Source organism: Orcinus orca, chromosome 1 (assembly GCF_937001465.1).
Source record: "Orcinus orca chromosome 1, mOrcOrc1.1, whole genome shotgun sequence".
NCBI classification, from domain to species: domain Eukaryota; kingdom Metazoa; phylum Chordata; class Mammalia; order Artiodactyla; family Delphinidae; genus Orcinus; species Orcinus orca.
In genome coordinates, this window is record NC_064559.1 from 80,699,453 (window position 1) to 81,852,885 (window position 1,153,433).

The window sequence follows — 1,153,433 nt, forward strand, 5'->3', positions numbered from 1 at the left end:
AGGCACACCTGGAGAGGGCTGGCCGGCACGGTAAGGCTGCCCAGGTCAGCCAATCATCACCCCTCAGGGGCTCACAGTTGCAGAAAATGGAACTTGCTGAACCGGCCAGGTCCAAGGAACAGGTGTGGGCTCCTGAGAGTCAGGATAGACAAGGGGCTGCAGCTTTGGCTTGTTTTCTAATCATTTTATCTGGCCCATGAGTGGGAGACAACTTCAAGAAAACCCTCTCCTAATGAGAGGAACCCAGGAGTCAGGGAGAGGAGGGGTGGGTGGTGGTTGGAGACAGAGGCCTGGTGCCCTGGGTGCAGTGGAAGTCTCTGGAAGACCAGGTGGAGGGAGGCCGCACAGAGTGATGCCCAGGGTCACAGACCTGTCGGAGCTGCTGTTTGTTAGTTCAAGTCCTGCTGTGAGGTGCTCTGTGTCAGCTCTGAGTGACAGGTGAGCTGGGGGTGCTCTTCAATGAGGGCTATTTGCACGGTTCCTGTGTGCCCAGCCCTGCCACGGTACCTGCAAGGGTAGCTCTGTATCCTGGGAGGGGCCTGACCATGAGAGCCCCGTGGGCTGGGTTGGGGGTGGGGTACCTGCCCAGGAGAGCTCCATATCCTGGGATTGGCCTGACCACGACAGCCCCATGGGCTGCTGGGGACCTGGTAAAGGATGTCAGGACAGTCAGTGAAGCCACCGAGGATATACCTCCAGGTGCTCCTGATTCCTACACCCTGCTGGTCATTCTACCAACCACCAGGACATGGTATTCTGTATTAGTCTTCAATTATGCCTTCTTTTGTATTCCATTAGTCCCAGAGTCACAAGAAATTTTGGCTTGTGAGTGGCAGGACTCACCATATAACTAAAACAATACTTCCGGGCCGTCTTGCCCCAAGGGTTCAAAAATTCCCACACCATCTTTGGGGAAAGCTTAGCTAAAGACTGAAAAGTTCTACCTCTGGAAAAGGAAACCCTCCTTCAATATGCAGATGACATTCTGATCGCCAGCCCTACTAAGGAGGCCTCTGAACTACCAAGCCAATAAAGGATAGAAGTTGTCCAAGAAAAAGCTCAAATATCACAGACTGCGGTGACCTGCCTGAGCTTCATTCTCACACAAGGTTGGAGAAGCCCATCCCAGGAAAGGGAAGAAATCATTTGCAGCCTTACCCCTTTCTAAAACTAGAAGACAGCTTAGGGGTTCCTGGGGAGGCCAGGGTTTGCTTCTTCTGGATCCCTAACTACAGTCTACTAGCTGGGCCTCTATATGAAACACTGAAAGGAAAAGATGATGATCCTTTTGAACAAAATCCAGAAGTGGCCTTTCAAGAATGGAAAGAGCAGTCAATTCAGACCCTTGCCCTGGAACTCCCTAATTGAGCTAAACCTTTTGACCTTTACATTCCTGGTGAAAGGTGAATCGCCATTGGAGAATTAGTGCAAAAACTGGGACCACTTGAAATGGAACAACGCAAGAATGTCATCCAGGTAGGATAAACTACAGTCACCAAGGGGCTTGGCCCACTGCCACATCTGGCCAAGATACTGGCGGTATCTAAAAACCTGGAAATCAGCAGCCCAAAAGGCCACCTCCCTCCTAAGGGAAAAGGACCTCACGTGGTGATCCTAATCACCAACCATGCCCTGAAGTTGCAGGGTTCGCTCCGTGGGCACAGCGACCTCGAGTGAGGAGGCCCTCCAACTCCAACATCCAGAGAGATAACCGGGGGCAACAGGGCACCATGACGACTCGTGTGAACATCACTTGACCTGGAGTTTCTCTCATAAAACAACAATAGTGTGTCCCGAAGGAATAGACTACTGCTTGCAGGACTTACTGCACCTGGAGGGGAGCTAATAACCTTGGCAGGGGAACCGTATATCACACTGTCACCATAGAAAAGCCTACAGAAACCGTGATGATGGTGGCCAATAAGACCGGCTGGACTCCTGTTTACTTCAAAAGGCTGTTGACTCAGTGGCCATCATGGTCCTTGATCACCACTGACCCTGGGCTGTCTGGGAGTTGAGCGGGCAGGGCTCTGACACCTGGTGCTGTTTTTACGTTAATTCAGGGGCCTAATTGAAGAAAGAGCAGACTACTGGTCAGAGCATCTAGGCTGGCAGAAACGGTCAGCCTAAGGTGGCCGAACAAATGTGGGGCGGGGTGAAACCGGCCCCCACAGCATCTCTGCACATCTCTTTCCTGGACCCTTAAAGGTCATTAGAATCTATAACACTTCCAATGCTGGTGCTCAGGCGGACGAGCAGGGAGGCAGGGGTCCTGGGGCCAATCAACGTCACCTGGAGGCTGCTGGGGAGAAGTTCTGACCCTCGTCCCCTGGTATGAGGGCTCCCAACTCAGCACTCAGCAGTTACAGAAGAAGGGTCTGCACCCTCAGCACTCCAAGAATGAGGAACGGGACAAAAGGCAGAGGAGGGGTTTGTCCCCAGCAAAGCCCATTAAAAATCCCTGGGAGATAAAAATAGAATCTGGGCAATAAAGTCAAGTCTGACCTTTTTTATCCTTTGTGCTTTGTCTAATTTCACGTGCTCCTAGGGTCCCGCATGCAGAGGTTCCACACCCGGCACTTCAGACCAGATTTCCTAGTGCAGAATGGCTGGGTCGACACCTCAGCTCCTGGGGCCCAGTGCAGACTCCGAGATATAGAGCCTGAGCTGCAGCCAACCCGGCCCTCCAGAGCTCCGCCCCCTCCCTCCCACTGACTCTGACAGGATCTCTACACAGCAGCCCAGCCCACAGCCCACGGGGTAGTGCATGCTCTCACCTCTCCATTCTCTGATCAAAATGTAAAGTTTCCTTTGCTTGGGAACCAAACTCAGTCTCGATCTGTTGGCCCCAATGATACTGGGCAGGGGGTCACTTGTTGGGGTCCACTCTGGAGGATCAGTAACAGAAATTGAGACTATTGTAACTTCAATGAACAGATGTGTGAGCCAAACTGTAGTTAACATAGAACAGTTTATAAGGCTCGGGTAAAATAAGATGTTTCTAACACTTCCATTTGATATTTCCATACTTTATTATAAGCAAGTTCAGTGAAAAGGTTTGTCTTATTTGTCAGGTCAATATTAGAGAAATGAAGTGATTTCTTTCCAAGGATGTACATCTAATAATCTTGGTTAAAGCTTCAATCTTGTTTTAAATGCTTTTCCATTGAAAATAATACCTCTCTTTCAGCTCCCCCATTTCTGAGAAGTATAAAATCTTATAATTTATTATTACCAAAGGGGAAAGGTGGGAGGAGGGATAAATTAACAGTTTGGAATTAACACATACACACTGCTATGTATAAAATAGATCATCAACAAGGAACTACTGGATAGCACAGGGAACTACACTCAATATTTTGCAATAACCTATAAGGGGAAATAATCGGAAAAAGAATAGATATTTTTATTGACATCATCTATCAATGACAGTTAAAGTGTAACCTAAGGGAAGCTGGTGGTGAGTGCTTCTGACCCTGAAGACTTCAATCATCTAAAGTTTGGACTCTGCCTACTTCCCAAGGCCCTTAATGAACATATGTGTACCCATAGCTTAAAAAACTCCCCAGTTTGGGTTTCGGGGAGACACTGATTTTGAGAAAGCCCTGGTATTCTCCTTACATGAATGGGACTCTTCCTACTGCTAAAACATGTCTGTCACACCCAGAGGATGGTATACCGTCTGATCGGGAAGAGTTTGGAAAAGGCATCTCATCTCCTCATCTCCTGGTGCTCGGGTTCACCCCTCCAGCGTCTTTACTAACAGTCTCCCCACTTGGAGATGTCAGCACTGTCAACATCCTGTTGCGTACAGTTTGGAATTTGTCCAGAGGATGAAGCGGAAGGATGAGGAACAATGAGAGACAAGTCCTAGGTGTTCAGACAGACACATGTCACTCTAATTTCCAATCAGGAAGATGAATTGACCAAAGGCTAAGGTTGCCCATGGAAACAGTATAGGGCTTGAGGAAATCCCACTGCTTTGTGGCCAGTTCCCATAAACACAAGTTGAACAATGGAACTCAGGGGCAGTAAAATTCACGAAACTGCAGAGTTGAAAATATCTATCACTGAAAAATGTCTTAAGGAAAGTCAGAGAAAAGGATTGGTAAGCAAGGGAGAATGGCAGGAAAGGGATTTGAGGAGGTAGAAAGGACTCGCCATTAAGCACAAGAAAAGGGGCTGAACATTGCCAACATTGCAGTTGGCCAAAAAGGCTGTATGCGTTTTTTTCTGTATATATTCAAGAAAAGGGCATACACTTTTTTAGCCAACCAAACAGGTGGGCACTGGAAATCAATACTACAAAAGATATCACTTCGCATCAGTCAGAAGAGCCATCCTCATAAAGTGTAAACACCAGAAATGCAGGACAGGGCAAGGAGAAGAGGGAGCCCTGTGAGGCTTATAGTGGAAATGTATATTGCCAACGGCCATTCTGGAGAAGTGTATTGTGTTTACTAAAGCATCTAAAAAATGAGCTACAGAGCATAGGGCACTTGCACTCATGGGCGTATATCTTGGGAAAAACAAAAATCGAGAGGACACAGGCACCCCAATGTTTACTGCCTCTCTGTTTAAAAGATCCTCGACTAGGATATAACTTAAATGTCTCTGGAGGGAAAAAATCGATAGAGATGTGGTACTTATGTAGAGTGGAATATTACTCAGCCTGGAAATCAATGAAATATGGCCAGTTGTAACAACTCCGGAGGAGTTACGTATGATCATTCTAAGTGACATAATTCAAAAAGAAAAAGACACATATCATAAGATATCACTTAAAGGTGGAATCCAAAATGGCTACACATGAAATAAATTACAAAATAAAAACATAGTCAAATATGTAGAAAACGCGTAAGGCTGCTAAACGAGAAAGGTGGGGAGGGGTGAGGCATCATCCAGGAGGTTGAAATTAGCAAAGATACCATTCCAAATACCAAACTGATAATCAACAAGGCCTACACGGTAGCTAAAAGAACTGCACTCAGCACACTCAAGTCACCGGAAAAGAATATCTATGACTGGTAAGAATCTGAAAAAGAATTTATTGATGTCTCTCTGTATGTGAATCAAGTGGATGTACAGCAGCAAGAAACAGAGCTTTGAAAATCAGCTGTAACCAATATAGTAATAAATTGAAAAAAATAAACGACAGAGAGACAGAGAAAACCTCTTACAACTTTTCCTCAGGGATGGTGATGCAACATGGATTGAACACATCTAGACCCACAGCAGGATGAGACATAAGGCTGGAAACTGTTCGCGCTAAGAGAAATGTGAGCTTGGGTGAGGAAATGCACACCCTTTAAAGTAATACTACCTGGTACCCATTCAATGGGTCCCAAATCTGCAGGTTCAAGGAATCTTCCTACAGCTAAAACATGCATGGAAAACCCAGAGGACTGTACACCATGTGATCAGGAGATGTGTCTAAAATGCACCTCATTTATCCTCTCCTGGTGCTCCTGTTCATCATTCCAGCCACGTTACTTAGAATCTCCCCACTTAGAGAATCAGCACATTTAAACTTCTGTTTCACACATTTTGCAAATTGTGAGGAGGATGAACGGGAAGAGGGGGAACCAATGAGAGAATAGTTGTAGGGGTGTGGACGGACACATGTCACTCTAATTTCCCATTAAGAATAAGAATTAAAAAAAGGCTCAGCCCGCCTTGCCAGAGCCAAAATAGGGCCTGAAGCAATCCTGCGGCTTTGAGGCCAGCTCACAAAAGAGCAACTTAAAAAATGGAGCTCAGGGTCACTGCAATTCACAAACCTGCAGAGTTATAAATGAAAACTAACGTCCAAAAATATGTTGAGGTAAGGCAAAGAAGAGGATCTGAATGCAAGACAGAATTGCAAGAAACAGATTTCAAGAGATAGATTGGACTCGTCTTTAAAGCACATGAAAAGCGGCAGAATTTCGACAATGATGCAGTTGGCCCAAAAGGGAGTATGCGTTTTTTCCTGAATATATTCAGGAAAAAACGCATACGCACTTTTTCGCCAAGGAAGCAAGCTTGCAAAGGAAATCTGCACTACAATGAAGTCTCACTGCCCCCCAGTCAAAAGGGCCATCGGAAAAAAGTGTAAAATCCAGAAAGGCATGACAGGCCATGGAGAACTGGGAGCCTTGTTATGCTGATGGGCGGGATGTAAATTGCCAACAGCCACTCTGGAGAAGTGTATGGTGTTTCCTGAAACATCTAAGAAACAAAGCAACAGAGCCTAGGGCACTTCCACTTATGGTCCTATAGCTTAGGGAATTTAAAATCAAAAAGACACAGCCACCCCAAAGTTTGGGACGGCTCTGTTTACGAGAACCTCGTTTACGATACAAGTTCAATATCGCAGAAAGCGAAAAATGGATAAAGAAGTTGTGGTACTTATGTACAATGCAATATCACTCAGCAATGAAATCTATGTCATCAGGCCTGTAGCAGCATAATGAGTGGATTCAGGTACGATGATTCTAAGTGAAATTAATCACAGAGATAAAGAAACATCATAAGATATCACTACTACACGGAATGTAAACTTGGCTACACAGGAACTGAATTACAAAAGGAACAGGGTCTCAAATGTAGAAAAACAACTTATGCTTGCTTAAGGGGAAAGGTGAGTTGGGGCGCTGCGTAAAACCATAGATTGAAATGAGCACAGATACCATTCCATAAACCAAATATGTAATAGACAAGAGCTACACCTTGCTCAACGAAATGGACTCAACACCCCATATTAAACGCCTAAGAAGATACCTGACTAGTAAGAATCTTAAAACCTATGGATTGATATGTCTCCGAAAGAGAATCAAGCGTGTGTACAGCGGCATAAACGCAGCAGTGATAGGATTGGTGAGGTTCGGTGAGCAAATGCAGACCCTTTGAAGTCATATTGCATGGTACCCATTCCATGGGTCTCTACTCTCCAGGTTTAAGGGATTCTTCCTTCAGCTAAAACATGCATGTGGAACCCAGAGTATGATCCACCGTGTGATCGGGAAACGTGTTCAAACGTGTCTCAGTTTTTGTACCCTGGTACTCGGGTGCAACATTCCAGACGCTTCACTAACACTCTCCCCACTTGGAGAGTCAGTGCCTTTAACCTCCTGTTTGGCCCAGTTTGCAATTTCTGCGGAAGATGAACAGGAATAGGGAGAACCAATGAGAGACTAGCTGGAGGTGTCTGGACGGGCAAATTTAACTCTCATTTCCACAGGAAGAAGAATTATCCAAAGGCTCAGCGTGCCGTCCCGGAAACACACTAGGGCCTGAAGCAATCCTGCGGTGTTGCGGCCAGCTCACAAGAAAGCGAGTTGAAGAAAGGAGCTCAGGGGCACTGTCATTCACAAACCTGCAGAGTTATAAATGACAGCTATGGTCCAAAAATATATTGAAGTAAGGGTGCCAAGAGGACTTGAAAGCGGGGCAGAATTGCAGGAAACCGATTTCAGGAGGTAGACTGGAATTGCATGTAAAGCATAGGAAAAGAGGCAGAACGTCCACAATGATGCACTTGGTCAAAAAGGGCGTATGCGTTTTTTCCTGAATATATTCAGGAAAAAACGCATACACACTTTTTCTCCAAGGAAGCAAGCTTGCAAAGGAAATCTGCACTACAATGAAGTCTCACTGCCCCCCAGTCAAAAGGGCCATCTGAAAAAAGTGTAAAATCCAGAAAGGCATGACAGGCCATGGAGAACTGGGAGCCTTGTTATGCTGATGGGCGGGATGTAAATTGCCAACAGCCACTCTGGAGAAGTGTATGGTGTTTCCTGAAACATCTAAGAAACAAAGCAACAGAGCCTAGGGCACTTCCACTTATGGTCCTATAGCTTAGGGAAATTAAAATCAAAAAGACACAGCCACCCCAAAGTTTGGGACGGCTCTGTTTACAAGAACCTCGTTTACGGTACAAGTTCAATATAGCAGAAAGCAAAAAATGGATAAAGAAGTTGTGGTACTTACGTACAATGCAATATCACTCAGCAATGAAATCTATGTCATCAGGCCCGTAGCAGCATAATGAGTGGATTCAGGTACGATGATTCTAAGTGAAATAAGTCACACAGAAAAAGAAACATCATAAGATATCACTAATACACGGAATGTAAACTTGGCTACACAGGAACTGAATTACAAAACAGAACATGGTCTCAGAGGTAGAAAACCAACTTATGCTTGCTTAAGGGGAAAGGTGAGTTGGGGTGCTGCATAAAACCAGAGATTGAAATTAGCACAGATACCGTTCCATAAGCCAAATATATAACAGACAAGAGCTACTCTTTGCTCAACGAAGTGGAATCAACACCCCATATTAAACGCCTAAGAATATACCTGACTAGTAAGAATCTTAAAACCTATGGATTTCTATGTCTCCGAAAGAGAATCAAGCGTGTGTACAGTGGCATAAATGCAGCAGTGATAGGATTGGTGAGGTTCGGTGAGCAAATGCAGACCCTTTGAAGTCATATTGCATGGTACCCATTCTATGGGTCTCAAATCTCCAGGTTTAAGGGATTCTTCCTTCAGCTAAAACATGCATGTGGAACCCAGAGTATGATCCACCGTGTGATCGGGAAACATGTTCAAATGTGTCTCAGTTTTCGTCCCCTGGTACTCGGGTGCAACATTCCAGACGCTTTACTAACACTCTCCCCACTTGGAGAGTCAGTGCCCTTAACATCCTGTTTGGCCCAGTTTGCAATTTCTGCGGAAAATGAACAGGAATAGGGAGAACCAATGAGAGACTAGCTAGAGGTGTCTGGACGGGCAAATTTAACTCTCATTTCCCACCAGGAAGAGGAATTAACCAAAGGCTCAGCGTGCCATGCCGGAACCACACTAGGGCCTGAAGCAATCCTGCGGTGTTGCGGCCAGCTCACAAGAAAGCGAGTTGAAGAAAGGAGCTCAGGGGCACTGTAATTCACAAACCTGCAGAGTTATAAATGACAGCTATCGTCCAAAAATATATTGAAGTAAGGCTGGCTAGAGCACTTGAAAGCGGGGCAGAATTGCAGGAAACCGATTGCAGGAAGTAGACTGGAGTTGCATGTAAAGCATAGGAAAAGAGGCAGAACGTCCACAATGATGCACTTGGCCAAAAAGGGCGTATGCGTTTTTTCCTGAATATATTCAGGAAAAAACGCATACGCCCTTTTTGGCCAACCAAGCAAGCTTGCAAAGGAAATCTGCACTACAATGAAGTCTCACTGACCCCCGGTCAAAAGGGCCATCTGAAAAAAGTGTAAAATCCAGAAAGGCAGGACAGGCCATGGAGAACTGGGAGCCTTGTTATGCTGATGGGCAGGATGTAAATTGCCAACAGCCACTCAGGAGAAGTGTATGGTGTTTCCTGAAACATCTAAAAAACAAAGCAACAGAGCCTAGGGCACTTCCACTTATGTTCCTATAGCTTAGGGAAATTAAAATCAAAAAGACACAGCCACCCCAAAGTTTGGGACGGCTCTGTTTACAAGAACCTCGTTTACGGTACAAATTCAATATCACAGAAAGCGAAAAATGGATAAAGACATTGTCGTACATACGTACAATGCAATATCACTCAGCAATGAATTCTATGTCATCAGGCCCGTAGCAGCATAATGAGTGGATTCAGGTACGATGATTCTAAGTGAAATAAGTCACACAGAAAAAGAAACATCATAAGATATCACTAATACACGGAATGTAAACTTGGCTACACAGTAACTGAATTACAAAACAGAACAGGGTCTCAAATGTAGAAAACCAACTTATGCTTGCTTAAGAGGAAAGGTGAGTTGGGGTGCTGCATAAAACCAGAGATTGAAATTAGCACAGATACCGTTCCATAAGCCAAACATGTAATAGACAAGAGCTACTCCTTGCTCAACGAAGTGGACTCAACACCCCATATTAAACGCCTAAGAATATACCTGACTAGTAAGAATCTTAAAACCTATGGATTTATATGTCTCCAAAAGCGAATCAAGCATGTGTACAGTGGCATAAACGCAGCAGTGATAGGATTGGTGAGTTTCGGTGAGCAAATGCAGACCCTTTGAAGTCATATTGCATGGTACCCATTCCATGGGTCTCAACTCTCCAGGTTTAAGGGATTCTTCCTTCAGCTAAAACATGCATGTGGAACCCAGAGTATGATCCACCGTGTGATCGGGAAACGTGTTCAAATGTGTCTCAGTTTTCGTCCCCTGGTACTCGGCTGCAACATTCCAGACGCTTTACTAACACTCTCCCCACTTGGAGAGTCAGTGCCTTTAAGCTCCTGTTTGGCCCAGTTTGCAAATTCTGCGGAAAATGAACAGGAATAGGGAGAACCAATGAGAGACCAGCTGGAGGTGTCTGGAGGGGCAAATTTAACTCTCATTTCCCACCAGGAAGAGGATTTAACCAAAGGCTCAGCGTGCCGTGGCAGAACCACACTAGGGCCTGAAGCAATCCTGCAGTGTTGCGGCCAGCTCACAAGAAAGCGAGTTGAAGAAAGGAGCTCAGGGGCACTGTAATTCACAAACCTGCAGAGTTATAAATGACAGCTATCGTCCAAAAATATATTGAAGTAAGGCTGCCAAGAGGACTTGAAAGCGGGGCAGAATTGCAGGAAACTGATTTCAGGAGGTAGACTGGAGTTGCATGTAAAGCATAGGAAAAGAGGCAGAACGTCCACAATGATGCACTTGGCCAAAAATTGCGTATACGTTTTTTCCTGAATATATTTAGGAAAAAATGCATACGCACTTTTTCGCCAACCAAGCAAGCTTGCAAAGGAAATCTGCACTACAATGAAGTCTCACTGCCCCCCAGTCAAAAGGGCCACCTGAAAAAAGTGTAAACTCCAGAAAGGCAGGACAGGCCATGGAGAACTGGGAGCCTTGTTATGCTGATGGGCGGGATGTAAATTGCCAACAGCCACTCTGGAGAAGTGTATGGTGTTTCCTGTAACATCTACAAAACAAAGCAACAGAGCCTAGGGCACTTCCACTTATAGTCCTATAGCTTTGGGAAATTAAAATCAAAAAGACACAGCCACCCCAAAGTTTGGGACGGCTCTGTTTACAACAACCTCGTTTACGGTACAAGTTCAATATCACAGACAGCGAAAAATGGATAAAGACGTTGTGGTACTTACGTACAATGTAATATCACTCAGCAATGAAATCTATGTCATCAGGCACGTAGCAGCATAATGACTGGATTCAGGTACGATGATTCTAAGTGAAATAAGTCACACAGAAAAAGAAACATCGTAAGATATCACTACTACACAGAATGTAATCTTGGCTACACAGGAACTGAATTACAAAACAGAACAGGGTCTCAAATGTAGAAAAAAAACTTATGCTTGCTTAAGGGGAAAGGTGAGTTGGGGTGCTGCATAAAACCAGAGATTGAAATTAGCACAGATATCGTTCCATAAGCTAAATATGTAATAGACAAGAGCTACTCCTTGCTCAACGAAGTGGACTCAACACCCCATATTAAATGCCTAAGAATATACCTGACTAGTAAGAATCTTAAAACCTATGGATTTATATGTCTCCGAAAGAGAATGAAGCATGTGTACAGCGGCATAAACGCAGCAGTGATAGGATTGGTGAGGTTCGGTGAGCAAATGCAGACCCTTTGAAGTCATATTGCATGGGACCCATTCTATGGGTCTCAACTCTCCAGGTTTAAGGGATTCTTCCTTCAGCTAAAACATGCATGTGGACCCCAGAGTATGATCCACCATGTGATCGGGAAACGTGTTCAAATGTGTCTCAGTTTTCGTCCCCTGGTACTCGGGTGCAACATTCCAGACGCTTTACTAACACTCTCCCCACTTGGAGAGTCAGTGCCTTTAACCTCCTGTATGGCCCAGTTTGCAATTTCTGCGGAAAATGAACAGGAATAGTGAGAAACAATGAGAGACTAGGTGGAGGTGTCTGGACGGGCAAATTTAACTCTCATTTCCCACCAGGAAGAGGAATTAACCAAAGGCTCAGCGTGCCATGCCAGGACCACACTAGGGCCTGAAGCAATCCTGCGGTGTTGCGGCCAGCTCACAAGAAAACGAGTTGAAGAAAGGAGCTCAGGGGCACTGTTATTCACAAAACTGCAGAGTTAAAAATGACAGCTATCGTCCAAAAATATACTGAAGTAAGTCTGCCAAGAGGACTTGAATGCGGGGCAGAATTGCAGGAAACCGATTTCAGGAGGTAGACTGGAATTGCATGTAAAGCATAGGAAAAGAGGCAGAACGTCCACAATGATGCTCTTGGCCAAAAAGGGCGTATGCGTTTTTTCCTGAATATATTCAGGAAAAAACGCATAAGCCCTTTTTGGCCAACCAAGCAAGCTTGCAAAGGAAATCTGCACTACAATGAAGTCTCACTGCCCCCCGGTCAAAAGGGCCATCTGAAAAAAGTGTAAAATCCGGAAAGGAAGGACAGGCCATGGAGAAATGGGAGCCTTGTTATGCTGATGGGCGGGATGTAAATTGCCAACAGCCACTCTGGAGAAGTGTATGGTGTTTCCTGAAACATCTAAAAAACAAAGCAACAGAGCCTAGGGCACTTCCACTTATAGTCCTATAGTTTAGGGAAATTAAAATAAAAAAGACACAGCCACCCCAAAGTTTGGGCCGGCTCTGTTTACAAGAACCTCGTTTACGGTACAAGTTCAATATCACAGAAAGCGAAAAATGGATAAAGAAGTTGTGCTACTTACGTTCAATGCAATATCACTCAGCAATGAAATCTGGGTCATCAGGCCCGTAGCAGCATAATGAGTGGATTCAGGTACGATGATTCTAAGTGAAATAAGTCACACAGAAAAAGAAACATCATAAGATATCACTACTACACGGAATGTAAACTTGGCTACACAGGAACGGAATTACAAAGCAGAACAGGGTCTCAAATGTAGAAAACCAACTTATGCGTGCTTAAGGGGAAAGGTGAGTTGGGGTGCTGCATAAAACCAGAGATTGAAATTAGCACAGATACCGTTCCATAAGCCAAATATGTAATAGACAAGAGCTACTCCTTGCTCAACGAAGTGGACTCAACACCCCATATTAAACGCCTAAGAATATACCTGACTAGTAAGAATCTTAAAACCTATGGATTTATATGTCTCCGAAAGAGAATCAAGCATGTGTACAGCGGCATTAACGCAGCAGTGATAGGATTGATGAGGTTCGGTGAGCAAATGCAGACCCTTTGAAGTCATATTGCATGGTACCCATTCCATCGGTCTCAACTCTCCAGGTTTGAGGGATTCTTCCTTCAGCTAAAACATGCATGTGGAACCCAGAGTATGATCCACCGTGTGATCGGGAAACGTGTTCAAATGTATCTCAGGTTTCGTCCCCTGGTACTCGGGTGCAACATTCCAGACGCTTTACTAACACTCTCCCCACTTGGAGAGTCAGTGCCTTTAACCTCCTGTTTGGCCCAGTTGGCAATTTCTGCGGAAAATAAACAGGAATAGGGAGAACCTACGAGAGACTAGCTGGAGGAGTCTGGATGGGCAAATTTAATTCTCATTTCCCACCAGGCAGAGGAATTAACCAAAGGTTCAGTGTGCCATGCCGGAACCACACTAGGGCCTGAAGCAATCCTGCGGTGTTGCGGCCAGCTCACAAGAAAGCGAGTTGAAGAAAGGAGCTCAGGGGCACTGTCATTCACAAACCTGCAGAGTTATAAATGACAGCTATCGTCCAAAAATATATTGAAGTAAGGCTGCCAAGAGGACTTGAAAGCGGGGCAGAATTGCAGGAAACCGATTTCAGGAGGTAGACTGGAATTGCATGTAAAGCATAGGAAAAGAGGCAGAACTTCCACAATGATGCACTTGGCCAAAAAGGGCGTACGCGTTTTTTTCCTGAATACATTCAGGAAAAAACGCCTACGCACTTTTTGGCCAACCAAGAAAGCTTGCAAAGGAAATCTGCATTACAATGAAGTCTCACTGCCCCCGGTCAAAAGGGCCATCTGAAAAAAGTGTAAAATCCAGTAAGGGAGGACAGGCCATGGAGAACTGGGAGCCTTGTTATGCTGATGGGCGGGATGTAAATTGCCAACAGCCACTCTGGAGAAGTGTATGGTGTTTCCTGAAACATCTAAAAAACAAAGCAACAGAGCCTAGGGCACTTCCACTTATGGTCCTATAGCTTAGGGAAATTAAAATCAAAAAGACACAGCCACCCCAAAGTTTGGGCCGGCTCTGTTTACAAGAACCTCGTTTACGGTACAAGTTCAATATCACAGAAAGCGAAAAATGGATAAAGAAGTTGTGGTACTTACGTACAATGAAATATCACTCAGCAATGAAATGTATGTCATCAGGCCGTAGCAGCATAATGAGTGGATTCAGGTACGATGATTCTAAGTGAAATAAATCACAGAGAATAAGAAACATCATAAGATATCACTACTACACGGAATGTAAACTTGGCTACACAGGAACTGAATTACAAAACAGAACAGGGTCTCAAATGTAGAAAACCAACTTATGCTTGCTTAAGGGGAAAGGTGAGTTGGGGTGCTGCATAAAACCAGAGATTGAAATTAGCACAGATACCGTTCCATAAGCCAAATATATAATAGACGAGAGCTACTCCTTGCTCAACGAAGTTGACTCAACACCCCATATTAAACGCCTAAGAATATACCTGACTAGTAAGAATCTTAAAACCTATGTATTTAAATGTCTCCGAAAGAGAATCAAGCGTGTGTACAGTATCATAAATGCAGCAGTGATAGGATTGGTGAGGTTCGGTGAGCAAATGCAGACCCTTTGAAGTCATATTGCATGGTACCCATTCCATGGGTCTCAACTCTCCAGGTTTAAGGGATTCTTCCTTCAGCTAAAACATTCATGTGGAACCCAGAGTATGATCCACCGTGTGATCGGGAAACGTGTTCAAATGTGTCTCAGTTTTCCTCCCCTGGTACTCGGGTGCAACATTCCAGACACTTTACTAACACTCTCCCCACTTGGAGAGTCAGGGCATTTAACCTCCTGTTTTGCCCAGTTTGCAATTTCTGCAGAAGATGTACAGGAATAGGGAGAACCAATGAGAGACTAGCTGGAGGTGTCTGGACAGGCAAATTTAACTCTCATTTCCCACCAGGAAGAGGAATTAACCAAAGGCTCAGCGTGCCGTGCCGGAACCACACTAGGGCCTGAAGCAATCCTGCGGTGTTGCGGCCAGCTCACAAGAAAGCGAGTTGAAGAAAGGTGCTCAGGGGCACTGTCATTCACAAACCTGCAGAGTTATAAATGACAGCTATCGTCCAAAAATATATTGAAGTAAGGTTGCCATGAGGACTTGAAAGCAGGGCAGAATTGCAGGAAACCGATTTCAGGAGGTAGACTGGAATTGCATGTAAAGCATAGGAAAAGAGGCAGAACGTCCACAATGATGCACTTGGCAAAAAAGGGCGTATGCGTTTTTTCCTGAATATATTCAGGAAAAAACGCATACGCCCTTTTTGGCCAACCAAGCAAGCTTGCAGAGGAAATCTGCACTACAATGAAGTCTCAATGCCCCCCTGTCAAAAGGGCCATCTGAAAAAAGTGTAAAATCCAGAAAGGCAGGACAGGCTATGGAGAACTGGGAGCCTTGTTATGCTGATGGGCGGGATGTAAATTGCCAACAGCCACTCTGGAGAAGTGTATGGTGTTTCCTGAAACATCCAAAAAACAAAGCAACAGAGCCTAGGGAACATCCTATTATGGTCCTATAGTTTAGGGAAATTAAAATCAAAAAGACACAGCCACCTCAAAGTTTGGGATGCCTCTGTTTACAAGAACCTCGTTTACGGTACAAGTTCAATATCGTAGAAAGCGAAAAATGGATAAAGATGTTGTGGTACTTACGTACAATGAAATATCACTCAGCAATGAAATCTATGTCATCAGGCCCGTAGCAGCATAATGAGTGGATTCAGGTACGATGATTCTAAGTGAAATAAATCACAGAGAATAAGAAACATCATAAGATATCACTACTACACGGAATGTAAACTTGGCTACACAGGAACTGAATTACAAAACAGAACAGGGTCTCAAATGTAGAAAACCAACTTATGCTTGCTTAAGGGGAAAGGTGAGTTGGGGTGCTGCATAAAACCAGAGATTGAAATTAGCACAGATACCGTTCCATAAGCCAAATATATAATAGACAAGAGCTATTCCTTGCTCAACGAAGTGGACTCAACACCCCATATTAAACGCCTAAGAATATACCTGACTAGTAAGAATCTTAAAACCTATGTATTTAAATGTCTCCGAAAGAGAATCAAGCGTGTGTACAGCGGCATAAATGCAGCAGTGATAGGATTGGTGAGGTTCGGTGAGCAAATGCAGACCCTTTGAAGTCATATTGCATGGTACCCATTCCATGGGTCTCAACTCTCCAGGTTTAAGGGATTCTTCCTTCAGCTAAAACATGCATGTGGAACCCAGAGTATGATCCACCGTGTGATCGGGAAACGTGTTCAAATGTGTCTCAGTTTTCCTCCCCTGGTACTCGGGTGCAACATTCCAGACACTTTACTAACACTCTCCCCACTTGGAGAGTCAGGGCATTTAACCTCCTGTTTGGCCCAGTTTGCAATTTCTGCAGAAGATGTACAGGAATAGGGAGAACCAATGAGAGACTAGCTGGAGGTGTCTGGACAGGCAAATTTAACTCTCATTTCCCACCAGGAAGAGGAATTAACCAAAGGCTCAGCGTGCCGTGCCGGAACCACACTAGGGCCTGAAGCAATCCTGCGGTGTTGCGGCCAGCTCACAAGAAAGCGAGTTGAAGAAAGGTGCTCAGGGGCACTGTCATTCACAAACCTGCAGAGTTATAAATGACAGCTATCGCCCAAAAATATATTGAAGTAAGGCTGCCAAGAGGACTTGAAAGCGGGGCAGAATTGCAGGAAACCGATTTCAGGAGGTAGACTGGAATTGCATGTAAAGCATAGGAAAAGAGGCAGAACGTCCACAATGATGCACTTGGCCAAAATGGGCGTATGCGTTTTTTCCTGAATATATTCAGGAAAAAACGCATACGCCCTTTTTGGCCAACCAAGCAAGCTTGCAAAGGAAATCTGCACTACAATGAAGTCTCACTGCCCCCCGGTCAAAAGGGCCATCTGAAAAAAGTGTAAAATCCAGAAAGACAGGACAGGCCATGGAGAACTGGGAGCCTTGTTATGCTGATGGGCGGGATGTAAATTGCCAACAGCCACTCTGGAGAAGTGTATGGTGTTTCCTGAAACATCTAAAAAACAAAGCAACAGAGCCTACGGCACTTCCACTTATGGTCCTATAGCTTAGGGAAATTAAAATCAAAAAGACACAGCCACGCCAAAGTTTGGGACGGCTCTGTTTACAAAAACCTCCTTTACGGTACAAGTTCAATATCACAGAAAGCGAAAAATGGATAAAGAAGTTGTGGTACTTACGTACAATGCAATATCACTCAGCAATGAAATCTATGTCATCAGGCCCGAAGCAGCATAATGAGTGGATTCAGGTACGATGATTCTAAGTGAAATAAGTCACACAGAAAAAGAAACATCATAAGATATCACTACTACATGGAATGTAAACTTGGCTACACAGGAACTGAATTACAAAACAGAACAGGGTCTCAAAGGTAGAAAACCAACTTATGCTTGCTTAAGGGGAAAGGTGAGTTGGGGTGCTGCATAAAACCAGAGATTGAAATTAGCACAGATACCGTTCCATAAGCCAAATATGTAATAGACAAGAGCTACTCCTTGCTCAACGAAGTGGACTCAACACCCCATATTAAACGCCTAAGAATATACCTGACTAGTAAGAATCTTAAAACCTATGGATTTATATGTCTCCGAAAGAGAATCAAGCGTGTGTACAGCGGCATAAACGCAGCAGTGATAGGATTGGTGAGGTTCGGTGAGCAAATGCAGACCCTTTGAAGTCATATTGCATGGTACCCATTCCATGGGTCTCAACTCTCCAGGTTTAAGGGATTCTTCCTTCAGCTAAAACATGCATGTGGAACCCAGAGTATGATCCACCGTATGATCGGGAAACGTGTTCAAATGTGTCTCAGTTTTCGTCCCCTGGTACTCGGGTGCAACATTCCAGACGCTTTACTAACACTCTCCCCACTTGGAGAGTCAGTGCCTTTAACCTCCTGTTTGGCCCAGTTTGCAAATTCTGCGGAAAATGAACAGGAATAGGGAGAACCAATGAGAGACTAGCTGGAGGTGTCTGGACGGGCAAATTTAACTCTCATTTCCCACCAGGAAGAGGAATTAACCAAAGGCTCAGTGTGCAATGCCGGAACCACACTAGGGCCTGAAGCAATCCTGCGGTGTTGCGGCCAGCTCACAGAAAGCGAGTTGAAGAAAGGAGCTCAGGGGCACTGTCATTCACAAAACTGCAGAGTTATAAATGACAGCTATCGTCCAAAAATATATTGAAGTAAGGCTGCCAAGAGGACTTGAAAGCGGGGCAGAATTGCAGGAAACCGATTTCAGGAGGTAGACTGGATTTGCATGTAAAGCATAGGAAAAGAGGCAGAACGTCCACAATGATGCACTTGGCCAAAAAGTATGTATGTTTTTTTCCTGAATGTATTCAGGGAAAAACGCATACGCCGTTTTTGGCCAACCAAGCAAGCTTGCAAAGGAAATCTGCACTACAATGAAGTCTCACTGCCCCCCAGTCAAAAGGGCCATCTGAAAAAAGTGTAAAATCCAGAAAGGCAGGACAGGCCATGGAGAACTGGGAGCCTTGTTATGCTGTTGGGCGGGATGTAAATTGCCAACAGCCACTCTGGAGAAGTGTATGGTGTTTCCTGAAACATCTACAAAACAAAGCAACAGAGCCTAGGGCACTTCCACTTATGGTCCTATAGCTCAGGGAAATTAAAATCAAAAAGACACAGCCACCCCAAATTTTGGGATGGCTCTGTTTACAAGAACCTCGTTTACGGTACAAGTTCAATATCACAGAAAGTGAAAAATGGATAAAGAAGTTGTGCTCCTTATGTACAATGCAATATCACTCAGCAATGAAATCTATGTCATCAGGCCCGTAGCAGCATAATGAGTGGATTCAGGTACGATGATTCTAAGTGAAATAAGTCACACAGAAAAAGAAACATCATAACACATCACTACTATACGGAATGTAAACTTGGCTACACAGGAACTGAATTACAAAACAGAACAGGGTCTCAAATGTAGAAAACCAACTTATGCTTGCTTAAGGGGAAAGGTGAGTTGGGGTGCTGCATAAAACCAGAGATTGAAATTAGCACAGATACCGTTCCATAAGCCAAATATGTAATAGACAAGAGCTACTCCTTGCTCAACGAAGTGGACTCAACACCCCATATTAAACGCCTAAGAATATACCTGACTAGTAAGAATCTTAAAACCTATGGATTTATATGTCTCTGAAAGAGAATCAAGCGTGTGTACAGCCGCATAAACGCAGCAGTGATAGGATTGGTGAGGTCCGGTGAGCAAATGCAGACCCTTTGAAGTCATATTGCATGGTACACATTCCATGGGTCTCAACTCTCCAGGTTTAAGGGATTCTTCCATCAGCTAAAACATGCATGTGGAACCCAGAGTATGATCCACCGTGGAATCGGGAAACGTGTTCAAATGTGTCTCAGTTTTCGTCCCCTGGTACTCGGGTGCAACATTCCAGACGCTTTACTAACACTCTCCCCACTTGGAGAGTCAGTGCCTTTAACCTCCTGTTTGGCCCAGTTTGTAATTTCTGCGGAAAATGAACAGGAATAGGGAGAACCAATGAGAGACTAGCTGGAGGTGTCTGGACGGGCAAATTTAACTCTCATTTGCCACCAGGAAGAGGAATTAACCAAAGGCTCAGCGTGCCGTGCCGGAACCACCCTAGGGTCTGAAGCAATCTTGCGGTGTTGCGGCCAGCTCACAAGAAAGCGAGTTGAAGAAAGGAGCTCAGGGGCACTGTAATTCACAAACCTGCAGAGTTATAAATAAAAGCTATCGTCCAAATATATGTTGATGTAAGCCTGCCAAGAGGACTTGAAATCGGGGCAGAATTGCAGGAAACCGATTTCAGGAGGTAGACTGGAATTGCATGTAAAGCATAGGAAAAGAGGCAGAACGTCCACAATGATGCACTTGGCCAAAAAGGGCATATGCGTTTCTTCCTGAATATATTCAGGAAGAAACGCATACGCACTTTTTGGCCAACCAAGCAAGCTTGCAAAGGAAATGTGCACTACAATGAAGTCTCACTGCCCCCCGGTCAAAAGGGCCATCTGAAAAAAGTGTAAAATCCAGAAAGGCAGGACAGGCCATGGAGAACTGGGAGCCTTGTTATGCTGATGGGCGGGCTGTAAATTGCCAACAGCCACTCTGGAGAAGTGTATGGTGTTTCCTGAAACATCTAAAAAACCAAGCAACAGAGCCTACGGCACTTCCAGTTATGGTCCTATGGCTTAGGGAAATTAAAATAAAAAAGACACAGCCACCCCAAAGTTTAGGACGGCTCTGTTTACAAGAACCTCATTTACGGTACAAGTTCAATATCACAGAAAGCGAAAAATGGATAAAGACGTTGTGGTACTTACGTACAAAGCAATATGACTCAGCAATGAAATTTATGTCATCAGGCCCGTAGCAGCATAATCAGTGGATTCAGTTACAATGATTCTAAGTGAAATAAGTCACACAGAAAAAGAAACAGCACAAGATATCACTACTACACGGAATGTAAACTTGGCTACACAGGAACTGAATTACAAAACAGAACAGTGTCTCAAATGTCGAGAACCAATGTATGCTTGCTTAAGGGGAAAGGTGAGTTGGAGTGCTGTATAAAACCAGAGATTGAAATTAGCACAGGTACCGTTCCATAAGCCAAATATGTAATAGACAAGAGCTACTCCTTGCTCAACGAAGTGGACTCAAGACGCCATATTAAACGCCTAAGAATATACCTGACTAGTAAGAACCTTAAAACCTATGGATTTATATGTCTCCGAAAGAGAATCAAGCGTGTGTTCAGTGGCATAAATGCAGCAGTGATAGGACTGGTGAGGTTCGGTGAGCAAATGCAGACCCTTTGAAGTCATATTGCATGGAACCCATTCCATGGGTCTCAACTCTCCAGGTTTAAGGGATTCTTCCTTCAGCTAAAACATGCATGTGGAACCCAGAGTACGATCCACCGTGTGATCGGGAAACGTGTTCAAATGTGTCTCAGTTTTCGTCCCCTGGTACTCGGGTGCAACATTCCAGACACTTTACTAACACTCTCCCCACTTGGAGAGTCAGTGCCTTTAACCTCCTGTTTGGCCCAGTTCGCAATTTCTGTGTAAGATGAACAGGAATAGGGAGAACCAATGAGAGACTAGCTGGAGGTGTCTGGACAGGCAAATTTTACTCTCATTTCCCACCAGGAAGAGGAATTAACCAAAGGCTCAGCGTGCCATGCCGGAACTACACTAGGGCCTGAAGCAATCCTGTGGTGTTGCGGCCAGCTCACAAGAGAGAGAGGTGAAGAAAGGAGCTCATGGGCACTGTAATTCACAAACTTGCAGAGTTATAAATGACAGCTATCGTCCAAAAATATATTGAAGTAAAGCTGCCAAGAGGACTTGAAAGCGGGGCAGAATTGCAGGAAACCGATTTCAGGAGGTAGACTGGAATTGCATGTAAAGCATAGGAAAAGAGGCAGAACGTCCACAATGATGCACTTGGCTAAAAAGGGAGTATGCGTTGTTTCCTGAATATATTCAGGAAAAAACGCATACGCCCTTTTTGGCCAACCAAGCAAGCTTGCAAAGGAAATCTGCACTACAATGAAGTATCACTTCCCCCTGGTCAAAAGGGCCATCTGAAAAAGTGTAATATCCAGAAAGGCAGGACAGGCCGTGGAGAACTGGGAGCCTTGTTATGCTGATGGGCGGGATGTAAATTGCCAACACGCACTATGGAGAACACTATGGTGTTTCCTGAAACATCTAAAAACAAAGCAACAGAGCCTAGGGCACTTCCACTTATGGTCCTATAGCTTAGGGTAATTAAAGTCAAAAAGACACAGCCATCCTAAAGTTTGGGACGGCTCTGTTTACAAAAACCTCGTTTACGGTACAAGTTCAATATCACAGACAGCGAAAAATGCATAAAGAAGTTGTGGTACTTACGTACAATGCAGTATCACTCAGCAATGAAATCTATGTCATCAGGCCCATAGCAGCATAATGAGTGGATGCACGTATGATGATTCTAAGTGAAATAAGTCACACAGAAAAAGGAACATCATAAGATATCACTACTACACAGAATGTAAACTTGGCTACACAGGAACTGAATTACAAAACAGAACAGGGTTTCAAATGTAGAAAACCAACTTATGCTTGCTTAAGGGGAATGGTGAGTTGGGGTTCTGCATGAAACCAGAGATTGAAATTGGCACAGATACCATTCCATAAGCCACATATGTAACAGACTAGAGCTACTCCTTGCTCAACGAAGTGGACTCAACAACCCATATTAAACGCCTAAGAATATACCTTTCTAGTAAGAATCTTAAAACCTATGTATTTAAATGTCTCCGAAAGAGAATCAAGCGTGTGTACAGCGGCATAAATGCAGCAGTGATAGGACTGGTGAGGTTCGGTGAGCAAATGCAGACCCTTTGAAGTCATATTGCATGTTACCCATTCCATGGGTCTCAACTCTCCAGGTTGAAGGGATTCTTCCTTCAGCTAAAACATGCATGTGCAACCCAGAGTATTATCCACCGTGTGATCGGGAAACGTGTTCAAATGTGTCTCAGTTTTCCTCCCCTGGTACTCGGGTGCAACATTCCAGACACTTTACTAACACTCTCCCCACTTGGAGAGTCAGGGCATTTAACCTCCTGTTTGGCCCAGTTTGCAATTTCTGCAGAAGATGTACAGGAATAGGGAGAAACAATGAGAGACTAGCTGGAGGTGTCTGGACAGGCAAATTTAACTCTCATTTCCCACCAGGAAGAGGAATTAACCAAAGGCTCAGCGTGCCATGCCGGAACCACACTAGGGCCTGAAGCAATCCTGCGGTGTTGCGGCCAGCTCACAAGAAAGCGAGTTGAAGAAAGGTGCTCAGGGGCACTGTCATTCACAAACCTGCAGAGTTATAAATCACAGCTATCGTCCAAAAATATATTGAAGTAAGGCTGCCAAGAGGACTTGAAAGCGGGGCAGAATTGCAGGAAACCGATTTCAGGGGGTAGACTGGAATTGCATGTAAAGCATAGGAAAAGAGGCAGAACGTCCACAATGATGCACTTGGCCAAAAAGGGCGTATGCGTTTTTTCCTGAATATATTCAGGAAAAAACGCATACGCCCTTTTTGGCCAACCAAGCAAGCTTGCAAAGGAAATCTGCACTACAATGAAGTCTCACTGTCCCCTGTCAAAAGGGCCATCTGAAAAAAGTGTAAAATCCAGAAAGGCAGGACAGGCTATGGAGAACTGGGAGCCTTGTTATGCTGATGGGCGGGATGTAAATTGCCAACAGCCACTCTGGAGAAATGTATGGTGTTTCCTGAAACATCTAAAAAACAAAGCAACAGAGCCTAGGGCACTTCCACTTATGGTCCTATAGCTTAGGGAAATTAAAATCAAAAAGACACAGCCACCCCAAAGTTTGGGCCGGCTCTGTTTACAAGAACCTCCTTTACGGTACAAGTTCAATATCACAGAAAGCGAAAAATGGATAAAGAAGTTGTGGTACTTACGTACAATGAAATATCACTCAGCAATGAAATCTATGTCATCAGGCCCGTAGCAACATAATGAGTGGATTCAGGTACGATGATTCTAAGTGAAATAAATCACAGAGAATAAGAAACATCATAAGATATCACTACTACACGGAATGTAAACTTGGCTACACAGGAACTGAATTACAAAACAGAACAGGGTCTCAAATGTAGAAAACCAACTTATGCTAGCTTAAGGGGAAAGGTGAGTTGGGGTGCTGCATAAAACCAGAGATTGAAATTAGCACAGATACCGTTCCATAAGCCAAATATATAATAGACAAGAGCTACTCCTTGCTCAACGAAGTGGACTCAACACCCCATATTAAACGCCTAAGAATATACCTGACTAGTAAGAATCTTAAAACCTATGTATTTAAATGTTTCCGAAAGAGAATCAAGCGTGTGTACAGCGGCATAAATGCAGCAGTGATAGGATTGGTGAGGTTCGGTGAGCAAATGCAGACCCTTTGAAGTCATATTGCATGGTACCCATTCCATGGGTCTCAACTCTCCAGGTTTAAGGGATTCTTCCTTCAGCTAAAACATGCATGTGGAACCCAGAGTATGATCCACCGTGTGATCGGGAAACGTGTTCAAATGTGTCTCAGTTTTCCTCCCCTGGTACTCGGGTGCAACATTCCAGACACTTTACTAAAACTCTCCGCACTTGGAGAGTCAGGGCATTTAACCTCCTGTTTGGCCCAGTTTGCAATTTCTGCAGAAGATGTACAGGAATAGGGAGAACCAATGAGAGACTAGCTGGAGGTGTCTGGACGGGCAAATTTAACTCTCATTTCCCACCAGGAAGAGGAACTAACCAAAGGCTCAGTGTGCCATGCCGGAACCACACTAGGGCCTGAAGCAATCCTGCGGTGTTGCGGCCAGCTCACAGAAAGCGAGTTGAAGAAAGGAGCTCAGGGTCACTGTCATTCACAAAACTGCAGAGTTATAAATGACAGCTATCGTCCAAAAATATATTGAAGTAAGGCTGCCAAGAGGACTTGAAAGTGGGGCAGAATTGCAGGAAACCGATTTCAGGAGGTAGACTGGATTTGCATGTAAAGCATAGGAAAAGAGGCAGAACGTCCACAATGATGCACTTGGCCAAAAAGTGTGTATGGTTTTTTCCTGAATGTATTCAGGGATAAACGCATACGCAGTTTTTGGCCAACCAAGCAAGCTTGCAAAGGAAATCTGCCCTACAATGAAGTCTCACTGCCCCCCAGTCAAAAGGGTCATCTGAAAAAACTGTAAAATCCAGAAAGGCAGGACAGGCCATGGAGAACTGGGAGCCTTGTTATGCTGATGGGCGGGATGTAAATTGCCAACAGCCACTCTGGAGAAGTGTACGGTGTTTTCTGAAACATCTAAAAAACAAAGCAACAGAGCCTAGGGCACTTCCACTTATGGTCCTATAGCTTAGGGAAATTAAAATCAAAAAGACACAGCCACCCCAAAGTTTAGGCCGGCTCCTTTTACAAGAACCTCGTTTACGGTACAAGTTCAATATCACAGAAAGCGAAAAATGGATAAAGACGTTGTGGTACTTACGTACAATGCAATATCATTCAGCAATGAAATCTATGTCATCAGGCCCGTAGCAGCATAATGAGTGGATTCAGGTACGATGATTCTAAGAGAAATAAGTCACACAGAAAAAGAAACATCATAAGATATCACTACTACACGGAATGTAAACTTGGCTACACAGGAACTGAATTACAAAACAGAACAGGGTCTCAAATGTAGAAAACCAACGTATGCTTGCTTAAGGGGAAAGGTGAGTTGGGGTGCTGCATAAAACCAGAGATTGAAATTAGCACAGATACCATTCCATAAGCCATATATGTAATAGACAACAGCTACTCCTTGCTCAACGAAGTGGACTCAAAACCCCATATTAAACGCCTAAGAATATACCTGACTAGTAAGAATCTTAAATCCTATGGATTTATATGTCTCTGAAAGAGAATCAAGCGTGTGTACAGCGGCATAAACGCAGCAGTCATAGGATTGGTGAGGTTCGGTGAGCAAATGCAGACCCTTTGAAGTCATATTGCATGGTACCCATTCCATGGGTCTCAACTCTCCAGCTTTAAGGGATTCTTCCTTCAGCTAAAACATGCATGTGGAACCCAGAGTATGATCCACCGTGTGATCGGGAAACGTGTTCAAATGTGTCTCAGTTTTCGTCCCCTGGTACTTGGGTGCAACATTCCAGACGCTTTAGTAACACTCTGCCCACTTGGAGAGTCACTGCCTTTAACCTCCTGTTTGGCCAGTTTGCAATTTCTGCGGAAAATGAACACGAACAGGGAGAACAAATGAGAGACTAGCTGCAGGTGTCTGGACGGGCAAATTTAACTCCCATTTCCCACCAGGAAGAGGAATTAACCAAAGGCTCAGCGTGCCATGCCGGAACCACACTAGGGCCTGAAGCAATCCTGCGGTGTTGCGGCCAGCTCACAAGAAAGCGAGTTGTAGAAAGGAGCTCAGTGGCACCGTAATTCACAAACCTGCAGAGTTATAAATGACAGCTATCGTCCAAAATTATATTGAAGTAAGGCTGCCAAGAGGACTTGAATGCGGGCAGAATTGCAGGAAACCGATTTCGGGAGGTAGACTGGAATAGCATGTAAAGCATAGGAAAAGAGGCAGAACGTCCACAATGATGCACTTGGCCAAAAAGGGCGTATGGTTTTTCCTGAATATATTCAGGAAAAAACGCATACGCCCTTATTGGCCAACCAAGCAAGCTTGCAAAGGAAATCTGCACTACAATGAAGTCTCACTGACCCCAGGTCAAAAGGGCCATCTGAAATAAGTGTAAAATCCAGAAAGGCAGGACAGGCCATGGAGAACTGGGAGACTTGTTATGCTGATGGGTGGGATGTAAATTGCCAACAGCCACTCTGGAGAAGTGTATGGTGTTTCCTGAAACATCTAAAAAACAAACCAACAGAGCCTAAGGCACTTGCACTTATGGTCCTATAGCTTAGGGAAATTAAAATCAAAAAGACACAGCCACACCAAAGTTTGGGCCGGCTCTGTTTACAAGAACCTCGTTTATGGTACAACTTCAATATCACAGAAAGCGAAAAATGGATAAAGACGTTGTGGTACTTACGTACAATGCAATATCACTCAGCAATGAAATCTATGTCATCAGGCCCATAGCAGCATAATGAGTGGATTCAGGTACGATGATTCTAAGTGAAATAAGTCACACAGAAAAAGAAACATCATAAGATATCACTACTACACGGAATGTAAACTTGGCTACACAGGAACTGAATTACAAAACAGAACAGGGTCTCAAATGTAGAAAACCAACTTATGCTTGCTTAAGGGGAAAGGTGAGTTGGGGTGCTGCGTAAAACCAGAGACTGAAATGAGCACAGATACCATTCCATAAGCCAAATATGTAATAGACAAGAGATACTCCTTGCTGAACGAAGTGACTAAACACCCCATATTAAACGCCTAAGAATATACCTGACTAGTAAGAATCTTAAAACCTATGGATTTATATGTCTCTGAAAAAGAATCAAGCGTGTGTACAGCGGCATAAACGCAGCAGTGATAGGATTGGTGAGGTTCGGTGAGCAAATGCAGACCCTTTGAAGTCATATTGCATGGTACCCATTCCATGGGTCTCAACTCTCCAGCTTTAAGGGATTCTTCCTTCAGCTAAAACATGCATGTGGAACCCAGAGTATGATCCACATTGTGATCAGGAAACGTGTTCAAATGTGTCTCAGTTATCGTCCCCTGGTACTCCGGTGAAACATTCCAGACGCTTTACTAACACTCTCCCCACTTCGAGAGTCAGTGCCTTTAACCTCCTGTTTGGCCCAGTTTGCAATTTCTGCAGAAAATGAACAGGAATAGGGAGAACCAATGAGAGACTAGCTGGAGGTGTCTGGACGGGCAAATTTAACTCTCATTTCCCACCAGGAAGAGGAATTAACCAAAGGCTCAGCATGGCATGCCAGAACCACACTAGGGCCTGAAGCAATCCTGCAGTGTTGCGGCCAGCTCACAAGAAAGTGAGTTGAAGAAAGGAGCTCAGGGGCAGTGTAATTCACAAACCTGCAGAGTTATAAATGACAGCTATCGTCCAACAATATATTGAAGTAAGGCTGCCAAGAGGACTTGAAAGCGGGGCAGAATTGCAGGAAACCGATTTCAGGAGGTAGACTGGAATTGCATGTGAAGCATAGGAAAAGAGACAGAACGTCCACAATGATGCACTTGCCAAAAAGGGCGTATGCGTTTTTTCCTCAGGAAAAAACGCATATGCCCTTTTTGGTCAACCAAGCAAGCTTGCAAAGGAAATCTGCACTACAATGAAGTCTCACTGCCCCCGGTATAAAGGCACATCTGAAAAAAGTGTAAAATCCAGAAAGGCAGGACAGGCCATGGAGAACTGGGAGCCTTGTTATGCTGATGGGCGGGATGTAAATTGCCAACAGCCACTCTGGAGAAGTGTATGGTGTTTCCTGAAACATCTAAAAAACAAAGCAACAGAGCCTAGGGCACTTCCACTTATGGTCCTATAGCTTAAGGAAATTAAAATCAAAAAGACACAGCCGTCCCAAAGTTTGGGCCGGCTCTGTTTACAAGAACCTCGTTTACAGTACAAGTTCAATATCACAGAAAGCGAAAAATGGATAAAGAAGTTGTGGTACTTACGTACAATGAAATATCACTCAGCAATGAAATCTATGTCATCAGGCCCGTAGCAGCATAATGAGTGGATTCAGGTACGATGATTCTAAGTGAAATAAATCACAGAGAATAAGAAACATCATAAGATATCACTACTACACGGAATGTAAACTTGGCTACACAGGAACTGAATTACAAAACAGAACAGGGTCTCAAATGTAGAAAACCAACTTATGCTAGCTTAAGGGGAAAGGTGAGTTGGGGTGCTGCATAAAACCAGAGATTGAAATTAGCACAGATACCGTTCCATAAGCCAAATATATAATAGACAAGAGCTACTCCTTGCTCAACGAAGTGGACTCAACACCCCATATTAAACGCCTAAGAATATACCTGACTAGTAAGAATCTTAAAACCTATGTATTTAAATGTCTCCGAAAGAGAATCAAGCGTGTGTACAGCGGCATAAATGCAGCAGTGATAGGATTGGTGAGGTTCGGTGAGCAAATGCAGACCCTTTGAAGTCATATTGCATGTTACCCATTCCATGGGTCTCAACTCTCCAGGTTTAAGGGATTCTTCCTTCAGCTAAAACATGCATGTGCAACCCAGAGTATTATCCACCGTGTGATCGGGAAACGTGTTCAAATGTGTCTCAGTTTTCCTCCCCTGGTACTCGGGAGCAACATTCCAGACACTTTACTAACACTCTCCCCACTTGGAGAGTCAGGGCATTTAACCTCCTGTTTGGCCCAGTTTGCAATTTCTGCAGAAGATGTACAGGAATAGGGAGAAACAATGAGAGACTAGCTGGAGGTGTCTGGACAGGCAAATTTAACTCTCATTTCCCACCAGGAAGAGGAACTAACCAAAGGCTCAGTGTGCCATGCCGGAACCACACTAGGGCCTGAAGCAATCCTGCGGTGTTGCGGCCAGCTCACAGAAAGCGAGTTGAAGAAAGGAGCTCAGGGTCACTGTCATTCACAAAACTGCAGAGTTATAAATGACAGCTATCGTCCAAAAATATATTGAAGTAAGGCTGCCAAGAGGACTTGAAAGTGGGGCAGAATTGCAGGAAACCGATTTCAGGAGGTAGACTGGATTTGCATGTAAAGCATAGGAAAAGAGGCAGAACGTCCACAATGATGCACTTGGCCAAAAAGTGTGTATGGTTTTTTCCTGAATGTATTCAGGGAAAAACGCATACGCAGTTTTTGGCCAACAAAGCAAGCTTGCAAAGGAAATCTGCCCTACAATGAAGTCTCACTGCCCCCCAGTCAAAAGGGTCATCTGAAAAAACTGTAAAATCCAGAAAGGCAGGACAGGCCATGGAGAACTGGGAGCCTTGTTATGCTGATGGGCGGGATGTAAATTGCCAACAGCCACTCTGGAGAAGTGTACGGTGTTTCCTGAAACATCTAAAAAACAAAGCAACAGAGCCTAGGGCACTTCCACTTATGGTCCTATAGCTTAGGGAAATTAAAATCAAAAAGACACAGCCACCCCAAAGTTTAGGCCGGCTCCTTTTACAAGAACCTCGTTTACGGTACAAGTTCAATATCACAGAAAGCGAAAAATGGATAAAGACGTTGTGGTACTTACGTACAATGCAATATCATTCAGCAATGAAATCTATGTCATCAGGCCCGTAGCAGCATAATGAGTGGATTCAGGTACGATGATTCTAAGAGAAATAAGTCACACAGAAAAAGAAACATCATAAGATATCACTACTACACGGAATGTAAACTTGGCTACACAGGAACTGAATTACAAAACAGAACAGGGTCTCAAATGTAGAAAACCAACGTATGCTTGCTTAAGGGGAAAGGTGAGTTGGGGTGCTGCATAAAACCAGAGATTGAAATTAGCACAGATACCATTCCATAAGCCATATATGTAATAGACAACAGCTACTCCTTGCTCAACGAAGTGGACTCAAAACCCCATATTAAACGCCTAAGAATATACCTGACTAGTAAGAATCTTAAATCCTATGGATTTATATGTCTCTGAAAGAGAATCAAGCGTGTGTACAGCGGCATAAACGCAGCAGTCATAGGATTGGTGAGGTTCGGTGAGCAAATGCAGACCCTTTGAAGTCATATTGCATGGTACCCATTCCATGGGTCTCAACTCTCCAGCTTTAAGGGATTCTTCCTTCAGCTAAAACATGCATGTGGAACCCAGAGTATGATCCACCATGTGATCGGGAAACGTGTTCAAATGTGTCTCAGTTTTCGTCCCCTGGTACTTGGGTGCAACATTCCAGACGCTTTAGTAACACTCTGCCCACTTGGAGAGTCACTGCCTTTAACCTCCTGTTTGGCCAGTTTGCAATTTCTGCGGAAAATGAACACGAACAGGGAGAACAAATGAGAGACTAGCTGCAGGTGTCTGGACGGGCAAATTTAACTCCCATTTCCCACCAGGAAGAGGAATTAACCAAAGGCTCAGCGTGCCACGCCGAAACCACACTAGGTCCTGAAGCAATCCTGCAGTGTTGCGGCCAGCTCACAAGAAAGCGAGTTGAAGAAAGGAGCTCAGGGGCACTGTCATTCAGAAACCTGCAGAGTTATAAAAGATAGCTATTGTCCAGAAATATATTGAAGTAAGGCTGCCAAGAGGACGTGAAAGCGGGGCAGAATTGCAGGAAACCGATTTCAGGAGGTAGACTGGAATTGCATGTAAAGCATAGGAAAAGAGGCAGAACGTCCACAATGATGCACTGGGCCAAAAAGTGCGTATGCGTTTTTTCCTCAGGAAAAAACGCATACGCACTTTTTGGCCAACCAAGCAAGCTTGCAAAGGAAATCTGCACTACAATGAAGTCTCACTGCCCCCCAGTCAAAAGGGCAATCTGAAAAATGTGTAAAATCCAGAAAGGCAGGACAGGCCATGGAGAACTGGGAGCCTTGTTATGCTGATGGGCGGGATGTAAATTGCCAACAGCCACTCTGGAGAAGTCTACGGTGTTTCCTGAAACATCTAAAAAACAAAGCAACAGAGCCTAGGGCACTTCCACTTATGGTCCTATAGCTTTGGGAAATTAAAATCAAAAAGACACAGCCACCCCAAAGTTTGGGACGGCTCTGTTTACAAGAACCTCGTTTACTGGACAAGTTCAATATCACAGAAAGCGAAAAATGGATAAAGAAGTTGTGGTACTTACCTACAATGCAATATCACTCAGCAATGAAATCTATGTCATCAGGCCCGTAGCAGCATCATGAGTGGATTCAGGTACAATGATTCTAAGTAAAATAAGTCACACAGAAAAAGAAACATCATAAGATATCACTACTACACGGAATGTAAACTTGGCTACACAGGAACTTAATTACAAAACAGAACAGGGTCTCAAATGTAGAAAACCAACTTATGCTTGCTTAAGGGGAAATGTGAGTTGGGGTGCTGCATAAAACCAGAGACTGAAATGAGCACAGATACCGTTCCATAAGCCAAATATGTAATAGGCAAGAGCTACTCCTTGCTCAACGAAGTGGACTCAACACCCAATATTAAACGCCTAAGAATATACCTGACTAGTAAGAATCTTAAAACCTATGGATTTATATGTCTCCGAAAGAGAATCAAGCGTGTGTACAGCGGCATAAACGCAGCAGTGATAGGATTGGTGAGGTTCGGTGAGCAAATGCAGACCCTTTGAAGTCATATTGCATGGTACCCATTCCATGGGTCTCAACTTTCCAGGTTTAAGGGATTCTTCCTTCAGCTAAAACATGCATGTGGAATCCAGAGTATGATCCACCATGTGATCGGGAAACGTGTTCAAATGTGTCTCAGTTTTCGTCACCTGGTACTCGGGTGCAACATTCCAGACGCTTTACTAACACTCTCCCCACATGGAGAGTCAGTGCCTTTAACATCCTATTTGGCCCAGGTTGCAATTTCTGCGGAAAATGAACAGGAATAGGGAGAACCAATGCGAGACTAGCTGGAGGTGTCTGGATGGGCAAATTTAACTCTCATTTCCCACCAGGAAGAGGAATTAACCAAAGGCTCAGCGTGCCATGCCGGAACCACACTAGGGCCTGAAGCAATCCTGCGGTGTTGCGGCCAGCTCACAAGAAAGCGAGTTGTAGAAAGGAGCTCAGTGGCACCGTAATTCACAAACCTGCAGAGTTATAAATGACAGCTATCGTCCAAAATTATATTGAAGTAAGGCTGCCAAGAGGACTTGAATGCGGGCAGAATTGCAGGAAACCGATTTCGGGAGGTAGACTGGAATAGCATGTAAAGCATAGGAAAAGAGGCAGAACGTCCACAATGATGCACTTGGCCAAAAAGGGCGTATGGTTTTTCCTGAATATATTCAGGAAAAAACGCATACGCCCTTATTGGCCAACCAAGCAAGCTTGCAAAGGAAATCTGCACTACAATGAAGTCTCACTGACCCCAGGTCAAAAGGGCCATCTGAAATAAGTGTAAAATCCAGAAAGGCAGGACAGGCCATGGAGAACTGGGAGACTTGTTATGCTGATGGGTGGGATGTAAATTGCCAACAGCCACTCTGGAGAAGTGTATGGTGTTTCCTGAAACATCTAAAAAACAAACCAACAGAGCCTAAGGCACTTGCACTTATGGTCCTATAGCTTAGGGAAATTAAAATCAAAAAGACACAGCCACACCAAAGTTTGGGCCGGCTCTGTTTACAAGAACCTCGTTTACGGTACAACTTCAATATCACAGAAAGCGAAAAATGGATAAAGACGTTGTGGTACTTACGTACAATGCAATATCACTCAGCAATGAAATCTATGTCATCAGGCCCGTAGCAGCATAATGAGTGGATTCAGGTACGATGATTCTAAGTGAAATAAGTCACACAGAAAAAGAAACATCATAAGATATCACTACTACACGGAATGTAAACTTGGCTACACAGGAACTGAATTACAAAACAGAACAGGGTCTCAAATGTAGAAAACCAACTTATGCTTGCTTAAGGGGAAAGGTGAGTTGGGGTGCTGCATAAAACCAGAGACTGAAATGAGCACAGATACCATTCCATAAGCCAAATATGTAATAGACAAGAGATACTCCTTGCTGAACGAAGTGACTAAACACCCCATATTAAACGCCTAAGAATATACCTGACTAGTAAGAATCTTAAAACCTATGGATTTATATGTCTCTGAAAGAGAATCAAGCGTGTGTACAGCGGCATAAACGCAGCAGTGATAGGATTGGTGAGGTTCGGTGAGCAAATGCAGACCCTTTGAAGTCATATTGCATGGTACCCATTCCATGGGTCTCAACTCTCCAGCTTTAAGGGATTCTTCCTTCAGCTAAAACATGCATGTGGAACCCAGAGTATGATCCACATTGTGATCGGGAAACGTGTTCAAATGTGTCTCAGTTATCGTCCGCTGGTACTCCGGTGAAACATTCCAGACGCTTTACTAACACTCTCCCCACTTCGAGAGTCAGTGCCTTTAACCTCCTGTTTGGCCCAGTTTGCAATTTCTGCAGAAAATGAACAGGAATAGGGAGAACCAATGAGAGACTAGCTGGAGGTGTCTGGACGGGCAAATTTAACTCTCATTTCCCACCAGGAAGAGGAATTAACCAAAGGCTCAGCATGGCATGCCAGAACCACACTAGGGCCTGAAGCAATCCTGCAGTGTTGCGGCCAGCTCACAAGAAAGTGAGTTGAAGAAAGGAGCTCAGGGGCAGTGTAATTCACAAACCTGCAGAGTTATAAATGACAGCTATCGTCCAACAATATATTGAAGTAAGGCGGCCAAGAGGACTTGAAAGCGGGGCAGAATTGCAGGAAACCGATTTCAGGAGGTAGACTGGAATTGCATGTGAAGCATTGGAAAAGAGGCAGAACGTCCACAATGATGCACTTGCCAAAAAGGGCGTATGCGTTTTTTCCTCAGGAAAAAACGCATATGCCCTTTTTGGTCAACCAAGCAAGCTTGCAAAGGAAATCTGCACTACAATGAAGTCTCACTGCCCCCGGTATAAAGGCACATCTGAAAAAAGTGTAAAATCCAGAAAGGCAGGACAGGCCATGGAGAACTGGGAGCCTTGTTATGCTGATGGGCGGGATGGAAATTGCCAACAGCCACTCTGGAGAAGTGTATGGTGTTTCCTGAAACATCCAAAAAACAAAGCAACAGAGCCTAGGGAACTTCCTATTATGGTCCTATAGTTTAGGGACATTAAAATCAAAAAGACACAGCCACCTCAAAGTTTGGGATGCCTCTGTTTACAAGAACCTCATTTACGGTACAAGTTCAATATCGCAGAAAGCGAAAAATGGATAAAGATGTTGTGGTACTTACGTACAATGCAATATCACTCAGCAATGAAATCTATGTCATCAGGCCCGTAGCAGCATAATGAGTGGATTCAGGTACGATGATTGTAAGTGAAATAAGTCACACAGAAAAAGAAACATCATAAGATATCACTACTACACGGAATGTAAACTTGGCTACACAGGAACTGAATTACAAAACAGAACAGGGTCTGAAATGAAGAAAACGAACTTTTGCTTGCTTAAGGGGAAAGGTGAGTTGGGGTGCTGCATAAAACCAGAGATTGAAATTAGCACAGATACCATTCCATAAACCAAATATGTAATAGACAACAGCTACTCCTTGCTCAACGAAGTGGACTCAACACCCCAGATTAAACGCCTAAGAATATACCTGACTAGTAAGAATCTTAAAACCTATGGATTTATATGTCTCTGAAAGAGAATCAAGTGTGTGTACAGCGGCATTTACGCAGCAGTGATAGGATTGGTGAGGTTCGGTGAGCAAATGCAGACCCTTTGAAGTCATATTGCATGGTACCCATTCCATGGGTCTCAACTCTCCAGGTTTAAGGGATTCTTCCTTCAGCTAAAACATGCATGTCGAACCCAGAGTATGATCCACCGTGTGATCGGGAAACGTGTTCAAATATGTCTCAGTTTTCGTCCCCTGGTACTCGGGTGCAACATTCCAGACGCTTTACTAACACTCTCCCCACTTGGAGAGTCAGTGCCTTTAACCTCCTGTTTGGCCCAGTTTGCAATTTCTGCGGGAAATGAACAGGAATAGGGAGAACCAATGAGAGACTAGCTGGAGGTGTCTGGATGGGCAAATTTAACTCTCATTTCCCACCAGGAAGAGGAATTAACCAAAGGCTCAGCGTGCCGTGCTGGAACCACACTAGGGCCTGAAACAATCCTGCGGTGTTGCGGCCAGCTCACAAGAAAGCGAGTTGAAGAAAGGAGCTCAGGGGCACTGTCATTCACAAACCTGCAGAGTTCTAAATGACAGCTATCGTCCAAAAATATATTGAAGTAAGGCTGCCAAGAGGACTTGAAAGAGGGGCAGAATTGCAGGAAACCGATTTCAGGAAGTACAATGGAATTGCATGTAAAGCATAGGAAAAGAGGCAGAACGTCCACAATGATGCACTTGGCCAAAAAGGGTGTATGCGTTTATTCCTGAATATATTCAGGAAAAAACGCCTACGCCCTTTTTGGCCAAAGAGCAAGCTTGCAAAGAAATCTGCACTACAATGAAGTCTCACTTCCCCCTGGTCAAAACGTCAATCTGAAAAAAGTGTAAAATCCAGAAAGGCAGGACAGGCCGTGGAGAACTGGGAGCCTTGTTATGCTGATGGGCGGGATGTAAATTGCCAACACGCACTATGGAGAACACTATGGTGTTTCCTGAAACATCTAAAAACAAAGCAACAGAGCCTAGGGCACTTCCACTTATGGTCCTATAGCTTAGGGTAATTAAAGTCAAAAAGACACAGCCATCCTAAAGTTTGGGACGGCTCTGTTTACAAAAACCTCGTTTACGGTACAAGTTCAATATCACAGACAGCGAAAAATGCATAAAGAAGTTGTGGTACTTACGTACAATGCAGTATCACTCAGCAATGAAATCTATGTCATCAGGCCCATAGCAGCATAATGAGTGGATGCACGTATGATGATTCTAAGTGAAATAAGTCACACAGAAAAAGGAACATCATAAGATATCACTACTACACAGAATGTAAACTTGGCTACACAGGAACTGAATTACAAAACAGAACAGGGTTTCAAATGTAGAAAACCAACTTACGCTTGCTTAAGGGGAATGGTGAGTTGGGGTTCTGCATGAAACCAGAGATTGAAATTGGCACAGATACCATTCCATAAGCCACATATGTAACAGACTAGAGCTACTCCTTGCTCAACGAAGTGGACTCAACACGCTATACTAAACGCCTAAGAATATACCTGACTAGTAAGAATCTTAAAACCTATGGATTTATATGTCTCCGAAAGAGAATCAAGCGTGTGTACAGCGGCATAAACGCAGCAGTGATAGGATTGGTGAGGTTTGGTGAGCAAATGCAGACCATTTGAAGTCATACTGCATGGTACCCATTCCATGGGTCTCAACTCTCCAGGTTTTAGGGATTCTTCCTTCAGCTAAAACATGCATGTGGAACCCAGAGTATGATCCACCGTGTGATCGGGAAACGAGTTCAAATGTGTCTCAGTTTTCGTCCCCTGGTACTTGGGTGCAACTTTCCAGGCGCTTTACTAACACTCTCCCCACTTGGAGAGTCAGTGCCTTTAACCTCCTGTTTGGCCCAGTTTGCAATTTCTGCGGAAGATGAACAGGAATAGGGAGAACCAATGAGAGACTAGCTGGAGGTGTCTGGACGGGCAAATTTAACTCTCATTTCCCACCAGGAAGAGGAATTAACCAAAGGCTCAGCGTGCCGTGCCGGAACCACACTAGGGACTGAAGCAATCCTGCGGTATTGCGGCCAGCTCACAAGAAAGCGAGTTGAAGAAAGGAGCTCAGGGGCACTGTCATTCACAAACCTGCAGAGTTATAAATGACAGCTATCGTCCAAAAATATATTGAAGTAAGGCTGCCAAGAGGACTTGAAAGCGGGGCAGAATTGCAGGAAACCGATTTCAGGAGGTAGACTGGAATTGCATGTAAAGCATAGGAAAAGAGGCAGAACGTCCACAATGATGCACTTGGCCAAAAAGGGCGTATGCGTTTTTTCCTGAATATATTCAGGAAAAAACGCATACGCCCTTTTTGGCCAACCAAGCAAGCTTGCAAAGGAAATCTGCACTACAATGAAGTCTCACTGCCCCCCGGTCAAAAGGGCCATCTGAAAAAAGTGTAAAATCCAGTAAGGGAGGACAGGCCATGGAGAACTGGGAGCATTGTTATGCTGATGGGTGGGATGTAAATTGCCAACAGCCACTCTGGAGAAGTGTATGGTGTTTCCTGAAACATCTAAAAAACAAAGCAACAGAGCCTAGGGCACTTCCACTTATGGTCCTATAGCTTAAGGAAATTAAAATCAAAAAGACACAGCCATCCCAAAGTTTGGGCCGGCTCTGTTTACAAGAACCTCGTTTACAGTACAAGTTCAATATCACAGAAAGCGAAAAATGGATAAAGAAGTTGTGCTACTTACGTACAATGAAATATCACTCAGCAATGAAATCTATGTCATCAGGCCCGTAGCAGCATAATGAGTGGATTCAGGTACGATGATTCTAAGTGAAATAAATCACAGAGAATAAGAAACATCATAAGATATCACTACTACACGGAATGTAAACTTGGCCACACAGGAACTGAATTACAAAACAGAACAGGGTCTCAAATGTAGAAAACCAACTTATGCTTGCTTAAGGGGAAAGGTGAGTTGGGGTGCTGCATAAAACCAGAGATTGAAATTAGCACAGATACCGTTCCATAAGCCAAATATATAATAGACAAGAGCTACTCCTTGCTCAACGAAGTGGACTCAACAACCCATATTAAACGCCTAAGAATATACCTGACTAGTAAGAATCTTAAAACCTATGTATTTAAATGTTTCCGAAAGAGAATCAAGCGTGTGTACAGCGGCATAAATGCAGCAGTGATAGGATTGGTGAGGTTCAGTGAGCAAATGCAGACACTTTGAAGTCATATTGCATGGTACCCATTCCATGGGTCTCAACTCTCCAGGTTTAACGGATTCTTCCTTCAGCTAAAACATGCATGTGGAACCCAGAGTATGATCCACCGTGTGATCAGGAAACGTGTTCATATGTGTCTCAGTTTTCCTCCCCTGGTACTCGGGTGCAACATTCCAGACACTTTACTAAAACTCTCCGCACTTGGAGAGTCAGGGCATTTAGCCTCCTGTTTGGCCCAGTTTGCAATTTCTGCAGAAGATGTACAGGAATAGGGAGAACCAATGAGAGACTAGCTGGAGGTGTCTGGACAGGCAAATTTAACTCTCATTTCCCACCAGGAAGAGGAATTAACCAAAGGCTCAGCGTGCCGTGCCAGAACCACACTAGGGCCTGCAGCATATCCTGCGGTGTTGCGGCCAGCTCACAAGAAAGCGAGTTGAAGAAAGGTGCTCAGGGGCACTGTCATTCACAAACCTGCAGAGTTATAAATGACAGCTATCGTCCAAAAATATATTGAAGTAAGGCTGCCAAGAGGACTTGAAAGTGGGGCAGAATTGCAGGAAACCGATTTCAGGAGGTAGACTGGAATTGCATGTAAAGCATAGGAAAAGAGGCAGAACGTCCAGAATGATGCACTTGGCCAAAAAGGGCGTATGCGTTTTTTCCTGAATATATTGAGGAAAAAACGCATACGCACTTTTTGGCCAACCAAGCAAGCTTGCAAAGGAAATCTGCACTACAATGAAGTCTCACTGCCCCCCGGTCAAAAGGGCCATCTGAAAAAAGTGTAAAATCCAGAAAGACAGGACAGGCCATGGAGAACTGGGAGTCTTGTTATGCTGATGGGCGGGATGTAAATTGCCAACAGCCACTCTGGAGAAGTTTATGGTGTTTCCTGAAACATCTAAAAAACAAAGCAACAGAGCCTAGGGCACTTCCACTTATGGTCCTATAGCTTAGGGAAATTAAAATCAAAAAGACACAGCCACCCCAAAGTTTGGGACGGCTCTGTTTACAAGAACCTCATTTACGGTACAAGTTCAATATTGCAGAAAGCGAAAAATGGATAAAGAAGTTGTGGTACTTACGTACAATGCAATATCACTCAGCAATGAAATCTATGTCATCAGGCCCGTAGCAGCATCATGAGTGGATTCAGGTACAATGATTCTAAGTAAAATAAGTCACACAGGAAAAGAAACATCATAAGATATCACTACTACACGGAATGTAAACTTGGCTACACAGGAACTGAATTACAAAACAGAACAGGGTCTCAAATGTAGAAAACCAACTTATGCTTGCTTAAGGGGAAAGGTGAGTTGGGGTGCTGCATAAAACCAGAGATTGAAATTAGCACAGATACCGTTCCATAAGCCAAATATGTAATAGGCAAGAGCTACTCCTTGCTCAACGAAGTGGACTCAACACCCAATATTAAACGCCTAAGAATATACTTGACTAGTAAGAATCTTAAAACCTATGGATTTATATGTCTCCGAAAGAGAATAAAGCGTCTGTACAGCGGCATAAACGCAGCAGTGATAGGATTGGTGAGGTTCGGTGAGCAAATGCAGACCCTTTGAAGTCATATTGCATGGTACCCATTCCATGGGTCTCAACTCTCCAGGTTTAAGGGATTCTTCCTTCAGCTAAAACATGCATGTGGAACCCAGAGTATGATCCACCATGTGATCGGGAAACGTGTTCATATGTGTCTCAGTTTTCCTCCCCTGGTACTCGGGTGCAACATTCCAGACGCTTTACTAACACTCTCCCCACATGGAGAGTCAGTGCCTTTAACATCCTATTTGGCCCAGGTTGCAATTTCTGCGGAAAATGAACAGGAATAGGGAGAACCAATGCGAGACTAGCTGGAGGTGTCTGGATGGGCAAATTTAACTCTCATTTCCCACCAGGAAGAGGAATTAACCAAAGGCTCAGCGTGCCATGCCGGAACCACACTAGGGCCTGAAGCAATCCTGCGGTGTTGCGGCCAGCTCACAAGAAAGCGAGTTGTAGAAAGGAGCTCAGTGGCACCGTAATTCACAAACCTGCAGAGTTATAAATGACAGCTATCGTCCAAAATTATATTGAAGTAAGGCTGCCAAGAGGACTTGAATGCGGGCAGAATTGCAGGAAACCGATTTCGGGAGGTAGACTGGAATAGCATGTAAAGCATAGGAAAAGAGGCAGAACGTCCACAATGATGCACTTGGCCAAAAAGGGCGTATGGTTTTTCCTGAATATATTCAGGAAAAAACGCATACGCCCTTATTGGCCAACCAAGCAAGCTTGCAAAGGAAATCTGCACTACAATGAAGTCTCACTGACCCCAGGTCAAAAGGGCCATCTGAAATAAGTGTAAAATCCAGAAAGGCAGGACAGGCAATGGAGAACTGGGAGACTTGTTATGCTGATGGGTGGGATGTAAATTGCCAACAGCCACTCTGGAGAAGTGTATGGTTTTTCCTGAAACATCTAAAAAACAAAGCAACAGAGCCTAGGGCACTTGCACTTATGGTCCTATAGCTTAGGGAAATTAAAATCAAAAAGACACAGCCACACCAAAGATTGGGCCGGCTCTGTTTACAAGAACCTCGTTTATGGTACAACTTCAATATCACAGAAAGCGAAAAATGGATAAAGACGTTGTGGTACTTACGTACAATGCAATATCACTCAGCAATGAAATCTATGTCATCAGGCCCGTAGCAGCATAATGAGTGGATTCAGGTACGATGATTCTAAGTGAAATAAGTCACACAGAAAAAGAAACATCATAAGATATCACTACTACACGGAATGTAAACTTGGCTACACAGGAACTGAATTACAAAACAGAACAGGGTCTCAAATGTAGAAAACCAACTTATGCTTGCTTAAGGGGAAAGGTGAGTTGGGGTGCTGCATAAAACCAGAGACTGAAATGAGCACAGATACCGTTCCATAAGCCAAATATGTAATAGACAAGAGATACTCCTTGCTGAACGAAGTGACTAAACACCCCATATTAAACGCCTAAGAATATACCTGACTAGTAAGAATCTTAAAACCTATGGATTTATATGTCTCCGAAAGAGAATCAAGCGTGTGTACAGTGGTATAAATGCAGCAGTGATACGATTGGTGAGGTTCGGTGAGCAAACGCAGACCCTTTGAAGTCATATTGCATGGTACCCATTCCATGGGTCTCAACTCTCCAGCTTTAAGGGATTCTTCCTTCAGCTAAAACATGCATGTGGAACCCAGAGTATGATCCACCGTGTGATCGGGAAATGTGTTCAAATGTGTCTCAGTTTTCCTCCCCTGGTACTCGTGTGCAACATTCCAGACGCTATACTAACACTCTTCCCACTTGGAGAGTCAGTGCCTTTAACCTCCTGTTTGGCCCAGTTTGCAATTTCTGTGGAAAATGAACAAGAATAGGGAGAACCAATGAGAGACTAGCTGGAGGTGTCTGGACGGGCAACTTTAACTCTCATTTCCCACCAGGAAGAGGAATTAACCAAAGGCTCAGCGTGCCATGCCGAAACCACACTAGGGCCTGAAGCAATCTTGCGGTGTTGCAGCCAGCTCACAAGAAAGCGAGTTGAAGCAAGGAGCTCGGGACACTGTAAATCAGAAACCTGCAGAGTTATAAATGACAGCTATCGTCCAAAAATATATTGAAGTAAGGCTGCGAAGAGGACTTGAAAGCGGGGCAGAATTGCAGGAAACCGATTTCAGGAGGTAGACTGGAATTGCATGTAAAGCATAGGAAAAGAGGCAGAACGTCCACAATGATGCACTTGGCCAAAAAGGGCGTATGCGTTTTTTCCTGAATATATTCAGCAAAACATGCATACGCCCTCTTTGGCCAACCAAGCAAGCTTGCAAAGGAAATCTGCACTACAATGAAGTCTCACTGCCCCCCGGTCAAAAGGGCCATCTGAAGAAAGTGTAAAATCCAGAAAGTCAGGACAGGCCATGGAGAACTGGGAGCCTAGTTATGCTGATGGGCGGGCTGTAAATTGCCAACAGCCACTCTGGAGAAGTGTATGGTGTTTCCTGAAACATCTACAAAACAAAGCAACAGAGCCTAGGGCACGTCCACTTATGGTCCTATAGCTCAGGGAAATTAAAATCAAAAAGACACAGCCACCCCAAATTTTGGGATGGCTCTGTTTACAAGAACCTCGTTTACAGTACAAGTTCAATATCACAGAAAGCGAAAAATGGATAAAGAAATTTTGGTCCTTATGTACAATGCAATATCACTCAGCAATGAAATCTATGTCATCAGGCCCGTAGCAGCATAATGAGTGGATTCAGGTACGATGATTCTAAGTGAAATAAGTCACACAGAAAAAGAAACATCATAACATATCACTACTACACGGAATGTAAACTTGGCTACACAGGAACTGAATTACAAAACAGAACAGGGTCTCAAATGTAGAAAACCAACTTATGGTTGCTTAAGGGGAAAGGTGAGTTGGGTTGCTGCATAAAACCAGAGATTGAAATTAGCACAGATACCGTTCCATAAGCCAAATATGTAATAGACAAGAGCTACTCCTTGCTCAATGAAGTGGACTCAACACCCCATATTAAACGCCTAAGAATATACATGACTAGTAAGAATCTTAAAACCTATGGATTTATATGTCTCCGAAAGCGAATGAAGCATGTGTACAGCGGCATAAACGCAGCAGTGATATGATTGGTGAGGTTCGGAGAGCAAATGCAGACCCTTTGAAGTCATATTGCATGGTACCCATTCCATGGGTCTCAACTCTCCAGGTTTAAGGGATTCTTCCTTCAGCTAAAACATGCATGTGGAACCCAGAGTATGATCCACCGTGTGATCGGGAAACGTGTTCAAATGTGTCTCAGTTTTCGTCCCCTGGCACTCGGGTGCAACATTCCAGACGCTTTACTAACACTCTCCCCACTTGGAGAGTCAGTGATTTTAACCTCCTGTTTGGCCCAGTTTGCAATTTCTGCGGAAAATGAACAGGAATAGGGAGAACCAATGAGAGACTAGCTGGAGGTGTCTGGACGGGCAAATTTAACTCTCATTTCCCACCAGGAAGAGGAATTAACCAAAGGCTCAGCGTGCCATGCCGGAACCACACTAGGGCCTGAAGCAATCCTTCAGTGTTGCGGCCAGCTCACAAGAAAGCGAGTTGAAGAAAGGAGCTCAGGGGCACTGTAATTCACAAACCTACAGAGCTATAAATGACAGCTATCATCCAAAAATATATTGAAGTAAGGCTTCCAAGAGGACTTGAAAGCAGGGCAGAATTGCAGGAATCCAATTTCAGGAGGTAGACTGGAATTGCATGTAAAGCATAGGAAAAGAGGCAGAACGTCCACAATGATGCACTTGGCCAAAAAGGGCGTATGCGTTTTTTCCTGAATATATTCAGGAAAAAACAAATATGCACTTTTTGGCCAACCAAGCAAGCTTGCAAAGGAAATCTGCACTACAATGAAGTCTCACTGCCCCCCGTTCAAAAGGGCCATCTGAAAAAAGTGTAAAATCCAGAAAGTCAGGACATTCCATGGAGAACTGGGAGCCTTGTTATGCTGATGGGCCGGATGTAAATGGCCAACAGCCACTCTGGAGAAGTGTATGTTGTTTCCTGAAACATCTAAAAAACAAAGCAACAGAGCCTAGGGCACTTCCACTTATGGTCCTATAGCTTAGGCAAATTAAAATCAGAAAGACACAGCCACCCCAAAGTTTGGGACGGCTCTGTTGACAAGAACCTCGTTTACGGTACAAGTTCAATATCACAGAAAGCAAAAAATGGATAAAGAAGTTGTGATACTTACGTCCAATGCAATATCACTCAGCAATGAAATCTATGTCATCAGGCCCGTAACAGCATAATGAGTGGATTCAGGTACAATGATTCTAAGTGAAATAAGTCACAGAGAAAAAGAAACATCATAAGATATCACTACTACATGGAATGTAAACTTGGCTACACAGGAACTGAATTACAAAACAGAACAGGGTCTCAAATGTAGAAAACCAACTTATGCTTGCTTAACAGGAAAGGTGAGTTGGGGTGCTGCATAAAACCAGAGATTGAAATTAGCACAGATACCGTTCCATAAGCCAAATATGTAATAGACAAGAGCTACTGCTTGCTCAACGAAGTGGACCCAAGACGCCATATTAAACGCCTAAGAATATACCTGACTAGTAAGAACCTTAAAACCTATGGATTTATATGTCTCCGAAAGAGAATCAAGCGTGTGTACAGTGGTATAAATGCAGCAGTGATAGGATTGGTGAGGTTCGGTGAGCAAATGCAGACCCTTTGAAGTCATATTGCATGGTACCCATTCCATGGGTCTCAACTCTCCAGGTTTAAGGGATTCTTCCTTCAGCTAAAACATGCATGTGGAACCGAGACTATGATCCACCGTGTGATCAGGAAACGTGTTCAAATGTGTCTCAGTTTTCCTCCCCTGGTACTCGGGTGCAACATTCCAGACACTTTACTAAAACTCTCCGCACTTGGAGAGTCAGGGCATTTAACCTCCTGTTTGGCCCAGTTTGCAATTTCTGCAGAAGATGTACAGGAATAGGGAGAACCAATGAGAGACTAGCTGGAGGTGTCTGGACAGGCAAATTTAACTCTCATTTCCCACCAGGAAGAGGAATTAACCAAAGGCTCCACGTGCCGTGCTGGAACTAGATTAGGGCCTGAAGAGATCCTTGGTTTTGCGGCCAGCTCACAAGAAAGCGAGTTGAAGAAAGGAGCTGAGGGACACTGTAATTCACAAACCTCCGGAGTTATAAATGACAGCTATCATCCAAAATTATACTGTAGTAAGGCTGCGAAGAGGACTTGAATGCGGGGCAGAGTTGCTGGAAACCGATTTCAGAAGGTACAAGGGAGTCGCTCTTAAAGCATAGGAAAAGAGACATAACTTGGAAAATAATGCACTTGGCAAAAAAGGGCATATGTGTTTTATCCAGAGCTCTCATAACTGAGGGGAGGAGATTCCCAGCAGGCTCCAACTGCCACCTGAGGGCTCACGTTGCCAAGGCAACGTGAGCGAGCCAGGCAGGAGTTACCTCACAGCAGAGGTCCCACCTCACAGAAGGGTGAGAAACCCAGCCAACATCAGACTCTCACCAGAGGGCCCACATCACCAAGGGGATGGGAACCAGGCAGGAGTGTCTTCACACCAGTGGGGCCACATCATCGAAAGGTGAGGTACTCAGCACATGTGTCCTCAAACCAGAGGACCCACATCACCAAGGGCCTCGGAGTGAGGCAGGCAGGAGTAGCCTCACAACACTGGGCCCATAGAATAAAAAAGTGAGGAATCCAGCAGTTGGAACCTCCCAGCAGGCGGCCCAGAGCACCGAGGCTATGGGATCCAGGCCACAGTGAACTCACAGAAGAGGGCCCATGTCATGAAACTGAGCAACCCAGCCATTGGGACCTCAGAGCAGGAGGCCCACATCCCCATGGGGATGGAAATCTGGTAGGAGTGTCCTCGCACCACTGAGAACGTATCAGAAAATTTTGGGCGACCAGCAGTTAGGGCCTGATGCCAGAGGACCCTCATCACCAAGGGAAGGAGGCTCCCAGCAGGCTCCAACTTCCACCAGAGGGCTGACGTCGCCAAGGCGATGTGTGCCAACCAGGCACGAATGACCTCACAGCAGAGGGCCCACCTCAGAGAAGTGTGACGAACCCAGTCAGGATCAGACTCGCACCAGAGGGCCCACATCACCAAATGGATTGGAACCAGGCAGGAGTGTCCTCACATGAGTAGGGCCACATCATCTAAAGGTGAGGAACCCAGAACATGTGGCTTCAAACCATAGGACACCCCTCACCAAGGGGCTGGGAGTGAGGCAGGCAGGAGGAGCCTCATAACAGAGGGCCCAAAAAAAAAAGGTGAGGAATCCAGCAGTTGGAACCTCCCAGCAGGTGGCCAAGAACAGAGAGGCTAGGGGATCCAGGCCGGAGTGAACTAACACCAGACAGCCCACATCATGAAACTGTGAGCAACCCAGACATTGGGACCTCAGAGCAGAAGACCCACATCCCCATGGTGATGGGAACATGACAGGAGTGTCCTGGCATCACTGGGCTCACATCAGAAAACGTGGGGTGCTCAGAAGTTAGGGCCTGACGCTAGAGGGCACGCATCACCGAGAGGAGGAGGCTCCCAGCAGGCTCCAGCTGCCACCAGAGGGCCAACGTCGCCAAGGCGATGTGTGCCAGCCCGGCAGGAGTGACCTCACAGCAGAGGGCCCACCTCACAGAAGGGTGAGGAACACAACCAGGATCATACTCTCACCAGAGGGCCCACATCACCAAGGGGATGGGAACCAGGCAGGAGTGTCCCCACACCAGTGGGACAACATCATCGAAAGGTGAGGATCCCAGCACATGTAGCCTGAAACCACAGGAACCACATCACCAAGGGGTTCGGAATGAGGCTGGCAGGACCGGCCTCACAACACAGGGTCCATAGAATATAAAAGTTGAGTAATCCAGCAGTTGGAACCTCCCAGCAAGTGGCCCAGAGCACCGAGGCTATGGGATCCAGGCCGCAGTGAACTCACAGCAGAGGGCCCACATCATGAACCTGTGAGCAGCCCAGCCGTTGGAACCTCAGAACAGAAGGCCCACATCCCCATTGGGATGGGAACCTGGCAGGAGTGGCTTCGCACCACTTAGCACATATCAGAAAATGTTAGGAGCCCAGCAGTTAGGGCCTGACGCCAGGGGGCCCTCATAACTGAGGGGAGGAGACTCCCAGGAGGTTCCAACTGCCAACACAGGGCCCACGTCTACAAGGTTGCATGCGCCAGCCAGGCAGTAGTGACCTCACAGCAGAGGGCCTATCTCACAGAAGGGTGAGGAACCGAGGCAGGATGAGACTCTCGCCAGAGAGCTCACAACACCAAGGGGATGGGAACCAGTCAGGACTGTCCTCCCACCAGTGGGGCCACATCATCGAAAGGTGAGGAACCCAGCACATGTGGCCTCATATCAGAGGACATACATCACAAAGGGGATGGGAGTGAGGCAGGTAGGAGTAGTCTAAAAACAGAGGGCCCAAAGAATAAAAAAGGTGAGGAATCCAGGATTTGGAACCTCCCAGCAGGCAGCCGAGAGCACAGAAGCTATGGGATGCAGGCAGGAGTGAACTAACACCAGAGAGCCCACATCATGAAACTGTGAGCAACCCAGGCGTTGGGACCTCAGAGCAGAAAGCCCACATCCCCATGGGGATGGGAACCTGACAGGAGTGTCCTGGCATCACTGGGCTCACATCAGAAAACGTGGGGAGCCCAGCAGTTAGAGCCTGATGCTAGAGGGCCGTCATCACCGAGGGCAGGAGGCTCCCAGCAGGTTCCATGTGCCAACAGAGGGCCCACGTCGCCAAGGTGATGTGTGCAAGTCAGGCAGGATTGACCTCACAGCAGAGGGCCTACCTCACAGAAGAGTGAGGAACCCAGCCAGGATAAGACTGTCACCAGAAGGCCCACATCACCAAGGGGATGGGAACCAGGCAGGAGTGTCCTCACACCAGTGGGGCCACATCATTGAAAGTTGCGGAACCCAGCACATGTGGCCTCAAACCAAAAGACCCACATCACAAAGGGGTTGCGAGTGAGGCAGGCAGGAGGAGCATCACAACACAGGACCCATAGAATACAAAAGTTGAGGAATCGAGTAGTTGGAACCTCCCAGCAGGCGGCCAAGAGCACAGAGGCTATGGGATCCAGGCCACAGTGAACTAACACCAGAGAGCCCACATCATGAAATTGTGATCAACCCAGCTGTTGGAACCTCAGAACAGAAGGCCCACATTCCCGTGGAGATGGGAACCTAAGAGGAGTGTCCGAGCATCACTGGGCTCACTAAGAAAAGTTGGGGAGCCCAGCAGTTAGGGCCTGACGCCAGAGGGCCCTCATCACAGAGGTGAGGAGGCTCCCAGCAGGGTCCAAGTGCCACCAGAGGGCTCATGTCAACAAGGCGAGGTGAGCAAGCCAGGCAAGAGTTACCTGATAGTAGAGGGCCCACCTCACAGATGGGTGAGGAACCCAGCCAGGATCAGACTCTCACCAGAGGGCCCACATCACAAAGGGGATGGGAACCAGTCAGGATTATCCTCACACCAGTGGGGCCTCATCATCTTAAGGTGAGGAACCCAGCACATGTGTCCTCAAACCAGAGGACCCACATCACCAAGGGCCTTGGAGTGAGGCAGGCAGGAGTAGCCTCACAACACAGGGCACATAATATAAAAAACATGAGGATTCCAGCATTTAGACCTTCCAGCAGGCGGCCCAGAACACCGAGGCTATGGGATCCAGGCCACAGTGAACTCACAGCAGAGGGCCCACATCATAAAACTGTGAGCAACCCAGGCGTTGGGACCTCAGTGCAGAAGGCCCACATCCCCATGGGAATGGGAACCTGGCTGGAGTGAACTTGCACCACTGGGCGCACATCAGAAAATGTGGGGAGCCCACCATTTAGGGCCTGACGCCAGAGGGCCGTCATCACCGAGAGGAGGAGGCACCCTGCACGCTCCAACTGCCACCAGAGGGCTCACGTCTCCAAGGTGACGTGTGCCAGCCAGGCAGGAGTGACCTCACAGCAGAAGGCCTACCTCACAGAACGTTGAGGAACCCAGCCAGGATTAGACTCTCGCCAGAGGGCCCACCTCACCAAGGGGATGGGAACCAGGCAGGAGTGTCCTCACACGAGTGGGGCCACATCATCGAAAGGTGAGGAACGCAGCACATGTGGCCTCAAGCCATAGGACAGTCATCACCAAGGGGCTGGCAGTGAGGCAGGCAGGAGGAGCCTCACAACAGAGGGCACATAGAATAAAAAAGTTGAGGAATCCAGCAGTTGGAACCTCCCAGCAGGCGGCTCAGAGCACCGATGTTAAGGGATCCTTGCTGGAGTGAACTCACAGCAGAGGGCCCACATCATGGTACTGTGAGCAAGCCAGCCGTTTTGACCTCAGAGCAGAAGGCCCATATCCCCATGGGGATGGGAAGCTGGCAAGAGTGTCCTCACTCACTTGGCACAAATCAGAAAATGTGGGGAGCCCAGCAGTTATGGCCTAAGGCAAGAGGGCCCTCATCACCGAGGGGAGGAGGATCCCAGCACACTCCAACTGCCACCAGAGGGCCCACGTCGCCAAGGTGACGTGTGCCAGACAGGCATGATTGACCTCACAGCAGAGGGCCCACCTCACAGAAGGGTGAGGAACCTAGCCAGGATCAGACTCTCACCTGAGGGCCCACATCAGCAAGGGGATGGGAACCAGTCAGGACTGTCTTCCCTCCAGTGGGGCCACATCATCAAAAGGTGCGGAACCCAGCACATGTGGCCTCAAATCAGAGGACACATATCACAAAGGGAATGGGAGTGAGGCAGGTAGGAGTAGCCTAAAAACAGAGGGCCCAAAGAATAAGAAAGTTGAGGAATCCAGCAGTTGGAACCTCCCAGCAGGCGGCCGAGAGCACAGAAGCTATGGGATGCAGGCAGGAGTGAACTAACAGCAGAGAGCCCACATCATGAAACTGTGAGCAACCCAGGCGTTGGGACCTCAGAGCAGAAGGCCCACATCCCAATGGGGATGTGAACCTGGATGGAGTGTCCTCGCACCACTGGGCGCACATCACAAAATGTGGGGAGCCCAGCAGTTAGGGCCTGACGCCACAGGGCCCTCATCACCAAGGGGAGGAGGCTCCCAGCAGGCTCCAAGTGCCACCAGAGGGCTCATGTCCACAAGGCGAGGTGAGCAAGCCAGGCAGGAGTGACCTCAGAGCAGACGGCCCACCTCACAGATGGGTGAGGAACCCAGCCAGGATCAGACTCTCACCAGAGGGCCCACATCACCAAGGGGATGTGAACCAGGCAGGAGTCTCCTAAGACCATTGGTCCCACATCATCGAAAGGTGAGGAACCCAGCACATGTGGCCTCAAACCAGACGACACACATCATGAAGGGGCTGGGAGTGAGGCAGGCAGGAGGATCCTCACAACAGAGAGCCCAAAAAATTAAAAAAGTGAGGAATCCAGCAGTTGGACCCTCCCAGCAGGAGGCCAAGAGCACAGAGGCTATGGGATCCAGGCCTCTGTGAACTAACACCAGAGAGCCCACATCATGAAAATGTGAACAACACAGCCTTTGGGACCTCAGAGCAGAAGACCCACATCCCCATGGAGATGGGATCCTAAGAGGAGTGCCAAAGCATCACTGGGCTCATTAAGAAAAGTTGGTGAGCCCAACAGTTAGGGCCTGACGCAAGAGGGCCCTCATCACCGGTGGGAGGAGATTCCCAGCACGCTCCAACTGACACCACACGGCTGACTTCACCAAGGCAATGTGTGCCAGCCATGCAGGAGTGACCTATCAGCAGAGGGTCTCCCTCACAGAAGGGTGAGGAACACAGCCAGGAACAGACTCTCACCAGGGGGTCCACATAACCACGTGGATGAGAACCAGGCAGGAGTGTCCTCACACTAGTGGGGCCACATCATCGAAAGGTGAGGAACCCAGCAAAGGTGGCCACAAACCAGAGGACCCACATCACCAAGGGGTTGAGAGTGAGGTAGGTGTCTGGACGGGCATATTTAACACTCATTTCCCACCAGGAAGAGGAATTAACCAAAGGCTCAGCGTGCCCTGCCAGAAGCAGATTAGGGCCTGAAGCAGTCTTGTGGGTTTGCGGCCAGCTCACAAGAAAGCGAGTTGAAGAAAGGAGCTCAGGGGCCCTGTAATTCACAAACCTGCAGAGTTATAAATGACAGATAACGTCCAAAAATATATTGAAGTAAGGCTGCGAAGAGGACTTGAAAGCAGGGCAGAATTTCAGGAAACCGATTTCAGGAGGTAGACTGGAATTGCATGTAAAGCATAGGAAAAGAGGCAGAACATCCGTAATGATGCACTTGGCAAAAAAGGGCATATGAGTTTGTTCCTGAATATATTCAGGAAGAAACACATATGCCCTTTTTGGCAAACTAAGCAAGCTTGCAATGGATATCCGAACTACTATGAAGTGTCACTTTCCCCCAGTCTAAAGGGCCATCTGAGAAAAGTGTAAAATCCAGAAAGACAAGACAGGCCATGGGGAAAAAGGAGCCTTGTTATGCTGATGGGCGGGATGTAAATTGCCAACAGCCACTCTGGAGAAGTGTATGGTGTTTCCTGATACATCTGAAAAACAAAGCAACAGAGTCTAGGGCATTTCCACTTATGGTCCTATAGCTTAGGGAAATTAAAATCAAAAAGACACAGCCACCCCAAAATTTGGGATGGCTCTGTTTACAGGAACCTCTTCTACAGTACAAGTTAAATATCCCAGAGAACAAATAATTGATAAAGAAGTTGCGGTACTTACGTACAACAGAATACCACTCAGCAATGAAATCTGTGTCACCAGGCCTGTACCAGCATAATGAGTGGATTGAGGCACGATGATTCTAAGTGAAATAAGTCACACAGAAAAAGAAACATCATAAGGTATCACTAATGCACGGAATGTAAACTTGGCTACACATGAACTGAATTACAAAACAGAACAGGGTCTCAAGTTTAGAAAACCAACTTATGCTTGCTTAAGGGGAAAGGTGAGTTGGGGTGCTGCATAAAACCAGAGTTTGAAATTAGCACAGATACCGTTCCATAAGCCAAATATGTAATAGACAAGACCTACCCCTTGCTCAACGAAATGGACTCAACAATGAGGTATCACCTCACACCTGTTAGAATGGGCATCATCTGAAAATCTACAAACAACAAATGCTGGAAAGGGTGTGGAGAAAAGGAAGCCTCTTCCACTATTGTTGGGAATATAAATTGATACAGTCACTATGGAGAACAATATGGAGTTTCTTAAGAAACTAATAATAGAATTACCATATGATACAGCAATCCCAGTACTGGACATATACCCAGACAAAACCATAAATCAAAAAGAGACATTCAACGCAATGTTCATTGCATCACTATTTACAATATCGAGGTAATGGAAGCAACCTAAATGCCCACAGACAGACGAATGCATAAAGATGTGGTACATATATAAGATGGAATATTACTAAGCCATGAAAGGAATGAAATTGGGTCATTTGTAGAGACGTCGATGGATCTAGAGACTGTCATACAGAGTGAAGTAAGTCAGAAAGAGAAAAACAAATCTTGTATATTCATGCATATATGTGGAACCTAGAAAAACTGTACAGATTAACCGTTTTGCAAGGCATAAATAGAGCAACAGATGTAGACAACAATTGTATGGACAACAAGGGGGGAAAGCTCTTCGGGGGGGTGGTGGTGGGAGGAGTTGAGAGATTGGGATTGGCATGTAAACATTTATATGTATAAAATAGATAACCAATAAGAACCTGCTGTATAAAAATATAAAATAAAATTCAAAATTAAAAAGAAATAAAATTTAAAAAATAAAACAGAAAAAACAATTATTCCCTTCACATACATGTATTTATATGAATAAATTAGTTCCATGCTTATATCTGTAAATACAAAAAAGAGAAATAAAATCTACCTTGAACCAAAAACGAAAAAGAGAAAAAAAAAAAAACAGAACCCACCAGTTACTCAGAGGAAAACCGTATCAGGGCACTTGCTCCAGTTGTAAACAATTCTGAAGTTGGTCAGTGGTGGGGAATCGTCTCCCATTCAGCCAGCAGCGCCCACACAACAAGCGTCCTCATTGCAAAGCTGGGGCACCGTGCCGAGGCATCTGTGAGTAAACGTGAGCTGAGCCCCAGGCCAGTTGCTGCTGAACTGTTCCCACCCTTCCCAGGTAAAACACCTGAATATATACAAGGACTTGAAAGCCTAGAGGAAGGGCCATGGAGCCACAGGAGTGACAGCATGCCAGCTGACTTGGTGCCTGCAGGCCAGCCAGGATGGTCCTGGCCCTGGGTGCTCTTCTGGAAGATTTCCATTTCCCTGCCTGAGATACCCGTCCTGTCCCTGCCCCCACTGCTTTTTTCCTTCCTCACCTCTGCCCAGGGAGAAATTCCAGCAGCAGGTATGGGTGACACATCCTCTTCTTTAGCAGGTGGCAGCCTGGCAACTGCTGCAGAAAGTCCAGCAGAGCCCCACTCACACTGGGCCACCCACAAAGCCATGGCCTCTCACTCCCTCCCACCAGCCCAACCCCGAGACTGCTGACAGGGCAGAGAAAATGGCGTCAGGCACGGCTGCAGGGGCTCTTGCTGCCTGGAGTGGTATTTATATTGATCTCAACCCAGGCACGCCTGGGGAGGGCTGGCCGGCACGGTAAGGCTGCCCAGGTCAGCCAATCATCACCCCTCAGGGGCTCACAGTTGCAGAAAATGGAACTTGCTGAACCGGCCAGGTCCAAGGAACAGGTGTGGGCTCCTGAGAGTCAGGATAGACAAGGGGCTGCAGCTTTGGCTTGTTTTCTGATCATTTTATCTGGCCCATGAGTGGGAGACAACTTCAAGAAAACCCTCTCCTAATGAGAGGAACCCAGAAGTCAGGGAGAGGAGGGGGTGGGTGGTGGTTGGAGACAGAGGCCTGGTGCCCTGGGTGCAGTGGAAGTCTCTGGAAGACCAGGTGGAGGGAGGCCACACAGAGTGATGCCCAGGGTCACAGACCTGTCGGAGCTGCTGTTTGTTAGTTCAAGTCCTGCTCTGAGGTGCTCTGTGTCAGCTCTGAGCGACAGGTGAGCTGGGGGTGCTCTTCAATGAGGGCTATGTGTACGGTTCCTGTGTGCCCAGCCCTGCCACGGTACCTGCAAGGGTAGCTCTGTATCCTGGGAGGGGCCTGACTATGAGAGCCCCGTGGGCTGGGTTGGGGGTGGGGTACCTGCCCAGGAGAGCTCCATATCCTGGGATTGGCCTGACCACGAGAGCCCCATGGGCTGCTGGGGACCTGGTAAAGTATGTCAGGACAGTCAGTGAAGCCACCGAGGATATACCTCCAGGTGCTCCTGATTCCTACACCCTGCTGGTCATTCTACCAACCACCAGGACATGGTATTCTGTATTAGTCTTCAATGATGCCTTCTTTTGTATTCCATTAGTCCCAGAGTCACAAGAAATTTTGGCTTGTGAGTGGCAGGACACAACATACAACTAAAACAATACTTCCGGGCCGTCTTGCCCCAAGGGTTCAAAAATTCCCACACCATCTTTGGGGAAAGCTTAGCTAAAGACCGAAATGTTCTACCTCTGGAAAAGGAAACCCTCCTTCAATATGCAGATGACATTCTGATCGCCAGCCCTACTAAGGAGGCCTCTGAACTACCAAGCCAATAAAGGATAGAAGTTGTCCAAGAAAAAGCTCAAATATCACAGACTGCGGTGACCTGCCTGGGCTTCATTCTCACACAAGGTCAGAGAAGCCCATCCCAGGAAAGGGAAGAAACCATTTGCAGCCTTACCCCTTTCTAAAACTAGAAGACAGCTTAGGGGTTCCTGGGGAGGCCAGGGTTTGCTGCTTCTGGATCCCTAACTACAGTCTACTAGCTGGGCCTCTATATGAAACACTGAAATGAAAAGATGATGATCCTTTTGAACAGAATCCAGAAGTGGCCTTTCAAGAATGGAAAGAGCAGTCAATTCAGACCCTTGCCCTGGAACTCCCTAATTGAGCTAAACCCTTTGACCTTTCCATTCCCGGTGAAAGGTGAATCGCCATTGGAGAATTAGTGCAAAAACTGGGACCACTTGAAATGGAACAACGCAAGAATGCCATCCAGGTAGGATAAACTACAGTCACCAAGGGGCTTGGCCCACTGCCACATCTGGCCAAGATACTGGCAGTATCTAAAAACCTGGAAATCAGCAGCCCAAAAGGCCACCTCCCTCCTAAGGGGAAAGGACCCCACGTGGTGATCCTAATCACCAACCATGCCCTGAAGTTGCAGGGTTCGCTCCGTGGGCACACCGACCTCGAGTGAGGAGGCCCTCCAACTCCAACATCCAAAGAGATAACCGGGGGCAACAGGGCACCATGACGACTCGTGTGAACATCACTTGACCTGGAGTTTCTCTCATAAAACAACAATAGTGTGTCCCGAAGGAGTAGACTACTGCTTGCAGGACTTACTGCTAATAATCTTGGCGGGGGAACTGTATATCACACTGTCACCATAGAAAAGCCTACAGACACCGTGATGATGGTGGCCAATAAGACCGGCTGGACTCTTGTTTACTTCAAAAGGCTGTTGACTCAGTGGCCATCATGGTCCTTGATCACCACTGACCCTGGACTGTCTGGGAGTTGAGCGGGCAGGGCTCTGACACCTGGTGCTGTTTTTACGTTAATTCAGGGGCCTAATTGAAGAAAGAGCAGACTACTGGTCAGAGCATCTAGGCTGGCAGAAACGGTCAGCCTAAGGTGGCCGAACAAATGTGGGGCGGGGTGAAATCGGCCCCCACAGCGTCTCTGCACATCTCTTTCCTGGACCCTTAAAGGTCATCAGAATCTATAACACTTCCAATGCTGGTGCTCAGGCGGACGAGCAGGGAGGCAGGGGTCCTGGGGCCAATCAACGTCACCTGGAGGCTGCTGGGGAGAAGTTCTGACCCTCGTCCCCTGGTATGAGGGCTCCCAACTCAGCACTCAGCAGTTACAGAAGAAAGGTCTGCACCCTCAGCACTCCAAGAATGAGGAACGGGACAAAAGGCAGAGGAGGGGTTTGTCCCCAGCAAAGCCCATTAAAAATCCCTGGGAGATAAAAATAGAATCTGGGCAATAAAGTCAAGTCTGACCTTTTTTATCCTTTGTGCTTTGTCTAATTTCACGTGCTCCTAGGGTCCCGCATGCAGAGGTTCCACACCCGGCACTTCAGACCAGATTTCCTAGTGCAGAATGGCTGGGTCGACACCTCAGCTCCTGGGGCCCAGTGCAGACTCCGAGATATAGAGCCTGAGCTGCAGCCAACCCGGCCCTCCAGAGCTCCGCCCCCTCCCTCCCACTGACTCTGACAGGATCTCTACACAGCAGCCCAGCCCACAGCCCACGGGGTAGTGCATGCTCTCACCTCTCCATTCTCTGATCAAAATATAAAGTTTCCTTTGCTTGGGAACCAAACTCAGTCTCGATCTGTTGGCCCCAATGACACTGGGCAGGGGGACCCTTGTTGGGGTCCACTCTGGAGGATCAGTAACAGAAATTGAGACTATTGTAACTTCAATGAACAGATGTGTGAGCCAAACTGTAGTTAACATAGAACAGTTTATAAGGCTCGGGTAAAATAAGATGTTTCTAACACTTCCATTTGATATTTCCATCACTTTATTATAAGCAAGTTCAGTGAAAAGGTTTGTCTTATTTGTCAGGTCAATATTAGAGAAATGAAGTGATTTCTTTCCAAGGATGTACATCTAATAATCTTGGTTAAAGCTTCAATCTTGTTTTAAATGTTTTTCCATTGAAAATGATACCTCTCTTTCAGCTCCCCCATTTCTGAGAAGTAGAAAATCTTATAATTTATTATTATCAAAGGGGAAAGGTGGAAGGAGGGATAAATTAACAGTTTGGAATTAACACATACACACTGCTATGTATAAAATAGATCATCGACAAGGAACTACTGTATAGCACAGGGAACTACACTCAATATTTTACAATAACCTATAAGGGGAAATAATCAGAAAAAGAATAGATATTTTTATTGACATCATCAATCAATGACAGTTAAAGTGTAACCTAAGGGAAGCCGGTGGTGAGTGCTTCTGACCCTGAAGACTTCAATCATCTAAAGTTTGGACTCTGCCTACTTCCCAAGGCCCTTAATGAACATATGTGTAGCCGTAGCTTAAAAAACTCCCCAGTTTGGGTTTCGGGGAGACACTGATTTTGAAAAAGCCCTGGTGTTCTCCTTACATGAATGGGACTCTTCCTACTGCTAAAACATGTCTGTCACATCCAGAGGATGGTATACCATCTGATCGGGAAGAGTTTGGAAAAGACATCTCATCTCCTCATCTCCTGGTGCTCGGGTTCACCCCTCCAGCGTCTTTACTAACAGTCTCCCCACTTGGAGATGTCAGCACTGTCAACATCCTGTTGTGTACAGTTTGGAATTTGTCCAGAGGATGAAGTGGAAGGATGAGGAACAATGAGAGAAAAGTCCTAGGTGTTCAGACAGGCACATGTCACTCTAATTTCCAATCAGGAAGACGAATTGACCAAAGGCTAGGGTTGCCCATGGAAACAGTATAGGGCTTGAGGAAATCCCACTGCTTTGTGGCCAGTTCCCATAAACACAAGTTGAACAATGGAACTCAGGGGCAGTAAAATTCACGAAACTGCAGAGTTGAAAATATCTATCACTGAAAAATGCCATGCCGGAAACACACTAGGGCCTGAAGCAATCCTGAGGTGTTGCGGCCAGCTCACAAGAAAGCGAGTTGAAGAAAGGAGCTCAGGGGCACTGTAATTCACAAACCTGCAGAGTTATAAATGACAGCTATCGTCCAAAAATATATTGAAGTAAGGCTGCCAAGAGGACTTGAAAGCGGGGCAGAATTGCAGGAAACCGATTTCAGGAGGTAGACTGGAATTGCATGTAAAGCATAGGAAAAGAGGCAGAACGTCCACAATGATGCACTTGGCCAAAAAGGGCGGATGCGTTTTTTCCTGAATATATTCAGGAAAAAACGCATACGCACTTTTAGGCCAACCAAGCAAGCTTGCAAAGGAAATCTGCACTACAATGAAGTCTCACTGCCCCCCGGGCAAAAGGGCCATCTGAAAAAACTGTAAAACCCAGAAAGGCAGGACAGGCCATGGAGAACTGGGAGCCTTGTTATGCTGATGGGCGGGATGTAAATCGCCAACAGCCACTCTGGAGAAGTGTATGGTGTTTCCTGAAATATCTAAAAAACAAAACAACAGAGCCTAGGGCACTTCCACTTATGGTCCTATAGCTTACAGAAATTAAAATCAAAAAGACACAGCCACCCCAACGTTTGGGACAGCTCTGTTTACAAGAACCTCGTTTACGGTACAAGTTCAATATCACAGAAAGCGAAAAATGGATAAAGAAGTTGTGGTACTTACGTACAATGCAATATCACTCAGCAATGAAATCTATGTCATCAGGCCCGTAGCAGCATAATGAGTGGATTCAGGTACGATGATTCTAAGTGAAATAATTCACAGAGAATAAGAAACATAATAAGATATCACTACTACACGGAATGTAAACTTGGCTACACAGGAACTGAATTACAAAACAGAACAGGATCTCAAATGTAGAAAACCAACTTATGCTTGCTTAAGGGGAAAGGTGAGTTGGGGTGCTGCATGAAACCAGAGATTGAAATTAGCACAGATACCGTTCCGTAAGCCAAATATGTAATAGACAAGAGCTACTCCTTGCTCAACGAAGTGGACTCAACACCCCATATTAAACGCCTAAGAATATACATGACTAGTAAGAATTTTAAAACCTATGGATTTGTATGTCTCCGAAAGAGAATCAAGCGTGTGTACAGCGGCATAAACGCAGCAGTGATAGGATTGGTGAGGTTCGGTGAGCAAATGCAGACCCTTTGAAGTCATATTGCATGGTACCCATTCCATGGGTCTCAACTCTCCAGGTTTAAGGGATTCTTCCTTCTGCTAAAACATTCATGTGGAACCCAGAGCATGATCCACCGTGTGATCGGGATACGTGTTCAAATGTGTCTCAGTTTTCGTCCCCTGGTACTTGGGTGCAACGTTCCAGATGCTTTACTAACACTCTCCCCACTTGGAGAGTCAGTGCCTTTAACCTCCTGTTTGGCCCAGTTTGCTATTTCTGCGGAAGATTAACAGCAATAGGGAGATCCAATGAGAGACTAGCTGGAGGTGTCTGGACGGGCAAATTTAACTCTCATTTCCCACCAGGAAGAGGAATTAACCAAAGGCTCAGCATACCATGCCGGAACCACACTAGGGACTGAAGCAATACTGCGGTGTTGCGGCCAGCTCACAAGAAAGCGAGTTGAAGAAAGGAGCTCAGGGGCACTGTCATTCACAAACCTGCAGAGTTATAAATGACAGCTATCGTCCAAAAATATATTGAAGTAAGGCTGCCAAGAGGACTTGAAAGTGGAGCAGAATTGCAGGAAACCTATTTCAGGAGGTAGACTGGAATTGCATGTAAAGCATAGGAAAAGAGGCAGAACGTCCACAATGATGCACTTGGCCAAAAAGGGCGTATGCGTTTTTTCCTGAATATATTCAGGAAAAAACGCATACGCCCTTTTTGGGCAACCAAGCAAGCTTGCAAAGGAAATCTGCACTACAATGAAGTCTCACTGCCCCCCGGTCAAAAGGGCCATCTGAAAAATGTGTAAAATCCAGAAAGGCAGGACAGGCCATGGAGAACTGGGAGCCTTGTCATGCTGATGGGCGGGATGTAAATTGCCAACAGCCACTCTGGAGAAGTGTATGGTGTTTCCTGAAACATCGAAAAAACAAAGCAACAAAGCCTAGGTCACTTCCGCTCATGGTGCTATAGTTTAGGGAAATTAAAATAAAAAAGACACAGCCACCCCAAAGTTTGGGACGGCTCTGTTTACAAGAACCTCATTTACGGTACAAGTTCAACATCACAGAAAGCGAAAAATGGATAAAGAAGTTGTGGTACTTACGTACAATGCAATATCACTCAGCAATGAAATCTATGTCATCAGGCCCATAGCAGCATAATGAGTGGATTCAGGTATGATGATTCTAAGTGAAATAAGTCACACAGAAAAAGAAAAATCATAAGGTATCACTACTACACGGAATGTAAACTTGGCTACACAGGAACTGAATTACAAAACAGAACAGGGTCTCAAATGTAGAAAACCAACTTATGCTTGCTTCAGGGGAAAGGTGAGTTTGGGTCCTGCATAAAAGCAGAGATTGAAATGAGCACAGATACCATTCCATAAGCCAAATATGTAATAGACAAGAGCTACTGCTTGCTCAAGGAAGTGGACTGAACACCCCATATTAAACGCCTAAGAATATACCTGACTAGTAAGTACCTTAAAACCTATGGATTTATATGTCTCCAAAAGAGAATCAAGCATGTGTACAGCGGCATAAGCGCAGCAGTAATAGAATTCGTGAGGTACAGTGAGCGAATGCAGACCCTTTGAAGTCATATTGCATGGTACCCATTCCATGGGTCTCAACTCTCTAGCTTTAAGGGATTCTTCCTTCAGCTAAAACATGCATGTGGAACCCAGAGCATGATCCACCGTGTGATCGGGAAACGTGTTCAAATGTGTCTCAGTTTTCGTCCCCTGGTACTCGGGTGCAACATTCCAGACGTTTTACTAACACTCTACCCACTTGGAGAGTCAGTGCCTTTAACAACCTGTTTGGCCCAGTTTGCAATTTCTGCGTAAGATGAACAGGAATAGGGAGAACCAATGAGAGACTAGATGGAGGTGTCTAGAGGGGCAAATTTAACTCTCATATCCCACCAGGAAGAGGAATTAAACAAAGGCTCAGCATGCCGTGCCAAAACCACACTGGGGCCTGAAGCAATCCTGTGGTGTTGCGGCCAGCTCACAAGAAAGCGAGTTGAAGAAAGGAGCTCAGGGACACTGTCATTCACAAACCTGCAGAGTTATAAATGACAGCTATCGTCCAAAAATATATTGAAGTAAGGCTGCCAAGAGGACTTGAAAGCGGGGCAGCATTGCAGGAAACCGATTTCAGGAGGTAGACTGGAACTGCATGTAAAGCATAGGAACAGAGGCAGAACGTCCACAATGATTCACTTGGCCAAAAAGGGCGTATGCGTTTTGTCCTGAATATATTCAGGACAAAATGCGTACGCCCTTTTTGGCCAACCAAGCAAGCTTGCAAATGAAATCTGCACTACAAAGAAGTCTCACTGCCCCCTGGTCAAAAGGGCCATGTGAAAAAAGTGTAAAATCCAGAAAGGCAGGACAGGCCATGGAGAACTGGGAGCCTTGTTATGCTGATGGGTGGGATGTAAATTGCCAACAGCCACTCTGGAGAAGTGTATGGTGTTTCCTGAAACATCTACGAAACAAAGCAACAGAGCCTAGGGCACTTCCACTTATGGTCCTATAGCTTAGGGAAATTAAAATCAAAAAGACACAGCCACCCCAAAGTTTGGGACTTCTCTGTTTACAAGAACCTCATTTACGGTACAAGTTCAACATCACAGAAAGCGAAAAATGGATAAAGAAGTTGTGGTACTTACGTACAATGCAATATCACTCAGCAATGAAATCTATGTCATCAGGCCCATAGCAGCATAATGAGTGGATTCAGGTATGATGATTCTAAGTGAAATAAGTCACACAGAAAAAGAAAAATCATAAGGTATCACTACTACACGGAATGTAAACTTGGCTACACAGGAACTGAATTACAAAACAGAACAGGGTCTCAAATGTAGAAAACCAACTTATGCTTGCTTCAGGGGAAAGGTGAGTTTGGGTCCTGCATAAAAGCAGAGATTGAAATGAGCACAGATACCATTCCATAAGCCAAATATGTAATAGACAAGAGCTACTGCTTGCTCAAGGAAGTGGACTGAACACCCCATATTAAACGCCTAAGAATATACCTGACTAGTAAGTACCTTAAAACCTATGGATTTATATGTCTCCAAAAGAGAATCAAGCATGTGTACAGCGGCATAAGCGCAGCAGTAATAGAATTCGTGAGGTACAGTGAGCGAATGCAGACCCTTTGAAGTCATATTGCATGGTACCCATTCCATGGGTCTCAACTCTCTAGCTTTAAGGGATTCTTCCTTCAGCTAAAACATGCATGTGGAACCCAGAGCATGATCCACCGTGTGATCGGGAAACGTGTTCAAATGTGTCTCAGTTTTCGTCCCCTGGTACTCGGGTGCAACATTCCAGACGTTTTACTAACACTCTACCCACTTGGAGAGTCAGTGCCTTTAACAACCTGTTTGGCCCAGTTTGCAATTTCTGCGTAAGATGAACAGGAATAGGGAGAACCAATGAGAGACTAGATGGAGGTGTCTAGAGGGGCAAATTTAACTCTCATATCCCACCAGGAAGAGGAATTAAACAAAGGCTCAGCATGCCGTGCCAAAACCACACTAGGGCCTGAAGCAATCCTGTGGTGTTGCGGCCAGCTCACAAGAAAGCGAGTTGAAGAAAGGAGCTCAGGGACACTGTCATTCACAAACCTGCAGAGTTATAAATGACAGCTATCGTCCAAAAATATATTGAAGTAAGGCTGCCAAGAGGACTTGAAAGCGGGGCAGCATTGCAGGAAACCGATTTCAGGAGGTAGACTGGAACTGCATGTAAAGCATAGGAACAGAGGCAGAACGTCCACAATGATTCACTTGGCCAAAAAGGGCGTATGCGTTTTGTCCTGAATATATTCAGGACAAAATGCGTACGCCCTTTTTGGCCAACCAAGCAAGCTTGCAAATGAAATCTGCACTACAAAGAAGTCTCACTGCCCCCTGGTCAAAAGGGCCATGTGAAAAAAGTGTAAAATCCAGAAAGGCAGGACAGGCCATGGAGAACTGGGAGCCTTGTTATGCTGATGGGTGGGATGTAAATTGCCAACAGCCACTCTGGAGAAGTGTATGGTGTTTCCTGAACCATCTACGAAACAAAGCAACAGAGCCTAGGGCACTTCCACTTATGGTCCTATAGCTTAGGGAAATTAAAATCAAAAAGACACAGCCACCCCAAAGTTTGGGACGGCTCTGTTTACAAGAACCTCGTTTACGGTAGAAGTTCAATATCACAGAAAGCGAAAATGGATAAAGAAGTTGTGGTACTTACGTACAATGCAATATCACTCAGCAATGAAATCTATGTCATGAGGCCCGTAGCAGCATAATGAGTGGATTCAGGTACGATGATTCTAAGTGAAATAAGTCACACAGAAAAAGAAACATCATAAGATACCACTACTACACGGAATGTAAACTTGGCTACACAAGAACTGAATTACAAAACAGAACAGGGTCTCAAATGTAGAAAACCAACTTATGCTTGCTTAAGGGGAAAGGTGAGTTGGGTGCTGCATAAAACCAGAGATTGAAATTAGCACAGATACCGTTCCATAAGCCAAATATGTAGTAGACAAGAGCTACTCCTTGCTCAACGAAGTGGACTCAACACCCCATATTAAACGCCTAAGAATATACCTGACTAGTAAGAATCTTAAAACCTATGGATTTATATGTCTCCGAAAGAGAATCAAGCGTGTGTACAGCAGCATAAACGCAGCAGTGATAGGATTGCTGAGGTTTGGTGAGCAAATGCAGACCCTTTGAAGTCATATTGCATGGTACCCATTCCATGGGTCTCAACTCTCCAGGTTTAAGGGATTCTTCCTTCAGCTAAAACATGCATGTGGAACCCAGAGTATGATCCACCGTGTGATCGGGAAACGTGTTCAAATGTGTCTCAGTTTTCGTCCCCTGGTACTCGAGTGCAACATTCCAGACGCTTTACTAACACTCTCCCCACCTTGAGAGTCAGTGCCTTTAACCTCCTGTTTGGCCAGTTTGCAATTTCAGCGGAAAATGAACAGGAATAGGGAGAACCCATGAGAGACTAGCTGGAGGTGTCTAGACGGGCAAATTTAACTCTCATTTCCCACCAGGAAGAGGAATTAAGCAAAGGTTCAGCGTGCCATACCGGAACCACACTAGGGCCTGAAGCAATCCTGCGGTGTTGCGGCCAGATCACAAGAAATCGAGTTGAAGAAAGGAGCTCAGGGGCACTGTCATTCACAAACCTGCAGAGTTATAAATGACAGCTATCGTCCAAAAATATATTGAAGTAAGGCTGCCAAGAGGACTTGAAAGCGGGGCAGAATTGCAGGAAACCGATTTCACGAGGTAGACTGGAATTGCATGTAAAGCATAGGAAAAGAGGCAGAACGTCCACAATGATGCACTTGGCCAAAAAGGGCGTATGCGTTTTTTTCCAGTAAAAAACACATACGCCCTTTTTGGGCAACCAAGCAAGCTTGCAAAGGAAATCTGCACTACAATGAAGTCTCACTGCCCCCCGGTCAAAAGGGCCATCTGAAAAATGTGTAAAATCCAGAAAGGCAGGACAGGCCATGGAGAACTGGGAGCCTTGTCATGCTGATGGGCGGGATGTAAATTGCCAACAGCCACTCTGGAGAAGTGTATGGTGTTTCCTGAAACATCGAAAAAACAAAGCAACAAAGCCTAGGTCACTTCCGCTCATGGTGCTATAGTTTAGGGAAATTAAAATAAAAAAGACACAGCCACCCCAAAGTTTGGGACGGCTCTGTTTACAAGAACCTCATTTACGGTACAAGTTCAACATCACAGAAAGCGAAAAATGGATAAAGAAGTTGTGGTACTTACGTACAATGCAATATCACTCAGCAATGAAATCTATGTCATCAGGCCCATAGCAGCATAATGAGTGGATTCAGGTATGATGATTCTAAGTGAAATAAGTCACACAGAAAAAGAAAAATCATAAGGTATCACTACTACACGGAATGTAAACTTGGCTACACAGGAACTGAATTACAAAACAGAACAGGGTCTCAAATGTAGAAAACCAACTTATGCTTGCTTCAGGGGAAAGGTGAGTTTGGGTCCTGCATAAAAGCAGAGATTGAAATGAGCACAGATACCATTCCATAAGCCAAATATGTAATAGACAAGAGCTACTGCTTGCTCAAGGAAGTGGACTGAACACCCCATATTAAACGCCTAAGAATATACCTGACTAGTAAGTATCTTAAAACCTATGGATTTATATGTCTCCAAAAGAGAATCAAGCATGTGTACAGCGGCATAAGCGCAGCAGTAATAGAATTCGTGAGGTACAGTGAGCGAATGCAGACCCTTTGAAGTCATATTGCATGGTACCCATTCCATGGGTCTCAACTCTCTAGCTTTAAGGGATTCTTCCTTCAGCTAAAACATGCATGTGGAACCCAGAGCATGATCCACCGTGTGATCGGGAAACGTGTTCAAATGTGTCTCAGTTTTCGTCCCCTGGTACTCGGGTGCAACATTCCAGACGTTTTACTAACACTCTACCCACTTGGAGAGTCAGTGCCTTTAACAACCTGTTTGGCCCAGTTTGCAATTTCTGCGTAAGATGAACAGGAATAGGGAGAACCAATGAGAGACTAGATGGAGGTGTCTATAGGGGCAAATTTAACTCTCATATCCCACCAGGAAGAGGAATTAAACAAAGGCTCAGCATGCCGTGCCAAAACCACACTAGGGCCTTAAGCAATGCTGCGGTTTTGCGGCCAGCTCACAAGAAAGCGAGTTGAAGAAAGGAGCTCAGGGGCACTGTCATTCACAAACCTGCAGAGTTATAAATGACAGCTATCGTCCAAAAATATATTGAAGTAAGGCTGCCAAGAGGACTTGAAAGCGGGGCAGCATTGCAGGAAACCGATTTCAGGAGGTAGACTGGAACTGCATGTAAAGCATAGGAACAGAGGCAGAACGTCCACAATGATGCACTTGGCCAAAAAGGGCGTATGCGTTTTGTCCTGAATATATTCAGGACAAAATGCGTACGCCCTTTTTGGCCAACCAAGCAAGCTTGCAAATGAAATCTGCACTACAAAGAAGTCTCACTGCCCCCTGGTCAAAAGGGCCATGTGAAAAAAGTGTAAAATCCAGAAAGGCAGGACAGGCCATGGAGAACTGGGAGCCTTGTTATGCTGATGGGTGGGATGTAAATTGCCAACAGCCACTCTGGAGAAGTGTATGGTGTTTCCTGAAACATCTACGAAACAAAGCAACAGAGCCTAGGGCACTTCCACTTATGGTCCTATAGCTTAGGGAAATTAAAATCAAAAAGACACAGCCACCCCAAAGTTTGGGACGGCTCTGTTTACAAGAACCTCGTTTACGGTACAAGTTCAATATCACAGAAAGCGAAAAATGGATAAAGAAGTTGTGGTACTTACGTACAATGCAATATCACTCAGCAATGAAATCTATGTCATGAGGCCCGTAGCAGCATAATGAGTGGATTCAGGTACGATGATTCTAAGTGAAATAAGTCACACAGAAAAAGAAACATCATAAGATACCACTACTACACGGAATGTAAACTTGGCTACACAAGAACTGAATTACAAAACAGAACAGGGTCTCAAATGTAGAAAACCAACTTATGCTTGCTTAAGGGGAAAGGTGAGTTGGGTGCTGCATAAAACCAGAGATTGAAATTAGCACAGATACCGTTCCATAAGCCAAATATGTAGTAGACAAGAGCTACTCCTTGCTCAACGAAGTGGACTCAACACCCCATATTAAACGCCTAAGAATATACCTGACTAGTAAGAATCTTAAAACCTATGGATTTATATGTCTCCGAAAGAGAATCAAGCGTGTGTACAGCAGCATAAACGCAGCAGTGATAGGATTGCTGAGGTTTGGTGAGCAAATGCAGACCCTTTGAAGTCATATTGCATGGTACCCATTCCATGGGTCTCAACTCTCCAGGTTTAAGGGATTCTTCCTTCAGCTAAAACATGCATGTGGAACCCAGAGTATGATCCACCGTGTGATCGGGAAACGTGTTCAAATGTGTCTCAGTTTTCGTCCCCTGGTACTCGAGTGCAACATTCCAGACGCTTTACTAACACTCTCCCCACCTTGAGAGTCAGTGCCTTTAACCTCCTGTTTGGCCCAGTTTGCAATTTCAGCGGAAAATGAACAGGAATAGGGAGAACCCATGAGAGACTAGCTGGAGGTGTCTAGACGGGCAAATTTAACTCTCATTTCCCACCAGGAAGAGGAATTAAGCAAAGGTTCAGCGTGCCATACCGGAACCACACTAGGGCCTGAAGCAATCCTGCGGTGTTGCGGCCAGATCACAAGAAATCGAGTTGAAGAAAGGAGCTCAGGGGCACTGTCATTCACAAACCTGCAGAGTTATAAATGACAGCTATCGTCCAAAAATATATTGAAGTAAGGCTGCCAAGAGGACTTGAAAGCGGGGCAGAATTGCAGGAAACCGATTTCACGAGGTAGACTGGAATTGCATGTAAAGCATAGGAAAAGAGGCAGAACGTCCACAATGATGCACTTGGCCAAAAAGGGCGTATGCGTTTTTTTCCAGTAAAAAACGCATACGCCCTTTTTGGGCAACCAAGCAAGCTTGCAAAGGAAATCTGCACTACAATGAAGTCTCACTGCCCCCCGGTCAAAAGGGCCATCTGAAAAATGTGTAAAATCCAGAAAGGCAGGACAGGCCATGGAGAACTGGGAGCCTTGTCATGCTGATGGGCGGGATGTAAATTGCCAACAGCCACTCTGGAGAAGTGTATGGTGTTTCCTGAAACATCGAAAAAACAAAGCAACAAAGCCTAGGTCACTTCCGCTCATGGTGCTATAGTTTAGGGAAATTAAAATAAAAAAGACACAGCCACCCCAAAGTTTGGGATGGCTCTGTTTACAAGAACCTCATTTACGGTACAAGTTCAACATCACAGAAAGCGAAAAATGGATAAAGAAGTTGTGGTACTTACGTACAATGCAATATCACTCAGGAATGAAATCTATGTCATCAGGCCCATAGCAGCATAATGAGTGGATTCAGGTATGATGATTCTAAGTGAAATAAGTCACACAGAAAAAGAAAAATCATAAGGTATCACTACTACACGGAATGTAAACTTGGCTACACAGGAACTGAATTACAAAACAGAACAGGGTCTCAAATGTAGAAAACCAACTTATGCTTGCTTCAGGGGAAAGGTGAGTTTGGGTCCTGCATAAAAGCAGAGATTGAAATGAGCACAGATACCATTCCATAAGCCAAATATGTAATAGACAAGAGCTACTGCTTGCTCAAGGAAGTGGACTGAACACCCCATATTAAACGCCTAAGAATATACCTGACTAGTAAGTATCTTAAAACCTATGGATTTATATGTCTCCAAAAGAGAATCAAGCATGTGTACAGTGGCATATGCGCAGCAGTAATAGAATTCGTGAGGTACAGTGAGCGAATGCAGACCCTTTGAAGTCATATTGCATGGTACCCATTCCATGGGTCTCAACTCTCTAGCTTTAAGGGATTCTTCCTTCAGCTAAAACATGCATGTGGAACCCAGAGCATGATCCACCGTGTGATCGGGAAACGTGTTCAAATGTGTCTCAGTTTTCGTCCCCTGGTACTCGGGTGCAACATTCCAGACGCTTTACTAACACTCTACCCACTTGGAGAGTCAGTGCCTTTAACAACCTGTTTGGCCCAGTTTGCAATTTCTGCGTAAGATGAACAGGAATAGGGAGAACCAATGAGAGACTAGATGGAGGTGTCTAGAGGGGCAAATTTAACTCTCATATCCCACCAGGAAGAGGAATTAAACAAAGGCTCAGCATGCCGTGCCAAAATCACACTAGGGCCTTAAGCAATGCTGCGGTTTTGCGGCCAGCTCACAAGAAAGCGAGTTGAAGAAAGGAGCTCAGGGGCACTGTCATTCACAAACCTGCAGAGTTATAAATGACAGCTATCGTCCAAAAATATATTGAAGTAAGGCTGCCAAGAGGACTTGAAAGCGGGGCAGCATTGCAGGAAACCGATTTCAGGAGGTAGACTGGAACTGCATGTAAAGCATAGGAACAGAGGCAGAACGTCCACAATGATGCACTTGGCCAAAAAGGGCGTATGCGTTTTGTCCTGAATATATTCAGGACAAAATGCGTACGCCCTTTTTGGCCAACCAAGCAAGCTTGCAAATGAAATCTGCACTACAAAGAAGTCTCACTGCCCCCTGGTCAAAAGGGCCATGTGAAAAAAGTGTAAAATCCAGAAAGGCAGGACAGGCCATGGAGAACTGGGAGCCTTGTTATGCTGATGGGTGGGATGTAAATTGCCAACAGCCACTCTGGAGAAGTGTATGGTGTTTCCTGAAACATCTACGAAACAAAGCAACAGAGCCTAGGGCACTTCCACTTATGGTCCTATAGCTTAGGGAAATTAAAATCAAAAAGACACAGCCACCCCAAAGTTTGGGACGGCTCTGTTTACAAGAACCTCGTTTACGGTACAAGTTCAATATCACAGAAAGCGAAAAATGGATAAAGAAGTTGTGGTACTTACGTACAATGCAATATCACTCAGCAATGAAATCTATGTCATGAGGCCCGTAGCAGCATAATGAGTGGATTCAGGTACGATGATTCTAAGTGAAATAAGTCACACAGAAAAAGAAACATCATAAGATACCACTACTACACGGAATGTAAACTTGGCTACACAAGAACTGAATTACAAAACAGAACAGGGTCTCAAATGTAGAAAACCAACTTATGCTTGCTTAAGGGGAAAAGTGAGTTGGGTGCTGCATAAAACCAGAGATTGAAATTAGCACAGATACCGTTCCATAAGCCAAATATGTAGTAGACAAGAGCTACTCCTTGCTCAACGAAGTGGACTCAACACCCCATATTAAACGCCTAAGAATATACCTGACTAGTAAGAATCTTAAAACCTATGGATTTATATGTCTCCGAAAGAGAATCAAGCGTGTGTACAGCAGCATAAACGCAGCAGTGATAGGATTGCTGAGGTTTGGTGAGCAAATGCAGACCCTTTGAAGTCATATTGCATGGTACCCATTCCATGGGTCTCAACTCTCCAGGTTTAAGGGATTCTTCCTTCAGCTAAAACATGCATGTGGAACCCAGAGTATGATCCACCGTGTGATCGGGAAACGTGTTCAAATGTGTCTCAGTTTTCGTCCCCTGGTACTCGAGTGCAACATTCCAGACGCTTTACTAACACTCTCCCCACCTTGAGAGTCAGTGCCTTTAACCTCCTGTTTGGCCCAGTTTGCAATTTCAGCGGAAAATGAACAGGAATAGGGAGAACCCATGAGAGACTAGCTGGAGGTGTCTAGACGGGCAAATTTAACTCTCATTTCCCACCAGGAAGAGGAATTAAGCAAAGGTTCAGCGTGCCATACCGGAACCACACTAGGGCCTGAAGCAATCCTGCGGTGTTGCGGCCAGATCACAAGAAATCGAGTTGAAGAAAGGAGCTCAGGGGCACTGTCATTCACAAACCTGCAGAGTTATAAATGACAGCTATCGTCCAAAAATATATTGAAGTAAGGCTGCCAAGAGGACTTGAAAGCGGGGCAGAATTGCAGGAAACCGATTTCACGAGGTAGACTGGAATTGCATGTAAAGCATAGGAAAAGAGGCAGAACGTCCACAATGATGCACTTGGCCAAAAAGGGCGTATGCGTTTTTTTCCAGTAAAAAACGCATACGCCCTTTTTGGGCAACCAAGCAAGCTTGCAAAGGAAATCTGCACTACAATGAAGTCTCACTGCCCCCCGGTCAAAAGGGCCATCTGAAAAATGTGTAAAATCCAGAAAGGCAGGACAGGCCATGGAGAACTGGGAGCCTTGTCATGCTGATGGGTGGGATGTAAATTGCCAACAGCCACTCTGGAGAAGTGTATGGTGTTTCCTGAAACATCGAAAAAACAAAGCAACAAAGCCTAGGTCACTTCCGCTCATGGTGCTATAGTTTAGGGAAATTAAAATAAAAAAGACACAGCCACCCCAAAGTTTGGGATGGCTCTGTTTACAAGAACCTCATTTACGGTACAAGTTCAACATCACAGAAAGCGAAAAATGGATAAAGAAGTTGTGGTACTTACGTACAATGCAATATCACTCAGGAATGAAATCTATGTCATCAGGCCCATAGCAGCATAATGAGTGGATTCAGGTATGATGATTCTAAGTGAAATAAGTCACACAGAAAAAGAAAAATCATAAGGTATCACTACTACACGGAATGTAAACTTGGCTACACAGGAACTGAATTACAAAACAGAACAGGGTCTCAAATGTAGAAAACCAACTTATGCTTGCTTCAGGGGAAAGGTGAGTTTGGGTCCTGCATAAAAGCAGAGATTGAAATGAGCACAGATACCATTCCATAAGCCAAATATGTAATAGACAAGAGCTACTGCTTGCTCAAGGAAGTGGACTGAACACCCCATATTAAACGCCTAAGAATATACCTGACTAGTAAGTATCTTAAAACCTATGGATTTATATGTCTCCAAAAGAGAATCAAGCATGTGTACAGTGGCATAAGCGCAGCAGTAATAGAATTCGTGAGGTACAGTGAGCGAATGCAGACCCTTTGAAGTCATATTGCATGGTACCCATTCCATGGGTCTCAACTCTCTAGCTTTAAGGGATTCTTCCTTCAGCTAAAACATGCATGTGGAACCCAGAGCATGATCCACCGTGTGATCGGGAAACGTGTTCAAATGTGTCTCAGTTTTCGTCCCCTGGTACTCGGGTGCAACATTCCAGACGCTTTACTAACACTCTACCCACTTGGAGAGTCAGTGCCTTTAACAACCTGTTTGGCCCAGTTTGCAATTTCTGCGTAAGATGAACAGGAATAGGGAGAACCAATGAGAGACTAGATGGAGGTGTCTAGAGGGGCAAATTTAACTCTCATATCCCACCAGGAAGAGGAATTAAACAAAGGCTCAGCATGCCGTGCCAAAATCACACTAGGGCCTTAAGCAATGCTGCGGTTTTGCGGCCAGCTCACAAGAAAGCGAGTTGAAGAAAGGAGCTCAGGGGCACTGTCATTCACAAACCTGCAGAGTTATAAATGACAGCTATCGTCCAAAAATATATTGAAGTAAGGCTGCCAAGAGGACTTGAAAGCGGGGCAGCATTGCAGGAAACCGATTTCAGGAGGTAGACTGGAACTGCATGTAAAGCATAGGAACAGAGGCAGAACGTCCACAATGATGCACTTGGCCAAAAAGGGCGTATGCGTTTTGTCCTGAATATATTCAGGACAAAATGCGTACGCCCTTTTTGGCCAACCAAGCAAGCTTGCAAATGAAATCTGCACTACAAAGAAGTCTCACTGCCCCCTGGTCAAAAGGGCCATGTGAAAAAAGTGTAAAATCCAGAAAGGCAGGACAGGCCATGGAGAACTGGGAGCCTTGTTATGCTGATGGGTGGGATGTAAATTGCCAACAGCCACTCTGGAGAAGTGTATGGTGTTTCCTGAAACATCTACGAAACAAAGCAACAGAGCCTAGGGCACTTCCACTTATGGTCCTATAGCTTAGGGAAATTAAAATCAAAAAGACACAGCCACCCCAAAGTTTGGGACGGCTCTGTTTACAAGAACCTCGTTTACGGTACAAGTTCAATATCACAGAAAGCGAAAAATGGATAAAGAAGTTGTGGTACTTACGTACAATGCAATATCACTCAGCAATGAAATCTATGTCATGAGGCCCGTAGCAGCATAATGAGTGGATTCAGGTACGATGATTCTAAGTGAAATAAGTCACACAGAAAAAGAAACATCATAAGATACCACTACTACACGGAATGTAAACTTGGCTACACAAGAACTGAATTACAAAACAGAACAGGGTCTCAAATGTAGAAAACCAACTTATGCTTGCTTAAGGGGAAAGGTGAGTTGGGTGCTGCATAAAACCAGAGATTGAAATTAGCACAGATACCGTTCCATAAGCCAAATATGTAGTAGACAAGAGCTACTCCTTGCTCAACGAAGTGGACTCAACACCCCATATTAAACGCCGAAGAATATACCTGACTAGTAAGAATCTTAAAACCTATGGATTTATATGTCTCCGAAAGAGAATCAAGCGTGTGTACAGCAGCATAAACGCAGCAGTGATAGGATTGCTGAGGTTTGGTGAGCAAATGCAGACCCTTTGAAGTCATATTGCATGGTACCCATTCCATGGGTCTCAACTCTCCAGGTTTAAGGGATTCTTCCTTCAGCTAAAACATGCATGTGGAACCCAGAGTATGATCCACCGTGTGATCGGGAAACGTGTTCAAATGTGTCTCAGTTTTCGTCCCCTGGTACTCGAGTGCAACATTCCAGACGCTTTACTAACACTCTCCCCACCTTGAGAGTCAGTGCCTTTAACCTCCTGTTTGGCCCAGTTTGCAATTTCAGCGGAAAATGAACAGGAATAGGGAGAACCCATGAGAGACTAGCTGGAGGTGTCTAGACGGGCAAATTTAACTCTCATTTCCCACCAGGAAGAGGAATTAAGCAAAGGTTCAGCGTGCCATACCGGAACCACACTAGGGCCTGAAGCAATCCTGCGGTGTTGCGGCCAGATCACAAGAAATCGAGTTGAAGAAAGGAGCTCAGGGGCACTGTCATTCACAAACCTGCAGAGTTATAAATGACAGCTATCGTCCAAAAATATATTGAAGTAAGGCTGCCAAGAGGACTTGAAAGCGGGGCAGAATTGCAGGAAACCGATTTCACGAGGTAGACTGGAATTGCATGTAAAGCATAGGAAAAGAGGCAGAACGTCCACAATGATGCACTTGGCCAAAAAGGGCGTATGCGTTTTTTTCCAGTAAAAAACGCATACGCCCTTTTTGGGCAACCAAGCAAGCTTGCAAAGGAAATCTGCACTACAATGAAGTCTCACTGCCCCCCGGTCAAAAGGGCCATCTGAAAAATGTGTAAAATCCAGAAAGGCAGGACAGGCCATGGAGAACTGGGAGCCTTGTCATGCTGATGGGCGGGATGTAAATTGCCAACAGCCACTCTGGAGAAGTGTATGGTGTTTCCTGAAACATCGAAAAAACAAAGCAACAAAGCCTAGGTCACTTCCGCTCATGGTGCTATAGTTTAGGGAAATTAAAATAAAAAAGACACAGCCACCCCAAAGTTTGGGATGGCTCTGTTTACAAGAACCTCATTTACGGTACAAGTTCAACATCACAGAAAGCGAAAAATGGATAAAGAAGTTGTGGTACTTACGTACAATGCAATATCACTCAGGAATGAAATCTATGTCATCAGGCCCATAGCAGCATAATGAGTGGATTCAGGTATGATGATTCTAAGTGAAATAAGTCACACAGAAAAAGAAAAATCATAAGGTATCACTACTACACGGAATGTAAACTTGGCTACACAGGAACTGAATTACAAAACAGAACAGGGTCTCAAATGTAGAAAACCAACTTATGCTTGCTTCAGGGGAAAGGTGAGTTTGGGTCCTGCATAAAAGCAGAGATTGAAATGAGCACAGATACCATTCCATAAGCCAAATATGTAATAGACAAGAGCTACTGCTTGCTCAAGGAAGTGGACTGAACACCCCATATTAAACGCCTAAGAATATACCTGACTAGTAAGTATCTTAAAACCTATGGATTTATATGTCTCCAAAAGAGAATCAAGCATGTGTACAGTGGCATAAGCGCAGCAGTAATAGAATTCGTGAGGTACAGTGAGCGAATGCAGACCCTTTGAAGTCATATTGCATGGTACCCATTCCATGGGTCTCAACTCTCTAGCTTTAAGGGATTCTTCCTTCAGCTAAAACATGCATGTGGAACCCAGAGCATGATCCACCGTGTGATCGGGAAACGTGTTCAAATGTGTCTCAGTTTTCGTCCCCTGGTACTCGGGTGCAACATTCCAGACGCTTTACTAACACTCTACCCACTTGGAGAGTCAGTGCCTTTAACAACCTGTTTGGCCCAGTTTGCAATTTCTGCGTAAGATGAACAGGAATAGGGAGAACCAATGAGAGACTAGATGGAGGTGTCTAGAGGGGCAAATTTAACTCTCATATCCCACCAGGAAGAGGAATTAAACAAAGGCTCAGCATGCCGTGCCAAAATCACACTAGGGCCTTAAGCAATGCTGCGGTTTTGCGGCCAGCTCACAAGAAAGCGAGTTGAAGAAAGGAGCTCAGGGGCACTGTCATTCACAAACCTGCAGAGTTATAAATGACAGCTATCGTCCAAAAATATATTGAAGTAAGGCTGCCAAGAGGACTTGAAAGCGGGGCAGCATTGCAGGAAACCGATTTCAGGAGGTAGACTGGAACTGCATGTAAAGCATAGGAACAGAGGCAGAACGTCCACAATGATGCACTTGGCCAAAAAGGGCGTATGCGTTTTGTCCTGAATATATTCAGGACAAAATGCGTACGCCCTTTTTGGCCAACCAAGCAAGCTTGCAAATGAAATCTGCACTACAAAGAAGTCTCACTGCCCCCTGGTCAAAAGGGCCATGTGAAAAAAGTGTAAAATCCAGAAAGGCAGGACAGGCCATGGAGAACTGGGAGCCTTGTTATGCTGATGGGTGGGATGTAAATTGCCAACAGCCACTCTGGAGAAGTGTATGGTGTTTCCTGAAACATCTACGAAACAAAGCAACAGAGCCTAGGGCACTTCCACTTATGGTCCTATAGCTTAGGGAAATTAAAATCAAAAAGACACAGCCACCCCAAAGTTTGGGACGGCTCTGTTTACAAGAACCTCGTTTACGGTACAAGTTCAATATCACAGAAAGCGAAAAATGGATAAAGAAGTTGTGGTACTTACGTACAATGCAATATCACTCAGCAATGAAATCTATGTCATGAGGCCCGTAGCAGCATAATGAGTGGATTCAGGTACGATGATTCTAAGTGAAATAAGTCACACAGAAAAAGAAACATCATAAGATACCACTACTACACGGAATGTAAACTTGGCTACACAAGAACTGAATTACAAAACAGAACAGGGTCTCAAATGTAGAAAACCAACTTATGCTTGCTTAAGGGGAAAGGTGAGTTTGGGTGCTGCATAAAACCAGAGATTGAAATTTGCACAGATACCGTTCCATAAGCCAAATATGTAATAGACAAGAGCTACTCCTTGCTCAACGAAGTGGACTCAACACCCCATATTAAACGGCTAAGAATATACCTGACTAGTAAGAATCTTAAAACCTGTGGATTTATATGTCTCCGAAAGAGAATCAAGCGTGTGTACAGCGGCATAAACGCAGCAGTGATAGGATTGGTGAGGTTCGGTGAGCAAATGCAGACCCTTTGAAGTCATATTGCATGCTACCCATTCCATGGGTCTCAACTCTCCAGGTGTAAGGGATTCTTCCATCAGCTAAAACATGCATGTGGAACCCAGAGTATGATCCACCATGTGATCGGGAAACGTGTTCAAATGTGTCTCAGTTTTCGTCCCCTGGTACTCGAGTGCAACATTCCAGACGCTTTACTAACACTCTCCCCACTTGGAGAGTCAGTGCCTTTAACCTCCTGTTTGGCCCAGTTTGCAATTTCTGCGGAAAATGAACAGGAATAGGGAGAACCAATGAGAGACTAGCTGGAGGTGTCTGGACGGGCAAATTTAACTCTCATTTATCACCAGGAAGAGGAATTAACCAAAGGCTCAGCGTTCCATGCCGGAACCACACTAGGGACTAAAGCAATCCTGCGGTGTTTTGGCCAGCTCACAAGAAAGCGACTTGAAGAAAGGAGCTCGGGGCACTGTCATTCACAAACCTGCAGAGTTATAAATGACAGCTATCGTCCAAACATATATTGAAGTAAGGTTGCCAAGAGGACTTGAAAGCGGGGCGGAATTGCAGGAAACCGATTTCAGGAGGTAGACTGGAATTGCATGTAAAGCATAGGAAAAGAGGCAGAACGTCCACAATGATGCACTTGGCCAAAAAGGGCGTATGCGTTTCTTCCTGAATATATTCAGGAAAAAACGCATACACCCTTTTTGGCCAACCAAGCAAGGTTGCAAAGGAAATCTGCACTACAATGAAGTCTCACTGCCCCCCGGTCAAAAGGGCCATCTGAAAAAAGTGTAAAATCCAGAAAGGCAGGACAGGCCATGGAGAACTGGGAGCCTTGTTATGCTGATGGGCGGGCTGTAAATTGCCAACAGCCACTCTGGAGAAGTGTATGGTGTTTCCTGAAACATCTAAAAAACAAAGCAACAGAGCCTAGGGCACTTTCACTTATGGTCCTATAGCTTAGGGAAATTAAAATAAAAAAGACACAGCCACCCCAAAGTTTGGGTCGGCTCTGTTTACAAGAACCTCATTTACGGTACAAGTTCAATATCACAGAAAGCGAAAAATGGATAAAGACTTTGTGCTACTTACGTAGTATGCAATATCACTCAGCAATGAAATTTATGTCATCAGGCCCGTAGCAGCATAATCAATGGAATCAGGTACAATGATTCTAAGTGAAATAAGTCACACAGAAAAAGAAACATCATAACATATCACTACTACACAGAATGTAAACTTGGCTACACAGGAACTGAATTACAAAACAGAACAGGGTCTCAAATGTAGAATACTAACTTATGCTTGCTTAAGGCGAAAGGTGAGTTGGGGTGCTGCATAAAACCAGAGATTGAAATTAGCACAGATACCGTTCCATAAGCCAAATATTTAATAGACAAGAGCTACTCCTTGCTCAACGAAGTGGACTCAAGACGGCATATTAAAAGCCTTAGAATATACCTGACTAGTAAGAATCTTAAAACCTATGGATTGATCCAGGAGCAGGAAGATGGCGGAAGAGTAAGTTGCGGAGATCACCTTCCTCCCCACAGATACACCAGAAATACATCTACACGTGGAACAACTCCTACAGATCACCTACTGAAGGCTGGCAGAAGACCTCAGACCTCCCAAAAGACAAGAAACTCCCCACGCACCTGGGTAGGGCAAAAGAAAAAAAGAATAAACAGAGACAAAAGGATAGGGACGGCACCTGCACCAGTGGGAGGGAGCTGTGAAGGAGGAAAAGTTTCCACACACTAGGAAGCCCCTTCGCGGGCGGAGAGTGCGGGAGGCGGAGGGGGGAGCTTCGAACCTGCGGAGGAGTGCACAGCAACGGGTGCGGAGGGCAAATCGGGGAGATTCCCGCACAGAGGATCGGTGCCGACCGGCACTCACCAGCCCAAGAGGCCTGTCTGCTCACCCGCCGGGGCGGGCGGGGCTGTGTGCTGAGGCTCTGAGGCTCGGGTTTCGGTTTCAGAGGGAGCGCAGGGAGAGGACTGGGGTTGGCGGCTTGAACATAGCCTGAAGGGGTTAGTGCACCACAGGTAGCCGGGAGGGAGTCCGGGGAAAAGTCTGCACCTGCCGAAGAGGCAAGAGACTTTTTCTTCCCTCTTTGTTTCCTGGTGCTTGAGGAGAGGGGTTTAAGAATGCTGCTTAAAGGAACTCCAGAGACGGGCGCGAGCCGCGGCTGAAAGTGCGGACCCCAGAGACGGGTATGAGCCGCGGCTGAAAGCGCGGACCCCAGAGACGGGCGTGAGCCGCGGCTGAAAGCGCGGACCCCAGAGACGGGCGCGAGCCGCGGCTGAAAGCGCGGACCCCAGAGACGGGCGCGAGCCGCGGCTGAAAGTGCGGACCCCAGAGACGGGCGCGAGCTGCTGCTGAGGGCGCGGACCCCAGAGACGGGCGCGAGCCGCGGCTGAGGGTGCGGACTCCAGAGACGGGCACAAGCCGCAGCTGGAGGCGCGGACCCCAGAGGCGGGCGGGAGACGTTAGGGCTGCTGCTGCCACCACCAAGGGGCCTGTGTGTGAGTGCAGGTCACTCTCCACGCCCCTCTTCCGCGGAGCATGTGGAGCCCGCCACTGCCGGGTTCCCGGGATCCGGGGACGACTTCCCCGGGAGAGCGCACGGCAGGCCTCGGGCTGGTGCAGGGTCATGCCAGACTTTGCCGCCGCAGGCCCGCCCCGCATTCCATGCCCCTCCCTCCCCGCCAGCCTCAGTATGCCAGAACCCCCGAATCAGCGGCTCCTTTAACCCCGTCCTGTCTGAGCAAAAAACAGACGCCCTCCAGCGACCTACACGCAGAGGCAGGGCCAAATCCAAAACTGAGCCCCTGTGAGCTGTGAGAACAAAGAAGAGAAAGGGAAATCTCTCCCAGCAGCCTCAGAAGCAGCGGATTAAAGCTCCACAATCAACTTGATGTACCCTGCATCTGTGGAATACATGAATAGACAGCCAATCATCCCAAATTAAGGAGGTGGACTTTGGGAGCAAGATCTATGATTTTTTTCCCTATTCCTCTTTTTGTGAATGTGTATGTGTATGCTTCTGTATGAGATCTTGTCTGTATAGTCTTGCTTCCACCATTTGTCCTAGGGTTCTATCCCTTCATGGTTTTTTCTTAAAATTTTTTTCTTAATAATCAATTTTAATTTTAAGAACGTTATTATACTTTACCTTCGTCCTTTCTTTTTCTTTCTTTCTTTCCTTCCTTCCTTCCCTCCTTTAGACAATGAATCATCCCAAATTGAGGAGGTGGTCTCTGACAGCAAGATTTATGATTTTTCCCCCTTTACCTCTTTTAGTGAGGGTGTATGTGTACGCTTCTGTGTAAGATTTTGTCTGTATAGCTTTGCTTCCAACATTTCTCCTAAGGTTCTATCCGTCCCTTGTTTTTTTTCCTAAATAAGAATTTTTTAATTCAATAACTTTATTATACTTTATTTTAATTTTACTGTATCTTCTTTCTTTCTGTTTTTCCTTCTTTCCCTCCTTCCTTCCTTCCTCCCTCCCTCCCTCCCTCCCTCCTTTCGTTCCTTCTTGCCTTCTTTCCTTCGTTGCTTCTTTCTTTCTTTCTTCCTTCCTTCCTTCCCTCCTTCCTTCCCTCCTTTCCTTCTTTCTTTCCTCATACTTCTACTAATTCCCTCTACTTTTTCTCCCTTTTATTCTGAGCCGTGTGGATGAAAGGCTCTTGGTGCTCCAGCCAGGAGTCAGGGCTCTGCCTCTGAGGTAGGAGAGCCAACTTCAGGACACTGGTCCACAAGAGACCTCCCAGCTCCACATAATATCAAATGGCGAAAATCTCCCAGAGACCTCCATCTTAACACCAGCACCCAGCTTCACTCAACGACCAGCAAGCCACAGTGCTGGACAACCTGTGCCAAACAACTAGCAAAACAGGAACACAACCCCACCCATTAGCAGAGAGGCAGTCTAAAATCATAATAAGGCCACAGACACCCCAAAACACACCACCAGACGTGAACCTGCCCACTAGAGAGACAAGATCCAGCCTCATCCACCACAACACAGGCACTAGTCCCCTCCACCAGGAAGCCTACACAACCCACTGAACCAACCTTAGCCACTGGAGACAGACATCAAAAACAGGAGGAACTATGAACCTGCAGCCTGCAAAAAGGAGACCCCAAACACAGTAAGATAAGCAAAATGAGAAAACAGAAAAACACACAGCAGATAAAGGAGCAAGATAAAAATGCACCAGACCTAACAAATGAAGAGGAAATAGGCAGTCTACCTGAAAGAGAATTCAGAATAATGATAGTAAGGTTGATCCGAAATCTTGGAGATAGAATGGACAATAGATTGGACAAAATGCAAGAATCAGTTAACAAGGACCTAGAAGAACTAAAGATGAAACAAGCAACGATGAACAACACAATAAATGAAATTAAAAGTACTCTAGATGGGATCAATAGCAGAATAACTGAGGCAGAAGAACGGATAAGTGACCTGGAAGATAAAATAGTGGAAATAATTACTGCAGAGCAGAATAAAGAAAAAAGAATGAAAAGAACTGAGGACAGTCTCAGAGACCTCTGGGACAACATTAAACGTACCAACATTCGAATTATAGGGGTTCCAGAAGAAGAAGAGAAAAAGAAAGGGACTGAGAAAATATTTGAAGAGATTATAGTTGAAAACTTCCCTAATATGGGAAAGGAAATAGTTAATCAAGTCCAGGAAGCACAGAGAGTCCCATACAGGATAAATCCAAGGAGAAATACGCCAAGACACATATTAATCAAACTGTCAAAAATTAAATACAAAGAAAACATATTAAAAGCAGCAAGGGAAAAACAACAAATAACACACAAGGGAATCCCCATAAGGTTAACAGCTGATCTTTCAGCAGAAACTCTGCAAGCCAGAAGGGAGTGGCAGGACATATTGAAAGTGTTGAAGGAGAAGAACCTGCAACCAAGATTACTCTACCCAGCAAGGATCTCATTCAGATTTGACGGAGAAATTAAAAACTTTAGAGACAAGCAAAAGCTGAGAGAGTTCAGCACCACCAAACCAGCTCTACAACAACTGCTAAAGGAACTTCTCTAGGCAAGAAACACAAAAGAAGGAAAAGACCTACAATAACAAACCCAAAACAATTAAGAAAATGGGAACGGGAACACACATATCGATAATTACCTTAAATGTAAATGGACTAAATGCTCCCACCAAAAGACACAGATTGGCTGAATGGATACAAAAACAAGACCCATATATTTGCTGTCTACAAGAGACCCATTTCAGACCTAGAGACACATACAGACTGAAAGTAAGGGGATGGAAAAAGGTATTTCATGCAAATGGAAACCAAAAGAAAGCTGGAGTAGCAATTCTCATATCAGACAAAATAGACTTTAAAACAAAGACTATTAGAAGAGACAAAGAAGGACACTACATAATGATCAAGGGATCGATCCAAGAGGAAGATATAACAATTGTAAATATTTATGCACCCAACATAGGTGCACCTCAATACATAAGGCAAATACTGACAACCATAAAAGGGGAAATCGACAGTAACACATTCATAGTAGGGGACTTTAACACCCCACTTTCACCAATGGACAGATCATCCAAAATGAAAATAAATAAGGAAACACAAGCTTTAAAAGATACATTAAATGAGATGGAGTTAATTGATATTTATAGGACATTCCATCCAAAAACAACAGAATACACATTTTTCTCAAGTGCTCATGGAACATTCTCCAGGATAGATCATATCTTGGGTCACAAATCAAGCCTTGGTAAATTTAAGAAAATTGAAATTGTATCAAGTATCTTTTCCGACCACAACGCTATGAGACTCGATATCAATCACAGGAGAAGATCTGTAAAAAATACAAACACATGGAGGCTAAACAATACACTACTTAATAACGAAGTGATCACTGAAGAAATCAAAGGGGAAATCAAAAAATACCTAGAAACAAATGACAATGGAGACACGACGACTCAAAATCTATGGGATGCAGCAAAAGCAGTTCTAAGAGGGAAGTTTATAGCAATACAATCTTACCTTAAGAAACAGGAAACATCTTGAATAAACAACCTAACCTTGCACCTAAAGCAATTAGAGAAAGAAGAACAAAAAAACCCCAAAGTTAGCAGGAGGAAAGAAATCATAAAAATCAGATCAGAAATAAATGAAAAAGAAATGAAGGAAACGATAGCAAAGATCAATAAAACTAAAAGCTGGTTCTTTGAAAGGATAAACAAAATTGATAAACCATTAGCCAGACTCATCAAGAAAAAAAGGGAGAAGACTCAAATCAATAGAATTAGAAATGAAAAAGGAGAAGTAACGACTGACACTGCAGAAATACAAAAGATCATGAGAGATTACTACAAGCAACTTTATGCCAATAAAATGGACAACCTGGAAGAAATGGACAAATTCTTAGAAAGGCACAACCTGCCAAGACTGAATCAGGAAGAAATAGAAAATATGAACAGACCAATCACAAGCACTGAAATTGAAACTGTGATTAAAAATCTTCCAACAAGCAAAAGCCCAGGACCAGATGGCTTCACAGGCGAATTCTATCAAACATTTAGAGAAGAGCTATCACCTATCCTTCTCAGACTCTTCCAAAATATAGCAGAGGGAGGAACACTCCCCAACTCATTCTACGAGGCCACCATCACCCTGATACCAAAACCAGACAAGGATGTCACAAAGAAAGAAAACTACAGGCCAATATCACTGATGAACATAGATGCAAAGATCCTCAACAAAATACTAGCAAACAGAATCCAACAGCACATTAAACGGATCATACACCATGATCAAGTGGGGTTTATTCCAGGAATGCAAGGATTCTTCAATATACGCAAATCAATCAACGTGATACACCATATTAACAAATTGAAGGAGAAAAACCATATGATCATCTCAATAGATGCAGAGAAAGCTTTTGACAAAATTCAACACCCATTTATGATAAAAACCCTGCAGAAAGTAGGCATAGAGGGAACTTTCCTCAACATAATAAAGGCCATATATGACAAACCCACAGCCAACATCGTCCTCAATGGTGAAAAACTGAAAGCATTTCCACTAAGATCAGGAACAAGACAAGGTTGCCCACTCTCACCACTCTTATTCAACATAGTTTTGGAAGTTTTAGCCACAGCAATCAGAGAAGAAAAGGAAATAAAAGGAATCCAAATCGGAAAAGAAGAACTAAAGCTGTCACTGTTTGCAGATGACATGATACTATACATACAGAATCCTAAAGATGCTACCAGAAAACTACTAGAGCTAATCAATGAATTTGGTAAAGTGGCAGGATACAAAATTAATGCACAGAAATCTCTGGCATTCCTATATACTAATGATGAAAAATCTGAAAGTGAAATCAAGAAAACACTCCCATTTACCACTGCAACAAAAAGAATAAAATACCTAGGAATAAACCTACCTAAGGAGACAAAAGACCTGTATGCAGAAAATTATAAGACACTGATGAAAGAAATTAAAAATGATGCAAATAGATGGAGAGATATACCATGTTCTTGGATTGGAAGAATCAACATTGTGAAAATGACTCTACTACCCAAAGCAATCTACAGATTCAATGCAATCCCTATGAAACTACCAGTGGCATTTTTCACAGAACTAGAACAAAAAATCTCACAATTTGTATGGAAACACAAAAGACCCCGAATAGCCAAAGCAATCTTGAGAACGAAAAATGGAGCTGGAGGAATCAGGCTTCCTGACTTCAGACTATACTACAAAGCTTCAGTAATCAAGACAGTATGGTACTGGCACAAAAACAGAAATATAGATCAATGGAACAGGATAGAAAACCCAGAGATAAACCCACGCACATATGGTCACCTTATCTTTGACAAAGGAGGCAGAAATGTACAGTGGAGAAAGGACAGCCTATTCAATAAGTGGTGCTGGGAAAACTGGACAGCTACATGTAAAAGTATGAGATTAGATCACTCCCTAACACCATACACAAACATAAGCTCAAAATGGATTAAAGACCTAAATGTAAGGCCAGAAACTATCAAACTCTTAGAGGAAAACATAGGCAGAACACTCTATGACATAAATCACAGCAAGATCCTTTTTGACCCACCTCCTAGAGAAATGGAAATAAAAACAAAAGTAAACAAATGGGACCTAATGAAACTTAAAAGCTTTTGCGCAGCAAAGGAAACCATAAAGAAGACCAAAAGACAACCCTCAGAATGGGAGAAAATATTTGCAAATGAAGCAACTGACAAAGGATTGATCTCCAAAATTTATAAGCAGCTCATGCAGCTTAATAACAAAAGAACAAACAACCCAATCCAAAAATGGGCAGAAGACCTAAATAGACATTTCTCCAAAGAAGATATACAGAGTGCCAACAAACACATGAAAGAATGCTCAACATCACTAATCATTAGAGAAATGCAAATCAAAACTACAATGAGATATCATCTCACACCAGTCAGAATGGCCATCATCAAAAAATCTAGAAACAATAAATGCTGGAGAGGGTGTGGAGAAAAGGGAACCCTCTTACACTGTTGGTGGGAATGTAAATTGATACAGCCACTGTGGAGGACAGTATGGAGGTTCCTTAAAAAGCTACAAATAGAACTACCATATGACCCAGCAATCCCACTACTGGGCATATACCGTGAGAAAACCATAATTCAAAAAGAGTCATGTACCAAACTGTTCATTGCAGCTCTATTTACAATAGCCCAGAGATGGAAACAACCTAAGTGTCCATCATCGGATAAATGGATAAAGAAGATGTGGCACATATATACAACGGAATATTACTCAGCCATAAAAAGAGACGAAATTGAGCTATTTGTAATCAGGTGGATAGACCTAGAGTCTGTCATACAGAGTGAAGTAAGTCAGAGAGAGACAAATACCGTATGCTAACACATATATATGGAATTTAAGAAAAAAAAAAGTCATGAAAAACCTAGGGGTGAAACAGGAATAAAGACACAGACTTACTAGAGAATGGACTTGAGGCTATGGGGAGGGGGAAGGGTAAACGGTGACAAAGCAATAAAGAGACATGGACATGTATACACTACCAAACGTAAGGTAGATAGCTAGTGGGAAGCAGCCGAATAGCACAGGGAGATCAGCTCGGTGCATTGTGACCGCCTGGAGTGGTGGGATAGGGAGGGTAGGAGAGAGGGTGACACAAGCGGGAAGAGATATGGGAACATATGTATATATATAACTGATTCATTTTGTTGTGAAGCTGAAACTAACATACCACTGTAAAGCAATTATGCTCCAATAAAGATGTTTAAAAAAAAAAAAAAGGGCCATATGAAAAATGTGTAAAATCCAGAAAGGCAGGACAGGCCATGGAGAACTGGGATCCTTGTTATGCTGATGGGCGGGATGTAAATTGCCAACAGCCACTCTGGAGAAGTGTATGGTGTTTCCTGAAACATCCAAAAAACAAAGCAACAGAGCCTAGGGCATTTCCACTTATGGTCCTATAGCTTAGCAAAATTAAAATCAAAAATTCACAGCCACCCCAAAGTTTGGGATGGCTCTGTTTACAAGAACCTCGTTTACGGTACAAGTTCAATATCGCAGAAAGCGAAAAATGGATAAAGAAGTTGTGGTGCTTTCGTACAATGCAATATCACTCAGCAATGAAATCTATGTCATCAGGCCCGTAGCAGCATATGAGTGGATTCAGGTACGATGATTCTAAGTGAAATAAGTCACAGAGAAAAAGAAACATCATAAGATATCACTAATACACGCAATGTAAACTTGGCTACACAGGAACTGAATTACAAAACAGAACAGGGTCTCACATGTAGAAAACCAACTTATTCTTGCTTAACGAGATAGTGAGTTGGGGTGCTGCATGAAACAAGAGATTGAAATTGGCACAGATACCGTTCCATAAGCCAAATATGTAATAGACTAGAGCTACTCCTTGCTCAACGAAGTGGACTCAACACCCCATATTAAACGCCTAAGAATATACCTGACTAGTAAGAATCTTAAAACCTATGGATTTATATGTCCCCGAACGAGAATCAAGTGTGTGTACAGCGGCATAAGCACAGTAGTGATACGATTGTTGACGTTTGGTGAGCAAATGCAGACGCTTTGAAGTCATATTGCATGGTACCCATTCCATGGGTCTCAACTCTCCAGGTTTAAGGGATTCTTCCTTCAGCTAAAACATGCATGTGGAACCCAGAGTATGATCCACCGTGTGATCGGGAAACGTGTTCAAATGTGTCTCAGTTTTCGTCCCCTGGTACTCAGGTGCAACATTCCAGACGCTTTACTAACACTCTCCCCACCTTGAGAGTCAGTGCCTTTAACCTCCTGTTTGGCCCAGTTTGCAATTTCTGCAGAAGATGAACAGGAATAGAGAGAACAAATGTGAGACTAGCTGGAGGTGTCTGGACGGGCAAATTTAACTCTCATTTCCCACCAGGAAGAGGAATTAACCAAAAGCTCAGTGTGCCGTGCCGGAGCCACACTAGGGCCTGAAGCAATCCTTCCGGTGTTGCGGCCTGCTTACAAGAAAGCGAGTTGAAGAAAGGAGCTCAGGGGCACTGTCATTCACAAACCTGCAGAGTTATAAATGACAGCTATCGTCCAAAAATATATTGAAGTAAGGCTGCCAAGAGGACTTGAAAGCGGGGCAGAATTGCAGGAAACCGATTTCAGGAGGTAGACTGGAATTGCATGTAAAGCATAGGAAAAGAGGCAGAACGTCCACAATGATGCACTTGGCCAAAAAGGGCGTATGCGTTTTTTCCTGAATATATTCAGGAAAAAACGCATACGCACTTTTTGGGCAACCAAGCAAGCTTGCAAAGGAAATCTGCACTACAATGAAGTCTCACTGCCCCCCGGTCAAAAGGGCCATCTGAAAAAAGTGTAAAATCCAGAAATGCAGGACAGGCCATGGAGAACTGGGAGCCTTGTTATGCTGATGGGTGGGATGTAAATTGCCAACAGCCACTCTGGAGAAGTGTATGGTGTTTCCTGAAACATCTAAAAAACAAAGCAACAGAGCCTAGGGCACTTCCACTTATGGTCCTATAGCTTAGGGCAATTAAAATCAAAAAGACACAGCCACCCCAAAGTTTGGGACGGCTCTGCTTACAAGAACCTCGTTTACGGTACAAGTTCAATATCGCAGAAAGCGAAAAAAGGATAAAGAAGTTGTGGTACTTACGTACAATGCAATATCACTCAGCAATGAAATCTATGTCATCAGGCCCATAGCAGCATAATGAGTGGATTCAGGTACGATGATTCTAAGTGAAATAAGTCACACAGAAAAAGAAACATCATAAGATATCACTACTACACGGAATGTAAACTTGGCTACACAGAAACTGAATTACAAAACAGAACAGGGGCTCCAATGTAGAAAACCAACATATGCTTGCTTAAGGGGAAAGGTGAGTTGGGGTGCTGCATGAAACCAGAGATTGAAATTGGCACAGATACCGTTCCATAAGCCAAATATGTAATAGACAAGAGCTACTCCTTCCTCAACGAAGTGGACGGAAGACGCCATATTAAACGCCTAAGAATATACCTGACTAGTAAGAATCTTAAAACCTATGGATTTATATGTCTCCGAAAGAGAATCAAGCATGTGTACAGCGGCATAAACGCAGCAGTGATAGGATTGGTGAGGTTCGGTGAGCAAATGCAGACCCTTTGAAGTCATATTGCATGGTACCCATTCCATGGGTCTCAACTCTCCAGGTTTAAGGGATTCTTCCTTCAGCTAAAACATGCATGTGGAACCCAGAGTATGATCCACCGTGTGATCGGGAAACGTGTTCAAATGTGTCTCAGTTTTCGTCCCCTGGTACTCAGGTGCAACATTCCAGACGCTTTACTAACACTCTCCCCACCTTGAGAGTCAGTGCCTTTAACCTCCTGTTTGGCCCAGTTTGCAATTTCTGCAGAAGATGAACAGGAATAGAGAGAACAAATGTGAGACTAGCTGGAGGTGTCTGGACGGGCAAATTTAACTCTCATTTCCCACCAGGAAGAGGAATTAACCAAAAGCTCAGTGTGCCGTGCCGGAGCCACACTAGGGCCTGAAGCAATCCTTCCGGTGTTGCGGCCTGCTTACAAGAAAGCGAGTTGAAGAAAGGAGCTCAGGGGCACTGTCATTCACAAACCTGCAGAGTTATAAATGACAGCTATCGTCCAAAAATATATTGAAGTAAGGCTGCCAAGAGGACTTGAAAGCGGGGCAGAATTGCAGGAAACCGATTTCAGGAGGTAGACTGGAATTGCATGTAAAGCATAGGAAAAGAGGCAGAACGTCCACAATGATGCACTTGGCCAAAAAGGGCGTATGCGTTTTTTCCTGAATATATTCAGGAAAAAACGCATACGCACTTTTTGGGCAACCAAGCAAGCTTGCAAAGGAAATCTGCACTACAATGAAGTCTCACTGCCCCCCGGTCAAAAGGGCCATCTGAAAAAAGTGTAAAATCCAGAAATGCAGGACAGGCCATGGAGAACTGGGAGCCTTGTTATGCTGATGGGTGGGATGTAAATTGCCAACAGCCACTCTGGAGAAGTGTATGGTGTTTCCTGAAACATCTAAAAAACAAAGCAACAGAGCCTAGGGCACTTCCACTTATGGTCCTATAGCTTAGGGCAATTAAAATCAAAAAGACACAGCCACCCCAAAGTTTGGGACGGCTCTGCTTACAAGAACCTCGTTTACGGTACAAGTTCAATATCGCAGAAAGCGAAAAAAGGATAAAGAAGTTGTGGTACTTACGTACAATGCAATATCACTCAGCAATGAAATCTATGTCATCAGGCCCATAGCAGCATAATGAGTGGATTCAGGTACGATGATTCTAAGTGAAATAAGTCACACAGAAAAAGAAACATCATAAGATATCACTACTACACGGAATGTAAACTTGGCTACACAGAAACTGAATTACAAAACAGAACAGGGGCTCCAATGTAGAAAACCAACATATGCTTGCTTAAGGGGAAAGGTGAGTTGGGGTGCTGCATGAAACCAGAGATTGAAATTGGCACAGATACCGTTCCATAAGCCAAATATGTAATAGACAAGAGCTACTCCTTCCTCAACGAAGTGGACGGAAGACGCCATATTAAACGCCTAAGAATATACCTGACTAGTAAGAATCTTAAAACCTATGGATTTATATGTCTCCGAAAGAGAATCAAGCATGTGTACAGCGGCATAAACGCAGCAGTGATAGGATTGGTGAGGTTCGGTGAGCAAATGCAGACCCTTTGAAGTCATATTGCATGGTACCCATTCCATGGGTCTCAACTCTCCATGTTTAAGGGATTGTTCCTTCAGCTAAAACATGCATGTGGAACCCAGAGTATGATCCACCATGTGATTGGGAAATGTGTTCAAATGTGTCTCAGTTTTCGTACCCTGGTACTCGGGTGCAATATTCCAGACGCTTTACTAACACTCTCCTCACTTGGAGAGTCAGTGCCTTTAACCTCCTGTTTGGCCCAGTTTGCAATTTCTGCAGAAGATGAACAGGAATAGGGAGAACCAATGAGAGACTAGCTGGAGGTGTCTGGACGGGCAAATTTAACTCTCATTTCCCACCAGGAAGAGGAATTAACCAAAGGCTCAGCGTGCTGTGCTGGAACAACGCTATGGGCTGAAGCAATTCTGCGGTGTTGTGGCCAGCTCACAAAAAAGCGAGTTGAAGAAAGGAGCTGAGGGGCACTCTAATTCACAAACCTGCAGAGTTATAAATGACAGCTATCGTCCAAAAATATATTGAAGTAAGGCTGCCAAGAGGACTTGAAAGCGGGGCAGAATTGCAGGAAAACGATTTCAGGAGGTAGACTGGAATTGCATGTAAAGCATAGGAAAAGAGGCAGAACGTCCACAATGATGCACTTGGCCAAAAAGGGCATATGCGTTTTTTCCTGAATATATTCAGGAAAAAACGCATACGCACTTTTTGGCCAACCAAGCAAGCTTGCAAAGGAAATCTACACTAAAATGTAGTCTGACTTCCCCCCGGTCAAAAGGGCCATCTGAAAAAAGTGTAAAATCCAGAAAGGCAGGACAGGCCATGGAGAACTGGGAGCCTTGTTATGCTGATGGGCAGGATGTAAATTGCCAACAGCCACTCTGGAGAAGTGTATGGTGTTTCCTGAAACATCTAAAAAACAAAGCAACAGAGCCTAGGGCACTTCCACTTAAGGTTCTATAGCTTAGGGCAATTAAAATCAAAAAGACACAGCCAGCCAAAAGTTTGGGAAGGCTCTGTTTACAAGAACCTCATTTACAGTACAAGTTCAATATCGCAGAAAGCGAAAAATGGATAGAGAAGTTGTGGTGTTTTCGTACAATGCAATATCACTCAGCAATGAAATCTATGTCTTCAGGCCCGTAGCAGCATATGAGTGGATTCAGGTACGATGATTCTAAGTGAAATAAGTCACAGAGAAAAAGAAACATCATAAGATATCACTAATACACGCAATGTAAACTTGGCTACACAGGAACTGAATTACAAAACAGAACAGGGTCTCACATGTAGAAAACCAACGTAATCTTGCTTAACGAGATAGTGAGTTGGGGTGCTGCATGAAACAAGAGATTGAAATTGGCACAGATACCATTCCATAAGCCAAATATGTAATAGACTAGAGCTACTCCTTGCTCAACGAAGTGGACTCAACACCCCATATTAAACGCCTAAGAATATACCTGACTAGTAAGAATCTTAAAACCTATGGATTTATATGTCCCCGAACGAGAATCAAGTGTGTGTACAGCGGCATAAACGCAGCAGTTATAGGATTGGTGACGTTCGGTGAGCAAATGCAGACCCTTTGAAGTCATATTGCATGGTACCCATTCCATGGGTCTCAACTCTCCAAGTTTAAGGGATTCTTCCTTCAGCTAAAACATGCATGTGGAACCCAGAGTATGATCCATCGTGTGATCGGGAAACGTGTTCAAATGTGTCTCAGTTTTCGTCACCTGGTACTTGGGTGCAGCATTCCAGACGCTTTACTAACACTCTCCCCACTTGGAGAGTCAGTGCCTTTAACCTCCTGTTTGGCCCAGTTTGCAATTTCTGTGGAAAATGAACAGGAATAGGGAGAACCAATGAGAGACTAGCTGGAGGTGTCTGGACGGGCAAATTTATCTCTCATTTCCCACCAGGAAGAGGAATTAAACAAAGGCTCAGTGTGCCATGTCAGAACCACACTAGGGCCTGAAGCCATCCTGCGGTGTTGCGGCCAGCTCACAAGAAAGCGAGTTGAAGAAAGGAGTTGAGGGGCACTGTAATTCACAAACCTGCAGAGTTATAAATGACAGCTATCATCCAAAATTATACTGAAGTAAGGCTGCGAAGAGGACTTGAATGCGGGGCAGAATTGCTGGAACCTGATTTCAGAAGGTACTCTGGAGTCGCTCTTAAAGCATAGGAAAAGAGACAGAACTTCTAAAATAATGCACTTGGCAAAAAAGGGTATATGTGTTTTATCCAGAGCTCTCATAACTGAGGGGAGGAGATTCCCAGCAGGCTCCAACTGCCACCTGAGGGCTCACATTGCCAAGGCAATGTGAGCAGGCCAGGCAGGAGTTACCTCACAGCAGAGGTCCCACCTCACAGAAGGGTGAGAAACCCAGCCAACATCAGACTCTCGCCAGAGGGCCCACATCACCAAGGGAATGGGAACCAGGCAGGAGTGTCTTCACACCAGTGGGGCCACATCATCGAAAGGTGAGGTACTCAGCACATGAGTCCTCAAACCAGAGGACCCACATCACCAAGGACCTCGGAGTGAGGCAGGCAGGAGTAGCCTCACAACACTGGGCCCATAGAATAAAAAAGTGAGGAATCCAGCAGTTGGAACCTCCCAGCAGGCGGCCCAGAGCACCGAGGCTATGGGATCCAGGCCACAGTGAACTCACAGAAGAGGGCCCATGTCATGAAACTGAGCAACCCAGCCATTGGAACCTCAGAGCAGGAGGCCCACATCCCCATGGGGATGGAAATCTGGTAGGAGTGTCCTCGCACCACTGAGAAGATATCAGAAAATTTTGGGCGACCAGCAGTTAGGGCCTGACGCCAGAGGACCCTCATCACCAAGGGAAGGAGGCTCCCAGCAGGCTCCAACTGCCACCAGAGGGCTGACGTCGCCAAGGCGATGTGTGCCAACCAGGCACGAATGACCTCACAGCAGAGGGCCCACCTCAGAGAAGTGTGACGAACCCAGTCAGGATCAGACTCGCACCAGAGGACCCACATCACCAAATGGATTGGAACCAGGCAGGAGTGTCCTCACATGAGTAGGGCCACATCATCTAAAGGTGAGGAACCCAGAACATGTGGCTTCAAACCATAGGACACCCATCACCAAGGGGCTGGGAGTGAGGCAGGCAGGAGGAGCCTCATAACAGAGGGCCCAAAAATAAGAAAGGTGAGGAATCCAGCATTTGGAACCTCCCAGCAGGCGGCCCAGAGCACAGAGGCTAGGGGATGCAGGCCGGAGTGAACTAACACCAGACAGCCCACATCATGAAACTGTGAGCAACCCAGACATTGGGACCTCAGAGCAGAAGACCCACATCCCCATGGTGATGGGAACATGACAGGAGTGTCCTGGCATCACTGGGCTCACATCAGAAAATGTGGGGTGCTCAGAAGTCAGGGCCTGACGCTAGAGGGCACTCATCACCGAGGGGAGGAGGCTCCCAGCAGGCTCCAGCTGCCACCAGAGGGCCAACATCGCCAAGGCGATGTGTGCCAGCCCGGCAGGAGTGACCTCACAGCAGAGGGACCACCTCACAGAAGGGTGAGGAACACAGCCAGGATCAGACTCTCACCAGAGGGCCCACATCACCAAGGGGATGGGAACCAGGCAGGAGTGTCCCCACACCAGTGGGACAACATCATCGAAAGGTGAGGATCCCAGCACATGTAGCCTCAAACCAGAGGAACCACATCACCAAGGGGTTCGGAATGAGGCTGGCAGGACCGGCCTCACAACACAGGGTCCATAGAATATAAAAGTTGAGGAATCCAGCAGTTGGAACCTCCCAGCAAGTGGCCCAGAGCACCGAGACTATGGGATCCAGGCCGCAGTGAACTCACAGCAGAGGTCCCACATCATGAACCTGTGAGCAGCCCAGCCATTGGGACCTCAGAGCAGAAAGCCCACATCCCCATGGGGATGGGAACCTGGCAGGAGTGGCTTCGCACCACTTAGCACATATCAGAAAATGTTAGGAGCCCAGCAGTTAGGGCCTGACGCCAGGGGGCCCTCATAACTGAGGGGAGGAGACTCCCAGCAGGTTCCAACTGCCAACAGAGGGCCCACGTCTACAAGGTGGCATGCGCCAGCCAGGCAGTAGTGACCTCACAGCAGAGGGCCTATCTCACAGAAGGGTGAGGAACTGAGGCAGGATGAGACTCTCGCCAGAGGGCTCACAACACCAAGGGGATGGGAACCAGTCAGGACTGTCCTCCCACCAGTGGGGCCACATCATCGAAAGGTGAGGAACCCAGCACATGTGGCCTCAAACCAGAAGACCCACATCACGAAGGGGTTGCGAGTGAGGCAGGCAGGAGGAGCATCACAACACAGGACCCATAGAATACAAAAGTTGAGGAATCGAGCAGTTGGAACCTCCCAGCAGGCGGCCAAGAGCACAGAGGCTATGGGATCCAGGCCACAGTGAACTAACACCAGAGAGTCCACATCATGAAATTGTGATCAACCCAGCCGTTGGAACCTCAGAGCAGAAGGCCCACATCCCCATGGAGATGGGAACCTAAGAGGAGTGCCCGAGCATCACTGGGCTCACTAAGAAAAGTTGGGGAGTCCAGCAGTTAGGGCCTGACGTCAGAGGGCCCTCATCACAGAGGTGAGGAGGCTCCCAGCAGGGTCCAAGTGCCACCAGAGGGCTCATGTCAACAAGGCGAGGTGAGCAAGCCAGGCAAGAGTTACCTGATAGTAGAGGGCCCACCTCACAGATGGGTGAGGAACCCAGCCAGGATCAGACTCTCACCAGAGGACCCACATCACAAAGGGGATGGGAACCAGTCAGGATTATCCTCACACCAGTGGGGCCTCATCATCTTAAGGTGAGGAACCCAGCACATGTGTCCTCAAACCAGAGGACCCACATCACCAAGGGCCTTGGAGTGAGGCAGGCAGGAGTAGCCTCACAACACAGTGCACATAATATAAAAAACGTGAGGATTCCAGGATTTAGACCTTCCAGCAGGCGGCCCAGAACACTGAGGCTATGGGATCCAGGCCACAGTGAACTCACAGCAGAGGGCCCACATCATAAAACTGTGAGCAACCCAGGCATTGGGACCTCAGCGCAGAAGGCCCACATCCCCATGGGAATGGGAACCAGGCTGGAGTGTCCTCGCACCACTGGGCGCACATCAGAAAATGTGGGGAGCCCACCATTTAGGGCCTGACGCCAGAGGGCCGTCATCACCGAGAGGAGGAGGCACCCTGCATGCTCCAACTGCCACCAGAGGGCTCACGTCTCCAAGGTGACGTGTGCCAGCCAGGCAGGATTGACCTCACAGCAGAGGGCCTACCTCACAGAACGTTGAGGAACCCAGCCAGGATTAGACTCTCGCCAGAGGGCCCACCTCACCACGGGGATGGGAACCAGGCAGGAGTGTCCTCACACGAGTGGGGCCACATCATCGAAAGGTGAGGAACGCAGCACATGTGGCCTCAAGCCATAGGACAGTCATCACCAAGGGGCTGGCAGTGAGGCAGGCAGGAGGAGCCTCACAACAGAGGGCACATAGAATAAAAAAGTTGAAGAATCCAGCAGTTGGAACCTCCCAGCAGGCGGCTCAGAGCACCGATGATAAGGGATCCTTGCCGGAGTGAACTCACAGCAGAGGTCCCACATCATGGTACTGTGAGCAAGCCAGCCGTTTTGACCTCAGGGCAGAAGGCCCATATCCCCATGGGGATGGGAACCTGGCAAGAGTGTCCTCACTCACTTGGCGCACATCAGAAAATGTGGGGAGCCCAGCAGTTATGGCCTAAGGCAAGAGGGCCCTCATTACCGAGGGGAGGAGGATCCCAGCACACTCCAACTGCCACCAGAGGGCCCACGTCGCCAAGGTGACGTGTGCCAGACAGGCATGATTGACCTCACAGCAGAGGGCCCACCTCACAGAAGGGTGAGGAACCCAGCCAGGATCAGACTCTCACCTGAGGGCCCACATCAGCAAGGGGATGGGAACCAGTCAGGACTGTCTTCCCTCCAGTGGGGCCACATCATCGAAAGGTGCGGAACCCAGCACATGTGGCCTCAAATCAGAGGACACATATCACAAAGGGTATGGGAGTGAGGCAGGCAGGAGTAGCCTAAAAACAGAGGGCCCAAACAATAAGAAAGGTGAGGAATCCAGCAGTTGGAACCTCCCAGCAGGCGGCCGAGAGCACAGAAGCTATGGGATGCAGGCAGGAGTGAACTAACAGCAGAGAGCCCACATCATGAAACTGTGAGCAACCCAGGCATTGGGACCTCAGAGCAGAAGGCCCACATCCCAATGGGGATGTGAACCTGGCTGGAGTCTTCTCGCACCACTGGGCGCACATCACAAAATGTGGGGAGCCCAGCAGTTAGGGCCTGACGCCAGAGGGCCCTCATCACCAAGGGGAGGAGGCTCCCAGCAGGCTCCAAGTGCCACCAGAGGGCTGATGTCCACAAGGCGAGGTGAGCAAGCCAGGCAGGAGTGACCTCACAGAAGAGGGCCCACCTCACAGAAGGGTGAGGAACCCAGCCAGGATCAGACTCTCAACAGAGGGCCCACATCACCAAGGGGATGTGAACCAGGCAGGAGTCTCCTAAGACCATTGGTCCCACATCATCGAAAGGTGAGGAAACCAGCACATGTGGCCTCAACCCAGACGACACACATCACGAAGGGGCTGGGAGTGAGGCAGGCAGGAGGATCCTCACAACAGAGGGCCCAAAAAATTAAAAAAGTGAGGAATCCAGCAGTTGGAACCTCCCAGCAGGCGGCCAAGAGCACAGAGGCTATGGGATGCAGGCCTCTGTGAACTAACACCAGAGAGCCCACATCATGACAATGTGAACAACCCAGTCATTGGAACCTCAGAGCAGAAGGCCCACATCCCCATGGAGATGGGATCCTAAGAGGAGTGCCCAAGCATCATTGGGCTCACTAAGAAAAGTTGGTGAGCCCAGCAGTTAGGGCCTGAGCCAAGAGGGCCCTCATCACCGGGGGTAGGAGATTCCCAGCACGCTCCAACTGCCACCACACGGCTGACTTCACCAAGGCAATGTGTGCCAGCCATGCAGGAGTGACCTATCAGCAGAGGGTCTCCCTCACAGAAGGGTGAGGAACACAGCCAGGAACAGACTCTCACCAGGGGGTCCACATAACCACGTGGATGAGAACCAGGCAGGAGTGTTCTCACACTAGTGGGGCCACATCATCGAAAGGTGAGGAACCCAGCAAAGGTGGCCACAAACCAGAGGACCCACATCACCAAGGGGTTGAGAGTGAGGTAGGTGTCTGGACGGGCATATTTAACACTCATTTCCCACCAGGAAGAGGAATTAACCAAAGGCTCAGCGTGCCCTGCCAGAAGCAGATTAGGGCCTGAAGCAGTCTTGCGGGTTTGCGGCCAGCTCACAAGAAAGCGAGTTGAAGAAAGGAGCTCAGGGGCCCTGTAATTCACAAACCTGCAGAGTTATAAATGACAGATAACGTCCAAAAATATACTCAAGTAAGGCTGCGAAGAGGACTTGAAAGCGGGGCAGAATTGCAGGAAACCGATTTCAGGAGGTAGACTGGATTTGCATTTAAAGCATAGGAAAAGAGGCAGAACATCGACAATGATGCACTTGGCAAAAAAGGGCGTATGAGTTTGTTCCTGAATATATTCAGGAAAAGACGCATACGCCCTTTTTGGCAAACCAAGCAAGCTTGCAATGGAAATCCGAACTACTAAGAAGTGTCACTTCCCCCCGGTCTAAAGAGCCATCTGAGAAAAGTGTAAAATCCAGAAAGGCAAGACAGGCCATGGGGAAAAAGGAGCCTTGTTATGCTGATAGGCGGGATGTAAATTGCCAACAGCCACTCTGGAGAAGTGTATGGTGTTTCCTGTTACATCTGAAAAACAAAGCAACAGAGTCTAGGGCATTTCCACTTATGGTCCTATAGCTTCGGGAAATTAAAATCAAAAAGACACAGCCACCCCAAAATTTGGGACGGCTCTGTTTACAGGAACCTCTTCTACAGTACAAGTTAAATATCCCAGAGAACAAATAATTGATAAAGAAGTTGCAGTACTTAAGTACAACAGAATACCACTCAGCAATGAAATCTGTGTCACCAGGCCTGTACCAGCATAATGAGTGGATTGAGGCACGATGATTCTAAGTGAAATAAGTCACACAGAAAAAGAAACATCATAAGGTATCACTAATGCACGGAATGTAAACTTGGCTACACATGAAGTGAATTACAATACAGAACAGGGTCTCAAGTTTAGAAAACCAACTTATGCTTGCTTAAGGGGAAAGGTGAGTTGGGGTGCTGCATAAAACCAGAGTTTGAAATTAGCACAGATACCGTTCCATAAGCCAAATATGTAATAAACAAGACCTACCCCTTGCTCAACGAAATGGACTCAACAATGAGGTATCACCTCACACCTGTTAGAATGGGCATCATCTGAAAATCTACAAACAACAAATGCTGGAAAGGGTGTGGAGAAAAGGAAGCCTCTTCCACTATTGTTGGCAATATAAATTGATACAGTCACTATGGAGAACAATATGGAGTTTCTTAAGAAACTAATAATAGAATTACCATATGATACAGCAATCCCAGTACTGGACATATACCCAGACAAAACCATAAATCAAAAAGAGACATTCACCGCAATGTTCATTGCATCACTATTTACAATATCGAGGTAATGGAAGCAACCTAAATGCCCACAGACAGACGAATGCATAAAGATGTGGTACATATATAAAATGGAATATTACTAAGCCATGAAAGGAATGAAATTGGGTCATTTGTAGAGACGTCGATGGATCTAGAGACTGTCATACAGAGTGAAGTAAGTCAGAAAGAGAAAAACAAATCTTGTATATTCATGCATATATGTGGAACCTAGAAAAACTGTACAGATTAACCGTTTTGCAAGGCATAAATAGAGCAACAGATGTAGACAACAATCGTATGGACAACAAGGGGGGAAAGCTCTTGGGGGGGTGGTGGTGGGAGGAGTTGAGAGATTGGGATTGGCATGTAAACATTTATATGTATAAAATAGATAACCAATAAGAACCTGCTGTATAAAAATATAAAATAAAATTCAAAATTAAAAAGAAATAAAATTTAAAAAATAAAACAGAAAAAACAATTATTCCCTTCACATACATGTATTTATATGAATAAATTATTTCCATGCTTATATCTTTAATATGAAAAAAAGGAATAAAATCTACCTTGAACCAAAAATGAAAAAGAGAAAAAAAAACAGAACCCACCAGTTACAGAGAGGAAAACCGTATCAGGGCACTTGCTCCAGTTGTAAACAATTCTGAAGTTGGTCAGTGGTGGGGAATCGTCTCCCATTCAGCCAGCAGCCCCCACACAACAAGCGTCCTCATTGCAAAGCTGGGGCACCGTGCCAAGACATCTGTGAGTAAACGTGAGCTGAGCCCCAGGCCAGTTGCTGCTGAACTGTTCCCACCCTTCCCAGGTAAAACACCTGAATATATACAAGGACTTGAAAGCCTAGAGGAAGGGCCATGGAGCCACACGAGTGACAGCATGCCAGCTGACTTGGTGCCTGCAGGCCAGCCAGGATGGTCCTGTCCCTGGGTGCTCTTCTGGAAGATTTCCATTTCCCTGCCTGAGATACCCGTCCTGTCCCTGCCCCCACTGCTTTTTTCCTTCCTCACCTCTGCCCAGGGAGAAATTCCAGCAGCAGGTATGGGTGACACATCCTCTTCTTTAGCAGGTGGCAGCCTGGCAACTGCTGCAGAAAGTCCAGCAGAGCCCCACTCACACTGGGCCACCCACAAAGCCATGGCCTCTCACTCCCTCCCACCAGCCCAGCCCCGAGACTGCTGACAGGGCAGAGAAAATGGCGTCAGGCACAGCTGCAGGGGCTCTTGCTGCCTAGAGCAGTATTTATATTGATCTCAACCCAGGCACACCTGGGGAAGGCTTGTGAGTGGCAGGACTCAACATACAACTAAAACAATACTTCCGGGCCGTCTTGCCCCAAGGGTTCAAAAATTCCCACACCATCTTTGGGGAAAGCTTAGCTAAAGACCGAAAAGTTCTACCTCTGGAAAAGGAAACCCTCCTTCAATATGCAGACGACATTCTGATTGCCAGCCCTTCTAAGGAGGCCTCTGAACTACCAAGCCAATAAAGGATAGAAGTTGTCCAAGAAAAAGCTCAAATATCACAGACTGCGGTGACCTGCCTGGGCTTCATTCTCACACAAGGTTGGAGAAGCCCATCCCAGGAAAGGGAAGAAACCATTTGCAGCCTTACCCCTTTCTAAAACTAGAAGACAGCTTAGGGGTTCCTGGGGAGGCCAGGGTTTGCTGCTTCTGGATCCCTAACTACAGTCTACTAGCTGGGCCTCTATATGAAACACTGAAAGGAAAAGATGATGATCCTTTTGAACAGAATCCAGAAGTGGCCTTTCAAGAATGGAAAGAGCAGTCAATTCAGACCCTTGCCCTGGAACTCCCTAATTGAGCTAAACCCTTTGACCTTTCCATTCCCGGTGAAAGGTGAATCGCCATTGGAGAATTAGTGCAAAAACTGGGACCACTTGAAATGGAACAACGCAAGAATGCCATCCAGGTAGGATAAACTACAGTCACCAAGGGGCTTGGCCCACTGCCACATCTGGCCAAGATACTGGCGGTATCTAAAAACCTGGAAATCAGCAGCCCAAAAGGCCACCTCCCTCCTAAGGGAAAAGGACCCCACGTGGTGATCCTAATCACCAACCATGCCCTGAAGTTGCAGGGTTCGCTCCGTGGGCACACCGACCTCGAGTGAGGAGGCCCTCCAACTCCAACATCCAGAGAGATAACCGGGGGCAACAGGGCACCATGACGACTCGTGTGAACATCACTTGACCTGGAGTTTCTCTCATAAAACAACAATAGTGTGTCCCGAAGGAGTAGACTACTGCTTGCAGGACTTACTGCACCCGGAGGGGAGCTAATAATCTTGGTGGGGGAACCGTATATCACACTGTCACCATAGAAAAGCCTACAGACACCATGATGATGGTGGCCAATAAGACCGGCTGGACTCCTGTTTACTTCAAAAGGCTGTTGACTCAGTGGCCATCATGGTCCTTGATCACCACTGACCCTGGACTGTCTGGGAGTTGAGCGGGCAGGGCTCTGACACCTGGTGCTGTTTTTACGTTAATTCAGGGGCCTAATTGAAGAAAGAGCAGACTACTGGTCAGAGCATCTAGGCTGGCAGAAACGGTCAGCCTAAGGTGGCCAAACAAATGTGGGGCGGGGTGAAACCGGCCCCCACAGCGTCTCTGCACATCTCTTTCCTGGACCCTTAAAGGTCATTAGAATCTATAACACTTCCAATGCTGGTGCTCAGGCGGACGAGCAGGGAGGCAGGGGTCCTGGGGCCAATCAACGTCACCTGGAGGCTGCTGGGGAGAAGTTCTGACCCTCGTCCCCTGGTATGAGGGCTCCCAACTCAGCACTCAGCAGTTACAGAAGAAGGGTCTGCACCCTCAGCACTCCAAGAATGAGGAACGGGACAAAAGGCAGAGGAGGGGTTTGTCCCCAGCAAAGCCCATTAAAAATCCCTGGGAGATAAAAATAGAATCTGGGCAATAAAGTCAAGTCTGACCTTTTTTATCCTTTGTGCTTTGTCTAATTTCACGTGCTCCTAGGGTCCCGCATGCAGAGGTTCCACACCCGGCACTTCAGACCAGATTTCCTAGTGCAGAATGGCTGGGTCGACACCTCAGCTCCTGGGGCCCAGTGCAGACTCCGAGATATAGAGCCTGAGCTGCAGCCAACCCGGCCCTCCAGAGCTCCGCCCCCTCCCTCCCACTGACTCTGACAGGATGTCTACACAGCAGCCCAGCCCACAGCCCACGGGGTAGTGCATGCTCTCACCTCTCCATTCTCTGATTGAAATATAAAGTTTCCTTTGCTTGGGAACCAAACTCAGTCTCGATCTGTTGGCCCCAATGACACTGGGCAGGGGGACACTTGTTGGGGTCCACTCTGGAGGATCAGTAACAGAAATTGAGACTATTGTAACTTCAATGAACAGATGTGTGAGCCAAACTGTAGTTAACATAGAACAGTTTATAAGGCTCAGGTAAAATAAGATGTTTCTAACACTTCCATTTGATATTTCCATCACTTTATTATAAGCAAGTTCAGTGAAAAGGTTTGTCTTATTTTTCAGTCAATATTAGAGAAATGAAGTGATTTCTTTCCAAGGATGTACATCTAATAATCTTAGTTAAAGCTTCAATCTTGTTTTAAATGCTTTTCCATTGAAAATGATACCTCTCTTTCAGCTCCCCCATTTCTGAGAAGTATAAAATCTTATAATTTATTATTACCAAAGGGGAAAGGGGGGAGGAGGGATAAATTAACAGTTTGGAATTAACACATACACACTGCTATGTATAAAATAGATCATCAACAAGGAACTACTGGATAGCACAGGGAACTACACTCAATATTTTGCAATAACCTATAAGGGGAAATAATCGGAAAAAGAATAGATATTTTTATTGACATCATCTATCAATGACAGTTAAAGTGTAACCTAAGGGAAGCCGGTGGTGAGTGCTTCTGACCCTGAAGACTTCAATCATCTAAAGTTTGGACTCTGCCTACTTCCCAAGGCCCTTAATGAACATATGTGTAGCGTAGCTTAAAAAACTCCCCAGTTTGGGTTTCGGGGAGACACTGATTTTGAAAAAGCCCTGGTGTTCTCCTTACATGAATGGGACTCTTCCTACTGCTAAAACATGTCTGTCAAACCCAGAGGATGGTATACCGTCTGATCAGGAAGAGTTTGGAAAAGGCATCTCATCTCCTCATCTCCTGGTGCTCGGGTTCACCCCTCCAGCGTCTTTACTAACAGTCTCCCCACTTGGAGATGTCAGCACTGTCAACATCCTGTTGCGTACAGTTTGGAATTTGTCCAGAGGATGAAGCGGAAGGATGAGGAACAATGAGAGACAAGTCCTAGGTGTTCAGACAGGCACATGCCACTCTAATTTCCAATCAGGAAGACGAATTGACCAAAGGCTAGGGTTGCCCATGGAAACAGTATAGGGCTTGAGGAAATCCCACTGCTTTGTGGCCAGTTCCCATAAACACAAGTTGAACAATGGAACTCAGGGGCAGTAAAATTCACGAAACTGCAGAGTTGAAAATATCTATCACTGAAAAATGTCTTGAGGAAAGTCAGAGAAAAGGATTGGTAAGCAAGGGAGAATGGCAGGAAAGGGATTTGAGGAGGTAGAAAGGACTCGCCATTAAGCACAAGAAAAGGGGCTGAACATTGCCAACATTGCAGTTGGCCAAAAAGGCTGTATGCGTTTTTTTCTGTATATATTCAAGAAAAGGGCATACACTTTTTTAGCCAACCAAACAGGTGGGCACTGGAAATCAATACTACAAAAGATATCACTTCGCATCAGTCAGAAGAGCCATCCTCATAAAGTGTAAACACCAGAAATGCAGGACAGGGCAAGGGGAAGAGGGAGCCCTGTGAGGCTTATAGTGGAAATGTATATTGCCAACGGCCATTCTGGAGAAGTGTATTGTGTTTACTAAAGCATCTAAAAAATGAGCTACAGAGCATAGGGCACTTGCACTCATGGGCATATATCTTGGGAAAAACAAAAATCGAGAGGACACAGGCACCCCAATGTTTACTGCCTCTCTGTTTAAAAGATCCTCAACTAGGATATAACTAAAATGTCTCTGGAGGGAAAAAATGGATAGAGATGTGGTACTTATGTAGAGTGGAATATTACTCAGCCTGGAAATCAATGAAATATGGCCAGTTGCAACAACTCCGGAGGAGTTACGTATGATCATTCTAAGTGACATAATTCAAAAAGAAAAAGACACATATCATAAGATATCACTTAAAGGTGGAATCCAAAATGGCTACACATGCAATAAATTACAAAACAAAAACATAGTCAAATATGTAGAAAACACGCGTAAGGCTGCTAAACGGGAAAGGTGGGGAGGGGTGAGGCATCATCCAGGAGGTTGAAATTAGCAAAGATACCATTCCAAATACCAAACTGATAATCAACAAGGCCTACACAGTAGCTAAAAGAACTGCACTCAGCACACTCAAGTCACCGGAAAAGAATATCTATGACTGGTAAGAATCTGAAGAAGAATTTATTGATGTCTCTCTGTACGTGAATCAAGTGGATGTACAGCAGCAAGAAACAGAGCTTTGAAAATCAGCTGTAACCAATATAGTAATAAATTGAAAAAAATAAACGACAGAGAGACAGAGAAAACCTCTTACAACTTTTCCTCAGGGACGGTGATGCAACATGGATTGAACACATCTAGACCCACAGCAGGATGAGACATAAGGCTGGAAACTGTTTGCGCTAAGAGAAATGTGAGGTTGGGTGAGGAAATGCACACCCTTTAAAGTAATACTACCTGGTACCCATTCAATGGGTCCCAAATCTGCAGGTTCAAGGCATCTTCCTACAGCTAAAACATGCATGGAAAACCCAGAGGACTGTACACCATGTGATAGGGAGATGTGTCTAAAATGCACCTCATTTATCCTCTCCTGGTGCTCCTGTTCATCATTCCAGCCACGTTACTTAGAATCTCCCCACTTAGAGAATCAGCACATTTAAACTTCTGTTTCACACATTTTGCAAATTGTGAGGAGGATGAACGGGAAGAGGGGAAACCAATGAGGGAATAGTTGTAGGGGTTTGGACGGGCACATGTCACTCTAATTTCCCATTAAGAATAAGAATTAAAAAAATGCTCAGCCCGCCTCGCCAGAGCCAAAATAGGGCCTGAAGCAATCCTGCGGCTTTGAGGCCAACTCACAAAAGAGCAACTTAAAAAATGGAGCTCAGGGTCACTGCAATTCACAAACCGGCAGAGTTATAAATGAAAACTAACGTCCAAAAATATGTTGAGGTAAGGCAAAGAAGAGGATCTGAATGCAAGACAGAATTGCAAGAAACAGATTTCAAGAGATAGATTGGACTCGTCTTTAAAGCACATGAAAAGCAGCAGAATTTCGACAATGATGCAGTTGGCCCAAAAGGGAGTATGCGTTTTTTCCTGAATATATCCAGGAAAAAACGCATACGCACTTTATGGGCAACCAAGCAAGCAAGCAATGCAAATGTGCACAACAAAGAAGTCTCATTTCCCACCGGTCAAAAGGGCCATCCGAAAAAATTGTAAAAACCAGAAATGCAGGACAGGCCATGGAGAACAGGGAGCCTTTATACGCTGATGGACAGTGTGTGAACTGTCGAGAGCCACTCTGGAGAAGTGTATGGTGGTTCCTAAATCATCTAAAAAACAGAGCTACAGAGCATAGGGCACTTCCAATCACGGGAGTATATCTAGGGAAGTCTAAAAATCAACAAGACACAAGCACACCACAGTTTAGGGCTACTCTGTTTACAAGAACCTCAACTTCAGTACACCTTAAATATCCCAGGAAAGAGAACAATGGATAAAGAAAATGTGGTACTTATGTACAATGGAATATCTCTTCACCATGAAATCAATGTAATAAGGCTAGTAGAAGGATAAAGAGTGGATTTAGGTCCGATAATACTACTTGAAATAAGTCAAACAGAAAAAGAAACATATCATAAGATATCACTTATAGAGGGAGGATAAATATGGCTGCACAAAAAATGAATTACAAAACACAACAGTGTCTCACATTTAGAAAACACACTTATGTCAGCTTAAGGGGAAAGGAGAGGTGGGGTGATGCATAAAACCAGAGTTTGAAATTAGCACAGATACCGTTCAATAAACCAAATAGGTATTAGACAAGATCTACACCTTGCTCAATGAACTGGCCTCAACACACCCTATACACCGCAGAGAAATATGTCTGAGTAATAAGAATCTTAAAACCCAAGTATTGATATATCTCCATAAGGGAATCAAGTGTGTGCAGAGCGGCACAAACACAGCAGTGAAAATGAGCTAAACCCCATTATAGAAATAAATTTTAAAACCAAAACGCAGAAACAATGAAAGAGAGAAAAATTCTTACAAAATTCGCTCAGGGGCTGTGATGCAACCTGGAATGACCACATATAAACCCACAGCTGGATAAGACATAAGGCTGGACACTTCGGGCTGAGAGGATTGGTGAGCTTTGGTGAGCAACTGCCGAAAGTTTAATGCAATACTTCATGCTACTCATTCCAAGGGTCCCAACACTGCAGGTTGAAGGGAATCTTCCTACAGCTAAACCATGCATGGGAAATCCAGCAGATGGTATACCATATGATCGGGAAAGGTTTCTAAAACGCACCTCATTTTCCTCTCCTGGGGCTCCAGATCAACATTCCAGCCACTTTACTAACAACATCCCCACATGGAGAGTCAATGCCTTTAAGTTCCGGTATCGCAGTCTGCAGTTAGTGCGGAGGATGAATGGGAATAGGGGGAACCAGTGAGAAAATAGTTGTAGTGGTTTCAATGGGCACATGTCACTCTAATTTCACATAGGAAGAAGAATTAACCAAAGGCACAGCAAGGCGCCCCAGAAGAAGAATAGGGCCTGAAGAAATCCTGTGGATATGAGGCAAGATCACAAAAATAAGAGCTGAAAAATGGAACTAAGGGCAACTGCAATTCAAAAACCTGCCGAGTTATAAAGGCCAACTATTTTCCAAAAGTATATTGAGGTAAGGCTATGAAGAGGCACTGACAGAAAGGCAGAATTGCAGGAAACCGATTTCAGGAGGTAGACTGGAATTGCATGTAAAGCATAGGAAAAGAGGCAGAACGTCCACAATGATGCACTTGGCCAAAAAGGGCGTATGCGTTTTATCCTGACTATATTCAGGAAAAAACGCATAAGCCCTTTTTGGCCAACCAAGCAAGCTTGCAAAGGAAATCTGCACTACAATGAAGTCTCACTGCCCCCGTGTCAAAAGGGCCATCTGAAAAAAGTGTAAAATCCAGAAAGGCAGGACAGGCCATGGAGAACTGAGAGCCTTGTTATACTGATTGGTGGGATGTAAATTGCCAACAGCCACTCTGGAGAAGTGTATGGTGTTTCCTGAAACATCTAAAAAACAAAGCAACAGAGCCTAGGGCACTTCCACTTATGGTCCTATAGCTTAGGGAAATTAAAATCAAAAAGACACAGCCACCCTAAAGTTTGGGACGGCTCTGTTTACAAGAACCCCGTTTACCGTACAAGTTCAATATCGCAGAAAGCGAAAAATGGATAAAGAAGTTGTGGTACGACGTACAATGCAATATCACTCAGCAATGAAATCTATGTCATCAAGCCCATAGCAACATAATGAGTGGATTCAGGTACGATGATTCTAAGTGAAATAAGTCACACAGAAAAAGAAACATCATAACATATCACTACTACACGGAATGTAAACTTGCCTACACAGGAACTGAATTACAAAACAGAACAGGGTCTCAAATGTAGAAAACCAACTTATGCTTGCTTAAGGGGAAAGGTGAGTTGGGGTGCTGCATAAAACCAGAGATTGAAATTAGCAAAGATACCGTTCCATAAGCCAAATATGTAATAGACAAGAGCTACTCCTTGCTCAACGAAGTGGACTCAACACCCCATATTAAACGCCTAACAATATACCTGACTAGTAAGAATCTTAAAACCTATGGATTTATATGTCTCTGAAAGAGAATCAAGCGTGTGTACAGCGGCATAAGCGCAGCAGTGATAGGATTGGTGAGGATCAGTGAGCAAATGCAGACCCTTTGAAGTCATATTGCATGGTACCCATTCCATGGGTCTCAACTCTCCAGGTTTAAGGGATTCTTCCTTCAGCTAAAACATGCATGTGGAACCCAGAGTATGATCCACCGTGTGATCGGGAAACGTGTTCAAATGTGTCTCAGTTTTCGTCCCCTGGTACTCGGGTGCAACATTCCAGACGCTTTACTAACACTCTCCCTACTTGGAGAGTCAGTGCCTTTAACCTCATGTTTGGCCTAGTTTGCAATTTCTGCCGAAAATGAACAGGAATAGGGAGAAACAATGAGAGACTAGCTGGAGGTGTCTGGACGGGCAAATTTAACTCTCATTTCCCACCAGGAAGAGGAATTAACCAAAGGCTCAGCGTGCCGTGCCGGAACCACACTAGGGCCTGAAGCAATCCTGCGGTGTTGCGGCCAGCTCAGAAGAAAGCGAGTTGAAGAAAGGAGCTCAGGGGCACTGTAATTCACAAACCTGCAGAGTTATAAATGACAGCTATCGTCCAAAAATATATTGAAGTAAGGCTGCCAAGAGGACTTGAAAGCGGGGCAGAATTGCAGGAAACCGATTTCAGAAGGTACACGGTAGTCGCTCTTAAAGCATAGGAAAAGAGACAGAACTTGGAAAATAATGCACTTGGCAAAAAAGTGCATATGTGTTTTATCCAGAGCTCTCATAACTGAGGGGAGGAGATTCCCAGCAGGCTCCCACTGCCACCTGAGGGCTCACGTTGCCAAGGAAACGTGAGCAAGCCAGGCAGGTTACCTCACAGCAGAGGTCCCACCTCACAGAAGGGTGAGAAACCCAGCCAACATCAGACTCTCACCAGAGGGCCCACATCACCAAGGGGATGGGAACCAGGCAGGAGTGTCTTCACACCAATGGGGCCACATCATTGAAAGGTGAGGTACTCAGCACATGTGTCCTCAAACCAGAGGACCCACATCACCAAGGACCTCGGAGTGAGGCAGGCAGGAGTAGCCTCACAACACTGGGCCCATAGAATAAAAAAGTGAGGAATCCAGCAGTTGGAACCTCCCAGCAGGCGGCCCAGAGCACCGAGGCTATGGGATCCAGGCCACAGTGAACTCACAGAAGAGGGCCCATGTCATGAAACTGAGCAACCCAGCCATTGGAACCTCAGAGCAGGAGGCCCACATCCCCATGGGGATGGAAATCTGGTAGGAGTGTCCTCGCACCACTGAGAACGTATCAGAAAATTTTGGGCGACCAGCAGTTAGGGCCTGACGCCAGAGGACCCTCATCACCAAGGGAAGGAGGCTCCCAGCAGGCTCCAACTGCCACCAGAGGGCTGACGTCGCCAAGGCAATGTGTGCCAACCAGGCACGAATGACCTCACAGCAGAGGGCTCACCTCAGAGAAGTGTGACGAACCCAGTCAGGATCAGACTCGCACCATAGGGCCCACATTACCAAATGGATTGGAACCAGGCAGGAGTGTCCTCACATGAGTAGGGCCACATCATCTAAAGGTGAGGAACCCAGAACATGTGGCTTCAAACCATAGGACACCCATCACCAAGGGGCTGGGAGTGAGGCAGGCAGGAGGAGCCTCACAACAGAGGGCCCCAAAATAAGAAAGGAGAGGAATCCAGCATTTGGAACCTCCCAGCAGGCGGCCCAGAGCACAGAGGCTAGGGGATCCAGGTGGAGTGAACTAACACCAGACAGCCCACATCATGAAACTGTGAGCAACCCAGACATTGGGACCTCAGAGCAGAAGGCCCACATCCCCATGGTGATGGGAACATGACAGGAGTGTCCTGGCATCACTGGGCTCACATCAGAAAACGTGGGGTGCTCAGAAGTTAGGGCCTGACACTAGAGGGCACTCATCACTGAGGGGAGGAGGCTCCCAGCAGGCTCCAGCTGCCACCAGAGGGTCAACGCCACCAAGGCGATGTGTGCCAGCCCGGCAGGAGTGACCTCACAGCAGAGGGCCCACCTCACAGAAGGGTGAGGAACACAGCCAGGATCAGACTCTCACCAGAGGGCCCACATCACCAAGGGGATGTGAACCAGGCAGGTGTGTCCCCACACCAGTGGGACAACATCATCGAAAGGTGAGGAATCCAGCACATGTAGCCTCAAACCAGAGGAACCACATCACCAAGGGGTTCAGAATGAGGCTGGCAGGACCGGCCTCACAACACAGGGTCCATAGAATATAAAATTTGAGGAATCCAGCAGTTGGAACCTCCCAGCAAGTGGCCCAGAGCACCGAGGCTATGGGATCCAGGCCGCAGTGAACTCACAGCAGAGGGCCCACATCATGAACCTGTGAGCAGCCCAGCCGTTGGGACCTCAGAACAGAAGGCCCACATCCCTATTGGGATGGGAACCTGGCAGGAGTGGCTTCGCACCACTTAGCACATATCAGAAAATGTTAGGAGCCCAGCAGTAAGGGCATGACGCCAGGGGGCACTCATAACTGAGGGGAGGAGACTCCCAGCAGGTTCCAACTGCCAACAGATGGCCCACGTCTACAAGGTGGCATGCGCCAGCCAGGCAGTAGTGACCTCACAGCAGAGGGCCTATCTCACAGAAGGGTGAGGAACCGAGGCAGGATGAGACTCTCGCCAGAGGGCCCACAACACCAAGGGGATGGGAACCAGTCAGGACTGTCCTCCCACCGGTGGGGCCACATCATCGAAAGGTGAGGAACCCAGCACATGCGGCCTCATATCAGAGGACATACATCAAAAAGGGGATGGGAGTGAGGCAGGTAGGAGTAGCCTAAAAACAGAGGGCCCAAATAATAAAAAAGGTGAGGAATCCAGCATTTGGAACCTCCCAGCAGGCGGCCGAGAGCACAGAAGCTATGGGATGCAGGCAGGAGTGAACTAACACCAGAGAGCCCACATCATGAAACTGTGAGCAACCCAGGCATTGGGACCTCAGAGCAGAAAGCCCACATCCCCATGGGGATGGGAACCTGACAGGAGTGTCCTGGCATCACTGGGCTCACATCAGAAAACGTGGGGAGCCCAGCAGTTAGGGCCTGAAGCTAGAGGGCCGTCATCATCGAGGGCAGGAGGCTCCCAGCAGGTTCCATGTGCCAACAGAGGGCCCACGTCGCCAAGGTGATGTGTGCAAGTCAGGCAGGATTGACCTCACAGCAGAGGGCCAACCTCACAGAAGAGTGAGGAACCCAGCCAGGATAAGACTGTCACCAGAAGGCCCACATCACCAAGGGGATGGGAACCAGGCAGGAGTGTCCTCACACCAGTGGGGCCACATCATTGAAAGTTGCGGAACCCAGCACATGTGGCCTCAAACCAGAAGCCCCACATCACGAAGGGGTTGCGAGTGAGGCAGGCAGGAGGAGCATCACAACACAGGACCCATAGAATACAAAAGTTGAGGAATAGAGCAGTTGGAACCTCCCAGCAGGCGGCCAAGAGCACAGAGGCTATGGGATCCAGGCCACAGTGAACTAACACCAGAGAGCCCACATCATGAAATTGTGATCAACCCAGCCGTTGGAACCTCAGAGCAGAAGGCCCACATCCCCATGGAGATGGGAACCTAAGAGGAGTGACCGAGCATCACTGGGCTCACTAAGAAAATTTGGGGAGCCCAGCAGTTAGGGCCTGACGTCAGAGGGCCCTCATCACAGAGGTGAGGAGGCTCCCAGCAGGGTCCAAGTGCCACCAGAGGGCTCATGTCAACAAGGCGAGGTGAGCAAGCCAGGCAAGAGTTACCTGATAGTAGAGGGCCCACCTCACAGATGGGTGAGGAACCCAGCCAGGATCAGACTCTCACCAGAGGGCCCACATCACAAAGGGGATGGGAACCAGTCAGGATTATCCTCACACCAGTGGGGCCTCATCATCTTAAGGTGAGGAAACCAGCACATGTGTCCTCAAACCAGAGGACCCACATCACCAAGGGCCTTGGAATGAGGCAGGCAGGAGTAGCCTCACAACACAGGGCACATAATATAAAAAACGTGAGGATTCCAGCATTTAGACCTTCCAGCAGGTGGCCCAGAACACCGAGGCTATGGGATCCAGGCCACAGTGAATTCACAGCAGAGGGCCCACATCATAAAACTGTGAGCAACCCAGGCGTTGGGACCTCAGCGCAGAAGGCCCACATCCCCATGGGAATGGGAACCTGGCTGGAGTGTCCTCGCACCACTGGGCGCACATCAGAAAATGTGGGGAGCCCACCATTTAGGGCCTGACGCCAGAGGGCCGTCATCACCGAGAGGAGGAGCCACCCTGCATGCTCCAACTGCCACCAGAGGGCTCACGTCTCCAAGGTGACGTGTGCCAGCCAGGCAGGAGTGACCTCACAGCAGAGGGCCTACCTCACAGAACGTTGAGGAACCCAGCCAGGATTAGACTCTTGCCAGAGGGCCCACCTCACCAAGGGGATGGGAACCAGGCAGGAGTGTCCTCACACGAGTGGGGCCACATCATCGAAAGGTGAGGAACGCAGCACATGTGGCCTCAAGCCATAGGACAGTCATCACCGAGGGGCTGGCAGTGAGGCAGGCAGGAGGAGCCTCACAACAGCGGGCACATAGAATAAAAAAGTTGAGGAATCCAGTAGTTGGAACCTCCCAGCAGGCGGCTCAGAGCACCGATGATAAGGGATCCTTGCCGGAGTGAACTCACAGCAGAAGGCCCACATCATGGTACTGGGAGCAAGCCAGCCGTTTTGACCTCAGAGCAGAAGGCCCATATCCCCATGGGGATGGGAACCTGGCAAGAGTGTCCTCACTCACTTGGCGCACATCAGAAAATGTGGGGAGCCCAGCAGTTATGGCCTAAGGCAAGAGGGCCCTCATTACCGAGGGGCGGAGGATCCCAGCACACTCCAACTGCCACCAGAAGGCTCACGTTGCCAAGGTGACGTGTGCCAGACAGGCATGATTGACCTCACAGCAGAGGGCCCACCTCACAGAAGGGTGAGGAACCCAGCCAGGATCAGACTCTCACCTGAGGGCCCATATCAGCAAGGGGATGGGAACCAGTCAGGACTGTCTTCCCTCCAGTGGGGCCACATCATCGAAAGGTGAGGAACCCAGCACATGTGGCCTCAAAACAGAGGACACATATCACAAAGGGAATGGGAGTGAGGCAGGCAGGAGTAGCCTAAAAACAGAGGGCCCAAACAATAAGAAAGGTGAGGAATCCAGCAGTTGGAACCTCCCAGCAGGCGGCCGAGAGCACAGAAGCTATGGGATGCAGGCAGGAGTGAACTAACAGCAGAGAGCCCACATCATGAAACTGTGAGCAACCCAGGCGTTGGGACCTCAGAGCAGAAGGCCCACATCCCAATGGGGATGTGAACCTGGATGGAGTGTCCTCGTACCACTGGGCGCACATCACAAAATGTGGGGAGCCCAGCAGTTAGGGCCTGACGCCAGAGGGCCCTCATCACTGAGGGGAGGAGGCTCCCAGCAGGCTCCAAGTGCCACCAGAGGGCTCATGTCCACAAGGCGAGGTGAGCAAGCCAGGCAGGAGTGACCTCACAGCAGACGGCCCACCTCACAGATGGGTGAGGAACCCAGCCAGGATCAGACTCTCAACAGAGGGCCCACATCACCAAGGGGATGTGAACCAGGCAGGAGTCTCCTAAGACCATTGGTCCCACATCATCGAAAGGTGAGGAACCCAGCACATGTGGCCTTGAACCAGATGACACACATCACGAAGGGGCTGGGAGTGAGGCAGGCAGGAGGATCCTCACAACAGAGGGCCCAAAAAATTTAAAAAGTGAGGAATCCAGCAGTTGGAACCTCCCAGCAGGCGGCCAAGAGCACAGAGGCTATGGGATCCAGGCCTCTGTGAACTAACACCAGAGAGCCCACATCATGAAAATGTGAACAACCCAGCCGTTGGGACCTCAGAGCAGAAGGCCCACATCCCCATGGAGATGGGATCCTAAGAGGAGTGCCAAAGCATCACTGGGCTCACTAAGAAAAGTTGGTGAGCCCAGCAGTTAGGGCCTGACGCAAGAGGGCCCTCATCACCGGGGGGAGGAGATTCCCAGCACACTCCAACTGGCACCACACGGCTGACTTCACCAAGGCAATGTGTGCCAGCCATGCAGGAGTGTCCTATCAGCAGAGGGTCTCCCTCACAGAAGGGTGAGGAACACAGCCAGGAACAGACTCTCACCAGGGGGTCCACATAACCACATGGATGAGAACCAGGCAGGAGTGTCCTCACACTAGTGGGGCCACATCATCAAAAGGTGAGGAACCCAGCAAAGGTGGCCACAAACCAGAGGACCCACATCACCAAGGGGTTGAGAGTGTCTGGACGGGCATATCTAACACTCATTTCCGACCAGGAAGAGGAATTAACCAAAGGCTCAGCGTGCCCTGCCAGAAGCATATTAGGGCCTCAAGCAGTCTTGCTGGTTTGCAGCCAGCTCACAAGAAAGCAAGTTGAAGAAAGGAGCTCAGGGGGCCTGTAATTCACAAACCTGCAGAGTTATAAATGACAGATAACGTCCAAAAATATATTGAAGTAAGGCTGCGAAGAGGACTTGAAAGCGGGGCAGAATTTCAGGAAACCGATATCAGGAGATAGACTGGATTTGCATTTAAAGCATAGGAAAAGAGGCAGACATCGACAATGATGCACTTGGCAAAAACGGGCGTATGAGTTTGTTCCTGAATATATCCAGGAAAAAACGCATACGCACTTTATGGGCAACCAAGCAAGCAAGCAATGCAAATGTGCACAACAAAGAAGTCTCATTTCCCACCGGTCAAAAGGGCCATCCGAAAAAATTGTAAAAACCAGAAATGCAGGACAGGCCATGGAGAACAGGGAGCCTTTATACGCTGATGGACAGTGTGTGAACTGCCGAGAGCCACTCTGGAGAAGTGTATGGTGGTTCCTAAATCATCTAAAAAACAGAGCTACAGAGCATAGGGCACTTCCAATCACGGGAGTATATCTAGGGAAGTCTAAAAATCAACAAGACACAAGCACACCACAGTTTAGGGCTACTCTGTTTACAAGAACCTCAACTTCAGTACACCTTAAATATCCCAGGAAAGAGAACAATGGATAAAGAAAATGTGGTACTTATGTACAATGGAATATCTCTTCACCATGAAATCAATGTAATAAGGCTAGTAGAAGGATAAAGAGTGGATTTAGGTCCGATAATACTACTTGAAATAAGTCAAACAGAAAAAGAAACATATCATAAGATATCACTTATAGAGGGAGGATAAATATGGCTGCACAAAAAATGAATTACAAAACACAACAGTGTCTCACATTTAGAAAACACACTTATGTCAGCTTAAGGGGAAAGGAGAGGTGGGGTGATGCATAAAACCAGAGTTTGAAATTAGCACAGATACCGTTCAATAAACCAAATAGGTATTAGACAAGATCTACACCTTGCTCAATGAACTGGCCTCAACACACCCTATACACCGCAGAGAAATATGTCTGAGTAATAAGAATCTTAAAACCCAAGTATTGATATATCTCCATAAGGGAATCAAGTGTGTGCAGAGCGGCACAAACACAGCAGTGAAAATGAGCTAAACCCCATTATAGAAATAAATTTTAAAACCAAAACGCAGAAACAATGAAAGAGAGAAAAATTCTTACAAAATTCGCTCAGGGGCTGTGATGCAACCTGGAATGACCACATATAAACCCACAGCTGGATAAGACATAAGGCTGGACACTTCGGGCTGAGAGGATTGGTGAGCTTTGGTGAGCAACTGCCGAAAGTTTAATGCAATACTTCATGCTACTCATTCCAAGGGTCCCAACACTGCAGGTTGAAGGGAAACTTCCTACAGCTAAACCATGCATGGGAAATCCAGCAGATGGTATACCATATGATCGGGAAAGGTTTCTAAAACGCACCTCATTTTCCTCTCCTGGGGCTCCAGATCAACATTCCAGCCACTTTACTAACAACATCCCCACATGGAGAGTCAATGCCTTTAAGTTCCGGTATCGCAGTCTGCAGTTAGTGCGGAGGATGAATGGGAATAGGGGGAACCAGTGAGAAAATAGCTGTAGTGGTTTCAATGGGCACATGTCACTCTAATTTCACATAGGAAGAAGAATTAACCAAAGGCACAGCAAGGCGCCCCAGAAGAAGAATAGGGCCTGAAGAAATCCTGTGGATATGAGGCAAGATCACAAAAATAAGAGCTGAAAAATGGAACTAAGGGCAAATGCAATTCAAAAACCTGCCGAGTTATAAAGGCCAAGTATTTTCCAAAAGTATATTGAGGTAAGGCTATGAAGAGGCACTGAGAGCAAGGCAGAATTGCAGGAAACTGATTTCAGGAGGTAGACTGGAATTGCACTGAAAACATATGAAAAGACTCAGAACATCGACAATCATGCACTTGGCCAAAAAGGGCGTATGCGTTTTTTCCTGAATATATTCAGGAAGAAACGCATACGCACTTTTTGGCCAACAAAGCAAGCTTGCAAAGGAAATCTGCACTACAATGAAGTCTCACTTCCCCCCAGTCAAAAGGGCCATCTGAAAAAAGTGTAAAATCCAGAAAGGCAGGACAGGCCATGGAGAACTGGGAGCCTTGTTATGCTGATGGGCGGGATGTAAATTGCCAACAGCCACTCTAGAGAAGTGTATGGTGTTTCCTGATACATCTAAAAAACAAAGCAACAGAGCCTAGGGCACTTCCACTTATGGTCCTATAGCTTAGGGAAATTAAAATCAAAAAGACACAGCCACCCCAAACTTTGGGACGGCTCTGTTTACAACAACCTCGTTTACGGTACAAGTTCAATATCACAGAAAGCAAAAAATGGATAAAGAAGATGTGGTACTTACGTACAATGCAATATCACTCAGCAATGAAATCTATGTCATCAGGCCCTTAGCAGCATAATGAGTGGATTCAGGTACGATGATTCTAAGTGAAATAAGTCACATAGAAAAAGAAACATCATAAGATATCACTAATACACGGAATGTAAACTTGGTTACACAGGAACTGAATTACAAAACAGAACAGTGTCTCAAATGTAGAAACCCGACTTATGCTTGCTTAAGGGGAAAGGTGAGTTGGGGTGCTGCATAAAACCAGAGATCGAAATTAGCACAGATACCATTCCATAAGCCAAATATGTAATAGACCAGAGCTACTCCTTGCTCAACGAAGAGGACACAACACCCCATATTGAACGCCTAAGAATATACCTGACTAGTAAGAATCTTAAAACCTATGGATTTATATGTCTCTGAAAGAGAATCAATCGTGTGTACAGCGGTATAAACGCAGCAGTGATAGGATTGTTGAGGTTCGGTGAGCAAATGCAGACCCTTTGAAGTCATATTGCATGGTACCCATTCCATGGGTCTCAATTCTCCAGGTTTAAGGGATTCTTCCTTCAGCTAAAACATGCATGTGGAACCCAGAGTATGATCCACCGTGTGATCAGGAAACATGTTCAAATGTGTCTCAGTTTGCGTCCCCTGGTACTCGGGTTCAACATTCCAGACGCTTTACTAACACTCTCCCCACTTGGAGAGTCAGTGCCTTTAACCTCCATTTGGCCCAGTTTGCAATTTCTGCGGAAGATGAACAGGAATAGGGAGAACCAATGAGAGACTAGCTGGAGGTGTCTGGACGGGCAAATTTAACTCTCATTTCCCACCAGGAAGAGGAATTAACCAAAGGCTCAGCATGCCGTGCCGGAACCACACTAGGGCCTGAAGCAATCCTGCGGTGTTGTTGCCAGATCACAAGAAAGCGAGTTGAAGAAAGGAGCTCAGGGGCACTGTAATTGAGAAACCTGCAGAGTTATAAATGACACCTATCGTCCAAAAATATATTGAAGTAAGGCTGCCAAGAGGACTTGAAAGCGGGGCAGAATTGCAGGAAACCGATTTCAGGAGGTAGACTGGAATTGCATGTAATGCATAGGAAAAGAGGCAGAACGTACACAATGATGCACTTGGCCAAAAAGGGTCTATGAGTTTTTTACTGAATATATTCAGGAAAAACGCATACGCCCTTTTTGGCCAACCAAGCAAGCTTGCAAAGGAAATCTGCACTACAATGAAGTCTCACTGCCCCCCGGTCAAAAGGGACATCTGAAAAAAGTGTAAAATCCAGAAAGGCAGGACAGGCCATGGAGAACTGGGAGCCTTGTTATGCTGATGGGCGGGATGTAAATTGCCAACAGCCACTCTGGAGAAGTGTATGGTGTTTCCTGAAACATCTACAAAACAAAGCAACAGAGCCTAGTGCACTTCCAATTATGGTCCTATAACTTAGGGAAATTAAAATCAAAAAGACACAGCAACCCCAAAGTTTGGGACAGCTCTGTTTATAGGAACCTCGTTTATGGTACAAGTTCAATATCACAGAAAACGAAAAATGAATAAAGAAGTTGTGGTACTTACATACAATGCAATATCACTCAGCAATGAAATCTATGTCATCAGGCCCGTAGCAGCATAATGAGTGGATTCAGGTACGATGATTCTAAGTGAAATAAGTCACAGAGAAAAAGAAACATCATAAGATATCACTACTACACGGAATGTAAACTTGCCTACACAGGAACTGAATTACAAAGCAGAACAGGGTCTCAAATGTAGAAAACCAACTTATGCTTGCTGAAGGGGAAAGGTGACTTGGGGTGCTGCATAAAACCAGAGATTGAAATTAGCACACGTATCATTCCATAAGCCAAATATGTAATACAGAAGAGCTACTCCTTGCTCAGCGAAGTGGACTCAACACCCCATATTAAACGCCTAAGAATATACCTGACTAGTAAAAATCTTAAAACCTATGGATTTCTATATCTCCGAAAGAGAATCAAGCGTGTGTACAGCGGCATAAATGCAGCAGTGATAGGATTGGTGAGGTTCGGTGAGCAAATGCAGACCCTTTGAAGTCATATTGCATGGTACCCATTCCATGGGTCTCAACTCTCTAGCTTTAAGGGATTCTTCCTTCAGCTAAAACATGCATGTGGAACCCAGAGTATGATCGACCATGTGATCGGGAAACGTGTTCAAATGTGTCTCAGTTTTCGTCCCCTGGTACTCGGGTGCAACATTCCAGACGCTTTACTAACACTCTCCCCACTTGGAGAGTCAGTGCCTTTAACCTCCCGTTTGGCCCAGTTTGCAATTTCTGCGGAACATGAACAGGAACAGGGAGAACAAATGAGAGACTAGCTGGAGGTGTCTGGACGGGCAAATTTAACTCTCATTTCCCACCAGGAAGAGGAATGAACCAAAGGCTCAGCGTGCCGTGCCGGAACCTCACTAGGGCCTGAAGCAATCCTGCGGTGTTGTGGCCATCTCACAAGAAAGCGAGTTGAAGAAAGGAGCTCAGGGGCACTGTAATTCACAAACCTGCAGAGTTATAAATGACAGCTATCATCCAAAAATATATTGAAGTAAGGTTGCCAAGAGGACTTGAAAATGGGGCAGAATTGCAGGAACCCGATTTCAGGAGGTAGACTGGAATTGCATGTAAAGCATAGGAAAAGAGGCAGAATGTCCACAATGATGCACTTGGCCAAAAAGGGCGTATGCGTTTTTTCCTGAATATATTCAGGAAAAAACGCATACGCCCCTTTTTGGCCAACCAAGCAAGCTTGCAAAGGAAATCTGCACAACAATGAAGTCTCACTATCCTCTGGTCAAAAGGGCCATCTGAAAAAAGTGTAAAATCCAGAAAGGCAGGACAGGCCATGGAGAACTGGGAGCCTTGTTATGCTGATGGGCGGGATGTAAATTGCCAACAGCCACTCTGGAGAAGTGTATGGTGTTTCCTGAATCATCCAAAAAACAAAGCAACAGAGCATAGGGCACTTCCACTTATGGTCCTATAGCTTAGAGAAATTAAAATTTAAAAGACACAGCCACCCGAAAGTTTGGGACGGCTGTGTTTACCAGAACCTCGTTTACGGTACCAGTTCAATATAGCAGAAAGAAAAAAATGGATAAACAAGTTGTGGTACTTACGTTCAATGCAATATCACTCAGCAATGAAATCTATGTCATCAGGCCCATAGCAGCATAATGAGTGGATTCAGGTACGATGATTCTAAGTGAAATAAGTCACACAGAAAAATAAACATCATAAGATACCTCTGATACACGGAATGTAAACTTGGCTACACAGGAACTGAATTACAAAACAGAACAGGGTCTCAAATGTAGAAAAGCAACTTATGCTTGCTTAAGGGGAAAGGTGAGTTGGGGTGCTGCATAAAACCAGAGATTGAAATTAGCTCAGATACCGTTCCATAAGCCAAATATGTAATAGACAAGAGCTACTCCTTGCTCAACGAAGTGGACTCAACACCCCATATTAAACGTCTAAGAATATACCTGACTAGTAAGAATCTTAAAACCTATGGATTTATATGTCTCCGAAACAGAATCAAGCGTGTGTACAGCGGCATAAACGCAGCAGTGATAGGATTGGTGAGGTTCGGTGAGCAAATGCAGACCCTTTGAAGTCATATTGCATGGTACCCATTCCATGGGTCTCAACTCTCCAGGTTTAAGGGATTCTTCCTTCAGCTAAAACATGCATGTGGAACCCAGAGTATAATTCACCATGTGATCGGGAAACGTGTTCAAATGTGTCTCAGTTTTCGTCCCCTGGTACTCGGGTCCAACATTCCAGATGCTTTACTAACACTCTCCCCACTTGGAGAGACAGTGCCTTTAACCTCCTGTTTGGCCCACTTTGCAATTTCTGTGGAAGATGAACAGGAATAGGGAGAACCAATGAGAGACTAGCTGGAGGTGTCTGGACGGGCAAATTTAACTCTCATTTCCCACCAGGAAGAGGAATTAACCAAAGGCTCAGAGTGCCGTGGCGGAACCACACTAGGGCCTGAAGCAATCCTGCGGTGTTGCGGCCAGCTCAGAAGAAAGCGATTGAAGAAAGGAGCTCAGGGGCACTGTAATTCACAAACCTGCAGAGTTATAAATGACAGCTATCGTCCAAAAATATATTGAAGTAAGGCTGCCAAGAGGACTTGAAAGCGGGGCAGAATTGCAGGAAACCGATTTCAGGAGGTAGACTGGAATTGCATGTAAAGCATAGGAAAAGAGGCAAAATCTCCACAATGATGCACTTGGCCAAAAAGGGCGTATGCGTTTTTTAATGAATATATTCAGGAAAAAACGCATATGCACTTTTTGGCCAACCAAGCAAGCTTGCAAAGGAAATCTGCACTACAATGAAGTCTCACTGCCCCCTGGTCAAAAGGGCCATCTGAAAAAAGTGTAAAATCCAGAAAGGCAGGACAGGCCATGGAGAACTGGGAGCCTTGTTATGCTGATGGGCGGGATGTAAATTGCCAACAGCCACTCTGGAGAAGTGTATGGTGTTTCCTGAAACATCTACAAAACAAAGCAACAGAGCCTAGGGCACTTCCACTTATGGTCCTATAGCTTAGGGAAATTAAAATCAAAAAGACACAGCCACCCCAAAGTTTGGGACGGCTCTGTTTACAAGAACCTCGTTTACACTACAAGTTCAATATCACAGAAAGCGAAAAAGGATAAAGAAGTTGTGGTACTTACGTACAATGCAATATCACTCAGCAATGAAATCTATGTCATCAGGCCTGTAGCAGCATAATGAGTGGATTCAGGTACGATGATTCTAAGTGAAATAAGTCACACAGGAAATGAAACATCATAAGGTATCACTAATACACGGAATGTAAACTTGGCTACACAGGAACTGAATTACAAAACAGAACAGGGTCTCAAATGTAGAAAACCAACTTATGCTTGCTTAAGGAGAAAAATGAGTTGGGGAGCTGCATAAAACCAGAGATTGAAATTAGCACAGATACCGTTCCATAAGGCAAATATGTAATACACAAGAACTACTCCTTGCTCAACAAAGTGGACACAACATCCCATATTAAACGCCTAAGAATATACATGACTAGTAAGAATCTTAAAACCTATGGATTTATATGTCTCTGAAAGAGAATCAAGCGTGTGTACAGTGGCATATACGCAGCAGTGATAGGATTGGTGAGGTTCGGTGAGCAAATGCAGATCCTTTGAAGTCATAATGCATGGTACCCATTCCATGGGTCTCAACTTTCCAGGTTTAAGGGATTCTTCCTTCAGCTAAAAGATGCATGTGGAACCCAGAGTATGATAAATCGTGTGATCGGGAAACATGTTCAAATGTGTCTCAGTTTGCGTCCCCTGGTACTCGGGTGCAACATTCCAGACGCTTTACTAACACTCTCCCCACTTGGAGAGTCAGTGCCTTTAACCTCCTGTTTGGCCCAGTTTGCAATTTCTGCGGAAGATGAACAGGAATAGGGAGAACCAATGAGAGACTAGCTGGAGGTGTCAGGACGGGCAAATTTAACTCTCATTTCCCACCAGGAAGAGGAATTAACCAAAGGCTCAACGTGCCATGCCGGAACCACACTAGGGCCTGAAGCAATCCTGCGGTGTGGTGGCCAGATCACAAGAAAGCGAGTTGAATAAAGGAGCTCAGGGGCACTGTAATTCACAAACCTGCAGAGTTATAAATGACAGCTATCGTCCAAAAATATATTGAAGTAAGGCTGCCAAGAGGACTTGAAAGCGGGGCAGAATTGCAGGAAACCGATTTCAGGAGGTAGACTGGAATTGCATGTAAAGCATAGGAAAAGAGGCAGAACGTCCACAATGATGCACTTGGCCAAAAAAGGAGTATGAGTTTTTTCCTGAATATATTCAGGAAAAAACGCATACGCCCTTTTTCGCCAACCAAGCAAGCTTGCAAAGGAAATCTGCACTACAATGAAGTCTCACTGCCCCCCGGTCAAAAGGGACATCTGAAAAAAGTGTAAAATCCAGAAAGGCAGGACAGGCCATGGAGAACTGGGAGCCCTGTTATGCTGAAGGGCGGGATGTAAATTGCCAACAGCCACTCTGGAGAAGTGTATGGTGTTTCCTGAAACATCTAAAAAACAAAGCAACAGAGCCTAGGGCACTTCCACTTATGGTCCTATAGCTTAGGGAAATTAAAATCAAAAAGACACAGCCACCCCAAAGTTTGGGACGGCTCTGTTTACAAGAACCTCGTTTATGGTACAAGTTCAATATCACAGAATGCGAAATATGGATAAAGAAGTTGTGGTACTTACGTACAATGCAATATCACTCAGCAATGAAATCTATGTCATCAGGCCCGTAGCAGCATAATGAGTGGATTCAGGTACGATGATTCTAAGTGAAATAAGTCACAGAGAAAAAGAAACATCATAAGATATCACTACTACACGGAATGTAAACTTGGCTACACAGGAACTGAATTACAAAACAGAACAGGGTCTCAAATGTAGAAAAGCAACTTATGCTTGCTTAAGGGGAAAGGTGAGTTGGGGTGCTGCATAAAACCAGAGATTGAAATTAGCACAAATACCGTTCCATAAGCCAAATATGTAATAGACAAGAGCTACTCCTTGCTCAAAGAAGTGGACTCAACACCCCATATTAAATGCCTAATAATATACCTGACTAGTAAGAATCTTAAAACCTATGGATTTCTATGTCTCTGAAAGAGAATGAAGCGTGTGTACAGCGGCATAAACGCAGCAGTGTTAGGATTGTTGAGGTTCGGTGAGCAAATGCAGACCCTTTGAAGTCATATTGCATGGTACCGATTCCATGGGTCTCAACTCTCCAGTTTTAAGGGATTCTTCCTTCAGCTAAAACATGCATGTGGTACCCAGAGTATGATCCACCGTGTGATCGGGAAACGTGTTCAAATGTGTCTCAGTTTTCGTCCCTGGTACTCGGGTGCAACATTCCAGACGCTTTACTAACACTCTCCCCACTTGGAGAGTCAGTGCCTTTAAACTCCTGTTTGGCCCAGTTTGCAATTTCTGCGGAAAATGAACAGGAATAGGGAGAACCAATGAGAGACTAGCTGGAGGTGTCTGGACGGGCAAATTTAACTCTCATTTCCCACCAGGAAGAGGAATTAACCAAAGGCTCAGAGTGCCGTGGCGGAACCACACTAGGGCCTGAAGCAATCCTGCAGTGTTGCGGCCAGCTCAGAAGAAAGCGAGTTGAAGAAAGGAGCTCAGGGGCACTGTAATTCACAAACCTGCAGAGTTATAAATGACAGCTATCGTCCAAAAATATATTGAAGTAAGGCTGCCAAGAGGACTTGAAAGCGGGGCAGAATTGCAGGAAACCGATTTCAGGAGGTAGACTGGAATTGCATGTAAAGCATAGGAAAAGAGGCAAAATCTCCACAATGATGCACTTGGCCAAAAAGGGCGTATGCGTTTTTTAATGAATATATTCAGGAAAAAACGCATATGCACTTTTTGGCCAACCAAGCAAGCTTGCAAAGGAAATCTGCACTACAATGAAGTCTCACTGCCCCCTGGTCAAAAGGGCCATCTGAAAAAAGTGTAAAATCCAGAAAGGCAGGACAGGCCATGGAGAACTGGGAGCCTTGTTATGCTGATGGGCGGGATGTAAATTGCCAACAGCCACTCTGGAGAAGTGTATGGTGTTTCCTGAAACATCTACAAAACAAAGCAACAGAGCCTAGGGCACTTCCACTTATGGTCCTATAGCTTAGGGAAATTAAAATCAAAAAGACACAGCCACCCCAAAGTTTGGGACGGCTCTGTTTACAAGAACCTCGTTTACACTACAAGTTCAATATCACAGAAAGCGAAAAAGGATAAAGAAGTTGTGGTACTTACGTACAATGCAATATCACTCAGCAATGAAATCTATGTCATCAGGCCTGTAGCAGCATAATGAGTGGATTCAGGTACGATGATTCTAAGTGAAATAAGTCACACAGGAAATGAAACATCATAAGGTATCACTAATACACGGAATGTAAACTTGGCTACACAGGAACTGAATTACAAAACAGAACAGGGTCTCAAATGTAGAAAACCAACTTATGCTTGCTTAAGGAGAAAAATGAGTTGGGGAGCTGCATAAAACCAGAGATTGAAATTAGCACAGATACCGTTCCATAAGGCAAATATGTAATACACAAGAACTACTCCTTGCTCAACAAAGTGGACACAACATCCCATATTAAACGCCTAAGAATATACATGACTAGTAAGAATCTTAAAACCTATGGATTTATATGTCTCTGAAAGAGAATCAAGCGTGTGTACAGTGGCATATACGCAGCAGTGATAGGATTGGTGAGGTTCGGTGAGCAAATGCAGATCCTTTGAAGTCATAATGCATGGTACCCATTCCATGGGTCTCAACTTTCCAGGTTTAAGGGATTCTTCCTTCAGCTAAAAGATGCATGTGGAACCCAGAGTATGATAAATCGTGTGATCGGGAAACATGTTCAAATGTGTCTCAGTTTGCGTCCCCTGGTACTCGGGTGCAACATTCCAGACGCTTTACTAACACTCTCCCCACTTGGAGAGTCAGTGCCTTTAACCTCCTGTTTGGCCCAGTTTGCAATTTCTGCGGAAGATGAACAGGAATAGGGAGAACCAATGAGAGACTAGCTGGAGGTGTCAGGACGGGCAAATTTAACTCTCATTTCCCACCAGGAAGAGGAATTAACCAAAGGCTCAACGTGCCATGCCGGAACCACACTAGGGCCTGAAGCAATCCTGCGGTGTGGTGGCCAGATCACAAGAAAGCGAGTTGAATAAAGGAGCTCAGGGGCACTGTAATTCACAAACCTGCAGAGTTATAAATGACAGCTATCGTCCAAAAATATATTGAAGTAAGGCTGCCAAGAGGACTTGAAAGCGGGGCAGAATTGCAGGAAACCGATTTCAGGAGGTAGACTGGAATTGCATGTAAAGCATAGGAAAAGAGGCAGAACGTCCACAATGATGCACTTGGCCAAAAAAGGAGTATGAGTTTTTTCCTGAATATATTCAGGAAAAAACGCATACGCCCTTTTTCGCCAACCAAGCAAGCTTGCAAAGGAAATCTGCACTACAATGAAGTCTCACTGCCCCCCGGTCAAAAGGGACATCTGAAAAAAGTGTAAAATCCAGAAAGGCAGGACAGGCCATGGAGAACTGGGAGCCCTGTTATGCTGAAGGGCGGGATGTAAATTGCCAACAGCCACTCTGGAGAAGTGTATGGTGTTTCCTGAAACATCTAAAAAACAAAGCAACAGAGCCTAGGGCACTTCCACTTATGGTCCTATAGCTTAGGGAAATTAAAATCAAAAAGACACAGCCACCCCAAAGTTTGGGACGGCTCTGTTTACAAGAACCTCGTTTATGGTACAAGTTCAATATCACAGAATGTGAAATATGGATAAAGAAGTTGTGGTACTTACGTACAATGCAATATCACTCAGCAATGAAATCTATGTCATCAGGCCCGTAGCAGCATAATGAGTGGATTCAGGTACGATGATTCTAAGTGAAATAAGTCACAGAGAAAAAGAAATATCATAAGATATCACTACTACACGGAATGTAAACTTGGCTACACAGGAACTGAATTACAAAACAGAACAGGGTCTCAAATGTAGAAAAGCAACTTATGCTTGCTTAAGGGGAAAGGTGAGTTGGGGTGCTGCATAAAACCAGAGATTGAAATTAGCACAAATACCGTTCCATAAGCCAAATATGTAATAGACAAGAGCTACTCCTTGCTCAAAGAAGTGGACTCAACACCCCATATTAAATGCCTAATAATATACCTGACTAGTAAGAATCTTAAAACCTATGGATTTCTATGTCTCTGAAAGAGAATGAAGCGTGTGTACAGCGGCATAAACGCAGCAGTGTTAGGATTGTTGAGGTTCGGTGAGCAAATGCAGACCCTTTGAAGTCATATTGCATGGTACCGATTCCATGGGTCTCAACTCTCCAGTTTTAAGGGATTCTTCCTTCAGCTAAAACATGCATGTGGTACCCAGAGTATGATCCACCGTGTGATCGGGAAACGTGTTCAAATGTGTCTCAGTTTTCGTCCCTGGTACTCGGGTGCAACATTCCAGACGCTTTACTAACACTCTCCCCACTTGGAGAGTCAGTGCCTTTAAACTCCTGTTTGGCCCAGTTTGCAATTTCTGCGGAAAATGAACAGGAATAGGGAGAACCAATGAGAGACTAGCTGGAGGTGTCTGGACGGGCAAATTTATCTCTCATTTCCCACCAGGAACAGGAATTAACCAAAGGCTCAGCGTGCCATGCCGGAACCACACTACGGCCTGAAGCAATCTTGCGGTGTTGCGGCCAGCTCACAAGAAAGCGAGTTGAAGAAAGGAGCTCAGGGGCACTGTAATTCACAAACCTGCAGAGTTATAAATGACAGCTATCGTCCAAAAATATATTGAAGTAAGGCTGCCAAGAGGACTTGAAAGTGGGGCAGAATTGCAGGAAACCGATTTCAGTAGGTAGACTGGAATTGCATGTAAAGCATAGGAAAAGAGGCAGAACGTCCACATTGATGCACTTGGCCAAGAAAGGCATATGCATTTTCTCCTGAATATATTCAGGAAAAAACGCATATGCCCTTTTTCGCCAACTAAGCAAGCTTGCAAAGGAAATCTGCACTATAATGAAGTCTCACTGCCCCCCGGTCAAAAGGGCCATCTGAAAAAAGTGTAAAATCCAGAAAGGCAGGACAGGCCATGGAGAACTGGGAGCCTTGTTATGCTGATGGGCGGGATGTAAATTGCCAACAGCCACTCTGGAGAAGTGTATGGTGTTTCCTGAAACATCTACAAAACAAAGCAACAGAGCCTAGTGCACTTCCACTTATGGTCCTATAGTTTAGGGAAATTAAAATCAAACAGACATAGCCACCCCAAAATTTGGGCCGGCTCTATTCACAAGAACCTCGTTTATGGTACATGTTCAATATCACAGAAAGCGAAAAATGGATAAAGAAGTTGTGGTACTTACGTACAATGCAATATCACTCAGCAATGAAATCTATGTCATCAGGCCTGTAACAGCATAATGAGTGGATTGAGGTACGATGATTCTAAGTGAAATAAGTCACACAGAAATAGAAACATCATAAGATATCTCTAATACACAGAATGTAAACTTGGCTACACAGGAACTGAATTACAAAACAGAACAGGGTCTCAAATGTAGAAAACCAACTTATGCTTGCTTAAGGGGAAAGGTGAGTTGGGGTGCTACATAAAACCAGAGATTGAAATTAGCACAGATACCGTTCCATAAGCCAAATCTGTAATAGACAAGAGCTACTCCTTGCTCAATGAAGAGAACACAAAACCCCATATTAAACGCCTAAGAATATACCTTACTAGTAAGAATCTTAAAACCTATGGATTTCTATGTGTCCGAAAGAGAATCAAGCGTGTGTATAGCGGCATAAGCACAGCAGTGATAGGATTGATGAGGTTTGGTGAGCAAATGCAGACCCTTTGGAGTCATATTGCATGGTACCGATTCCATGGGTCTCAACTCTCCAGTTTTAAGGGATTCTTCCTTCAGCTAAAACATGCATGTGGAACCCATAGTATGATCCACCGTGTGATCTGGAAACATGTTCAAAAGTGTCTCAGTTTTCGTCCCCTGGTACTCGGGTGCAACCTTCCAGACGCTTTACTTACACTCTCCTCACTTGGAGAATCCATGCCTTTAACCTCCTGTTTGGCCCAGTTTGCAATTTCTCATAGGATGAACAGGAATAGGGAAAACCAATGAGAGACTAGCTGGAGGTGTCTGGACGGGCAAATTTAACTCTCATTTCCCACCAGGAAGAGGAATTAACCAAAGGCTCAGTGTGCTGTGCCGGAACCACACTAGAGCCTGAAGCAATCCTGCGGTGTTGCAGAGAGCTCACAGAAAGCGAGTTGAAGAAAGGAGCTCAGGGGCACTGTCATTCACAAACCTGCAGAGTTATAAATGACAGCTATCGTCCAAAAATATATTGAAGTAAGGCTGCCAAGAGGACTTCAAAGCGGGGCAGAATTGCAGGAGACCGATTTAGAAGGTGCACGTGAGTCACTCTTAAAGCATAGGAAAAGAGACAGAACTTGGAAAATAATGCACTTGGCAAAAAAGTGCATATGTGTTTTATCCAGAGCTCTCATAACTGAGGGGAGGAGATTCCTAGTAGGCTCTAACTGCCACCTGAGGGCTCACATTGCCAAGGCAACGTGAGCAAGCCAGGCAGGAGTTACCTCACAGCAGAGGTCCCACCTCACAGAAGGGTGAGAAACCCAGCCAACATCAGACTCTCACCAGAGGGCCCACATCACCAAGAGGATGGGAACCAGGCAGGAGTGTCTTCACACCAGTGAGGCCACATCATCGAAAGATGAGGTACTCAGCGCATGTGTCCTCAAACCACAGGACCCACATCACGAAGGGCCTCAGAGTAAGGCAGGCAGGAGTAGCCTCACAACACTGGGCCCATAGAATAAAAAAGTGAGGAATCCAGCAGTTGGAACCTCCCAGCAGGCGGCCCAGAGCACCGAGGCTATGGGATCCAGGCCACAGTGAACTCACAGAAGAGGGCCCATGTCATGAAACTGAGCAACCCAGCCATTGGGACCTCAGAGCAGGAGGCCCACATCCCCATGGGGATGGAAATCTGGTAGGAGTGTCCTCGCACCACTGAGAACGTATCAGAAAATTTTGGGCGACCAGCAGTTAGGGCCTGACGCCAGAGGACCCTCATCACCAAGGGAAGGAGGCTCCCAGCAGGCTCCAACTGCCACCAGAGGGCTGACGTCGCCAAGGCGATGTGTGCCAACCAGGCACGAATGACCTCACAGCAGAGGGCCCACCTCAGAGAAGTATGACGAACCCAGTCAGGATCAGACTCGCACCAGAGGGCCCACATCACCAAGGGGATGGGAACCAGGCAGGAGTGTCCCCACACCAGTGGGACAACATCATCGAAAGGTGAGGATCCCAGCACATGTAGCCTCAAACCAGAGGAACCACATCACCAAGGGGTTCAGAATTAGGCTGGCAGGACCGGCCTCACAACACAGGGTCCATAGAATATAAAAGTTGAGGAATCCAGCAGTTGGAACCTTCCAGCAAGCGGCCCAGATCACCGAGGCTATGGGATCCAGGCCGCAGTGAACTCACAGCAGAGGGCCCACATCATGAACCTGTGAGCAGCCCAGCCGTTGAGACCTCAGAACAGAAGGCCCACATCCCCATTGGGATGGGAACCTGGCAGGAGTGGCCTCGCACCACTTAGCACATATCATAAAATGTTAGGAGCCCAGCAGTTAGGGCCTGACGCCAGGGGGCCCTCATAACTGAGGGGAGGAGACTCCCAGCAGGTTCCAACTGCCAACAGAGGGCCCACGTCTACAAGGTGGCATGCGCCAGCCAGGCAGTATTGACCTCACAGCAGAGGGCTTATCTCACAGAAGGGTGAGGAACCGAGGCAGGATGAGACTCTCGCCAGAGGGCTCAAAACACCAAGGGGATGGGAACCAGTCACGACTGTCCTCCCACCAGTGGGGCCACATCATGGAAAGGTGAGGAACCCAGCACATGCGGCCTCATATCAGAGAACATACATCACAAAGGGGATGGGAGTGAGGCAGGTAGGAGTAGCCTAAAAACAGAGGGCCCAAAGAATAAAAAAGGTGAGGAATCCAGCATTTGGAACCTCCCAGCTGGCGGCCGAGAGCACAGAAGCTATGGGATGCAGGCAGCAGTGAACTAACACCAGAGAGCCCACATCATGAAACTGTGAGCAACCCAGGCGTTGGGACCTCGAAGCAGAAAACCCACATCCCCATGGGGATGGGAACCTAACAGGAGTGTCCTGGCATCACTGGGCTCACATCAGAAAACGTGGGGAGCCCAGCAGTTAGGGCCTGATGCTAGAGGGCCGTCATCACCGAGGGCAGGAGGCTCCCAGCAGGTTCCATGTGCCAACAGAGGGCCCACGTCCCCAAGGTGATGTGTGCAAGTCAGGCAGGATTGACCTCACAGCAGAGGGCCTACCTCACAGAAGAGTGAGGAACCCAGGCAGGATAAGACTGTCACCAGAAGGCCCACATCACCAAGGGGATGGGAACCAGGCAGGAGTGTCCTCACACCAGTGGGGCCACATCATTGAAAGTTGCGGAACCCAGCACATGTGGCCTCAAACCAGAGGACCCACATCACGAAGGGGTTGCGAGTGAGGCAGGCAGGAGGAGCATCACAACACAGGACCCACAGAATACAAAAGTTGAGGAATCGAGCAGTTGGAACCTCCCAGCAGGCGGCCCAGAGCACAGAGGCTATGGCATCCAGGCCAGAGTGAACTAACAGCAGAGAGCCCACGTCATGAAACTGTGAACAACCCAGCCGTTGGGACCTCAGAGCAGAAGGCCCACATCCCAATGGGGATGTGAACCTGGATGGAGTGTCCTCGAACCACTGGGCACACATCACAAAATGTGGGGAGCCCAGTAGTTAGGACCTGACGCCAGGGGGCCCTCATCACCGAGGAGAGGAGGCTCCCAGCAGGCTCCAAGTGCCACCAGAGGGCTCATGTCCACAAGGCGAGGTGAGCAAGCCAGGCAGGAGTGACCTCACAGCAGACGGCCCACCTCACAGAAGGGTGAGGAACCCAGCCAGGATCAGACTCTCAACAGAGGGTCCACATGACCAAGGGGATGTGAACCAGGCAGGAGTCTCCTAAGACTATTGGTCCCACATCATCGAAAGGTGAGGAACCCAGCACATGTGGCCTCAAACCAGAGGACACACATCACGAAGGGGCTGGGAGTGAGGCAGGCAGGAGGATCCTCACAACAGAGGGCCTAAAAAATTTAAAAAGTGAGGAATCCAGCAGTTGGAACCTCCCAGCAGGCGGCCAACAGCACAGAGGCTATGGGATCCAGGCCACAGTGAACTAACACCAGAGAGCCCACATCATGAAATTGTGATCAACCCAGCCGTTGGAACCTCAGATAAGAAGGCCCACATCCCCATGGAGATGGGAAGCTAAGAGGAGTGCCCGAGCATCACTGGGCTCACTAAGAAAAGTTGGGGAGCCCAGCAGTTAGGGCCTGACGTCAGAGGGCCCTCATCACAGAGGTGAGGAGGCTCCCAGCAGGGTCCAAGTGCCACCAGAGGGCTCATGTCAACAAGGTGAGGTGAGCAACCCAGGCAAGAGTTACCTGATAGTAGAGGGCCCACCTCACAGATGGGTGAGTAACCCAGCCAGGATCAGACTCTCACCAGAGGACCCACATCACAAAGGGGATGGGAACCAGTCAGGATTATCCTCACACCAGTGGGGCCTCATCATCTTAAGGTGAGGAACCCAGCACATGTGTCCTCAAACCAGAGGACCCACATCACCAAGGGCCTTGGAGTGAGGCAGGCAGGAGTAGCCTCACAACACAGGGCACATAATATAAAAAACGTGAGGATTCCAGCATTTAGACCTTCCAGCAGGCGGCCCAGAACACCGAGGCTATGGGATCCAGGCCACAGTGAACTCACAGCAGAAGGCCCACATCATAAAACTGTGAGCAACCCAGGCGTTGGGACCTCAGCGCAGAAGGCCCACATCCCCATGGGATTGGGAACCTGGCTGGAGTGTCCTCGCACCACTGGGCGCACATCAGAAAATGTGGGGAGCCCACCATTTAGTGCCTGACGCCAGAGGGCCGTCATCACCGAGAGGAGGAGGCACCCTGCATGCTCCAACTGCCACCAGAGGGCTCACGTCTCCAAGGTGACGTGTGCCAGCCAGGCAGGAGTGACCTCACAGCAGAGGGCCTACCTCACAGAACGTTGAGGAACCCAGCCAGGATTAGACTCTCGCCAGAGGGCCCACCTCAGCAAGGGGATGGGAACCAGGCAGGAGTGTCCTCACACGAGTGGGGCCACATCATCGAAAGTTGAGGAACGCAGCACATGTGACTTCAAGCAATAGGACAGTCATCACCAAGGGGCTGGCAGTGAGGCAGGCAGGAGGAGCCTCACAACAGAGGGCACACAGAATAAAAAAGTTGAGGAATCCAGCAGTTGGAACCTCCCAGCAGGCGGCTCAGAGCACCAATGATAAGGGATCCTTGCCGGAGTGAACTCACAGCAGAGGGCCCACATCATGGTACTGTTTGCAAGCCAGCCTTTTTGACCTCAGAGCAGAAGGCCCATATCCCCATGGGGATGGGAACATGGTAAGAGTGTCCTCACTCAGTTGGCACACATCAGAAAATGTGGGGAGCCCAGCAGTTATGGCCTAAGGCAAGAGGGCCCTCATCACCGAGGGGAGGAGGATCCCAGCACACTCCAACTGCCACCAGAGGGCCCACGTCGCCAAGTTGACGTGTGCCAGACAGGCATGATTGACCTCACAGCAGGGAGCCCACCTCACAGAAGGGTGAGGAACCCAGCCAAGATCAGACTCTCACCTGAGGGCCCACATCAGCAAGGGGATGGGAACCAGTCAGGACTGTCTTCTCTCCAGTGGGGCCACATCATCGAAAGGTGCGGAACCCAGCACATGTGGCCTCAAATCAGAGGACACATATCACAAAGGGAATGGGAGTGAGGCAGGCAGGAGTAGCCTAAAAACAGAGGGCCCAAAGAATAAGAAAGGTGAGGAATCCAGCAGTTGGAACCTCCCAGCAGGTGACCGAGAGCACAGAAGTTATGGGATGCAGGCAGGAGTGAACTAACAGCAGAGGGCCCACATCGTGAAACTGTGAGAAACCCAGGCATTGGGACCTCAGAGCAGAAGGCCCACATTCCAATGGGGATGTGAACCTGGCTGGAGTGTCCTCGCACCACTGGGCGAACATCACAAAATGTAGGGAGCCCAGCAGTTAGGGCCTGACGCCAGAGGGCTCTCATCACCGAGGGGAGGAGGCTCCCAGCAGGCTCCAAGTGCCACCAGAGGGCTCATGTCCACAAGGCGAGGTGAGCAAGCCAGGCAGGAGTGACCTCACAGCAGACGGCCCACCTCACAGAAGGGTGAGGAACCCAGCCAGGATCAGACTCTCAAGAGAGGGCCCACATCACCAAAGGGATGTGAACCAGGCAGGAGTTTCCTAAGACCATGGTCCCACATCATCGAAAGGTGAGGAAACCAGCACATGTGGCCTCAAACCAGAGGACACACATCACGAAGGGGCTGGGAGTGAGGCAGGCAGGAGGATCCTCACAACAGAGGGCCCAAAAAATTAAAAAAGTGAGGAATCCAGCAGTTGGAACCTCCCAGCAGGCGGCCAAGAGCACAGAGGCTATGGGATCCAGGCCTCTGAGAACTAACACCAGAGAGCCCACATCATGAAAATGTGAACAACCCAGCCGTTGGAACCTCAGAGCAGAAGGCCCACATCCCCATGGAGATGGGATCCTAAGAGGAGTGCCCAAGCATCATTGGGCTCACTAAGAAAAGTTGGTGAGCCCAGCAGTTAGTGCCTGACCCAAGAGGGCCCTCATCACTGGTGGGAGGAGATTCCCAGCACGCTCCAACTGCCACCACACGGCTGACTTCACCAAGGCAATGTGTGCCAGCCATGCAGGAGGGACCTATCAGCAGAGGGTCTCCCTCACAGAAGGGTGAGGAACACAGCCAGGAACAGACTCTCACCAGGGGGTCCACATAACCACGTGGATGAGAACCAGGCAGGAGTGTCCTCACACTAGTGGGGTCACATCATCGAAAGGTGAGGACCCCAGCAAAGGTGGCCACAAACCAGAGGACCCACATCACCAAGGGTTTGAGAGTGAGGTAGGTGTCAGGACGGGTATATTTAACACTCATTTCCCACCAGGAAGAGGAATTAACCAAAGACTCAGCGTGCACTGCCAGAAGCAGATTAGGGCCTGAAGCAGTCTTGCGGGTTTGTGGCCAGCTCACAAGAAAGCGAGTTGAAGAAAGGAGGTCAGGGGCCCTGTAATTCACAAACCTGCAGAGTTATAAATGACAGATAATGTCCAAAAATATATTGAAGTAAGCCTGATAAGAGGACTTGAAAGCGGGGCAGAATTGCAGGAAACCGATTTCAGGAGGTAGACTGGATTTGTATTTAAAGCATAGGAAAAGAGGCAGAACATCGACAATGATGCACTTGGCAAAAAAGGGCGTATGAGTTTGTCCCTGAATATATTCAGGAAAAAACACATACGCCCTTTCTGGCAAACCAAGCAAGCTTGCAATGGAAATCCGAACTACTAAGAAGTGTCACTTCCCCCCGGTCTAAAGGGCCATCTGAAAAAAGTGTGAAATACAGAAAGGCAAGATAGGCCATGGGAAAAAAGGAACCTTGTTATGCTGATATGCGGGATGTAAATTACCAACAGCCACTCTGGAGAAGTGTATGGTGATTCCTGATACATCTAAGAAACAAAGCAACAGAGCCTAGGGCACTTCCACTTATGGTCCTATAGCATAGGGAAATTAAAATCAAAAAGACACAGCCACCCCAAATTTTGGGATGGCTCTGTTTACAAGAACCTCGTTTACGGTACAAGTTCAATATCACAGAAAGCAAAAAATGGATAAAGAAGTTGTGGTACTTACGTAGAACGCAATATCACTCAGCAATGAAATCTATGTTATCAGGCACGTAGCAGCATAATGAGTGGATTCAGGTACGATGATTCTAAGTGAAATAAGTCACAGAGAAAAAGAAACATCATAAGATATCACTACTACACGGAATGTAAACTTGGCTACACAGGAACTGAATTACAAAACAGAACAGGGTCTCAAATGTAGAAAACCAACTTATGCTTGCTTAAGGGGAAAGGTGAGTTGGGGTGCTGCATAAAACCAGAGATTGAAATTAGCACAGATACCGTTCCATAAGCCAAATATGTAATAGACAAGAGCTACTCCTTGCTCAAAGAAGTGGACTCAACACCCCATATTAAACGCCTAAGAATATACCTGACTAGTAAGAATCTTAAAACCTATGGATTTATATTTCTCCGAAAGAGAATGAAGCGTGTGTACAGTGGCATAAACGCAGCAGTGATAGGATTGGTGAGGTATGGTGAGCAAATGCAGACCCATTGAAGTCATATTGCATGGTACCCATTCCACGGGTCTCAACTCTCCAAGTTTAAGGGATTCTTCCTTCAGCTAAAACATGCATGTGGAACCCAGAGTATGATCCACCGTGTGATCGGGAAACGTGTTCAAATGTGTCTCAGTTCTCATCCCCTGGTACTCGGGTGCAACATTCCAGACGCTTTACTAACACTCTCCCCACTTGCAGAGTCAGTGCCTTTAACCTCCTGTTTGGCGCAATTTACAATTTCTTCAGAAGATTAACAAGAATAGGGAGAACCAATGAGAGACTAGCTGGAGGTGTCTGGACGGGCAACTTTAACTGTCATTTCCCACCAGGAAGAGGAATTAACCAAAGGCTCAGCGTGCCGTGCCGGAACCACACTAAGGCCTGAAGCAATCTTGCAGTGTTGCGGCCAGCTCACAAGAAAGCGAGTTGAAGAAAGGAGCTAAGGGGCACTGTAATTCACAAACCTGCAGAGTTATAAATGACAGCTATCGTCCAAAAATATATTGAAGTAAGGCTGCCAAGAGGACTTGAAAGCGGGGCAGAATTGCAGGAAACCGATTTCAGGAGGTAGACTGGAATTGCATGTAAAGCATAGGAAAAGAGGCAGAACGTCCACAATGATGCACTTGGCCAAAAAGGGGTATGCGTTTTTTCCTGAATATATTCAGGAAAAAATGCATACGCACTTTTTGGCCAACCAAGCAAGCTTGCAAAGGAAATCTGCACTACAATGAAGTCTCACTGACCCCGGTCAAAAGGGCCATCTGAAAAAAGTGTAAAATCCAGAAAGGCAGGACAGGCCATGGAGATCTAGGAGCCTTTTTATGCTGATGGGCGGGATGTAAATTGCCAACAGCCACTCTGGAGAAGTGTATGGTGTTTCCTGAAACATCTACAAAACAAAGCAACAGAGCCTAGGGCACTTCCACTTATGGTCCTATAGCTTAGGGAAATTAAAATCAAAAAGACACAGCAACCCCAAAGTTTGGGACGGTTCTGTTTACAAGAACCTCATTTATGGTACAAGTTCAATATCACAGAAAGCGAAAAATGGATAAAGAAGTTGTGGTACTTACGTACAATGCAATATCACTCAGCAATGAAATCTATGTCATCAGGCCCATAACAACATAATGAGTGGATTCAGGTACGATGATTCTAAGTGAAATTAGTCACACAGAAAAAGAAACATCATAAGATATCACTAATACACGGAATGTAAACTTGGCTACACAGGAACTGAATTACAAAACAGAACAGGGTCTCAAATATAGAAAACCAACTGATGCTTGCTAAAGGGGAAAGGTGAGTTGGGGTGCTGCATAAAACCAGAGATTGAAATTAGCACAGATACCATTCCATAAGCCAAATATGTAATAGACAAGATCTACTCCTTGCTCAACGAAGTGGACTCAACACCCCATATTAAACGCCTAAGAATATACCTGACTAGTAAGAATCTTAAAACCTATGGATTTATATGTCTCCGAAAGAGAATCAAGCGTGTGTACAGTGGCATAAACGCAGCAGTGATAGGATTGGTGAGGTTCGGTGAGCAAACGCAGACCCTTTGAAGTCATATTGCATGGTACCCATTCCATGGGTCTCAACTCTCCAGGTTTAAGGGATTCTTCCTTCAGCTAAAACATGCATGTGGTACCCAGAGTATGATCCACCGTGTGATCGGGAAACGTGTTCAAATGTGTCTCAGTTTTCGTCCCCTGGTACTCGGTTGCAACATTCCAGACGCTTTACTAACACACTCCCCACTTGGAGAGTCAGTGCCTTTAAACTCCTGTTTGGCCCAGTTTGAAATTTCTGCGGAAAATGAACAGGAATAGGGAGAACCAATGAGAGACTAGCTGGAGGTGTCTGGACGGGCAAATTTAACTCTCATTTCCCACCAGGAAGAGGAATTAACCAAAGGCTCAATGTGCCATGCCGGAACCACACTAGGGCCTGAAACAATCCTGCGGTGTTGCGGCCAGCTCACAAGAAAGCGAGTTGAAGAAAGGCGCTCAGGGGAACTGTAATTCACAAACCTGCAGAGTTATCAATGACAGCTATTGTCCAAAAATATATTGAAGTAAAGCTGCCAAGAGGACTTGAAAGCGGGACAGAATTGCAGGAAACCGAATTCAGGAGGTAGACAGGAATTGCATGTACAGCATAGGAAAAGAGGCAGAACGTCCACAATGATGCACTTGGCCAAAAACGGCGTATGCGTTTTTTCCTGAATATATTCAGGAAAAAAAATATACGCCCTTTTTGGCCAACCAAGCAAGCTTGCAAAGGAAATCTGCACTACAATGAAGTCTCCCTGCCCCCTGGTCAAAAGGGCCATCTGAAAAAAGTGTAAAATCCAGAAAGGCAGGACAGGCCATGGAGAACTGGGAGCCTTGTTATGCTGATGTGCGGGATGTAAATTGCCAACAGCCACTCTGGAGAAGTGTATGGTGTTTCCTGAAACATCCAAAAAACAAAGCAACAGAGCCTAGGGCACTTCCACTTATGGTCCTATAGCTTAGGGAAATTAAAATCAAAAAGACACAGCACCCCAAAGTTTCGACCGGATCTGTTTACAAGAACCTCGTCTACGGTACAAGTTCAATATCGCAGAAAGCGAAAAATGGATAAAGAAGTTGTGGTACTTACGTACAATGCAATATCACTCAGCAATGAAATCTATGTCATCAGGCCCGTAGCAGCATAATGAGTGGATTCAGGTACGATGATTCTAAGTGAAATACGTCACACTGAAAAAGAAACATCATAAGATATCACTACTACACGGAATGTAAACTTGGCTACACAGAAACTGAATTACAAAACAGAACAGGGTCTCAAATGTAGAAAACCAACTTATGCTTGCTTAAGGGGAAAGGTGAGTTGGGGTGCTGCATAAAACCAGAGATTGAAATGAGCACAGATACCGTTCTATAAGCCAAATATGTAATAGACAAGAGCTACTGCTTGCACAAGGAAGTGGACTCAACACCCCATATTAAACGCCTAAGAATATACCTGAGTAGTAAGAATCTTACAACGTGTGGATTTATATGTCTCCGAAAGAGAATCAAGCGTGTGTACAGTGGCATAAACGCAGCAGTGTTAGGATTGGTGAGGTTCGGTGAGCAAATGCAGACCCTTTTAATACATATTGCATGGTACCCATTCCATGGGTCTCAACTCTCCAGGTTTAAGGGATTCTTCCATCAGCTAAAACATGCATGGGGAACCCAGAGTATGATCCACCGTGTGATCGGGAAATGTGTTCAAATGTGTCTCAGTTTTCGTCCCCTGGTACTCGGGTGCAACATTCCAGATGCTTTACTAACACTCTCCCCACTTGGAGAGTCAGAGCCTTTAACCTCCTCTTTGGCCCAGTTTTCAATTTCTGCGGAAAATGAACAGGAATAGGGAGAACCAATGAGAGACTAGCTGGAGGTGTCTGGACGGGCAAATTTAACTCTCATTTCCCACCAGGAAGAGGAATTAACCAAAGGCTCAACGTGCCATGCCGGAACCACACTAGGGCCTGAAGCAATCCTGCGGTGTTGCGGCCAGCTCACAAGAAAGCGAGTTGAAGAAAGGAGCTCAGGGGCACTGTCATTCACAAACCTGCAGAGTTATAAATGACAGCTATCGTCCAAAAATATATTGAAGTAAGGCTGCCAAGAGGACTTGAAAGTGGGGCAGAATTGCAGGAAACCGATTTCAGGAGGTAGACTGGAATTGCATGTAAAGCATAGGAAAAGAGGCAGAACGTCCACAATGATGCACTTGACCAAAAAGGGCGTATGCGTTTCTTCCTGAATATATTCAGGAAAAAACGCATAAGCACTTTTTGGCCAACCAAGCAAGCTTGCAAAGGAAATCTGCACTACAATGAAGTCTCACTGCCCCCCGGTCAAAAGGGCCATCTGAAAAAAGTGTAAAATCCAGAAAGGTAGGACAGGCCATGGAGAACTGGGAGCCTTCTTATGCTATGGGCGGGATGTAAATTGCCAACAGCCACTCTGGAGAAGTGTATGGTATTTCCTGAAACATCTAAAAAACAAAGCAACAGAGCCTAGGGCACTTCCACTTATGGTCCTATAGCTTAGGGAAATTAAAGTCAAAAAGACACAGCCAACCCAAAGTTTGGGACGGCTCTGTTTACAAGAACCTCATTTACGGTACAGGTTCAATATCGCAGAAAGCGAAAAATGGATAAAGAAGTTGTGGTACTTACATACAATGCAATATCACTCAGCAATGAAATCTATGTCATCAGGCCCATAGCAGCATAATGAGTGGATTCAGGTACGATGATTCTAAGTGAAATAAGTCACACAGAAAAAGAAACATCCTAAGATATCACTACTACACGGATTGTAAACTTGGCTACACAGGAACTGAATTACAAAACAGAACAGGGTCTCAAATGTAGAAAACCAACTTATGCTTGCTTAAGGGGAAAGGTGAGTTGGGGTGCTGCATAAAACCAGAGATTGAAATTAGCACAGATACCGTTCCATAAGCCAAATATATAATAGACAAGAGCTATTCCTTGCTCAACGAAGTGGACGCAACACCCCATATTAAATGCCTAAGAATATATCTGACTAGTAAGAATCTTAAAACCTATGGATTTATATGTCTCCGATAGAGAATCAAGCGTGTGTACAGCGGCATAAACGCAGCAGTGATAGGATTGGTGAGGTTAGGTGAGCAAATGCAGACCCTTTGAAGTCATATTGCATGGTACCCATTCCATGGGTCTCAACTCTCCAGGTTTAAGGGATTCTTCCTTCAGCTAAAACATGCATGTGGAACCCAGAGTATGATCCACCATGTGATCGGGAAACGTGTTCAAATGTGTCTCAGTTTTCGTCCCCTGGTACTCGGGTGCAACATTCCAGACGCTTTACTAACACTCTCCCCACTTGGAGAGTCAGTGCCTTTAACCTCCTGTTTGGCCTAGTTTGCAATTTCTGCGGAAAATGAACAGGAATAGGGAGAACCAATGAGTGACTAGCTGGAGGTGTCTGGACGGGCAAATTTAACTCTCATTTCCCACCAGGAAGAGGAATTAACCAAAGGAACAGCGTGTCATGCCGGAAACACACTAGGGCCTGAAGCAATCTTGCGGTGTTGCGGCCAGCTCACAAGAAAGCGAGTTGAAGAAACGAGCTCAGGGGCACTGTAATTCACAAAACTGCGGAGTTATAAATGATAGCTATCATCCAAAATTATACTGAAGTTAGGCTGCGAAGAGGACTTGAATGCGGGGCAGAATTGCTGGAAAACGATTTCATAAGGTACACGGGAGTCGCTCTTAAAGCATAAGAAAAGAGACAGAACTTGGAAAATAATGCACTTGGCAAAAAAGGGCATATGTGTTTTATCCAGAGCTCTCATAACTGAGGGGAGGAGATTCCCAGCAGGCTCCAACTGCCACCTGAGGGCTCACATTGCCAAGGCAACGTGAGCAAGCCAGGCAGGAGTTACGTCACAGAAGAGGTCCCACCTCACAGAAGGGTGAAAAACCCAGCCAACATCAGAACTTCACCAGAGGCCCCACATCACCAAGGGGATGGGAACCAGGCAGGAGTGTCTTCACACCAGTGGGGCCACATCATCGAAAGGTGAGGTACTCAGCACATGTGTCCTCAAACCACCGGATCCACATCACCAAGGGCCTCGGAGTGAGGCAGGTAGGAGTAGCCTCACAACACTGGGCCCATAGAATAAAAAAGTGAGGAATCCAGCAGTTGGAACCTGCCAGCAGGCGGCCCAGAGCACTGAGGCTATGGGATCCAGGCCACAGTGAACTCACAGAAGAGGGCCCATGTCATGAAACTGAGCAACCCAGCCATTGGGACCTCAGAGCAGGAGGCCCCCATCCCCATGGGGATGGAAATCTGGTAGGAGTGTCCTCGCACCACTGAGAACGTATCAGAAAATTTTGGGCGACCAGCAGTTAGGGCCTGACGCCAGAGGACCCTCATCACCAAGGGAAGGAGGCTCCCAGCAGGCTCCAACAGCCACCAGAGGGCTGACGTCGCCAAGGCGATGTGTGCCAACCAGGCACGAATGACCTCACAGCAGAGGGCCCACCTCAGAGAAGTGTGACGAACCCAGTCAGGATCAGACTCGCACCAGAGGGCCCACATCACCAAATGGATTGGAACCAGGCAGGAGTGTCCTCACATGAGTAGGGCCACAACATCTAAATGTGAGGAACCCAGAACATGTGGCTTCAAACCATAGGACACCCATCACCAAGGGGCTGGGAGTGAGGCAGGCAGGAGGAGCCTCATAACAGAGGGCCCAAAAATAAAAAAGGTTAAGAATCCAGCAGCTGGAACCTCCCAGCAGGCGGCCCAGAGCACAGAGGCTAGGGGATGCAGGCCAGAGTGAACTAACACCAGACAGCCCACATCATGAAACTGTGAGCAACCCAGGGGTTGGGACCTCAGAGCAGAAGGCCCACATCCCCATGGTGATGGGAACATGACAGGAGTGTCCTGGCATCACTGGGCTCACATCAGAAAACGTGGGGTGCTCAGAAGTTAGGGCCTGACGCTAGAGGGCACTCATCACCAAGAGGAGGAGGCTCCCAGCAGTCTCTAGCTGCCACCAGAGGGCCAACGTCGCCAAGGCGATGTGTGACAGCCTGGCAGGAGTGACCTCACAGCAGAGGGCCCACCTCACAGAAGGGTGAGGAACACAGCCAGGATCAGACTCTCACCAGAGGGCCCACATCACCAAGGGGATGGGAACCAGGCAGGAGTGTCCCCACATCAGTGGGACAACATCATCGAAAGGTGAGGATCCCAGCACATGTGTCCTCAAACCAGAGGAACCACATCACCAAGGGGTTCGGAATGAGGCTGGCAGGACTGGCCTCACAGCACAGGGTCCATAGAATATAAAAGTTGAGGAATCCAGCAGTTGGAACCTCCCAGCAAGTGGCCCAGAGCACCGAGGCTATGGGATCCAGGCCACAGTGAACTCACAGCAGAGGGCCCACATCATGAACCTGTGAGCAGCCCAGCCGTTGGGACCTCAGAACAGAAGGCCCACATCCCCATTGGGATGGGAACCTGGCAGGAGTGGCCTCGCACCACTTAGCACATATCAGAAAATATTAGGAGCCCAGCAGTTAGGGCCTGACGCCAGGGGGCCCTCATAACTGAGGGGAGGAGACTCCCAGGAGGTTCCAACTGCCAACAGAGGGCCCACGTCTACAAGGTGGCATGCGCCAGCCAGGCAGTAGTGACCTCACAGCAGAGGGCCTATCTCACAGAAGGGTGAGGAACCGAGGCAGGATGAGACTCTCGCCAGAGGGCTCACAACACCAAGGGGATGGGAACCAGTCAGGACTGTCCTCCCACCAGTGGGGCCACATCATCGAAAGGTGAGGAACCCAGCACATGCAGCCTCATATCACAGGACATACATCACAAAGGGGATGGGAGTGAGGCAGGTAGGAGTAGCCTAAAAACAGAGGGCCCAAAGAATAAAAAAAGTGAGGAATCCAGCATTTGGAACCTCCCAGCTGGCGGCCGAGAGCACAGAAGCTATGGGATGCAGGCAGGAGTGAACTAACACCAGAGAGCCCACATCATGAAACTGTGAGCAACCCAGGCGTTGGGACCTCAGAGCAGAAAGCCCACATCCCCATGGGGATGGGAACCTGACAGGAGTGTCCTGGCATCACTGGGCTCACATCAGAAAACGTGGGGAGCCCAGCAGTTAGGGCCTGATGCTACAGGGCCGTCATCACCGAGGGCAGGAGGCTCCCAGCAGGTTCCATGTGCCAACAGAGGGCCCATGTCGCCAAGGTGACGTGTGCAAGTCAGGCAGGATTGACCTCACAGCAGAGGGCCTACCTCACAGAAGAGTGAGGAACCCAGCCAGGATCAGACTGTCACCAGAAGGCCCACATCACCAAGGGGATGGGAACCAGACAGGAGTGTCCTCACACCAGTGGGGCCACATCATTGAAAGTTGCGGAACCCAGCACATGTGGCCTCAAACCAGAGGACCCACATCACGAAGGGGTTGCGAGTGAGGCAGGCAGGAGGAGCATCGCAACACAGGACCCATAGAATACAAAAGTTGAGGAATCGAGCAGTTGGAACCTCCCAGCAGGCGGCCCAGAGCACAGAGGCTATGGCATCCAGGCCAGAGTGAACTAACACCAGAGAGCCCACATCATGAAACTGTGAACAACCCAGCCGTTGGGACCACAGAGCAGAAGGCTCACATCCCAATGGGGATGTGAACCTGGCTGGAGTGTCCTCGAACCACTGGGCACACATCACAAAATGTGGGGAGCCCAGCAGTTAGGGCCTGACGCCAGAGGGCCCTCATCACTGAGGGGAGGAGGCTCCCAGCAGGCTCCAAGCGCCACCAGAGGGCTCATGTCCACAAGGCGAGGTGAGCAAGCCAGGCAGGAGTGACCTCACAGCAGTCGGCCCACCTCACAGAAGGGTGAGGAACCCAGCCAGGATCAGACTCTCACCAGAGGACCCACATAACAAAGGGGATAGGAATCAGTCAGGTTTATCCTCACACCAGTGGGGCCTCATCATCTTAAGGTGAGGAACCCAGCACATGTGTCCTCAAACCAGAGGACCCACATCACCAAGGGCCTTGGAGTGAGGCAGGCAGGAGTAGCCTCACAACACAGGGCACATAATATAAAAAACGTGAGGATTCCAGCATTTAGACCTTCCAGCAGGCGGCTCAGAACACCGAGGCTATGGAATCCAGGCCGCAGTGAACTCACAGCAGAGGGCCCACATCATAAAACTGTGAGCAACCCAGGCGTTGGGACCTCAGCGCAGAAGGCCCACATCCCCATGGGAATGGGAACCTGGCTGGAGTGTCCTCACACCACTGGGTGCACATCAGAAAATGTGGGGAGCCCACCATTTAGGGCCTGACGCCAGAGGGCCGTCATCACCGAGAGGAGGAGCCACCCTGCATGCTCCAACTGCCACCAGAGGGCTCACGTCTCCAAGGTGACATATGCCAGCCAGGCAGGAGTGAACTAACAGCAGAGAGCCCACATTATGAAACTGTGAGCAACCCAGGGGTTGGGACCTCAGAGCAGAAGGCCCACATCCCCATGGGACTGGGAACCTGGCTGCAGTGTCCTCGCACCACTGGGCACACATCACAAAATGTGGGGAGCCCAGCAGTTAGGGCCTGACGCCAGAGGGCCCTCATCACCGAGGGGAGGAGGCTCCCAGCCGGCTCCAAGTGCCACCAGAGGGCTCATGTCCACAAGGCGAGGTGAGCAAGCCAGGCAGGAGTGACCTCACAGCAGAGGGCCCACCTCACAGATGGGTGAGGAACCCAGCCAGGATCAGACTCTCAACAGAGGGCCCACATCACCAAGGGGATGTGAACCAGGCAGGAGTCTCCTAAGACCATTGGTCCCACATCATCGAAAGGTGAGGAACCCAGCACATGTGGCCTCAAACCAGACGACACACATCACGAAGGGGCTGGGAGTGAGGCAGGCAGGAGGATCCTCACAACAGAGGGCCCAAAAAATTTAAAAAGTGAGGAATCCAGCAGTTGGAACCTCCCAGCAGGCGGCCAAGAGCACAGAGGCTATGGGATGCAGGCCTCTGTGAACTAACACCAGAGAGCCCACATCATGAAAATGTGAACAACCCAGCCGTTGGAACCTCAGAGCAGAAGGCCCACATCCCCATGGAGATGGGATCCTAAGAGGAGTGCCCAAGCATCATTGGGCTCACTAAGAAAAGTTGGTGAGCCCAGCAGTTAGGGCCTGACGCAAGAGGGCCCTCATCACCGGGGGGAGGAGATCCCCAGCACACTCCAACTGGCACCACACGGCTGACTTCACCAAGGCAATGTGTGCCAGCCATGCAGGAGTGACCTATCAGCAGAGGGTCTCCCTCACAGAAGGGTGAGGAACACAGCCAGGAACAGACTCTCACCAGGGGGTCCACATAACCACGTGGATGAGAACCAGGCAGGAGTGTCCTCACACTAGTGGGACCACATCATCGAAAGGTGAGGAACCCAGCAAAGGTGGCCACAAACCAGAGGACCCACATCACCAAGGGGTTGAGAGTGTCTGGACGGGCATATTTAACACTCATTTCCCACCAGGAAGAGGAATTAACCAAAGGCTCGGCGTGCCCTGCCAGAAGCATATTAGGGCCTGAAGCAGTCTTGCGGGTTTGCGGTCAGCTCACAAGAAAGCGAGTTGAAGAAAGGAGCTCAGGGGCCCTGTAATTCACAAACATGCAGAGTTATAAATGACAGATAACGTCCAAAAATATATTGAAGTAAGGCTGCGAAGAGGACTTGAAAGCGGGGCAGAATTGCAGGAAACCGATTTCAGGAGGTAGACTGGATTTGCATTTAAAGCATAGGAAAAGAGGCAGAACATCGACAATGATGCACTTGGCAAAAAAGGGCGTATGAGTTTGTTCCTGAATATATTCAGGAAAAAACACATACGCCCTTTTTGGCAAACCAAGCAAGCTTGCAATGGAAATCCGAACTACTAAGAAGTGTCACTTCCCCCCGGTCTAAAGGGCCATCTGAAAAAAGTGTAAAATCCAGAAAGGCAAGATAGGCCATGGGGAAATAGGAGCCTTGTTATGCTGATGGGCGGGATGTAAATTGCCAACAGCCACTCTGGAGAAGTGTATGGTGTTTCCTGATACATCTGAAAAACAAAACAACAGAGTCTAGGGCATTTCCACTTATGGTCCTATAGCATAGGGAAATTAAAATCAAAAAGACACAGCCACCCCAAAATTTGGGACAGCTCTGTTTACAGGAACCTCTTCTACGGTACAAGTTAAATATCCCAGAGAACAAATAATTGATAAAGAAGTTGCAGTACTTACGTACAACAGAATACCACTCAGCAATGAAATCTGTGTCACCAGGCCTGTACCACCATAATGAGTGGATTGAGGCACGATGATTCTAAGTGAAATAAGTCACACAGAAAAAGAAACATCATAAGGTATCACTAATACACGGAATGTAAACTTGGCTACACAGGAACTGAATTACAAATCAGAACAGGGTCTCAAATGTAGAAAAGCAACTTATGCTTGTTTAAGGGGAAAGGTGAGTTGGGGTGTTGCATAAAACCAGAGATTGAAATTACCACAGATAGCGTTCCATAAGCCAAATATGTAACAGACAAGAGCTACTCCTTGCTCAAAGAAATGGAGTCAACACCTCATATTAAACGCCTAAGAATATACCTGACTAGTAAGAATCTTAAAACCTATGGATATATATGTCTCCGAAAGAGAATCAAGCGTGTGTACAGCGGCATAAATGCAGCAGTGATAGGATTGGTGAGGTTCGGTGAGCAAATGCAGACCCTTTGAAGTCATATTGCATGGTATCCATTCCATGGGTCTCAACTCTGCAGGTTTAAGGGATTCTTCCTTCAGCTAAAACATGCATGTGGAACCCAGAGTATGATCCACCATGTGATCGGGAAACGTGTTCAAATGTGTCTCAGTTTTCGTCTCCTGGTACTCGGGTGCAACATTCCAGACGCTTTACTAAAACTCTCCCCACTTGGAGAGTCAGTGCCTTTAACCTCCTGTTTGGCCCAATTTACAATTTCTTCAGAAGATTAACAGGAATAGGGAGAAACAATGAGAGACTAGCTGGAGGTGTCTGGACAGGCAAATTTAACTCTCATTTCCCACCAGGAAGAGGAATTAACCTAAGGCTCAGCGTGCCATGCCGGAACCACACTAGGGCCTGAAGCAATCTTGCAGTGTTGCGGCCATCTCACAAGAAAGCGAGTTGAAGAAAGGAGCTCAGGGGCACTGTAATTCACAAACCTGCAGAGTTATAAATGACAGCTATCGTCCAAAAATATATTGAAGTAAGGCTGCCAGGAGGAATTGAAAGTGGGGCAGAATTGCAGGAAACCGATTTCAGGAGGTAGACTGGATTTGCATTTAAAGCATAGGAAAAGAGGAAGAACATAGACAATGATGCACTTGGCAAAAAAGGGCGTATGTGTTTGTTCCTGAATATATTCAGGAACAAACACATACGCCGTTTTTGGCAAACCAAGCAAGCTTGCAATGGAAATCCGAACTACTATGAAATGTCACTTCTCCCCGGTCTAAAGGGCCATCTGAAAAAAGTGTAAAATCCAGAAAGGCAAGACAGTCCATGGGGAAAAAAGAACCTTGTTATGCTGATGGGCGGGATGTAAATTGCCAACAGCCACTCTGGAGAAGTGTATGGTGTTTCCTGATACATCTGAAAAACAAAGCAACAGAGTCTAGGGCATTTCCACTTATGGTCCTATAGCTTAGGGAAATTAAAATCAAAATACAGAGCCACCCCAAAATTTGGGACGGCTCTGTTTACAGGAACCTCTTCTATGGTACAAGTTAAATATCCTAGAGAACAAATAATTGATAAAGATGTTGCGGTACTTACGTACAACAGAATACCACTCATCAGTGAAATCTGTGTTACCAGGCCTGTACCAGCATAATGAGTGGATTGAGGCACGATGATTCTAAGTGAAATAAGTCATACAGAAAAAGAAACATCATAAGGTATCACTAATACTCGGATGTAAACTTGGCTACACATGAACTGAATTACAAAACAGAATAGGGTCTGAAGTTTAGAAAACCAACTTATGCTTGCTAAAGGGGAAAGGTGAGTTGGGGTGCCGCATAAAATCAGAGTTTGAAATTAGCACAGATACCGTTCCATAAGCCAAATATGTAATAGACAAGACCTACCCCTTGCTCAACGAAATGGACTCAACAATGAGGTATCACCTCACACCTGTTAGAATGGGCATCATCTGAAAATCTACAAACAACAAATGCTGGAAAGGGTGTGGAGAAAAGGAACCCTCTTCCACTATTGTTGGGAATATAAATTGATACAGTCACTATGGAGAACAATATGGAGTTTCTTAAGAAACTAATAATAGAATTACGATATGATACAGCAATCCCAGTACTGGACATATACCCAGACAAAACCATAAATCAAAAAGAGACATTCCCGTCAATGTTCATTGCATCACTATTTACAATATCGAGGTAATGGAAGCAACCTAAATGCCCACAGACAGACGAATGCATAAAGATGTGGCACATATATAAAATGGAATATTACTAAGCCATGAAAGGAATGAAATTGGGTCATTTGTAGAGACGTCGATGGATCTAGAGACTGTCATACAGAGTGAAGTAAGTCAGAAAGAGAAAAACAAATCTTGTATATTCATGCATATATGTGGAACCTAGAAAAACTGTACAGATTAACCGTTTTGCAAGGCATAAATAGAGCAACAGATGTAGACAACAATCGTATGGACAACAAGGGGGGAAAGCTCTTGGGGGGGTGGTGGTGGGAGGAGTTGAGAGATTGGGATTGGCATGTAAACATTTATATGTATAAAATAGATAACCAATAAGAACCTGCTGTATAAAAATATAAAATAAAATTCAAAATTAAAAAGAAATAAAATTTAAAAAATAAAACAGAAAAAGCAATTATTCCCTTCATATACATGTATTTATATGAATAAATTATTTCCATGCTTATATCTGTAAATACAAAAAAGAGGAATAAAATCTACCTTGAACCAAAAACGAAAAAGAGAAAAAAAAACAGAACCCACCAGTTACTCAGAGGAAAACCGTATCAGGGCACTTGCTCCAGTTGTAAACAATTCTGAAGTTGGTCAGTGGTGGGGAATCGTCTCCCATTCAGCCAGCAGCCCCCACACAACAAGCGTCCTCATTGCAAAGCTGGGGCACCGTGCTGAGGCATCTGTGAGTAAACGTGAGCTGAGCCCCAGGCCAGTTGCTGCTGAACTGTTCCCACCCTTCCCAGGTAAAACACCTGAATATATACAAGGACTTGAAAGCCTAGAGGAAGGGCCATGGAGCCACACGAGTGACAGCATGCCAGCTGACTTGGTGCCTGCAGGCCAGCCAGGATGGTCCTGGCCCTGGGTGCTCTTCTGGAAGATTTCCATTTCCCTGCCTGAGATACCCGTCCTGTCCCTGCCCCCACTGCTTTTTTCCTTCCTCACCTCTGCCCAGGGAGAAATTCCAGCAGCAGGTATGGGTGACACATCCTCTTCTTTAGCAGGTGGCAGCCTGGCAACTGCTGCAGAAAGTCCAGCAGAGCCCCACTCACACTGGGCCACCCACAAAGCCGTGGCCTCTCACTCCCTCCCACCAGCCCAGCCCCGAGACTGCTGACAGGGCAGAGAAAATGGCGTCAGGCACAGCTGCAGGGGCTCTTGCTGCCTGGAGTGGTATTTATATTGATCTCAACCCAGGCACACCTGGGGAGGGCTGGCCGGCACGGTAAGGCTGCCCAGGTCAGCCAATCATCACCCCTCAGGGGCTCACAGTTGCAGAAAATGGAACTTGCTGAACCAGCCAGGTCCAAGGAACAGGTGTGGGCTCTTGAGAGTCAGGATAGACAAGGGGCTGCAGCTTTGGCTTGTTTTCTAATCATTTTATCTGGCCCATGAGTGGGAGACAACTTCAAGAAAACCCTCTCCTAATGAGAGGAACCCAGGAGTCAGGGAGAGGAGGGGTGGGTGGTGGTTGGAGACAGAGGCCTGGTGCCCCAGGTGCAGTGGAAGTCTCTGGAAGACCAGGTGGAGGGAGGCCACACAGAATGATGCCCAGGGTCACAGACCTGTCGCAGCTGCTGTTTGTTAGTTCAAGTCCTGCTCTGAGGTGCTCTGTGTCAGCTCTGAGCGACAGGTGAGCTGGGGGTGTTCTTCAATGAGGGCTATGTGCACGGTTCCTGTGTGCCCAGCCCTGCCACAGTACCTGCAAGGGTATCTCTGTATCCTGGGAGAGGCCTGACCACGAGAGCCCCGTGGGCTGGGTTGGGGGTGGGGTACCTGCCCAGGAGAGCTCCATATCCTGGGATTGGCCTGACCACGAGAGCCCCATGGGCTGCTGGGGACCTGGTAAAGGATGTCAGGACAGTCAGTGAAGCCACCGAGGATATACCTCCAGTTGCTCCTGATTCCTACACCCTGCTGGTCATTCTACCAACCACCAGGACATGGTATTCTGTATTAGTCTTCAATGATGCCTTCTTTTGTATTCCATTAGTCCCAGAGTCACAAGAAATTTTGGCTTGTGAGTGGCAGGACTCAACATACAACTAAAACAATACTTCCGGGCCGTCTTGCCCCAAGGGTTCAAAAATTCCCACACCATCTTTGGGGAAAGCTTAGCTAAAGACCGAAAAGTTCTACCTCTGGAAAAGGAAACCCTCCTTCAATATGCAGATGACATTCTGATCGCCAGCCCTACTAAGGAGGCCTCTGAACTACCAAGCCAATAAAGGATAGAAGTTGTCCAAGAAAAAGCTCAAATATCACAGACTGCGGTGACCTGCCTGGGCTTCATTCTCACACAAGGTCAGAGAAGCCCATCCCAGGAAAGGGAAGAAACCATTTGCAGCCTTACCCCTTTCTAAAACTAGAAGACAGCTTAGGGGTTCCTGGGGAGGCCAGGGTTTGCTGCTTCTGGATCCCTAACTACAGTCTACTAGCTGGGCCTCTATATGAAACACTGAAAGGAAAAGATGATGATCCTTTTGAACAGAATCCAGAAGTGGCCTTTCAAGAATGGAAAGAGCAGTCAATTCAGACCCTTGCCCTGGAACTCCCTAATTGAGCTAAACCCTTTGACCTTTCCATTCCCAGTGAAAGGTGAATCGCCATTGGAGAATTAGTGCAAAAACTGGGACCACTTGAAATGGAACAACGCAAGAATGCCATCCAGGTAGGATAAACTACAGTCACCAAGGGGCTTGGCCCACTGCCACATCTGGCCAAGATACTGGCGGTATCTAAAAACCTGGAAATCAGCAGCCCAAAAGGCCACCTCCCTCCTAAGGGAAAAGGACCCCACGTGGTGATCCTAATCACCAACCATGCCCTGAAGTTGCAGGGTTCGCTCCGTGGGCACACCGACCTCGAGTGAGGAGGCCCTCCAACTCCAACATCCAGAGAGATAACCGGGGGCAACAGGGCACCATGACGACTCGTGTGAACATCACTTGACCTGGAGTTTCTCTCATAAAACAACAATAGTGTGTCCCGAAGGAGTAGACTACTGCTTGCAGGACTTACTGCACCCAGATGGGAGCTAATAATCTTGGCGGGGGAACCGTATATCACACTGTCACCATAGAAAAGCTTAGAGACACCTTGATGATGGTGGCCAATAAGACCGGCTGGACTCCTGTTTACTTCAAAAGGCTGTTGACTCAGTGGCCATCATGGTCCTTGATCACCACTGACCCTGGACTGTCTGGGAGTTGAGCGGGCAGGGCTCTGACACATGGTGCTGTTTTTACGTTAATTCAGGGGCCTAATTGAAGAAAAAGCAGACTACTAGTCAGAGCATCTAGGCTGGCAGAAACAGTCAGCTTAAGGTGGCCGAACAAATGTGGGGTGGGGTGAAACCGGCCCCCACAGCGTCTCTGCACATCTCTTTCCTGGACCCTTAAAGGTCATTAGAATCTATAACACTTCCAATGCTGGTGCTCAGGCGGACGAGCAGGGAGGCAGGGGTCCTGGGGCCAATCAACGTCACCTGGAGGCTGCTGGGGAGAAGTTCTGACCCTCGTCCCCTGGTATGAGGGCTCCCAACTCAGCACTCAGCAGTTACAGAAGAAGGGTCTGCACCCTCAGCACTCCAAGAATGAGGAACGGGACAAAAGGCAGAGGAGGGGTTTGTCCCCAGCAAAGCCCATTAAAAATCCCTGGGAGATAAAAATAGAATCTGGGCAATAAAGTCAAGTCTGACCTTTTTTATCCTTTGTGCTTTGTCTAATTTCACGTGCTCCTAGGGTCCCGCATGCAGAGGTTCCACACCCGGCACTTCAGACCAGATTTCCTAGTGCAGAATGGCTGGGTCGACACCTCAGCTCCTGGGGCCCAGTGCAGACTCCGAGATATAGAGCCTGAGCTGCAGCCAACCCGGCCCTCGAGAGCTCCGCCCCCTCCCTCCCACTGACTCTGACAGGATGTCTACACAGCAGCCCAGTCCACAGCCCACGGGGTAGTGCATGCTCTCACCTCTCCATTCTCTGATCAAAATATAAAGTTTCCTTTGCTTGTGAACCAAACTCAGTCTCGATCTGTTGGCCCCAATGACACTGGGCAGGGGGACCCTTGTTGGGGTCCACTCTGGAGGATCAGTAACAGAAATTGAGACTATTGTAACTTCAGTGAACAGATGTGTGAGCCAAACTGTAGTTAACATAGAACAGTGTATAAGGCTCGGGTAAAATAAGATGTTTCTAACACTTCCATTTGATATTTCCATCACTTTATTATAAGCAAGTTCAGTGAAAAGGTTTGTCTTATTTGTCAGGTCAATATTAGAGAAATGAAGTGATTTCTTTCCAAGGATGTACATCTAATAATCTTGGTTAAAGCTTCAATCTTGTTTTAAATGCTTTTCCATTGAAAATGATACCTCTCTTTCAGCTGCCCCATTTCTGAGAAGTATAAAATCTTATAATTTATTATTATCAAAGGGGAAAGGTGGGAGGAGGGATAAATTAACAGTTTGGAATTAACACATACACACTGCTATGTATAAAATAGATCATCGACAAGGAACTACTGTATAGCACAGGGAACTACACTCAATATTTTGCAATAACCTATAAGGGGAAATAATCGGAAAAAGAATAGATATTTTTATTGACATCATCTATCAATGACAGTTAAAGTGTAACCTAAGGGAAGCCGGTGGTGAGTGCTTCTGACCCTGAAGACTTCAATCATCTAAAATTTGGACTCTGCCTACTTCCCAAGGCCCTTAATGAACATATGTGTAGCTGTAGCTTAAAAAATTCCCCAGTTTGGGTTTCGGGGAGACACTGATTTTGAAAAAGCCCTGGTGTTCTCCTTACATGAATGGGACTCTTCCTACTGCTGAAACATGTCTGTCACACCCAGAGGATGGTATACCGTCTGATCGGGAAGAGTTTGGAAAAGGCATCTCATCTCCTCATCTCCTGGTGCTCGGGTTCACCCCTCCAGCGTCTTTACTAACAGTCTCCCCACTTGGAGATGTCAGCACTGTCAACATCCTGTTGCGTACAGTTTGGAATTTGTCCAGAGGATGAAGCGGAAGGATGAGGAACAATGAGAGACAAGTCCTAGGTGTTCAGACAGGCACATGCCACTCTAATTTCCAATCAGGAAGACGAATTGACCAAAGGCTAGGGTTGCCCATGGAAACAGTATAGGGCTTGAGGAAATCCCACTGCTTTGTGGCCAGTTCCCATAAACACAAGTTGAACAATGGAACTCAGGGGCAGTAAAATTCACGAAACTGCAGAGTTGAAAATATCTATCACTGAAAAATGTCTTGAGGAAAGTCAGAGAAAAGGATTGGTAAGCAAGGGAGAATGGCAGGAAAGGGATTTGAGGACGTAGAAAGGACTCGCCATTAAGCACAAGAAAAGGGGCTGAACATTGCCAACATTGCAGTTGGCCAAAAAGGCTGTATGCGTTTTTTTCTGTATATATTCAAGAAAAGGACATACACTTTTTTAGCCAACCAAACAGGTGGGCACTGGAAATCAATACTACAAAAGATATCACTTTGCATCAGTCAGAAGAGCCATCCTCATAAAGTGTAAACACCAGAAATGCAGGACAGGGCAAGGAGAAGAGGGAGCCCTGTGAGGCTTATAGTGGAAATGTATATTGCCAACGGCCATTCTGGAGAAGTGTATTGTGTTTACTAAAGCATCTAAAAAATGAGCTACAGAGCATAGGGCACTTGCACTCATGGGCGTATATCTTGGGAAAAACAAAAATCGAGAGGACACAGGCACCCCAATGTTTACTGCCTCTCTGTTTAAAAGATCCTCGACTAGGATATAACTAAAATGTCTCTGGAGGGAAAAAATGGATAGAGATGTGGTACTTATGTAGAGTGGAATATTACTCAGCCTGGAAATCAATGAAATATGGCCAGTTGTAACAACTCCGGAGGAGTTACGTATGATCATTCTAAGTGACATAATTCAAAAAGAAAAAGACACATATCATAAGATATCACTTAAAGGTGGAATCCAAAATGGCTACACATGAAATAAATTACAAAACAAAAACATAGTCAAATATGTAGAAAACACGTGTAAGGCTGCTAAACGGGAAAGGTGGGGAGGGGTGAGGCATCATCCAGGAGGTTGAAATTAGCAAAGATACCATTCCAAATACCAAACTGATAATCAACAAGGCCTACACGGTAGCTAAAAGAACTGCACTCAGCACACTCAAGTCACCGGAAAAGAATATCTATGACTGGTAAGAATCTGAAAAAGAATTTATTGATGTCTCTCTGTACGTGAATCAAGTGGATGTACAGCAGCAAGAAACAGAGCTTTGAAAATCAGCTGTAACCAATATAGTAATAAATTGAAAAAAATAAACGACAGAGAGACAGGGAAAACCTCTTACAACTTTTCCTCAGGGACGGTGATGCAACATGGATTGAACACATCTAGACCCACAGCAGGATGAGACATAAGGCTGGAAACTGTTCGCGCTAAGAGAAATGTGAGGTTGGGTGAGGAAATGCACACCCTTTAAAGTAATACTACCTGGTACCCATTCAATGGGTCCCAAATCTGCCGGTTCAAGGCATCTTCCTACAGCTAAAACATGCATGGAAAACCCAGAGGACTGTACACCATGTGATCAGGAGATGTGTCTAAAATGCACCTCATTTATCCTCTCCTGGTGCTCCTGTTCATCATTCCAGCCACGTTACTTAGAATCTCCCCACTTAGAGAATCAGCACATTTAAACTTCTGTTTCACACATTTTGCAAATTGTGAGGAGGATGAACGGGAAGAGGGGGAACCAATGAGAGAATAGTTGTAGGGGTTTGGACGGGCACATGTCACTCTAATTTCCCATTAAGAATAAGAATTAAAAAAAGGCTCAGCCCGCCTCACCGGAGCCAAAATAGGGCCTGAAGCAATCCTGTGGCTTTGAGGCCAACTCACAAAAGAGCAACTTAAAACATGGAGCTCAGGGTCACTGCAATTCACAAACCTGCAGAGTTATAAATGAAAACTAACGTCCAAAAATATGTTGAGGTAAGGCAAAGAAGAGGATCTGAATGCAAGACAGAATTGCAAGAAACAGATTTCAAGAGATAGATTGGACTCGTCTTTAAAGCACATGAAAAGCGGCAGAATTTCGACAATGATGCAGTTGGCCCAAAAGGGAGTATGCGTTTTTTCCTGAATATATCCAGGAAAAAACGCATACGCACTTTATGGGCAACCAAGCAAGCAAGCAATGCAAATGTGCACAACAAAGAAGTCTCATTTCCCACCGGTCAAAAGGGCCATCCGAAAAAATTGTAAAAACCAGAAATGCAGGACAGGCCATGGAGAACAGGGAGCCTTTATACGCTGATGGACAGTGTGTGAACTGCCGAGAGCCACTCTGGAGAAGTGTATGGTGGTTCCTAAATCATCTAAAAAACAGAGCTACAGAGCATAGGGCACTTCCAATCACGGGAGTATATCTAGGGAAGTCTAAAAATCAACAAGACACAAGCACACCACAGTTTAGGGCTACTCTGTTTACAAGAAGCTCAACTTCAGTACACCTTAAATATCCCAGGAAAGAGAACAATGGATAAAGAAAATGTGGTACTTATGTACAATGGAATATCTCTTCACCATGAAATCAAGGTAATAAGGCTAGTAGAACGATAAAGAGTGGATTTAGGTCCGATAATACTACTTGAAATAAGTCAAACAGAAAAAGAAACATATCATAAGATATCACTTATACAGGGAGGATAAATATGGCTGCACAAAATATGAATTACAAAACACAACAGTGTCTCACATTTAGAAAACACACTTATGTCAGCTTAAGGGGAAAGGAGAGGTGGGGTGATGCATAAAACCAGAGTTTGAAATTAGCACAGATACCGTTCAATAAACCAAATAGGTATTAGACAAGATCTACACCTTGCTCAATGAACTGGCCTCAACACACCCTATACACCGCAGAGAAATATGTCTGAGTAATAAGAATCTTAAAACCCAAGTATTGATATATCTCCATAAGGGAATCAAGTGTGTGCAGAGCGGCACAAACACAGCAGTGAAAATGAGCTAAACCCCATTATAGAAATAAATTTTAAAACCAAAATGCAGAAACAATGAAAGAGAGAAAAATTCTTACAAAATTCGCTCAGGGGCTGTGATGCAACCTGGAATGACCACATATAAACCCACAGCTGGATAAGACATAAGGCTGGGGCTGAGAGGATTGGTGAGCTTTGGTGAGCAACTGCCGAAAGTTTAATGCAAAACTTCATGCTACTCATTCCAAGGGTCCCAACACTCCAGGTTGAAGGGAATCTTCCTACAGCTAAACCATGCATGGGAAATCCAGCAGATGGTATACCATATGATCGGGAAAGGTTTCTAAAACGCACCTCATTTTCCTCTCCTGGGGCTCCGGATCAACATTCCAGCCACTTTACTAACAACATCCCCACATGGAGAGTCAATGCCTTTAAGTTCCGGTATCGCACAGTCTGCAGTTTGTGCGGACGATGAATGGGAATAGGGGGAACCAGTGAGAAAATAGCTGTAGCGGTTTCAATGGCCACATGTCACTCTAATTTCACATAGGAAGAAGAATTAACCAAAGGCACAGCAAGGGGCCCCAGAAGAAGAATAGGGCCTGAAGATATCCTGTGGATATGAGGCAAGATCACAAAAATAAGAGCTGAAAAATGGAACTAAGGGCAACTGCAATTCAAAAACCTGCAGAGTTATAAAGGCCAACTATTTTCCAAAAGTATATTGAGGTAAGGCTATGAAGAGGCACTGACAGCAACGCAGAATTGTAGGAAACCGATTTCAAGAGGTAGATTGGAATTGCATTGAAAACATATGAAAAGACTCAGAACATTGACAATCATGCACTTGGCCAAAAAGTGCGTATGCGTTTTTTCCTGAATATATTCAGCAGAAAACGCATACGCACTTTTTGGGCAACCAAGCAAGCTTGCAAAGGAAATCTGCACTACAATGAAGTCTCACTGCTCCCCGGTCAAAACAGCCATCTGAAAAAAGTGTAAAATCCAGAAAGGCAGGACAGGCCATGGAGAACTGGGAGCCTTGTTATGCTGATGGGCGGGATGTAAATTGCCAACAGCCACTCTGGAGAAGTGTATGGTGTTTCCTGAAACATCTAAGAAACAAAGCAACAGAGCCTAGGGCACTTCCACTTATGGTCCTATAGCATAGGGAAATTAAAATCAAAAAGACACAGCCACCCCAAATTTTGGGCCAGCTCTGTTTACAAGAACCTCATTTACAGCACAAGTTCAATATCACAGAAAGCGAAAAATGGATAAAGAAGTTGTGGTACTTATGTACAATGCAATATCACTCAGCAATGAAATCTATGTCATCAGGCCCGTAGCAGCATAATGAGTGGATTCAGGTACGATGATTCTAAGTGAAATAAGTCACACAGAAAAAGAAACATCATAAGATATCACTACTACACGGAATGTAAACTTGGCTACACAGGAACTGAATTACAAAACAGAACAGGGTCTCATATAGAAAACCAACTTATGCTTGCTTAAGCGGAAAGGTGAGTTGGGGTGCTGCATAAAACCAGAGATTGAAATTAGCACAGATACCGTTCCATAAGCCAAATATGTAATAGACAAGAGCTACTCCTTGCTCAACGAAGTGGACTCAACACTCCATATTAAACGCCTAAGAATATACCTAACTAGTAAGAATCTTAAAACCTATGGATTTATATGTCTCCAAAAGAGAATCAAGCGTGTGTACAGCGGCATAAACGCAGCAGTGATAGGATTGGTGAGGTTCGGTGAGCACATGCAGACCCTTTGAAGTCATATTGCATGGTACCCATTCCATGGGTCTCAAATCTCCAGGTTTAAGGGATTCTTCCTTCAGCTAAAACATGCATGTGGAACCCAGAGTATGATCCACCGTGTGATCGGGAAACGTGTTCAAATGTTTCTGTTTTCGTCCCCTGGTACTCGGGTGCAACATTCCAGACGCTTTACTAACACTCTCCCCACTTGGAGAGTCAGTGCCTTTAACCTCCTGTTTGGCCCAGTTTGCAATTTCTGCGGAAAATGAACAGGAATAGGGAGAGCCAATGAGACACCAGCTGGAGGTGTCTGGACGGGCAAATTTAACTCTCATTTTCCACCAGGAACAGGAATTAACCAAAGGCTCAGCGTGCCGTGACGGAACCATACTAGGGCCTGAAGCAATCCTGCGGTGTTGCGGCCAGCTCACAAGAAAGCGAGTTGAAGAAAGGAGCTCAGGGGCACTGTAATTCACAAACCTTCAGAGTTATAAATGACAGCTATCGTCCAAAAATATGTTGAAGTAAGGCTGCCAAGAGGACTTGAAAGCGGGGCAGAATTGCAGGAAAGAGATTTCAGAAGGTAGACTGGAATTGCATGTAAAGCATAGGAAAAGAGGCAGAACGTCCAAAGTGATGCACTTGGCCAAAAAGGGCATATGCGTTTTTTCCTGAATATATTCAGGAAAAAACGCATACGCGATTTTTGGCCAACCAAGCAAGCTTGCAAAGGAAATCTGCACTACAATGAAGTCTCACTGCCCCCAGGTCAAAAGGGACATCTGAAAAAAGTGTAAAATCCAGAAAGGCAGGACAGGCCATGGAAAACTGGGAGCCTTGTTATGCTGTTGGGTGAGATGTAAATTGCCAACAGCCACTCTGGAGAGCTGTATGGTGTTTCCTGAAACATCTAAAAAACAAAGCAACAGAGCCTAAGGCACTTCCACTTATGGTCCTATAGCTTAGGGAAATTAAAATCAAGAAGACACAGCCACCCCAAAGTTTGGGACGGCTCTGTTTACAAGAACCTCATTTACGGTACAAGTTCAATATCGCAGAAATCGAAAAATGGATAAAGAATTTGTGGTACTTATGTACAATGCAATATCACTCAGCAATGAAATCTATGTCATCAGGCCCGTAGCAACATAATGAGTGGATTCAGGTACGATGATTCTAAGTGAAATAAGGCACACAGAAAAAGAAACATCATAAGATATCACTACTACACGGAATGTAAACTTGGCTACACAGGAACTAAATTACAAAACAGAACAGGGTCTCAAATGTAGAAAACCAAGTTATGCTTGCTTAAGGGGAAAGGTGAGTTGGGGTGCTGCATAAAACCAGAGATTGAAATTAGCACAGATACCGTTCCATAAGCCAAATATGTAATGGACAAGAGCTACTCCTTGCTCAAAGAAGTGGACTCAAGACGCCATATTAAACGCCTAAGAATATACCTGACTAGTAAGAAACTTAAAACCTATGGATTTATATGTCTCCGAAAGAGAATCAAGCATGTGTACAGCGGCATAAACGCAGCAGTGATAGGATTGGTGAGGTTCGGTGAGCAAATGCAGACCCTTTGAAGTCATATTGCATGGTACCCATTCCATGGGTCTCAACTCTCCAGGTTTAAGAGATTCTTCCTTCAGCTAAAACATGCATGTGGAACCCAGAGTATGATCCACCGTGTGTTCGGGAAACGTGTTCAAATGTGTCTCAGTTTTCGTCCCCTGGTACTCGGGTGCAACATTCCAGACGCTTTACTAACACTCTCCCCACTTGGAGAGTCAGTGCCTTTAACCTCCTGTTTGGCCCAGTTTGTAATTTCTGTGGAAAATGAACACGAATAGGGAGAACCAATGAGAGACTAGCTGGAGGTGTCTGGACGGGCAAATTTAACTCTCATTTCCCACCAGGAAGAGGAATGAACCAAAGGCTCTGCGTGCCGTGCCGGAACCACACTAGGGCCTGAAGCAATCCTGAGGTATTGCGGCCAGCTCACAAGAAAGCGAGTTGAAGAAAGGAGCTCAGGGGCACTGTCATTCACAAACCTGCAGAGTTATAAATGACAGCTATCGTCCAAAAATATATTGAAGTAAGGCTGCCAAGAGGACTTGAAAGCGGCACAGAATTGCAGGAAACCGATTTCAGGAGGTAGACTGGAATTGCATGTAAAGCATAGGAAAAGAGGCAGAACGTCCACAATGATGCACTTGGCCAAAAAGGGCGTATGCGTTTTTTCCTGAATATATTCAGGAAAAAACGCATACGCCCTTTTTGGCCAACTAAGCAAGCTTGAAAAGGAAATCTGCACTACAATGAAGTCTCACTGACCGCCGGTCAAAAGGGCCATCTGAAAAACCTGTAAAATCCAGAAAGGCAGGACAGGCCATGGAGAACTGGGAGCCTTCTTATGCTATGGGCGGGATGTAAATTGCCAACAGCCACTCTGGAGAAGTGTATGGTGTTTCCTGAAACATCTAAAAAACAGAGCAACAGAGCCTAGGGCACTTCCACTTATGGTCCTATAGCTTAGGGAAATTAAAATCAAAAAGACACAGCCACCCCAAAGTTTGGGACGGCTCTGTTTACAAGAACCTCGTTTACGGTACAAGTTCAATATCGCAGAAAGCAAAAAATGGATAAAGAAGTTGTGGTACTTACATACAATGCAATATCACTCAGCAATGAAATCTATGTCATCAGGCCCATAGCAGCATAATGAGTGGATTCAGGTACGATGATTCTAAGTGAAATAAGTCACACAGAAAAAGAAACATCCTAAGATATCACTAATAAACGGAATGTAAACTTGGCTACAAAGGAACTGAATTACAAAACAGAACAGGGTCTCAAATGTAGAAAACCAACTTATGCTTGCTTAAGGGGAAAGGTGAGTTTGGGTGCTGCATAAAACCAGAGATTGAAATTAGCACAGATACCGTTCCATAAGCCAAATATGTAATAGACAAGAGCTACTCCTTGCTCAATGAAGTGGACTCAACACCCCATATTAAACGCCTAAGAATATACCTGACTAGTAAGAATCTTAAAACCTATGGATTTATATGTCTCCGAAAGAGAATCAAGCGTGTGTACAGCAGCATAAACGCAGCAGTGATAGGATTGGTGAGGTTCGGTGAGCAAATGCAGACCCTTTGAAGTCCTATTGCATGGTACCCATTCCATGGGTCTCAACTCTCCAGTTTTAAGGGATTCTTCCTTCAGCTAAAACATGCATGTGGAACCCATAGTATGATCCACCGTGTGATCTGGAAACATGTTCAAAAGTGTCTCAGTTTTCGTCCCCTGGTACTCGGGTGCAACCTTCCAGACGCTTTACTAACACTCTCCCCACTTGGAGAGTCAGTGCCTTTAACCTCCTGTGTGGCCCAGTTTGCAATTTCTGCGGAAAATGAACAGGAATAGGGAGGACCAATGAGTGACTAGCTGGAGGTGTCTGGACGGGCAAATTTAACTCTCATTTCCCACCAGGAGGAGGAATTAACCAAAGGCTCAGCGTGCTGTGCCGGAACCACACTAGGGCCTGAAGCAATCCTTCGGTGTTGCGGCCAGCTCACAAGAAAGCGAGTTGAAGAAAGGAGCTAAGGGGCACTGTCATTCACAAACCTGCACAGTTATAAATGACAGCTATCGTCCAAAAATATATTGAAGTAAGGCTACCAAGAGGACTTGAAAGTGGGGCAAAATTGCAGGAAACCAATTTCAGGAGGTAGACTGGAATTGCATGTAAAGCATAGGAAAAGAGGCAGAACGTCCACAATGATGCACTTGGCCAAAAAGGGCGTATGCGTTTTTTCCTGAATATATTCAGGAAAAAACGCATACGCCCTTTTTGGCCAACAAAGCAAGCTTGCAAAGGAAATCTGCACTACAATGAAGTCTCACTTCCCGGTAGTCAAAAGGGCCATCTGAAAAAAGTGTAAAATCCAGAAAGGCAGGACAGGCCATGGAGAACTGGGAGCCTTGTTATGCTGATGGGCGGGATGTAAATTGCCAACAGCCACTCTGGAGAAATGTATGGTGTTTCTTGAAACATGTATAAAACAGAGCAACAGAGCCTAGGGCACTTCAACTTATGGTCCTATAGCTTAGGGAAATTAAAATGAAAAAGACACAGCCACCCCAAAGTTTGGGACGGCTCTGTTTACAAGAACCTCGTTTACGGTACAAGTTCAATATCACAGAAAGCGAAAAATGGATAAAGAAGTTGTGGTACTTACGTACAATGCAGTATCACTCAGCAATGAAATCTATGTCATCAGGCCCATAGCAGCATAATGAGTGGATTCAGGTACGATGATTCTAAGTGAAATAAGTCACACAGAAAAAGAAACATCATAAGATATCACTAATAAATGGAATGTAAACTTGGCTACACAGGAACTGAATTACAAAACAGAACAGGGTCTCAAATGTAGAATACCAACTTATGCTTGCTTAAGGGGAAAGGTGAGTTGGGGTGCTGCATAAAACCAGAGATTGAAATTAGCACAGATACCGTTCCATAAGCCAAAATGTAATACACAAGAGCTACTCCTTGCTCAACGAAGTGGACTCAACACCCCATATTAAACGCCTAAGAATATACCTGACTAGTAAGAATCTTAAAACCTATGGATTTATATGTCTCCGAAAGAGAATCTAGCGTGTGTACAGCAGCATAAACGCAGCAGTGATAGGATTGGTGAGGTTCGGTGAGCAAATGCAGACCCTTTGAAGACATATTGCATGGTACCCATTCCATGGGTCTCAACTCTCCAGTTTTAAGGGATTCTTCCTTCAGCTAAAACATGCATGTGGAACCCAGAGTATGATCCACCGTGTGATCGGGAAACGTGTTCAAATGTTTCTGTTTTCGTCCCCTGGTACTCGGGTGCAACATTCCAGACGCTTTACTAACACTCTCCCCACTTGGAGAGTCAGTGCCTTTAACCTCCTGTTTGGCCCAGTTTGCAATTTCTGCGGAAAATGAACAGGAATAGGGAGAGCCAATGAGACACCAGCTGGAGGTGTCTGGACGGGCAAATTTAACTCTCATTTTCCACCAGGAACAGGAATTAACCAAAGGCTCAGCGTGCCGTGACGGAACCATACTAGGGCCTGAAGCAATCCTGCGGTGTTGCGGCCAGCTCACAAGAAAGCGAGTTGAAGAAAGGAGCTCAGGGGCACTGTAATTCACAAACCTTCAGAGTTATAAATGACAGCTATCGTCCAAAAATATGTTGAAGTAAGGCTGCCAAGAGGACTTGAAAGCGGGGCAGAATTGCAGGAAAGAGATTTCAGAAGGTAGACTGGAATTGCATGTAAAGCATAGGAAAAGAGGCAGAACGTCCAAAGTGATGCACTTGGCCAAAAAGGGCATATGCGTTTTTTCCTGAATATATTCAGGAAAAAACGCATACGCGATTTTTGGCCAACCAAGCAAGCTTGCAAAGGAAATCTGCACTACAATGAAGTCTCACTGCCCCCAGGTCAAAAGGGACATCTGAAAAAAGTGTAAAATCCAGAAAGGCAGGACAGGCCATGGAAAACTGGGAGCCTTGTTATGCTGTTGGGTGAGATGTAAATTGCCAACAGCCACTCTGGAGAGCTGTATGGTGTTTCCTGAAACATCTAAAAAACAAAGCAACAGAGCCTAAGGCACTTCCACTTATGGTCCTATAGCTTAGGGAAATTAAAATCAAGAAGACACAGCCACCCCAAAGTTTGGGACGGCTCTGTTTACAAGAACCTCATTTACGGTACAAGTTCAATATCGCAGAAATCGAAAAATGGATAAAGAATTTGTGGTACTTATGTACAATGCAATATCACTCAGCAATGAAATCTATGTCATCAGGCCCGTAGCAACATAATGAGTGGATTCAGGTACGATGATTCTAAGTGAAATAAGGCACACAGAAAAAGAAACATCATAAGATATCACTACTACACGGAATGTAAACTTGGCTACACAGGAACTAAATTACAAAACAGAACAGGGTCTCAAATGTAGAAAACCAAGTTATGCTTGATTAAGGGGAAAGGTGAGTTGGGGTGCTGCATAAAACCAGAGATTGAAATTAGCACAGATACCGTTCCATAAGCCAAATATGTAATGGACAAGAGCTACTCCTTGCTCAAAGAAGTGGACTCAAGACGCCATATTAAACGCCTAAGAATATACCTGACTAGTAAGAAACTTAAAACCTATGGATTTATATGTCTCCGAAAGAGAATCAAGCATGTGTACAGCGGCATAAACGCAACAGTGATAGGATTGGTGAGGTTCGGTGAGCAAATGCAGACCCTTTGAAGTCATATTGCATGGTACCCATTCCATGGGTCTCAACTCTCCAGGTTTAAGAGATTCTTCCTTCAGCTAAAACATGCATGTGGAACCCAGAGTATGATCCACCGTGTGTTCGGGAAACGTGTTCAAATGTGTCTCAGTTTTCGTCCCCTGGTACTCGGGTGCAACATTCCAGACGCTTTACTAACACTCTCCCCACTTGGAGAGTCAGTGCCTTTAACCTCCTGTTTGGCCCAGTTTGTAATTTCTGTGGAAAATGAACACGAATAGGGAGAACCAATGAGAGACTAGCTGGAGGTGTCTGGACGGGCAAATTTAACTCTCATTTCCCACCAGGAAGAGGAATGAACCAAAGGCTCTGCGTGCTGTGCCGGAACCACACTAGGGCCTGAAGCAATCCTGAGGTATTGCGGCCAGCTCACAAGAAAGCGAGTTGAAGAAAGGAGCTCAGGGGCACTGTCATTCACAAACCTGCAGAGTTATAAATGACAGCTATCGTCCAAAAATATATTGAAGTAAGGCTGCCAAGAGGACTTGAAAGCGGCACAGAATTGCAGGAAACCGATTTCAGGAGGTAGACTGGAATTGCATGTAAAGCATAGGAAAAGAGGCAGAACGTCCACAATGATGCACTTGGCCAAAAAGGGCGTATGCGTTTTTTCCTGAATATATTCAGGAAAAAACGCATACGCCCTTTTTGGCCAACTAAGCAAGCTTGAAAAGGAAATCTGCACTACAATGAAGTCTCACTGACCGCCGGTCAAAAGGGCCATCTGAAAAACCTGTAAAATCCAGAAAGGCAGGACAGGCCATGGAGAACTGGGAGCCTTCTTATGCTATGGGCGGGATGTAAATTGCCAACAGCCACTCTGGAGAAGTGTATGGTGTTTCCTGAAACATCTAAAAAACAGAGCAACAGAGCCTAGGGCACTTCCACTTATGGTCCTATAGCTTAGGGAAATTAAAATCAAAAAGACACAGCCACCCCAAAGTTTGGGACGGCTCTGTTTACAAGAACCTCGTTTACGGTACAAGTTCAATATCGCAGAAAGCAAAAAATGGATAAAGAAGTTGTGGTACTTACATACAATGCAATATCACTCAGCAATGAAATCTATGTCATCAGGCCCATAGCAGCATAATGAGTGGATTCAGGTACGATGATTCTAAGTGAAATAAGTCACACAGAAAAAGAAACATCCTAAGATATCACTAATAAACGGAATGTAAACTTGGCTACACAGGAACTGAATTACAAAACAGAACAGGGTCTCAAATGTAGAAAACCAACTTATGCTTGCTTAAGGGGAAAGGTGAGTTTGGGTGCTGCATAAAACCAGAGATTGAAATTAGCACAGATACCGTTCCATAAGCCAAATATGTAATAGACAAGAGCTACTCCTTGCTCAATGAAGTGGACTCAACACCCCATATTAAACGCCTAAGAATATACCTGACTAGTAAGAATCTTAAAACCTATGGATTTATATGTCTCCGAAAGAGAATCAAGCGTGTGTACAGCAGCATAAACGCAGCAGTGATAGGATTCGTGAGGTTCGGTGAGCAAATGCAGACCCTTTGAAGTCCTATTGCATGGTACCCATTCCATGGGTCTCAACTCTCCAGTTTTAAGGGATTCTTCCTTCAGCTAAAACATGCATGTGGAACCCATAGTATGATCCACCGTGTGATCTGGAAACATGTTCAAAAGTGTCTCAGTTTTCGTCCCCTGGTACTCGGGTGCAACCTTCCAGACGCTTTACTAACACTCTCCCCACTTGGAGAGTCAGTGCCTTTAACCTCCTGTGTGGCCCAGTTTGCAATTTCTGCGGAAAATGAACAGGAATAGGGAGGACCAATGAGTGACTAGCTGGAGGTGTCTGGACGGGCAAATTTAACTCTCATTTCCCACCAGGAGGAGGAATTAACCAAAGGCTCAGCGTGCTGTGCCGGAACCACACTAGGGCCTGAAGCAATCCTTCGGTGTTGCGGCCAGCTCACAAGAAAGCGAGTTGAAGAAAGGAGCTAAGGGGCACTGTCATTCACAAACCTGCACAGTTATAAATGACAGCTATCGTCCAAAAATATATTGAAGTAAGGCTACCAAGAGGACTTGAAAGTGGGGCAAAATTGCAGGAAACCAATTTCAGGAGGTAGACTGGAATTGCATGTAAAGCATAGGAAAAGAGGCAGAACGTCCACAATGATGCACTTGGCCAAAAAGGGCGTATGCGTTTTTTCCTGAATATATTCAGGAAAAAACGCATACGCCCTTTTTGGCCAACAAAGCAAGCTTGCAAAGGAAATCTGCACTACAATGAAGTCTCACTTCCCGGTAGTCAAAAGGGCCATCTGAAAAAAGTGTAAAATCCAGAAAGGCAGGACAGGCCATGGAGAACTGGGAGCCTTGTTATGCTGATGGGCGGGATGTAAATTGCCAACAGCCACTCTGGAGAAATGTATGGTGTTTCTTGAAACATCTATAAAACAGAGCAACAGAGCCTAGGGCACTTCAACTTATGGTCCTATAGCTTAGGGAAATTAAAATGAAAAAGACACAGCCACCCCAAAGTTTGGGACGGCTCTGTTTACAAGAACCTCGTTTACGGTACAAGTTCAATATCACAGAAAGCGAAAAATGGATAAAGAAGTTGTGGTACTTACGTACAATGCAGTATCACTCAGCAATGAAATCTATGTCATCAGGCCCATAGCAGCATAATGAGTGGATTCAGGTACGATGATTCTAAGTGAAATAAGTCACACAGAAAAAGAAACATCATAAGATATCACTAATAAATGGAATGTAAACTTGGCTACACAGGAACTGAATTACAAAACAGAACAGGGTCTCAAATGTAGAATACCAACTTATGCTTGCTTAAGGGGAAAGGTGAGTTGGGGTGCTGCATAAAACCAGAGATTGAAATTAGCACAGATACCGTTCCATAAGCCAAAATGTAATACACAAGAGCTACTCCTTGCTCAACGAAGTGGACTCAACACCCCATATTAAACGCCTAAGAATATACCTGACTAGTAAGAATCTTAAAACCTATGGATTTATATGTCTCCGAAAGAGAATCAAGCGTGTGTACAGCAGCATAAACGCAGCAGTGATAGGATTGGTGAGGTTCGGTGAGCAAATGCAGACCCTTTGAAGACATATTGCATGGTACCCATTCCATGGGTCTCAACTCTCCAGGTTTAAGGGATTCTTCCTTCAGCTAAAACATGCATGTGGAACCCAGAGTATGATCCACCGTGTGATCGGGAAACGTGTTCAAATGTTTCTGTTTTCGTCCCCTGGTACTCGGGTGCAACATTCCAGACGCTTTACTAACACTCTCCCCACTTGGAGAGTCAGTGCCTTTAACCTCCTGTTTGGCCCAGTTTGCAATTTCTGCGGAAAATGAACAGGAATAGGGAGAGCCAATGAGACACCAGCTGGAGGTGTCTGGACGGGCAAATTTAACTCTCATTTTCCACCAGGAACAGGAATTAACCAAAGGCTCAGCGTGCCGTGACGGAACCATACTAGGGCCTGAAGCAATCCTGCGGTGTTGCGGCCAGCTCACAAGAAAGCGAGTTGAAGAAAGGAGCTCAGGGGCACTGTAATTCACAAACCTTCAGAGTTATAAATGACAGCTATCGTCCAAAAATATGTTGAAGTAAGGCTGCCAAGAGGACTTGAAAGCGGGGCAGAATTGCAGGAAAGAGATTTCAGAAGGTAGACTGGAATTGCATGTAAAGCATAGGAAAAGAGGCAGAACGTCCAAAGTGATGCACTTGGCCAAAAAGGGCATATGCGTTTTTTCCTGAATATATTCAGGAAAAAACGCATACGCGATTTTTGGCCAACCAAGCAAGCTTGCAAAGGAAATCTGCACTACAATGAAGTCTCACTGCCCCCAGGTCAAAAGGGACATCTGAAAAAAGTGTAAAATCCAGAAAGGCAGGACAGGCCATGGAAAACTGGGAGCCTTGTTATGCTGTTGGTTGAGATGTAAATTGCCAACAGCCACTCTGGAGAGGTGTATGGTGTTTCCTGCAACATCTAAAAAACAAAGCAACAGAGCCTACGGCACTTCCACATATGGTCCTATAGCTTAGGGAAATTAAAATCAAAAAGACACAGCCACCCCAAAGTTTGGGATGGCTCTGTTTACAAGAACCTCATTTACGGTACAAGTTCAATATCAGAGAAAGCGAAAAATGGATAAAGAAGTTGTGGTACTTACGTACAATGCAATATCACTCAGCAATGAAATCTATATCATCAGGCCCATAGCAGCATAATGAGTGGATTCACGTACGATGATTCTAAGTGAAATAAGTCACACAGAAAAAGAAACATCATAAGATATCACTACTACACGGAATGTAAACTTGGTTACACAGGAACTGAATTACAAAACTGAACAGGGTCTCAAATGTAGAAAAACAAGTTATGCTTGCTTAAGGGGAAAGGTGAGTTGGGGTGCTGCATAAAACCAGAGATTGAAATTAGCACAGATACCGTTCCATAAGCCAAATATGTAATAGACAAGAGCTACTCCTTGCTCAACGAAGTGGACTCAAGACGCCATATTAAACGCCTAAGAATATACCTGACTAGTAAGAAACTTAAAACCTATGGATTTATATGTCTCCGAAAGAGAATCAAGCATGTGTACAGCGGCATAAATGCAGCAGTGATAGGATTGGTGAGGTTTGGTGAGCAAATGCAGACCCTTTGAAGTCATATTGCATGGTACCCATTCCATGGGTCTCAACTCTCCTTGTTTAAGGGATTCTTCCTTCAGCTAAAACATGCATGTGGAACCCAGAGTATAATCCACCGTGTGTTCGGGAAACGTGTTCAAATGTGTCTCAGCTTTTGTCCCCTGGTACTCGGGTGCAACATTCCAGACGCTTTATTAACACTCTCCCCACTTGGAGAGTCAGTGCCCTTAACCTCCTGTTTGGCCCAGTTTGCAATTTCTGCGGAAAATGAACAGGAATAGGGAGAACCAATGAGAGACTAGTGGAGGTGTCTGGACGGGCAAATCTAACTCTCATTTTCCACCAGGAACAGGAATTAAGCAAAGTATCAGCATTCCGTGCCGGAACTACACTAGGGCCTGAAGCAATCCTGTGGTGTTGCGGCCAGCTCACAAGAAAGCGAGTTGAAGAAAGGAGCTCAGGGACACTGTCATTCACAAACCTGCAGAGTTATAAATGACAGCTATCGTCCAAAAATATATTGAAGTAAGGCTGCCAAGAGGAGTTGAAAGCGGGGCAGAATTGCAGGAAACTGATTTCAGGAGGTAGACTGGAATTGCATGTAAAGCACAGGAAAAGAGTCAGAACGTCCACAGTGATGCACTTAGCCAAAAAGTGCGTATTCGTTTTTTTCCTGAATATATTCAGGAAAAAACGCGTATGCACTTTTTGGCCAACCAAGAAAGCTCGCAAAGGAAATCTGCACTACAATGAAGTCTCACTGCTTGCCGGTCAAAAGGGCCATCTGAAAAAAGTGTAAAATCCAGAAAGGCAGGACAGGCCATGGAGAACTGGGAGCCTTGTTATGCTGATGGGCGGGATGTAAATTGCCAACAGCCACTCTGGAGAAGTGTATGGTGTTTCCTGAAACATCTAAAAAACAAAGACAGAGAGCCTAGGGCACTTCCTCTTATGGTCCTATAGCTTAGGGAAATTAAAATCAAAAAGACACAGCCACCCCAAAGTTTGGGACGGTTCTGTTTACAAGAACCTCGTTTACGGTACAAGTTCAATATCACAGAAAGTGAAAAATGGATAAAGAAGTTGTGGTACTTACGTACAATGCAATATCACTCAGCAATGAAATCTATGTCATCAGGCCCATAGCAGCATAATGAGTGGATTCAGGTACGATGATTCTAAGTGAAATAAGTCACACAGAAAAAGAAACATCATAAGATATCTCTACTACACGGAATGTAATCTTGGCTACACAGGAACGGAATTACAAAACAGAACAGGGTCTCAAATGTAGAAAACCAACTTATGCTTGCTTAAGGGGAAAGGTGAGTTGGGGTGCTGCATAAAACCAGAGATTGAAATTAGCACATATACCGTTCCATAAGCCAAATATGTAATAGACAAGAGCTACTCCTTGCTCAAAGAAGTGGACTCAACACAACATATTAAACGCCTAAGAATATACCTGAGTAGTAAGAATCTTAAAACCTATGGATTTATATGTCTCCGAAAGAGAATCAAGGGTGTGTACAGCGGCATAAGCACAGCAGTGATAGGATTGGTGAGGTTTGGTGAGCATATGCAGACCCTTTGAAGTCATATTGCATGGTACCCATTCCATGGGTCTCAACTCTCCAGGTTTAAGGGATTCTTCCTTCAGCTAAAATATGCATGTGGAACCCAGAGTATGATCCACCGTGTGATCAGGAAACGTGTTCAAAAGTGTCTCAGATTTCGTCCCCTGGTACTTGGGTGCAACATTCCAGACGCTTTACTTACACTCTCCCCACTTGGAGAGTCAGTGCCTATAACCTCCTTTTTGGCCCAGTTTGCAATTTCTGCGGAAGATGAACAGGAATAGGGAGAACCAATGAGAGACTAGCTGGAGTGTCTGGACGGGCAAATTTAATTCTCATTTCCCACCAGGAAGAGGAATTAACCAAAGGCTCAGCATGCCATGCCGGAACCACACTAGGGCCTGAAGCAATCCTGCGTTGTTGCGGCCAGCTCACAAGAAAGCGAGTTGAAGAAAGGAGCTGAGGGTCACTGTAATTCACAAACCTGCAGATTTATAAATGACAGCTATCGTCCAAAAATATATTGAAGTAAGGCTGCCAAGAGGACTTGAAGGCGGGGTAGAATTACAGGAATCCGATTTCAGAAGGTAGACTGGAATTGCATGTAAAGCATAGGAAAAGAGGCAGGACGTCCACAATGATGCACTTGGCCAAAAAGGGCGTATGCATTTTTTCCTGAATATATTCAGGAAAAAACGCATACGCCCTTTTTGGCCAACCAAGCAAGCTTGCAAAGGAAATCTGCACTACAATGAAGTCTTACTGCCCCCCGGTCAAAAGGGCCATCTGAAAAAAGTGTAAAATCCAGAAAGGCAAGACAGGCCATGGAGAACTGGGAGCCTTGTTATGCTGATGGGCGGGATGTAAATTGCCAACAGCCATGCTGGAGAAGTGTATGGTGTTTCCTGAAACATCTAAAAAACAAAGCAACAGAGCCTAGGGCACTTCCACTTATGGTCCTATAGCTTAGGGAAATTAAAATCAAAAAGACACAGCCACCCCAAAGTTTGGGACGGCTCTGTTTACAAGAACCTCGTTTACGGTACAAGTTCAATATTGCAGAAAGCGAAAAATGGATAAAGAAGTTGTGGTACTTACGTACAATGCAATATCACTCAGCAATGAAATCTATGTCATCAGGCCCGTAGCAGCATAATGAGTGGATTCAGGTACGATGATTCTAAGTGAAATAAGTCACACAGAAAAAGAAACATCATAAGATATCACTACTACACGGAATGTAAACTTGGCTACACGGGAACTGAATTACAAAACAGAACAGGGTCTAAAATGTAGAAAACCAACTTATGCTTGCTTAAGGGGAAAGGTGAGTTGGGGTGCTGCATAAAACCAGAGATTGAAATTAGCACAGATACCATTCCATAAGCCAAATATGTAATAGACAAGAGCTACTCCTTGCTCAACGAAGTGGACTCAACACCACATATTAAACGCCTAAGAATATACCTGACTAGTAAGAATCATAAACGTATGGATTTATATGTCTCCGAAAGAGAATCAAGCGTGTGTACAGCAGCATAAACGCAGGAGTGATAGGATTGGTGAGGTTCGGTGAGCAAATGCATACCCTTTGATGTCATATTGAATGGTACCCATTCCATGGGTCTCAACTCTCCAGGTTTAAGGGATTCTTCCTTCAGCTAAAACATGCATGTGGAACCCAGAGTATGATCCACCGTGTGATCGGGAAACGTGTTCAAATGTGTCTCAGTTTTCGTCCCCTGGTACTCGGGTGCAACATTCCAGACGCTTTACTAACACTCTCCCCACATGGTGAGTCAGTGCCTTTAACCTCCTGTTTGGCCCTGTTTGCAATTTCTGCGGAAAATGAACAGGAATAGGGAGAACCAATGAGAGACTAGCTGGAGGTGTCTGGACAGGCAAATTTAACTCTCATTTCCCACCAGGAAGACGAATTAACCAAAGGTTCACCACCGTGCTATGCAGGAACCACACTAGGGCCTGAAGCAATCATGCGGTGTTGCGGCCAGGTCACAAGAAAGCGAGTTGAAGAAAGGAGCTCAGGGGCACTGTCATTCACAAAACTGCAGAGTTATAAATGACAGCTATCGTCCAAAAATATATTGAAGTATGGCTGCCAAGAGGACTTGAAAGTGGGCAGAATTGCAGGATACGGATTTCAGGAGATAGACTGGAACTGCATGTAAAGCATAGGAAAAGAGGCAGAACGTCTACAATGATGCACTTGGCCTAAAAGGGCGTATGCAGTTTTACCTGAATATATTCATATAAAAACGCATATGCACTTTTATGCCAATGAAGCAAGCTTGCAAAGGAAATCTACACTACAATGAAGTCTCACTGCCTCACAGTCAAAAGGGCCATCTGAAAAAAGTGTAAAATCCAGAAAGGTAAGACAGGCCATGGAGAACTGGGAGCCTTGTTACGCTGATGGGCGGGATGTAAATTGCCAACAGCCACTCTGGAGAAGTGTATGGTGTTTCCTGAAACATCCAAAAAACAAAGCAACAGAGCCTAGGGCACTTGCACTTATGGTCCTATAGCTTAGGGAAATTAAAATCAAAAATACACAGCCACCCCAAAGTTTGCGACGGCTCTGTTTACAAGAACCTCGTTTACCGTACAAGTTCAATATCGCAGAAAGCGAAAAATGGATAAAGACGTTGTGGTACTTACGTACAATGCAATATCACTCAGCAATGAAATCTATGTCATCAGGCCCATAGCAGCATAATCAGTGGATTCAGGTACGATGATTCTAAGTGAAATAAGTCACAGAGAAAAAGAAATATCATAAGATATCACTAATACACGGAATGTAAACGTGGCTACACAGGAACTGAATTACAAAACAGAACAGGGTCTCAAATGTAGAAAACCAACTTATGCTTGCTTAAGGGGAAAGGTGAGTTGGGGTGCGGCATAAAACCAGAGATTGAAATTTGCACAGATACCGTTCCATAAGCCAAATATGTACTAGACAAGAGCTACTCTTTGCTCAACGAAGTGGACTCAACACCCCATATTAAACGCCTAAGAATATATCTGACTAGTAAGAATCTGAAAACCTATGGATTTATATGTCTCCGAAAGAGAATCAAGCGTGTGTACAGCGGCATAAATGCAACAGTGATAGGATTGGTGAGGTTCCGTGAGCAAATGCAGACCCTTTGAAGTCATATTACATGGTACCCATTCCATGGGTCTCAACTCTCCAGGTTTAAGGGATTCTTCCTTCAGCTAAAACATGCATGTGGAACCCAGAGTATGATCTACCGTGTGATCGGGAAACGTGTTCAAAAGTGTCTCAGTTTTCGTCCCCTGGTACTTGGGTGCAACATTCCAGACGCTTTACTAACACTCTCCCCACTTGGAGAGTCAGTGCCTTTAACCTCCTGTTTGGCCCAGTTTGCAATTTCTGCAGAAAATAAACAGAAATAGGGAGAACGAATGAGAGACTAGCTGGAGGTGTCTGGACGGGCAAATTTAACTCTCATTTCCCACCGGGAAGTGGAATTAATGAAAGGCTCAGTGTGCCGTGCCGGAACCACACGAGGGCCTGAAGCAATCCTGCGGTGTTGCGGCCAGCTCACAAGAAAGCGAGTTGAAGAAAGGAGCTCAGGGGCACCGTCATTCACAAAACTGCAGAGTTATAAATGACAGCTATCGTCCAAAAATATATTGAAGTATGGCTGCCAAGAGGACTTGAAAGTGGGCAGAATTGCAGGATACGGATTTCAGGAGATAGACTGGAACTGCATGTAAAGCATAGGAAAAGTGGCAGAACGTCCACAATGATGCACTTGGCCTAAAAGGGCGTATGCGGTTTTACCTGAATATATTCATGTAAAAACGCATATGCACTTTTATGCCAACGAAGCAAGCTTGCAAAGGAAATCTGCACTACAATGAAGTCTCACTGCCTCACAGTCAAAAGGGCCATCTGAAAAAAGTGTAAAATCCAGAAAGGTAAGACAGGCCATGGAGAACTGGGAGCCTTGTTACGCTGATGGGCGGGATGTAAATTGCCAACAGCCACTCTGGAGAAGTGTATGGTGTTTCCTGAAACATCCAAAAAACAAAGCAACAGAGCCTAGGGCACTTGCACTTATGGTCCTATAGCTTAGGGAAATTAAAATCAAAAATACACAGCCACCCCAAAGTTTGCGACGGCTCTGTTTACAAGAACCTCGTTTACCGTACAAGTTCAATATCGCAGAAAGCGAAAAATGGATAAAGACGTTGTGGTACTTACGTACAATGCAATATCACTCAGCAATGAAATCTATGTCATCAGGCCCGTAGCAGCATAATGAGTGGATTCAGGTACGATGATTCTAAGTGAAATAAGTCACAGAGAAAAAGAAATATCATAAGATATCACTAATACACGGAATGTAAACGTGGCTACAAAGGAACTGAATTACAAAACAGAATAGGGTCTCAAATGTAGAAAACCAACTTATGCTTGCTTAAGGGGAAAGGTGAGTTGGGGTGCGGCATAAAACCAGAGATTGAAATTTGCACAGATACCGTTCCATAAGCCAAATATATACTAGACAAGAGCTACTCTTTGCTCAACGAAGTGGACTCAACACCCCATATTAAACGCCTAAGAATATATCTGACTAGTAAGAATCTGAAAACCTATGGATTTATATGTCTCCGAAAGAGAATCAAGCGTGTGTACAGCGGCATAAACGCAGCAGTGATAGGATTGGTGAGGTTCGGTGAGCAAATGCAGACCCTTTGAAGTCATATTACATGGTACCCATTCCATGGGTCTCAACTCTCCAGGTTTAAGGGATTCTTCCTTCAGCTAAAACATGCATGTGGAACCCAGAGTATGATCTACCGTGTGATCGGGAAACGTGTTCAAAAGTGTCTCAGTTTTCGTCCCCTGGTACTTGGGTGCAACATTCCAGACGCTTTACTAACACTCTCCCCACTTGGAGAGTCAGTGCCTTTAACCTCCTGTTTGGCCCAGTTTGCAATTTCTGCAGAAAATAAACAGAAATAGGGAGAACGAATGAGAGACTAGCTGGAGGTGTCTGGACGGGCAAATTTAACTCTCATTTCCCACCGGGAAGTGGAATTAATGAAAGGCTCAGTGTGCTGTGCTGGAACCACACGAGGGCCTGAAGCAATCCTGCGGTGTTGCAGCCAGCTCACAAGGAAGCGAGTTGAAGAAAGGAGCTCAGGGGCACTGTCATTCACAAACCTGCAGAGTTATAAATGACAGCTATCGTCCAAAAATATATTGAAGTAAGGCTGCCAAGAGGACTTGCAAGCGGGGCAGAATTGCAGGAAACCGATTTCAGGAGGTAGACTGGAATTGCATTTAAAGCATAGGAAAAGAGGCAGAACGTCGACAGTGATGCACTTGGCCAAAAAGGGCGTATGCGTTTTTTCCTGAATATATTCAGGAAAAAACGCATACGCCCTTTTTGACCAACCAAGCAAGCTTGCGAAGGAAATCTGCACTACAATGATGTCTCACTGCCCCCGGTTAAAAGGGCCATCTGAAAAAAGAGTAAAATCCAGAAAGGCAGGACAGGCCATGGAGAACAGGGAGCCTTGTTATGCTGATGGGCATGATGTAAATTGCCAACAGCCACTCTGGAGAAGTGTATGGTGTTTCCTGAAACATCTAAAAAACAAAGCAACAGAGCCTAGGGACTTCCACTTATGGTCCTATAGCTTAGGGAAATTAAAATCAAAAAGACACAGCCACCCCAGAGTTTGGCATGGCTCTGTTTACAAGGACCTCGTTTACGGTAGAAGTTCAATATCCCAGAAAGCAAAAAATCGATAAAGAAGTTGTGGTACTTACGTACAATGCAATATCACTCAGCAATGAAATCTATGTCATCAGGCCCATAGCAGTATAATGAGTGGATTCAGGTACGATGATTCTAAGTGAAATAAGTCACACAGAAAAAGAAACATCATAAGATATCACTAATACACGGAATGTAAACTTGGCTACACAGGAACTGAATTACAAAACAGAACAGGGTCTCAAATGTAGAAAACCACCTTATGCTTGCTTAAGTGGAAAGGTGAGTTGGGGTGCTGCATAAACCAGAAATTGAAATTAGCACAAATACCGTTCCATAAGCCAAATACGTAATAGGCAAGACCTACTCCTTGCTCAGCGAAATGGACTCAAAACCCCATATTCAATGCCTAGGAATATACCTGACTAGTAAGAATCTTAAAACCTATGGATTTATATGTCTCCATAAGAGAATCAAGCATGTGTAAACTGGCATAAATGCAGCAGTGAAAATCCACTAAATCCCATTATAAAAATACATTTCTTAAACAAAACATAATGACAGTGAAATAGAGAGCAATTCTTAGATAATTCATTCAGGGCTTGTGATGCAAGCTGGATTTTCAACTTCTACACCCGGAGCGGGGTGACACATAAGTCTGGACACTTGGGGCTGATAGGATTGGTGAGGTTCGGTGAGCAAATGCAGACCCTGTGAAGTCATATTGCATGGTACCCATTCCATGGGTGCCAACTCTCCAGGTATAAGGGACTATTTCTTCCGCTAAAACATGCATGGGGAACCCAGAGTATGGTCCACCGTATGATCGGGAAAAGTTTTTAAATGTATCTCCGGTACTGGTACTCGGGTTCAACATTCCAGTTTGTTTACTAACACTCTCCCCACTTGGAGAGTCAGTGCCTTTAACCTCCTGTTTGACCCAGTTTGCAATTTCTGTGGAAGATGACGTGTAATAGGGAGAACCAATGAGAGACTAGCTGTAGCTGTCTGGCCCGGCAAATTTAACTCTCATGTCCCACCAGGAAGAGGAAATAACCAAAGGCTCAGTGTGCAGTGTGGGAACAAGATTACGGCCTGAAGTGATCTAGTGGTTTTGCGGCCAGCTCACATGAAAGCGAGTTGAAGAAAGGAGCTCAGGGACACTGTAATTCACAAACCTGCCGACATAAATGACAGCTATCGTCCAAAATTATATTGAAGTAAGGCTACCAAGAGGACTTGAAAGCGGGGCACAATTGCAGTTAACCGATTTCAGGAGGTAGACTGGAATTGCATTTAAAGCATAAGAAAAGAGGCAGAACGTCGACAATGATGCACTTGGCCAAAAAGGGCGTATGCGTTGTTTCCTGAATATATTCAGGAAAGAACGCATATGCCCTTTTTGGCCAACCAAGCAAGCTTGCAAAAGAAATCTGCACTACAATGAAGTCTCACTTCCCCCCGGTCAAAAGGGCCATCTGAAAAAAGTGTAAAACCCAGAAAGGCAGGACAGGCCATGGAGAACAGGAGCCTTATATGCTGATGGGCGAGATGTAAATTGCCAACAGCCACTCTGGAGAAGTGTATGGTGTTTCCTGAAACATCGAAAAGACAAAGTAACAGAGCCTAGGGACTTCTACTTGTGGTTCTATGGCTTAGGGAAATTAAAATCTAAAAGACACATCCACCCCAATTGTGGGACAGCTGTGTTTACAAGAACCTCGTTTACGGTACCATTTCAATATCCCAGAAAGCGAAAAATGGATAAAGAAGTTGTGGTACTTACGTAAAATGCAATATCACTCAGCAATGAAATCTATGTTATGAGGCCCGTAGCAGCATAATGAGTGGATCCAGGTACGATGATTCTAAGTGAAATAAGTCACACAGAATAAGAAACATCATAAGATATCTCTAATACACGAAATGTAAACTTGGCTACACAGGAACTGAATTACAAAACAGAACAGTGTCTCAAACTTAGAATACCACCTTATGCTTGCTTAAGGGGAAAGGTGAGTTGGGGAGCTTCATAAAACCAGAGATTGAAATTAGCACAGATACCGTTCCATAAGCCAATTATGTAATAGACCAGACCTACTCCTGGCTCAAGGAAAAGGACTCAACACCCCATATTCAACGCCTAGGAATATACCTGACTAGTAAGAATCTTAAAACCTGTGGATTTATATGTCTCTGTAAGAGAATCATGCATGTGTACAGCGGAATAAAAGCAGTAGTGAAAATCAGATAAATCCCATTATAAAAATAAATTCCTTAAAGAAAACACAATGACAGTGAAATAGAGAGCAATTCTTAAATAATTCATTCAGGGCTTGTGATGCAACCTGGATTTACCACATCTACACCCAGAGCTTGGTGACACATAAGGCTGGACACTTGGGGCTGATAGGATTGGTGAGATTCGGTGAGCAAATGCAGACCCTTTGAAGTCATATTGCATGGTACCCATTCCATGGGTCCCAACTCTCCTGGTTTAAGGGATTCTTCCTTCAGCTAAAACATGCATGGGGAACCCAGAGTATGGTCTGCAGTGTGATCGGGAAACGTTTTTAAATGCATCTCAGATTTCTTCCCCTGCTACTCGGGTTCAACATTGCAGACCCTTTACTAACATTCTCCCCACTTGGAGAGTCAGTGTCTTTAACCTACTGTTTGGCCCAGTTTGCAATTCCTGTGGAAGATGAACTGGAATAGGGAGAACCAATGAGAGACTAGCTGGAGGTGTCCTGACGGGCAAATTGAACTCTCATTTCCCACCAGGAAGAGGAATTAACCAAAGGCTCAGCGTGCCAGGCTGGAAACAGATTAGGGCCTGAAGCAATCCTGTGGGTTCGTGGCCAGCTCAAAAGAAAGCGAGTTGAAGAAAGGAGCTCAGGGCCACTGTAATTCGCAAACCTGCAGAGTTATAAATGACAGCTATCGTCCAAAAATATATTGAAGTAAGGCTGCCAAGAGGACTTGAAAGCGGGGCAGAATTGCAGGAAACCGATTTTAGGAGGTAGACTGGAATTGCATTTAAAGCATAGGAAAAGAGGCAGAACGTCGACAGTGATGCACTTGGCCAAAAAGGGCGTATGCGTTTTTTCCTGAATATATTCAGGAAAAAACGCATACGCCCTTTTTGGCCAACCAAGCAAGCTTGCGAAGGAAATCGGCACTACAATGATGTCTCACTGCCCCCGGTTAAAAGGGCCATCTGAAAAAAGAGTAAAATCCAGAAAGGCAGGACAGGCCATGGAGAACAGGGAGCCTTGTTATGCTGATGGGCATGATGTAAATTGCCAACAGCCACTCTGGAGAAGTGTATGGTGTTTCCTGAAACATCTAAAAAACAAAGCAACAGAGCCTAGGGCACTTCCACTTATGGTCCTATAGCTTAGGGAAATTAAAATCAAAAAGACACAGCCACCCCAGAGTTTGGCATGGCTCTGTTTACAAGGACCTCGTTTACGGTAGAAGTTCAATATCCCAGAAAGCAAAAAATCGATAAAGAAGTTGTGGTACTTACGTACAATGCAATATCACTCAGCAATGAAATCTATGTCATCAGGCCCATAGCAGTATAATGAGTGGATTCAGGTACGATGATTCTAAGTGAAATAAGTCACACAGAAAAAGAAACATCATAAGATATCACTAATACACGGAATGTAAACTTGGCTACACAGGAACTGAATTACAAAACAGAACAGGGTCTCAAATGTAGAAAACCACCTTATGCTTGCTTAAGTGGAAAGGTGAGTTGGGGTGCCGCATAAACCAGAAATTGAAATTAGCACAAATACCGTTCCATAAGCCAAATACGTAATAGGCAAGACCTACTCCTTGTTCAGCGAAATGGACTCAAAACCCTATATTCAATGCCTAGGAATATACCTGACTAGTAAGAATCTTAAAACCTATGGATTTATATGTCTCCATAAGAGAATCAAGCATGTGTAAACTGGCATAAACGCAGCAGTGAAAATCCACTAAATCCCATTATAAAAATACATTTCTTAAAAAAACACAATGACAGTGAAATAGAGAGCAATTCTTAGATAATTCATTCAGGGCTTGTGATGCAAGCTGGATTTTCAACTTCTACACCCGGAGCGGGGTGACACAGAAGTCTGGACACTTGGGGCTGATAGGATTGGTGAGGTTCGGTGAGCAAATGCAGACCCTGTGAAGTCATATTGCATGGTACCCATTCCATGGGTGCCAACTCTCCAGGTATAAGGGACTATTTCTTCCACTAAAACATGCATGGGGAACCCAGAGTATGGTCCACCGTATGATCGGGAAAAGTTTTTAAATGTATCTCCGGTACTGTTACTCGGGTTCAACATTCCAGTTTGTTTACTAACACTCTCCCCACTTGGAGAGTCAGTGCCTTTAACCTCCTGTTTGACCCAGTTTGCAATTTCTGTGGAAGATGACGTGTAATAGGGAGAACCAATGAGAGACTAGCTGTAGCTGTCTGGCCCGGCAAATTTAACTCTCATGTCCCACCAGGAAGAGGATTTAACCAAGGGCTCAGTGTGCAGTGTGGGAACAAGATTACGGCCTGAAGCGATCTAGTGGTTTTGCGGCCAGCTCACATGAAAGCGAGTTGAAGAAAGGAGCTCAGGGACACTGTAATTCACAAACCTGCCAACATATAAATGACAGCTATCATCCAAAATTATATTGAAGTAAGCCTACCAAGAGGACTTGAAAGCGGGGCACAATTGCAGTTAACCGATTTCAGGAGGTAGACTGGAATTGCATTTAAAGCATAAGAAAAGAGGCAGAACGTCGACAATGATGCACTTGGCCAAAAAGGGCGTATGCGTTGTTTCCTGAATATATTCAGGAAAGAACGTATATGCCCTTTTTGGCCAACCAAGCAAGCTTGCAAAGGAAATCTGCACTACAATGAAGTCTCACTTCCCCCCGGTCAAAGGGGCCATCTGAAAAAAGTGTAAAACCCAGAAAGGCAGGACAGGCCATGGAGAACAGGGAGCCTTATATGCTGATGGGCGGGATGTAAATTGCCAACAGCCACTCTGGAGAAGTATATGGTGTTTCCTGAGACATCGAAAAAACAAAGTAACAGAGCCTAGGGCACTTCCACTTATGGTTCTATGGCTTAGGGATATTAAAATCAAAAAGACACATCCACCCCAATTGTGGGACAGCTGTGTTTACAAGAACCTCGTTTACGGTACCATTTCAATATCCCAGAAAGCAAAAAATGGATAAAGAAGTTGTGGGACTTACGTAAAATGCAATATCACTCAGCAATGAAATCTATGTTATGAGGCCCGTAACAGCATAATGAGTGGATCCAGGTACGATGATTCTAAGTGAAATAAATCACACAGAAAAAGGAACATCATAAGATATCTCTAATACACGGAATGTAAAGTTGGCTACACAGGAACTGAATTACAAAACAGAACAGTGTCTCAAACTTTGAATACCACCTTATGCTTGCTTAAGGGGAAAGGTGAGTTGGGGAGCTTCATAAAACCAGAGATTGAAATTAGCACAGATACCGTTCCATAAGCCAATTATGTAATAGACCAGACCTACTCCTGGCTCAAGGAAAAGGACTCAACACCCCATATTCAACACCTAGGAATATACCTGACTAGTAAGAATCTTAAAACCTATGGATTTATATGTCTCTGTAAGAGAATCATGCATGTGTACAGAGGCATAAAAGCAGTAGTGAAAATCAGATAAATCCCATTATAAAAATAAATTCCTTAAAGAAAACACAATGACAGTGAAATAGAGAGCAATTCTTAAATAATTCATTCAGGGCTTGTGATGCAACCTGGATTTACCACATCTACACCCAGAGCTTGGTGACACATAAGGCTGGACACTTGGGGCTGATAGGATTGGTGAGATTCGGTGAGCAAATGCAGACCCTTTGAAGTCATATTGCATGGTACCCATTCCATGGGTCCCAACTCTCCTGGTTTAAGGGATTCTTCCTTTAGCTAAAACATGCATGAGGAACCCAGAGTATGGTCTGCAGTGTGATCGGGAAACGTTTTTAAATGCATCTCAGATTTCTTCCCCTGCTAATCGGGTTCAACATTGCAGACTCTTTACTAACATTCTCCCCACTTGGAGAGTCAGTGTCTTTAACCTCCTGTTTGGCCCAGTTTGCAATTCCTGTGGAAGATGAACTGGAATAGGGAGAACCAATGAGAAACTAGCTGGAGGTGTCCTGACGGGCAAATTGAACTCTCATTTCCCACCAGGAAGAGGAATTAACCAAAGGCTCAGCGTGCCAGGCTGGAAACAGATTAGGGCCTGAAGCAATCCTGTGGGTTCGTGGCCAGCTCAAAAGAAAGCGAGTTGAAGAAAGGAGCTCAGGGGCACTGTAATTCGCAAACCTGCAGAGTTATAAATGACAGCTATCGTCCAAAAATATATTGAAGTAAGGCTGCCAAGAGGACTTGAAAGTGGGGCAGAATTGCAGGAAACCGATTTTAGGAGGTAGACTGGAATTGCATTTAAAGCATAGGAAAAGAGGCAGAACGTCGACAGTGATGCACTTGGCCAAAAAGGGCGTATGCGTTTTTTCCTGAATATATTCAGGAAAAAACACATACGCCCTTTTTGGCCAACCAAGCAAGCTTGCGAAGGAAATCTGCACTACAATGATGTCTCACTGCCCCCGGTTAAGAGGGCCATCTGAAAAAAGAGTAAAATCCAGAAAGGCAGGACAGGCCATGGAGAACAGGGAGCCTTGTTATGCTGATGGGCATGATGTAAATTGCCAACAGCCACTCTGGAGAAGTGTATGGTGTTTCCTGAAACATCTAAAAAACAAAGCAACAGAGCCTAGGGCACTTCCACTTATGGTCCTATAGCTTAGGGAAATTAAAATCAAAAAGACACAGCCACCCCAGAGTTTGGCATGGCTCTGTTTACAAGGACCTCGTTTACGGTAGAAGTTCAATATCCCAGAAAGCAAAAAATCGATAAAGAAGTTGTGGTACTTACGTACAATGCAATATCACTCAGCAATGAAATCTATGTCATCAGGCCCATAGCAGTATAATGAGTGGATTCAGGTACGATGATTCTAAGTGAAATAAGTCACACAGAAAAAGAAACATCATAAGATATCACTACTACACGGAATGTAAACTTGGCTACACAGGAACTGAATTACAAAACAGAACAGGGTCTCAAATGTAGAAAACCACCTTATGCTTGCTTAAGTGGAAAGGTGAGTTGGGGTGCTGCATAAACCAGAAATTGAAATTAGCACAAATACCGTTCCATAAGCCAAATACGTAATAGGCAAGACCTACTCCTTGCTCAGCGAAATGGACTCAAAACCCCATATTCAATGCCTAGGAATATACCTGACTAGTAAGAATCTTAAAACCTATGGATTTATATGTCTCCATAAGAGAATCAAGCATGTGTAAACTGGCATAAACGCAGCAGTGAAAATCCACTAAATCCCATTATAAAAATACATTTCTTAAACAAAACACAATGACAGTGAAATAGAGAGCAATTCTTAGATAATTCATTCAGGGCTTGTGATGCAAGCTGGATTTTCAACTTCTACACCTGGAGCGGGGTGACACATAAGTCTGGACACTTGGGGCTGATAGGATTGGTGAGGTTCGGTGAGCAAATGCAGACCCTGTGAAGTCATATTGCATGGTACCCATTCCATGGGTGCCAACTCTCCAGGTATAAGGGACTATTTCTTCCGCTAAAACATGCATGGGGAACCCAGAGTATGGTCCACCGTATGATCGGGAAAAGTTTTTAAATGTATCTCCGGTACTGGTACTCGGGTTCAACATTCCAGTTTGTTTACTAACACTCTCCCCACTTGGAGAGTCAGTGCCTTTAACCTCCTGTTTGACCCAGTTTGCAATTTCTGTGGAAGATGACGTGTAATAGGGAGAACCAATGAGAGACTAGCTGTAGCTGTCTGGCCCGGCAAATTTAACTCTCATGTCCCACCAGGAAGAGGAAATAACCAAAGGCTCAGTGTGCAGTGTGGGAACAAGATTACGGCCTGAAGTGATCTAGTGGTTTTGCGGCCAGCTCACATGAAAGCGAGTTGAAGAAAGGAGCTCAGGGACACTGTAATTCACAAACCTGCCGACATATAAATGACAGCTATCGTCCAAAATTATATTGAAGTAAGCCTACCAAGAGGACTTGAAAGCGGGGCACAATTGCAGTTAACCGATTTCAGGAGGTAGACTGGAATTGCATTTAAAGCATAAGAAAAGAAGCAGAACGTCGACAATGATGCACTTGGCCAAAAAGGACGTATGTGTTTTTTCCTGAATATATTCAGGAAAGAACGCATATGCCCTTTTTGGCCAACCAAGCAAGCTTGCAAAGGAAATCTGCACTACAATGAAGTCTCACTTCCCCCCGGTCAAAAGGGCCATCTGAAAAAAGTGTAAAACCCAGAAAGGCAGGACAGGCCATGGAGAACAGGGAGCCTAATATGCTGATGGGCGAGATGTAAATTGCCAACAGCCACTCTGGAGAAGTGTATGGTGTTTCCTGAAACATCGAAAAAACAAAGTAACAGAGCCTAGGGCACTTCCACTTATGGTTCTATGGCTTAGGGAAATTAAAATCAAAACGACACATCCACCCCAATTGTGGGACAGCTGTGTTTACAAGAACCTCGTTTACGGTACCATTTCAATATCCCAGAAAGCGAAAAATGGATAAAGAAGTTGTGGTACTTACGTAAAATGCAATATCACTCAGCAATGAAATCTATGTTATGAGGCCCGTAGCAGCATAATGAGTGGATCCAGGTACGATGATTCTAAGTGAAATAAGTCACACAGAAAAAGAAACATCATAAGATATCTCTAATACACGAAATGTAAACTTGGCTACACAGGAACTGAATTACAAAACAGAACAGTGTCTCAAACTTAGAACACCACCTTATGCTTGCTTAAGGGGAAAGGTGAGTTGGGGAGCTTCATAAAACCAGAGATTGAAATTAGCACAGATACCGTTCCATAAGCCAATTATGTAATAGACCAGACCTACTCCTGGCTCAAGGAAAAGGACTCAACACCCCATATTCAACGCCTAGGAATATACCTGACTAGTAAGAATCTTAAAACCTATGGATTTATATGTCTCTGTAAGAGAATCATGCATGTGTACAGCGGAATAAAAGCAGTAGTGAAAATCAGATAAATCCCATTATAAAAATAAATTCCTTAAAGAAAACACAATGACAGTGAAATAGAGAGCAATTCTTAAATAATTCATTCAGGGCTTGTGATGCAACCTGGATTTACCACATCTACACCCAGAGCTTGGTGACACATAAGGCTGGACACTTGGGGCTGATAGGATTGGTGAGATTCGGTGAGCAAATGCAGACCCTTTGAAGTCATATTGCATGGTACCCATTCCATGGGTCCCAACTCTCCTGGTTTAAGGGATTCTTCCTTCAGCTAAAACATGCATGGGGAACCCAGAGTATGGTCTGCAGTGTGATCGGGAAACGTTTTTAAATGCATCTCAGATTTCTTCCCCTGCTACTCGGGTTCAACATTGCAGACCCTTTACTAACATTCTCCCCACTTGGAGAGTCAGTGTCTTTAACCTCCTGTTTGGCCCAGTTTGTAATTCCTGTGGAAGATGAACTGGAATAGGGAGAACCAATGAGAGACTAGCTGGAGGTGTCCTGACGGGCAAATTGAACTCTCATTTCCCACCAGGAAGAGGAATTAACCAAAGGCTCAGCGTGCCAGGCTGGAAACAGATTAGGGCCTGAAGCAATCCTGTGGGTTCGTGGCCAGCTCAAAAGAAAGCGAGTTGAAGAAAGGAGCTCAGGGGCACTGTAATTCGCAAACCTGCAGAGTTATAAATGACAGCTATCGTCCAAAAATATATTGAAGTAAGGCTGCCAAGAGGACTTGAAAGCGGGGCAGAATTGCAGGAAACCGATTTTAGGAGGTAGACTGGAATTGCATTTAAAGCATAGGAAAAGAGGCAGAACGTCGACAGTGATGCACTTGGCCAAAAAGGGCGTATGCGTTTTTTCCTGAATATATTCAGGAAAAAACGCATACACACTTTTTGGCCAACCAAGCAAGCTTGCAAAGGAAATCGGCACTACAATGATGCCACACTGCCCCCGTTTAAAAGGGCCATCTGAAAAAAGAGTAAATTCCAGAAAGGCAGGACAGGCCATGGAGAACAGGGAGCCTTGTTATGCTGATGGGCATGATGTAAATTGCCAACAGCCACTCTGGAGAAGTGTATGATGTTTCCTGAAACATCTAAAAAACAAAGCAACAGATCCTAGGGCACTTCCACTTATGGTCCTATAGCTTAGGGAAATTAAAATCAAAAAGACACAGCCACCCCAGAGTTTGGCATGGCTCTGTTTACAAGGACCACGTTTACGGTAGAAGTTCAATATCCCAGAAAGCAAAAAATCGATAAAGAAGTTGTGGTACTTACATACAATGCAATATCACTCAGCAATGAAATCTATGTCATCAGGCCCATAGCAGTATAATGAGTGGATTCAGGTACGATGATTCTAAGTGAAATAAGTCACACAGAAAAAGAAACATCATAAGATATCACTACTACACGGAATGTAAACTTGGCTACACAGGAACTGAATTACAAAACAGAACAGGGTCTCAAATGTAGAAAACCACCTTATGCTTGCTTAAGTGGAAAGGTGAGTTGGGGTGCTGCATAAACCAGAAATTGAAATTAGCACAAATACCGTTCCATAAGCCAAATACGTAATAGGCAAGACCTACTCCTTGCTCAGCGAAATGGACTCAAAACCCCATATTCAATGCCTAGGAATATACCTGACTAGTAAGAATCTTAAAACCTATGGATTTATATGTCTCCATAAGAGAATCAAGCATGTGTAAACTGGCATAAACGCAGCAGTGAAAATCCACTAAATCCCATTATAAAAATACATTTCTTAAACAAAACACAATGACAGTGAAATAGAGAGCAATTCTTAGATAATTCATTCAGGGCTTGTGATGCAAGCTGGATTTTCAACTTCTACACCTGGAGCGGGGTGACACATAAGTCTGGACACTTGGGGCTGATAGGATTGGTGAGGTTCGGTGAGCAAATGCAGACCCTGTGAAGTCATATTGCATGGTACCCATTCCATGGGTGCCAACTCTCCAGGTATAAGGGACTATTTCTTCCGCTAAAACATGCATGGGGAACCCAGAGTATGGTCCACCGTATGATCGGGAAAAGTTTTCAAATGTATCTCCGGTACTGGTACTCGGGTTCAACATTCCAGTTTGTTTACTAACACTCTCCCCACTTGGAGAGTCAGTGCCTTTAACCTCCTGTTTGACCCAGTTTGCAATTTCTGTGGAAGATGACGTGTAATAGGGAGAACCAATGAGAGACTAGCTGTAGCTGTCTGGCCCGGCAAATTTAACTCTCATGTCCCACCAGGAAGAGGAAATAACCAAAGGCTCAGTGTGCAGTGTGGGAACAAGATTACGGCCTGAAGTGATCTAGTGGTTTTGCGGCCAGCTCACATGAAAGCGAGTTGAAGAAAGGAGCTCAGGGACACTGTAATTCACAAACCTGCCGACATATAAATGACAGCTATCGTCCAAAATTATATTGAAGTAAGCCTACCAAGAGGACTTGAAAGCGGGGCACAATTGCAGTTAACCGATTTCAGGAGGTAGACTGGAATTGCATTTAAAGCATAAGAAAAGAAGCAGAACGTCGACAATGATGCACTTGGCCAAAAAGGACGTATGTGTTTTTTCCTGAATATATTCAGGAAAGAACGCATATGCCCTTTTTGGCCAACCAAGCAAGCTTGCAAAGGAAATCTGCACTACAATGAAGTCTCACTTCCCCCCGGTCAAAAGGGCCATCTGAAAAAAGTGTAAAACCCAGAAAGGCAGGACAGGCCATGGCGAACAGGGAGCCTAATATGCTGATGGGCGAGATGTAAATTGCCAACAGCCACTCTGGAGAAGTGTATGGTGTTTCCTGAAACATCGAAAAAACAAAGTAACAGAGCCTAGGGCACTTCCACTTATGGTTCTATGGCTTAGGGAAATTAAAATCAAAACGACACATCCACCCCAATTGTGGGACAGCTGTGTTTACAAGAACCTCGTTTACGGTACCATTTCAATATCCCAGAAAGCGAAAAATGGATAAAGAAGTTGTGGTACTTACGTAAAATGCAATATCACTCAGCAATGAAATCTATGTTATGAGGCCCGTAGCAGCATAATGAGTGGATCCAGGTACGATGATTCTAAGTGAAATAAGTCACACAGAAAAAGAAACATCATAAGATATCTCTAATACACGAAATGTAAACTTGGCTACACAGGAACTGAATTACAAAACAGAACAGTGTCTCAAACTTAGAACACCACCTTATGCTTGCTTAAGGGTAAAGGTGAGTTGGGGAGCTTCATAAAACCAGAGATTGAAATTAGCACAGATACCGTTCCATAAGCCAATTATGTAATAGACCAGACCTACTCCTGGCTCAAGGAAAAGGACTCAACACCCCATATTCAACGCCTAGGAATATACCTGACTAGTAAGAATCTTAAAACCTATGGATTTATATGTCTCTGTAAGAGAATCATGCATGTGTACAGCGGAATAAAAGCAGTAGTGAAAATCAGATAAATCCCATTATAAAAATAAATTCCTTAAAGAAAACACAATGACAGTGAAATAGAGAGCAATTCTTAAATAATTCATTCAGGGCTTGTGATGCAACCTGGATTTACCACATCTACACCCAGAGCTTGGTGACACATAAGGCTGGACACTTGGGGCTGATAGGATTGGTGAGATTCGGTGAGCAAATGCAGACCCTTTGAAGTCATATTGCATGGTACCCATTCCATGGGTCCCAACTCTCCTGGTTTAAGGGATTCTTCCTTCAGCTAAAACATGCATGGGGAACCCAGAGTATGGTCTGCAGTGTGATCGGGAAACGTTTTTAAATGCATCTCAGATTTCTTCCCCTGCTACTCGGGTTCAACATTGCAGACCCTTTACTAACATTCTCCCCACTTGGAGAGTCAGTGTCTTTAACCTCCTGTTTGGCCCAGTTTGCAATTCCTGTGGAAGATGAACTGGAATAGGGAGAACCAATGAGAGACTAGCTGGAGGTGTCCTGACGGGCAAATTGAACTCTCATTTCCCACCAGGAAGAGGAATTAACCAAAGGCTCAGCGTGCCAGGCTGGAAACAGATTAGGGCCTGAAGCAATCCTGTGGGTTCGTGGCCAGCTCAAAAGAAAGCGAGTTGAAGAAAGGAGCTCAGGGGCACTGTAATTCGCAAACCTGCAGAGTTATAAATGACAGCTATCGTCCAAAAATATATTGAAGTAAGGCTGCCAAGAGGACTTGAAAGCGGGGCAGAATTGCAGGAAACCGATTTTAGGAGGTAGACTGGAATTGCATTTAAAGCATAGGAAAAGAGGCAGAACGTCGACAGTGATGCACTTGGCCAAAAAGGGCGTATGCGTTTTTTCCTGAATATATTCAGGAAAAAACGCATACACACTTTTTGGCCAACCAAGCAAGCTTGCAAAGGAAATCGGCACTACAATGATGTCACACTGCCCCCGTTTAAAAGGGCCATCTGAAAAAAGAGTAAATTCCAGAAAGGCAGGACAGGCCATGGAGAACAGGGAGCCTTGTTATGCTGATGGGCATGATGTAAATTGCCAACAGCCACTCTGGAGAAGTGTATGATGTTTCCTGAAACATCTAAAAAACAAAGCAACAGATCCTAGGGCACTTCCACTTATGGTCCTATAGCTTAGGGAAATTAAAATCAAAAAGACACAGCCACCCCAGAGTTTGGCATGGCTCTGTTTACAAGGACCTCGTTTACGGTAGAAGTTCAATATCCCAGAAAGCAAAAAATCGATAAAGAATTTGTGGTACTTACGTACAATGCAATATCACTCAGCAATGAAATCTATGTTATCAGGCCCATAGCAGTATAATGAGTGGATTCAGGTATGATGATTCTAAGTGAAATAAGTCACACAGAAAAAGAAACATCATAAGATATCACTAATACACGGAATGTAAACTTGGCTACACAGGAACTGATTTACAAAACAGAACAGGGTCTCAAATGTAGAAAACCACCTTATGCTTGCTTAAGTGGAAAGGTGAGTTGGGGTGCCGCATAAACCAGAAATTGAAATTAGCACAAATACCGTTCCATAAGCCAAATACGTAATAGGCAAGACCTACTCCTTGCTCAGCGAAATGGACTCAAAACCCCATATTCAATGCCTAGGAATATACCTGACTAGTAAGAATCTTAAAACCTATGGATTTATATGTCTCCATAAGAGAATCAAGCATGTGTAAACTGGCATAAATGCAGCAGTGAAAATCCACTAAATCCCATTATAAAAATACATTTCTTAAACAAAACACAATGACAGTGAAATAGAGAGCAATTCTTAGATAATTCATTCAGGGCTTGTGATGCAAGCTGGATTTTCAACTTCTACACCTGGAGCGGGGTGACACATAAGTCTGGACACTTGGGGCTGATAGGATTGGTGAGGTTCGGTGAGCAAATGCAGACCCTGTGAAGTCATATTGCATGGTACCCATTCCATGGGTGCCAACTCTCCAGGTATAAGGGACTATTTCTTCCGCTAAAACATGCATGGGGAACCCAGTGTATGGTCCACCGTATGATCGGGAAAAGTTTCTAAATGTATCTCCGGTACTGGTACTCGGGTTCAACATTCCAGTTTGTTTACTAACACTCTCCCCACTTGGAGAGTCAGTGCCTTTAACCTCCTGTTTGACCCAGTTTGCAATTTCTGTGGAAGATGACGTGTAATAGGGAGAACCAATGAGAGACTAGCTGTAGCTGTCTGGCCCGGCAAATTTAACTCTCATGTCCCACCAGGAAGAGGAATTAACCAAAGTCTCAGTGTGCAGTGTGGGAACAAGATTACAGCCTGAAGTGATCTAGTGGTTTTGCAGCCAGCTCACATGAAAGCGAGTTGAAGAAAGGAGCTCAGGGATACTGTAATTCACAAACCTGCCAACATATAAATGACAGCTATCGTCCAAAATTATATTGAAGTAAGGCTACCAAGAGGACTTGAAAACGAGGCACAATTGCAGTTAACCGATTTCAGGAGGTAGACTGGAATTGCATTTAAAGCATAAGAAAAGAGGCAGAACGTCGACAATGATGCACTTGACCAAAAAGGGCGTATGTGTTTTTTCCTGAATATATTCAGGAAAGAACGCATATGCCCTTTTTGGCCAACCAAGCAAGCTTGCAAAGGAAATCTGCACTACAATGAAGTCTCACTTCCCCCCGGTCAAAAGGGCCATCTGTAAAAAGTGTAAAACCCAGAAAGGCAGGACAGGCCATGGAGAACAGGGAGCCTTATATGCTGATGGGCGAGATGTAAATTGCCAACAGCCACTCTGGAGAAGTGTATGGTGTTTCCTGAAACATCGAGAAAACAAAGTAACAGAGCCTAGGGACTTCCACTTATGGTTCTATGGCTTAGGGAAATTAAAATCAAAAAGACACATCCACCCCAATTGTGGGACAGCTGTGTTTACAAGAACCTCGTTTACGGTACCATTTCAATATCCCAGAAAGCGAAAAATGGATAAAGAAGTTGTGGTACTTACGTAAAATGCAATATCACTCAGCAATGAAATCTATGTTATGAGGCCCGTAGCAGCATAATGAGTGGATCCAGGTACGATGATTCTAAGTGAAATAAGTCACACAGAAAAAGAAACATCATAAGATATCTCTAATACACGAAATGTAAACTTGGCTACACAGGAACTGAATTACAAAACAGAACAGTGTCTCAAACTTAGAATACCACCTTATGCTTGCTTAAGGGGAAAGGTGAGCTGGGGAGCTTCATAAAACCAGAGATTGAAATTAGCACAGATACCGTTCCATAAGCCAATTATGTAATAGACCAGACCTACTCCTGGCTCAAGGAAAAGGACTCAACACCCCATATTCAACGCCTAGGAATATACCTGACTAGTAAGAATCTTAAAACCTATGGATTTATATGTCTCTGTAAGAGAATCATGCATGTGTACAGAGGCATAAAAGCAGTAGTGAAAATCAGATAAATCCCATTATAAAAATAAATTCCTTAAAGAAAACACAATGACAGTGAAATAGAGAGCAATTCTTAAATAATTCATTCAGGGCTTGTGATGCAACCTGGATTTACCACATCTACACCCAGAGCTTGGTGACACATAAGGCTGGACACTTGGGGCTGATAGGATTGGTGAGATTCGGTGAGCAAATGCAGACCCTTTGAAGTCATATTGCATGGTACCCATTCCATGGGTCCCAACTCTCCTGGTTTAAGGGATTCTTCCTTCAGCTAAAACATGCATGGGGAACCCAGAGTATGGTCTGCAGTGTGATCAGGAAACGTTTTTAAATGCATCTCAGATTTCTTCCCCTGCTACTCGGGTTCAACATTGCAGACCCTTTACTAACATTCTCCCCACTTGGAGAGTCAGTGTCTTTAACCTCCTGTTTGGCCCAGTTTGCAATTCCTGTGGAAGATGAACTGGAATAGGGAGAACCAATGAGAAACTAGCTGGAGGTGTCCTGACGGGCAAATTGAACTCTCATTTCCCACCAGGAAGAGGAATTAACCAAAGGCTCAGCGTGCCAGGCTGGAAACAGATTAGGGCCTGAAGCAATCCTGCGGGTTCGTGGCCAGCTCAAAAGAAAGCGAGTTGAAGAAAGGAGCTCAGGGCCACTGTAATTCGCAAACCTGCAGAGTTATAAATGACAGCTATCGTCAAAAATATATTGAAGTAAGGCTACCAAGAGGACTTGAAAGCGGGGCAGAATTGCAGGAAACCGATTTTAGGAGGTAGACTGGAATTGCATTTAAAGCATAGGAAAAGAGGCAGAACGTCGACAGTGATGCACTTGGCCAAAAAGGGCGTATGCGTTTTTTCCTGAATATATTCAGGAAAAAACGCATACGCACTTTTTGGCCAACCAAGCAAGCTTGCAAAGAAATCGGCACTACAATGATGTCTCACTGCTCCCGGTTAAAAAGGCCATCTGAAAAAAGAGTAAAATCCAGAAAGGCAGGACAGGCCATGGAGAACAGGGAGCCTTGTTATGCTGATGGGCATGATGTAAATTGCCAACAGCCACTCTGGAGAAGTGTATGGTGTTTCCTGAAACATCTAAAAAACAAAGCAACAGAGCCTAGGGACTTCCACTTATGGTCCTATAGCTTAGGGAAATTAAAATCAAAAAGACACAGCCACCCCAGAGTTTGGCATGGCTCTGTTTACAAGGACCTCGTTTACGGTAGAAGTTCAATATCCCAGAAAGCAAAAAATCGATAAAGAAGTTGTGGTACTTACGTACAATGCAATATCACTCAGCAATGAAATCTATGTCATCAGGCCCATAGCAGTATAATGAGTGGATTCAGGTACGATGATTCTAAGTGAAATAAGTCACACAGAAAAAGAAACATCATAAGATATCACTAATACACGGAATGTAAACTTGGCTACACAGGAACTGAATTACAAAACAGAACAGGGTCTCAAATGTAGAAAACCACGTTATGCTTGCTTAAGTGGAAAGGTGAGTTGGGGTGCTGCATAAACCAGAAATTGAAATTAGCACAAATACCGTTCCATAAGCCAAATACGTAATAGGCAAGACCTACTCCTTGCTCAGCGAAATGGACTCAAAACCCCATATTCAATGCCTAGGAATATACCTGACTAGTAAGAATCTTAAAACCTATGAATTTATATGTCTCCATAAGAGAATCAAGCATGTGTAAACTGGCATAAACGCAGCAGTGAAAATCCACTAAATCCTATTATAAAAATACATTTCTTAAACAAAACACAATGACAGTGAAATAGAGAGCAATTCTTAGATAATTCATTCAGGGCTTGTGATGCAAGCTGGATTTTCAACTTCTACACCCGGAGCGGGGTGACACAGAAGTCTGGACACTTGGGGCTGATAGGATTGGTGAGGTTCGGTGAGCAAATGCAGACCCTGTGAAGTCATATTGCATGGTACCCATTCCATGGGTGCCAACTCTCCAGGTATAAGGGACTATTTCTTCCGCTAAAACATGCATGGGGAACCCAGTGTATGGTCCACCGTATGATCGGGAAAAGTTTCTAAATGTATCTCCGGTACTGGTACTCGGGTTCAACATTCCAGTTTGTTTACTAACACTCTCCCCACTTGGAGAGTCAGTGCCTTTAACCTCCTGTTTGACCCAGTTTGCAATTTCTGTGGAAGATGACGTGTAATAGGGAGAACCAATGAGAGACTAGCTGTAGCTGTCTGGCCCGGCAAATTTAACTCTCATGTCCCACCAGGAAGAGGAATTAACCAAAGGCTCAGTGTGCAGTGTGGGAACAAGATTACGGCCTGAAGTGATCTAGTGGTTTTGCGGCCAGCTCACATGAAAGCGAGTTGAAGAAAGGAGCTCAGGGACACTGTAATTCACAAACCTGCCCACATATAAATGACAGCTATCGTCCAAAATTATATTGAAGTAAGGCTACCAAGAGGACTTGAAAGCGGGGCACAATTGCAGTTAACCGATTTCAGGAGGTAGACTGGAATTGCATTTAAAGCATAAAAAAAGAGGCAGAACGTCGACAATGATGCACTTGGCCAAAAAGGGCGTATGCGTTGTTTCCTGAATATATTCAGGAAAGAACGCATACTCCCTTTTTGGCCAACCAAGCAAGCTTGCAAAAGAAATCTGCACTACAATGAAGTCTCACTTCCCCCCGGTCAAAAGGGCCATCTGAAAGAAGTGTAAAACCCAGAAAGGCAGGACAGGCCATGGAGAACAGGGAGCCTTATATGCTGATGGGCGGGATGTGAATTGCCAACAGCCACTCTGGAGAAGTGTATGGTGTTTCCTGAAACATCTAAAAAACAAAGTAACAGAGCCTAGGGCACTTCCACTTATGGTCCTATAGCTTAGGGAAATTAAAATCAAAAAGACACAGCCACCCCAATGTTTGGGACGGTTCTGTTTACAAGAACCTCGTTTACGGTACAAGTTCAATATCACAGAAAGTGAAAAATGCATAAAGACGTTCTGGTACTTAAGTACAATGCAATATCACTCAGCAATGAAATCTATGTCATCAGGCCCGTAGCAGCATGATGAGTGGATTCACGTACGATGATTCTAAGTGAAATAAGTCACACAGAAAAAGAAACATCATAAGATATCACTACTACACAGAATGTAAACTTGGCTACACAGGAACTGAATTACAAAACAGAACAGGGTCTCAAATGTAGAAAACCATCTTATGCTTGCTTAAGGGGAAAGGTGAGTTGGGGTGCTGCATAAAACCAGAGATTGAAATTAGCACAGATACCGTTCCATAAGCCAAATATGTAATAGACAAGAGCTACTCCTTGCTCAACGATGTGGACTCAACACCCCATATTAAATGCCTAAGAATATACCTGACTAGTAAGAATCTTAAAACCTATGGATTTGTATGTCTCCGAAAGAGAATCAAGCGTGTGTACAGTGGCATAAACTCAGCAGTGATAGGATTGGTGAGGTTCCGTGAGCAAATGCAGACCCTTTGAAGTCATATTGCCTGGTACCCTTTCCAAGGGTCTCAACTCTCCAGGATTAAGGGATTCTTCCTTCAGCTAAAACATGCATGTGGAACCCAGAGTATGATCCACCGTGTGATCGGGAAATGTGTTCAAATGTCTCTCAGCTTTCGTCCCCTGGTACTCGGGTGCAACATTCCAGATGCTTTACTAACACTCTCCCCACTTGGAGAGTCAGTGCCTTTAACCTCCTGTTTGGCCCAGTTTGCAATTTCTGCGAAAAATGAACAGGAATAGGGAGAACCAATGAGAGACTAGCTGGAGGTGTCTGGACGGGCAAATTTAACTCTCATTTCCCACCAGGAAGAGGAATTAACCAAAGGCTCAGCGTGCCATGCCGGAACCACACTAGGGCCTGAAGCATTCCTGCGGTGTTGCGGCCAGCTCACAAGAAAGTGAGTTGAAGAAAGGAGCTCAGGGGCACTGTAATTCCAAACCTGCAGAGTTATAAATGACAGCTATCGTCCAAAAATATATTGAAGTAAGGCTGAGAAGAGGACTTGAAAGCGGGGCAGAATTGCAGGAAACCGATTTCAGGAGCTAGACTGGAATTGCATGTAAAGCATAGAAAAAGAGGCAGAACGTCCACAATGATGCACTTGGCCAAAAAGGGCGTATGAGTTTTTTCCTGAATATATTCATGAAAAAACCCATACGCCATTTTTGGGAAACCAAGCAAGCTTGCAAAGAAAATCTGCACTACAATGAAAACTCACTGCCCCCAGGTCAAAAGGGCCATCTGAAAAAAATGTAAAATCCAGAAAGGCAGGACAGGCCATGGAGAACTGGGAGACTTGTTATGCTGATGGGTGGGATGTAAATTGCCAACAGCCACTCTGGAGAAATGTATGGTGTTTCCTGAAACATATACAAAACAAAGCAACAGAGCCTAGGGCACTTACACTTATGGTCCTATAGCTTAGGGAAATTAAAATCAAAAAGACACAGCCACCCCAAAGTTTGGGACGGCTCTGTTTACATGAACCTCATTTATGGTACAAGTTCAATATCACAGAAAGCGAAAAATGGATAAAGAAGTTGTGGTATTACATACAATGCAATATCACTCAGCAATGAATCTATGTCATCAGGCCCGTAGCAACATAATGAGTGGATTCAAGTACGATGATTCTAAGTGAAATAAGTCACACAGAAAAAGAAACATCATAAGATATCACTACTATACGGAATGTAAACTTGGCTACACAGGAACTGAATTACAAAACAGAACAGGGTCTCAAATGTAGAAAACCAACTTATGCTTGCTTAAGGGGAAAGGTGAGTTGGGGTGCTGCATAAAACCAGAGATTGAAATTAGCACAGATACCGTTCCATAAGCCAAATATGTAATAGACAAGAGCTACTCCTTGCTCAACGAAGTGGACTCAACACCCCATATTAAATGCCAAACAATATACCTGACTAGTAAGAATCTTAAAACATATGGATTTATAGGTCTCTGAAAGAGAATCAAGCGTGTGTACAGCAGCATAAACGCAGCAGTGATAGGATTGGTGAGGTTCAGTGAGCAAATGCAGACCCTTTGAAGTCATAATGCATGGTACCCATGCCATGGGTCTCAACTCTCCAGGTTTAAGGGATTCTTCCTTCAGCTAAAACATGCATGTGGTACCCAGAGTATGATCCACCGTGTGATTGGGAAGCGTGTTCAAATGTGTCTCAGTTTTCGTCCCCTGGAATTCCGGTGCAACATTCCAGACGCTTTACTAACACTCTCCCCAGTTTGAGAGTCAGTGCCTTTAACCTCCTGTTTGGCCCAGGTTGCAATTTCTGTGGAAGATGAACAGGAATAGGGAGAACCAATGAGAGACAAGCTGGAGGTGTCTGGATGGGCAAATTAAACTCTCATTCCGCACCAGGAAGGGGAATTAACCAAAGGCTCAGCGTGCTGAGCCAGAACCACACTAGGGGCTGAAGAAATCCTGCGGTTTTGCGGCCAGCTCACAAGAAAGCGAGTTGAAGAAAGGAGCTCAGGGGCACTGTAATTCACAAACCTGCAGAGTTATAAATGACAGCTATCGTCCAAAAATATATTGAAGTAAGGCTGCCAAGAGGACTTGAAAGCGGGGCAGAATTGCAGGAAACCCATTTCACGACGTAGACTGGAATTGCATATAAAGCATAGGAAAAGAGGCAGAACGTCCACAATGCTGCACTTGGCCAAAAAGGGCCTATGCGTTTTTTCCTGAATATATTCAGGAAAAAAAGCATAGGCCCTTTTTGGCCAACCAAGCAAGCTTTCAAAGGAAATCTGCACTACAATGAAGTCTCACTGCCCCCCGGTCAAAAGGGCCATCTGAAAAAAGTGTAAAATCCAGAAAGGCAGGACAGGCCATGGAAACTAACGAGCCTTGTTATGCTGATGGGCGGGATGTAAATTGCCAACAGCCACTCTGGAGAAGTGTATGGTGTTTCCTGAAACATCTACAAAACAAAGCAACAGAGCCTAGGGCACTTCCACTTATGGTCCTATAGCTTAGGGAAATTAAAATCAAAAAGACACAGCCACCCCAAAGTTTGGGACGGCTCTGTTTACAAGAACCTCGTTTACGGTACAATTTCAATATCACAGAATGCGAAAAATGGATAAAGAAGTTGTGGTACTTATGTACAATGCAATATCACTCAGCAATGAAATCTATGTCATCAGGCCCGTAGCAGCATAGTGAGTGGATTCAGGTACGATGATTCTAAGTGAAATAAGTCACAGAGAAAAAGAAACATCATAAGATATCACTCCTACATGGAATGTAAACTTGGCTACACAGGAACTGAATTACAAAACAGAACAGGGTCTCAAATGTAGAAAACCAACTTATGCTTGCTTAAGGGGAAAGGTGAGTTGGGGTGCTGCATAAAACCGGAGATTGAAATTAGCACAGATACCGTTCCATAAGCCAAATATGTAATAGACAAGAGCTACTCCTTGCTCAACGAAGTGGACTCAACACCCCATATTAAACGCCTAAGAATATACCTGACTAGTAAGAATCTTGAAACCTATGGATTTATATGTCTCCAAAAGAGAATCAAGCGTTTGTGCAGTGGCATAAACGCAGCAGTGATAGGATTGGTGAGGTTCGGTGAGCAAATGCAGACCCTTTGAACTCATATTCCATGGTACCCATTCCATGGGTCTCAACTCTCCAGGTTTAAGGGATTCTTCCTTCAGCTAAAACATGCATGTGGAACCCAGAGTATGATCCACCGTGTGATAGGAAACGTGTTCAAATGTGTCTCAGTTTTCGTCCCCTGGTACTCGGGTGCAACATTCCAGACGCTTTACTAACACTGTCCCCACTTGGAGAGTCAGTGCCTTTAACCTCATGTTTGGCCCAGTTTGCAATTTCTGCAGAAAGTGAACAGGAATAGGGAGAACCAATGAGAGACTAGCTGGAGGTGTCTGGACGGGCAAATTTAACTCTCATTTCCCACCAGGAAGAGGAATTTACCAAAGGCTCAGCATGCCATGCCGGAACCACACTAGGGCCTGAAGCAATCCTGCGGTGTTGCGGCCAGCTCACAAGAAAGCGAGTTGAAGAAAGGAGCTCAGGGACACTGTAATTCACAAACCTGCAGAGTTATAAATGACAGCTATCGTCCAAAAATATATTGAAGTAAGGCTGCCAAGACGACTTGAAAGCGGGCAGAATTGCAGGAAACCCATTTCAGGAGGTAGACTGGAATTGCATGTAAAGCATAGGAAAAGAGGCAGAACGTCCACAATGCTGCACTTGGCCAAAAAGGGCGTATGCGTTTTTTCCTGAATATATTCAGGAAAAAAAGCATACGCCCTTTTTGGCCAACCAAGCAAGCTTGCAAAGGAAATCTGCACTACAATGAAGTCTCACTGCCCCCCGGTCAAAAGGGCCATCTGAAAAAAGTGTAAAATCCAGAAAGGCAGGACAGGCCATGGAGAACTAAGGAGCCTTGTTATGCTGATGGGCGGGATGTACATTGCCAACAGCCACTCTGGAGAAGTGTATGGTGTTTCCTGAAACATCTAAAAAACAAAGCAACAGAGCCTAGGGCACTTCCACTTATGGTCCTATAGCTTAGCGAAATTAAAATAAAAATTCACAGCACCCCAAAGTTTGGGATGGCTCTGTTCACAAGAACCTCGTTTACGGTACAAGTTCAATATTGCAGAAACCGAAAAATGGATAAAGAAGTTGTGGTACTTACGTACAATGCAATATCACTCAGCAATGAATTCCATGTCATCAGGCCCGTAGCAGCATAATGAGTGGATTCAGGTACGATGATTCTAAGTGAAATAAGTCACAGAGAAAAAGAAACATCATAAGATATCACTACTACACGGAATGTAAACTTGGCTACACAGGAACTGAATTACAAAACAGAACAGGGTCTCAAATGTAGAAAACCAACTTATGCTTGCTTAAGGGGAAAGGTGAGTTGGGGTGCTGCATAAAATCAGAGATTGAAATTAGCACAGATACCGTTCCATAAGCCAAATATGTAATAGAGAAGAGCTACTCCTTGCTCAACGAAGTGGACTCAACACCCCATATTAAACGCCTAAGAATATACCTTACTACTAAGAATCTTAAAACCTATGGATTTATACGTCTGTGAAAGAGAATCAAGCGTGCGTACAGCGGCATAAACGCAGCACTGATAGGATTGGTGAGGATCGGTGAGAAAATGCAGACCCTTTTAAGTCATATTGCATGGTACCCATTCCATGGGTCTCAACTCCCAATGTTTAAGGGATTCTTCCTTCAGCTGAAACATGCATGTGGAACACAGAGTATGATACACCGTGTGATCGGGAAACGTGTTCAAATGTGTCTCAGTTTTCGTCCCCTGGTACTCGGGTGCAACATTCCAGACGCTTTACTAACACTCTCCCCACTTGGAGAGTCAGTGCCTTTAAACTCCTGTTTGGCCCAGTTTGCAATTTCTGCGGAAAATGAACAGGAATAGGGAGAACCAATGAGAGACTAGCTGGAGGTGTCTGGACGGGCAAATTTAACTCTCATTTTCCACCAGGAATCGGAATTAACCAAACGCTCAGCGTGCCATGCCGGAACCACACTAGGGCCTGAAGCAATCCTGCAGTGTTGCGGCCAGCTCACAAGAAAGCGACTTCAAGAAAGGAGCTCAGGGGCACTGTAATTCACAAACCTGCAGAGTTATAAATGACAGCTATCGTCCAAAAATATATTGAAGTAAGGCTGCCAAGATGACTTGAAAGCGGGGCAGAATTGCAGGAAACCCATTTCAGGAGGTAGACTGGAATTGCATATAAAGCATAGGAAAAGAGGCAGAACGTCCACAATGCTGCACTTGGCCAAAAAGGGCGTATGCGTTTTTTCCTGAATATATTCAGGAAAAAACGCATACGCCCTTTTTGGGCAACCAAGCAAGCTTGCAAAGGAAATCTGCACTACAATGAAGTCTCACTGCCCCCTGGTGAAAAGGGCCATCTGAAAAAAGTGTAAAATCCAGAAAGGCAGGACAGGCCATGGAGAACTGGGAGCCTTGTTATGCTGAAGGGCGGGATGTAAATTGCCAACAGCCATTCTGGAGAAGTGTATGGTGTTTCCTGAAACATCTACAAAACAAAGCAACAGAGCCTAGGGCACTTCCACTTATGGTCCTATCGCTTAGGGAAATTAAATTCAAAAAGACACAGCCACCCCAAAGTTTGGGACAGCTCTGTTTACAAGAACCTCGTTTATGGTACAGGTTCAATATCACAGAAAGCGAAAAATGGATAAAGAAGTTGTGGTACTTACGAACAATGCAATATCACTCAGCAATGAAATCTATGTCATCAGGCCCGTAGCAGCATAATGAGTGGATTCAGGTACGATGATTCTAAGTGAAATAAGTCACACAGAAAAAGAAACATCATAAGATATCACTACTACACGGAATGTAAACTTGGCTACACAGGAACTGAATTACAAAACAGAACAGGGTCTCAAATGTAGAAAACCAACTTATGCTTGCTTAAGGGGAAAGGTGAGTTGGGGTGCTGCATAAAACCAGAGATTGAAATTAGCACGGATACCGTTCCATAAGCCAAATATGTAATAGACAAGAGCTACTCCTTGCCCAATGAAGTGGACTCAACACCCCATATTAAACGCCTAAGAATATACCTGACTAGTAAGAATCTTAAACCTATGGATTTATATGTCTCCGAAAGAGAATCAAGCGTGTGTACAGCGGTATAAACGCAGCAGTGATAGGATTGGTGAGGTTCGGTGAGAAATGCAGACCCTTTGAAGTCATATTGCATGGTACCCATTCCGTGAGTCTCAACTCTCCAGGTTTAAGGGATTCTTCCTTCAGCTAAAACATGCATGTGGAAACAAGAGTATGATCCACCGTGTGATCGGGAAATATGTTCAAATGTGTCTCAGTTTTCGTCCCCTGGTACTCGAGTGCAACATTCCAGACAGTTTACTAACACTCTCCCCACTAGGAGAGTCAGTGCCTTTAACCTCCTGTTGGGCCCAGTTTGCAATTTCTGCGGAAAATGAACAGGAATAAGGAGAACCAATGAGAGACTAGCTGGAGGTGTCTGGACGGGCAAATTTAACTCTCAGTTCCCACCAGGAAGAGGAATTAACCAAAGGCTCAGCGTGCCGTGCCGGAAACACACTAGGGCCTGAAGCAATCCTGCGGTGTTGCGGCCAGCTCACAAGAAAGCGAGTTGAAGAAACGAGCTCAGGGGCACTGTAATTCAAAAACCTACAGAGTTATAAATGACAGCTATCGTCCAAAAATATATTGAAGTAAGGCTGCCAAGAGGACTTGAAAGCGGGGCAGAATTGCAGGAAACTCATTTCAGGAGGTAGACTGGAATTGCATGTAAAGCATAGGAAAAGAGGCAGAACGTCCACAATGCTGCACTTGGCCAAAAAGGGCGTATGCGTTTTTTCCTGAATATATTCAGGAAAAAACGCATACGCCCTTTTTCGCAAACCAAGCAAGCTTGCAAAGGAAATCTGCACTACAATGAAGTCTAACTGCCCCTGGTGAAAAGGCCATCTGAAAAAGTGTAAAATCCAGAAAGGCAGGACAGGCCATGGAGAACTGGGAGCCTTGTTATGCTGATGGGCGGGATGTAAATTGCCAACAGCCACTCTGGAGAAGTGTATGGTGTTTCCTGAAACATCTACAAAACAAAGCAACAGAGCCTAGGGCACTTCCACTTATGGTCCTATAGCTTAGGGAAATTAAAATCAAAAAGACACAGCCACCCCAAAGTTTGGGACAGCTCTGTTTACAAGAACCTCGTTTATGGTACAGGTTCAATATCACAGAAAGCGAAAAATGGATAAAGAAGTTGTGGTACTTACATACAACGCAATATCACTCAGCAATGAAATCTATGTCATCAGGCCCGTAACAGCAGAATGAGTGGATTCAGGTACGAAGATTCTAAGTGAAATAAGTCACAGAGAAAAAGAAACATCATAAGATATCACTACTACACGGAATGTAAACTTGGCTACACAGGAACTGAATTACAAAACAGAAAAGGGTCTCAAATGTAGAAAACCAACTTATGCTTGCTTAAGGGGAAAGGTGAGTTGGGGCGCTGCATAAAACCAGAGATTGAAATTAGCACAGATACTGTTCCATAAGCCAAATATGTAATAGACAAGAGCTACTCCTTGCTCAACGAAGTGGACTCAACACCCCATATTAAACGCCTAAGAATATACCTGACTAGTAAGAATCTTAAAACCTATGGATTTATAGGTCCCCTAAAGAGAATCAAGCGTGTGTGGAGCGGCATAAACGCAGCAGTGATAGGATTGGTGCGGATCGGTGAGCAAATGCAGATGCTTTGACATCATATTCCATGGTACCCATTCCATGGGTCTCAACTCTCCAGGTTTAAGGGATTCTTCCTTCAGCTAAAACATGCATGTGGTACCCAGAGTATGATCCACCGTGTGATCGGGAAACGTGTTCAAATGTGTCTCAGTTTGCGTCCCCTGATACTCGGGTGCAACATTCCAGACGCTTTACTAACACTGTCCCCACTTGGAGAGTCAGTGCCTTTAACCTCCTGTTTGGCCCAGTTTGCAATTTCTGCGGAAAATGAACAGGAATAGGGAGAACCAATGAGAGACTAGCTGGAGGTGTCTGGACGGGCAAATTTAACTCTCATTTCCCACCAGGAAGAGGAATTAACCAAAGGCTCAGCGTGCCATGCCGGAACCACACTAGGGCCTGAAGCAATCCTGCAGTGTTGCGGCCAGCTCACAAGAAAGCGAGTTGAAGAAAGGAGCTCAGGGGCACTGTAATTCACAAACCTGCAGAGTTATAAATGACAGTTGTCGTCCAAAAATATATTGAAGTAAGGCTGCCAAGAGGACTTGAAAGCGGGGCAGAATTGCAGGAAACCGATTTCAGGAGGTAGACTGGAATTGCATGTAAAGCATAGGAAAAGAGGCAGAACGTCCACAATGATGCACTTGGCCAAAAAGGGCATATGGGTTTTTTCCTGAATATATTCAGGAAAAAAAGCATACGCAATTTTTGGCCAACCAAGCAAGCTTGCAAAGGAAATCTGCACTACAATGAAGTCTCACTGCCCCCCGGTGAAAAGGGCCATCTGAAAAAAGTGTAAAATCCAGAAAGGCAGGACAGGCCATTGAGAACTGGGAGACTTGTTATGCTGATGGGAGGGATGTAAAGTGCCAACAGCCACTATGGAGAAGTGTATGGTGTTTCCTGAAACATCTAAAAAACATAGCAACAGAGCCTAGGGCACTTCCACTTATGGTCCTATAGCTTAGGGAAATTAAAATCAAAAAGACACAGCCACCCCAAAGTTTGGGACAGCTCTGTTTACAAGAACCTCGTTTACGGTACAAATTCAATATCACAGAAAGCGAAAAACGGATAAAGAAGTTGTGGTACTTACGTACAATGCAATATCACTCAGCAATGAATCTATGTGATCAGGCCCGCAGCAGCATAATGAGTGGATTCAGGTACGATGATTCTAAGTGAAATAAGTCACAGAGAAAAAGAAACATCATAAGATATCACTACTACACGGAATGTAAACTTGGCTACACAGGAACTGAATTACAAAACAGAACAGGGTCTCAAATGTAGAAAACCAACTTATGCTTGCTTAAGGGGAAAGGTGAGTTGGGGTGCTGCATAAAACCAGAGACTGAAATTAGCACAGATACCTTTCCATAAGCCAAATATGTAATAGACAAGAGCTACTCCTTGCTCAACGAAGTGGACTCAACACCCCATATTAAACGCCTAAGAATATACCTGACTAGTAAGAATCTTAAAACCTATGGATTTATATGTCTCCGAAAGAGAATCAAGCGTGTGTACAGCGGCATAAATGGAGCAGTGATAGGATTGGTGAGGTTCGGTGTGCAAATGCAGAACCTTTGACGTCATATTCCATGGTACCATTCCATGGGTCTCAACTCTCCAGGTTTAAGGGATTCTTCCTTCAGCTAAAACATGCATGTGGAACCCAGAGTACGATCCACCGTGTGATAGGAAACGTGTTCAAATGTGTCTCAGTTTTTGTCCCCTGGTACTCGGGTGCAACATTCCAGACGCTTTACTAACACTCTCCCCACTTGGAGAGTCAGTGCCTTTAACCTCCTGTTTGGGCCAGTTTGCAATTTCTGCGGAAGATGAACAGGAATAGGGAGAACCAATGAGAGACTAGCTGGAGGTGTCTGGACGGGCAAATTTAACTCTCATTTCCCACCAGGAAGAGGAATTAACCAAAGGCTCAGCGTGCCATGCCGGAACCAGATTAGGGCCTGAAGCAATCCTGCGGTGTTGCGGCCAGCTCACAAGAAAGCGAGTTGAAAAAAGGAGCTCAGGGGCACTCTAATTCACAAACCTGCAGAGTTATAAATGACAGCTATCATCCAAAAATATATTGAAGTAAGGCTGCCAAGAGGACTTGAAAGCGGGGCAGAATTGCAGGAATCCGATTTCAGAAGGTACACGGGAGTCGCTCTTAAAGCATAGGAATAGAGACAGAACTTGGAAAATAATGCACTTGGCAAAGAAGTGCATATGTGTTTTATCCAGAGCTCTCATAACTGAGGGGAGGAGATTCCCAGCAGGCTCCAACTGCCACCTGAGGGCTCACGTTGCCAAGACAACGTGAGCAAGCCAGACAGGAGTTACCTCACAGCAGAGGTCCCACCTCACTGAAGGGTGAGAAACCCAGCCAACATCAGACTCTCACCAGAAGGCCCACATCACCAAGGGAATGGGAACCAGGCAGGAGTGTCTTCACACCAGTGGGGCCACATCATCGAAAGGTGAGGTACTCAGCACATGTGTCCTCAATCCAGAGGACGCACATCACCAAGGGCCTTAGAGTGAGGCAGGTAGGAGTAGCCTCACAACACTGGGCCCATAGAATAAAAAAGTGAGGAATCCAGCAGTTGGAACCTCCCAGCAGGCGACCCAGAGCACCGAGGCTATGGGATCCAGGCCACAGTGAACTCACAGAAGAGGGCCCATGTCAGGAAACTGAGCAACCCAGCCATTGGGACCTCAGAGCAGGAGGCCCACATCCCCATGGGGATGGAAATCTGGTAGGAGTGTCCTCGCACCACTGAGAACGTATCAGAAAAATTTGGGAGACCAGCAGTTAAGGCCTGACGCCAGCGTACCCTCATCACCAAGGGAAGTAGGCTCCCAGCACCTCCAACTGCCACCAGAGGGCTGACGTCGCCAAGGCGATGTGTGCCAACCAGGCACGAATGACCTCACAGCAGAGGGCCCACCTCACAGAAGGGTGACGAACCCAGTCAGGATCAGACTCACACCAGAAGGCCCACATCACCAAGGGGATGGGAACCAGGCAGGAGTGTCCCCACACCAGTGGGACGACATCATCGAAAGGTGAGGATCCCAGCACATGTACCCTCAAACCAGAGGAACCACATCACCAAGGGGTTCAGAATTAGGCTGGCAGGACCGGCCTCACAACACAGGGTCCATAGAATATAAAAGTTGAGGAATCCAGCAGTTGGAACTTCCCAGCAAGTGGCCCAGAGCACTGAGGCTATGGGATTCAGGCCGCAGTGAACTCACAGCAGAGGGCCCACATCATGAACCTGTGAGCAGCCCAGCCGTTGGGACCTCAGAACAGAAGGCCCACATCCCCATTGGGATGGGAACCTGGCAGGAGTGGCCTCGCACCACTTAGCACATATCAGAAAAAGTTAGGAGCCCAGCAGTTAGGGCCTGACGCCAGGGGGTCCTCATAACTGAGGGGAGGAGACTCCCAGCAGGTTCCAACTGCCAACAGAGGGCCCACATCTACAAGGTGGCATGCGCCAGCCAGGCAGTAGTGACCTCACAGCAGAGGGCCTATCTCACAGAAGGGTGAGGAACCGAGGCAGGATGTGACTCTCGCCAGAGGGCTCACAACAACAAGGGGATGGGAACTAGTCAGGACTGTCCTCCCACCAGTGGGGCCACATCATCGAAAGGTGAGGAACCCAGCACATGCGGCCTCATATCAGAGAACATACATCACAAAGGGGATGGGAGTGAGGCAGGTAGGAGTAGCCTAAAAACAGAGGGCCCAAAGAATAAAAAAGGTGAGGAATCCAGCATTTGGAACCTCCCAGCAGGCGGCCGAGAGCACAGAAGCTATGGAATGCAGGCAGCAGTGAACTAACACCAGAGAGCCCACATCATGAAACTGTGAGCAACCCAGGCGTTGGGACCTCAGAGCAGAAAGCCCACATCCCCATGGGGATGGGAACCTGACAAGAGTGACCTGGCATCACTGGGCTCACATCAGAAAACGTGGCGAGCCCAGCATTTAGGTCCTGATGCTAGAGGGCCGTCATCACCGAGGGCAGGAGGCTCCCAACAGGTTCCATGTGCCAACAGAGGGCCCACGTCGCCAAGGTGATGTGTGCAAGTCAGGCAGGATTGACCTCACAGCAGAGGGCCTACCTCACAGAAGAGTGAGGAACCCAGCCAGGATCAGACTGTCACCAGAAGGCTCACATCACCAAGGGGATGGGAACCAGGCAGGAGTGTCCTCACACCAGTGGGGCCACATCATTGAAAGTTGCGGAACCCAGCACATGTGGCCTCAAATCAGAGGACCCACATCACGAAGGGGTTGCGAGTGAGGCAGGCAGGAGGAGCATCGCAACACAGGACCCATAGAATACAAAAGTTGAGGTATTGAGCAGTTGGAACCTCCCAGCAGGCGGCCCAGAGCACAGAGGCTATGGCATCCAGGCCAGAGTCAACTAACAGCAGAGAGCCCACATCATGAAACTGTGAACAACCCAGCCGTTGGGACCACAGAGCAGAAGGCCCACATCCCAATGGGGATGTGAACCTGGATGGAGTGTCCTCGAAGCACTGGGCACACATCACAAAATGTGGGGAGCCCAGCCATTAGGGCCTGACGCCAGAGGGCCCTCATCACCGAGGGGAGGAGGCTCCCAGCAGGCTCCAAGTGCCACCAGAGGGCTCATGTCCAAAAGGCGAGGTGAGCAAGCCAGGCAGGAGTGACCTCACAGCAGATGGTCCACCTCACAGAAAGGTGAGGAACCCAGCCAGGATAAGACTCTCAACAGAGGGCCCACATCACCAAGGGGATGTGAACCAGGCAGGAGTCTCCTAAGACCATTGGTCCCACATCATCGAAAGGTGAGGAACCCAGCACATGTGGCCTCAAACCACAGGACACACATCACGAAGGGGCTGGGAGTGAGGCAGGCAGGAGGATCCTCACAACAGAGGGCCTAAAAAATTAAAAAAGTGAGGAATCCAGCAGTTGGAACCTCCCAGCAGGCGGCCAAGAGCACAGAGGCTATGGGATCCAGGCCACAGTGAACTAACAGCAGAGAGCCCACATCATGAAATTGTGATCAACCCAGCCGTTGGAACCTCAGAGCAGAAGGCCCACATCCCCATGGAGATGGGAACCTAAGAGGAGTGCCCGAGCATCACTGGGCTCACTAAGAAAAGTTGGGGAGCCCAGGAGTTAGGGCCTGACGCCAGAGGGCCCTCATCACAGAGGTGAGGAGGCTCCCAGCAGGGTCCAAGTGCCACCAGAGGGCTCATGTCAACAAGGCGAGGTGAGCAAGCCAGGCAAGAGTTACCTGATAGTAGAGGGCCCACCTCACAGATGGGTGAGGAACCCAGCCAGGATCAGACTCTCACCAGACGGCCCACATCACAAAGGGGATGGGAACCAGTCAGGATTATCCTCACACCAGTGGGGCCTCATCATCTTAAGGTGAGGAACCCAGCACATGTGTCGTCAAACCAGAGGACCCACATCACCAAGGGCCTTGGAGTGAGGCAGGCAGGAGTAGCCTCACAACACAGGGCACATAATATAAAAAACGTGAGGATTCCAGCATTTAGAACTTCCAGCAGGTGGCTCAGAACACCGAGGCTATGGGATCCAGGCCGCAGTGAACTCACAGCAGAGGGCCCACATCATAAAACTGTGAACAACCCAGGCGTTGGGACCTCAGCGCAGAAGGCCCACATCCCCATGGGAATGGGAACCTGGCTGGAGTGTCCTCGCACCACTGGGCGCACCTCAGAAAATGTGGGGAGCCCACAATTTAGGGCCTGATGCCAGAGGGCCATCATCACCGAGAGGAGGAGGCACCCTGCACGCTCCAACTGCCACCAGAGGGCTCACGTCTCCAAGGTGATGTGTGCCAGCCAGGCAGGAGTGACCTCACAGCAGAGGGCCTACCTCACAGAATGTTGAGGAACCCAGCCAGTATCAGACTCTCGCCAGAGTGCCCACCTCAGCAAGGGGATGGGAACCAGGCAGGAGTGTCCTCACACGAGTGGGGTCACATCATCGAAAGGTGCGGAACCCAGCACATGTGACCTCAAATCAGAGGACACATATCACAAAGGGAATGGGAGTGAGGCAGGCAGAAGTAGCCTAAAAACAGAGGGCCCAAAGAATAAGAAAGGTGAGGAATCCAGAAGTTGGAACCTCCCAGCAGGCGGCCGAGAGCACAGAAGCTATGGGATGCAGGCAGGAGTGAACTAACAGCAGAGAGCCCACATCATGAAACTGTGAGCAACCCAGGCGTTGGGACCTCAGAGCAGAAGGCCCACATCCCAATGGGGATGTGAACCTGGCTGGAGTGTCCTCGCACCACTGGGCGCACATCACAAAATGTGGGGAGCCCAGCAGTTAGGGCCTGACGCCAGAGGGCCCTCATCACCGAGGGGAGGAGGCTCCCAGCAGGCTCCAAGTGCCACCAGAGGGCTCATGTCCACAAGGCGAGGTGAGCAAGCCAGGCAGGAGTGACCTCACAGCAGACGGCCCACCTCACAGATGGGTGAGGAACCCAGCCAGGATCAGACTCTCAACAGAGGGCCCACATCACCAAGGGGATGTGAACCAGGCAGGAGTCTCCTAAGACCATTGGTCCCACATCATCGAAAGGTGAGGAACCCAGCACATGTGGCCTCAAACCAGAGGACACACATCACGAAGGGGCTGGGAGTGAGGCAGGCAGGAGGATCCTCACAACAGAGGGCCCAAAAAATTAAAAAAGTGAGGAATCCAGCAGTTGGAACCTCCCAGCAGGCAGCCAAGAGCACAGAGGCTATGGGATCCAGGCCTCTGTGAACTAACACCAGAGAGCCCACATCATGAAAATGTGAACAACCCAGCCGTTGGGACCTCAGAGCAGAAGGCCCACATCCCCATGGAGATGGGATCCTAAGAGGAGTGCCCATGCATCATTGGGCTCACTAAGAAAATTTGGTGAGCCCAGCAGTTAGGGCCTGACGCAAGAGGGCCCTCATCACCGGGGAGAGGAGATTCCCAGCACGCTCCAACTGCCACCACACGGCTGACTTCACCAAGGCAATGTGTGCCCGCCATGCAGGAGTGACCTATCAGCAGAGGGTCTCCCTCACAGAAGGATGAGGAACACAGCCAGGAACAGACTCTCACCAGGGGGTCCACATAACCACGTGGATGAGAACCGGGCAGGAGTGTCCTCACACTAGTGGGGCCACATCATCGAAAGGTGAGGAACCCAGCAAAGGAGGCCACAAACCAGAGGACCCACATCACCAAGGGGTTGAGAGTGAGGTAGGTGTCTGGACGGACATATTTAACACTCATTTCCCACCAGGAAGAGGAATTAACCAAAGGCTCAGCGTGCCCTGCCAGAAGCAGATTAGGGCCTGAAGCAGTCTTGCGGGTTTGCGGCCAGCTCACAAGAAACCGAGTTGAAGAAAGGAGCTCAGGGGCCCTGTAATTCACAAACCTGCAGAGTTATAAATGACAGATAACGTCCAAAAATATATTGAAGTAAGGCTGCGAAGAGGACTTGAAAGCGGGGCAGAATTTCAGGAAACCGATTTCAGGAGGTAGACTGGAATTGCATTTAAAGCATAGGAAAATAGGCAGAACATCGACAATGATGCACTTGGCAAAAAAGGGCGTATGAGTTTGTTCCTGAATATATTCAGGAACAAACACATACGCCCTTTTTGGCAAACCAAGCAAGCTTGCAATGGAAATCCGAACTACTATGAAGTATCACTTCCCCCCGGTCTAAAGGGCCATCTGAAAAAAGTGTAAAATCCAGAAAGGCAATACAGGCCATGGGGAAAAAGGAGCCTTGTTATGCTGATGGGCGGGATGTAAATTGCCAACAGCCACTCTGGAGAAGTGTATGGTGTTTCCTGATACATCTGAAAAACAAAGCAGCAGAGTCTAGGGCATTTCCACTTATGGTCCTATAGCTTAGGGAAATTAAAATCAAAAAGACACAGACACCCCAAAATTTGGGACGGCGCTGTTTACAGGAACCTCTTCTACGGTACAAGTTAAATATCCCAGAGAACAAATAATTGATAAAGATGTTGCGGTACTTACGTACAACAGAATACCACTCATCAATGAAATCTGTGTCACCAGGCCTGTACCAGCATAATGAGTGGATTGAAGCACGATGATTCTAAGTGAAATAAGTCACACAGAAAAAGAAACATCATAAGGTATCACTAATACACGGAATGTAAACTTGGCTACACATGAACTGAATTACAAAACAGAACAGGGTCTCAAGTTTAGAAAACCAACTTATGCTTGCTTAAGGGGAAAGGTGAGTTGGGGTGCCGCATAAAACCAGAGTTTGAAATTAGCACAGATACCGTTCCATAAGCCAAATATGTAATAGACAAGACCTACCCCTTGCTCAACGAAATGGACTCAACAATGAGGTATCACCTCACACCTGTTAGAATGGGCATCATCTGAAAATCTACAAACAACAAATGCTGGAAAGGGTGTGGAGAAAAGGAACCCTCTTCCACTATTGTTGGGAATATAAATTGATACAGTCACTATGGAGAACAATATGGAGTTTCTTAAGAAACTAATAATAGAATTACCATATGATACAGCAATCCCAGTACTGGACATATACCCAGACAAAACCATAAATCAAAAAGAGACATTCACCGCAATGTTCATTGCATCACTATTTACAATATCGAGGTAATGGAAGCAACCTAAATGCCCACAGACAGACGAATGCATAAAGATGTGGCACATATATAAAATGGAATATTACTAAGCCATGAAAGGAATGAAATTGGGTCATTTGTAGAGACGTCGATGGATCTAGAGACTGTCATACAGAGTGAAGTAAGTCAGAAAGAGAAAAACAAATCTTGTATATTCATGCATATATGTGGAACCTAGAAAAACTGTACAGATTAACCGTTTTGCAAGGCATAAATAGAGCAACAGATGTAGACAACAAACATATGGACAACAAGGGGGGAAAGCTCTTGGGGGGGTGGTGGTGGGAGGAGTTGAGAGATTGGGATTGGCATGTAAACATTTATATGTATAAAATAGATAACCAATAAGAACCTGCTGTATAAAAATATAAAATAAATTTCAAAATTAAAAAGAAATAAAATTTAAAAAGTAAAACAGAAAAGGCAATTATTCCCTTCACATACATGTATTTATATGAATAAATTATTTCCATGCTTATATCTGTAAATACAAAAAAGAGGAATAAAATCTACCTTGAACCAAAAACGAAAAAGAGAAAAAAAAAAAACAGAACCCACCAGTTACACAGAGGAAAACCGTATCAGGGCACTTGCTCCAGTTGTAAACAATTCTGAAGTTGGTCAGTGGTGGGGAATCGTCTCCCATTCAGCCAGCAGCCCCCACACAACAAGCGTCCTCATTGCAAAGCTGGGGCACCGTGCCGAGGCATCTGTGAGTAAACGTGAGCTGAGCCCCAGGCCAGTTGCTGCTGAACTGTTCCCACCCTTCCCAGGTAAAACACCTGAATATATACAAGGTCTTGAAAGCCTAGAGGAAGGGCCATGGAGCCACACGAGTGACAGCATGCCAGCTGACTTGGTGCCTGCAGGCCAGCCAGGATGGTCCTGGCCCTGGGTGCTCTTCTGGAAGATTTCCATTTCCCTGCCTGAGATACCCGTCCTGTCCCTGCCCCCACTGCTTTTTTCCTTCCTCACCTCTGCCCAGGGAGAAATTCCAGCAGCAGGTATGGGTGACACATCCTCTTCTTTAGCAGGTGGCAGCCTGGCAACTGCTGCAGAAAGTCCAGCAGAGCCCCACTCACACTGGGCCACCCACAAAGCCGTGGCCTCTCACTCCCTCCCACCAGCCCAGCCCCGAGACTGCTGACAGGGCAGAGAAAATGGCGTCAGGCACAGCTGCAGGGGCTCTTGCTGCCTGGAGTGGTATTTATATTGATCTCAACCCAGGCACACCTGGGGAGGGCTGGCCGGCAAGGTAAGGCTGCCCAGGTCAGCCAATCATCACCCCTCAGGGGCTCACAGTTGCAGAAAATGGAACTTGCTGAACCGGCCAGGTCCAAGGAACAGGTGTGGGCTCCTGAGAGTCAGGATAGACAAGGGGCTGCAGCTTTGGCTTGTTTTCTAATCATTTTATCTGGCCCATGAGTGGGAGACAACTTCAAGAAAACCCTCTCCTAATGAGAGGAACCCAGGAGTCAGGGAGAGGAGGGGTGGGTGGTGGTTGGAGACAGAGGCCTGGTGCCCTGGGTGCAGTGGAAGTCTCTGGAAGACCAGGTGGAGGGAGGCCACACAGAGTGATGCCCAGGGTCACAGACCTGTCGGAGCTGCTGTTTGTTAGTTCAAGTCCTGCTCTGAGGTGCTCTGTGTCAGCTCTGAGCGACAGGTGAGCTGGGGGTGCTCTTCAATGAGGGCTATGTGCACGGTTCCTGTGTGCCCAGCCCTGCCACGGTACCTGCAAGGGTAGCTCTGTATCCTGGGAAGGGCCTGACCATGAGAGCCCCGTGGGCTGGGTTGAGGGTGGGGTACCTGCCCAGGAGACCTCCATATCCTGGGATTGGCCTGACCACGAGAGCCCCATGGGCTGCTGGGGACCTGGTAAAGGATGTCAGGACAGTCAGTGAAGCCACCGAGGATATACCTCCAGTTGCTCCTGATTCCTACACCCTGCTGGTCATTCTACCAACCACCAGGACATGGTATTCTCTATTAGTCTTCAATGATGCCTTCTTTTGTATTCCATTAGTCCCAGAGTCACAAGAAATTTTGGCTTGTGAGTGGCAGGACTCAACATACAACTAAAACAATACTTCCGGGCCGTCTTGACCCAAGGGTTCAAAAATTCCCACACCATCTTTGGGGAAAGCTTAGCTAAAGACCAAAAAGTTCTACCTCTGGAAAAGGAAACCCTCCTTCAATATGCAGATGACATTCTGATCGCCAGCCCTACTAAGGAGGCCTCTGAACTACCAAGCCAATAAAGGATAGAAGTTGTCCAAGAAAAAGCTCAAATATCACAGACTGCGGTGACCAGCCTGGGCTTCATTCTCACACAAGGTCAGAGAAGCTCATCCCAGGAAAGGGAAGAAACCATTTGCAGCCTTACCCCTTTCTAAAACTAGAAGACAGCTTAGGGGTTCCTGGGGAGGCCAGGGTTTGCTGCTTCTGGATCCCTAACTACAGTCTACTAGCTGGGCCTCTATATGAAACACTGAAAGGAAAAGATGATGATCCTTTTGAACATAATCCAGAAGTGGCCTTTCAAGAATGGAAAGAGCAGTCAATTCAGACCCTTGCCCTGGAACTCCCTAATTGAGCTAAACCCTTTGACCTTTCCATTCCCGGTGAAAGGTGAATCGCCATTGGAGAATTAGTGCAAAAACTGGGACCACTTGAAATGGAACAACGCAAGAATGCCATCCAGGTAGGATAAACTACAGTCACCAAGGGGCTTGGCCCACTGCCACATCTGGCCAAGATACTGGCGGTATCTAAAAACCTGGAAATCAGCAGCCCAAAAGGCCACCTCCCTCCTAAGGGAAAAGGACCCCACGTGGTGATCCTAATCACCAACCATGCCCTGAAGTTGCAGGGTTCACTCCGTGGGCACACCGACCTCGAGTGAGGAGGCCCTCCAACTCCAACATCCAGAGAGATAACCGGGGGCAACAGGGCACCATGACGACTCGTGTGAACATCACTTGACCTGGAGTTTCTCTCATAAAACAACAATAGTGTGTCCCAAAGGAGTAGACTACTGCTTGCAGGACTTACTGCACCCGGAGGGGAGCTAATAATCTTGGCGGGGGAACCGTATATCACACTGTCACCATAGAAAAGCCTACAGACACCGTGATGATGGTGGCCAATAAGACCGGCTGGACTCCTGTTTACTTCAAAAGGCTGTTGACTCAGTGGCCATCATGGTCCTTGATCACCACTGACCCTGGACTGTCTGGGAGTTGAGCGGGCAGGGCTCTGACACCTGGTGCTGTTTTTACGTTAATTCAGGGGCCTAATTGAAGAAAGAGCAGACTACTGGTCAGAGCATCTAGGCTGGCAGAAACGGTCAGCCTAAGGTGGCCGAACAAATGTGGGGCGGGGTGAAACCGGCCCCCACAGCGTCTCTGCACATCTCTTTCCTGGACCCTTAAAGGTCGTTAGAATCTCAGCTCGCTCAGACGGACGAGCAGGGAGGCAGGGGTCCTGGGGCCAATCAACGTCACCTGGAGGCTGCTGGGGAGAAGTTCTGACCCTCGTCCCCTGGTATGAGGGCTCCCAACTCAGCACTCAGCAGTTACAGAAGAAGGGCATGCACCCTCAGCACTCCAAGAATGAGGAACGGGACAAAAGGCACAGGAGGGGTTTGTCCCCAGCAAAGCCCATTAAAAATCCCTGGGAGATAAAAATAGAATCTGGGCAATAAAGTCAAGTCTGACCTTTTTTATCCTTTGTGCTTTGTCTAATTTCACGTGCTCCTAGGGTCCCGCATGCAGAGGTTCCACACCCGGCACTTCAGACCAGATTTCCTAGTGCAGAATGGCTGGGTCGACACCTCAGCTCCTGGGGCCCAGTGCAGACTCCGAGATATAGAGCCTGAGCTGCAGCCAACCCGGCCCTCGAGAGCTCCGCCCCCTCCCTCCCACTGACTCTGACAGGATCTCTACACAGCAGCCCAGCCCACAGCCCACGGGGTAGTGCATGCTCTCACCTCTCCATTCTCTGATCAAAATATAAAGTTTCCTTTGCTTGTGAACCAAACTCAGTCTCGATCTGTTGGCCCCAATGACACTGGGCAGGGGGACACTTGTTGGGGTCCACTCTGGAGGATCAGTAACAGAAATTGAGACTATTGTAACTTCAATGAACAGATGTGTGAGCCAAACTGTAGTTAACATAGAACAGTTTATAAGGCTCGGGTAAAATAAGATGTTTCTAACACTTCCATTTGATATTTCCATCACTTTATTATAAGCAAGTTCAGTGAAAAGGTTTGTCTTATTTGTCAGGTCAATATTAGAGAAATGAAGTGATTTCTTTCCAAGGATGTACATCTAATAATCTTGGTTAAAGCTTCAATCTTGTTTTAAATGCTTTTCCATTGAAAATGATACCTCTCTTTCAGCTGCCCCATTTCTGAGAAGTATAAAATCTTATAATTTATTATTACCAAAGGGGAAAGGTGGGAGGAGGGATAAATTAACAGTTTGGAATTAACACATACACACTGCTATGTATAAAATAGATCATCAACAAGGAACTACTGGATAGCACAGGGAACTACACTCAATATTTTGCAATAACTTATAAGGGGAAATAATCGGAAAAAGAATAGATATTTTTATTGACATCATCTATCAATGACAGTTAAAGTGTAACCTAAGGGAAGCCGGTGGTGAGTGCTTCTGACCCTGAAGACTTCAATCATCTAAAGTTTGGACTCTGCCTACTTCCCAAGGCCCTTAATGAACATATGTGTAGCCGTAGCTTAAAAAACTCCCCAGTTTGGGTTTCGGGGAGACACTGATTTTGAAAAAGCCCTGGTGTTCTCCTTACATGAATGGGACTCTTCCTACTGCTAAAACATGTCTGTCACATCCAGAAGATGGTTTACCGTCTGATCGGGAAGAGTTTGGAAAAGGCATCTCATCTCCTCATCTCCTGGTGCTCGGGTTCACCCCTCCAGCGTCTTTACTAACAGTCTCCCCACTTGGAGATGTCAGCACTGTCAACATCCTGTTGCGTACAGTTTGGAATTTGTCCAGAGGATGAAGCGGAAGGATGAGGAACAATGAGAGACAAGTCCTAGGTGTTCAGACAGGCACATGTCACTCTAATTTCCAATCAGGAAGACGAATTGACCAAAGGCTAGGGTTGCCCATGGAAACAGTATAGGGCTTGAGGAAATCCCACTGCTTTGTGGCCAGTTCCCATAAACACAAGTTGAACAATGGAACTCAGGGGCAGTAAAATTCACGAAACTGCAGAGTTGAAAATATCTATCACTGAAAAATGTCTTGAGGAAAGTCAGAGAAAAGGATTGGTAAGCAAGGGAGAATGGCAGGAAAGGGATTTGAGGAGGTAGAAAGGACTCGCCATTAAGCACAAGAAAAGGGGCTGAACATTGCCAACATTGCAGTTGGCCAAAAAGGCTGTATGCGTTTGTTTCTGTATATATTCAAGAAAAGGGCATACACTTTTTTAGCCAACCAAACAGGTGGGCACTGGAAATCAATACTACAAAAGATATCACTTTGCATCAGTCAGAAGAGCCATCCTCATAAAGTGTAAACACCAGAAATGCAGGACAGGGCAAGGAGAAGAGGGAGCCCTGTGAGGCTTATAGTGGAAATGTATATTGCCAACGGCCATTCTGGAGAAGTGTATTGTGTTTACTAAAGCATCTAAAAAATGAGCTACAGAGCATAGGGCACTTGCACTCATGGGCGTATATCTTGGGAAAAACAAAAATCGAGAGGACACAGGCACCCCAATGTTTACTGCCTCTCTGTTTAAAAGATCCTCGACTAGGATATAACTAAAATGTCTCTGGAGGGAAAAAATGGATAGAGATGTGGTACTTATGTAGAGTGGAATATTACTCAGCCTGGAAATCAATGAAATATGGCCAGTTGTAACAACTCCGGAGGAGTTACGTATGATCATTCTAAGTGACATAATTCAAAAAGAAAAAGACACATATCATAAGATATCACTTAAAGGTGGAATCCAAAATGGCTACACATGAAATAAATTACAAAACAAAAACATAGTCAAATATGTAGAAAACACGCGTAAGGCTGCTAAACGGGAAAGGTGGGGAGGGGTGAGGCATCATCCAGGAGGTTGAAATTAGCAAAGATACCATTCCAAATACCAAACTGATAATCAACAAGGCCTACACGGTAGCTAAAAGAACTGCACTCAGCACACTCAAGTCACCGGAAAAGAATATCTATGACTGGTAAGAATCTGAAAAAGAATTTATTGATGTCTCTCTGTACGTGAATCAAGTGGATGTACAGCAGCAAGAAACAGAGCTTTGAAAATCAGCTGTAACCAATATAGTAATAAATTGAAAAAAATAAACGACAGAGAGACAGGGAAAACCTCTTACAACTTTTCCTCAGGGACGGTGATGCAACATGGATTGAACACATCTAGACCCACAGCAGGATGAGACATAAGGCTGGAAACTGTTCGCGCTAAGAGAAATGTGAGGTTGGGTGAGGAAATGCACACCCTTTAAAGTAATACTACCTGGTACCCATTCAATGGGTCCCAAATCTGCCGGTTCAAGGCATCTTCCTACAGCTAAAACATGCATGGAAAACCCAGAGGACTGTACACCATGTGATCAGGAGATGTGTCTAAAATGCACCTCATTTATCCTCTCCTGGTGCTCCTGTTCATCATTCCAGCCACGTTACTTAGAATCTCCCCACTTAGAGAATCAGCACATTTAAACTTCTGTTTCACACATTTTGCAAATTGTGAGGAGGATGAACGGGAAGAGGGGGAACCAATGAGAGAATAGTTGTAGGGGTTTGGACGGGCACATGTCACTCTAATTTCCCATTAAGAATAAGAATTAAAAAAAGGCTCAGCCCGCCTCACCGGAGCCAAAATAGGGCCTGAAGCAATCCTGTGGCTTTGAGGCCAACTCACAAAAGAGCAACTTAAAACATGGAGCTCAGGGTCACTGCAATTCACAAACCTGCAGAGTTATAAATGAAAACTAACGTCCAAAAATATGTTGAGGTAAGGCAAAGAAGAGGATCTGAATGCAAGACAGAATTGCAAGAAACAGATTTCAAGAGATAGATTGGACTCGTCTTTAAAGCACATGAAAAGCGGCAGAATTTCGACAATGATGCAGTTGGCCCAAAAGGGAGTATGCGTTTTTTCCTGAATATATCCAGGAAAAAACGCATACGCACTTTATGGGCAACCAAGCAAGCAAGCAATGCAAATGTGCACAACAAAGAAGTCTCATTTCCCACCGGTCAAAAGGGCCATCCGAAAAAATTGTAAAAACCAGAAATGCAGGACAGGCCATGGAGAACAGGGAGCCTTTATACGCTGATGGACAGTGTGTGAACTGCCGAGAGCCACTCTGGAGAAGTGTATGGTGGTTCCTAAATCATCTAAAAAACAGAGCTACAGAGCATAGGGCACTTCCAATCACGGGAGTATATCTAGGGAAGTCTAAAAATCAACAAGACACAAGCACACCACAGTTTAGGGCTACTCTGTTTACAAGAAGCTCAACTTCAGTACACCTTAAATATCCCAGGAAAGAGAACAATGGATAAAGAAAATGTGGTACTTATGTACAATGGAATATCTCTTCACCATGAAATCAAGGTAATAAGGCTAGTAGAACGATAAAGAGTGGATTTAGGTCCGATAATACTACTTGAAATAAGTCAAACAGAAAAAGAAACATATCATAAGATATCACTTATACAGGGAGGATAAATATGGCTGCACAAAATATGAATTACAAAACACAACAGTGTCTCACATTTAGAAAACACACTTATGTCAGCTTAAGGGGAAAGGAGAGGTGGGGTGATGCATAAAACCAGAGTTTGAAATTAGCACAGATACCGTTCAATAAACCAAATAGGTATTAGACAAGATCTACACCTTGCTCAATGAACTGGCCTCAACACACCCTATACACCGCAGAGAAATATGTCTGAGTAATAAGAATCTTAAAACCCAAGTATTGATATATCTCCATAAGGGAATCAAGTGTGTGCAGAGCGGCACAAACACAGCAGTGAAAATGAGCTAAACCCCATTATAGAAATAAATTTTAAAACCAAAATGCAGAAACAATGAAAGAGAGAAAAATTCTTACAAAATTCGCTCAGGGGCTGTGATGCAACCTGGAATGACCACATATAAACCCACAGCTGGATAAGACATAAGGCTGGGGCTGAGAGGATTGGTGAGCTTTGGTGAGCAACTGCCGAAAGTTTAATGCAAAACTTCATGCTACTCATTCCAAGGGTCCCAACACTCCAGGTTGAAGGGAATCTTCCTACAGCTAAACCATGCATGGGAAATCCAGCAGATGGTATACCATATGATCGGGAAAGGTTTCTAAAACGCACCTCATTTTCCTCTCCTGGGGCTCCGGATCAACATTCCAGCCACTTTACTAACAACATCCCCACATGGAGAGTCAATGCCTTTAAGTTCCGGTATCGCACAGTCTGCAGTTTGTGCGGACGATGAATGGGAATAGGGGGAACCAGTGAGAAAATAGCTGTAGCGGTTTCAATGGCCACATGTCACTCTAATTTCACATAGGAAGAAGAATTAACCAAAGGCACAGCAAGGGGCCCCAGAAGAAGAATAGGGCCTGAAGATATCCTGTGGATATGAGGCAAGATCACAAAAATAAGAGCTGAAAAATGGAACTAAGGGCAACTGCAATTCAAAAACCTGCAGAGTTATAAAGGCCAACTATTTTCCAAAAGTATATTGAGGTAAGGCTATGAAGAGGCACTGACAGCAACGCAGAATTGTAGGAAACCGATTTCAAGAGGTAGATTGGAATTGCATTGAAAACATATGAAAAGACTCAGAACATTGACAATCATGCACTTGGCCAAAAAGTGCGTATGCGTTTTTTCCTGAATATATTCAGCAGAAAACGCATACGCACTTTTTGGGCAACCAAGCAAGCTTGCAAAGGAAATCTGCACTACAATGAAGTCTCACTGCTCCCCGGTCAAAACAGCCATCTGAAAAAAGTGTAAAATCCAGAAAGGCAGGACAGGCCATGGAGAACTGGGAGCCTTGTTATGCTGATGGGCGGGATGTAAATTGCCAACAGCCACTCTGGAGAAGTGTATGGTGTTTCCTGAAACATCTAAGAAACAAAGCAACAGAGCCTAGGGCACTTCCACTTATGGTCCTATAGCATAGGGAAATTAAAATCAAAAAGACACAGCCACCCCAAATTTTGGGCCAGCTCTGTTTACAAGAACCTCATTTACAGCACAAGTTCAATATCACAGAAAGCGAAAAATGGATAAAGAAGTTGTGGTACTTATGTACAATGCAATATCACTCAGCAATGAAATCTATGTCATCAGGCCCGTAGCAGCATAATGAGTGGATTCAGGTACGATGATTCTAAGTGAAATAAGTCACACAGAAAAAGAAACATCATAAGATATCACTACTACACGGAATGTAAACTTGGCTACACAGGAACTGAATTACAAAACAGAACAGGGTCTCATATAGAAAACCAACTTATGCTTGCTTAAGCGGAAAGGTGAGTTGGGGTGCTGCATAAAACCAGAGATTGAAATTAGCACAGATACCGTTCCATAAGCCAAATATGTAATAGACAAGAGCTACTCCTTGCTCAACGAAGTGGACTCAACACTCCATATTAAACGCCTAAGAATATACCTGACTAGTAAGAATCTTAAAACCTATGGATTTATATGTCTCCAAAAGAGAATCAAGCGTGTGTACAGCGGCATAAACGCAGCAGTGATAGGATTGGTGAGGTTCGGTGAGCACATGCAGACCCTTTGAAGTCATATTGCATGGTACCCATTCCATGGGTCTCAAATCTCCAGGTTTAAGGGATTCTTCCTTCAGCTAAAACATGCATGTGGAACCCAGAGTATGATCCACCGTGTGATCGGGAAACGTGTTCAAATGTTTCTGTTTTCGTCCCCTGGTACTCGGGTGCAACATTCCAGACGCTTTACTAACACTCTCCCCACTTGGAGAGTCAGTGCCTTTAACCTCCTGTTTGGCCCAGTTTGCAATTTCTGCGGAAAATGAACAGGAATAGGGAGAGCCAATGAGACACCAGCTGGAGGTGTCTGGACGGGCAAATTTAACTCTCATTTTCCACCAGGAACAGGAATTAACCAAAGGCTCAGCGTGCCGTGACGGAACCATACTAGGGCCTGAAGCAATCCTGCGGTGTTGCGGCCAGCTCACAAGAAAGCGAGTTGAAGAAAGGAGCTCAGGGGCACTGTAATTCACAAACCTTCAGAGTTATAAATGACAGCTATCGTCCAAAAATATGTTGAAGTAAGGCTGCCAAGAGGACTTGAAAGCGGGGCAGAATTGCAGGAAAGAGATTTCAGAAGGTAGACTGGAATTGCATGTAAAGCATAGGAAAAGAGGCAGAACGTCCAAAGTGATGCACTTGGCCAAAAAGGGCATATGCGTTTTTTCCTGAATATATTCAGGAAAAAACGCATACGCGATTTTTGGCCAACCAAGCAAGCTTGCAAAGGAAATCTGCACTACAATGAAGTCTCACTGCCCCCAGGTCAAAAGGGACATCTGAAAAAAGTGTAAAATCCAGAAAGGCAGGACAGGCCATGGAAAACTGGGAGCCTTGTTATGCTGTTGGGTGAGATGTAAATTGCCAACAGCCACTCTGGAGAGCTGTATGGTGTTTCCTGAAACATCTAAAAAACAAAGCAACAGAGCCTAAGGCACTTCCACTTATGGTCCTATAGCTTAGGGAAATTAAAATCAAGAAGACACAGCCACCCCAAAGTTTGGGACGGCTCTGTTTACAAGAACCTCATTTACGGTACAAGTTCAATATCGCAGAAATCGAAAAATGGATAAAGAATTTGTGGTACTTATGTACAATGCAATATCACTCAGCAATGAAATCTATGTCATCAGGCCCGTAGCAACATAATGAGTGGATTCAGGTACGATGATTCTAAGTGAAATAAGGCACACAGAAAAAGAAACATCATAAGATATCACTACTACACGGAATGTAAACTTGGCTACACAGGAACTAAATTACAAAACAGAACAGGGTCTCAAATGTAGAAAACCAAGTTATGCTTGCTTAAGGGGAAAGGTGAGTTGGGGTGCTGCATAAAACCAGAGATTGAAATTAGCACAGATACCGTTCCATAAGCCAAATATGTAATGGACAAGAGCTACTCCTTGCTCAAAGAAGTGGACTCAAGACGCCATATTAAACGCCTAAGAATATACCTGACTAGTAAGAAACTTAAAACCTATGGATTTATATGTCTCCGAAAGAGAATCAAGCATGTGTACAGCGGCATAAACGCAGCAGTGATAGGATTGGTGAGGTTCGGTGAGCAAATGCAGACCCTTTGAAGTCATATTGCATGGTACCCATTCCATGGGTCTCAACTCTCCAGGTTTAAGAGATTCTTCCTTCAGCTAAAACATGCATGTGGAACCCAGAGTATGATCCACCGTGTGTTCGGGAAACGTGTTCAAATGTGTCTCAGTTTTCGTCCCCTGGTACTCGGGTGCAACATTCCAGATGCTTTACTAACACTCTCCCCACTTGGAGAGTCAGTGCCTTTAACCTCCTGTTTGGCCCAGTTTGTAATTTCTGTGGAAAATGAACACGAATAGGGAGAACCAATGAGAGACTAGCTGGAGGTGTCTGGACGGGCAAATTTAACTCTCATTTCCCACCAGGAAGAGGAATGAACCAAAGGCTCTGCGTGCCGTGCCGGAACCACACTAGGGCCTGAAGCAATCCTGAGGTATTGCGGCCAGCTCACAAGAAAGCGAGTTGAAGAAAGGAGCTCAGGGGCACTGTCATTCACAAACCTGCAGAGTTATAAATGACAGCTATCGTCCAAAAATATATTGAAGTAAGGCTGCCAAGAGGACTTGAAAGCGGCACAGAATTGCAGGAAACCGATTTCAGGAGGTAGACTGGAATTGCATGTAAAGCATAGGAAAAGAGGCAGAACGTCCACAATGATGCACTTGGCCAAAAAGGGCGTATGCGTTTTTTCCTGAATATATTAAGGAAAAAACGCATACGCCCTTTTTGGCCAACTAAGCAAGCTTGAAAAGGAAATCTGCACTACAATGAAGTCTCACTGACCGCCGGTCAAAAGGGCCATCTGAAAAACCTGTAAAATCCAGAAAGGCAGGACAGGCCATGGAGAACTGGGAGCCTTCTTATGCTATGGGCGGGATGTAAATTGCCAACAGCCACTCTGGAGAAGTGTATGGTGTTTCCTGAAACATCTAAAAAACAGAGCAACAGAGCCTAGGGCACTTCCACTTATGGTCCTATAGCTTAGGGAAATTAAAATCAAAAAGACACAGCCACCCCAAAGTTTGGGACGGCTCTGTTTACAAGAACCTCGTTTACGGTACAAGTTCAATATCGCAGAAAGCAAAAAATGGATAAAGAAGTTGTGGTACTTACATACAATGCAATATCACTCAGCAATGAAATCTATGTCATCAGGCCCATAGCAGCATAATGAGTGGATTCAGGTACGATGATTCTAAGTGAAATAAGTCACACAGAAAAAGAAACATCCTAAGATATCACTAATAAACGGAATGTAAACTTGGCTACAAAGGAACTGAATTACAAAACAGAACAGGGTCTCAAATGTAGAAAACCAACTTATGCTTGCTTAAGGGGAAAGGTGAGTTTGGGTGCTGCATAAAACCAGAGATTGAAATTAGCACAGATACCGTTCCATAAGCCAAATATGTAATAGACAAGAGCTACTCCTTGCTCAATGAAGTGGACTCAACACCCCATATTAAACGCCTAAGAATATACCTGACTAGTAAGAATCTTAAAACCTATGGATTTATATGTCTCCGAAAGAGAATCAAGCGTGTGTACAGCAGCATAAACGCAGCAGTGATAGGATTGGTGAGGTTCGGTGAGCAAATGCAGACCCTTTGAAGTCCTATTGCATGGTACCCATTCCATGGGTCTCAACTCTCCAGTTTTAAGGGATTCTTCCTTCAGCTAAAACATGCATGTGGAACCCATAGTATGATCCACCGTGTGATCTGGAAACATGTTCAAAAGTGTCTCAGTTTTCGTCCCCTGGTACTCGGGTGCAACCTTCCAGACGCTTTACTAACACTCTCCCCACTTGGAGAGTCAGTGCCTTTAACCTCCTGTGTGGCCCAGTTTGCAATTTCTGCGGAAAATGAACAGGAATAGGGAGGACCAATGAGTGACTAGCTGGAGGTGTCTGGACGGGCAAATTTAACTCTCATTTCCCACCAGGAGGAGGAATTAACCAAAGGCTCAGCGTGCTGTGCCGGAACCACACTAGGGCCTGAAGCAATCCTTCGGTGTTGCGGCCAGCTCACAAGAAAGCGAGTTGAAGAAAGGAGCTAAGGGGCACTGTCATTCACAAACCTGCACAGTTATAAATGACAGCTATCGTCCAAAAATATATTGAAGTAAGGCTACCAAGAGGACTTGAAAGTGGGGCAAAATTGCAGGAAACCAATTTCAGGAGGTAGACTGGAATTGCATGTAAAGCATAGGAAAAGAGGCAGAACGTCCACAATGATGCACTTGGCCAAAAAGGGCGTATGCGTTTTTTCCTGAATATATTCAGGAAAAAACGCATACGCCCTTTTTGGCCAACAAAGCAAGCTTGCAAAGGAAATCTGCACTACAATGAAGTCTCACTTCCCGGTAGTCAAAAGGGCCATCTGAAAAAAGTGTAAAATCCAGAAAGGCAGGACAGGCCATGGAGAACTGGGAGCCTTGTTATGCTGATGGGCGGGATGTAAATTGCCAACAGCCACTCTGGAGAAATGTATGGTGTTTCTTGAAACATGTATAAAACAGAGCAACAGAGCCTAGGGCACTTCAACTTATGGTCCTATAGCTTAGGGAAATTAAAATGAAAAAGACACAGCCACCCCAAAGTTTGGGACGGCTCTGTTTACAAGAACCTCGTTTACGGTACAAGTTCAATATCACAGAAAGCGAAAAATGGATAAAGAAGTTGTGGTACTTACGTACAATGCAGTATCACTCAGCAATGAAATCTATGTCATCAGGCCCATAGCAGCATAATGAGTGGATTCAGGTACGATGATTCTAAGTGAAATAAGTCACACAGAAAAAGAAACATCATAAGATATCACTAATAAATGGAATGTAAACTTGGCTACACAGGAACTGAATTACAAAACAGAACAGGGTCTCAAATGTAGAATACCAACTTATGCTTGCTTAAGGGGAAAGGTGAGTTGGGGTGCTGCATAAAACCAGAGATTGAAATTAGCACAGATACCGTTCCATAAGCCAAAATGTAATACACAAGAGCTACTCCTTGCTCAACGAAGTGGACTCAACACCCCATATTAAACGCCTAAGAATATACCTGACTAGTAAGAATCTTAAAACCTATGGATTTATATGTCTCCGAAAGAGAATCTAGCGTGTGTACAGCAGCATAAACGCAGCAGTGATAGGATTGGTGAGGTTCGGTGAGCAAATGCAGACCCTTTGAAGACATATTGCATGGTACCCATTCCATGGGTCTCAACTCTCCAGTTTTAAGGGATTCTTCCTTCAGCTAAAACATGCATGTGGAACCCAGAGTATGATCCACCGTGTGATCGGGAAACGTGTTCAAATGTTTCTGTTTTCGTCCCCTGGTACTCGGGTGCAACATTCCAGACGCTTTACTAACACTCTCCCCACTTGGAGAGTCAGTGCCTTTAACCTCCTGTTTGGCCCAGTTTGCAATTTCTGCGGAAAATGAACAGGAATAGGGAGAGCCAATGAGACACCAGCTGGAGGTGTCTGGACGGGCAAATTTAACTCTCATTTTCCACCAGGAACAGGAATTAACCAAAGGCTCAGCGTGCCGTGACGGAACCATACTAGGGCCTGAAGCAATCCTGCGGTGTTGCGGCCAGCTCACAAGAAAGCGAGTTGAAGAAAGGAGCTCAGGGGCACTGTAATTCACAAACCTTCAGAGTTATAAATGACAGCTATCGTCCAAAAATATGTTGAAGTAAGGCTGCCAAGAGGACTTGAAAGCGGGGCAGAATTGCAGGAAAGAGATTTCAGAAGGTAGACTGGAATTGCATGTAAAGCATAGGAAAAGAGGCAGAACGTCCAAAGTGATGCACTTGGCCAAAAAGGGCATATGCGTTTTTTCCTGAATATATTCAGGAAAAAACGCATACGCGATTTTTGGCCAACCAAGCAAGCTTGCAAAGGAAATCTGCACTACAATGAAGTCTCACTGCCCCCAGGTCAAAAGGGACATCTGAAAAAAGTGTAAAATCCAGAAAGGCAGGACAGGCCATGGAAAACTGGGAGCCTTGTTATGCTGTTGGGTGAGATGTAAATTGCCAACAGCCACTCTGGAGAGCTGTATGGTGTTTCCTGAAACATCTAAAAAACAAAGCAACAGAGCCTAAGGCACTTCCACTTATGGTCCTATAGCTTAGGGAAATTAAAATCAAGAAGACACAGCCACCCCAAAGTTTGGGACGGCTCTGTTTACAAGAACCTCATTTACGGTACAAGTTCAATATCGCAGAAATCGAAAAATGGATAAAGAATTTGTGGTACTTATGTACAATGCAATATCACTCAGCAATGAAATCTATGTCATCAGGCCCGTAGCAACATAATGAGTGGATTCAGGTACGATGATTCTAAGTGAAATAAGGCACACAGAAAAAGAAACATCATAAGATATCACTACTACACGGAATGTAAACTTGGCTACACAGGAACTAAATTACAAAACAGAACAGGGTCTCAAATGTAGAAAACCAAGTTATGCTTGCTTAAGGGGAAAGGTGAGTTGGGGTGCTGCATAAAACCAGAGATTGAAATTAGCACAGATACCGTTCCATAAGCCAAATATGTAATGGACAAGAGCTACTCCTTGCTCAAAGAAGTGGACTCAAGACGCCATATTAAACGCCTAAGAATATACCTGACTAGTAAGAAACTTAAAACCTATGGATTTATATGTCTCCGAAAGAGAATCAAGCATGTGTACAGCGGCATAAACGCAGCAGTGATAGGATTGGTGAGGTTCGGTGAGCAAATGCAGACCCTTTGAAGTCATATTGCATGGTACCCATTCCATGGGTCTCAACTCTCCAGGTTTAAGAGATTCTTCCTTCAGCTAAAACATGCATGTGGAACCCAGAGTATGATCCACCGTGTGTTCGGGAAACGTGTTCAAATGTGTCTCAGTTTTCGTCCCCTGGTACTCGGGTGCAACATTCCAGACGCTTTACTAACACTCTCCCCACTTGGAGAGTCAGTGCCTTTAACCTCCTGTTTGGCCCAGTTTGTAATTTCTGTGGAAAATGAACACGAATAGGGAGAACCAATGAGAGACTAGCTGGAGGTGTCTGGACGGGCAAATTTAACTCTCATTTCCCACCAGGAAGAGGAATGAACCAAAGGCTCTGCGTGCTGTGCCGGAACCACACTAGGGCCTGAAGCAATCCTGAGGTATTGCGGCCAGCTCACAAGAAAGCGAGTTGAAGAAAGGAGCTCAGGGGCACTGTCATTCACAAACCTGCAGAGTTATAAATGACAGCTATCGTCCAAAAATATATTGAAGTAAGGCTGCCAAGAGGACTTGAAAGCGGCACAGAATTGCAGGAAACCGATTTCAGGAGGTAGACTGGAATTGCATGTAAAGCATAGGAAAAGAGGCAGAACGTCCACAATGATGCACTTGGCCAAAAAGGGCGTATGCGTTTTTTCCTGAATATATTCAGGAAAAAACGCATACGCCCTTTTTGGCCAACTAAGCAAGCTTGAAAAGGAAATCTGCACTACAATGAAGTCTCACTGACCGCCGGTCAAAAGGGCCATCTGAAAAACCTTTAAAATCCAGAAAGGCAGGACAGGCCATGGAGAACTGGGAGCCTTCTTATGCTATGGGCGGGATGTAAATTGCCAACAGCCACTCTGGAGAAGTGTATGGTGTTTCCTGAAACATCTAAAAAACAGAGCAACAGAGCCTAGGGCACTTCCACTTATGGTCCTATAGCTTAGGGAAATTAAAATCAAAAAGACACAGCCACCCCAAAGTTTGGGACGGCTCTGTTTACAAGAACCTCGTTTACGGTACAAGTTCAATATCGCAGAAAGCAAAAAATGGATAAAGAAGTTGTGGTACTTACATACAATGCAATATCACTCAGCAATGAAATCTATGTCATCAGGCCCATAGCAGCATAATGAGTGGATTCAGGTACGATGATTCTAAGTGAAATAAGTCACACAGAAAAAGAAACATCCTAAGATATCACTAATAAACGGAATGTAAACTTGGCTACACAGGAACTGAATTACAAAACAGAACAGGGTCTCAAATGTAGAAAACCAACTTATGCTTGCTTAAGGGGAAAGGTGAGTTTGGGTGCTGCATAAAACCAGAGATTGAAATTAGCACAGATACCGTTCCATAAGCCAAATATGTAATAGACAAGAGCTACTCCTTGCTCAATGAAGTGGACTCAACACCCCATATTAAACGCCTAAGAATATACCTGACTAGTAAGAATCTTAAAACCTATGGATTTATATGTCTCCGAAAGAGAATCAAGCGTGTGTACAGCAGCATAAACGCAGCAGTGATAGGATTCGTGAGGTTCGGTGAGCAAATGCAGACCCTTTGAAGTCCTATTGCATGGTACCCATTCCATGGGTCTCAACTCTCCAGTTTTAAGGGATTCTTCCTTCAGCTAAAACATGCATGTGGAACCCATAGTATGATCCACCGTGTGATCTGGAAACATGTTCAAAAGTGTCTCAGTTTTCGTCCCCTGGTACTCGGGTGCAACCTTCCAGACGCTTTACTAACACTCTCCCCACTTGGAGAGTCAGTGCCTTTAACCTCCTGTGTGGCCCAGTTTGCAATTTCTGCGGAAAATGAACAGGAATAGGGAGGACCAATGAGTGACTAGCTGGAGGTGTCTGGACGGGCAAATTTAACTCTCATTTCCCACCAGGAGGAGGAATTAACCAAAGGCTCAGCGTGCTGTGCCGGAACCACACTAGGGCCTGAAGCAATCCTTCGGTGTTGCGGCCAGCTCACAAGAAAGCGAGTTGAAGAAAGGAGCTAAGGGGCACTGTCATTCACAAACCTGCACAGTTATAAATGACAGCTATCGTCCAAAAATATATTGAAGTAAGGCTACCAAGAGGACTTGAAAGTGGGGCAAAATTGCAGGAAACCAATTTCAGGAGGTAGACTGGAATTGCATGTAAAGCATAGGAAAAGAGGCAGAACGTCCACAATGATGCACTTGGCCAAAAAGGGCGTATGCGTTTTTTCCTGAATATATTCAGGAAAAAACGCATACGCCCTTTTTGGCCAACAAAGCAAGCTTGCAAAGGAAATCTGCACTACAATGAAGTCTCACTTCCCGGTAGTCAAAAGGGCCATCTGAAAAAAGTGTAAAATCCAGAAAGGCAGGACAGGCCATGGAGAACTGGGAGCCTTGTTATGCTGATGGGCGGGATGTAAATTGCCAACAGCCACTCTGGAGAAATGTATGGTGTTTCTTGAAACATCTATAAAACAGAGCAACAGAGCCTAGGGCACTTCAACTTATGGTCCTATAGCTTAGGGAAATTAAAATGAAAAAGACACAGCCACCCCAAAGTTTGGGACGGCTCTGTTTACAAGAACCTCGTTTACGGTACAAGTTCAATATCACAGAAAGCGAAAAATGGATAAAGAAGTTGTGGTACTTACGTACAATGCAGTATCACTCAGCAATGAAATCTATGTCATCAGGCCCATAGCAGCATAATGAGTGGATTCAGGTACGATGATTCTAAGTGAAATAAGTCACACAGAAAAAGAAACATCATAAGATATCACTAATAAATGGAATGTAAACTTGGCTACACAGGAACTGAATTACAAAACAGAACAGGGTCTCAAATGTAGAATACCAACTTATGCTTGCTTAAGGGGAAAGGTGAGTTGGGGTGCTGCATAAAACCAGAGATTGAAATTAGCACAGATACCGTTCCATAAGCCAAAATGTAATACACAAGAGCTACTCCTTGCTCAACGAAGTGGACTCAACACCCCATATTAAACGCCTAAGAATATACCTGACTAGTAAGAATCTTAAAACCTATGGATTTATATGTCTCCGAAAGAGAATCAAGCGTGTGTACAGCAGCATAAACGCAGCAGTGATAGGATTGGTGAGGTTCGGTGAGCAAATGCAGACCCTTTGAAGACATATTGCATGGTACCCATTCCATGGGTCTCAACTCTCCAGGTTTAAGGGATTCTTCCTTCAGCTAAAACATGCATGTGGAACCCAGAGTATGATCCACCGTGTGATCGGGAAACGTGTTCAAATGTTTCTGTTTTCGTCCCCTGGTACTCGGGTGCAACATTCCAGACGCTTTACTAACACTCTCCCCACTTGGAGAGTCAGTGCCTTTAACCTCCTGTTTGGCCCAGTTTGCAATTTCTGCGGAAAATGAACAGGAATAGGGAGAGCCAATGAGACACCAGCTGGAGGTGTCTGGACGGGCAAATTTAACTCTCATTTTCCACCAGGAACAGGAATTAACCAAAGGCTCAGCGTGCCGTGACGGAACCATACTAGGGCCTGAAGCAATCCTGCGGTGTTGCGGCCAGCTCACAAGAAAGCGAGTTGAAGAAAGGAGCTCAGGGGCACTGTAATTCACAAACCTTCAGAGTTATAAATGACAGCTATCGTCCAAAAATATGTTGAAGTAAGGCTGCCAAGAGGACTTGAAAGCGGGGCAGAATTGCAGGAAAGAGATTTCAGAAGGTAGACTGGAATTGCATGTAAAGCATAGGAAAAGAGGCAGAACGTCCAAAGTGATGCACTTGGCCAAAAAGGGCATATGCGTTTTTTCCTGAATATATTCAGGAAAAAACGCATACGCGATTTTTGGCCAACCAAGCAAGCTTGCAAAGGAAATCTGCACTACAATGAAGTCTCACTGCCCCCAGGTCAAAAGGGACATCTGAAAAAAGTGTAAAATCCAGAAAGGCAGGACAGGCCATGGAAAACTGGGAGCCTTGTTATGCTGTTGGTTGAGATGTAAATTGCCAACAGCCACTCTGGAGAGGTGTATGGTGTTTCCTGCAACATCTAAAAAACAAAGCAACAGAGCCTACGGCACTTCCACATATGGTCCTATAGCTTAGGGAAATTAAAATCAAAAAGACACAGCCACCCCAAAGTTTGGGATGGCTCTGTTTACAAGAACCTCATTTACGGTACAAGTTCAATATCAGAGAAAGCGAAAAATGGATAAAGAAGTTGTGGTACTTACGTACAATGCAATATCACTCAGCAATGAAATCTATATCATCAGGCCCATAGCAGCATAATGAGTGGATTCACGTACGATGATTCTAAGTGAAATAAGTCACACAGAAAAAGAAACATCATAAGATATCACTACTACACGGAATGTAAACTTGGTTACACAGGAACTGAATTACAAAACTGAACAGGGTCTCAAATGTAGAAAAACAAGTTATGCTTGCTTAAGGGGAAAGGTGAGTTGGGGTGCTGCATAAAACCAGAGATTGAAATTAGCACAGATACCGTTCCATAAGCCAAATATGTAATAGACAAGAGCTACTCCTTGCTCAACGAAGTGGACTCAAGACGCCATATTAAACGCCTAAGAATATACCTGACTAGTAAGAAACTTAAAACCTATGGATTTATATGTCTCCGAAAGAGAATCAAGCATGTGTACAGCGGCATAAATGCAGCAGTGATAGGATTGGTGAGGTTTGGTGAGCAAATGCAGACCCTTTGAAGTCATATTGCATGGTACCCATTCCATGGGTCTCAACTCTCCTTGTTTAAGGGATTCTTCCTTCAGCTAAAACATGCATGTGGAACCCAGAGTATAATCCACCGTGTGTTCGGGAAACGTGTTCAAATGTGTCTCAGCTTTTGTCCCCTGGTACTCGGGTGCAACATTCCAGACGCTTTATTAACACTCTCCCCACTTGGAGAGTCAGTGCCCTTAACCTCCTGTTTGGCCCAGTTTGCAATTTCTGCGGAAAATGAACAGGAATAGGGAGAACCAATGAGAGACTAGTGGAGGTGTCTGGACGGGCAAATCTAACTCTCATTTTCCACCAGGAACAGGAATTAAGCAAAGTATCAGCATTCCGTGCCGGAACTACACTAGGGCCTGAAGCAATCCTGTGGTGTTGCGGCCAGCTCACAAGAAAGCGAGTTGAAGAAAGGAGCTCAGGGACACTGTCATTCACAAACCTGCAGAGTTATAAATGACAGCTATCGTCCAAAAATATATTGAAGTAAGGCTGCCAAGAGGAGTTGAAAGCGGGGCAGAATTGCAGGAAACTGATTTCAGGAGGTAGACTGGAATTGCATGTAAAGCACAGGAAAAGAGTCAGAACGTCCACAGTGATGCACTTAGCCAAAAAGTGCGTATTCGTTTTTTTCCTGAATATATTCAGGAAAAAACGCGTATGCACTTTTTGGCCAACCAAGAAAGCTCGCAAAGGAAATCTGCACTACAATGAAGTCTCACTGCTTGCCGGTCAAAAGGGCCATCTGAAAAAAGTGTAAAATCCAGAAAGGCAGGACAGGCCATGGAGAACTGGGAGCCTTGTTATGCTGATGGGCGGGATGTAAATTGCCAACAGCCACTCTGGAGAAGTGTATGGTGTTTCCTGAAACATCTAAAAAACAAAGACACAGAGCCTAGGGCACTTCCTCTTATGGTCCTATAGCTTAGGGAAATTAAAATCAAAAAGACACAGCCACCCCAAAGTTTGGGACGGTTCTGTTTACAAGAACCTCGTTTACGGTACAAGTTCAATATCACAGAAAGTGAAAAATGGATAAAGAAGTTGTGGTACTTACGTACAATGCAATATCACTCAGCAATGAAATCTATGTCATCAGGCCCATAGCAGCATAATGAGTGGATTCAGGTACGATGATTCTAAGTGAAATAAGTCACACAGAAAAAGAAACATCATAAGATATCTCTACTACACGGAATGTAATCTTGGCTACACAGGAACGGAATTACAAAACAGAACAGGGTCTCAAATGTAGAAAACCAACTTATGCTTGCTTAAGGGGAAAGGTGAGTTGGGGTGCTGCATAAAACCAGAGATTGAAATTAGCACATATACCGTTCCATAAGCCAAATATGTAATAGACAAGAGCTACTCCTTGCTCAAAGAAGTGGACTCAACACAACATATTAAACGCCTAAGAATATACCTGAGTAGTAAGAATCTTAAAACCTATGGATTTATATGTCTCCGAAAGAGAATCAAGGGTGTGTACAGCGGCATAAGCACAGCAGTGATAGGATTGGTGAGGTTTGGTGAGCATATGCAGACCCTTTGAAGTCATATTGCATGGTACCCATTCCATGGGTCTCAACTCTCCAGGTTTAAGGGATTCTTCCTTCAGCTAAAATATGCATGTGGAACCCAGAGTATGATCCACCGTGTGATCAGGAAACGTGTTCAAAAGTGTCTCAGATTTCGTCCCCTGGTACTTGGGTGCAACATTCCAGACGCTTTACTTACACTCTCCCCACTTGGAGAGTCAGTGCCTATAACCTCCTTTTTGGCCCAGTTTGCAATTTCTGCGGAAGATGAACAGGAATAGGGAGAACCAATGAGAGACTAGCTGGAGTGTCTGGACGGGCAAATTTAATTCTCATTTCCCACCAGGAAGAGGAATTAACCAAAGGCTCAGCATGCCATGCCGGAACCACACTAGGGCCTGAAGCAATCCTGCGTTGTTGCGGCCAGCTCACAAGAAAGCGAGTTGAAGAAAGGAGCTGAGGGTCACTGTAATTCACAAACCTGCAGATTTATAAATGACAGCTATCGTCCAAAAATATATTGAAGTAAGGCTGCCAAGAGGACTTGAAGGCGGGGTAGAATTACAGGAATCCGATTTCAGAAGGTAGACTGGAATTGCATGTAAAGCATAGGAAAAGAGGCAGGACGTCCACAATGATGCACTTGGCCAAAAAGGGCGTATGCATTTTTTCCTGAATATATTCAGGAAAAAACGCATACGCCCTTTTTGGCCAACCAAGCAAGCTTGCAAAGGAAATCTGCACTACAATGAAGTCTTACTGCCCCCCGGTCAAAAGGGCCATCTGAAAAAAGTGTAAAATCCAGAAAGGCAAGACAGGCCATGGAGAACTGGGAGCCTTGTTATGCTGATGGGCGGGATGTAAATTGCCAACAGCCATGCTGGAGAAGTGTATGGTGTTTCCTGAAACATCTAAAAAACAAAGCAACAGAGCCTAGGGCACTTCCACTTATGGTCCTATAGCTTAGGGAAATTAAAATCAAAAAGACACAGCCACCCCAAAGTTTGGGACGGCTCTGTTTACAAGAACCTCGTTTACGGTACAAGTTCAATATTGCAGAAAGCGAAAAATGGATAAAGAAGTTGTGGTACTTACGTACAATGCAATATCACTCAGCAATGAAATCTATGTCATCAGGCCCGTAGCAGCATAATGAGTGGATTCAGGTACGATGATTCTAAGTGAAATAAGTCACACAGAAAAAGAAACATCATAAGATATCACTACTACACGGAATGTAAACTTGGCTACACGGGAACTGAATTACAAAACAGAACAGGGTCTAAAATGTAGAAAACCAACTTATGCTTGCTTAAGGGGAAAGGTGAGTTGGGGTGCTGCATAAAACCAGAGATTGAAATTAGCACAGATACCATTCCATAAGCCAAATATGTAATAGACAAGAGCTACTCCTTGCTCAACGAAGTGGACTCAACACCACATATTAAACGCCTAAGAATATACCTGACTAGTAAGAATCATAAACGTATGGATTTATATGTCTCCGAAAGAGAATCAAGCGTGTGTACAGCAGCATAAACGCAGGAGTGATAGGATTGGTGAGGTTCGGTGAGCAAATGCATACCCTTTGATGTCATATTGAATGGTACCCATTCCATGGGTCTCAACTCTCCAGGTTTAAGGGATTCTTCCTTCAGCTAAAACATGCATGTGGAACCCAGAGTATGATCCACCGTGTGATCGGGAAACGTGTTCAAATGTGTCTCAGTTTTCGTCCCCTGGTACTCGGGTGCAACATTCCAGACGCTTTACTAACACTCTCCCCACATGGTGAGTCAGTGCCTTTAACCTCCTGTTTGGCCCTGTTTGCAATTTCTGCGGAAAATGAACAGGAATAGGGAGAACCAATGAGAGACTAGCTGGAGGTGTCTGGACAGGCAAATTTAACTCTCATTTCCCACCAGGAAGACGAATTAACCAAAGGTTCACCACCGTGCTATGCAGGAACCACACTAGGGCCTGAAGCAATCATGCGGTGTTGCGGCCAGGTCACAAGAAAGCGAGTTGAAGAAAGGAGCTCAGGGGCACTGTCATTCACAAAACTGCAGAGTTATAAATGACAGCTATCGTCCAAAAATATATTGAAGTATGGCTGCCAAGAGGACTTGAAAGTGGGCAGAATTGCAGGATACGGATTTCAGGAGATAGACTGGAACTGCATGTAAAGCATAGGAAAAGAGGCAGAACGTCTACAATGATGCACTTGGCCTAAAAGGGCGTATGCAGTTTTACCTGAATATATTCATATAAAAACGCATATGCACTTTTATGCCAATGAAGCAAGCTTGCAAAGGAAATCTACACTACAATGAAGTCTCACTGCCTCACAGTCAAAAGGGCCATCTGAAAAAAGTGTAAAATCCAGAAAGGTAAGACAGGCCATGGAGAACTGGGAGCCTTGTTACGCTGATGGGCGGGATGTAAATTGCCAACAGCCACTCTGGAGAAGTGTATGGTGTTTCCTGAAACATCCAAAAAACAAAGCAACAGAGCCTAGGGCACTTGCACTTATGGTCCTATAGCTTAGGGAAATTAAAATCAAAAATACACAGCCACCCCAAAGTTTGCGACGGCTCTGTTTACAAGAACCTCGTTTACCGTACAAGTTCAATATCGCAGAAAGCGAAAAATGGATAAAGACGTTGTGGTACTTACGTACAATGCAATATCACTCAGCAATGAAATCTATGTCATCAGGCCCATAGCAGCATAATCAGTGGATTCAGGTACGATGATTCTAAGTGAAATAAGTCACAGAGAAAAAGAAATATCATAAGATATCACTAATACACGGAATGTAAACGTGGCTACACAGGAACTGAATTACAAAACAGAACAGGGTCTCAAATGTAGAAAACCAACTTATGCTTGCTTAAGGGGAAAGGTGAGTTGGGGTGCGGCATAAAACCAGAGATTGAAATTTGCACAGATACCGTTCCATAAGCCAAATATGTACTAGACAAGAGCTACTCTTTGCTCAACGAAGTGGACTCAACACCCCATATTAAACGCCTAAGAATATATCTGACTAGTAAGAATCTGAAAACCTATGGATTTATATGTCTCCGAAAGAGAATCAAGCGTGTGTACAGCGGCATAAATGCAACAGTGATAGGATTGGTGAGGTTCCGTGAGCAAATGCAGACCCTTTGAAGTCATATTACATGGTACCCATTCCATGGGTCTCAACTCTCCAGGTTTAAGGGATTCTTCCTTCAGCTAAAACATGCATGTGGAACCCAGAGTATGATCTACCGTGTGATCGGGAAACGTGTTCAAAAGTGTCTCAGTTTTCGTCCCCTGGTACTTGGGTGCAACATTCCAGACGCTTTACTAACACTCTCCCCACTTGGAGAGTCAGTGCCTTTAACCTCCTGTTTGGCCCAGTTTGCAATTTCTGCAGAAAATAAACAGAAATAGGGAGAACGAATGAGAGACTAGCTGGAGGTGTCTGGACGGGCAAATTTAACTCTCATTTCCCACCGGGAAGTGGAATTAATGAAAGGCTCAGTGTGCCGTGCCGGAACCACACGAGGGCCTGAAGCAATCCTGCGGTGTTGCGGCCAGCTCACAAGAAAGCGAGTTGAAGAAAGGAGCTCAGGGGCACCGTCATTCACAAAACTGCAGAGTTATAAATGACAGCTATCGTCCAAAAATATATTGAAGTATGGCTGCCAAGAGGACTTGAAAGTGGGCAGAATTGCAGGATACGGATTTCAGGAGATAGACTGGAACTGCATGTAAAGCATAGGAAAAGTGGCAGAACGTCCACAATGATGCACTTGGCCTAAAAGGGCGTATGCGGTTTTACCTGAATATATTCATGTAAAAACGCATATGCACTTTTATGACAACGAAGCAAGCTTGCAAAGGAAATCTGCACTACAATGAAGTCTCACTGCCTCACAGTCAAAAGGGCCATCTGAAAAAAGTGTAAAATCCAGAAAGGTAAGACAGGCCATGGAGAACTGGGAGCCTTGTTACGCTGATGGGCGGGATGTAAATTGCCAACAGCCACTCTGGAGAAGTGTATGGTGTTTCCTGAAACATCCAAAAAACAAAGCAACAGAGCCTAGGGCACTTGCACTTATGGTCCTATAGCTTAGGGAAATTAAAATCAAAAATACACAGCCACCCCAAAGTTTGCGACGGCTCTGTTTACAAGAACCTCGTTTACCGTACAAGTTCAATATCGCAGAAAGCGAAAAATGGATAAAGACGTTGTGGTACTTACGTACAATGCAATATCACTCAGCAATGAAATCTATGTCATCAGGCCCGTAGCAGCATAATGAGTGGATTCAGGTACGATGATTCTAAGTGAAATAAGTCACAGAGAAAAAGAAATATCATAAGATATCACTAATACACGGAATGTAAACGTGGCTACAAAGGAACTGAATTACAAAACAGAATAGGGTCTCAAATGTAGAAAACCAACTTATGCTTGCTTAAGGGGAAAGGTGAGTTGGGGTGCGGCATAAAACCAGAGATTGAAATTTGCACAGATACCGTTCCATAAGCCAAATATATACTAGACAAGAGCTACTCTTTGCTCAACGAAGTGGACTCAACACCCCATATTAAACGCCTAAGAATATATCTGACTAGTAAGAATCTGAAAACCTATGGATTTATATGTCTCCGAAAGAGAATCAAGCGTGTGTACAGCGGCATAAACGCAGCAGTGATAGGATTGGTGAGGTTCGGTGAGCAAATGCAGACCCTTTGAAGTCATATTACATGGTACCCATTCCATGGGTCTCAACTCTCCAGGTTTAAGGGATTCTTCCTTCAGCTAAAACATGCATGTGGAACCCAGAGTATGATCTACCGTGTGATCGGGAAACGTGTTCAAAAGTGTCTCAGTTTTCGTCCCCTGGTACTTGGGTGCAACATTCCAGACGCTTTACTAACACTCTCCCCACTTGGAGAGTCAGTGCCTTTAACCTCCTGTTTGGCCCAGTTTGCAATTTCTGCAGAAAATAAACAGAAATAGGGAGAACGAATGAGAGACTAGCTGGAGGTGTCTGGACGGGCAAATTTAACTCTCATTTCCCACCGGGAAGTGGAATTAATGAAAGGCTCAGTGTGCTGTGCTGGAACCACACGAGGGCCTGAAGCAATCCTGCGGTGTTGCAGCCAGCTCACAAGGAAGCGAGTTGAAGAAAGGAGCTCAGGGGCACTGTCATTCACAAACCTGCAGAGTTATAAATGACAGCTATCGTCCAAAAATATATTGAAGTAAGGCTGCCAAGAGGACTTGCAAGCGGGGCAGAATTGCAGGAAACCGATTTCAGGAGGTAGACTGGAATTGCATTTAAAGCATAGGAAAAGAGGCAGAACGTCGACAGTGATGCACTTGGCCAAAAAGGGCGTATGCGTTTTTTCCTGAATATATTCAGGAAAAAACGCATACGCCCTTTTTGACCAACCAAGCAAGCTTGCGAAGGAAATCTGCACTACAATGATGTCTCACTGCCCCCGGTTAAAAGGGCCATCTGAAAAAAGAGTAAAATCCAGAAAGGCAGGACAGGCCATGGAGAACAGGGAGCCTTGTTATGCTGATGGGCATGATGTAAATTGCCAACAGCCACTCTGGAGAAGTGTATGGTGTTTCCTGAAACATCTAAAAAACAAAGCAACAGAGCCTAGGGACTTCCACTTATGGTCCTATAGCTTAGGGAAATTAAAATCAAAAAGACACAGCCACCCCAGAGTTTGGCATGGCTCTGTTTACAAGGACCTCGTTTACGGTAGAAGTTCAATATCCCAGAAAGCAAAAAATCGATAAAGAAGTTGTGGTACTTACGTACAATGCAATATCACTCAGCAATGAAATCTATGTCATCAGGCCCATAGCAGTATAATGAGTGGATTCAGGTACGATGATTCTAAGTGAAATAAGTCACACAGAAAAAGAAACATCATAAGATATCACTAATACACGGAATGTAAACTTGGCTACACAGGAACTGAATTACAAAACAGAACAGGGTCTCAAATGTAGAAAACCACCTTATGCTTGCTTAAGTGGAAAGGTGAGTTGGGGTGCTGCATAAACCAGAAATTGAAATTAGCACAAATACCGTTCCATAAGCCAAATACGTAATAGGCAAGACCTACTCCTTGCTCAGCGAAATGGACTCAAAACCCCATATTCAATGCCTAGGAATATACCTGACTAGTAAGAATCTTAAAACCTATGGATTTATATGTCTCCATAAGAGAATCAAGCATGTGTAAACTGGCATAAATGCAGCAGTGAAAATCCACTAAATCCCATTATAAAAATACATTTCTTAAACAAAACATAATGACAGTGAAATAGAGAGCAATTCTTAGATAATTCATTCAGGGCTTGTGATGCAAGCTGGATTTTCAACTTCTACACCCGGAGCGGGGTGACACATAAGTCTGGACACTTGGGGCTGATAGGATTGGTGAGGTTCGGTGAGCAAATGCAGACCCTGTGAAGTCATATTGCATGGTACCCATTCCATGGGTGCCAACTCTCCAGGTATAAGGGACTATTTCTTCCGCTAAAACATGCATGGGGAACCCAGAGTATGGTCCACCGTATGATCGGGAAAAGTTTTTAAATGTATCTCCGGTACTGGTACTCGGGTTCAACATTCCAGTTTGTTTACTAACACTCTCCCCACTTGGAGAGTCAGTGCCTTTAACCTCCTGTTTGACCCAGTTTGCAATTTCTGTGGAAGATGACGTGTAATAGGGAGAACCAATGAGAGACTAGCTGTAGCTGTCTGGCCCGGCAAATTTAACTCTCATGTCCCACCAGGAAGAGGAAATAACCAAAGGCTCAGTGTGCAGTGTGGGAACAAGATTACGGCCTGAAGTGATCTAGTGGTTTTGCGGCCAGCTCACATGAAAGCGAGTTGAAGAAAGGAGCTCAGGGACACTGTAATTCACAAACCTGCCGACATAAATGACAGCTATCGTCCAAAATTATATTGAAGTAAGGCTACCAAGAGGACTTGAAAGCGGGGCACAATTGCAGTTAACCGATTTCAGGAGGTAGACTGGAATTGCATTTAAAGCATAAGAAAAGAGGCAGAACGTCGACAATGATGCACTTGGCCAAAAAGGGCGTATGCGTTGTTTCCTGAATATATTCAGGAAAGAACGCATATGCCCTTTTTGGCCAACCAAGCAAGCTTGCAAAAGAAATCTGCACTACAATGAAGTCTCACTTCCCCCCGGTCAAAAGGGCCATCTGTAAAAAGTGTAAAACCCAGAAAGGCAGGACAGGCCATGGAGAACAGGAGCCTTATATGCTGATGGGCGAGATGTAAATTGCCAACAGCCACTCTGGAGAAGTGTATGGTGTTTCCTGAAACATCGAAAAGACAAAGTAACAGAGCCTAGGGACTTCTACTTGTGGTTCTATGGCTTAGGGAAATTAAAATCTAAAAGACACATCCACCCCAATTGTGGGACAGCTGTGTTTACAAGAACCTCGTTTACGGTACCATTTCAATATCCCAGAAAGCGAAAAATGGATAAAGAAGTTGTGGTACTTACGTAAAATGCAATATCACTCAGCAATGAAATCTATGTTATGAGGCCCGTAGCAGCATAATGAGTGGATCCAGGTACGATGATTCTAAGTGAAATAAGTCACACAGAATAAGAAACATCATAAGATATCTCTAATACACGAAATGTAAACTTGGCTACACAGGAACTGAATTACAAAACAGAACAGTGTCTCAAACTTAGAATACCACCTTATGCTTGCTTAAGGGGAAAGGTGAGTTGGGGAGCTTCATAAAACCAGAGATTGAAATTAGCACAGATACCGTTCCATAAGCCAATTATGTAATAGACCAGACCTACTCCTGGCTCAAGGAAAAGGACTCAACACCCCATATTCAACGCCTAGGAATATACCTGACTAGTAAGAATCTTAAAACCTGTGGATTTATATGTCTCTGTAAGAGAATCATGCATGTGTACAGCGGAATAAAAGCAGTAGTGAAAATCAGATAAATCCCATTATAAAAATAAATTCCTTAAAGAAAACACAATGACAGTGAAATAGAGAGCAATTCTTAAATAATTCATTCAGGGCTTGTGATGCAACCTGGATTTACCACATCTACACCCAGAGCTTGGTGACACATAAGGCTGGACACTTGGGGCTGATAGGATTGGTGAGATTCGGTGAGCAAATGCAGACCCTTTGAAGTCATATTGCATGGTACCCATTCCATGGGTCCCAACTCTCCTGGTTTAAGGGATTCTTCCTTCAGCTAAAACATGCATGGGGAACCCAGAGTATGGTCTGCAGTGTGATCGGGAAACGTTTTTAAATGCATCTCAGATTTCTTCCCCTGCTACTCGGGTTCAACATTGCAGACCCTTTACTAACATTCTCCCCACTTGGAGAGTCAGTGTCTTTAACCTACTGTTTGGCCCAGTTTGCAATTCCTGTGGAAGATGAACTGGAATAGGGAGAACCAATGAGAGACTAGCTGGAGGTGTCCTGACGGGCAAATTGAACTCTCATTTCCCACCAGGAAGAGGAATTAACCAAAGGCTCAGCGTGCCAGGCTGGAAACAGATTAGGGCCTGAAGCAATCCTGTGGGTTCGTGGCCAGCTCAAAAGAAAGCGAGTTGAAGAAAGGAGCTCAGGGCCACTGTAATTCGCAAACCTGCAGAGTTATAAATGACAGCTATCGTCCAAAAATATATTGAAGTAAGGCTGCCAAGAGGACTTGAAAGCGGGGCAGAATTGCAGGAAACCGATTTTAGGAGGTAGACTGGAATTGCATTTAAAGCATAGGAAAAGAGGCAGAACGTCGACAGTGATGCACTTGGCCAAAAAGGGCGTATGCGTTTTTTCCTGAATATATTCAGGAAAAAACGCATACGCCCTTTTTGGCCAACCAAGCAAGCTTGCGAAGGAAATCGGCACTACAATGATGTCTCACTGCCCCCGGTTAAAAGGGCCATCTGAAAAAAGAGTAAAATCCAGAAAGGCAGGACAGGCCATGGAGAACAGGGAGCCTTGTTATGCTGATGGGCATGATGTAAATTGCCAACAGCCACTCTGGAGAAGTGTATGGTGTTTCCTGAAACATCTAAAAAACAAAGCAACAGAGCCTAGGGCACTTCCACTTATGGTCCTATAGCTTAGGGAAATTAAAATCAAAAAGACACAGCCACCCCAGAGTTTGGCATGGCTCTGTTTACAAGGACCTCGTTTACGGTAGAAGTTCAATATCCCAGAAAGCAAAAAATCGATAAAGAAGTTGTGGTACTTACGTACAATGCAATATCACTCAGCAATGAAATCTATGTCATCAGGCCCATAGCAGTATAATGAGTGGATTCAGGTACGATGATTCTAAGTGAAATAAGTCACACAGAAAAAGAAACATCATAAGATATCACTAATACACGGAATGTAAACTTGGCTACACAGGAACTGAATTACAAAACAGAACAGGGTCTCAAATGTAGAAAACCACCTTATGCTTGCTTAAGTGGAAAGGTGAGTTGGGGTGCCGCATAAACCAGAAATTGAAATTAGCACAAATACCGTTCCATAAGCCAAATACGTAATAGGCAAGACCTACTCCTTGTTCAGCGAAATGGACTCAAAACCCTATATTCAATGCCTAGGAATATACCTGACTAGTAAGAATCTTAAAACCTATGGATTTATATGTCTCCATAAGAGAATCAAGCATGTGTAAACTGGCATAAACGCAGCAGTGAAAATCCACTAAATCCCATTATAAAAATACATTTCTTAAAAAAACACAATGACAGTGAAATAGAGAGCAATTCTTAGATAATTCATTCAGGGCTTGTGATGCAAGCTGGATTTTCAACTTCTACACCCGGAGCGGGGTGACACAGAAGTCTGGACACTTGGGGCTGATAGGATTGGTGAGGTTCGGTGAGCAAATGCAGACCCTGTGAAGTCATATTGCATGGTACCCATTCCATGGGTGCCAACTCTCCAGGTATAAGGGACTATTTCTTCCACTAAAACATGCATGGGGAACCCAGAGTATGGTCCACCGTATGATCGGGAAAAGTTTTTAAATGTATCTCCGGTACTGTTACTCGGGTTCAACATTCCAGTTTGTTTACTAACACTCTCCCCACTTGGAGAGTCAGTGCCTTTAACCTCCTGTTTGACCCAGTTTGCAATTTCTGTGGAAGATGACGTGTAATAGGGAGAACCAATGAGAGACTAGCTGTAGCTGTCTGGCCCGGCAAATTTAACTCTCATGTCCCACCAGGAAGAGGATTTAACCAAGGGCTCAGTGTGCAGTGTGGGAACAAGATTACGGCCTGAAGCGATCTAGTGGTTTTGCGGCCAGCTCACATGAAAGCGAGTTGAAGAAAGGAGCTCAGGGACACTGTAATTCACAAACCTGCCAACATATAAATGACAGCTATCATCCAAAATTATATTGAAGTAAGCCTACCAAGAGGACTTGAAAGCGGGGCACAATTGCAGTTAACCGATTTCAGGAGGTAGACTGGAATTGCATTTAAAGCATAAGAAAAGAGGCAGAACGTCGACAATGATGCACTTGGCCAAAAAGGGCGTATGCGTTGTTTCCTGAATATATTCAGGAAAGAACGTATATGCCCTTTTTGGCCAACCAAGCAAGCTTGCAAAGGAAATCTGCACTACAATGAAGTCTCACTTCCCCCCGGTCAAAGGGGCCATCTGAAAAAAGTGTAAAACCCAGAAAGGCAGGACAGGCCATGGAGAACAGGGAGCCTTATATGCTGATGGGCGGGATGTAAATTGCCAACAGCCACTCTGGAGAAGTATATGGTGTTTCCTGAGACATCGAAAAAACAAAGTAACAGAGCCTAGGGCACTTCCACTTATGGTTCTATGGCTTAGGGATATTAAAATCAAAAAGACACATCCACCCCAATTGTGGGACAGCTGTGTTTACAAGAACCTCGTTTACGGTACCATTTCAATATCCCAGAAAGCAAAAAATGGATAAAGAAGTTGTGGGACTTACGTAAAATGCAATATCACTCAGCAATGAAATCTATGTTATGAGGCCCGTAACAGCATAATGAGTGGATCCAGGTACGATGATTCTAAGTGAAATAAATCACACAGAAAAAGGAACATCATAAGATATCTCTAATACACGGAATGTAAAGTTGGCTACACAGGAACTGAATTACAAAACAGAACAGTGTCTCAAACTTTGAATACCACCTTATGCTTGCTTAAGGGGAAAGGTGAGTTGGGGAGCTTCATAAAACCAGAGATTGAAATTAGCACAGATACCGTTCCATAAGCCAATTATGTAATAGACCAGACCTACTCCTGGCTCAAGGAAAAGGACTCAACACCCCATATTCAACACCTAGGAATATACCTGACTAGTAAGAATCTTAAAACCTATGGATTTATATGTCTCTGTAAGAGAATCATGCATGTGTACAGAGGCATAAAAGCAGTAGTGAAAATCAGATAAATCCCATTATAAAAATAAATTCCTTAAAGAAAACACAATGACAGTGAAATAGAGAGCAATTCTTAAATAATTCATTCAGGGCTTGTGATGCAACCTGGATTTACCACATCTACACCCAGAGCTTGGTGACACATAAGGCTGGACACTTGGGGCTGATAGGATTGGTGAGATTCGGTGAGCAAATGCAGACCCTTTGAAGTCATATTGCATGGTACCCATTCCATGGGTCCCAACTCTCCTGGTTTAAGGGATTCTTCCTTTAGCTAAAACATGCATGAGGAACCCAGAGTATGGTCTGCAGTGTGATCGGGAAACGTTTTTAAATGCATCTCAGATTTCTTCCCCTGCTAATCGGGTTCAACATTGCAGACTCTTTACTAACATTCTCCCCACTTGGAGAGTCAGTGTCTTTAACCTCCTGTTTGGCCCAGTTTGCAATTCCTGTGGAAGATGAACTGGAATAGGGAGAACCAATGAGAAACTAGCTGGAGGTGTCCTGACGGGCAAATTGAACTCTCATTTCCCACCAGGAAGAGGAATTAACCAAAGGCTCAGCGTGCCAGGCTGGAAACAGATTAGGGCCTGAAGCAATCCTGTGGGTTCGTGGCCAGCTCAAAAGAAAGCGAGTTGAAGAAAGGAGCTCAGGGGCACTGTAATTCGCAAACCTGCAGAGTTATAAATGACAGCTATCGTCCAAAAATATATTGAAGTAAGGCTGCCAAGAGGACTTGAAAGTGGGGCAGAATTGCAGGAAACCGATTTTAGGAGGTAGACTGGAATTGCATTTAAAGCATAGGAAAAGAGGCAGAACGTCGACAGTGATGCACTTGGCCAAAAAGGGCGTATGCGTTTTTTCCTGAATATATTCAGGAAAAAACACATACGCCCTTTTTGGCCAACCAAGCAAGCTTGCGAAGGAAATCGGCACTACAATGATGTCTCACTGCCCCCGGTTAAGAGGGCCATCTGAAAAAAGAGTAAAATCCAGAAAGGCAGGACAGGCCATGGAGAACAGGGAGCCTTGTTATGCTGATGGGCATGATGTAAATTGCCAACAGCCACTCTGGAGAAGTGTATGGTGTTTCCTGAAACATCTAAAAAACAAAGCAACAGAGCCTAGGGCACTTCCACTTATGGTCCTATAGCTTAGGGAAATTAAAATCAAAAAGACACAGCCACCCCAGAGTTTGGCATGGCTCTGTTTACAAGGACCTCGTTTACGGTAGAAGTTCAATATCCCAGAAAGCAAAAAATCGATAAAGAAGTTGTGGTACTTACGTACAATGCAATATCACTCAGCAATGAAATCTATGTCATCAGGCCCATAGCAGTATAATGAGTGGATTCAGGTACGATGATTCTAAGTGAAATAAGTCACACAGAAAAAGAAACATCATAAGATATCACTACTACACGGAATGTAAACTTGGCTACACAGGAACTGAATTACAAAACAGAACAGGGTCTCAAATGTAGAAAACCACCTTATGCTTGCTTAAGTGGAAAGGTGAGTTGGGGTGCTGCATAAACCAGAAATTGAAATTAGCACAAATACCGTTCCATAAGCCAAATACGTAATAGGCAAGACCTACTCCTTGCTCAGCGAAATGGACTCAAAACCCCATATTCAATGCCTAGGAATATACCTGACTAGTAAGAATCTTAAAACCTATGGATTTATATGTCTCCATAAGAGAATCAAGCATGTGTAAACTGGCATAAACGCAGCAGTGAAAATCCACTAAATCCCATTATAAAAATACATTTCTTAAACAAAACACAATGACAGTGAAATAGAGAGCAATTCTTAGATAATTCATTCAGGGCTTGTGATGCAAGCTGGATTTTCAACTTCTACACCTGGAGCGGGGTGACACATAAGTCTGGACACTTGGGGCTGATAGGATTGGTGAGGTTCGGTGAGCAAATGCAGACCCTGTGAAGTCATATTGCATGGTACCCATTCCATGGGTGCCAACTCTCCAGGTATAAGGGACTATTTCTTCCGCTAAAACATGCATGGGGAACCCAGAGTATGGTCCACCGTATGATCGGGAAAAGTTTTTAAATGTATCTCCGGTACTGGTACTCGGGTTCAACATTCCAGTTTGTTTACTAACACTCTCCCCACTTGGAGAGTCAGTGCCTTTAACCTCCTGTTTGACCCAGTTTGCAATTTCTGTGGAAGATGACGTGTAATAGGGAGAACCAATGAGAGACTAGCTGTAGCTGTCTGGCCCGGCAAATTTAACTCTCATGTCCCACCAGGAAGAGGAAATAACCAAAGGCTCAGTGTGCAGTGTGGGAACAAGATTACGGCCTGAAGTGATCTAGTGGTTTTGCGGCCAGCTCACATGAAAGCGAGTTGAAGAAAGGAGCTCAGGGACACTGTAATTCACAAACCTGCCGACATATAAATGACAGCTATCGTCCAAAATTATATTGAAGTAAGCCTACCAAGAGGACTTGAAAGCGGGGCACAATTGCAGTTAACCGATTTCAGGAGGTAGACTGGAATTGCATTTAAAGCATAAGAAAAGAAGCAGAACGTCGACAATGATGCACTTGGCCAAAAAGGACGTATGTGTTTTTTCCTGAATATATTCAGGAAAGAACGCATATGCCCTTTTTGGCCAACCAAGCAAGCTTGCAAAGGAAATCTGCACTACAATGAAGTCTCACTTCCCCCCGGTCAAAAGGGCCATCTGAAAAAAGTGTAAAACCCAGAAAGGCAGGACAGGCCATGGAGAACAGGGAGCCTAATATGCTGATGGGCGAGATGTAAATTGCCAACAGCCACTCTGGAGAAGTGTATGGTGTTTCCTGAAACATCGAAAAAACAAAGTAACAGAGCCTAGGGCACTTCCACTTATGGTTCTATGGCTTAGGGAAATTAAAATCAAAACGACACATCCACCCCAATTGTGGGACAGCTGTGTTTACAAGAACCTCGTTTACGGTACCATTTCAATATCCCAGAAAGCGAAAAATGGATAAAGAAGTTGTGGTACTTACGTAAAATGCAATATCACTCAGCAATGAAATCTATGTTATGAGGCCCGTAGCAGCATAATGAGTGGATCCAGGTACGATGATTCTAAGTGAAATAAGTCACACAGAAAAAGAAACATCATAAGATATCTCTAATACACGAAATGTAAACTTGGCTACACAGGAACTGAATTACAAAACAGAACAGTGTCTCAAACTTAGAACACCACCTTATGCTTGCTTAAGGGTAAAGGTGAGTTGGGGAGCTTCATAAAACCAGAGATTGAAATTAGCACAGATACCGTTCCATAAGCCAATTATGTAATAGACCAGACCTACTCCTGGCTCAAGGAAAAGGACTCAACACCCCATATTCAACGCCTAGGAATATACCTGACTAGTAAGAATCTTAAAACCTATGGATTTATATGTCTCTGTAAGAGAATCATGCATGTGTACAGCGGAATAAAAGCAGTAGTGAAAATCAGATAAATCCCATTATAAAAATAAATTCCTTAAAGAAAACACAATGACAGTGAAATAGAGAGCAATTCTTAAATAATTCATTCAGGGCTTGTGATGCAACCTGGATTTACCACATCTACACCCAGAGCTTGGTGACACATAAGGCTGGACACTTGGGGCTGATAGGATTGGTGAGATTCGGTGAGCAAATGCAGACCCTTTGAAGTCATATTGCATGGTACCCATTCCATGGGTCCCAACTCTCCTGGTTTAAGGGATTCTTCCTTCAGCTAAAACATGCATGGGGAACCCAGAGTATGGTCTGCAGTGTGATCGGGAAACGTTTTTAAATGCATCTCAGATTTCTTCCCCTGCTACTCGGGTTCAACATTGCAGACCCTTTACTAACATTCTCCCCACTTGGAGAGTCAGTGTCTTTAACCTCCTGTTTGGCCCAGTTTGTAATTCCTGTGGAAGATGAACTGGAATAGGGAGAACCAATGAGAGACTAGCTGGAGGTGTCCTGACGGGCAAATTGAACTCTCATTTCCCACCAGGAAGAGGAATTAACCAAAGGCTCAGCGTGCCAGGCTGGAAACAGATTAGGGCCTGAAGCAATCCTGTGGGTTCGTGGCCAGCTCAAAAGAAAGCGAGTTGAAGAAAGGAGCTCAGGGGCACTGTAATTCGCAAACCTGCAGAGTTATAAATGACAGCTATCGTCCAAAAATATATTGAAGTAAGGCTGCCAAGAGGACTTGAAAGCGGGGCAGAATTGCAGGAAACCGATTTTAGGAGGTAGACTGGAATTGCATTTAAAGCATAGGAAAAGAGGCAGAACGTCGACAGTGATGCACTTGGCCAAAAAGGGCGTATGCGTTTTTTCCTGAATATATTCAGGAAAAAACGCATACACACTTTTTGGCCAACCAAGCAAGCTTGCAAAGGAAATCGGCACTACAATGATGCCACACTGCCCCCGTTTAAAAGGGCCATCTGAAAAAAGAGTAAATTCCAGAAAGGCAGGACAGGCCATGGAGAACAGGGAGCCTTGTTATGCTGATGGGCATGATGTAAATTGCCAACAGCCACTCTGGAGAAGTGTATGATGTTTCCTGAAACATCTAAAAAACAAAGCAACAGATCCTAGGGCACTTCCACTTATGGTCCTATAGCTTAGGGAAATTAAAATCAAAAAGACACAGCCACCCCAGAGTTTGGCATGGCTCTGTTTACAAGGACCACGTTTACGGTAGAAGTTCAATATCCCAGAAAGCAAAAAATCGATAAAGAAGTTGTGGTACTTACATACAATGCAATATCACTCAGCAATGAAATCTATGTCATCAGGCCCATAGCAGTATAATGAGTGGATTCAGGTACGATGATTCTAAGTGAAATAAGTCACACAGAAAAAGAAACATCATAAGATATCACTACTACACGGAATGTAAACTTGGCTACACAGGAACTGAATTACAAAACAGAACAGGGTCTCAAATGTAGAAAACCACCTTATGCTTGCTTAAGTGGAAAGGTGAGTTGGGGTGCTGCATAAACCAGAAATTGAAATTAGCACAAATACCGTTCCATAAGCCAAATACGTAATAGGCAAGACCTACTCCTTGCTCAGCGAAATGGACTCAAAACCCCATATTCAATGCCTAGGAATATACCTGACTAGTAAGAATCTTAAAACCTATGGATTTATATGTCTCCATAAGAGAATCAAGCATGTGTAAACTGGCATAAACGCAGCAGTGAAAATCCACTAAATCCCATTATAAAAATACATTTCTTAAACAAAACACAATGACAGTGAAATAGAGAGCAATTCTTAGATAATTCATTCAGGGCTTGTGATGCAAGCTGGATTTTCAACTTCTACACCTGGAGCGGGGTGACACATAAGTCTGGACACTTGGGGCTGATAGGATTGGTGAGGTTCGGTGAGCAAATGCAGACCCTGTGAAGTCATATTGCATGGTACCCATTCCATGGGTGCCAACTCTCCAGGTATAAGGGACTATTTCTTCCGCTAAAACATGCATGGGGAACCCAGAGTATGGTCCACCGTATGATCGGGAAAAGTTTTCAAATGTATCTCCGGTACTGGTACTCGGGTTCAACATTCCAGTTTGTTTACTAACACTCTCCCCACTTGGAGAGTCAGTGCCTTTAACCTCCTGTTTGACCCAGTTTGCAATTTCTGTGGAAGATGACGTGTAATAGGGAGAACCAATGAGAGACTAGCTGTAGCTGTCTGGCCCGGCAAATTTAACTCTCATGTCCCACCAGGAAGAGGAAATAACCAAAGGCTCAGTGTGCAGTGTGGGAACAAGATTACGGCCTGAAGTGATCTAGTGGTTTTGCGGCCAGCTCACATGAAAGCGAGTTGAAGAAAGGAGCTCAGGGACACTGTAATTCACAAACCTGCCGACATATAAATGACAGCTATCGTCCAAAATTATATTGAAGTAAGCCTACCAAGAGGACTTGAAAGCGGGGCACAATTGCAGTTAACCGATTTCAGGAGGTAGACTGGAATTGCATTTAAAGCATAAGAAAAGAAGCAGAACGTCGACAATGATGCACTTGGCCAAAAAGGACGTATGTGTTTTTTCCTGAATATATTCAGGAAAGAACGCATATGCCCTTTTTGGCCAACCAAGCAAGCTTGCAAAGGAAATCTGCACTACAATGAAGTCTCACTTCCCCCCGGTCAAAAGGGCCATCTGAAAAAAGTGTAAAACCCAGAAAGGCAGGACAGGCCATGGCGAACAGGGAGCCTAATATGCTGATGGGCGAGATGTAAATTGCCAACAGCCACTCTGGAGAAGTGTATGGTGTTTCCTGAAACATCGAAAAAACAAAGTAACAGAGCCTAGGGCACTTCCACTTATGGTTCTATGGCTTAGGGAAATTAAAATCAAAACGACACATCCACCCCAATTGTGGGACAGCTGTGTTTACAAGAACCTCGTTTACGGTACCATTTCAATATCCCAGAAAGCGAAAAATGGATAAAGAAGTTGTGGTACTTACGTAAAATGCAATATCACTCAGCAATGAAATCTATGTTATGAGGCCCGTAGCAGCATAATGAGTGGATCCAGGTACGATGATTCTAAGTGAAATAAGTCACACAGAAAAAGAAACATCATAAGATATCTCTAATACACGAAATGTAAACTTGGCTACACAGGAACTGAATTACAAAACAGAACAGTGTCTCAAACTTAGAACACCACCTTATGCTTGCTTAAGGGTAAAGGTGAGTTGGGGAGCTTCATAAAACCAGAGATTGAAATTAGCACAGATACCGTTCCATAAGCCAATTATGTAATAGACCAGACCTACTCCTGGCTCAAGGAAAAGGACTCAACACCCCATATTCAACGCCTAGGAATATACCTGACTAGTAAGAATCTTAAAACCTATGGATTTATATGTCTCTGTAAGAGAATCATGCATGTGTACAGCGGAATAAAAGCAGTAGTGAAAATCAGATAAATCCCATTATAAAAATAAATTCCTTAAAGAAAACACAATGACAGTGAAATAGAGAGCAATTCTTAAATAATTCATTCAGGGCTTGTGATGCAACCTGGATTTACCACATCTACACCCAGAGCTTGGTGACACATAAGGCTGGACACTTGGGGCTGATAGGATTGGTGAGATTCGGTGAGCAAATGCAGACCCTTTGAAGTCATATTGCATGGTACCCATTCCATGGGTCCCAACTCTCCTGGTTTAAGGGATTCTTCCTTCAGCTAAAACATGCATGGGGAACCCAGAGTATGGTCTGCAGTGTGATCGGGAAACGTTTTTAAATGCATCTCAGATTTCTTCCCCTGCTACTCGGGTTCAACATTGCAGACCCTTTACTAACATTCTCCCCACTTGGAGAGTCAGTGTCTTTAACCTCCTGTTTGGCCCAGTTTGCAATTCCTGTGGAAGATGAACTGGAATAGGGAGAACCAATGAGAGACTAGCTGGAGGTGTCCTGACGGGCAAATTGAACTCTCATTTCCCACCAGGAAGAGGAATTAACCAAAGGCTCAGCGTGCCAGGCTGGAAACAGATTAGGGCCTGAAGCAATCCTGTGGGTTCGTGGCCAGCTCAAAAGAAAGCGAGTTGAAGAAAAGAGCTCAGGGGCACTGTAATTCGCAAACCTGCAGAGTTATAAATGACAGCTATCGTCCAAAAATATATTGAAGTAAGGCTGCCAAGAGGACTTGAAAGCGGGGCAGAATTGCAGGAAACCGATTTTAGGAGGTAGACTGGAATTGCATTTAAAGCATAGGAAAAGAGGCAGAACGTCGACAGTGATGCACTTGGCCAAAAAGGGCGTATGCGTTTTTTCCTGAATATATTCAGGAAAAAACGCATACACACTTTTTGGCCAACCAAGCAAGCTTGCAAAGGAAATCGGCACTACAATGATGTCACACTGCCCCCGTTTAAAAGGGCCATCTGAAAAAAGAGTAAATTCCAGAAAGGCAGGACAGGCCATGGAGAACAGGGAGCCTTGTTATGCTGATGGGCATGATGTAAATTGCCAACAGCCACTCTGGAGAAGTGTATGATGTTTCCTGAAACATCTAAAAAACAAAGCAACAGATCCTAGGGCACTTCCACTTATGGTCCTATAGCTTAGGGAAATTAAAATCAAAAAGACACAGCCACCCCAGAGTTTGGCATGGCTCTGTTTACAAGGACCTCGTTTACGGTAGAAGTTCAATATCCCAGAAAGCAAAAAATCGATAAAGAATTTGTGGTACTTACGTACAATGCAATATCACTCAGCAATGAAATCTATGTTATCAGGCCCATAGCAGTATAATGAGTGGATTCAGGTATGATGATTCTAAGTGAAATAAGTCACACAGAAAAAGAAACATCATAAGATATCACTAATACACGGAATGTAAACTTGGCTACACAGGAACTGATTTACAAAACAGAACAGGGTCTCAAATGTAGAAAACCACCTTATGCTTGCTTAAGTGGAAAGGTGAGTTGGGGTGCCGCATAAACCAGAAATTGAAATTAGCACAAATACCGTTCCATAAGCCAAATACGTAATAGGCAAGACCTACTCCTTGCTCAGCGAAATGGACTCAAAACCCCATATTCAATGCCTAGGAATATACCTGACTAGTAAGAATCTTAAAACCTATGGATTTATATGTCTCCATAAGAGAATCAAGCATGTGTAAACTGGCATAAATGCAGCAGTGAAAATCCACTAAATCCCATTATAAAAATACATTTCTTAAACAAAACACAATGACAGTGAAATAGAGAGCAATTCTTAGATAATTCATTCAGGGCTTGTGATGCAAGCTGGATTTTCAACTTCTACACCTGGAGCGGGGTGACACATAAGTCTGGACACTTGGGGCTGATAGGATTGGTGAGGTTCGGTGAGCAAATGCAGACCCTGTGAAGTCATATTGCATGGTACCCATTCCATGGGTGCCAACTCTCCAGGTATAAGGGACTATTTCTTCCGCTAAAACATGCATGGGGAACCCAGTGTATGGTCCACCGTATGATCGGGAAAAGTTTCTAAATGTATCTCCGGTACTGGTACTCGGGTTCAACATTCCAGTTTGTTTACTAACACTCTCCCCACTTGGAGAGTCAGTGCCTTTAACCTCCTGTTTGACCCAGTTTGCAATTTCTGTGGAAGATGACGTGTAATAGGGAGAACCAATGAGAGACTAGCTGTAGCTGTCTGGCCCGGCAAATTTAACTCTCATGTCCCACCAGGAAGAGGAATTAACCAAAGTCTCAGTGTGCAGTGTGGGAACAAGATTACAGCCTGAAGTGATCTAGTGGTTTTGCAGCCAGCTCACATGAAAGCGAGTTGAAGAAAGGAGCTCAGGGATACTGTAATTCACAAACCTGCCAACATATAAATGACAGCTATCGTCCAAAATTATATTGAAGTAAGGCTACCAAGAGGACTTGAAAACGAGGCACAATTGCAGTTAACCGATTTCAGGAGGTAGACTGGAATTGCATTTAAAGCATAAGAAAAGAGGCAGAACGTCGACAATGATGCACTTGACCAAAAAGGGCGTATGTGTTTTTTCCTGAATATATTCAGGAAAGAACGCATATGCCCTTTTTGGCCAACCAAGCAAGCTTGCAAAGGAAATCTGCACTACAATGAAGTCTCACTTCCCCCCGGTCAAAAGGGCCATCTGTAAAAAGTGTAAAACCCAGAAAGGCAGGACAGGCCATGGAGAACAGGGAGCCTTATATGCTGATGGGCGAGATGTAAATTGCCAACAGCCACTCTGGAGAAGTGTATGGTGTTTCCTGAAACATCGAGAAAACAAAGTAACAGAGCCTAGGGACTTCCACTTATGGTTCTATGGCTTAGGGAAATTAAAATCAAAAAGACACATCCACCCCAATTGTGGGACAGCTGTGTTTACAAGAACCTCGTTTACGGTACCATTTCAATATCCCAGAAAGCGAAAAATGGATAAAGAAGTTGTGGTACTTACGTAAAATGCAATATCACTCAGCAATGAAATCTATGTTATGAGGCCCGTAGCAGCATAATGAGTGGATCCAGGTACGATGATTCTAAGTGAAATAAGTCACACAGAAAAAGAAACATCATAAGATATCTCTAATACACGAAATGTAAACTTGGCTACACAGGAACTGAATTACAAAACAGAACAGTGTCTCAAACTTAGAATACCACCTTATGCTTGCTTAAGGGGAAAGGTGAGCTGGGGAGCTTCATAAAACCAGAGATTGAAATTAGCACAGATACCGTTCCATAAGCCAATTATGTAATAGACCAGACCTACTCCTGGCTCAAGGAAAAGGACTCAACACCCCATATTCAACGCCTAGGAATATACCTGACTAGTAAGAATCTTAAAACCTATGGATTTATATGTCTCTGTAAGAGAATCATGCATGTGTACAGAGGCATAAAAGCAGTAGTGAAAATCAGATAAATCCCATTATAAAAATAAATTCCTTAAAGAAAACACAATGACAGTGAAATAGAGAGCAATTCTTAAATAATTCATTCAGGGCTTGTGATGCAACCTGGATTTACCACATCTACACCCAGAGCTTGGTGACACATAAGGCTGGACACTTGGGGCTGATAGGATTGGTGAGATTCGGTGAGCAAATGCAGACCCTTTGAAGTCATATTGCATGGTACCCATTCCATGGGTCCCAACTCTCCTGGTTTAAGGGATTCTTCCTTCAGCTAAAACATGCATGGGGAACCCAGAGTATGGTCTGCAGTGTGATCAGGAAACGTTTTTAAATGCATCTCAGATTTCTTCCCCTGCTACTCGGGTTCAACATTGCAGACCCTTTACTAACATTCTCCCCACTTGGAGAGTCAGTGTCTTTAACCTCCTGTTTGGCCCAGTTTGCAATTCCTGTGGAAGATGAACTGGAATAGGGAGAACCAATGAGAAACTAGCTGGAGGTGTCCTGACGGGCAAATTGAACTCTCATTTCCCACCAGGAAGAGGAATTAACCAAAGGCTCAGCGTGCCAGGCTGGAAACAGATTAGGGCCTGAAGCAATCCTGCGGGTTCGTGGCCAGCTCAAAAGAAAGCGAGTTGAAGAAAGGAGCTCAGGGCCACTGTAATTCGCAAACCTGCAGAGTTATAAATGACAGCTATCGTCAAAAATATATTGAAGTAAGGCTACCAAGAGGACTTGAAAGCGGGGCAGAATTGCAGGAAACCGATTTTAGGAGGTAGACTGGAATTGCATTTAAAGCATAGGAAAAGAGGCAGAACGTCGACAGTGATGCACTTGGCCAAAAAGGGCGTATGCGTTTTTTCCTGAATATATTCAGGAAAAAACGCATACGCACTTTTTGGCCAACCAAGCAAGCTTGCAAAGAAATCGGCACTACAATGATGTCTCACTGCCCCCGGTTAAAAAGGCCATCTGAAAAAAGAGTAAAATCCAGAAAGGCAGGACAGGCCATGGAGAACAGGGAGCCTTGTTATGCTGATGGGCATGATGTAAATTGCCAACAGCCACTCTGGAGAAGTGTATGGTGTTTCCTGAAACATCTAAAAAACAAAGCAACAGAGCCTAGGGACTTCCACTTATGGTCCTATAGCTTAGGGAAATTAAAATCAAAAAGACACAGCCACCCCAGAGTTTGGCATGGCTCTGTTTACAAGGACCTCGTTTACGGTAGAAGTTCAATATCCCAGAAAGCAAAAAATCGATAAAGAAGTTGTGGTACTTACGTACAATGCAATATCACTCAGCAATGAAATCTATGTCATCAGGCCCATAGCAGTATAATGAGTGGATTCAGGTACGATGATTCTAAGTGAAATAAGTCACACAGAAAAAGAAACATCATAAGATATCACTAATACACGGAATGTAAACTTGGCTACACAGGAACTGAATTACAAAACAGAACAGGGTCTCAAATGTAGAAAACCACGTTATGCTTGCTTAAGTGGAAAGGTGAGTTGGGGTGCTGCATAAACCAGAAATTGAAATTAGCACAAATACCGTTCCATAAGCCAAATACGTAATAGGCAAGACCTACTCCTTGCTCAGCGAAATGGACTCAAAACCCCATATTCAATGCCTAGGAATATACCTGACTAGTAAGAATCTTAAAACCTATGAATTTATATGTCTCCATAAGAGAATCAAGCATGTGTAAACTGGCATAAACGCAGCAGTGAAAATCCACTAAATCCTATTATAAAAATACATTTCTTAAACAAAACACAATGACAGTGAAATAGAGAGCAATTCTTAGATAATTCATTCAGGGCTTGTGATGCAAGCTGGATTTTCAACTTCTACACCCGGAGCGGGGTGACACAGAAGTCTGGACACTTGGGGCTGATAGGATTGGTGAGGTTCGGTGAGCAAATGCAGACCCTGTGAAGTCATATTGCATGGTACCCATTCCATGGGTGCCAACTCTCCAGGTATAAGGGACTATTTCTTCCGCTAAAACATGCATGGGGAACCCAGTGTATGGTCCACCGTATGATCGGGAAAAGTTTCTAAATGTATCTCCGGTACTGGTACTCGGGTTCAACATTCCAGTTTGTTTACTAACACTCTCCCCACTTGGAGAGTCAGTGCCTTTAACCTCCTGTTTGACCCAGTTTGCAATTTCTGTGGAAGATGACGTGTAATAGGGAGAACCAATGAGAGACTAGCTGTAGCTGTCTGGCCCGGCAAATTTAACTCTCATGTCCCACCAGGAAGAGGAATTAACCAAAGGCTCAGTGTGCAGTGTGGGAACAAGATTACGGCCTGAAGTGATCTAGTGGTTTTGCGGCCAGCTCACATGAAAGCGAGTTGAAGAAAGGAGCTCAGGGACACTGTAATTCACAAACCTGCCCACATATAAATGACAGCTATCGTCCAAAATTATATTGAAGTAAGGCTACCAAGAGGACTTGAAAGCGCGGCACAATTGCAGTTAACCGATTTCAGGAGGTAGACTGGAATTGCATTTAAAGCATAAAAAAAGAGGCAGAACGTCGACAATGATGCACTTGGCCAAAAAGGGCGTATGCGTTGTTTCCTGAATATATTCAGGAAAGAACGCATACTCCCTTTTTGGCCAACCAAGCAAGCTTGCAAAAGAAATCTGCACTACAATGAAGTCTCACTTCCCCCCGGTCAAAAGGGCCATCTGAAAGAAGTGTAAAACCCAGAAAGGCAGGACAGGCCATGGAGAACAGGGAGCCTTATATGCTGATGGGCGGGATGTGAATTGCCAACAGCCACTCTGGAGAAGTGTATGGTGTTTCCTGAAACATCTAAAAAACAAAGTAACAGAGCCTAGGGCACTTCCACTTATGGTCCTATAGCTTAGGGAAATTAAAATCAAAAAGACACAGCCACCCCAATGTTTGGGACGGTTCTGTTTACAAGAACCTCGTTTACGGTACAAGTTCAATATCACAGAAAGTGAAAAATGCATAAAGACGTTCTGGTACTTAAGTACAATGCAATATCACTCAGCAATGAAATCTATGTCATCAGGCCCGTAGCAGCATGATGAGTGGATTCACGTACGATGATTCTAAGTGAAATAAGTCACACAGAAAAAGAAACATCATAAGATATCACTACTACACAGAATGTAAACTTGGCTACACAGGAACTGAATTACAAAACAGAACAGGGTCTCAAATGTAGAAAACCATCTTATGCTTGCTTAAGGGGAAAGGTGAGTTGGGGTGCTGCATAAAACCAGAGATTGAAATTAGCACAGATACCGTTCCATAAGCCAAATATGTAATAGACAAGAGCTACTCCTTGCTCAACGATGTGGACTCAACACCCCATATTAAATGCCTAAGAATATACCTGACTAGTAAGAATCTTAAAACCTATGGATTTGTATGTCTCCGAAAGAGAATCAAGCGTGTGTACAGTGGCATAAACTCAGCAGTGATAGGATTGGTGAGGTTCCGTGAGCAAATGCAGACCCTTTGAAGTCATATTGCCTGGTACCCTTTCCAAGGGTCTCAACTCTCCAGGATTAAGGGATTCTTCCTTCAGCTAAAACATGCATGTGGAACCCAGAGTATGATCCACCGTGTGATCGGGAAATGTGTTCAAATGTCTCTCAGCTTTCGTCCCCTGGTACTCGGGTGCAACATTCCAGATGCTTTACTAACACTCTCCCCACTTGGAGAGTCAGTGCCTTTAACCTCCTGTTTGGCCCAGTTTGCAATTTCTGCGAAAAATGAACAGGAATAGGGAGAACCAATGAGAGACTAGCTGGAGGTGTCTGGACGGGCAAATTTAACTCTCATTTCCCACCAGGAAGAGGAATTAACCAAAGGCTCAGCGTGCCATGCCGGAACCACACTAGGGCCTGAAGCATTCCTGCGGTGTTGCGGCCAGCTCACAAGAAAGTGAGTTGAAGAAAGGAGCTCAGGGGCACTGTAATTCCAAACCTGCAGAGTTATAAATGACAGCTATCGTCCAAAAATATATTGAAGTAAGGCTGAGAAGAGGACTTGAAAGCGGGGCAGAATTGCAGGAAACCGATTTCAGGAGCTAGACTGGAATTGCATGTAAAGCATAGAAAAAGAGGCAGAACGTCCACAATGATGCACTTGGCCAAAAAGGGCGTATGAGTTTTTTCCTGAATATATTCATGAAAAAACCCATACGCCATTTTTGGGAAACCAAGCAAGCTTGCAAAGAAAATCTGCACTACAATGAAAACTCACTGCCCCCAGGTCAAAAGGGCCATCTGAAAAAAATGTAAAATCCAGAAAGGCAGGACAGGCCATGGAGAACTGGGAGACTTGTTATGCTGATGGGTGGGATGTAAATTGCCAACAGCCACTCTGGAGAAATGTATGGTGTTTCCTGAAACATATACAAAACAAAGCAACAGAGCCTAGGGCACTTACACTTATGGTCCTATAGCTTAGGGAAATTAAAATCAAAAAGACACAGCCACCCCAAAGTTTGGGACGGCTCTGTTTACATGAACCTCATTTATGGTACAAGTTCAATATCACAGAAAGCGAAAAATGGATAAAGAAGTTGTGGTATTACATACAATGCAATATCACTCAGCAATGAATCTATGTCATCAGGCCCGTAGCAACATAATGAGTGGATTCAAGTACGATGATTCTAAGTGAAATAAGTCACACAGAAAAAGAAACATCATAAGATATCACTACTATACGGAATGTAAACTTGGCTACACAGGAACTGAATTACAAAACAGAACAGGGTCTCAAATGTAGAAAACCAACTTATGCTTGCTTAAGGGGAAAGGTGAGTTGGGGTGCTGCATAAAACCAGAGATTGAAATTAGCACAGATACCGTTCCATAAGCCAAATATGTAATAGACAAGAGCTACTCCTTGCTCAACGAAGTGGACTCAACACCCCATATTAAATGCCAAACAATATACCTGACTAGTAAGAATCTTAAAACATATGGATTTATAGGTCTCTGAAAGAGAATCAAGCGTGTGTACAGCAGCATAAACGCAGCAGTGATAGGATTGGTGAGGTTCAGTGAGCAAATGCAGACCCTTTGAAGTCATAATGCATGGTACCCATGCCATGGGTCTCAACTCTCCAGGTTTAAGGGATTCTTCCTTCAGCTAAAACATGCATGTGGTACCCAGAGTATGATCCACCGTGTGATTGGGAAGCGTGTTCAAATGTGTCTCAGTTTTCGTCCCCTGGAATTCCGGTGCAACATTCCAGACGCTTTACTAACACTCTCCCCAGTTTGAGAGTCAGTGCCTTTAACCTCCTGTTTGGCCCAGGTTGCAATTTCTGTGGAAGATGAACAGGAATAGGGAGAACCAATGAGAGACAAGCTGGAGGTGTCTGGATGGGCAAATTAAACTCTCATTCCGCACCAGGAAGGGGAATTAACCAAAGGCTCAGCGTGCTGAGCCAGAACCACACTAGGGGCTGAAGAAATCCTGCGGTTTTGCGGCCAGCTCACAAGAAAGCGAGTTGAAGAAAGGAGCTCAGGGGCACTGTAATTCACAAACCTGCAGAGTTATAAATGACAGCTATCGTCCAAAAATATATTGAAGTAAGGCTGCCAAGAGGACTTGAAAGCGGGGCAGAATTGCAGGAAACCCATTTCACGACGTAGACTGGAATTGCATATAAAGCATAGGAAAAGAGGCAGAACGTCCACAATGCTGCACTTGGCCAAAAAGGGCCTATGCGTTTTTTCCTGAATATATTCAGGAAAAAAAGCATAGGCCCTTTTTGGCCAACCAAGCAAGCTTTCAAAGGAAATCTGCACTACAATGAAGTCTCACTGCCCCCCCGGTCAAAAGGGCCATCTGAAAAAAGTGTAAAATCCAGAAAGGCAGGACAGGCCATGGAAACTAACGAGCCTTGTTATGCTGATGGGCGGGATGTAAATTGCCAACAGCCACTCTGGAGAAGTGTATGGTGTTTCCTGAAACATCTACAAAACAAAGCAACAGAGCCTAGGGCACTTCCACTTATGGTCCTATAGCTTAGGGAAATTAAAATCAAAAAGACACAGCCACCCCAAAGTTTGGGACGGCTCTGTTTACAAGAACCTCGTTTACGGTACAATTTCAATATCACAGAATGCGAAAAATGGATAAAGAAGTTGTGGTACTTATGTACAATGCAATATCACTCAGCAATGAAATCTATGTCATCAGGCCCGTAGCAGCATAGTGAGTGGATTCAGGTACGATGATTCTAAGTGAAATAAGTCACAGAGAAAAAGAAACATCATAAGATATCACTCCTACATGGAATGTAAACTTGGCTACACAGGAACTGAATTACAAAACAGAACAGGGTCTCAAATGTAGAAAACCAACTTATGCTTGCTTAAGGGGAAAGGTGAGTTGGGGTGCTGCATAAAACCGGAGATTGAAATTAGCACAGATACCGTTCCATAAGCCAAATATGTAATAGACAAGAGCTACTCCTTGCTCAACGAAGTGGACTCAACACCCCATATTAAACGCCTAAGAATATACCTGACTAGTAAGAATCTTGAAACCTATGGATTTATATGTCTCCAAAAGAGAATCAAGCGTTTGTGCAGTGGCATAAACGCAGCAGTGATAGGATTGGTGAGGTTCGGTGAGCAAATGCAGACCCTTTGAACTCATATTCCATGGTACCCATTCCATGGGTCTCAACTCTCCAGGTTTAAGGGATTCTTCCTTCAGCTAAAACATGCATGTGGAACCCAGAGTATGATCCACCGTGTGATAGGAAACGTGTTCAAATGTGTCTCAGTTTTCGTCCCCTGGTACTCGGGTGCAACATTCCAGACGCTTTACTAACACTGTCCCCACTTGGAGAGTCAGTGCCTTTAACCTCATGTTTGGCCCAGTTTGCAATTTCTGCAGAAAGTGAACAGGAATAGGGAGAACCAATGAGAGACTAGCTGGAGGTGTCTGGACGGGCAAATTTAACTCTCATTTCCCACCAGGAAGAGGAATTTACCAAAGGCTCAGCATGCCATGCCGGAACCACACTAGGGCCTGAAGCAATCCTGCGGTGTTGCGGCCAGCTCACAAGAAAGCGAGTTGAAGAAAGGAGCTCAGGGACACTGTAATTCACAAACCTGCAGAGTTATAAATGACAGCTATCGTCCAAAAATATATTGAAGTAAGGCTGCCAAGACGACTTGAAAGCGGGCAGAATTGCAGGAAACCCATTTCAGGAGGTAGACTGGAATTGCATGTAAAGCATAGGAAAAGAGGCAGAACGTCCACAATGCTGCACTTGGCCAAAAAGGGCGTATGCGTTTTTTCCTGAATATATTCAGGAAAAAAAGCATACGCCCTTTTTGGCCAACCAAGCAAGCTTGCAAAGGAAATCTGCACTACAATGAAGTCTCACTGCCCCCCGGTCAAAAGGGCCATCTGAAAAAAGTGTAAAATCCAGAAAGGCAGGACAGGCCATGGAGAACTAAGGAGCCTTGTTATGCTGATGGGCGGGATGTACATTGCCAACAGCCACTCTGGAGAAGTGTATGGTGTTTCCTGAAACATCTAAAAAACAAAGCAACAGAGCCTAGGGCACTTCCACTTATGGTCCTATAGCTTAGCGAAATTAAAATAAAAATTCACAGCACCCCAAAGTTTGGGATGGCTCTGTTCACAAGAACCTCGTTTACGGTACAAGTTCAATATTGCAGAAACCGAAAAATGGATAAAGAAGTTGTGGTACTTACGTACAATGCAATATCACTCAGCAATGAATTCCATGTCATCAGGCCCGTAGCAGCATAATGAGTGGATTCAGGTACGATGATTCTAAGTGAAATAAGTCACAGAGAAAAAGAAACATCATAAGATATCACTACTACACGGAATGTAAACTTGGCTACACAGGAACTGAATTACAAAACAGAACAGGGTCTCAAATGTAGAAAACCAACTTATGCTTGCTTAAGGGGAAAGGTGAGTTGGGGTGCTGCATAAAATCAGAGATTGAAATTAGCACAGATACCGTTCCATAAGCCAAATATGTAATAGAGAAGAGCTACTCCTTGCTCAACGAAGTGGACTCAACACCCCATATTAAACGCCTAAGAATATACCTTACTACTAAGAATCTTAAAACCTATGGATTTATACGTCTGTGAAAGAGAATCAAGCGTGCGTACAGCGGCATAAACGCAGCACTGATAGGATTGGTGAGGATCGGTGAGAAAATGCAGACCCTTTTAAGTCATATTGCATGGTACCCATTCCATGGGTCTCAACTCCCAATGTTTAAGGGATTCTTCCTTCAGCTGAAACATGCATGTGGAACACAGAGTATGATACACCGTGTGATCGGGAAACGTGTTCAAATGTGTCTCAGTTTTCGTCCCCTGGTACTCGGGTGCAACATTCCAGACGCTTTACTAACACTCTCCCCACTTGGAGAGTCAGTGCCTTTAAACTCCTGTTTGGCCCAGTTTGCAATTTCTGCGGAAAATGAACAGGAATAGGGAGAACCAATGAGAGACTAGCTGGAGGTGTCTGGACGGGCAAATTTAACTCTCATTTTCCACCAGGAATCGGAATTAACCAAACGCTCAGCGTGCCATGCCGGAACCACACTAGGGCCTGAAGCAATCCTGCAGTGTTGCGGCCAGCTCACAAGAAAGCGACTTCAAGAAAGGAGCTCAGGGGCACTGTAATTCACAAACCTGCAGAGTTATAAATGACAGCTATCGTCCAAAAATATATTGAAGTAAGGCTGCCAAGATGACTTGAAAGCGGGGCAGAATTGCAGGAAACCCATTTCAGGAGGTAGACTGGAATTGCATATAAAGCATAGGAAAAGAGGCAGAACGTCCACAATGCTGCACTTGGCCAAAAAGGGCGTATGCGTTTTTTCCTGAATATATTCAGGAAAAAACGCATACGCCCTTTTTGGGCAACCAAGCAAGCTTGCAAAGGAAATCTGCACTACAATGAAGTCTCACTGCCCCCTGGTGAAAAGGGCCATCTGAAAAAAGTGTAAAATCCAGAAAGGCAGGACAGGCCATGGAGAACTGGGAGCCTTGTTATGCTGAAGGGCGGGATGTAAATTGCCAACAGCCATTCTGGAGAAGTGTATGGTGTTTCCTGAAACATCTACAAAACAAAGCAACAGAGCCTAGGGCACTTCCACTTATGGTCCTATCGCTTAGGGAAATTAAAATCAAAAAGACACAGCCACCCCAAAGTTTGGGACAGCTCTGTTTACAAGAACCTCGTTTATGGTACAGGTTCAATATCACAGAAAGCGAAAAATGGATAAAGAAGTTGTGGTACTTACGAACAATGCAATATCACTCAGCAATGAAATCTATGTCATCAGGCCCGTAGCAGCATAATGAGTGGATTCAGGTACGATGATTCTAAGTGAAATAAGTCACACAGAAAAAGAAACATCATAAGATATCACTACTACACGGAATGTAAACTTGGCTACACAGGAACTGAATTACAAAACAGAACAGGGTCTCAAATGTAGAAAACCAACTTATGCTTGCTTAAGGGGAAAGGTGAGTTGGGGTGCTGCATAAAACCAGAGATTGAAATTAGCACGGATACCGTTCCATAAGCCAAATATGTAATAGACAAGAGCTACTCCTTGCCCAACGAAGTGGACTCAACACCCCATATTAAACGCCTAAGAATATACCTGACTAGTAAGAATCTTAAACCTATGGATTTATATGTCTCCGAAAGAGAATCAAGCGTGTGTACAGCGGTATAAACGCAGCAGTGATAGGATTGGTGAGGTTCGGTGAGAAATGCAGACCCTTTGAAGTCATATTGCATGGTACCCATTCCGTGAGTCTCAACTCTCCAGGTTTAAGGGATTCTTCCTTCAGCTAAAACATGCATGTGGAAACAAGAGTATGATCCACCGTGTGATCGGGAAATATGTTCAAATGTGTCTCAGTTTTCGTCCCCTGGTACTCGAGTGCAACATTCCAGACAGTTTACTAACACTCTCCCCACTAGGAGAGTCAGTGCCTTTAACCTCCTGTTGGGCCCAGTTTGCAATTTCTGCGGAAAATGAACAGGAATAAGGAGAACCAATGAGAGACTAGCTGGAGGTGTCTGGACGGGCAAATTTAACTCTCAGTTCCCACCAGGAAGAGGAATTAACCAAAGGCTCAGCGTGCCGTGCCGGAAACACACTAGGGCCTGAAGCAATCCTGCGGTGTTGCGGCCAGCTCACAAGAAAGCGAGTTGAAGAAACGAGCTCAGGGGCACTGTAATTCAAAAACCTACAGAGTTATAAATGACAGCTATCGTCCAAAAATATATTGAAGTAAGGCTGCCAAGAGGACTTGAAAGCGGGGCAGAATTGCAGGAAACTCATTTCAGGAGGTAGACTGGAATTGCATGTAAAGCATAGGAAAAGAGGCAGAACGTCCACAATGCTGCACTTGGCCAAAAAGGGCGTATGCGTTTTTTCCTGAATATATTCAGGAAAAAACGCATATGCCCTTTTTCGCAAACCAAGCAAGCTTGCAAAGGAAATCTGCACTACAATGAAGTCTAACTGCCCCTGGTGAAAAGGCCATCTGAAAAAGTGTAAAATCCAGAAAGGCAGGACAGGCCATGGAGAACTGGGAGCCTTGTTATGCTGATGGGCGGGATGTAAATTGCCAACAGCCACTCTGGAGAAGTGTATGGTGTTTCCTGAAACATCTACAAAACAAAGCAACAGAGCCTAGGGCACTTCCACTTATGGTCCTATAGCTTAGGGAAATTAAAATCAAAAAGACACAGCCACCCCAAAGTTTGGGACAGCTCTGTTTACAAGAACCTCGTTTATGGTACAGGTTCAATATCACAGAAAGCGAAAAATGGATAAAGAAGTTGTGGTACTTACATACAACGCAATATCACTCAGCAATGAAATCTATGTCATCAGGCCCGTAACAGCAGAATGAGTGGATTCAGGTACGAAGATTCTAAGTGAAATAAGTCACAGAGAAAAAGAAACATCATAAGATATCACTACTACACGGAATGTAAACTTGGCTACACAGGAACTGAATTACAAAACAGAAAAGGGTCTCAAATGTAGAAAACCAACTTATGCTTGCTTAAGGGGAAAGGTGAGTTGGGGCGCTGCATAAAACCAGAGATTGAAATTAGCACAGATACTGTTCCATAAGCCAAATATGTAATAGACAAGAGCTACTCCTTGCTCAACGAAGTGGACTCAACACCCCATATTAAACGCCTAAGAATATACCTGACTAGTAAGAATCTTAAAACCTATGGATTTATAGGTCCCCTAAAGAGAATCAAGCGTGTGTGGAGCGGCATAAACGCAGCAGTGATAGGATTGGTGCGGATCGGTGAGCAAATGCAGATGCTTTGACATCATATTCCATGGTACCCATTCCATGGGTCTCAACTCTCCAGGTTTAAGGGATTCTTCCTTCAGCTAAAACATGCATGTGGTACCCAGAGTATGATCCACCGTGTGATCGGGAAACGTGTTCAAATGTGTCTCAGTTTGCGTCCCCTGATACTCGGGTGCAACATTCCAGACGCTTTACTAACACTGTCCCCACTTGGAGAGTCAGTGCCTTTAACCTCCTGTTTGGCCCAGTTTGCAATTTCTGCGGAAAATGAACAGGAATAGGGAGAACCAATGAGAGACTAGCTGGAGGTGTCTGGACGGGCAAATTTAACTCTCATTTCCCACCAGGAAGAGGAATTAACCAAAGGCTCAGCGTGCCATGCCGGAACCACACTAGGGCCTGAAGCAATCCTGCAGTGTTGCGGCCAGCTCACAAGAAAGCGAGTTGAAGAAAGGAGCTCAGGGGCACATTAATTCACAAACCTGCAGAGTTATAAATGACAGTTGTCGTCCAAAAATATATTGAAGTAAGGCTGCCAAGAGGACTTGAAAGCGGGGCAGAATTGCAGGAAACCGATTTCAGGAGGTAGACTGGAATTGCATGTAAAGCATAGGAAAAGAGGCAGAACGTCCACAATGATGCACTTGGCCAAAAAGGGCATATGGGTTTTTTCCTGAATATATTCAGGAAAAAAAGCATACGCAATTTTTGGCCAACCAAGCAAGCTTGCAAAGGAAATCTGCACTACAATGAAGTCTCACTGCCCCCCGGTGAAAAGGGCCATCTGAAAAAAGTGTAAAATCCAGAAAGGCAGGACAGGCCATTGAGAACTGGGAGACTTGTTATGCTGATGGGAGGGATGTAAAGTGCCAACAGCCACTATGGAGAAGTGTATGGTGTTTCCTGAAACATCTAAAAAACATAGCAACAGAGCCTAGGGCACTTCCACTTATGGTCCTATAGCTTAGGGAAATTAAAATCAAAAAGACACAGCCACCCCAAAGTTTGGGACAGCTCTGTTTACAAGAACCTCGTTTACGGTACAAATTCAATATCACAGAAAGCGAAAAACGGATAAAGAAGTTGTGGTACTTACGTACAATGCAATATCACTCAGCAATGAATCTATGTGATCAGGCCCGCAGCAGCATAATGAGTGGATTCAGGTACGATGATTCTAAGTGAAATAAGTCACAGAGAAAAAGAAACATCATAAGATATCACTACTACACGGAATGTAATCTTGGCTACACAGGAACTGAATTACAAAACAGAACAGGGTCTCAAATGTAGAAAACCAACTTATGCTTGCTTAAGGGGAAAGGTGAGTTGGGGTGCTGCATAAAACCAGAGACTGAAATTAGCACAGATACCTTTCCATAAGCCAAATATGTAATAGACAAGAGCTACTCCTTGCTCAACGAAGTGGACTCAACACCCCATATTAAACGCCTAAGAATATACCTGACTAGTAAGAATCTTAAAACCTATGGATTTATATGTCTCCGAAAGTGAATCAAGCGTGTGTACAGCGGCATAAATGGAGCAGTGATAGGATTGGTGAGGTTCGGTGTGCAAATGCAGAACCTTTGACGTCATATTCCATGGTACCATTCCATGGGTCTCAACTCTCCAGGTTTAAGGGATTCTTCCTTCAGCTAAAACATGCATGTGGAACCCAGAGTACGATCCACCGTGTGATAGGAAACGTGTTCAAATGTGTCTCAGTTTTTGTCCCCTGGTACTCGGGTGCAACATTCCAGACGTTTTACTAACACTCTCCCCACTTGGAGAGTCAGTGCCTTTAACCTCCTGTTTGGGCCAGTTTGCAATTTCTGCGGAAGATGAACAGGAATAGGGAGAACCAATGAGAGACTAGCTGGAGGTGTCTGGACGGGCAAATTTAACTCTCATTTCCCACCAGGAAGAGGAATTAACCAAAGGCTCAGCGTGCCATGCCGGAACCAGATTAGGGCCTGAAGCAATCCTGCGGTGTTGCGGCCAGCTCACAAGAAAGCGAGTTGAAAAAAGGAGCTCAGGGGCACTCTAATTCACAAACCTGCAGAGTTATAAATGACAGCTATCATCCAAAAATATATTGAAGTAAGGCTGCCAAGAGGACTTGAAAGCGGGGCAGAATTGCAGGAATCCGATTTCAGAAGGTACACGGGAGTCGCTCTTAAAGCATAGGAATAGAGACAGAACTTGGAAAATAATGCACTTGGCAAAGAAGTGCATATGTGTTTTATCCAGAGCTCTCATAACTGAGGGGAGGAGATTCCCAGCAGGCTCCAACTGCCACCTGAGGGCTCACGTTGCCAAGACAACGTGAGCAAGCCAGACAGGAGTTACCTCACAGCAGAGGTCCCACCTCACTGAAGGGTGAGAAACCCAGCCAACATCAGACTCTCACCAGAAGGCCCACATCACCAAGGGAATGGGAACCAGGCAGGAGTGTCTTCACACCAGTGGGGCCACATCATCGAAAGGTGAGGTACTCAGCACATGTGTCCTCAATCCAGAGGACGCACATCACCAAGGGCCTTAGAGTGAGGCAGGTAGGAGTAGCCTCACAACACTGGGCCCATAGAATAAAAAAGTGAGGAATCCAGCAGTTGGAACCTCCCAGCAGGCGACCCAGAGCACCGAGGCTATGGGATCCAGGCCACAGTGAACTCACAGAAGAGGGCCCATGTCAGGAAACTGAGCAACCCAGCCATTGGGACCTCAGAGCAGGAGGCCCACATCCCCATGGGGATGGAAATCTGGTAGGAGTGTCCTCGCACCACTGAGAACGTATCAGAAAAATTTGGGAGACCAGCAGTTAAGGCCTGACGCCAGCGTACCCTCATCACCAAGGGAAGTAGGCTCCCAGCACCTCCAACTGCCACCAGAGGGCTGACGTCGCCAAGGCGATGTGTGCCAACCAGGCACGAATGACCTCACAGCAGAGGGCCCACCTCACAGAAGGGTGACGAACCCAGTCAGGATCAGACTCACACCAGAAGGCCCACATCACCAAGGGGATGGGAACCAGGCAGGAGTGTCCCCACACCAGTGGGACGACATCATCGAAAGGTGAGGATCCCAGCACATGTACCCTCAAACCAGAGGAACCACATCACCAAGGGGTTCAGAATTAGGCTGGCAGGACCGGCCTCACAACACAGGGTCCATAGAATATAAAAGTTGAGGAATCCAGCAGTTGGAACTTCCCAGCAAGTGGCCCAGAGCACTGAGGCTATGGGATTCAGGCCGCAGTGAACTCACAGCAGAGGGCCCACATCATGAACCTGTGAGCAGCCCAGCCGTTGGGACCTCAGAACAGAAGGCCCACATCCCCATTGGGATGGGAACCTGGCAGGAGTGGCCTCGCACCACTTAGCACATATCAGAAAAAGTTAGGAGCCCAGCAGTTAGGGCCTGACGCCAGGGGGTCCTCATAACTGAGGGGAGGAGACTCCCAGCAGGTTCCAACTGCCAACAGAGGGCCCACATCTACAAGGTGGCATGCGCCAGCCAGGCAGTAGTGACCTCACAGCAGAGGGCCTATCTCACAGAAGGGTGAGGAACCGAGGCAGGATGTGACTCTCGCCAGAGGGCTCACAACAACAAGGGGATGGGAACTAGTCAGGACTGTCCTCCCACCAGTGGGGCCACATCATCGAAAGGTGAGGAACCCAGCACATGCGGCCTCATATCAGAGAACATACATCACAAAGGGGATGGGAGTGAGGCAGGTAGGAGTAGCCTAAAAACAGAGGGCCCAAAGAATAAAAAAGGTGAGGAATCCAGCATTTGGAACCTCCCAGCAGGCGGCCGAGAGCACAGAAGCTATGGAATGCAGGCAGCAGTGAACTAACACCAGAGAGCCCACATCATGAAACTGTGAGCAACCCAGGCGTTGGGACCTCAGAGCAGAAAGCCCACATCCCCATGGGGATGGGAACCTGACAAGAGTGACCTGGCATCACTGGGCTCACATCAGAAAACGTGGCGAGCCCAGCATTTAGGTCCTGATGCTAGAGGGCCGTCATCACCGAGGGCAGGAGGCTCCCAACAGGTTCCATGTGCCAACAGAGGGCCCACGTCGCCAAGGTGATGTGTGCAAGTCAGGCAGGATTGACCTCACAGCAGAGGGCCTACCTCACAGAAGAGTGAGGAACCCAGCCAGGATCAGACTGTCACCAGAAGGCTCACATCACCAAGGGGATGGGAACCAGGCAGGAGTGTCCTCACACCAGTGGGGCCACATCATTGAAAGTTGCGGAACCCAGCACATGTGGCCTCAAATCAGAGGACCCACATCACGAAGGGGTTGCGAGTGAGGCAGGCAGGAGGAGCATCGCAACACAGGACCCATAGAATACAAAAGTTGAGGTATTGAGCAGTTGGAACCTCCCAGCAGGCGGCCCAGAGCACAGAGGCTATGGCATCCAGGCCAGAGTCAACTAACAGCAGAGAGCCCACATCATGAAACTGTGAACAACCCAGCCGTTGGGACCACAGAGCAGAAGGCCCACATCCCAATGGGGATGTGAACCTGGATGGAGTGTCCTCGAAGCACTGGGCACACATCACAAAATGTGGGGAGCCCAGCCATTAGGGCCTGACGCCAGAGGGCCCTCATCACCGAGGGGAGGAGGCTCCCAGCAGGCTCCAAGTGCCACCAGAGGGCTCATGTCCAAAAGGCGAGGTGAGCAAGCCAGGCAGGAGTGACCTCACAGCAGATGGTCCACCTCACAGAAAGGTGAGGAACCCAGCCAGGATAAGACTCTCAACAGAGGGCCCACATCACCAAGGGGATGTGAACCAGGCAGGAGTCTCCTAAGACCATTGGTCCCACATCATCGAAAGGTGAGGAACCCAGCACATGTGGCCTCAAACCACAGGACACACATCACGAAGGGGCTGGGAGTGAGGCAGGCAGGAGGATCCTCACAACAGAGGGCCTAAAAAATTAAAAAAGTGAGGAATCCAGCAGTTGGAACCTCCCAGCAGGCGGCCAAGAGCACAGAGGCTATGGGATCCAGGCCACAGTGAACTAACAGCAGAGAGCCCACATCATGAAATTGTGATCAACCCAGCCGTTGGAACCTCAGAGCAGAAGGCCCACATCCCCATGGAGATGGGAACCTAAGAGGAGTGCCCGAGCATCACTGGGCTCACTAAGAAAAGTTGGGGAGCCCAGGAGTTAGGGCCTGACGCCAGAGGGCCCTCATCACAGAGGTGAGGAGGCTCCCAGCAGGGTCCAAGTGCCACCAGAGGGCTCATGTCAACAAGGCGAGGTGAGCAAGCCAGGCAAGAGTTACCTGATAGTAGAGGGCCCACCTCACAGATGGGTGAGGAACCCAGCCAGGATCAGACTCTCACCAGACGGCCCACATCACAAAGGGGATGGGAACCAGTCAGGATTATCCTCACACCAGTGGGGCCTCATCATCTTAAGGTGAGGAACCCAGCACATGTGTCGTCAAACCAGAGGACCCACATCACCAAGGGCCTTGGAGTGAGGCAGGCAGGAGTAGCCTCACAACACAGGGCACATAATATAAAAAACGTGAGGATTCCAGCATTTAGAACTTCCAGCAGGTGGCTCAGAACACCGAGGCTATGGGATCCAGGCCGCAGTGAACTCACAGCAGAGGGCCCACATCATAAAACTGTGAACAACCCAGGCGTTGGGACCTCAGCGCAGAAGGCCCACATCCCCATGGGAATGGGAACCTGGCTGGAGTGTCCTCGCACCACTGGGCGCACCTCAGAAAATGTGGGGAGCCCACAATTTAGGGCCTGATGCCAGAGGGCCATCATCACCGAGAGGAGGAGGCACCCTGCACGCTCCAACTGCCACCAGAGGGCTCACGTCTCCAAGGTGATGTGTGCCAGCCAGGCAGGAGTGACCTCACAGCAGAGGGCCTACCTCACAGAATGTTGAGGAACCCAGCCAGTATCAGACTCTCGCCAGAGTGCCCACCTCAGCAAGGGGATGGGAACCAGGCAGGAGTGTCCTCACACGAGTGGGGTCACATCATCGAAAGGTGCGGAACCCAGCACATGTGACCTCAAATCAGAGGACACATATCACAAAGGGAATGGGAGTGAGGCAGGCAGAAGTAGCCTAAAAACAGAGGGCCCAAAGAATAAGAAAGGTGAGGAATCCAGAAGTTGGAACCTCCCAGCAGGCGGCCGAGAGCACAGAAGCTATGGGATGCAGGCAGGAGTGAACTAACAGAAGAGAGCCCACATCATGAAACTGTGAGCAACCCAGGCGTTGGGACCTCAGAGCAGAAGGCCCACATCCCAATGGGGATGTGAACCTGGCTGGAGTGTCCTCGCACCACTGGGCGCACATCACAAAATGTGGGGAGCCCAGCAGTTAGGGCCTGACGCCAGAGGGCCCTCATCACCGAGGGGAGGAGGCTCCCAGCAGGCTCCAAGTGCCACCAGAGGGCTCATGTCCACAAGGCGAGGTGAGCAAGCCAGGCAGGAGTGACCTCACAGCAGACGGCCCACCTCACAGATGGGTGAGGAACCCAGCCAGGATCAGACTCTCAACAGAGGGCCCACATCACCAAGGGGATGTGAACCAGGCAGGAGTCTCCTAAGACCATTGGTCCCACATCATCGAAAGGTGAGGAACCCAGCACATGTGGCCTCAAACCAGAGGACACACATCACGAAGGGGCTGGGAGTGAGGCAGGCAGGAGGATCCTCACAACAGAGGGCCCAAAAAATTAAAAAAGTGAGGAATCCAGCAGTTGGAACCTCCCAGCAGGCAGCCAAGAGCACAGAGGCTATGGGATCCAGGCCTCTGTGAACTAACACCAGAGAGCCCACATCATGAAAATGTGAACAACCCAGCCGTTGGGACCTCAGAGCAGAAGGCCCACATCCCCATGGAGATGGGATCCTAAGAGGAGTGCCCATGCATCATTGGGCTCACTAAGAAAATTTGGTGAGCCCAGCAGTTAGGGCCTGACGCAAGAGGGCCCTCATCACCGGGGAGAGGAGATTCCCAGCACGCTCCAACTGCCACCACACGGCTGACTTCACCAAGGCAATGTGTGCCCGCCATGCAGGAGTGACCTATCAGCAGAGGGTCTCCCTCACAGAAGGATGAGGAACACAGCCAGGAACAGACTCTCACCAGGGGGTCCACATAACCACGTGGATGAGAACCGGGCAGGAGTGTCCTCACACTAGTGGGGCCACATCATCGAAAGGTGAGGAACCCAGCAAAGGAGGCCACAAACCAGAGGACCCACATCACCAAGGGGTTGAGAGTGAGGTAGGTGTCTGGACGGACATATTTAACACTCATTTCCCACCAGGAAGAGGAATTAACCAAAGGCTCAGCGTGCCCTGCCAGAAGCAGATTAGGGCCTGAAGCAGTCTTGCGGGTTTGCGGCCAGCTCACAAGAAACCGAGTTGAAGAAAGGAGCTCAGGGGCCCTGTAATTCACAAACCTGCAGAGTTATAAATGACAGATAACGTCCAAAAATATATTGAAGTAAGGCTGCGAAGAGGACTTGAAAGCGGGGCAGAATTTCAGGAAACCGATTTCAGGAGGTAGACTGGAATTGCATTTAAAGCATAGGAAAATAGGCAGAACATCGACAATGATGCACTTGGCAAAAAAGGGCGTATGAGTTTGTTCCTGAATATATTCAGGAACAAACACATACGCCCTTTTTGGCAAACCAAGCAAGCTTGCAATGGAAATCCGAACTACTATGAAGTATCACTTCCCCCCGGTCTAAAGGGCCATCTGAAAAAAGTGTAAAATCCAGAAAGGCAATACAGGCCATGGGGAAAAAGGAGCCTTGTTATGCTGATGGGCGGGATGTAAATTGCCAACAGCCACTCTGGAGAAGTGTATGGTGTTTCCTGATACATCTGAAAAACAAAGCAGCAGAGTCTAGGGCATTTCCACTTATGGTCCTATAGCTTAGGGAAATTAAAATCAAAAAGACACAGACACCCCAAAATTTGGGACGGCGCTGTTTACAGGAACCTCTTCTACGGTACAAGTTAAATATCCCAGAGAACAAATAATTGATAAAGATGTTGCGGTACTTACGTACAACAGAATACCACTCATCAATGAAATCTGTGTCACCAGGCCTGTACCAGCATAATGAGTGGATTGAAGCACGATGATTCTAAGTGAAATAAGTCACACAGAAAAAGAAACATCATAAGGTATCACTAATACACGGAATGTAAACTTGGCTACACATGAACTGAATTACAAAACAGAACAGGGTCTCAAGTTTAGAAAACCAACTTATGCTTGCTTAAGGGGAAAGGTGAGTTGGGGTGCCGCATAAAACCAGAGTTTGAAATTAGCACAGATACCGTTCCATAAGCCAAATATGTAATAGACAAGACCTACCCCTTGCTCAACGAAATGGACTCAACAATGAGGTATCACCTCACACCTGTTAGAATGGGCATCATCTGAAAATCTACAAACAACAAATGCTGGAAAGGGTGTGGAGAAAAGGAAGCCTCTTCCACTATTGTTGGGAATATAAATTGATACAGTCACTATGGAGAACAATATGGAGTTTCTTAAGAAACTAATAATAGAATTACCATATGATACAGCAATCCCAGTACTGGACATATACCCAGACAAAACCATAAATCAAAAAGAGACATTCACCGCAATGTTCATTGCATCACTATTTACAATATCGAGGTAATGGAAGCAACCTAAATGCCCACAGACAGACGAATGCATAAAGATGTGGCACATATATAAAATGGAATATTACTAAGCCATGAAAGGAATGAAATTGGGTCATTTGTAGAGACGTCGATGGATCTAGAGACTGTCATACAGAGTGAAGTAAGTCAGAAAGAGAAAAACAAATCTTGTATATTCATGCATATATGTGGAACCTAGAAAAACTGTACAGATTAACCGTTTTGCAAGGCATAAATAGAGCAACAGATGTAGACAACAAACATATGGACAACAAGGGGGGAAAGCTCTTGGGGGGGTGGTGGTGGGAGGAGTTGAGAGATTGGGATTGGCATGTAAACATTTATATGTATAAAATAGATAACCAATAAGAACCTGCTGTATAAAAATATAAAATAAATTTCAAAATTAAAAAGAAATAAAATTTAAAAAGTAAAACAGAAAAGGCAATTATTCCCTTCACATACATGTATTTATATGAATAAATTATTTCCATGCTTATATCTGTAAATACAAAAAAGAGGAATAAAATCTACCTTGAACCAAAAACGAAAAAGAGAAAAAAAAAAAACAGAACCCACCAGTTACACAGAGGAAAACCGTATCAGGGCACTTGCTCCAGTTGTAAACAATTCTGAAGTTGGTCAGTGGTGGGGAATCGTCTCCCATTCAGCCAGCAGCCCCCACACAACAAGCGTCCTCATTGCAAAGCTGGGGCACCGTGCCGAGGCATCTGTGAGTAAACGTGAGCTGAGCCCCAGGCCAGTTGCTGCTGAACTGTTCCCACCCTTCCCAGGTAAAACACCTGAATATATACAAGGTCTTGAAAGCCTAGAGGAAGGGCCATGGAGCCACACGAGTGACAGCATGCCAGCTGACTTGGTGCCTGCAGGCCAGCCAGGATGGTCCTGGCCCTGGGTGCTCTTCTGGAAGATTTCCATTTCCCTGCCTGAGATACCCGTCCTGTCCCTGCCCCCACTGCTTTTTTCCTTCCTCACCTCTGCCCAGGGAGAAATTCCAGCAGCAGGTATGGGTGACACATCCTCTTCTTTAGCAGGTGGCAGCCTGGCAACTGCTGCAGAAAGTCCAGCAGAGCCCCACTCACACTGGGCCACCCACAAAGCCGTGGCCTCTCACTCCCTCCCACCAGCCCAGCCCCGAGACTGCTGACAGGGCAGAGAAAATGGCGTCAGGCACAGCTGCAGGGGCTCTTGCTGCCTGGAGTGGTATTTATATTGATCTCAACCCAGGCACACCTGGGGAGGGCTGGCCGGCAAGGTAAGGCTGCCCAGGTCAGCCAATCATCACCCCTCAGGGGCTCACAGTTGCAGAAAATGGAACTTGCTGAACCGGCCAGGTCCAAGGAACAGGTGTGGGCTCCTGAGAGTCAGGATAGACAAGGGGCTGCAGCTTTGGCTTGTTTTCTAATCATTTTATCTGGCCCATGAGTGGGAGACAACTTCAAGAAAACCCTCTCCTAATGAGAGGAACCCAGGAGTCAGGGAGAGGAGGGGTGGGTGGTGGTTGGAGACAGAGGCCTGGTGCCCTGGGTGCAGTGGAAGTCTCTGGAAGACCAGGTGGAGGGAGGCCACACAGAGTGATGCCCAGGGTCACAGACCTGTCGGAGCTGCTGTTTGTTAGTTCAAGTCCTGCTCTGAGGTGCTCTGTGTCAGCTCTGAGCGACAGGTGAGCTGGGGGTGCTCTTCAATGAGGGCTATGTGCACGGTTCCTGTGTGCCCAGCCCTGCCACGGTACCTGCAAGGGTAGCTCTGTATCCTGGGAAGGGCCTGACCATGAGAGCCCCGTGGGCTGGGTTGAGGGTGGGGTACCTGCCCAGGAGACCTCCATATCCTGGGATTGGCCTGACCACGAGAGCCCCATGGGCTGCTGGGGACCTGGTAAAGGATGTCAGGACAGTCAGTGAAGCCACCGAGGATATACCTCCAGTTGCTCCTGATTCCTACACCCTGCTGGTCATTCTACCAACCACCAGGACATGGTATTCTCTATTAGTCTTCAATGATGCCTTCTTTTGTATTCCATTAGTCCCAGAGTCACAAGAAATTTTGGCTTGTGAGTGGCAGGACTCAACATACAACTAAAACAATACTTCCGGGCCGTCTTGACCCAAGGGTTCAAAAATTCCCACACCATCTTTGGGGAAAGCTTAGCTAAAGACCAAAAAGTTCTACCTCTGGAAAAGGAAACCCTCCTTCAATATGCAGATGACATTCTGATCGCCAGCCCTACTAAGGAGGCCTCTGAACTACCAAGCCAATAAAGGATAGAAGTTGTCCAAGAAAAAGCTCAAATATCACAGACTGCGGTGACCAGCCTGGGCTTCATTCTCACACAAGGTCAGAGAAGCTCATCCCAGGAAAGGGAAGAAACCATTTGCAGCCTTACCCCTTTCTAAAACTAGAAGACAGCTTAGGGGTTCCTGGGGAGGCCAGGGTTTGCTGCTTCTGGATCCCTAACTACAGTCTACTAGCTGGGCCTCTATATGAAACACTGAAAGGAAAAGATGATGATCCTTTTGAACATAATCCAGAAGTGGCCTTTCAAGAATGGAAAGAGCAGTCAATTCAGACCCTTGCCCTGGAACTCCCTAATTGAGCTAAACCCTTTGACCTTTCCATTCCCGGTGAAAGGTGAATCGCCATTGGAGAATTAGTGCAAAAACTGGGACCACTTGAAATGGAACAACGCAAGAATGCCATCCAGGTAGGATAAACTACAGTCACCAAGGGGCTTGGCCCACTGCCACATCTGGCCAAGATACTGGCGGTATCTAAAAACCTGGAAATCAGCAGCCCAAAAGGCCACCTCCCTCCTAAGGGAAAAGGACCCCACGTGGTGATCCTAATCACCAACCATGCCCTGAAGTTGCAGGGTTCACTCCGTGGGCACACCGACCTCGAGTGAGGAGGCCCTCCAACTCCAACATCCAGAGAGATAACCGGGGGCAACAGGGCACCATGACGACTCGTGTGAACATCACTTGACCTGGAGTTTCTCTCATAAAACAACAATAGTGTGTCCCAAAGGAGTAGACTACTGCTTGCAGGACTTACTGCACCCGGAGGGGAGCTAATAATCTTGGCGGGGGAACCGTATATCACACTGTCACCATAGAAAAGCCTACAGACACCGTGATGATGGTGGCCAATAAGACCGGCTGGACTCCTGTTTACTTCAAAAGGCTGTTGACTCAGTGGCCATCATGGTCCTTGATCACCACTGACCCTGGACTGTCTGGGAGTTGAGCGGGCAGGGCTCTGACACCTGGTGCTGTTTTTACGTTAATTCAGGGGCCTAATTGAAGAAAGAGCAGACTACTGGTCAGAGCATCTAGGCTGGCAGAAACGGTCAGCCTAAGGTGGCCGAACAAATGTGGGGCGGGGTGAAACCGGCCCCCACAGCGTCTCTGCACATCTCTTTCCTGGACCCTTAAAGGTCGTTAGAATCTCAGCTCGCTCAGACGGACGAGCAGGGAGGCAGGGGTCCTGGGGCCAATCAACGTCACCTGGAGGCTGCTGGGGAGAAGTTCTGACCCTCGTCCCCTGGTATGAGGGCTCCCAACTCAGCACTCAGCAGTTACAGAAGAAGGGCATGCACCCTCAGCACTCCAAGAATGAGGAACGGGACAAAAGGCACAGGAGGGGTTTGTCCCCAGCAAAGCCCATTAAAAATCCCTGGGAGATAAAAATAGAATCTGGGCAATAAAGTCAAGTCTGACCTTTTTTATCCTTTGTGCTTTGTCTAATTTCACGTGCTCCTAGGGTCCCGCATGCAGAGGTTCCACACCCGGCACTTCAGACCAGATTTCCTAGTGCAGAATGGCTGGGTCGACACCTCAGCTCCTGGGGCCCAGTGCAGACTCCGAGATATAGAGCCTGAGCTGCAGCCAACCCGGCCCTCGAGAGCTCCGCCCCCTCCCTCCCACTGACTCTGACAGGATCTCTACACAGCAGCCCAGCCCACAGCCCACGGGGTAGTGCATGCTCTCACCTCTCCATTCTCTGATCAAAATATAAAGTTTCCTTTGCTTGTGAACCAAACTCAGTCTCGATCTGTTGGCCCCAATGACACTGGGCAGGGGGACACTTGTTGGGGTCCACTCTGGAGGATCAGTAACAGAAATTGAGACTATTGTAACTTCAATGAACAGATGTGTGAGCCAAACTGTAGTTAACATAGAACAGTTTATAAGGCTCGGGTAAAATAAGATGTTTCTAACACTTCCATTTGATATTTCCATCACTTTATTATAAGCAAGTTCAGTGAAAAGGTTTGTCTTATTTGTCAGGTCAATATTAGAGAAATGAAGTGATTTCTTTCCAAGGATGTACATCTAATAATCTTGGTTAAAGCTTCAATCTTGTTTTAAATGCTTTTCCATTGAAAATGATACCTCTCTTTCAGCTGCCCCATTTCTGAGAAGTATAAAATCTTATAATTTATTATTACCAAAGGGGAAAGGTGGGAGGAGGGATAAATTAACAGTTTGGAATTAACACATACACACTGCTATGTATAAAATAGATCATCAACAAGGAACTACTGGATAGCACAGGGAACTACACTCAATATTTTGCAATAACTTATAAGGGGAAATAATCGGAAAAAGAATAGATATTTTTATTGACATCATCTATCAATGACAGTTAAAGTGTAACCTAAGGGAAGCCGGTGGTGAGTGCTTCTGACCCTGAAGACTTCAATCATCTAAAGTTTGGACTCTGCCTACTTCCCAAGGCCCTTAATGAACATATGTGTAGCCGTAGCTTAAAAAACTCCCCAGTTTGGGTTTCGGGGAGACACTGATTTTGAAAAAGCCCTGGTGTTCTCCTTACATGAATGGGACTCTTCCTACTGCTAAAACATGTCTGTCACATCCAGAAGATGGTTTACCGTCTGATCGGGAAGAGTTTGGAAAAGGCATCTCATCTCCTCATCTCCTGGTGCTCGGGTTCACCCCTCCAGCGTCTTTACTAACAGTCTCCCCACTTGGAGATGTCAGCACTGTCAACATCCTGTTGCGTACAGTTTGGAATTTGTCCAGAGGATGAAGCGGAAGGATGAGGAACAATGAGAGACAAGTCCTAGGTGTTCAGACAGGCACATGTCACTCTAATTTCCAATCAGGAAGACGAATTGACCAAAGGCTAGGGTTGCCCATGGAAACAGTATAGGGCTTGAGGAAATCCCACTGCTTTGTGGCCAGTTCCCATAAACACAAGTTGAACAATGGAACTCAGGGGCAGTAAAATTCACGAAACTGCAGAGTTGAAAATATCTATCACTGAAAAATGTCTTGAGGAAAGTCAGAGAAAAGGATTGGTAAGCAAGGGAGAATGGCAGGAAAGGGATTTGAGGAGGTAGAAAGGACTCGCCATTAAGCACAAGAAAAGGGGCTGAACATTGCCAACATTGCAGTTGGCCAAAAAGGCTGTATGCGTTTGTTTCTGTATATATTCAAGAAAAGGGCATACACTTTTTTAGCCAACCAAACAGGTGGGCACTGGAAATCAATACTACAAAAGATATCACTTTGCATCAGTCAGAAGAGCCATCCTCATAAAGTGTAAACACCAGAAATGCAGGACAGGGCAAGGAGAAGAGGGAGCCCTGTGAGGCTTATAGTGGAAATGTATATTGCCAACGGCCATTCTGGAGAAGTGTATTGTGTTTACTAAAGCATCTAAAAAATGAGCTACAGAGCATAGGGCACTTGCACTCATGGGCGTATATCTTGGGAAAAACAAAAATCGAGAGGACACAGGCACCCCAATGTTTACTGCCTCTCTGTTTAAAAGATCCTCGACTAGGATATAACTAAAATGTCTCTGGAGGGAAAAAATGGATAGAGATGTGGTACTTATGTAGAGTGGAATATTACTCAGCCTGGAAATCAATGAAATATGGCCAGTTGTAACAACTCCGGAGGAGTTACGTATGATCATTCTAAGTGACATAATTCAAAAAGAAAAAGACACATATCATAAGATATCACTTAAAGGTGGAATCCAAAATGGCTACACATGAAATAAATTACAAAACAAAAACATAGTCAAATATGTAGAAAACACGCGTAAGGCTGCTAAACGGGAAAGGTGGGGAGGGGTGAGGCATCATCCAGGAGGTTGAAATTAGCAAAGATACCATTCCAAATACCAAACTGATAATCAACAAGGCCTACACGGTAGCTAAAAGAACTGCACTCAGCACACTCAAGTCACCGGAAAAGAATATCTATGACTGGTAAGAATCTGAAAAAGAATTTATTGATGTCTCTCTGTACGTGAATCAAGTGGATGTACAGCAGCAAGAAACAGAGCTTTGAAAATCAGCTGTAACCAATATAGTAATAAATTGAAAAAAATAAACGACAGAGAGACAGGGAAAACCTCTTACAACTTTTCCTCAGGGACGGTGATGCAACATGGATTGAACACATCTAGACCCACAGCAGGATGAGACATAAGGCTGGAAACTGTTCGCGCTAAGAGAAATGTGAGGTTGGGTGAGGAAATGCACACCCTTTAAAGTAATACTACCTGGTACCCATTCAATGGGTCCCAAATCTGCCGGTTCAAGGCATCTTCCTACAGCTAAAACATGCATGGAAAACCCAGAGGACTGTACACCATGTGATCAGGAGATGTGTCTAAAATGCACCTCATTTATCCTCTCCTGGTGCTCCTGTTCATCATTCCAGCCACGTTACTTAGAATCTCCCCACTTAGAGAATCAGCACATTTAAACTTCTGTTTCACACATTTTGCAAATTGTGAGGAGGATGAACGGGAAGAGGGGGAACCAATGAGAGAATAGTTGTAGGGGTTTGGACGGGCACATGTCACTCTAATTTCCCATTAAGAATAAGAATTAAAAAAAGGCTCAGCCCGCCTCACCGGAGCCAAAATAGGGCCTGAAGCAATCCTGTGGCTTTGAGGCCAACTCACAAAAGAGCAACTTAAAACATGGAGCTCAGGGTCACTGCAATTCACAAACCTGCAGAGTTATAAATGAAAACTAACGTCCAAAAATATGTTGAGGTAAGGCAAAGAAGAGGATCTGAATGCAAGACAGAATTGCAAGAAACAGATTTCAAGAGATAGATTGGACTCGTCTTTAAAGCACATGAAAAGCGGCAGAATTTCGACAATGATGCAGTTGGCCCAAAAGGGAGTATGCGTTTTTTCCTGAATATATCCAGGAAAAAACGCATACGCACTTTATGGGCAACCAAGCAAGCAAGCAATGCAAATGTGCACAACAAAGAAGTCTCATTTCCCACCGGTCAAAAGGGCCATCCGAAAAAATTGTAAAAACCAGAAATGCAGGACAGGCCATGGAGAACAGGGAGCCTTTATACGCTGATGGACAGTGTGTGAACTGCCGAGAGCCACTCTGGAGAAGTGTATGGTGGTTCCTAAATCATCTAAAAAACAGAGCTACAGAGCATAGGGCACTTCCAATCACGGGAGTATATCTAGGGAAGTCTAAAAATCAACAAGACACAAGCACACCACAGTTTAGGGCTACTCTGTTTACAAGAAGCTCAACTTCAGTACACCTTAAATATCCCAGGAAAGAGAACAATGGATAAAGAAAATGTGGTACTTATGTACAATGGAATATCTCTTCACCATGAAATCAAGGTAATAAGGCTAGTAGAACGATAAAGAGTGGATTTAGGTCCGATAATACTACTTGAAATAAGTCAAACAGAAAAAGAAACATATCATAAGATATCACTTATACAGGGAGGATAAATATGGCTGCACAAAATATGAATTACAAAACACAACAGTGTCTCACATTTAGAAAACACACTTATGTCAGCTTAAGGGGAAAGGAGAGGTGGGGTGATGCATAAAACCAGAGTTTGAAATTAGCACAGATACCGTTCAATAAACCAAATAGGTATTAGACAAGATCTACACCTTGCTCAATGAACTGGCCTCAACACACCCTATACACCGCAGAGAAATATGTCTGAGTAATAAGAATCTTAAAACCCAAGTATTGATATATCTCCATAAGGGAATCAAGTGTGTGCAGAGCGGCACAAACACAGCAGTGAAAATGAGCTAAACCCCATTATAGAAATAAATTTTAAAACCAAAATGCAGAAACAATGAAAGAGAGAAAAATTCTTACAAAATTCGCTCAGGGGCTGTGATGCAACCTGGAATGACCACATATAAACCCACAGCTGGATAAGACATAAGGCTGGGGCTGAGAGGATTGGTGAGCTTTGGTGAGCAACTGCCGAAAGTTTAATGCAAAACTTCATGCTACTCATTCCAAGGGTCCCAACACTCCAGGTTGAAGGGAATCTTCCTACAGCTAAACCATGCATGGGAAATCCAGCAGATGGTATACCATATGATCGGGAAAGGTTTCTAAAACGCACCTCATTTTCCTCTCCTGGGGCTCCGGATCAACATTCCAGCCACTTTACTAACAACATCCCCACATGGAGAGTCAATGCCTTTAAGTTCCGGTATCGCACAGTCTGCAGTTTGTGCGGACGATGAATGGGAATAGGGGGAACCAGTGAGAAAATAGCTGTAGCGGTTTCAATGGCCACATGTCACTCTAATTTCACATAGGAAGAAGAATTAACCAAAGGCACAGCAAGGGGCCCCAGAAGAAGAATAGGGCCTGAAGATATCCTGTGGATATGAGGCAAGATCACAAAAATAAGAGCTGAAAAATGGAACTAAGGGCAACTGCAATTCAAAAACCTGCAGAGTTATAAAGGCCAACTATTTTCCAAAAGTATATTGAGGTAAGGCTATGAAGAGGCACTGACAGCAACGCAGAATTGTAGGAAACCGATTTCAAGAGGTAGATTGGAATTGCATTGAAAACATATGAAAAGACTCAGAACATTGACAATCATGCACTTGGCCAAAAAGTGCGTATGCGTTTTTTCCTGAATATATTCAGCAGAAAACGCATACGCACTTTTTGGGCAACCAAGCAAGCTTGCAAAGGAAATCTGCACTACAATGAAGTCTCACTGCTCCCCGGTCAAAACAGCCATCTGAAAAAAGTGTAAAATCCAGAAAGGCAGGACAGGCCATGGAGAACTGGGAGCCTTGTTATGCTGATGGGCGGGATGTAAATTGCCAACAGCCACTCTGGAGAAGTGTATGGTGTTTCCTGAAACATCTAAGAAACAAAGCAACAGAGCCTAGGGCACTTCCACTTATGGTCCTATAGCATAGGGAAATTAAAATCAAAAAGACACAGCCACCCCAAATTTTGGGCCAGCTCTGTTTACAAGAACCTCATTTACAGCACAAGTTCAATATCACAGAAAGCGAAAAATGGATAAAGAAGTTGTGGTACTTATGTACAATGCAATATCACTCAGCAATGAAATCTATGTCATCAGGCCCGTAGCAGCATAATGAGTGGATTCAGGTACGATGATTCTAAGTGAAATAAGTCACACAGAAAAAGAAACATCATAAGATATCACTACTACACGGAATGTAAACTTGGCTACACAGGAACTGAATTACAAAACAGAACAGGGTCTCATATAGAAAACCAACTTATGCTTGCTTAAGCGGAAAGGTGAGTTGGGGTGCTGCATAAAACCAGAGATTGAAATTAGCACAGATACCGTTCCATAAGCCAAATATGTAATAGACAAGAGCTACTCCTTGCTCAACGAAGTGGACTCAACACTCCATATTAAACGCCTAAGAATATACCTGACTAGTAAGAATCTTAAAACCTATGGATTTATATGTCTCCAAAAGAGAATCAAGCGTGTGTACAGCGGCATAAACGCAGCAGTGATAGGATTGGTGAGGTTCGGTGAGCACATGCAGACCCTTTGAAGTCATATTGCATGGTACCCATTCCATGGGTCTCAAATCTCCAGGTTTAAGGGATTCTTCCTTCAGCTAAAACATGCATGTGGAACCCAGAGTATGATCCACCGTGTGATCGGGAAACGTGTTCAAATGTTTCTGTTTTCGTCCCCTGGTACTCGGGTGCAACATTCCAGACGCTTTACTAACACTCTCCCCACTTGGAGAGTCAGTGCCTTTAACCTCCTGTTTGGCCCAGTTTGCAATTTCTGCGGAAAATGAACAGGAATAGGGAGAGCCAATGAGACACCAGCTGGAGGTGTCTGGACGGGCAAATTTAACTCTCATTTTCCACCAGGAACAGGAATTAACCAAAGGCTCAGCGTGCCGTGACGGAACCATACTAGGGCCTGAAGCAATCCTGCGGTGTTGCGGCCAGCTCACAAGAAAGCGAGTTGAAGAAAGGAGCTCAGGGGCACTGTAATTCACAAACCTTCAGAGTTATAAATGACAGCTATCGTCCAAAAATATGTTGAAGTAAGGCTGCCAAGAGGACTTGAAAGCGGGGCAGAATTGCAGGAAAGAGATTTCAGAAGGTAGACTGGAATTGCATGTAAAGCATAGGAAAAGAGGCAGAACGTCCAAAGTGATGCACTTGGCCAAAAAGGGCATATGCGTTTTTTCCTGAATATATTCAGGAAAAAACGCATACGCGATTTTTGGCCAACCAAGCAAGCTTGCAAAGGAAATCTGCACTACAATGAAGTCTCACTGCCCCCAGGTCAAAAGGGACATCTGAAAAAAGTGTAAAATCCAGAAAGGCAGGACAGGCCATGGAAAACTGGGAGCCTTGTTATGCTGTTGGGTGAGATGTAAATTGCCAACAGCCACTCTGGAGAGCTGTATGGTGTTTCCTGAAACATCTAAAAAACAAAGCAACAGAGCCTAAGGCACTTCCACTTATGGTCCTATAGCTTAGGGAAATTAAAATCAAGAAGACACAGCCACCCCAAAGTTTGGGACGGCTCTGTTTACAAGAACCTCATTTACGGTACAAGTTCAATATCGCAGAAATCGAAAAATGGATAAAGAATTTGTGGTACTTATGTACAATGCAATATCACTCAGCAATGAAATCTATGTCATCAGGCCCGTAGCAACATAATGAGTGGATTCAGGTACGATGATTCTAAGTGAAATAAGGCACACAGAAAAAGAAACATCATAAGATATCACTACTACACGGAATGTAAACTTGGCTACACAGGAACTAAATTACAAAACAGAACAGGGTCTCAAATGTAGAAAACCAAGTTATGCTTGCTTAAGGGGAAAGGTGAGTTGGGGTGCTGCATAAAACCAGAGATTGAAATTAGCACAGATACCGTTCCATAAGCCAAATATGTAATGGACAAGAGCTACTCCTTGCTCAAAGAAGTGGACTCAAGACGCCATATTAAACGCCTAAGAATATACCTGACTAGTAAGAAACTTAAAACCTATGGATTTATATGTCTCCGAAAGAGAATCAAGCATGTGTACAGCGGCATAAACGCAGCAGTGATAGGATTGGTGAGGTTCGGTGAGCAAATGCAGACCCTTTGAAGTCATATTGCATGGTACCCATTCCATGGGTCTCAACTCTCCAGGTTTAAGAGATTCTTCCTTCAGCTAAAACATGCATGTGGAACCCAGAGTATGATCCACCGTGTGTTCGGGAAACGTGTTCAAATGTGTCTCAGTTTTCGTCCCCTGGTACTCGGGTGCAACATTCCAGACGCTTTACTAACACTCTCCCCACTTGGAGAGTCAGTGCCTTTAACCTCCTGTTTGGCCCAGTTTGTAATTTCTGTGGAAAATGAACACGAATAGGGAGAACCAATGAGAGACTAGCTGGAGGTGTCTGGACGGGCAAATTTAACTCTCATTTCCCACCAGGAAGAGGAATGAACCAAAGGCTCTGCGTGCCGTGCCGGAACCACACTAGGGCCTGAAGCAATCCTGAGGTATTGCGGCCAGCTCACAAGAAAGCGAGTTGAAGAAAGGAGCTCAGGGGCACTGTCATTCACAAACCTGCAGAGTTATAAATGACAGCTATCGTCCAAAAATATATTGAAGTAAGGCTGCCAAGAGGACTTGAAAGCGGCACAGAATTGCAGGAAACCGATTTCAGGAGGTAGACTGGAATTGCATGTAAAGCATAGGAAAAGAGGCAGAACGTCCACAATGATGCACTTGGCCAAAAAGGGCGTATGCGTTTTTTCCTGAATATATTCAGGAAAAAACGCATACGCCCTTTTTGGCCAACTAAGCAAGCTTGAAAAGGAAATCTGCACTACAATGAAGTCTCACTGACCGCCGGTCAAAAGGGCCATCTGAAAAACCTGTAAAATCCAGAAAGGCAGGACAGGCCATGGAGAACTGGGAGCCTTCTTATGCTATGGGCGGGATGTAAATTTCCAACAGCCACTCTGGAGAAGTGAATGGTGTTTTCTGAAACATCTAAGAAGCAAAGGAACAGAGCCTAGGGCACTTCCACTTATGGTCCTATAGCTTAGGGAAATTAAAATCAAAAAGACACAGCCACCGCAAATTTTGGGACGGCTCTTTTTACAAGAACCTCGTTTTCGGTACAAGTTCAATATCACAGAAAGCGAAAAATGGATAAAGAAGTTGTGGTACTTACGTACAATGCAATATCACTCAGCAATGAAATCTATGTCATCAGGCCCGTAGCAGCATAATGAGTGGATTCAGGTACGATGATTCTAAGTGAAATAAGTCACACAGAAAAAGAAACATCATAAGATATCACTACTACACGAAATGTAAACTTGGCTACACAGGAACTGAATTACAAAACAGAACAGGGTCTCAAATGCAGAAAACCATCTTATGCTTCCTTAAGGGGAAAGGTGAGTTGGGGTGCTGCATAAAACCAGAGATGGAAATTAACACAGATACCGTTCCATAAGCCAAATATGTAATAGACAAGAGCTACTCCTTGCTCAATGAAGTGGACTCAACACCCCATATTAAATGCCTAAGAATATACCTGACTAGTAAGAATCTTAAAACCTATGGATTTATAAGTGTCTGAAAGAGAATCAAGCGTGTGTACAGTGGCATGAATGAAGCAGTGATAGGATTAGTGAGGTTCGGTGAGCAAATGCAGACCCTTTGAATTCATAGTGAATGGTACCCATTCCATGGGTCTCAACTCTCCAGGTTTAAGGGATTCTTCCTTCAACTAAAACATGCATGTGGAACCCAGAGTATGATCCACCATGTGATCGGGAAACGTGTTCCAATGTGTCTCAGTTTTCGTCCCCTGGTACTCGGGTGCAACATTCCAGACGCTTTACTAACACTCTCCCCACTTGGAGAGTCAGTGCCTTTAACCTCCTGTTTGGCCCAGTTTGCAATTTCTGCGGAAAATGAACAGGAATAGGGAGAACCAATGAGAGACTAGCTGGAGGTGTCTGGACGGGCAAATTAAACTCTCATTTCCCACCAGGAAGAGGAATTATCCAAAGGCTCAGCGTGCCATGCCGGAACCACACTAGGGCCTGAAGCAATCCTGCGGTGTTGCGGCCAGCTCACAAGAAAGCGAGTTGAAGTAAGGAGCTCAGGGGCACTGTAATTCACAATCCTGCAGAGTTATAAATGACAGCTATCGTCCAAAAATATCTTGAAGTAAGGCTGCCAAGAGGACTTGAAAGCAGGGCAGAATTGCAGGAAACTGATTTCAGGAGGTAGACTGGAATTGCATGTAAAGCATAGGAAAAGAGGCAGAACGTCCACAATGATGCACTTGGCCAAAAAGGGCGTATGCATTTTTTCCTGAATATATTCAGGAAAAAACGCATACGCACTTTTTGGCCAACCAAGCAAGCTTGCAAAGGAAATCTGCACTACAATGAAGTCTCACTTCCCCCTGGTCAAAAGGGCCATCTGAAAAAAGTGTAAAATCCAGAAAGGCAGGACAGGCCATGGAGAACTGGGAGCCTTGTTATGCTGATGGGCGGTATGTAAATTGCCAACAGCATCTCTGGAGAAGTGTATGGTGTTTCCTGAAACATCTAAAAAACAAAGCAACAGAGCCTAGGGCAGTTCAACTTAGGGTCCTATAGCTTAGGGAAATTAAAATCAAAATGACATAGCCACCCCAAGGTTTGGGACGGCTGTGTTTACAAGAACCTCGTTTACTGTACAAGTTCAATATCACAGAAAGCGAAAATGGATAAAGAAGTTGTGGTACTTACGTACAATGCAATATCACTCAGCAATGAAATCTATGACATCAGGCCCGTAGCAGCATAATGAGTGGATTCAGGTACGATGATTCTAAGTGAAATAAGTCACAGCGAAAAACAAACATCATTAGATATCACTACTACACGGAATGTAAACTTGGTTACACAGGAACTGAATTACAAAACAGAACAGGGTCTAAAATGTAGAAAACCACCTTATGCTTGCTTAAGGGGAAAGGTGAGTTGGGGTGCTGCTTAAAACCAGAGATTGAAATTAGCACAGATACCGTTCCATAAGCCAAATATGTAATAGACAAGAGCTACTCCTTGCTCAACGAAGTGGACTCAACACACCATATTAAACGCCTAAGAATATATCTGACTAGTAAGAATCTTAAAAGCTATGGATTTATATGTCTCCAAAAGAGAATCAAGCGTGTGTACAGCGGCATAAATGCAGCAGTGATAGGATTGGTGAGGATCGTTGAGCAAATGCAGACCCTTTGAAGTCATATTGCATGGTACCCATTCCATGGGTCTCAACTCTCCAAGTTTAAGGGATTCTTCCTTCAGCTAAAACATGCATGTGGAACCCATAGTATGATCCACCGTGTGATCGGGAAACGTGTTCAAATGTGTCTCAGTTTTCGTCCCCTGGTACTCGGGTGCAACATTCCAGACGCTTTACTAACACTCTCGCCACTTGGAGAGTCAGTGCCTTTAACCTCCTGTTTGGCCCAGTTTGCAGTTTCTGCGTAAGATAAACAGGAATAGGGAGAACCAATGAGAGACTAGCGGGAGGTGTCTGGACGGGCAAATTTAACTCTCATTTCCCACCAGGAAGAGGAATTAACCAAAGGCTCAGCGTGCCATGCCAAAACCACACTACGGCCTGAAGCAATCCTGCGGTGTTGTGGCCAGCTCACAAGAAAGCGAGTTGAAGAAAGGAGCTCAGGGGCACTGTCATTCACAAACCTGCAGAGTTATAAATGACAGCTATCGTCCAAAAATATATTGAAGTAAGGCTGCCAAGAGGACTTGAATGCGGGGCAGAATTGCAGGAAACCGATTTCAGGAGGTAGACTGGAATTGCATGTAAAGCACAGGAAAAGAGGCAGAACGTCCACAATGATGCACTTGGCCAAAAAGGGCGTATGCGTTTTTTCCTGAATATATTCAGGAAAAAACGCATACGCCCTTTTTGGCCAACCAAGCAAGTTTGCAAAGGAAATCTGCACTAAAATGAAGTTTCACTGCCCCCCAGTCAAAAGGGCCATCTGAAAAAAGTGTAAAATCCAGAAAGGCAGGACAGGCCATGGAGAACTGGGAGCCTTGTTATGCTGATGGGCGGGATGTAAATTGCCAACAGCCACTCTGCAGAAGTGTATGGTGTTTCCTGAAACATACAAAAAACAGAGCTATAGAGCCTAGGGCACTTCCAATTATGGTCCTATAGTTTAGGGAAATTAAAATCAAAAAGACACAGCCACCCCAAATTTTGGGACGGCTCTGTTTACAAGAACCTCGTTTACAGTACAAGTTCAATATCACAGAAAGCGAGAAATGGATAAAGGAGTTGTGGTACTTACGTACAATGCAATATCACTCAGCAATGAAATCTATGTCATCAGGCCCGTAGCAGCATAATGAGTGGATTCAGGTACGATGATTCTAAGTGAAATAAGTCACACAGGAAAAGTAACATCATAAGATATCACTAATACATGGAATGTAAACTTGGCTACAAAGGAACTGAATTACAAAATAGAACAGGGTCTCAAATGTGGAAAACCAACTTATGCTTGCTTAAGGGGAAAGGTGACTTCGGGTGCTGCATAAAACCAGAGACTGAAATTAGCACACATAACATTCCATAAGCCAAATATGTAATAGACAAGAGCTACTCCTTGCTCAACGAAGTGGACTCAACACCCCATATTAAACGCCTGAAAATATACCTGACTAGTAAGAATCTTAAAACCTATGGATTTATATGTCTCCGAAAGAGAATCAAGCTTCTGTACAGTGGCATAAACGCAGCAGTGATAGGATTGGTGAGGTTCGGTGAGCAAACGCAGACCATTTGAAGTCATATTGCATGGTACCCATTCCATGGGTCTCAACTCTCCAGGTTTAAGGGACTCTTCCTTCAGCGAAAACATGCATGTGGAACCCAGAGTATGATCCACCGTGTGATCGGGAAACGTGTTCAAATATGTCTCAGTTTTCGTGCCCTGGTACTCGGGTGCAGCATTCGAGATGCTTTACTAACACTCTCCCCAGTTGGAGAGTCAGTGCCTTTAACCTCCTGTTTGGCCCAGTTTGCAATATCTGCGGAAAATTATCAGGAATAGGGAGAACTAATGAGAGACTAGCTGGAGGTGTCTGGACGGGCAAATTTAACTCTCATTTCCCACCAGGAAAAGGAATTAACCAAAGGCTCAGCATGCCATGCCGGAACCACACTAGGGGCTGAAGCAATCCTGCGGTGTTGCGGCCAGCTCACAAGAAAGCGAGTTGAAGAAAGGAGCTCAGGGGCACTGTCATTCACAAACCTGCAGAGTTATAAATGACAGCTATCGTCCAAAAATATATTGAAATAAGGCTGCCAAGAGGACTTGAAAGCGGGGCAGAATTGCAGGAAACCGATTTCAGGAGGTAGACAGGGATTGCATTTAAAGCATAGGAAAAGAGGCAGAACGTCCACAATGATGCACTTGGCCAAAAAGGGCATATGTGTTTTTTCCTGAATATATTCAGTAAAAACTCATAGGCCCTTTTTGTCCAACCAAGCAAGCTTGCAAAGGAAATCTGCACTACAATGAAGTCTCACTTCCCACAGGTCAAAAGGGCCATCTGAAAAAAGTGTAAAATCCAGAAAGGCAGGACAGGCCATGGAGAACTGGGAGCCTTGTTATGCTGATGGGCGGGATGTAAATTGCCAATAGCCACTCTGGAGAAGTGTATGGTGTTTCCTGAAACATCTACAAAACAAAGCAACAGAGCCTAGGGCACTTCCACTTATGGTCCTATAGCTTAGGGAAACTAAAATCAAAAAGACACAGCCACCCCAAAGTTTGGGACGGCTGTGTTTACAAGAACCTCGTTTACGGTACAAGTTCAATATCGCAGAAAGCGAAAAATGGATAAAGAAATTGTGGTACTTACGTACATTGCAATATCACTCAGCAATGAAATCTATGTCATCAGGCCCGTAGCAGCATAATGAGTGGATTCAGGTACGATGATTCTAAGTGAAATAAGTCACACAGAAAAAGAAACATCATAAGATATCAGTACTAAACGGAATGTAAACTTAGCTACACAGGAACTGAATTACAAAACAGAACAGGGTCTCAAATGTAAAAAACCAACTTATGCTTGCTTAAGGGGAAAGGTCAGTTGGGGTGCTGCATAAAACCAGAGATTGAAATTAGCACAGATACCGTTCCATAAGCTAAATATGTAATAGACAAGAGCTACTCCTTGCTCAACGAAGTGGACTCAACACCCAATATGAAACGCCTAAGAATATACCAGACTAGTAAGAATCTTCAAACCTATGGATTTATATGTCTCCAACAGAGAATCAACCGTGTGTACAGCGGCATAAACGCAGCAGTGATAGGTTTGGTGAGGTTCAGTGAGCAAATGCAGACCCTTTGAAGTCATATTGCATGGTACCCATTCCATGGGTCTCAACTCTCCAGGTTTAAGGGATTCTTCCTTCAGCTAAAACATGCATGTGGAACCCAGAGTATGATCCACCATGTGATCGGAAAACGTGTTCAAATGTCTCTCAGTTTTCGTCCCCTGGTACTCGGGTGCAACATTCCAGACGCCTTACTAACACTCTCCCCACTTGGAGAGTCAGTGCCTTTAACCTCCTGTTTGGCCCAGTTTGCAATTTCTGCGTAAGATGAACAGGAATAGGGAGAACCAATGAGGGACTAGCTGGAGGTGTCTGGACGGGCAAATTTAACTCTCATTGCCCACCAGGAAGAGGAATTAACCAAAGGCTCAGCGTGCCATGCCGGAACCACACTAGGGCCTGAAGCAATCCTGTGGTGTTGCAGCCAGCTCACAAGAAAGTGAGTTGAAGGAAGGATCTCAGGGGCACTGTCATTCACAAACCTGCAGAGTTATAAATGACAGCTATCGTCCAAAATTATATTGAAGTAAGGCTGCCAAGAGGACTTGAAAGTGGGGCAGAATTGCAGGAAACCGATTTCAGGAGGTAGACTGGAATTGCATGTAAAGCATAGGAAAAGAGGCAGAACGTCCACAATGATGCACTTGGCCAAAAAGGGCGTATGCGTTTTTTCCTGAATATATTCAGGAAAAAACGCATACGCCCTTTTTGGCCAACCAAGCAAGCTTGCAAAGGAAATCTGCACTACAATGAAGTCTCACTGCCTCCCGGTCAAAAGGGCCATCTGAAAAATGTGTAAAATCCAGAAAGGCAGGACAGGCCATGGAGAACTGGGAGCCTTGTCATGCTGATGGGCGGGATGTAAATTGCCAACAGCCACTCTGGAGAAGTGTATGGTGTTTCCTGAAACATCTGAAAAACAAAGCAACAGAGCCTAGGGCACTTCCACTTATCGTCCAATAGCTTAGGGAAATTAAAATCAAAAAGACACAGCCACCCCAAGGTTTGGGACGGTTCTGTTTACAGGAACCTCATTTATGGTACAAGTTCAATATTGCAGAAAGCGAAAAATGGATAAAGAAGTTGTGGTACTTACGTACAATGCAATATCACTCAACAATGAAATCTATGTCATCAGGCCCATAGCAGCAAAATGAGTGGATTCAGGTACGATGATTCTAAGTGAAATAAGTCACACAGAAAAAGAAACATCATAAGATATCACTAATACACGGAATGTAAACTTGGCTACACAGGAACTGAATTACAAAACAGAACAGAATCTCAAATTTAGAAAACCAACTTATGCTTGCTTAAGGGGAAAGGTGAGTTGGGGTGCTGCATAAAACCACAGATTGAAATTAGCACAGATACCGTTCCAAAAGCCAAATATGTAATAGACAAGAGCTACTCCTTGCTCAACGAAGTGGACTCAACACCCCATATTAAACGCCTAAGAATATACCTAACTAGTAAGAATCTTAAAACCTATGGATTTATATGTCTCCGACAGAGAATCAAACGTGTGTACAGCAGCATAAACGCAGCAGTGATAGGATTGGTGAGGTTCAGTGAGCAAATGCAGACCCTTTGAAGTCATATTGTATGGTACCCATTCCATTTGTCTCAACTCTTCAGGTTTAAGGGATTCTTCCTTCAGCCAAAATATGCATGTGGAACCCAAAGTATGATCCACAATGTGATCGGGAAACATGTTCAAATGTGTTCAGTTTTTGTCCTCTGTTACTTGGGTGCAACATTTCAGATGCTTTACTAACACTCTGCCCACTTGGAGAGTCAGTGCGTTTAACCTCCTGTTTGGATCAGTTGCAATTTCTGCGGAAGATGAACAGGAGTAGGGAGAACCAATGAGAGACTAGCTGGAGGTGTCTGGACAGGCAAATTTAACTCTCATTTCCCACCAGGAAGAGGAATTAACCAAAGGCTCAGCGTGCCGTGCCGGAACCACACTAGGGCCTGAAGCAATCCTGCGGTGTTGCGGCCAGCTCACAAGAAAGCGAGTTGAAGAAAGGAGCTCAGGGACACTGTAATTCACAAACCTGCAGAGTTATAAATGACAGCTATCGTCCAAAAATATATTGAAGTAAGACTGCCAAGAGGACTTGAAAGCGGGGCAGAATTGCAGGAAACCGATTTCAGGAGGTAGACTGGAATTGCATTTAAAGCAAAGAAAAAGAGCTAGAACGCCCACAACGACGCACTTGGCCAAATAGGGCGTATGAGTTTTTTCCTGACTATATTCAGGAAAAAACGCACACGCCCTTTTTGGCCAACCAAGCAAGCTTGCAAAGGAAATCTGCACTACAATGAAGTCTCACTTCCCCCTGCTCAAAAGGGCCATGTGAAAAAAATGTAAAATCCAGAAAGGCAGGACAGGCCATGGAGAACTGGGAGCCTTGTTATGCTGATGGGCGGGATGTAAATTGCCAACAGCCACTCTGCAGAAGTGTATGGTGTTTCCTGAAACATCTGAAAAACAAAGCAACAGAGCCTAGGGCACTTCCACTTATGGTCCTATAGTTTAGGGAAATTAAAATCAAAAAGACACAGCCACCCCAAGGTTTGGAATGCCTCTGTTTACAAGAACCTCCTTTACAGTACAAGTTCAATATCACACAAAGCGAAAAATGGATAAAGAAGTTGTGGTACTTACGTACAATGCAATATCACTCAGCAATGAAATCTATATCATCAGGCCCGTAGCAGCATAATGAGTGGATACAGGTACGATGATTCTAAGTGAAATAAGTCACACAGAAAAAGAAACATCATAAGATATCACTACTACACGGAATGTAAACTTGGCTACACAGGAACTGAATTACAAAACAGAACAGGGTCTCAAATGTAGAAAACTAACTTATGCTTGCTTAAGGGGAAAGGTGAGTTGGGGTGCTGCATAAAACCAGAGATTGAAATTAGCACAGATACCATTTCATAAGCCAAATATGTAATAGACAAGAGCTACTCCTTGCTCAACGAAGTGGACCCAACAACACATATAAAACGCCTAAGCATATACCTGACTAGTAAGAATCTTAAAACCTATGGATTTATATGTCTCCAAAAGAGAATCAAGCGTGTGTACAGTGATATAAACGCAGCAGTGATAGGATTGGTGAGGTTCAGTGAGCAAATGCAGACCCTTTGAAGTCATATTGCATGGTACCCATTCCATGGGTCTCAACTCTCCAGGTTTAAGGGATTCTTCCTTCAGCTAAAACATGCTTGTGGAACCCAAAGTATGATCCACCATGTGATCGGGAAACATGTTCAAATGTGTCTCAGTTTTTGTCCTCTGGTACTCGGGTGCAACATTCCAGACACTATACTAACACTCTCCCCACTTGGAGAGTCAGTGTCTTTAACCTCCTGTTTGGCCCAGTTTGCAATTTCTGCAGAAGATGAACAGGAATAGGGAGAACCAATGGGAGACTTGCTGGAGGTGTCTGGACGGGCAAATTTAACTCTCATTTCCCACCAGGAAGAGGAATTAATCAAAGGCTCAGCGTGCCGTGCCGGAACCACACTAGGGCCTGAAGCAATCCTGCGGTGTTGCGGTCAGGTCACAAGAAAGCGTGTTGAAGAAAGGAGCTCAGGGGCACTGTAATTCACAAACCTGCAGAGTTATAAATGACAGCTATCGTCCAAAAATATATTGAAGTAAGGCTGCCAAGAGATCTTGAAAGCGGGGCAGAATTGCAGGAAACCGATTTCAGGAGGTAGACTGGAATTGCATGTAAAGCATAGGAAAAGAGGCAGAACGTCCACAATGATGCACTTGGCCAAAAAGGGCGTATGCGTTTTTTCCTGAATATATTCAGGAAAAAACACATACGCCCTTTTTGGCCAACCAAGCAAGCTTGGAAAGGAAATCTGCACTACAATGAAGTCTCACTGCCCCCCGGTGAAAAGGGCCATCTGAAAAAAGTGTAAAATCCAGAAAGGCAGGACAGGCCATGGAGAACTGGGAGCCTTGTAATGCTGATGGGCGGGATGTAAATTGCCAACAGCCACTCTGGAGAAGTGTATGGTGTTTCCTGAAACATCTAAAAAACAAAGCAACAGAGCCTAGGGCACTTCCACTTATGGTCCTATAGCTTAGGGAAATTAAAATCAAAAAGACACAGCCACCCCAAAGTTTAGGACGGCTCTGTTTACAAGAACCTCGTTTACGGTACAAGTTCAATATCACAGAAAGCGAAAAATGGATAAAGAAGTTGTGGTACTTACGTACAATGCAATATCACTCAGCAATGAAATCTATGTTATCAGGCCCGTAGCAGCATAATGAGTGGATTCAGGTACGATGATTCTAAGTGAAATAAGTCACACAGAAAAAGAAACATCATAAGCTATCACTAATACATGGAATGTAAACTTGGCTACACAGGAACTGAATTACAAAACAGAACAGGGTCTCAAATGTAGAAAACCAGCTTATGATTGCTTAAGGGGAAAGGTGAGTTGGGGTGCTGCATAAAATCAGAGATTGAAATTAACACAGATACCGTTCCATAAGCCAAATATATAATAGACAAGAGCTACTCCTTGCTCAACGAAGTGGACTCAACACCCCATATTAAAAGCCTAAGAAATACCTGACTAGTAAGAATCTTAAAAACTATGGATTTATATGTCTCCGAAAGAGAATCAAGCGTGTGTACAGCGGCATAAACGCAGCAGTGATAGGATTGTTGAGGTTCGGTGAGCAAACGCAGACCCTTTGTAGTCATATTGCATGGTACCCATTCCATGGGTCTCAAGTCTCCAGGTTTAAGGGATTCTTCCTTCAGCTAAAACATGCATGTGGAACCCAGAGTATGATCCACCGTGTGATCGGGAAACTTGTTCAAATGTGTCTCAGTTTTCGTCCCCTGGTGCTCAGGTGTAACATTCCAGACGCTTTACTAACACTCTGCCCACTTGGAGAGTCACTGCCTTTAACCACCTGTTTGGCCCAGTTTGCAATTTCTGCGGAACACGAACAGGAATAGGGAGAACCAATGAGAGACTAGCTGGAGGTGTCTGGACGGGCAAATTTAACTCTCATTTCCCACCAGGAAGAGGAATTAACCAAAGGCTCAGTGTGCCATGCTGGAACCACACTAGGGCCTGAAGCAATCCTGCGGTGTTGCGGCCAGCTCACAAGAAAGCGACTTGAAGAAAGGAGCTCAGGGGCACTGTCATTCACAAACCTGCAGAGTTATAAATGACAGCTATCGTCTAAAAATACATTGAAGTAAGGCTGCCAAGAGGACTTGAAAGCGGGGCAGAATTGCAGGAAACCGATTTCAGGAGGTAGACTGGAATTGCATGTAAAGCATAGGAAAAGAGGCAGAACGTCCACAATGATGCACTTGGCCAAAAAGGGCGTATGCGTTTTTTTGCTGAATATATTCAGTAAAAAACGCATACGCACTTTTTGGCCAACCAAGCAATCTAGCAAAGGAAATCTGCACTACAATGAAGTCTCACGGCCCCGCGGTCAAAAGGGCCATCTGAAAAAAGTGTAAAATCCAGAAAGGCAGGACAGGCCATGGAGAACTGGGAGCCTTGTTATGCTGATGGACTTGATGTGAATAGCCAACAGCCACTCTGGAGAAGTGTATGGTGTTTCCTGAAACATCTAAAAAACAAAGCAACACAGCCTAGGGCACTTCCACTTATGGGCCTATAGATTACGGAAATTAAAATCAAAAAGACACAGCCACCCCAAAGTTTGGGACGGCTCTGTTTACAAGAACCTCGTTTCCGGTACAAGTTCAATATCACAGAAAGCAAAAAATGGATAAAGAAGTTGTGGTACTTACGTACAATGCAATATCACTCAGCAATGAAATCTATGTCATCAGGCCCATAGCAGCATAATGAGTGGATTCAGGTACGATGATTCTAAGTGAAATAAGTCACACAGAAAAAGAAACATCATAAGATATCACTACTAGACGGAATGTAAACTTGGCTACACAGGAACTGAATTACAAAACAGAACAGGGCCTCAAATGTAAAAATCCAACTTATGCTTGCTTAAGGGGAAAGGTGAGTTGGGGTGCTGCATAAAACCAGAGATTGAAATTAGCACAGATACCGTTCCATAAGCCAAATATGTAATAGACAAGAGCTACTCCTTGCTCAACGAAGTGGACTCAACACCCCATATTAAACGCCTAAGAATATACCTGACTAGTAAGAATCTTAAAACCTATGGATTTATATGTCTCCGAAAGAGAATCAAGCGTGTGTACAGTGGCATAAACGCAGCAGTGATAGGATTGGTGAGGTTCGGTGAGGAAATGCAGACTCTTTGAAGCCATATTGCATGGTACCCATTCCATGGGTCCCAACTCTCCTGGTTTAAGGGAGTCTTCCTTCAGCTAAAACATGCATGGGGAACCCAGAGTATGGTCCACCGTATGATCGGGAAAAGTTTTTAAATGTATCTCCGGTACTGGTACTCGGGTTCAACATTCCAGTTTGTTTACTAACACTCTCCCCACTTGGAGAGTCAGTGCCTTTAACCTCCTGTTTGACCCAGTTTGCAATTTCTGTGGAAGATGACGTGTAATAGGGAGAACCAATGAGAGACTAGCTGTAGCTGTCTGGCCCGGCAAATTTAACTCTCATGTCCCACCAGGAAGAGGAATTAACCAAAGGCTCAGTGTGCAGTGTGGGAACAAGATTACGGCCTGAAGTGATCTAGTGGTTTTGCGGCCAGCTCACATGAAAGCGAGTTGAAGAAAGGAGCTCAGGGACACTGTAATTCACAAACCTGCCGACATATAAATGACAGCTATCGTCCAAAATTATATTGAAGTAAGCCTACCAAGAGGACTTGAAAGCGGGGCACAATTGCAGTTAACCGATTTCAGGAGGTAGACTGGAATTGCATTTAAAGCATAAGAAAAGAGGCAGAACGCCGACAATGATGCACTTGGCCAAAAAGGGCGTATGCGTTTTTTCCTGAATATATTCAGGAAAGAACGCATACACCCTTTTTGGCCAACCAAGCAAGCTTGCAAATGAAATCTGCACTACAATGAAGTCTCACTTCCCCCCGGCCAAAAGGGCCATCTGAAAAAAGTGTAAAACCCAGAAAGGCAGGACAGGCCATGGAGAACAGGGAGCCTTATATGCTGATGGGCGGTATGTAAATTGCCAACAGCCACTCTGGAGAAGTGTATGGTGTTTCCTGAAACATCGAGAAAACAAAGTAACAGAGCCTAGGGCACTTCCACTTATGGTTCTATGGCTTAGGGAAATTAAAATCAAAAAGACACATCCACCCCAATTGTGGGACAGCTGTGTTTACAAGAACCTCATTTACGGTACCATTTCAATATCCCAGAAAGCAAAAAATGGATAAAGAAGTTGTGGTACTTACGTAAAATGCAATATCACTCAGCAATGAAATCTATGTTATGAGGCCCGTAGCAGCATAATGAGTGGATCCAGGTACGATGATTCTAAGTGAAATAAGTCACACAGAAAAAGAAACATCATAAGATATCTCTAATACACGAAATGTAAACTTGGCTACACAGGAACTGAATTACAAAACAAAACAGTGTCTCAAACTTAGAATACCACCTTATGCTTGCTTAAGGGGAAAGGTGAGCTGGGGAGCTTCATAAAACCAGAGATTGAAATTAGCACAGATACCGTTCCATAAGCCAATTATGTAATAGACCAGACCTACTCCTGGCTCAAGGAAAAGGACTCAACACCCCATATTCAACGCCTAGGAATATACCTGACTAGTAAGAATCTTAAAACCTATGGATTTATATGTCTCTGTAAGAGAATCATGCATGTGTACAGAGGCATAAAAGCAGTAGTGAAAATCAGATAAATCCCATTATAAAAATAAATTCCTTAAAGAAAACACAATGACAGTGAAATAGAGAGCAATTCTTAAATAATTCATTCAGGGCTTGTGATGCAACCTGGATTTACCACATCTACACCCAGAGCTTGGTGACACATAAGGCTGGACACTTGGGGCTGATAGGATTGGTGAGATTCGGTGAGCAAATGCAGACCCTTTGAAGTCATATTGCATGGTACCCATTCCATGGGTCCCAACTCTCCTGGTTTAAGGGATTCTTCCTTCAGCTAAAACATGCATGGGGAACCCAGAGTATGGTCTGCAGTGTGATCGGGAAACGTTTTTAAATGCATCTCAGATTTCTTCCCCTGCTACTCGGGTTCAACATTGCAGACCCTTTACTAACATTCTCCCCACTTGGAGAGTCAGAGTCTTTAACCTCCTGTTTGGCCCAGTTTGCAATTCCTGAGGAAGATGAACTGGAATAGGGAGAACCAATGAGAGACTAGCTGGAGGTGTCTGGACAGGCAAATTTAACTCTCATTTCCCACCAGGAAGAGGAATTAACAAAAGGCTCAGCGTGCCGTGCCGGAACCACACTAGGGCCTGAAGCAATCCTGCGGTGTTGCGGCCAGCTCACAAGAAAGTGAGTTGAAGAAAGGAGCTCAGGGGCACTGTAATTCACAAACCTGCAGAGTTATAAATGACAGCTATCGTCCAAAAATATATTGAAGTAAGGCTGCCAAGAGGACTTGAAAGCGGGGCAGAATTGCAGGAAACCGATTTCAGGAGGTAGAATGGAATTGCATGTAAAGCATAGGAAAAGAGGCAGAACGTCCAAAATGATGCACTTGGCCAAAAAGGGCGTATGCGTTTTTTTGCTGAATATATTCAGTAAAAAACGCATACGCACTTTTTGGCCAACCAAGCAAGCTTGCAAAGGAAATCTGCACTACAATGAAGTCTGACTGCCCAGCGGTCAAAAGGGCCATCTGAAAAAAGTGTAAAATCCAGAAAGGCAGGACAGGCCATGGAGAAATGGGAGCCTTGTTATGCTGATGGGCGGGATGTAAATTGCCAACAGCCACTCTGGAGAAGTGTATGGTGTTTCCTGAAACATCTACAAAACAAAGCAACGGAGCTTAGGGAACTTCCACTTATGGTCCTATAGCTTAGGGAAATTAAAATCAAAAAGACACAGCCACCCCAAAGTTTTGGACGGCTCTGTTTACAAGAACCTCGTTTCCGGTACAAGTTCAATATCACAGAAAGCGAAAAATGGATAAAGAAGTTGTGGTACTTACGTACAATGCAATATCACTCAGCAATGAAATCTATTTCATCAGACCCGTAGCAGCATAATGAGTGGATTCAGGTACGATGATTCTAAGTGAAATAAGTCACACAGAAAAAGAAACATCATAATGTATTACCAAAACACGGAATGTAAACTTGGCTACACAGGAACTGAATTACAAAACAGCACAGGGTCTCAAATGTAGAAAACCAACTTATGCTTGCTTAAGGAGAAAGGTGAGTTGGGGGGCTGCATAAAACCAGAGATTGAAATTAGCACATATACCATTCCATATACCAAATATGTAATAGACAAGAGCTACTCCTTGCTCAACGAAGTGGACTCAACACCCCATATTAAAAGCCTAAGAAATACCTGACTAGTAAGAATCTTAAAACCTATGGATTTATATGTCTCCGAAAGAGAATCAAGCGTGTGTACAGCGGCATAAACGCAGCAGTGATAGGATTGTTGAGGTTCGGTGAGCAAACGCAGACCCTTTGTAGTCATATTGCATGCTACCCATTCCATGGGTCTCAACTCTCCAGGTTTAAGGGATTCTTCCTTCAGCTAAAACATGCATGTGGAACCCAGAGTATGATCCACCGTGTGATCGGGAAACGTGTTCAAATGTGTCTCAGTTTTCGTCCCCTGGTGCTCAGGTGTAACATTCCAGACGCTTTACTAACACTCTGCCCACTTGGAGAGTCATTGCCTTTAACCACCTGTTTGGCCCAGTTTGCAATTACTGCGGAACACGAACAGGAATAGGGAGAACCAATGAGAGACTAGCTGGAGGTGTCTGGACGGGCAAATTTAACTCTCATTTCCCACCAGGAAGAGGAATTAACCAAAGGCTCAGTGTGCCATGCTGGAACCACACTAGGGCCTGAAGCAATCCTGCGGTGTTGCGGCCAGCTCACAATAAAGCGAGTTGAAGAAAGGAGCTCAGGGGCACTGTCATTCACAAACCTGCAGAGTTATAAATGACAGCTATCGTCTAAAAATACATTGAAGTAAGGCTGCCAAGAGGACTTGAAAGCGGGGCAGAATTGCAGGAAACCGATTTCAGGAGGTATACTGGAATTGCATGTAAAGCATAGGAAAAGAGGCAGAACGTCCACAATGATGCACTTGGCCAAAAAGGGCGTATGCGTTTTTTTGCTGAATATATTCAGTAAAAAACGCATACGCACTTTTTGGCCAACCAAGCAATCTAGCAAAGGAAATCTGCACTACAATGAAGTCTCACGGCCCCGCGGTCAAAAGGGCCATCTGAAAAAAGTGTAAAATCCAGAAAGGCAGGACAGGCCATGGAGAACTGGGAGCCTTGTTATGCTGATGGACTTGATGTGAATAGCCAACAGCCACTCTGGAGAAGTGTATGGTGTTTCCTGAAACATCTAAAAAACAAAGCAACACAGCCTAGGGCACTTCCACTTATGGGCCTATAGATTACGGAAATTAAAATCAAAAAGACACAGCCACCCCAAAGTTTGGGACGGCTCTGTTTACAAGAACCTCGTTTCCGGTACAAGTTCAATATCACAGAAAGCGAAAAATGGATAAAGAAGTTGTGGTACTTACGTACAATGCAATATCACTCAGCAATGAAATCTATGTCATCAGGCCCACAGCAGCATAATGAGTGGATTCAGGTACGATGATTCTAAGTGAAATAAGTCACACAGGAAAAGAAACATCATAAGATATCACTACTAGACGGAATGTAAACTTGGCTACACAGGAACTGAATTACAAAACAGAACAGGGCCTCAAATGTAAAAATCCAACTTATGCTTGCTTAAGGGGAAAGGTGAGTTGGGGTGCTGCATAAAACCAGAGATTGAAATTAGCACATATACAGTTCCATAAGCCAAATATGTAATAGACAAGAGCTACTCCTTGCTCAACGAAGTGGACTCAACACCCCATATTAAACGCCTAAGAATATACCTGACTAGTAAGAATCTTAAAACCTATGGATTTATATGTCTCCGAAAGAGAATCAAGCGTGTGTACAGTGGCATAAACGCAGCAGTGATAGGATTGGTGAGGTTCGGTGAGGAAATGCAGACTCTTTGAAGCCATATTGCATGGTACCCATTCCATGGGTCCCAACTCTCCTGGTTTAAGGGAGTCTTCCTTCAGCTAAAACATGCATGGGGAACCCAGAGTATGGTCCACCGTATGATCGGGAAAAGTTTTTAAATGTATCTCCAGTACTGGTACTCGGGTTCAACATTCCAGTTTGTTTACTAACACTCTCCCCACTTGGAGAGTCAGTGCCTTTAACCTCCTGTTTGACCCAGTTTGCAATTTCTGTGGAAGATGACGTGTAATAGGGAGAACCAATGAGAGACTAGCTGTAGCTGTCTGGCCCGGCAAATTTAACTCTCATGTCCCACCAGGAAGAGGAATTAACCAAAGGCTCAGTGTGCAGTGTGGGAACAAGATTACGGCCTGAAGTGATCTAGTGGTTTTGCGGCCAGCTCACATGAAAGCGAGTTGAAGAAAGGAGCTCAGGGACACTGTAATTCACAAACCTGCCGACATATAAATGACAGCTATCGTCCAAAATTATATTGAAGTAAGGCTACCAAGAGAACTTGAAAGCGGGGCACAATTGCAGTTAACTGATTTCAGGAGGTAGACTGGAATTGCATTTAAAGCATAAGAAAAGAGGCAGAACGTCGACAATGATGCACTTGGGCAAAAAGGGCATATGCGTTTTTTCCTGAATATATTCAGGAAAGAACGCATACGCACTTTTTGGCCAACCAAGCAAGCTTGCAAAGGAAATCTGCACTACAATGAAGTCTCACTTCCCCCCGGTCAAAAGGGCCATCTGAAAAAAGTGTAAAACCCAGAAAGGCAGGACAGGCCATGGAGAACAGGGAGCCTTATATGCTGATGAGCAGGATGTAAATTGCCAACAGCCACTCTGGAGAAGTGTATGGTGTTTCCTGAAACATCGAGAAAACAAAGTAACAGAGCCTAGGGCACTTCCACTTATGGTTCTATGGCTTAGGGAAATTAAAATCAAAAAGACACATCCACCCCAATTGTGGGACAGCTGTGTTTACAAGAACCTCGTTTACGGTACCATTTCAATATCCCAGAAAGCGAAAAATGGATAAAGAAGTTGTGGTACTTACGTAAAATGCAATATCACTCAGCAATGAAATCTATGTTATGAGGCCCGTAGCAGCATAATGAGTGGATCCAGGTACGATGATTCTAAGTGAAATAAGTCACACAGAAAAAGAAACATCATAAGATATCTCTAATACACGAAATGTAAACTTGGCTACACAGGAACTGAATTACAAAACAGAACAGTGTCTCAAACTTAGAATACCACCTTATGCTGGCTTAAGGGGAAAGGTGAGTTGGGGAGCTTCATAAAACCAGAGATTGAAATTAGCACAGATACCGTTCCATAAGCCAATTATGTAATAGACCAGACCTACTCCTGGCTCAAGGAAAAGGACTCAACACCCCATATTCAACGCCTAGGAATATACCTGACTAGTAAGAATCTTAAAACCTATGGATTTATATGTCTCTGTAAGAGAATCATGCATGTGTACAGAGGCATAAAAGCAGTAGTGAAAATCAGATAAATCCCATTATAAAAATAAATTCCTTAAAGAAAACACAATGACAGTGAAATAGAGAGCAATTCTTAAATAATTCATTCAGGGCTTGTGATGCAACCTGGATTTACCACATCTACACCCAGAGCTTGGTGACACATAAGGCTGGACACTTGGGGCTGATAGGATTGGTGAGATTCGGTGAGCAAATGCAGACCCTTTGAAGTCATATTGCATGGTACCCATTCCATGGGTCCCAACTCTCCTGGTTTAAGGGATTCTTCCTTCAGCTAAAACATGCATGGGGAACCCAGAGTATGGTCTGCAGTGTGATCGGGAAACGTTTTTAAATGCATCTCAGATTTCTTCCCCTGCTACTCAGGTTCAATATTGCAGACCCTTTACTAACATTCTCCCCACTTGGAGAGTCAGTGTCTTTAACCTCCTGTTTGGCCCAGTTTGCAATTCCTGTGGAAGATGAACTGGAATAGGGAGAACCAATGAGAGACTAGCTGGAGGTGTCCTGACGGGCAAATTGAACTCTCATTTCCCACCAGGAAGAGGAATTAACCAAAGGCTCAGCATGCCAGGCTGGAAACAGATTAGGGCCTGAAGCAATCCTGCGGGTTCGTGGCCAGCTCAAAAGAAAGCGAGTTGAAGAAAGGAGCTCAGGGGCACTGTAATTCGCAAACCTGCAGAGTTATAAATGACAGCTATCGTCCAAAAATATATTGAAGTAAGGCTGCCAAGAGGACTTGAAAGTGGGGCAGAATTGCAGGAAACCGATTTCAGGAGGTAGACTGGAATTGCATTTAAAGCATAGGAAAAGAGGCAGAACGTCGACAGTGATGCACTTGGCCAAAAAGGGCGTATGCGTTTTTTCCTGAATATATTCAGGAAAAAACGCATACGCACTTTTTGGCCAACCAAGCAAGCTTGCGAAGGAAATCGGCACTACAATGATGTCTCACTGCCCCCGGTTAAGAGGGCCATCTGAAAAAAGAGTAAAATTCAGAAAGGCAGGACAGGCCATGGAGAACAGGGAGCCTTGTTATGCTGATGGGCATGATGTAAATTGCCAACAGCCACTCTGGAGAAGTGTCTGGTGTTTCCTGAAACATCTAAAACACAAAGCAACAGAGCCTAGGGACTTCCACTTATGGTCCTATAGCTTAGGGAAATTAAAATCAAAAAGACACAGCCACCCCAGAGTTTGGCATGGCTCTGTTTACAAGGACCTCGTTTATGGTAGAAGTTCAATATCCCAGAAAGCAAAAAATCGATAAAGAAGTTGTGGTACTTACGTACAATGCAATATCACTCAGCAATGAAATCTATGTCATCAGGCCCATAGCAGTATAATGAGTGGATTCAGGTACGATGATTCTAAGTGAAATAAGTCACACAGAAAAAGAAACATCATAAGATATCACTAATACACGGAATGTAAACTTGGCTACACAGGAACTGAATTACAAAACAGAACAGGGTCTCAAATGTAGAAAACCACCTTATGCTTGCTTAAGTGGAAAGGTGAGTTGGGGTGCTGCATAAACCAGAAATTGAAATTAGCACAAATACCGTTCCATAAGCCAAATACGTAATAGGCAAGACCTACTCCTTGCTCAGCGAAATGGACTCAAAACCCCATATTCAATGCCTAGGAATATACCTGACTAGTAAGAATCTTAAAACCTATGGATTTATATGTCTCCATAAGAGAATCAAGCATGTGTAAACTGGCATAAACGCAGCAGTGAAAATCCACTAAATCCCATTATAAAAATACATTTCTTAAACAAAACACAATGACAGTGAAATAGAGAGCAATTCTTAGATAATTCATTCAGGGCTTGTGATGCAAGCTGGATTTTCAACTTCTACACCCGGAGCGGGGTGACACATAAGTCTGGACACTTGGGGCTGATAGGATTGGTGAGGTTCGGTGAGCAAATGCAGACCCTGTGAAGTCATATTGCATGGTACCCATTCCATGGGTGCCAACTCTCCAGGTATAAGGGACTATTTCTTCCGCTAAAACATGCATGGGGAACCCAGAGTATGGTCCACCATATGATCGGGAAAAGTTTTTAAATGTATCTCCGGTACTGGTACTCGGGTTCAACATTCCAGTTTGTTTACTAACACTCTCCCCACTTGGAGAGTCAGTGCCTTTAACCTCCTGTTTGACCCAGTTTGCAATTTCTGTGGAAGATGACGTGTAATAGGGAGAACCAATGAGAGACTAGCTGTAGCTGTCTGGCCCGGCAAATTTAACTCTCATGTCCCACCAGGAAGAGGAATTAACCAAAGGCTCAGTGTGCAGTGTGGGAACAAGATTACGGCCTGAAGTGATCTAGTGGTTTTGCGGCCAGCTCACATGAAAGCGAGTTGAAGAAAGGAGCTCAGGGACACTGTAATTCACAAACCTGCCGACATATAAATGACAGCTATCGTCCAAAATTATATTGAAGTAAGGCTACCAAGAGAACTTGAAAGCGGGGCACAATTGCAGTTAACTGATTTCAGGAGGTAGACTGGAATTGCATTTAAAGCATAAGAAAAGAGGCAGAACGTCGACAATGATGCACTTGGGCAAAAAGGGCATATGCGTTTTTTCCTGAATATATTCAGGAAAGAACGCATACGCACTTTTTGGCCAACCAAGCAAGCTTGCAAAGGAAATCTGCACTACAATGAAGTCTCACTTCCCCCCGGTCAAAAGGGCCATCTGAAAAAAGTGTAAAACCCAGAAAGGCAGGACAGGCCATGGAGAACAGGGAGCCTTATATGCTGATGAGCAGGATGTAAATTGCCAACAGCCACTCTGGAGAAGTGTATGGTGTTTCCTGAAACATCGAGAAAACAAAGTAACAGAGCCTAGGGCACTTCCACTTATGGTTCTATGGCTTAGGGAAATTAAAATCAAAAAGACACATCCACCCCAATTGTGGGACAGCTGTGTTTACAAGAACCTCGTTTACGGTACCATTTCAATATCCCAGAAAGCGAAAAATGGATAAAGAAGTTGTGGTACTTACGTAAAATGCAATATCACTCAGCAATGAAATCTATGTTATGAGGCCCGTAGCAGCATAATGAGTGGATCCAGGTACGATGATTCTAAGTGAAATAAGTCACACAGAAAAAGAAACATCATAAGATATCTCTAATACACGAAATGTAAACTTGGCTACACAGGAACTGAATTACAAAACAGAACAGTGTCTCAAACTTAGAATACCACCTTATGCTGGCTTAAGGGGAAAGGTGAGTTGGGGAGCTTCATAAAACCAGAGATTGAAATTAGCACAGATACCGTTCCATAAGCCAATTATGTAATAGACCAGACCTACTCCTGGCTCAAGGAAAAGGACTCAACACCCCATATTCAACGCCTAGGAATATACCTGACTAGTAAGAATCTTAAAACCTATGGATTTATATGTCTCTGTAAGAGAATCATGCATGTGTACAGAGGCATAAAAGCAGTAGTGAAAATCAGATAAATCCCATTATAAAAATAAATTCCTTAAAGAAAACACAATGACAGTGAAATAGAGAGCAATTCTTAAATAATTCATTCAGGGCTTGTGATGCAACCTGGATTTACCACATCTACACCCAGAGCTTGGTGACACATAAGGCTGGACACTTGGGGCTGATAGGATTGGTGAGATTCGGTGAGCAAATGCAGACCCTTTGAAGTCATATTGCATGGTACCCATTCCATGGGTCCCAACTCTCCTGGTTTAAGGGATTCTTCCTTCAGCTAAAACATGCATGGGGAACCCAGAGTATGGTCTGCAGTGTGATCGGGAAACGTTTTTAAATGCATCTCAGATTTCTTCCCCTGCTACTCAGGTTCAATATTGCAGACCCTTTACTAACATTCTCCCCACTTGGAGAGTCAGTGTCTTTAACCTCCTGTTTGGCCCAGTTTGCAATTCCTGTGGAAGATGAACTGGAATAGGGAGAACCAATGAGAGACTAGCTGGAGGTGTCCTGACGGGCAAATTGAACTCTCATTTCCCACCAGGAAGAGGAATTAACCAAAGGCTCAGCATGCCAGGCTGGAAACAGATTAGGGCCTGAAGCAATCCTGCGGGTTCGTGGCCAGCTCAAAAGAAAGCGAGTTGAAGAAAGGAGCTCAGGGGCACTGTAATTCGCAAACCTGCAGAGTTATAAATGACAGCTATCGTCCAAAAATATATTGAAGTAAGGCTGCCAAGAGGACTTGAAAGTGGGGCAGAATTGCAGGAAACCGATTTCAGGAGGTAGACTGGAATTGCATTTAAAGCATAGGAAAAGAGGCAGAACGTCGACAGTGATGCACTTGGCCAAAAAGGGCGTATGCGTTTTTTCCTGAATATATTCAGGAAAAAACGCATACGCCCTTTTTGGCCAACCAAGCAAGCTTGCGAAGGAAATCGGCACTACAATGATGTCTCACTGCCCCCGGTTAAGAGGGCCATCTGAAAAAAGAGTAAAATTCAGAAAGGCAGGACAGGCCATGGAGAACAGGGAGCCTTGTTATGCTGATGGGCATGATGTAAATTGCCAACAGCCACTCTGGAGAAGTGTCTGGTGTTTCCTGAAACATCTAAAACACAAAGCAACAGAGCCTAGGGACTTCCACTTATGGTCCTATAGCTTAGGGAAATTAAAATCAAAAAGACACAGCCACCCCAGAGTTTGGCATGGCTCTGTTTACAAGGACCTCGTTTATGGTAGAAGTTCAATATCCCAGAAAGCAAAAAATCGATAAAGAAGTTGTGGTACTTACGTACAATGCAATATCACTCAGCAATGAAATCTATGTCATCAGGCCCATAGCAGTATAATGAGTGGATTCAGGTACGATGATTCTAAGTGAAATAAGTCACACAGAAAAAGAAACATCATAAGATATCACTAATACACGGAATGTAAACTTGGCTACACAGGAACTGAATTACAAAACAGAACAGGGTCTCAAATGTAGAAAACCACCTTATGCTTGCTTAAGTGGAAAGGTGAGTTGGGGTGCTGCATAAACCAGAAATTGAAATTAGCACAAATACCGTTCCATAAGCCAAATACGTAATAGGCAAGACCTACTCCTTGCTCAGCGAAATGGACTCAAAACCCCATATTCAATGCCTAGGAATATACCTGACTAGTAAGAATCTTAAAACCTATGGATTTATATGTCTCCATAAGAGAATCAAGCATGTGTAAACTGGCATAAACGCAGCAGTGAAAATCCACTAAATCCCATTATAAAAATACATTTCTTAAACAAAACACAATGACAGTGAAATAGAGAGCAATTCTTAGATAATTCATTCAGGGCTTGTGATGCAAGCTGGATTTTCAACTTCTACACCCGGAGCGGGGTGACACATAAGTCTGGACACTTGGGGCTGATAGGATTGGTGAGGTTCGGTGAGCAAATGCAGACCCTGTGAAGTCATATTGCATGGTACCCATTCCATGGGTGCCAACTCTCCAGGTATAAGGGACTATTTCTTCCGCTAAAACATGCATGGGGAACCCAGAGTATGGTCCACCATATGATCGGGAAAAGTTTTTAAATGTATCTCCGGTACTGGTACTCGGGTTCAACATTCCAGTTTGTTTACTAACACTCTCCCCACTTGGAGAGTCAGTGCCTTTAACCTCCTGTTTGACCCAGTTTGCAATTTCTGTGGAAGATGACGTGTAATAGGGAGAACCAATGAGAGACTAGCTGTAGCTGTCTGGCCCGGCAAATTTAACTCTCATGTCCCACCAGGAAGAGGAATTAACCAAAGGCTCAGTGTGCAGTGTGGGAACAAGATTACGGCCTGAAGTGATCTAGTGGTTTTGCGGCCAGCTCACATGAAAGCGAGTTGAAGAAAGGAGCTCAGGGACACTGTAATTCACAAACCTGCCGACATATAAATGACAGCTATCGTCCAAAATTATATTGAAGTAAGGCTACCAAGAGAACTTGAAAGCGGGGCACAATTGCAGTTAACTGATTTCAGGAGGTAGACTGGAATTGCATTTAAAGCATAAGAAAAGAGGCAGAACGTCGACAATGATGCACTTGGGCAAAAAGGGCATATGCGTTTTTTCCTGAATATATTCAGGAAAGAACGCATACGCACTTTTTGGCCAACCAAGCAAGCTTGCAAAGGAAATCTGCACTACAATGAAGTCTCACTTCCCCCCGGTCAAAAGGGCCATCTGAAAAAAGTGTAAAACCCAGAAAGGCAGGACAGGCCATGGAGAACAGGGAGCCTTATATGCTGATGAGCAGGATGTAAATTGCCAACAGCCACTCTGGAGAAGTGTATGGTGTTTCCTGAAACATCGAGAAAACAAAGTAACAGAGCCTAGGGCACTTCCACTTATGGTTCTATGGCTTAGGGAAATTAAAATCAAAAAGACACATCCACCCCAATTGTGGGACAGCTGTGTTTACAAGAACCTCGTTTACGGTACCATTTCAATATCCCAGAAAGCGAAAAATGGATAAAGAAGTTGTGGTACTTACGTAAAATGCAATATCACTCAGCAATGAAATCTATGTTATGAGGCCCGTAGCAGCATAATGAGTGGATCCAGGTACGATGATTCTAAGTGAAATAAGTCACACAGAAAAAGAAACATCATAAGATATCTCTAATACACGAAATGTAAACTTGGCTACACAGGAACTGAATTACAAAACAGAACAGTGTCTCAAACTTAGAATACCACCTTATGCTGGCTTAAGGGGAAAGGTGAGTTGGGGAGCTTCATAAAACCAGAGATTGAAATTAGCACAGATACCGTTCCATAAGCCAATTATGTAATAGACCAGACCTACTCCTGGCTCAAGGAAAAGGACTCAACACCCCATATTCAACGCCTAGGAATATACCTGACTAGTAAGAATCTTAAAACCTATGGATTTATATGTCTCTGTAAGAGAATCATGCATGTGTACAGAGGCATAAAAGCAGTAGTGAAAATCAGATAAATCCCATTATAAAAATAAATTCCTTAAAGAAAACACAATGACAGTGAAATAGAGAGCAATTCTTAAATAATTCATTCAGGGCTTGTGATGCAACCTGGATTTACCACATCTACACCCAGAGCTTGGTGACACATAAGGCTGGACACTTGGGGCTGATAGGATTGGTGAGATTCGGTGAGCAAATGCAGACCCTTTGAAGTCATATTGCATGGTACCCATTCCATGGGTCCCAACTCTCCTGGTTTAAGGGATTCTTCCTTCAGCTAAAACATGCATGGGGAACCCAGAGTATGGTCTGCAGTGTGATCGGGAAACGTTTTTAAATGCATCTCAGATTTCTTCCCCTGCTACTCAGGTTCAATATTGCAGACCCTTTACTAACATTCTCCCCACTTGGAGAGTCAGTGTCTTTAACCTCCTGTTTGGCCCAGTTTGCAATTCCTGTGGAAGATGAACTGGAATAGGGAGAACCAATGAGAGACTAGCTGGAGGTGTCCTGACGGGCAAATTGAACTCTCATTTCCCACCAGGAAGAGGAATTAACCAAAGGCTCAGCATGCCAGGCTGGAAACAGATTAGGGCCTGAAGCAATCCTGCGGGTTCGTGGCCAGCTCAAAAGAAAGCGAGTTGAAGAAAGGAGCTCAGGGGCACTGTAATTCGCAAACCTGCAGAGTTATAAATGACAGCTATCGTCCAAAAATATATTGAAGTAAGGCTGCCAAGAGGACTTGAAAGTGGGGCAGAATTGCAGGAAACCGATTTCAGGAGGTAGACTGGAATTGCATTTAAAGCATAGGAAAAGAGGAAGAACGTCGACAGTGATGCACTTGGCCAAAAAGGGCGTATGCGTTTTTTCCTGAATATATTCAGGAAAAAACGCATACGCACTTTTTGGCCAACCAAGCAAGCTTGCGAAGGAAATCGGCACTACAATGATGTCTCACTGCCCCCGGTTAAGAGGGCCATCTGAAAAAAGAGTAAAATTCAGAAAGGCAGGACAGGCCATGGAGAACAGGGAGCCTTGTTATGCTGATGGGCATGATGTAAATTGCCAACAGCCACTCTGGAGAAGTGTCTGGTGTTTCCTGAAACATCTAAAACACAAAGCAACAGAGCCTAGGGACTTCCACTTATGGTCCTATAGCTTAGGGAAATTAAAATCAAAAAGACACAGCCACCCCAGAGTTTGGCATGGCTCTGTTTACAAGGACCTCGTTTATGGTAGAAGTTCAATATCCCAGAAAGCAAAAAATCGATAAAGAAGTTGTGGTACTTACGTACAATGCAATATCACTCAGCAATGAAATCTATGTCATCAGGCCCATAGCAGTATAATGAGTGGATTCAGGTACGATGATTCTAAGTGAAATAAGTCACACAGAAAAAGAAACATCATAAGATATCACTAATACACGGAATGTAAACTTGGCTACACAGGAACTGAATTACAAAACAGAACAGGGTCTCAAATGTAGAAAACCACCTTATGCTTGCTTAAGTGGAAAGGTGAGTTGGGGTGCTGCATAAACCAGAAATTGAAATTAGCACAAATACCGTTCCATAAGCCAAATACGTAATAGGCAAGACCTACTCCTTGCTCAGCGAAATGGACTCAAAACCCCATATTCAATGCCTAGGAATATACCTGACTAGTAAGAATCTTAAAACCTATGGATTTATATGTCTCCATAAGAGAATCAAGCATGTGTAAACTGGCATAAACGCAGCAGTGAAAATCCACTAAATCCCATTATAAAAATACATTTCTTAAACAAAACACAATGACAGTGAAATAGAGAGCAATTCTTAGATAATTCATTCAGGGCTTGTGATGCAAGCTGGATTTTCAACTTCTACACCCGGAGCGGGGTGACACATAAGTCTGGACACTTGGGGCTGATAGGATTGGTGAGGTTCGGTGAGCAAATGCAGACCCTGTGAAGTCATATTGCATGGTACCCATTCCATGGGTGCCAACTCTCCAGGTATAAGGGACTATTTCTTCCGCTAAAACATGCATGGGGAACCCAGAGTATGGTCCACCATATGATCGGGAAAAGTTTTTAAATGTATCTCCGGTACTGGTACTCGGGTTCAACATTCCAGTTTGTTTACTAACACTCTCCCCACTTGGAGAGTCAGTGCCTTTAACCTCCTGTTTGACCCAGTTTGCAATTTCTGTGGAAGATGACGTGTAATAGGGAGAACCAATGAGAGACTAGCTGTAGCTGTCTGGCCCGGCAAATTTAACTCTCATGTCCCACCAGGAAGAGGAATTAACCAAAGGCTCAGTGTGCAGTGTGGGAACAAGATTACGGCCTGAAGTGATCTAGTGGTTTTGCGGCCAGCTCACATGAAAGCGAGTTGAAGAAAGGAGCTCAGGGACACTGTAATTCACAAACATGCCGACATATAAATGACAGCTATCGTCCAAAATTATATTGAAGTAAGGCTACCAAGAGAACTTGAAAGCGGGGCACAATTGCAGTTAACTGATTTCAGGAGGTAGACTGGAATTGCATTTAAAGCATAAGAAAAGAGGCAGAACGTCGACAATGATGCACTTGGGCAAAAAGGGCATATGCGTTTTTTCCTGAATATATTCAGGAAAGAACGCATACGCACTTTTTGGCCAACCAAGCAAGCTTGCAAAGGAAATCTGCACTACAATGAAGTCTCACTTCCCCCCGGTCAAAAGGGCCATCTGAAAAAAGTGTAAAACCCAGAAAGGCAGGACAGGCCATGGAGAACAGGGAGCCTTATATGCTGATGAGCAGGATGTAAATTGCCAACAGCCACTCTGGAGAAGTGTATGGTGTTTCCTGAAACATCGAGAAAACAAAGTAACAGAGCCTAGGGCACTTCCACTTATGGTTCTATGGCTTAGGGAAATTAAAATCAAAAAGACACATCCACCCCAATTGTGGGACAGCTGTGTTTACAAGAACCTCGTTTACGGTACCATTTCAATATCCCAGAAAGCGAAAAATGGATAAAGAAGTTGTGGTACTTACGTAAAATGCAATATCACTCAGCAATGAAATCTATGTTATGAGGCCCGTAGCAGCATAATGAGTGGATCCAGGTACGATGATTCTAAGTGAAATAAGTCACACAGAAAAAGAAACATCATAAGATATCTCTAATACACGAAATGTAAACTTGGCTACACAGGAACTGAATTACAAAACAGAACAGTGTCTCAAACTTAGAATACCACCTTATGCTGGCTTAAGGGGAAAGGTGAGTTGGGGAGCTTCATAAAACCAGAGATTGAAATTAGCACAGATACCGTTCCATAAGCCAATTATGTAATAGACCAGACCTACTCCTGGCTCAAGGAAAAGGACTCAACACCCCATATTCAACGCCTAGGAATATACCTGACTAGTAAGAATCTTAAAACCTATGGATTTATATGTCTCTGTAAGAGAATCATGCATGTGTACAGAGGCATAAAAGCAGTAGTGAAAATCAGATAAATCCCATTATAAAAATAAATTCCTTAAAGAAAACACAATGACAGTGAAATAGAGAGCAATTCTTAAATAATTCATTCAGGGCTTGTGATGCAACCTGGATTTACCACATCTACACCCAGAGCTTGGTGACACATAAGGCTGGACACTTGGGGCTGATAGGATTGGTGAGATTCGGTGAGCAAATGCAGACCCTTTGAAGTCATATTGCATGGTACCCATTCCATGGGTCCCAACTCTCCTGGTTTAAGGGATTCTTCCTTCAGCTAAAACATGCATGGGGAACCCAGAGTATGGTCTGCAGTGTGATCGGGAAACGTTTTTAAATGCATCTCAGATTTCTTCCCCTGCTACTCAGGTTCAATATTGCAGACCCTTTACTAACATTCTCCCCACTTGGAGAGTCAGTGTCTTTAACCTCCTGTTTGGCCCAGTTTGCAATTCCTGTGGAAGATGAACTGGAATAGGGAGAACCAATGAGAGACTAGCTGGAGGTGTCCTGACGGGCAAATTGAACTCTCATTTCCCACCAGGAAGAGGAATTAACCAAAGGCTCAGCATGCCAGGCTGGAAACAGATTAGGGCCTGAAGCAATCCTGCGGGTTCGTGGCCAGCTCAAAAGAAAGCGAGTTGAAGAAAGGAGCTCAGGGGCACTGTAATTCGCAAACCTGCAGAGTTATAAATGACAGCTATCGTCCAAAAATATATTGAAGTAAGGCTGCCAAGAGGACTTGAAAGTGGGGCAGAATTGCAGGAAACCGATTTCAGGAGGTAGACTGGAATTGCATTTAAAGCATAGGAAAAGAGGCAGAACGTCGACAGTGATGCACTTGGCCAAAAAGGGCGTATGCGTTTTTTCCTGAATATATTCAGGAAAAAACGCATACGCACTTTTTGGCCAACCAAGCAAGCTTGCGAAGGAAATCGGCACTACAATGATGTCTCACTGCCCCCGGTTAAGAGGGCCATCTGAAAAAAGAGTAAAATTCAGAAAGGCAGGACAGGCCATGGAGAACAGGGAGCCTTGTTATGCTGATGGGCATGATGTAAATTGCCAACAGCCACTCTGGAGAAGTGTCTGGTGTTTCCTGAAACATCTAAAACACAAAGCAACAGAGCCTAGGGACTTCCACTTATGGTCCTATAGCTTAGGGAAATTAAAATAAAAAAGACACAGCCACCCCAGAGTTTGGCATGGCTCTGTTTACAAGGACCTCGTTTATGGTAGAAGTTCAATATCCCAGAAAGCAAAAAATCGATAAAGAAGTTGTGGTACTTACGTACAATGCAATATCACTCAGCAATGAAATCTATGTCATCAGGCCCATAGCAGTATAATGAGTGGATTCAGGTACGATGATTCTAAGTGAAATAAGTCACACAGAAAAAGAAACATCATAAGATATCACTAATACACGGAATGTAAACTTGGCTACACAGGAACTGAATTACAAAACAGAACAGGGTCTCAAATGTAGAAAACCACCTTATGCTTGCTTAAGTGGAAAGGTGAGTTGGGGTGCTGCATAAACCAGAAATTGAAATTAGCACAAATACCGTTCCATAAGCCAAATACGTAATAGGCAAGACCTACTCCTTGCTCAGCGAAATGGACTCAAAACCCCATATTCAATGCCTAGGAATATACCTGACTAGTAAGAATCTTAAAACCTATGGATTTATATGTCTCCATAAGAGAATCAAGCATGTGTAAACTGGCATAAACGCAGCAGTGAAAATCCACTAAATCCCATTATAAAAATACATTTCTTAAACAAAACACAATGACCGTGAAATAGAGAGCAATTCTTAGATAATTCATTCAGGGCTTGTGATGCAAGCTGGATTTTCAACTTCTACACCCGGAGCGGGGTGACACATAAGTCTGGACACTTGGGGCTGATAGGATTGGTGAGGTTCGGTGAGCAAATGCAGACCCTGTGAAGTCATATTGCATGGTACCCATTCCATGGGTGCCAACTCTCCAGGTATAAGGGACTATTTCTTCCGCTAAAACATGCATGGGGAACCCAGAGTATGGTCCACCATATGATCGGGAAAAGTTTTTAAATGTATCTCCGGTACTGGTACTCGGGTTCAACATTCCAGTTTGTTTACTAACACTCTCCCCACTTGGAGAGTCAGTGCCTTTAACCTCCTGTTTGACCCAGTTTGCAATTTCTGTGGAAGATGACGTGTAATAGGGAGAACCAATGAGAGACTAGCTGTAGCTGTCTGGCCCGGCAAATTTAACTCTCATGTCCCACCAGGAAGAGGAATTAACCAAAGGCTCAGTGTGCAGTGTGGGAACAAGATTACGGCCTGAAGTGATCTAGTGGTTTTGCGGCCAGCTCACATGAAAGCGAGTTGAAGAAAGGAGCTCAGGGACACTGTAATTCACAAACATGCCGACATATAAATGACAGCTATCGTCCAAAATTATATTGAAGTAAGGCTACCAAGAGAACTTGAAAGCGGGGCACAATTGCAGTTAACTGATTTCAGGAGGTAGACTGGAATTGCATTTAAAGCATAAGAAAAGAGGCAGAACGTCGACAATGATGCACTTGGGCAAAAAGGGCATATGCGTTTTTTCCTGAATATATTCAGGAAAGAACGCATACGCACTTTTTGGCCAACCAAGCAAGCTTGCAAAGGAAATCTGCACTACAATGAAGTCTCACTTCCCCCCGGTCAAAAGGGCCATCTGAAAAAAGTGTAAAACCCAGAAAGGCAGGACAGGCCATGGAGAACAGGGAGCCTTATATGCTGATGAGCAGGATGTAAATTGCCAACAGCCACTCTGGAGAAGTGTATGGTGTTTCCTGAAACATCGAGAAAACAAAGTAACAGAGCCTAGGGCACTTCCACTTATGGTTCTATGGCTTAGGGAAATTAAAATCAAAAAGACACATCCACCCCAATTGTGGGACAGCTGTGTTTACAAGAACCTCGTTTACGGTACCATTTCAATATCCCAGAAAGCGAAAAATGGATAAAGAAGTTGTGGTACTTACGTAAAATGCAATATCACTCAGCAATGAAATCTATGTTATGAGGCCCGTAGCAGCATAATGAGTGGATCCAGGTACGATGATTCTAAGTGAAATAAGTCACACAGAAAAAGAAACATCATAAGATATCTCTAATACACGAAATGTAAACTTGGCTACACAGGAACTGAATTACAAAACAGAACAGTGTCTCAAACTTAGAATACCACCTTATGCTGGCTTAAGGGGAAAGGTGAGTTGGGGAGCTTCATAAAACCAGAGATTGAAATTAGCACAGATACCGTTCCATAAGCCAATTATGTAATAGACCAGACCTACTCCTGGCTCAAGGAAAAGGACTCAACACCCCATATTCAACGCCTAGGAATATACCTGACTAGTAAGAATCTTAAAACCTATGGATTTATATGTCTCTGTAAGAGAATCATGCATGTGTACAGAGGCATAAAAGCAGTAGTGAAAATCAGATAAATCCCATTATAAAAATAAATTCCTTAAAGAAAACACAATGACAGTGAAATAGAGAGCAATTCTTAAATAATTCATTCAGGGCTTGTGATGCAACCTGGATTTACCACATCTACACCCAGAGCTTGGTGACACATAAGGCTGGACACTTGGGGCTGATAGGATTGGTGAGATTCGGTGAGCAAATGCAGACCCTTTGAAGTCATATTGCATGGTACCCATTCCATGGGTCCCAACTCTCCTGGTTTAAGGGATTCTTCCTTCAGCTAAAACATGCATGGGGAACCCAGAGTATGGTCTGCAGTGTGATCGGGAAACGTTTTTAAATGCATCTCAGATTTCTTCCCCTGCTACTCAGGTTCAATATTGCAGACCCTTTACTAACATTCTCCCCACTTGGAGAGTCAGTGTCTTTAACCTCCTGTTTGGCCCAGTTTGCAATTCCTGTGGAAGATGAACTGGAATAGGGAGAACCAATGAGAGACTAGCTGGAGGTGTCCTGACGGGCAAATTGAACTCTCATTTCCCACCAGGAAGAGGAATTAACCAAAGGCTCAGCATGCCAGGCTGGAAACAGATTAGGGCCTGAAGCAATCCTGCGGGTTCGTGGCCAGCTCAAAAGAAAGCGAGTTGAAGAAAGGAGCTCAGGGGCACTGTAATTCGCAAACCTGCAGAGTTATAAATGACAGCTATCGTCCAAAAATATATTGAAGTAAGGCTGCCAAGAGGACTTGAAAGCGGGGCAGAATTGCAGGAAACCGATTTCAGGAGGTAGACTGGAATTGCATTTAAAGCATAGGAAAAGAGGCAGAACGTCGACAGTGATGCACTTGGCCAAAAAGGGCGTATGCGTTTTTTCCTGAATATATTCAGGAAAAAACGCATACGCACTTTTTGGCCAACCAAGCAAGCTTGCGAAGGAAATCGGCACTACAATGATGTCTCACTGCCCCCGGTTAAGAGGGCCATCTGAAAAAAGAGTAAAATTCAGAAAGGCAGGACAGGCCATGGAGAACAGGGAGCCTTGTTATGCTGATGGGCATGATGTAAATTGCCAACAGCCACTCTGGAGAAGTGTCTGGTGTTTCCTGAAACATCTAAAACACAAAGCAACAGAGCCTAGGGACTTCCACTTATGGTCCTATAGCTTAGGGAAATTAAAATCAAAAAGACACAGCCACCCCAGAGTTTGGCATGGCTCTGTTTACAAGGACCTCGTTTATGGTAGAAGTTCAATATCCCAGAAAGCAAAAAATCGATAAAGAAGTTGTGGTACTTACGTACAATGCAATATCACTCAGCAATGAAATCTATGTCATCAGGCCCATAGCAGTATAATGAGTGGATTCAGGTACGATGATTCTAAGTGAAATAAGTCACACAGAAAAAGAAACATCATAAGATATCACTAATACACGGAATGTAAACTTGGCTACACAGGAACTGAATTACAAAACAGAACAGGGTCTCAAATGTAGAAAACCACCTTATGTTTGCTTAAGTGGAAAGGTGAGTTGGGGTGCTGCATAAACCAGAAATTGAAATTAGCACAGATACCGTTCCATAAGCCAAATACGTAATAGGCAAGACCTACTCCTTGCTCAGCGAAATGGACTCAAGATGCCATATTAAACGCCTAACAATATACCTGACTAGTAAGAATCTTAAAACCTATGGATTTATATGCCTCCGAAATATAACCAAGCGTGTGTACAGCGGCATAAACGCAGCAGTGATAGCATTGCTGAGGATCGGTGAGCAAATGCAGGCCCTTTGAAGTCACATTGCATGGTACCCATTCCATGGGTCTCAACTCTCCAAGTTTAAGGGATTCTTCCTTCAGCTAAAACATGCATGTGGAACCCAGAGTATGATCCACCGTGTGATCGGGAAACGTGTTCAAATGTGTCTCAGTTTTCGTCCCCTGGTGTTCGGGTGCAACATTCCAGACGCTTCACTAACACTCTCCCCACTTGGAGATTCAGTGCCTTTAACCTCCTGTTTGGCCCAGTTTACAATGTCTGCGGAAAATGAACAGGAATAGGGAGAACCAATGAGAGACTAGCTGGAGGTGTCTGGACGGGCAAATTTAACTCTCATTTCCCACCAGGAAGAGGAATTATCCAAAGGCTCAGCATGCCGTGCCGGAACCACACTAGGGCCTGAAGCAATCCTGCGGTGTTGCGGCCAGCTCACAAGAAAGCGTGTTGAAGAAAGGAGCTCAGGGGCACTGTAATTCACAAACCTGCAGAGTTATAAATGACAGCTATTGTCCAAAAGTATATTGAAGTAAGGATGCCAAGAGGACTTGAAAGCGGGGCAGAATTGCAGGAAACCGATTTCAGGAGGTAGACTGGAATTGCATGTAGAACATAGGAAAAGAGGCAGAACGTCCACAATGATGCACTTGGCCAAAAAGGGCGTATGCATTTTTTCCTGAATATATTCAGGAAAAAACGCATACGACCTTTTTGGCCAACCAAGCAAGCTTGCAAAGGAAATCTGCACTACAATGAAGTCTCACTGCCCCCCGGTCAAAAGGGCCATCTGAAAAAAGTGTAAAATCCAGAAAGGCAGGACAGGCCATGGAGAACTGGGAGCCTTGTTATGCTGATGGGCGGGATGTAAATTGCCAACAGCCACTCTGGAGAAGTGAATGGTGTTTCCTGAAACATGTAGAAAACAAAGCAACAGAGCCTAGGGCACTTCGACTTATGGTCCTATAGCTTAGGGAAATTAAAATCAAAAATACACAGCCACCCCAAACTTTGGGACGGCTCTGTTTACAAGAACCTCGTTTACGGTACAAGTTCAATATCACAGAAAGCGAAAAATGGATAAAGAAGTTGTGGTATTTACGTACAATACAATATCACTCAGCAATGAAATCTATGTCATCAGGCCCGTAGCAGCATAATGAGTGGATTCAGGTACGATGATTCTAAGTGAAATAAGTCACACAGAAAAAGAAACATCATGAGATATCACTACTGCACGGTATGTAAACTTGGCTACACATCAACTGAATTCCAATACAGAACATGGTCTCAAATGTAGAAAACCAACTTATGCTTGCTTAAGGGGAAAGGTGAGTTGGGGTGCTGCATAAAACCACAGATTGAAATTGCCACAGATATCATTCCATAAGCCAAATATGTAATAGACAAGAGCTACTCCTTGCTCAATGAAGTGGACTCAACACCACATATTAAACGCCTAAGAATATACCTGACTAGTAAGAATCTCAAAACCTATGGATTTATATGCCTCTAAAAGAGAACCAAGCGTGTGTACAGCGGCATAAATACAGCAGTGATAGGATTGCTGAGGATCGGTGAGCAAATGCAGACCCTTTGAAGTCATATTGCATGTTAACCATTCCATGGGTCTCAACTCTACAGGTTTAAGGGATTCTTCCTTCAGCTAAATCATGCATGTGGAACCCAGAGTATGATCCACCGTGTGATCGGGAAACGTGTTCAAATGTGTCTCAGTTGTCGTCCCCTGGTACTCGGGTGCAACATTCCAGACGCTTCACTAACACTCTCCCTACTTGGAGAGTCAGTGCCTTTAAACTCCTATTTGGCCCAGTTTGCAATTTCTGCGGAAAATGAACAGGAATAGGGAGAACCAATGGGAGACTAGCTGGAGGTGTCTGGACGGGCCAATTTAACTCTCATTTCCCACCAGGAAGAGGAATTATCCAAAGGCTCAGCGTGCCGTGCCGGAACCACACTACGGCCTGAAGCAAACCTGCGGTGTTGCGGCCAGCTCACAAGAAAGCGTGTTGAAGAAAGGAGCTCAGGGGCACTGTAATTCACAAGCCTGCAGAGTTATAAATGACAGCTATCGTCCAAAAGTATATTGAAGTAAGGCTGCCAAGAGGACTTGAAAGCGGGGCAGAATTGCAGGAAACCGATTTCAGAAGGTACACGGTAGTCGCTCTTAAAGCATAGGAAATGAGACAGAACTTGGAAAATAATGCACTTGGCAAAAAAGTGCATATGTGTTTTATCCAGAGCTCTCATAACCGAGGGGAGGACATTCCCAGCAGGCTCCAACTGCCACCTGAGGGCTCACATTGCCAAGGCAACGTGAGCAAGCCAGGTAGGATTTACCTCACAGCAGAGGTCCCACCTCACAGAAGGGTGAGAAACCCAGCCAACATCAGACTCTCACCAGAGGGCCCACATCACCAAGGGGATGGGAACCAGGCAGGAGTGTCTTCACACCAGTGGGGCCACATCATCGAAAGGTGAGGTACTCAGCACATGTGTCCTCAAACCAGAGGACCCACATCAACAAGGGCCTCGGAGTGAGGCAGGCAGGAGTAGCCTCACAACACTGGGCCCATAGAATAAAAAAGTGAGGAATCCAGCAGTTGGAACCTCCCAGCAGGCGGCCCAGAGCACCGAGGCTATGGGATCCAGACCACAGTGAACTCACAGAAGAGGGCCCATGTCATGAAACTGAGCAACCCAGCCATTGGGACCTCAGAGCAGGAGGCCCACATCCCCATGGGGATGGAAATCTTGTAGGAGTGTCCTCGCACCACTGAGAACGTATCAGAAAATTTTGGGCGACCAGCAGTTAGGGCCTGACGTCAGAGGACCCTCATCACCAAGGGAAGGAGGCTCCCAGCAGGCTCCAACTGCCACCAGAGGGCTGACGTCACCAAGGCGATGTGTGCCAACCAGGCATGAATGACCTCACAGCAGAGGGCCCACCTCAGAGAAGTGTGACGAACCCAGTGAGGATCAGACTTGCACCAGAGGGCCCACATCACCAAGGGGATGGGAACCAGGCAGGAGTGTCCTCACATGAGTAGGGCCACATCATCTAAAGGTGAGGAACCCAGAACATGTGGCTTCAAACCATAGGACACCCATCACCAAGGGGCTGGGAGTGAGGCAGGCAGGAGGAGCCTCACAACAGAGGGCCCAAAAATAAGAAAGGTGAGGAATCCAGCAGTTGGAACCTCCCAGCAGGCGGCCCAGAGCAGAGAGGCTAGGGGATCCAGGCCAGAGTGAACTAATACCAGACAGCCCCCATCATGAAACTGTGAGCAACCCAGACATTGGGACCACAGAGCAGAAGGCCCACATCCCCATGGTGATGGGAACATGACAGGAGTGTCCTGGCATCACTGGGCTCACATCAGAAAACGTGGGGTGCTCAGAAGTTAGGGCCTGACGCTAGAGGGCACTCATCACCGAGGGGAGGAGGCTCCCAGCAGGCTCCAGCTGCCACCAGAAGGCCAACGTCATGAAGGCAATGTGTGCCAGCCCGGCAGGAGTGACCTCACAGCAGAGGGCCCACCTCACAAAGGGTGAGGAACACAGCCAGGATCAGACTCTCACCAGAGGGCCCACATCACCAAGGGGATGGGAACCAGGCAGGAGTGTCCCCACACCAGTGGGACAACATCATCGAAAGGTGAGGATCCCAGCACATGTAGACTCAAACCAGAGGAACCACATCACCAAGGGGTTCGGAATGAGGCTGGCAGGACCGGCCTCACAACACAGGGTCCATAGAATATAAAAGTTGAGGAATCCAGCAGTTGGAACCTCCCAGCAGGCGGCCAGGAGCACAGAGGCTATGGGATCCAGGCCACAGTGAACTAACACCAGAGAGCCCACATCATGAAATTGTGATCAACCCAGCCGTTGGAACCTCAGAGCAGAAGGCCCACATCCCCATGGAGATGGGAACCTAAGAGGAGTGCCCGAGCATCACTGGGCTCACTAAGAAAAGTTGGGGAGCCCAGCAGTTAGGGCCTGACGTGAGAAGGCCCTAATCACAGAGGTGAGGAGGCTCCCAGCAGGGTCCAAGTGCCACCAGAGGGCTAATGTCAACAAGGCGAGGTGAGCAAGCCAAGCAAGAGTTACCTGATAGTAGAGGGCCCACCTCACAGATGGGTGAGGAACCCAGCCAGGATCAGACTCTCACCAGAGGGCCCACATCACAAAGGGGATGGGAACCAGTCAGGATTATCCTCACACCAGTGGGGCCTCATCATCTTAAGGTGAGGAACCCAGCACATGTGTCCTCAAACCAGAGGACCCACATCACCAAGGGCCTTGGAGTGAGGCAGGCAGGAGTAGCCTCATAACACAGGGCACATAATATAAAAAACGTGAGGATTCCAGCATTTAGACCTTCCAGCAGGTGGCCCAGAACACCGAGGCTATGGGATCCAGGCCACAGTGAACTCACAGCAGAGGGCCCACATCATAAAACTGTGAGCAACCCAGGCATTGGGACCTCAGCGCAGAAGGCCCACATCCCCATGGGAATGGGAACCTGGCTGGAGTGTCCTCGCACCACTGGGCGCACATCAGAAAATGTGGGGAGCCCACCATTTAGGGCCTGACGTCAGAGGGCCGTCATCACCGAGAGGAGGAGGCACCCTGCACACTCCAACTGCCACCAGAGGGCTCACGTCTCCAAGGTGACGTGTGCCAGCCAGGCAGGAGTGACCTCACAGCAGAGGGCCTACCTCACAGAACGTTGAGGAACCCAGCCAGGATTAGACTCTCGCCAGAGAGCCCACCTCACCAAGGGGATGGGAACCAGGAAGGAGTGTCCTCACACGAGTGGGGCCACATCATCGAAAGGTGAGGAATGCAGCACATGTGGCCTCAAGCCATAGGACAGTCATCACCAAGGGGCTGGCAGTGAGGCAGGCAGGAGGAGCCTCACAACAGAGGGCACATAGAATAAAAAAGTTGAGTAATCCAGCAGTTGGAACCTCCCAGCAGGCGGCTCAGAGCACCGATGATAAGGGATCCTTGCCGGAGTGAACTCACAGCAGAGGGCCCACATCATGGTACTGTGAGCAAGCCAGCCGTTTTGACCTCAGAGCAGAAGGCCCATATCCCCATGGGGATGGGAAGCTGGCAAGAGTGTCCTCACTCACTTGGCGCACATCAGAAAATGTGGGGAGCCCAGCAGTTATGGCCTAAGGCAAGAGGGCCCTCATCACCGAGGGGAGGAGGATCCCAGCACACTCCAACTGCCACCAGAGGGCCCACGTCGCCAAGGTGACGTGTGCCAGACAGGCATGATTGACCTCACAGCAGAGGGCCCACCTCACAGAAGGGTGAGGAACCCAGCCAGGATCAGACTCTCACCTGAGGGCCCACATCAGCAAGGGGATGGGAACCAGTCAGGACTGTCTTCCCTCCAGTGGGGCCACAACATCGAAAGGTGCGGAACCCAGCACATGTGGCCTCAAATCAGAGGACACATATCACAAAGGGAATGGGAGTGAGGCAGGCAGGATTAGCCTAAAAACAGAGGGCCCAAAGAATAAGAAAGGTGAGGAATCCAGCAGTTGGAACCTCCCAGCAGGCGGCCGAGAGCACAGAAGCTATGGGATGCAGGCAGGAGTGAACTAACAGAAGAGAGCCCACATCATGAAACTGTGAGCAACCCAGGCGTTGGGACCTCAGAGCAGAAGGCCCACATCCCAATGGGGATGTGAACCTGGCTGGAGTGTCCTCGTACCACTGGGCGCACATCACAAAATGTGGGGAGCCCAGCACTTAGGGCCTGACGCCAGAGGGCCCTCATCACCGAGGGGAGGAGGCTCCCAGCAGGCTCCAAGTGCCACCAGAGGGCTCATGTCCACAAGGCGAGGTGAGGAAGCCAGGCAGGAGTGACCTCACAGCAGACGGCCCACCTCACAGATGGGTGAGGAACCCAGCCAGGATCAGACTCTCAACAGAGGGCCCACATCACCAAGGGGATGTGAACCAGGCAGGAGTCTCCTAAGACCATTGGTCCCACATCATCGAAAGGTAAGGAACCCAGCACGTGTGGCCTCATACCAGACGACACACATCACGAAGGGGCTGGGAGTGAGGCAGGCAGGAGGATCCTCACAACAGAGGGCCCAAAAAATTAAAAAAGTGAGGAATCCAGCAGTTGGAACCTCCCAGCAGGTGGCCAAGAGCACAGAGGCTATGGGATCCAGGCCTCTGTGAACTAACACCAGAGAGCCCACATCATGAAAATGTGAACAACCCAGCCATTGGGACCTCAGAGCAGAAGGCCCACATCCCCATGGAGATGGGATCCTAAGAGGAGTGCCCGAGCATCACTGGGCTCACTAAGAAAAGTTGGTGAGCCCAGCAGTTAGGGCCTGATGCAAAAGGGCCCTCATCACCGGGGGGAGGAGATTCCCAGCACGCTCCAACTGCCACCACATGGCTGACTTCACCAAGGCAATGTGTGCCACCCATGCAGGAGTGACCTATCAGCAGAGGGTCTCCCTCACAGAAGGGTGAGGAACACAGCCAGGAACAGACTCTCACCAGGGTGTCCACATAACCACGTGGATGAGAACCAGGCAGGAGTGTCCTCACACTAGTGGGGCCACATCATCGAAAGGTGAGGAACCCAGCAAGGTGGCCACAAACTAGAGGACCGACATCACCAAGGGGTTGAGAGTGAGGTAGGTGTCTGGATGCGCATATTTAACACTCATTTCCCACCAGGAAGAGGAATTAACCAAAGGCTCAGCGTGCCCTGCCAGAAGCAGATTAGGGCCTGAAGCAGTCTTGCGGGTTTGCGGCCAGCTCACAAGAAAGCGAGTTGAAGAAAGGAGCTCAGGGGCCCTGTAATTCACAAACCTGCAGAGTTATAAATGACAGATAATGTCCAAAAATATATTGAAGTAAGGCTGCGAAGAGGACTTGAAAGCGGGGCAGAATTTCAGGAAACCGATTTCAGGAGGTAGACTGGATTTGCATTTAAAGCATAGGAAAAGAGGCAGAACATCGACAATGATGCACTTGGCAAAAAAGGGCGTATGAGTTTGTTCCTGAATATATTCAGGAAAAAACACATACGCCCTTTTTGGCAAACCAAGCAAGCTTGCAATGGAAATCTGAACTACTATGAAGTGTCACTTCCCCCCAGTCTAAAGGGCCATCTGAAAAAAGTGTAAAATCCAGAAAGGCAAGACAGGCCATGGGGAAAAAGGAGCCTTGTTATGCTGATGGGCGGGATGTAAATTGCCATCAGCCACTCTGGAGAAGTGTATGGTGTTTCCTGATACATCGGAAAAACAAAGCAACAGAGTCTAGGGCATTTCCACTTATGGTCCTATAGCTTAGGGAAATTAAAATCAAAAAGACACAGCCACCCCAAAATTTGGGACGGCTCTGTTACAGGAACCTCTTCTACAGTACAAGTTAAATATCCCAGAGAACAAATAATTGATAAAGAAGTTGCGGTACTTACGTACAACAGAATACCACTCAGCAATGAAATCTGTGTCACCAGGCCTGTACCAGCATAATGAGTGGATTGAGGCACGATGATTCTAAGTGAAATAAGTCACACAGAAAAAGAAACATCATAAGGTATCACTAATGCACGGAATGTAAACTTGGCTACACATGAACTGAATTACAAAACAGAACAGGGTCTCAAGTTTAGAAAACCAACTTATGCTTGCTTAAGGGGAAAGGTGAGTTGGGGTGCTGCATAAAACCAAAGTTTGAAATTAGCACAGATACCGTTCCATAAGCCAAATATGTAATAGACAGGACCTACCCCTTGCTCAACGAAATGGACTCAACAATGAGGTATCACCTCACACCTGTTAGAATGGGCATCATCTGAAAATCTACAAACAACAAATGCTGGAAAGGGTGTGGAGAAAAGGAAGCCTCTTCCACTATTGTTGGGAATATAAATTGATACAGTCACTATGGAGAACAATATGGAGTTTCTTAAGAAACTAATAATAGAATTACCATATGATACAGCAATCCCAGTACTGGACATATACCCAGACAAAACCATAAATCAAAAAGAGACATTCAACGCAATGTTCATTGCATCACTATTTACAATATCGAGGTAATGGAAGCAACCTAAATGCCCACAGACAGACGAATGCATAAAGATGTGGTACATATATAAAATGGAATATTACTAAGCCATGAAAGGAATGAAATTGGGTCATTTGTAGAGACGTCGATGGATCTAGAGTCTGTCATACAGAGTGAAGTAAGTCAGAAAGAGAAAAACAAATCTTGTATATTCATGCATATATGTGGAACCTAGAAAAACTGTACAGATTAACCGTTTTGCAAGGCATAAATAGAGCAACAGATGTAGACAACAATCGTATGGACAACAAGGGGGGTAACTCTTGGGGGGGTGGTGGTGGGAGGAGTTGAGAGATTGGCTTTGGCATGTAAACATTTATATGTATAAAATAGATAACCAATAAGAACCTGCTGTATAAAAATATAAAATAAAATTCAAAATTAAAAAGAAATAAAATTTAAAAAATAAAACAGAAAAAACAATTATTCCCTTCACATACATGTATTTATATGAATAAATTATTTCCATGCTTATATCTGTAAATACAAAAAAGAGGAATAAAATCTACCTTGAACCAAAAACGAAAAAGAGAAAAAAAAAACAGAACCCACCAGTTACACAGAGGAAAACCATATCAGGGCACTTGCTCCAGTTGTAAACAATTCTGAAGTTGGTCAGTGGTGGGGAATCGTCTCCCATTCAGCCAGCAGCCCCCACACAACAAGCGTCCTCATTGCAAAGCTGGGGCACCGTGCCGAGGCATCTGTGAGTAAACGTGAGCTGAGCCCCAGGCCAGGTGCTCCTGAACTGTTCCCACCCTTCCCAGGTAAAACACCTGAATATATACAAGGACTTGAAAGCCTAGAGGAAGGGCCATGGAGCCACACGAGTGACAGCATGCCAGCTGACTTGGTGCCTGCAGGCCAGCCAGGATGGTCCTGGCCCTGGGTGCTCTTCTGGAAGATTTCCATTTCCCTGCCTGAGATACCTGTCCTGTCCCTGCCCCCACTGCTTTTTTCCTTCCTCACCTCTGCCCAGGGAGAAATTCCAGCAGCAGGTATGGGTGACACATCCTCTTCTTTAGCAGGTGGCAGCCTGGCAACTGCTGCAGAAAGTCCAGCAGAGCCCCACTCACACTGGGCCACCCACAAAGCCGTGGCCTCTCACTCCCTCCCACCAGCCCAGCCCCGAGACTGCTGACAGGGCAGAGAAAATGGCGTCAGGCACAGCTGCAGGGGCTCTTGCTGCCTGGAGTGGTATTTATATTGATCTCAACCCAGGCACACCTGGGGAGGGCTGGCCGGCACGGTAAGGCTGCCCAGGTCAGCCAATCATCACCCCTCAGGGGCTCACAGTTGCAGAAAATGGAACTTGCTGAACCGGCCAGGTCCAAGGAACAGGTGTGGGCTCCTGAGAGTCAGGATAGACAAGGGGCTGCAGCTTTGGCTTGTTTTCTAATCATTTTATCTGGCCCATGAGTGGGAGACAACTTCAAGAAAACCCTCTCCTAGTGAGAGGAACCCAGGAGTCAGGGAGAGGAGGGGTGGGTGGTGGTTGGAGACAGAGGCCTGGTGCCCCGGGTGCAGTGGAAGTCTCTGGAAGACCAGGTGGAGGGAGGCCACACAGAGTGATGCCCAGGGTCACAGACCTGTCGGAGCTGCTGTTTGTTAGTTCAAGTCCTGCTCTGAGGTGCTCTGTGTCAGCTCTGAGCGACAGGTGAGCTGGGGGTGCTCTTCAATGAGGGCTATGTGCACGGTTCCTGTGTGCCCAGCCCTGCCACGGTACCTGCAAGGGTAGCTCTGTATCCTGGGAGGGGCCTGACCACGAGAGCCCCGTGGGCTGGGTTGGGGGTGGGGTACCTGCCCAGGAGAGCTCCATATCCTGGGATTGGCCTGACCACGAGAGCCCCATGGGCTGCTGGGGACCTGGTAAAGGATGTCAGGACAGTCAGTGAAGCCACCGAGGATATACCTCCAGTTGCTCCTAATTCCTACACCCTGCTGGTCATTCTACCAACCACCAGGACATGGTATTCTGTATTAGTCTTCAATGATGCCTTCTTTTGTATTCCATTAGTCCCAGAGTCACAAGAAATTTTGGCTTGTGAGTGGCAGGACTCAACATACAACTAAAACAATACTTCCGGGCCGTCTTGCCCCAAGGGTTCAAAAATTCCACACAACCTTTGGGGAAAGCTTAGCTAAAGACCGAAAAGTTCTACCTCTGGAAAAGGAAACCCTCCTTCAATATGCAGATGACATTCTGATCACCAGCCCTACTAAGGAGGCCTCTGAACTACCAAGCCAATAAAGGATAGAAGTTGTCCAAGAAAAAGCTCAAATATCACAGACTGCGGTGACCTGCCTGGGCTTCATTCTCACACAAGGTCGGAGAAGCCCATCCCAGGAAAGGGAAGAAACCATTTGCAGCCTTACCCCTTTCTAAAACTAGAAGACAGCTTAGGGGTTCCTGGGGAGGCCAGGGTTTGCTGCTTCTGGATCCCTAACTACAGTCTACTAGCTGGGCCTCTATATGAAACACTGAAAGGAAAAGATGATGATCCTTTTGAACAGAATCCAGAAGTGACCTTTCAAGAATGGAAAGAGCAGTCAATTCAAACCCTTGCCCTGGAACTCCCTAATTGAGCTAAACCCTTTGACCTTTCCATTCCCAGTGAAAGGTGAATCGCCATTGGAGAATTAGTGCAAAAATGGGACCACTTGAAATGGAACAATGCAAGAATGCCATCCAGGTAGGATAAACTACAGTCACCAAGGGGCTTGGCCCACTGCCACATCTGGCCAAGATACTGGCGGTATCTAAAAACCTGGAAATCAGCAGCCCAAAAGGCCACCTCCCTCCTAAGGGAAAAGGACCCCACGTGGTGATCCTAATCACCAACCATGCCCTGAAGTTGCAAGGTTCGCTCCGTGGGCACACCGACCCCGAGTGAGGAGGCCCTCCAACTCCAACATCCAGAGAGATAACCGGGGGCAACAGGGCACCATGACGACTCGTGTGAACATCACTTGACCTGGAGTTTCTCTCATAAAACAACAATAGTGTGTCCCGAAGGAGTAGACTACTGCTTGCAGGACTTACTGCACCCGGAGGGGAGCTAATAATCTTGGCGGGGGAACCGTATATCACACTGTCACCATAGAAAAGCCTACAGACACCGTGATGATGGTGGCCAATAAGACTGGCTAGACTCCTGTTTACTTCAAAAGGCTGTTGACTCAGTGGCCATCATGGTCCTTGATCACCACTGACCCTGGACTGTCTGGGAGTTGAGCGGGCAGGGCTCTGACACCTGGTGCTGTTTTTACGTTAATTCAGGGGCCTAATTGAAGAAAGAGCAGACTACTGGTCAGAGCATCTAGGCTGGCAGAAACGGTCAGCCTAAGGTGGCCGAACAAATGTGGGGCGGGGTGAAACCGGCCCCCACAGCGTCTCTGCACATCTCTTTCCTGGACCCTTAAAGGTCATTAGAATCTATAACACTTCCAATGCTGGTGCTCAGGCGGACGAGCAGGGAGACAGGGGTCCTGGGGCCAATCAACATCACCTGGAGGCTGCTGGGGAGAAGTTCTGACCCTCGTCCCCTGGTATGAGGGCTCCCAACTCAGCACTCAGCAGTTACAGAAGAAGGGTCTGCACCCTCAGCACTCCAAGAATGAGGAACGGGACAAAAGGCAGAGGAGGGGGTTGTCCCCAGCAAAGCCCATTAAAAATCCCTGGGAGATAAAAATAGAATCTGGGCAATAAAGTCAAGTCTGACCTTTTTTATCCTTTGTGCTTTGTCTAATTTCACGTGCTCCTAGGGTCCCGCATGCAGAGGTTCCACACCCGGCACTTCAGACCAGATTTCCTAGTGCAGAATGGCTGGGTCGACACCTCAGCTCCTGGGGCCCAGTGCAGACTCCGAGATATAGAGCCTGAGCTGCAGCCAACCCGGCCCTCCAGAGCTCTGCCCTCTCCCTCCCACTGACTCTGACAGGATCTCTACACAGCAGCCCAGCGCACAGCCCACGCAGTAGTGTATGCTCTCACCTCTCCATTCTCTGATCAAAATATAAAGTTTCCTTTGCTTGTGAACCAAACTCAGTCTCGATCTGTTGGCCCCAATGACACTGGGCAGGGGGACACTTGTTGGGGTCCACTCTGGAGGATCAGTAACAGAAATTGAGACTATTGTAACTTCAATGAACAGATGTGTGAGCCAAACTGTAGTTAACATAGAACAGTTTATAAGGCTCGGGTAAAATAAGATGTTTCTAACACTTCCATTTGATATTTCCATCACTTTATTATAAGCAAGTTCAGTGAAAAGGTTTGTCTTATTTGTCAGGTCAATATTAGAGAAATGAAGTGATTTCTTTCCAAGGATGTACATCTAATAATCTTGGTTAAAGCTTCAATCTTGTTTTAAATGCTTTTCCATTGAAAATGATACCTCTCTTTCAGCTCCCCCATTTCTGAGAAGTATAAAATCTTATAATTTATTATTACCAAAGGGGAAAGGTGGGAGGAGGGATAAATTAACAGTTTGGAATTAACACATACACACTGCTATGTATAAAATAGATCATCAACAAGGAACTACTGGATAGCACAGAGAACTACACTCAATATTTTGCAATAACCTATAAGGGGAAATAATCGGAAAAAGAATAGATATTTTTATTGACATCATCTATCAATGACAGTTAAAGTGTAACCTAAGGGAAGCCGGTGGTGAGTGCTTCTGACCCTGAAGACTTCAATCATCTAAAGTTTGGACTCTGCCTACTTCCCAAGGCCCTTAATGAACATATGTGTAGCCATAGCTTAAAAAATTCCCCAGTTGGGGTTTCGGGGAGACACTGATTTTGAAAAAGCCCTGGTGTTCTCCTTACATGAATGGGACTCTTCCTACTGCTAAAACATGTCTGTCACACCCAGAGGATGGTATACCGTCTGATCGGGAAGAGTTTGGAAAAGGCATCTCATCTCCTCATCTCCTGGTGCTCGGGTTCACCCCTCCAGCGTCTTTACTAACTGTCTCCCCACTTGGAGATGTCAGCACTGTCAACATCCTGTTGCGTACAGTTTGGAATTTGTCCAGAGGATGAAGCGGAAGGATGAGGAACAATGACAGACAAGTCCTAGGTGTTCAGACAGGCACATGTCACTCTAATTTCCAATCAGGAAGACGAATTGACCAAAGGCTAGGGTTGCCCATGGAAACAGTATAGGGCTTGAGGAAATCCCACTGCTTTGTGGCCAGTTCCCATAAACACAAGTTGAACAATGGAACTCAGGGGCAGTAAAATTCACGAAACTGCAGATTTGAAAATATCACTGAAAAATGTCTTGAGGAAAGTCAGAGAAAAGGATTGGTAAGCAAGGGAGAATGGCAGGAAAGGGATTTGAGGAGGTAGAAAGGACTTGCCATTAAGCACAAGAAAAGGGGCTGAACATTGCCAACATTGCAGTTGGCCAAAAAGGCTGTATGCGTTTTTCTCTGTATATATTCAAGAAAAGGGCATACACTTTTTTAGCCAACCAAACAGGTGGGCACTGGAAATCAATACTACAAAAGATATCACTTCGCATCAGTCAGAAGAGCCATCCTCATAAAGTGTAAACACCAGAAATGCAGGACAGGGCAAGGAGAAGAGGGAGCCCTGTGAGGCTTATAGTGGAAATGTATATTGCCAACGGCCATTCTGGAGAAGTGTATTGTGTTTACTAAAGCATCTAAAAAATGAGCTACAGAGCATAGGGCACTTGCACTCATGGGCGTATATCTTGGGAAAAACAAAAATCGAGAGGACACAGGCACCCCAATGTTTACTGCCTCTCTGTTTAAAAGATCCTCGACTAGGATATAACTTAAATGTCTCTGGAGGGAAAAAATGGATAGAGATGTGGTACTTATGTAGAGTGGAATATTACTCAGCCTGGAAATCAATGAAATATGGCCAGTTGTAACAACTCCGGAGGAGTTATGTATGATCATTCTAAGTGACATAATTCAAAAAGAAAAAGACACATATCATAAGATATCACTTAAAGGTGGAATCCAAAATGGCTACACATGAAATAAATTACAAAACAAAAACATAGTCAAATATGTAGAAAACACGCGTAAGGCTGCTAAACGGGAAAGGTGGGGAGGGGTGAGGCATCATCCAGGAGGTTGAAATTAGCAAAGATACCATTCCAAATACCAAACTGATAATCAACAAGGCCTACACGGTAGCTAAAAGAACTGCACTCAGCACACTCAAGTCACCAGAAAAGAATATCTATGACTGGTAAGAATCTGAAAAAGAATTTATTGATGTCTCTCTGTACGTGAATCAAGTGGATGTACAGCGGCAAGAAACAGAGCTTTGAAAATCAGCTGTAACCAATATAGTAATAAATTGAAAAAAATAAACGACAGAGAGACAGAGAAAACCTCTTACAACTTTTCCTCAGGGACGGTGATGCAACGTGGATTGAACACATCTAGACCCACAGCAGGATGAGACATAAGGCTGGAAACTGTTCGCGCTAAGAGAAATGTGAGCTTGGGTGAGGAAATGCACACCCTTTAAAGTAATACTACCTGGTACCCATTCAATGGGTCCCAAATCTGCAGGTTCAAGGCATCTTCCTACAGCTAAAACATGCATGGAAAACCCAGAGGACTGTACACCATGTGATCGGGAGATGTGTCTAAAATGCACCTCATTTATCCTCTCCTGGTGCTCCTGTTCATCATTCCAGCCACGTTACTTAGAATCTCCCCACTTAGAGAATCAGCACATTTAAACTTCTGTTTCACAAATTTTGCAAATTGTGAGGAGGATGAACGGGAAGAGGGGGAACCAATGAGAGAATAGTTGTAGGGGTTTGGACGGGCACATGTCACTCTAATTTCCCATTAAGAATAAGAATTAAAAAAAGGCTCAGCCCGCCTCGCCGGAGCCAAAATAGGGCCTGAAGCAATCCTGCGGCTTTGAGGCCAGCTCACAAAAGAGCAACTTAAAAAATGGAGCTCAGGGTCACTGCAATTCACAAACCTGCAGAGTTATAAATGAAAACTAACGTCTAAAAATATGTTGAGGTAAGGCAAAGAAGAGGATCTGAATGCAAGACAGAATTGCAAGAAACAGATTTCAAGAGATAGATTGGACTCGTCTTTAAAGCACATGAAAAGCGGCAGAATTTCGACAATGATGCAGTTGGCCCAAAAGGGAGTATGCGTTTTTTCCTGAATATATCCAGGAAAAAACGCATACGCACTTTATGGGCAACCAAGCAAGCAAGCAATGCAAATGTGCACAACAAAAAAGTCTCATTTCCCACCGGTCAAAAGGGCCATCCGAAAAAATTGTAAAAAACCAGAAATGCAGGACAGGCCATGGAGAACAGGGAGCCTTTATACGCTGATGGACAGTGTGTCAACTGCCGAGAGCCACTCTGGAGAAGTGTATGGTGGTTCCTAAATCATCTAAAAAACAGAGCTACAGAGCATAGGGCACTTCCAATCACGGGAGTATATCTAGGGAAGTCTAAAAACCAACAAGACACAAGCACACCACAGTTTAGGGCTACTCTGTTTACAAGAACCTCAACTTCAGTACACCTTAAATATCCCAGGAAAGAGAACAATGGAAAAAGAAAATGTGGTACTTATGTACAATGGAATATCTCTTCACCATGAAATCAATGTAATAAGGCTAGTAGAAGGATAAAGAGTGGATTTAGGTCCGATAATACTACTTGAAATAAGTCAAACAGAAAAAGAAACATATCATAAGATATCACTTATAGAGGGAGGATAAATATGGCTGCAGAGAAATATATCTGAGTAATAAGAATCTTAAAACCCATGTATTGATATATCTCCATAAGGGAATCAAGTGTGTGCAGAGCGGCACAAACACAGGAGTGAAAATGAGCTAAACCCCATTATAGAAATAAATTTTAAAACCAAAACGCAGAAACAATGAAAGAGAGAAAAATTCTTACAAAATTCGCTCAGGGGCTGTGATGCAACCTGGAATGACCACATATAAACCCACAGCTGGATAAGACATAAGGCTGGACACTTGGAGCTGAGAAGATTGGTGAGCTTTGGTGAGCAACTGCCGAAAGTTTAATGCAATACTTCATGCTACTCATGCCAAGGGTCCCAACACTGCAGGTTGAAGGGAATCTTCCTACAGCTAAACCATGCATGGGAAATCCAGCAGATGGTATACCATATGATCGGGAAAGGTTTCTAAAACGCACCTCATTTTCCTCTCCTTGGGCTCCAGATCAACATTCCAGCCACTTTACTAACAACATCCCCACATGGAGAGTCAATGCCTTTAAGTTCCGGTATCGCACAGTCTGCAGTTAGTGCGGAGGATGAATGGGAATAGGGGGAACCAGTGAGAAAATAGCTGTAGCGGTTTCAATGGCCACATGTCTCTCTAATTTCACATAGGAAGAAGAATTAACCGAAGGCAGAGCAAGGCGCCCCAGAAGAAGAATAGGGCCTGAAGAAATCCTGTGGATATGAGGCAAGATAACAAAAATAAGAGCTGAAAAATGGAACTAAGGGCAACTGCAATTCAAAAACCTGCAGAGTTATAAAGGCCAACTATTTTCCAGAAGTATATTGAGGTAAGGCTATGAAGAGGCAATGACAGCAAGGCAGAATTGCAGGAAACAGATTTCAGGAGGTAGACTGGAATTGCATTGAAAACATATGAAAAGACTAAGAACATCGACAATCATGCACTTGGCCAAAAAGGGCGTATGAGTTTTTTCCTGAATATATTCAGGAAAAAACGCATACGCAATTTTTGGCCAACCAAGCAAGCTTGCAAAGGAAATCTGCACTACAATGAAGTCTCACTTCCCCCCAGTCAAAAGGGCCATCTGATAAAAGTGTAAAATCCAGAAAGGCAGGACAGGCCATGGAGAACTGGGAGCCTTGTTATGCTGATGGGCGGGATGTAAATTGCCAACAGCCACTCTGGAGAAGAGTATGGTGTTTCCTGAAACATCTAAAAAACAAAGCAACAGAGCCTAGGGCACTTCCACTTATGGTCCTATAGCTTAGGGAAATTAAACTCAAAAAGACACAGCCACCCCAAAGTTTGGGATGGCTCTGTTTACAGGAACCTGGTTTACGGTACAAGTTCAATATCGCAGAAAGCGAAAAATGGATAAAGAAGTTGTGGTACTTACATATAATGCAATATCACTCAGCAATGAAATCTATGTCATCAGGCCCGTAGCAGCATAATGAGTGTATGCAGGTACGATGATTCTAAATGAAATAAGTCACACAGAAAAAGAAACATCATAAGATATCACTAATACACAGAATGTAAACTTGGCTACACAGGAACTGAATTACAAAACAGAACAGGGTCTCAAATGTAGAAAACCAACTTATGCTTGCTTAAGGGGAAAGGTGAGTTGGGGTGCTGCATAAAACCAGAGATTGAAATTAGCACAGATACCGTTCCATAAGCCAAATATGTAATAGACAATAGCTACCCCTTGCTCAACGAAGTGGACACAACACCCCATATTAAACACCTAAGTATATACCTGACTAGGAAGAATCTTAAAACCTATGGATTGATATGTCTCCAAAAGACAATCAAGCGTGTGTACAGCGACATAAATGCAGCAGTGATAGGATTGGTGAGGTTCGGAGAGCAAATACAGACCCTTTGAAGTCATATTGCATGGTACACATTCCATGGGTCTCAACTCTCCAGGTTTAAGGGAATCTACCTGAAGCTAAAACATGCATGAGGAACCGAGAGTATGATCCACCGCGTGACCGGGAAACGTGTTTAAATGTGTCTCAGTTTTCGTCCCCTGGTACTCGGGTGCCACATTCCAGACGCTTTACTAACACTCTGCCCACTTGGAGAGTCAGTGCCTTTAACCTCCTGTTTCGCCCAGTTTGCAATTTCTGTGGAAGATGAACAGGAATAGGGAGAACCAATGAGAGACTAGCTGGAGATGTCTGGACGGGCAAATTTAACTCTCATTTCCCACCAGGAAGAGGAATTAACCAAAGGATCAGCGTGCCATGCCGGAACCACACTAGGGCCAGAAGCAATCCTGCGGTGTTGCGGCCAGCTCACAAGAAAGCGAGTTGAAGAAAGGAGCTCAGGGGCACTGTAATTCACAAACCTGCAGAGTTATAAATGACAGCTATCGTCCAAAAATATATTGAAGTAAGGCTGCCAAGAGAACTTGAAAGCGGGGCAGAATTGCGGGAAACCGATATCAGGAGGTAGACTGGAATTCCATTTAAAGCATTGGAAAACAGGCAGAACGTCCACAATGATGCACTTGGCCAAAAAGGGCGTATGCGTTTTTTCCTGAATATATTCAGGAAAAAGCTCATACGCCCTTTTTGGCCAACCAAGCAAGCTTGCAAAGGAAATCTGCACTACAATGAAGTCTCACTGCCCCCCGGTCAAAAGGGCCATCTGAAAAAAGTGTAAAATCCAGAAAGGCAGGACAGGCCATGGAGAACTGGGAGCCTTGTTATGCTGATGGGCGTGATGTAAATTGCCAACAGCCACTCTGGAGAAGTGTATGGTGTTTCTTGAAACATCTAGAAAAGAAAGAAACGGAGCTGAGGGCACTTCCACTTATGGTCCTATAGCTTAGGCAAATTAAAATCAAAAAGACACAGCCACCCCAAAATTTGGGACGGCTCTGTTTACAGGAACCTCTTCTATGGTACAAGTTAAATATCCCAGAGAACAAATAATTGATAAAGAAGTTGCGGTACTTACGTACAACAGAATACCACTCATCAATGAAATCTGTGTCACCAGGCCTGTACCAGCATAATGAGTGGATTGAGGCACGATGATTCTAAGTGAAATAAGTCACACAGAAAAAGAAACATCATAAGATATCACTACTACACGGAATATAAACTTGGCTACACAGGAACTGAATTACAAAACAGAACAGGGTCTCTAATGTAGAAAACCAACTTATGCTTGCTTAAGGGGAAAGGTGAGTTGGGGTGCTGCATAAAACCAGAGATTGAAATTAGCACAGATACCGTTCCATAAGCCAAATATGTAATAGACAAGAGCTACTCCTTGCTCAACAAAGTGGACTCATCACCCCATATTAAACGCGTAAGAATATACCAGACTAGTAAGAATCTTAAAACCTATAGATTTATATGTCTCCGAAAGAGAATCAAGCGTGTGTACAGCGGCATCAGCGCAGCAGTGATAGGATTGGTGAGGTTCGGTGAGCAAATGCAGACCCTTTGAAGTCATATTGCATGGTACCCATTCCATGGGTCTCAACTCTCCAGGTTTAAGGGATTCTTCCTTCAGCTAAAACATGCATGTGGAACCCAGAGAATGATGCACCGTGTGAACGGGAAACGTGTTCAAATGTGTCTCAGTTTTCGTCCCCAGGTACTCGGATGCAACATTCCAGAAGTTTTACTAACACTCTCCCCGCTTGGAGAGTCAGTGCCTTTAACCTCCTGTTTGGCCCAGTTTGCAATTTCTGCAGAAAATGAACAGGAATAGGGAGAACCCATGAGAGTCTAGCTTGAGGTGTCTGGACGGGCAAATTTATCTCTCATTTCCCACCAGGCAGAGGAATTAACCAAAGGCTGAGCGTGCCATGCCAGAACCACACTAGGGACTGTAGCAATCCTGTGGTGTTGCGGCCAGCTCACAAGAAAGCGAATTGAAGAAAGGAGCTCAGGGGCACTGTAATTCACAAACCTGCAGAGTTATAAATGACAGCTATCGTCCAAAAATATATTGAAGTAAGGCTGCCAAGAGGACTTCAAAGGGGGGCAGAATTGCAGGAAACCGATTTCAGGAGGTAAACTGGAATTGCATGTAAAGCATAGGAAAAGAGGCAGAACGTCCACAATGATGCACTTGGCCAAAAAGGGCGTATGCGTTTTTTCCTGAATATATTCAGGAAAAAACGCATACGCCCTTTTTGGCCAACCAAGCAAGCTTGCAATGGAAATCTGCACTACAATGAAGTCTCTCTGCGCCCCGGTCAAAAGGGCCATCTGAAAAAAGTGTAAAATCCAGAAAGGCAGGACAGGCCATGGAGAACTGGGAGCCTTGTTATGCTGAAGGGCGGGATGTAAATTGTCAACAGCCACTCTGGAGAAGTGTATGGTGTTTCCTGACACATCTAAAAAACAAAGCAACAGAGCCTAGGGCACTTCCACTTATGGTCCAATAGATTAGGGAAATTAAAATCAAAAAGACTCAGCCACCCCAAAGTTTGGGATGGCTCTGTTTACAAGAACCTCGTTTCCGGTACAAGTTCAATATAGCAGAAAGCGAAAAATGGATAAAGAAGTTGTGGTACTTACGTACAATGCAATATCACTCAGCAATGAAATCTATGTCATCAGGCCCGTAGCAGCATAATGAGTGGATTCAGGTACGATGATTCTAAGTGAAATAAGTCACACAGAAAAAGAAACATCATAAGATATCACTAATACACGGAATGTAAACTTGGCTACACAGGATCTGAATTACAAAACAGAACACGGTCTCAAAGGTAGAAAACACACTTATGCTTGCTTAAGGGGAAAGGTGAGTTGGGGTGCTGCATAAAACCAGACATTGAAATTAGCACACATACCGTTCCATAAGCCAAATATGTAATAGACAAGAGCTACTCCTTGCTCAACGAAGAGGACACAACACCCCATATTAAACGCCTAAGAATATACCTGACTAGTAAGAATCTTAAAACCTATGGATTTATATGTCTCCAAAAGAGAATCAAGCGTGTGTACAGCGGCATCAGCGCAGCAGTGATAGGATTGGTGAGGTTCGGTGAGCAAATGCAGACCCTTTGAAGTCATATTGCATGGTACCCATTCCATGGGTCTCAACTCTCCAGGTTTAATGGATTCTTCCTTCAGCTAAAACATGCATGTGGAACCCAGAGTATGATCCACTGTGTGATCGGGAAACGTGTTCAAATGTGTCTCAGTTTTCGTCCCTGGTACTCTGCTGCAACATTCCAGATGCCTTACTAACACTCTCCCCACTTGGAGAGTCAGTGCCTTTAACCTCCTGTTTGGCCCAGTTTGCAATTTCTGCGGAAAATGAACAGGAATAGGGAGAACCAATGAGAGACTAGCTGGAGGTGTCAGGACGGGCAAATTTAACTCTCTTTTCCCACCAGGAAGAGGAATTAACCAAAGGCTCAGCGTGCCATGCCACAACCACACTAGGGACTGAAGCAATCCTGCAGTGTTTCGGCCAGATCACAAGAAAGCGAGTTGAAGAAAGGAGCTCAGGGGCACTGTAATTCACAAACCTGCAGAGTTATAAATGACAGCTATCGTCCAAAAATATATTGAAGTAAGGCTGCCAAGAGGACTTAAAAACGGCGCAGAATTGCAGGAAACCGATTTCAGGAGGTAGACTGGAATTGCATGTAAAGCATAGGAAAAGAGGCAGAACGTCCACAATGATGCAGTTGGCCAAAAAGGGCGTATGCTTTTTTTCCTGAATATATTCAGGAAAAAATGCATAGGCCCTTTTTGGCCAACCAAGCAAGCTTGCAAAGGAAATCTGCACTACAATGAAGTCTCACTGCCCCCCGGTCAAAAGGGCCATCTGAAAAAAGTGTAAAATCCAGAAAGTCATGACAGGCCATGGAGACCTGGGAGCCTTGTTATGCTGATGGGCGGGATGTAAATTACCAAGAGCAACTATGGAGAAGTGTATGGTGTTTCCTGAAACATCTAAAAAACAAAGCAACAGAGCCTAGGGCACTTCCACTTATGGTCCTATAGCTTAGGGAAATTAAAATAAAAAAGACACAGCCACCCCAAGATTGGGACGGCTCTGTTTACAAGAACTTCGTTTACAGGACAAGTTCAATATCACAGAAAGCGAAAAATGGATAAAGAATTTGTGGTACTTACGTACAATGCAATATCACTCAGCAATGAAATCTATGTCATCAGGCCCGTAGCAGCATAATGAGTGGATTCAGGTACGATGATTCTAAGTGAAATATGTCACACAGAAAAAGAAACATCATAAGATATAACTACTACACGGAATGTAAACTTGGCTACACAGGAACTGAATTACAAAACAGAACAGGGTCTCAAATGTAGAAAACCAACTTATGCTTGCTTAAGGGGAAAGGTGAGTTGGGGTGCTGCATAAAACCAGAGATTGAAATTAGCACAGATACCGTTCCATAAGCCAAATATGTAATAGACAAGTGCTACTCCTTGCTCAACGAAGTTGACTCAACACCCCATATTAAACGCCTAAGAATATACATGACTAGTAATAATCTTAAAACCTATGGATTTATAAGTCTCCGAAAGAGAATCAAGCGTGTGTACAGCGGCATAAACGCAGCAGTCATAGGATTGGTGAGGTTCGGTGAGCAAATGCAGACCCTTTGAAGTCATATTGCATGGTACCCATTCCATGGGTCTCAACTCTCCAGGTTTAAGGGATTCTTCCTTCACCTAAAACATGCATGTGGAACCCAGAGTATGAGCCACCATGTGATCGGGAAACGTGTTCAAATGTGTCTCAGTTTTCGTCCACTGGTACTCGGGTGCAACATTCCAGACGCTTTACTAACACTCTCCCCACTTGGAGAGTCAGTGCCTTTAACCTCCTGTTTGGCCCAGTTTGCAATTTCTGCAGAAAATGAACAGAAATAGGGACAACCAATGAGAGACTAGCTGGAGGTGTCTGTACAGGCAAATTTAACTCTCATTTCCCACCAGGAAGAGGAATTAACCAAAGGCTCAGCGTGCCATACCGGAACCACACTAGGGCCTGAAGCAATCCTGGGGTGTTGCGGCCAGCTCACAAGAAAGCGAGTTGAAGAAAGGAGCTCAGGGGCACTGTAATTCACAAACCTGCAGAGTTATAAATGACAGCTATCGTCCAAAAATATATTGAAACAGCTGCCAAGAGGACTTGAAAGTGGGGCAGAATTGCAGGAAACCGATTTCAGGAGGTAGACTGGAATTGCATGTAAAGCATAGGAAAAGAGGCAGAACGTCCACAATGATGCACTTGGCCAAAAAGGGCGTATTCAAGAAAAAACGCATACGCACTTTTTGGCCAACCAAGCAAGCTTGTAAAGGAAATCTGCACTACAATGAAGTCTCACTGCCCCCCGGTCAAAAGGGCCATCAAAAAAAATGTGTAAAATCCACAAAGGCAGGACAGGCCATGGAGAACTGGGTGTATTTTTATTCTGATGGGCGGTATGTAAATTGCCAACAGCTACTCTGGAGAAGTGTATGGTGTTTCCTGAAACATCCAAAAAACAAAACAAGAGAGCCTAGGGCACTTCCACTTATGGTCCTATAGCTTAGGGAAATTAAAATCAAAAAGACACAGCCACCCCAAAGTTTGGGATGGCTCTGTTTACAAGAACGTCGTTTACGGTACAAGTTCAATATCACAGAAAGTGAAAAATGGATAAAGAAGTTGTGGTACTTACGTACAATGCAATATCACTCAGCAATGAAATCTATGTCATCAGGCCCGTAGCAGCATAATGAGTGGATTCAGGTACGATGATTCTAAGTGAAATAAGTCACACAGAAAAAGAAACATCATAAGGTATCACTAATACACGGAATGTAAACTTGGTTACACAGGAACTGAATTACAAAACAGAACAGGGTCTCAAATGTAGAAAACCAACTTATGCTTGCTGAAGGGGAAAGGTGAGTTGAGGTGCTGCATAAAACCAGAGATTGAAATTAGCACAGATAACGTTCCATAAGCCAAATATGTAATAGACAAGAGCTACTCCTTGCTCAACAAAGTGGACTCAACACCCCATATTAAACGCCTAAGAATATACCTGACTAGTAAGAAATTTAAAACCTATGGATTCATATGTCTCCGAAAGAGAATCAATCGTGTGTACAGCGGCATAAACGCAGCAGTGATACGATTGGTGAGGTTCAGTGAGCAAATGTAGACCCTTTGAAGGCATATTGCATGGTACCCATTCCATGGGTCTCAACTCTCCAGGTTGAAGGGATTCTTCCTTCAGCTAAAACATGCATGTGGAAACCAGAGTATGATCCACCGTGTGATCGGGAAACGTTTTCAAATGTATCTCAGTTTTCAACCCCTGGTACTCGGGTGCAACTTTCCAGACGCTTTACTAACACTCTCCCCACTTGGACAGTCAGTGCCTTTAACCTCCTGTTTGGCCCAGTTTGCAATTTCTGCAGAAAATGAACAGAAACAGGGACAACCAATGAGAGACTAGCTGGAGGTGTCTGGACAGGCAAATTTAACTCTCATTTCCCACCAGGAAGAGGAATTAACCAAAGGCTCAGCGTGCCATACCGGAACCACACTAGGGCCTGAAGCAATCCTGCGGTGTTGCGGCCAGCTCACAAGAAAGCGAGTTGAAGAAAGGAGCTCAGGGGCACTGTAATTCACAAACCTGCAGAGTTATCAATGACAGCTATCGTCCAATAATATATTGAAGTAAGGCTGCCAAGAGGACTTGAAATAGGGGCAGAATTGCAGGAAACCGATTTCAGGAGGTAGACTGGAATTGCATGTAAAGCATAGGAAAAGAGGCAGAACGTCCACAATGATGCACTTGGCCAAAAAGGGCGTATACGTTTTTTCCTGAATATATTCAGGAAAAAACGCATACGCCCTTTTTGGCCAACCAAGCAAGCTTGCAAAGGAAATCTGCACTAGAATGAAGTCTCACTGCCCCCCGGTCAAAAGGGCCATCTGAAAAAAGTGTAAAATCCAGAAAGGCAGGACAGGCCATGGAGAACTGGGAGCCTTGTTATGCTGATGGGCAGGATGTAAATTTCCAACAGCCACTCTGGAGAAGTGTAAGGTGTTTCCTGAAATATCCAAAAAACAAAGCAACAGAGCCTAGGGCACTTCTACTTATGGTCCTATAGATTAGGGAAATTAAAATCAAAAAGACACAGCCACCCCAAAGTTTGGGCCAGCTATGTTTACAAGAACCTCGTTTACAGTACAAGTTCAATATCACAGAAAGCGAAAAATGGATAAAGAAGTTGTGGTACTTACGTACAATGCAATATCACTCAGCAATGAAATCTATGTCATCAGGCCCATAGCAACATAATGAGTGGATTCAGGTACGATGATTCTAAGTGAAATAAGTCACAGAGAAGAAGAAACATCATAAGATATCACTACTACACGGAATGTAAACTTGACTACACAGGAACTGAATTACAAAACAGAACAGGGTCTCAAATGTAGAAAACCAACTTATGCTTGCTTAAGGGGAAAGGTGAGTTGGGGTGCTGCATAAAACCAGAGATTGAAATTAGCACAGATACCGTTCCATAAGCCAAATATGTAATAGACAAGAGCTACTCCTTGTTCAACGAAGTGGACTCAACACCCCTTATTAAACGCCTAAGAATATACCTGACTAGTAAGAATCTTAAAACCTATGGATTTATATGTCTCCGAAAGAGAATCAAGCGTGTGTACAGCGGCATAAATGCAGCAGTGATAGGATTGGTGAGGTTCGGTGAGCAAATGCAGACCTTTTGAAGTCATATTGCATGGTACCCATTCCATGGGTCTCAACTCTCCAGGTTTAAGGGATTCTTCCTTCAGCTAAAACATGCATGTGGAACCCAGAGTATGATCCACCGTGTGATCGGGAAACGTGTTCAAATGTGTCTCAGTTTTCAACCCCTGGTACTCGGGTGCAACTTTCCAGACGCTTTACTAACACTCTCCCCACTTGGACAGTCAGTGCCTTTAACCTCCTGTTTGGCCCAGTTTGCAATTTCTGCAGAAAATGAACAGAAACTGAGACAACCAATGAGAGACTAGCTGGAGGTGTCTGGACAGGCAAATTTAACTCTCATTTCCCACCAGGAAGAGGAATTAACCAAAGGCTCAGCGTGCCATACCGGAACCACACAAGGGCCTGAAGCAATCCTGCGGTGTTGCGGCCAACTCACAAGAAAGCGAGTTGAAGAAAGGAGCTCAGGGGCACTGTAATTCACAAACCTGCAGAGTTATAAATGACAGCTATCGTCCAAAAATATATTGAAGTACAGCTGCCAAGAGGACTTGAAAGCGGGGCAGAATTGCAAGAAACCGATTTCAGGAGGTAGACTGGAATTGCATGTAAAGCATAGGAAAAGAGGCAGAACGTCCACAATGATGCACTTGTCCAAAAAGTGCATATGCGATTTTTCCTGAACATATTCAGGAAAAAACGCATACGCCCTTTTTGGCCAACCAAGCAACCTTGCAAAGGAAATCTGCACTACAATGAAGTCTCACTGCCCCCGGTCAAAAGGGCCATTTGAAAAAAGTGTAAAATCCAGAAAGGCAGGACAGGCCATGGAGAACTGGGAGCCTTGTAATGCTGATGGGCGGGATGTAAATTGCCAACAGCCACTCGGGAGAAGTGTATGGTGTTTGCTGAAACATCCAAAAAAGAATGCAACAAAGCCTAGGGCACTTTCACTTATGGTCCTATAGCTTAGGGAAATTAAAATCAAAAAGATCGAGCCACCCCAAAGTTTGGGACGGCTCTGTTTACAAGAACCTCGTTTACGGTACAAGTTCAATATCGCAGAAAGCAAAAAATGGATAAAGAAGTTGTGGTACTTATGTACAATGCAATATCACTCAGCAATGAAATCTATGTCATCAGGCCCGTAGCAGCATAATGAGTGGATTCAGGTACGATGATTCTAAGTGAAATAAATCACACAGAAAAAGAAACATGATAACATATCACTAATACACGGAATGTAAACTTGGCTACACAAGAACTGAATTACAAACAGAACAGGGTCTCAAATGTAGAAAACCAACTTATGCTTGCTTAAGGGAAAAGGTGAGTTGGGGTGCTGCATAAAACCAGAGATTGAAATTAGCACAGATACCTTTCCATAAGCCAAATATGTAATAGACAAGAGCTACTCCTTGCTCAACGAAGTGGACTCAACACCCCATATTAAACGCCTAAGAATATACCTAACTAGTAAGAATCTTAAAACCTATGGATTTATATGTGTCCGAAAGAGAATCAAGCGTGTGTACAGCGGCATAAACGCAGCAGTGATAGGATTGGTGAGGTTCAGTGAGCAAATGCAGACCCTTTGAAGTCATATTGCATGGTACCCATTCCATGGGTCTCAACTCTCCAGGTTTAAGGGATTCTTCCTTCAGCTAAAACACGCATGTGGAAACCAGAGTATGATCCACCGTGTGATCACGAAACGTGTTCAAATGTGTCTCAGTTTTCGTCCCCTGGTACTCGGGTGCAACATTCCAGACGCTTTACTAACACTCTGCCCACTTGGAGAGTCCGTGCCTTTCACCTCCTGTTTGCCCCAGTTTGCAATTTCTGCGGAAGATGAACAGAAATAGGGAGAACAAATGAGAGACTAGCTGGAGGTGTCTGGACGGGCAAATTTAACTCTCATTTCCAACCAGGAAGAGGAACTAACCAAAGGCTCAGCGTGCCATGCCGGAACCACACTAGGGCCTGAAGCAATCCTGCAGTGTGGCGGCCAGCTCACAAGAAAGCGAGTTTAAGAAAGGAGCTCAGGGGCACTGTAATTCAAAAACCTGCAGAGTTATAAATGAAAGCTATCATCCAAGCATATATTGAAGCAAGGCTGCCAAGAGGACTTGAAATCGGGTCAGAATTGCAGGAAACCGATTTCAGGAGGTAGACTGGAATTCCATGTAAAGTATAGGAAAAGAGGCAGAACGTCCACAACGATGCACTTGGCCAAAAAGGGCGTATGCATTTTTTCCTGAATATTTTCAGGAAAAAACGCATACGCCCTTTTTGGCTAACCAAGCAAGCTTGCAAAGGAAATCTGCACTACAAGGAAGTCGCTCTTCCCCCCGGTCAAAAGAGCCAAGTGAAAAAAGGGTAAAATCGAGAAAGGCAGGACAGGCCATGGAGAACTGCGCACCTTGTTATGCTGATGGGCGGGATGTAAATTGCCAACAGCCACTCTGGAGAAGTGTATGGTGTTCCCTGAAACACCTAAGAAACAAAACAACAGAGCCTAGAGCACTTCCACTTATGGTCCTATAGCTTACGGAAATTAAAATCAAAAAGACACAGCCACCCCAAAGTTTGGGACGGCTCTGTTTACAAGAACCTCTTTTACGGTACAAGTTCAATATCGCAGAAAGCAAAAAATGGATAAAGAAGTTGTGGTACTTACGAACAATGCAATATCACTCAACAATGAAATCTTTTTCATAAGGCCCATAGCAGCATAATGAGTGGATTGAGGTACGAAGATTCTAAGTGAAATAAGTCACACAGAAAAAGAAACATCATAAGATATCACTAATACACGGAATATAAACTTGGCTACACAGAAACTGAATTACAAAACAGAACAGGGTCTCAAATGTAGAAAACCAACTTATGCTTGCTTAAGGGAAAGGTGAGTTGGGGTGCTGCATAAAACCAGAGATTGAAATTAGCACAGATACCGTTCCATAAGCCAAATATGTAATAGACAAGAGCTACTCCTTGCTCAACGAAGTGGACTCAACACCCCATATTAAACGCCTAAGAATATACCTGACTAGTAAGAATCTTAAAACTTATGGATTTATATGTCTCCGAAAGAGAATCAAGCATGTGTACAGCAGCATAAACGCAGCAGTGATAGGATTGGTGAGGTTCGGTGAGCAAATGCAGACCCTGTGAGGTCGTATTGCATGGTCCCATTCCATGGGTCTCAACTCTCCAGGTTTAAGGGATTCTTCCTTCAGCTAAAACATGCATGTGGAACCCAGAGTATGATCCACCGTGTGATCGGGAAACGTGTTCAAATGTGTCTCAGTTTTTGTCCTCTGGTACTCGGGTGCAACATTCCAGACGCTTTACTAACACTCTCCCCACTTGGAGAGTCAGTGCCTTTAACCTCCTGTTTGGCCCAGTTTGCAATTTCTGCGGAAGATGAACAGGAATAGGGAGAACCAATGAGAGACTAGCTGGAGGTGTCTGGACGGGCAAATTTAACTGTCGTTTCCCACCAGGAAGAGGAATTAACCAAAGGCTCAGCGTGCTTTACCGGAACCACACTAGGGCCTGAAACAATCTTGCGGTGTTGCGGCCAGCTCACAAGAAAGCGAGTTGAAGAAAGGAGCTCAGGGGCACTGTAATTCACAAACCTGCAGAGTTATAAATGACAGCTATCGTCCAAAAATATATTGAAGTAAGCCTGCCAAGAGGACTTGAATGCGGGGCAGAATTGCAGGAAACCGATTTCAGGAGGTAGACAGGAATTGCATGTAAAGCATAGGAAAAGAGGCAGAACGTCCACAATGATGCACTTGGCCAAAAAGGGCGTATTCAGGAAAAAACGCATACGCACTTTTTGGCCAACCAAGCAAGCTTGCAACGGAAATCTGCACTACAGTGAAGTCTCACTGCCCCCCGGTCAAAAGGGCCATCTGAAAAAAGTGTAAAATCCAAAAAGGCAGGACAGGCCATGGAGAACTGGGAGCCTTGTTATGCTGATGGGCGGGATGTAAATTGCCAACAGCCACTCTGGAGAAGTGTATGCTGTTTCCTGAAACATCTAAAAAACAAAGCAACTGAGCCTAGGGCACTTCCACTTATGGCCCTATAGCTTAGGGAAATTAAACTCAAAAAGACACAGCCACGCCAAAGTTTGGAACGGTTCTGTTTACAAGAACCTCGTTTACGGTACAAGTTCAATTTCACAGAAAGCGAAAAGTGGATAAAGGTGTTGTGTTACTTACGTCCAAAGCAATATCACTCAGCAATGAAATCTATGTCATCAGGCCCATAGCAGCATGATGAGTGGATTCAGGTACGATGATTCTAAGTGAAATAAGTCACACAGAAAAAGAAACATCATAAGATATCACTAAAACACGGAACGTAAACTTGGCTACACAGGAACTGAATTACAAAACAGAACAGGGTCTCAAATGTAGAAAACCAACTTATGCTTGCTTAAGGGAAAGGTGAGTTGGGGTGCTGCATAAAAGAAGAGATAGAAATGAGCACAGATACCGTTCCTTAAGCCAAATATGTAATAGACAAGAGCTATTCCTTGCTCAAAGAAGTGGACTCAACACACCATATTAAACGCCTAAGAAATACCTGACTAGTAAGAATATTAAAACCTATGGATTTATATGTCTCCGAAAGAGAATCAAGCATGTGTACAGCGGCATAAAAGCAGCAGTGATAGGATTGTTGAGGTTCGGTGAGCAAATGCAGACCCTTTGAAGTCATACTGCACATTACCCATTCCATGGGTCTCAACTCTCCAGGTTTAAGGGATTATTCCTTCAGCTAAAACATGCATGTGGAACCCAGAGTATGATCCACCGTTTTGATCGGGAAACGTGTTCAAATGTGTCTCAGTTTTCATCCCCCGGTAATCGGGTGCAACATTCCAGACGCTTTACTAACACTCTCTCCACTTGGAGAGTCACTGCCTGTAACCTCCTGTTTGGCCCAGTTTGCAATTTCTGCGGAACACGAACAGGAATAGGGAGAACCAATGAGAGACTAGCTGGAGGTGTCTGGACAGGCAAATTTAACTCTCATTTCCCACCAGGAAGAGGAATTAACCAAAGGCTCAGCGTGCCATGCCGGAACCACACTACGGCCTGAAGCAATCCTGCGGTGTTGCGGCCAGCTCACAAGAAAGCGAGTTGAAGACAGGAGCTCAGGGGCACTGTCATTCACAAACCTGCAGAGTTATAAATGACAGCTATCGTCCAAAAATATATTGAAGTACAGCTGCCAAGAGGACTTGAAAGCGGGGCAGAATTGAAGGAAACCGATTTCAGGAGGTACACTGGAATTGCATGTAAAGCATAGGAAAAGAGGCAGAACCTCCACAATGATGCACTTGGCCAAAAAGGGTGTATGCGTTTTTTTGCTGAATATATTCAGTAAAAAACGCATAGGCACTTTTTGGCCAACCAAGCAAGCTTGCAACGGAAATCTGCACTACAATGAAATCTCACTGCCCCGCGGTCAAAAGGGCCATCTGAAAAAAGTGTAAAATCCAGAAAGGCAGGACAGGCCATGGAGAACTGGCAGCCTTGTTATGCTGATGGGCAGGATGTAAATTGCCAACAGCCACTCTGGAGAAGTGTATGGTGTTTCCTGAAATATCCAAAAAACAAAGCAACAGAGCCTAGGGCACTTCTACTTATGGTCCTATAGATTAGGGAAATTAAAATAAAAAAGACACAGCCACCCCAAAGTTTGGGCCGGCTCTGTTTACAAGAACCTCATTTACGATACAAGTTCAATATCACAGAAAGCGAAAAATGGATAAAGAAGTTGTGGTACTTACGTACAATGCAATATCACTCAGCAATGAAATCTATGTCATCAGGCCCGTAGCAGCATAATGAGTGGATTCAGGTATGATGATTCTAAGTGAAATAAGTCAAACAGAAAAAGAAACATCATAAGATATCACTACTACACGGAATGTAAACTTGGCTACACAGGAACTGAATTACAAAACAGAACAGGGTCTCAAATGTAGAAAACCAACTTATGCTTGCTTAAGGGGAAAGGTGAGTTGGGGTGCTGCATAAAACCAGAGATTGAAATTAGCACAGATACCGTTCCATAAGCCAAATATGTAATAGACAAGAGCTACTCCTTGCTCAACGAAGAGGACACAACACCCCATATTAAACACATAAAAATATACCTGACTAGTAAGAATCTTAAAACCTATGGATTTATATGTCTCCGAAAGAGAATCAAGCGTGTGTACAGCGGCATAAACGCAGCAGTGATAGGATTGGTGAGGTTCGGTGAGCAAATGCAGACCCTTTGAAGTCATATTGCATGGTACCCATTCCATGGGTCTCAACTCTCCAGGTTTAATGGATTCTTCCTTCAGCTAAAACATGCATGTGGAACCCAGAGTATGATCCACCGTGTGATCGGGAAACGTGTTCAAATGTGTCTCAGTTTTCGTCCCCTGGTACTCGGGTGCAACATTCCAGACGCTTTACTAACACTCTCCCCACTTGGAGAGTCAGTGCCTTTAACCTCGTGTTTGGCCCAGTTTGCAATTTCTGCGGAAAATGAACAGGAATAGGGAGAACCAATGAGAGACTAGCTGGAGGTGTCTGGACGGGCAAATTTAACTCCCATTTCCCACCGAGAAGAAGAATTAACCAAAGGCTCAGTGTGCCATGCCGGAACCACACTAGGGCCTGAAGCAATCCTGCAGTGTTGCAGCCAGCTCAAAAGAAAGCGAGTTGAAGAAAGGAGCTCAAGGACACTGTAATTCACAAACCTGCAGAGTTATAAATGACAGCTATCGTCCAAAAATATATTGAAGTAAGGCTGCCAAGAGGACTTAAAAACGGCGCAGAATTGCAGGAAACCGATTTCAGGAGGTAGACTGGAATTGCATGTAAAGCATAGGAAAAGAGGCAGAACGTCCACAATGATGCAGTTGGCCAAAAAGGGCGTATGGTTTTTTTCCTGAATATATTCAGGAAAAAATGCATACGCCCTTTTTGGCCAACCAAGCAAGCTTGCAAAGGAAATCTGCACTACAATGAAGTCTCACTGCCCACGGGTCAAAAGGGCCATCTGAAAAAAGTGTAAAATCCAGAAAGTCATGACAGGCCATGGAGACCTGGGAGCCTTGTTATGCTGATGGGCGGGATGTAAATTACCAAGAGCAACTATGGAGAAGTGTATGGTGTTTCCTGAAACATCTAAAAAACAAAGCAACAGAGCCTAGGGCACTTCCACTTATGGTCCTATAGCTTAGGGAAATTAAAATCAAAAAGACACAGCCACCCCAAGATTGGGACGGCTCTGTTTACAAGAACTTCGTTTACAGGACAAGTTCAATATCACAGAAAGCGAAAAATGGATAAAGAATTTGTGGTACTTACGTACAATGCAATATCACTCAGCAATGAAATCTATGTCATCAGGCCCGTAGCAGCATAATGAGTGGATTCAGGTACGATGATTCTAAGTGAAATATGTCACACAGAAAAAGAAACATCATAAGATATCACTAATACACGGAATGTAAACTTGGCTACACAGGAACTGAATTACAAAACAGAACAGGGTCTCAAATGTAGAAAACCAACTTATGCTTGCTTAAGGGGAAAGGTGAGTTGGGGTGCTGCATAAAACCAGAGATTGAAATTAGCACAGATACCGTTCCATAAGCCAAATATGTAATAGACAAGTGCTACTCCTCGCTCAACGAAGTTGACTCAACACCCCATATTAAACGCCTAAGAATATACATGACTAGTAATAATCTTAAAACCTATGGATTTATAAGTCTCCGAAAGAGAATCAAGCGTGTGTACAGCGGCATAAACGCAGCAGTCATAGGATTGGTGAGGTTCGGTGAGCAAATGCAGACCCTTTGAAGTCATATTGCATGGTACCCATTCCATGGGTCTCAACTCTCCAGGTTTAAGGGATTCTTCCTTCACCTAAAACATGCATGTGGAACCCAGAGTATGAGCCACCATGTGATCGGGAAACGTGTTCAAATGTGTCTCAGTTTTCGTCCACTGGTACTCGGGTGCAACATTCCAGACGCTTTACTAACACTCTCCCCACTTGGAGAGTCAGTGCCTTTAACCTCCTGTTTGGCCCAGTTTGCAATTTCTGCAGAAAATGAACAGAAATAGGGACAACCAATGAGAGACTAGCTGGAGGTGTCTGGACAGGCAAATTTAACTCTCATTTCCCACCAGGAAGAGGAATTAACCAAAAGCTCAGCGTGCCATACCGGAACCACACTAGGGCCTGAAGCAATCCTGGGGTGTTGCGGCCAGCTCACAAGAAAGCGAGTTGAAGAAAGGAGCTCAGGGGCACTGTAATTCACAAACCTGCAGAGTTATAAATGACAGCTATCGTCCAAAAATATATTGAAACAGCTGCCAAGAGGACTTGAAAGTGGGGCAGAATTGCAGGAAACCGATTTCAGGAGGTAGACTGGAATTGCATGTAAAGCATAGGAAAAGAGGCAGAACGTCCACAATGATGCACTTGGCCAAAAAGGGCGTATTCAAGAAAAAACGCATACGCACTTTTTGGCCAACCAAGCAAGCTTGTAAAGGAAATCTGCACTACAATGAAGTCTCACTGACCCCGGTCAAAAGGGCCATCAAAAAAAATGTGTAAAATCCACAAAGGCAGGACAGGCCATGGAGAACTGGGTGTATTTTTATTCTGATGGGCGGTATGTAAATTGCCAACAGCTACTCTGGAGAAGTATATGGTGTTTCCTGAAACATCCAAAAAACAAAACAAGAGAGCCTAGGGCACTTCCACTTATGGTCCTATAGCTTAGGGAAATTAAAATCAAAAAGACACAGCCACCCCAAAGTTTGGGATGGCTCTGTTTACAAGAACGTCGTTTACGGTACAAGTTCAATATCACAGAAAGTGAAAAATGGATAAAGAAGTTGTGGTACTTACGTACAATGCAATATCACTCAGCAATGAAATCTATGTCATCAGGCCCGTAGCAGCATAATGAGTGGATTCAGGTACGATGATTCTAAGTGAAATAAGTCACACAGAAAAAGAAACATCATAAGGTATCACTAATACACGGAATGTAAACTTGGTTACACAGGAACTGAATTACAAAACAGAACAGGGTCTCAAATGTAGAAAACCAACTTATGCTTGCTGAAGGGGAAAGGTGAGTTGAGGTGCTGCATAAAACCAGAGATTGAAATTAGCACAGATAACGTTCCATAAGCCAAATATGTAATAGACAAGAGCTACTCCTTGCTCAACAAAGTGGACTCAACACCCCATATTAAACGCCTAAGAATATACCTGACTAGTAAGAAATTTAAAACCTATGGATTCATATGTCTCCGAAAGAGAATCAAGCGTGTGTACAGCGGCATAAACGCAGCAGTGATACGATTGGTGAGGTTCAGTGAGCAAATGTAGACCCTTTGAAGGCATATTGCATGGTACCCATTCCATGGGTCTCAACTCTCCAGGTTGAAGGGATTCTTCCTTCAGCTAAAACATGCATGTGGAAACCAGAGTATGATCCACCGTGTGATCGGGAAACGTGTTCAAATGTGTCTCAGTTTTCAACCCCTGGTACTCGGGTGCAACTTTCCAGACGCTTTACTAACACTCTCCCCACTTGGACAGTCAGTGCCTTTAACCTCCTGTTTGGCCCAGTTTGCAATTTCTGCAGAAAATGAACAGAAACAGGGACAACCAATGAGAGACTAGCTGGAGGTGTCTGGACAGGCAAATTTAACTCTCATTTCCCACCAGGAAGAGGAATTAACCAAAGGCTCAGCGTGCCATACCGGAACCACACTAGGGCCTGAAGCAATCCTGCGGTGTTGCGGCCAGCTCACAAGAAAGCGAGTTGAAGAAAGGAGCTCAGGGGCACTGTAATTCACAAACCTGCAGAGTTATCAATGACAGCTATCGTCCAATAATATATTGAAGTAAGGCTGCCAAGAGGACTTGAAAGCGGGGCAGAATTGCAGGAAACCGATTTCAGGAGGTAGACTGGAATTGCATGTAAAGCATAGGAAAAGAGGCAGAACGTCCACAATGATGCACTTGGCCAAAAAGGGCGTATAAGTTTTTTCCTGAATATATTCAGGAAAAAACGCATACGCCCTTTTTGGCCAACCAAGCAAGCTTGCAAAGGAAATCTGCACTAGAATGAAGTCTCACTGCACCCCGGTCAAAAGGGCCATCTGAAAAAAGTGTAAAATCCAGAAAGGCAGGACAGGCCATGGAGAACTGGGAGCCTTGTTATGCTGATGGGCAGGATGTAAATTTCCAACAGCCACTCTGGAGAAGTGTAAGGTGTTTCCTGAAATATCCAAAAAACAAAGCAACAGAGCCTAGGGCACTTCTACTTATGGTCCTATAGATTAGGGAAATTAAAATCAAAGAGACACAGCCACCCCAAAGTTTGGGCCAGCTCTGTTTACAAGAACCTCATTTACAGTACAAGTTCAATATCACAGAAAGCGAAAAATGGATAAAGAAGTTGTGGTACTTACGTACAATGCAATATCACTCAGCAATGAAATCTATGTCATCAGGCCCATAGCACCATAATGAGTGGATTCAGGTACGATGATTCTAAGTGAAATAAGTCACAGAGAAGAAGAAACATCATAAGATATCACTACTACACGGAATGTAAACTTGACTACACAGGAACTGAATTACAAAACAGAACAGGGTCTCAAATGTAGAAAACCAACTTATGCTTGCTTAAGGGGAAAGGTGAGTTGGGGTGCTGCATAAAACCAGAGATTGAAATTAGCACAGATACCGTTCCATAAGCCAAATATGTAATAGACAAGAGCTACTCCTTGTTCAACGAAGTGGACTCAACACCCCTTATTAAACGCCTAAGAATATACCTGACTAGTAAGAATCTTAAAACCTATGGATTTATATGTCTCCGAAAGAGAATCAAGCGTGTGTACAGCGGCATAAATGCAGCAGTGATAGGATTGGTGAGGTTCGGTGAGCAAATGCAGACCTTTTGAAGTCATATTGCATGGTACCCATTCCATGGGTCTCAACTCTCCAGGTTTAAGGGATTCTTCCTTCAGCTAAAACATGCATGTGGAACCCAGAGTACGATCCACCGTGTGATCGGGAAACGTGTTCAAATGTGTCTCAGTTTTCAACCCCTGGTACTCGGGTGCAACTTTCCAGACGCTTTACTAACACTCTCCCCACTTGGACAGTCAGTGCCTTTAACCTCCTGTTTGGCCCAGTTTGCAATTTCTGCAGAAAATGAACAGAAACTGGGACAACCAATGAGAGACTAGCTGGAGGTGTCTGGACAGGCAAATTTAACTCTCATTTCCCACCAGGAAGAGGAATTAACCAAAGGCTCAGCGTGCCATACCGGAACCACACTAGGGCCTGAAGCAATCCTGCGGTGTTGCGGCCAACTCACAAGAAAGCGAGTTGAAGAAAGGAGCTCAGGGGCACTGTAATTCACAAACCTGCAGAGTTATAAATGACAGCTATCGTCCAAAAATATATTGAAGTACAGCTGCCAAGAGGACTTGAAAGCGGGGCAGAATTGCAGGAAACCGATTTCAGGAGGTAGACTGGAATTGCATGTAAAGCATAGGAAAAGAGGCAGAACGTCCACAATGATGCACTTGTCCAAAAAGTGCATATGCGATTTTTCCTGAACATATTCAGGAAAAAACGCATACGCCCTTTTTGGCCAACCAAGCAACCTTGCAAAGGAAATCTGCACTACAATGAAGTCTCACTGCCCCCGGTCAAAAGGGCCATCTGAAAAAAGTGTAAAATCCAGAAAGGCAGGACAGGCCATGGAGAACTGGGAGCCTTGTAATGCTGATGGGCGGGATGTAAATTGCCAACAGCCACTCGGGAGAAGTGTATGGTGTTTGCTGAAACATCCAAAAAAGAATTCAACAAAGCCTAGGGCACTTCCACTTATGGTCCTATAGCTTAGGGAAATTAAAATCAAAAAGATAGAGCCACCCCAAAGTTTGGGACGGCTCTGTTTACAAGAACCTCGTTTACGGTACAAGTTCAATATCGCAGAAAGCAAAAAATGGATAAAGAAGTTGTGGTACTTATGTACAATGCAATATCACTCAGCAATGAAATCTATGTCATCAGGCCCGTAGCAGCATAATGAGTGGATTCAGGTACGATGATTCTAAGTGAAATAAATCACACAGAAAAAGAAACATGATAACATATCACTAATACACGGAATGTAAACTTGGCTACACAAGAACTGAATTACAAACAGAACAGGGTCTCAAATGTAGAAAACCAACTTATGCTTGCTTAAGGGAAAAGGTGAGTTGGGGTGCTGCATAAAACCAGAGATTGAAATTAGCACAGATACCTTTCCATAAGCCAAATATGTAATAGACAAGAGCTACTCCTTGCTCAACGAAGTGGACTCAACACCCCATATTAAACGCCTAAGAATATACCTAACTAGTAAGAATCTTAAAACCTATGGATTTATATGTGTCCGAAAGAGAATCAAGCGTGTGTACAGCGGCATAAACGCAGCAGTGATAGGATTGGTGAGGTTCAGTGAGCAAATGCAGACCCTTTGAAGTCATATTGCATGGTACCCATTCCATGGGTCTCAACTCTCCAGGTTTAAGGGATTCTTCCTTCAGCTAAAACACGCATGTGGAAACCAGAGTATGATCCACCGTGTGATCACGAAACGTGTTCAAATGTGTCTCAGTTTTCGTCCCCTGGTACTCGGGTGCAACATTCCAGACGCTTTACTAACACTCTGCCCACTTGTAGAGTCCGTGCCTTTCACCTCCTGTTTGCCCCAGTTTGCAATTTCTGCGGAAGATGAACAGGAATAGGGAGAACAAATGAGAGACTAGCTGGAGGTGTCTGGACGGGCAAATTTAACTCTCATTTCCAACCAGGAAGAGGAATTAACCAAAGGCTCAGCGTGCCATGCCGGAACCACACTAGGGCCTGAAGCAATCCTGCAGTGTGGCGGCCAGCTCACAAGAAAGCGAGTTTAAGAAAGGAGCTCAGGGGCACTGTAATTCAAAAACCTGCAGAGTTATAAATGAAAGCTATCATCCAAACATATATTGAAGCAAGGCTGCCAAGAGGACTTGAAATCGGGTCAGAATTGCAGGAAACCGATTTCAGGAGGTAGACTGGAATTCCATGTAAAGTATAGGAAAAGAGGCAGAACGTCCACAACGATGCACTTGGCCAAAAAGGGCGTATGCATTTTTTCCTGAATATTTTCAGGAAAAAACGCATACGCCCTTTTTGGCTATCCAAGGAAGCTTGCAAAGGAAATCTGCACTACAAGGAAGTCGCTCTTCCCCCCGGTCAAAAGAGCCAAGTGAAAAAAGGGTAAAATCGAGAAAGGCAGGACAGGCCATGGAGAACTGCGCACCTTGTTATGCTGATGGGCGGGATGTAAATTGCCAACAGCCACTCTGGAGAAGTGTATGGTGTTCCTTGAAACACCTAAGAAACAAAACAACAGAGCCTAGAGCACTTCCACTTATGGTCCTATAGCTTACGGAAATTAAAATCAAAAAGACACAGCCACCCCAAAGTTTGGGACGGCTCTGTTTACAAGAACCTCTTTTACGGTACAAGTTCAATATCGCAGAAAGCAAAAAATGGATAAAGAAGTTGTGGTACTTACGTACAATGCAATATCACTCAACAATGAAATATTTTTTCATAAGGCCCATAGCAGCATAATGAGTGGATTGAGGTACGAAGATTCTAAGTGAAATAAGTCACACAGAAAAAGAAACATCATAAGATATCACTAATACACGGAATATAAACTTGGCTACACAGAAACTGAATTACAAAACAGAACAGGGTCTCAAATGTAGAAAACCAACTTATGCTTGCTTAAGGGAAAGGTGAGTTGGGGTGCTGCATAAAACCAGAGATTGAAATTAGCACAGATACCGTTCCATAAGCCAAATATGTAATAGACAAGAGCTACTCCTTGCTCAACGAAGTGGACTCAACACCCCATATTAAACGCCTAAGAATATACCTGACTAGTAAGAATCTTAAAACTTATGGATTTATATGTCTCCGAAAGAGAATCAAGCATGTGTACAGCAGCATAAATGCAGCAGTGATAGGATTGGTGAGGTTCGGTGAGCAAATGCAGACCCTGTGAAGTCGTATTGCATGGTCCCATTCCATGGGTCTCAACTCTCCAGGTTTAAGGGATTCTTCCTTCAGCTAAAACATGCATGTGGAACCCAGAGTATGATCCACCGTGTGATCGGGAAACGTGTTCAAATGTGTCTCAGTTTTTGTCCTCTGGTACTCGGGTGCAACATTCCAGACGCTTTACTAACACTCTCCCCACTTGGAGAGTCAGTGCCTTTAACCTCCTGTTTGGCCCAGTTTGCAATTTCTGCGGAAGATGAACAGGAATAGGGAGAACCAATGAGAGACTAGCTGGAGGTGTCTGGACGGGCAAATTTAACTGTCGTTTCCCACCAGGAAGAGGTATTAACCAAAGGCTCAGTGTGCTTTACCGGAACCACACTAGGGCCTGAAACAATCTTGCGGTGTTGCGGCCAGCTCACAAGAAAGCGAGTTGAAGAAAGGAGCTCAGGGGCACTGTAATTCACAAACCTGCAGAGTTATAAATGACAGCTATCGTCCAAAAATATATTGAAGTAAGCCTGCCAAGAGGACTTGAATGCGGGGCAGAATTGCAGGAAACCGATTTCAGGAGGTAGACAGGAATTGCATGTAAAGCATAGGAAAAGAGGCAGAACGTCCACAATGATGCACTTGGCCAAAAAGTGCGTATTCAGGAAAAAACGCATACGCACTTTTTGGCCAACCAAGCAAGCTTGCAACGGAAATCTGCACTACAGTGAAGTCTCACTGCCCCCCGGTCAAAAGGGCCATCTGAAAAAAGTGTAAAATCCAAAAAGGCAGGACAGGCCATGGAGAACTGGGAGCCTTGTTATGCTGATGGGCGGGATGTAAATTGCCAACAGCCACTCTGGAGAAGTGTATGCTGTTTCCTGAAACATCTAAAAAACAAAGCAACTGAGCCTAGGGCACTTCCACTTATGGCCCTATAGCTTAGGGAAATTAAACTCAAAAAGACACAGCCACGCCAAAGTTTGGAACGGTTCTGTTTACAAGAACCTCGTTTACGGTACAAGTTCAATTTCAAAGAAAGCAAAAAGTGGATAAAGGTGTTGTGGTACTTACGTCCAATGCAATATCACTCAGCAATGAAATCTATGTCATCAGGCCCATAGCAGCATGATGAGTGGATTCAGGTACGATGATTCTAAGTGAAATAAGTCACACAGAAAAAGAAACATCATAAGATATCACTAAAACACGGAACGTAAACTTGGCTACACAGGAACTGAATTACAAAACAGAACAGGGTCTCAAATGTAGAAAACCAACTTATGCTTGCTTAAGGGAAAGGTGAGTTGGGGTGCTGCATAAAAGAAGAGATAGAAATGAGCACAGATACCGTTCCTTAAGCCAAATATGTAATAGACAAGAGCTACTCCTTGCTCAACGAAGTGGACTCAACACACCATATTAAACGCCTAAGAAATACCTGACTAGTAAGAATCTTAAAACCTATGGATTTATATGTCTCCGAAAGAGAATCAAGCATGTGTACAGCGGCATAAAAGCAGCAGTGATAGGATTGGTGAGGTTCGGTGAGCAAATGCAGACCCTTTGAAGTCATACTGCACATTACCCATTCCATGGGTCTCAACTCTCCAGGTTTAAGGGATTATTCCTTCAGCTAAAACATGCATGTGGAACCCAGAGTATGATCCACCGTTTTGATCGGGAAACGTGTTCAAATGTGTCTCAGTTTTCATCCCCTGGTAATCGGGTGCAACATTCCAGACGCTTTACTAACACTCTCTCCACTTGGAGAGTCACTGCCTGTAACCTCCTGTTTGGCCCAGTTTGCAATTTCTGCGGAACATGAACAGGAATAGGGAGAACCAATGAGAGACTAGCTGGAGGTGTCTGGACAGGCAAATTTAACTCTCATTTCCCACCAGGAAGAGGAATTAACCAAAGGCTCAGCGTGCCATGCCGGAACCACACTACGGCCTGAAGCAATCCTGCGGTGTTGCGGCCAGCTCACAAGAAAGCGAGTTGAAGAAAGGAGTTCAAGGGCACTGTCATTCACAAACCTGCAGAGTTATAAATGACAGCTATCGTCCAAAAATATATTGAAGTACAGCTGCCAAGAGGACTTGAAAGCGGGGCAGAATTGAAGGAAACCGATTTCAGGAGGTACACTGGAATTGCATGTAAAGCATAGGAAAAGAGGCAGAACCTCCACAATGATGCACTTGGCCAAAAAGGGTGTATGCGTTTTTTTGCTGAATATATTCAGTAAAAAACGCATACGCACTTTTTGGCCAACCAAGCAAGCTTGCAACGGAAATCTGCACTACAATGAAATCTCACTGCCCCGCGGTCAAAAGGGCCATCTGAAAAAAGTGTAAAATCCAGAAAGGCAGGACAGGCCATGGAGAACTGGCAGCCTTGTTATGCTGATGGGCAGGATGTAAATTGCCAACAGCCACTCTGGAGAAGTGTATGGTGTTTCCTGAAATATCCAAAAAACAAAGCAACAGAGCCTAGGGCACTTCTACTTATGGTCCTATAGATTAGGGAAATTAAAATAAAAAAGACACAGCCACCCCAAAGTTTGGGCCGGCTCTGTTTACAAGAACCTCATTTACGATACAAGTTCAATATCACAGAAAGCGAAAAATGGATAAAGAAGTTGTGGTACTTACGTACAATGCAATATCACTCAGCAATGAAATCTATGTCATCAGGCCCGTAGCAGCATAATGAGTGGATTCAGGTATGATGATTCTAAGTGAAATAAGTCAAACAGAAAAAGAAACATCATAAGATATCACTACTACACGGAATGTAAACTTGGCTACACAGGAACTGAATTACAAAACAGAACAGGGTCTCAAATGTAGAAAACCAACTTATGCTTGCTTAAGGGGAAAGGTGAGTTGGGGTGCTGCATAAAACCAGAGATTGAAATTAGCACAGATACCGTTCCATAAGCCAAATATGTAATAGACAAGAGCTACTCCTTGCTCAACGAAGAGGACACAACACCCCATATTAAACACATAAAAATATACCTGACTAGTAATAATCATAAAACCTATGGATTTATATGTCTCCGAAAGAGAATCAAGCGTGTGTACAGCGGCATAAACGCAGCAGTGATAGGATTGGTGAGGTTCGGTGAGCAAATGCAGACCCTTTGAAGTCATATTGCATGGTACCCATTCCATGGGTCTCAACTCTCCAGGTTTAAGGGATTCTTCCTTCAGCTAAAACATGCATGTGGAACCCAGAGTATGATCCACCGTGTGATCGGGAAACGTGTTCAAATGTGTCTCAGTTTTCGTCCCCTGGTACTCGGGTGCAACATTCCAGACGCTTTACTAACACTCTCCCCACTTGGAGAGTCAGTGCCTTTAACCTCGTGTTTGGCCCAGTTTGCAATTTCTGCGGAAAATGAACAGGAATAGGGAGAACCAATGAGAGACTAGCTGGAGGTGTCTGGACGGGCAAATTTAACTCCCATTTCCCACCGAGAAGAAGAATTAACCAAAGGCTCAGCGTGCCATGCCGGAACCACACTAGGGCCTGAAGCAATCCTGCAGTGTTGCAGCCAGCTCAAAAGAAAGCGAGTTGAAGAAAGGAGCTCAAGGACACTGTAATTCACAAACCTGCACAGTTATAAATGACAGCTATCGTCCAAAAATATATTGAAGTAAGGCTGCCAAGAGGACTTGAAAGCGGGGCAGAATTGTAGGAAACCGATTTCAGGAGGTAGACAGGAATTGCATGTAAAGCATAGGAAAAGAGGCAGAACGTCCACAATGATGCACTTGGCCAAAAAGGGCGTATTCAGGAAAAAACGCATACGTACTTTTTGGTCAACCAAGCAAGCTTGCAAAGGAAAGCTGCACTACAATGAAGTCTCACTGCCCCCCGGTCAAAAGGGCCATCAAAAATAATGTGGAAAATCCAGAAAGGCAGGACAGGCCATGGAGAACTGGGTGCATTTTTATTCTGATGGGCGTTATGTAATTTGCCAACAGCTACTCTGGAGAAGTGTATGGTGTTTCCTGAAACATCCAAAAAACAAAACAAGAGAGCCTAGGGCACTTCCACTTATGGTCCTATAGCTTAGGGAAATTAAAATCAAAAAGGCACAGCCACCCCAAAGTTTGGGATGGCTCTGTTTACAAGAACCTCATTTACGGTACAAGTTCAATATCACAGAAAGTGAAAAATGGATAAAGAAGTTGTGGTACTTACGTACAATGCAATATCACTCAGCAATGAAATCTATGTCATCAGGCCCATAGCAGCATAATGAGTGGATTCAGGTACGATGATTCTAAGTGAAATAAGTCACACAGAAAAAGAAACATCATAAGGTATCACTAATACATGGAATGTAAACTTCGCTACACAGGAACTGAATTACAAAACAGAACAGGATCTCAAATGTAGAAAACCAACTTATGCTTGCTGAAGGGGAAAGGTGAGTTGGGGTGCTGCATAAAACCAGAGATTGAAATTAGCACAGATAACGTTCCATAAGCCAAATATGTAATATACAAGAGCTACTTCTTGCTCAACGTAGTGGACTCAACACCCCATATTAAACGCCTAAGAATATACCTGACTAGTAAGAAACTTAAAACCTATGGATTTATATGTCTCCGAAAGAGAATCAAGCGTGTGTACAGCGGCATAAACGCAGCAGTGATAGGATTGGTGAGGTTTGGTGAGCAAATGCAGACCCTTTGAAGTCATATTGCATATTACCCATTCCATGGGTCTCAACTCTCCAGGTTTAAGGGATTCTTCCTTCAGCTAAAACATGCATGTGGAAACCAGAGTATGATCCACCGTGTGATCGGGAAACGTGTTCAAATGTGTCTCAGTTTTCGTCCCCTGGTACTCGGTGCAATATTCCAGATGCTTTACTAACACTCTCCCCACTTGGAGAGTCAGTGCCTTTAACCTCCTGTTTGGCCCAGTTTGCAAATTCTGCGGAAGATGTACAGGAATAGGGAGAACCAATGAGAGACTAGCTGGAGGTGTCTGGACGGGCAAATTTAACTCTCATTTCCCACAAGGAAGAGGATTTAACCAAAGGCTCAGCGTGCCGTGCTCGAACCACACTAGGGCCTAAAGCAATCCTGCGGTGTTGCGTCCAGCTCACAAGAAAGCGAGTTGAAGAAAGGAGCTCAGGGGCACTGTAATTTACAAACCTGCAGAGTTATAAATGACAGCTATCGTCCAAAAATATATTGAAGTAAGGGTGCCAACAGGAGTTGAAAGCGGGGCAGAATTGCAGGAAACCGATTTCAGGAGGTAGACTGGAATTGCATGTAAAGCATAGGAAAAGAGGCAGAACGTCCACAATGATGCACTTGGCCAAAAAGGGCGTATGCGTTTTTTCCTGAATATATTCAGGAAAAAACACGTACGCCCTTTTTGGCCAACCAAGCAAGCTTGCAAAGGAAATCTGCACTACAATGAAGTCTCACTGCCCCCCGGTCAAAAGGGCCATCAGAAAAAAGTGTAAAATCCAGAAAGGCAGGACAGGCCATGGAGAACTGGGAGCCTTGTTATGCTGATGGGCAGGATGTAAATTGCCAACAGCCACTCTGGAGAAGTGTATGGTGTTTCCTGAAACATCTAAAAAACAAAGCAACAGAGCCTAGGGTACTTCCACTTATGGTCCTATAGCTTAGGGAAATTGAAATCAAAAAGACACAGCCACCCCAAAGTTTGGGATGGCCCTGTTTACAAGAACCTCGTTTACGGTACAAGTTCAATATCACAGAAAGCGAAAAATGGATAAAGAAGTTGTGGTACTTACGTACAATGCAATATCACTCAGCAATGAAATCTATGTCATCAGGCCCATAGCTCCATAATGAGTGGATTCAGGTACGATGATTCTAAGTGAAATAAGTCACACAGAAGAAGAAACATCATAAGATATCACTACTACACGGAATGTAAACTTGGCTACACAGGAACTGAATTACAAAACAGAACAGGGTCTCAAATGTAGAAAACCAACTTATGCTTGCTTAAGGGGAAAGGTGAGTTGGGGTGCTGCATAAAACCAGAGATTGAAATTAGCACAGATACCGTTCCATTTGCCAAATATGTAATAGACAAGAGCTACTCCTTGCTCAACGAAGTGGACTCAACACCCCATATTAAACGCCTAAGAATATACCTGACTAGTAAGAATCTTAAAACCAATGGATTTTTATGTCTCCGAAAGAGAATCAAGCGTGGATACAGCAGCATAAACGCAGCAGTGATAGGATTGGTGAGGTTCGGTGAGCACATGCAGACACTTTGAAGTTATATTGCATGTTACCCTTTCCATGGGTCTCAACTCTCCAGGTTTAAGGGATTCTTCCTTCAGCTAAAACATGCATGTGGAACCCAGAGTATGATCCACCGTGTGATCGGGAAACGTGTTCAAATGTGTCTCAGTTTTCGTCCCCTGGTACTCGGGTGCAACATTCCAGATGCTTTACTAACACTCTCCCCACTTGGAGAGTCAGTGCCTTTAACCTCCTGTTTGGCCCAGTTTGCAATTTCTGCAGAAAATGAACAGAAATAGGGACAACTAATGAGAGACTAGCTGGAGGTGTCTAGACAGGCAAATTTAACTCTCATTTCCCACCAGGAAGAGGAATTAACCAAAGGCTCAGCGTGCCACATCGGAACCACACTAGGGCCTGAAGCAATCCTGCGGTGTTGCGGCCAGCTCACAAGAAAGCGAGTTGAAGAAAGGAGCTCAGGGGCACTGTAATGCACAAACCTGCAGAGTTATAAATGACAGCTATCGTCCAAAAATATATTGAAGTAAGGCTGCCAAGAGGACTTGAAAGCGGGGCAGAATTGCAGGAAACCAACTGCAGGAGGTAGACTGGAATTGCATGTAAAGCATAGGAAAATAGGCAGAACGTCCACAATGATGCACTTGGCCAAAAAGGGCGTACGTGTTTTTTCCTGAATATATTCAGGAAAAAACACATACGCCCTTTTTGGCCAACGAAGCAAGCTTGCAAAGGAAATCTGCACTACAATGAAATCTCACTGCCCCCCGGTCAAAAAGTCTATCTGAAAAAAGTGTAAAATCCAGAAAGGCAGGACAGGCTGTGGAGAACTGGGAGCCTTGTTATGCTGATGGGCGGGATGTAAATTGCCAACAGCCACTCGGGAGAAGTGTATGGTGTTTCCTGAAACATATGAAAAACAAAACAACAGTGCCTAGGGCACTTCCACTTATGGTCCTATAGCTTAGGGAAATTAAAATCAAAAAGACACAGCCACCCCAAAGTTTGGGAGGGCTCTGTTTACAAGAACCTCGTTTCCGGTACAAGTTCAATATCGCAGAAAGCGAAAAATGGATAAAGAAGTTGTGGTACTTACGTACAATGCAATATCACTCAGCAATGAAATCTATGTCATCAGGCCCGTAGCAGCATAATGAGTGGATTCAGGTACGATGATTCTAAGTGAAATAAGTCACACAGAAAAAGAAACATCATAAGATATCACTCATACATGGAATGTAAACTTGGCTACACAGGAACTGAATTACAAAACAGAACAGGGTCTCAAATGTAGAAAACCAACTTATGCTTGCTTAAGGGGAAAGGTGAGTTGGGGTGCTGCATAAAACCAGAGATTGAAATTAGCACAGATACCGTTCCATAAGCCAAATATGTAATAGACAAGAGCTACTCCTTGCTCAACGAAGAGGACACAACACCCCATATTAAACGCATAAAAATATACCTGACTACTAAGAATCTTAAAACCTATGGATTTATATGTCTCCGAAAGAGAATCAAGCATGTGTACAGCGGCATAAATGCAGCAGTGATAGGATTGGTGAGGTTCGGTGAGCAAATGCAGACCCTTTGAAGTCATATTGCATGGTACCCATTCCATGGGTCTCAACTCTCCAGGTTTAAGGGATTCTTCCTTCAGCTAAATCATGCATGTGGAACCCAGAGTATGATCCACCGTGTGATCGGGAAACGTGTTCAAATGTCTCTCAGTTTTCGTCCCCTGGTACTCGGGTGCAACATTCCAGACGCTTTACTAACACTCTGCCCACTTGGAGAGTCAGTGCCTTTAACCTCCTGTTTGTCCCAGTTTGCAATTTCTGCGGAAAATGAACAGGAATAGGGAGAACCAATGAGAGACTAGCTGGAGGTGTCTGGACAGGCAAATTTAACTCCCATTTCCCACCAAGAAGAGGAATTAACCAAAGGCTCAGCGTGCCATGCCGGAACCACACTAGGGCCTGAAGCAATCCTGCAGTGTTGCGGCCAGCTCACAAGAAAGTGAGTTGAAGAAAGGAGCTCAGGGACACTGTAATTCAAAAACCTGCAGAGTTATAAATGACAGCTATCGTCCAAAAATATATTCAAGTAAGGCTGCCAAGAGGACTTGAAAGCGGGGCAGAATTGCAGTAAACCGATTTCAGGAGGTAGACTGGAATTGCATGTAAAGCATAGGAAAAGAGGCAGAACGTCCACAATGATGCACTTGGCCAAAAAGGGCATATGCGTTTTTTTGCTGAATATATTCAGGAAAAAATGCATACGTACTTTTTGGTCAACCAAGCAAGCTTGCAAAGGAAATCTGCACTACAATGAAGTCTCACTGCCCCCCGGTCAAAAGGGCCATCTGAAAAAAGTGTAAAATCCAGAAAGGCAGGACAGGCCATGGAGAACTGGGAGCCTTGTTATGCTGATGGGCGGGATGTAAATTGCCAACAGCCACTCTGGAGAAGTGTATGGTGTTTCCTGAATCATCCAAAAAACAAAGCAGCAGAGCCTAGGGCACTTCCAATTATGGTCCTATAGTTTAGGGAAATTAAAATCAAAAAGACACAGCCACCCCAAAGTTTGGGAGGGCTCTGTTTACAAGAACCTCGTTTACGGTACAAGCTCAATATCACAGAAAGCGAAAAATGGATAAAGAACTTGTGGTACTTACGTACAATGCAATATCACTCAGCAATGAAATCTATGTCATCAGGCCCGTAGGAGCATAATGAGTGGATTCAGGTACGATGATTCTAAGTGAAATAAGTCACACAGAAAAAGAAACATCATAAGATACCACTAATACAAGGAATGTAAACCTGGCTACACAGGAACTGAATTACAAAACAGAACAGGGTCTCAAATGTAGAAAGCCAACATATGCTTGCTTAAGGGGAAAGATGAGTTGGGGTGCTGCATAAAACCAGAGATTGAAATTAGCACAGATACCGTTCCATAAGCCAAATATGTAATAGACAAGAGCTATTCCTTGCTCAACGAAGAGGACACAACACCCCGTATTAAACGCATAAAAATATACCTGACTAGTAAGAATCTTAAAACCTATGGATTTATATGTCTCCGAAAGAGAACCAAGCATGTGTACAGCGGTATAAACACAGCAGTGATAGGACTGGTGAGGTTTGTTGAGCAAATGCCGACCCTTTGAAGTCATATTGCACATTACCCATTCCATGGGTCTCAACTCTCCAGGTTTAAGGGATTCTTCCTTCAGCTAAAACATGCATGTGGAACCCAGAGTATGATCCACCGTGTGATCGGGAAACGTGTTCAAATGTGTCTCAGTTTTCGTCCCCTGGTACTCGGGTGCAACATTCCAGATGCTTTACTAACACTCTCCCCACTTGGAGAGTCAGTGCCTTTAACCTCCTGTTTGGCCCAGTTTGCAATTTCTGCAGAAAATGAACAGAAATAGGGAGAACCAATGAGAGACTAGCTGGAGGTGTCTGGACGGGCAAATTTAACTCTCATTTCCCACCAGGAAGAGGAATTAACCAAAGGCTCAGCGTGCCATGCCAGAACCACACTAGGGCCTGAAGCAATCCTGGGGTGTTGCGGCCAGCTCACAAGAAAGCGAGTTGAAGAAAGGAGCTCAGGGGCACTGTAATTCACAAACCTGCAGAGTTATCAATGACAGCTATCGTCCAAAAATATATTGAAACAGCTGCCAAGAGGACTTGAAAGTGGGGCAGAATTGCAGGAAACCGATTTCAGGAGGTAGACTGGAATTGCATGTAAAGCATAGGAAAAGAGGCAGAACGTCCACAATGATGCACTTGGCCAAAAAGGGCGTACGTGTTTTTTCCTGAATATATTCAGGAAAAAACACGTACGCCCTTTTTGGCCAACCAAGCAAGCTTGCAAAGAAATCTGCACTACAATGAAGTCTCACTGCCCCCCTGTCAAAAGGGCCATCAGAAAAAAGTGTAAAATCCAGAAAGGCAGGACAGGCCATGGAGAACTGGGAGCCTTGTTATGCTGATGGGCAGGATGTAAATTGCCAACAGCCACTCTGGAGAAGTGTATGGTGTTTCCTGAAACATCTAAAAAACAAAGCAACAGAGCCTAGGGCACTTCCACTTATGGTCCTATAGCTTAGGGAAATTGAAATCAAAAAGACACAGCCACCCCAAAGTTTGGGATGGCCCTGTTTACAAGAACCTCGTTTACGGTACAAGTTCAATATCACAGAAAGCGAAAAATGGATAAAGAAGTTGTGGTACTTACGTACAATGCAATATCACTCAGCAATGAAATCTATATAATCAGGCCCATAGCACCATAATGAGTGGATTCAGGTACGATGATTCTAAGTGAAATAAGTCACACAGAAGAAGAAACATCATAAGGTATCACTACTACACGGAATGTAAACTTGGCTACACAGGAACTGAATTACAAAACAGAACAGGGTCTCAAATGTAGAAAACCAACTTATGCTTGCTTAAGGGGAAAGGTGAGTTGGGGTGCTGCATAAAACCAGAGATTGAAATTAGCACAGATACCGTTCCATAAGCCAAATATGTAATAGACCAGAGCTACACCTTGCTGAACTAGTGGACTCAACACTCCATATTAAACGCCTAAGAATATACCTGACTAGTAAAAATCTTAAAACCTATGGATTTATATGTCTCCGAAAGAGAATCAAGCGTGTGTACAGCGGCATAAGCGCAGCAGTGATAGCATTGGTGAAGTTCGGTGAGCAAATGCAGACCCTTTGAAGTCATACTGCATGGTACCCATAACATGGGTCTCAACTCTCCAGGTTTAAGGGATTCTTCCTTCAGCTAAAACATGCATGTGGAACCCAGAGTATGATCCACCGTGTGATTGGGAAACGTGTTCAAATGTGTCTCAGTCTTCGTCCCGTGGTACTCGGGTGCAACATTCCAGATGCTTTACTAACACTCTTCCCACTTGGAGAGTCAGTGCCTTTAACCTCCTGTTTGGCCCAGTTTGCAATTTCTGCAGAAAATGAACAGAAATAGGGACAACTAATGAGAGACTAGCTGGAGGTGTCTGGACAGGCAAATTTAACTCTCATTTCCCAACAGGAAGAGGAATTAACCAAAGGTCAGCGTGCCACACCAGAACCACACTAGGGCCTGAAGCAATCCTGCGGTGTTGCGGCCAGCTCACAAGAAAGCGAGTTGAATAAAGGAGCTCAGGGGCACTGTAATTCACAAACCTGCAGAGTTATAAATGACAGCTATCTTCCAAAAATATATTGAAGTACAGCTGCCAAGAGGACTTGAAAGCGGGGCAGAATTGCAGGAAACCGATTTCAGGAGGTAGACTGGAATTGCATGTAAAGCATAGGAAAAGAGGCAGAACGTCCACAATGATGCACTTGGTCAAAAAGGGCATATGCGTTTTTTTGCTGAATATATTCAGGAAAAAACGCATACGCACTTTTTGGCCAACCAAGCAAGCTTGCAAAGGAAATCTGCACTACAATGAAGTCTTACTGCCCCGCGGTCAAAAGGGCCATCTGAAAAATGTGTAAAATACAGAAATGCAGGACAGACCATGGAGAACTGGGAGCCTTGTTATGCTTATGGGCAGGATGTAAATTGCCAACAGCCACTCTGGAGAAGTGTATGGTGTTTCCTGAAACATCTAAAAAACAAAGGAACAGAGCCTAGGGCACTTCCACTTATGGTCCTATAGCTTAGGGAAATTAAAATCAAAAAGACACAGCCACCCCAAAGATTGGGAGGGCTCTGTTTACAAGAACCTCGTTTCCGGTACAAGTTCAATATCACAGACAGCGAAAAATGGATAAAGAAGTTGTGGTACTTACGTACAATGCAATATCACTCAGCAATGAAATCTATGTCATCAGGCCCGTAGCAGCATAATGAGTGGATGCAGATATGATGATTCTAAGTGAAATAAGTCACACAGAAAAAGAAACATCATAAGTTATCACTACTACACGGAATGTAAACTTGGCTACACAGGAACTGAATTACAAAACAGAACAGGGTCTCAAATGTAGAAAACCAACTTATGCTTGCTTAAGGGGAAAGGTGAGCTGGGGTGCTGCATAAAACCAGAGATTGAAATTAGCACAGATACCGTTCCATAAGCCAAATATGTATAGACAAGAGCTACTCCTTGCTCAACGAAGTGGACTCAACACCCCATATTAAACGCCTAAGTATATACCTGACTAGTAAAATCTTAAAACCTATGGATTTATGTCTCCGAAAGAGAATCAAGCGTGTGTACAGTGGCATAAACGCAGCAGTGATAGGATTGCTGAGGTTTGGTGAGCAAATGCAGACCCTTTGAAGTCATATTGCATGGTACCCATTCCATGAGTCTCAACTCTCCAGGTTTAAGGGATTCTTCCTTCAGCTAAAACATGCATGTGGAACCCAGAGTATGATCCACCGTGTGATCGGGAAACGTGTTCAAATGTGTCTCAGTTTTCGTCCCCTGGTACTCAGGTGCAACATTCCAGACGCTTTATTAACACTCTCCCCACGTGGAGAGTCAGTGCCTTTAAACTCCTGTTTGGCCCAGTTTGCAATTTCTGCGGAAGATGAACAGGAATAGGGAGAACCAATGAGAGACTAGCTGGAGGTGTCTGGACGGGCAAATTTAACTCTCATTTCCCACCAGGAAGAGGAATTAAACAAAAGCTCAGCGTGCCCTGTCGGAACCACACTAGGGCCTGAAGCAATCCTGCGGTGTTGCGGCCAGCTCACAAGAAAGCGAGTTGAAGAAAGGAGCTCAGGGACACTGTCATTCACAAACCTGCAGAGTTATAAATGACAGCTATCGTCCAAAAATATATTGAAGTAAGGCTGCCAAGAGGACCTGAAAGCGGTGCAGAATACCAGGAAACGGATTTCATGAGGTAGACTGGAATTGCATGTAAAACATAGGAAAAGTGGCAGAACGTCCACAATGATGCACTTGGCCAAAAAGGGCGTATGCGTTTTTTCCTGAATATATTCAGGAAAAAACGCATACGCCCTTTTTGGCCAACCAAGCAAGCTTGTAAAGGAAATTGCACAACAATGAAGTCTCACTGCCCCCCGGTCAAAAGGGCCATCTTAAAAAAGTGTAAAATCCAGAAAGACAGGACAGGCCATGGAGAACTGTGAGCCTTGTTATGCTGATGGGCGGGATGTAAATTGCCAAGAGCCACTCTGGAGAAGTGTATGGTGTTTCCTGAAACATCTAAAAAACAAAGCAACAGAGCCTAGGGCACTTCCACTTATGGTCTTACAGCGTAGGGAAATTAAAATAAAAAAGACACAGCCACCCCAAAGTTTGGGACGGCTCTGTTTACAAGAACCTCATTTACCGTACAATTTCAATATCGCAGAAATCGAAAAATGGATAAAGAAGATGTGGTACTTACGTACAATGCAATATCACTCAGCAATGAAACCTATGTCATGAGGCCCATAGCAGCATAATGAGTGGATTCAGGTACGATCATTCTAAGTGAAATAAGTCACACAGAAAAAGAAACATCATAACATATCACTAATACACGGAATGTAAACGTGGCTACACAGGAACTGAATTACAAAGCAGAACAGTGGCTCAAATGTACAAAACCAACTTATGCTTGCTTAAGGGGAAAGGAGAGTTGGGGTGCTGCATAAAACCAGAGATTGAAATTAGCACAGATACCGTTCCATAAGCCAAATATGTAATAGACAAGAGCTACACCTTGCTCAACGAAGTGGACACAACACCGCATATTAAACACCTAAGAATATACCTGACTACTAAGAATCTTAAAACCTATGGATTTATATGTCTCCGAAAGGGAATCAAGCGTGTGTACAGTGGCATAAACACAGCAGTGATAGGATTGGTGAGGTTCAGTGAGCAAATGCAGACCCTTTGAAATCATATTGCATGGTACCCATTCCATGGGTCTCAACTCTTCAGGTTTAAGGGATTCTTCCTTCAGCTAAAACATGCATGTGGAACCCAGAGTATGATCCACCTTGTGATCGGGAAACGTGTTCAAATGTGTCTCAGTTTTCGTCCCCTGGTACTCGGGTGCAACATTCCAGACGCTTTACTAACACTCTCCCCACTTGGAGAGTCAGTGCCTTTAACCTCCTGTTTGGCACAGTTTGCAATTTCTGTGGAAGATGAACAGGAATAGGGAGAACCAATGAGAGACTAGCTGGAGGTGTCTGGACAGGCAAATTTAACTCTCATTTCCCACCAGGAAGAGGAATTAACCAAAGGCTCAGCGTGCCATGCCGGAACCACACTAGGGCCTGAAGCAATCCTGCGGTGTTGCGGCCAGCTCACAAGAAAGCGAGTTGAAGAAAGGAGCTCAGGGACACTGTAATTCACAAACCTGCAGAGTTATAAATGACAGCTATCGTCCAAAAATATATTGAAGTAAGGCTGCCAAGGGGACTTGAAAGCGGGGCAGAATTGCAGGAAACCGATTTCAGGTGGTAGACTGGAATTGCACTTAAAGCATAGGAAAAGAGGCAGAACGTCCACAATGATGCACTTGGCCAAAAAGGGCGTATGCGTTTTTTCCTGAATATATTCAGGAAAAAACACATACGCACTTTTTAGCCAACCAAGCAAGCTTGTAAAGGAAATCTGCACTACAATGAAGCCTCACTGCCCCTGGTCAAAAGGGCCATCTGAAAAAAGTGTAAAATCCAGAAAGGCAGGACAGGCCATGGAGAACTGTGAGCCTTGTTATGCTGATGTACAGGATGTAAATTGACCACAGCCACTCTGGAGAAGTGTATGGTGTTTCCTGAAACATCTAAAAAACAAAGCAACAGAGCCTAGGGCACTTCCACATATGGTCCTATAGCTTAGGGAAATTAAAATCAAAAAGACACAGCCAACCCAAATTTTGGGATGGCTGTGTTTACAAGAACCTCTTTTACGGTACAAGTTCAATATCACAGAAAGCTAAAAATGGATAAAGAAGTTGTGGTACTTACGTACAATGCTATATCACTCAACAATGAAATCTATGTCATCACGCCCATAGCAGCATAATGAGTGGTTTCAGGTACGATGATTCTAAGCGAAATAAGTCACACAGAAAAAGAAACATCATAAGATATCACTACTACACGGAATGTAAACTTGGCTACACAGGAACTGAATTACAAAACAGAACAGGGTCTCAAATGTAGAAAACCAACTTATGCTTCCTTAAGGGGAAAGGTGAGTTGGGGTGCTGCATAAAACCAGAGATTGAAATTAGCACAGATACCATTCCATAAGCCAAATATGTAATAGACAAGAGCTACTCCTTGCTCAATGAAGTGGACTCAACACCCCATATTAAACGCCTAAGAATATACCTGACTAGTAAGAATCTTAAAACCTATGGATTGATATGTCTCCGAAAGAGAATCATGCATGTGTACAGCGGCATAAACGCAGCAGTGATAGGATTGGTGAGGTTCGGTGAGCAAATGCAGACCCTTTGAAGTCATATTGCATGGTACCCATTCCATGGGTCTCAACTCTCCAGGTTTAAGGGATTCTTCCTTCAGCAAAAACGTGCATGTGGAACCCAGAGTATGATCCACCATGTGATCCGCAAACGTGTTCAAATGTATCTCAGTTTTCCTCCCCTGGTACTCAGGAGCAACATTCCAGACGCTTTACTAACACTCTCCCCACTTGGAGAGTCAGTGCCTTTAACCTCCTGTTTGGCCCAGTTTGCAATTTCTGCGGAAGATGAACAGGAATAGGGAGAACCAATGAGAGACTAGCTGGAGGTGTCTGGAAGGGCAAATTTAACTCTCATTTCCCACCAGGAAGAGGAATTAACCAAAGTCTCAGCGTGCCATGTCGGAACCACACTAGGGCCTGAAGCAATCCTGCGGTGTGACGGCCAGCTCACAAGAAAGCGAGTTGAAGAAAGGAGCTCAGGGGCACTGTCATTCACAAACCTGCAGAGTTATAAATGACAGCTATCGTCCAAAAATATATTGAAGTAAGGCTGCCAAGAGGACTTGAATGCGGGGCAGAATTGCAGGAAACCGATTTCAGGAGGTAGACTGGAATTGCATGTAAAGCATAGGAAAAGAGGCAGAACGTCCACAATGATGCACTTGGCCAAAAAGGGCGTATGCGTTTTTTCCTGAATATATTCAGGAAAAAACACATACGCCCTTTTTGGCCAACCAAGCAAGCTTGCAAAGGATATCTGCACTACAATGAAGTCTCACTGCCCCCCGGTCAAAAGGGCCATCTGAAAAAAGTGTAAAATCCAGAAAGGCAGGACAGGCCATGGAGAACTGGCAGCCTTGTTATGCTGATGGGCGGGATGTAAATTGCCAACAGCCACTCTGGAGAAGTGTATGGTGTTTCCTGAAACATACAAAAAACAAAGCAACAGAGCCTAGGGCACTTCCAGTTATGGTCCTATAGTTAGGTAAATTAAAATCAAAAAGACACAGCCACCCCAAAATTTGGGACAGCTCTGTTTACAAGAACCTCGTTTACAGTACAAGTTCAATATCACAGAAAGAGAAAAATGGATAAAGAACTTGTGGTACTTACGTACAATGCAATATCAGTCAACAATGAAATCTATGTCATCAGGCCCGTAGCAGCATAATGAGTGGATTCAGGTACGATGATTCAAAGTGAAATAAGTCACACAGAAAAAGAAACATCATAAGATATCACTACTACACGGAATGTAAACTTGGCTACACTGGAACTGAATTACAAAACAGAACAGGGTCTCACATGTAGAAAACCAACTTATGCTTGCTTAAGGGGAAAGGTGAGTTCGGGTCCTGCATAAAACCAGAGATTGAAATTAGCACAGATATCGTTCCATAAGCCAAATATGTAATAGACAAGAGCTATTCTTTGCTCAACGAAGTGGACTCAACACCCCATATTAAACGCCTAAAAATATACCTGACTAGTAAGAATCTTAAAACCTATGAATTTATATGTCTCCGAAACTGAATCAAGCGTGTGTACAGCGGCATAAACGCAGCAGTGATAGGATTGGTGAGGTTCGGTGAGCAAATGCAGACCCTTTGAAGTCATATTGCATGGTACCCAATCCATGGGTCTCAACTCTCCAGGTTTAAGGGATTCTTCCTTCAGCTAAAACATGCATGTGGAACCCAGAGTATGATCCACCGTGTGATCGGGAAACGTGTTCAAATGTGTCTCAGTTTTCCTCCCCTGGTACTCGGGTGCAACATTCCAGACGCTTTACTAACACTCTCCCCACTTGGAGAGTCAGTGCCTTTAACCTCCTGTTTGTCCCAGTTTGCAATTTCTGCGGAAAATGAACAGGAATAGAGAGAACCAATGAGAGACTAGCTGGAGGTGTCTGGACGGGCAAATTAAACTCTCATTTCCCTCCAGGAAGAGGAATTAACCAAAGGCTCAGCTTGCCATGCCGGAACCACACTAGGGCCTGAAGCAATCCTGCGGCGTTGCGGTCAGCTCACAAGAAAGCGAGTTGAAGAAAGGAGCTCAGGGGCACTGTTATTCACAAACCTGCACAGTTATAAATGACAGTTATCGTCCAAAAATATATTGAAGTAAGGTTGCCAAGAGGAATTGAAAGCGGGGCAGAATTGCAGGAAACCGATTTCAGGAGGTAGACTGGAATTGCATGTAAAGCATAGGAAAAGAGGCAGAACGTCCACAATGATGCACTTAGCCAAAAAGGGCGTATGCGTTTTTTCCTGAATATATTCAGGAAAAAACGCATACGCCCTTTTTGGCCAACCAAGCAAGCGTGTAAAGGAAATCTGCACTACAATGAAGTCTCACTGCCCCCGGTCAAAAGGGCCATCTGAAAAAAGTGTAAAATCCAGAAAGGCAGGACAGGCCATGGAGAACTGGGAGGCTTCTTATGCTGATGGGTGGGATGTAAATTGCCAACAGCCACTCTGGAGAGGTGTATGGTGTTTCCTGAAACATACAAAAAACAAAGCAACAGAGCCTAGGGCACTTCCACTTATGGTCCTATAGTTTAGGGAAATTAAAATCAAAAAGACACAGCCACCCCAAAGTTTGGGACGGCTCTGTTTACAAGAACCTCATTTACAGTACAAGTTCAATATCACAGAAAGCGAAAAATGGATAAAGAAGTTGTGGTACTTACGTACAATGCAATATCACTCAGCAATGAAATCTATGTCATCAGGCCCGTAGCAGGATAATGAGTGGATTCAGGTACGATGATTCTAAGTGAAATAAGTCACACAGAAAAAGAAACATCATAAGATATCACTACTACACGGAATGTAAACTTGGCTACACAGGAACTGAATTACAAAACAGAACAGGGTCTCAAATGTAGAAAACCAACTTATGCTTGCTTAAGGGGAAAGGTGAGTTGGAGTGCTGCATAAAACCAGAGATTGAAATTAGCACAGATACCGTTCCATAAGCCAAATATGTAATAGACAAGAGCTACTCCTTGCTCAACGAAGTGGACTCAACACCCCATATTAAACTCCTAAGAATACACCTGACTAGTAAGGATCTTAAAACCTATGGATTTCTATGTGTCCGAAAGAGGATCAAGCGTGAGAACAGTGGCATAAATGCAGCAGTGATAAGATTGGTGAGGATCGGTGAGCAAATGCAGACCCTTTGAAGTCATATTGCATGGTACCCATTCCATGGGTCTCAACTCTCCTGGTTTAAGGGATTCTTCCTTCAGCTAAAACATGCATGAGGAACCCAGTGTATGATCCACCGTGTGATCGGGAAACGTGTTCAAATGTGTCTCAGTTTTCGTCCCCTGGTACTCAGGTGCAACATTCCAGATGCTTTACTAACACTCTCCCCACTTGGAGAGTCAGTGCCTTTAACCTCCTGTTTGGCCCCGTTTGCAATATCTGAGGAAGATGCACAGTAATAGGGAGAACCAATGAGAGACTAGCTGGAGGTGTCTGGACGGGCAAATTTAACTCTCATTTCCCACCAGGAAGAGGAACTAAACAAAGGCTCAGCTTGCCGTACCGGAACCACACTAGGGCCTGAAGCAATCCTGCGGTGTTGTGGCCAGCTCACATGAAAGCGAGATGAAGAAAGGAGCTCAGGGTCACTGTAATTCACAAACCTGCTGAGTTATAAATGCCAGCTATCGTCCAAAAATATATTGAAGTAAGGCTGCCAAGAGGACTTGAAAGCGGGGCAGAATTGCAGGAAACTGATTTCAGGAGCTAGACTGGAATTGCATGTAAAGCATAGGAAAAGAGGCAGAACGTCCACAATGATGCACTTGGCCAAAAAGAGCGTATGCGTTTTTTCCTGAATATATTCAGGAAAAAACGCATACGCACTTTTTGGCCAACCAAGCAAGCTTGCAAAGGAAATCTGCACTACAATGAAGTCTCACTGCCCCCCGGTCAAAAGGGCCATCTGATAAAAGTGTAAAATCCAGAAAGGCAGGACAGGCCATGGAGAACTGGGAGCCTTGTTATGCTGATGGGTGGGATGTAAATTGCCAACAGCCACTCTGGAGAAGTGTATGGTGTTTCCTGAAACATCCAAAAAACAAAGCAACAGAGCCTAGGGCACTTCCACTTATGGTCCTATAGCTTAGGGATATTAAAATCAAAACGACACAGCCACCCCAAAATTTGGGAAGGCTCTGTTTACAAGAACCTCATTTATGGTACAAGTTCAATATCACAGAAATCGAAAAATGGATAAAGAAGTTGTGGTACTTACGTACAATGCAATATCACTGAGCAATGAAATCGATGTCATCAGGGCTGTAGCAGGATAATGAGTGGATTCAGGTACGATGATTCTAAGTGAAATAAGTCACACAGAAAAAGAAACATCATAAGATATCACTAATACATGGAATGTAATCTTGGCTACACAGGAACTGAATTACAAAACAGAACAGGGTCTCAAATGTAGAAAACCAACTTATGCTTCCTTAAGGGGAAAGGTGAGTTGGGGTGCTGCATAAAACCAGAGACTGAAATTAGCACAGATACCGTTCCTTAAGCCAAATATGTAATAGACAAGAGCTACTCCTTGCTCAATGAAGTGGACTCAACACCCCATATTAAACGCCTAAGAATATACCTGACTAGTAAGAATCTTAAAACCTATGGATTTATATGTCTCCAAAAGAGAATCAATCGTGTGTACAGAGGCATAAACGCAGCAGTGATAGGATTGGTGAGGTTTGGTGAGCAAATGCAGACCCTTTGATGTCATATTGCATGGTACTCATTCAATGGGTCTCAACTCTCCAGGTTTAAGGGATTCTTCCTTCAGCTAAAACATGCATGTGGAACCCAGAGTATGATCCACCATGTGATCGGGAAACGTGTTGAAATGTGTCTCAGTTTTCGTCCCCTGGTACTCGGGTGCAACATTCCAGACGCTTTACTAACCCTCTCCTCACTTGGAGAGTCACTGCCGTTAACCTCCTGTTTGGCCCAGTTGGCAATTTCTGTGGAAAATAAACAGGAATAGGGAGAACCAATGAGAGACTAGCTGGAGGTGTCTGGACGGGCAAATTTAACTCTCATTTCCCCCCAGGAAGAGGAATTAACCAAAGGCTCAGCGTGCCATGCCGGAACCACACTGGGGGATGAAACAATCTTGCGGTGTTGCGGCCAGCTCACAAGAAACAAGTTGAAGAAAGGAGCTCAGGGGCACTGTAATTCACAAAACTGCAGAGTTATAAATGACAGCTATCGTCCAAAAATATATTGAAGTAAGGCTTCTAAGAGGACTTGAAAGCGGGGCAGAATTTCAGGAAACCGATTTCAGGTGGTAGACTAGAATTGCATTTAAAGCATAGGAAAAGAGGCAGAACGTCCACAATGATGCACTTGGCCTAAAAGAGAATATGCGTTTTTTCCTGAATATATTCAGGAAAAAACGCATATGCCCTTTTTGGCCAACCAAGCAAGCTTGCAAAGGAAATCTGCACTACAATGAAGTCTCACAGCCCCCGGGTCAAAAGGGCCATCTGAAAAAAGTGTAAAATCCAGAAAGGCAGGACAGGCCATGGAGAACTGGCAGCCTTGTTTTGCTGATGGGCAGGGTGTAAATTGCCAACAGCCACTCTGGAGAAGGGTATGGTGTTTCCTCAACCATCTAAAAAACAAAGCAACAGAGCCTAGGGCACTTCCACTTATGGTCCTATAGCTTAGGGAAATTAAAATGAAAAAGACACAGCCACCCCAAAGTTTGGGACGTCTCTGTTTACAAGAACCTCGTTTACGGTACAAGTTCAATATCACAGAAAGCGAAAAATGGATAAAGAAGTTGTGGTACTTACGTACAATGCAATATCACTCAGTAATGAAATCTATGTCATCAGGCCCATAGCAGCATAATGAGTGGATTCAGGTACAATGATCCTAAGTGAAATAAGTCACACAGAAAAAGAAACATCATAAGATATCACTAATACACGGAATGTAAACTTGGCTACACAGGAACTGAAATACAAAACAGAACAGGGTCTCAAATGTAGAAAACCAACTTATGCTTGCTTAAGGGGAAAGGTGAGTTGGGGTGCTGCATAAAACCAGAGATTGAAATTAGCACAGATACCGTTCCATAAGCCAAATATGTATAGACAAGAGCTACTCCTTGCTCAACGAAGTGGACTCAACACCCCATATTAAACGCCTAAGTATATACCTGACTAGTAAAATCTTAAAACCTATGGATTTATGTCTCCGAAAGAGAATCAAGCGTGTGTACAGTGGCATAAACGCAGCAGTGATAGATTTGCTGAGGTTTGGTGAGCAAATGCAGACCCTTTGAAGTCATATTGCATGGTACCCATTCCATGAGTCTCAACTCTCCAGGTTTAAGGGATTCTTCCTTCAGCTAAAACATGCATGTGGAACCCAGAGTATGATCCACCGTGTGATCGGGAAACGTGTTCAAATGTGTCTCAGTTTTCGTCCCCTGGTACTCAGGTGCAACATTCCAGACGCTTTATTAACACTCTCCCCACGTGGAGAGTCAGTGCCTTTAAACTCCTGTTTGGCCCAGTTTGCAATTTCTGCGGAAGATGAACAGGAATAGGGAGAACCAATGAGAGACTAGCTGGAGGTGTCTGGACGGGCAAATTTAACTCTCATTTCCCACCAGGAAGAGGAATTAAACAAAGGCTCAGCGTGCCCTGTCGGAACCACACTAGGGCCTGAAGCAATCCTGCGGTGTTGCGGCCAGCTCACAAGAAAGCGAGTTGAAGAAAGGAGCTCAGGGACACTGTCATTCACAAACCTGCAGAGTTATAAATGACAGCTATCGTCCAAAAATATATTGAAGTAAGGCTGCCAAGAGGACCTGAAAGCGGTGCAGAATACCAGGAAACGGATTTCATGAGGTAGACTGGAATTGCATGTAAAACATAGGAAAAGTGGCAGAACGTCCACAATGATGCACTTGGCCAAAAAGGGCGTATGCGTTTTATCCTGAATATATTCAGGAAAAAACGCATACGCCCTTTTTGGCCAACCAAGCAAGCTTGTAAAGGAAATTGCACAACAATGAAGTCTCACTGCCCCCCGGTCAAAAGGGCCATCTTAAAAAAGTGTAAAATCCAGAAAGACAGGACAGGCCATGGAGAACTGTGAGCCTTGTTATGCTGATGGGCGGGATGTAAATTGCCAAGAGCCACTCTGGAGAAGTGTATGGTGTTTCCTGAAACATCTACAAAACAAAGCAACAGAGCCTAGGGCACTTCCACTTATGGTCTTACAGCGTAGGGAAATTAAAATAAAAAAGACACAGCCACCCCAAAGTTTGGGACGGCTCTGTTTACAAGAACCTCATTTACCGTACAAGTTCAATATCGCAGAAATCGAAAAATGGATAAAGAAGATGTGGTACTTACGTACAATGCAATATCACTCAGCAATGAAACCTATGTCATGAGGCACATAGCAGCATAATGAGTGGATTCATGTACGATCATTCTAAGTGAAATAAGTCACACAGAAAAAGAAACATCATAACATATCACTAATACACGGAATGTAAACGTGGCTACACAGGAACTGAATTACAAAGCAGAACAGTGGCTCAAATGTACAAAACCAACTTATGCTTGCTTAAGGGGAAAGGAGAGTTGGGGTGCTGCATAAAACCAGAGATTGAAATTAGCACAGATACCGTTCCATAAGCCAAATATGTAATAGACAAGAGCTACACCTTGCTCAACGAAGTGGACACAACACCGCATATTAAACACCTAAGTATATACCTGACTACTAAGAATCTTAAAACCTATGGATTTATATGTCTCCGAAAGGGAATCAAGCGTGTGTACAGTGGCATAAACACAGCAGTGATAGGATTGGTGAGGTTCAGTGAGCAAATGCAGACCCTTTGAAATCATATTGCATGGTACCCATTCCATGGGTCTCAACTCTTCAGGTTTAAGGGATTCTTCCTTCAGCTAAAACATGCATGTGGAACCCAGAGTATGATCCACCTTGTGATCGGGAAACGTGTTCAAATGTGTCTCAGTTTTTGTCCCCTGGTACTCTGGTGCAACATTCCAGACGCTTTACTAACACTCTCCCCACTTGGAGAGTCAGTGCCTTTAACCTCCTGTTTGGCACAGTTTGCAATTTCTGTGGAAGATGAACAGGAATAGGGAGAACCAATGAGAGACTAGCTGGAGGTGTCTGGACAGGCAAATTTAACTCTCATTTCCCACCAGGAAGAGGAATTAACCAAAGGCTCAGCGTGCCATGCCGGAACCACACTAGGGCCTGAAGCAATCCTGCGGTGTTGCGGCCAGCTCACAAGAAAGCGAGTTGAAGAAAGGAGCTCAGGGACACTGTAATTCACAAACCTGCAGAGTTATAAATGACAGCTATCGTCCAAAAATATATTGAAGTAAGGCTGCCAAGAGGACTTGAAAGCGGGGCAGAATTGCAGGAAACCGATTTCAGGTGGTAGACTGGAATTGCACTTAAAGCATAGGAAAAGAGGCAGAACGTCCACAATGATGCACTTGGCCAAAAAGGGCGTATGCGTTTTTTCCTGAATATATTCAGGAAAAAAGGCATACGCACTTTTTAGCCAACCAAGCAAGCTTGTAAAGGAAATCTGCACTACAATGTAGCCTCACTGCCCCTGGTCAAAAGGGCCATCTGAAAAAAGTGTAAAATCCAGAAAGGCAGGACAGGCCATGGAGAACTGGGAGCCTTGTTATGCTGATGTACAGGATGTAAATTGACCACAGCCACTCTGGAGAAGTGTATGGTGTTTCCTGAAACATCTGAAAAACAAAGCAACAGAGCCTAGGGCACTTCCACATATGGTCCTATAGCTTAGGGAAATTAAAATCAAAAAGACACAGCCAACCCAAATTTTGGGATGGCTGTGTTTACAAGAACCTCTTTTACGGTACAAGTTCAATATCACAGAAAGCTAAAAATGGATAAAGAAGTTGTGGTACTTACGTACAATGCAATATCACTCAACAATGAAATCTATGTCATCACGCCCATAGCAGCATAATGAGTGGATTCAGGTACGATGATTCTAAGCGAAATAAGTCACACAGAAAAAGAAACATCATAAGATATCACTACTACACGGAATGTAAACTTGGCTACACTGGAACTGAATTACAAAACAGAACAGGGTCTCACATGTAGAAAACCAACTTATGCTTGCTTAAGGGGAAAGGTGAGTTCGGGTCCTGCATAAAACCAGAGATTGAAATTAGCACAGATATCGTTCCATAAGCCAAATATGTAATAGACAAGAGCTATTCTTTGCTCAACGAAGTGGACTCAACACCCCATATTAAACGCCTAAAAATATACCTGACTAGTAAGAATCTTAAAACCTATGGATTTATATGTCTCCGAAACTGAATCAAGCGTGTGTACAGCGGCATAAACGCAGCAGTGATAGGATTGGTGAGGTTCGGTGAGCAAATGCAGACCCTTTGAAGTCATATTGCATGGTACCCAATCCATGGGTCTCAACTCTCCAGGTTTAAGGGATTCTTCCTTCAGCTAAAACATGCATGTGGAACACAGAGTATGATCCACCGTGTGATCGGGAAACGTGTTCAAATGTGTCTCAGTTTTCCTCCCCTGGTACTCGGGTGCAACATTCCAGACGCTTTACTAACACTCTCCCCACTTGGAGAGTCAGTGCCTTTAACCTCCTGATTGTCCCAGTTTGCAATTTCTGCGGAAAATGAACAGGAATAGAGAGAACCAATGAGAGACTAGCTGGAGGTGTCTGGACGGGCAAATTAAACTCTCATTTCCCTCCAGGAAGAGGAATTAACCAAAGGCTCAGCTTGCCATGCCGGAACCACACTAGGGCCTGAAGCAATCCTGCGGCGTTGCGGTCAGCTCACAAGAAAGCGAGTTGAAGAAAGGAGCTCAGGGGCACTGTTATTCACAAACCTGCACAGTTATAAATGACAGTTATCGTCCAAAAATATATTGAAGTAAGGTTGCCAAGAGGACTTGAAAGCGGGGCAGAATTGCAGGAAACCGATTTCAGGAGGTAGACTGGAATTGCATGTAAAGCATAGGAAAAGAGGCAGAACGTCCACAATGATGCACTTAGCCAAAAAGGGCGTATGCGTTTTTTCCTGAATATATTCAGGAAAAAACGCATACGCACTTTTTGGCCAACCAAGCAAGCGTGTAAAGGAAATCTGCACTACAATGAAGTCTCACTGCCCCCGGTCAAAAGGGCCATCTGAAAAAAGTGTAAAATCCAGAAAGGCAGGACAGGCCATGGAGAACTGGGAGGCTTCTTATGCTGATGGGTGGGATGTAAATTGCCAACAGCCACTCTGGAGAGGTGTATGGTGTTTCCTGAAACATACAAAAAACAAAGCAACAGAGCCTAGGGCACTTCCAATTATGGTCCTATAGTTTAGGGAAATTAAAATCAAAAAGACACAGCCACCCCAAAGTTTGGGACGGCTCTGTTTACAAGAACCTCGTTTACAGTACAAGTTCAATATCACAGAAAGCGAAAAATGGATAAAGAAGTTGTGGTACTTACGTACAATGCAATATCACTCAGCAATGAAATCTATGTCATCAGGCCCGTAGCAGGATAATGAGTGGATTCAGGTACGATGATTCTAAGTGAAATAAGTCACACAGAAAAAGAAACATCATAAGATATCACTACTACACGGAATGTAAACTTGGCTACACAGGAACTGAATTACAAAACAGAACAGGGTCTCAAATGTAGAAAACCAACTTATGCTTGCTTAAGGGGAAAGGTGAGTTGGAGTGCTGCATAAAACCAGAGATTGAAATTAGCACAGATACCGTTCCATAAGCCAAATATGTAATAGACAAGAGCTACTCCTTGCTCAACGAAGTGGACTCAACACCCCATATTAAACTCCTAAGAATACACCTGACTAGTAAGGATCTTAAAACCTATGGATTTCTATGTGTCCGAAAGAGGATCAAGCGTGAGAACAGTGGCATAAATGCAGCAGTGATAAGATTGGTGAGGATCGGTGAGCAAATGCAGACCCTTTGAAGTCATATTGCATGGTACCCATTCCATGGGTCTCAACTCTCCTGGTTTAAGGGATTCTTCCTTCAGCTAAAACATGCATGAGGAACCCAGTGTATGATCCACCGTGTGATCGGGAAACGTGTTCAAATGTGTCTCAGTTTTCGTCCCCTGGTACTCAGGTGCAACATTCCAGATGCTTTACTAACACTCTCCCCACTTGGAGAGTCAGTGCCTTTAACCTCCTGTTTGGCCCAGTTTGCAATATCTGAGGAAGATGCACAGTAATAGGGAGAACCAATGAGAGACTAGCTGGAGGTGTCTGGACGGGCAAATTTAACTCTCATTTCCCACCAGGAAGAGGAACTAAACATAGGCTCAGCTTGCCGTACCGGAACCACACTAGGGCCTGAAGCAATCCTGCGGTGTTGTGGCCAGCTCACATGAAAGCGAGATGAAGAAAGGAGCTCAGGGTCACTGTAATTCACAAACCTGCTGAGTTATAAATGCCAGCTATCGTCCAAAAATATATTGAAGTAAGGCTGCCAAGAGGACTTGAAAGCGGGGCAGAATTGCAGGAAACTGATTTCAGGAGCTAGACTGGAATTGCATGTAAAGCATAGGAAAAGAGGCAGAACGTCCACAATGATGCACTTGGCCAAAAAGAGCGTATGCGTTTTTTCCTGAATATATTCAGGAAAAAACGCATACGCACTTTTTGGCCAACCAAGCAAGCTTGCAAAGGAAATCTGCACTACAATGAAGTCTCACTGCCCCCCGGTCAAAAGGGCCATCTGATAAAAGTGTAAAATCCAGAAAGGCAGGACAGGCCATGGAGAACTGGGAGCCTTGTTATGCTGATGGGTGGGATGTAAATTGCCAACAGCCACTCTGGAGAAGTGTATGGTGTTTCCTGAAACATCCAAAAAACAAAGCAACAGAGCCTAGGGCACTTCCACTTATGGTCCTATAGCTTAGGGATATTAAAATCAAAACGACACAGCCACCCCAAAATTTGGGAAGGCTCTGTTTACAAGAACCTCATTTATGGTACAAGTTCAATATCACAGAAATCGAAAAATGGATAAAGAAGTTGTGGTACTTACGTACAATGCAATATCACTGAGCAATGAAATCGATGTCATCAGGGCCGTAGCAGGATAATGAGTGGATTCAGGTACGATGATTCTAAGTGAAATCAGTCACACAGAAAAAGAAACATCATAAGATATCACTAATACATGGAATGTAAACTTGGCTACACAGGAACTGAATTACAAAACAGAACAGGGTCTCAAATGTAGAAAACCAACTTATGCTTGCTTAAGGGGAAAGGTGAGTTGGGGTGCTGCATAAAACCAGAGATTGAAATAAGCACAGATACGGTTCCATAAGCCAAATATGTAATAGACAAGAGCTACTTCTTGCTCAACGAAGTGGACTCAACACCCCATATTAAATGCCTAAGAATATACCTGACTAGTAAGATTCTTAAAACCTATGGATTTATATGTCTTTGAAGGAGAATCAAACGTGTGTACAGTGGCATAAACGCAGCAGTGATAGGATTGGTGAGGTTCAGTGAGCAAATGCAGACCCTTTGAAGTCATATTGCATGGTACCCATTCCATGGGTCTCAACTCTCCAGGTTGAAGGGATTCTTCCTTCAGCTAAAACATGCATGTGGAACCCAGAGTATGATCCACCGTTTGATCAGGAAACGTGTTCAAATGTCTGTCAGTTTTCATCCCCTGGTACTCCGGTGCAACATTCCAGACGCTTTACTAACACTCTCCCCACTAGGAGAGTCAGTGCCTTTAAACTCCTGTTTGGCCCAGTTTGCAAATTCTGCGGAAAATGAACAGGAATAGGGAGAACCCATGAGAGCCTACCTACAGCTGTCTGGACGGGCAAATTTAACTCTCATTTCCCACCAGGAAGAGGAATTAACCAAAGGCTCAGCGTGCCATACCGGAACCACACTAGGGCCTGAAGCAGTCCTGCGGTGTTGTGGCCAGCTCACAAGAAAGCGAGATGAAGAAAGGAACTCATAGGCACTGTAATTCACAAACCTGCAGAGTTATAAATGACAGCTATCGTCCAAAAATATATTGAAGTAAGGCTGCCAAGAGGACTTGAAAGCGGGGCAGAATTACAGGAAACCAATTTCAGGAGGTAGGCTGATATTGCATGTAAAGCATAGGAAAAGAGGCAGAACGTCCACAATGATGCACTTGGCCAAAAGAGGCGTATGTGTTTTTTCCTGAATATATTCAGGAAAAAACGCATACGCCCTTTTTGGCCCACCAAGCAAGCTGGCAAAGGAAATCTGCACTACAATGAAGTCTCACTGCCCCCCTGTCAAAAAAGCCATCTGACAAAATTGTAAAATCCAGAAAGGCAGGACAGGCCATGGAGAACTGGGAGCCTTGTTACGCTGATGGGCGGGAAGTAAATTGCCAACAGCCACTCTGCAGAAGTGTATGGTGTTTCCTGAAACATCTAAAAACAAAGCAACAGAGCCTAGTGCAATTCCACTTATGGTCCTGTAGCTTAGGGAAATTAAAATAAAAAAGACACAGCCACCCCAACGTTTGGGACAGCTCTGTTTACAAGAACCTTGTTTACGGTTCAAGTTCCATATCGCAGAAAGCGAAAAATGGATAAAGAAGTTGTGGTACTTACGTACAATGCAATATCACTGAGCAATGAAATCTATGTCATCAGGCCCGTAGCAGCATCATGAGTGGATTCAGGTACGATGATTCTAAGTGAAATAAGTCACACAGAAAAAGAAACATCATAAGATATCACTAATACACGGAATGGAAACTTGGCTACACAGGAACTGAATTACAAAACAGAACAGGGTCTCAAATGTAGAAAACCAACTTATGCTTGCTTAAGGCGAAAGGTGAGTTGGGGTGCTGCATAAAACCAGAGATTGAAATTAGCACAGATACCTTTCCATAAGCCAAATATGTAATAGATAAGAGCTACTCCTTGCTCAACGAAGTGGACACAAGACGCTATATTAAATGCCTAAGAATATACCTGACTAGTAAGAATCTTGAAACCTATGAATTTATATGTCTCCGAAGGAGAATCAAGCGTGTGTAGAGCGGCATAAACGCAGCAGTGATAGGATTGGTGAGGTTCACTGAGCAAATGCAGACCCTTTGAAGTCATATTGCATGGTACCCATTCCATGGGTCTCAACTTTCCAGGTTTAAGGGATCCTTCCTTCAGCTAAAACATGCATGTGGAACCCAGAGTATGATCCACCGTGTGATCGGGAAACGTGTTCAAATGTGTTTCACTTTTCCTCCCCTGGTACTGGGGTGCAACATTCCAGACGCTTTACTAACACTCTCCCCACTTGGAGAGTCAGTACCTTTAACCTCCTGTTTGGCCCAGTTTGCAATTTCTGCGGGAAATGAACAGGAATAGGGAGAACCCATGAGAGACTAGCTGGAGGTGTCTGGACGGGCAAATTTAACTCTCATTTCCAACCAGGAAGAGGAATTAAACAAAGGCTCAGCGTGCCATGCCGGAACCACACTAGGGCCTGAAGCAATCCAGCGGTGTTGCGGCCAGCTCACAAGAAAGCGAGATGAAGAAAGGAGCTCAGGGGCACTGGCATTCACAAACCTGCAGAGTTATAAATGACAGCTATCGTCCAAAAATATATTGAAGTAAGGCTGCCAACAGGACTTGAAAGCGGGGCAGAATTGCAGGAAACCGATTTCAGGAGGTAGACTGGAATTGCATGTAAAGCATAGGAAACGAGGCAGAACGTCCACAATGATGCACTTGGCCAAAAAGGGCGTATGCGTTTTTTCCTGAATATATTCAGGAAAAAACGCATACACCCTTTTTGGCCAACCAAGCAAGCTTGCAAAGGAAATCTGCACTACAATGAAGTCTCACTGCCCCCCGGTCAAAAGGGCCATCTGAAAAATGTGTAAAATCCAGAGACAGGACAGGCCATGGAGAACTGGGATCGCTGTTATGCTGATGGGTGGGATGTAAATTGCCAACAGCCACTCTGGAGAAGTGTATGGTGTTTCTTGAAACATCTAAGAAACAAAGCAACAGAGCCTAGGGCACTTCCCCTTATGGTCCTATAGCTTAGGAAAATTAAAATCAAAAAGACACAGCCACCCCGAAGTTTGGGACGGCTCTGTTTACAAGAACCTCGTTTACGATACAAGTTCAATATCACAGAAAGCAAAAAATGGATAAAGAAGTTGTGGTACTTACGTACAATGCAATATCACTCAGCAATGAAATCTATGTCATCAGGCACATAGCAGCATAATGAGTGGATTCAGGTACGATGATTCTAAGTGAAATAAGTCACACAGAAAAAGAAACATCATAAGATATCACTACTACACGGAATGTAAACTTGGCTACACAGGAACTGAATTACAAAACAGAACAGGGTCTCAAATATAAAAAACCAACTTATGCTTGCTTAAGGGGAAAGGTGAGTTGGGGTGCTTCATAAAACCAGAGATTGAAATTAGCAAAGATACCGTTCCATAAGCGAAATATGTAATAGACAAGAGCTACACCTTGCTCAACGAAATGGACTCAACACCCCATATTAAACGCCTAAGAATATACCAGAGTAGTAAGAATCTTAAAACCTATGGATTTATATGTCTCCGAAAGAGAATCAAGCGTGTGTACAGCGGCATAAACGCAGCAGTGATAGGATTGGTGAGGTTCGGTGAGCAAATGCAGACCCTTTGAAGTCATATTGCATGTTACCCATTCCATGGGTCTCAACTCTCCAGGTTTAAGGGATTCTTCCTTCAGCTAAAACATGCATGTGGAACCCAGAGTATGATCCACCGTGTGATCGGGAAACGTGTTCAAATGTGTTTCAGTTTTCGTCCCCTGGTACTCGGGTGCAACATTCCAGAGGCTTTACTAACACTCTCCTCACTTGGAGAGTCAGTGCCTTTAACCTCCTGTTTGGCCCGGTTTGTACTTTCTGCGGAAAATGAACAGGAATAGGGAGAACCAATGAGAGACTAGCTGGAGGTGTCTGGAAGGGCAAATTTAACTCTCATTTCCCACCAGGAAGAGGAATTAACCAAAGGCTCAGCATGCCATGCCGGAACCACACTAGGGCCTGAAGCAATACTGCGGTGTTTCGGCCAGCTCACAAGAACGCGAGTTGAAGAAAGGAGCTCAGGGGCACTGTCATTCACAAACCTGCAGAGTTATAAATGACAGCTATCGTTCAAAAATATATTGAAGTAAGGCTGCCAAGAGGACTTGAAAGCGGGGCAGAATTGCAGGAAACCGACTTCAGGAGGTAGAGAGTAATTGCATTTAAAGCATAGGAAAAGAGGCAGAACGTCCACAATGATGCACTTGTCCAAAAAGGGCGTATCCGTTTTTTCCTGAATATATTCAGGAAAAAACGCATACGCCCTTTTTGGCCAACCAAGCAAGCTTGCAAAGGAAATCTGCACTACAATGAAGTCTCACTGCCCCCCGGTCAAAAGGGCCATTTGCAAACAGTGTAAAATCCAGAAAGGCAGGACAGGCCATGGAGAACTGGGAGCCTTGTTATGCTGATGTACAGGATGTAAATTGACCACAGCCACTCTGGAGAAGTGTATGGTGTTTCCTGAAACATCTAAAAAACAAAGCAACAGAGCCTAGGGCACTTCCACTTATGGTCCTATAGCTTAGGGAAATTAAAATCAAAAAGACACAGCCAACCCAAAGTTTGGGACGGCTCTGTTTACAAGAACCTCTTTTACGGTACAAGTTCAATATCACAGAAAGCAAAAAATGGATAAAGAAGTTGTGGTACTTACGTACAATGCAATATCACTCAGCAATCAAATCTATGTCATCAGGCCCGTAACAGCATAATGAGTGCATTCAGGTACGATGATTCTAAGTGAAATAAGTCACACAGAAATATAAACATCATAAGATATCACTACTACACGGAATGTAAACTTGGCTACACAGGAACTGAATTACAAAACAGAACAGTGTCTTAAATGTAGAAAACCAACTTATGCTTGCTTAAGGGGAAAGGTCAGTTGGGGTGCTGCATAAAACCAGAGATTGAAATGAGCACAGATACCGTTCCATAAGCCAAATATGTAATAGACAAGAGCTACTCCTTCCTCAACGAAGTGGACTCCACACACCATATTAAACGCCAAAGAATATACCTGATTAGTAAGAATCTTAAAACCTATGGATTTATATGTGTCCGAAAGAGAATCAGGCGTTTGTACAGCGGCATAAACACAGCAGTCATAGGATTGGTGAGGTTCGGTGAGCAAATGCAGACCCTTTGAAGTCATATTGCATGGTACCCATTCCATGGGCCTCAACTCTCCAGGTTGAAGGGATTCTTCCTTCAGCTAAAACATGCATGTGGAACCCAGAGTATGATCCACCGTGTGATCGGGAAACGTGTTCAAACGTGTCTCAGTTTTTGTCCCCTGGTACTCGGGTGCAACATTCCAGATGCTCTACTAACACTCTCCCCACTTGGAGAGTCAGGGCCTTTAACCTCCTGTTTGGCCCAGTTTGCAATTTCTGCGGAAGATGAACAGGAATAGGGACAAGCAATGAGAGACTAGCTGGAGGTGTCTGAACAGGCAAATTTAACTCTCATTTCGCACCAGGAAAAGGAATTAACCAAAGGCTCAGCGTGCCGTGCCGGAACCACTCTAGGGCCTGAAGCAATCCTGTGGTGTTTCGACCAGGTCACAAGAAAGCGAGTTGAAGAAAGGAGCTCAGGGGCACTGTCATTCACAAACCTGCAGAGTTAAAAATGACAACTATCGTTCAAAAATATATTGAAGTAAGGCTGCCAAGAGGACTTGAAAGAGGGGTAGAATTGCAGGAAACTGATTTCAGGAGGTAGACTGGAATTGCATGCAAAGCATAGGAAAAGAGGCAGAACGTCCACAATGATGCACTTGGACAAAAAGGGCGTATGCGTTTTTTCCTGAATATATTCCAGGAATATATTCAGGAAAAAACGCATACGCGTTTTTTGGCCAACCAAGCAAGCTTGCAAAGGAAATCTGCACTACAGTGAAGTCTCACTTCCCCCCAGTCTAAAGGGCCATCTGAAAAATGTGTAAAATCCAGAAACGCAGGACAGGCCATGGAGAACTGGGAGCCTTGTTATGCTGATGGGCGGGATGTAAATTGCCAACAGCCACTCTGGAGAAGTGCATGGTGTTTCCTGAAACATCTAAAAAACAAAGCAACAGAGCCTAGGGCACTTCCACTTATGGTCCTATAGCTTAGGGAAATTAAAATCAAAAAGACACAGCCACCCCAAAGTTTGGGACGGCTCTGTTTACAAGAACCTCGTTTACTGTACAAGTTTAATATCGCAGAAAGCGAAAAATGGATAAAGACGTTGTAGTACTTACGTCCAATGCAATATCACTCAGCAATGAAATCTATGTCATCAGGCCCATAGCAGCATACTAAGTGGATTCAGGTACGATGATTCTACATGAAATAAGTCACACAGAAAAAGAAACATCATAAGATATCACTAATACACGGAATGTAAACTTGCCTACACAGGAACTGAATTACAAAACAGAACAGGGTTTCAAATGTAGAAAACCAACTTATGCTTGCTTAAGGAGAATGGTGAGTTGGGGTGCTGCATGAAACCAGAGATTGAAATTGGCACAGATACCATTCCATAAGCCAAATATGTAATAGACAAGAGCTACTCCTTGCTCAACGAAGAGGACACAACACCTCATATTAAATGCCTAAGAATATACCTGACTAGTAAGAATCTTAAAACCTATGGATTTATATGTCTCCGAAAGAGAATCAAGCGTGTGTACGGCAGCATAAGCGCAGCAGTGATAGGATTGGTGAGGTTCGGTGAGCAAATGCAGACCCTTTGAAGTCACATTGCATGGTACCCATTCCATGGGTCTCAACTCTCCAGGTTTAAGGGATTCTTCCTTCAGCTGAAACATGCATGTGGAACCCAGAGTATGATCCACCGTGTGATCGGGAAATGTGTTCAAATGTGTCTCAGTTTTCGTCCCCTGGTACTCGGGTGCAACATTCCAGACGCTTTACTAACACTCTCCCCACTTGGAGAGTCAGTGCCTTTAACCTCCTGTTTGGCCCAGTTTGCAGTTTCTGCAGAAGATGAACAGGTATAGGGAGAACCAATAAGAGACTAGCTGGAACTGTCTGCACGGGCAAATTGAACTCTCATTTCCCACCAGGAAGAGGAATTAACCAAAGGCTCAGCGTGCCATGCCGGAACCACACTAGGTCCTGAAGCAATCCTGCGCTGTTGCAGCCAGCTCACAAGAAAGCGTGTTGAAGAAAGGAGCTCAGGGTCACTGTAATTCACAAACCTGCAGAGTTATAAATGACAGCTATCGTCCAAAAATATATTGAAGTAAGGCTGCCAAGAGGACTTGAAAGCGGGACAGAATTGCAGGAAACCGATTTCAGGAGGTAGACTGGAATTGCATATAAAGCATAGGAAAAGAGGAAGAACGTCCACAATGATGCACTTGGCTATAAAGGGCGTATGCGTTTTTTCTTGAATATATTCAGCAGTAAACGCATACGCCCTTTTTGCCCAACCAAGCAAGCTTGCAAAGGAAATCTGCACTACAATGAAGTCTCACTTCCCCCTGGTCAAAAGGGCCATCTGAAAAATGTGTAAAATCCAGAAAGGCAGGACAGGCCATGGAGAACTGGGAGCCTTGTTATGCTGATGGGTGGGATGTAAATTGCCAACAGCCACTCTGGAGAAGTGTATGGTGTTTCCTGAAACATCTAAGAAACAAAGCAACAGAGCCTAGGGCACTTCCACTTATTGTCCTATAGCTTAGGGAAATTAAAATCAAAAAGACACAGCCACCCCAAAGTTTGGGACGGCTCTGTTTACAAGAAGCTCGTTTACGATACAAGTTCAATATCACAGAAAGCAAAAAATGGATAAAGAAGTTGTGGTACTTACGTACAATGCAATATCACTCAGCAATGAAATCTATGTCATCAGGACCATAACAGCATAATGAGTGGATTCAGGCACGATGATTCTAAGTGAAATAAGTCACACAGGAAAAGAAACATCATAAGATATCTCTAATACACGGAATGTAAACTTGGCTACACAGGAACTGAATTACAAACCAGAACAGGGTCTCAAATGTAGAAAACCTACTTAATCTTGCTTAAGGGGAAAGGTGAGTTGGGGTGCTGCATAAAACCAGAGATTCAAATTAGCACAGATACCATTCCATAAGCCAAATATGTATTAGACAAGAGCTACTCCTTGCTCAACGAAGTGGACTCAACACCGCATATTAAACGCCTAAGAATATACCTGACTAGTAAGAATCTTAAAACCTATGGATTTATATGTCTCCAAAAGAGAATGAAACGTGTGTACAGCGGCATAAACACAGCAGTGATAGCATTGTTGAGGTTCGGTGAGCAAATGCAGACGCTTTGAAGTCATATTGCATGGTACCCAATCCATGGGTCTCAACTCTCCAGGTTTAAGGGATTCTTCCTTCAGCTAAAACATGCATGTGGAACCCAGAGTATGATCCATCTTGTGATCGGAAAACGTGTTCAAATGTGTCTCAGTTTTCATCCCCTGTACTCGGGTGCAACATTCCAGATGCTTTACTAACAATCTCCCCACTTGGAGAGTCAGTGCCTTTAACCTCCTGTGTGGCCCAGTTTGCAACTTCTGCGTAAGATGAACAGGAATAGGGAGAACCAATGAGAGACCAGCTGGAGGTGTCTGGACGGGCAAATTTAACTCTCATTTCCCACCAGGAAGAGGAATTAACCAAAGGCTCCGCATGCCATGCCGGAACCACACTAGGGCCTGAAGCAATCCTGCGGTGTTGCGGCCAGCTCACAAGAAAGCGAGTTGAAGAAAGGAGCTCAGGGGCACTGTTATTCACACACCTGCAGAGTTATAAATGACAGCTATCGTCAAAAATATATTGAAGTAAGGCTGCCAAGAGGACTTGAAAGCGGGGCAGAATTGCAGGAAACCGATTTCAGGAGGTAGACTGGAATTGCATGTAAAGCATAGGAAAAGAGGCAGAACGTCCACAATGATGCACTTAGTCAAAAAGGGCGTATGCGTTTTTTCCTGAATATATTCAGGAGAAAACGCATACGCACTTTTTGGCGTATCAAGCAAGCTTGCAAAGGAAATCTGCACTACAATGAAGTCTCACTGCCCTCTGGTCAAAACAGCCATCTGAAAAAAGTGTAAAATGCAGAAAGGCAGGACAGGCCATGGAGAACTGGGAGCCTTGTTATGCTGATGGGCGGGATGTAAATTGCCAACAGCCACTCTGGAGAAGTGAATGGTGTTTCCTGAAATATCTAAGAAACAAAGCAACAGAGCCTAGGGCATTTCCACTTATGGTCGTATAGCTTAGGGAAATTAAAGTAAAAAAGATACAGTCACCACAAATTTTGGGACGGCTCTGTTTACAAGAACCTCTTTTATGGTACATGTTCAATATCACAGAAAGCGAAAAATGGATAAAGAATTTGTGGTACTTACGTACAATGCAATATCACTCAGCAATGAAATCTATGTCATCAGGCCCGTAGCAGCATAATGAGTGGATTCAGGTACGATGATTCTAAGTGAAATAAGTCACACAGAAAAAGAAACATCATAAGATATCACTACTACATGGAATGTAAACTTGGCTACACAGGAACTGAATTACAAAACAGAACAGGGTCTCAAATGTAGAAAACCAACTTATGCTTGCTTAAGGGGAAAGGTGAGTTGGGGTGCTGCATAAAACCAGAGATTGAAATTAGCACAGATACCATTCCATAAGCCAAATATGTAATAGACAAGAGCTACTCCTTGCTCAACGAAGTGGACACAACACCCCATATTAAACGCCTAAGAATGTAACTGACTAGTAAGAATCTTAAAACCTATGGATTTATATGTCTCCGAAAGAGAATCAAGCGTGTGTACAGCGGCATAAACGCAGCAGTGATAGGATTGGTGAGGTTCGCTGAGCAAATGCAGACCCTTTGAAGTCATATTGCATGGTACCCATTCCATGGGTCTCAACTCTCCAGGTTTAAGGGATTCTTCCTTCAGCTAAAACATGCATGTGGAACCCAGAGTATGATCCACCATGTTATCGGGAAGCATGTTCAAATGTCTCTCAGTTTTCGTCCCCTGGTACTCGGGTGCAACATTCCAGATGCTTTACTAACACTCTCCCCACTTGGAGAGTCAGTGCCTTTAAACTCCTGTTTGGCTCAGTTTGCCATTTCTGCGGAAAATGAACAGGAATAGGGAGAACCAATGAGAGACTAGCTGGAGGTGTCTGGAGGGGCAAATTTAACTCTCATTTCCCACCAGGAAGAGGAATTAACCAAAGGCTCACCGTGCCATTCCAGAACCACACTAGGGCCTGAAGCAATCCTGCGATGTTGCGGCCAGCTCACAGGAAAGCGAGTTGAAGAAAGGAGCTGAGGGGCACTGTAATTCGAAAACCTGCAGAGTTATATATGACAGCTATCGTCCAAAAATATATTGAAGCAAAGCTGCCAAGAGGACTTGAAAGCAGGGCAGAATTGCAGGAAACCGATTTCAGGAGGTAGACTGGAATTGCATGTAAAGCATAGGAAAAGAGGCAGAACGTCCACAATGATGCACTTGGCCAAAAAGGGCGTATGCGTTTCTTCCTGAATATATTCAGGAAGAAACGCATACGCCCTTTTTGGCCAACCAAGCAAGCTTTCAAAGGAAATCTGCACTACAATGAAGTCTCACTGCCCCCTGGTCAAAACGGCCATCTGAAAAAAGTGTAAAATCCAGAAAGGCAGGACAGGCCATGGAGAACTGGGAGCCTTGTTATGTTGATGGGCGGGATGTAAGTTGTCAACAGCCACTCTGGAGAAGTGTATGGTGTTTCCTAAAACATCTAAAAAACAAAGCAACAGAGCCTAGGGCACTTCCACTTATGGTCCTATAGCTTATGGAAATTAAAATCAAAAAGACACAGCCACCCAAAAGTTTGGGAGGGCTCTGTTTACAAGAACCTCTTTTACGGTACAAGTTCAATATCACAGAAAGTGAAAAATGGATAAAGAATTTGTGGTACTTACGTACAATGCAATATCACTCAGCAATGAAATCTATGTCATCAGGCCCGTAGCAGCATAATGAGTGGATTCAGGTACGATGATTCTAAGTGAAATAAGTCACACAGAAAAAGAAACATCGTAAGATATCACTACTACACGGAATGTAAACTTGGCTACACAGGAACTGAATTACAAAACAGAACATGGTCTCAACTGTAGAAAACCAACTTATGCTTGCTTAAGGGGAAAGGTGAGTTGGGGTGCTGCATATAACCAGAGATTGAAATTAGCACAGACACCGTTCCATAAGCCAAATATGTAATAGACAAGAACTACTCCTTACCCAATGAAGTGGACTCAACACCGCATATTAAACGCCTAAGAATGTAACTGACTAGTAAGAATCTTAAAACCTATGGATTTATATGTCTCCAAAAGAGAATCAAGCGTGTGTACAGCGGCAAAAACGCAGCAGTGATAGGATTGGTGAGGTTCGCTGAGCAAATGAAGACCCTTTGAAGTCATATTGCATGGTACCCATTCCATGGGTCTCAACTCTCCAGGTTTAAGGGATTCTTCATTCAGCTAAAACATGCATGTGGAACCCAGAGTATGATCCACCATGTTATTGGGAAACGTGTTAAAATGTGTCTCAGTTTTCGTCCCCTGGTACTCAGGTGCAACATTCCAGATGCTTTACTAACACTCTCCCCACTTGGAGAGTCAGTGCCTTTAACCTCCTGTTAGGCCCAGTTTGCCATTTCTGCGGAAAATGAACAGGAATAGGGAGAACCAATGAGAGACTAGCTGGAGGTGTCTGGAGGGGCAAATTTAACTCTCATTTCTCACCAGGAAGAGGAATTAACCAAAGGCTCAGCGTGTCATGCCAGAACCACACTTGGGCCTGAAGCAAGCCTGCGGTGTTGCGGCCAGCTCACAAGAAAGCGAGTTGAAGAAAGGAGCTCAGGGGCACTGTAATTACAAACCTGCAGAGTTATAAATGACAGCTATCGTCCAAAAATATATTGAAGTAAGGCTGCCAAGAGGACTTGAAAGTGGGGCAGAATTGCAGGAAACCGATTTCAGGAGGTAGACTGGAATTGAATGTAAAGCATAGGAAAAGAGGCAGAACGTCCACAATGATGCACTTGGACAAAAAGGGCGTATGCGTTTCCTCCTGAATATATTCAGGAGAAAACGCATACGCACTTTTTGGCGTACCAAGCAAGCTTGCAAAGGAAATCTGCACTACAATGAAGTCTCACTGCCCCCTGGTCAAAACGGCCATCTGAAAAAAGTGTAAAATCCAGAAAGGCAGGACAGGCCATGGAGAACTGGGAGCCTTGTTATGCTGATGGGCGGGATGTAAATTGCCAACAGCCACTCTGGAGAAGTGTATGGTGTTTCCTGAAACATCCAAAAAACAAAGCAACAGAGCCTAGGGCACGTCCACTTATGGTCCTATAGCTTAGGGAAATTAAAATCAAAAAGACACAGCCACCCCAAAGTTTGAGACGGCTCTGTTTACAAGAACCTCGTTTACAGTACAATTTCAATATCACAGAAAGTGAAAAATGGATAAAGAAGTTGTGGTACTTACGTACAATGCAATATCACTCAGCAATGAAATCTATGTCATCAGGCCCATAGCAGCATAATGAGTGGATTCAGGTACGATGATTCTAAGTGAAATAAGTCACACAGAAAAAGAAATATCATAAGATATCACTACTACACGGACTGTAAACTTGGCTACACTGGAACTGAATTACAAAACAGAACAGGGTCTCAAATGTAGAAAACCAACTTATGCTTGCTTAAGGGGAAAGGTGAGTTGGGGTGCTGCATAAAACCAGAGATTGAAATTAGCACAGATACCTTTCCATAAGCCAAATATGTAATAGACAGGAGCTACTCCTTGCTCAACGAAGTGGACTCAACACCCCATATTAAACGCCTAAGAATATACCTGACTAGTAAGAATCTTACAACCTATGGATTTATATGTCTCCGAAAGAGAATCAAGCATGTGTACAGCGGCATAAACGCAGCAGTGATAGGATTGGTGAGGTTCGGTGAGCAAAGCAGACCCTTTGAAGTCATACTGCATGGTACCCATTCCATGGGTCTCAACTCTCCAGGTTTAAGGGATTCTTCCTTCAGCTAAAACATGCATGTGGAACCCAAAGTATGATCCACCGTGTGATCAGGAAACGTGTTCAAATGTGTCTCAGTTTTCGTCCCCTGGTACTCGGGTGCAACATTCCAGATGCTTTACTAACACTCTCCCCACTTTGAGAGTCAGTACCTTTAAACTCCTGCTTGGCCCAGTTTGCAATTTCTGTGTAAGATGAACAGGAATAGGGAGAACCAATGAGAGACTAGCTGGAGGTGTCTGGACGGGCAAATTTAACTCTCATTTCCCACCAGGAAGAGGAATTAACCAAAGGCTCTGCATGCCGTGCCAGAACGTCACTAGGGCCTGAAGCAATCCTGCGGTGTTGCGGCCAGCTCACAAGAAAGTGAGTTGAAGAAAGGAGCTCAGGGGCACTGTAATTACAAACCTGCAGAGTTATAAATGACAGCTTTCGTCCAAAAATATATTGAAGTAAGGCTGCCAAGAGGACTTGAAAGCGGGGCAGAATTGCAGGAAACCGATTTCAGGAGGTAGACTGGAATTGCATGTAAAGCATAGGAAAAGAGGCAGAACGTCCACAATGATGCACTTGGCCAAAAAGGGCATATGCGTTTCTTCCTGAATATATTCAAGAGAAAACGCATACGCACTTTTTGGCGTACCAAGCAAGCTTGCAAAGGAAATCTGCACTACAATGAAGTCTCACTAACCCCTGGTCAAAACGGCCATCTGAAAAAAGTGTAAAATCCAGAAAGTCAGGACAGGCCATGGAGAACTGGGAGCCTTGTTATGCTGATGGGCGGGATGTCAATTGCCAACAGCCACTCTGGAGAAGTGAATGGTGTTTCCTGAAATATCTAAGAAACAAAGCAACAGAGGCTAGGGCATTTCCACTTATGGTCCTATAGCTTAGGGAAATTAAAATCAAAAAGACACAGCCACCCCAAAGTTTGGGACGGCTCTGTTTACAAGAACCTCTTTTACGGTACAAGTTCAATATCGCAGAAAGTGAAAAATGGATAAAGAGTTTGTGGTACTTACATACAATGCAATATCACTCAGCAATGAAATCTATGTCATCAGGCCCATAGCAGCATAATGAGTGGAATCCGGTACGATGATTCTAAGTGAAATAAGTCACACAGAAAAAGAAACATCGTAAGATATCTCTACTACACGGAATGTAAACTTGGCTACACAGGAACTGAATTACAAAACAGAACATGGTCTCAATTGTAGAAAACCAACTTATGCTTGCTTAAGGGGAAAGGAGAGTTGGGGTGCTGCATATAACCAGAGATTGAAATTAGCACAGACACCGTTCCATAAGCCAAATATGTAATAGACAAGAACTACTCCTTACCCAATGAAGTGGACTCAACACCGCATATTAAACGCCTAAGAATGTAACTGACTAGTAAGAATCTTAAAACCTATGGATTTATATGTCTCCAAAAGAGAATCAAGCGTGTGTACAGCGGCATAAACGCAACAGTGATAGGATGGTGAGGTTCGCTGAGCAAATGCAGACCCTTTGAAGTCATATTGCATGGTACCCATTCCATGGGCCTCAACTCTCCAGGTTTAAGTATTCTTCCTTCAGCTAAAACATGCATGTGGAACCCAGAGTGTGATCCACCGTGTGATCGGGAAACGTGTTCAAATGTGTCTCAGTTTTTGTCTCCTGGTACTCGGTGCAACATTCCAGACGGTTTACTAACACTCTTCCCACTTTCAGAGTCAGTGCCCTTAACCTCCTCTTTGGCCCAGTTTTCAATTTCTGCGGAAAATGAACAGGAATAGGGAGAACCAATGAGAGACTAGCTGGAGGTGTCTGGACGGGCAAATTTAACTCTCACTTCCCACCAGGAAGAGGAATTAACCAAAGGCTCAGCGTGCCATGCCGGAACCACACTAGGGCCTAAAGCAATCCTGCGGTGTTGCGGCCAGCTCACAAGATAGCGAGTTGAAGAAAGGAGCTCAGGGGCACTGTCATTCACAAACCTGCAGAGTTATAAATGACAGCTATCGTCCAAAAATATATTGAAGTAAGGCTGCCAAGAGGACTTGAATGTGGGGCAGAATTGCAGGAAACCGATTTCAAGAGGTAGACAGGAATTGCATGTAAAGCATAGGAAAAGAGGCAGAACGTCCACAATGATGCACTTGGCCAAAAAGGGCGTATGCGTTTTTTCCTGAATATATTCAGGAAAAAATGCATACGCCCTTTTTGGCCAATCAAGCAAGCTTGCAAAGGAAATCTGCACTACAATGAAGTCTCAGTGCCCCCCGGTCAAAAGGGTCATCTGAGAAAAGTGTAAAATCCAGAAATGCAGGACAGGCCATGGAGACCTGGGAGCCTTGTTATGCTGATGGGCGGGATGTAAATTGCCAACAGCCACTCTGGAGAAGTGTATGGTGTTTCCTGAAACATCTAAAAAACAAAGCAACAGAGCCTAGGGCACTTCCACTTATGGTTCTATAGCTTAGGGAAATTAAAATCAAAAAGACACAGCCACCCCAAAGTTTGGGACGGCTCTGTTTACAAGAACCTCGTTTATGGTACAAGTTCAATATTGCAGAAAGCGAAAAATAGATAAAGAAGTTGTGGTACTTACGTACAATGCAATATCACTCAGAAATGAAATCTATGTCATCAGGCCCTTAGCAGCATAATGAGTGGATTCAGGTACGATGATTCTAAGTGAAATAAGTCACACAGAAAAAGAAACATCATAAGATATCACTACTACACGGAATGTAAACTTGGCTACACAGGAACTGAATTACAAAACAGAACAGGGTCTCAAATGTAGAAAACCAACTTATGCTTGCTTAAGAGGAAAGGTGAGTTGGGATGCTGCATAAAACCAGAGATTGAAATTAGCACAGATACCGTTCCATAAGCCAAATATGTAATAGACAAGAGCTACTCCTTGCTCAACGAAGTGGACTCAACACCCCATATTAAACGTCTAAGAATATACCTGACTAGTAAGAATCTTAAAACCTATGGATTTATATGTCTCCGAAAGAGTATCAAGCGTGTGTACAGCGGCATAAACGCAGCAGTGATAGGATTGGTGAGTTTCGGTGAGCAAATGCAGACCCTTTGAAGTCATATTGCATGGTACCCATTCCATGGGTCTCAACTCTCCAGGTTTAAGTATTCTTACTTCAGCTAAAACATGCATGTGGAACCCAGAGTGTGATCCACCGTGTGATCGGGAAACGTGTTCAAATGTGTCTCAGTTTTTGTCTCCTGGTACTCGGTGCAACATTCCAGACGGTTTACTAACACTCTCCCCACTTTCAGAGTCAGTGCCCTTAACCTCCTCTTTGGCCCAGTTTTCAATTTCTGCGGAAAATGAACAGGAATAGGGAGAACCAATGAGAGACTAGCTGGAGGTGTCTGGACGGGAAAATTTAACTCTCACTTCCCACCAGGAAGAGGAATTAACCAAAGGCTCAGCGTGCCATGCCGGAACCACACTAGGGCCTAAAGCAATCCTGCGGTGTTGCGGCCAGCTCAAAAGAAAGCGAGTTGAAGAAAGGAGCTCAGGGGCACTGTCATTCACAAACCTGCAGTGTTATAAATGACAGCTATCGTCCAAAAATATATTGAAGTAAGGCTGCCAAGAGGACTTGAATGTGGGGCAGAATTGCAGGAAACCGATTTCAAGAGGTAGACTGGAATTGCATGTAAAGCATAGGAAAAGAGGCAGAACGTCCAAAATGATGCACTTGGCCAAAAAGTGCGTATGCGTTTTTTCCTGAATATATTCAGGAAAAAATGCATACGCACTTTTTGGCCAACCAAGCAAGCTTGCAAAGGAAATCTGCACTACAATGAAGTCTCACTGCCCCCAGGTCAAAAGGGTCATCTGAGAAAAGTGTAAAATCCAGAAAGGCAGGACAGGCCATGGAGAACTGGGAGCCTTGTTATGCTGATGGGCGGGATGTAAATTGCCAACAGCGACTCTGGAGAGGTGTATGGTGTTTCCTGAAACATCCAAAAAACAAAGCAACAGAGCCTAGGGCACTTCCACTTATGGTCCTATAGCTTAGGGAAATTAAAATCAAAAAGACACAGCCACCCCAAAGTTTGGGACGGCTTGTTTACAAGAACCTCGTTTACGGTACAAGTTCAATATCACAGAAAGCGAAAAATGGATAAAGAAGTTGTGGTGCTTACGTACAATGCAATATCACTCAGCAATGAAATCTATGTCATCAGGTCCATAGCAGCATAATGAGTGCATTCAGGTACGACGATTCTAAGTGAAATAAGTCACACAGAAAAAGAAACATCATAAGATATCACTACTACACGGAATGTAAACTTGGCTACACAGGAACTGAATTACAAAACAAAACAGGGTCTCAAATGTAGAAAACCAACTTATGCTTGCTTAAGGGGAAAGGTGAGTTGGGGTGCTGCATAAAACCAGAGATTGAAATTAGCACAGATACCGTTCCATAAGCCAAATATGTAATAGACAAGAGCTACTCCTTGCTCAACGAAGTGGACTCAACACCCCATATTAAACGCCTAAAAATATACCTGACTAGTAAGAATCTTACAACCTATGGATTTATATGTCTGCGAAAGAGAATCAAGCGTGTGTACAGCGGCATAAACGTAGCAGTGATAGGATTGGTGAGGTTCGGTGAGCAAATGTAGACCCTTTGCAGTCATATTGCATGGTACCCATTCCATGGGTCTCAACTCTCCAGGTTTAAGGGATTCTTCCTTCAGCTAAAACATGCATGTGGAACCCAGAATATGGTCTACCGTGTGATCGGGAAACGTGTTCAAATGTGTCTCAGTTTTCTTCCCCTGGTACTCGGGCGCAACATTCCAGACGCTTTACTATCACTCTCCCCACTTGGAGAGTCAGTGCCTTTAACCTCCTGTTTGCCCAGTTTGCAATTTCTGCGGAAAATGAACGGGAATAGAGAGAACCAATGAGAGACTAGCTGGAGGTGTCTGGACGGGCAAATTTAACTCTCATTTCCCACCAGGAAGAGGAATTAACCAAAGGCTCATCGTGCCGTGCCAGAACCACAATAGGGCCTGAAGCATTCCTGCGGTGTTGCGGCCAGCTCACAAGAAAGCGAGTTGAAGTAAGGAGCTCAGGGGCACTGTAATTCACAAACCTGCAGAGTTATAAATGACAGCTATCGTCCAAAAATATATTGAAGTAAGGCTGCCAAGAGGACTTGAATGCGGGGTAGAATTGCAGGAAACCGATTTCAGGAGGTAGACTGGAATTGCATGTAAAGCATAGGAAAAGAGGCAGAACGTCCACAATCATGCACTTGGCCAAAAAGGGCGTATGCGTTTTTTCCTGAATATATTCAGGAAAAAACGCATACGCCCTTTTTGGCCAACCAAGCAAGCTTGCAAAGGAAATCTGCAATACAATTAAGTCTAACTGCCCCCCTGTCACAAGGGCCATCTGAAAAAAGTGTAAAACCCAGAAAGGCAGGACAGGCCATGGAGAACTGGGAGCCTTGTTATGCTTATCGGCGGGATGTAAATTGCCAACAGCCACTCTGGAGAAGTGTATGGTGTTTCCTGAAACATCTAAGAAACAAAGCAACAGAGCCTAGGGCACTTCCACTTATGGTCCTATAGCTTAGGGAAATTAAAATCAAAAAGACACAGCCACCCCAAAGTTTGGGATGGCTCTGTTTACAAGAACGTCGTTTACGGTACAAGTTCACTATCACAGAAAGTGAAAAATGGATAAAGAAGTTGCGGTACTTACGTACAATGCAATATCACTCAGCAATGAAATCTATGTCATCAGGCCCGTAGCAGCATAATGAGTGGATTCAGGTACGATGATTCTAAGTGAAATAAGTCACACAGAAAAAGAAACATCATAAGGTATCACTAATACACGGAATGTAAACTTGGTTACACAGGAACTGAATTACAAAACAGAACAGGGTCTCAAATGTAGAAAACCAACTTATGCTTGCTGAAGGGGAAAGGTGAGTTGAGGTGCTGCATAAAACCAGAGATTGAAATTAGCACAGATACCGTTCCATAAGCCAAATATGTAATAGACAAGAGCTACTCCTTGCTCAACGAAGTGAACTCAACACCCCATATTAAACGCCTAAGAATATACCTGACTAGTAAGAATCTTAAAACCTATGGATTTATATGTCTCTGAAAGAGAATCAAGCGTGCGTACAGCGGCATAAACACAGCAGTGATAGGATTGGTGAGGTTCGGTGAGCAAATGCAGAACCTTTGAAATCATATTGCATGGTACCCATTCCATGGGTCTCAACTCTCCAGGTTGAAGGGATTCTTCCTTCAGCTAAAACATGCATGTGGAACCCAGAGTATGATCCACCGTGTGATCGGGAAACGTGTTCAAATGTGTCTCAGTTTTCGTCCCCTGGTACTCGGGTTCAACTTTCCAGACGCTTTACTAACACTCTCCCCACTTGGAGAGTCAGTGCCTTTAACCTCCTGTTTGGCCCAGTTTGCAATTTCTGCATAAGATGAACAGGAATAGGGAGAACCCATGAGAGACTAGCTGGAGGTGTCTGGACGGGCAAATTTAACTCTCATTTCCCATCAGGAAGAGGAATTAACCAAAGGCTCAGCGTGCTATGCCGGAACCACACTAGGGCGTGAAGCAATCCTGCGGTGTTGCGGCCAGCTCACAAGAAAGCGAGTTGAAGAAAGGAGCTCAGGGGCACTGTCATTCACAAACCTTCAGAGTTATAAATGACAGCTATCGTCCAAAAATATATTGAAGTAAGGCTGCCAAGAGGACTTGAATGCGGGGCAGAATTGCAGGAAACTGATTTCAGGAGGTAGCCTGGAATTGCATGTAAAGCATAGGAAAAGAGGCCGAACGTCCACAATGATGCACTTGGCCAAAAAGGGCGTATGCGTTTTTTCCTGAATATATTCAGGAAAAAACGCATACGCCCTTTCTGGCCAACCAACCAAGCTTGAAAAGGAAATCTGCAGTACAATGAAGTCTCACTGCCCCCCGCTCAAAAGGGCCATCTGAAAAAAGTGTAAAATCCAGAAAGGCAGGACAGGCCATGGAGAACTGGGAGCCTTGTTATGCTGATGGGCAGGATGTAAATTGCCAACAGCCACTCTGGAGAAGTCTATGGTGTTTCCTGAAACATCTAAAAAACAAAGCAACAGAGCCTAGGGCACTTCCACTTATGGTCCTATAGCTTAGGGAAATTAAACTCAAAAAGACACAGCCACCCCAAAGTATGGGACGGCTATGTTTACAGGAACCTCGTTTACGGTACAAGTTCAATATCGCAGAAAGCGAAAAATGGATAAAGAAGTTGTGGTACTTACGTACAATGCAATATCACTCAGCAATGAAATCTATGTCATCAGGCCCGTAGCAGCATAATGAGTGGATTCAGGTACGATGATTCTAAGTGAAACAAGTCACAGAGAAAACGAAACATCATAAGATATCACTACTACACGGAATGTAAACTTGGCTACACAGGAACTGAATTACAAAACAGAACAGGGTCTCAAATGTAGAAAACCAACTTATGCTTGCTTAAGGGGAAAGGTGAGTTGGGGTGCTGCATAAAACCAGAGATTGAAATTAGCACAGATACCGTTCCATAAGCCAAATATGTAATAGACAAGAGCTACTCCTTGGTCAACGAAGGGGACACAACACCCAATATTAAACGCCTAAGAATATACCTGACTAGTAAGAATCTTAAAACCTATAGATTTATATGTCTCTGAAAGAGAATCAAGCGTGCGTACAGCGGCATAAACACAGCAGTGATAGGATTGGTGAGGTTCGGTGAGCAAATGCAGAACCTTTGAAATCATATTGCATGGTACCCATTCCATGGGTCTCAACTCTCCAGGTTGAAGGGATTCTTCCTTCAGCTAAAACATGCATGTGGAACCCAGAGTATGATCCACCCTGTGATCGAGAAACGTGTCCAAATGTGTCTCAGTTTTCGTCCCCTGGTACTCGGGTGCAACATTCCAGACGCTTTATTAACACTCTCCCCACTTGGAGAGTCAGTGCCTTTAACCTCCTGTTTGGCCCAGTTTGCAATTTCTGCGGAAAATGAACAGAAATAGGGAGAACCAATGAGAGACTAGCTGGAGGTGTCTGGACGGGCAAATTTAACTCTCATTTCCCACCAGGAAGAGGAATTAACCAAAGGCTCAGCGTGCCATGCCGGAACCACACTAGAGCCTGAAGCAATCCTGCTGTGTTGCGGCCAGCTCACAAGAAAGCGAGTTGAAGAAAGGAGCTCTGGGGCACTGTAATTCACAAACCTGCAGAGTTATAAATGACAGCTATCGTCCAAAAATATATTGAAGTAAGGCTGCTAAGAGAACTTGAAAGCGGGGCAGAATTGCTGGAAACCGATTTCATGAGGTAGACTGGAATTGCATGTAAAGCATAGGAAAAGAGGCAGAACGTCCACAATGATGCACTTGGCCAAAAAGGGCGTATGCGTTTTTTCCTGAATATATTCAGGAAAAAACGCATACGCCCTTTTTGGCCAACCAAGCAAGCTTGCAAAGGACATCTGCACTACAATGAAGTCTCAGTGTCCCCCGGTCAAAAGGGCCATCTGAAAAAACTGTAAAATCCAGAAAGGTAGGACAGGCCATGGAGAACTGGGAACCTTGTTATGCTGATGGGCGGGATGTAAATTGCCAACAGCCACTCTGGAGAAGTGTATGGTGTTTCCTGAAACATCTAAAAAACAAAGCAACAGAGCCTAGGGCACTTCCACTTATGGTCCTATAGCTTAGGGAAATTAAAGTCAAAAACACACAGCCACCCCAAGGTTTGGGACAGTTCTGTTTACAAGAACCTCGTTTATGGTACAAGTTCAATATAACAGAAAGCGAAATCTGGATAAAGAAGTTGTGGTAGTTCCGTACAATGCAATATCACTCAGCAATGAAATCTATGTCATCAGGTCCGTAGCAGCATAATGAGTGGATTCAGGTATGATGATTCTAAGTGAAATAAGTCACACAGAAAAAGAAACATCATAAGATATCACTACTACACGGAATGTAAACTTGGCTACACAGGAACTGAATTACAAAACAGAACAGGGTCTCAAATGTAGAAAACCAACTTATGCTTGCTTAAGGGGAAAGGTGAGTTGGGGTGCTGCATAAAACCAGAGATTGAAATTAGCACAGATACCGTTCCATTAGCCAAATATGTAATAGACAGGAGCTACTCCTTGCTCAACGAAGTGGACTCAACACCCCATATTAAACGCCTAAGAATATACCTGTCTAGTAAGAATCTTAAAACCTATGGATTTATATGTCTCCAAAGGAGAATTAAGTGTGTGTACAACGGCATAAACACAGCAGTGATAGGATTGGTGAGGTTTGGTGAGCAAATGCAGACCCTTTGAAGTCATATTGCATGGTACGCATTCCATGGGTCCCAACTATCCCGGTGTAAGGGATTCTTCCTTCAGCTAAAACATGCATGTGGAACCCAGAGTATGATCCACCGTGTGATCGGGAAACGTGTTCAAATGTATCTCATTTTTCATCCTCTGTTACTCGGTGCAACTTTCCAGACGCTTTACTAACACTCTCCCCACTTGGAGAGTCAGTGCCTTTAACCTCCTGTTTGGCCCAGTTTGCAATTTCTTCGGAAGATGAACAGGAATAAGGAGAAGCAATGGGTGACTATCTGTAGGTGTCTGGACGGGCAAATTTAACTCTCATTTCCCACCAGGAAGACGAATGAACGAAAGGCTCCACATGGCGTGCTGGAACTAGATTAGGGCCTGAAGAGATCCTGTGGTTTTGCGGCCAGCTCACAAGAAAGCGAGTTGAAGAAAGGAGCTGAGGGGCACTGTAATTCACAAACCTGTGGAGTTATAAATGACAGCTATCATCCAAAATTATACTGTAGTAAGGCTGCGAAGAGGACTTGAATGTGGGGCTGAATTGCTGGAAACCGATTTCAGAAGGTACACGGGAGTCGCTCTTAAAGCATAGGAAAAGAGACATAACTTGGAAAATAATGCACTTGGCAAAAAGGGCATATGTGTTTTATCCAGAGCTCTCATAACTGAGGGGAGGAGTTTCCCAGCAGGCTCCAACTGCCACCTGATGGCCCACATTGCCAAGGCAACGTGAGCAAGCCAGGCAGGAGTTACCTCACAGCAGAGGTCCCACCTCACAGAAGGGTGAGAAACCCAGCCAACATCAGACTCTCACCAGAGGGCCCACATCACCAAGGGGATGGGAACCAGGCAGGAGTGTCTTCACACCAGTGGGGCCACATCATCGAAAGGTGAGGTACTCAGCACATGTGTCCTCAAACCAGAGGACCCACATCACCAAGGGCCTCGGAGTGAGGCAGGCAGGAGTAGCCTCACAACACTGGGCCCATAGAATAAAAAAGTGAGGAATCCAGCAGTTGGAACCTCCCAGCAGGCGGCCCAGAGCACCGAGGCTATGGGATCCAGGCCACAGTGAACTCACAGAAGAGGACCCATGTCATGAAACTGAGCATCCCAGCCATTGGGACCTCAGAGCAGGAGGCCCACATCCCCATGGGGATGGAAATCTGGTAGGAGTGTCCTCGCCCCACTGAGAACGTATCAGAAAATTTTGGGCGACCAGCAGTTAGGGCCTGACGCCAGAGGACCCTCATCACCAAGGGAAGGAGGCTCCCAGCAGGCTCCAACTGCCACCAGAGGGCTGACATCACCAAGGCGATGTGTGCCAACCAGGCACGAATGACCTCACAGCAGAGGGCCCACCTCAGAGAAGTGTGACGAACCCAGTCAGGATCAGACTCGCACCAGAGGGCCCACATCACCAAATGGATTGGAACCAGGCAGGAGTGTCCTCACATGAGTAGGGCCACATCATCTAAAGGTGAGGAACCCAGAACATGTGGCTTCAAACCATAGGACACCCATCACCAAGGGGCTGGGAGTGAGGCAGGCAGGAGGAGCCTCATAACAGAGGGCCCAAAAATAAAAAAGGTGAGGAATCCAGCAGTTGGAACCTCCCAGCAGGCGGCCAAGAACACAGAGGCTAGGGGATCCAGGCCGGAGTGAACTAACACCAGACAGCCCACATCATGAAACTGTGAGCAACCCAGACATTGGGACCTCAGAGCAGATAGCCCACATCCCCATGGTGATGGGAACATGACAGGAGTGTCCTGGCATCACTGGGCTCACATCAGAAAACGTGGGGTGCTCAGAAGTTAGGGCCTGACGCTAGAGGGCACTCATCACCGAGAGGAGGAGGCTCCCAGCAGGCTCCAGCTGCCACCAGAGGGCCAACGTCGCCAAGGCGATGTGTGCCAGCCCAGCAGGAGTGACCTCACAGCAGAGGGCCCACCTCACAGAAGGGTGAGGAACACAGCCAGGATCAGACTCTCACCAGAGGGCCCACATCACCAAGGGGATGGGAACCAGGCAGGAGTGTCCCCACAAAAGTGGGACAACATCATCGAAAGGTGAGGATCCCAGCACATGTAGCCTCAAACCACAGGAACCACATCACCAAGGGGTTCGGAATGAGGCTGGCAGGACCGGCCTCACAACACAGGGTCCATAGAATACAAAAGTTGAGGAATCCAGCAGTTGGAACCTCCCAGCAAGTGGCCCAGAGCACCGAGGCTATGGGATCCAGGCCGCAGTGAACTCACAGCAGAGGGCCCACATCATGAATCTGTGAGCAGCCCAGCCGTTGGGACCTCAGAACAGGAGGCCCACATCCCCATTGGGATGGGAACCTGGCAGGAGTGGCTTCGCACCACTTAGCACATATCAGAAAATGTTAGGAGCCCAGCAGTTAGGGCCTGACGCCAGGGGGCCCTCATAACTGAGGGGAGGAGACTCCCAGCAGGTTCCAACTGGCAACAGAGGGCCCACGTCTACAAGGTGGCATGCGCCAGCCAGGCAGTAGTGACCTCACAGCAGAGGGCCTATCTCACAGAAGGGTGAGGAACCGAGGCAGCTTGAGACTCTCGCCAGAGGGCTCACAACACCAAGGGGATGGGAACAAGTCAGGACTGTCCTCCCACCAGTGGGGCCACATCATCGAAAGGTGAGGAACCCAGCACATGTGGCCTCATATCAGAGGACATACATCACAATGGGGATGGGAGTGAGGCAGCTAGGAGTAGCTTAAAAACAGAGGGCCCAAAGAATAAAAAAGGTGAGGAAACCAGGATTTGGAACCTCCCAGCAGGCGGCCGAGAGCACAGAAGCTATGGGATGCAGGCAGGAGTGAACTAACACCAGAGAGCCCACATCATGAAACTGAGCAACCCAGGCGTTGGGACCTCAGAGCAGAAAGCCCACATCCCCATGGGGATGGGAACCTGACAGGAGTGTCCTGGCATCACTGGGCTCACATCAGAAAACGTGGGGAGCCCAGCAGTTAGAGCCTGATGCTAGAGGGCCGTCATCACCGAGGGCAGGAGGCTCCCAGCAGGTTCCATGTGCCAACAGAGGGCCCACGTCGCCAAGGTGATGTGTGCAAGTCAGGCAGGATTGACCTCACAGCAGAGGGCCTACCTCACAGAAGAGTGAGGAACCCAGCCAGGAATAGAGTGTCACCAGAAGGCCCACATCACCAAGGGGATGGGAACCAGGCAGGAGTGTCCTCACACCAGTGGGGCCACATCATTGAAAGTTGCGGAACCCAGCACATGTGGCCTCAAACCAAAAGACCCACATCACGAAGGGGTTGTGAGTGAGGCAGGCAGGAGGAGCATCACAACACAGGACTCACAGAATACAAAAGTTGAGGAATCGAGCAGTTGGAACCTCCCAGCAGGCGTCCAAGAGCACAGAGGCTATGGCATCCAGGCCACAGTGAACTAACACCAGAGAGCCCACATCATGAAATTGTGATCAACCCAGCTGTTGGAACCTCAGAGCAGAAGGCCCACATCCCCGTGGAGATGGGAACCTAAGAGGAGTGTCCGAGTATCACTGGACTCACTAAGAAAAGTTGGGGAGCCCAGCAGTTAGGGCCTGACGTCAGAGGGCCCTCATCACAGAGGTGAGGAGGCTGCCAGCAGGGTCCAAGTGCCACCAGAGGGCTCATGTCAACAAGGCGAGGTGAGCAAGCCAGGCAAGAGTTACCTGATAGTACAGGGCCCACCTCACAGATGGGTGAGGAACCCAGCCAGGATCAGACTCTCACCAGAGGGCCCACATCACAAAGGGGATGGGAACCAGTCAGGATTATCCTCACACCAGTGGGGCCTCATCATCTTAAGGTGAGGAACCCAGCACATGTGTCCTCAAACCAGAGGACCCACATCACCAAGGGCCTTGGAGTGAGGCAGGCAGGAGTAGCCTCACAACACAGGGCACATAATATAAAAAACATGAGGATTCCAGCATTTAGACCTTCCAGCAGGCGGCCCAGAACACTGAGGCTATGGGATCCAGGCCACAGTGAACTCACAGCAGAGGGCCCACATCATAAAACTGTGAGCCACCCAGGCGTTGGGACCTCAGCGCAGAAGGCCCACATCCCCATGGGAATGGGAACCTGGCTGGAGTGTCCTCGCACCACTGGGTGCACATCAGAAAATGTGGGGAGCCCACCATTTAGGGCCTGACGCCAGAGGGCCGTCATCACCTAAAGGAGGAGGCACCCTACACGCTCCAACTGCCACCAGAGGGCTCATGTCTCCAAGGTGACGTGTGCCAGCCAGGCAGGAGTGACCTCACAGCAGAGGGCCTACCTCACAGAACGTTGAGGAACCCAGCCAGGATTAGACTCTTGCCAGAGGGCCCACCTCAGCAAGAGGATGGGAACCAGGCAGGAGTGTCCTCACACGAGTGGGGCCACATCATCGAAAGGTGAGGAACGCAGCACATGTGGCCTCAAGCCATAGGACAGTCATCACCAAGGGGCTGGCAGTGAGGCAGGCAGGAGGAGCCTCACAACAGAGGGCACATAGAATAAAAAAGTGAGGAATCCAGCAGTTGGAACCTCCCAGCAGGTGGCCAAGTGCACAGAGGCTATGGGATCCAGGCCTCTGTGAACTAACACCAGAGAGCCCACATCATGAAAATGTGAAGAACCCAGCCGTTGGGACCTCAGAGCAGAAGGCCCACATCCCCATGGAGATGGGATCCTAAGAGGAGTGCCAAAGCATCACTGGGCTCACTAAGAAAAGTTGGTGAGCCCAGCAGTTAGGGCCTGACCGACGAGAGCCCTCATCACCGGTGGGAGGAGATTCCCAGCATGCTCCAACTGCCACCTCACGGCTGACTTCACCAAGGCAATGTGTGCCAGCCATGCAGGAGTGACCTATCAGCAGAGGGTCTCCCTCACAGAAGGGTGAGGAACACAGCCAGGAACAGACTCTCACCAAGGGGTCCACATAACCACGTGGATGAGAACCAGGCAGGAGTGTCCTCACACTAGTGGGGCCACATCATCGAAACGTGAGGAACCCAGCAAAGGTGGCCACAAACCAGAGGACCCACATCACCAAGGGGTTGAGAGTGAGGTAGGTGTCTGGACGGGCATTTTTAACACTCATTTCCCACCAGGAAGAGGAATTAACCAAAGGCTCAGCGTGCCCTGCCAGAAGCAGATTAGGGCCTGAAGCAGTCTTGTGGGTTTGCGGCCAGCTCACAAGAAAGCGAGTTGAAGAAAGGAGCTCAGGGGCACTGTCATTCACAAACCTGCAGAGTTATAAATGACAGATAACGTCCAAAAATATATTGAAGTAAGGCTGCGAAGAGGACTTGAAAGCGGGGCAGAATTTCAGGAAACCGATTTCAGGAGGTAGACTGGATTTGCATTTAAAGCATAGGAAAAGAGGCAGAACATCGACAATGATGCAGTTGGCCAAAAAGGGCGTATGAGTTTGTTCCTGAATATATTCAGGAACAAACACATACGCCCTTTTTGGCAAACCAAGCAAGCTTGCAATGGAAATCCGAACTACTATGAAGTGTCACTTCCCCCCGGTCTAAAGAGCCATCTGAAAAAAGTGTAAAATCCAGAAAGACAAGACAGGCCATGGGGAAAAAGGAGCCTTGTTATGCTGATGGGCGGGATGTAAATTGCCAACAGCCACTCTGGAGAAGTGTATGGTGTTTCCTGTTACATCTGAAAAAAAAGCAACAGAGTCTAGGGCATTTCCACTTATGGTCCTATAGCTTAGGGAAATTAAAATCAAAAAGACACAGCCACCCCAAAATTTGGGATGGCTCTGTTTACAGGAACCTCTTCTACAGTACAAGTTAAATATCCCAGAGAACAAATAATTGATAAAGAAGTTGCGGTACTTAAGTACAACAGAATAACACTCAGCAATGAAATCTGTGTCACCAGGCCTGTACCAGCATAATGAGTGGATTGAGGCACGATGATTCTAAGTGAAATAAGTCACACAGAAAAAGAAACATCATAAGGTATCACTAATGCACGGAATGTAAACTTGGCTACACATGAACTGAATTACAAAACAGAACAGGGTCTCAAGTTTAGAAAACCAACTTATGCTTGCTTAAGGGGAAAGGTGAGTTGGGGTGCTGCATAAAACCAGAGTTTGAAATTAGCACAGATACCGTTCCATAAGCCAAATATGTAATAGACAAGACCTACCCCTTGCTCAACGAAATGGACTCAACAATGAGGTATCACCTCACACCTGTTAGAATGGGCATCATCTGAAAATCTACAAACAACAAATGCTGGAAAGGGTGTGGAGAAAAGGAAGCCTCTTCCACTATTGTTGGCAATATAAATTGATACAGTCACTATGGAGAACAATATGGAGTTTCTTAAGAAACTAATAATAGAATTACCATATGATACAGCAATCCCAGTACTGGACATATACCCAGACAAAACCATAAATCAAAAAGAGACATTCAACGCAATGTTCATTGCATCACTATTTACAATATCGAGGTAATGGAAGCAACCTAAATGCCCACAGACAGACGAATGCATAAAGATGTGGTACATATATAAAATGGAATATTACTAAGCCATGAAAGGAATGAAATTGGGTCATTTGTAGAGACGACGATGGATCTAGAGACTGTCATACAGAGTGAAGTAAGTCAGAAAGAGAAAAACAAATCTTGTATACTCATGCATATATGTGGAACCTAGAAAAACTGTACAGATTAACTGTTTTGCAAGGCATAAATAGAGCAACAGATGTAGACAACAATCGTATGGACAACAAGGGGGGAAAGCTCTTGGGGGGGTGGTGGTGGGAGGAGTTGAGAGATTGGGATTGGCATGTAAACATTTATATGTATAAAATAGATAACCAATAAGAACCTGCTGTATAAAAATATAAAATAAAATTCAAAATTAAAAAGAAATAAAATTTAAAAGATAAAACAGAAAAAACAATTATTCCCTTCACATACATGTATTTATATGAATAAATTATTTCCATGCTTATATCTGTAAATACAAAAAAGAGGAATAAAATCTACCTTGAACCAAAAACGAAAAAGAGAAAAAAAAAACAGAACCCACCAGTTACTCAGAGGAAAACCGTATCAGGGCACTTGCTCCAGTTGTAAACAATTCTGAAGTTGGTCAGTGGTGGGGAATCGTCTCCCATTCAGCCAGCAGCGCCCACACAACAAGCGTCCTCATTGCCAAGCTGGGGCACCGTGCCAAGGCATCTGTGAGTAAACGTGAGCTGAGCCCCAGGCCAGTTGCTGCTGAACTGTTCCCACCCTTCCCAGGTAAAACACCTGAATATATACAAGGACTTGAAAGCCTAGAGGAAGGGCCATGGAGCCACACGAGTGACAGCATGCCAGCTGACTTGGTGCCTGCAGGCCAGCCAGGATGGTCCTGGCCCTGGGTGCTCTTCTGGAAGATTTCCATTTCCCTGCCTGAGATACCCGTCCTGTCCCTGTCCCCACTGCTTTTTTCCTTCCTCACCTCTGCCCAGGGAGAAATTCCAGCAGCAGGTATGGGTGACACATCCTCTTCTTTAGCAGGTGGCAGCCTGGCAACTGCTGCAGAAAGTCCAGCAGAGCCCCACTCACACTGGGCCACCCACAAAGCCGTGGCCTCTCACTCCCTCCCACCAGCCCAGCCCCGAGACTGCTGACAGGGCAGAGAAAATGGCGTCAGGCACAGCTGCAGGGGCTCTTGCTGCCTGGAGTGGTATTTATCTTGATCTCAACCCAGGCACACCTGGGGAGGGCTGGCCGGCACGGTAAGGCTGCCCAGGTCAGCCAATCATCACCCCTCAGGGGCTCACAGTTGCAGAAAATGGAACTTGCTGAACCGGCCAGGTCCAAGGAACAGGTGTGGGCTCCTGAGAGTCAGGATAGACAAGGGGCTGCAGCTTTGGCTTGTTTTCTAATCATTTTATCTGGCCCATGAGTGGGAGACAACTTCAAGAAAACCCTCTTCTAATGAGAGGAACCCAGGAGTCAGGGAGAGGAGGGGTGGGTGGTGGTTGGAGACAGAGGCCTGGTGCCCCGGGTGCAGTGGAAGTCTCTGGAAGACCAGGTGGAGGGAGGCCACACAGAGTGATGCCCAGGGTCACAGACCTGTCGGAGCTGCTGTTTGTTAGTTCAAGTCCTGCTCTGAGGTGCTCTGTGTCAGCTCTGAGCGACAGGTGAGCTGGGGGTGCTCTTCAATGAGGGCTATGTGCACGGTTCCTGTGTGCCCAGCCCTGCCACGGTACCTGCAAGGGTAGCTCTGTATCCTGGGAGGGACCTGACCACGAGAGCCCCGTGGGCTGGGTTGGGGGTGGGGTACCCGCCCAGGAGAGCTCCATATCCTGGGATTGGCCTGACCACGAGAGCCCCATGGGCTGCTGGGGACCTGGTAAAGGATGTCAGGACAGTCAGTGAAGCCACCGAGGATATACCTCCAGTTGCTCCTGATTCCTACACCCTGCTGGTCATTCTACCAACCACCAGGACATGGTATTCTGTATTAGTCTTCAATGATGCCTTCTTTTGTATTCCATTAGTCCCAGAGTCACAAGAAATTTTGGCTTGTGAGTGGCAGGACTCAACATACAACTAAAACAATACTTCCGGGCCGTCTTGCCCCAAGGGTTCAAAAATTCCCACACCATCTTTGGGGAAAGCTTAGCTAAAGACCGAAAAGTTCTACCTCTGGAAAAGGAAACCCTCCTTCAATATGCAGATGACATTCTGATCGCCAGCCCTACTAAGGAGGCCTCTGAACTACCAAGCCAATAAAGGATAGAAGTTGTCCAAGAAAAAGCTCAAATATCACAGACTGCGGTGACCTGCCTGGGCTTCATTCTCACACAAGGTCAGAGAAGCCCATCCCAGGAAAGGGAAGAAACCATTTGCAGCCTTACCCCTTTCTAAAACTAGAAGACAGCTTAGGGGTTCCTGGGGAGGCCAGGGTTTGCTGCTTCTGGATCCCTAACTACAGTCTACTAGCTGGGCCTCTATATGAAACACTGAAAGGAAAAGATGATGATCCTTTTGAACAGAATCCAGAAGTGGCCTTTCAAGAATGGAAAGAGCAGTCAATTCAGACCCTTGCCCTGGAACTCCCTAATTGAGCTAAACCCTTTGACCTTTACATTCCTGGTGAAAGGTGAATCGCCATTGGAGAATTAGTGCAAAAACTGGGACCACTTGAAATGGAACAACGCAAGAATGCCATCCAGGTAGGATAAACTACAGTCACCAAGGGGCTTGGCCCACTGCCACATCTGGCCAAGATAGTGGCGGTATCTAAAATCCTGGAAATCAGAAGCCCAAAAGGCCACCTCCCTCCTAAGGGAAAAGGACCCCACGTGGTGATCCTAATCACCAACCATGCCCTGAAGTTGCAGGGTTCGCTCCGTGGGCACACCGACCTCGAGTGAGGAGGCCCTCCAGCTCCAACATCCAGAGAGATAACCGGGGGCAACAGGGCACCATGACGACTCGTGTGAACATCACTTGACCTGGAGTTTCTCTCATAAAACAACAATAGTGTGTCCCGAAGGAGTAGACTACTGCTTGCAGGACTTACTGCACCCGGAGGGGAGCTAATAATCTTGGCGGGGGAACCGTATATCACACTGTCACCATAGAAAAGCCTACAGAAACCGTGATGATGGTGGCCAATAAGACCGGCTGGACTCCTGTTTACTTCAAAAGGCTGTTGACTCAGTGGCCATCATGGTCCTTGATCACCACTGACCCTGGACTGTCTGGGAGTTGAGCGGGCAGGGCTCTGACACCTGGTGCTGTTTGTACGTTAATTCAGGGGCCTAATTGAAGAAAGAGCAGACTACTGGTCAGAGCATCTAGGCTGGCAGAAACGGACAGCCTAAGGTGGCCGAACAAATGTGGGGTGGGGTGAAATCGGCCCCCAGAGCGTCTCTGCACGTCTCTTTCCTGGACCCTTAAAGGTCATTAGAATCTATAACACTTCCAATGCTGGTGCTCAGGCGGACGAGCAGGGAGGCAGGGGTCCTGGGGCCAATCAACGTCACATGGAGGCTGCTGGGGAGAAGTTCTGACCCTCGTCCCCTGGTATGAGGGCTCCCAAATCAGCACTCAGCAGTTACAGAAGAAGGGTCTGCACCCTCAGCACTCCAAGAATGAGGAACGGGACAAAAGGCAGAAGAGGGGTTTGTCCCCAGCAAAGCCCATTAAAAATCCCTGGGAGATAAAAATAGAATCTGGGCAATAAAGTCATGTCTGACCTTTTTTATCCTTTGTGCTTTGTCTAATTTCACGTGCTCCTAGGGTCCCGCATGCAGAGGTTCCACACCCGGCACTTCAGACCAGATTTCCTAGTGCAGAATGGCTGGGTCGACACCTCAGCTCCTGGGGCACAGAGCAGACTCCGAGATATAGAACCTGAGCTGCTGCCAACCCGGCCCTCGAGAGCTCCGCCCCCTCCCTCCCACTGACTCTGACAGGATCTCTACACAGCAGCCCAGCCCACAGCCCATGGGGTAGTGCATGCTCTCACCTCTCCATTCTCTGATCAAAATATAAAGTTTCCTTTGCTTGTGAACCAAACTCAGTCTCGATCTGTTGGCCCCAATGACACTGGGCAGGGGGACCCTTGTTGGGGTCCACTCTGGAGGATCAGTAACAGAAATTGAGACTATTGTAACTTCAATGAACAGATGTGTGAGCCAAACTGTAGTTAACATAGAACAGTGTATAAGGCTCGGGTAAAATAAGATGTTTCTAACACTTCCATTTGATATTTCCATCACTTTATTATAAGCAAGTTCAGTGAAAAGGTTTGTCTTATTTGTCAGGTCAATATTAGAGAAATGAAGTGATTTCTTTCCAAGGATGTACATCTAATAATCTTGGTTAAAGCTTCAATCTTGTTTTAAATGCTTTTCCATTGAAAATGATACCTCTCTTTCAGCTCCCCCATTTCTGAGAAGTATAAAATCTTATAATTTATTATTATCAAAGGGGAAAGGTGGGAGGAGGGATAAATTAACAGTTTGGAATTAACACATACACACTGCTATGTATAAAATAGATCATCAACAAGGAACTACTGTATAGCACAGGGAACTACACTCAATATTTTGCAATAACCTATAAGGGGAAATAATCGGAAAAAGAATAGATATTTTTATTGACATCATCTATCAATGACAGTTAAAGTGTAACCTAAGGGAAGCCGGTGGTGAGTGCTTCTGACCCTGAAGACTTCAATCATCTAAAGTTTGGACTCTGCCTACTTCCCAAGGCCCTTAATGAACATATGTGTAGCCGTAGCTTAAAAAACTCCCCAGTTTGGGTTTCGGGGAGACACTGATTTTGAAAAAGCCCTGGTGTTCTCCTTACATGAATGGGACTCTTCCTACTGCTAAAACATGTCTGTCACACCCAGAGGATGGTATACCGTCTGATCGGGAAGAGTTTGGAAAAGGCATCTCATCTCCTCATCTCCTGGTGCTCGGGTTCACCCCTCCAGCGTCTTTACTAACAGTCTCCCCACTTGGAGATGTCAGCACTGTCAACATCCTGTTGCGTACAGTTTGGAATTTGTCCAGAGGATGAAGCGGAAGGATGAGGAACAATGAGAGACAAGTCCTAGGTGTTCAGACAGGCACATGTCACTCTAATTTCCAATCAGGAAGACGAATTGACCAAAGGCTAGGGTTGGCCATGGAAACAGTATAGGGCTTGAGGAAATCCCACTGCTTTGTGGCCAGTTCCCATAAACACAAGTTGAACAATGGAACTCAGGGGCAGTAAAATTCACGAAACTGCAGAGTTGAAAATATCTATCACTGAAAAATGTCTTGAGGAAAGTCAGAGAAAAGGATTGGTAAGCAAGGGAGAATGGCAGGAAAGGGATTTGAGGAGGTAGAAAGGACTCGCCATTAAGCACAAGAAAAGGGGCTGAACATTGCCAACATTGCAGTTGGCCAAAAAGGCTGTATGCATTTTTTTCTGTATATATTCAAGAAAAGGGCATACACTTTTTTAGCCAACCAAACAGGTGGGCACTGGAAATCAATACTACAAAAGATATCACTTTGCATCAGTCAGAAGAGCCATCCTCATAAAGTGTAAACACCAGAAATGCAGGACAGGGCAAGGAGAAGAGGGAGCCCTGTGAGGCTTATAGTGGAAATGTATATTGCCAACGGCCATTCTGGAGAAGTGTATTATGTTTGCTAAAGCATCTAAAAAATGAGCTACAGAGCATAGGGCACTTGCACTCATGGGCGTATATCTTGGGAAAAACAAAAATCGAGAGGACACAGGCACCCCAATGTTTACTGCCTCTCTGTTTAAAAGATCCTCGACTAGGATATAACTTAAATGTCTCTGGAGGGAAAAAATGGATAGAGATGTGGTATTTATGTAGAGTGGAATATTACTCAGCCTGGAAATCAATGAAATATGGCCAGTTGTAACAACTCCGGGGGAGTTACGTATGATCATTCTAAGTGACATAATTCAAAAAGAAAAAGACACATATCATAAGATATCACTTAAAGGTGGAATCCAAAATGGCTACACATGAAATAAATTACAAAACAAAAACATAGTCAAATATGTAGAAAACACGCGTAAGGCTGCTAAACGGGAAAGGTGGGGAGGGGTGAGGCATCATCCAGGAGGTTGAAATTAGCAAAGATACCATTCCAAATACCAAACTGATAATCAACAAGGCCTACACGGTAGCTAAAAGAACTGCACTCAGCACACTTAAGTCACCGGAAAAGAATATCTATGACTGGTAAGAATCTGAAAAAGAATTTATTGATGTCTCTCTGTACGTGAATCAAGTGGATGTACAGCAGCAAGAAACAGAGCTTTGAAAATCAGCTGTAACCAATATAGTAATAAATTGAAAAAAATAAACGACAGAGAGACAGGGAAAACCTCTTACAACTTTTCCTCAGGGACGGTGATGCAACGTGGATTGAACACATCTAGACCCACAGCAGGATGAGACATAAGGCTGGAAACTGTTCGTGCTAAGAGAAATGTGAGGTTCGGTGAGGAAATGCACACCCTTTAAAGTAATACTACCTGGTACCCATTCAATGGGTCCCAAATCTGCAGGTTCAAGGCATCTTCCTACAGCTAAAACATGCATGGAAAACCCAGAGGACTGTACACCATGTGATCGGGAGATGTGTCTAAAATGCACCTCATTTATCCTCTCCTGGTGCTCCTGTTCATCATTCCAGCCACGTTACTTAGAATCTCCCCACTTAGAGAATCAGCACATTTAAACTTCTGTTTCACACATTTTGCAAATTGTGAGGAGGATGAACGGGAAGAGGGGGATCCAATGAGAGAATAGTTGTAGGGGTGTGGACGTGCACGTGTCACTCTAATTTCCCATTAAGAATAAGAATTAAAAAAAGGCTCAGCCCGCCTCGCCGGAGCCAAAATAGGGCCTGAAGCAATCCTGCGGCTTTGAGGCCAGCTCACAAAAGAGCAACTTAAAAAATGGAGCTCAGGGTCACTGCAATTCACAAACCTGCAGAGTTATAAATGAAAACTAACGTCCAAAAATATGTTGAGGTAAGGCAAAGAAGAGGATCTGAATGCAAGACAGAATTGCAAGAAACAGATTTCAAGAGATAGATTGGACTCGTCTTTAAAGCACATGAAAAGCGGCAGAATTTCAACAATGATGCAGTTGGCCCAAAAGGGAGTATGCGTTTTTTCCTGAATATATCCAGGAAAAAACGCATACGCACTTTATGGGCAACCAAGCAAGCAAGCAATGCAAATGTGCACAACAAAGAAGTCTCATTTCCCACCGGTCAAAAGGGCCATCCGAAAAAATTGTAAAAACCAGAAATGCAGGACAGGCCATGGAGAACAGGGAGCCTTTATACGCTGATGGACAGTGTGTGAACTGCCGAGAGCCACTCTGGAGAAGTGTATGGTGGTTCCTAAATCATCTAAAAAACAGAGCTACAGAGCATAGGGCACTTCCAATCACGGGAGTATATCTAGGGAAGTCTAAAAATCAACAAGACACAAGCACACCACAGTTTAGGGCTACTCTGTTTACAAGAACCTCAACTTCAGTACACCTTAAATATCCCAGGAAAGAGAACAATGGATAAAGAAAATGTGGTACTTATGTACAATGGAATATCTCTTCACCATGAAATCAAGGTAATAAGGCTAGTAGAACGATAAAGAGTGGATTTAGGTCCGATAATACTACTTGAAATAAGTCAAACAGAAAAAGAAACATATCATAAGATATCACTTATAGAGGGAGGATAAATATGGCTGCACAAAAAATGAATTACAAAACAGAACAGTGTCTCACATTTAGAAAACACACTTATGTCAGCTTAAGGGGAAAGGAGAGGTGGGGTGATGCATAAAACCAGAGTTTGAAATTAGCACAGATACCGTTCAATAAACCAAATAGGTATTAGACAAGATCTACACCTTGCTCAATGAACTGACCTCAACACACCCTATACAACACAGAGAAATATATCTGAGTAATAAGAATCTTAAAACCCATGTATTGATATATCTCCATAAGGGAATCAAGTGTGTGCAGAGCGGCACAAACACAGCAGTGAAAATGAGCTAAACCCCATTATAGAAATAAATTTTAAAACCAAAACGCAGAAACAATGAAAGAGAGAAAAATTCTTACAAAATTCGCTCAGGGGCTGTGATGTAACCTGGAATGACCACATATAAACCCACAGCTGGATAAGACAAAAGGCTGGACACTTGGGGCTGAGAGGATTGGTGAGCTTTGGTGAGCAACTGCCGAAAGTTTAATGCAATACTTCATGTTACTCATTCCAAGGGTCCCAACACTCCAGGTTGAAGGGAATCTTCCTACAGCTAAACCATGCATGGGAAATCCAGCAGATGGTATACCATATGATCAGGAAAGGTTTCTAAAACGCACCTCATTTTCCTCTCCTGGGGCTCCGGATCAACATTCCAGCCACTTTACTAACAACATCCCCACATGGAGAGTCAATGCCTTTAAGTTCCGGTATCGCACAGTCTGCAGTTAGTGCGGAGGATGAATGGGAATAGGGGGAACCAGTGAGAAAATAGCTGTAGCGGTTTCAATGGCCACATGTCACTCTAATTTCACATAGGAAGAAGAATTAACCAAAGGCAGAGCAAGGCACCCCAGAAGAAGAATAGGCCCTGAAGAAATCCTGTGGATATGAGGCAAGATCACAAAAATAAGAGCTGAAAAATGGAACTAAGGGCAACTGCAATTCAAAAACCTGCAGAGTTATAAAGGCCAACTATTTTCCAAAACTATATTGAGGTAAGGCTATGAAGAGGCACTGACAGCAAGGCAGAATTGCAGGAAACCGATTTCAGGAGGTAGACTGGAATTGCATGTAAAACATAGGAAAAGGGGCAGAAGGTCCACAATGATGCACTTGGACAAAAAGGGCGTATGCGTTTTTTCCTGAATATATTAAGGAAGAAACGCATACGCACTTTCTGGCCAACCAAGCAAACTTGCAAAGGAAACCTGCACTACAATGAAGTCTCACTTCCCCCCAGTCAAAAGGGCCATCTGAAAAAAGTGTAAAATCCAGAAAGGGAGGACAGGCCATGGAGAACTGGGAGCCTTGTTATGCTGATGGGCGGGATGTAAATTGCCAACAGCCACTCTGGAGAAGTGTATGGTGTTTCCTGAAACATCTAAAAAACAAAGCAACAGAACCTAGGGCACTTCCACTTATGGTCTTATAGCTTAGGGAAATTAAAATCAAAAAGACACAGCCACCCCAAATTTTGGGACGGCTCTGTTTACAAGACCCTGGTTTACGGTACAAGTTCAATATCACAGAAAGCGAAAAATGGATAAAGAAGTTGTGGTACTTACGTACAATGCAATATCACTCAGCAATGAAATCTATGTCATCAGGCCCGTAGCAGCATAATGAGTGGATTCAGGTACGATGATTCTAAGTGAAATAAGTCACACAGAAAAAGAAACATCATAAGATTTCACTAATACACGGAATGTAAACTGGGCTACACAGGAACTGAATTACAAAAGAGAACAGGGTCTCAAATGTAGTAAACCAACTTATGCTTGCTTAAGGGGAAAGGTGAGTTGGGGTGCTGCATAAAACCAGAGATTGAAATCAGCACAGATACCATTCCATAAGCCAAATATGTAATAGAGAAGAGCTACTCCTTGCTCAACGAAGTGGACTCAACACCCCATATTAAACGCCTAAGAATATACCTGACTAGTAAGAATCTTAAAACCTATGGATTGATATGTCTCTGAAAGAGAATCAAGCGTGTGTACAGCGGCATAAACGCAGCAGTGATAGGATTGGTGAGGTTCGGTGAGCAAATGCAGACCCTTTGAAGTCATATTGCATGGTACCCATTCCAAGGGTCTCAACTCTCCAGGTTTAAGGGATTCTTCCTTCAGCTAAAACATGCATGCGGAACCCAGAGTATGATCCACCGTGTGACCGGGAAACGGGTTCAAATGTGTCTGAGTTTTCGTCCCCTGGTACTCGGGTGCAACATTCCAGACGCTTTACTAAAACTCTCCCCACTTGGAGAGTCAGTGCCTTTAACTTCCTGTTTGACCCAGTTTGCAATTTCTGCGGAAGATGAACAGTAATAGGGAGAACCAATGAGAGACTAGCTGGAGGTGTCTGGACGGGAAAATTTAACTCTCATTTCCCACCAGGAAGAGGAATTAACCAAAGGCTCAGTGTGCCATGCCGGAACCACACTAGGGCCAGAAGCAATCCTGCGGTGTTGCGGCCAGCTCACAAGAAAGCGAGTTGAAGAAAGGAGCTCAGGAGCACTGTCATTCACAAACCTGCAGAGTTATAAATGACAGCTATCGTCCAATAATATATTGAAGTAAGGCTGCCAAGAGGACTTGAAAGCGGGGCAGAATTGCAGGAAACCGATTTCAGGAGGTAGACTGGAATTGCATGTAAAGCATAGGAAAAGAGGCAGAACGTCCACAATGATGCACTTGGCCAAAAGGGGCGTATGCCTTTTTTCCTGAATATATTCAGGAAAAAACGCATACGCACTTTTTGGCCAACCAAGCAAGCTTGCAAAGGAACTCTGCACTAAAATGAAGTCTCACTGCCCCCCGGTCAAAAGGGCCATCTGAAAAAAGTGTAAAATCCAGAAAGGCAGGACAGGCCATGGAGAACTGGGAGCCTTGTTATGCTGATGGGCGGGATGTAAATTGCCAAGAGCCACTCTGGAGAAGTGTATGGTGTTTCCTGAAACATCTAAAAAACAAAGCAACAGAGCCTAGGGCACTTCCACTTATGGTCCTATAGCTTAGGGAAATTAAAATCAAAAAGACACAGCCACCCCAATATTTGGGACGGCGCTGTTTACAAGAACCTCCTTTACGGTACAAGTTCAATATCACAGAAAGCGAAAAATGGATAAAGAATTTGTGTTACTTACCTACAATGCAATATCACTCTGCAATGAAATCTATGTCATCAGGCCCATAGCAGCATAATGAGTGGATTCAGGTACGATGATTCTAAGTGAAATAAGTCAAACAGAAATAGAAACATCATAAGATATCACTAATACACGGAATGTAAACTTGGCTACACACGAACTGAATTACAAAACAAAACAGGGTCTCAAATGTAGAAAACCAACTTATGCTTGCTTAAGGGGAAAGGTGAGTTGGGGTGCTACATAAAACCAGAGATTGAAATTAGCACAGATACCGTTCCATAAGCCAAATCTGTAATACACAAGAGCTACTCCTTGCTCAACGAAGTGGACTCAACACCCCATATTAAACGCCTAAGAATATACCTGACTAGTAAGAATCTTAAAACCTATGGATTGATATGTCTCCAAAAGAGAATCAAGCGTGTGTACAGCAGCATAAGCGCAGTGATAGCATTGGTGAGGCTCGGTGAGCAAATCCAGACCCTTTGAAGTCATATTCCATGGTACCCATTCCATGGGTCTCAACTCTCCAGGTTTAAGGGATTCTTAATTCAGCTAAAACATGCATGTGGAACCCAGAGTATGATCCATCATGTGATCGGGAAACATGTTCAAATGTGTCTCAGTTTTCGTCCCTTGGTACTTGGGTACAACATTTCAGACGCTTTACTACCACTCTCCCCACTTGGAGAGTCAGTGCCTTTAACCTCCTTTTTGGCCCAGTTTGCAATTTCTGCGGAAGATGAACAGCAATAGGGAGAACCAATGAGAGACTAGCTGGAGGTGTCTGGACGGGCAAATTTAACTGTCATTTCCCACCAGGAAGAGGAATGAACCAAAGGCTCAGCGTGCCGTGCCATAACCACAATAGGGCCTGAAGCAATCCTGCGGTGTTGCGGCCAGCTCACAAGAAAGCGAGTTGAAGAAAGTAGCTCAGGGGCACTGTCATTCACAAACCTGCAGAGTTATAAATGACAGCTATCGTCCAAAAATATATGAAGTAAGGCTGCCAAGAGGACTTGAAAGTGGGGCAGAATTGCAGGAAACCTATTTCAGGAGGTAGACATGAATTGCATGTAAAGCATAGGAAAAGAGGCAGAACGTCCACAATGATGCACTTGGCCAAAAACGGCGTATGCGTTTTTTCCTGAATATATTCAGGAAAAAACGCATACGCACTTTTTGGCCAACCAAGCAAGCTTGCAAAGGAAATCTGCACTACAATGAAGTCTCACTTCCCCCCAGTCAAAAGGGCCATCTGAAAAAAGTGTAAAATCCAGAAAGGCAGGACAGGCCATGGAGAACTGGGAGCCTTGTTATGCTGATGCGCGGGATGTAAATTGCCAACAGCCACTCTGGAGAAGTGTATGGTGTTTCCTGAAAAATCTAAATAACAGAGCAACAGAGCCTAGGGCATTTCCACTTATGGTCCTATAGCTTAGGGAAATTAAAATCAAAAAGATACAGCCACCCAAAATTTTGGGATGGCTCTGTTTACAAGAACCTCGTTTACGGTACAAGTTCAATATCGCAGAAAGCAAAAAATGGATAAAGAAGTTGTGGTACTTACGTACAAGGCAATATCACTCAGCAATGAAATCTATGTCATCAGGCCCGTAACAGCATAATGAGTGGATTCAGGTACGATGATTCTAAGTGAAATAAGTCACACAGAAAAAGAAACATCATAAGATATCACTACTACACGGAATGTAAACTTGGCTACACAGGAACTGAATTACAAACCAGAACAGGGTCTCAAATGTAGAAAACCAACTTATGCTTGCTTAAGGGGAAAGGTGAGTTGGGGTGCTGCATAAAACCAGAGATTGAAATTAGCACAGATACCGTTCCATAAGCCAAATATGTAATAGACAAGAGCTACTCCTTGCTCAACGAGGTGGACTCAAGACGCCATATTAAACGCCTAAGAATATACCTGACTAGTAAGAATCTTAAAACCTATGGATTTATATGTCTCCGAAAGGGAATCAAGCGTGTGTACAGTGGCATAAACGCAGCAGTGAGAGGATTGGTGAGGTTCGGTGAGCAAATGCAGACCCTTTGAAGTCATATTGCATGGTACCCATTCCATGGGTCTCAACTCTCCAGGTTTAAGGGATTCTTCCTTCAGCTAAAACATGCATGTGGAATCCAGAGTATGATCCACCGTGTGATCGGGAAATGTGTTCAAATGTGTCTCAGTTTTCGTCCCCTGGTACTCGGGTGCAACATTCCAGACGCTTTACTAACACTCTCCCCACTTGGAGAGTCAGGGCCTTTAACCTCCTGTTTGGCCCAGTTTGCAATTTCTGCGGAAAATGAACAGGAATAGGGAGAACCAATGAGAGACTAGCTGGAGGTATCTGGACGGGCAAATTTAACTCGCATTTCCCACCAGGAAGAGGAATTAACCAAAGGCTCAGCGTGCCATGCCGGAACCACACTAGGGTCTGAAACAATCCTGCGGTGTTGCGGCCAGCTCACAAGAAAGCGAGTTGAAGAAAGGAGCTCAGGGGCACTGTCATTCACAAACCTGCAGAGTTATAAATGACAGCTAACGTCCAAAAATATATTGAAGTAAGGCTGCCAAGAGGACTTGAAAGCGGGGCAGAATTGCAGGAAACTGATTTCAGTAGGTAGACTGGAATTGCAGGTAAAGCATAGGAAAAGAGGCAGAACGTCCACAATGATGCACTTGGCCAAAAAGGGCGTATGCGTTTTTTCCTGAATATATTCAGGAAAAAACGCATACCTCCTTTTTGGCCAACCAAGCAAGCTTGCAAAGGGAATCTGCACAACAATGAAGTCTCACTGCCCCCCGGTCAAAAGGGCCATCTGAAAAAAGTGTAAAATCCAGAAAGGCAGGACAGGCCATGGAGAACTGGGAGCCTTGTTATGCTGATGGGCGGGATGTAAATTGCCAACAGCCACTCTGGAGAACTCTATGGTGTTTCCTGAAACATCTAAAAAACAACGCAACAGAGCCTAGGGCACTTCCACTTATGGTCCTATAGTTTAGGGAAATTAAAATCAAAAAGACACAGCCACCCCGAAGTATGGGAGGGCTCTGTTTACAAGAACCTCGTTTATGGTACAAGTTCAATATCGCAGAAAGCGAAAAATGGATAAAGAAGTTGTGGTACTTGCGTACAATGCAATATCACTCAGCAATGAAATCTACGTCATCAGGCCCGTAGCAGCATAATGAGTGGATTCATGTACAATGATTCTAAGTGAAAAAAGTCACACAAAAAAAGAAACATCATAAGATATCACTAATACAGGGAATGTAAACTTGGCTACACAGGAACTGAATTACAAAACAGAACAGGGTCTCAAATGTAGAAAACAAACTCAGCAATGAAATCTACGTCATCAGGCCCGTAGCAGCATAATGAGTGGGTTCAGGTATGATGATTCTAAGTGAAATAAGTCACACAGAAAAAGAAAGATCATAAGATATCACTAATACACGGAATGTAAACTTGGCTACACAGGAACTGAACTACAAAACAGAACAGGTTCTCAAATGTAGAAAACCAACTTATTCTTGCTTAAGGGTAAAGATGAGTTGGGGTGCTGCATAAAACCAGAGATTGAAATTAGCACAGATACCGTTCCATAAGCCAAATATGTAATAGACAAGAGCTACTCCTTGCTCAACGAAGTGGACACAACACCCCATATTAAACGCCTAAGAATATACCTGACTAGTAAGGATCTTAAAACCTATGGATTTATATGTCTCTGAAAGAGAATCAAGCGTGTGTACAGGGGCATAAATGCAGCAGTGATAGGATTGGTGAGGTTCGGTGAGCAAATGCAGACCCTTTGAAGTCATATTGCATGGTACCCATTCCATGGGTCTCAACTCTCCAGGTTTAAGGGATTCTTCCTTCAGCTAAAACATGCATGTGGAACCCAGAGTATGATCCACCATGTGATCGGGAAACGTGTTCAAATGTATCTCAGTTTTCGTCCCCTGGTACTCGGGTGCAACATTCCAGACGCTTTACTAACACTCTCCCCATTTGGAGAGTCCGTGCCTTTAACCTCCTGTTTGGCCCAGTTTGCAATTTCTGCGTAAGATAAACAGGAATAGGGAGAACCAATGAGAGACTAGCTGGAGGTGTCTGGATGGACAAATTTAACTCTCATTTCCCACCAGGAAGAGGAATTAACCAAAGGCTCAGCTTGCCGTGCCAGAACCACACGAGGGCCTGAAGCAATCCTGCGGTGTTGCGGCCAGCTCACAAGAAAGCGAATTGAAGAAAGGAGCTCAGGGGCACTGTAATTCACAAACCTGCAGAGTTATAAATGACAGCTATCGTCCAAAAATATATTGAAGTAAGGCTGCCAAGAGGACTTGAAAGCGGGGCAGAATTGCAGGAAACAGATTTCAGGAGGTAGACTGGAATTGCATGTAAAGCATAGGAAAAGAGGCAGAACGTCCACAGTGATGCACTTGGCCAAAAAGGGCGTATGCGTTTTTTCCTGAATATATTCAGGAAAAAACGCATACGCACTTTTTGGCAAACCAAGCAAGCTTGCAAAGAAAATCTGCACTACAATGAAGTCTCACTGCCTCTTGGTCAAAAGGGCCATCTGAATAAAGTGTAAAATCCAGAAAGGCAGGACAGGCCATGGAGAACTGGGAGTCTTGTTATGCTGATGGGCAGGATGTAAATTGCCAACAGCCACTCTGGAGAAGTGTATGGTGTTTCCTGAAACATCCAAAAAACAGAGCAACAGAGAATAGGGCACTTCCACTTATGGTCCTATATCTTAGGGAAATTAAAATAAAAAAGACACAGCCACCCCAAAGTTTGGGATGGCTGTGTTTACAAGAACCTCGTTTACGGTACAAGTTCAATATTGCAGAAAGCGAAAAATGGATAAAGAAGTTGTGGTACTTACGTACAATGCAATAACACTCAGCAATGAAATCTATGTCATCAGGCCCGTAGCAGCATAATGAGTGGATTCAGGTACGATGATTCTAAGTGAAATAAGTCACACAGAAAAAGAAACATCATAAGATATCACTACTACACGGAATGTAAACTTGGCTACACAGGAACTGAATTACAAAACAGAACAGGGTCTCAAATGTAGAAAACCAACTTATGCTTGCTTAAGAGGAAAGGTGAGTTGGGGTGCTGTATAAAACCAGAGATTGAAATTAGCACAGATAGCGTTCCATAAGCCTAATATGTAATAGACAAGAGCTACTCCTTGCTCAACGAGGTGGACTCAACACCCCATATTAAACGCCTAAGAATATACCTGACGAGTAAGAATCTTAAAACCTATGGATTTATATGTCTCCGAAAGAGAATCAAGCGTGTGTAGAGTGGCATAAACGCAGCAGATAGGATTGGTGAGGTTCGGTGAGCAAATGCAGACCCTTTGAAGCCATATTGCATGGTACCCATTCCATGGGTCTCAACTCTCCAGGTTTAAGGGATTCTTCCTTCAGCTAAAACATGCATGTGGAACCCAGAGTATGATCCACCGTGTGATCGGGAAACGTGTTCAAATGTGTCTCAGTTTTCATCCCCTGGTACTCGGGTGCAACATTCCAGACGCTTTAGTAACACTCTCCCCACTTGGAGAGTCAGTTCCTTTAAACTCCTGTTTGGCCCAGTTTGCAATTTCTGCGGAAAATGAACAGGAATAGGGAGAACAAATGAGAGACTAGCTGGAGGTGTCTGGACGGGCAAATTTAACTCTCATTTCTCACCAGGAAGAGGAATTAACCAAAGGCTCAGCGTGCCATGCCGGAACCACACTAGGGCCTGAAGCAATCCTGCGGTGTTGCGGCCAGTTCACAAGAAAGCGAGTTGAAGAAAGGAGCTCAGCGGCACTGTAATTCACAATCCTGCAGAGTTATAAATGACAGCTATCGTCCAAAAATATATTGAAGTAAGGCTGCCAAGAGCACTTGAAAGCGGGGCAGAATTGCAGGAAACTGATTTCAGGAGGTAGACTGGAGTTGCATGTAAAGCATAGGAAAAGAGGCAGAACGTCCACAGTGATGCACTTGGCCAAAAAGGGCGTATGCGTTTTTTCCTGAATATATTCAGGAAAAAACGCATACGCCCTTTTTGGCCAACAAAGCAAGCTTGCAAACGAAATCTGCACTACAATGAAGTCTCACTGCCCCCCGGTCAAAAGGGCCATCTGAAAAAAGTGTAAAATCCAGAAAGGCAGGACCGGCCATGGAGAACTGGGAGTCTTGTTATGCTGATGGGCGGGATGTAAATTGCCAACAGCCACTCTGGAGAAGTGTATGGTGTTTCATGAAACATCCAAAAAACAAAGCAACAGAGAATAGGGCACTTCCACTTATGGTCCTATAGCTTAGGGAAATTAAAATAAAAAAGACACAGCCACCCCAAAGTTTGGGACAGCTCTGTTTACAAGAACCTCGTTTACGGTACAAGTTCAATATCGCAGAAAGCGAAAAATGGATAAAGAAGTTGTGGTACTTACGTACAATGCAATAACACTCAGCAATGAAATCTATGTCATCAGGCCCGTAGCAGCATAATGAGTGGATTCAGGTACGATGATTCTAAGTGAAATAAGTCACACAGAAAAAGAAACATCATAAGATATCACTACTACACGGAATGTAAAATTGGCTACACAGGAACTGAATTACAAAACAGAACAGGGTCTCAAATGGAGAAAACCAACTTATGTTTGCTTAAGGGGAAAGGTGAGTTGGGGTGCTGCATAAAACCAGAGATTGAAATTAGCACAGATATCATTCCATAAGCCAAATATGTAATAGACAAGCGCTACTCCTTGCTCAATGAAGTGGACTCAACACTCCATATTAAACGCCTAAGAATATACCTGACTAGTAAGAATCTTAAAACCTATGGATTTATATGTCTCCAAAAGAGAATCAAGTGTGTGTAAAGCGGCATAAACGCAGCAGTGATAGGATTGGTGAGGATCGGTGAGCAAATGCAGACCCTTTGAATTCATATTGCATGGTACCCATTCCATGGGTCTCAACTCTCCAGGTTTAAGGGATTCTTCCTTCAGCTAAAACATGCATTTGGAACCCAGAGTATGATACACCGTGTGATCGGGAAACGTGTTCAAATGTGTCTCAGTTTTTGTCCCCTGGTACTCGGGTGCAACCTTCCAGACGCTTTACTAACACTCTCCCCACTTGGAGAGGCAGTGCCTTTAACCTCCTGTTTGACCCAGTTTGCAATTTCTGCGGAAAATGAACAGGAATAGGGAGAACCAATGAGAGAATAGCTGGAGGTGACTGGACGGGCAAATTTAACTCTCATTTCCCACCAGGAAGAGGAATTAACCAAAGGCTCAGCATGCCATGCCGGAAACACACTAGCGTCTGAAGCAATCCTGTGGTGTTGCGGCCAGCTCACAAGAAAGCGAGTTGAAGAAAGGAGCTCAGGGACACTTTAATTCACAAAACTGCAGAGTTATAAATGACAGCTATCGTCCAAAAATATATTGAAGTAAGGCTGCCAAGAGGACTTCAAAGCAGGGTAGAATTGCAGGAAACCGATTTCAGGAGGTAGACGGGAAATGCATGTAAAGCATAGGAAAAGAGGCAGAACGTCCACAATGATGCACTTGGCCAAAAAGTGTGTATGCGTTTTTTCCTGAATATATTCAGGAAAAAACCCATACGCACTTTTGGCCAACCAAGCAAGTTTGCAAAGGTAATCTGCACTACAATGAAGTCTCACTGCCCCCCGTTCAAAAGGGCCATCTGAAAAAAGTGTAAAATCCAGAAAGGCAGGACAGGCCATGGAGAACTGGGAGCCTTGCTATGCTGATGGGCAGGATGTAAATTGCCAACAGCCACTCTGGCGAAGTGAATGGTGTTTCCTGAAACATCTAAAAAACAAAGCAACAGAGCGTAGGGCACTTCCACTTATGGTCCTATAGCTTAGGGAAATTAAAATCAAAAAGACACAGCCACCCCAAAGTTTGGGACGGCTCTGTTTACGAGAACCTCGTTTACGGTAAAAGTTCAATATCGCAGAAAGCGAAAAATGGATAAAGACATTGTGGTACTTACGTACAATGCAATATCACTCACCAATGAAATCTATGTCATCAGGCCCGTAGCAGCATAATGAGTGGATTCAGGTACGATGATTCTAAGTGAAATAAGTCACACAGGAAAAGAAACATCATAAGACATCACTACTACACGGAATGTAAACTTGGCTACACAGGAACTGAATTACAAAACAGAACAGGGTCTCAAATGCAGAAAACCAACTTATGCTTGCTTAAGGGGAAAGGTGAGTTGGGGTGCTGCATAAAACCAGAGATTGAAATTAGCACAGATACCATTCCATAAGCCAAATATGTAATAGACAAGAGCTACTCCTTGCTCAACGAAGTAGACTCAACACCCCATATTAAACGCCTAAGAATATAACTGACTAGTAAGAATCTTAAAACCTATGGATTTATATGTCTCCAATAGAGAATCAAGAGTGTGTACAGCGGCATAAACTCAGCAGTGATAGGATTGGTGAGGATCGGTGAACAAATGCAGACCCTTTGAAGTCATATTGCATGATACCCATTCCATGGGTCTCAACTCTCCAGGATTAAGGGATTCTTCCTTCAGCTAAAACAGGCATGTGGAATCCAGAGTATGATCCACCGTGTGATCGGGAAACGTGTTCAAATGTGTCTCAGTTTTCGTCCCCTGGTACTCGGGTGCAACACTCCAGACGCTTTACTAACACTCTCCCCACTTGGAGAGTCAGTGCCTTTAACCTCCTGTTTGGCCCAGTTTGCAATTTCTGCGGAAAATGAACAGAAATAGGGAAAACCCATGAGAGGCTAGCTAGAGGTGTCTGGAAGGGCAAATTTATCTCTCATTTCCCACCAGGAAGAGGAATTAACCAAAGGCTTAGCGTGCCATGACAGAACCACACTAGGGCCTGTCGCAATCATGTGGAGTTGCGGCCAGCTCACAAGAAAGCGAGTTGAGGAAAGGAGCTCAGGGGCACTGTAATTCACAAACCTGCAGAGTTATAAATGACAGCTATCGTCCAAAAATATATTGAAGTAAGGTTGCCAAGAGGAATTGAAAGCGGGGCAGAATTGCAGGAAACCGAATTCAGGAGGTAGACTGCAGTTGCATGTAAAGCATAGGAAAAGAGGCAGAACGTCCACAATGATGCACTTGGCCAAAAAGGGCGTATGCGTTTTTTCCTGAATATATTCAGGAAAAAACGTATACGCACTTTTTGGCTAGCCAAGCAAGCTTGCAAAGGAAATCTGCACTACAATGAAGTCTCAATGCCCCCCGGTCAAAAAGGCCATCTGAAAAAAGTGTAAAATCCAGAAAGGCAGGACAGGCCATGGAGAACTGGGAGCCTTGTTATGCTGATGGGCGGGATGTAAATTGCCAACAGCCACTCTGGAGAAGTGTACGGTGTTTCCTGAAACATCCAAAAAACAAAGCAACAGAGCCTAGGGCACTTCCACTTATGGTCCTATACATTAGGGAAATTAAAATAAAAAAGACACAGCCAACCCAAAATTTGGGAAGGCTCTGTTTACAAGAACCTCATTTATGGTACAACTTCAATATCACAGAAAGCGAAAAATGAATAAAGAAGTTGTGGTACTTACGTACAATGCAATATCACTCAGCAATGAAATCTATGTCATCAGGTCCGTAGCAGCAAAATGAGTGGATTCAGGTACGCTGATTTTAACTGAAATAAGTCACACAGAAAAAGAAACATCATAAGATATCACTACTACACGGAATGTAAACTTGGCTACACAGGAACTGAATTACAAAACAGAACAGGGTGTCAAATGTAGAAAACCAACTTATGCTTGCTTAAGGGGAAAGGTGAGTTGTGGTGCTGCATAAAACCAGAGATTGAAATTAGCACAGATACCGTTCCATAAGCCAAATATGTAATAGACAAGAGCTACTCCTTGCTCAATGAAGTGGACACAACACCCCATATTAAACGCCTAAGAATATACCAGACTAGTAAGAATCTTAAAACCTATGGATTTATATGTCTCCAAAAGAGAATCAAGAGTGTGTAAAGCGGCATAAACGCAGCAGTGATAGGATTGGTGAGGTTCGGTGAGCAAATGCAGACCCTTTGAAGTCATATTTCATGGTACCCATTCCATGGGTCTCAACTCTCCAGGTTTAAGGGATTCTTCATTCAGCTAAAACATGCATGTGGAAACAAGAGTATGATCCACCGTGTGATCGGGAAACGTGTTCAAATGTGTCTCAGTTTTCGTCCCCTGGTACTCGGGTGCAACATTCCAGACGCTTTACTAACACTCTCCCCACTTGGAGAGTCAGTGCCTTTAACCTCCTGTTTGGCCCAGTTTACAATTTCTGCGGAAAATGAACAGGAATAGGGAGAAACAATGAGAGACTAGCTGGAGGTGTCTGGACGGGCAAATTTAACTCTCATTTCCCACCGAGAAGAGGAATTAACCAAAGGCTCAGCGTGCCATGTCGGAACCACACTAGGGCCTGAAGCAATCCTGCGGTGTTGCGGCCAGCTCACAAGAAAGCGAGTTGAAGAAAGGAGCTGAGGGGCACTGTAATTCACAAACCTGCAGAGTTATAAATGACAGCTATCATCCAAAAATATATTGAAGTAAGGCTACCAAGATGACTTCAAAACGGGGCAGAATTGCAGGAAACCGATTTCAGGAGGTAGACTGGAATTGCATGTAAAGCATAGGAAAAGAGGCAGAACGTCCACAATGATGCACTTGGCCAAAAAGGGCGTATGCGTTTTTTCCTGAATATATTCAGGAAAAAACGCATACGCCCTTTTTGGCCAACCAAGCAAGCTTGCAAAGGAAATCTGCACTACAATGAAGTCTCACTGCCACCAGGTCAAATGGGCCATCTGAAAAAAGTGTAAAATCCAGAAAGGCAGGACAGGCCATGGAGAACTGGGAGCCTTGTTATTCTGATGGGCGGGATGTAAATTGCCAACAGCCACTCTGGAGAAGTGTATGGTGTTTCCTGAAACATCCAAAAGACAAAGCAACAGAGACTAGGGCACTTCCAATTATGGTCCTATAGCTTAGGGAAACTAAGATCAAAAAGACACAGCCACCCCAAAGTTTGGGACGGCTCTGTTTACAAGAACGTAGTTTATATTACAAGTTCAATATCACAGAAAGCGAAAAATGGATAAAGAAGTTGTGGTACTTATGTACAATGCAATATCACTCAGCAATGAAATCTATATCATCAGGCCCGTAGCAGCATAATGAGTGGATTCAGGTATGATGAATCTAAGTGAAATAAGTCACACAGAAAAAGAAACATCATAAGATATCAGTAATACACGGAATGTAAACTTGGCTACACAGGAACTGAATTACAAAACAGAACAGGGTCTCAAATGTAGAAAACCAACTTATGCTTGCTTAAGGGGAAAGGTGAGTTGGGGTGCTGCATAAAACCAGAGATTGAAATTAGCACAGATACCGTTCCATAAGCCAAATATGTAATAGACAAGAGCTACTCCTTGCTCAACGAAGTGGACACAACACCCCATATTAAACGCCTAAGAATATACCAGACTAGTAAGAATCTTAAAACCTATGGATTTATATGTCTCCAAAAGAGAATCAAGAGTGTGTACAGCGGCATAAACGCAGCAGTGATAGGATTGGTGAGGTTCGGTGAGCAAATGCAGACCCTTTGAAGTCATATTGCATGGTACCCATTCCATGGGTCTCAACTCTCCAGGTTTAAGGGATTTTCCTTCAGCTAAAACATGCATGTGGAAACAAGAGTATGATCCACCGTGTGATCGGGAAACGTGTTCAAATGTGTCTCAGTTTTCGTCCCCTGGTACTTGGGTGCAACACTCCAGACGCTTTACTAACACTCTCCCCACTTGGAGAGTCAGTGCCTTTAACCTCCTGTTTGGCCCAGTTTGCAATTTCTGCGGAAAATGAACAGGAATAGGGAGAAACAATGAGACTAGCTGGAGGTGTCTGGACGGGCAAATTTAACTCTCATTTCCCACCAAGAAGAGGAATTAACCAAAGGCTCAGCGTGCCATGTCAGAACCACACTAGGGCCTGAAGCAATCCTGCGGTGTTGCGGCCAGCTCACAAGAAGGCGAGTTGAAGAAAGGAGCTCAGGGGCACTGTAATTCACAAACCTGCAGAGTTATAAATGACAGCTATCGTCCAAAAATATATTGAAGTAAGGCTGCCAAGATGACTTGAAAACGGGGCAGAATTGCAAGAAACCGATTTCAGGAGGTAGACTGGAATTGCATGTAAAGCATAGGAAAAGAGGCAGAACGTCCACAATGATGCACTTGGCCAAAAAGGGTGTATGCGTTTTCTCCTGAATATATTAAGGAAAAAACTAATACGCACTTTTTGGCCAACCAAGCAAACTTGCAAAGGAAATCTGCAGTACAATGAAGTCTCAGTTCCCCCTGGTCAAAAGGGCCATCTTAAAAAAGTGTAACATCCAGAAAGGCAGGACAGGCCATGGAGAACTGGGAGCCTTGTTATGCTGATGGACGGGATGTAAATTGCCAATAGCCACTCTGGAGAAGTGTATGGTGTTTCCTGAAACATCTACAAAACAAAGCAACAGAGCCTAGGGCACTTCCACTTATGGTCCTATAGCTTAGGCAAATTAAAATCAAAAAGACACAGCCACCCCAAAATTTGGGACGGCTGTGTTTACAAGAACCTCGTTTACGGTACAAGTTCAATATCGCAGAAAGCGAAAAATGGATAAAGAAGTTGTGTACTTATGTACAGGGCAATATCATTCAGCAATGAAATCTATGTCCTCAGGCCCATAGCAGCATAATGAGTGCATTCAGGTACGATGATTCTAAGTGAAATAAGTCACACAGAAAAAGAAACATCATAACATATCACTACTACACGGAATGTAAACTTGGCTACACAGGAACTGAATTACAAAACAGAACAGGGTCTCAAATGTAGAAAACCAACTTATGGTTGCTTAAGAGGAAAGGTGAGTTGGGGTGCTGCATAAAACCAGTGATTGAAATTAGCACAGATACCGTTCCATAAGCCAAATATGTAATAACACATGCTACTCCTTGCTCAACGAAGTGAACTCAACACCCCATATTAAACGCCTAAGAATATACCTGACTAGTAAGAATCTTAAAACCTATGGATTTATATGTCTCCAAAAGAGAATCAAACATGTGTACAGTGGCATAAACGCAGCAGTGATAGGATTGGTGAGGTTCGGTGAGCAAACGCAGACCCTTTGAAGTCATATAGCATGGTACCCATTCCATGGGTCTCAACTCTCCAGGTTTAAGGGATTCTTCCTTCAGGTAAAAAATGCATGTGGATTCCAGAGTATGATCCACTGTGTGATCGGGAAGCGTGTTCAAATGTGTCTCAGTTTTCATCCCCTGGTACTCGGGTGCAACATTCCAGACGCTTTACTAACACTCTCCCCAGTTGGAGAGTCACTGCCTTTAGCCTCCTGTTTGGCCCAGTTTGCAATTTCTGTGGAAAATGAACAGGAATAGGGAGAACCAATGAGAGACTATCTGGAGGTGTCTGGACGGGCAAAGTTATCTCTCATTTCCCACCAGGAAGAGGAATTAACCAAAGGCTCAGCGTGCCATGCCGGAACCACACTAGGGTCTGTAGCAATCCTGCGGAGTTGCGGCCAGCTCACAAGAAAGCGAGTTGAAGAAAGGAGCTCAGGGGCACTGTAATTCACAAACGTGCAGAGTTATAAATGACAACTATCGTCCAAAAATATATTGAAGTAAGGTTGCCAAGAGGACTTGAAAGCGGGGCAGAATTGCAGGAAACCGATTTCAGGAGGTAGACTGGAGTTGCATGTAAAGCATAGGAAAAGAGGCAGAACGTCCACAATGATGCACTTGGCCAAAAAGTGCGTATGCGTTTTTTTCTGAATATATTCAGGAAAAAACGCATACGCACTTTTTGGCCAACCAAGCAAGCTTGCAATGGAAATCTGCACTACAAAGAAGTCTCACTGCCCCCCGGTCAAAAGGGCCATCTGATAAAAGTGTAAAATCCAGAATGGCAGGACAGGCCATGGAGAACTGGGAGCCTTGTTATGCTGATGGGCGGGATGTAAATTGCCAACAGCCACTCTGGAGAACTGTATGGTGTTTCCTGAAACATCCAAAAAACAAAGCAACAGAGCCTAGGGCACTTCCACTTATGGTCCTATAGCTTAGGCAAATTAAAATCAAAAAGACACAGCCACCCCAAAGTTTGGAATGGCTCTGTTTACAAGAACCTCATTTACGGTACAAGATCAATATCACAGAAAGCGAAAAATGGATAAAGAAGTTGTGGTACTTACGTACAATGCAATATCACTCAGCAATGAAATCTCATCAGGCCCATAGCAGCATAATGAGTGGATTCAGGTACGATGATTCTAAGTGAAATAAGTCAGACAGAAAAAGAAACATCATAAGATATCACTACTACACGGAATGTAAACTTGGCTACACAGGAACTGAATTACAAAACAGAACAGGGTCTCAAATGTAGAAAACCGACTTATGCTTGCTTAAGGGGAAAGGTGAGTTGGGGTGCTGCATAAAACCAGAGATTGAAATTAGCACAGATACCGTTCCATAAGCCAAATATGTAATAGACAAGAGCTACTCCTTGCTCAACGAAGTGGACTCAACACCCCATATTAAACTCCTAAGAATATACCTGACTAGTAAGAATCTTAAAACCGATGGATTTATATGTCTCCGAAAGAGAATCAAGCATGTGTACAGCAGCATAAACACAGCAGTGATAGGACTGGTGAGGATCGGTGAGCTAATGCAGAGCCTTTGAAGTCATATTGCATGGTACCCATTCCATGGTCTCAACTCTCCAGGTTTAAGGGATTCTTCCTTCAGCTAAAACATGCATTTGGAACCCAGAGTATGATCCACCATGTGATCGGGAAACGTGTTCAAATGTGTCTCAGTTTTTGTCCCCTGGTACTCGGGTGCGACATTCCAGACGCTTTACTAACACTCTCCCCACTTTGGGAGTCAGTGCCTTAAACCTCCTGTTTGACCCAGTTTGCAATTTCTGCGGAAAATGAACAGGAATAGGGAGAACCAATGAGAGACTAGCTGGAGGTGTCTGGACGGGCAAATTTAACTCTCATTTCCCACCAGGAAGAGGAATTAACCAAAGGCTCAGCATGCCATGCCGGAAACACATTAGGGTCTGAAGCAATCCTGTGGTGTTGCGGCCAGCTCACAAGAAAGCGAGTTGAAGAAAGGAGCTCAGGGGCACTGTAATTCACAAACCTGCAGAGTTATAAATGACAGCTATCGTCCAAAAATATATTGAAGTAAGGTTGCCAAGAGGAATTGAAAGCAGGGCAGAATTGCAGGAAACCGAATTCAGGAGGTAGACTGCAGTTGCATGTAAAGCATAGGAAAAGAGGCAGAACGTCCACAATGATGCACTTGGCCAAAAAGGGCGTATGCGTTTTTTCCTGAATATATTCAGGAAAAAACGTATACGCCCTTTTTGGCTAGCCAAGCAAGCTTGCAAAGGAAATCTGCACTACAGTGAAGTCTCAATGCCCCCCGGTCAAAAAGGCCATCTGAAAAAAGTGTAAAATCCAGAAAGGCAGGACAGGCCATGGAGAACTGGGAGCCTTGTTATGCTGATGGGCGGGATGTAAATTGCCAACAGCCACTCTGGAGAAGTGTACGGTGTTTCCTGAAACATCCAAAAAACAAAGCAACAGAGCCTAGGGCACTTCCACTTATGGTCCTATACATTAGGGAAATTAAAATCAAAAAGACACAGCCACCCCAAAATTTGGGAAGGCTCTGTTTACAAGAACCTCATTTACGGTACAACTTCAATATCACAGAAAGCGAAAAATGGATAAAGAAGTTGTGGTACTTACGTACAATGCAATATCACTCAGCAATGAAATCTATGTCATCAGGTCCGTAGCAGCATAATGAGTGGATTCAGGTACGCTGATTTTAACTGAAATAAGTCACACAGAAAAAGAAACATCATAAGATATCACTACTACACGGAATGGAAACTTGGCTACACAGGAACTGAATTACAAAACAGAACAGGGTCTCAAATGTAGAAAACCAACTTATGCTTGCTTAAGGGGAAAGGTGAGTTGGGGTGCTGCATAAAACCAGAGATTGAAATTAGCACAGATACCGTTCCATAAGCCAAATATGTAATAGACAAGAGCTACTCCTTGCTCAATGAAGTGGACACAACACCCCATATTAAACGCCTAAGAATATACCAGACTAGTAAGAATCTTAAAACCTATGGATTTATATGTCTCCGAAAGAGAATCAAGAGTGTGTACAGCGGCATAAACGCAGCAGTGATAGGATTGGTGAGGTTCGGTGAGCAAATGCAGACCCTTTGAAGTCATATTGCATGGTACCCATTCCATGGGTCTCAACTCTCCAGGTTTAAGGGATTCTTCCTTCAGCTAAAACATGCATGTGGAAACAAGAGTATGATCCACCGTGTGATCGGGAAACGTGTTCAAATGTGTCTCAGTTTTCGTCCCCTGGTACTCGGGTGCAACATTCCAGACGCTTTACTAACACTCTCCCCACTTGGAGAGTCAATGCCTTTAACCTCCTGTTTGGCCCAGTTTACAATTTCTGCGGAAAATGAACAGGAATAGGGAGAAACAATGAGAGACTAGCTGGAGGTGTCTGGACGGGAAAATTTAACTCTCATTTCCCACCGAGAAGAGGAATTAACCAAAGGCTCAGCGTGCCATGTCGGAACCACACTAGGGCCTGAAGCAATCCTGCGGTGTTGCGGCCAGCTCACAAGAAAGCGAGTTGAAGAAAGGAGCTGAGGGGCACTGTAATTCACAAACCTGCAGAGTTATAAATGACAGCTATCATCCAAAAATATATTGAAGTAAGGCTACCAAGATGACTTGAAATCGGGGCAGAATTGCAGGAAACCGATTTCAGGAGGTAGACTGGAATTGCATGTAAAGCATAGGAAAAGAGGCAGAACGTCCACAATGATGCACTTGGCCAAAAAGGGCGTATGCATTTTTTCCCGAATATATTCAGGAAAAAACGCATACGCCCTTTTTGGCCAACCAAGCAAGCTTGCAAAGGAAATCTGCACTACAATGAAGTCTCACTGACACCAGGTCAAATGGGCCATCTGAAAAAAGTGTAAAATCCAGAAAGGCAGGACAGGCCATGGAGAACTGGGAGCCTTGTTATTCTGATGGGCGGGATGTAAATTGCCAACAGCCACTCTGGAGAAGTGTATGGTGTTTCCTGAAACATCCAAAAGACAAAGCAACAGAGCCTAGGGCACTTCCACTTATGGTCCTATAGCTTAGGGAAACTAAGATCAAAAAGACACAGCCACCCCAAAGTTTGGGACGGCTCTGTTTACAAGAACGTAGTTTATAGTACAAGTTCAATATCACAGAAAGCGAAAAATGGATAAAGAAGTTGTGGTACTTATGTACAATGCAATATCACTCAGCAATGAAATCTATGTCATCAGGCCTGTAGCAGCATAATGAGTGGATTCAGGTACGATGAATCTAAGTGAAATAAGTCACACAGAAAAAGAAACATCATAAGATATCAGTAATACACGGAATGTAAACTTGGCTACACAGGAACTGAATTACAAAACAGAACAGGGTGTCAAATGTAGAAAACCAACTTATGCTTGCTTAAGGGGAAAGGTGAGTTGGGGTGCTGCATAAAACCAGAGATTGAAATTAGCACAGATACCGTTCCATAAGCCAAATATGTAATAGACAAGAGCTACTCCTTGCTCAACGAAGTGGACACAACACCCCATATTAAACGCCTAAGAATATACCAGACTAGTAAGAATCTTAAAACCTATGGATTTATATGTCTCCGAAAGAGAATCAAGAGTGTGTACAGCGGCATAAACGCAGCAGTGATAGGATTGGTGAGGTTCGGTGAGCAAATGCAGACCCTTTGAAGTCATATTGCATGGTACCCATTCCATGGGTCTCCACTCTCCAGGTTTAAGGGATTTTCCTTCAGCTAAAACATGCATGTGGAAACAAGAGTATGATCCACCGTGTGATCGGGAAACGTGTTCAAATGTGTCTCAGTTTTCGTCCCCTGGTACTCGGGTGCAACATTCCAGACGCATTACTAACACTCTCCCCACTTGGAGAGTCAGTGCCTTTAACCTCCTGTTTGGCCCAGTTTGCAATTTCTGCGGAAAATGAACAGGAATAGGGAGAAACAATGAGACTAGCTGGAGGTGTCTGGACGGGCAAATTTAACTCTCATTTCCCACCAAGAAGAGGAATTAACCAAAGGCTCAGCGTGCCATGTCGGAACCACACTAGGGCCTGAAGCAATCCTGCGGTGTTGCGGCCAGCTCACAAGAAAGTGAGTTGAAGAAAGGAGCTGAGGGACACTGTAATTCACAAACCTGCAGAGTTATAAATGACAGCTATCGTCCAAAAATATATTGAAGTAAGGCTGCCAAGAGGACTTGAAAGCGGGGCAGAATTGCAGGAAACCGATTTCAGGAGGTAGACTGGTATTGAATGTAAAGCATAGGAAAAGAGGCAGAACGTCCACAATGATGCACTTGGCCAAAAAGGGCGTATGCGTTTTTTCCTGAATATATTCAGGAAAAAACGCATACGCCCTTTTTGGCCAACCAAGCAAGCTTGCAAAGGAAATCTGCACTACAATGAAGTCTCACTGCCACCAGGTCAAATGGGCCATCTGAAAAAAGTGTAAAATCCAGAAAGGCAGGACAGGCCATGGAGAACTGGGAGCCTTGTTATTCTGATGGGCGGGATGTAAATTGCCAACAGCCACTCTGGAGAAGTGTATGGTGTTTCCTGAAACATCCAAAAGACAAAGCAACAGAGACTAGGGCACTTCCAATTATGGTCCTATAGCTTAGGGAAACTAAGATCAAAAAGACACAGCCACCCCAAAGTTTGGGACGGCTCTGTTTACAAGAACGTAGTTTATAGTACAAGTTCAATATCACAGAAAGCGAAAAATGGATAAAGAAGTTGTGGTACTTATGTACAATGCAATATCACTCAGCAATGAAATCTATATCATCAGGCCCGTAGCAGCATAATGAGTGGATTCAGGTATGATGAATCTAAGTGAAATAAGTCACACAGAAAAAGAAACATCATAAGATATCAGTAATACACGGAATGTAAACTTGGCTACACAGGAACTGAATTACAAAACAGAACAGGGTCTCAAATGTAGAAAACCAACTTATGCTTGCTTAAGGGGAAAGGTGAGTTGGGGTGCTGCATAAAACCAGAGATTGAAATTAGCACAGATACCGTTCCATAAGCCAAATATGTAATAGACAAGAGCTACTCCTTGCTCAACGAAGTGGACACAACACCCCATATTAAACGCCTAAGAATATACCAGACTAGTAAGAATCTTAAAACCTATGGATTTATATGTCTCCAAAAGAGAATCAAGAGTGTGTACAGCGGCATAAACGCAGCAGTGATAGGATTGGTGAGGTTCGGTGAGCAAATGCAGACCCTTTGAAGTCATATTGCATGGTACCCATTCCATGGGTCTCAACTCTCCAGGTTTAAGGGATTTTCCTTCAGCTAAAACATGCATGTGGAAACAAGAGTATGATCCACCGTGTGATCGGGAAACGTGTTCAAATGTGTCTCAGTTTTCGTCCCCTGGTACTTGGGTGCAACACTCCAGACGCTTTACTAACACTCTCCCCACTTGGAGAGTCAGTGCCTTTAACCTCCTGTTTGGCCCAGTTTGCAATTTCTGCGGAAAATGAACAGGAATAGGGAGAAACAATGAGACTAGCTGGAGGTGTCTGGACGGGCAAATTTAACTCTCATTTCCCACCAAGAAGAGGAATTAACCAAAGGCTCAGCGTGCCATGTCAGAACCACACTAGGGCCTGAAGCAATCCTGCGGTGTTGCGGCCAGCTCACAAGAAGGCGAGTTGAAGAAAGGAGCTCAGGGGCACTGTAATTCACAAACCTGCAGAGTTATAAATGACAGCTATCGTCCAAAAATATATTGAAGTAAGGCTGCCAAGATGACTTGAAAACGGGGCAGAATTGCAAGAAACCGATTTCAGGAGGTAGACTGGAATTGCATGTAAAGCATAGGAAAAGAGGCAGAACGTCCACAATGATGCACTTGGCCAAAAAGGGTGTATGCGTTTTCTCCTGAATATATTAAGGAAAAAACTAATACGCACTTTTTGGCCAACCAAGCAAACTTGCAAAGGAAATCTGCAGTACAATGAAGTCTCAGTTCCCCCTGGTCAAAAGGGCCATCTTAAAAAAGTGTAACATCCAGAAAGGCAGGACAGGCCATGGAGAACTGGGAGCCTTGTTATGCTGATGGACGGGATGTAAATTGCCAATAGCCACTCTGGAGAAGTGTATGGTGTTTCCTGAAACATCTACAAAACAAAGCAACAGAGCCTAGGGCACTTCCACTTATGGTCCTATAGCTTAGGCAAATTAAAATCAAAAAGACACAGCCACCCCAAAATTTGGGACGGCTGTGTTTACAAGAACCTCGTTTACGGTACAAGTTCAATATCGCAGAAAGCGAAAAATGGATAAAGAAGTTGTGTACTTATGTACAGGGCAATATCATTCAGCAATGAAATCTATGTCCTCAGGCCCATAGCAGCATAATGAGTGCATTCAGGTACGATGATTCTAAGTGAAATAAGTCACACAGAAAAAGAAACATCATAACATATCACTACTACACGGAATGTAAACTTGGCTACACAGGAACTGAATTACAAAACAGAACAGGGTCTCAAATGTAGAAAACCAACTTATGGTTGCTTAAGAGGAAAGGTGAGTTGGGGTGCTGCATAAAACCAGTGATTGAAATTAGCACAGATACCGTTCCATAAGCCAAATATGTAATAACACATGCTACTCCTTGCTCAACGAAGTGAACTCAACACCCCATATTAAACGCCTAAGAATATACCTGACTAGTAAGAATCTTAAAACCTATGGATTTATATGTCTCCAAAAGAGAATCAAACATGTGTACAGTGGCATAAACGCAGCAGTGATAGGATTGGTGAGGTTCGGTGAGCAAACGCAGACCCTTTGAAGTCATATAGCATGGTACCCATTCCATGGGTCTCAACTCTCCAGGTTTAAGGGATTCTTCCTTCAGGTAAAAAATGCATGTGGATTCCAGAGTATGATCCACTGTGTGATCGGGAAGCGTGTTCAAATGTGTCTCAGTTTTCATCCCCTGGTACTCGGGTGCAACATTCCAGACGCTTTACTAACACTCTCCCCAGTTGGAGAGTCACTGCCTTTAGCCTCCTGTTTGGCCCAGTTTGCAATTTCTGTGGAAAATGAACAGGAATAGGGAGAACCAATGAGAGACTATCTGGAGGTGTCTGGACGGGCAAAGTTATCTCTCATTTCCCACCAGGAAGAGGAATTAACCAAAGGCTCAGCGTGCCATGCCGGAACCACACTAGGGTCTGTAGCAATCCTGCGGAGTTGCGGCCAGCTCACAAGAAAGCGAGTTGAAGAAAGGAGCTCAGGGGCACTGTAATTCACAAACGTGCAGAGTTATAAATGACAACTATCGTCCAAAAATATATTGAAGTAAGGTTGCCAAGAGGACTTGAAAGCGGGGCAGAATTGCAGGAAACCGATTTCAGGAGGTAGACTGGAGTTGCATGTAAAGCATAGGAAAAGAGGCAGAACGTCCACAATGATGCACTTGGCCAAAAAGTGCGTATGCGTTTTTTTCTGAATATATTCAGGAAAAAACGCATACGCACTTTTTGGCCAACCAAGCAAGCTTGCAATGGAAATCTGCACTACAAAGAAGTCTCACTGCCCCCCGGTCAAAAGGGCCATCTGATAAAAGTGTAAAATCCAGAATGGCAGGACAGGCCATGGAGAACTGGGAGCCTTGTTATGCTGATGGGCGGGATGTAAATTGCCAACAGCCACTCTGGAGAACTGTATGGTGTTTCCTGAAACATCCAAAAAACAAAGCAACAGAGCCTAGGGCACTTCCACTTATGGTCCTATAGCTTAGGCAAATTAAAATCAAAAAGACACAGCCACCCCAAAGTTTGGAATGGCTCTGTTTACAAGAACCTCATTTACGGTACAAGATCAATATCACAGAAAGCGAAAAATGGATAAAGAAGTTGTGGTACTTACGTACAATGCAATATCACTCAGCAATGAAATCTCATCAGGCCCATAGCAGCATAATGAGTGGATTCAGGTACGATGATTCTAAGTGAAATAAGTCAGACAGAAAAAGAAACATCATAAGATATCACTACTACACGGAATGTAAACTTGGCTACACAGGAACTGAATTACAAAACAGAACAGGGTCTCAAATGTAGAAAACCGACTTATGCTTGCTTAAGGGGAAAGGTGAGTTGGGGTGCTGCATAAAACCAGAGATTGAAATTAGCACAGATACCGTTCCATAAGCCAAATATGTAATAGACAAGAGCTACTCCTTGCTCAACGAAGTGGACTCAACACCCCATATTAAACTCCTAAGAATATACCTGACTAGTAAGAATCTTAAAACCTATGGATTTATATGTCTCCGAAAGAGAATCAAGCGTGTGTACAGCAGCATAAACACAGCAGTGATAGGACTGGTGAGGATCGGTGAGCTAATGCAGAGCCTTTGAAGTCATATTGCATGGTACCCATTCCATGGTCTCAACTCTCCAGGTTTAAGGGATTCTTCCTTCAGCTAAAACATGCATTTGGAACCCAGAGTATGATCCACCATGTGATCGGGAAACGTGTTCAAATGTGTCTCAGTTTTTGTCCCCTGGTACTCGGGTGCGACATTCCAGACGCTTTACTAACACTCTCCCCACTTTGGGAGTCAGTGCCTTAAACCTCCTGTTTGACCCAGTTTGCAATTTCTGCGGAAAATGAACAGGAATAGGGAGAACCAATGAGAGACTAGCTGGAGGTGTCTGGACGGGCAAATTTAACTCTCATTTCCCACCAGGAAGAGGAATTAACCAAAGGCTCAGCATGCCATGCCGGAAACACATTAGGGTCTGAAGCAATCCTGTGGTGTTGCGGCCAGCTCACAAGAAAGCGAGTTGAAGAAAGGAGCTCAGGGGCACTGTAATTCACAAACCTGCAGAGTTATAAATGACAGCTATCGTCCAAAAATATATTGAAGTAAGGTTGCCAAGAGGAATTGAAAGCAGGGCAGAATTGCAGGAAACCGAATTCAGGAGGTAGACTGCAGTTGCATGTAAAGCATAGGAAAAGAGGCAGAACGTCCACAATGATGCACTTGGCCAAAAAGGGTGTATGCGTTTTTTCCTGAATATATTCAGGAAAAAACGTATACGCCCTTTTTGGCTAGCCAAGCAAGCTTGCAAAGGAAATCTGCACTACAGTGAAGTCTCAATGCCCCCCGGTCAAAAAGGCCATCTGAAAAAAGTGTAAAATCCAGAAAGGCAGGACAGGCCATGGAGAACTGGGAGCCTTGTTATGCTGATGGGCGGGATGTAAATTGCCCACAGCCACTCTGGAGAAGTGTATGGTGTTTCCTGAAACATCCAAAAAACAAAGCAACAGAGCCTAGGGCACTTCCACTTATGGTCCTATACATTAGGGAAATTAAAATCAAAAAGACACAGCCACCCCAAAATTTGGGAAGGCTCTGTTTACAAGAACCTCATTTACGGTACAACTTCAATATCACAGAAAGCGAAAAATGGATAAAGAAGTTGTGGTACTTACGTACAATGCAATATCACTCAGCAATGAAATCTATGTCATCAGGTCCGTAGCAGCATAATGAGTGGATTCAGGTACGCTGATTTTAACTGAAATAAGTCACACAGAAAAAGAAACATCATAAGATATCACTACTACACGGAATGGAAACTTGGCTACACAGGAACTGAATTACAAAACAGAACAGGGTCTCAAATGTAGAAAACCAACTTATGCTTGCTTAAGGGGAAAGGTGAGTTGGGGTGCTGCATAAAACCAGAGATTGAAATTAGCACAGATACCGTTCCATAAGCCAAATATGTAATAGACAAGAGCTACTCCTTGCTCAACGAAGTGGACACAACACCCCATATTAAACGCCTAAGAATATACCAGACTAGTAAGAATCTTAAAACCTATGGATTTATATGTCTCCGAAAGAGAATCAAGAGTGTGTACAGCGGCATAAACGCAGCAGTGATAGGATTGGTGAGGTTCGGTGAGCAAATGCAGACCCTTTGAAGTCATATTGCATGGTACCCATTCCATGGGTCTCCACTCTCCAGGTTTAAGGGATTTTCCTTCAGCTAAAACATGCATGTGGAAACAAGAGTATGATCCACCGTGTGATCGGGAAACGTGTTCAAATGTGTCTCAGTTTTCGTCCCCTGGTACTCGGGTGCAACATTCCAGACGCATTACTAACACTCTCCCCACTTGGAGAGTCAGTGCCTTTAACCTCCTGTTTGGCCCAGTTTGCAATTTCTGCGGAAAATGAACAGGAATAGGGAGAAACAATGAGACTAGCTGGAGGTGTCTGGACGGGCAAATTTAACTCTCATTTCCCACCAAGAAGAGGAATTAACCAAAGGCTCAGCGTGCCATGTCGGAACCACACTAGGGCCTGAAGCAATCCTGCGGTGTTGCGGCCAGCTCACAAGAAAGTGAGTTGAAGAAAGGAGCTGAGGGACACTGTAATTCACAAACCTGCAGAGTTATAAATGACAGCTATCGTCCAAAAATATATTGAAGTAAGGCTGCCAAGAGGACTTGAAAGCGGGGCAGAATTGCAGGAAACCGATTTCAGGAGGTAGACTGGTATTGAATGTAAAGCATAGGAAAAGAGGCAGAACGTCCACAATGATGCACTTGGCCAAAAAGGGCGTATGCGTTTTTTCCTGAATATATTCAGGAAAAAACGCATACGCCCTTTTTGGCCAACCAAGCAAGCTTGCAAAGGAAATCTGCACTACAATGAAGTCTCACTGCCACCAGGTCAAATGGGCCATCTGAAAAAAGTGTAAAATCCAGAAAGGCAGGACAGGCCATGGAGAACTGGGAGCCTTGTTATTCTGATGGGCGGGATGTAAATTGCCAACAGCCACTCTGGAGAAGTGTATGGTGTTTCCTGAAACATCCAAAAGACAAAGCAACAGAGACTAGGGCACTTCCAATTATGGTCCTATAGCTTAGGGAAACTAAGATCAAAAAGACACAGCCACCCCAAAGTTTGGGACGGCTCTGTTTACAAGAACGTAGTTTATAGTACAAGTTCAATATCACAGAAAGCGAAAAATGGATAAAGAAGTTGTGGTACTTATGTACAATGCAATATCACTCAGCAATGAAATCTATATCATCAGGCCCGTAGCAGCATAATGAGTGGATTCAGGTATGATGAATCTAAGTGAAATAAGTCACACAGAAAAAGAAACATCATAAGATATCAGTAATACACGGAATGTAAACTTGGCTACACAGGAACTGAATTACAAAACAGAACAGGGTCTCAAATGTAGAAAACCAACTTATGCTTGCTTAAGGGGAAAGGTGAGTTGGGGTGCTGCATAAAACCAGAGATTGAAATTAGCACAGATACCGTTCCATAAGCCAAATATGTAATAGACAAGAGCTACTCCTTGCTCAACGAAGTGGACACAACACCCCATATTAAACGCCTAAGAATATACCAGACTAGTAAGAATCTTAAAACCTATGGATTTATATGTCTCCAAAAGAGAATCAAGAGTGTGTACAGCGGCATAAACGCAGCAGTGATAGGATTGGTGAGGTTCGGTGAGCAAATGCAGACCCTTTGAAGTCATATTGCATGGTACCCATTCCATGGGTCTCAACTCTCCAGGTTTAAGGGATTTTCCTTCAGCTAAAACATGCATGTGGAAACAAGAGTATGATCCACCGTGTGATCGGGAAACGTGTTCAAATGTGTCTCAGTTTTCGTCCCCTGGTACTTGGGTGCAACACTCCAGACGCTTTACTAACACTCTCCCCACTTGGAGAGTCAGTGCCTTTAACCTCCTGTTTGGCCCAGTTTGCAATTTCTGCGGAAAATGAACAGGAATAGGGAGAAACAATGAGACTAGCTGGAGGTGTCTGGACGGGCAAATTTAACTCTCATTTCCCACCAAGAAGAGGAATTAACCAAAGGCTCAGCGTGCCATGTCAGAACCACACTAGGGCCTGAAGCAATCCTGCGGTGTTGCGGCCAGCTCACAAGAAGGCGAGTTGAAGAAAGGAGCTCAGGGGCACTGTAATTCACAAACCTGCAGAGTTATAAATGACAGCTATCGTCCAAAAATATATTGAAGTAAGGCTGCCAAGATGACTTGAAAACGGGGCAGAATTGCAAGAAACCGATTTCAGGAGGTAGACTGGAATTGCATGTAAAGCATAGGAAAAGAGGCAGAACGTCCACAATGATGCACTTGGCCAAAAAGGGTGTATGCGTTTTCTCCTGAATATATTAAGGAAAAAACTAATACGCACTTTTTGGCCAACCAAGCAAACTTGCAAAGGAAATCTGCAGTACAATGAAGTCTCAGTTCCCCCTGGTCAAAAGGGCCATCTTAAAAAAGTGTAACATCCAGAAAGGCAGGACAGGCCATGGAGAACTGGGAGCCTTGTTATGCTGATGGACGGGATGTAAATTGCCAATAGCCACTCTGGAGAAGTGTATGGTGTTTCCTGAAACATCTACAAAACAAAGCAACAGAGCCTAGGGCACTTCCACTTATGGTCCTATAGCTTAGGCAAATTAAAATCAAAAAGACACAGCCACCCCAAAATTTGGGACGGCTGTGTTTACAAGAACCTCGTTTACGGTACAAGTTCAATATCGCAGAAAGCGAAAAATGGATAAAGAAGTTGTGTACTTATGTACAGGGCAATATCATTCAGCAATGAAATCTATGTCCTCAGGCCCATAGCAGCATAATGAGTGCATTCAGGTACGATGATTCTAAGTGAAATAAGTCACACAGAAAAAGAAACATCATAACATATCACTACTACACGGAATGTAAACTTGGCTACACAGGAACTGAATTACAAAACAGAACAGGGTCTCAAATGTAGAAAACCAACTTATGGTTGCTTAAGAGGAAAGGTGAGTTGGGGTGCTGCATAAAACCAGTGATTGAAATTAGCACAGATACCGTTCCATAAGCCAAATATGTAATAACACATGCTACTCCTTGCTCAACGAAGTGAACTCAACACCCCATATTAAACGCCTAAGAATATACCTGACTAGTAAGAATCTTAAAACCTATGGATTTATATGTCTCCAAAAGAGAATCAAACATGTGTACAGTGGCATAAACGCAGCAGTGATAGGATTGGTGAGGTTCGGTGAGCAAACGCAGACCCTTTGAAGTCATATAGCATGGTACCCATTCCATGGGTCTCAACTCTCCAGGTTTAAGGGATTCTTCCTTCAGGTAAAAAATGCATGTGGATTCCAGAGTATGATCCACTGTGTGATCGGGAAGCGTGTTCAAATGTGTCTCAGTTTTCATCCCCTGGTACTCGGGTGCAACATTCCAGACGCTTTACTAACACTCTCCCCAGTTGGAGAGTCACTGCCTTTAGCCTCCTGTTTGGCCCAGTTTGCAATTTCTGTGGAAAATGAACAGGAATAGGGAGAACCAATGAGAGACTATCTGGAGGTGTCTGGACGGGCAAAGTTATCTCTCATTTCCCACCAGGAAGAGGAATTAACCAAAGGCTCAGCGTGCCATGCCGGAACCACACTAGGGTCTGTAGCAATCCTGCGGAGTTGCGGCCAGCTCACAAGAAAGCGAGTTGAAGAAAGGAGCTCAGGGGCACTGTAATTCACAAACGTGCAGAGTTATAAATGACAACTATCGTCCAAAAATATATTGAAGTAAGGTTGCCAAGAGGACTTGAAAGCGGGGCAGAATTGCAGGAAACCGATTTCAGGAGGTAGACTGGAGTTGCATGTAAAGCATAGGAAAAGAGGCAGAACGTCCACAATGATGCACTTGGCCAAAAAGTGCGTATGCGTTTTTTTCTGAATATATTCAGGAAAAAACGCATACGCACTTTTTGGCCAACCAAGCAAGCTTGCAATGGAAATCTGCACTACAAAGAAGTCTCACTGCCCCCCGGTCAAAAGGGCCATCTGATAAAAGTGTAAAATCCAGAATGGCAGGACAGGCCATGGAGAACTGGGAGCCTTGTTATGCTGATGGGCGGGATGTAAATTGCCAACAGCCACTCTGGAGAACTGTATGGTGTTTCCTGAAACATCCAAAAAACAAAGCAACAGAGCCTAGGGCACTTCCACTTATGGTCCTATAGCTTAGGCAAATTAAAATCAAAAAGACACAGCCACCCCAAAGTTTGGAATGGCTCTGTTTACAAGAACCTCATTTACGGTACAAGATCAATATCACAGAAAGCGAAAAATGGATAAAGAAGTTGTGGTACTTACGTACAATGCAATATCACTCAGCAATGAAATCTCATCAGGCCCATAGCAGCATAATGAGTGGATTCAGGTACGATGATTCTAAGTGAAATAAGTCAGACAGAAAAAGAAACATCATAAGATATCACTACTACACGGAATGTAAACTTGGCTACACAGGAACTGAATTACAAAACAGAACAGGGTCTCAAATGTAGAAAACCGACTTATGCTTGCTTAAGGGGAAAGGTGAGTTGGGGTGCTGCATAAAACCAGAGATTGAAATTAGCACAGATACCGTTCCATAAGCCAAATATGTAATAGACAAGAGCTACTCCTTGCTCAACGAAGTGGACTCAACACCCCATATTAAACTCCTAAGAATATACCTGACTAGTAAGAATCTTAAAACCTATGGATTTATATGTCTCCGAAAGAGAATCAAGCGTGTGTACAGCAGCATAAACACAGCAGTGATAGGACTGGTGAGGATCGGTGAGCTAATGCAGAGCCTTTGAAGTCATATTGCATGGTACCCATTCCATGGTCTCAACTCTCCAGGTTTAAGGGATTCTTCCTTCAGCTAAAACATGCATTTGGAACCCAGAGTATGATCCACCATGTGATCGGGAAACGTGTTCAAATGTGTCTCAGTTTTTGTCCCCTGGTACTCGGGTGCGACATTCCAGACGCTTTACTAACACTCTCCCCACTTTGGGAGTCAGTGCCTTAAACCTCCTGTTTGACCCAGTTTGCAATTTCTGCGGAAAATGAACAGGAATAGGGAGAACCAATGAGAGACTAGCTGGAGGTGTCTGGACGGGCAAATTTAACTCTCATTTCCCACCAGGAAGAGGAATTAACCAAAGGCTCAGCATGCCATGCCGGAAACACATTAGGGTCTGAAGCAATCCTGTGGTGTTGCGGCCAGCTCACAAGAAAGCGAGTTGAAGAAAGGAGCTCAGGGGCACTGTAATTCACAAACCTGCAGAGTTATAAATGACAGCTATCGTCCAAAAATATATTGAAGTAAGGTTGCCAAGAGGAATTGAAAGCAGGGCAGAATTGCAGGAAACCGAATTCAGGAGGTAGACTGCAGTTGCATGTAAAGCATAGGAAAAGAGGCAGAACGTCCACAATGATGCACTTGGCCAAAAAGGGTGTATGCGTTTTTTCCTGAATATATTCAGGAAAAAACGTATACGCCCTTTTTGGCTAGCCAAGCAAGCTTGCAAAGGAAATCTGCACTACAGTGAAGTCTCAATGCCCCCCGGTCAAAAAGGCCATCTGAAAAAAGTGTAAAATCCAGAAAGGCAGGACAGGCCATGGAGAACTGGGAGCCTTGTTATGCTGATGGGCGGGATGTAAATTGCCCACAGCCACTCTGGAGAAGTGTATGGTGTTTCCTGAAACATCCAAAAAACAAAGCAACAGAGCCTAGGGCACTTCCACTTATTGTCCTATACATTAGGGAAATTAAAATCAAAAAGACACAGCCACCCCAAAATTTGGGAAGGCTCTGTTTACAAGAACCTCATTTACGGTACAACTTCAATATCACAGAAAGCGAAAAATGGATAAAGAAGTTGTGGTACTTACGTACAATGCAATATCACTCAGCAATGAAATCTATGTCATCAGGTCCGTAGCAGCATAATGAGTGGATTCAGGTACGCTGATTTTAACTGAAATAAGTCACACAGAAAAAGAAACATCATAAGATATCACTACTACACGGAATGGAAACTTGGCTACACAGGAACTGAATTACAAAACAGAACAGGGTCTCAAATGTAGAAAACCAACTTATGCTTGCTTAAGGGGAAAGGTGAGTTGGGGTGCTGCATAAAACCAGAGATTGAAATTAGCACAGATACCGTTCCATAAGCCAAATATGTAATAGACAAGAGCTACTCCTTGCTCAATGAAGTGGACACAACACCCCATATTAAACGCCTAAGAATATACCAGACTAGTAAGAATCTTAAAACCTATGGATTTATATGTCTCCGAAAGAGAATCAAGAGTGTGTACAGCGGCATAAACGCAGCAGTGATAGGATTGGTGAGGTTCGGTGAGCAAATGCAGACCCTTTGAAGTCATATTGCATGGTACCCATTCCATGGGTCTCAACTCTCCAGGTTTAAGGGATTCTTCCTTCAGCTAAAACATGCATGTGGAAACAAGAGTATGATCCACCGTGTGATCGGGAAACGTGTTCAAATGTGTCTCAGTTTTCGTCCCCTGGTACTCGGGTGCAACATTCCAGACGCTTTACTAACACTCTCCCCACTTGGAGAGTCAATGCCTTTAACCTCCTGTTTGGCCCAGTTTACAATTTCTGCGGAAAATGAACAGGAATAGGGAGAAACAATGAGAGACTAGCTGGAGGTGTCTGGACGGGAAAATTTAACTCTCATTTCCCACCGAGAAGAGGAATTAACCAAAGGCTCAGCGTGCCATGTCGGAACCACACTAGGGCCTGAAGCAATCCTGCGGTGTTGCGGCCAGCTCACAAGAAAGCGAGTTGAAGAAAGGAGCTGAGGGGCACTGTAATTCACAAACCTGCAGAGTTATAAATGACAGCTATCATCCAAAAATATATTGAAGTAAGGCTACCAAGATGACTTGAAATCGGGGCAGAATTGCAGGAAACCGATTTCAGGAGGTAGACTGGAATTGCATGTAAAGCATAGGAAAAGAGGCAGAACGTCCACAATGATGCACTTGGCCAAAAAGGGCGTATGCATTTTTTCCCGAATATATTCAGGAAAAAACGCATACGCCCTTTTTGGCCAACCAAGCAAGCTTGCAAAGGAAATCTGCACTACAATGAAGTCTCACTGACACCAGGTCAAATGGGCCATCTGAAAAAAGTGTAAAATCCAGAAAGGCAGGACAGGCCATGGAGAACTGGGAGCCTTGTTATTCTGATGGGCGGGATGTAAATTGCCAACAGCCACTCTGGAGAAGTGTATGGTGTTTCCTGAAACATCCAAAAGACAAAGCAACAGAGCCTAGGGCACTTCCACTTATGGTCCTATAGCTTAGGGAAACTAAGATCAAAAAGACACAGCCACCCCAAAGTTTGGGACGGCTCTGTTTACAAGAACGTAGTTTATAGTACAAGTTCAATATCACAGAAAGCGAAAAATGGATAAAGAAGTTGTGGTACTTATGTACAATGCAATATCACTCAGCAATGAAATCTATGTCATCAGGCCCGTAGCAGCATAATGAGTGGATTCAGGTACGATGAATCTAAGTGAAATAAGTCACACAGAAAAAGAAACATCATAAGATATCAGTAATACACGGAATGTAAACTTGGCTACACAGGAACTGAATTACAAAACAGAACAGGGTGTCAAATGTAGAAAACCAACTTATGCTTGCTTAAGGGGAAAGGTGAGTTGGGGTGCTGCATAAAACCAGAGATTGAAATTAGCACAGATACCGTTCCATAAGCCAAATATGTAATAGACAAGAGCTACTCCTTGCTCAACGAAGTGGACACAACACCCCATATTAAACGCCTAAGAATATACCAGACTAGTAAGAATCTTAAAACCTATGGATTTATATGTCTCCGAAAGAGAATCAAGAGTGTGTACAGCGGCATAAACGCAGCAGTGATAGGATTGGTGAGGTTCGGTGAGCAAATGCAGACCCTTTGAAGTCATATTGCATGGTACCCATTCCATGGGTCTCCACTCTCCAGGTTTAAGGGATTTTCCTTCAGCTAAAACATGCATGTGGAAACAAGAGTATGATCCACCGTGTGATCGGGAAACGTGTTCAAATGTGTCTCAGTTTTCGTCCCCTGGTACTCGGGTGCAACATTCCAGACGCATTACTAACACTCTCCCCACTTGGAGAGTCAGTGCCTTTAACCTCCTGTTTGGCCCAGTTTGCAATTTCTGCGGAAAATGAACAGGAATAGGGAGAAACAATGAGACTAGCTGGAGGTGTCTGGACGGGCAAATTTAACTCTCATTTCCCACCAAGAAGAGGAATTAACCAAAGGCTCAGCGTGCCATGTCGGAACCACACTAGGGCCTGAAGCAATCCAGCGGTGTTGCGGCCAGCTCACAAGAAAGTGAGTTGAAGAAAGGAGCTGAGGGACACTGTAATTCACAAACCTGCAGAGTTATAAATGACAGCTATCGTCCAAAAATATATTGAAGTAAGGCTGCCAAGAGGACTTGAAAGCGGGGCAGAATTGCAGGAAACCGATTTCAGGAGGTAGACTGGTATTGAATGTAAAGCATAGGAAAAGAGGCACAACGTCCACAATGATGTACTTTGCCAAAAAGGGCGTATGCGTTTTTTCCTGAATATATTCAGGAAAAAACGCATACGCACTTTTTGGCCAACCAAGCAAGCTTGCAAAGAAATCTGCACTACAATGAAGTCTCAGTGCCCCTCGGTCAAAAGGGCCATCTGAAAAAAGTGTAAAATCCAGAAAGGCAGGACAGGCCATGGAGAACTGGGAGCCTTGTTATTCTGATGGGCGGGATGTAAATTGCCAACAGCCTCTCTGGAGAAGTGTATGGTGTTTCCTGAAACATCTACAAAACACAGCAACAGAGCCTAGGGCACTTCCACTTATGGTACTATAGTTTAGGGAAATTAAAATCAGAAATACACAGCCTCCCCAAAGTTTGGGACGGCTCTGTTTACAAGAACCTCGTTTATGGTACAAGTTCAATATCACAGAAAGCGAAAAATGGATAAAGAAATTGTGGTACTTACGTACAATGCAATATCACTCAGCAATGAAATCTATGTCATCAGGCCCGTAGCAGTATAATGTGTGGATTCAGGTATGATGATTCTAAGTGAAATAAGTTACGGAGAAAAAGAAACATCATAAGATACCTCTACTACACGGTATGTAAACTTGGCTACAAAGGAAATGAATTACAAAACAGAACAGGGTCTCAAATGTAGAAAACCAACTTATGCTTGCTTAAGGGGAAAGGTGAGTTGGGGTGCTGCATAAAACCAGAGATTGAAATTAGCACAGATACCGTTCCATAAGCCAAATATGTAATAGACAAGAGCTACTCCATGCTCAACGAAGTGGACACAACACCCCATATTAAACGCCTAAGAATATACCTGACTAGTAAGAATCTTAAAACCTATGGATTTATATGTCTCCGAAAGAGAATCAAGAGTGTGTACAGCGGCATAAACGCAGCAGTGATAGGATTGGTGAGGTTCGGTGAGCAAATGCAGACCCTTTGAAGTCATATTGCATGGTACCCATTCCATGGGTCTCAACTCTCCAGGTTTAAGGGATTCTTCCTTCAGCTAAAACATGCATGTGGAAACAAGAGTATGATCCACCGTGTGATCGGGAAACGTGTTCAAATGTGTCTCAGTTTTCGTCCCCTGGTACTCGAGTGCAACATTCCAGACGCTTTCCTAACACTCTCCCCACTTGGAGAGTCAGTGCCTTTAACCTCCTGTTTGGACCAGTTTGCAATTTCTGCGGAAAATGAACAGGAATAGGAAGAAACAATGAGAGACTAGCTGGAGGTGTCTGGACGGGCAAATTTAACTCTCATTTCCCACCGAGAAGAGGAATTAACCAAAGGCTCAGCGTGCCATGACGGAACCACACTAGGGCCTGAAGCAATCTTGCGGTGTTGCGGCCAGCTCACAAGAAAGCGAGGTGAAGAAAGGAGCTCAGGGGCACTGTAATTCACAAACCTGCAGAGTTATAAATGACAGCTATCATCCAAAAATATATTGAAGTAAGGCTGCCAAGAGGACTTGAAATTGGGGCAGAATTGCAGGAAACCGATTTCAGGAGGTAGACTGGGATTGCATGTAAAACATAGGAAAAGAGGCAGAACGTCCACAATGATGCACTTGGCCAAAAAGGGCGTATGCTTTTTTTCCTGAATATATTCAGGAAAAAACGCATACGCACTTTTTGGCCAACCAAGCAAGCTTGCAAAGGAAATCTGCTCTACAATGTAGTCTCACTGCCCCCCGGTCAAAAGGGCCATCAGAAAAAAGTGTAAAATCCAGAAAGGCAGGACAGGCCATGGAGAACTGGGAGCCTTGTTATGCTGATGGGCGGGATGTAAATTGCCAACAGCCACTCTGGAGAAGTGTATGGTGTTTCCTGAAACATCTACAAAACAAAGCAACAGAGCCTAGGGCACTTCCACTTATGGTCCTATAGCTTAGGGAAATTAAACTCAAAAAGACACAGCCACCCCAAAGTTTGGGACGGCTCTGTTTACAAGAACCTCGTTTATGGTACAAGTTCAATATCACAGAAAGCGAAAAATGGATAAAGAAGTTGTGGTACTTACGTACAATGCAATATCACTCAGCAATGAAATCTATGTCATCAGGCCCGTAGCAGCATAATGAGTGGATTCAGGTACGATGATTCTAAGTGAAATAAGTCACACAGAGAAAGAAACATCATAAGATATCACTACTACACGGAATGTAAACTTGGCTACACAGGAACTGAATTACAAAACAGAACAGGGTGTCAAATGTAGAAAACGAACTTATGCTTGCTTAAGGGGAAAGGTGAGTTGGGGTGCTGCATAAAACCAGAGATTGAAATTAGCACAGATACCGTTCCATAAGCCAAATATGTAATAACAAGCGCTACTCCTTGCTCAACGAAGTGGACTCAACACCCCATATTAAACGCCTAAGAATATACCTGACTAGTAAGAATCTTAAAACCTATGGATTTATACGTCTCCCAAAGAGAATCAAGCGTGTGTACAGCGGCTAAATGCAGCAGTGATAGGATTGGTGACGATCGGTGAGCAAATGCAGACCCTTTGAAGTCATATTGCATGGTACCAATTCCATGGGTCTCAACTCTCCATGTTTAAGGGATTTTTCCTTCAGCTAAAACATGCATGTGGAACCCAGAGTATGATCCACCGTGTGATTGGGAAACGTGTTCAAATGTGTCTCAGTCATCGTCCCCTGGTACTCGGGTGCAACATTCCAGACACTGTACTAACACTCTCCCCACTTGGAGATTCAGTGCCTTTATCCTCCTGTTTGGCCCAGTTTGCAATTTCTGCGGAAGATGAACAGCAATAGGAAGAACCAATGAGAGACAAGCTGAAGGTGTCTGGACGGGCTAATTTAACTCTCATTTCCCACCAGGAAGAGGAATTAACCAAAGGCTCAGTGTGCCGTGCCCGAACCACACTAGGGCCTGAAGCAATCCTGCGGTGTTGCGGCCAGCTCACAAGAAAGCGCGCTGAAGAAAGCAGCTCAGGGGCACTGTAATTCGCAAACCTGCAGAGTTATAAATGACAGCTATCGTCCAAAAATATATTGAAGTCAGGCTGCGAAGAGGACTTGAATGCGGGGCAGAATTGCTTAAAACCGATGTCAGAAGGTACACGGGAGTCGCTCTTAAAGCACAGGAAATGAGACAGAACTTGTAAAATAATGCACTTGGCAGAAACGGGCATATGTGTTTTATCCAGAGCTCTCATAACCGAGGGGAGGATATTCCCAGCAGGCTCCAACTGCCACCTGAGGGTTCACGTTGCCAAGGCAACGTGAGCAAGCCAGGCAGGAGTTACCTCACAGCAGAGGTCCCACCTCACAGAAGGGTGAGAAACCCAGCCAACATCAGACTCTCACCAGAGGGCCCACATCACCAAGGGGATGGGAACCAGGCAGGAGTGTCTTCACACCAGTGGGGCACATCATCGAAAGGTGAGGTACTCAGCACATGTGTCCTCAAACCAGAGGACCCACATCACCAAGGGCCTCGGAGTGAGGCAGGCTGGAGTAGCCTCACAATACTGGGCCCATAGAATAAAAAAGTGAGGAATCCAGCAGTTGGAACCTCCCAGCAGGCAGACCAGAGCACCGAGGCTATGGGATCCAGGCCACAGTGAACTCACAGAAGAGGGCCCATGTCATGAAACTGAGCAACCCAGCCATTGGTACCTCAGAGCAGGAGGCCCACATCCCCATTGGGATGGGAACCTGGCAGGAGTGGCCTCGCACCACTTAGCACATATCAGAAAATGTTAGGAGCCCAGCAGTTAGGGCCTGACGCCAGGGGGCCCTCATAACTGAGGGGAGGAGACTCCCAGCAGGTTCCAACTGACAACAGAGGGCCCACGTCTACAAGGTGGCATGCGCCAGCCAGGCAGTAGTGACCTCACAGCAGAGGGCCTATCTCACAGAAGGGTGAGGAACCGAGGCAGGATGAGACTCTCGCCAGAGGGCCCATAACACCAAGGGGATGGGAACCAGTCAGGACTGTCCTCCCACCAGTGGGGCCACATCATCGAAAGGTGAGGAACCCGGCACATGCGGCCTCATATCAGAGGACATACATCACAAAGGGGATGGGAGTGAGGCAGGTAGGAGTAGCCTAAAAACAGAGGGCCCAAAGAATATAAAAGGTGAGGAATCCAGCATTTGGAACTTCCCAGCAGGCGGCCGAGAGCACAGAAGCTATGGGATGCAGGCAGGAGTGAACTAACACCAGAGAGCCCACATCATGAAACTGTGAGCAACCCAGGCGTTGGGACCTCAGAGCAGAAAGCCCTCATCCCCATGGGGATGGGAACCTGACAGGAGTGTCCTGGCGTCACTGGGCTCACATCAGAAAACGTGGGGAGCCCAGCAGTTAGGGCCTGATGCTAGAGGGCCATCATCACCGAGGGCAGGAGGCTCCCAGCAGGTTCCATGTGCCAACAGAGGGCCCACGTCGCCAAGGTGATATGTGCAAGTCAGGCAGGATTGACCTCACTGAAGAGGGCCTACCTCACAGAAGAGTGAGGAACCCAGCCAGGATAAGACTGTCACCAGAAGGCCCACATCACCAAGGGGATGGGAACCAGGCAGGAGTGTCCTCACACCAGTGGGGCCACATCATTGAAAGTTGCAGAACCCAGCACATGTGGCCTCAAACCAGAGGACCCACATCACGAAGGGGTTGCGAGTGAGGCAGGCAGGAGGAGCATCACAACACAGGACCCATAGAATAGAAAAGTTGAGGAATCGAGCAGTTGGAACCTCCCAGCAGGCGGCCCAGAGCACAGAGGCTATGGCATCCAGGCCAGAGTGAACTAACAGCAGAGAGCCCACATCATGAAACAGTGAACAACCCAGCCGTTGGGACCTCAGAGCAAAAGGCCCACATCCCCATGGAGATGGGAACCTAAGAGGAGTGCCCGAGCATCACTGGGCTCACTAAGAAAAGTTGGGGAGCCCAGCAGTTAGGGCCTGACGTCAGAGGGTCCTCATCACAGAGGTGAGGAGGCTCCCAGCAGGGTCCAAGTGCCACCAGAGGGCTCATGTCAACAAGGCGAGGTGAGCAAGCCAGGCAAGAGTTACCTGATAGTAGAGGGCCCACCTCACAGATGGGTGAGGAACCCAGCCAGGATCAGACTCTCACCAGAGGGCCCACATCACAAAGGGGATGGGAACCAGTCAGGATTATTCTCACACCAGTGGGGCCTCATCATCTTAAGGTGAGGAACCCAGCACATGTGTCCTCAAACCAGAGGACCCACATCACCAAGGGCCTTGGAGTGAGGCAGGCAGGAGTAGCCTCACAACACAGGGCACATAATATAAAAAACGTGAGGATTCCAGCATTTAGACCTTCCAGCAGGCGGCTCAGAACACCAAGGTTATGGGATCCAGGCCGCAGTGAACTCACAGCAGAGGGCCCACATCATAAAACTGTGAGCAACCCAGGCGTTGGGACCTCAGCGCAGAAGGCCCACATCCCCATGGGAATGGGAACCTGGTTGCAGTGTCCTCGCAACACTGGGCGCACCTCAGAAAATGTGGGGAGCCCACCATTTAGGGCCTGATGCCAGAGGGCCATCATCACCGAGAGGAGGAGGCACCCTGCACGCTCCAACTGCCACCAGAGGGCTCACGTCTCCAAGGTGACGTGTGCCAGCCAGGCAGGAGTGACCTCACAGCAGAGGGCCTACCTCACAGAACGTTGAGGAACCCAGCCAGGATCAGACTCTCGCCAGAGGGCCCACCTCAGCAAGGGGATGGGAACCAGGCATGAGTGTCCTCACACGAGTGGGGCCCCATCATCGAAAGGTGAGGAACGCAGCACATGTGACCTCAAGCCATAGGACAGTCATCACCAAGGGACTGGGAGTGAGGCAGGCAGGAGGAGCCTCACAACAGAGGGCACATAGAATAAAATAGTTGAGGAATCCAGCAGTTGGAACCTCCCAGCAGGCAGCTCAGAGCACCGATGATAAGGGATCCTTGCCGGAGTGAACTCACAGCAGAGGGCCCACATCATGGTACTGTGAGCAAGCCAGCCGTTTTGACCTCAGAGCAGAAGGCCCATATCCCCATGGGGATGGGAACCTGGCAAGAGTGTCCTCACTCACTTGGCACACATCAGAAAATGTGGGGAGTCCAGCAGTTATGGCCTAACGCAAGAGGGCCCTCATCACCGAGGGGAGGAGGATCCCAGCACACTCCAAGTGCCACCAGAGGGCCCACGTAGCCAAGGTCACGTGTGCCAGACAGGCATGATTGACCTCACAGCAGAGGGCCCACCTCACAGAAGGGTGAGGAACCCAGCCACGATCAGACTCTCACCTGAGGGCCCACATCAGCAAGGGGATGGGAACCAGTCAGGACTGTCTTCCCTCCAGTGGGGCCACATCATCGAAAGGTGCGGAACCCAGCACATGTGGCCTCAAATCAGAGGACACATATCACAAAGGGAATGGGAGTGAGGCAGGCAGGAGTAGCCTAAAAACAGAGGGCCCAAAGAATAAGAAAGGTGAGGAATCCAGCAGGTGGAACCTCCCAGCAGGCGGCCGAGAGCACAGAAGCTATGGGATGCAGGCAGGAGTGAACTAACAGCAGAGAGCCCACATCATGAAACTGTGAGCAACCCAGGCGTTGGGACCTCAGAGCAGAAGGCTCACATCCCAATGGGGATGTGAACCTGGCTGGAGTGTCCTCGCACCACTGGGCGCACATCACAAAATGTGGAGAGCCCAGCAGTTAGGGCCTGACGCCAGAGGGCCCTCATCACCGAGGGGAGGAGGCTCCCAGCAGGCTCCAAGTGCCACCAGAGGGCTCATGTCCACAAGGCGAGGTGAGCAAGCCAGGCAGGAGTGACCTCACAGCAGACGGCCCACCTCACAGATGGGTGAGGAACCCAGCCAGGATCAGACTCTCAACAGAGGGCCCACATCACCAAGGGGATGTGAACCAGGCAGGAGTCTCCTAAGACCATTGGTCCCACATCATCAAAAGGTGAGGAACCCAGCACATGTGGCCTCAAACCAGACGACACACATCACGAAGGGGCTGGGAGTGAGGCAGGCAGGAGGATCCTCACAACAGAGGGCCCAAAAAATTAAAAAAGTGAGGAATCCAGCAGTTGGAACCTCCCAGCAGGCAGCCAAGAGCACAGAGGCTATGGGATCCAGGCCTCTGTGAACTAACACCAGAGAGCCCACATCATGAAAATGTGAACAACCCAGCCGTTGGGAACTCAGAGCAGAAGGCCCACATCCCCATGGAGATGGGATCCTAAGAGGAGTGCCCATGCATCATTGGGCTCACTAAGATAATTTGGTGAGCCCAGCAGTTAGGGCCTGACGCAAGAGGGCCCTCATCACCGGGGGGAGGAGATTCCCAGCACGCTCCAACTGCCACCACACGGCTGACTTCACCAAGGCAATGTGTGCCACCCATGCAGGAGTGACCTATCAGCAGAGGGTCTCCCTCACAGAAGGATGAGGAACACAGCCAGGAACAGACTCTCACCAGGGGGTCCACATAACCACGTGGATGAGACCCGGGCAGGAGTGTCCTCACACTAGTGGGGCCACATCATCGAAAGATGAGGAACCCAGCAAAGGTGTCCACAAACCAGAGGACCCACATCACCAAGGGGTTCAGAGTGAGGTAGGTGTCTGGACGGACATATTTAACACTCATTTCCCACCAGGAAGAGGAATTAACCAAAGGCTCAGCGTGCCCTGCCAGAAGCAGATTAGGGCCTGAAGCAGTCTTGCGGGTTTGCGGCCAGCTCACAAGAAAGCGAATTGAAGAAAGGAGCTCAGGGGCCCTGTAATTCACAAACCTGCAGAATTATAAATGACAGATACCGTCCAAAAATATATTGAAGTAAGGCTGCGAAGAAGACTTGAAAGCGGGGCAGAATTTCAGGAAACCGATTTCAGGAGGTAGACTGGATTTGCATTTAAAGCATAGGAAAAGAGGCAGAACATCGACAATGATGCACTTGGCAAAAAAGGGCATATGAGTTTGTTCCTGAATATATTCAGGAACAAACACATACGCCCTTTTTGGCAAACCAAGCAAGCTTGCAATGGAAATCCGAACTACTATGAAGTATCATTTCCCCCGGTCTAAAGGGCCATCTGAAAAAAGTGTAAAATCCAGAAAGGCAAGACAGGCCATGGGGAAAAAGGAGCCTTGTTATGCTGATGGCCGGGATGTAAATTGCCAACAGCCACTCTGGAGAAGTGTATGGTGTTTCCTGATACATCTGAAAAACAAAGCAACAGAGTCTAGGGCATTTCCACTTATGGTCCTACAGCTTAGGGAAATTAAAATCAAAAATACAGAGCCACCCCAAAATTTGGGACGGCGCTGTTTACAGGAACCTCTTCTATGGTACAAGTTAAATATCCTAGAGAACAAATAATTGATAAAGATGTTGCGGTACTTACGTACAACAGAATACCACTCATCAATGAAATCTGTGTCACCAGGCCTGTACCAGCATAATGAGTGGATTGAGGCACGATGATTCTAAGTGAAATAAGTCACACAGAAAAAGAAACATCATAAGGTATCACTAATACACGGAATGTAAACTTGGCTACACATGAACTGAATTACAAAACAGAACAGGGTCTCAAGTTTAGAAAACCAACTTATGCTTGCTTAAGGGGAAAGGTGAGTTGGGGTGCCGCATAAAACCAGAGTTTGAAATTAGCACAGATACCGTTCCATAAGCCAAATATGTAATAGACAAGACCTACCCCTTGCTCAACGAAATGGACTCAACAATGAGTTATCACCTTACACCTGTTAGAATGGGCATCATCTGAAAATCTACAAACAACAAATGCTGGAAAATGTGTGGAGAAAAGGAAGCCTCTTCCACTATTGTTGGGAATATAAATTGATACAGTCACTATGGAGAACAATATGGAGTTTCTTAAGAAACTAATAATAGAATTACCATATAATACAGCAATCCCAGTACTGGACATATACCCAGACAAAACCATAAATCAAAAAGAGACATTCACCGCAATGTTCATTGCATCACTATTTACAATATCGAGGTAATGGAAGCAACCTAAATGCCCACAGACAGACGAATGCATTAAGATGTGGCACATATATAAAATGGAATATTACTAAGCCATGAAAGGAATGAAATTGGGTCATTTGTAGAGACGTCGATGGATCTAGAGACTGTCATACAGAGTGAAGTAAGTCAGAAAGAGAAAAACAAATCTTGTATATTCATGCATATATGTGGAACCTAGAAAAACTGTACAGATTAACCATTTTGCCAGGCATAAATAGAGCAACAGATGTAGACAAAAATCGTATGGACAACAACGGGGGAAAGCTCTTGGGGGGGGTGGTGGGAGGAGTTGAAAGATTGGGATTGGCATGTAAACATTTATATGTATAAAATAGATAACCAATAAGAACCTGCTGTATAAAAATATAAAATAAAATTCAAAATTAAAAAGAAATAAAATTTAAAATATAAAACAGAAAAAACAATTATTCCCTTCACATACATGTATTTATATGAATAAATTATTTCCATGCTTATATCTGTAAATACGAAAAAGAGGAATAAAATCTACCTTGAACCAAAAATGAAAAAGAGAAAAAAAAAAACAGAACCCACCAGTTACACAGAGGAAAACCGTAGCAGGGCACTTGCTCCAGTTGTAAACAATTCTGAAGTTGGTCAGTGGTGGGGAATCGTCTCCCATTCAGCCAGCAGCCCCCACACAACAAGCGTCCTCATTGCAAAGCTGGGGCACCGTGCCGAGGCATCTGTGAGTAAACGTGAGCTGAGCCCCAGGCCAGTTGCTGCTGAACTGTTCCCACCCTTCCCAGGTAAAACACCTGAATATATACAAGGACTTGAAAGCCTAGAGGAAGGGCCATGGAGCCACACGAGTGACAGCATGCCAGCTGACTTGGTGCCTGCAGGCCAGCCAGGATGGTCCTGGCCCTGGGTGCTCTTCTGGAAGATTTCCATTTCCCTGCCTGAGATACTCGTCCTGTCCCTGCCCCCACTGTTTTTTTCCTTCCTCACCTCTGCCCAGGGAGAAATTCCAGCAGCAGGTATGGGTGACACATCCTCTTCTTTAGCAGGTGGCAGCCTGGCAACTGCTGCAGAAAGTCCAGCAGAGCCCCACTCACACTGGGCCACCCACAAAGCCGTGGCCTCTCACTCCCTCCCACCAGCCCAGCCCCGAGACTGCTGACAGGGCAGAGAAAATGGCGTCAGGCACAGCTGCAGGGGCTCTTGCTGCCTGGAGTGGTATTTATCTTGATCTCAACCCAGGCACACCTGGGGAGGGCTGGCCGGCACGGTAAGGCTGCCCAGGTCAGCCAATCATCACCCCTCAGGGGCTCACAGTTGCAGAAAATGGAACTTGCTGAACCGGCCAGGTCCAAGGAACAGGTGTGGGCTCCTGAGAGTCAGGATAGACAAGGGGCTGCAGCTTTGGCTTGTTTTCTAATCATTTTATCTGGTCCATGAGTGGGAGACAACTTCAAGAAAACCCTCTCCTAATGAGAGGAACCCAGCAGTCAGGGAGAGGAGGGGGTGGGTGGTGGTTGGAGACAGAGGCCTGGTGCCCTGGGTGCAGTGGAAGTCTCTGGAAGACCAGGTGGAGGGAGGCCACACAGAGTGATGCCCAGGGTCACAGACCTGTCGGAGCTGCTGTTTGTTAGTTCAAGTCCTGCTCTGAGGTGCTCTGTGTCAGCTCTGAGCGACAGGTGAGCTGGGGGTGCTCTTCAATGAGGGCTATGTGCATGGTTCCTGTGTGCCCAGCCCTGCCACGGTACCTGCAAGGGTAGCTCTGTATCCTGGGAGAGGCCTGAACACGAGAGCCCCGTGGGCTGGGTTGGGGGTGGGGTACCTGCCCAGAAGAGCTCCATATCCTGGGATTGGCCTGACCACGAGAGCCCCATGGGCTGCTGGGGACCTGGTAAAGGATGTCAGGACAGTCAGTGAAGCCACCGAGGATATACCTCCAGTTGCTCCTGATTCCTACACCCTGCTGGTCATTCTACCAACCACCAGGACATGGTATTCTGTATTAGTCTTCAATGATGCCTTCTTTTGTATTCCATTAGTCCCAGAGTCACAAGAAATTTTGGCTTGTGAGTGGCAGGACTCAACATACAACTAAAACAATACTTCCGGGCCGTCTTGCCCCAAGGGTTCAAAAATTCCCACACCATCTTTGGGGAAAGCTTAGCTAAAGACCGAAAAGTTCTAGCTCTGGAAAAGGAAACCCTCCTTCAATATGCAGACGACATTCTGATCGCCAGCCCTACTAAGGAGGCCTCTGAACTACCAAGCCAATAAAGGATAGAAGTTGTCCAAGAAAAAGCTCAAATATCACAGACTGCGGTGACCTGCCTGGGCTTCATTCTCACACAAGGTCAGAGAAGCCCATCCCAGGAAAGGGAAGAAACCATTTGCAGCCTTACCCCTTTCTAAAACTAGAAGACAGCTTAGGGGTTCCTGGGGAGGCCAGGGTTTGCTGCTTCTGGATCCCTAACTACAGTCTACTAGCTGGGCCTCTATATGAAACACTGAAAGGAAAAGATGATGATCCTTTTGAACAGAATCCAGAAGTGGCCTTTCAAGAATGGAAAGAGCAGTCAATTCAGACCCTTGCCCTGGAACTCCCTAATTGAGCTAAACCCTTTGACCTTTACATTCCTGGTGAAAGGTGAATCGCCATTGGAGAATTAGTGCAAAAACTGGGACCACTTGAAATGAAACAACGCAAGAATGCCATCCAGGTAGGATAAACTACAGTCACCAAGGGGCTTGGCCCACTGCCACATCTGGCCAAGATACTGGCGCTATCTAAAAACCTGGAAATCAGCAGCCCAAAAGGCCACCTCCCTCCTAAGGGAAAAGGACCCCACGTGGTGATCCTAATCACCAACCATGCCCTGAAGTTGCAGGGTTCGCTCCGTGGGCACACCGACCTCGAGTGAGAAGGCCCTCCAACTCCAACATCCAGAGAGATAACCGGGGGCAACAGGGCACCATGACGACTCGTGTGAACATCACTTGACCTGGAGTTTCTCTCATAAAACAACAATAGTGTGTCCCGAAGGAGTAGACTACTGCTTGCAGGACTTACTGCACCCGGAGGGGAGCTAATAATCTTGGCGGGGGAACCGTATATCACACTGTCACCATAGAAAAGCCTACAGACACCGTGATGATGGTGGCCAATAAGACCGGCTGGACTCCTGTTTACTTCAAAAGGCTGTTGACTCAGTGGCCATCATGGTCCTTGATCACCACTGACCCTGGACTGTCTGGGAGTTGAGCGGGCAGGGCTCTGACACCTGGTGCTGTTTTTACATTAATTCAGGGGCCTAATTGAAGAAAGAGCAGACTACTGGTCAGAGCATCTAGGCTGGCAGAAACAGTCAGCCTAAGGTGGCCGAACAAATGTGGGGCGGGGTGAAACCGGCCCCCACAGCGTCTCTGCACATCTCTTTCCTGGACCCTTAAAGGTCGTTAGAATCTATAACACTTCCAATGCTGGTGCTCAGGCGGACGAGCAGGGAGGCAGGGGTTCTGGGGCCGATCAACGTCACCTGGAGGCTGCTGGGGAGAAGTTCTGACCCTCGTCCCCTGGTATGAGGGCTCCCAACTCAGCACTCAGCAGTTACAGAAGAAGGGTCTGCACCCTCAACACTCCAAGAATGAGGAACGGGACAAAAGGCAGAGGAGGGGTTTGTCCCCAGCAAAGCCCATTAAAAATCCCTGGGAGATAAAAATAGAATCTGGGCAATAAAGTCAAGTCTGACCTTTTTTATCCTTTGTGCTTTGTCTAATTTCACGTGCTCCTAGGGTCCCGCATGCAGAGGTTCCACACCCGGCACTTCAGACCAGATTTCCTAGTGCAGAATGGCTGGGTCGACACCTCAGCTCCTGGGACCCAGTGCAGACTCCGAGATATAGAGCCTGAGCTGCAGCCAACCCGGCCCTCGAGAGCTCCGCCCCCTCCCTCCCACTGACTCTGACAGGATCTCTACACAGCAGCCCAGCCCACAACCCACGCGGTAGTGTATGCTCTCACCTCTCCATTCTCTGATCAAAATATAAAGTTTCCTTTGCTTGTGAACCAAACTCAGTCTCGATCTGTTGGCCCCAATGACACTGGGCAGGGGGACACTTGTTGGGGTCCACTCTGGAGGATCAGTAACAGAAATTGAGACTATTGTAACTTCAATGAACAGATGTGTGAGCCAAACTGTAGTTAACATAGAACAGTGTATAAGGCTCGGGTAAAATAAGACGTTTCTAACACTTCCATTTGATATTTCCATCACTTTATTATAAGCAAGTTCAGTGAAAAGGTTTGTCTTATTTGTCAGGTCAATATTAGAGAAATGAAGTGATTTCTTTCCAAGGATGTACATCTAATAATCTTGGTTAAAGCTTCAATCTTGTTTTAAATGCTTTTCCATTGAAAATGATACCTCTCTTTCAGCTCCCCCATTTCTGAGAAGTATAAAATCTTATAATTTATTATTACCAAAGGGGAAAGGTGGGAGGAGGGATAAATTAACAGTTTGGAATTAACACATACACACTGCTATGTATAAAATAGATCATCAACAAGGAACTACTGTATAGCACAGGGAAGTACACTCAATATTTTGCAATAACCTATAAGGGGAAATAATCGGAAAAAGAATAGATATTTTTATTGACATCATCTATCAATGACAGTTAAAGTGTAACCTAAGGGAAGCCGGTGGTGAGTGCTTCTGACCCTGAAGACTTCAATCATCTAAAGTTTGGACTCTGCCTACTTCCCAAGGCCCTTAATGAACATATGTGTAGCCGTAGCTTAAAAAACTCCCCAGTTTGGGTTTCGGGGAGACACTGATTTTGAAAAAGCCCTGGTATTCTCCTTACATGAATGGGACTCTTCCTACTGCTAAAACATGTCTGTCACACCCAGAGGATGGTATACCGTCTGATCGGGAAGAGTTTGGAAAAGGCATCTCATCTCCTCATCTCCTGGTGCTCGGGTTCACCCCTCCAGCGTCTTTACTAACAGTCTCCCCACTTGGAGATGTCAGCACTGTCAACATCCTGTTGTGTACAGTTTGGAATTTGTCCAGAGGATGAAGCGGAAGGATGAGGAACAATGAGAGACAAGTCCTAGGTGTTCAGACAGGCACATGTCACTCTAATTTCCAATCAGGAAGACGAATTGACCAAAGGCTAGGGTTGCCCATGGAAACAGTATAGGGCTTGAGGAAATCCCACTGCTTTGTGGCCAGTTCCCATAAACACAAGTTGAACAATGGAACTCAGGGGCAGTAAAATTCACGAAACTGCAGAGTTGAAAATATCTATCACTGAAAAATGTCTTGAGGAAAGTCAGAGAAAAGGATTGGTAAGCAAGGGAGAATGGCAGGAAAGGGATTTGAGGAGGTAGAAAGGACTCGCCATTAAGCACAAGAAAAGGGGCTGAACATTGCCAACATTGCAGTTGGCCAAAAAGGCTGTATGCGTTTTTTTCTGTATATATTCAAGAAAAGGGCATACACTTTTTTAGCCAACCAAACAGGTGGGCACTGGAAATCAATACTACAAAAGATATCACTTCGCATCAGTCAGAAGAGCCATCCTCATAAAGTGTAAACACCAGAAATGCAGGACAGGGCAAGGAGAAGAGGGAGCCCTGTGAGGCTTATAGTGGAAATGTATATTGCCAACGGCCATTCTGGAGAAGTGTATTGTGTTTACTAAAGCATCTAAAAAATGAGCTACAGAGCATAGGGCACTTGCACTCATGGGCGTATATCTTGGGAAAAACAAAAATCGAGAGGACACAGGCACCCCAATGTTTACTGCCTCTCTGTTTAAAAGATCCTCGACTAGGATATAACTTAAATGTCTCTGGAGGGAAAAAATGGATAGAGATGTGGTACTTATGTAGAGTGGAATATTACTCAGCCTGGAAATCAATGAAATATGGCCAGTTGTAACAACTCCGGAGGAGTTACGTATGATCATTCTAAGTGACATAATTCAAAAAGAAAAAGACACATATCATAAGATATCACTTAAAGGTGGAATCCAAAATGGCTACACATGAAATAAATTACAACACAAAAACATAGTCAAATATGTAGAAAACACGTGTAAGGCTGCTAAACGGGAAAGGTGGGGAGGGGTGAGGCATCATCCAGGAGGTTGAAATTAACAAAGATACCATTCCAAATACCATACTGATAATCAACAAGGCCTACACGGTAGCTAAAAGAACTGCACTCAGCACACTCAAGTCACCGGAAAAGAATATATATGACTGGTAAGAATCTGAAAAAGAATTTATTGATGTCTCTCTGTACGTGAATCAAGTGGATGTACAGCGGCAAGAAACAGAGCTTTGAAAATCAGCTGTAACCAATATAGTAATAAATTGAAAAAAATAAATGACAGAGAGACAGAGAAAACCTCTTACAACTTTTCCTCAGGGACGGTGATGCAACATGGATTGAACACATCTAGACCCACAGCAGGATGAGACATAAGGCTGGAAACTGTTTGCGCTAAGAGAAATGTGAGCTTGGGTGAGGAAATGCACACCCTTTAAAGTAATACTACCTGGTACCCATTCAATGGGTCCCAAATCTGCAGGTTCAAGGAATCTTCCTACAGCTAAAACATGCATGGAAAACCCAGAGGACTGTACACCATGTGATCGGGAGATGTGTCTAAAATGCACCTCATTTATCTTCTCCTGGTGCTCCTGTTCATCATTCCAGCCACGTTACTTAGAATCTCCCCACTTAGAGAATCAGCACATTTAAACTTCTGTTTCACACATTTTGCAAATTGTGAGGAGGATGAACAGGAAGAGGGGGAACAAATGAGAGAATCGTTGTAGGGGTTTGGACGGGCACATGTCACTCTAATTTCCCATTAAGAATAAGAATTAAAAAAAGGCTCAGCCCGCCTCGCCGGAGCCAAAATAGGGCCTGAAGCAATCCTGCGGCTTTGAGGCCAGCTCACAAAAGAGCAACTTAAAAAATGGAGCTCAGGGTCACTGCAATTCACAAAGCTGCAGAGTTATAAATGAAAACTAACGTCCAAAAATATGTTGAGGTAAGGCAAAGAAGAGGATCTGAATGCAAGACAGAATTGCAAGAAACAGATTTCAAGAGATAGATTGGACTCGTCTTTAAAGCACATGAAAAGCGGCAGAATTTCAACAATGATGCAGTTGGCCCAAAAGGGAGTATGCGTTTTTTCCTGAATATATCCAGGAAAAAACGCATACGCACTTTATGGGCAACCAAGCAAGCAAGCAATGCAAATGTGCACAACAAAGAAGTCTCATTTCCCACCGGTCAAAAGGGCCATCCGAAAAAATTGTAAAAACCAGAAATGCAGGACAGGCCATGGAGAACAAGGAGCCTTTATACGCTGATGGACAGTGTGTGAACTGCCGAGAGCCACTCTGGAGAAGTGTATGGTGGTTCCTAAATCATCTAAAAAACAGAGCTACAGAGCATAGGGCACTTCCAATCACGGGAGTATATCTAGGGAAGTCTAAAAATCAACAAGACACAAGCACACCACAGTTTAGGGCTACTCTGTTTACAAGAACCTCAACTTCAGTACACCTTAAATATCCCAGGAAAGAGAACAATGGATAAAGAAAATGTGGTACTTATGTACAATGGAATATCTCTTCACCATGAAATCAATGTAATAAGGTTAGTAGAAGGATAAAGAGTGGATTTAGGTCCGATAATACTACTTGAAATAAGTCAAACAGAAAAAGAAACATATCATAAGATATCACTTATAGAGGGAGGATAAATATGGCTGCACAAAAAATGAATTACAAAACAGAACAGTGTCTCACATTTAGAAAACACACTTATGTCAGCTTAAGGGGAAAGGAGAGGTGGGGTGATGCATAAAACCAGAGTTTAAAATTAGCACAGATACCGTTCAATAAACCAAATAGGTATTAGACAAGATCTACACCTTGCTCAATGAACTGGCCTCAACATACCCTATACATCGCAGAGAAATATATCTGAGTAATAAGAATCTTAAAACCCATGTATTGATATATCTCCATAAGGGAATCAAGTGTGCGCAGAGCGGCACAAACACAGCAGTGAAAATGAGCTAAACCCCATTATAGAAATAAATTTTAAAACCAAAACGCAGAAACAATGAAAGAGAGAAAAATTCTTACAAAATTCGCTCAGGGGCTGTGATGCAACCTGGAATGACCACATATAAACCCACAGCTGGATAAGACATAAGGCTGGACACTTGGGGCTGAGAGGATTGGTGAGCTTTGGTGAGCAACTGCCGAAAGTTTAATGCAATACTTCATGCTACTCATTCCAAGGGTCCCAACACTCCAGGTTGAAGGGAATCTTCCTACAGCTAAACCATGCATGGGAAATCCAGCGGATGGTATACCATATGATTGGGAAAGGTTTCTAAAACGCACCTCATTTTCCTCTCCTGGCACTCCGGATCAAAATTCCAGCCACTTTACTAACAACATCTCCACATGGAGAGTCAATGCCTTTAAGTTCCGGAATCGCACAGTCTGCAGTTAGTGCGGAGGATGAATGGACATAGGGGGAACCAGTGAGAAAATAGCTGTAGCGGTTTCAATGGGCACATGTCACTCTAATTTCACATCAGGAAGAAGAATTAACCAAAGGCAGAGCAAGGCGCCCCAGAAGAAGAATAGGGCCTGAAGAAATCCTGTGGATATGAGGCAAGATCACAAAAATAAGAGCCGAAAAATAGAGCTAAGGGCCACTGCAATTCAAAAACCTGCAGAGTTATAAAGGCCAACTATTTTCCAAAAGTATATTGAGGTAAGGCTATGAAGAGGGACTGAGAGCAAGGCAGAATTGCAGGAAACCGATTTCAGGAGGTAGACTGGAATTGCATGTAAAGCATAGGAAAAGAGGCAGAACGTCCACAATGATGCACCTGGCCAAAAAGGGCGTATGCGTTTTTTCCTGAATATATTCAGGAAAAAATGCATACGCACTTTTTGGCCAACCAAGCAAGCTTGCAAAGGTAATCTGCACTACAATGAAGTCTCACTGCCCCCCGGTCAAAAGGGCCATCTGAGAAAAGTGTAAAATCCAGAAAGGCAGGACAGGCCATGGAGAACTGGGAGCCTTGTTATGCTGAAGGGCGGGATGTAAATTGCCAACAGCCACTCTGGAGAAGTGTATGGTGTTTCCTGAAACATCTAAAAAACAAAGCAACAGAGCCTAGGGCACTTCCACTTATGGTCCTATAGCTTAGGGAAATTAAAATCAAAAAGACACAGCCACCTCAAAGTTTCGGCCAGCTCTGTTTACAAGAACCTCGTTTACAGTACAAGTTCAATATCGCAGAAAGTGAAAAATGGATAAAGAAGTTGTGGTACTTACGTACAATGCAATATCACTCAGCAATGAAATCTATGTCATCAGGCCCATAGCAGCATAATGAGTGGATTCAGGTACGATGATTCTAAGTGAAATAAGTCACACAGAAAAAGAAACATCATAAGATATCACTAATACACAGAATGTAAACTTGGCTACACAGGAACTGAATTACAAAACAGAACAGGGTCTCAAATGTAGAAAACCAACTTATGCTTGCTTAAGGGGAAAGGTGAGTTGGGGTACTGCATAAAACCAGAGATTGAAATTCGCACAGATACCGTTCCATAAGCCAAATATGTAATAGACAAGAGCAACTCCTTGCTCAACGAAGTCGACTCAACACCCCATATTAAACGCCTAAGAATATACCTGACTAGTAAGAATCTTAAAACCTATGGATTTATATGTCTCCAAAAGAGAATCAAGTGTGTGTAAAGCGGCATAAACGCAGCAGTGATAGGATTGGTGAGGATCGGTGAGCAAATGCAGACCCTTTGAAGTCATATTGCATGGTACCCATTCCATGGGTCTCAACTCTCCAGGTTTAAGGGATTCTTCCTTCAGCTAAAACATGCATTTGGAACCCAGAGTATGATACACCGTGTGATCGGGAAACGTGTTCAAATGTGTCTCACTTTTTGTCCCCTGGTACTCGGGTGCAACCTTCCAGACGCTTTACTAACACTCTCCCCACTTGGAGAGTCAGTGCCTTTAACCTCCTGTTTGACCCAGTTTGCAATTTCTGCGGAAAATGAACAGGAATAGGGAGAACCAATGAGAGAATAGCTGGAGGTGTCTGGACGGGCAAATTTAACTCTCATTTCCCACCAGGAAGAGGAATTAACCAAAGGCTCAGCATGCCATGCCGGAAACACACTAGCGTCTGAAGCAATCCTGTGGTGTTGCGGCCAGCTCACAAGAAAGCGAGTTTAAGAAAGGAGCTCAGGGACACTTTAATTCACAAAACTGCAGAGTTATAAATGACAGCTATCGTCCAAAAATATATTGAAGTAAGGCTGCCAAGAGGACTTCAAAGCAGGGTAGAATTGCAGGAAACCGATTTCAGGAGGTAGACGGGAAATGCATGTAAAGCATAGGAAAAGAGGCAGAACGTCCACAATGATGCACTTGGCCAAAAAGTGTGTATGCGTTTTTCCTGAATATATTCAGGAAAAAACCCATACGCACTTTTTGGCCAACCAAGCAAGCTTGCAAAGGTAATCTGCACTACAATGAAGTCTCACTGCCCCCCAGTCAAAAGGGCCATCTGAAAAAAGTGTAAAATCCAGAAAGGCAGGACAGGCCATGGAGAACTGGGAGCCTTGTTATGCTGAAGGGCGGGATGTAAATTGCCAACAGCCACTCTGGAGAAGTGATTGGTGTTTCCTGAAACATGTAAAAAACAAAGCAACAGAGCCTACGGCACTTTCACTTATGGTCCTATAGCTTAGGGAAATTAAAATCAAAAAGACACAGCCACCCCAAAGTTTGGGCTGGATCTGTTTACAAGAACCTCCTTTACGGTACAAGTTCAATATCACAGAAAGCGAAAAATGGATAAAGAAGTTGTGGTACTTACGTACAATGCAATATCACTCAGCAATGAAATCTATGTCATCAGGCCCGTAGCAGCATAATGAGTGGATTCAGGTACGATGATTCTAAGTGAAATAAGTCACACAGAAAAAGAAACATCATAAGATATCACTAATACACGGAATGTAAACTTGGCTACACAGGAACTGAATTACAAAACAGAACAGGGTCTCAAATGTAGAAAAACAACTTATGCTTGCTTAAGGGGAAAGTTGAGTTGGGGTGTTGCATAAAACCAGAGATTGAAATTAGCACAGATACCGTTCCATAAGCCAAATATGTAATAGACAAGAGCTACACCTTGTTCAACGAAGTGGACTCAACACCCCATATTAAACGCCTAAGAATATACCTGACTAGTAATAATCTTAAAACCTATGGATTTATATGTCTCCGAAAGAGAATCAAGCGTGTGTACAGTGGCATAAACGCAGCAGTGATAGGATTGGTGAGGTTCGGTGTGCAAATGCAGACCCTTTGAAGTCATATTGCATGGTACCCATTCCATGGGTCTCAACTCTCCAGGTTTAAGGGATTCTTCCTTCAGCTAAAACATGCATGTGGAACCCAGAGTAAGATCCACCGTATGATCGGGAAATGTGTTCAAATATGTCTCAGTTTTCGTCCCCTTGTACTCAGGTGCAACATTCCAGACGTTTACTAACACTCTCCCCACTTGGAGAGTCAGTGCCTTTAACCTCCTGTTTGACCCAGTTTGCAATTTCTGCGGAAAATCAACAGGAATAGGGAGAACCAATGAGAGACTAGCTGGAGGTGTCTGGACGGGCAAATTTAACTCTCATTTCCCACCAGGAAGAGGAATTAACCAAAGGCTCAACATGCCATGCCAGAAACACACTAGGGTCTGAAGCAATCCTGTGGTGTTGCGGCCAGCTCACAAGAAACCGAGTTGAAAAAGGAGCTCAGGGAAACTTTAATTCACAAAACTGCAGAGTTATAAATGACAGCTATCGTCCAAAAATATATTGAAGTAAGGCTGCCAAGAGGACTTGAAATCGGGGTAGAATTGCAGGAAACCAATTTCAGGAGGTAGACGGGAAATGCATGTAAAGCATAGGAAAAAAGGCAGAACGTCCACAATGATGCACTTGGCCAAAAAGGGCGTATGCGTTTTTTTCTGAATGTATTCAGGAAAACGCATACGCACTTTTTGGCCAACCAAGCAAGCTTGCAAAGGTAATCTGCACTACAATGAAGTCTCACTGCCCCCCGGTCAAAAGGGCCATCTGAAAAAAGTTTAAAATCCAGAAAGGCAGGACAGGCCATGGAGAACTGGGAGCCTTGTTATGCTGAAGGGCGGGATGTAAATTACCAACAGCCACTCTGGAGAAGTGTATGGTGTTTCCTGAAACATCTAAAAAACAAAGCAACAGAGCCTAGGGCACTTCCACTTATAGTCCTATAACTTAGGGAAATTAAAATCAAAAAGACACAGCCACCCCAAAGTTTGGGCCGGCTCTGTTTACAAGAACCTCGTTTACGGTACAAGTTCAATATCACAGAAAGCGAAAAATGGATAAAGAAGTTGTGGTACTTACGTACATTGCAATATCACTCAGCAATGAAATCTATGTCATCAGGCCCGTAGCAGCATAATGAGTGGATTCAGGTACGATGATTCTAAGTGAAATAAGTCACACAGAAAAAGAAACATCATAAGATATCACTAATACACGGAATGTAAACTGGGCTACACAACAACTGAATTACAAAAGAGAACAGGTTCTCAAATGTAGAAAACCAACTTATGCTTGCTTAAGGGGAAAGGTGAGTTGGGGTGCTGCATAAAACCAGAGATTGAAATTAGCACAGATACCGTTCCATAAGCCAAATATGTAATAGACAAGAGCTACTGCTTGCTCAACGAAAGGAACTCAACACCCCATATTAAACGTCTAGGAATATACCTGACTGGTAAGAATCTTAAAACCTATGGATTTATATGTCTCCGAAAGTGAATCAAGAGTGTGTACAGCGGCATAAACTCAGCAGTGATAGGATTGGTGAGGATCAGTGAGCAAATGCAGACCGTTTGAAGTCATATTACATGGTACCCATTCCATGGGTCTCAACTCTCCAGGTTTAAGGGATTCTACCTTCAGCTAAAACATGCATTTGGAACCCAGAGTATGATCCACCGTGTTATCAGGAAACGTGTTCAAATGTGTCTCAGTTTTCATCCCCTGGTACTCGGGTACAACTTTCCAGACACTTTACTAACACTCTCCCCAATTGGAGAGTCAGTGCCTTTAACCTCCTGTTTGGCCCAGTTTGCAATTTCTGTGGAAAATGAACAGGAATAGGGAGAACCCATGAGAGACTAGCTGGAGGTGTCTGGACGGGCAAAGTTATCTCTCATTTCCCACCAGGAAGAGGAATTAACCAAAGGCTCAGCGTGCCATGCCGGAACCACACTAGGGTCTGTAGCAATCCTGCGGAGTTGCGGCCAGCTCACAAGAAAGCGAGTTGAAGAAAGGAGCTCAGGGGCACTGTAATTCACAAACGTGCAGAGTTATAAATGACAACTATCGTCCAAAAATATATTGAAGTAAGGTTGCCAAGAGGACTTGAAAGCGGGGCAGAATTGCAGGAAACCGATTTCAGGAGGTAGACTGGAGTTGCATGTAAAGCATAGGAAAAGAGGCAGAACGTCCACAATGATGCACTTGGCCAAAAAGTGCGTATGCGTTTTTTTCTGAATATATTCAGGAAAAAACGCATACGCACTTTTTGGCCAACCAAGCAAGCTTGCAATGGAAATCTGCACTACAAAGAAGTCTCACTGCCCCCCGGTCAAAAGGGACATCTGAAAAAAGTTGAAAATCCAGAAAGGCAGGACAGGCCATGGAGAACTGGGAGCCTTCTTATGCTGATGGGCGGGATGTAAATTGCCAACAGCCACTCTGGAGAAGTGTATGGTGTTTCCTGAAACATCCAAAAAACAAAGCAACAGAGCCTAGGGCACTTCCACTTATGGTCCTATAGCTTAGGGAAATTGAAATCAAAAAGACACAGCCACCCCAAAGTTTGGAATGGCTCTGTTTACAAGAACCTCGTTTACGGTACAAGATCAATATCACAGAAAGCGAAAAATGGATAAAGAAGTTGTGGTACTTACGTACAATGCAATATCACTCAGCAATGAAATCTCATCAGGCCCATAGCAGCATAATGAGTGGATTCAGGTACGATGATTCTAAGTGAAATAAGTCACACAGAAAAAGAAACATCATAAGATATCACTACTACACGGAATGTAAACTTGGCTACACAGGAACTGAATTACAAAACAGAACAGGGTCTCAAATGTAGAACCCCAACTTATGCTTGCTTAAGGGGAAAGGTGAGTTGGGGTGCTGCATAAAACCAGAGATTGAAATTAGCACAGATACCGTTCCATAAGCCAAATATGTAATAGACAAGAGCTACTCCTTGCTCAATGAAGTGGACTCAACACCCCATATTAAACTCCTAAGAATATACCTGACTAGTAAGAATCTTAAAACCGATGGATTTATATGTCTCCGAAAGAGAATCAAGCGTGTGTACAGCAGCATAAACACAGCAGTGATAGGACTGGTGAGGATCGGTGAGCAAATGCAGAGCCTTTGAAGTCATATTGCATGGTACCCATTCCATGGTCTCAACTCTCCAGGTTTAAGGGATTCTTCCTTCAGCTAAAACATGCATTTGGAACCCAGAGTATGATCCACCATGTGATCGGGAAACGTGTTCAAATGTGTCTCAGTTTTTGTCCCCTGGTACTCGGGTGCAACATTCCAGACGCTTTACTAACACTCTCCCCACTTTGGGAGTCAGTGCCTTAAACCTCCTGTTTGACCCAGTTTGCAATTTCTGCGGAAAATGAACAGGAATAGGGAGAACCAATGAGAGACTAGCTGGAGGTGTCTGGACGGGCAAATTTAACTCTCATTTCCCACCAGGAAGAGGAATTAACCAAAGGCTCAGCATGCCATGCCGGAAACACATTAGGGTCTGAAGCAATCCTGTGGTGTTGCGGCCAGCTCACAAGAAAGCGAGTTGAAGAAAGGAGCTCAGGGACACTTTAATTCACAAAACTGCAGAGTTATAAATGACAGCTATTGTCCAAAAATATATTGAAGTACGGCTGCCAAGAGGACTTGAACGCGGGGCAGAATTGCAGGAAACAGATTTCAGGAGGTAGACTGGAATTGCATGTAAAGCATAGGAAAAGAAGCAGAACGTCCACAATGATGCACTTAGCCAAAAAGGGCGTATGGGTTTATTCCTGAATATATTCAGGAAAAAACGCATACGCCCTTTTTGGCCAACCAAGCAAGCTTGCAAAGGTAATCTGCACTACAATGAAGTCTCAATGCCCCCCGGTCAAAAGGCCATCTGAAAAAAGTGTAAAATCCAGAAAGGCAGGACAGGCCATGGAGAACTGGGAGCCTTGTTATGCTGATGGGCGGGATGTAAATTGCCAACAGCCACTCTGGAGAAGTGTACGGTGTTTCCTGAAACATCCAAAAAACAAAGCAACAGAGCCTAGGGCACTTCCACTTATGGTCCTATACATTTGGGAAATTAAAATCAAAAAGTCACAGCCACCCCAAACTTTGGGACCGCTCTGTTTACAAGAACCTTGTTTACGGTACAAGTTCAATATCACAGAAAGCGAAAAATGGATAAAGAAGTTGTGGTACTTACGTACAACGCAATATCACTCACCAATGAAATCTATGTCATCAGGTCCGTAGCAGCATAATGAGTGGATTCAGGTATGATGATACTAAGTGAAATAAGTCACACAGAAAAAGAAACATCATAAGATATCACTACTACACGGACTGTAAACTTGGCTACACAAGAACTGAATTACAAAACAGAACAGGGTCTCAAATGTAGAAAACCAACTTATGCATGCTTAAGGGGAAAGGTGAGTTGGGGTGCTGCATATAAACAGAGATTGAAACTAGCACAGATACCGTTCCATAAGCCAGATATGTAATAGACAAGAGCTACTTCTTGCTCAACGAAGTGGACTCAACACCCCATATTAAACTCCTAAGAATATAACTGACTAGTAAGAATCTTAAAACCTATGGATTTATATGTCTCCGAAAGAGAATCAAGCGTGTGTACAGCAGCATAAACACAGCACTGATAGGATTGGTGAGTATCGGTGAGCAAATGCAGAGCCTTTGAAGTCATATTGCATGGTACCCATTCCATGGGTCTCAACTCTCCAGGTTTAAGGGATTCTTCCTTCAGCTAAAACATGCATTTGGAACACAGAGTATGATCCAACGTATGATCGGGAAACGTGTTCAAATGTGTCTCAGTTTTCGTCCCCTGGTACTCGGGTACAACATTCCAGACGCTTTACTAACACTCTTCCCACTTGGAGAGTCAGTGCCTTTAACCTCCTGTTTGACCCAGTTTGCAATTTCTGCGGAAAATGAACAGGAATAGGGAGAACCAATGAGAGACTAGCTGGAGGTGTCTGGACGGGCAAATTTAACTCTCATTTCCCACCAGGAAGAGGAATTAACCAAAGGCTCAGCATGCCATGCCAGAAACACACTAGGGTCTGAAGCAATCCTGTGGTGTTGTGGCCAGCTCACAAGAAACCGAGTTGAAAAAGGAGCTCAGGGAAACTTTAATTCACAAAACTGCAGAGTTATAAATGACAGCTATCGTCCAAAAATATATTGAAGTAAGGCAGCCAAGAGGACTTGAAATCGGGGTAGAATTGCAGGAAACCAATTTCAGGAGGTAGACGGGAAATGCATGTAAAGCATAGGAAAAAAGGCCTAACGTCCACAATGATGCACTTGGCCAAAAAGGGCGTATGCGTTTTTTTCTGAATATATTCAGGAAAACGCATACGCCCTTTTTGGCCAACCAAGCAAGCTTGCAAAGGTAATCTGCACTACAATGAAGTCTCACTGCCCCCCGGTCAAAAGGGCCATCTGAAAAAAGTATAAAATCCAGAAAGGCAGGACAGGCCATGGAGAACTGGGAGCCTTGTTATGCTGAAGGGCGGGATGTAAATTGCCAACAGCCACTCTGCAGAAGTGTATGGTGTTTCCTGAAACATCTAAAAAACAAAGCAACAGAGCCTAGGGCACTTCCACTTATGGTCCTATAGCTTAGGGAAATTAAAATAAAAAAGACACAGCCACCCCAAAGTTTGGGCCGGCTCTGTTTACAAGAACCTCGTTTACGGTACAAGTTCAATATCACAGAAAGCGAAAAATGGATAAAGAAGTTGTGGTACTTACGTACAATGCAATATCACTCAGCAATGAAATCTATGTCATCAGGCCCATAGCAGCATAATGAGTGGATTCAGGTACGATGATTCTAAGTGAAATAAGTCACACAGAAAAAGAAACATCATAAGTTATCACTAATACACGGAATGTAAACTGGGCTACACAGGAACTGAATTACAAAAGAGAACAGGGTCTCAAATGTAGAAAACCAACTTATGCTTGCTTAAGGGGAAAGGTGAGTTGGGGTGCTGCATAAAACCAGAGATTGCAATTAGCACAGATACCGTTCCATAAGCCAAATATGTAATAGACAAGAGCTACTCCTTGCTCAACGAAGTGGACTCAACACCCCATATTAAACGCCTAAGAATATACCTGACTAGTAAGAATCTTAAAACCTATGGATTTATATGTCTCCGAAAGAGAATCAAGAGTGTGTACAGCAGCATAAATGTAGCAGTGATAGGATTGGTGAGGATCGGTGAGCAAATGCAGAGCCTTTGAAGTCATATTGCATGGTACCCATTCCATGGTCTCAACTCTCCAGGTTTAAGGGATTCTTCCTTCAGCTAAAACATGCATTTGGAACCCAGAGTATGATCCACCGTGTGATCGGGAAACGTGTTCAAATGTGTCTCAGTTTTTGTCCCCTGGTACTCGGATGCAACATTCCAGACGCTTTACTAACACTCTCCCCACTTTGGGAGTCAGTGCCTTAAACCTCCTGTTTGACCCAGTTTGCAATTTCTGCGGAAAATGAACAGGAATAGGGAGAACCCATGAGAGACTAGCTGGAGGTGTCTGGACGGGCAAATTTATCTCTCATTTCCCACCAGGAAGAGGAATTAACCAAAGGCTCAGCGTGCCATGCCGGAACAACACTAGGGCCTGTAGCAATCCTGCGGAGTTGCGGCCAGGTCACAAGAACACGAGTTGAAGAAAGGAGCTCAGGGACCCTTTAATTCACAAAACTGCAGAGTTATCAATGACAGGTATTGTCCACAAATATATTGAAGTAAGGCTGCCAAGAGGACTTGAAAGCGGGGTAGAATTGCAGGAAACCGATTTCAGGAGGTAGACGGGAAATGCATGTAAAGCATAGGAAAAGAGGCCTAACGTCCACAATGATGCACTTGGCCAAAAAGGGCGTATGCGTTTTTTTCTGAATATATTCAGGAAAACGCATACGCCCTTTTTGGCCAACCAAGCAAGCTTGCAAAGGTAATCTGCACTACAATGAAGTCTCACTGCCCCCCGGTCAAAAGGGCCATCAGAAAAAAGTGTAAAATCCAGAAAGGCAGGACAGGCCATGGAGAACTGGGAGCCTTGTTATGCTGAAGGGTGGGATGTAAATTACCAACAGCCACTCTGGAGAAGTGTATGGTGTTTCCTGAAACATCTAATAAACAAAGCAACAGAGCCTAGGGCACTTCCACTTATAGTCCTATAACTTAGGGAAATTAAAATCAAAAAGACACAGCCACCCCAAAGTTTGGGCCGGCTCTGTTTACAAGAACCTCGTTTACGGTACAAGTTCAATATCACAGAAAGCGAAAAATGCATAAAGAAGTTGTAGTACTTACGTACAATGCAATATCACTCACCAATGAAATCTATGTCATCAGGCCCGTAGTAGCATAATGAGTGGATTCAGGTACGATGATTCTAAGTGAAATAAGTCACACAGAAAAAGAAACATCATAAGATATCACTAATACACGGAATGTAAACTGGGCTACAGGGGAACTGAATTACAAAAGAGAACAGGGTCTCAAATGTAGAAAACCAACTTATGCTTGCTTAAGGGGAAAGGTGAGTTGGGGTGCTGCATAAAACCAGAGATTGAAATTAGCACAGATACCGTTCCATAAGCCAAATATGTATAAGACAAGAGCTACTGCTTGCTCAACGAAAGGAACTCAACACCCCATATTAAACGTCTAGGAATATACCTGACTGGTAAGAATCTTAAAACCTATGGATTTATATGTCTCCGAAAGTGAATCAAGAGTGTGTACAGCGGCATAAACTCAGCAGTGATAGGATTAGTGAGGATCGGTGAGCAAATTCAGACCGTTTGAAGTCATATTACATGGTACCCATTCCATGGGTCTCAACTCTCCAGGTTTAAGGGATTCTACCTTCAGCTAAAACATGCATTTGGAACCCAGAGTATGATCCACCGTGTTATCAGGAAACGTGTTCAAATGTGTCTCAGTTTTCATCCCCTGGTACTCGGGTACAACTTTCCAGACACTTTACTAACACTCTCCCCAATTGGAGAGTCAGTGCCTTTAACCTCCTGTTTGGCCCAGTTTGCAATTTCTGTGGAAAATGAACAGGAATAGGGAGAACCCATGAGAGACTAGCTGGAGGTGTCTGGACGGGCAAAGTTATCTCTCATTTCCCACCAGGAAGAGGAATTAACCAAAGGCTCAGCGTGCCATGCCGGAACCACACTAGGGTCTGTAGCAATCCTGCGGAGTTGCGGCCAGCTCACAAGAAAGCGAGTTGAAGAAAGGAGCTCAGGGGCACTGTAATTCACAAACGTGCAGAGTTATAAATGACAACTATCGTCCAAAAATATATTGAAGTAAGGTTGCCAAGAGGACTTGAAAGCGGGGCAGAATTGCAGGAAACCGATTTCAGGAGGTAGACTGGAGTTGCATGTAAAGCATAGGAAAAGAGGCAGAACGTCCACAATGATGCACTTGGCCAAAAAGTGCGTATGCGTTTTTTTCTGAATATATTCAGGAAAAAACGCATACGCACTTTTTGGCCAACCAAGCAAGCTTGCAATGGAAATCTGCACTACAAAGAAGTCTCACTGCCCCCCGGTCAAAAGGGCCATCTGAAAAAAGTGTAAAATCCAGAAAGGCAGGACAGGCCATGGAGAACTGTGAGCCTTGTTATGCTGATGGGCAGGATGTAAATTGCCAACAGCCACTCTGGAGAAGTGTATGGTGTTTCCTGAAACATCCAAAAAACGAAGCAACAGAGCCTAGGGCACTTCCACTTATGGTCCTATAGCTTAGGGAAATTGAAATCAAAAAGACACAGCCACCCCAAAGTTTGGAATGGCTCTGTTTACAAGAACCTCGTTTACGGTACAAGATCAATATCACAGAAAGCGAAAAATGGATAAAGAAGTTGTGGTACTTACGTACAATGCAATATCACTCAGCAATGAAATCTCATCAGGCCCATAGCAGCATAATGAGTGGATTCAGGTACGATGATTCTAAGTGAAATAAGTCACACAGAAAAAGAAACATCATAAGATATCACTACTACACGGAATGTAAACTTGGCTACACAGCAACTGAATTACAAAACAGAACAGGGTCTCAAATGTAGAAAACCAACTTATGCTTGCTTAAGGGGAAAGGTGAGTTGGGGTACTGCATAAAACCAGAGATTGAAATTAGCACAGATACCGTTCCATAAGCCAGATATGTAATAGACAAGAGCTACTTCTTGCTCAACGAAGTTGACTCAACACCCCATATTAAACTCCTAAGAATATACCTGACTAGTAAGAATCTTAAAACCTATGGATTTATATGTCTCCGAAAGAGAATCAAGCATGTGTACAGCAGCATAAACACAGCAGTGATAGGATTGGTGAGTATCGGTGAGCAAATGCAGAGCCTTTGAAGTCATATTGCATGGTACCCATTCCATGGTCTCAACTCTCCAGGTTTAAGGGATTTTTCCTTCAGCTAAAACATGCATTTGGAACCCAGAGTATGATCCACCGTGTGATCGGGAAACGTGTTCAAATGTGTCTCAGTTTTTGTCCCCTGGTACTCGGATGCAACATTCCAGACGCTTTACTAACACTCTCCCCACTTTGGGAGTCAGTGCCTTAAACCTCCTGTTTGACCCAGTTTGCAATTTCTGCGGAAAATGAACAGGAATAGGGAGAACCCATGAGAGACTAGCTGGAGGTGTCTGGACGGGCAAACTTATCTCTCATTTCCCACCAGGAAGAGGAATTAACCAAAGGCTCAGCGTGCCATGCCGGAACAACACTAGGGCCTGTAGCAATCCTGCGGAGTTGCGGCCAGCTCACAAGAAAGCGAGTTGAAGAAAGGAGCTCAGGGGCACTGTAATTCACAAACCTGCAGAGTTATCAATGACAGCTATCGTCCAAAAATATATTGAAGTAAGATTGCCAAGAGGACTTGAAAGCGGGGCAGAATTGCAGGAAACCGATTTCAGGAGGTAGACTGGAGTTGCATGTAAATCATAGGAAAAGAGGTAGAACGAACACAATGATGCACTTGGCCAAAAAGGGCGTATGCGTTTTTTCCTGAATATATTCAGGAAAAAGCGCATATGCACTTTTTGGCCAACCAAGCAAATTGCAATGGAAATCTGCACTACAAGGAAGTCTCATTGCCCCCCGGTTAAAAGGGCCATCTGAAAAAAGTGTAAAATCCAGAAAGGCAGGACAGGCCATGGAGAACTGGGAGCCTTGTTATGCTGATGGGCGGGATGTAAATTGCCCACAGCCACTCTGGAGAAGTGTATGGTGTTTCCTGAAACATCCAAAAAACAAAGCAAGAGAGCCTAGGGCACTTCCACTTATGGTCCTATAGCTTAGGGAAATTAAAATCAAAAAGACACAGCCACCCCAAAGTTTGGGACATGTCTGTTTACAAGAACCTAATTTACAGTACAAGTTCAATATCACAGAAAGCGAAAAATGCATAAAGAAGTTGTAGTACTTACGTACAATGCAATATCACTCACCAATGAAAGCTATGTCATCAGCCCCGTAGCAGCATAATGAGTGGATTCAGGTACGATGATTCTAAGTGAAATAAGTCACACAGAAAAAGAAACATCATAAGATATCACTACTACACGGAATGTAAACTTGGCTACAGAGGAACTGAATTACAAACAGAACAGGGTCTCAAATGTAGAAAACCAACTTATGCTTGCTTAAGGGGAAAGGTGAGTTGGGGTGCTGCATAAAACCAGAGATTGAAATTAGCACAGATACCGTTCCATAAGCCAAATATGTAATAGACAAGAGCTACACCTTGTTCAACGAAGTGGACTCAACACCCCATATTAAACGCCTAAGAATATACCTGACTAGTAAGAATCTTAAAACCTATGGATTTATATGTCTCCGAAAGAGAATCAAGCGTGTGTACAGTGGCATAAACGCAGCAGTGATAGGATTGGTGAGGTTCGGTGAGCAAATGCAGACCCTTTGAAGTCATATTGCATGGTACCCATTCCATGGGTCTCAACTCTCCAGGTTTAAGGGATTCTTCCTTCAGCTAAAACATGCATGTGGAACCCAGAGTAAGATCCACCGTATGATCGGGAAATGTGTTGAAATATGTCTCAGTTTTCGTCCCCTTGTACTCGGGTGCAACATTCCAGACGCTTTACTAACACTCTTCCCACTTGGAGAGTCAGTGCCTTTAACCTCCTGCTTGGCCCAGTTTGCAATTTCTGCGGAAAATGAACAGGAATAGGAAGAACCAATGAGAGACTAGCTGGAGGTGTCTGGACGGGCAAATTTAACTCTCATTTCCCACCAGGAAGAGGAATTAACCAAAGGCTCAGCATGCCATGCCAGAAACACACTAGGGTCTGAAGCAATCCTGTGGTGTTGTGGCCAGCTCACAAGAAACCGAGTTGAAAAAGGAGCTCAGGGAAACTTTAATTCACAAAACTGCAGAGTTATAAATGACAGCTATCGTCCAAAAATATATTGAAGTAAGGCAGCCAAGAGGACTTGAAATCGGGGTAGAATTGCAGGAAACCAATTTCAGGAGGTAGACGGGAAATGCATGTAAAGCATAGGAAAAAAGGCCTAACGTCCACAATGATGCACTTGGCCAAAAAGGGCGTATGCGTTTTTTTCTGAATATATTCAGGAAAACGCATACGCCCTTTTTGGCCAACCAAGCAAGCTTGCAAAGGTAATCTGCACTACAATGAAGTCTCACTGCCCCCCGGTCAAAAGGGCCATCTGAAAAAAGTGTAAAATCCAGAAAGGCAGGACAGGCCATGGAGAACTGGGAGCCTTGTTATGCTGAAGGGCGGGATGTAAATTGCCAACAGCCACTCTGCAGAAGTGTATGGTGTTTCCTGAAACATCTAAAAAACAAAGCAACAGAGCCTAGGGCACTTCCACTTATGGTCCTATAGCTTAGGGAAATTAAAATAAAAAAGACACAGCCACCCCAAAGTTTGGGATGGCTCTGTTTACAAGAACCTCGTTTACGGTACAAGTTCAATATCACAGAAAGCGAAAAATGGATAAAGAAGTTGTGGTACTTACGTACAATGCAATATCACTCAGCAATGAAATCTATGTCATCAGGCCCATAGCAGCATAATGAGTGGATTCAGGTACGATGATTCTAAGTGAAATAAGTCACACAGAAAAAGAAACATCATAAGTTATCACTAATACACGGAATGTAAACTGGGCTACACAGGAACTGAATTACAAAAGAGAACAGGGTCTCAAATGTAGAAAACCAACTTATGCTTGCTTAAGGGGAAAGGTGAGTTGGGGTGCTGCATAAAACCAGAGATTGCAATTAGCACAGATACCGTTCCATAAGCCAAATATGTAATAGACAAGAGCTACTCCTTGCTCAACGAAGTGGACTCAACACCCCATATTAAACGCCTAAGAATATACCTGACTAGTAAGAATCTTAAAACCTATGGATTTATATGTCTCCGAAAGAGAATCAAGAGTGTGTACAGCAGCATAAATGTAGCAGTGATAGGATTGTTGAGGATCGGTGAGCAAATGCAGAGCCTTTGAAGTCATATTGCATGGTACCCATTCCATGGTCTCAACTCTCCAGGTTTAAGGGATTCTTCCTTCAGCTAAAACATGCATTTGGAACCCAGAGTATGATCCACCGTGTGATCGGGAAACGTGTTCAAATGTGTCTCAGTTTTTGTCCCCTGGTACTCGGATGCAACATTCCAGACGCTTTACTAACACTCTCCCCACTTTGGGAGTCAGTGCCTTAAACCTCCTGTTTGACCCAGTTTGCAATTTCTGCGGAAAATGAACAGGAATAGGGAGAACCCATGAGAGACTAGCTGGAGGTGTCTGGACGGGCAAACTTATCTCTCATTTCCCACCAGGAAGAGGAATTAACCAAAGGCTCAGCGTGCCATGCCGGAACAAAACTAGGGCCTGTAGCAATCCTGCGGAGTTGCGGCCAGGTCACAAGAACACGAGTTGAAGAAAGGAGCTCAGGGACCCTTTAATTCACAAAACTGCAGAGTTATCAATGACAGGTATTGTCCACAAATATATTGAAGTAAGGCTGCCAAGAGGACTTGAAAGCGGGGTAGAATTGCAGGAAACCGATTTCAGGAGGTAGACGGGAAATGCATGTAAAGCATAGGAAAAGAGGCCTAACGTCCACAATGATGCACTTGGCCAAAAAGGGCGTATGCGTTTTTTTCTGAATATATTCAGGAAAACGCATACGCCCTTTTTGGCCAACCAAGCAAGCTTGCAAATGTAATCTGCACTACAATGAAGTCTCACAGCCCCCCGGTCAAAAGGGCCATCTGAAAAAAGTGTAAAATCCAGAAAGGCAGGACAGGCCATGGAGAACTGGGAGCCTTGTTATGCTGAAGGGCGGGATGTAAATTACCAACAGCCACTCTGGAGAAGTGTATGGTGTTTCCTGAAACATCTAATAAACAAAGCAACAGAGCCTAGGGCACTTCCACTTATAGTCCTATAACTTAGGGAAATTAAAATCAAAAAGACACAGCCACCCCAAAGTTTGGGCCGGCTCTGTTTACAAGAACCTCGTTTACGGTACAAGATCAATATCACAGAAAGCGAAAAATGGATAAAGAAGTTGTGGTACTTACGTACAATGCAATATCACTCAGCAATGAAATCTCATCAGGCCCATAGCAGCATAATGAGTGGATTCAGGTACGATGATTCTAAGTGAAATAAGTCACACAGAAAAAGAAACATCATAAGATATCACTACTACACGGAATGTAAACTTGGCTACACAGCAACTGAATTACAAAACAGAACAGGGTCTCAAATGTAGAAAACCAACTTATGCTTGCTTAAGGGGAAAGGTGAGTTGGGGTACTGCATAAAACCAGAGATTGAAATTAGCACAGATACCGTTCCATAAGCCAGATATGTAATAGAGAAGAGCTACTTCTTGCTCAACGAAGTTGACTCAACACCCCATATTAAACTCCTAAGAATATAACTGACTAGTAAGAATCTTAAAACCGATGGATTTATATGTCTCCGAAAGAGAATCAAGCGTGTGTACAGCAGCATAAACACAGCAGTGATAGGACTGGTGAGGATCGGTGAGCAAATGCAGAGCCTTTGAAGTCATATTGCATGGTACCCATTCCATGGTCTCAACTCTCTAGGTTTAAGGGATTCTTCCTTCAGCTAAAACATGCATTTGGAACCCAGAATATGATCCACCGTGTGATCGGGAAACGTGTTCAAATGTGTCTCAGTTTTTGTCCCCTGGTACTCGGGTGCAACATTCCAGGCGCTTTACTAACACTCTCCCCACTTTGAGAGTCAGTGCCTTAAACCTCCTGTTTGACCCAGTTTGCAATTTCTGCGGAAAATGAACAGGAATTGGGAGAACCAATGAGAGACTAGCTGGAGGTGTCTGGACGGGCAAATTTAACTCTCATTTCCCACCAGGTAGAGGAATTAACCAAAGGCTCAGCATGCCATGCCGGAAACACATTAGGGTCTGAAGCAATCCTGTGGTGTTGCGGCCAGCTCACAAGAAAGCGAGTTGAAGAAAGGAGCTCAGGGACACTTTAATTCACAAAACTGCAGAGTTATAAATGACAGCTATTGTCCAAAAATATATTGAAGTAAGGCTGCCAAGAGGACTTGAAAGCGGGGCAGAATTGCAGGAAACCGATTTCAGGAGGTAGACAGGAATTGCATGTAAAGCATAGGAAAAGAAGCAGAACGTCCACAATGATGCACTTGGCCAAAAAGGGCGTATGGGTTTATTCCTGAATATATTCAGGAAAAAACGCATACGCCCTTTTTGGCCAACCAAGCAAGCTTGCAAAGGTAATCTGCACTACAATGAAGTCTCACTGCCCCCCGGTCAAAAGGGCCGTCTGAAAAAAGTGTAAAATCCAGAAAGGCAGGACAGGCCATGGAGAACTGGGAGCATTGTTATGCTGTTGGGCGGGATGTAAATTGCAAACTGCCACTCTGGAGAAGTGTATGGTGTTTCCTGAAACATCTAAAAAACAAAGCAACAGTGCCTAGGGCACTTCCACTTATGGTCCTATAGCTTTGGGAAATTAAAATCAAAAAGACACAGCCACCCCAAAGTTTGGGATGGCTCTGTTTACAAGAACCTCGTTTACGGTACAAGTTCATATCACAGAAAGCGAAAAATAGATAAAGAAGTTGTGGTACTTACGTACAATGCAATATCACTCAGCAATGAAATCTATGTCATCAGGCCCGTAGCAGCATAATGAGTGGATTCAGGTAGAATGATTCTAAGTGAAATAAGTCACACAGAAAAAGAAACATCATAAGATATCACTAATACACGGAATGTAAAGTGGGCTACAAAGTAACTGAATTACAAAAGAGAAAAGGGTCTCAAATGTAGAAAACCAACTTATGCTTGCTTAAGGGGAAAAGTGAGTTGGGGTGCTGCATAAAACCAGAGATTGAAATTAGCACAGATACCTTTCCATAAGCCAAATGTGCAATAGACAAGAGCTACTGCTTCCTCAACGAAAGGGACTCAACACCCCATATTAAACGTCTAGGAATATACCTGACTAGTAAGAATCTTAAAACCTATGGATTTATATGTCTCCGAAAGAGAATCAAGAGTGTGTACAGCGGCATAAACTCAGCAGTGATAGGATTGGTGAGGATCGGTGAGCAAATGCAGACCGTTTGAAGTCATATTACATGGTACCCATTCCATGGGTATCAACTCTCCTGGTTTAAGGGATTCTACCTTCAGCTAAAACATGCATGTGGAACCCAGAGTATGATCCACCGTGTGATCGGGAAACGTGTTCAAATGTGTCTCAGTTTTCGTCCCCTGGTACTAGGCTGCAACATTCCAGACGCTTTACTAACACTCTCCCCACTTGGAGAGTCAGTGCCTTTAACCTCCTGTTTGGCCCAGTTTGCAATTTCTGCGGAAAATGAACAGGAATAGGGAGAACCAATGAGAGACTAGCTGGAGGTGTCTGGACGGGCAAATTTAACTCTCATTTCCCACCAGGAAGAGGAATTAACCAAAGGCTCAGCGGGCCATGCCGGAACCACACTAGGTCCTGAAGCAATCCTGCGGTGTGGCGGCCAGTTCACAAGAAAGCGAGTTGAAGAAAGGAGCTCAGGGGCACTGTAATTCACAAACCTGCAGAGTTATAAATGACAGCTATCGTCCAAAAATATATTGAAGTAAGGCTGCCAAGAGGAGTTGAAAACGGGGCAGAATTGCAGGAAACCAATTTCAGGAGGTAGACTGGAATTGCATGTAAAGCATAGGAAAAGAGGCAGAACGTCCACAATGATGCACTTGGCCAAAAAGGGCGTATGCGTTTCTTCCCTAATATATTCAGGAAAAAACGCATACGCCGTTTCTGGCGAACCAAGAAAGCTTGCAAAGGAAATCTGCACTACAATGAAGTCTCACTGCCCCCCGGTCAAAAGGGCCATCTGAAAAAAGTGTAAAATCCAGAAAGGCAGGACAGGCCATGGAGAACTGGGAGCCTTGTTATGCTGATGGGCGGGATGTAAATTGCCAACAGCCACTCTGGAGAAGTGTATGGTGTTTCCTGAAACATCTAAACAACAAAGCAACAGAGCCTAGGGCACTTGCACTTATGGTCCTATAGCTTAGGGAAATTAAAATAAAAAAGACACAGCCACCCCAAATTTTGGGACGGCTCTGTTTACAAGAACCTCTTTTACGGTACAAGTTCAATATCACAGAAAGCGAAAAATGGATAAAGAAGTTGTGGTACTTACATACAATGCAGTATCACTCAGCAATGAAATCTATGTCATCAGGCCCGTAGCAGGATAATGAGTGGATTCAGGTACGATGATTCTAAATGAAATAAGTCACACAGAAAAAGAAACATCATAAGATATCACTACTACACGGAATGTAAACTTGGCTACACAGGAACTGAATTACAAAACAGAACAGGGTCTCAAATGTAGAAAACCAACTTATGCTTGCTTAAGGGGAAAGGTGAGTTGGGGTGCTGCATAAAACCAGAGATTGAAATTAGCACAGATACCGTTCCATAAGCCAAATATGTAATAGACAAGAGCTACTCCTTGCTCAACGAAGTGGACTCAAGACGCCATATTAAACGCCTAAGAATATACCTTACTAGTAAGAATCTTAAAACCTATGGATTTATATGTCTCTGAAAGAGAATCAAGCATGTGTACAGCAGCATAAACGCAGCAGTGATAGGATTGGTGAGGTTCGGTGAGCAAATGCAGACCCTTTTAAGTCATACTGCATGGTACCCATTCCATGGGTCTCAACTCTCCAGGTATAAGGAATTCTTCTTTCAGCTAAAACATGCATGTGGAACCCAGAGTATGATCCACCATGTGATCGGGAAACGTGTTCAAATGTGTCTCAATTTTCGTCCCCTGGTACTCGGGTGCAACATTCCAGACGCTTTACTAACACTCTCCCCACTTGGAGAGTCAGTGCCTTTAAACTCCTGTTTGGCCCAGGTTGCAATTTCTGTGTAAAATGAACAGGAATAAGGAGAACCAATGAGAGACTAGCTGGAGGTGTCTGGACGGGCAAATTTAACTCTCCTTTCCCACCAGGAAGAGGAATTAACCAAAGGCTCAGCGTGCCGTGCCAGAACCACACTAGGGCCTGAAGCAATCCTGCGGTGTTGCGGCCAGCTCACAAGAAAGCGAGTTGAAGAAAGGAGCTCAGGGGCACTCTAATTCACAAACCTGCAGAGTTATAAATGACAGCTATCGTCCAAAAATAAATTGAAGTAAGGCTGCCAAGAGGACTTGAAAGTGGGGCAGAATTGCAGGAAACCGATTTCAGGAGGTAGACTGGAATTGCATGTAAAGCATAAGAAAAGAGGCCGAACGTCCACAATGACACTTGGCCAAAAATGGTGTATGCGTTTTTTCCTGAATATATTCAGGAAAAAACGCATACGCCCTTTCTGGACAACCAAGCAAGCTTGCAAAGGAAATCTGCACTACAATGAAGTCTCACTGCCCCCCGGTCAAAAGGGCCATCTGAAAAAAGTGTAAAATCCAGAAAGGCAGGACAGGCCATGGAGAACTGGGAGCCTTGTTATGCTGATGGGCGGGATGTAAATTGCCAACAGCCACTCTGGAGAAGTGTATGGTGTTTCCTGAAACATCTACAAAACAAAGCAACAGAGCCTAGGGCACTTCCACTTATGGTCCTATAGCTTTGGGAAATTAAAATAAAAAAGACACAGCCACCCCAAATTTTGGGACGGCTCTGTTTACAAGATCCTCGTTTATGGTACAAGTTCAATATCACAGAAAGCGAAAAATGCATAAAGAAGTTGTGGTACTTACGTCCAATGCAATATCACTCAGCAATGAAATCTATGTCATCAGGCCCATAGCAGCATAATGAGTGGATTCAGGTACGATGATTCTAAGTGAAATAAGTCACACAGAAAAAGAAACATCATAAGATATCACTAATACACGGAATGTAAACTGGGCTACACAACAACTGAATTACAAAAGAGAACAGGTTCTCAAATGTAGAAAACCAACTTATGCTTGCTTAAGGGGAAAGGTGAGTTGGGGTGCTGCATAAAACCAGAGATTGAAATTAGCACAGATACCGTTCCATAAGCCAAATGTGTAATAGACAAGAGCTACTCCTTGCTCAACGAAGTGGACTCAACACCCCATATGAAACGCCTAAGAATATACCTGACTAGTAAGAATCTTAAAACCTATGGATTTATATGTCTCTGAAAGAGAATCAAGAGTGTGTACAGCGGAATAAATGCAGCAGTGATAGGATTGGTGAGGTTCTGTGAGCAAATGCAGACCCCTTGAAGTCATATTGCATGGTACACATTCCATGGGTCTCAACTCTCCAAGTTTAAGGGATTCTTCCTTTAGCTAAAACATGCATGCGGAACCCAGAGTATGATCCACCGTGTGAATGGGAAACTTGTTTAAATGTGTTTCAGTTTTCGTCCCCCGGTACTCGGGTGCAATGTTCCAGAGTCTTTACTAACACTCTCCCCATTTGGAGAGTCAGTGCCTTTAAACTCCTGTTTGGCCCAGTTTGCAATTTCTGCAGAAAATAAACAGGAATAGGGAGAACCAATGAGAAACTAGCTGGAGGTGTCTGGACGGGCAAATTTAACTCTCATTTCCCACCAGGAAGAGGAATTAACCAAAGGCTCAGCGTGCCATGCCGGAACCACACTAGGGCCTGAAGCAATCCTGCGGTGTGGCGGCCAGCTCACAAGAAAGCGAGTTGAAGAAAGGAGCTCAGGGGCAGTGTTATTCACAAACCTGCACAGTTATAAATGACAGCTATCGTCCAAAAATATATTGAAGTAAGGCTGCCAAGAGGACTTGAAAGCGGGGCAGAATTGCAGGAAACCGATTTCAGGAGGTAGACTGGAATTGCATGTAAAGCTTAGGAAAAGATACAGAATGTCCACAATGATGCACTTGGCCAAAAAGTGTGTATGCGTTTTTTCCTGAATATATTCAGGAAAAAACGCATACGCCCTTTTTGGCCAACCAAGCAAACTTGCAAAGGAAATCTGCACTACAATGAAGTCTCACTGTCCCCCGGTCAAAAGGGCCATCTGAAAAAAGTGTAAAATCCAGAAAGGCAGGACAGGCCATGGAGAACTGGGAGCCTTGTTATGCTGATGGGCGGGATGTAAATTGCCAACAGCCACTCTGGAGAAGTGTATGGTGTTTCCTGAAACATCTAAAAAACAAAGCACCAGAGCCTAGGGCACTTCCACATATGGTCCTATACCTTAGGGAAATTAAAATAAAAAAGACACAGCCACCCCAAATTTTGAGACGGATCTGTTTACAAGAACCTCGTTTACGGTACAAGTTCAATATCACAGAAAGCGATAAATTGATAAAGAAGTTATGGTACTTACATACAATGCAATATCACTCAGCAATGAAATCTATGTCATCAGGCCCTTAGCAGCATAATGAGTGGTTCAGGTACGATGATTCAAAGTGAAATAAGTCACACAGAAAAAGAAACATCGTAAGATATCACTATTACACGGAATGTAAACTTGGCTACACAGGAACTGAATTACAAAAAAGAACAGGGTCTCAAATGTAGTAAACCAACTTATGCTTGCTTAAGGGGAAAGGTGAGCTAGGGTGCTGCATAAAACCAGAGATTGAAATTAGCACAGATACCGTTCCATAAGCCAAATATGTAATAGACAAGCGCTACTCCTTGCTCAACGAAGTGGAATCAAGACGCCATATTAAACGCCTAAGAATATACCTGACTAGTAAGAATCTTAAAACCTATGGATATATATGTCTCCGAAAGAGAATCATGCATGTGTACAGCGGCATAAGCACAGAACTGATACGATTGGTGAGGATCGGTGAGCAAATGCAGACCCTTTGAAGTCATACTGCATGGTACCCATTCCATGGGTCTCAACTCTCCAGGTTTAAGGGATTCTTCCTTCAGCTGAAACATGCATGTGGAACCCACAGTATGATCCACCATGTGATCGGGAAACGTGTACAAATGTGTCTCAATTTTCGTCCCCTGGTACTTGGGTGCAACATTCCAGACGCTTTACTAACACTCTCCCCACTTGGAGAGTCAGTTCCTTTAAACTCCTCTTTGGCCCAGTTTGCAATTTCTGCGGAAAATGAACAGGAATAGGGAGAACCAATGAGAGACTAGCTGGAGGTGTCTGGACGGGCAAATTTAACTCTCATTTCCCACCAGGAAGAGGAACTAACCAAAGGCTCAGCGTGCCACGCCGGAACCACACTAGGGCCTGAAGCAATCCTGCGGTGTTGCGGCCAGCTCACAAGAAAGCGAGTTGAAGAAAGGAGCTCAGGGGCACTGTCATTCACAAACCTGCAGAGATATAAATGACAGCTATCGTCCAAAAATAAATTGAAGTAAGGCTGCCAAGAGGACTTGAAAGCGGGGCAGAATTGCAGGAAACCGATTTCAGGAGGTAGACTGGAATTGCATGTAAAGCATAGGAAAAGAGGCAGAACGTCCACAATGATGCACTTGGCCAAAAATGGTGTATGCGTTTTTTCCTGAATATATTCAGGAAAAAACGCATACGCCCTTTTTGGCCAACCAAGCAAGCTTGAAAAGGAAATCTGCACTACAATGAAGTCTCACTGCCCCGTGGTCAAAAGGGCCATCTGAAAAAAGTGTAAAATCCAGAAAGGCAGGACAGGCCATGGAGAACTGGGAGCCTTGTTATGCTGATGGGCGGGATGTAAATTGCCAACAGCCACTCTGGAGAAGTGTATGGTGTTTCCTGAAACATCTACAAAACAAAGCAACAGAGCCTAGGGCACTTCCACTTATGGTCCTATAGCTTAGGGAAATTAAAATCAAAAAGACACAGCCACCCCAAAGTTTGGGATGGCTCTGTTTACAAGAACCTCGTTTACGGAAAAGTTCAATATCACAGAAAGCGAAAAATGGATAAAGAAGTTGTGGTACTTACGTACAATGCAATATCACTCAGCAATGAAATCTATGTCAACAGGCCGATTGCAGCATAATGAGTGGATTCAGGTACGATGATTCTAAGTGAAATAAGTCACACAGAAAAAGAAACATCATAAGATATCACTACTACACGGAATGTAAACTTGGCTACACAGGAACTGAATTACAAAACAGAACAGGGTCTCAAATGTAGAAAACCAACTTATGCTTGCTTAAGGGGAAAGGTGAGTTGGGGTGCTGCATAAAACCAGAGATTGAAATTAGCACAGATACCGTTCCATAAGCCAAATATGTAATAGACAAGAGCTACTCCTTGCTCAACGAAGTGGACTCAAGACGCCATATTAAACGCCTAAGAATATACCTGACTAGTAAGAATCTTAAAACCTATGGATTTATATGTCTCCGAAAGAGAATCACACGTGTGTACAGCGGCATAAACGCAGCAGTGGTAGGATTGGTGAGGTTCGGTGAGCAAATGCAGACCCTTTGAAGTCATATTGCATGGTACCCATTCCATCGGTCTCAACTCTCCAGGTTTAAGGGATTCTTCCTTCAGCTAAAACATGCATGTGGAACCCACAGTATGATCCACCGTGTGATCGGGAAACGTGTTCAAATGTGTCTCACTTTTCATCCCCTGGTACTCGGCTGCAACATTCCAGACGCTTTTCTAACACTCTCCCCACTTGGAGAGTCAGTTCCTTTAACCACCTGTTTGGCCCAGTTTGCAATTTCTGCGGAAAATGAACAGGAATAGGGAGAACCAATGAGAGACTAGCTGGAGGTGTCTGGACGGGCAAATTTAACTCTCATTTCCCACCAGGTAGTGGAATTAACCAAAAGCTCAGCGTGCCGTGCCGGACACACACTAGGGCCTGAAGCAATCCTGCGGTGTTGCGGCCAGCTCACAAGAAAGCGAGTTGAAGAAAGGAGCTCAGGGGCACTGTAATTCACAAAACTGAAGAGTTATAAATGACAGCTATCGTCCAAAAATATATTGAAGTAAGGCTGCCAAGAGGACTTGAAAGCGGGGCAGAATTGCAGGAAACCGATTTCAAGAGGTAGACTGGAATTGCATGTAAAGCATAGGAAAAGAGGCAGAACGTCCACAATGATGCACTTGGCCAAAAAGGGCGTATGCATTTTTTCCTGAATATATTCAGGAAAAAACGCATACGCACTTTTTGGCCAACCAAGCAAGCTTGCAAAGGAAATCTGCACTACAATCAAGTCTCACTGCCCCCCCCCCCGCCGGTCAAAAGGGCCATCTGAAAAAAGTGTAAAATCCAGAAAGGCAGGACAGGGCATGGAGAACTGGGAGCCTTGTTATGCTGATGGGCGGGATGTAAATTGCCAAGAGCCACTCTGGAGAAGTGTATGGTGTTTCCTGAAACATCTAAAAAACAAAGCAACAGAGCTTAGGGCACTTCCACTTATGGTCCTATAGCTTAGGGAAATTAAAATAAAAAAGACACAGCCACCCCAAATTTTGGGACGGCTCTGTTTACAAGAACCTCGTTTACGGTACAAGTTCAATATCACAGAAAGCGAAAAATGGATAAAGAAGTTGTGGTACTTACGTACAATGCAATATCACTCAGCAATGAAATCTATGTCATCAGGCCCGTAGCAGCATAATGAGTGGATTCAGGTACGATGATTCTAAGTGAAATAAGTCACACAGAAAAAGAAACATCATAAGATATCACTAATACACGGAATGTAAACTGGGCTACACAACAACTGAATTACAAAAGAGAACAGGTTCTCAAATGTAGAAAACCAACTTATGCTTGCTTAAGGGGAAAGGTGAGTTGGGGTGCTGCATAAAATCAGAGATTGAAATTAGCACAGATACCGTTCCATAAGCCAAATATGTAATAGACCATAGCTACTGCTTGCTCAACGAAAGGAACTCAACACCCCATATTAAACGTCTAGGAATATACCTGACTGGTAAGAATCTTAAAACCTATGGATTTTTATGTCTCTGAAAGTGAATCAAGATTGTGTACAGCGGCATAAACTCAGCAGTGATAGGATTGGTGAGGATCGGTGAGCAAATTCAGACCGTTTGAAGTCATATTACATGGTACCCATTCCATGGGTCTCAACTCTCCAGGTTTAAGGGATTCTACCTTCAGCTAAAACATGCATTTGGAACCCAGAGTATGATCCACCGTGTTATCAGGAAACGTGTTCAAATGTGTCTCAGTTTTCATCCCCTGGTACTCGGGTACAACTTTCCAGACACTTTACTAACACTCTCCCCACTTGGAGAGTCAGTGCCTTTAACCTCCTGTTTGGCCCAGTTTGCAATTTCTGCGGAAAATGAACAGAAATAGGGAAAACCCATGAGAGGCTAGCTGGAGGTGTCTGGAAGGGCAAATTTATCTCTCATTTCCCACCAGGAAGAGGAATTAACCAAAGGCTTAGCGTGCCATGACAGAACCACACTAGGGCCTGTCGCAATCATGTGGAGTTGCGGCCAGCTCACAAGAAAGCGAGTTGAAGAAAGGAGCTCAGGGGCACTGTAATTCACAAACCTGCAGAGTTATAAATGACAGCTATCGTCCAAAAATATATTGAAGTAAGGTTGCCAAGAGGAATTGAAAGCGGGGCAGAATTGCAGGAAACTGAATTCAGGAGGTAGACTGCAGTTGCATGTAAAGCATAGGAAAAGAGGCAGAACGTCCACAATGATGCACTTGGCCAAAAAGGGCGTATGCGTTTTTTCCTGAATATATTCAGGAAAAAACGTATACGCACTTTTTGGCTAGCCAAGCAAGCTTGCAAAGGAAATCTGCACTACAATGAAGTCTCAATGCCCCCCGGTCAAAAAGGCCATCTGAAAAAAGTGTAAAATCCAGAAAGGCAGGACAGGCCATGGAGAACTGGGAGCCTTGTTATGCTGATGGGCGGGATGTAAATTGCCAACAGCCACTCTGGAGAAGTGTACGGTGTTTCCTGAAACATCCAAACAACAAAGCAACAGAGCCTAGGGCACTTCCACTTATGGTCCTATACATTAGGGAAATTAAAATCAAAAAGTCACAGCCACCCCAAACTTTGGGACCGCTCTGTTTACAAGAACCTCGTTTACGGTACAAGTTCAATATCACAGAAAGCGAAAAATGGATAAAGAAGTTGTGGTACTTACGTACAACGCAATATCACTCACCAATGAAATCTATGTCATCAGGTCCGTAGCAGCATAATGAGTGGATTCAGGTATGATGATTCTAAGTGAAATAAGTCACACAGAAAAAGAAACATCATAAGATATCACTACTACACAGACTGTAAACTTGGCTACACAGGAACTGAATTACAAAACAGAACAGGGTCTCAAATGTAGAAAACCAACTTATGCTTGCTTAAGGGGAAAGGTGAGTTGGGGTGCTGCATAAAAACAGAGATTGAAACTAGCACAGATATCGTTCCATAAGCCAAATATGTAATAGACAAGAGCTACTTCTTGCTCAACGAAGTGGACTCAACACCCCATATTAAACTCCTAAGAATATACCTGACTAGTAAGAATCTTAAAACTTATGGATTTATATGTCTCCGAAAGAGAATCAAGCGTGTGTACAGCAGCATAAACACAGCAGTGATAGGATTGGTGAGGATCGGTGAGCAAATGCAGAGCCTTTGAAGTCATATTGCATGGTACCCATTCCATGGTCTCAACTCTCCAGGTTTAAGGGATTCTTCCTTCAGCTAAAACATGCATTTGGAACCCAGAGTATGATCCACCATGTGATCGGGAAACGTGTTCAAAAGTGTCTCAGTTTTTGTCCCCTGGTACTCGGATGCAACATTCCAGACGCTTTACTAACACTCTCCCCACTTTGGGAGTCAGTGCCTTAAACCTCCTGTTTGACCCAGTTTGCAATTTCTGCGGAAAATGAACAGGAATAGGGAGAACCCATGAGAGACTAGCTGGAGGTGTCTGGACGGGCAAATTTAACTCTCATTTCCCACCAGGAAGAGGAATTAACCAAAGGCTCAGCGTGCCATGCCGGAACAACACTAGGGCCTGTAGCAATCCTGCGGAGTTGCGGCCAGCTCACAAGAAAGCTAGTTGAAAAAAGGAGCTCAGGGGCACTGTAATTCACAAACCTGCAGAGTTATCAATGACAGCTATCGTCCAAAAATATATTGAAGTAAGATTGCCAAGAGGACTTGAAAGCGGGGCAGAATTGCAGGAAACCGATTTCAGGAGGTAGACAGGTGTTGCATGTAAATCATAGGAAAAGAGGTAGAACGAACACAATGATGCACTTGGCCAAAAAGGGCGTATGCGTTTTTTCCTGAATATATTCAGGAAAAAGCGCATATGCACTTTTTGGCCAACCAAGCAACTTGCAATGGAAATCTGCACTACAAGGAAGTCTCACTGCCCCCCGGTTAAAAGGGCCATCTGAAAAAAGTGTAAAATCCAGAAAGGCAGGACAGGCCATGGAGAACTGGGAGCCTTGTTATGCTGATGGGCGGGATGTAAATTGCCCACAGCCACTCTGGAGAAGTGTATGGTGTTTCCTGAAACATCCAAAAAGCAAAGCAACAGAGCCTAGGGCACTTCCACTTATGGTCCTATAGCTTAGGGAAATTAAAATCAAAAAGACACAGCCACCCCAAAGTTTGGGACATGTCTGTTTACAAGAACCTAATTTACAGTACAAGTTCAATATCACAGAAAGCGAAAAATGCATAAAGAAGTTGTAGTACTTACGTACAATGCAATATCACTCACCAATGAAATCTATGCCATCAGGCCCGTAGCAGAATAATGAGTGGATTCAGGTACGATGATTCTAAGTGAAATAAGTCACACAGAAAAAGAAACATCATAAGATATCACTACTACACGGAATGTAAACTTGGCTACAGAGGAACTGAATTACAAACAGAACAGCGTCTCAAATGTAGAAAACCAACTTATGCTTGCTTAAGGGGAAAGGTGAGTTGGGGTGCTGCATAAAACCAGAGATTGAAATTAGCACAGATACCGTTCCATAAGCCAAATATGTAATAGACAAGAGCTACTCCTTGCTCAACGAAGTGGACTCAACACCCCATATTAAGAGCCTAAGAATATACCTGACTAGTAAGAATCTTAAAACCTATGGATTTATATGTCTCCGAAAGAGAATCAAGCGTGTGTACAGCGGAATAAACGCAGCAGTGGTAGGATTGGTGACGTTCGGTGAGCAAATGCAGACCCTTTGAAGTCATATTGCATGGTACCCATTCCATGGGTCTCAACTCTCCAGGTTTAAGGGATTCTTCCTTCAACTAAAACATGCATGTGGAACCCAGAGTATGATCCACCGTGTGATCGGGAAACGTGCTCAAATGTGTCTCAGTTTTCGTCCCCTGGTACTCAGGTGCAGCATTCCAGACGCTGTACTAACACTCTCCCCACATGGAGAGTAGTGCCTTTAACCTCCTGTTTGGCCCAGTTTGCAATTTCTGCGGAAAATGAACAGGAATAGGTAGAACCAATGAGAGACTAGATGGAGGTGTCTGGACGGGCAAATTTAACTCTCATTTCCCACCAGGAAGAGGAATTAACCAAAGGTTCAGCGTGCCATGCCGGAACCACACTAGGGCCTGAAGCAATCTTGCGGTGTTGCGGCCAGCTCACAAGAAAGCGAGTTGAAAAAAGGAGCTCAAGGGCACTGTAATTCACAAACCTGCAGAGTTATAAATGACAGCTATCGTCCAAAAATATATTGAAGTAAGGCTGCCAAGAGGACTTGAATGCGGGGCAGAATTGCAGGAAACTGATTTCAGGAGGTAGACTGGAATTGCATGTAAAGCATAGGAAAAGAGGCAGAACGTCCACAATGATGCACTTGGCCAAAAAGGGCGTATGCGTTTTTTCCTGAATATATTCAGGAAAAAACGCATACGCCCTTTTTGGCCAACCAAGCAAGCTTGCAAAGGAAATCTACACTACAATGAAGTCTCACTGCCCCCCGGTCAAAAGGGCCATCTGAAAAAAGTGTAAAATCCAGAAAGGCAGGACAGGCCATGGAGAACTGGGAGCCTTGTTATGCTGATGGGTGGGATGTAAATTGCCAACAGCCACTCTGGAGAAGTGTATGGTGTTTCCTGAAACATCTACAAAACAAAGCAACAGAGCCTAGGGCACTTCCACTTATGGTCCTATAGCTTAGGGAAATTAAAATCAAAAAGACACAGCCACCCCAAGGTTTGGGATGGCTGTGTTTACAAAAACCTCGTTTACGGTACAAGTTCAATATCACAGAAAGCGAAAAGTGGATAAAGACGTTATGGTACTTACGTACAATGCAATGTCACTAAGCAATGAAATCTATGACATCAGGCCCGTAGCAGCATAATGAGTGGATTCAGTTACGATGATTCTAAGTGAAATAAGTCACAGCGAAAAAGAAACATCATTAGAAATCACTACTACACGGAATGTAAACTTGGCTACACAGGAACTGAATTACAAAACAGAACAGGGTCTCAAATGCAGAAAACCAACTTATGCTTGCTTAAGGCTAAAGGTGAGTTGGGGTGCTGCATAAAACCAGAGATTGAAATTAGCAGAGATTCCGTTCCATAAGCCAAATATGTAATAGACAAGAGCTACTCCTTGCTCAACGAAGTGGACTCGACACCCCATATTAAACGCCTAAGTATATATCTGACTAGTAATAATCTTAAAACCTATGGATTTATGTGTCTCCGAAAGAGAATCAAGAGTGTGTACAGCGGCATAAACGCAGCAGTGATAGGATTGGTGAGGATCGGTGAGCAAATGCAGACCCTTTGAAGTCATATTGCATAGTACCCATTCCATGGGTCTCAACTCTCCAGGTTTAAGGGATTCTTCCTTCAGCTAAAACATGCATGTGGAACCCAGAGTATGATCCACTGTGTGATCGGGAGACGTGTTCAAATGTGTGTCAGTTTTCGTCCCCTGGTACTCGGGTACAACATTCCAGACGCTTTACTAACACTCTCCCCACTTGGAGACTCAGTGCCTTTAACCTCCTTTTTGGCCCAGTTTGCAATTTCTGCGTAAGATGAACAGGAATAGGGAGAACCAATGAGAGACTAGCTGGAGGTGTCTGGACGGGCAAATTTATCTCTCATTTCCCACCAGGAAGAGGAATTAACCAAAGGCTCAGCGTGCCATGCCGGAGGCACACTAGGGCCTGAAGCAATCCTGTGGTGTTGCGGCCAGCTCACAAGAAAGCGAGTTGAAGAAAGGAGCTCAGGGGCACTGTAATTCACAATCCTGCAGAGTTATAAATGACAGCTATCGTCCAAAAATATATTGAAGTAAGGCTGCCAAGAGGACTTGAAAGCGGGGCAGAATTGCAGGAAACCGATTTCAGGAGGTAGAATGGAATTGCATGTAAAGCATAGGAAAAGAGGCAGAACGTCCACAATGATGCACTTGGCCAAAAAGGGCGTATGCGTTTTTTCCTGAATATATTCAGGAAAAAACGCATACGCCCTTTTTGGCCAACCAAGCAAGCTTGACAACAGAATCTGCACTACAATGAAGTCTCACTGCCCCCCGTTCAAAAGGGCCATCTGAAAAAAGTGTAATATCCAGAAAGGCAGGACAGGCCATGGAGAACTGGGAGCCTTGTTATGCTGATGGGCGGGATGTAAATTGCCAACAGCCACTCTGGAGAAGTGTATGGTGTTTCCTGAAACATCTACAAAACAAAGCAACAGAGCCTAGGGCACTTCCACTTATGGTCCTATAGCTTAGGGAAATTAAAATCAAAAAGACACAGCCTCCCCAAGATTTGGGATGGCTGTGTTTACAAGAACCTCGTTTAAGGTACAAGTTCAATATCACAGAAAGCGAAAAATGGATAAAGAAGTTGTGGTACTTACGTACAATGCAATATCACTCAGCAATGAAATCTATGACATCAGGCCCGTAGCAGCATAATGAGTGGATTCAGGTACGATGATTCTAAGTGAAATAAGTCACACAGAAAAAGAAACATCATAAGGTATCACTACTACACGGAATGTAAACTTGGCTACACAGGAACTGGATTACAAAACAGAACAGGGTCTCAAATGTAGAAAACCAACTTATGCTTGCTTAAGGGGAAAGGTGAGTTGGGGTGCTGCTTAAAACCAGAGATTGAAATTAGCACAGATACCGTTCCATAAGCCAAATATGTAATAGACAAGAGCTACTCCTTGCTCAACGAAGTGGACTCAACACCCCATATTAAACGCCTAAGAATATACCTGACTAGTAAGAATCTTACAACCTATGGATTTATATGTCTCCGAAAGAGAATCAAGCATGTGTACAGCGGCATAAATGCAGCAGTGATAGAATTGGTGAGGATCGGTGAGCAATTGCAGACCCTTTGAAGTCACATTGCATGGTACCCATTCCATGGGTCTCAACTCTCCAGGATTAAGGGATTCTTCCTTCAGCTAAAACATGCATGTGGAACCCAGAGTATGATCCACCGTGTGATCGGGAAACGTGTTCAAATGTGTCTCAGTTTTCGTCCCCAAGTACTCGGGGACAAGATTCCAGACGCTTTACTAACACTCTCCCCACTTGGAGAGTCAGTGCCTTTAAACTCCTGTTTGGCCCAGGTTGCAATTTCTGTGTAAAATGAACAGGAATAAGGAGAACCAATGAGAGACTAGCTGGAGGTGTCTGGACGGGCAAATTTAACTCTCCTTTCCCACCAGGAAGAGGAATTAACCAAAGGCTCAGCGTGCCGTGCCAGAACCACACTAGGGCCTGAAGCAATCCTGCGGTGTTGCGGCCAGCTCACAAGAAAGCGAGTTGAAGAAAGGAGCTCAGGGGCACTGTAATTCACAATCCTGCAGAGTTATAAATGACAGCTCTCATCCAAAAATATATTGAAGTAAGGCTGCCAAGAGGACTTGAAAGCGGGGCAGAATTGCAGGAAACCGAGTTCAGGAGGAAGACTGCAATTGCATGTAAAGCATAGGAAAAGAGGCAGAATGTCCACAATGATGCACTTGGCCAAAAAGGGCGTATGCGTTTTTTCCTGAATATATTCAGGAAAAAACGCATACGCCCTTTTTGTCCAACCAAGCAAGCTTGCAAAGGAAATCTGCACTACAATGAAGTCTCACTACCCCCTGGTCAAAAGCGACATCTGAAAAAAGTGTAAAATCCAGAAAGGCAGGACAGGCCATGGAGAACTGGGAGCCTTGTTATGCTGATGGGCAGGATGTAAATTGCCAACAGCAACTCTGGAGAAGTGAATGGTGTTTCCTGAAACATCTAAGAAACAAAGCAACAGAGCCTAGGGCACTTCCACTTATGGTCCTATAGCTTAGGGAAATTAAAATCAAAAAGACATAGCCACCCCAAACTTTGGGCTGGCTCTGTTTACAAGAACCTCGTTTACAGTACAAGTTCAATATCACAGTAAGCGAAAAGTGGATAAAGAAATTGTGGTACTTACGTACAATGCAATATCACTCAGCAATGAAATCTATGTGATCAGGCCCGTAGCAGCATAATGAGTGGATTCAGGTACGATGATTCTAAGTGAAATAAGTCACACAGAAAAAGAAACATCACAAGATATCACTACTACACGGAATGTAAACTTGGCTACACAGGAACTGAATTACAAAACAGAACAGGGTCTCAAATGTAGAAAACCAACTTATGCTTGCTTAAGGGGAAAGGTGAGTTGGGGTGCTGCATAAAACCAGAGATTGAAATTAGCACAGATACCGTTCCATAAGCCAAATATGTAATAGACAAGAGCTACTCCTTGCTCAACGAAGTGGACTCAACACCCCATTTTCAACGCCTAAGAATATACCTGACTAGTAAGAATCTTAAAACCTATGGATTTATATGTCTCCGAAAGAGAATCAAGCATGTGTACAGCGGCATAAATGCAGCAGTGATAGAATTGGTGAGGATCGGTGAGCAATTGCAGACCCTTTGAAGTCACATTGCATGGTACCCATTCCATGGGTCTCAACTCTCCAGGATTAAGGGATTCTTCCTTCAGCTAAAACATGCATGTGGAACCCAGAGTATGATCCACCGTGTGATCGGGAAACGTGTTCAAATGTGTCTCAGTTTTCGTCCCCAAGTACTCGGGGGCAACATTCCAGACGCTTTACTAACACTCTCCCCACTTGGAGAGTCAGTGCCTTTAAACTCCTGTTTGGCCCAGGTTGCAATTTCTGTGTAAAATGAACAGGAATAAGGAGAACCAATGAGAGACTAGCTGGAGGTGTCTGGACGGGCAAATTTAACTCTCCTTTCCCACCAGGAAGAGGAATTAACCAAAGGCTCAGCGTGCCGTGCCAGAACCACACTAGGGCCTGAAGCAATCCTGCGGTGTTGCGGCCAGCTCACAAGAAAGCGAGTTGAAGAAAGGAGCTCAGGGGCACTGTAATTCACAATCCTGCAGAGTTATAAATGACAGCTCTCATCCAAAAATATATTGAAGTAAGGCTGCCAAGAGGACTTGAAAGCGGAGCAGAATTGCAGGAAGCCGAGTTCAGGAGGAAGACTGCAATTGCATGTAAAGCATAGGAAAAGAGGCAGAACGTCCACAATGATGCACTTGGCCAAAAAGGGCGTATGCGTTTTTTCCTGAATATATTCAGGAAAAAACGCATACGCCCTTTTTGGCCAACCAAGCAAGCTTGCCAACAGAATCTGCACTACAATGAAGTCTCACTGCGCCCCGTTCAAAAGGGCAATCTGAAAAAAGTGTAAAAACCAGAAAGGCAGGACAGGCCATGGAGAACTGGGAGCCTTGTTATGCTGATGGGCGGGATGTAAATTGCCAACAGCCACTCTGGAGAAGTGTATGGTGTTTCCTGAAACATCTACAAAACAAAGCAACAGAGCCTAGGGCACTTCCACTTATGGTCCTATAGCTTAGGGAAATTAAAATCAAAAAGACACAGCCTCCCCAAGGTTTGGGATGGCTGTGTTTACAAGAACCTCGTTTAAGGTACAAGTTCAATATCACAGAAAGCGAAAAATGGATAAAGAAGTTGTGGTACTTACGTACAATGCAATATCACTCAGCAATGAAATCTATGACATCAGGCCCATAGCAGCATAATGAGTGGATTCAGGTACGATGATTCTAAGTGAAATAAGTCAAACAGAAAAAGAAACATCATAAGATATCACTACTACACGGAATGTAAACTTGGCTACACAGGAACTGGATTACAAAACAGAAGAGGGTCTCAAATGTAGAAAACCAACTTATGCTTGCTTAAGGGGAAAGGTGAGTTGGGGTGCTGCTTAAAACCAGAGATTGAAATTAGCACAGATACCGTTCCATAAGCCAAATATGTAATAGACAAGAGCTACTCCTTGCTCAACGAAGTGGACTCAACACCCCATATTAAACGCCTAAGAATATACCTGACTAGTAAGAATCTTACAACCTATGGATTTACATGTCTCCGAAAGAGAATCAAGCGTGTGTACAGCGGCATAAACGCAGCAGTGATAGGATTGGTGAGGTTCGGTGAGCAAAGCAGATCCTGTGAAGTCATACTGCATGGTACCCATTCCATGGGTCTCAACTCTCCAGGTTTAAGGGATTCTTCCTTCAGCTAAAACATGCATGTGGAACCCAGCGTATGATCCACCATGTGATCGTGAAACGTGTTCAAATATGTCTCAGTTTTCGTCCCCAAGTATTCGGGGGCAACATTCCAGATGCTTTACTAACACTCTCCCCACTTGGAGAGTCAGTGCCTTTAACCTCCTGCTTGGCCCAGTTTGTAATTTCTGCGGAAGATGAACAGGAATAGGGAGAACCTATGAGAGACTAGCTGGAGGTGTATGGACGGGAAAAATTAACTCTCATTTCCTACAAGGAAGAGGAATTAACCAAAGGCTCAGCATGCCCTGCCGGAACCACATTAGGGCCTGAAGCAATCCTGCGGTGTTGCAGCCAGCTCACAAGAAAGTGAGTTGAAGAAAGGAGCTCAGGGGCACTGTCATTCACAAACCTGTAGAGTTATAAATGACAGCTATCATCCAAAAATATATTGAAGTAAGGCTGCCAAGAGGACTTGAAAGCGGGGCAGAATTGCAGGAAACCGATTTCAGGAGGTAGACTGGAATTGCATTTTAAGCATAGGAAAAGAGGCAGAACGTCCACAATGATGCACTTGGCCAAAAAGGGCGTATGCGTTTTTTCCTGAATATATTCAGGAGAAAACGCATACGCCCTTTTTGGCCAACCAAGCAAGCTTGCAAAGGAAATCTGCACTACAATGAACTCTCACTGCAGCCCGGTCAAAAGGGACATCTGAAAAAAGTGTAAAATCCAGAAAGGCAGGACAGGCCATGGAGAACTGGGAGCCTTGTTATGCTGATGGGCGGGATGTAAATTGCCAACAGCCACTCTGGAGATGTGTATGGTGTTTCCTGAAACATCTAAGAAACAAAGCAACAGAGCCTAGGGCACTTCCACTTATGGTCCTATAGCTTAGGGAAATTAAAATCAAAAAGACACAGCACCCCAAGGTTTGGGATGGTCTGTTTACAAGAACCTCGTTTACAGTACAAGTTCAATATCACAGTAAGCGAAAAGTGGATAAAGAAATTGTGGTACTTACGTACAATGCAATATCACTCAGCAATGAAATCTATGTGATCAGGCCCGTAGCAGCATAATGAGTGGATTCAGGTACGATGATTCTAAGTGAAATAAGTCACACAGAAAAAGAAACATCATAAGATATCACTACTACACGGAATGGAAACTTGGCTACACAGGAACTGAATTACAAAACAGAACAGGGTCTCAAATGTAGAAAACCAACTTATGCTTGCTTAAGGGGAAAGGTGAGTTGGGGTGCTGCATAAAACCAGAGATTGAAATTAGCACAGATACCGTTCCATAAGCCAAATATGTAATAGACAAGAGCTACTCCTTGCTCAACGAAGTGGACTCAACACCCCATTTTCAACGCCTAAGAATATACCTGACTAGTAAGAATCTTAAAACCTATGGATTTATATGTCTCCGAAAGAGAATCAAGCATGTGTACAGCGGCATAAATGCAGCAGTGATAGAATTGGTGAGGATCGGTGAGCAATTGCAGACCCTTTGAAGTCACATTGCATGGTACCCATTCCATGGGTCTCAACTCTCCAGGATTAAGGGATTCTTCCTTCAGCTAAAACATGCATGTGGAACCCAGAGTATGATCCACCGTGTGATCGGGAAACGTGTTCAAATGTGTCTCAGTTTTCGTCCCCAAGTACTCGGGGGCAACATTCCAGACGCTTTACTAACACTCTCCCCACTTGGAGAGTCAGTGCCTTTAAACTCCTGTTTGGCCCAGGTTGCAATTTCTGTGTAAAATGAACAGGAATAAGGAGAACCAATGAGAGACTAGCTGGAGGTGTCTGGACGGGCAAATTTAACTCTCCTTTCCCACCAGGAAGAGGAATTAACCAAAGGCTCAGCGTGCCGTGCCAGAACCACACTAGGGCCTGAAGCAATCCTGCGGTGTTGCGGCCAGCTCACAAGAAAGCGAGTTGAAGAAAGGAGCTCAGGGGCACTGTAATTCACAATCCTGCAGAGTTATAAATGACAGCTCTCATCCAAAAATATATTGAAGTAAGGCTGCCAAGAGGACTTGAAAGCGGGGCAGAATTGCAGGAAGCCGAGTTCAGGAGGAAGACTGCAATTGCATGTAAAGCATAGGAAAAGAGGCAGGACGTCCACAATGATGCACTTGGCCAAAAAGGGCGTATGCGTTTTTTCCTGAATATATTCAGGAAAAAACGCATACGCCCTTTTTGGCCAACCAAGCAAGCTTGCAAAGGAAATCTGCACTACAATGAAGTCTCACTGCCCCCCGGTCAAAAGGGCCATCTGAAAAAAGTGTAAAATCCAGAAAGGCAGGACAGGCCATGGAGAACTGGGAGCCTTGTTATGCTGATGGGCGGGATGTAAATTGCCAACAGCCACTCTGGAGAAGTGTATGGTGTTTCCTGAAACATCTAAGAAACAAAGCAACAGAGCCTAGGGCACTTCCACTTATGGTCCTATAGCTTAGGGAAATTAAAATCAAAAAGACACAGCACCCCAAGGTTTGGGATGGTCTGTTTACAAGAACCTCGTTAACAGTACAAGTTCAATATCACAGTAAGCGAAAAGTGGATAAAGAAATTGTGGTACTTACGTACAATGCAATATCACTCAGCAATGAAATCTATGTGATCAGGCCCGTAGCAGCATAATGAGTGGATTCAGGTACGATGATTCTAAGTGAAATAAGTCACACAGAAAAAGAAACATCACAAGATATCACTACTACACGGAATGTAAACTTGGCTACACAGGAACTGAATTACAAAACAGAACAGGGTCTCAAATGTAGAAAACCAACTTATGCTTGCTTAAGGGGAAAGGTGAGTTGGGGTGCTGCATAAAACCAGAGATTGAAATTAGCACAGATACCGTTCCATAAGCCAAATATGTAATAGACAAGAGCTACTTCTTGCTCAACGAAGTGGACTCAACACCCCATTTTCAACGCCTAAGAATATACCTGACTAGTAAGAATCTTAAAACCTATGGATTTATATGTCTCCGAAAGAGAATCAAGCATGTGTACAGCGGCATAAATGCAGCAGTGATAGAATTGGTGAGGATCGGTGAGCAATTGCAGACCCTTTGAAGTCACATTGCATGGTACCCATTCCATGGGTCTCAACTCTCCAGGATTAAGGGATTCTTCCTTCAGCTAAAACATGCATGTGGAACCCAGAGTATGATCCACCGTGTGATCGGGAAACGTGTTCAAATGTGTCTCAGTTTTCGTCCCCAAGTACTCGGGGGCAACATTCCAGACGCTTTACTAACACTCTCCCCACTTGGAGAGTCAGTGCCTTTAAACTCCTGTTTGGCCCAGGTTGCAATTTCTGTGTAAAATGAACAGGAATAAGGAGAACCAATGAGAGACTAGCTGGAGGTGTCTGGACGGGCAAATTTAACTCTCCTTTCCCACCAGGAAGAGGAATTAACCAAAGGCTCAGCGTGCCGTGCCAGAACCACACTAGGGCCTGAAGCAATCCTGCGGTGTTGCGGCCAGCTCACAAGAAAGCGAGTTGAAGAAAGGAGCTCAGGGGCACTGTAATTCACAATCCTGCAGAGTTATAAATGACAGCTCTCATCCAAAAATATATTGAAGTAAGGCTGCCAAGAGGACTTGAAAGCGGGGCAGAATTGCAGGAAGCCGAGTTCAGGAGGAAGACTGCAATTGCATGTAAAGCATAGGAAAAGAGGCAGGACGTCCACAATGATGCACTTGGCCAAAAAGGGCGTATGCGTTTTTTCCTGAATATATTCAGGAAAAAACGCATACGCCCTTTTTGGCCAACCAAGCAAGCTTGCAAAGGAAATCTGCACTACAATGAAGTCTCACTGCCCCCTGGTCAAAAGGGACATCTGAAAAAAGTGTAAAATCCAGAAAGGCAGGACAGGCCATGGAGAACTGGGAGCCTTGTTATGCTGATGGGCAGGATGTAAATTGCCAACAGCAACTCTGGAGAAGTGAATGGTGTTTCCTGAAACATCTAAGAAACAAAGCAACAGAGCCTAGGGCACTTCCACTTATGGTCCTATAGCTTAGGGAAATTAAAATCAAAAAGACATAGCCACCCCAAAGTTTGGGCCGGCTCTGTTTACAAGAACCTCGTTTACGGTACAAGTTCAATATCACAGAAAGCGAAAAATGGATAAAGAAGTTGTGGTACTTATGTACAATGCAATATCACTCAGCAATGAAATCTATGTCATCAGGCCCGTAGAAGAATAATGAGTGGATTCAGGTACGATGATTCTAAGTGAAATAAGTCACAGAGAAAAAGAAATATCATAAGATATCACTAATACACGGAACGTAAACTTGGCTACAAAGGAACTGAATTACAAAAAGAACAGGGTCTCAAATGTAGAAAACCAACTTATGCTTGCTTAAGGGGAAAGGGGAGTTGGGGTGCTGCATAAAACCAGAGATTGAAATTAGCACAGATACCGTTCCATAAGCCAAATATGTAATAGACAAGAGCTACTCCTTGCTCAACGAAGTGGACTCAACACCCCATATTAAACGCCTAAGAATATACCTGACTAGTAAGAATCTTAAAACCTATGGATTTATATGTCTCCGAAAGAGAATCAAGCGTGTTTACAGCGGCATAAACGCAGCAGTGATAGGATTGGTGAGGTTCGGTGAGCAAATGCAGACCCTTTGAAGTCACATTGCATGGTACCCATTCCATGGGTCTCAACTCTACAGGTTTAAGGGATTCTTCCTTCAGCTAAAACATGCATGTGGAACCCAGAGTATGATCCACCTTGTGATCGGGAAACGTGTTCAAATGTGTCTCAGTTTTCGTCCCCTGGTACTAGGCTGCAACATTCCAGACGCTTTACTAACACTCTCCCCACTTGGAGAGTCAGTTCCTTTAACCTCCTGTTTGGCCCAGTTTGCAATTTCTGCGGAAAATGAACAGGAATAGGGAGAACCAATGAGAGACTAGCTGGAGGTGTCTGGACGGGCAAATTTAACTCTCATTTCCCACCAGGAAGAGGAATTAACCAAAGGCTCAGCGGGCCATGCCGGAACCACACTAGGTCCTGAAGCAATCCTGCGGTGTGGCGGCCAGCTCACAAGAAAGCGAGTTGAAGAAAGGAGCTCAGGGGCACTGTAATTCACAAACCTGCAGAGTTATAAATGACAGCTATCGTCCAAAAATATATTGAAGTAAGGCTGCCAAGAGGAGTTGAAAACGGGGCAGAATTGCAGGAAACCAATTTCAGGAGGTAGACTGGAATTGCATGTAAAGCATAGGAAAAGAGGCAGAACGTCCACAATGATGCACTTGGCCAAAAAGGGCGTATGCGTTTCTTCCTGAATATATTCAGGAGAAAACGCATACGCAGTTTCTGGCCAACCAAGAAAGCTTGCAAAGGAAATCTGCACTACAATGAAGTCTCACTGCCCCCCGGTCAAAAGGGCCATCTGAAAAAAGTGTAAAATCCAGAAAGGCAGGACAGGCCATGGAGAACTGGGAGCCTTGTTATGCTGATGGGCAGGATGTAAATTGCCAACAGCCACTCTGGAGAAGTGTATGGTGTTTCCTGAAACATCTAAACAACAAAGCAACAGAGCCTAGGGCACTTGCACTTATGGTCCTATAGCTTAGGGAAATTAAAATAAAAAAGACACAGCCACCCCAAATTTTGGGACGGCTCTGTTTACAAGAACCTCTTTTACGGTAGAAGTTCAATATCACAGAAAGCGAAAAATGGATAAAGAAGTTGTGGTACTTACATACAATGCAGTATCACTCAGCAATGAAATCTATGTCATCAGGCCCGTAGCAGGATAATGAGTGGATTCAGGTACGATGATTCTAAATGAAATAAGTCACACAGAAAAAGAAACATCATAAGATATCACTACTACACGGAATGTAAACTTGGCTACACAGGAACTGAATTACAAAACAGAACAGGGTCTCAAATGTAGAAAACCAACTTATGCTTGCTTAAGGGGAAAGGTGAGTTGGGGTGCTGTATAAAACCAGAGATTGAAATTAGCACAGATACCGTTCCATAAGCCAAATATGTAATAGACAAGAGCTACTCCTTGCTCAACGAAGTGGACTCAAGACGCCATATTAAACGCCTAAGAATATACCTTACTAGTAAGAATCTTAAAACCTATGGATTTATATGTCTCTGAAAGAGAATCAAGCATGTGTACAGCAGCATAAACGCAGCAGTGATAGGATTGGTGAGGTTCGGTGAGCAAATGCAGACCCTTTTAAGTCATACTGCATGGTACCCATTCCATGGGTCTCAACTCTTCAGGTATAAGGAATTCTTCTTTCAGCTAAAACATGCATGTGGAACCCAGAGTATGATCCACCATGTGATCGGGAAACGTGTTCAAATGTGTCTCAATTTTCGTCCCCTGGTACTCGGGTGCAACATTCCAGACGCTTTACTAACACTCTCCCCACTTGGAGAGTCAGTTCCTTTAAACTCCTGTTTGGCCCAGTTTGCAATTTCTGCGGAAAATGAACAGGAATAGGGAGAACCAATTAGAGACTAGCTGGAGGTGTCTGGACGGGCAAATTTAACTCTCATTTCCCACCAGGAAGAGGAATTAACCAAAGGCTCAGCGTGCCATGCCGGAACCACACTAGGGCCTGAAGCAATCCTGCGGTGTGGCGGCCAGCTCACAAGAAAGCGAGTTGAAGAAAGGAGCTCAGGGGCACTCTAATTCACAAACCTGCAGAGTTATAAATGACAGCTATCGTCCAAAAATAAATTGAAGTAAGGCTGCCAAGAGGACTTGAAAGTGGGGCAGAATTGCAGGAAACCGATTTCAGGAGGTAGACTGGAATTGCATGTAAAGCATAGGAAAAGAGGCCGAACGTCCACAATGACACTTGGCCAAAAATGGTGTATGCGTTTTTTCCTGAATATATTCAGGAAAAAACGCATACGCCCTTTCTGGACAACCAAGCAAGCTTGCAAAGGAAATCTGCACTACAATGAAGTCTCACTGCCCCCCGGTCAAAAGGGCCATCTGAAAAAAGTGTAAAATCCAGAAAGGCAGGACAGGCCATGGAGAACTGGGAGCCTTGTTATGCTGATGGGCGGGATGTAAATTGCCAACAGCCACTCTGGAGAAGTGTATGTTGTTTCCTGAAACATCTACAAAACAAAGCAACAGAGCCTAGGGCACTTCCACTTATGGTCCTATAGCTTTGGGAAATTAAAATAAAAAAGACACAGCCACCAAAAGTTTGGGACGGCTCTGTTTACAAGAACCTCGTTTATGGTACAAGTTCAATATCACAGAAAGCGAAAAATGCATAAAGAAGTTGTGGTACTTACGTCCAATGCAATATCACTCAGCAATGAAATCTATGTCATCAGGGCCGTAGCAGCATAATGAGTGGATTCAGGTACGATGATTCTAAGTGAAATAAGTCACACAGAAAAAGAAACATCATAAGATATCACTAATACACGGAATGTAAACTGGGCTACACAACAACTGAATTACAAAAGAGAACAGGTTCTCAAATGTAGAAAACCAACTTATGCTTGTTTAAGGGGAAAGGTGAGTTGGGGTGCTGCATAAAACCAGAGATTGAAATTAGCACAGATACCGTTCCATAAGCCAAATATGTAATAGACAAGAGCTACTCCTTGCTCAACGAAGTGGACTCAACACCCCATATGAAACGCCTAAGAATATACCTGACTAGTAAGAATCTTAAAACCTATGGATTTATATGTCTCCGAAAGAGAATCAAGAGTGTGTACAGCGGAATAAATGCAGCAGTGATAGGATTGGTGAGGTTCCGTGAGCAAATGCAGACCCCTTGAAGTCATATTGCATGGTACACTATCCATGGGTCTCAACTCTCCAAGTTTAAGGGATTCTTCCTTTAGCTAAAACATGCATGCGGAACCCAGAGTATGATCCACAGTGTGAATGGGAAACTTGTTTAAATGTGTTTCAGTTTTCGTCCCCCGGTACTCAGGTGCAATGTTCCAGAGTGTTTACTAACACTCTCCCCACTTGGAGAGTCAGTGCCTTTAAACTCCTGTTTGGCCCAGTTTGCAATTTCTGCAGAAAATAAACAGGAATAGGGAGAACCAATGAGAAACTAGCTGGAGGTGTCTGGACGGGCAAATTTAACTCTCATTTCCCACCAGGAAGAGGAATTAACCAAAGGCTCAGCGTGCCATGCCGGAACCACACTAGGGCCTGAAGCAATCCTGCGGTGTGGCGGCCAGCTCACAAGAAAGCGAGTTGAAGAAAGGAGCTCAGGGGCACTGTAATTCACAAACCTGCACAGTTATAAATGACAGCTATCGTCCAAAAATATATTGAAGTAAGGCTGCCAAGAGGACTTGAAAGCGGGGCAGAATTGCAGGAAACCGATTTCAGGAGGTAGACTGGAATTGCATGTAAAGCTTAGGAAAAGATACAGAATGTCCACAATGATGCACTTGGCCAAAAAGTGTGTATGCGTTTTTTCCTGAATATATTCAGGAAAAAACGCATACGCCCTTTTTGGCCAACCAAGCAAGCTTGCAAAGGAAATCTGCACTACAATGAAGTCTCACTGTCCCCCGGTCAAAAGGGCCATCTGAAAAAAGTGTAAAATCCAGAAAGGCAGGACAGGCCATGGAGAACTGGGAGCCTTGTTATGCTGATGGGCGGGATGTAAATTGCCAACAGCCACTCTGGAGAAGTGTATGGTGTTTCCTGAAACATCTAAAAAACAAAGCACCAGAGCCTAGGGCACTTCCACATATGGTCCTATACCTTAGGGAAATTAAAATAAAAAAGACACAGCCACCCCAAATTTTGAGACGGCTCTGTTTACAAGAACCTCGTTTACGGTACAAGTTCAATATCACAGAAAGTGATAAATTGATAAAGAAGTTATGGTACTTACATACAATGCAATATCACTCGGCAATGAAATCTATGTCATCAGGCCCTTTGCAGCATAATGAGTGGTTCAGGTACGATGATTCGAAGTGAAATAAGTCACACAGAAAAAGAAACATCGTAAGATATCACTATTACACGGAATGTAAACTTGGCTACACAGGAACTGAATTACAAAAAAGAACAGGGACTCAAATGTAGTAAACCAACTTATGCTTGCTTAAGGGGAAAGGTGAGCTAGGGTGCTGCATAAAACCAGAGATTGAAATTAGCACAGATACCGTTCCATAAGCCAAATATGTAATAGACAAGCACTACTCCTTGCTCAACGAAGTGGAATCAAGACGCCATATTAAACGCCTAAGAATATACCTGACTAGTAAGAATCTTAAAACCTATGGATATATATGTCTCCGAAAGAGAATCATGCATGTGTACAGTGGCATAAGCACAGAAGTGATACGATTGGTGAGGATCGGTGAGCAAATGCAGACCCTTTGAAGTCATACTGCATGGTACCCATTCCATGGGTCTCAACTCTCCAGGTTTAAGGGATTCTTCCTTCAGCTGAAACATGCATGTGGAACCCACAGTATGATCCACCATGTGATCGGGAAACGTGTTCAAATGTGTCTCAATTTTCGTCCCCTGGTACTCGGGTGCAACATTCCAGACGCTTTACTAACACTCTCCCCACTTGGAGAGTCAGTTCCTTTAAACTCCTCTTTGGCCCAGTTTGCAATTTCTGCGGAAAATGAACAGGAATAGGGAGAACCAATGAGAGACTAGCTGGAGGTGTCTGGACGGGCAAATTTAACTCTCATTTCCCACCAGGAAGAGGAATTAACCAAAGGCTCAGCGTGCCATGCCGGAACCACACTAGGGCCTGAAGCAATCCTGCGGTGTTGCGGCCAGCTCACAAGAAAGCGAGTTGAAGAAAGGAGCTCAGGGGCACTCTAATTCACAAACCTGCAGAGTTATAAATGACAGCTATCGTCCAAAAATAAATTGAAGTAAGGCTGCCAAGAGGACTTGAAAGTGGGGCAGAATTGCAGGAAACCGATTTCAGGAGGTAGACTGGAATTGCATGTAAAGCATAGGAAAAGAGGCCGAACGTCCACAATGACACTTGGCCAAAAATGGTGTATGCGTTTTTTCCTGAATATATTCAGGAAAAAACGCATACGCCCTTTCTGGACAACCAAGCAAGCTTGCAAAGGAAATCTGCACTACAATGAAGTCTCACTGCCCCCCGGTCAAAAGGGCCATCTGAAAAATGTGTAAAATCCAGAAAGGCAAGACAGGCCATGGAGAACTGGGAGCCTTGTTATGCTGATGGGCGGGATGTAAATTGCCAACAGCCACTCTGGAGAAGTGTATGGTGTTTCCTGAAACATCTAAACAACAAAGCAACAGAGCCTAGGGCACTTGCACTTATGGTCCTATAGATTAGGGAAATTAAAATAAAAAAGACACAGCCACCCTAAATTTTGGGATGGCTCTGTTTACAAGAACCTCGTTTACGGTACAAGTTCAATATCACAGAAAGCGAAAAATGGATAAAGAAGTTGTGGTACTTACATACAATGCAGTATCACTCAGCAGTGAAATCTATGTCATCAGGCCCGTAGCAGCATAATGAGTGGATTCAGGTACGATGATTCTAAATGAAATAAGTCACACAGAAAAAGAAACATCATAAGATATCACTACTACACGGAATGGAAACTTGGCTACACAGGAACTGAATTACAAAACAGAACAGGGTCTCAAATGTAGAAAACCAACTTATGCTTGCTTAAGGGGAAAGGTGAGTTGGGGTGCTGCATAAAACCAGAGATTGAAATTAGCACAGATACCGTTCCATAAGCCAAATATGTAATAGACAAGAGCTACTCCTTGCTCAACGAAGTGGACTCAAGACGCCATATTAAACGCCTAAGAATATACCTGACAGGTAAGAATCTTAAAACCTATGGATTTATATGTCTCTGAAAGAGAATCAAGCATGTGTACAGCGGCATAAACGCAGCAGTGATAGGATTGGTGAGGTTCGGTGAGCAAATGCAGACCCTTTGAAGTCATATTGCATGGTACCCATTCCATGGGTCTCAACTCTCCAGGTTTAAGGGATTCTTCCTTCAGCTAAAACATGCATGTGGAACCCACAGTATGATCCACCGTGTGATCGGGAAACGTGTTCAAATGTGTCTCAGTTTTCATCCCCTGGTACTCGGGTGCAACATTCCAGACGCTTTACTAACACTCTCCCCACTTGGAGAGTCAGTTCCTTTAACCTCCTGTTTGGCCCAGTTTGCAATTTCTGCGGAAAATGAACAGGAATAGGGAGAACCAATGAGAGACTAGCTGGAGGTGTCTGGACGGGCAAATTTAACTCTCATTTCCCACCAGGTAGAGGAATTAACCAAAAGCTCAGCCTGCCGTGCCGGATACACACTAGTGCTTGAAGCAATCCTGCGGTGTTGCGGCCAGCTCACAAGAAAGCGAGTTGAAGAAAGGAGCTCAGGGGCACTGTCATTCACAAACCTGCAGAGTTATAAATGACAGCTATCGTCCAAAAATATATTGAAGTAAGGCTGCCAAGAGGACTTGAAAGCGGGGCAGAATTGCAGGAAACCGATTTCAAGAGGTAGACTGGAATTGCATGTAAAGCATAGGAAAAGAGGCAGAACGTCCACAATGATGCACTTGGACAAAAAGGGCGTATGCGTTTTTTCCTGAATATATTCAGGAAAAAACGCATACGCCCTTTTTGGACAACCAAGCAAGCTTGCAAAGGAAATCTGCACTACAATGAAGTCTCACTGCCCCCCGGTCAAAAGGGCCAACTGAAAAAAGTGTAAAATCCAGAAAGGCAGGACAGGCCATGGAGAACTGGGAGCCTTGTTATGCTGATGGGCGGGATGTAAATTGCCAACAGCCACTCTGGAGAAGTGTATGGTGTTTCCTGAAACATCTACAAAACAAAGCAAAAGAGCCTAGGGCACTTCCACTTATGGTCCTATAGCTTAGGGAAATTAAAATCAAAATGACACAGCCACCCCAAAGTTTGGGACGGCTCTGTTTACAAGAACCTCGTTTACGGTACAAGTTCAATATCACAGAAAGCAAAAAATGGATAAAGAAGTTGTGGTACTTACGTACAATGCAATATCACTCAGCAATGAAATCTATGTCAACAGGCCCATAGCAGCATAATGAGTGGATTCAGGTACGATGATTCTAAGTGAAATAAGTCACACAGAAAAAGAAACATCATAAGATATCACTACTACACGGAATGTAAACTTGGCTACACAGGAACTGAATTACAAAACAGAACAGGGTCTCAAAAGTAGAAAACCAACTTATGCTTGCTTAAGGGGAAAGGTGAGTTGGGGTGCTGCATAAAACCAGAGATTGAAATTAGCACAGATACCGTTCCATAAGCCAAATATGTAATAAGTAGAGCTACTCCTTGCTCAACGAAGTGGACTCAACACCCCATATTAAACGCCTAAGAATATACCTGACTAGTAAGAATCTTAAAACCTATGGATTTATATGTCTCTTAAAGAGAATCAAGCGTGTGTACAGTGGCATAAATGCAGCAGTGATAGGATTGGTGAGGTTCGGTGAGCAAATGCAGACCCTTTGAAGTCATATTGCATGGTACACTTTCCATGGGTCTCAACTCTCCAGGTTTAAGGGATTCTACCTTCAGCTAAAACATGCATGTGGAAACCACAGTATGATCCACCGTGCGATCGGGAAACGTGTTCAAATGTGTCTCAGTTTTCGTCCCCTGGTACTCGGCTGCAACATTCCAGACGCTTTACTAACACTCTCCCCACTTGGAGAGTCAGTTCCTTTAACCTCCTGTTTGGCCCAGTTTGCAATTTCTGCGGAAAATGAACAGGAATAGGGAGAACCAATGAGAGACTACCTGGAGCTGTCTGGACGGGCAAAATTAACTCTCATTTCCCACCAGGAAGAGGAATTAACCAAACGCTCAGCGTGCCATGTCGGAACACCACTAGGGCCTGAAGCAATCCTGCGGTGTGGCGGCCAGCTCACAAGAAAGCGAGTTGAAGAAAGGAGCTCAGGGGCACTGTCATTCACAGACCTGCAGAGTTATAAATGACAGCTATCGTCCAAAAATATATTGAAGTAAGGCTGCCAAGAGGAGTTGAAAACGGGGCAGAATTGCAGGAAACCAATTTCAGGAGGTAGACTGGAATTGCATGTAAAGCATAGGAGAAGAGGCAGAACGTCCACAATGATGCACTTGGCCAAAAAGGGCGTATGTGTTTCTTCCTGAATATATTCAGGAAAAAACGCATACGCCGTTTCTGGCCAACCAAGCAAGCTTGCAAAGGAAATCTGCACTACAATGAAGTCTCACTGCCCCCCGGTCAAAAGGGCCATCTGAAAAAAGTGTAAAATCCAGAAAGGCAGGACAGGCCATGGAGAACTGGGAGCCTTGTTATGCTTATGGGCGGGATGTAAATTGCCAACAGCCATGCTGGAGAAGTGTATGGTGTTTCCTGAAACATCTACAAAACAAAGCAACAGAGCCTAGGGCACTTCCACTTATGGTCCTATACATTAGGGAAATTAAAATCAAAATGACACAGCCACCGGAAAGTTTGGGATGGCTGTGTTTACAAGAACCTCGTTTACGGTACAAGTTCAATATCACAGAAAGCGAAAAATGGATAAAGAAGTTGTGGTACTTACGTACAATGCAATATCACTCAGCAATGAAATCTATGTCAACAGGCCGATAGCAGCATAATGAGTGGATTCAGGTACGATGATTCTAAGTGAAATAAGTCACAGAGAAAAAGAAACATCATAAGATATCACTACTACACGGAATGTAAACTTGGCTACACAGGAACTGAATTACAAAACAAAACAGGGTCTCAAATGTAGAAAACCAATTTATGCTTGCTTAAGGGGAAAGGTGAGTTGGGGTGCTGCATAAAACCAGAGATTGAAATTAGCAAAGATACCATTCCATAAGCCAAATATGTAATAGACAAGAGCTACTCCTTGCTCAACGAAGTGGACTCAACACCCCATATTAATCGCCTAAGAATATACCTGACTAGTAAGAATCTTAAAACCTATGGATTTATATGTCTCCGAAAGAGAATCAAGCGTGTGTACAGCGGCATAAACGCAGCAGTGATAGGATTGGTGAGGTTCGGTGAGCAAATGCAGACCCTTTGAAGTCATATTGCATGGTACCCATTCCATGGGTCTCAACTCTCCAGGTTGAAGGGATTCTTCCTTTAGCTAAAACATGCATGTGGAACCCAGATTACGATCCACCGTGTGTTCGGGAAACGTGTTCAAATGTGTCTCAGTTTACGTCCCCTGGTACACGGGCGCAACATTCCAGACGCTTTACTAACACTCTCCCCACTTGGAGAGTCAGTGCCTTTAACCTCCTGTTTGGCCCAGTTTGCAATTTCTGCAGAACATGAACAGGAATAGGGAGAACCAATGAGAGACTAGCTGGAGGTGTCTGGACGGGCAAATTTAACTGTCATTTCCCACCAGGAAGAGGAATTAACCAAAGGCTCAGCGTGCCATGCCGGAACCACACTAGGGCCTGAAGCAATCCAGCAGTGTTGCGGCCAGCTCACAAGAAAGCGAGTTGAAGAAAGGAGCTCAGGGGCACTGTCATTCACAAACCTGCAGAGTTATAAATGACGGCTATCGTCCAAAAATATATTGAAGTAAGGCTGCCAAGAGGACTTGAAAGCAGGTCAGAATGGCAGGAAAACCATTTCAGGAGGTAGAATGGAATTGCATGTAAAGCATAGGAAAAGAGGCAGAACGTCCACAATGATGCACTTGGCCAAAAAGTGCGTATGCGTGTTTTCCTGAATATATTCAGGAAAATACGCATACGCCCTTTTAGGCCAAACAAGCAAGCTTGCAAAGGAAATCTGCACTACAATGAAGTCTCACTGCCACCTGTTCAAAAGGGCCATGTGATAAAAGTGTAAAATCCAGAAAGGCAGGACAGGCCATGGAGAACTGGGAGCCTTGTTATGCTGATGGGCGGGATGTAAATTGCCAACAGCCACTCTGGAGAGGTGTATGGTGTTTCCTGAAACATCTAAACAACAAAGAAACAGAGCCTAGGGCACTTCCACTTATGGTCCTATAGTTTAGGTAATTAAAATAAAAAAGACACAGCCTCCCCAAATTTTGGGATGGTTCTGTTTACAAGAATCTCTTTTACTGTACAAGTTCAATATCACAGAAAGCGAAAAATGGATAAAGAAGTTGTGGTACTTACATACAATGCAGTATCACTCAGCAATGAAATCTATGTCATCAGGCCCGTAGCAGCATAATGAGTGGATTCAGGTACGATGATTCTAAATGAAATAAGTCACACAGAAAAAGAAACATCATAAGATATCACTACTACACGGAATGGAAACTTGGCTACACAGGAACTGAATTACAAAACAGAACAGGGTCTCAAATGTAGAAAACCAACTTATGCTTGCTTAAGGGGAAAGGTGAGTTGGGGTGCTGCATAAAACCAGAGATTGAAATTAGCACAGATACCGTTCCATAAGCCAAATATGTAATAGACAAGAGCTACTCCTTGCTCAACGAAGTGGACTCAACACCCCATATTAAACGCCTAAGAATATACCTGACTAGTAAGAATCTTAAAACCTATGGATTTATATGTCTCCGAAAGAGAATCAAGCGTGTGTACAGTGGCATAAACGCAGCAGTGATAGGATTGGTGAGGTTCGGTGAGCAAATGCAGACCCTTTGAAGTCATATTGAATGGTACCCATTCCATGGGTCTCAACTCTCCAGGTTGAAGGGATTCTTCCTTCAGCTAAAACATGCATGTGGAACCCACAGTATGATCCACCGTGTGATCGGGAAACGTGTTCAAATGTGTCTCAGTTTTCGTCCCCTGATACTCAGGTGCAACATTCCAGACGCTTTACTAACACTCTCCCCACTTGGAGAGTCAGTGCCTTTAACCTCCTGTTTGGCCCAGTTTGCAATTTCTGCAGAAAATGAACAGGAATAGGGAGAACAAATGTGAGACTATCTGGAGGTGTCTGGACTGGCCAATTTAACTCTCATTTCCCACCAGGAACAGGAATTAACCAAAGGCTCAGCGTGCCATGCTGGAACCACACTAGGGCCTGAAGCAATCCTGCGGTGTTGCGGCCAGCTCACAAGAAAGCGAGTTGAAGAAAGGTGCTCAGGGGCACTGTCATCCACAACCCTGCAGAGTTATAAATGACAGCTATCGTCCAAAAATATATTGAAGTAAGGCTGCCAAGAGGACTTGAAAGTGGGGCAGAATTGCAGGAAACCGATTTCAGGAGGTAGACTGGAATTGCATGTAAAGCATAGGAAAAGAGGCAGAACGTCCACAATGATGCACTTGGCAAAAAAGGGCGTATGAGTTTGTTCCTGAATATATTCAGGAAAAAACGCATACGCCATTTTTGGCCAACCAAGCAAGCTTGCAATGGAAATCTGCACTACAAAGAAGTCTCACTGCCCCCCGGTCTAAAGGGCCATCTGAAAAAAGTGTAAAATCCAGAAAGGTAGGACAGGCCATGGAGAACTGGGAGCCTTGTTATGCTGATGGGCGGGATGTAAATTGCCAACAGCCACTCTGGAGAAGTGTATGGTGTTTCCTGAAACATCCAAAAAACAAAGCAACAGAGCCTAGGGCACTTCCACTTATGGTCCTATAGCTTAGGGAAATTAAAATCAAAAACACAGCCACCCCAAAGTTTGGAACGGCTCTGTTTACAAAAACCTCGTTTACGGTACAAGCTCAATATCACAGAAAGTGAAAAATGGATAAAGAAGTTGTGGTACTTACGTACAATGCAATACCACTCAGCAATGAAATCTATGTCATCAGGCCCGTAGCAGCATAATGAGTGGATTCACGTACGATGACTCTAAGTGAAATAAGTCACACAGAAAAAGAAACAACATAAGATATCTCTACTACACGGAATGTAAACTTGGCTACACAGGAACTGAATTACAAAACAGAACAGGGTCTCAAATGTAGAAAACCAATTTATGCTTCCTTAAGGGGAAAGCTGAGTTGGGGTGCTGCATAAAACAAGAGATTGAAATTAGCACAGATACTATTCCATAAGCCAAATATATAATAGACAAGAGCTACTGCTGCTCAATGAAGTGGACTCAACACCCCATATTAAAGGTCTAGGAATATACCTGACTAGTAAGAATCTTAAAACCTATGGATTTATATGTCTCCGAAAGTTAATCAAGAGTGTGTACAGTGGCATAAATGCAGCAGTGATAGGAATGGTGAGGATCGGTGAGCAAATGCAGACCCTTTGAAGTCATATTGCATGGTACCCATTCCATGGGTCTCAACTCTCCAGGTTTAAGGGATTCTTCCTTCAGCTCAAACACGCATGTGGAAACCAGAGTATGATCCACCGTGTGATCGGGAACCATGTTCAAATGTGTCTCAGTTTTCGTCCCCTGGTACTCGGGTGCAACATTCCAGACGCTTTACTAACACTCTCCCGACTTGGAGAGTCAGTGCCTTTAACCTCCTGTTTGGCCCAGTTTGCAATTTCTGCGGAAGATGAACAGGAATAGGGAGAACCAATGAGAGACTAGCTGGAGGTGTCTGAAGGGCAAATTTAACTCTCATTTCCTACCAGGAACAGGAATTAACCAGAGGCTCAGCGTTCCGTGCCAGAACCAGATTAGGGCCTGAAGCAATCCTGCGGTGTTGCGGCCAGCTCACAAGAAAGCGAGTTGAAGAAAGGAGCTCAGGGGCACTGTCATTCACAAATCTGCAGAGTTATAAATGACAGCTATCGTCCAAAAATATACTGAAGTAAGGCTGCCAAGAGGACTTGAAAGCGGGGCAGAATTGCAGGAAACCGATTTCAGGAGGTAGACTGGAATTGCATTTAAAGCATACGAAAAGAGGCAGAACGTCGACAATGATGCACTTGGCCATAAAGTGGGTATGCGTATTTTCCTGAATATATTCAGGAAAAAACGCATACGCACTTTTCGGCCAACCAAGCAAGCTTGCAAAGGAAATCTGCACTACAATGAAGTCTCACTTCCCCCCGGTCAAAAGGGCCATCTGAAAAAGTGTAAAATCCAGAAAGGCAGGACAGGCCATGGAGAACTGGGAGCCTTGTTATGCTGATGGGTGGGATGTAAATTGCCAACAGCCACTCAGGAGAAGTGTATGCTGTTTCCTGAAACATCTAAAAAACAAAGCAACAGAGCCTAGGGCACTTCCACTTATGGTCCTATAGCTTAGGGAAATTAAAATCAAAAAGACACAGCGACCCCAAAGTTTGGGACGGCTCTGTTTACAAGAACCTCGTTTACCGGACAAGTTCAATATCGCAGAAAGTGAAAAATGGATAAAGAATTTGTGGTACTTACGTACAATGCAATATCACTCAGCAGTGAAATCTATGTCATCAGGCCCGTAGCAGCATAATGAGTGGATTCAGGTATGATGATTCTAACTGAAATAAGTCACACAGAAAAAGAAACATCATAAGATATCACTAATACACGGAATGTAAACTTGGCTACACAGGAACTGGATTACAAAACAGAACAGGGTCTCAAATTTAGAAAACCAACTTATGCTTGCTTAAGGGGAAAGGTGAGTTGGGGTGCTGCATAAAACCAGAGATTGAAATTAGCACAGATAAAGTTCCTTAAGCGAAATATGTAATATACAAGAGCTACTCCTTGCTCAACGAGATGGATTCAACACCCCATATTAAACGCCTAAGAATGTACCTGATGAGTAAGTATATTAAAACCTATGGATTGCTATGTCTCTGAAAGAGAATCAAGCCTGTGTACAGGGGCATAAACGCAGCAGTGATACGATTGGAGAGGTTCGGTGAGCAAATGAAGACCCTTTGAAGTCATATTGCATGGTACCCATTCCACGCGTCTCAACTCTCCAGGTTTAAGGGATTCTTCCTTCAGCTAAAACATGCATGTGGAACCCAGAGTATGATCCACCGTGTGATCGGGAAACGTGTTCAAATGTGTCTCAGTTTTTTTCCACTGGTACTCAGGTGCAACATTCCAGACGCTTTACTAACACTCTCCCCACTTGGAGAGTCAGTGCCTTTAACCTCCTGTTTGGCCCAGTTTGCAATTTTTGCGGAAAATGAACAGGAATAGGGAGAACCAATGAGAGACTAGCTGGAGGTGTCTGGATGGGCAAATTTAACTCTCATTTCCCACCAGGAAGAGGAATTAACCAAAGGCTCATCGTGCCATGTGGGAACCACACTTGGGCCTGAAGCAATCCTGCGGTGTTGCGGCCAGCTCACAAGAAAGCGAGTTGAAGAAAGGAGCTCAGGGGCACTGTAATTCAAAAACCTGTAGAGCTATAAGTGACAGCTACCGTCCAAAAATATATTGAAGTAAGGCTGCCAAGAGGACTTGAATGCGGGGCAGAATTGCAGGAAACCCATTTCAGTAGGTAGACTGGAATTGCATGTAAAGCATAGGAAAAGAGGCAGAACGTCCACAATGATGCACTTGGCCAAAAAGAGCGTATGCGTTTTTTCTGGAATATATTCAGGAAAAAACGCATACACCCTTTTTGGCCAACCAAGCAAGCTTGCAAAGGAAATCTGCACTACAATGAAGTCTCACTGCCCCCCGGTCAAAAGGGCCATCTGAAAAATGTGTAAAATCCAGAAAGGCAGGACAGGCCATGGAGAACTGGGAGCCTTGTTATGCTGATGGGCGGGATGTAAATTGCCAACAGCCACTCTGGAGAAGTGTATGGTGTTTCCTGAAACATACAAAAAAGAATGCAACAAAGCCTAGGGCACTTCCACTTATGGTCCTATAGCTTAGGGAAATTAAAATAAAAAAGACACAGCCACCCCAAAGTTTGGGACTGCTAAGTTTACAAGAACCTCATTTACGGTACAAGTTCAATATCACAGAAAGCGAAAAATGGATAAAGAAGTTGTGGTACTTACGTACAATGCAATATCACTCAGCAATGAAATCTATGTCATCAGGCCCTTAACAGCATAATGAGTGGATTCAGGTACGATGATTCTAAGTGAAATAAGTCACACAGAAAAAGAAACATCATAAGATATCACTAATACACGGAATGTAAACTTGGCTACACAGGAACTGAATTACAAAACAGAACAGGGTCTCAAATGTAGAAAACCAACTTATGCTTGCTTAAGGGGAAAGGTGAGTTGGGGTGCTGCATAAAACCAGAGATTGAAATTAGCACAGATACTATTCCATAAGCCATATATGTAATAGACAAGAGCTACTCCTTGTTCAACAAAGTGGATTGAACACCCCATATTAAACGCCTAAGAATAAACCTGACTAGTAAGAATCTTAAAACCTATGGATTTATATCTCTCCGAAAGAGAATCAAGCGTGTGTAGAGTGGCATAAACGCAGCAGTGATAGGATTGATGAGGTTCGGTGAGCAAATGTAGACCCTTTGGATTCATATTGCATGGTACCCATTCCATGGGTCTCAACTCTCCAGGTTTAAGGGATTCTTCCTTCAGCTAAAACATGCATGTGGAACCCAGAGTATGATCCACCGTGTGATCGGGAAACGTGTTCAAATGTGTCTCAGTTTTTTTCCACTGGTACTCAGGTGCAACATTCCAGACGCTTTACTAACACTCTCCCCACTTGGAGAGTCAGTGCCTTTAACCTCCTGTTTGGCCCAGTTTGCAATTTTTGCGGAAAATGAACAGGAATAGGGAGAACCAATGAGAGACTAGCTGGAGGTGTCTGGATGGGCAAATTTAACTCTCATTTCCCACCAGGAAGAGGAATTAACCAAAGGCTCATCGTGCCATGTGGGAACCACACTTGGGCCTGAAGCAATCCTGCGGTGTTGCGGCCAGCTCACAAGAAAGCGAGTTGAAGAAAGGAGCTCAGGGGCACTGTAATTCAAAAACCTGTAGAGCTATAAGTGACAGCTACCGTCCAAAAATATATTGAAGTAAGGCTGCCAAGAGGACTTGAATGCGGGGCAGAATTGCAGGAAACCCATTTCAGTAGGTAGACTGGAATTGCATGTAAAGCATAGGAAAAGAGGCAGAACGTCCACAATGATGCACTTGGCCAAAAAGAGCGTATGCGTTTTTTCTGGAATATATTCAGGAAAAAACGCATACACCCTTTTTGGCCAACCAAGCAAGCTTGCAAAGGAAATCTGCACTACAATGAAGTCTCACTGCCCCCCGGTCAAAAGGGCCATCTGAAAAATGTGTAAAATCCAGAAAGGCAGGACAGGCCATGGAGAACTGGGAGCCTTGTTATGCTGATGGGCGGGATGTAAATTGCCAACAGCCACTCTGGAGAAGTGTATGGTGTTTCCTGAAACATACAAAAAAGAATGCAACAAAGCCTAGGGCACTTCCACTTATGGTCCTATAGCTTAGGGAAATTAAAATAAAAAAGACACAGCCACCCCAAAGTTTGGGACTGCTAAGTTTACAAGAACCTCATTTACGGTACAAGTTCAATATCACAGAAAGCGAAAAATGGATAAAGAAGTTGTGGTACTTACGTACAATGCAATATCACTCAGCAATGAAATCTATGTCATCAGGCCCTTAACAGCATAATGAGTGGATTCAGGTACGATGATTCTAAGTGAAATAAGTCACACAGAAAAAGAAACATCATAAGATATCACTAATACACGGAATGTAAACTTGGCTACACAGGAACTGAATTACAAAACAGAACAGGGTCTCAAATGTAGAAAACCAACTTATGCTTGCTTAAGGGGAAAGGTGAGTTGGGGTGCTGCATAAAACCAGAGATTGAAATTAGCACAGATACTATTCCATAAGCCATATATGTAATAGACAAGAGCTACTCCTTGTTCAACAAAGTGGATTGAACACCCCATATTAAACGCCTAAGAATAAACCTGACTAGTAAGAATCTTAAAACCTATGGATTTATATCTCTCCGAAAGAGAATCAAGCGTGTGTAGAGTGGCATAAACGCAGCAGTGATAGGATTGATGAGGTTCGGTGAGCAAATGTAGACCCTTTGGATTCATATTGCATGGTACCCATTCCATGGGTCTCAACTCTCCAGGTTTAAGGGATTCTTCCTTCAGCTAAAACATGCATGTGGAACCCAGAGTATGATCCACCGTGTGATCGGGAAACGTGTTCAAATGTGTCTCAGTTTTCATCCCCTGGTACTTGGGTGCAACATTCCAGACGCTTTACTAACACTCTCCCCACTTGGAGAGTCAGTGCCTTTAACCTCCTGTTTGGCCCAGTTTGCAATTTCTGTGGAAAATGAACAGGATTAGGGAGAACCAATGAGAGACTAGCTGGAGGTGTCTGGACGGGCAAATTTAACTCTCATTTCCCACAAGGAAGAGGAATTAACCAAAGGCTCAGCGTGCCGTGCCGGAACTACACTAGGGCCTGAAACAATCCTGCGGTGTTGCGGCCAGCTCACAAGAAAGCGAGGTGAAGAAAGGAGCTCAGGGGCACTCACATTCACACACCTGCAGAGGTAAAAATGACAGCTATCGTCCAAAAATATATTGAAGTAAGGCTGCCAACAGGACTTGAAAGCGGGGCAGAATTGCAGGAAACCAATTTGAGGAGGTAGACTGGAATTGCATTTAAAGCATAGGAAAAGAGGCAGAACGTCCACAACGATGCACTTGGCCAAAAAGGGCGTATGACTTTTTTCCTAAATATATTCAGGAAAAAACGCATACGCACTTTTTGGGCAACCAAGCAAGCTTGCAAATGAAATCTGCACTACAAAGAAGTCTCACTCCCCCCCGGTCAAAAGGGCGATGTGAAAAAAGTGTAAAATCCAGAAAGGCAGGACAGGCCATGGAGAACTGGGAGCCTTGTTATGCTGATGGGCAGGATGTAAATTGCCAACAGCCACTCTGGAGAAGCATATGGTGTTTCCTGAAACATCCAAAAAACAAAGAAACAGAGCCTAGGGCACTTCCACTTATGGTCCTTTAGCTTAGGGAAATTAAAATCAAAAAGACACAGCCACCCCAAAGTTTGGGACGGCACTGTTTACAAGAACCTCGTTTACGGTACAAGTTCAATATCACAGAAAGCGAAAAATGGATAAAGAAGATGTGGTAATTACGTGCAATGCAATATCACTCAGCAATGAAATCTATGTCATCAGGCCCGTAGCAGCATAATGAGTAGATTCAGGTACAATGATTGTAAGTGAAATAAGTCACACAGAAAAAGAAATATCATAATATAACATTAATATACGGAATGTAAACTTGGCTACACAGGAAATGAATTACAAAACAGAACTGGGTCTCAAATGTAGAAAACCAACTTATGCTTGCTTAAGGCGAAAGGTGAGTTGGGGTGCTGCATAAAACCAGAGATTGAAATTAGCACAGATATCGTTCCATAAGCCAAATATGTAATAGACAAGAGCTACTCCTTGCTCAACGAAGTGGACTCAACACCCCATATTAAACGCCTAAGAATATACCTGATTAGTAAGAATCTTAAAACCTATAGATTTATATGTCTCCGAAAGAGAATCAAGCGTGTGTACAGCGACACAAACGCAGCAGTGATAGGATTGGTGAGGTTCAGTGAGCAAATGCACACCCTTTGTAGTCATATTGCATGGTACCCATTCCATGGGTCTCATCTCTCCAGGTTTAAGGGATTCTTCCTTCAGCTAAAACATGCATGTGGAACCCAGAATATGATCCACCATGTGATCGGGAAACGTGTTCAAATGTGTCTCAGTTTTCATCCCCTGGTACTCGGGTGCAACATTCCAGATGCTTTACTAACACTCTCCCCACGTGGAGAGTCAGTGCCTTTAACCTCCTGTTTGGCCCAGTTTGCAATTTCTGTGGAAGATGAACAGGAATAGGGAGAACCAATGAGAGACTAGCTGGAGGTGTCTGGACGGGCAAATTTAACTCTTATTTCCATCCAGGAAGAGGAATTAACCAAAGGCTCAGCGTGCCATGCCGGAACCACACTAGGGACTGAAGTAATCCTGCGGTGTTGCGGCCAGCTCACAAGAAAGCGAGTTGAAGAAAGGAGCTCAGGGGCACTTTAATTCACAAACCTGCAGAATTATAAATGACAGCTATCGTCCAAAAATATATTGAAGTAAGGCTGCCAAGAGGACTTGAAAGCGGGACAGAATTGCAGGAAACCGATTTCAGGAGGTAGACTGGAATTGCACTTAAAGTATAGGAAAAGAGGCAGAACGTCCACAATGATGCACTTGGCCAAAAAGGGCGTATGCGTTTTTTCCTGAATATATTCAGGAAAAAACGCATACGCCCTTTTTGGCCAACCAAGCAACCTTGCAAAGGAAATCTGCACTACAATTAAGTCTCACTGCCCCCCAGTCAAAAGGGCCATCTGAAAAAAGTGTAAAATCCAGAAAGTCAGGACAGGCCATGAAGAACAGGGAGCCTTGTCATGCTGATGGGCGGGATGTAAATTGCCAACAGCCACTCTGCAGAAGTGTATGGTGTTTCCTGAAACATCCAAAAAACTAAGGCACAGAGCCTAGGGCACTTCCACTTATGGTCCTATAGCTTAGGGAAATTAAAATCAAAATGACACAGCCACCCCAAAGTTTGGGACGGCTCTGTTTACAAGAACCTCGTTTATGGTACAAGTTCAATATCGCAGAAAGCGAAAAATGGGTAAAGAAGTTGTGGTACTGAAGGACAATGCAGTATCACTCAGCAATTAAACCTATGTCATCAGGCACGTAGCAGCATAATGCGTGGATTAAGGTACGATGATTCTAACTGAAATAAGTCACACAGAAAAAGAAACATCATAAATTATCACTAATATACGGAATGTAAACTTGGCTACACAGGAACTGAATTACAAAACAGAACAAGGTCTCAAATTTAGAAAACCCTCTTATGCTTGCTTAAGGGGAAAGGTGAGTTGGGGTGCTGCATAAAACCAGAGATTGAAATGAGCACAGATACCGTTTCATAACCCAAATATGTAATAGACTAGAGCTACAACTTGCTCAACGAAATGGACTCAACACACCGTATTAAACGCCTAAGAATATACCTGACTAGTAAGAATCTTAAAACCTATGGATTGATATGTCTCTGAAAGAGAATCAAGCATGTGTACAGCGGCATAAACACAGCAGTGATAGGATTGGTGAGTTTCGGTGAGCAAATGCAGACCCTTTGAAATCATATTGCATGGTACCCATTCCATGGGTCTCAACTCTCCAGGTTTAAGGGATTCTTCCTTCAGCTAAAACATGCATGTGGAACCCAGAGTATGATCCACCGTGTGATCGGGAAATGTGTTCAAATGTGTCTCAGTTTTCGTCCACTGGTACTAGGGTGCAACGTCCCAGACGCTTTACTAACTCTCTCCCCACTTGGAGAGTCAGGGCCTTTAACCTCCTGTTTGGCCCAGTTTGCAATTTCTGCGGAAGATGAACAGGAATAGGGAGAACCAATGAGAGACTAGCTGGAGGTGTCTGGACGGGCAAATTTAACTCTCATTTCCCACCAGAAAGAGGAATTAACCAAAGGCTCAGCGTGCCGTGCCAGAACCACACTGGGGCCTGAAGCAATCCTGTTGTGTTGCGGCCAGCTCACAAGAAAGCGAGTTGAAGAAAGGAGCTCAGGGGCACTGTAATTCACAAACCTGCCGAGTTATAAATGACAGCTTTCGTCCAAAAATATATTGAAGTAAGGCTGCCAAGAGAACTTGAAAGCGGGGCAGAATTGCAGGAAACCGATTTCAGGAGGTAGACGGGAATTGCATGTAAAGCATAGGAAAAGAGGCAGAACGTCCACAATGATGCACTTGGCCAAAAAGGGCGTATGCGTTTTTTCCTGAATATATTCAGGAAAAAACGCATACGCCCTTTTTGGCAAACCAAGCAAGCTTGCAAAGGAAATCTGCACTACAATTAAGTCTCACTTCGCCCCGGTCAAAAGGGCCATCTGAAAAAAGTGTGAAATCCAGAAAGGCAGGACAGGCCATGGAGAACTGGGAGCCTTATTATGCTGATGGGCGGGATGTAAATTGCCAACAGCCACTCTGGAGAAGTGTATGGTGTTTCCTGAAACATCTAAAAAACAAAGCAACAGAGCCTAGGGCACTTCCACTTATGGTCCTATAGCTTAGGGAAATTAAAATCAAAAAGGCACAGCCACCCCAAAGTTTGGGACGGCTCTGTTTACAAGAACCTCGTTTACGGTACAAGTTCAATATCACAGAAAGCGAAAAATGGATAAAGAAGTTGTGGTACTTACGTACAATGCAATATCACTCAGCAATGAAATCTATGTCATCAGGCCCGTAGCAGCATAATGAGTGGATTCAGGTACGATGATTTTAAATGAAATAAGTCACACAGAAAAAGAAACATCATAAGATATCACTAATACACGGAATGTAAACTTGGCTACACAGGAACTGAATTACAAAACAGAACAGGGTCTCAAATGTAGAAAACCAACTTATGCTTGCTTAAGGGGAAAGGTGAGTTGGGGTGCTGCATAAAACCAGAGATTGAAATTAGCACAGATACCGTTCCATAAGCCAAATATGTAATAGACAAGAGCTACTTCTTGCTCAACGAAGTGGACTCAACACCCCATTTTCAACGCCTAAGAATATACCTGACTAGTAAGAATCTTAAAACCTATGGATTTATATGTCTCCGAAAGAGAATCAAGCATGTGTACAGCGGCATAAATGCAGCAGTGATAGAATTGGTGAGGATCGGTGAGCAATTGCAGACCCTTTGAAGTCACATTGCATGGTACCCATTCCATGGGTCTCAACTCTCCAGGATTAAGGGATTCTTCCTTCAGCTAAAACATGCATGTGGAACCCAGAGTATGATCCACCGTGTGATCGGGAAACGTGTTCAAATGTGTCTCAGTTTTCGTCCCCAAGTACTCGGGGGCAACATTCCAGACGCTTTACTAACACTCTCCCCACTTGGAGAGTCAGTGCCTTTAAACTCCTGTTTGGCCCAGGTTGCAATTTCTGTGTAAAATGAACAGGAATAAGGAGAACCAATGAGAGACTAGCTGGAGGTGTCTGGACGGGCAAATTTAACTCTCCTTTCCCACCAGGAAGAGGAATTAACCAAAGGCTCAGCGTGCCGTGCCAGAACCACACTAGGGCCTGAAGCAATCCTGCGGTGTTGCGGCCAGCTCACAAGAAAGCGAGTTGAAGAAAGGAGCTCAGGGGCACTGTAATTCACAATCCTGCAGAGTTATAAATGACAGCTCTCATCCAAAAATATATTGAAGTAAGGCTGCCAAGAGGACTTGAAAGCGGGGCAGAATTGCAGGAAGCCGAGTTCAGGAGGAAGACTGCAATTGCATGTAAAGCATAGGAAAAGAGGCAGGACGTCCACAATGATGCACTTGGCCAAAAAGGGCGTATGCGTTTTTTCCTGAATATATTCAGGAAAAAACGCATACGCCCTTTTTGGCCAACCAAGCAAGCTTGCAAAGGAAATCTGCACTACAATGAAGTCTCACTGCCCCCTGGTCAAAAGGGACATCTGAAAAAAGTGTAAAATCCAGAAAGGCAGGACAGGCCATGGAGAACTGGGAGCCTTGTTATGCTGATGGGCAGGATGTAAATTGCCAACAGCAACTCTGGAGAAGTGAATGGTGTTTCCTGAAACATCTAAGAAACAAAGCAACAGAGCCTAGGGCACTTCCACTTATGGTCCTATAGCTTAGGGAAATTAAAATCAAAAAGACATAGCCACCCCAAAGTTTGGGCCGGCTCTGTTTACAAGAACCTCGTTTACGGTACAAGTTCAATATCACAGAAAGCGAAAAATGGATAAAGAAGTTGTGGTACTTATGTACAATGCAATATCACTCAGCAATGAAATCTATGTCATCAGGCCCGTAGAAGAATAATGAGTGGATTCAGGTACGATGATTCTAAGTGAAATAAGTCACAGAGAAAAAGAAATATCATAAGATATCACTAATACACGGAACGTAAACTTGGCTACAAAGGAACTGAATTACAAAAAGAACAGGGTCTCAAATGTAGAAAACCAACTTATGCTTGCTTAAGGGGAAAGGGGAGTTGGGGTGCTGCATAAAACCAGAGATTGAAATTAGCACAGATACCGTTCCATAAGCCAAATATGTAATAGACAAGAGCTACTCCTTGCTCAACGAAGTGGACTCAACACCCCATATTAAACGCCTAAGAATATACCTGACTAGTAAGAATCTTAAAACCTATGGATTTATATGTCTCCGAAAGAGAATCAAGCGTGTGTACAGCGGCATAAACGCAGCAGTGATAGGATTGGTGAGGTTCGGTGAGCAAATGCAGACCCTTTGAAGTCACATTGCATGGTACCCATTCCATGGGTCTCAACTCTACAGGTTTAAGGGATTCTTCCTTCAGCTAAAACATGCATGTGGAACCCAGAGTATGATCCACCTTGTGATCGGGAAACGTGTTCAAATGTGTCTCAGTTTTCGTCCCCTGGTACTAGGCTGCAACATTCCAGACGCTTTACTAACACTCTCCCCACTTGGAGAGTCAGTTCCTTTAAACTCCTGTTTGGCCCAGTTTGCAATTTCTGCGGAAAATGAACAGGAATAGGGAGAACCAATGAGAGACTAGCTGGAGGTGTCTGGACGGGCAAATTTAACTCTCATTTCCCACCAGGAAGAGGAATTAACCAAAGGCTCAGCGGGCCATGCCGGAACCACACTAGGTCCTGAAGCAATCCTGCGGTGTGGCGGCCAGCTCACAAGAAAGCGAGTTGAAGAAAGGAGCTCAGGGGCACTGTAATTCACAAACCTGCAGAGTTATAAATGACAGCTATCGTCCAAAAATATATTGAAGTAAGGCTGCCAAGAGGAGTTGAAAACGGGGCAGAATTGCAGGAAACCAATTTCAGGAGGTAGACTGGAATTGCATGTAAAGCATAGGAAAAGAGGCAGAACGTCCACAATGATGCACTTGGCCAAAAAGGGCGTATGCGTTTCTTCCTGAATATATTCAGGAGAAAACGCATACGCAGTTTCTGGCCAACCAAGAAAGCTTGCAAAGGAAATCTGCACTACAATGAAGTCTCACTGCCCCCCGGTCAAAAGGGCCATCTGAAAAAAGTGTAAAATCCAGAAAGGCAGGACAGGCCATGGAGAACTGGGAGCCTTGTTATGCTGATGGGCAGGATGTAAATTGCCAACAGCCACTCTGGAGAAGTGTATGGTGTTTCCTGAAACATCTAAACAACAAAGCAACAGAGCCTAGGGCACTTGCACTTATGGTCCTATAGCTTAGGGAAATTAAAATAAAAAAGACACAGCCACCCCAAATTTTGGGACGGCTCTGTTTACAAGAACCTCTTTTACGGTACAAGTTCAATATCACAGAAAGCGAAAAATGGATAAAGAAGTTGTGGTACTTACATACAATGCAGTATCACTCAGCAATGAAATCTATGTCATCAGGCCCGTAGCAGGATAATGAGTGGATTCAGGTACGATGATTCTAAATGAAATAAGTCACACAGAAAAAGAAACATCATAAGATATCACTACTACACGGAATGGAAACTTGGCTACACAGGAACTGAATTACAAAACAGAACAGGGTCTCAAATGTAGAAAACCAACTTATGCTTGCTTAAGGGGAAAGGTGAGTTGGGGTGCTGTATAAAACCAGAGATTGAAATTAGCACAGATACCGTTCCATAAGCCAAATATGTAATAGACAAGAGCTACTCCTTGCTCAACGAAGTGGACTCAAGACGCCATATTAAACGCCTAAGAATATACCTTACTAGTAAGAATCTTAAAACCTATGGATTTATATGTCTCTGAAAGAGAATCAAGCATGTGTACAGCAGCATAAACGCAGCAGTGATAGGATTGGTGAGGTTCGGTGAGCAAATGCAGACCCTTTTAAGTCATACTGCATGGTACCCATTCCATGGGTCTCAACTCTTCAGGTATAAGGAATTCTTCTTTCAGCTAAAACATGCATGTGGAACCCAGAGTATGATCCACCATGTGATCGGGAAACGTGTTCAAATGTGTCTCAATTTTCGTCCCCTGGTACTCGGGTGCAACATTCCAGACGCTTTACTAACACTCTCCCCACTTGGAGAGTCAGTTCCTTTAAACTCCTGTTTGGCCCAGTTTGCAATTTCTGCGGAAAATGAACAGGAATAGGGAGAACCAATTAGAGACTAGCTGGAGGTGTCTGGACGGGCAAATTTAACTCTCATTTCCCACCAGGAAGAGGAATTAACCAAAGGCTCAGCGTGCCATGCCGGAACCACACTAGGGCCTGAAGCAATCCTGCGGTGTGGCGGCCAGCTCACAAGAAAGCGAGTTGAAGAAAGGAGCTCAGGGGCACTCTAATTCACAAACCTGCAGAGTTATAAATGACAGCTATCGTCCAAAAATAAATTGAAGTAAGGCTGCCAAGAGGACTTGAAAGTGGGGCAGAATTGCAGGAAACCGATTTCAGGAGGTAGACTGGAATTGCATGTAAAGCATAGGAAAAGAGGCCGAACGTCCACAATGACACTTGGCCAAAAATGGTGTATGCGTTTTTTCCTGAATATATTCAGGAAAAAACGCATACGCCCTTTCTGGACAACCAAGCAAGCTTGCAAAGGAAATCTGCACTACAATGAAGTCTCACTGCCCCCCGGTCAAAAGGGCCATCTGAAAAAAGTGTAAAATCCAGAAAGGCAGGACAGGCCATGGAGAACTGGGAGCCTTGTTATGCTGATGGGCGGGATGTAAATTGCCAACAGCCACTCTGGAGAAGTGTATGTTGTTTCCTGAAACATCTACAAAACAAAGCAACAGAGCCTAGGGCACTTCCACTTATGGTCCTATAGCTTTGGGAAATTAAAATAAAAAAGACACAGCCACCAAAAGTTTGGGACGGCTCTGTTTACAAGAACCTCGTTTATGGTACAAGTTCAATATCACAGAAAGCGAAAAATGCATAAAGAAGTTGTGGTACTTACGTCCAATGCAATATCACTCAGCAATGAAATCTATGTCATCAGGGCCGTAGCAGCATAATGAGTGGATTCAGGTACGATGATTCTAAGTGAAATAAGTCACACAGAAAAAGAAACATCATAAGATATCACTAATACACGGAATGTAAACTGGGCTACACAACAACTGAATTACAAAAGAGAACAGGTTCTCAAATGTAGAAAACCAACTTATGCTTGTTTAAGGGGAAAGGTGAGTTGGGGTGCTGCATAAAACCAGAGATTGAAATTAGCACAGATACCGTTCCATAAGCCAAATATGTAATAGACAAGAGCTACTCCTTGCTCAACGAAGTGGACTCAACACCCCATATGAAACGCCTAAGAATATACCTGACTAGTAAGAATCTTAAAACCTATGGATTTATATGTCTCCGAAAGAGAATCAAGAGTGTGTACAGCGGAATAAATGCAGCAGTGATAGGATTGGTGAGGTTCCGTGAGCAAATGCAGACCCCTTGAAGTCATATTGCATGGTACACATTCCATGGGTCTCAACTCTCCAAGTTTAAGGGATTCTTCCTTTAGCTAAAACATGCATGCGGAACCCAGAGTATGATCCACAGTGTGAATGGGAAACTTGTTTAAATGTGTTTCAGTTTTCGTCCCCCGGTACTCAGGTGCAATGTTCCAGAGTCTTTACTAACACTCTCCCCACTTGGAGAGTCAGTGCCTTTAAACTCCTGTTTGGCCCAGTTTGCAATTTCTGCAGAAAATAAACAGGAATAGGGAGAACCAATGAGAAACTAGCTGGAGGTGTCTGGACGGGCAAATTTAACTCTCATTTCCCACCAGGAAGAGGAATTAACCAAAGGCTCAGCGTGCCATGCCGGAACCACACTAGGGCCTGAAGCAATCCTGCGGTGTGGCGGCCAGCTCACAAGAAAGCGAGTTGAAGAAAGGAGCTCAGGGGCACTGTAATTCACAAACCTGCACAGTTATAAATGACAGCTATCGTCCAAAAATATATTGAAGTAAGGCTGCCAAGAGGACTTGAAAGCGGGGCAGAATTGCAGGAAACCGATTTCAGGAGGTAGACTGGAATTGCATGTAAAGCTTAGGAAAAGATACAGAATGTCCACAATGATGCACTTGGCCAAAAAGTGTGTATGCGTTTTTTCCTGAATATATTCAGGAAAAAACGCATACGCCCTTTTTGGCCAACCAAGCAAGCTTGCAAAGGAAATCTGCACTACAATGAAGTCTCACTGTCCCCCGGTCAAAAGGGCCATCTGAAAAAAGTGTAAAATCCAGAAAGGCAGGACAGGCCATGGAGAACTGGGAGCCTTGTTATGCTGATGGGCGGGATGTAAATTGCCAACAGCCACTCTGGAGAAGTGTATGGTGTTTCCTGAAACATCTAAAAAACAAAGCACCAGAGCCTAGGGCACTTCCACATATGGTCCTATACCTTAGGGAAATTAAAATAAAAAAGACACAGCCACCCCAAATTTTGAGACGGCTCTGTTTACAAGAACCTCGTTTACGGTACAAGTTCAATATCACAGAAAGTGATAAATTGATAAAGAAGTTATGGTACTTACATACAATGCAATATCACTCGGCAATGAAATCTATGTCATCAGGCCCTTTGCAGCATAATGAGTGGTTCAGGTACGATGATTCGAAGTGAAATAAGTCACACAGAAAAAGAAACATCGTAAGATATCACTATTACACGGAATGTAAACTTGGCTACACAGGAACTGAATTACAAAAAAGAACAGGGACTCAAATGTAGTAAACCAACTTATGCTTGCTTAAGGGGAAAGGTGAGCTAGGGTGCTGCATAAAACCAGAGATTGAAATTAGCACAGATACCGTTCCATAAGCCAAATATGTAATAGACAAGCACTACTCCTTGCTCAACGAAGTGGAATCAAGACGCCATATTAAACGCCTAAGAATATACCTGACTAGTAAGAATCTTAAAACCTATGGATATATATGTCTCCGAAAGAGAATCATGCATGTGTACAGTGGCATAAGCACAGAAGTGATACGATTGGTGAGGATCGGTGAGCAAATGCAGACCCTTTGAAGTCATACTGCATGGTACCCATTCCATGGGTCTCAACTCTCCAGGTTTAAGGGATTCTTCCTTCAGCTGAAACATGCATGTGGAACCCACAGTATGATCCACCATGTGATCGGGAAACGTGTTCAAATGTGTCTCAATTTTCGTCCCCTGGTACTTGGGTGCAACATTCCAGACGCTTTACTAACACTCTCCCCACTTGGAGAGTCAGTTCCTTTAAACTCCTCTTTGGCCCAGTTTGCAATTTCTGCGGAAAATGAACAGGAATAGGGAGAACCAATGAGAGACTAGCTGGAGGTGTCTGGACGGGCAAATTTAACTCTCATTTCCCACCAGGAAGAGGAATTAACCAAAGGCTCAGCGTGCCATGCCGGAACCACACTAGGGCCTGAAGCAATCCTGCGGTGTTGCGGCCAGCTCACAAGAAAGCGAGTTGAAGAAAGGAGCTCAGGGGCACTCTAATTCACAAACCTGCAGAGTTATAAATGACAGCTATCGTCCAAAAATAAATTGAAGTAAGGCTGCCAAGAGGACTTGAAAGTGGGGCAGAATTGCAGGAAACCGATTTCAGGAGGTAGACTGGAATTGCATGTAAAGCATAGGAAAAGAGGCCGAACGTCCACAATGACACTTGGCCAAAAATGGTGTATGCGTTTTTTCCTGAATATATTCAGGAAAAAACGCATACGCCCTTTCTGGACAACCAAGCAAGCTTGCAAAGGAAATCTGCACTACAATGAAGTCTCACTGCCCCCCGGTCAAAAGGGCCATCTGAAAAATGTGTAAAATCCAGAAAGGCAAGACAGGCCATGGAGAACTGGGAGCCTTGTTATGCTGATGGGCGGGATGTAAATTGCCAACAGCCACTCTGGAGAAGTGTATGGTGTTTCCTGAAACATCTAAACAACAAAGCAACAGAGCCTAGGGCACTTGCACTTATGGTCCTATAGATTAGGGAAATTAAAATAAAAAAGACACAGCCACCCTAAATTTTGGGATGGCTCTGTTTACAAGAACCTCGTTTACGGTACAAGTTCAATATCACAGAAAGCGAAAAATGCATAAAGAAGTTGTGGTACTTACATACAATGCAGTATCACTCAGCAGTGAAATCTATGTCATCAGGCCCGTAGCAGCATAATGAGTGGATTCAGGTACGATGATTCTAAATGAAATAAGTCACACAGAAAAAGAAACATCATAAGATATCACTACTACACGGAATGGAAACTTGGCTACACAGGAACTGAATTACAAAACAGAACAGGGTCTCAAATGTAGAAAACCAACTTATGCTTGCTTAAGGGGAAAGGTGAGTTGGGGTGCTGCATAAAACCAGAGATTGAAATTAGCACAGATACCGTTCCATAAGCCAAATATGTAATAGACAAGAGCTACTCCTTGCTCAACGAAGTGGACTCAAGACGCCATATTAAACGCCTAAGAATATACCTGACAGGTAAGAATCTTAAAACCTATGGATTTATATGTCTCTGAAAGAGAATCAAGCATGTGTACAGCGGCATAAACGCAGCAGTGATAGGATTGGTGAGGTTCGGTGAGCAAATGCAGACCCTTTGAAGTCATATTGCATGGTACCCATTCCATGGGTCTCAACTCTCCAGGTTTAAGGGATTCTTCCTTCAGCTAAAACATGCATGTGGAACCCACAGTATGATCCACCGTGTGATCGGGAAACGTGTTCAAATGTGTCTCAGTTTTCATCCCCTGGTACTCGGGTGCAACATTCCAGACGCTTTACTAACACTCTCCCCACTTGGAGAGTCAGTTCCTTTAACCTCCTGTTTGGCCCAGTTTGCAATTTCTGCGGAAAATGAACAGGAATAGGGAGAACCAATGAGAGACTAGCTGGAGGTGTCTGGACGGGCAAATTTAACTCTCATTTCCCACCAGGTAGAGGAATTAACCAAAAGCTCAGCCTGCCGTGCCGGATACACACTAGTGCTTGAAGCAATCCTGCGGTGTTGCGGCCAGCTCACAAGAAAGCGAGTTGAAGAAAGGAGCTCAGGGGCACTGTCATTCACAAACCTGCAGAGTTATAAATGACAGCTATCGTCCAAAAATATATTGAAGTAAGGCTGCCAAGAGGACTTGAAAGCGGGGCAGAATTGCAGGAAACCGATTTCAAGAGGTAGACTGGAATTGCATGTAAAGCATAGGAAAAGAGGCAGAACGTCCACAATGATGCACTTGGACAAAAAGGGCGTATGCGTTTTTTCCTGAATATATTCAGGAAAAAACGCATACGCCCTTTTTGGACAACCAAGCAAGCTTGCAAAGGAAATCTGCACTACAATGAAGTCTCACTGCCCCCCGGTCAAAAGGGCCAACTGAAAAAAGTGTAAAATCCAGAAAGGCAGGACAGGCCATGGAGAACTGGGAGCCTTGTTATGCTGATGGGCGGGATGTAAATTGCCAACAGCCACTCTGGAGAAGTGTATGGTGTTTCCTGAAACATCTACAAAACAAAGCAAAAGAGCCTAGGGCACTTCCACTTATGGTCCTATAGCTTAGGGAAATTAAAATCAAAATGACACAGCCACCCCAAAGTTTGGGACGGCTCTGTTTACAAGAACCTCGTTTACGGTACAAGTTCAATATCACAGAAAGCAAAAAATGGATAAAGAAGTTGTGGTACTTACGTACAATGCAATATCACTCAGCAATGAAATCTATGTCAACAGGCCCATAGCAGCATAATGAGTGGATTCAGGTACGATGATTCTAAGTGAAATAAGTCACACAGAAAAAGAAACATCATAAGATATCACTACTACACGGAATGTAAACTTGGCTACACAGGAACTGAATTACAAAACAGAACAGGGTCTCAAAAGTAGAAAACCAACTTATGCTTGCTTAAGGGGAAAGGTGAGTTGGGGTGCTGCATAAAACCAGAGATTGAAATTAGCACAGATACCGTTCCATAAGCCAAATATGTAATAAGTAGAGCTACTCCTTGCTCAACGAAGTGGACTCAACACCCCATATTAAACGCCTAAGAATATACCTGACTAGTAAGAATCTTAAAACCTATGGATTTATATGTCTCTTAAAGAGAATCAAGCGTGTGTACAGTGGCATAAATGCAGCAGTAATAGGATTGGTGAGGTTCGGTGAGCAAATGCAGACCCTTTGAAGTCATATTGCATGGTACACTTTCCATGGGTCTCAACTCTCCAGGTTTAAGGGATTCTACCTTCAGCTAAAACATGCATGTGGAAACCACAGTATGATCCACCGTGCGATCGGGAAACGTGTTCAAATGTGTCTCAGTTTTCGTCCCCTGGTACTCGGCTGCAACATTCCAGACGCTTTACTAACACTCTCCCCACTTGGAGAGTCAGTTCCTTTAACCTCCTGTTTGGCCCAGTTTGCAATTTCTGCGGAAAATGAACAGGAATAGGGAGAACCAATGAGAGACTACCTGGAGCTGTCTGGACGGGCAAAATTAACTCTCATTTCCCACCAGGAAGAGGAATTAACCAAACGCTCAGCGTGCCATGTCGGAACACCACTAGGGCCTGAAGCAATCCTGCGGTGTGGCGGCCAGCTCACAAGAAAGCGAGTTGAAGAAAGGAGCTCAGGGGCATTGTCATTCACAGACCTGCAGAGTTATAAATGACAGCTATCGTCCAAAAATATATTGAAGTAAGGCTGCCAAGAGGAGTTGAAAACGGGGCAGAATTGCAGGAAACCAATTTCAGGAGGTAGACTGGAATTGCATGTAAAGCATAGGAGAAGAGGCAGAACGTCCACAATGATGCACTTGGCCAAAAAGGGCGTATGTGTTTCTTCCTGAATATATTCAGGAAAAAACGCATACGCCGTTTCTGGCCAACCAAGCAAGCTTGCAAAGGAAATCTGCACTACAATGAAGTCTCACTGCCCCCCGGTCAAAAGGGCCATCTGAAAAAAGTGTAAAATCCAGAAAGGCAGGACAGGCCATGGAGAACTGGGAGCCTTGTTATGCTGATGGGCGGGATGTAAATTGCCAACAGCCATGCTGGAGAAGTGTATGGTGTTTCCTGAAACATCTACAAAACAAAGCAACAGAGCCTAGGGCACTTCCACTTATGGTCCTATACATTAGGGAAATTAAAATCAAAATGACACAGCCACCGGAAAGTTTGGGATGGCTGTGTTTACAAGAACCTCGTTTACGGTACAAGTTCAATATCACAGAAAGCGAAAAATGGATAAAGAAGTTGTGGTACTTACGTACAATGCAATATCACTCAGCAATGAAATCTATGTCAACAGGCCGATAGCAGCATAATGAGTGGATTCAGGTACGATGATTCTAAGTGAAATAAGTCACAGAGAAAAAGAAACATCATAAGATATCACTACTACACGGAATGTAAACTTGGCTACACAGGAACTGAATTACAAAACAAAACAGGGTCTCAAATGTAGAAAACCAATTTATGCTTGCTTAAGGGGAAAGGTGAGTTGGGGTGCTGCATAAAACCAGAGATTGAAATTAGCAAAGATACCATTCCATAAGCCAAATATGTAATAGACAAGAGCTACTCCTTGCTCAACGAAGTGGACTCAACACCCCATATTAATCGCCTAAGAATATACCTGACTAGTAAGAATCTTAAAACCTATGGATTTATATGTCTCCGAAAGAGAATCAAGCGTGTGTACAGCGGCATAAACGCAGCAGTGATAGGATTGGTGAGGTTCGGTGAGCAAATGCAGACCCTTTGAAGTCATATTGCATGGTACCCATTCCATGGGTCTCAACTCTCCAGGTTGAAGGGATTCTTCCTTTAGCTAAAACATGCATGTGGAACCCAGATTACGATCCACCGTGTGTTCGGGAAACGTGTTCAAATGTGTCTCAGTTTACGTCCCCTGGTACACGGGCGCAACATTCCAGACGCTTTACTAACACTCTCCCCACTTGGAGAGTCAGTGCCTTTAACCTCCTGTTTGGCCCAGTTTGCAATTTCTGCAGAACATGAACAGGAATAGGGAGAACCAATGAGAGACTAGCTGGAGGTGTCTGGACGGGCAAATTTAACTGTCATTTCCCACCAGGAAGAGGAATTAACCAAAGGCTCAGCGTGCCATGCCGGAACCACACTAGGGCCTGAAGCAATCCAGCAGTGTTGCGGCCAGCTCACAAGAAAGCGAGTTGAAGAAAGGAGCTCAGGGGCACTGTCATTCACAAACCTGCAGAGTTATAAATGACGGCTATCGTCCAAAAATATATTGAAGTAAGGCTGCCAAGAGGACTTGAAAGCAGGTCAGAATGGCAGGAAAACCATTTCAGGAGGTAGAATGGAATTGCATGTAAAGCATAGGAAAAGAGGCAGAACGTCCACAATGATGCACTTGGCCAAAAAGTGCGTATGCGTGTTTTCCTGAATATATTCAGGAAAATACGCATACGCCCTTTTAGGCCAAACAAGCAAGCTTGCAAAGGAAATCTGCACTACAATGAAGTCTCACTGCCACCTGTTCAAAAGGGCCATGTGATAAAAGTGTAAAATCCAGAAAGGCAGGACAGGCCATGGAGAACTGGGAGCCTTGTTATGCTGATGGGCGGGATGTAAATTGCCAACAGCCACTCTGGAGACGTGTATGGTGTTTCCTGAAACATCTAAACAACAAAGAAACAGAGCCTAGGGCACTTCCACTTATGGTCCTATAGTTTAGGTAATTAAAATAAAAAAGACACAGCCTCCCCAAATTTTGGGATGGTTCTGTTTACAAGAATCTCTTTTACTGTACAAGTTCAATATCACAGAAAGCGAAAAATGGATAAAGAAGTTGTGGTACTTACATACAATGCAGTATCACTCAGCAATGAAATCTATGTCATCAGGCCCGTAGCAGCATAATGAGTGGATTCAGGTACGATGATTCTAAATGAAATAAGTCACACAGAAAAAGAAACATCATAAGATATCACTACTACACGGAATGGAAACTTGGCTACACAGGAACTGAATTACAAAACAGAACAGGGTCTCAAATGTAGAAAACCAACTTATGCTTGCTTAAGGGGAAAGGTGAGTTGGGGTGCTGCATAAAACCAGAGATTGAAATTAGCACAGATACCGTTCCATAAGCCAAATATGTAATAGACAAGAGCTACTCCTTGCTCAACGAAGTGGACTCAACACCCCATATTAAACGCCTAAGAATATACCTGACTAGTAAGAATCTTAAAACCTATGGATTTATATGTCTCCGAAAGAGAATCAAGCGTGTGTACAGTGGCATAAACGCAGCAGTGATAGGATTGGTGAGGTTCGGTGAGCAAATGCAGACCCTTTGAAGTCATATTGAATGGTACCCATTCCATGGGTCTCAACTCTCCAGGTTGAAGGGATTCTTCCTTCAGCTAAAACATGCATGTGGAACCCACAGTATGATCCACCGTGTGATCGGGAAACGTGTTCAAATGTGTCTCAGTTTTCGTCCCCTGATACTCAGGTGCAACATTCCAGACGCTTTACTAACACTCTCCCCACTTGGAGAGTCAGTGCCTTTAACCTCCTGTTTGGCCCAGTTTGCAATTTCTGCAGAAAATGAACAGGAATAGGGAGAACAAATGTGAGACTATCTGGAGGTGTCTGGACTGGCCAATTTAACTCTCATTTCCCACCAGGAACAGGAATTAACCAAAGGCTCAGCGTGCCATGCTGGAACCACACTAGGGCCTGAAGCAATCCTGCGGTGTTGCGGCCAGCTCACAAGAAAGCGAGTTGAAGAAAGGTGCTCAGGGGCACTGTCATCCACAAACCTGCAGAGTTATAAATGACAGCTATCGTCCAAAAATATATTGAAGTAAGGCTGCCAAGAGGACTTGAAAGTGGGGCAGAATTGCAGGAAACCGATTTCAGGAGGTAGACTGGAATTGCATGTAAAGCATAGGAAAAGAGGCAGAACGTCCACAATGATGCACTTGGCAAAAAAGGGCGTATGAGTTTGTTCCTGAATATATTCAGGAAAAAACGCATACGCCATTTTTGGCCAACCAAGCAAGCTTGCAATGGAAATCTGCACTACAAAGAAGTCTCACTGCCCCCCGGTCTAAAGGGCCATCTGAAAAAAGTGTAAAATCCAGAAAGGTAGGACAGGCCATGGAGAACTGGGAGCCTTGTTATGCTGATGGGCGGGATGTAAATTGCCAACAGCCACTCTGGAGAAGTGTATGGTGTTTCCTGAAACATCCAAAAAACAAAGCAACAGAGCCTAGGGCACTTCCACTTATGGTCCTATAGCTTAGGGAAATTAAAATCAAAAACACAGCCACCCCAAAGTTTGGAACGGCTCTGTTTACAAAAACCTCGTTTACGGTACAAGCTCAATATCACAGAAAGTGAAAAATGGATAAAGAAGTTGTGGTACTTACGTACAATGCAATACCACTCAGCAATGAAATCTATGTCATCAGGCCCGTAGCAGCATAATGAGTGGATTCACGTACGATGACTCTAAGTGAAATAAGTCACACAGAAAAAGAAACAACATAAGATATCTCTACTACACGGAATGTAAACTTGGCTACACAGGAACTGAATTACAAAACAGAACAGGGTCTCAAATGTAGAAAACCAATTTATGCTTCCTTAAGGGGAAAGCTGAGTTGGGGTGCTGCATAAAACAAGAGATTGAAATTAGCACAGATACTATTCCATAAGCCAAATATATAATAGACAAGAGCTACTGCTGCTCAATGAAGTGGACTCAACACCCCATATTAAAGGTCTAGGAATATACCTGACTAGTAAGAATCTTAAAACCTATGGATTTATATGTCTCCGAAAGTTAATCAAGAGTGTGTACAGTGGCATAAATGCAGCAGTGATAGGAATGGTGAGGATCGGTGAGCAAATGCAGACCCTTTGAAGTCATATTGCATGGTACCCATTCCATGGGTCTCAACTCTCCAGGTTTAAGGGATTCTTCCTTCAGCTCAAACACGCATGTGGAAACCAGAGTATGATCCACCGTGTGATCGGGAACCATGTTCAAATGTGTCTCAGTTTTCGTCCCCTGGTACTCGGGTGCAACATTCCAGACGCTTTACTAACACTCTCCCGACTTGGAGAGTCAGTGCCTTTAACCTCCTGTTTGGCCCAGTTTGCAATTTCTGCGGAAGATGAACAGGAATAGGGAGAACCAATGAGAGACTAGCTGGAGGTGTCTGAAGGGCAAATTTAACTCTCATTTCCTACCAGGAACAGGAATTAACCAGAGGCTCAGCGTTCCGTGCCAGAACCAGATTAGGGCCTGAAGCAATCCTGCGGTGTTGCGGCCAGCTCACAAGAAAGCGAGTTGAAGAAAGGAGCTCAGGGGCACTGTCATTCACAAATCTGCAGAGTTATAAATGACAGCTATCGTCCAAAAATATACTGAAGTAAGGCTGCCAAGAGGACTTGAAAGCGGGGCAGAATTGCAGGAAACCGATTTCAGGAGGTAGACTGGAATTGCATTTAAAGCATAGGAAAAGAGGCAGAACGTCGACAATGATGCACTTGGCCATAAAGTGGGTATGCGTATTTTCCTGAATATATTCAGGAAAAAACGCATACGCACTTTTCGGCCAACCAAGCAAGCTTGCAAAGGAAATCTGCACTACAATGAAGTCTCACTTCCCCCCGGTCAAAAGGGCCATCTGAAAAAGTGTAAAATCCAGAAAGGCAGGACAGGCCATGGAGAACTGGGAGCCTTGTTATGCTGATGGGTGGGATGTAAATTGCCAACAGCCACTCAGGAGAAGTGTATGCTGTTTCCTGAAACATCTAAAAAACAAAGCAACAGAGCCTAGGGCACTTCCACTTATGGTCCTATAGCTTAGGGAAATTAAAATCAAAAAGACACAGCGACCCCAAAGTTTGGGACGGCTCTGTTTACAAGAACCTCGTTTACCGGACAAGTTCAATATCGCAGAAAGTGAAAAATGGATAAAGAATTTGTGGTACTTACATACAATGCAATATCACTCAGCAGTGAAATCTATGTCATCAGGCCCGTAGCAGCATAATGAGTGGATTCAGGTATGATGATTCTAACTGAAATAAGTCACACAGAAAAAGAAACATCATAAGATATCACTAATACACGGAATGTAAACTTGGCTACACAGGAACTGGATTACAAAACAGAACAGGGTCTCAAATTTAGAAAACCAACTTATGCTTGCTTAAGGGGAAAGGTGAGTTGGGGTGCTGCATAAAACCAGAGATTGAAATTAGCACAGATAAAGTTCCTTAAGCGAAATATGTAATATACAAGAGCTACTCCTTGCTCAACGAGATGGATTCAACACCCCATATTAAACGCCTAAGAATGTACCTGATGAGTAAGTATATTAAAACCTATGGATTGCTATGTCTCTGAAAGAGAATCAAGCCTGTGTACAGGGGCATAAACGCAGCAGTGATACGATTGGAGAGGTTCGGTGAGCAAATGAAGACCCTTTGAAGTCATATTGCATGGTACCCATTCCACGCGTCTCAACTCTCCAGGTTTAAGGGATTCTTCCTTCAGCTAAAACATGCATGTGGAACCCAGAGTATGATCCACCGTGTGATCGGGAAACGTGTTCAAATGTGTCTCAGTTTTTTTCCACTGGTACTCAGGTGCAACATTCCAGACGCTTTACTAACACTCTCCCCACTTGGAGAGTCAGTGCCTTTAACCTCCTGTTTGGCCCAGTTTGCAATTTTTGCGGAAAATGAACAGGAATAGGGAGAACCAATGAGAGACTAGCTGGAGGTGTCTGGATGGGCAAATTTAACTCTCATTTCCCACCAGGAAGAGGAATTAACCAAAGGCTCATCGTGCCATGTGGGAACCACACTTGGGCCTGAAGCAATCCTGCGGTGTTGCGGCCAGCTCACAAGAAAGCGAGTTGAAGAAAGGAGCTCAGGGGCACTGTAATTCAAAAACCTGTAGAGCTATAAGTGACAGCTACCGTCCAAAAATATATTGAAGTAAGGCTGCCAAGAGGACTTGAATGCGGGGCAGAATTGCAGGAAACCCATTTCAGTAGGTAGACTGGAATTGCATGTAAAGCATAGGAAAAGAGGCAGAACGTCCACAATGATGCACTTGGCCAAAAAGAGCGTATGCGTTTTTTCTGGAATATATTCAGGAAAAAACGCATACACCCTTTTTGGCCAACCAAGCAAGCTTGCAAAGGAAATCTGCACTACAATGAAGTCTCACTGCCCCCCGGTCAAAAGGGCCATCTGAAAAATGTGTAAAATCCAGAAAGGCAGGACAGGCCATGGAGAACTGGGAGCCTTGTTATGCTGATGGGCGGGATGTAAATTGCCAACAGCCACTCTGGAGAAGTGTATGGTGTTTCCTGAAACATACAAAAAAGAATGCAACAAAGCCTAGGGCACTTCCACTTATGGTCCTATAGCTTAGGGAAATTAAAATAAAAAAGACACAGCCACCCCAAAGTTTGGGACTGCTAAGTTTACAAGAACCTCATTTACGGTACAAGTTCAATATCACAGAAAGCGAAAAATGGATAAAGAAGTTGTGGTACTTACGTACAATGCAATATCACTCAGCAATGAAATCTATGTCATCAGGCCCTTAACAGCATAATGAGTGGATTCAGGTACGATGATTCTAAGTGAAATAAGTCACACAGAAAAAGAAACATCATAAGATATCACTAATACACGGAATGTAAACTTGGCTACACAGGAACTGAATTACAAAACAGAACAGGGTCTCAAATGTAGAAAACCAACTTATGCTTGCTTAAGGGGAAAGGTGAGTTGGGGTGCTGCATAAAACCAGAGATTGAAATTAGCACAGATACTATTCCATAAGCCATATATGTAATAGACAAGAGCTACTCCTTGTTCAACAAAGTGGATTGAACACCCCATATTAAACGCCTAAGAATAAACCTGACTAGTAAGAATCTTAAAACCTATGGATTTATATCTCTCCGAAAGAGAATCAAGCGTGTGTAGAGTGGCATAAACGCAGCAGTGATAGGATTGATGAGGTTCGGTGAGCAAATGTAGACCCTTTGGATTCATATTGCATGGTACCCATTCCATGGGTCTCAACTCTCCAGGTTTAAGGGATTCTTCCTTCAGCTAAAACATGCATGTGGAACCCAGAGTATGATCCACCGTGTGATCGGGAAACGTGTTCAAATGTGTCTCAGTTTTCATCCCCTGGTACTTGGGTGCAACATTCCAGACGCTTTACTAACACTCTCCCCACTTGGAGAGTCAGTGCCTTTAACCTCCTGTTTGGCCCAGTTTGCAATTTCTGTGGAAAATGAACAGGATTAGGGAGAACCAATGAGAGACTAGCTGGAGGTGTCTGGACGGGCAAATTTAACTCTCATTTCCCACAAGGAAGAGGAATTAACCAAAGGCTCAGCGTGCCGTGCCGGAACTACACTAGGGCCTGAAACAATCCTGCGGTGTTGCGGCCAGCTCACAAGAAAGCGAGGTGAAGAAAGGAGCTCAGGGGCACTCACATTCACACACCTGCAGAGGTAAAAATGACAGCTATCGTCCAAAAATATATTGAAGTAAGGCTGCCAACAGGACTTGAAAGCGGGGCAGAATTGCAGGAAACCAATTTGAGGAGGTAGACTGGAATTGCATTTAAAGCATAGGAAAAGAGGCAGAACGTCCACAACGATGCACTTGGCCAAAAAGGGCGTATGACTTTTTTCCTGAATATATTCAGGAAAAAACGCATACGCACTTTTTGGGCAACCAAGCAAGCTTGCAAATGAAATCTGCACTACAAAGAAGTCTCACTCCCCCCCGGTCAAAAGGGCGATGTGAAAAAAGTGTAAAATCCAGAAAGGCAGGACAGGCCATGGAGAACTGGGAGCCTTGTTATGCTGATGGGCAGGATGTAAATTGCCAACAGCCACTCTGGAGAAGCATATGGTGTTTCCTGAAACATCCAAAAAACAAAGAAACAGAGCCTAGGGCACTTCCACTTATGGTCCTTTAGCTTAGGGAAATTAAAATCAAAAAGACACAGCCACCCCAAAGTTTGGGACGGCACTGTTTACAAGAACCTCGTTTACGGTACAAGTTCAATATCACAGAAAGCGAAAAATGGATAAAGAAGATGTGGTAATTACGTGCAATGCAATATCACTCAGCAATGAAATCTATGTCATCAGGCCCGTAGCAGCATAATGAGTAGATTCAGGTACAATGATTGTAAGTGAAATAAGTCACACAGAAAAAGAAATATCATAATATAACATTAATATACGGAATGTAAACTTGGCTACACAGGAAATGAATTACAAAACAGAACTGGGTCTCAAATGTAGAAAACCAACTTATGCTTGCTTAAGGCGAAAGGTGAGTTGGGGTGCTGCATAAAACCAGAGATTGAAATTAGCACAGATATCGTTCCATAAGCCAAATATGTAATAGACAAGAGCTACTCCTTGCTCAACGAAGTGGACTCAACACCCCATATTAAACGCCTAAGAATATACCTGATTAGTAAGAATCTTAAAACCTATAGATTTATATGTCTCCGAAAGAGAATCAAGCGTGTGTACAGCGACACAAACGCAGCAGTGATAGGATTGGTGAGGTTCAGTGAGCAAATGCACACCCTTTGTAGTCATATTGCATGGTACCCATTCCATGGGTCTCATCTCTCCAGGTTTAAGGGATTCTTCCTTCAGCTAAAACATGCATGTGGAACCCAGAATATGATCCACCATGTGATCGGGAAACGTGTTCAAATGTGTCTCAGTTTTCATCCCCTGGTACTCGGGTGCAACATTCCAGATGCTTTACTAACACTCTCCCCACGTGGAGAGTCAGTGCCTTTAACCTCCTGTTTGGCCCAGTTTGCAATTTCTGTGGAAGATGAACAGGAATAGGGAGAACCAATGAGAGACTAGCTGGAGGTGTCTGGACGGGCAAATTTAACTCTTATTTCCATCCAGGAAGAGGAATTAACCAAAGGCTCAGCGTGCCATGCCGGAACCACACTAGGGACTGAAGTAATCCTGCGGTGTTGCGGCCAGCTCACAAGAAAGCGAGTTGAAGAAAGGAGCTCAGGGGCACTTTAATTCACAAACCTGCAGAATTATAAATGACAGCTATCGTCCAAAAATATATTGAAGTAAGGCTGCCAAGAGGACTTGAAAGCGGGACAGAATTGCAGGAAACCGATTTCAGGAGGTAGACTGGAATTGCACTTAAAGTATAGGAAAAGAGGCAGAACGTCCACAATGATGCACTTGGCCAAAAAGGGCGTATGCGTTTTTTCCTGAATATATTCAGGAAAAAACGCATACGCCCTTTTTGGCCAACCAAGCAACCTTGCAAAGGAAATCTGCACTACAATTAAGTCTCACTGCCCCCCGGTCAAAAGGGCCATCTGAAAAAAGTGTAAAATCCAGAAAGTCAGGACAGGCCATGAAGAACAGGGAGCCTTGTCATGCTGATGGGCGGGATGTAAATTGCCAACAGCCACTCTGCAGAAGTGTATGGTGTTTCCTGAAACATCCAAAAAACTAAGGCACAGAGCCTAGGGCACTTCCACTTATGGTCCTATAGCTTAGGGAAATTAAAATCAAAATGACACAGCCACCCCAAAGTTTGGGACGGCTCTGTTTACAAGAACCTCGTTTACGGTACAAGTTCAATATCGCAGAAAGCGAAAAATGGGTAAAGAAGTTGTGGTACTGAAGGACAATGCAGTATCACTCAGCAATTAAACCTATGTCATCAGGCACGTAGCAGCATAATGCGTGGATTAAGGTACGATGATTCTAACTGAAATAAGTCACACAGAAAAAGAAACATCATAAATTATCACTAATATACGGAATGTAAACTTGGCTACACAGGAACTGAATTACAAAACAGAACAAGGTCTCAAATTTAGAAAACCCTCTTATGCTTGCTTAAGGGGAAAGGTGAGTTGGGGTGCTGCATAAAACCAGAGATTGAAATGAGCACAGATACCGTTTCATAACCCAAATATGTAATAGACTAGAGCTACAACTTGCTCAACGAAATGGACTCAACACACCGTATTAAACGCCTAAGAATATACCTGACTAGTAAGAATCTTAAAACCTATGGATTGATATGTCTCTGAAAGAGAATCAAGCATGTGTACAGCGGCATAAACACAGCAGTGATAGGATTGGTGAGTTTCGGTGAGCAAATGCAGACCCTTTGAAATCATATTGCATGGTACCCATTCCATGGGTCTCAACTCTCCAGGTTTAAGGGATTCTTCCTTCAGCTAAAACATGCATGTGGAACCCAGAGTATGATCCACCGTGTGATCGGGAAATGTGTTCAAATGTGTCTCAGTTTTCGTCCACTGGTACTAGGGTGCAACGTCCCAGACGCTTTACTAACACTCTCCCCACTTGGAGAGTCAGGGCCTTTAACCTCCTGTTTGGCCCAGTTTGCAATTTCTGCGGAAGATGAACAGGAATAGGGAGAACCAATGAGAGACTAGCTGGAGGTGTCTGGACGGGCAAATTTAACTCTCATTTCCCACCAGAAAGAGGAATTAACCAAAGGCTCAGCGTGCCGTGCCAGAACCACACTGGGGCCTGAAGCAATCCTGTTGTGTTGCGGCCAGCTCACAAGAAAGCGAGTTGAAGAAAGGAGCTCAGGGGCACTGTAATTCACAAACCTGCCGAGTTATAAATGACAGCTTTCGTCCAAAAATATATTGAAGTAAGGCTGCCAAGAGAACTTGAAAGCGGGGCAGAATTGCAGGAAACCGATTTCAGGAGGTAGACGGGAATTGCATGTAAAGCATAGGAAAAGAGGCAGAACGTCCACAATGATGCACTTGGCCAAAAAGGGCGTATGCGTTTTTTCCTGAATATATTCAGGAAAAAACGCATACGCCCTTTTTGGCAAACCAAGCAAGCTTGCAAAGGAAATCTGCACTACAATTAAGTCTCACTTCGCCCCGGTCAAAAGGGCCATCTGAAAAAAGTGTGAAATCCAGAAAGGCAGGACAGGCCATGGAGAACTGGGAGCCTTATTATGCTGATGGGCGGGATGTAAATTGCCAACAGCCACTCTGGAGAAGTGTATGGTGTTTCCTGAAACATCTAAAAAACAAAGCAACAGAGCCTAGGGCACTTCCACTTATGGTCCTATAGCTTAGGGAAATTAAAATCAAAAAGGCACAGCCACCCCAAAGTTTGGGACGGCTCTGTTTACAAGAACCTCGTTTACGGTACAAGTTCAATATCACAGAAAGCGAAAAATGGATAAAGAAGTTGTGGTACTTACGTACAATGCAATATCACTCAGCAATGAAATCTATGTCATCAGGCCCGTAGCAGCATAATGAGTGGATTCAGGTACGATGATTTTAAATGAAATAAGTCACACAGAAAAAGAAACATCATAAGATATCACTAATACACGGAATGTAAACTTGGCTACACAGGAACTGAATTACAAAACAGAACAGGGTCTCAAATGTAGAAAACCAACTTATGCTTGCTTAAGGGGAAAGGTGAGTTGGGGTGCTGCATAAAACCAGAGATTGAAATGAGCACAGATATAGTTCCATAAGCCAAATATGTAATAGACAAGAGCTACTCCTTGCTCAATGAAGTGGACTCAACACCCCGTATTAAACGCCTAAGAATATACCTGACTAGTAAGAATCTTAAAACCTATGGATTTATATGTCTCTGAAAGAGAATCAAGCGTGTGTACAGCGGCATAAACGCAGCAGTGATAGGATTGGTGGGATTCGGTGAGCAAATGCAGACCCTTTGAAGTCATATTGCATGGTAACCATTCCATGGGTCTCAACTCTCCAGGATTAAGGGATTCTTCCTTCAGCTAAAACATGCATGTGGAACCCAGAGTATGATCCACCGTGTGATCGGGAAACGTGTTCAAATGTGTCTCAGTTTTCGTCCCCTGGTACTCGGGTGCAACATTCCAGACGCTTTACTAACACTCTCCCTACTTGGAGAGACAGTGCCTTTAACCTCCTGTTTGGCCCAGTTTGCAATTTCTGCGGAAAATGAACAGGAATACGGAGAACCAATGAGAGACTAGCTGGAGGTGTCTGGACGGGCAAATTTAACTCTCATTTCCCACCAGGAAGAGGAATTAACCAAAGGCTCAGCGTGCCGTTCCGGAACCACACTAGGGCCTGAAGCAATCCTGCGGTGTTGCGGCCAGCTCACAAGAAAGCCAGTTGAAGAAAGGAGCTCAGGGGCACTGTAATTCACAAACCTGCAGAGTTATAAATGACAGCTATCGTCCAAAAATATATTGAAGTAAGGCTGCCAAGAGGACTTGAAAGCGGGGCAGAATTGCAGGAAACCGATTTCAGGAGGTAGACTGGAATTGCATGTAAAGCGTAGGAAAAGAGGCAGAACTTCCACAATGATGCCCTTGGCCAAAAAGGGCGTATGCGTTTTTTCCTGAATATATTCAGGAAAAAACGCATACGCACTTTTTGGCCAACCAAGCAAGCTTGCAAAGAAATCTGCACTACAATGAAGTCTCACTGCCCCACGGTCAAAAGGGCCATCTGAAAAAAGTGTAAAATCCAGAAAGGCAGGACTGGCCATGGAGAACTGGGGGCCTTGTTATGCTGATGGGCGGGATGTAAATTGCCAACAGCCACTCTGGAGAAGTGTATGGTGTTTCCTGAAACATCTAAAAAACAAAGCAACAGAGCCTAGGGCACTTCCATTTATGGTCCTACAGCTTAGGGAAATTAAAATCAAAGAGACACAGCCACCCCAATGTTTGGGACGGCTATGTTTACAAGAACCTCGTTTACGGTACAAGTTCAATATCACAGAAAGCGAAAAATGGATAAAGAAATTGTGGTACTTACGTACAATGCAATATCACTCAGCAATGAAATCTATGCCATCAGGCCCGTAGCAGCATAATGAGTGGATTCAGGTACGATGATTCTAAGTGAAATAAGTCACACAGAAAAAGAAACATCATAAGATATCACTACTACACGGAATGTAAACTTGGATACACAGGAACTGAATTACAAAACAGAACAGGGTCTCAAATGTAGAAAACCAGCTTATGCTTGCTTAAGGGGAAAGGTGAGTTGTGGTGCTGCATAAAACCACAGATTGAAATTAGCACAGATACCGTTCCATAAGCCAAATATGTAATAGACAAGAGCTACTCCTTCCTCAACGAAGTGGACTCAACACCCCATATTAAACGCCTAAGAATATACCTGACTAGTAAGAATCTTAAAACCTATGGATTTATATGTCTCCAAAAGAGAATCAAGCGTGTGTACAGCAGCATATATGCACCAGTGATACGACTGGTGAGGTTTGGTGAGCAAATGCAGACCCTTTGAAGTCATATTGCATGGTACCCATTCCATGGGTCTCTATTCTCCAGGTTTAAGGGATTCTTCCTTCAGCTAAAACATGCATGTGGACCCCAGAGTATGATCCACCGTGTGATCGGGAAACGTGTTCAAATGTGTCTCAGTTTTTGTCCCCAGGTACTCGGGTGCAACATTCCAGACGCTTTACTAACACTCTCCGCACTTGGAGAGTCAGTGCCTTTAACCTCCTGTTTGGCCCAGTTTGCAATTTCTGCGGATGATGAACAGGAATAGGGAGAACCAATGAGAGACTAGCTGGAGGTGTCTGGACGGGCAAATTTAACTCTCATTTCCCTCCAGGAAGAGGAATTAACCAAAGGCTCAGCGTGCCATGCCGGAATCACACTAGGGCCTGAAGCAATCCTGCCGTGTTGCGGCCAGCTCACAAGAAAGCGTGTTGAAGAAAGGAGCTCTGGGGCACTGTCATTCACAAACCTGCAGAGATATAAATGACAGCTATCGTCCAAAAATATATTGAAGTAAGGCTGCCAAGAGGACTTGAAAGCGGGGCAGAATTGCAGGAAACCGATTTCAGGAGGTAGACTGGAATTGCATGTAAAGCATAGGAAAAGAGGCAGAACGTCCACAATGATGCACTTGGCCAAAAAGGACGTATGCGTTTTTTCCTGAATATAGTCAGGAAAAAACGCATACGTCCTTTTTGGCCAACCAAGCAAGCTTGCAAAGGAAATCTGCACTACAATGAAGTCTCACTTACCCCCGGTCAAAAGGGCCATCTGAATAAAGTATAAAATCCAGAAAGGCAGGACAGGCCATGGAGAACTGGGAGCCTTGTTATGCTGCTGGGCGGGATGGAAATTGCCAACAGCCACTCTGGAGAAGTGTATGGTGTTTCCTGAAACATCTAAAAAACAAAGCAACAGAGCCTAGGGCACTTCCACTTATGGTCCTATAGCTTAGGGAAATTAAAATAAAAAATACACAGCCACCCCAAAGTTTGGGATGGCTCTGTTTACAAGAACCTCGTTTACGGTACAAGTTCAATATCGCAGAAAGCGAAAAATTGATAAAGAAGTTGTGGTACTTACGTACAATGCAATATCACTCAGCAATGAAATCTATGTCATCAGGCCCGTAGCAGCATAATGAGTGGATTCAGGTACGATGATTCTAAGTGAAATAAGTCACACAGAAAAAGAAACATCATAAGATATCACTAAGACACGGAATGTAAACTTGGCTACACAGGAACTGAATTACAAAACAGAACATTGTCTCAAATGTAGAAAACCAACTTATGCTTGCTTAAGGGGAAAGGTGAGTTGGGGTACTGCATAAAACCAGAGATAGAAATTAGCACACATACCGTTCCATAAGCCAAATATGTAATAGACAAGAGCTACTCCTTGCTCAACGAAGTGACTCAACACCCCATATTAAACGCCTAAGAATATACCTGACTAGTAAGAATCTTAAAACCTATGGATTGATCCAGGAGCTGGAAGATGGCGGAAGATTAAGATGCGGAGATCACCTTCCTCCCCACAGATACACCAGAAATACTTCTACACGTGCAACAACTCCTACAGATCACCTACTGAAGGCTGGCAGAAGACCTCAGACCTCGCAAAAGGCAAGAAACTCCCCACGTACCTTGGTAGGGCAAAAGAAAAAAAGAATAAACAGAGACAAAAGAATAGGGACGGCACCTGCACCAGTGGGAGGGAGCTGTGAAGGAGGAAAAGTTTCCACACACTAGGCAGCCCCTTTGCGGGCGGAGACTGCAGGAGGCGGAGGGGGGAGCTTCGAATCTGCGGAGGAGTGCACAGCAACGGGTGCGGAGGGCAAATCGGGGAGATTCCCGCACAGAGGATCAGTGCCGACCGGGACTCACCAGCCCGAGGGGCTTGTCTGCTCACCCGCCGGGGCGGGCGGGGCTGCGAGCTGAGGCTCTGAGTCTCGGGTTTCGGTTTCGGACAGAGCGCAGGGAGAGGACTGGGGTTGGTGGCTTGAACATAGCCTGAAGGGGTTAGTGCACCACAGCTAGCCGGGAGGGAGTCCGGGGAAAAGTCTGCACCTGCCGAAGAGGTAAGAGACATTTTCTTCCCTGTTTGTTTCCTGGTGCTTGAGGAGAGGGGTTTAAGACTGCTGCTTAAAGGAACTCCAGAGACGGGCGCGAGCCGCGGCTGAAAGCGCGGACCCCAGAGACGGGCGCGAGCCGCGGCTGAAAGCGCGGACCCCAGAGACGGGCGCGAGCCGCGGCTGAAAGTGCGGACCCCAGAGACCGGCGCGAGCCGCGGCTGAGGGCACGGACCCCAGAGATGGGCGCGAGCCGCGGCTGAGGGTGCGGACTCCAGAGACGGGCACAAGCCGCAGCTGGAGGCGCGGACCCCAGAGGCGGGCGGGAGACGTTGGGGCTGCTGCTGCCGCCACCAAGGGGCCTGTGTGCGAGCGCAGGTCGCTCTCCACGCCCCTCTTCCGCGGAGCCTGTGCAGCCCGCCACTGCCGGGTTCCCGGGATCCGGGGACGACTTCCCCGGGAGAGCGCACGGCGGGCCTCGGGCTGGTGCAGGGTCACGCCAGACTTTGCCGCCGCAGGCCCGCCCCGCATTCCATGCCCCTCCCGCATTCCATGCCCCTCCCTCCCCACCAGCCTCAGTATGCCAGAACCCCCGAATCAGCGGCTCCTTTAACCCCGTCCTGTCTGAGCAAAAAACAGACGCCCTCCAGCGACCTACACGCAGAGGCAGGGCCAAATCCAAAGCTGAGCCCCTGTGAGCTGTGAGAACAAAGAAGAGAAAGGGAAATCTCTCCCAGCAGCCTCAGAAGCAGCGGATTAAAGCTCCACAATCAACTTGATGTACCCTGAATCTGTGGAATACATGAATAGACAGCCAATCATCCCAAATTAAGGAGGTGGACTTTGGGAGCAAGATCTATGATTTTTTTCCCTATTCCTCTTTTTGTGAATGTGTATGTGTATGCTTCTGTGTGAGACCTTGTCTGTATAGTCTTGCTTCCACCATTTGTCCTAGGGTTCTATCCCTTCATGGTTTTTTCTTAAAATTTTTTTCTTAATAATCAATTTTAATTTTAAGAACGTTATTATACTTTACCTTCGTCCTTTCTTTTTCTTTCTTTCTTTCCTTCCTTCCTTCCCTCCTTTAGACAATGAATCATCCCAAATTGAGGAGGTGGTCTCTGACAGCAAGATTTATGATTTTTCCCCCTTTACCTCTTTTAGTGAGGGTGTATGTGTACGCTTCTGTGTAAGATTTTGTCTGTATAGCTTTGCTTCCAACATTTGTCCTAAGGTTCTATCCGTCCCTTTTTTTTTCCCCTAAATAAGAATTTTTTAATTCAATAACTTTATTATACTTTATTTTATTTTTACTGTATCTTCTTTCTTTCTGTTTTTCCTTCTTTCCCTCCTTCCTTCCTTCCTTCCTCCCTCCCTCCCTCCCTCCCTCCTTTCATTCCTTCTTGCCTTCCTTCCTTCGTTGCTTCTTTCTTTCTTTCTTCCTTCCTTCCTTCCTTCCCTCCTTCCTTCCCTCCTTTCCTTCTTTCTTTCCTCATACTTCTACTAATTCCCTCTACTTTTTCTCCCTTTTATTCTGAGCTGTGTGGATGAAAGGCTCTTGGTGCTCCAGCCAGGAGTCAGGGCTCTGCCTCTGAGGTAGGAGAGCCAACTTCAGGACACTGGACCACAAGAGACCTCCCAGCTCCACATAATATCAAATGGCGAAAATCTCCCAGAGACCTCCATCTTAACACCAGCACCCAGCTTCACTCAACGACCAGCAAGCCACAGTGCTGGACAACCTGTGCCAAACAACTAGCAAAACAGGAACACAACCCCACCCATTAGCAGAGAGGCAGTCTAAAATCATAATAAGGCCACAGACACCCCAAAACACACCACCAGACGTGAACCTGCCCACTAGAGAGACAAGATCCAGCCTCATCCACCACAACACAGGCACTAGTCCCCTCCACCAGGAAGCCTACACAACCCATTGAACCAACCTTAGCCACTGGAGACAGACATCAAAAACAGGAGGAACTACGAACCTGCAGCCTGCAAAAAGGAGACCCCAAACACAGTAAGATAAGCACAATGAGAAAACAGAAAAACACACAGCAGATAAAGGAGCAAGATAAAAATGCACCAGACCTAACAAATGAAGAGGAAATAGGCAGTCTACCTGAAAAAGAATTCAGAATAATGATAGTAAGGTTGATCCGAAATCTTGGAGATAGAATGGACAATAGAATGGACAAAATGCAAGAATCAGTTAACAAGGACCTAGAAGAACTAAAGATGAAACAAGCAACGATGAACAACACAATAAATGAAATTAAAAATACTCTAGATGGGATCAATAGCAGAATAACTGAGGCAGAAGAACGGATAAGTGACCTGGAAGATAAAATAGTGGAAATAACTACTGCAGAGCAGAATAAAGAAAAAAGAATGAAAAGAACTGAGGACAGTCTCAGAGACCTCTGGGACAACATTAAACACACCAACATTCGAATTATAGGGGTTCCAGAAGAACAAGAGAAAAAGAAAGGGACTGAGAAAATATTTGAAGAGATTATAGTTGAAAACTTCCCTAATATGGGAAAGGAAATAGTTAATCAAGTCCAGGAAGCACAGAGAGTCCCATACAGGATAAATACTAGGAGAAATACGCCAAGACACATATTAATCAAACTGTCAAAAATTAAATACAAAGAAAGCATATTAAAAGCAGCAAGGGAAAAACAACAAATAACACATAAGGGAATCCCCATAAGGTTAACAGCTGATCTCTCAGCAGAAACCCTACAAGCCAGAAGGGAGTGGCAGGACATACTGAAAGTGATGAAGGAGAAAAACCTGCAGCCAAGACTACTCTACCCAGCAAGGATCTCATTCAGATTTGATGGAGAAATTAAAACCTTTACAGACAAGCAAAAGCTGAGAGAGTTCAGCACCACCAAACCAGCTTTACAACAAATGCTAAAGGATCTTCTCTAGGCAAGAAACACAAGAGAAGGAAAAGACCTATAATAATGAACCGAAAACAATTTAGAAAATGGGAATAGGAACATACATATCGATAATTACCTTAAATGTAAATGGACTAAATGCTCCCACCAAAAGACACAGATTAGCTGAATGGATACAAAAACAAGACCCTTATATATGCTGTCTACAAGAGACCCACTTCAGACCTAGAGACACATACAGACTGAAAGTAAGGGGATGGAAAAATATATTCCATGCAAATGGAAACCAAAAGAAAGCTGGAGTAGCAATTCTCATATCAGACAAAATAGACTTTAAAATAAGGAGTATTAAAAGAGACAAAGAAGGACACTACATAATGATCAAGGGATTGATCCAAGAAGAAGATATAACAATCGTAAATATTTATGCACACAACATAGGAGCACCTCAATACATAAGGCAAATACTAACAGCCATAAAAGGGGAAATCGACAGTAACACATTCATAGTAGGGGACTTAAACACCCCACTTTCACCCATGGACAGATCATCCAAAATGAAAATAAATAAGGAAACACAAGCTTTAAATGATACATTAAACAAGATGGACTTAATTGATATTTATAGGACACTCCATCCAAAAACAACAGAATACACATTTTTCTCAAGTGCTCATGGAACATTCTCCAGGATAGATCATATCTTAGGTCACAAATCAAGCCTTGGTAAATTTAAGAAAATTGAAATTGTATCAAGTATCTTTTCTGACCACAACGCCATGAGACTAGACATCAATTACAGGAAAAGATCTGTAAAAAATACAAACACATTGGAGGCTAAACAATACACTACTTAATAATGAAGTGATCACTGAAGAAATCAAAGAGGAAATCAAAAAATACCTAGAAACAAATGACAATGGAGACACAACGACCCAAAACCTGTGGGATGCAGCAAAAGCAGTTCTAAGGGGGAAGTTTATAGCAATACAAGCCCACCTTAAGAAGCAGGAAACATCTAGAATAAACAACCTAACCTTGCACCTCAAGCAATTAGAGAAAGAAGAACAAAAAAAACCCAAAGCTAGCAGAAGGAAAGAAATCATAAAAATCAGATCAGAAATAAATGAAAAAGAAATGAAGGAAACAATAGCAAAGATCAATAAAACTAAAAGCTGGTTCTTTGAGAAGATAAACAAAATTGATAAACCACTAGCCAGACTCATCAAGAAAAAAAGGGAGAAGACTCAAATCAATAGAATTAGAAATGAAAAAGGAGAGGTAACAACTGACACTGCAGAGATAAAAGAGATCATGAGAGATTACTACAAGCAACTCTATGCCAATAAAATGGACAATCTGGAAGAAATGGACAAATTCTTAGAAATGCACAACCTGCCAAGACTGAATCAGGAAGAAATAGAAAATATGAACAGACCAATCACAAGCACTGAAATTGAAACTGTGATTAAAAATCTTCCAACAAAGAAAAGCCCAGGACCAGATGGCTTCACAGGCGAATTCTATCAAACATTTAGAGAAGAGCTAACACCTATCCTTCTCAAACTCTTCCAAAATATAGCAGAGGGAGGAACACTCCCAAACTCCTTCTACGAGGCCACCATCACCTTGATACCAAAACCAGGCAAGGATGTCACAAAGAAAGAAAACTACAGACCAATATCACTGATGAACATAGATGCAAAAATCCTCAACAAAATACTAGCAAACAGAATCCAACAGCACATTAAAAGGATCATACAGTATGATCAAGTGGGGTTTATTCCAGGAATGCAAGGATTCTTCAATATACGCAAATCTATCAATGTGATAAACCATATTAACAAATTGAAGGAGAAAAACCATATGATCATCTCAATAGATGCAGAGAAAGCTTTTGACAAAATTCAACACCCATTTATGATAAAAACCCTGCAGAAAGTAGGCATAGAGGGAACTTTCCTCAACATAATAAAGGCCATATACGACAAGCCCACAGCAAACATCATCCTCAATGGGGAAAAACTGAAAGCATTTCCACTAAGATCAGGAACAAGACAAGGGTGCCCACTCTCACCACTCTTATTCAACATAGTTTTGGAAGCTTTAGCCACAGCAATCAGAGAAGAGAAGGAAATAAAAGGAATCCAAATCGGAAAAGAAGAAGTAAAGCTGTCACTGTTTGCAGATGACATGATCCTATACATAGAGAATCCTAAAGATGCTACCAGAAAACTACTAGAGCTAATCAATGAATTTGGTAAAGTGGCAGGATACAAAATTAATGCACAGAAATCTCTGGCATTCCTATATACTAATGATGAAAAATCTGAAAGTGAAATCAAGAAAACACTCCCATTTACCATTGCAACAAAAAGAATAAAATATCTAGGAATAAACCTACCTAAGGAGACAAAAGACCTGTATGCAGAAAATTATAAGACACTGATGAAAGAAATTAAAGATGATACAAATAGATGGAGACATATACCATGTTCTTGGATTGGAAGAATCAACATTGTGAAAATGACTCTACTACCCAAAGCAATCTATAGATTCAATGCAATCCCTATCAAACTACCACTGGCATTTTTCACAGAACTAGAACAAAAAATTTCACAATTTGTATGGAAACACAAAAGACCCCGAATAGCCAAAGCAATCTTGAGAACAAAAAAAGGAACTGGAGGAATCAGGCTCCCTGACTTCAGACTATACTACAAAGCTACAGTTATCAAGACGGTATGGTACTGGCACAAAAACAGAAAGATAGATCAATGGAACAGGATAGAAAGCCCAGAGATAAACCCATGCACATATGGACACCTTATCTTTGATAAAGGTGGCAGGAATGTACAGTGGAGAAAGGACAGCCTCTTCAATAAGTGGTGCTGGGAAAACTGGACAGGTACATGTAAAAGTATGAGATTAGATCACTCCCTAACACCATACACAAAAATAAGCTCAAATGGATTAAAGACCTAAATATAAGGCCAGAAACTATCAAACTCTTAGAGGAAAACATAGGCAGAACACTCTATGACATAAATCACAGCAAGATTCTTTCTGACCCACCTCCTAGAGTAATGGAAATAAAAACAGAAATAAACAAATGGGACCTAATGAAACTTCAAAGCTTTTGCACAGCAAAGGAAACCATAAACAAGACCAAAAGACAACCCTCAGAATGGGAGAAAATATTTGCAAATGAAGCAACCGACAAAGGATTAATCTCCAAAATTTACAAGCAGCTCATGCAGCTCAATAACAAAAAAACAAACAACCCAATCCAAAAATGGGCAGAAGACCTAAATAGACATTTCTCCAAAGAAGATATACAGTCTGCCAACAAACACATGAAAGAATGCTCAATATCATTAATCATTAGAGAAATGCAAATCAAAACTACAATGAGATATCATCTCACACCAGTCAGAATGGCCATCATCAAAAAATCTAGAAACAATAAATGCTGGAGAGGGTGTGGAGAAAAGGGAACCCTCTTGCACTGCTGGTGGGAATGTGAATTGGTTCAGCCACTATGGAGAACAGTATGGAGGTTCCTTAAAAAACTACAAATAGAACTACCATATGACCCAGCAATCCCACTACTGGGCATATACCCTGAGAAAACCGAAATTCAAAAAGAGTCATGTACCAAAATGTTCATTGCAGCTCTATTTACAATAGCCCGGAGATGGAAACAACCTAAGTGCCCATCATCAGATGAATGGATAAAGAAGATGTGGCACATATATACAATGGAATATTACTCAGCCATAAAAAGAAATGAAATTGAGCTATTTGTAATGAGGTGGATAGACCTAGAGTCTGTCATACAGAGTGAAGTAAGTCAGAAAGAAAAAGACAAATACCGTATGCTAACACATATATATGGAATTTAAGAAAAAAATGTCATGAAGAACCTAGGGGTAAAGCAGGAATAAAGACGCAGACATCTTAGAGAACGGACTTGAGGTTATGGGGAGGGGGAAGGGTGAGCTGTGACAGGGCGAGAGAGAGTCATGGGCATATACACACTAACAAACGCAGTAAGGTAGATAGCTAGTGGGAAGCAGCCGCATGGCACGGGGATATTGGCTCGGTGTTTTGTGACAGCCTGGAGGGGTGGGATGGGGAGGGTGGGAGGGAGGGAGACGCAACAGGGAAGACATATGGGAACATATGTTTATGTATGACTGATTCACTTTGTTATAAAGCAGAAACTAACACACCATTGTAAAGCAATTATACCCCAATAAAGATGTTAAAAAAAAAAAAAAACCTATGGATTTATATGTCTCCGAAAGAGAATCAAGCGTGTGTACAGTGGCATAAACGCAGCAGTGATAGGATTGGTGAGATTCGGTGAGCAAATGCAGACCCTTTCAAGTCATATTGCATGGTACCCATTCCATGGGTCTCAACTCTCCAGGTTTAAGGGATTCTTCCTTCAGATAAAACATGCATGTGGAACCCAGAGTATGATCCACCATCTGATCGGGAAACGTGTTCAAATGTGTCTCAGTTTTCGTCCCCTGGTACTCGGGTGCAACATTCCAGACGCTTTACTAACACTCTCACCATTTGGCGAGTCAGTGACTTTAACCTCCTGTTTGGCCCAGTTTGCAATTTCTGCGTAAGATGAACAGGAATAGGGAGAACCAATGAGAGACTAGCTGGAGGTGTCTGGACGGGCAAATTTAACTCTCATTCCCCACCAGGAAGAGGAATTAACCAAAGGCTCAGCATGCCGTGCCGGAACCACACTAGGGCCTAAAGCAGTCCTGCGGTGTTGCGGCCAGCTCACAAGAAAGCGAGTTGAAGAAAGGAGCTCAGGGACACTGTAATTCACAAACCTGCAGAATTATAAATGACAGCTATCGTCCAAAAATATATTGAAGTAAGGCTGCCAAGAGGACTTGAAAGCAGGGCAGAATTGCAGGAAACCGATTTCAGGAGGTAGACAGGAATTGCATTTAAAGCATAGGAAAAGAGGCAGAACGTCCACAATGATGCACTTGGCCAAAAAGGGCGTATGCGTTTTTTCCTGAATATATTCAGGAAAAAACGCATACGCACTTTTTGGCCAACCAAGCAAGCTTGCAAAGGAAATCTGCACTACAATGAAGTCTCATTACCCCCCTGTCAAAAGGGCCATCTGAATAGAGTGTAAAATCGAGAAAGGCAGGACAGGCCATGGAGAACTGGGAGCCTTGTTATGCTGATGGGCGGGATGTAAATTGCCAACAGCCACTCTGGAGAAGTGTATGGTGTTTCCTGAAACATCCAAAAACAAAGCAACAGAGCCTAGGGCACTTCCACTTATGGTCCTATAGCTTAGGGAAATTAAAATCAAAAAGACACAGCCACACCAAAGTTTGGGACGGCTCTGTTTACAAGAACCTCGTTTACGGTACAAGTTCAATATCGCAGAAAGCGAAAAATGGATAAAGAATTTGTGGTACTTACGTACAGTGCAATATCACTCACCAAAGAAATCTATGTCATCAGGCACGTAGCAGCATAATGAGTGGATTCAGGTACGATGATTCTAAGTGAAATAAGTCACACAGAAAAAGAAACATCATAAGATATCACTACTACACGGAATGTAAACTTGGCAACACAGGAACTGAATTACAAAGCAGAACAGGGTCTCAAATGTAGAAAACCAACTTATGCTTGCTTAAGGGGAAAGGTGAGTTGGGGTGCTGCATTACCATAGATTGAAATTAGCACAGATACCGTTCCATAAGCCAAATATGTAATAGACAAGAGCTACTCCTTGCTCAACGAAGAGGACACAACACCCCATATTAAACGCCTAAGAATATACCTGACTAGTAAGAATCTTAAAACCCATGGATTTATATGTCTCCGAAAGAGAACCAAGCGTGTGTACAGCGGCATAAAAGCAGCAGTGATAGGATTGGTGAGGTTCGGTGAGCAAATGCAGACCCTTTGAAGTCATATTTCATGGTACCCATTCCATGGGTCTCAACTCTCCAGGTTTAAAGGATTCTTCCTTCAGCTAAAACATGCATGTGGAACCCAGAGTATGATCCACCGTGTGATCGGGAAACGTGTTCAAATGAGTCTCAGTTTTCATACCCTGGTACTCGGGCGCCACATTCCAGACGCTTTACTAACACTCTCCCCACTTGGAGAGTCAGTGCCTTTAACCTCCTGTTTGGCCCAGTTTGCAATTTCTGCAGAAAATGAACAGGAATAGGGAGAACCAATGAGAAACTAGCTGGAGGTTCCTGGACGGGCAAATTTAACTCTCATTTCCCACCAGGAAGAGGAATTAACCAAAGGCTCAGCGTGCCGTGCCGGAACCACACTACGGCCTGAAGCAATTCTGCGGTGTTGCGGCCACCTCACAAGAAAGCGAGTTGAAGAAAGGAGCTCAGAGGCACTGTAATTCACAAACATGCAGAGTTATAAATGACAGCTATCGTCCAAAAATATATTGAAGTAAGACTGCCAAGAGAACTTGAAAGCGGGGCAGAATTGCAGGAAACCGATTTCAGGAGGTAGACTGGAATTCCATTTAAAGCATAGGAAAACAGGCGGAACGTCCACAATGGTGCACTTGGCGAAAAAGGGCGTATGCGTTTTTTCCTGAATATATTCAGGAAAAAGCGCATACGCCCTTTTTGGCCAACCAAGCAAGCTTGCAAAGGAAATCTGCACTACAATGAAGTCTCACTGCCCCCCGGTGAAAAGGGCCATCTGAAAAAAGTGTAAAATCCAGAAAGGCAGGACAGGCCATGGAGAACTGGGAGCCTTCTTATGCTGATGGGCGGGATGTAAATTGCCAACAGCCACTCTGGAGAAGTGTATGGTGTTTCCTGAAACATCTAGAAAACAAAGAAACGGAGCTGAGGGCACTTCCACTTATGGTCCTATAGCTTAGGAAAATTAAAATCAAAAAGACACAGCCACCCTAAAGTTTGGGACAGCTGTGTTTACAAGGACCTCGTTTACGGTACAAGTTCAATATCACAGATAGCGAAAAATAGATAAAGATGTTTGGTACTTACGTACAGTGCAATATCACTCAGCAATGAAATCTATGTCATCAGGCCCGTAGCAGCATAATGAGTGGATTCAGGTACGATGATTCTAAGTGAAATAAGTCACACAGAAAAAGGAACATCATAAGATATCACTACTACACGGAATGTAAACTTGGCTACACAGGAACTGAATTACAAAACAGAACAGGGTCTCAAATGTAGAAAACCAACTAATGCTTGCTTAAGGGGAAAGGTGAGTTGGGGTGCTGCATAAAACCAGAGATTGAAATTAGCACAGATACCGTTCCATAAGCCAAATATGTAATAGACAAGAGCTACTCCTTGCTCAACGAAGTGGACTCAACACCCCATATTAATCGCCTAAGAATATACCTGACTAGTAAGGATCTTAAAACCTATGGATTTATATGTCTCCGAAAGAGGATCAAGTGTGTGTACAGCGGCATAAACGCAGCAGTGATAGGATTGGTGAGGATTGGTGAGCAAATGCAGACCCTTTGAAGTCATATTGCATGTTACCCATTCCATGGGTCTCAACTCTCCAGGTTTAAGGGATTCTTCCTTCAGCTAAAACATGCATGTGGAACCCAGAGTATGATTCACCGTGTGATCGGGAAACGTGTTCAAATGTGTCTCATTTTTCGTCCCCTGGTACTCAGGTGCAACATTCCAGATGGTTTACTAACACTCTCCCCACTTGGAGAGTCAGTGCTTTTAACCTCCTGTTTGGCCCAGTTTGCTATTTCTGCGGAAAATGAACAGGAAATGGGAGAACCACTGAGAGACTAGCTGGAGGTGTCTGGACGGGCAAATTTAACTCTCATTTCCCACCAGGAAGAGGAATTAACCAAAGGCTCAGCGGGCCGTGCCGGAACCACACTAGGGCCTGAAGCAATCCTGCAGTGTTGCGGAAAGCTCACAAGACAGCGAGTTGAAGAAAGGAGCTCATGGGCACTGTAATTCACAAACCTGCAGAGTTATAAATGACAGCTATCGTCCAAAAATATATTGAAGTAAGGCTGCCAAGAGGACTTGAATGTGGGGCAGAATTGCAGGAAACCAATTTCAGGAGGTAGACTGGAATTTCATTTAAAGCATAGGTAAAGAGGCAGAACGTCCACAATGATGCACTTGGCCAAAAAGGGCGTATGACTTTTTTCCTGATTATATTCAGGAAAAAACGCATACGCCCTTTTTGGCCAACCAAGCAAGCTTGCAAAGGAAATCTGCACTACAATGAACTCTCACTGCCCCCCAGTCAAAAGGGCCATCTGAAAAAAGTGTAAAATCCAGAAAGGCAGGACAGACCATGGGGAAAAAGGAGCCTTGTTATGCTGATCGGCGGGATGTAAATTGCCAACAGCCACTCTGGAGAAGTGTATGGTGTTTCCTGATACATCTGAAAAACAAAGCAACAGAGTCTAGGGCATTTCCACTTATGGTCCTATAGCTTAGGGAAATTAAAATCAAAAAGACACAGCCACCCCAAAATTTGGGACGGCTCTGTTTACAGGAACCTCTTCTACAGTACAAGTTAAATATCCCAGAGAACAAATAATTGATAAAGAAGTTGCGGTACTTACGTACAACAGAATACCACTCAGCAATGAAATCTGTGTCACCAGGCCTGTACCAGCATAATGAGTGGATTGAGGCACGATGATTCTAAGTGAAATAAGTCACACAGAAAAAGAAATATCATAAGGTATCACTAATGCACGGAATGTAAACTTGGCTACACATGAACTGAATTACAAAACAGAATAAGGTCTCAAGTTTAGAAAACCAACTTATGCTTGCTTAAGGGGAAAGGTGAGTTGGGGTCCTGCATAAAACCAGAGTTTGAAATTAGCACAGATACCATTCCATAAGCCAAATATGTAATAGACAAGACCTACCCCTTGCTCAATGAAATGGACTCAACAATGAGGTATCACCTCACACCTGTTAGAATGGGCATCATCTGAAAATCTACAAACAACAAATGCTGGAAAGGGTGTGGAGAAAAGGAAGCCTCTTCCACTATTGTTGGGAATATAAATTGATACAGTCACTATGGAGAACAATATGGAGTTTCTTAAGAAACTAATAATAGAATTACCATATGATACAGCAATCCCAGTACTGGACATATACCCAGACAAAACCATAAATCAAAAACAGACATTCACCGCAATGTTCATTGCATCACTATTTACAATATCGAGGTAATGGAAGCAACCTAAATGCCCACAGACAGACGAATGCATAAAGATGTGGTACATATATAAAATGGAATATTACTAAGCCACGAAAGGAATGAAACTGGGTCATTTGTAGAGACGTCGATGGATCTAGAGACTGTCATACAGAGTGAAGTAAGTCAGAAAGAGAAAAACAAATCTTGTATATTCATGCATATATGTGGAACCTAGAAAAACTGTACAGATTAACCGTTTTGCAAGGCATAAATAGAGCAACAGATGTAGACAACAATCGTTTGGACAACAAGGGGGGAAAGCTCTTGGGGGGGTAGTGGTGGGAGGAGTTGAGAGATTGGGATTGGCATGTAAACATTTATATGTATAAAATAGATAACCAATAAGAACCTGCTGTATAAAAGTATAAAATAAAATTCAAAATTAAAAAGAAATAAAATTTAAAAAATAAAACAGAAAAAACAATTATTCCCTTCACATACATGTATTTATATGAATAAATTATTTCCATGCTTATATCTGTAAATACAAAAAAGAGGAATAAAATCTACCTTGAACCAAAAACGAAAAAGAGAAAAAAAAAAACAGAACCCACCAGTTACACAGAGGAAAACTGTAGCAGGGCACTTGCTCCAGTTGTAAACAATTCTGAAGTTGGTCAGCGGTGGGGAATCGTCTCCCATTCAGCCAGCAGCCCCCACACAACAAGCGTCCTCATTGCAAAGCTGGGGCACCGTGCCGAGGCATCTGTGAGTAAACGTGAGCTGAGCCCCAGGCCAGTTGCTGCTGAACTGTTCCCACCCTTCCCAGGTAAAACACCTGAATATATACAAGGACTTGAAAGGCTAGAGGAAGGGCCATGGAGCCACACGAGTGACAGCATGCCAGCTGACTTGGTGCCTGCAGGCCAGCCAGGATGGTCCTGGCCCTGGGTGCTCTTCTGGAAGATTTCCATTTCCCTGCCTGAGATACCCGTCCTGTCCCTGCCCCCACTGCTTTTTTCCTTCCTCACCTCTGCCCAGGGAGAAATTCCAGCAGCAGGTATGGGTGACACATCCTCTTCTTTAGCAGGTGGCAGCCTGGCAACTGCTGCAGAAAGTCCAGCAGAGCCCCACTCACACTGGGCCACCCACAAAGCCGTGGCCTCTCACTCCCTCCCACCAGCCCAGCCCCGAGACTGCTGACAGGGCAGAGAAAATGGCGTCAGGCACGGCTGCGGGGGCTCTTGCTGCCTGGAGTGGTATTTATATTGATCTCAACCCAGGCACACCTGGAGAGGGCTGGCCGGCATGGTAAGGCTGCCCAGGTCAGCCAATCATCACCCCTCAGGGGCTCACAGTTGCAGAAAATGGAACTTGCTGAACCGGCCAGGTCCAAGGAACAGGTGTGGGCTCCTGAGAGTCAGGATAGACAAGGGGCTGCAGCTTTGGCTTGTTTTCTAATCATTTTATCTGGCCCATGAGTGGGAGACAACTTCAAGAAAACCCTCTCCTAATGAGAGGAACCCAGGAGTCAGGGAGAGGAGGGGTGGGTGGTGGGTGGAGACAGAGGCCTGGTGCCCTGGGTGCAGTGGAAGTCTCTGGAAGACCAGGTGGAGGGAGGCCACACAGAGTGATGCCCAGGGTCACAGACCTGTCGGAGCTGCTGTTTGTTAGTTCAAGTCCTGCTCTGAGGTGCTCTGTGTCAGCTCTGAGCGACAGGTGAGCTGGGGGTGCTCTTCAATGAGGGCTATGTGCACGGTTCCTGTGTGCCCAGCCCTGCCACGGTACCTGCAAGGGTAGCTCTGTATCCTGGGAGGGGCCTGACCATGAGAGCCCCGTGGGCTGGGTTGGGGGTGGGGTACCTGCCCAGGAGAGCTCCATATCCTGGGATTGGCCTGACCACGACAGCCCCATGGCCTGCTGGGGACCTGGTAAAGGATGTCAGGACAGTCAGTGAAGCCTCCGAGGATATACCTCCAGCTGCTCCTGATTCCTACACCCTGCTGGTCATTCTACCAACCACCAGGACATGGTATTCTGTATTAGTCTTCAATGATGCCTTCTTTTGTATTCCATTAGTCCCAGAGTCACAAGAAATTTTGGCTTGTGAGTGGCAAGACTCACCATACAACTAAAACAATACTTCCGGGCCGTCTTGCCCCAAGGGTTCAAAAATTCCCACACCATCTTTGGGGAAAGCTTAGCTAAAGACCGAAAAGTTCTACCTCTGGAAAAGGAAACCCTCCTTCAATATGCAGATGACATTCTGATCGCCAGCCCTACTAACGAGGCCTCTGAACTACCAAGCCAATAAAGGATAGAAGTTGTCCAAGAAAAAGCTCAAATATCACAGACTGCGGTGACCTGCCTGGGCTTCATTCTCACACAAGGTCAGAGAAGCCCATCCCAGGAAAGGGAAGAAACCATTTGCAGCCTTACCCCTTTCTAAAACTAGAAGACAGCTTAGGGGTTCCTGGGGAGGCCAGGGTTTGCTGCTTCTGGATCCCTAACTACAGTCTACTAGCTGGGCCTCTATATGAAACACTGAAAGGAAAAGATGATGATCCTTTTGAACAGAATCCAGAAGTGGCCTTTCAAGAATGGAAAGAGCAGTCAATTCAGACCCTTGCCCTGGAACTCCCTAATTGAGCTAAACCCTTTGACCTTTCCATTCCTGGTGAAAGGTGAATCGCCATTGGAGAATTAGTGCAAAAACTGGGACCACTTGAAATGGAACAACGCAAGAATGCCATCCAGGTAGGATAAACTACAGTCACCAAGGGGCTTGGCCCACTGCCACATCTGGCCAAGATACTGGCGGTATCTAAAAACCTGGAAATCAGCAGCCCAAAAGGCCACCTCCCTCCTAAGGGGAAAGGACCCCACATGGTGATCCTAATCACCAACCATGCCCTGAAGTTGCAGGGTTCGCTCCGTGGGCACACCGACCTCGAGTGAGGAGGCCCTCCAACTCCAACATCCAGAGAGATAACCGGGGGCAACAGGGCACCATGACGACTCGTGTGAACATCACTTGACCTGGAGTTTCTCTCATAAAACAACAATAGTGTGTCCCGAAGGAGTAGACTACTGCTTGCAGGACTTACTGCACCCGGAGGGGAGCTAATAATCTTGGCGGGGGAACCGTATATCACACTGTCACCATAGAAAAGCCTACAGACACCGTGATGATGGTGGCCAATAAGACCGGCTGGACTCCTGTTTACTTCAAAAGGCTGTTGACTCAGTGGCGATCATGGTCCTTGATCACCACTGACCCTGGACTGTCTGGGAGTTGAGCGGGCAGGGCTCTGACACCTGGTGCTGTTTTTACGTTAATTCAGGGGCCTAATTGAAGAAAGAGCAGACTACTGGTCAGAGCATCTAGGCTGGCAGAAACGGTCAGCCTAAGGTGGCCAAACAAATGGGGGGCGGGGTGAAACCGGCCCCCACAGCGTCTCTGCACATGTCTTTCCTGGACCCTTAAAGGTCATTAGAATCTATAACACTTCCAATGCTGGTGCTCAGGCGGACGAGCAGGGAGGCAGGGGTCCTGGGGCCAATCAACGTCACCTGGAGGCTGCTGGGGAGAAGCTCTGACCCTCGCCCCCTGGTATGAGGGCCCCCAACTCAGCACTCAGCAGTTACAGAAGAAGGGTCTGCACCGTCAGCACTCCAAGAATGAGGAACAGGACAAAAGACAGAGGAGGGAGTTGTCCCCAGCAAAGCCCATTAAAAATCCCTGGGAGATAAAAATAGAATCTGGGCAATAAAGTCAAGTCTGACCTTTTTTATCCTTTGTGCTTTGTCTAATTTCACGTGCTCCTAGGGTCCCGCATGCAGAGGTTCCACACCCGGCACTTCAGACCAGATTTCCTAGTGCAGAATGGCTGGGTCGACACCTCAGCTCCTAGGGCCCAGTGCAGACTCCGAGATATAGAGCCTGAGCTGCAGCCAACCCGGCCCTCGAGAGCTCCACCCCCTCCCTCCCACTGACTCTGACAGGATCTCTACACAGCAGCCCAGCCCAGCCCACAGCCCACGGGGTAGTGTATGCTCTCACCTCTCCATTCTCTGATCAAAATATAAAGTTTCCTTTGCTTGTGAACCAAACTCAGTCTCGATCTGTTGGCCCCAATGACACTGGGCAGGGGGACACTTGTTGGGGTCCACTCTGGAGGATCAGTAACAGAAATTGAGACTATTGTAACTTCAATGAACAGATGTGTGAGCCAAACTGTAGTTAACATAGAACAGTTTATAAGGCTCGGGTAAATTAAGATGTTTCTAACACTTCCATTTGATATTTCCATCACTTTATTATAAGCAAGTTCAGTGAAAAGGTTTGTCTTATTTGTCAGGTCAATATTAGAGAAATGAAGTGATTTCTTTCCAAGGATGTACATCTAATAATCTTGGTTAAAGCTTCAATCTTGTTTTAAATGCTTTTCCATTGAAAATGATACCTCTCTTTCAGCTCCCCCATTTCTGAGAAGTATAAAATCTTATAATTTATTATTACCAAAGGGGAAAGGTGGGAGGAGGGATAAATTAACAGTTTGGAATTAACACATACACACTGCTATGTATAAAATAGATCATCAACAAGGAACTACTGTATAGCACAGGGAACTACACTCAATATTTTGCAATAACCTATAAGGGGAAATAATCGGAAAAAGAATAGATATTTTTATTGACATCATCTATCAATGACAGTTAAAGTGTAACCTAAGGGAAGCCGGTGGTGAGTGCTTCTGACCCTGAAGACTTCAATCATCTAAAGTTTGGACTCTGCCTACTTCCCAAGGCCCTTAATGAACATATGTGTAGCCATAGCTTAAAAAATTCCCCAGTTGGGGTTTCGGGGAGACACTGATTTTGAAAAAGCCCTGGTGTTCTCCTTACATGAATGGGACTCTTCCTAATGCTAAAACATGTCTGTCACACCCAGAGGATGGTATACCGTCTGATCGGGAAGAGTTTGGAAAAGGCATCTCATCTCCTCATCTCCTGGTGCTCGGGTTCACCCCTCCAGCGTCTTTACTAACAGTCTCCCCACTTGGAGATGTCAGCACTGTCAACATCCTGTTGCGTACAGTTTGGAATTTGTCCAGAGGATGAAGCGGAAGGATGAGGAACAATGAGAGACAAGTCCTAGGTGTTCAGACAGGCACATGTCACTCTAATTTCCAATCAGGAAGACGAATTGACCAAAGGCTAGGGTTGCCCATGGAAAGAGTATAGGGCTTGAGGAAATCCCACTGCTTTGTGGCCAGTTCCCATAAACACAAGTTGAACAATGGAACTCAGGGGCAGTAAAATTCACGAAACTGCAGAGTTGAAAATATCTATCACTGAAAATGTCTTGAGGAAAGTCAGAGAAAAGGATTGGTAAGCAAGGGAGAATGGCAGGAAAGGGATTTGAGGAGGTAGAAAGGACTCGCCATTAAGCACAAGAAAAGGGGCTGAACATTGCCAACATTGCAGTTGGCCAAAAAGGCTGTATGCGTTTTTTTCTGTATATATTCAAGAAAAGGGCATACACTTTTTTAGCCAACCAAACAGGTGGGCACTGGAAATCAATACTACAAAAGATATCACTTCACATCAGTCAGAAGAGCCATCCTCATAAAGTGTAAACACCAGAAATGCAGGACAGGGCAAGGAGAAGAGGGAGCCCTGTGAGGCTTATAGTGGAAATGTATATTGCCAACGGCCATTCTGGAGAAGTGTATTGTGTTTACTAAAGCATCTAAAAAATGAGCTACAGAGCATAGGGCACTTGCACTCATGGGCGTATATCTTGGGAAAAACAAAAATCGAGAGGACACAGGCACCCCAATGTTTACTGCCTCTCTGTTTAAAAGATCCTCGACTAGGATATAACTTAAATGTCTCTGGAGGGAAAAAATGGATAGAGATGTGGTACTTAGGTAGAGTGGAATATTACTCAGCCTGGAAATCAATGAAATATGGCCAGTTGTAACAACTCCGGAGGAGTTACGTATGATCATTCTAAGTGACATAATTCAAAAAGAAAAAGACACATATCATAAGATATCACTTAAAGGTGGAATCCAAAATGGCTACACATGAAATAAATGACAAAACAAAAACATAGTCAAATATGTAGAAAACACGCGTAAGGCTGCTAAACGGGAAAGGTGGGGAGGGGTGAGGCATCATCCAGGAGGTTGAAATTAGCAAAGATACCATTCCAAATACCAAACTGATAATCAACAAGGCCTACACGGTAGCTAAAAGAACTGCACTCAGCACACTCAAGTCACCGGAAAAGAATATCTATGACTGGTAAGAATCTGAAAAAGAATTTATTGATGTCTCTCTGTACGTGAATCAAGTGGATGTACAGCAGCAAGAAACAGAGCTTTGAAAATCAGCTGTAACCACTATAGTAATAAATTGAAAAAAATAAACGACAGAGAGACAGAGAAAACCTCTTACAACTTTTCCTCAGGGACGGTGATGCAACATGGATTGAACACATCTAGACCCACAGCAGGATGAGACATAAGGCTGGAAACTGTTCGCGCTAAGAGAAATGTGAGGTTGGGTGAGGAAATGCACACCCTTTAAAGTAATACTACCTGGTACCCATTCAATGGGTCCCAAATGTGCAGGTTCAAGGCATCTTCCTACAGCTAAAACATGCATGGAAAACCCAGAGGACTGTACACCATGTGATCGGGAGATGTGTCTAAAATGCACCTCATTTATCCTCTCCTGGTGCTCCTTTTCATCATTCCAGCCACGTTACTTAGAATCTCCCCACTTAGAGAATCAGCACATTTAAACTTCTGTTTCACACATTTTGCAAATTGTGAGGAGGATGAACGGGAAGAGCAGGAACCAATGAGAGAATAGTTGTAGGGGTTTGGACGGGCACATGTCACTCTAATTTCCCATAAAGAATAAGAATTAAAAAAAGGCTCAGCCCGCCTCGCCGGAGCCAAAATAGGGCCTGAAGCAATCCTGCGGCTTTGAGGCCAGCTCACAAAAGAGCAACTTAAAAAATGGAGCTCAGGGTCACTGCAATTCACAAACCTGCAGAGTTATAAATGAAAACTAACGTCCAAAAATATGTTGAGGTAAGGCAAAGAAGAGGATCTGAATGCAAGACAGAATTGCAAGAAACAGATTTCAAGAGATAGATTGGACTCGTCTTTAAAGCACATGAAAAGTGGCAGAATTTCGACAATGATGCAGTTGGCCCAAAAGGGAGTATGCGTTTTTTCCTGAATATATCCAGGAAAAAACGCATACGCACTTTATGGGCAACCAAGCAAGCAAGCAATGCAAATGTGCACAACAAAGAAGTCTCATTTCCCACCGGTCATAAGGGCTATCCAAAAAAATTGTAAAAACCAGAAATGCAGGACAGGCCATGGAGAACAGGGAGCCTTTATACGCTGATGGACAGTGTGTGAACTGCCGAGAGCCACTCTGGAGAAGTGTATGGTGGTTCCTAAATCATCTAAAAAACAGAGCTACAGAGCATAGGGCACTTCCAATCACGGGAGTATATCTAGGGAAGTCTAAAAATCAACAAGACACAAGCACACCACAGTTTAGGGCTACTCTGTTTACAAGAACCTCAACTTCAGTACACCTTAAATATCCCAGGAAAGAGAACAATAGAAAAAGAAAATGTGGTACTTATGTACAATGGAATATCTCTTCACCATGAAATCAATGTAATAAGGCTAGTAGAAGGATAAAGAGTGGATTTAGGTCCGATAATACTACTTGAAATAAGTCAAACAGAAAAAGAAACATATCATAAGATATCACTTATAGAGGGAGGATAAATATGGCTGCACAAGAAATGAATTACAGAACAGAACAGTGTCTCACATTTAGAAAACACACTTATGTCAGCTTAAGGGGAAAGGAGAGGTGGGGTGATGCATAAAACCAGAGTTTGAAGTTAGCACAGATACCATTCAATAAACCAAATAGGTATTAGACAAGATCTACACCTTGCTCAATGAACTGGCCTGAACACACCCTATACACCGCAGAGAAATATGTCTGAGTAATAAGAATCTTAAAACCCATGTATTGATATATCTCCATAAGGGAATCAAGTGTGTGCAGAGCGGCACAAACACAGCAGTGAAAATGAGCTAAACCCCATTATAGAAATAAATTTTAAAACCAAAACGCAGAAACAATGAAAGAGAGAAAAATTCTTACAAAATTCGCTCAGGGGCTGTGATGCAACCTGGAATGACCACATATAAACCCACAGCTGGATAAGACATAAGGCTGGACACTTGGGGCTGAGAGGATTGGTGAGCTTTGGTGAGCAACTGCCGAAAGTTTAATGCAATACTTCATGCTACTCATTCCAAGGGTCCCAACACTCCAGGTTGAAGGGAATCTTCCTACAGCTAAACCATGCATGGGAAATCCAGCAGATGGTATACCATATGATCGGGAAAGGTTTCTAAAACGCACCTCATTTTCCTCTCCTGGGGCTCCGGATCAACATTCACCTATACTAACAACATCCCCACATGGAGAGTCAATGCCTTTAAGTTCCGGTATCGCAGTCTGCAGTTAGTGCGGAGGATGAATGGGAATAGGGGGAACCAGTGAGAAAATAGCTGTAGTGGTTTCAATGGGCACATGTCACTCTAAATTCACAGAAGAATTAACCAAAGGCACAGCAAGGCGCCCCAGAAGAACAATAGGGCCTGAAGAAATCATGTGGATATGAGGCAAGATCACAAAAATAAGAGCTGAAAAATGGAACTAAGGGCAACTGCAATTCAAAAACCTGCCGAGTTATAAAGGCCAACTATTTTCCAAAAGTATATTGAGGTAAGGCTATGAAGAGGCACTGACAGCAAGGCAGAATTGCAGGAAACCGATTTCAGGAGGTAGACTGGAATTGCATTGAAAGCATAGGAACAGAGGCAGAACGTCCACAATGATGCACTTGGCCAAAAAGGGCGTATGCGTTTTATCCTGAATATATTCAGGAAAAAACGCATACGCCCTTTTTGGCCAACCAAGCAAGCTTGCAAAGGAAATCTGCACTACAATGAAGTCTCACTGCCCCCGTGTCAAAACGGCCATCTGAAAAAAGTGTAAAATCCAGAAAGGCAGGACAGGCCATGGAGAACTGGGAGCTTGTTATGCTGATTGGCGGGATGTAAATTGCCAACAGCCACTCTGGAGAAGTGCATGGTGTTTCCTGAAACATCTAAAAAACAAAGCAACAGAGCCTAGGACACTTCCACTTATGGACCTATAGCTTAGGGAAATTAAAATAAAAAAGACACAGCCACCCCAAAGTTTGGGACGGCTCTGTTTACAAGAACCTCGTTTACGGTACAAGTTCAATATCGCAGAAAGCGAAAAATGGATAAAGAAGTTGTGGTACTACGTACAATGCAGTATCACTCAGCAATGAAATCTATGTCATGAGGCCCATAGCAAAATAATGAGTGGATTCAGGTACGATGATTCTAAGTGAAATAAGTCACACAGAAAAAGAAACATCATAAGATATCACTACTACACGGAATGTAAACTTGGCTACAAAGGAACTGAATTACAAAACACAACAGGGTCTCAAATGTAGAAAACCAACTTATGCTTGCTTAAGGGGAAAGGTGAGTTGGGGTGCTGCATAAAACCAGAGATTGAAATTAGCACAGATACCGTTCCATAAGCCAAATATGTAATAGACAAGAGATACTCCTTGCTCAACGAAGAGGACACAACACCCCATATTAAACGTCTAAGAATATACCTGACTAGTAAGAATCTTAAAACCTATGGATTTATATGTCTCCGAAAGAGAATCAAGCATGTGTACAGCAGCATGAGCGCAGCAGTGATAGGATTGGTGCGGATTGGTGAGCAAATGCAGCCCCTTTGAAGTCATATTGCATGGTACCCATTCCATGGGTCTCAACTCTCCAGGTTTAAGGGATTCTTCCTTCAGCTAAAACATGCATGTGGAACCCAGAGTATGATCCACCATGTGATCGGGAAAAGTGTTCAAATGTGTCTCAGTTTTCATCCCCTGGTACTCGGGAGCAACATTCCAGACGCTTTACTAACACTCTCCCCACTTGGAGAGTCAGTGCCTTTAAACTCCTGTTTGGCCCAGTTTGCAATTTCTGTGGAAAATGAACAGGAATAGGGAGAACCAATGAGAGACTAGCTGGAGGTGTCTGGACTGGCAAATTTAACTCTCATTTCCCACCAGGAAGAGGAATTAACCAAAGGCTCAGCGTGCTGTGCCGGAACCACACTAGGGCCTGAAGCAATCATGCGGTGTTGCGGCCAGCTGAGAAGAAAGCGAGTTGAAGAAAGGAGCTCAGGGGCACTGTAATTCACAAACCTGCAGAGTTATAAATGACAGCTATCGTCCAAAAATATATTGAAGTAAGGCTGCCAAGAGGACGTGAAAGTGGGACAGAATTGCAGGAAACCGATTTCAGGAGGTAGACAGTAATTGCATGTAAAGCATAGGAAAAGAGGCAGAACGTCCACAATGATGCACTTGGCTAAAAAGGGCGTATGCGTTTTTTCCTGAATATATTCAGGAAAAAACGCATACGCCCTTTTTGGCCAACAAAGCAAGCTTGCAAAGGAAATCTGAACTACAATGAAGTCTCACTGCCCACCGGTCAAAAGGGCCATCTGAAAAAAGTGTAAAATCCAGAAAGTCAGGACAGGCCATGGAGAACTGGGAGCCTTGTTATGCTGATGGGCGGGATGTAAATTGCCAACAGCCACTCTGGAGAAGTGTATGGTGTTTCCTGAAACATCCAAAAAACAAAGCAACAGAGCCTAGGGCACTTCCACTTATGGTCCTATAGCTTAGGGAAACTAAAATCAAAAAGACACAGCCACCCCAAAGTTTGGGCCGGCTCTGTTTAGAAGAACCTCGTTTATGGTACAAGTTCAATATCACAGAAAGCGAAAAATGGATAAAGAAGTTGTGGTACTTACGTACAATGCAATATCACTCAGCAATGAAATCTATGTCATCAGGCCCGTAGCAGCATAATGAGTGGATTCAGCTACGATGACTCTAAGTGAAATAAGTCACACAGAAAACAAACATCATAAGATATCACTAATACACGGAATGTAACCTTGGCTACACAGGAACTGAATTACAAAACAGAACAGGGTCTGAAATGTAGAAAACCAACTTATGCTTGCTTAAGGGGAAAGGTGAGTTGGGGTGCTGCATGAAACCAGAGATTGATATTAGCACAGATACCGTTCCATAAGCCAAATATGTAATAGACAAGAGCTACTCCTTGCTCAGCGAAGTGGACTCAACACCCCATATTAAATGCCTACGAATATACCTGACTAGTAAGAGTCTTAAAACCTATGGATTTATATGTCTCTGAAAGAGAATCAAGTGTGTGTACAGCGTTATAAATGCAGCAGTGATAGGATTGGTGAGGTTCGGTGAGCAAATGCAGACCCTTTGAAGTCATATTGCATGGTACCCATTCCCTGGGTCTCAACTCTCCAGGTTTAAGGGATTCTTCCTTCAGCTAAAACATGCATGTGGATCCCAGAGTATGATCCACCGTGTGATTGGGAAACGTGTTCAAATGTGTCTCAGTTTTCATCCCCTGGTACTCGGGAGCAACATTCCAGACACTTTACTAACACTCTCCCCACTTGAAGAGTCAGTGCCTTTAACCTCCTGTTTGGCCCAGTTTGCAAATTCTGCGTAAGATGAACAGGAATAGGGAGAACCAATGAGAGACTAGCTGGAGGTGTCTGGACGGGCAAATTTAACTCTCATTTCCCACCAGGAAGAGGAATTAACCAAAGGCTCAGCATGCCGTGCCGGAACAACACTAGGGCCTGAAGCAATCCTGCGGTGTTGCGGCCAGCTCACAAGAAAGCGAGTTGAAGAAAGGAGCTCAGGGGCACTGTCATTCACAAACCTGCAGAGTTATAAATGACAGCTATCGTCCAAAAATATATTGAAGTAAGGGTGCCAAGACTTGAAATCGGGACAGAATTGCAGGAAACCGATTTCAGGAGGTAGACTGGAATTGCATTTAAAGCATAGGAAAAGAGGCAGAACGTCCACAATGATGCACTTGGCCAAAAAGTGCGTATGCGTTTTTTCCTGAATATATTCAGGAAAAACGAATACGCCCTTTTTGGCTAACCAAGCAAGCTTGCAAAGGAAATCTGCACTACAATGTGGTCTCACTTCCCCCCATCAAAATTGCCATCTGAAAAAAGTGTAAAATCCAGAAAGGCAGGACAGGCCATGGAGAACTGGGAGCCTTGTTATGCTGATGGGCGGGATGTAAATTGCCAACAGCCACTCTGGAGAAGTGTATGGTGTTTCCTGAAACATCTAAAAAACAAAGCAAAAGAGCCTAGGGCACTTCCACTTATGGTCCTATAGCTTAGGGAAATTAAAATCAAAAAGACACAGCCACCCCAAAGTTTGGGACGGATCTGTTTACAAGAACATCGTTTACGGTACAAGTTCAATATCACAGAAAGCGAAAAATGGATAAAGAAGTTGTGGTACTTACGTACAATTCAATATCACTCAGCAATGAAATCTATGTCATCAGGCCCGTAGCAGCATAATGAGTGGATTCAGGTACGATGATTCTAAGTGAAATAAGTCACACAGAAAAACAAACATCATAAGATATCACTACTACACGGATTGTAAACTTGGCTACACAGGAACTGAATTACAAAACAGAACAGGGTCTCAAATGTAGAAAACCAACTTATGCTTGCTTAAGGGGAAAGGTGACTTGGGGTGCTACATAAAACCACAGATTGAAATTAGCACAGATACCGTTCCATAAGCCAAATATGTAATAGACAAGAGCTACTCCTTGCTCAACGAAGTGGACTCAACACCCCATATTAAACGCCTAAGGATATACCTGACTAGTAAGAACCTTAAAACCTATGGATTTATATGTCTCCGAAAGAGAATCAAGCGTGTGTACAGTGGCATAAACCCTGCAGTGATAGGATTGGTGAGGTTCGGTTAGAAAATGCAGACCCTTTGAAGTCATATTGCATGGTACCAATTCCATGGTTCTCAACTCTCCAGTTTTAAGGGATTCTTCCTTCAGCTAAAACATTCATGTGTAACCCAGAGTATGATCCACTGTGTGATCGGGAAACGTGTTCAAATATGTCTCAGTTTTCGTCCCCTGGTACTCGGGTGCAACATTCCAGACGCTTTACTAACACTCTCCCACCCTGGAGAGTCAGTGCCTTTAACCTCCTGTTTGGCCCAGTTTGCAATTTCTTCGGAAGATGAACAGGAATAAGGAGAAGCAATGGGAGACTATCTGTAGGTGGCTGGATGGGCAAATTTAACTGTCATTTCCCACCAGGAAGACGAATGAACCAAAGGCTCCGCATGCCGTGCTGGAACTAGATTAGGGCCTGAAGAGATCCTGTGGTGTTGCGGCCAGCTCACAAGAAAGCGAGTTGAAGAAAGGAGCTGAGGGGCACTGTAATTCACAAACCTGTGGAGTTATAAATGACAGCTATCATCCAAAGTTATTCTGAAGTAAGGCTGCGAAGAGGACTTGAATGCGGGGCAGAATTGCTGGAAACTGATTTCAGAATGTACAAGGGAGTCGCTCTTAAAGCATAGGAAAAGAGACAGAACTTGGAAAATAATGCACTTGGCAAAAAAGGGCATATGTGTTTTATCCAGAGCTCTCATAACTGAGGGGAGGAGATTCCCAGCAGGCTCCAACTGCCACCTGAGGGCTCACGTTGCCAAGGCAACGTGAGCAAGCCAGGCAGGAGTTACCTCACAGCAGAAGTCCCACCTCACAGAAGTGTGAGAAACCCAGCCAACATCAGACTCTCACCAGAGGGCCCACATCACCAAGGGGATGGGAACCAGGCAGGAGTGTCTTCACACCAGTGGGGCCACATCATCGAAAGGTGAGGTACTCAGCACATGTGTCCTCAAACCAGAGGACCCACATCACCAAGGGCCTCAGAGTGAGGCAGGCAGGAGTAGCCTCACAACACTGGGCCCATAGAATAAAATAGTGAGGAATCCAGCAGTTGGAACGTCCCAGCAGGCAGCCCAGAGCACCGAGGCTATGGGATCCAGGCCACAGTGAACTCACAGAAGAGGGCCCATGTCATGAAACTGAGCAACCCAGCCATTGGGACCTCAGAGCAGGAGGCCCACATCCCCATGGGGATGGAAATCTGGTAGGAGTGTCCTCGCACCACTGAGATAGTATCAGAAAATTTTGGGCGACAAGCGGTTAGGGCCTGACGCCAGGGGACCCTCATCACCAATGGAAGGAGGCTCCCAGCAGGCTCCAACTGCCACCAGAGGGCTGACGTCGCCAAGGCGATATGTGCCAACCAGGCACGAATGACCTCACAGCAGAGGGCCCACCTCAGAGAAGTGTGACGAACCCAGTCAGGATCAGACTCGCACCAGAGGGCCCACATTACCAAATGGATTGGAACCAGGCAGGAGTGTCCTCACATGAGTAGGGCCACATCATCTAAAGGTGAGGAACCCAGAACATGTGGCTTCAAACCATAGGACACCCATCACCAAGGGGCTGGGAGTGAGGCAGGCAGGAGGAGCCTCACAACAGAGGGCCCCAAAATAAGAAAGGTGAGGAATCCAGCAGTTGGAACCTCCCAGCAGGTGGCCCAGAGCACAGAGGCTAGGGGATGCAGGCCGGAGTGAACTAACACCAGACAGCCCACATCATGAAACTGTGAGCAACCCAGACATTGGGACCTCAGAGCAGAAGGCCCACATCCCCATGGTGATGGGAACATGACAGGAGTGTCCTGGCATCACTGGGCTCACATCAGAAAACGTGGGGTGCTCAGAAGTTAGGGTCTGATGCTAGAGGGCACTCATCACCGAGGGGAGGAGGCTCCCAGCAGGCTCCAGCTGCCACCAGAGGGTCAACGTCACCAAGGCGATGTGTGCAGCCCGGCAGGAGTGACCTCACAGCAGAGGGCCCACCTCACAGAAGGGTGAGGAACACAGCCAGGTTCAGACTCTCACCAGAGGGCCCACATCACCAAGGGGATGGGAACCAGGCAGGAGTGTCCCCACACCAGTAGGACAACATCATCGAAAGGTGAGGATCCCAGCACATGTAGCCTCAAACCACAGGAACCACATCACCAAGGGGTTCGGAATGAGGCTGGCAGGACCGGCCTCACAACACAGGGTCCATAGAATATAAAAGTTGAGGAATCCAGCAGTTGGAACCTCCCAGCAAGTGGCCCACAGCACCGAGGCTATGGGATCCAGGCCGCAGTGAACTCACAGCAGAGGGCCCACATCATGAACCTGTGAGCAGCCCAGCCGTTGGGACCACAGAACAGAAGGCCCACATCCCTATTGGGATGGGAACCTGGCAGGAGTGGCTTCGCACCACTTAGCACATATCAGAAAATGTTAGGAGCCCAGCAGTAAGGGCCTGACGCCAGGGGGCCCTCATAACTGAGGGGAGGAGACTCCCAGCAGGTTCCAACTGCCAACAGAGGGCCCACGTCTACAAGGTGGCATGCGCCAGCCAGGCAGTAGTGACCTCACAGCAGAGGGCCTATCTCACAGAAGGGTGAGGAACCGAGGCAGGATGAGACTCTCGCCAGAGGGCCCACAACACCAAGGGGATGGGAACCAGTCAGGACTGTCCTCCCACCGGTGGGGCCACATCATCGAAAGGTGAGGAACCCAGCACATGCGGCCTCATATCAGAGGACATACATCACAAAGGGGATGGGAGTGAGGCAGGTAGGAGTAGCCTAAAAACAGAGGGCCCAAAGAATAAAAAAGGTGAGGAATCCAGCATTTGGAACCTCCCAGCAGGCGGCCGAGAGCACAGAAGCTATGGGATGCAGGCAGGAGTGAACTAACACCAGAGAGCCCACATCATGAAACTGTGAGCAACCCAGGTGTTGGGACCTCAGAGCAGAAAGCCCACATCCCCATGGGGATGGGAACCTGACAGGAGTGTCCTGGCATCACTGGGCTCACATCAGAAAACGTGGGGAGCCCAGCAGTTAGGGCCTGATGCTAGAGGGCCATCATCACGGAGGGCAGGAGGCTCCCAGCAGGTTCCATGTGCCAACAGAGGGCCCATGTCGCCAAGGTGATGTGTGCAAGTCAGGCAGGATTGACCTCACAGCAGAGGGCCTACCTCACAGAAGAGTGAGGAACCCAGTCAGGATAAGACTGTCACCAGAAGACCCACATCACCAAGGGGATGGGAACCAGGCAGGAGTGTCCTCACACCAGTGGGGCCACATCATTGAAAGTTGCGGAACCCAGCACATGTGGCCTCAAACCAGAAGCCCCACATCACAAAGGGGTTGCGAGTGAGGCAGGCAGGAGGAGCATCACAACACAGGACCCATAGAATACAAAAGTTGAGGAATCGAGCAGTTGGAACCTCCCAGCAGGCGGCCAAGAGCACAGAGGCTATGGGATCCAGGCCACAGTGAACTAACACCAGAGAGCCCACATCATGAAATTGTGATCAACCCAGCCGTTGGAACCTCAGAGCGGAAGACCCACATCCCCATGGAGATGGAAACCTAAGAGGAGTGCCCGAGCATCACTGGGCTCACTAAGAAATGTTGGGGAGCCCAGCAGTTAGGCCCTGACGTCAGAGGGCCCTCATCACAGAGGTGAGGAGGCTCCCAGCAGGGTCAAGTGCCACCAGAGGGCTCATGTCAACAAGGCGAGGTGAGCAAGCCAGGCAAGAGTTACCTGATAGTAGAGGGCCCACCTCACAGATGGGTGAGGAACCCAGCCAGGATCAGACTCTCACCAGAGGGCCCACATCACAAAGGGGATGGGAACCAGTCAGGATTATCCTCACACCAGTGGGGCCTCATCATCTTAAGGTGAGGAACCCAGCACATGTGTCCTCAAACCAGAGGACCCACATCACCAAGGGCCTTGGAGTGAGGCAGGCAGGAGTAGCCTCACAACACAGGGCACATAATATAAAAAACGTGAGGATTCCAGCATTTAGACCTTCCAGCAGGTGGCCCAGAACACCGAGGCTATGGGATCCAGGCCACAGTGAACTCACAGCAGAGGGCCCACATCATAAAACTGTGAGCAACCCAGGCGTTGGGACCTCAGCGCAGAAGGCCCACATCCCCATGGGAATGGGAACCTGGCTGGAGTGTCCTCGCACCACTGGGCGCACATCAGAAAATGTCGGGAGCCCACCATTTAGGGCCTGCCGCCAGAGGGCCGTCATCACCGAGAGGAGGAGGCACCCTGCACGCTCCAACTGCCACCAGAGGGCTCACATCTCCAAGGTGATGTGTGCCAGCCAGGCAGGAGTGACCTCACAGCAGAGGGTCTACCTCACAGAACGTTGAGGAACCCAGCCAGGATGAGACTCTCGCCAGAGGGCCCACCTCACCAAGGGGATGGGAACCAGGCAGGAGTGTCCTCACACGAGTGGGGCCACATCATCGAAAGGTGAGGAACGCAGCACATGTGGCCTCAAGCCATAGGACAGTCATCACTGAGGGGCTGGCAGTGAGGCAGGCAGGAGGAGCCTCACAACAGCGGGCACATAGAATAAAAAATTTGAGGAATCCAGCAGTTGGAACCTCCCAGCAGGCGGCTCAGAGCACCGATGATAAGGGATCCTTGCCGGAGTGAACTCACAGCAGAGGGCCCACATCATGGTACTGTGAGCAAGCCAGCCGTTTTGACCTCAGAGCAGAAGGCCCATATCCCCATGGGGATGGGAACCTGGCAAGAGTGTCCTCACTCACTTGGCGCACATCAGAAAATGTGGGGAGCCCAGCAGTTATGGCCTAAAGCAAGAGGGCCCTCATCACCGAGGGGAGGAGGATCCCAGCACACTCCAACTGCCACCAGAGGGCCCACGTTGCCAAGGTGACGTGTGCCAGACAGGCATGATTGACCTCACAGCAGAGGGCCCACCTCACAGAAGAGTGAGGAACCCAGCCAGGATCAGACTCTCACCTGAGGGCCCACATCAGCAAGGGGATGGGAACCAGGCAGGAGTGTCTTCCCTCCAGTGGGGCCACATCATTGAAAGGTGCGGAACCCAGCACATGTGGCCTCAAATCAGAGGACACATATCACAAAGGGAATGGGAGTGAGGCAGGCAGGAGTAGCCTAAAAACAGAGGGCCCAAAGAATAAGAAAGGTGAGGAATCCAGCAGTTGGAACCTCCCAGCAGGCGGCCGAGAGCACAGAAGCTATGGGATGCAGGCAGGAGTGAACTAACAGCAGAGAGCCCACATCATGAAACTGTGAGCAACCCAGGCGTTGGGACCTCAGAGCAGAAGGCCCACATCCCAATGGGGATGTGAACCTGGCTGGAGTATCCTCGCACCACTGGGCGCACATCACAAAATGTGGGGAGCCCAGCAGTTAGGGCCTGACGCCAGAGGGCCCTCATCACCGAGGGGAGGAGGCTCCCAGCAGGCTCCAAGTGCCACCAGAGGGCTCATGTCCACAAGGCGAGGTGAGCAAGCCAGGCAGGAGTGACCTCACAGCAGACGGCCCACCTCACAGATGGGTGAGGAACCCAGCCAGGATCAGACTCTCAACAGAGGGCCCACATCACCAAGGGGATATGAACCAGGCAGGAGTCTCCTAAGACCATTAGTCCCACATCATCGAAACGTGAGGAACCCAGCACATGTGGCCTCAAACCAGACGACACACATCACGAAGGGGCTGGGAGTGAGGCAGGCAGGAGGATCCTCACAACAGAGGGCCCAAAAAATTAAAAAAGTGAGGAATCCAACAGTTGGAACCTCCCAGCAGGCGTCCAAGAGCACAGAGGCTATGGGATCCAGGCCTCTGTGAACTAACACCAGAGAGCCCACATCATGAAAATGTGAACAACCCAGCCGTTGGGACCTCAGAGCAGAAGGTCCACATCCCCATGGAGATGGGATCCTAAGAGGAGTGCCAAAGCATCACTGGGCTCACTAAGAAAAGTTGGTGAGCCCAGCAGTTAGAGCCTATCGCAAGAGGGCCCTCATCACCGGGGGGAGGAGATTCCCAGCACGCTCCAACTGCCACCACACGGCTGACTTCACCAAGGCAATGTGTGCCAGCCATGCAGGAGTGACCTATCAGCAGAGGGTCTCCCTCACAGGTGGGTGGGGAACACAGCCAGGAACAGACTCTCACCAGGGGGTCCACATAACCACGAGGATGAGAACCAGGCAGGAGTGTCCTCACACTAGTGTGGCCACATCATCGAAAGGTGAGGAACCCAGCAAAGGTGGCCACAAACCAGAGGACCCACATCACCAAGGGGTTGAGAGTGAGGTAGGTGTCTGGACGGGCATATTTAACACTCATTTCCCACCAGGAAGAGGAATTAACCAAAGGCTCAGCTTGCCCAGCCAGAAGCAGATTAGGGCCTGAAGCAGTCTTGTGGGTTTGCGGCCAGCTCACAAGAAAGCGACTTGAAGAAAGGAGCTCAGGGGCCCTGTAATTCACAAACCTGCAGAGTTATAAATGACAGATAACGTCCAAAAATATATTGAAGTAAGGCTGTGAAGAGGACTTGAAAGCGGGGCAGAATTTCAGGAAACCGATTTCAGGAGGTAGACTGGATTTGCATTTAAAGCATAGGAAAAGAGGCAGAACATCGACAATGATGCACTTGGCAAAAAAGGGCATATGAGTTTGTTCCTGAATATATTCAGGAAAAAACACATACGCCCTTTTTGGCAAACCAAGCAAGCTTGCAATGGAACTCCGAACTACTATGAAGTGTCACTTCCCCCAGGTCTAAAGGGCCATCTGAAAAAAGTGTAAAATCCAGAAAGGCAAGACAGGCCATGGGGAAAAAGGAGCCTTGTTATGCTGATGGGCGGGATGTAAATTGCCAACAGCCACTCTGGAGAAGTGTATGGTGTTTCCTGATACATCTGAAAAACAAAGCAACAGAGCCTAGGGCACTTCCACTTATGGTCATATAGCTTAGGGAAATTAAAATCAAAAAGACACAGCCACCCCAAAATTTGGGACGGCTCTGTTTACAGGAACCTCTTCTACAGTACAAGTTAAATATCCCAGAGAACAAATAATTGATAAAGAAGTTGCGGTATACGTACAACAGAATACCACTCAGCAATGAAATCTGTGTCACCAGGCCTGTACCAGCATAATGAGTGGATTGAGGCACGATGATTCTAAGTGAAATAAGTCACACAGAAAAAGAAACATCATAAGGTATCACTAATGCACGGAATGTAATCTTGGCTACACATGAACTGAATTACAAAACAGAACAGGGTCCGAAGTTTAGAAAACCAACTTATGCTTGCTTAAGGGGAAAGGTGAGTTGGGGTGCTGCATAAAACCAGAGATTGAAATTAGCACAGATACCGTTCCATAAGCCAAATATGTAATAGACAAGACCTACCCCTTGCTCAACGAAATGGACTCAACAATGAGGTATCACCTCACACCTGTTAGAATGGGCATCATCTGAAAATCTACAAACAACAAATGCTGGAAAGGGTGTGGAGAAAAGGAAGCCTCTTCCACTATTGTTGGGAATATAAATTGATACAGTCACTATGGAGAACAATATGGAGTTTCTTAAGAAACTAATAATAGAATTACCATATGATACAGCAATCCCAGTACTGGACATATACCCAGACAAAACCATAAATCAAAAAGAGACATTCAACGCAATGTTCATTGCATCGCTATTTACAATATCGAGGTAATGGAAGCAACCTAAATGCCCACAGACAGACGAATGCATAAAGATGTGGTACATATATAAAATGGAATATTACTAAGCCATGAAAGGAATGAAATTGGGTCATTTGTAGAGACGTCGATGGATCTAGAGACTGTCATACAGAGTGAAGTAAGTCAGAAAGAGAAAAACAAATCTTGTATATTCATGCATATATGTGGAACGTAGAAAAACTGTACAGATTAACCGTTTTGCAAGGCATAAATAGAGCAACAGATGTAGACAACAATCGTATGGACAACAAGGGGGGAAAGCTCTTGGGGGGGTGGTGGTGGGAGGAGTTGAGAGATTGGGATTGGCATGTAAACATTTATATGTATAAAATAGATAACCAATAAGAACCTGCTGTATAAAAATATAAAATAAAATTCAAAATTAAAAAGAAATAAAATTTAAAAAATAAAACAGAAAAAACAATTATTCCCTTCACATACATGTATTTATATGAATAAATTGTTTCCATGCTTATATCTGTAAATACAAAAAAGAGGAATAAAATCTACCTTGAACCAAAAACGAAAAAGAGAAAAAAAAAACAGAACCCACCAGTTACTCAGAGGAAAACCGTATCAGGGCACTTGCTCCAGTTGTAAACAATTCTGAAGTTGGTCAGTGGTGGGGAATCGTCTCCCATTCAGCCAGCAGCCCCCACACAACAAGCGTCCTCATTGCAAAACTGGGGCACCATGCTGAGGCATCTGTGAGTAAACGTGAGCTGAGCCCCAGGCCAGTTGCTGCTGAACTGTTCCCACCCTTCCCAGGTAAAACACCTGAATATATACAAGGACTTGAAAGCCTAGAGGAAGGGCCATGGAGCCACACGAGTGACAGCATGCCAGCTGACTTGGTGCCTGCAGGCCAGCCAGGATGGTCCTGGCCCTGGGTGCTCTTCTGGAAGATTTCCATTTCCCTGCCTGAGATACCCGTCCTGTCCCTGCCCCCACTGCTTTTTTCCTTCCTCACCTCTGCCCAGGGAGAAATTCCAGCAGCAGGTATGGGTGACACATCTTCTTCTTTAGCAGGTGGCAGCCTGGCAACTGCTGCAGAAAGTCCAGCAGAGCCCCACTCACACTGGGCCACCCACAAAGCCGTGGCCTCTCACTCCCTCCCACCAGCCCAGCCCCGAGACTGCTGACAGGGCAGAGAAAATGGCGTCAGGCACAGCTGCAGGGGCTCTTGCTGCCTGGAGTGGTATTTATATTGATCTCAACCCAGGCACACCTGGGGAGGGCTGGCCGGCACGGTAAGGCTGCCCAGGTCAGCCAATCATCACCCCTCAGGGTTTCACAGTTGCAGAAAATGGAACTTGCTGAACCGGCCAGGTCCAAGGAACAGGTGTGGGCTCCTGAGAGTCAGGATAGACAAGGGGCTGCAGCTTTGGCTTGTTTTCTAATCATTTTATCTGGCCCATGAGTGGGAGACAACTTCAAGAAAACCCTCTCCTAATGAGAGGAACCCAGGAGTCAGGGAGGGGAGGGGGTGGGTGGTGGTTGGAGACAGAGGCCTGGTGCCCCGGGTGCAGTGGAAGTCTCTGGAAGACCAGGTGGAGGGAGGCCACACAGAGTGATGCCCAGGGTCACAGACCTGTCGAAGCTGCTGTTTGTTAGTTCAAGTCCTGCTCTGAGGTGCTCTGTGTCAGCTCTGAGCGACAGGTGAGCTGGGGGTGCTCTTCAATGAGGGCTATGTGCACGGTTCCTGTGTGCCCAGCCCTGCCACGGTACCTGCAAAGGTAGCTCTGTATCCTGGGAGGGGCCTGACCATGAGATCCCCGTGGGCTGGGTTGGGGGTGGGGTACCTGCCCAGGAGAGCTCCATATCCTGGGATTGGCCTGACCACGAGAGCCCCATGGGCTGCTGGGGACCTGGTAAAGGATGTCAGGACAGTCAGTGAAGCCACCGAGGATATACCTCCAGTTGCTCCTGATTCCTACACCCTGCTGGTCATTCTACCAACCACCAGGACATGGTATTCTGTATTAGTCTTCAATGATGCCTTCTTTTGTATTCCATTAGTCCCAGAGTCACAAGAAATTTTGGCTTGTGAGTGGCAGGACTCAACATACAACTAAAACAATACTTCCGGGCCGTCTTGCCCCAAGGGTTCAAAAATTCCCACACCATCTTTGGGGAAAGCTTAGCTAAAGACCAAAAAGTTCTACCTCTGGAAAAGGAAACCCTCCTTCAATATGCAGATGACATTCTGATCGCCAGCCCTACTAAGGAGGCCTCTGAACTACCAAGCCAATAAAGGATAGAAGTTGTCCAAGAAAAAGCTCAAATATCACAGACTGCGGTGACCTGCCTGGGCTTCATTCTCACACAAGGTCGGAGAAGCCCATCCCAGGAAAGGGAAGAAACCATTTGCAGCCTTACCCCTTTCTAAAACTAGAAGACAGCTTAGGGGTTCCTGGGGAGGCCAGGGTTTGCTGCTTCTGGATCCCTAACTACAGTCTACTAGCTGGGCCTCTATATGAAACACTGAAAGGAAAAGATGATGATCCTTTTGAACAGAATCCAGAAGTGGCCTTTCAAGAATGGAAAGAGCAGTCAATTCAGACCCTTGCCCTGGAACTCCCTAATTTAGCTAAACCCTTTGACCTTTCCATTCCCGGTGAAAGGTGAATCGCTATTGGAGAATTAGTGAAAAAACTGGGACCACTTGAAATGGAACAACGCAAGAATGCCATCCAGGTAAGATAAACTACAGTCACCAAGGGGCTTGGCCCACTGCCACATCTGGCCAAGATACTGGCGGTATCTAAAAACCTGGAAATCAGCAGCCCAAAAGGCCACCTCCCTCCTAAGGGAAAAGGACCCCACGTGGTGATCCTAATCACCAACCATGCCCTGAAGTTGCAGGGTTCGCTCCGTGGGCACACCGACCTCGAGTGAGGAGGCCCTCCAACTCCAACATCCAGAGAGATAACCGGGGGCAACAGGGCACCATGACGACTCGTGTGAACATCACTTGACCTGGAGTTTCTCTCATAAAACAACAATAGTGTGTCCCGAAGGAGTAGACTACTGCTTGCAGGACTTACTGCACCCGGAGGGGAGCTAATAATCTTGGCTGGGGAACCGTATATCACACTGTCACCATAGAAAAGCCTACAGACACCGTGATGATGGTGGCCAATAAGACCGGCTGGACTCCTGTTTACTTCAAAAGGCTGTTGACTCAGTGGCCATCATGGTCCTTGATCACCACTGACCCTGGACTGTCTGGGAGTTGAGCGGGCAGGGCTCTGACACCTGGTGCTGTTTTTACGTTAATTCAGGGACCTAATTGAAGAAAGAGCAGACTACTGGTCAGAGCATCTAGGCTGGCAGAAACGGTCAGCCTAAGGTGGCCGAACCACTGTGGGGCGGGGTGAAACCGGCCCCCACAGCGTCTCTGCACATGTCTTTCCTGGACCCTTACAGGTCATTAGAATCTATAACACTTCCAATGCTGGTGTTCAGGTGGACGAGCAGGGAGGCAGGGGTCCTGGGGCCAATCAACGTCACCTGGAGGCTGCTGGGGAGAAGTTCTGACCCTCGTCCCCTGGTATGAGGGCTCCCAACTCAGCACTCAGCAGTTACAGAAGAAGGGTCTGCACCCTCAGCACTCCAAGAATGACGAACGGGACAAAAGGCAGAGGAGGGGTTTGTCCCCAGCAAAGCCCATTAAAAATCCCTGGGAGATAAAAATAGAATCTGGGCAATAAAGTCAAGTCTGACCTTTTTTATCCTTTGTGCTTTGTCTAATTTCACGTGCTCCTAGGGTCCCGCATGCAGAGGTTCCACACCCGGCACTTCAGACCAGATTTCCTAGTGCAGAATGGCTGGGTCGACACCTCAGCTCCTGGGGCCCAGTGCAGACTCCGAGATATAGAGCCTGAGCTGCAGCCAACCCGGCCCTCGAGAGCTCCGCCCCCTCCCTCCCACTGACTCTGACAGGATCTCTACACAGCAGCCCAGCCCACAGCCCACGGGGTAGTGCATGCTCTCACCTCTCCATTCTCTGATCGATATATAAAGTTTCCTTTGCTTGTGAACCAAACTCAGTCTCGATCTGTTGGCCCCAATGACACTGGGCAGGGGGACACTTGTTGGGGTCCACTCTGGAGGATCAGTAACAGAAATTGAGACTATTGTAACTTCAATGAACAGATGTGTGAGCCAAACTGTAGTTAACATAGAACAGTTTATAAGGCTCGGGTAAAATAAGATGTTTCTAACACTTCCATTTGATATTTCCATCACTTTATTATAAGCAAGTTCAGTGAAAAGGTTTGTCTTATTTGTCAGGTCAATATTAGAGAAATGAAGTGATTTCTTTCCAAGGATGTACATCTAATAATCTTGGTTAAAGCTTCAATCTTGTTTTAAATGCTTTTCCATTGAAAATGATACCTCTCTTTCAGCTCCCCCATTTCTGAGAAGTATAAAATCTTATAATTTATTATTACCAAAGGGGAAAGGTGGGAGGAGGGATAAATTAACAGTTTGGAATTAACACATACACACTGCTATGTAAAAAATAGATCATCAACAAGGAACTACTGGATAGCACAGGGAACTACACTCAATATTTTGCAATAACCTATAAGGGGAAATAATCGGAAAAAGAATAGATATTTTTATTGACATCATCTATCAATGACAGTTAAAGTGTAACCTAAGGGAAGCTGGTGGTGAGTGCTTCTGACCCTGAAGACTTCAATCATCTAAAGTTTGGACTCTGCCTACTTCCCAAGGCCCTTAATGAACATATGTGTAGCCGTAGCTTAAAAAACTCCCCAGTTTGGGTTTCGGGGAGACACTGATTTTGAAAAAGCCCTGGTGTTCTCCTTACATGAATGGGACTCTTCCTACTGCTAAAACATGTCTGTCACACCCAGAGGATGGTATACCGTCTGATCGGGAAGAGTTTGGAAAAGGCATCTCATCTCCTCATCTCCTGGTGCTCGGGTTCACCCCTCCAGCGTCTTTACTAACAGTCTCCCCACTTGGAGATGTCAGCACTGTCAACATCCTGTTGCGTACAGTTTGGAATTTGTCCAGAGGATGAAGCGGAAGGATGAGGAACAATGAGAGACAAGTCCTAGGTGTTCAGACAGGCACATGTCACTCTAATTTCCAATCAGGAAGACGAATTGACCAAAGGCTAGGGTTGCCCATGGAAACAGTATAGGGCTTGAGGAAATCCCACTGCTTTGTGGCCAGTTCCCATAAACACAAGTTGAACAATGGAACTCAGGGGCAGTAAAATTCACGAAACTGCAGAGTTGAAAATATCTATCACTGAAAAATGTCTTGAGGAAAGTCAGAGAAAAGGATTGGTAAGCGAGGGAGAATGGCAGGAAAGGGATTTGAGGAGGTAGAAAGGACTTGCCATTAAGCACAAGAAAAGGGGCTGAACATTGCCAACATTGCAGTTGGCCAAAAAGGCTGTATGCATTTTTTTCTGTATATATTCAAGAAAAGGGCATACACTTTTTTAGCCAACCAAACAGGTGGGCACTGGAAATCAATACTACAAAAGATATCACTTCGCATCAGTCAGAAGAGCCATCCTCATAAAGTGTAAACACCAGAAATGCAGGACAGGGCAAGGAGAAGAGGGAGCCCTGTGAGGCTTATAGTGGAAATGTATATTGCCAACGGCCATTCTGGAGAAGTGTATTGTGTTTACTAAAGCATCTAAAAAATGAGCTACAGAGCATAGGGCACTTGCACTCATGGGCGTATATCTTGGGAAAAACAAAAATCGAGAGGACACAGGCACCCCAATGTTTACTGCCTCTCTGTTTAAAAGATCCTCGACTAGGATATAACTTAAATGTCTCTGGAGGGAAAAAATGGATAGAGATGTGGTACTTATGTAGAGTGGAATATTACTCAGCCTGGAAATCAATGAAATATGGCCAGTTGTAACAACTCCGGAGGAGTTACGTATGATCATTCTAAGTGACATAATTCAAAAAGAAAAAGACACATATCATAAGATATCACTTAAAGGTGGAATCCAAAATGGCTACACATGAAATAAATTACAAAACAAAAACATAGTCAAATATGTAGAAAACACGCGTAAGGCTGCTAAACGGGAAAGGTGGGGAGGGGTGAGGCATCATCCAGGAGGTTGAAATTAGCAAAGATACCATTCCAAATACCAAACTGATAGTCAACAAGGCCTACACAGTAGCTAAAAGAACTGCACTCAGCACACTCAAGTCACCGGAAAAGAATATCTATGACTGGTAAGAATCTGAAAAAGAATTTATTGATGTCTCTCTGTACATGAATCAAGTGGATGTACAGCAGCAAGAAACAGAGCTTTGAAAATCAGCTGTAACCAATATAGTAATAAATTGAAAAAAATAAACGACAGAGAGACAGAGAAAATCTCTTACAACTTTTCCTCAGGGACGGTGATGCAACATGGATTGAACACATCTAGACCCACAGCAGGATGAGACATAAGGCTGGAAACTGTTCGCGCTAAGAGAAATGTGAGGTTGGGTGAGGAAATGCACACCCTTTAAAGTAATACTACCTGGTACCCATTCAATGGGTCCCAAATCTGCAGGTTCAAGGAATCTTCCTACAGCTAAAACATGCATGGAAAACCCAGAGGACTGTACACCATGTGATCGGGAGATGTGTCTAAAATGCACCTCATTTATCCTCTCCTGGTGCTCCTGTTCATCATTCCAGCCACGTTACTTAGAATCTCCCCACTTAGAGAATCAGCACATTTAAACTTCTGTTTCACACATTTTGCAAATTGTGAGGAGGATGAACGGGAAGAGGGGGAACCAATGAGAGAATAGTTGTAGGGGTGTGGACGGGCACATGTCACTCTAATTTCCCATTAAGAATAAGAATTAAAAAAAGGCTCAGCCTGCCTCGCCGGAGCCAAAATAGGGCCTGAAGCAATCCTGCGGCTTTGAGGCCAGCTCACAAAAGAGCAACTTAAAAAATGGAGCTCAGGGTCACTGCAATTCACAAACCTGCAGAGTTATAAATGAAAACTAACGTCCAAAAATATGTTGAGGTAAGGCAAAGAAGAGGATCTGAATGCAAGACAGAATTGCAAGAAACAGATTTCAAGAGATAGATTGGACTCGTCTTTAAAGCACATGAAAAGCGGCAGAATTTCGACAATGATGCAGTTGGCCCAAAAGGGAGTATGCGTTTTTTCCTGAATATATCCAGGAAAAAACGCATACGCACTTTATGGGCAACCAAGCAAGCAAGCAATGCAAATGTGCACAACAAAGAAGTCTCATTTCCCACCGGTCAAAAGGGCCATCCGAAAAAATTGTAAAAACCAGAAATGCAGGACAGGCCATGGAGAACAGGGAGCCTTTATACGCTGATGGACAGTGTGTGAACTGCCGAGAGCCACTCTGGAGAAGTGTATGGTGGTTCCTAAATCATCTAAAAAACAGAGCTACAGAGCATAGGGCACTTCCAATCACGGGAGTATATCTAGGGAAGTCTAAAAATCAACAAGACACAAGCACACCACAGTTTAGGGCTACTCAACTTCAGTACACCTTAAATATCCCAGGAAAGAGAACAATGGATAAAGAAAATGTGGTACTTATGTACAATGGAATATCTCTTCACCATGAAATCAATGTAATAAGGCTAGTAGAAGGATAAAGAGTGGATTTAGGTCCGATAATACTACTTGAAATAAGTCAAACAGAAAAAGAAACATATCATAAGATATCACTTATAGAGGGAGGATAAATATGGCTGCACAAGAAATGAATTACAAAACAGAACAGTGTCTCACATTTAGAAAACACACTTATGTCAGCTTAAGGGGAAAGGAGAGGTGGGGTGATGCATAAAACCAGAGTTTGAAATTAGCACAGATACCGTTCAATAAACCAAATAGGTATTAGACAAGATCTACACCTTGCTCAATGAACTGGCCTCAACACACCCTATACACCGCAGAGAAATATGTCTGAGTAATAAGAATCTTAAAACCCATGTATTGATATATCTCCATAAGGGAATCAAGTGTGTGCAGAGCGGCACAAACACAGCAGTGAAAATGAGCTAAACCCCATTATAGAAATAAATTTTAAAACCAAAACGCAGAAACAATGAAAGAGAGAAAAATTCTTACAAAATTCGCTAAGGGGGTGTGATGCAACCTGGAATGACCACATATAAACCCACAGCTGGATAAGACATAAGGCTGGACACTTGGGGCTGAGAGGATTGGTGAGCTTTGGTGAGCAACTGCCGAAAGTTTAATGCAATACTTCATGCTACTCATTCCAAGGGTCCCAACACTCCAGGTTGAAGGGAATCTTCCTACAGCTAAACCATGCATGGGAAATCCAGCAGATGGTATACCATATGATCGGGAAAGGTTTCTAAAACGCACCTCATTTTCCTCTCCTGGGGCTCCGGATCAACATTCCAGCACCTTTACTAACAACATCCTCACATGGAGAGTCAATGCCTTTAAATTCCGGTATCGCAGTCTGCAGTTAGTGCGGAGGATGAATGGGAATAGGGGGAACCAGTGAGAAAATAGCTGTAGTGGTTTCAATGGGCACATGTCACTCTAAATTCACAGAAGAATTAACCAAAGGCACAGCAAGGCGCCCCAGAAGAAGAATAGGGCCTGAAGAAATCATGTGGATATGAGGCAAGATCACAAAAATAAGAGCTGAAAAATGGAACTAAGGGCAACTGCAATTCAAAAACCTGCCGAGTTATAAAGGCCAACTATTTTCCAAAAGTATATTGAGGTAAGGCTATGAAGAGGCACTGACAGCAAGGCAGAATTGCAGGAAACCGATTTCAGGAGGTAGACTGAAATTGCATTGAAAGCATAGGAACAGAGGCAGAACGTCCACAATGATGCACTTGGCCAAAAAGGGCGTATGCGTTTTATCCTGAATATATTCAGCAAAAAACGCATACGTCCTTTTTGGCCAACCAAGCAAGCTTGCAAGGGATATCCGCACTACAATGAAGTCTCACTGCACCACGGTCAAAAGGGCCATCTGAAAAAAGTGTAAAATCCAGAAAGGCAGGACAGGCCATGTAGAACTGGTAGCCTTGTTATGCTGATGGGCGGGATGTAAATTGTGAACAGCCACTCTGGAGAAGTGTATGGTGTTTCCTGAAACATCTAAAAAACAAAGGAACAGAGCCTAGGGCACTTCCACTTATGGTCCTATAGCTTAGGGAAATTAAAATCAAAAGGACACAGCAACCCCAAAGTTTGGGACGGCTCTGTTTACAAGAACCTCGTTTACGGTACAAGTTCAATATCGCAGAAAGCGAAAAATGGATAAAGAAGTTGTGGTACTTACGTACAATGCAATATCACTCAGCAATGAAATCTATGTCATAAGGCCCGTATCAGCATAACGAGTGGATTCATGTACGATGATTCTAAGTGAAATAAGTCACACAGAAAAAGAAACATCATAAGATATCACTAATACACGGAATGTAAACTTGGCTACACAGGAACTTAATTACAAAACAGAACAGGGTCTCAAATGTAGAAAAAAAACTTATGCTTGCTTAAGGGGAAAGGTGAGTTGGGGTGCTGCATAAAACAAGAGATTGAAATTAGCACAGATACCATTCCATAAGCCAAATATGTAATAGACAAGAGCTATTCCTTGCTCAATGAAGTGGACTCAACACCCCATATTAAACGCCTAAGAATATACCTGACTAGTAAGAATCTTAAAACCTATGGATTTATATGTCTCCGAAAGAGAATCAAGCGTGTGTACAGTGGCATAAACGCAGCAGTGATAGGATTGGTGAGGTTCAGTGAGCAAATGCAGACCCTTTGTAGTCATATTGCATGGTGCCCATTCCATGGGTCTCAACTCTCCAGGTTTAAGGGATTCTTCCTTCAGCTAAAACATGCATGTGGAACCCAGAGTATGATCCACCGTGTGATCGGGAAACGTGTTCAAATGTGTCTCAGTTTTCGTCCCCTGGTACTCGGGTGCAACATTCCAGACGCATTACTAACACTCTCCCCACTTGGAGAGTCAGTGCCTTTAACCTCCCGATGGCCCAGTTTGCAATTTCTGCCGAAGATGAACAGGAATAGGGAGAATCAATGAGAGACTAGCTGGAGGTGTCTGGACGAGCAAATTTAACTCTCATTTCCCACCAGGAAGAGGAATTAACAAAAGGCTCAGGGTGCCATGCTGGAACCACACTACGGCCTGAAGCAATCCTGCGGTGTTGTGGCCAGCACACAATAAAGCGAGTTGAAGAAAGGAGCTCAGGGGCACTGTAATTCACAAACCTGCAGAGTTATAATGACAGCTATCGTCCAAAAATATATTGAAGTAAGGCTGCCAAGAGGACTTGAAAGCGGGACAGAATTGCAGGAAACCGATTTCAGGAGGTAGACTGCAATTGCATGTAAAGCATAGGAAAAGAGGCAGAACGTCCACAATGATGCACTTGGCCAAAAAGGGCGTATGCGTTTTTTCCTGAATATATTCAGGAAAAAACGCATACGCCCTTTTTGGCCAACCAAGCAAGCTTGCAAAGGAAATCTGCACTACAATGAAGTCTCACTGCCCCCCGGTCAAAAGGGCCATCTGAAAAAAGTGTAAAATCCAGAAAGGCAGGACAGGCCATGGAGAACTGGGAGCCTTGTTATGCTGAAGGGCGGGATGAAAATTGCCAACAGCCACTCTGGAGAAGTGTATGGTGTTTCCTGAAACATCTAAAAAACAAAGCAACAGAGCCTAGGACACTTCCACTTATGGTCCTATAGCTTAGGGAAATTAAAATCAAAAAGACACAGCCACCCCAAAGTTTGGGACAGCTCTGTTTACAAGAACCTCATTTACGGTACAAGTTCAATATCGCAGAAAGCGAGAAATGGATAAAGAAGTTGTGGTACTTACGTACTATGCAATATCACTCAGCAATGAAATCTATGTCATCAGGCCCATAATAGCATAATGAGTGGATACAGGTACGATGATTCTAAGTGAAATAAGTCACACAGAAAAAGAAACATCATAAGATATCACTAATACACGGAATGTAAACTTGGCTACACAGGAACTGAATTACAAAACAGAACAGGGTCTCAAATGTAGAAAACCAACTTATGCTTGCTTAAGGGGAAAGGTGAGTTGGGGTGCTGCGTGAAACCAGAGATTGAAATTAGCACAGATACCGTTCCATAAGCCAAATACGTAATAGACAAGAGCTACTCCTTGCACAACGAAGTGGACTCAAGATTACATATTAAACGCCTAAGAATATACCTGACTATTAAGAATCTTAAAACCTATGGATTTATATGTCTCCGAAAGAGAATCAAGCGTGTGTACAGCGGCATAAACGCAGCAGTGATAGGATTGGTGAAGTTCGGTGAGCAAATGCAGACCCTTTGAAGTCATATTGTATGGTACCCATTCCATGGGTCTCAACTCTCCAGGTTTAAGGGATTCTTCCTTCAGCTAAAACATGCATGTGGAACCCAGAGTATGATCCACCGTGTGATTGGGAAACGTGTTCAAATGTGTCTCAGTGTTCATCCCCTGGTACTCGGGTGCAACATTCCAGACGCTTTACTAACACACTCCCCACTTGGAGAGTCAGTGCCTTTAACCTCCTGATTGGCCCAGTTTGCAATTTCTGTGGATAATGAACAGGAATAGGGAGAACCAATGAGAGACTAGCTGGAGGTGTCTGGACGCGCAAATTTAACTCTCATTTCCCACCAGGAGGAAGAATTAACCAAAGGCTCAGCGTGCCATGCCGGAACCACACTAGGGCCTGAAGCAATCCTGCGGTGTTGCGGCCAGCTCACAAGAAAGCGAGTTGAAGAAAGGAGCTCAGGGGCACTGTAATTCACAAACCTGCAGAGTTATAAATGACAGCTATCGTCCAAAAATATATTGAAGTAAGGCTGCCAAGAGGACTTGAAAGCGGGGCAGAATTGCAGGAAACCGATTTCAGGAGGTAGACTGGAATTGAATGTAAAGCATAGGAAAAGAGGCAGAACGTCCACAATGATGCACTTGGCCAAAAAGGGCGTATGCGTTTTTTCCTGAATATATTCAGGAAAAAACGCATACGCCCTTTTTGGCCAACCAAGCAACCTTGCAAAGGAAATCTGCACTACAATGAAGTCTCACTGCTCCCAGGTCAAAAGGGCCATCTGAAAAAAGTGTAAAATCCAGAAAGGCAGGACAGGCCATGGAGAACTGGGAGCCTTGTTATGCTGATGGGTGGGATGTAAATTGCCAACAGGCACTCTGGAGAAGTGTATGGTGTTTCCTGAAACATCTAAAAAACAAAGCAACAGAGACTAGGGCACTTCCACTTATGGTCCTATAGGTTAGGGAAATTAAAATCAAAAAGACACAGCCACCCCAAAATTTGGGACGGCTCTGTTTACAAGAACCTCATTTACGGTACAAGTTCAATATCACAGAAAGCGAAAAATGGATAAAGAAGTTGTGATACTTACGTACAATGCAATATCACTCAGCAATGAAACCTATGTCATCAGACCCGTAGCAACATAATGAGTGGATTCAGGTACGATGATTCTAAGTGAAATAAGTCACACAGAAAAAAAAACATCATAAGATATCACTAATACACGGAATGTAAACTTGGCTACACAGGAACTGAATTACAAAACAGAACAGGGTCTCAAATGTAGAAAACCAACTTATGCTTGCTTAAGGGGAAAGGTGAGTTGGGGTGCTGCATAAAACCAGAGATTGAAATTAGCACAGGTACCGTTCCATAAGCCAAATATGTAATAGACAAGAGCTACTCCTTGCTCAATGAAGTGAATTCAACATCCCATATTAAACGCCTAAGAATATACCTGACAAGTAAGAATCTTAAAACCTATGGATTTATATGTCTCCGAAAGAGAATCAAGCGTGTGTACAGCGGCATAAACGCAGCAATGATAGGAGTGGTGAGGATCGGTGAGCAAATGCAGACCCTTTGAAGTCATAATGCATGTTACCCATTCCATGGGTCTCAACCCTCCAGGTTTAAGGGATTCTTCCTTCAGCTAAAACATGCATGTGTTACCCAGAGTATGATCCACCGTGTGATCGGGAAACGTGTTCAAATGTGTGTCAGTTTTCATCCCCTGGTACTCGGGTGTAACATTCCAGACACTTTACTAACACTCTCCCCTTTTGGAGAGTCAGTGCCTTTAAACTCCTGTTTGGCCCAGTTTGCACATTCTGCGGAAAATGAACAGGAATAGGGAGAACCAATGAGAGATTAGCTGGAGGTGTCTGGACGGGCAAATTTAACAATCATTTCCCACCAGGAAGAGGAATTAACCAAAGGCTCAGCGTGCCGTGCCGGAACCACACTAGGGCCTGAAGCAATCCTGCAGTGCTGCGGCCAGCTCACAAGAAAGTGAGTTGAAGAAAGGAGCTCAGGGGCACTGTCATTCACAAACCTGCAGAGTTATAAATGACAGCTATCGTCCAAAAATATATTGAAGTAAGGCTGCCAAGAGGACTTGAAAGCGGGGCAGAATTGCAGGAAACCGATTTCAGGAGGTAGACTGGAATTGCATGTAAAGCATAGGAAAAGAGGCAGAACGTCCACAATGATGCACTTGGCCAAAAAGGGCGTATGCTTTTTTTCCTGAATATATTCAGGAAAAAACGCATACGCACTTTTTCTCCAACAAAGCAAGCTTGCAAAGGAAATCTGCACTACAATGAAGTCTCACTGCCCCCCGCTCAAAAGGGCCATCTGAAAAAAGTGTAAAATCCAGAAAGGCAGGACAGGCCATGGAGAACTGGGAGCCTTGTTATGCTGATGGGCGGGATGTAAATTGCCAACAGCCACTCTGGAGAAGTGTATGGTGTTTCCTGAAACATCTAAAAAACAAAGCAACAGAGCCTAGGGCACTTCCACTTATGGTCCTATAGCTTAGGGAAATTAAAATCAGAAAGACACAGCCACCCCAAAGTTTGGGACGGCTCTGTTTACAAGAACCTCGTTTACGGTACAAGTTCAATATCACAGAAAGCGAAAAATGAATAAAGAAGTTGTGGTACTTACGTACAATGCAATATCACTCAGCAATGAAATCTATGTCATCAGGCCCGTAGCAGCATAATGAGTGGATTCAGGTACGATGATTCTAAGTGAAATAAGTCACACAGAAAAAGAAATATCATAAGATATCATTACTACACGGAATGTAAACTTGGCTACACAGGAACGGAATTACAAAACAGAACAGGGTCTCAAATGTAGAAAACCAACTTATATTTGCTTAAGGGGAAAGGTGAGTTGGGGTGCTGCATAAAACCAGAGATTGAAATTAGCACAGATACCATTCCATAAGCCAAATATGTAATAGACAAGAGCTACTCCTTGCTCAACGAAGTGGACTCCACACCCCATATGAAACGCCTAAGAATATACCTGACTAGTAAGAATTTTATAACCTATGGATTTATATGTCTCCAAAAGAGAATCAAGCGTGTGTACAGTGGCATAAACACAGCAGTGATAGGATCGGTTAGGTTCGGTGAGCAAATGCAGACACTTTGAAGTCATATTGCATGGTACCCATTCCATGGGTCTCAACTCTCCAGGTTTAAGGGATTCTTCCTTCAACTAAAACATGCATGTGGAACCCAGAGTATGATCCACCATGTGATCGGGAAATGTGTTCAAATGTGTCTCAGTTTTTGTCCGGTGGTACTCGGGTGCAATATTCCAGACGCTTTACTAACACTCTCCCCTTTTGGAGAGTCAGTGCCTTTAACCTCCTGTTTGGCCCAGTTTGCAATTTCTGGGGAAGATGAACAGGAATAGGGAGAACCAATGAGAGACTAGCTGGAGGAGTCTGGACGGGAAAATTTAACTCTCATTTCCCACCAGGAAGAGGAATTAACCAAAGGCTCAGGGTGCCATGCTGGAACCACACTACGGCCTAAAGCAATCCTGCGGTGTTGTGGCCAGCACACAATAAAGCGAGTTGAAGAAAGGAGCTCAGGGGCACTGTCATTCACAAACCTGCAGAGTTATAAATGACAGCTATCGTCCAAAAATATATTGAAGTAAGGCTGCCAAGAGGACTTGAAAGCGGGGCAGAATTGCAGAAAACCGATTTCAGGAGGTAGACTGGAATTGCATGTAAAGCATAGGAAAAGAGGCAGAACGTCCACAATGATGCACTTGGCCAAAAAGGGCGTAGGCGTTTTTTCGTGAATATATTTAGGAAAAAACGCATACGCCCTTTTTGGACAACAAAGCAAGCTTGCAAAGGAAATCTGCACTACAATGAAGTCTCACTGCCCCCCGGTCAAAAGGGCCATCTGAAAAAAGTGTAAAATCCAGAAAGGCAGGACAGGCCATGGAGAACTGCGAGCCTTGTTATGCTGATGGGCGGGATGTAAATTGCCAACAGCCACTCTGGAGAAGTGTATGGTGTTTCCTGAAACATCTAAAAAACAAAGCAACAGAGCCTAGGGAACTTCCACTTATGGACCCATAGTTTGGGAAATTAAAATAAAAAAGACACAGCCACCCTAAATTTTGGGACGGCTCTGTTTTCAAGAACCTCGTTTACGGTACAAGTTCAATATCACAGAAAGCGAAAAATGGATACAGAAGTTGTGGTACTTACGTACAATGCAATATCACTCAGCAATGAAATCTATGTCATCAGGCCCGTAGCAGCATAATGAGTGGATTCAGGTACGATGATTCTAAGTGAAATAAGTCACACAGAAAAAGAAATATCATAAGATATCATTACTACACGGAATGTAAACTTGGCTACACAGGAACGGAATTACAAAACAGAACAGGGTCTCAAATGTAGAAAACCAACTTATATTTGCTTAAGGGGAAAGGTGAGTTGGGGTGCTGCATAAAACCAGAGATTGAAATTAGCACAGATACCATTCCATAAGCCAAATATGTAATAGACAAGAGCTACTCCTTGCTCAACGAAGTGGACTCCACACCCCATATGAAACGCCTAAGAATATACCTGACTAGTAAGAATTTTATAACCTATGGATTTATATGTCTCCAAAAGAGAATCAAGCGTGTGTACAGTGGCATAAACACAGCAGTGATAGGATCGGTTAGGTTCGGTGAGCAAATGCAGACACTTTGAAGTCATATTGCATGGTACCCATTCCATGGGTCTCAACTCTCCAGGTTTAAGGGATTCTTCCTTCAACTAAAACATGCATGTGGAACCCAGAGTATGATCCACCATGTGATCGGGAAATGTGTTCAAATGTGTCTCAGTTTTTGTCCGGTGGTACTCGGGTGCAATATTCCAGACGCTTTACTAACACTCTCCCCTTTTGGAGAGTCAGTGCCTTTAACCTCCTGTTTGGCCCAGTTTGCAATTTCTGGGGAAGATGAACAGGAATAGGGAGAACCAATGAGAGACTAGCTGGAGGAGTCTGGACGGGAAAATTTAACTCTCATTTCCCACCAGGAAGAGGAATTAACCAAAGGCTCAGGGTGCCATGCTGGAACCACACTACGGCCTGAAGCAATCCTGCGGTGTTGTGGCCAGCACACAATAAAGCGAGTTGAAGAAAGGAGCTCAGGGACACTGTCATTCACAAACCTGCAGAGTTATAAATGACAGCTATCGTCCAAAAATATATTGAAGTAAGGCTGCCAAGAGGACTTGAAAGCGGGGCAGAATTGCAGAAAACCGATTTCAGGAGGTAGACTGGAATTGCATGTAAAGCATAGGAAAAGAGGCAGAACGTCCACAATGATGCACTTGGCCAAAAAGGGCGTAGGCGTTTTTTCGTGAATATATTTAGGAAAAAACGCATACGCCCTTTTTGGACAACAAAGCAAGCTTGCAAAGGAAATCTGCACTACAATGAAGTCTCACTGCCCCCCGGTCAAAAGGGCCATCTGAAAAAAGTGTAAAATCCAGAAAGGCAGGACAGGCCATGGAGAACTGCGAGCCTTGTTATGCTGATGGGCGGGATGTAAATTGCCAACAGCCACTCTGGAGAAGTGTATGGTGTTTCCTGAAACATCTAAAAAACAAAGCAACAGAGCCTAGGGAACTTCCACTTATGGACCCATAGTTTGGGAAATTAAAATAAAAAAGACACAGCCACCCTAAATTTTGGGACGGCTCTGTTTTCAAGAACCTCGTTTACGGTACAAGTTCAATATCACAGAAAGCGAAAAATGGATAAAGAAGTTGTGGTACTTACGTACAATGCAATATCACTCAGCAATGAAATCTATGTCATCAGGCCCGTAGCAGCATAATGAGTGGATTCAGGTACGATGATTCTAAGTGAAATAAGTCACACAGAAAAAGAAACATCATAAGATATCACTACTACACGGAATGTAAACTTGGCTACACAGGAACTGAATTACAAAACAGAACAGGGTCTCAAATGTAGAAAACCAACTTATGCTTGCTTAAGGGGAAAGGTGAGTTGGGGTGCTGCATAAAACCAGATTGAAATTAGCACAGATACCGTTCCATAAGCCAAAGATGTAATAGACAAGAGCTACTCCTTGCTCAACGAAGTGGACTCAACACGCCATATTAAACGCCTAAGAATATACCTGCCTAGTAAGAATCTTAAAACCTATGGATTTATATGTCTCCGAAAGAGAATCAAGCGTGTTTACAGCAGCATAAACGCATCAGTGATAGGACTGGTGAGATTTGGTGAGCAAATGCAGACCCTTTGAATTCATATTGCATGGAACCCATTCCACGGGTCTCAAATCTTCAGGTTTAAGTATTCTTCCTTTAGCTAAAACATGCATGTGGAACCCTGAGTATGATCCACCGTGTGATCGGGAGACGTGTTCAAATGTGTCTCAGTTTTCGTCCCTTGGTACTCGGGTGCAACATTCCAGACACTTTACTAACACTCTCCCCACTTGGAGAGTCAGTGCCTTTAACCTCCTGTTTGGCCCAGTTTGCAATTTCTGCGGAAAATGAACAGGAATAGGGAGAACCAATTAGAGACTAGCTGGAGGTGTCTGGACGGGCAAATTTAACTCTCATTTCCCACCAGGAAGAGGAATTAACCAAAGACTCAGCGTGCCATGCCGGAACCACACTAGGGCCTGAAGCAATCCCGCGGTGTTGCGGCCAGCTCACAAGAAAGCAAGTTGAAGAAAGGAGCTCAGGGGCACTGTCATTCACAAACCTGCAGAGTTATAAATGACAGCTATCGTCCAAAAATATATTGAAGTAAGGCTGCCAAGAGGACTTGAAAGCGGGGCAGAATTGCAGGAAACCGATTTCAGGAGGTAGACAGGAATTGCATGTAAAGCATAGGAAAAGAGGCAGAACGTCCACAATGATGCACTTGGCCAAAAAGGGCGTAAGCTTTTTTTCCTGAATATATTCAGGAAAAAACGCATACGCACTTTTTCTCCAACAAAGCAAGCTTGCAAAGGAAATCTGCACTACAATGAAGTCTCACTGCCCCCCGCTCAAAAGGGCCATCTGAAAAAAGTGTAAAATCCAGAAAGGCAGGACAGGCCATGGAGAACTGGGAGCCTTGTTATGCTGATGGGCGGGATGTAAATTGCCAACAGCCACTCTGGAGAAGTGTATGGTGTTTCCTGAAACATCTAAAAAACAAAGCAACAGAGCCTAGGGCACTTCCACTTATGGTCCTATAGCTTAGGGAAATTAAAATCAGAAAGACACAGCCACCCCAAAGTTTGGGACGGCTCTGTTTACAAGAACCTCGTTTACGGTACAAGTTCAATATCACAGAAAGCGAAAAATGAATAAAGAAGTTGTGGTACTTACGTACAATGCAATATCACTCAGCAATGAAATCTATGTCATCAGGCCCATAGGAACATAAAGAGTGGATTCAGGTACGATGATTCTAAGTGATATGAGTCATACAGAAAAAGAAACATCATAAGATATCTCTAATGCACGGAAAGTAAACTTGGCTACACAGGAACTGAATTACAAAACAGAACAGGGTCTCAAATGTAGAAAAGCAACTTATGCTTGCTTAAGGGGAAAGGTGAGTTGGGGTGCTGCATAAAACCAGAGATTGAAATTACACAGATACCGTTCCATAAGCCAAATATGTAATAGACAAGAGCTACTCCTTGCTCAACGAAGTGGACTCAACACCCCATATTAAACGCCTAAGAATATAACTGACTAGTAAGAATCTTAATACCTATAGATTTATATGTCTCCGAAAGAGAATCAAGCATGTGTACAGCGGCATAAACACAGCAGTGATAGGATTGGTGAGGTTCGGTGAGCTAATGCAGACCCTTTGAAGTCATATTGCATATTACCCATTCCATGGGTCTCAACTCTCCAGGTTTAAGGGATTATTCCTTCAGGTAAAACATGCATGTGGAACCCAGAGTATGATCCACCATGTGATCGGGAAATGTGTTCAAATGTGTCTCAGTTTTTGTCCGGTGGTACTCGGGTGCAATATTCCAGACGCTTTACTAACACTCTCCCCTTTTGGAGAGTCAGTGCCTTTAACCTCCTGTTTGGCCCAGTTTGCAATTTCTGGGGAATATGAACAGGAATCGGGAGAACCAATGAGAGACTAGCTGGAGGTGTCTGGACGGGCAAGTTTAACTCTCATTTCCCACCAGGAAGAGGAATTAATGAAAGGGTCAGTGTGCCATGTCGGAACTACACTAGTGCCTGAAGCAATACTGCGGTGTTGCGGCCAGCTCACAAGAAAGCGAGTTGAAGAATGGAGCTCAGGGGCACTGTCATTCACAAACCTGCAGAGTTATAAATGACAGCTATCGTCCAAAAATATATTCAAGTAAGGCGGCCAAGAGGACTTGAAAGCGGAGCAGAATTGCAGGAAACCGATTTCAGGAGGTAGACTGGAATTGCATGTAAAGCATAGTAAAAGAGGCAGAACGTCCACAATGATTCACTTGGCCTAAAAGGGCGTATGCGTTTTTTCCTGAATATATTCAGGAAAAAACGCATATGCCCTTTTTGGCAAACCAAGCAAGCTTGCAAAGGAAATCTGCACTACAATGAAGTCTCACTGACCCCCGGTCAAAAGGGCCATCTGAAAAAAGTGTAAAATCCAGAAAGGCAGGACAGGCCATGAAGAACTGGGAGCCTTGTTATGCTGATGGGCTGGATGTAAATTGTCAACAGCCACTCTGGAGAAGTGTATGGTGTTTCCTGAAACATCTAAAAAACAAAACAACAGAGCCTAGGGCACTTCCACTTATGGTCCCATAGCTTAGGGAAATTAAAATGAAAAAGACACAGCCACCCCAAAGTTTGGGACCGCTCTGTTTACAAGAACCTCGTTTATGGTACAAGTTCAATATCACAGAAAGTGAAAAATGGATAAAGAAGTTGTGGTACTTACGTACAATGCAATATCACTCAGCAATGAAATCTATGTCATCAGGCCCGTAGCAGCATAATGAGTGGATTCAGGTACGATGATTCTAAGTGAAATAAGTCACACAGAAAAAGAAACATCATAAGATATCACTAGTACATGGAATGTAAACTTGGCTACACAGGAACTGAATTACAAAACAGAACAGGGTCTCAAATGTAGAAAACCAACTTATGCTTGCTTAAGGGGAAAGGTGAGTTGGGGTGCTGCATAAAACCAGATTGAAATTAGCACAGATACCGTTCCATAAGCCAAAGATGTAATAGAGAAGAGCTACTCCTTGCTCAACGAAGTGGACTAAACACGCCATATTAAACGCCTAAGAATATACCTGACTAGTAAGAATCTTAAAACCTATGGATTTATATGTCTCCGAAAGAGAATCAAGCGTGTGTACAGCAGCATAAACGCAGCAATGATAGGATTGGTGAGGTTCGGTGAGCAAATGCAGACCCTTTGAAGTCATAATGCATGGTACCCATTCCATGGGTCTCAACTCTCCAGGTTTAAGGGATTCTTCCTTCAGCTAAAACATGCATGTGTTACCCAGAGTATGATCCACCGTGTGATCTGGAAACGTGTTCAAATGTGTCTCAGTTTTCATACCCTAGTACTCGGGTGCAACATTCCATACACTTTACTAACACTCTCCCCACTTGGAGAGTCAGTGCCTTTAACATCCTGTTTGGCCCAGTTTGCAATGTCTGCGGAAAATGAACAGGAATAGGGAGAACCAATGAGAGACTAGCTGGAGGTGTCTGGACGGGCAAATTTAACTCTCATTTCCCACCAGGAAGAGGAATTAACCAAAGGCTCAGCGTGCCATGCCAGAAGCACACTAAGGCCTGAAGCAATCTTGCGGTGTTGCGGCCAGCTCACAAGAAAGCAAGTTGAAGAAAGGAGCTCAGGGGCACTGTCATTCACAAACCTGCAGAGTTATAAATGACAGCTATCGTCCAAAAATATATTGAAGTAAGGCTGCCAAGAGGACTTGAAAGTGGGGCAGAATTGCAGGAAACCGATTTCAGGAGGTAGACTGGAATTGCATGTAAAACATAGGAAAAGAGGCAGAACGTCCACAATGATGCACTTGGCCAAAAAGGGCGTATGCGTTTTTTCCTGAATATATTCAGGAAAAAACGCATACGCCCTTTTCGGCCAACCAAGCAAGCTTGCAAATGAAATCTGCACTACACTAAATTCTCACTGCCCCCCGCTCAAAAGAGCCATCTGAAAAAAGTGTAAAATCCAGAAAGGCAGGACAGGCCATGGAGAATTGGGAGCCTTGTTATGCTGATGGGCGGGATGTAAATTGCCAACAGCCACTCTGGAGAAGTGTATGGTGTTTCCTGAAACATCTAAAAAACAAAGCAACAGAGCCTAGGGCACTTCCACTTATGGTCCTATAGCTTAGGGAAATTAAAATCAAAAAGACACAGCCACCCCAAAGTTTGGGACGGCTCTGTTTACAAGAACATTGTTTACGGTACAAGTTCAATATCACAGAAAGCAAAAAATGGATAAAGAAGATGTGGTACTTACGTACAATGCAATATCACTCAGCAATGAAATCTATGTCATCAGGACCGTAGCAGCATAATGACTGGATTCAGCCATGATGATTCTAAGTGAAATAAGTCACACAGAAAAAGAAACATCATAAGATATCACTAATACATGGAATGTAAACTTGGCTACACAGGAACTGACTTACAAAACAGAACAGGGTCTCAAATGTAGAAAACCAACTTATGCTTCCTTAAGGGGAAAGGTGAGTTAGGGTGCTGCATAAAACCAGTGATTGAAATTAGCACAGATACCGTTCCATAAGCCAAATATGTAATAGACAAGAGCTACTCCTTGCTCAACGAAGTGAACAAAACACCCCATATTAAACGCCTAAGAATATACCTGACTAGTAAGAATCTTAAAACCTATGGATTTATATGTCTCCGAAAGAGAATCAAGCGTGTGTATAGCGGCATAAACGCAGCAGTGATAGGATTGGTGAGGTTTGGTGAACAAATGCAGACCCTTTGAAGTCATATTGCATGGTACCCATTCCATGGGTCTCAACTCTCCATGTTTAAGGGATTCTACCTTCAGCTAAAACATGCATGTGGAACCCAGAGTATGATCCACCGTGTGATCGGGAAACGTGTTCAAATGTGTCTAAGTTTTCGTCCCCTGGTACTCGGGTGCAACATTCCAGATGCTTTACTAACACTCTCCCCGCTTGGAGAGTCAGTGCCTTTAACCTCCTGTTTGGCCCAGTTTGCAATTTCTGCGGAAAATGAACAGGAATAGGGAGAACCAATGACAGACTAGCTGGAGGTGTATGGACGGGCAAATTTAACTCTCATTTCCCACGAGGAAGAGGAATTAACCAAAGGCTCAGCATGCCATGCCAGAACCACACTAGGGCCTGAAGCAATCCTGTGGTGTTGCGGCCAGCTCACAAGAAAGCGAGTTGAAGAAAGGAGCTGAGGGGCACTGTCATTCACAAACCTGCAGAGTTATAAATGACAGCTATCGTCCAAAAATATATTGAAGTAAGGCTGCCAAGAGGACTTGAAAGCGGGGCAGAATTGCAGGAAACCGATTTCAGGAGGTAGACTGGAATTGCATGTAAAGCATAGGAAAAGAGGCAGAACGTCCACAATGATGCACTTGGCCAAAAAGGGCGTATGCCTTTTTTCCTGAATATATTCAGGGAAAAACGCATATGCCCTTTTTGGCCAACCAAGCAAGCTTGAAAATGCAATCTGCACTACAATGAAGTCTCACTGCCCCCCGGTCAAAAGGGCCATCTGAAAAAAGTGTAAAATCCAGAAAGGCAGGACAGGCCATGGAGAACTGGGTGCCTTGTTATGCTGATGGGCGGGATGTAAATTGCCAACAGCCACTCTGGAGAAGTGTATGGTGTTTCCTGAAACATCGAAAAAAACAAAGCAACAGAGCCTAGGGCACTTTCACTTATGGTCCTATAGCTTAGGGAATTTAAAATCAAAAAGACACAGCCACACAAAGTTTGGGATGGCTCTGTTTACAAGAACCTCGTTTTCGGTACAATTTCAATATCACAGAAAGCGAAAAATGGATAAAGAATTTGTGGTACTTACGTACAATGCAATATCACTCAGCAATGAAATCTATGTCATCAGGCCCGTAGCAGAATAATGAGTGGATTCAGGTACGATGATTCTAAGTGAAATAAGTCACACACAAAAAGAAATATCGTAAGATATCACTACTACAGGGAATGTAAACTTGGCTACACAGGAACTGAATTACAAAACAGAACAGGGTCTCAAATGTAGAAAACCAACTTATGCTTGCTTAAGGGGAAAGGTGAGTTGAAGTGCTGCATAAAACCAGAGATTGAAATGAGCACAGATACCGTTCCATAAGCCAAATATGTAATAGACAAGAGCTACTCCTTGCTCAACGAAGTGGACTCAACACCCCATATTAAACGCCTAAGAATATACCTGACTAGTAAGAATCTTAAAACCTATGGATTTATATGTCTCCGAAAGAGAATCAAGCATGTGTAGAGCGGCATAAACGCAGCAGTGATAGGATTGGTGAGGTTTAGTGAGCAAATGCAGACCCTTTGAAGTCATATTGCATGGTACCCATTCCATGGGTCTCAACTCTCCAGGTTTAAGGGATTCTTCCTTCAGCTAAAACATGCATGTGTAACCCAGAGTATGATCCACCATGTGATCGGGAAACGTGTTCAAATGTGTCTCAGTTTTCGTCCCCTGGTACTCGGGTGCAACATTCCAGACGCTTTACTAACACTCTCCCCACTTGGAGAGTCAGTGCCTTTAACCTCCTGTTTGGCCAAGTTTGCAATTTCTGTGGAAAATGAACAGGAATAGGGAGAACCAATGAGAGACTACCTGGAGGTGTCTGGACGGGCAAATTTAACTCTCATTTCCCACCAGGAAGAGGAATTAACCAAAGTCTCAGCATGCAATGCCGGAACCGCACTAGGGCTTGAAGCAATCCTGCGGTGTTGCGGCCAGCTCACAAGAAAGCGAGTTGAAGAAAGGAGCTCAGGGGCACTGTAATTCACAAACCTGCAGAGTTATAAATGACAGCTATCGTCCCAAAATATGTTGAAGTAAGGCTGCCAAGAGGACTTGAAAGTGGGGCAGAATTGCAGGAAACTGATTTCAGGAGGTAGAGTGGAATTGCATGTAAAGCATAGGAAAAGAGGCAGAAGGTCCACAATGATGCACTTGGCCAAAAAGTGCGTATGCGTTTTTTCCTGAATATATTCAGGAAAAAACGCATACGCACTTTTTGGCCAAACAAGCAAGCTTGCAAAGGAAATCTGCACTACAATGAAGTCCCACTGCCCCCCGCTCAAAAGGGTCATCTGAAAAAAGTGTAAAATCCAGAAAGGCAGCACAGGCCACGGAGAACTGGGAGCCTTTTTATGCTCATGGGTGGGATGTAAATTGCCAACAGCCACTCTGGAGAAGTGTATGGTGTTTCCTGAATTATCTAAAAAACAATGCAACAGAGCCTAGGGCCCTTCCACTTATGGTCCTATAGGTTAGGGAAATTAAAATCAAAAAGACACAGCCACCCCAAAGTTTGGGACGGCTCTGTTTACAAGAACCTCATTTACGGTACAAGTTCAATATCACAGAAAGCGAAAAATGGATAAAGAAGATGTGGTACTTACGTACAATGCAATATCACTCAGCAATGAAACCTATGTCATCAGACCCGTAGCAATATAATGAGTGGATTCAGGTACGATGATTCTAAGTGAAATAAGTCACACAAAAAAAAAAACATCATAAGATATCACTAATACACGGAATGTAAACTTGGCTACACAGGAACTGAATTACAAAACAGAACAGGGTCTCAAATGTAGAAAACCAACTTATGCTTGCTTAAGGGGAAAGGTGAGTTGGGGTGCTGCATAAAACCAGAGATTGAAATTAGCACAGATACCGTTCCATAAGCCAAATATGTAATAGACAAGAGGTACTCCTTGCTCAACGAAGTGAACAAAACACCCCATATTAAACGCCTAAGAATATACCTGACTAGTAAGAATCTTAAAACCTATGGATTTATATGTCTCCGAAAGAGAATCAAGCGTGTGTACAGCGGTATAAACGCAGCAATGATAGGATTGGTGAGGTTTGGTGAGCAAATGCAGACCCTTTGAAGTCATAATGCATGTTACTCATTCCATGGGTCTCAACCCTCCAGGTTTAAGGGATTTTTCCTTTAGCTAAAACATGCATGTGTTACCCAGAGTATGATCCACCGTGTGATCGGGAAACGTGTTCAAATATGTGTCAGATTTCATCCCCTGGTACTCGGGTGCAACATTCCAGACGCTTTACTAACACTCTCCAAACTTGGAGAGTCAGTGCCTTTAACCTCCTGTTTGGCCCAGTTTGCAATTTCTGCGGAAAATGAACAGGAATAGGGAGAACCAATGAGAGACTAGCTGGAGGTGTCTGGACGGGCAAATTAAACTCTCATTTCCCACCAGGAAGAGGAATTAACCGAAGACTCAGCGTGCCATCCCGGAACCACACTAGGAACTGAAGCAATCCTGCGGTGTTGCGGACAGCTCACAAGAAAGCGAGTTGAAGAAAGGAGCTCAGGGGCACTGTGATTCACAAACCTGCAGAGTTATAAATGACAGCTATCGTCCAAAAATATACTGAAGTAAGGTTGCGAAGAGGACTTGAAAGCGGGGCAGAATTGCAGGAAACCGATTTCAGGAGGTAGACAGGAATTTCATGTAAATCATAGGAAAAGAGGCAGAACGTCCACAATGATGCACTTGGCCTAAAAGGGCGTATGCGTTTTTTCCTGAATATATTCAGGAAAAAACGCATACGCCCTTTTTGGCAAACCAAGCAAGCTTGCAAAGGAAATCTGCACTACAATGAAGTCTCACTTGCCCCCGGTCAAAAGGGCCATCTGAAAAAAGTGTAAAATCCAGAAAGGCAGGACAGGCCATGGAGAACTGGGAGCCTTGTTATGCTGATGGGTGGGATGTAAATTGCCAACAGCCACTCTGGAGAAGTGTATGGTGTTTCCTGAAACATCTAAGAAACAAAGCAACAGAGCCTAGGGCACTTCCACTTATGGTCCCATAGCTTAGGGAAATTAAAATGAAAAAGACACAGCCACCCCAAAGTTTGGGACGGCTCTGTTTACAAGAACCTCGTTTATGGTACAAGTTCAATATCACAGAAACTGAAAAATGGATAAAGAAGTTGTGGTACTTACGTACAATGCAATATCACTCAGCAATGAAATCTATGTCATCAGGCCCGTAGCAGCATAATGAGTGGATTCAGGTACGATGATTCTAAGTGAAATAAGTCACACAGAAAAAGAAACATCATAAGATATCACTAGTACACGGAATGTAAACTTGGCTACACAGGAACTGAATTACAAAACAGAACAGGGTCTCAAATGTAGAAAACCAACTTATGCTTGCTTAAGGGGAAAGGTGAGTTGGGATGCTGCATAAAACCAGAGATTGAAATTAGCACAGATACCGTTCCATAAGCCAAAGATGTAATAGAGAAGAGCTACTCCTTGCTCAACGAAGTGGACTAAACACGCCATATTAAACGCCTAAGAATACACCTGACTAGTAAGAATCTTAAAACTTATGGATTTATATGTCTCCGAAAGAGAATCAAGCATGTGTACAGCAGCATAAACGCAGCAATGATAGGATTGGTGAGGTTCGGTGAGCAAATGCAGACCCTTTGAAGTCATAATGCATGGTACCCATTCCATGGGTCTCAACCCTCCAGGTTTAAGGGATTCTTCCTTCAGCTAAAACATGCATGTGTTACCCAGAGTATGATCCACCGTGTGATCTGGAAACGTGTTCAAATGTGTCTCAGTTTTAATCCCCTCGTACTCGGGTGCAACATTCCATACACTTTACTAACACTCTCCCCACTTGGAGAGTCAGTGCCTTTAACCTCCTGTTTGGCCCAGTTTGCAATTTCTGCGGAAAATGAACAGGAATAGGGAGAACCAATGAGAGACTAGCTGGAGGTGTCTGGACGGGCAAATTTAACTCTCATTTCCCACCAGGAAGAGGAATTAACCAAAGGCTCAGCATGCCATGCCGGAAGCACACTAAGGCCTGAAGCAATCTTGCGGTGTTGCGGCCAGCTCACAAGAGAGCGAGTTGAAGAAAGGAGCTCAGGGGCACTGTCATTCACAAACCTGCAGAGTTATAAATGACAGCTATCGTCCCAAAATATGTTGAAGTAAGGCTGCCAAGAGGACTTGAAAGTGGGGCAGAATTGCAGGAAACCGATTTCAGGAGGTAGATTGGAATTGCATGTAAAACATAGTAAAAGAGGCAGAACGTCCACAATGATGCACTTGGCCAAAAAGGGCGTATGCGTTTTTTCCTGAATATATTCAGGAAAAAACGCATACGCCCTTTTTGGCCAACCAAGCAAGCTTGCAAATGAAATCTGCACTACACTAAAGTCTCACTGCCCCCCGCTCAAAAGAGCCATCTGAAAAAAGTGTAAAATCCAGAAAGACAGGACAGGCCATGGAGAATTGGGAGCCTTGTTATGCTGATGGGCGGGATGTAAATTGCCAACAGCCACTCTGGAGAAGTGTATGGTGTTTCCTGAAACATCTAAAAAACAAAGCAACAGAGCCTAGGGCACTTCCACTTATGGTCCTATAGCTTAGGGAAATTAAAATCAAAAAGACACAGCCACCCCAAAGTTTGGGGCGGCTCTGTTTACAAGAACATTGTTTACGGTACAAGTTCAATATCACAGAAAGCAAAAAATGGATAAAGAAGATGTGGTACTTACGTACAATGCAATATCAGTCAGCAATGAAATATATGTCATCAGGACCGTAGCAGCATAATGACTGGATTCAGCTATGATGATTCTAAGTGAAATAAGTCACACAGAAAAAGAAACATCATAAGATATCACTAATACACGGAATGTAAACTTGGCTACACAGGAACTGAATTACAAAACAGAACAGGGTCTCAAATGTAGAAAACCAACTTATGCTTCCTTAAGGGGAAAGGTGAGTTAGGGTGCTGCATAAAACCAGTGATTGAAATTAGCACAGATACCGTTCCATAAGCCAAATATGTAATAGACAAGAGCTACTCCTTGCTCAACGAAGTGGACTCAACACCCCATATTAAACGCCTAAGACTATACCTGACTAGTAAGAATCTTAAAACCTATGGATTTATGTCTCCGAAGGAGAATCAAGCGTGTGTACAGCGGCGTAAACGCAGCATTGATAGGATTGGTGAGGTTCGGTGAGCAAATGCACACCATTTTAAGTCATATTGCATGGCACCCATTCCATGGGTCTCAACTCTCCAGGTTTAAGAAATTCTTCCTTCAGCTAAAACATGCATGTGGAACCCAGAGTATGATCCACCGTGTGATCGGGAAACGTGTTCAAATGTGTCTCAGTTTTCGTCCCCTGGTACTCGGGTGCAACATTCCAGACGCTTCACTAACTCTCCCCACTTGGAGAGTCAGTGCCTTTAACCTCCTGTTTGGCCCAGTTTGCAATTTTTGTGGAAAATGAACAGGAATAGGGAGAACCAATGAGAGACTAGCTGGAGGTGTCTGGACGGGCAAATTTAACTCTCATTTCCCACCAGGAAGAGGAATTAACCAAAGGCTCAGCGTGCCCTGCTGGAACCACACTAGGGCCTGAAGCAATCCTGCGGTGTTGCGGCCACCTCACAAGATAGCGAGTTGAAGAAAGGAGCTCAGGGGCACTGTAATTCACAAACCTGCAGAGTTATAAATGACAGCTATCGTCCAAAAATATATTGAAGTAAGGCTGCCAAGAGGACTTGAAAGCGGGGCAGAATTGCAGGAAACCGATTTCAGGAGGTAGACTGGAATTGCATGTAAAGCATAGGAAAAGAGGCAGAACGTCCACAATGATGCACTTGGCCAAAAATCGCATATGCGTTTTTTCCTGAATATATTCAGGAAAAAACGCATACGCCCTTTTTGGCCAACCAAGCAACCTTGCAATGGAAATCTGCACTACACTAAAGTCTCACTGCCCCCCGCTCAAAAGAGCCATCTGAAAAAAGTGTAAAATCCAGAAAGGCAGGACAGGCCATGGAGAACTGGGAGCCTTGTTATGCTGATGGGCGGGATGTAAATTGCCAACAGCCACTCTGGAGAAGTGTATGGTGTTTCCTGAAACATCTAAAAAACAAAGCAACAGAGCCTAGGGCACTTCCACTTATGGTCCTATAGCTTAGGGAAATTAAAATCAAAAAGACACAGCCACCCCAAAGTTTGGGACGGGTCTGTTTACAAGAACCTCGTTTACGGTAAAAGTTCAATATCACAGAAAGCGAAAAATGGATAAAGAAGTTGTGGTACTTACGTACAATGCAATATCACTCAGCAATGAAATCTATGTCATCAGGCCCGTAGCAGCATAATGACTGGATTCAGGTACGATGATTCTAAGCGAAATAAGTCACACAGAAAAAGAAACATCATAAGATATCACTAATACACGGAATGTAAACTTGGCTACACAGGAACTGAATTACAAAACAGAACAGGGTCTCAAATGTAGAAAACCAACTTATGCTTGCTTAAGTGGAAAGGTGAGTTGGGGTGCTGCATAAAACCAGAGATTGAAATTAGCACAGATACCGTTCCATAAGCCACATATGTAATAGACAAGAGCTACTCCTTGCTCAACGAAGTGGACTCAACACCCCATATTAAACGCCTAAGACTATACCTGACTAGTAAGAATCTTAAAACCTATGGATTTATGTCTCCGAAGGAGAATCAAGCATATGTACAGTGGCATAAATGCAGCATTGATAGGATTGGTGAGGTTCGGTGAGCAAATGCAGACCGTTTAAAGTCATATTGCATGGCACCCATTCCATGGGTCTCAACTCTCCAGGATTAAGGAATTCTTACTTCACCTAAAACATGCATGTGGAACCCAGAGTATGATCCACCGTGTGATCGGGAAACGTGTTCAAATGTGTCTCAGTTTTCGTCCCCTGGTACTTGGGTGCAACATTCCAGATGCTTCACTAACTCTCCCCACTTGGAGAGTCAGTGCCTTTAACCTCCTGTTTGGCCCAGTTTGCAATTTTTGTGGAAAATGAACAGGAATAGGGAGAACCAATGAGAGACTAGCTGGAGGTGTCTGGACGGGCAAATTTAACTCTCATTTCCCACCAGGAAGAGGAATTAACCAAAGGCTAAGCGTGCCATGCCGGAACAAAACTAGGGCCTGAAGCAATCCTGCGGTGTTGCAGCCAGCTCACAAGAAAGCGAGTTGAAGAAAGGAGCTCAGGGGCACTCTCATTCACAAACCTGCAGAGTTATAAATGACAGCTATTGTCCAAAAATATATTGAAGTAAGGCTGCCAAGAGGACTTGAAAGCGGGGCACAATTGCAGGAAACCGATTTCAGGAGGTAGACTGGAATTGCTTGTAAAGCATAGCAAAAGAGGCAGAACGTCCACAATGATGCACTTGGCCAAAAAGGGCGTATGCGTTTTTTCCTGAATATATTCAGGAAAAAACGCATACGCCCTTTTTGGCCAACCAAGCAAGCTTGCAAAGGAAATCTGCACTACAATGAAGTCTCACTGCCCCCTGGTCAAAAGGGCCATGTGAACAAAGTGTAAAATCCAGAAAGGCAGGACAGGCCATGCAGAATTGGGAGCCTTGTTATGCTGATGGGCGGGATGTAAATTGCCAACAGCCACTCTGGAGAAGTGTATGGTGTTTCCTGAAACATCTAAAAAACAAAGCAACAGAGCCTAGGGCACTTCCACTTATGGTCCTATAGATTAGGGAAATTAAAATCAAGAAGACACAGCCACCCTAAAGTTTGGGACGGCTCTGTTTACAAGAACCTCGTTTACGGTACAAGTTCAATATCGCAGAAAGCGAACAATGGATAAAGAAGTTGTGGTACTTACGTACAATGCAATATCACTCAGCAATGAAATCTATGTCATCAGGCCCGTAGCAGCATAATGAGTAGATTCAGGTACGATGATTCTAAGTGAAATAAGTCACACAGAAAAAGAAACATCATAAGATATCACTACTACACGGAATGTAAACTTGGCTACACAGGAACTGAATTACAAAACAGAACAGGGTCTCAAAGGTAGAAAACCAACTAAAGTTTGCTTAAGGGGAAAGGTGAGTTGGGGTGCTGCATAAAACCAGAGATTGAAATGAGCACAGATACCGTTCCATAAGCCAAATATGTAATAGACAAGAGCTACTCCTTGCTCAACGAAGTGGACTCAACACCCCATATTAATCGCCTAAGAATATACCTGACTAGTAAGAATCTTAAAACCTATGGATTTATATGTCTCCGAAAGAGAATCAAGCGTGTGTACAGCGGCAAAAACGCAGCAGTGATAGGATTGGTGAGGTTCGCTGAGCAAATGCAGACCCATGAAGTCATATTGCATGGTACTCATTCCATGGGTCTCATCTCTCCAGGTTTAAGTATTCTACCTTCAGCTAAAACATGCATGTGGAATCCACAGTATGATCTACCATGTTATCGGTAAACGTGTTCAAATGTGTCTCAGTTTTCGTTCCCTGGTACTCGGGTGCAACATTCCAGACGCTTTACTAACACTCTCCCCACTTGGAGAGTCAGTGCCTTTAACCTCCTGTTTGGCCCAGTTTGCAATTTCTGCAGAAAATGAACAGGAAAAGGGAGAACCAATGAGACACTAGCTGGAGGTGTCTGAGCGGTCAAATTTAACTCTCATTTCACACCAGGAAGAAGAATTAACCAAAGGCTCAGCGTGCCATGCCGGAACCACACTAGGACCTGAAGCAATCCTGCGGTTTTGCGGCCAGCTCACAAGAAAGCGAGTTGAAGAAAGGAGCTCAGGGGCACTGTCATTCACAAACCTGCAGAGTTATAAATGACAGCTATCGTCCAAAAATATATTGAAGTAAGGCTGCCAAGAGGACTTGAAAGCGTGGCACAATTGCAGGAAACCGATTTCAGGAGGTAGACTGGAATTGCATGTAAAGCATAGGAAAAGAGGCAGAACGTCCACAATGATGCACTTGGCCAAAAAGGGCGTATGCGTTCTTTCCTGAATATATTCAGGAAAAAACGCATACGCCCTTTTTGGCCAACCAAGCAAGCTTGCAAAGGAAATCTGCACTACAAAGAAGTCTCACTGCTCCCCGCTCAAAAGAGCCATCTGGAAAAAGTGTAAAATCCAGAAAGGCAGGACAGGCCATGGAAAACTGGGAGCCTTGTTATGCTGATGGGAGGGATGTAAATTGACAACAGCCACTCTGGAGAAGTTTATGGTGTTTCCTGAAACATCCAAAAAACAAAGCAACAGAGCCTAGGGCACTTCCACTTATGGTCCTATAGCTTAGGGAAATTAAAATCAAAAAGACACAGCCACCCCAAAGTTTGGGACGCCTCTGTTTACAAGAACCTCGTTTACAGTACAAGTTCAATATCACAGAAAGCGAAAAATGGATAAAGAAGTTGTGGTCCTAACGTACAATGCAATATCAGTCAGCAATGAAATCTATGTCATCAGGCCCGTAGCAGCATAATGAGTGGATTCAGGTACGATGATTCTAAGTGAAATAAGTCACACAGAAAAAGAAACATCATAAGATATCACTACTACACGGAATGGAAACTTGGCTACACAGGAACTGAATTACAAAACAGAACAGGGTCTCAAATGTAGAAAACCAACTTACGCTTGCTTCAGGGGAAAGGTGAGTTGGGGTGCTGCATAAAACCAGAGATTGAAATTAGCACAGATACCGTTCGATAAGCCAAATATGTAATAGACAAGAGCTACTCCTTGCTCAAAGAAGTGGACTCAACACCCCATATTAAACGCCTAAGAATATACCTGACTACTAAGAATCTTAAAACCTATGGATTTATATGTCTCCGAAAGAGAATCAAGTGTGTTACAGCGGCGTATACGCAGCAGTGATAGGATTGGTGATGTTCGGTGCGCAAATGCAGACACTTTGAAGTCATATTGCATGGTACCCATTCCATGGGTCTCAACTCTCCAGGTTTAAGGGATTCTTCCTTCAGCTAAAACATGCATGTGGAACCCAGAGTATGATCCACCATGTGATCGGAAAACGTGTTCAAATGTGTCTCAGTTTTCGTCCCCTGGTACTCGGGTGCAACATTCCAGACGCATTACTAACACTCTCCCCACTTGGAGAGTCAGTGCCTTTAACCTCCTGTTTGGCCCAGTTTGCAATTTCTGCGTAAGATGAACAGGAATAGGGAGAACCAATGAGAGACTAGCTGGAGGTGTCTGGACGGGCAAATTTAACTCTCATTTCCCACCAGGAAGAGGAATTAACCAAAGGCTCAGCGTGCGGTGCCGGAACCACACTAGTGCCTGAAGCAATCCTGCAGTGTTGCGGCCAGCTCACAAGAAAGCGAGATGAAGAAAGGAGCTCAGGGGCACTGTAATTCACAAATCTGCAGAGTTATAAATGACAGCTATCGTCCAAAAATATATTGAAGTAAGGCTGCCAAGAGGACTTGAAAGTGGGGCAGAATTGCAGGAAACCGATTTCAGGAGGTAGACTGGAATTGCATGTAAAGCATAGGAAAAGAGGCAGACGTCCACAATGATGCACTTGGCCAAAAACGGCGTATGCGTTTTTTCCTGAATATATTCAGGAAAAAACGCATACGCCCTTTTTGGCCAACCAAGCAAGCTTGCAAAGGAAATATGCACTACAATGAAGTCTCACTGCGCCCGGGTCAAAAGGGCCATCTGAAAAAAGTGTAAAATCCAGAAAGGCAGGACAGGCCATGGAGAACTGGGAGCCTTGTTATGCTGATGGGCGGGATGTAAATTGCCAACAGCCACTCTTGAGAAAAGTATGGTGTTTCCTGAAACATCTAAAAAACAAAGCAACAGAGCCTAGGGCACTTCCACCTATGGTCCTATAGCTTAGGGAAATTAAAATCTAAAAGAAACAGCCACCCCAAAGTTTGGGCCGGCTCTGTTTTCAAGAACCTCGTTTACGGTACAAGTTCAATATCGCAGAAAGCGAAAAATGGATAAAGAAGTTGTGGTACTTACGTACAATGCAATATCACTCAGCAATGGAATCTATGTCATCAGGCCCGTAGCAGCATAATGAGTGGATTCAGGTACTATGATTCTAAGTGAAATAAGTGACACAGAAAAAGAAACATCATAAGATATCACTAATACACGGAATGTAAACTTGGCTACACAGGAACTGAATTACAAAACAGAACAGGGTCTCAAATGTAGAAAACCAACTTATGCTTGCTTAAGGGGAAAGGTGAGTTTGGGTGCTGCATAAAACCAGAGATTGAAATTAGCACAGATACCGTTCCATAAGGCAAATATGTAATAGACAAGAGCTACTCCTTGCTCAACGAAGTAGACTCAACACCCCATATTAAACGCCTAAGAATATACCTGACTAGTAAGAATCTTAAAACCTATGGATTTATATGTCTCCGAAAGAGAATCAAGCGTGTGTACAGCGGCGTAAATGCAGCAGTGATAGGATTGGTGAGGTTCGGTGAGCAAATGCAGACCCTTTGAAGTCGTATTGCATGGTACCCATTCCATGGGTCTCAACTCTCCATGTTTAAGGGATTCTTCCTTCAGCTAAAACATGCATGTGGAACCCAGAGTATGATCCACCATGTGATCGGGAAACGTGTTCAAATGTGTCTCAGTTTTCGTCCCCTGGTACTCGGGTGCAACATTCCAGACGCTTTACTAACACTCTCCCCGCTTGGAGAGTCAGTGCCTTTAACCTCCTGTTTGGCCCAGTTTGCAATTTCTGCGGAAAATGAACAGGAATAGGGAGAACCAATGACAGACTAGCTGGAGGTGTCTGGACGGGCAAATTTAACTCTCATTTCCCACGAGGAAGAGGAATTAACCAAAGGCTCAGCATGCCATGCCAGAACCACACTAGGGCCTGAAGCAATCCTGTGGTGTTGCGGCCAGCTCACAAGAAAGCGAGTTGAAGAAAGGAGCTCAGGGGCACTGTCATTCACAAACCTGCAGAGTTATAAATGACAGCTATCGTCCAAAAATATATTGAAGTAAGGCTGCCAAGAGGACTTGAAAGTGGGGCAGAATGGCAGGAAACCGATTTCAGGAGGTAGACTGGAATTGCATGTAAAGCATAGGAAAAGAGGCAGAACGTCCACAATGATGCACTTGGCCAAAAAGGGCGTATGCGTTTTTTCCTGAATATATTCAGGAAAAAACGCATACGCTCTTTTTGGCCAACCAAGAAAGCTTGAAAATGCAATCTGCACTACAATGAAGTCTCACTGCCCCCCGGTCAAAAGGGCCATCTGAAAAAAGTGTAAAATCCAGAAAGGCAGGACAGGCCATGGAGAACTGGGTGCATTGTTATGCTGATGGGCGGGATGTAAATTGCCAACAGCCACTCTGGAGAAGTGTATGGTGTTTCCTGAAACATGGAAAAAAACAAAGCAACAGAGCCTAGGGCACTTTCACTTATGGTCCTATAGCTTAGGGAATTTAAAATCAAAAAGACACAGCCACACAAAGTTTGGGACGGCTCTGTTTACAAGAACCTCGTTTTCGGTACAATTTCAATATCACAGAAAGCGAAAAATGGATAAAGAATTTGTGGTACTTACGTACAATGCAATATCACTCAGCAATGAAATCTATGTCATCAGGCCCGTAGCAGAATAATGAGTGGATTCAGGTACGATGATTCTAAGTGAAATAAGTCACACACAAAAAGAAATATCGTAAGATATCACTACTACAGGGAATGTAAACTTGGCTACACAGGAACTGAATTACAAAACAGAACAGGGTCTCAAATGTAGAAAACCAACTTATGCTTGCTTAAGGGGAAAGGTGAGTTGGGGTGCTGCATAAAACCAGAGATTGAAATGAGCACAGATACCCTTCCATAAGCCAAATATGTAATAGACAAGAGCTACTCCTTGCTCAACGAAGTGGACTCAACACCCCATATTAAACGCCTAAGAATATACCTGACTAGTAAGAATCTTAAAACCTATGGATTTATATGTCTCCGAAAGAGAATCAAGCGTGTGTACAGTGGTATAAACGCAGCAATGATAGGATTGGTGAGGTTTGGTGAGCAAATGCAGACCCTTTGAAGTCATAATGCATGTTACTCATTCCATGGGTCTCAACCTTCCAGGTTTAAGGGATTTTTCCTTCAGCTAAAACATGCATGTGTTACCCAGAGTATGATCCACCGTGTGATCGGGAAACGTGTTCAAATGTGTGTCAGATTTCATCCCCTGGTACTCGGGTGCAACATTCCAGACGCTTTACTAACACTCTCCAAACTTGGAGAGTCAGTGCCTTTAACCTCCTGTTTGGCCCAGTTTGCAATTTCTGCGGAAAATGAACAGGAATAGGGAGAACCAATGAGAGACTAGCTGGAGGTGTCTGGACGGGCAAATTAAACTCTCATTTCCCACCAGGAAGAGGAATTAACCAAAGACTCAGCGTGCCATCCCGGAACCACACTATGAACTGAAGCAATCCTGCGCTGTTGCGGACAGCTCACAAGAAAGCGAGTTGAAGAAAGGAGCTCAGGGGCACTGTGATTCACAAACCTGCAGAGTTATAAATGACAGCTATCGTCCAAAAATATACTGAAGTAAGGTTGCGAAGAGGACTTGAAAGCGGGGCAGAATTGCAGGAAACCGATTTCAGGAGGTAGACAGGAATTTCATGTAAATCATAGGAAAAGAGGCAGAACGTCTACAATGATGCACTTGGCCTAAAAGGGCGTATGCGTTTTTTCCTGAATATATTCAGGAAAAAACGCATACGCCCTTTTTGGCAAACCAAGCAAGCTTGCAAAGGAAATCTGCACTACAATGAACTCTCACTTGCCCCCGGTCAAAAGGGCCATCTGAAAAAAGTGTAAAATCCAGAAAGGCAGGACAGGCCATGGAGAACTGGGAGCCTTGTTATGCTGATGGGCGGGATGTAAATTGCCAACAGCCACTCTGGAGAAGTGTATGGTGTTTCCTGAAACATCTAAGAAACAAAGCAACAGAGCCTAGGGCACTTCCACTTATGGTCCCATAGCTTAGGGAAATTAAAATGAAAAAGACACAGCCACCCCAAAGTTTGGGACGGCTCTGTTTACAAGAACCTCGTTTATGGTACAAGTTCAGTATCACAGAAACTGAAAAATGGATAAAGAAGTTGTGGTACTTACGTACAATGCAATATCACTCAGCAATGAAATCTATGTCATCAGGCCCGTAGCAGCATAATGAGTGGATTCAGGTACGATGATTCTAAGTGAAATAAGTCACACAGAAAAAGAAACATCATAAGATATCACTAGTACACGGAATGTAAACTTGGCTACACAGGAACAGAATTACAAAACAGAACAGGGTCTCAAATGTAGAAAACCAACTTATGCTTGCTTAAGGGGAAAGGTGAGTTGGGATGCTGCATAAAACCAGAGATTGAAATTAGCACAGATACCGTTCCATAAGCCAAAGATGTAATAGAGAAGAGCTACTCCTTGCTCAACGAAGTGGACTAAACACGCCATATTAAACGCCTAAGAATATACCTGACTAGTAAGAATCTTAAAACTTATGGATTTATATGTCTCCGAAAGAGAATCAAGCGTGTGTACAGCAGCATAAACGCAGCAATGATAGGATTGGTGAGGTTCGGTGAGCAAATGCAGACCCTTTGAAGTCATAATGCATGGTACCCATTCCATGGGTCTCAACCCTCCAGGTTTAAGGGATTCTTCCTTCAGCTAAAACATGCATGTGTTACCCAGAGTATGATCCACCGTGTGATCTGGAAACGTGTTCAAATGTGTCTCAGTTTTAATCCCCTCGTACTCGGGTGTAACATTCCATACACTTTACTAACACTCTCCCCACTTGGGGAGTCAGTGCCTTTAACCTCCTGTTTGGCCCAGTTTGCAATTTCTGCGGAAAATGAACAGGAATAGGGAGAACCAATGAGAGACTAGCTGGAGGTGTCTGGACGGGCAAATTTAACTCTCATTTCCCACCAGGAAGAGGAATTAACCAAAGGCTCAGCGAGCCATGCCAGAAGCACACTAAGGCCTGAAGCAATCTTGCGGTGTTGCGGCCAGCTCACAAGAAAGCGAGTTGAAGAAAGGAGCTCAGGGGCACTGTCATTCACAAACCTGCAGAGTTATAAATGACAGCTATCGTCCCAAAATATGTTGAAGTAAGGCTGCCAAGAGGACTTGAAAGCGGGGCAGAATTGCAGGAAACCGATTTCAGGAGGTAGACTGGAATTGCATGTAAAGCATAGGAAAAGAGGCAGAACGTCCACAATGATGCACTTGGCCAAAAATCGCATATGCGTTTTTTCCTGAATATATTCAGGAAAAAACGCATACGCCCTTTTTGGCCAACCAAGCAACCTTGCAAAGGAAATCTGCACTACACTAAAGTCTCACTGCCCCCCGCTCAAAAGAGCCATCTGAAAAAAGTGTAAAATCCAGAAAGGCAGGACAGGCCATGGAGAACTGGGAGCCTTGTTATGCTGATGGGCGGGATGTAAATTGCCAACAGCCACTCTGGAGAAGTGTATGGTGTTTCCTGAAACATCTAAAAAACAAAGCAACAGAGCCTAGGGCACTTCCACTTATGGTCCTATAGATTAGGGAAATTAAAATCAAGAAGACACAGCCACCCTAAAGTTTGGGACGGCTCTGTTTACAAGAACCTCGTTTACGGTACAAGTTCAATATCGCAGAAAGCGAACAATGGATAAAGAAGTTGTGGTACTTACGTACAATGCAATATCACTCAGCAATGAAATCTATGTCATCAGGCCCGTAGCAGCATAATGAGTAGATTCAGGTACGATGATTCTAAGTGAAATAAGTCACACAGAAAAAGAAACATCATAAGATATCACTACTACACGGAATGTAAACTTGGCTACACAGGAACTGAATTACAAAACAGAACAGGGTCTCAAAGGTAGAAAACCAACTAAAGTTTGCTTAAGGGGAAAGGTGAGTTGGGGTGCTGCATAAAACCAGAGATTGAAATGAGCACAGATACCGTTCCATAAGCCAAATATGTAATAGACAAGAGCTACTCCTTGCTCAACGAAGTGGACTCAACACCCCATATTAATCGCCTAAGAATATACCTGACTAGTAAGAATCTTAAAACCTATGGATTTATATGTCTCCGAAAGAGAATCAAGCGTGTGTACAGCGGCAAAAACGCAGCAGTGATAGGATTGGTGAGGTTCGCTGAGCAAATGCAGACCCATGAAGTCATATTGCATGGTACTCATTCCATGGGTCTCATCTCTCCAGGTTTAAGTATTCTACCTTCAGCTAAAACATGCATGTGGAACCCACAGTATGATCTACCATGTTATCGGTAAACGTGTTCAAATGTGTCTCAGTTTTCATCCCCTGGTACTCGGGTGCAACATTACAGACGCTTTACTAACACTCTCCCCACTTGGAGAGTCAGTGCCTTTAACCTCCTGTTTGGCCCAGTTTGCAATTTCTGCAGAAAATGAACAGGAAAAGGGAGAACCAATGAGACACTAGCTGGAGGTGTCTGAGCGGTCAAATTTAACTCTCATTTCACACCAGGAAGAAGAATTAACCAAAGGCTCAGCGTGCCATGCCGGAACCACACTAGGACCTGAAGCAATCCTGCGGTTTTGCGGCCAGCTCACAAGAAAGCGAGTTGAAGAAAGGAGCTCAGGGGCACTGTCATTCACAAACCTGCAGAGTTATAAATGACAGCTATCGTCCAAAAATATATTGAAGTAAGGCTGCCAAGAGGACTTGAAAGCGTGGCACAATTGCAGGAAACCGATTTCAGGAGGTAGACTGGAATTGCATGTAAAGCATAGGAAAAGAGGCAGAACGTCCACAATGATGCACTTGGCCAAAAAGGGCGTATGCGTTCTTTCCTGAATATATTCAGGAAAAAACGCATACGCCCTTTTTGGCCAACCAAGCAAGCTTGCAAAGGAAATCTGCACTACAAAGAAGTCTCACTGCTCCCCGCTCAAAAGAGCCATCTGGAAAAAGTGTAAAATCCAGAAAGGCAGGACAGGCCATGGAAAACTGGGAGCCTTGTTATGCTGATGGGAGGGATGTAAATTGACAACAGCCACTCTGGAGAAGTTTATGGTGTTTCCTGAAACATCCAAAAAACAAAGCAACAGAGCCTAGGGCACTTCCACTTATGGTCCTATAGCTTAGGGAAATTAAAATCAAAAAGACACAGCCACCCCAAAGTTTGGGACGGCTCTGTTTACAAGAACCTCGTTTACAGTACAAGTTCAATATCACAGAAAGCGAAAAATGGATAAAGAAGTTGTGGTCCTAACGTACAATGCAATATCAGTCAGCAATGAAATCTATGTCATCAGGCCCGTAGCAGCATAATGAGTGGATTCAGGTACGATGATTCTAAGTGAAATAAGTCACACAGAAAAAGAAACATCATAAGATATCACTACTACACGGAATGGAAACTTGGCTACACAGGAACTGAATTACAAAACAGAACAGGGTCTCAAATGTAGAAAACCAACTTACGCTTGCTTAAGGGGAAAGGTGAGTTGGGGTGCTGCATAAAACCAGAGATTGAAATTAGCACAGATACCATTCGATAAGCCAAATATGTAATAGACAAGAGCTACTCCTTGCTCAACGAAGTGGACTCAACACCCCATATTAAACGCCTAAGAATATACCTGACTACTAAGAATCTTAAAACCTATGGATTTATATGTCTCCGAAAGAGAATCAAGTGTGTTACAGCGGCGTATACGCAGCAGTGATAGGATTGGTGATGTTCGGTGCGCAAATGCAGACACTTTGAAGTCATATTGCATGGTACCCATTCCATGGGTCTCAACTCTCCAGGTTTAAGGGATTCTTCCTTCAGCTAAAACATGCATGTGGAACCCAGAGTATGATCCACCATGTGATCGGAAAACGTGTTCAAATGTGTCTCAGTTTTCGTCCCCTGGTACTCGGGTGCAACATTCCAGACGCATTACTAACACTCTCCCCACTTGGAGAGTCAGTGCCTTTAACCTCCTGTTTGGCCCAGTTTGCAATTTCTGCGTAAGATGAACAGGAATAGGGAGAACCAATGAGAGACTAGCTGGAGGTGTCTGGACGGGCAAATTTAACTCTCATTTCCCACCAGGAAGAGGAATTAACCAAAGGCTCAGCGTGCGGTGCCGGAACCACACTAGTGCCTGAAGCAATCCTGCAGTGTTGCGGCCAGCTCACAAGAAAGCGAGATGAAGAAAGGAGCTCAGGGGCACTGTAATTCACAAACCTGCAGAGTTATAAATGACAGCTATCGTCCAAAAATATATTGAAGTAAGGCTGCCAAGAGGAATTGAAAGCGGGGCAGAATTGCAGGAAACCGATTTCAGGAGGTAGACTGGAATTGCATGTAAAGCATAGGAAAAGAGGCAGACGTCCACAATGATGCACTTGGCCAAAAACGGCGTATGCGTTTTTTCCTGAATATATTCAGGAAAAAACGCATACGCCCTTTTTGGCCAACCAAGCAAGCTTGCAAAGGAAATATGCACTACAATGAAGTCTCACTGCGCCCGGGTCAAAAGGGCCATCTGAAAAAAGTGTAAAATCCAGAAAGGCAGGACAGGCCATGGAGAACTGGGAGCCTTGTTATGCTGATGGGCGGGATGTAAATTGCCAACAGCCACTCTTGAGAAAAGTATGGTGTTTCCTGAAACATCTAAAAAACAAAGCAACAGAGCCTAGGGCACTTCCACGTATGGTCCTATAGCTTAGGGAAATTAAAATCTGAAAGAAACAGCCACCCCAAAGTTTGGGCCGGCTCTGTTTTCAAGAACCTCGTTTACGGTACAAGTTCAATATCGCAGAAAGCGAAAAATGGATAAAGAAGTTGTGGTACTTACGTACAATGCAATATCACTCAGCAATGGAATCTATGTCATCAGGCCCGTAGCAGCATAATGAGTGGATTCAGGTACTATGATTCTAAGTGAAATAAGTGACACAGAAAAAGAAACATCATAAGATATCACTAATACACGGAATGTAAACTTGGCTACACAGGAACTGAATTACAAAACAGAACAGGGTCTCAAATGTAGAAAACCAACTTATGCTTGCTTAAGGGGAAAGGTGAGTTTGGGGGCTGCATAAAACCAGAGATTGAAATTAGCACAGATACCGTTCCATAAGGCAAATATGTAATAGACAAGAGCTACTCCTTGCTCAACGAAGTAGACTCAACACCCCATATTAAACGCCTAAGAATATACCTGACTAGTAAGAATCTTAAAACCTATGGATTTATATGTCTCCGAAAGAGAATCAAGCGTGTGTACAGCGGCGTAAATGCAGCAGTGATAGGATTGGTGAGGTTCGGTGAGCAAATGCAGACCCTTTGAAGTCATATTGCATGGTACCCATTCCATGGGTCTCAACTCTCCAGGTTTAAGGGATTCTTCCTTCAGCTAAAACATGCATGTGGAACCCAGAGTATGATCCACCGTGTGATCGGGAAACGTGTTCAAATGTGTCTCAGTTTTCGTCCCCTGGTACTCGGGTGCAACATTCCAGACGCTTTACTAACACTCTCCCCGCTTGGAGAGTCAGTGCCTTTAACCTCCTGTTTGGCCCAGTTTGCAATTTCTGCGGAAAATGAACAGGAATAGGGAGAACCAATGACAGACTAGCTGGAGGTGTCTGGACGGGCAAATTTAACTCTCATTTCCCACGAGGAAGAGGAATTAACCAAAGGCTCAGCATGCCATGCCAGAACCACACTAGGGCCTGAAGCAATCCTGTGGTGTTGCGGCCAGCTCACAAGAAAGCGAGTTGAAGAAAGGAGCTCAGGGGCACTGTCATTCACAAACCTGCAGAGTTATAAATGACAGCTATCGTCCAAAAATATATTGAAGTAAGGCTGCCAAGAGGACTTGAAAGCGGGGCAGAATTGCAGGAAACCGATTTCAGGAGGTAGACTGGAATTGCATGTAAAGCATAGGAAAAGAGGCAGAACGTCCACAATGATGCACTTGGCCAAAAGGGGCGTATGCGTTTTTTCCTGAATATATTCAGGAAAAAACGCATAAGCTCTTTTTGGCCAACCAAGAAAGCTTGAAAATGCAATCTGCACTACAATGAAGTCTCACTGCCCCCCGGTCAAAAGGGCCATCTGAAAAAAGTGTAAAATCCAGAAAGGCAGGACAGGCCATGGAGAACTGGGTGCCTTGTTATGCTGATGGGCGGGATGTAAATTGCCAACAGCCACTCTGGAGAAGTGTATGGTGTTTCCTGAAACATCGAAAAAAACAAAGCAACAGAGCCTAGGGCACTTTCACTTATGGTCCTATAGCTTAGGGAATTTAAAATCAAAAAGACACAGCCACACAAAGTTTGGGACGGCTCTGTTTACAAGAACCTCGTTTTCGGTACAATTTCAATATCACAGAAAGCGAAAAATGGATAAAGAATTTGTGGTACTTACGTACAATGCAATATCACTCAGCAATGAAATCTATGTCATCAGGCCCGTAGCAGAATAATGAGTGGATTCAGGTACGATGATTCTAAGTGAAATAAGTCACACACAAAAAGAAATATCGTAAGATATCACTACGACAGGGAATGTAAACTTGGCTACACAGGAACTGAATTACAAAACAGAACAGGGTCTCAAATGTAGAAAACCAACTTATGCTTGCTTAAGGGGAAAGGTGAGTTGGGGTGCTGCATAAAACCAGAGATTGAAATGAGCACAGATACCCTTCCATAAGCCAAATATGTAATAGACAAGAGCTACTCCTTGCTCAACGAAGTGGACTCAACACCCCATATTAAACGCCTAAGAATATACCTGACTAGTAAGAATCTTAAAACCTATGGATTTATATGTCTCCGAAAGAGAATCAAGCGTGTGTACAGCGGTATAAACGCAGCAATGATAGGATTGGTGAGGTTTGGTGAGCAAATGCAGACCCTTTGAAGTCATAATGCATGTTACTCATTCCATGGGTCTCAACCCTCCAGGTTTAAGGGATTTTTCCTTCAGCTAAAACATGCATGTGTTACCCAGAGTATGATCCACCGTGTGATCGGGAAACGTGTTCAAATGTGTGTCAGATTTCATCCCCTGGTACTCGGGTGCAACATTCCAGACGCTTTACTAACACTCTCCAAACTTGGAGAGTCAGTGCCTTTAACCTCCTGTTTGGCCCAGTTTGCAATTTCTGCGGAAAATGAACAGGAATAGGGAGAACCAATGAGAGACTAGCTGGAGGTGTCTGGACGGGCAAATTAAACTCTCATTTCCCACCAGGAAGAGGAATTAACCAAAGACTCAGCGTGCCATCCCGGAACCACACTAGGAACTGAAGCAATCCTGCGCTGTTGCGGACAGCTCACAAGAAAGCGAGTTGAAGAAAGGAGCTCAGGGGCACTGTGATTCACAAACCTGCAGAGTTATAAATGACAGCTATCGTCCAAAAATATACTGAAGTAAGGTTGCGAAGAGGACTTGAAAGCGGGGCAGAATTGCAGGAAACCGATTTCAGGGGGTAGACAGGAATTTCATGTAAATCATAGGAAAAGAGGCAGAACGTCCACAATGATGCACTTGGCCTAAAAGGGCATATGCGTTTTTTCCTGAATATATTCAAGAAAAAACGCATACGCCCTTTTTGGCAAACCAAGCAAGCTTGCAAAGGAAATCTGCACTACAATGAAGTCTAACTTGCCCCCGGTCAAAAGGGCCATCTGAAAAAAGTGTAAAATCCAGAAAGGCAGGACAGGCCATGGAGAACTGGGAGCCTTGTTATGCTGATGGGCGGGATGTAAATTGCCAACAGCCACTCTGGAGAAGTGTATGGTGTTTCCTGAAACATCTAAGAAACAAAGCAACAGAGCCTAGGGCACTTCCACTTATGGTCCCATAGCTTAGGGAAATTAAAATGAAAAAGACACAGCCACCCCAAAGTTTGGGATGGCTCTGTTTACAAGAACCTCGTTTATGGTACAAGTTCAATATCACAGAAACTGAAAAATGGATAAAGAAGTTGTGGTACTTACGTACAATGCAATATCACTCAGCAATGAAATCTATGTCATCAGGCCCGTAGCAGCATAATGAGTGGATTCAGGTACGATGATTCTAAGTGAAATAAGTCACACAGAAAAAGAAACATCATAAGATATCACTAGTACACGGAATGTAAACTTGGCTACACAGGAACTGAATTACAAAACAGAACAGGGTCTCAAATGTAGAAAACCAACTTATGCTTGCTTAAGGGGAAAGGTGAGTTGGGATGCTGCATAAAACCAGAGATTGAAATTAGCACAGATACCGTTCCATAAGCCAAAGATGTAATAGAGAAGAGCTACTCCTTGCTCAACGAAGTGGACTAAACACGCCATATTAAACGCCTAAGAATATACCTGACTAGTAAGAATCTTAAAACTTATGGATTTATATGTCTCCGAAAGAGAATCAAGCGTGTGTACAGCAGCATAAACGCAGCAATGATAGGATTGGTGAGGTTCGGTGAGCAAATGCAGACCCTTTGAAGTCATAATGCATGGTACCCATTCCATGGGTCTCAACCCTCCAGGTTTAAGGGATTCTTCCTTCAGCTAAAACATGCATGTGTTACCCAGAGTATGATCCACCGTGTGATCTGGAAACGTGTTCAAATGTGTCTCAGTTTTAATCCCCTCGTACTCGGGTGTAACATTCCATACACTTTACTAACACTCTCCCCACTTGGAGAGTCAGTGCCTTTAACCTCCTGTTTGGCCCAGTTTGCAATTTCTGCGGAAAATGAACAGGAATAGGGAGAACCAATGAGAGACTAGCTGGAGGTGTCTGGACGGGCAAATTTAACTCTCATTTCCCACCAGGAAGAGGAATTAACCAAAGGCTCAGCGTGCCATGCCGGAAGCACACTAAGGCCTGAAGCAATCTTGCGGTGTTGCGGCCAGCTCACAAGAAAGCGAGTTGAAGAAAGGATCTCAGGGGCACTGTCATTCACAAACCTGCAGAGTTATAAATGACAGCTATCGTCCCAAAATATGTTGAAGTAAGGCTGCCAAGAGGACTTGAAAGTGGGGCAGAATTGCAGGAAACCGATTTCAGGAGGTAGACTGGAATTGCATGTAAAACATAGTAAAAGAGGCAGAACGTCCACAATGATGCACTTGGCCAAAAATGGTGTATGCGTTTTTTCCTGAATATATTCAGGAAAAAACGCATACGCCCTTTTTGGCCAACCAAGCAAGCTTGCAAATGAAATCTGCACTACACTAAAGTCTCACTGCCCCCCGCTCAAAAGAGCCATCTGAAAAAAGTGTAAAATCCAGAAAGGCAGGACAGGCCATGGAGAACTGGGAGCCTTGTTATGCTGATGGGCGGGATGTAAATTGCCAACAGCCACTCTGGAGAAGTGTATGGTGTTTCCTGAAACATCTAAAAAACAAAGCAACAGAGCCTAGGGCACTTCCACTTATGGTCCTATAGCTTAGGGAAATTAAAATCAAAAAGACACAGCCACCGCAAAGTTTGGGGCGGCTCTGTTTACAAGAACATTGTTTACGGTACAAGTTCAATATCACAGAAAGCAAAAAATGGATAAAGAAGATGTGGTACTTACGTACAATGCAATATCAGTCAGCAATGAAATATATGTCATCAGGACCGTAGCAGCATAATGACTGGATTCAGCTATGATGATTCTAAGTGAAATAAGTCACACAGAAAAAGAAACATCATAAGATATCACTAATACACGGAATGTAAACTTGGCTACACAGGAACTGAATTACAAAACAGAACAGGGTCTCAAATGTAGAAAACCAACTTATGCTTCCTTAAGGGGAAAGGTGAGTTAGGGTGCTGCATAAAACCAGTGATTGAAATTAGCACAGATACCGTTCCATAAGCAAATATGTAATAGACAAGAGCTACTCCTTGCTCAACGAAGTGGACTCAACACCCCATATTAAACGCCTAAGACTATACCTGACTAGTAAGAATCTTAAAACCTATGGATTTATGTCTCCGAAGGAGAATCAAGCGTGTGTACAGCGGCGTAAACGCAGCATTGATAGGATTGGTGAGGTTCGGTGAGCAAATGCACACCGTTTTAAGTCATATTGCATGGCACCCATTCCATGGGTCTCAACTCTCCAGGTTTAAGAAATTCTTCCTTCAGCTAAAACATGCATGTGGAACCCAGAGTATGATCCACCGTGTGATTGGGAAACGTGTTCAAATGTGTCTCAGTTTTCGTCCCCTGGTACTCGGGTGCAACATTCCAGACCCTTCACTAACTCTCCCCACTTGGAGAGTCAGTGCCTTTAACCTCCTGTTTGGCCCAGTTTGCAATTTTTGTGGAAAATGAACAGGAATAGGGAGAACCAATGAGAGACTAGCTGGAGGTGTCTGGACGGGCAAATTTAACTCTCATTTCCCACCAGGAAGAGGAATTAACCAAAGGCTCAGCGTGCCGTGCTGGAACGACACTAGGGCCTGAAGCAATCCTGCGGTGTTGCGGCCACCTCACAAGATAGCGAGTTGAAGAAAGGAGCTCAGGGGCACTGTAATTCACAAACCTGCAGAGTTATAAATGACAGCTATCGTCCAAAAATATATTGAAGTAAGGCTGCCAAGAGGACTTGAAAGCGGGGCAGAATTGCAGGAAACCGATTTCAGGAGGTAGACTGGAATTGCATGTAAAGCATAGGAAAAGAGGCAGAACGTCCACAATGATGCACTTGGCCAAAAATCGCATATGCGTTTTTTCCTGAATATATTCAGGAAAAAACGCATACGCCCTTTTTGGCCAACCAAGCAACCTTGCAAAGGAAATCTGCACTACACTAAAGTCTCACTGCACCCCGCTCTAAAGAGCCATCTGAAAAAAGTGTAAAATCCAGAAAGGCAGGACAGGCCATGGAGAACTGGGAGCCTTGTTATGCTGATGGGCGGGATGTAAATTGCCAACAGCCACTCTGGAGAAGTGTATGGTGTTTCCTGAAACATCTAAAAAACAAAGCAACAGAGCCTAGGGCACTTCCACTTATGGTCCTATAGCTTAGGGAAATTAAAATCAAAAAGACACAGCCACCCCAAAGTTTGGGACGGGTCTGTTTACAAGAACCTCGTTTACGGTAAAAGTTCAATATCACAGAAAGCGAAAAATGGATAAAGAAGTTGTGGTACTTACGTACAATGCAATATCACTCAGCAATGAAATCTATGTCATCAGGCCCGTAGCAGCATAATGACTGGATTCAGGTACGATGATTCTAAGCGAAATAAGTCACACAGAAAAAGAAACATCATAAGATATCAATACTACACGGAATGTAAACTTGGCTACACAGGAACTGAATTACAAAACAGAACAGGGTCTCAAATGTAGAAAACCAACTTATGCTTGCTTAAGGGGAAAGGTGAGTTGGGGTGCTGCATAAAACCAGAGATTGAAATTAGCACAGATACCGTTCCATAAGCCACATATGTAATAGACAAGAGCTACTCCTTGCTCAACGAAGTGGACTCAACACCCCATATTAAACGCCTAAGACTATACCTGACTAGTAAGAATCTTAAAACCTATGGATTTATGTCTCCGAAGGAGAATCAAGCATGTGTACAGTGGCATAAATGCAGCATTGATAGGATTGGTGAGGTTCGGTGAGCAAATGCAGACCGTTTAAAGTCATATTGCATGGCACCCATTCCATGGGTCTCAACTCTCCAGGATTAAGGAATTCTTACTTCACCTAAAACATGCATGTGGAACCCAGAGTATGATCCACCGTGTGATCGGGAAACGTGTTCAAATGTGTCTCAGTTTTCGTCCCCTGGTACTCGGGTGCAGCATTCCAGACGCTTCACTAACTCTCCCCACTTGGAGAGTCAGTGCCTTTAACCTCCTGTTTGGCCCAGTTTGCAATTTTTGTGGAAAATGAACAGGAATAGGGAGAACCAATGAGAGACTAGCTGGAGGTGTCTGGACGGGCAAATTTAACTCTCATTTCCCACCAGGAAGAGGAATTAACCAAAGGCTAAGCGTGCCATGCCGGAACCACACTAGGGCCTGAAGCAATCCTGTGGTGTTGCAGCCAGCTCACAAGAAAGCGAGTTGAAGAAAGGAGCTCAGGGGCACTGTCATTCACAAACCTGCAGAGTTATAAATGACAGCTATCGTCCAAAAATATATTGAAGTAAGGCTGCCAAGAGGACTTGAAAGCGGGGCACAATTGCAGGAAACCGATTTCAGGAGGTAGACTGGAATTGCTTGTAAAGCATAGCAAAAGAGGCAGAACGTCCACAATGATGCACTTGGCCAAAAAGGGCGTATGCGTTTTAAACGCATACGCCCTTTTTGGCCAACCAAGCAAGCTTGCAAAGGAAATCTGCACTACAATGAAGTCTCACTGCCCCCTGGTCAAAAGGGCCATGTGAACAAAGTGTAAAATCCAGAAAGGCAGGACAGGCCATGCAGAATTGGAAGCCTTGTTATACTGATGGGCGGGATGTAAATTGCCAACAGCCACTTTGGAGAAGTGTATGGTGTTTCCTGAAACATCTAAAAAACAAAGCAACAGAGCCTAGGGCACTTCCACTTATGGTCCTATAGATTAGGGAAATTAAAATCAAGAAGACACAGCCACCCTAAAGTTTGGGACGGCTCTGTTTACAAGAACCTCGTTTACGGTACAAGTTCAATATCGCAGAAAGCGAACAATGGATAAAGAAGTTGTGGTACTTACGTACAATGCAATATCACTCAGCAATGAAATCTATGTCATCAGGCCCGTAGCAGCATAATGAGTAGATTCAGGTACGATGATTCTAAGTGAAATAAGTCACACAGAAAAAGAAACATCATAAGATATCACTACTACACGGAATGTAAACTTGGCTACACAGGAACTGAATTACAAAACAGAACAGGGTCTCAAAGGTAGAAAACCAACTAAAGTTTGCTTAAGGGGAAAGGTGAGTTGGGGTGCTGCATAAAACCAGAGATTGAAATGAGCACAGATACCGTTCCATAAGCCAAATATGTAATAGACAAGAGCTACTCCTTGCTCAACGAAGTGGACTCAACACCCCATATTAATCGCCTAAGAATATACCTGACTAGTAAGAATCTTAAAACCTATGGATTTATATGTCTCCGAAAGAGAATCAAGCGTGTGTACAGCGGCAAAAACGCAGCAGTGATAGGATTGGTGAGGTTCGCTGAGCAAATGCAGACCCATGAAGTCATATTGCATGGTACTCATTCCATGGGTCTCATCTCTCCAGGTTTAAGTATTCTACCTTCAGCTAAAACATGCATGTGGAACCCACAGTATGATCTACCATGTTATCGGTAAACGTGTTCAAATGTGTCTCAGTTTTCATCCCCTGGTACTCGGGTGCAACATTACAGACGCTTTACTAACACTCTCCCCACTTGGAGAGTCAGTGCCTTTAACCTCCTGTTTGGCCCAGTTTGCAATTTCTGCAGAAAATGAACAGGAAAAGGGAGAACCAATGAGACACTAGCTGGAGGTGTCTGAGCGGTCAAATTTAACTCTCATTTCACACCAGGAAGAAGAATTAACCAAAGGCTCAGCGTGCCATGCCGGAACCACACTAGGACCTGAAGCAATCCTGCGGTTTTGCGGCCAGCTCACAAGAAAGCGAGTTGAAGAAAGGAGCTCAGGGGCACTGTTATTCACAAACCTGCAGAGTTATAAATGACAGCTATCGTCCAAAAATATATTGAAGTAAGGCTGCCAAGAGGACTTGAAAGCGTGGCACAATTGCAGGAAACCGATTTCAGGAGGTAGACTGGAATTGCATGTAAAGCATAGGAAAAGAGGCAGAACGTCCACAATGATGCACTTGGCCAAAAAGGGCGTATGCGTTCTTTCCTGAATATATTCAGGAAAAAACGCATACACCCTTTTTGGCCAACCAAGCAAGCTTGCAAAGGAAATCTGCACTACAAAGAAGTCTCACTGCTCCCCGCTCAAAAGAGCCATCTGGAAAAAGTGTAAAATCCAGAAAGGCAGGACAGGCCATGGAGAACTGGGAGCCTTGTTATGCTGATGGGCGGGATGTAAATTGCCAACAGCCACTCTTGAGAAAAGTATGGTGTTTCCTGAAACATCTAAAAAACAAAGCAACAGAGCCTAGGGCACTTCCACCTATGGTCCTATAGCTTAGGGAAATTAAAATCTAAAAGAAACAGCCACCCCAAAGTTTGGGCTGGATCTGTTTTCAAGAACCTCGTTTACGGTACAAGTTCAATATCGCAGAAAGCGAAAAATGGATAAAGAAGTTGTGGTACTTACGTACAATGCAATATCACTCAGCAATGGAATCTATGTCATCAGGCCCGTAGCAGCATAATGAGTGGATTCAGGTACTATGATTCTAAGTGAAATAAGTGACACAGAAAAAGAAACATCATAAGATATCACTAATACACGGAATGTAAACTTGGCTACACAGGAACTGAATTACAAAACAGAACAGGGTCTCAAATGTAGAAAACCAACTTATGCTTGCTTAAGGGGAAAGGTGAGTTTGGGTGCTGCATAAAACCAGAGATTGAAATTAGCACAGATACCGTTCCATAAGGCAAATATGTAATAGACAAGAGCTACTCCTTGCTCAACGAAGTAGACTCAACACCCCATATTAAACGCCTAAGAATATACCTGACTAGTAAGAATCTTAAAACCTATGGATTTATATGTCTCCGAAAGAGAATCAAGCGTGTGTACAGCGGCGTAAATGCAGCAGTGATAGGATTGGTGAGGTTCGGTGAGCAAATGCAGACCCTTTGAAGTCATATTGCATGGTACCCATTCCATGGGTCTCAACTCTCCAGGTTTAAGGGATTCTTCCTTCAGCTAAAACATGCATGTGGAACCCAGAGTATGATCCACCGTGTGATCGGGAAACGTGTTCAAATGTGTCTCAGTTTTCGTCCCCTGGTACTCGGGTGCAACATTCCAGACGCTTTACTAACACTCTCCCCGCTTGGAGAGTCAGTGCCTTTAACCTCCTGTTTGGCCCAGTTTGCAATTTCTGCGGAAAATGAACAGGAATAGGGAGAACCCATGAGCGACTACCTGGAGGTGTCTGGACGGGCAAATTGAACTCTCATTTCCCACCAGGAAGAGGAATTAACCAAAGGCTCAGCGTGCCGTCCCGGAACCACACTAGGGCCTGAAGCAATCCTGCGGTGTTGCGGCCAGCTCACAAGAAAGCGAGTTGAAGAAAGGAGCTCAGGGGCACTGTAATTCACAAACCTGCAGAGTTATAAATGACAGCTATCGTCCAAAAATATATTGAAGTAAGGCTGCCAAGAGGACTTGAAAGCGGGGCAGAATTGCAGGAAACCGATTTCAGGAGGTAGACTGGAATTGCATGTAAAGCATAGTAAAAGAGGCAGAACGTCCACAATGATGCACTTGACAAAAAGGGCATATGCGTTTTTACCTGAATATATTCAGGAAAAAATCATACGCACTTTTTGACAAACCAAGCAAGCTTGCAAAGGAAATCTGCACTACAATGAAGTCTCACTGCCCCCCGGTCAAAAGGGCCATCTGAAAAAAGTGTAAAATCCAGAAAGACAGGACAGGCCATGGAGAACTGGGAGCCTTGTTATGCTGATGGGCGGGATGTAAATTGCCAACAGCCACTCTGGAGAAGCGTATGGTGTTTCCTGAAACATCTAAAAAACAAAGGAACAGAGCCTAGGGCACTTCCACTTATGGTCCTATAGCTTAGGGAAATTAAAATCAAAAAGACACAGCCACCCCAAAGTTTGGGATGGCTCTGTTTACAAGAACCTCCTTTACGGTACAAGTTCAATATCACAGAAAGTGAAAAATGGATAAAGAAGTTGTGGTACTTACGTACAATGCAATATCACTCAGCAATGAAATCTATGTCATCAGGCCAGTAGCAGCATAATGAGTGGATTCAGGTACGATGATTCTAAATGAAATAAGTCACACAGGAAAAGAAACATCATAAGATATCACTACTACACGGAGTGTAAACTTGGCTACACAGGAACTGAATTACAAAACAGAACAGGGTCTCAAATGTAGAAAACCAACTTATGCTTGCTTAAGGGGAAAGGTGAGTTGGGGTGCTGCATAAAACCAGAGATTGAAATTAGCACAGATACCATTCCAGAAGCCAAATATGTAATAGACAAGAGCTACTCCTTGCTCAACGAAGTGGACTCAACACCCCATATTAAACGCCTAAGAATATACCTGAGTAGCAAGAATCTTAAAACCTATGGATTTATATGTCTCCGAAAGAGAATCAAGCGTGTGTACAGCGGCATAAATGCAGCAGTGATAGGATTGCTCAGGTTCAGTGAGCAAATGCAGACCCTTTGAAGTCATATTGCATGGTACCCATTCCATGGGTCTCATCTCTCCAGGTTTAAGGGATTCTTCCTTCAGCTAAAACATGCATGTGGTACCCAGAGTATGATCCACCGTGTGATCGGGAAACATGTTCAAATGTGTCTCAGTTTTCGTCCCCTGGTACTCGGGTGCAACATTCCAGGCACTTTACTAACACTCTCCCCACTTGGAGAGTCACTGCCTTTAACCTCCTGTTTGGCCCAGTTTGCAATTTCTGCGGAAAATGAACAGGAATAGGGAGAACCAATGAGAGACTAGCTGGAGGTGTCTGGACGGGCAAATTTAACTCTCATTTCCCACCAGGAAGAGGAATTAACCAAAGGCTCAGCGTGCCATGCCGGAACCACACTAGGGACTGAAGCAATCCTGCGGTGTTGCGGCCAGCTCACAAGAAAGCGAGTTGAAGAAAGGAGCTCAGGGGCACTGTAATTCACAAACCTGCAGAGTTATAAATGACAGCTATCGTCCAAAAATATACTGAAGTAAGGCTGCCAAGAGGACTTGAAAGCGGGGCAGAATTGCAGGAAACCGATTTCAGGAGGTAGACTGGAATTGCATTTTAAGCATAGGAAAAGAGGCAGAACGTCCACAATGATGCACTTGGCCAAAAAGGGCGTATGTGTTTTTTCCTCAGGAAAAAACGCATACGCCCTTTTTGGCCAACCAAGCAAGCTTGCAACGGAAATCTGCACTACATTGAAGTCTCACTGTCCCCCGGTCAAAAGGGTCATCTGAAAAAAGTGTAAAATCCAGAAAGGCAGGACAGGCCATGGAGAACTGGGAGCCTTGTTATGCTGATGGGCGTGATGTAAATTGCCAACAGCCACTCTGGAGAAGTGTATGGTGTTTCCTGAAACATCTAAAAACAAAGCAACAGAGCATAGGCCACTTCAAATTATGGTCCTATAGCTTAGGGAATTTAAAATCAAAAATACACAGCCATCCCAAAGTTTGGAATGGCTCTGTTTACAAGAACCTCGTTTATGGTACAAGTTCAATATCGCAGAAAGCGAAAAATGGATAAAGAAGTTGTGGTACTTACGTAAAATGCAATATCACTCAGCAATGAAATCTATGTCATCAGGCCCATAGCAGCATAATGAGTGGATTCAGGTACGACGATTCTAAGTGAAATAAGTCACAGAGAAAAAGAAATATCATAAGATATCTCTACTACACGGAATGTAAACTTGGCTACACAGGAACTGAATTACAAAACAGAACAGGGTCTCAAATGTAGTAAACCAACTTATGCTTGCTTAAGGGGAAAGGTGAGTTGGGGTGCTGCATAAAACCAGAGATTGAAATTAGCACAGATACCCTTCCATAAGCCAAATATGTAATAGACAAGAGCTACTCCTTGCTCAACGAAGTGGACTCAACACCCCATATTAAACGCCTAAGAATATACCTGAGTAGCAAGAAACTTAAAACCTATGTATTTATATGTCTCCGAAAGAGAATCAAACATGTGTACAGCGGCATAAATGCAGCAGTGATAGGATTGGTGAGGTTCGGTGAGCAAATGCAGACCCTTTGAAGTCATATTGCATGGTACCCATTCCATGGGTCTCAACTCTCCAGGTTTAAGGGATTCTTCCTTCAGCTAAAACATGCATGTGGAACCCAGAGTATGATCCACCGTGTGATCGGGAAACGTGTTCAAATGTGTCTCAGTTTTCCTCCCCTGGTACTCGGGTGCAACATTCCAGACGCTTTACTAAAACTCTCACCACTTGGAGAGTCAGTGCCTTTAACCTCCTGTTTGGCCCAGATTGCAATTTCTGCGGAAAATGAATAGGAAAAGGGAGAACCAATGAGAGACTAGCTGGAGGTGTCTGGATGGGCAAATTTAACTCTCATTTCCCACCAGGAAGAGGAATTAACCAAAGGCTCAGCGTGCCGTCCCGGAACCACACTAGGGCCTGAAGCAATCCTGCGGTGTTGCGGCCAGCTCACAAGAAAGCGAGTTGAAGAAAGGAGCTCAGGGGCACTGTAATTCACAAACCTGCAGAGTTATAAATGACAGCTATCGTCCAAAAATATATTGAAGTAAGGCTGCCAAGAGGACTTGAAAGCGGGGCAGAATTGCAGGAAACCGATTTCAGGAGGTAGACTGGAATTGCATGTAAAGCATAGGAAAAGAGGCAGAACGTACACAATGATGCACTTGGCAAAAAGGGCATATGCGTTTTTACCTGAATATATTCAGGAAAAAATCATACGCACTTTTTGACAAACCAAGCAAGCTTGCAAAGGAAATCTGCACTACAATGAAGTCTCACTTCCCCCTGGTCAAAAGGGCCATCTGAAAAAAGTGTAAAATCCAGAAAGACAGGACAGGCCATGGAGAACTGGGAGCCTTGTTATGCTGATGGGCGGGATGTAAATTGCAATAGCCACTCTGGAGAAGTGTATGGTGTTTCCAGAAACATCTAAAAAACAAAGGAACAGAGCCTAGGGCACTTCAACTTATGGTCCTATAGCTTAGGGAAATTAAAATCAAAAAGACACAGCCACCCCAACGTTTGGGAAGGCTCTGTTTACAAGAACCTCGTTTATGGTACAAGTTCAATATCACAGAAAGGGAAAATGGATAAAGAAGTTGTGGTACTTACGTACAATGCAATATCACTCAGCAATGAAATCTATGTCATCAGGCCAGTAGCAGCATAATGAGTGGATTCAGGTACGATGTTTCTAAGTGAAATAAATCACAGAGAATAAGAAACATCATAAGATATCACTACTACACGGAATGTAAACTTGGCTACACAGGAACTGAATTACAAAACAGAACAGGGTCTCAAATGTAAAAAACCAACTTATGCTTGCTTAAGGGGAAAGGTGAGTTGGGGTGCTGCATAAAACCAGAGATTGAAATTAGCACAGATAACATTCCAGAAGCCAAATATGTAATCGACAAGAGCTACTCCTTGCTCAACGAAGTGGACTCAACACCCCATATTAAACGACTTAGAATATACCTGACTAGTAAGAATCTTAAAACCTATGTATCTATATGTCTCCGAAAGAGAATCAAGCGTGTGTGCAGCGGCATAAATGCAGCAGTGATAGGATTGGTGAGGTTCGGTGAGCAAATGCAGACCCTTTGAAGTCATATTGCATGTTAACCATTCCATGGGTCTCAACTCTCCAGGTTTAAGGGATTCTTCCTTCAGCTAAAACATGCATGTGGAACCCAGAGTATGATCCACCGTGTGATCGGGAAACGTGTTCAAATGTGTCTCAATTTTCCTCCCCTAGTACTCGGGTGCAACATTCCAGACGCTTTACTAACACTCTCCCCACTTGGAGAGTCAGTGCCTTTAACCTCCTGTTTGGCCCAGTTTGCAATTTCTGCGGAAAATGAACAGGAATAGGGAGAACCAATGAGAGACTAGCTGGAGGTGTCTGGACGGGCAAATTTAACTCTCATTTCCCACCAGGAAGAGGAATTAACCAAAGGCTCAGCGTGCCATGCCGGAACCACACTAGGGACTGAAGCAATCCTGCGGTGTTGCGGCCAGCTCACAAGAAAGCGAGTTGAAGAAAGGAGGTCAGGGGCACTGTAATTCACAAACCTGCAGAGTTATAAATGACAGCTATCGTCCAAAAATATATTGAAGTAAGGCTGCCAAGAGGACTTGAAAGCGGGGCAGAATTGCAGGAAACCGATTTCAGGAGGTAGACTGGAATTGCATGTAAAGCATAGGAAAAGAGGCAGAACGTACACAATGATGCACTTGGCCAAAAAGGGCGTATGCGTTTTTACCTGAATATATTCAGGAAAATATCATACGCACTTTTTGACAAACCAAGCAAGCTTGCAAAGTAAATCTGTACTACAATGAAGTCTCACTGCCCCCCGGTCAAAAGGGCCATCTGAAAAAAGTGTAAAATCCAAAAAGACAGGACAGGCCATGGAGAACTGGGAGCCTTGTTATGCTGATGGGCGCGATGTAAATTGCCAACAGCCACTCTGGAGAAGTGTATGGTGTTTCCTGAAACATCTAAAAAACAAAGGAACAGAACCTAGGGCACTTCAACTTATGGTCCTATAGCTTAGGGAAATTAAAATCAAAAAGACACAGCCACCCCAACGTTTGGGAAGGCTCTGTTTACAAGAACCTCGTTTATGGTACAAGTTCAATATCACAGAAAGGGAAAATGGATAAAGAAGTTGTGGTACATACCTACAATGCAATATCACTCAGCAATGAAATCTATGTCATCAGGCCAGCAGCAGCATAATGAGTGGATTCAGGTACGATGATTCTAAATGAAATAAGTCACAGAGAAAAAGAAACATCATAAGATATCACTACTACACGGAATGTAAACTTGGCTACACAGGAACTGAATTACAAAACAGAACAGGGTCTCAAATGTAGAAAACCAACTTATATTTGCTTAAGGGGAAAGGTGAGTTGGGGTGCTGCATAAAACCAGAGATTGAAATTAGCACAGATACCATTCCATAAGCCAAATATGTAATAGACAAGAGCTACTCCTTGCTCAACGAAGTGGACTCAAGACGCCATATTAAACGCCTAAGAATATACCTGATTAGTAAGAATCTTGAAACCTATGGATTTATATGTCTCCGAAAGAGAATCAAGCATGTGTACAGCGGAATAAATGCAGCAGTGATAGGATTGGTGAGGTTCAGTGAGCAAATGAAGACCCTTTGAAGTCATATTGCATGGTACACATTCTATGGGTCTCAACTCTCCAGGTTTAAGGGATTCTTCCTTCAGCTAAAACATGCATGTGGAACCCAGAGTATGATCCACCGTGTGATCGGGAAACGTGTTCAAATATGTCTCAGTTTCCATCCCCTGGTACTCGGGTGCAACATTCCAGACGCTTTAGTAACACTCTCCCCACTTGGAGAGTCAGTGCCTTTAACCTCCTGTTTGGCCCAGTTTGCAATTTCTGCGGAAAATGCACAGGAATAGGGAGAACCAATGAGAGACTAGCTGGAGGTGTCTGGACGGGCAAATTTAACTCATATTTCCCACCAGGAAGAGGAATTAACCAAAGTGCTCAGCGTGCCTTGCCGGATCCACACTATGGCGTAAAGCAATCCTGCGGTGTTGTGGCCAGCTCACAAGAAAGCGAGTTGAAGAAAGGAGCTCAGGGACACTGTTATTCACAAACCTGCAGAGTTCTAAATGACAGCTATCGTCCAAAAATATATTGAAGTAAGGCTGCCAAGAGGACTTGAAAGCGGGGCAGAATTGCAGGAAGCATATTTCAGGAGGTAGACTGGAATTGCATGTAAAGCATAGGAAAAGAGGCAGAACGTCCACAATGATGCACTTGGCCGAAAAGGGCGTATGCGTTTTTTCCTGAATATATTCAGGAAAAAACGCATACGCACTTTTTGGCCAACCAAGCAAGCTTGCAAAGGAAATCTGCACTACAATGAAGTCTCACTTCCCACCAGTCAAAAGGGCCATGTGAAACAAGTGTAAAATCCAAAAAGGCAGGACAGGCCATGGAGAACTGGTAGCCTTGTTATGCTGATGGGCGGGATGTAAATTGCCAACAGCCACTCTGGAGAAGTGTATTGTGTTTCCTAAACATCTAAAAAACAAAGCAACAGAGCCTAGGGCAATTCCACTTATGGTCCTATAGATTAGGGAAATTAAAATCAAAAAGACACAGCCACCCCAAAGTTTGGGCCGGCTCTGTTTACAAGAACCTCGTTTACGGTACAAGTTCAATATCGCAGAAAGCGAAAAATGGATAAAGAAGTTGTGGTACTTATGTACAGTGCAATATCACTCAGCAATGAAATCTATGTCATCAGACCCGTAGCAGCATAATGAGTGGATTCAGGTACAATGATTCTAAGTGAAATAAGTAACACAGAAAACGAAACATCATAAGATATGACTATTACACGGAATGTAAACTTGGCTACACAGGAACTGAATTACAAAACAGAACAGGGTCTCAAATGTAGAAAACCAACTTATGCTTGCTTAAGGGGAAAGGTGAGTTGGGGTGCTGCATAAAACCAGAGATTGAAATTAGCACAGATACCCTTCCATAAGCCAAATATGTAATAGACAAGAGCTACTCCTTGCTCAACGAAGTGGACTCAACATCCCATATTAAACGCCTAAGAATATACCGGACTAGTAAGAATCTTAAAACCTATGAATTGATATGTCTCTGAAAGAGAATCAAGCGTGTGTAGAGCGGCATAAATGCAGCAGTGATGGGATTGGTGAGGTTCGGTAGGCAAATGCAGACCCTTTGAAGTCATATTGCATGGTACCCATTCCATGGGTCTCAACTCTCCAGGTTTAAGGGATTCTTCCTTCAGCTAAAACATGCATGTGGAACCCAGAGTATGATCCACCGTGTGATCGGGAAACGTGTTGAAAAGTGTCTCAGTTTTCGTCCCCTGGTACTCGGGTGCAACATTCCAGACTCTTTACTAACACTCTCTCCACTTGGAGAGTCAGTGCCTTTAACCTCCTGTTTGGCCCAGTTTGCAATTTCTGCGGAAAATGAACAGGAATAGGAAGAACCAATGAGAGACTAGCTGGAGGTGTCTGGACTGGCAAATTTAACTCTCATTTCCCACCAGGAAGAGGAATTAACCAAAGGCTCAGCATGCCGTGCCGGAACCACACTAGGGCCTGAAGCAAACCTGCGGTGTTGCGGCCAGCTCACAAGAAAGCGAGTTGAAGAAAGGAGCTCAGGGGCACTCTAATTAACAAACCTGCAGAGTTATAAATGACAGCTATTGTCCAAAAATATATTGAGGTAAGGCTGCCAAGACGACTTGAAAGCGGGGCAGAATTGCAGGAAAACGATTTCAGGAGGTAGACTGGAATTGCATGTAAAGCATAGGAAAAGAGGCAGAACGTCCACAATGATGCACGTGGCCAAAAGGGGTGTATGCGTTTTTTCCTGAACATATTCAGGAAAAAACGCATACGCCCTTTTTGGCCAACCAAGCAAGCTTGCAAAGGAAATCTGCACTACAATGAAGTCTCACTGCCCGCCGGTCAAAAGGGCCATCTGAAAAAAGTGTAAAATCCAGAAAGGCAGGAGAGTCCATGGAGAACTGGGAGCCTTGTCATGATGACGGGCGGGATGTAAATTGCCAGCAGCCACTCTGGAGAAGTGTATGGTGTTTCCTGAAACATCTAAAAAACAAAGCAACAGAGCCTAGGGCACTTCCTCTTATGGTCCTATAGCTTAGGGAAATTAAAATAAAAAAGACACAGCCACCCCAAAGTTTGGGACGGCTCTGTTTACAAGAACCTCGTTTACGGTACAAGTTCAATATCGCAGAAAGCGAAAAATGGATAAAGAAGTTGTGGTACTTACGTACAATGCAATATCACTCAGCAATGAAATCTCTGTCATCAGGCCCGTAGCAGCATAATGAGTGGATTCAGGTACGATGATTCTAAGTGAAATAAGTCACACAGAAAAAGAAACATCATAAGATATCACTAATACACGGAATGTAAACTTGGATACACAGGAACTGAATTACAAAACAGAACAGGGTCTCAAATGTAGAAAACCAACTTATGCTTGCTTAAGGGGAAAGGTGAGTTGGGGTGCTGCATAAAACCAGAGTTTGAAATTAGCACAGATACCATTCCATAAGCCAAATATGTAATAGACAAGAGCTACTCCTTGCTCAACGACGTGGACTCAACACCCCATATTAAACGCCTAAGAATATACCTGACTAGTAAGAATCTTAAAACCTATGGATTGATATGTCTCCGAAAGAGAATCAATCGTGTGTAGAGCGGCATAAACGCAGCAGTGATGGGATTGGTGAGGTTCGGTAGGCAAATGCAGACCCTTTGAAGTCATATTGCATGGTACCCATTCCATGGGTCTCAACTCTCCAGGTTTAAGGGATTCTTCCTTCAGCTAAAACATGCATGTGGAACCCAGAGTATGATCCACCGTGTGATCGGGAAACGTGTTGAAAAGTGTCTCACTTTTCATCCCCTGGTACTCGGGTGCAACATTCCAGACGCTTTACTAACACTCTCCTCACTTGGAGAGTCAGTGCCTTTAAACTCCTGTTTGGCCCAGTTTGCAATTTCTGCGGAAGACGAACAGGAATAAGGAGAAGCAATGGGAGACTATCTGTAGGTGGCTGGACGGGCAAATTTAACTGTCATTTCCCACCAGGAAGATGAATGAACCATAGGCTCCGCATGCCATGCTGGAACTAGATTAGGGCCTGAAGAGATCCTGTGGTGTTGCGGCCAGCTCACAAGAAAGCGAGTTGAAGAAAGGAGCTGAGGGGCACTGTAATTCACAAACCTGTGGAGTTATAAATGACAGCTATCATCCAAAGTTATTCTGAAGTAAGGCTGCGAAGAGGACTTGAATGCGGGGCAGAATTGCTGGAAACCGATTTCAGAAGGTACAAGGGAGTCGCTCTTAAAGCATAGGAAAAGAGACAGAACTTGGAAAATAATGCACTTGGTAAAAAAGTGCATATGTGTTTTATCCAGAGCTCTCATAACTGAGGGGAGGAGATTCCCAGCAGGCTCCAACTGCCACCTGAGGGCTCACGTTGCCAAGGCAACGTGAGCAAGCCAGGCAGGAGTTACCTCACAGCAGAAGTCCCACCTCACAGAAGTGTGAGAAACCCAGCCAACATCAGACTCTCACCAGAGGGCCCACATCACCAAGGGGATGGGAACCAGGCAGGAGTGTCTTCACACCAGTGGGGCCACATCATCGAAAGGTGAGGTACTCAGCACATGTGTCCTCAAACCAGAGGACCCACATCTCCAAGGGCCTCAGAGTGAGGCAGGCAGGAGTAGCCTCACAACACTGGGCCCATAGAATAAAAAAGTGAGGAATCCAGCAGTTGGAACCTCCCAGCAGGCAGCCCAGAGCACCGAGGCTATGGGATCCAGGCCACAGTGAACTCACAGAAGAGGGCCCATGTCATGAAACTGAGCAACCCAGCCATTGGGACTTCAGAGCAGGAGGCCCACATCCCCATGGGGATGGAAATCTGGTAGGAGTGTCCTCGCACCACTGAGAAAGTATCAGAAAATTTTGGGCGACCAGCAGTTAGGGCCTGACGCCAGAGGACCCTCATCACCAATGGAAGGAGGCTCCCAGCAGGCTCCAACTGCCACCAGAGGGCTGACGTCGCCAAGGCGATGTGTGCCAACCAGGCACGAATGACCTCACAGCAGAGGGCCCACCTCAGAGAAGTGTGACGAACCCAGTCAGGATCAGACTCACACCAGAGGGCCCACATTACCAAATGGATTGGAACCAGGCAGGAGTGTCCTCACATGAGTAGGGCCACATCATCTAAAGGTGAGGAACCCAGAACATGTGGCTTCAAACCATAGGACACCCATCACCAAGGGGCTGGGAGTGAGGCAGGCAGGAGGAGCCTCACAACAGAGGGCCCCAAAATAAGAAAGGTGAGGAATCCAGCAGTTGGAACCTCCCAGCAGGCGGCCCAGAGCACAGAGGCTAGGGGATGCAGGCCGGAGTGAACTAACACCAGACAGCCCACATCATGAAACTGTGAGCAACCCAGACATTAGGACCTCAGAACAGAAGGCCCACATCCCCATGGTGATGGGAACATGACAGGAGTGTCCTGGCATCACTGGGCTCACATGAGAAAACGTGGGGTGCTCAGAAGTTAGGGCCTGACGCTAGAGGGCACTCATCACCGAGGGGAGGAGGCTCCCAGCAGGCTCCAGCTGCCACCAGAGGGTCAACGCCACCAAGGCGATGTGTGCCAGCCCGGCAGGAGTGACCTCACAGCAGAGGGCCCACCTCACAGAAGGGTGAGGAACACAGCCAGGATCAGACTCTCACCAGAGGGCCCACATCACCAAGGGGATGGGAACCAGGCAGGAGTGTCCCCACACCAGTAGGACAACATCATCGAAAGGTGAGGATCCCAGCACATGTAGCCTCAAACCACAGGAACCACATCACCAAGGGGTTCGGAATGAGGCTGGCAGGACCGGCCTCACAACACAGGGTCCATAGAATATAAAAGTTGAGGAATCCAGCAGTTGGAACCTCCCAGCAAGTGGCCCAGAGCACCGAGGCTATGGGATCCAGGCCACAGTGAACTCACAGCAGAGGGCCCACATCATGAACCTGTGAGCAGCCCAGCCGTTGGGACCTCAGAACAGAAGGCCCACATCCCCATTGGGATGGGAACCTGGCAGGAGTGGCTTCGCACCACTTAGCACATATCAGAAAATGTTAGGAGCCCAGCAGTAAGGGCCTGACGCCAGGGGGCCCTCATAACTGAGGGGAGGAGACTCCCAGCAGGTTCCAACTGCCAACAGAGGGCCCACGTCTACAAGGTGGCATGCGCCAGCCAGGCAGTAGTGACCTCACAGCAGAGGGCCTATCTCACAGAAGGGTGAGGAACCGAGGCAGGATGAGACTGTCGCCAGAGGGCTCACAACACCAAGGGGATGGGAACCAGTCAGGACTGTCCTCCCACCGGTGGGGCCACATCATCGAAAGGTGAGGAACCCAGCACATGCGGCCTCATATCAGAGGACATACATCACAAAGGGGATGGGAGTGAGGCAGGTAGGAGTAGCCTAAAAACAGAGGGCCCAAAGAATAAAAAAGGTGAGGAATCCAGCATTTGGAACCTCCCAGCAGGCGGCCGAGAGCACAGAAGCTATGGGATGCAGGCAGGAGTGAACTAACAGCAGAGAGCCCACATCATGAAACTGTGAGCAACCCAGGCGTTGGGACCTCAGAGCAGAAAGCCCACATCCCCATGGGGATGGGAACCTGACAGGAGTGTCCTGGCATCACTGGGCTCACATCAGAAAACGTGGGGAGCCCAGCAGTTAGGGCCTGATGATAGAGGGCCGTCATCACTGAGGGCAGGAGGCTCCCAGCAGGTTCCATGTGCCAACAGAGGGCCCACGTCGCCAAGGTGATGTGTGCAAGTCAGGCAGGATTGACCTCACAGCAGAGGGCCTACCTCACAGAAGAGTGAGGAACCCAGCCAGGATAAGACTGTCACCAGAAGGCCCACATCACCAAGGGGATGGGAACCAGGCAGGAGTGTCCTCACACCAGTGGGGCCACATCATTGAAAGTTGCGGAACCCAGCACATGTGGCCTCAAACCAGAAGCCCCACATCACGAAGGGGTTGCGAGTGAGGCAGGCAGGAGGAGCATCACAACACAGGACCCATAGAATACAAAAGTTGAGGAATCGAGCAGTTGGAACCTCCCAGCAGGCGGCCAAAGGCAAGGAGGGTATAGGATCCAGGCCACAGTGAACTAACACCAGAGAGCCCACATCATGAAATTGTGATCAACCCAGCCGTTGGAACCTCAGAGCAGAAGGCCCACATCCCCATGGAGATGGGAACCTAAGAGGAGTGCCCGAGCATCACTGGGCTCACTAAGAAAAGTTGGGGAGCCCAGGAGTTAGGGTCTGACGTCAGAGGGCCCTCATCACAGAAGTGAGGAGGCCTCCAGCAGGGTCCAAGTGCCACCAGAGGGCTCATATTAACAAGGCGAGGTGAGCAAGCCAGGCAAGAGTTACCTGATAGTAGAGGGCCCCCCTCACAGATGGGTGAGGAACCCAGCCAGTATCAGACTCTCACCAGAGGGCCCACATCACAAAGGGGATGGGAACCAGTCAGGATTATCCTCACACCAGTGGGGCCACATCATCTTAAGGTGAGGAACCCAACACATGTGTCCTCAAACCAGAGGACCCACATCACCAAGGGCCTTGGAGTGAGGCAGGCAGGAGTAGCCTCACAACACAGGGCACATAATATAAAAAACGTGAGGATTCCAGCATTTAGACCTTCCAGCAGGCGGCTCAGAACACCGAGGCTATGGGATCCAGGCCACAGTGAACTCACAACAGAGGGCCCACATCATAAAACTGTGAGCAACCCAGGCGTTGGGACCTCAGCGCAGAAGGCCCACATCCCCATGGGAATGGGAACCTGGCTGGAGTGTCCTCGCACCACTGGGCGCACATCAGAAAATGTGGGGAGCCCACCATTTAGGGCCTGACACCAGAGGGCCGTCATCACCGAGAGGAGGAGGCACCCTGCACGCTCCAACTGCCACCAGAGGGCTCACGTCTCCAAGGTGACGTGTGCCAGCCAGGCAGGAGTGACCTCACAGCAGAGGGCCTACCTCACAGAACGTTGAGGACCCAGCCAGGATTAGACTCTCGCCAGAGGGCCCACATCCCAAGGGGATGGGAACCAGGCAGGAGTGTCCTCACACGAGTGGGGCCACATCATCGAAAGGTGAGGAACGCAGCACATGTGGCCTCAAGCCATAGGACAGTCATCACCAAGGGGCTGGCAGTGAGGCAGGCAGGAGGAGCCTCACAACAGAGGGCACATAGAATAAAAAAGTTGAGGAATCCAGCAGTTGGAACCTCCCAGCAGGCGGCTCAGAGTACCGATGATAAGGGATCCTTGCCGGAGTGAACTCACAGCAGAGGGCCCACATCATGGTACTGTGAGCAAGCCAGCCGTTTTGACCTCAGAGCAGAAGGCCCATATCCCCATGGGGATGGGAACCTGGCAAGAGTGTCCTCACTCACTTGGCGCACATCAGAAAATGTGGGGAGCCCAGCAGTTATGGCCTAAGGCAAGAGGGCCCTCATCACCGAGGGGAGGAGGATCTCAGCACACTCCAACTGTCACCAGAGGGCCCACGTCGCCAAGGTGACGTGTGCCAGACAGGCATGACTGACCTCACAGCAGAGGGCCCACCTCACAGAAGGGTGAGGAACCCAGCCAGGATCAGACTCTCACCTGAGGGCCAACATCAGCAAGGGGATGGGAACCAGTCAGGACTGTCTTCCCTCCAGTGGGGCCACATCATCGAAAGGTGCGGAACCCAGCTCATGTGGTCTCAAATCAGAGGACACATATCACAAAGGGAATGGGAGTGAGGCAGGCAGCAGTAGCCTAAAAACAGAGGGCCCAAAGAATAAGAAAGGTGAGGAATCCAGCAGTTGGAACCTCCCAGCAGGCGGCCGAGAGCACAGAAGCTATGGGATGCAGGCAGGAGTGAACTAACAGCAGAGAGCCCACATCATGAAACTGTGAGCAACCCAGGCGTTGGGACCTCAGAGCAGAAGGCCCACATCCCAATGGGGATGTGAACCTGGCTGGAGTGTCCTCGCACCACTGGGCGCACATCACAAAATGTGGGGAGCCCAGCAGTTAGGGCCTGACGCCAGAGGGCCCTCATCACCGAGGGGGGAGGCTCCCAGCAGGCTCCAAGTGCCACCAGAGGGCTCATGTCCACAAGGCGAGGTGAGCAAGCCAGGCAGGAGTGACCTCACAGCAGACGGCCCACCTCACAGATGGGTGAGGAACCCAGCCAGGATCAGACTCTCAACAGAGAGCCCACATCACCAAGGGGATGTGAACCAGGCAGGAGTCTCCTAAGACCATCGGTCCCACATCATCGAAAGGTGAGGAACCCAGCACATGTGGCCTCAAACCAGACGACACACATCACGAAGGGGCTGGGAGTGAGGCAGGCAGGAGGATCCTCACAACAGAGGGCCAAAAAAATTAAAAAAGTGAGGAATCCAGCAGTTGGAACCTCCCAGCAGGCGGCCAAGAGCACAGAGGCTATGGGATCCAGGCCTCTGAGAACTAACACCAGAGAGCCCACATCATGAAAATGTGAACAACCCAGACGTTGGGACCTCAGAGCAGAAGGCCCACATCCCCATGGAGATGGGATCCTAAGAGGAGTGCCAAAGCATCACTGGGCTCACTAAGAAAAGTTGGTGAGCCCAGCAGTTAGGGCCTGACGCAAGAGGGCCCTCATCACTTGGGGGAGGAGATTCCCAGCACGCTCCAACTGCCACCACATGGCTGACTTCACCAAGCCAATGTGTGCCAGCCATGCAGGAGTGACCTATCAGCAGAGGGTATCCCTCACAGAAGGGTGAGGAACACAGCCAGGAACAGACTCTCACCAGGGGGTCCACATAACCATGTGGATGAGAACCAGGCAGGACTGTCCTCACACTAGTGGGGCCACATCATCGAAACGTGAGGAACCCAGCAAAGGTGGCCACAAACCAGAGGACCCACATCACCAAGGGGTTGAGAGTGAGGTAGGTGTCTGGACGGGCATATTTAACACTCATTTCCCACCAGGAAGAGGAATTAACCAAAAGCTCGGCGTGCCCTGCCAGAAGCAGATTAGGGCCTGAAGCAGTCTTGTGGGTTTGCGGCCAGCTCACAAGAAAGCGAGTTGAAGAAAGGAGCTCAGGGGCCCTGTAATTCACAAACCTGCAGAGTTATAAATGACAGATAACGTCCAAAAATATATTGAAGTAAGGCTGTGAAGAGGACTTGAAAGCGGGGCAGAATTTCAGGAAACCGATTTCAGGAGGTAGACTGGATTTGCATTTAAAGCATAGGAAAATAGGCAGAACATCGACAATGATGCACTTGGCAAAAAAGGGCGTATGAGTTTGTTCCTGAATATATTCAGGAAAAAACACATACGCCCTTTTTGGCAAACCAAGCAAGCTTGCAATGGAAATCCGAACTACTATGAAGTGTCACTTCCCCCCGGTCTAAAGGGCCATCTGAGAAAAGTGTAAAATCCAGAAAGGCAAGATAGGCCATGGGAAAAAAGGAGCCTTGTTATGCTGATGGGCGGGATGTAAATTGCCAACAGCCACTCTGGAGAAGTGTATGGTGTTTCCTGATACATCTGAAAAACAAAGCAACAGAGTCTAGGGCATTTCCACTTATGGTCCTATAGCTTAGGGAAATTAAAATAAAAAAGACACAGCCACCCCAAAATTTGGGACGGCTCTGTTTATAGGAACCTCTTCTACAGTACAAGTTAAATATCCCAGAGAACAAATAATTGATAAAGAAGTTGCGGTACTTATGTACAACAGAATACCACTCAGCAATGAAATCTGTGTCACCAGGCCTGTACCAGCATAATGAGTGGATTGAGGCACGATGATTCTAAGTGAAATAAGTCACACAGAAAAAGAAACATCATAAGGTATCACTAATGCACAGAATGTAAACTTGGCTACACATGAACTGAATTACAAAACAGAACAGGGTCTCAAGTTTAGAAAACCAACTTATGCTTGCTTAAGGGGAAAGGTGTGTTGGGGTGCTGCATAAAACCAGAGTTTGAAATTAGCACAGATACCTTTCCATAAGCCAAATATGTAATAGACAAGACCTACCCGTTGCTCAACGAAATGGACTCAACAATGAGGTATCACCTCACACCTGTTAGAATGGGCATCATCTGAAAATCTACAAGCAACAAATGCTGGAAAGGGTGTGGAGAAAAGGAAGCCTCTTCCACTATTTTTGGGAATATAAATTGATACAGTCACTATGGAGAACAATATGGAGTTTCTTAAGAAACCAATAATAGAATTACCATATGATACAGCAATCCCAGTACTGGACATATACCCAGACAAAACCATAAATCAAAAAGAGACATTCACCGCAATGTTCATTGCACCACTATTTACAATATCGAGGTAATGGAAGCAACCTAAATGCCCACAGACAGACGAATGCATAAAGATGTGGTACATATATAAAATGGAATATTACTAAGCCATGAAAGGAATGAAATTGGGTCATTTGTAGAGATGTCGATGGATCTAGAGACTGTCATACAGAGTGAAGTAAGTCAGAAAGAGAAAAACAAATCTTGTATATTCATGCATATATGTGGAACCTAGATAAACTGTACAGATTAACCGTTTTGCAAGGCATAAATAGAGCAACAGATGTAGACAAAAATCGTATGGACAACAAGGGGGGAAAGCTCTTGGGGGGGTGGTGGTGGGAGGAGTTGAGAGATTGGGATTGGCATGTAAACATTTATATGTATAAAACAGATAACCAATAAGAACCTGCTCTATACAAATATAAATTAAAATTCAAAATTAAAAAGAAATAAAATTTAAAAAATAAAACAGAAAAAAAATTATTCCCTTCACATACATGTATTTATATGAATAAATTATTTCCATGCTTATATCTGTAAATACAAAAAAGAGGAATAAAATCTACCTTGAACCAAAAACGAAAAAGAGAAAAAAAAAACAGAACTCACCAGTTACTCAGAGGAAAACCGTATCAGGGCACTTGCTCCAGTTGTAAACAATTCTGAAGTTGGTCAGTGGTGGGGAATCGTCTCCCATTCAGCCAGCAGCGCCCACACAACAAGCGTCCTCATTGCAAAGCTGGGGCACCGTGCCGAGGCATCTGTGAGTAAACGTGAGCTGAGCCCCAGGCCAGTTGCTGCTGAACTGTTCCCACCCTTCCCAGGTAAAACACCTGAATATATACAAGGACTTGAAAGCCTAGAGGAAGGGCCATGGAGCCACACGAGTGACAGCATGCCAGCTGACTTGGTGCCTGCAGGCCAGCCAAGATGGTCCTGGCCCTGGGTGCTCTTCTGGAAGATTTCCATTTCCCTGCCTGAGATACCCGTCCTGTCCCTGCCCCCACTGCTTTTTTCCTTCCTCACCTCTGCCCAGGAAGAAATTCCAGCAGCAGGTATGGGTGACACATCCTCTTCTTTAGCAGGTGGCAGCCTGGCAACTGCTGCAGAAAGTCCAGCAGAGCCCCACTCACACTGGGCCACCCACAAAGCCATGGCCTCTCACTCCCTCCGACCAGCCCAGCCCCGAGACTGCTGACAGGGCAGAGAAAATGGCATCAGGCACAGCTGCAGGGGCTCTTGCTGCCTGGAGTGGTATTTATATTGATCTCAACCCAGGCACACCTGGGGAGGGCTGGCCGGCACGGTAAGGCTGCCCAGGTCAGCCAATCATCACCCCTCAGGGGCTCACAGTTGCAGAAAATGGAACTTGCTGAACCGGCCAGGTCCAAGGAACAGGTGTGGGCTCCTGAGAGTCAGGATAGACAAGGGGCTGCAGCTTTGGCTTGTTTTCTAATCATTTTATCTGGCCCATGAGTGGGAGACAACTTCAAGAAAACCCTCTCCTAATGAGAGGAACCCAGGAGTCAGGGAGAGGAGGGGGTGGGTGGTGGTTGGAGACAGAGGCCTGGTGCCCTGGGTGCAGTGGAAGTCTCTGGAAAACCAGGTGGAGGGAGGCCACACAGAGTGATGCCCAGGGTCACAGACCTGTCAGAGCTGCTGTTTGTTAGTTCAAGTCTTGCTCTGAGGTGCTCTGTGTCAGCTCTGAGCGACAGGTGAGCTGGGGGTGCTCTTCAATGAGGGCTATGTGCACAGTTCCTGTGTGCCCAGCCCTGCCACGGTACCTGCAAGTGTAGCTCTGTATCCTGGGAGAGGCCTGACCACGAGAGCCCCGTGGGCTGGGTTGGGGGTGGGGTACCCGCCCAGGAGACCTCCATATCCTGGGATTGGCCTGACCACGAGAGCCCCATGGGCTGCTGGGGACCTGGTAAAGGATGTCAGGACAGTCAGTGAAGCCACCGAGGATATACCTCCAGTTGCTCCTGATTCCTACACCCTGCTGGTCATTCTACCAACCACCAGGACATGGTATTCTCTATTAGTCTTCAATGATGCCTTCTTTTGTATTCCATTAGTCCCAGAGTCACAAGAAATTTTGGCTTGTGAGTGGCAGGACTCAACATACAACTAAAACAATACTTCCGGGCCATCTTGCCCCAAGGGTTCAAAAATTCCCACACCATCTTTGGGGAAAGCTTAGCTAAAGACCGAAAAGTTCTACCTCTGGAAAAGGAAACCCTCCTTCAATATGCAGATGACATTCTGATCGCCAGCCCTACTAAGGAGGCCTCTGAACTACCAAGCCAATAAAGGATAGAAGTTGTCCAAGAAAAAGCTCAAATATCACAGACTGCGGTGACCTGCCTGGGCTTCATTCTCACACAAGGTCAGAGAAGCCCATCCCAGGAAAGGGAAGAAACCATTTGCAGCCTTACCCCTTTCTAAAACTAGAAGACAGCTTAGGGGTTCCTGGGGAGGCCAGGGTTTGCTGCTTCTGGATCCCTAACTACAGTCTACTAGCTGGGCCTCTATATGAAACACTGAAAGGAAAAGATGATGATCCTTTTGAACAGAATCCAGAAGTGGCCTTTCAAGAATGGAAAGAGCAGTCAATTCAGACCCTTGCCCTGGAACTCCCTAATTGAGCTAAACCCTTTGACCTTTCCATTCCTGGTGAAAGGTGAATCGCCATTGGAGAATTAGTGCAAAAACTGGGACCACTTGAAATGGAACAATGCAAGAATGCCATCCAGGTAGGATAAACTACAGTCACCAAGGGGCTTGGCCCGCTGCCACATCTGGCCAAGATACTGGCGGTATCTAAAAACCTGGAAATGAGCAGCCCAAAAGGCCACCTGCCTCCTAAGGGAAAAGGACCCCACGTGGTGATCCTAATCACCAACCATGCCCTGAAGTTGCAGGGTTCGCTCCGTGGGCACACCGACCTCGAGTGAGGAGGCCCTCCAACTCCAACATCCAGAGAGATAACCAGGGGCAACAGGGCACCATGATGACTCGTGTGAACATCACTTGACCTGGAGTTTCTCTCATAAAACAACAATAGTGTGTCCCGAAGGAGTAGACTACTGCTTGCAGGACTTACTGCACCCAGAGGGGAGCTAATAATCTTGGCGGGGGAACCGTATATCACACTGTCACCATAGAAAAGCCTACAGACACCGTGATGATGGTGGCCAATAAGACCGGCTGGACTCCTGTTTACTTCAAAAGGCTGTTGACTCAGTGGCCATCATGGTCCTTGATCACCATTGACCCTGGACTGTCTGGGAGTTGAGCAGGCAGGGCTCTGACACCTGGTGCTGTTTTTACATTACTTCAGGGGCCTAATTGAAGAAAGAGCAGACTACTGGTCAGAGCATCTAGGCTGGCAGAAACGGTCAGCCTAAGGTGGCCGAACAAATGTGGGGCGGGGTGAAACCGACCCCCACAGCGTCTCTGCACATCTCTTTCCTGGACCCTTAAAGGTCATTAGAATCTATAACACTTCCAATGCTGGTGCTCAGGCGGACGAGCAGGGAGGCAGGGGTCCTGGGGCCAATCAACGTCACCTGGAGGCTGCTGGAGAGAAGTTCTGACCCTCGTCCCCTGGTATGAGGGCTCCCAACTCAGCACTCAGCAGTTACAGAAGAAGGGTCTGCACCCTCAGCACTCCAAGAATGAGGAACGGGACAAAAGGCCGTGGAGGGGTTTGTCCCCAGCAAAGCCCATTAAAAATCCCTGGGAGATAAAAATAGAATCTGGGCAATAAAGTCAAGTCTGACCTTTTTTATCCTTTGTGCTTTGTCTAATTTCACGTGCTCCTAGGGTCCCGCATGCAGAGGTTCCACACCCGGCACTTCAGACCAGATTTCCTAGTGCAGAATGGCTGGGTCGACACCTCAGCTCCTGGGGCCCAGTGCAGACTCCGAGATATAGAGCCTGAGCTGCAGCGATCCCGGCCCTCCAGAGCTCCGCCCCCTCCCTCCCACTGACTCTGACAGGATCTCTACACAGCAGCCCAGCCCACAGCCCACGGGGTAGTGCATGCTCTCACCTCTGCATTCTCTGATCAAAATATAAAGTTTCTTTTGCTTGTGAACCAAACTCAGTCTCGATCTGTTGGCCCCAATGACACTGGGCAGGGGGACCCTTGTTGGGGTCCACTCTGGAGGATCAGTAACAGAAATTGAGACTATTGTAACTTCAATGAACAGATGTGTGAGCCAAACTGTAGTTAACATAGAACAGTTTATAAGGCTCGGGTAAAATAAGATGTTTCTAACACTTCCATTTGATATTTCCATCACTTTATTATCAGCAAGTTCAGTGAAAAGGTTTGTCTTATTTGTCAGGTCAATATTAGAGAAATGAAGTGATTTCTTTCCAAGGATGTACATCTAATAATCTTGGTTAAAGCTTCAATCTTGTTTTAAATGCTTTTCCATTGAAAATGATACCTCTCTTTCAGCTCCCCCATTTCTGAGAAGTATAAAATCTTATAATTTATTATTATCAAAGGGGAAAGGTGGGAGGAGGGATAAATTAACAGTTTGGAATTAACACATACACACTGCTATGTATAAAATAGATCATCAACAAGGAACTACTGTATAGCACAGGGAACTACACTCAATATTTTGCAATAACCTATAAGGGGAAATAATCGAAAAAAATAGATATTTTTATTGACATCATCTATCAATGACAGTTAAAGTGTAACCTAAGGGAAGCCGGTGGTGAGTGCTTCTGACCCTGAAGACTTCAATCATCTAAAGTTTGGACTCTGCCTACTTCCCAAGGCCCTTAATGAACATATGTGTAGCCGTAGCTTAAAAAACTCCCCAGTTTGGGTTTCGGGGAGACACTGATTTTGAAAAAGCCCTGGTGTTCTCCTTACATGAATGGGACTCTTCCTAATGCTAAAACATGTCTGTCACATCCAGAGGATGGTATACCATCTGATCGGGAAGAGTTTGGAAAAGGCATCTCATCTCCTCATCTCCTGGTGCTCGGGTTCACCCCTCCAGCGTCTTTACTAACGGTCTCTCCACTTTGAGATGTCAGCACTGTCAACATCCTGTTGCATACAGTTTGGAATTTGTCCAGAGGATGAAGTGGAAGGATGAGGAACAATGAGAGACAAGTCCTAGGTGTTCAGACAGGCACATGTCACTCTAATTTCCAATCAGGAAGATGAATTGACCAAAGGCTAGGGTTGCCCATGGAAACAGTATAGGGCTTGAGGAAATCCCACTGCTTTGTGGCCAGTTCCCATAAACACAAGTTGAACAATGGAACTCAGGGGCAGTAAAATTCACGAAACTGCAGAGTTGAAAATATCTATCACTGAAAAATGTCTTGAGGAAAGTCAGAGAAAAGGATTGGTAAGCAAGGGAGAATGGCAGGAAAGGGATTTGAGGAAGTAGAAAGGACTCGCCATTAAGCACAAGAAAAGGGGCTGAACATTGCCAACATTGCAGTTGGCCAAAAAGGCTGTATGCGGTTTTTTCTGTATATATTCAAGAAAAGGGCATACACATTTTTAGTCAACCAAACAGGTGGGCACTGGAAGTGAATACTACAAAAGATATCACTTCGCATCAGTCACAAGAGCCATCCTCATAACGTGTAAACACCAGAAATGCAGGACAGGGCAAGGAGAAGAGGGAGCCCTGTGAGGCTTATAGTGGAAATGTATATTGCCAACGGCCATTCTGGAGAAGTGTATTGTGTTTACTAAAGCATCTAAAAAATGAGCTACAGAGCATAGGGCACTTGCACTCATGGGCGTATATCTTGGGAAAAACAAAAATCGAGAGGACACAGGCACCCCAATGTTTACTGCCTCTCTGTTTAAAAGATCCTTGACTAGGATATACCTTAAATGTCTCTGGAGGGAAAAAATGGATAGAGATGTGGTACTTATGTAGAGTGGAATATTACTCAGCCTGGAAATCAATGAAATATGGCCAGTTGTAACAACTCTGGAGGAGTTACGTATGATCATTCTAAGTGACATAATTCAAAAAGAAAAAGACACATATCATAAGATATCACTTAAAGGTGGAATCCAAAATGGCTACACATGAAATAAATTACAAAACAAAAACATAGTCAAATATGTAGAAAACACGCGTAAGGCTGCTAAACGGGAAAGGTGGGGAGGGGTGAGGCATCATCCAGGAGGTTGAAATTAGCAAAGATACCATTCCAAATACCAAACTGATAATCAACAAGGCCTACACGGTAGCTAAAAGAACTGCACTCAGCACACTCAAGTCACCGGAAAAGAATATCTATGACTGGTAAGAATCTGAAAAAGAATTTATTGATGTCTCTCTGTACGTGAATCAAGTGGATGTACAGCAGCAAGAAACAGAGCTTTGAAAATCAGCTGTAACCAATATAGTAATAAATTGAAAAAAATAAACGACAGAGAGACAGAGAAAACCTCTTACAACTTTTCCTCAGGGACGGTGATGCAACATGGATTGAACACATCTAGACCCACAGCAGGATGAGACATAAGGCTGGAAACTGTTCGCGCTAAGAGAAATGTGAGGTTGGGTGAGGAAATGCACACCCTTTAAAGTAATACTACCTGGTACCCATTCAATGGGTCCCAAATCTGCAGGTTCAAGGCATCTTCCTACAGCTAAAACATGCATGGAAAACCCAGAGGACTGTACACCATGTGATCGGGAGATGTGTCTAAAATGCACCTCATTTATCCTCTCCTGGTGCTCCTGTTCATCATTCCAGCCACGTTACTTAGAATCTCCCCACTTAGAGAATCAGCACATTTAAACTTCTGTTTCACACATTTTGCAAATTGTGAGGAGGATGAACGGGAAGAGCGGGAACCAATGAGAGAATAGTTGTAGGGGTTTGGACGGGCACATGTCACTCTAATTTCCCATTAAGAATAAGAATTAAAAAAAGGCTCAGCCCGCCTCGCCGGAGCCAAAATAGGGCCTGAAGCAATCCTGCGGCTTTGAGGCCAGCTCTCAAAAGAGCAACTTAAAAAATGGAGCTCAGGGTCACTGCAATTCACAAACCTGCAGAGTTATAAATGAAAACTAACGTCCAAAAATATGTTGAGGTAAGGCAAAGAAGAGGATCTGAATGCAAGACAGAATTGCAAGAAACAGATTTCAAGAGATAGATTGGACTCGTCTTTAAAGCACATGAAAAGCGGCAGAATTTCGACAATGATGCAGTTGGCCCAAAAGGGAGTATGCGTTTTTTCCTGAATATATCCAGGAAAAAACGCATACGCACTTTATGGGCAACCAAGCAAGCAAGCAATGCAAATGTGCACAACAAAGAAGTCTCATTTCCCACCGGTCAAAAGGGCCATCCGAAAAAATTGTAAAAACCAGAAATGCAGGACAGGCCATGGAGAACAGGGAGCCTTTATACGCTGATGGACAGTGTGTGAACTGCCGAGAGCCACTCTGGAGAAGTGTATGGTGGTTCCTAAATCATCTAAAAAACAGAGCTACAGAGCATAGGGCACTTCCAATCACGGGAGTATATCTAGGGAAGTCTAAAAATCAACAAGACACAAGCACACCACAGTTTAGGGCTACTCTGTTTACAAGAACCTCAACTTCAGTACACCTTAAATATCCCAGGAAAGAGAACAATAGAAAAAGAAAATGTGGTACTTATGTACAATGGAATATCTCTTCACCATGAAATCAATGTAATAAGGCTAGTAGAAGGATAAAGAGTGGATTTAGGTCCGATAATACTACTTGAAATAAGTCAAACAGAAAAAGAAACATATCATAAGATATCACTTATAGAGGGAGGATAAATATGGCTGCACAAAAAATGAATTACAAAACACAACAGTGTCTCACATTTAGAAAACACACTTATGTCAGCTTAAGGGGAAAGGAGAGGTGGGGTGATGCATAAAACCAGAGTTTGAAATTAGCACAGATACCGTTCAATAAACCAAATAGGTATTAGACAAGATCTACACCTTGCTCAATGAACTGGCCTCAACACACCCTATACACCGCAGAGAAATATATCTGAGTAATAAGAATCTTAAAACCCATGTATTGATATATCTCCATAAGGGAATCAAGTGTGTGCAGAGCGGCACAAACACAGCAGTGAAAATGAGCTAAACCCCATTATAGAAATAAATTTTAAAACCAAAACGCAGAAACAATGAAAGAGAGAAAAATTCTTACAAAATTCACTCAGGGGCTGTGATGTAACCTGGAATGACCACATATAAACCCACAGCTGGATAAGACATAAGGCTGGACACTTGGGGCTGAGAGGATTGGTGAGCTTTGGTGAGCAACTGCCGAAAGTTTAATGCAATACTTCATGCTACTCATGCCAAGGGTCCCAACACTGCAGGTTGAAGGGAATCTTCCTACAGCTAAACCATGCATGGGAAATCCAGCAGATGGTATACCATATGATCGGGAAAGGTTTCTAAAACGCACCTCATTTTCCTCTCCTGGGGCTCCGGATCAACATTCCAGCCACTTTACTAACAACATCCCCACATGGAGAGTCAATGCCTTTAAGTTCCGGTATCGCACAGTCTGCAGTTAGTGCGGACGATCAATGGGAATAGGGGGAACCAGTGAGAAAATAGCTGTAGCGGTTTCAATAGCCACATGTCACTCTAATATCACATAGGAAGAAGAATTAACCAAAGGCACAGCAAGGCGCCCCAGAAGAAGAATAGGGCCTGAAGAAATCCTGTGGATATGAGGCAAGATCACAAAAATAAGAGCTGAAAAATGGAACTAAGGGCAACTGCAATTCAAAAACATGCACAGTAATAAAGGCCAACTATTTTCCAAAAGTATATTGAGGAAAGGCTATGAAGAGGCACTGACAGCAAGGCAGAATTGCAGGAAACCGATTTCAGGAGGTAGACAGGAATTGCATTGAAGACATATGAAAAGACTCAGAACATTGACAATCATATACTTGGCCAAAAAGGGCGTATACGTTTTTTCCTGAATATATTTAGGAAGAAACGCATACGCCCTTTCCGGCCAACCAAGCAAGCTTGCAAAGGAAATCTGCACTACAATGAAGTCTCACTTCCCCCGTTAAAAGGGCCATCTGAAAAAAGTGTAAAATCCAGAAAGGCAGGACAGGCCATGGAGAACTGGGAGCCTTGTTATGCTGATGGGCGGGATGTAAATGGCCAACAGCCACTCTGGAGAAGTGTATGGTGTTTCCTGAAACATCCAAAAAACAAAGCAACACAGCCTAGGGCACTTCCACTTATGGTCCTATAGCTTAGGGAAATTAAAATAAAAAAGACACAGCAACCCCAAACTTTACGACGGCTCTGTTTACAAGAACCTCGTTTACGGTACAAGTTCAATATCACAGAAAGCGAAAAATGGATAAAGAAGTTGTGGTACTTACGTACAATGCAATATCACTCAGCAATGAAATCTATGTCATCAGGCCCGTAGCAGCATAATGAGTGGATTCAGGTACGATGACTCTAAGTGAAATAAGTCACACAGAAAAAGAAACATCATAAGATATCACTAATACACGGAATGTAAACTTGGATACACAGGAACTGAATTACAAAACAGAACAGGGTCTCAAATGTAGAAAACCGAATTATACTTGCTTAAGGTGAAAGGTGTGTTGGGGTGTTGCATAAAACAAGAGATTGAAATTAGCACAGATACCGTTCCATAAGCCAAATATATAATAGACAAGAGGTACTCTTTGCTCAACGAAATGGACTCAACACCCCATATTAAACGCCTAAGAATATACCTGACTAGTAAGAATCTTAAAACCTATGGATTGATATGTCTACGAAAGAGAATCAAGCATGTGTACAGCGGCATAAACGCAGCAGTGATAGGATTGGTGAGGTTCGTTGAGCAAATGCAGACCCTTTGAAGTCATATTGCATGGTACCCATTCCATGGGTCTCAACTCTCCAGGTTTAAGGGATTCCTCCTTAGGCTAAAACATGCATGTGGAACCCAGAGTATGATCCACCGTGTGATCGGGAAACGTGTTCAAATGTGTCTCAGTTTTCATCCCCTGGTACTCAGGAGCAACTTTCCAGATGCTTTACTAACACTCTCCCCACTTGGAGAGTCAGTGCCTTTAACCTCCTGTTTGGCCCAGTTTGCAATTTCTGTGGAAGATGAACAGGAATAGGGAGAACCAATGAGAGACTAGCTGGAGGTGTCTGGACGGGCAAATTTACCTCTCATTTCCCACAAGGAAGAGGAATTAACCAAAGGCTCACCGTGCCGTGCCGGAACCACACTAGGGCCTGAAGCAATCCTGCGGTGTTGCGGACAGCTCACAAGAAAGCGAGTTGAAGAAAGGAGCCCAGGGGCACTGTCATTCACAAACCTGCAGAGTTATAAATGACAGCTATCGTCCAAAAATATATTGACGTAAGGCTGCCAAGAGGACTTGAAAGCGGGGCAGAATATCAGGAAACCGATTTCAGGAGGTAGACTGGAATTGCATGTAAAGCATAGGAAAAGAGGCAGAACGTCCACAATGATGCACTTGGCTAAAAAGGGCGTATGCGTTTTTTCCTGAATATATTCAGGAAAAAACGCATACGCACTTTTCGGCCAACCAAACAAGCTTGCAAAGGAAATCTACACTACAATGAAGTCTCACTGCCCCCCGGTCAAAAGGGCCATCTGAAAAAAGTGTAAAATCCAGAAAGTCAGGACAGACCATGGAGAACTGGGAGCCTTGTTATGCTGATGGGCGGGATGTATATTGCCAACAGCCACTCTGGAGAAGTGTATGGTGTTTTCTGAAACATCTAAGAAACAAAGCAACAGAGCCTAGGGCACTTCCACTTATGGTCCCATAGCCTAGGGAAATTAAAATCAAAAAGTCACAGGCACCCCAAAGTTTGGGACGGCTCTGTTTACAAGAACCTCGTTTACGGTACAAGTTCAATATCACAGAAAGCGAAAAATGGATAAAAAAGTTGTGGTACTTATGTACAGTGCAATATCACTCAGCAATGAAATCTATGTCATCAGGCCCGTAGCAGCATAATGAGTGGATTCAGGTACGATGATTCTAAGTGAAATAAGTCACACAGAAAAAGAAACATCATAAGATATCACTACTACACGGAATGTAAACTTGGCTACACAGGAACTGAATTACAAAACAGAACAGGGTCTCAAATGTAGAAAACCAACTTATGCTTGCTTAAGGGGAAAAGTGAGTTGGGGTGCTGCATAAAACCAGAGATTGAAATTAGCACAGATACCGTTCCATAAGCCAAATATGTAATAACAAGAGTTACTCCTTGCTCAACGATGTGGACTCAACACCCCATATTAAACGCCTAAGAATATACCTGACTAGTAAGAATGTTAAAACCTATGGATTTATATGTCTCCGAAAGAGAATCAGGCATGTGTACAGTGGCATAAACGCTGCATTGATAGGATTGGTGAGGTTCAGTGAGCAAATGCAGACCCTTTGAAGTCATATAGTATGGTACCCATTCCATAGGTCTCAACTCTCCAGGTTTAAGGGATTCTTCCTTCAGCTAAAACATGCATGCGGAACCCAGAGTATGATCCACTGTGTGATCGGGAAACGTGTTCAAATGTGTCTCAGTTTTCGTCCCCTGGTACTCGGGTGCAACATTCCAGACGCTTTACTAATACTCTCCCCACTTGGAGAGTCAGTGCCTTTAAACTCTGGTTTGGCCCAGTTTGCAATTTCTGCAGAACATGTACAGGAATAGGGAGAACCAATGAGAGACTAGCTGGAGGTGTCTGGACGGGCAAATTCAACTCTCATTTCCCACCAGGAAGAGGAATTAACCAAAGGCTCAGCGTGCCATTCCGGAACAACACTAGGGCCTGAAGCAATCCTGCGGTGTTGCGGCCAGCTCACAAGAAAGAGACTTGAAGAAAGGAGCTCAGGGGCACTGTCATTCACAAACCTGCAGAGTTATAAATGACAGCTATCGTCCAAAAATATATTGAAGTAAGGCTGCCAAGAGGACTTGAAAGCGGGGCAGAATTGCAGGAAACCCATTTCAGGAGGTAGACTGGAATTGCATGTAAAGCATAGGAAAAGAGGCAGAACGTCCACAATGATGCACTTGGCCAAAAACGGCGTATGTGTTTTTTCCTGAATATATTCAGGAAAAAACGCATACGCCCTTTTTGGCCAACCAAGCAAGCTTGCAAAGGAAATCTGCACTACAATGACGTCTCACTGCCCCCCGGTGAAAAGGGCCATCTGAAAAAAGTGTAAAATCCAGAAAGGCAGGCCAGGCCATGGAGAACTGGGAACCTTGTTATGCTGATGGGCGGGATGTAAATTGCCAACAGCCACTCTGGAGAAGTGTATGGTGTTTCCTGAAACATCCAAAAAACAAAGCAACAGAGCCTAGGGCACTTCCACTTATGGTCCTATAGCTTAGGGAAATTAAAATCAAAAAGACACAGCCACCCCAAAGTTTGGGACGGCTGTGTTTTCAAGAACCTCGTTTACGGTACAAGTTCAATATCACAGAAAGCGAAAAATGGATAAAGAAGTTGTGGTACTTACGTACAATGCAATATCACTCAGCAATGAAATCTATGTCATCAGGCTCGTAGCAGCATAATGAGTGGATTCAGGTACGATGATTCTAAGTGAAATAAGTCACACAGAAAAAGAAACATAAGTTATCACTACTACATGGAATGTAAACTTGGCTACACAGGAACTGAATTACAAAACAGAACAGGGTCTCAAATGTAGAAAACCAACTTATGCTTGCTTAAGGGGAAAGGTGAGTTGGGGTGCTGCATAGAACCAGAGACTGAAATTAGCACAGATACCGTTCCATACGCCAAATATGTAATAGACAAGAGCTACTCCTTGCTCAACGAAGTGGACTCAAGACGCCATATTAAACGCCTAAGAATATACCTGACTAGTAAGAATCTTAAAACCTATGGATTTATATGTCACTGAAAGAGAATCAAGCGTGTGTACAGCGGCATAAACGCAGCAGTGATAGGATTGGTGAGGTTCGGTGAGCAAATGCAGACCCTTTGAAGTCATATTGCATGGTACCCATTCCATGGGTCTCAACTCTCCAGGTTTAAGGGATTCTTCCTTCAGCTAAAACATGCATGTGGATCTCAGAGTATGATCCACCGTGTGATCGGGAAACGCGTTTAAATGTGTCTCAGTTTTCGTCCCCTGGTACATGGGCGCAACATTGCAGACGCTTTACTAACACTCCCCCACTTGGAGAGTCAGTGCCTTTAACCTCCTGTTTGGCCCAGTTTGCAATTTCTGCGGAAAATGAACAGGAATGGGGAGAACCAATGAGAGACTAGCTGGAGGTGTCTGGACGGGCAAATTTAACTCTCATTTCCCACCAGGTAGAGGAATTAACGAAAGGCTCACCGTGCCGTGCCGGAACCACACTAGGGCCTGAAGCAATCCTGCGTTGTTGCGGCCAGCTCACAAAAAAGCGAGTTGAAGAAAGGAGCTCACGTGCACTGTCATTCACAAACCTGCAGAGTTATAAATGACAGCTATCGTCCAAACATATACTGAAGTAAGGCTGCCAAGAGGACTTGAAAGCGGGGCAGAATTGCAGGAAACCCATTTCAGGAGGTAGACTGGAATTGCATGTAAAGCATAGGAAAAGAGGCAGAACGTCCACAATGATGCACTTGGCCAAAAAGGGCGTATGCGTTTTTTCCTGAATATATTCAGGAAAAAACGCATACGCCCTTTTTGGCCAACCAAGCAAGCTTGCAAAGGAAATCTGCACTACAATGACGTCTCACTGCCCCCCGGTCAAAAGGGCCATCTGAAAAAAGTGTAAAATCCAGAAAGGCAGGACAGGCCATGGAGAACTGGGAGCCTTGTTATGCTGATGGGCGGGATGTAAATTGCCAACAGCCACTCTGGAGAAGTGTATGGTGTTTCCTGAAACATCTAAAAAACAAAGCAACAGAGTCTAGGGCACTTCAACTTATGGTCCTATAGCTTAGGCAAATTAAAATCAAAAACCCACAGCCACCCCAAAGTTTGGGACGGCTCTGTTTACAAGAACCTCGTTTACGGTACAAGTTCAATATCACAGAAAGCGAAAAATTGATAAAGAAGTTATGGTACTTACGTACAATGCAATATCACTCAGCAATGAAATCTATGTCATCAGGACCGTAGCAGCATAATGAGTGGATTCAGGTACGATGATTCTAAGTGAAATAAGTCACACAGAAAAAGAAACATCATAAGATATCACTAATACATGGAATGTAAACTTGGCTACACAGGAACAGAATTACAAAACAGAACAGGATCTCAAATGAAGAAAACCAACTTATGCTTGCTTAAGGGGAAAGGTGAGTTGGGGTGCTGCATAAAACCAGAGATTGAAATTAGCACAGATACCGTTCCATAAGCCAAATATGTAATAGACAAGAGCTACTCCTTGCTCAATGAAGTGGACTCAACACCCCATATTAAACGCCTAAGAATATACCTGACTAGTAAAAATCTTAAAACCTATGGATTTATATGTCCCCGAAAGAGAATCAAGCGTGTGTACAGCGGCATAAACGCAGCAGTGATAGGATTGGTGAGGTTCGGTGAGCAAATGCAGACCCTTTGAAGTCATATTGCATGGTACCCATTCCATGGGTCTCAACTCTCCAGGTTTAAGGGATTCTTCCTTCAGCTAAAACATGCATGTGGAACCCAGAGTATGATACACCATGTGATCGGGAAACGTGTTCAAATGTGTCTCAGTTTTCGTCCCCTGGCACTCGGGTGCAACATTCTAGACGCTTCACTAACACTCTCCCCACTTGGAGAGTCAGGACCTTTAAACTCCTGTTTGCCCCAGTTTGCAATTTCTGCGGAAAATGAACACGAATTGGGAGAACCAATGAGAGACTAGCTGGAGGTGTCTGGACGGGCCAATTTAACTCTCATTTCCCACCAGGAAGAGGAATTAACCAAAGGCTCAGCGTGCCATGCCGGAACCACACTAGGGCCTGAAGCAATCCTGCGGTGTTGCGGCCAGCTCACAAGAAAGCGAGTTGAAGAAAGGAGCTCAGGGGCACTCTAATTCACAAACCTGCAGGGTTATAAATGACAGCTATCGTCCAAAAATATATTGATGTAAGGCTGCCAAGAGGACTTGAAAGCGGGGCAGAATTGCAGGAAACCAATTTCAGGAGGTAGACTGGAATTGCATGTAAAGCATATGAAAAGAGGCAGAACGTCCACAATGATGCACTTGGCCAAAAAGGGCATATACATTTTTTCCTGAATATATTCAGGAAAAAACGCATACGCACTTTTTGGCCCACCAAGCAAGCTTGCAAAGGAAATCTGCACTACAATGAAGTCTCACTGCCCCCCGTTCAAAAGGGCCATGTGAAAAAAGTGTAAAATCCAGAAAGGCAGGACAGGCCATGGAGAACTGGGAGCCTTGTTATGCTGATGGGCGGGATGTAAATTGCCAACAGCCACTCTGGAGAAGTGTATGGTGTTTCCTAAACATCCAAAAAACAAAGCAAGAGAGCCTAGGGCACTTCCACTTATGGTCCTATAGCTTAGGCAAATTAAAATCAAAAAGACACAGCCACCCCAATGTTTGGGACGGCTCTGTTTACAAGAACCTCGTTTACGGTACAAGTTCAATATTGCAGAAAGCAAAAAATGGATAAAGAAGTTGTGGTACTTACGTACAATGCAATATCACTCAGCAATGAAATCTATGTCATCAGGCCCGTAGCAGCATAATGAGTGGATTCAGGTACGATGATTCTAAGTGAAATAAGTCACACAGAAAAAGAAACATCATAAGATATCACTAATACATGGAATGTAAACTTGGCTACACAGGAACTGAATTACAAAACAGAACAGGGTCTTAAATGTAGAAAACCAACTATGCTTGCTTAAGGTGAAAGGTGAGTTGGGGTGCTGCATAAAACCAGAGATTGAAATTAGCACAGATACCGTTCCATAAGCCAAATATGTAATAGACAAGAGATACTCCTTGCTCAACGAAGTGGACTCAACACCCCATATTAAACGCCTAAGAATATACCTGACTAGTAAAAATCTTAAAACCTATGGATTTATATGTCTCCGAAAGAGAATCAAGCGTGTGTACAGCGGCATAAATGCAACAGTGATAGGATTGGTGAGGTTCAGTGAGCAAATGCAGACCCTTTGAAGTCATATTGCATGGTACCCATTCCATGGGTCTCAACTCTCCAGGTTTAAGGGATTCTTCCTTCAGCTAAAACAGGCATGTGGAACCCAGAGTATGATCCACCGTGTGTTCGGATAATGTGTTCAAATGTGTCTCAGTTTTCGTCCCCTGGTACTCGGGTGCAACATTCCAGATGCTTTACTAACACTCTCCCCACTTGGAGAGTCAGTGCCTTTAACCTCCTGTTTGGCCCAGTTTGCAATTTCTGCGGAAAATGAACAGGAATAGGGAGAACCCATGAGAGACTAGCTGGAGGTGTCTGGACGGGCAAATTTAACTCTCATTTCCCACCAGGAAGAGGAATTAACCAAAGGCAAAGCGTGCCATGCCGGAACCACAATAGGCCCTGAAGCAATCCTGCGGTGTTGCGGCCAGCTCACAAGAAAGCGAGATGAAGAAAGGAGCTCAGGGGCACTGTCATTCACAAACCTGCAGAGTTATAAATGACAGCTAACGTCCAAAAATATATTGAAGTAAGGCTGCCAAGAGGACTTGAAAGCGGGGCAGAATTGCAGGAAACCGATTTCAGGAGGTAGACTAGAATTGCATGTAAAGCATAGGAAAAGAGGCAGAACGTCCACAATGATGCACTTGGCCAAAAAGTGCGTATACGTTTTTTACTAATCAGGAAAAAACTCATACGCCCTTTTTGGCCAACCAAGCAAGATTGCAAAGGAAATCTGCACTACAATGACGTCTCACTTCCCCCTGGTCAAAAGGGCCATCTGAAAAAAGTGTAAAATCCAGAAAGGCAGGACAGGCCATGGAGAACTGGGAGCCTTGTTATGCTGATGGGCGGGATGCAAATTGCCAACAGCCACTCTGGAGAAGTGAATGGTGTTTCCTGAAACATCTAAAAAACAAAGCAACAGAGCCTAGGGCACTTCCACTTATGGTCCTATAGCTTAGGACAATTAAAATCAAAAGGACACAGCCACCCCAAAGTTTGTGCCAGCTCTGTTTACAAGAACCTCGTGTATGGTACAAGTTCAATATCACAGAAAGCGAAAAATGGATAAAGAAGTTGTGGTACTTACCTACAATGCAATATCACTCAGCAATGATATCTGTCATGAGGCCCATAGCAGCATAATGAGTGGATTCAGGTACGATGATTCTAAGTGAAATAATTCACACAGAAAAAGAAACATCACAAGATATCACTACTACACGGAATGTAAACTTGGCTACACAGGAACTGAATTACAAAACAGAACAGGGTCTCAAATGTAGAAAACCAACTTATGCTTGCTTAAGGGGAAAGGTGAGTTGGGGTGCTGCATAAAACCAGAGATTGAAATTAGCACAGATACTGTTCCATAAGCCAAATATGTAATAGACAAGAGCTACTCCTTGCTCAACGAAGTGGACACAACACCCCATATTAAACACCTAAGAATATACCTGACTAGTAAGAATCTTACAACCTATGGATTTATATGTCTCCGAAAGAGAATCAAGCGTGTGTACAGCGGCATAAACGCAGCAGTGATAGGATTGGTGAGGTTCGGTGAGCAAATGCAGACCCTTTGAAGTCATATTGCATGGTACCCATTCCATGGGTCTCAACTCTCCAGGTTTAAGGGATTCTTCCTTCAGCTAAAACATGCATGTGGAACCCAGAGTATGATCCACCGTGTGTTCGGGAAACGTGTTCAAATGTGTCTCAGTTTTCGTCCCCTGGTACTCGGGTGCAACATTCCAGAGGCTTCACTAACACTCTCCCCACTTGGAGAGTCAGTGCCTTTAACCTCCTGTTTGGCCCAGTTTGCAATTTCTGCGGAAAATGAACAGGAATAGGGAGAACCAATGAGAGACTAGCTGGAGGTGTCTGGACGGGCAAATTTAACTCTCATTTCCCACCAGGAAGAGGAATTAACCAAAGGCTCAGCGTGCCATGCCGGAACCACACTAGGGCCTGAAGCAATCCTGCGGTGTTGCGGCCAGCTCACAAGAAAGCGAGTTGAAGAAAGGAGCTCAGGGGCACTCTAATTCACAAACCTGCAGAGTTATAAATGACAGCTATCGTCCAAACATATATTGAAGTAAGGCTGCCAAGAGGACTTGAAAGCGGGGCAGAATTGCAGGAAACCGATTTCAGGAGGTAGACAGGAATTGCATGTAAAACATAGGAAAAGAGGCAGAACGACCACAATGATGCACTTGGCCAAAAAGTGCGTATGCGTTTTTTCCTGAATATATTCAAGAAAAAACGCATACGCCCTTTTTGGCCAAACAAGCAAGCTTGCAAAGGAAATCTGCACTACAATGAAGTCTCACTTCCCCAGGTCAAAAGGGCCATCTGAAAAAAGTGTAAAATCCAGAAAGGCAGGACAGGCCATGGAGAACTGGGAGCCTTGTTATGCTGACGGGCGGGATGTAAATTGCCAACAGCCAATCTGGAGAAGTGTATGGTGTTACCTGAAACATCTAAGAAACAAAGAAAGAGAGCCTAGGGCACTTCCACTTATGGTCCTATAGCTTAGGCAAATTAAAATCAAAAAGACACAGCCACCCCAAATTTTGGGACGGCTCTGTTTACAAGAACCTCATTTACAGTACACGTTCAATATCACAGAAAGCGAAAAATGGATAAAGAAGTTATGGTACTTACGTACAATGCAATATCACTCAGCAATGAAATGTATGTCATCAGGCACGTAGCAGCATAATGAGTGGATTCAGGTATGATGATTCTAAGTGAAATAAGTCACAGAGAAAAAGAAACATCATTAGTTATCACTAATACACGGAATGTAAACTTGGCTACACAGGAACTGAATTAAAAAACAGAACAGGGTCTCAAATGTAGAACACCAACTTATGCTTGCTTAAGGGGAAAGGTGAGTTGGGGTGCTGCATAAAACCAGAGATTGAAATTAGCACAGGTACCGCTCCATAAGCCAAATATGTAATAGACAAGAGCTACTCCTTGCTCAACGAAGTGGACACAACACCCCATATTAAACGCCTAAGAATATACCTGACTAGTAAGAATCTTATAACCTATGGATTTATATGTCTCCGAAAGAGAATCAAGCATGTGTACAGCGGCATAAACGCAGCAGTGATAGGATTGGTGAGGTTTGGTGAGCAAATGCAGACCCTTTGAAGTCATATTGCATGGTACCCATTCCATAGTTCTCAACTCTCCAGGTTTAAGGGATTCTTCCTTCAGCAAAAACATGCATGTGGAACCCAGAGTATGATCCACCGTGTGATCGGGAAATGTGTTCAAATGTGTCTCAGTTTTCGTCCTCTGGTACTCGGGTGCAACATTCCAGATGCTTTACTAACACTCTCCCCACTTGGAGAGTCAGTGCCTTTAACCTCCTGTTTGGCCCAGTTTGCAATTTCTGCGTAAGATGAACAGGAATCGGGAGAACCAATGAGAGACTAGCTGGAGGTGTCTGGACGGGCAAATTTAACTCTCATTTCCCACCAGGAAGAGGAATTAACCAAAGGCTCAGTGTGCCATGCCGGAACCACACTAGGGCCTGAAGCAATCCTGCAATGTTCCGGCCAGCTCACAAGAAAGCGAGTTGAAGAAAGGAGCTCAGGGGCACTCTAATTCACAAACCTGCAGAGTTATAAATGACAGCTATCGTCCAAAAATATATTGATGTAAGGCTGCCAAGAGGACTTGAAAGCGGGGCAGAATTGCAGGAAACCGATTTCAGGAGGTAGACTGGAATTGCATGTAAAGCATACGAAAAGAGGCAGAACGTCCACAATGATGCACTTGGCCAAGAAGGGTGTATGCGTTTTTTCCTGAATATATTCAGGAAAAAACGCATATGCACTTTTTGGCCAACCAAGCAAGCTTGCAAAGGAAATGTGCACTACAATGAAGTCTCACTTCCCCCTGGTCAAAAGGGCCATCTGAGAAAAGTGTAAAATCCAGAAAGGCAGGACAGGCCATGGAGAACTGGGAGCCTTGTTATGCTGATGGGCGGGATGTAAATTGCCAACAGCCACTCTGGAGAAGTGAATGGTGTTTCCTGAAACATCTAAAAAACAAAGCAACAGAGCCTAGGGCACTTCCACTTATGATCCTATAGCTTAGGGAAATTAAAATCAAAAAGACACAGCCACCCCAAAGTTTGGGCCGGCTCTGTTTACAAGAACCTCGTGTATGGTACAAGTTCAATATCACAGAAAGCGAAAAATGGATAAAGAACTTGTGGTACTTACGTACAATGCAATATCACTCAGCAAGGATATCTATGTCATCAGGCCCATAGCAGCATAATGAGTGGATTCAGATACGATGATTCTAAGAGAAATAAGTCACAGAGAAAAAGAAATATCATAAGATATCACTACTACACGGAATTTAAACTTGGCTACACAGGAACTGAATTACAAAACAGAACAGGGTCTCAAATGTAGAAAACCAACTTATGCTTGCTTAAGGGGAAAGGTGAGTTGGGGTGCTGCATAAAACCAGAGATTGAAATTAGCACAGATACCGTTCCATAAGCCAAATTTGTAATAGACAAGAGCTACTCCTTGCTCAACGAAGAGGACACAACACCCCATATTAAATGCCTAAGAATATACCTGACTAGTAAGAATCTTAAAACCTATGGATTTATATGTCTCCGAAAGAGAATCAAGTGTGTGTACAGCGGCATAAACGCAGCAGTGATAGGATTGGTGAGGTTCGGTGAGCAAATGCAGACCCTTTGAAGTCATATTGCATGGTACCCATTCTATGGGTCTCAACTCTCCAGGATGAAGGGATTCTTCCTTCAGCTAAAACATGCATGTGGAACCCAGAGTATGATCCACCGTGTGTTCGGGAAATGTGTTCAAATATGTCTCAGTTTACGTCCCCTGGTACATGGGCGCAACATTCCAGAGGCTTTACTAACACTCTCCCCACTTGGAGAGTCAGTGCCTTTAACCTCCTGTTTGGCCCAGTTTGCAATTTCTGCAGAACATGAACAGGAATAGGGAGAACCAATGAGAGACTAGCTGGAAGTGTCTGGACGGGCAAATTTAACTCTCATTTCCCACCAGGAAGAGGAATTAAGCAAAGGCTCAGCGTGCCATGCCGGAACCACACTATGGTCTGAAGCAATCCTGCGGTGTTGCGGCCAGCTCACAAGAAAGCGAGTTGAAGAAAGGAGCTCAGGGGCACTGTCATTCACAAACCTGCAGAGTTATAAATGACAGCTATCGTCCAAAAATATATTGAAGTATGGCTGCCAAGAGGGCTTGAAAGCGGGTCAGAATTGCAGGAAACCCATTTCAGGAGGTAGACTGGAATTGCATGTAAAGCATAGGAAAAGAGGCAGAACGTCCACAATGATGCACTTGGCCAAAAAGGGCATATGCGTTTTTTCTTGAATATATTCAGGAAAAAACGCATATGCGTTTTTTGGCCAACCAAGCAAGCTTGCAAAGGAAATCTGCACTACAATGAAGTCTCACTGCCCCCCTGTCAAAAGGGCCATCTGAAAAAGGTGTAAAATCCAGAAAGGCAGGACAGGTCATGGAGAACTGGGAGCCTTGTTATGCTGATGGGCGGGATGTAAATTGCCAACAGCCACTCTGGAGAAGTGTATGGTGTTTCCTGAAACATCTAAAAAACAAAGCAACAGAGCCTAGGGCACTTCCACTTATGGTCTTATAGCTTAGGGAAATTCAAATGAAAAAGACACAGCCACCCCAAAGTTTGGGATGGCTGTGTTTACAAGAACCTCATTTACGGTACAAGTTCAATATCACAGAAAGCGAAAAATGGATAAAGAACTTGTGGTACTTACGTACAATGCAATATCACTCAGCAAGGATATCTATGTCATCAGGCCCATAGCAGCATAATGAGTGGATTCAGATACGATGATTCTAAGAGAAATAAGTCACAGAGAAAAAGAAATATCATAAGATATCACTACTACACGGAATGTAAACTTGGCTACACAGGAACTGAATTACAAAACAGAACAGGGTCTCAAAAGTAGAAAACCAACTTATGCTTGCTTAAGGGGAAAGGTGAGTTGGGGTGCTGCATAAAACCAGAGATTGAAATTAGCACAGATACCGTTCCATAAGCCAAATTTGTAATAGACAAGAGCTACTCCTTGCTCAACGAAGAGGACACAACACCCCATATTAAACACCTAAGAATATACCTGACTAGTAAGAATCTTAAAACCTATGGATTTATATGTCTCCGAAAGAGAATCAAGCGTGTGTACAGCGGCATAAGCGCAGCAGTGATAGGATTGGTGAGGATCGGTGAGCAAATGCAGACCCTTTGAAGTCATATGGCATGGTACCCATTCCATGGGTCTCAACTCTCCAGGTTTAAGGGATTCTTCCTTCAGCTAAAACATGCATGTGGAACCCAGAGTATGATACACCATGTGATCGGGAAACGTGTTCAAATGTGTCTCAGTTTTCGTCCCCTGGTACTCGGGTGCAACATTCCAGACGCTTCACTAACACTCTCCCCACTTGGAGAGTCAGGGCCTTTAAACTCCTGTTTGCCCCAGTTTGCAATTTCTGCGGAAAATGAACACGAATTGGGAGAACCAATGAGAGACTAGCTGGAGGTGTCTGGATGGGCCAATTTAACTCTCATTTCCCACCAGGAAGAGGAATTAACCAAAGGCTCAGCGTGCCATGCCGGAACCACACTAGGGCCTGAAGCAATCCTGCGGTGTTGCGGCCAGCTCACAAGAAAGCGAGTTGAAGAAAGGAGCTCAGGGGCACTGTCATTCACAAACCTGCAGAGTTATAAATGACAGCTATCGTCGAAAAATATATTGAAGTAAGGCTGCCAAGAGGACTTGAAAGCGGGTCAGAATTCAGGAAACCGATTTCAGGAGGTAGACTGGAATTGCATGTAAAGCATAGGAAAAGAGGCAGAACGTCCACAATGATGCACTTGGCCAAAAAGGGCGTATGCATTTTTTCCTGAATATATTCAGGAAAAAAAATACGCCCTTTTTGGCCCACCAAGCAAGCTTGCAAAGGAAATCTGCACTACAATGAAGTCTCACTGCCCCCCGTTCAAAAGGCCCATGTGAAAAAAGTGTAAAATCCAGAAAGGCAGGACAGGCCATGGAGAACTGGGAGCCTTGTTAAGCTGATGGCGGGATGTAAATTGCCAACAGCCACTCTGGAGAAGTGTATGGTGTTTCCTAAACATCTAAAAAACAAAGCAAGAGAGCCTAGGGCACTTCCACTTATGGTCCTATAGCTTAGGCAAATTAAAATCAAAAAGACACAGCCACCCCAATGTTTGGGACGGCTCTGTTTACAAGAACCTCGTTACGGTACAAGTTCAATATTGCAGAAAGCAAAAAATGGATAAAGAAGTTGTGGTACTTACGTACAATGGAATATCACTCAGCAATGAAATCTATGTCATCAGGCCCGTAGCAGCATAATGAGTGGATTCAGGTACGGTGATTCTAAGTGAAATAAGTCACACAGAAAAAGAAACATCATAAGATATCACTAATACATGGAATGTAAACTTGGCTACACAGGAACTGAATTACAAAACAGAACAGGGTCTTAAATGTAGAAAACCAACTTATGCTTGCTTAAGGGGAAAGGTGAGTTGGGGTGCTGCATAAAACCACAGATTGAAGTTAGCACAGATACCGTTCCATAAGCCAAATATGTAATAGACAAGAGCTACTCCTTGCTCAACGAAGTGGACTCAACACCCCATATTTAACGCCTAAGAATATACCTGACTAGTAAAAATCTTAAAACCTATGGATTTATATGTCTCCGAAAGAGAATCAAGCGTGTGTACAGTGGCATAAATGCAACAGTGATAGGATTGGTGAGGTTCAGTGAGCAAATGCAGACCCTTTGAAGTCATATTGCATGGTACCCATTCCATGGGTCTCAACTCTCCAGGTTTAAGGGATTCTTCCTTCAGCTAAAACAGGCATGTGGAACCCAGAGTATGATCCACCGTGTGTTCGGATAATGTGTTCAAATGTGTCTCAGTTTTCGTCCCCTGGTACTCGGGTGCAACATTCCAGATGCTTTACTAACACTCTCCCCACTTGGAGAGTCAGTGCCTTTAACCTCCTGTTTGGCCCAGTTTGCAATTTCTGCGGAAAATGAACAGGAATAGGGAGAACCCATGAGAGACTAGCTGGAGGTGTCTGGACGGGCAAATTTAACTCTCATTTCCCACCAGGAAGAGGAATTAACCAAAGGCTCAGCGTGCCATGCCGGAACCACACTAGGGCCTGAAGCAATCCTGCGGTGTTGCGGCCAGCTCACAAGAAAGCGAGTTGAAGAAAGGAGCTCAGGGGCACTGTCATTCACAAACCTGCAGAGTTATAAATGACAGCTAACGTCCAAAAATATATTGAAGTAAGGCTGCCAAGAGCACTTGAAAGCGGGACAGAATTGCAGGAAACCGATTTCAGGAGGTAGACTAGAATTGCATGTAAAGCATAGGAAAAGAGGCAGAACGTCCACAATGATGCACTTGGCCAAAAAGTGCGTATACGTTTTTTACTAATCAGGAAAAAACTCATACGCTCTTTTTGGCCAACCAAGCAAGCTTGCAAAGGAAATCTGCACTACAATGATGTCTCACTTCCCCCTGGTCAAAAGGGCCATCTGAAAAAAGTGTAAAATCCGGAAAGGCAGGACAGGCCATGGAGAACTGGGAGCCTTGTTATGCTGATGGGCGGGATGTAAATTGCCAACAGCCACTCTGGAGAAGTGTATGGTGTTTCCTGAAACATCCAAAAAACAAAGCAACAGAGCCTAGGGCACTTCCACTTATGGTCCTATAGCTTAGGGAAATTAAAATCAAAAAGACACAGCCACCCCAAAGTTTGGGACGGCTGTGTTTACAAGAACCTCGTTTACGGTACAAGTTCAATATTGCAGAAAGCGAAAAATGGATAAAAAAGTTGTGGTACTTACGTACAGTGTAATATCACTCAGCAATGAAATCTATGTCATCAGGCCCGTAGCAGCATAATGAGTGGATTCAGGTACGATGATTCTAAGTGAAATAAGTCACACAGAAAAAGAAACATCATAAGATATCACTACTACACGGAATGTAAACTTGGCTACACAGGAAGTGAATTACAAAACAGAACAGGGTCTCAAATGTAGAAAACCAACTTATGCTTGCTTAAGGGGAAAGGTGAGTTGGGGTGCTGCATAAAACCAGAGATTGAAATTAGCACAGATACTGTTCCATAAGCCAAATATGTAATAGACAAGAGCTACTCCTTGCTCAACGAAGTGGACACAACACCCCATATTAAACGCCTAAGAATATACCTGACTAGTAAGAATCTTACAACCTATGGATTTATATGTCTCCGAAAGAGAATCAAGCGTGTGTACAGCGGCATAAACGCAGCAGTGATAGGATTGGTGAGGTTCGGTGAGCAAATGCAGACCCTTTGGAGTCATATTGCATGGTACCCATTCCATGGGTCTCAACTCTCCAGGTTTAAGGGATTCTTCCTTCAGCTAAAACATGCATGTGGAACCCAGAGTATGATCCACCGTGTGATCGGGAAATGTGTTCAAATGTGTCTCAGTTTTCATCCTCTGGTACTCGGGTGCAACATTCCAGATTCTTTACTAACACTCTCCCCACTTGGAGAGTCAGTGCCTTTAACCTCCTGTTTGGCCCAGTTTGCAATTTCTGCGGAAAATGAACAGGAATAGGGAGAACCAATGAGAGACTAGCTGGAGGTGTCTGGACGGGCAAATTTAACTCTCATTTCCCACCAGGAAGAGGAATTAACCAAAGGCTCAGCGTGCCATGCCGGAACCACACTAGGGCCTGAAGCAATCCTGCGGTGTTGCGGCCAGCTCACAAGAAAGCGAGTTGAAGAAAGGAGCTCAGGGGCACTCTAATTCACAAACCTGCAGAGTTATAAATGACAGCTATCGTCCAAAAATATATTGAAGTAAGGCTGCCAAGAGGACTTGAAAGCGGGGCAGAATTGCAGGAAACCGATTTCAGGAGGTAGACTGGAATTGCATGTAAAACATAGGAAAAGAGGCAGAACGACCACAATGATGCACTTGGCCAAAAAGGGCGTATGCGTTTTTTCCTGAATATATTCAAGAAAAAACGCATACGCCCTTTTTGGCCAAACAAGCAAGCTTGCAAAGGAAATCTGCACTACAATGAAGTCTCACTTCCCCAGGTCAAAAGGGCCATCTGAAAAAAGTGTAAAATCCAGAAAGGCAGGACAGGCCATGGAGAACTGGGAGCCTTGTTATGCTGACGGGCGGGATGTAAATTGCCAACAGCCACTCTGGAGAAGTGTATGGTGTTTCCTGAAACATCTAAGAAACAAAGCAAGAGAGCCTAGGGCACTTCCACTTATGGTCCTATAGCTTAGGCAAATTAAAATCAAAAAGACACAGCCACCCCAAATTTTGGGACGGCTCTGTTTACAAGAACCTCGTTTACAGTACACGTTCAATATCACAGAAAGCGAAAAATGGATAAAGAAGTTATGGTACTTACGTACAATGCAATATCACTCAGCAATGAAATGTATGTCATCAGGCCCGTAGCAGCATAATGAGTGGATTCAGGTATGATGATTCTAAGTGAAATAAGTCACACAGAAAATGAAACATCATTAGATATCACTAATACACGGAATGTAAACTTGGCTACACAGGAACTGAATTAAAAAACAGAACAGGGTCTCAAATGTAGAACACCAACTTATGCTTGCTTAAGGGGAAAGGTGAGTTGGGGTGCTGCATAAAACCAGAGATTGAAATTAGCACAGATACCGCTCCATAAGCCAAATATGTAATAGACAAGAGCTACTCCTTGCTCAACGAAGTGGACACAACACCCCATATTAAACGCCTAAGAATATACCTGACTAGTAAGAATCTTACAACCTATGGATTTATATGTCTCCGAAAGAGAATCAAGCGTGTGTACAGCGGCATAAACGCAGCAGTGATAGGATTGGTGAGGTTCGGTGAGCAAATGCAGACCCTTTGGAGTCATATTGCATGGTACCCATTCCATGGGTCTCAACTCTCCAGGTTTAAGGGATTCTTCCTTCAGCTAAAACATGCATGTGGAACCCAGAGTATGATCCACCGTGTGATCGGGAAATGTGTTCAAATGTGTCTCAGTTTTCGTCCTCTGGTACTTGGGTGCAACATTCCAGATTCTTTACTAACACTCTCCCCACTTGGAGAGTCAGTGCCTTTAACCTCCTGTTTGGCCCAGTTTGCAATTTCTGCGGAAAATGAACAGGAATAGGGAGAACCAATGAGAGACTACCTGGAGGTGTCTGGATGGGCAAATTTAACTCTCATTTCCCACCAGGAAGAGGAATTAACCAAAGGCTCAGCGTGCCATGCCGGAACCACACTAGGGCCTGAAGCAATCCTGCAGTGTTCCGGCCAGCTCACAAGAAAGCGAGTTGAAGAAAGGAGCTCAGGGGCACTCTAATTCACAAACCTGCAGAGTTATAAATGACAGCTATCGTCCAAACATATATTGAAGTAAGGCTGCCAAGAGGACTTGAAAGCGGGGCAGAATTGCAGGAAACCGATTTCAGGAGGTAGACTGGAATTGCATGTAAAGCATAGGAAAATAGGCAGAACGTCCACAATGATGCACTTGGCCAAAAAGGGCGTATGCGTCTTTTCCTGAATATATTCACGAAAAAATGCATACGCACTTTTTGGCCAACCAAGCAAGCTTGCAAAGGAAATCTGCACTACAATGAAGTCTCACTTCCCCCTGGTCAAAAGGGCCATCTGAAAAAAGTGTAAAATCCAGAAAGGCAGGACAGGCCATGGAGAACTGGGAGCCTTGTTATGCTGATGGGCGGGATGTAAATTGCCAACAGCCACTCTGGAGAAGTGAATGGCGTTTCCTGAAACATCTAAAAAACAAAGCAAGAGAGCCTAGGGCACTTCCACTTATGGTCCTATAGCTTAGGACAATTAAAATCAAAAGGACACAGCCACCCCAAAGTTTGTGCCGGCTCTGTTTACAAGAACCTCGTGTACGGTACAAGTTCAATATCACAGAAAGCAAAAAATGGATAAAGAAGTTGTGGTACTTACGTACAATGCAATATCACTCAGCAAGGATATCTATGTCATCAGGCCCATAGCAGCATAATGAGTGGATTCAGATACGATGATTCTAAGAGAAATAAGTCACAGAGAAAAAGAAATATCATAAGATATCACTACTACACGGAATGTAAACTTGGCTACACAGGAAGTGAATTACAAAACAGAACACGGTCTCAAATGTAGAAAACCAACTTATGCTTGCTTAAGGGGAAAGGTGAGTTGGGGTGCTGCTAAAACCAGAGATTGAAATTAGCACAGATACCGTTCCATAATCCAAATTTGTAATAGACAAGAGCTACTCCTTGCTCAACGAAGAGGACACAACACCCCATATTAAACACCTAAGAATATACCTGACTAGTAAGAATCTTAAAACCTATGGATTTATATGTCTCCGAAAGAGAATCAAGCGTGTGTACAGCGGCATAAGCGCAGCAGTGATAGGATTGGTGAGGATCGGTGAGCAAATGCAGACCCTTTGAAGTCATATTGCATGGTACCCATTCCATGGGTCTCAACTCTCCAGGTTTAAGGGATTCTTCCTTCAGCTAAAACATGCATGTGGAACCCAGAGTATGATACACCATGTGATCGGGAAACGTGTTCAAATGTGTCTCAGTTTTTGTCCCCTGGTACTCGGGTGCAATATTCCAGACGCTTCACTAACACTCTCCCCACTTGGAGAGTCAGGGCCTTTAAACTCCTGTTTGCCCCAGTTTGCAATTTCTGCGGAAAATGAACACGAATTGGGAGAACCAATGAGAGACTAGCTGGAGGTGTCTGGACGGGCCAATTTAACTCTCATTTCCCACCAGGAAGAGGAATTAACCAAAGGCTCAGCGTGCCATGCCGGAACCACACTAGGGCCAGAAGCAATCCTGCGGTGTTGCGGCCAGCTCACAAGAAAGCGAGTTGAAGAAAGGAGCTCAGGGGCACTGTCATTCACAAACCTGCAGAGTTATAAATGACAGCTATCGTCGAAAAATATATTGAAGTAAGGCTGCCAAGAGGACTTGAATGCGGGGCAGAATTGCAGGAAACCGATTTCAGGAGGTAGACTGGAATTGCATGTAAAGCATAGGAAAAGAGGCAGAACGTCCACAATGATGCACTTGGCCAAAAAGGGCGTATGCGTTTTTTCCTGAATATATTCAGGGAAAAACGCATACGCCCTTTTTGGCCCACCAAGAAAGCTTGCAAAGGAAATCTGCACTACAATGAAGTCTCACTGCCCCCCGTTCAAAAGGGCCATGTGAAAAAAGTGTAAAATCCAGAAAGGCAGGACAGGCCATGGAGAACTGGGAGCCTTGTTATGCTGATGGGTGGGATGTAAATTGCCAACAGCCACTCTGGAGAAGTGTATGGTGTTTCCTAAACATCTAAAAAACAAAGCAAGAGAGCCTAGGGCACTTCCACTTATGGTCCTATAGCTTAGGCAAATTAAAATCAAAAACACACAGCCACCCCAATGTTTGGGACAGCTCTGTTTACAAGAACCTCGTTTACGGTACAAGTTCAATATTGCAGAAAGCAAAAAATGGATAAAGAAGTTGTGGTACTTACGTACAATGCAATATCACTCAGCAATGAAATCTATGTCATCAGGCCCGTAGCAGCATAATGAGTGGACTCAGGTACGATGATTCTAAGTGAAATAAGTCACACAGAAAAAGAAACATCATAAGATATCACTAATACATTGAATGTAAACTTGGCTACACAGGAACTGAATTACAAAACAGAACAGGGTCTTACATGTAGAAAACCAACTTATGCTTGCTTAAGGGGAAAGGTGAGTTGGGGTGCTGCATAAAACCAGAGATTGAAATTAGCACAGATACCGTTCCATAAGCCAAATATGTAATAGACAAGAGCTACTCCTTGCTCAACGAAAAGGACTCAACACCCCATATTAAACGCCTAAGAATATACCTGACTAATAAAAATCTTAAAACCTATGGATTTATATGTCTCCGAAAGAGAATCAAGCGTGTGTACAGCGGCATAAATGCAACAGTGATAGGATTGGTGAGGTTCAGTGAGCAAATGCAGACACTTTGAAGTCATATTGCATGGTACCCATTCCATGGGTCTCAACTCTCCAGGTTTAAGGGATTCTTCCTTCAGCTAAAACATGCATGTGGAACCCAGAGTATGATCCACCGTGTGTTCAGATAATGTGTTCAAATGTGTCTCAGTTTTCGTCCCCTGGTACTCGGGTGCAACATTCCAGATGCTTTACTAACACTCTCCCCACTTGGAGAGTCAGTGCCTTTAACCTCCTGTTTGGCCCAGTTTGCAATTTCTGCGGAAAATGAACAGGAATAGGGAGAACCCATGAGAGACTAGCTGGAGGTGTCTGGACGGGCCTATTTAACTCTCATTTCCCACCAGGAAGAGGAATTAACCAAAGGCTCAGCGTGCCATGCCGGAACCACACTAGGGCCTGAAGCAATCCTGCGGTGTTGCGGCCAGCTCACAAGAAAGCGAGTTTAAGAAAGGAGCTCAGGGGCACTGTCATTCACAAACCTGCAGAGTTATAAATGACAGCTAACGTCCAAAAATATATTGAGGTAAGGCTGCCAAGAGGACTTGAAAGCGGGGCAGAATTGCAGGAAACCGATTTCAGGAGGTAGACTGGAATTGCATGTAAAGCATAGGAAAAGAGGCAGAACGTCCACAATGATGCACTTGGCCAAAAAGGGCGTATGCGTTTTTTACTAATCAGGAAAAAACTCATACGCCCTTTTTGGCCAACCAAGCAAGCTTGCAAAGGAAATCTGCACTACAATGAAGTCTCACTTCCCCAGGTCAAAAGGGCCATCTGAAAAAAGTGTAAAATCCAGAAAGGCAGGACAGGCCATGGAGAACTGGGAGCCTTGTTATGCTGATGTGCGGGATGTAAATTGCCAACAGCCACTCTTTAGAAGTGTATGGTGTTTCCTGAAACATCTAAAAAACAAAGCAACAGAGCCTAGGGCACTTCCACTTATGGTTCTATAGCTTAGGGCAATTAAAATAAAAAAGACTCAGTCACCCCAAAATTTGGAACGGTCTGTTTACAAGAACCTCGTTTACGGTACAAGTTCAATATCACAGAAAGCGAAAAATGGATAAAGAAGTTGTGGTACTTACGTACAATGCAATATCACTCAGCAATGAAATCTATGTCATCAGTCCCATAGCAACATAATGAGTGGATTCAGGTACGATGATTCTAAGTGAAATAAGTCACAGAGAAAAAGAAACATCATAAGATATCTCTACTACACGGAATGTAAACTTGGCTACACAGGAAGTGAATTACAAAACAGAACACGGTCTCAAATGTAGAAAACCAACTTATGCTTGCTTAAGGGGAAAGGTGAGTTGGGGTGCTGCTAAAACCAGAGATTGAAATTAGCACAGATACCGTTCCATAATCCAAATTTGTAATAGACAAGAGCTACTCCTTGCTCAACGAAGAGGACACAACACCCCATATTAAACACCTAAGAATATACCTGACTAGTAAGAATCTTAAAACCTATGGATTTATATGTCTCCGAAAGAGAATCAAGCGTGTGTACAGCGGCATAAGCGCAGCAGTGATAGGATTGGTGAGGATCGGTGAGCAAATGCAGACCCTTTGAAGTCATATTGCATGGTACCCATTCCATGGGTCTCAACTCTCCAGGTTTAAGGGATTCTTCCTTCAGCTAAAACATGCATGTGGAACCCAGAGTATGATACACCATGTGATCGGGAAACGTGTTCAAATGTGTCTCAGTTTTTGTCCCCTGGTACTCGGGTGCAATATTCCAGACGCTTCACTAACACTCTCCCCACTTGGAGAGTCAGGGCCTTTAAACTCCTGTTTGCCCCAGTTTGCAATTTCTGCGGAAAATGAACACGAATTGGGAGAACCAATGAGAGACTAGCTGGAGGTGTCTGGACGGGCCAATTTAACTCTCATTTCCCACCAGGAAGAGGAATTAACCAAAGGCTCAGCGTGCCATGCCGGAACCACACTAGGGCCAGAAGCAATCCTGCGGTGTTGCGGCCAGCTCACAAGAAAGCGAGTTGAAGAAAGGAGCTCAGGGGCACTGTCATTCACAAACCTGCAGAGTTATAAATGACAGCTATCGTCGAAAAATATATTGAAGTAAGGCTGCCAAGAGGACTTGAATGCGGGGCAGAATTGCAGGAAACCGATTTCAGGAGGTAGACTGGAATTGCATGTAAAGCATAGGAAAAGAGGCAGAACGCCCACAATGATGCACTTGGCCAAAAAGGGCGTATGCGTTTTTTCCTGAATATATTCAGGGAAAAACGCATACGCCCTTTTTGGCCCACCAAGAAAGCTTGCAAAGGAAATCTGCACTACAATGAAGTCTCACTGCCCCCCGTTCAAAAGGGCCATGTGAAAAAAGTGTAAAATCCAGAAAGGCAGGACAGGCCATGGAGAACTGGGAGCCTTGTTATGCTGATGGGTGGGATGTAAATTGCCAACAGCCACTCTGGAGAAGTGTATGGTGTTTCCTAAACATCTAAAAAACAAAGCAAGAGAGCCTAGGGCACTTCCACTTATGGTCCTATAGCTTAGGCAAATTAAAATCAAAAACACACAGCCACCCCAATGTTTGGGACAGCTCTGTTTACAAGAACCTCGTTTACGGTACAAGTTCAATATTGCAGAAAGCAAAAAATGGATAAAGAAGTTGTGGTACTTACGTACAATGCAATATCACTCAGCAATGAAATCTATGTCATCAGGCCCGTAGCAGCATAATGAGTGGACTCAGGTACGATGATTCTAAGTGAAATAAGTCACACAGAAAAAGAAACATCATAAGATATCACTAATACATTGAATGTAAACTTGGCTACACAGGAACTGAATTACAAAACAGAACAGGGTCTTACATGTAGAAAACCAACTTATGCTTGCTTAAGGGGAAAGGTGAGTTGGGGTGCTGCATAAAACCAGAGATTGAAATTAGCACAGATACCGTTCCATAAGCCAAATATGTAATAGACAAGAGCTACTCCTTGCTCAACGAAAAGGACTCAACACCCCATATTAAACGCCTAAGAATATACCTGACTAATAAAAATCTTAAAACCTATGGATTTATATGTCTCCGAAAGAGAACCAAGCGTGTGTACAGCGGCATAAATGCAACAGTGATAGGATTGGTGAGGTTCAGTGAGCAAATGCAGACACTTTGAAGTCATATTGCATGGTACCCATTCCATGGGTCTCAACTCTCCAGGTTTAAGGGATTCTTCCTTCAGCTAAAACATGCATGTGGAACCCAGAGTATGATCCACCGTGTGTTCAGATAATGTGTTCAAATGTGTCTCAGTTTTCGTCCCCTGGTACTCGGGTGCAACATTCCAGATGCTTTACTAACACTCTCCCCACTTGGAGAGTCAGTGCCTTTAACCTCCTGTTTGGCCCAGTTTGCAATTTCTGCGGAAAATGAACAGGAATAGGGAGAACCCATGAGAGACTAGCTGGAGGTGTCTGGACGGGCCTATTTAACTCTCATTTCCCACCAGGAAGAGGAATTAACCAAAGGCTCAGCGTGCCATGCCGGAACCACACTAGGGCCTGAAGCAATCCTGCGGTGTTGCGGCCAGCTCACAAGAAAGCGAGTTTAAGAAAGGAGCTCAGGGGCACTGTCATTCACAAACCTGCAGAGTTATAAATGACAGCTAACGTCCAAAAATATATTGAAGTAAGGCTGCCAAGAGGACTTGAAAGCGGGGCAGAATTGCAGGAAACCGATTTCAGGAGGTAGACTGGAATTGCATGTAAAGCATAGGAAAAGAGGCAGAACGTCCACAATGATGCACTTGGCCAAAAAGGGCGTATGCGTTTTTTACTAATCAGGAAAAAACTCATACGCCCTTTTTGGCCAACCAAGCAAGCTTGCAAAGGAAATCTGCACTACAATGAAGTCTCACTTCCCCAGGTCAAAAGGGCCATCTGAAAAAAGTGTAAAATCCAGAAAGGCAGGACAGGCCATGGAGAACTGGGAGCCTTGTTATGCTGATGTGCGGGATGTAAATTGCCAACAGCCACTCTTTAGAAGTGTATGGTGTTTCCTGAAACATCTAAAAAACAAAGCAACAGAGCCTAGGGCACTTCCACTTATGGTTCTATAGCTTAGGGCAATTAAAATAAAAAAGACTCAGTCACCCCAAAATTTGGAACGGTCTGTTTACAAGAACCTCGTTTACGGTACAAGTTCAATATCACAGAAAGCGAAAAATGGATAAAGAAGTTGTGGTACTTACGTACAATGCAATATCACTCAGCAATGAAATCTATGTCATCAGTCCCATAGCAACATAATGAGTGGATTCAGGTACGATGATTCTAAGTGAAATAAGTCACAGAGAAAAAGAAACATCATAAGATATCTCTACTACACGGAATGTAAACTTGGCTACACAGGAACTGAATTACAAAACAGAACAGGGTCTCAAATGTAGAAAACCATCTTATGCTTGCTTAAGGGGAAAGGTGAGTTGGGGTGCTGCATAAAACCAGAGATTGAAATTAGCACAGATACCGTTCCATAAGCCAAATATGTAATAGAAAAGAGCTACTCCTTGCTCAACGAAGTGGACTCAACACCACATATTAAACGCCTAAGAATATATCTGACTAGTAAGAATCTTAAAACCTATGGATTTATATGTCTCCGAAAGAGAATCAAGCGTGTGTACAGCGGCATAAACGCAGCAGTGATAGGATTGGTGAGGTTCGGTGAGCAAATGCAGACCCTTTGAAGTCATATTGCATGGTACCCATTCCATGGGTCTCAACTCTCCAGGTTTAAGTATTCTTCCTTCAGCTAAAACATGCATGTGGATCCCAGAGTATGATCCACCGTGAGATCGGGAAACATGTTCAAATGTGTCTCAGTTTTTGTCCCCTGGTACTCGGGTGCAACATTCCAGATGCTTTACTAACCCTCTCCCCACTTGGAGAGTCAGTGCCTTTAACCTCCTGTTTGGCCCAGTTTGCAATTTCTGCTGAAAATGAACAGGAATAAGGAGAACCAATGAGAGACTAGCTGAAGGGGTCTGGACGGGTATATTTAGCTCTCATTTCAAACCAGGAAGAGGAATTAACCAAAGGCTCACCGTGCCATTCCGGAACCACACTAAGGCCTGAAGCAATCCTGCGATGTTGCGGCCAGCTCACAAGAAAGCGAGTTGAAGAAAGGAGGTCAGGGGCACTGTAATTCACAAACCTGCAGAGTTATAAATGACAGCTATCGTCCAAAAATATATTGAAGTAAGGCTGCCAAGAGGACTTCAAAGCGCGGCAGAATTGCAGGAGACCGATTTCAGGAGGTAGACTGGAATTGCATGTAAAGCATAGGAAAAGAGGCAGAACGTCCACAATGATGCACTTGGCCAAAAGGGGCGTATGCGTTTTTTCCTGAATATATTCAGGAAAAAACGCATACGCCCCTTTTGGCCAACCAAGCAAGCTTGCAAAGGAAATCTGCACTACAATGAAGTCTCACTGCCCCCCGGTCAAAAGGGCCATCTGAAAAAAGTGTAAAATCCAGAAAGGCAGGACAGGCCATGGAGAACTGGGAGCCTTGTTATGCTGAAGGGCGGGATGTAAATTGCCAACAGCCACTCTGGAGAAGTGTATGGTGGTTCCTGAAACATCCAAAAAACAAAGCAACAGAGCCTAGGGCACTTCCACTTATGGTCCTATAGCTTAGGGCAATTAAAATCAAAAAGACACAGCCACCCCAAAATTTGGGATGGCTCTGTTTACAAGAACATCGTTTATGGTACAAGTTCAATATCGCAGAAAGCGAAAAATGGATAAAGAAGTTGTGGTACTTACGTACAATGCAATATCACTCAGCAATGAAATCTATGTCATCAGGCCCGTAGCAGCATAATGAGTGGATTCAGGTATGATGATTCTAAGTGAAATAAGTCACACAGTAAAAGAAACATCATTAGATATCACTACTACACGGAATGTAAACTTGGCTACCCAGGAACTGAATTACAAAACAGAACAGGGTCTCAAATGTAGAACACCAACTTATGCTTGCTTAAGGGGAAAGGTGAGTTGGGGTGCTGCATAAAACCAGAGATTGAAATTAGCACAGATACTGTTCCATAAGCCAAATATGTAATAGACAAGAGCTACTCCTTGCTCAACGAAGTGGACACAACACCCCATATTAAACACCTAAGAATATACCTGACTAGTAAGAATCTTACAACCTATGGATTTATATGTCTCCGAAAGAGAATCAAGCGTGTGTACAGCGGCATAAACGCAGCAGTGATAGGATTGGTGAGGTTCGGTGAGCAAATGCAGACCCTTTGAAGTCATATTGCATGGTACCCATTCCATGGGTCTCAACTCTCCAGGTTTAAGGGATTCTTCCTTCAGCTAAAACATGCATGTGGAACCCAGAGTATGATCCACCGTGTGTTCGGGAAACGTGTTCAAATGTGTCTCAGTTTTCGTCCCCTGGTACTCGGGTGCAACATTCCAGAGGCTTCACTAACACTCTCCCCACTTGGAGAGTCAGTGCCTTTAACCTCCTGTTTGGCCCAGTTTGCAATTTCTGCGGAAAATGAACAGGAATAGGGAGAACCAATGAGAGACTAGCTGGAGGTGTCTGGACGGGCAAATTTAACTCTCATTTCCCACCAGGAAGAGGAATTAACCAAAGGCTCAGCGTGCCATGCCGGAACCACACTAGGGCCTGAAGCAATCCTGCGGTGTTGCGGCCAGCTCACAAGAAAGCGAGTTGAAGAAAGGAGCTCAGGGGCACTCTAATTCACAAACCTGCAGAGTTATAAATGACAGCTATCGTCCAAACATATATTGAAGTAAGGCTGCCAAGAGGACTTGAAAGCGGGGCAGAATTGCAGGAAACCGATTTCAGGAGGTAGACAGGAATTGCATGTAAAACATAGGAAAAGAGGCAGAACGACCACAATGATGCACTTGGCCAAAAAGTGCGTATGCGTTTTTTCCTGAATATATTCAAGAAAAAACGCATACGCCCTTTTTGGCCAAACAAGCAAGCTTGCAAAGGAAATCTGCACTACAATGAAGTCTCACTTCCCCAGGTCAAAAGGGCCATCTGAAAAAAGTGTAAAATCCAGAAAGGCAGGACAGGCCATGGAGAACTGGGAGCCTTGTTATGCTGACGGGCGGGATGTAAATTGCCAACAGCCAATCTGGAGAAGTGTATGGTGTTACCTGAAACATCTAAGAAACAAAGAAAGAGAGCCTAGGGCACTTCCACTTATGGTCCTATAGCTTAGGCAAATTAAAATCAAAAAGACACAGCCACCCCAAATTTTGGGACGGCTCTGTTTACAAGAACCTCATTTACAGTACACGTTCAATATCACAGAAAGCGAAAAATGGATAAAGAAGTTATGGTACTTACGTACAATGCAATATCACTCAGCAATGAAATGTATGTCATCAGGCACGTAGCAGCATAATGAGTGGATTCAGGTATGATGATTCTAAGTGAAATAAGTCACAGAGAAAAAGAAACATCATTAGTTATCACTAATACACGGAATGTAAACTTGGCTACACAGGAACTGAATTAAAAAACAGAACAGGGTCTCAAATGTAGAACACCAACTTATGCTTGCTTAAGGGGAAAGGTGAGTTGGGGTGCTGCATAAAACCAGAGATTGAAATTAGCACAGGTACCGCTCCATAAGCCAAATATGTAATAGACAAGAGCTACTCCTTGCTCAACGAAGTGGACACAACACCCCATATTAAACGCCTAAGAATATACCTGACTAGTAAGAATCTTATAACCTATGGATTTATATGTCTCCGAAAGAGAATCAAGCATGTGTACAGCGGCATAAACGCAGCAGTGATAGGATTGGTGAGGTTTGGTGAGCAAATGCAGACCCTTTGAAGTCATATTGCATGGTACCCATTCCATAGTTCTCAACTCTCCAGGTTTAAGGGATTCTTCCTTCAGCAAAAACATGCATGTGGAACCCAGAGTATGATCCACCGTGTGATCGGGAAATGTGTTCAAATGTGTCTCAGTTTTCGTCCTCTGGTACTCGGGTGCAACATTCCAGATGCTTTACTAACACTCTCCCCACTTGGAGAGTCAGTGCCTTTAACCTCCTGTTTGGCCCAGTTTGCAATTTCTGCGTAAGATGAACAGGAATCGGGAGAACCAATGAGAGACTAGCTGGAGGTGTCTGGACGGGCAAATTTAACTCTCATTTCCCACCAGGAAGAGGAATTAACCAAAGGCTCAGTGTGCCATGCCGGAACCACACTAGGGCCTGAAGCAATCCTGCAATGTTCCGGCCAGCTCACAAGAAAGCGAGTTGAAGAAAGGAGCTCAGGGGCACTCTAATTCACAAACCTGCAGAGTTATAAATGACAGCTATCGTCCAAAAATATATTGATGTAAGGCTGCCAAGAGGACTTGAAAGCGGGGCAGAATTGCAGGAAACCGATTTCAGGAGGTAGACTGGAATTGCATGTAAAGCATACGAAAAGAGGCAGAACGTCCACAATGATGCACTTGGCCAAGAAGGGTGTATGCGTTTTTTCCTGAATATATTCAGGAAAAAACGCATATGCACTTTTTGGCCAACCAAGCAAGCTTGCAAAGGTAATGTGCACTACAATGAAGTCTCACTTCCCCCTGGTCAAAAGGGCCATCTGAGAAAAGTGTAAAATCCAGAAAGGCAGGACAGGCCATGGAGAACTGGGAGCCTTGTTATGCTGATGGGCGGGATGTAAATTGCCAACAGCCACTCTGGAGAAGTGAATGGTGTTTCCTGAAACATCTAAAAAACAAAGCAACAGAGCCTAGGGCACTTCCACTTATGATCCTATAGCTTAGGGAAATTAAAATCAAAAAGACACAGCCACCCCAAAGTTTGGGCCGGCTCTGTTTACAAGAACCTCGTGTATGGTACAAGTTCAATATCACAGAAAGCGAAAAATGGATAAAGAACTTGTGGTACTTACGTACAATGCAATATCACTCAGCAAGGATATCTATGTCATCAGGCCCATAGCAGCATAATGAGTGGATTCAGATACGATGATTCTAAGAGAAATAAGTCACAGAGAAAAAGAAATATCATAAGATATCACTACTACACGGAATTTAAACTTGGCTACACAGGAACTGAATTACAAAACAGAACAGGGTCTCAAATGTAGAAAACCAACTTATGCTTGCTTAAGGGGAAAGGTGAGTTGGGGTGCTGCATAAAACCAGAGATTGAAATTAGCACAGATACCGTTCCATAAGCCAAATTTGTAATAGACAATAGCTACTCCTTGCTCAACGAAGAGGACACAACACCCCATATTAAACACCTAAGAATATACCTGACTAGTAAGAATCTTAAAACCTATGGATTTATATGTCTCCGAAAGAGAATCAAGTGTGTGTACAGCGGCATAAACGCAGCAGTGATAGGATTGGTGAGGTTCGGTGAGCAAATGCAGACCCTTTGAAGTCATATTGCATGGTACCCATTCTATGGGTCTCAACTCTCCAGGATGAAGGGATTCTTCCTTCAGCTAAAACATGCATGTGGAACCCAGAGTATGATCCACCGTGTGTTCGGGAAATGTGTTCAAATATGTCTCAGTTTACGTCCCCTGGTACATGGGCGCAACATTCCAGAGGCTTTACTAACACTCTCCCCACTTGGAGAGTCAGTGCCTTTAACCTCCTGTTTGGCCCAGTTTGCAATTTCTGCAGAACATGAACAGGAATAGGGAGAACCAATGAGAGACTAGCTGGAAGTGTCTGGACGGGCAAATTTAACTCTCATTTCCCACCAGGAAGAGGAATTAAGCAAAGGCTCAGCGTGCCATGCCGGAACCACACTATGGTCTGAAGCAATCCTGCGGTGTTGCGGCCAGCTCACAAGAAAGCGAGTTGAAGAAAGGAGCTCAGGGGCACTGTCATTCACAAACCTGCAGAGTTATAAATGACAGCTATCGTCCAAAAATATATTGAAGTATGGCTGCCAAGAGGGCTTGAAAGCGGGTCAGAATTGCAGGAAACCCATTTCAGGAGGTAGACTGGAATTGCATGTAAAGCATAGGAAAAGAGGCAGAACGTCCACAATGATACACTTGGCCAAAAAGCGCGTATGCGTTTTTTCCTGAATATATTCAGGAAAAAACGCATACGCGTTTTTTGGCCAACCAAGCAAGCTTGCAAAGGAAATCTGCACTACAATGAAGTCTCACTGCCCCCCTGTCAAAAGGGCCATCTGAAAAAGGTGTAAAATCCAGAAAGGCAGGACAGGTCATGGAGAACTGGGAGCCTTGTTATGCTGATGGGCGGGATGTAAATTGCCAACAGCCACTCTGGAGAAGTGTATGGTGTTTCCTGAAACATCTAAAAAACAAAGCAACAGAGCCTAGGGCACTTCCACTTATGGTCTTATAGCTTAGGGAAATTCAAATGAAAAAGACACAGCCACCCCAAAGTTTGGGATGGCTGTGTTTACAAGAACCTCATTTACGGTACAAGTTCAATATCACAGAAAGCGAAAAATGGATAAAGAACTTGTGGTACTTACGTACAATGCAATATCACTCAGCAAGGATATCTATGTCATCAGGCCCATAGCAGCATAATGAGTGGATTCAGATACGATGATTCTAAGAGAAATAAGTCACAGAGAAAAAGAAATATCATAAGATATCACTACTACACGGAATGTAAACTTGGCTACACAGGAACTGAATTACAAAACAGAACAGGGTCTCAAAAGTAGAAAACCAACTTATGCTTGCTTAAGGGGAAAGGTGAGTTGGGGTGCTGCATAAAACCAGAGATTGAAATTAGCACAGATACCGTTCCATAAGCCAAATTTGTAATAGACAAGAGCTACTCCTTGCTCAACGAAGAGGACACAACACCCCATATTAAACACCTAAGAATATACCTGACTAGTAAGAATCTTAAAACCTATGGATTTATATGTCTCCGAAAGAGAATCAAGCGTGTGTACAGCGGCATAAGCGCAGCAGTGATAGGATTGGTGAGGATCGGTGAGCAAATGCAGACCCTTTGAAGTCATATGGCATGGTACCCATTCCATGGGTCTCAACTCTCCAGGTTTAAGGGATTCTTCCTTCAGCTAAAACATGCATGTGGAACCCAGAGTATGATACACCATGTGATCGGGAAACGTGTTCAAATGTGTCTCAGTTTTCGTCCCCTGGTACTCGGGTGCAACATTCCAGACGCTTCACTAACACTCTCCCCACTTGGAGAGTCAGGGCCTTTAAACTCCTGTTTGCCCCAGTTTGCAATTTCTGCGGAAAATGAACACGAATTGGGAGAACCAATGAGAGACTAGCTGGAGGTGTCTGGACGGGCAAATTTAACTCTCATTTCCCACCAGGAAGAGGAATTAACCAAAGGCTCAGCGTGCCATGCCGGAACCACACTAGGGCCTGAAGCAATCCTGCGGTGTTGCGGCCAGCTCACAAGAAAGCGAGTTGAAGAAAGGAGCTCAGGGGCACTGTCATTCACAAACCTGCAGAGTTATAAATGACAGCTATCGTCGAAAAATATATTGAAGTAAGGCTGCCAAGAGGACTTGAAAGTGGGTCAGAATTGCAGGAAACCGATTTCAGGAGGTAGACTGGAATTGCATGTAAAGCATAGGAAAAGAGGCAGAACGTCCACAATGATGCACTTGGCCAAAAAGGGCGTATGCATTTTTTCCTGAATATATTCAGGAAAAAAAATACGCCCTTTTTGGCCCACCAAGCAAGCTTGCAAAGGAAATCTGCACTACAATGAAGTCTCACTGCCCCCCGTTCAAAAGGCCCATGTGAAAAAAGTGTAAAATCCAGAAAGGCAGGACAGGCCATGGAGAACTGGGAGCCTTGTTAAGCTGATGGCGGGATGTAAATTGCCAACAGCCACTCTGGAGAAGTGTATGGTGTTTCCTAAACATATAAAAAACAAAGCAAGAGAGCCTAGGGCACTTCCACTTATGGTCCTATAGCTTAGGCAAATTAAAATCAAAAAGACACAGCCACCCCAATGTTTGGGACGGCTCTGTTTACAAGAACCTCGTTACGGTACAAGTTCAATATTGCAGAAAGCAAAAAATGGATAAAGAAGTTGTGGTACTTACGTACAATGGAATATCACTCAGCAATGAAATCTATGTCATCAGGCCCGTAGCAGCATAATGAGTGGATTCAGGTACGGTGATTCTAAGTGAAATAAGTCACACAGAAAAAGAAACATCATAAGATATCACTAATACATGGAATGTAAACTTGGCTACACAGGAACTGAATTACAAAACAGAACAGGGTCTTAAATGTAGAAAACCAACTTATGCTTGCTTAAGGGGAAAGGTGAGTTGGGGTGCTGCATAAAACCACAGATTGAAGTTAGCACAGATACCGTTCCATAAGCCAAATATGTAATAGACAAGAGCTACTCCTTGCTCAACGAAGTGGACTCAACACCCCATATTTAACGCCTAAGAATATACCTGACTAGTAAAAATCTTAAAACCTATGGATTTATATGTCTCCGAAAGAGAATCAAGCGTGTGTACAGTGGCATAAATGCAACAGTGATAGGATTGGTGAGGTTCAGTGAGCAAATGCAGACCCTTTGAAGTCATATTGCATGGTACCCATTCCATGGGTCTCAACTCTCCAGGTTTAAGGGATTCTTCCTTCAGCTAAAACAGGCATGTGGAACCCAGAGTATGATCCACCGTGTGTTCGGATAATGTGTTCAAATGTGTCTCAGTTTTCGTCCCCTGGTACTCGGGTGCAACATTCCAGATGCTTTACTAACACTCTCCCCACTTGGAGAGTCAGTGCCTTTAACCTCCTGTTTGGCCCAGTTTGCAATTTCTGCGGAAAATGAACAGGAATAGGGAGAACCCATGAGAGACTAGCTGGAGGTGTCTGGACGGGCAAATTTAACTCTCATTTCCCACCAGGAAGAGGAATTAACCAAAGGCTCAGCGTGCCATGCCGGAACCACACTAGGGCCTGAAGCAATCCTGCGGTGTTGCGGCCAGCTCACAAGAAAGCGAGTTGAAGAAAGGAGCTCAGGGGCACTGTCATTCACAAACCTGCAGAGTTATAAATGACAGCTAACGTCCAAAAATATATTGAAGTAAGGCTGCCAAGAGCACTTGAAAGCGGGACAGAATTGCAGGAAACCGATTTCAGGAGGTAGACTAGAATTGCATGTAAAGCATAGGAAAAGAGGCAGAACGTCCACAATGATGCACTTGGCCAAAAAGTGCGTATACGTTTTTTACTAATCAGGAAAAAACTCATACGCTCTTTTTGGCCAACCAAGCAAGCTTGCAAAGGAAATCTGCACTACAATGATGTCTCACTTCCCCCTGGTCAAAAGGGCCATCTGAAAAAAGTGTAAAATCCGGAAAGGCAGGACAGGCCATGGAGAACTGGGAGCCTTGTTATGCTGATGGGCGGGATGTAAATTGCCAACAGCCACTCTGGAGAAGTGTATGGTGTTTCCTGAAACATCCAAAAAACAAAGCAACAGAGCTTAGGGCACTTCCACTTATGGTCCTATAGCTTAGGGAAATTAAAATCAAAACGACACAGCCACCCCAAAGTTTGGGACGGCTGTGTTTACAAGAACCTCGTTTACGGGACAAGTTCAATATTGCAGAAAGCGAAAAATGGATAAAAAAGTTGTGGTACTTACGTACAGTGTAATATCACTCAGCAATGAAATCTATGTCATCAGGCCCGTAGCAGCATAATGAGTGGATTCAGGTACGATGATTCTAAGTGAAATAAGTCACACAGAAAAAGAAACATAAGTTATCACTACTACATGGAATGTAAACTTGGCTACACAGGAACTGAATTACAAAACAGAACAGGGTCTCAAATGTAGAACACCAACTTATGCTTGCTTAAGGGGAAAGGTGAGTTGGGGTGCTGCATAAAACCAGAGATTGAAATTAGCACAGATACTGTTCCATAAGCCAAATATGTAATAGACAAGAGCTACTCCTTGCTCAACGAAGTGGACACAACACCCCATATTAAACACCTAAGAATATACCTGACTAGTAAGAATCTTACAACCTATGGATTTATATGTCTCCGAAAGAGAATCAAGCGTGTGTACAGCGGCATAAACGCAGCAGTGATAGGATTGGTGAGGTTCGGTGAGCAAATGCAGACCCTTTGGAGTCATATTGCATGGTACCCATTCCATGGGTCTCAACTCTCCAGGTTTAAGGGATTCTTCCTTCAGCTAAAACATGCATGTGGAACCCAGAGTATGATCCACCGTGTGATCGGGAAATGTGTTCAAATGTGTCTCAGTTTTCATCCTCTGGTACTCGGGTGCAACATTCCAGATTCTTTACTAACACTCTCCCCACTTGGAGAGTCAGTGTCTTTAACCTCCTGTTTGGCCCAGTTTGCAATTTCTGCGGAAAATGAACAGGAATAGGGAGAACCAATGAGAGACTAGCTGGAGGTGTCTGGACGGGCAAATTTAACTCTCATTTCCCACCAGGAAGAGGAATTAACCAAAGGCTCAGCGTGCCATGCCGGAACCACACTAGGGCCTGAAGCAATCCTGCGGTGTTGCGGCCAGCTCACAAGAAAGCGAGTTGAAGAAAGGAGCTCAGGGGCACTCTAATTCACAAACCTGCAGAGTTATAAATGACAGCTATCGTCCAAAAATATATTGAAGTAAGGCTGCCAAGAGGACTTGAAAGCGGGGCAGAATTGCAGGAAACCGATTTCAGGAGGTAGACTGGAATTGCATGTAAAACATAGGAAAAGAGGCAGAACGACCACAATGATGCACTTGGCCAAAAAGGGCGTATGCGTTTTTTCCTGAATATATTCAAGAAAAAACGCATACGCCCTTTTTGGCCAAACAAGCAAGCTTGCAAAGGAAATCTGCACTACAATGAAGTCTCACTTCCCCAGGTCAAAAGGGCCATCTGAAAAAAGTGTAAAATCCAGAAAGGCAGGACAGGCCATGGAGAACTGGGAGCCTTGTTATGCTGACGGGCGGGATGTAAATTGCCAACAGCCACTCTGGAGAAGTGTATGGTGTTTCCTGAAACATCTAAGAAACAAAGCAAGAGAGCCTAGGGCACTTCCACTTATGGTCCTATAGCTTAGGCAAATTAAAATCAAAAAGACACAGCCACCCCAAATTTTGGGACGGCTCTGTTTACAAGAACCTCGTTTACAGTACACGTTCAATATCACAGAAAGCGAAAAATGGATAAAGAAGTTATGGTACTTACGTACAATGCAATATCACTCAGCAATGAAATGTATGTCATCAGGCCCGTAGCAGCATAATGAGTGGATTCAGGTATGATGATTCTAAGTGAAATAAGTCACACAGAAAATGAAACATCATTAGATATCACTAATACACGGAATGTAAACTTGGCTACACAGGAACTGAATTAAAAAACAGAACAGGGTCTCAAATGTAGAACACCAACTTATGCTTGCTTAAGGGGAAAGGTGAGTTGGGGTGCTGCATAAAACCAGAGATTGAAATTAGCACAGGTACCGCTCCATAAGCCAAATATGTAATAGACAAGAGCTACTCCTTGCTCAACGAAGTGGACACAACACCCCATATTAAACGCCTAAGAATATACCTGACTAGTAAGAATCTTACAACCTATGGATTTATATGTCTCCGAAAGAGAATCAAGCGTGTGTACAGCGGCATAAACGCAGCAGTGATAGGATTGGTGAGGTTCGGTGAGCAAATGCAGACCCTTTGGAGTCATATTGCATGGTACCCATTCCATGGGTCTCAACTCTCCAGGTTTAAGGGATTCTTCCTTCAGCTAAAACATGCATGTGGAACCCAGAGTATGATCCACCGTGTGATCGGGAAATGTGTTCAAATGTGTCTCAGTTTTCGTCCTCTGGTACTTGGGTGCAACATTCCAGATTCTTTACTAACACTCTCCCCACTTGGAGAGTCAGTGCCTTTAACCTCCTGTTTGGCCCAGTTTGCAATTTCTGCGGAAAATGAACAGGAATAGGGAGAACCAATGAGAGACTACCTGGAGGTGTCTGGATGGGCAAATTTAACTCTCATTTCCCACCAGGAAGAGGAATTAACCAAAGGCTCAGCGTGCCATGCCGGAACCACACTAGGGCCTGAAGCAATCCTGCAGTGTTCCGGCCAGCTCACAAGAAAGCGAGTTGAAGAAAGGAGCTCAGGGGCACTCTAATTCACAAACCTGCAGAGTTATAAATGACAGCTATCGTCCAAAAATATATTGAAGTAAGGCTGCCAAGAGGACTTGAAAGCGGGGCAGAATTGCAGGAAACCGATTTCAGGAGGTAGACTGGAATTGCATGTAAAGCATAGGAAAAGAGGCAGAACGTCCACAATGATGCACTTGGCCAAAAAGGGCGTATGCGTCTTTTCCTGAATATATTCAGGAAAAAATGCATACGCACTTTTTGGCCAACCAAGCAAGCTTGCAAAGGAAATCTGCACTACAATGAAGTCTCACTTCCCCCTGGTCAAAAGGGCCATCTGAAAAAAGTGTAAAATCCAGAAAGGCAGGACAGGCCATGGAGAACTGGGAGCCTTGTTATGCTGATGGGCGGGATGTAAATTGCCAACAGCCACTCTGGAGAAGTGAATGGTGTTTCCTGAAACATCTAAAAAACAAAGCAAGAGAGCCTAGGGCACTTCCACTTATGGTCCTATAGCTTAGGACAATTAAAATCAAACGGACACAGCCACCCCAAAGTTTGTGCCGGCTCTGTTTACAAGAACCTCGTGTACGGTACAAGTTCAATATCACAGAAAGCGAAAAATGGATAAAGAAGTTGTGGTACTTACGTACAATGCAATATCACTCAGCAAAGATATCTATGTCATCAGGCCCATAGCAGCATAATGAGTGGATTCAGATACGATGATTCTAAGAGAAATAAGTCACAGAGAAAAAGAAATATCATAAGATATCACTACTACACGGAATGTAAACTTGGCTACACAGGAAGTGAATTACAAAACAGAACACGGTCTCAAATGTAGAAAACCAACTTATGCTTGCTTAAGGGGAAAGGTGAGTTGGGGTGCTGCTAAAACCAGAGATTGAAATTAGCACAGATACCGTTCCATAATCCAAATTTGTAATAGACAAGAGCTACTCCTTGCTCAACGAAGAGGACACAACACCCCATATTAAACACCTAAGAATATACCTGACTAGTAAGAATCTTAAAACCTATGGATTTATATGTCTCCGAAAGAGAATCAAGCGTGTGTACAGCGGCATACGCGCAGCAGTGATAGGATTGGTGAGGATCGGTGAGCAAATGCAGACCCTTTGAAGTCATATTGCATGGTACCCATTCCATGGGTCTCAACTCTCCAGGTTTAAGGGATTCTTCCTTCAGCTAAAACATGCATGTGGAACCCAGAGTATGATACACCATGTGATCGGGAAACGTGTTCAAATGTGTCTCAGTTTTTGTCCCCTGGTACTCGGGTGCAATATTCCAGACGCTTCACTAACACTCTCCCCACTTGGAGAGTCAGGGCCTTTAAACTCCTGTTTGCCCCAGTTTGCAATTTCTGCGGAAAATGAACACGAATTGGGAGAACCAATGAGAGACTAGCTGGAGGTGTCTGGACGGGCCAATTTAACTCTCATTTCCCACCAGGAAGAGGAATTAACCAAAGGCTCAGCGTGCCATGCCGGAACCACACTAGGGCCAGAAGCAATCCTGCGGTGTTGCGGCCAGCTCACAAGAAAGCGAGTTGAAGAAAGGAGCTCAGGGGCACTGTCATTCACAAACCTGCAGAGTTATAAATGACAGCTATCGTCGAACAATATATTGAAGTAAGGCTGCCAAGAGGACTTGAATGCGGGGCAGAATTGCAGGAAACCGATTTCAGGAGGTAGACTGGAATTGCATGTAAAGCATAGGAAAAGAGGCAGAACGTCCACAATGATGCACTTGGCCAAAAAGGGCGTATGCGTTTTTTCCTGAATATATTCAGGGAAAAACGCATACGCCCTTTTTGGCCCACCAAGAAAGCTTGCAAAGGAAATCTGCACTACAATGAAGTCTCACTGCCCCCCGTTCAAAAGGGCCATGTGAAAAAAGTGTAAAATCCAGAAAGGCAGGACAGGCCATGGAGAACTGGGAGCCTTGTTATGCTGATGGGTGGGATGTAAATTGCCAACAGCCACTCTGGAGAAGTGTATGGTGTTTCCTAAACATCTAAAAAACAAAGCAAGAGAGCCTAGGGCACTTCCACTTATGGTCCTATAGCTTAGGCAAATTAAAATCAAAAACACACAGCCACCCCAATGTTTGGGACAGCTCTGTTTACAAGAACCTCGTTTACGGTACAAGTTCAATATTGCAGAAAGCAAAAAATGGATAAAGAAGTTGTGGTACTTACGTACAATGTAATATCACTCAGCAATGAAATCTATGTCATCAGGCCCGTAGCAGCATAATGAGTGGACTCAGGTACGATGATTCTAAGTGAAATAAGTCACACAGAAAAAGAAACATCATAAGATATCACTAATACATTGAATGTAAACTTGGCTACACAGGAACTGAATTACAAAACAGAACAGGGTCTTACATGTAGAAAACCAACTTATGCTTGCTTAAGGGGAAAGGTGAGTTGGGGTGCTGCATAAAACCAGAGATTGAAATTAGCACAGATACCGTTCCATAAGCCAAATATGTAATAGACAAGAGCTACTCCTTGCTCAACGAAAAGGACTCAACACCCCATATTAAACGCCTAAGAATATACCTGACTAATAAAAATCTTAAAACCTATGGATTTATATGTCTCCGAAAGAGAATCAAGCGTGTGTACAGCGGCATAAATGCAACAGTGATAGGATTGGTGAGGTTCAGTGAGCAAATGCAGACCCTTTGAAGTCATATTGCATGGTACCCATTCCATGGGTCTCAACTCTCCAGGTTTAAGGGATTCTTCCTTCAGCTAAAACATGCATGTGGAACCCAGAGTATGATCCACCGTGTGTTCAGATAATGTGTTCAAATGTGTCTCAGTTTTCGTCCCCTGGTACTCGGGTGCAACATTCCAGATGCTTTACTAACACTCTCCCCACTTGGAGAGTCAGTGCCTTTAACCTCCTGTTTGGCCCAGTTTGCAATTTCTGCGGAAAATGAACAGGAATAGGGAGAACCCATGAGAGACTAGCTGGAGGTGTCTGGACGGGCCTATTTAACTCTCATTTCCCACCAGGAAGAGGAATTAACCAAAGGCTCAGCGTGCCATGCCGGAACCACACTAGGGCCTGAAGCAATCCTGCGGTGTTGCGGCCAGCTCACAAGAAAGCGAGTTTAAGAAAGGAGCTCAGGGGCACTGTCATTCACAAACCTGCAGAGTTATAAATGACAGCTAACGTCCAAAAATATATTGAAGTAAGGCTGCCAAGAGGACTTGAAAGCGGGGCAGAATTGCAGGAAACCGATTTCAGGAGGTAGACTGGAATTGCATGTAAAGCATAGGAAAAGAGGCAGAACGTCCACAATGATGCACTTGGCCAAAAAGGGCGTATGCGTTTTTTACTAATCAGGAAAAAACTCATACGCCCTTTTTGGCCAACCAAGCAAGCTTGCAAAGGAAATCTGCACTACAATGAAGTCTCACTTCCCCAGGTCAAAAGGGCCATCTGAAAAAAGTGTAAAATCCAGAAAGGCAGGACAGGCCATGGAGAACTGGGAGCCTTGTTATGCTGATGTGCGGGATGTAAATTGCCAACAGCCACTCTTTAGAAGTGTATGGTGTTTCCTGAAACATCTAAAAAACAAAGCAACAGAGCCTAGGGCACTTCCACTTATGGTTCTATAGCTTAGGGCAATTAAAATAAAAAAGACTCAGTCACCCCAAAATTTGGAACGGTCTGTTTACAAGAACCTCGTTTACGGTACAAGTTCAATATCACAGAAAGCGAAAAATGGATAAAGAAGTTGTGGTACTTACGTACAATGCAATATCACTCAGCAATGAAATCTATGTCATCAGTCCCATAGCAACATAATGAGTGGATTCAGGTACGATGATTCTAAGTGAAATAAGTCACAGAGAAAAAGAAACATCATAAGATATCTCTACTACACGGAATGTAAACTTGGCTACACAGGAACTGAATTACAAAACAGAACAGGGTCTCAAATGTAGAAAACCATCTTATGCTTGCTTAAGGGGAAAGGTGAGTTGGGGTGCTGCATAAAACCAGAGATTGAAATTAGCACAGATACCGTTCCATAAGCCAAATATGTAATAGAAAAGAGCTACTCCTTGCTCAACGAAGTGGACTCAACACCACATATTAAACGCCTAAGAATATATCTGACTAGTAAGAATCTTAAAACCTATGGATTTATATGTCTCCGAAAGAGAATCAAGCGTGTGTACAGCGGCATAAATGCAGCAGTGATAGGATTGGTGAGGTTCGGTGAGCAAATGCAGACCCTTTGAAGTCATATTGCATGGTACCCATTCCATGGGTCTCAACTCTCCAGGTTTAAGTATTCTTCCTTCAGCTAAAACATGCATGTGGATCCCAGAGTATGATCCACCGTGAGATCGGGAAACATGTTCAAATGTGTCTCAGTTTTTGTCCCCTGGTACTCGGGTGCAACATTCCAGATGCTTTACTAACACTCTCCCCACTTGGAGAGTCAGTGCCTTTAACCTCCTGTTTGGCCCAGTTTGCAATTTCTGCTGAAAATGAACAGGAATAGGGAGAACCAATGAGAGACTAGCTGAAGGGGTCTGGACGGGTATATTTAGCTCTCATTTCATACCAGGAAGAGGAATTAACCAAAGGCTCACCGTGCCATTCCGGAACCACACTAAGGCCTGAAGCAATCCTGCGATGTTGCGGCCAGCTCACAAGAAAGCGAGTTGAAGAAAGGAGGTCAGGGGCACTGTAATTCACAAACCTGCAGAGTTATAAATGACAGCTATCGTCCAAAAATATATTGAAGTAAGGCTGCCAAGAGGACTTCAAAGCGCGGCAGAATTGCAGGAGACCGATTTCAGGAGGTAGACTGGAATTGCATGTAAAGCATAGGAAAAGAGGCAGAACGTCCACAATGATGCACTTGGCCAAAAGGGGCGTATGCGTTTTTTCCTGAATATATTCAGGAAAAAACGCATACGCCCCTTTTGGCCAACCAAGCAAGCTTGCAAAGGAAATCTGCACTACAATGAAGTCTCACTGCCCCCCGGTCAAAAGGGCCATCTGAAAAAAGTGTAAAATCCAGAAAGGCAGGACAGGCCATGGAGAACTGGGAGCCTTGTTATGCTGAAGGGCAGGATGTAAATTGCCAACAGCCACTCTGGAGAAGTGTATGGTGGTTCCTGAAACATCCAAAAAACAAAGCAACAGAGCCTAGGGCACTTCCACTTATGGTCCTATAGCTTAGGGCAATTAAAATCAAAAAGACACAGCCACCCCAAAATTTGGGATGGCTCTGTTTACAAGAACATCGTTTATGGTACAAGTTCAATATCGCAGAAAGCGAAAAATGGATAAAGAAGTTGTGGTACTTACGTACAATGCAATATCACTCAGCAATGAAATCTATGTCATCAGGCCCGTAGCAGCATAATGAGTGGATTCAGGTATGATGATTCTAAGTGAAATAAGTCACACAGTAAAAGAAACATCATTAGATATCACTACTACACGGAATGTAAACTTGGCTACCCAGGAACTGAATTACAAAACAGAACAGGGTCTCAAATGTAGAACACCAACTTATGCTTGCTTAAGGGGAAAGGTGAGTTGGGGTGCTTCATAAAACCAGAGATTGAAATTAGCAGAGATACCGTTCCATAAGCCAAATATGTAATAGACAAGAGCTACTCCTTGCTCAACGAAGTGGACTCAACACCCCATATTAAACGCCTAAGAATATACCTGACTAGTAAGAATCTAAAAACCTTGGATTTATATGTCTCCGAAAGAGAATCAAGCATGTGTACAGCGGCATAAACGCAGCAGTGATAGGATTGGTGAGGTTCGTTGAGCAAATCCAGACCCTTTGAAGTCGTATTGCATGGCACCATTCCATGGGTCTCAACTCTCCAGGTTTAAGGGATTCTTCCTTCAGCTAAATCATGCATGTGGAACCCAGAGTATGATCCACCGTTTGATCGGGAAACGTGTTCAAATGTGTCTCAGTTTTCGTCCCCTGGTACTCGGGTGCAACATTCCAGACGCTTTACTAACACTCTCCCCACTTGGAGAGTCAGTGCCTTTAACCTCCTGTTTGGCCCAGTTTGTAATTTCTGCGGAAAATGAACAGGAATAGGGAGAACCAATGAGAGACTAGCTGGAGGTGTCTGGACGGGCAAATTTAACTCTCATTTCCCACCAGGAAGAGGAATTAACCAAAGGCTCAGCGTGCCATGCCGGAACCACACTAGGGCCTGAAGCAATCCTGCAGTGTTGCGGCCAGCTCACAAGAAAGGTAGTTGATAAAGGAGCTCAGGGGCACTGTCATTCACAAACCTGCAGAGTTATAAATGACAGCTATCGTCCAAAAATATATTGAAATAAGGCTGCGAAGAGGACTTGAATGCGGGGCAGAATTGCTTGAAACCGATTTCAGAAGGTACACGGGAGTCGCTCTTAAAGCATAGGAAAAAAGACAGAACTTGGAAAATAATGCACTTGGCAGAAACGGGCATATGTGTTTTATCCAGAGCTCTCATAACCGAGGGGAGGATATTCCCAGCAGGCTCCAACTGCCACCTGAGGGCTCACGTTGCCAAGGCAACGTGAGCCAGCCAGGCAGGAGTTACCTCACAGCAGAGGTCCCACCTCACAGAAGGGTGAGAAACCCAGCCAACATCAGACTCTCACCAGAGGGCCCACATCACCAAGGCGTTGGGAACCAGGCAGGAGTGTCTTCACACCAGTGGGGCCACATCATCGAAAGGTGAGGTACTCAGCACATGTGTCCTCAAACCAGAGGACCCACATCACCAAGGGCCTCGGAGTGAGGCAGGCTGGAGTAGCCTCACAACACTGGGCCCATAGAATAAAAAAGTGAGGAATCCAGTAGTTGGAACCTCCCAGCAGGCAGCCCAGAGCACTGAGGCTATGGGATCCAGGCCACAGTGAACTCACAGAAGAGGGCCCATGTCATGAAACTGAGCAACCCAGCCATTGGGACCTCAGAGCAGGAGGCCCACATCCCCATGGGGATGGAAATCTGGTAGGAGTGTCCTCGCACCACTGAGAAGGTATCAGAAAATTTTGGGAGACCAGCAGTTAGAGCCTGATGCCAGAGGACCCTCATCACCAAGGGAAGGATGCTCCCAGCAGGCTCCAACTGCCACCAGAGGGCTGATGTCGCCAAGGCGATGTGTGCCAAGCAGGCACGAATGACCTCACAGCAGAGGGCCCACCTCAGAGAAGTGTGACGAACCCAGTCAGGATCAGACTCACACCAGAGGGCCCACATCACCAAATGGATTGGAACCAGGCAGGAGTGTCCTCACATGAGTAGGGCCACATCATCTAAAGGTGAGGAACCCAGAACATGTGGCTTCAAACCATAGGACACCCATCACCAAGGGGCTGGGAGTGAGGCAGGCAGGAGGAGCCTCACAACAGAGGGCCCAAAAATAAGAAAGGTGAGGAATCCAGCAGTTGGAACCTCTCAGCAAGCGGCCCAGAGCACAGAGGCTAGGGGATCCAGGCCAGAGTGAACTAACACCAGACAGCCCACATCATGAAACTGTGAGCAACCCAGACATTGGGACCTCAGAGCAGAAGGCCCACATCCCCATGGTGATGGGAACATGACAGGAGTGGCCTGGCATCACTGGGCTCACATCAGAAAACGTGGGGTGCTCAGAAGTTAGGGCCTGACGCTAGAGGGCACTCATCACCGAGGGGAGGAGGCTCCCAGCAGGCTCCAGCTGCCACCAGAGGGCCAACGTCGCCAAGGCGATGTGTGCCAGCCCGGCAGGAGTGACCTCACAGCAGAGGGCCCACCTCACAGAAGGGTGAGGAACACAGCCAGGATCAGAGTCTCAGCAGAGGGCCCACATCACCAAGGGGATGGGAACCAGGCAGGAGTGTCCCCACACCAGTGGGACAACATCATCGAAAGGTGAGGATCCCAGCACATGTAGCCTCAAACCAGAGGAACCACATCACCAAGGGGTTCGGAATGAGGCTGGCAGGACCGGCCTCACAACACAGGGTCCATAGAATATAAAAGTTGAGGAATCCAGCAGTTGGAACCTCCCAGCAAGCGGTCCAGAGCACCGAGGCTATGGGATCCAGGCCGCAGTGAACTCACAGCAGAGGGCCCACATCATGAACCTGTGAGCAGCCCAGCCGTTGTGACCTCAGAACAGAAGGCCCACATCCCCATTGGGATGGGAACCTGGCAGGAGTGGCCTCGCACCACTTAGCACATATCAGAAAATGTTAGGAGCCCAGCAGTTAGGGCCTGACGCCAGGGGGCCCTCATAACTGAGGGGAGGAGACTCCCAGCAGGTTCCAACTGCCAACAGAGGGCCCACGTCTACAAGGTGGCATGCGCCAGCCAGGCAGTAGTGACCTCACAGCAGAGGGCCTATCTCACAGAAGGGTGAGGAACCGAGGCAGGATGAGACTCTCGCCAGAGGGCCCATAACACCAAGGGGATGGGAACCAGTCAGGACTGTCCTCCCACCAGTGGGGCCACATCATCGAAAGGTGAGGAACCCGGCACATGCGGCCTCATATCAGAGGACATACATCACAAAGGGGATGGGAGTGAGGCAGGTAGGAGTAGCCTAAAAACAGAGGGCCCAAAGAATAAAAAAGTTGAGGAATCCAGCATTTGGAACCTCCCAGCAGGCGGCCGAGAGCACAGAAGCTATGGGATGCAGGCAGGAGTGAACTAACACCAGAGAGCCCACATCATGAAACTGTGAGCAACCCAGGCGTTGGGACCTCAGAGCAGAAAGCCCACATCCCCATGGGGATAGGAACGTGACAGGAGTGTCCTGGTGTCACTGGGCTCACATCAGAAAACGTGGGGAGCCCAGCAGTTAGGGTCTGATGCTAGAGGGCCGTCAACACCGAGGGCAGGAGGCTCCCAGCAGGTTCCATGTGCCAACAGAGGGCCCACGTCGCCAAGGTGATGTGTGCAAGTCAGGCAGGATTGACCTCACTGAAGAGGGCCCACCTCACAGAAGAGTGAGGAACCCAGCCAGGATAAGACTGTCACCAGAAGGCCCACATCACCAAGGGGATGGGAACCAGGCAGGGGTGTCCTCACACCAGTGGGGCCACATCATTGAAAGTTGCAGAACCCAGCACATGTGGCCGCAAACCAGAGGACCCACATCACGAAGGGGTTGCGAGTGAGGCAGGCAGGAGGAGCATCACAACACAGGACCCATAGAATACAAAAGTTGAGGAATCGAGCAGTTGGAACCTCCCAGCAGGCGGCCCAGAGCACAGAGGCTATGGCATCCAGGCCTGAGTGAACTAGCAGCACAGAGCCCACATCATGAAACTGTGAACAACCCAGCCGTTGGGACCTCAGAGCAGAAGGCCCACATCCCCATGGAGATGGGAACCTAAGAGGAGTGCCTGAGCATCACTGGGCTCACTAAGAAAAGTTGGGGAGCCCAGCAGTTAGGGCCTGACGTCAGAGGGCCCTCATCACAGAGGTGAGGAGGCTCCCAGCAGGGTCCAAGTGCCACCAGAGGGCTCATGTCAACAAGGCGAGGTGAGCAAGCCAGGCAAGAGTTACCTGATAGTAGAGGGCCCACCTCACAGATGGGTGAGGAACCCAGCCAGGATCAGACTCTCACCAGAGGGCCCACATCACAAACGGGATGGGAACCAGTCAAGATTATCCTCACACCAGTGGGGCCTCATCATCTTAAGGTGAGGAACCCAGCACATGTGTCGTCAAACCAGAGGACCCACATCACCAAGGGCCTTGGAGTGAGGCAGGCAGGAGTAGCCTCACAACACAGGGCACATAATATAAAAAACGTGAGGATTCCAGCATTTAGACCTTCCAGCAGGCGGCTCAGAACACCGAGGCTATGGGATCCAGGCCGCAGTGAACTCACAGCAGAGGGCCCACATCATAAAACTGTGAACAACCCAGGCGTTGGGACTCAGCGCAGAAGGCCCACATCCCCATGGGAATGGGAACCTGGCTGAAGTGTCTCGCACCACAGGGCGCACCTCAGAAAATGTGGGGAGCCCACCATTTAGGGCCTGATGCCAGAGGGCCGTCATCACCGAGAGGAGGAGGCACCCTGCACGCTCCAACTGCCACCAGAGGGCTCACGTCTCCAAGGTGATGTGTGCCAGCCAGGCAGGAGTGACCTCACAGCAGAGGGCCTACCTCACAGAATGTTGAGGAACCCAGCCAGGATCAGACTCTCGCCAGAGGGCCCACCTCAGCAAGGGGATGGGAACCAGGCAGGAGTGTCCTCACACGAGTGGGGCCACATCATCGAAAGGTGAGGAACGCAGCACATGTGGCCTCAAGCCATAGGACAGTCATCACCAAGGGGCTGGCAGTGAGGCAGGCAGGAGGAGCCTCACAACAGAGGGCACAAGGAATAAAAAAGTTGAGGAATCCAGCAGTTGGAACCTCCCAGCAGGCGGCTCAGAGCACCGAAGATAAGGGATCCTTGCCGGAGTGAACTCACAGCAGAGGGCCCACATCATGGTACTGAGAGCAAGCCAGCCGTTTTGACCTCAGAGCAGAAGGCCCATATCCCCATGGGGATGGGAACCTGGCAAGAGTGTCCTCACTCACTTGGCGCACATCAGAAAATGTGGGGAGTCCAGCAGTTATGGCCTAACGCAAGAGGGCCCTCATCACCGAGGGGAGGAGGATCCCAGCACACTCCAACTGCCACCAGAGGGCCCACATCGCCAAAGTGACGTGTGCCAGACAGGCATGATTGACCTCACAGCAGAGGGCCCACCTCACAGAAGGGTGAGGAACCCAGCCACGATCAGACTCTCACCTGAGGGCCCACATCAGCAAGGGGATGGGAACCAGTCAGGACTGTCTTCCCTCCAGTGGGGCCACATCATCGAAAGGTGCGGAACCCAGCACATGTGGCCTCAAATCAGAGGACACATATCACAAAGGGAATGGGAGTGAGGCAGGCAGAAGTAGCCTAAAAACAGGGGGCCCAAAGAATAAGAAAGGTGAGGAATCCAGAAGTTGGAATCTCCCAGCAGGCGGCCGAGAGCACAGAAGCTATGGGATGCAGGCAGGAGTGAACTAACAGCAGAGAGCCCACATCATGAAACTGTGAGCAACCCAGGCGTTGGGACCTCAGAGCAGAAGGCCCACATCCCAATGGGGATGTGAACCTGGCTGGAGTGTCCTCGCACCACTGGGCGCACATCACAAAATGTGGGGAGCCCAGCAGTTAGGGCCTGACGCCAGAGGGCCCTCATCACCGAGGGGAGGAGGCTCCCAGCAGGCTCCAAGTGCCACCAGAGGGCTCATGTCCACAAGGCGAGGTGAGCAAGCCAGGCAGCAGTGACCTCACAGCAGACGGCCCACCTCACAGATGGGTGAGGAACCCAGCCAGGATCAGACTCTCAACAGAGGGCCCACATCACCAAGGGGATGTGAACCAGGCAGGAGTCTCCTAAGACCATTGGTCCCACATCATCGAAAGGTGAGGAACCCAGCACATGTGGCCTCAAACCAGAGGACACACATCACGAAGGGGCTGGGAGTGAGGCAGGCAGGAGGATCCTCACAACAGAGGGCCCAAAAAAATTAAAAAAGTGAGGAATCCAGCAGTTGGAACCTCCCAGCAGGCAGCCAAGAGCACAGAGGCTATGGGATCCAGGCCTCTGTGAACTAACACCAGAGAGCCCACATCATGAAAATGTGAACAACCCAGCCGTTGGGAACTCAGAGCAGAAGGCCCACATCCCCATGGAGATGGGATCCTAAGAGGAGTGCCCATGCATCATTGGGCTCACTAAGAAAATTTGGTGAGCCCAGCAGTTAGGGCCTGACGCAAGACGGCCCTCACCACCGGGGGGAGGAGATTCCCAGCACGCTTCAACTGCCACCACACGGCTGACTTCACCAAGGAAATGTGTGCCCGCCATGCAGGAGTGACCTATCAGCAGAGGGTCTCCCTCACAGAAGGATGAGGAACACAGCCAGGAACAGACTGTCACCAGGGGGTCCACATAACCACGTGGATGAGAAACGGGCAGGAGTGTCCTCACACTAGTGGGGCCACATCATCGAAAGGTGAGGAACCCAGCAAAGGTGGCCACAAACCAGAGGACCCACATCACCAAGGGGTTGAGAGTGAGGTAGGTGTCTGGACGGACATATTTAACACTCATTTCCCACCAGGAAGAGGAATTAACCAAAGGCTCAGCGTGCCCTGCCAGAAGCAGATTAGGGCCTGAAGCAGTCTTGCGGGTTTGCGGCCAGCTCACAAGAAAGCGAGTTGAAGAAAGGAGCTCAGGGGCCCTGTAATTCACAAACCTGCAGAGTTATAAATGACAGATAATGTCCAAAAATATATTGAAGTAAGGCTGTGAAGAGGACTTGAAAGCGGGGCAGAATTTCAGGAAACCGATTTCAGGAGGTAGACTGGAATTGCATTTAAAGCATAGGAAAAGAGGCAGAACATCGACAATGATGCACTTAGCAAAAAAGTGCCTATGAGTTTGTTCCTGAATATATTCAGGAACAAACACATACGCCCTTTTTGGCAAACCAAGCAAGCTTGCAATGGAAATATTCGCTGCAATGAAGTCTCACAGGCCCCCCGGTCAAAAGGGCCATCTGAAAAAAGTGTAAAATCCAGAAAGGCAGGACAGGCCATGGAGAACTGGGAGCCTTGTTATGCTGATGGGCGGGATGTAAATTGCCAACAGCCACTCTGGAGAAGTGTATGGTGTTTCCTGAAATATCTAAACAACAAAGCAACAGAGCCTAGGGCACTTCCACTTACGGTCCTATAGCTTAGGGAAATTAAAATCAAAAAGACACAGCCACCCCAAAGTTTGGGCCGGCTCTGTTTACAAGAACCTCGTTTATGGTACAAGTTCAATATCACAGAAAGCGAAAAATGGATAAAGAAGTTGTGGTACTTACATAAAATGCAATATCACTCAGCAATGAAATCTATGTCATCTGGCCAGTAGCAGCATAATGAGTGGATTCAGGTACGATGATTCTAAGTGAAATAAGTCACACAGAAAAAGAAACATCATAAGATATCACTAATACACGGAATGTAAACTGGGTTACAAAGGAACTGAATTACAAAAGTGAACAGGGTCTCAAATGTAGAAAACCAACTTATGCTTGCTTAAGGGGAAAGGTGAGTTGGGGTGCTGCATAAAACCAGAGATTGAAATTAACACAGATACCGTTCCATAAGCCAAATATATAATAGACAAGAGATACTCCTTGCTCAACGAAGTGGACTTAACACCCCATATTAAACGCTTAAAAATATAAGTGACTAGTAATAATCTTAAAACCTATGGATTTATATGTTTCCAAAAGAGAATCAAGCGTGTGTACAGCGGCAAAAACGCAGCAGTGATAGCATTGGTGAATATCGGTGAGCAAATGCGGACCCTTTGAAGTCATATTGCATGGTACCCATTCCATGGGTCTCAACTCTCCAGGTTTAAGGGATTCTTCCTTCAGCTAAAACACGCATGTGGAAACCAGAGTATGATCCACCGTGTGATCGGCAAACGTGTTCAAATGTGTCTCAGTTTTCGTCCCCTGGTACTCGGGTGAAACATTCCAGACGCTTTACTAACACTCTCCCCACTTGGAGAGTCAGTGCCTTTAACCTCCTGTTTGGCCCAGTTTGCAATTTCTGCGGAAAATGAACAGGAATAGGGAGAACCCATGAGAGACTAGCTGGAGGTGTCTGGACGGGCAAATTTACCTCGCATTTCCCACCAGGAAGAGGAATTAACCAAAGGCTCAGCGTGCCATGCCGGAAACACACTAGGGCCTGTAGCAATCCTGCGGTGTTGCAGCCAGCTCACAAGAAAGCGAGTTGAAGAAAGGAGCTCAGGGGCACTCTAATTCACAAACGTGCAGAGTTATAAATGACAGCTATCGTCCAAAAATATATTGAAGTACGGTTGCCAAGAGGACTTGAAAGCGGGGCAGAATTGCAGGAAACCGATTTCAGGAGGTAGACTGGAATTGCATGTAAATCATAGGAAAAGAGTCAGAACGTCCACAATGATGCACTTGGCCAAAAAGGGCGTATGCGTTTTTTCCTGAATATATTCAAGAAGAAACGCATACGCCCTTTTTGGCCAACCAAGGAAGCTTGCAAAGGAAATCTGCACTACAATGAAGTCTCGCTGCCCCCAGGTCAAAAGGGCCATCTGAAAAAAGTGTAAAATCCAGAAAGGCAGGACAGGCCATGGAGAACTGGGAGCCTTGTTATGCTGATGGGCGGGATGTAAATTGCCAACAGCCACACTGGAGAAGTGTATGGTGTTTCCTGAAACATCTAAGAAACAAAGCAACAGAGCCTAGGGCACTTCCATTTATGGTCCTATAGCTTAGGGAAATTAAAATCAAAAAGACACAGCCACCCCAAAGTTTGGGACGACTCTGCTTACAAGAACCTCGTTTACAGTTCAAGTTCAATATCACAGAAAGCGAAAAATGGATAAAGACGTTGTGGTACTTACGTACAATGCAATATCACTCAGCAATGAAATCTATGTCATCAGGCCCATAGCAGCATAATGAGTGGATTCAGGTACAATGATTCTAATTGAAATAAGTCACACAGAAAAAGAAACATCATAAGATATCACTAATACATAGAATGTAAACTTGGCTACACAGAAACTGAATTACAAAACAGAACAGGGTCTCAAATGTAGAAAACCAACTTATGCTTGCTTAAGGGGAAAGGTGAGTTGGGGTGCTGCATAAAACCAGAGATTGAAATTAGCTCAGATACCGTTCCATAAGCCAAATATGTAATAGACAAGAGCTACTCCTTGCTCAACGAAGTGGACTCAAGACGCCGTATTAAACACCTAAGAATATACCTGACTAGTAAGAATCTTAAAACCTAAGGGTTTATATGTCTCCGAAAGAGAATGAATCGTGTGTACAGCGGCATAAACGCAGCAGTGATAGGATTGGTGAGGTTCGGTGAGCAAACGTAGACCCTTTGAAGTCATATTGCATGGTACCCATTCCATGGGTCTCAACTCTCCAGGTTTAAGGGATTCTTCCTTCAGCTAAAACATGCATGTGGAACCCAGAGTATGATCCACCGTGTGATTGGGAAGCGTGTTCAAATGTGTCTCAGTTTTCGTCCCTGGTACTCGGGTGCAACATTCCAGAAGCTTTACTAACAATCTCCCCACTTGGAGAGTCAGTGCCTTTAACCTCCTGTTTGGCCCAGTTTGCAATTTCTGAGGAAAATAAACAGGAATAGGGAGAACCAATGAGAGACTAGCTGGAGGTGTCTGGACGGGCAATTTAACTCTCATTTCCCACCAGGAAGAGGAATTAACCAAAGGCTCAGCGTGCCATTCCGCAACCACACTAGGGCCTGAAGCAATCCTGCGGTGTTGCGGCCAGCTCACAAGAAAGCGAGTTGAAGAAAGGAGCTCAGGGGCACTGTAATTACAAACCTGCAGAGTTATAAAAGACAGCTATCGTCCAAAAATATATTGAAGTAAGGCTGCCAAGAGGACTTGAAAGCGGGGCAGAATTGCAGGAAACCGATTTCAGGAGGTAGACTGGAATTGCATGTAAAGCATAGGAAAAGAGGCAGAACGTCCACAATGATGCACCTGGCCAAAAATAGCATATGCGTTTTATCCTGAATATATTCAGGAAAAAACGCATACGCACTTTTTGGCTAACCAAGCAAGCTTGCAAAGGAAATCTGCACTAAAATGAAGTCTCACTGCCCCCCAGTCAAAAGGACCATCTGAAAAAAGTATACAATCCAGAAAGGCAGAACAGGCCATGGAGAACTCGGAGGCTCGTTATGCTGATGGGCGGGATGTAAATTGCCAACAGCCACTCTGCAGAAATGTATGGTGTTTCCTGAAACATCTAAAAAACAAAGCAACAGAGCCTAGGGCACTTCCACTTATGGTCCTATAGCTTAGGGAAATTAAAATCAAAAAGACACAGCCACCCTAATGTTTGGGACGGCTCTGTTTACAAGAACCTCGTTTACGGTACAAGTTCAATATCACAGAAAGCGAAAAATGGAAAAAGAAGTTGTGGTATTTACGTACAATTCAATATCACTCAGCAATGAAATCTATGTCATCAGGCCCATAGCAGCATAATGAGTGGATTCAGGTACGATGATTCTAAGTGAAATAAGTCACACAGAAATGGAAACATCATAAGATATCACTAATACACAGAATGTAAACTTGACTACACAGTAACTGAATTACAAAACAGAACAGGGTCTCAAATGTAGAAAACCAACATATGCTTGCTTAAGGGGAAAGGTGAGTAGGGGTACTGCATAAAACCAGAGATTGAAATTAGCACAGATACCGTTCAATAAGCCAAATATAAAATAGACAAGACCTACTCCTTGCTCAACGAAGAGGACACAACACCACACATTAAACGCCTAAGAATATACCTGATTAGTAAGAATATTAAAACCTATGGATTTATATGTCTCCGAAAGAAAATCAAGCATGTGTACAGCGGCATGAGCGCAGCAGTGATAGGATTGGTGCGGATTGGTGAGCAAATGCAGACCCTTTGAAGTCATATTGCATGGTACCCATTCCATGGGTCTCAACTCTCATGGTTTAAGGGATTCTTCCTTCAGCTAAAACATGCATGTGGAACCCAGAGTATGATCCCCCGTGTGATCGGGAAACATGTTCAAATGTGTGTCAGTTTTCGTCCCCTGGTACTCGGGTGCAACATTCCAGATACTTTACTAACACTCTCCCCACTTGGAGAGTCAGTGCCTTTAACCTCCTGTTTGGCCCAGTTTGCAATTTCTGTGGAAAATGAACCGGAATAGGGAGAACCTATGAGAGACTAGCTGGAGGTGTGTGGACGGGCAAATTTAACTCTCATTTCCCACCAGGAAGAGGAATTAACCAAAGGCTCAGCGTGCTGTGCCGGAAACACACTAGGGCCTGAAGCAGTCCTTCAGTGTTGCGGCCAGCTCACAAGAAAGCGAGTTGAAGAAAGGAGTTCAGGGGCACTGTTATTCACAAACCTGCAGAGTTATAAATGACAGCGATCCTCCAAAAATATATTGAAGTAAGGGTGCCAAGAGGATTTGAAAGCGGGGCAGAATTGCAGGAAACCGATTTCAGGAGGTAGACTGGAATTGCATGTAAAGCATAGGAAAAGAGGCAGAACGTCCACAATGATGCACTTGGCCAAAAAGGGCGTATGTGTTTTTTCCTGAATATATTCAGGAAAAAACGCATACGCACTTGTTGGCCAACCAAGCAAGCTTGCAAAGGAAATCTGCACTAAAATGAAGTCTCACTGACCCCCGGTCAAAAGGGCCATCTGAAAAAAGTGTAAAATCCAGAAAGGCAGGACAGGCCATGGAGAACTGGGAGCCTTGTTATGCTGATGGGCGGTATGTAAATTGCCAACAGCCACTCTGGAGAAATGTATTGTGTTTCCTGAAACATCCAAACAGCAAAGCATCAGAGCCTAGGGCACTTCCACTTATGGTCCTATAGCTTAGGGAAATTAAAATCAAAAAGACACAGCCACCCCAAAGTTTGGGACGGCTCTGTTTACAAGAACCTCGTTTACGGTACAAGTTCAATATCGCAGAAAGCGAAAAATGTATAAAGAAGTTATGGTACTTACGTACAATGCAATATCACTCAGCAATGAAATCTATGTCATCAGGCCCGTAGCAGCATAATGAGTGGATTCAGCTACGCTGATTCTAAGTGAAATAAGTCACAGAGAAAAAGAAACATCATAAGATATCACTACTACACGGAATGTAAACTTGGCTACACAGGAACTGAATTAAAAAACAGAACAGGGTCTCAAATGTAGAAAACCAACTTATGCTTGCTTAAGGGGAAAGGTGAGTTGGGGTGCTGCATAAAACCAGAGATTGAAATTAGCACAGATACCATTCCATAAGCCAAATATGTAATAGACAAGAGCTACTCCTTGCTCAACGAAGTGCACTCAACACCCCATATTAAACGCCTAAGAATATACCTGACTAGTAAGAATCTTAAAACCTATGGTTTTATATGTCTCCGAAAGAGAATCAAGCGTGTGTAAAGCGGCATAAATGCAGCAGTGATAGGATTGGTGAGTTTCGGTGAGCAAATGCAGACCCTTTGTAGTCATATTGCATGGTACCCATTCCATGGGTCTCAACTCTCCAGGTTTAAGGGATTCTTCCTTCAGCTAAAACATGCATGTGGAACCCAGAGTATGATCCACCATGTCATTGGGAAACGTGTTCAAACGTGTCTCAGTTTTCGTCCCCTGGTACTCGGGTTCAACATTCCAGACGCTTTACTAACACTCTCCCCACTTGGAGAGTCAGTGCCTTTAACCTCCTGTTTGGCCCAGTTTGCAATTTCTGCATAAGATGAACAGGAATAGGGAGAACCAATGAGAGACTACCTGGAGGTGTCTGGACGGGCAAATTTAACTCTCATTTCCCACCAGGAAGAGGAATTAACCAAAGGCTCAACTTGCCGTGCTGGACCCACTCTAGGGCCTGAAGCAATCCTGTGGTGCTGTGGCCAGCTCACAAGAAAGCGAGTTGAAGAAAGGAGCTCAGGGGCACTGTAATTCACAAACCTGCAGAGTTATAAATCACAGCTATCGTCCAAAATATATTGAAGTAAGGCTGCCAAGAGGACTTGAAAGCAGGGCAGAATTGCAGGAAACCGATTTCAGGAGGTAGACTGGAATTGCATGTAAAGCATAGGAAAAGAGGCAGAACGTCCACAATGATGCACTTGGCCAAAAAGGGCGTATGCGTTTTTTCCTGAATATATTCAGGAAAAAACGCATACGCCCTTTTTGGCCAACCAAGCAAGCTTGCAAATGGAATCTGCACTACAATGAAGTCTCACTGCCCCCCTGTCAAAAGGGCCATCTGAAAAATGTGTAAAATCCAGAAAGGCAGGACAGGCCATGGAGAACTGGGAGCCTTGTCATGCTGATGGGCGGGATGTAAATTGCCAACAGCCACTCTGGAGAAGTGTATGGTGTTTCCTGAAACATCTAAAAAACAAAGCAACAGAGCCTAGTGCACTACTACTTATGGTCCTATAGGTTAGGGAAATTAAAATCAAAAAGACACAGCCACCCTAATGTTTGGGACGGCTCTGTTTACAAGAACCTCGTTTACGGTACAAGTTCAATATCACAGAAAGCAAAAAATGGATAAAGAAGTTATGGTACTTACGTACAATGCAATATCACTCAGCAATGAAATCTATGTCATCAGCCCCATAGCAGCATAATGACTGGATTCAGGTACGATGATTCTAAGTGAAATAAGTCACACAGAAAAAGAAACATCATAAGATATCACTACTACACGGAATGTAAACATAGCTACACAGGAACTGAATTACAAAACAGAACAGGGTCTCAAATGTAGAAAACCAACTTATGCTTGCTTAAGGGGAAAGGTGAGTTGGGGTGCTGCATAAAACCAGAGATTGAAATTAGCACAGATACCGTTCCATAAGCCAAATATGTAATAGACAAGAGCTACTCCTTGCTCAACAAAGTGGACTCAACACCCCATATTAAACGCCTAAGAATATACCTGACTAGTAAGAATCTTAAAACCTATGGATTTATATGTCTCCGAAAGAGAATCAAGCGTGTGTACAGCGGGACAAACGCAGCAGTGATAGGATTGGTGAGGTTCGGTGAGCAAATGCAGACCCTTTGAAGTCATATTGCATGGTACCCATTCCATGGGTCTCAACTCTCCAGGATTAAGGGATTCTTCCTTCAGCTAAAACATGCATGTGGAACCCAGAGTATGATCCACCGTGTGATCGGGAAACGTGTTCAAATGTGTCTCAGTTTTCGTCCCCTGGTACTCGGGTGCAACATTCCAGACGCTTTACTAACACTCTCCCCACTTGGAGAGTCAGTGCCTTTAACCTCCTGTTTGGCCCAGTTTGCAATTTCGGCATAAGATGAACAGGAATAGGGAGAACCAATGAGAGACTACCTGGAGATGTCTGGACGGGCAAATTTAACTCTCATTTCCCACCAGGAAGAGGAATTAACCAAAGGCTCAACTTGCCGTGCCGGACCCACTCTAGGGCCTGAAGCAATCCTGCGGTGCTGTGGCCAGCTCACAAGAAAGCGAGTTGAAGAAAGGAGCTCAGGGGCACTGTAATTCACAAACCTGCAGAGTTATAAATCACAGCTATCGTCCAAAAATATATTGAAGTAAGGCTGCCAAGAGGACTTGAAAGCGGGGCAGAATTGCAGGAAACCGATTTCAGGAGGTAGACTGGAATTGCATGTAAAGCATAGGAAAAGAGGCAGAACGTCCACAATGATGCACTTGGCCAAAAAGGGCCTATGCGTTTTTTCCTGAATATATTCAGGAAAAAACGCATACGCCCTTTTTGGCCAACCAAGCAAGCTTGCAAAGGAAATCTGCACTACAATGAAGTCTCACTGCCCCCCTGTCAAAAGGGCCATCTGAAAAAAGTGTAAAATCCAGAAAGGCAGGACAGGCCATGGAGAACTGGGAGCCTTGTCATGCTGATGGGCGGGATGTAAATAGCCAACAGCCACTCTGGAGAAGTGTATGGTGTTTCCTGAAACATCCAAAAAACCAAGCAACAGAGCCTAGGGCACTTCCACTTATGGTCCTATAGCTTATGGAAATTAAAATAAAAAAGACACAGCCACCCCAAAGTTTGGGACGGCTCTGTTTACAAGAACCTCGTTTACGGTACAAGTTCAATATCGCAGAAAGCGAAAAATGGATAAAGACGTTGTGGTACTTATGTACAATGCAATATCACTCAGCAATGAAATCTATGTCATCAGGCTCGTAGCGGCCTAATGAGTGGATTCAGGTACGAAGATTCTAAGTGAAATAAGTCACACAGAAAAAGAAACATCATAAGATATCACTACTACACGGAATGTAAACTTGGCTACACAGGAACTGAATTACAAAACAGAACAGGGTCGCAAATGTAGAAAACCAACTTATGCTTGCTTAAGGGGAAAGGTGATTTGGGGTGCTGCATAAAACCAGAGATTGAAATTAGCACAGATACCATTCCATAAGCCAAATATGTAATAGACAAGAGCTACTCCTTGCTCAACGAAGAGGACACAACACCCCATATTAAACGCCGAAGAATATACCTGACTAGTAAGAATGTTAAAACCTATGGATTTATATGTCTCCGAAAGAGAATCAAGCGTGTCTACTGCGGCATAAACGCAGCACTGATAGGATTGGTGAGGTTCGGTGAGCAAATGCAGACCCTTTGAAGTCATATTGTATGGTACCCATTCCATGGGTCTCAACTCTCCAGATTTAAGGGATTCTTCCTTCAGCTAAAACATGCATGTGGAACCCAGAGTATGATCCACCATGTGATCGGGAAACGTGTTCAAACGTGTCTCAGTTTTCGTCCCCTGGTACTCGGGTGCAACATTCCAGACGCTTTACTATCACTCTCCCCACTTGGAGAGGCAGTGCCTTTAACCTCCTGTTTGGCCCAGTTTGCAATTTCTGCGGAAAATGAACAGGAAGAGGGAGAACCAATGAGAGACTAGCTGGAGGTGTCTGGACGGGCAAATTTAACTCTCATTTCCCACCAGGAAGAGGAATTAACCAAAGGCTCAGCGAGCCGTGCCTGAACCACACTAGGGCCTGAAGCAATCCTGCGGTGTTGCGGGCAGCTCACAAGAAAGCGAGTTGAAGAAAGGAGCTCAGGGTAACTGTCATTCACAAAACTGCAGAGTTATAAATGAAAGCTATCATCCAAAAATATACTGAAGTAAGGCTGCCAAGAGGACTTGAAAGCGGGGCAGAATTGCAGGAAACCGATTTCAGGAGGTAGACTGGAATTGCATGTAAAGCATAGGAAAAGAGGCAGAACGTCCACAATGATGCACTTGGCCAAAAAGGGCGTATGCGTTTTTTCCTGAATATATTCAGGAAAATATGCATACGCCCCTTTTGGCTAAGCAAGCAAGCTTGCAAAGGAAATCTGCACTACAATGAAGTCTCACTGCCCCCCAGTCAAAAGGGCCATCTGAAAAAAGTGTAAAATCCAGAAAAGCAGGACAAGACATGGAGAACTGGGAGCCTTGTTATGCTGATGGGCGGGATGTAAATTGCCAACAGCCACTCTGGAGAAGTGTATGGTGTTTCCTGAAACATCTGAAAAACAAAGCAACAGAGCCTAGGGCACTTCCACTTATGGTCCTATAGCTTAGGGAAATTAAAATCAAAAAGACACAGCCACCCCAAAGTTTGGGACGGCTCTGTTTACAAGAACCTCATTTACGGTACAAATTCAATATCGCAGAAAGCGAAAAATGGATAAAGACGTTGTGGTACTTACGTACAATGCAATATCACTCAGCAATGAAATCTATGTCATCAAGCTCGTAGCGGCCTAATGAGTGGATTCAGGTACGAAGATTCTAAGTGAAATAAGTCACACAGAAAAAGAAACATCATAAGATATCACTACTACACGGAATGTAAACTTGGCTACACAGGAACTGAATTACAAAACAGAACACGGTCTCAAATGTAGAAAACCAACTTATGCTTGCTTAAGGGGAAAGGTGAGTTGGGTGCTGCATAAAACCAGAGATTGAAATGAGCACAGATACCGTTCCATAAGCCAAATATGTAATAGACAAGAGCTATTCCTTGCTCAACGAAGTGGACTCAACACCCCATATTAAACGCCTAAGAAGATACCTGACTAGTAAGAATCTTAAAACCTATGGATTTATATGTCTCCGAAAGAGAATCAAGCGTGTGTACAGCGGCATAAACGCAGCACTGATAGGATTGGTGAGGTTCGGTGAGCAAATGCAGACCCTTTGAAGTCATATTGCATGGTACCCATTCCATGGGTCTCAACTCTTCAGGTTTAAGGGATTCTTCCTTCAGCTAAAACATGCATGTGGAATCCAGAGTATGATCCACCATGTGATCGGGAAACGTGTTCAAATGTGTCTCAGATTTTGTTCCCTGATACTCGGGTGCAACATTCCAGACGCTTTACTAACACTCTCCCCACTTGGAGAGTCAGTGCCTTTAACCTCCTGTTTGGCCCAGTTTGCAATTTCTGCGGAAGATGAACAGGAATAGGGAGAACCAATGAGAGACTAGCTGGAGGTGTCTGGACGGGCAAATTTAACTCTCATTTCCCACCAGGAAGAGGAATTAACCAAAGGCTCAGCGTGCCATGCCGGAACAACACTAGGGCCTGAAGCAATCCTGCGGTGTTGCGGCCAGCTCAGAAGAAAGCGAGTTGAAGAGAGGAGCTCAGGGGCACTGTCATTCACAAACCTGCAGAGTTATAAATGACAGCGATCCTCCAAAAATATATTGAAGTAAGGCTGCCAAGAGGACTTGAAAGTGGGGCAGAATTGCAGGAAACCGATTTCAGGAGGTAGACTGGAATTGCATGTAAAGCATAGGAAAAGAGGCAGAACGTCCACAATGATGCACTTGGCCAAAAAGGGCGTATGCGTTTTTTCCTGAATATATTCAGGAAAAAACGCATACGCCCTTTTTCGCCAACCAAGCAAGCTTGCAAAGGAAATCTGCACTACAGTGAAGTCTCACTGCCCCCCTGTCAAAAGGGCCATCTGAAAAAAGTGTAAAACCCAGAAAGGCAGGACAGGCCATGGAGAACTGGGAGCCTTGTCAGGCTGATGGGCGGGATGTAAATTGCCAACAGCCACTCTGGAGAAGTGTATGGTGTTTCCTGAAACATCTAAAAAACAAAGCAACATAGCCTAGGGAACTTCCACTTATGGTCCTATAGTTTAGGGAAATTAAAATCAAAAAGACACAGCCACCCCAAATTTTGGGACGGCTCTGTTTACAAGAACCTCGTTTACGGTACAAGTTCAATATCACAGAAAGCGAAAAATGGATAAAGACGTTGTGGTACTTACGTACAATGCAATATCACTCAGCAATGAAATCTATGTCATCAGGCCCGTAGCAGCATAATGATTGGATTCAGGTACGATGATTCTAAGTGAAATAAGTCACACAGAAAAAGAAACATCATAAGATATCACTAATACACGGAATGTAAACTTGGCTACACAGGAACTGAATTACAAAACAGAACAGGTTCTCAAATGTAGAAAACCAACTTATGCTTGCTTAAGGGGAAAGGTGAGTTGGGGTCCTGCATAAAAACAGAGATTGAAATTAGCACAGATACAATTCCATAAGCCAAATATGTAATAGACAAGAGCTACTCCTTGCTCAACGAAGAGGACACAACACCCCATATTAAACGCCTAAGAATATACCTGACTAGTAAGAATGTTAAAACCTATGGATTTATATGTCTCCAAAAGAGAATCAAGCGTGTCTACTGCGGCATAAACGCAGCACTGATAGGATTGGTGAGGTTCGGTGAGCAAATGCAGACCCTTTGAAGTCATATTGTATGGTAACCATTCCATGGGTCTCAACTCTCCAGGTTTAAGGGATTCTTCCTTCAGCTAAAACATGCATGTGGAACCCAGAGTATGATCCACCATGTGATCAGGAAACGTGTTCAAACGTGTCTCAGTTTTCGTCCCCTGGTACTCGGGTGCAACATTCCAGACGCTTTACTATAACTCTCCCCACTTGGAGAGGCAGTGCCTTTAACCTCCTGTTTGGCCCAGTTTGCAATTTCTGCGGAAAATGAACAGGAAGAGGGAGAACCAATGAGAGACTAGCTGGAGGTGTCTGGACGGGCAAATTTAACTCTCATTTCCCACCAGGAAATGGAATTAAGCAAAGGCTCAGCGTGCCATGCCGGAACCACACTAGGGCCTGAAGCAATCCTGCGGTGTTGCGGCCAGCTCACAAGAAAGCGAGTTGAAGAAAGGAGCTCAGGGGCACTGTCATTCACAAACCTGCAGAGTTATAAATGACAGCTATCGTCCAAAAATATATTGAAGTAAGGCTGCCAAGAGGACTTGAAAGCGGGGCAGAATTGCAGGAAACCGATTTCAGGAGGTAGACTGGAATTGCATGTAAAGCATAGGAAAAGAGGCAGAACGTCCACAATGATGCACTTGGCCGAAAGGGGCGTATGCGTTTTTTCCTGAATATATTCAGGAAAAAATGCATACGCCCTTTTTGGCCAACCAAGCAAGCTTGCAAAGGAAATCTGCACTACAATGAAGTCTCACTGCCCCCCGGTCAAAAGGGCCATATGAAAAAAGTGTAAAATCCAAAAAGGCAGGACAGGCCATGGAGAACTGGGAGCCTTGTCATGCTGATGGGTGGGATGTAAATTGCCAACAGCCACTCTGGAGAAGTGTATGGTGTTTCCTGAAACATCTACAAAACAAAGCAACAGAGCCTAGGGCACTTCCACTTATGGTCCTATAGCTTAAGGAAATTAAAATCAAAAAGACACAGCCACCCCAAGTTTCGGACGGCTCTGTTTAAAAGAACCTCGTTTACGGTAGAAGTTCAATATCGAAGAAAGCGAAAAATGGATAAAGAAGTTATGGTACTTACGTACAATGCAATATCACTCAGCAATGAAATCTATGTCATCAGGCCCGTAGCAGCATAATGAGTGGATTCAGGTACGATGATTCTTAGTGAAATAAGTCACAGAGAAAAAGAAACATCATAAGATATCACTACTACACGGAATGTAAACTTGGCTACACAGGAACTGAATTACAAAACAGAACAGGGTCTCAAATGTAGAAAACCAACTTATGCTTGCTTAAGGGGAAAGGTGAGTTGGGGTGCTGCATAAAACCAGAGATTGAAATTAGCACAGATACCGTTCCATAAGCCAAATATGTAATAGACAAGAGCTACTCCTTGCTCAACAAAGTGGACTCAACATCCCATATTAAACGCCTAAGAATATACCTGACTAGTAAGAATCTTAAAACCTATGGATTTATATGTCTCCGAAAGAGAATCAAGCGTGTGTACAGCGGGACAAACGCAGCAGTGATAGTATTGGTGAGGTTCGGTGAGCAAATGCAGACCCTTTGAAGTCATATTGCATGGTACCCATTCCATGGGTCTCAACTCTCCAGGATTAAGGGATTCTTCCTTCAGCTAAAACATGCATGTGGAACCCAGAGTATGATCCACCGTGTGATCGGGAAACGTGTTCAAATGTGTCTCAGTTTTCGTCCCCTGGTACAAGGGTGCAACATTCCAGACGCTTTACTAACACTCTCCCCACTTGGAGAGTCAGTGCCTTTAACCTCCTGTTTGGCCCAGTTTGCAATTTCTGCATAAGATGAACAGGAATAGGGAGAACCAATGAGAGACTACCTGGAGGTGTCTGGACGGGCAAATTTAATTCTCATTTCCCACCAAGAAGAGGAATTAACCAAAAGCTCAACTTGCCGAGCCGGACCCACTCTAGGGCCTGAAGCAATCCTGCGGTGCTGTGGCCAGCTCACAAGAAAGCGAGTTGCAGAAAGGAGCTCAGGGGCACTGTAATTCACAAACCTGCAGAGTAATAAATGACGGCTATCGTCCAAAAATATATTGAAGTAAGGCTGCCAAGAGGACTTGAAAGCGGGGCAGAATTGCAGGAAACCGATTTCAGGAGGTGGACTGGAATTGCATGTAAAGCATAGGAAAAGAGGCAGAACGTCCACAATGATGCACTTGGCCAAAAAGGGCGTATGCGTTTTTTCCTGAATATATTCAGGAAAAAACGCATACGCCCTTTTTGGCCAACCAAGCAAGCTTGCAAAGGAAATCTGCACTACAATGAAGACTCACTGCACCCCCGGTCAAAAGGGCCATCTGAAAAAAGTGTAAAATCCAGAAAGGCAGGACAGGCCATGGAGAACAGGGAGCCTAGTTATGCTGATGGGTGGGATGTAAATTGCCAACAGACACTCTGGAGAAGTGTATGGTGTTTCCTGAAACATCTAAGAAACAAAGCAACATAGCCTAGGGCACTTCCACTTATGGTCCTATAGCTTAGGGAAATTAAAATCAAAAAGACACAGTCACCCCAAAGTTTGGGTTGGCTCTGTTTACAAGAACCTCGTGTACGGTACAAGTTCAATATCACAGAAAGCGAAAAATGGATAAAGACGTTGTGGTACTTACGTACAATGCAATATCACTCAGCAATGAAATCTATGTCATCAGGCCCATAGCAGCATAATGAGTGGATTCAGGTACGATGTTTCTAAGTGAAATAACTCACACAGAAAAAGAAACACCATAAGATATCACTAATACACGGAATGTAAACTTGGCTACACAGGAACTGAATTACAAAACAGAACAGGGTCTCAAATGTAGAAAATCATCTTATGCTTGCTTAAGGGGAAAGTTGAGTTGGGGTGCTGCATAAAACCAGAGATTGAAATTAGCACAGATACCGTTTCATAAGCCAAATATGTAATAGACAAGAGCTACTCTTTGCTCAACGAAGTGGACTCAACACCACATATTAAACGCCTAAGAATATACCTGACTAGTAAGAATCTTAAAACCTATGGATTTATATGTCTCTGAAAGAGAATCAAGCGTGTGTACAGCGGCATAAGCGCAGCAGTGATAGGATTGGTGAGGTTCGGTGAGCAAATGCAGACCCTTTGAAGTCATATTGCATGGTATCCATTCCATGGGTCTCAACTCTTCAGGTTTAAGGGATTCTTCCTTCAGCTAAAACATGCATGTGGAACCCAGAGTATGATCCACCGTGTGATCGGGAAACGTGTTCAAATGTGTCTCAGTTTTCGTACCCTGGTACTCAGGTGTAACATTCCAGACGCTTTACTAACACTCTCCCCACTTGGAGAGTCAGTGCGTTTAAACTCCTGTTTGGCCCAGTTTGCAATTTCTGTGGAAGATGAACAGGAATAGGGAGAACCAATGAGAGACTAGCTGGAGGTGTCTGGACGGGCAAATTTAACTCTCATTTCCACCAGGAACAGGAATTAACCAAATGCTCAGCGTGCCATGCCGGAACCATACTAGGGCCTGAAGCAATCCTGCGGTGTTGCGGCCAGCTCACAAGAAAACGAGATGAAGAAAGGAGCTCAGGGGCACTGTAACTCACAAACATGTAGACTTATAAATGACAGCTATCGTCCCAAAATATATTGAAGTAAGGCTGCCAAGAGGACTTGAAAGTGGGGCAGAATTGCAGTAATCCGATTTCAGGAGGTAGACTGGAATTGCATGTAAAGCATAGGAAAAGAGGCAGAACATCCACAATGATGCCCTTGGCCAAAATGGGCGTATGCGTTTTCTCCTGAATATATTCAGGAGAAAACGCATACGCCCATTTTGGCCAACCAAGCAAGCTTGCAAAGGAAATCTGCACTACAATGAAGTCTCACTGCCCCCCCAGTCAAAAGGGCCATCATAAAAAAGTGTAAAATCCAGAAAGGCAGGACAGGCCATGGAGAACTGGGAGCCTTGTTATGCTGATGGGCGGGATGTAAATGGCCAACAGCCACTCGGGAGAAGTGTATGGTGTTTCCTGAAACATCTAAAAAACAAAGCAACAGAGCCTAGGGCACTTCCACTTATGGTCCTATAACATAGGGAAATTAAAATCAAAAAGACACAGCCACCCCAAAGTTTGCGACCTCTCTGTTTACAAGAACCTCGTTTACGGTACAAGTTCAATATCACAGAAAGCGAAAAATGGATAAAGAAGTTGTGGTACTTACGTACAATCCAATATCACTCAGCAATGAAATCTATGTCATCAGGCCCATATCAGCATAATGAGTGGATTCAGTTATGATGATTCTAAGTGAAATAAGTCACACAGAAAAAGAAACATCATAAGATATCACTAATACACGGAATGTAAAGTTGGTTACACAGGAACTGAATTACAAAACAGAACAGGGTCTCAAATGTAGAAAACCAGCTTATGCTTGCTTAAGGGGAAAGGTGAGTTCGGGTGCTGCATAAAACCAGAGATTGAAATTAGCACAGATACCGTTCCATAAGTCAAATATGTAACAGACAAGAGCTCCTCCTTGCTCAACGAAGTAGACTCAACACCCCATATTAAACACCTAAGAATATACCTGGCTAGTAAATATCTAAAAACCTATGGAATTATATGTCTCCGAAAGAGAATCAAGCGTGTGTACAGCGGCATAAACCCAGCAGTGATAGGATTGGTGAGGTTCGGTGAGCAAATGCAGACCCTTTGAAGTCATATTGCATGGTACCCATTCCATGGGTCTCAACTCTCCAGGTTTAAGGGATTCTTCTTTCAGCTAAAACATGCATGTGGAACCCAGAGTATGATCCACCGTGTGATCGGGAAACGTGTTCAAATGTGTCTCAGTTTTCGTCCCCTGGTACTCGGGTGCAACATTCCAGATGCTTTACTAACACTCTCCCCACTTGGAGAGTCAGTGCCTTTAACCTCCTGCTTGGCCCAGTTTGCAATTTCTGCGGAATATGAACAGGAATAGGGAGAACCAATGAGAGACTAGCTGGAGGTGTCTGGACGGGCAAATTTAACTCTCATTTCCCACCAGGAAGAGGAATTAACCAAGGGCTCAGCGTGCCATGCCGGAACCGCACTAGGGCCTGAAACAGTCCGGCAGTGTTTTGGCCAGCTCACAAGAAAGCGAGTTGAAGAAAGGAGCTCAGGGACACTGTCATTCACAAACCTGCAGAGTTATAAATCACAGCTATCGTCCAAAAATATATTGAAGTAAGGCTGCCAAGAGGACTTGAAAGCGGGGCAGAATTGCAGGAAACCGATTTCAGGAGGTAGACTGGAATTGCATGTAAAGCATAGGAAAAGAGGCAGAACGTCCACAATGATGCACTTGGCCAAAAAGGGCCTATGCGTTTTTTCCTGAATATATTCAGGAAAAAACGCATACGCCCTTTTTGGCCAACCAAGCAAGCTTGCAAAGGAAATCTGCACTACAATGAAGTCTCACTGCCCCCCTGTCAAAAGGGCCATCTGAAAAAAGTGTAAAATCCAGAAAGGCAGGACAGGCCATGGAGAACTGGGAGCCTTGTCATGCTGATGGGCGGGATGTAAATAGCCAACAGCCACTCTGGAGAAGTGTATGGTGTTTCCTGAAACATCCAAAAAACCAAGCAACAGAGCCTAGGGCACTTCCACTTATGGTCCTATAGCTTATGGAAATTAAAATAAAAAAGACACAGCCACCCCAAAGTTTGGGACGGCTCTGTTTACAAGAACCTCGTTTACGGTACAAGTTCAATATCGCAGAAAGCGAAAAATGGATAAAGACGTTGTGGTACTTATGTACAATGCAATATCACTCAGCAATGAAATCTATGTCATCAGGCTCGTAGCGGCCTAATGAGTGGATTCAGGTACGAAGATTCTAAGTGAAATAAGTCACACAGAAAAAGAAACATCATAAGATATCACTACTACACGGAATGTAAACTTGGCTACACAGGAACTGAATTACAAAACAGAACAGGGTCGCAAATGTAGAAAACCAACTTATGCTTGCTTAAGGGGAAAGGTGATTTGGGGTGCTGCATAAAACCAGAGATTGAAATTAGCACAGATACCATTCCATAAGCCAAATATGTAATAGACAAGAGCTACTCCTTGCTCAACGAAGAGGACACAACACCCCATATTAAACGCCGAAGAATATACCTGACTAGTAAGAATGTTAAAACCTATGGATTTATATGTCTCCGAAAGAGAATCAAGCGTGTCTACTGCGGCATAAACGCAGCACTGATAGGATTGGTGAGGTTCGGTGAGCAAATGCAGACCCTTTGAAGTCATATTGTATGGTACCCATTCCATGGGTCTCAACTCTCCAGATTTAAGGGATTCTTCCTTCAGCTAAAACATGCATGTGGAACCCAGAGTATGATCCACCATGTGATCGGGAAACGTGTTCAAACGTGTCTCAGTTTTCGTCCCCTGGTACTCGGGTGCAACATTCCAGACGCTTTACTATCACTCTCCCCACTTGGAGAGGCAGTGCCTTTAACCTCCTGTTTGGCCCAGTTTGCAATTTCTGCGGAAAATGAACAGGAAGAGGGAGAACCAATGAGAGACTAGCTGGAGGTGTCTGGACGGGCAAATTTAACTCTCATTTCCCACCAGGAAGAGGAATTAACCAAAGGCTCAGCGAGCCGTGCCTGAACCACACTAGGGCCTGAAGCAATCCTGCGGTGTTGCGGGCAGCTCACAAGAAAGCGAGTTGAAGAAAGGAGCTCAGGGTAACTGTCATTCACAAAACTGCAGAGTTATAAATGAAAGCTATCATCCAAAAATATACTGAAGTAAGGCTGCCAAGAGGACTTGAAAGCGGGGCAGAATTGCAGGAAACCGATTTCAGGAGGTAGACTGGAATTGCATGTAAAGCATAGGAAAAGAGGCAGAACGTCCACAATGATGCACTTGGCCAAAAAGGGCGTATGCGTTTTTTCCTGAATATATTCAGGAAAATATGCATACGCCCCTTTTGGCTAAGCAAGCAAGCTTGCAAAGGAAATCTGCACTACAATGAAGTCTCACTGCCCCCCAGTCAAAAGGGCCATCTGAAAAAAGTGTAAAATCCAGAAAAGCAGGACAAGACATGGAGAACTGGGAGCCTTGTTATGCTGATGGGCGGGATGTAAATTGCCAACAGCCACTCTGGAGAAGTGTATGGTGTTTCCTGAAACATCTGAAAAACAAAGCAACAGAGCCTAGGGCACTTCCACTTATGGTCCTATAGCTTAGGGAAATTAAAATCAAAAAGACACAGCCACCCCAAAGTTTGGGACGGCTCTGTTTACAAGAACCTCATTTACGGTACAAATTCAATATCGCAGAAAGCGAAAAATGGATAAAGACGTTGTGGTACTTACGTACAATGCAATATCACTCAGCAATGAAATCTATGTCATCAAGCTCGTAGCGGCCTAATGAGTGGATTCAGGTACGAAGATTCTAAGTGAAATAAGTCACACAGAAAAAGAAACATCATAAGATATCACTACTACACGGAATGTAAACTTGGCTACACAGGAACTGAATTACAAAACAGAACACGGTCTCAAATGTAGAAAACCAACTTATGCTTGCTTAAGGGGAAAGGTGAGTTGGGTGCTGCATAAAACCAGAGATTGAAATGAGCACAGATACCGTTCCATAAGCCAAATATGTAATAGACAAGAGCTATTCCTTGCTCAACGAAGTGGACTCAACACCCCATATTAAACGCCTAAGAAGATACCTGACTAGTAAGAATCTTAAAACCTATGGATTTATATGTCTCCGAAAGAGAATCAAGCGTGTGTACAGCGGCATAAACGCAGCACTGATAGGATTGGTGAGGTTCGGTGAGCAAATGCAGACCCTTTGAAGTCATATTGCATGGTACCCATTCCATGGGTCTCAACTCTTCAGGTTTAAGGGATTCTTCCTTCAGCTAAAACATGCATGTGGAATCCAGAGTATGATCCACCATGTGATCGGGAAACGTGTTCAAATGTGTCTCAGATTTTGTTCCCTGATACTCGGGTGCAACATTCCAGACGCTTTACTAACACTCTCCCCACTTGGAGAGTCAGTGCCTTTAACCTCCTGTTTGGCCCAGTTTGCAATTTCTGCGGAAGATGAACAGGAATAGGGAGAACCAATGAGAGACTAGCTGGAGGTGTCTGGACGGGCAAATTTAACTCTCATTTCCCACCAGGAAGAGGAATTAACCAAAGGCTCAGCGTGCCATGCCGGAACAACACTAGGGCCTGAAGCAATCCTGCGGTGTTGCGGCCAGCTCAGAAGAAAGCGAGTTGAAGAGAGGAGCTCAGGGGCACTGTCATTCACAAACCTGCAGAGTTATAAATGACAGCGATCCTCCAAAAATATATTGAAGTAAGGCTGCCAAGAGGACTTGAAAGTGGGGCAGAATTGCAGGAAACCGATTTCAGGAGGTAGACTGGAATTGCATGTAAAGCATAGGAAAAGAGGCAGAACGTCCACAATGATGCACTTGGCCAAAAAGGGCGTATGCGTTTTTTCCTGAATATATTCAGGAAAAAACGCATACGCCCTTTTTCGCCAACCAAGCAAGCTTGCAAAGGAAATCTGCACTACAGTGAAGTCTCACTGCCCCCCTGTCAAAAGGGCCATCTGAAAAAAGTGTAAAACCCAGAAAGGCAGGACAGGCCATGGAGAACTGGGAGCCTTGTCAGGCTGATGGGCGGGATGTAAATTGCCAACAGCCACTCTGGAGAAGTGTATGGTGTTTCCTGAAACATCTAAAAAACAAAGCAACATAGCCTAGGGAACTTCCACTTATGGTCCTATAGTTTAGGGAAATTAAAATCAAAAAGACACAGCCACCCCAAATTTTGGGACGGCTCTGTTTACAAGAACCTCGTTTACGGTACAAGTTCAATATCACAGAAAGCGAAAAATGGATAAAGACGTTGTGGTACTTACGTACAATGCAATATCACTCAGCAATGAAATCTATGTCATCAGGCCCGTAGCAGCATAATGATTGGATTCAGGTACGATGATTCTAAGTGAAATAAGTCACACAGAAAAAGAAACATCATAAGATATCACTAATACACGGAATGTAAACTTGGCTACACAGGAACTGAATTACAAAACAGAACAGGTTCTCAAATGTAGAAAACCAACTTATGCTTGCTTAAGGGGAAAGGTGAGTTGGGGTCCTGCATAAAAACAGAGATTGAAATTAGCACAGATACAATTCCATAAGCCAAATATGTAATAGACAAGAGCTACTCCTTGCTCAACGAAGAGGACACAACACCCCATATTAAACGCCTAAGAATATACCTGACTAGTAAGAATGTTAAAACCTATGGATTTATATGTCTCCAAAAGAGAATCAAGCGTGTCTACTGCGGCATAAACGCAGCACTGATAGGATTGGTGAGGTTCGGTGAGCAAATGCAGACCCTTTGAAGTCATATTGTATGGTAACCATTCCATGGGTCTCAACTCTCCAGGTTTAAGGGATTCTTCCTTCAGCTAAAACATGCATGTGGAACCCAGAGTATGATCCACCATGTGATCAGGAAACGTGTTCAAACGTGTCTCAGTTTTCGTCCCCTGGTACTCGGGTGCAACATTCCAGACGCTTTACTATAACTCTCCCCACTTGGAGAGGCAGTGCCTTTAACCTCCTGTTTGGCCCAGTTTGCAATTTCTGCGGAAAATGAACAGGAAGAGGGAGAACCAATGAGAGACTAGCTGGAGGTGTCTGGACGGGCAAATTTAACTCTCATTTCCCACCAGGAAATGGAATTAAGCAAAGGCTCAGCGTGCCATGCCGGAACCACACTAGGGCCTGAAGCAATCCTGCGGTGTTGCGGCCAGCTCACAAGAAAGCGAGTTGAAGAAAGGAGCTCAGGGGCACTGTCATTCACAAACCTGCAGAGTTATAAATGACAGCTATCGTCCAAAAATATATTGAAGTAAGGCTGCCAAGAGGACTTGAAAGCGGGGCAGAATTGCAGGAAACCGATTTCAGGAGGTAGACTGGAATTGCATGTAAAGCATAGGAAAAGAGGCAGAACGTCCACAATGATGCACTTGGCCGAAAGGGGCGTATGCGTTTTTTCCTGAATATATTCAGGAAAAAATGCATACGCCCTTTTTGGCCAACCAAGCAAGCTTGCAAAGGAAATCTGCACTACAATGAAGTCTCACTGCCCCCCGGTCAAAAGGGCCATATGAAAAAAGTGTAAAATCCAAAAAGGCAGGACAGGCCATGGAGAACTGGGAGCCTTGTCATGCTGATGGGTGGGATGTAAATTGCCAACAGCCACTCTGGAGAAGTGTATGGTGTTTCCTGAAACATCTACAAAACAAAGCAACAGAGCCTAGGGCACTTCCACTTATGGTCCTATAGCTTAAGGAAATTAAAATCAAAAAGACACAGCCACCCCAAGTTTCGGACGGCTCTGTTTAAAAGAACCTCGTTTACGGTAGAAGTTCAATATCGAAGAAAGCGAAAAATGGATAAAGAAGTTATGGTACTTACGTACAATGCAATATCACTCAGCAATGAAATCTATGTCATCAGGCCCGTAGCAGCATAATGAGTGGATTCAGGTACGATGATTCTTAGTGAAATAAGTCACAGAGAAAAAGAAACATCATAAGATATCACTACTACACGGAATGTAAACTTGGCTACACAGGAACTGAATTACAAAACAGAACAGGGTCTCAAATGTAGAAAACCAACTTATGCTTGCTTAAGGGGAAAGGTGAGTTGGGGTGCTGCATAAAACCAGAGATTGAAATTAGCACAGATACCGTTCCATAAGCCAAATATGTAATAGACAAGAGCTACTCCTTGCTCAACAAAGTGGACTCAACATCCCATATTAAACGCCTAAGAATATACCTGACTAGTAAGAATCTTAAAACCTATGGATTTATATGTCTCCGAAAGAGAATCAAGCGTGTGTACAGCGGGACAAACGCAGCAGTGATAGTATTGGTGAGGTTCGGTGAGCAAATGCAGACCCTTTGAAGTCATATTGCATGGTACCCATTCCATGGGTCTCAACTCTCCAGGATTAAGGGATTCTTCCTTCAGCTAAAACATGCATGTGGAACCCAGAGTATGATCCACCGTGTGATCGGGAAACGTGTTCAAATGTGTCTCAGTTTTCGTCCCCTGGTACAAGGGTGCAACATTCCAGACGCTTTACTAACACTCTCCCCACTTGGAGAGTCAGTGCCTTTAACCTCCTGTTTGGCCCAGTTTGCAATTTCTGCATAAGATGAACAGGAATAGGGAGAACCAATGAGAGACTACCTGGAGGTGTCTGGACGGGCAAATTTAATTCTCATTTCCCACCAAGAAGAGGAATTAACCAAAAGCTCAACTTGCCGAGCCGGACCCACTCTAGGGCCTGAAGCAATCCTGCGGTGCTGTGGCCAGCTCACAAGAAAGCGAGTTGCAGAAAGGAGCTCAGGGGCACTGTAATTCACAAACCTGCAGAGTAATAAATGACGGCTATCGTCCAAAAATATATTGAAGTAAGGCTGCCAAGAGGACTTGAAAGCGGGGCAGAATTGCAGGAAACCGATTTCAGGAGGTGGACTGGAATTGCATGTAAAGCATAGGAAAAGAGGCAGAACGTCCACAATGATGCACTTGGCCAAAAAGGGCGTATGCGTTTTTTCCTGAATATATTCAGGAAAAAACGCATACGCCCTTTTTGGCCAACCAAGCAAGCTTGCAAAGGAAATCTGCACTACAATGAAGACTCACTGCACCCCCGGTCAAAAGGGCCATCTGAAAAAAGTGTAAAATCCAGAAAGGCAGGACAGGCCATGGAGAACAGGGAGCCTAGTTATGCTGATGGGTGGGATGTAAATTGCCAACAGACACTCTGGAGAAGTGTATGGTGTTTCCTGAAACATCTAAGAAACAAAGCAACATAGCCTAGGGCACTTCCACTTATGGTCCTATAGCTTAGGGAAATTAAAATCAAAAAGACACAGTCACCCCAAAGTTTGGGTTGGCTCTGTTTACAAGAACCTCGTGTACGGTACAAGTTCAATATCACAGAAAGCGAAAAATGGATAAAGACGTTGTGGTACTTACGTACAATGCAATATCACTCAGCAATGAAATCTATGTCATCAGGCCCATAGCAGCATAATGAGTGGATTCAGGTACGATGTTTCTAAGTGAAATAACTCACACAGAAAAAGAAACACCATAAGATATCACTAATACACGGAATGTAAACTTGGCTACACAGGAACTGAATTACAAAACAGAACAGGGTCTCAAATGTAGAAAATCATCTTATGCTTGCTTAAGGGGAAAGTTGAGTTGGGGTGCTGCATAAAACCAGAGATTGAAATTAGCACAGATACCGTTTCATAAGCCAAATATGTAATAGACAAGAGCTACTCTTTGCTCAACGAAGTGGACTCAACACCACATATTAAACGCCTAAGAATATACCTGACTAGTAAGAATCTTAAAACCTATGGATTTATATGTCTCTGAAAGAGAATCAAGCGTGTGTACAGCGGCATAAGCGCAGCAGTGATAGGATTGGTGAGGTTCGGTGAGCAAATGCAGACCCTTTGAAGTCATATTGCATGGTATCCATTCCATGGGTCTCAACTCTTCAGGTTTAAGGGATTCTTCCTTCAGCTAAAACATGCATGTGGAACCCAGAGTATGATCCACCGTGTGATCGGGAAACGTGTTCAAATGTGTCTCAGTTTTCGTACCCTGGTACTCAGGTGTAACATTCCAGACGCTTTACTAACACTCTCCCCACTTGGAGAGTCAGTGCGTTTAAACTCCTGTTTGGCCCAGTTTGCAATTTCTGTGGAAGATGAACAGGAATAGGGAGAACCAATGAGAGACTAGCTGGAGGTGTCTGGACGGGCAAATTTAACTCTCATTTCCACCAGGAACAGGAATTAACCAAATGCTCAGCGTGCCATGCCGGAACCATACTAGGGCCTGAAGCAATCCTGCGGTGTTGCGGCCAGCTCACAAGAAAACGAGATGAAGAAAGGAGCTCAGGGGCACTGTAACTCACAAACATGTAGACTTATAAATGACAGCTATCGTCCCAAAATATATTGAAGTAAGGCTGCCAAGAGGACTTGAAAGTGGGGCAGAATTGCAGTAATCCGATTTCAGGAGGTAGACTGGAATTGCATGTAAAGCATAGGAAAAGAGGCAGAACATCCACAATGATGCCCTTGGCCAAAATGGGCGTATGCGTTTTCTCCTGAATATATTCAGGAGAAAACGCATACGCCCATTTTGGCCAACCAAGCAAGCTTGCAAAGGAAATCTGCACTACAATGAAGTCTCACTGCCCCCCCAGTCAAAAGGGCCATCATAAAAAAGTGTAAAATCCAGAAAGGCAGGACAGGCCATGGAGAACTGGGAGCCTTGTTATGCTGATGGGCGGGATGTAAATGGCCAACAGCCACTCGGGAGAAGTGTATGGTGTTTCCTGAAACATCTAAAAAACAAAGCAACAGAGCCTAGGGCACTTCCACTTATGGTCCTATAACATAGGGAAATTAAAATCAAAAAGACACAGCCACCCCAAAGTTTGCGACCTCTCTGTTTACAAGAACCTCGTTTACGGTACAAGTTCAATATCACAGAAAGCGAAAAATGGATAAAGAAGTTGTGGTACTTACGTACAATCCAATATCACTCAGCAATGAAATCTATGTCATCAGGCCCATATCAGCATAATGAGTGGATTCAGTTATGATGATTCTAAGTGAAATAAGTCACACAGAAAAAGAAACATCATAAGATATCACTAATACACGGAATGTAAAGTTGGTTACACAGGAACTGAATTACAAAACAGAACAGGGTCTCAAATGTAGAAAACCAGCTTATGCTTGCTTAAGGGGAAAGGTGAGTTCGGGTGCTGCATAAAACCAGAGATTGAAATTAGCACAGATACCGTTCCATAAGCCAAATATGTAACAGACAAGAGCTCCTCCTTGCTCAACGAAGTAGACTCAACACCCCATATTAAACACCTAAGAATATACCTGGCTAGTAAATATCTAAAAACCTATGGAATTATATGTCTCCGAAAGAGAATCAAGCGTGTGTACAGCGGCATAAACCCAGCAGTGATAGGATTGGTGAGGTTCGGTGAGCAAATGCAGACCCTTTGAAGTCATATTGCATGGTACCCATTCCATGGGTCTCAACTCTCCAGGTTTAAGGGATTCTTCTTTCAGCTAAAACATGCATGTGGAACCCAGAGTATGATCCACCGTGTGATCGGGAAACGTGTTCAAATGTGTCTCAGTTTTCGTCCCCTGGTACTCGGGTGCAACATTCCAGATGCTTTACTAACACTCTCCCCACTTGGAGAGTCAGTGCCTTTAACCTCCTGCTTGGCCCAGTTTGCAATTTCTGCGGAATATGAACAGGAATAGGGAGAACCAATGAGAGACTAGCTGGAGGTGTCTGGACGGGCAAATTTAACTCTCATTTCCCACCAGGAAGAGGAATTAACCAAGGGCTCAGCGTGCCATGCCGGAACCGCACTAGGGCCTGAAACAGTCCGGCAGTGTTGCGGCCAGCTCACAAGAAAGCGAGTTGAAGAAAGGAGCTCAGGGACACTGTCATTCACAAACCTGCAGAGTTATAAATGACAGCTATCGACCAAAAATATATTGAAGTAAGTCTGCCAAGAGGACTTGAATGTGGAGCAGAATTGCAGGAAACCGATTTCAGGAGGTAGACTGGAATTGCATGTAAAACATAGGAAAAGAGGCAGAACGTCCACAATGATGCACTTGGCCAAAAAGGGCGTATGCGTTTTTTCCTGAATATATTCAGGAAAAAACGCATACGCCCTTTTTGGCCAACCAAGCAAGCTTGCAAAGGAAATCTGCACTACAATGAAGTCTCACTGCCCCCCGGTCAAAAGGGCCGTCTGAAAAAAGTGTAAAATCCAGAAAGGCAGGACAGGCCATGGAGAACTGGGAGCCTTGTTATGCTGATGGGTGGGATGTAAATTGCCAACAGCCACTCTGGAGAAGTGTATGGTGTTTCCTGAAACATCTAAGAAACAAAGCAACAGAGCCTAGGGCACTTCCACTTATGGTCCTATAGCTTAGGGAAATTGAAATCAAAAAGACATAGCCACACCAAAATTTGGGACGGCTCTGTTTACAAGAACCTCGTTTATGGTACAAGTTCAATATCACAGAAAGAGAAAAATGGATAAAGAAGTTGTGGTACTTACGTACAATGCAATATCACTCAGCAATGAAATCTATGTCATCAGGCCCGTAGCAGCATAATGAGTGGATTCAGGTACGATGATTCTAAGTGAAATAAGTCACACAGAAAAAGAAACATCATAAGATATCACTAATACACGAAATATAAACTTGGCTACCCAGGAACTGAATTACAAAACAGAACAGGGTCTCAAATGCAGAAAACCAACTTATGCTTGCTTAAGGGGAAAGGTGAGTTGTTGTGCTGCATAAAACCAGAGATTGAAATTAGCACAGATACCGTTCCATATGCCAAATACGTAATAGACAAGAGCTACTCCTTGCTCAACGAAGTGGACTCAACACCCCATATTAAATGCCTAAGAATATACCTGACTAGTAAGAATCTTAAAACCTATGGATATATAAGTCTCCGAAAGAGAATCAAGCGTGTGTACAGCGGCATACACGAAGCAGTGATAGAATTGGTGAGGTTCGGAGAGCAAATGCAGACACTTTGAAGTCATATTGCATGGAACCCATTCCATGGGTCTCAAATCTGTAGGTTTAAGGGATTCTTCCTTCAGCTAAAACATGCATATGGAACCCAGAGTATGATCCACCGTGTGATCGGGAAATGTGTTCAAATGTGTCTCAGTTTTCGTCCCCTGGTACTCGGGTGCAACATTCCAGATGCTTTACTAACACTCTCCCCACTTGGAGAGTCAGTGCCTTTAACCTCCTCTTTGGCCCAGTTCGCAATTTCTGCGTAAGATGAACAGGAATAGGGAGAACCAATGAGAGACTAGCTGGAGGTGTCTGGACGGGCAAATTTAACTCTCATTTCCCACCAGGAAGACGAATTAACCAAAGGCTCAGTGTGCCAATCCGGAACCATACTAGGGCCAGAAGCAATCCTGCAGTGTTGCGGCCACCTCACAAGAAAGCGAGTTGAGGAAAGGAGCTCAGGGGCACTGTAATTCACAAACCTGCAGAGTTATAAATGACAGCTATCGTCCAAAAATATATTGAAATAAGGCTGCCAAGAGGACTTGAAAACGGGGCAGAATTGCAGGAAACCGATTTCAGGAGGTAGACTGGAATTGCATGTAAAGCATAGGAAAAGAGGCAGAACGTCCACAATGATGCACTTGGCCAAAAAGGGCATATGCGTTTTTTCTTGAATATATTCAGGAAAAAACGCATACGCCCTTTTTCGCCAACCAAGCAAGGTAGCAAAGGAAATCTGCATTACAATGAAGTCTCACTGCCCCCCGGTCAAAAGGGCCATCTGAAAAAAGTGTAAAATCCAGAAAGGCAGGACAGGCCATTGAGAATTGGGAGCCTTGTTATGCTGGTGGGCGGGATGTAAATTGCCAACAGCCACTCTGGAGAAGTGTATGGTGTTTCCTAAAACATCTAGAAAACAAGCAACAGAGCCTAGGGCACTTCCACTTATGGTCCTATAGCTTAGGGAAATTAAAATCAAAAAGACACAGCCACCCCAAAGTTTCGGATGGCTCTGTTTACAAGAACCTCGTTTACGGTACAAGTTCAATATCACAGAAAGCGAAAAATGGATAAAGAAGTTGTGGTACTTACGTACAATGCAATATCACTCAGCAATGAAATCTATGTCATCAGGCCCGTAGCAGCATAATGAGTGGATTCAGGTACGATGATTCTAAGTGAAATAAGTCACACAGAAAAAGAAACAGCATAAGATATCACTACTACACGGAATGTAAACTTGGCTACACAGGAACTGAATTACAAAACAGAACAGGGTCTCAAATGTAGAAAACCAACTTATGCTTGTTTAAGGGGAAAGGTGAGTTGGGGTGCTGCATAAAACCAGAGATTTAAATTAGCACAGATACCGTTCCATAAGCCAAATATGTAATAGACAAGAGCTACTCCTTGCTCAACGAAGTGGACTCAACATCCCATATTAAACGCCTAAGAATATACCTGACTAGTAAGAATCTTAAAACCTATGGATTTATATGTCTCCGAAAGAGAATCAAGCGTGTGTACAGCGGCATAAACGCAGCAGTGATAGGATTGGTGAGGTTCGGTGAGCAAATGCAGACCCTTTGAAGTCATATTGCATGATACCCATTCCATGGGTCTCAACTCTCCAGGTTTCAGGGATTCTTCCTTCAGCTAAAACATGTATGTGGAACCCAGAGTATGATCCAACGTGTGATCGGGAAACGTGTTCAAATGTGTCTCAGTTTTCGTCCCCTTGTACTCGGGGGCAACATTCCAGACGCTTTACTAACACTCTCCCCACTTGGAGAGTCAGTCCCTTTAACCTCCTGTTTGGACCAGTTTGCAATTTCTGCGGAAAATGAACAGGAATAGGGAGAACCAATGAGAGACTAGCTGGAGGTCTCTGGACGGGCAAATTTAACTCTCATTTCCCACCAGGAAATGGAATTAAGCAAAGGCTCAGCGTGCCATGCCGGAACCACACTAGGGCCTGAAGCAATCCTGCGGTGTTGCGGCCAGCTCACAAGAAAGCGAGTTGAAGAAAGGAACTCAGGGGCACTGTAATTCACAAACCTGCAGAGTTATAAATGACAGCTATCGTCCAAAAATATATTGAAGTAAGGCTTCCAAGAGGACCTGAAAGCGTCGCAGAATTGCAGGACACTGATTTCAGGAGGTAGACTGGAATTGCATGTAAACCATAGGAAAAGAGGAAGAACGTCCACAATGATGCACTAGGCCAAAAGGGCGTATGCGTTTTTTCCTGAATATATTCAGGAAAAAACGCATACGCCCTTTTTGGCCAACCAAGCAAGCTTGCAAAGGAAATCTGCACTACAATGAAGTCCCACTGCCCCCCGGTCAAAAGGGCCATCTGAAAAAAGTGTAAAATCCAGAAAGGCAGGACAGGCCATGGAGAACTGGGAGCCTTGTTATGCTGATGGGCGGGATGTAAATTGCCAACAGCCACTCTGGAGAAGTGTATGGTGTTTCCTGAAACATCTAAAAAACAAAGCAACAGAGCCTAGGGCACTTCCACTTATGGTCCTATAGCTTAGGGAAATTAAAATCAAAAAGACACAGCCACCCCAAAGTTTGGGATGGCTCTGTTTACAAGAACCTCGTTTACGGTACAAGTTCAATATCACAGAAAGCGAAAAATGGATAAAGAAGTTGTGGTACTTACGTACAATGCAATATCACTCAGCAATGAAATCTATGTCATCAGGCCCGTAGCAGCATAATGAGTGGATTCAGGTACGATGATTCTAAGTGAAATAAGTCACACAGAAAAAGAAACAGCATAAGATATCACTACTACACGGAATGTAAACTTGGCTACACAGGAACTGAATTACAAAACAGAACAGGGTCTCAAATGTAGAAAACCAACTTATGCTTGTTTAAGGGGAAAGGTGAGTTGGGGTGCTGCATAAAACCAGAGATTTAAATTAGCACAGATACCGTTCCATAAGCCAAATATGTAATAGACAAGAGCTACTCCTTGCTCAACGAAGTGGACTCAACATCCCATATTAAACGCCTAAGAATATACCTGACTAGTAAGAATCTTAAAACCTATGGATTTATATGTCTCCGAAAGAGAATCAAGCGTGTGTACAGCGGCATAAACGCAGCAGTGATAGGATTGGTGAGGTTCGGTGAGCAAATGCAGACCCTTTGAAGTCATATTGCATGATACCCATTCCATGGGTCTCAACTCTCCAGGTTTCAGGGATTCTTCCTTCAGCTAAAACATGTATGTGGAACCCAGAGTATGATCCAACGTGTGATCGGGAAACGTGTTCAAATGTGTCTCAGTTTTCGTCCCCTTGTACTCGGGGGCAACATTCCAGACGCTTTACTAACACTCTCCCCACTTGGAGAGTCAGTCCCTTTAACCTCCTGTTTGGACCAGTTTGCAATTTCTGCGGAAAATGAACAGGAATAGGGAGAACCAATGAGAGACTAGCTGGAGGTCTCTGGACGGGCAAATTTAACTCTCATTTCCCACCAGGAAATGGAATTAAGCAAAGGCTCAGCGTGCCATGCCGGAACCACACTAGGGCCTGAAGCAATCCTGCGGTGTTGCGGCCAGCTCACAAGAAAGCGAGTTGAAGAAAGGAGCTCAGGGGCACTGTAATTCACAAACCTGCAGAGTTATAAATGACAGCTATCGTCCAAAAATATATTGAAGTAAGGCTTCCAAGAGGACCTGAAAGCGTCGCAGAATTGCAGGACACTGATTTCAGGAGGTAGACTGGAATTGCATGTAAACCATAGGAAAAGAGGAAGAACGTCCACAATGATGCACTAGGCCAAAAGGGCGTATGCGTTTTTTCCTGAATATATTCAGGAAAAAACGCATACGCCCTTTTTGGCCAACCAAGCAAGCTTGCAAAGGAAATCTGCACTACAATGAAGTCCCACTGCCCCCCGGTCAAAAGGGCCATCTGAAAAAAGTGTAAAATCCAGAAAGGCAGGACAGGCCATGGAGAACTGGGAGCCTTGTTATGCTGATGGGCGGGATGTAAATTGCCAACAGCCACTCTGGAGAAGTGTATGGTGTTTCCTGAAACATCTAAAAAACAAAGCAACAGAGCCTAGGGCACTTCCACTTATGGTCCTATAGCTTAGGGAAATTAAAATCAAAAAGACACAGCCACCCCAAAGTTTGGGATGGCTCTGTTTACAAGAACCTCGTTTACGGTACAAGTTCAATATCACAGAAAGCGAAAAATGGATAAAGAAGTTGTGGTACTTACGTACAATGCAATATCAATCAGCAATGAAATCTATGTCATCAAGCTCGTAGCGGCCTAATGAGCGGATTCAGGTACGAAGATTCTAAGTGAAATAAGTCACACAGAAAAAGAAACATCATAAGATATCACTACTACACGGAATGTAAACTTGGCTACACAGGAACTGAATTACAAAACAGAACAGGGTCTCAAATGTAGAAAACCAACTTATGCTTGCTTAAGGGGAAACGTGAGTTGGGGTGCTGCATAAAACCAGAGCTTGAAAGCAGCACACATACCGTTCCATAAGCCAAATATGTAATAGACAAGAGCTACTCCTTGCTCAACAAAGTGGACTCAACACCCCATATAAAACGCCTAAGAATATACCTGACTAGTAAGAATCTTAAAACCTATGGATTTCTATGTCTCCGAAAGAGAATCAAGCGTGTGTAGAGCGGCATAAACGCAGCAGTGATAGGATTGGTGAGGATCGGTGAGCCAATGCAGACCCTTTAAAGTCATATTGCATGGTACCCATTCCATGGGTCTCAACTCTCCAAGTTTAAGGGATTCTTCCTTCAGCTAAAACATGCATGTGGAACCCAGAGTATGATCCACCGTGTGATCGGGAAACGTGTTCAAATGTGTCTCAGTTTTCGTCCCCTGGTACTCGGGTGCAGCATTCCAGACACTTTAGTAACACTCTCCCCACTTGGAGAGTCAGTGCCTTTAACCTCCTGTTTGGCCCAGCTTGCAATTTCTGCGTAAGATGAACAGGAATAGGGAGAACCAATGACAGACTAGCTGGAAATGTCTGGACGGGCAAATTTAACTCTCATTTCCCACCAGGAAGTGTAATTAACCAAAGGCTCAGCGTGCCGTGCCGGAACCACACTAGGGCCTGAAGCAATCCTGCGGTGTTGTGGCCAGCTCAAAAGAAAGTGAGTTGAAGAAAGGAGCTCAGGGGCACTGTCATTCACAAACCTGCAGAGTTATAAATGACAGCTATGGTCCAAAAATATATTGAAGTAAGGCTGCCAAGAGTACTTGAAAGTGGGGCAGAATTGCAGGAAACCGATTTCAGAGCGTACACGGGAGTCGCTCTTAAAGCATAGGAAAAGAGACAGAACTTGGAAAATAATGCACTTGGCAAAAAAGTGCATATGTGTTTTATCCAGAGCTCTCATAACTGAGGGGAGGAGATTCCCAGCAGGCTCCCACTGCCACCTGAGGGATCACGTTGCCAAGGCAACGTGATCAAGCCAGGTAGGAGTCATCTCACAGCAGAGGTCCCACCTCACAGAAGGGTGAGAAACCCAGCGAACATCAGACTCTCACCAGAGGGCCCACATCACAAAGGGGATGGGAACCAGGCAGGAGTGTCTTCACACCAGTGGGGCCACATCATCGAAGGTGAGGTACTCAGCACATGTGTCCTCAAACCAGAGGACCCACATCTCCAATGGCCTCGGAGTGAGGCAGGCAAGAGTATCCTCACAACACTGGGCACATAGAATAAAAAAGTGTGGAATCCAGCAGTTGGAACCTCCCAGCAGGTGGCCCAGAGCACCGAGGCTATGGGATCCAGGCCACAGTGAACTCACAGAAGAGGGCTCATGTCATGAAACTGAGCAACCCAGCCATTGGGACCTCAGAGCAGGAGGCCCACATCCCCATGGGGATGGAAATCTGGTAGGAGTGTCCTCGCACCACTGAGAACGTATCAGAAAATTTTGGGAGGCCAGCACTTAGGGCCTGACGCCAGAGGGCCCTCATCACCAAGGGAAACAGGCTCCCAGCAGGCTCCAACTGTCACCAGAGGGCTGACGTCGCCAAGGCGATGTGTGCCAACCAGGCACGAATGACCTCACAGCAGAGGGCCCACCTCAGAGAAGTGTGACGAACCCAGTCAGGATCAGCCTCATACCAGAGGGCCCACTTCACCAAGGGGATGGGAACCAGGCAGGAGTGTCCCCACACCAGGGGGACAACATCATCGAAAGGTGAGGATCCCAACACATGTGTCCTCAAACCAGAGGAACCACATCACCAAGGGGTTCAGAATGAGGCTGGCAGGACCGGCCTCACAACACAGGGTCCATAGAATATAAAAGTTGAGGAATCCAGCAGTTGGAACCTCCCAGCAAGTGGCCCAGAGCACCGAGGCTATGGGATCCAGGCCGCAGTGAACTCACAGCAGAGGGCCCACATCATGAACCTGTGAGCAGCCCAGCCGTTGGGACCTCAGAACAGAAGGCACACATCCCCATTGGGATGGGAACCTGGCAGGAGTGGCTTCGCACCACTTAGCACATATCAGAAAATGTAAGGAGCCCAGCAGTTAGGGCCTGACGCCAGGGGGCCCTCATAACTGAGGGGAGGAGACTCCCAGCAGGTTCCAACTGTCAACAGAGGGCTGACGTCTACAAGGTGGCACGCGCCAGCCAGGCAGTAGTGACCTCACAGCAGAGGGCCTATCTCACAGAAGGGTGAGGAACCGAGGCAGGATGAGACTCTCACCAGAGGGCCCACAACACCAAGGAGATGGGAACCAGTCAGGACTGTCCTCCCACCAGTGTGGCCACATCATCGAAAGGTGAGGAAACCAGCACATGCGGCCTCATATCAGAGGACATACATCACAAAGGGGATGGGAGTGAGGCAGGTAGGAGTAGCCTAAAAACAGAGGTCCCAAAGAATAAAAAAAGTGAGGAATCCAGCATTTGGAACCTCCCAGCAGGCGGCCGAGAGCACAGAAGCTATGGGATGCAGGCAGGAGTGAACTAACACCAGAGAGCCCACATCATGAAACTGTGAGCAACCCAGGCGTTGGGACCTCAGAGCAGAAAGCCCACATCCCCATGGGGATGGGAACCTGACAGGAGTGTCCTGGCATCACTGGGCTCACATCAGAAAACGTGGGGAGCCCAGCAGTTAGAGCCTGATGCTAGAGGGCCGTCATCACCGAGGGCATGAGGCTCCCAGCAGGTTCCATGTGCCAACAGAGGGCCCACGTCGCCAAGGTGATGTGTGCAAGTCAGGCAGGATTGACCTCACAGCAGAGGGCCTACCTCACAGAAGAGTGAGGAACCCAGCCAGGATAAGACTGTCACCAGAAGGCCCACATCACCAAGGGGATGGGAACCAGGCAGGAGTGTCCTCACACCAGTGGGGCCACATCATTGAAAGTTGCGGAACCCAGCACATGTGGCCTCAAACCAGAAGACCCACATCACGAAGGGGTTGCGAGTGAGGCAGGCAGGAGGAGCATCACAACACAGGACCCATAGAATACAAAAGTTGAGGAATCGAGCAGTTGGAACCTCCCAGCAGGCGGCCAAGAGCACAGAGGCTATGGGATCCAGGCCAGAGTGAACTAACACCAGAGAGCCCACATCATGAAACTGTGATCAACACAGCCGTTGGAACCTCAGAGCAGAAGGCCCACATCCCCATGGAGATGGGAACCTAAGAGGAGTGCCCGAGCATCACTGGGCTCACTAAGAAAAGTTGGGGAGCCCAGCAGTTAGGGCCTGACGTCAGAGGGCCCTCATCACAGAGGTGAGGAGGTTCCCAGCAGGGTCCAAGGGCCACCAGAGGGCTCATGTCAACAAGGCGAGGTGAGCAAGCAGGCAAGAATTACCTGATAGTAGAGGGCCCACCTCACAGATGGGTGAGGAACCCAGCCAGGATCAGACTCTCACCAGAGGGCCCACATCACAAAGGGGATGGGAACCAGTCAGGATTATCCTCACACCAGTGGGGCCTCATCATCGAAAGGTGAGGTACTCAGCACATGTGTCCTCAAACCAGAGGACCCACATCACCAAGGGCCTCGGAGTGAGGCAGGCAGGAGTAGCCTCACAACACTGGGCACATAGAATAAAAAAGTGAGGAATCCAGCAGTTGGAACCTCCCAGCAGGCGGCCCAGAGCACCGAGGCTATGGGATCCAGGCCACAGTGAACTCACAGAAGAGGGCTCATGTCATGAAACTGAGCAACCCAGCCATTGGGACCTCAGAGCAGGAGGCCCACATCCCCATGGGGATGGAAATCTGGTAGGAGTGTCCTCGCACCACTGAGAACGTATCAGAAAATTTTGGGAGGCCAGCACTTAGGGCCTGACGCCAGAGGGCCCTCATCACCAAGGGAAACAGGCTCCCAGCAGGCTCCAACTGTCACCAGAGGGCTGACGTCGCCAAGGCGATGTGTGCCAACCAGGCACGAATGACCTCACAGCAGAGGGCCCACCTCAGAGAAGTGTGACGAACCCAGTCAGGATCAGCCTCATACCAGAGGGCCCACTTCACCAAGGGGATGGGAACCAGGCAGGAGTGTCCCCACACCAGTGGGACAACATCATCGAAAGGTGAGAATCCCAGCACATGTGTCCTCAAACCAGAGGAACCACATCACCAAGGGGTTCGGAATGAGGCTGGCAGGACCGGCCTCACAACACAGGGTCCATAGAATATAAAAGTTGAGGAATCCAGCAGTTGGAACCTCCCAGCAAGTGGCCCAGAGCACCGAGGCTATGGGATCCAGGCCGCAGTGAACTCACAGCAGAGGGCCCACATCATGAACCTGTGAGCAGCCCAGGCGTTGGGACCTCAGAACAGAAGGCCCACATCCCCATTGGGATGGGAACCTGGCAGGAGTGGCTTCGCACCACTTAGCACATATCAGAAAATGTTAGGAGCCCAGCAGTTAGGGCCTGACGCCAGGGGGCCCTCATAACTGAGGGGAGGAGACTCCCAGCAGGTTCCAACTGTCAACAGAGGGCCGACGTCTACAAGGTGGCATGCGCCAGCCAGGCAGTAGTGACCTCACAGCAGAGGGCCTATCTCACAGAAGGGTGAGGAACCGAGGCAGGATGAGACTCTCACCAGAGGGCCCACAACACCAAGGGGATGGGAACCAGTCAGGACTGTCCTCCCACCAGTGTGGCCACATCATCGAAAGGTGAGGAACCCAGCACATGTGGCCTCATATCAGAGGACATACATCACAAAGGGGATGGGAGTGAGGCAGGTAGGAGTAGCCTAAAAACAGAGGTCCCAAAGAATAAAAAAGGTGAGGAATCCAGCATTTGGAACCTCCCAGCAGGCGGCCGAGAGCACAGAGGCTATGGGATGCAGGCCAGAGTGAACTAACACCAGAGAGCCCACATCATGAAACTGTGATCAACACAGCCGTTGGAACCTCAGAGCAGAAGGCCCACATCCCCATGGAGATGGGAACCTAAGAGGAGTGCCCGAGCATCACTGGGCTCACTAAGAAAAGTTGGGGAGCCCAGCAGTTAGGGCCTGACGTCAGAGGGCCCTCATCACAGAGGTGAGGAAGCTCCCAGCAGGGTCCAAGTGCCACCAGAGGGCTCATGTCAACAAGGCGAGGTGAGCAAGCAGGCAAGAATTACCTGATAGTAGAGGGTCCACCTCACAGATGGGTGAGGAACCCAGCCAGGATCAGACTCTCACCAGAGGGCCCACATCACAAAGGGGATGGGAACCAGTCAGGATTATCCTCACACCAGTGGGGCCTCATCATCGAAAGGTGAGGTACTCAGCACATGTGTCCTCAAACCAGAGGACCCACATCACCAAGGGCCTCGGAGTGAGGCAGGCAGGAGTAGCCTCACAACACTGGGCACATAGAATAAAAAAGTGAGGAATCCAGCAGTTGGAACCTCCCAGCAGGCGGCCCAGAGCACCGAGGCTATGGGATCCAGGCCACAGTGAACTCACAGAAGAGGGCTCATGTCATGAAACTGAGCAACCCAGCCATTGGGACCTCAGAGCAGGAGGCCCACATCCCCATGGGGATGGAAATCTGGTAGGAGTGTCCTCGCACCACTGAGAACGTATCAGAAAATTTTGGGAGGCCAGCACTTAGGGCCTGACGCCAGAGGGCCCTCATCACCAAGGGAAACAGGCTCCCAGCAGGCTCCAACTGTCACCAGAGGGCTGACGTCGCCAAGGCGATGTGTGCCAACCAGGCACGAATGACCTCACAGCAGAGGGCCCACCTCAGAGAAGTGTGACGAACCCAGTCAGGATCAGCCTCATACCAGAGGGCCCACTTCACCAAGGGGATGGGAACCAGGCAGGAGTGTCCCCACACCAGGGGGACAACATCATCGAAAGGTGAGGATCCCAGCACATGTGTCCTCAAACCAGAGGAACCACATCACCAAGGGGTTCGGAATGAGGCTGGCAGGACCGGCCTCACAACACAGGGTCCATAGAATATAAAAGTTGAGGAATCCAGCAGTTGGAACCTCCCAGCAAGTGGCCCAGAGCACCGAGGCTATGGGATCCAGGCTGCAGTGAACTCACAGCAGAGGGCCCACATCATGAACCTGTGAGCAGCCCAGCCGTTGGGACCTCAGAACAGAAGGCCCACATCCCCATTGGGATGGGAACCTGGCAGGAGTGGCTTCGCACCACTTAGCACATATCAGAAAATGTTAGGAGCCCAGCAGTTAGGGCCTGACGCCAGGGGGCCCTCATAACTGAGGGGAGGAGACTCCCAGCAGGTTCCAACTGTCAACAGAGGGCCGACGTCTACAAGGTGGCATGCGCCAGCCAGGCAGTAGTGACCTCACAGCAGAGGGCCTATCTCACAGAAGGGTGAGGAACCGAGGCAGGATGAGACTCTCACCAGAGGGCCCACAACACCAAGGGGATGGGAACCAGTCAGGACTGTCCTCCCACCAGTGGGGCCACATCATCGAAAGGTGAGGAACCCAGCACATGTGGCCTCATATCAGAGGACATACATCACAAAGGGGATGGGAGTGAGGCAGGTAGGAGTAGCCTAAAAACAGAGGTCCCAAAGAATAAAAAAGGTGAGGAATCCAGCATTTGGAACCTCCCAGCAGGCGGCCGAGAGCACAGAAGCTATGGGATGCAGGCAGGAGTGAACTAACACCAGAGAGCCCACATCATGAAACTGTGAGCAACCCAGGCGTTGGGACCTCAGAGCAGAAAGCCCACATCCCCATGGGGATGGGAACCTGACAGGAGTGTCCTGGCATCACTGGGCTCACATCAGAAAACGTGGGGAACCCAGCAGTTAGAGCCTGATGCTAGAGGGCCGTCATCACTGAGGGCAGGAGGCTCCCAGCAGGTTCCATGTGCCAACAGAGGGCCCACGTCGCCAAGGTGATGTGTGCAAGTCAGGCAGGATTGACCTCACAGCAGAGGGCCTACCTCACAGAAGAGTGAGGAACCCAGCCAGGATAAGACTGTCACCAGAAGGCCCACATCACCAAGGGGATGGGAACCAGGCAGGAGTGTCCTCACACCAGTGGGGCCACATCATTGAAAGTTGCGGAACCCAGCACATGTGGCCTCAAACCAGAAGACCCACATCACGAAGGGGTTGCGAGTGAGGCAGGCAGGAGGAGCATCACAACACAGGACCCATAGAATACAAAAGTTGAGGAATCGAGCAGTTGGAACCTCCCAGCAGGCGGCCAAGAGCACAGAGGCTATGGGATCCAGGCCAGAGTGAACTAACACCAGAGAGCCCACATCATGAAACTGTGATCAACACAGCCGTTGGAACCTCAGAGCAGAAGGCCCACATCCCCATGGAGATGGGAACCTAAGAGGAGTGCCCGAGCATCACTGGGCTCACTAAGAAAAGTTGGGGAGCCCAGCAGTTAGGGCCTGACGTCAGAGGGCCCTCATCACAGAGGTGAGGAGGCTCCCAGCAGGGTCCAAGTGCCACCAGAGGGCTCATGTCAACAAGGCGAGGTGAGCAAGCAGGCAAGAATTACCTGATAGTAGAGGGCCCACCTCACAGATGGGTGAGGAACCCAGCCAGGATCAGACTCTCACCAGAGGGCCCACATCACAAAGGGGATGGGAACCAGTCAGGATTATCCTCACACCAGTGGGGCCTCATCATCGAAAGGTGAGGTACTCAGCACATGTGTCCTCAAACCAGAGGACCCACATCACCAAGGGCCTCGGAGTGAGGCAGGCAGGAGTAGCCTCACAACACTGGGCACATAGAATAAAAAAGTGAGGAATCCAGCAGTTGGAACCTCCCAGCAGGCGGCCCAGAGCACCGAGGCTATGGGATCCAGGCCACAGTGAACTCACAGAAGAGGGCTCATGTCATGAAACTGAGCAACCCAGCCATTGGGACCTCAGAGCAGGAGGCCCACATCCCCATGGGGATGGAAATCTGGTAGGAGTGTCCTCGCACCACTGAGAACGTATCAGAAAATTTTGGGAGGCCAGCACTTAGGGCCTGACGCCAGAGGGCCCTCATCACCAAGGGAAACAGGCTCCCAGCAGGCTCCAACTGTCACCAGAGGGCTGACGTCGCCAAGGCGATGTGTGCCAACCAGGCACGAATGACCTCACAGCAGAGGGCCCACCTCAGAGAAGTGTGACGAACCCAGTCAGGATCAGCCTCATACCAGAGGGCCCACTTCACCAAGGGGATGGGAACCAGGCAGGAGTGTCCCCACACCAGTGGGACAACATCATCGAAAGGTGAGAATCCCAGCACATGTGTCCTCAAACCAGAGGAACCACATCACCAAGGGGTTCGGAATGAGGCTGGCAGGACCGGCCTCACAACACAGGGTCCATAGAATATAAAAGTTGAGGAATCCAGCAGTTGGAACCTCCCAGCAAGTGGCCCAGAGCACCGAGGCTATGGGATCCAGGCCGCAGTGAACTCACAGCAGAGGGCCCACATCATGAACCTGTGAGCAGCCCAGGCGTTGGGACCTCAGAACAGAAGGCCCACATCCCCATTGGGATGGGAACCTGGCAGGAGTGGCTTCGCACCACTTAGCACATATCAGAAAATGTTAGGAGCCCAGCAGTTAGGGCCTGACGCCAGGGGGCCCTCATAACTGAGGGGAGGAGACTCCCAGCAGGTTCCAACTGTCAACAGAGGGCCGACGTCTACAAGGTGGCATGCGCCAGCCAGGCAGTAGTGACCTCACAGCAGAGGGCCTATCTCACAGAAGGGTGAGGAACCGAGGCAGGATGAGACTCTCACCAGAGGGCCCACAACACCAAGGGGATGGGAACCAGTCAGGACTGTCCTCCCACCAGTGTGGCCACATCATCGAAAGGTGAGGAACCCAGCACATGTGGCCTCATATCAGAGGACATACATCACAAAGGGGATGGGAGTGAGGCAGGTAGGAGTAGCCTAAAAACAGAGGTCCCAAAGAATAAAAAAGGTGAGGAATCCAGCATTTGGAACCTCCCAGCAGGCGGCCGAGAGCACAGAGGCTATGGGATGCAGGCCAGAGTGAACTAACACCAGAGAGCCCACATCATGAAACTGTGATCAACACAGCCGTTGGAACCTCAGAGCAGAAGGCCCACATCCCCATGGAGATGGGAACCTAAGAGGAGTGCCCGAGCATCACTGGGCTCACTAAGAAAAGTTGGGGAGCCCAGCAGTTAGGGCCTGACGTCAGAGGGCCCTCATCACAGAGGTGAGGAAGCTCCCAGCAGGGTCCAAGTGCCACCAGAGGGCTCATGTCAACAAGGCGAGGTGAGCAAGCAGGCAAGAATTACCTGATAGTAGAGGGTCCACCTCACAGATGGGTGAGGAACCCAGCCAGGATCAGACTCTCACCAGAGGGCCCACATCACAAAGGGGATGGGAACCAGTCAGGATTATCCTCACACCAGTGGGGCCTCATCATCGAAAGGTGAGGTACTCAGCACATGTGTCCTCAAACCAGAGGACCCACATCACCAAGGGCCTCGGAGTGAGGCAGGCAGGAGTAGCCTCACAACACTGGGCACATAGAATAAAAAAGTGAGGAATCCAGCAGTTGGAACCTCCCAGCAGGCGGCCCAGAGCACCGAGGCTATGGGATCCAGGCCACAGTGAACTCACAGAAGAGGGCTCATGTCATGAAACTGAGCAACCCAGCCATTGGGACCTCAGAGCAGGAGGCCCACATCCCCATGGGGATGGAAATCTGGTAGGAGTGTCCTCGCACCACTGAGAACGTATCAGAAAATTTTGGGAGGCCAGCACTTAGGGCCTGACGCCAGAGGGCCCTCATCACCAAGGGAAACAGGCTCCCAGCAGGCTCCAACTGTCACCAGAGGGCTGACGTCGCCAAGGCGATGTGTGCCAACCAGGCACGAATGACCTCACAGCAGAGGGCCCACCTCAGAGAAGTGTGACGAACCCAGTCAGGATCAGCCTCATACCAGAGGGCCCACTTCACCAAGGGGATGGGAACCAGGCAGGAGTGTCCCCACACCAGGGGGACAACATCATCGAAAGGTGAGGATCCCAGCACATGTGTCCTCAAACCAGAGGAACCACATCACCAAGGGGTTCGGAATGAGGCTGGCAGGACCGGCCTCACAACACAGGGTCCATAGAATATAAAAGTTGAGGAATCCAGCAGTTGGAACCTCCCAGCAAGTGGCCCAGAGCACCGAGGCTATGGGATCCAGGCTGCAGTGAACTCACAGCAGAGGGCCCACATCATGAACCTGTGAGCAGCCCAGCCGTTGGGACCTCAGAACAGAAGGCCCACATCCCCATTGGGATGGGAACCTGGCAGGAGTGGCTTCGCACCACTTAGCACATATCAGAAAATGTTAGGAGCCCAGCAGTTAGGGCCTGACGCCAGGGGGCCCTCATAACTGAGGGGAGGAGACTCCCAGCAGGTTCCAACTGTCAACAGAGGGCCGACGTCTACAAGGTGGCATGCGCCAGCCAGGCAGTAGTGACCTCACAGCAGAGGGCCTATCTCACAGAAGGGTGAGGAACCGAGGCAGGATGAGACTCTCACCAGAGGGCCCACAACACCAAGGGGATGGGAACCAGTCAGGACTGTCCTCCCACCAGTGGGGCCACATCATCGAAAGGTGAGGAACCCAGCACATGTGGCCTCATATCAGAGGACATACATCACAAAGGGGATGGGAGTGAGGCAGGTAGGAGTAGCCTAAAAACAGAGGTCCCAAAGAATAAAAAAGGTGAGGAATCCAGCATTTGGAACCTCCCAGCAGGCGGCCGAGAGCACAGAAGCTATGGGATGCAGGCAGGAGTGAACTAACACCAGAGAGCCCACATCATGAAACTGTGAGCAACCCAGGCGTTGGGACCTCAGAGCAGAAAGCCCACATCCCCATGGGGATGGGAACCTGACAGGAGTGTCCTGGCATCACTGGGCTCACATCAGAAAACGTGGGGAACCCAGCAGTTAGAGCCTGATGCTAGAGGGCCGTCATCACTGAGGGCAGGAGGCTCCCAGCAGGTTCCATGTGCCAACAGAGGGCCCACGTCGCCAAGGTGATGTGTGCAAGTCAGGCAGGATTGACCTCACAGCAGAGGGCCTACCTCACAGAAGACTGAGGAACCCAGCCAGGATAAGACTGTCACCAGAAGGCCCACATCACCAAGGGGATGGGAACCAGGCAGGAGTGTCCTCACACCAGTGGGGCCACATCATTGAAAGTTGCGGAACCCAGCACATGTGGCCTCAAACCAGAAGACCCACATCACGAAGGGGTTGCGAGTGAGGCAGGCAGGAGGAGCATCACAACACAGGACCCATAGAATACAAAAGTTGAGGAATCGAGCAGTTGGAACCTCCCAGCAGGCGGCCAAGAGCACAGAGGCTATGGGATCCAGGCCAGAGTGAACTAACACCAGAGAGCCCACATCATGAAACTGTGATCAACACAGCCGTTGGAACCTCAGAGCAGAAGGCCCACATCCCCATGGAGATGGGAACCTAAGAGGAGTGCCCGAGCATCACTGGGCTCACTAAGAAAAGTTGGGGAGCCCAGCAGTTAGGGCCTGACGTCAGAGGGCCCTCATCACAGAGGTGAGGAGGCTCCCAGCAGGGTCCAAGTGCCACCAGAGGGCTCATGTCAACAAGGCGAGGTGAGCAAGCAGGCAAGAATTACCTGATAGTAGAGGGCCCACCTCACAGATGGGTGAGGAACCCAGCCAGGATCAGACTCTCACCAGAGGGCCCACATCACAAAGGGGATGGGAACCAGTCAGGATTATCCTCACACCAGTGGGGCCTCATCATCGAAAGGTGAGGTACTCAGCACATGTGTCCTCAAACCAGAGGACCCACATCACCAAGGGCCTCGGAGTGAGGCAGGCAGGAGTAGCCTCACAACACTGGGCACATAGAATAAAAAAGTGAGGAATCCAGCAGTTGGAACCTCCCAGCAGGCGGCCCAGAGCACCGAGGCTATGGGATCCAGGCCACAGTGAACTCACAGAAGAGGGCTCATGTCATGAAACTGAGCAACCCAGCCATTGGGACCTCAGAGCAGGAGGCCCACATCCCCATGGGGATGGAAATCTGGTAGGAGTGTCCTCGCACCACTGAGAACGTATCAGAAAATTTTGGGAGGCCAGCACTTAGGGCCTGACGCCAGAGGGCCCTCATCACCAAGGGAAACAGGCTCCCAGCAGGCTCCAACTGTCACCAGAGGGCTGACGTCGCCAAGGCGATGTGTGCCAACCAGGCACGAATGACCTCACAGCAGAGGGCCCACCTCAGAGAAGTGTGACGAACCCAGTCAGGATCAGCCTCATACCAGAGGGCCCACTTCACCAAGGGGATGGGAACCAGGCAGGAGTGTCCCCACACCAGTGGGACAACATCATCGAAAGGTGAGAATCCCAGCACATGTGTCCTCAAACCAGAGGAACCACATCACCAAGGGGTTCGGAATGAGGCTGGCAGGACCGGCCTCACAACACAGGGTCCATAGAATATAAAAGTTGAGGAATCCAGCAGTTGGAACCTCCCAGCAAGTGGCCCAGAGCACCGAGGCTATGGGATCCAGGCTGCAGTGAACTCACAGCAGAGGGCCCACATCATGAACCTGTGAGCAGCCCAGCCGTTGGGACCTCAGAACAGAAGGCCCACATCCCCATTGGGATGGGAACCTGGCAGGAGTGGCTTCGCACCACTTAGCACATATCAGAAAATGTTAGGAGCCCAGCAGTTAGGGCCTGACGCCAGGGGGCCCTCATAACTGAGGGGAGGAGACTCCCAGCAGGTTCCAACTGTCAACAGAGGGCCGACGTCTACAAGGTGGCATGCGCCAGCCAGGCAGTAGTGACCTCACAGCAGAGGGCCTATCTCACAGAAGGGTGAGGAACCGAGGCAGGATGAGACTCTCACCAGAGGGCCCACAACACCAAGGGGATGGGAACCAGTCAGGACTGTCCTCCCACCAGTGGGGCCACATCATCGAAAGGTGAGGAACCCAGCACATGTGGCCTCATATCAGAGGACATACATCACAAAGGGGATGGGAGTGAGGCAGGTAGGAGTAGCCTAAAAACAGAGGTCCCAAAGAATAAAAAAGGTGAGGAATCCAGCATTTGGAACCTCCCAGCAGGCGGCCGAGAGCACAGAAGCTATGGGATGCAGGCAGGAGTGAACTAACACCAGAGAGCCCACATCATGAAACTGTGAGCAACCCAGGCGTTGGGACCTCAGAGCAGAAAGCCCACATCCCCATGGGGATGGGAACCTGACAGGAGTGTCCTGGCATCACTGGGCTCACATCAGAAAACGTGGGGAACCCAGCAGTTAGAGCCTGATGCTAGAGGGCCGTCATCACTGAGGGCAGGAGGCTCCCAGCAGGTTCCATGTGCCAACAGAGGGCCCACGTCGCCAAGGTGATGTGTGCAAGTCAGGCAGGATTGACCTCACAGCAGAGGGCCTACCTCACAGAAGACTGAGGAACCCAGCCAGGATAAGACTGTCACCAGAAGGCCCACATCACCAAGGGGATGGGAACCAGGCAGGAGTGTCCTCACACCAGTGGGGCCACATCATTGAAAGTTGCGGAACCCAGCACATGTGGCCTCAAACCAGAAGACCCACATCACGAAGGGGTTGCGAGTGAGGCAGGCAGGAGGAGCATCACAACACAGGACCCATAGAATACAAAAGTTGAGGAATCGAGCAGTTGGAACCTCCCAGCAGGCGGCCAAGAGCACAGAGGCTATGGGATCCAGGCCAGAGTGAACTAACACCAGAGAGCCCACATCATGAAACTGTGATCAACACAGCCGTTGGAACCTCAGAGCAGAAGGCCCACATCCCCATGGAGATGGGAACCTAAGAGGAGTGCCCGAGCATCACTGGGCTCACTAAGAAAAGTTGGGGAGCCCAGCAGTTAGGGCCTGACGTCAGAGGGCCCTCATCACAGAGGTGAGGAGGCTCCCAGCAGGGTCCAAGTGCCACCAGAGGGCTCATGTCAACAAGGCGAGGTGAGCAAGCAGGCAAGAATTACCTGATAGTAGAGGGCCCACCTCACAGATGGGTGAGGAACCCAGCCAGGATCAGACTCTCACCAGAGGGCCCACATCACAAAGGGGATGGGAACCAGTCAGGATTATCCTCACACCAGTGGGGCCTCATCATCGAAAGGTGAGGTACTCAGCACATGTGTCCTCAAACCAGAGGACCCACATCACCAAGGGCCTCGGAGTGAGGCAGGCAGGAGTAGCCTCACAACACTGGGCACATAGAATAAAAAAGTGAGGAATCCAGCAGTTGGAACCTCCCAGCAGGCGGCCCAGAGCACCGAGGCTATGGGATCCAGGCCACAGTGAACTCACAGAAGAGGGCTCATGTCATGAAACTGAGCAACCCAGCCATTGGGACCTCAGAGCAGGAGGCCCACATCCCCATGGGGATGGAAATCTGGTAGGAGTGTCCTCGCACCACTGAGAACGTATCAGAAAATTTTGGGAGGCCAGCACTTAGGGCCTGACGCCAGAGGGCCCTCATCACCAAGGGAAACAGGCTCCCAGCAGGCTCCAACTGTCACCAGAGGGCTGACGTCGCCAAGGCGATGTGTGCCAACCAGGCACGAATGACCTCACAGCAGAGGGCCCACCTCAGAGAAGTGTGACGAACCCAGTCAGGATCAGCCTCATACCAGAGGGCCCACTTCACCAAGGGGATGGGAACCAGGCAGGAGTGTCCCCACACCAGTGGGACAACATCATCGAAAGGTGAGAATCCCAGCACATGTGTCCTCAAACCAGAGGAACCACATCACCAAGGGGTTCGGAATGAGGCTGGCAGGACCGGCCTCACAACACAGGGTCCATAGAATATAAAAGTTGAGGAATCCAGCAGTTGGAACCTCCCAGCAAGTGGCCCAGAGCACCGAGGCTATGGGATCCAGGCTGCAGTGAACTCACAGCAGAGGGCCCACATCATGAACCTGTGAGCAGCCCAGCCGTTGGGACCTCAGAACAGAAGGCCCACATCCCCATTGGGATGGGAACCTGGCAGGAGTGGCTTCGCACCACTTAGCACATATCAGAAAATGTTAGGAGCCCAGCAGTTAGGGCCTGACGCCAGGGGGCCCTCATAACTGAGGGGAGGAGACTCCCAGCAGGTTCCAACTGTCAACAGAGGGCCGACGTCTACAAGGTGGCATGCGCCAGCCAGGCAGTAGTGACCTCACAGCAGAGGGCCTATCTCACAGAAGGGTGAGGAACCGAGGCAGGATGAGACTCTCACCAGAGGGCCCACAACACCAAGGGGATGGGAACCAGTCAGGACTGTCCTCCCACCAGTGGGGCCACATCATCGAAAGGTGAGGAACCCAGCACATGTGGCCTCATATCAGAGGACATACATCACAAAGGGGATGGGAGTGAGGCAGGTAGGAGTAGCCTAAAAACAGAGGTCCCAAAGAATAAAAAAGGTGAGGAATCCAGCATTTGGAACCTCCCAGCAGGCGGCCGAGAGCACAGAAGCTATGGGATGCAGGCAGGAGTGAACTAACACCAGAGAGCCCACATCATGAAACTGTGAGCAACCCAGGCGTTGGGACCTCAGAGCAGAAAGCCCACATCCCCATGGGGATGGGAACCTGACAGGAGTGTCCTGGCATCACTGGGCTCACATCAGAAAACGTGGGGAACCCAGCAGTTAGAGCCTGATGCTAGAGGGCCGTCATCACTGAGGGCAGGAGGCTCCCAGCAGGTTCCATGTGCCAACAGAGGGCCCACGTCGCCAAGGTGATGTGTGCAAGTCAGGCAGGATTGACCTCACAGCAGAGGGCCTACCTCACAGAAGACTGAGGAACCCAGCCAGGATAAGACTGTCACCAGAAGGCCCACATCACCAAGGGGATGGGAACCAGGCAGGAGTGTCCTCACACCAGTGGGGCCACATCATTGAAAGTTGCGGAACCCAGCACATGTGGCCTCAAACCAGAAGACCCACATCACGAAGGGGTTGCGAGTGAGGCAGGCAGGAGGAGCATCACAACACAGGACCCATAGAATACAAAAGTTGAGGAATCGAGCAGTTGGAACCTCCCAGCAGGCGGCCAAGAGCACAGAGGCTATGGGATCCAGGCCAGAGTGAACTAACACCAGAGAGCCCACATCATGAAACTGTGATCAACACAGCCGTTGGAACCTCAGAGCAGAAGGCCCACATCCCCATGGAGATGGGAACCTAAGAGGAGTGCCCGAGCATCACTGGGCTCACTAAGAAAAGTTGGGGAGCCCAGCAGTTAGGGCCTGACGTCAGAGGGCCCTCATCACAGAGGTGAGGAGGCTCCCAGCAGGGTCCAAGTGCCACCAGAGGGCTCATGTCAACAAGGCGAGGTGAGCAAGCAGGCAAGAATTACCTGATAGTAGAGGGCCCACCTCACAGATGGGTGAGGAACCCAGCCAGGATCAGACTCTCACCAGAGGGCCCACATCACAAAGGGGATGGGAACCAGTCAGGATTATCCTCACACCAGTGGGGCCTCATCATCGAAAGGTGAGGTACTCAGCACATGTGTCCTCAAACCAGAGGACCCACATCACCAAGGGCCTCGGAGTGAGGCAGGCAGGAGTAGCCTCACAACACTGGGCACATAGAATAAAAAAGTGAGGAATCCAGCAGTTGGAACCTCCCAGCAGGCGGCCCAGAGCACCGAGGCTATGGGATCCAGGCCACAGTGAACTCACAGAAGAGGGCTCATGTCATGAAACTGAGCAACCCAGCCATTGGGACCTCAGAGCAGGAGGCCCACATCCCCATGGGGATGGAAATCTGGTAGGAGTGTCCTCGCACCACTGAGAACGTATCAGAAAATTTTGGGAGGCCAGCACTTAGGGCCTGACGCCAGAGGGCCCTCATCACCAAGGGAAACAGGCTCCCAGCAGGCTCCAACTGTCACCAGAGGGCTGACGTCGCCAAGGCGATGTGTGCCAACCAGGCACGAATGACCTCACAGCAGAGGGCCCACCTCAGAGAAGTGTGACGAACCCAGTCAGGATCAGCCTCATACCAGAGGGCCCACTTCACCAAGGGGATGGGAACCAGGCAGGAGTGTCCCCACACCAGTGGGACAACATCATCGAAAGGTGAGAATCCCAGCACATGTGTCCTCAAACCAGAGGAACCACATCACCAAGGGGTTCGGAATGAGGCTGGCAGGACCGGCCTCACAACACAGGGTCCATAGAATATAAAAGTTGAGGAATCCAGCAGTTGGAACCTCCCAGCAAGTGGCCCAGAGCACCGAGGCTATGGGATCCAGGCTGCAGTGAACTCACAGCAGAGGGCCCACATCATGAACCTGTGAGCAGCCCAGCTGTTGGGACCTCAGAACAGAAGGCCCACATCCCCATTGGGATGGGAACCTGGCAGGAGTGGCTTCGCACCACTTAGCACATATCAGAAAATGTTAGGAGCCCAGCAGTTAGGGCCTGACGCCAGGGGGCCCTCATAACTGAGGGGAGGAGACTCCCAGCAGGTTCCAACTGTCAACAGAGGGCCGACGTCTACAAGGTGGCATGCGCCAGCCAGGCAGTAGTGACCTCACAGCAGAGGGCCTATCTCACAGAAGGGTGAGGAACCGAGGCAGGATGAGACTCTCACCAGAGGGCCCACAACACCAAGGGGATGGGAACCAGTCAGGACTGTCCTCCCACCAGTGGGGCCACATCATCGAAAGGTGAGGAACCCAGCACATGTGGCCTCATATCAGAGGACATACATCACAAAGGGGATGGGAGTGAGGCAGGTAGGAGTAGCCTAAAAACAGAGGTCCCAAAGAATAAAAAAGGTGAGGAATCCAGCATTTGGAACCTCCCAGCAGGCGGCCGAGAGCACAGAAGCTATGGGATGCAGGCAGGAGTGAACTAACACCAGAGAGCCCACATCATGAAACTGTGAGCAACCCAGGCGTTGGGACCTCAGAGCAGAAAGCCCACATCCCCATGGGGATGGGAACCTGACAGGAGTGTCCTGGCATCACTGGGCTCACATCAGAAAACGTGGGGAACCCAGCAGTTAGAGCCTGATGCTAGAGGGCCGTCATCACTGAGGGCAGGAGGCTCCCAGCAGGTTCCATGTGCCAACAGAGGGCCCACGTCGCCAAGGTGATGTGTGCAAGTCAGGCAGGATTGACCTCACAGCAGAGGGCCTACCTCACAGAAGACTGAGGAACCCAGCCAGGATAAGACTGTCACCAGAAGGCCCACATCACCAAGGGGATGGGAACCAGGCAGGAGTGTCCTCACACCAGTGGGGCCACATCATTGAAAGTTGCGGAACCCAGCACATGTGGCCTCAAACCAGAAGACCCACATCACGAAGGGGTTGCGAGTGAGGCAGGCAGGAGGAGCATCACAACACAGGACCCATAGAATACAAAAGTTGAGGAATCGAGCAGTTGGAACCTCCCAGCAGGCGGCCAAGAGCACAGAGGCTATGGGATCCAGGCCAGAGTGAACTAACACCAGAGAGCCCACATCATGAAACTGTGATCAACACAGCCGTTGGAACCTCAGAGCAGAAGGCCCACATCCCCATGGAGATGGGAACCTAAGAGGAGTGCCCGAGCATCACTGGGCTCACTAAGAAAAGTTGGGGAGCCCAGCAGTTAGGGCCTGACGTCAGAGGGCCCTCATCACAGAGGTGAGGAGGTTCCCAGCAGGGTCCAAGGGCCACCAGAGGGCTCATGTCAACAAGGCGAGGTGAGCAAGCAGGCAAGAATTACCTGATAGTAGAGGGCCCACCTCACAGATGGGTGAGGAACCCAGCCAGGATCAGACTCTCACCAGAGGGCCCACATCACAAAGGGGATGGGAACCAGTCAGGATTATCCTCACACCAGTGGGGCCTCATCATCGAAAGGTGAGGTACTCAGCACATGTGTCCTCAAACCAGAGGACCCACATCACCAAGGGCCTCGGAGTGAGGCAGGCAGGAGTAGCCTCACAACACTGGGCACATAGAATAAAAAAGTGAGGAATCCAGCAGTTGGAACCTCCCAGCAGGCGGCCCAGAGCACCGAGGCTATGGGATCCAGGCCACAGTGAACTCACAGAAGAGGGCTCATGTCATGAAACTGAGCAACCCAGCCATTGGGACCTCAGAGCAGGAGGCCCACATCCCCATGGAGATGGGATCCTAAGAGGAGTGCCAAAGCATCACTGGGCTCACTAAGAAAAGTTGGTGAGCCCAGCAGTTAGGGCCTGACGCAAGAGGGCCCTCATCACCGGGGGGAGGAGATTCCCAGCAGGCTCCAACTGCCACCACATGGCTGACTTCACCAAGGCAATGTGTGCCAGCCATGCAGGAGTGACCTATCAGCAGAGGGTCTCCCTCACAGAAGGGTGAGGAACACAGCCAGGAACAGACTGTCACCAGGGGGTCCACATAACCACGTGGATGAGAACCAGGCAGGAGTGTCCTCACACTAGTGGGGCCACATCATCGAAAGGTGAGGAACCCAGCAAAGGTGGCCACAAACCAGAGGACCCACATCACCAAGGGGTTGAGAGTGAGGTAGGTGTCTGGACGGGCATATTTAACACTCATTTCCCACCAGGAAGAGGAATTAACCAAAGGCTCAGCGTGCCCTGCCAGAAGCAGATTAGGGCCTGAAGCAGTCTTGCGGGTTTGCGGCCAGCTCACAAGAAAGCGAGTTGAAGAAAGGAGCTCAGGGGCCCTGTAATTCACAAACCTGCAGAGTTATAAATGACAGATAACGTCCAAAAATATATTGAAGTAAGGCTGCGAAGAGGACTTGAAAGCGGGGCAGAATTTCAGGAAACCGATTTCAGGAGGTAGACTGGATTTGCATTTAAAGCATAGGAAAAGAGGCAGAACATCGACAATGATGCACTTGGCAAAAAAGGGCGTATGAGTTTGTTCCTGAATATATTCAGGAAAAAACACATACGCACTTTTCGGCAAACCAAGCAAGCTTGCAATGGAAATCCGAACTACTATGAAGTGTCACTTCCCCCCAGTCTAAAGGGCCATCCGAGAAATGTGTAAAATCCAGAAAGGCAAGAGAGGCCATGGGGAAAAAGGAGCCTTGTTTTGTTGATGGGCGGGATGTAAATTGCCAACAGCCACTCTGGAGAAGTGTATGGTGTTTCCTGATACATCTGAAAAACAAAGCAACAGAGTCTAGGGCATTTCCACTTATGGTCCTATAGCTTAGGGAAATTAAAATCAAAAAGACACAGCCACCCCAAAATTTGGGACGGCTCTGTTTACAGGAACCTCTTCTACAGTACAAGTTAAATATCCCAGAGAACAAATAATTGATAAAGAAGTTGCGGTACTTACGGACAACAGAATACCACTCAGCAATGAAATCTGTGTCACCAGGCCTGTACCAGCATAATGAGTGGATTGAGGCACGATGATTCTAAGTGAAATAAGTCACACAGAAAAAGAAACATCATAAGGTATCACTAATGCACGGAATGTAAACTTGGCTACACATGAACTGAATTACAAAACAGAACAGGGTCTCAAGTTTAGAAAACCAACTTATGCTTGCTTAAGGGGAAAGGTGAGTTGGGGTGCTGCATAAAACCAGAGTTTGAAATTAGCACAGATACCGTTCCATAAGCCAAATATGTAATAGACAAGACCTACCCCTTGCTCAACGAAATGGACTCAACAATGAGGTATCACCTCACACCTGTTAGAATGGGCATCATCTGAAAATCTACAAACAACAAATGCTGGAAAGGGTGTGGAGAAAAGGAAGCCTCTTCCACTATTGTTGGGAATATAAATTGATACAGTCACTATGGAGAACAATATGGAGTTTCTTAAGAAACTAATAATAGAATTACCATATGATACAGCAATCCCAGTACTGGACATATACCCAGACAAAACCATAAATCAAAAAGAGACATTCACCGCAATGTTCATTGCATCACTATTTACAATATCGAGGTAATGGAAGCAACCTAAATGCCCACAGACAGACGAATGCATAAAGATGTGGTACATATATAAAATGGAATATTACTAAGCCATGAAAGGAATGAAATTGGGTCATTTGTAGAGACGTCGATGGATCTAGAGACTGTCATACAGAGTGAAGTAAGTCAGAAAGAGAAAAACAAATCTTGTATATTCATGCATATATGTGGAACCTAGAAAAACTGTACAGATTAACCGTTTTGCAAAGCATAAATAGAGCAACAGATGTAGACAACAATCATATGGACAACAAGGGGGGAAAGCTCTTGGGGGGGTGGTGGTGGGAGGAGTTGAGAGATTGGGATTGGCATGTAAACATTTATATGTATAAAATAGATAACCAATAAGAACCTGCTGTATAAAAATATAAAATAAAATTCAAAATTAAAAAGAAATAAAATTTAAAAAATAAAACAGAAAAAACAATTATTCCCTTCACATACATGTATTTATATGAATAAATTATTTCCATGCTTATATCTGTAAATACAAAAAAGAGGAATAAAATCTACCTTGAACCAAAAACGAAAAAGAGAAAAAAAAAAACAGAACCCACCAGTTCCTCAGAGGAAAACCGTATCAGGGCACTTGCTCCAGTTGTAAACAATTCTGAAGTTGGTCAGTGGTGGGGAATCGTCTCCCATTCAGCCAGCAGCCCCCACACAACAAGCGTCCTCATTGCAAAGCTGGGGCACCGTGCCGAGGCATCTGTGAGTAAACGTGAGCTGAGCCCCAGGCCAGTTGCTGCTGAACTGTTCCCACCCTTCCCAGGTAAAACACCTGAATATATACAAGGACTTGAAAGCCTAGAGGAAGGGCCATGGAGCCACACGAGTGACAGCATGCCAGCTGACTTGGTGCCTGCAGGCCAGCCAGGATGGTCCTGGCCCTGGGTGCTCTTCTGGAAGATTTCCATTTCCCTGCCTGAGATACCCGTCCTGTCCCTGCCCCCACTGCTTTTTCCCTTCCTCACCTCTGCCCAGGGAGAAATTCCAGCAGCAGGTATGGGTGACACATCCTCTTCTTTAGCAGGTGGCAGCCTGGCAACTGCTGCAGAAAGTCCAGCAGAGCCCCACTCACACTGGGCCACCCACAAAGCTGTGGCCTCTTACTCCCTCCCACCAGCCCAGCCCCGAGACTGCTGACAGGGCAGAGAAAATGGCGTCAGGCACAGCTGCAGGGGCTCTTGCTGCCTGGAGTGGTATTTATATTGATCTCAACCCAGGCACACCTGGGGAGGGCTGGCCGGCACGGTAAGGCTGCCCAGGTCAGCCAATCATCACCCCTCAGGGGCTCACAGTTGCAGAAAATGGAACTTGCTGAACCGGCCAGGTCCAAGGAACAGGTGTGGGCTACTGAGAGTCAGGATAGACAAGGGGCTGCAGCTTTGGCTTGTTTTCTAATCATTTTATCTGGCCCATGAGTGGGAGACAACTTCAAGAAAACCCTCTCCTAATGAGAGGAACCCAGGAGTCAGGGAGAGGAAGGGGTGGGTGGTGGTTGGAGACAGAGGCCTGGTGCCCTGGGTGCAGTGGAAGTCTCTGGAAGACCAGGTGGAGGGAGGCCACACAGATTGATGCCCAGGGTCACAGACCTGTCGGAGCTGCTGTTTGTTAGTTCAAGTCCTGCTCTGAGGTGCTCTGTGTCAGCTCTGAGTGACAGGTGAGCTGGGGGTCCTCTTCAATGAGGGCTATGTGCATGGTTCCTGTGTGCCCAGCCCTGCCACGGTACCTTCAAGGGTAGCTCTGTATCCTGGGAGGGGCCTGACCATGAGAGCCCCGTGGGCTGGGTTGGGGGTGGGGTACCTGCCCAGGAGAGCTCCATATCCTGGGATTGGCCTGACCACGAGAGCCCCATGGGCTGCTGCGGACCTGGTAAAGGATGTCAGGACAGTCAGTGAAGCCACCGAGGATATACCTCCAGTTGCTCCTGATTCCTACACCCTGCTGGTCATTCTACCAACCACCAGGACATGGTATTCTGTATTAGTCTTCAATGATGCCTTCTTTTGTATTCCATTAGTCCCAGAGTCACAAGAAATTTTGGCTTGTGAGTGGCAGGACTCAACATACAACTAAAACAATACTTCCGGGCCGTCTTGCCCCAAGGGTTCAAAAATTCCCACACCATCTTTGGGGAAAGCTTAGCTAAAGACCGAAAAGTTCTACCTCTGGAAAAGGAAACCCTCCTTCAATATGCAGATGACATTCTGATCGCCAGCCCTACTAAGGAGGCCTCTGAACTACCAAGCCAATAAAGGATAGAAGTTGTCCAAGAAAAAGCTCAAATATCACAGACTGCGGTGACCTGCCTGGGCTTCATTCTCACACAAGGTCAGAGAAGCCCATCCCAGGAAAGGGAAGAAACCATTTGCAGCCTTACCCCTTTCTAAAACTAGAAGACAGCTTAGGGGCTCCTGGGGAGGCCAGGGTTTGCTGCTTCTGGATCCCTAACTACAGTCTACTAGCTGGGCCTCTATATGAAACACTGAAAGGAAAAGATGATGATCCTTTTGAACAGAATCCAGAAGTGGCCTTTCAAGAATGGAAAGAGCAGTCAATTCAGACCCTTGCCTTGGACCTCCCTAATTGAGCTACACCCTTTTACCTTTCCATTCCCGGTGAAAGGTGAATCGCCATTGGAGAATTAGTGCAAAAACTGGGACCACTTGAAATGGAACAACGCAAGAATGCCATCCAGGTAGGATCAACTACAGTCACCAAGGGGCTTGGCCCACTGCCACATCTGGCCAAGATACTGGCGGTATCTAAAAACCTGGAAATCAGCAGCCCAAAAGGCCACCTCCCTCCTAAGGGAAAAGGACCCCACGTGGTGATCCTAATCACCAGCCATGCCCTGAAGTTGCAGGGTTCGCTCCGTGGGCACACCGACCTCGAGTGAGGAGGCCCTCCAACTCCAACATCCAGAGAGATAACCGGGGGCAACAGGGCACCATGACGACTCGTGTGAACATCACTTGACCTGGAGTTTCTCTCATAAAACAACAATAGTGTGTCCCGAAGGAGTAGACTACTGTTTGCAGGACTTACTGCACCCGGAGGGGAGCTAATAATCTTGGCGGGGGAACCGTATATCACACTGTCACCATAGAAAAGCCTACAGACACCGTGATGATGGTGGCCAATAAGACCGGCTGGACTCCTGTTTACTTCAAAAGGCTGTTGACTCAGTGGCCATCATGGTCCTTGATCACCACTGACCCTGGACTGTCTGGGAGTTGAGCGGGCAGGGCTCTGACACCTGGTGCTGTTTTTACGTTAATTCAGGGGCCTAATTGAAGAAAGAGCAGACTACTGGTCAGAGCATCTAGGCTGGCAGAAACGGTCAGCCTAAGGTGGCCAAACAAATGTGGGGCGGGGTGAAACCGGCCCCCACAGCGTCTCTGCACATCTCTTTCCTGGACCCTTAAAGGTCATTAGAATCTATAACACTTCCAATGCTGGTGCTCAGGCGGACGAGCAGGGAGGCAGGGGTCCTGGGGCCAATCAACGTCACCTGGAGGCTGCTGGGGAGAAGTTCTGACCCTCGTCCCCTGGTATGAGGGCTCCCAACTCAGCACTCAGCAGTTACAGAAGAAGGGTCTGCACCCTCAGCACTCCAAGAATGAGGAACGGGACAAAAGGCAGAGGAGGGGTTTGTCCCCAGCAAAGCCCATTAAAAATCCCTGGGAGATAAAAATAGAATCTGGGCAATAAAGTCAAGTCTGACCTTTTTTATCCTTTGTGCTTTGTCTAATTTCACGTGCTCCTAGGGTCCCGCATGCAGAGGTTCCACACCCGGCACTTCAGACCAGATTTCCTAGTGCAGAATGGCTGGGTCGACACCTCAGCTCCTGGGGCCCAGTGCAGACTCCGAGATATAGAGCCTGAGCTGCAGCCAACCCGGCCCTCGAGAGCTCCGCCCCCTCCCTCCCACTGACTCTCACAGGATCTCTACACAGCAGCCCAGCCCACAGCCCACGGGGTAGTGCATGCTCTCAGCTCTCCATTCTCTGATCAAAATATAAAGTTTCCTTTGCTTGTGAACCAAACTCAGTCTCGATCTGTTGGTCCCAATGACACTGGGCAGGGGGACACTTGTTGTGGTCCACTCTGGAGGATCAGTTACAGAAATTGAGACTATTGTAACTTCAATGAACAGATGTGTGAGCCAAACTGTAGTTAACATAGAACAGTTTATAAGGCTCGGGTAAAATAAGATGTTTCTAACACTTCCATTTGATATTTCCATCACTTTATTATAAGCAAGTTCAGTGAAAAGGTTTGTCTTATTTGTCAGGTCAATATTAGAGAAATGAAGTGATTTCTTTCCAAGGATGTACATCTAATAATCTTGGTTAAAGCTTCAATCTTGTTTTAAATGCTTTTCCATTGAAAATGATACCTCTCTTTCAGCTCCCCCATTTCTGAGAAGTATAAAATCTTATAATTTATTATTACCAAAGGGGAAAGGTGGGAGGAGGGATAAATTAACAGTTTGGAATTAACACATACACACTGCTATGTATAAAATAGATCATCAACAAGGAACTACTGTATAGCACAGGGAACTACACTCAATATTTTGCAATAACCTATAAGGGGAAATAATCGGAAAAAGAATAGATATTTTTATTGACATCATCTATCAATGACAGTTAAAGTGTAACCTAAGGGAAGATGGTGGTGAGTGCTTCTGACCCTGAAGACTTCAATCATCTAAAGTTTGGACTCTGCCTACTTCCCAAGGCCCTTAATGAACATATGTGTAGCCGTAGCTTAAAAAACTCCCCAGTTTGGGTTTCGGGGAGACACTGATTTTGAAAAAGCCCTGGTGTTCTCCTTACATGAATGGGACTCTTCCTACTGCTAAAACATGTCTGTCACACCCAGAGGATGGTATACCGTCTGATCGGGAAGAGTTTGGAAAAGGCATCTCATCTCCTCATCTCCTGGTGCTCGGGTTCACCCCTCCAGCGTCTTTACTAACAGTCTCCCCACTTGGAGATGTCAGCACTGTCAACATCCTGTTGCGTACAGTTTGGAATTTGTCCAGAGGATGAAGCGGAAGGATGAGGAACAATGAGAGACAAGTCCTAGGTGTTCAGACAGGCACATGTCACTCTAATTTCCAATTAGGAAGATGAATTGACCAAAGGCTAGGGTTGCCCATGGAAACAGTATAGGGCTTGAGGAAATCCCACTGCTTTGTGGCCAGTTCCCATAAACACAAGTTGAACAATGGAACTCAGGGGCAGTAAAATTCACGAAACTGCAGAGTTGAAAATATCTATCACTGAAAAATGTCTTGAGGAAAGTCAGAGAAAAGGATTGGTAAGCGAGGGAGAATGGCAGGAAAGGGATTTGAGGAGGTAGAAAGGACTCGCCATTAAGCACAAGAAAAGGGGCTGAACATTGCCAACATTGCAGTTGGCCAAAAAGCTGTATGCGTTTTTTTCTGTATATATTCAAGAAAAGGGCATACACTTTTTTAGCCAACCAAACAAGTGGGCACTGGAAATCAATACTACAAAAGATATCACTTCGCATCAGTCAGAAGAGCCATCCTCATAAAGTGTAAACACCAGAAATGCAGGACAGGGCAAGGAGAAGAGGGAGCCCTGTGAGGCTTATAGTGGAAATGTATATTGCCAATGGCCATTCTGGAGAAGTGTATTGTGTTTACTAAAGCATCTAAAAAATGAGCTACAGAGCATAGGGCACTTGCACTCATGGGCGTATATCTTGGGAAAAACAAAAATCGAGAGGACACAGGCATCCCAATGTTTACTGCCTCTCTGTTTAAAAGATCCTCGACTAGGATATAACTTAAATGTCTCTGGAGGGAAAAAATGGATAGAGATGTGGTACTTATGTAGAGTGGAATATTACTCAGCCTGGAAATCAATGAAATATGGCCAGTTGTAACAACTCCGGAGGAGTTACGTATGATCATTCTAAGTGACATAATTCAAAAAGAAAAAGACACATATCATAAGATATCACTTAAAGGTGGAATCCAAAATGGCTACACATGAAATAAATTACAAAACAAAAACATAGTCAAATATGTAGAAAACACGCGTAAGGCTGCTAAATGTGGGGAGGGATGAGGCATCATCCAGGAGGTTGAAATTAGCAAAGATACCATTCCAAATACCAAACTGATAATCAACAAGGCCTACACGGTAGCTAAAAAAACTGCACTCAGCACACTCAAGTCACCGGAAAAGAATATCTATGACTGGTAAGAATCTGAAAAAGAATTTATTGATGTCTCTCTGTATGTGAATCAAGTGGATGTACAGCAGCAAGAAACAGAGCTTTGAAAATCAGCTGTAACCAATATAGTAATAAATTGAAAAAAATAAACGACAGAGAGACAGAGAAAACCTCTTACAACTTTTCCTCAGGGATGGTGATGCAACATGGATTGAACACATCTAGACCCACAGCAGGATGAGACATAAGGCTGGAAACTGTTCGTGCTAAGAGAAATGTGAGGTTGGGTGAGGAAATGCACACCCTTTAAAGTAATACTACCTGGTACCCATTCAATGGGTCCCAAATCTGCAGGTTCAAGGAATCTTCCTACAGCTAAAACATGCATGGAAAACCCAGAGGACTGTACACCATGTGATTGGGAGATGTGTCTAAAATGCACCTCATTTATCCTCTCCTGGTGCTCCTGTTCATCATTCCAGCCACGTTACTTAGAATCTCCCCACTTAGAGAATCAGCACATTTAAACTTCTGTTTCACACATTTTGCAAATTGTGAGGAGGATGAACGGGAAGAGGGGGAACCAATGAGAGAATAGTTGTAGGGGTTTGGATGGGCACATGTCACTCTAATTTCCCATTAAGAATAAGAATTAAAAAAAGGCTCAGCCCGCCTCGCCGGAGCCAAAATAGGGCCTGAAGCAATCCTGCGGCTTTGAGGCCAGCTCACAAAAGAGCAACTTAAAAAATGGAGCTCAGGGTCACTGCAATTCACAAACCTGCAGAGTTATAAATGAAAACTAACGTCCAAAAATATGTTGAGGTAAGGCAAAGAAGAGGATCTGAATGCAAGACAGAATTGCAAGAAACAGATTTCAAGAGATAGATTGGACTTGTGTTTAAAGCACATGAAAAGCGGCAGAATTTCGACAATGATGCAGTTGGCCCAAAAGGGAGTATGCGTGTTTTCCTGAATATATCCAGGAAAAAACGCATACGCACTTTATGGGCAACCAAGCAAGCAAGCAATGCAAATGTGCACAACAAAGAAGTCTCATTTCCCACCGGTCAAAAGGGCCATCCGAAAAAATTGTAAAAACCAGAAATGCAGGACAGGCCATGGAGAACAGGGAGCCTTTATACGCTGATGGACAGTGTGTGAACTGCCGAGAGCCACTCTGGAGAAGTGTATGGTGGTTCCTAAATCATCTAAAAAACAGAGCTACAGAGCATAGGGCACTTCCAATCACGGGAGTATATCTAGGGAAGTCTAAAAATCAACAAGACACAAGCACACCACAGTTTAGGGCTACTCTGTTTACAAGAACCTCAACTTCAGTACACCTTAAATATCCCAGGAAAGAGAACAATGGATAAAGAAAATGTGGTACTTATGTACAATGGAATATCTCTTCACCATGAAATCAATGTAATAAGGCTAGTAGAAGGATAAAGAGTGGATTTAGGTCTGATAATACTACTTAAAATAAGTCAAACAGAAAAAGAAACATATCATAAGATATCACTTATAGAGGGAGGATAAATATGGCTGCACAAAAAATGAATTACAAAACAGAACAGTGTCTCACATTTAGAAAACACACTTATGTCAGCTTAAGGGGAAAGGAGAGGTGGGGTGATGCATAAAACCAGAGTTTGAAATTAGCACAGATACCGTTCAATAAACCAAATAGGTATTAGACAAGATCTACACCTTGCTCAATGAACTGGCCTCAACACACCCTATACACCACAGAGAAATATATCTGAGTAATAAGAATCTTAAAACCCATGTATTGATATATCTCCATAAGGGAATCAAGTGTGTGCAGAGTGGCACAAACACAGCAGTGAAAATGAGCTAAACCCCATTACAGAAATAAATTTTAAAACCAAAACGCAGAAACAATGAAAGAAAAATTCTTACAAAATTCGCTCAGGGGCTGTGATGCAACCTGGAATGACCACATATAAACCCACAGCTGGATAAGACATAAGGCTGGACACTTGGGGCTGAGAGGATTGGTGAGCTTTGGTGAGCAACTGCCGAAAGTTTAATGCAATACTTCATGCTACTCATTCCAAGGGTCCCAACACTGCAGGTTGAAGGGAATCTTCCTACAGCTAAACCATGCATGGGAAATCCAGCAGATGGTATACCATATGATCGGGAAGGGTTTCTAAAACGCACCTCATTTTCCTCTCCTGGGGCTCCAGATCAACATTCCAGCCACTTTACTAACAACATCCCCACATGGAGAGTCAATGCCTTTAAGTTCCGGTATCGCACAGTCTGCAGTTAGTGCGGAGGATGAATGGGAATAGGGGGAACCAGTGAGAGAATAGCTGTAGCGGTTGCAATGGCCACATGTCACTCTAATTTCACATAGGAAGAGGAATTAACCAAAGGCACAGCAAGGTGCCCCAGAAGAAGAATAGGGCCTGAAGAAATCCTGTGGATATGAGGCATGATCACAAAAATAAGAGCTGAAAAATGGAACTAAGGGAAACTGCAATTCAAAAACCTGCAGAGTCATACAGGCGAACTATTTTCCAAAAGTATATTGAGGTAAGGCTATGAAGAGGCACTGACAGCAAGGCAGAATTGCAGGAAACCGATTTCAGGAGGTAGACAGGAATTGCACCGAAAACATATGAAAAGACTCAGAACATCGACAATCATGCACTTGGCCAAAAAGGGCGTATGCGTTTCTTCCTGAATATATTCAGGAAGAAATGCATACGCCCTTTCTGGCCAACCAAGCAAGCTTGCAAAGGAAATCTGCACTACAATGAAGTCTCACTGCCCCCCAGTCAACAGGGCCATCTGAAAAAAGTGTAAAATCCAGAAAGGCAGGACAGGCCATAGAGAACTGGGAGCCTTGTTATGCTGATGGGTGGGATGTAAATTGCCAACAGCCACTCTGGAGAAGTGTATGGTGTTTCCTGAAACATCTAAAAAACAAAGCAACATAGCCTAGGGAACTTCCACTTATGGTCCTATAGTTTAGGGAAATTAAAATCAAAAAGACACAGCCACCCCAAATTTTGGGACGGCTCTGTTTACAAGAACCTCGTTTACGGTACAAGTTCAATATCACAGAAAGCGAAAAATGGATAAAGAAGTTGTGGTACTTACGTACAATGCAATATCACTCAGCAAAGAAATCTATGTCACCAGGCCCATAGCAGCATAATGAGTGGATTCAGGTATGATGATTCTAAGTGAAATAAGTCACACAGAAAAAGAAACATCATAAGATATCACTAATCCACGGAATGTAAACTTGGCTACACAGGAACTGAATTACAAAACAGAACAGGGTCTCATATGTAGAAAACCAACTTATGCTTGCTTAAGGGGAAAGGTGAGTTGGGGTGCTGCATAAAACCAGAGATTGAAATTAGCACAGATACCGTTCCATAAGCCAAATATGTAATAGACAAGAGCTACTCCTTGCTCAACCAAGTGGACTCAACACCCCATATTAAACGCCTAAGAATATACCTGACTAGTAACAATCTTATAACCTATGGATTTATATTTCTCCGAAAGAGAATCAAGCGTTTGTACAGCGGCATAAACGCAACAGTGATAGGATTGGTGAGGTTCGGTGAGCAAATGCAGACCCTTTGAAGTTATATTGCATGGTACCATTCCATGGGTCTCAACTCTCCAGGTTTAAGGGATTCTTCCTTCAGCTAAAACATGCATGTGGAACCCAGAGTATGATCCACCGTGTGATCGGGAAACGTGTTCAAATGTGTCTCAGTTTTTTTCCCCTGGTACTCGGGTGCAACATTCCAGACGCTTTAATAACACTCTCCCCACTTGGAGAGTCAGTGCCTTTAAACTCCTGTTTGGCCCAGTTTGCAATTTCTGCAGAAAATGAACAGGAATAGGGAGAACCCATGAGAGACTAGCTGGAGGTGTCTGGACGGGCAAATTTAACTCTCATTTCCCACCAGGAAGATGAATTATCCAAGGCTCAGCGTGCCATGCCGGAACCACACTAGGGCTTGAAGCAATCCTGCCGTGTTGTGGCCAGCTCACAAGAAAGCGAGTTGAAGAAAGGAGCTCAGGGGCACTGTCATTCACAAACCTGCAGAGTTATAAATGACAGCTATCGTCCAAAAATATACTGAAGGAAGGCTGCCAAGAGGACTTGAAAGCGGGGCAGAATTGCAGAAAACCAATTTCAGGAGGTAGACTGGAATTGCATGTAAAGCATAGGAAAAGAGGCAGAACGTCCACAATGATGCACTTGGTCAAAAAGGGCGTATGCGTTTTTTCCTGAATATATTCAGGAAAAAACGCATACGCCCTTTTTGGCCAATCAAGCAAGCTTGCAAAGGAAATCTGCACTACAATGAAGTCTCACTGCCCCCAGGTCAAAAGGGCCATCTGAAATAAGTGTAAAATCCTGAAAGGCAGGACAGGCCATGGAGAACTGGGAGCCTTGTTATGCTGATGGGCGGGATGTAAATTGCCAACAGCCACTCTGGAGAAGTGTATGGTGTTTCCTGAAACATCTAAAAAACAAAGCAACAGAGCCTAGGGCACTTCCACTTATGGTCTTATAGTTTAGGGAAATTAAAATCAAACACACACAGCCACCCCAAAGTTTGGGACGGCTCTGTTTACAAGAACCTCGTTTACGGTACAAGTTCAATATCACAGAAAGTGAAAAATGGATAAAGAAGTTGTGGTCCTTATGCAAATTGCAATATCACTCAGCAGTGAAATCTATGTCATCAGGCCCGTAGCAGCATAATGAGTGGATTCAGGTACGATGATTCTAAGTGAAATAAGTCACACAGAAAAAGAAACATCATAAGATATCACTAATCCACGGAATGTAAACTTGGCTACACAGGAACTGAATTACAAAACAGAACAGGGTCTCATATGTAGAAAACCAACTTATGCTTGCTTAAGGGGAAAGGTGAGTTGGGGTGCTGCATAAAACCAGAGATTGAAATTAGCAGAGATACCGTTCCATAAGCCAAATATGTAATAGACAAGATCTACTCCTTGCTCAACCAAGTGGACTCAACACCCCATATTAAACGCCTAAGAATATACCTGACTAGTAACAATCTTAAAACCTATGGATTTATATGTCTCCGAAAGTGAATCAAGCGTGTGTACAGTGGCATAAACGCAGCAGTGATAGGATTGGTGAGGTTCGGTGAGCAAATGCAGATCCTTTGAAGTCATATTGCTTGGTACCCATTCCATGGGTCTCAACTCTCCAGGTTTAAGGGATTCTTCCTTCAGCTAAAACATGCATGTGGAACCCAGAGTATGATCCGCCGTGTGATCGGGAAATGTGTTCAAATGTGTCTCAGTTTTCGTCCCCTGGTACTCGGGTGCAACATTACAGACGCTTTACTAACACTCTCCCCACTTGGAGAGCCAATGCCTTTAACCTCCTGATTGGCCCAGTTTACAACTTCTGCGGAAAATGAACAGGAATAGGGGGAACCAATGAGAGACTAGCTGGAGGTGTCTGGATGGGCAAATTTAACTCTCATTTCCCACCAGGAAGAGGAATTAACCTAAGGCTCAGTGTGCCGTGCTGGAACCACACTAGGGCCTGAAGCAATCCTGCGGTTTTGGGGCCAGCTCACAAGAAATCGAGTTGAAGAAAGGAGCTCAGGGGCACTGTAATTCACAAACCTGCAGAGTTATAAATGACAGCTATCGTCCAAAAATATATTGAAGTAAGGCTGCCAAGAGGACTTGAAAGCGGGGCAGAATTGCAGGAAACCAATTTCAGGAGGTAGACTGGAATTGCATGTAAAGTATAGGAAAAGAGGCAGAACGTCCACAATGATGCACTTGGTCAAAAAGGGCTTATGCGTTTTTTCCTGAATATATTAAGGAAAAAACGCATAAGCCGTTTTTGGCCAACCAAGCAAGCTTGCAAAGGAAATCTGCACTACAATGAAGTCTCACTGCCCCCCGGTCAAAAGGGCCATCTGAAAAAAGTATAAAATCCAGAAAAGCGGGACAGGCCATGGAGAACTGGGAGCCTTGTTATGCTGATGGGCAGGATGTAAATTGCAAACAGCCACTCTGGAGAAGTGTATGGTGTTTCCTGAAACATCTACACAACAAAGCAACAGAGCCTAGGGCACTTCCACTTATGGCCCTATAGCTTAGGGAAATTAAAATCAAAAAGACACAGCCACCCCAAAGTTTGGGACGGCTCTGTTTACAAGAACCTCGTTTACGGTACAAGTTCAATATCGCAAAAAACGAAAAATGGATAAAGAAGTTGTGGTACTTACGTACAATGCAATATCACACAGCAATGAAATCTATGTCATCAGGCACATAGCAGCATAATGAGGGGATTCAGGAACGATGATTCTAAGTGAAATAAGTCACACAGAAAAAGAAACATCATAAGATATCACTAATACACGGAATGTAAGCTTCGCTACACAAGAACTGAATTACAAAACAGAACAGGGTCTCAAATGTAGAAAACCAACATATGCTTGCTGAAGGGGAAAGGTGAGTTGGGGTGCTGCATAAAACCACAGATTGAAATTAGCACAGATACCGTTCCATAAGCCAAATATGTAATAGACAAGAGCTACTCCTTGCTCAACGAAGTGGACTCAACACCCCATATTAAACGCCTAAGAATATACCTGACTAGTAAGAATCTTAAAACCTATGGATTTATATGTCTCCGAAAGAGAATCAAGCATGTGTACAGTGGCATAAACGCAGCAGTGATAGGACTGTTGAGGTTCGGTGAGCAAATGCAGAGCCTTTGAAGTCATATTGCATATTACCCATTCCATGGGTCTCAACTCTCCAGGTTTAAGGGATTCTTCCTTCAGCTAAAACATGCATGTGGAACCCAGAGTATGATCCACGATGTGATCGGGAAACGTGTTCAAATGTGTCTCAGTTTTCGTCCCCTGGTACTCGGGTGCAACATTCCAGACGCTTTACTAACACTCTCCCCACTTGGAGAGTCAGTGCCTTTAACCTCCTGTTTGGCCCAGTTTGCAATTGCTGCGGAAAATGAACAGGAATAGGGAGAACCCATGAGAGACTAGCTGGAGGTGTCTGGACAGGCAAATTTAACTCTCATTTCCCACCGGGAAGAGGAATTAAACAAAGGCTCAGCGTGCCGTGCCTGAACCACACTAGGGCCTGAAGCAATCCTGTGGTGTTGCGGCCAGCTCACAAGAAAGCGAGTTGAAGAAAGGAGCTCAGGGGCACTGTAATTCACAAACATGCAGAGTTATAAATGACGGCTATCATCCAAAAATATATTGAAGTAAGGCTGCCGAGAGGACTTGAAAGTGGGGTAGAATTGCAGGAAACCGATTTCAGGAGGTAGGCTGGAATTGCATGTAAAGCATAGGAAAAGAGGCAGAACGTCCACAATGGTGCACTTCGCCAAAAAGTGCGTTTCCTTTTTTTCCTGAATATATTCAGGAAAAAACGCATACATCCTTTTTGTACAACCTAGCAAGCTTGCAAAGGAAATCTGCACTACAATGAAGTCTCACTGCCACCCAGTCAAAAGGGCCATCTGAAAAAAGTGTAAAATTCAGAAAGGCTGGACAGGCCATGGAGAACTGGGAGCCTTGTTATGCTAATGGGTGGGATGTAAATTGCCAACAGCCACTCTGGAGAAGTGTATGGTTTTTCCTGAAACATCCAAAATACAAAGCAACAGAGCCTAGGGCACTTCCACTTATGGTCCTATAGCTTAGGGAAATTAAAATCAAAAAGACACAGCCACCCCAAAGTTTGGGATGGCTCTGTTTACAAGAACCCCGTTTACGGTAAAAGTTCAATATTGCAGAAAGCGAAAAATGGATAAAGAAGTTCTGGTACTTACGTACAATGCAATATCACTCAGCAAAGAAATCTATGTCATCAGGCCCATAGCAGCATAATGAATGGATTAAGGTACGATGATTCTAAGTGAAATAAGTCACACAGAAAAAGAAACATCATAAGATATCACTACTACACGGAATGTAAACTTGGCTACACAGGAACTGAATTACTAAACAGAACAGGGTCTAAAATGTAGAAAACCAACTTATGCTTGCTTAAGGGGAAAGGTGAGTTGGGGTGCTGCATAAAACCAGAGATTGAAATTAGCACAGATACCGTTCCGTAAGCTAAATATGTAACAGACAAGTGCTACTCCTTGCTCAACGAACTGGACTCAACACCCCATATTAAAGCCTAAGAATATACGTGACTAGTAAGAATCTTAAAACCTATGGATTTATATGTCTCCGAAAGAGAATCAAGCGTGTGTACAGCGGCATAAACGCAACAGTGATAGGATTGGTGAGGTTCGGTGAGCAAATGCAGACCCTTTGAAGTCATATTGCATGCTACCCATTCCATGGGTCTCTACTCTCCAGGATTAAGGGATTTTTCCTTCAGCTAAAACATACATGTGGAACCCAGAGTATGATCCACCGTGTGATCGGGAAACGTGTTCCAATATGTCTCAGTTTTCCTCCCCTGGTACTCGGGTGCAACATTCCAGACGCTTTACTAACACTCTCCCCACTTGGAGAGTCAGTGCCTTTAAACTCCTGTTTGGCCCAGTTTGCAATTTCTGTGGAAAATGAACAGGAATAGGGAGAACCAATGAGAGACTAGCTGGAGGTGTCTGGACGGGCAAATTTAACTCTCATTTCCCACCAGGAAGAGGAATTAACCAAAGGCTAAGCGTGCCATGCCAGAACCACACTAGGGCCTGAAGCAATCCTGCGGTGTTGCGGCCAGCTCACAAGAAAGCGAGTTGAAGAAAGGAGCTCAGGGGCACTGTAATTCACAAACCTGCAGAGTTATAAATGACGGCTATCATCCAAAAATATATTGAAGTAAGGCTGCCGAGAGGACTTGAAAGTGGGGTAGAATTGCAGGAAACCGATTTCAGGAGGTAGGCTGGAATTGCATGTAAAGCATAGGAAAAGAGGCAGAACGTCCACAATGGTGCACTTCGCCAAAAAGTGCGTTTCCTTTTTTTCCTGAATATATTCAGGAAAAAACGCATACATCCTTTTTGTACAACCTAGCAAGCTTGCAAAGGAAATCTGCACTACAATGAAGTCTCACTGCCACCCAGTCAAAAGGGCCATCTGAAAAAAGTGTAAAATCCAGAAAGGCTGGACAGGCCATGGAGAACTGGGAGCCTTGTTATGCTAATGGGTGGGATGTAAATTGCCAACAGCCACTCTGGAGAAGTGTATGGTGTTTCCTGAAACATCCAAAATACAAAGCAACAGAGCCTAGGGCACTTCCACTTATGGTCCTATAGCTTAGGGAAATTAAAATCAAAAAGACACAGCCACCCCAAAGTTTGGGACGGCTCTGTTTACAAGAACCTCGTTTACGGTACAAGTTCTATATCACAGAAAGCGAAAAATGGATAAAGAAGTTGTGGTACTTACGTACAATGCAATATCACTCAGCAATGAAATCTATGTCATCAGGCCCGTAGCAGCATAATGAGTGGATTCAGGTACAATGATTCTAAGTGAAATAAGTCACACAGAAAAAGAAACATCATAAGATATCACTACTACACGGAATGTAAACTTGGCTACACAGGAACTGAATTACAAATCAGAACAGTGTATCAAATGTAGAACACCAACTTATGCTTGCTTAAGGGGAAAGTTGAGTTGGGGTGCTACATAAAACCAGAGATTGAAATTAGCACAGATACCGTTCCATAAGCCAAATATGTAATAGACAAGCGCTACTCCTTGCTCAACGAAGTGGACTCAACACCCCATATTAAACGCCTAAGAATATACCTGACTAGTAAGAATCTTAAAACCTATGGATTTATATGTCTCCGAAAGAGAATCAAGCGTGTGTACAGTGGAATAACGCAGCAGTGAGAGGACTGGTGGGGTTCGGTGAGCAAATGCAGACCCTTTGAAGTCATATTGCATGGTACCCATTCCATGGGTCTCAACTCTCCACATTTAAGTGATTCTTCCTTCAGTTAAAACATGCATGTGGAGCCCAGAGTATGATCCACCGTGTGATCGGGAAACGTGTTCAAATGTGTCTCAGGTTTTGTCCCCTGGTACTCGGGTGCAAAATTCCAGACGCTTTACTAACACTCTCCCCACTTGGAGAGTCAGTGCCTCTAACCTCCTGTTTGGCCCAGTTTGCAATTTCTGCGGAAAATGAACAGGAATAGGGAGAACCCATGAGAGACTAGCTAGAGGTGTCTGGACGGGCAAATTTAACTCTCATTTCTCACCAGGAAGAGGAATTAACCAAAGGCTCAGCGTGCCATTCCAGAACCACACTGGGGCCTGAAGCAATCCTGCGGTGTTGCGGCCAGCTCACAAGAAAGCGAGTTGAAGAAAGGAGCTCAGGGGCACTGTAATTCACAAACATGCAGAGTTATAAATGACAGCTATCGTCCAAAAATATACTGAAGTAAGGCTGCCAAGAGGACTTGAAAGTGGGGCAGAATTGCAGGAAACCGATTTCAGGAGGTAGACTGGAATTGCATGTAAAGCATAGGAAATGAGGCAGAACGTCCACAATGATGCACTTGGCCAAAAAGAGCGTATGCGTTTTTTCCTGAATATATTCAGGAAAAAACGCATACGCACTTTTTGGCCAACCAAGCAAGCTTGCAAAGGAAATCTGCACTACAATGAAGTCTCACTGCCCCCCGGTCAAAAGGGCCATCTGAAAAAAGTGTAAAATCCAGAAAGGCAGGACAGGCCATGGAGAACTGGGAGCCTTGTCATGCTGAAGGGTGGGATGTAAATTGCCAACAGCCACTCTGGAGAAGTGTATGGTGTTTCCTGAAACATCTACAAAACAAAGCAACAGAGCCTAGGGCACTTCCACTTATGGTCCTATAGCTTAGGGAAATTAAAATCAAAAAGGCACGGCCACCCCAAAGTTTGGGACGGCTCTGTTTACAAGAACCTCGTTTATGGTACAAGTTCAATATCACAGATAGCGAAAAATGGATAAAGAAGTTGTGGTACTTACGTACCATGCAATATCACTCTGCATTGAAATCTATGGCATCAGGCCCGTAGCAGCATAATTAGTGGATTCAGGTACGATGATTCTAAGTGAAATAAGTCACACAGAAAAAGAAACATCATAAGATATCACTAATACACGGAATGTAAACTTGGCTACACAGGAACTGAATTACAAAACAGAACAGGGTCTCAAATGTAGAAAACCAACTTATGCTTGCTTAAGGGGAAAGGTGAGTTGGGGTGCTGCATAAAACAAGAGATTGAAATTAGCACAGATACCGTTCCATAAGCCAAATATGTAATAGACAAGAGCTACTCCTTGCTCAACGAAGTGGACTCAACACCCCATATTAAACGCCTAAGAATATACCTGACTAGTAAGAATCTTAAAACCTATGGATTTATATGTCTCCGAAAGAGAATCAAGCATGTGTACAGCAGCATAAACGCAGCAGTGATAGGATTGGTGAGGTTCGGTGAGCAAATGCAGACCCTTTGAAGTCATATTGCATGGTACCCATTCCATGGGTCTCAACTCTCCAGGTTTAAGGGACTCTTCCTTCAGCGAAAACATGCATGTGGAACCCAGAGTATGATGTACCGTGTGATCGGGAAACGTGTTCAAATGTGTCTCAGTTTTCGTCCCCTGGTACTCGGGTGCAACATTCCAGATGCTTTACTAACACTCTCCCCACTTGGAGAGTCAGTGCCTTTAACTCCTGTTTGGCCCAGTTTGCAATTTCTGCGGAAAATGAACAGGAATAGAGAGAACCAATGAGAGGCTAGCTGGAGGTGTCTGGACGGGCAAATTTAACTGTCATTACCCACATGGAAGAGGATTTAACCAAAGGCTCAGCGTGCCGTGCCGGAACCACACTAGGGCCTGAAGTAATCCTGTGGAGTTGCGGCCAGCTCACAAGAAAGCGAGTTGAAGAAAGGAACCTAGTGGCACTGTAGTTCACAAACCTGCAGAGTTATAAATGACAGCTATCATTAAAAAATATATTCAAGTAAGGCAGCCAAGAGGACTTGAAAGCGGGGCAGAATTGCAGGATACCGATTTCAGGAGGTAGACTGGAATTGCATGTAAAGCATAGGAAAAGAGGCAGAAAGTCCACAATGATGCACTTGGCCAAAAAGGGCGTATGCGTTTTTTCCTGAATATATTCAGGAAAAACGCATACGCCCTTTTTGGCCAACCAAGCAAGCTTGCAAAGGAAATCTGCACTATAATGAAGTCTCACTGCCGCCAGGTCAAAAGGGCCATCTGAAAAAAGTGTAAAATCCAGAAAGGCAGGACAGGCCATGGAGAACTGGGAGCCTTGTTATGCTGATGGGCGTGATGTAAATTGCCAACAGCCACTCTGGAGAAGTGTATGGTGTTTCCTGAAACATCTAAAAAACAAAGCAACAGAGCCTAGGGCACTTCCACTTATGGTCCTATAGCTTAGGGAAATTAAAATCAGAAAGACACAGCCACCCCAAAGTTTGGGACGGCTCTGTTTACAAGAACCTCGTTTACGGTACAAGTTCAATATCACAGAAAGCAAAAAATGGATAAAGAAGTTGTGGTACTTACGTACAATGTAATATCACTCAGCAATGAAATCTATGTCATCAGGCCCGTAGAAGAATAATGAGTGGATTCAGGTACGATGATTCTAAGTGAAATAAGTCACACAGAAAAAGAAACATCATAAGATATCACTAATACACGGAATGTAAACTTGGCTACACAGGAACTGAATTACAAAACAGAACAGGGTCTCAAATGTAGAACACCAACTTATGCTTCCTTAAGGGGAAAGGTGAGTTGGGGTGCTGCATAAAACCAGAGATTGAAATTAGCACAGATACCGTTCCATAAGCCAAATATGTAATAGACAAGAGCTACTCCTTGCTCAACGAAGTGGACTTAACACCCCATATTAAACGCCTAAGAATATACCTGACTAGTAAGAATCTTAAAACCTATGGATTTATATGTCTCCGAAAGAGAATCAAGCTTGTGTACAGCGGCATAAACGCAGCAGTGATAGGATTGGTGTGGTTCGGTGAGCAAATGCAGACCCTTTGAAGTCATATTGCATGGTACCCATTCCATGGGTCTCAACTCTGCAGGTTTAAGGGACTCTTCCTTCAGCGAAAACATGCATGTGGAACCCAGAGTATGATCTACCGAGTGATCGGGAAACGTGTTCAAATGTGTCTCAGTTTTCGTCCCCTGGTACTCGGGTGCAACATTCCAGATGCTTTACTAACACTCTCCCCACTTGGAGAGTCAGTGCCTTTAACTCCTGTTTGGCCCAGTTTGCAATTTCTGCGGAAAATGAACAGGAAAAGGGAGAACCAATGAGAGACTAGCTGGAGGTGTCTGGACGGGCAAATTTAACTCTCAATTCCCACCAGGAAGAGGAATTAACCAAAGATTTAGCGTGCCATGCCAGAACCGCACTAGGGCCTGAAGCAATCTTTCGGTGTTGCGGCCAGCTCACAAGAAAGCGAGTTGAAGAAAGGAGCTCAGGGGCACTGTAATTCACAAACCTGCAGAGTTATAAATGACAGCTATCGTCCAAAAATATATTGAAGTAAGGCTGCCAAGAGGACTTGAAAGTGGAGCAGAATTGCAGGAAACCGATTTCAGGAGGTAGACTGGAATTGCATGTAAAGCATAGGAAAAGAGGCAGAACGTCCACAATGATGCACTTGGCCAAAAAGGGCGTATGCGTTTTTTCTTGAATATATTCAGGAAAAAACGCATAAACCTTTTTGGCCAACCAAGCAAGCTTGCAAAGGAAATCTGCACTACAATGAAGTCTCACTGCCCCCAGGTCAAAAGGGCCATCTGAAAAAACTGTAAAATCCAGAAAGGCAGGACAGGCCATGGAGAACTGGGAGCCTTGTTATGCTGATGGGCAGGATGTAAATTGCTAACAGCCACTCTGTAGAAGTGTATGGTGTTTCCTGAAACATCTAAAAAACAAAGCAACAGAGCCTAGGGCACTTCCACTTATGGTCCTATAGCTTAGGGAAATTAAAATCAAAAAGACACAGCCACCCCAATATTTGGGACGGCTCTGTTTACAAGAACCTCATTTACGGTACAAGTTCTATATCACAGTAAGCGAAAAATGGATAAAGAAGTTGTGGTACTTACGTACAATGCAATATCACTCAGCAATGAAATCTATGTCATCAGGCCCGTAGCACCATAATGAGTTGATTCAGGTACGATGATTCTAAGTGAAATAAATCATACAGAAAAAGAAACATCATAAGATATCACTACTACATGGAATGTAAACTTGGCTACACAGGAACTGAATTACAAAACAGAACAGGGCCTCAAATGTAGAAAACCAACTTATGCTTGCTTAAGGGGAAAGGTGAGTTGGGGTGCTGCATAAAACCAGAGATTGAAATTAGCACAGATACCGTTCCATAAGCCAAATATGTAATAGACAAGAGCTACTCCATGCTCAACGAAGTGGACTCAACACCCCATATTAAACGCCTAAGAATATACCTGACTAGTAAGAATCTTAAAACCTATGGATTTCTATGTCTCCGAAAGAGAATCAAGCGTGTGTACAGTGGCATAAAAGCAGCAGTGATAGGATTGGAGAGGTTCGGTGAGCAAATGCAGACCCTTTGAAATCATATTGCATGGTACCCATTCCATGGGTCTCAACTCTCCAGGTTTAAGGGATTCTTCCTTCAACTAAAGCATGCATGTGGAAAGCAGAGTATGATCCAGCGTGTGTTCGGGAAACGTGTTCAAATGTGTCTCAGTTTTCGTCCCCTGGTACTCGGGTGCAACATTCCAGATGCTTTACTAACACTCTCCCCACTTGGAGAGTCAGTGCCTTTAACCTCCTGTTTGGCCCAGCTTGCAATTTCTTCGGAAAATCAATATGAATAGGGAGAACCAATGAGAGAGTAGCTGGAGGTGTCTGCACAGGCAAATTTGACTCTCATTTCCCAACAGGAAGAGGAATTTACCAAAGGCTCAGCGTGCCATGCCGGAACCACACAAGGGCCTGAAGCAATCCTGCGGTGTTGCGGCCAGCTCACAAGAAAGCGAGTTGAAGAAAGGGGCTCAGGGGCACTGTCATTCACAAACGTGCAGAGTTATAAATGACAGCTATCTTCCAAAAATATATTGAAGTAAGGCTGCCAAGAGGACTTGAAAACGGGGCAGAATTGCAGGAAACCGATTTCAGGAGGTAGACTGGAATTGCATGTAATGCATAGGAAAAGAGGCAGAACGTCCACAATGATGCACTTGGCCAAAAAGGGCGTATGCGTTTTTTCCTGAATATATTCAGGAAAAAACGCATACGCACTTTTTGGCCAACCAAGCAAGCTTGCAAAGGAAATCTGCACTACAATGAAGTCTCACTGCTCCCTGGTCAAAAGGGCCATCTGAAAGAAGTGTAAAATCCAGAAAGGCAGGACAGGCCATGGAGAACTGGGAGCCTTGCTATGCTGATGGGCGTGATGTAAATTGGCAACAGCCACTCTGGAGAAGTGTATGGTGTTTCCTGAAACATCCAAAATACAAAGCAACAGAGCCTAGGGCACTTCCACTTATAGTCCTATAGCTTAGTGAAATTAAAATAAAGAAGACACAGCCACCACAAAGTTTGTGACGGCTCTGTTTACAAGAACCTTGTTTACGGTACAAGTTCTATATCACAGAAAGCAAAAAATGGAAAAAGAAGTTGTGGTACTTACGTACAATGCAATATCACTCAGCAACGAAATCTATGTCATCAGGCCCATAGCAGCATAATGAATGGATTAAGGTACGATGATTCTAAGTGAAATAAGTCACACAGAAAAAGAAACATCATAAGATATCACTACTACACGGAATGTAAACTTGGCTACACAGGAACTGAATTACTAAACAGAACAGGGTCTAAAATGTAGAAAACCAACTTATGCTTGCTTAAGGGGAAAGGTGAGTTGGGGTGCTGCATAAAACCAGAGATTGAAATTAGCACAGATACCGTTCCGTAAGCTAAATATGTAATAGACAAGTGCTACTCCTTGCTCAACGATCTGGACTCAACACCCCATATTAAACGCCTAAGAATATACCTGACTAGTAAGAATCTTAAAACCTATGGATTTATATGTCTCCGAAAGAGAATCAAGCGTGTGTACAGCGGCATAAACGCAACAGTGATAGGATTGGTGAGGTTCGGTGAGCAAATGCAGACCCTTTGAAGTCATATTGCATGCTACCCATTCCATGGGTCTCTACTCTCCAGGTTTAAGGGATTTTTCCTTCAGCTAAAACATGCATGTGGAACCCAGAGTATGATCCACCGTGTGATCGGGAAACGTGTTCCAATATGTCTCAGTTTTCCTCCCCTGGTACTTGGGTGCAACATTCCAGACGCTTTACTAACACTCTCCCCACTTGGAGAGTCAGTGCCTTTAACCTCCTGTTTGGCCCAGTTTGCAATTTCTGGGGAAAATGAACAGGAATAGGGAGAACCAATGCGAGACTAGCTGGAGGTGTCTGGACGGGCAAATTTAACTCTCATTTCCCACCATGAAGAGGAATTAACCAAAGGCTTAGCATGCCATGCCAGAACCACACTAGGGCCTGAAGCAATCCTGCGGTGTTGCGGCCAGCTCACAAGAAAGCGAGTTGAAGAAAGGAGCTCAGGGGCACTGTAATTCACAAACCTGCAGAGTTATAAATGACAGCTATCGTGCAAAAATATATTGAAGTAAGGCTGCTAAGAGGACTTGAAAGCGGGGCAGAATTGCAGGAAACCGATTTCAGGAGGTAGACTGGAATTGCATGTAAAGCATAGGAAAAGAGGCAGAACGTCCACAATGATGCATTTGGCCAAAAAGTGCGTATGCGTTTTTTCCTGAATATATTCAGGAAAAAACGCATACGCCCTTTTTTGCCAACCAAGCAAGCTTGCAAAGGAAATCTGCACTACAATGAAGTCTCACTCCCCCCAGTCAAAGGAGCCATCTGAAAAAAGTGTAAAATCCAGAAAGGCAGGACAGGCCATGGAGAACTGGGAGCCTTGTTTTGCTGATGGGCGGGATGTAAATTGCCAACAGCCACTCTGCAGAAGTGTGTGGTGTTTCCTGAAACATCTAAAAAACAAAGCAAGAGAGCCTAGGGCACTTCCACTTATGGTCCTATAGCTTAGGGAAAGTAAAATCAAAAAGACACAGCCACCCCAAAGTTTGGGACGGCTCTGTTTACAAGAACCTCGTGTACGGTACAAGTTCAATATCACAGAAAGCGAAAAATGGATAAAGAAGTTGTGGTACTTACGTACAATGCAATATCACTCAGCAATGAAATCTATGTCATCAGGCCCGTAGCAGCATAATGAGTGGATTCAGGTACAATGATTCTAAGTGAAATAAGTCACACAGAAAAAGAAACATCATAAGATATCACTACTACACGGAATGTAAACTTGGCTACACAGGAACTGAATTACAAATCAGAACAGTGTATCAAACGTAGAACACCAACTTATGCTTGCTTAAGGGGAAAGTTGAGTTGGGGTGCTACATAAAACCAGAGATTGAAATTAGCACAGATACCGTTCCATAAGCCAAATATGTAATAGACAAGAGCTACTCCTTGCCCAACGAAGTGGACTCAACACCCCATATTAAACGCCTAAGAATATACCTGACTAGTAAGAATCTTAAAACCTATGGATTTATATGTCTCCGAAAGAGAATCAAGCGTGTGTACAGCGGAATAACGCAGCAGTGAGAGGACTGGTGAGGTTCGGTGAGCAAATGCAGACCCTTTGAAGTCATATTGCATGGTACCCATTCCATGGGTCTCAACTCTCCACGTTTAAGTGATTCTTCCTTCAGTTAAAACATGCATGTGGAGCCCAGAGTATGATCCACCGTGTGATTGGGAAACGTGTTCAAATGTGTCTCAGGTTTTGGCCCCTGGTACTCGGGTGCAAAATTCCAGACGCTTTACTAACACTCTCCCCACTTGGAGAGTCAGTGCCTCTAACCTCCTGTTTGGCCCAGTTTGCAATTTCTGCGGAAAATGAACAGGAATAGGGAGAACCCATGAGAGACTAGCTAGAGGTGTCTGGACGGGCAAATTTAACTCTCATTTCTCACCAGGAAGAGGAATTAACCAAAGGCTCAGCGTGCCATTCCAGAACCACACTGGGGCCTGAAGCAATCCTGCGGTGTTGCGGCCAGCTCACAAGAAAGCGAGTTGAAGAAAGGAGCTCAGGGGCACTGTAATTCACAAACCTGCAGAGTTATAAATGACAGCTATCGTCCAAAAATATACTGAAGTAAGGCTGCCAAGAGGACTTGAAAGTGGGGCAGAATTGCAGGAAACCGATTTCAGGAGGTAGACTGGAATTGCATGTAAAGCATAGGAAATGAGGCAGAACGTCCACAATGATGCACTTGGCCAAAAAGAGCGTATGCGTTTTTTCCTGAATATATTCAGGAAAAAACGCATACGCACTTTTTGGCCAACCAAGCAAGCTTGCAAAGGAAATCTGCACTACAATGAAGTCTCACTGCCCCCCGGTCAAAAGGGCCATCTGAAAAAAGTGTAAAATCCAGAAAGGCAGGACAGGCCATGGAGAACTGGGAGCCTTGTCATGCTGAAGGGTGGGATGTAAATTGCCAACAGCCACTCTGGAGAAGTGTATGGTGTTTCCTGAAACATCTACAAAACAAAGCAACAGAGCCTAGGGCACTTCCACTTATGGTCCTATAGCTTAGGGAAATTAAAATCAAAAAGGCACGGCCACCCCAAAGTTTGGGACGGCTCTGTTTACAAGAACCTCGTTTATGGTACAAGTTCAATATCACAGATAGCGAAAAATGGATAAAGAAGTTGTGGTACTTACGTACCATGCAATATCACTCTGCATTGAAATCTATGGCATCAGGCCCGTAGCAGCATAATTAGTGGATTCAGGTACGATGATTCTAAGTGAAATAAGTCACACAGAAAAAGAAACATCATAAGATATCACTAATACACGGAATGTAAACTTGGCTACACAGGAACTGAATTACAAAACAGAACAGGGTCTCAAATGTAGAAAACCAACTTATGCTTGCTTAAGGGGAAAGGTGAGTTGGGGTGCTGCATAAAACAAGAGATTGAAATTAGCACAGATACCGTTCCATAAGCCAAATATGTAATAGACAAGAGCTACTCCTTGCTCAACGAAGTGGACTCAACACCCCATATTAAACGCCTAAGAATATACCTGACTAGTAAGAATCTTAAAACCTATGGATTTATATGTCTCCGAAAGAGAATCAAGCATGTGTACAGCAGCATAAACGCAGCAGTGATAGGATTGGTGAGGTTCGGTGAGCAAATGCAGACCCTTTGAAGTCATATTGCATGCTACCCATTCCATGGGTCTCAACTCTCCAGGTTTAAGGGACTCTTCCTTCAGCGAAAACATGCATGTGGAACCCAGAGTATGATCTACCGTGTGATCGGGAAACGTGTTCAAATGTGTCTCAGTTTTCGTCCCCTGGTACTCGGGTGCAACATTCCAGATGCTTTACTAACACTCTCCCCACTTGGAGAGTCAGTGCCTTTAACTCCTGTTTGGCCCAGTTTGCAATTTCTGCGGAAAATGAACAGGAATAGAGAGAACCAATGAGAGGCTAGCTGGAGGTGTCTGGACGGGCAAATTTAACTGTCATTACCCACATGGAAGAGGATTTAACCAAAGGCTCAGCGTGCCGTGCCGGAACCACACTAGGGCCTGAAGTAATCCTGTGGAGTTGCGGCCAGCTCACAAGAAAGCGAGTTGAAGAAAGGAACCTAGTGGCACTGTAATTCACAAACCTGCAGAGTTATAAATGACAGCTATCATTAAAAAATATATTCAAGTAAGGCAGCCAAGAGGACTTGAAAGCGGGGCAGAATTGCAGGATACCGATTTCAGGAGGTAGACTGGAATTGCATGTAAAGCATAGGAAAAGAGGCAGAAAGTCCACAATGATGCACTTGGCCAAAAAGGGCGTATGCGTTTTTTCCTGAATATATTCAGGAAAAACGCATACGCCCTTTTTGGCCAACCAAGCAAGCTTGCAAAGGAAATCTGCACTATAATGAAGTCTCACTGCCCCCAGGTCAAAAGGGCCATCTGAAAAAAGTGTAAAATCCAGAAAGGCAGGACAGGCCATGGAGAACTGGGAGCCTTGTTATGCTGATGGGCGTGATGTAAATTGCCAACAGCCACTCTGGAGAAGTGTATGGTGTTTCCTGAAACATCTAAAAAACAAAGCAACAGAGCCTAGGGCACTTCCACTTATGGTCCTATAGCTTAGGGAAATTAAAATCAGAAAGACACAGCCACACCAAAGTTTGGGACGGCTCTGTTTACAAGAACCTCGTTTACGGTACAAGTTCAATATCACAGAAAGCAAAAAATGGATAAAGAAGTTGTGGTACTTACGTACAATGTAATATCACTCAGCAATGAAATCTATGTCATCAGGCCCGTAGAAGAATAATGAGTGGATTCAGGTACGATGATTCTAAGTGAAATAAGTCACACAGAAAAAGAAACATCATAGGATATCACTAATACACGGAATGTAAACTTGGCTACACAGGAACTGAATTACAAAACAGAACAGGGTCTCAAATGTAGAACACCAACTTATGCTTCCTTAAGGGGAAAGGTGAGTTGGGGTGCTGCATAAAACCAGAGATTGAAATTAGCACAGATACCGTTCCATAAGCCAAATATGTAATAGACAAGAGCTACTCCTTGCTCAACGAAGTGGACTTAACACCCCATATTAAACGCCTAAGAATATACCTGACTAGTAAGAATCTTAAAACCTATGGATTTATATGTCTCCGAAAGAGAATCAAGCGTGTGTACAGCAGCATAAACGCAGCAGTGATAGGATTGGTGTGGTTCGGTGAGCAAATGCAGACCCTTTGAAGTCATATTGCATGGTACCCATTCCATGGGTCTCAACTCTGCAGGTTTAAGGGACTCTTCCTTCAGCGAAAACATGCATGTGGAACCCAGAGTATGATCTACCGAGTGATCGGGAAACGTGTTCAAATGTGTCTCAGTGTTCCTCCCCTGGTACTCGGGTGCAACATTCCAGATGCTTTACTAACACTCTCCCCACTTGGAGAGTCAGTGCCTTTAACTCCTGTTTGGCCCAGTTTGCAATTTCTGCGGAAAATGAACAGGAAAAGGGAGAACCAATGAGAGACTAGCTGGAGGTGTCTGGACGGGCAAATTTAACTCTCAATTCCCACCAGGAAGAGGAATTAACCAAAGATTTAGCGTGCCATGCCAGAACCGCACTAGGGCCTGAAGCAATCTTTCGGTGTTGCGGCCAGCTCACAAGAAAGCGAGTTGAAGAAAGGAGCTCAGGGGCACTGTAATTCACAAACCTGCAGAGTTATAAATGACAGCTATCGTCCAAAAATATATTGAAGTAAGGCTGCCAAGAGGACTTGAAAGTGGAGCAGAATTGCAGGAAACCGATTTCAGGAGGTAGACTGGAATTGCATGTAAAGCATAGGAAAAGAGGCAGAACGTCCACAATGATGCACTTGGCCAAAAAGGGCGTATGCGTTTTTTCTTGAATATATTCAGGAAAAAACGCATAAACCTTTTTGGCCAACCAAGCAAGCTTGCAAAGGAAATCTGCACTACAATGAAGTCTCACTGCCCCCAGGTCAAAAGGGCCATCTGAAAAAACTGTAAAATCCAGAAAGGCAGGACAGGCCATGGAGAACTGGGAGCCTTGTTATGCTGATGGGCAGGATGTAAATTGCTAACAGCCACTCTGGAGAAGTGTATGGTGTTTCCTGAAACATCTAAAAAACAAAGCAACAGAGCCTAGGGCACTTCCACTTATGGTCCTATAGCTTAGGGAAATTAAAATCAAAAAGACACAGCCACCCCAATATTTGGGACGGCTCTGTTTACAAGAACCTCATTTACGGTACAAGTTCAATATCACAGTAAGCGAAAAATGGATAAAGAAGTTGTGGTACTTACGTACAATGCAATATCACTCAGCAATGAAATCTATGTCATCAGGCCCGTAGCACCATAATGAGTTGATTCAGGTACGATGATTCTAAGTGAAATAAATCATACAGAAAAAGAAACATCATAAGATATCACTACTACATGGAATGTAAACTTGGCTACACAGGAACTGAATTACAAAACAGAACAGGGCCTCAAATGTAGAAAACCAACTTATGCTTGCTTAAGGGGAAAGGTGAGTTGGGGTGCTGCATAAAACCAGAGATTGAAATTAGCACAGATACCGTTCCATAAGCCAAATATGTAATAGACAAGAGCTACTCCATGCTCAACGAAGTGGACTCAACACCCCATATTAAACGCCTAAGAATATACCTGACTAGTAAGAATCTTAAAACCTATGGATTTCTATGTCTCCGAAAGAGAATCAAGCGTGTGTACAGTGGCATAAAAGCAGCAGTGATAGGATTGGAGAGGTTCGGTGAGCAAATGCAGACCCTTTGAAATCATATTGCATGGTACCCATTCCATGGGTCTCAACTCTCCAGGTTTAAGGGATTCTTCCTTCAACTAAAGCATGCATGTGGAAAGCAGAGTATGATCCAGCGTGTGTTCGGGAAACGTGTTCAAATGTGTCTCAGTTTTCGTCCCCTGGTACTCGGGTGCAACATTCCAGATGCTTTACTAACACTCTCCCCACTTGGAGAGTCAGTTCCTTTAACCTCCTGTTTGGCCCAGCTTGCAATTTCTTCGGAAAATCAATATGAATAGGGAGAACCAATGAGAGAGTAGCTGGAGGTGTCTGCACGGGCAAATTTGACTCTCATTTCCCAACAGGAAGAGGAATTTACCAAAGGCTCAGCGTGCCATGCCGGAACCACACAAGGGCCTGAAGCAATCCTGCGGTGTTGCGGCCAGCTCACAAGAAAGCGAGTTGAAGAAAGGGGCTCAGGGGCACTGTCATTCACAAACGTGCAGAGTTATAAATGACAGCTATCTTCCAAAAATATATTGAAGTAAGGCTGCCAAGAGGACTTGAAAACGGGGCAGAATTGCAGGAAACCGATTTCAGGAGGTAGACTGGAATTGCATGTAATGCATAGGAAAAGAGGCAGAACGTCCACAATGATGCACTTGGCCAAAAAGGGCGTATGCGTTTTTTCCTGAATATATTCAGGAAAAAACGCATACGCACTTTTTGGCCAACCAAGCAAGCTTGCAAAGGAAATCTGCACTACAATGAAGTCTCACTGCTCCCTGGTCAAAAGGGCCATCTGAAAGAAGTGTAAAATCCAGAAAGGCAGGACAGGCCATGGAGAACTGGGAGCCTTGCTATGCTGATGGGCGAGATGTAAATTGGCAACAGCCACTCTGGAGAAGTGTATGGTGTTTCCTGAAACATCCAAAATACAAAGCAACAGAGCCTAGGGCACTTCCACTTATAGTCCTATAGCTTAGGGAAATTAAAATAAAGAAGACACAGCCACCACAAAGTTTGTGACGGCTCTGTTTACAAGAACCTTGTTTACGGTACAAGTTCTATATCACAGAAAGCAAAAAATGGAAAAAGAAGTTGTGGTACTTACGTACAATGCAATATCACTCAGCAACGAAATCTATGTCATCAGGCCCATAGCAGCATAATGAATGGATTAAGGTACGATGATTCTAAGTGAAATAAGTCACACAGAAAAAGAAACATCATAAGATATCACTACTACACGGAATGTAAACTTGGCTACACAGGAACTGAATTACTAAACAGAACAGGGTCTAAAATGTAGAAAACCAACTTATGCTTGCTTAAGGGGAAAGGTGAGTTGGGGTGCTGCATAAAACCAGAGATTGAAATTAGCACAGATACCGTTCCGTAAGCTAAATATGTAATAGACAAGTGCTACTCCTTGCTCAACGATCTGGACTCAACACCCCATATTAAACGCCTAAGAATATAGCTGACTAGTAAGAATCTTAAAACCTATGGATTTATATGTCTCCGAAAGAGAATCAAGCGTGTGTACAGCGGCATAAACGCAACAGTGATAGGATTGGTGAGGTTCGGTGAGCAAATGCAGACCCTTTGAAGTCATATTGCATGCTACCCATTCCATGGGTCTCTACTCTCCAGGTTTAAGGGATTTTTCCTTCAGCTAAAACATGCATGTGGAACCCAGAGTATGATCCACCGTGTGATCGGGAAACGTGTTCCAATATGTCTCAGTTTTCCTCCCCTGGTACTTGGGTGCAACATTCCAGACGCTTTACTAACACTCTCCCCACTTGGAGAGTCAGTGCCTTTAACCTCCTGTTTGGCCCAGTTTGCAATTTCTGGGGAAAATGAACAGGAATAGGGAGAACCAATGCGAGACTAGCTGGAGGTGTCTGGACGGGCAAATTTAACTCTCATTTCCCACCATGAAGAGGAATTAACCAAAGGCTTAGCATGCCATGCCAGAACCACACTAGGGCCTGAAGCAATCCTGCGGTGTTGCGGCCAGCTCACAAGAAAGCGAGTTGAAGAAAGGAGCTCAGGGGCACTGTAATTCACAAACCTGCAGAGTTATAAATGACAGCTATCGTCCAAAAATATATTGAAGTAAGGCTGCTAAGAGGACTTGAAAGCGGGGCAGAATTGCAGGAAACCGATTTCAGCAGGTAGACTGGAATTGCATGTAAAGCATAGGAAAAGAGGCAGAACGTCCACAATGATGCATTTGGCCAAAAAGGGCGTATGCGTTTTTTCCTGAATATATTCAGGAAAAAACGCATACGCCCTTTTTGGCCAACCAAGCAAGCTTGCAAAGGAAATCTGCACTACAATGAAGTCTCACTCCCCCCCAGTCAAAGGAGCCATCTGAAAAAAGTGTAAAATCCAGAAAGGCAGGACAGGCCATGGAGAACTGGGAGCCTTGTTTTGCTGATGGGCGGGATGTAAATTGCCAACAGCCACTCTGCAGAAGTGTGTGGTGTTTCCTGAAACATCTAAAAAACAAAGCAAGAGAGCCTAGGGCACTTCCACTTATGGTCCTATAGCTTAGGGAAAGTAAAATCAAAAAGACACAGCCACCCCAAAGTTTGGGACGGCTCTGTTTATAAGAACCTCGTGTACGGTACAAGTTCAATATCACAGAAAGCGAAAAATGGATAAAGAAGTTGTGGTACTTACGTACAATGCAATATCACTCAGCAATGAAATCTATGTCATCAGGCCCGTAGCAGCATAATGAGTGGATTCAGGTACAATGATTCTAAGTGAAATAAGTCACACAGAAAAAGAAACATCATAAGATATCACTACTACACGGAATGTAAACTTGGCTACACAGGAACTGAATTACAAATCAGAACAGTGTATCAAACGTAGAACACCAACTTATGCTTGCTTAAGGGGAAAGTTGAGTTGGGGTGCTACATAAAACCAGAGATTGAAATTAGCACAGATACCGTTCCATAAGCCAAATATGTAATAGACAAGAGCTACTCCTTGCTCAACGAAGTGGACTCAACACCCCATATTAAACGCCTAAGAATATACCTGACTAGTAAGAATCTTAAAACCTATGGATTTATATGTCTCCGAAAGAGAATCAAGCGTGTGTACAGCGGAATAACGCAGCAGTGAGAGGACTGGTGAGGTTCGGTGAGCAAATGCAGACCCTTTGAAGTCATATTGCATGGTACCCATTCCATGGGTCTCAACTCTCCACGTTTAAGTGATTCTTCCTTCAGTTAAAACATGCATGTGGAGCCCAGAGTATGATCCACCGTGTGATTGGGAAACGTGTTCAAATGTGTCTCAGGTTTTGGCCCCTGGTAATCGGGTGCAAAATTCCAGACGCTTTACTAACACTCTCCCCACTTGGAGAGTCAGTGCCTCTAACCTCCTGTTTGGCCCAGTTTGCAATTTCTGCGGAAAATGAACAGGAATAGGGAGAACCCATGAGAGACTAGCTAGAGGTGTCTGGACGGGCAAATTTAACTCTCATTTCTCACCAGGAAGAGGAATTAACCAAAGGCTCAGCGTGCCATTCCAGAACCACACTGGGGCCTGAAGCAATCCTGCGGTGTTGCGGCCAGCTCACAAGAAAGCGAGTTGAAGAAAGGAGCTCAGGGGCACTGTAATTCACAAACCTGCAGAGTTATAAATGACAGCTATCGTCCAAAAATATACTGAAGTAAGGCTGCCAAGAGGACTTGAAAGTGGGGCAGAATTGCAGGAAACCGATTTCAGGAGGTAGACTGGAATTGCATGTAAAGCATAGGAAATGAGGCAGAACGTCCACAATGATGCACTTGGCCAAAAAGAGCGTATGCGTTTTTTCCTGAATATATTCAGGAAAAAACGCATACGCACTTTTTGGCCAACCAAGCAAGCTTGCAAAGGAAATCTGCACTACAATGAAGTCTCACTGCCCCCCGGTCAAAAGGGCCATCTGAAAAAAGTGTAAAATCCAGAAAGGCAGGACAGGCCATGGAGAACTGGGAGCCTTGTCATGCTGAAGGGTGGGATGTAAATTGCCAACAGCCACTCTGGAGAAGTGTATGGTGTTTCCTGAAACATCTACAAAACAAAGCAACAGAGCCTAGGGCACTTCCACTTATGGTCCTATAGCTTAGGGAAATTAAAATCAAAAAGGCACGGCCACCCCAAAGTTTGGGACGGCTCTGTTTACAAGAACCTCGTTTATGGTACAAGTTCAATATCACAGATAGCGAAAAATGGATAAAGAAGTTGTGGTACTTACGTACCATGCAATATCACTCTGCATTGAAATCTATGGCATCAGGCCCGTAGCAGCATAATTAGTGGATTCAGGTACGATGATTCTAAGTGAAATAAGTCACACAGAAAAAGAAACATCATAAGATATCACTAATACACGGAATGTAAACTTGGCTACACAGGAACTGAATTACAAAACAGAACAGGGTCTCAAATGTAGAAAACCAACTTATGCTTGCTTAAGGGGAAAGGTGAGTTGGGGTGCTGCATAAAACAAGAGATTGAAATTAGCACAGATACCGTTCCATAAGCCAAATATGTAATAGACAAGAGCTACTCCTTGCTCAACGAAGTGGACTCAACACCCCATATTAAACGCCTAAGAATATACCTGACTAGTAAGAATCTTAAAACCTATGGATTTATATGTCTCCGAAAGAGAATCAAGCATGTGTACAGCAGCATAAACGCAGCAGTGATAGGATTGGTGAGGTTCGGTGAGCAAATGCAGACCCTTTGAAGTCATATTGCATGCTACCCATTCCATGGGTCTCAACTCTCCAGGTTTAAGGGACTCTTCCTTCAGCGAAAACATGCATGTGGAACCCAGAGTATGATCTACCGTGTGATCGGGAAACGTGTTCAAATGTGTCTCAGTTTTCGTCCCCTGGTACTCGGGTGCAACATTCCAGATGCTTTACTAACACTCTCCCCACTTGGAGAGTCAGTGCCTTTAACTCCTGTTTGGCCCAGTTTGCAATTTCTGCGGAAAATGAACAGGAATAGAGAGAACCAATGAGAGGCTAGCTGGAGGTGTCTGGACGGGCAAATTTAACTGTCATTACCCACATGGAAGAGGATTTAACCAAAGGCTCAGCGTGCCGTGCCGGAACCACACTAGGGCCTGAAGTAATCCTGTGGAGTTGCGGCCAGCTCACAAGAAAGCGAGTTGAAGAAAGGAACCTAGTGGCACTGTAATTCACAAACCTGCAGAGTTATAAATGACAGCTATCATTAAAAAATATATTCAAGTAAGGCAGCCAAGAGGACTTGAAAGCGGGGCAGAATTGCAGGATACCGATTTCAGGAGGTAGACTGGAATTGCATGTAAAGCATAGGAAAAGAGGCAGAAAGTCCACAATGATGCACTTGGCCAAAAAGGGCGTATGCGTTTTTTCCTGAATATATTCAGGAAAAACGCATACGCCCTTTTTGGCCAACCAAGCAAGCTTGCAAAGGAAATCTGCACTATAATGAAGTCTCACTGCCCCCAGGTCAAAAGGGCCATCTGAAAAAAGTGTAAAATCCAGAAAGGCAGGACAGGCCATGGAGAACTGGGAGCCTTGTTATGCTGATGGGCGTGATGTAAATTGCCAACAGCCACTCTGGAGAAGTGTATGGTGTTTCCTGAAACATCTAAAAAACAAAGCAACAGAGCCTAGGGCACTTCCACTTATGGTCCTATAGCTTAGGGAAATTAAAATCAGAAAGACACAGCCACACCGAAGTTTGGGATGGCTCTGTTTACAAGAACCTCGTTTACGGTACAAGTTCAATATCACAGAAAGCAAAAAATGGATAAAGAAGTTGTGGTACTTACGTACAATGTAATATCACTCAGCAATGAAATCTATGTCATCAGGCCCGTAGAAGAATAATGAGTGGATTCAGGTACGATGATTCTAAGTGAAATAAGTCACACAGAAAAAGAAACATCATAAGATATCACTAATACACGGAATGTAAACTTGGCTACACAGGAACTGAATTACAAAACAGAACAGGGTCTCAAATGTAGAACACCAACTTATGCTTCCTTAAGGGGAAAGGTGAGTTGGGGTGCTGCATAAAACCAGAGATTGAAATTAGCACAGATACCGTTCCATAAGCCAAATATGTAATAGACAAGAGCTACTCCTTGCTCAACGAAGTGGACTTAACACCCCATATTAAACGCCTAAGAATATACCTGACTAGTAAGAATCTTAAAACCTATGGATTTATATGTCTCCGAAAGAGAATCAAGCGTGTGTACAGCGGCATAAACGCAGCAGTGATAGGATTGGTGTGGTTCGGTGAGCAAATGCAGACCCTTTGAAGTCATATTGCATGGTACCCATTCCATGGGTCTCAACTCTGCAGGTTTAAGGGACTCTTCCTTCAGCGAAAACATGCATGTGGAACCCAGAGTATGATCTACCGAGTGATCGGGAAACGTGTTCAAATGTGTCTCAGTGTTCCTCCCCTGGTACTCGGGTGCAACATTCCAGATGCTTTACTAACACTCTCCCCACTTGGAGAGTCAGTGCCTTTAACTCCTGTTTGGCCCAGTTTGCAATTTCTGCGGAAAATGAACAGGAAAAGGGAGAACCAATGAGAGAGTAGCTGGAGGTGTCTGGACGGGCAAATTTGACTCTCATTTCCTAACAGGAAGAGGAATTAACCAAAGGCTCAGCGTGCCATGCCGGAACCACACTAGGGCCTGAAGCAATCCTGCGGTGTTGCGGCCAGCTCACAAGAAAGCGAGTTGAAGAAAGGAGCTCAGGGGCACTGTCATTCACAAACGTGCAGAGTTATAAATGACAGCTATCTTCCAAAAATATATTGAAGTAAGGCTGCCAAGAGGACTTGAAAACGGGGCAGAATTGCAGGAAACCGATTTCAGGAGGTAGACTGGAATTGCATGTAAAGCATAGGAAAAGAGGCAGAACGTCCACAATGATGCACTTGGCCAAAAAGAGCGTATGCGTTTTTTCCTGAATATATTCAGGAAAAAACGCATACGCACTTTTTGGCCAACCAAGCAAGCTTGCAAAGGAAATCTGCACTACAATGAAGTCTCACTGCCACCCAGTCAAAAGGGCCATCTGAAAAAAGTGTAAAATTCAGAAAGGCCGGACAGGCCATGGAGAACTGGTAGCCTTGTTATGCTGATGGGTGGGATGTAAATTGCCAACAGCCACTCTGGAGAAGTGTATGGTGTTTCCTGAAACATCCAAAATACAAAGCAACAGAGCCTAGGGCACTTCCACTTACGGTCCTATAGCTTAGGGAAATTAAAATCAAAAAGACACAGCCACCCCAAAGTTTGGGACGGCTCTGTTTACAAGAACCTCGTTTACGGTACAAGTTCAATATCGCAGAAAGTGAAAAATGGATAAAGAAGTCGTGGTACTTACGTACAATGTAATATCACTCAGCAATGAAATCTATGTCATCAGGCCCGTAGCAGCATAATGAGTTGATTCAGGTACGATGACTCTAAGTGAAATAAGTCACACAGAAAAAGAAACATCATAAGATATCACTAATACACGGAATGTAAACTTGGCTACACAGGAAATGAATTACCAAACAGAACAGGGTCGCAAATGTAGAAAACCAACTTATGCTTGCTTAAGGAGAAAGGTGAGTTGGGGTGCTGCATAAAACCAGAGATTGAAAGTAGCACAGATACCGTTCCATAAGACAAATATGTAATAGACAAGTGCTACTCCTTGCTCAACGAACTGGACTCAACATCCCATATTAAACGCCTAAGAATATACCTGACTAGTAAGAATCTTAAAACCTATGGATTTATATGTCTCCGAAAGAGAATCAAGCGTGTGTACAGCGGCATAAACGCAACAGTGATAGGATTGGTGAGGTTCAGTGAGCAAATGCAAACCCTTTGAAGTCATATTGCATGCTACCCATTCCATGGGTCTCTACTCTCCAGGATTAAGGGATTTTTCCTTCAGCTAAAACATGCATGTGGAACCCAGAGTATGATCCACCGTGTGATCAGGAAACGTGTTCCAATATGTCTCAGTTTTCCTCCCCTGGTACTCGGGTGCAACATTCCAGACGCTTTACTAACACTCTCCCCACTTGGAGAGTCAGTGCCTTTAACCTCCTGTTTGGCCCAGTTTGCAATTTCTGTGGAAAATGAACAGGAATAGGGAGAACCAATGAGAGACTAGCTGGAGGTGTCTGGACGGGCAAATTTAACTCTCATTTCCCACCAGGAAGAGGAATTAACCAAAGGCTAAGCGTGCCATGCCAGAACCACACTAGGGCCTGAAGCAATCCTGCGGTGTTGCGGCCAGCTCACAAGAAAGCGAGTTGAAGAAAGGAGCTCAGGGGCACTGTAATTCACAAACATGCAGAGTTATAAATGACAGCTATCGTCCAAAAATATATTGAAGTAAGGCTGCCAAGAGGACTTGAAGGCGGGGCAGAATTGCAGGAAACTGATTTCAGGAGGTAGACTGGAATTGCATGTAAAGCATAGGAAAAGAGGCAGAACGTCCACAATGATGCACTTGGCCAAAAAAGGCATATGCGTTTTTTCCTGAATATATTTAGGAAAAAACGCATATGCCCTTTTTGGTCTACCAAGCAAGGTTGCAAAGGAAATCTGCACTACAATGAAGTCTCACTGCCCCCTGGTCAAAAGGTCCATCTGAAAAAAGTGTAAAATCCAGAAAGGCACAACAGGCTCTGGAGAACTGGGAGCCTTGTTATGCTGATGGGCGGGATGTAAAATGCCAACAGCCACTCTGGAGAAGTGTATGGTGTTTCCTGAAACATCTAAAAAACAAAGCAACAGAGCCTAGGGCAATTCCACTTATGGTCCTATAGCTTAGTGAAATTAAAATAAAAAAGACACAGCCACCCCAAAGTTTGGGACGGTTCTGTTTACAAGAACCTCATTTACGGTAAAAGTTCAATATCACAGAAGGCGAAAAATGGATAAAGAAGTTGTGGTACTTACGTACAATGCAATATCACTCAGCATGAAATCTATGTCATCAGGCCCGTATCAGCAAAATGAGTGGATTCAGGTTCGATGATTCTATGTGAAATAAGTCACACAGAAAAAGAAACATCATAAGATATCACTAATACACGAAATGTAAACTTGGCTACACAGGAACTGAATTACAAAACAGAACAGGGTCTTAAATGCAGAAAACCAACTTATGCTTGCTTAAGGGGAAAGGTGAGTTGGGGTGCTGCATAAAACCAGAGATTGAAAGAAAGCACAGATACCGTTCCATAAGCCAAATATGTAATAGACAAGAGCTACTCCTTGCTCAACGAAGTGGACTCAACACCCCATATTAAACGCCTAAGAATATACCTGACTAGTAAGAATCTTAAAACCTATGGATTTATATGTCTCCAAAAGAGAATCAAGCGTGTGTACAGCGGCATAAACGCAGCAGTGATAGGATTGGTGAGGTTCGGTGAGCAAATGCAGACCCTTTGTACTCATATTGCATGGTACCCATTCCATGGGTCTCAACTCTCCAAGTTTAAGGGATTCTTCCTTCAGCTAAAACATGCATGTGGAACCCAGAGTATGATCCACCGTGTGATCGGGAAACGTTTTTAAATGTGTCTCAGTTTTTGTCCCCTGGTACTTGGGTGCAACATTCCAGACGCTTTACTAACACTCTCCCCACTTGGAGAGTCAGTGCCTTTAACCTCCTGTTTGGCCCAGTTTGCAATTTCTGTGGAAAATGAACAGGAATAAGGAGAACCCATGAAAGACTAGATGGAGGTGTCTGGACCGGCAAATTTAAGTCTCATTTCCAACCAGGAAGAGGAATTAACCAAAGGGTCAGCGTGCCATACCAGAACCACACTAGGGCCTGAAGCAATCCTGCGGTGTTGCGGCCAGCTCACAAGAAAGCGAGTTGAAGAAAGGAGCTCAGGGTCACTGTCATTCACAAACCTGCAGAGTTATAAATGACAGCTATCGTCCAAAAATATATTGAAGTAAGGCTGCCAAGAGGACTTGAAAGCGGGGCAGAATTGCAGGAAACCGATTTCAGGAGGTAGACTGGAATTGCATGTAAAGCATAGGAAAAGAGGCAGAACGTCCACAATGATGCACTTGGCCAAAAAGTGCGTATGTGTTTTTTCCTGAATATATTAAGGAAAAACCGCATACGCCCTTTTTGGCCAACCAAGCAAGCTTGCAAAGGAAATCTGCTCTACAATGAAGTCTCACTGACCCCCGGTCAAAAGGGCCATCTGAAAAAAGTGTAAAATCCAGAAAGGCAGGACAGGCCATGGAGAACTGAGAGCCTTGTTATGCTGATGGGCGGGATGTAAATAGCCAACAGCAACTCTGAGGAAGTGTATGGTGTTTCCTGAAACATCTAAAAAACAAAGCAACAGAGCCTAGGGCAATTCCACTTATGGTCCTATAGGTTAGGGAAATTAAAATCAAAAAGACACAGCCACCCCAAAGTTTGTGACGGCTCTGTTTACAAGAACCTCATTTACGGTACAAGTTCAATATCACAGAAAGCGAAAAATGGATAAAGAAGGTGTGGTACTTACATAAAATGCAATATCACTCAGCAATGAAATCTATGTCATCAGGCCTGTAGCACCATAATGAGTGGATTCAGGTACGATGATTCTAAGTGAAATAAGTCACACAGAAAAAGAAATATCATAAGATATCACTAATACGCGGAATGTAAACTTGGCTACACAGGAACTGAATTACAAAACAGAACAGGGTCTCAAATGTAGAAAACCAACTTATGCTTGCTTAAGGGGAAAGTTGAGTTGGGGTGCTGCAAAAAGCCAGAGATTGAAATTAGCACAGATACAGTTCCATAAGCTAAATATGTAACAGACAAGACCTACTCCTTGCTCAACGAAGTGGACTCAACACCCCATATTAAATGCCTAATAATATACCTGGCTAGTAAGAATCATAAAACCTATGGATTTATATGTCTCCGAAAGAGAATCAAGCGTGTGTACAGAGGCATAAACGCAGCAGTGATAGGATTGGTGAGGTTCGGTGAGCAAATGCAGACCCTTTGAAGTCCTATTGCATGGTACCCATTCCATGGGTCTCAACTCTCCAGGTTTAAGGGATTCTTCCTTCAGCTAAAACGTGCATGTGGAACCCAGAGTATGATCCACCGTGTCATCGGGAAACGTGTTCAAATGTGTCTCAGTTTTCGTCCCCTGGTACTCGGGTGCAACATTCCAGACGCTTTACTAACACTCTCCCCACTTGGAGAGTCAGTGCCTTTAACCTCCTGTTTGGCCCAGTTTGCAATTTCTGCGGAAAATGAACAGGAATAGGGAGAACCAATGAGAGACTAGCTGGAGGTGTCTGGACGGGCAAATTTAACGCTCATTTCCCACCAGGAAGAGGAATTAACCAAAGGCTCAGCATGCCGTGCCGGAACCACACTAGGGCCTGAAGCAATCCTGCGGTGTTGCGGCCAGCTCACGAGAAAGCGAGTTGAAGAAAGGAGCTCAGGGGCACTGTAATTCACAAAACTGCAGAGTTATAAATGACAGCTATCGTCCAAAAATATATTGAAGTAAGGCTGCCAAGAGGACTTGAAAGCGGGGCAGAATTGCAGGAAACCGATTTCAGGAGGTAGACTGGAATTGCATGTAAAGCATAGGAAAAGAGGCAGAACGTCCACAATGATGCACTTGGCCAAAAAGTGCGTATGCGTTTTTTCCTGAATATATTCAGGAAAAAACGCATACGCACTTTTTGGCCAACCAAGCAAGCTTGCAAAGGAAATCTGCACTACAATGAAGTCTCACTGCCCCCCGGTCAAAAAGGCCATCTGAAAAAAGTGTAAAATCCAGAAAGGCAGGACAAGCCATGGAGAACAGGGAGCCTTGTTATGCTGATGGGCGGGATGTAAATTGCCAACAGCCACTCTGGTGAAGTGTATGTTGTGTCCTGAAACATCCAAAAACAAAGCAACGGAGCCTAGGGCACTTCCACTTATGGTCCTATAGCTTAGGGAAATTAAAATCAAAAAGACACAGCGACCCCAAAGTTTGGGACGGCTCTGTTTACAAGAACCTCGTTTACAGTTCAAGTTCAATATCACAGAAAGCGAAAAATGGATAAAGAAGTTGTGGTACTTACGTACAATGCAATATCACTCAGCAATGAAATCTATGTCATCGGGCCCATAGCAGCAAAATGAGTGGATTCAGGTACGATGATTCTAAGTGAAATAAGTCACACAGAAAAAGAAACATCATAACATATCACTACTACACGGAATGTAAACTTGGCTACACAGGAAGTGAATTACAAAACAGAACAGGGTCTCAAATGTAGAAAACCAACTTATGCTTGCTGAAGGGGAAAGGTGAGTTGGGGTGCAGCATAAAACCAGAGATTGAAATTAGCACAGATACCGTTCCATAAGCCAAATATGTAATAGACAAGAGCTACTCCTTGCTCAACGAAGTGGACTCAACACCCCATATTAAACGCCTAAGAATATACCTGACTAGTAAGAATCTTAAAACCTATGGATTTATATGTCTCCGAAAGAGAATCAAGCGTGTGTACAGGGGCATAAACGCAACAGTGATAGGATTGGTGAGGTTCGGTGAGCAAATGCAGACCCTTTGAAGTCATATTCCATGGTACCCATTCCATGGGTCTCAACTCTCCAGCTTTAAGGGATTTTCCTTCAGCTAAAACATGCATGTGGAACCCAGAGTATGATCCACCGTGTGATCGGGAAACGTGTACAAATGTTTCTCAGTTTTCGTCCCCTGGTACTCGGGCGCAACATTCCAGATGCTTTACTAACACTCTCCCCACTTGGAGAGTCAGTGCCTTTAACCTCCTGTGTGGCCCAGTTTGCAATTTCTGCGGAAAATGAACAGGAATAGGGAGAACCAATGACAGACTAGCTGGAGGTGTCTGGATGGGCAAATTTAACTCTCATTTCCCACCAGGAAGAGGAATTAACCAAAGGCTCAGCGTGCCATGCCGAAACCACACTAGGGCCTGAAGCAATCCTGCGGTGTTGCGGCCAGCTCACAAGAAAGCGAGTTGAAGAAAGGAGCTCAAGGGCACTGTAATTCACAAACCTGCAGAGTTATAAATGACAGCTATCGTCCAAAAATATATTGAAATAAGGCTGCCAAGAACACTTGAAAGCGGGGCAGAATTGCAGGAAACCGATTTCAGGAGGTAGACTGGAGTTGCATGTAAAGCATAGGAAAAGAGGCATAACGTCCACAATGATGCACTTGGCCAAAAAGGGCGTATACGTTTTTTCATCAGGAAAAAACGCATACGCCCTTTTTTGCCAACCAAGCAAGCTTGCAAAGGAAATCTGCACTACAATGAAGTCTCACTGCCCCCCGGTCAAAAGGGCCATCTGAAAAAAGTGTAAAATCCAGAAAGGCAGGACAGGCCATGGAGAACTGGGAGCCTTGTTACGCTGATGTGCGGGATGTAAATTTCCAACAGCCACTCTGGAGAAGTGTATAGTGTTTCCAGAAATACCCAAAAAACAAAGCAACACAGCCTACGGCACTTCCACTTATGGTCCTATAGCTTAGGGAACTTAAAATCAAAAAGACACAGCCACCCCAAAGTTTGGGCCAGCTCTGTTTATAAAAACCTCGTTTACGGTACAAGTTCAATATCACAGAAAGTGAAAAATGAATAAAGAAGTTGTGGTACTTACGTACAATGCAATATCACTCAGCAATGAAATCTATGTCATCAGGCCCGTATCAGCAAAATGAGTGGATTCAGGTTCGATGATTCTATGTGAAATAAGTCACAAAGAAAAAGAAACATCATAAGATATCACTAATACACGGAATGTAAACTTGGCTACACAGGAACTGAATTACAAAACAGAACAGGGTCTCAAATGTAGAAAACCATCTTATGCTTGCTTAAGGCGAAAGGTGAGTTGGGGTGCTGCATAAAACCAGAGATTGAAATTAGCACAGATACCATTCCATAAGCCAAATATGTAATAGACAAGAGCTACTCCTTACTCAACGAATTGGACTCAACACCCCATATTAAACGCCTAAGAATATACCTGACTAGTAAGAATCTTAAAACCTATGGATTTATATGTCTCTGAAAGAGAATCAACCGTGTGTACTGTGGCATAAACGCAGCAGTGATAGGATTAGTGAGGTTCGGTGAGCAAATGCAGACCCTTTGAAGTCATATTGCATGATACCCATTCCGTGGGTCTCAACTCTCCAGGTTTAAGGGATTCTTCCTTCAGCTAAAACATGCATGTGGAACCCAGAGAATGATCCACCGTGTGATCGGGAATCGTGTTCAAATGTGTCTCAGTTTTCATCCCCTGGTACTCTGGTGCAACATTCCAGACGCTTTACTAACACTCTCCCCACTTGGAGAGTCAGTGCCTTTACCCTCCTGTTTGGCCCAGCTTGCAATTTCTGCGTAAGATGAAGAGGAATAGGGAGATCCAATGAGAGACTAGCTAGAAGTGTCTGGACGGGCAAATTTAACTCTCATTCCCCACCAGGAAGAGGAATTAACCAAAGGCTCAGCGTGCCATGCCGGAACCACACTAGGGCCTGAAGCAATCCTTCGGTGTTGCGACCAGCTCACAAGAAAGTGAGTTGAAGAAAGGAGCTCAGGGACACTGTAATTCACAAACCTGCAGAGTTATAAATGACAGCTATCGTCCAAAAATATATTGAAGTAAGGCTGCCAAGAGGACTTAAAAGCGGGGCAGAATTGCAGGAATCCAATTTCAGGAGGTAGACTGGAATTGCATATAAAGCATAGGAAAAGAGACAGAACGTCCACAATGATGCACTTGGCCAAAAAGTGCGTATGTGTTTTTTCCTGAATATATTCAGGAAAAAACGCATACGCCCTTTTTGGACAATCAAGCAAGCTTGCAAAGGAAATCTTCACTACAATGAAGTCTCACTGCCACCCAGTCAAAAGGCCCATCTGAAAAAAGTGTAAAATCCAGAAAGGCAGGACAGGCCATGGAGAACTGGAAGCCTTGTTATGCTGATGGGCGGGATGTAACTGCCAACAGCCAGTCTGGAGAAGTGTTTGGTGTTTCCTGAAACATCTAAAAAACAAAGCAACAGAGCCTAGGGCACTTCCACTTATGGTCCTATAGCTTAGGGAAATTAAAATGAAAAAGACACAGGCACCCAAAAGTTTGGGACGGCTCTGTTTACAAGAACCTCGTTTACGGTACAAGTTCAATATCGCAGAAAGCGAAAAACGGATAAAGAAGTTGTGGTACTTAAATACAATGCAGTATCACTCAGCAATGAAATCTATGTCATCAGGCCCGTAGGAGCATAACGAGTGGATTTAGGTACGATGATTCTAAGTGAAATAAGTCACACAGAAAAAGAAACATCATAAGATATCACTAATACACGGAATGTAAACTTGGCTACACAGGAACTGAATTACAAAACAGAACAGGGACTTAAATTTAGAAAACCAACTTATGCTTGCTTAAGGGGAAAGGTGAGTTGGGGCACTGCATAAAACCAGAGATTGAAATTAGCACACATACTGTTCCATAAGCCAAATATGTAATAGACAAGAGCTATTCCTTGCTCAATGAAATGGACTCAACACCCCATATTAAACGCCTAAGAATATACCTGACTAGTAAGAATCTGAAAACCTATGGATTCATATGTCTCTGAAAGAGAATCAAGCGTGTGTTGACTGGCATAAACACAGCAGTGATAAGATCGGTGAGGTTCGGTGAGCAAATGCAGACCCTTTGAAGTCATATTGCATGGTAACCATTCCATGGGTCTCAACTCTCCAGGTTTAAGGGATTCTTCCTTCAGCTAAAACATGCATGTGGAACCCAGGTTATGATCCACCATGTGATCGGGAAACGTGTTCAAATGTGTCTCATTTTTGTTCCCTGGTACTCGGGTACAAATTCCAGACGCTTTACTAACACTCTCCCCACTTGGAGAGTCAGTGCCTTTAACATCTTGTTTGGCCCAGTTTCCAATTTCTGCGGAAGATGAACAGGAATAGGGAGAACCAATGACAGACCAGCTGGAGGTGTCTGGACGGGCAAATTTAACTCTCATTTCCCACCAGGAAGAGGAATTAATCAAAGGCTCAGCGTGCCATGCCGGAACCACACTAGGGCCTGAAGCAATCCTGCGGCTTTGCGGCCAGCTCACAAGAAAGCGAGTTGAAGAAAGGAGCTCAGGGGCACTGTAATTCACAAACCTGCAGAGTTATAAATGACAGCTATCGTCCAAAAACTTATTGAAGTAAGGCTGCCAAGAACACTTGAAAGCGGGGCAGAATTGCAGGAAACCGATTTCAGGAGGTAGACTGGAATTGCATTTAAAGCACAGGAAAAGAGGTAGAACGTCCACAATGATGCACTAGGCCAAAAAGGGCGTATGCGTTTTTCACAGAATATATTCAGGTAAAAACGCATACACACTTTTTGGCCTACCAAGCAACCCTGCAAAGGAAATCTGCACTACAATGAAGTCTCACTGCCTCCAGGTCAAAAGGGCAATCTGAAAAAAGTGTAAAATCCAGAAAGGCAGGACAGGCCATGGAGAACTGGGAGCCTTGTTATGCTGATGGGCGGGATGTAAATTGCCAACAGCCACTCTGGAGAAGTGTATGGTGTTTCCTGAAACATCTAAAAAACAAAGCAACAGAGCCTAGGTCACTTCCACTTATGGTCCTATAGCTTAGGGAAATTAAAATCAAAAAGACACAGCCACCCCAAAGTTTGGGACGGCTCTGTTTACAAGAACCTCGTTTACGGTACAAGTTCAACATCACAGAAAGCGAAAAATGGATAAAGAAGTTGTGGTACTTACGTACAATGCAATATCACTCTTGAATGAAATCTATGTCATCAGGCCTGTAGCAGCATAATGAGTGGATTAAGGTACAATGATTCTAAGTGAAATAAGTCACACAGAAAAAGAAACATCATAAGATATCACTAATACACGGAATGTAAACTTGGCTACACAGGAACTGATTTACAAACAGAACAGGGTCTCAAATGTAGAAAACCAACTTATGCTTGCTTAAGGGGAAAGGTGAGTTGGGGTGCTGCATAAAACCAGAGATTGAAATTAGCACAGATACCGTTCCATAAGCCAAATATGTAATAGAGAAGAGCTACTCCTTGCTCAACGAAGTGGACTCAACACCCCATATTAAACGCCTAAGAATATACCTGACTAGTAAGAATCTTAAAACCTATGGATTTATATGTCTCCAAAAGAGAATCAAGCGTGTGTACAGCAGCATAAACGCAGCAGTGATAGGATTGTTGAGGTTTCGTGAGCAAATGCAGACCCTTTGAAGTCATATTGCATGGTACCCATTCCATGGGTCTCAACTCTCCAGGTTTAAGGGATTCTTCCTTCAGCTAAAACATGCATGTGGAACCCAGAGTATGATCCACCGTGTGATCGGGAAACGTGTTCAAATGTGTCTCAGTTTTCGTCCCCTGGTACTCAGGTGCAACATTCCAGACGCTTTACTAACACTCTCCCCACTTGGAGAGTCAGTGCCTTTAACCTCCTGTTTGGCCCAGTTTGCAATTTCTGCGGAAAATGTACAGGAATTAGGAGAACCAATGAGAGACTAGCTGGAGGTGTCTGGACGGGCAAATTTAACTCTCATTTCCCACCAGGAAGAGGAATTAACCAAAGGCTCAGCGTGCCGTGCCGGAACCACACTAGGGCCTGAAGCAATCCTGCGGTGTTGCGGCCAGCTCACAAGAAAACGAGTTGAAGATTGGAGCTCAGGGGCACTGTAATTCACAAACCTGCAGAGTTATAAATGACAGCTATCGTCCAAAAATATATTGAAGTAAGGCTGCCAAGAGGACTTGAATGCGGGGCAGAATTGCAGGAAACCGATTTCAGGAGGTAGACTGGAATTGCATGTAAAGCACAGGAAAAGAGGCAGAACGTCGACAATGATGCACTTGGACAAAAAGAGCGTATGCGTTTTTTCCTGAATATATTCAGGAAAAAACGCATACGCCCTTTTTGGCCAACCAAGCAAGCTTGCAAAGGAAATCTGCACTACAATGAAGTCTCACTGTCCCCCGGTCAAAAGGGCCATCTGAAAAAAGTGTAAAATCCAGAAAGGCAGGACAGGCCATGGAGAACTGGGAGCCTTGTTATGCTGATGGGCGGGATGTAAATTGCCAACAGCCACTCCGGAGAAGTGTATGGTGTTTCCTGAATCATCCAAAAAACAAAGCAACAGAGCCTAGGGCACTTCCACTTATGGTCCTATAGCTTAGGGAAATTAAAATAAAAAAGACACAGCCACCCCAAAGTTTGGGCCGGCTCTGTTTACAAGAACCTCATTTATGGTACAAGTTCAATACCGCAGAAAGCGAAAAGTGGATAAAGAAATTGTGGTACTTACGTACAATGCAATATCACTCAGCAATGAAATCTGTGACATCAGGCCCGTAGAAGCATAATGAGTGGATTCAGGTTCGATGATTCTAAGTGAAATATGTCACACAGAAAAAGAAACATCATAAGATATCACTACTACAAGGAATGTAAACTTGGCTACACAGGAACTGAATTACAAAACAGAACAGGGTCTCAAATGTAGAAAACCAACTTATGCTAGCTTAAGGGGAAAGGTGAGTTGGGGTGCTGCATAAAACCAGAGATTGAAATTAGCACAGATACCGTTCCATAAGCCAAATATGTAATAGACAAGAGCTACTCCTTGCTCAACGAAGAGGACACAACACCCCATATTAAACGCCTAAGAATATACCTGACTAGTAAGAATCTTAAAACCTATGGATTTATATGTCTCTGAAAGAGAATCAAGCGTGTGTACAGCGGCATAAATGCAGCAGTGATAGGACTGGTGAGTTTCGGTGAGCAAATGCAGACCCTTTGAAGTCATATTGCATATTACCCATTCTAAGGGTCTCAAATCTCCAGGTTTAAGGGATTCTTCCTTCAGCTAAAACATGCATGTGGAACCCAGAGTATGATCCACCGTGTGATCGGGAAACGTGTACAAATGTTTCTCAGTTTTCGTCCCCTGGTACTCGGTTGCAACATTCCACATGCTTTACTAACACTCTCCCCACTTGGAGAGTCAGTGCCTTTAACCTCCTGTGTGGCCCAGTTTGCAATTTCTGCGGAAAATGAACAGGAATAGGGAGAACCAATGAGAGACTAGCTTGAGGTGTCTGGATGGGCAAATTTAACTCTCATTTCCCACCAGGAAGAGGAATTAACCAAAGGCTCAGCGTGATATGCCGAAACCACACTAGGGCCTGAAGCAATCCTGCGGTGTTGCGGCCAGCTCACAAGAAAGCGAGTTGAAGAAAGGAGCTCAAGGGCACTGTAATTCACAAACCTGCAGAGTTATAAATGACAGCTATCGTCCAAAAATATATTGAAATAAGGCTGCCAAGAACACTTGAAAGCGGGGCAGAATTGCAGGAAACCGATTTCAGGAGGTAGACTGGAGTTGCATGTAAAGCATAGGAAAAGAGGCAGAACGTCCACAATGATGCACTTGGCCAACAAGGGCGTATACGTTTTTTCATCAGGAAAAAACGCATACGCCCTTTTTTGCCAACCAAGCAAGCTTGCAAAGGAAATCTGCACTACAATGAAGTCTCACTGCCCCCCGGTCAAAAGGGCCATCTGAAAAAAGTGTAAAATCCAGAAAGGCAGGACAGGCCATGGAGAACTGGGAGCCTTGTTACGCTGATGTGCGGGATGTAAATTTCCAACAGCCACTCTGGAGAAGTGTATGGTGTTTCCAGAAATACCCAAAAAACAAAGCAACACAGCCTACGGCATTTTCCACTTATGGCCCTATAGCTTAGGGAACTTAAAATCAAAAAGACACAGCCACCCCAAAGTTTGGGCCAGCTCTGTTTATAAAAACCTCGTTTACGGTACAAGTTCAATATCACAGAAAGTGAAAAATGAATAAAGAAGTTGTGGTACTTACGTACAATGCAATATCACTCAGCAATGAAATCTATGTCATCAGGCCCGTATCAGCAAAATGAGTGGATTCAGGTTCGATGATTCTATATGAAATAAGTCACAAAGAAAAAGAAACATCATAAGATATCACTAATACACGGAATGTAAACTTGGCTACACAGGAACAGAATTAAAAAACAGAACAGGGTCTCAAATGTAGAAAACCATCTTATGCTTGCTTAAGGCGAAAGGTGAGTTGGGGTGCTGCATAAAACCAGAGATTGAAATTAGCACAGATACCATTCCATAAGCCAAATATGTAATAGACAAGAGCTACTCCTTACTCAACGAAGTGGACTCAACACCCCATATTAAACGTCTAAGAATATACCTGACTAGTAAGAATCTTAAAACCTATGGATTTATATGTCTCTGAAAGAGAATCAACCGTGTGTACTGTGGCATAAACGCAGCAGTGATAGGATTAGTGAGGTTCGGTGAGCAAATGCAGACCCTTTGAAGTCATATTGCATGATACCCATTCCGTGGGTCTCAACTCTCCAGGTTTAAGGGATTCTTCCTTCAGCTAAAACATGCATGTGGAACCCAGAGTATGATCCACCGTGTGATCGGGAATCGTGTTCAAATGTGTCTCAGTTTTCATCCCCTGGTACTCAGGTGCAACATTCCAGACGCTTTACTAACACTCTCCCCACTTGGAGAGTCAGTGCCTTTACCCTCCTGTTTGGCCCAGCTTGCAATTTCTGCGTAAGATGAAGAGGAATAGGGAGATCCAATGAGAGACTAGCTAGAAGTGTCTGGACGGGCAAATTTAACTCTCATTCCCCACCAGGAAGAGGAATTAACCAAAGGCTCAGCGTGCCATGCCGGAACCACACTAGGGCCTGAAGCAATCCTTCGGTGTTGCGACCAGCTCACAAGAAAGTGAGTTGAAGAAAGGAGCTCAGGGACACTGTAATTCACAAACCTGCAGAGTTATAAATGACAGCTATCGTCCAAAAATATATTGAAGTAAGGCTGCCAAGAGGACTTAAAAGCGGGGCAGAATTGCAGGAAACCAATTTCAGGAGGTAGACTGGAATTGCATATAAAGCATAGGAAAAGAGACAGAACGTCCACAATGATGCACTTGGCCAAAAAGTGCGTATGTGTTTTTTCCTGAATATATTCAGGAAAAAACGCATACGCCCTTTTTGGACAATCAAGCAAGCTTGCAAAGGAAATCTTCACTACAATGAAGTCTCACTGCCACCCAGTCAAAAGGGCCATCTGATAAAAATGTAAAATCCAGAAAGGCAGGACAGGCCATGGAGAACTGGAAGCCTTGTTATGCTGATGGGCGGGATGTAACTGCCAACAGCCACTCTGGAGAAGTGTTTGGTGTTTCCTGAAACATCTAAAAAACAAAGCAACAGAGCCTAGGGCACTTCCACTTATGGTCCTATAGCTTAGGGAAATTAAAATCAAAAAGACACAGGCACCCAAAAGTTTGGGACGGCTCTGTTTACAAGAACCTCGTTTACAGTACAAGTTCAATACCGCAGAAAGCGAAAAACGGATAAAGAAGTTGTGGTACTTAAATACAATGCAGTATCACTCAGCAATGAAATCTATGTCATCAGGCCCGTAGCAGCATAACGAGTGGATTTAGGTACGATGATTCTAAGTGAAATAAGTCACACAGAAAAAGAAACATCATAAGATATCACTAATACACGGAATGTAAACTTGGCTACACAGGAACTGAATTACAAAACAGAACAGGGACTTAAATTTAGAAAACCAACTTATGCTTGCTTAAGGGGAAAGGTGAGTTGGGGCACTGCATAAAACCAGAGATTGAAATTAGCACACATACTGTTCCATAAGCCAAATATGTAATAGACAAGAGCTATTCCTTGCTCAATGAAATGGACTCAACACCCCATATTAAACGCCTAAGAATATACCTGACTAGTAAGAATCTGAAAACTTATGGATTCATATGTCTCTGAAAGAGAATCAAGCGTGTGTTGACTGGCATACACAGCAGTGATAAGATCGGTGAGGTTCGGTGAGCAAATGCAGACCCTTTGAAGTCATATTGCATGGTAACCATTCCATGGGTCTCAACTCTCCAGGTTTAAGGGATTCTTCCTTCAGCTAAAACATGCATGTGGAACCCAGGTTATGATTCACCATGTGATCGGGAAACGTGTTCAAATGTGTCTCATTTTTGTTCCCTGGTACTCGGGTATAAATTCCAGACGCTTTACTAACACTCTCCCCACTTGGAGAGTCAGTGCCTTTAACATCTTGTTTGGCCCAGTTTCCAATTTCTGCGGAAGATGAACAGGAATAGGGAGAACCAATGACAGACCAGCTGGAGGTGTCTGGACGGGCAAATTTAACTCTCATTTCCCACCAGGAAGAGGAATTAATCAAAGGCTCAGCGTGCCATGCCGGAACCACACTAGGGCCTGAAGCAATCATGCGGCTTTGCGGCCAGCTCACAAGAAAGCGAGTTGAAGAAAGGAGCTCAGGGGCACTGTAATTCACAAACCTGCAGAGTTATAAATGACAGCTATCGTCCAAAAACTTATTGAAGTAAGGCTGCCAAGAACACTTGAAAGCGGGGCAGAATTGCAGGAAACCGATTTCAGGAGGTAGACTGGAATTGCATTTAAAGCACAGGAAAAGAGGTAGAACGTCCACAATGATGCACTAGGCCAAAAAGGGCGTATGCATTTTTCAGAGAATATATTCAGGAAAAAACGCATACACACTTTTTGGCCTACCAAGCAAGCCTGCAAAGGAAATCTGCACTACAATGAAGTCTCACTGCCTCCAGGTCAAAAGGGCAATCTGAAAAAAGTGTAAAATCCAGAAAGGCAGGACAGGCCATGGAGAACTGGGAGCCTTGTTATGCTGATGGGCGGGATGTAAATTGCCAACAGCCACTCTGGAGAAGTGTATGGTGTTTCCTGAAACATCTAAAAAACAAAGCAACAGAGCCTAGGTCACTTCCACTTATGGTCCTATAGCTTAGGGAAATTAAAATCAAAAAGACACAGCCACCCCAAAGTTTGGGACGGTTCTGTTTACAAGAACCTCGTTTACGGTACAAGTTCAACATCACAGAAAGCGAAAAATGGATAAAGATGTTGTGGTACTTACGTACAATGCAATATCACTCTTGAATGAAATCTATGTCATCAGGCCCGTAGAAGCATAATGAGTGGATTCAGGTACGATGATTCTAAGTGAAATAAGTCACACAGAATAAGAAACATCATAAGATATCACTACTACACGAAATGTAAACTTGGCTACACAGGAACTGAATTACAAAACAGAACAGGGTCTCCAATGTAGAAAACCAACTTATGCTTGCTTAAGGGGAAAGGTGATTTGGGGTGCTGCATAAGACCAGAGATTGAAATTAGCACAGATCCCGTTCAATAAGCCAAATATGTAATTCAAGAGAGCTACTGCTTGCTAACGAAGTGGACTCAACACCCCATATTAAACCCCTAAGAATATACCTGACTAGTAAGAATCTTAAAACCTATGTATTTATATGTCACCGAAAGAGAATCAAGCGTGTGTACAGCGACATAAACGCAGCAGTGATAGGATTGGTGAGGTTTGGTGAGCAAATGCAGACCCTTTGAAGTCATATTGCATGGTACCCATTCCATGGGTCTCAACTCTCCAGGTTTAAGAGATACTTCCTTCAGCTAAAACATGCATGTGGAACCCAGAGTATTATCCACCATGTGATTGGGAAATGGGTTCAAATGTGTCTCAGTTTTCGTCCCCTGGTACTCGGCTGCAACATTCCAGACGCTTTACTAACACTCTCCCCACTTGGAGAGTCAGTGCCTTTAACCTCCTGTTTGGCCCAGTTTGCAATTTCTGCGGAAGATGAACAGGAATAGGGAGAACCAATGAGAGACTAGCTGGACGTGTCTGGACGGGCAAATTTAACTCTCATTTCCCACCAGACAGAGGAATTAACCAAAGGCTCAGCATGCCGTGCCGGAACCACACGAGGGCCTGAAGCAATCCTGTGGTGTTGCGGCCAGCGCACAAGAAAGCGAGTTGAAGAAAGGAGCTGAGGGGCACTGTAATTCACAAACCTGCAGAGTTATAAATGACATCTATCATCCAAAAATATATTCAAGTAAGGCTGCCAAGAGGACTTGAAAGAGGGCAGAATTGCAGGAAACCGATTTCAGGAGGTAGACTGGAATTGCATATACAGCATAGGAAAAGAGGCAGAACGTCCACAATGACGCACTTGACCAAAAAGTGCATATGCGTTTTTTCCTGAATATATTCAGGAAAATACGCATAGGCCCTTTTTGGCCAACCAAGCAAGCTTGCAAAGCAAATCTGCACCACAATGAAGTCTCACTTCCCCCAGGTCAAAAGGGCCATCTGAAAAAAGTGTAAAATCCAGAAAGGCAGGACAGGCCATGGAGAACTGGGAGCCTTGTTATGCTAAAGGGCGGGATGTAAATTGCCAACAGCCACTCTGGAGAAGTGTATGTTGTTTCCTGAAACATCTAAAAAGCAAAGCAACAGAGCCTAGGGCACTTCCACTTATGGTCCTATAGCTTAGGGAAATTAAAATCAAAAAGACACAGCCACCCCAAAGTTTGGGACGGCTCTGTTTACAAGAACCTCATTTACGGTACAAGTTCAATACCGCAGAAAGCGAAAAATGGATAAAGAAGTTGTGGTACTTACATACAATGCAGTATCACTCAGCAATGAAATCTATGTCATCAGGCCCGTAGCAGCATAACGAGTGGATTTAGGTACGATGATTCTAAGTGAAATAAGTCACACAGAAAAAGAAACATCGTAAGATATCACTAATACACGGAATGTAAACTTGGCTACACAGGAACTGAATTACAAAACAGAACAGGGACTTAAATTTAGAAAACCAACTTATGCTTGCTTAAGGGGAAGGGTGAGTTGGGGCGCTGCATAAAACCAGAGATTGAAATGAGCACATATACTGTTCCATAAGCCAAATATGTAATAGACAAGAGCTATTCCTTGCTCAATGAAATGGACTCAACACCCCATATTAAACGCCTAAGAATATACGTGACTAGTAAGAATCTTAAAACCTATGGATTTATATGTCTCCGAAAGAGAATCAAGCGTGTGTACAGCTGCATAAACGCAGCAGTGATAGGATTGGTGAGGTTCGGTGAGCAAATGCAGACCCTTTGAAGTCACATTGCATGGTACCCATTCCATGGGTCTCAACTCTCCAGGTTTAAGGGATTCTTCCTTCAGCTAAAACATGCATGTGGAACCCAGAGTATGATCCACCGTTTGATCGGGAAACGTGTTCAAATGTGTCTCAGTTTTTCTCCTCTGGTACTCGGGTGCAACATTCCAGACGCTTTACTAACACTCTCCCCACTTGGAGAGTCAGTGCCTTTAACCTCCTGTTTGGCCCAGTTTGCAATTTCTGCGGAAAATGAACAGGAATAGGGAGAACAAATGAGAGACTGCTGGAGGTGTCTGGACGGGCAAATTTAACTCTCATTTCCCACCAGGAAGAGGAATTAACCAAAGGCTCAGCGTGCCATGCCGGAACCACACTAGGGCCGGAAGCAATCCTGCGGCTTTGCAGCCAGCTCACAAGAAAGCGAGTTGAAGAAAGGAGCTCAGGGGCACTGTAATTCACAAACCTGCAGAGTCATAAATGACAGCTATCGTCCAAAAATATATTGAAGTAAGGCTGCCAACAGGACTTGAAAGCGGGGCAGAATTGCAGGAACCCCATTTCAGGAGGTAGACTGGAATTGCATTTAGAGCATAGGAAAAGAGGCAGAACGTCCACAATGATGCACTTGGCCAAAAAGGGCGTATGAGTTTTTTCATCAGGAAAAAACGCAAACGCCCTTTATGGCCAACCAAGCAAGCTTGCAAAGGAAATCTGCACTACAATGAAGTCTCACTGCCCCCCGGTCAAAAGGGCCATCTGAAAAAAGTGTAAAATCAAGAAAGGCAGGACAGGCCATGGAGAACTGGGAGCCTTGTTATGCTGATGGGCCGGATGTATATTGCCAACAGCCACTCTGGAGAAGTGTATGGTGTTTCCAGAAATATCCAAAAAACAAAGCAACAGAGCCTAGGGCACTTCCACTTATGGTCCTGTAGCTTAGGGAAATTAAAATCAAAAAGATACAGCCACCCCAAAGTTTGCGATGGCTCTGTTTACAAGAACGTCGTTTACGGTACAAGTACAATATCACAGAAAGCGAAAAATAGATAAGGAAGTTGTGGTACTTACGTACAATGCAATATCACTCAGCAATGAAATCTATGTCATCAGGCCCATAGCAGTATAATGAGTGGATTCAGGTACGATGATTCTAAGTGAAATAAGTCACACAGAAAAAGAAACATCATAAGATATCACTACTACACGGAATGTAAACTTGGCTACACAAGAACTGAATTACAAAACAGAACAGGGTCTCAAATGTGGAAAACTAACTTATGCTTGCTTAAGGGGAAAGGTGAGTTGGGGTGCTACATAAAACCAGAGATTGAAATTAGCACAGATACTGTTCCATTAGCCAAATATGTAATAGACAAGAGCTACTCCTTGCTCAACGATGAGGACACAACACCCCATATTAAACGCCTAAGAATATACCTGACTATTAAGAATCCTAAAACCTATGGATTTATATGTCTCCGAAAGAGAATCAAGCGTGTGTACAGCGGCATAAACGCAGTATTGATAGGATTGGTGAGGTTCGGTGAGCAAATGCAGACCCTTTGCGGTCATATTGCATGGTACCCTATCCATGGGTCTCAACTCTCCAGGTTTAAGGGATTCTTCCTTCAGCTAAAACATGCATGTGGAACCCAGAGTATGATCCACCATGTGATCGGGAAATGTGTTCAAATGTGTCTCAGGTTTCGTCCCCTGGTACTCGGGTGCAACACTCCAGACGCTTTACTAACACTCTCCCCACTTGGAGAGTCAGTGCCTTTAACCTCCTGTTTGGCCCAGTTTGCAATTTCTGCGGAAAATGAACAGGAATAGGGAGAACCCATGAGAGACTAGCTGGAGGTGTCTGGACGGGCAAATTTAACTCTCATTTCCCACCAGGAAGAGGAATTAACCAAAGGCTCAGCGTGCCTTGCCATAACCACACTAGGGCCTGAAGCAATCCTGCGGTGCTGCGGCCAGCTCACAAGAAAGCGAGTTGAAGAAAGGAGCTCAGGGACACTGTCATTCACAAACCTGCAGAGTTATAAATGACAGCTATCATCCAAAAATATATTGAAGTAAGGCTGCCAAGAAGACTTGAAATTGGGGCAGAATTGCAGGAAACCGATTTCAGGAGGTAGACTGGAATTGCATGTAAAGCATAGGAAAAGAGGCAGAACGTGCAAAATGATGCACCTGGCCAAAAAGGGCGTATGCGTTTTTTCCTGAATATATTCAGGAAAAAACGCATACGCCCTTTTTGCCAAACCAAGCAAGCTTGCAAAGGAAATCTGCACTACAGTGAAGTCTCACTGCCCCCCAGTCAAAAGGGCCATCTGAAAAAAGTGTAAAATCCAGAAAGGCAGGACAAGCCATGGAGAACTGGGAGCCTTGATATGCTGATGGGCGGGATGTAAATTGCCAACAGCCACTCTGGAGAAGTGTATGGTGTTTCCTGAAACATCTAAAAAACAAAGCAACAGAGTCTAGGGCACTTCCACTTATGGTCTTATAACATAGGGAAATTAAAATCAAAAAGACACAGCCACCCCAAAGTTTGGGACGGCTCTGTTTACAAGATCCTCGTTTACATTACAAGTTCAATATCACAGAAAGCGAAAAATGGATAAAGAAGTTGTGGTACTTACGTACAATGCAATATCACTCAGCAATGAAATCTATGTCATCAGGCCCGTAGCAGCATAATGAGTGGATTCAGGTACGATGATTCTAAGTGAAATAAGTCGCACAGAAAAAGAAACATCATAAGATATCACTACTACACGGAATGTAAACTTGGCTACACAGGAACTGAATTACAAAACAGAACAGGGCCTCAAAAGTAGAAAACCAACTTATGCTTGCTTAAGGGGAAAGGTGAGTTGGGGTGCTGCATAAAACCAGATATTGAAATTAGCACAGATACCGTTCCATAAGCCAAATATGTAATAGACAAGAGCTACTCCTTGCTCAACGAAGAGGACACAACACCCCATATTAAACACCTAAGAATATACCTGACTACTAAGAATCTTAAAACCAATGGATTTATATGTCTCCGAAAGAGAATCAAGCATGTGTACAGCGGCATAAACGCAGCAGTGATAGGATTGGTGAGGTTCGGTGAGCAAATGCAGACCCTTTGAAGTCATATTGCATTGTACCCATTCCATGGATCTCAACTCTCCAGGTTTAAGGGATTCTTCCTTCAGCTAAAACATGCATGTGGAACCCAGAGTATGATCCACCGTGTGATCGGGAAATGTGTTCAAATATGTCTCAGTTTTTGTCCTCTGGTACTCGGGTGCAACATTCCAGACGCTTTACTAACTCTCTCCCCACTTGGAGAGTCAGTGCCTTTAACCTCCTGTTTGGCCCAGTTTGCAATTTCTGCGTAAGATGAACAGGAATAGGGAGAACCAATGAGAGGCTAGCTGGAGGTGTCTGGACGGGCAAATTTAACTCTCATTTCCCACCAGGAAGAGGAATTAACCAAAGGCTCAGCGTGCCGTGCCGGAACCACATTAAGTCCTGAAGCAATCATGCGGTGTTGCGGCCAGCTCACAAGAAAGCGAGTTGAAGAAAGGAGCTCAGGGACACTGTAATTCACAAACCTGCAGAGTTATAAATGACAGCTATCCTCCAAAAATATATTGAAGTAAGGCTGCCAAGAGGACTTGAAAGTGGGGCAGAATTGCAGGAAACCGATTTCAGGAGGTAGACTGGAATTGCATGTAAAGCATAGGAAAAGAGGCAGAACGTCCACAATGATGCACTTGGCCAAAAAGTGCGTATGCGTTTTCTCCTGAGTATATTCAGGAAAAAACGCATACGCACTTTTTGGCCAACGAAGCAAGCTTGAAAAGGAAATCTGCACTACAGTTAAGTTTCACTGCCCCCCGTCAAAAGGGCCATCTGAGAAAAGTGTAAAATCCAGAAAAGCAGGACAGGCCATGGAGAACTGGGAGCCTTGTTATGCTGATGGGTGGGATGTAAATTGCCAACAGCCACTCTGGAGAAATGTATGGTGTTTCCTGAAACATCTAAAAAACAAAGCAACAGAGCCTAAGGCACTTCCACTTAAGGTCCTATAGCTTAGGGAAATTAAAATCAAAAAGACACAGCCACCCCAAAGTTTGGGACGGCTCTCTTTACAAGAACCTCATTTATGGTAAAAGTTCAATATCACAGAAAGCGAAAAAAGGATAAAGACTTTGTGGTACTTACGTACAATGCAATATCACTCAGCAATGAAATCTGTGTCATCAGGCCCGTAGCAGCATAATGAGTGGATTCAGGTTCGATGATTCTAAGTGAAATAAGTCACACAGAAAAAGAAACATCATAAGATATCACTACTACACGGAATGAAAACTTGGCTACACAGGAACTGAATTACAAAACAGAACAGGGTCTCAAATGTAGAAAACCAACTTATGCTTGCTTAAGGGGAAAGGTGAGTTGGGGTGCTGCCTAAAACCAGAGATTGAAAGTAGCACAGATACCGTTCCATAAGCCAAATATGTAATAGACAAGAGCTACTCCTTGCTCAACGAAGAGGACACAACACCCCATATTAATCGCCTAAGAATATACCTGACTAGTAAGAATCTTAAAACCTATGGATTTATATGTCTCCGAAAGAGAATCAAGCATGTCTACAGCGGCATAAACGCAGCAGTGATAGGACTGGTGAAGTTCGGTGAGCAAATGCAGACCCATTGAAGTCATATTGCATGGTACCCATTCCATGTGTCTTAATTCTCCAGGTTTAAGGGATTCTTCCTTCAGCTAAAACATGCATGTGGAACCCAGAGTATGATCCACCATGTGATCGGGAAACGTGTTCAAATGTATCTCAGTTTTCGTCCCCTGGTACTCGGGTTCAACATTCCAGACGCTTTACTAACACTCTCCCCACTTGGAGAGTCAGTGCCTTTAACCTCCTGTTTGGCAAAGTTTGCAATTTCTGCGGACAATGAACAGGAAAAGGAGAACCAATGAGAGACTAGCCTGAGGTGTCTGGACGGGCAAATTTAACTCTCATTTCCCACCAGGAAGAGGAATTAACCAAAGGCTCAGCGTGCCGTGCCGGAACCACACTAGGGCCTGAAGCAATCCTGTGGTGTTGCGGCCTGCACACAAGACAGCGAGTTGAAGAAAGGAGCTCAGGGACACTGTAATTCACAAACCTGCAGAGTTATAAATGACAGCTATCGTCCAAAAATATATTGAAGTAAGGCTTCCAAGAGGACTTCAATGTGGGGCAGAATGGCAGGAAACCGATTTCAGGAGGTAGACTGGAATTGCATTTAGAGCATAGGAAAAGAGGCCGAACGTCCACAATGATGCACTTGGCCAAAAAGGGCGTATGCGGTTTCCACAGAATATATTCAGGAAAAAACGCATACGCCCTTTATGGCCAACCAAGCAAGCTTGCAAAGGAAATCTGCACTACAATGAAGTCTCACTGTCCCCTGGTCAAAAGCTCCATCTGAAAAAAGTGTAAAATCCAGAAAGGCAGGACAGGCCATGGAGAACTAGGAGCCTTGTTATGCTGATGGGCGGGATGTAAATTGCCAAAAGGCACTCTGGAGAAGTGTATGGTGTTTCCTGAAACATCCAAAAAACAAAGCAACAGAGCCTAGGGCACTTCCACTTATGGTCCTATAGCTTAGGGAAATTAAAATCAAAAAGACACAGCCACCCCAAAGTTTGGGATGGCTCTGTTTACAAGAACCTCGTTTACCGTACAGGTTCAATATCACAGAAAGCGAAAAATGCATAAAGAAATTGTGGTACTTACGTACAATGCAATATCACTCTTCAATGAAATCTATGTCATCAGGCCCGTAGCAGCATAATGAGTGGATTCAGGTACGATGATTCTAAGTGAAATAAGTCACACAGAAAAAGAAACTTCATAAGATATCACTAATACACGGAATGTAAACTTGGCTACACAGGAACTGAATTACAAACAGAACCGGGTCTCAAATGTAGATAACCAACTTATGCTTGCTTAAGGGGAAAGGTGAGTTGGGGTGCTGCATAAAACCAGAGATTGAAATTAGCACAGATACCATTCCATAAGCCAAATATATAATAGACAAGAGCTACTCGTTGCTCAACGAAGTGGACTCAACACCCCATATTAAACGCCTAAGAATATACCTGACTAGTAAGAATCTTAAAACCGATGGATTTATATGTCTACGAAAGAGAACTAAGCATGTGTACAGCAGCATAAACGCAGCACTGATAGGATTGGTGAGGTTTAGTGAGCAAATGCAGACCCGTTGAAGTCATATTCCATGGTACCCATTCCATGGGTCTCAACTCTCCAGGTTTAAGGGATTCTTCCTCAACTAAAACATGCATGTGGAACCCACAGTATGATCCACCGTGTGATCGGGAAACGTGTTCAAATGTGTCTCAGTTTTCGTCCCCTGGTACTCGGGTGCAACATTCCAGACGCTTTAGTAACACTCTCCCCACTTGGAGAGTCAGTGCCTTTAACCTCCTGTTTGGCCCAGTTTGCAATTTCTGCGGAAGATCAACAGGAATAGGGAGAACCCATGAGAGACCAGCTGGCGGTGTCTGGACGGGCAAATTTAACTCTCATTTCCCACCAGGAAGAGGAATTAACCAAAGGCTCAGCGTGCCGTGCCGGAACCACACTAGGGCCTGAAGCAATCATGCGGTGTTGCGGCCAGCTCACAAGAAAGCGAGTTGAAGATAGGAGCTCAAGGACACTGTCATTCACAAATCTGCAGAGTTATAAATGACAGCTATCGTCCAAAAATATATTGAAGTAAGGCTGCCAGGAACACTTGAAAGCGGGGCAGAATTGCAGGAAACCGATTTCAGGAGGTAGACTGGAGTTGCATGTAAAGCATAGGAAAAGAGGCAGAACGTCCACAATGATGCACTTGGCCAAAAAGTGTGTATGAGTTTTTTCCTGAATATATTCAGGAAAAAACGCATAGGCCCTTTTTGGCCAACCAAGCAAGCTTGCAAAGGAAATCTGCACTACAATGAAGTCTCACTGCCACCCGGTCAAAAGGGCCATCTGAAAAAAGTGTAAAATCAAGAAAGGCAGGACAGGCCATGGAGAACTGGGAGCCTTGTTATGCTGATGGGCCGGATGTAAATTGCCAATAGCCACTCTGGAGAAGTGTATGGTGTTTCCAGAAATATCCAAAAAACAAAGCAACAGAGCCTAGGGCACTTCCACTTATGGTCCTGTAGCTTAGAGAAATTAAAATCAAAAAGACACAGCCACCCCAAAGTTTGCGACGGCTCTGTTTACAAGAACCTTGTTTACGGTACAACTTCAATATCGCAAGAAACGATAAATGGGTAAAGAATTTGTGGTAGTTATGTACAATGCAATATCACTCAGCAATGAAATCTATATCATCAGACCCGTAAGAGCATAATGAGTGGATTCAGGTATGATGATTCTAAGTGAAATAAGTCACACAGAAAAAGAAACATCATAATATATCACTACTATACGGAATGTAAACTTGGCTACACAGGAACTGAATTACAAAACAGAACAGGGTCTCAAATGTAGAAAAAAACTTATGCTTGCTTAAGGGGAAAGGTGAGTTGGGGTGCTGCATAAAACCAGAGATTGAAATTAGCACAGATACCGTACCATAAGCCAAATATGTAATAGTCAAGAGCTACTCCTTGCTCAACGAAGTGGACTCAACACCCCATATTAAACGCCTAAGAATATACCTGACTAGTAAGAATCTTAAAACCTATGGATTTATATGTCTCCGAAAGAGTATCAAGCGTGTGTACAGCGGCATAAACGCAGCAGTGATAGGATTGGTGAGGTTCGGTGAGCAAATGCAGACCCTCTGAAGTCATGCTGCATGGTACCCATTCCATGGGTCTCAACTCTCCAGGTTTAAGGGATTCTTCCTTCAGCTAAAACATGCATGTGGAACCCAGAGTATGATCCACCGTGTGATCGGGAAACGTGTTCAAATGTGTCTCAGTTTTCGTCCCCTGGTACTCAGGTGCAATATTCCAGACGCTTTACTAACACTCTCCCCACTTGGAGAGTCAGTGCCTTTAACCTCCTGTTTGGCCCAGTTTGCAATTTCTGCGGAAAATGAACAGGAATAAGGAGAACCAATGAGAGACTAGCTGGAGGTGTCTGGATGGGCAAATTAAACTCTCATTTCCCAACAGGAAGAGGAATTCACCAAAGGCTCAGCGTGCCATGCCGGAACCACACTAGGGCCTGAAGCAATCCTGCGGTGTTGCGGCCAGCTCACAAGAAAGCGAGTTGAAGAAAGGAGCTCAGGGGCACTGTAATTCACAAACCTGCAGAGTTATAAATGACAGCTATCCTCCAAAAATATACTGAAGTAGTCTGCCAAGAGGACTTGAAAGCGGAGCAGAATTGCAGGAAACCGATTTCACTACGTAGACTGGAACTGAATGTAAAGCATAGGAAAAGAGGCAGAACGTCCACAATGATGCACTTGGCCAAAAAGGGCGTATACTTTTTTCCTGAATATATTCAAGAAAAAACGCATAGGCCCTTTTTGGCCAACCAAGCAAGCTTGCAAAGGAAATCTGCACTACAATGAAGTCTCACTGCTCCCGGTCAAAAGGGCCATCTGAAAAAAGTGTAAAATCCAGAAAGGCAGGACAGGCCATGGAGAACTGGGAGCCTTGTTATGCTGATGGGCGGGATGTAAATTGCCAACAGCCACTCTGGAGAAGTGTATGGTGTTTCCTGAAACATCTAAAAAACAAAGCAACAGAGCCTAGGTCACTTCCACTTATGGTCCTATAGCTTAGGGAAATTAAAATCAAAAAGACACAGCCACCCCAAAGTTTGGGACGGTTCTGTTTACAAGAACCTCGTTTACGGTACAAGTTCAACATCACAGAAAGCGAAAAATGGATAAAGATGTTGTGGTACTTACGTACAATGCAATATCACTCTTGAATGAAATCTATGTCATCAGGCCCGTAGAAGCATAATGAGTGGATTCAGGTACGATGATTCTAAGTGAAATAAGTCACACAGAATAAGAAACATCATAAGATATCACTACTACACGAAATGTAAACTTGGCTACACAGGAACTGAATTACAAAACAGAACAGGGTCTCCAATGTAGAAAACCAACTTATGCTTGCTTAAGGGGAAAGGTGATTTGGGGTGCTGCATAAGACCAGAGATTGAAATTAGCACAGATCCCGTTCAATAAGCCAAATATGTAATTCAAGAGAGCTACTGCTTGCTAACGAAGTGGACTCAACACCCCATATTAAACCCCTAAGAATATACCTGACTAGTAAGAATCTTAAAACCTATGTATTTATATGTCACCGAAAGAGAATCAAGCGTGTGTACAGCGACATAAACGCAGCAGTGATAGGATTGGTGAGGTTTGGTGAGCAAATGCAGACCCTTTGAAGTCATATTGCATGGTACCCATTCCATGGGTCTCAACTCTCCAGGTTTAAGAGATACTTCCTTCAGCTAAAACATGCATGTGGAACCCAGAGTATTATCCACCATGTGATTGGGAAATGGGTTCAAATGTGTCTCAGTTTTCGTCCCCTGGTACTCGGCTGCAACATTCCAGACGCTTTACTAACACTCTCCCCACTTGGAGAGTCAGTGCCTTTAACCTCCTGTTTGGCCCAGTTTGCAATTTCTGCGGAAGATGAACAGGAATAGGGAGAACCAATGAGAGACTAGCTGGACGTGTCTGGACGGGCAAATTTAACTCTCATTTCCCACCAGACAGAGGAATTAACCAAAGGCTCAGCATGCCGTGCCGGAACCACACGAGGGCCTGAAGCAATCCTGTGGTGTTGCGGCCAGCGCACAAGAAAGCGAGTTGAAGAAAGGAGCTGAGGGGCACTGTAATTCACAAACCTGCAGAGTTATAAATGACATCTATCATCCAAAAATATATTCAAGTAAGGCTGCCAAGAGGACTTGAAAGAGGGCAGAATTGCAGGAAACCGATTTCAGGAGGTAGACTGGAATTGCATATACAGCATAGGAAAAGAGGCAGAACGTCCACAATGATGCACTTGACCAAAAAGTGCATATGCGTTTTTTCCTGAATATATTCAGGAAAATACGCATAGGCCCTTTTTGGCCAACCAAGCAAGCTTGCAAAGCAAATCTGCACCACAATGAAGTCTCACTTCCCCCAGGTCAAAAGGGCCATCTGAAAAAAGTGTAAAATCCAGAAAGGCAGGACAGGCCATGGAGAACTGGGAGCCTTGTTATGCTAAAGGGCGGGATGTAAATTGCCAACAGCCACTCTGGAGAAGTGTATGTTGTTTCCTGAAACATCTAAAAAGCAAAGCAACAGAGCCTAGGGCACTTCCACTTATGGTCCTATAGCTTAGGGAAATTAAAATCAAAAAGACACAGCCACCCCAAAGTTTGGGACGGCTCTGTTTACAAGAACCTCATTTACGGTACAAGTTCAATACCGCAGAAAGCGAAAAATGGATAAAGAAGTTGTGGTACTTACATACAATGCAGTATCACTCAGCAATGAAATCTATGTCATCAGGCCCGTAGCAGCATAACGAGTGGATTTAGGTACGATGATTCTAAGTGAAATAAGTCACACAGAAAAAGAAACATCGTAAGATATCACTAATACACGGAATGTAAACTTGGCTACACAGGAACTGAATTACAAAACAGAACAGGGACTTAAATTTAGAAAACCAACTTATGCTTGCTTAAGGGGAAGGGTGAGTTGGGGCGCTGCATAAAACCAGAGATTGAAATGAGCACATATACTGTTCCATAAGCCAAATATGTAATAGACAAGAGCTATTCCTTGCTCAATGAAATGGACTCAACACCCCATATTAAACGCCTAAGAATATACGTGACTAGTAAGAATCTTAAAACCTATGGATTTATATGTCTCCGAAAGAGAATCAAGCGTGTGTACAGCTGCATAAACGCAGCAGTGATAGGATTGGTGAGGTTCGGTGAGCAAATGCAGACCCTTTGAAGTCACATTGCATGGTACCCATTCCATGGGTCTCAACTCTCCAGGTTTAAGGGATTCTTCCTTCAGCTAAAACATGCATGTGGAACCCAGAGTATGATCCACCGTTTGATCGGGAAACGTGTTCAAATGTGTCTCAGTTTTTCTCCTCTGGTACTCGGGTGCAACATTCCAGACGCTTTACTAACACTCTCCCCACTTGGAGAGTCAGTGCCTTTAACCTCCTGTTTGGCCCAGTTTGCAATTTCTGCGGAAAATGAACAGGAATAGGGAGAACAAATGAGAGACTGCTGGAGGTGTCTGGACGGGCAAATTTAACTCTCATTTCCCACCAGGAAGAGGAATTAACCAAAGGCTCAGCGTGCCATGCCGGAACCACACTAGGGCCTGAAGCAATCCTGCAGCTTTGCAGCCAGCTCACAAGAAAGCGAGTTGAAGAAAGGAGCTCAGGGGCACTGTAATTCACAAACCTGAAGAGTCATAAATGACAGCTATCGTCCAAAAATATATTGAAGTAAGGCTGCCAACAGGACTTGAAAGCGGGGCAGAATTGCAGGAAACCCATTTCAGGAGGTAGACTGGAATTGCATTTAGAGCATAGGAAAAGAGGCAGAACGTCCACAATGATGCACTTGGCCAAAAAGGGCGTATGCGGTTTCCACAGAATATATTCAGGAAAAAACGCATACGCCCTTTATGGCCAACCAAGCAAGCTTGCAAAGGAAATCTGCACTACAATGAAGTCTCACTGTCCCCTGGTCAAAAGCTCCATCTGAAAAAAGTGTAAAATCAAGAAAGGCAGGAGAGGCCATGGAGAACTAGGAGCCTTGTTATGCTGATGGGCGGGATGTAAATTGCCAAAAGGCACTCTGGAGAAGTGTATGGTGTTTCCTGAAACATCCAAAAAACAAAGCAACAGAGCCTAGGGCACTTCCACTTATGGTCCTATAGCTTAGGGAAATTAAAATCAAAAAGACACAGCCACCCCAAAGTTTGGGATGGCTCTGTTTACAAGAACCTCGTTTACCGTACAGGTTCAATATCACAGAAAGCGAAAAATGCATAAAGAAATTGTGGTACTTACGTACAATGCAATATCACTCTTCAATGAAATCTATGTCATCAGGCCCGTAGCAGCATAATGAGTGGATTCAGGTACGATGATTCTAAGTGAAATAAGTCACACAGAAAAAGAAACTTCATAAGATATCACTAATACACGGAATGTAAACTTGGCTACACAGGAACTGAATTACAAACAGAACCGGGTCTCAAATGTAGATAACCAACTTATGCTTGCTTAAGGGGAAAGGTGAGTTGGGGTGCTGCATAAAACCAGAGATTGAAATTAGCACAGATACCATTCCATAAGCCAAATATATAATAGACAAGAGCTACTCGTTGCTCAACGAAGTGGACTCAACACCCCATATTAAACGCCTAAGAATATACCTGACTAGTAAGAATCTTAAAACCGATGGATTTATATGTCTACGAAAGAGAACTAAGCATGTGTACAGCAGCATAAACGCAGCACTGATAGGATTGGTGAGGTTTAGTGAGCAAATGCAGACCCGTTGAAGTCATATTCCATGGTACCCATTCCATGGGTCTCAACTCTCCAGGTTTAAGGGATTCTTCCTCAACTAAAACATGCATGTGGAACCCACAGTATGATCCACCGTGTGATCGGGAAACGTGTTCAAATGTGTCTCAGTTTTCGTCCCCTGGTACTCGGGTGCAACATTCCAGACGCTTTAGTAACACTCTCCCCACTTGGAGAGTCAGTGCCTTTAACCTCCTGTTTGGCCCAGTTTGCAATTTCTGCGGAAGATCAACAGGAATAGGGAGAACCCATGAGAGACCAGCTGGCGGTGTCTGGACGGGCAAATTTAACTCTCATTTCCCACCAGGAAGAGGAATTAACCAAAGGCTCAGCGTGCCGTGCCGGAACCACACTAGGGCCTGAAGCAATCATGCGGTGTTGCGGCCAGCTCACAAGAAAGCGAGTTGAAGATAGGAGCTCAAGGACACTGTCATTCACAAATCTGCAGAGTTATAAATGACAGCTATCGTCCAAAAATATATTGAAGTAAGGCTGCCAGGAACACTTGAAAGCGGGGCAGAATTGCAGGAAACCGATTTCAGGAGGTAGACTGGAGTTGCATGTAAAGCATAGGAAAAGAGGCAGAACGTCCACAATGATGCACTTGGCCAAAAAGTGTGTATGAGTTTTTTCCTGAATATATTCAGGAAAAAACGCATAGGCCCTTTTTGGCCAACCAAGCAAGCTTGCAAAGGAAATCTGCACTACAATGAAGTCTCACTGCCACCCGGTCAAAAGGGCCATCTGAAAAAAGTGTAAAATCAAGAAAGGCAGGACAGGCCATGGAGAACTGGGAGCCTTGTTATGCTGATGGGCCGGATGTAAATTGCCAATAGCCACTCTGGAGAAGTGTATGGTGTTTCCAGAAATATCCAAAAAACAAAGCAACAGAGCCTAGGGCACTTCCACTTATGGTCCTGTAGCTTAGAGAAATTAAAATCAAAAAGACACAGCCACCCCAAAGTTTGCGACGGCTCTGTTTACAAGAACCTTGTTTACGGTACAACTTCAATATCGCAAGAAACGATAAATGGGTAAAGAATTTGTGGTAGTTATGTACAATGCAATATCACTCAGCAATGAAATCTATATCATCAGACCCGTAAGAGCATAATGAGTGGATTCAGGTATGATGATTCTAAGTGAAATAAGTCACACAGAAAAAGAAACATCATAATATATCACTACTATACGGAATGTAAACTTGGCTACACAGGAACTGAATTACAAAACAGAACAGGGTCTCAAATGTAGAAAAAAACTTATGCTTGCTTAAGGGGAAAGGTGAGTTGGGGTGCTGCATAAAACCAGAGATTGAAATTAGCACAGATACCGTACCATAAGCCAAATATGTAATAGTCAAGAGCTACTCCTTGCTCAACGAAGTGGACTCAACACCCCATATTAAACGCCTAAGAATATACCTGACTAGTAAGAATCTTAAAACCTATGGATTTATATGTCTCCGAAAGAGTATCAAGCGTGTGTACAGCGGCATAAACGCAGCAGTGATAGGATTGGTGAGGTTCGGTGAGCAAATGCAGACCCTCTGAAGTCATGCTGCATGGTACCCATTCCATGGGTCTCAACTCTCCAGGTTTAAGGGATTCTTCCTTCAGCTAAAACATGCATGTGGAACCCAGAGTATGATCCACCGTGTGATCGGGAAACGTGTTCAAATGTGTCTCAGTTTTCGTAGCCTGGTACTCAGGTGCAATATTCCAGACGCTTTACTAACACTCTCCCCACTTGGAGAGTCAGTGCCTTTAACCTCCTGTTTGGCCCAGTTTGCAATTTCTGCGGAAAATGAACAGGAATAAGGAGAACCAATGAGAGACTAGCTGGAGGTGTCTGGATGGGCAAATTAAACTCTCATTTCCCAACAGGAAGAGGAATTCACCAAAGGCTCAGCGTGCCATGCCGGAACCACACTAGGGCCTGAAGCAATCCTGCGGTGTTGCGGCCAGCTCACAAGAAAGCGAGTTGAAGAAAGGAGCTCAGGGGCACTGTAATTCACAAACCTGCAGAGTTATAAATGACAGCTATCCTCCAAAAATATACTGAAGTAGTCTGCCAAGAGGACTTGAAAGCGGAGCAGAATTGCAGGAAACCGATTTCACTACGTAGACTGGAACTGAATGTAAAGCATAGGAAAAGAGGCAGAACGTCCACAATGATGCACTTGGCCAAAAAGGGCGTATACTTTTTTCCTGAATATATTCAAGAAAAAACGCATACGCCCTTTCTGGCCAACCAAGCAAGCTTGCAAAGGAAATCTGCACTACAATGAAGTCTCACTGCTCCCGGTCAAAAGGGCCATCTGAAAAAAGTGTAAAATCCAGAAAGGCAGGACAGGCCATGGAGAACTGGGAGCCTTGTTATGCTGATGGGCGGGATGTAAATTGCCAACAGCCACTCTGGAGAAGTGTATGGTGTTTCCTGAAACATCTAAAAAACAAAGCAACAGAGCCTAGGTCACTTCCACTTATGGTCCTATAGCTTAGGGAAATTAAAATCAAAAAGACACAGCCACCCCAAAGTTTGGGACGGTTCTGTTTACAAGAACCTCGTTTACGGTACAAGTTCAACATCACAGAAAGCGAAAAATGGATAAAGATGTTGTGGTACTTACGTACAATGCAATATCACTCTTGAATGAAATCTATGTCATCAGGCCCGTAGAAGCATAATGAGTGGATTCAGGTACGATGATTCTAAGTGAAATAAGTCACACAGAATAAGAAACATCATAAGATATCACTACTACACGAAATGTAAACTTGGCTACACAGGAACTGAATTACAAAACAGAACAGGGTCTCCAATGTAGAAAACCAACTTATGCTTGCTTAAGGGGAAAGGTGATTTGGGGTGCTGCATAAGACCAGAGATTGAAATTAGCACAGATCCCGTTCAATAAGCCAAATATGTAATTCAAGAGAGCTACTGCTTGCTAACGAAGTGGACTCAACACCCCATATTAAACCCCTAAGAATATACCTGACTAGTAAGAATCTTAAAACCTATGTATTTATATGTCACCGAAAGAGAATCAAGCGTGTGTACAGCGACATAAACGCAGCAGTGATAGGATTGGTGAGGTTTGGTGAGCAAATGCAGACCCTTTGAAGTCATATTGCATGGTACCCATTCCATGGGTCTCAACTCTCCAGGTTTAAGAGATACTTCCTTCAGCTAAAACATGCATGTGGAACCCAGAGTATTATCCACCATGTGATTGGGAAATGGGTTCAAATGTGTCTCAGTTTTCGTCCCCTGGTACTCGGCTGCAACATTCCAGACGCTTTACTAACACTCTCCCCACTTGGAGAGTCAGTGCCTTTAACCTCCTGTTTGGCCCAGTTTGCAATTTCTGCGGAAGATGAACAGGAATAGGGAGAACCAATGAGAGACTAGCTGGACGTGTCTGGACGGGCAAATTTAACTCTCATTTCCCACCAGACAGAGGAATTAACCAAAGGCTCAGCATGCCGTGCCGGAACCACACGAGGGCCTGAAGCAATCCTGTGGTGTTGCGGCCAGCGCACAAGAAAGCGAGTTGAAGAAAGGAGCTGAGGGGCACTGTAATTCACAAACCTGCAGAGTTATAAATGACATCTATCATCCAAAAATATATTCAAGTAAGGCTGCCAAGAGGACTTGAAAGAGGGCAGAATTGCAGGAAACCGATTTCAGGAGGTAGACTGGAATTGCATATACAGCATAGGAAAAGAGGCAGAACGTCCACAATGATGCACTTGACCAAAAAGTGCATATGCGTTTTTTCCTGAATATATTCAGGAAAATACGCATAGGCCCTTTTTGGCCAACCAAGCAAGCTTGCAAAGCAAATCTGCACCACAATGAAGTCTCACTTCCCCCAGGTCAAAAGGGCCATCTGAAAAAAGTGTAAAATCCAGAAAGGCAGGACAGGCCATGGAGAACTGGGAGCCTTGTTATGCTAAAGGGCGGGATGTAAATTGCCAACAGCCACTCTGGAGAAGTGTATGTTGTTTCCTGAAACATCTAAAAAGCAAAGCAACAGAGCCTAGGGCACTTCCACTTATGGTCCTATAGCTTAGGGAAATTAAAATCAAAAAGACACAGCCACCCCAAAGTTTGGGACGGCTCTGTTTACAAGAACCTCATTTACGGTACAAGTTCAATACCGCAGAAAGCGAAAAATGGATAAAGAAGTTGTGGTACTTACATACAATGCAGTATCACTCAGCAATGAAATCTATGTCATCAGGCCCGTAGCAGCATAACGAGTGGATTTAGGTACGATGATTCTAAATGAAATAAGTCACACAGAAAAAGAAACATCGTAAGATATCACTAATACACGGAATGTAAACTTGGCTACACAGGAACTGAATTACAAAACAGAACAGGGACTTAAATTTAGAAAACCAACTTATGCTTGCTTAAGGGGAAGGGTGAGTTGGGGCGCTGCATAAAACCAGAGATTGAAATGAGCACATATACTGTTCCATAAGCCAAATATGTAATAGACAAGAGCTATTCCTTGCTCAATGAAATGGACTCAACACCCCATATTAAACGCCTAAGAATATACGTGACTAGTAAGAATCTTAAAACCTATGGATTTATATGTCTCCGAAAGAGAATCAAGCGTGTGTACAGCTGCATAAACGCAGCAGTGATAGGATTGGTGAGGTTCGGTGAGCAAATGCAGACCCTTTGAAGTCACATTGCATGGTACCCATTCCATGGGTCTCAACTCTCCAGGTTTAAGGGATTCTTCCTTCAGCTAAAACATGCATGTGGAACCCAGAGTATGATCCACCGTTTGATCGGGAAACGTGTTCAAATGTGTCTCAGTTTTTCTCCTCTGGTACTCGGGTGCAACATTCCAGACGCTTTACTAACACTCTCCCCACTTGGAGAGTCAGTGCCTTTAACCTCCTGTTTGGCCCAGTTTGCAATTTCTGCGGAAAATGAACAGGAATAGGGAGAACAAATGAGAGACTGCTGGAGGTGTCTGGACGGGCAAATTTAACTCTCATTTCCCACCAGGAAGAGGAATTAACCAAAGGCTCAGCGTGCCATGCCGGAACCACACTAGGGCCTGAAGCAATCCTGCAGCTTTGCAGCCAGCTCACAAGAAAGCGAGTTGAAGAAAGGAGCTCAGGGGCACTGTAATTCACAAACCTGCAGAGTCATAAATGACAGCTATCGTCCAAAAATATATTGAAGTAAGGCTGCCAACAGGACTTGAAAGCGGGGCAGAATTGCAGGAAACCCATTTCAGGAGGTAGACTGGAATTGCATTTAGAGCATAGGAAAAGAGGCAGAACGTCCACAATGATGCACTTGGCCAAAAAGGGCGTATGCGGTTTCCACAGAATATATTCAGGAAAAAACGCATACGCCCTTTATGGCCAACCAAGCAAGCTTGCAAAGGAAATCTGCACTACAATGAAGTCTCACTGTCCCCTGGTCAAAAGCTCCATCTGAAAAAAGTGTAAAATCAAGAAAGGCAGGAGAGGCCATGGAGAACTAGGAGCCTTGTTATGCTGATGGGCGGGATGTAAATTGCCAAAAGGCACTCTGGAGAAGTGTATGGTGTTTCCTGAAACATCCAAAAAACAAAGCAACAGAGCCTAGGGCACTTCCACTTATGGTCCTATAGCTTAGGGAAATTAAAATCAAAAAGACACAGCCACCCCAAAGTTTGGGATGGCTCTGTTTACAAGAACCTCGTTTACCGTACAGGTTCAATATCACAGAAAGCGAAAAATGCATAAAGAAATTGTGGTACTTACGTACAATGCAATATCACTCTTCAATGAAATCTATGTCATCAGGCCCGTAGCAGCATAATGAGTGGATTCAGGTACGATGATTCTAAGTGAAATAAGTCACACAGAAAAAGAAACTTCATAAGATATCACTAATACACGGAATGTAAACTTGGCTACACAGGAACTGAATTACAAACAGAACCGGGTCTCAAATGTAGATAACCAACTTATGCTTGCTTAAGGGGAAAGGTGAGTTGGGGTGCTGCATAAAACCAGAGATTGAAATTAGCACAGATACCATTCCATAAGCCAAATATATAATAGACAAGAGCTACTCGTTGCTCAACGAAGTGGACTCAACACCCCATATTAAACGCCTAAGAATATACCTGACTAGTAAGAATCTTAAAACCGATGGATTTATATGTCTACGAAAGAGAACTAAGCATGTGTACAGCAGCATAAACGCAGCACTGATAGGATTGGTGAGGTTTAGTGAGCAAATGCAGACCCGTTGAAGTCATATTCCATGGTACCCATTCCATGGGTCTCAACTCTCCAGGTTTAAGGGATTCTTCCTCAACTAAAACATGCATGTGGAACCCACAGTATGATCCACCGTGTGATCGGGAAACGTGTTCAAATGTGTCTCAGTTTTCGTCCCCTGGTACTCGGGTGCAACATTCCAGACGCTTTAGTAACACTCTCCCCACTTGGAGAGTCAGTGCCTTTAACCTCCTGTTTGGCCCAGTTTGCAATTTCTGCGGAAGATCAACAGGAATAGGGAGAACCCATGAGAGACCAGCTGGCGGTGTCTGGACGGGCAAATTTAACTCTCATTTCCCACCAGGAAGAGGAATTAACCAAAGGCTCAGCGTGCCGTGCCGGAACCACACTAGGGCCTGAAGCAATCATGCGGTGTTGCGGCCAGCTCACAAGAAAGCGAGTTGAAGATAGGAGCTCAAGGACACTGTCATTCACAAATCTGCAGAGTTATAAATGACAGCTATCGTCCAAAAATATATTGAAGTAAGGCTGCCAGGAACACTTGAAAGCGGGGCAGAATTGCAGGAAACCGATTTCAGGAGGTAGACTGGAGTTGCATGTAAAGCATAGGAAAAGAGGCAGAACGTCCACAATGATGCACTTGGCCAAAAAGTGTGTATGAGTTTTTTCCTGAATATATTCAGGAAAAAACGCATAGGCCCTTTTTGGCCAACCAAGCAAGCTTGCAAAGGAAATCTGCACTACAATGAAGTCTCACTGCCACCCGGTCAAAAGGGCCATCTGAAAAAAGTGTAAAATCAAGAAAGGCAGGACAGGCCATGGAGAACTGGGAGCCTTGTTATGCTGATGGGCCGGATGTAAATTGCCAATAGCCACTCTGGAGAAGTGTATGGTGTTTCCAGAAATATCCAAAAAACAAAGCAACAGAGCCTAGGGCACTTCCACTTATGGTCCTGTAGCTTAGAGAAATTAAAATCAAAAAGACACAGCCACCCCAAAGTTTGCGACGGCTCTGTTTACAAGAACCTTGTTTACGGTACAACTTCAATATCGCAAGAAACGATAAATGGGTAAAGAATTTGTGGTAGTTATGTACAATGCAATATCACTCAGCAATGAAATCTATATCATCAGACCCGTAAGAGCATAATGAGTGGATTCAGGTATGATGATTCTAAGTGAAATAAGTCACACAGAAAAAGAAACATCATAATATATCACTACTATACGGAATGTAAACTTGGCTACACAGGAACTGAATTACAAAACAGAACAGGGTCTCAAATGTAGAAAAAAACTTATGCTTGCTTAAGGGGAAAGGTGAGTTGGGGTGCTGCATAAAACCAGAGATTGAAATTAGCACAGATACCGTACCATAAGCCAAATATGTAATAGTCAAGAGCTACTCCTTGCTCAACGAAGTGGACTCAACACCCCATATTAAACGCCTAAGAATATACCTGACTAGTAAGAATCTTAAAACCTATGGATTTATATGTCTCCGAAAGAGTATCAAGCGTGTGTACAGCGGCATAAACGCAGCAGTGATAGGATTGGTGAGGTTCGGTGAGCAAATGCAGACCCTCTGAAGTCATGCTGCATGGTACCCATTCCATGGGTCTCAACTCTCCAGGTTTAAGGGATTCTTCCTTCAGCTAAAACATGCATGTGGAACCCAGAGTATGATCCACCGTGTGATCGGGAAACGTGTTCAAATGTGTCTCAGTTTTCGTAGCCTGGTACTCAGGTGCAATATTCCAGACGCTTTACTAACACTCTCCCCACTTGGAGAGTCAGTGCCTTTAACCTCCTGTTTGGCCCAGTTTGCAATTTCTGCGGAAAATGAACAGGAATAAGGAGAACCAATGAGAGACTAGCTGGAGGTGTCTGGATGGGCAAATTAAACTCTCATTTCCCAACAGGAAGAGGAATTCACCAAAGGCTCAGCGTGCCATGCCGGAACCACACTAGGGCCTGAAGCAATCCTGCGGTGTTGCGGCCAGCTCACAAGAAAGCGAGTTGAAGAAAGGAGCTCAGGGGCACTGTAATTCACAAACCTGCAGAGTTATAAATGACAGCTATCCTCCAAAAATATACTGAAGTAGTCTGCCAAGAGGACTTGAAAGCGGAGCAGAATTGCAGGAAACCGATTTCACTACGTAGACTGGAACTGAATGTAAAGCATAGGAAAAGAGGCAGAACGTCCACAATGATGCACTTGGCCAAAAAGGGCGTATACTTTTTTCCTGAATATATTCAAGAAAAAACGCATACGCCCTTTCTGGCCAACCAAGCAAGCTTGCAAAGGAAATCTGCACTACAATGAAGTCTCACTGCTCCCGGTCAAAAGGGCCATCTGAAAAAAGTGTAAAATCCAGAAAGGCAGGACAGGCCATGGAGAACTGGGAGCCTTGTTATGCTGATGGGCGGGATGTAAATTGCCAACAGCCACTCTGGAGAAGTGTATGGTGTTTCCTGAAACATCTAAAAAACAAAGCAACAGAGCCTAGGTCACTTCCACTTATGGTCCTATAGCTTAGGGAAATTAAAATCAAAAAGACACAGCCACCCCAAAGTTTGGGACGGTTCTGTTTACAAGAACCTCGTTTACGGTACAAGTTCAACATCACAGAAAGCGAAAAATGGATAAAGATGTTGTGGTACTTACGTACAATGCAATATCACTCTTGAATGAAATCTATGTCATCAGGCCCGTAGAAGCATAATGAGTGGATTCAGGTACGATGATTCTAAGTGAAATAAGTCACACAGAATAAGAAACATCATAAGATATCACTACTACACGAAATGTAAACTTGGCTACACAGGAACTGAATTACAAAACAGAACAGGGTCTCCAATGTAGAAAACCAACTTATGCTTGCTTAAGGGGAAAGGTGATTTGGGGTGCTGCATAAGACCAGAGATTGAAATTAGCACAGATCCCGTTCAATAAGCCAAATATGTAATTCAAGAGAGCTACTGCTTGCTAACGAAGTGGACTCAACACCCCATATTAAACCCCTAAGAATATACCTGACTAGTAAGAATCTTAAAACCTATGTATTTATATGTCACCGAAAGAGAATCAAGCGTGTGTACAGCGACATAAACGCAGCAGTGATAGGATTGGTGAGGTTTGGTGAGCAAATGCAGACCCTTTGAAGTCATATTGCATGGTACCCATTCCATGGGTCTCAACTCTCCAGGTTTAAGAGATACTTCCTTCAGCTAAAACATGCATGTGGAACCCAGAGTATTATCCACCATGTGATTGGGAAATGGGTTCAAATGTGTCTCAGTTTTCGTCCCCTGGTACTCGGCTGCAACATTCCAGACGCTTTACTAACACTCTCCCCACTTGGAGAGTCAGTGCCTTTAACCTCCTGTTTGGCCCAGTTTGCAATTTCTGCGGAAGATGAACAGGAATAGGGAGAACCAATGAGAGACTAGCTGGACGTGTCTGGACGGGCAAATTTAACTCTCATTTCCCACCAGACAGAGGAATTAACCAAAGGCTCAGCATGCCGTGCCGGAACCACACGAGGGCCTGAAGCAATCCTGTGGTGTTGCGGCCAGCGCACAAGAAAGCGAGTTGAAGAAAGGAGCTGAGGGGCACTGTAATTCACAAACCTGCAGAGTTATAAATGACATCTATCATCCAAAAATATATTCAAGTAAGGCTGCCAAGAGGACTTGAAAGAGGGCAGAATTGCAGGAAACCGATTTCAGGAGGTAGACTGGAATTGCATATACAGCATAGGAAAAGAGGCAGAACGTCCACAATGATGCACTTGACCAAAAAGTGCATATGCGTTTTTTCCTGAATATATTCAGGAAAATACGCATAGGCCCTTTTTGGCCAACCAAGCAAGCTTGCAAAGCAAATCTGCACCACAATGAAGTCTCACTTCCCCCAGGTCAAAAGGGCCATCTGAAAAAAGTGTAAAATCCAGAAAGGCAGGACAGGCCATGGAGAACTGGGAGCCTTGTTATGCTAAAGGGCGGGATGTAAATTGCCAACAGCCACTCTGGAGAAGTGTATGTTGTTTCCTGAAACATCTAAAAAGCAAAGCAACAGAGCCTAGGGCACTTCCACTTATGGTCCTATAGCTTAGGGAAATTAAAATCAAAAAGACACAGCCACCCCAAAGTTTGGGACGGCTCTGTTTACAAGAACCTCATTTACGGTACAAGTTCAATACCGCAGAAAGCGAAAAATGGATAAAGAAGTTGTGGTACTTACATACAATGCAGTATCACTCAGCAATGAAATCTATGTCATCAGGCCCGTAGCAGCATAACGAGTGGATTTAGGTACGATGATTCTAAATGAAATAAGTCACACAGAAAAAGAAACATCGTAAGATATCACTAATACACGGAATGTAAACTTGGCTACACAGGAACTGAATTACAAAACAGAACAGGGACTTAAATTTAGAAAACCAACTTATGCTTGCTTAAGGGGAAGGGTGAGTTGGGGCGCTGCATAAAACCAGAGATTGAAATGAGCACATATACTGTTCCATAAGCCAAATATGTAATAGACAAGAGCTATTCCTTGCTCAATGAAATGGACTCAACACCCCATATTAAACGCCTAAGAATATACGTGACTAGTAAGAATCTTAAAACCTATGGATTTATATGTCTCCGAAAGAGAATCAAGCGTGTGTACAGCTGCATAAACGCAGCAGTGATAGGATTGGTGAGGTTCGGTGAGCAAATGCAGACCCTTTGAAGTCACATTGCATGGTACCCATTCCATGGGTCTCAACTCTCCAGGTTTAAGGGATTCTTCCTTCAGCTAAAACATGCATGTGGAACCCAGAGTATGATCCACCGTTTGATCGGGAAACGTGTTCAAATGTGTCTCAGTTTTTCTCCTCTGGTACTCGGGTGCAACATTCCAGACACTTTACTAACACTCTCCCCACTTGGAGAGTCAGTGCCTTTAACCTCCTGTTTGGCCCAGTTTGCAATTTCTGCGGAAAATGAACAGGAATAGGGAGAACAAATGAGAGACTGCTGGAGGTGTCTGGACGGGCAAATTTAACTCTCATTTCCCACCAGGAAGAGGAATTAACCAAAGGCTCAGCGTGCCATGCCGGAACCACACTAGGGCCTGAAGCAATCCTGCAGCTTTGCAGCCAGCTCACAAGAAAGCGAGTTGAAGAAAGGAGCTCAGGGGCACTGTAATTCACAAACCTGCAGAGTCATAAATGACAGCTATCGTCCAAAAATATATTGAAGTAAGGCTGCCAACAGGACTTGAAAGCGGGGCAGAATTGCAGGAAACCCATTTCAGGAGGTAGACTGGAATTGCATTTAGAGCATAGGAAAAGAGGCAGAACGTCCACAATGATGCACTTGGCCAAAAAGGGCGTATGCGGTTTCCACAGAATATATTCAGGAAAAAACGCATACGCCCTTTATGGCCAACCAAGCAAGCTTGCAAAGGAAATCTGCACTACAATGAAGTCTCACTGTCCCCTGGTCAAAAGCTCCATCTGAAAAAAGTGTAAAATCAAGAAAGGCAGGACAGGCCATGGAGAACTAGGAGCCTTGTTATGCTGATGGGCGGGATGTAAATTGCCAAAAGGCACTCTGGAGAAGTGTATGGTGTTTCCTGAAACATCCAAAAAACAAAGCAACAGAGCCTAGGGCACTTCCACTTATGGTCCTATAGCTTAGGGAAATTAAAATCAAAAAGACACAGCCACCCCAAAGTTTGGGATGGCTCTGTTTACAAGAACCTCGTTTACCGTACAGGTTCAATATCACAGAAAGCGAAAAATGCATAAAGAAATTGTGGTACTTACGTACAATGCAATATCACTCTTCAATGAAATCTATGTCATCAGGCCCGTAGCAGCATAATGAGTGGATTCAGGTACGATGATTCTAAGTGAAATAAGTCACACAGAAAAAGAAACTTCATAAGATATCACTAATACACGGAATGTAAACTTGGCTACACAGGAACTGAATTACAAACAGAACCGGGTCTCAAATGTAGATAACCAACTTATGCTTGCTTAAGGGGAAAGGTGAGTTGGGGTGCTGCATAAAACCAGAGATTGAAATTAGCACAGATACCATTCCATAAGCCAAATATATAATAGACAAGAGCTACTCGTTGCTCAACGAAGTGGACTCAACACCCCATATTAAACGCCTAAGAATATACCTGACTAGTAAGAATCTTAAAACCGATGGATTTATATGTCTACGAAAGAGAACTAAGCATGTGTACAGCAGCATAAACGCAGCACTGATAGGATTGGTGAGGTTTAGTGAGCAAATGCAGACCCGTTGAAGTCATATTCCATGGTACCCATTCCATGGGTCTCAACTCTCCAGGTTTAAGGGATTCTTCCTCAACTAAAACATGCATGTGGAACCCACAGTATGATCCACCGTGTGATCGGGAAACGTGTTCAAATGTGTCTCAGTTTTCGTCCCCTGGTACTCGGGTGCAACATTCCAGACGCTTTAGTAACACTCTCCCCACTTGGAGAGTCAGTGCCTTTAACCTCCTGTTTGGCCCAGTTTGCAATTTCTGCGGAAGATCAACAGGAATAGGGAGAACCCATGAGAGACCAGCTGGCGGTGTCTGGACGGGCAAATTTAACTCTCATTTCCCACCAGGAAGAGGAATTAACCAAAGGCTCAGCGTGCCGTGCCGGAACCACACTAGGGCCTGAAGCAATCCTGCGGTGTTGCGGCCAGCTCACAAGAAAGCGAGTTGAAGATAGGAGCTCAAGGACACTGTCATTCACAAATCTGCAGAGTTATAAATGACAGCTATTGTCCAAAAATATATTGAAGTAAGGCTGCCAGGAACACTTGAAAGCGGGGCAGAATTGCAGGAAACCGATTTCAGGAGGTAGACTGGAGTTGCATGTAAAGCATAGGAAAAGAGGCAGAACGTCCACAATGATGCACTTGGCCAAAAAGTGTGTATGAGTTTTTTCCTGAATATATTCAGGAAAAAACGCATAGGCCCTTTTTGGCCAACCAAGCAAGCTTGCAAAGGAAATCTGCACTACAATGAAGTCTCACTGCCACCCGGTCAAAAGGGCCATCTGAAAAAAGTGTAAAATCAAGAAAGGCAGGACAGGCCATGGAGAACTGGGAGCCTTGTTATGCTGATGGGCCGGATGTAAATTGCTAATAGCCACTCTGGAGAAGTGTATGGTGTTTCCAGAAATATCCAAAAAACAAAGCAACAGAGCCTAGGGCACTTCCACTTATGGTCCTGTAGCTTAGAGAAATTAAAATCAAAAAGACACAGCCACCCCAAAGTTTGGGACGGTTCTGTTTACAAGAACCTCGTTTACGGTACAAGTTCAACATCACAGAAAGCGAAAAATGGATAAAGATGTTGTGGTACTTACGTACAATGCAATATCACTCTTGAATGAAATCTATGTCATCAGGCCCGTAGAAGCATAATGAGTGGATTCAGGTACGATGATTCTAAGTGAAATAAGTCACACAGAATAAGAAACATCATAAGATATCACTACTACACGAAATGTAAACTTGGCTACACAGGAACTGAATTACAAAACAGAACAGGGTCTCCAATGTAGAAAACCAACTTATGCTTGCTTAAGGGGAAAGGTGATTTGGGGTGCTGCATAAGACCAGAGATTGAAATTAGCACAGATCCCGTTCAATAAGCCAAATATGTAATTCAAGAGAGCTACTGCTTGCTAACGAAGTGGACTCAACACCCCATATTAAACCCCTAAGAATATACCTGACTAGTAAGAATCTTAAAACCTATGTATTTATATGTCACCGAAAGAGAATCAAGCGTGTGTACAGCGACATAAACGCAGCAGTGATAGGATTGGTGAGGTTTGGTGAGCAAATGCAGACCCTTTGAAGTCATATTGCATGGTACCCATTCCATGGGTCTCAACTCTCCAGGTTTAAGAGATACTTCCTTCAGCTAAAACATGCATGTGGAACCCAGAGTATTATCCACCATGTGATTGGGAAATGGGTTCAAATGTGTCTCAGTTTTCGTCCCCTGGTACTCGGCTGCAACATTCCAGACGCTTTACTAACACTCTCCCCACTTGGAGAGTCAGTGCCTTTAACCTCCTGTTTGGCCCAGTTTGCAATTTCTGCGGAAGATGAACAGGAATAGGGAGAACCAATGAGAGACTAGCTGGACGTGTCTGGACGGGCAAATTTAACTCTCATTTCCCACCAGACAGAGGAATTAACCAAAGGCTCAGCATGCCGTGCCGGAACCACACGAGGGCCTGAAGCAATCCTGTGGTGTTGCGGCCAGCGCACAAGAAAGCGAGTTGAAGAAAGGAGCTGAGGGGCACTGTAATTCACAAACCTGCAGAGTTATAAATGACATCTATCATCCAAAAATATATTCAAGTAAGGCTGCCAAGAGGACTTGAAAGAGGGCAGAATTGCAGGAAACCGATTTCAGGAGGTAGACTGGAATTGCATATACAGCATAGGAAAAGAGGCAGAACGTCCACAATGATGCACTTGACCAAAAAGTGCATATGCGTTTTTTCCTGAATATATTCAGGAAAATACGCATAGGCCCTTTTTGGCCAACCAAGCAAGCTTGCAAAGCAAATCTGCACCACAATGAAGTCTCACTTCCCCCAGGTCAAAAGGGCCATCTGAAAAAAGTGTAAAATCCAGAAAGGCAGGACAGGCCATGGAGAACTGGGAGCCTTGTTATGCTAAAGGGCGGGATGTAAATTGCCAACAGCCACTCTGGAGAAGTGTATGTTGTTTCCTGAAACATCTAAAAAGCAAAGCAACAGAGCCTAGGGCACTTCCACTTATGGTCCTATAGCTTAGGGAAATTAAAATCAAAAAGACACAGCCACCCCAAAGTTTGGGACGGCTCTGTTTACAAGAACCTCATTTACGGTACAAGTTCAATACCGCAGAAAGCGAAAAATGGATAAAGAAGTTGTGGTACTTACATACAATGCAGTATCACTCAGCAATGAAATCTATGTCATCAGGCCCGTAGCAGCATAACGAGTGGATTTAGGTACGATGATTCTAAGTGAAATAAGTCACACAGAAAAAGAAACATCGTAAGATATCACTAATACACGGAATGTAAACTTGGCTACACAGGAACTGAATTACAAAACAGAACAGGGACTTAAATTTAGAAAACCAACTTATGCTTGCTTAAGGGGAAGGGTGAGTTGGGGCGCTGCATAAAACCAGAGATTGAAATGAGCACATATACTGTTCCATAAGCCAAATATGTAATAGACAAGAGCTATTCCTTGCTCAATGAAATGGACTCAACACCCCATATTAAACGCCTAAGAATATACGTGACTAGTAAGAATCTTAAAACCTATGGATTTATATGTCTCCGAAAGAGAATCAAGCGTGTGTACAGCTGCATAAACGCAGCAGTGATAGGATTGGTGAGGTTCGGTGAGCAAATGCAGACCCTTTGAAGTCACATTGCATGGTACCCATTCCATGGGTCTCAACTCTCCAGGTTTAAGGGATTCTTCCTTCAGCTAAAACATGCATGTGGAACCCAGAGTATGATCCACCGTTTGATCGGGAAACGTGTTCAAATGTGTCTCAGTTTTTCTCCTCTGGTACTCGGGTGCAACATTCCAGACGCTTTACTAACACTCTCCCCACTTGGAGAGTCAGTGCCTTTAACCTCCTGTTTGGCCCAGTTTGCAATTTCTGCGGAAAATGAACAGGAATAGGGAGAACAAATGAGAGACTGCTGGAGGTGTCTGGACGGGCAAATTTAACTCTCATTTCCCACCAGGAAGAGGAATTAACCAAAGGCTCAGCGTGCCATGCCGGAACCACACTAGGGCCTGAAGCAATCCTGCAGCTTTGCAGCCAGCTCACAAGAAAGCGAGTTGAAGAAAGGAGCTCTGGGGCACTGTAATTCACAAACCTGCAGAGTCATAAATGACAGCTATCGTCCAAAAATATATTGAAGTAAGGCTGCCAACAGGACTTGAAAGCGGGGCAGAATTGCAGGAAACCCATTTCAGGAGGTAGACTGGAATTGCATTTAGAGCATAGGAAAAGAGGCAGAACGTCCACAATGATGCACTTGGCCAAAAAGGGCGTATGCGGTTTCCACAGAATATATTCAGGAAAAAACGCATACGCCCTTTATGGCCAACCAAGCAAGCTTGCAAAGGAAATCTGCACTACAATGAAGTCTCACTGTCCCCTGGTCAAAAGCTCCATCTGAAAAAAGTGTAAAATCCAGAAAGGCAGGACAGGCCATGGAGAACTAGGAGCCTTGTTATGCTGATGGGCGGGATGTAAATTGCCAAAAGGCACTCTGGAGAAGTGTATGGTGTTTCCTGAAACATCCAAAAAACAAAGCAACAGAGCCTAGGGCACTTCCACTTATGGTCCTATAGCTTAGGGAAATTAAAATCAAAAAGACACAGCCACCCCAAAGTTTGGGATGGCTCTGTTTACAAGAACCTCGTTTACCGTACAGGTTCAATATCACAGAAAGCGAAAAATGCATAAAGAAATTGTGGTACTTACGTACAATGCAATATCACTCTTCAATGAAATCTATGTCATCAGGCCCGTAGCAGCATAATGAGTGGATTCAGGTACGATGATTCTAAGTGAAATAAGTCACACAGAAAAAGAAACTTCATAAGATATCACTAATACACGGAATGTAAACTTGGCTACACAGGAACTGAATTACAAACAGAACCGGGTCTCAAATGTAGATAACCAACTTATGCTTGCTTAAGGGGAAAGGTGAGTTGGGGTGCTGCATAAAACCAGAGATTGAAATTAGCACAGATACCATTCCATAAGCCAAATATATAATAGACAAGAGCTACTCGTTGCTCAACGAAGTGGACTCAACACCCCATATTAAACGCCTAAGAATATACCTGACTAGTAAGAATCTTAAAACCGATGGATTTATATGTCTACGAAAGAGAACTAAGCATGTGTACAGCAGCATAAACGCAGCACTGATAGGATTGGTGAGGTTTAGTGAGCAAATGCAGACCCGTTGAAGTCATATTCCATGGTACCCATTCCATGGGTCTCAACTCTCCAGGTTTAAGGGATTCTTCCTCAACTAAAACATGCATGTGGAACCCACAGTATGATCCACCGTGTGATCGGGAAACGTGTTCAAATGTGTCTCAGTTTTCGTCCCCTGGTACTCGGGTGCAACATTCCAGACGCTTTAGTAACACTCTCCCCACTTGGAGAGTCAGTGCCTTTAACCTCCTGTTTGGCCCAGTTTGCAATTTCTGCGGAAGATCAACAGGAATAGGGAGAACCCATGAGAGACCAGCTGGCGGTGTCTGGACGGGCAAATTTAACTCTCATTTCCCACCAGGAAGAGGAATTAACCAAAGGCTCAGCGTGCCGTGCCGGAACCACACTAGGGCCTGAAGCAATCCTGCGGTGTTGCGGCCAGCTCACAAGAAAGCGAGTTGAAGATAGGAGCTCAAGGACACTGTCATTCACAAATCTGCAGAGTTATAAATGACAGCTATCGTCCAAAAATATATTGAAGTAAGGCTGCCAGGAACACTTGAAAGCGGGGCAGAATTGCAGGAAACCGATTTCAGGAGGTAGACTGGAGTTGCATGTAAAGCATAGGAAAAGAGGCAGAACGTCCACAATGATGCACTTGGCCAAAAAGTGTGTATGAGTTTTTTCCTGAATATATTCAGGAAAAAACGCATAGGCCCTTTTTGGCCAACCAAGCAAGCTTGCAAAGGAAATCTGCACTACAATGAAGTCTCACTGCCACCCGGTCAAAAGGGCCATCTGAAAAAAGTGTAAAATCAAGAAAGGCAGGACAGGCCATGGAGAACTGGGAGCCTTGTTATGCTGATGGGCCGGATGTAAATTGCCAATAGCCACTCTGGAGAAGTGTATGGTGTTTCCAGAAATATCCAAAAAACAAAGCAACAGAGCCTAGGGCACTTCCACTTATGGTCCTGTAGCTTAGAGAAATTAAAATCAAAAAGACACAGCCACCCCAAAGTTTGCGACGGCTCTGTTTACAAGAACCTTGTTTACGGTACAAGTTCAATATCGCAAGAAACGATAAATGGGTAAAGAATTTGTGGTAGTTATGTACAATGCAATATCACTCAGCAATGAAATCTATATCATCAGACCCGTAAGAGCATAATGAGTGGATTCAGGTATGATGATTCTAAGTGAAATAAGTCACACAGAAAAAGAAACATCATAATATATCACTACTATACGGAATGTAAACTTGGCTACACAGGAACTGAATTACAAAACAGAACAGGGTCTCAAATGTAGAAAAAAACTTATGCTTGCTTAAGGGGAAAGGTGAGTTGGGGTGCTGCATAAAACCAGAGATTGAAATTAGCACAGATACCGTACCATAAGCCAAATATGTAATAGTCAAGAGCTACTCCTTGCTCAACGAAGTGGACTCAACACCCCATATTAAACGCCTAAGAATATACCTGACTAGTAAGAATCTTAAAACCTATGGATTTATATGTCTCCGAAAGAGTATCAAGCGTGTGTACAGCGGCATAAACGCAGCAGTGATAGGATTGGTGAGGTTCGGTGAGCAAATGCAGACCCTCTGAAGTCATGCTGCATGGTACCCATTCCATGGGTCTCAACTCTCCAGGTTTAAGGGATTCTTCCTTCAGCTAAAACATGCATGTGGAACCCAGAGTATGATCCACCGTGTGATCGGGAAACGTGTTCAAATGTGTCTCAGTTTTCGTAGCCTGGTACTCAGGTGCAATATTCCAGACGCTTTACTAACACTCTCCCCACTTGGAGAGTCAGTGCCTTTAACCTCCTGTTTGGCCCAGTTTGCAATTTCTGCGGAAAATGAACAGGAATAAGGAGAACCAATGAGAGACTAGCTGGAGGTGTCTGGATGGGCAAATTAAACTCTCATTTCCCAACAGGAAGAGGAATTAACCAAAGGCTCAGCGTGCCGTGCCGGAACCACACTAGGGCCTGAAGCAATCCTGCGGTGTTGCGGCCAGCTCACAAGAAAGCGAGTTGAAGAAAGGAGCTCAGGGGCACTGTAATTCACAAACCTGCAGAGTTATAAATGACAGCTATCCTCCAAAAATATACTGAAGTAGTCTGCCAAGAGGTCTTGAAAGCGGAGCAGAATTGCAGGAAACCGATTTCACTACGTAGACTGGAACTGAATGTAAAGCATAGGAAAAGAGGCAGAACGTCCACAATGATGCACTTGGCCAAAAAGGGCGTATACTTTTTTCCTGAATATATTCAAGAAAAAACGCATACGCCCTTTCTGGCCAACCAAGCAAGCTTGCAAAGGAAATCTGCACTACAATGAAGTCTCACTGCTCCCGGTCAAAAGGGCCATCTGAAAAAAGTGTAAAATCCAGAAAGGCAGGACAGGCCATGGAGAACTGGGAGCCTTGTTATGCTGATGGGCGGGATGTAAATTGCCAACAGCCACTCTGGAGAAGTGTATGGTGTTTCCTGAAACATCTAAAAAACAAAGCAACAGAGCCTAGGTCACTTCCACTTATGGTCCTATAGCTTAGGGAAATTAAAATCAAAAAGACACAGCCACCCCAAAGTTTGGGACGGTTCTGTTTACAAGAACCTCGTTTACGGTACAAGTTCAACATCACAGAAAGCGAAAAATGGATAAAGATGTTGTGGTACTTACGTACAATGCAATATCACTCTTGAATGAAATCTATGTCATCAGGCCCGTAGAAGCATAATGAGTGGATTCAGGTACGATGATTCTAAGTGAAATAAGTCACACAGAATAAGAAACATCATAAGATATCACTACTACACGAAATGTAAACTTGGCTACACAGGAACTGAATTACAAAACAGAACAGGGTCTCCAATGTAGAAAACCAACTTATGCTTGCTTAAGGGGAAAGGTGATTTGGGGTGCTGCATAAGACCAGAGATTGAAATTAGCACAGATCCCGTTCAATAAGCCAAATATGTAATTCAAGAGAGCTACTGCTTGCTAACGAAGTGGACTCAACACCCCATATTAAACCCCTAAGAATATACCTGACTAGTAAGAATCTTAAAACCTATGTATTTATATGTCACCGAAAGAAAATCAAGCGTGTGTACAGCGACATAAACGCAGCAGTGATAGGATTGGTGAGGTTTGGTGAGCAAATGCAGACCCTTTGAAGTCATATTGCATGGTACCCATTCCATGGGTCTCAACTCTCCAGGTTTAAGAGATACTTCCTTCAGCTAAAACATGCATGTGGAACCCAGAGTATTATCCACCATGTGATTGGGAAATGGGTTCAAATGTGTCTCAGTTTTCGTCCCCTGGTACTCGGCTGCAACATTCCAGACGCTTTACTAACACTCTCCCCACTTGGAGAGTCAGTGCCTTTAACCTCCTGTTTGGCCCAGTTTGCAATTTCTGCGGAAGATGAACAGGAATAGGGAGAACCAATGAGAGACTAGCTGGACGTGTCTGGACGGGCAAATTTAACTCTCATTTCCCACCAGACAGAGGAATTAACCAAAGGCTCAGCATGCCGTGCCGGAACCACACGAGGGCCTGAAGCAATCCTGTGGTGTTGCGGCCAGCGCACAAGAAAGCGAGTTGAAGAAAGGAGCTGAGGGGCACTGTAATTCACAAACCTGCAGAGTTATAAATGACATCTATCATCCAAAAATATATTCAAGTAAGGCTGCCAAGAGGACTTGAAAGAGGGCAGAATTGCAGGAAACCGATTTCAGGAGGTAGACTGGAATTGCATATACAGCATAGGAAAAGAGGCAGAACGTCCACAATGATGCACTTGACCAAAAAGTGCATATGCGTTTTTTCCTGAATATATTCAGGAAAATACGCATAGGCCCTTTTTGGCCAACCAAGCAAGCTTGCAAAGCAAATCTGCACCACAATGAAGTCTCACTTCCCCCAGGTCAAAAGGGCCATCTGAAAAAAGTGTAAAATCCAGAAAGGCAGGACAGGCCATGGAGAACTGGGAGCCTTGTTATGCTAAAGGGCGGGATGTAAATTGCCAACAGCCACTCTGGAGAAGTGTATGTTGTTTCCTGAAACATCTAAAAAGCAAAGCAACAGAGCCTAGGGCACTTCCACTTATGGTCCTATAGCTTAGGGAAATTAAAATCAAAAAGACACAGCCACCCCAAAGTTTGGGACGGCTCTGTTTACAAGAACCTCATTTACGGTACAAGTTCAATACCGCAGAAAGCGAAAAATGGATAAAGAAGTTGTGGTACTTACATACAATGCAGTATCACTCAGCAATGAAATCTATGTCATCAGGCCCGTAGCAGCATAACGAGTGGATTTAGGTACGATGATTCTAAGTGAAATAAGTCACACAGAAAAAGAAACATCGTAAGATATCACTAATACACGGAATGTAAACTTGGCTACACAGGAACTGAATTACAAAACAGAACAGGGACTTAAATTTAGAAAACCAACTTATGCTTGCTTAAGGGGAAGGGTGAGTTGGGGCGCTGCATAAAACCAGAGATTGAAATGAGCACATATACTGTTCCATAAGCCAAATATGTAATAGACAAGAGCTATTCCTTGCTCAATGAAATGGACTCAACACCCCATATTAAACGCCTAAGAATATACGTGACTAGTAAGAATCTTAAAACCTATGGATTTATATGTCTCCGAAAGAGAATCAAGCGTGTGTACAGCTGCATAAACGCAGCAGTGATAGGATTGGTGAGGTTCGGTGAGCAAATGCAGACCCTTTGAAGTCACATTGCATGGTACCCATTCCATGGGTCTCAACTCTCCAGGTTTAAGGGATTCTTCCTTCAGCTAAAACATGCATGTGGAACCCAGAGTATGATCCACCGTTTGATCGGGAAACGTGTTCAAATGTGTCTCAGTTTTTCTCCTCTGGTACTCGGGTGCAACATTCCAGACGCTTTACTAACACTCTCCCCACTTGGAGAGTCAGTGCCTTTAACCTCCTGTTTGGCCCAGTTTGCAATTTCTGCGGAAAATGAACAGGAATAGGGAGAACAAATGAGAGACTGCTGGAGGTGTCTGGACGGGCAAATTTAACTCTCATTTCCCACCAGGAAGAGGAATTAACCAAAGGCTCAGCGTGCCATGCCGGAACCACACTAGGGCCTGAAGCAATCCTGCGGCTTTGCAGCCAGCTCACAAGAAAGCGAGTTGAAGAAAGGAGCTCAGGGGCACTGTAATTCACAAACCTGCAGAGTCATAAATGACAGCTATCGTCCAAAAATATATTGAAGTAAGGCTGCCAACAGGACTTGAAAGCGGGGCAGAATTGCAGGAACCCCATTTCAGGAGGTAGACTGGAATTGCATTTAGAGCATAGGAAAAGAGGCAGAACGTCCACAATGATGCACTTGGCCAAAAAGGGCGTATGAGTTTTTTCATCAGGAAAAAACGCAAACGCCCTTTATGGCCAACCAAGCAAGCTTGCAAAGGAAATCTGCACTACAATGAAGTCTCACTGCCCCCCGGTCAAAAGGGCCATCTGAAAAAAGTGTAAAATCAAGAAAGGCAGGACAGGCCATGGAGAACTGGGAGCCTTGTTATGCTGATGGGCCGGATGTATATTACCAACAGCCACTCTGGAGAAGTGTATGGTGTTTCCAGAAATATCCAAAAAACAAAGCAACAGAGCCTAGGGCACTTCCACTTATGGTCCTGTAGCTTAGGGAAATTAAAATCAAAAAGATACAGCCACCCCAAAGTTTGCGATGGCTCTGTTTACAAGAACGTCGTTTACGGTACAAGTACAATATCACAGAAAGCGAAAAATAGATAAGGAAGTTGTGGTACTTACGTACAATGCAATATCACTCAGCAATGAAATCTATGTCATCAGGCCCATAGCAGTATAATGAGTGGATTCAGGTACGATGATTCTAAGTGAAATAAGTCACACAGAAAAAGAAACATCATAAGATATCACTACTACACGGAATGTAAACTTGGCTACACAAGAACTGAATTACAAAACAGAACAGGGTCTCAAATGTGGAAAACTAACTTATGCTTGCTTAAGGGGAAAGGTGAGTTGGGGTGCTACATAAAACCAGAGATTGAAATTAGCACAGATACTGTTCCATTAGCCAAATATGTAATAGACAAGAGCTACTCCTTGCTCAACGATGAGGACACAACACCCCATATTAAACGCCTAAGAATATACCTGACTATTAAGAATCCTAAAACCTATGGATTTCTATGTCTCCGAAAGAGAATCAAGCGTGTGTACAGCGGCATAAACGCAGTATTGATAGGATTGGTGAGGTTCGGTGAGCAAATGCAGACCCTTTGCGGTCATATTGCATGGTACCCTATCCATGGGTCTCAACTCTCCAGGTTTAAGGGATTCTTCCTTCAGCTAAAACATGCATGTGGAACCCAGAGTATGATCCACCATGTGATCGGGAAATGTGTTCAAATGTGTCTCAGGTTTCGTCCCCTGGTACTCGGGTGCAACACTCCAGACGCTTTACTAACACTCTCCCCACTTGGAGAGTCAGTGCCTTTAACCTCCTGTTTGGCCCAGTTTGCAATTTCTGCGGAAAATGAACAGGAATAGGGAGAACCCATGAGAGACTAGCTGGAGGTGTCTGGACGGGCAAATTTAACTCTCATTTCCCACCAGGAAGAGGAATTAACCAAAGGCTCAGCATGCCTTGCCACAACCACACTAGGGCCTGAAGCAATCCTGCGGTGCTGCGGCCAGCTCACAAGAAAGCGAGTTGAAGAAAGGAGCTCAGGGACACTGTCATTCACAAACCTGCAGAGTTATAAATGACAGCTATCATCCAAAAATATATTGAAGTAAGGCTGCCAAGAAGACTTGAAATTGGGGCAGAATTGCAGGAAACCGATTTCAGGAGGTAGACTGGAATTGCATGTAAAGCATAGGAAAAGAGGCAGAACGTGCACAATGATGCACCTGGCCAAAAAGGGCGTATGCGTTTTTTCCTGAATATATTCAGGAAAAAACGCATACGCACTTTTTGCCAAACCAAGCAAGCTTGCAAAGGAAATCTGCACTACAGTGAAGTCTCACTGCCCCCCAGTCAAAAGGGCCATCTGAAAAAAGTGTAAAATCCAGAAAGGCAGGACAAGCCATGGAGAACTGGGAGCCTTGATATGCTGATGGGCGGGATGTAAATTGCCAACAGCCACTCTGGAGAAGTGTATGGTGTTTCCTGAAACATCTAAAAAACAAAGCAACAGAGTCTAGGGCACTTCCACTTATGGTCCTATAACATAGGGAAATTAAAATCAAAAAGACACAGCCACCCCAAAGTTTGGGACAGCTCTGTTTACAAGATCCTCGTTTACATTACAAGTTCAATATCACAGAAAGCGAAAAATGGATAAAGAAGTTGTGGTACTTACGTACAATGCAATATCACTCAGCAATGAAATCTATGTCATCAGGCCCGTAGCAGCATAATGAGTGGATTCAGGTACGATGATTCTAAGTGAAATAAGTCGCACAGAAAAAGAAACATCATAAGATATCACTACTACACGGAATGTAAACTTGGCTACACAGGAACTGAATTACAAAACAGAACAGGGCCTCAAAAGTAGAAAACCAACTTATGCTTGCTTAAGGGGAAAGGTGAGTTGGGGTGCTGCATAAAACCAGATATTGAAATTAGCACAGATACCGTTCCATAAGCCAAATATGTAATAGACAAGAGCTACTCCTTGCTCAACGAAGAGGACACAACACCCAATATTAAACACCTAAGAATATACCTGACTACTAAGAATCTTAAAACCAATGGATTTATATGTCTCCGAAAGAGAATCAAGCATGTGTACAGCGGCATAAACGCAGCAGTGATAGGATTGGTGAGGTTCGGTGAGCAAATGCAGACCCTTTGAAGTCATATTGCATTGTACCCATTCCATGGATCTCAACTCTCCAGGTTTAAGGGATTCTTCCTTCAGCTAAAACATGCATGTGGAACCCAGAGTATGATCCACCGTGTGATCGGGAAATGTGTTCAAATATGTCTCAGTTTTTGTCCTCTGGTACTCGGGTGCAACATTCCAGACGCTTTACTAACTCTCTCCCCACTTGGAGAGTCAGTGCCTTTAACCTCCTGTTTGGCCCAGTTTGCAATTTCTGCGTAAGATGAACAGGAATAGGGAGAACCAATGAGAGGCTAGCTGGAGGTGTCTGGACGGGCAAATTTAACTCTCATTTCCCACCAGGAAGAGGAATTAACCAAAGGCTCAGCGTGCCGTGCCGGAACCACATTAAGTCCTGAAGCAATCATGCGGTGTTGCGGCCAGCTCACAAGAAAGCGAGTTGAAGAAAGGAGCTCAGGGACACTGTAATTCACAAACCTGCAGAGTTATAAATGACAGCTATCCTCCAAAAATATATTGAAGTAAGGCTGCCAAGAGGACTTGAAAGTGGGGCAGAATTGCAGGAAACCGATTTCAGGAGGTAGACTGGAATTGCATGTAAAGCATAGGAAAAGAGGCAGAACGTCCACAATGATGCACTTGGCCAAAAAGTGCGTATGCGTTTTCTCCTGAGTATATTCAGGAAAAAACGCATACGCACTTTTTGGCCAAGGAAGCAAGCTTGAAAAGGAAATCTGCACTACAATTAAGTTTCACTGCCCCCCGTCAAAAGGGCCATCTGAGAAAAGTGTAAAATCCAGAAAAGCAGGACAGGCCATGGAGAACTGGGAGCCTTGTTATGCTGATGGGTGGGATGTAAATTGCCAACAGCCACTCTGGAGAAATGTATGGTGTTTCCTGAAACATCTAAAAAACAAAGCAACAGAGCCTAAGGCACTTCCACTTAAGGTCCTATAGCTTAGGGAAATTAAAATCAAAAAGACACAGCCACCCCAAAGTTTGGGACGGCTCTCTTTACAAGAACCTCATTTATGGTAAAAGTTCAATATCACAGAAAGCGAAAAAAGGATAAAGACGTTGTGGTACTTACGGACAATGCAATATCACTCAGCAATGAAATCTGTGTCATCAGGCCCGTAGCAGCATAATGAGTGGATTCAGGTTCGATGATTCTAAGTGAAATAAGTCACACAGAAAAAGAAACATCTTAAGATATCACTACTACACGGAATGAAAACTTGGCTACACAGGAACTGAATTACAAAACAGAACAGGGTCTCAAATGTAGAAAACCAACTTATGCTTGCTTAAGGGGAAAGGTGAGTTGGGGTGCTGCCTAAAACCAGAGATTGAAAGTAGCACAGATACCGTTCCATAAGCCAAATATGTAATAGACAAGAGCTACTCCTTGCTCAACGAAGAGGACACAACACCCCATATTAATCGCCTAAGAATATACCTGACTAGTAAGAATCTTAAAACCTATGGATTTATATGTCTCCGAAAGAGAATCAAGCATGTCTACAGCGGCATAAACGCAGCAGTGATAGGACTGGTGAAGTTCGGTGAGCAAATGCAGACCCATTGAAGTCATATTGCATGGTACCCATTCCATGTGTCTTAATTCTCCAGGTTTAAGGGATTCTTCCTTCAGCTAAAACATGCATGTGGAACCCAGAGTATGATCCACCATGTGATCGGGAAACGTGTTCAAATGTATCTCAGTTTTCGTCCCCTGGTACTCGGGTTCAACATTCCAGACGCTTTACTAACACTCTCCCCACTTGGAGAGTCAGTGCCTTTAACCTCCTGTTTGGCCCAGTTTGCAATTTCTGCGGACAATGAACAGGAAAAGGAGAACCAATGAGAGACTAGCCTGAGGTGTCTGGACGGGCAAATTTAACTCTCATTTCCCACCAGGAAGAGGAATTAACCAAAGGCTCAGCGTGCCGTGCCGGAACCACACTAGGGCCTGAAGCAATCCTGCGGTGTTCCGGCCAGCTCACAAGAAAGCAAGTTGAAGAAAGGAGCTCAGGGGCACTGTAATTCACAAACCTGCAGAGTTATAAATGACAGCTATCCTCCAAAAATATATTGAAGTAGTCTGCCAAGAGGACCTGAAAGCGGGGCAGAATTGCAGGAAACCGATTTCAGGATGTAGACTGGAACTGAATATAAAGCATAGGAAAAGAGGCAGAACGTCCACAATGATGCACTTGACCAAAAAGTGCATATGCGTTTTTTCCTGAATATATTCAGGAAAATACGCATAGGCCCTTTTTGGCCAACCAAGCAAGCTTGCAAAGCAAATCTGCACCACAATGAAGTCTCACTTCCCCCCGGTCAAAAGGGCCATCTGAAAAAAGTGTAAAATCCAGAAAGGCAGGACAGGCCATGGAGAACTGGGAGCCTTGTTATGCTGATGCATCTAAAAAGCAAAGCAACAGAGCCTAGGGCACTTCCACTTACGGTCCTATAGCTTAGGGAAATTAAAATCAAAAAGACACAGCCACCCCAAAGTTTGGGACGGCTCTGTTTACAAGAACCTCATTTACGGTACAAGTTCAATACCGCAGAAAGCGAAAAACGGATAAAGAAGTTGTGGTACTTACATACAATGCAGTATCACTCAGCAATGAAATCTATGTCATCAGGCCCGTAGCAGCATAACGAGTGGATTTAGATACGATGATTCTAAGTGAAATAAGTCACACAGAAAAAGAAACATCGTAAGATATCACTAATACACGGAATGTAAACTTGGCTACACAGGAACTGAATTACAAAACAGAACAGGGACTTAAATTTAGAAAACCAACTTATGCTTGCTTAAGGGGAAAGGTGAGTTGGGGCGCTGCATAAAACCAGAGATTGAAATGAGCACATATACTGTTCCATAAGCCAAATATGTAATAGACAAGAGCTATTCCTTGCTCAATGAAATGGACTCAACACCCCATATTAAACGCCTAAGAATATACCTGACTAGTAAGAATCTTAAAACCTATGGATTGATATGTCTCTGAAAGAGAATCAAGCATGTGTAGACTGGCATAAACGCAGCAGTGATAGGATCGGTGAGGTTCGGTGAGCAAATGCAGACCCTTTGAAGTCATATTGCATGGTAACCATTCCATGGGTCTCAACTCTCCAGGTTTAAGGGATTCTTCCTTCAGCTAAAACATGCATGTGGACCCCAGGTTATGATCCACCATGTGATCGGGAAACGTTCAAATGTGTCTCATTTTGTCCCCTGGTACTCGGGTGCAAAATTCCAGAGGCTTTACTAACACTCTCCCCACTTGGAGAGTCAATGCCTTTAAACTCTTGTTTGGCCCAGTTTGCAATTTCTGCGTAAGATGAACAGGAATAGGGAGAACCAATGAGAGACTAGCTGGAGGTGTCTGGACTGGCAAATTTAACTCTCATTTCCCACCAGGAAGAGGAATTAACCAAAGGCTCAGCATGCCATGCCGGAAACACACTAGGGCCTGAAGCAATCCTGCGGCTTTGCAGCCAGCTCACAAGAAAGCGAGTTGAAGAAAGGAGCTCAGGAGCACTGTAATTCACAAACCTGCAGAGTCATAAATGACAGCTATCGTCCAAAAATATATTGAAGTAAGGCTGCCAACAGGACTTGAAAGTGGGGCAGAATTGCAGGAAACCCATTTCAGGAGGTAGACTGGAATTGCATTTAGAGCATAGGAAAAGAGGCAGAACGTCCACAATGATGCACTTGGCCAACAAGGGCATATGCGGTTTTCACAGAATATATTCAGGAAAAAACGCATACGCCCTTTTTGGCCAACCAAGCAAGCTTGCAAAGGAAATCTGCACTACAATGAAGTCTCACTGCCACCTGGTCAAAAGGGCCATCTGAAAAAAGTGTAAAATCCAGAAAGGCAGGACAGGCCATGGAGAACTAGGAGCCTTGTTATGCTGATGGGCGGGATGTAAATTGCCAAAAGCCACTCTGGAGAAGTGTATGGTGTTTCCTGAAACATCCAAAAAACAAAGCAACAGAGCCTAGGGCACTTCCACTTATGGTCCTATAGCTTAGGGAAATTAAAATCAAAAAGACACAGCCACCCCAAAGTTTGGGATGGCTCTGTTTACAAGAACCTCGTTTACCGTACAGGTTTAATATCGCAGAAAGCGAAAAATGCATAAAGAAATTGTTGTACTTACGTACAATGCAATATCACTCTTCAATGAAATCTATGTCATCAGGCCCGTAGCAGCATAATGAGTGGATTCAGGTACGATGATTCTAAGTGAAATAAGTCACACAGAAAAAGAAACATAATAAGATATCACTAATACACGGAATATAAACTTGGCTACACAGGAACTGAATTACAAACAGAACAGGGTCTCAAATATAGATAACCAACTTATGCTTGCTTAAGGGGAAAGGTGAGTTGGGGTGCTGCATAAAACCAGAGATTGAAATTAGCACAGATACCATTCCATAAGCCAAATATATAATAGACAAGAGCTACTCGTTGCTCAACGAAGTGGACTCAACACCCCATATTAAACGCCTAAGAATATACCTGACTAGTAAGAATCTTAAAACCGATGGATTTATATGTCTACGAAAGAGAACTAAGCATGTGTACAGCAGCATAAACGCAACACTGATAGGATTGGTGAGGTTTAGTGAGCAAATGCAGACCTGTTGAAGTCATATTGCATGGTACCCATTCCATGGGTCTCAACTCTCCAGGTTTAAGGGATTCTTCCTCAGCTAAAACATGCATGTGGAACCCACAGTATGATCCACCGTGTGATCGGGAAACGTGTTCAAATGTGTCTCAGTTTTCGTCCCCTGGTACTCGGGTGCAACATTCCAGATGCTTTAGTAACACTCTCCCCACTTGGAGAGTCAGTGCCTTTAACCTCCTGTTTGGCCCAGTATGCAATTTCTGCGGAAGATCAACAGGAATAGGGAGAACCCATGAGAGACCAGCTGGCTGTGTCTGGACGGGCAAATTTAACTCTCATTTCCCACCAGGAAGAGGAATTAACCAAAGGCTCAGCGTGCCATGCCGGAACCACACTTGGGCTTGAAGCAATCCTGCCGTGTTGCGGCCAGCTCACAAGAAAGCGAGTTGAAGAAAGGAGCTCAGGGGCACTGTAATTCACAAACATGCAGAGTTATAAATGACAGCTATCGTCCAAAAATATATTGAAGTAAGGCTGCCAAGAGGACTTGAAAGTGGGGCAGAATTGCAGGAAACCGATTTCAGGAAGTAGACTGGAATTGCATGTAAAGCATAGGAAAAGAGGCAGAACGTCCACAATGATGCACTTGGCCAAAAAGGGCGTATGCCTTTTTTCCAGAATATATTCAGGAAAAAACGCATATGCCCTTTTTGGCCAACAAAGCAAGCTTGCAAAGGAAATCTGCACTACAATGAAGTCTCACTGCCCCCCGGTCAAAAGGGCCATCTGAAAAAAGTGTAACATCCAGAAAGGCAGGACAGGCCATGGAGAACTGGGAGCCTTGTTATGCTGATGGGCGAGATGTAAATTGCCAACAGCCACTCTGAGGAAGTGTATGGTGTTTCCTGAAACATCTAAAAAACAAAGCAACAGAGCCTAGGACACTTCCACTTATGGTCCTATAGCTTAGGGAAATTAAAATCAAAAAGACACAGCCACCCAAAGTTTGGGACGGCTCTGTTAACAAGAACCTCGTTTACGGGACAAGTTCAATATCACAGAAAGCGAAAAATGGATAAAGAAGTTGTGGTACTTACGTACAATGCAATATCACTCAGCAATGAAATCTATGTCATCAGGCCCGTAGCAGCATAATGAGTGCATTCACGTACGATGATTCTAAGTGAAATAAGTCACACAGAAAAAGAAACATCATAAGATATCACTAATACATGGAATGTAAACTTGGCTACACAGGAACTGAATTACAAAACAGAACAGGGTCTCAAATGTAGAAAACCAACTTATGCTTGCTTAAGGGGAAAGGTGAGTTGGGGTGCTGCATAAAACCAGAGATTGAAAGTAGCACAGATACCATTCCATAAGCCATATATGTAATAGACAAGAGCTACACCTTGCTCAAAGAAGTGGACTCAACACCCCATATTAAACGCCTAAGAATATACCTGACTAGTAAGAATCTCAATACCTATGGATTTATATGTCTCCGAAAGAGAATCAAGCATGTGTACAGCGGCATAAACGAGCAGTGATAGGATTGGTGAGGTTCGGTGAGCAAATGCAGACCCTTTGAAGTCATATTGCATGGTACCCATTCCATGGGTCTCGACTCTCCAGGTTTAAGGGATTCTTCTTTCAGATAAAACATGCATGTGGAACCCAGAGTATGATCCACCGTGTGATCGGGAAACGTGTTCAAATGTGTCTCAGTTTTCGTCCCCTGGTACTCGGGTGCAACATTCCAGATGCTTTACTAACACTCTCCCCACTTGGAGAGTCAGTGCCTTTAACCTCCTGTTTGGCCCAGTTTGCAATTTCTGCGGAAAATGAACAGGAATAGGGAGAACCCATGAGAGACTAGCTGGAGGTGTCTGGACGGGCAAATTAACTCTCATTACCCACCAGGAAGACGAATTAACCAAAGGCTCAGCATGCCATGCCGGAACCACACTAGGGACTGAAGCAATCCTGCGGTGTTGCGGCCAGCTCACAAGAAAGCGAGTTGAAGAAACGAGCTCAGGGGCACTGTCATTCACAAACCTGCAGAGTTATAAATGACAGCTATCGTCCAAAAATATATTGAAGAAAGGCTGCCAAGAGGACTTGAAAGCGGGGCAGAATTGCAGGAATCCAATTTCAGGAAGTAGACAGGAATTGTATGTAAAGCATAGGAAAAGAAGCAGAACGTCCACAATGATGCACTTGGCCAAAAAGTGTGTATGCGTTTTTTCCTGAATATATTCAGGAAAAAACGCAAACGCCCGTTTTGGCCAACCAAGCAAGCTTACAAACGAAATCTGCACTACAATAAAGTCTCACTGCCCCATGGTCAAAAGGGCCATCTGAAAAAAGTGTAAAATCCAGAAAGGCAGGACAGGCCATGGAGATCTGGGAGCCTTGTTATGCTGATGGGCGGGATGTAAATTGCCAACAGCCACTCTGCAGAAGTGTATGGTGTTTCCTGAAACATCTAAAAAATAAAGCAACAGAGCTTAGGGCACTTCCACTTATAGTCCTATAGCTTAGGGAAATTAAAATAAAAAAAACACAGCCACACCAAAATTTGGGACGGCTCTGTTTACAACAACCTCATTTACAGTACAAGTTCAATATCACAGAAAGCGAAAAATGGATAAAGAAGTTGTGGTACTTACGTACAATGCAATATCACTCTTCAATGAAATTTATGTCATCAGGCCCGTAGCAGCATAATGAGTGGATTCAGGTACGATGATTCTAAGTGAAATAAGTCACACAGAAAAAGAAACATCATAAGATATCACTACTACACGGAATGTAAACTTGGCTACACAGGAACTGAATTACAAAACAGAACAGGGTCTCAAATGTAGAAAACCAACTTATGCTTGCTTAAGGGGAAAGGTGAGTTGGGGTGCTGCATAAAAGCAGAAATTGAAATTAGCACAGATACCGTTCCATAAGCCAAATATGTAATAGACAAGAGCTACTCCTTGCTCAACGAAGTGGACTCAACACCCCATATTAAACGCCTAGGAATATACCTGACTAGGAGAATCTTAAAACCTATGGATTTATATGTCTCCGAAAGAGAATCAAGCGTGTGTACAGCGGCATAAACGCAGCAGTGATAGGATTGTTGTGGTTCGGTGAGCAAATGCAGACCCTTTGAAATCATATTGCATGGTACCCATTCCATGGGTCTCAACTCTGCAGGTTTAAGGCATTCTTCCTTCAGCTAAAACATGCATGTGGAACCCAGAGTATGATCCACCGTGTGATCGGGAAACGTGTTCAAATGTGTCTCAGTTTTCGTCCCCTGGTACTACGGTGCAACATTCCAGACGCTTTACTAACACTCTCCCCACTTGGAGAGTCAGTGCCTTTAACCTCCTGTTTGGCCCAGTTTGCAATTCCTTCGGAAAATCAACAGGAATAGGGAGAACCAATGAGAGACTAGCTGGAGGTGTCTGGACGGGCAAATTTAACTCTCATTTACCACCAGGAAGAGGAATTAACCAAAGGCTCAGCGTGCCATGCCAGATCCACACTAGGGCCTGAAGCAATCCTGCAGTGTTGCAGCCAGCTCACAAGAAAGCAAGTTGAAGAAAGGAGCTCAGGGGCACTGTAATTCACAAACCTGCAGAGTTATAAATGACAGCTATCGTCCAAAATTATGTTGAAGTAAGGCTGCCAAGAGGACTTGAAAGTGGAGCAGAATTGCAGGAAACCGAATTCAGGAGGTAGACTGGAATTGCATGTAAAGCACAGGAAAAGAGGCAGAACGTCCACAATGATGCACTTGGCCAAAAAGGGCATATGCGTTTTTTCCTGAATATATCAGGAAAAAACGCATACGCCCTTATTGGCCAAACAAGCAAGCTTGCAAAGGAAATCTGCACTACAATGAAGTCTCTCTGCCCCACGGTTAAAAGGGCCATCTGAAAAAAGTGTAAAATCCAGAAAGGCAGGACAGTCCATGGAGAACTGGGAGCCTTGTTATGCTGATGGGCGGGATGTAAATTGCCAACAGCCACTCTGGAGAAGTGTATGGTGTTTCCTGAAACATCTAGAAAACAAGCAACAGAGCCTAGGGCACTTCCACTTATGGTCCTATAGCTTAGGAAATTAAAATCAAAAAGACACAGCCACCCCAAAATTTGGGATGGCTCTGTATACAAGAACCTCGTTTACGGTACAAGTACAATATCGCACAAAGCGAAAAATGGATAAAGACGTTGTGGTACTTACGTACAATGCAATATCACTCAGCAATGAAATCTATGTCATCAGGCCCAGAGCAGCATAATGAGTGGATTCAGGTACGATGATTCTAAGTGAAATAAGTCACACAGAAAAAGAAACATCATAAGATATCACTAATACATGGAATGTAAACTCGGCTACAAAGGAACTGAATTACAAAACAGAACAGGGTCTCAAATGCACAAAACCAACTTATGCTTGCTTAAGGGGAAAGGTGAGTTGGGGTGCTGCATAAAAGCAGAAATTGAAATTAGCACTGATACCATTCCATAAGCCAAATATGTAATAGACAAGAACTACTCCTTGCTCAACGAAGTGGACTCAACACCACATATTAAACGCCTAAGAATATAGCTGACTAGTAAGAATCTTAAAACCTATGGATTTATATGTCTCCGAAAGAGTATCAAGCGTGTGTACAGCGGCATAAACGCAGCAGTGATAGGATTGGTGAGGATCGGTGAGCAAATGCAGACACTTTGAAGTCATATTGCATGGTACCCATTCCATGGGTCTCAACTCTCCAAGTTTAAGGGATTCTTCCTTCAGCTAAAACATGCATGTGGAACCCAGAGTATGATCCACCATGTGATCGGGAAAAGTGTTCAAATGTGTCTCAATTTTCGTCCCCTGGTACTCGGGTGCAACATTCCAGACGCTTTACTAACACTCTCCCCACTTGGAGAGTCAGTGCCTTTAACCTCCTGTTTGGCCCAGTTTGCAATTTCTGCCTAAGATGAACAGGAATAGAGACAACCAATGAGAGACTAGATGGAGGTGTCTAGACGGGCAAATTTAACTCTCATTTCCCACCAGGAAGAGGAATTAACCAAAGGCTCAGCTTGCCGTGCCGGAACCACACTATGGCCTGAAGCAATCCTGCGGTGTTGCGGCCAGCTCACAAGAAAGCGAGTTGAAGAAAGGAGCTCAGGGACACTGTCATTCACAAACCTGCAGAGTTATAAATGACAGCTATCGTCCAAAAATATATGGAAGTAAGGCTGCGAAGAGGACTTGAAAGCGGGGCACAATTGCAGGAAACGGATTTCAAGAGGTAGACTGGAATTGCATGTAAAGCATAGGAAAAGAGGCAGAACGTCCACAATGATGCACTTGGCCATAAAGGGTGTATGCGTTTCTTCGTGAATATATTCAGGAAAAAACGCATACGCACTTTTTGGGCAAGCAAGCAAGCTTGCAAATGAAATCTGCACTACAATGATGTCTCACTGCCCCCCGGTCAAAAGGGCCATCTGAAAAAAGTGTAAAATCCAGAAAGGCAGGACAGGACATGGAGAACTGGGAGCCTTGTTATGCTGATGGGTGGGATGTAAATTGCCAACAGCCACTCTGGAGAAGTGTATGGTGTTTCCTGAAACATCTAAAAAAAAAGCAACAGAGCCTAGGGCACTTCCACTTATGGTCCTATAGCTTAGGGAAATTAAAATCAAAGAGACACAGCACTCCAAAGTTTGGGCCGGCTTTGTTTACAAGAATCTCGGTTACGGTACAAGTTCAATATCGCAGAAAGCGAAAAATGGATAAAGAAGTTGTGGTACTTACTTACAATGCAATATCACTCAGCAATGAAATCTATGTCATGTGGCCCGAAGCAGCATAATGAGTGGATTCAGGTATGATGATTCTAAGTGAAATAAGTCACACAGAAAAAGAAACATCATAAGATATCACTAATACACGGAATGTACACTTGGCTACACAGGAACTGAATTACAAAACAGAACAGGGTCTCAAATGTAACACCAACTTATGCTTGCTTAAGGGGAAAGGTGAGTTGGGGTGCTGCATAAAACCAGAGATTGAAATTAGCACAGATACCGTTCCATAAGCCAAATATGTAATAGACAAGAGCTACTCCTTGCTCAACGAAGTGGACTCAACACCCCATATTAAACGCCTAAGAATATACCCGAATAGTAAGAATCTTAAAACCTATGGATTTCTATGTCTCCGAAAGGGAATCAAGCATGTGTACAGTGGCATAAACGCAGCAGTGATAGGATTGGTGAGGTTCGGTGAGCAAATGCAGACCCTTCAAAGTCATATTGCATGGTACCCATTCCATGGGTCTCAACTCTCCAGGTTTAAGGGATTCTTCCTTCAGCTAAACCATGCATGTGGAACCCAGAGTATGATCCACCGTGTGATCGGGAAACGTGTTCAAATGTGTCTCAGTTTTCGTCCCCTGGTACTCGGGTGCAACATTCCAGACGCTTTCCTAACACTCTCACCACTTGTACAGTCAGTGCCTTTAACCTCCTCTTTGGCCCAGTTTGCAATTTCTGCGCAAAATGAACAGGAATAGGGAGAACCCATGAGAGAGTAGCTGGAGGTGTCTGGACGGGCAAATTTAACTCTCATTTCCCACCAGGAATAGGAATTAACCAAAGGCTCAGCATGCCATGCCGGAACCACACTAGGGCCTGAAGCAATCGTGCGGTGTTGCGGCCAGCTCACAAGAAAGCGAGTTGAAGAAAGGAGCTCAGGGGCACTGTCATTCACAAACCTGCAGAGGTATAAATGACAGCTATCGTCCAAAAATATATTGAAGTAAGGCTGCCAAGAGGACTTGAAAGCGTGGCAGAATTGCAGGACACCGATTTCAGGAGGTAGACTGGAATTGCATGTAAACCATAGGAAAAGAGGCAGAACGTCCACAATGATGCACTTGGCCAAAAAGTGCGTATACGTTTTTTCCTGAATGTATTCGGGAAAAAAATCATACACACTTTTTGGCCAACGAAGCAAGCTTGCAAAGGAAATCTGCACTACAATGAAGTCTCACTGCCCCCCGGTCAAAACGGCCATCTGAAAAAAGTGCAATATCCAGCAAGGCAGGACAGGCCATGGAGAACTGGGAGCCTTGTTATGCTGATGGGCGGGATGTAAATTGCCAACAGCCACTCTGCAGAAGTGTATGGTGTTTCCTGAAACATCTAAAAAACAAAGCAACAGAGCCTAGGGCACTTCCACTTATGGTCCTATAGCTTAGGGAAATTAAAATCAAAAAGACACAGGCACCCCAAAGTTTGGGACGGCTCTGTTTACAAGAACCTCGTTTACGGTACAAGTTCAATATCACAGAAAGCAAAAAATGGATAAAGAAGTTGTGGTACTTATGTACAATGCAATATCACTCAGCAATGAAATCTATGTCATCAGGCCCGTAGCAGCATAATGAGTGGATTCAGGTACGATGATTCTAAGTGAAATAAGTCACACAGAAAAAGAAACATCATAAGATATCACTAGTACACGGAATATAAACTTGGCTACACAGGAACTGAATTACAAAACAGAACAGGGTCTCAAATGTAGAAAAGCAACTTATGCTTGCTTAAGGGGAAAGGTGAGTTGGGGTGCTGCATAAAACCAGAGATTGAAATTAGCACAGATACCGTTCCATAAGCTAAATATGTAATAGACAAGAGCTACTCCTTGCTCAACGAAGTGGACTCCACACCCCATATTAAACGCCTAAGAATATACCTGACTAGTAAGAATCTTAAAACCTATGGATTTATATGTCTCCAAAAGAGAATCAAGCGTGTGTACAGCGGCATACACGCAGCAGTGATAGGATTGGTGAGGTTCGGTGAGCAAATGCAGACCCTTTGAAGTCATATTGCATGGTACCCATTCCATGGGTCTCAACTCTCCAGGATTAAGGGATTCTTACTTAAGCTAAAACATGCATGTGGAACCCAGAGTATGATCCACCATGTGACCGGGAAACGTGTTCAAATGTGTCTCAGTTTTCGTCCCCTGGTACTCGGGTGTAACATTCCAGACGCTTTACTAACACTCTGCCCATTGGAGAGTCAGTACATTTATCCTCCTGTTTGGCCCAGTTTGCAATTTCTGCGGAAGATGAACAGGAATAGGGAGAACCTATGAGAGACTAGCTGGAGGTGTCTGGACGGGCAAATTTAACTCTCATTTACCACCAGGAAGAGGAATTAACCAAAGGCTCAGCGTGCCGTGCTGTATCCACACTAGGGCCAGAAGCAATCCTGCGGTGTTGCGGCCAGCTCACAAGCAAGCGAGTTGAAGAAAGGAGCTCAGGGGCCCTGTAATTCACAAACCTGCAGAGTTATAAATGACAGCTATCGTCCAAAAGTATATTGAAGTAAGGCTGCCAAGAGGACTTGAAACAGGTGCAGAATTGCAGGAAACTGATTTCAGGAGGTAGACTGGAATTGCATGTAAAGCATAGGAAAAGAGGCAGAACGTCCACAATGATGCACTTGGCCAAAAAGGGCGTATGCGTTCTTTCCTGAATATATTCAGGAAGAAACGCATACGCCCTTTCTGGCCAACCAAGCAAGCTTGCAAAGGAAATCTGCACTACAATGAAGTCTCACTGCCTCCCGGTCAAAAGAGTCATCTGAAAAAGTGTAAAATCCAGAAAGGCAGGACAGGCCATGGAGAACTGGGAGCCTTGTTATGCTGATGGGCGGGATGTAAATTGCCAACAGCCACTCTGGAGAAGTGTATGGTGTTTCCTGATACATCTGAAAAACAAAGCAACAGAGTCTAGGGCATTTCCACTTATGGTCCTATAGCTTAGGGAAATTAAAATCAAAAAGACACAGCCACCCCAAATTTTGGGACGGCTCTGTTTACAAGAACCTCGCTTACGGTACAAGTTCAATATCACAGAAAGCAAAAAATGGATAAAGAAGTTGTGGTACTTACGTACAATGCAATATCACTCAGCAATGAAATCTATGTCATCAGGCCCATCGCAGCATAATGACTGGATTCAGGTACGATGATGCTAAGTGAAATAAGTCACAGAGAAAAAGAAACATCATAAGATATCACTAATACACAGAATGTAAACGTGGCTACACAGAAACTGAATTACAAAACAGAACATCGTCTCAAATATAGAAAAGCAACTTATGCTTGCTGAAGGGGAAAGGTGAGTTGGGGTGCTGCATAAAACCAGAGATTGAAATTAGCACAGATACCGTTCCATAAGCCAAATATGTAATAGACAAGAGCTACTCCTTGCTCAACGAAGTGGACTCAACACCCCATATTAAACGCCTAAGAATATACCCGAATAGTAAGAATGTTAAAACCTATGGATTTCTATGTCTCCGAAAGAGAATCAAGCGTGTGTACAGCGGCATAAACGCAGCAGTGATAGGATTGGTGAGGTTCGGTGAGCAAATGCAGACCCTTTGAAGTCATACTGCATGTTACCCATTCCATGGGTCTCAACTCTCCAGGTTTAAGGGATTCTTCCTTCAGCTAAAACATGCATGTGGAACCCAGAGTATGATCCACCGTGTGATTGGGAAACGTGTTCAAATGTGTCTCAGTTTTCGTCCCCTGGTACTCGGGTGCAACATTCCAGACGCTTTACTAACACTCTCCCCACTTGGAGAGTCAGTGCCTTTAACCTCCTGTTTGGCCCAGTTTGCAATTTCTGCGGAAAATGAACAGGAATAGGGAGAACCAATGAGAGACAAGCTGGAGGTGTCTAGACGGGCAAATTTAACTCTCATTTCCCACCAGGAAGAGGAATTAACCAAAGGCTCAGCGTGCCGTGCCGGAACCACACTGGGGCCTGAAGTAATCCTGCGGTATTGCGGCCAGCTCACAAGAAAGCGAGTTGAAGAAAGGAGCTCAGGGGCACTGTCATTCACAAACCTGCAGAGTTATAAAGGACAGCTATTGTCCAAAAATATATTGAAGTAAGGCTGCCAAGAGGACATGAAAGTGGAGCAGAATTGCAGGAAACCGATTTCAGGAGGTAGACTGGAATTCCATGTAAAGCATAGGAAAAGAGGCAGAACGTCCACAATGATGCACTTGGCCAAAAAGGGCGTATGCGTTTTTTCTTGAATTTATTCAGGAAAAAACACATACGAACATTTTGGCCAACCAAGCAAGGTTGCAAAGGAAATCTGCATTACAATGAAGTCTCACTGCCCCCCGGTCAAAAGGGCCATCTGAAAAAAGTGTAAAATCCAGAAAGGCAGGACAGGCCATGGAGAACTGGGAGCCTTGTTATGCTGGTGGGCAGGAAGTAAATTGCCAATGGCCACTCTGGAGAAGTGTATGTTGTTTCCTGAAACATCTAAAAAACAAAGCAACAGAGCTTAGGGCACTTCCACTTATGGTCCTATAGCTTAGGGAAATTAAAATCAAAAAGACACAGCCACACCAAAGTTTGGGACGGCTCTGTTTACAAGAACCTCGTTTACGGTACAAGTTCAATATCGCAGAAAGCGAAAAATGGATAAAGAAGTTGTGGTGCTTACGTACAATGCAATATCACTCAGCAATGAAATCTATGTCATCAGGCCCGAAGCAGCATAATGAGTGGATCCAGGTACGATGATTCTAAGTGAAATAAGTCACACAGAAAAAGAAACATCATAAGATATCACTAATACACGGAATGTAAACTTGGCTACACAGGGACTGAGTTACAAAGCAGAACAGGGTCTCAAATGTAGAAAACCAACTTATGCTTGCTTAAGGGGAAAGGTGAGTTGGGGTGCTGCATAAAACCAGAGATTGAAAGTAGCACAGATACCGTTCCGTAAGCCAAATATGTAATAGACAAGAGCTACTCCTTGCTCAACGAAGTGGACTCCACACCCCATATTAAACGCCTAAGAATATACCTGACTAGTAAGAATCTTAAAACCTATGGATTTATATGTCTCCAAAAGAGAATCAAGCGTGTTTACAGTGGCATAAACGCAGCAGTGATAGGATGGTGAGGTTCGGTGAGCAAATGCAGACCCTTTGAAGTCATATTGCATGGTACCCATTCCATGGGTCTCAACTCTGCAGGTTTAAGGGATTCTTCCTTCAGCTAAAACATGCATGTGGAACCCAGAGTATGATCCACCGTGTGATCGGGAAACGTGTTCAAATGTGTCTCAGTTTTCGTCCCCTGGTACTCGGGTGCAACATTCCAGACGCTTTACTAACACTCTCCCCACTTGGAGAGTCAGTGCCTTTAACCTCCTGTTTGGCCCAGTTTGTAATTTCTGCGGAAGTTGAACAGGAATAGGGAGAACAAATGAGAGGCTAGCTGGAGGTGTCTGGACGGGCAAATTTAACTCTCATTTCCCACCAGGAAGAGGAATTAACCAAAGGCTCAGCGTGCCATGCCGGAACCACACTTGGGCTTGAAGCAATCCTGCCGTGTTGCGGCCAGCTCACAAGAAAGCGAGTTGAAGAAAGGAGCTCAGGGGCACTGTAATTCACAAACATGCAGAGTTATAAATGACAGCTATCGTCCAAAAATATATTGAAGTAAGGCTGCCAAGAGGACTTGAAAGTGGGGCAGAATTGCAGGAAACTGATTTCAGGAAGTAGACTGGAATTGCATGTAAAGCATAGGAAAAGAGGCAGAACGTCCACAATGATGCACTTGGCCAAAAAGGGCGTATGCCTTTTTTCCAGAATATATTCAGGAAAAAACGCATATGCCCTTTTTGGCCAACAAAGCAAGCTTGCAAAGGAAATCTGCACTACAATGAAGTCTCACTGCCCCCCGGTCAAAAGGGCCATCTGAAAAAAGTGTAACATCCAGAAAGGCAGGACAGGCCATGGAGAACTGGGAGCCTTGTTATGCTGATGGGCGAGATGTAAATTGCCAACAGCCACTCTGAGGAAGTGTATGGTGTTTCCTGAAACATCTAAAAAACAAAGCAACAGAGCCTAGGGCACTTCCACTTATGGTCCTATAGATTAGGGAATTTAAAATCAAAAAGACACAGCCACCCAAAGTTTGGGAGGGCTCTGTTAACAAGAACCTCGTTTACGGGACAAGTTCAATATCACAGAAAGCGAAAAATGGATAAAGAAGTTGTGGTACTTACGTACAATGCAATATCACTCAGCAATGAAATCTATGTCATCAGGCCCATAGCAGCATAATGAGTGCATTCACGTACGATGATTCTAAGTGAAATAAGTCACACAGAAAAAGAAACATCATAAGATATCACTAATACATGGAATGTAAACTTGGCTACACAGGAACTGAATTACAAAACAGAACAGGGTCTCAAATGTAGAAAACCAACTTATGCTTGCTTAAGGGGAAAGGTGAGTTGGGGTGCTGCATAAAACCAGAGATTGAAAGTAGCACAGATACCATTCCATAAGCCATATATGTAATAGACAAGAGCTACACCTTGCTCAAAGAAGTGGACTCAACACCCCATATTAAACGCCTAAGAATATACCTGACTAGTAAGAATCTCAATACCTATGGATTTATATGTCTCCGAAAGAGAATCAAGCATGTGTACAGCGGCATAAACGAGCAGTGATAGGATTGGTGAGGTTCGGTGAGCAAATGCAGACCCTTTGAAGTCATATTGCATGGTACCCATTCCATGGGTCTCGACTCTCCAGGTTTAAGGGATTCTTCTTTCAGATAAAACATGCATGTGGAACCCAGAGTATGATCCACCGTGTGATCGGGAAACGTGTTCAAATGTGTCTCAGTTTTCGTCCCCTGGTACTCGGGTGCAACATTCCAGACGCTTTACTAACACTCTCCCCACTTGGAGAGTCAGTGCCTTTAACCTCCTGTTTGGCCCAGTTTGCAATTTCTGCGGAAAATGAACAGGAATAGGGAGAACCCATGAGAGACTAGCTGGAGGTGTCTGGACGGGCAAATTAACTCTCATTACCCACCAGGAAGACGAATTAACCAAAGGCTCAGCATGCCATGCCGGAACCACACTAGGGACTGAAGCAATCCTGCGGTGTTGCGGCCAGCTCACAAGAAAGCGAGTTGAAGAAACGAGCTCAGGGGCACTGTCATTCACAAACCTGCAGAGTTATAAATGACAGCTATCGTCCAAAAATATATTGAAGAAAGGCTGCCAAGAGGACTTGAAAGCGGGGCAGAATTGCAGGAATCCAATTTCAGGAAGTAGACAGGAATTGTATGTAAAGCATAGGAAAAGAAGCAGAACGTCCACAATGATGCACTTGGCCAAAAAGTGTGTATGCGTTTTTTCCTGAATATATTCAGGAAAAAACGCAAACGCCCGTTTTGGCCAACCAAGCAAGCTTACAAACGAAATCTGCACTACAATAAAGTCTCACTGCCCCATGGTCAAAAGGGCCATCTGAAAAAAGTGTAAAATCCAGAAAGGCAGGACAGGCCATGGAGATCTGGGAGCCTTGTTATGCTGATGGGCGGGATGTAAATTGCCAACAGCCACTCTGCAGAAGTGTATGGTGTTTCCTGAAACATCTAAAAAATAAAGCAACAGAGCTTAGGGCACTTCCACTTATAGTCCTATAGCTTAGGGAAATTAAAATAAAAAAAACACAGCCACACCAAAATTTGGGACGGCTCTGTTTACAACAACCTCATTTACAGTACAAGTTCAATATCACAGAAAGCGAAAAATGGATAAAGAAGTTGTGGTACTTACGTACAATGCAATATCACTCTTCAATGAAATTTATGTCATCAGGCCCGTAGCAGCATAATGAGTGGATTCAGGTACGATGATTCTAAGTGAAATAAGTCACACAGAAAAAGAAACATCATAAGATATCACTACTACACGGAATGTAAACTTGGCTACACAGGAACTGAATTACAAAACAGAACAGGGTCTCAAATGTAGAAAACCAACTTATGCTTGCTTAAGGGGAAAGGTGAGTTGGGGTGCTGCATAAAAGCAGAAATTGAAATTAGCACAGATACCGTTCCATAAGCCAAATATGTAATAGACAAGAGCTACTCCTTGCTCAACGAAGTGGACTCAACACCCCATATTAAACGCCTAGGAATATACCTGACTAGGAGAATCTTAAAACCTATGGATTTATATGTCTCCGAAAGAGAATCAAGCGTGTGTACAGCGGCATAAACGCAGCAGTGATAGGATTGTTGTGGTTCGGTGAGCAAATGCAGACCCTTTGAAATCATATTGCATGGTACCCATTCCATGGGTCTCAACTCTGCAGGTTTAAGGCATTCTTCCTTCAGCTAAAACATGCATGTGGAACCCAGAGTATGATCCACCGTGTGATCGGGAAACGTGTTCAAATGTGTCTCAGTTTTCGTCCCCTGGTACTACGGTGCAACATTCCAGACGCTTTACTAACACTCTCCCCACTTGGAGAGTCAGTGCCTTTAACCTCCTGTTTGGCCCAGTTTGCAATTCCTTCGGAAAATCAACAGGAATAGGGAGAACCAATGAGAGACTAGCTGGAGGTGTCTGGACGGGCAAATTTAACTCTCATTTACCACCAGGAAGAGGAATTAACCAAAGGCTCAGCGTGCCATGCCAGATCCACACTAGGGCCTGAAGCAATCCTGCAGTGTTGCAGCCAGCTCACAAGAAAGCAAGTTGAAGAAAGGAGCTCAGGGGCACTGTAATTCACAAACCTGCAGAGTTATAAATGACAGCTATCGTCCAAAATTATGTTGAAGTAAGGCTGCCAAGAGGACTTGAAAGTGGAGCAGAATTGCAGGAAACCGAATTCAGGAGGTAGACTGGAATTGCATGTAAAGCATAGGAAAAGAGGCAGAACGTCCACAATGATGCACTTGGCCAAAAAGGGCATATGCGTTTTTTCCTGAATATATCAGGAAAAAACGCATACGCCCTTATTGGCCAAACAAGCAAGCTTGCAAAGGAAATCTGCACTACAATGAAGTCTCTCTGCCCCACGGTTAAAAGGGCCATCTGAAAAAAGTGTAAAATCCAGAAAGGCAGGACAGTCCATGGAGAACTGGGAGCCTTGTTATGCTGATGGGCGGGATGTAAATTGCCAACAGCCACTCTGGAGAAGTGTATGGTGTTTCCTGAAACATCTAGAAAACAAGCAACAGAGCCTAGGGCACTTCCACTTATGGTCCTATAGCTTAGGAAATTAAAATCAAAAAGACACAGCCACCCCAAAATTTGGGATGGCTCTGTATACAAGAACCTCGTTTACGGTACAAGTACAATATCGCACAAAGCGAAAAATGGATAAAGACGTTGTGGTACTTACGTACAATGCAATATCACTCAGCAATGAAATCTATGTCATCAGGCCCAGAGCAGCATAATGAGTGGATTCAGGTACGATGATTCTAAGTGAAATAAGTCACACAGAAAAAGAAACATCATAAGATATCACTAATACATGGAATGTAAACTCGGCTACAAAGGAACTGAATTACAAAACAGAACAGGGTCTCAAATGCACAAAACCAACTTATGCTTGCTTAAGGGGAAAGGTGAGTTGGGGTGCTGCATAAAAGCAGAAATTGAAATTAGCACTGATACCATTCCATAAGCCAAATATGTAATAGACAAGAACTACTCCTTGCTCAACGAAGTGGACTCAACACCACATATTAAACGCCTAAGAATATAGCTGACTAGTAAGAATCTTAAAACCTATGGATTTATATGTCTCCGAAAGAGTATCAAGCGTGTGTACAGCGGCATAAACGCAGCAGTGATAGGATTGGTGAGGATCGGTGAGCAAATGCAGACACTTTGAAGTCATATTGCATGGTACCCATTCCATGGGTCTCAACTCTCCAAGTTTAAGGGATTCTTCCTTCAGCTAAAACATGCATGTGGAACCCAGAGTATGATCCACCATGTGATCGGGAAATGTGTTCAAATGTGTCTCAATTTTCGTCCCCTGGTACTCGGGTGCAACATTCCAGACGCTTTACTAACACTCTCCCCACTTGGAGAGTCAGTGCCTTTAACCTCCTGTTTGGCCCAGTTTGCAATTTCTGCCTAAGATGAACAGGAATAGAGACAACCAATGAGAGACTAGATGGAGGTGTCTAGACGGGCAAATTTAACTCTCATTTCCCACCAGGAAGAGGAATTAACCAAAGGCTCAGCTTGCCGTGCCGGAACCACACTATGGCCTGAAGCAATCCTGCGGTGTTGCGGCCAGCTCACAAGAAAGCGAGTTGAAGAAAGGAGCTCAGGGACACTGTCATTCACAAACCTGCAGAGTTATAAATGACAGCTATCGTCCAAAAATATATGGAAGTAAGGCTGCGAAGAGGACTTGAAAGCGGGGCACAATTGCAGGAAACGGATTTCAAGAGGTAGACTGGAATTGCATGTAAAGCATAGGAAAAGAGGCAGAACGTCCACAATGATGCACTTGGCCATAAAGGGTGTATGCGTTTCTTCGTGAATATATTCAGGAAAAAACGCATACGCACTTTTTGGGCAAGCAAGCAAGCTTGCAAATGAAATCTGCACTACAATGATGTCTCACTGCCCCCCGGTCAAAAGGGCCATCTGAAAAAAGTGTAAAATCCAGAAAGGCAGGACAGGACATGGAGAACTGGGAGCCTTGTTATGCTGATGGGTGGGATGTAAATTGCCAACAGCCACTCTGGAGAAGTGTATGGTGTTTCCTGAAACATCTAAAAAAAAAGCAACAGAGCCTAGGGCACTTCCACTTATGGTCCTATAGCTTAGGGAAATTAAAATCAAAGAGACACAGCACTCCAAAGTTTGGGCCGGCTTTGTTTACAAGAATCTCGGTTACGGTACAAGTTCAATATCGCAGAAAGCGAAAAATGGATAAAGAAGTTGTGGTACTTACTTACAATGCAATATCACTCAGCAATGAAATCTATGTCATGTGGCCCGAAGCAGCATAATGAGTGGATTCAGGTATGATGATTCTAAGTGAAATAAGTCACACAGAAAAAGAAACATCATAAGATATCACTAATACACGGAATGTACACTTGGCTACACAGGAACTGAATTACAAAACAGAACAGGGTCTCAAATGTAACACCAACTTATGCTTGCTTAAGGGGAAAGGTGAGTTGGGGTGCTGCATAAAACCAGAGATTGAAATTAGCACAGATACCGTTCCATAAGCCAAATATGTAATAGACAAGAGCTACTCCTTGCTCAACGAAGTGGACTCAACACCCCATATTAAACGCCTAAGAATATACCCGAATAGTAAGAATCTTAAAACCTATGGATTTCTATGTCTCCGAAAGGGAATCAAGCATGTGTACAGTGGCATAAACGCAGCAGTGATAGGATTGGTGAGGTTCGGTGAGCAAATGCAGACCCTTCAAAGTCATATTGCATGGTACCCATTCCATGGGTCTCAACTCTCCAGGTTTAAGGGATTCTTCCTTCAGCTAAACCATGCATGTGGAACCCAGAGTATGATCCACTGTGTGATCGGGAAACGTGTTCAAATGTGTCTCAGTTTTCGTCCCCTGGTACTCGGGTGCAACATTCCAGACGCTTTCCTAACACTCTCACCACTTGTACAGTCAGTGCCTTTAACCTCCTCTTTGGCCCAGTTTGCAATTTCTGCGCAAAATGAACAGGAATAGGGAGAACCAATGAGAGACTAGCTGGAGGTGTCTGGACGGGCAAATTTAACTCTCATTTCCCACCAGGAAGAGGAATTAACCAAAGGCTCAGCGTGCCATGCCGGAACCACACTAGGGCCTGAAGCAATCCTGTGGTGTTGCGGCCTGCTCACAAGAAAGCGAGTTGAAAAAAGGAGCTCAGGGGCACTGTAATTCACAAACCTGCAGAGTTATAAATGACACCTATCGTCCAAAAATATATTTAAGTAAGGCTGCCAAGAGGACTTGAAAGTGGAGCAGAATTGCAGGAAACCGATTTCAGGAGGTAGACTGGAATTGCATGTAAACCACAGGAAAAGAGGCAGAACGTCCACAATGATGCACTTGGCCAAAAAGGGCGTATGCGTTTTTTCCTGCATATATAAAGGAAAAAACGCATACGCCCTTTTTGGCCAACCAAGCAAGGTTGCAAAGAAATCTGCACTGCAATGAAGTCTCACTGCCCCCTGGTCAAAAGGGCCATGTGAAAAAAGTGTAAAATCCAGAAAGGCAGGACAGGCCATGGAGAACTGGGAGCCTTGTCATGCTGATGGGCGGGATGTAAATTGCCAACAGCCACTCTGGAGAAGTGTATGGTGTTTCCTGAAACATCTAAAAAACAAAGCAACAGAGCCTAGGGCACTTCCACTTATGGTCCTATAGCTTACGGAAATTAAAATCAAAAAGACACAGCCACCCCAAAAATTGGGACGGCTCTGTTTACAAGAACCTCATTTACGGTACAAGTTCAATATCACAGAAAGCGAAAAATGGATAAAGAAGTTGTGGTACTTACGTACAATGCAATTTCACTCAGCAATGAAATCTATGTCATCAGGCCCGTAGCAGCATAATGAGTGGATTCAGGTACAATGATTCTAAGTAAAATAAGTCACACAGAAAAAGAAACATCATAAGATATCACTACTACACGGAATGTAAACTTGGCTACACAGGAACTGAATTACAAAACAGAACAGGGTCTCAAATGTAGAAAACCAACTTATGCTTGCTTAAGGGGAAAGGTGAGTTGGGGTGCTGCATAAAACCAGAGATTGAAATTAGCACAGATATCGTTCCATAAGCCAAATATGCAATAGACAAGAGCTACTCCTTGCTCAACAAAGTGGACTCAAGACGACATATTAAACGCCTAAGAATATACCTGACTAGTCAGAATCTTAAAACCTATGGATTTATATGTCTCTGAAAGAGAATCAAGCGTGTGTACAGCGGCATAAACGCAGCAGTGATAGGATTGGTGAGGTTCGGTGAGCAAATGCAGACCCTTTGAAGTCATATTGCATGGTACCCATTCCATGGGTCTCAACTCACCAGGTTTAAGGGATTCTTCCTTCAGCTAAAACATGCATGTGGAACCCAGAGTATGATCCACCGTGTGATCGGGAAATGTGTTCAAATGTGTCTCAGTTTTCGTCCCCTGGTACTCGGGTGCAACATTCCAGACGCTTTACTAACACTCTCCCCACTTGTAGAGTCAGTGCCTTTAACCTCCTCTTTGGCCCAGTTTGCAATTTCTGCGGAAAATGAACAGGAATAGGGAGAACCAATGAGAGACTAGCTGGAGGTGTCTGGACGGGCAAATTTAACTCTCATTTCCCACCAGGAAGAGGAATTAACCAAAGAGTCAGCGTGCCATGCCAGAACCACACTAGGGCCTGAAGCAATCCTGCGGTGTTGCGGCCAGCTCACAAGAAAGCAAGTTGAAGAAAGGAGCTCAGGGGCACTGTTATTCACAGACCTGCAGAGTTATACATGACAGCTATTGTCCAAAAATATATTGAAGTAAGGCTGCCAAGAGGACTCGAATGTGGGGCAGAATTGCAGGAAAGCGATTTCAGGAAGTAGACTGGAATTGCATGTAAAGCATAGGAAAAGAGGCAGAACGTCCACAATGATGCACTTGGCCAAAATGGGCATATGCGTGTTTTCCTGAATATATTCAGGAAAAAACGCATACGCCCTTTTTGGCCAACCAAGCAAGCTTGCAAAGGAAATCTGCACTACAATGAAGTCTCACTGCCCCCCGGTCAAAAGGGCCATCTGAAAAAAGTGTAAAATCCAGAAAGGCAGGACAGGCCATAGAGAACTGGGAGCCTTGTTATGCTGATGGGCGGGATGTAAATTACCAATAGCCACTCTGAGGAAGTGTATGGTGTTTCCTGAAACATCTAAAAAACAAAGCAACAGAGCCTAGGGCACTTCCACTTATGGTCCTATAGCTTAGGGAAATTAAAATCAAAAAGACACAGCCACCCCAAAGTTTGGGACAGCTCTGTTTACAAGAACCTCGTTTACGGTACAAGTTCAATATCACAGAAAGCGAAAAATGGATAAAGAAGTTGTGGTACTTACGTACAATGCAATATCACTCAGCAATGAAATCTATGTCATCAGGCCGGTAGCAGCATAATGAGTGGATTCAGGTACGATGATTCTAAGTGAAATAAGTCACACAGAAAAAGAAACATCATAAGATATCACTACTACACGGAATGTAAACTTGGCTATACAGGAACTGAATTACAAAACAGAATAGGGTCTCAAATGCAGAAAACCAACTTATGCTTGCTTAAGGGGAAAGGTGAGTTGGGGTGCTGCATAAAACCAGAGATTGGAAGTAGCACAGATACCGTTTCATAAGCCAAATATATAATAGACAAGAGCTACGCCTTGCTCAACGAAGTGGATTCAACACCCCATATTAAACGCCTAAGAATATACCTGACTAGTAAGAATCTTAAAACCTATGGATTTATATGTCTCCGAAAGAGAATCAAGCGTGTGTACAGTGGCATAAAGGCAGCAGTGATAGGATTAGTGAGGTTCGGTGAGCAAATGCAGACCCTTTTAAGTCATATTGTATGGTACCAATTCCATGGGTCTCAACTCTCCAGGTTTAAGGGATTCTACCTTCAGCTAAAACATTCATGTGGAACCCAGAGTATGATCCATCGTGTGATCGGGAAACGTGTTCAAATGTGTCTCAGGTTTTGTCCCCTGGTACTCGGGTGCAAAATTCCAGATGCTTTAGTTCACTCTCCCCACTTGGAGAGTCAGTGCCTTTAACCTCCTGTTTGGCCCAGTTTGCAAATTCTGCGGAAAATGAACAGGAATAGGGAGAACCAATGAGAGACTAGCTGGAGGTGTCTGGATGGACAAATTTTACTCTCATTTCCCAGCAGGAAGAGGAATTAACCAAAGGCTCAGCGTGCCATGCCGGAACCACACTAGGGCCTGAAGCAATCTTGCGGTGTTGCGGCCAGCTCACAAGAAAGCGAGTTGAAGAAAGGAGCTCAGGGGCACTGTCATTCACAAACCTGCAGAGTTATAAATGACAGCTATCGTCCAAAAATATATTGAAGTAAGGCTGCCAAGAGGACTTGAAAGCGGGACAGAACTGCAGGAAACCAATTTCAGGGGGTAGACTGGAATTGCATGTAAAGCATAGAAAAAGAGGCAGAACGTCCATAATGATGCACTTGGCCAGAAAGGGCGTATGAGTTTTTTCCTGAATATATTCATGAAAAAACGCAAACGTACTTTTTGGCCAACCAAGCAATCTTGCAAAGGATATCTGCACTACAATGAAGTCTCACTGCCCCTCGGTAAAAAGGGCCATCTGAAAAAAGTGTAAAATCCAGAAAGGCAGGACAGGCCGTGGAGAACTGGGAGCCTTGTTATGCTGATGGGTGGGATGTAAATTGCCAACAGCCACTCTGGAGAAGTGTATGGTGTTTCCTGAAACATCCAAAAAACAAAGCAACAGAGCCTAGGGCACTTCGACTTATGGTCCTATAGCTTAGGGAAATTAAAATCAAAAAGACACACCCACCCCAATGTTTGGGATGGCTCTGTTTTCAAGAACCTCAGTTACGGTACAAGTTCAATATCACAGAAAGCGAAAAATGGATAAAGAAGTTGTGGTACTTACGTACAATGCAATATCACTCAGCAATGAAATCTATGTCATCAGGCACATAGCAGCATAATGAGTGGATTCAGGTACGATGATTCTAAGTGAAAAAAGTCACACAGAAAAAGAAACATCATAAGATATCAATACTACATGGAATGTCAACTTAGCTACACAGGAACTGAATTACAAAACGGAAGAGTGTCTCAAATGTAGAAAACCAACTTATGCTTGCTTAAGGGGAAAGGTGAGTTGGGGTGCTGCATAAAACCAGAGATTGAAATTAGCACACATACCATTCCATAAGCCAAATATGTAATAGACAAGAGCTACTCCTTGCTCAACGAAGTGGGCTCAACACCCCATATTAAGCACCTAAGAATACACCTGACTAGTAAGAATCTTAAAACCTATGGATTTATATGTCTCCGAAAGAGAATCAAGCGTGTGTACAGCTGCATAAACGCAGCAGTGATAGGATTGGTGAGGTTCGGTGAGCAAATGCAGACCCTTTGAAGTCACATTGCATGGTACCCATTCCATGGGTCTCAACTCTCCAGGTTTAAGGGATTCTTCCTTCAGCTAAAACATGCATGTGGAACCCAGAGTATGATCCACCGTTTGATCGGGAAACGTGTTCAAATGTGTCTCAGTTTTTCTCCCCTGGTACTCGGGTGCAACTTTCCAGACGCTTTACTAACACTCTCCCCACTTGGAGAGTCAGTGCCTTTAACCTCCTGTTTGGCCCAGTTTGCAATTTCTGCGGAAAATGAACAGGAATAGGGAGAACAAATGAGAGACTGCTGGAGGTGTCTGGACGGGCAAATTTAACTCTCATTTCCCACCAGGAAGAGGAATTAACCAAAGGCTCAGCGTGCCGTGCCGGAACCACCCTAGGGCCTGAAGCAATCCTGTGGTGTTGCGGCCAGCTCACAAGAAAGCAAGTTGAAGAAAGGAGCTTAGGGGCACTGTCATTCACAAACCTGCAGAGTTATAAATGACAGCTATCGTCCAAAAATATATTGAAGTAAGGCTGCCAAGAGGACTTGAAAGCGGGGCAGAATTGCCGGAAACCGATTTCAGGAGGTAGACTGGAATTGCATGTGAAGCATAGGAAAAGAGGCAGAACGTCCACAAAGATTCACTTGGCCAAAAAGTGCGTATGGGATTTTTCCTGAATATATTCAGGAAAAAAACGCATACGCCCTTTTTGGCCAACCAAGCAAGCTTTCAAAGAAATCTGCACTACAATGAAGTCTCACTGCCCCCCGGTCAGAAGGGCCATCTGAAAAAAGTATAAAATCCAGAAAGGCAGGACAGACCATGGAGAACTGGGAGCCTTGTTATGCTGATGGGCGGGATGTAAATTGCCAACAGCCACTCTGGAGAAGTGTATGGTGTTTCCTGAAACATCTAAAAAACAAAACAACAGAGCCTAGGGCACTTCCACTTATGGTCCTATAGCTTAGGGAAATTAAAATCAAAAAGACACAGCCACCCCAAAGTTTGGGACGGCTCTGTTTACAAGAACCTCGTTTACGGTACAAGTTCAATATCACAGAAAGCGACAAATGGATAAAGAAGTTGTGGTACTTACGTACAATGCAATATCACTCAGCAATCAAATCTATGTCATCAGGCCCATAGCAGCATAATGAGTGGATTCAGGTACGATGATTCTAAGTGAAATAAGTCACACAGAAAAAGAAACATCATAAGATATCACTAATATACGGAATGTAAACTTGGCTACACAGGAACTGAATTACAAAACAGAACAGTGTCTCAAATGTAGAAAATCAACTTATGCTTGCTTAAGGGGAAAGATGAGTTGGGGTGCTGCATAAAACCAGAGATTGAAATGAGCACAGATACCGTTCCATAAGATAAATATGTAATAGACAAGAGCTACTCCTTGCTCAACGAAGTGGACTCAACACCCCATATTAAACGCCTAAGAATATACCTGACTGGTAAGAATCTTAATACCTATAGATTTATATGTCTCCGTAAGAGATTCAAGCATGTGTACAGCAGCATAAACGCAGCAGTGATAGGATTGGTGAGGTTCGGTGAGCAAATGCAGAACCTTTGAAGTCATATTGCATGGTACCCATTCCATGCGTCTCAACTCTCCAGGTTTAAGGGATTCTTCCTTCAGCTAAAACATGCATGTGGAACCCAGAGTATGATCCACCGTCTGATCGGGAAACGTGTTCAAATGTGTCTCAGTTTTCGTCCCCTGGTACTCGGGTGCAATATTCCAGACGCTTTACTAACACTCTCCCCACTTGGAGAGTCAGTGCCTTTAACCTCCTCTTTGGCCCAGTTTGCAATTTCTGCGGAAAATGAACAAGAATAGGGAGAACCCATGAGAGACTAGCTGGAGGTGTCTGGACGGGCAAATTTAACTCTCATTTCACAGGAGGAAGAGGAATTAAACAAAGGCTCAGCCTGCCATGCCGGAACCACACTAAGGGCCTGAAGCAATCCTGCGGTGTTGCGGCCAGCTCACAAGAAAAATAGTTGAAGAAAGGAGCTCACGGGCACTGTAATTCACAAACCTGCAGAGTTATAAATGACAGCTATCGTCCAAAAATATATTGAAGTAAGGCTGCCAAGAGGACTTGAAAGCAGGGCAGAATTGCAGGAAAGCGATTTCAGGAAGTAGACTGGAATTGCATGGAAAGCATAGGAAAAGAGGCAGAATGTCCACAATGATGCACTTGGCCAAAAAGTGTGTATGCGTTTTTTCCTGAATATATTCAGAAAAAAACGCATACGCACTTTTTGGCCAACCAAGCAAGCTTGCAAAGGAAATCTGCACTACAATGAAGTCTCACTTCCCCCCGGTCAAAAGGGCCATCTGAAAAAAGTGTAAAATCCAGAAAGGCAGGACAGGCCATGGAGAACTGGGAGCCTTGTTATGCTGATGGGCGGGATATAAATTGCCAACAGCCACTCTGGAGAAGTGTATGGTGTTTCCTGAAACATCCAAAAAACAAAGCAACAGAGCCTAGGCCACTTCCACTTATGGTCCTCTAGCTTAGGGAAATTAAAATCAAAAAGACACAGCCACCCCAAAGTTTGGGACAGCTCTGTTTACAAGAACCTCATTTACGGTACAAGTTCAATATCACAGAAAGCGAAAAATGGATAAAGAAGTTGTGGTACTTACGTACAATGCAATATCACTCAGCAATGAAATCTATGTCATCAGGCCCGTAGCAGCATAATGAGTGGATTCAGGTACGATGATTCTAAGTGAAATAAGTCACACAGAAAAAGAAACATCATAAGATATCACTAATACACGGAATGTAAACTTGGCTACACAGGAACTGAATTAAAAAACAGAACAGGGTCTCAAATGTAGAACACCAACTTATGCTTGCTTAGGGGAAAGGTGAGTTGGGCTGCTGCATAAAACCAGACATTGAAATTAGCACAGATACCATTCCATAAGTCAAATATGTAATAGACAAGAACTACTCCTTGCTCAACAAAGTGGACTCAACACCACATATTAAACGCCTAAGAATATACCTGACTAGTAAGAATCTTAAAACCTATGGATTAATATGTCTCGGAAAGAGAATCAAGCGTGTGTACAGCGGCATAAACGCAGCAGTGATAGGATTGGTGAGGTTCGGTGAGCAAATGCAGACCCTTTGAAGTCATATTGCATGGTACCCATTCCATGGGTCTCAACTCTCCAGGTTTAAGGGATTCTACCTTCAGCTAAAACATGCATGTGGAACCCAGAGTATGATCCACCGTGTGATCAGGAAATGTGTTCAAATGTGTCTCAGTTTTCGTCCCCTGGTACTCGGGTGCAACATTCCAGACGCTTTACTAACACTCTCCCCACTTGGAGAGTCAGTGCCTTTAACCTCCTGTTTGGCCCAGTTTGCAATTTCTGCGGAAAATGAACAGGAACAGGGAGAACCAATGAGAGACTAGCTGGAGGTGTCTGGACAGGCAAATTTAACTCTCATTTCACAGGAGGAAGAGGAATTAACCAAAGGCTCAGCATGCCGTGCCAGAACCACACTAGGGCCTGAAGCAATCCTGCGGTGTTGCGGCCAGCTCACAAGAAAGCGAGTTGAAGAAAGGAGCTCAGCGGCACTGTCTTTCACAAACCTGCAGAGTTATAAATGACAGCTATCGTCCAAAAATATATTGAAGTAAGGCTGCCAAGAGGACTTGAAAGTGGAGCAGAATTGCAGGAAACCGATTTCAGGAGGTAGACTGGAATTGCATGTAAAGCATAGGAAAAGAGGCAGAACGTCCACAATGATGCACTTGGCCAAAAAGGGCGTATGAGTTTTTTTCTGAATATATTCACGAAAAAACGCATCCGCACTTTTTGGCCAACCAAGCAAGCTTGCAAAGGAAATCTGCACTACAATGAAGTCTCACTGCCCCCCAGTCAAAAGGGCCATCTGAGAAAAGTGTAAAATCCAGAAAGGCAGGACAGGCCATGGAGAACTGGGAGCCTTGTTATGCTGATGGGTGGGATGTAAATTGCCAACAGCCACTCTGGAGAAGTGTATGGTGTTTCCTGAAACATCTACAAAACAAAGCAACAGAGCCTACGGCACTTCCACTTATGGTCCTATAGCTTAGGGAAATTAAAATCAAAAAGACACAGCCACCCCAAAATTTGGGACGGCTCTGTTTACAAGAACCTCGTTTACGGTACAAGTTCAATATCACAGAAAGCGACAAATGGATAAAGAAGTTGTGGTACTTATGTACAATGCAATATCACTCAGCAATGAAATCTATGTCATCAGGCCCGTAGCAGCATAAAGAGTGGATTCAGGTACGATGATTCTAAGTGAAATAAGTCACACAGAAAAAGAAACATCATAAGATATCACTAATACACGGAATGTAAACTTGGCTACACAGGAACTGAATTACAAAACAGAACAGGGTCTCAAATGTAGAAAATCAACTTATGCTTGCTTAAGGGGAAAGATGAGTTGCGGTTCTGCATAAAACCAGAGATTGAAATTAGCACAGATACCGTTCCATAAGACAAATATGTAATAGACAAGAGCTACTCCTTGCTGAACGAAGTGGACTCAACACGCCATATTAAACGCCTAAGAATATACCTGACTGGTAAGAATCTTAATACCTATGGATTTATATGTCTCCGTAAGAGAGTCAAGCATGTGTACAGCAGCATAAACGCAGCAGTGATAGGATTGGTGATGTTGGGTGAGCAAATGCAACCCTTTGAAGTCATATTGCATATTACCCATTCCATGGGTCTCAACTCTCGAGGTTTAAGGGATTCTTCCTTCAGCTAAAACATGCATGTATAACCCAGAGTATGATCCACCATGTGATCGTGAAACGTGTTCAAATGTGTCTCAGTTTTCGTCCCCTGGTACTCGGGTGCAACATTCCAGACGCTTTACTAACACTCTCCCCACTTGGAGAGTCAGTGCTTTTAACCTCCTGTTTGGTCGAGTTTGCAATTTCTGCGGAAAATGAACAGGAATAGGGAGAACCCATGAGAGACTAGCTGGAGGTGTCTGGACGGGCAAATTTAACTCTCATTTCCCACCAGGAAGAGGAATTACACAAAGGCTCAGCGTGCCATGCCGGAACCACACTAGGGCCTGAAGCAATCCTGTGGTGTTGCGGCCACCTCACAAGAAAGCGAGTTGAAGAAAGGAGCTCAGCGGCACTGTAATTCACAAACATGCAGACTTATAAATGACAGCTATCGTCCAAAAATATATTGAAGTAAGGCTGCCAAGAGGACTTGAAAGCGGGGCAGAATTGCAGGAAACCGATTTCAGGAGGTAGACTGGAATTGCATGTAAAGCATAGGAAAAGAGGCAGAACGTCCAAAATGGTGCACTTGGCCAAAAAGGGCGTATGCGTTTTTTCCTGAATATATTCAGGAAAAAACGCATACGTACTTTTTGGCCAACCAAGCAAGCTTGCAAAGGAAATCTGCACTACAATGAAGTCTCACTGCCCCCCGGTCAAAAGGGACATCTGAAAAAAGTGTAAAATCCAGACAGGCAGGACAGGCCATGGAGAACTGGTAGCCTTGTTATGCTGATGGGCGGGATGTAAATTGCCAACAGCCACTCTGGAGAAGTGTATGGTGTTTCCTGAAACATCTAAAAAACAAAGCAACAGAGCCTAGGGCACTTCCACTTATGGTCCTATAGCTTAGGGAAATTAAAATCAAAAAGACACAGCCACCCCAAAGTTTGGGACGGCTCTGTTTACAAGAACCTCGTTTACGGTACAAGTTCAATATCACAGAAGCAAAAAATGGATAAAGAAGTTGTGGTACTTACGTACAATGCAATATCACTCAGCAATGAAATCTATGTCATCAGGCCCGTAGCAGCATAATGAGTGGATTCAGGTACGATGATTCTAAGTGAAATAAGTCACACAGAAAAAGAAACATCATAAGATATCACTACTACACGCAATGTAAACTTGGCTACACAGGAACTGAATTACAAAACAGAACAGGGTCTCAAATGTAGAAAACCATCTTATGCTTGCTTAAGGGGAAAGGTGAGTTGGGGTGCTGCATAAAACCAGACATTGAAATTAGCACAGATACCGTTCCATAATCCAAATATGTAACAGACAAGAACTACTCCTTGCTCAACGAAGTGGACTCAACACCCCATATTAAACGCCTAAGAATATACCTGACTGGTAAGAATCTTAATACCTATGGATTTATATGTCTCCGTAAGAGAGTCAAGCATGTGTACAGCAGCATAAACACAGCAGTGATAGGATTGGTGAGGTTCGGTGAGCAAATGCAGACCCTTTGAAGTCATATTGCATATTACCGATTCCATGGGTCTCAACTCTCCAGGTTTAAGGGATTCTTCCTTCAGCTAAAACATGCATGTGGAACACAGAGTATGATCCACCGTGTGATCGGGAAACGTGTTCAAATGTGTCTCAGTTTTCGTCCCCTAGTACTCGGGTGCAACATTCCAGACGCTTTACTAACACTCTCCCCACTTGGAGAGTCAGTGCCTTTAACCTCCTGTTTGGCCCAGTTTGCAATTTCTTCGGAAAATGAACAGGAATAGGGAGAACCCATGAGAGACTAGCTGGAGGTGTCTGGACGGGCAAATTTAACTCTCATTTCCCACCAGGAAGAGGAATTAAACAAAGGCTCAGCGTGCCGTGCTGGAAGCACACTAGGGCCTGAAGCAATCCTGTGGTGTTGCGGCCAGCTCACAAGAAAGCGAGTTGAAGAAAGGAGCTCAGGGTCACTGTAATTCACAAACCTGCAGAGTTATAAACGACAGCTGTCATCCAAAATTATACTGAAGTATGGCTGTGAAGAGGACTTGAATGCGGGGCAGAATTGTTGTAAACCGATTTCAGAAGGTACACGGGAGTCACTCTTAAAGCATAGGAAAAGAGACAGAACTTGGAAAGTAATGCATTTGGCAAAAAAGGGCATATGTGTTTTATCCAGAGCTCTCATAACTGAGGGGAGGAGATTCCCAGCAGGCTCCAACTGCCACCTGAGGGCTCACATTGCCAAGGCAATGTGAGCAAGCCAGGCAGGAGTTACCTCACAGCAGAGGTCCCACCTCACAGAAGGGTGAGAAACCCAGCCAACATCAGACTCTCACCAGAGGGCCAACATCACCAAGGGGATGGGAACCAGGCAGGAGTGTCTTCACACCAGTAGGGCCACATCATCAAAAGGTGAGGTACTCAGCACATGTGTCCTCAAACCAGAGGACCCACATCACCAAGGGCCTCGGAGTGAGGCAGGCAGGAGTAGCCTCACAACACTGGGCCCATAGAATAAAAATGTGAGGAATCCAGCAGTTGGAACCTCCCAGCAGGTGGCCCAGAGCACCGAGGCTATGGGATCCAGGCCACAGTGAACTCACAGAAGAGGGCCCATGTCATGAAACTGAGCAACCCAGCCATTGGGACCTCAGAGCAGGAGGCCCACATCCCCATGGGGATGGAAATTGCACCACTGAGAACGTATCAGAAAATGTTAGGAGCCCAGCAGTTAGGGCCTGACGCCAGGGGGCCCTCATAACTGAGGGGAGGAGACTCCCAGCAGGTTCCAACTGTCAACAGAGGGCCCACGTCTATAAGGTGGCATGTGCCAGCCAGGCAGTAGTGACCTCACAGCAGAGGGCCCACCTCAGAGAAGTGTGACGAACCCAGTCAGGATCAGACTCGCACCAGAGGGCCCACATCACCAAATGGATTGGAACCAGTCAGGAGTGTCCTCACATGAGTAGGGCCACATCATCGAAAGGTGAGGAACCCAGCACATGTGGCCTCATATCAGAGGACATACATCACAAATGGGATGGGAGTGAGGCAGGTAGGAGTAGCCTAAAAACAGAGGTCCCAAAGAATAAAAAAGGTGAGGAATCCAGCATTTGGAACCTCCCAGCAGGCGGCCGAGAGCACAGAAGCTATGGGATGCAGGCAGGAGTGAACTAACACCAGAGAGCCCACATCATGAAACTGTGAGCAACCCAGGCGTTGGGACCTCAGAGCAGAAAGCCCACATCCTCATGGGGATGGGAACCTGACAGGAGTGTCCTGGCATCACTGGGCTCACATCAGAAAACGTGGAGAACCCAGCAGTTAGAGCCTGATGCTAGAGGGCACTCATCACCGAGAAGAGGAGGCTCCCAGCAGGTTCCATGTGCCAACAGAGGGCCCACGTCGCCAAGGTGATGTGTGCAAGTCAGGCAGGATTGACCTCATAGCAGAGGGCCTACCTCACAGAAGGGTGAGGAACCCAGCCAGGATAAGACTGTCACCAGAAGGCCCACATCACCAAGGGGATGGGAACCAGGCAGGAGTATCCTCACACCAGTGGGGCCACACCATTGAAAGTTGCGGAACCCAGCACATGTGGCCTCAAACCAGAAGACCCACATCACGAAAGGGTTGCGAGTGAGGCAGGCAGGAGGAGCATCACAACACAGGACCCATAGAATACAAAAGTTGAGGAATCGAGCAGTTGGAACCTCCCAGCAGGCGGCCAAGAGCACAGAGGCTATGGGATCCAGGCCACAGTGAACTAACACCAGAGAGCCCACATCATGAAATTGTGATCAACACAGCCGTTGGAACCTCAGAGCAGAAGGCCCACATCCCCATGGAGATGGGAACCTAAGAGGAGTGCCCAAGCATCACTGGGCTCACTAAGAAATGTTGGGGAGCCCAGCAGTTAGGGCCTGACGTCAGAGGGCCCTCATCACAGAGGTGAGGAGGCTCCCAGCAGGGTCCAAGTGCCACCAGAGGGCTCATGTCAACAAGGCGAGGTGAGCAAGCCAGGCAAGAATTACTGATAGTAGAGGGCCCACCTCACAGATGGGTGAGGAACCCAGCCAGGATCAGACTCTCACCAGAGGGCCCACATCACAAAGGGGATGGGAACCAGTCAGGATTATCCTCACACCAGTGGGGCCTCATCATCTTAAGGTGAGGAACCCAGCACATGTGTCCTCAAACCAGAAGACCCACATCACCAAGGGCCTTGGAGTGAGGCAGGCAGGAGTAACCTCACAACACAGGGCACATAATATAAAAAACGTGAGGATTCCAGCATTTAGACCTTCCAGCAGGCGGCCCAGAACACCGAGGCTATGGGATCCAGGCCACAGTGAACTCACAGCAGAGAGCCCACATCATAAAACTGTGAGCAACCCAGGAGTTGGGACCTCAGCGCAGAAGGCCCACATCCCCATGGGAATGGGAACCTGGCTGGAGTGTCCTCGCACCACTGGGCACACATCAGAAAATGTGGGGAGCCCACCATTTAGGGCCTGACGCCAGAGGGCCATCGTCACCGAGAGGAGGAGGCACCCTGCACGCTGCAACTGCCACCAGAGGGCTCACGTCTCCAAGGTGACGTGTGCCAGCCAGACAGGAGTGACCTCACAGCAGAGGGCCTACCTCACAGAACGTTGAGGAACCCAGCCAGGATTAGACTCTCGCCAGAGGGCCCACCTCACCAAGGGGATGGGAACCAGGCAGGAGTGTCCTCACACGAGTGGGGCCACATCATCGAAAGGTGAGGAACGCAGCACATGTGGCCTCAAGCCATAGGACAGTCATCACCAAGGGGCTGGCAGTGAGGCAGGCAGGAGGAGCCTCACAACAGAGGGCACATAGAATAAAAAAGTTGAGGAATCCAGCAGTTGGAACCTCCCAGCAGGCAGCTCAGAGCACCGATGATAAGGGATCCTTGCCGGAGTGAACTCACAGCAGAGGGCCCACATCATGGTACTGTGAGCAAGCCAGCCGTTTTGACCTCAGAGCAGAAGGCCCATATCCCCATGGGGATGGGAACCTGGCAAGAGTGTCCTCACTCACTTGGCGCACATCAGAAAATGTGGGGAGCCCAGCAGTTATGGTCTAGGGCAAGAGGGCCCTCATCACCGAGGGGAGGAGGATCCCAGCACACTCCAACTGCCACCAGAGGGCCCACGTCGCCAAGGTGACGTGTGCCAGACAGGCATGATTGACCTCACAGCAGAGGGCCCACCTCACAGAAGGGTGAGGAACCCAGCCAGGATCAGACGCTCACCTGAGGGCCCACATCAGCAAGGGGATGGGAACCAGTCAGGACTGTCTTCCCTCCAGTGGGGCCACATCATCGAAAGGTGTGGAACCCAGCACATGTGGCCTCAAATCAGAGGACACATATCACAAAGGGAATGGGAGTGAGGCAGGCAGGAGTAGCCTAAAAACAGAGGGCCCAAAGAATAAGAAAGGTGAGGAATCCAGCAGTTGGAACCTCCCAGCAGGCGGCCGAGAGCACAGAAGCTATGGGATGCAGACAGGAGTGAACTAACAGCAGAGAGCCCACATCATGAAACTGTGAGCAACCCAGGCGTTGGGACCTCAGAGCAGAAGGCCCACATCCCAATGGGGATGTGAACCTGGCTGGAGTGTCCTCGCACCACTGGGTGCACATCACAAAATGTGGGGAGCCCAGCAGTTAGGGCCTGACGCCAGAGGTCCCACATAACCGAGGGGAGGAGGCTCCCAGCAGGCTCCAAGTGCCACCAGAGGGCTCATGTCCACAAGGCGAGGTGAGCAAGCCAGGCAGGAGTGACCTCACAGCAGACGGCCCACCTCACAGATGGGTGAGGAACCCAGCCAGGATCAGACTCTAAACAGAGGGCCCACATCACCAAGGGGATGTGAACCAGGCAGGAGTCTCCTAAGACCATTGGTCCCACATCATCGAAAGGTGAGGAACCCAGCACATGTGGCCTCAAACCAGACGACACACATCACGAAGGGGCTGGGAGTGAGGCAGGCAGGAGGATCCTCACAACAGAGGGCCCAAAAAATTTAAAAAGTGAGGAATCCAGCAGTTGGAACCTCCCAGCAGGTGGCCAAGAGCACAGAGGCTATGGGATCCAGGCCTCTGTGAACTAACACCAGAGAGCCCACATCATGAAAATGTGAACAACCCAGCCGTTGGGACCTCAGAGCAGAAGGCCCACATCCCCATGGAGATGGGATCCTAAGAGGAGTGCCAAAGCATCACTGGGCTCACTAAGAAAAGTTGGTGAGCCCAGCAGTTAGGGCCTGACGCAAGAGGACCCTCATCACTAGTGGGAGGAGATTCCCAGCACGCTCCAACTGCCGCCACACGGCTGACTTCACCAAGGCAATGTGTGCCAGCCATGCAGGAGTGACCTATCAGCAGAGGGTCTCCCTCACAGAAGGGTGAAGAACACAGCCAGGAACAGACTCTCACCAGGGGGTCCAGATAACCACGTGGATGAGAACCAGGCAGGAGTGTCCTCACACTAGTGGGGCCACATCATCGAAAGGTGAGGAACCCAGCAAAGGTGGCCACAAACCAGACGACCCACATCACCAAGGGGTTGAGAGTGAGGTAGGTGTCTGGACGGGCATATTTAACACTCATTTCGCACCAGGAAGAGGAATTAACCAAAGGCTCAGCGTGCCCTGCCAGAAGCAGATTAGGGCCTGAAGCAGTCTTGCGGGTTTTCGGCCAGCTCACAAGAAAGCGAGTTGAAGAAAGGAGCTCAGGGGCCCTGTAATTCACAAACCTGCAGAGTTATAAATGACAGATAACGTCCAAAAATATACTGAAGTAAGGCAGCGAAGAGGACTTGAAAGCGGGGCAGAATTTCAGGAAACCGATTTCAGGAGGTAGACTGGATTTGCATTTAAAGCATAGGAAAAGAGGCAGAACATCGAAAATGATGCACTTGGCAAAAAAGGGCGTATGAGTTTGTTCCTGAATATATTCAGGAAAAAACACATAGCACTTTTTGGCAAACCAAGCAAGCTTGCAATGGAAATCCGAACTACTATGAAGTGTCACTTCCCCCCGGTCTAAAGGGCCATCTGAGAAAAGTGTAAAATCCAGAAAGGCAAGACAGGCCATGGGGAAAAAGGAGCCTTGTTATGCTGATGGGCGGGATGTCAATTGCCAACAGCCACTCTGGAGCAGTGTATGGTGTTTCCTGGTACATCTGAAAAACAAAGCAACAGAGCCTAGGGCACTTCCACTTATGGTCCTACAGCTTAGGGAAATTAAAATCCAAAAGACACAGCCACCCCAAAATTTGGGACGGCTCTGTTTACAGGAACCTCTTCTACAGTACAAGTTAAATATCCCAGAGAACAAATAATTGATAAAGAAGTTGCGGTACTTATGTACAACAGAATACCACTCAGCAATGAAATCTGTGTCACCAGGCCTGTACCAGCATAATGAGTGGATTGAGGCACGATGATTCTAAGTGAAATAAGTCACACAGAAAAAGAAACATCATAAGGTATCACTAATGCACGGAATGTAAACTTGGCTACACATGAACTGAATTACAAAACAGAACAGGGTCTCAAGTTTAGAAAACCAACTTATGCTTGCTTAAGGGGAAAGGTGAGTTGGGGTGCTGCATAAAACCAGAGTTTGAAATTAGCACAGATACCGTTCCATCAGCCAAATATGTAATAGACAAGACCTACCCCTTGCTCAACGAAATGGACTCAACAATGAGGTATCACCTCACACCTGTTAGAATGGGCATCATCTGAAAATCTACAAACAACAAATGCTGGAAAGGGTGTGGAAAAAAGGAAGCCTCTTCCACTATTGTTGGGAATATAAATTGATACAGTCACTGTGGAGAATATGGAGTTTCTTAAGAAACTAATAATAGAATTACCATATGATACAGCAATCCCAGTACTGGACATATACCCAGACAAAACCATAAATCAAAAAGAGACATTCACCGCAATGTTCATTGCATCACTATTTACAATATCGAGGTAATGGAAGCAACCTAAATGCCCAGAGACAGACGAATGCATAAAGATGTGGTACATATATAAAATGGAATATTACTAAGCCATGAAAGGAATGAAATTGGGTCATTTGTAGAGACGTCGATGGATCTAGAGACTGTCATACAGAGTGAAGTAAGTAAGAAAGAGAAAAACAAATCTTGTATATTCATGCATATATGTGGAACCTAGAAAAACTGTACAGATTAACCGTTTTGCAAGGCATAAATAGAGCAACAGATGTAGACAACAATCGTATGGACAACAAGGGGGGAAAGCTCTTGGGGGGGTGGTGGTGGGAGGAGTTGAGAGATTGGGATTGGCATGTAAACATTTATATGTATAAAATAGATAACCAATAAGAACCTGCTGTATAAAAATATAAAATAAAATTCAAAATTAAAAAGAAATAAAATTTAAAAAATAAAACAGAAAAAACAATTATTCCCTTCACATACATGTATTTATATGAATAAATTATTTCCATGCTTATATCTGTAAATACGAAAAAGAGGAATAAAATCTACCTTGAACCAAAAATGAAAAAGAGAAAAGAAAAACAGAACCCACCAGTTACACAGAGGAAAACCGTATCAGGGCACTTGCTCCAGTTGTAAACAATTCTGAAGTTGGTCAGTGGTGGGGAATCGTCTCCCATTCAGCCAGCAGCCCCCACGCAACAAGCGTCCTCATTGCAAAGCTGGGGCACCGTGCCGAGGCATCTGTGAGTAAACGTGAGCTGAGCCCCAGGCCAGTTGCTGCTGAACTGTTCCCACCCTTCCCAGGTAAAACACCTGAATATATACAAGGACTTGAAAGGCTAGAGGAAGGGCCATGGAGCCACACGAGTGACAGCATGCCAGTTGACTTGGTGCCTGCAGGCCAGCCAGGATGGTCCTGGCCCTGGGTGCTCTTCTGGAAGATTTCCATTTCCCTGCCTGAGATACCCGTCCTGTCCCTGCCCCCACTGCTTTTTTCCTTCCTCACCTCTGCCCAGGGAGAAATTCCAGCAGCAGGTATGGGTGACACATCCTCTTCTTTAGCAGGTGGCAGCCTGGCAACTGCTGCAGAAAGTCCAGCAGAGCCCCACTCACACTGGGCCACCCACAAAGCCGTGGCCTCTCACTCCCTCCCACCAGCCCAGCCCCGAGACTGCTGACAGGGCAGAGAAAATGGCGTCAGGCACAGCTGCAGGGGCTCTTGCTGCCTGGAGTGGTATTTATATTGATCTCAACCCAGGCACACCTGGGGAGGGCTGCCCAGCACGGTAAGGCTGCCCAGGTCAGCCAATCATCACCCCTCAGGGGCTCACAGTTGCAGAAAATGGAACTTGCTGAACCGGCCAGGTCCAAGGAACAGGTGTGGGCTACTGAGAGTCAGGATAGACAAGGGGCTGCAGCTTTGGTTTGTTTTCTAATCATTTTATCTGGCCCATGAGTGGGAGACAACTTCAAGAAAACCCTCTCCTAATGAGAGGAACCCAGGAGTCAGGGAGAGGAGGGGCGGGTGGTGGTTGGAGACAGAGGCCTGGTGCCCTGGGTGCAGTGGAAGTCTCTGGAAGACCAGGTGGAGGGAGGCCACACACAGTGATGCCCAGGGTCACAGACCTGTCGGAGCTGCTGTTTGTTAGTCCAAGTCCTGCTCTGAGGTGCTCTGTGTCAGCTCTGAGCGACAGGTGAGCTGGGGGTGCTCTGCAATGAGGGCTATGTGCACGGTTCCTGTGTGCCCAGCCCTGCCACGGTACCTGCAAGGGTAGCTCTGTATCCTAGGAGGGGCCTGACCATGAGAGCCCCGTGGGCTGGGTTGGGGGTGGGGTACCTGCCCAGGAGAGCTCCATATCCTGGGATTGGCCTGACCACGAGAGCCCCATGGGCTGCTGGGGACCTGGTAAAGGATGTCAGGACAGTCAGTGAAGCCACCGAGGATATACCTCCAATTGCTCCTGATTCCTACACCCTGCTGGTCATTCTACCAACCACCAGGACATGGTATTCTGTATTAGTCTTCAATGATGCCTTCTTTTGTATTCCATTAGTCCCAGAGTCACAAGAAATTTTGGCTTGTGAGTGGCAGGACTCAACATACAACTAAAACAATACTTCCGGGCCGTCTTGCCCCAAGGGTTCAAAAATTCCCACACCATCTTTGGGGAAAGCTTAGCTAAAGACTGAAAAGTTCTACCTCTGGAAAAGGAAACCCTCCTTCAATATGCAGATGACATTCTGATCGCCAGCCCTACTAAGGAGGCCTCTGAACTACCAAGCCAATAAAGGATAGAAGTTGTCCAAGAAAAAGCTCAAATATCACAGACTGCGGTGACCTGCCTGGGCTTCATTCTCACACAAGGTCAGAGAAGCCCATCCCAGGAAAGGGAAGAAACCATTTGCAGCCTTACCCCTTTCTAAAACTAGAAGACAGCTTAGGGGTTCCTGGGGAGGCCAGGGTTTGCTGCTTCTGGATCCCTAACTACAGTCTACTAGCTGGGCCTCTATATGAAACACTGAAAGGAAAAGATGATGATCCTTTTGAACAGAATCCAGAAGTGGCCTTTCAAGAATGGAAAGAGCAGTCAATTCAGACCCTTGCCCTGGACCTCCCTAATTGAGCTACACCCTTTTACCTTTCCATTCCCGGTGAAAGGTGAATCGCCATTGGAGAATTAGTGCAAAAACTTGGACCACTTGAAATGGAACAACGCAAGAATGCCATCCAGGTAGGATAAACTACAGTCACCAAGGGGCTTGGCCCACTGCCACATCTGGCCAAGATACTGGCGGTATCTAAAAACCTGGAAATCAGCAGCCCAAAAGGCCACCTCCCTCCTAAGGGAAAAGGACCCCACGTGGTGATCCTAATCACCAACCATGCCCTGAAGTTGCAGGGTTCGCTCCGTGGGCACACCGACCACGAGTGAGGAGGCCCTCCAACTCCAACATCCAGAGAGATAACCGGGGGCAACAGGGCACCATGACGACTCGTGTGAACATCACTTGACCTGGAGTTTCTCTCATAAAACAACAATAGTGTGTCCCGAAGGAGTAGACTACTGTTTGCAGGACTTACTGCACCCGGAGGGGAGCTAATAATCTTGGCGGGGGAACCGTATATCACACTGTCACCATAGAAAAGCCTACAGACACCATGATGATGGTGGCCAATAAGACCGGCTGGACTCCTGTTTACTTCAAAAGGCTGTTGACTCAGTGGCCATCATGGTCCTTGATCACCACTGACCCTGGACTGTCTGGGAGTTGAGCGGGCAGGGCTCTGACACCTGGTGCTGTTTTTACGTTAATTCAGGGGCCTAATTGAAGAAAGAGCAGACTACTGGTCAGAGCATCTAGGCTGACAGAAACGGTCAGCCTAAGGTGGCCGAACAAATGTGGGGCGGGGTGAAACCGACCCCCACAGCGTCTCTGCACATCTCTTTCCTGGACCCTTAAAGGTCATTAGAATCTATAACACTTCCAATGCTGGTGCTCAGGCGGACGAGCAGGGAGGCAGGGGTCCTGGGGCCAATCAACGTCACCTGGAGGCTGCTGGGGAGAAGTTCTGACCCTCGTCCCCTGGTATGAGGGCTCCCAACTCAGCACTCAGCAGTTACAGAAGAAGGGTCTGCACCCTCAGCACTCCAAGAATGAGGAACGGGACAAAAGGCAGAGGAGGGGTTTGTCCCCAGCAAAGCCCATTAAAAATCCCTGGGAGATAAAAATAGAATCTGGGCAATAAAGTCAAGTCTGACCTTTTTTATCCTTTGTGCTTTGTCTAATTTCACGTGCTCCTAGGGTCCCGCATGCAGAGGTTCCACACCCGGCACTTCAGACCAGATTTCCTAGTGCAGAATGGCTGGGTTGACACCTCAGCTCCTGGGGCCCAGTGCAGACTCCGAGATATAGAGCCTGAGCTGCAGCCAACCCGGCCCTCGAGAGCTCCGCCCCCTCCCTCCCACTGACTCTCACAGGATCTCTACACAGCAGCCCAGCCCACAGCCCACGGGGTAGTGCATGCTCTCAGCTCTCCATTCTCTGATCAAAATATAAAGTTTCCTTTGCTTGTGAACCAAACTCAGTCTCGATCTGTTGGCCCCAATGACACTGGGCAGGGGGACACTTGTTGGGGTCCACTCTGGAGGATCAGTTACAGAAATTGAGACTATTGTAACTTCAATGAACAGATGTGTGAGCCAAACTGTAGTTAACATAGAACAGTGTATAAGGCTCGGGTAAAATAAGATGTTTCTAACACTTCCATTTGATATTTCCATCACTTTATTATAAGCAAGTTCAGTGAAAAGGTTTGTCTTATTTGTCAGGTCAATATTAGAGAAATGAAGTGATTTCTTTCCAAGGATGGACATCTAATAATCTTGGTTAAAGCTTCAATCTTGTTTTAAATGCTTTTCCATTGAAAATGATACCTCTCTTTCAGCTCCCCCATTTCTGAGAAGTATAAAATCTTATAATTTATTATTACCAAAGGGGAAAGGTGGGAGGAGGGATAAATTAACAGTTTGGAATTAACACATACACACTGCTATGTATAAAATAGATCATCAACAAGGAACTACTGTATAGCACAGGGAACTACACTCAATATTTTGCAATAACCTATAAGGGGAAATAATCGGAAAAAGAATAGATATTTTTATTGACATCATCTATCAATGACAGTTAAAGTGTAACCTAAGGGAAGCCGGTGGTGAGTGCCTCTGACCCTGAAGACTTCAATCATCTAAAGTTTGGACTCTGCCTACTTCCCAAGGCCCTTAATGAACATATGTGTAGCCGTAGCTTAAAAAACTCCCCAGTTTGGGTTTCGGGGAGACACTGATTTTGAAAAAGCCCTGGTGTTCTCCTTACATGAATGGGACTCTTCCTACTGCTAAAACATGTCTGTCACATCCAGAGGATGGTATACCGTCTGATCGGGAAGAGTTTGGAAAAGGCATCTCATCTCCTCATCTCCTGGTGCTCGGGTTCACCCCTCCAGCGTCTTTACTAACAGTCTCCCCACTTGGAGATGTCAGCACTGTCAACATCCTGTTGCGTACAGTTTGGAATTTGTCCAGAGGATGAAGCGGAAGGATGAGGAACAATGAGAGACAATTCCTAGGTGTTCAGACAGGTACATGTCACTCTAATTTCCAATCAGGAAGATGAATTGACCAAAGGCTAGGGTTGCCCATGGAAACAGTATAGGGCTTGAGGAAATCCCACTGCTTTGTGGCCAGTTCCCATAAACACAAGTTGAACAATGGAACTCAGGGGCAGTAAAATTCATGAAACTGCAGAGTTGAAAATATCTATCACTGAAAAATGTCTTGAGGAAAGTCAGAGAAAAGGATTGGTAAGCAAGGGAGAATGGCAGGAAAGGGATTTGAGGAGGTAGAAAGGACTCGCCATTAAGCACAAGAAAAGGGGCTGAACATTGCCAACATTGCAGTTGGCCAAAAAGGCTGTATGCGTTTTTTTCTGTATATATTCAAGAAAAGGGCATACACTTTTTTAGCCAACCAAACAGGTGGGCACTGGAAATCAATACTACAAAAGATATCACTTCGCATCAGTCAGAAGAGCCATCCTGATAAAGTGTAAACACCAGAAATGCAGGACAGGGCAAGGAGAAGAGGGAGCCCTATGAGGCTTATAGTGGAAATGTATATTGCCAACGGCCATTCTGGAGAAGTGTATTGTGTTTACTAAAGCATCTAAAAAATGAGCTACAGAGCATAGGGCACTTGCACTCATGGGCGTATATCTTGGGAAAAACAAAAATCGAGAGGACACAGGCACCCCAATGTTTACTGCCTCTCTGTTTAAAAGATCCTCGACTAGGATATAACTTAAATGTCTCTGGAGGGAAAAAATGGATAGAGATGTGGTACTTATGTAGAGTGGAATATTACTCAGCCTGGAAATCAATGAAATATGGCCAGTTGTAACAACTCCGGAGGAGTTACGTATGATCATTCTAAGTGACATAATTCAAAAAGAAAAAGACACGTATCATAAGATATCACTTAAAGGTGGAATCCAAAATGGCTACACATGAAATAAATTACAAAACAAAAACATAGTCAAATATGTAGAAAACACGCGTAAGGCTGCTAAACGGGAAAGGTGGGGAGGGGTGAGGCATCATCCAGGAGGTTGAAATTAGCAAAGATACCATTCCAAATACCAAACTGATAATCAACAAGGCCTACACGGTAGCTAAAAGAACTGCACTCAGCACACTCAAGTCACTGGAAAAGAATATCTATGACTGGTAAGAATCTGAAAAAGAATTTATTGATGTCTCTCTGTACGTGAATCAAGTGGATGTACAGCAGCAAGAAACAGAGCTTTGAAAATCAGCTGTAACCAATATAGTAATAAATTGAAAAAAATAAACGACAGAGAGACAGAGAAAACCTCTTACAACTTTTCCTCAGGGACGGTGATGCAACATGGATTGAACACATCTAGACCCACAGCAGGATGAGACATAAGGCTGGAAACTGTTCGCGCTAAGAGAAATGTGAGGTTGGGTGAGGAAATGCACACCCTTTAAAGTAATACTACCTGGTACCCATTCAATGGGTCCCAAATCTGCAGGTTCAAGGAATCTTCCTACAGCTAAAACTTGCATGGAAAACCCAGAGGACTGTACACCATGTGATCGGGAGATATGTCTAAAATGCACCTCATTTATCCTCTCCTGGTGCTCCTGTTCATCATTCCAGCCACGTTACTTAGAATCTCCCCACTTAGAGAATCAGCACATTTAAACTTCTGTTTCACACATTTTGCAAATTGTGAGGAGGATGAACGGGAAGAGGGGGAACCAATGAGAGAATAGTTGTAGGGGTTTGGACGGGCACATGTCACTCTAATTTCCCATTAAGAATAAGAATTAAAAAAAGGCTCAGCCCACCTCGCCGGAGCCAAAATAGGGCCTGAAGCAATCCTGCGGCTTTGAGGCCAGCTCACAAAAGAGCAACTTAAAAAATGGAGCTCAGGGTCACTGCAATTCACAAACCTGCAGAGTTATAAATGAAAACTAACGTCCAAAAATATGTTGAGGTAAGGCAAAGAAGAGGATGTGAATGCAAGATAGAATTGCAAGAAACAGATTTCAAGAGATAGATTGGACTCGTCTTTAAAGCACATGAAAAGCGGCAGAATTTCGACAATGATGCAGTTGGCCCAAAAGGGAGTATGCCTTTTTTCCTGAATATATCCAGGAAAAAACGCATACGTACTTTATGGGCAACCAAGCAAGCAAGCAATGCAAATGTGCACAACAAAGAAGTCTCATTTCCCACCGGTCAAAAGGGCCATCCGAAAAAATTGTAAAAACCAGAAATGCAGGACAGGCCATGGAGAACAGGGAGCCTTTATACGCTGATGGACAGTGTGTGAACTGCCGAGAGCCACTCTGGAGAAGTGTATGGTGGTTCCTAAATCATCTAAAAAACAGAGCTACAGAGCATAGGGCACTTCCAATCACGGGAGTATATCTAGGGAAGTCTAAAAATCAACAAGACACAAGCACACCACAGTTTAGGGCTACTCTGTTTACAAGAACCTCAACTTCAGTACACCTTAAATATCCCAGGAAAGAGAACAATGGATAAAGAAAATGTGCTACTTATGTACAATGGAATATCTCTTCACCATGAAATCAATGTAATAAGGCTAGTAGAAGGATAAAGAGTGGATTTAGGTCCGATAATACTACTTGAAATAAGTCAAACAGAAAAAGAAACATATCATAAGATATCACTTATAGAGGGAGGATAAATATGGCTGCACAAAAAATGAATTACAAAACAGAACAGTGTCTCACATTTAGAAAACACACTTATGTCAGCTTAAGGGGAAAGGAGAGGTGGGGTGATGCATAAAACCAGAGTTTGAAATTAGCACAGATACCGTTCAATAAACCAAATAGGTATTAGACAAGATCTACACCTTGCTCAATGAACTGGCCTCAACACACCCTATACACCGCAGAGAAATATATCTGAGTAATAAGAATCTTAAAACCCATGTATTGATGTACCTCCATAAGGGAATCAAGTGTGTGCAGAGCGGCACAAACACAGCAGTGAAAATGAGCTAAACCCCATTATAGAAATAAATTTTAAAAACAAAACGCAGAAACAATGAAAGAGAGAAAAATTCTTACAAAATTCGCTCAGGGGCTGTGATGCAACCTGGAATGACCACATATAAACCCACAGCTGGATAAGACATAAGGCTGGACACTTGGGGCTGAGAGGATTGGTGAGCTTTGGTGAGCAACTGCCGAAAGTTTAATGCAATACTTCATGCTACTCATTCCAAGGGTCCCAACACTCCAGGTTGAAGGGAATCTTCCTACAGCTAAACCATGCATGGGAAATCCAGCAGATGGTATACCATATGATCGGGAAAGGTTTCTAAAACGCACCTCATTTTCCTCTCCTGGGGCTCCGGATCAACATTCTAGCCACTTTACTAACAACATCACCACATGGAGAGTCAATGCCTTTAAGTTCCGGTATCGCACAGTCTGCAGTTAGTGTGGAGGATGAATGGGAATAGGGGGAACCAGTGAGAAAATAGCTGTAGCGGTTTCAATGGCCACATGTCACTCTAATTTCACATAGGAAGAAGAATTAACCAAAGGCACAGCAAGGCGCACCAGAAGAAGAATAGGGCCTGAAGAAATCCTGTGGATATGAGGCAAGATCACAAAAATAAGAGCTGAAAAATGGAACTAAGGGCAACTGCAATTCAAAAACCTGCAGAGTTACAAAGGCCAACTATTTTCCAAAAGTATATTGAGGTAAGGCTATGAAGAGGCACTGACAGCAAGGCAGAATTGCAGGAAACCGATTTAAGGAGGTAGACTGGAATTGCATCGAAACCATATGAAAAGACTCAGAACATCGACAATCATGCACTTGGCCGAAAAGGGCGTATGCGTTTCTTCCTGAATATATTCAGGAAGAAACGCATACGCCCTTTCTAGCCAACCAAGCAAGTTTGCAAAGGAAATCTGTACTACAATGAAGTCTCAATGCCCCCCAGTCAAAAGGGCCATCTGAAAAAAGTGTAAAATCCAGAAAGACAGGACAGGCCATGGAGAACTGGGAGCTTGTTATACTGATGGGCGGGATGTAAATTGCCAACAGCCACTCTGGAGAAGTGTATGGTGTTTCCTGAAACATCTAAAAAACAAAGCAACAGAGCCTAGGGCACTTCCACTTATGGTCTTATAGCTTAGGGAAATTAAAATCAAAAAGACACAGCCACCCCAAAGTTTGGGACGGCTCTGTTTACAAGAACCTTGTTTACGGTACAAGTTCAATATCACAGAAAGCGAAAAATGGATAAAGAAGTTGTGGTACTTACGTACAACGCAATATCACTCAGCAATGAAATCTACGTCATCAGGCCCGTAGCAGCATAATGAGTGGATTCAGGTACGATGATTCTAAGTGAAATAAGTCACACAGAAAAAGAAACATCATAAGATATCACTAATACACGGAATGTAAACTTGACTACACAGGAACTGAATTACAAAACAGAACAGGGTCTCAAATGTAGAAAGCCAACTTATGCTTGCTTAAGGGGAAAGGTGAGTTGGGGTGCTGCATAAAACCAGAGATTGAAATTAGCACAGATACCGTTCCATAAGCCCAATATGTAATAGACAAGAGCTACTCCTTGCTCAACGAAGTGGACTCAACACCCCATATTAAACGCCTAAGTATATAACTGACTGGTAAGAATCATAATACCTATGGATTTATATGTCTCCAAAAGAGAATCAAGCGTGTGTACAGCAGCATAAACGCAACAGTGATAGGATTGGTGAGGCTCGGTGAGCAAATGCAGACCCTTTGAAGTCATATTGCATGTTACCCATTCCATGGGTCTCAACTCTCCAGGTTTAAGGGATTCTTCCTTCAGCTAAAACATGCATGTGGAACCCAGAGTATGATCCACCGTGTGATCGGGAAACGTGTTCAAATGTGTCTCAGTTTTCATCCCCTGGTACTCGGGTGCAACATTCCAGACGCTTTACTAACACTCTGCCCACTTGGAGAGTCAGTGCCTTTAACCTCCTGTTTGGCCCAGTTTGCAATTTCTGTGGAAAATGAACAGGAATAGGGAGAACCAATGAGAGACTAGCTGGAGGTGTCTGGACGGGCAAATTTAACTCTCATTTCCCACCAGGATGAGGAATTAACCAAAGGCTCAGCGTGCTGTGCCGGAACCACACTAGTGCCTGAAGCAATCCTGCGGTGTTGTGGTCAGCTCACAAGAAAGTGAGTTGAAGAAAGGAGCTCAGGGGCACTGTCATTCACAAAACTGTAGAGTTATAAATGACAGCTATCGTCCAAAAATATATTCAAGTAAGGCTGCCAAGAGGACTTGAAAGCGGGGCAGAATTGCAGGAAACCGATTTCAGGAGGTAGACTGGAATTGCATGTAAAGCATAGGAAAAGAGGCAGAACGTCCACAATGATGCACTTGGCCAAAAAGGGCGTATGCGTTTTTTCCTGAATATATTCAGGAAAAAACGCATACGCACTTTTTGGCCAACCAAGCAAGCTTGCAAAGGAAATCTGCACTACAATGAAGTCTCACTGCCCCCCGGTAAAAAGTGCCATCTGAAAAAAGTGTAAAATCCAGAAAGGCTGGACAGGCCATGGAGAACTGGGAGCCGTGTTATGCTGATGGGCAGGATGTAAATTGCCAACAGCCAATATGGAGAAGTGAATGGTGTTTCCTGAAACATCCAAAAAACAAAGCAACAGAGCCTATGGCACTTCCTCTTATGGTCCTATAGCTTAGGGAAATTAAAATCAAAAAACACAGCCACCCCAAGATTGGGACGGCTCTGTTTACAAGAACCTCGTTTACAGTACAAGTTCAATATCACAGAAAGCGAAAAATGGATAAAGAAGTTGTGGTACTTACGTACAATGCAATATCTCTCAGCAATAAAATCTATGTCATCAGGCCCATAGCAGCATAATGAGTGGATTCAGGTACGATGATTCTAAGTGAAATAAGTCACACAGAAAAAGAAACATCATAAGATATCACTACTACACGGAATGTAAACTTGGCTACACAGGAACTGAATTACAAAACAAAACAGGGACTCAAATGTAGAAAACGGACTTATGCTTGCTTAAGGGGAAAGGTGAGTTGGGGTGCTGCATAAAACCAGAGATTGAAATTAGCACAGATACTCTTCCATAAGCCAAATACGAAATAGACAAGAGCTACTACTTGCTCAACGAAGTGGACTCAACACCCCATATTTAGCGCCTAAGAATATACCTGACTAGTAAGAATCTTAAAACCTATGGATTTATATGTCTCCGAAAGAGAATCAAGCATGTGTACAGCGGCATAAATGGAGCAGTGATAGGATTGGTGAGGATCGCTGAGCAAATGCAGACACTCTGAAGTCATATTGCATGGTACCCATTCCATGGGTCTCAACTCTCCAAGTTTAAGGGAGTCTTCCTTCAGCTAAAACATGCATGTGGAACCCAGAGTATGATTCACCATGTGATCGGGAAATGTGTTCAAATGTGTCTCAGTTTTCGTCCCCTGATACTCGGGTGCAACATTCCAGACGCTTCATTAACACTGTCCCCACTTGGAAAGTCAGTGCCTTTAACCTCCTGTTTGACCCAGTTTGCAATTTCTGTGGAAAATGAACAGGAATAGGGAGAACCAATGAGAGACTAGCTGGAGGTGTCTGGACGGGCAAATTTAACTCTCATTTCCCACCAGGAAGAGGAATTAACCAAAGGCTCAGCAGGCCATGCCGGAACCAGATTAGGGCCTGAAGCAATCCTGCAGTGTTGCGGCCAGCTCACAAGAAAGCGAGTTGAAGAAAGGAGCTCAGGGGCACTGTCATTCACAAACCTGCAGAGTTATAAATGACAGCTATCGTCCAAAAATATATTGAAGTAAGGCTGCCAAGAGGAATTGAAAGCGGGGCAGAATTGCAGGAAACCGATTTCAGGAGGTAGACTGGAATTGCATGTAAAGCATAGGAAAAGAGGCAGAACCTCCACAATGATGCACTTGGCCAAAAAGGGCGTATGCGGTTTTTCCTGAATATATTCAGGACAGAACAGATACGCACTTTTTGGCCAACCAAGAAAGCTTGCAAAGGAAATCTGCACTACAATGAAGTCTCACTGCCCCTCGGTCAAAAGGCCCATCTGAAAAAAGTGTAAAATCCAGAAAGGCAGGACAGGCCATGGAGAACTGGGAGCCTTGTTATGCTGATGGGCGGGATGTAAATTGCCAACAGCCACTCTGGAGAAGTGTATGGTGTTTCCTGAAACCTCTAAAAAACAAAGCAACAGAGCCTAGGGCACTTCCACTTATGGTCCTATAGCTTAGGGAAATTAAAATCAAAAAGACATAGCCACCCCAAAGTTTGGGACGGCTCTGTTTACAAGAACCTCGTTTACGGTACAAGTTCAATATCACAGAAAGCGACAAATGGATAAAGACGTTGTGGTCCTTACGTACAATGCAATATCACTCAGCAATGAAATCTATGTCATCAGGCCCATAGCAGCATAAAGAGTGGATTCAGGTACGATGATTCTAAGTGAAATAAGTCACACAGAAAAAGAAACATCATAAGATATCACTAATATACGGAATGTAAACTTGGCTACACAGGAACTGAATTACAAAACAGAACAGGGTCTCAAATGTAGAAAATCAACTTATGCTTGCTTAAGGGGAAAGGTGAGTTGGCGTGCTGCATAAAACCAGAGATTGAAATGAGCACAGATACCGTTCCATAAGATAAATATGTAATAGACAAGAGCTACTCCTTGCTCAACGAAGTGGACTCAACACCCCATATTAAATGCCTAAGAATATACCTGACTGGTAAGAATCTTAATACCTATGGATTTATATGTCTCCGTAAGAGAGTCAAGCATGTGTACATCAGCATAAACGCAGCAGTGATAGGATTGGTGAGGTTCGGTGAGCAAATGCAGACCCTTTGAAGTCATATTGCATGGTACCCATTCCATGGGTCTCAACTCTCCAGGTTTAAGGGATTCTTCCTTCAGCTGAAACATGCATGTGGAACCCAGAGTATGATCCACTGTGTGATCGGGAAACGTGTTCAAATGTGTCTCAGTTTTCGTCCCCTGGTACTCGGGTGCAATATTCCAGACGCTTTACTAACACTCTCCCCACTTGGAGAGTCAGTGCCTTTAACCTCCTGTTTGGCCCAGTTTGCAATTTCTGCGGAAAATGAACAGGAATAGGGAGAAACCATGAGAGACTAGCTGGAGATGTCTGGACTGGCAAATTTAACTCTCATTTCCCACCAGGAAGAGGAATTAACCAAAGGCTCAGCGTGCCGTGCCGGAACCACACTAGGGCCTGAAGCAATCCTGCGGTGTTGCGGCCAGCTCACAAGTAAGCGAGTTGAAGAAAGGAGCTCAGCGGCACTGTCATTCACAAACCTGCAGAGTTAAAAATGACAGGTATCATCCAAAAATATATTGAAGTAAGGCTGCCAAGAGGAATTGAAAGCGGAGCAGAATTGCAGGAATCCGATTTCAGGAGGTAGACTGGAATTGCTTGGAAAGCATAGGAAAAGAGGCAGAACGTCCACAATGATGCACTTGGCCAAAAATGGCGTATGAGTTTTTTTCTGAATATATTCACGAAAAAACGCATACGCACTTTTTGGCCAACCAAGCAAGCTTGCAAAGGAAATCTGCACTACAATGAAGTCACACTGCCCCCCGGTCAAAAGTGCCATCTGAAAAAAGTGTAAAATCCAGAAAGGCAGGACAGGCCATGGAGAACTGGGAGCCTTGTTATGCTGATGGGCGGGATGTAAATTGCCAACAGCCACTCTGGACAAGTGTATGGTGTTTCCTGAAACATCCAAAAAACAAAGCAACAGAGCCTAGGGCACTTCCACTTATGGTCCTATAGCTTACGGAAATTAAAATCAAAAAGACACAGTCACCCCAAAGTTTGGGACGGCTCTGGTTACAAGAACCTCGTTTACAGTCCAAGTTCAATATCACAGAAAGCGAAAAATGGATAAAGAAGTTGTGGTACTTACGTACAATGCAATATCACTCAGCAATGAAATCTATGTCATCAGGCCCGTAGCAGCATAATGAGTGGATTCAGGTACGATGATTCTAAGTGAAATAAGTCACACAGAAAAAGAAACATCATAAGATATCACTAATACACGGAATGTAAACTTGGCTACACAGGAACTGAATTACAAAACAGAAGAGGGTCTCAAATGTAGAAAACCAACTTATGCTTGCTTAAGGGGAAAGGTGAGTTGGCGTGCTGCATAAAACCAGAGATTGAAATTAGCACAGATACCGTTCCATAAGCCAAATATGTAATAGACAAGAGCTACTCCTTGCTCAACGAAGTGGACTCAACAACCCATATTAAACGCCTAAGAATATACCTGATTAGTAAGAATCTTAAAACCTATGGATTTATATGTCTCCGAAAGAGAATCAAGCGTGTGTACAGTGGCATAAGTGCAGCAGTGATAGGATTGGTGAGGTTCGGTGAGCAAATGCAGAACCTTTGAAGTCATATTGCATGGTACCCATTCCATGGGTCTCAACTCTCCAGGTTTAAGGGATTCTACCTTCAGCTAAAATATGCATGTGGAACCCAGAGTATGATCCATCGTGTGATCGGGAAACGTGTTCAAATGTGTCTCAGTTTTTGTCCCCTGGTACTCGGGTGCAAAATTCCAGATGCTTTAGTTCACTCTCCCCACTTGGAGAGTCAGTGCCTTTAACCTCCTGTTTGGCCCAGTTTGCAAATTCTGCGGAAAATGAACAGGAATAGGGAGAACCCATGAGAGACTAGCTGGAGGTGTCTGGACGGGCAAATTTAACTCTCATTTCCCACCAGGTAGAGGAATTAACCAAAGGCTCAGCGTGCCATGCCGTAACCACACTAGGGTCTGAAGCAATCCTGCGGTGTTGCGGCCAGCTCACAAGAAAGCGAGTTGAAGAAAGGAGCTCAGGGGCACTGTCATTCACAAACATGCAGAGTTATAAATGACAGCTATCGTCGAAAAATATATTTAAATAAGGCTGCCAAGAGGACTTGAAAGCGGGGCAGAATTGCAGGAAACCAATTTCAGGAGGTAGACAGGAATTGCATTGAAAACATAAGAAAAGACTCAGAACATCGACAATCATGCACTTGGCCAAAAAGGGCGTATGCGTTTTTTCCTGAATATATTCAGGAAGAAACGCATACGCCCTTTTTGGCCAACCAAGCAAGATTGCAAAGGAAATCTGCACTACAATGAAGTCTCACTGCCCCCTGGTCAAAGGGGCCATCTGAAAAAACTGTAAAATCCAGAAAGGCAAGACAGGCCATGGAGAACTGGGAGCCTTGTTATGCTGATGGGCGGGATGTAAATTGCCAACAGCCACTCTGGAGAAGTGTTTGGTGTTTCCTGAAACATCTAAAAAACAAAGCAACAGAGTCTAGGGCACTTCCACTTATGGTCCTATAGCTTAGGGAAATTAAAATCAAAAAGACACAGCCACCCCAAAGTTTGGGATGGCTCTGTTTACAAGGACCTCGTTTACGGTACAAGTTCTATATCGCAGAAAGCGAAAAATGGATAAAGAATTTGTGGTACTTACGTACAGTGCAATATCACTCAGCAATGAAATCTATGTCATCAGGCCCATAGCAGCATAATGAGTGGATTCATGTACGATGATTCTAAGTGAAATAAGTCACATAGAAAAAGAAACATCATAAGATATCACTAATACACAGAATGTAAACTTAGCTACACAGAACTGAATTACAAAACAGAAAAGGGTCTCAAATGTAGAAAACCGACTTATGCTTGCTTCAGGGGAAAGGTGAGTTGGGGCACTGCATAAAACCAGAGATTGAAATTAGCACAGATACCGTTCCGTAAGCCAAATATGTAATAGACAAGAGCTACTCCTTGCTCAACGAAGTGGACTCAACACCCCATATTAAACGCCTAAGAATATACCTGACTAGTAAGAATCTTAAAACCTATGGATTTATTTGTCTCCGAAAGAGAATCAAGTGTGTGTACAGCGGCATAAACGCAGCAGTGATAGGATTGGTGAGGTTCGGTGAGTAAATGCAGACCCTTTGAAGTCATATTGCATGGTACCCATTCCATGGGTCTCAACTCTCCAGGTTTAAGGGATTCTTCCTCCAGCTAAAACATGCATGTGGAACTCAGAGTATGATCCACCGTGTGATCGGGAAACGTGTTCAAATGTGTCTTAGTTTTCGTCCCCTGGTACTCGGGTGCAACATTCCAGATGCTTTACTAACACTCTCCTCACTTGGAGAGTCAGTGCTTTAACCCCCTGTTTGACGCAGTTTTCAAATTCTGCGGAAAATGAACAGGAATAGGGAGAACCAATGAGAGACTAGCTGGAGGTGTCTGGATGGGCAAATTTTACTCTCATTTCCCAGCAGGAAGAGGCATTAACCAAAGGCTCAGCGTGCCATGCCAGAACCACACTAGAGCCTGAAGCAATCCTGCGGTGTTGCGGCCAGCTCACAAGAAAGCGAGTTGAAGAAAGGAGTTCAGCGGCACTGTCATTCACAAACCTGCAGAGTTATAAATGACAGCTATCGTCCAAAAATATATTGAAGTAAGGCTGCCAAGAGGACTTGAAAGCGGGGCAGAATTGCAGGAAACCGATTTCAGGAGGTAGACTGGAATTGCATGTAAAGCATAGGAAAAGAGGCAGAACGTCCACAATGATGCACTTGGCCAAAAAGGGTGTATGCGTTTCTTCCTGAATATATTCAGGAAAAAATGCATACGCCCTTTTTGGGCAACCAAGCAAGCTTGCAAAGAAAATCTGCACTAAAATGAAGTCTCACTGCCCCCCGGTCAAAAGGGCCATCTGAAAAAAGTGTAAAATCCAGAAAGGCAGGACAGGCCATGGAGAACTGGGAGCCTTGTTATGTTGATGGGCAGGATGTAAATTGCCAACAGCCACTCTGGAGAAGTGTATGGTGTTTCCTGAAACATCTAAAAAACAAAGCAACAGAGCCTAGGGCACTTCCACTTATGGTCCTATAGCTTAGGGAAATTAAAATCAAAAAGACACAGCCACCCCAAATTTTGGGCCGGCTCTGTTTACAAGAATCTCGGTTACGGTACAAGTTCAAATTCACAGAAAGCGAAAAATGGATAAAGAAGTTGTGGTACTTACGTACAATGCAATATCACTCAGCAATAAAATCTATGTCATCAGGCCCATAGCAGCATAATGAGTGGATTCAGGTACGATGATTCTAAGTGAAATAAGTCACACAGAAAAAGAAACATCATAAGATATCACTAATACAGGGAATGTAATCTTGGCTACACAGAAACTGAATTACAAAACAGAAGAGGGTCTCAAATGTACAAAACCAACTTATGCTTGCGTAAGGGGAAAGGTGAGTTGGGGTGCTGCATAAAACCAGAGATTGAAATTAGCACAGATACCGTTCCATAAGCCAAATATGTAATAGACAAGAGCTAGTCCTTGCTCAACGAAGTGGACTCAACACCCCATATTTAGCACCTAAGAATATACCTGACTAGTAAGAATCTTAAAACCTATGGATTTATATGTCTCCGAAAGGGAATCAAGCGTGTGTACAGCGGCATAAACGGAGCAGTGATAGGATTGGTGAGGATCGCTGAGCAAATGCAGACACTCTGAAGTCATATTGCATGGTACCCATTCCATGGGTCTCAACTCTCCAAGTTTAAGGGATTCTTCCTTCAGCTAAAACATTCATCTGGAACCCAGAGTATTATTCACCGTGTGATCGGGAAATGTGTTCAAATGTGTCTCAGTTTTCGTCCCCTGATACTCGGGTGCAACATTCCAGACGCTTTATTAACACTGTCCCCACTTGGAAAGTCAGTGCCTTTAACCTCCTGTTTGACCCAGTTTGCAATTTCTGTGGAAAATGAACAGGAATAGGGAGAACCAATGAGAGACTGGCTGGAGGTGTCTGGACGAGCAAATTTAACTCTCATTTCCCACCAGGAAGAGGAATTAACCAAAGGCTCAGCATGCCGTGCCGGAACCAGATTAGGGCCTGAAGCAATCCTGCAGTGTTGCGGCCAGCTCACAAGAAAGCGAGTTGAAGAAAGGAGCTCAGGGGCACTGTCATTCACAAACCTGCAGAGTTATAAATGACAGCTATCGTCCAAAAATATATTGAGGTAAGGCTGCCAAGAGGAATTGAAAGCGGGGCAGAATTGCAGGAAACCGATTTCAGGAGGTAGACTGGAATTGCATGTAAAGCATAGGAAAAGAGGCAGAACGTCCACAATGATGCACTTGGCCAAAAAGGGCGTATGCGGTTTTTCCTGAATATATTCAGGACAAAACAGATACGCACTTTTTGGCCAACCAAGAAAGCTTGCAAAGGAAATCTGCACTACAATGAAGTCTCACTGCCCCTCGGTCAAAAGACCAATCTGAAAAAAGTGTAAAATCCAGAAAGGCAGGACAGGCCATGGAGAACTGGGAGCCTTGTTATGCTGATGGGCGGGATGTAAATTGCCAACAGCCACTCTGGAGAAGTGTATGGTGTTTCCTGAAACCTCTAAAAAACAAAGCAACAGATCCTAGGGCACTTCCACTTATGGTCCTATAGCTTAGGGAAATTAAAATCAAAAAGACACAGCCACCTCAAAGTTTGGGACGGCTCTGTTTACAAGAACCTCGTTTACAGTACAAGTTCAATATCACAGAAAGCGACAAATGGATAAAGACGTTGTGGTCCTTACGTACAGTGCAATATCACTCAGCAATGAAATCTATGTCATCAGGCCCATAGCAGTATAAAGAGTGGATTCAGGTACGATGATTCTAAGTGAAATAAGTCACACAGAAAAAGAAACATCATAAGATATCACTAATATACGGAATGTAAACTTGGCTACAGAGGAACTGAATTACAAAACAGAACAGGGTCTCAAATGTAGAAAATCAACTTATGCTTGCTTAAGGGGAAAGATGATTTGGGGTGCTGCATAAAACCAGAGATTGAAATTAGCACAGATACCGTTCCGTAAGCCAAATATGTAATCGACAAGAGCTACTCCTTGCTCAACGAACTGGACTCAACACCCCATATTAAACACCTAAGAATATACCTGACTAGTAAGAATCTTAAAACCTATGAATTTATATGTCTGTGAAAGAGAATCATGCGTGTGTACAGTGGCATAAACGCAGCAGTGATAGGATTGTTGAGGTTCGGTGAGCAAATGCAGACCCTTTGAAGTCATGTTCCATATTACCCATTCCATGGGTCTCAACTCTCCAGGTTTAAGGGATTCTTCCTTCAGCTAAAACATGCATGTGGAACCCAGAGTATGATCCACCGTGTGATCGGGAAACGTGTTCAAATGTGTCTCAGTTTTCGTCCCCTGGTACTCGGGTGCAACATTCCAGACGCTTTACTAACACTCTCCCCACTTGGAGAGTCAGTGCCTTTAACCTCCTGTTTGGCCCAGTTTATAATTTCTGCGGAAAAGGAACAGGAATAGGGAGAACCAATGAGAGACTAGCTGGAGGTGTCTGGACGGGCAAATTTAACTCTCATTTCCCATCAGGAAGAGGAATTAACCGAAGGCTCAACGTGCCATGCCGGAACCACACTAGGGCCTGAAGCAATCATGCAGTGTTGCGGCCAGCTCACAAGAAAGCGAGTTGAAGAAAGTAGCTCAGGAGCACTGTAATTCACAAACCTGCAGAGTTATAAATGACAGCTATCGTCCAAAAATATATTGAAGTAAGGCTGCCAAGAGGACTTGAAAGCAGGGCAGAATTGCAGGAAACCGATTTCAGGAGGTAGACTGGAATTGCATGTAAAGCATAGGAAAAGAGGCAGAACGTCCACAATGATGCACTTGGCCAAAAAGGGCGTATGCGTTTTTTCCTGAATATATTCAGGAAAAAACACATACGCTCTTTTTGGCCAACCAAGCAAGCTTGCAAAGGAAATCTGCACTACAATGAAGTCTCACTGCCCCACGATCATAAGGGCCATCTGAAAAATGTGTAAAATCCAGAAAGACAGGACAGGCCATGGAGAACTGGGAGCCTTGTTATGCTGATGGGTGGGATGTAAATTGCCAAAAGCCACTCTGGAGAAGTGTATGGTGTTTCCTGAAACATCCAAAAAACAAAGCAACAGAGCCTAGGGCACTTCCACTTATGGTCCTATAGCTTAGGGAAATTAAAATCAAAAAGACACAGCCACCCCAAAGTTTGGGCCAGCTCTGTTGACAAGAACCTCGTTTACGGTACAAGTTCAATATCACAGAAAGCAAAAAATGGATAAAGACGTTGTGGTACTTACGTACAATGCAATATCACTCAGCAATGAAATCTATGTCATCAAGCCCGTAGCAGCATAATGAGTGGATTCAGGTACGATGATTTTAAGTGAAATAAGGCACACAGAAAAAGAAACATCATAAGTTATCACTAATACACGGAATGTAAACTTGGCTACACAGGAACTGAATTACAAAACAGAACAGGGTCTCAAATGTAGAAAACCAACTTATGCTTCCTTAAGGGGAAAGATGAGTTGGGGTGCTGCATAAAACCAGAGATTGAAATTAGCACAGACACCGTTCCATAAGCCAAATATGTAATAGACAAGAGCTACTCCTTGCTCAACGAAGTGGACTCAACACCCCATATTAAACACCTAAGCATATAGCTGAGTAGTAAGAATCTTAAAACCTATGGATTTATATGTCTCAGAAAGAGAATCAAGCGTGTGTACAGTGGCATGAACGCAGCAGTGATAGGAATGGTGAGGTTCGGTGAGCAAATGCAGACCCTTTGAAGTCATACTGCATATTACCCATTCCATGGGTCTCAACTCTCCAGGTTTAAGGGATTCTTCCTTCAGCTAAAACATGCATGTGGAACCCAGATTATGATCCACCATATGATCGGGAAATGTGTTCAAATGTGTCTCAGATTTCGTCCCATGGTACTCGGGTGCAACATTCCAGACACTTTACTAACACTCTCCCCAATTGGAGACTCAGTGCCTTTAAACTCCTGTTTGGCCCAGTTTGCAATTTCTGCGGAAAATGAACAGGAATAGGGAGAACCAATGAGAGACTAGATGGAGGTGTCTGGACGGGCAAATTTAACTCTCATTTCCCACCAGGAAGAGGAATTAACCAAAGGCTCAGAATGCCATGTCGGAACCACACTAGGGCCTGAAGCAATCCTGCGGTGTTGCGGTCTGCTCACAAGAAAGCGAGTTGAAGAAAGGAGCTCAGGGGCACTGTCATTCACAAAACTGTAGAGTTATAAATGACAGCTATCGTCCAAAAATATATTCAAGTAAGGCTGCCAAGAGGACTTGAAAGCGGGGCAGAATTGCAGGAAACCGATTTCAGGAGGTAGACTGGAATTGCATGTAAAGCATAGGAAAAGAGGCAGAACGTCCACAATGCTGCACTTGGCCAAAAAGGGCGTATGAATTTCTTCCTAAATATATTCAAGAAAAAACGCATACGCCCTTTTTGGCCAACCAAGCAAGCTTGCAAAGGAAATCTGCACTACAATGAAGTCTCACTGCCCCCCGGTCTAAAGGGCCATCTCAAAAAAGTGTAAGTCCAGAAAGGCAGGACAGGCCATGGAGAACTGGGAGCCTTGTTATGCTGATGGGCAGGATACAATTGCCAACAGCCACTCTGGAGAAGTGTATGGTGTTTCCTGAAACATCCAAAAAACAAAGCAACAGAGCCTAGGGCACGTCCACTTATGGTCCTATAGATTAGGGAAATTAAAATCAAGAAGACACAGCCATGGCAAGGTTTGGGACGGCTCTGTTTACAAGAACCTCGTTTACGGTACAAGTTCAATATCGCAGAAAGCGAAAAATGGATAAAGAAGTTGTGGTACTTACGTACAATGCAATATCACTCAGCAATGAAATCTATGTCATCAGGCCCGTAGCAGCATAATGAGTGGATTCAGGTACGACGATTCTAAGTGAAATAAGTCACACAGAAAAAGAAACATCATAAGATATCACTACTACACGGAATGTAAAATTGGCTACACAGGAACTGAATTACAAAACAGAACAGGGTCTCAAATGTAGAAAACCAACTTATGCTTGCTTAAGGGGAAAGGTGAGTTGGGGTGCTGCATAAAACCAGAGATTGAAAGTAGCACAGATACCGTTCCATAAGCCAAATATGTAATAGACAAGAGCTACTCCTTGCTCAACGAACTGGACTCAACACCCCATATTAAACGCCTAAGAATATACCTGACTAGTAAGAATCTTAAAACCAATGGATTTATATGTCTCCAAAAGAGAATCAAGCATGTGTACAGCAGCATAAACGCAGCAGTGATAGGATTGGTGAGGTTCCGTGAGCAAATGCAGACCCTTTCATGTCATATTGCATGGTACCCATTCCATGGGTCTCAACTCTCCAGGTTTAAGGGATTCTTCCTTCAGCTAAAACATGCATGTGGAACCCGAGTATGATCCACCGTGTGATCGGGAAACGTGTTCAAATGTGTCTCAGTTTTCGTCCCCTGGTACGCGGGTGCAACATTCCAGACGCTTTACTAACACTCTCCCCTCTTGGAGAGTCAGTGCCTTTAACCTCCTGTTTGGCCCAGTTTGCAATTTCTGCGGAAAATGAACAGGAATAGGGAGAACACATGAGAGACTAGCTGGAGGTGTCTGGACGGGTAAATTTAACTCTCATTTCCCACCAGGAAGAGGAATTAACCAAAGGCTCAGCGTGCCATGCCAGAACCACACTGGGGCCTGAAGCAATCCTGTGGTGTTGCGGCCAGCTCACAAGAAAGCGAGTTGAAGAAAGGAGCTCAGGGGCACTGTCATTCACAAACCTGCAGAGTTATAAATGACAGGTATCGTCCAAAAATATGTTGAAGTAAGTCTGCCAAGAGGACTTGAAAGTCGGGCAGAATTGCAGGAAACCGATTTCAGGAGGTAGACTGGAATTGCATGTAAAGCATAGGAAAAGAGGCAGAACGTCCACAATGATGTACTTGGCCAAAAAGGGCGTATGCGTTTTTTCCTGAATATATTCAGGAAAAAACGCATACGCCCTTTTTGGCAAACCAAGCAAGCTTGCAAAGGAAATCTGCACTACAATGAAGTCTCACTGCCCCCCGGTCAAAAGTGCCATCTGAGAAAAGTGTAAAATCCAGAAAGGCAGGACAGGCCATGGAGAACTGGGAGCCTTGTTATGCTGATGGGCGGGATGTAAATTGCCAACAGCCACTCTGGAGAAGTGTATGGTGTTTTCTGAAACATCCAAAAAACAAAGCAACAGAGCCTAGGGCACTTCGAATTATGGTCCTATAGCTTAGGGAAATTAAAATCAAAAAGACACAGCCACCCCAAAGTTTGGGATGGCTCTGTTTACAAGAACCTCGTTTACGGTCCAAGTTCAATATCACAGAAAGTGAAAAATGGATAAAGAAGTTGTGGTACTTATGTACAATGCAATATCACTCAGCAATGAAATCTATGTCATCAAGCCCGTAGCAGAATAATGAGTGGATTCAGGTACGATGATTCTAAGTGAAATAAGTCACACAGAAAAAGAAACATCATAAGATATCACTAACACATGGAATGTAAACTTGGCTACACAGGAACTGAATTACAAAACAGAACAGGGTCTCAAATGTAGAAAACCAACTTATGCTTGCTTAAGGGGAAAGGTGAGTTGGGGTGCTGCATAAAACCAGAGATTGAAATTAGCACAGATACCGTTCCATAAGCCAAATATGTAATAGACAAGAGCTACTCCTTGCTCAACGAACTGGACTCAACACCACATATTAAACGCCTAAGAATATACCTGACTAGTAAGAATCTTAAAACCTATGAATTTATATGTCTGTGAAAGAGAATCATGCGTGTGTACAGTGGCATAAACGCAGCAGTGATAGGATTGTTGAGGTTCGGTGAGCAAATGCAGACCCTTTGAAGTCATGTTCCATATTACCCATTCCATGGGTCTCAACTCTCCAGGTTTAAGGGATTCTTCCTTCAGCTAAAACATGCATGTGGAACCCAGAGTATGATCCACCGTGTGATCGGGAAACGTGTTCAAATGTGTCTCAGTTTTCGTCCCCTGGTATTCGGGTGCAACATTCCAGACGCTTTACTAACACTCTCCCCACTTGGAGAGTCAGTGCCTTTAACCTCCTGTATGGCCCAGTTTGTAATTTCTGCGGAAAAGGAACAGAAATAGGGAGAACCAATGAGAGACTAGCTGGAGGTGTCTGGACGGGCAAATTTAACTCTCATTTCCCATCAGGAAGAGGAATTAACCAAAGGCTCACCGTGCCATGCCGGAACCACACTAGGGCCTGAAGCAATCATGCAGTGTTGCGGCCAGCTCACAAGAAAGCGAGTTGAAGAAAGTAGCTCAGGGGCACTGTAATTCACAAACCTGCAGAGTTATAAATGACAGCTATCGTCCAAAAATATATTGAAGTAAGGCTGCCAAGAGGACTTGAAAGCAGGGCAGAATTGCAGGAAACCGATTTCAGGAGGTAGACTGGAATTGCATGTAAAGCATAGGAAAAGAGGCAGAACGTCCACAATGATGCACTTGGCCAAAAAGGGCGTATGCGTTTTATCCTGAATATATTCAGGAAAAAACGCATACGCTCTTTTTGGCCAACCAAGCAAGCTTGCAAAGGAAATCTGCACTACAATGAAGTCTCACTGCCCCCCGATCAAAAGGGCCATCTGAAAAATGTGTAAAATCCAGAAAGACAGGACAGGCCATGGAGAACTGGGAGCCTTGTTATGCTGATGGGTGGGATGTAAATTGCCAAAAGCCACTCTGGAGAAGTGTATGGTGTTTCCTGAAACATCCAAAAAACAAAGCAACAGAGCCTAGGGCACTTCCACTTATGGTCCTATAGCTTAGGGAAATTAAAATCAAAAAGACACAGCCACACCAAAGTTTGGGCCAGCTCTGTTGACAAGAACCTCGTTTACGGTACAAGTTCAATATCACAGAAAGCAAAAAATGGATAAAGACGTTGTGGTACTTACGTACAATGCAATATCACTCAGCAATGAAATCTATGTCATCAAGCCCGTAGCAGCATAATGAGTGGATTCAGGTACGATGATTTTAAGTGAAATAAGGCACACAGAAAAAGAAACATCATAAATTATCACTAATACAAGGAATGTAAACTTGGCTACACAGGAACTGAATTACAAAACAGAACAGGGTCTCAAATGTAGAAAACCAACTTATGCTTCCTTAAGGGGAAAGATGAGTTGGGGTGCTGCATAAAACCAGAGATTGAAATTAGCACAGACACCGTTCCATAAGCCAAATATGTAATAGACAAGAGCTACTCCTTGCTCAACGAAGTGGACTCAACACCCATATTAAACACCTAAGCATATAGCTGAGTAGTAAGAATCTTAAAACCTATGGATTTATATGTCTCTGAAAGAGAATCAAGCGTGTGTACAGTGGCATGAACGCAGCAGTGATAGGAATGGTGAGGTTCGGTGAGCAAATGCAGACCCTTTGAAGTCATACTGCATATTACCCATTCCATGGGTCTCAACTCTCCAGGTTTAAGGGATTCTTCCTTCAGCTAAAACATGCATGTGGAACCCAGATTATGATCCACCATATGATCGGGAAATGTGTTCAAATGTGTCTCAGTTTTCGTCCCCTGGTACTCGGGTGCAACATTCCAGACACTTTACTAACACTCTCCCCAATTGGAGACTCAGTGCCTTTAACCTCCTGTTTGGCCCAGTTTGCAATTTCTGCGGAAAATGAACAGGAATAGGGAGAACCAATGAGAGACTAGATGGAGGTGTCTGGACGGGCAAATTTAACTCTCATTTCCCACCAGGAAGAGGAATTAACCAAAGGCTCAGAATGCCATGTCGGAACCACACTAGGGCCTGAAGCACTCCTGCGGTGTTGCAGCCTGCTCACAAGAAAGCGAGTTGAAGAAAGGAGTTCAGGGGCACTGTCATTCACAAACCTGCAGAGTTATAAATGACAGCTATCGTCCAAAAATATATTGAAGTAAGGCTGCCAAGAGGACTTGAAAGCGGGGCAGAATTGCAGGAAACCGATTTCAGGAGGTAGACTGGAATTGCATGTAAAGCATAGGAAAAGAGGCAGAACGTCCACAATGCTGCACTTGGCCAAAAAGGGCGTATGAATTTTTTCCTGAATATATTCAGGAAAAAACGCATACGCCCTTTTTGGCCAACCAAGCAAGCTTGCAAAGGAAATCTGCACTACAATGAAGTCTCACTGCCCCCCGGTCTAAAGGGCCATCTCAAAAAAGTGTAAAGTCCAGAAAGGCAGGACAGGCCATGGAGAACTGGGAGCCTTGTTATGCTGATGGGCAGGATACAATTGCCAATAGCCACTCTGGAGAAGTGTATGGTATTTCTTGAAACATCCAAAAAACAAAGCAACAGAGCCAAGGGCACGTCCACTTATGGTCCTTAAGATTAGGGAAATTAAAATCAAAAAGACACAGCCACCGCAAAGTTTGGGACGGCTCTGTTTACAAGAACCTCGTTTACGGTACAAGTTCAATATCGCAGAAAGCGAAAAATGGATAAAGAAGTTGTGGTACTTACGTACAATGCAATATCACTCAGCAATGAAATCTATGTCATCAGGCCCGTAGCAGCATAATGAGTGGATTCAGGTACGATGATTCTAAGTGAAATAAGGCACACAGAAAAAGAAACATCATAAGATATCACTAATACACGGAATGTAAACTTGGCTACACAGGAACTGAATTACAAAACAGAACAGGGACTCAAATGCAGAAAACCAACTTATGCTTGCTTAAGGGGAAAGGTGAGTTGGGGTGCTGCATAAAACCAGAGATTGAAAGTAGCACAGAAACCGTTCCATAAGCCAAATATGTAATAGACAAGAGCTACTCCTTGCTCAACGAAGTGGACTCAACACCCCATATTAAACGCCTAAGAATATACCTGACTAGTAAGAATCTTAAAACCTATGGATTTATATGTCTCTGAAAGAGAATCAAGCATGTTTACAGCGGCATAAACGCAGCAGTGATAGGATTGGTGAGGTTCCGTGAGCAAATGCAGACCCTTTCATGTCATATTGCATGGTACCCATTCCATGGGTCTCAACTCTCCAGGTTTAAGGGATTCTTCCTTCAGCTAAAACATGCATGTGGAACCCAGAGTATGATCCACCGTGTGATTGGGAAACGTGTTCAAATGTGTCTCAGTTTTCGTCCCCTTGTATGCGGGTGCAACATTCCAGACGCTTTACTAACACTCTCCCCTCTTGGAGAGTCAGTGCCTTTAACCTCCTGTTTGGCCCAGTTTGCAATTTCTGCGGAAAATGAACAAGAATAGGGAGAACACATGAGAGACTAGCTGGAGGTGTCTGGACGGGTAAATTTAACTCTCATTTCCCACCAGGAAGAGGAATTAACCAAAGGCTCAGCGTGCCATGCCAGAACCACACTGGGGCCTGAAGCAATCCTGTGGTGTTGCCGCCAGCTCACAAGAAAGCGAGTTGAAGAAAGGAGCTCAGGGTCACTGTAATTCACAAACCTGCAGAGTTATAAATGACAGGTATCGTCCAAAAATATGTTGAACTAAGTCTGCCAAGAGGACTTGAAAGTGGGGCAGAATTGCAGGAAACCAATTTCAGGAGGTAGACTGGAATTGAATGTAAAGCATAGGAAAAGAGGCAGAACGTCCACAATGATGCACTTGGCCAAAAAGGGCGTATGCGTTTTTTCCTGAATATATTCAGGAAAAAACGCATACGCCCTTTTTGGCAAAACAAGCAAGCTTGCAAAGGAAATCTGCACTACAATGAAGTCTCACTGCCCCCCGGTCAAAAGTGCCATCTGAGAAAAGTGTAAAATCCAGAAAGGCAGGACAGGCCATGGAGAACTGGGAGCCTTGTTATGCTGATGGGCGGGATGTAAATTGCCAACAGCCACTCTGGAGAAGTGTATGGTGTTTCCTGAAACATCCAAAAAACAAAGCAACAGAGCCTAGGGCACTTCGAATTATGGTCCTATAGCTTAGGGAAATTAAAATCAAAAAGACACAGCCACCCCAAAGTTTGGGACGGCTCTGTTTACAAGAACCTCGTTTACGGTCCAAGTTCAATATCACAGAAAGCGAAAAATGGATAAAGAAGTTGTGGTACTTATGTACAATGCAATATCACTCAGCAATGAAATCTATGTCATCAAGCCCGTAGCAGCATAATGAGTGGATTCAGGTACGATGATTCTAAGTGAAATAAGTCACACAGAAAAAGAAACATCATAAGATATCACTAATACATGGAATGTAAACTTGGCTACACAGGAACTGAATTACAAAACAGAACAGGGTCTCAAATGTAGAAAACCAACTTATGCTTTCTTAAGGGGAAAGGTGAGTTGGGGTGCTGCATAAAACCAGAGATTGAAATTAGCACAGATACCGTTCCATAAGCCAAATATGTAATAGACAAGAGCTACTCCGTGCTCAACGAACTGGACTCAACACCCCATATTAAACGCCTAAGAATATACCTGACTAGTAAGAATCTTAAAACCTATGAATTTATATGTCTGTGAAAGAGAATCATGCGTGTGTACAGTGGCATAAACGCAGCAGTGATAGGATTGTTGAGGTTCGGTGAGCAAATGCAGACCCTTTGAAATCATGTTCCATATTACCCATTCCATGGGTCTCAACTCTCCAGGTTTAAGGGATTCTTCCTTCAGCTAAAACATGCATGTGGAACCCAGAGTATGATCCACCGTGTGATCGGGAAACGTGTTCAAATGTGTCTCAGTTTTCATCCCCTGGTACTCGGGTGCAACATTCCAGACACTTTACTAACACTCTCCCCACTTGGAGAGTCAGTGCCTTTAACCTCCTGTTTGGCCCAGTTTGTAATTTCTGCAGAAAAGGAACAGGAATAGGGAGAACCAATTAGAGACTAGCTGGAGGTGTCTGGACGGGCAAATTTAACTCTCATTTCCCATCAGGAAGAGGAATTAACCAAAGGCTCAGCGTGCCATGCCGGAACCACACTAGGGCCTGAAGCAGTCCTTCAGTGTTGCGGCCAGCTCACAAGAAAGCGAGTTGAAAAAAGTAGCTCAGGGGCACTGTAATTCACAAACCTGCAGAGTTATAAATGACAGCTATCGTCCAAAAATATATTGAAGTAAGGCTGCCAAGAGGACTTGAAAGCAGGGCAGAATTGCAGGAAACCGATTTCAGGAGGTAGACTGGAATTGCATGTAAAGCATAGGAAAAGAGGCAGAACGTCCACAATGATGCACTTGGCCAAAAAGGGCGTATGCGTTTTATCCTGAATATATTCAGGAAAAAACGCATACGCTCTTTTTGGCCAACCAAGCAAGCTTGCAAAGGAAATCTGCACTACAATGAAGTCTCACTGCCCCCCGATCAAAAGGGCCATCTGAAAAATGTGTAAAATCCAGAAAGACAGGACAGGCCATGGAGAACTGGGAGCCTTGTTATGCTGATGGGTGGGATGTAAATTGCCAAAAGCCACTCTGGAGAAGTGTATGGTGTTTCCTGAAACATGTAAAAAACAAAGCAACAGAGCCTAGGGCACTTTCACTTATGGTCCTATAGCTTAGGGAAATTAAAATCAAAAAGACACAGCCACCCCAAAGTTTGGGCCAGCTCTGTTGACAAGAACCTCGTTTACGGTACAAGTTCAATATCACAGAAAGCAAAAAATGGATAAAGACGTTGTGGTACTTACGTACAATGCAGTATCACTCAGCAATGAAATCTATGTCATCAAGCCCGTAGCAGCATAATGAGTGGATTCAGGTACGATGATTTTAAGTGAAATAAATCACACAGAAAAAGAAACATCATAAGTTATCACTAATACACGGAATGTAAACTTGGCTACACAGGAACTGAATTACAAAACAGAACAGGGTCTCAAATGTAGAAAACCAACTTATGCTTGCTTAAGGGGAAAGATGAGTTGGGGTGCTGCATAAAACCAGAGATTGAAATTAGCACAGACACCGTTCCATAAGCCAAATATGTAATAGACAAGAGCTACTCCTTGCTCAACGAAGTGGACTCAACACCCCATATTAAACACCTAAGAATATAGCTGAGTAGTAAGAATCTTAAAACCTATGGATTTATATGTCTCCGAAAGAGAATCAAGCGTGTGTACAGTGGCATGAACGCAGCAGTGATAGGAATGGTGAGGTTCGGTGAGCAAATGCAGACCCTTTGAAGTCATACTGCATATTACCCATTCCATGGGTCTCAACTCTCCAGGTTTAAGGGATTCTTCCTTCAGCTAAAACATGCATGTGGAACCCAGATTATGATCCACCATATGATCGGGAAATGTGTTCAAATATGTCTCAGTTTTCATCCCATGGTACTCGGGTGCAACATTCCAGACACTTTACTAACACTCTCCCCAATTGGAGACTCAGTGCCTTTAAACTCCTGTTTGGCCCAGTTTGCAATTTCTGCGGAAAATGAACAGCAATAGGGAGAACCAATGAGAGACTAGATGGAGGTGTCTGGACGGGCAAATTAAACTCTCATTTCCCACCAGGAAGAAGAATTAACCAAAGGCTCAGAATGCCATGTCGGAACCACACTAGGGCCTGAAGCACTCCTGCGGTGTTGCGGCCTGCTCACAAGAAAGCGAGTTGAAGAAAGGAGTTCAGGGGCACTGTAATTCAAAAACCTGCAGAGTTATAAATGACAGCTATCGTCCAAAAATATATTGAAGTAAGGCTGCCAAGAGGACTTGAAAGCGGGGCAGAATTGCAGGAAACCGATTTCAGGAGGTAGACTGGAATTGCATGTAAAGCATAGGAAAAGAGGCAGAACGTCCACAGTGATGCACTTGGCCAAAAAGGGCGTATGTGTTTTTTCCTGAATATATTCAGGAAAAAACGCATACGCCCTTTTTGGCCAACCAAGCAAGCTTGCAAAGGAAATCTGCACTACAATGAAGTCTCACTGCCCCCCGGTCTAAAGGGCCATCTCAAAAAAGTGTAAAGTCCAGAAAGGCAGGACAGGCCATGGAGAACTGGGAGCCTTGTTATGCTGATGGGCAGGATACTATTGCCAACAGCCACTCTGGAGAAGTGTATGGTGTTTCCTGCAACATCCAAAAAACAAAGCAACAGAGCCTAGGGCACGTCCACTTATGGTCCTATAGTTTAGGGAAATTAAAATCAAAAAGACACAGCCACCCCAAAGTTTGGGACGGCTCTGTTTACAAGAACCTCGTTTACGGTACAAGTTCAATATCGCAGAAAGTGAAAAATGGATAAAGAAGTTGTGGTACATACGTACAATGCAATATCACTCAGCAATGAAATCTATGTCATCAGGCCCGTAGCAGCATAATGAGTGGATTCAGGTACGACGATTCTAAGTGAAATAAGTCACCCAGAAAAAGAAACATCATAAGATATCACTACTACACGGAATGTAAACTTGGCTACACAGGAACTGAATTACAAAACAGAACAGGGTCTCAAATGTAGAAAACCAACTTATGCTTGCTTAAGGGGAAAGGTGAGTTGGGGTGCTGCATAAAACCAGAGATTGAAATGAGCACAGATACCGTTCCATAAGCCAAATATGTAATAGACAAGAGCTACTCCTTGCTCAACGAACTGGACTCAACACCCCATATTAAACGCCTAAGAATATACCTGACTAGTAAGAATCTTAAAACCAATGGATTTATATGTCTCCAAAAGAGAATCAAGCATGTGTACAGCGGCATAAACGCAGCAGTGATAGGATTGGTGAGGTTCCGTGAGCAAATGCAGACCCTTTCATGTCATATTGCATGGTACCCATTCCATGGGTCTCAACTCTCCAGGTTTAAGGGATTCTTCCTTCAGCTAAAACATGCATGTGGAACCAGAGTATGATCCACCGTGTGATCGGGAAACGTGTTCAAATGTGTCTCAGTTTTCGTCCCCTGGTACGCGGGTGCAACATTCCAGACGCTTTACTAACACTCTCCCCTCTTGGAGAGTCAGTGCCTTTAACCTCCTGTTTGGCCCAGTTTGCAATTTCTGCGGAAAATGAACAGGAATAGGGAGAACACATGAGAGACTAGCTGGAGGTGTCTGGACGGGTAAATTTAACTCTCATTTCCCACCAGGAAGAGGAATTAACCAAAGGCTCAGCGTGCCATGCCAGAACCACACTGGGGCCTGAAACAATCCTGTGGTGTTGCGGCCAGCTCACAAGAAAGCGAGTTGAAGAAAGGAGCTCAGGGGCACTGTCATTCACAAACCTGCAGAGTTATAAATGACAGGTATCGTCCAAAAATATGTTGAAGTAAGTCTGCCAAGAGGACTTGAAAGTGGGGCAGAATTGCAGGAAACCGATTTCAGGAGGTAGACTGGAATTGCATGTAAAGCATAGGAAAAGAGGCAGAACGTCCACAATGATGCACTTGGCCAAAAAGGGCGTATGCGTTTTTTCCTGAATATATTCAGGAAAAAACGCATACGCCCTTTTTCGCAAACCAAGCAAGCTTGCAAAGGAAATCTGCACTACAATGAAGTCTCACTGCCCCCCGGTCAAAAGTGCCATCTGAGAAAAGTGTAAAATCCAGAAAGGCAGGACAGGCCATGGAGAACTGGGAGCCTTGTTATGCTGATGGGCGGGATGTAAATTGCCAACAGCCACTCTGGAGAAGTGTATGGTGTTTCCTGAAACATCCAAAAAACAAAGCAACAGAGCCTAGGGCACTTCGAATTATGGTCCTATAGCTTAGGGAAATTAAAATCAAAAAGACACAGCCACCCCAAAGTTTGGGACGGCTCTGTTTACAAGAACCTCGTTTACGGTCCAAGTTCAATATCACAGAAAGCGAAAAATGGATAAAGAAGTTGTGGTACTTATGTACAATGCAATATCACTCAGCAATGAATTCTATGTCATCAAGCCCGTAGCAGCATAATGAGTGGATTCAGGTACGATGATTCTAAGTGAAATAAGTCACACAGAAAAAGAAACATCATAAGATATCACTAATACATGGAATGTAAACTTGGCTACACAGGAACTGAATTACAAAACAGAACAGGGTCTCAAATGTAGAAAACCAACTTATGCTTGCTTAAGGGGAAAGGTGAGTTGGGGTGCTGCATAAAACCAGAGATTGAAATTAGCACAGATACCGTTCCATAAGCCAAATATGTAATAGACAAGAGCTACTCCTTGCTCAACGAACTGGACTCAACACCACATATTAAACGCCTAAGAATATACCTGACTAGTAAGAATCTTAAAACCTATGGATTTATATGTCTGTGAAAGAGAATCATGCGTGTGTACAGTGGCATAAACGCAGCAGTGATAGGATTGTTGAGGTTCGGTGAGCAAATGCAGACCCTTTGAAGTCATGTTCCATATTACCCATTCCATGGGTCTCAACTCTCCATGTTTAAGGGATTCTTCCTTCAGCTAAAACATGCATGTGGAACCCAGAGTATGATCCACCGTGTGATCGGGAAACGTGTTCAAATGTGTCTCAGTTTTCGTCCCCTGGTATTCGGGTGCAACATTCCAGACGCTTTACTAACACTCTCCCCACTTGGAGAGTCAGTGCCTTTAACCTCCTGTATGGCCCAGTTTGTAATTTCTGCGGAAAAGGAACAGAAATAGGGAGAACCAATGAGAGACTAGCTGGAGGTGTCTGGACGGGCAAATTTAACTCTCATTTCCCATCAGGAAGAGGAATTAACCAAAGGCTCAGCGTGCCATGCCGGAACCACACTAGGGCCTGAAGCAATCATGCAGTGTTGCGGCCAGCTCACAAGAAAGCGAGTTGAAGAAAGTAGCTCAGGGGCACTGTAATTCACAAACCTGCAGAGTTATAAATGACAGCTATCGTCCAAAAATATATTCAAGTAAGGCTGCCAAGAGGACTTGAAAGCAGGGCAGAATTGCAGGAAACCGATTTCAGGAGGTAGACTGGAATTGCATGTAAAGCATAGGAAAAGAGGCAGAACGTCCACAATGATGCACTTGGCCAAAAAGGGCGTATGCGTTTTTTCCTGAATATATTCAGGAAAAAACGCATACGCCCTTTTTGGCCAACCAAGCAAGCTTGCAAAGGAAATCTGCACTACAATGAAGTCTCACTGCCCCCCGATCAAAAGGGCCATCTGAAAAATGTGTAAAATCCAGAAAGACAGGACAGGCCATGGAGAACTGGGAGCCTTGTTATGCTGATGGGTGGGATGTAAATTGCCAAAAGCCACTCTGGAGAAGTGTATGGTGTTTCCTGAAACATCCAAAAAACAAAGCAACAGAGCCTAGGGCACTTCCACTTATGGTCCTATAGCTTAGGGAAATTAAAATCAAAAAGACACAGCCACCCCAAAGTTTGGGACGGCTCTGTTTACAAGAACCTCGTTCACGGTACAAGTTCAATATCACAGAAAGCAAAAAATGGATAAAGAAGTTGTGGTACTTACGTACAATGCAATATCACTCAGCAATGAAATCTATGTCATCAGGCCCGTAGCAGCATAATGAGTGGTTTCAGGTACGATGATTCTAAGTGAAATACTTCACGCAGAAAAAGAAACATCATAAGATATCACTAATACACGGAATGTAAACTTGGCTACACAGGAACTGAATTACAAAACAGAACAGAGTCACAAATGTAGAAAACCAACCTGTGCTTGCTTAAGGGGAAAGGTGAGTTGGGGTGCTGCATAAAACCAGAGATTGAAAGTAGCACAGATACCGTTCCATAAGCGAAATATGCAATAGACAAGAGCTACTCCTTGCTCAACGAAGTGGACTCAAAACCCCATATTAAACGCCTAAGAATATACCTGACTAGTAAGAATCTTAAAACCTATGGATTTATATGTCTCCGAAAGAGAATCAAGCGTGTGTACAGCGGCATAAACGCAGCAGTGATAGGATTGGTGAGGATCGGTGAGCAAATGCAGACCCTTTGAAGTCATATTGCATGATACCCATTCCATAGGTCTCAACTCTCCAGGTCTAAGGGATTCTTCCTTCAGCTAAAACATGCGTGTGGAACCCAGAGTATGATCCACCGTGTGATCGGGAAACGTGTTCAAATGTGTCTCAGTTATCACCCCCTGGTACTTGGGTGCAACATTCCAGACGGTTTACTAACACTCTCCCCACTTGGAGAGTCAGTGCCTTTAACCTTCTGTTTGGCCCAGTTTGCAATTTCTTCGGAAAATCAACAGGAATAGGGAGAACAAATGAGAGACTAGCTGGAGGTGTCTGGACGGGCAAATTTAACTCTCATTGCCCACCAGTTAGAGGAATTAACCAAAGGCTCAACGTGTCATGCCGGAAAAACTTTAGGGCCTGAATCAATCCTGCAGTGTTGCGGCCAGCTCACAAGAAAGCGAGTTGAAGAAAGGAGCTCAGGGGCACTGTAATTCACAAACCTGCAGAGTTATAAATGACAGCTATCGTCCAAAAATATATTGAAGTAAGGCTGCCAAGAGGACTTGAAAGTGGGGAAGAATTGCAGGAAACCGATTTCAGGAGGTAGACTGGAATTGCATGTAAAGCATAGGTAAAGAGGCAGAACGTCCACAATGATGCACTTGGCCAAAAGTGCTTATGCGTTTTTTCGTGAAAATATTCAGGAAAAAACGCATACGCACTTTTTGGCCAGCCAAGCAAGCTTGCAAAGGAAATCTGCACTACAATGAAGTCTCTCTGCCCCCCGGTCAAAAGGGCCATCTGAAAAAAGTGTAAAATCGAGAAAAGCAACACAGGCCGTGGAGAACTGGGAGCCTTGTTATGCTGAAGGCCGGGATGAAAATTGCCAACAGCCACTCTGGATAAGTGTATGGTGTTTCCTGAAACATCTAAAAAACAAAGCAACAGAGCCTAGGGCACTTCAACTTATGGTCCTATAGCTTAGGGAAATTAAAATCAAAAAGACACAGCCACCCCAAAGTTTGGGACGGCTCTGTTTACAAGAACCTCGTTTACGGTACAAGTTCAATATCACAGAAAGCGAAAAATGGATAAAGAAGTTGTGGTACTTACGTACTATGCAATATCACACAGCAACGAAATCTCTGTCATCAGGCCCATAGCAGCATAATGAGTGGATTCAGGTACGATGATTCTAAGTGAAATAAGTCACACAGAAAAAGAAACATCATAAGATATCACTAATACACGGAATGTAAATTTGGCTACACAGGAACTGAATTACAAAACAGAAGAAGGTCACAAATGTAGAAAACCAACTTATGCTTGCTTAAGGGGAAAGGTGAGTTGGGGTGCTGCATAAAACCAGAGATTGAAATTAGCACATATACCGTTCCATAAGCCAAATATGTAATACACAAGAGCTACTCCTTGCTCAACGAAGTGGACTCAAGACTCCATATTTAACGCCTAAGAATATACGTGACTAGTAAGAATCTTAAAACCTATGGATTTATATGTCTCCGAAAGAGAATCAAGCATGTGTAGAGTGGCATAAACGGAGGAGTAATAGGATTGGTGAGGTTCGGTGAGCAAATACAGACCCTTTGAAGTCATATTGCATGGTACCCATTCCATGGGTCTCACCTCTCCAGGTTTAAGGGATTCTTCCTTCAGCTAAAACATGCATGTGGAACCCAGAGTATGATCCACCGTGTGATCGGGAAACGTGTTCAAATGTGTCTCAGTTTTCGTCCCCTGGTACTCGGGTGCAACATTCCAGACGCTTTACTAACACTCTCCCCACTTGGAGAGTCAGTGCCTTTAACCTCCTGTTTGGCTGATTTGCAAATTCTTCGGAAGATCAACAGGAATAGGGAGAACCCATAGGAGACTAGCTGGAGGTGTCTGGACGGGCAAATTTAACTCTCATTTCCCACCAGGAAGAGGAATTAACCAAAGGATCAGCGTGCCATGCCGGAACCACACTACGGCCTGAAGCAATCCTGCGGTGTTGTGGCCAGCTCACAAGAAAGTGAGTTGAAGAAAGGAACTCAGGGGCACAGTAATTCACAAACCTGCAGAGTTGTAAATGACAGCTATCGTCCAAAAATATATTGAAGTAAGGCTGCCAAGAGGACTTGAACGCGGCGCAGAATTGCAGGAAACCGATTTCAGGAGGTAGACTGGAATTGCATGTAAAGCATAGGAAAAGAGGCAGAACGTCCACAATGATGCACTTGGCTAAAAAGGGCGTATGAGTTTTTTCCTGAATATATTCAGGAAAAAACGCATACGCGCTTTTTGGCCAACCAAGCAAGCTTGCAATGGAAATCTGCACTACAATGAAGTCTCACTGCCCCCTGGTCAAAAGGGCAATCTGAAAAATATGTAAAATCCAGAAAGGCAGGACAGGCCATGGAGAACTGAGAGCCTTGTTATGCTGATGGGCAGGATGTAAATTGCCAACAGCCACTCTGGAGAAGTGTATGGTGTTTCCTGAAACATCTAAAAAACAAAGCAACAGAGCCTAGGGCACTTCCACTTATGGTCCTATAACTTAGGGAAATTAAAATCAAAAAGACACAGCCACCCCAATGTTTGGGACAGCTCTGTGTACAAGAACCTCGTTTACGGTACAAGTTCAATATCACAGAAAGTGAAAAATGGATAAAGAAGTTGTGGTACTTACATACAATGCAATATCACTCAGCGATGAAATCTATGTCATCAGGCCCGTAGCAGCATAATGAGTGGATTCAGGTACGACGATTCTAAGTGAAATAAGTCACACAGAAAAAGAAACATCATAAGATATCACTACTACACGGAATGTAAACTTGGCTACACAGGAACTGAATTACAAAACAGAAGAGGGTCTCAAATGCAGAAAACCAACTTATGCTTGCTTAACGGGAAAGGTGAGTTGGGGTGCTTCATAAAACCAGAGATTGAAATTAGCACAGATACCGTTCCATAAGCCAAATATGTAATAGAGAAGAGCTACTCCTTGCTCAACGAAGTGAACTCAACACCCCATATTAAACGCCTAAGAATATACCTGACTAGTAAGAATCTTAAAACCTATGGATTTATATGTCTCCAAAAGACAATCAAGCGTGTGTACAGCGGCATAAACACAGCAGTGATAGGATTAGTGAGGTTTGGTGAGCAAATGCAGACCCTTTGAAGTCATATGGCATGGTACCCATTCCATGGGTCTCAACTCTCCAGCTTTAAGGGATTCTTCCTTCAGCTAAAACATGCATGTTTAACCCAGAGTATGATCCACCATGTGATCGGGAAACGTGTTCAAATGTGTCTCAGTTTTCCTCCCCTGGTACTCGGGTGCAACATTCCAGACGCTTTACTAACACTCTCCCCTCTTGGAGAGTCAGTGCCTTTAACCTCCTGTTTGGCCCAGTTTGCAATTTCTGCGGAAAATGAACAGGAATAGGGAGAACCAATGAGAGACTAGCTGGAGGTGTCTGGACGGGCAAATTTAACTCTCATTTCCCACCAGGAAGAGGAATTAACCAAAGGCTCAGAATGCCATGTCGGAACCACACTAGGGCCTGAAGCACTCCTGCGGTGTTGCGGCCTGCTCACAAGAAAGCGAGTTGAAGAAAGGAGTTCAGGGGCACTGTAATTCACAAACCTGCAGAGTTATAAATGACAGCTATCGTCCAAAAATATATTGAAGTAAGGCTGCCAAGAGGACTTGAAAGCGGGGCAGAATTTCAGGAAACCGATTTCAGGAGGTAGACTGGAATTGCATGTAAAGCATAGGAAAAGAGGCAGAACGTCCACAGGGATGCACTTGGCAAAAAAGGGCGTATGTGTTTTTTCCTGAATATATTCAGGAAAAAACGCATACGCCCTTTTTGGCCAGCCAAGCAAGCTTGCAAAGGAAATTTGCACTACAATGAAGTCTCACTGCCCCCCGGTCTAAAGGGCCATCTCAAAAAAGTGTAAAGTCCAGAAAGGCAGGACAGGCCATGGAGAACTGGGAGCCTTGTTATGCTGATGGGCAGGATACTATTGCCAACAGCCACTCTGGAGAAGTGTATGGTGTTTCCTGAAACATCCAAAAAACAAAGCAACAGAGCCTAGGGCACGTCCACTTATGGTCCTATAGATTAGGGAAATTGAAATCAAAAAGACACAGCCACCCCAAAGTTTGGGACGGCTCTGTTCACAAGAACCTCGTTTACGGTACAAGTTCAATATCACAGAAAGCGAAAAATGGGTAAAGAAGTTGTGGTACTTACGTACAATGCAATATCACTCAGCAATGAAATCTATCTCATCAGGCCCATAGCAGCATAATGAGTGGATTCAGGTACGATGATTCTAAGTGAAATAAGTCACACAGAAAAACAAACATCATAAGATATCACTACTACACAGAATGTAAACTTGGCTACACAGGAACTGAATTACAAAACAGAACAGGGTCTCAAATGTAGAAAACCAACTTATGCTTGCTTAAGGGGAAAGGTGAGTTGGGGTGCTGCATAAAACCAGAGATTGAAAGTAGCACAGATACCGATCCATAAGGCAAATATGTAATAGACAAGAGCTACTCCTTGCTCAACGAAGTGGACTCAACACCCCATATTAAACGCCTAAGAATATACCTGACTAGTAAGAATCTTAAAACCTATGGATTTATATGTCTCCGAAAGAGAATCAAGCGTGTGTACAGCGGCATAAACACAGCAGTGATAGGATTGATGAGGTTCAGTGAGCAAATGCAGACCCTTTGAAGTCATATGGCATGGTACCCATTCCATGGGTCTCAACTCTCCAGGTTTAAGGGATTCTTCCTTCAGCTAAAACATGTATGTGGAACCCAGAGTATGATCCACCATGTGATCGGGAAACGTGTTCAAATGTGTCTCAGTTTTCGTCCCCTGGTACTCGGGTGCAACATTCCAGACGCTTTACTAACACTCTCCCCACTTGGAGAGTCAGTGCCTTTAACCTCCTGTTTGGCCCAGTTTGCAATTTCTGCGTAAGATGAACAGGAATAGGGAGAACCAATGAGAGACTAGCTGGAGGTGTCTGGACGGGCAAATTTAACTCCCATTTCCCACCAGGAAGAGGAATTAACCAAAGGCTCAGCGTGCCATGCCGGAACCACACTAGGGCCTGAAGCAATCCTGCAGTGTTGCGGACAGCTCACAAGAAAGCGAGTTGAAGAAAGAAGCTCAGGGGCACTGTAATTCACAAACCTGCAGAGTCATAAATGACAGCTATCGTCCAAAAATATATTGAAGTAAGGCTGCCAAGAGGACTTGAATGCGGGGCAGAATTGCAGGAAACCGATTTCAGGAGGTAGACTGGAATTGCATGTAAAGCATAGGAAAAGAGGCAGAACAAACACAATGATGCACTTGGCCAAAAAGGGCGTATGAGTTTTTTCCTGAATATATTCAGGAAAAAACGCATACGCCCTTTTTGGCCAACCAAGCAAGCTTGCAAAGGAAATCTGCACTACAATGAAGTCTCACTGCCCCCCGGTCAAAAGGGCCATCTGAAAAAAGTGTAAAATCCAGAAAGGCAGGACAGGCCATGGAAAACTGGGAGCCTTGTTATGCTGAAGGCCGGGATGAAAATTGCCAACAGCCACTCTGGATAAGTGTATGGTGTTTCCTGAAACATCTAAAAAACAAAGCAACAGAGCCTAGGGCACTTCCACTTATGGTCCTATAGCTTAGGGAAATTAAAATCAAAAAGACACAGCCACCCCAAAGTTTAGGACGGCTCTGTTTACAAGAACCTCGTTCATGGTACAAGTTCAATATCACAGAAAGCAAAAAATGGATAAAGAAGTTGTGGAACTTACGTACAATGCAATATCACTCAGCAATGAAATCTATGTCATCAGGCCCGTAGCAGCATAATGAGTGGTTTCAGGTACGATGATTCTAAGTGAAATAAGTCACACAGAAAAAGAAACATCATAAGATATCACTACTACACGGAATGTAAACTTGGCTACACAGGAACTGAATTACAAAACAGAACAGAGTCACAAATGTAGAAAACCAACCTATGCTTGCTTAAGGGGAAAGGTGAGTTGGGGTGCTGCATAAAACCAGAGATTGAAAGTAGCACAGATACCGTTCCATAAGCCAAATATGTAATAGACAAGTGCTACTCCTTGCTCAACGATCTGGACTCAACACCCCATATTAAACGCCTAAGAATATACCTGACTAGTAAGAATCTTAAAACCTATGGATTTATATGTCTCCGAAAGAGAATCAAGCGTGTGTACAGCGGCATAAACGCAGCAGTGATAGGATTGGTGAGGATCGGTGAGAAAATGCAGACCCTTTGAAGTCATATTGCATGGTACCCATTCCATAGGTCTCAACTCTCCAGGTCTAAGGGATTCTTCCTTCAGCTAAAACATGCGTGTGGAACCCAGAGTATGATCCACCGTGTGATCGGGAAACGTGTTCAAATGTGTCTCAGTTATCACCCCCTGGTACTTGGGTGCAACATTCCAGACGGTTTACTAACACTCTCCCCACTTGGAGAGTCAGTGCCTTTAACCTTCTGTTTGGCCCAGTTTGCAATTTCTTCGGAAAATCAACAGGAATAGGGAGAACAAATGAGAGACTAGCTGGAGGTGTCTGGACGGGCAAATTTAACTCTCATTGCCCACCAGGTAGAGGAATTAACCAAAGGCTCAACGTGTCATGCCGGAATAACATTAGGGCCTGAATCAATCCTGCGGTGTTGCGGCCAGCTCACAAGAAAGCGAGTTGAAGAAAGGAGTTCAGGGGCACTGTAATTCACAAACCTGCAGAGTTATAAATGACAGCTATCGTCCAAAAATATATTGAAGTAAGGCTGCCAAGAGGACTTGAAAGTGGGGCAGAATTGCAGGAAACCGATTTCAGGAGGTAGACTGGAATTGCATGTAAAGCATAGGAAAAGAGGCAGAACGTCCACAATGATGCACTTGGCCAAAAAGTGCTTATGCGTTTTTTCGTGAAAATATTCAGGAAAAAACGCATACGCACTTTTTGGCCAGCCAAGCAAGCTTGCAAAGGAAATCTGCACTACAATGAAGTCTCTCTGCCCCCCGGTCAAAAGGGCCATCTGAAAAAAGTGTAAAATCCAGAAAAGCAAGACAGGCCGTGGAGAACTGGGAGCCTTGTTATGCTGAAGGCCGGGATGAAAATTGCCAACAGCCACTCTGGATAAGTGTATGGTGTTTCCTGAAACATCTAAAAAACAAAGCAACAGAGACTAGGGCACTTCCACTTATGGTCCTATAGCTTAGGGAAATTAAAATCAAAAAGACACAGCCACCCCAAAGTTTAGGACGGCTCTGTTTACAAGAACCTCCTTTATGGTACAAGATCAATATCACAGAAAGCGAAAAATGGATAAAGAAGTTGTGGTATTTACGTAAAATGCGATATCACTCAGCAATGAAATCTATGTCATCAGGCCCGTAGCAGCATAGTGAGTGGATTCAGGTACGATGATTCTAAGTGAAATAAGTCACACAGAAAAAGAAACATCATAAGATATCACTACTACACGGAATGTAAACTTGGCTACACAGGAACTGAATTACAAAACAGAACAGGGTCTCAAATGTAGAACAGCAACTTATGCTTGCTTAAGGGTAATGGTGAGTTGGGGTGCTGAATGAAACCAGAGATTGAAATTGGCAAAGATACCGTTTCATAAGCCAAATATGTAATAGACAAGAGCTACTCCTTGCTCAACAAAGTGGACTCAACACCCCATATTAAACGCCTAAGAATATACCTGACTAGTAAGAATCTTAAAACCTATGGATTTATATGTCTCCGAAAGAGAATCAAGCGTGTGTACAGTGCCATAAACGCAGCAGTGATAGGATTGGTGAGGTTCAGTGAGCAAATGCAGACCCTTTGAAGTCATATTGCATGGTACCCATTCCATGGGTCTCAACTCTCCAGGTTTAAGGGATTCTTCCTTCAGCTAAAACATGCATGTGGAACCCAGAGTATGATCCACCGTGTGATCGGGAAACGTGTTCAAATGTGTCTCAGTTTTCGTCCCCTGGTACTCGGGTGCAACATTCCAGATGCTTTACTAAAACTCTCCCCATTTGGAGAGTCAGTGCCTTTAACCTCCTGTTTGGCCCAGTTTGCAATTTCTTCGGAAGATGAACAGGAATAGGGAGAACACATGAGAGACTAGCTTGAGGTGTCTGGACGGGCAAATTTAACTCTCATTTCCCACCAGGAAGAGTAATTAACCAAAGGCTCAGTGTGCCGTGCCGGAACAACACTAGGGCCTAAAGCAATGCAGCGTTGTTGCGGCCAGCTCAGAAGAAAGCGAGTTGAAGAAAGGAGCTCAGGGGCACTGTAATTCACAAACCTGCAGAGTTATAAATGAGAGCTATCGAACAAAAACATACTGAAGTAAGGCTGCCAAGAGGACTTGAAAGCGGGGCAGAATTGCAGGAAACCGATTTCAGGAGGTAGACGGGAATTGCATGTAAAGCATAGGAAAAGAGGCAGAACGTCCACAATGATGCACTTGGCCAAAAAGTGCGAATGCGTTTTTTCCTGAATATATTCAGGAAAAAACGCATAGGCCCTTTTTGGCCAACCAAGCAAGCTTGCAAATGAAATCTGCACTACAATGAAGTCTCACTGCCCCCGGGTCAAAGGGGCCATCTGAAAAAAGTGTAAAATCCAGAAAGTCAGGACAGGCCATGGAGAACTGGGAGCCTTCTTATGCTGATGGGCGGGATGTAAATTGACAACAGCGACTCTGGAGAAGTGTATCGTGTTTCCTGAAACATCTAAGAAACAAAGCAACAGAGCCTAGGGCACTTCCACTTATGGTCTTACAGCTTAGGGAAATTAAAATAAAAATGACACAGCCACCCCAAAGTTTGGGACGGCTCTGTTTACAAGAACCTCGTTTACGATACAAGTTCAATATCACAGAATGCGAAAATGTATAAAGAAGTTGTGGTACTTACGTACAATGCAATATCACTCAACAATGAAATCTATGTCATCAGGCCCATAGCAGCATAATGAGTAGATTGAAGTACAATGATTCTAAGTGAAATAAGTCACACAGAAAAAGAAACATCATAAGATATCACTACTACACGGAATGTAAACTTGGCTACACAGGAACTGAATTACAAAACAGAACAGGGTCTCAAATGTAGAAAACCAACTTATGCTTGCTTAAGGGGAAAGGTGAGTTGGGATGCTGCATAAAACCAGAGATTGAAATTAGCACAGATACCGTTCCATAAGACAAATATGTAATAGAGAAGAGCTCCTCCTTGCTCAACGAAGTGGACCCAGCACCCCATATTAAATGACTAAGAATATACCTGACTAGTAACAATCTTAAAACCAATGGATTTATATGTCTCCGAAAGAGAATCAAGCGTGTGTACAGCAGCATAAACGCAGCAGTGATAGTACTGGTGAGGTTCGGTGAGCAAATGCAGACCCCTTGAATTCATATTGCATGCGCCCATTCCATGGGTCTCAACTCTCCAGGTTTAAGGGATTCTTCCTTCAGCTAAAACATGCATGTGGAACCCAGAGTATGATCCACCGTGGGATCGGGAAACGTGTTCAAATGTGTCTCAGTTTTCGTCCCCTGGTACTCGGGTGCAACATTCCAGATGCTTTACTAAAACTCTCCCCATTTGGAGAGTCAGTGCCTTTAACCTCCTGTTTGGCCCAGTTTGCAATTTCTGCGGAAGATGAACAGGAATAGGGAGAACCCATGAGAGACTAGCTGGAGGTGTCTGGACGGGCAAATTTAACTCTCATTTCCCACCAGGAAGAGCAATTAACCAAAGGCTCAGTGTGCCGTGCCGGAACAACACTAGGGCCAAAACAATGCAGCGTTGTTGCGGCCAGCTCAGAAGAAAGCGAGTTGAAGAAAGGAGCTCAGGGGCACTGTAATTCACAAACCTGCAGAGTTATAAATGACAGCTATCATCCAAAACTATATTGAAGTAGGCTGCCAAGAAGACTTGAAAGCGGGGCAGAATTGCAGGAAACCGATTTCAGGAGGTAGACGGGAATTGCATGTCAAGCATAGGAAAATAAGCAGAACGTCCACAATGATGCACTTGGCCAAAAAGTGCGTATGCGTTTTTTCTTGAATATATTCAGGAAAAAACGCATACGCACTTTTTGGCCAACCAAGCAAGCTTGCAAAGGAAATCTGCACTACAATGAAGTCTCACTGCCCCCCCGGTCAAAAGGGCCATCTGAACAAGGTGTAAAATCCAGAAAGGCAGGACAGGCCATGGAGAACTGGGAGGCTTGTTATGCTGATGGGCGGGATGTAAATTGACAACAGCCACTCTGGAGAAGTGTACGGTTTTTCCTGAAACATCTAAAAAACAAAGCAACAGAGCCTAGGGCACTGCCACTTAGGGTCCTATAGATTAGGGAAATTTAAATCAAAGAGACACAGCCACCCCAAAGTTTGGGACGGCTCTGTTTACAAGAACCTCGTTTACGGTACAAGTTTAATATCATAGAAAGCGAAAAACGGATAAAGAATTTGTGGTACTTAGGTACAATGCAATATCACTCAGCAATGAAATCTATGTCATCAGGCCCGTAGCAGCATAATGAGTGGATTCTGGTACGATGATACTAAGTGAAATAAGTCACACAGAAAAAGAAACATCATAAGATATCACTACTACACGGAATGTAAACTTGGCTACACAGGAACTGAATTACAAAACAGAACAGGGTCTCAAATGTAGAAAAGCATCTTATGCTTGCTTAAGGGGAAAGGTGAGTTGGGGTGCTGCATAAAACCAGAGATAGAAATTAGCACAGATACCGTTCCATAAGCCAGATATGTAATACACAAGAGCTACTCCTTGCTCAACGAAGTGGACTCAACACACCATATTAAAAGCCTAAGAATATACCTGACTAGTAAGAATCTTAAAACCTATAGATTTATATGTCTCCGAAAGAGAATCAAGCATGTGTACAGCGGCATAAATGCAGCAGTGATAGGATTGGTGAGGATCTGGAAGCAAATGCAGACCCTTTGAAGTCATATTTCATGGTACCCATTCCATGGGTCTCAACTCTCCAAGTTTAAGGGATTCTTCCTTCAGCTAAAACATGCATGTGGAACCCAGAGTATGATCCACCGTGTGATCAGGAAACGCTTTCAAATGTGTCTCAGTTTTTGTCCCCAGGTACTCGGGTGCAACATTTCAGATGCTTTACTAACACTCTCCCCACTTGGAGAGTCAGTGCCTTTAACCTCCTGTTTGGCCCAGTTTACAATTTCTGCGGAAAATGAACAGGAATAGGGAGAACCAATGAGAGACTAGCTGGAGGTGTCTGGACGGGCCAATTTAATTCTCATTTCCCACCAGGAAGAGGAATTAACCAAAGGCTCAGCGTGCCATGCTGGAACCACACTAGGGCCTGAAGCAATCCTGCGGTGTTGCGGCCAGCTCACAAGAAAGCGAGTTGAAGAAAGGAGCTCAGGGGCACTGTCATTCACAAACCTGCAGAGGTATAAATGACAGCTATCGTCCAAAAATATATTGAAGTAAGGCTGCCAAGAGGACTTGAAAGCGGGGAAGAATTGCAGGAAACCGATTTCAGGAGGCAGACTGGAATTGCATGCAAAGCATAGGAAAAGAGGCAGAACGTCCACAATGATGCACTTGGCCAAAAAGGGCGTATGCGTTTTTTCCTGAATATATTCAGGAAAAAACGCATACGCCCTTTTTGGCCAACCAAGCAAGCTTGCAAAGGATATCTGCACTACAATGAAGTCTCACTTCTCCCCAGTCTAAAGGGCCATCTGAAAAAAGTGTAAAATCCATAAAGGTAGGACAGGCCATGGAGAACAGGGAGCCTTGTTATGCTGATGGGCGGGATGTAAATTGCCAACAGCCACTCTGGAGAAATGTATGGTGTTTCCTGAAACATCTGAAAAACAAAGCAACAGAGCCTAGGGCACTTCCACTTATGTTCCTATAGCTTAAGGAAATTAAAATCAAAAAGACACAACCACCCCAAAGTTTGGGACGGCTCTGTTTACAAGAACCTCCTTTATGGTACAAGATCAATATCACAGAAAGCGAAAAATGGATAGAGAAGTTGTGGTACTTACGTACAATGCAATATCACTCAGCAATGAAATCTATGTCATCAGGCCCGTAGCAGCATAATGAGTGGATTCAGGTACGATGATTCTAAGTGAAATAAGTCACAGAAAAAGAAACATCATAAGATATCACTGCTACACAGAATGTAAACTTGGCTACAGAGGAACTGAATTACAAATCAGAACAGGGTCTCCAATGTAGAAAACCAACTTATGCTTGCTTAAGGGGAAAGGTGAGTTGGGGTCCTGCATAAAACCACAGATTGAAATTAGCACAGATACCGTTTCATAAGCCAAATATGTAATAGACAAGAGCTACTCCTTGCTCAACGAAGTGGACCCAGCACCCCATATTAAACGCCTAAGAATATACCTGACTAGTAACAATCTTAAAACCAATGGATTTATATGTCTCCGAAAGAGAATCAAGCGTGTGTACAGCAGCATAAACGCAGCAGTGATAGGACTGGTGAGGTTCGCTGAGCAAATGCAGACCCTTTCAAGTCATATTGCATGGCACTCATTCCATGGGTCTCAACTCACCAGGTTTAAGGGATTCTTCCTTCAGCTAAAACATGCATGTGGAACCCAGAGTATGATCCACCGTGTGATCGGGAAACGTGTTCAAATGTGTCTCAGTTTTTGTCCCCTGGTACTCGGGTGCAACATTCCAGACGCTTTACTAACACTCTCCCCACTTGGAGAGTCAGTGCCTTTAACCTCCTGTTTGGCCCAGTTTGCAATTTCTGCGGAAAATGAACAGGAATAGGGAGAACCAATGAGAGACTAGCTGGAGTTGTCTGGACGATCAAATTTAACTCTCATTTCCCACCAGGAAGAGGAATTAACCAGAGGCTCAGTGTGCCATGCCGGAACCACACTAGGGCCTGAAGCAATCATGCGGTGTTGCGGCCAGCTCACAAGAAAGCGAGTTGAAGAAAGGAGCTCAGGGGCACTGTAATTCACACACCTGCAGAGTTATAAATGACAGCTATCGTCCAAAAATATGTTGAAGTAAGGCTGCCAAGAGGACTTGAAAGCGGGGTAGAATCGCAGGAAACCGATTTCAGGAGGTAGACTGGAATTGCATGTAAAGCATAGGAAAAGAGGCAGAACGGCCACAATGATGCACTTGGCCAAAAAGGGCGTATGCGTTTTTTCCTGAATATATTCAGGAAAAAACGCATACGCCCTTTTTGGCCAATCAAGCTTGCTTGCAAAGGAAATCTGCACTACAATGAAGTCTCACTTCCCCCCGGTCAAAAGGGCCATCTGAAAAAAGTGTAGAATCCAGAAAGGCAGTACAGGCCATGGAGAACTGGGAGCCTTGTTATGCTGATGGGCGGGATGTAAATTGTCAACAGCCACTCTGGAGAAGTGTATGGTGTTTCCTGAAACATCTAAAAAACAAAGCAACAGAGCCTAGGGCACTGCCACTTAGGGTCCTATAGATTAGGGAAATTTAAATCAAAGAGACACAGCCACCCCAAAGTTTGGGACGGCTCTGTTTACAAGAACCTCCTTTATGGTACAAGATCAATATCACAGAAAGCGAAAAATGGATAGAGAAGTTGTGGTACTTACGTACAATGCAATATCACTCAGCAATGAAATCTATGTCATCAGGCCCGTAGCAGCATAACGAGTGGATTGAGGTAGGATGATTCTAAGTGAAATAAGTCACACAGAAAAAGAAACATCATAAGATATCACTAATACATGGAATGTAAACTTGGCTACACAGGAACTGAATTACAAAACAGAACAGGGTCTCAAATGTAGAAAACCAACTTATGCTTGCTTAAGGGGAAAGGTGAGTTGGGGTGCTGCATAAAACCAGAGATTGAAATTAGCACAGATACCATTCCATAAGCCAAATATGTAATAGACAAGAGCTACACCTTGCTCAACGAAGTGGACTCAAAACCCCATATTAAACGCCTAAGAATATACCTGACTAGTAAGAATCTTAAAACCTTGGATTTATATGTCTCCGAAAGAGAATCAAGCGTGTGTACAGCGGCATAAATGCAGCAGTGATAGGATTGGTGAGGTTTGGTGAGCAAATGCAGACCCTTTGAAATCATATTGCATGGTACCCATTCCATGGGTCTCAACTCTCCAGGTTTAAGGGATTCTTCCTTCAGCTAAAACATGCATGTGGAACCCAGAGTATGATCCACCGTGTGATTGCAAAACGTGCTCAAATGTGTCTCAGTTTTTGTCCCCTGGTACTCGGGTGCAACATTCCAGACGCTTTACTAACACTCTCCCCACTTGGAGAGTCAGTGACTTTAACCTCCTGTTTGGCCCAGTTTGCAATTTCTGTGGAAAATGAACACAAATAGGGAGAACCAATGAGAGACTAGCTGGAGGTGTTTGGACGGGCAAATTTAACTCTCATTGCCCACCAGGAAGAGGAATTAACCAAAGGCTCAGCGTGCCATGCTGGAACCACACTAGGGCCTGAAGCAATCCTGCGGTGTTGCGGCCAGCTCACAAGAAAGCGAGTTGAAGAAAGGAGCTCAGGGGCACTGTCATTCACAAACCTGCAGAGTTATAAATGACAACTATCGTCCAAAAATATATTGAAGTAAGGCTGCCAAGAGGAGTTGACAGCGGGGCAGAATTGCAGGAAACCGATTTCAGGAGGTAGACAGGTATTGCATTTAAAGCATAGGAAAAGAGGCAGAACGTCCACAATGATGCACTTGGCCAAAAAGGGCGTATGCGTTTTTTCCTGAATATATTCAGGAAAAAACGCATACGCCCTTTTTGGCCAACCAAGCAAGCTTGCAAAGGATATCTGCACTACAATGAAGTCTAACTTCCCCCCGGTCTAAAGGGCCATCTGAAAAAAGTGTAAAATCCAGAAAGGCAGGACAGGCCATGGAGAACTGGGAGCCTTGTTATGCTGATGGGCGGGATGTAAATTGCCAACAGCCACTCTGGAGAAGTGTATGGTGTTTCCTGAAACATCCAAAAAACAAAACAACAGACCCTAGGACACTTCCACTTATGGTCCTATAGTTTAGGGAAATTAAAATCAAAAAGACACAGCCACCCCAAAGTTTGGGATGGCTCTGTTTACAAGAACCTCGTTTACAGTACAAGTTCAATATCGCAGAAAGCAAAAAATGGATAAAGAAGTTGTGGTACTTACGTACAATGCAATATCACTCAGCAATGAAATCTATGTCATCACGCCCGTAGCAGCATAATGAGTGGATTCAGGTATGATGATTCTAAGTGAAATAAGTCACACAGAAAAAGAAACATCATAAGATATCACTACTACACGGAATGTAAACTTGGCTACACAGGAACTGAATTACAAAACAGAACAGGGTCTCAAATGTAGAAAACCAACTTATGCTTGCTTAAGGGGAAAGGTGAGTTGGGGTGCTGCATAAAACCAGAGATTGAAATTAGCACAGACACCGTTCCATAAGCCAAATATATAATAGACAAGAGCTACTCCTTGCTCAACGAAGTGCACTCAACACCCCATATTAAACGCCTAAGAATATACCTGACTAGAAAGAATCTTAAAACCTATGCATTTATATGTCTCCGAAAGAGAATCAAGCGTGTGTACAGTGGCATAAATGCAGCAGTGATAGGATTGGTGAGGTTCGGTGAGCAAATGCAGACCCTTTGAAGTCATATTGCATGGTACCCATTCCATGAGTCTCAACTCTCCAGGTTTAAGGGATTCTTCCTTCAGCTAAAACATGCATGTGGAACCCAGAGTATGATACACTGTGTGATCGGGAAACGTGTTCAAATGTGTCTCAGTTTTCGTCCCCTGGTAATCGGGTGCAACATTCCAGACTCTTTACTAACACTCTCCCCACTTGGAGAGACAGTGCCTTTAACCTCCTGTTTGGCCCAGTTTGCAATTTCTGCGGAAAATGAACAGGAATAGGGAGAACCAATGAGACACTAGCTGGAGGTGTCTGGACGGGCAAATTTAACTCTCATTACCACCAGGAAGAGGAATTAACCAAAGGTTCAGCGAGCCATGCCGGAAGCACACTAGGGCCTGAAGCAATCCTGCGGTGTTGCGGCCAGCTCAAAAGAAAGCGAGTTGAAGAAAGGAGCTCAGGGGCACTGTCATTCACAAAACTGCAGAGTTATAAATGACAGCTATCGTCCAAAAATATGTTGAAGTAAGGCTGCCAATAGGACTTGAAAGCGGGGCAGAATTGCAGGAAACCGATTTCAGGAGGTAGACTGGAATTGCATGTAAAGCATAGGAAAAGTGACAGAACGTACACAATGATGCATTTGGCCAAAAAGGGCATATGCGTTTTTTCCTGAATATATTCAGGAAAAAACGCATATGCACTTTTTTGCCAAACAAGCAAGCTTGCAAAGGAAATGTGCACTACAATGAAGTCCCACTGCCCGTCGGTCAAAAGGGCCATCTGAAAAAAGTGTAAAATCCAGAAAGGCAGGACAGGCCATGAAGATCTGGGAGCCTTGTTATTATGATGGGCGGGATGTAAATTGCCAACAGGCACTCTGCCGAAGTGTATGGTGTTTCCTGAAACATCTACAAAACAAAGCAACAGAGCCTAGGGCACTTCCACTTATGGTCCTATAGCTTAGGGAAATTAAAATCAAAAAGACACAGCCACCGCAAAGTTTGGGACGGCTCTGTTTACAAGAACCTCATTTACGGTACAAGTTCAATATCACAGAAAGCAAAAAATGGATAAAGAAGTTGTGGTACTTACGTACAAAGCAATATCACTCAGCAATGAAATCTATGTCATCAGGCCCGTAGCAGCATAAGGAGTGGATTCAGGTACGATGATTCTAAGTGAAATAAGTCACACAGAAAAAGAAACATCATAAGATATCACTACTACACGGAATGTAAACCTGGCTACACAGGAATTGAATTACAAAACAGAACAGGGTCTCAAATGTAGAAAACCAACTTATGCTTGCTTAAGGGGAAAGGTGAGTTGGGGTGCTGCATAAAACCAGAGATTGAAATTAGCACAGATACCGTTCCATAACCCAAATATGTAATAGACAAGAGCTCCTCCTTGCTCAACGAAGTGGACTCAACACCCCATATTAAACGCCTAAGAATATACCTGACTAGTAAGAATCTTAAAACCTATGGATTTATATGTCTCCAAAAGAGAATCAAGCGTGTGTACAGCGGTATAAACGCATCAGTGATAGGATTGGTGAGGTTCGGTGAGCAAATGCAGACCCTTTGAAGTCATATTGCATGGTACCCTTTCCATGGGTCTCAACTCTCCAGGTTTAAGGGATTCTTCCTTCAGCTAAAACATGCATGTGGAACCCAGAATATGATCCACCGTGTGATCGGGAAACGTGTTCAAATGTATCTCATTTTTCGTCCTCTGGTACTAGGGTGCAACATTCCAGACGCTGTACTAACACTCTCCCCACTTGGAGAGTCAGTGCCTTTAAACTCCTGTTTGGCCCAGCTTGCAATTTCTACGGAAAATGAACAGGAATAGGGAGAACCAATGAGAGACTAGCTGGAGGTGTCTGGACGGGCAAATTTAACTCTCATTTACCACCAGGAAGAGGAATTAACCAAAGGCTCAGCGTGCCGTGTCGGAACCACACTAGGGTCTGAGTCAATCCTGCGGTGTTGCGGCCAGCTCACAAGAAAGCGAGTTGAAGAAAGGAGCTCATGGGCACTGTGATTCACAAATCTGCAAAGTTATAAATGACAGCTATCGTACAAAAATATATTGAAGTAAGGCTGCCAAGAGGACTTGAAAGCGGGGCAGAATTGCAGGAAACCGATTTCAGGAGGTAGACTGGAATTGCATGTAAAGCATAGGAAAAGAGGCAGAACGTCCACAATGATGCACTTGGCCAAAAAGGGCGTATGCGTTTTTTCCTGAATATATTCAGGAAAAAACACGTACGCACTTTTTGGCCAACCAAGCAAGCTTGCAAAGGAAATCTGCACTACAATGAAGTCTCACTGCTCCCTGGTCAAAAGGGCCATCTGAAAGAAACGTAAAATCCAGATAGGCAGGACAGGCCATGGAGAACTGGGAGCCTTGTTATGGTGATGGGTGGGATGTAAATTGCCAACAGCCACTCAGGAGAAGTGTATGGTGTTTCCTGAAACATCTAAAAAACAAAGCAACAGAGCCTAGGGCACTTCCACTTATGGTCCTATAGCGTAGGGAAATTAAAATCAAAAAGACACAGCCACCCCAAAGTTTGGGACGGCTCTGTTTACAAGAACCTCGTTTACGGTACAAGTTCAATATCACAGAAAGCGAAAAATGCATAAAGAAGTTGTGGTACTTCCGTACAATGCAATATCACTCAGCAAAGAAATCTATGTCATCAGGCCCGTAGCAGCATAATGAGTGGATTCAGGTACGATGATTCTAAGTGAAATAAGTCACACAGAAAAAGAAACATCACAAGATATCACTAATACACGGAATGTAAACTTGGCTACAGAGGAACTGAATTACAAAACAGAACAGGGTCTCAAATGTAGAAAACCAACTTATGCTTGCTTAAGGGGAAAGGTTAGTTAGGGTGCTGCATAAAACCAGAGATTGAAATTAGCACAGATACTGTTCCATAAGCCAAATATGTAATAGACAAGAGCTACTCCTTGCTCAACGAAGTGGACTCTACACCCCATATTAAACGCCTAAGAATATACCTGACTAGTAAGAATCTTCAAACCTATGGATTTATATGTCTCCGAAAGAGAATCAAGCGTGTGTACAGCAGCATAAACGCAGCAGTGATAGGATTGGTGAGGTTCGGTGAGGAAATGCAGACCCTTTGAAGTCATATTGCATATTACCCATTCCATGGGTCTCAACTCTCCAGGTTTAAGGGATTCTTCCTTCAGCTAAAACATGCATGTGGAACCCAGAGTATGATCCACCGTGTGATCGGGAAACGTGTTCAAATGTGTCTCAGTTTTCGTCCCCTGGTACTCGGGTGCAACATTCCAGACGCTTTACTAACACTCTCCCCACTTGGAGAGTCAGTGCCTTTAACCTCCTGTTTGGCCCAGTTTGCAATTTCTGCGTAAGATGAACAGGAATAGGGAGAAACAATGAGAGACTAGCTGGAGGTGTCTGGACGGGCAAATTTAACTCTCATTTCCCACCAGGAGGAGGAATTAACCAAAGGCTCAGCATGCGAGGTCGGAACCACACTAGGGCCTGAAGCAATCCTGCAGTGTTGCGGCCAGCTCACAAGAAAGCAAGTTGAAGAAAGGAGCTCAGGGGCACTGTAATTCACAAACCTGCAGAGTTATAAATGACAACTATCGTCCAAAAATATATTGAAGTAAGGCTGCCAAGAGGACTTGAAAACGGGGCAAAATTGCAGGAAACTGATTTCAGGAGGTAGACTGAAATTGCATGTAAAGCATACGAAAAGAGGCAGAACGTCCACAATGATGCACTTGGCCAAAAAGGGCGTATGCGTTTTTTCCTGAATATATTCAGGAAAAAACGCATACGCCCTTTTTGGCAAACCAAGCAAGCTGGCAAAGGAAATCTGCACTACAATGAGGTCTCAGTGACCCCAGTCAAAAGGGTCATCTGAAAAAAGTGTAAAATCCAGAAAGGCAGGACAGGCCATGGAGAACTGGGAGCCTTGTTATGCTGATGGGCGGGATGTAAATTGCCAACAGCCACTCTGGAGAAGTGTATGGTGTTTCCTGAAACATCCAAAAAACAAAGCAACAGAGCCTAGGGCACTTCCTATTATGGTCCTATAACTTAGGGAAATTAAAATCAAAAAGACACAGCCACCCCAAAGTTTGGGACGGGTCTGTTTACCAGAACCTCGTTTACGGTACAAGTTCAATATCACAGAAAGCAAAAAATGGATAAAGAAGTTGTGGTACTTACATACAATGCAATATCACTCAGCAATGAAATCTATGTCATCAGGCCCGTAGCAGCATAGAGTGGATTAAGGTACGATGATTCTAACTGAAATAAGTCACACAGGAAAACAAACATCATAAGATATCACTAATGCACGGAATGTAAACTTGGCTACACAGGAACTGAATTACAAAACAGAACAGGGTCTCAAATGTAGAAAACCAACTTATGCTTGCTTAAGGGGAAAGGTGAGTTGGGGTGCTGCATAAAACCAGAGATTGAAATTAGGACAGATACCATTCCATAAACCAAATATGTAATAGACAAGAGCTACTCCTTGCTCAACGAAGTGGACTCAACACCCCATATTAAACGCCTAAGAATATACCTGACTAGTAAGAATCTTAAAACCTATGGATTTCTATGTCTCCGAAAGGGAATCAAGCGTGTGTACAGCAGCATAAACGCAGCAGTGATAGCATTGCTGAGGATCGGTGAGCAAATGCAGACCCTTTGAAGTCATATTGCATGGTACCCATTCCATGGGTCTCAACTCTCCAAGTTTAAGGGATTCTTCCTTCAGCTAAAACATGCATGTGGAACCCAGAGTATGATCCACCGTGTGTTCGGGAAACATGTTCAAATGTGTCTCAGTTTTCGTCCCCTGGTACTCGGGTGCAACATTCCAGACGCTTTACTAACACTCTCCCCACTTGGAGAGTCAGTGCCTTTAACCTCCTGTTTGGCCCAGTTTGCAATTTCTGCGTAAGATGAACAGGAATAGGGAGAAACAATGAGAGACTAGCTGGAGGTGTCTGGACGGGCAAATTTAACTCTCATTTCCCACCAGGAAGAGGAATTAACCAAAGGCTCAGCGTGCCGTGCCAGAACCACACTAGGGCCTTAAGCAATCCTGCGGTGTTGTGGCCAGCTCACAAGAAAGCGAGTTGAAGAAAGGAGTTCAGGGGCACTGTAATTCACAAACCTGCAGAGTTATAAATGACAGCTATCGTCCAAAAATATATTGAAGTAAGGCTGCCAAGAGGACTTGAAAGCGGGGCAGAATTGCAGGAAACCGATTTCAGGAGGTAGACTGGAATTGCATGTAAAGCATAGGAGAAGAGGCAGAACGTCCACAATGATGCACTTGGCCAAAAAGGGCGTATGCATTTTTTCCTGAATATACTCAGGAAAAAACTAATACGCACTTTTTCGCCAACCAAGCAAGCTTGCAAAGGAAATCTGCACTACAATGACGTCTCACATACCCCTGGTCAAAAGGGCCATCTGAAAAAAGTGTAAAATCCAGAAAGGCAGGACAGGCCATGGAGAACTGGGAGCCTTGTTATGCTGATGGGCGGGATGTAAGTTGCCAACAGCCACTCTGGAAAAGTGTATGGTGTTTCCTGAAACATCTAAAAAACAAAGCAACAGAGCCTAGGGCAATTCCACTTATGGTCCTATAGCTTAGGGAAATTAAAATCAAACAGACACAGCCACCCCAAAGTTTGGGACGGCTGTGTTTACAAGAACCTCGTTTACGGTACAAGTTCAATATCCCAGAAAGTGAAAAATGGATAAAGAAGTTGTGGTAATTACGTACAGTGCAATATCACTCAGCAATGAAATCTGTGTCATCAGGCCCGTAGCAGCATAATGAGTGGATTCAGGTACGATGATTCTAAGTGAAATAAGTCACACAGAAAAAGAAACATCATAAGATATCACTAATACACGGAATGTAAACTTGGCTACACAGGAACTGAATTACAAAACAGAACAGGGTCTCAAATGTAGAAAACCAACTTATGCTTGCTTAAGGGGAAAGGTGAGTTGGGGTGCTGCATAAAAACAGAGATGGAAATAAGCATACATACCGTTCCATAAGCCAAATATGTAATAGACAAGAGCTACTCCTTGCTCAATGAAGTGGACTCAACACCCCATATTAAACGCCTAAGAATATACCTGAGTAGTAAGAATCTTAAAACCTATGGATTTATATGTCTCCGAAAGAGAATCAAGCGTGTGTACAGCGGCGTAAACGCAGCAGTGATAGGATTGGTGAGGTTCGGTGAGGAAATGCAGACCCTTTGAAGTCATATTGCATGGTACCCATTCCATGGGTCTCAACTCTCCAGGTTTAAGGGATTCTTCCTTCAGCTAAAACATGCATGTGGAACCCAGAGTATGATCCACCGTGTGATCAGGCAACGTGTTCAAATGTGTCTCAGTTTTCGTCCCCTGGTACTCGGGTGCAACATTCCAGATGCTTTACTAACACTCTCCCCACTTGGAGAGTCAGTGCCTTTAACCTCCTGTTTGACCCAGTTTGCAATTTCTGCGTAAGATGAACAGGAATAGGGAGAACCAATGAGAGACTAGCTGGAGGTGTCTGTACAGGCAAATTTAACTCTCATTTCCCACCAGGAAGAGGAATTAACCAAAGGCTCAGCGTGCCATGCCGGAACCACACTAGGGCCTGAAGCAATCCTGCGGTGTTGCGACCAGTTCAGAAGAAAGCGAGTTGAAGAAAGGAGCTCAGGGGCACTGTCATTCACAAACCTGCAGAGTTATAAATGACAGCTATCGTCCAAAAATATATTGAAGTAAGGCTGCCAAGAGGACTTGAAAGCGGGGCAGAATTGCAGGAAACTGATTTCAGGAGGTAGACTGGAATTGCATGTAAAGCATAGGAAAAGAGGCAGAACGTCCACAATGATGCACTTGGCCAAAAAGTGTGTATACGATTTTTCCTGAATATACTCAGGAAAAAACTAATACGCCCTTTTGGGCCAAACAAGCAAGCTTGCAAAGGAAATCTGCACTATAATGAAGTCTCACTGCCCCCTGGTCAAAAGGGCCATCTGAAAAAAGTGTAAAATCCAGAAAGGCTGGACAGGCCATGGAGAACTGGGAGCCTTGTTATGCTGATGGGCGGCATGTAAATTGCCAACAGCCACTCTGGAGAAGTGTATGGTGTTTCCTGAAACATCCAAAAAACAAAGCAACAGAGCCTAGGGCACTTCCACTTATGGTCCTATAGCTTAGGGAAATTAAAATAAAAAAGACACAGCCACCCCAAAGTTTGGTATGGCTCTGTTTACAAGAACCTCATTTACGGTACAAGTTCAATATCCCAGAAAATGAAAAATGGATAAAGAAGTTGTGGTAATTATGTACAGTGCAATATCACTCAGCAATGAAATCTATGTCATCAGGCCCGTAGCAGCATAATGAGTGGATTCAGGTACGATGATTCTAAGTGAAATAAGTCACACAGAAAAAGAAACATCATAAGATATCAGTACTACACGGAATGTAAACTTGGCTACACAGGAACTGAATTACAAAACAGAACAGGGTCTCAAATGTAGAAAACCAACTTATGCTTGCTTAAGGGGAAAGGTGAGTTGGGGTGCTGCATAAAACCAGTGATTCAAATTAGCACAGATACCGTTCCATAAGCCAAATATATAATAACAAGAGCTACTCCTTGCTCAACGTAGTGGACTCAACACCCCATATTAAACGCCTAAGAATATACCTGACTAGTAAGAATCTTAAAATCTATGGATTTATATGTCTCCTAAAGAGAATCAAGCTTGTGTACAGTGGCATAAACGCAGCAGTGATAGGATTGGTGAGGTTCGGTGAGCAAACGTAGACCCTTTGAAGTCATATTGCCTGGTACCAATTCCATGGGTCTCAACTCTCCAAGTTTAAGGGATTCTTCCTTGAGCTAAAACATGCATGTGGAACCCAGAGTATGATCCACCGTGTGATCGGGAAACGTGTTCAAATGCGTCTCAGTTTTCGTCCCCTGGTACTTGGGTGCAATATTCCAGACGCTTTACTAACACTCTCCCCACTTGGAGAGTCAGTGCCTTTAACCTCCTTTTTGGCCCAGTTTGCAATTTCTGCGTAAGATGAACAGGAATAGGGAGAAACAATGAGAGACTAGCTGGAGGTGTCTGGACGGGCAAATTTAACTCTCATTTCCCACCAGGAAGAGGAATTAACCAAAGGCTCAGCGTGCCATGCCAGAACCCCACTAGGGCCTGAAGCAATCCTGCGGTGTTGTGGCCAGCTCACAAGAAAGCGAGTTGAAGAAAGGAGTTCAGGGGCACTGTAATTCACAAACCTGCAGAGTTATAAATGACAGCTATCGTCCAAAAGTATATTGAAGTAAGGCTGCCAAGAGGACTTGAAAACGGGGCAGAATTGCAGGAAACCGATTTCAGGAGGTAGACTGGAATTGCATGTAAAGCATAGGAAAAGAGGCAGAACGTCCACAATGATGCACTTGGCCAAAAAGGGCGTATGCGTTTTTTCCTGAATATATTCAGGAAAAAATGCATACGCCCTTTTTGGCCAACCAACCAAGCTTGCAAAGGAAATCTGCACTACAATGAAGTCTCACTGCCCCCTGGTCAAAAGGGCAATCTGAAAAAAGTGTAAAATCCAGAAAGGCAGGACAGGCCATGGAGAACTTGGAGCCTTGTTATGCTGATGGGTGGGATGTAAATTGCCAACAGCCACTCTGGAGAAGTGTATGGTGTTTCCTGAAACATCTAAAAAACAAAGCAACAGAGCCTAGGGCACTTCCACTTATGGTCCTATAGCGTAGGGAAATTAAAATCAAAAAGACACAGCCACCCCAAAGTTTGGGACGGCTCTGTTTACAAGAACCTCGTTTACGGTACATGTTCAATATCACAGAAAGCGAAAAATGCATAAAGAAGTTGTGGTACTTCCGTACAATGCAATATCACTCAGCAAAGAAATCTATGTCATCAGGCCCATAGCAGCATAAGGAGTGGATTCAGGTACGATGATTCTAAGTGAAATAAGTCACACAGAAAAAGAAACATCACAAGATATCACTAATACACGGAATGTAAACTTGGCTACACAGGAACTGAATTACAAAACAGAACAGGGTCTCAAATGTAGAAAACCAACTTATGCTTGCTTAAGGGGAAAGGTGAGTTAGGGTGCTGCATAAAACCAGAGATTGAAATTAGCACAGATACTGTTCCATAACCCAAATATGTAATAGACAAGAGCTCCTCCTTGCTCAACGAAGTGGACTCAACACCCCATATTAAACGCCTAAGAATATACCTGACTAGTAAGAATCTTAAAACCTATGGATTTATATGTCTCCAAAAGAGAATCAAGCGTGTGTACAGCGGTATAAACGCATCAGTGATAGGATTGGTGAGGTTCGGTGAGCAAATGCAGACCCTTTGAAGTCATATTGCATGGTACCCTTTCCATGGGTCTCAACTCTCCAGGTTTAAGGGATTCTTCCTTCAGCTAAAACATGCATGTGGAACCCAGAATATGATCCACCGTGTGATCGGGAAACGTGTTCAAATGTATCTCATTTTTCGTCCTCTGGTACTAGGGTGCAACATTCCAGACGCTGTACTAACACTCTCCCCACTTGGAGAGTCAGTGCCTTTAAACTCCTGTTTGGCCCAGCTTGCAATTTCTACGGAAAATGAACAGGAATAGGGAGAACCAATGAGAGACTAGCTGGAGGTGTCTGGACGGGCAAATTTAACTCTCATTTACCACCAGGAAGAGGAATTAACCAAAGGCTCAGCGTGCCGTGTCGGAACCACACTAGGGCCTGAGTCAATCCTGCGGTGTTGCGGCCAGCTCACAAGAAAGCGAGTTGAAGAAAGGAGCTCATGGGCACTGTGATTCACAAATCTGCAAAGTTATAAATGACAGCTATCGTACAAAAATATATTGAAGTAAGGCTGCCAAGAGGACTTGAAAGCGGGGCAGAATTGCAGGAAACCGATTTCAGGAGGTAGACTGGAATTGCATGTAAAGCATAGGAAAAGAGGCAGAACGTCCACAATGATGCACTTGGCCAAAAAGGGCGTATGCGTTTTTTCCTGAATATATTCAGGAAAAAACACGTACGCACTTTTTGGCCAACCAAGCAAGCTTGCAAAGGAAATCTGCACTACAATGAAGTCTCACTGCTCCCTGGTCAAAAGGGCCATCTGAAAGAAACGTAAAATCCAGAAAGGCAGGACAGGCCATGGAGAACTGGGAGCCTTGTTATGGTGATGGGTGGGATGTAAATTGCCAACAGCCACTCAGGAGAAGTGTATGGTGTTTCCTGAAACATCTAAAAAACAAAGCAACAGAGCCTAGGGCACTTCCACTTATGGTCCTATAGCGTAGGGAAATTAAAATCAAAAAGACACAGCCACCCCAAAGTTTGGGACGGCTCTGTTTACAAGAACCTCGTTTACGGTACAAGTTCAATATCACAGAAAGCGAAAAATGCATAAAGAAGTTGTGGTACTTCCGTACAATGCAATATCACTCAGCAAAGAAATCTATGTCATCAGGCCCGTAGCAGCATAATGAGTGGATTCAGGTACGATGATTCTAAGTGAAATAAGTCACACAGAAAAAGAAACATCATAAGATATCACTAATACACGGAATGTAAACTTGGCTACACAGGTACTGAATTACAAAACAGAACAGGGTCTCAAATGTAGAAAACCAACTTATGCTTGCTTAAGGGGAAAGGTTAGTTAGGGTGCTGCATAAAACCAGAGATTGAAATTAGCACAGATACTGTTCCATAAGCCAAATATGTAATAGACAAGAGCTACTCCTTGCTCAACGAAGTGGACTCTACACCCCATATTAAACGCCTAAGAATATACCTGACTAGTAAGAATCTTCAAACCTATGGATTTATATGTCTCCGAAAGAGAATCAAGCGTGTGTACAGCAGCATAAACGCAGCAGTGATAGGATTGGTGAGGTTCGGTGAGGAAATGCAGACCCTTTGAAGTCATATTGCATATTACCCATTCCATGGGTCTCAACTCTCCAGGTTTAAGGGATTCTTCCTTCAGCTAAAACATGCATGTGGAACCCAGAGTATGATCCACCGTGTGATCGGGAAACGTGTTCAAATGTGTCTCAGTTTTCGTCCCCTGGTACTCGGGTGCAACATTCCAGACGCTTTACTAACACTCTCCCCACTTGGAGAGTCAGTGCCTTTAACCTCCTGTTTGGCCCAGTTTGCAATTTCTGCGTAAGATGAACAGGAATAGGGAGAAACAATGAGAGACTAGCTGGAGGTGTCTGGACGGGCAAATTTAACTCTCATTTCCCACCAGGAGGAGGAATTAACCAAAGGCTCAGCATGCGAGGTCGGAACCACACTAGGGCCTGAAGCAATCCTGCAGTGTTGCGGCCAGCTCACAAGAAAGCAAGTTGAAGAAAGGAGCTCAGGGGCACTGTAATTCACAAACCTGCAGAGTTATAAATGACAACTATCGTCCAAAAATATATTGAAGTAAGGCTGCCAAGAGGACTTGAAAACGGGGCAAAATTGCAGGAAACTGATTTCAGGAGGTAGACTGAAATTGCATGTAAAGCATACGAAAAGAGGCAGAACGTCCACAATGATGCACTTGGCCAAAAAGGGCGTATGCGTTTTTTCCTGAATATATTCAGGAAAAAACGCATACGCCCTTTTTGGCAAACCAAGCAAGCTGGCAAAGGAAATCTGCACTACAATGAGGTCTCAGTGACCCCAGTCAAAAGGGTCATCTGAAAAAAGTGTAAAATCCAGAAAGGCAGGACAGGCCATGGAGAACTGGGAGCCTTGTTATGCTGATGGGCGGGATGTAAATTGCCAACAGCCACTCTGGAGAAGTGTATGGTGTTTCCTGAAACATCCAAAAAACAAAGCAACAGAGCCTAGGGCACTTCCTATTATGGTCCTATAACTTAGGGAAATTAAAATCAAAAAGACACAGCCACCCCAAAGTTTGGGACGGGTCTGTTTACCAGAACCTCGTTTACGGTACAAGTTCAATATCACAGAAAGCAAAAAATGGATAAAGAAGTTGTGGTACTTACATACAATGCAATATCACTCAGCAATGAAATCTATGTCATCAGGCCCGTAGCAGCATAGAGTGGATTAAGGTACGATGATTCTAACTGAAATAAGTCACACAGGAAAACAAACATCATAAGATATCACTAATACACGGAATGTAAACTTGGCTACACAGGAACTGAATTACAAAACAGAACAGGGTCTCAAATGTAGAAAACCAACTTATGCTTGCTTAAGGGGAAAGGTGAGTTGGGGTGCTGCATAAAACCAGAGATTGAAATTAGGACAGATACCATTCCATAAACCAAATATGTAATAGACAAGAGCTACTCCTTGCTCAACGAAGTGGACTCAACACCCCATATTAAACGCCTAAGAATATACCTGACTAGTAAGAATCTTAAAACCTATGGATTTCTATGTCTCCGAAAGGGAATCAAGCGTGTGTACAGCAGCATAAACGCAGCAGTGATAGCATTGCTGAGGATCGGTGAGCAAATGCAGACCCTTTGAAGTCATATTGCATGGTACCCATTCCATGGGTCTCAACTCTCCAAGTTTAAGGGATTCTTCCTTCAGCTAAAACATGCATGTGGAACCCAGAGTATGATCCACCGTGTGTTCGGGAAACATGTTCAAATGTGTCTCAGTTTTCGTCCCCTGGTACTCGGGTGCAACATTCCAGACGCTTTACTAACACTCTCCCCACTTGGAGAGTCAGTGCCTTTAACCTCCTGTTTGGCCCAGTTTGCAATTTCTGCGTAAGATGAACAGGAATAGGGAGAAACAATGAGAGACTAGCTGGAGGTGTCTGGACGGGCAAATTTAACTCTCATTTCCCACCAGGAAGAGGAATTAACCAAAGGCTCAGCGTGCCGTGCCAGAACCACACTAGGGCCTTAAGCAATCCTGCGGTGTTGTGGCCAGCTCACAAGAAAGCGAGTTGAAGAAAGGAGTTCAGGGGCACTGTAATTCACAAACCTGCAGAGTTATAAATGACAGCTATCGTCCAAAAATATACTGAAGTAAGGCTGCCAAGAGGACTTGAAAGCGGGGCAGAATTGCAGGAAACCGATTTCAGGAGGTAGACTGGAATTGCATGTAAAGCATAGGAGAAGAGGCAGAACGTCCACAATGATGCACTTGGCCAAAAAGGGCGTATGCATTTTTTCCTGAATATATTCAGGAAAAAACGCATACGCCCTTTTTGGCCAACCAAGCAAGCTTGCAAAGGAAATCTGCACTACAATGAAGTCTCACTGCCCCCCGGTCAAAAGGGCCATCTGAAAAAAGTGTAAAATCCAGAAAGGCAGGACAGGCCATGGAGAACTGGAGCCTTGTTATGCTGATGGGCGGGATGTAAATTGCCAACAGCCACTCTGGAGAAGTGTATGGTGTTTCCTGAAACATCTAAAAAACAAAGCAACAGAGCCTAGGGCACTTCCACTTACGGTCCTATAGCTTAGGGAAATTAAAATCAAAAAGACACAGCCGCCCCAAAGTTTGGGACGGCTCTGTTTACAAGAACATGGTTTACAGTACAAGTTCTATATCACAGAAAGGGAAAAATGGATAAAGAAGTTGTGGTACTTACGTACAATGCAATATCACTCAGCAATGAAATCTATGTCATCAGACCCATAGCAGCATAATGAGTGGATTCAGGTGATGATTCTAAGTGAAATAAGTCACACAGAAAAAGAAACATCATAAGATATCACTACTACACGGAATGTAAACTTGGCTACACAGGAACTGAATTACAAAACAGAACAGGGTCTCAAATGTAGAAAACCAACTTATGCTTCCTGAAGGTGAAAGGTGAGTTTGGGTGCTACATAAACCAGAGATTGAAATTAGCACAGATACCATTCCATAAGCCAAATATGTAATAGACAAGAGCTACTCCTTGCTCAACGAAGTGGACTCAACACCCCATATTAAACGCCTAAGAATATACCTGACTAGTAATAATCTGAAAACCTATGGATTTATATGTCTCCAAAAGAGAATCAAGCGTGTGTACAGCAGCATAAACGCAGCAGTGATAGGATTGGTGAGGTTTGGTGAGCAAATGCAGACTCTTTGAAGTCATACTGCATGGTACCCATTCCATGGGTCTCAACTCTCCAGGTTAAAGGGATTCTTCCTTCAGCTAAAACATGCATGTGGAACCCAGAGTATGATCCACCGTTTGATCAGGCAACGTGTTCAAATGTGTCTCAGTTTTCGTCCCCTGGTACTCGGGTGCAACATTCCAGACGCTTTACTAACACTCTCCCCACTTGGAGAGTCAGTGCCTTTAACCTCCTGTTTGACCCAGTTTGCAATTTCTGCGTAAGATGAACAGGAACAGGGAGAACCAATGAGAGACTAGCTGGAGGTGTCTGTACAGGCAAATTTAACTCTCATTTCCCACCAGGAAGAGGAATTAACCAAAGGCTCAGCGTGCCATGCCGGAACCACACTAGGGTCTGAAGCAAACCTGCGGTGTTGCGGCCAGCTCACAAGAAAGCGAGTTGAAGAAAGGAGCTCAAGGGCACTGTCATTCACGAACCTGCAGAGTTATAAATGACAGCTATCGTACAAAAATATATTGAAGTAAGGCTGCCAAGAGGACTTGAAAGCAGGGCAGAATTGCAGGAAATCGATTTCAGGAGGTAGACTGGAATTGCATGTAAAGCATAGGAAAAGAGGAAGAACGTCCACAATGATGCACTTGGCCAAAAAGTATGTATACTTTTTTTCCTGAATATACTCAGGAAAAAACTAATACGCACTTTTTGGCCAGCCAAGCAAGCTTGCAAAGGAAATCTGCACTACAATGACGTCTCACATACCCCTGGTCAAAAGGGCCATCTGAAAAAAGTGTAAAATCCAGAAAGGCAGGACAGGCCATGGAGAACTGGGAGCCTTGTTATGCTGATGGGCGGGATGTAAGTTGCCAACAGCCACTCTGGAAAAGTGTATGGTGTTTCCTGAAACATCTAAAAAACAAAGCAACAGAGCCTAGGGCAATTCCACTTATGGTCCTATAGCTTAGGGAAATTAAAATCAAACAGACACAGCCACCCCAAAGTTTGGGACGGCTGTGTTTACAAGAACCTCGTTTACGGTACAAGTTCAATATCCCAGAAAGTGAAAAATGGATAAAGAAGTTGTGGTAATTACGTACAGTGCAATATCACTCAGCAATGAAATCTGTGTCATCAGGCCCGTAGCAGCATAATGAGTGGATTCAGGTACGATGATTCTAAGTGAAATAAGTCACACAGAAAAAGAAACATCATAAGATATCACTACTACACGGAATGTAAACTTGGCTACACAGGAACTGAATTACAAAACAGAACAGGGTCTCAAATGTAGAAAACCAACTTATGCTTGCTTAAGGGGAAAGGTGAGTTGGGCTGCTGCATAAAAACAGAGATGGAAATAAGCATAGATACCGTTCCATAAGCCAAATATGTAATAGACAAGAGCTACTCCTTGCTCAATGAAGTGGACTCAACACCCCATATTAAACGCCTAAGAATATACCTGAGTAGTAAGAATCTTAAAACCTATGGATTTATATGTCTCCGAAAGAGAATCAAGCGTGTGTACAGCGGCGTAAACGCAGCAGTGATAGGATTGGTGAGGTTCGGTGAGGAAATGCAGACCCTTTGAAGTCATATTGCATGGTACCCATTCCATGGGTCTCAACTCTCCAGGTTTAAGGGATTCTTCCTTCAGCTAAAACATGCATGTGGAACCCAGAGTATGATCCACCGTGTGATCAGGCAACGTGTTCAAATGTGTCTCAGTTTTCGTCCCCTGGTACTCAGGTGCAACATTCCAGATACTTTACTAACACTCTCCCCACTTGGAGAGTCAGTGCCTTTAACCTCCTGTTTGACCCAGTTTGCAATTTCTGCGTAAGATGAACAGGAATAGGGAGAACCAATGAGAGACTAGCTGGAGGTGTCTGTACAGGCAAATTTAACTCTCATTTCCCACCAGGAAGAGGAATTAACCAAAGGCTCAGCGTGCCATGCCGGAACCACACTAGGGCCTGAAGCAATCCTGCGGTGTTGCGACCAGTTCAGAAGAAAGCGAGTTGAAGAAAGGAGCTCAGGGGCACTGTCATTCACAAACCTGCAGAGTTATAAATGACAGCTATCGTCCAAAAATATATTGAAGTAAGGCTGCCAAGAGGACTTGAAAGCGGGGCAGAATTGCAGGAAACTGATTTCAGGAGGTAGACTGGAATTGCATGTAAAGCATAGGAAAAGAGGCAGAACGTCCACAATGATGCACTTGGCCAAAAAGTGTGTATACGATTTTTCCTGAATATACTCAGGAAAAAACTAATACGCCCTTTTGGGCCAAACAAGCAAGCTTGCAAAGGAAATCTGCACTATAATGAAGTCTCACTGCCCCCTGGTCAAAAGGGCCATCTGAAAAAAGTGTAAAATCCAGAAAGGCTGGACAGGCCATGGAGAACTGGGAGCCTTGTTATGCTGATGGGCGGCATGTAAATTGCCAACAGCCACTCTGGAGAAGTGTATGGTGTTTCCTGAAACATCCAAAAAACAAAGCAACAGAGCCTAGGGCACTTCCACTTATGGTCATATAGCTTAGGGAAATTAAAATAAAAAAGACACAGCCACCCCAAAGTTTGGTATGGCTCTGTTTACAAGAACCTCATTTACGGTACAAGTTCAATATCCCAGAAAATGAAAAATGGATAAAGAAGTTGTGGTAATTATGTACAGTGCAATATCACTCAGCAATGAAATCTATGTCATCAGGCCCGTAGCAGCATAATGAGTGGATTCAGGTACGATGATTCTAAGTGAAATAAGTCACACAGAAAAAGAAACATCATAAGATATCAGTACTACACGGAATGTAAACTTGGCTACACAGGAACTGAATTACAAAACAGAACAGGGTCTCAAATGTAGAAAACCAACTTATGCTTGCTTAAGGGGAAAGGTGAGTTGGGGTGCTGCATAAAACCAGTGATTCAAATTAGCACAGATACCGTTCCATAAGCCAAATATATAATAACAAGAGCTACTCCTTGCTCAACGTAGTGGACTCAACACCCCATATTAAACGCCTAAGAATATACCTGACTAGTAAGAATCTTAAAATCTATGGATTTATATGTCTCCTAAAGAGAATCAAGCTTGTGTACAGTGGCATAAACGCAGCAGTGATAGGATTGGTGAGGTTCGGTGAGCAAACGTAGACCCTTTGAAGTCATATTGCCTGGTACCAATTCCATGGGTCTCAACTCTCCAAGTTTAAGGGATTCTTCCTTGAGCTAAAACATGCATGTGGAACCCAGAGTATGATCCACCGTGTGATCGGGAAACGTGTTCAAATGCGTCTCAGTTTTCGTCCCCTGGTACTTGGGTGCAATATTCCAGACGCTTTACTAACACTCTCCCCACTTGGAGAGTCAGTGCCTTTAACCTCCTTTTTGGCCCAGTTTGCAATTTCTGCGTAAGATGAACAGGAATAGGGAGAAACAATGAGAGACTAGCTGGAGGTGTCTGGACGGGCAAATTTAACTCTCATTTCCCACCAGGAAGAGGAATTAACCAAAGGCTCAGCGTGCCGTGCCAGAACCCCACTAGGGCCTGAAGCAATCCTGCGGTGTTGTGGCCAGCTCACAAGAAAGCGAGTTGAAGAAAGGAGTTCAGGGGCACTGTAATTCACAAACCTGCAGAGTTATAAATGACAGCTATCGTCCAAAAGTATATTGAAGTAAGGCTGCCAAGAGGACTTGAAAACGGGGCAGAATTGCAGGAAACCGATTTCAGGAGGTAGACTGGAATTGCATGTAAAGCATAGGAAAAGAGGCAGAACGTCCACAATGATGCACTTGGCCAAAAAGGGCGTATGCGTTTTTTCCTGAATATATTCAGGAAAAAATGCATACGCCCTTTTTGGCCAACCAACCAAGCTTGCAAAGGAAATCTGCACTACAATGAAGTCTCACTGCCCCCTGGTCAAAAGGGCAATCTGAAAAAAGTGTAAAATCCAGAAAGGCAGGACAGGCCATGGAGAACTTGGAGCCTTGTTATGCTGATGGGTGGGATGTAAATTGCCAACAGCCACTCTGGAGAAGTGTATGGTGTTTCCTGAAACATCTAAAAAACAAAGCAACAGAGCCTAGGGCACTTCCACTTATGGTCCTATAGCGTAGGGAAATTAAAATCAAAAAGACACAGCCACCCCAAAGTTTGGGACGGCTCTGTTTACAAGAACCTCGTTTACGGTACATGTTCAATATCACAGAAAGCGAAAAATGCATAAAGAAGTTGTGGTACTTCCGTACAATGCAATATCACTCAGCAAAGAAATCTATGTCATCAGGCCCATAGCAGCATAATGAGTGGATTCAGGTACGATGATTCTAAGTGAAATAAGTCACACAGAAAAAGAAACATCACAAGATATCACTAATACACGGAATGTAAACTTGGCTACACAGGAACTGAATTACAAAACAGAACAGGGTCTCAAATGTAGAAAACCAACTTATGCTTGCTTAAGGGGAAAGGTGAGTTAGGGTGCTGCATAAAACCAGAGATTGAAATTAGCACAGATACTGTTCCATAAGCCAAATATGTAATAGACAAGAGCTACTCTTTGCTTAACGAAGTGGACTCTACACCCCATATTAAACGCCTAAGAATATACCTGACTAGTAAGAATCTTAAAACCTATGGATTTATATGTCTCCGAAAGGGAATCAAGCGTGTGTACAGCAGCATAAACGCAGCAGTGATAGCATTGCTGAGGATCGGTGAGCAAATGCAGACCCTTTGAAGTCATATTGCATGGTACCCATTCCATGGGTCTCAACTCTCCAAGTTTAAGGGATTCTTCCTTGAGCTAAAACATGCATGTGGAACCCAGAGTATGATCCACCGTGTGATCGGGAAACGTGTTCAAATGTGTCTCAGTTTTTGTCCCCTGGTACTTGGGTGCAACATTCCAGACGCTTTACTAACACTCTCCCCACTTGGAGAGTCAGTGCCTTTAACCTCCTCTTTGGCCCAGTTTGCAATTTCTGCGTAAGATGAACAGGAATAGGGAGAAACAATGAGAGACTAGCTGGAGGTGTCTGGACGGGCAAATTTAACTCTCATTTCCCACCAGGAAGAGGAATTAACCAAAGGCTCAGCGTGCCGAGCCAGAACCACACTAGGGCCTGAAGCAATCCTGCGGTGTTGTGGCCAGCTCACAAGAAAGTGAGTTGAAGAAAGGAGTTCAGGGGCACTGTAATTCACAAACCTGCAGAGTTATAAATGACAGCTATCGTCCAAAAGTATATTGAAGTAAGGCTGCCAAGAGGACTTGAAAACGGGGCAGAATTGCAGGAAACCGATTTCAGGAGGTAGACTGGAATTGCATGTAAAGCATAGGAAAAGAGGCAGAACGTCCACAATGATGCACTTGGCCAAAAAGGGCGTATGAGTTTTTTCCTGAATATATTCAGGAAAAAATGCATACGCCCTTTTTGGCCAACCAACCAAGCTTGCAAAGGAAATCTGCACTACAATGAAGTCTCACTGCCCCCCGGTCAAAAGTGCCATCTGAAAAAAGTGTAAAATCCAGAAAGGCAGGCCAGGTCATGGAGAACTGGGAGCCTTGTTATGCTGATGGGTGGGATGTAAATTGCCAAAAGCCACTCTGGAGAAGTGTATGGTGTTTCCTGAAACATCCAAAAAACAAAGCAACAGAGCCTAGGGCACTTCCACTTATGGTCCTATAGCTTAGGGAAATTAAAATCAAAAAGACACAGCCACCCCAAAGTTTGGGCCAGCTCTGTTGACAAGAACCTCGTTTACGGTACAAGTTCAATATCACAGAAAGCAAAAAATGGATAAAGACGTTGTGGTACTTACGTACAATGCAATATCACTCAGCAATGAAATCTATGTCATCAAGCCCGTAGCAGCATAATGAGTGGATTCAGGTACGATGATTTTAAGTGAAATAAGGCACACAGAAAAAGAAACATCATAAGTTATCACTAATACACGGAATGTAAACTTGGCTACACAGGAACTGAATTACAAAACAGAACAGGGTCTCAAATGTAGAAAACCAACTTATGCTTCCTTAAGGGGAAAGATGAGTTGGGGTGCTGCATAAAACCAGAGATTGAAATTAGCACAGACACCGTTCCATAAGCCAAATATGTAATAGACAAGAGCTACTCCTTGCTCAACGAAGTGGACTCAACACCCCATATTAAACACCTAAGCATATAGCTGAGTAGTAAGAATCTTAAAACCTATGGATTTATATGTCTCAGAAAGAGAATCAAGCGTGTGTACAGTGGCATGAACGCAGCAGTGATAGGAATGGTGAGGTTCGGTGAGCAAATGCAGACCCTTTGAAGTCATACTGCATATTACCCATTCCATGGGTCTCAACTCTCCAGGTTTAAGGGATTCTTCCTTCAGCTAAAACATGCATGTGGAACCCAGATTATGATCCACCATATGATCGGGAAATGTGTTCAAATGTGTCTCAGATTTCGTCCCATGGTACTCGGGTGCAACATTCCAGACACTTTACTAACACTCTCCCCAATTGGAGACTCAGTGCCTTTAACCTCCTGTTTGGCCCAGTTTGCAAATTCTGCGGAAAATGAACAGGAATAGGGAGAACCAATGAGAGACTAGATGGAGGTGTCTGGACGGGCAAATTTAACTCTCATTTCCCACCAGGAAGAGGAATTAACCAAAGGCTCAGAATGCCATGTCGGAACCACACTAGGGCCTGAAGCAATCCTGCGGTGTTGCGGCCTGCTCACAAGAAAGCGAGTTGAAGAAAGGAGCTCAGGGGCACTGTCATTCACAAAACTGTAGAGTTATAAATGACAGCTATCGTCCAAAAATATATTCAAGTAAGGCTGCCAAGAGGACTTGAAAGCGGGGCAGAATTGCAGGAAACCGATTTCAGGAGGTAGACTGGAATTGCATGTAAAGCATAGGAAAAGAGGCAGAACGTCCACAATGCTGCACTTGGCCAAAAAGGGCGTATGAATTTCTTCCTAAATATATTCAAGAAAAAACGCATACGCCCTTTTTGGCCAACCAAGCAAGCTTGCAAAGGAAATCTGCACTACAATGAAGTCTCACTGCCCCCCGGTCTAAAGGGCCATCTCAAAAAAGTGTAAGTCCAGAAAGGCAGGACAGGCCATGGAGAACTGGGAGCCTTGTTATGCTGATGGGCAGGATACAATTGCCAACAGCCACTCTGGAGAAGTGTATGGTGTTTCCTGAAACATCCAAAAAACAAAGCAACAGAGCCTAGGGCACGTCCACTTATGGTCCTATAGATTAGGGAAATTAAAATCAAGAAGACACAGCCATGGCAAGGTTTGGGACGGCTCTGTTTACAAGAACCTCGTTTACGGTACAAGTTCAATATCGCAGAAAGCGAAAAATGGATAAAGAAGTTGTGGTACTTACGTACAATGCAATATCACTCAGCAATGAAATCTATGTCATCAGGCCCGTAGCAGCATAATGAGTGGATTCAGGTACGACGATTCTAAGTGAAATAAGTCACACAGAAAAAGAAACATCATAAGATATCACTACTACACGGAATGTAAAATTGACTACACAGGAACTGAATTACAAAACAGAACAGGGTCTCAAATGTAGAAAACCAACTTATGCTTGCTTAAGGGGAAAGGTGAGTTGGGGTGCTGCATAAAACCAGAGATTGAAAGTAGCACAGATACAGTTCCATAAGCCAAATATGTAATAGACAAGAGCTACTCCTTGCTCAACGAAGTGGACTCAACACCCCATATTAAACGCCTAAGAATATACCTGACTAGTAAGAATCTTAAAACCAATGGATTTATATGTCTCCAAAAGAGAATCAAGCATGTGTACAGCAGCATAAACGCAGCAGTGATAGGATTGGTGAGGTTCCGTGAGCAAATGCAGACCCTTTCATGTCATATTGCATGGTACCCATTCCATGGGTCTCAACTCTCCAGGTTTAAGGGATTCTTCCTTCAGCTAAAACATGCATGTGGAACCCGAGTATGATCCACCGTGTGATCGGGAAACGTGTTCAAATGTGTCTCAGTTTTCGTCCCCTGGTACGCGGGTGCAACATTCCAGACGCTTTACTAACACTCTCCCCTCTTGGAGAGTCAGTGCCTTTAACCTCCTGTTTGGCCCAGTTTGCAATTTCTGCGGAAAATGAACAGGAATAGGGAGAACACATGAGAGACTAGCTGGAGGTGTCTGGACGGGTAAATTTAACTCTCATTTCCCACCAGGAAGAGGAATTAACCAAAGGCTCAGCGTGCCATGCCAGAACCACACTGGGGCCTGAAGCAATCCTGTGGTGTTGCGGCCAGCTCACAAGAAAGCGAGTTGAAGAAAGGAGCTCAGGGGCACTGTCATTCACAAACCTGCAGAGTTATAAATGACAGGTATCGTCCAAAAATATGTTGAACTAAGTCTGCCAAGAGGACTTGAAAGTGGGGCAGAATTGCAGGAAACCGATTTCAGGAGGTAGACTGGTATTGAATGTAAAGCATAGGAAAAGAGGCAGAACGTCCACAATGATGCACTTGGCCAAAAAGGGCGTATGCGTTTTTTCCTGAATATATTCAGGAAAAAACGCATACGCCCTTTTTGGCAAACCAAGCAAGCTTGCAAAGGAAATCTGCACTACAATGAAGTCTCACTGCCCCCCGGTCAAAAGTGCCATCTGAGAAAAGTGTAAAATCCAGAAAGGCAGGACAGGCCATGGAGAACTGGGAGCCTTGTTATGCTGATGGGCGGGATGTAAATTGCCAACAGCCACTCTGGAGAAGTGTATGGTGTTTCCTGAAACATCCAAAAAACAAAGCAACAGAGCCTAGGGCACTTCGAATTATGGTCCTATAGCTTAGGGAAATTAAAATCAAAAAGACACAGCCACCCCAAAGTTTGGGACGGCTCTGTTTACAAGAACCTCGTTTACGGTCCAAGTTCAATATCACAGAAAGCGAAAAATGGATAAAGAAGTTGTGGTACTTATGTACAATGCAATATCACTCAGCAATGAAATCTATGTCATCAAGCCCGTAGCAGCATAATGAGTGGATTCAGGTACGATGATTCTAAGTGAAATAAGTCACACAGAAAAAGAAACATCATAAGATATCACTAATACATGGAATGTAAACTTGGCTACACAGGAACTGAATTACAAAACAGAACAGGGTCTCAAATGTAGAAAACCAACTTATGCTTTCTTAAGGGGAAAGGTGAGTTGGGGTGCTGCATTAAACCAGAGATTGAAATTAGCACAGATACCGTTCCATAAGCCAAATATGTAATAGACAAGAGCTACTCCGTGCTCAACGAACTGGACTCAACACCCCATATTAAACGCCTAAGAATATACCTGACTAGTAAGAATCTTAAAACCTATGAATTTATATGTCTGTGAAAGAGAATCATGCGTGTGTACAGTGGCATAAACGCAGCAGTGATAGGATTGTTGAGGTTCGGTGAGCAAATGCAGACCCTTTGAAATCATGTTCCATATTACCCATTCCATGGGTCTCAACTCTCCAGGTTTAAGGGATTCTTCCTTGAGCTAAAACATGCATGTGGAACCCAGAGTATGATCCACCGTGTGATCGGGAAACGTGTTCAAATGTGTCTCAGTTTTCATCCCCTGGTACTCGGGTGCAACATTCCAGACACTTTACTAACACTCTCCCCACTTGGAGAGTCAGTGCCTTTAACCTCCTGTTTGGCCCAGTTTGTAATTTCTGCAGAAAAGGAACAGGAATAGGGAGAACCAATTAGAGACTAGCTGGAGGTGTCTGGACGGGCAAATTTAACTCTCATTTCCCATCAGGAAGAGGAATTAACCAAAGGCTCAGCGTGCCATGCCGGAACCACACTAGGGCCTGAAGCAGTCCTTCAGTGTTGCGGCCAGCTCACAAGAAAGCGAGTTGAAAAAAGTAGCTCAGGGGCACTGTAATTCACAAACCTGCAGAGTTATAAATGACAGCTATCGTCCAAAAATATATTGAAGTAAGGCTGCCAAGAGGACTTGAAAGCAGGGCAGAATTGCAGGAAACCGATTTCAGGAGGTAGACTGGAATTGCATGTAAAGCATAGGAAAAGAGGCAGAACGTCCACAATGATGCACTTGGCCAAAAAGGGCGTATGCGTTTTATCCTGAATATATTCAGGAAAAAACGCATACGCTCTTTTTGGCCAACCAAGCAAGCTTGCAAAGGAAATCTGCACTACAATGAAGTCTCACTGCCCCCCGATCAAAAGGGCCATCTGAAAAATGTGTAAAATCCAGAAAGACAGGACAGGCCATGGAGAACTGGGAGCCTTGTTATGCTGATGGGTGGGATGTAAATTGCCAAAAGCCACTCTGGAGAAGTGTATGGTGTTTCCTGAAACATGTAAAAAACAAAGCAACAGAGCCTAGGGCACTTTCACTTATGGTCCTATAGCTTAGGGAAATTAAAATCAAAAAGACACAGCCACCCCAAAGTTTGGGCCAGCTCTGTTGACAAGAACCTCGTTTACGGTACAAGTTCAATATCACAGAAAGCAAAAAATGGATAAAGACGTTGTGGTACTTACGTACAATGCAGTATCACTCAGCAATGAAATCTATGTCATCAAGCCCGTAGCAGCATAATGAGTGGATTCAGGTACGATGATTTTAAGTGAAATAAATCACACAGAAAAAGAAACATCATAAGTTATCACTAATACACGGAATGTAAACTTGGCTACACAGGAACTGAATTACAAAACAGAACAGGGTCTCAAATGTAGAAAACCAACTTATGCTTGCTTAAGGGGAAAGATGAGTTGGGGTGCTGCATAAAACCAGAGATTGAAATTAGCACAGACACCGTTCCATAAGCCAAATATGTAATAGACAAGAGCTACTCCTTGCTCAACGAAGTGGACTCAACACCCCATATTAAACACCTAAGAATATAGCTGAGTAGTAAGAATCTTAAAACCTATGGATTTATATGTCTCCGAAAGAGAATCAAGCGTGTGTACAGTGGCATGAACGCAGCAGTGATAGGAATGGTGAGGTTCGGTGAGCAAATGCAGACCCTTTGAAGTCATACTGCATATTACCCATTCCATGGGTCTCAACTCTCCAGGTTTAAGGGATACTTCCTTCAGCTAAAACATGCATGTGGAACCCAGATTATGATCCACCATATGATCGGGAAATGTGTTCAAATATGTCTCAGTTTTCATCCCATGGTACTCGGGTGCAACATTCCAGACACTTTACTAACACTCTCCCCAATTGGAGACTCAGTGCCTTTAAACTCCTGTTTGGCCCAGTTTGCAATTTCTGCGGAAAATGAACAGCAATAGGGAGAACCAATGAGAGACTAGATGGAGGTGTCTGGACGGGCAAATTAAACTCTCATTTCCCACCAGGAAGAAGAATTAACCAAAGGCTCAGAATGCCATGTCGGAACCACACTAGGGCCTGAAGCACTCCTGCGGTGTTGCGGCCTGCTCACAAGAAAGCGAGTTGAAGAAAGGAGTTCAGGGGCACTGTAATTCAAAAACCTGCAGAGTTATAAATGACAGCTATCGTCCAAAAATATATTGAAGTAAGGCTGCCAAGAGGACTTGAAAGCGGGGCAGAATTGCAGGAAACCGATTTCAGGAGGTAGACTGGAATTGCATGTAAAGCATAGGAAAAGAGGCAGAACGTCCACAGTGATGCACTTGGCCAAAAAGGGCGTATGTGTTTTTTCCTGAATATATTCAGGAAAAAACGCATACGCCCTTTTTGGCCAACCAAGCAAGCTTGCAAAGGAAATCTGCACTACAATGAAGTCTCACTGCCCCCCGGTCTAAAGGGCCATCTCAAAAAAGTGTAAAGTCCAGAAAGGCAGGACAGGCCATGGAGAACTGGGAGCCTTGTTATGCTGATGGGCAGGATACTATTGCCAACAGCCACTCTGGAGAAGTGTATGGTGTTTCCTGCAACATCCAAAAAACAAAGCAACAGAGCCTAGGGCACGTCCACTTATGGTCCTATAGTTTAGGGAAATTAAAATCAAAAAGACACAGCCACCCCAAAGTTTGGGACGGCTCTGTTTACAAGAACCTCGTTTACGGTACAAGTTCAATATCGCAGAAAGTGAAAAATGGATAAAGAAGTTGTGGTACTTACGTACAATGCAATATCACTCAGCAATGAAATCTATGTCATCAGGCCCGTAGCAGCATAATGAGTGGATTCAGGTACGACGATTCTAAGTGAAATAAGTCACCCAGAAAAAGAAACATCATAAGATATCACTACTACACGGAATGTAAACTTGGCTACACAGGAACTGAATTACAAAACAGAACAGGGTCTCAAATGTAGAAAACCAACTTATGCTTGCTTAAGGGGAAAGGTGAGTTGGGGTGCTGCATAAAACCAGAGATTGAAATGAGCACAGATACCGTTCCATAAGCCAAATATGTAATAGACAAGAGCTACTCCTTGCTCAACGAACTGGACTCAACACCCCATATTAAACGCCTAAGAATATACCTGACTAGTAAGAATCTTAAAACCAATGGATTTATATGTCTCCAAAAGAGAATCAAGCATGTGTACAGCGGCATAAACGCAGCAGTGATAGGATTGGTGAGGTTCCGTGAGCAAATGCAGACCCTTTCATGTCATATTGCATGGTACCCATTCCATGGGTCTCAAATCTCCAGGTTTAAGGGATTCTTCCTTCAGCTAAAACATGCATGTGGAACCAGAGTATGATCCACCGTGTGATCGGGAAACGTGTTCAAATGTGTCTCAGTTTTCGTCCCCTGGTACGCGGGTGCAACATTCCAGACGCTTTACTAACACTCTCCCCTCTTGGAGAGTCAGTGCCTTTAACCTCCTGTTTGGCCCAGTTTGCAATTTCTGCGGAAAATGAACAGGAATAGGGAGAACACATGAGAGACTAGCTGGAGGTGTCTGGACGGGTAAATTTAACTCTCATTTCCCACCAGGAAGAGGAATTAACCAAAGGCTCAGCGTGCCATGCCAGAACCACACTGGGGCCTGAAACAATCCTGTGGTGTTGCGGCCAGCTCACAAGAAAGCGAGTTGAAGAAAGGAGCTCAGGGGCACTGTCATTCACAAACCTGCAGAGTTATAAATGACAGGTATCGTCCAAAAATATGTTGAAGTAAGTCTGCCAAGAGGACTTGAAAGTGGGGCAGAATTGCAGGAAACCGATTTCAGGAGGTAGACTGGAATTGCATGTAAAGCATAGGAAAAGAGGCAGAACGTCCACAATGATGCACTTGGCCAAAAAGGGCGTATGCGTTTTTTCCTGAATATATTCAGGAAAAAACGCATACGCCCTTTTTCGCAAACCAAGCAAGCTTGCAAAGGAAATCTGCACTACAATGAAGTCTCACTGCCCCCCGGTCAAAAGTGCCATCTGAGAAAAGTGTAAAATCCAGAAAGGCAGGACAGGCCATGGAGAACTGGGAGCCTTGTTATGCTGATGGGCGGGATGTAAATTGCCAACAGCCACTCTGGAGAAGTGTATGGTGTTTCCTGAAACATCCAAAAAACAAAGCAACAGAGCCTAGGGCACTTCGAATTATGGTCCTATAGCTTAGGGAAATTAAAATCAAAAAGACACAGCCACCCCAAAGTTTGGGACGGCTCTGTTTACAAGAACCTCGTTTACGGTCCAAGTTCAATATCACAGAAAGCGAAAAATGGATAAAGAAGTTGTGGTACTTATGTACAATGCAATATCACTCAGCAATGAATTCTATGTCATCAAGCCCGTAGCAGCATAATGAGGGGATTCAGGTACGATGATTCTAAGTGAAATAAGTAACACAGAAAAAGAAACATCATAAGATATCACTAATACATGGAATGTAAACTTGGCTACACAGGAACTGAATTACAAAACAGAACAGGGTCTCAAATGTAGAAAACCAACTTATGCTTGCTTAAGGGGAAAGGTGAGTTGGGGTGCTGCATAAAACCAGAGATTGAAATTAGCACAGATACCGTTCCATAAGCCAAATATGTAATAGACAAGAGCTACTCCTTGCTCAACGAACTGGACACAACACCACATATTAAACGCCTAAGAATATACCTGACTAGTAAGAATCTTAAAACCTATGGATTTATATGTCTGTGAAAGAGAATCATGCGTGTGTACAGTGGCATAAACGCAGCAGTGATAGGATTGTTGAGGTTCGGTGAGCAAATGCAGACCCTTTGAAGTCATGTTCCATATTACCCATTCCATGGGTCTCAACTCTCCATGTTTAAGGGATTCTTCCTTCAGCTAAAACATGCATGTGGAACCCAGAGTATGATCCACCGTGTGATCGGGAAACGTGTTCAAATGTGTCTCAGTTTTCGTCCCCTGGTATTCGGGTGCAACATTCCAGACGCTTTACTAACACTCTCCCCACTTGGAGAGTCAGTGCCTTTAACCTCCTGTATGGCCCAGTTTGTAATTTCTGTGGAAAAGGAACAGAAATAGGGAGAACCAATGAGAGACTAGCTGGAGGTGTCTGGACGGGCAAATTTAACTCTCATTTCCCATCAGGAAGAGGAATTAACCAAAGGCTCAGCGTGCCATGCCGGAACCACACTAGGGCCTGAAGCAATCATGCAGTGTTGCGGCCAGCTCACAAGAAAGCGAGTTGAAGAAAGTAGCTCAGGGGCACTGTAATTCACAAACCTGCAGAGTTATAAATGACAGCTATCGTCCAAAAATATATTGAAGTAAGGCTGCCAAGAGGACTTGAAAGTGGGGAAGAATTGCAGGAAACCGATTTCAGGAGGTAGACTGGAATTGCATGTAAAGCATAGGTAAAGAGGCAGAACGTCCACAATGATGCACTTGGCCAAAAGTGCTTATGCGTTTTTTCGTGAAAATATTCAGGAAAAAACGCATACGCACTTTTTGGCCAGCCAAGCAAGCTTGCAAAGGAAATCTGCACTACAATGAAGTCTCTCTGCCCCCCGGTCAAAAGGGCCATCTGAAAAAAGTGTAAAATCGAGAAAAGCAACACAGGCCGTGGAGAACTGGGAGCCTTGTTATGCTGAAGGCCGGGATGAAAATTGCCAACAGCCACTCTGGATAAGTGTATGGTGTTTCCTGAAACATCTAAAAAACAAAGCAACAGAGCCTAGGGCACTTCAACTTATGGTCCTATAGCTTAGGGAAATTAAAATCAAAAAGACACAGCCACCCCAAAGTTTGGGACGGCTCTGTTTACAAGAACCTCGTTTACGGTACAAGTTCAATATCACAGAAAGCGAAAAATGGATAAAGAAGTTGTGGTACTTACGTACTATGCAATATCACACAGCAACGAAATCTCTGTCATCAGGCCCATAGCAGCATAATGAGTGGATTCAGGTACGATGATTCTAAGTGAAATAAGTCACACAGAAAAAGAAACATCATAAGATATCACTAATACACGGAATGTAAATTTGGCTACACAGGAACTGAATTACAAAACAGAAGAAGGTCACAAATGTAGAAAACCAACTTATGCTTGCTTAAGGGGAAAGGTGAGTTGGGGTGCTGCATAAAACCAGAGATTGAAATTAGCACATATACCGTTCCATAAGCCAAATATGTAATACACAAGAGCTACTCCTTGCTCAACGAAGTGGACTCAAGACTCCATATTTAACGCCTAAGAATATACGTGACTAGTAAGAATCTTAAAACCTATGGATTTATATGTCTCCGAAAGAGAATCAAGCATGTGTAGAGTGGCATAAACGGAGGAGTAATAGGATTGGTGAGGTTCGGTGAGCAAATACAGACCCTTTGAAGTCATATTGCATGGTACCCATTCCATGGGTCTCACCTCTCCAGGTTTAAGGGATTCTTCCTTCAGCTAAAACATGCATGTGGAACCCAGAGTATGATCCACCGTGTGATCGGGAAACGTGTTCAAATGTGTCTCAGTTTTCGTCCCCTGGTACTCGGGTGCAACATTCCAGACGCTTTACTAACACTCTCCCCACTTGGAGAGTCAGTGCCTTTAACCTCCTGTTTGGCTGATTTGCAAATTCTTCGGAAGATCAACAGGAATAGGGAGAACCCATAGGAGACTAGCTGGAGGTGTCTGGACGGGCAAATTTAACTCTCATTTCCCACCAGGAAGAGGAATTAACCAAAGGATCAGCGTGCCATGCCGGAACCACACTACGGCCTGAAGCAATCCTGCGGTGTTGTGGCCAGCTCACAAGAAAGTGAGTTGAAGAAAGGAACTCAGGGGCACAGTAATTCACAAACCTGCAGAGTTGTAAATGACAGCTATCGTCCAAAAATATATTGAAGTAAGGCTGCCAAGAGGACTTGAACGCGGCGCAGAATTGCAGGAAACCGATTTCAGGAGGTATACTGGAATTGCATGTAAAGCATAGGAAAAGAGGCAGAACGTCCACAATGATGCACTTGGCTAAAAAGGGCGTATGAGTTTTTTCCTGAATATATTCAGGAAAAAACGCATACGCGCTTTTTGGCCAACCAAGCAAGCTTGCAATGGAAATCTGCACTACAATGAAGTCTCACTGCCCCCTGGTCAAAAGGGCAATCTGAAAAATATGTAAAATCCAGAAAGGCAGGACAGGCCATGGAGAACTGAGAGCCTTGTTATGCTGATGGGCAGGATGTAAATTGCCAACAGCCACTCTGGAGAAGTGTATGGTGTTTCCTGAAACATCTAAAAAACAAAGCAACAGAGCCTAGGGCACTTCCACTTATGGTCCTATAACTTAGGGAAATTAAAATCAAAAAGACACAGCCACCCCAATGTTTGGGACAGCTCTGTGTACAAGAACCTCGTTTACGGTACAAGTTCAATATCACAGAAAGTGAAAAATGGATAAAGAAGTTGTGGTACTTACATACAATGCAATATCACTCAGCGATGAAATCTATGTCATCAGGCCCGTAGCAGCATAATGAGTGGATTCAGGTACGACGATTCTAAGTGAAATAAGTCACACAGAAAAAGAAACATCATAAGATATCACTACTACACGGAATGTAAACTTGGCTACACAGGAACTGAATTACAAAACAGAAGAGGGTCTCAAATGCAGAAAACCAACTTATGCTTGCTTAACGGGAAAGGTGAGTTGGGGTGCTTCATAAAACCAGAGATTGAAATTAGCACAGATACCGTTCCATAAGCCAAATATGTAATAGAGAAGAGCTACTCCTTGCTCAACGAAGTGAACTCAACACCCCATATTAAACGCCTAAGAATATACCTGACTAGTAAGAATCTTAAAACCTATGGATTTATATGTCTCCAAAAGACAATCAAGCGTGTGTACAGCGGCATAAACACAGCAGTGATAGGATTAGTGAGGTTTGGTGAGCAAATGCAGACCCTTTGAAGTCATATGGCATGGTACCCATTCCATGGGTCTCAACTCTCCAGCTTTAAGGGATTCTTCCTTCAGCTAAAACATGCATGTTTAACCCAGAGTATGATCCACCATGTGATCGGGAAACGTGTTCAAATGTGTCTCAGTTTTCGTCCCCTGGTACTCGGGTGCAACATTCCAGACGCTTTACTAACACTCTCCCCTCTTGGAGAGTCAGTGCCTTTAACCTCCTGTTTGGCCCAGTTTGCAATTTCTGCGGAAAATGAACAGGAATAGGGAGAACCAATGAGAGACTAGCTGGAGGTGTCTGGACGGGCAAATTTAACTCTCATTTCCCACCAGGAAGAGGAATTAACCAAAGGCTCAGAATGCCATGTCGGAACCACACTAGGGCCTGAAGCACTCCTGCGGTGTTGCGGCCTGCTCACAAGAAAGCGAGTTGAAGAAAGGAGTTCAGGGGCACTGTAATTCAAAAACCTGCAGAGTTATAAATGACAGCTATCGTCCAAAAATATATTGAAGTAAGGCTGCCAAGAGGACTTGAAAGCGGGGCAGAATTGCAGGAAACCGATTTCAGGAGGTAGACTGGAATTGCATGTAAAGCATAGGAAAAGAGGCAGAACGTCCACAGGGATGCACTTGGCCAAAAAGGGCGTATGTGTTTTTTCCTGAATATATTCAGGAAAAAACGCATACGCCCTTTTTGGCCAGCCAAGCAAGCTTGCAAAGGAAATTTGCACTACAATGAAGTCTCACTGCCCCCCGGTCTAAAGGGCCATCTCAAAAAAGTGTAAAGTCCAGAAAGGCAGGACAGGCCATGGAGAACTGTGAGCCTTGTTATGCTGATGGGCAGGATACTATTGCCAACAGCCACTCTGGAGAAGTGTATGGTGTTTCCTGAAACATCCAAAAAACAAAGCAACAGAGCCTAGGGCACGTCCACTTATGGTCCTATAGATTAGGGAAATTGAAATCAAAAAGACACAGCCACCCCAAAGTTTGGGACGGCTCTGTTCACAAGAACCTCGTTTACGGTACAAGTTCAATATCACAGAAAGCGAAAAATGGGTAAAGAAGTTGTGGTACTTACGTACAATGCAATATCACTCAGCAATGAAATCTATCTCATCAGGCCCATAGCAGCATAATGAGTGGATTCAGGTACGATGATTCTAAGTGAAATAAGTCACACAGAAAAACAAACATCATAAGATATCACTACTACACAGAATGTAAACTTGGCTACACAGGAACTGAATTACAAAACAGAACAGGGTCTCAAATGTAGAAAACCAACTTATGCTTGCTTAAGGGGAAAGGTGAGTTGGGGTGCTGCATAAAACCAGAGATTGAAAGTAGCACAGATACCGATCCATAAGGCAAATATGTAATAGACAAGAGCTACTCCTTGCTCAACGAAGTGGACTCAACACCCCATATTAAACGCCTAAGAATATACCTGACTAGTAAGAATCTTAAAACCTATGGATTTATATGTCTCCGAAAGAGAATCAAGCGTGTGTACAGCGGCATAAACACAGCAGTGATAGGATTGATGAGGTTCAGTGAGCAAATGCAGACCCTTTGAAGTCATATGGCATGGTACCCATTCCATGGGTATCAACTCTCCAGGTTTAAGGGATTCTTCCTTCAGCTAAAACATGTATGTGGAACCCAGAGTATGATCCACCATGTGATCGGGAAACGTGTTCAAATGTGTCTCAGTTTTCGTCCCCTGGTACTCGGGTGCAACATTCCAGACGCTTTACTAACACTCTCCCCACTTGGAGAGTCAGTGCCTTTAACCTCCTGTTTGGCCCAGTTTGCAATTTCTGCGTAAGATGAACAGGAATAGGGAGAACCAATGAGAGACTAGCTGGAGGTGTCTGGACGGGCAAATTTAACTCCCATTTCCCACCAGGAAGAGGAATTAACCAAAGGCTCAGCGTGCCATGCCGGAACCACACTAGGGCCTGAAGCAATCCTGCAGTGTTGCGGACAGCTCACAAGAAAGCGAGTTGAAGAAAGGAGTTCAGGGACACTGTCATTCACAAATCTGTAGAGTTATAAATGACAGCTATCGTCCAAAAATATATTGAAGTAAGGCTGCCAAGAGGACTTGAAAGTGGGGCAGAATTGCAGGAAACCGATTTCAGGAGGTAGACTGGAATTGCATGTAAAGCATAGTAAAAGAGGCAGAACGTCCACAATGATGCACTTGGCCAAAAATGGTGTATGCGTTTTTTCCTGAATATATTCAGGAAAAAACGCATACGCCCTTTTTGGCCAACCAAGCAAGCTTGCAAAGGAAATCTGCACTACAATGAAGTCTCACTGCCCCCCGGTCAAAAGGGCCATCTGAAAAAAGTGTAAAATCCAGAAAGGCAGGACAGGCCATGGAGAACTGGGAGCCTTGTTATGCTGAAGGCCGGGATGAAAATTGCCAACAGCCACTCTGGATAAGTGTATGGTGTTTCCTGAAACATCTAAAAAACAAAGCAACAGAGCCTAGGGCACTTCCACTTATGGTCCTATAGCTTAGGGAAATTAAAATCAAAAAGACACAGCCACCCCAAAGTTTAGGACGGCTCTGTTTACAAGAACCTCGTTCATGGTACAAGTTCAATATCACAGAAAGCAAAAAATGGATAAAGAAGTTGTGGAACTTACGTACAATGCAATATCACTCAGCAATGAAATCTATGTCATCAGGCCCGTAGCAGCATAATGAGTGGTTTCAGGTACGATGATTCTAAGTGAAATAAGTCACACAGAAAAAGAAACATCATAAGATATCACTAATACACGGAATGTAAACTTGGCTACACAGGAACTGAATTACAAAACAGAACAGAGTCACAAATGTAGAAAACCAACCTATGCTTGCTTAAGGGGAAAGGTGAGTTGGGGTGCTGCATAAAACCAGAGATTGAAAGTAGCACAGATACCGTTCCATAAGCCAAATATGTAATAGACAAGTGCTACTCCTTGCTCAACGATCTGGACTCAACACCCCATATTAAACGCCTAAGAATATACCTGACTAGTAAGAATCTTAAAACCTATGGATTTATATGTCTCCGAAAGAGAATCAAGCGTGTGTACAGCGGCATAAACGCAGCAGTGATAGGATTGGTGAGGATCGGTGAGAAAATGCAGACCCTTTGAAGTCATATTGCATGGTACCCATTCCATAGGTCTCAACTCTCCAGGTCTAAGGGATTCTTCCTTCAGCTAAAACATGCGTGTGGAACCCAGAGTATGATCCACCGTGTGATCGGGAAACGTGTTCAAATGTGTCTCAGTTATCACCCCCTGGTACTTGGGTGCAACATTCCAGACGGTTTACTAACACTCTCCCCACTTGGAGAGTCAGTGCCTTTAACCTTCTGTTTGGCCCAGTTTGCAATTTCTTCGGAAAATCAACAGGAATAGGGAGAACAAATGAGAGACTAGCTGGAGGTGTCTGGACGGGCAAATTTAACTCTCATTGCCCACCAGGTAGAGGAATTAACCAAAGGCTCAACGTGTCATGCCGGAATAACATTAGGGCCTGAATCAATCCTGCGGTGTTGCGGCCAGCTCACAAGAAAGCGAGTTGAAGAAAGGAGTTCAGGGGCACTGTAATTCACAAACCTGCAGAGTTATAAATGACAGCTATCGTCCAAAAATATATTGAAGTAAGGCTGACAAGAGGACTTGAAAGTGGGACAGAATTGCAGGAAACCGATTTCAGGAGGTAGACTGGAATTGCATGTAAAGCATAGGAAAAGAGGCAGAACGTCCACAATGATGCACTTGGCCAAAAAGTGCTTATGCGTTTTTTCGTGAAAATATTCAGGAAAAAACGCATACGCACTTTTTGGCCAGCCAAGCAAGCTTGCAAAGGAAATCTGCACTACAATGAAGTCTCTCTGCCCCCCGGTCAAAAGGGCCATCTGAAAAAAGTGTAAAATCCAGAAAAGCAAGACAGGCCGTGGAGAACTGGGAGCCTTGTTATGCTGAAGGCCGGGATGAAAATTGCCAACAGCCACTCTGGATAAGTGTATGGTGTTTCCTGAAACATCTAAAAAACAAAGCAACAGAGACTAGGGCACTTCCACTTATGGTCCTATAGCTTAGGGAAATTAAAATCAAAAAGACACAGCCACCCCAAAGTTTAGGACGGCTCTGTTTACAAGAACCTCCTTTATGGTACAAGATCAATATCACAGAAAGCGAAAAATGGATAAAGAAGTTGTGGTATTTACGTAAAATGCGATATCACTCAGCAATGAAATCTATGTCATCAGGCCCGTAGCAGCATAGTGAGTGGATTCAGGTACGATGATTCTAAGTGAAATAAGTCACACAGAAAAAGAAACATCGTAAGATATCACTACTACACGGAATGTAAACTTGGCTACACAGGAACTGAATTACAAAACAGAACAGGGTCTCAAATGTAGAACAGCAACTTATGCTTGCTTAAGGGTAATGGTGAGTTGGGGTGCTGAATGAAACCAGAGATTGAAATTGGCAAAGATACCGTTTCATAAGCCAAATATGTAATAGACAAGAGCTACTCCTTGCTCAACAAAGTGGACTCAACACCCCATATTAAACGCCTAAGAATATACCTGACTAGTAAGAATCTTAAAACCTATGGATTTATATGTCTCCGAAAGAGAATCAAGCGTGTGTACAGTGCCATAAACGCAGCAGTGATAGGATTGGTGAGGTTCAGTGAGCAAATGCAGACCCTTTGAAGTCATATTGCATGGTACCCATTCCATGGGTCTCAACTCTCCAGGTTTAAGGGATTCTTCCTTCAGCTAAAACATGCATGTGGAACCCAGAGTATGATCCACCGTGTGATCGGGAAACGTGTTCAAATGTGTCTCAGTTTTCGTCCCCTGGTACTCGGGTGCAACATTCCAGATGCTTTACTAAAACTCTCCCCATTTGGAGAGTCAGTGCCTTTAACCTCCTGTTTGGCCCAGTTTGCAATTTCTTCGGAAGATGAACAGGAATAGGGAGAACACATGAGAGACTAGCTTGAGGTGTCTGGACGGGCAAAATTAACTCTCATTTCCCACCAGGAAGAGTAATTAACCAAAGGCTCAGTGTGCCGTGCCGGAACAACACTAGGGCCTAAAGCAATGCAGCGTTGTTGCGGCCAGCTCAGAAGAAAGCGAGTTGAAGAAAGGAGCTCAGGGGCACTGTAATTCACAAACCTGCAGAGTTATAAATGAGAGCTATCGAACAAAAACATACTGAAGTAAGGCTGCCAAGAGGACTTGAAAGCGGGGCAGAATTGCAGGAAACCGATTTCAGGAGGTAGACTGGAATTGCATGTAAAGCATAGGAAAAGAGGCAGAACGTCCACAATGATGCACTTGGCCAAAAAGTGCGAATGCGTTTTTTCCTGAATATATTCAGGAAAAAACGCATAGGCCCTTTTTGGCCAACCAAGCAAGCTTGCAAATGAAATCTGCACTACAATGAAGTCTCACTGCCCCCGGGTCAAAGGGGCCATCTGAAAAAAGTGTAAAATCCAGAAAGTCAGGACAGGCCATGGAGAACTGGGAGCCTTCTTATGCTGATGGGCGGGATGTAAATTGACAACAGCGACTCTGGAGAAGTGTATCGTGTTTCCTGAAACATCTAAGAAACAAAGCAACAGAGCCTAGGGCACTTCCACTTATGGTCTTACAGCTTAGGGAAATTAAAATAAAAATGACACAGCCACCCCAAAGTTTGGGACGGCTCTGTTTACAAGAACCTCGTTTACGATACAAGTTCAATATCACAGAATGCGAAAATGTATAAAGAAGTTGTGGTACTTACGTACAATGCAATATCACTCAACAATGAAATCTATGTCATCAGGCCCATAGCAGCATAATGAGTGGATTGAAGTACAATGATTCTAAGTGAAATAAGTCACACAGAAAAAGAAACATCATAAGATATCACTACTACACGGAATGTAAACTTGGCTACACAGGAACTGAATTACAAAACAGAACAGGGTCTCAAATGTAGAAAACCAACTTATGCTTGCTTAAGGGGAAAGGTGAGTTGGGATGCTGCATAAAACCAGAGATTGAAATTAGCACAGATACCGTTCCATAAGACAAATATGTAATAGAGAAGAGCTCCTCCTTGCTCAACGAAGTGGACCCAGCACCCCATATTAAATGACTAAGAATATACCTGACTAGTAACAATCTTAAAACCAATGGATTTATATGTCTCCGAAAGAGAATCAAGCGTGTGTACAGCAGCATAAACGCAGCAGTGATAGTACTGGTGAGGTTCGGTGAGCAAATGCAGACCCCTTGAATTCATATTGCATGCGCCCATTCCATGGGTCTCAACTCTCCAGGTTTAAGGGATTCTTCCTTCAGCTAAAACATGCATGTGGAACCCAGAGTATGATCCACCGTGGGATCGGGAAACGTGTTCAAATGTGTCTCAGTTTTCGTCCCCTGGTACTCGGGTGCAACATTCCAGATGCTTTACTAAAACTCTCCCCATTTGGAGAGTCAGTGCCTTTAACCTCCTGTTTGGCCCAGTTTGCAATTTCTGCGGAAGATGAACAGGAATAGGGAGAACCCATGAGAGACTAGCTGGAGGTGTCTGGACGGGCAAATTTAACTCTCATTTCCCACCAGGAAGAGCAATTAACCAAAGGCTCAGTGTGCCGTGCCGGAACAACACTAGGGCCAAAACAATGCAGCGTTGTTGCGGCCAGCTCAGAAGAAAGCGAGTTGAAGAAAGGAGCTCAGGGGCACTGTAATTCACAAACCTGCAGAGTTATAAATGACAGCTATCATCCAAAACTATATTGAAGTAGGCTGCCAAGAAGACTTGAAAGCGGGGCAGAATTGCAGGAAACCGATTTCAGGAGGTAGACGGGAATTGCATGTCAAGCATAGGAAAATAAGCAGAACGTCCACAATGATGCACTTGGCCAAAAAGTGCGTATGCGTTTTTTCTTGAATATATTCAGGAAAAAACGCATACGCACTTTTTGGCCAACCAAGCAAGCTTGCAAAGGAAATCTGCACTACAATGAAGTCTCACTGCCCCCCCGGTCAAAAGGGCCATCTGAACAAGGTGTAAAATCCAGAAAGGCAGGACAGGCCATGGAGAACTGGGAGGCTTGTTATGCTGATGGGCGGGATGTAAATTGACAACAGCCACTCTGGAGAAGTGTACGGTTTTTCCTGAAACATCTAAAAAACAAAGCAACAGAGCCTAGGGCACTGCCACTTAGGGTCCTATAGATTAGGGAAATTTAAATCAAAGAGACACAGCCACCCCAAAGTTTGGGACGGCTCTGTTTACAAGAACCTCGTTTACGGTACAAGTTTAATATCATAGAAAGCGAAAAACGGATAAAGAATTTGTGGTACTTAGGTACAATGCAATATCACTCAGCAATGAAATCTATGTCATCAGGCCCGTAGCAGCATAATGAGTGGATTCTGGTACGATGATACTAAGTGAAATAAGTCACACAGAAAAAGAAACATCATAAGATATCACTACTACACGGAATGTAAACTTGGCTACACAGGAACTGAATTACAAAACAGAACAGGGTCTCAAATGTAGAAAAGCATCTTATGCTTGCTTAAGGGGAAAGGTGAGTTGGGGTGCTGCATAAAACCAGAGATAGAAATTAGCACAGATACCGTTCCATAAGCCAGATATGTAATACACAAGAGCTACTCCTTGCTCAACGAAGTGGACTCAACACACCATATTAAAAGCCTAAGAATATACCTGACTAGTAAGAATCTTAAAACCTATAGATTTATATGTCTCCGAAAGAGAATCAAGCATGTGTACAGCGGCATAAATGCAGCAGTGATAGGATTGGTGAGGATCTGGAAGCAAATGCAGACCCTTTGAAGTCATATTTCATGGTACCCATTCCATGGGTCTCAACTCTCCAAGTTTAAGGGATTCTTCCTTCAGCTAAAACATGCATGTGGAACCCAGAGTATGATCCACCGTGTGATCAGGAAACGCTTTCAAATGTGTCTCAGTTTTTGTCCCCAGGTACTCGGGTGCAACATTTCAGATGCTTTACTAACACTCTCCCCACTTGGAGAGTCAGTGCCTTTAACCTCCTGTTTGGCCCAGTTTGCAATTTCTGCGGAAAATGAACAGGAATAGGGAGAACCAATGAGAGACTAGCTGGAGGTGTCTGGACGGGCCAATTTAATTCTCATTTCCCACCAGGAAGAGGAATTAACCAAAGGCTCAGCGTGCCATGCTGGAACCACACTAGGGCCTGAAGCAATCCTGCGGTGTTGCGGCCAGCTCACAAGAAAGCGAGTTGAAGAAAGGAGCTCAGGGGCACTGTCATTCACAAACCTGCAGAGGTATAAATGACAGCTATCGTCCAAAAATATATTGAAGTAAGGCTGCCAAGAGGACTTGAAAGCGGGGAAGAATTGCAGGAAACCGATTTCAGGAGGCAGACTGGAATTGCATGCAAAGCATAGGAAAAGAGGCAGAACGTCCACAATGATGCACTTGGCCAAAAAGGGCGTATGCGTTTTTTCCTGAATATATTCAGGAAAAAACGCATACGCCCTTTTTGGCCAACCAAGCAAGCTTGCAAAGGATATCTGCACTACAATGAAGTCTCACTTCTCCCCAGTCTAAAGGGCCATCTGAAAAAAGTGTAAAATCCATAAAGGTAGGACAGGCCATGGAGAACAGGGAGCCTTGTTATGCTGATGGGCGGGATGTAAATTGCCAACAGCCACTCTGGAGAAATGTATGGTGTTTCCTGAAACATCTGAAAAACAAAGCAACAGAGCCTAGGGCACTTCCACTTATGTTCCTATAGCTTAAGGAAATTAAAATCAAAAAGACACAACCACCCCAAAGTTTGGGACAGCTCTGTTTACAAGAACCTCCTTTATGGTACAAGATCAATATCACAGAAAGCGAAAAATGGATAAAGAAGTTGTGGTATTTACGTAAAATGCAATATCACTCAGCAATGAAATCTATGTCATCAGGCCCGTAGCAGCATAATGAGTGGATTCAGGTACGATGATTCTAAGTGAAATAAGTCACAGAAAAAGAAACATCATAAGATATCACTGCTACACAGAATGTAAACTTGGCTACAGAGGAACTGAATTACAAATCAGAACAGGGTCTCCAATGTAGAAAACCAACTTATGCTTGCTTAAGGGGAAAGGTGAGTTGGGGTCCTGCATAAAACCACAGATTGAAATTAGCACAGATACCGTTTCATAAGCCAAATATGTAATAGACAAGAGCTACTCCTTGCTCAACGAAGTGGACCCAGCACCCCATATTAAACGCCTAAGAATATACCTGACTAGTAACAATCTTAAAACCAATGGATTTATATGTCTCCGAAAGAGAATCAAGCGTGTGTACAGCAGCATAAACGCAGCAGTGATAGGACTGGTGAGGTTCGGTGAGCAAATGCAGACCCTTTCAAGTCATATTGCATGGCACCCATTCCATGGGTCTCAACTCACCAGGTTTAAGGGATTCTTCCTTCAGCTAAAACATGCATGTGGAACCCAGAGTATGATCCACCGTGTGATCGGGAAACGTGTTCAAATGTGTCTCAGTTTTTGTCCCCTGGTACTCGGGTGCAACATTCCAGACGCTTTACTAACACTCTCCCCACTTGGAGAGTCAGTGCCTTTAACCTCCTGTTTGGCCCAGTTTGCAATTTCTGCGGAAAATGAACAGGAATAGGGAGAACCAATGAGAGACTAGCTGGAGTTGTCTGGACGATCAAATTTAACTCTCATTTCCCACCAGGAAGAGGAATTAACCAGAGGCTCAGTGTGCCATGCCGGAACCACACTAGGGCCTGAAGCAATCATGCGGTGTTGCGGCCAGCTCACAAGAAAGCGAGTTGAAGAAAGGAGCTCAGGGGCACTGTAATTCACACACCTGCAGAGTTATAAATGACAGCTATCGTCCAAAAATATGTTGAAGTAAGGCTGCCAAGAGGACTTGAAAGCGGGGTAGAATCGCAGGAAACCGATTTCAGGAGGTAGACTGGAATTGCATGTAAAGCATAGGAAAAGAGGCAGAACGGCCACAATGATGCACTTGGCCAAAGAGGGCGTATGCGTTTTTTCCTGAATATATTCAGGAAAAAACGCATACGCCCTTTTTGGCCAATCAAGCTTGCTTGCAAAGGAAATCTGCACTACAATGAAGTCTCACTTCCCCCCGGTCAAAAGGGCCATCTGAAAAAAGTGTAGAATCCAGAAAGGCAGGACAGGCCATGGAGAACTGGGAGCCTTGTTATGCTGATGGGCGGGATGTAAATTGTCAACAGCCACTCTGGAGAAGTGTATGGTGTTTCCTGAAACATCTAAAAAACAAAGCAACAGAGCCTAGGGCACTGCCACTTAGGGTCCTATAGATTAGGGAAATTTAAATCAAAGAGACACAGCCACCCCAAAGTTTGGGACGGCTCTGTTTACAAGAACCTCCTTTATGGTACAAGATCAATATCACAGAAAGCGAAAAATGGATAGAGAAGTTGTGGTACTTACGTACAATGCAATATCACTCAGCAATGAAATCTATGTCATCAGGCCCGTAGCAGCATAACGAGTGGATTGAGGTAGGATGATTCTAAGTGAAATAAGTCACACAGAAAAAGAAACATCATAAGATATCAATAATACATGGAATGTAAACTTGGCTACACAGGAACTGAATTACAAAACAGAACAGGGTCTCAAATGTAGAAAACCAACTTATGCTTGCTTAAGGGGAAAGGTGAGTTGGGGTGCTGCATAAAACCAGAGATTGAAATTAGCACAGATACCGTTCCATAAGCCAAATATGTAATAGACAAGAGCTACACCTTGCTCAACGAAGTGGACTCAAAACCCCATATTAAACGCCTAAGAATATACCTGACTAGTAAGAATCTTAAAACCTTGGATTTATATGTCTCCGAAAGAGAATCAAGCGTGTGTACAGCGGCATAAATGCAGCAGTGATAGGATTGGTGAGGTTTGGTGAGCAAATGCAGACCCTTTGAAATCATATTGCATGGTACCCATTCCATGCGTCTCAACTCTCCAGGTTTAAGGGATTCTTCCTTCAGCTAAAACATGCATGTGGAACCCAGAGTATGATCCACCGTGTGATTGCAAAACGTTCTCAAATGTGTCTCAGTTTTTGTCCCCTGGTACTCGGGTGCAACATTCCAGACGCTTTACTAACACTCTCCCCACTTGGAGAGTCAGTGACTTTAACCTCCTGTTTGGCCCAGTTTGCAATTTCTGTGGAAAATGAACACAAATAGGGAGAACCAATGAGAGACTAGCTGGAGGTGTCTGGACGGGCAAATTTAACTCTCATTGCCCACCAGGAAGAGGAATTAACCAAAGGCTCAGCGTGCCATGCTGGAACCACACTAGGGCCTGAAGCAATCCTGCGGTGTTGCGGCCAGCTCACAAGAAAGCGAGTTGAAGAAAGGAGCTCAGGGGCACTGTCATTCACAAACCTGCAGAGTTATAAATGACAACTATCGTCCAAAAATATATTGAAGTAAGGCTGCCAAGAGGAGTTGACAGCGGGGCAGAATTGCAGGAAACCGATTTCAGGAGGTAGACAGGTATTGCATTTAAAGCATAGGAAAAGAGGCAGAACGTCCACAATGATGCACTTGGCCAAAAAGGGCGTATGCGTTTTTTCCTGAATATATTCAGGAAAAAACGCATACGCCCTTTTTGGCCAACCAAGCAAGCTTGCAAAGGATATCTGCACTACAATGAAGTCTAACTTCCCCCCGGTCTAAAGGGCCATCTGAAAAAAGTGTAAAATCCAGAAAGGCAGGACAGGCCATGGAGAACTGGGAGCCTTGTTATGCTGATGGGCGGGATGTAAATTGCCAACAGCCACTCTGGAGAAGTGTATGGTGTTTCCTGAAACATCCAAAAAACAAAACAACAGACCCTAGGACACTTCCACTTATGGTCCTATAGTTTAGGGAAATTAAAATCAAAAAGACACAGCCACCCCAAAGTTTGGGATGGCTCTGTTTACAAGAACCTCGTTTACAGTACAAGTTCAATATCGCAGAAAGCAAAAAATGGATAAAGAAGTTGTGGTACTTACGTACAATGCAATATCACTCAGCAATGAAATCTATGTCATCACGCCCGTAGCAGCATAATGAGTGGATTCAGGTATGATGATTCTAAGTGAAATAAGTCACACAGAAAAAGAAACATCATAAGATATCACTACTACACGGAATGTAAACTTGGCTACACAGGAACTGAATTACAAAACAGAACAGGGTCTCAAATGTAGAAAACCAACTTATGCTTGCTTAAGGGGAAAGGTGAGTTGGGGTGCTGCATAAAACCAGAGATTGAAATTAGCACAGATACCGTTCCATAAGCCAAATATATAATAGACAAGAGCTACTCCTTGCTCAACGAAGTGCACTCAACACCCCATATTAAACGCCTAAGAATATACCTGACTAGAAAGAATCTTAAAACCTATGCATTTATATGTCTCCGAAAGAGAATCAAGCGTGTGTACAGTGGCATAAATGCAGCAGTGATAGGATTGGTGAGGTTCGGTGAGCAAATGCAGACCCTTTGAAGTCATATTGCATGGTACCCATTCCATGAGTCTCAACTCTCCAGGTTTAAGGGATTCTTCCTTCAGCTAAAACATGCATGTGGAACCCAGAGTATGATACACTGTGTGATCGGGAAACGTGTTCAAATGTGTCTCAGTTTTCGTCCCCTGGTAATCGGGTGCAACATTCCAGACTCTTTACTAACACTCTCCCCAATTGGAGACTCAGTGCCTTTAACCTCCTGTTTGGCCCAGTTTGCAATTTCTGCGGAAAATGAACAGGAATAGGGAGAACCAATGAGACACTAGCTGGAGGTGTCTGGACGGGCAAATTTAACTCTCATTACCACCAGGAAGAGGAATTAACCAAAGGTTCAGCGAGCCATGCCGGAAGCACACTAGGGCCTGAAGCAATCCTGCGGTGTTGCGGCCAGCTCAAAAGAAAGCGAGTTGAAGAAAGGAGCTCAGGGGCACTGTCATTCACAAAACTGCAGAGTTATAAATGACAGCTATCGTCCAAAAATATGTTGAAGTAAGGCTGCCAATAGGACTTGAAAGCGGGGCAGAATTGCAGGAAACCGATTTCAGGAGGTAGACTGGAATTGCATGTAAAGCATAGCAAAAGTGACAGAACGTACACAATGATGCATTTGGCCAAAAAGGGCATATGCGTTTTTTCCTGAATATATTCAGGAAAAAACGCATATGCACTTTTTTGCCAAACAAGCAAGCTTGCAAAGGAAATCTGCACTACAATGAAGTCCCACTGCCCGTCGGTCAAAAGGGCCATCTGAAAAAAGTGTAAAATCCAGAAAGGCAGGACAGGCCATGAAGATCTGGGAGCCTTGTTATTATGATGGGCGGGATGTAAATTGCCAACAGGCACTCTGCCGAAGTGTATGGTGTTTCCTGAAACATCTACAAAACAAAGCAACAGAGCCTAGGGCACTTCCACTTATGGTCCTATAGCTTAGGGAAATTAAAATCAAAAAGACACAGCCACCGCAAAGTTTGGGACGGCTCTGTTTACAAGAACCTCATTTACGGTACAAGTTCAATATCACAGAAAGCAAAAAATGGATAAAGAAGTTGTGGTACTTACGTACAAAGCAATATCACTCAGCAATGAAATCTATGTCATCAGGCCCGTAGCAGCATAAGGAGTGGATTCAGGTACGATGATTCTAAGTGAAATAAGTCACACAGAAAAAGAAACATCATAAGATATCACTACTACACGGAATGTAAACCTGGCTACACAGGAATTGAATTACAAAACAGAACAGGGTCTCAAATGTAGAAAACCAACTTATGCTTGCTTAAGGGGAAAGGTGAGTTGGGGTGCTGCATAAAACCAGAGATTGAAATTAGCACAGATACCGTTCCATAACCCAAATATGTAATAGACAAGAGCTCCTCCTTGCTCAACGAAGTGGACTCAACACCCCATATTAAACGCCTAAGAATATACCTGACTAGTAAGAATCTTAAAACCTATGGATTTATATGTCTCCAAAAGAGAATCAAGCGTGTGTACAGCGGTATAAACGCATCAGTGATAGGATTGGTGAGGTTCGGTGAGCAAATGCAGACCCTTTGAAGTCATATTGCATGGTACCCTTTCCATGGGTCTCAACTCTCCAGGTTTAAGGGATTCTTCCTTCAGCTAAAACATGCATGTGGAACCCAGAATATGATCCACCGTGTGATCGGGAAACGTGTTCAAATGTATCTCATTTTTCATCCTCTGGTACTAGGGTGCAACATTCCAGACGCTGTACTAACACTCTCCCCACTTGGAGAGTCAGTGCCTTTAAACTCCTGTTTGGCCCAGCTTGCAATTTCTACGGAAAATGAACAGGAATAGGGAGAACCAATGAGAGACTAGCTGGAGGTGTCTGGACGGGCAAATTTAACTCTCATTTACCACCAGGAAGAGGAATTAACCAAAGGCTCAGCGTGCCGTGTCGGAACCACACTAGGGCCTGAGTCAATCCTGCGGTGTTGCGGCCAGCTCACAAGAAAGCGAGTTGAAGAAAGGAGCTCATGGGCACTGTGATTCACAAATCTGCAAAGTTATAAATGACAGCTATCGTACAAAAATATATTGAAGTAAGGCTGCCAAGAGGACTTGAAAGCGGGGCAGAATTGCAGGAAACCGATTTCAGGAGGTAGACTGGAATTGCATGTAAAGCATAGGAAAAGAGGCAGAACGTCCACAATGATGCACTTGGCCAAAAAGGGCGTATGCGTTTTTTCCTGAATATATTCAGGAAAAAACACGTACGCACTTTTTGGCCAACCAAGCAAGCTTGCAAAGGAAATCTGCACTACAATGAAGTCTCACTGCTCCCTGGTCAAAAGGGCCATCTGAAAGAAACGTAAAATCCAGAAAGGCAGGACAGGCCATGGAGAACTGGGAGCCTTGTTATGGTGATGGGTGGGATGTAAATTGCCAACAGCCACTCAGGAGAAGTGTATGGTGTTTCCTGAAACATCTAAAAAACAAAGCAACAGAGCCTAGGGCACTTCCACTTATGGTCCTATAGCGTAGGGAAATTAAAATCAAAAAGACACAGCCACCCCAAAGTTTGGGACGGCTCTGTTTACAAGAACCTCGTTTACGGTACAAGTTCAATATCACAGAAAGCGAAAAATGCATAAAGAAGTTGTGGTACTTACGTACAATGCAATATCACTCAGCAAAGAAATCTATGTCATCAGGCCCGTAGCAGCATAATGAGTGGATTCAGGTACGATGATTCTAAGTGAAATAAGTCACACAGAAAAAGAAACATCACAAGATATCACTAATACACGGAATGTAAACTTGGCTACACAGGTACTGAATTACAAAACAGAACAGGGTCTCAAATGTAGAAAACCAACTTATGCTTGCTTAAGGGGAAAGGTTAGTTAGGGTGCTGCATAAAACCAGAGATTGAAATTAGCACAGATACTGTTCCATAAGCCAAATATGTAATAGACAAGAGCTACTCCTTGCTCAACGAAGTGGACTCTACACCCCATATTAAACGCCTAAGAATATACCTGACTAGTAAGAATCTTCAAACCTATGGATTTATATGTCTCCGAAAGAGAATCAAGCGTGTGTACAGCAGCATAAACGCAGCAGTGATAGGATTGGTGAGGTTCGGTGAGGAAATGCAGACCCTTTGAAGTCATATTGCATATTACCCATTCCATGGGTCTCAACTCTCCAGGTTTAAGGGATTCTTCCTTCAGCTAAAACATGCATGTGGAACCCAGAGTATGATCCACCGTGTGATCGGGAAACGTGTTCAAATGTGTCTCAGTTTTCGTCCCCTGGTACTCGGGTGCAACATTCCAGACGCTTTACTAACACTCTCCCCACTTGGAGAGTCAGTGCCTTTAAACTCCTGTTTGGCCCAGTTTGCAATTTCTGCGTAAGATGAACAGGAATAGGGAGAAACAATGAGAGACTAGCTGGAGGTGTCTGGACGGGCAAATTTAACTCTCATTTCCCACCAGGAGGAGGAATTAACCAAAGGCTCAGCATGCGAGGTCGGAACCACACTAGGGCCTGAAGCAATCCTGCAGTGTTGCGGCCAGCTCACAAGAAAGCAAGTTGAAGAAAGGAGCTCAGGGGCACTGTAATTCACAAACCTGCAGAGTTATAAATGACAACTATCGTCCAAAAATATATTGAAGTAAGGCTGCCAAGAGGACTTGAAAACGGGGCAAAATTGCAGGAAACTGATTTCAGGAGGTAGACTGAAATTGCATGTAAAGCATACGAAAAGAGGCAGAACGTCCACAATGATGCACTTGGCCAAAAAGGGCGTATGCGTTTTTTCCTGAATATATTCAGGAAAAAACGCATACGCCCTTTTTGGCAAACCAAGCAAGCTGGCAAAGGAAATCTGCACTACAATGAGGTCTCAGTGACCCCAGTCAAAAGGGTCATCTGAAAAAAGTGTAAAATCCAGAAAGGCAGGACAGGCCATGGAGAACTGGGAGCCTTGTTATGCTGATGGGCGGGATGTAAATTGCCAACAGCCACTCTGGAGAAGTGTATGGTGTTTCCTGAAACATCCAAAAAACAAAGCAACAGAGCCTAGGGCACTTCCTATTATGGTCCTATAACTTAGGGAAATTAAAATCAAAAAGACACAGCCACCCCAAAGTTTGGGACGGGTCTGTTTACCAGAACCTCGTTTACGGTACAAGTTCAATATCACAGAAAGCAAAAAATGGATAAAGAAGTTGTGGTACTTACATACAATGCAATATCACTCAGCAATGAAATCTATGTCATCAGGCCCGTAGCAGCATAGAGTGGATTAAGGTACGATGATTCTAACTGAAATAAGTCACACAGGAAAACAAACATCATAAGATATCACTAATACACGGAATGTAAACTTGGCTACACAGGAACTGAATTACAAAACAGAACAGGGTCTCAAATGTAGAAAACCAACTTATGCTTGCTTAAGGGGAAAGGTGAGTTGGGGTGCTGCATAAAACCAGAGATTGAAATTAGGACAGATACCATTCCATAAACCAAATATGTAATAGACAAGAGCTACTCCTTGCTCAACGAAGTGGACTCAACACCCCATATTAAACGCCTAAGAATATACCTGACTAGTAAGAATCTTAAAACCTATGGATTTCTATGTCTCCGAAAGGGAATCAAGCGTGTGTACAGCAGCATAAACGCAGCAGTGATAGCATTGCTGAGGATCGGTGAGCAAATGCAGACCCTTTGAAGTCATATTGCATGGTACCCATTCCATGGGTCTCAACTCTCCAAGTTTAAGGGATTCTTCCTTCAGCTAAAACATGCATGTGGAACCCAGAGTATGATCCACCGTGTGTTCGGGAAACATGTTCAAATGTGTCTCAGTTTTCGTCCCCTGGTACTCGGGTGCAACATTCCAGACGCTTTACTAACACTCTCCCCACTTGGAGAGTCAGTGCCTTTAACCTCCTGTTTGGCCCAGTTTGCAATTTCTGCGTAAGATGAACAGGAATAGGGAGAAACAATGAGAGACTAGCTGGAGGTGTCTGGACGGGCAAATTTAACTCTCATTTCCCACCAGGAAGAGGAATTAACCAAAGGCTCAGCGTGCCGTGCCAGAACCACACTAGGGCCTTAAGCAATCCTGCGGTGTTGTGGCCAGCTCACAAGAAAGCGAGTTGAAGAAAGGAGTTCAGGGGCACTGTAATTCACAAACCTGCAGAGTTATAAATGACAGCTATCGTCCAAAAATATACTGAAGTAAGGCTGCCAAGAGGACTTGAAAGTGGGGCAGAATTGCAGGAAACCGATTTCAGGAGGTAGACTGGAATTGCATGTAAAGCATAGGAGAAGAGGCAGAACGTCCACAATGATGCACTTGGCCAAAAAGGGCGTATGCATTTTTTCCTGAATATACTCAGGAAAAAACTAATACGCACTTTTTGGCCAACCAAGCAAGCTTGCAAAGGAAATCTGCACTACAATGACGTCTCACATACCCCTGGTCAAAAGGGCCATCTGAAAAAAGTGTAAAATCCAGAAAGGCAGGACAGGCCATGGAGAACTGGGAGCCTTGTTATGCTGATGGGCGGGATGTAAGTTGCCAACAGCCACTCTGGAAAAGTGTATGGTGTTTCCTGAAACATCTAAAAAACAAAGCAACAGAGCCTAGGGCAATTCCACTTATGGTCCTATAGCTTAGGGAAATTAAAATCAAACAGACACAGCCACCCCAAAGTTTGGGACGGCTGTGTTTACAAGAACCTCGTTTACGGTACAAGTTCAATATCCCAGAAAGTGAAAAATGGATAAAGAAGTTGTGGTAATTACGTACAGTGCAATATCACTCAGCAATGAAATCTGTGTCATCAGGCCCGTAGCAGCATAATGAGTGGATTCAGGTACGATGATTCTAAGTGAAATAAGTCACACAGAAAAAGAAACATCATAAGATATCACTAATACACGGAATGTAAACTTGGCTACACAGGAACTGAATTACAAAACAGAACAGGGTCTCAAATGTAGAAAACCAACTTATGCTTGCTTAAGGGGAAAGGTGAGTTGGGTTGCTGCATAAAAACAGAGATGGAAATAAGCATACATACCGTTCCATAAGCCAAATATGTAATAGACAAGAGCTACTCCTTGCTCAATGAAGTGGACTCAACACCCCATATTAAACGCCTAAGAATATACCTGAGTAGTAAGAATCTTAAAACCTATGGATTTATATGTCTCCGAAAGAGAATCAAGCGTGTGTACAGCGGCGTAAACGCAGCAGTGATAGGATTGGTGAGGTTCGGTGAGGAAATGCAGACCCTTTGAAGTCATATTGCATGGTACCCATTCCATGGGTCTCAACTCTCCAGGTTTAAGGGATTCTTCCTTCAGCTAAAACATGCATGTGGAACCCAGAGTATGATCCACCGTGTGATCAGGCAACGTGTTCAAATGTGTCTCAGTTTTCGTCCCCTGGTACTCGGGTGCAACATTCCAGATGCTTTACTAACACTCTCCCCACTTGGAGAGTCAGTGCCTTTAACCTCCTGTTTGACCCAGTTTGCAATTTCTGCGTAAGATGAACAGGAATAGGGAGAACCAATGAGAGACTAGCTGGAGGTGTCTGTACAGGCAAATTTAACTCTCATTTCCCACCAGGAAGAGGAATTAACCAAAGGCTCAGCGTGCCATGCCGGAACCACACTAGGGCCTGAAGCAATCCTGCGGTGTTGCGACCAGTTCAGAAGAAAGCGAGTTGAAGAAAGGAGCTCAGGGGCACTGTCATTCACAAACCTGCAGAGTTATAAATGACAGCTATCGTCCAAAAATATATTGAAGTAAGGCTGCCAAGAGGACTTGAAAGCGGGGCAGAATTGCAGGAAAGTGATTTCAGGAGGTAGACTGGAATTGCATGTAAAGCATAGGAAAAGAGGCAGAACGTCCACAATGATGCACTTGGCCAAAAAGTGTGTATACGATTTTTCCTGAATATACTCAGGAAAAAACTAATACGCCCTTTTGGGCCAAACAAGCAAGCTTGCAAAGGAAATCTGCACTATAATGAAGTCTCACTGCCCCCTGGTCAAAAGGGCCATCTGAAAAAAGTGTAAAATCCAGAAAGGCTGGACAGGCCATGGAGAACTGGGAGCCTTGTTATGCTGATGGGCGGCATGTAAATTGCCAACAGCCACTCTGGAGAAGTGTATGGTGTTTCCTGAAACATCCAAAAAACAAAGCAACAGAGCCTAGGGCACTTCCACTTATGGTCCTATAGCTTAGGGAAATTAAAATAAAAAAGACACAGCCACCCCAAAGTTTGGTATGGCTCTGTTTACAAGAACCTCATTTACGGTACAAGTTCAATATCCCAGAAAATGAAAAATGGATAAAGAAGTTGTGGTAATTATGTACAGTGCAATATCACTCAGCAATGAAATCTATGTCATCAGGCCCGTAGCAGCATAATGAGTGGATTCAGGTACGATGATTCTAAGTGAAATAAGTCACACAGAAAAAGAAACATCATAAGATATCAGTACTACACGGAATGTAAACTTGGCTACACAGGAACTGAATTACAAAACAGAACAGGGTCTCAAATGTAGAAAACCAACTTATGCTTGCTTAAGGGGAAAGGTGAGTTGGGGTGCTGCATAAAACCAGTGATTCAAATTAGCACAGATACCGTTCCATAAGCCAAATATATAATAACAAGAGCTACTCCTTGCTCAACATAGTGGACTCAACACCCCATATTAAACGCCTAAGTATATACCTGACTAGTAAGAATCTTAAAATCTATGGATTTATATGTCTCCTAAAGAGAATCAAGCTTGTGTACAGCGGCATAAACGCAGCAGTGATAGGATTGGTGAGGTTCGGTGAGCAAACGTAGACCCTTTGAAGTCATATTGCCTGGTACCAATTCCATGGGTCTCAACTCTCCAAGTTTAAGGGATTCTTCCTTGAGCTAAAACATGCATGTGGAACCCAGAGTATGATCCACCGTGTGATCGGGAAACGTGTTCAAATGCGTCTCAGTTTTCGTCCCCTGGTACTTGGGTGCAATATTCCAGACGCTTTACTAACACTCTCCCCACTTGGAGAGTCAGTGCCTTTAACCTCCTTTTTGGCCCAGTTTGCAATTTCTGCGTAAGATGAACAGGAATAGGGAGAAACAATGAGAGACTAGCTGGAGGTGTCTGGACGGGCAAATTTAACTCTCATTTCCCACCAGGAAGAGGAATTAACCAAAGGCTCAGCGTGCCGTGCCAGAACCCCACTAGGGCCTGAAGCAATCCTGCGGTGTTGTGGCCAGCTCACAAGAAAGCGAGTTGAAGAAAGGAGTTCAGGGGCACTGTAATTCACAAACCTGCAGAGTTATAAATGACAGCTATCGTCCAAAAGTATATTGAAGTAAGGCTGCCAAGAGGACTTGAAAACGGGGCAGAATTGCAGGAAACCGATTTCAGGAGGTAGACTGGAATTGCATGTAAAGCATAGGAAAAGAGGCAGAACGTCCACAATGATGCACTTGGCCAAAAAGGGCGTATGCGTTTTTTCCTGAATATATTCAGGAAAAAATGCATACGCCCTTTTTGGCCAACCAACCAAGCTTGCAAAGGAAATCTGCACTACAATGAAGTCTCACTGCCCCCTGGTCAAAAGGGCAATCTGAAAAAAGTGTAAAATCCAGAAAGGCAGGACAGGCCATGGAGAACTTGGAGCCTTGTTATGCTGATGGGTGGGATGTAAATTGCCAACAGCCACTCTGGAGAAGTGTATGGTGTTTCCTGAAACATCTAAAAAACAAAGCAACAGAGCCTAGGGCACTTCCACTTATGGTCCTATAGCGTAGGGAAATTAAAATCAAAAAGACACAGCCACCCCAAAGTTTGGGACGGCTCTGTTTACAAGAACCTCGTTTACGGTACATGTTCAATATCACAGAAAGCGAAAAATGCATAAAGAAGTTGTGGTACTTCCGTACAATGCAATATCACTCAGCAAAGAAATCTATGTCATCAGGCCCATAGCAGCATAATGAGTGGATTCAGGTACGATGATTCTAAGTGAAATAAGTCACACAGAAAAAGAAACATCACAAGATATCACTAATACACGGAATGTAAACTTGGCTACACAGGAACTGAATTACAAAACAGAACAGGGTCTCAAATGTAGAAAACCAACTTATGCTTGCTTAAGGGGAAAGGTGAGTTAGGGTGCTGCATAAAACCAGAGATTGAAATTAGCACAGATACTGTTCCATAACCCAAATATGTAATAGACAAGAGCTCCTCCTTGCTCAACGAAGTGGACTCAACACCCCATATTAAACGCCTAAGAATATACCTGACTAGTAAGAATCTTAAAACCTATGGATTTATATGTCTCCAAAAGAGAATCAAGCGTGTGTACAGCGGTATAAACGCATCAGTGATAGGATTGGTGAGGTTCGGTGAGCAAATGCAGACCCTTTGAAGTCATATTGCATGGTACCCTTTCCATGGGTCTCAACTCTCCAGGTTTAAGGGATTCTTCCTTCAGCTAAAACATGCATGTGGAACCCAGAATATGATCCACCGTGTGATCGGGAAACGTGTTCAAATGTATCTCATTTTTCGTCCTCTGGTACTAGGGTGCAACATTCCAGACGCTGTACTAACACTCTCCCCACTTGGAGAGTCAGTGCCTTTAAACTCCTGTTTGGCCCAGCTTGCAATTTCTACGGAAAATGAACAGGAATAGGGAGAACCAATGAGAGACTAGCTGGAGGTGTCTGGACGGGCAAATTTAACTCTCATTTACCACCAGGAAGAGGAATTAACCAAAGGCTCAGCGTGCCGTGTCGGAACCACACTAGGGCCTGAGTCAATCCTGCGGTGTTGCGGCCAGCTCACAAGAAAGCGAGTTGAAGAAAGGAGCTCATGGGCACTGTGATTCACAAATCTGCAAAGTTATAAATGACAGCTATCGTACAAAAATATATTGAAGTAAGGCTGCCAAGAGGACTTGAAAGCGGGGCAGAATTGCAGGAAACCGATTTCAGGAGGTAGACTGGAATTGCATGTAAAGCATAGGAAAAGAGGCAGAACGTCCACAATGATGCACTTGGCCAAAAAGGGCGTATGCGTTTTTTCCTGAATATATTCAGGAAAAAACACGTACGCACTTTTTGGCCAACCAAGCAAGCTTGCAAAGGAAATCTGCACTACAATGAAGTCTCACTGCTCCCTGGTCAAAAGGGCCATCTGAAAGAAACGTAAAATCCAGAAAGGCAGGACAGGCCATGGAGAACTGGGAGCCTTGTTATGGTGATGGGTGGGATGTAAATTGCCAACAGCCACTCAGGAGAAGTGTATGGTGTTTCCTGAAACATCTAAAAAACAAAGCAACAGAGCCTAGGGCACTTCCACTTATGGTCCTATAGCGTAGGGAAATTAAAATCAAAAAGACACAGCCACCCCAAAGTTTGGGACGGCTCTGTTTACAAGAACCTCGTTTACGGTACAAGTTCAATATCACAGAAAGCGAAAAATGCATAAAGAAGTTGTGGTACTTCCGTACAATGCAATATCACTCAGCAAAGAAATCTATGTCATCAGGCCCGTAGCAGCATAATGAGTGGATTCAGGTACGATGATTCTAAGTGAAATAAGTCACACAGAAAAAGAAACATCACAAGATATCACTAATACACGGAATGTAAACTTGGCTACACAGGTACTGAATTACAAAACAGAACAGGGTCTCAAATGTAGAAAACCAACTTATGCTTGCTTAAGGGGAAAGGTTAGTTAGGGTGCTGCATAAAACCAGAGATTGAAATTAGCACAGATACTGTTCCATAAGCCAAATATGTAATAGACAAGAGCTACTCCTTGCTCAACGAAGTGGACTCTACACCCCATATTAAACGCCTAAGAATATACCTGACTAGTAAGAATCTTCAAACCTATGGATTTATATGTCTCCGAAAGAGAATCAAGCGTGTGTACAGCAGCATAAACGCAGCAGTGATAGGATTGGTGAGGTTCGGTGAGGAAATGCAGACCCTTTGAAGTCATATTGCATATTACCCATTCCATGGGTCTCAACTCTCCAGGTTTAAGGGATTCTTCCTTCAGCTAAAACATGCATGTGGAACCCAGAGTATGATCCACCGTGTGATCGGGAAACGTGTTCAAATGTGTCTCAGTTTTCGTCCCCTGGTACTCGGGTGCAACATTCCAGACGCTTTACTAACACTCTCCCCACTTGGAGAGTCAGTGCCTTTAACCTCCTGTTTGGCCCAGTTTGCAATTTCTGCGTAAGATGAACAGGAATAGGGAGAAACAATGAGAGACTAGCTGGAGGTGTCTGGACGGGCAAATTTAACTCTCATTTCCCACCAGGAGGAGGAATTAACCAAAGGCTCAGCATGCGAGGTCGGAACCACACTAGGGCCTGAAGCAATCCTGCAGTGTTGCGGCCAGCTCACAAGAAAGCAAGTTGAAGAAAGGAGCTCAGGGGCACTGTAATTCACAAACCTGCAGAGTTATAAATGACAACTATCGTCCAAAAATATATTGAAGTAAGGCTGCCAAGAGGACTTGAAAACGGGGCAAAATTGCAGGAAACTGATTTCAGGAGGTAGACTGAAATTGCATGTAAAGCATACGAAAAGAGGCAGAACGTCCACAATGATGCACTTGGCCAAAAAGGGCGTATGCGTTTTTTCCTGAATATATTCAGGAAAAAACGCATACGCCCTTTTTGGCAAACCAAGCAAGCTGGCAAAGGAAATCTGCACTACAATGAGGTCTCAGTGACCCCAGTCAAAAGGGTCATCTGAAAAAAGTGTAAAATCCAGAAAGGCAGGACAGGCCATGGAGAACTGGGAGCCTTGTTATGCTGATGGGCGGGATGTAAATTGCCAACAGCCACTCTGAGAAGTGTATGGTGTTTCCTGAAACATCCAAAAAACAAAGCAACAGAGCCTAGGGCACTTCCTATTATGGTCCTATAACTTAGGGAAATTAAAATCAAAAAGACACAGCCACCCCAAAGTTTGGGACGGGTCTGTTTACCAGAACCTCGTTTACGGTACAAGTTCAATATCACAGAAAGCAAAAAATCGATAAAGAAGTTGTGGTACTTACATACAATGCAATATCACTCAGCAATGAAATCTATGTCATCAGGCCCGTAGCAGCATAGAGTGGATTAAGGTACGATGATTCTAACTGAAATAAGTCACACAGGAAAACAAACATCATAAGATATCACTAATACACGGAATGTAAACTTGGCTACACAGGAACTGAATTACAAAACAGAACAGGGTCTCAAATGTAGAAAACCAACTTATGCTTGCTTAAGGGGAAAGGTGAGTTGGGGTGCTGCATAAAACCAGAGATTGAAATTAGGACAGATACCATTCCATAAACCAAATATGTAATAGACAAGAGCTACTCCTTGCTCAACGAAGTGGACTCAACACCCCATATTAAACGCCTAAGAATATACCTGACTAGTAAGAATCTTAAAACCTATGGATTTCTATGTCTCCGAAAGGGAATCAAGCGTGTGTACAGCAGCATAAACGCAGCAGTGATAGCATTGCTGAGGATCGGTGAGCAAATGCAGACCCTTTGAAGTCATATTGCATGGTACCCATTCCATGGGTCTCAACTCTCCAAGTTTAAGGGATTCTTCCTTCAGCTAAAACATGCATGTGGAACCCAGAGTATGATCCACCGTGTGTTCGGGAAACATGTTCAAATGTGTCTCAGTTTTCGTCCCCTGGTACTCGGGTGCAACATTCCAGACGCTTTACTAACACTCTCCCCACTTGGAGAGTCAGTGCCTTTAACCTCCTGTTTGGCCCAGTTTGCAATTTCTGCGTAAGATGAACAGGAATAGGGAGAAACAATGAGAGACTAGCTGGAGGTGTCTGGACGGGCAAATTTAACTCTCATTTCCCACCAGGAAGAGGAATTAACCAAAGGCTCAGCGTGCCGTGCCAGAACCACACTAGGGCCTTAAGCAATCCTGCGGTGTTGTGGCCAGCTCACAAGAAAGCGAGTTGAAGAAAGGAGTTCAGGGGCACTGTAATTCACAAACCTGCAGAGTTATAAATGACAGCTATCGTCCAAAAATATACTGAAGTAAGGCTGCCAAGAGGACTTGAAAGCGGGGCAGAATTGCAGGAAACCGATTTCAGGAGGTAGACTGGAATTGCATGTAAAGCATAGGAGAAGAGGCAGAACGTCCACAATGATGCACTTGGCCAAAAAGGGCGTATGCATTTTTTCCTGAATATATTCAGGAAAAAACGCATACGCCCTTTTTGGCCAACCAAGCAAGCTTGCAAAGGAAATCTGCACTACAATGAAGTCTCACTGACCCCCGGTCAAAAGGGCCATCTGAAAAAAGTGTAAAATCCAGAAAGGCAGGACAGGCCATGGAGAACTGGAGCCTTGTTATGCTGATGGGCGGGATGTAAATTGCCAACAGCCACTCTGGAGAAGTGTATGGTGTTTCCTGAAACATCTAAAAAACAAAGCAACAGAGCCTAGGGCACTTCCACTTACGGTCCTATAGCTTAGGGAAATTAAAATCAAAAAGACACAGCCGCCCCAAAGTTTGGGACGGCTCTGTTTACAAGAACATGGTTTACAGTACAAGTTCTATATCACAGAAAGGGAAAAATGGATAAAGAAGTTGTGGTACTTACGTACAATGCAATATCACTCAGCAATGAAATCTATGTCATCAGACCCATAGCAGCATAATGAGTGGATTCAGGTGATGATTCTAAGTGAAATAAGTCACACAGAAAAAGAAACATCATAAGATATCACTACTACACGGAATGTAAACTTGGCTACACAGGAACTGAATTACAAAACAGAACAGGGTCTCAAATGTAGAAAACCAACTTATGCTTCCTGAAGGTGAAAGGTGAGTTTGGGTGCTACATAAACCAGAGATTGAAATTAGCACAGATACCATTCCATAAGCCAAATATGTAATAGACAAGAGCTACTCCTTGCTCAACGAAGTGGACTCAACACCCCATATTAAACGCCTAAGAATATACCTGACTAGTAATAATCTGAAAACCTATGGATTTATATGTCTCCAAAAGAGAATCAAGCGTGTGTACAGCAGCATAAACGCAGCAGTGATAGGATTGGTGAGGTTTGGTGAGCAAATGCAGACTCTTTGAAGTCATACTGCATGGTACCCATTCCATGGGTCTCAACTCTCCAGGTTAAAGGGATTCTTCCTTCAGCTAAAACATGCATGTGGAACCCAGAGTATGATCCACCGTGTGATCAGGCAACGTGTTCAAATGTGTCTCAGTTTTCGTCCCCTGGTACTCGGGTGCAACATTCCAGACGCTTTACTAACACTCTCCCCACTTGGAGAGTCAGTGCCTTTAACCTCCTGTTTGACCCAGTTTGCAATTTCTGCGTAAGATGAACAGGAACAGGGAGAACCAATGAGAGACTAGCTGGAGGTGTCTGTACAGGCAAATTTAACTCTCATTTCCCACCAGGAAGAGGAATTAACCAAAGGCTCAGCGTGCCATGCCGGAACCACACTAGGGTCTGAAGCAAACCTGCGGTGTTGCGGCCAGCTCACAAGAAAGCGAGTTGAAGAAAGGAGCTCAAGGGCACTGTCATTCACGAACCTGCAGAGTTATAAATGACAGCTATCGTACAAAAATATATTGAAGTAAGGCTGCCAAGAGGACTTGAAAGCAGGGCAGAATTGCAGGAAATCGATTTCAGGAGGTAGACTGGAATTGCATGTAAAGCATAGGAAAAGAGGAAGAACGTCCACAATGATGCACTTGGCCAAAAAGTATGTATACGTTTTTTCCTGAATATACTCAGGAAAAAACTAATACGCACTTTTTGGCCAACCAAGCAAGCTTGCAAAGGAAATCTGCACTACAATGACGTCTCACATACCCCTGGTCAAAAGGGCCATCTGAAAAAAGTGTAAAATCCAGAAAGGCAGGACAGGCCATGGAGAACTGGGAGCCTTGTTATGCTGATGGGCGGGATGTAAGTTGCCAACAGCCACTCTGGAAAAGTGTATGGTGTTTCCTGAAACATCTAAAAAACAAAGCAACAGAGCCTAGGGCAATTCCACTTATGGTCCTATAGCTTAGGGAAATTAAAATCAAACAGACACAGCCACCCCAAAGTTTGGGACGGCTGTGTTTACAAGAACCTCGTTTACGGTACAAGTTCAATATCCCAGAAAGTGAAAAATGGATAAAGAAGTTGTGGTAATTACGTACAGTGCAATATCACTCAGCAATGAAATCTGTGTCATCAGGCCCGTAGCAGCATAATGAGTGGATTCAGGTACGATGATTCTAAGTGAAATAAGTCACACAGAAAAAGAAACATCATAAGATATCACTAATACACGGAATGTAAACTTGGCTACACAGGAACTGAATTACAAAACAGAACAGGGTCTCAAATGTAGAAAACCAACTTATGCTTGCTTAAGGGGAAAGGTGAGTTGGGGTGCTGCATAAAAACAGAGATGGAAATAAGCATAGATACCGTTCCATAAGCCAAATATGTAATAGACAAGAGCTACTCCTTGCTCAATGAAGTGGACTCAACACCCCATATTAAACGCCTAAGAATATACCTGAGTAGTAAGAATCTTAAAACCTATGGATTTATATGTCTCCGAAAGAGAATCAAGCGTGTGTACAGCGGCGTAAACGCAGCAGTGATAGGATTGGTGAGGTTCGGTGAGGAAATGCAGACCCTTTGAAGTCATATTGCATGGTACCCATTCCATGGGTCTCAACTCTCCAGGTTTAAGGGATTCTTCCTTCAGCTAAAACATGCATGTGGAACCCAGAGTATGATCCACCGTGTGATCAGGCAACGTGTTCAAATGTGTCTCAGTTTTCGTCCCCTGGTACTCGGGTGCAACATTCCAGATACTTTACTAACACTCTCCCCACTTGGAGAGTCAGTGCCTTTAACCTCCTGTTTGACCCAGTTTGCAATTTCTGCGTAAGATGAACAGGAATAGGGAGAACCAATGAGAGACTAGCTGGAGGTGTCTGTACAGGCAAATTTAACTCTCATTTCCCACCAGGAAGAGGAATTAACCAAAGGCTCAGCGTGCCATGCCGGAACCACACTAGGGCCTGAAGCAATCCTGCGGTGTTGCGACCAGTTCAGAAGAAAGCGAGTTGAAGAAAGGAGCTCAGGGGCACTGTCATTCACAAACCTGCAGAGTTATAAATGACAGCTATCGTCCAAAAATATATTGAAGTAAGGCTGCCAAGAGGACTTGAAAGCGGGGCAGAATTGCAGGAAACTGATTTCAGGAGGTAGACTGGAATTGCATGTAAAGCATAGGAAAAGAGGCAGAACGTCCACAATGATGCACTTGGCCAAAAAGTGTGTATACGATTTTTCCTGAATATACTCAGGAAAAAACTAATACGCCCTTTTGGGCCAAACAAGCAAGCTTGCAAAGGAAATCTGCACTATAATGAAGTCTCACTGCCCCCTGGTCAAAAGGGCCATCTGAAAAACGTGTAAAATCCAGAAAGGCTGGACAGGCCATGGAGAACTGGGAGCCTTGTTATGCTGATGGGCGGCATGTAAATTGCCAACAGCCACTCTGGAGAAGTGTATGGTGTTTCCTGAAACATCCAAAAAACAAAGCAACAGAGCCTAGGGCACTTCCACTTATGGTCCTATAGCTTAGGGAAATTAAAATAAAAAAGACACAGCCACCCCAATGTTTGGTATGGCTCTGTTTACAAGAACCTCATTTACGGTACAAGTTCAATATCCCAGAAAATGAAAAATGGATAAAGAAGTTGTGGTAATTATGTACAGTGCAATATCACTCAGCAATGAAATCTATGTCATCAGGCCCGTAGCAGCATAATGAGTGGATTCAGGTACGATGATTCTAAGTGAAATAAGTCACACAGAAAAAGAAACATCATAAGATATCAGTACTACACGGAATGTAAACTTGGCTACACAGGAACTGAATTACAAAACAGAACAGGGTCTCAAATGTAGAAAACCAACTTATGCTTGCTTAAGGGGAAAGGTGAGTTGGGGTGCTGCATAAAACCAGTGATTCAAATTAGCACAGATACCGTTCCATAAGCCAAATATATAATAACAAGAGCTACTCCTTGCTCAACGTAGTGGACTCAACACCCCATATTAAACGCCTAAGAATATACCTGACTAGTAAGAATCTTAAAATCTATGGATTTATATGTCTCCTAAAGAGAATCAAGCTTGTGTACAGTGGCATAAACGCAGCAGTGATAGGATTGGTGAGGTTCGGTGAGCAAACGTAGACCCTTTGAAGTCATATTGCCTGGTACCAATTCCATGGGTCTCAACTCTCCAAGTTTAAGGGATTCTTCCTTGAGCTAAAACATGCATGTGGAACCCAGAGTATGATCCACCGTGTGATCGGGAAACGTGTTCAAATGCGTCTCAGTTTTCGTCCCCTGGTACTTGGGTGCAATATTCCAGACGCTTTACTAACACTCTCCCCACTTGGAGAGTCAGTGCCTTTAACCTCCTTTTTGGCCCAGTTTGCAATTTCTGCGTAAGATGAACAGGAATAGGGAGAAACAATGAGAGACTAGCTGGAGGTGTCTGGACGGGCAAATTTAACTCTCATTTCCCACCAGGAAGAGGAATTAACCAAAGGCTCAGCGTGCCGTGCCAGAACCCCACTAGGGCCTGAAGCAATCCTGCGGTGTTGTGGCCAGCTCACAAGAAAGCGAGTTGAAGAAAGGAGTTCAGGGGCACTGTAATTCACAAACCTGCAGAGTTATAAATGACAGCTATCGTCCAAAAGTATATTGAAGTAAGGCTGCCAAGAGGACTTGAAAACGGGGCAGAATTGCAGGAAACCAATTTCAGGAGGTAGACTGGAATTGCATGTAAAGCATAGGAAAAGAGGCAGAACGTCCACAATGATGCACTTGGCCAAAAAGGGCGTATGCGTTTTTTCCTGAATATATTCAGGAAAAAATGCATACGCCCTTTTTGGCCAACCAACCAAGCTTGCAAAGGAAATCTGCACTACAATGAAGTCTCACTGCCCCCTGGTCAAAAGGGCAATCTGAAAAAAGTGTAAAATCCAGAAAGGCAGGACAGGCCATGGAGAACTTGGAGCCTTGTTATGCTGATGGGTGGGATGTAAATTGCCAACAGCCACTCTGGAGAAGTGTATGGTGTTTCCTGAAACATCTAAAAAACAAAGCAACAGAGCCTAGGGCACTTCCACTTATGGTCCTATAGCGTAGGGAAATTAAAATCAAAAAGACACAGCCACCCCAAAGTTTGGGACGGCTCTGTTTACAAGAACCTCGTTTACGGTACATGTTCAATATCACAGAAAGCGAAAAATGCATAAAGAAGTTGTGGTACTTCCGTACAATGCAATATCACTCAGCAAAGAAATCTATGTCATCAGGCCCATAGCAGCATAATGAGTGGATTCAGGTACGATGATTCTAAGTGAAATAAGTCACACAGAAAAAGAAACATCACAAGATATCACTAATACACGGAATGTAAACTTGGCTACACAGGAACTGAATTACAAAACAGAACAGGGTCTCAAATGTAGAAAACCAACTTATGCTTGCTTAAGGGGAAAGGTGAGTTAGGGTGCTGCATAAAACCAGAGATTGAAATTAGCACAGATACTGTTCCATAAGCCAAATATGTAATAGACAAGAGCTACTCTTTGCTTAACGAAGTGGACTCTACACCCCATATTAAACGCCTAAGAATATACCTGACTAGTAAGAATCTTAAAACCTATGGATTTATATGTCTCCGAAAGGGAATCAAGCGTGTGTACAGCAGCATAAACGCAGCAGTGATAGCATTGCTGAGGATCGGTGAGCAAATGCAGACCCTTTGAAGTCATATTGCATGGTACCCATTCCATGGGTCTCAACTCTCCAAGTTTAAGGGATTCTTCCTTGAGCTAAAACATGCATGTGGAACCCAGAGTATGATCCACCGTGTGATCGGGAAACGTGTCCAAATGTGTCTCAGTTTTTGTCCCCTGGTACTTGGGTGCAACATTCCAGACGCTTTACTAACACTCTCCCCACTTGGAGAGTCAGTGCCTTTAACCTCCTGTTTGGCCCAGTTTGCAATTTCTGCGTAAGATGAACAGGAATAGGGAGAAACAATGAGAGACTAGCTGGAGGTGTCTGGACGGGCAAATTTAACTCTCATTTCCCACCAGGAAGAGGAATTAACCAAAGGCTCAGCGTGCCGAGCCAGAACCACACTAGGGCCTGAAGCAATCCTGCGGTGTTGTGGCCAGCTCACAAGAAAGTGAGTTGAAGAAAGGAGTTCAGGGGCACTGTAATTCACAAACCTGCAGAGTTATAAATGACAGCTATCGTCCAAAAGTATATTGAAGTAAGGCTGCCAAGAGGACTTGAAAACGGGGCAGAATTGCAGGAAACCGATTTCAGGAGGTAGACTGGAATTGCATGTAAAGCATAGGAAAAGAGGCAGAACGTCCACAATGATGCACTTGGCCAAAAAGGGCGTATGAGTTTTTTCCTGAATATATTCAGGAAAAAATGCATACGCCCTTTTTGGCCAACCAACCAAGCTTGCAAAAGAAATCTGCACTACAATGAAGTCTCACTGCCCCCCGGTCAAAAGTGCCATCTGAAAAAAGTGTAAAATCCAGAAAGGCAGGCCAGGTCATGGAGAACTGGGAGCCTTGTTATGCTGATGGGTGGGATGTAAATTGCCAACAGCCACTCTGGAGAAGTGTATGGTGTTTCCTGAAACATCTAAAAAACAAAGCAACAGAGCCTAGGGCACTTCCACTTATGGTCCTATAGCGTAGGGAAATTAAAATCAAAAAGACACAGCCACCCCAAAGTTTGGGATGGCGCTGTTTACAAGAACCTCGTTTACGGTACAAGTTCAATATCACAGAAAGCAAAAAATGCATAAAGAAGTTGTGGTACTTCCGTACAATGCAATATCACTCAGCAAAGAAATCTATGTCATCAGGCCCGTAGCAACATAATGAGTGGATTCAGGTACGATGATTCTAAGTGAAATAAGTCACACAGAAAAAGAAACATCACAAGATATCACTAATACATGGAATGTAAACTTGGCTACACAGGAACTGAATTACAAAATAGAACAGGGTCTCAAATGTAGAAAACCAACTTATGCTTGCTTAAGGGGAAAGGTGAGTTAGGGTGCTGCATAAAACCAGTGATTGAAATTAGCACAGATACTGTTCCATAAGCCAAATATGTAATAGACAACAGCTACTCCTTGCTTAACGAAGTGAACTCTACACCCCATATTAAACGCCTAAGAATATACCTGACTAGTAAGAATCTTAAAACCTATGGATTTATATGTCTCCGAAAGGGAATCAAGCGTGTGTACAGCAGCATAAACGCAGCAGTGATAGCATTGCTGAGGATCGGTGAGGAAATGCAGACCCTTTGAAGTCATATTGCATGGTCCCCATTCCATGGGTCTCAACTGTCCAGGTTTAAGGGATTCTTCCTTCAGCTAAAACATGCATGTGGAACCCAGAGTATGATCCACCGTGTGATCGGGAAACGTGTTCAAATGTGTCTCAGTTTTCGTCCCCTGGTACTCAGATGCAACATTCCAGATGCTTTACTAACACTCTCCCCACTTGGAGAGTCAGTGCCTTTAACCTCCTGTTTGGGCCAGTTTGCAATTTCTGCGGAAAATGAACAGGAATAAGGAGAACCAATGAGAGACTAGCTGGAGGTGTCTGGACGGGCAAATTTAACTCTCATTTCCCACCAGGAAGAAGAATTACCAAAGGCTCAGCATGCCATGCCGGAACCACACTAGGGCCTGAAGCAATCCTGCGGTGTTGCAGCCAGCTCACAAGAAAGCGAGTTGAAGAAAGGAGCTCAGGAGCACTGTCATTCACAAACCTGCAGAGTTATAAATGACAGCTATCGTCCAAAAATATATTGAAGTAAGGCTGCCAAGAGGACTTGAAAGCGGGGCAGAATTGCAGGAAACTGATTTCAGGAGGTAGACTGGAATTGCATGTAAAGCATAGGAAAAGAGGCAGAACGTCCACAATGATGCACTTGGCCAAAAAGTGTGTATACGATTTTTCCTGAATATACTCAGGAAAAAACTAATACGCCCTTTTGGGCCAAACAAGCAAGCTTGCAAAGGAAATCTGCACTATAATGAAGTCTCACTGCCCCCTGGTCAAAAGGGCCATCTGAAAAACGTGTAAAATCCAGAAAGGCTGGACAGGCCATGGAGAACTGGGAGCCTTGTTATGCTGATGGGCGGCATGTAAATTGCCAACAGCCACTCTGGAGAAGTGTATGGTGTTTCCTGAAACATCCAAAAAACAAAGCAACAGAGCCTAGGGCACTTCCACTTATGGTCCTATAGCTTAGGGAAATTAAAATAAAAAAGACACAGCCACCCCAATGTTTGGTATGGCTCTGTTTACAAGAACCTCATTTACGGTACAAGTTCAATATCCCAGAAAATGAAAAATGGATAAAGAAGTTGTGGTAATTATGTACAGTGCAATATCACTCAGCAATGAAATCTATGTCATCAGGCCCGTAGCAGCATAATGAGTGGATTCAGGTACGATGATTCTAAGTGAAATAAGTCACACAGAAAAAGAAACATCATAAGATATCAGTACTACACGGAATGTAAACTTGGCTACACAGGAACTGAATTACAAAACAGAACAGGGTCTCAAATGTAGAAAACCAACTTATGCTTGCTTAAGGGGAAAGGTGAGTTGGGGTGCTGCATAAAACCAGTGATTCAAATTAGCACAGATACCGTTCCATAAGCCAAATATATAATAACAAGAGCTACTCCTTGCTCAACGTAGTGGACTCAACACCCCATATTAAACGCCTAAGAATATACCTGACTAGTAAGAATCTTAAAATCTATGGATTTATATGTCTCCTAAAGAGAATCAAGCTTGTGTACAGTGGCATAAACGCAGCAGTGATAGGATTGGTGAGGTTCGGTGAGCAAACGTAGACCCTTTGAAGTCATATTGCCTGGTACCAATTCCATGGGTCTCAACTCTCCAAGTTTAAGGGATTCTTCCTTGAGCTAAAACATGCATGTGGAACCCAGAGTATGATCCACCGTGTGATCGGGAAACGTGTTCAAATGCGTCTCAGTTTTCGTCCCCTGGTACTTGGGTGCAATATTCCAGACGCTTTACTAACACTCTCCCCACTTGGAGAGTCAGTGCCTTTAACCTCCTTTTTGGCCCAGTTTGCAATTTCTGCGTAAGATGAACAGGAATAGGGAGAAACAATGAGAGACTAGCTGGAGGTGTCTGGACGGGCAAATTTAACTCTCATTTCCCACCAGGAAGAGGAATTAACCAAAGGCTCAGCGTGCCGTGCCAGAACCCCACTAGGGCCTGAAGCAATCCTGCGGTGTTGTGGCCAGCTCACAAGAAAGCGAGTTGAAGAAAGGAGTTCAGGGGCACTGTAATTCACAAACCTGCAGAGTTATAAATGACAGCTATCGTCCAAAAGTATATTGAAGTAAGGCTGCCAAGAGGACTTGAAAACGGGGCAGAATTGCAGGAAACCAATTTCAGGAGGTAGACTGGAATTGCATGTAAAGCATAGGAAAAGAGGCAGAACGTCCACAATGATGCACTTGGCCAAAAAGGGCGTATGCGTTTTTTCCTGAATATATTCAGGAAAAAATGCATACGCCCTTTTTGGCCAACCAACCAAGCTTGCAAAGGAAATCTGCACTACAATGAAGTCTCACTGCCCCCTGGTCAAAAGGGCAATCTGAAAAAAGTGTAAAATCCAGAAAGGCAGGACAGGCCATGGAGAACTTGGAGCCTTGTTATGCTGATGGGTGGGATGTAAATTGCCAACAGCCACTCTGGAGAAGTGTATGGTGTTTCCTGAAACATCTAAAAAACAAAGCAACAGAGCCTAGGGCACTTCCACTTATGGTCCTATAGCGTAGGGAAATTAAAATCAAAAAGACACAGCCACCCCAAAGTTTGGGACGGCTCTGTTTACAAGAACCTCGTTTACGGTACATGTTCAATATCACAGAAAGCGAAAAATGCATAAAGAAGTTGTGGTACTTCCGTACAATGCAATATCACTCAGCAAAGAAATCTATGTCATCAGGCCCATAGCAGCATAATGAGTGGATTCAGGTACGATGATTCTAAGTGAAATAAGTCACACAGAAAAAGAAACATCACAAGATATCACTAATACACGGAATGTAAACTTGGCTACACAGGAACTGAATTACAAAACAGAACAGGGTCTCAAATGTAGAAAACCAACTTATGCTTGCTTAAGGGGAAAGGTGAGTTAGGGTGCTGCATAAAACCAGAGATTGAAATTAGCACAGATACTGTTCCATAAGCCAAATATGTAATAGACAAGAGCTACTCTTTGCTTAACGAAGTGGACTCTACACCCCATATTAAACGCCTAAGAATATACCTGACTAGTAAGAATCTTAAAACCTATGGATTTATATGTCTCCGAAAGGGAATCAAGCGTGTGTACAGCAGCATAAACGCAGCAGTGATAGCATTGCTGAGGATCGGTGAGCAAATGCAGACCCTTTGAAGTCATATTGCATGGTACCCATTCCATGGGTCTCAACTCTCCAAGTTTAAGGGATTCTTCCTTGAGCTAAAACATGCATGTGGAACCCAGAGTATGATCCACCGTGTGATCGGGAAACGTGTCCAAATGTGTCTCAGTTTTTGTCCCCTGGTACTTGGGTGCAACATTCCAGACGCTTTACTAACACTCTCCCCACTTGGAGAGTCAGTGCCTTTAACCTCCTGTTTGGCCCAGTTTGCAATTTCTGCGTAAGATGAACAGGAATAGGGAGAAACAATGAGAGACTAGCTGGAGGTGTCTGGACGGGCAAATTTAACTCTCATTTCCCACCAGGAAGAGGAATTAACCAAAGGCTCAGCGTGCCGAGCCAGAACCACACTAGGGCCTGAAGCAATCCTGCGGTGTTGTGGCCAGCTCACAAGAAAGTGAGTTGAAGAAAGGAGTTCAGGGGCACTGTAATTCACAAACCTGCAGAGTTATAAATGACAGCTATCGTCCAAAAGTATATTGAAGTAAGGCTGCCAAGAGGACTTGAAAACGGGGCAGAATTGCAGGAAACCGATTTCAGGAGGTAGACTGGAATTGCATGTAAAGCATAGGAAAAGAGGCAGAACGTCCACAATGATGCACTTGGCCAAAAAGGGCGTATGAGTTTTTTCCTGAATATATTCAGGAAAAAATGCATACGCCCTTTTTGGCCAACCAACCAAGCTTGCAAAAGAAATCTGCACTACAATGAAGTCTCACTGCCCCCCGGTCAAAAGTGCCATCTGAAAAAAGTGTAAAATCCAGAAAGGCAGGCCAGGTCATGGAGAACTGGGAGCCTTGTTATGCTGATGGGTGGGATGTAAATTGCCAACAGCCACTCTGGAGAAGTGTATGGTGTTTCCTGAAACATCTAAAAAACAAAGCAACAGAGCCTAGGGCACTTCCACTTATGGTCCTATAGCGTAGGGAAATTAAAATCAAAAAGACACAGCCACCCCAAAGTTTGGGATGGCGCTGTTTACAAGAACCTCGTTTACGGTACAAGTTCAATATCACAGAAAGCAAAAAATGCATAAAGAAGTTGTGGTACTTCCGTACAATGCAATATCACTCAGCAAAGAAATCTATGTCATCAGGCCCGTAGCAACATAATGAGTGGATTCAGGTACGATGATTCTAAGTGAAATAAGTCACACAGAAAAAGAAACATCACAAGATATCACTAATACATGGAATGTAAACTTGGCTACACAGGAACTGAATTACAAAATAGAACAGGGTCTCAAATGTAGAAAACCAACTTATGCTTGCTTAAGGGGAAAGGTGAGTTAGGGTGCTGCATAAAACCAGTGATTGAAATTAGCACAGATACTGTTCCATAAGCCAAATATGTAATAGACAACAGCTACTCCTTGCTTAACGAAGTGAACTCTACACCCCATATTAAACGCCTAAGAATATACCTGACTAGTAAGAATCTTAAAACCTATGGATTTATATGTCTCCGAAAGGGAATCAAGCGTGTGTACAGCAGCATAAACGCAGCAGTGATAGCATTGCTGAGGATCGGTGAGGAAATGCAGACCCTTTGAAGTCATATTGCATGGTCCCCATTCCATGGGTCTCAACTGTCCAGGTTTAAGGGATTCTTCCTTCAGCTAAAACATGCATGTGGAACCCAGAGTATGATCCACCGTGTGATCGGGAAACGTGTTCAAATGTGTCTCAGTTTTCGTCCCCTGGTACTCAGATGCAACATTCCAGATGCTTTACTAACACTCTCCCCACTTGGAGAGTCAGTGCCTTTAACCTCCTGTTTGGGCCAGTTTGCAATTTCTGCGGAAAATGAACAGGAATAAGGAGAACCAATGAGAGACTAGCTGGAGGTGTCTGGACGGGCAAATTTAACTCTCATTTCCCACCAGGAAGAAGAATTACCAAAGGCTCAGCATGCCATGCCGGAACCACACTAGGGCCTGAAGCAATCCTGCGGTGTTGCAGCCAGCTCACAAGAAAGCGAGTTGAAGAAAGGAGCTCAGGAGCACTGTCATTCACAAACCTGCAGAGTTATAAATGACAGCTATCGTCCAAAAATATATTGAAGTAAGGCCGCCAAGAGGACTTGAAAGCGGTGCAGAATTGCAGGAAACCGATTTCAGGAGGTAGACTGGAATTGCATGTAAAGCATAGGAAAAGAGGCAGAACGTCCACAATGATGCACTTGGGCAAAAAGGGCGTATGCGTTTTTTCCTGAATATATTCAGGAAAAAACGCATACGCCCTTTTTGGCCAACCAGGCAAGCTTGCAAAGGAAATCTGCACTACAATGAAGTCTCTCTGCCCCCCGGTCAAAAGGGCCATCTGAAAAAAGTGTGAAATCCAGAAAGGGAAGAGAGGCCATGGAGAACTTGGAGCCTTGTTATGCTGATGGGTGGGATGTAAATTGCCAACAGCTACTCTGGAGAAGTGTATGGTGTTTCCTGAAACATCTAAAAAACAAAGCAACAGAGCCTAGGGCACTTCCACTTATGGTCCTATAGCATAGGGAAATTAAAATCAAAAAGACACAGCCACCCCAAAGTTTGGGACGGCTCTGTTTACAAGAACCTCGTTTACAGTACAAGTTCAATATCACAGAAAGCGAAAAATGGATAAAGAAGTTGTGGTACTTACGTACAATGCAATATCACTCATCAAAGAAATCTATGTCATCAGGCCCGTAGCAGCATAATGAGTGGATTCAGGTACGATGATTCTAAGTGAAATAAGTCACACAGAAAAAGAAACATCACAAGATATCACTAATACACGGAATGTAAACTTGGCTACACAGGAACTGAATTACAAAACAGAACAGGGTCTCAAATGTAGAAAACCAAGTTATGCTTGCTAAAGGGGAAAGGTTAGTTAGGGTGCTGCATAAAACCAGAGATTGAAATTAGCACAGATACTGTTCATTAAGCCAAATAGGTAATAGACAAGAGCTACTCCTTGCTCAACGAAGTGGACTCTACACCCCATATTAAACGCCTAAGAATATACCTGACTAGTAAGAATCTTAAAACCTATGCATTTATATGTCTCCGAAAGAGAATCAAGCGTGTGTACAGCAGCATAAACGCAGCAGTGATAGGATTGGTGAGGATCGGTGAGCAAATGCAGACCCTTTGAAGTCATATTGCATGGTACCCATTCCATGGGTCTCAACTCTCCAGGTTTAAGGGATTCTTCCTTCAGCTAAAACATGCATGTGGAACCCAGAGTATGATCCACCGTGTGATCGGGAAACGTGTTCTAATGTGTCTCAGTTTTCGTCCCCTGGTACTCGGGTGCAACATTCCAGACGCTTTACTAACACTCTCCCCACTTGGAGAGTCAGTGCCTTTAACCTCCTGTTTGGGCCAGTTTGCAATTTCTGCGGAAAATGAACAGGAATAGGGAGAACCAATGAGAGACTAGCTGGAGGTGTCTGGACGGGCAAATTTAACTCTCATTTCCCAGCAGGAAGAGGAATTAACCAAAGGCTGAGCGTGCCATGCCGGAACCACACGAGGGACTGAAGCAATCCTGCGGTGTTGCGGCCAGCTCACAAGAAAGCGAGTTGAAGAAAGGAGCTCAGGGGCACTGTCATTCACAAACCTGCAGAGTTATAAATGACAGCTATCGTCCAAAAATATACTGAAGTAAGGCTGCCAAGAGGACTTGAAAGTGGGGCAGAATTGCAGGAAACCGATTTCAGGAGGTAGACTGGAATTACATGTAAAGCATAGGATAAGAGGCAGAACGTCCACAATGATGCACTTGGCCAAAAAGGGCGTATGCGTTTTTTCCTGAATATATTCAGGAAAAAACGCATACGCCCTTTTTAGCCAACCAAGCAAGCTTGCAAAGGAAGTCTGCACTACAATGACGTCTCACATACCACTGGTCAAAAGGGCCATCTGAAAAAAGTGTAAAATCCAGAAAGGCAGGACAGGCCATGGAGAACTGGGAGCCTTGTTATGCTGATGGGCGGGATGTAAGTTGCCAACAGCCACTCTGGAGAAGTGTATGGTGTTTCCTGAAACATCCAAAAAACAAAGCAACAGAGCCTAGGGCACTTCCACTTATGGTCCTATAGCTTAGGGAAATTAAAATCAAAAAGACACAGCCACCCCAAAGTTTGGTATGGCTCTGTTTACAAGAACCTCGTTTACGGTACAAGTTGAATATCACAGAAAGCGAAAAATGCATAAAGAAGTTGTGGTACTTCCGTACAATGCAATATCACTCAGCAAAGAAATCTATGTCATCAGGCCCATAGCAGCATAATGAGTGGATTCAGGTATGATGATTCTAAGTGAAATAAGTCACACAGAAAAAGAAACATCACAAGATATCACTAATACACGGAATGTAAACTTGGCTACACAGGAACTGAATTACAAAACAGAACAGGGTCTCAAATGTAGAAAACCAACTTATGCTTGCTTAAGGGGAAAGGTGAGTTAGGGTGCTGCATAAAACCAGAGATTGAAATTAGCACAGATACCGTTTCATAAGCCAAATATGTAATAGACAAGAGCTATTCCTTGCTTAACGAAGTGGACTCTACACCCCATATTAAACGCCTAAGAATATACCTGACTAGTAAGAATCTTAAAACCTATGGATTTCTATGTCTCCGAAAGGGAATCAAGCGTGTGTACAGCAGCATAAACGCAGCAGTGATAGCATTGCTGAGGATCGGTGAGCAAATGCAGACCCTTTGAAGTCATACTGCATGGTACCCATTCCATGGGTCTCAACTCTCCAGGTTAAAGGGATTCTTCCTTCAGCTAAAACATGCATGTGGAACCCAGAGTATGATCCACCATGTGATCGGCAAACGTGCTCAAATATGTCTCAGTTTTTGTCCCCTGGTACTCGGGTGCAACATTCCAGACGCTTTACTAACACTCTCCCCACTTGGAGAGTCAGTGCCTTTAACCTCCTGTTTGGCCCAGTTTGCAATTTCTGCGGAAAATGAACAGGAATAGGGAGAACAAATGAGAGACTAGCTGGAGGTGTCTGGACGGGCAAATTTAACTCTCATTTCCCACCAGGAGGAGGAATTAACCAAAGGCTCAGCGTGCCAGATCGGAACCACACTAGGGCCTGAAGCAATCCTGCAGTGTTGCGGCCAGCTCACAAGAAAGCAAGTTGAAGAAAGGAGCTCAGGGGCACTGTAATTCACAAACCTGCAGAGTTATAAATAACAACTATCGTCCAAAAATATATTGAAGTAAGGCTGCCAAGAGTACTTGAAAGCGGGTCAGAATTGCAGGAAACTGATTCAAGAGATAGACTGGAATTGCATGTAAAGCATAGGAAAAGAGGCAGAACGTCCACAATGATGCACTTGGCCAAAAAGGGCGTATGCGTTTTTTCCTGAATATATTCAGGAAAAAACGCATACGCACTTTTTGGCCAACCAAGCAAGCTTGCAAAGGAAATCTGCACTACAATGAGGTCTCAGTGACCCCCGGTCAAAAGGGCCATCTGAAAAAACTGTAAAATCCAGAAAGGCTGGACAGGCCATTTAGAACTGGGAGCCTTGTTATGCTGATGGGCGGGATGTAAATTGCCAACAGCCACTCTGGAGAAGTCTATGGTGTTTCCTGAAACATCCAAAAAACAAAGCAACATAGCCTAGGGCACTTCCTCTTATTGTCCTATAAATTTGGGAAATTAAAATCAAAAAGACACAGCCACCCCAAAGTTTGGGACCGTTCTGTTTACCAGAACCTCGTTTACGGTACAAGTTCAATATCACAGAAAGCGAAAAATGCATAAAGAAGTTGTGGTACTTTCGTACAATGCAATATCACTCAGCAATGAAATCTATGTCATCAGGCCCGTAGCAGCATAATGAGTGGATTCAGGTACGATGATTCTATGTGAAATAAGTCACACAGAAAAAGAAACATCATAAGATATCACTAATACACGGAATGTAAACTTGGCTACACAGGAACTGAATTACAAAACAGAACAGGGTCTCAAATGTAGAAAACCAACTTATGCTTGCTTTAGGGGAAAGGTGAGTTGGGGTGCTGCATAAAACCAGAGATGGAAATAAGCATAGATACCGTTCCATAAGCCAAATATGTAATAGACAAGAGCTACTCCTTGCTCAATGAAGTGGACTCAACACCCCATATTAAACGCCTAAGAATATACCTGAGTAGTAAGAATCTTAAAACCTATGGATTTCTATGTCTCCGAAAGAGAATCAAGCGTGTGTACAGCAGCATAAACGCAGCAGTGATAGGATTGGTGAGGTTCGGTGAGCAAATGCAGACCCTTTGAAGTCATATTGCATGGTACCCATTCCATGGGTCTCAACTCTCCAGGTTTAAGGGATTCTTCCTTCAGCTAAAACATGCATGTGGAACCCAGAGTATGATCCACCGTGTGATCGGGAAACGTGTTCAAATGTGTCTCAGTTTTCGTCCCCTGGTACTCGGGTGCAACATTCCAGACGCTTTACTAACACTCTCCCCACTTGGAGAGTCAGTGCCTTTAACCTCCTGTTTGGGCCAGTTTGCAAATTCTGCGGAAAATGAACAGGAATAGGGAGAACCAATGAGAGACTAGCTGGAGGTGTCTGGACGGGCAAATTTAACTCTCATTTCCCACCAGGAAGAGGAATTAACCAAAGGCTCAGCGTGCCGTGCCGGAACCACACGAGGGACTGAAGCAATCCTGCGGTGTTGCGGCCAGCTCACAAGAAAGCGAGTTGAAGAAAGGAGCTCAGGGGCACTGTAATTCACAAAACTGCAGAGTTATAAATGACAGCTATCGTCCAAAAATATACTGAAGTAAGGCTGCCAAGAGGACTTGAAAGTGGGGCAGAATTGCAGGAAACCGATTTCAGGAGGTAGACTGGAATTACATGTAAAGCATAGGAAAAGAGGCAGAACGTCCACAATGATTCACTTGGCCAAAAAGGGCGTATGCGTTTTTTCCTGAATATATTCAAGAAAAAACGCACACGCCCTTTTTTGCCAACCAATCAAGCTTGCAAAGGAAATCTGCACTACAATGAAGTCTCACTGCCCCACAGTCAAAAGGGCCATCTGAAAAAAGTGTAAAATCCAGAGAGTCAGGACAGGCCATGGAGAACTGGGAGCCTTGTTATGCTGATGGGCGGCATGTAAACTGCCAACAGCCACTCTGGAGAAGTGTATGGTGTTTCCTGAAACATCCAAAAAACAAAGCAACAGAGCCTAGGACACTTCCACTTATGGTCCTATAGCTTAGGGAAATTAAAATCAAAAAGACACAGCCACCCCAAAGTTTGGGACGGCTCTGTTTACAAGAACCTCATTTACGGTACAAGTTCAATATCACAGAAAGCGAAAAATGGATAAAGAAGTTGTAGTACATACGTACAATGCAATATCACTCAGCAATGAAATCTATGTCATCAGGCCCGTAGCAGCATAATGAGTGGATTCAGGTGTGATGATTCTAAGTGAAATAAGTCAGAGAGAAAAAGAATCATCATAAGATATCACTAATACATGGAATGTAAACTTGGCTACACAGGAACTGAATTACAAAACAGAACAGGGTCTCAAATGTAGAAAACCAACTTATGTTTGCTTAAGGGGAAAGGTGAGTTGGGGTGCTACATAAACCAGAGATTGAAATTAGCACAGATACCATTCCATAAGCCAAATATGTAATAGACAAGAGCTACTCCTTGCTCAACGAAGTGGACTCAACACCCCATATTAAACGCCTAAGAATATACCTGAGTAGTAAGAATCTTAAAACCTATGGATTTCTATGTCTCCGAAAGAGAATCAAGCGTGTGTACAGCAGCATAAACGCAGCAGTGATAGGATTGCTGAGGATAGGTGAGCAAATGCAGACCCTTTGAAGTCATATTGCATGGTACCCATTCCATGGGTCTCAACTCTCCAAGTTTAAGGGATTCTTCCTTCACCTAAAACATGCATGTGGAACCCAGAGTATGATCCACCGTGTGATCGGGAAACGTGTTCAAATGTGTCTCAGTTCTCATCCCCTGGTACTCGGGTGCAACATTCCAGACGCTTTACTAACACTCTCCCCACTTGGAGAGTCAGTGCCTTTAACCTCCTGTTTGGCCCAGTTTGCAATTTCTGCGGAAAATGAACAGGAATAGGGAGAACCAATGAGAGACTAGCTGGAAGTGTCTGGACGGGCAAATTTAACTCTCATTTCCCAGCAGGAAGAGGAATTAACCAAAGGCTCAGCATGCCGTGCCGGAACCAGACTAGGGCCTGAAGCAATTCTGCGGTGTTGCGGCCAGCTCACAAGAAGGCGCGTTGAAGAAAGGAGCTCAGGGGCACTGTAATTCACAAACCTGCAGTGTTATAAATGACAGCTATCGTCCAAAAATATACTGAAGTAAGGCTGCCAAGAGGACTTGAAAGTGGGGCAGAATTGCAGGAAACCGATTTCAGGAGGTAGACTGGAATTGCATGTAAAGCATAGGAAAAGAGGCAGAACGTCCACAATGATGCACTTGGCCAAAAAGGGCGTATGCGTTTTTTCCTGAATATATTCAGGAAAAAACGCATTCGCGCTTTTTGGCCAACCAAGCAAGCTTGCAAAGGAAATCTACACTACAATGAAGTCTCACTGCTCCCCGGTCAAAAGGGCCATCTGAAAAAAGTGTAAAATCCAGAAAGGCAGGACAGGCCATGGAGAACTGGGAGCCTTCTTATGCTGATGGGCGGCATGTAAATTGCCAACAGCCACTCTGGAGAAGTGTATGGTGTTTCCTGAAACATCTAAAAAACAAAGCAACAGAGCCTAGGGCACTTCCACTTATGGTCCTATAACTTAGGGAAATTAAAATAAAAAAGACACAGCCACCCGAAAATTTGGTATGGCTCTGTTTACAAGAACCTCGTTTACGGTACAAGTTCAATATCACAGAAAGTGAAAAATGGATAAAGAAGTTGTGGTAATTACGTAGAGTGCAATATCACTCAGCAATGAAATCTATGTCATCAGGCACGTAGCAGCATAATGAGTGGATTCAGGTATGATGATTCTAACTGAAATAAGTCACACAGAAAAAGAAACATCATAAGATATCACTAGTACACGGAATGTAAACTTGGCTACACAGGAACTGAATTACAAAACAGAACAGCGTCTCAAATGTAGAAAACCAACTTATGCTTGCTTAAGGGGAAAGGTGACTTTGGGTGCTACATAAACCAGAGATTGAAATTAGCACAGATACCGTTCCATAAGCCAAATATGTAATAGACAAGAGCTACTCCTTGCTCAACGAAGTGGACTCAACACCCCATATTAAACGCCTAAGAATATACCTGACTAGTAAGAATATTAAAATCTATGGATTTATATGTCTCCTAAAGAGAATCAAGCATGTGTACAGTGGCATAAACGCAGCAGTGATAGGATTGGTGAGGTTCGGTGAGCAAACGTAGACCCTTTGAAGTCATATTGCCTGGTACCCATTCCATGGGTCTCAACTCTCCAGGTTTAAGGGATTCTTCCTTCAGCTAAAACATGCATGTCGAACCCAGAGTATGATCCACCATGTGATCGGGAAACGTGTTCAAATGTGTCTCAGTTTTCGTCCCCTGGTACTCGGGTGCAACATTCCAGACGCTTTACTAACACTCTCCCCACTTGGAGAGTCAGTGCCTTTAACCTCCTGTTTGGCCCAGTTTGCAATTTCTGCGGAAAATGAACAGGAATAGGGAGAACCAATGAGAGACTAGCTGGAGGTGTCTGGACGGGCAAATTTAACTCTCATTTCCCACCAGGAAGAAGAATTAACCAAAGGCTCAGCGTGCCATGCCGGAAACACACTAGGGCCTGAAGCAATCCTGCGGTGTTGCGGCCAGCTCACAAGAAAGCGAGTTGAAGAAAGGAGTTCAGGGACACTGTCATTCACAAATCTGTAGAGTTATAAATGACAGCTATCGTCCAAAAATATAGTGAAGTAAGGCTGCCAAGAGGACTTGAAAGCGGGGCAGAATTGCAGGAAACCGATTTCAGGAGGTAGACTGGAATTGCATGTAAAGCATAGGAAAAGAGGCAGAACGTCCACAATGATGCACTTGGCCAAAAAGGGCGTATGCGTTTTTTCCTGAATATATTCAGGAAAAAACGCATACGCCCTTTTTGGCCAACCAACCAAGCTTGCAAAGGAAATCTGCACTACAATGAAGTCTCACTGCCACCCGGTCAAAAGGGCAATCTGAAAAAAGTATAAAATCCAGAAAGGCAGGACAGGCCATGGAGAACTGGGAGCCTTGTTATGGTGATGGGTGGGATGTAAATTGCCAACAGCCACTCTGGAGAAGTGTATGGTGTTTCCTGAAACATCTAAAAAACAAAGCAACAGAGCCTAGGGCACTTCCACTTATGGTCCTATAGCGTAACGAAATTAAAATCAAAAAGACACAGCCACCCCAAAGTTTGGGACGGCTCTGTTTACAAGAACCTCGTTTACGGTACAAGTTCAATATCACAGAAAACGAAAAATGCATAAAGAAGTTGTGGTACTTCCGTACAATGCAATATCACTCAGCAAAGAAATCTATGTCATCAGGCCCGTAGCAGCATAATGAGTGGATTCAGGTACGATGATTCTAAGTGAAATAAGTCACACAGAAAAAGAAATATCACAAGATATCACTAATACACGGAATGTAAACTTGGCTACACAGGAACTGAATTACAAAACAGAAGAGGGTCTCAAATGTAGAAAACCAACTTATGCTTGCTTAAGGGGAAAGGTGAGTTAGGGTGCTGCATAAAACCAGAGATTGAAATTAGCACAGATACTGTTCCATAAGCCAAATATGTAATAGACAAGAGCTACTCCTTGCTTAACGAAGTGGACTCTACACCCCATATTAAACGCCTAAGAATATACTGACTAGTAAGAATCTTAAAACCTATGGATTTATATGTCTCCGAAAGAGAATCAAGCATGTGTACAGCAGCATAAACGCAGCAGTGATAGGATTGGTGAGGTTCGGTGAGCAAATGCAGACCCTTTGAAGTCATATTGCATGGTACCCATTCCATGGGTCTCAACTCTCCAGGTTTAAGGGATTCTTCCTTCAGCTAAAACATGCATGTGGAACCCAGAGTATGATCCACCGTGTGATCGGGAAACGTGTTCAAATGTGTCTCAGTTTTCATTCCCTGGTACTCGGGTGCAACATTCCAGACGCTTTACTAACACTCTCCCCACTTGGAGAGTCAGTGCCTTTAACCTCCTGTTTGGGCCAGTTTGCTATTTCTGCGGAAAATGAAAAGGAATAGGGAGAACCAATGAGAGACTAGCTGGAGGTGTCTGGACAGGCAAATTTAACTCTCATTTCCCAGCAGGAAGAGGAATTAACCAAAGGCTGAGCGTGCCATGCCGGAACCACACGAGGGACTGAAGCAATCCTGCGGTGTTGCGGCCAGCTCACAAGAAAGCGAGTTGAAGAAAGGAGCTCAGAGGCACTGTAATTCACAAACCTGCAGAGTTATAAATGACAGCTATCGTCCAAAAATATACTGAAGTAAGGCTGCCAAGAGGACTTGAAAGTGGGGCAGAATTGCAGGAAACCGATTTCAGGAGGTAGACTGGAATTGCATGAAAAGCATAGGAAAAGAGGCAGAACGTCCACAATGATGCACTTGGCCAAAAAGGGCGTATGCATTTTTTCCTGAATATATTCAGGAAAAAACGCATACGCGCTTTTTGGCCAACCAAGCAAGCTTGCAAAGGAAATCTGCACTACAATGAAGTCTCACTGCCCCACAGTCAAAAGGGCCATCTGAAAAAAGTGTAAAATCCAGAAAGGCAGGACAGGCCATGGAGAACTGGGAGCCTTGTTATGCTGATGGGCGGCATGTAAATTGCCAACAACCACTCTGGAGAAGTGTATGGTGTTTCCTGAAACATCCAAAAAACAAAGCAACAGAGCCTAGGGCACTTCCACTTATGGTCCTATAGCTTAGGAAAATTAAAATCAAAAAGACACAGCCACCCCGAAGTTTGGGATGGCTCTGTTTACAAGAACCTCGCTTACGGTACAAGTTCAATATCACAGAAAGCGAAAAATGGATAAAGAAGTTGTAGTACTTACGTACAATGCAATATCTCTCAGCAATGAAATCTATGTCAGTAGCCCCGTAGCAGCATAATGAGTGGATTCAGGTATGATGATTCTAAGTTAAATAAGTCACAGAGAAAAAGAAACATCATAAGATATCACTATACACGGAATGTAAACTTGGCTACACAGGAACTGAATTACAAAACAGAAAAGGGACTCAAATGTAGAAAACCAACGTATGCTTGCTTAAGGGGAAAGGTGAGTTGGGGTGCTGCATAAAACCAGATATTGAAATTAGCACAGATACCCTTCCATAAGGCCAAATATGTAATAGACAAGAGCTACTCCTTGGTCAACGAAGTGGACTCAACACCCCATATTAAACGCCTAAGAATATACCTGAGTAGTAAGAATCTTAAAACCTATGGATTTCTATGTCTCCAAAAGAGAATCAAGCGTGTGTACAGCGGCATAAACGCAGCAGTGATAGGATTGGTGAGGTTCGGTGAGCAAATGCAGACCCTTTAAAGTCATATTGCATGGTACCCATTCCATGGGTCTCAACTCTCCAGGTTTAAGGGATTCTTCCTTCAGCTAAAACATGCATGTGGAACCCAGAGTATGATCCCCCGTGTCATCAGGAAATGTGTCCAAATGTGTCTCAGTTTTCGTCCCCTGGTACTCGGGTGCAACATTCCAGACGCTTTACAAACACTCTCCCCACTTGGAGAGTCAGTGCCTTTAACCTCCTGTTTGGCCCAGTTTGCAATTTCTGTGGAAAATGAACAGGAATAGGGAGAACCAATGAGAGACCAGCTGGAGGTGTCTGGACGGGCAAATTTAACTCTCATTTCCCACCAGGAAGAGGAATTAAACAAAGGCTCAGCATGCCGTGCCGGAACCACACTAGGGCCTGAAGCAATCCTGTGGTGTTGCGGCCAGCTCACAAGAAACCGAGTTGAAGAAAGGAGCTCAGGGGAAATGTCATTCACAAACCTGCAGAGTTATAAATGACAGCTATTGTCCAAAAATATATTGATGTAAGGCTGCCAAGAGGACTTGAATGCGGGGCAGAATTTCAGGAAACCGATTTCAGGAGGTAGACTGGAATTGCATGTAAAGCATAGGAAAAGACGCAGAACGTCCGCAATGATGCACTTGGCCGAAAAGGGCGTATGCGTTTTTTCCTGAATATATTCAGGAAAAAACCCGTACGCCCTTTTTGGCCAACCAAGCAAGCTTTCAAAGCAAATCTGCACTACAATGAAGTCTCACTGCCCTGCCCGCCCGTGAAAAGGGACATCTGAAAAAAGTGTAAAATCCAGAAAGGCAGGACAGGCCATGGAAAACTGGGAGGCTTGTTATGCTGATGGGAGGGATGTAAATTGCCAACAGCCACTCTGGAGAAGTGTATGGTGTTTCCTGAAACATCTAAAAAACAAAGCAACAGAGCCTAGGGCACTTCCTCTTATGCTCCTATAGCTTAGGGAAATTAAAATCAAAAAGACACAGCTGCCCCAAAGTTTGGGACGGCTCTGTTTACAAGAACCTCGTTTACGGTACAAGTTCAATATCACAGAAAGCAAAAAATGGATAAAGAAGTTGTGGTACTTACGTACAATGCAATATCACTCAGCAATGAAATCTATGTCATCAGGCCCATAGCAGCATAATTAGTGGATTCAGGTATGATGATTCTAACTGAAATAAGTCACACAGAAAAAGAAACATCACAAGATATCACTAATACACGGAATGTAAACTTGGCTACACAGGAACTGAATTACAAAACAGAACAGGGTCTCAAATGTAGAAAACAAACTTATGCTTGCTTAAGGGGAAAGGTGAGTTAGGGTGCTGCATAAAACCAGAGATTGAAATTAGCACAGATACTGTTCCATAAGCCAAATATGTAATAGACAAGAGCTACTCCTTGCTTAACGAAGTGGACTCTACACCCCATATTAAACGCCTAAGAATATACCTGACTAGTAAGAATCTTAAAACCTATGGATTTATATGTCTCCGAAAGAGAATCAAGCATGTGTACAGCAGCATAAACGCAGCAGTGATAGGATTGGTGAGGTTCGGTGAGCAAATGCCGACCCTTTGAAGTCATATTGCATGGTACCCATTCCATGGGTCTCAACTCTCCAGGTTTAAGGGATTCTTCCTTCAGCTAAAACATGCATGTGCAACCCAGAGTATGATCCACCGTGTGATCGGGAAACATGTTCAAATGTGTCTCAGTTTTCATTCCCTGGTACTCGGGTGCAACATTCCAGACGCTTTACTAACACTCTCCCCACTTGGAGAGTCAGTGCCTTTAACCTCCTGTTTGGGCCAGTTTGCTATTTCTGCGGAAAATGAACAGGAATAGGGAGAACCAATGAGAGACTAGCTGGAGGTGTCTGGACAGGCAAATTTAACTCTCATTTCCCAGCAGGAAGAGGAATTAACCAAAGGCTGAGCGTGCCATGCCGGAACCACACGAGGGACTGAAGCAATCCTGCGGTGTTGCGGCCAGCTCACAAGAAAGCGAGTTGAAGAAAGGAGCTCAGAGGCACTGTAATTCACAAACCTGCAGAGTTATAAATGACAGCTATCGTCCAAAAATATACTGAAGTAAGGCTGCCAAGAGGACTTGAAAGTGGGGCAGAATTGCAGGAAACCGATTTCAGGAGGTAGACTGGAATTGCATGAAAAGCATAGGAAAAGAGGCAGAACGTCCACAATGATGCACTTGGCCAAAAACGGCGTATGCATTTTTTCCTGAATATATTCAGGAAAAAACGCATACGCGCTTTTTGGCCAACCAAGCAAGCTTGCAAAGGAAATCTGCACTACAATGAAGTCTCACTGCCCCACAGTCAAAAGGGCCATCTGAAAAAAGTGTAAAATCCAGAAAGGCAGGACAGGCCATGGAGAACTGGGAGCCTTGTTATGCTGATGGGCGGCATGTAAATTGCCAACAACCACTCTGGAGAAGTGTATGGTGTTTCCTGAAACATCCAAAAAACAAAGCAACAGAGCCTAGGGCACTTCCACTTATGGTCCTATAGCTTAGGAAAATTAAAATCAAAAAGACACAGCCACCCCGAAGTTTGGGATGGCTCTGTTTACAAGAACCTCGCTTACGGTACAAGTTCAATATCACAGAAAGCGAAAAATGGATAAAGAAGTTGTAGTACTTACGTACAATGCAATATCTCTCAGCAATGAAATCTATGTCAGTAGCCCCGTAGCAGCATAATGAGTGGATTCAGGTATGATGATTCTAAGTTAAATAAGTCACAGAGAAAAAGAAACATCATAAGATATCACTATACACGGAATGTAAACTTGGCTACACAGGAACTGAATTACAAAACAGAAAAGGGACTCAAATGTAGAAAACCAACGTATGCTTGCTTAAGGGGAAAGGTGAGTTGGGGTGCTGCATAAAACCAGATATTGAAATTAGCACAGATACCCTTCCATAAGGCCAAATATGTAATAGACAAGAGCTACTCCTTGGTCAACGAAGTGGACTCAACACCCCATATTAAACGCCTAAGAATATACCTGAGTAGTAAGAATCTTAAAACCTATGGATTTCTATGTCTCCAAAAGAGAATCAAGCGTGTGTACAGCGGCATAAACGCAGCAGTGATAGGATTGGTGAGGTTCGGTGAGCAAATGCAGACCCTTTAAAGTCATATTGCATGGTACCCATTCCATGGGTCTCAACTCTCCAGGTTTAAGGGATTCTTCCTTCAGCTAAAACATGCATGTGGAACCCAGAGTATGATCCCCCGTGTCATCAGGAAATGTGTTCAAATGTGTCTCAGTTTTCGTCCCCTGGTACTCGGGTGCAACATTCCAGACGCTTTACAAACACTCTCCCCACTTGGAGAGTAAGTGCCTTTAACCTCCTGTTTGGCCCAGTTTGCAATTTCTGTGGAAAATGAACAGGAATAGGGAGAACCAATGAGAGACCAGCTGGAGGTGTCTGGACGGGCAAATTTAACTCTCATTTCCCACCAGGAAGAGGAATTAAACAAAGGCTCAGCATGCCGTGCCGGAACCACACTAGGGCCTGAAGCAATCCTGTGGTGTTGCGGCCAGCTCACAAGAAACCGAGTTGAAGAAAGGAGCTCAGGGGAAATGTCATTCACAAACCTGCAGAGTTATAAATGACAGCTATTGTCCAAAAATATATTGAAGTAAGGCTGCCAAGAGGACTTGAATGCGGGGCAGAATTTCAGGAAACCGATTTCAGGAGGTAGACTGGAATTGCATGTAAAGCATAGGAAAAGACGCAGAACGTCCACAATGATGCACTTGGCCGAAAAGGGCGTATGCATTTTTTCCTGAATATATTCAGGAAAAAACCCGTACGCCCTTTTTGGCCAACCAAGCAAGCTTTCAAAGCAAATCTGCACTACAATGAAGTCTCACTGCCCTGCCCGCCCGTGAAAAGGGACATCTGAAAAAAGTGTAAAATCCAGAAAGGCAGGACAGGCCATGGAAAACTGGGAGGCTTGTTATGCTGATGGGAGGGATGTAAATTGCCAACAGCCACTCTGGAGAAGTGTATGGTGTTTCCTGAAACATCTAAAAAACAAAGCAACAGAGCCTAGGGCACTTCCTCTTATGCTCCTATAGCTTAGGGAAATTAAAATCAAAAAGACACAGCTGTCCCAAAGTTTGGGATGGCTCTGTTTACAAGAACCTCGTTTACGGTACAAGTTCAATATCACAGAAAGCAAAAAATGGATAAAGAAGTTGTGGTACTTACGTACAATGCAATATCACTCAGCAATGAAATCTATGTCATCAGGCCCATAGCAGCATAATTAGTGGATTCAGGTATGATGATTCTAACTGAAATAAGTCACACAGAAAAAGAAACATCACAAGATATCACTAATACACGGAATGTAAACTTGGCTACACAGGAACTGAATTACAAAACAGAACAGGGTCTCAAATGTAGAAAACAAACTTATGCTTGCTTAAGGGGAAAGGTGAGTTAGGGTGCTGCATAAAACCAGAGATTGAAATTAGCACAGATACTGTTCCATAAGCCAAATATGTAATAGACAAGAGCTACTCCTTGCTTAACGAAGTGGACTCTACACCCCATATTAAACGCCTAAGAATATACCTGACTAGTAAGAATCTTAAAACCTATGGATTTATATGTCTCCGAAAGAGAATCAAGCATGTGTACAGCAGCATAAACGCAGCAGTGATAGGATTGGTGAGGTTCGGTGAGCAAATGCCGACCCTTTGAAGTCATATTGCATGGTACCCATTCCATGGGTCTCAACTCTCCAGGTTTAAGGGATTCTTCCTTCAGCTAAAACATGCATGTGCAACCCAGAGTATGATCCACCGTGTGATCGGGAAACATGTTCAAATGTGTCTCAGTTTTCGTCCCCTGGTACTCGGGTGCAACATTCCAGACGCTTTACTAACACTCTCCCCACTTGGAGAGTCAGTGCCTTTAACCTCCTGTTTGGGCCAGTTTGCAATTTCTGCGGAAAATGAACAGGAATAGGGAGAACCATTGAGAGACCAGCTGGAGGTGTCTGGACGGGCAAATTTAACTCTCATTTCCCACCAGGAAGAGGAATGAACCAAAGGCTCAGCGTGCCATGCCAGAACCACACTAGGGCCTGAAGCAATCCTGCAGTGTTGCGGCCAGCTCACAAGAAAGCGAGTTGAAGAAAGGAGCTCAGGGGCACTGTCATTCACAAACCTGCAGACTTATAAATGATACCTATCGTCCAAAAATATATTGAAGAAAGGCTGCCAAGAGGACTTGAAAGTGGGGCAGAATTGCAGGAAACCGATTTCAGGAGGTAGACTGGAATTGCATGTAAAGCATAGGAAAAGAGGCAGAACGTCCACAATGATGCACTTGGCCAAAAAGGGCGTATGCGTTTTTTCCTGAATATATTCAGGAAAAAACGCATACGCCCTTTTTAGCCAACCAAGCAAGCTTGCAAAGGAAATCTGCACTACAATGAAGTCTCAATGCCCCCCGGTCAAAAGGGCCATCTGAAAAAAGTGTAAAATCCAGAAAGGCAGGACAGGCCATGGAGAACTGGGAGCCTTGTTATGCTGATGGGCGGGATGTAAATTGCCAACGCCACTCTGGATAAGTGTATGGTGTTTCCTGAAACATATAAAAAACAAAGCAACAGAGCCTAGGGCACTTCCTCTTATGGTCCTATAGCTTAGGGAAATTAAAATCAAAAAGACACAGCCACCCCAAAGTTTGGGATGGCTCTGTTTACAAGAACCTCGTTTACGGTACCAGTTCAATATCACAGAAAGCGAAAAATGGATAAAGAAATTGTGGTACTTACGTACAATGCAATATCACTCAGCAATGAAATCTATGTCATCAGGCCCATAGCAGCATAATGAGTGGATTCAGGTATGATGATTCTAACTGAAATAAGTCACACAGAAAAAGAAACATTATAAGATATCACTAATACACGGAATGTAATCTTGGCTACACAGGAACTGAATTACAAAACAGAAAAGGGACTCAAATGTAGAAAACCAACTTATGCTTGCTTAAGGGGAAAGGTGAGTTGGGGTGCTGCATAAAACCAGAGATTGAAATTAGCACAGATACCCTTCCATAAGGCCAAATATGTAATAGACAAGAGCTACTCCTTGGTCAACGAAGTGGACTCAACACCCCATATTAAACGCCTAAGAATATACCTGAGTAGTAAGAATCTTAAAACCTATGGATTTCTATGTCTCCGAAAGAGAATCAAGCGTGTGTACAGCGGCATAAACGCGGCAGTGATAGAATTGGTGAGGTTCGGTGAGCAAATGCAGACCCTTTGAAGTCATATTGCATGGTACCCATTCCATGGGTCTCAACTCTCCAGGTTATAGGGATTCTTCCTTCAGCTAAAACATGCATGTGCAACCCAGAGTATGATCCCCCGTGTCATCAGGAAACGTGTTCAAATGTGTCTCAGTTTTCGTTCCCTGGTACTCGCGTGCAACATTCCAGACGCTTTACTAACACTCTCCCCACTTGGAGAGTCAGTGCCTTTAACCTCCTGTTTGGCCCAGCTTGCAATTTCTGCGGAAAATGAACAGGAATAGGGAGAACCAATGAGAGACTAGCTGGAGGTGTCTGGACGGGCAAATTTAACTCTCATTTCCCACCAGGAAGAGGAATTAACCGAAGGCTCAGCATGCCGTGCCGGAACCACACTAGGGCCTGAAGCAATCCTGCGGTGTTGCGGCCAGCTCACAAGAAAGCGAGTTGAAGAAAGGAGCTCGGGGCACTGTAATTCACAAACCTGCAGAGTTATAAATGACAGCTATCGTCCAAAAGTATATTGAAGTAAGGCTGCCAAGAAGACTTGAAAGTGGGGCAGAATTGCAGGAAACCAATTTCAGGAGGTAGACTGGAATTTCATGTAAAGCATAGGAAAAGAGGCAGAACGTCCACAATGATTCACTTGGCCAAAAAGGGCGTAGGCGTTTTTTCCTGAATATATTCAGGAAAAAACTCATAAGCACTTTTTGGCCAACCAAGCAAGCTTGCAAAGGAAATCTGCACTACAATGAAGTCTCACTGCCCCCCGGTCAAAAGGGCCATCTGAAAAAAGTGTAAAATCCAGAAAGGCAGGACAGGCCATGGAGAACTGGGAGCCTTGTTATGCTGATGGGCGGGATGTAAATTGCCAACAGCCACTCTGGAGAAGTTTAAGGTGTTTCCTGAAACATCTACAAAACAAAGCAACAGAGCCTAGGGCACTTCCTCTTATGGTCCTATAGCTTAGGGAAATTAAAATCAAAAAGACACAGCCACCCCAAAGTTTGTGACGGCTCTGTTTACAAGCACCTCGTTTATGGTTCAAGTTCAATATCACAGAAAGCGAATAATGGATAAAGACGTTGTGGTACTTACGTACAATGCAATATCACTCAGCAATGAAATCTATGTCATCAGGCCCGTACCAGCATAATGAGTGGATTCAGGTACAATGATTCTAAGTGAAATAAGTCACACAGAAAAAGAAACATCATAAGATATCACTACTACACGGAATGTAAACTTGGCTACACAGGAACTGAATTACAAAACAGAACAGGATCTCAAATGTAGAAAACCAACTTATGCTTGCTTAAGGGGAAAGGTGAGTTGGGTTGCTGCATAAAACCAGAGATTTAAATTAGCACAGATACCGTACCATAGGCCAAATATGTAATAGACAAGAGCTACTCCTTGCTCAACGAAGTGGACGCAACACCCCATATTAAACGCCTAAGAATATACCTGACTAGAAAGAATCTTAAAACCTATGGATTTATATGTGTCCGAAAGAGAATCAAGCGTGTGTACAGCGGCATAAACGCAGCACTGATAGGATTGGTGAGGTTCGGTGAGCAAATGCAGACCCTTTGAAGTCATATTGCATGGTACCCATTCCATGGGTCTCAACTCTCCAGGTTATAGGGATTCTTCCTTCAGCTAAAACATGCATGTGCAACCCAGAGTATGATCCACCGTGTGATCGAGAAATGTGTTCAAAGGTGTCTCAGTTTTCGTCCCCTGGTACTCAGGAGCAACATTCCAAACGCTTTACTAACACTCTCCGGGCTTGGAGAGTCAGTGCCTTTAACCTCCTGTTTGGCCCAGTTTGCAATTTCTGCGGAAGATGAACAGGAATAAGGAGGACAAATGAGAGACTAGCTGGAGGTTTCTGGACAGGCAAATTTAACTCTCATTTTCCACCAGGAAGAGGAATTAACCAAAGGCTCAGCATGCCGTGCCGGAACCAGATTAGGGCCTGAAGCAATCCTGCGGTGTTGCAGCCAGCTCACAAGAAAGCGAGTTGAAGAAAGGAGCTCCGGGGCACTGTAATTCACAAACCTGCAGAGTTATAAATGACAGCTATCGTCCAAAAATATACTGAAGTAAGGCTGCCAAGAGGACTTGAAAGCGGGGCAGAATTGCAGGAAACCGATTTCAGGAGGTAGACTGGAATTGCATTTAAAGCATAGGAAATGAGGCAGAATGTCGACAATGATGCACTTGGCCAAAAAGGGCGTATGCGTTTTTTCCTGAATATATTCAGGAAAAAACGAATACGCACTTTTTGGCCAACCAAGCAAGCTTGCAAAGGAAATCTGCACTATAATGAAGTCTCACTTCCGCCCAGTCAAAAGGGCCACCTGAAAAAAGTGTAAAGCCCAGAAAGGCAGGACAGGCCATGGAGAACTGGGAGCCTTGTTATGCTGATGGGCGGGATGTAAATGGCCAACAGCCACTCGGGAGAAGTGTATGGTGCTTCCTGAAACATCTAAAAAACAAAGCAACAGAGCCTAGGGCACTTCCACTTATGGTCCTATAGCTTAGGGAAATTAAAATCAAAAAGACACAGCCACCCCAAAGTTTGGGACGGCTCTGTTTACAAGAACCTCGTTTACGGTACAAGTTCAATATCGCAGAAAGCGAAAAATGGATAAAGAAGTTGTGGTACTTATGTACAATGCAATATCACTCAGCAATGAAATCTATGTCATCAGGCCCATAGCAGCATAATGAGTGGATTCAGGTACGATGATTCTAAGTGAAATAAGTCACACAGAAAAGGAAAATCATAAGATATCACTAATACACGGAATGTAAACTTGGCTACACAGGAAATGGATTACAAAACAGAACAGGGTCTCAAATTTAGAAAACCAACTTATGCTTGCTTAAGGGGAAAGGTGAGTTGGGGTGCTGCATAAAAACAGAGATTGAAATGAGCACAGATGAAGTTCCTTAAGCCAAATATGGAATAGACAAGAGCTACTCCTTGCTCAATGAAATGGACTCAACACCCCATATTAAACGCCTAAGAATGTACCTGACTAGTAAGTATCCTAAAACCTATGGATTGCTATGTCTCTGAAAGAGAATCAAGCGTGTGTACAGGGGCATAAACGCAGCAGTGATAGGATTGGAGAGGTTCGGTGAGCAAATGCAGACCCTTTGAAGTCATATTGCATGGTACCCATTCCACGGGTCTCAACTCTCCAGGTTTAAGGGATTCTTCCTTCAGCTAAAACATGCATGTGGAACCCAGAGTATGATCAACCATGTGATCGGGAGACGTGTTGCAATATGTCTCAGTTTTCGTCCCCTGGTACTCGGGTGCAACATTCCAGATTCTTTACTAACACTCTCCGGACTTGGAGAGTCAGTGACTTTAACCTCCTGTTTGGCCCAGTTTGCAATTTCTGCGGAAGATGAACAGGAATAGGGTGGACAAATGAGAGACTAGCTGGAGATTTCTGGACGGGCAAATTTAACTCTCATTTCCCACCAGGAAGAGGAATTAACCAAAGGCTCAGCATGCCGTGCCGGAACCAAATTAGGGCCTGAAGCAATCCTGCGGTGTTGCAGCCAGCTCACAAGAAAGCGAGTTGAAGAAAGAAGCTCAGAGGCACTGTATTTCACAAACCTGCAGAGTTATAAATGACAGCTATCGTCCAAAAATATACTGAAGTAAGGCACCAAGAGGACTTGAAAGCGGGGCAGAATTGCAGGAAACTGATTTCAGGAGGTAAACTGGAATTGCAATTAAAGCATAGGAAAAGAGCAGAACGTCGACAATGATGCACTTGGCCAAAAAGGGTGTATCCGTTTTTTCCTGAATATATTCAGGAAAAAACGCATACGGACTTTTTGGCCAACCAAGCAAGCTTGCAAAGGAAATCTGCACTACAATGAAGTCTCACTTCTCCCCAGTCAAAAGGGACATCTGAAAAAAGTGTAAAATCCAGAAAGGCAGGACAGGCCATGGAGAACTGGGAGCCTTGTTATGCTGATGGGCGGGATGTAAATTGTCAACAGCCACTGGGGAGAAGTGTATGGTGTTTCCTGAAACATCTAAAAACGAAAGCAACAGAGCCTAGGGCACTTCCAGTTATGGTCCTATAGCTTAGGGAAATTAAAATCAAAAAGACACAGCCAACCCAAACTTTGGGACGGCTTTGTTTACAAGAAACTCGTTTACGGTACAAGTTCAATGTCGCAGAAAGTGAAAAATGGATAAAGAAGTTGTGGTACTTATGTACAATGCAATATCACTCAGCAATGACATCTATGTCATCAGGCCCGTAGCAGCATAATGAGTGGATTCAGGCATGATGATTCTAACTGAAATAAGTCACAGAGAAAGAGAAACATCATAAGATATCACTAATACACGGAATGTAAACTTGGCTACATAGGAACTGGATTTCAAAACAGAAAAGGGTCTCAAATTTAGAAAACCAACTTATGCTTGCTTAAGGGGAAAGGTGAGTTGAGGTGCTGCCTAAAACCAGAGATTGAAATGAACACAGATAAAATTCCTTAAGCCAAATATGGAATAGACAAGAGCTACTCCTTGCTAACGAAATGGACTCAACACCCCATATTAAACACCTAAGAATGTACCTGACTAGTAAGTATTTTAAAACCTATGGATTGCTATGTCTCCGATAGAGAATCAATTGTGTGTACAGGAGCATAAACGCAGCAGTGATAGGATTGGAGAGGTTCGGTGAGCAAATGAAGACCCTTTGAAGTCATATTGCATGGTACCCATTCCACGGGTCTCAAATCTCCAGGTTTAAGGGATTCTTCCTTCAGCTAAAACATGCATGTGGAACCCAGAGTATGATCAACCGTGTGATCGGGAGACGTGTTCCAATATAACTCAGTTTTCCTCTCCTGGTACTCGGGTGCAACATTCCAGATGCTTTACTAACACTCTCCCAACTTGGAGAGTCAGTGCCTTTAACCTCCTGTTTGGCCCAATTTGCAATTTCTGCAAAAGATGAACAGGAATAGGGAGAACCAATGAGAGACTAGCTGGAGGTGTCTGGACGGGCAAATTTAACTCTCATTTCCCACCAGGAAGAGGAATTAACCAAAGGCTCAGCGTGCCGTGCCGGAACCACATTAGGGCCTGAAGCAATCCTGCGGTGTTGCGGCCAGCTCACAAGAAACGAGTTGAAGAAAGGAGCTCAGGGGCACTGAAATTCACAAACCTGCAGAGTTATAAATGACAGCTATCGTCCAAAAATATACTGAAGTAAGGCTGCCAAGAGGACTTGAAAACGGGGCAGAATTGCAGGAAACCGATTTCAGGAGGTAGACTGGAATTGCATGTAAAGCATAGGAAAAGAGGCAGAACGTCGACAATGATGCACTTCGCCAAAAAGGGCGTATGCGTTTTTTCATGAATATATTCAGGAAAAAACGCATACGCCCTTTTTGGCCAACCAAGCAAGCTTGCAAAGAAATCTGCACTACAATGAGGTCTCAGTGACCCCCGGTCAAAACGGCCATCTGAAAAATGTGTAAAATCCAGAAAGGCAGGACAGGCCATGGAGAACTGGGAGCCTTGTTATGCTGATGGGCGGGATGTAAATTGCCAACAGCCACTCTGGAGAAGTGTATGGTGTTTCCTGAAACATCTAAAAAACAAAGCAACAGAGCCTAGGGCACTTCCACTTATGGTCCTATAGCTTAGGGAAATTAAAATCAAAAAGACACAGCCACCCCAAAGTTTGGGACGGCTCTGTTTACAGAACCTCGTTTATGGTACAAGTTCAATATCGCAGAAAGCAAAAAATGGATAAAGAAGTTGTGGTACTTACGTACAATGCAATATCACTCAGCAATGAAATCTATGTCATCAGGCCCGTAGCAGCATAATGAGTGGATTCAGGTATGATGATTCTAACTGAAATAAGTCACACAGAAAAAGAAAAATCATAAGATATCACTAATACACGGAATGTAAACTTGGCTACACAGGAAATGGATTACAAAACAGAACAGGGTCTCAAATTTAGAAAACCAACTTATGCTTGCTTAAGGGGAAAGGTGAGTTGGGGTGCTGCATAAAAACAGAGATTGAAATGAGCACAGATAAAGTTCCTTAAGCCAAATTTGTAATAGATGAGAGCTACTCCTTGCTCAACGAAATGGACTCAACACGCCATATTAAACCCCTAAGAATGTACCTGACTAGTAAGAATCTTAAAACCTATGGATTGCTATGTCTCTGAAAGAGAATCAAGCGTGTGAACAGGGGCATAAACACAGCAGTGATAGGAATGGAGAGGTTCGGTGAGCAAATGAAGACCCTTTGCAGTCATATTGCATGGTACCCATTCCTCGGATCTCAACTCTCCAGGTTTAAGGGATTCTTCCTTCAGCTAAAACATGCATGTGCAACCCAGAGTATGATCAACCGTGTGATCGGGAGACGTGTTCAAATATGTCTCAGTTTTCGTCCCCTGGTACTCAGGTGTAACATTCCAGACGCTTTACTAACACTCTCCCGACTTGGAGAGTCAGTGCCTTTAACGTCCTGTTTGGCCCAGTTTGCAATTTCTGCGGAAGATGAACAGGAATAGGGAGGACCAATGAGAGACTAGCTGGAGGTGTCTGGACGGGCAAATTTAACTCTCATTTCCCACCAGGAAGAGGAATTAACCAAAGGCTCACCATGCCGTGCCAGAACCAGATTAGGGCCTGAAGCAATCCTGCGGTGTTGCGGCCAGCTCACAAGAAAGCGAGTTGAAGAAAGGAGCTCAGGGTCACTGTAATTCACAAACCTGCAGAGTTATAAATGACAGCTATCGTCCAAAAATATACTGAAGTAAGGCTGCCAAGAGGACTTGAAAGCGGGGCAGAATTGCAGGAAACCGATTTCAGGAGGTAGACTGGAATTGCATTTAATGCATAGGAAAAGAGGCAGAACGTCCACAATGATGCACTTGGCCAAAAAGGGTGTATGCATTTCTTCCTGAATATATTCAGGAAAAAACGCATACGCACTTTTTGGCCAACCAAGCAAGCTTGCAAAGGAAATCTGCACTACAATGAAGTCTCACTTCTCCCCGGTCAAAAGGGCCCTCTGAAAAAAGTGTAAAATGCAGAAAGGCAGGACAGGCCATGGAGAACTGGGAGCCTTGTTATGCTGATGGGCGGGATGTTAATTGCCAACAGCCACTCTGGAGAAGTGTATGGTGCTTCCTGAAACATCTAAAAAACAGAGGAACAGAGCCTAGGGCACTTCCACTTATGGTCCTATAGCTTAGGGAAATTAAAATCAAAAACACAGCCACCCCAAAGTTTGGGACTGCTCTGTTTACAAGAACCTCGTTTACGGTACAAGTTCAATATCACAGAAAGCGAAAAATGGATAAAGAAGTTGTGGTACCTACGTACAATGCAGTATCACTCAGCAACGAAATCTTTGTCACCAGGCCCGTAGCAGCATAGAGTGGATTCAGGTATGATGATTCTAACTGAAATAAGTCACACAGAAAAAGAAACATCATAAGATATCACTAATACACGGAATGTAAACTTGGCTACAGAGGAACTGGATTACAAAACAGAACAGTGTCTCAAATTTAGAAAACCAACTTACGCTAGCTTAAGGGGAAAGGTGAGTTGGGGTGCTGCATAAAACCAGAGATTGAAATGAGCACAGATAAAGTTCCTTAAGCCAAATATGTAATAGACAAGAGCTACTCCTTGCTCAACGAAATGGACTCAACACGCCATATTAAACACCTAAGAATGTACCTGACTAGTAAGAATCTTAAAACCTATGGATTGCTATGTCTCTGAAAGAGAATCAAGCGTGAGTACAGGGGCGTAAACACAGCAGTGATAGGATTGGAGAGGTTCGGTGAGCAAATGCCGACCCTTTGAAGTCATATTGCATGGTACCCATTCCATGGGTCTCAACTCTCCAGGTTTAAGGGATTCTTCCTTCAGCTAAAACATGCATGTGGAACCCAGAGTATGATCAACCGTGTGATCGGGAGACGTGTTCAAATATGTCTCAGTTTTCGTCCCCTGGTACTGGGTGCAACATTCCAGACGCTTTACTAACACTCTCCCGACTTGGAGAGTCAGTGCCTTTAACCTCCTGTTTGGCCCAGTTTGCAATTTCTGCGGAAGATGAACAGGAATAGGGAGGACCAATGAGAGACTAGCTGGAGGTGTCTGGACGGTCAAATTTAACTCTCATTTCCCACCAGGAAGAGGAATTAACCAAAGGCTCAGCGTGCCGTGCCGGAACCACATTAGGGCCTGAAGCAATCCTGCGGTGTTGCGGCCAGCTCACAAGAAAGCCAGTTGAAAAAAGGAGCTCAGGGTCACTGCAATTCACAAACCTGCAGAGTTATAAATGAAAACTAACGTCCAAAAATATGTTGAGGTAAGGCAAAGAAGAGGATCTGAATGCAAGACAGAATTGCAAGAAACAGATTTCAAGAGATAGATTGGACTCGTCTTTAAAGCGCATGACAAGCGGCAGAATTTCGACAATGATGCAGTTGGCCCAAAAGGGCACATGCGTTTTTTCCTGATTATATCCAGGAAAAAACGCATACGCACTTTATGGCCAATGAAGCAAGCAAGCAATGCAAATGTGCACAACAAAGAAGTCTCATTTCCCACCGGTCAAAAGGGCCATCCGAAAAAATTGTAAAAACCAGAAATGCAGGACAGGCCATGGAGAACAGGGAGCCTTTATACGCTGATGGGCAGTGTGTGAACTGCCGAGAGCCACTCTGGAGAAGTGTATGGTGGTTCCTAAATCATCTAAAAAACAGAGCTACAGAGCATAGGACACTTCCAATCATGGGAGTATATCTAGGGAAGTCTAAAAATCAACAAGACACAAGCACACCACAGTTTAGGGCTACTCTGTTTACAAGAACCTCAACTTCAGTATACCTTAAATATCCCAGGAAAGAGAACAATGGATAAAGAAGATGTGGTACTTATGTACAATGGAATATCTCTTCACCATGAAATCAATGTAATAAGGCTAGTAGAAGGATAAAGAGTGGATTTAGGTCCGATAATACTACTTGAAATAAGTCAAACAGAAAAAGAAACATATCATAAGATATCACCTATAGACGGAGGGTAAATATGGCTGCACAAGAAATGAATTACAGAACAGAACAGTGTCTCACATTTAGAAAACACACTTATGTCAGCTTAAGGGGAAAGGAGAGGTGGGGTGATGCATAAAACCAGAGTTTGAAATTAGCACAGATACCGTTCAATAAACCAAATAGGTAATAGAAAAGATCTACACCTTGCTCAATGAACTGGCCTCAACACACCCTATACACCGCAGAGAAATATATCTGAGTAATAAGAATCTTAAAACCCATGTATTGATATATCTCCATAAGGGAATCAAGTGTGTGCAGAGCGGCACAAACACAGCAGTGAAAATGAGCTAAACCCCATTATAGAAATAAATTTTAAAACCAAAACGCAGAAACAATGAAAGAGAGAAAAATTCTTACAAAATTCGCTCAGGGGCTGTGATGTAACCTGGAATGACCACATATAAACCCACAGCTGGATAAGACATAAGGCGGGACACTTGGGGCTGAGAGGATTGGTGAGCTTTGGTGAGCAACTGCCGAAAGTATAATGCAATACTTCATGCTACTCATTCCAAGGTTCCCAACACTCCAGGTTGAAGGGAATCTTCCTACAGCTAAACCATGCTTGGGAAACCCAGCGACTGGTATACCATATGATCGGGAAAGGTTTCTAAAACGCACCTCATTTTTCCTCACCTGGGACTCCGGATCGACATTCCAGCCGCTTTACTAACAACATCCCCTCATGGAGAGTCAATGCCTTTAAGTTCTGGTATCGCACAGTCTGCAGTTAGTGCGGAGGATGAATGGGAATAGGGGGAACCAGTGAGAAACTAGCTGTAGCAGTTTCAATGGGCACATGTCACTCTAATTTCACATCAGTAAGAAGAATTAACCAAAGGCACAGCAAGGTGCCCCAGAAGAAGAATAGGGCCTGAAGGAATCCTGTGGTTATGAGGCAAGATCACAAAAATAAGAGCTGAAAAATGGAGCTAAGGGCCACTGCAATTCAAAAACCTGCAGAGTTATAAAGGCCAACTATTTTCAAAAAATATATTGAGGTAAGGCTATGAAGAGGCAATGAAAGCAAGGCAGAATTGCAGGAAACCGATTTCAGGAGGTAGACTGGAATTGCACTGAAAACATATGAAGAAAGTCAGAACCTCGACAATGATGCACTTGACCAAAAAGGGCGTATGCGTTTTTTCCTGAATATATTCAGGAAAAAACGCATACACCCTTTTTGGCCAAACAAGCAAGCTTGCAAAGGAAATCTGCACTACAATGAAGTCTCACTTCCCCCCCCGGTCAAAAGGGCCATCTGAAAAAAGTGTAAAATCCAGACAGGCAGGACAGGCCATGGAGAACTGGGAGCCTTGTTATGCTGATGGGCGGGATGTAAATTGCCAACAGCCACTCGGGAGAAGTGTATGGTGTTTCCTGAAACATCTAAAAAACAAAGCAACAGAGCCTAGGGCACTTCCACTTATGGTCCTATAGCTTACGGAAATTAAAATCAAAAAGACACAGCCACCCAAAAGTTTGGGACGGCTCTGTTTACAAGAACCTCATTTACGGTACAAGTTCAATATCACAGAAAGTGAAAAATGGATAAAGAAGTTGTGGTACTTATGTACAATGCAATGTCACCCAGCAATGAAATCTATGTCATCAGGCCCGTAGCAACATAATGAGTGGATTCAGGTATGATGATTCTAACTGAAATAAGTCACACAGAAAAAGAAACAACATAAGATATGACTAATACACAGAATGTGAACTTGGCTACACATGAACTGAATTACAAAACAGAACAGGGTCTCAAGTTTAGAAAACCAACTTATGCTTGCTTAAGGGGGAAGGTGAGTTGGGGTGCCGCATAAAACCAGAGTTTGAAATTAGCACAGATACCATTCCATAAGCCAAATATCTAATAGCCAAGACCTACCCCTTGCTCAACAAAATGGACTCAACAATGAGGTATCACCTCACACCTGATAGAATGGGCATCATCAGAAAATCTACAAACAAAAAATCCTGGAAAGGGTGTGGAGAAAAGGAACCCTCTTCCACTGTTGTTGGGAATATAAATTGATACAGTCACTATGGAGAACAATATGGAGTTTCTTAAGAAACTAACAATAGAATTACCATATGATACAGCAATCCCAGTACTGGACATATACCCAGACAAAACCATAAATCAAAAAGAGACATTCACCGCAATGTTCATTGCATCACTATTTACAATATCGAGGTAATGGAAGCAACCTAAATGCCCACACACAGACGCATGCATAAAGCTGTGGTACATATATAAAATGGAATATTACTAAGCCATGAAAAGGAATGAAATTGGGTCATTTGTAGAGACGTCGATGGATCTAGAGACTGTCATACAGAGTGAAGTAAGTCAGAAAGAGAAAAACAAATCTTGTATATTCATGCATATATGTGGAACCTAGAAAAACTGTACAGATTAACCATTTTGCAAGGCATAAATAGAGCAACAGATGTAGACAACAAACGTATGGACAACAAGGGGGAAAGCTGTTGGGGGATGGTGGTGGGAGGAGTTGATAGACTGGGATTGGCATGTATACATTTATATGTATAAAATAGATAACCAATAAGAACCTGCTGTATAAAAAATATAAAATAAAATTCAAAATTAAAAAGAAATAAAATTTAAAAAATAAAACAGAAAAAACAATTATTCCCTTCACATACATGTATTTATATGAATAAATTATTTCCATGCTTATATCTGTAAATACAAAAAAGAGGAATAAAATCTACCTTGAACCAAAAACGAAAAAGAGAAAAAAAACACAGAACCCACCAGTTACACAGAGGAAAACCGTATCAGGGCACTTGCTCCAGTTGTAAACAATTCTGAAGTTGGTCAGTGGTGGGGAATCGTCTCCCATTCAGCCAGCAGCCCCCACGCAACAAGCGTCCTCATTGCAAAGCTGGGGCACCGTGCCGAGGCATCTGTGAGTAAACGTGAGCTGAGCCCCAGGCCAGTTGCTGCTGAACTATTCCCACCCGTCCCAGGTAAAACACCTGAATATATACAAGGACTTGAAAGCCTAGAGGAAGGGCCATAGAGCCACACGAGTGACAGCATGCCGGCCGACTTGGTGCCTGCAGGCCAGCCAGGATGGTCCTGGCCCTGGGTGCTCTTCTGGAAGATTTCCATTTCCCTGCCTGAGATACCCGTCCTGTCCCTGTCCCCACTGCTTTTTTCCTTCCTCACCTCTGCCCAGGGAGAAATTCCAGCAGCAGGTATGGGTGACACATCCTCTTCTTTAGCAGGTGGCAGCCTGGCAACTGCTGCAGAAAGTCCAGCAGAGCCCCACTCACACTGGGCCACCCACAAAGCCATGGCCTCTCACTCCCTCCCACCAGCCCAGCCCCGAGACTGCTGACAGGGCAGAGAAAATGGCGTCAGGCACGGCTGCAGGGGCTCTTGCTGCCTGGAGTGGTATTTATATTGATCTCAACCCAGGCACACCTGGGGAGGGCTGGCCGGCACGGTAAGGCTGCCCAGGTCAGCCAATCATCACCCCTCAGGGGCTCACAGTTGCAGAAAATGGAACTTGCTGAACCGGCCAGGTCCAAGGAACAGGTGTGGGCTCCTGAGAGTCAGGATAGACAAGGGGCTGCAGCTTTGGCTTGTTTTCTAATCATTTTATCTGGCCCATGAGTGGGAGACAACTTCAAGAAAACCCTCTCCTAATGAGAGGAACCCAGGAGTCAGGGAGAGGAGGGGTGGGTGGTGGTTGGAGACAGAAGCCTGGTGCCCAGGGTGCAGTGGAAGTCTCTGGAAGACCAGGTGGAGGGAGGCCGCACAGAGTGATGCCCAGGGTCACAGACCTGTCGCAGCTGCTGTTTGTTAGTTCAAGTCCTGCTCTGAGGTGCTCTGTGTCAGCTCTGAGCGACAGGTGAGCTGGGGGTGCTCTGCAATGAGGGCTATGTGCACGGTTCCTGTGTGCCCAGCCCTGCCACGGTACCTGCAAGGGTAGCTCTGTATCCTGGGAGGGGCCTGACCACGAGAGCCCTGTGGGCTGGGGTGGGGGTGGGGTACCTGCCCAGGTGAGCTCCATATTCTGGGATTGGTCTGACCACGAGAGCCCCATGGGCTGCTGGGGACCTGGTAAATGATGTCAGGACAGTCAGTGAAGCCACCGAGGATATACCTCCAGTTGCTCCTAATTCCTACACCCTGCTGGTCATTCTACCAACCACCAGGACATGGTATTCTGTATTAGTCTTCAATGATGCCTTCTTTTGCATTCCATTAGTCCCAGAGTCACAAGAAATTTTGGCTTGTGAGTGGCAGGACTCAACATACAACTAAAACAATACTTCCGGGCCGTCTTGCCCCAAGGGTGCAAAAATTCCCACACCATCTTTGGGGAAAGCTTAGCTAAAGACCTAAAAGTTCTACCTCTGGAAAAGGAAACCCTCCTTCAGTACGCAGATGACATTCTGATCGCCAGCCCTACTAAGGAAGCCTCTGAACTACCAAGCCAATAAAGGATAGAAGTTGTCCAAGAAAAAGCTCAAATATCACAGACTGCGGTGACCTGCCTGGGCTTCATTCTCACAGAAGGTCGGAGAAGCCCATCTCAGGAAAGGGAGGAAACCATTTTCAGCCTTACCCCTTTCTAAAACTAGAAGACAGCTTAGGGGTTCCTGGGGAGGCCAGGGTTTGCTGCTTCTGGATCCCTAACTACAGTCTACTAGCTGGGCCTCTATATGAAACACTGAAAGGAAAAGATGATGATCCTTTTGAATAGAATCCAGAAGTGGCCTTTCAAGAATGGAAAGAGCAGTCAATTCAGACCCTTGCCCTGGAACTCCCTAATTTAGCTAAACCCTTTGACCTTTACATTCCCGGTGAAAGGTGAATCGCCATTGGAGAATTAGTGCAAAAACTGGGACCACTTGAAATGGAACAATGCAAGAATGCCATCCAGGTAGGATAAACTACAGTCACCAAGGGGCTTGGCCCACTGCCACATCTGGCCAAGATACTGGCGGTATCTAAAAACCTGGAAATCAGCAGCCCAAAAGGCCACCTCCCTCCTAAGGGAAAAGGACCCCACGTGGTGATCCTAACCACCAACCATGCCCTGAAGTTGCAGGGTTCGCTCCGTGGGCACACCAACCTCGAGTGAGGAGGCCCTCCAACTCCAACATCCAGAGACATAACTGGGGGCAACAGGGCACCATGACGACTCGTGTGAACATCACTTGACCTGGAGTTTCTCTCATAAAACAACAAGAGTGTGTCCCAAAAGAGTAGACTACTGCTTGCAGGACTTACTGCACCCAGAGGGGAGCTAATAATCTTGGCGGGGGAAGAGTATATCACACTGTCACCATAGAAAAGCCTACAGACACCGTGATGATGGTGGCCAATAAGACCGGCTGGACTCCTGTTTACTTCAAAAGGCTGTTGACTCAGTGGCCATCATGGTCCTTGATCACCACTGACCCTGGACTGTCTGGGAGTTGAGCGGGCAGGGCTCTGACACCTGGTGCTGTTTGTACGTTAATTCAGGGGCCTAATTGAAGAAAGCGCAGACTACTGGTCAGAGCATCTAGGCTGGCAGAAACGGTCAGCCTAAGGTGGCCAAACAAATGTGGGGCGGGGTGAAACCGGCCCCCACAGCGTCTCTGCACATCTCTTTCCTGGACCCTTAAAGGTCATTAGAATCTATAACACTTCCAATGCTGGTGCTCAGGTGGACGAGCAGGGAGGCAGGGGGCCTGGGGACAATCAACGTCACCTGGAGGCTGCTGGGGAGAAGCTCTGACCCTCGCCCCCGGGTATGAGGGCTCCCAACTCAGCACTCAGCCGTTACAGAAGAAGGGTCTGCACCCTCAGCACTCCAAGAATGAGGAACGGGACAAAAGGCAGAGGAGGAGTTTATCCCCAGCAAAGCCCATTAAAAATCCCTGGGAGATAAAAATAGAATCTGGGCAATAAAGTCAAGTCTAACCTTTTTTATCCTTTGTGCTTTGTCTAATTTCATGTGCTCCTAGGGTCCCGCATGCAGAGGTTCCACACCCGGCACTTCAGACCAGATTTCCTAGTGCAGAATGGCTGGGTCGACACCTCAGCTCCTGGGGCCCAGTGCAGACTCCGAGATATAGAGCCTGAGCTGCAGCCAACCCGGCCCTCGAGAGCTCCGCCCCCTCCCTCCCACTGACTCTCACAGGATCTCTACACAGCAGCCCAGCCCACAGCCCACGGGGTAGTGCATGCTCTCACCTCTCCATTCTCTGATCAAAATATAAAGTTTCCTTTGCTTGTGAACCAAACTCAGTCTCGATCTGTTGGCCCCAATGACACTGGGCAGGGGGACACTTGTTGGGGTCCACTCTGGAGGATCAGTAACAGAAATTGAGACTATTGTAACCTCAATGAACAGATGTGTGAGCCAAACTGTAGTTAACATAGAACAGTGTATAAGGCTCGGGTAAAATAAGATGTTTCTAACACTTCCATTTGATATTTCCATCACTTTATTATAAGCAAGTTCAGTGAAAAGGTTTGTCTTATTTGTCAGGTCAATATTAGAGAAACGAAGTGATTTCTTTCCAAGGATGTACATCTAATAATCTTGGTTAAATCTTCAATCTTGTTTTAAATGCTTTTCCATTGAAAATGATACTTCTCTTTCAGCTCCCCCATTTCTGAGAAGTATAAAATCTTATAATTTATTATTACCAAAGGGGAAAGGTGGGAGGAGGGATAAATTAACAGTTTGGGATTAACACATACACACTGCTATGTATAAAATAGATCATCAACAAGGAACTACTGTATAGCACAGGGAACTACACTCAACATTTTGCAATAACCTATAAGGGGAAATAATCTGAAAAAGAATAGATATTTTTATTGACATCATCTATCAATGACAGTTAAAGTGTAACCTAAGGGAAGCCGGTGGTGAGTGCTTCTGACCCTGAAGACTTCAATCATCTAAAGTTTGGACTCTGCCTACTTCCCAAGGCCCTTAATGAACATATGTGTAGCCGTAGCTTAAAAAATTCCCCAGTTTGGGTTTCGGGGAGACACTGATTTTGAAAAAGCCCTGGTGTTCTCCTTACATGAAATGGACTCTTCCTACTGCTAAAACATGTCTGTCACACCCAGAGGATGGTATACCGTCTGATCGGGAAGAGTTTGGAAAAGGCATCTCATCTCCTCATCTCCTGGTGCTCGGGTTCACCCCTCCAGCGTCTTTACTAACAGTCTCCCCACTTGGAGATGTCAGCACTGTCAACATCCTGTTGCGTACAGTTTGGAATTTGTCCAGAGGATGAAGCAGAAGGATGAGGAACAATGAGAGACAAGTCCTAGGTGTTCAGACAGGCACATGTCACTCTAATTTCCAATCAGGAAGACGAATTGACCAAAGGCTAGGGTTGCCCATGGAAACAGTATAGGGCTTGAGGAAATCCCGCTGCTTTGTGGCCAGTTCCCATAAACACAAGTTGAACAATGGAACTCAGGGGCAGTAAAATTCACGAAACTGCAGAGTTGAAAATATCCATCACTGAAAAATGTCTTGAGGAAAGTCAGAGAAAAGGACTTGTAAGCAAGGGAGAATGGCAGGAAAGGGATTTGAGGAGGTAGAAAGGACTCGCCATTAAGCACAAGAAAAGGAGCTGAACATTGCCAACATTGCAGTTGGCCAAAAAGGGTGTATGCGTTTTTTTCTGTATATATTCAAGAAAAGGGCATACACTTTTTTAGCCAACCAAACAGGTGGGCACTGGAAGTCAATACTACAAAAGATATCACTTCGCATCAGTCAGAAGAGCCATCCTCATAAAGCGTAAACAACAGAAATGCAGGACAGGGCAAGGAGAAGAGGGAGCCCTGTGAGACTTATAGTGGAAATGTATATTGCCAACGGCCATTCTGGAGAAGTGTATTGTGTTTACTAAAGCATCTAAAAAATGAGCTACAGAGCATAGGGCACTTGCACTCATGGGCGTATATCTTGGGAAAAACAAAAATCGAGAGGACACAGGCACCCCAATGTTTACCCCCTCTCTGTTTAAAAGATCCTCGACTAGGATATAACTTAAATGTCTCTGGAGAGAAAAAATGGATAGAGATGTGGTACTTAGGTAGAGTGGAATATTATTCAGCCTGGAAATCAATGAAATATGGCCAGTTGTAACAACTCCGGAGGAGTTACGTATGATCATTCTAAGTGACATAATTCAAAAAGAAAAAGACACATATCATAAGATATCACTTAAAGGTGGAATCCAAAATGGCTACACATGAAATAAATTACAAAACAAAAACATAGTGAAATATGTAGAAAACACGCATAAGGCTGCTAAACGGGAAAGGTGGGGAGGGGTGAGGCATCATCCAGGAGGTTGAAATTAGCAAAGATACCATTCCAAATACCAAACTGATAATCAACAAGGCCTACACGGTAGCTAAAAGAACTGCACTCAGCACACTCAAGTCACCGGAAAAGAATATATACGACTGGTAAGAATCTGAAAAAGAATTTACTGATGTCTCTCTGTACGTGAATCAAGTGGATGTACAGCAGCAAGAAACAGAGCTTTGAAAATCAGCTGTAACCAATATAGTAATAAATTGAAAAAAATAAACGACAGAGAGACAGAGAAAACCTCTTACAACTTTTCCTCAGGGACGGTGATGCAACATGGATTGAACACATCTAGACCCACAGCAGGATGAGACATAAGGCTGGAAACTGTTTGCACTAAGAGAAATGTGAGGTTGGGTGAGGAAATGCACACCCTTGAAAGTAATACTACCTGGTACCCATTCAATGGGTCCCACATCTGCAGGTTCAAGGGATCTTCCTACAGCTAAAACATGCATGGAAAACCCAGAGGACTGTACACCATGTGATTGGGAGATGTGTCTAAAATGCAGCTCATTTATCCTCTCCTGGTGCTCCTGTTCATCATTCCAGCCACGTTACTTAGAATCTCCCCACTTGGAGAATCAGCACATTTCAACTTCTGTTTCACACATTTTGCAAATTGTGAGGAGGATGAACGGGAAGAGGGGGAACCAATGAGAGAATAGTTGTAGGGGTTTGGACGGGCACATATCACTCTAATTTCCCATTAAGAATAAGAATTGAAAAAAGGCTCAGCCCGCCTCGCCGGAGCCAAAATAGGGCCTGAAGCAACCCTGCGGCTTTGAGGCCAGCTCACAAAAGAACAACATAAAAAATGGAGCTCAGGGTCACTGCAATTCACAAACCTGCAGAGTTATAAATGAAAACTAACGTCCAAAAATATGTTGAGGTAAGGCAAAGAAGAGGATCTGAATGCAAGACAGAATTGCAAGAAACAGATTTCAAGAGATAGATTGGACTCGTCTTTAAAGCACATGACAAGCGGCAGAATTTCGACAATGATGCAGTTGGCCCAAAAGGGCACATGCGTTTTTTCCTGATTATATCCAGGAAAAAACGCATACGCACTTTATGGGCAACGAAGCAAGCAAGCAATGCAAATGTGCACAACAAAGAAGTCTCATTTCCCACCGGTCAAAAGGGCCATCCGAAAAAATTGTAAAAACCAGAAATGCAGGACAGGCCATGGAGAACAGGGAGCCTTTATACGCTGATGGGCAGTGTGTGAACTGCCGAGAGCCACTCTGGAGAAGTGTATGGTGGTTCCTAAATCATCTAAAAAACAGAGCTACAGAGCATAGGACACTTCCAATCATGGGAGTATATCTAGGGAAGTCTAAAAGTCAACAAGACACAAGCACACCACAGTTTAGGGCTACTCTGTTTACAAGAACCTCAACTTCAGTACACCTTAAATATCCCAGGAAAGAGAACAATGGATAAAGAAGATGTGGTACTTATGTACAATGGAATATCTCTTCACCATGAAATCAATGTAATAAGGCTAGTAGAAGGATAAAGAGTGGATTTAGGTCCGATAATACTACTTGAAATAAGTCAAACAGAAAAAGAAACATATCATAAGATATCACCTATAGACGGAGGGTAAATATGGCTGCACAAGAAATGAATTACAGAACAGAACAGTGTCTCACATTTAGAAAACACACTTATGTCAGCTTAAGGGGAAAGGAGAGGTGGGGTGATTCATAAAACCAGAGTTTGAAATTAGCACAGATACCGTTCAATAAACCAAATAGGTAATAGAAAAGATCTACACCTTGCTCAATGAACTGGCCTCAACACACCCTATACACCGCAGAGAAATATATCTGAGTAATAAGAATCTTAAAACCCATGTATTGATATATCTCCATAAGGGAATCAAGTGTGTGCAGAGCAGCACAAACACAGCAGTGAAAATGAGCTAAACCCCATTATAGAAATAAATTTTAAAAACAAAATGCAGAAACAATGAAAGAGAGAAAAATTCTTACAAAATTTGCTCAGGGGCTGTGATGCAACCTGGATTGACCACATATAAACCCACAGCTGGATAAGACATAAGGCTGGACACTTGGGGCTGAGAGGATTGGTGAGCTTTGGTGAGCAACTGCCGAAAGTTTAATGCAATACTTCATGCTACTCATTCCAAGGGTCCCAACACTCCAGGTTGAAGGGAATCTTCCTACAGCTAAACCATGCTTGGGAAACCCAGCGACTGGTATACCATATGATCGGGAAAGGTTTCTAAAACGCACCTCATTTTTCCTCACCTGGGACTCCGGATCGACATTCCAGCCGCTTTACTAACAACATCCCCTCATGGAGAGTCAATGCCTTTAAGTTCTGGTATCGCACAGTCTGCAGTTAGTGCGGAGGATGAATGGGAATAGGGGGAACCAGTGAGAAACTAGCTGTAGCAGTTTCAATGGGCACATGTCACTCTAATTTCACATCAGTAAGAAGAATTAACCAAAGGCACAGCAAGGTGCCCCAGAAGAAGAATAGGGCCTGAAGGAATCCTGTGGTTATGAGGCAAGATCACAAAAATAAGAGCTGAAAAATGGAGCTAAGGGCCACTGCAATTCAAAAACCTGCAGAGTTATAAAGGCCAACTATTTTCAAAAAATATATTGAGGTAAGGCTATGAAGAGGCAATGAAAGCAAGGCAGAATTGCAGGAAACCGATTTCAGGAGGTAGACTGGAATTGCACTGAAAACATATGAAGAAAGTCAGAACCTCGACAATGATGCACTTGGCCAAAAAGGACGTATGTGTTTTTTCCTGAATATATTCAGGAAAAAAAGCATATGCCCTTTTTGGCCAACCAAGCAAGCTTGCAAAGGAAAGCTGCACTACAATGAAGTCTCACTCCCCCCCCCCCCGTCAAAAGGGCCATCTGAAAAAAGTGTAAAATCCAGAAAGGCAGGACAGGCCATGGAGAACTGGGAACCTTCTTATGCCAAAGGGCAGGATGTAAATTGCCAACAGCCACTCGGGAGAAGTGTATGGTGTTTCCTGAAACATCTAAAAAACAAAGCAACAGAGCCTAGGGCACTTCCACTTATGGTCCTATAGCTTAGGGAAATTAAAATCAAAAAGACACAGCCACCCCAAAGTTTGGGACGGCTCTCTTTACAAGAACCTCGTTTATGATACAAGTTCAATATCACAGAAAGCGAAAAATGGATAAAGAAGTTGTGGTACTTACGTACAATGCAATATCACTCAGCAATGAAATCTATGTCATCAGGCCCGTAGCAGCATAATGAGTGGATTCAGGTACGATGATTCTAAGTGAAATAAGTCACACAGAAAAAGAAACATCATAAGATATGACTAATACACAGAATGTAAACTTGGCTACACAGGAACTGGATTACAAAACAGAACAGGGTCTCAAATTTAGAAAACCAACTTATGCTTGCTTAAGGGGAAAGGTGAGTTGGGGTGCTGCATAAAATCAGAGATTGAAATGAGCACAGATAAAGTTCCTTAAGCCAAATATGGAATAGACAAGAGCTACTCCTTGCTCAACGAAATGGACTCAACACCCCATATTAAACGCCTAAGAATGTACCTGACTAGTAAGTATCTTAAAACCTACGGATTGCTATGTCTCCGAAAGAGAATCAAGCGTGTGTACAGCGGCATAAACGCAGCAGTGATGCGATTGGAGAGGTTCGGTGAGCAAATGAAGACCCTTTGAACTCATATTGCATGGTACCCATTCCACGGGTCTCAACTCTCCAGGTTTAAGGGATTCTTACTTCAGCTAAAACATGCATGTGGAACCCAGAGTATGATCCACACTAACACTTCCCCGAAGTCTTAACCTAACCCATCCCCTAGTCCAAACCCGTACGCTAACATTAACCCGTGCCCTCACACGTACGCTCCCCCTAAACCGTTGTCGTACCCTCACCTGGACCCTAAACCGTCCCCATCCCCTAACGCTAACCCTAGCCCGAACCCTAACCCTAACCCTTCCCCGAAGCCTTCCCCTCACCCGTCCCCTAATCCTAACCCGTACGCTAACACTAACCCATGCCCTCACACGTACGCTCCCCCTAATCTGTTGTCGTACCCTCAACTGGACCCTAAACCGTCCCCGTCGCCTAACCCTAACCCTAGCCCGAACCCTAACCCTAACCCTTCCGCGAAGCCTTCCCCTCACCCGTGCCCTAATCCTAATCCGTACGCTAACACTAACCCGTGCCCTCACGCGTACGCTCCCCCTAAGCCGTTGTTGTACCCTCACCTGGACCCTAAACCGTCCCCGTCCCCTAACCCTAACCCTAGCCCCAACCCTAACCCTAACCCTTCCCCGAAGCGTTCCCCTCACCCGTCCTTTAATCCTAACCCGTACACTAACACTAACCCATGCCCTCACATGTACGCTCCCCCTAAACCGTTTTCGTACACTCACCTGGATCCTAAACCGTCCCCGTCCCCTAAGCCTAACCCTGGCCCGAACCCTAACCCTAACCCTTCCCGAAGCCTTCCCCTCACCCGTCCCCTAATCCTAACCCGTACGCTAACACTAACCCGTGCCCTCACTCGTACGCTCCCCCTAAACCATTGTCCTACCCTCACCTGGACCCTAAACCGTCCCCGTCCCCTAACCCTAACCGTAGCCCGAACCCTAACCCTAACCCTTCACCGAAGCCTTCCCCTCATCCGTCCCCTAATCCTAACCCGTACGCTAACACTAATCCGTGCCCTCACACGTATGCTCCCCCTAAACCGTTGTCATACACTCACCTGGACCGTAACCCGTCCCCGTCCCCTAACCCTAACCCTAGCCCAAACCCTAACCCTAACCCTTCCCCTAAGCCTTCCCATCACCCGTCCCCTAATCCTAACCTGTACGCTAACACTAACCCATGCCCTCACACGTACGCTCCCCCTAAACCGTTGTCGTACCCTCACCTGGACCCTAAACCGTCCCCGTCCCCTAAACCTAACCCTAGCCCGAACCCTAACCCTAACACTTCCCCGAAGCCTTCCCCTCACCCGTCCCCTAATCCTAACCCGTACGCTAACACTAACCCATGCCCTCACACGTACGCTCCCCCTAAACCGTTGTTGTACCCTCACCTGGACCCTAAACCGTCCCCATTCCCTAACCCTAACCCTAGCCTGAACCCTAACCCTAACCCTTCCCCGAAGCCTTCCCCTCACTCGTCCCCTAATCCTAACCCGTACGCTAACACTAACCCGTGCCCTCACACGTACCCTCCTTCTAAACCGATGTCGTACCCTCACCTGGAACTTAAACCGTCCCCGTCCCCTAACCCTAACCCTAGCAGGAACCCTAACACTAACCCTTCCCAGAAGCCTTCCCCTCACCCGTCCCCTATTCCTAACCCGTACGCTAACACTAACCCATGCCCTCACACGTACGCACCCCGTAAACCGTTGTCGTACCCTAACCTGGACCCTAAACCGTCCCCGTCCCCTAAACCTAACCCTAGCCCGAACCCTAACCGTAACCCTTGCTCGAAGCCATCCCGTCACCCGTCCCCTAATCCTAACACGTACGCTAACACTAACCTGTGCCCTCACACGTACGCTCTCCCTAAACCGTTGTAGTCCCCTCAACTGGACCCTAAACCGTCCCCGTCCCCTAACCCTAACCCTTCCCCGAAGCCTTCCCCTCACCCGTCCCCTAATCCTAACCCATACGCTAACACTAACCCGTGCCCTCACACGTACGCTCCCACTAAACAGTTGTGGTACCCTCACCTGGACTCTAAACCGTCCCCGTCCCCTATCCCTAACCCTAGCCCAAACCCTAGCCCTAACCCTTCCCCGAAGCCTTCCCCTTAACCATCCCCTAATCCTAACCCGTACGCTAACACTAATCCATGCCCTCACACGTACGCTCCCCCTCAACCGTTGTCGTACCCTCACCTGGACCCTAAACCGTCCCCGTCCCCTAACACTAACCCTAGCCCGAACCCTAACCCTAACCCTTCCCCGAAGCCTTCCCCTCACCCGTCCACTAATCCTGACCCGTACGCTAACACTAACCCGGGCCCTCACACGTACGCTACCCCTAAACCGGTGTCGTACCCTCACCTGGACCCTAAACGGTCCCCGTCCCCTAACCCTAACCCTAGCCCGAACCCTAACCCTAACCCTTCCCCGAAGCCTTCCCCTCACCCGTCCCCTAATCCTAACCCGTACGCTAACACTAACCCATGCCCTCACACGTACCCTCCTTCTACACCGATGTCTTACCCTCACCTGGAATTTAAACCGTCCCCGTCCCCTAACCCTAACCCTAGCCCGAACCATAACCCTAACACTTCCCCGAAGCCTTCCCCTCACCCGTCCCCTATTCCTAATCCATACGCTAACACTAACCCATGCCCTCACACTTACGCGCCGCGTAAACCGTTGTTGTACCCTAACCTGGACCCTAAACCGTCCCCGTCCCCTAAACCTAACCCTAGCCCGAACCCTAACACTAACCCTTCCCCGAAGCCTTCCCCTCACCCGTCCCCTAATCCTAACCCGTACGCTAACACTAACCCATGCCCTCACACGTACGCTCCCCCTAAACTGTTGTCGTACCCTCACCTGGACCCTAAACCATCCCCATCCGCTAACCCTAACCCTAGCCCGAACCCTAACCCGAACCCTTCTCCGAAGCCTTCCACTCACGCGTCCCCTAATCCTAACCCGTACGCTAACAGTAACCCGTGCCCTCACACGTATGCTCCCCGTAAACCGTTGTACAGTCACCTGGACCCTAAACCATCCCCGTCCCCTAACCCTAACCCTAGCCCGAACCCTAACCCTAAAGCTTCCCCGAAGCCTTCCCATCACCTGTCCCCTAATCCTAACCCTTACGCTAACACTAACACGTGCCCTGACACGTACGCTCCCCCTAATATGTTGTCATACTCTCACCTGGACCCTAAACCGTCCCCGTCCCCTAACCCTAACCCTAGCCCGAACCCTAACCCTAACCCTTCCCCGAAGCCTTCCCCTCACCCGTCCGCTAATCCTAACCCGTATGCTAACACTAACCCGTGCCCTAACACGTACGCTCCCCCTAAACCGTTGTCGTACCATCACCTGGACTCTAAACCGTCCCTGACCCCTAACCCTAACCCTAGCCCGAACCCTAACCCTAACACTTCCCCAAAGCCTTCCCCTCACACGTCCCCTAATCCTAACCCGTACGCTAACACTAACCCATGCCGTCACACGTACGCTCCCCCTAAACCATTGTCGTACCCTCACCTGGACCCTAAACCGTCCCCGTCCCCTAACCCTAACCCTAACCCTTCCCCGAAGCCTTCCCCTCACCTGTCCCCTAATCCTAACCCGTACGCTAACACTAACCCATGCCCTCACACGTACGCTCCCCATGAACCGTTTTCGAACCCTCACCTGGACCCTAAACCGTCCCCATCCCCTAACTCTAACCCTAGCCCGAACCCAATCCCTAAAACTTCCCCGAAGCCTTCCCCTCACCCGTACCCTAATCCTAACCTGTACGCTAACACTAACCCGTGCCCTCACACGTACGATCACCCTAAACCGTTGTCGTACCCTCACCTGGACCCTAAACCGTCCCTGTCCCCTAACCCTAACCCTAGCCCGAATCCTAACCCTAACACTTCCCCAAAACCTTCCCCTCTCCCGTCCCCTAATCCTAACCTGTACACTAACACTAACCCGTGCCCTCACACGTACGCTCCCCCTAAACCGTTGTCGTACCCTCACCTGGACCCTAAACCGTCCCCGTCCCATAACCCTAACCCTAGCCTGAACCCTAACCCTATCCCTTCCCCGAAGCCTTCCCCTCACCCGTCCCCTAATCCTAACCCGTACGCTAACAGTAACCCGTGCTCTCACACGTACCCTCCCCCTATACCGTTGTCATAACCTCACCTGGACCCTAAACCGTCCCCGTCCCCTAAACCTAACCCTAGCCTGAACCCTAACCCTAACCCTTCCCCGAAGCCTTCCCCTCACCCGTCCCCTAATCCTAACCCGTATGCTAACACTAACCCGTGCCCTCACACGTACGCTCCCCCTAAACCGTTGTCGTACACTCACCTGGACTCTAAACCGTCCCTGACACCTAACCCTAACCCTAGCCCGAACCCTAACCCTAACACTTCCCCGAAGCCTTCCCCTCACACGTCCCCTAATACTAACCCGTACGCTAACACTAACCCATGCCCTCACACGTACGCTCCCCGTAATCTGTTGTCGTACACTCACCTGGACTCTAAACCGTCCCCGTCCCCTAACCCTAACCCTAGCCTGAACCCTAACCCTAACCCTTCCCCGAAGCCTTCCCCTCACCCGTCCCCTAATCCTAAACCGTACGTTAACACTAAACAGTGCCCTCACACGTACGTTCCCCCTAAACTGTTGTCGTACCCTCACCTGGACCCTAAACCGTCCCCGTCCCCTAAGCCTAACCCTAGCCCGAACCCTAACCTTAACCCTTCCCCGAAGCCTTCCCCTAACCCGTCCCCTAATCCTAACCCGTACGCTAACCCTAACCCGTGCCCTCACGCGTATGGTCCCCCTAAACGGCTGTACCCTCACCTGGACCCTAAACCATCCCCGTCCCCTAACCCTAACCATAGCCGGAACCCTAATCCTAAAGCTTCCCCGAAGCCTTCCCCTCACCCGTCCCCTAATCCTAACCCGTACGCTAACACAAACCCGTGCCCTCACACGTACGCTCCCCCTAAACCGTTGTCATACACTCAACTGGACCCTAAACCGTCCCCGTCCCCTAACCCTAACCCTAGCCCGAACCCTAACCCTAACCCTTCCTCGAAGCCTTCCCCTCACCCGTCCCCTAATCCTAACATGTACGCTAACACTAACTCGTGCTCTCACACGTACGCTCCCCCTAAACCGTTGTCGTACTCTCACCTGAACCCTAAACCGTCCCCGTCCCCTAAACCTAACCCTAGCCCAAACCCTAACCCTAACACTTCCCCGATGCGTTCCCCTCACCCGTCCACTAATCCTAACCCGTATGCTAACACTAACCTGTGCCCTCACACGTACGCTCCCCCTAAACCGTTGTCGTACCCTCACCTGGACTCTAAACCGTCCCTGACCCCTAACCTTAATCCTAGCCTGAACCCTAACCCTAACAGTTCCCCGAAGCCTTCCCCTCACACGTCTGCTAATCCTAACCCGTACGCTAACACTAACCCATGCCCTCACACGTACGCTCAACCGAAACCGTTGTCGTACCCTCACCTGGACCCTAAACCGTCCCCGTCCCCTAACCCTAACCCTAGCCCGAACCCTAACCCTAAAGCTTCCCGAAGCCTTCCCCTCACCCGTCCCCTAATCCTAACCCGTACACTAACACTAACCCGTGCCCTCACATGTACGCTCCCCCTAAACCGTTGTTGTAACCTCACCTGGACCGTAAACCGTCCCCATCCCCTAAACCTAACCCTAGCCCGTACCCTAACCCTAACACTTCCCCGAAGCCTTCCCCTCACCCGAACCCTAATCCTAACCCATACGCTAACACTAACCCATGCCCTCACACGTACGCTCCCTCTAAACCGTTGTCGTACCCTCACCTAGACCCTAAACCGTCCCCGTCCCCTAACCCTAACCCTAGCCCGAAACCTAACCCTAACCCTTCCCCGAAGCCTTCCCCTCACCCATCCCCTAATCCTAACCCGTACGCAAACAGTAACCCATGGTCTCACACGTACGGTCACCGTAAACCGTTGTCGTACCCTCAACTGGAACCTAAACCCTCCCCGTCCCCTAACCCTAACCCTAGCCCGAACCCTAACCCTAACCCTTCCCCGAAGCCTTCCCCTCACCCGTCCCCTAATCCTAACCCGTACGCTAACAGTAACCCGTGCCCTCACACGTACGCTCCCCCTAAAACGATGTCGTACCCTCACCTGGACCCTAAACCATCCCCGTCCCCTAACCCTAACCCTAACCCTTCCCCGAAGCCTTCCCCTCACCCGTCCCCTAATCCTAACCCGTACGCTAACACTAACCCATACCCTCACCCGTACGCTCCCCCTAAACCATTGTCGTACCCTCAACTGGACCCTAAACCGTCCCCGTCCCCTAACCCTAACCCTAGCCTGAACCCTAACCCTAACCCTTCCCCGAAGCCTTCCCCTCACCCGTCCCCTAATCCTAAGCTGTACGCTAACCCTAACCCGTGCCCTCACGTGTACGGTCTCCCTAAACCATTGTACCCTCACCTGGACCATAAACCGTCCCCGTCACCTAACCCTAACCCTAGCCGGAACCCTAACCCTAAACCTTCCCCGAAGCCTTCCTCTCACCCGTCCCCTAATCCTAACCCATATGCTAACACTAACCAGTGCCCTCACACGTACGCTCCCCCTAAACCGTTGTCATACACTCACCTGGACCCTAAACTGTCCCCGTCCCCTAACTCTAACCCTAGCCCAAACCCTAACCCTAACCCTTCCTCGAAGCCTTCCCCTCACCCGTCCCCTAATCCTAACCCGTACGCTAACACTAACCCGTGCTCTCACACGAACGCTCCCCCTAAACCGTTGTCGTACACTCACCTGGACCCTAAACCGTCCCCGTCCCCTAAACCTAACCCTAGCCCGAACCCTAACCCTAACCCTTCCCCGAAGCGTTCCCCTCACCCGTCCGCTAATCCTAACCCGTATGCTAACACTAACCCATGCCCTCACACGTACGCTCCCCCTAAACCGTTGTCGTACCCTCACCTGGACTCTAAACCATCCCTGACCCCTAACCCTAACCCTAGCCCGAACCCTAACCCTAACACTTCCCCGAAGCCTTCCCCTCACACGTCCCCTAATCCTAACCCGTACGCTAACACTAACCCATGCCCTCACACGTACGCTCCCCCTAAACCGTTGTCGTACCCTCACCTGGACCCTAAACCATCCCCGTCCCCTAACCCTAACCCTAGCCCGAACCCTAACCCTAAAACTTCCCTGAAGCCTTCCCCTCACCCGTCCCCTAATCCTAACCCGTACGCTAACACTAACCCGTGCCCTCACATGTACGCTCCCCCTAAACCGTTGTCGTACCCTCACCTGTAACCTAAACCGTCCCCGTCCCCTAACCCTAAACCTAGCCCGAACCCTAACCCTAACACTTCCCCGAAGCATTCCCCTCACACGTCCCCTAATCCTAACCCGTACATTAACACTAACCCATGCCCTCACACGTACGCTCCCACTAAACCGTTGTTGTATGCTCACCTGGACCCTAAACCATCCCCGTCCCCTAACCCTAACTCTAGACCGAACCCTAACCCTAACCCTTCCCCGATGCCTTCCACTCAGCCGTCCCCTAATCCTAACCCGTATGCTAACACTAACCCGTGCCCTCACACGTACGCTCCCCCTAAACCGTTGTCGTACCCTCACCTGGACCCTAAACCGTCCCCGTCCCCTAACACTAACCCTAGCCCGAACACTAACCCTAACACTTCCCCGAAGCCTTCCCCTCACCCGTCCCCTAATCCTAAACCGTACGCTAACACTAACCCGTGCCCTCACACGTACGCCCCCTCTAAACCGTTGTCGTACCCTCACCTGGACCCTAAACCGTCCCCGTCACCTAACCCTAACCCTAGCCCGAACCCTAACACTAACCCTTCCCCAAAGCCTTCCCCTCACCCGTCCCCTAAACCTAACCCGTACGCAAACACTAACCCATGGTCTCACACGTACGCTCACCCTAAACCGTTGTCGTACCCTCACCTGGACCCTAAACCGTCCCCGTCCCCTAACCCTAACCCTAGCCCGAAACCTAACCCTAACCCTTCCCCGAAGCCTTCCCCTCACCCATCCCCTAATCCTAACCCGTACGCAAACAGTAACCCATGGTCTCACACGTACGGTCACCGTAAACCGTTGTCGTACCCTCAACTGGAACCTAAACCCTCCCCGTCCCCTAACCCTAACCCTAGCCCGAACCCTAACCCTAACCCTTCCCCGAAGCCTTCCCCTCACCCGTCCCCTAATCCTAACCCGTACGCTAACAGTAACCCGTGCCCTCACACGTACGCTCCCCCTAAAACGATGTCGTACCCTCACCTGGACCCTAAACCATCCCCGTCCCCTAACCCTAACCCTAACCCTTCCCCGAAGCCTTCCCCTCACCCGTCCCCTAATCCTAACCCGTACGCTAACACTAACCCATACCCTCACCCGTACGCTCCCCCTAAACCGTTGTCGTACCCTCAACTGGACCCTAAACTGTCCCCGTCCCCTAACCCTAACCCTAGCCTGAACCCTAACCCTAACCCTTCCCCGAAGCCTTCCCCTCACCCGTCCCCTAATCCTAAGCTGTACGCTAACCCTAACCCGTGCCCTCACGTGTACGGTCTCCCTAAACCATTGTACCCTCACCTGGACCATAAACCGTCCCCGTCACCTAACCCTAACCCTAGCCGGAACCCTAACCCTAAACCTTCCCCGAAGCCTTCCTCTCACCCGTCCCCTAATCCTAACCCATATGCTAACACTAACCAGTGCCCTCACACGTACGCTCCCCCTAAACCGTTGTCATACACTCACCTGGACCCTAAACTGTCCCCGTCCCCTAACTCTAACCCTAGCCCAAACCCTAACCCTAACCCTTCCTCGAAGCCTTCCCCTCACCCGTCCCCTAATCCTAACCCGTACGCTAACACTAACCCGTGCTCTCACACGAACGCTCCCCCTAAACCGTTGTCGTACACTCACCTGGACCCTAAACCGTCCCCGTCCCCTAAACCTAACCCTAGCCCGAACCCTAACCCTAACCCTTCCCCGAAGCGTTCCCCTCACCCGTCCGCTAATCCTAACCCGTATGCTAACACTAACCCATGCCCTCACACGTACGCTCCCCCTAAACCGTTGTCGTACCCTCACCTGGACTCTAAACCATCCCTGACCCCTAACCCTAACCCTAGCCCGAACCCTAACCCTAACACTTCCCCGAAGCCTTCCCCTCACACGTCCCCTAATCCTAACCCGTACGCTAACACTAACCCATGCCCTCACACGTACGCTCCCCCTAAACCGTTGTCGTACCCTCACCTGGACCCTAAACCATCCCCGTCCCCTAACCCTAACCCTAGCCCGAACCCTAACCCTAAAACTTCCCTGAAGCCTTCCCCTCACCCGTCCCCTAATCCTAACCCGTACGCTAACACTAACCCGTGCCCTCACATGTACGCTCCCCCTAAACCGTTGTCGTACCCTCACCTGTAACCTAAACCGTCCCCGTCCCCTAACCCTAAACCTAGCCCGAACCCTAACCCTAACACTTCCCCGAAGCATTCCCCTCACACGTCCCCTAATCCTAACCCGTACATTAACACTAACCCATGCCCTCACACGTACGCTCCCACTAAACCGTTGTTGTATGCTCACCTGGACCCTAAACCATCCCCGTCCCCTAACCCTAACTCTAGACCGAACCCTAACCCTAACCCTTCCCCGATGCCTTCCACTCAGCCGTCCCCTAATCCTAACCCGTATGCTAACACTAACCCGTGCCCTCACACGTACGCTCCCCCTAAACCGTTGTCGTACCCTCACCTGGACCCTAAACCGTCCCCGTCCCCTAACACTAACCCTAGCCCGAACACTAACCCTAACACTTCCCCGAAGCCTTCCCCTCACCCGTCCCCTAATCCTAAACCGTACGCTAACACTAACCCGTGCCCTCACACGTACGCCCCCTCTAAACCGTTGTCGTACCCTCACCTGGACCCTAAACCGTCCCCGTCACCTAACCCTAACCCTAGCCCGAACCCTAACACTAACCCTTCCCCGAAGCCTTCCCCTCACCCGTCCCCTAAACCTAACCCGTACGCAAACACTAACCCATGGTCTCACACGTACGCTCACCCTAAACCGTTGTCGTACCCTCACCTGGACCCTAAACCGTCCCCGTCCCCTAACCCTAACCCTAGCCCGAACACTAACCCTAACCCTTCCCCGAAGCCTTCCCCTCACCCGTCTCCTAATCCTAACCCGTATGCTAAAACTAACACATGCCCTCACACGTACGCTCCACATGAACCGTTGTCGTACCCTCACCTGGACCCTAAACCGTCCCCGTCACTAACCCTAACCCGAGCCCGAACCCTAAACTTAACCCTTCCCCGAAGCCTTCACCTCACCCGTCCCCTAATCCTAACCCGTACACTAACACTAACCCATGCCCTCACACGTACGCTCCCCCTAAACTGTTGTCGTACCCTCACCTGGACCCTAAACCGTCCCCGTCCCCTAACCCTAACCCTAGACCGAACCCTAACCCTAACCCTTCCCCGAAGCCTTCCCCTCACCCGTCCCCTAATCCTAACAGGTACGCTAACCCTAACCCGTGCCCTCACGCGTACGGTCCCTCTAAACCGTTGTACCCTCACCTGGACCCTAAACCGTCCCCGTCCCCTAACCCTAACCCTAGCCGGAACCCTAACCCTAAACCTTCCCCGAAGCCTTCCCCTCACCCGTCCCCTAATCCTAACCCGTACGCTAACACTAACCCATGCCCTCACATGTACGCTCCCCCTAAACCGTTGTCATACACTCACCTGGACCCTAAACCGTCCCCGTCCCCTAACCCTAACCCTAGCCCGAACCCTAACCCTAACCCTTCCCCGAAGGCTTCCCCTCACCCGTCCCCTAATCCTAACCCGTACGCAAACACTAACCCATGGTCTCACACGTACGGTCACCCTAAACCGTTGTCGTACCCTCACCTGGACCCTAAATCCTCCCCGTCCCCTAACCCTAACCCTAGCCCGAACCCTAACCCTAACCCTTCCCTGAAGCCTTCCCCTCACCCATCCCCTAATCCTAACCCGTACGCTAACAGTAACCCGTGCCCTCACACGTACGCTCCCCCTAAAACGTTGTCGTACCCTCACCTGGACCCTAAACCATCCCTGTCCCCGTCCCCTAACCCTAAACCTAATCCTTCCCCGAAGCCTTCCCCTCAGCCGTCCCCTAATCCTACCCCGTACGCTAACACTAACCCATGCCCTCACATGTACGCTCCCCCTAAACCGTTGTCGTACCCTCACCTGGACCCTAAACCGTCCCCGTCCCCTAACCCTAACCCTAGCCTGAACCCTAACGCTAACACTTCCCTGAAGCCTTCCCCTCACCCATCCCCTAATCCTAACCCTTACGATAACACTAACCCGTGCCCTCACACGTACGCTCCCCATGAACCGTTTTCGTACCCTCACCTGGACCCTAAACCGTCACCATCCCCTAACTCTAACCCTAGCCCGAACCCAATCCCTAAAACTTCCCCGAAGCCTTCCCCTCACCCATACCCTAATCCTAACCTGTACGCTAACACTAACCTGTGCCCTCACACGTACGCTCACCCTAAACCGTTGTCGTACCCTCACCTGGACCCTAAACCGTCCCCGTCCCCTAACACTAACCCTAGCCCGAATCCTAACCCTAACACTTCCCCGAAACCTTCCCCTCACCCGTCCCCTAATCCTAACCCGTACACTAACACTAACCCGTGCCCTCACACGTACGCTCCCCCTAAACCGTTGTCGTACCCTCACCTGGACCCTAAACCGTCCCCGTCCCATAACCCTAACCCTAGCCTGAACCATAACCCTAACCCTTCCCCGAAGCCTTCCCCTCACCCGTCCCCTAATCCTAACCCATACGCTAACAGTAACCCGTGCTCTCACACGTACCCTCCCCCTATACCGTTGTCGTACCCTCACCTGGACCCTAAACCGTCCCCGTCCCATAACCCTAACCCTAGCCTGAACCCTAACCCTAACCCTTCCCTGAAGCCTTCCCCTCACTCGTCCCCTAATCCTAACCCGTACACAAACACTAACCCATGGTCTCACACGTACGCTCACCCTAAACCGTTGTCGTACCCTCACCTGGACCCTAAACCCTCCCCGTACCCTAACCGTAACCCTAACCCTAGCCCGAACCCTAACACTAACCCTTCCTCGAAGCCTTCCCCTCACCCGTCCCCTAATCCTAACCCGTACGCTAACACTAACCAGTGCCCTCACAGGTACACTCCCCCTAAACCTTTGTCATACACTCACCTGGACCCTAAACCGTCCCCGTCCCCTAACCCTAACCCTAGCCCGAACACTAACCCTAACCCTTCCTCGAAGCCTTCCCCTCACCCGTCCCCTAATCCTAACCCGTATGCTAACACTAACCCATGCCCTCACACGTAGGCTCCCCCTAAACCGTTGTCGTACCCTCACCTGGACCCTAAACTGTCCCCTTCCCCTAACCCTAACCCTAGCCCGAACCCTAACCCTAAACCTTACCCGAAGCCTTCCCCTCACCCGTCCCCTAATCGTAACCCGTACACTAACACTAACCCGTGGCCTCACATGTACGCTCCCCCTAAACCGTTGTCGTAACCTCACCTGGATCATAAACCGTCCCCATCCCTTAACCCTAACCCTAGCCCGAACCCTAACCCTAACCCTTCCCCGAAGCCTTCCCCTCACCAGTCCCCTAATCCTAACCCGTACGCTAACACTAACCTGTGCCCTCACACGTACGCTCCCCCTAAACCGTTGTCGTACCCTCACCTGAACCCTAAACCGTCCCCGTCCCCTAACACTAAACCTAGCCCGAACCCTAACCCTAACCCTTCCCCGAAGCCTTCCCCTCACCCGTCCCCTAATCCTAACCCGTACATTAACACTAACCCGTGCCCTCACACCTACGCTCCACCTAAACCGTTGTCGTACTCTCACCTGGACCCTAAACCATCCCCGTCCCCTAACCCTAACCCTAGACCGAACCCTAACCCTAAACCTTCCACGACGCCTTCCCCTCACCCTTCCCCTAAACCTAACCCGAATGCTAACACTAACCCGTGCCCTCACACGTACGCTCCCCCTAAACTGTTGTCGTACCCTCACCTGGACCCTAAACAGTCCCCGTCCCCTAACACTAACCCTAGCCCGAACACTAACCCTAACCCTTCCCCAAAGCCTTCCACTCACCCGTCACCTAATCCTAACCCGTACGCTAACACTAACCCGTGCCCTCACACGTACGCTCCCTCTAAACCGTTGTCGTACCCTCACCTGGACCCTAAACCGTCCCCATCCCCTAACCCTAACCCTAGCCCGAACCCTAACCCTAACCCTTGCCCGAAGCCTTCCCCTCACCCGTCCCCTAATCCTAACCCGTATGCTAACCCTAACCCGTGCCCTCACGCGTACGGTCCCCCTAAACCGTTGTACCCTCACCTGGACCCTAAACCGTCCCCGTCCCCTAACGCTAACCCTAGCCGGAACCCTAACCCTAAACCTTCCCCGAAGCCTTCCCCTCACCCGTCCCATAATCCTAACCCGTACGCTAACACTAACCAGTGCCCTCACACGTACGCTCCCCCTAAACCGTTGTCATACACTCACCTGGACCCTAAACCGTCCCCGTCCCCTAACACTAACCCTAGCCCGAACCCTAACCCTAACCCTTCCTCGAAGCCTTCCCCTCACCCGTCCTCTAATCCTAACACGTACGCTAACACTAACCCGTGCTCTCACACGTACGCTCCCCCTAAACCGTTGTCGTAACCTCACCTGGACCATAAACCGTCCCCATCCCCTAACCCTAACCCTAGCCCGAACCCTAACCCTAACCCTTCCCCGAAGCCTTCCCCTCACCAGTCCCCTAATCCTAACCCGTACGCTAACACTAACCCGTGCCCTCACACGTACGCTCCCCCTAAACCGTTGTCGTACCCTCACCTGAACCCTAAACCGTCCCCGTCCCCTAACACTAAACCTAGCCCGAACCCTAACCCTAACCCTTCCCCGAAGCCTTCCCCTCACCCGTCCCCTAATCCTAACCCGTACATTAACACTAACCCGTGCCCTCACACCTACGCTCCCCCTAAACCGTTGTCGTATTCTCACCTGGACCCTAAACCATCCCCGTCCCCTAACCCTAACCCTAGACCGAACCCTAACCTTAACCCTTCCCCGACGCCTTCCCCTCACCCGTCCCCTAATCCTAACCCGAATGCTAACACTAACCCGTGCCCTCACACGTACGCTCCCCCTAAACTGTTGTCGTACCCTCACCTGGACCCTAAACCGTCCCCGTCCCCTAACACTAACCCTAGCCCGAACACTAACCCTAACCCTTCCCCGAAGCCTTCCACTCACCCGTCCCCTAATCCTAACCCGTACGCTAACACTAACCCGTGCCCTCACACGTACGCTCCCTCTAAACCGTTGTCGTACCCTCACCTGGACCCTAAACCGTCCCCGTCCCCTAACCCTAACCCTAGCCCGAACCCTAACCCTAACCCTTGCCCGAAGCCTTCCACTCACCCGTCCCCTAATCCTAACCCGTATGCTAACCCTAACCCGTGCCCTCACGCGTACGGTCCCCCTAAACCGTTGTACCCTCACCTGGACCCTAAACCGTCCCCGTCCCCTAACCCTAACCCTAGCCGGAAACCTAACCCTAAACCTTCCCCGAAGCCTTCCCCTCACCCGTCCCATAATCCTAACCCGTACGCTAACACTAACCAGTGCCCTCACACGTACGCTCCCCCTAAAACGTTGTCATACACTCACCTGGACCCTAAACCGTCCCCGTCCCCTAACCCTAAACCTAGCCCGAACCCTAACTCTAACCCTTCCTCGAAGCCTTCCCCTCACCCGTCCTCTAATCCTAACACGTACGCTAACACTAACCCGTGCTCTCACACGTACGCTCCCCCTAAACCGTTGTCGTACTCTCACCTGGACCCTAAACCGTCACCGTCCCCTAAACCTAACCCTAGCCCAAACCCTAAACCTAACCCTTCCCCGAAGCGTTCCCCTCACCCGTCCGCTAATCCTAACCCATATGCTAACACTAACCCGTGCCCTCACACGTACGCTCCCCCTAAACCGTTGTCGTACCTCACCTGGACTCTAAACCGTCCCTGACCCCTAACCCTAACCCTAGCCCGAACCCTAACCCTAACCCTTCCCTGAAGCCTTCCCCTCACCCGTCCCCTAATCCTAACCCGTACGCTAACACAAACCCGTGCCCTCACACGTACGCTCCCCCTAAACTGTTGTCGTACCCTCACCTGGAGCCTAAACCGTCCCCGTCCCCTAACCATAACCCTAGACCGAACACTAACCCTAACCCTTCCCCGAAGCCTTCCCCTCACCCGTCCCCTAACCCTAACCCGTACGCTAACCCTAACCCGTGCCCTCACGCGTACGGTCCCGCTAAACCGTTGTACCCTCACCTGACCCTAAACCGTCCCCGTCCCCTAACCCTAACCCTAGCCGGAACCCTAACCCTAAACCTTCCCCGAAGCCTTCCCCTCACCCGTCCCCTAATCCTAACCCGTACACTAACACTAACCCGTGCCCTCACACGTACCCTCCCCCTGAACCGTTGTCGTACCCTCACCTGTACCCTAAACTGTCCCCGTATCCTAACCCTAACCCTAGCCCGAACCCTAACCCTAACCCTTCCCTGAAGCCTTCCCCTCACCCGTCCCCAATCCTAACCCGTACGGTAACACTAACCCGTGCCCTCACACGTACGCTTCCCCTAAACCGTTGTAGTACCCTCACCTGGACTCTAAACCGTCCCTGACCCCTAACCCTAACCCTAGCCCGAACCCTAACCCTAACAGTTCCCCGAAGCCTTCCCCTCACACGTCCCCTAATCCTAACCCATACGCTAACACTAACACATGCCCTCACACGTACGCTCCCCCTAAACCGTTGTCATACCCTCAACTGGACCCTAAACCGTCCCCGTCCCCTAACCCTAACCCTAGCCCGAACCCTTACTTTAACCCTTCCCCGAAGCCTTCCCCTCACCCGTCCCCTAATCCTAACCCGTACACTAACACTAACCCGTGCCCTCACATGTACGCTCCCCCTAAACGGTTGTCGTACCCTCACCTTGACCCTAAACTGTCCCCGTCCCCTAACCCTAACCCTAGCCCGAACCCTTACTTTAACCCTTCCCCGAAGCCTTCCCCTCACCCGTCCCCTAATCGTAACCCGTACGCTAACACTAACTAGTGCCCTCACACGTACGCTCCCCCTAAACCGTTGTCATACACTCACCTGGACCCTAAACCGTCCCTGTCCCCTAACCCTAACCCTAGCCTGAACCCTAACCCTAACACTTCCTCGAAGCCTTCCCCTCACCCGTCCCCTAATCTTAACCCGTACACTAACACTAACCAGTGCCCTCACACGTACGCTCCCCCTAAACCGTTGTCGTAGTCTCACCTGGACCCTAAACCGTCCCCGTCCCCTAAACATAACCCTAGCCCGAACCCTAACCCTAACCCTTCTCCGAAGCCTTCCCCTCACCCGTCCGCTAAACCTAAAACGTATGCTAACACTAACCCGTGCCCTCACACGTACCCTCACCCTAAACCATTGTCGTACCCTCACCTGGACTCTAAACCGTCCCTGACCCCTAACCCTAACCCTAGCCCGAACCCTAACCCTAACAGTTCCCCGAAGCCTTCCCCTCACACGTCCCCTAATCCTAACCCATACGCTAACACTAACCCATGCCCTCACACGTACGCTCCCCCTAAACCGTTGTCATACCCTCAGCTGGACCCTAAACCGTCCCCGTCCCCTAACCCTAACCCTAGGCCGAACCCTTACTTTAACCTTCCCCGAAGCCTTCCCCTCACCCGTCCCCTAATCCCAACCCGTACACTAACACTAACCCGTGCCCTCACATGTACGCTCCCCCTAAATCGTTGTCGTACCCTCACCTGGACCCTAAACTGTCCCCGTCCCCTAACCCTAACCCTAGCCCGAACCCTAACCCTAACCCTTCCTCGAAGCCTTCCCCTCAACCGTCCCCTATTCCTAACCCGTACGCTAACACTAACCCGTTCCCTCACACGTACGCTCACCCTAAACTGTTGTCGTACCTTCACCTGTACCCTAAATCGTCCCCGTCCCCTAACCCTAAACCTAGCCCGAACCCTAACCCTAACCCTTACCCGAAGCCTTCCCCTCACCCGTCCCCTAATCCTAACCCATACGTTAACACTAACCTGTGCCCTCACACGTACGCTCCCTCTAACCGTTGTCGTACCCTCACCTGGATCCTAAACCGTCCCCGTCCCCTAACCCTATCCCTAACCCTAACCCTTCCCCGAAGCCTTCCCCTCACCCGTCCCCTAATCCTAACCCGTACGCTAACACTAACCCATGCCCTCACACATACGCTCCCCCTAAACCGTTGTCGTACCCTCACCTGGACCCTAAAACGTCCCCGTCCCCTAAACCTAACCCTAGCCCGAACCCTAACCCTAACCCTTCTCCGAAGCCTTCACCTCACCCGTCCCCTAATCCTAACCCGTACGCTAACACTAACCCGTGCCCTCACACGTACGCTCCCTCTAAACCGTTGTCGTACCCTCACCTGTACCCTAAACCGTCCCCGTCCCCTAACCCTAACCCTAGCCCGAACCCTAACCCTAACCCTTGCCCGAAGCCTTCCACTCACCCGTCCCCTAATCCTAACCCGTATGCTAACCCTAACCCGTGCCCTCACGCGTACGGTCCCCCTAAACCGTTGTACCCTCACCTGGACCCTAAACCGTCCCCGTCCCCTAACCCTAACCCTAGCCGGAAACCTAACCCTAAACCTTCCCCGAAGCCTTCCCCTCACCCGTCCCATAATCCTAACCCGTACGCTAACACTAAACAGTGCCCTCACACGTACGCTCCCCCTAAAACGTTGTCATACACTCACCTGGACCCTAAACCGTCCCCGTCCCCTAACCCTAAACCTAGCCCGAACCCTAACCCTAACCCTTCCTCGAAGCCTTCCCCTCACCCGTCCTCTAATCCTAACACGTACGCTAACACTAACCCGTGCTCTCACACGTACGCTCCCCCTAAACCGTTGTCGTACTCTCACCTGGACCCTAAACCGTCACCCTCCCCTAAACCTAACCCTAGCCCAAACCCTAAACCTAACCCTTCCCCGAAGCGTTCCCCTCACCCGTCCGCTAATCCTAACCCATATGCTAACACTAACCCGTGCCCTCACACGTACGCTCCCCCTAAACCGTTGTCGTACCTCACCTGGACTCTAAACCGTCCCTGACCCCTAACCCTAACCCTAGCCCGAACCCTAACCCTAAACCTTCCCTGAAGCCTTCCCCTCACCCGTCCCCTAATCCTAACCCGTACGCTAACACAAACCCGTGCCCTCACACGTACGCTCCCCCTAAACTGTTGTCGTACCCTCACCTGGAGCCTAAACCGTCCCCGTCCCCTAACCATAACCCTAGACCGAACACTAACCCTAACCCTTCCCCGAAGCCTTCCCCTCACCCGTCCCCTAACCCTAACCCGTACGCTAACCCTAACCCGTGCCCTCACGCGTACGGTCCCGCTAAACCGTTGTACCCTCACCTGACCCTAAACCATCCCCGTCCCCTAACCCTAACCCTAGCCGGAACCCTAACCCTAAACCTTCCCCGAAGCCTTCCCCTCACCCGTCCCCTAATCCTAACCCGTACACTAACACTAACCCGTGCCCTCACACGTACCCTCCCCCTGAACCGTTGTCGTACCCTCACCTGTACCCTAAACTGTCCCCGTATCCTAACCCTAACCCTAGCCCGAACCCTAACCCTAACCCTTCCCTGAAGCCTTCCCCTCACCCGTCCCCAATCCTAACCCGTACGGTAACACTAACCCGTGCCCTCACACGTACGCTTCCCCTAAACCGTTGTAGTACCCTCACCTGGACTCTAAACCGTCCCTGACCCCTAACCCTAACCCTAGCCCGAACCCTAACCCTAACAGTTCCCCGAAGCCTTCCCCTCACACGTCCCCTAATCCTAACCCATACGCTAACACTAACACATGCCCTCACACGTACGCTCCCCCTAAACCGTTGTCATACCCTCAACTGGACCCTAAACCGTCCCCGTCCCCTAACCCTAACCCTAGCCCGAACCCTTACTTTAACCCTTCCCCGAAGCCTTCCCCTCACCCGTCCCCTAATCCTAACCCGTACACTAACACTAACCCGTGCCCTCACATGTACGCTCCCCCTAAACGGTTGTCGTACCCTCACCTGGACCCTAAACTGTCCCCGTCCCCTAACCCTAACCCTAGCCCGAACCCTTACTTTAACCCTTCCCCGAAGCCTTCCCCTCACCCGTCCCCTAATCGTAACCCGTACGCTAACACTAACCAGTGCCCTCACACGTACGCTCCCCCTAAACCGTTGTCATACACTCACCTGGACCCTAAACCGTCCCTGTCCCCTAACCCTAACCCTAGCCTGAACCCTAACCCTAACACTTCCTCGAAGCCTTCCCCTCACCCGTCCCCTAATCCTAACCCGTACACTAACACTAACCCATGCCCTCACACGTACGCTCCCCCTAAACCGTTGTCGTAGTCTCACCTGGACCCTAAACCGTCCCCGTCCCCTAAACCTAACCCTAGCCCGAACCCTAACCCTAACCCTTCTCCGAAGCCTTCACCTCACCCGTCCCCTAATCCTAACCCGTACGCTAACACTAACCCGTGCCCTCACACGTACACTCCCCCTAAACCGTTGTACCCTCAACTGGACCCTAAACCGTCCATGTCCCCTAACCCAAACCCTAGCCCGAACCCTAACCCTAACCCTTCCCCGAAGTCTTCCCCTCACCCGTCCCCTAATCCTAACCCGTATGCTAAATCTAACACGTGCCCTCACACGTACGCTCCCCGTGAAATGTTGTTGTACCCTCATCTGGACCCTAAACAGTCCCCGTTCCCTAACCCTAACCCTAGCCCGAACCCTAACCTTAACCCTTCCCCGAAGCCTTCCCCTCACCCGTCCCCTAATCCTAACCCGTACACTAACACTAACCCGTGCCCTCACATGTACGCTCCCCCTAAACCGTTGTCATAACCTCACCTGGACCGTAAACCGTCCCCGTCCCCTAACCCTAACCCTAGCCCGAACCCTAACCCTAACCCTTCCCCGAAGCCTTCCCCTCACCCGTCCCCTAATCCTAACCCGTACGCTAACACTAACCTGTGCCCTCACACATACGCTCACCCTAAACCGTTGTCGTACCCTCACCTGTACCCTACACCGTCCCCGTCCCCTAACCCTAACCCTAGCCCGAACCCTAACCCTAATCCTTCCCCGAAGCCTTCCCCCACACATCCACTAATCCTAACCCGTACGTTAACACTAACCCTTGCCCTCACACGTATGCTCCCCCTACACCGTTGTCGTACCCTCACCTGGACCCTAAACCGTCCCCGTCCCCTAACCCTAACCCTAACCCTAACCCTTCCCCAAAGCCTTCCCCTCACCCTTCCCCTAATCCTAACCCGTACGCTAACCCTAACCCGTGCCCTCACTCGTACGGTCCCCCTAAGCCGTTGTACCCTCACCTGACCCTAAACCGTCCCCGTCCCCTAACCCTAACCCTAGCTGGAACCCTAAACCTAAACCTTCCCCGAAGCCTTCCCCTCACCCGTCCCCTAATCCTAACCCGTACGCTAACACTAACCAGTGCCCTCACACGTACACTCCCCCTAAACCGTTGTCATACACTCACCTGGACCCTAAACCGTCCCCTAACCCTAACCCTAACCCTAGCCCAAACCCTAACCCTAACCCTTCCTCGAAGCCTTCCCCTCACCCGTCCCCTAATCCTAACCCGTACGCTAACACTAACCCGTGCTCTCACACGTACGCTACCCCTAAACCGTTGTCGTACTCTCACCTGGACCCTAAACCGTCCCCGTCCCCTAAACCTAACCCTAGCCTGAACCCTAACCCTAACACTTCCCCGAAGCGTTCCCCTCAGCCGTCCGCTAATCCTAACCCGTATGCTAACACTAACCCGTGCCCTCACACGTACGCTCCCCCTAAACCGTTGTCGTACCCTCACCTGGACCCTAAACCATCCCCTTCCCCTAACGCTAACCCTAGCCCGAACCCTAACCCTAACCCTTCCCCGAAGCCTTCCCCTCACCCGTCCCCTAATCCTAACCCGTACACTAACACTAACCCGTGCCCTCACATGTACGCTCGCCCTAAACCGTTGTCGTAATCTCACCTGGACCGTAAACCGTCCCCATTCCCTAACCCTAACCCTAGCCCGAACCCTAACCCTAACCCTTCCCCGAAGCCTTCCCCTCACCCGTCCCCTAATCCTAACCCTTACGCTAACACTAACCCGTGGCCTCACACGTACGCTCCCCCTAAACCGTTGTCGTACCCTCACCTGTACCCTAAACCGTCCCCATCCCCTAACCCTAAACCTAGCCCGAACCCTAACCCTAACCCTTCCCCGAAGCCTTCCCCTCTCCCGTCCCCTAAGCCTAACCCGTACATTAACACTAACCCGTGCCCTCACACGTACGCTCCCCCTAAACCGTTGTCGTATGCTCACCTGGACCCTAAACCATCCCCGTCCCCTAACCCTAACCCTAGACCGAACCCTAACCCTAACCCTTCCCCGACGCCTTCCCCTCACCCGTCCCCTAATCCTAACCGGTACGTTAACACTAACCCGTGCCCTCACACGTATGCTCCCCCTAAACCGTTGTCGTACCCTCACCTGGACCCTAAACCGTCCCCGTCCCCTAACCCTAACCCTAATCCTAACCCTTCCCCGAAGCCTTCCCCTCAGTCGTCCCCTAATCCTAACCCGTACGCTAACACTAACCCATGCCCTCACACGTACGCTCCCCCTAAATCGTTGTCGTACCATCACCTGGACCCTAAACCGTCCCCGTCCCCTAATCCTAACCCTAGCCTGAACCCTAACCCTAACCCTTCCCCGAAGCCTTCCCCTCACCCGTCCCCTAATCCTAACCCGTACGTTAACACTAACACGGGCCCTCACACGTACTCTCCCCCTAAACTGTTGTCGTACCCTCACCTGGACCCTAAACCGTCCCCGTCCCCTAACCATAACCCTAGACCGAACCCTAACCCTAACCCTTCCCCGAAGCCTTCCGTCACCCAACCCCTAATCCTAACCCGTACGCTAACCCTAACCCGTGACCTCACGCGTACGGTCCCCCTAAACCGTTGTACCCTCACCTGACCCTAAACCGTCCCCGTCCCCTAACCCTAACCCTAGCCGGAACCCTAACACTAAACCTTCCCCGAAGCCTTCCCCTCACCCGTCCCCTAATCCTAACCCGTACGCTAACACTAAGCCAATCCCCCACACGTACGCTCCCTCTAAACCGCTGTCGTACCCTCACCTGGACCCTAAACCGTCCCCGTCCCCTAACCCTAACCCTAGCCCGAACCCTAACCCTAACCCTTCCCCGAAGCCTTCCCCTCACCCGTTCCCTAATCTTAACTCGTACGCAAACACTAACCCATGGTCTCACACGTACGGTCACCCTAAACCGTTGTCGTACCCTCACCTGGACCCTAAACCCTCCCCGTACCCTAACCCTAACCCTAGCCCGAACCCTAACCCTAACCCTTCCTCGAAGCCTTCCCCTCACCCGTCCCCTAATCATAACCCGTACGCTAACACTAACACAATCCCCCACACGTACGCTCCCTCTAAACCGTTGTCGTACCCTCACCTGGACCCTAAACCGTCCCCGTCCCCTAACCCTAACCCTAGCCCGAACCCTAACCCTAACCCTTCCCTGAAGCCTTCCCCTCACCCGTTCCCTAATCCTAACTCGTACGCAAACACTAACCCATGGTCTCACACGTATGGTCACCCTAAACCGTTGTCGTACACTCACCTGGACCCTAAACCCTCCCCGTACCCTAACCCTAACCCTAGCCCGAACCCTAACCCTAACACTTCCTCGAAGCCTTCCCCTCACCCGTCCCCTAATCATAACCCGTACGCTAACACTAACCCGTGCTCTCACGCGTACGCTCCCCCTAAACCGTTGTACCCTCACCTGGACCCTAAACCGTCCCCGTACCCTAACCCTAACCCTAGCCCGAACCCTAACCCTAAACCTTCCCCGAAGCCTTCCCCTCACCCGTCCCCTAATCCAAACCCGTACGCTAACACTAACCAGTGCCCTCACACGTACGCTCCCCCTAAACCGTTGTCATACACTCACCTGGACCCTAAACCGTTCCCTAACCCTAACCCTAACCCTAGCCCGAACCCTAACCCTAACCCTTCCTTGAAGCCTTCCCCTCACCCGTCCCCTAATCCTAACCCGTACGCTAACACTAACCCGTGCTCTCACACGTACGCTCCCCCTAAACCGTTGTCGTACTCTCACCTGGACCCTAAACCGTCCCCGTCCCCTAACCATAACCCTAGACCGAACACTAACCCTAACCCTTCCCCGAAGCCTTCCCCTCACCCGTCCCCTAACCCTAACCCGTACGCTAACCCTAACCCGTGCCCTCACGCGTACGGTCCCGCTAAACCGTTCTACCCTCACCTGACCCTAAACCGTCCCCGTCCCCTAACCCTAACCCTAGCCGGAACCCTAACCCTAAACCTTCCCCGAAGCCTTCCCCTCACCCGTCCCCTAATCCTAACCCGTACACTAACACTAACCCGTTCCCTCACACGTACGCTCCCCCTGAACCGTTGTCGTACCCTCACCTGTACCCTAAACTGTCTCCGTATCCTAACCCTAACCCTAGCCCGAACCCTAACCCTAACCCTTCCCCGAAGCCTTCCCCTCACCCATCCCCAATCCTAACCCATACGCTAACACTAACCCGTGCCCTCACACGTACGCTTCCCCTAAACCGTTGTCGTACCCTCACCTGGACTCTAAACCGTCCCTGACTCCTAACCCTAACCCTAGCCCGAACCCTAACCCTAACAGTTCCCCGAAGCCTTCCCCTCACACGTCCCCTAATCCTAACCCATACGCTAACACTAACACATGCCCTCACACGTACGCTCCCCCTAAACCGTTGTCATACCCTCAACTGGACCCTAAACCGTCACCGTCCCCTAACCCTAACCCTAGCCCGATCCTTTACTTTAACCCTTCCCCGAAGCCTTCCCCTCACCCGTCCCCTAATCCTAACCCGTACACTAACACTAACCCGTGCCCTCACATGTACGCTCCCCCTAAACGGTTGTCGTACCCTCACCTGGACCCTAAACTGTCCCCGTCCCCTAACCCTAACCCTAGCCCGAACCCTTACTTTAACCCTTCCCCGAAGCCTTCCCCTCACCCGTCCCCTAATCGTAACCCGTACGCTAACACTAACCAGTGCCCTCACACGTACGCTCCCCCTAAACCGTTGTCATACACTCACCTGGACCCTAAACCGTCCCTGTCCCCTAACCCTAACCCTAGCCTGAACCCTAACCCTAACACTTCCTCGTAGCCTTCCCCTCACCCGTCCCCTAATCCTAACCCGTACACTAACACTAACCAGTGCCCTCACACGTACGCTCCCCCTAAACCGTTGTCGTAGTCTCACCTGGAACCTAAACCGTCCCCGTCCCCTAAACATAACCCTAGCCCGAACCCTAACCCTAACCCTTCTCCGAAGCCTTCCCCTCACCCGTCCGCTAAACCTAAAACGTATGCTAACACTAACCCGTGCCCTCACACGTACCCTCACCCTAAACCATTGTCGTACCCTCACCTGGACTCTAAACCGTCCCTGACTCCTAACCCTAACCCTAGCCCGAACCCTAACCCTAACAGTTCCCCGAAGCCTTCCCCTCACACGTCCCCTAATCCTAACCCATACGCTAACACTAACCCATGCCCTCACACGTACGCTCCCCCTAAACCGTTGTCATACCCTCAACTGGACCCTAAACCGTCCCCGTCCCCTAACCCTAACCCTAGGCCGAACCCTTACTTTAACCCTTCCCCGAAGCCTTCCCCTCACCCGTCCCCTAATCCCAACCCGTACACTAACACTAACCCGTGCCCTCACATGTACGCTCCCCCTAAACCGTTGTCGTACCCTCACCTGGACCCTAAACTGTCCCAGTCCCCTAACCCTAACCCTAGCCCGAACCCTAACCCTAACCCTTCCTCGAAGCCTTCCCCTCAACCGTCCCCTAATCCTAACCCGTACGCTAACACTAACCCGTGCCCTCACACGTACGCTCACCCTAAACTGTTGTCGTACCTTCACCTGTACCCTAAATCGTCCCCGTCCCCTAACCCTAAACCTAGCCCGAACCCTAACCCTAACCCTTACCCGAAGCCTTCCCCTCACCCGTCCCCTAATCCTAACCCGTATGGTAACACTAACCTTTGCCCTCACACGTACGCTCCCTCTAACCGTTGTCGTACCCTCACCTGGATCCTAAACCGTCCCCGTCCCCTAACCCTATCCCTAACCCTAACCCTTCCCCGAAGCCTTCCCCTCAACCGTCCCCTAATCCTAACCCGTACGCTAACACAAACCCATGCCCTCACACATACGCTCCCCCTAAACCGTTGTCGTACCCTCACCTGGACCCTAAACCGTCCCCGTCCCCTAAACCTAACCCTAGCCCGAACCCTAACCCTAACCCTTCTCCGAAGCCTTCACCTCACCCGTCCCCTAATCCTAACCCGTACGCTAACACTAACCCGTGCCCTCACACGTACACTCCCCCTAAACCGTTGTACCCTCAACTGGACCCTAAACCGTCCACGTCCCCTAACCCAAACCGTAGCCCGAACCCTAACCCTAACCCTTCCCCGAAGTCTTCCCCTCACCCGTCCCCTAATCCTAACCCGTATGCTAAATCTAACACGTGCCCTCACACGTACGCTCCCCGTGAAATGTTGTTGTACCCTCATCTGGACCCTAAACTGTCCCCGTTCCCTAACCCTAACCCTAGCCCGAACCCTAACCTTAACCCTTCCCCGAAGCCTTCCCCTCACCCGTCCCCTAATCCTAACCCGTACACTAACACTAACCCGTGCCCCTCACATGTACGCTCCCCCTAAACCGTTGTCATAACCTCACCTGGACCGTAAACCGTCCCCGTCCCCTAACCCTAACCCTAGCCCGAACCCTAACCCTAACCCTTCCCCGAAGCCTTCCCCTCACCCGTCCCCTAATCCTAACCCGTACGCTAACACTAACCCGTGCCCTCACACATACGCTCACCCTAAACCGTTGTCGTACCCTCACCTGTACCCTACACCGTCCCCGTCCCCTAACCCTAACCCTAGCCCGAACCCTAACCTTAACCCTTCCCCGAAGCCTTCACCCACACATCCACTAATCCTAACCCGTACGTTAACACTAACCCTTGTCCTCACACGTATGCTCCCCCTACACCGTTGTCGTACCCTCACCTGGACCCTAAAACGTCCCCGTCCCCTAACCCTAACCCTAACCCTAACCCTTCCCCGAAGCCTTCCCCTCACCCTTCCCCTAATCCTAACCCGTACGCTAACCCTAACCCGTGCCCTCATTCGTACGGTCCCCCTAAGCCGTTGTACCCTCACCTGACCCTAAACCGTCCCCGTCCCCTAACCCTAACCCTAGCTGGAACCCTAACCCTAAACCTTCCCCGAAGCCTTCCCCTCACCCGTCCCCTAATCCTAACCCGTACGCTAACACTAACCAGTGCCCTCACACGTACGCTCCCCCTAAACCGTTGTCATACACTCACCTGGACCCTAAACCGTCCCCGTCCCCTAACCCTAAACCTAGCCCGAACCCTAACCCTAACCCTTCCTCGAAGCCTTCCCCTCACCCGTCCCCTAATCCTAACCCGTACGCTAACACTAACCCGTGCTCTCACACGTACGCTCCCCCTAAACCGTTGTCGTACTCTCACCTGGACCCTAAACTGTCCCCGTCCCCTAAACCTAACCCTAGCCTGAACCCTAACCCTAACACTTCCCCGAAGCGTTCCCCTCACCCGTCCGCTAATCCTAACCCGTATGCTAACACTAACCCGTGCCCTCACACGTACGCTCCCCCTAAACCGTTGTCGTACCCTCACCTGGACCCTAAACCATCCCCTTCCCCTAACCCTAACCCTAGCCCGAACCCTAACCCTAACCCTTCCCCGAAGCCTTCCCCTCACCCGTCCCCTAATCCTAACCCGTACACTAACACTAACCCGTGCCCTCACATGTACGCTCCCCCTAAACCGTTGTCGTAACCTCACCTGGACCGTAAACCGTCCCCATTCCCTAACCCTAACCCTAGCCCGAACCCTAACCCTAACCCTTCCCCGAAGCCTTCCCCTCACCCGTCCCCTAATCCTAACCCTTACGCTAACACTAACCCGTGGCCTCACATGTACGCTCCCCCTAAACCGTTGTCGTACCCTCACCTGTACCCTAAACCGTCCCCATCCCCTAACCCTAAACCTAGCCCGAACCCTAACCCTAACCCTTCCCCGAAGCCTTCCCCTCTCCCGTCCCCTAAGCCTAACCCGTACATTAACACTAACCCGTGCCCTCACACCTACGCTCCCCCTAAACCGTTGTCGTATGCTCACCTGGACCCTAAACCATCCCCGTCCCCTAACCCTAACCCTAGACCGAACCCTAAACCTAACCCTTCCCCGACGCCTTCCCCTCACCCGTCCCCTAATCCTAACCCGTACGTTAACACTAACCCGTGCCCTCACACGTATGCTCCCCCTAAACCGTTGTCGTACCCTCACCTGGACCCTAAACCGTCCCCGTCCCCTAACCCTAACCCTAATCCTAACCCTTCCCCGAAGCCTTCCCCTCAGTTGTCCCCTAATCCTAACCTGTACGCTAACACTAACCCATGCCCTCACACGTACGCTCCCCCTAAATCGTTGTCGTACCATCACCTGGACCCTAAACCGTCCCCGTCCCCTAATCCTAACCCTAGCCTGAACCCAAACCCTAACCCTTCCCCGAAGCCTTCCCCTCACCCGTCCCCTAATCCTAACCCGTACGTTAACACTAACCTGGGCCCTCACACGTACGCTCCCCCTAAACTGTTGTCGTACCCTCACCTGGACCCTAAACCGTCCCCGTCCCCTAACCATAACCCTAGACCGAACCCTAACCCTAACCCTTCCCCGAAGCCTTCCCTCACCCAACCCCTAATCCTAACCCGTACGCTAACCCTAACCCGTGACCTCACGCGTACGGTCCCCCTAAACCGTTGTACCCTCACCTGACCCTAAACCGTCCCCGTCCCCTAACCCTAACCCTAGCCGGAACCCTAACACTAAACCTTCACCGAAGCCTTCCCCTCACCCGTCCCCTAATCCTAACCCGTACGCTAACACTAAACAGTGCCCTCACACGTACGCTCCCCCTAAACCGTTGTCATACACTCACCTGGACTCTAAACCGTCCCCGTCCCCTAACCCTAACCCTAGCCCGAACCCTAACCCTAACCCTTCCTCGAAGCCTTCCCCTCACCCGTCTCCTAATCCTAACCCGTACGCTAACACTAAGCCAATCCCCCACACGTACGCTCCCTCTAAACCGTTGTCGTACCCTCACCTGGACCCTAAACCGTCCCCGTCCCCTAACCCTAACCCTAGCCCGAACCCTAACCCTAACCCTTCCCCGAAGCCTTCCCCTCACCCGTTCCCTAATCCTAACTCGTACGCAAACACTAACCCATGGTCTCACACGTACGCTCACCCTAAACCGTTGTCGTACCCTCACCTGGACCCTAAACCCTCCCCGTACCCTAACCCTAACCCTAGCCCGAACCCTAACCCTAACCCTTCCTCGAAGCCTTCCCCTCACCCGTCCCCTAATCATAACCCGTACGCTAACACTAACCCGTGCCCTCAACCGTACGCTCCCCCTAAACCGTTGTCGTACCCTCACCTGTATCCTAAACTGTCCCCGTCCCCTAACCCTAACCCTACCCCGAACCCTAACCCTAACCCTTCCCCGAAGCCTTCCCCTCACCCGTCCGCTAATCCTAACCCGTATGCTAACACTAACCCGTGCCCTCACACGTACGCTCCCCCTAAACCGTTGTCGTACCCTCACCTGGACCCTAAACCATCCCCTTCCCCTAACCATAACCCTAGCCCGAACCCTAACCCTAACCCTTCCCCGAAGCCTTCCCCTCACCCGTCCCCTAATCCTAACCCGTACGCTAACACTAACCCGTGCCCTCACATGTACGCTCCCCCTAAACCGTTGTCGTAACCTCACCTGGATCGTAAACCGTCCCCATTCCCTAACCCTAACCCTAGCCCGAACCCTAACCCTAACCCTTCCTCGAAGCCTTCCCCTCACCCGTCCCCTAAACCTAACCCGTACGCTAACACTAACCAGTGCCCTCACACGTACACTCCCCCTAAACCGTTGTCGTACTCTCACCTGGACCCTAAACCGTCCCCGTCACCTAAAAGTAACCCTAGCCCGAACCCTAACCCTAACCCTTCTCCGAAGCCTTCCCCTCACCCGTCCGCTAATCCTAACCCGTATGCTAACACTAACCCGTGCCCTCACACGTACCCTCCCCCGAAACCATTGTCGTACCCTCACTTGGACTCTAATCCGTCCCTGACCCCTAACCCTAACCCTAGCCCGAACCCTAACCCTAACACTTCCCCGAAGCCTTCCCCTCACACGTCCCCTAATCCTAACCCGTACGCTAACACTAACCCATGCCCTCACACGTACGCTCCCCCTAAACCGTTGTCGTACCCTCACCTGGACCCTAAACCGTCCCCGTCCCCTAACCCTAACCTTAGCCCGAACACTAACTTTAACCCTTCCCCGTAGCCTTCCCATCACCCGTCCCCTAATCCTAACACGTACGCTAACACTAACCCGTGCCCTCAAACGTACGCTCCCCCTAAACCGTTGTACCCTCACCTGGACCCTAAACCGTCCCCGTCCCCTAACCCTAACCCTAGCCCGAACCCTAACCCTAACCCTTCCCCGAAGTCTTCAGCTCACCCGTCCCCTAATCCTAACCCGTATGCTAAATCTAACACGTGCCCTCACACGTACGCTCCCCGTGAAATGTTGTTGTACCCTCACCTGGACCCTAAACCGTCCCAGTTCCCTAACCCTAACCCTAGCCCGAACCGTAACCTTAACCCTTCTCCGAAGCCTTCCCCTCACCCGTCCCCTAATCCTAACCCGTACACTAACACTAACCGGTGCCCTCACATGTACACTCCCCCTAAACCGTTGTCGTAACCTCACCTGGACCGTAAACCGTCCCCGTCCCCTAACCCTAACCCTAGCCCGAACCCTAACCCTAACCCTTCCCTGAAGCCTTCCCCTCACCCGTCCCCTAATCCTAACCCGTACGCTAACACTAACCCATGCCCTCACACATACGCTCACCCTAAACCGTTGTCGTACCCTCACCTGTACCCTACACAGTCCCCGTCCCCTAAAACTAACCCTAGCCCGAACCCTAACCCTAACCCTTCCCCGAAGCCTTCCCCCACACATCCACTAATCCTAACCCGTACGTTAACACTAACCCGTACCCTCACACGTATGCTCCCCCTAAACCGTTGTCGTACCATCACCTGGACCCTAAACCGTCCCTGTCCCCTAACCCTAACCCTAACCCTAACCTTTCCCCGAAGCCTTCCCCTCACCCGTCCCCTAATCCTAACTCGTACGCAAACACTAACCCATGGTCTCACATGTACGATCACCCTAAACCGTTGTCGTACCCTCACCTGGACCCTAAACCCTCCCCGTACCCGAACCCTAATCCTAGCCCAAACCCTAACCCTAACCCTTCCCCGAAGCCTTCCCCTCACCCGTCCCCTAATCCTAACCCGTACGCTAACACTAACCCGTGCCCTCACAAGTACGGTCCTCCTAAAACGTTGTCGTACCCTCACCTGGACCCTAAACCGTCACCGTCCCCTAACCCTAACCCTAACCCTTCCCCGAAGCCTTCCACTCACCCGTCCCCTAATCCTAACCCGTACTCTAACACTAACCAATGCCCTCACGCGTACGCTCCCCCTAAACCGTTGTACCCTCACCTGGACCCTAAACCGTCCCCGTCCCCGTCCACTAACCCTACCCCAAACCCTAACCCTAACCCTTCCTCTAAGCCTTCCCCTCAACCGTCCCCTAATCCTAACCCGTACGCTAACACTAACCCGTGCCCTCGCACGTACGCTCACCCTAAACTGTTGTCGTACCTTCACCAGTACCCTAAACCGTCCCCGTTCCGTAAACCTAACCCTAGCCCGAACCCTAACCCTAACCCTTACCCGAAGCCTTCCCCTCACCCGTCCCCTAATCCTAACCCGTACGTTAACACTAACCCGTGCCCTCACACGTACGCTCCCTCTAAACCGTTGTCATACCCTCACCTGGGCCCTAAACCGTCCCCGTCCCCTAACCCTATCCCTAAACCTAACCCTTCCCCCAAGCCTTCCCCTCACCCGTCCCCTAATCCTAACTCGTACGCCAACACTAACCCATGCCCTCACACGTACGCTCCCCCTAAACCGTTGTCGTACCCTCACCTGGACCCTAAAGCGTCCCTGTCCCCTAACCCTAACCCTAGCCGGAACCCTAACCCTAACCCTTCCTCGAAGCCTTCCCCTCACCCATCCCCTAATCCTAACCCGTACGCTAACACTAACCCGTGCCCTCACACGTACGCTCCCCCTAAACTGTTGTCGTACTCTCACCTGGACCCTAAACCGTCCCCGTCCCCTAAACGTAACCCTAGCCCGAACCCTAACCCTAACCCTTCTCCGAAGCCTTCCCCTCACCCGTCCGCTAATCCTAACCCGTATGCTAACACTAACCCGTGCCCTCACACGTACGCTCCCCGTGAAATGTTGTCGTACCCTCACGTGGACCCTAAACCTTCCCCGTTCCCTAAACCTAACCCTAGCCCGAACCCTAACCTTAACCCTTCCCCGAAGCCTTCCCCTCACCCGTCCCCTAATCCTAACCCGTACACTAACACTAACCCGTTCCCTCACATGTACGCTCCCCCTAAACCGTTGTCGTACCCTCACCTGGACCGTAAACCGTCTTTGTCCCCTAACCCTAAACCTAGACCGAACCCTAACCCTAACTCTTCCCCGAAGCCTTCCCCTCACCCGTCCCCTAATCCTAACCCGTACGCTAACACTAAACCGTGCCCTCACACGTACGCTCACCCTAAACCGTTGTCGTACCCTCACCTGTACCCTAAACCGTCCCCATCCCCTAACCCTAACCCTAGCCCGAAACCTAACCCTAAACCTTCCCCGAAGCCTTCCCCTCACCCATCCCCTAATCCTAGCCCGTACGTTAACACTAACCCGTGCCCTCACACGTACGCTCCCCCTAAACCGTTCTCGTACCCTCACCTGGACCCTAAGCCGTCCCCGTCCCCTAAACCTAACCCTAGCCCGAACCCTAACCCTAACCCTTCCCCGAAGTTTTCCCCTCACCCGTCCCCTAATCCTAACCCGTATGCTAAATCTAACACGTGCCCTCACACGTACGCTCCCCGTGAAATGTTGTCGTACCCTCACCTGGGCCCTAAAACGTCCCCATCCCCTAACCCTAACCCTAGCTCGAACCCTAACCGTAACCCTTCCTCGAAGCCTTCCCCTCACCCGTCCCCTAATCCTAACCTGTACGCTAACACTAACCCATGCCCTCACACGTACGCTTTCCCTAAACCGTTGTCGTAACCTCACCTGGACCCTAAATCGTCCCCGTCCCCTAACCCTAACCCTAGCCTGAACACTAACACTAACACTTCCCCGAAACCTTCCCCTCACCCGTCCCTTAATCCTAACCCGTATGCTAAAACTAACACGTGCCCTCACACGTACGCTCCACATGGACAGTTGTCGTACCCTCACCTGGACCCTAAACCGTCCCCGTCCCCTAACCCTAACCCTAGGCCGAACCCAAAACTTAACACTTCCCCGAAGCCTTCCCCTCACCCGTCCCCTAATCCTAACCCGTACACTAACACTAACCCGTGCCCTCACATGTACGCTCCCCCTAAACCGTTGTCGTACCCTCACCTGGACCGTAAACCGTCCCCGTCCCCTAACCCTAACCCTAGCCCGAACCCTAACCCTAACCCTTCCCCGAAGCGTTCCCCTCACCCATCCCCTAATCCTAACCTGTACACTAACACTAAACCGTGCCCTCACACGTACACTCACCCTAAACCGTTGTCGTACCCTCACCTGTACCCTAAACCGTCCCCGTCCCCTAACCCTAACCCTAGCCCGAAACCTAACCCTAACCCTTCCCCGAAGCCTTCCCCTCACCCGTCCCCTAATCCTAACCCGTACGTTAACACTAACCCGTGCCCTCACACGTACGCTCCCCCTAAACCGTTGTCGTACCCTCAGCTGGACCCTAAACCGTCCCCGTCCCCTAACCCTAACCCTAGACCGAACCCTAACCCTAACCCTTCCCCGAAGCCTTCCCCTCACCCGTCCCCTTATCCTAACCCGTACGCAAACACTAACCCATGGTCTCACACGTACGCTCACCCTAAACCGTTGTCGTACCCTCACCTGGACCCTACACCGTCCCCGTCCCCTAACCCTAACCCTAACCCTAACATTTCCCTGAAGCCTTCCCCTCACCCGTCCCCTAATCCTAACCCGTACGCTAACACTAACCCATGCCCTCACACGTACGCTCCCCCTAAACCGTTGTCGTACCCTCACCTGGACCCTAAACAGTCCCCGTCTCCTAACACTAGCCCTAGCCCGAACCCTAACCCTAACCCTTCCCCGAAGCCTTCCCCTCACCCGTCCCCTAATCCTAACCCGTACGTTAACACTAACCCGTGCCCTCACACGTACGCTCCCCCTAAACTGTTGTCGTACCCTCACCTGGACCCTAAACCGTCCCCGTCCCCTAACCCTAACCCTAGACCGAACCCTAACCCTAAACCTTCCCCAAAGCCTTCCCCTCACCCGTCCCCTAATCCTAACCCGTACGCTAACACTAACCCGTGGCCTCACACGTACGCTCCCCCTAAACTGTTGTCGTACCCTCACCTGGACCCTAAACCGTCCCCATCCCCTAACCCTAAACCTAGCCCAAACACTAACACTAACCCTTCCCCGAAACCTTCCCCTCAACCGTCCCCTAATCCTAACCCGTATGCTAAAACTAACACGTGCCCTCACAGGTACGCTCCACATGAACCGTTGTCGTACCCTCACCTAGACCCTAAACCGTCCCCGTCCCCTAACCCTAACCCTAGCCCGAACCCTAACTTTAACCCTTCCCCGAAGCCTTCCCCTCACCCGTCCCCTAATCCTAACCCGTACACTAACACTAACCCGTGCCCTCACATGTACGCTCCCCCTAAACCGTTGTCGTACCCTCACCTGGACCCAAAACCGTCCCCGACCCGTAACCCTAACCCTAGCCCGTACCCTAACCCTAACACTTCTCCGAAGCCTTCCCCTCACCCGTCCCTTATTCCTAACCCGTACGCTAACACTAACCCGTGCCCTCACACGTACGCTCCCCCTAAAACGTTGTCGTACCCTCACCTGGACCCTAAACCGTCCCCGTCCCCTAACCCTAAACTTAACCCTTCCCCGAAGCCTTCCCCTCACCCGTCCCCTAATCCTAACCCGTACTCTAACACTAACCCGTACCCTCACGCGTACGCTCCCCCTAAACCGTTGTACCCTCACCTGGACCCTAAACCGTCCCCATCCCCTAACCCTAATCCTAGCCCGAACCCTAACCCTAAACCTTCCCCGAAGCCTTCCCCTCACCCGTCCCCTAATCCTAACCCGTATGCTAACACTAACCAGTGCCCTTACATGTACGCTCCCCCTAAAACGTTGTCATACACTCACCTGGACCCTAAACCGTCCCCGTCCCCTAAACCTAACCCTAGCCCAAACACTAACCGTAAACCTTCCCCGAAGCCTTCCCCTCACCCGTCCCCTAATCCTAACCCGTACGCTAACACTAACCCGTGCCTTCACACGTATGTCCCCCTAACACGTTGTCGTAATCTCACCTGGACCGTAAACCGTCCCCATCCCCTAAATCTAACCCTAGCCCGAACCCTAACCCTAACTCTTCTCCGAAGCCTTCCCCTCACCCGTCCGCTAATCCTAACCCGTATGCTAACACTAACCCGTGCCCTCACACGTACGCTCCCCCTAAACCATTGTCGTACCGTCACCTGGACCCTAAACCGTCCCCATCCCCTAACCCTAACCCTAGCCCGTACCCTAACTTTAACCCTTTCCCGAAGCCTTCCCCTCACCCGTCCCCTAATCCTAAACCGTACACTAACACTAACCCGTGCCCTCACATGTACGCTCCCCCTAAACCGTTGTCGTAACCTCACCTGGACCGTAAACCGTCCCCGTCCCCTAACCCTAACCCTAGCCCGAACCCTAACCCTAACCCTTCCTCGAAGCCTTCCCCTCAACCGTCCCCTAATCCTAACCCGTACGCTAACACTAACCCGTGCCCTCACACGTACGCTCACCCTAAACCGTTCTCGTACCCTCACCTGGACCCTAAACCGTCCCCGTCCCCTAACCCTAACCCTAGCCCGAACCCTAAACCTAACCCTTACCCGAAACCTTCCCCTCACCCGTCCCCTAATCCTAACCCGTACGTTAACACTAACCCGTGCCCTCACACGTACGCTCCCCCTAAACCATTGTCGTACCCTCACCTGTACCCTAAATCTTCCCCGTCCCCTAACCCTAACCCAGCTCGAACACTAACACTAACCCTTCCCCGAAGCCTTCCCCTCACCCGTCCCCTAATCTTAACCCGTATGCTAAAACTAACATGTGCCCTCACATGTACGCTCCCCGTGAACCGTTGTCGTACCCTCACCTGAACCCTAAACCGTCCCCGTCCCCTAACCCTAACCCTAGCCCGAAGCCTAACTCTAAACCATCCCCGAAGCCTTCCCCTCACCCGTCCCCTAATCCTAACCCGTACACTAACACTAACCAGGGCCCTCACACGTACGCTCCCCCTAAACCATTGTCATACACTCACCTGGACCCTAAACCGTCCCCGTCCCCTAAACCTAGCCCGAACCCTAACCCTAACCCTTCCCCGAAGCCTTCCCCTCAGCCGTCCGCTAATCCTAAACCGTATGATAACACTAACCCGTGCCCTCACACGTACACTCCCCCTAAACCGTTGTCGTACCCTCACCTGGACCGTAAACCGTCCCCGTCCCCTAACCCTAACCCTAGCCCGAACCCTAACCCTAACCATTCCCCGAAGCCTTCCCCCAACCGTCCCCTAATCCTAACCCGTACGTTGACACTTACCCGTACCCTCACACATACGCTCACCCTAAACCGTTGTCGTACCCTCACCTGTACTCTACACCATCCCCGTCCCCTAACCCTAACCCTAGCCCGAACCCTAACCCTAACCCTTCCCCGAAGCCTTCCCCCACACATCCACTAATCCTAACCCGTACGTTAACACTAACCCGTGCCCTCACACGTATGCTCCCCCTAAACCGTTGTCGTACCCTCACCTGGACCCTAAACCGTCCGCAACCCGTAACCCTAACCCTAGCCCGTACCCTAACCCTAACAGTTCCCCAAAGCCTTCCCCTCACACGTCCCCTAATCCTAACCCGTACGCTAACACTAACCCGTGCCCTCACACGTACGCTCCCTCTTAACCGTTGTCGTACCCCCACCTGGACCCTAAACCGTCCCCGTCCCCTAAACTTAACCCTAGCCCGAACCCTAACTCTAACCCTTCCCTGAAGCCTTCCCCTCACCCGTCCCCTAATCCTAACCCGTATGCTAAATCGAACACGTGCCCTCACACGTACGCTCCCCGTGAAATGTTGTCGTACACTCACCTGGACCCTAAACCGTCCCCGTTCCCTAACCCTAACCCTAGCCCGAACCCTAACCTTAACCCTTCCCCGAAGCCTTCCCCTCACCCGTCCCCTAATCCTAACCCGTACACTAACACTAACCCGTGCCCTCACACGTACGCTCCCCCTAAACCGTTGTCCTACCCTCAACTGGACCCTACACCGTCCCCGTCCCCTAACCCTAACCCTAACCCTAACATTTCCCCGAAGCCTTCCCCTCACCCGTCGCCTAATCCTAACCCGTACGCTAACACTAACCCATGCCCTCACACGTACGCTCCCCCTAAACCGTTGTCGTACCCTCACCTGGACCCTAAACCGTCCCCGTCCCCTAACACTAGCCCTAGCCCGAACCCTAACCCTAACCCTTCCCCGAAGCCTTCCCCTCACCCGTCCCCTAATCCTAACCCATACGTTAACACTAACCCATGCCCTCACACGTACGCTCCCCCTAAACTGCTGTCATACCCTCACCTGGACCCTAAACCTTCCCCGTCCCCTAACCCTAAACCTAGACCGAACCCTAACCCTAACCCTTCCCCGAAGCCTTCCCATCAACCGTCCCCTAATCCTAACCCGTACGCTAACACTAACCCGTGCCCTCACACGTACGCTCCCCCTAAACTGTTGTCGTACCCTCACCTGGAACCTAAACCGTCCCCGTCCCCTAACCCTAACCCTAGCCCGAACCCTAACCCTAACCCTTCCCCGAAGCCTTCCTCTTACCTGTCCCCTAATCCTAACCCGTATGCTAAAACTAACACGTGCCCTCACACGTACACTCCCCGTGAACCGTTGTCGTACCCTCACCTGGACCCTAAACCGTCCCCATCCCCTAACCCTAACCCTAGCCCGAACCCTAACTTTAACCCTTCCCCGAAGCCTTCCGCTCACCCGTCCCCTAATCCTAACCCGTACGCTAACGCTAACCCTTGCCCTCACACGTATGCTCCCCCTAAACCGTTTTCGTAACCTCACCTGGACCCTAAACCGTCCCCGTCCCCTAACACTAACCCTAGCCCGAACACTAACCGTAACCCTTCCCCGAAGCCTTCCCCTCACCCGTCCCCAATCCTAAGCCGTACACTAACACTAACCTGTGCCCTCACACGTATGCTCCCTCTAAACCGTTGTCGTACCCTCACCTGGACCCTAAATGGTCCCCGTCCCCTAACCCTATCCCTAACCCTGACCCTTCCCCGAAGCCTTCCTCTCACCCGTCCCCTAATCCTAACCCGTACGCTAAAACTAACACGTGCCCTCACACGTACGCTCCCCGTGAAAAGTTGTCGTAAACTCACCTGGACCCTAAACCGTCCCCGTTCCCTAACCCTAACCCTAGCCCGAACCCTAACCTTAACCCTTCCCCGAAGCCTTCCCCTCACCCGTCCACTAATCCTAACCCGTACACTAACACTAACCCGTGCCCTCACACGTACACTCACCCTAAACCGATGTCGTACCCTGACCTCGACCCTAAACCGTCCCTATCCCCTAACCCTAACCCTAGCTCGAACCCTAACCCTAACCGTTCCCCGAAGCCTTCCCCTCACCTGTCTCCTAATCCTAACCCGTACGCTAACACTAACCCGTGCCCTCACACGTACGCTCCCCCTAAAACTTTGTCATACCCTCATTTGGACCCTAAACCGTCCCCGTCCCCTAACCCTAACCCTAGCCGGAACTCTAACCCTAACACTTCCCCGAAGCCTTCCCCTCACCCGTCCCCTAATCCTAACCCGTACGCTAACACTAACCCGAGCCCTCACACGTACCCACCTCCTAAACCGATGTCGTACCCTCACCTGGACCCTAAACCGTCCCCGTCCCCTAACCCTAACCCTAGACCGAACCCTAACCCTAACCCTTCCCTGAAGCCTTCCCCTCACCCGTCCCCCAATCCTAACCCGTACGCTAACCCTAACCCGGCCCTCACGCGTACGGTCCCCCTAAACTCTTGTACCCTCACCTGGACCCTAAACCGTCCCCGTCCCCTAACCCTAACCCTAGCCGGAACCCTAACCCTAAAACTTCCCCGAAGCCTTCCCCTCACCCGTCCCCTAATCCTAACCCGTACGCTAACACTAACCAGTGCCCTCACACATACGCTCCCCCTAAACCGTTGTCATACACTCACCTGAACCCTAAACCGTCCCCGACCTGTAACCCTAACCCTAGCCCGTACACTAACCCTAACACTTCCCCGAAGCCTTCCCCTCAACCGACCCCTAATCCTAACCCATACGCTAACACTAACCCGTGCCCTCACACGTACGCTCCCTCTAAACCGCTGTCGTACCCTCACCTGGACCCTAAACCGTCCCCGTCCCCTAACCCTAACCCTAGCCCAAACCCTAACCCTAACCCTTCCCCGAAGCCTTCCCCTCATCCGTCCCCTAATCCTAACCCGTACGCTAACACTAACCCGTGCCCTCACACGTACGCTCCCCCTAAACCGTTGTCGTACCCTCACCTGGACCCTAAACCATCCCCGTCCCCTAACCCTAACCCTAACCCTAGACCGAACCCTAACCCTAACCCTTCTCCGACGCCTTCCCCTCTCCCGTCCCCTAATCCTAACCCGTACGCTAACACTAACCCATGCCCTCACACGTCCGCTCCCCCTAAACCGTTGTAGTACCCTCAACTGGACCCTAAATCGTCCCCGTCCCCTAACCCTAACCCTAGCCCGAACACTAACCCTAACCCTTCCCCGAAGCCTTCCCCTCACCCGTCTCCTAATCCTAACCCGTATGCTAAAACTAACACGTGCCCTCACACGTACGCTTCACATGAATCGTTGTCGTACGCTCACCTGGACCCTAAACCGTCCCCGTCAATAACCCTAACCCGAGCCCGAAACCTAAACTTAACCCTTCCCCGAAGCCTTCACCTCACCCGTCCCCTAATCCTAACCCGTACACTAACACTAACCCGTGCCCTCACACGTACGCTCGCCCTAAACCGTTGTCGTACCCTCACCTGTACCCTAAACTGTCCCCGTCCCCTAACCCTAACCCTAGCCCGAACCCTAACCCTTCCCCGAAGCCTTCCCCTCACCCGTCCCCAATCCTAACCCGTACGCTAACACTAACCCGTGCCCTCACACGTACGCTTCCCCTAAACCGTTGTCGTACCCTCACCTGGACCCTAAACCGTCCCCGACCCGTAACCCTAACCCTAGCCCGTACCCTAACCCTAACACTTCCCCGAAGCCTTCCCCTCACCCGTCCCCTAATCCTAACCCGTACGCTAACACTAACCCGTGCCCTCACACGTACGCTCCCTCTAAACCGTTGTCGTACACTCACCAGGACCCTAAACCGTCCCCGTCCCCTAAACCTAACCCTAGCCCGAACCCTAACCCTAACCCTTTCCCGAAGCCTTCCCCTCACCCGTCCCCTAATCCTAACCCGTACGCAAACACTAACCCATGGTCTCACACGTACGCTCACCCTAAACCGTTGTCGTACCCTCACCTGGACCCTAAAACCTCCCCGTACCCTAACCCTAACCCTAGCCCGAACCCTAACCCTAACAATTCCTCAAAGCCTTCCCCTCACCCGTCCCCTAATCCTAACCCGTACTCTAACACTAACCCGTTCCCTCACGCGTACGCTCCCCCTAAACCGTTGTACCCCCACCTGGACCCTAAACCGTTCCCGTCCCCTAACGCTAACCCTAGCCGGAACCCTAACCCTAAACCTTCCCCGAAGCCTTCCCCTCACCCGTCCCCTAATCCTAACCCGTACGCTAACACTAAACAGTGCCCTCACAGATACGCTCCCCCTAAACCGTTGTCATACACTCACCTGGACCCTAAACCGTCCCCGTCCCCTAACCCTAACCCTAACCCTAACCCTTCCCCGAAGCCTTCCCCTCAGCCGTCCCCTAATCCTAACCCGTACGCTAACACTAACCCGTGCCCTCACACGTACGCTCCCCCTAAACCGTTGTCGTACGCTCACCTGGACCCTAAACCATCCCCGTCCCCTAACCCTAACCCTAGACCGAACCCTAACCCTAACCCTTCTCCGACGCCTTCCCCTCTCCCGTCCCCTAATCCTAACCCGTATGCTAACACTAACCCGTGCCCTCACACGTACGCTCCCCCTAAACAGTTGTCGTACCCTCACCTGGACCCTAAATCTTCCCCGTCCCCTAACACTAACCCTAGCCCGAACACTAACCCTAACCCGTCCCCGAAGCCTTCCCCTCACCCGTCCCCTAATCCTAACCCGTACGCTAACACTAACCCATGCCCTCACACGTACGCTCCCTGTAAACCGTTGTCGTACCCTCACCTGGACCCTAAACCGTCCCCGTCCCCTAACCCTAACCCTAGCCCAAACCCTAAACCTAACCCTTCCCCGAAGCCTTCCCCTCACCCGTCCCCTAATCCTAACCCGTACGCAAACACTAACCCATGGTCTCACACGTACGCTCACCTTAAACCGTTGTCGTACCCTCACCTGGACCCTAAACCGTCCCCGTACCCTAACCCTATTCCTAGCCCGAATCCTAACCCTAACACTTCCCCGAAACCTTCCCCTCACCCGTCCCCTAATCCTAACCCGTACGCTAACACTAACCGATGCCCTCACACGTACGCTCCCCCTAAACCGTTGTCGTACCCTCACCTGGACCCTAAACCATCCCCGTCCCCTAACACTAACCCTAGCCCGAACCCTAACCCTAACCCTTCCCCGAAGCCTTCCCCTCACCTGTCCCCTAATCCTAACCCGTACGCTAACACTAACCCGTGCCCTCACACGTACGCTCCCCCTAAAACGTTGTCGTACACTCACCTGGACTCTAAACCGTCCCTGATCCCTAACCCTAACCCTAGCGCGAACCCTAAACCTAACCCTTCCCCGAAGCCTTCCCCTCACACGTCCCCTAATCCTAACCCGTACGCTAACACTAACCCATGCCCTCACACGTCCGCTCCCCCTAAACCGCTGTCGTACCCTCACCTGGACCCTAAATCGTCCCCGTCCCCTAACCCTAACCCTAGCCCGAACACTAACCCTAACCCTTCCCCGAAGCCTTCCCCTCACCCGTCTCTTAATCCTAACCCGTATGCTAAAACTAACACGTGCCCTCACACGTACGCTCCACATGAACCGTTGTCATACCCTCACCAAGACCCTAAACCGTCCCCGTCCCCTAAACCTAACCCTAGCCCGAACCCTAACCTTAACCCTTCCCCGAAGCCTTCCCCTCACCCGTCCCCTAATCCTAACCCGTACGCAAACACTAACCCATGGTCTCACACGTACGCTCACCCTAAACCGTTGTCGTACCCTCACCTGGACCCTAAACCCTCCCCGTACCCTAACCCTAACCCTAGCCCGAACCCTAACCCTAACACTTCCTCGAAGCCTTCCCCTCACGCGTCCCCTAATCTTAACCCGTACGCTAACCCTAAACCGTGCCCTCACGCGTACGGTCCCCCTAAACCGTTGTACCCTCAACTGGACCCTAAACCGTCCCCGTACCCTAACCCTTACCCTAGCCCGAACCCTAACCCTAACCCTTCCCCGAAGCCTTCCCCTCACCCGTCCCCTAATACTAACCCGTACGCTAACACTAACCCGTGCCCTCACACGTACGCTCCCCCTAAAACCTTGTCATACCCTCACCTGGACCCTAAACCATCCCCGTCCCCTAACCCTAACCCTAACCCTAACCCTTCCCCGAAGCCTTCCTCTCATCCGTCCCCTAATCCTAACCCGTACGCTAACACTAACCCATGCCCTCACACGTACGCTCCCCCTAAACCGTTGTCGTACCCTCACCTGGACCCTAAACCGACCCCGTCCCCTACCCCTAACCCTAGCCTAAACCCTAACCCTAACCCTTCCCCGAAGCGTTCCCCTCACCCGTCCCCTAATTCTAACCCGTACGTTAACACTAACCCGTGCCCTCACACGTACGCTCCCCCTAAACTGTTGTCATACCCTCACTTGGACCCTAAACCGTCCCCGTCACCTAACCCTAACCCTAGACCGAACCCTAAACCTAACCCTTCCCCGAAGCCTTCCCCTCACCCGTCCCCTAATCCTAACCCGTACGCTAACCCTAACCCGGCCCTCACGCGTACGGTCCCCCTAAACTGTTGTACCCTCACCTGGACCCTAAACCGTCCCTGTACCCTAACCCTAACCCTAGCCGGAACCCTAACCCTAAACCTTCCCCGAAGCCTTCCCCTCACCCGTCCCCTAATCCTAACCCGTACACTAACACTAACCAGTGCCCTCACACATACGCTCCCCCTAAACCGTTGTCATACACTCACCTGGACCCTAAACCGTCCCCGTCCCCTAACCCTAACCCTAGCCCGAACCCTTACCCTAACCCTTCCTCGAAGCCTTCCCCTCACCCGTCCCCTAATCCTAACACGTACGCTAACACTAACCCGTGCTCTCACACGTACGCTCCCCCTAAACCGTTGTCGTACTCTCACCTGGACCCTAAACCGTCCCCGTCCCCTAAACCTAACCCTAGTCCGAACCCTAAACCTAACCCTTCCCCGAAGCGTTCCCCTCACCCGTCCGCTAATCCTAACCCGTATGCTAACACTAACCCGTGCCCTCACATGTACGCTCCCCCTAAACCGTTGTCGTACCCTCACCTGGACTCTAAACCGTCCCTGACCCCTAACCCTAACCCTAGCCCGAACCCTAACCCTAACACTTCCTCGAAGCCTTCCCCTCACACGTCCCCTAATCCTAACCCGTACGTTAACACTAACCCGTGCCCTCACATGTACGTTCCCCCTCAACTGTTGTCGTACCCTCACCTGGACCCTAAACCGTCCCCGTCCCCTAACCATAACCCTAGAGCGAACACTAACCCTAACCCTTCCCCGAAGCCTTCCCCTCACCCGTCCCCTAATCCTAACCCGTACGCTAACACTAACCCGTGCCCTCACGCGTACGGTCCCCATAAACCGTTGTACCCTCACCTGGACCCTAAACCGTCCCCGTCCCCTAACCCTAATCCTAGCCGGAAACCTAAACCTAAACCTTCCTCGAAGCCTTCCCCTTACCCGTCCCCTAATCCTAACATGTACACTAATACTAATCCGTGCTCTCACATGTACACTCCCCCTAAACCGTTGTCGTATTCTCACCTGGACCCTAAACCGTCCCCGTCCCCTAAACCTAACCCTAGCCCGAACCCTAACCCTAACCCTTCCCCGAAGCGTTCCCCTCACCCGTCCGCTAATCCTAACCCGTATGCTAACACTAACCCGTGCCCTCACACGTACGCTCCCCCTAAACCGTTGTCGTACCCTCACCTGGACTCTAAACCGTCCCTGACCCCTAACCCTAACCCTAGCCCAAACCCTAACCCTAACACTTCCCCGAAGCCTATCACTCACACGTCCCCTAAACCTAACCCGTACGCTAACACTAACCCATTCCCTCACACGTACGCTCCCCCTCAACCGTTGTCGTAACCTCACCTGGACCCTAAACCGTCCCCGTCCCCTCACCCTAACCTTAGCCCGAACCCTAACCCTAAACCTTGCCCGAAGCCTTCCCCTCACTCGTCCCCTAATCCTAACCCGTACACTAACACTAACCTGTGCCCTCACATGTACGCTCCCCCTAAACCGTTATCGTAACCTCAACTGGACCATAAACCGTCCCCATCCCCTAACCCTAACCCTAGCCCGAACCCTAACCCTAACCCTTCCCCGAAGCCTTCCCCTCACCCGTCCCCTAATCCTAACCCGTACGCTAACACTAACCCGTGCCCTCACGCGTACGCTCCCCCTAAACCGTTGTACCCTCACCTGGACCCTAAACCGTCCCCGTCCCCTAACCCTAACCCTAGCCGGAACCCTAACCCTAAACCTTCCCCGAAGCCTTCCCCTCACCCGTTCCCTAATCCTAACCCGTACGCTAACACTAACCAGTGCCCTCACAGGTACGCTTCCCCTGAACCGTTGTCATACACTCACCTGGACCCTAAACCATCCCCGTCCCCTAACCCTAACCCTAGACCGAACCCTAACCCTAACCCTTCCCCGACGCCTTCCCCTCACCCGTCCCCTAATCCTAACCCGTATGCTAACACTAACCCGTGCCCTCACACGTACGCTCCCCCTAAACCGTTGTCGTACCCTCACCTGGACCCTAAACCGTCCCCGTCCCCTAACACTAACCCTAGCCCGAACACTAACCCTAACACTTCCCCGAAGCCTTCCCTCACCCGTCCGCTAATCCTAACCCGTACGCTAACACTAACCCGTGCCCTCACACGTACGCTCCCTCTAAACCGTTGTCGTACCCTCACCTGGACCCTAAACCGTCCCCGTCCCCTAACACTAACCCTAGCCCGAACCCTAACCCTAACCCTTCACCGAAGCCTTCCCCTCACCCGTCCCCTAATCCTAACCCGTACGCAAACACTAACCCATGGTCTCACACATACGCTCACCCTAAACCGTTGTCGTACCCTCACCTGGACCCTAAACCGTCCCCATCCCCTTACCCTAACCCTAGCCCGAATCCTAACCCTAACACTTCCCCGAAACCTTCCCCTCACCCGTCCCCTAATCCTAACCCGTACGCTAACACTAACCCGTGCCCTCACACGTACGCTCCCCCTAAAACGTTGTCGTACACTCACCTGGACTCTAAACCGTCCCTGACCCCTAACCCTAACCCTAGCCCGAACCCTAACCCTAACCCTTCCCCGAAGCCTTCCCCTCACACGTCCCCTAATCCTAACCCGTACGCTAATACTAACCCATGCCCTCACACGTACGCTCCCCCTAAACTGTTGTCGTACCCTCACCTGGACCCTAAATCGTCCCCGTACCCTAACCCTAACCCTAGCCCGAACACTAACCCTAACCCTTCCCCGAAGCCTTCCCCTCACCCGTCTCCTAATCCTAACCCGTATGCTAAAACTAACACGTGCCCTCACACGTACGCTCCACATGAACCGTTGTCGTACCCTCACCTGGACCCTAAACCGTCCCCGTCCCCTAAACCTAACCCTAGCCCAAACCCTAACCTTAACCCTTCCCCGAAGCCTTCCCCTCACCCGTCCCCTAATCCTAACCCGTACGCAAATACTAACCCGTGCCCTCACACGTACGCTCCCACTAAACCCTTGTCGTACGCTCACCTGGACCCTAAACCATCCCCGTCCCCTAACCCTAACCCTAGACCGAACCCTAACCCTAACCCTTCCCCGAAGCCTTCCCCTCACCCGTCCCCTAATCATAACGCGTACGCTAACAGTAACCCGTGCTCTCACACGTACCCTCCCCCTAAACCGTTGTCGTACCCTCACCTGGACCCTAAACCGTCCCCGTCCCCTAAACCTAACCCTAGGCCGAACCCTAAACCTAACCCTTCCCCGAAGCCTTCCCCTCACACGTCCCCTAATCCTAAGGCGTATGCTAACACTAACCCGTGCCCTCAGACGTACGCTCCCCCTAAACCGTTGTCGTACCCTCACCTGGACCCTAAACCGTCCCCGTCCCCTAAACCTAACCCTAGCCTGAACCCTAACCCTAACCCTTCCCCGAAGCCTTCCCCTCACCTGTCCCCTAATCCTAACCCGTATGTTAACACTAACCCGTGCCCTCACATGTACGCTCCCCCTGAACTGTTGTCGTACCCTCACCTGGACCCTAAACCGTCCCCGTCCCCTAACCCTAACCCTAGACCGAACCCTAACCCTAACCCTTCCCCGAAGCCTTCCCCTCACCCGTCCCCTAATCCTAACCCGTACGCTAACCCTAACCCGTTCCCTCACGCGTACGGTCCCCCTAAACCGATGTACCCTCACCTGGACCCTAAACCGTCCCCGTCCCCTAACCCTAACCCTAGCCGGAACCCTAACCCTAAACCTTCCCCGAAGCCTTCCCCTAACCCGTCCCATAATCCTAACCCGTACGCTAACACTAACCAGTGCCCTCACATGTACGCTCCCCCTAAACCGTTGTCATACACTCACCTGGACCCTAAGCCGTCCCCGTCCCCTAACCCTAACCCTAGCCCGAACCCTAACCCTTACCCTTCCTCGAAGCCTTCCCCTCACCCGTCCCCTAATCCTAACACGTACGCTAAAACTAACCCGTGCTCTCACACGTACGCTCCCCCTAAACCGTTGTCATACTCTCACCTGGACCCTAAACCGTCCCCGTCCCCTAAACGTAACCCTAGCCCAAACCCTAACCCTAACCCTTCCCCGAAGCGTTCCCCTCACCCGTCCGCTAATCCTAACCCGTATGCTGACACTAACCCGTGCCCTCACACGTATGCTCCCCCTAAACCGTTGTCGTACCCTCACCTGGACTCTAAACCGTCCCTGACCCCTAACCCTAACCCTAGCCCGAACCCTAACGCTAACACTTCCCCGAAGCCTTCCCCTCACACGTCCCCTAATCCCAACCCGTACGCTAACACTAACCCATGTCCTCACACGTATGCTCCCCCTAAAACGTTGTCGTACACTCACCTGGACGCTAAACCGTCCCTGTCCCCTAACCCTAACCCTAGCCCGAACCCTAACCCTAACACTTCCCCGAAGCCTTCCCCTCACCCGTCCCCTAATCCTAACCCGTACGCTAACACTAACCCATGCCCTCACACTTACGCTCCCCTTAAACCGTTGTCGTACCCTCACCTGGACCCTAAATCGTCCCCGTCCCCTAACCCTAACCCTAGCCCTAACCCTAACCCTAACCCTTCCCCGAAACCTTCCCCTCACCCGTCCCCTAATCCTAACCCGTACGCAAACACTAACCCATGGTCTCACACGTACGCTCACCCTAAACCGTTGTCGTACCTTCACCTGGACCATAAACCCTCCCCGTACCCTAACCCTAACACTAACCCTAGCCCGAACCCTAACCCTAACCCTTCCTCGAAGCCTTCTCCTCACCCGCCCCTAATCCTAACCCGTACGCAAACACTCACCCATGGTCTCACATGTACGATCACCCTAAACCGTTGTCGTAAACTCACCTGGACCCTAAACCCTCCCCGTACCCGAACACTAATCCTAGCCCAAACCCTAACCCTAACCCTTCCCCGAAGCCTTCCCCTCACCCGTCCCCTACTCCTAACCCGTACGCTAACACTAGCCCGTGCTCTCACACGTACGCTCCCCCTAAAACGTTGTCGTACCCTCACCTGGACCCTAAACCATCCCCGTCCCCTAACCCTAACCCTAACCCTAACCCTTCCCCGAAGCCTTCCCCTCAGCCGTCCCCTAATCCTAACCCGTACGCTAACACTAACCCGTGGCCTCACACGTACGCTCCCCCTAAACCGTTGTCGTACCCTCACCTGTACCCTAAACCGTCCCCGTCCCCTAACTCTAACCCGAACCCTAACCCTAACCCTTCCCCGAAGCCTTCCCCTCACCCGTCCCCTAATCCTAACCCGTACGTAAACACTAACCCATGGTCTCACACGTACGCTCACCCTAAACCGTTGTCGTACCCTCACCTGGACCCTAAACCGTCCCCGTACCCTAACCCTAACCCTAGCCCGAATCCTAACCCTAACACTTCCCCGAATCCTTCCCCTCACCCGTCCTCTAATCCTAACCCGTACGCTAACACTAACCCATGCCCTCACATGTACGCTCCCCCTAAACCGTTTTCGTACCCTCACCTAGACCCTAAACCGTCCCCGTCCCCTAACACTAACCCTAGCCCGAACCCTAACCCTAACCCTTGTCCGAAGCCTTCCCCTCACCCGTCCGCTAATCCTAACCCGTATGCTAACACTAACCCGTGCCCTCACACGTACCCTCCCCCTAAACCATTGTCGTACCCTCACCTGGACTCTAAACCGTCCCTGACCCCTAACCCTAACCCTAGCCCGAACCCTAACGCTAACACTTCCCCGAAGCCTTCCCCTCACACGTCCCCTAATCCTAACCCGTACGCTAAGACTAACCCATGCCCTCACAAATACGCTCCCCCTAAACCGTTGTCGTACCCTCACCTGGACCCTAAACCGTCCCCGTCCCCTAACCCTAACCCTAGCCCGTACCTTAACTTTAACCCTTCCCTGAAGCCTTCCCCTCACCCGTCCCCTAATCCAAACCCGTACACTAACACTAACACGTGCCCTCACACGTACACTCCCCCTAAACCGTTGTACCCTCACCTGGACCCTAAACCGTCCCCATCCCCTAACCCTAACCCTAGCCCGAACCCTAACCCTAACCCTTCCCCGAAGTCTTCCCCTCACCCGTCCCCTAATCCTAACCCGTATGCTAAATCTAACACGTGCCCTCACACGTACGCTCCCCGTGAAATGTTGTTGTACCCTCACCTGGACCCTAAACCGTCCCCGTTCCCTAACCCTAACCCGAACCCTAACCTTAACACTTCCCCGAACCCTTCCCCTCACCCGTCCCCTAATCCTAACCCATACACTAACAATAACCCGTGCCCTCACATGTACGCTCCCCCTAAACCGTTGTCGTAACCTCACCTGGACCGTAAACCGTCCCTGTCCCCTAACCCTAACCCTAGCCCGAACCCTAACCCTAACCCTTCCCAGAAGCCTTCCCCTCACCCGTCCCCTAATCCTAACCCGTACGCTAACACTAACCCGTGCCCTCACACATACGCTCACCCTAAACCGTTGTCGTACCCTCACCTGTACCCTACAGCGTCCCCGTCCCCTAACCCTAACCCTAGCCCGAACCCTAACCCTAAACCTTCCCCGAAGCCTTCCCCCACACATCCTCTAATCCTAACCCGTACGTTAACACTAACCCGTGCCCTCACACGTATGCTCCCCCTAAACCGTTGTCGTACCCTCACCTGGACCCTAAACCGTCCCCGTCCCCTAACCCTAACCCTAACCCTAACCTTTCCCCGAAGCCTTCCCCTCACCCGTCCCCTAATCCTAACTCGTACGCTAACACTAACCCGTGCCCTCACACGTACGCTCCCCCTAACCCGTTGTCGTACCCTCACCTGGACCCTAAACCGTCCCCGTCCCCTAAACCTAACCCTAGCCCGAACCCTAACCTTAACCCTTCCCCGAAGCCTTCCCCTCACCCGCCCCTAATCCTAACCCGTACGCAAACACTAACCCATGGTCTCACATGTACGATCACCCTAAACCGTTGTCGTAACCTCACCTGGACCCTAAACCCTCCCCGTACCCAAACACTAATCCTAGCCCAAACCCTAACCCTAACCCTTCCCCGAAGCCTTCCCCTCACCCGTCCCCTACTCCTAACCCGTACGCTAACACTAGCCCGTGCTCTCACACGTACGCTCCCCCTAAAACGTTGTCGTACCCTCACCTGGACCCTAAACCATCCCCGTCCCCTAACCCTAACCCTAACCCTAACCCTTCCCCGAAGGCTTCCCCTCAGCCGTCCCCTAATCCTAATCCGTACGCTAACACTAACCCGTGGCCTCACACGTACGCTCCCCCTAAACCGTTGTCGTACCCTCACCTGTACCCTAAACCGTCCCCGTCCCCTAACCCTAACCCAAGCCTGAACCCTAACCCTAACCCTTCCCCGAAGCCTTCCCCTCACCCGTCCCCTAATCCTAACCCGTACGCAAACACTAACCCATGGTCTCACACGTATGCTCACCCTAAACCGTTGTCGTACCCTCACCTGGACCCTAAACCGTCCCCATACCCTAACCCTAACCCTAGCCCGAATCCTAACCCTAACACTTCCCCGAATCCTTCCCCTCACCCGTCCCCTAATCCTAACCCGTACGCTAACACTAACCCATGCCCTCACACGTACGCTCCCACTAAACCGTTGTCGTACCCTCACCTGGACCCTAAACCGTCCCCGTCCCCTAACACTAACCCTAGCCCGAACCCTAACCCTAAACCTTGTCCGAAGACTTCCCCTCACCAGTCCGCTAATCCTAACCCGTATGCTAACACTAACCCGTGTCCTCACACGTACCCTCCCCCTAAACCATTGTCGTACCCTCACCTGGACTCTAAACCGTCCCTGACCCCTAACCCTAACCCTAGCCCGAACCCTAACCCTAACACTTCCCCGAAGCCTTCCCCTCACACGTCCCCTAATCCTAACCCGTACGCTAACACTAACCCATGCCCTCACACGTACGCTCCCCCTAAACCGTTGTCGTACCCTCACCTGGACCCTAAACCATCCCTGTCCCCTAACCCTAACCCTAGCCCGAACCCTAACGCTAAACCTTCCCCGAAGCCTTCCCCTCACCCGTCCGCTAATCCTAACCCGTATGCTAACACTAACCCGTGCCCTCACACGTACCCTCCCCCTAAACCATTGTCGTACCCTCACCTGGACTCTAAACCGTCCCTGACCCCTAACCCTAACCCTAGCCCGAACCCTAACCCTAAAACTTCCCCGAAGCCTTCCCCTCACACGTCCCCTAATCCTAACCCGTACGCTAACACTAACCCATGCCCTCACAAATACGCTCCCCCTAAACCGTTGTCGTACCCTCACCTGGACCCTAAACCGTCCCCGTCCCCTAACCCTAACCCTAGCCCGTACCTTAACTTTAACCCTTCCCTGAAGCCTTCCCCTCACCCGTCCCCTAATCCAAACCCGTACACTAACACTAACATGTGCCCTCACACGTACACTCCCCCTAAACCGTTGTACCCTCACCTGGACCCTAAACCGTCCCCGTCCCCTAACCCTAACCCTAGCCCGAACCCTAACCCTAACCCTTCCCCGAAGTCTTCCCCTCACCCGTCCCCTAATCCTAACCCGTATGCTAAATCTAACACGTGCCCTCACACGTACGCTCCCCGTGAAATGTTGTTGTACCCTCACCTGGACCCTAAACCGTCCCCGTTCCCTAACCCTAACCCGAACCCTAACCTTAACACTTCCCCGAACCCTTCCCCTCACCCGTCCCCTAATCCTAACCCGTACACTAACACTAACCCGTGCCCTCACATGTACGCTCCCCCTAAACCGTTGTCGTAACCTCACCTGGACCGTAAACCGTCCCTGTCCCCTAACCCTAACCCTAGCCCGAACCCTAACCCTAACCCTTCCCAGAAGCCTTCCCCTCACCCGTCCCCTAATCCTAACCCGTACGCTAACACTAACCCATGCCCTCACACATACGCTCACCCTAAACCGTTGTCGTACCCTCACCTGTACCCTACACCGTCCCCGTCCCCTAACCCTAACCCTAGCCCGAACCCTAACCCTAAACCTTCCCCGAAGCCTTCCCCCACACATAGACTAATCCTAACCCGTACGTTAACACTAACCCGTGCCCTCACACGTATGCTCCCCCTAAACCGTTGTCGTACCCTCACCTGGACCCTAAACCGTCCCCGTCCCCTAACCCTAACCCTAACCCTAACCTTTCCCCGAAGCCTTCCCCTCACCCGTCCCCTAATCCTAACTCGTACGCTAACACTAACCCGTGCCCTCACACGTACGCTCCCCCTAACCCGTTATCGTACCCTCACCTGGACCCTAAACCGTCCCCGACCCGTAACCCTAACCCTAGCCGGAAACTAACCCTAACACTTCCCCGAAACCTTCCCCTCACCCGTCACCTAATCCTAACACGTACGCTAACACTAACCTGTGCCCTCACACGTACCCTCCCTCTAAACCGTTGTCGTACCCTCACCAGGACCCTAAACCGTCCCCGTCCCCTAAACCTAACCCTAGCCCGAACCCTAACCCTAATCCTTCCCCGAAGCCTTCCCCTCACCCGACCCCTAATCCTAACTCGTACGCAAACACTAACCCATGGTCTCACATGTACGCTCACCCTAAACCGTTGTCGTACCCTCACGTGGACCCTAAACCCTCCCCGTACCCTAACCCTAACCCTAGCCCGAACCCTAACCCTAACCCTTCCTCGAAGCCTTCCCTTCACCCGTCCCCTAATCCTAACCCGTACGCTAACACTAACCCGTGCCCTCACGCGTACGCTCCCCCTAAACCGTTGTACCCTCACCTGGACCCGAAACCGTCCCCGTCCCCTAACCCTAGCCCGAACCCTAAACCTAAACCTTCCCCGAAGCCTTCCCCTCACCCGTCCCCTAATCCTAACACGTACGCTAACACTAACCTGTGCCCTCACACGTACACTCCCCCTAAAACGTTGTCATACACTCACCTGGACCCTAAACCGTCCCCGTCCCCTAACCCTAACCCTAGGCTGAACCCTAACCCTAACCCTTCCTCGAAGCCTTCCACTCACCCGTCCCCTAATCCTAACCCGTACGCTAACACTAACCAGTGCCCTCACACGTACGCTCCCCCTAAACCGTTGTCGTACCCTCACCTGGACCCTAAACCGTCCCCGTCCCCTAAACGTAACCCTAGCCCGAACCCTAACCCTAACCCTTCTCCGAAGCCTTCCCCTCAACCGTCCGCTAATCCTAACCCGTATGCTAACACTAAACCTTTCCCTCACACTTACGCTCCCCCTAAACCGTTGTCGTACACTCACCTGGACTCTAAATCGTCCCTGACCCCTAACCTTAACCCTAGCCCGAACCCTAACCCTAACACTTCCCCGAAGCCTTCCCCTCACACGTCCCCTAATCCTAACCCGTACGCTAACACTAACCCATGCCCTCACACGTACGCTCCCCCTAAACTGTTGTCGTACCCTCACCTGGACCCTAAACCGTCCCCGTCCCCTAAACCTAACCCTAGCCCGAACCCTAACCTTAACCCTTCCCCGAAGCCTTCCCCTCACCCGCCCCTAATCCTAACCCGTACGCAAACACTAACCCATGGTCTCACATGTACGATCTCCCTAAACCGTTGTCGTAACCTCACCTGGACCCTAAACCCTCCCCGTACCCAAACACTAATCCTAGCCCAAACCCTAACCCTAACCCTTCCCCGAAGCCTTCCCCTCACCCGTCCCCTACTCCTAACCCGAACGCTAACACTAGCCCGTGCTCTCACACGTACGCTCCCCCTAAAACGTTGTCGTACCCTCACCTGGACCCTAAACCATCCCCGTCCCCTAACCCTAACCCTAACCCTAACCCTTCCCCGAAGCCTTCCCCTCAGCCGTCCCCTAATCCTAACCCGTACGCTAACACTAACCCGTGGCCTCACACGTACGCTCCCCCTAAACCGTTGTCGTACCCTCACCTGTACCCTAAACCGTCCCCGTCCCCTAACCCTAACCCTAGCCCGAACCCTAACCCTAACCCTTCCCCGAAGCCTTCCCCTCACCCGTCCCCTAATCCTAACCCGTACGCAAACACTAACCCATGGTCTCACACGTACGCTCACCCTAAACCGTTGTCGTACCCTCACCTGGACCCTAAACCGTCCCCGTACCCTAACCCTAACCCTAGCCCGAATCCTAACCCTAACACTTCCCCGAATCCTTCCCCTCACCCGTCCCCTAATCCTAACCCGTACGCTAACACTAACCCATGCCCTCACACGTACGCTCCCACTAAACCGTTGTCGTACCCTCACCTGGACCCTAAACCGTCCCCGTCCCCTAACACTAACCCTAGCCCGAACCCTAACCCTAAAACTTGTCCGAAGACTTCCCCTCACCCGTCCGCTAATCCTAACCCGTATGCTAACACTAACCCGTGCCCTCACACGTACCCTCCCCCTAAACCATTGTCGTACCCTCACCTGGACTCTAAACCGTCCCTGACCCCTAACCCTAACCCTAGCCCGAACCCTAACCCTAACACTTCCCCGAAGCCTTCCCCTCACACGTCCCCTAATCCTAAAACGTACGCTAACACTAACCCAAGCCCTCACAAATACGCTCCCCCTAAACCGTTGTCGTACCCTCACCTGGACCCTAAACCGTCCCCGTCCCCTAACCCTAACCATAGCCCGTACCTTAACTTTAACCCTTCCCTGAAGCCTTCCCCTCACCCGTCCCCTAATCCAAACCCGTACACTAACACTAACACGTGCCCTCACACGTACACTCCCCCTAAACCGTTGTACCATCACCTGGACCCTAAACCGTCCCCGCACCCTAACCCTAACCCTAGCCCGAACCCTAACCCTAACCCTTCACCGAAGCCTTCCCCTCACCCGTCCCCTAATCCTAACCCGTACGCTAACACTAACCCGTGCCCTCACACATACGCCCACCCTAAACCGTTGTCGTACCCTCACCTGTACCATACACCGTCCCCGTCCCCTAACCCTAACCCTAGCCCGAACCCTAACCCTAAACCTTCCCCGAAGCCTTCCCCCACACATCCACTAATCCTAACCCGTACGTTAACACTAACCCGTGCCCTCACACGTATGCTCCCCCTAAACCGTTGTCGTACCCTCACCTGGACCCTAAACCGTCCCCGTCCCCTTAACCCTAACCCTAACCCTAACCTTTCCCCGAAGCCTTCCCCTCACCCGTCCCCTAATCCTAACCCGTACGCTAACACTAACCCGTGCCCTCACGCGTACGCTCCCCCTAAACCGTTGTACCCTCACCTGGACCCGAAACCGTCCCCGTCCCCTAACCCTAGCCCGAACCCTAAACCTAAACCTTCCCCGAAGCCTTCCCCTCACCCGTCCCCTAATCCTAACACGTACGCTAACACTAACCAGTGCCCTCACACGTACACTCCCCCTAAAACGTTGTCATACACTCACCTGGACCCTAAACCGTCCCCGTCCCCTAACCCTAACCCTAGGCTGAACCCTAACCCTAACCCTTCCTCGAAGCCTTCCACTCACCCGTCCCCTAATCCTAACCCGTACGCTAACACTAACCAGTGCCCTCACACGTACGCTCCCCCTAAACCGTTGTCGTACCCTCACCTGGACCCTAAACCGTCCCCGTCCCCTAAACGTAACCCTAGCCCGAACCCTAACCCTAACCCTTCTCCGAAGCCTTCCCCTCACCCGTCCGCTAATCCTAACCCGTATGCTAACACTAAACCGTGCCCTCACACTTACGCTCCCCCTAAACCGTTGTCGTACACTCACCTGGACTCTAAACCGTCCCTGACCCCTAACCTTAACCCTAGCCCGAACCCTAACCCTAACACTTCCCCGAAGCCTTCCCCTCACACGTCCCCTAATCCTAACCCGTACGCTAACACTAACCCATGCCCTCACACGTACGCTCCCCCTAAACCGTTGTCGTACCCTCACCTGGACCCTAAACCATCCCTGTCCCCTAACCCTAACCCTAGCCCGAACCCTAACGCTAAACCTTCCCCGAAGCCTTCCCCTCACCCGTCCCCTAATCCTAACCCGTACGCTAACACTAACCCGTGCCCTCACATGTACGCTCCCCCTAAACCGTTGTCGTAACCTCACCTGGATCGTAAACCGTCCCCATCCCCTAACCCTAACCCTAGCCCGAACCCTAACCCTAACCCTTCCCCGAAGCCTTCCCCTCACCCGTCTCCTAATCCTAACCCATATGCTAAAACTAACACGTGCCCTCACATGTACGCTCCACATGAACCGTTGTCATACCCTCACCTGGACCCTAAACCGTCCCCGTCCCCTAACCCTAACTCGAGCCCGAACCCTAAACTTAACCCTTCCCCGAAGCCTTCAACTCACCCGTCCCCTAATCCTAACCCGTACACTAACACTAACCCGTGCCCTCACATGTACGCTCCCCCTAAACCGTTGTCGTACCCTCACCTGTACCCTAAACTGTCCCCGTCCCCTAACCCTAACCCTAGCCCGAACCCTAACCCTAACCCTTCCCCGAAGCCTTCCCCTCACCCGTCCCCAATCCTAACCCGTACGCTAACACTAACCCATGCCCTCACACGTACACTTCCCCTAAACCGTTGTCGTACCCTCACCTGGACCCTAAACCGTCCCCGACCCGTAACCCTAACCCTAGCCCGTACCCTAACTCTAACACTTCACCGAAGCCTTCCCCTCACCCGTCCCCTAATCCTAACACGTACGCTAACACTAACCCGTGCCCTCACACGTACGCTCCCTCTAAACCGTTGTCGTACCCTCACCAGGACCCTAAACCGTCCCCGTTCCCTAAACCTAACCCTAGCCCGAACCCTAACCCTAACCCTTCCCCGAAGCCTTCCCCTCACCCGTCCCATAATCCTAACTCGTACGCAAACACTAACCCATGGTCTCACACGTACGCTCACCCTAAACCGTTGTCGTACCCTAACCTGGACCCTACACCCTCCCCGTCCCCTAACCCTATCCCTAACGCTAACCCTTCCCCGAAGCCTTCCCCTCACCCGTCCCCTAATCCTAACCCATACGCTAAAACTAACCCATGCCCTCACACATACGCTCCCCCTAAACCGTTGTACCCTCACCTGGACCCTAAACCGTCCCCGTCCCCTAACCATAACCCTAGCCCGAACCTTAACCCTAACCCTTCCCCGAAGCCTTCCCCTCACCCGTCCCCTAATTCTAACCCGTACGCTAACACTAACCCGTGCTCTCACATGTACCCTCCTCCTCCTAAACCGATGTCGTACCCTCACCTGGAACCTAAACCGTCCCCGTCCCCTAACCCTAACCCTAGCCTGAACCCTAACCCTAACCCTTCCCCGAAGCCTTCCCCTCACCCGTCCCCTAATCCTAACCCGTATGCTAAAACTAACCCGTGCCCTCACATGTACCCTCCTCCTAAACCGATGTCGTACCCTCACCTGGAACCTAAACTGTCCCCGTCCCCTAACCCTAAACCTAGCCCGAACCCTAACCCTAACCCTTCCCGAAACCTTCCCCTCACCCGTCCCCTAATCCTAAGCCGTACGCTAACACTAACCCGTGCCCTCACACGTACGCGCCCCCTAAACCGTTGTCGTACACTCACCTGGATCCTAAACCGTCCCTGTCCCCTAAACCTAATCCTAGCCCGAACCCTAACCCTAAATCTTCCTCGAAGCCTTCCCCTCACCCGTCCCCAATCCTAACCCGTATGCTAAAACTAACACGTGCCCTCACATGTACGCTCCCCGTGAAAGGTTGTCGTACCCTCACCTGGACCCTAAACCGTCCCCGTTCCCTAACCCTAACCCTAACCCGAACCCTAACCTTAACCCTTCCCCGAAGCCTTCCCCTCACCCGTCCCCTAATCCTAACCCGTACACTAACACTAACCCGTGCCCTCACATGTACGCTCCCCCTAAACCGTTGTCGTAACCTCACCTGGACCGTAAACCGTCCCAGTCCCCTAACCCTAACCCTAGCCCAAACCCTAACCCTAACACTTCCCCGAAGCCTTCCCCTCACCCGTCCCCTAATCCTAACCCGTATGCTAACAGTAACCCGTGCCCTCACACGTACACTCACCCTAAACCGTTGTCGTACCCTCACCTGTACCCTACACCGTCCCCGTCCCCTAACCCTAACCCTAACCTTAGCCTTTCCCCGAAGCCTTCCCCTCATCCGTCCCCTAATCCTAACCCGTACGCTAACCCTAACCCATGCCCTCACACGTACGCTCCCCCTAAACCGTTGTCGTACTCTCACCTGGACCCTAAACCGTCCCCGTCCCCTAACCCTAACCCTAGACCGAACCCTAACCCTAAACCTTCCCCGAATCCTTCCCCTCAAACGTCCCCTAATCCTAACCCGTACGCTAACACTAACCCGTGCCCTCACACGTACGCACCCCCTAAACCGTTGTCGTACCCTCACCTGTACCCTAAACCGTCCCCGTCCCCTAACCCTAACCCTAGCCCGAACCCTAACCCTAAACCTTCCCCAAGCCTTCCCCTCACCCGTCCCCTAATCCTAACCAGTACGCTAACACTAATGCGTGCCCTCACACGTACGCTCCCCTTAAACCGTTGTCATACCCTCACCTGGACCCTAAACCGTCCCCGTACCCTAACCCTAACCCTAACCCTAGCTGGAACCCTAATCCTAACACTTCCCCGAAGCCTTCCCCTCACCCGTCCCCTAATCCTAACCGGTACGCTAACACTAACCCATGCCCTCACACGTACGCTCCCCCTAAACCGTTGTCGTACCCTCACCTGTAACCTAAATCATCCCCGTCCCCTAACCCTAACCCTAGCTCGAACACTAACACTAACACTTCCCCGAAGCCTTCCCCTGACCCGTCCCCTAATCTTAACCCGTATGCTAAAACTAACACATGCCCTCACACGTACGATCCCCGTGAACCGTTGTCGTACCCTCACCTGGACCCTAAACCGTCCCCGTCCCCTAACCCTAACCCTAGCCCGAACCCTAACCCTAACCCTTCCCCGAAGCCTTCCCCTCACCCGTCCCCTAATCCTAACCCGTACACTAACACTAATCCGTGCCCTGACATGTACGCTCCCCCTAAACCGTTGTCGTAACCTCACCTGGACCGTAAACCGTCCCCGTCCCCTAACCCTAACCCTAGCCCGAACCCTAACCCTAACCCTTCCTCGAAGCCTTCCCCTCAACCGTCCCCTAATCCTAACCCGTACGTTAACACTAACCCATGCCCTCACACATATGCTCCCCCTAAATCGTTGTCGTACGCTCACCTGGACCCTAAACCTTCCCCGTCCCCTAACCCTAACCCTAGACCGAACCTTAACCCTAACCCTTCCCCGACGCCTTCCCCTCACCCGTCCCCTAATCCTAACCCGTACGCTAACGCTAACCCGTGCCCTCACACGTACGCTCCCCCTAAACCGTTGTCGTACACTCACCTGGACCCTAAACCGTCCCCGACCCCTAACCCTAACCTTAGACCGAACCCTAAACTTAACCCTTCCCCGAAACCTTCCCCTCACCCGTCCCCTAATCCTAACCCGTACGCTAACACTATCCCGTGCCCTCACACGTACGCTCCCACTAACCCTAACCCTACCCTCACCTGGACCCTAAACTGTCCCCGTCCCCTAACCTTAACCCTAGCCCGAACCCTAACCCTAACCCTTCCCCGAAGCCTTCCCCTCACCCGTCCCCTAATCCTAACCCGTACGCTAAAACTAACCTGTGCCCTCACACGTACGCGCCCCCTAAACCGTTGTTGTACACTCAGCTTGACCGTAAACCGTCCCCGTCCCCTAAACCTAATCCTAGCCCGAACTCTAACCCTAACACTTCCCCGAAGCCTTCTCCTCACCCGTCCCCTAATCCTAACCCGTACGCTAACACTAACCCATGCCCTCACATGTACCCTCCTCCTAAAACGATGTCGTACCCTCACCTGGAACCTAAACTGTCCCCGTCCCCTAAACCTAACCCTAGCCCGAACCCTAACCCTAACCCTTCCCGAAACCTTCCCCTCACCCGTCCCCTAATCCTAAGCCGTACGCTAACACTAACCCGTGCCCTCACACGTACGCGCCCCCTAAACCGTTGTCGTACACTCACCTAGACCCTAAAGTGTCCCCGTCCCCTAAACCTAATCCTAGCCAGAACCCTAACACTAACTCTTCCTCGAAGCCTTCCCCTCACCCGTCCCCTAATCCTAAAGCGTACGCTAACACTAACCCGTGCCCTCACACGTACGCTCCCCCTAAAACGTTGTCGTACCCTCACCACGACGCTAAACCGTCCCCGTCCCCTAAACCTAACCCTAGCCCGACCCCTAACCCTAACACATCCTAGAAGCGTTCCCCTCACACGTCCCCTAATCCTAACCCGTACGCTAACACTAACCCGTTCCCTCACACGTACGCTCCCCCTAAACCGTTGTCGTACTCTCACCTGGAACCTACACAGTCCCCGTCCCCTAACCCTAACCCTAACCCTAGCCCGAACCCTAACCCTAACACTTCCCCGAAGCCTTCCCCTCACCCGTCCCCTAATCCTAAGCCGTACGCTAACACTAACCCGTGCCCTCACACGTGTGCTCCTCCTAAACCGTTGTCGTACCCTCACCTGGACCCTAAACCGTCCCCGTCCCCTAACCCTAACCCTAGCCCGAACCCTAACCCTAACCCTTCCCCGAAGCCTTCCCGTCACCCGTCCCTTAATCCTAACCCGTACGCTAACACTAACCAGTGCCCTCAAAGGTACCCTCCTCCTAAACCGATGTCGTACCCTCACCTGGAACCTAAACTGTCCCCGTCCCCTAACCCTAACCCTAGCCTGAACCCTAACCCTAACCCTTCCCCGAAATCTTCCCCTCACCCGTCCCCTAATCCTAAGCCTTACGCTAACACTAACCCGTGCCCTCACACGTACGCGCCCCCTAAACCATTGTCGTACACTCACCTGGACCCTAAACCGTCCCCGTCCCCTAACCCTAACCCTAGCCGGAACCCTAACCCTAACACTTCCCCGAAGCCTTCCCCTCACCCGTCCCCTAATCCTAACCCGTACGCTAACACTAACCCGTGCCCTCACACGTACGCGCCCCCTAAACCGTTGACGTACACTCACCTGGACCGTAAACCGTCCCCGTCCCCTAAACCTAAACCTAGCCCGAACCCTAACCCTAACCCTTCCCCGAAGCCTTATATCCACCCGTCCCCTAATCCTAACCCGTACGCTAACACTAACCCGTGCCCTCACACGTACCCTCCTCCTAATCCGATGTCATACCCTCACCTGGAACCTAAACTGTCCCTGTCCCCTAACCCTAACCCTAGCCGGAACCCTAACCCTAACACTTCCCCGAAATCTTCCCCTCACCCGTCCCCTAATCCTAACCTGTATGCTAACACTAACCCGTGCCCTCACACGTACGCTCCCCCTAAACCGTTGTCGTTCCCTCACCTGGACCCTAAACCATCCCCGTCCCATAAACCTAACCCTAGCCTGAACCCTAACCCTAACCCTTCCCCGAAGCCTTCCCCCACCCATCCACTAATCCTAACTCGTACGTTAACACTAAACCGTGCCCTCACACGTACGCTCCCCCTAAACCGTTTTCGTTCCCTCACCTGTACCCTACACCGTCCCCGTCCCCTAACCCTAACCCTAGCCCGCAACGTAACCCTTACCCTTCCCCGAAGCCTTCACCCACCCATCCACTAATCCTAACCCGTACGTTAACACTAACCCGTACCCTCACACGTCCGCTCCCACTAAACCGTTGTCGTACCCTCACCTGAACCCTAAACAGTCCCGTCACCTAAGCCTAACCCTAGCCCGAACCCTAACCCTAACCATTCCCCGAAGCCTTCCCCTCACCCGTCCCCTAATCCTAACCCGTACGCTAACACTAACCCGTGCCCTCACACATACGCCCACCCTAAACCGTTGTCGTACCCTCACCTGTACCCTACACCGTCCCCGTCCCCTAACCCTAACCCTAGCCCGAACCCTAACCCTAAACCTTCCCCGAAGCCTTCCCCCACACATCCACTAATCCTAACCCGTACGTTAACACTAACCCGTGCCCTCACACGTATGCTCCCCCTAAACCGTTGTCGTACCCTCACCTGGACCCTAAACCGTCCCCGTCCCCTTAACCCTAACCCTAACCCTAACCTTTCCCCGAAGCCTTCCCCTCACCCGTCCCCTAATCCTAACTCGTACGCTAACACTAACCCGTGCCCTCACACGTACGCTCCCCCTAACCCGTTGTCGTACCCTCACCTGGACCCTAAACCCTCCCCGACCCGTAATCCTAACCCTAGCCGGAAAATAAACCTAACACTTCCCCGAAGCCTTCCCCTCACCCGTCACCTAATCCTAACCCGTACGCTAACACTAACCTGTGCCCTCACACGTACCCTCCCTCTAAACCGTTGTCGTACCCTCACCAGGACCCTAAACCGTCCCCGTCCCCTAAACCTAACCCTAGCCCGAACCCTAACCCTAACCCTTCCCCGAAGCCTTCCCCTCACCCGACCCCTAATCCTAACTCGTACGCAAACACTAACCCATGGTCTCACACGTACGCTCACCCTAAACCGTTGTCGTACCCTCACGTGGACCCTAAACCCTCCCCGTACCCTAACCCTAACCCTAGCCCGAACCCTAACCCTAACCCTTCCTCGAAGCCTTCCCCTCACCCGTCCCCTAATCCTAACCCGTACGCTAACACTAACCCGTGCCCTCACGCGTACGCTCCCCCTAAACCGTTGTACCCTCACCTGGACCCGAAACCGTCCCCGTCCCCTAACCCTAGCCCGAACCCTAAACCTAAACCTTCCCCGAAGCCTTCCCCTCACCCGTCCCCTAATCCTAACACGTACGCTAACACTAACCAGTGCCCTCACACGTACACTCCCCCTAAAACGTTGTCATACACTCACCTGGACCCTAAACCGTCCCCGTCCCCTAACCCTAACCCTAGGCTGAACCCTAACCCTAACCCTTCCTCGAAGCCTTCCACTCACCCGTCCCCTAATCCTAACCCGTACGCTAACACTAACCAGTGCCCTCACACGTACGCTCCCCCTAAACCGTTGTCGTACCCTCACCTGGACCCTAAACCGTCCCCGTCCCCTAAACGTAACCCTAGCCCGAACCCTAACCCTAACCCTTCTCCGAAGCCTTCCCCTCACCCGTCCGCTAATCCTAACCCGTATGCTAACACTAAACCGTGCCCTCACACTTACGCTCCCCCTAAACCGTTGTCGTACACTCACCTGGACTCTAAACCGTCCCTGACCCCTAACCTTAACCCTAGCCCGAACCCTAACCCTAACACTTCCCCGAAGCCTTCCCCTCACACGTCCCCTAATCCTAACCCGTACGCTAACACTAACCCATGCCCTCACACGTACGCTCCCCCTAAACCGTTGTCGTACCCTCACCTGGACCCTAAACCATCCCTGTCCCCTAACCCTAACCCTAGCCCGAACCCTAACGCTAAACCTTCCCCGAAGCCTTCCCCTCACCCGTCCCCTAATCCTAACCCGTACGCTAACACTAACCCGTGCCCTCACATGTACGCTCCCCCTAAACCGTTGTCGTAACCTCACCTGGATCGTAAACCGTCCCCATCCCCTAACCCTAACCCTAGCCCGAACCCTAACCCTAACCCTTCCCCGAAGCCTTCCCCTCACCCGTCTCCTAATCCTAACCCATATGCTAAAACTAACACGTGCCCTCACATGTACGCTCCACATGAACCGTTGTCATACCCTCACCTGGACCCTAAACCGTCCCCGTCCCCTAACCCTAACTCGAGCCCGAACCCTAAACTTAACCCTTCCCCGAAGCCTTCAACTCACCCGTCCCCTAATCCTAACCCGTACACTAACACTAACCCGTGCCCTCACATGTACGCTCCCCCTAAACCGTTGTCGTACCCTCACCTGTACCCTAAACTGTCCCCGTCCCCTAACCCTAACCCTAGCCCGAACCCTAACCCTAACCCTTCCCCGAAGCCTTCCCCTCACCCGTCCCCAATCCTAACCCGTACGCTAACACTAACCCATGCCCTCACACGTACACTTCCCCTAAACCGTTGTCGTACCCTCACCTGGACCCTAAACCGTCCCCGACCCGTAACCCTAACCCTAGCCCGTACCCTAACTCTAACACTTCACCGAAGCCTTCCCCTCACCCGTCCCCTAATCCTAACATGTACGCTAACACTAACCCGTGCCCTCACACGTACGCTCCCTCTAAACCGTTGTCGTACCCTCACCAGGACCCTAAACCGTCCCCGTTCCCTAAACCTAACCCTAGCCCGAACCCTAACCCTAACCCTTCCCCGAAGCCTTCCCCTCACCCGTCCCATAATCCTAACTCGTACGCAAACACTAACCCATGGTCTCACACGTACGCTCACCCTAAACCGTTGTCGTACCCTAACCTGGACCCTACACCCTCCCCGTCCCCTAACCCTATCCCTAACGCTAACCCTTCCCCGAAGCCTTCCCCTCACCCGTCCCCTAATCCTAACCCATACGCTAAAACTAACCCATGCCCTCACACATACGCTCCCCCTAAACCGTTGTACCCTCACCTGGACCCTAAACCGTCCCCGTCCCCTAACCATAACCCTAGCCCGAACCTTAACCCTAACCCTTCCCCGAAGCCTTCCCCTCACCCGTCCCCTAATTCTAACCCGTACGCTAACACTAACCCGTGCTCTCACATGTACCCTCCTCCTCCTAAACCGATGTCGTACCCTCACCTGGAACCTAAACCGTCCCCGTCCCCTAACCCTAACCCTAGCCTGAACCCTAACCCTAACCCTTCCCCGAAGCCTTCCCCTCACCCGTCCCCTAATCCTAACCCGTATGCTAAAACTAACCCGTGCCCTCACATGTACCCTCCTCCTAAACCGTTGTCGTACCCTCACCTGGAACCTAAACTGTCCCCGTCCCCTAACCCTAAACCTAGCCCGAACCCTAACCCTAACCCTTCCCGAAACCTTCCCCTCACCCGTCCCCTAATCCTAAGCCGTACGCTAACACTAACCCGTGCCCTCACACGTACGCGCCCCCTAAACCGTTGTCGTACACTCACCTGGATCCTAAACCGTCCCTGTCCCCTAAACCTAATCCTAGCCCAAACCCTAACCCTAAATCTTCCTCGAAGCCTTCCCCTCACCCGTCCCCAATCCTAACCCGTATGCTAAAACTAACACGTGCCCTCACATGTACGCTCCCCGTGAAAGGTTGTCGTACCCTCACCTGGACCCTAAACCGTCCCCGTTCCCTAACCCTAACCCTAACCCGAACCCTAACCTTAACCCTTCCCCGAAGCCTTCCCCTCACCCGTCCCCTAATCCTAACCCGTACACTAACACTAACCCGTGCCCTCACATGTACGCTCCCCCTAAACCGTTGTCGTAACCTCACCTGGACCGTAAACCGTCCCAGTCCCCTAACCCTAACCCTAGCCCAAACCCTAACCCTAACACTTCCCCGAAGCCTTCCCCTCACCCGTCCCCTAATCCTAACCCGTATGCTAACAGTAACCCGTGCCCTCACACGTACACTCACCCTAAACCGTTGTCGTACCCTCACCTGTACCCTACACCGTCCCCGTCCCCTAACCCTAACCCTAACCTTAGCCTTTCCCCGAAGCCTTCCCCTCATCCGTCCCCTAATCCTAACCCGTACGCTAACCCTAACCCATGCCCTCACACGTACGCTCCCCCTAAACCGTTGTCGTACTCTCACCTGGACCCTAAACCGTCCCCGTCCCCTAACCCTAACCCTAGACCGAACCCTAACCCTAAACCTTCCCCGAATCCTTCCCCTCAAACGTCCCCTAATCCTAACCCGTACGCTAACACTAACCCGTGCCCTCACACGTACGCACCCCCTAAACCGTTGTCGTACCCTCACCTGTACCCTAAACCGTCCCCGTCCCCTAACCCTAACCCTAGCCCGAACCCTAACCCTAAACCTTCCCCAAGCCTTCCCCTCACCCGTCCCCTAATCCTAACCAGTACGCTAACACTAATGCGTGCCCTCACACGTACGCTCCCCTTAAACCGTTGTCATACCCTCACCTGGACCCTAAACCGTCCCCGTACCCTAACCCTAACCCTAACCCTAGCTGGAACCCTAATCCTAACACTTCCCCGAAGCCTTCCCCTCACCCGTCCCCTAATCCTAACCGGTACGCTAACACTAACCCATGCCCTCACACGTACGCTCCCCCTAAACCGTTGTCGTACCCTCACCTGTAACCTAAATCATCCCCGTCCCCTAACCCTAACCCTAGCTCGAACACTAACACTAACACTTCCCCGAAGCCTTCCCCTGACCCGTCCCCTAATCTTAACCCGTATGCTAAAACTAACACATGCCCTCACACGTACGATCCCCGTGAACCGTTGTCGTACCCTCACCTGGACCCTAAACCGTCCCCGTCCCCTAACCCTAACCCTAGCCCGAACCCTAACCCTAACCCTTCCCCGAAGCCTTCCCCTCACCCGTCCCCTAATCCTAACCCGTACACTAACACTAACCCGTGCCCTGACATGTACGCTCCCCCTAAACCGTTGTCGTAACCTCACCTGGACCGTAAACCGTCCCCGTCCCCTAACCCTAACCCTAGCCCGAACCCTAACCCTAACCCTTCCTCGAAGCCTTCCCCTCAACCGTCCCCTAATCCTAACCCGTACGTTAACACTAACCCATGCCCTCACACATATGCTCCCCCTAAATCGTTGTCGTATGCTCACCTGGACCCTAAACCTTCCCCGTCCCCTAACCCTAACCCTAGACCGAACCTTAACCCTAACCCTTCCCCGACGCCTTCCCCTCACCCGTCCCCTAATCCTAACCCGTACGCTAACGCTAACCCGTGCCCTCACACGTACGCTCCCCCTAAACCGTTGTCGTACACTCACCTGGACCCTAAACCGTCCCCGACCCCTAACCCTAACCTTAGACCGAACCCTAAACTTAACCCTTCCCCGAAACCTTCCCCTCACCCGTCCCCTAATCCTAACCCGTACGCTAACACTATCCCGTGCCCTCACACGTACGCTCCCACTAACCCTAACCCTACCCTCACCTGGACCCTAAACTGTCCCCGTCCCCTAACCTTAACCCTAGCCCGAACCCTAACCCTAACCCTTCCCCGAAGCCTTCCCCTCACCCGTCCCCTAATCCTAACCCGTACGCTAAAACTAACCTGTGCCCTCACACGTACGCGCCCCCTAAACCGTTGTTGTACACTCAGCTTGACCGTAAACCGTCCCCGTCCCCTAAACCTAATCCTAGCCCGAACTCTAACCCTAACACTTCCCCGAAGCCTTCTCCTCACCCGTCCCCTAATCCTAACCCGTACGCTAACACTAACCCATGCCCTCACATGTACCCTCCTCCTAAAACGATGTCGTACCCTCACCTGGAACCTAAACTGTCCCCGTCCCCTAAACCTAACCCTAGCCCGAACCCTAACCCTAACCCTTCCCGAAACCTTCCCCTCACCCGTCCCCTAATCCTAAGCCGTACGCTAACACTAACCCGTGCCCTCACACGTACGCGCCCCCTAAACCGTTTTCGTACACTCACCTAGACCCTAAAGTGTCCCCGTCCCCTAAACCTAATCCTAGCCAGAACCCTAACACTAACTCTTCCTCGAAGCCTTCCCCTCACCCGTCCCCTAATCCTAAAGCGTACGCTAACACTAACCCGTGCCCTCACACGTACGCTCCCACTAAAACGTTGTCGTACCCTCACCACGACGCTAAACCGTCCCCGTCCCCTAAACCTAACCCTAGCCCGACCCCTAACCCTAACACATCCTAGAAGCGTTCCCCTCACACGTCCCCTAATCCTAACCCGTACGCTAACACTAACCCGTTCCCTCACACGTACGCTCCCCCTAAACCGTTGTCGTACTCTCACCTGGAACCTACACAGTCCCCGTCCCCTAACCCTAACCCTAACCCTAGCCCGAACCCTAACCCTAACACTTCCCCGAAGCCTTCCCCTCACCCGTCCCCTAATCCTAAGCCGTACGCTAACACTAACCCGTGCCCTCACACGTGTGCTCCTCCTAAACCGTTGTCGTACCCTCACCTGGACCCTAAACCGTCCCCGTCCCCTAACCCTAACCCTAGCCCGAACCCTAACCCTAACCCTTCCCCGAAGCCTTCCCGTCACACGTCCCTTAATCCTAACCCGTACGCTAACACTAACCAGTGCCCTCAAAGGTACCCTCCTCCTAAACCGATGTGGTACCCTCACCTGGAACCTAAACTGTCCCCGTCCCCTAACCCTAACCCTAGCCTGAACCCTAACCCTAACCCTTCCCCGAAATCTTCCCCTCACCCGTCCCCTAATCCTAAGCCTTACGCTAACACTAACCCGTGCCCTCACACGTACGCGCCCCCTAAACCATTGTCGTACACTCACCTGGACCCTAAACCGTCCCCGTCCCCTAACCCTAACCCTAGCCGGAACCCTAACCCTAACACTTCCCCGAAGCCTTCCCCTCACCCGTCCCCTAATCCTAACCCGTACGCTAACACTAACCCGTGCCCTCACACGTACGCGCCCCCTAAACCGTTGACGTACACTCACCTGGACCGTAAACCGTCCCCGTCCCCTAAACCTAAACCTAGCCCGAACCCTAACCCTAACCCTTCCCCGAAGCCTTATATCCACCCGTCCCCTAATCCTAACCCGTACGCTAACACTAACCCGTGCCCTCACACGTACCCTCCTCCTAATCCGATGTCATACCCTCACCTGGAACCTAAACTGTCCCTGTCCCCTAACCCTAACCCTAGCCGGAACCCTAACCCTAACACTTCCCCGAAATCTTCCCCTCACCCGTCCCCTAATCCTAACCTGTATGCTAACACTAACCCGTGCCCTCACACGTACGCTCCCCCTAAACCGTTGTCGTTCCCTCACCTGGACCCTAAACCATCCCCGTCCCATAACCCTAACCCTAGCCTGAACCCTAACCCTAACCCTTCCCCGAAGCCTTCCCCCACCCATCCACTAATCCTAACTCGTACGTTAACACTAAACCGTGCCCTCACACGTACGCTCCCCCTAAACCGTTTTCGTTCCCTCACCTGTACCCTACACCGTCCCCGTCCCCTAACCCTAACCCTAGCCCGCAACGTAACCCTAACCCTTCCCCGAAGCCTTCACCCACCCATCCACTAATCCTAACCCGTACGTTAACACTAACCCGTACCCTCACACGTCCGCTCCCACTAAACCGTTGTCGTACCCTCACCTGAACCCTAAACAGTCCCGTCACCTAAGCCTAACCCTAGCCCGAACCCTAACCCTAACCATTCCCCGAAGCCTTCCCCTCACCCGTCCCCTAATCCTAACCCGTACGCTAACACTAACCTGTGCCTTCAGAAGTACGCTCCCCTTGAAACTTTGTCGTACCCTCACCTGGACCCTAAACCGTCGCCGTCCCCTAACCCTAACCCTAGCTCGAACCCTAACCCTAACCCTTCCCCGAAGCCTTCCCCTCACCCGTCCCCTAATCCTAACCCGTACGCTAACACTTACTCGTGCCCTCACATGTACGCTCCCCCTAAACTGTTGTCGTACCCTCACCTGGACCCTAAACCGTCCCCGTCCACTAACCCTAACCCTAGCCCGAACCCTAACCCTAACCCTTCCCCGAAGCCTTCCCCTCTCCCGTCCCCTAATCCTAACCCATACGCTATCACTAACCACTGCCCTCACACGTACGCTCCCCATAAACCGTTGTCGTACCCTCACCTGGACCCTAAACAGTCGCATACCCTAACCCTAACCCTAGCCCAAACCCTAACCCTAAACCTTCCCCGAAGCCTTCCCCTCACCTGTCCCCTAATTCTAACCCGTACGCTAACACTAACCCGTGCCCTCACACGTATGCTCCCACTAGCCATAAGCCTATCCTCACCTGGACCCTAAACCGTCCCTGTCCCCTAACCTTAACCCTAGCCCGAACCCTAACCCTAACCTTTCCCCGAAGCCTTCCCCTCACCCGTCCCCTAATCCTAACCCGTACGCTAACACTAACCCGTGCCCTCACACGTACGCGCCCCCTAAACCGTTGTCGTACACTCACCTAGACCGTAAACCGTCCCCGTCCCCTAACCCTAACCCTAGCCCGAACACTAACCCTAACCCTTCCTCGAAGCCTTCCCCTCACCCGTCCCCTAATCCTAACCAATACGCTAACACTAACCCGTGCACTCACATGTACGCTCCCCCTAAACCGTTGTCGTACTCTCACCTGGAACCTACACAGTCCCCGTCCCCTAACCCTAACCCTAACCCTAGCCCGAACCCTAACCCTAACACTTCCCCGAAGCCTTCCCCTCACCCGTCCCCTAATCCTAAGCCGTACGCTAACACTAACCCGTGCCCTCACACGTGTGCTCCTCCTAAACCGTTGTCGTACCCTCACCTGGACCCTAAACCGTCCCCGTCCCCTAACCCTAACCCTAGCCCGAACCCTAACCCTAACCCTTCCCCGAAGCCTTCCCCTCACCCGTCCCTTAATACTAACCCATACGCTAACACTAACCCGTGCCCTCAAAGGTACCCTCCTCCTAAACCGATGTCGTACCCTCACCTGGAACCTAAACTGTCCCCGTCCCCTAACCCTAACCCTAGCCTGAACCCTAACCCTAACCCTTCCCCGAAATCTTCCCCTCACCCGTCCCCTAATCCTAAGCCTTACGCTAACACTAACACGTGCCCTCACACGTACGCGCCCCCTAAACCATTGTCATACACTCACCTGGACCCTAAACCTTCCCCGTCCCCTAAACCTAATCCTAGTCCGAACCCTAAACCTAACTCTTCCTCGAAGCCTTCCCCTCACCCGTCCCGTAATCCTAACCTGTACGCTAACACTAACCTATGCCCTCACACGTACGCTCCCCCTGAACCGTTCTAGTACTCTCACCTGGACCCTAAACCGTCCCCGTCCCCTAACCCTAACCCTAGCCCGAACCCTAACCCTAACCCTTCCCCGAAGACTTCCCCTCACCCGTCTCCTAATCCTAACCCGTACGCTAAAACTAACCCGTGCCCTCACATGTACGCTACCCGAAACCGATTTCGTACCCTCACCTGGACCCTAAACCATCCCCGTCCCCTAACTCTAACCCTAGCCCGAACCCTAACCCGAACCCTTCCCTGAAGCCTTCCCCTCACCCGTCCCCTAATCCTAACCCGTACGCTAATACTAACCCGTGCCCTCACATGTACGCTCATCCTAAACGGTTGTCGTACCCTCACATGGACCCTAAATCGTCCCCATCCACTAAACCTAACCCTAGCCCAAACCCTAACCCTATTATTTCCCCAGAGCCTTCCCCTCACACGTTCCCTAATCCTAACCCGTATGTTAACACTAACCCGTGCTCTCACATGTACGCTCACCCTAAACCATTGTCGTACTCTCACCTGGACCCTAAACCCTCCCCGTCCCCTAAACCTAACCCTAGCCCGAACCCTAACCCTAACCCTTCCCTGAAGCCTTCCCCACACCCGTCCCCTAATCCTAACCCGTACGCTAACACTAACCCGTGCCCTCACACGTACGCTCCCCCTACACCGTTGTCGTACCCTCACCTGGACCCTAAACCGTCCCCGTCACCTAACCCTAACCCTAGCCCGAACCCTAACCCTAACCCTTGCCCGAAGCCTTGCCCTCATGCGTCCCCTAATCCTAAACCGTAGGCTAACACTAACCCGAGCCCTCACACGTATGCTCTCACTAACCCTAACCCTACCCTCACCTGCACCCTAAACCGTCCCTGTCCCCAAACCTTAACTCTAGCCCGAACCCTAACCCTAACTCTTCCCCGAAGCCTTCCCCTCACACGTCCCCTAATCCTAAACCGGACGCTAACACTAACCCATGTCCTCACACGTACGCTCCCCCTACACCGTTGTCGTACCCTCACCTGGACCCTAAATCGTCCCCGTCCCCTAACCCTAACCCTAGCCCGAACACTAAGCTTAAACCTTCCCCGAAGCCTTCCCCTCACCCGTACCCTAATCCTAACCCATATGCTAAAACTAACACTTGCCCTCACACGTACGCTCCCCGTGAAAGGTTGTCGTACCCTCACCTGGACCCTAAACCGTCCCCATTCCCTAATCCTAACCCTAGCCCGAACCCTAACCTTAACCCTTCCCCGAAGCCTTCCCCTCACCTGTCCCCTAATCTAACCCGTACGCTAACACTAATGCGTGCCCTCACACGTACGCTCCCCTTAAACTGTTGTCATACCCTCACCTGGACCCTAAACCCTCCCCATCCCCTAACCCTAACCCTAGATCGAACCCTAACCCTAACCCTTCCCCGAAGCCTTCCCCTCAACCGTCCCCTAATCCTAACCAGTATGCTAACTCTAACCCGTGCCCTCACACGTACGCGCCCCCTAAACCGTTATCGTACACTCACCTGGACCCTAAACCGTCCCCGTCCCCTAAACCTAACCCAGCCCAAAACCTAACCCTAACACTTCCCCGAAACCTTCCCCTCACCAGTCACCTAATCCTAACCTGTACGCTAACACTAACCCGTGCCCTCACACGTACGCTCCCCCTAAACCGTTGTCGTTCCCTCACCTGGACCCTAAACCGTCCCCGTCCCATAACCCTAACCCTAGCCCAAACCTTAACCCTAACCCTTCCCCGAAGCCTTCCCCCACCCATCCCCTAATCCTAACCCTTACGTTAACACTAACTCATACCCTCACACGTACGCTCCCCCTAAACCGTTGTCGTAGCCTCACCTGGACCCTAAACCGTCCCCATCCCCTAAGCCTAACCCTAGCCCGAACCCTAACCCTAACCCTTCCCCGAAGCCTTCCCCTCAAGCGTCCCCTAATCCTAACCCGTACGCTAACACTAACCCGTGCCCTCACACGTACGCTCCCCCTAAACCGTTGTCGTACCCTCACCTGGACCCTAAACCGTCCCCTTCCCCTAACCCTAACCCTAGCCCGAACCGTAACTCTAAACTTTCCCCGAAGCCTTCCCCTCACCTGTCCGCTAATCCTAACCCGTACGCTAACACTAACCCGTGCCCTCATACGTACGCCCCCCCTAAACCGTTGTCGTACCCTCACCTGGACCCTAAACCGTCCCCGACCCGTAACCCTAAACCTAGCCCATACCCTAACCCTAACACTTCCCCGAAGCCTTCCCCTCACACGTCCCCTAATCCTAACTCGTACGCTAACACTAACCCGTGCCCTCACCCGTACGCTCCCTCTAAACCGTTGTCGTACCCTCACCTGGACACTAAACCGTCCCCGTCCCCTAACCCTAACCCTAGCCCGAACCCTAACCCTAACCCTTCCTCGAAGCCTTCCCCACACACGTCCCCTAATCCTAACACGTACGCTAACACTAACCCGTGCCCTCACACGTATGCTCCCCCTAAACCGTTGTCGTACTCTCACCTGGACCCTAAACCGTCCCCGTCCCCTAAACCTAATTCTAGCCCGAACCCTAACCCTAACCCTTCCCCGAAGCCTTCCCCACACCCGTCTGCTAATCCTAAACCGTATGCTAACACTAACCCGTGCCCTCACACGTACGTTCCCCGTGAAAGGTTGTCGTACCCTCACCTGGACACTAAACGGTCCCCGTCCCCTAACCCTAACCCTAGCCCGAACACTAACTCTAACCCTTCCCCGAAGCCTTGCCCTCACCCGTGCCCTAATCCTAAACCGTACGCTAACACTAACCCGTGCCTTCACACGTACGCTCCCCCTAAACCGTTGTCGTACCCTCACCTGGACCCTAAACCGTCCCCGTCCCCTAAGCCTAACCCTAGCCCGAACCCTAACCCTAACCCTTCCCCGAAGCCTTCCCCTCACCCGTCCCCTAATCCTAACCCGTACGCTAACACTAACCCGTGCCTTCACACGTACGCTCACCCTAAAACGTTGTCGTACCCTCACCTGTACCCTACACCGTCCCCGTCCCCTAACCCTAACCCTAGCCCGAACTGTAACCCTAACACTTTCCCGAAACCTTCCCCTCACCCATCCCCTAATCCTAACCCGTACGTTAACACTAACCCGTGCCCTCACACGTACGTTCCCCCTAAACCGTTGTCGTACCCTCACCTGGACCCTAAACCGTCCCCGTCCCCTAACCCTAACCCTACACCTAACATTTCCCCGAAGCCTTCCCCTCACCCATCCCCTAATCCTAACCCGTACGCTAAAACTAACCCATGCCCTCACACGTATGCTCCCCCTAAACCGTTGTCGTACCCTCACCTGGACCCTAAACCGTCTCCGTCCCCTAACCCTAACCCTAGCCCGAACCCTAACCCGAACCCATCCCCGAAGCCTTCCTTTCACCCGTCCCCTAATCCTAACACGTACGGTAACACTAACCCGTGCCCTCACATGTACGCTCCCCCTAAACTGTTGTCGTACCCTCACCTAGACCCTAAACCGTCCCCATCCCCTAACCCTAACCCTAGTCCGAACCCTAACCAACCCTTCCCCGAAGCCTTCCCCTCAACCGTCCCCTAATCCTAACCCGTACGCTAACACTAAACCGTGCCCTCACACGTACGCTCCCCCTAAACCGTTGTCGTACCCTCACCTGGACCCTAAAACGTCCCCGACCCCTAACCCTAACCCTAGCCTGTACCCTAACCCTAAAACTTCCTCGAAACTTTCCCCTCACCCGTCCACTAATCCTAACCCGTACGCTAACACTAACCCGTGCCCTCACACGTACGCTCCCCCTAAACCGTTGTCGTACCCTCACCTGGACCCTAAACCGTCCCCGTCCCCTAAGACTAACCCTAGCCCGAACCCTAACCCTAACCCTTCCCCGAAGCCTTCCCCTCACCCGTCCCCTAATCCTAACACGTACGCTAACACTAACCCATGGTCTCACACGTACGCTCACCCTTCACAGTTGTCGTACCCTCAACTGGACCCTAAACCCTCTCCGTCCCCTAACCCTAACTCTAGCCTGAACCCTAACCCTAACCCTTCCCTGAAGCCTTCCCCTCACCCGTCCCCTAATCCTAACCCGTACGCTAACACTAACCCATGGCCTCACACGTACGCTCCCCCTAAAACGTTGTCGTACTCTCACCTGGACCCTAAACCGTCCCCGTCCCCTAACCCTAAACCTAGCCCGAACCCTAACCCTAACCCTTCCTCGAAGCCTTCCCCTCACCCGTCCCCTAATCCTAACCCGTACGCTAACACTAACCCATGCCCTCACACGTACACTCCCCCTAAACTGTTGTCGTACCCTCACCTGGACCCTAAACTGTCCCCATCCCGTAAACCTAACCCTAGCCCGAACCCTAACCCTAAAACTTCCCCGAAGCCTTCCCCTCACCCGTCCCCTAATTCTAACCCGTATGCTAACACAAACCTATGCCCTCACACGTACGTTCCCCCTAAACCGTTGTCGTACCCTCACCTGGACCCTAAACCGTCCCCGTCCCCTAATCCTAACCCTAAACCTAACGCTTCCCCGAAGCCTTCCCCTCACCCGTCCCCTAATCCTAACCCGTACGCTAACACTAACCCATGCCCTCACATGTACGCTCTCCCTAAACCGTTGTCGTACCCTCACCTGGACCCTAAACCGTCCCCATCCCCTAACCCTAACCCTAGACCGAACCCTAAACCTAACCCTTCCCCGAAGCCTTCCCCTCACCCGTCCCCTAATCCTAACCCGTACGCTAACACTAACCCGTGCCCTCACACGTACGCTCCCCCTAAACCGTTGTCATACCCTCACCTGGACCCTAAACCGTCCCCGTCCCCTAACCCTAACCCTACCCGAACCCTAACCCTAACCCTTCCTCGAAGCCTTCCCCACACACGTCCCCTAATCCTAACCCGTACGCTAACACTAAACCGTGCCCTCACACGTACGCTTCCCCTAAACCGTTGTCATACCCTCACCCGGACCCTAAACCGTCCCCGTTCCCTAACCCTAATCCTAGCCCGAACCCTAACCCTAAACCTTCCCCGAAGCCTTCCCCTCACCCGTCCCCTATTCCTAAACCGTACGCTAACACTAACTTGTGCGCTCACACGAACGCTCCCCCTAAACCGTTGTCGTACCCTCACCTGGACCCTAAAACGTCCCCGACCCCTAACCCTAAACCTAGCCCGTACCCTAACCCTAACACTTCCCCGAAGCCTTCCCCTCACCCGTCCCCTAATCCTAACTCGTACGCTATCACTAACCCGTGCCCTCACCCGTACGCTCCCTCTAAACCGTTGTCGTACCCTCACCTGGACCCTAAACCGTCCCCATCCCCTAACCCTAACCCTAGCCCTAAACCTAACCCTAACCCTTCCTCGAAACTTTCCCCTCACCCGTCCACTAATCCTAACCCGTACGCTAACACTAACCCGTGCCCTCACACGTATGCTCCCCCTAAACCGTTGTCGTACCCTCACCTGGAACCTAAACCATCCCCGTCCCCTAAGACTAACCCTAGCCCGAACCCGAACCCTAACCCTTCCCTGAAGCCTTCCCCTCACCCGTCCCCTAATCCTAACCCGTACGCTAACACTAACCCATGCCCTCACACGTACGCTGCCCTTAAACCGTTGTCGTACACTCACCTGGACCCTAAACCGTCCCCATCCCCTAACCCTAACCCTAGCCCGAACCATAACCCTAACCCTTCCCCGAAGCCTTCCCCTCACCCGTCCCCTAATTCTAACCCGTACGCTAACACTAATGCGTGCCCTCACACGTACGCTCCCCTTAAACCGTTGTCATACCCTCACCTGGACCCTAAACCATCCCCGTCCCCTAACCCTAACCAGAGCCCGAACCCTAACCCTAACCCTTGCCCGAAGCCTTCCCCTCACCCGTCCCCTAATCCTAAC